The 1,153,433-nt window shown below is 39.1% G+C and overlaps 7 protein-coding genes, 4 long non-coding RNA genes, 1 other non-coding gene and 4 pseudogenes across 82 annotated transcripts; 9 read left to right on the forward strand and 7 right to left on the reverse strand.

Annotated features, from left to right (window-relative positions):
• Positions 1-18,430: 18,430 nt before the first annotated feature.
• On the reverse strand, positions 18,431-22,568 carry LOC103547842 (serine/threonine-protein kinase MARK2-like; annotated as a pseudogene).
• Positions 22,569-40,106: 17,538 nt separating this feature from the next.
• On the reverse strand, positions 40,107-214,495 carry COL21A1 (collagen type XXI alpha 1 chain). Of its 4 annotated transcripts, XM_070584816.1 has the most exons (30): positions 214,081-214,495; positions 158,450-158,575; positions 154,334-154,885; positions 140,375-140,543; positions 140,065-140,281; positions 138,951-139,124; positions 137,621-137,698; positions 135,916-135,924; positions 135,533-135,616; positions 129,102-129,164; positions 115,721-115,774; positions 115,576-115,629; positions 99,884-99,937; positions 99,368-99,423; positions 98,698-98,749; positions 98,521-98,574; positions 80,147-80,200; positions 61,319-61,363; positions 59,256-59,309; positions 57,505-57,558; positions 54,503-54,556; positions 52,822-52,893; positions 51,088-51,123; positions 48,427-48,471; positions 45,440-45,472; positions 44,716-44,862; positions 44,572-44,626; positions 43,860-44,060; positions 42,715-42,792; positions 40,107-41,383 (listed from the first exon to the last, which is right to left on the reverse strand). In XM_070584816.1, exons 2-30 carry the CDS (start codon positions 158,535-158,537, stop codon positions 41,196-41,198), a joined length of 2,874 nt encoding a protein of 957 aa, XP_070440917.1. In that variant the 5' UTR covers positions 158,538-158,575; positions 214,081-214,495; the 3' UTR covers positions 40,107-41,195. The 4 variants fall into 4 exon arrangements, with proteins under 4 accessions (XP_070440917.1, XP_070440916.1, XP_070440914.1 ...); XM_070584815.1 differs by lacking the exons at positions 137,621-137,698; positions 138,951-139,124; positions 140,065-140,281; ... (2 more) ...; positions 158,450-158,575; positions 214,081-214,495 and adding exons at positions 73,276-73,298; positions 73,628-73,673 and having other exon boundaries at positions 135,533-135,924; XM_070584813.1 differs by lacking the exons at positions 135,916-135,924; positions 137,621-137,698; positions 138,951-139,124; ... (3 more) ...; positions 158,450-158,575; positions 214,081-214,495 and adding exons at positions 73,276-73,298; positions 73,628-73,673 and having other exon boundaries at positions 129,110-129,164; positions 135,533-135,861.
• Positions 68,455-68,616, reverse strand: LOC139077551 (U1 spliceosomal RNA). The gene has a single exon (XR_011530174.1). It is a non-coding gene; the product is annotated as a U1 spliceosomal RNA (small nuclear RNA).
• A 185,796-nt stretch (positions 214,496-400,291) lies between the features above and the next one.
• Positions 400,292-840,916, reverse strand: DST (dystonin). 42 transcript variants are annotated; one of them, XR_011530131.1, is made up of 105 exons: positions 840,446-840,626; positions 839,797-839,858; positions 787,144-787,344; positions 743,798-744,005; positions 649,219-649,280; positions 617,502-617,591; positions 616,871-616,969; positions 615,161-615,238; positions 613,382-613,474; positions 590,795-590,961; positions 571,456-571,568; positions 571,254-571,360; positions 568,960-569,079; positions 566,798-566,893; positions 566,579-566,706; positions 563,017-563,110; positions 562,556-562,710; positions 561,057-561,519; positions 560,843-560,971; positions 560,612-560,689; positions 560,361-560,522; positions 560,167-560,271; positions 557,714-557,809; positions 556,996-557,121; positions 556,209-556,361; positions 555,867-556,021; positions 555,533-555,659; positions 554,858-555,041; positions 553,784-553,941; positions 553,096-553,274; positions 552,424-552,562; positions 551,423-551,616; positions 550,112-550,274; positions 549,327-549,410; positions 548,505-548,612; positions 547,892-547,990; positions 538,038-538,166; positions 535,724-535,812; positions 534,628-534,763; positions 527,990-533,521; positions 527,713-527,862; positions 527,349-527,564; positions 527,013-527,162; positions 525,920-526,153; positions 524,629-524,781; positions 522,919-523,152; positions 522,178-522,444; positions 518,444-518,989; positions 517,256-517,432; positions 510,563-510,686; positions 506,871-507,079; positions 505,943-506,260; positions 505,070-505,236; positions 503,315-503,471; positions 502,273-502,399; positions 500,154-500,216; positions 499,332-499,573; positions 498,325-498,454; positions 495,506-495,705; positions 493,569-494,064; positions 490,857-492,328; positions 476,463-476,624; positions 474,801-474,971; positions 472,009-472,175; positions 469,487-469,646; positions 468,939-469,265; positions 468,138-468,222; positions 466,660-466,901; positions 465,522-465,728; positions 455,593-455,712; positions 455,297-455,404; positions 453,382-453,600; positions 449,555-449,758; positions 448,063-448,294; positions 446,957-447,183; positions 445,460-445,582; positions 445,229-445,330; positions 443,041-443,142; positions 440,943-441,116; positions 440,442-440,597; positions 437,379-437,576; positions 436,901-437,029; positions 434,067-434,237; positions 433,063-433,218; positions 432,653-432,859; positions 429,700-429,819; positions 426,801-426,970; positions 425,330-425,489; positions 422,755-422,949; positions 421,863-421,991; positions 418,698-418,841; positions 417,809-417,997; positions 416,246-416,375; positions 414,493-414,656; positions 413,535-413,697; positions 412,089-412,243; positions 411,841-411,915; positions 410,920-410,937; positions 407,946-408,063; positions 406,735-406,806; positions 405,606-405,805; positions 405,087-405,197; positions 403,657-403,739; positions 402,187-402,310; positions 400,292-401,323 (listed from the first exon to the last, which is right to left on the reverse strand). XR_011530131.1 is itself a non-coding variant. In XM_070586309.1 (104 exons), exons 1-104 carry the CDS (start codon positions 840,624-840,626, stop codon positions 401,061-401,063), a joined length of 23,433 nt encoding a protein of 7,810 aa, XP_070442410.1. In that variant the 5' UTR covers positions 840,627-840,841; the 3' UTR covers positions 400,292-401,060. The 42 variants fall into 42 exon arrangements, 39 of the variants coding, with proteins under 39 accessions (XP_070442410.1, XP_070442407.1, XP_070442408.1 ...); XR_011530132.1 differs by lacking the exon at positions 406,735-406,806; XM_070586309.1 differs by lacking the exon at positions 403,657-403,739 and having other exon boundaries at positions 616,934-616,969; positions 839,824-839,858; positions 840,446-840,841.
• On the forward strand, positions 505,138-515,788 carry LOC139077524 (uncharacterized). Its single transcript, XR_011530148.1, has 4 exons — positions 505,138-505,305; positions 515,190-515,223; positions 515,487-515,593; positions 515,731-515,788. It is a non-coding gene; the product is annotated as an uncharacterized lncRNA (long non-coding RNA).
• LOC103547838 (uncharacterized) lies at positions 556,311-588,337 on the forward strand. 2 transcript variants are annotated; one of them, XR_011530146.1, is made up of 3 exons: positions 556,311-556,391; positions 584,604-584,689; positions 587,937-588,337. It is a non-coding gene; the product is annotated as an uncharacterized lncRNA (long non-coding RNA). The 2 variants fall into 2 exon arrangements; XR_544113.2 differs by lacking the exon at positions 556,311-556,391 and adding an exon at positions 582,777-582,826.
• LOC139077523 (uncharacterized) lies at positions 737,104-750,734 on the forward strand. Its single transcript, XR_011530147.1, has 2 exons — positions 737,104-737,307; positions 749,755-750,734. It is a non-coding gene; the product is annotated as an uncharacterized lncRNA (long non-coding RNA).
• On the forward strand, positions 826,347-827,159 carry LOC103549398 (nucleophosmin-like; annotated as a pseudogene).
• On the forward strand, positions 840,409-896,322 carry BEND6 (BEN domain containing 6). 12 transcript variants are annotated; one of them, XR_011530139.1, is made up of 9 exons: positions 841,362-841,499; positions 866,131-866,350; positions 872,014-872,191; positions 872,837-872,990; positions 886,003-886,066; positions 886,661-886,881; positions 888,489-888,681; positions 889,587-889,723; positions 894,806-895,754. XR_011530139.1 is itself a non-coding variant. In XM_008517703.2 (7 exons), exons 2-6 carry the CDS (start codon positions 866,231-866,233, stop codon positions 889,712-889,714), a joined length of 840 nt encoding a protein of 279 aa, XP_008515925.1. In that variant the 5' UTR covers positions 840,409-840,627; positions 866,199-866,230; the 3' UTR covers positions 889,715-889,723; positions 894,806-896,322. The 12 variants fall into 12 exon arrangements, 6 of the variants coding, with proteins under 6 accessions (XP_008515925.1, XP_070442452.1, XP_070442453.1 ...); XR_011530138.1 differs by lacking the exon at positions 872,837-872,990 and having other exon boundaries at positions 841,360-841,499; positions 866,199-866,350; positions 894,806-896,322; XR_011530137.1 differs by lacking the exon at positions 872,837-872,990 and having other exon boundaries at positions 894,806-896,322.
• LOC139077522 (uncharacterized) lies at positions 842,190-908,650 on the reverse strand. 3 transcript variants are annotated; one of them, XR_011530144.1, is made up of 8 exons: positions 908,158-908,650; positions 893,405-893,467; positions 885,905-886,010; positions 875,730-875,802; positions 873,439-873,689; positions 867,629-867,828; positions 847,126-847,201; positions 842,190-842,974 (listed from the first exon to the last, which is right to left on the reverse strand). It is a non-coding gene; the product is annotated as an uncharacterized lncRNA (long non-coding RNA). The 3 variants fall into 3 exon arrangements; XR_011530145.1 differs by lacking the exons at positions 842,190-842,974; positions 847,126-847,201; positions 867,629-867,828 and adding exons at positions 870,279-872,264; positions 880,118-880,170; XR_011530143.1 differs by lacking the exons at positions 842,190-842,974; positions 847,126-847,201; positions 867,629-867,828 and adding an exon at positions 870,287-872,264.
• Positions 866,949-867,421, forward strand: LOC139077407 (large ribosomal subunit protein eL34-like; annotated as a pseudogene).
• On the reverse strand, positions 901,982-903,705 carry LOC103549399 (ras-related GTP-binding protein D pseudogene; annotated as a pseudogene).
• Positions 908,651-908,659: 9 nt separating the features above from the next.
• On the forward strand, positions 908,660-924,461 carry KIAA1586 (KIAA1586 ortholog). 2 transcript variants are annotated; one of them, XM_070586350.1, is made up of 4 exons: positions 908,660-908,940; positions 909,457-909,540; positions 918,624-918,704; positions 919,588-924,461. In XM_070586350.1, exons 1-4 carry the CDS (start codon positions 908,920-908,922, stop codon positions 921,763-921,765), a joined length of 2,364 nt encoding a protein of 787 aa, XP_070442451.1. In that variant the 5' UTR covers positions 908,660-908,919; the 3' UTR covers positions 921,766-924,461. The 2 variants fall into 2 exon arrangements, with proteins under 2 accessions (XP_070442451.1, XP_008515930.1); XM_008517708.2 differs by lacking the exons at positions 908,660-908,940; positions 909,457-909,540 and adding an exon at positions 912,113-912,461.
• Positions 924,462-956,201: 31,740 nt separating this feature from the next.
• Positions 956,202-1,035,720, forward strand: ZNF451 (zinc finger protein 451). Of its 9 annotated transcripts, none has more exons than XR_011530134.1 (17): positions 956,257-956,537; positions 957,054-957,137; positions 963,691-963,771; positions 984,297-984,422; positions 988,111-988,222; positions 992,291-992,441; positions 993,681-993,807; positions 1,000,008-1,000,161; positions 1,000,658-1,000,805; positions 1,003,956-1,005,559; positions 1,007,817-1,007,960; positions 1,009,277-1,009,407; positions 1,010,314-1,010,500; positions 1,017,937-1,018,005; positions 1,023,178-1,023,356; positions 1,023,505-1,023,542; positions 1,033,806-1,035,720. XR_011530134.1 is itself a non-coding variant. In XM_070586344.1 (16 exons), the coding sequence occupies exons 1-15, from the start codon at positions 956,517-956,519 to the stop codon at positions 1,019,945-1,019,947; spliced, it is 3,210 nt and encodes a 1,069-aa protein (XP_070442445.1). In that variant the 5' UTR covers positions 956,257-956,516; the 3' UTR covers positions 1,019,948-1,019,959; positions 1,033,806-1,035,720. The 9 variants fall into 9 exon arrangements, 6 of the variants coding, with proteins under 6 accessions (XP_070442445.1, XP_070442446.1, XP_070442447.1 ...); XR_011530135.1 differs by having other exon boundaries at positions 1,023,178-1,023,284; XM_070586344.1 differs by lacking the exons at positions 1,023,178-1,023,356; positions 1,023,505-1,023,542 and adding an exon at positions 1,019,877-1,019,959.
• A 2,363-nt stretch (positions 1,035,721-1,038,083) lies between these two features.
• On the forward strand, positions 1,038,084-1,050,668 carry BAG2 (BAG cochaperone 2). Its single transcript, XM_070586361.1, has 3 exons — positions 1,038,084-1,038,355; positions 1,046,746-1,046,855; positions 1,049,202-1,050,668. Exons 1-3 carry the CDS (start codon positions 1,038,243-1,038,245, stop codon positions 1,049,612-1,049,614), a joined length of 636 nt encoding a protein of 211 aa, XP_070442462.1. The 5' UTR covers positions 1,038,084-1,038,242; the 3' UTR covers positions 1,049,615-1,050,668.
• Positions 1,050,669-1,054,203: 3,535 nt separating this feature from the next.
• On the reverse strand, positions 1,054,204-1,085,116 carry RAB23 (RAB23, member RAS oncogene family). Of its 4 annotated transcripts, none has more exons than XM_070586359.1 (7): positions 1,084,929-1,085,116; positions 1,078,328-1,078,546; positions 1,076,143-1,076,228; positions 1,063,649-1,063,805; positions 1,061,244-1,061,326; positions 1,060,312-1,060,404; positions 1,054,204-1,057,760 (listed from the first exon to the last, which is right to left on the reverse strand). In XM_070586359.1, the coding sequence occupies exons 2-7, from the start codon at positions 1,078,480-1,078,482 to the stop codon at positions 1,057,621-1,057,623; spliced, it is 714 nt and encodes a 237-aa protein (XP_070442460.1). In that variant the 5' UTR covers positions 1,078,483-1,078,546; positions 1,084,929-1,085,116; the 3' UTR covers positions 1,054,204-1,057,620. The 4 variants fall into 4 exon arrangements, with proteins under 4 accessions (XP_070442460.1, XP_070442459.1, XP_008515932.1 ...); XM_070586358.1 differs by lacking the exon at positions 1,084,929-1,085,116 and adding an exon at positions 1,084,379-1,084,512; XM_008517710.2 differs by lacking the exon at positions 1,084,929-1,085,116 and adding an exon at positions 1,083,506-1,084,023.
• Positions 1,085,117-1,153,433: the final 68,317 nt, after the last annotated feature.

The raw sequence follows: 1,153,433 nt of genomic DNA on the forward strand, positions 1-1,153,433 counted from the left end.
TAGCAATTTCATGTCTTATAATATCTAGAATTAATTAGCTCTGGAACAACCTATTTGTGGGGAAGGAAGAGTTTCAATTCAAAATGAAAACTACAGGCCTCATTTTGTTTTTCTCACTTATCACTACAACATGGTAATTTGTTTGAAGCTATGTAACGTTTGACATTATTGACAGTTATATTTTATTCCTTTGCAAAGCTTTTTTAGGCTTTTAATAATGTTAGAGAATTTTCTAATTGGGAGGGAATTCCAAAACTATCATCTTAAGAATGCAGAAACAAAGGCACAGCCAAATTAATTGTCTTGCTCAAAGCCTTAGAGACATCGCTGGCAAATCTGGGAATAGATCCTAGTTCATCCTTCCTCGTTTTTCTCTTGCTCTATGTCTCATTATAGAGATCTTCCTATTCCAAAACAAATACCAAAAATGTTGCATTCTGCTTCTCGAAACTTATATGTACATAATTTTTATGTTTGAGAGCAACTTTATACATTCAAAATGTCTTGCATATTTTCTACTTTTGTGGTTTTCTAAATACAGATACCATCTAATAATTCCCTTAAATGTATATTTGTTAAAAACTATGAGTAGCCTTTCCTGAAAGAATCCCAGAGTCATAAAATCTTTAGTTTCAACGAAGGAGTTTCCAGTTATTCTTGCTCTTTTTATAGCAAAAGCGCCATAATTTAATATTAGGATGAAACATGAATTTCCAAATACTCATAGCAACAAGAAACAGGCTGGATTTTCAAGCCAACCCATATGGAAATTCTCTTAGATGAGAGTTTTAAGTTAGAATTCTCAGAGATCACTCACACTCAGAAGCCGTTTAATTGTCATCTGAATGTAATTTTTTCTGCAGCTTGACAAACTGCAAATTGCTTGGCTGCAGAATAGATGACTTCAGCTATTTTAATATGAAATCAACATACGTTTAAATCGCTTTCTGGTTTTTGTTGATGAGGCCAGCCAAGCAATGAAAATACCTTCAATATTAAAGAAATAAATGTTTTTGGGTTTCAACTTCCTATTTCATGGGCTAAACTAATTTGCAACTTCAAATATTAGTAGTTTAATAAATCAGTTGAAGGATTTTTAGCAGATGGGACTCACCTCATTTGTTTCCTGTCCCTGAGAGACCACTGTCTCGTGTTCCCTGATGTCCAGGATCTCAAAAACCTATTCCATATATTTTGTCTTTATTTTTCTTGTTGTTGCTTTGGGGGCAGGGTCACTATGGTCCCTATACACCTTCGAGGCTGGAAGCAAAGTGAACTGATTTTAACATGGGAGGATTTGTGAAAAGTTTTTGAAAGAGGGAAAGCTTTGGGTTGAGGTAATCATAGATAAGGACATCCCAAGCATTGTGGGAGAGCATGGAAAATAATGAATGAAAATTTAGCTGATTTACTGTTTAACCCAGGCACAGGAAAATTGATTTAGTCTTCTCTAGAAAAGTTGTGGAAATTGGCCATCTTATTTATCAATCCACATAGGGTACTTTTTGCAGCAGAAACAAAGAAAACTCTCAAAAGTCCACTTATTGCTCCATCCTAGGACCCGGGCTGATAGAATGCCCTCCATCTGGGATAGATCTGGTTTGATGGCAGAAGTAAATCAGAAAGTGCTGAAGTGCAAAGCATTTTATAGCTTCTTCTCAGACATGGCACACAGGATGTTCACTCATATTTTATTGACCAAAACTAGTCAAATGCCTATCCTTGTCTGGACATAGGGCCTCGTAAGGAGGGACCCTGTACATAAGGTTCTTGAATATTTTCAACAATACTAAAATCTACCATACTCAATAAAAATTAAACTAGTTGCTCTTAATTTCTTTTGAACTCTTCTAAAATTTTCCCAGGAAAATACAAATATGTAACAAATATGACTATTTTTCATATAAAGTCTTAGGCCTTGTGAAACCCCCGCAGTCTACCCAAGGACCCGAGGCCATAGATTCTAGGTTAAGAATCTCCGATTATATAGCTTTGGGCCAGGAGAAATCTTAGGTTACTGTAAATTTTATAGAATTGAAAGGTCACATTTTGAGAAAACCAGAATATACTCTAATTCTGTTGACTATAAACTCTAATCTGTTTGTAAACATACCAAAATATTCCATAGAATAAACATAAATGAATGTATTAAACATTTGTAATACATGAGAATTTAAAAGTCATTTAATGTACCATGCGTTTGTACTTCATTTTCAGAAATATTAGTTAAGCCATCTTAACAGAAACGTTCTTTAGACTGAAGCAAGTTTGCTAAACTTCGTTTGAACTTTTAACTCGGTCGTGAGATTGGGCCTGTGAGAATAACAAAACACCTGGTGGTCAAGCGGTGTTACTTCTGTTTCTTTTAAGAAATTCTGCCAGATCTGTCAGACTGTGAGATTTCACATGCTCCATTAAAAGTCAGAGAAGACCATAATAATACTGAAATAAGAAATAAAAGACATATTGTTTCATTTCTGTTTTGAAGAATGGAAAAGAAAATAAATCAAGAACAAGAAATACAAAAAAAGGACAAAGAGTAAATTATTTCTGTGCAGGACATAATTTTATCCATCTTAATTTGTATGTGAAATCTGTATTTTTGTAGTTTACACTGATAATCATTATAAAGTATATGAAAATAGGTGAGAAAATATCTTGGTTTAAGAAAAGAATATTATTTTCTTGTTAGTAATACTTAGATTCAGAAAGTTTGAAAATTATAATTTTGTATTTAAAAGCAATAAATATATACCACGTAATTTTTCTTAGAGTGTTTTTAGAACAAGGCAGGAAGCAAATATGACACAATAAGGTGACTGAACAAACACCGTAATAATCAAGAGGCCCAACATTCAAAATAGAAAATTTCTAGGAGCGTTTATTTACAAAGGAACTATTTTCAAAAGCACAGGCAGAATGGAGGGGAACTCCAGAATACCCCAAGAGGGTCAGCGACAACAGAGCTTTCCCATATGGAAGCTCAAAGGACAAGTGAGAGCAGTTAATGGAACCCAGAATCAGAGAGTCTTGTAGAGAAATCTGTCCGGAGAAAAGAAAGGACCTTTGATGGAAAGACACCATGATCCCAAGATGACCCCCTAGGGAGGGAGGGACCTTGATCTCACTCTCCTGCCTCCCTCTGATCTGCCAGGGCTTCCCATTGGTAAAACCTAGCTTGAAGAAGCCAGAAATCAAGGAAAGCATTTAATGCTGGGAGTGGATCTCAAGGGGCAAATGGGAGGAATCTGGCCCAAATATATAAGTACAGGATTGGATGATTTTGAGAAAATTAAATAATATGATGATATGAGTGGATTATACGCCAGATATCTTTTAATTGCAAATAGCGTTAAATCTTGTTTCATCATTATTTTCCTTTACTCCTCCCGTAGGGGAGAGGGCGGGGTGAAGAGGGGAACAAGTGTCCTCAGAGACTTTTAGTCTCAATGGTCTATAAACTCCTTGCAGCAGGATGCCACATCCTATAAATCTTTCTATCCTAAGCACCTAGCATGTATTTAGCACACAATAAATATTTATTGACTAAATTGAACAAATATGTGAACGAATCATTTAAATGAGAAGGGATTGATGTAAAGAAACCCCAGCGGTATAAATGAAAATCTATATAACACAGACCGTTAATCCTAAATGTAACTCCTCGGGTGGTTTCTCGTAAATCTGTGTGAAACTGAGATGCTTTAATTCTGTAACACTCTGGCCTAGGTTTCAGAATGACTCCTTTAGGGAACGTCATACAATTCTCTACATATCTAAACATACAACAGGCCCTGGGTTTTCAATCTATTTCATGGTAAGACGGTTCTCAAAATATAACATTACTAATTCCTGCAGTTTTCTTTGGGTGTTATATTGTAACATATTAATCCCTAAATGAAAACAGGATGATCTGTTGGAATGAATCGGTACGTACTCAGGCCACCTCAGAGAAATAAATCTCAACACTTTCAGGAAAGCCAAGGGAGCCTTATTCTTTTGGCCTCAAATTGGCTCACCCAGAGAGCCATCATCTTTAAATAGCATGAGTCAAAATCAAAGTCCCTTAGAGACTTAGAACATGTAGTTAAATCCATTTCCAAGTGGGTTTTCACTTGACTGAAAACACCGCTCCCCGTGTAATTCACATACCGAAAGCCTATGTCCTCATTCTAATTATGAAGTCATTTTTCCCTGTCCTTTCCTTTCCTTCTGTCTTTTCTTCTTCTATAGCAGGAGACATCTATAAAACATTCCCAGGTGACATAAACAATTAAATGGGAAAAGAAGAAGGGCCACAAGTCTATCTATAATTTGCCAACTTCTTTATGGACTTTATGATAGAACCTGAGGGGTATTTTTGTTCAAAGTTTGTGCATTCTACCTTGAACACAGGTAGGACAAAAAATGTCACATACATAATAGATGGTGGAGGAAGAAATTGAAGAAAGAAGAGGAGGACAAAGGGAGGGAAGAAGCGAGGGAAGGAGAGATGGAGGGAGGGAAGGGGGAGGGAGAGAGAGAGAAATTTTCTTCTACTTGTCCATTCATAATTCTTGAATCAAATTCTTCACATCAAAGTAACAAAGAAAAAATGGAGAAAATGTGTAAGAGAAACAAGAAGTGTCACCTTAAATCCTCCAGAGCCTTAAACAGATCATGGTCACAGCTTGATGACCTCTACAGGAGAAAGGAAAAGGGGCCTTTATAATACAATAATATCTTATTGACTTGGGTGAACTCTAAGATAAAGACAAAGAGACTTAGGGAAAAGATGTAAAGTCCATATAAAAGAAAGATCATTGGAATCAGAATATGTAGGTTTCAGTTATGGCTATGACTCCAAATATGTCTTCTGACAAACAAAACTAGGATTCTGATCAGTTACGCAATTAATTATCCACAGATGAGCTAAAAATAATTCCTGGAGAGAAGCTTCTCTTGGAACTGAGAGAATTTCTCCTGTGGTTTCTCAGTAAGAAGACATCATGTGATGCAGAAAAAAAACAAAACTAAACAATAAATAAATGAGATTGATATACGTAATCTATAAGGATCCTTCCAACTCCTCCAGAGTGTTCCAAGCACTCTGAGGTCTAGTTGAGTTACTTCTTTAAATTAAAACATTCATCTTCAGAAGGCTGCTTTCAAAAATCAACCAGCATCCAGCTAACAGTCCTATAAAGCAATTCAGTTCAGTTCATTATTAAAGGGTACGTTTGACACCTAGTTTATCTTAGTAGTAACAATATAAAATTATATTGTTCAAAGCTATTCAGTCTGGATGGCTGAAGTTTTAATGGGAAGTTAATGGTATAATTTCTTTAACTCTTTTTTTAAATGTTACACATCTCCTAGGATTTGTCAGATGCTGAGATGGGTAAAGGAGAGTGGAAAAATGGGGGAAGCACAAGATGAGAACGTCAAAGCAGGAAAAGACAGATAACACAGGCCCTGCTGAGCCCTGGTAAGAAACTGTACTTAGTCTCAGAGTAGTATGAAGCAATTAAAAAGTTTTAAGCAGAGGAATATATGGTTTGAACCATTATTTCTATATTGTTTTAAGAGCCTACTGACTCATGTGCTAGCCTACAAGGGCAGGAATCTTGTCTTTTTTTTTTCAAATCCCCAGTCATCCAACATAGTGCCTGATACATGATACTTGCTGAACTAACTAAAATGCCTTTATGGTTGATTAATAGTGCCTAGGGGGCATGTGGTAGGCACCACCCCTCAATGATCCTTGTCTCCTAGTATTCACACCCTTGTGTAAACTTCTCCCTTTAAGTGTAGACAGAACCTGTAACTTGCTTCTAACCAACAAAATATGCCAAATGTGATGGAATATCATTTCCGTGATTAAGTTAGATAACATTATGACTTGCATCTTGCTAGTAGACTCTCTACGTTGCCTTCTTTGCTTGTACACTTTGATGAAGCAAGATGCCATGTTGGAGAGATCCACACGGCAAGTTATAGCCAAGTCAGCAAGGACCTGAAAATTTCAACCCAAGAGCTTCTTAGAAAATGAATCCTGTCAGTTTTTCCAGTTGGAAGTAAATCCTCCTTCAGTCAAGCCTTCGGATGAGAGCCCAGCCTTGGCCGACATCTTGACTGCAGCATCATAAGAGACTCTGAAGCAGAGGACTCAGAGAAGCCATGCCCAGACTCTTGACCCACAGAAACTGTACAATAACAAATGTATATTGTTTTAAGCCACTACATTTATAGCAATTTATTACATAGCAAAAGATAAATAGTACTTCTGGGAGAGGAGGCTCAATTCACACTAATTCATTCTGCTTTGAGAATGAATTTTACATATAGGTGTAGGTGTTTGGGCTAAGAGACCAGGCACCCTGGCCCCATTATTAATTAACCCATAGGCAGTTTATTGACATGAACTGGCCACTTAGAATCTGTCTCCCAAGCATTTAACTCTTGGAAAAGAGAGATAATGGGGTACAAGTAATTCACAATGCTAGTGTCACACTAGAAAAAAGGTTGAAGAACTTCTAATGCTGAGAGTACAATTCAATAAACTGTATTTCTGCCAATGGCAATGGCAACGTTGGTAGATTTCAAAGACTCGCCTACAGATTTAGACAAAAATCTAGAACTTAGCTATACAACCTTTTAAATCATAACTCAGGTTATGGTTATAGTCCCATAACCATAGCCCTTCATTTTATATTAAGGGAAAAGTTAAGTTGAATTTGTGGACAGTGATTTTTTTTTTATCAATAATTTCCATTGTGGACAATGAAAGTTGGGGATTAGGATGTACATCCCTAATCACAGGACCATGGTTGAGGAAAGCAAACAGTGATAAGAGTTTAAGCTGGAAGTGGAAGATGAGTGAAATTACCTATAATTTTGAGGGGATAATGTGAAAAATGCAGCAGTGCCTTCTTTTATTCAGGAGATGGAAAATAAGGGCAGGATAAGATGTGATAAAAATCCACTTCTCTATTTGTAAAATAAATAGATTAGACAGGATGTATTCCTGACCTTCCCCGAAGTCATAACTTTTTATGACCCTACAAAGAACTCACTATAAAGAAAAAAAATAAAACTGAAAAAACAGAAGTGAGAAAACTCCCGAAACTATGCTGCTGCCAGTCCACCCTCCTCCAGAAGGGGGCAGCACGAAGGAAGAGGATGGAAGACAACTCAGTAGGTATTTTAATTCTTGGAACCTAGTTATATCGAATATCATAAATAAACCAAGTTAAAGAAAGAGATGCTTGGATTCAAGAATAACTCAGGAGCCTGCCTGGTGGCGTGGTGGTTGAGCTTGTGTGCTCCACTTCCACAGCGTGGAGTTGGCAGGTTCAGATCCTAGGTGTGGACCCACACACTACTCATTAAGCCATGCTGAGGCAGCATCCCACATACAAAATAGAGGATGATTGGCACAGATGTTAGCTCAGCACCAGTCTTCCTCAAGCAAAAAGAGGAAGATTGGCAACAGATGTACAGATATTAGCTCAGGGCCAATCTTCCTCACCAGAAAAAAAAGAATAACTCAAATAAACATTTATAAATCCACTTTTTGGCATAATACAAAGAAAAAAGCTTGAATTACTATTTACTATGATTGATGATTAATCCTGCATCATTCATCAACACAGTGACTAGTATACAAAAATCACCAACAATCTAATGGAGACAAATTAATATCAGTTTCCTTTCTAAAAGAAGCAGTATTCTTGGTTCACAGTTAGGCATAAGATAATACTCAAAACATCAATGCTCTTTCAAGACAGCAGGAGGCAGCAGTCCCTTTGTGTCTAGAGACTGTAATCTGATTAGCATGGCATTCCTTGCTGGGTGGTGAGAGCATGGAAATTTGAATAGCCACTTTCCTTGTTTTAAATGTGCAAGCATTATCACAAGAGATGGAGAAACTGACTTGTAAAGTTGAAATAAGATGCAAGATTGTTTTTCTGTGTGGTCTTTCTTCTTGAAGTCTAATTCAAACTATTTACAAAATCCACCAAAAAAAGCAAAGAACAATGGTGGAACTCTGAATTATTTCAACCCCTTCTTTTTTCACCCCTCAGGCTGTACACAGACATAACCACCCAGACCTAAATTGTGCCCTTATTTGTGGAGAGGATGCCTTACAGCAAGTCTCTTGTGTGGATTTATGGTAAAATTTGGCCCAATATCCTGTCTTAGGCGGGTCCAGTTTTGTTTGTCACATTCTTCTGGCGCAATAGCCATTACCTTAACTGTCATTTGTTAGTGTGTCTGTTAGCATATTCTGAAAAAGAACAAAATTATGCAAAGCTGTTTGAAAATAGGAGATATTAAGAATTTATTCAGTTTGGGGACTTTTTGTTATAGTGTATGGGGTTGTATGTATTTTAATCATCAATATCTATTTTTATGCAAATACATTTTACCTGTAGGTAAAAGTTTTAGGATATCCACTTATTTAAGGGATCTATTGTTAAAATAACTCAAGAAGAGAAAAATAATTCAAGAACAAAATAAGTCAAGGCTAATATAATTCAAGTGTAGAAATTGTGAGGCAGAATTCTGAACTTTATGACAGCCACTTACGAAAAAAATAAAATTTTTATCAATGAAATAATTGTGCTTTGGAAGTGTGAACTGGCTATATGAATACAACGAAAGCAGTTTGCCTTCTATAAAAAGTCCAGAGAGTCTGCACTAAAGGAAAATGTCTAAGTCATTTGTATGACAGGGAAAATTACAGCGCAGTAAATACAAAGATATTAGACTAGAGTTCAAGAGACAAAGAATTAGACTAGGACTGCAAATAGCGTCAACTCAAGTATCAATTCCAAATGACAGGACCTACCTAGAACACTTCGTTGAGAGTGAGCTATGGATACAGCTGGGTTCAGCAGGAAAAATACTAATAGAATTTTGACCTTAGATAGGCGTGAAGAGGAACGTGTCTGGAGGAGGAAGGGAGTGGAGAATGTGGGCATCCTTTCCGAGGCAATGTTGCCCACAGCTTCAGCTCTGTGATTTTCCCCCAAGTCCTCTTTATGCTTCATTATCTGTAAAACAACAGGGCTGGACTATATCATGTCTAAGACTGTTTTCAGTTTTATCATTTTAAATCTGTGCAAATTATGCTCATGAATTTTAGGAATAAACATTTAAGATTATTGATAACATGGAAACATTGTAGATATGTAACTCAACTTGATACTTTCTGTAGAAAAACTGAGTGAAAAGACACAATTCAGGATAACCATTAAATCTGACTCCAAGCCTGTTAGGAGGTGTGCTTACTGGGTCATATCACCAATATGATCCACATAGGATTTACTAAAACAAAGTGTCAAAGTGTTTCGAGAAGAAATCATCATTTATTGTTTTCACACTAATAGTCAGAATAATTCCATAGAGAAGTCACGTGACATTAACAACATAAAATATTGAGCACAGTTTAGAGATCTGCCTGAGTACCTGCTCTCTCAGCTACTTTTTTATACTAATTTTTTTTTTTTGAGGAAGATTAGCCCTGAGCTAACTACTGCCAATCCTCCTCTTTTTGCTGAGGAAGACTGGCCCTGAGCTAACATCTTCCTCTACTTTATACATGGGACGCCTACCACAGCATGGCATGCCAAGAGGTGCCATGTCTGCACCCAGGATCCGAACCAGTGAACCCTGGGCCGCCGAGAAGCGGAATGTCCACACTTAACCGCTGCACCACCAGGCCGGCCCCCTCTCTGAACTATTAAGGTTTACATACTACATGTAACAATTTGGAAGGCACTATTAGCAACAGATGATTTTTAAAGTCTAAATCCATCAATATTTTGTTTATGTCCAACCTTAAAAAGGAGAAAAAAGATTATTAAGATAAGGAAAGTTAGTAAGGTAAGATTAAGATTAGAAAAGCTGCAGTGATTATGGCAAGACATTTTAATATGGAGTGTTTTACATCAAACCTGAATCCTTGGTATCTGTTGATCTGTGCTAACCCAAACCTGAAATCATGACTCCAACTTAAGTCCCAACCTATTGAAACTTTACTAGTCAAACTGGGGTCGGGGGAGGGGCTCTGTTATTTTGATCGCCTTCTTTTTGGTTCTTTATAGCTGAAAAGAGTACAGTATGTGGAAATAACCCCATTTTTCCACCTAAAAACTGTTTTATTCAAAACTGGTTTTAATATTCCAAGAGAAAACCAAAAATGCTGAGAGAGAAAATCTGTGCTGAATTCACAAACTAATTGGTAAAACAGCTGGGATTCAGCTTCAGCAAACCATTGCTTTGATTTGAGCATGGACAGGAATCAGGATTAGTTAGTTGGAGGGAATAATTTAGACACACTGTTGCCAAGGTAACCTCTTCCTAATTTGAGGGAAGATCTTCACAAATTCTAACACAGACAAAGGAACTAATTTTCCCTTTTCTTCATTCTTTGTTATGAGAAGACAAGTGAGAACATGCAATTGAAAGATGAATTTCAAACCAGGCCAAACAGAGCAGAGAAAAACTTGTGCAGCAGACAAATAAGTGTCTGCATAGCGAGCATTGGTAAATAACGGCAAGAGATCCAATGGGGAGAATTATGAAAGCTCTTAATTATTTTCCACTTAAGTCTTGAGTAAGTTATTTCTCACATAAAGTCCTTGAGCTCACTAAGAGCCAGACAAGGCATATTCTCTGGAGTTATTCTGACTCTAAGATGTAGAATTTTACCACTCAAGTGAGATTAAAAGGTAACCAATAATATTTATAGATTTGTGAGCAGGGAAGAAAATTGTATGTGAGTATTTATGTCTTATTAAATCATTCTTTGTACACAGTTTTCATAAAGTCCCTTTGGAAGACTGCTGGTTTTTATCAAAGCCTATTCCTCCTTTCTTTCATAGCAAGAAAGTTGTAGCGGGGCACATTATCTGGCTGGAAAGCCACTTGCCTACCACCCTTAGAGCCTGGTCTGGCCACAGGCATCAGTTCTCTCCACTGCAAAGTGAGCAGAAGTGATGGGAGGCACTTCCTGGTCTCGGGCTTGCTTTAACTCTGGACATTCATGATCTTTTCTCCCCTCCTGTGAGCCGAAACACACACCTGTGACCCAGTTGTACAATGCACATGAGGACAAGGCCCTGAGAGAAGATGGAGTAATGAGGGAGGTAGAGATCGGGGTCCCTGAATGACTGCATGGAGCAGAGGTACCCCAACCACCTGGGTTGTTTCTCTACGCATTCTTATGTGAGAGGGGAATAAATTTTTCTTTAAGCCACAGTATTCAGGAGGCCCATTATTGTAGCAGCTGAAGTGTCACAGTGAAAGATTTTCTGCAGGTATTTTTACACATATTATGCAATATTGTATATATACATAATGCATATCTATAGATATACGTGATAGAACAGTGACTATCATAAATGTATATATATGATAAAACAGTGACTACCCCTGTATCCCTCACTCTTATAATAAATAAAACATTGCCAATATGGTTATGGTTCCTGTGTACTCTTTACCAATCAAAATTCTTCCTTTCCCCAACCTCCCAAGTAACCATCAGGTAATCCTGAATTTGATGTTTCTTATTGCTAGACATGTTTTTAGAGTTTTACTAAATATGTATGTTTCCTTAAACAATGTAAAGCTTTATTTGCATGTTTTGTAATACTATATACATGGCATCTTTATCAGCTGGGAATTTTGGTTGCAGATGCAAAAGAAACTACTTTGGTTAGTTTAAGCAGACAAGGAATGTATTATAGAATATTAAGTGGTGCACAGAATCTCCAGAATTCTCAAAAAGGCAGAGTCTGAAACTATACAGTCCAACCACATCACAAAAGCTTCTTTAATGAAAATATCCATGCTTCTCATCAACAACTGTGATGCTGTGGGATGCAGAGAAAATATTTTTGTGTTTCTGCACCAGTTGGGCTTTCTGAATAAATTTTGCTGAAAACTCGGGATCCTGGAATAAGATGGTGGGAGAATTCCAGAGAGATTACCTAACTCTGAAGGTATGTGTCTACATTTCAGGAGAAAATGAGACCCAGGACCTTGGAGACATCTGCAGGTCATAAAAAGCCAGAGAGATACACAAGGCTTAGGGGGGCCCTGGAGAGATGTATGTCCATTCCAAAAGGTTAGAGTGAGAACCTGGGGTCCTTTCCATCCCATCTCCACAGGGCAAAGGTTTTTCTCCTGCCCTCCAGGAGAGCAAAGCGGAGGCAGCTGTCCTGTGTGGACGGAGAGAATCCATTTTTCTCCGTTCCTCACCAATGGAGCTTCCAGCTACATATGTAGGAGATTTTTCCATCTGGCTTTCATCATATTACCTCAGGGCTAAGAACTCAGGTGAGGCGGAATCAAGCACTTATTAATTATAAGGTAATAAACACGAAATCTGTCTCTGATCCAGAACACTTCCTGTACACATTCAGAATGAAATTAATAAAGATGAATATTAAAATCCCAACAAGTACCTGGGACTGGATGCTAGAAATTCCAACACTACTTCCCCCAAAACACTGTCCACCACCACTGCACTGACCAGATGCCTTGTCAGGTTATTGGGACACAGGCCCTGAGGGAGAGATGTCTGTGGAGGAAGTTGATCAAGAACACTCTCAGGAACAACAGTATTAGAGAGCGAGGAGGTAACATCAGGTAGAGGGAGAGGTTGAACTGTAATAAAATTGTACTAGAGGTCTCAGCCAATCCCTCAGGAGCTCTGGACATTTAACTTGTCCCAAGTTTTGACAAATGGTTCAGACCCCTAGAATTGACCATCATTGCATACAAGCTGTCTAGGGAGAGGGGCCAGACGCAGCTTCCTCCGGCTGCCCTCCAAGGGCAATGCTTAGAGATGGACGCAGCTGAGAGCTATCAGCAGCAAGATCCTGGCAATTTCGAGATGAGTGCTCTAGTCTTAAAGGAGAGCTCAGAGCGCAGCACTATGCCACCTGCCACTGATCACTTCCTCCAAATGTAGCCACCTCACATTGCTCACTTCTGAATCCAAGGCCTACATGGCCTACTGAGAGACACAAATGTGCATTTCCAAAAATTCTTTCATGGAGAATATACAAAGAGATTCACAGCAGTATGTGGCATCTGCCAATAAAACTTATTTACTGTATCAAGTTGCGAAGCTACTGATATCATGAATAACTTACTGGTCTTCAAATGAAGGATTTGAGCAGAGAGAAAAATTACATCAAAATCAATATAATTTTTTACATGAATTAACTTGAAAAATGTAACTGGTTAACTTTACTCTTTCAAGGAGAAAACCAAATGACATAGCTTATTGTCATCTATCTTCTTCCTGGCTTTCACCACGTGCTATGATAAGTACCATTTGCCAGTTTCTTATTTGAGTATGAGGTGTTTATAAGTTTCTATAAATTAAGATTATTTTAAGCTCCATATCAAAGGAGTTGTAGATCCACTTAAAGTATGACTTCTCCTTTCAGAAAAGGAAGGAAGGCTGACAAGGGCGGGAGAAGGGATACCATTAAACTTCACAAGGCTTGTTTCCATTACTGGTTGGCATATCCCCTAATTCTTCACAAATGTCAACGATGACTTGAAAAGGACTTTTTTTGAAATTTGAAAAAGCTGGTATTTCTTTCTAACATCCCTGAGAAACTAGCTCGTGTGGTGGAATGATGGAAACCAGGAGTTCTGGGAGCGCCCACCAGTAGAGTGTGAGCACTAAACATGAACAAGCTGATGGCAGGAAACAAATCCAATGGCAGGGAGCTTTCAGAAGTGTGGAGATCAGGAAAGGCATAGCTAAATCCAAGTGTGTATTCCATTCAGGAGACACAAAGTGCTTTCCTGTCCATGATAGAAGGTGTCCATTATACGCAGCCTGACATCAGCTGGCTGCCAGTCCTCCATGGCACGCAGCTGCATTTTGGCAGGGCAGGGGAGACGTGGGGACAGTGCAGGGGGTTATTCATGGTTGGGTGCTGCGACCATAAATCTAGGCACTTAGCAGTGGCAGTAGCCTGGTCAGCTTTTATGAAGGAACATACGTGTTGAGCTATGAAACATATTAGCAAATATCAATAGTCATTTCAGACTGGTGGTGAAAGCAGACACAGACATGATGTACGGATGTAAAATGAAGTTTACGTATCTAAGGAAGATCTACTTACCTCACTATAGAGAGAAGTCAGTGCACACAGAATATTGCAAATCAGAATGCCACAATCAGAATATTGCAAAAATCAATCACATTATCCTTTAACAGATTTTGTATGAATTTCCATGTGTTCCTAAAAAAGGGAATAATTGCAGGTGAGAAATCTGATTGAAAGTTATGTCAAACTTTCTGGAAGCTCAAGTGCCCTGCTTCTAGCCCAGTGTCATATATTTAAATCTGGAAAAGTTCACCATGCAGGCTAATCCGGATACGTGCCAGGAACTCTACCGTGTGAGCCAAGTAGATGTCATCAATCCAGGTGCTGTACAACATAAAATATGGTAATAGAATAGAGTATAATTCAATTAGAGGGTTCCTTATCAGGGGTTCGTTTATCACCTGGTTTAAGTGCTCTCCTGAAATGAGAGCTAAGAAACTGGAGCAATGGTTATCTCTGGAAGTCATGCTAACAGATCCTATTCCTCTTGACCCTGAAGGCACTGCTGTATCTGGACCAATTATTGAAATAAGGGGGAGGGAGATGTATTTTCCAGATCAAAGTGCCATATCAAGTACCAGAGCCTGTGTTGATTTGCTCTAGGAAAAGGACTACATCTTCCATGGAGTCATCACTTTATTAAGCTTGCATTCATAAACCTCATTCTCCAAGGCCCAAGTACAACAGGTGAGGTAAACAAGCCTGTAATAAGGACAGCTGCACCTGTATCTTTCAAGGTTTTGATAGTGCATCTCATCTCTATGACTTCCCAGGGATATAGCATTTCTTCAGCTTATAATTTGGTAGGCTCTAGACTCTTCTTCCATGCTAGTCTTCATACCATTTTGGAAATTAGCTGAGTATGTCTAATCTAATAATATACTTAGGAAATAGGATGAACAGTGGGAAGGCTGTGTTTTCACATCTAATAGGCCCATTGTGACATGGTCTTGAGCCAAAATTCCGTGTATCACCTGACTTCAACTCCCCTTAAGCTCACCGTGACTGGTGAACCACAAAAATGTTCTGGGTATCAGTATCAGTTTTCTCTTGCTGATGTAACAAATTACTACATATTTAGAGGCTTAAAACAACGCCCATTTATTATCTCAGTTCAGTAAGTTAGAATTCCAACCAGGGGTCTCATCAGGCTAAAATCGAGCTGTTGCTTCCAGGCTCAATCTGGTCGTTGGTAGAATTTAGTTCCACACATTTATTGGACTGAGGTCCCCATTTGCTTGCTGGCTTTCATCCGGGGGTCACTCTCAGCTTCCAGAGGCCACCTGCATTCTCTGGCTCTTGATTCCCTTCATCTTCAAAGCCAGCAATGGTTGATGAACCCACCATGAATCTCTCTGATTTTCCCTTCTGATGCATTTCTCTTCCGTCTTCCTCTTGTGATGGCATTGCAGTGTACTTTCTCAAGGATATCTAATCTTTTTCACGCAAGAAGCTCTGGGTTTGTGAACCAACTATGGGTTGGGAAATTGATAAGATGCAAAGCCTACAGTATGTGACCAAAAAGGAGTTAGACTGTTGGAAAGTGACATAATAGAAACTTGGCTAAAACAAATCTCTAATCCTAAAGAAGTTTCCAAACATCAATTCCCTGCAATAAAGTAATATCTAAAATAATGTTTATAACTTGTAGTAATTTAATTGCACACTTTGTCTTTTTTTTTTTCCTAAGGAAGATTAGCCCTGAGCTAACATCTGCTGCCAATCCTCCTCTTTTTGCTGAGGAACACTGGCCCTGAGCTAACATCCGTGCCCATCTTCCTCCACTTTATATGTGGGATGCCTGCCAGCATGGCTTGCCAAGTGGTGCCATGTCTGCTACCCAGGATCCAAACTGGCGAACCCCAGGCCACCAAAGTGGAACGTTTGCACTTAACCGCTGTACCACAGGGCCAGCCCCTGCACACTTTGTCTTAAATGGGGGTTGTATGGTATCAAATAGAGAATGATAAGACTATATATAAGCTATTTTATATTTTGATGCATATATGTGTGATACTTTATGATGTGTGTGTGTGTGAGAGAGAATATATGAATAGCAAGCTATAGGTATTACAGTGGACAAAGAAAATGTGTTTAGTGTTATATCCAAACTAAATAAAATAATGACCTATATTTAAAATATGCAGATTTATTGTTGTACTTCATGTAAAAATATAGCATGGTTCACATAAAAGAATAATTAGTGGGGCCGGCTCCGTGGCCAAGTGGTTAAGTTCACACGCTCCACTGCGGCGGCCCAGGGTTCGGATCCTGGGCGCGAACATGGCACTGCTGGTCAGGCCACGTTGAGACGGTGTCCCACATCCCACAACTAGAAGGACCTGAAACTGAGATATACAACTGTGTACAGGGGGGTTTGGGGAGATACAGCAGAAAAAAAAAAAAAAAAGATTGGCATCCGTTGTTAGCCCAGGTGCCAATCTTTAAAAAAGAAAAAAAGAATAATTAGTATTATTTGTATATTGATAAACTGAATATTTTAGTAGCTAACTTGATGTTTATTAGATAGAACATAGATTCAGTAGTATATGAACTAAGCTGGAAATGTATTCCTCTGCCTAGCCATGAGTGATCCAGGGCCGGTATGAAGAATCTGCTCCACCAAGTCATCTTGTTGGTCTGCTCTCCCTGGCATATTGCCCTTATCCACATGGTCTAAGAGGACTTGCTACAATGTCCACTTTCCAAGAAGCAGGAGAGAGGAAGGGGACAAGAGAGGACATGTTCTCTCCCTCTGTGAGCACAACCTATAAATAGCCACATCACTGCTGACCACATCGCATGGGGCAGAACTTAGTCACATGACCACATCAAGATGCAAGAATGGCCGTGGAATACAGTCAACAATAAGATAGACTGCATTTATTAAGCACCGACTTAGTTACTGTACTAAGCCCTTGATGTCGAGTTTTTATTTTTATTTAATCTTCACAACTAACATTAGGCCTATATGTATTACAATTGACTTGTCTGAAGTCACAAAGTTGAAAAACTAGGACCAGAACTCAAGTTTCCCAATTCCTAGTTCTTTTCTCTTTTCACTCTATCATGCCTTAGTGATAATATGACGACTTTTGAGCCTAGGGCAGAAGGGGCATAGGCTTGTAATATGATGTAGTCTTAAGTACCAGGAAAGTCAAAATGAAATCATGTCTTTTCCAACAAGTGCTTTAAGCAGAACACCCTTTTCGATGTCTTTAGACTCTTCCATTGAGAAGAATTAAAACGGGAGGTCCCTCGATGGAAGGCCAGCTATAAATGATGCTTAGTCTGAATACTTTTGCAACTAAACTCCACACATGAAAATGAGCATCTTTAAATTTCATGATCAGCTATAGACTTGATGATGCCACTGCAATTGTGCCTTTTCCATCTCTGTCTGGAACTTCCCATCCAGCACAACTCCCTGTAGCACCACAGGTACTTTAGCAAGCTCCCTGCTGAGAACATTTACCCCCAAGATTTCCCTCCTCAGTGCAAAATAAGGTTCCACTTCAGCAGCTCTATTTTGGCTGCTGGTTAGTGAAACATTTAACAACAACAACAAAAAACACCTCATTAGCAAGTATATTGTAATATAGAAAGAACTATGGTACAGAAAGACATGACATTTATGGGAAGCATGGTGTAGTTCAGGAGTTGAAGTGGGACAGAGATGACAGTTTATAAAAATGATAATGGATTTTAAATATCTAAAAGTAAAAAATCAACTTGAGCAACAGCAATTTGCTAACCTTCTATCTTTCATGAGAACAGAAAATTTAGCCAAGTATCAGGGGTCAAGAATTCACCCAGAAAAACTTGGTAGGAGAGAAACAGAAATTCCTGGCTCCGAGTAGGAAAGCTGATGCTAGAAACACATTCAAAAGCAAACCGTCCTGGTAACAGAGCCCTATCATCTTGGATGCCTTCACATATAGAAACGATTCCATATTTCCAAGTGCCTCCATTCTCCACTTTTAAAAAGAGAAGAGAGAAAGGAATGGCAAACTGCTACGCAAGCTGGGACAAATTCTTTTCCCATGAAGGAACTGCTGCCATATGACATCTCTGTGCACTTTGGTGGCCCTTAGTTCTCATGGCAAAAGGGAACACAACTAGAAGCAAAGATAAAATTTCTGCTGCGGCTACTCGTCACTCCATTTCACGGGAGCAATTCCCTCTTTGACAGCACTTCACCCTCAAGTACCAACTATCAAAAGCGGTACATGGGGTTAAAAATTCATCCCGGGACACAAAGGGCTTGATCTGAGCACAAAAGCCTTCTAGAATGGAATGGAAAATGGAACATTTCACGCCTCTGGCCACTCAGAGTTTATTAGCTTCTTGTGTAACAGGCAGAAATAGACTGAAGAGATTTTGTGGACTCTGACACAAGGTCCAACAGTGTTTATAAGAGAGGAAAAAAAAGTGGCTAACTTTGTCATGAGCAGAACATGCTGGAAAACTTTAGATAACAAATGGCTACTTAAAAATCCTTGCGTATTGTGATTTTACATTTTGAATGAAAATAGACGTTCAGAATTCATCTTCAGAGGACAGAAGTGAGCTGCCTCCCATACTTCCGTGCCAAAGTTTCTTCAGTGGAGAGCAGCGATGTGGGCAGATGGCAAAGTGGTAGAAGGTGAGATGCTGTGATATTGTCAAGATATTTCTTACCCCTGTGCCTTCTTTGTTCTGAGGAAACAGGAGACTCTTTTCTCTGGCAATGACTAGATGAATCATTTTGTCACAAAGAACCATCTCCCCTTCTGGGACAAACACAGAAGGAAAGAGGGAGACAACATGGGGAGAGGGTCCCAGGGTAAACACACCTGTTTAGTCTCTGTGACTTCACTGGGTCAGGGCAGAGTAGCCAGTGGGCAGCTAGGGCCAGCCGGCCCCTCCTCTTGTCCCAGAGGTGGCTCCTAGCAGTCTTACGAAGCTTGTTTTTGGTTATTTTGGAGGCAATGCCTTTGAAGGCCATGGTGATGCTGATACTCACTTAAATTGAACTGGGTTGGGAGATCTCCATGGCAGTTTTCACACCTCTATCTTCTACTGCAGGAGGTCCTGTTGGCCCTGCACACTGTGCATGCACAGCTGTGCACACTTCTGGTTCAGCTCACACTGGCAGCTGTCTGCTTCCAGCACCTGGTCCATCTCCCACGTCATTTCGCTGGGTTCTATGAGCTGGTGATCTTCATATTCCATGTCAAGTGTAGTGAGCACAGCCCGCCTCTGGAAATTCTCTTTTTTATCACCATCTTGGCTGCCCCCCATGTGAGGCTGGAGAGTCTCCAATGGGTATTTGCTTTCAGGTTCCTTCTGGCAAACCTGAAACACAGAATCCTGTGTTTAAACTTGAAGCTGAACTTGTTGAAGCTCCCAGTGGCTCTCAGCCAGCCCTGGCTGTTGCCAGAGGGAGAGGCTGGGGTCACACCAGAGGGCAAATTCCACGGTCACGCACCTGTCCCAGCTGCCAAGCACAGACAGAGTTTTCTTGGAAATAGTCATGTGCAAATTGGCTCCATCTGGGCCCCTATCACTGCTGCTTATGTCGTGGGTGGGAGGGGACGCCACATAGGCACTGCAGGGGCTGCGGCACTTCACAGAGGCCTGGCTGGGCTGCACGGGGCTGACTTGGATTCCTGGTGCAGGCGGCTGGGCGTGGGGGACTGTGGGGGAAACAGAAGCTGTGGAAGCCTCAGACCCTGGCACAGCTAGGCTTCCTTTGCTATTCTGGCCAGAGGTCTGGCCAAGGCTGGCCCTCTCCAAAAGCAGAGATTTACTGCTTTGGTATGTGCTGGTGGAAAGCTGCTGTCCCTGGAGGGGACAGAGGTGGTCTTCTACTCCTCCAGGATGGGTAGGGGGCTAGCAGGCACACTGGCTGTGCTCCTGGCCTTCCACCCAGACTCTTCAGACCCCTTATTTTCTAAGTTACTCCTCTGAGTAGTCTCAGAGTAGGAAGCAGAAGTGAGAACGGTAGGCTGGCTGAAACTCTGCTGCATGGGGTTGGCAGAGACATGGTGCTGTACCTCATGGGATGGGAAGGAGTGAGCTTCAGGGTGATGGTCGTCCTCCAGCTTAGATCTCTTACAGCCCAGGAGCAGAGAAGCAGCCATTACCTCTGTATTTCTGGCTCCTCAAGGAGTCCTGCTTATCTTCCTATGTATAACCCATGGAGACCATCAACCCAGTCTGCCAGGGGAGCTTGTAGTCAAGGAGTAGCTCCATGTAAGACTTTACTTCCTCATTTTCACAGTCCGCATTCATCTATGGATCTTTCATGATTTGCTCTGAAGTGCCTCTTTTGCTGGGATTGAGCAAAAGAAATTTCTAGAGCAGGTTTCTGCACTCCATGGATATGCAGAAAGGAATATGGTATTTTCTGTCCAGTACTGGCTCTTGCAGCTTCTTGAAATTCCATCCATCAAAAAGCAGGGATCCTGGCTGGCCCCGTGGCCAAGTGGTTAGGTTCACGTGCTCCGCTGCAGGCGGCCCAGTGTTTCGTTGGTTCGAATCCTGGGCGCGGACATGGCACTGCTCATCAAACCACGCTGAGGCAGCGTCCCACATGCCACAACTAGAAGGACCCACAACGAAGAATATACAACTATGTACCGGGGGCCTTTGGGGAGAAAAAGGAAAAAAATAAAATCTTTAAAAAAAAAAAAAAAAGGCAGGGATCTCCTGACTGGTGGGTATGTGATGACTCCCATGCAACACATATCTACCAGGGGTACATCCTACTTTTGGCCCTGGAAGAGTTCTGGGGAAGCATAAGGAGGACCACCACAGGAGGTGTACAAGACCTTTGGTGTCGCCAAAGGTGAATTTCTTGCTGAAGACAGTCTGCAATCTTGATGGTCATGTCAGCATCCAAGAGCAGGTTTTCTGCCTTTAAGTCTCTATGAACAATAGACTTCTGGTGACAGTACTGCCCAGTAGACACTATCTGGTGGAATGTGGCTCGGGCCTCTTTTTCTTTCCTACACCATGAGCCAGTAGGTGCTCAAACATCTCTCCTCTACCAGCATACTCCAAGACAAAGTGGAATGCTTCCTCAGTCTCTATCACTTCAAATAATTTCACTGTGTCTGGATGATTCAAAGTCTTCACGATTCTTACTTTGCGGGATAGTTTCTGGAGGCTGCGTTCTCTTGAGTTTTGTCTACGATCTTCACCAGTCAGAACGCACAGGGCCAGTTTCGCCTTGGTGAAATTACCCTTGGTGGGGTTACCCTTAGCAGTGTTCTTAAAGAATCCGGTAGCTGCCAATATGGGTCTTTTCTTCAGTAGCCATGGCTGACTGAGAGACACTGCAGGATTTTGGACTTACCGCTGGGCTGGGAGTCCAGGTGTCCCAAGGCCAGCTTAAAATTTGGAAAAGTTCATGAGAAACTTGACCCACATCACCTCAAAAGAAAATCAACTCCAACGCCCACCTGATGAACCACTCTTTATAATGGAATCAAAACACAACATCAGACCAAAACAGAAAACAAACAAAAAACGTACTAGCACACTAAATTTTAAAAATGAGAAAAATAAGAAAAAGAGAGAAAAGGAGAAAAAGAATAAAGTGAGAGAAAAAATTTAAAGAGTGAAGGAAAAAAACAAAAACACAAAAATAATAATAACAAATGAAAAGACAAGAAACCCACAATGCCAAGGAGGAAACCAGTTAACTGTAATCAAAGTCCCTCAGGTCACTGAAAACCAGCTTCCTGAGCCAGAAGGACTACACACCTAACTAAGTACTTAACTAGGGGCTTGGAAGTCCATAACACTGGCATAACAACGAGCAAGCAATGGACCTATCATGGCTGAGGATAACCCACAGTAGTTTGTCACATTTCAGTCCTCGGAATCCTTTACTCTCTTAAAAAAGAATAACACCGAAGAACTTTTTGTTTATGTGGGTTCTAGCCCATGATATTTACTTTATTGGGAATTAAAACCTGTAGGATGCTTTCATGGCATTTTTATTTCTAGTTGGAAAAGCTGCAATAATTGTTGGCTTTTAAACAGCTCATAATGTCTACACTTAAAATATTCAATTCTTTTTTTCTTTAAACTCTGAGTGCTTGGTCTCAAAATGATGCCAACATTTAGCTGGCATCATGAGGCTATACAAAAAGGTTCTGTTGCATAAGACACGATAAGGTACATTATTAATATCCATAAAACTGAGGGCAAGATGGCTTTCATCATGCTTTCATTTCTTATTTACGGTTTTGCTCAGTTGCTTTGGAGTAGATTTCTCCTTTCCAAGAGCCAAAGAACTTCCTATGTACTTAAGTTTCAACATCTTTAAATACAGAGGTTACAGCTGTGGTTTGAGAAAGCAGGTCTTCTACTCTTTCTTTTCTAAATGAATAATCCATCGTGCTCCATGTCCCTTTTATTCAGCATGTGTAGTGCGGTCCGGGTGCTTGACATGACACCAGTACCTCAGGGGCAGGAGCCAAGATGCTCCTACATGATGTTTTAAGCAACCGCTCATTGAAGTATAATCTAGATTCAGAACATGGACAAATGATCAGTGTACAACCTGGAGGCTGTTCGCGTATTGAACTCCCTCTTTAACTAGCACCCAGATCAAGAATCAGAACATAGGAGCTCCCCAACATCCCCCATCCTTCTTTCTGGTCACTTCCTCCCCAAGCATAGCCACTATTCTGTCTTCTAACGGTACAGATTAGTTTTGCTTGATTTTAACTTTACATAAATAGAATCATACAGTACTACGTCCTTTGTGCCTGCTTCCTTTACTCAATATTTTTGTGAGATTTATTGTTTACTTTGTTATTCTAAATGCTATATAGTAGCCCACTGTGTGACTATAATACTATTTGTTTATCCAATTAACTATTACGGGGCATTGGGTAGTTCTCAGGTTTTGGATGTTTACGAATACTGCTGCTCTAAACATTCTTGTTCAGCTCTTTCAGTGAGCACGTAGGTGCTTGTTTGTCGGATATATACCTATAAATGGAATTTCTGGTTTATAAGGCACGCATATTTTAAATTCTAAATATACTGCAGTTTGTACCGGTTTACACACCCAACACCAGTGTATGAGAGTTCTGTTTCCTCTCTAATACCTAGTATTGTCTGCCTTTTAAATTTAACCTTTCTGTGTGTGTGTAATGGTGTAGCATTATGGTTTTAATTGGGTTTTGGAACTCTTCCTACATATCCTATCCATCGCCCCCATTCATTGCTTTTTATTTTTTAAAAAGCTTTGTAGTACAGAAATTTTTAAACACATGCAAAATTAGAAAGAATAATATAATGACACTCCCTCATGTATCTATCAACCAACATCAATAATGATCAAGACTGTTGTAATCCTTTTTATTTTATCCATAAATACTTTAGTCTGCATCTTTAAATAAGCACTTTATTTTTTGAAACACAGACACCATGCCATCATCAAATTTAACAAATAACAGTATCATATAATACCAATCTATATTCAAACTTCCCAGCAGTCTCAAAGATATTTTGTTACCAAACACATAGCAATAGACATTGGATTGGTGGTTACAGGGGGGAAGCGAGGAAGGAGGAGGGAAAAAGGGGTGATTAGGTTCACATGTACGGCGATGGATATTAATTAGTCTTTGGGTGGTGAACGTGACGTAATCTACACCGAATTCGAAATCTATTATGTTGTACACTTGAAAGTTATATAATGTTATAATCCAATGTTACTTCAATAAAAATAAATACATAAATAAATAAATAAATAAAATGAAAAATAAAAAGTAATCTGAACTATCCTAAGTTACAATAAAAGGACATGGTTAAGAAAAATGCACTGTTTTACTGTTGATGTTCAATAGATATTTACTATAAAAAAAGATATTTTGTTACAGTTGATACGTTTGAATAAAGGTCCAAACAAGGTTTGAAAATCTAATCGATTATTACCTTTTATTCTAGCCTTCAAGCTCTATTTACAGTATCTTTTAGTTTTGTTTCAAAAGCCTGAGGAATCATATGCATTTCAGAGGAACTGTGAATACATGTTCTGTAAAAGCAGAAGCCAAAGTAAAATTATTTCCAAATATGATTTTCCTTTAATACCATGATTATTCAGACTATTTATTGGAATGCAGAGCTATAGATGGTGTGCCAAGATTCTCATATCTTGAAAATCTAAGTAAAAAAGTATTTGTAATCCCCAGAGTGGATAGCTTCAAAGTTCACACAAATGTATTATATTGTGAAAAATATGTCAATAAAAAATAATCAAATATACTCTAATCCTCATATTAAGAATATAATAAAGTTCACATTTTGGAAGCAAGAATATTTCAAGAAATCAACTTGCATACCAATCTATTGAAAGAAATGTATTAAATTCTTATTGTTCAAATCTAGTATCTATAACATGTGCTGCAGCTGTTCAGTGGCTATTAAGACTGAAATGTTCCTTATTATCTTAGACTCCAATGTCCATATAGATTTAAGCAGGATTTTTTAAGGGTATTTTGACATGGGCATAGAATGAGGCAGCAGAATAGAGAAGAAAATATATTGCACTGTCAATTAAGAGATAAAAGTTCTGGCATATTCTCTATTTTTAACTAGAAACTTGATATTAGGTAAGTCAACAATTCTTTGCCTCAGCATCTTCTCTAAAATGAGACAAAAATACTTGTCCTATTTAGTTCCTAGGGTTGTAAGCTTTCTTTGTAAAGTGAGACTTCTCTAAAGATACCAAGAACCTTTTTCTGCCAAACCAACCATCTTTTTGACAGGCTGTTGTCAACAAATATAAGTGTTTTATAACTTACTCCTATCCTTTGCAGAAATTATAGACATACACATTTCATTTTGAATTTAAAATAAAGCCACTGTATCCTGAAGCTCATAAGGTCGAGTTTTCAGTACATGATGAATTTGGTGGCTATAAACATTGAGGGAGCCGTGGGCTTCTACAATGGACTAAGGTCATTCTTTCCAGTCACAGTCACATCCAAGTGTATTTCACCACTCCCTCCACACACGGATTGAAATACAATGTTGTGGCGCTTGCAGCAACTTTAGAGACACCCATCGTCCTCATTTCAAAGTTCAGCCAACTCTTGTGCTCTTTACTAGAGTCCACAAATAGGATGGTACTATACTTGACTTTTAAAAGTGCTTCCATATAAATCTTACCCTCTCCCCCTTTCCTTTCACAATCAATTTTCTCTCTCCTCTGTTCTTCTCAAAATAGCTATATGAAAACAAACAGCTGGCTCTTCTACAGGTCTCTTAGAGGTGGTCCTGAAGGACACTGGAAGGGGATGGCTGTATCGGACTGTTCTAGTATCCCTTTACAATTCAACCTTTCTTTGAAATTCCACTTTGATTATGTTGGGGTATTGATTTTTGTAGGTTTATAACCTGCTATGTAATGTGATACTATATTTGCCTTCATTCAGTTAAAAACCATGAGGAGGTGAGTTTTGCTAGAAGTAGGCACAGAGACTCTGAGAATTTAGCCAGGTGGTGATTTGGGGAAGCTGAACCAGAAGATGGGCTGGAATCGAATGCAGACTCAAGGGAAGGAGGGCATGTGAAAATTCAGCTGCCAAGGCTGGCTAATTTGGTGTGAGGCTGTCACCTGCTTATACAACAAATCTAGGGGTCATTTCAGAAGAAACTCTGAGAGCCCTCTTTGTATTGCTCAGAGTCAGCTGGGTCTCTCTGCTGCTTCCTTTTTATTCCTGACAGTTCACTTCACAAACATGAGCATCAAGGAGTCTTACTGGGTTTGGTATCAGATTTCCCATTTTGATACATATAGGGAAAGTTTTCATGATCTTCATAGAATCTCTTGGTTTCTTCTCTCTTTAATTTAGGATTACAACAGCCTTACGCTCCATGTGCTTCTACAGCTCTTATTAATATAATGTTAGTCATTTAAAGAATATTTTTTCCATTGCTTTTCCATTGTTGTTTTGCGATGTCCATCTTTTACTTGAGATCAACTGTGTTTGCTAAATATTCAATAACATTTTCAAACAGTCTGCAAGCTTTCTGCTGGTTGTTGTTTTTTTCCTAATATCCACTTTTTAAACGTCCTAAAATCATATAGTTATAAAATGAATTCATTTGATCTCTTTTTTACTTTAAATAAACTAAAGAATACAATTTTTTCTTTTAAAAAAGGTATCCTCATACAGAATACATACATTCTTTATAAAGTAAACATGATATAGAAACTAGGCTTTTTTTTTTTGCTTAACAAAAGAGAAATACAGATAAGTGTATGTCATAAACCCTAGAGGTGCTATCACAAAAATGAAATACATAAGTATAGCTAGTAACTCAATAATGGAGATAAAATGGAAAACCAAAATATACGAAGTCCAGCAGAGACAAGAATAAAGACAAGAATAATAAACAATAGATGAAACAAACAGAAAACAAATAGAAAGATGGTAGCTATACACCCAGGCAGATTAATAATTACTTTAAATTTAAATAGTCCAAACCAGGTGTAGGTAAACTATGGCCTAGGGGCCAAATCCAGCCTGCCTCCTGTTGTTGTAAATAAAGTTTTATTGGAACACAGCCATCCTCATTTGTTTATGCCTTGTCTATATATGCTTTCACACCACAATGAGAAAGTTGAGTAGATGCAAGGAGAGACTGTACAGCCTCCAAAAATTAAAATATTTACTATTTAGCTGTTTACATAAAAGTTTGCTGACCTCTGCTCTAAACACTCCAATTGAAAACCGAAACTGCCAGACTGGATAAAAAGCAAAACCCAACCAAATACTTCCTACAAGAAATCTTTACATTTTTGATATAAAGATGCAGATAAGATAAAAGTCAAAAGATGAAAAAAGTATTGTCATGCAAATTCTTTTCAAAAGAATGCTGGGGATCTATATTAATGCCAGACAAAGTATATTTCAGAACAAGAACTATTATCACAGATAAAGAGGAGTATTTATAACAAAAAAGGGATCAATTCCTCAAGAAGACATACATTCCTTAATGTATATGCACCATGTAAGAGAGCTACAAAATACATGAAGCAAAAACTGACAGGACTAAAAAGAAAGACAAATCCACAATTATAGTTGAAGATTTCTACATTCCTCTTTCAGCAATTCAGAGAAAAAGTAAGCCAAAAATCAGTAATAACAGAGAAAACTTGAACAATGCTATTAACCATTGTGGCTTAATTTATAGAACACTTCTTATGATGACAGCAGACTATACATTCTTTTCAAGTGCAAATGGTATGTTTCCAGAATAGACCATATGCTGCTCCATAAACTGTCTCATTAAACTTAAAAGAAATGATAGTTATTCTGATGATGAAATTAAATTAGAAATCAATAAAAGAAAGAAATCTGAAAAATATCCAAATATGTGGGAATTAAATAACACAGTTTTAAATAACCTATCTATGAAAAAAGGAATCACAAGAGGAATCAGAAAATATTTTGAACTTAATGAAAATGAAAAACAGCATATCAAAATTTTAGGAGGCAGCTAAAGCAATGCTAGAGGGAAACTGATAGCTTTAAATGCTTATTAGAAAATAAGAAAGGTCTGAAGTCAAACAGTGTATACCTTAAAAAGCTAGAAAACAAAGAGTAAATTGAATCCAAAGCAAGTCATAGAAGGGAACCATAAAGAGCAGAAATTAATGAAATAGAAAATGGGGAAAAAGTACAGAAAATTTATGTAACTTACATCTGGTTCTTTGAAACTGTAACAAATTTACAGAAAGGCTACTTGAGCTAATAATAACAAGTACATTTAGAATAAAAGGTCAGTATATAAAATATATATAAAGTATATATATAAAAAATCAAGAGTGTTTCTATAAACTATAGTGGCAAGGAACAAATGGAAACAGAAGTTTTAAAACAATACATTTACAATAGCATCCAAAAACATGAATTACTGAGAGATAAATTTTTGCTAAATAATGTGTATAAGACCTGTACAATGAAAGGCACAAAATGCTTTAGGGAGAAAAAATAGAGAGATAAATAAATGGAGAAATATACCATGCTCAGGGATGAGAAGACTAAACATTTTTTAAATGTCAATTTTCCCCACAGTAGCCAGTAGGGTCATTGCAATCCTAATCAAAATCCCAGCAGGTTTTTTTCATAGAAATTGACAAGTTGTTTCTAAAATTTTATGAAAATGCAAAGGACTTAAAATAGCCAAAACAGCTTAGGAAAAGAAAAATAAAGTTGGAAGACCCACACTACCTGACTTCAGGTCTCGCTCTGAAGTTAGTAATCATGGTAGTGTGGTATTGGCCTAAGGATAAACATAACAGTGGAACAGAAACATACCCTACATTTATAGTCAATTGATTTTTTCTTTTTTTGGGGGGGAAAATTGGCCCTGAGCTAACATCTGTGCCAGTCTTCCTCTATTTTATGTAGGACGCCACCACAGCATGGCTTGTGGCATGGTGCTAGGTCTGCGCCTGGGATCCAAACCCACAAAGCCCAGGCCACCAAAGCAAGCATGTGAACTTAACCACTATGCCACCAGGCTGGCCTCTTCATTTACAGTCAGCTGATTTTTCACAAAAGTGATTAAATGGGGAAATGACAGTCTTTTCAACAGTGCTTTATAGCCCCTTTGGGGAAAAACGTATCTTACACCTCACCTAATACTTTATATAAAACTTAAAGTGGATCTTGGATCTGCTGGAACATAAAAGCTAAAAATATAAAACTTCTAGACCCATGTTGTCCAATGTAGTAGCCACTAGACACAGGTGGCTAAACAAACTTAAATAAATTCAAATTAAATTAAAAAATTAGTTCTTTAGCTGCAGTAGATACATTTCAAATGTGCGGTAGCCACGTGTGGCTAGTAGCTACAGTGCAGAGAGAGAAGCTTCCCAACATTGCAGAAATTTCTATTGGACAGTGCTATTCTAGAAGAAAACAAGGGAAAAAATTGTTATGGTCTCAGGATAGGCAATGATTTCTTAGATAGAACACAAAAAGTACAAAGTATAACAAAGAAATAAAATTGTACTTCCTAAAAATTTGAAACTTCTACTCTTCGAAGAACAATATTTAGAAAAGAAAAATGCAAGCCACAAACTGGAAGTAAATATTTACAATATATATCAAAGGACTTGTATCCAGAAAATATAGTTGCTTACAAAGTTAAGAATGCAGTAACAATACAATCCAGTAACTCTACTAATACCCAAGAGAAATGGAAAGATATCTCCATACAGAGTTATAAATGAGTGTCCATAGAGGTGTTATTTAGAATAGTCCCACTCTGGAAATAACCCAACTTTCCATAAACAGATGAATGAATAATCAAATTGAGATACAGTCATACAAAGGAATACTATTCAGCAATAAAAAACGAACAAACTATTGAGAGACACAACATCATGGATGAATCTCAAAAACATTATTCTGAATGAAAGAAGCCAGAAACAAAAGATTATGTAATGTAGGATTCCATTTATATGGAACTCTAGCAAAGAAAATTCTAATCTATAGTACAGAAATCAGATCAGGCGTTGTCTGGAGCTGGAGGAAGGATAAATTATCTGAGTGAAGAAAGGCACAAGAAAACTTTTTGAAGGTGACGGAAATGTTCTATATCTTAATTGTGGTAGTGGTGGTGTCTGCTTCATGGGCACATGCATCTGTCAAAACCCATCAAAATATACATTTAAAAATGGACGCATTTTATTGTATGTAAATTATGCCTCAACAAAGTTGAGATTTTTTAAAGTTAGCCAATTATATCTATTAAATATATACGGTAAAGAAAATCGAGTTTCAGTTTATATTTTGGGTTTTATGTAGGCATAAAAGAAGGAAATGAGAAAAAAGAGAAAGGCAGGAGATAGAAAAAATTAGAATTCAAACCAATTTCAGGCTATTTCAAAATCGTGAAGTGAGGAAGGGGAAATAGTTCTTTGATTCATTTGGACTTATTTATTTTGATTTAAAGTATCTTTTGTGTAATTAGAAGTAAAAAACCATTGCAATTATTTTTGCCCTCAGAATATTTTCCCCTGAGTAACATTATGTACAAATTTCATTTCACAGGCATTTAGACAGATTTTCGTGTAAATACATATTTGGGAAAGAATGTTTCCTTGCCAATTTCCAATGCACAAATTAGATAATACTAGGCATAAAAAGTTATGAGGTCGAATACTTTTCTTTGATTCCTATGCCAAAAGACCAGAATCTCTCATGTTCAACAAGCTCTTCTAATTTCATCCACGCTTGGTCTTGCGGAATACAAAATTTGGTACCAGAAAACCAACTTATTCCACTGCCAATTAGATAATGTGGCCACGTCCTTAGAAAGCACCAATATTAAATTAGTGGAACATCAGAAAAAAAGAAACTGAATTATGATTTTCCTTAGCTACATATGCATTTTTTTCCTATTACCCATTCTCCCACTTTCCCCCTAAACTGACTAATTTTCTATGTAGTGTTTAATGTTTTCAAGGCATTAAATGAGCTTGAACGCTTAAAATTCTTCAAAGCCTTATTTTCCTAATTACTAGAAAACAATACAGGACTTGGGGATGTTAGCAAAAACATCACAGTGCTTTTTGTTTTTCAGATTTTTAAAAGGAAAAAATATGCTTGAGTACATCGTTTGTTATATAGATACAGGTTTCGTTCAAATAATAGAAATCAGTTTTGCCAGAATCACAGAAAAAAAGTCAATACTTTCACTTATCTCCAAAGAGTTATCTAATGAATGAATTTAGTGAGTGAACAGATGAAACAGGAGTAATAGTTTACGAAGTGTACCCCAAAAAGTACCAAAAATTCACCATTAGTTGCAATTCTCAGCAACAATGAGGCTTGATTCCACACAATCTTAGTCAAGTCAAATGGATTTTATTCACATAGCACCTATTTCAGGGAGCAGAGGAACTATGCAACGCACTAATTGCAACCACGGAAGCCACAATCTAGACTACAGGCAGTCTGTTTAGTTCGTGTAAAGAGAGAGCAGTGCCCTAGCTGATCTGGGTAGCTGTGGTGCTACGAATGGTGATGACAGCATTAAAAGTAGTAAGGACGAAAATACTGAATTCTACTTTACACCTCCGCAGTTAAGTGATGGTAGAATATTTCAACGAAGAACCTTCGTTCATTCTGTTACATGGAATATTAGAGAAACAGTTAGAATCAAAGTTTGAGATGAGGTCTGGTAATCGTCTGTATGAGTCAAACTTGTCCCAATGCTTTAGCAATTAGCCACAAATGACAAGATGGTGGCTAGCCTGACATCTCCAGCCCCACTGGTAATCGTAACAGCTCACCTCGAATGGGTGCCTACTGTGTGTCAGGCACTTGTTCTGTATTTTAAAATTATCACATTTAAAAACAATCCTCCTAGACATTATTGCTACTCTCTTTTCAGAGATGAGAATATTGGTGTTTTCACAACTAAGTTCAAGCCCACAAAGCTAGGAAATGGTGGCAGTTCTGTCTAAAACCTGCCATTAAAACACTTCTTTGTTCCCTGTGGTGTTCTTCTCATCACTGGGGGAAGTTTAATAGAAGAAGCCAATGATCAGAAAGTTGTAATGATGATAGCTAATAGTTATTGAGTACATACTGTGTTCCAGGTACTCTACTAGAATTTTATTCAACTCACCAACATCCTAGGCTTACAGGCACTACCATAACTCCCCCACTCTTATATGATATTTATACTAACAAATAGCGTTCAAAGAATTTCAAATCAAGCCTTGGCAAGAGCTGTACTTGAAAACATTTTCAAACACTGCATGCAGCTTGCCCTTAACAAGTTCACAGATTCATGAGGGAGAGTGACAAAGAACAACTGAAAAACAGAGTTAAAAATTAAAATGCCACCATGGGGAATGCTTAGGTTGTTAATGGAACGCTTGAGAGAGGTCTCAACATTGACCTGAGATAGTGTCTCTGCACAAAACCTGCAAATGACATTCCAAAGGACAGAAAAAATGCAGTGTGATGTCTTCCAAATGAACTAGATAAATTGTAGGCAGTGAAAACTTCTGCCAGATGAGCACATCGGCAGAATGATTAGATGGGCTCCAATCACCGACTAGACATTGTATTACAACATGGACTATAAAGAAAGCACATTTTAGTTATATTAAGACTGAAAATAAGAACTTTGGGGCCTGGCAGATCTGGGTTTGAATCTCGGATTCATCACTGTCTAGTCATACGAAGTACAGTGTTTTCATGTACAAAATGAAAATAATATTACCGACTCCTAAGGGAGCTGTGAATACTAAAGGAGGCACATTTTTGAAGTCACTGACTCAATTGCAGCTGCTATTGTTAATGGCTCGATTCTGGCTTCCTACTGTGACTGTCCTCTTTGACAGAACTCAAGAACTCAACAGGTCCCTGTTTCTTCTCCTTTTGGCTGCTAGGACTTTAAAACCAGCCGGGGGCCACTAACATTGCATGGGGACAGACAACAGCATTCATCTTCTACTCCTCCAAGTTAACGGTGGCACTGATCATTTCTCAGGTGAGCTAATGCCTCTAAAATGTTTACTAGTTTGCCTTAAAATGAACAGTGGAATCATGGTTGATGTGGCATAGAACGATCAGACTCAATTGTCTTTTTTTCCCCATTTTTCCTATATGGATGCCACTTATTCCTACGAAGGCTTAAAAAAATTTCACCACTTCCCATTTCTTGACATGCACGAAGGAGCCTTTGTCAGTTAAATGAAAGCCAGAATAACTGCTGATGCTTCAATTTAGAGAAGCTGAAAAGGAAAAGTAAGTTTTCTCAAGTGGAGTTAAATATATTATTATCAAAGGGATCCCTGGGCAGATAGATTAGAAATAAAGAATCTTAGATGTTTCTGATATTTTTAAGAAAATAATTCAGAAAGTGTCTGATTGATTCTTAACATTCTTTCCTTTTATCCACAACAAACACCATCTTTAACCACAGACTTTGTTTCTCTTCTACATTACTCAAGTGCATAAACAAAATGCTAATTAGCATTAACATTTTGCATCTAAAAATGGTAAGTTAACTCACAAGATCTGTAACGGAAGCAGTCCTCCAACATTATACTCTGCTCCTTACCCTTCTCTAGTCCCCCCATTTTTTTTTTTTAAGATTGGCACCTGAGCTAACAACTGTTGCCAATCTTCCTTTTTATTTTTCCTGCTTTTTCTCCTCCAATCCCTCCAGTACACAGTTGTATATTTTAGTTGTGGGTCCTTCTAGTTGTGGCATGTGGGACGTTGCTTCAACGTGGCCTGACAAGCGATGCCATGTCCATGCCCAGGATCTGAACCAGCAAAACCCTGAGCCACCGGAGTGGAGCCCAGGAACTTAGTCACTCAGCCACAACCCATTATTCTCCTGAACCGATAACTATAGAAGCAAAACATGAGAATACTAACTATTTTTCAGTCCTTTCACTTATATGGGCATAAGGAGGGCCATCATTTGAATACACGCGAGTCCACTGCTATGAATAAAACCTATTCTCCAGGGCCTTGCCATCCCAGCCCGTCACTCCCACTCTGTTCTCACTCGTTCCTTTCTGAATACCATTTGAAGTGTATTTCCTGACTACAGCGCAGCCTCACCCAAGTCACCTTTGAGGATGTGCTCTTTCTACTGAGTCCCGAGCGAGCTTCCCCCTTTGCCTTTTGCCCTCAGCTACGAAAGGACCAAACAATCCTTTTCTTTCCAAAGTGCCGAGCAATCCTCAAGGCTCAATTGTCTAGTGAATTCTGTCCAGTACAGAAATTCAATAAAAATTGAGAAGAGGAAATACGTTCCTAACAGTACTTCTGAAATTACATCTAATACTCCTGATTTTCTTAATTTCTATCACTTCCTCACTTGTCATTTAGACCGAGTTATTAAACACAGTTCTTAATCTCTGGATCTGGAAATATACGTCTTATTGTACATTGCCAGAGAAAGAAGTTTCCACTATGAGCCTTGCAGGGTAACCACCACTAAATTAATTAAATAAGGAGGCCCCTTAAAGCCTGAAGTGGCTTTAAGGCCTTGGTAGTTAGATAAGCAAACCAAAACCTACGCCTGTAACGTCTCAAGGTTAAGAAATCAAAACCCAAGGACAACCAATCACAAACAGCCAACTAAACCTGCCCAGTAAGGCAATTGCTTAAGCTGTAGCCAATCGAATACTTTCCTGGCTGTGCTTCCACCTCTTCTCTATAAAAGTCTCTCCCGCTCCGGTCCCAGGAGCGCTCCTAAACGCTCCTGGCTTGGCGCCTGCAGGATTAGAAGCTATTTCTTGCTCAAGTAAACTCTTAAAATTTTTTTACTATGCCTCAGTTTACCTTTTAACACCACAAATGAATGACATGAGTTAAGACACTGTTGCCCAAGCTCCTCCTTTTTAATAATTTTTAAGGAAAGTTCAAAACTTAATTTTAAGGATTTCTGTTATCACAAAATCCATCATAAGGAGAAATAGGGGAAATCAGTTAAATGGGGAATAAAAGATTTCTAACAATCGACTTAGTTTTTAGTTCTCACAGGAGAGGACAATGTGATGGAACGTGGCCTGGTCTCTGGAGACAGAAGGATTTATGTTTGAACCCTTGCTGTTTCCCTAATTCCTAGGTAACCCTGAAAAATCCGCACCTGAGTTTCTTTAAAGATTTTATTTTTTCCTTTTTCTCTCCAAAGCCCCCCCCCACCCCCACCCCCACCCCAGGTACGTAGTTGTATATTCTTCCTTGTGGGTCCTTCTAGTTGTGGCATGTGGGACGCTGCCTCAGCATGGTTTGATGAGCAGTGCCATGTCCGCACCCAGGCTTCGACCTGAGAAACACTGGGCCGCCTCCAGCAGAGCGCGGGAACTTAACCACTCGGCCACGGGGCCAGCCCCAGCACCTGAGTCTCTTTAATATGTAAAATGCGTAAAAGTGACATACCCCATACAGTTAATTCCAAGATGAATAAAGCTATTATTAAAGTTTACAGAATCAAGTTTGTTGCTGGAAAATCCCTAGGAGAAGTCACAGATGGAAAAAACACAGTTTCAAATTATTTCCCTCTAAATCCATCCCACATGCACAAATCCTCGCTTGCTGTTTATTCTCCAACCCCCTTAATCGCGCCACTTCAGTCTAAGGCAAGGGAAATCACATCTAAATTGGATTCTGCATCCCTCCAGGCACTCATCCACAATTGCCGGGATTTGGCTCTCAAGACTTTTATTTACCATTTCTGGTTTAAGGGCTTTTTCCTCTGGAAGATGTTCTTCCTAGAATTTAGGCGGACTGCAAATGATCTGGGGAGACCAGAGTGTATCCTTCGATCTATTCAGCTGATTTGATTTATAGAGCATTTCCAAATAAGACGACACCCATTTCATAGACTTTTAACTCCTCATCAAACATAGCCTGCTTTACCTTAGGGTCCACGTCATAAAATTAACACTTACCCATCACGTTCTTACACCTGAGCAGGTGACAAATGCCACTGCATTTATACCATCAGATGTTCCTAAAGGATCACAGCACAAATAAAATAATATTCTTTTGAATCCTTAGTCATGGGGAAATTAATAAACAGAAAACTCATTAAATTTAAGCTCCGAGGCTAAAACCGGAAGCTCTCACCCACTACATTGACGGCGGAGCGCAATGGAAGAAGAAAGACTTCCTCTTCTTGACGGGCAAGAAGCTCAGCCAATGAAAAGCCACCACACGTAGCCGTCTCAATTCCTCCGACGTACTCGTGTACAATAGCCCTGCCACCTTCTTTTGCCCCTCTACAAAATAGTTTCTCCTCCCTGGCTGCTGAGGGTCTTGTACGTGGCTCCCCGTGGTTGTAGAACTGAAGTTGCAATTCTTTGCTGATGCTAAATAAGCCTATGTTTGCTAGAGAAATAGCTACATGTCCATTGAAAGTCAACAGGCATCAGAGAGAAAGAAAAACAGATACATGTCACAGTTATCAGTAAAAGCTGATGTGAATAAGACGAGAGTGAAGACTTATGGTCACTATCAGAGCTAGCGTCAGGAAACAGGCCGGCATGCTTTGCCCCAGCCGAAACCTGAAATAAATACCTTTCCATTCACATTCCAGGCCAGGTTCTCACGCTGACCCTGCCGACATTTTCAAGAGCGGCCCCTGGAAGACGCAGCCCTGAGCCCTGCGAACAAGCTCATGTTGTGGGCAACAATCAAGTGGAGGCTTAAAAAGTTTGGTTCGTACCTTATCTCACACATTACCAGTAAGCCCTCACCTCTCTAGAGCCCCTGAGGATGCTGGGGGTACGTTCTGGAAGCTATCCATGATTTTAGTAGAATAAATTGCTGGTCTTTTATTTTCCTATCCCTTCTGCCTCTATTTTATCCTCTTTTAGCTTCACTTTCATCTTCAGCGCCACTGTAATGACACTTCTTAGCTTCTCCACTTCCAGTCTTGCCTGGTTTCCTCCATGCTCACTGTAGCCAAAGTGATTTATTTGCAGTGCAAATCTCTTCATGCTATTTCCACCTTAAAATCCTGTAGGGTTCTTGTATACTTCCTCCTTCCGTCTTCCTCCCTCTTCTCACTCCAAATCTCTCTCCCTTATCTTTATCCACCCTCTATCACCATCTTTCTAAAACCTAAAAATATAGAATGACTTTCACTTCCACTGAGCTGTGTTCTCTGGCTCACGGCCTTTGTACAGCTGTTTCCTCTGCCTGAAGGCAAGCCAGGTACACCAGAACCCCTGATAGAGCGGAGTATTTTTGAAGCTCCCTCGGTGATTCTAATGTTCAGCCAGGGTTGAAAAACACGGGAACTTAAACCCTTTGGTTTAAAGATGAGAAAAATTCAGAGAAATTATCAGATTCATCCAAGGTCACGTGTCACATGACTCTCTTTACCTTTTTTGTTGTGAAAATATTTATTTCAAAATTGCTTCAAAATTTCATTTCGAATTTCACTCTGTAGGAGCCGTAGACACTTTTCAAATGTGATTTTTTTAACATTATTTTGCAATGGCAACTGCACTGGGCACGTGATGGAAAAGCACTGTGTTTCTCAGTTCTCCATTCTCCAGAATGATACTCCAGTCAGCTGTTTCAAGTTGTCGTTTTCACCTAAGATGTCAATATAAGGCTTTTGAAATCTATTTATTCAAAACTCCTCTGTGAAACCTACTTTGGAGAAGGCAGAACCCAGAAATAACTTAGTGAGCAGGAAGAGTAATGTTCCTTATTTCAAATGTTCTATTTGGGGCAAAATTAAATTTTTCTATGTACATTTTAAGATAAAGTTTTGTTAAAACATTCCAGACAAACCTTTGCAGCTCAATTTATCCAACGTATGGTTTTATTTCTGGTCTTTTCCCTTAAAAGTACAGACACACTCAGTCTGAGTTCCCCACTGTGCTCCCAGCGTGCCCCACAGCTCAGTGCTTTAGCCAGGTAATCTCTTGTGTTGACGTTTTACACGATCTACTGTCCCATTATAGGACGTGTGGTGTGACTGTTCGCTGGCCTCTCTAGATAATGCTAAGGACAGCTTTCTGCCTCCCTCAGGCACAACACAGCTAAATACCAACGGGCCAGATCTGTAACTGAGGAGGACCAGGAGGAGCTTCGAACCTCTCCTTAGACAATAAAGTTATTAATCTGAAGAACTAATCAAAGCTCCTAGCCAGAGCGCTTCAATTAAACAAAGTGAACCATAGAATGGTAAAGCAGATAGGCAAGACATCAAAATAGAAACACCCTCATTAACTGTGGTTTAGGTGTTCAACTTATGAAAACTATATATAATTTTTTCTTCTTCTTTGGAATAGTTAAGTTTTATGGATATAAGTCTAACTTACAAAACTGAGAAAATATTCAGGCTAAGTACATATAGTGATAGTTTATATGATTAATGTAATGAGAAAAAAGGTTATCAAAGCTTGTGTGTGTGTGTGTGTGTGTGTGTGTGTGTGTATGTATTTTGCTGCCCCCTACTGGGGATCAAAGCATGATTTGCAGCTCCATCCCAAGTGAAAACTTCTTCATGATGGAAATTAAATAATTATCTGGTAAAGTTCTAAGAACCAGGGATAAAATATAATTAATAAAATACAGTTAGTAAAATTCAGATAAAATACCCCAAGACTATAAATCCCAAGGATTCGTTAGGTTTTTTCCCTTAAATTGTTCCTACTTTACGTTTTAGATGTAAGATGATCAAAATTTAAGATGATCAGAATGATTGAAATATAGCAAAGATAGCCTTTACTGAGAATTATTTTTTTCCTTAAGACTGAGAGTTTCATTCTGAATGGCAATGAATCAGATTAAGTTTATCAGTATTAGTTATACAGATATATAATGTTTTAAATAAGTTTTTTAAATGTTTCACCTCAAAATTTGTTAATCCCATATTTTCTGTGTGACTCTGGTATATTCCACTGACTAATTTTTTTGTTTCATCTCATTTAATCCTCATAACACTATTAGGTAAATACTATTAATATTCCCCATTTAAAGTATGAAGAAATGTAGGCACAAAGAGGTCAATGAATTTTCTGAAGACTCACAGCTAGAAAAGGAAAGTGGGGATCTGAAGCCAGGCAATCTCACTGCAGAGGCTGTACTCTCGTGACTCCACCAAAGGCCTTGCATGTCACGTGGTGCTAATACGTCACTATGGGGCAAAATGTGCTTGCAGGACAAAATCACTCACCTGTTCATTCTTAAAAATCAGTGTATTATGGGTTAGTCTCAAATTTGTCCAAAGTAAAAATATATGAGGACGTAACACGTACCATGATAAATTACAGAAATGTTTCATCTTGAGATGTCAATTTTAAAAGCAGTGATACTGAAAATAAATATGGTTTATATTCCACAGGTTTGTTGTTCTCAGAATTTTCCATGCTTTTTCTCATCTCCCAGGCTTTGCTCGTTTTCATTATCTTGACATGACTTGGTTATGCTAATGCTTCATAGCCTCTTAAATCTCGGTTGATGATCTTTACTTTAGGGAACCACACGCTCATCTGTTCTGTCAGCTTGACGTGCTATAACAAAATATCCTAGACTGGGTGGCCCAAAGAACAGAAATTTATCGTCTCGCAGTTCTGGAGGCTGAAGTCCACCAGGGTGAGCTCTCTTCCTGGCTTGCAGACAGTTCCCTTATCACTGTGTGCTCACAGGGAGAGGGAGAGAGAGATTGTCCTCTTCTTATAAGGCCACCAATCCCATCAGGTTAGGACCCCACCCTTATGACCTCATTTAACCTTAATTACCTCCTAAAAGCCCTGTCTCCAAATATGGGCAAATGGGGTTAGAGCTTCAACACATGAACTTGGGAGGGATACAATTCAGTCCACAGCATCATTCTATACATTTCTATAGCACTTTCTCCTTTCTTAAAATGGAAGTAACAGAACGACCTGTTTACTTACCTGTGCCTCAATAAACACGAGTTCCCTCAGGCCACACTCTGTAACTATGTTGTCACTGTATCCCTGGCAAAGTACCTGATGCTTAATGGCTATGTGGTCAGTGCTGATTGAATGAATGAAGAAATGATGCCACCTACCTTATTCTGCTCCTTTACCAGCTCTGAATAGCAAATGCCATAATTAGCAGGGGCAGTATTCTCAGGCCTAAGCAGATACCTGGGGCTTTGCTAAAGATAGAACATCAAACTAGGCCTTCTGCTAATTCAGCCACGAAATGTCATGGACTTCAGTCTCCTCCAAGGTCCTCATCAAAGTGGTAGAATGGCATGTCAATAAAGCTAAACACTGATTAACAGCCATCCCTGGGCCCGGAACCAGGTGCCACACCTGTTTAGGTGAGTAGCACACCAACTGAATTTCTCAATTCTTAGTTCAGATGAACCAGGTATTTAAGAATAGGGTAATTCAATAAATTATATCCATTGAATAAATGAGCCCCTGATATGGATAATATATGCAACAATCTCTTAAAATTAGTATAAAAAAAGACACTGCAATCAGACCTGTACAAAACTTTATTGTACTTGGAATAACAAGCATTTAACAAAATTGAGAGCATGATAAAGATGAAATATCTCAAATTATGTTCCTTACAAAAGCATTAAGTACAGTACCAAGAAACTGTTCATAATATTTTAAAGTCTGCTAAAAATGTCAAGACATGTTAGGATCTGTGGAGTTACCTTTCCTTTCAACTAGAGCATTTATTCCCATTAGCTTTGCTACAATGAAAGTTAATTTATATGAACATATACATATAATAAATGAAACGGAAAGTGAAGGCATGCAACAAACATTCCAATTACTAAGCAAGTATGAAGAATAAAGTCTTTTTAGTACTTCTGAACTTGCATTTCCTTTGAACATATTGCCCAGGTGCACTGAAACTTTTTTCTAAAATGTTTTCAATGTTACATAATTTTGACCATTCCCAGTGTAATCAATACTCTTTCTTAGCATCATTATTAATCAAATTTGAGAATTTGCAAATGTAATAAGAAACCCATTAATCTCATTCAGAGGTGATGTTCAGAACATTGAACAACCAGCAGCCCATTGCCCCTATCCAAAAAGCACAGATACTGCAGTAAATGACTGATATGGCAAACAGTCTGCCCCAGCTGAATACCAGCCCTGATCTTATTTTCAATGACCAGATCCATGTTTTGGGTAATGTAGAAGCATGAGCTATGAGCTATGAAACACGAAATTCACACAGACATGAAATTGAACTCAAATACTCTTCTGCATGGAGGCTGAATGTGAAATATTTCACAGTGACTGAAATTGACTGGCTAACAGGCAATGGTGGTTTTTTTATGTTCAACTTTGATTAAAACAAATGGATTTACAAGAACCCTTGAGATTTAGTTAATGCTACTAATCTACAGGCTCTGAATTACTGAGGAGCCTTTAAAATCAGTACATGTGACCTTTTATATATTTTTCCTTAAGGAAAAAATAAGAATAAAAACACCGAGGTACTTTAGTTTCTTTTCAAGGGATTACTGTTATCATCTTCCTGAGATGCAAAAGACCACAAAAGAAAAGCACCATGCCTAGGTTGCTGAATGAGGCATCAGACGCTAATAGTTTGGTCCTTTTCTAAATGGATCTCTTCCGACAATTACACTAAAACATAGCGATGGATCACAGATGCCAGGGGGGCCTGGTTGCCCTTGGATTCCAGGTTTTCCATGATCTCCATCTTTGCCTGGGAAACCCGGGTCTCCTGGAGGACCTTCTTTGCTTATTCCAGGGGGGCCCTCTGGACCTAAGATGGGACATTAACAAGATATGAACAGAGGAGTTTGGTTTTTGAAGGTGATATAGTTGATTCTGTAAGAAATTTAAACTGAAAAAATAAAACTCTTGAAAATTTTACATGTCTGTACTAATATGAAAAGAGGAGGTAGTCTCTTGATTATTCTATATACCTTCCATTTTGAAAAGAACTAGCCAAAAGTAATCAGTAATTTTTGAAAAATTAGGCTAAGCTTATATTAATACAGCAACCACGCTGCTCATTAAGACATAGAGCTAACATTCTAATATTTCAATTTGTGGGTTGTCCAAACATTTCTTCCTTTCAGCATATCTATTGTCAATATTATTATAAATTAGCAGGTGATACATCAGTAAGCTAAAACTCTAATGAAGTCACTTTTGTGCCATGTTTGTAGTAAAAATGACTATATCCATTATACATATTTTATAGTATCCACGTCTAAATACATTGTCCTTACCATAGTACAATAGTGACCAATACACAAAGGTCTTATAGCACTACTTTGTGAACCAGAGCCCAATTAGTTCAATTAGCATGCTCAAAGAAAGGAGAGTTAACTGAGGATATTGGCCTTTTAAAGTTGATGACTCAAAGTCAAAATACCAAATCCTCAGGTTTGAGATGGAGGAGAGGGGCTTGGGGCACTTCCTACTATTAATACTTCCCCTTACTACTACTAATAAACATTTATCTAGTACTCAACTAGAACCATAGGCGTAGGTGTTGTTCTAAGTGTTTTACGTAAACAGCGTGAAATCACTTGATCCACCCAAAAGCCTCATGAGGTGATAGCATCTAAAACAATCATAATAGGACACATTTATTGAAAACGTAACTATGATTGTCATGCACTGTTCTGAAAGCACTACATGTATTAACTTATGTAATCTTCCAAAAATGTCACGATGCAGATAACATCTCATTGCCATTTGATAAATGAGGAAACTGAGGCATGGCAAAGTTAAATAACACAGCAGGCAGAAGCTGACTTAAGAGGACAATGCAGATTATTCTGCTTCCCTGAGAAGCAGAAATAATGATATCCGCTAGATAAGCAGGGGTGACCAACACCACTCAAGAACTATTCTAAGGGGTGGTATTCTAAGAAGTCTAAATGGTAAGCAAGAGAGAATCCCGAATGACTCATAAATATAATATAGCCCAAAAATTCTAGTAGTTAGAGCTCAATGTGTCAAATGTGAATCACTCAAAAGAAGCAGCAAATGTCTTGGTTTCAAATTTTTTGACATAGATTTATGCCGATTTTCTTAAAGCAAAATGTGCAACATCACTTCTGAGCATAGACCAGTTCTTACCTGGGGGACCAGGAGGACCTTGTTCTCCAGGGTACCCAAACCCTTGGCTCCCCTTTGCCCCATTTCTTCCTGGTAGGCCTGCAGAGTGTCAAAGATGGGAGTAAGCTTACTTTTTCCACAAAATCACTTCCTCCTAGACTGTTTCTTTCAAAGATGCTAATACACGTATTGGAAGAAAAATACATTTTTTGACACCTATTTATTATTACTGACAGGAAACAGAATTTTTGAAGCAAAAATATCTAAAATTATAAGTGGTGTAGAAAGATTTAATGGGGATTAAATATTTTAAAAAGGAAAACTGTTTGGAATTATTAGCCCTTTCTGTTAATCACATTTTTTCTTTTATTACTTGATGAAACATTTACATTCTTCATATAATATTAAATAAAAAGAGAAGAATTATCAACCAACATTTCACATAAACCTTCAAAGGCAAAGAGAAGTAAGTTGTGGGCTATGAAGAAGTTCAGCTTCAAAACATAATTTTTCCTATAATATATAAAAAAAAATTTCAATAAGCTAGCAGAAGTTACCAAAGTCAAAATAAAGGAACTGGTGTGTGTAATTTTCTATTTAAAGACCTTATTAGATTCAAGCAAGATTTCTAAATGCATTATTGACATTTTCTAATTTGTAACTTTACACGCTTCATAACTTTGACCTTTCTCTATTTCAGAATATTGTTTCAAGAAAACAGAATAATTGTGCGGCCAGCCGAGTGGTGCAGTGGTTAAGTTCACACGCTCTGCTTCAGCAGCCCTGGGGCTCACTGGTTCGGATCCCAGGTGTAGACGTATGTACCGCTTATTAAGCTGTGCTGAGGCAGGCATCCCACATATAAAATAGAGGAAGATGGGCACAGATGTTAGTTCAGGGTCAATCTTCCTCAGCGAAAAAAAAGAGAGAGAGAGAAGGATTGGCAGTGAATGTTAGCTCAGAGCTAATCTTCCTAAAAAAAAAAAAAGAAAATAGAATAATTGCTGTTTAATTCAATTGAAAAATTATTTAAGGACTTGAGGATACAAAAATTTTTTGTCATTATGAAAACAAAGATGAACTTTTGCTTATTAAGTCAGTTTAGGGTGCAAATACAAAAAATACCCTTTTTGTTGTTCCTTTGCTTATGCACACAAACTAAGTACCTTTTAATCCTCTAGCACCTGGGCTTCCAGGAGCACCCACTAATCCAGGAACACCATCTCTTCCTGGCAAACCGGGAAATCCTCGGGGACCTTCTGGGCCTATGGGACCAGGTGGCCCAGGAATGCCGGGGGAGCCATGCTGGGACTGGCAATGATCACAGTTTTGAATTCTTCCACTCTGAAGTAAGACTGGTAGCTGGGCTTAAAAACAAAGAAACCCCACCCTTATGTTTAAATGGCGAATGGGTATTAATAATATCTTTAATATATTTTTTAAATACATATGCATATCTCTTGGCCAATAATTTCACTTCTAGGAATTTAACTATGGAAATATTCATTGCTCTGTGCAATAATTTTATGGCAGTAATTGCTTAAAATAGGGGGGAAAAAGTGGAAGTGCTCCCCAAAAAGAAACTGGTAAATTATAGACATCCATATTTATGGATGAAATTATCAGAATTATGTCAGAAATGAAAATTTAATTAATGGTGAAATAATGATAAAGTGCTTTATTAAAAAGATTAGGAAAGGGCATGTATAATATTTCATTTTTTAAAAAATTACTCATCTAGAACAAAAAGACAGGAGTTTACAAATGTCCTTTATTTTCTTCTATCTTAACTTACATCTTTTGTAATTTCTACCAAGAATTTGTATTACTTTTGTAATTTGAAAAAATTTAGTAAAATCTCTGTGTTTTGAGACTTACCTCTTAATACATCAGTGCAAACTTGTCGAATAAACTGTTCTGAAAATTCTCTCCCCTGCATCAAATTATTAGGGGTTATAACATGTACATTTGAAGAAAAAAGCAAAGAAAATCTGAAAACTATGAAAGAAGCAGAATACGTACAGGCTTCCCATCCAATCCTGGAGGGCCCTGAGGACCCGTTTCCCCAGGTTGCCCCTGGGGACCCGCAGGCCCCATCAGGCCATCCAGCCCAGATTCTCCTTTTGGTCCAATAGCACCTCTGACACCAGGTTCTCCCTTGTCACCTCTCTAAAACCAAAAGAAATCTTCAGAAGTTCTATTTAAATATTCCAGAAGGTATAATTGCACCATGAAAGTCCTTTAGGATATACATATGAATACACATAAGTTATATAGGAAATAGCTGGGAAATACTGTTGTTGATCGGGGGGAAACTTCTTATCATATTAAACTGTCATTTATCCATTGATCCACCCATCCATTCAACCCTACAAATATTCCCTATCGAGTATATTGTGTAGGCAATATGTACTGTGCGAGAGATGCAACAATGAACATGACAGTACTGTTCTCAAGGAGTCTAAATTCTAGAGACAGACAAATAGTGAAACACAGTATTCTTCACTGAAAGATATGCGGAGAAAACAGCTCCTCATCTAGAAGAAAAACCAATAATATTGGCAAATTCATAACATTTTGTACCTAATTCCATGAATATACATATTCTGCAAAGCATTATTTAGGAATTAGTGAGGAACATGAAAGACATTTTCTGTTTGCTATGTCAGTAGCTAGATTTGTACAGTATTGAAAATTCAAGCAGTAAGGGCTAAATAGAGGGAGCATAATTCATGCAGAAACATACCTCTCCTTTTGCACCATGATGCCCTGGAATTCCCTTTGAAAATTAATAGGAAAAAAACTATAATAAATGTGCAGGCTGTAGGACTAGTAAATGTGGCATGCACCTTTTACCACATTTAGGAAGCAAGACTATTTCAAGAAAACAACTTGCATACCAATCTGTTGAATTTTCAGTTTGGAAAATATTGATAGAGTAGTGACAGAATTACACATATAAGAGAATTTTTTTGCCTTTTTAAATGAGACTAATGACTAGACAATATGCTTACTGGTAATATAAAAATGTTAATTTACGTAACTGTTTCATTCTTAGATATCAATATTTTCATATGCTGCAGGTCAAATATGTAGGTTAGAATGGGATTCTATCTGAATTCTGTTTAAATTCTCTTCTGAAGTTAACATATATTAGTATTTTAATGAAAATCCTCAAATCAGGTAAGATAAGGTATATTTATTATTTTATTCTGTGATTAAGATGAGTATTCTATTTTCCCAAGTTTATCATCTTAAAATTAAATTTTGAGTACTATTGATAAAAAATGAGTTAACGCAAAGATACCATTAAAAGTGATTGATAGGAAAGAAAAATCTATTTGTCCTATGCCTACACCACTTGCTACTGGTAATTCAGAGATTAGAGAAGCAGTGTGATGTACAATGTAGTATTTCTTCCCAGTGATACAAACACTGGGGAACCCATACATGAAGGTCACTCATCATTAAAATCACGGGATATATCTGGATGGCACTATTAAATATTTCCCACTCATCTCCTTCACATATTCATTCCAATGACATACGTTAGAGATGATAACTTTCAGGAAAGGCATTAAAATTTTCCATTTTTGAAATTCATTCTACACTTAGGCTCTAAAATCAATTCAGGAAAAAGGGTATAAGTCTCACATATACAGGCAGGATTTCATTAATCAACTTTAAAATTAAAAATTGGTGTTCTGCAATCCAATATGAAATTTAGTGTATAACATTCCACACAATGAAGTTTGAGTATTTATTGTGATTTATATCCAGGTTCCTTAAACAAAGATATCCAAATTACACAAAAAGGAAGCAAAGTTAGGTAAAATCAGTGTAAGGCACAGAGAAAGGTAGACTCTCAAATTAAAATGCGAGCAGAAAAATGCTAATTAGTTTTCATATAAAAATCTATTAGTGAGTAAAACGCTCTCTGTAAGCCCATTCTTTAAACATCAAGGTTTCTGAAGAAATGCAGGAATGTTTCCTACCAGACCTAATCCTACAACTGGAGCCAGTGAAAGACGAGAGATAAAATACTAAGTTCTCAGGACTAGAACTGAATTAGAGCTGAAACTGGAAACAGCTGTCATCTGAGAATCCACTAAGATCATTTCGTGAGAGAAACATTCACTTGGACTCCACTCACAATACTCAGCCAAAAAGCTAGACGTGCAGCTCTTGGTAGGATGACAGGTAACCAAGACTTTGTTTACTGAAAGAGCTTGAGATGACTATTCAGCTGCCCAAGAGCAACAGCTGTTCTGGCCCCTCGGTTCTCAATACACGCTCAGTCCCTGGGGTAGGGTGGGGGTGAGGGATGCAGCTTCCGACAAATCTAGAGCAGAAGCTTTCCAGGGAACCCAGGGGAGCAGACTCAGTATTTCCCTTGAAAAGTGAGAATAAAAACAAGGGAATCTTAGAAAGAGTGTCAGCAGCAAGCCAGTGAGCTAGCTAAGTTGTGAGCTCAAATTCCAAAGGAATGTCCTTCTTTTCAGAGAGTTGGGAGTTAACAATTTTTGGTGAAAGGCCTGGTTTGTGCAGGTTAATGGATGAAGAGGTGAAGGCCCTCCTATGAGCACAGCCGTTTATAGATATTATGAGATTAACTTCGGGAAACTGCGGGGGTTGGTCTGTGTTGCCAGGGAGGGGCACAGGGACAGAGTTGGTTGTGTCACGAGTGGATTTGAGTCAAGTGGAGGAACACTAAAATTAAAAAAGACATTTTGATTGAGCATAACAGTACACAAACTCAGTCCACTTCTCCTCAATTACTCCTGCTCTCATTATTAGCTTCTAAATTCTCAACTTCTTACTACGTAGCACTCACCTTCCATCCTACTGACAATCTTGGTCTTTCAAACACTCTCCCCATGGTCTCTCAGATTCCTCCAAGTGAGGGACACACAGACCCCTGTCCTTGGAGACGTCACTACACAGTTTTATCCCATCTTCAGAATCGGTGTAATTACTAATCTTTCCTCTGCCCACACTCGAAAGACATGCGCCCCATGGGAGGACTCATATGTACAGTTTGCCCTTTCGGTGCGGACCAAGTTGGAACTGAGCTTGACTATAGGCAGGGCAGCAGCAAACATGCTGTATGCATACTAATGACTATGCGTTCTCTAGTCCAATTTGGCTCTGACTGAACTCACGTGCCACGTGGCAATCCCACCGAAACCCTACTTCACGAGGAAAGTCTGATCATGGAAGAAGCAAAACTATCTTATTATGTATCTGTTCCATAACACGGTCCCTCCAGATATCATTTTAATAAGTCTCTGGCACAATAACTTATATCTCTGAACAAACTAGAGGAAAACAGTGCATTCCTCCACTACATAGGGCCTCATCTGCTCACATTTCAAGAAGACAATCCAGACTAAACAAGAGGTATAAAGATGCTGCATCGTATGGCTGCCTTTGGCAAACAACTGCTCCAAGAGATGAGTGGAATTTTCCACCTTCAGTCATTTACTTGGCAAGAAAAAAGCATTGAAAAGCAAGTTTCATGGCCACCAATAGTATTAGTATGGGAAAACGATAATATAAAACATTTAAAGCAAACCATTATCACTACCTCCACCTAGCACTTTCATCCTTGTAGACTTAGCATGCACATTACATCTAGCCTTTTCCCCACCCATTTTTATTTGCAAGTAACCCTCTCTCAGCATTGTCCAGCTATGTGATTCATTATTTCATTTTCTATCAAGAAAAATATACCTGTTGCCCTGGAATGCCTTGTCTTCCATTTTCTCCTTTTTGACCCTTTAAAATTTAATAAACGTTATTGATTAGTTTGTATACATAATATGCAATCACATATGCAAAACAATGTATTGTCCTGTAGTCTAAAATAAATGTCACAAAACCAGTGATGCAAATATATAAAATGATGTAAGAGATGAAAAGTTAGTCTCTCAGAGAAAAAAAGTGAGAGGAAAGTTAAGCTAATTTTATAGTTAAAATGGATAAAGAAAGAAACTACTGACTTTGGGGGACTATGTAAATAATTTTAGGACTACTGAATCCACATTAAGAGCATAAAAATAATTGAAATATCCGACGGCTGTAGACATTTTATTAATTTCAATAACATAATTTTGTTCGGTGTTGACTATACACGTGTGTACAAGAAGAACTATTTAAAGGAATTTTTAAAAAAAATATACTATGAAAAACATTTTGAATGGAGATCTTTAAATCAGGACAAATAAGGAGAGAAAAATTAATAACGATATAAATAATATTTGTCCACTCAATAAATATTTTTGGGATTTTTTTGGTTTCTGTTTGTTTTTTTTTTTTTTTTTGAGGAAGACTGGCCCTGAGCTAACATCCATGCGCATCTTCCTCTAATATTTTTGGATATCCTCCATATATAAGACATTGTGCTAGACCCTGATGCACTACTTTATCCCTATCTCCAACAAGATAACTAGCAATTTCTAGAAAAACATACACCTAGATAATATAATTAATTAAAGATACAGTGACTAAAATTTCAAATCACTGTTGCACTTATTTACATAAGTGAATTCCCAATATTTATTGAGAGGCCCCTATTTGCTGGCACTCAGGGACTGAAACAAAGACATCGTTGTTGCCTTATAGTTGCTTACCACATGGTGGGAAAGACGAGCAACTAAAACAAGAATGATGAAAATACTGCCTGATAAGTATACAATGTATAATTAAAGGTCTGGGCTGGATACTACTGGAACACAGGCAGGGGCCTCTGACAGAGAAGGTAGGGAAAATGACTCAACCTTCAGTGCAGCCTTCAGGGATGAGTAAGAGGTAGCCAACTGGAGAAAAGATAGGAGGATGTACCAGAAAGAGCAGACAGCAGACAAAGGCAAGGAATTCCTTTTGGCTAAAGCAGTGGAGCAGGAGTGGATAAGAGTGAGCAGAGTGGCAAAGATAAGACTAAGGAAGATTCAGTCAAATCAGGAGGCACTTTATGGGACGGACGTTATCTTGAAATGTGTGGGGCACCATTGAAGGATTCAGTGCGAAGCTTCGCTACCGCATGCCAGTAAAAGTGTAGAAGGAAGGGAGTAGATTGGACTCAAGGAGATCAGTTAGGACATGGCAGTAATCTGGGACCCATGACAAGAAACTGTGAGAACAGTGGGGACAGAGAGAAGAGGCTAAGTTCAAAAACCATTTAGATGTGATATTGGATGTGAAGAGGGAGGAAGAGATTGAGTTTTAGGACAGCTTCCAAGATTTTTTCTTTTGGGTGATTGTGCGGTGGTGCCAATTACCATGAAAAAGAACATGGTCTATGAGGAAAGAAGACAAGTTCTGTTTTGGGCATGTTGAGGTGCACATGAGACATCCAAATGCAATACCAAGAAGGAAGTTGGAATATGTAGGTCTAGCAATCACAGACCTTACTTAAAATTTACTTCACTCTTAATTTCAAAATTAACTTCAAGGAGTCATAGTAATACTTCAACATCTTCCGTAAAAAACTGTATGAAAATCTGTTGACACTGTAACCTGAGCAGATTTTGACTCTATTGTTACTTCAATTTGAAATTTCCTTTCATGCCTCCAGAAATTCTAGATCTTTCAAAATTCTATCTGTGAAAATTTTCAAAGTATTTTCTACATGGCAAAACTCAGCCACTATAACTGAGCTTTGTAATCTTAAAAACATTGTTAAAGTGCTGTCTGGACACTAGATTTGTAATTTATGGTTGGAAAAGGCTTATATTTCTAAAACTTAAAAGACTGAAAGACCAACAGATATCATTTATTCCAGATAAGTATTTCATTGATTCAGTTAGTGGCAACCTATTCAGAGTCTGTGTTCAGCAAATGAAAAAACCCATTCAACAGCTACTTAGATTGAGGTGGGACTGTCCTTGTCTCCCCTAGTCGTAGCATAGTTCCTCTCTTTGCCTTTGTTGCTAAGACTCCCAAAACCAAATGTCCTTCTAAATCGCCATAGATTTCCTGAGCCTGATAATTTTCTGATATAATTCTCCTTCTATTTACTAGTTTGAATATGTTTTCTATTTGGTGATAAGTTTTCTTATCAAATTTATTTGTGCCATCAGTCCTTTCAAGTCATTTTTGGAAACATATACACTGTAAATATATAAATAAATAGATATTAGAAGTATGCAATGAAATCTCTATCTTTATTTTGTTGAATCACTTGATTCCTAAGTTTTCTACAACAGTGAAGTAGGGAAGAATCTTAAAGTTAGATTTGATGTGGTCTGAGAAGTTTAGTAGCAGGAAGAGAAAGCTGTGATTCAACAATTAGATATTGATGGTGAAACAGAATGGAGCTGGAAAAGCAATATAAGAAAAAGAACAAAGCCCAGATTTTATTGCCAAGCAAAAAAGGAAAAGCCAGGAACATACCTGAATGCCTTTTTCACCTTGATTTCCTTTGTCCCCCTGCAAAAAGGCAGTTTAATCTAGTATCATAATCTAGTATATTCTGCATTCTTTCAAATAAACATTTTTTTCCTTCCAGAAAAATACATGGTCTCATGCAAATTCCACAACTGCCTTATCTACAGAAGTTGACTCCAACAAAATATTTGGGAAGAGAATAAAACCACATATGTCAAAATGATGTTCTAAATGAACACTTTCTTGTGCTCTTACATTTGAAAGAAAACTTACTAATTCCTATATTACCCGGAAGAAGAAAACTTTTCTATATCAATCACAGTCTGAGGTTTAACAAACAAACTAGAGAGGACTTATTTTGACAAATGTTGTTTTATGAAATCAAACTGTAAATCTTCCATTAAGCTAATAGTAGCTACAAATTTATAGGAAATAGTGAAGTAAAACATAATGTTGAGATGATATTTTAGAAAACATTTGCTTCAAAAATGAACTCTTGAGAGAAAATTCCTATTGGATAATAATGTTTCCTAAAATTTCTCAGCTAGAAGAGACATTTGAGACCAACTAGTTCAATGTCCTCGCCCTTGTTCTTATAGATCAGGGTAGGTAAGCACTTGCCCACAGCTGAACTTGGACATTTGTTTCCAAACTTCTTGTCTACCTCACCACACTATCTGAACAGAGAGAGTACTCTGTTTACAGCAAACAAAATACAGATTTTCTTTTAAACGCCAAGTTTCTGAACAAGGAAATTCTCTAAACCCAAATGTATATTCACAGTTAAGATTTACTTAACTTTCATATGGGTCTAACATCTAATTGCTGCTCTGAGGGTCATCCTTGTGTCAGCAAGTGCTGCCCCCTACTCTTCAGAACAGAAAGGTCAAGGGTCATACTGGGTATGATAATTGGGGGGCCAAGTAGATAATACGTGAGGGATATAAACATGAAATGGTAGAGAACCTGAAACAGCAAGAGAATGATGATGGAGATATAAGTTTGTATCCTTTGCAGAATAAAAGCCAGTGTATTTACTTTTAACCTGAAATGTATATATTTGCAGTGGCATGGACTTCTTTGACAAATGGACAGTCAATTGTTGCTTAAAACCTACAAACAAATAATAACATTTAGACAAATAAAGCTCAGGGTTCCTTTACTTGATGAGAGAGAGAAATAGAGAGAGAGAGAATCCAGTGTTGCTGTCTTATCTTGCCAAAACTTTTTATATGAGTATATGTGATTTGAAATTTAAACTCCTTAAATTAGTTTTAAATGAACTTCTATGTAATATAATTGTTTCATAGATAGGAACTTCATGGTCAAACATTCTGGTTGTCATTTTTATCCTTTCAGACTTTTGCCCCAGTTTTGATAAAAGTGATATTCACATTTGGGTAAGAGTGCCTGACGTTGAATATTTTTCCTAAAAAATTCTTGACTTACCTGGATTGACTGCAAAACAATCTGAATTTACAGGATATTACTTAATAGTACATTTTTACTCTATGATCTGCATGCCTCATCAAAGGTCCCCCTCTAGAAGACAATACTCATGCAGGGACATGAAAGACGCCACAGCTATTAGCATGGGGTTGAACACATTATACATGCACCAAACATAGGTCAGATTATCACTAAAAGTATAAGCCGTCCTACTATGCTACTTTCACAAAAGGAAAACTTACATGATAGTATCTGATGAAAAGTGAATTCCATCTCCTAAACAACGCATACCTTTTTTCCTTGAATTCCAGGTAAACCCAGGTATCCTGGTTCTCCTGGGGGCCCCACTGCTCCTTGGTCTCCCTAAGTAACAGAAATTACATAAAGATTGCAGACCTACTGTTTCTGTCCCTACATACATCTCAAATTTAAAACTGATGGTTAAAAATTTGTTGACAAGTAGAGTTATTACTACAGAAATAGTAAAGAATGAAGAGTTTACTGGAGTCCCAATAAAACTTCTTATATTTTTTCCTATCTTTGCCGGTTAAGAAATTCTGATAGCATATTTTAAAATTTTATAAATATTTGGCATTTTTACTATATTTTATAACTTAAACAATAAAGTAAATAATAAAGCAGTACGAATAGTAAACAGAGGTGTCTTTTTTAAGTTACTAACACTTTTCCTCCTTGAAACTGCTTCTTCTCATGGTGCTATTTTAAAAAGCTTATTTTATTTTTACAAAACTGGTAAGTAAATGGAAGTAGTAAAAATTATTGAAAATATCATTACCCACTATTTTATTTTGTTATATATTTTGGTTAACCTCTCACAAACACACATACACAACTTAGTTACTAAAATGTGCTATGTATGCATAATTTTATGTCTGTTTTTTTTCTGCTTTATCTCCCCAAATCCCCCTGTACATAGTTGTATATCTTAGTTGTGGGTCCTATATGTCTTTTACTTAAAAAAATATTGTGAAGTTCTTTATACGCCATTAAATGTTTTTAAAACATTTTTAATTACAGAATAATATCCAACTGTATTGATTTACTCTATTTTATTTAATAAAGTTCCTATTGTTAAACATTAGTGTTCACAATTTTTATTCTTATAAACAACATTGGGATGAACATCCTTTTAGTTAAATTGTACTCATATTTATATTTTTCTTTGTACATATGGAATATTATTTTTCTTAGAAGTAAATTCTTGGGCTGTTTTAAGTACAAGAAATATTTCATGAGTTATCTCAACTCAATTTTTCTACTCTCCATCATCTCATAAAAATTTTTTCCTACTTCCAAAAGTCTTAAATAAGAAAGTTCTCTGACAGCGCATAGTAAAGCTGTATTAACAATATTTAGGTTAAAACTGTCAGAGATGGGACATAATGCTGAACATGCTTCTTCCCGTTTTGTTTGATGTCTTACTGTTAGTCTGAAACTCGGTCACATTAACTAAAGACTACTCTCCTTTGCGGAAACTAACTTCTGTTCTCGTTGCTCACTTGTCTAACTCTTGAGCTGTTGAATATTACTCTAGATTTCTGAAGGGTGGAAGAAAATTGAAAATCTCCTTGAAATAAACATCTACCATTGGGTTTGGAGGAAGCTGGTGAAGGCAGCTGTGAGTCCACACGCTGGAAATAAAGTCACAGCATCATCCCCTGTGGGGCCACACGCTGGACCGGAGTACGTTCATATTACACACAACTTGTACACTTCCAGGAAAATCAAGCCAAAGTATTGTTCACGCTTTTATTACCCAAACTGTGATAAAGTATCCAAAAAACATAGAAATTGGCCCACTTTGGCCATCTCCTGTCATGTACCTTAATTTTGTGATATTCGTAATCTCCAATTTCATGTATCTTTTCTTAAAGGGTACAAAATGTTAATCTCAAATATGAGAACTTATAATTCTTTGAAAATACTTCCAAGTGCATCAAATGATAGTTACCTTGAGCCCAGAAGCCCCGGGAATCCCCTGAGGTCCAGGTTCTCCTTTACTGCCCTGTCAAGGCATCAAATCATTTGAATTTTTTTTTTAATGTAGTCACAATACATCTGCTATAGACACTTAGGGGAATATATTTAAAATTTTCACCTTTCCAACTGTTTGAAACATAGACTCGGTACATTAAGCCTACTCATTTAGAAAAACTCTTTCAAGCAAGGATGTGAGTCTGTGTATTTATAAAGGTTTCTAAAAGCACATTTTAAAGTTGGCAGCTCCAAGTAAGGGAAGAGATTCAAGTCTTTAGGGACCAGCGCTAATTAGCTAGGTCTCCATACTGTACAGGCCAGAGCCACATATGTTAACAGCATCCTCTGGGTTGAGAATCTTCACTTTGCCCTGTTCCCCTGTATCAATATGACTGACTTTCAGCGTGCAACTGAAAGAAAGAAAATTAGCTTCAAATGTCCAGCGAAGAGGTATGAATCAGAACACATTTGGTTAACGCTTTTTTTTCAGGATTCCAGCACAGTTCTTTCTAACAGATAGAAACTGGGAGAGGAAGATTGAGCTGACAGAGCCAAGAATGTAAGATAGGAAAAGAGGAGTGGATGTACAAAGAAAGAACACGCCTGCTGGCTAACAAGGAGAGATCATCAAAGGTAGTTCTGGTTTTCAAATATTCTTTGATACCCGAAGACACAACCCAGTCAATATCTGTCAACAGCCCTAATTAAACAGGTCAGTGTGAACACCTAGAAGGGGAGGCAATGATCACCCAGAGCCAAGTTGGGTTCACAAACAAGTAAAGGGAACCAATGTCATTTTCAGCTGTGGAAAGTTTTCTAGGCTGTTCTTGCTGAGAAACAATTGCACCTAACATTTGGATTTCATTAAAGTATTTAGCACATAACAGCATTGTTGAACCATAGAACAATGGTTCCTTAACATTTCTGATTTTACAAGTGATGAAGCTGAAACTCACAGAAGTGAGGAGACTTGTCAGAAGTTAAATGACTTGATTATTTTAACATATTCTAATATCACTTAGATAATATTCTCATAAACTAGAATGTAGTATGGTCAAATAGACTTATAATAATTCAACAGCTATTTTAAAAAGAGGTATTATAATCTGAATTAGAAGTTTTCTAAAGATCTACCACAGAGTTTCAGCCTCATCCCTGTCCTACCTAATACGGCTTTTTGTCCCACCCTAGAGATTCCACCAATGGTATTGAAGGCACTGTCCTCAAACATATAGTTGACAAAACTAGCAGAGATAAGCTAATATAGAAGTCAGTAAACTCTGGCTTATGGGTTAAATTCAGTCCAATGAATATTTTTGTAAACAAAGTTTTTACCCGACCACAGACAAATCCCACACAGTTTATGTTTGTCCCTGGCTGCTTTTTCATTACAATAGCAGAGTTGAGTAGTTGCAATCGAGACTATATAGCCCTCAGAGACTAAAATATCTGCTATTTGGCCCATTGAAGAAAAAGCTTCCAACACTTGAACTAATATACTGCATGAAAAGAAGTTGAAATATTTCATTGAAAAGATTACATTAATAGGTATAATTTTAACATCTTGAATCTATTTTTAACAAAATAATTACACAAGTACAAGATGAAGGGAGCCAAACTTTACAGTAATTCATGTAACAATAAACAAACTGTGATGCTGGAAACAGCCACTTGCCTCCCCAGCAAAATCAGCAGAATCTACTCAAGTGGTGCCTGCCACAAATAAATTGTTCTAAAATCTTTTATGGAAAATCCAGCAGATTTAATTGACCTCCAGCTCAGTGTGAGCCAACAATGTGCAGTGGCTAATTAAAAAAAGCTGATGAAATCTTAGGCTGCATTCTTAAGAATTTGAGCATCTAGAACAACATGGGAGAGTCCATTGTACCCCAGTTATTTAAGGAATAAACGACTACTCTATATCTTCTTACAAAGTGACCTTGAGAAATCATAGTGATTCTCCAATTGGCAAGCCCAGTCACTGAAGGGTTTTATACCAACTCTGTGCATACTTACTACTGCTAGGACACGTAATGCTCCTACACAGGGTGATGGTACACAAGGGTCCACCACTGGTGAAAGGGTAGCTACTTTTCCCTAACCACTGGGCTCCCAAGACATTTTATGCTATCTTTTTCTCTGAGTACTTTAGAAGTTAAAAGTAGAATAGATTAGGTCTTCTACTCATCTACTCATTTTGTATGCCAGGGCAATGGCTAGTTGCAGATTGAATGCTTCTAAAACAGCAATTCCATCATTTCCTTTTGGAAGGTTGTCATAGAATCTACTCATTAAATAATTGAGAATAGTTTCCTGAGTCTAGCCGGAATATACTTGACTTGATCCTCTAATAAACCAAGAAAAAAAAATAATTCTCTTAGCACAGGATTCTATACACTTAGAAAGTGCTCAACCCATGGTATTCAAAGAGTTTCAGTTCTACCTTGAGAATAACCCAACCTGACATCCTAAATATATTTGTCATGCTTGCCTGATTTATTTTTTAACCTGAAAGTAAAGATGTAAAGATAATAGGCTGCCTTATCCACAGTCCTGAGGGAGGAAATGCCTAATAAAACTCACTACAATGCATTTTACAGATAAAAATTCCGAAAACATTCTGCTAAATAAAAATACCAAGAAGAGGACTTGGAAGTTGGTAAAAGTTATCCTCAATCGTAATTACAATGCTCTAGATTGGTGGGTTTGGCATCGGGCTCCATAGAACTCTATGTATTTCTCAGTGGCCCCAAGATGCCCATAAGGGAAGAGGGGGCCAAGCAGTGAGGGATTCTGGACTTTTTCCTGCTTAAACCAGACCTGCTCTATACTAGCCTGTTTGCGATGCTTAGTTTTTCCCTAAGATTTCATTCTTACAAGTGACTGTTGACAGAATTAAAACTACGTTCAAATAAAATCAGAATAGTTAAAACTTTGGCACAAAGTTCTCAACCTTCTTAATTTCATTTTGCTTACCTTAGATCCTGGTGTTCCAGGCTGACCCGGTGAGCCAATACTTCCCATCAAACCCTACATTTTTCAGTGGGAATTTCAAGAGTCATTTAGAGAAGAATACTAAAAATATTAAATCCACTTCCAAGTTACACATTCTCATACTAACCAATCCACTAAAATACACTGCAATACCTGGGAAATTTCCCTGCACACATCCAAATAAAGGATAATAAAGAATCAAACTTGCAAGATAGCACAAAGGCCAACAAAGCCCTTGGAACCTGCTTTTTCGAATAACCTACAAATGGCAAAAAATTACTCAAGAGCTAGTAAAAAAAACATAAACAAAAGTTTATTTTTTCTACACTCTCACTTTCTTCCTTTGGTCATGATAGCTAAGAATTAGGTTTCTTCATAGATGTTACCGTGGTAAACATTATTTACAATTTCTATTTTTTTGAACAATATCTTGAAGGAGTTACAATCTTATAAATTCTCTGAACATAATAATCTCCCTTCAAGTTACAAAATTCCCATATTTTTAACTAACCATATGATTCAAAATAAGACAACGATAACTACTCCAGCAATGAGGACTTGATTTAATTTAGATTCTACTTTAAATACCATTATGTATATTTAAAATACTTGCTTTCTCTTAACCAGGGCAAAGGAAATGTGATGAGCAAAAAAATATTCAATTAATATCATCAGAAAACATAATCCCACTATGGTGATATTTAAAATACCATGTTATGACTACTATGCTTTGCTGTCAATTTAAGATGTTATTACAACTATAAAATGTAAAATATACTAGTTCAGAGCATAGTGTATAAAATATTAGAAATGGTAAATATAGGTATTCTTAAATTTCAATGAAGTTCTAGTCAATACTCTCATTTTCTTCATTTTCAACTTAGATACTGGTTATTAACCAAATTTATTATTTCAATGAACAAATAATTTGCTGGTGATCATGGAAGCAGAGGAAGACCATTCCATTTTAAAGGGAAGAATCTTCTTTTAAACCTCCCTAAAAGGTGAATTCATATTTCATGAACAATATTTTTCTTATTTACCATGACATGCAAAAATTCACCAAATCTTTCACCAAGCCCTGAGTAAAATACGTTTTCACTTACATAATTAAATGAAAAGTCATAAACTGTCAAACATAAAAGTGATGTTTTACTTAAAGAAAAAGGTATTACAGGCAATTTGATTTATAGATTAAAATCAACATCACTTCTTTAATAAACTTAGAAATTTTTTATGGGATCTTGTGCGCACACAGGGTAGGATTTTCAAAATTTCTAATATCAAACTCATATGTCCCTTCTACTCACAAAACTTGCAAAACCGTTTGTTCACTAATTTAGGATTCCTATACTAGTTCTTCTGAATGCATTCTCCCTCATTAGTGTAAGAAATTTGTAATTTTAAAAAAAAACAAATGAACATTCATTGAGTTTTAGAATTTTTATGGTGCTTAGTATTTTTTAACGAATAGCTAGAATGTTTGTTTTCTAGTTTATCTACAATAAGAGTTCTTGATCTTTATTTAGCTGGCAAACTTTTTGAGAATATGAAGAAATCTTGACTCCTCTAGAAAAATGGAGATAAGCATTTTTTCTCATGCAAATGGATGGAATTTGTAGACCCCAAAAATCTCATGGCTGGATCCCCACAGTTTTGTGATCTCCAGAATAAGAACTCTTGGTCATAGTCAGAATGTTTCAAACACCCCGATAGTAATGACATTAACATACAGGTATCCCCGGAGCTCCTTTTTTTCCCACTGGTCCTGGAGGCCCAATTTCTCCCTAAAAATCAAATACAGACCAAATTTAAAATAATAAGTTATCAACTCATTTCAAGGAATTTCCTACCAAAGCATTATGGAAGAAAAAGTCAACACCAATCAGCCCAATCGGTCTACCTTCCATCCCTCTGCTGTAAGACAGGAGCAACAAGGTAGAAAACTCAGGAAGCTAACCCCTTAAACACCTGGGCCTCGGGTCTTTGGAATTACTCATGTCCTAATGAAAATCAGGAGTGACACTTGCCATTCTTTCAATGGAAGACCTAGGAGTTCACACAGAGTTGGTAAGTTGAGACCACAGGGAAAATAAATCAAGGGAAAATTTTCTTATTTATCATAGAATTTAAGAGTTATGATAGTAAAGATAACATAATAAAGAAAAATTAGGGTGCAGAATAAGAGCATTTAGACTTCAGCTTCTAGGACTGTGGCTGACTAGGTGCTCCAAGGGATTCTCTGAAGTCAGAACCAAAAAACCTGGAAATAAAATCCTTTGCAAGAGACTGCTGGTCTTATAGGAAGTAGGAGAAATTTTCAAAGATCCCTCATTTTAATAAAATATATTCTGGGTTGGGGCTATAATTATGAGGATTTTGAACTGTGCAGAAACCTTGCCAGAGGTAGAGATGCAGGAGCCAAGAGGGCTGGAGGTATCTCAGGATCAGCTCTTGGAAACTGAATGTTGGGCCAGCCATGGGAAGAAGGCAGGAATCTTCAATACCTACCATGACCTAGGACTTTCAGAGGCGCCTGAAATGGTACCCATGGCTATCAGCAGGAGGCACCTTTCCATGCCCCAGTTAGGCTGACAGCACTCCCACCAATTGAGATGAAGCAATGAGTTCCCAATCAACAAGAAAGATGAGGCAGCAAGTCACAAGACTGAGAATCAACAGGAATATCAACAAACTGCAGATAATGGAATTGTCGGAAACAGAATCTAAACTATATATGAAATCGCTACAAATTAAAGATGGAATCACGAAAGACTATTAGGTCTGGAAACAGAAGAGACTATCAAGAATAAAAATATGTTATTAAAAATTAGAACTTCTAGAAATGAAAAATATGATTGTTTAATTTTTTTAAAAATCAACTGATGGTTTAAACAGCAGATTAGACAGAGTAAAGGAAAAGTAAGTACACTGGAAAATATATCCAAAAAATTTAACCAGATGTAAGACAGAATTAAGGACATGAAAATAAGAAGCTATTTAGAGATACAGAGGACAAAATTAGGATTAAAGTAAATCTAACTATAATTCCAGAAAGAGTGTACGGAGAAAATGGAATAGAGGTAATATGGCGATAATGGCTGATGTCTTGCAGAATTAATGGAAATAATTCTACAGAGCCAAGAAGCAAAATGAATTCCTACCAGGAAGAACAAAGAGAAATCCATATCTAAATACATCACAGTGAGTTTTAAGAGCAAATAAATTATCTCAAAAGAATCCAAAAGGGAGGGACAGATCACTTACAAAAGGAGGATGAATAGAATAAGAGCGGAATTTTCATGGTTAGCAGTGGGAGCGAGGAGACAATGGAAGAAAATCCTCAACATGTTAAGAGAAAATAATCATCAACCTTGAGTTGTATAGCCTATGAAGATCTCTCTCAAAAGCGAGAGTAAAATAAAGACATTTATAATTAAACAAAAACTGAAAGTTTGTTACCAAGAAATCTGCACTAAAGGAACTTCTGAAGATATAGTTCAGGAAGCAATAAAATTATCCCAAAAGGATGGACTAAGAGCACAAGATAGAAAAGAAAGCAAGTAAAATGGAAAGGTACAAGTAAATCCAAATTAATATTATCTGTATGAAACAGTAACAAAAACTAACTCATAAGCTCAAAATAATAACTTCTGAAATCATATTATATTTGAACAATTCACTGTTGCCATGAATGCGGTAGAAATGTATTCTACGTGAAGACAATGTATTGACTACCTTCCCCTTTTAATAAGCAGCTCCAAGCCCAAATCTTTCCATTTTTGTTTATACTCACCTTTTGTCCCATCAATCCTTGGTTTCCAGGAAATCCTGGAATTCCCTAAAAAGACATAAAATAGATTTTTAATTTAAGAAGTTTTAGAATGTATCGTTAAAGAAGAATCGATCATAACTGGCTTTTTCACTTGTAAATAATGTATAATTTCAAACTTATATCATCCATATTATAGTATGACACTGCTACTTATAATAATATAATTTTGGAAAAGAGAAAATTTATGAGATTCAATATTATATAAACATCTGATATTTAAAGTTTTAAATAAAGCCTTTCAAAAAGAGAAGCTATGAAGATATTAACCTTGGTTCTTCTTTTAGAGCATTATAAGTCATAAAACAAGAGATATTTTGTTTGAACACATTCCTATATTACTTGTAATGAATAACGCAAAAAAAAAAAAGCTGTCAAATGATAGGAGTCCAGATTCAGTACAATAGTTCCAAAGTTGCTCATAGTCTCACAACCTTTATTAAAAACTGATAAAAGTAAATAATTTCCTCCAAACTGAGCCTTGAAACTCCCAAGTTTAGACATCTAACTACTTGTGTAAAAGATGGCAATCTTTCTCCTAACGATTCCCTTGCTGATAAAATCATGAAGAGTATGCAGACCACTGTTTGTGGACAAAGAAATACAGAGAATTCTTTCACATGGCTCAACCCAAATGGACAAGTTCTCTAGCAAGATTCAGAGGAAATTAATGTTAATTCTACACATTTGAGAATAATGTTTGCACACTTACTGATGGAAAAGCAGTTCTGTCAGCCATTCAATGTACTTACCAAAATGAACATTTACTACCCAAAACAAAAAGTAATGGTACTAATCAATTTTTATTTCTTATTCATTTTTCTGAGCTCTTTTCTTGACGACACCTCAGTTGAAACAATTAACATTACATATGTGTACATAAATATATACATACACACACATATACACACATATATATACATATATGTATATTGACTCTGGCAGAAAAGGGAGTTTGAAAGACGAGGAAATTGGGTCTCATCAGTATTTCTCTCAGAGCTCTCTGCATCGCCAGGGCTTTCTAAGAATAGCTGTACTGATAATTCAGGGCGGGTGGTACTGCCACACATAGCTGCCACTATGGATAAGATCAAGTATCTTCTATTCCAGGGAGAGTCTGCTTTTATTTTGACTTTCACATCTTGAGTTTATTAATAAAACTCTGATAAATGTGTTAGCCCTAATTATAGTGCAAGATACAAGTACATAGTTCCAGTTTTAAAATCCAAAATCCAAACTTGAATCATAAATTGGAACTCAATTTGATTCTGTTCAGCTCAGGTCAGTTTGTCATGGTGCTCCGCCCTTTGCAGAGAACAAAAGTTGTATGTGAGCAATGACGATCAACAAGGATCAGGGTCTAGTTGAAAATACAAGCCTTTATAAACATACTAACTAGAGAATAATATAAAACAATATAAATTTTTAAAGTAGTATTATAAAACATGAGCACAGGAGACTCTATAAACACTCTAAAACACAAAGCAAAAGTAAAATAACTGAGTTATGAGCATAAAGAAAATAGAGTGATACAAATTGTATTCTTCTAAGGCAGAAAATACATATTCTCCATGCCATCAATTAAGATCAATAGCGTTCAAAATAACGGCCTCCATGTCAATAGACCATGATTTGGTATGAAACCACTCATAACCTCCTCCCATTCTCACACACACACAAACTCACTATAAGTTTAGATTAAGTTCTAAATTTAAATAAAATCTGTCTGCAAAATCTCATCAGGTGCAGGGCGTTCTATGCTGACGCTGGTGCAGCTGTGTCAGTGCAGTGTCCCTCGGCCCCAAGAATCCCTAAGGGGTTATGCAATTGCCAGAGATACTGTCAGACTCGAGAAGCTGAATTTCTTGTTGCAGAGTCCTTTCTTGCTTAGAGTTTCATCACTATTCAAGTCCCTATGCCCTTACACAATCTGTGATGCTGGGAGGAATTGGCTGCAGATATCCTGACTCTACCCTGTTTCTGAGGACAATCCCAGTGTCAGTAGCACTAGGTCCTGACTCGGGGAAAGCAGAGTTCTGCCCAGGCATTCCTGAGTAGCACCCTGGCCTCCACCTCCCAGGGGTCCATCAGAGTCCCCACAGTTCACAACCTGGATCTGATTTGCCACCGTTTTATCTGAGTAACTGTAATATTGAGCTTGGTCTATATTAAGACATAGTCACAAATCTTACATTTTTTTCAACCTATCAGATATTGAGAGAATTCTGGGGGGATTCCAGGTTAGAGGGAAAAAGTTTCCTTTTCCTATTGTCTGTCCTCTTAAGTTACTAAAAACTAAAATACATTTCATAGATACGAAAAGTCATAATATCTTCTATGTCCAATTATACCAAGAATTATTAAATACTTACTTTATAACTATCAAGCAAAAAAATATAAAACTATATAATATTTAAAAACAAAACGTAAAACTTATTTATAAAAGCAATTCTTGGCAAAACTGATATAACACCATGAGCACCCATGGAATAAAAGACTGGTAAGAGAGAGTTTAACCAGAAGAACTGAAATCACTCAGAGCTATAATAGTTAATAAAATTCTCCTAAATAATATTTTCCCGGGCTCCCAATATGGTTATTGAAATTGACTGAACTTTACCAATTTTACATTAGCAGAAATAGTATTCAAAACCATTTGAAAGTTACCAGTTTGTTGATCCAAAAGTATTTAGTAACAATTACTTCATAAGCAGTATTTTTCCAAGCGAACTATTTTATACTTCACTTTCAGCCTGTGGTTTGGGTTCAGGCAACTATGAAAATGTATAAGTAAAGACAGAAACAAGTATTTTATTTGGTAAGAGTAAATGGACATCTCCACTTCTGCAATTTCAGTTCGGGTTTGAGGAAGAGCAGAAAGTCAATTGGAAAATCCTGCATAATGTTGTGGTGAAAGAATGTTGACATAAAAAATGTTCTAGAAGCTTCTCTGTAACCATTAAACCATTGCTGTGTAACAAAAAAGTCGTTCAGAATAGAAATACATAATTGAAAATAAAGGGTTTGGTCCCTATTTCCTAGAGACCACTTTATAATGAAGGAAATGTGTCCATGATTCATTACTTAGAAAACACAAAATATCATGTTACACTTTCCCACATGCAATGAACGCACATACCTTACCCCTGAAATTAGGGCATCTTGGATCAAATCTGCTTTTGAGTAATGCAATATTTTCAATGTACTAAAAATAGATCTAATTCATTAACGGTATTTTTAAGTCAAAGTTTTCAAGCTTTCTACATAGTGGTAGAGATACTTAATATCATACAGTTATCAAAACATTAGAAGCACATTGTTTTCTTCTATTGTGTCAAGAAGTGATTTTTTCATTCCTAAAGATTCAATGAAGGAAAAGCATGTATGTTGAAAGTATCGTTCTTATTAGCTACAAAGATTACAGTAATTATTAATAAAGAGCCTAGCAGAAGTAGAGTGACAGAGTTCAAAGTTTAGATGCTGGAGTCAGCCAGCCCATTACCTAGGGGCTAATCGACTCCAGGCCAGTTATTTAAACTGTGGAATATCAGCATCCAAATCTCATGCACGGGAAAATAATAGAACCTACCTCAGTGAGTTGGTACCTTGTATCAATCAACTCTCACAGGTGCTTACCTCAGTGCTGGTGCTATAATGAACAAATTTTCACGACTGTCTTTTCACAGCTTTTCCCTGATCTTTGAAAGTTGTGAAATAGATGAAGCCAATTCTCTCCCGTGTCTCAAAATTTGGCTTCTTTCTCTGTTTTGAGGATGTCTTTTTTTTTTTTGGTCGTTCCACCTTGCCTTTCTCTACGCATTTCCAGTTTCCACTATATCCAAGATGACGCTGACACTCTAAGGCTTCCCACTAGGGGGCGCCAACAAGTCGGCATTGCCCCTCCGTCCTTGACCTTTTTGTGTTGGCTGATTTTGATATAGAAAAATACTACAGTGACCTCTCCTTTTTCAACATTTTAAATAAATTTCATCACTACGTTTTTATAAAAATATGACCGAAAGCTCCAAATACATTTAAAGTTGAACCCCACGATGTTTTTCAATCCTTTTTAAATTCCACCCTGATGGACAGATCGTTATGAAAGATGTACAAAAGATTAGTCTGTGGTAAGATAACTCTGAAGAAAAGTCACTCACAATCATAGCTGCCAGACCTCCAAAAAACCAATATACAAGTACTTGCAATAAACCCCTAATAAGGAAATTACGTTTTACTACTCCTTTTAAGACTTTAATACAGTTTTACTACCCCCTTTAATCTTTAAGGGGAAAAAAACACGTAATCTAAGGAACATTGGATGAATTTTTCTCCCTAGCCTACAGACCAGGACCCACATGGGGCTGGACCCAAATTACCCAGAGATAAATCATTTCAATAGAAAATGCTTTGGTAAGTATTTTTGGGCTACTCATGTTTATATACAACAGAAAATGTCACCAGTTTGACATAATAAGCTACAAGAAGAGACCAGGGCTATCACAGGAGAAAACTATCTGGGAGCCCTTTGCAAAATTGCTTCATGTTACTGGCATTTCTTTTCCACACCTAAAGGCATTTTACATTTTTTTAAAGCCAAGAAGATATTCTAAACACTTCTACTGTTGTAAAAGTGTCATTTTCAGGACAAGAGAAAAAAGGCAAATGTTGAGCAAATTAAAAAAGATACCTGTAAACCCAAAGAGGAAGAGGAGGACAGGACTGAGAGAGACTGGGGTACGGTCTCTGCCCCACCACATCACGGGAAAGTCATGTCATCGCCCTGAATCCAAACATCCAGAAAAATAACCTGCCCCTTTATATCAGCAAGTAAAATGAGGTCATGCATGTGCAATACATTAATGAGTTTAAAGGAACATATACATACAGACATATGTAAAACTGAAACCATTCCATTTGAAAGAAAGTTCCAAAATAATACCAGAGTTGTTCTAAAATGAGCTCTAATCCTCTGAAAACCTAAAAAGTGCAGACCATACTTTTTGGGTACATGGAATGTCACTGTCCAGCTCAAAACAAATTGTGGTGAATTTCTCATTAAGGAGAAAACTGAAAGTGGACTTTTCAAAGACCCTTCTGAGTTGCTGAGTAGAAGTTACCCATCATTTTCCAGAAAAATCTGAAAATTGCATTAGTTTTTTTAAAAATTTCATATACGATAGAAGTCACCAAAGGAAAATATTTTAAAACACCAAATCAAAGGTGAAGCTAGTTTGATGAAGAAAACAAATGAATGTATTTTTAATCTTAGCTAATTTATATGGTAAAAAGTAAATAACCAAATATTTGAAAATTATATCAAATCTGTTATCTTCTACGTCTTCTTTATTTATAACCTCGTATTTCTAAAATATTATGTATATACATCTAAGTCACTGTACTATTTATGGTGTAACTCAGCTCATTGTGAATTTTGTTATGTTTATATAATGTATAGACTCATTTTTCTTCTTAAAGAGTAAGATGATAGATTAATAAGCATTCACTAAAGGAAAAGATACAAAGGAAATTACATTAGTTTCCTATTGACCCATGACAAATTACCATGCACATAGAGGCTTAAAATAACTCAAATTTGGGGGCTGGCCCCGTGGCCGAGTGATTAAGTTTGCGCTCTCCGCTGCAGGCGGCCCAGTGTTTCATTGGTTCGAATCCTGGGCGCGGACATGGCACTGCTCATCAAACCACGCTGAGGCAGCATCCCACATGCCACAACTAGAAGGATCCACAACGAAGAATATACAACTATGTACCAGAGGGGCTTTGGGGTGAAAAAGGAAAAAATAAAATCTTTAATAAAAAATAAAAAATAAAAAAAAAAATAACTCAAATTTATTATCCTATAGTTCTGTAGGTCAGAAGTCCAGCATGGGTCTCAGTGGGCTTAATTCAAGGAATTGGCAAGCGACAATCCTTTCTGGAGTCTCTAGAGAAGAATCCATTTCCTGCTTATTCAGGTTACTGGAAAAATTGAATTCTTTGCAGTTCCAGGACCAAAGTCTCTGTTTTCTTGCTGCTGTAAGCTGAGGGCCATTCCCAGCTTCTAGGGGCCACTACATTCCTTGGCCCATGGCTCCCTTCCTCCATCTTCAACATGAGCAAAGGCCGGTCAAGTCCTTCTTGAGTCAAATCTTTTTGACCCACTCTTCATCCATCTTCTTCTGCTCTTAATTACTTGTGATTCATTTGGGTCACCCAGATAACCCAGGATAACATTCCCGTCTCAAAGTCATCAACCTTAATCACATCTGCAAAGTCTCTTTACCGTGGAAAGGAACATAGTCACAGGTTCTGGACATTGGATGTAGATCTCTTTTGGGGAGAGGAGAGAAGTCATTATTTTTCCTACCACAGAAATGTTATCTCATATCCAAGGACCAGATAGTTTCTATGTTATTTAAACTTCTCCAGGGCATTAAAAAAGATGGAGATCATCGAAATTCGAATTATGAGGCCATCGTGATCCTAACAATAAAACTAGTCAAGAATAATATCTAAAAGAAGAAATCTACAAGCTCATCTAATTGGTTTATACAAATGCAAATGGCTTTACTATAATGATTAGTAAACCAAAAATAGCAGTGCATTAGAACAAAAGTAGAGCATGGTTAAACAGCACTGGTTTCAGGATGCAATGAACACCCAACATCGAGAAATATATCCTTATGTTATGTTCATGTAAGTTACTATATTAATCGTTTAGAGGAGGAACAACAGAAAATCATCTCAAAAGATATTAACAATGCATTCTGTAAAATTTATCATGCATTATTTATTAAAACCTCTTACTAATCTAGGAGAAGAACTCTGTAAACCTAAATCTGAATCCATCGGAAACCAATTTTAAACATCATACTTGGTGAAACACTAGACATTTCTGCTGAAAATCAGGAATAAAGCATGGGCTATTATTTTTGAAGTAGTAATTTCCACCTACAGGAAAACATCCTTCCCCAAAAATATTGCACAAGTATGTAGGAATACGTGTAACGTCAATAGGAGAGGTTAGATAAAATACATTCATGGTATAAATAAGATGAAATGAGATAGATTTTATATATATATATATTTTTTTTTTGCTAGTGGAGAGTGTGAATGCAGTCCCCCAGTACCACAAATTATGCAGTCAAGTTTCCCACGTTTGGGAAAATTGCAGGAGTTAGCACATCCAGAGGGCAACGGATACGCCTTCCTCTGGGAAAAGCCCCTCCGTGATCATGGTATCTCCCCTGCCAGTTTAGTATGCATATTCTCTCTTACAACCAGATACAGTAAAACATCCATAAGATTGTGAAGTTAAATAAAGTTTCAATGGACATGATTTTTATCTTTAAAATGTGTATGTATTTTGTTTATGTATTTGTAAATGCAAAGAAAAAGCTTGGAAAGAATTTCATTGAGTGAATAACAGTTATTATCTCAGGGGATGGGATTTGGGTAAATGAAGGCAAATTTCCAAAATTCCAATACAACGTCTATATTTTTTGCCTATTGAAAGAAGTTAAATAAAAATGTATAATAAATAATGTAAATAATGAATAAAAATAGTAGGTATAAATAAATAATAAAGTAGAATTAAAAAGTGCAACAAATAAATGAAAATTTAGCCCTTGAACTTTTTATATTCTAAACTTTTTATATTCTAAAAAATTCTCATAAAAAAAAAGATTTTTTTTCCTCAACTCTAAGGAACTATCGTTAAACATTGGTTTTTCAAAATAAAAAGATAAAGATATTAATGATCCTGGCTACCATTTGGTTGGGGGAAAAAAACCCTGAAACAGCAAGAAAGAGTACACAGCCAACTCATAGATCAATGCTGGAAGGATCTTAGGGTGACCTGCTGCTGTGCCCGCAGAGTGGCACATATGCTTGGTTTTCCTGCCTTGGTTGGTTATTCTCACAGATAATTTTCCACACGTTGCTAAGGATACACTGTTAGACAAAGGCATCAATATTTCTTAGGAAGGACAACAGTGTGTTTAAGAAGCAATTTCTGGGGCTGGCCCCGTGGCCGAGTGGTTAAGTTCGCGCGCTCCGCTGCAGGCGGCCCAGTGTTTCCTTAGTTCGAATCCTGGGCGCGGACATGGCACTGCTCATCAGACCACGCTGAGGCAGCGTCCCACATGCCACAACTAGAAGAACCCACAACGAAGAATACACAACTATGTACCGGGGGGCTTTGGGGAGAAAAAGGAAAAAATAAAATCTTTAAAAAAAATAAAAAAAAAAGAAGCAATTTCTTTGATAAAAGAGCTAGAAATTTGGCATTTGACAAGATTGGCCTTACCAGGGAGCATTTCTCCATTTTCCCACAGTAATAGACGTTAACTTTTCTAAAATAAAAATGGTAATGCATCAGATCTAAAGATTGTTTTATTTTTAAATACTATATACATCTTTAAAGTAAATTTCTAAGAAATTTAATAACCTTAAAATTTCATGTAAAACTTAAGAAATACTAAAACAAACTTAAATGACTGAGTTTCTGTCTTCTTGAGGATTTGTCTATCTTCATATAAATAAGTTTAGTTTTGTTCAATTGCATACAGACACATCTTTGTTTCACAAGATAGATTTGTTTCTCAGCTTTTGTCAAAAATTAATAAAGAATTTTAAATACACTAAGAGAACTGAATCCATTTGGAAATATAATTTCATATTTTCATTCATGGAAACATTAAAGGTTATTTATCCAGAGGAAGATATTAAAGCACATATGGCCTAAAAGATAATAAGATGTTATAATTCTCTCTTCCTTTACCAATGTCACTAAGATTAATTGTTCTCGAGTAGGGAACTTCTGTCTTTCTATTACTTTTATACTTTTGATCAACTTGTCTCGTAGCCTCTATATCACTAGTTATCAAACTTTGCATCAGACTCACATGGAGCAGCCATCAAAAATACAGTTTCCCGGGCTTCAGTCTCTGATTGTGATTCCTTAGGACTGGGAAAGGCCCGGGAAACCGAATTTTAACAGGCATCTCTGCTGATTGATTGAGGTACTTTGTGGATCACAGCTGGAGAAACAGTGCTCTATATGAAAAAAAAAGAAAACTATCTTAAAAATTATCTGTATTCTGGGTGTTAAGGTAGGGAGAGTCATCAGGAACTTTCTAATTTGATTTATTATTATCTACCAATTACATTTTCATATAATCCATTTTATGCCTCTCTGCTTAAAAACCACTATATAGAGATTATTTTCCCACCAATCTTTAACCCTTGATCAAAATTCTTAATACTCTGCCTTTTTTGATTAACCTCACTTGTCGTTAATGAATTTTAAAAGTCTTAACCCACCACAAGATTTTCATATACACCTTTGTAGAGTATGTTTCTTGAGTGAATTTCCTATTTTCCCAACTGGAAGATAAATGTTCCATCTAAAACCACATGGTACAATGTTTGCCCAGCAAACATCAGCATCTCACTTTGCATCTCAATCAGACTCTGTAGCAATTCTAAAACTCTCCAATGGAGGGTTTTCATTTTGTGTAATTAGGCGTTCCATTTTTTAAATATTGTTCAGAAGGTTTGCATATTTCACCTAAATCCATCAACTAAGTGACTTCTTTTTTTATGTAGACAGCAGAAAGGAAGAAAATTCTATCACAAAAAAGAGATTATTCATAGTTTTTAGAATAAATCAACATAAGACTCTTTTTGCTCTGATTTAATCTCACTATTAGTTTATTAAATTATTCTTTATATTTCATTCATTTGGAAGAAAGAGATTTTCATTGAAAAATCCTAGTCCCTATGTTTTAATACAATTATTAAATGAAATTTGTATTCTAATATCCTGTGTTGGTTACTTCCACAGGATTAAATTCATTGTGAACCATTCCAGTAGCCATGATTTCTGTAATGTATTCATAAATAGTAGTCTACTCATGATTAATCTAATCTTTTGTTAAAACATACCTTGTTTTTTTTCCTACAACTCCCAAAGTGTCTCTATGCCAAAAGCATTTCAAAGCCACAATCTTTTAAAGAAATAAAATTAAAACAGAGCACAAGCAGCTAACTATGACTTCCCTAGGCATATCTATTTCAAACAATGGAACACTTCAGTATTTAAGATCACAAAAATCACTTTTATAAACCATTTAAGTACATAGACTATTGGCAATTATCAGGTGCTTACCTGATTATCAAAAATAAAAAAGTATATTGATATAAACAAATATTTTCAAGTGCTCTTTCTCAGAATTTCCCCACTTGTGCTTTTTTTTTTTTCTGTGAGGAAGAAAAGCCCTGAACTAACATCTGTTTCCAGTGTTCCTCTTTTTGCTTGAGGAAAATTGTCACTGAGCTAACATCTGTGCCAACCGTCCTCTATTTTACACGGGATGCCACCACAGCGTGGCCTGACGAGTGGTACTAGGTCTGCAGCCAGGATCCAAACCTGTAAACCTTGGGCCACCAGAGTGGAACACTTGAACTTAACCACTATACCACCAGGCCGGCCCTTTCCCCATCTGGGTTTTAAGATCCCTTAAACACACCCAGAACATAAATGATTTTCTGGCGTTAATTCTCAGAGGTATCAAACATTTGCCTAGTGTTCAATGTGGTGACCATACTTGAAAGCAATTCCAAAATATTTCTTAAAACATAAAAAACAAGAAAGAGATGTTTAGAATGAAATGATCTAGTTACCAAAGTGTGCACTCCAGATCACATTAAAAAAAAAGTCATTGTTTCCATGCTCATTGAAAGTAGAATGAATGTAAAACTTGCTCATTTCATCTGCTAAAATGGCAGTATATATGGATCACGAACTCTGTATTAAAGGAAATATGTCTTGTCTGGAACAACACTTTTGTTAATTCTGTATTATTCAAGCTTTGAAACTGAAGGATATATTTGGACTAATTCAAGAATCTCATTTGAGTACCTCTTAGATTGCAAAGGTTTTTAAGGAAAAGTATGCAAAACCACCCCTGACCCCCAATTACTAAAGAATACAATTTTAAAGTTGAAGTCTCAAAAGCCTTGAAATCTAGACTCAATGTCTTGTATAGATGGTGACGTCAGTTTCCTCTCACCCATTCTCTTCAAAACAGAGAAGGATGCAGTCAATCCCCATACCAGTGAGAATACTGACCCGTCAAAGTAACTATGAGATTCTACTTACTCAGAGGACTTGTTGCCCATTCTGAGAATTAATCATGCATCATTTCATACATTCAATTGCATTTATTCCTCTTGTCATTTTAGGGCTCAACAAAGCCTCTTTCAAATTATAAAGATATGAATAAAGAAGAAGAAAATTCAAATAAATATATGCTAATGCTTATCAATCTTACAATGACCGTATTTTAAAAGATTTCTTCAAAACAACAACAATGACAACAATCATCAGTACAGAGAGCTACTAAATTTAAGATCCACAATGTTGCTTTATAAAGTTATTTGATGGTGGTCTGGTTTTACTACGCCAATGAAATCACTGATAATAGGAAAGAATCAAACAGATCCATGATTAAACCAGGTGGGACTTTATTAATTACCTTGTACAGATTATGGGCCAACATTTGCTTTGTAAGGTTAAAAAATATATATAATACTTTTACAGTCATTACAATGCCAAATGCTATATTTTGGGAAACCAAAAAGTTGTAGATATTGCTTACAATCTGAATCCTTCCTATATATAAATCTGACATTTACATTATTTAGAGAAAACCTACTTCAAAATGCATTCTACGAGTTATTCTCAATCAGGTTTTAAACATAACCTTGGAACTAGCAGAAGATTATTACAATAATAAATAAAGCTGAATTTTCAAAATTTTCTAAATTGTGCAACACGGGTGGCCTTCATGCTAAAAGTGCCGTGCGAAATTCTTAACAGCAGATATCAGGTTAAGGTTGTATCACTCAACACATACCAAGGATGTGCCACTCCCGGTACCTGAAAGAGTGTGGAAAAAAGTGTTACACATCTGTATAGAAGACTTTACAAAGCTTCCCACACAATTGCTAATCAAAGAAGAACAATGGAACTTGTGGGGATTTTTCCCCTTACCTTTCTTCTCAGTCTAAATAAAAAACACAGTCAAGTGGGCAAACAAGACGCCTCCACATTACTGGTATAATAAAGTGGATTATTCCACACAGGAAACCACCTGAGCAGTACATTAACTTTCCCCAAGAATTTTATGCCTGTCTTTGGCCTCTGTGCATAAAAATTACATGTCAAATAATCACACCACAGAAAAGGTGATTAAACAAAAGACCTACTTGTCTCTTGAGTAAATGATGACTTGGGCCGGCTCAGTGGTGAACACTACACCATCAAGACAAGCATAACATGTGGTTTAGCAAGAATTCGAAAGGCATGAGGAAAGGAAATAACAAAAGCCTCTATGAGCCAATGTCCTCAGACAAGTACAGTGATCCCCATGTCTTCATTCCTGGAAAAATGATACTGCAAAAGCTTCAAGAGAAAAAGACTTAAGACATCTTTAACTATGAAATAGGTGCTCACCTCTGTGGATCCAGAAAATGTGGCATCCTTTATCTCATCCTCATGGAGCTCCAGGGATCTCGGCTCAAAGAGTGGAACCCAGTCCTGCCTACAAATCTTCACCATGAGCCCTAGGCTCCCTGTGTGCAATGGGGCTGGCTGGTGCGCAGAGAACCAGCAAGCGAATGGCTCAAACTGCCTGGGGAAAATGTTACACTAAATCCAAGATGGCATCCGGGTTGAGCACAAGAACAGCTATGACAAAGAAGCAGGGGACACAAAGACAGTGCAGGTGATTTGGTCAGCAAGATTGGCCAAAGCAAAGTAGCTGGTCAACATGATAATTTGGTCTAAAAGCTGATTTGGTCGAACATGAATGTGTCCAGTCATCATTTTTCAACTACCAGTAAATTTGGTGAGCTGCTGCCCTGCTACTGCTCTGTCCCCCTACACCCCCACCCACCTAACTACCCAAGATAAAATCAGAGGGATTTTGTGAGAAGTTAGGAAAATACATTTCCAACAATTGAGGATTCCTTGAAGCAATCTGTTCTTCATTCCTTGGCACAAAAATGAAAATTCAGTCTGACAAGATTAACATCTTTTAAAAAGAAAGAAACACTGCCAAACACTCAGAAGCCAGGCTTAATTTTGCTATAGCGTATTACAAAAACATGCTCACAGGAGAAAATAAAATACAGACAAGCAAAAATAGAACACAACAGACATCAAAAACCAACCTGGGGGAAAAAATAAGCAAAGTAACCAAAACATGATTAAACCACAGGTTTACCACGAAGATCCTTTCTTATGCATATATATTCATATGGTATTATATTTTAAAACTATAGTTTATATACATAATACATTAACTATTAGACATTTATGTTGTCCCAACTTGGCAATATGATGAATAGTACGGAGAAGACACATGGGCTAAAAGTTACTAGAAAAAAGCAAAAATATAGAAAAATGAGAAGTGGACAAAGCACTTAAAAACACGTGAGAGTTTAACAAAATTGATGAATCAGAAAATACTATTGACTGAAAAGCCTTGCTTTTAACCAAATTGTCATTTAAACCTGTCTATTTGCTTAAGTCCAGATGTGCTACCAAGAGTTTGATATGTGTCAGTATGTACTCACATGACTTTTTACATAGGTTCATTGTGTAAATGATTGTTAAGGAGTACGCTAGATGAAAAGCCCACGCTGTACTAGTTTCCTATGGCTGCTGTAAAAAAATTACTACAAATGTGGCAGCTTAAAGCAGCAGCAGTTTATTCTCGACAGTTTTGGAGGCCAGAAGTCTGAAGTTATGGTTTTGACAGGGCTGCACTCCCCACTAGAGGCTCTAGGGTAGAATCTATTCCTTGCCTCTTCCAACTTCTGGTAGCTGCCAGCATTCCTTGACTAGTGGCTGCATCACTCATCTTTTCACTCACCATGTTCTCATGGCCTCCTCTGAGAAATTCAGTTCTGCTCTTAAGGGCTTTCAGCTGATTGGATCAGCTTCCCTTCAGATAATCCAGGATAATTTCCCCAAGGTCCTTAATTTAATCACATCTGCAGAGACCCTTTGTTCAAATAAGATAGCGTCTATAGGTTTGGGGTATTAGGATCTGATATCTTGGGGGGAGGTATTTTTCAACCTACTACACCCAGTAGTCACAGAAATTCTTCTAAAATTTCCTTTCCACTATCTCTTATTGGAACTGTATTAGTCTCCCTTTTTACGTGTCTATTCTAATTCCAAAGCACAAGCTTCCTATTTAAAAGCCTTTGCTATTACCTAGATACGTCCCATCTTAAAATATCTTAGGCTCACCTCCCCCAGCTGATATTGATTCTTCTTGATCTATTTCTTGTTTATTGCTTGGTCTTCCTGTACCTCCATCCACGCAGTGAGACTTTGAGAGTCATCCTTTTTCATCTTGCCCACATCCAGTTGATCCTTGAGCTCTGCTGGTACCCCTTTAGTTCATTTCAAATCAGTCCCACTCTGCCCCTCCCAACTCTGAATGTTCTTGCCTTAGTGGGAACTGGAGGGGACAGAGTTCAGCTTGCCTTCTGCCGGCTCTGTCCTCCACCTCGGCTCACCTTTTATCCATTCTCTATTCTGCTATCAGAGTGACCTTTCTAAAAGTTTCTAAATCTGATCAACTCACTTCCCTACTTAAAACTTCTGAAGGGCTCCCATTATTCTCATATTCAAGTCCAAATAGCACAGACACATGGGGTCTTTCTGGATTTGGCCTCTATTTACTCCACAACCACATCTCATATTTCTATCCCATCCCCTCCATGTATCCTACGCAGCCTGAACTAAAGTCAGCTTTTCTCAAAGTATCATGATTTCTTTTACTTCTAAGTTTTGGAATATGCTGCAGGTTCCTGCCTTGCCAGGCCAAACAACTAGGCAACTCCTATTTATCTACCAGAATTTAGCCAAGAGAGCACCTTGTTTGAGAATGTATCCCTATACACTTTAAATAGGTAAATTGTGTAGAATGTGAATTATATCTCAATAATGCAATTATTTAAAAAAAAGAAGAATGCATCCCTTTCAATGATGTCCCCAAACTCATTTCGCATTATACACATCTGCTACAACTTTGCAAGCCCCTTCCCACGCCTACCTCCGTAACATTTATACTGTGTTGTCATCTATTGGCTCATCTGACTCCTTGAGGGCAGGACCATGACAAATTAATCTTCACATTCAAATCAAACAGTCAATGCTTGTTGAATGAATGATTAAAAATTATAATCCTTAAACACAATGACGTATGGTTGAAACCAATTATAATAAACCCAGAAAGTGTTAGAACTGAGTTTACAGTCACCTGAATTGAAGTTAACTTGGTACAATTTGCCAATTTGAAAGTAAATTACCCTTAAGGCTGGATTACTCTTAGAATTCACCAACACTAACCTTTAAATTTGAAAGTATCAGCCTATAAATGTAATTGTTACTTTAAAGCAGTATAATCATTTCCCAATGAAATACAGCCTTTGTTCTCCATTTGAATGCCAGGAGTTAGTGCTCATATTTATCAATTTACTTACACGGATGAGTCATCATCCAGCTGCTATAAGCTGTGTTTAATTAGCTTTAAAGCATTTTTTCTAAGAGCTTCTGTCCTTCCAACTTAAGCTCCATTAATTTTCCTGGCTGCCACATTATAGAACAAATAAAGTGAACATGTCCTTTTTAGTGGGGCCAAATCATGCATTATAAATACTTAAAACCAGCATCCACATGCAATGGAAAAGTCTTCATTTCTTTGTGTCACCAAATATATAAACTTTCATCTTTTTTTCCTGTTTTCAAAGCTTTTCCACAAATGGTAAAGATCAGTCTTCACAGGATGATATTTATAACAACCAAGTTTTCACTAATTTTCAAAATAACAATCGTTTGTAACAACGTATGTTCTTAATTGGAAGAGAATACAGACAAGAATTATACCTAGATAACAGGGGCAAATCTTAGATGCTTAATCTATTCACTGCTTTCCTAACACAGTAGGTCTCCTGGCATAGGAAACCTGGCTTCCCCTCCACCGTTTAGCAGGAAAGAGAGAAGAGTGAGAAAGAAGGGCCAAGCAATGCTTTCTTGCCTTCCTTGATCTGGTTCTATAAGGTGGGTGTGGGGGGTGCTGAAGTGTCTCAGTAACGCCCAGTTTCCTATCTGGTTGGTTTAGGAGGAGAGATTACATCTAAATAACCTCCACTATCCCATGGTCATTATTCCCTGCCTCAGCACCTTGCTTGTCTTTTTCTAGAACTTGGTAATTTTTTTTTTTTCTTTATCCTTTTACTGTCTATCTCCCCAACAAGGCTGTAAACCTCCATGGGGTGTAAACCTCCATGGGACCTCCCTGTGTTTCCCTCCTCACTAAACCCCATGCCTTACATATTCTAGGAATGCAGTGAATGTTGGGAATAAGGGAAAAAAGAAAGAAAAGGTTGAACTCTGAAGGGCCATGCTGCCTGGAATAGCAATTTACACTAGTGCAGAAGCTCTAGACAGGGGTAAGTCTTCAAAAAGTAGGAGGGGGCAGGGCAGGGCAGGTGCAAACTCAAATCAGTGTCAGCTTCCAGCTGGCAGTAAGGAACGGGCAGCCTTGGGAGAGAACACAGCCTCTCAAGTGTTCCTCATTCCCTACTTCGTCTTTTCTCTCTTTGGTTTTATTAACAGGATCACAATAGTATTATTTTCAAAGTAAACATATGTTGCTCACATTGCCTTATGGTTTGCATAGACCTGCTGGTCAGTGTGCCCTTTATAACATTGTTTCTATGGAAAAATGAGTCACAAATTCCAATAATTGACTTACAAACATTTAGAACACAATCAACTCAAATTAAAACCTGGCTCTCATGTCCATTGTCTCATTTCCCTCCTCCTTTTTGTCCTTCTCTCCTCTTTTCCCTTTCAGCTCTCTCTCCCACCTCTCTGTCTTCCCCTGCCCAAACTCTGTCCCCGTTTGCATGCACATGCACGAGGACACACACACACTTGACATTCTTTCTGAAACAAGAACAAATAAACACGCCTAGTCTCATAACCAGTTACTAAGTCCTATAATTTTTCTTTAATAATAAAAATTATAGGTCACATATATTCAGCTCACACTATCCCTAATGAATTATCTTCATTCCAATTAACATCCTGGTTGAGGCCTTATTCAGCCATGCCTGGCCTGTCAAAATAGCCAGCTAATTAGTGTGCTGAATCCGGTCTCTTCTCCTTTCCATCCATTCTGCATATACCAGTAGCTTGTAATTGCCTCTAAAGCACTTCTTTTCATCATGTTGCTTTTTTCTTACAAAACTTCAACGGCAAGTAAATAAAGTTTACTTCCCAAATTCATGGTCAAGGATCTCCATATTATGATCCTAAGCACCTTTCCCACTTTACTTCCTACCATCCAACAAGGACCCGTCACTGCAGCCTCAGGACCTCATTGACATCATTTCATTATTTCTTGGGCATGCCCATGATCATCACACCTGTGTGTCCTCACTGGCATTAGTTCTCTCTCTCATCTTCCTTTCATTCCCAGTCATCCTTTCATGACCAAATCTAGCCCCAAACCCGTGGGAAAAATTTCTCAATCACCTCATGATACAAGATTCCTTTCCTTTACTTCTTTAGCACTGAGTATAACCCCACGCATTTGTGCAATGTTTTCACAAATTTTTCCAAGTTTCCTATGTAAGCCTCGCAACAACCCTATGAAGTAGGCATCATAAGTAAGTACACTTAACGTTTTCAGAGACGTGAATTATCTAAGCTGGCACAGCTGGAAAGTGGCAAAGACTATCTTCAAACCCTGGCATTCTGACTCCAGGTTAAATCCATATGTGGCATTTACTATAAAATGTCTCAGGTTGGTAATTATTTGCATCATTTTTTGCTGCTTTTCAAACTAGACTATAAGCTCCTTGAAGCAGTAGTTAAGCAGAGAATTTTCCCCAGTGCATCATAATATACAAGACGAGAATTTAATGACTATTTGACTTAGCGATTCTAAAAATAGTTGAACCCCTCCATCCCATTTGAGAAGCCTCATTGAGTCCTCTCTCCTTCTTATGCCCAATATTTCGATTCTGAACACTTTGCGATAAACTGCAATATTTCATGGCTATGATTTAATTCTTGATTTCATTCCCTCCCAAAAAAACCTGCAAACTCACTGAACATAGGTACCTCTGATGAATAAAATGAGATCTGCTGGTATTTAAATGTTGGCCAATGTTGGCCATGAGTTGTAGGAATAAAAGGTGGGGGAAACTGTATTTCTAAAGCTCCCCTGAAATTGAGTCATCCGGCACATTTAGCAAGTCATCTTGCTAAAAACACATATATCCAGGATTCAGACTGAGTACTTTCGCAATCATATATTTCTTTACTCTAATTTTTATTGAACACATGATCCTAGAAAGCATACTACCAAACAATGAACAAGTGACAAGGTGACATTGACTAAAGGCTCAGCAACAGACCATGTCATTTGTGTTAACCACTTGTTTGTGTGGGCATGAGTGCTTGTGATTGCAATTCATACCACGCATAAATTTCCTGCTAGCAAAATTCTTCTTGGTTTTCAAAAGAAGATTAAATATTTTAATATTTTACGGCACTCTACAAAGAGCTTCAACAACTTCCAGATCTGGAAGGCACTGAACAAGAACAGGGCATCTAGGAGGAGAATTTAAACAGTCAAAGGATTTCTTGATGGAAAAGAACTTCATCCTTTAGAATCAAGTGGAGAAGGTACTCACAGGCTCTCCCCGTGATCCATCCTGCCCTGGTGCCCCGGGAGGTCCTGCTTCTCCCTTTTAATGATAAAAAAGAAAGAGAAGTCCATTTTCAGGTATGCTTACTAAAATAATAGTATATAACATTCCATATTAAAGCTCATTAGACACAAACAGAAAAATAAAAATTACTTCTAGGTTATTGATATTAACTTTTCCTGACATCAAATAACTTATTCTGAAATTCATAAAGCGGCTATATAAACATCAAATCTATACACGACAGCAGATAATTGAGTTAAGTTATAAAATAACTGGTACTGTATACTCACTCTTATGAGAATAGAACATCATTCTTATCTTCAAAGTAAATGTGACCAAGGTTTATATCAATTCTTTTCACATTTATTTTTACTTTAAAATTGATCATCTTATTGGACCTAATTTGACCTTGCCTCCCAAGAGTTGCATTTTAGAACCAAAATAAAGCCTTCATTAAGAATGGAGATATTTATAGATTATTACTTGAAATTACTTGGCCCTTTAGTATCTAACCTATTTAAGATAAACATCTCTAATGTATATCTTTAGGTAGCTGTCAAAATTATAATAGTTTTCAATCACATATTTTTAAATTACTTTGCTCAAATTTAAGCATCTTATTTTATATTCACCTTTTAGCATCCTAAAAGTTTTTCCCAAGTGAATCAATTACTAGTGTATACAAAAGTGTCTGACACTACACTTACTAACAAATATTAGCAGAATTAATCCTAAAATGTATAATATCCTCAGATCAATACAGCTATTAAATTGTACAGACAAAAATAAAGGGTAGTGGGGGAGAGCCTCTTGAAATACACACACACACCCTCAAGCAAAGTTCTTTGCAAAAAATTACGCCACACTTGTTGCATACCAGAGAAAACACTTCTTCCTACGTGAGAGCAAGAGAGAAAGTAAAACAAAAGTATTTCTCTTGTAAATACCTCAAATATCTGAGTTGAAATAGGTTTAAGGGGAAGGAGTCTCAGAATATATGCACTGAAGCATATGCCAACACAGTTTTCCATAGACTCATACTCTAATGATTTTCCCAAAACTGTAGAAAATGAACCACAGAGGGAAAAACCAATAAAACTTGGCAAACATAGTCAATACTTAGAAAAAAATTCAACCATATCACATTATATAAACATTGATTCTCCTCCTTTTATGAATTCTTGCATTTCATTAGCACAGTGAAATACCAACTAAAGCCAAATATTTCATCTGTTCCAATTTTATTTACAAACACCAGATGACAGTTGAGGATAGAACGAGCAAGGAATAATGTTTTCCTGTAAATTAACCAAACTGGGGCTAGGGGAGGTCCTGCTGACCCCATGGTTTTACAGAAAAGCTTATGAAAATATCAAAGAGGAACAAAGATGTATGTTAGATTCCCAAAAGCTACAGTTTAAAAAGTCTGACCAATTAGAGGAAAGGGATATGTCAGGTCCTAATACAACAGGGAAATAGTGCAATAACTATACCTGAATTCAACACTCACATCACTAGTCAGGAGTCTTTGAGGCAGTGGTTCTCAAGTGTGGCCCCCACACCAGCCAGATCAGCTTCACTTGGGAACTTCTTCCAAATGGAAAATGTCAGGCCCTGCTGCATACCTACTGAATCAGAATCTCTGGATGGTGGAGCCCAGCAATATGCTTACCAGGTCTCAAGGTAATTTTGATAATGTGAGAACCATGGCACAGCTGTAAGTCATTAGGGTACTCCCTCCTCACTCCAGGTAGTGTCATATGTGACTCGTTAAGCAAATCTGTAATTCATATCTTCTGTATATAAAGTAAAGTGGGGAGGGCAGTGGGCAAATACATAGTAGAAACAATTAATTTGGGATTACATGACTCCTTAAGTTGGTAAAAAAAAAAAAACTCTCTTTTTACTTCTCTGACCGTTGACTCAATCTTATTATTTTTATTCTAATTAGCAGGGTTTTTTAAAAAAAATGATTGAACCATCAGCAAGGTTTATCAATAATGAAGTCCCACAATTATGTGAAGATTTAGTTTATTCTTATTTTTCCTACTTTTGGTTAGGACAGATAGTCAGAATGATACAGAATTACATGAACAAAATATCACCGATTCTTTGTAATCCACAGCAGTGATTACAGTACCTGAATGAGAATCATCTGGAGGGTTTATTACACTGCAGATTGTGGACCCCACCCCAGAGTTTCTGATTCAATAGATCTGAGGTTGATCCCAAGAATTTGCATTTCTAACAAGTTCCCAGGAGGTGCAGATAGTGCTGGTCTTGGGACCACACTTTGAGAACCACTGCTCTAGCCCAGATCTCACACCCTTTTGGCTCTTACCCATCCCCCTCTGCGTGAACTACAATGGCATTGGACAGCTTTACTCTGGCACTGAGTTTCATGATGGCCAGGTTGTTCCGCAGGTTTCTTGTTTATGTAGGAGTTGTTCTCCTGACTTGTACATTCTTTAAAGACAGGAAACATATCTTACATGAGTTTTTTTTTTTTTTTCTCATCACATAGAGTACTTAAAATAGTGAACATAAGGTAAGACTACCTGTAAGACAATATGATGCCCTCTTTACAACCTTTGGAGCATATCAAGGAAGGAGGAATGGACTATTTCTTCTTAAATTCTGGGTTTTGAGAGGGTAAAAAATGGGAAAAACATTTGCGGATAGGCATGCCTTTGGAATACTATGTAGGTTAGTTATCACAAGATGATGGCAAGTAATCTTTACCTAAGAATGTTCTCTTTGTTCTTTTAATAATGATTCATTGGAAGATGAAAAGATGATTTCTGATTGGTCATTTTCCATAAAATAACCAAATGCAATACACAACTAGCCTATGAAATTCGGTACTGTGACCAGAACTCAACCCGATCACTTGATTGCTCATGACCTGGAGAACCCTTTTGTTTGGCTGGTGGAAAAGGCATATGGTATGCCCCTACCTCTAATTTATCATTTTGCTATTCTATTAACTTCCTTCTTGGTATAAAATAATTGAGAAAATGTCACACTAAACATTATCCCTCAATCTAATTTCTACAGCTAATGTCAAAGATGATTTATTCTACAACAAGCCAGTTATTTTAAAAAAAGGGAATTTAACCAAAAACAGACATATGAAACTTGCACTGCATGTGTATTTCCTTTCATGCTGTGGTCTTTGGGACTTACCCACAGAAAATAAAAAGATGGAGAGTAATTTAGTTTGTGGCCGTAGCAACCCTCAAAATCAGGTAGAAGGTGTGTGACCATTAAAATATAATTTAATCTTGAGGGAAGATCCTTATTTTGTTATTAAACATTTTCTTTTGAGTTTGATCATACTGCACGGTTTATTCTGTGTATATAAACAAATGTCCAGCATGCCAAGGATATACTGAAGACGTAAGGCTGGGGAAGCTTCTCCCAGCTGGACAGACAGACAAACAAGAAGTTGGGAAAGCATTATGCCAAGAGGGAATCACACAAACTGGGCCTGGAATTCCAGCTCTGCCATGTAACGGCACTTTCAGGTAAACTCTTTAATCTCTTTAAATCTGACCTTCAAGTCTAAATGACATTAATACTTCCAACTTCAAAGATTTTTTTTTTAGGAAAATAAAACAAGAGCCTTAGTGAAAGTGCCTCTCACAGCTTTAGGTGAAGGAAAGATCCATAAAAGTTAGCTACCCCACTGCCACCAAAAAAGTTGGGATTTGAACAATCCCTTACTCTTATGATTTGTTTTAGGCTGCATTCTTTTCAAATAATATGTTATTTTTATATTTGTACTGCTATGATTTGACATCATAATTTAGGCAAAATGAATATTTTAAAAGATAAGGTCACTCTTTATTTTAATCTAGTTAAAATATCATAAAAACAGAGTCAATAGTTTCATCATCACTTTCTACATTTGGGAAGATTATTTGGGTATAACGTGATTTTTCAACAATTTGGTGAAAGAAATTTTCGTTGGTTATTAAGTTATGGCTATGTGGTCTTGGACAAATGACAATCTCTCATTCTTTAGTTTCCTCATTTGTAAAAGGATAAATTTGTTTTTACTTGTAACTCATGATTTATAAGATTAATGTGAGAATGCACATGAAGTGCTGAGAAAGGAGCCAAGCACGTAGTAAGTATCCGATAAATTACGTCTTCTGCTATAATCTCTCCTCTCCCGTGTTCACTTCTTTTTATATCCAGTTGAAACACCAGGTTTCAGTATTTCAGCTGCTCTCTAACTAAAATTCTCACCCCTTTACCTCTCTGTTCATCCACTCACCTGCTCATGCAAAACCCAATACTGAATAAATCAAACTGAACGCTTCCTCAGACCCATGCTTGGGCTTCTAAGTAGGGCTGGCCCTGTGGTCTAGTGCTTAAGTTCAGTGCACTCCACTTCAGCAGCCCAGGTTCAGTTCCTGGGTGTGGACCTACACCACTCGCTGGGGGCTATGCTGTGGCAGCAATCCACATACAAAATAGAGGAAGATTGGCACCAATGTTAGCTCAGAGTGAATCTTCCTCAAGTAAAAAGAGGAAGATTGGCAACAGATGTTAGCTCAAGGCCAATCTTCCTCACACACACACACAAAATAGTACCAGTCACACAGATTGTAACTTCCAGCTTCAAACAGACTTCAACAAGGCTTCTATATTTCCTTGATCTCCTCTCTGTCACATTTTCCACACAGCTATATAAAAAGTTCTATATATTTTCCACACAGCTATATAAAAAAACTGCCATTTTTCCTCCCTTTATCAACAGATGACAATTCTCACTTCCTTATAGAAAACAGAAGTCAAATGTCCTGCCACCAAACCAACATATTTACCTGCATTTGCATCTACCCATTCCTAGTTTGTTTGTTTTCACCCTGAAACAGGAGTCCCTCATAAAACCTAAGAGAATCCCTTCCAACTTTGTTCAGTCTCTCCTGCCTTCCCCTCTACAAATAAGATGGAGCTCCTTATCTGGATCTAACTACTTGCCTGACATCTACTCTTGGATGCACCACAGGAATCTTTCTTTTCTTTCTTTTTTTTGGTGAGGAAGATTTGCCCAGAGCTAACATCCATTGCCAATCTTCCCTTTTTTTGCTTGAGGAAGATTAGCCCTGAGCTAACATCTGTGCCAATCTTCCTGTATTTTGTATGTGGGATGCCTGCACAGTGTGGCTGACGAATGGAGCAGGTCCACGTCTGGGATCCAAACCCACGAACCTGGGCTGCCAAAGCAGAGCACGCAGAACTTTAACCACTTGGCCACAGGGCTGGCCCCAGGAATATTAAGTGAACACTTTATACTTCTCACTTCTCCACCTCCCCAACAGAAGACAGACTAAACCCTTCCCAATAAATCATTCCATTAATTAAAGAAACATCTAACTTCACTATACATACAAAAGGAGACATTCTAGAACTAACAAGCATAATGAGCCACTCACACTCTTACAACTCTGCCTATTATTGTAGACCTAAATATATCTAAGGCCTTTCAAACTTAAAAAGAATTGGCAGACAATATCCAAACAAAACTACTAAGAGAAAAAACAGAAAATGAGAATCAAAACATTTCAGTAACTTTCCCTCACACAACAATAAACATGAAGCAGAAGAAAATTGCAACAAAATGCTGTAACCCGGATCAACACTATAAAAGTATTTTCAGATGTAAAAAAGGAAGATATGAAATAAGAACTAATTCAGGAAAAAATTAAAAAGACAAAATCATCTCAGATATTATGATTAAATTACTAGAAACCGAGGGAGAATAGATTTAACTTAAAATTTTAAAAGGCATTGAGGAGAAAACTAAACATAACCAACAAAAATGAAATTTTAGAAAAGGATCAAAAAGTGATAGAGGTAAAAGACAGTCAAAGAGGTCGTAACATATCTATAATTGGGGTCCTTAGATATAAGCCAAAACAATAAAACAGAACTTCTATTTAAAACTATAATCCAAGGGAATAGTCCAAAATTAAAAGAAGACCTGGATCTACATATTGAAAGGCTTTGGGGGTAACTGGGATTCTTAATTCTGAGACATGTTATGCCATTAGACTTTAAACATTAATGTTTTTTTAACCCTCTCAACTTCCATACAAAAAGACAAAGCCACTTATGAAGGAAAGACATTTAGGTTGGCATCAGCAACATACATGACAGCAGTGGGGCAACGTTTCAAAGAAATTCAAAGAAAAACCGAAAAGCGGTAAGACAGGGTTTATAGTAACAGTGACAAGACAATGACAGCAAAACTGTCATTCAAGTAAGAAGAATACGAAAAAAATTTTAAAATACAAGAATTCTGAGAATACTGTATTCACAAGCCCTTCCTAAGGAATATATTAGAGGAGAAGCTTCATCGAACCCAGAGGGTGACTATGGAATGTTGATAAAGGGACTGGCGACAAACACTGGATATATTTAATTGCAGATTTAAAGTACAGGTGGAGAAAGAGTGGGAAGCAAAAGTTTATAAATATTACATGATCTGATATAGTAGAAGTAATATGATTAGACAAGATAAGAAGAAAAGGAGAAAGGAAAGGGGAAAAGAAAATAAACTCATTAATTGCCACATAGATGATAGGGTATCATTTAAAGTTAATGAAACAAAGAATAGATGCCTAAGTAAGGCAAAGGGGCACTAAAGGAGTTCTGAAATGTGTTTTCATACACTGCTAAAGGTATTAGTATAAAAACCATTGTAGTTAACACTGCTGCATGGTATACTCGAAAGTTAAGTGCGGAGATCCTAAGAGTTCTCATCACAAGGAAAAAATTTTTTCTCTTTTTTTTGGTCTCTGTATAAGACAATGGATGTTAACCAAACTTATTGTGGTAATCATTTCACAACATACGTAAGTCAAATCATTATGCTGTACACCTTAAACTTATATGGTGCTACATAACAATTATCTCAGTAAAACTGGAAGAAAACAAAACTCCTTGAAAAAAATATATAAATCTTCCTAAATCCCGAAGTAAATGAAAGCAAAAAAGAAAAAAACAACAGACCACATCGAGAAAGAACCCTGGTAAATATAGTATAATGCACCTAGTAAGTATAAGAAAATTACAATATAAGCATTATGACAGAGGTAAGACAAAACCTATCAGTGAATGAATAAAAATAAACTTAATCTCTTTAAAAAGCAAAAAACTAACTCCATGCTTGATATAAGAGAAACAATTAGAACAAAGTGTTCAAAAAGCTAAAGCTAAACAACAGAAGGATGGGCAAAGGTATAGCAAGCAAATCAAAGTAATCAGAGAGAAATAATGTAATCCTGATGTAAGAGAGGTAGAATTCAAGCTAAAAACTATTAAAGGAGACATAAAATGATATTTATAATGGTAAAGCCACAATTCAAAATGAAGATTAACAGTTGTGAATATCTACGAACAAATAACATAAAAAACACCTTCATGAAACAGAAGGTGGAAGCAGAAGTAGATGAACATGCACCATGAGGACACCAACACATCACTCTCTGTCCACAAGAAGTCAAACAAACCAAAAATTAAGTATATAGAAGATCTAAACAAGAGATTCCATAATGTAGATCTTATGAATGTATATTGTTTCACATTCTCAAAATAGAGATTTACCTTCTCATATGTGCAGGGAACATTCCTGAAAGTTGAACATATAATAAATCAAAGAAAAAATGCAATAAATCCCATAAGGAAGAAATTATACAAATAACAGTCATAAAACCAGAAATTGACAACAGAATCTAAATAAAAGGCCTTTCAACCTAAAACAATTTCTTAAACTTTTAAACAACTCTTAGGAAAAAGAGAAATAAAACCAAAATTGCAGAATTTCTAAAAAATAATATTAATGGAAACATTGCACATTAAAATCAAGGAGATATAATTGAAACACTAATCAGAAAAATATAATTTAAATACTAAGAGAAAAAAGTAGTAAAAGATTGAAAACAAACTAATTCAATTCTAAATTGTAAAAGCTAGAAAAAATTTAGGAGAAAAGAAAGGAAGAAGCAAGTAATATAGATAAAAGTAAACAACAAAACAAACAGAAAGATCAATGAAGTTAATTAAATTACAATCTTGGATCTTTGAATAAAAACCAACATATTAGAGAAACCAAAATCTCATATAATCAAACAAAAAACAGTAGAAAGAGCATAAATACTCAAAGTAATGACAAAGAACGAATAATCATTGAAACAGAGAAAATTAAGATTTAAAAAGAGAAACCTTTTTAAAAATCATGAAAGAAATTTGCACAATTCTATACAGGTCACTTGAAAAATCTAGATAGAATGGCTGATTTCCTAAGAGAATAAATTTTACCCTTATTGACTCTATGAGAGACAGGATGCTTAAGCTAGCCAGTTTTCATGTAAGAAGTAAGAGAAAGTTATGAAGGAACTGCTCAACAAAAAAATCACCAGGCCCACATAAGAAAGGAGGAGATGAGGAAAAACGCTGTGGTACTTGATCTCAATTGAAAACAGCAATAATAAATCATTATTACAAAATACACAACATCAGGAATGAAAGATAGAACATCACAAATCCTACATTAAAAAGACAATAATAACACAGTGTTATAAACAAAATATACCAACAAACTTGAAAATTAAGTAAAATGAACAAACTCCTTGAAAGGCACAAATTACCAATACTCAGGAAGGAAGAGAAACTAAATAGCCCAGTATTTAGTAAAGGAATTTAATCAGTAATTAAAATCCTCCTCACACCTACAAAGCCCATGTCCAGATGGCTTCACTGGTAAATTCTACCAAATAAGTAAGAAACAACATCAATTCTACACAAACTCTTTGAGAAAATAGAAGCTAGTATTACCTTGATACCAAAGCCATGCAAAAATATCACAAGAAAAGAAAACTGATGATCAATATCCTTCATGAACATAAACATGAAAGTCCTTAGTAAAACATTTCCAAATTGAAACCAGCAATATATAAAAAGAATGATATAAGATGACCAATTGGGGTTTATCCCAATAATGCAAGATTAGTGTAACATACAAAAATCAATTAATGTTATACATCATATCAAAGAAATAAGAGGGGAAAGCAATATAATCAACTCAATAAATACAGAAAGAGTTTTTGACAAAATTTGACACCTAATCTTAACTAAAAAGAGGAAAAACTCTCAAAAGAGTAGGAATAAAAAGTAATTTCTTCAACCTGATGAAAGGTTTATATGCAAAACCAACAACCAACACTTAATGGGTGAGAGTGAAGGCTCTCTACCTAAGGTCAGAAACAAGGCAAGAATGTACACAGTCTTGCTTTGGAGGGCCTGGCCAGTGCAATAAAACTAATAAAATAAATAAAAGTCATATACATTAGTACAGAAGAAGAAAATCATCTTTGTTGGCAGACAATAATGTCATCTACACAGAAAAACCTAAGGAATTTACAAAGAAAGTTGCAGGAACCAATAATTGAATTTAGCAACACTGCAGGATGTAGGATCAATATACTAATTGTATTTTAATATGCTAGCAACAACAAAAGAAAATTTTTGTTTAAATCTATTCTCAATAGTATTAAAAAAGTAAAATACTTGGGTATGAATTTAACAAAAGACATATGAGATCTATACACTGAAAACTACAAAACATTGCTGAGATAAATTACAGAAAGCCTACATAAGTGAAACGATATACCATGTTCATGGATTGGAAGACTCAATATTGTTACAACCATAACTCTCCCCAAATAAATGTAAAGGTAAGTATATACTCTCTCCTTTAAGAGTTGGAGCTTAATCTCACCCCCAACCCCCATCTTGAGTAGGGGTTGGACTTGGTGACTCACTTCCAAAAAGAATGTGAAGAAAGCAGTAACTTCACAGTGGAGAAACCAGACAAAATATGACCATAACCAAGTGACCAAGGTTAATATAACCAATGAGGAGCCATGTGGATATGATGAGAAGGGCACTTCAACTCTGGGTATCCTCCCCCCATGCAAAAAAACACAATTCCACCATGAGGAGGATATCAGACAAACTGAAATAGAGCGTAATTCTACAGAATACCTAATCAATGCTCTTCAAAACTGCCAAAATCATGGAAAACAAGACAAGACATAAATTACCACAGATTAGAGGAGACTAAGGAGACATGATCCTGGATTGGTCATGGAACAGAAAAACGACATTAGTGGAAAAACTAATGAAACCCAAATAAAGTATGCAGTTCAGTTTATAGCAACGTGCCAATACTGATGTCTTAGTTTTGACAAATATACCATAGTAATATAAGATAGTACCATCAGGAGAAACTGGGTAAAGCACACAAGGGAACTTCCTGTACTATATCTCCAACTTTTCTGTAAACCTAAAATTACTCCAAACTAAAAAGTTTATTTAATAAACCTCAGAAGGCACTCTGTAAAAATTTTCAAACTGATACTAAAGCTTATATAGAACTAGATTATCCATTACAATTAAAAAAAGAAAAACAAATCTAGATACTTACACTACCAGATTTCCAGACTTATTTTAAAGCTATGATAATCAGGACAGTGTATTGTTGATGAAAAGATAGCAGTATAGATTAGTGAAACAGGATCGAGGGTCCAAAAATAGTTTCACAAATACATTGACCCATTGATATTTGGCAAAAATGTTCATGTAATTCAATAGGAAATGATAGTTTTGTCAATAAATGGCACTGGAATAATGGGGTCTCCAAATAGAAAAAACAATAAGCATGGGGCTGGCCTTCTGGTATAGTGGGTAAGTTTTCGAGCTCTGCTTCAGCAGCCCTGGGTTTGTGGGTTTGGATCCCAGGAACAGACCTACACACCGCTCATCAAGCCATGCTGTTGAAGTGTCCTGCATACAAAGTAGAGGAGGATTGGCACAGATGTTAGCTCAGCGACAATCTTCCTCAAGCAGAAAGAGGAAGATTGGCAAGAGGTGTTAGCTCAGGGCCAATCTTCCTCACACACACACATACAAAAAGAACCTTGACTTTTACCTCACACCATATATAGAAATTAAAATCATCAAAATGGATCATAGACCTAAATCTGTAAGCTAATAAAATTTTAAAGAGTATAATGATCTAAATAGTGTTTAGAAAAATTAAATTATTTTTCTTTTAGAAGAAAAAATAGGAGAAAATCTTATAACCTTAAGTTATGTAGAGATTCTTAAATAGGACACAAAAACCATGAACCGTAAAAAAATTTAAGGAATTGGACTTTATCCAGATTAAAAACCTTTTCCCATCAAAAGACACCATTAAGAAAATGAAAAGGCAATGCAATGAAAGAAAATACTTGCAAATGCATATCTGATAAAGGACTTACATCCAGAATATATAAAGAACCCTTACAACTCCTTAACAAGAAGACAAACAATGCAATTTTTTTAAATGGTCAAATGTTTTGAATAGACACTTCACAAAAGAATACAGACAACCAAGAAGGCCATCAAAAGATCTCAACATTGTCACCAGAGGATGCAAAACTAAAATCACAATGAGATAACCATTACACACCAAATAAAATAGCTAAAATATAAAAAATGCGATAATATTAAGTGTTGACAGGATGTGTAAAACTGGAATTCTCATGAATTACTGATGGAAATAGGGAAGAATGAGACCACTTTGGAAAATAGTTTGGCAGTTTTTTAAGAAGTTAAATATACACTCCCCATACAACGCAGCAATTCTACTAGGTATCAACCCAAGAGAAATGAAAATATCTCCAACTCAGATGGATATGAGAATATTCATATCAACATTATTCATAAATTCCAAATATAGGAAACAATTCAAATTTTCATCAGCTGAGGAATGAAAAAACCAACTCTCATATATCCATATGACTGAATACTGTATGACTATATTTAATTGAAATTGTAAGAGGGGTAAAACTATAATGACAGAAAGTAGAGTCCCTACAATTGCATGAGACAATTCCTTTGAATGAATGAATCTCGATCTCTCTCTCTCTATATATATATAATATGTATACACACAAAATATGTAAATATTTATATATTTGATATATATGACATATAAATATATTTGACATATATATTATATATAAATACACAAACACACACACAGATCCACACATCCTATTGGTTTTATTTCTCTGGAGAATGCTAACACACAATTAAATGTAATGCACCAATCTTGATAGTATCCAGGTATTTAGGACAATAGCCATTTAGGACATTTTTTGGACAACTGAAAATATTTAAATATGGGCTCATATTAGGAAACATTATTGTATTGATATTAAATCTCTTGGGTGTCATAATGGAATTTAATGAATTCTTAGGAGATACAGGCTTAAGTGTTGAGGAGAGAAATTTACTTACCTATGATTTGACAAAATTATAAAACTAAATATTCATATATTTATGTAATTCAATTTTCTGTAGGCTTTAAAATTTTTTAAACAAACAGCTGGATAGGAAGAAGAAAACAGGTTTTTAAAAGGTCAGGAAAAAATTAGGTATGATTCATTATTCAAAGATTTCAAAAAGGAAATATAAACTGTGGAATATTCAGACAAAAGAATATTATTCAATACTAGAAAGAAATGAGCTTTCAAGCCATGAAAAGACTCGGAGGAATTGTAAACGCATATTACTAAGTGAAAGAAGTCAATGAAAAGGCTACATACTGTATGATTCCAACTATATGACATTCTGGAAAAGTAAATACTGTGGAGATAGTAAAAAGATCAGGGGTTTCCAGAGGTTAGCTGGAAAGAGGGTCAAATGGGCAGAGCACAGAGGATTTTCAGGGCAGTGAAACTATTCTGTATGATACTATAATGGTGTATACATGTCATTATATATTTGTCCAAAACCATAGAATATACAATACCAAGAGTGAAGCCTAATGTAAACGATAGACTCTGGGTGAAAAGGATGTGTCAATGCTGGTTCATCAATTGTGACAACTGTACCACTCTGGTGTGGGAAGTTGATTGTGAGGGAAGCTGTATTGGTGGTGGGGGCAGGGGATATATGAAAACACTCTGTACTTTTACTCAGTTTTGCTGTGAATCTAAAACTGCTCTAAAAAATAAAATCTACTTTTTTTTAAAAAATTAAATAGGCTTTTTCAAAAATTGCAAATGATTCCAGTAAAAAATTACAAATAAACAAGAAAGAATAAACCTAATTATTTTTAGACGATCCACACCAGTTAGAAAATGGGAGACAAAACCAAGGTTAAATATGAAGGATGGCACGCATCCATCAAGAAAGCAAATATGAAGGTGAAATGACCTTAAAATATTAAACATAATTATATGCTCCAGCAATTCCACTACTAGGAACACACTCAAGAAATAAAAACTCATATGTCCATGCAAAAACTTGTACACAAATATTCATAACAGCACTATGCATAACAGCCAAAAAACAAAAGGAACCCAAACGTCCATCAACAGATGAACGAATAAATAAAATGTGACATTTTCATACAATAGAATATTATCAGCTATAAAAAGGAATAAAGCACTGATACAGGCCAAAATGTAGATGAACCTCAAAAATGCTGTGGTAAGTGAAAGAGGTTAACCATGAAAGACCACATACTTTATAAGTCTTTTTATATCAAGTGTCCAGAATGTGCAAATCCAGAGACAAAAAGATTAGAAGTTGGGTTGGGCCGGAAATTGAGGGCTGGCAGCTGGGAGGAAATAGAGTGACTGCTAATGGGTACAGGGTTTCTTTCTGAGGTAATGAAAATGTTCTAAAATTAGACTATAGTGATGGTTGAATAACTCTGCCGATATATTAGAAACCATTAATTGTACACATTAAAGGGTTAAATTGTGTGATATGTGACATCAATAAAGCTGTTAAAAAGGAGTGAACTCAGGTTTATACTTGTGGTACATGCATGCGAATGTGCTACCCAGATTAATAACAAAAAGTGCAAGGAACTAAAAAAAGAACAAACTAAGCCCAAAGTTAGCAGAAGGAAGGAAATAATTAAGATTAGAGCAAAAATAAATGAAGAATAGAAAAAATAGATGAAGCAAGAGTTGGTTCTTTGAAAAGATAAAAAAAATAATGGACATATCCTGAGCTAGGCTAACTAAGAAAAAAAGAGAGAAGACAATACCAGAAACAAAAGAGGAGACGTTACAATTGATACCACAGAAGCAAAAAAAAGAAAAAGATCATAAGGGACTGTTATGAATAATAGCATGCCAACAAATTGGACAAACTAGAAGAAATGGATAAATTCCTAGAAACATAAAACCTACCCAAACTGAATTAAGAAGAAATTGAAAGCCTGAACAGATCAACAACAAATAAGGAGATTGAAACAGTAGTGAAAAACCTCCCAATAAAGAAAGTCCCAGGATCAGATGATTTCATAGGTAAATTCTACCAAACATTTAAAGAATGACCAGCCCTTCTTAAAAACCTTCCAAAAAGCAGAAGAAAAGAGAACACTTCCAAATGCATTTTATGAGGCCAGCATCAGCCCAATATTAAAGCCAGACAAAACCTCAAGAAAAGAAAGTTACAGGCCGATATCCTTGTTGAACATACTTGTAAAAATCCTCAACAAATACTAGCAAGCTGAATTTAACAGCACATTAAAAGGATCATATACCACGATCAAGTGGGATTTATTCATAGGATGAAAGATGGTTCACTATATGCAAACCAATGTGATACCACATTAACAAAATAAAGATAAAAATCACACGATCATCTCAATAGATGCAGAAAAAGCACTTCACAAACTTCAATGCCATTTCACGATTAAAATCCTCAATAAATTAGATATAGAAGGAACTTACTTCAACACAATAAATACCACATTTATGTGAAAAGCCCACAGTTAACATCATGCTGAAAGATGAAAAACTAAAAGCTTTTCCTCTAAGATGAGGAACAAGACAAGGATGCCCACTTTCACCACTCCTATTCAACATAGTACTGGAAGTACCAGACAGAGCAGTTAATCAAGAAACAGAAATAAAAGACATCCAAATTGGAAAGGAAGAAGCAAAACCGTCTCTGTTTATAGATGACATGTTCTTATATATAGGAAACCCTAAAGACTCCACCAAAAATCTGTTAAAACTAATAAACGAATTCAGTAAAGTTGCCAGATACAAAATCAACATCAACATACAAAAATCAGTTGTATTTTTATCTACTAACAACAAACTATCCAAAAAAGAAATTAAGAAAAATATCCTATTAAAAATAGGATCAAAAATAATAAAATACTTAGGAATAAACTAAACCAAGGAAATAAAAACTACAAAACACTGATGAAAGAAATTTAAAAAGATACAAATAAATGGAAAGATATCTCTAGTTCGTGTATTGGAACACTTTATATTGTTAAAACTTCCATGCCACCCAAAATAATCTACAGATTCAATGCAATCCCTATGGAAATCTCAACAGCATTTTTTTACATAAAAAGAAAAAACAATCCTAAAATTCATACGTTAATCTATGAACCAAAGCACAGGCAACAAAAGCAAAAGTAGAAAAGTAGGACTACATCAAATTAAAAAGCTTCTGCACAACAAAGGAAACCATCAACAAAATGAAAAGGCAACCTATAGAATGGGAGAAAATATTTGCAAGTCATATATCTGATAAAAGGTTAAAATCCAAAATATATATGGAACTCATACAACTCAATAGCAAAAGAACCAAACAACCCAATTTAAAAAATGGGCATTTCTCCAAGAAGACATACAAATGACCAACAAGTATATAGAAAAGGTGCTCAACATCACTGACCGTCAGGGAAATGCAAGTCAAAACCGCAACAAGGTATCACTTCACACCAATTAGGCTCTATCATCAAAAAAAAAAAAAAAAAAAAGACAATAAGTATTGGTGAGGATGTGCAGAAACTGGAACACTTGTGCACTGTTAGTAGGAATGTAAATTGGCCCAGCCACAATGGAAAACAGTATGGAGATTCCTCAAGAAATTAAAAATAGAACTATTATATGATCCAGCAATCCCATTTCTGGGTATTGGAAATCAGGATCTCGAAGAGATATCTGCACTCTCATGTTCATTTCAGTGTTATTCACAATAGCCAAGATATGAAAGCAACTTAGATGCCCATCGAGGGATGAATAAATAAATAAGTGAGAGATATAGATATACACACATACAGTAATATTATTCAGCCTCAAAAAAGAAGGAAATCTTACTATTTGCAATAAAATGGATGAACGTGCTAAGAGAAATTAGCTGGACACAGAATGACAAATATTATATCATCCTACTTATACGAGGAATCTAAAATAGTCAAACTCATAGAAGCAGAGAGCAGATTGGTGGTTGTCAGGGACTAGGAGGAGGGGGAAACGGAAGTATTGGTCAAAGGGTACAAAGTTTCAATTATGCAAAATGAGTAAGTCCTAGAGATCTGCTGTCAGCATGATACCACAGTTAACAATACTGTATCGTAAACTCTAAAATTTGCTAAGGGGGTAGATCTAATGTCAAGTGTTCCTAATACAAAAATAATAATAAATAAAGGGGGAAAGAGAAAACTTTTGGAGATGACGGATATGTTTATCGCATTGGTTGTGGTGATGGTTTCACGGGTACGGTCATGTATCACTTAAAGATGGGGATACATTCTGAGAAAGGCATCATAGGAGATTTTGCCTTTGTGCAAACATCATAGAGTGTACTTATACAAACCTAGATGGGATAGCCTACTACACACCTATGCTGTATGGTACTGATCTTATGGGACCACCACCATAAACGCAGTCCGTCACTGACTGAAATGTCTTTATGCAGCACATGACTGTATATACTTATCTACATACTCACCAAGTTGTATACAACTTTTTGTATGTCAGTCATATCTCAATAAAGCGTTTTTTTTAAAAAAGCTCAAAAGGGATCTTAAAGCTATGTTCAAATAAAAAAATGGGCAAAGAAACATTCCTTATTGAACACTTTTTCTCTGCCAAGTACTGTGCCAGGTGTTTCATCTGACTCGGTCCCTACCATACCTTTCTAAGTAGGTAACACTTACTCCACTTTTGCAATGAAGAAACTGAAGGTCAAAGAATTTGCCAAAGGACATACAGTGAGTTAGAAAAAGTCACTGAGGGGTGGAAATCCAACTCGGCTCTTTTCTCTAAACTCTACTACCTGAAAAAGTATAATCTCACGTCTTGTGGCACATGGGCTTATGATAACAGAAGACAAAGAAAAATTAAATCAGATGAATGCCTAACTTTCAGGTAAGGTGAAGAATCTATGTTCTCTAATCTATAGAGAGACTAGATTATAAACTCCATAAGAGTAGGAGTTGTGATGGTTTTGTTCTCTTCTGTATGTCTAACCCCTAATAGATATCAATAAATGTCTGACTAATTAACAAACAAGTGGGAAATAAAATACGAAGACAATGAAATATAATTAACAACATATAACTGAGTTCTTGAAAATGGGCCCCAATATTTTACATTCAGGAAGCACACTCTATAATGTTTAAGGAATCACGGATATTTGAAGGACTTTCATAACACTTAAGGAAATAAATGGACAATTTTTCCAAAGGAAGAGAAAACAACTACAGACCAAGACAACCTGGACTGGATTTCTGAGCAAGTTTGGCCAGCAAAGTGCTGACCATTAGGAAACATGATGCCATCTCTAAATCCAGTGCTTCATCAAGTGGCCCTGTTGGCTGGTGGATTACACAGATCCTCTCCTTAGGTACCCAAAAGAACTTATAGGTGGAAAATGATGTGGGCTGGATACACTAACTTGATACAGATACATGCGTGATGTCCTTTTATTTAGCAAGCCACATCATAAAAAGCCCGCTTCTATTTGATAATTGACCAAAGGAAGTTTCTTTACGTAAGAATATACCAGTGCTAACCCCCCATCGTAAGGGCATGTACTTTTGAAGTTTTCAGGGGTGGCAAATGATTGGCACTTTGCAGTTCCTCTTGCTCTCTCTCATACCACACAACGGATAAAGAAGTTGTCAGGCTTAAGGGCACAGTTCTCTCCCACCAAAAACCTTGATTCCTTGGGACACATAGCTAAGTACCTCCACCCTTAACCCACCAAACAAACGCATCTGAATGGCTTATCAAAGAAGCTCAGCCTTCTAATACCCTGGGATTTTATTTCTAACACATAAGAATTCACAATACATACAAAGGAAATTTGGTATCATTTTTAAAGCACACTAAAACAACTCTTAGCTCACTAATTTTAGGCCACTGTCACAATATCTAAAGTCTAATAGTGGTACATTTTTCTAACATTCACTCACAAGTTACAGAAATCTTTTTTGGTTTTTGGGTGTTTTTTGTAAATACCTTGTAACCAGGACTACCCATTAATCCATCCTTTCCATGTCTTCCTGGCTCTCCCTGAAAAATAAATACATGTATTTTAATAGATTTTTTGCACTAATTTTTCTTTTTACAGGAAGATAGCATAAGATAATTTTTATTTAAAGTAAAATACTCAAGAACTTTTTCTGTCAAACTCACAGCACGTCCAGGAAGGCCAGGAAAACCAGCAATGCCCTTTTCGCCTTTGGCACCCTGTATTAAAAACAAACACTTAAAAAATAATCCTTATAATAATGTTTTAACATTCCAACTCAAACTTAAATAGGAAAGTAAGTTAACCTTATCATGTAGTGACAGAATTCACGGAACTACAGCTGGTATTGGCTCTGCAACTTATGGCAAAGCATTATTTTACCAGGCCAGTGGACACAATATAAGACATTGAAAATACTGATGCATGCAGAATTATTAGAAGCATCAAAACACAGACATCACATCTTGGCAAAATTAAAAAGCAACGAGTATTTTAAATATACAAAGAATATAATCTTCCTTCAAGGTGAAGAAATAGGAAGCCCCATGACATCAATTCTCAATGGACACGCTGTTAAGTAGCTACTACTCCCAACGAATCTCTCTGTAAATATTTTAAAAGTTCAGAATGATCGATAATACAACGTATTCCTATAGAATACCATGTATAACAGTCACCAGTTATTTTCCCATTTTTTCATTGTTCTGAATAGATCAACTGAGAAACATGAACAAAGTTAATTGCTATAATGGTGGACTGGGACTGAAATTCAAGTTTTCTATTTTCATTACACTGAAAGTTCAAAATGGATACTCTGTTTTGTGATCCATACTTCCCTTTTTGCCATAAAATCCAGGTGATCCTTTTTCTCCCTTGGGGCCCATTTCACCCTAAAAGACAAAGTATAAATATTGAATTTTAGAGAAATATGGATATTTTTCTTATCAAGAAAAACAACACCAATTATGACCAATGGAGTTTAATATGCCAACGTCTAAATAAAATAAAGTTTGTTTACAGAAGTCCTGTATCCCAGGCTTTACAAAGAAAAACAAGGAAAACAAGGACAGTTAGTACTATAACAGGGCCTATAGCATAGGACTTATAGTTAAGAGAATTTCTATATAGTAAAACTTACTCATCAATTTTTCAATACTATAAGATTTATGACTGACAATTTTAAAGGAAGTTTGTAAAAGCCTTATGTAAACTATGATATTAATCTTAACCCAATCATTTACTTCAATTTTTATATGAGCATTTATTTATAGTGCATTTGTAACATAAAGTACTTTCAATTTGAAATAAAATATGGCATTGCTGAATTTAAAGAGATCAGATTTCTTCAACCTTTGATCCTGGCATTCCATCAAGCCCAGGAAAACCAGGAAGTCCACGGTCACCCTGAAAATAAAACCAAAATTAATTAAAGAAAACACATTTCAGCCTAAAAACTACCATCATATATTCTTCAGCCTCGCTCTTGTCAAAACCCATGGAAATTAATCTGCAAATAGTTCAATGTATATCTACATTAAAACCTTACCCCTGTGAAAGATTAATCCTCATTGACCAGGGTTTCATTGATGATCAAAGAAGGAAAGTATCTGGGGCCTCAGGGGGTCTCATCAGCAATCCTGACCCCAACCTTAGAGAGCAGCACCAATTCTGAAAATACTTAGGCTCTTACAGTGGCAAGACGTAGGCGTTAATAGAAATGACTTGGTGCCACCACTGTCTGGAGAGAGCCATCCTCTGAGGTCCCATCCAGCTCAGTAAGATTAGACCCTGAACTAAAAGTCTCAAAACACTCTAGGACTCCATGGGAATGTTCTTTCAATTGCTAATCTTAAGAATTGTTTATAGTTAGGTATCTATTCAGATGTGCCCATAAAGATGAAAGGCCTTAAGTTACCTCCAAAAGAGGAGAGAAGAAGAAGAATCGCAACAGCTTGATATTTAGTGCACACGGTTTTAGTACTTAGCTCTGTGGGAAATGTTGGGTGCTGTTTTCTTAGTCTCAAAATCTTAATTGTGAAGACACAGTTAAGAGAGGACCAATGGCCGGCACGGCAAGAGTTGGGTCAATTCACTTTGATTTAGGCAAATTGAAACACTACCTACAAATGATTCATTATACTCTTAGCCTGTCTGGTAGGGAGAAAAGAGATATGACCAGTTATCTATTATTGCTGCAATTCTTAAAAATCTTAATTTTTGTAAAGATTATTTATTCACATCTTAAAGAGAGACATAGATTCATGGCATAGAACCCTCCAAAGGCAACTTTTCTTATTCTAAGCTTCCATATCTCTATGAGTTCCAATCGCCAAACCACAGGGTTATATTACTACCACATTTTCAGTTTCCAGCATTACCTTCTGACTTCCCACTAGGAAAGAGGACTAACCTCTCACAGAACCCAACGCCCTCTCCCCGTCTCCACTTCTAAGAAGTACAAATCTCCTTAACCTTCTGTTACAGCTTTGATTAAATCTGTAGTCAGTATTTATAATATTAAGATTCACAGCTAAGCCACAAATATGCTGATTGCTTGCCTTTTCCTGCCCAAGTGTTTGTTTTCCCTTGAGTTAAAAATTGCTTGTTTGGTTTTTTGGGGGGAGGGGGTAGACGGTGTTTGCTTAGCTTCCTATAACTTATTGCAATATTGAGATCCAAATTACCTCCAATTGTAAAAATCACCTCTAAATATGCTCAAATACATTGAAAATTTCATATTCCTTAATGTCTCTTTTCTAGAACTTTCTCATTTGTTTCAGTAAAGATTTGTTGCTCTTTATATCTGCATTTATTCCCTTATTTAGGGGAGCACATCATCCAACAGCTTCCTGAGAAAGAATTCATGGGAGACAACTTTCTGCTACCTTAAATTTATGAAAATGTCACTAGTCTATTCACTTATGTAATTGATAGTTTGCATGGGTAATTGACAATTTGCTAACAGAAGTACAGTTGAGAATTTTTTTCCTTCAGACTTTTGTAGGCTCTGCTCCATTCCCTTCTTGATTTCAGTGTCACTAGTGAGATGCTAGAAGCTTTTCTGATCCTGATCATTTGTATGTGCCATATTTGTTTGGCTGGGGGTGATGGTTGTGGTGGTCATAGTGGTCTTCCTCTCAAAAAGCTGATAGGATATTCCTTTTGTTTACAGTGTCTTAAAATTTTACAATGTTAAGCATTAGTGGAGTCTATAATCAACCATTATGCTAGCTACTATGGAGGAGTCTTCATCTATAGGGACCTCAAGTCTGCACATGTGACTCAGACCACACACCCAAGCTCCATCCACACTTCACATAAACAGCCTACCCTCAGCCTCCCCTAAGCTAGGGGCAGACACACAACTGTGTCAGAAAGCCCTCAGGAGGACAGAGACAGGAAAGAGGCCTGCAGGTGCTGGGAGCGGGATTAGGGTGGTTTGTGCAGAGATTGCCAGGACTCGGGATCTGAAAAGGGAGTCGTGGGCTACAGGTGTGTCTCTAGGTTGGCCCTGAAGACCTGTCACTCCACACTGAGGAGCAAAGCTAAAGCAGGGTCTGTCAGGGCTTCTGCCTCTCTGAGGGCATTAATTACAGAGTTTCTCAAGGCCTCCTCTCCATGTCTTATATCAGTTTCGTCTAAGATTTTTTGTTGATCTTCAACTTTCGTAAGATATTTGGTGGTTCCTGATTGTCAGCTCCTATGGGAGCTGATGATAAGCTCTCAGTGGGTACTGCTCATTGACTGAGCTTCACTATAATATAGTCTGGTTGGGTCATTTCACTGGATAGCTCCGGATGTTACTGGATTCCCCATCGAAAGATCTTCTAGGCCTGTAGCAGACAGGACTGGCTGAAAGCATTCTGGAGGTCAAGCAGGGGAAGAAGACTAGGTCTCCTCAAGGGTAAATGTTCTCTAAATCCCGTTGTTTTAGTACAAATCCACCTTTTCTTCCCAGTCTAGAGACCTTCAGTTTTATCTTCTCCAGATAATAAACTTTTATGTTTCTGCCAGAGTGGAAGAAGGGTTATATAGATTTGGCTATAGAGAGTTGAGGAAAGAATAGCAGGATCTCATTGTTCTTTATTCAACCATGCTTCCATCTTTGCTGTAATTTCAATTCACCTCCATTTTCAGCAATACTTGATATTACCATTTCCTGAGATTTTGGAGTGTCTGTGTGCATATATGTGTGCATGTATGTGTACATGTGAGTGTGTATATCAAGGGTAGTCTCTTATATAAATCATATCCCTTCTCACATTAATATTCAGCGTCCTTGGGTCTTTCCAGCTTCTAAAAATGCAGAGCTGTTCTCTTCTCTTCTATTCTCTGTGTCATGTTAGGTTTTATTATTATAATTGTTATTATTCCCTTGACTGTTGCTTTAATGGGGAGTTTAATAGAGAGAGGAAGTTAATATGAGTGTTCAAACCTTCATCTTCATCAGGTGACTTACTGCCAACAATAACATCCAGGGCATCTTGTCCACTAGCAAGGTGGGTTCACAGGAGACAGAAGGACAGAGACAAGAGAAGGAAGACAGAAATCGAGAAAGTCCACACATGGTGTGTAATCTCCAATTGTCCCCGTGATACTTTCCAGTGGGAGGCTTTCAACCTCCCAGAAAGGGTTACTGTGACCTCTTGAGAGGAAGCCCAAGATTCACGACCTGCTCTGTGTTATGTCGAACCAAATTCATTCCTGATTCACTCTGGTTGATTGCAGGAAAATCTGCAAATCCACTTATCTTACTAGACTAGGAAACTATTGGCCTTCTGAGTTCAAAAAAAAACAATTTTTAATTTTAACAATGATCTATTCCATAGACAGAAATACTCCTTGATAGCCATTATGAGATGAATTTTCACAGAGAGTAAACTAAGGCCAAAAGTCTAGGAATTCCCTGATATTCTCCCATAAAAACTGATGGCAAATAAGAAACTAAAATACATCATATTTTAGACCTATCTGTATTATGTTTTTGTCCTTTCATTGATCTGTAAGTAGATCTGGTATAAAAGGTATGCTAGACTGACAGTTCTACCCCCAAATCTATCTACCCTTTACCACCACAGACAAGACTTTTATCTGGGCAGATAGCTGCCCAACTACAGACTATGTTTCCCAGTCTCTTTTGCAGTCAGCTGTAGCCATGTAACTAAGTTTCTGCTAGCAGAGCGTGTGCAGGACTGTGGTGTGCCACTTCCACATCGTTGATTAAAGGGTACGTTATTGCTCTGACTTCTCTTTCCTCCTTCCCATCAGATTGGAATGCAGATAAGATAGTGACTAGGGACGTAGCCTTGACCATGTAGAAGAGAACAACACTCTAAGGGAGACTAGAATAACAAGAGGGAAAATCTTGAGTTCCTGAATGAGTTTGCAGAAACCTTTACATGAGGAAAATAAGTTTTTTTCTCATTTGTGCCAGTGCATTTGGGGGTCAATTTGTTTCCACTCTAAACAGGAATAGTATTTTTATAGCTTACAGTGAATGTCCTTCTCAAGAATAAAATCTTCCCCTTGACTACCTTAATTTTCCACTAAAGATTGAGAGAGAGAAGACCCACTAAAAGCTCACATATTCTAGAGTTGATTATCCCCCAAACTCAACAGTTTAGCCAAACAGAGGATAAAAGGAAAAAAAATAAGATTTAGGGGGACACCAAGAGACACAAAAAGAAAACTAGATGATTTTCTTTCCCCTGCTGTGTAGACTCTAATATAAGAACCAAAACTACCTTTTGAATACACTTTTTCCCTTTTGCTTGGGGCAGGAGAGAGTGGTAACAGTTCCCAGAGAGAGAAAAGAGATTAAAGTGAAGAGAAGAATCTGAGCTAACTCTTTAGAAGACTGAACTGAGACAACCAGTAGAAGGCCAGGCTGGGCCAAGATACACTCTTGTTAAGATGGAATTTACTCAGCAATGACCACTTGACAAAACTACAGAAGAAGGGAACAAATCAGGAGTCCCTATTAAGGCAGAGCAAAGTCCTAGGTAAGACTTCCATTCTCTGGCTACAGTTACAGAAAACACAATCTTTGAACTTTAATTTACCAGAGATGACAAACAAATCCCAGATGAAGTGCGGAGAAGACCAGGAACATTCACCCACGTTGGGACAAAAAAAAATATGTATAAAATCTGGACAAAGCTACTGTCAAGCACATAAGCAAGATTTTTAAGTAAAATAAAAAGGCATGGCATCCATGGTAACCTACAGCACTTAAGGGGAGGGGGGAGCAGAGAAACTTGGTGAGCAAAATGGTTGGGAAATACTGAGACAAAATCTACAAAACACAGATCACAAGAAAGTGTGACCCAAACCTATTATACTCTGCCAAGTTATGTCCAAGCTTTCAAAGTAATGCCTAGCAAAGAAGTGGAAAGTAAAGCCAAAGTCTATCCACAAAGGGCATGTAATATGAAAGACAAATAAATGCTCTTGTGTTAGCCACTGAGCTGTTAGGTTATCTGTTACTGTACTACAGCTTAGCCTAAGTTAACTAACGTAAAAATTGGTATCATAGAAAGAGGAGGCTGCCAAAACAACAATATTAAAAAATATACATGGCATTCGCTTTGAGGTTGGGTAGTGAGCAGTGGAAAACAACTATTAGAGGTCGGAAAAATGGTGATTCATATAGTGCAGTGGTGAATATTTGATAAAAACTTTGCTTGCAGTAACTTGCAAGGGTAAATAGTGCATTGAATGATCTTATAGTGAGAGGTAAAGAACTGAGAAAACAGAATGTTGGTATCACGCATTAATTGGTATTGGCTATATTTGACAAGGTACTATAAAAGAGGTGAGTTCAGAAAAGAATTGGCCAGTTTGCAAGTAGTAATTAAAAGGAGTAGACAAAGTCCAAAAATACTAGAATTGGGAAATACAGCTTTTTTCTCATCTCTAACAGGTAAATAATGAAACTGGAGAAAGCCTTTAAAAGAAGTTCAATTAAAACTCAGCCTCTGGGAAAGATCAGATCAAGGGTGTGGCCATAAACGTCATTTGTAAGTCCTCTGACTCAATTAAGGTGGATCCAATAAATCCTTCTAAGCTGGACATAATGGCTCAAGAAAAAGAAACAGAGTATAGTGGATGTCTGATAGATTCAAATCACAGATTATTGATTATCAATAATTAATTAATGTAGAGAAGGCCATAACTAAAACAGGATTGTGGATGCTGCTATTCGCTGGAATCAAAAGTCAAGACATAAAATTACAAATATATATTTGCTGTTGAGAAAGTCATACTACCAAAAAAGCCACAAACCTGCACAAAAAGAGACTGTGGCTGTTTGAAACTTAAAAAGAGAGCAAAGTTGCCCAGTATCACTGCTTTTTTTTTAATGTTTAAAACCTAGCCAGTTTTGACTAGCCCATGAATTTAGACAAAATATAGAAATAAGAGAGGTAAAAACTAGAAAGAAGAATACAAACTATTTGTACTTATGATTGTACATCTAATATGTCAATATACCTAGTACCCTAAAATAATTAGTAAGAGAAATCAGTTAATTGCTGTTTTAAAAAATTAATATACAAAAATAGCTTTTCATATGTAAACAATAACCAATATAAAATGTATTCAAGAAAAATTTCCATTTATAATAGGAATAAAAAAGGTAAAAGTGCCTAGATTTAAACTTAGGTAATATTGAGGATCAATGTAAAAAAAACCTTTATTATTCCATTGAGTTTGAAGACTGCAATAAAATTAAAAGATAAGTCATAATCTTGAATAGGAAAACTCAGGATTGAAATTATGTCAATGATTCTAAAATTAATCCATAAATTCAAAGGAATCCTAATTAAAATATGAATAGGAACTTCTAAAAAATTGAAGAAAAGATACTGAGCTTTATCTGGAAAAATAAGCACGCAAGAATAGCCAGGAAAATTTGGATTATAAAGAATAACGGAGAAGGAGTGGCTCGGCCAACATGAAATCATATTATGAAGTGACAACAATTAAAACAATTTGGCAGTGGAAAGGATGTGGACAGATAAATGGAACAAAACGGAAAGCCAAAAACACCAGCCCCAAATGAAAATGGAAATTTAGCAATGATGGTGATTTTTCAATTAAATGGAGAAAAAAGTGAAATTCCATATTGCAAGTTCAAATAGCAACTGGCTGTCCATTTAGGAAAAGAGAGGGAAAAATATGAATGCTCCTCTAACTTTACTCCAAATATCAAAATTTTAAAGATTAAAATATAAAATAATGAAATTCTAAAAGTAAAATCATGAGTAATTATATTCAAAATGTTAGAATGTGGAAACTCTCTATACAGACACAAACATAGGAGAAAAATCCATATATATATAAAAATTAAAATTTCTGTATAGCTAAAATTTCAAAAACCAAGTCAAACACATAACATAAGCCAGAAAAAATATTTTGACATAATTTATGAAATGCATATAAAAATCAATTTTTTAAAGGATGAACGGCCCAGCAGGAAAAAAAACAGAATATATATAACAGCAAATTACAAAGAAAATCCAAAATCCGATGTGTCCAAAAATCACATGACAAGGTATTTGACCTTACTCACTAATAAAGAAATGTAAATCAAACCAATACCATTTTTAAGTTTACTGGTGAAAATTAGAAACTTTAGTGAAACTCAGTGCTGATAGGAGTGTGAGGAAAGATATTTTCACACACTTGTTGGGGGAGTACAAACTTTCTGGAAGGTAAATAGGCAATTTGTATCAAAGTTTAATTATGAATTTAACCCTTCAATCCTATAATCAATTCTAATTCTGGGAAATGTTCCTATGGACATCTCAGAAAAATTCACTGAGAAATATATACTGAGAAGACGTTCATTAGAGTCTTGTTGGTAACACACACACACAAAAAGGATAATAAAGAACCATGGCATTCCTAAGTTGGAGATGTCTTAAATTAGATAAAAACAGCACCTATATGGTGTGTAGCTTGATGAACTCTCTGTTTACAGTTTTTTTCATGAAGACTTTTTGAATTTTCAACTTTCCTTTAAACTTCTAAAGAATTTTATTCAACTCTCTACTTTGGTACTTATCAATGACTATCTTGAAATACAGTTACTCTGTCTGTGTTACGTGCTTTATTAGATCCCAACCTCTTTGAGAAAATAATCCATTCTTGATTCATTCCCATTTTTCTTAGTAGATATGACCACTATCTTAGTAGATATGACCACTATTTACCACTATTTATCCAGATTCTCTCTACTTCCAAGCATATAGGGGAACACACTTTCCTGACTCTTGAATTTGATGTGTTTACAAAATTTGCTCTGGCTAATTAAAGATTAATGGAAGTGGTTTAATGGAAGCCACTGTTTGATTCTCCATGCACCTGCTACCATAATTAGTTATAATCTAGATGCTGAAACTTCCGTTAGTCCGAGTCTCCATGCAAGGACAATGGGGGACCCCTCTCTGCTGCTAATAAATGTGTAGTTTGATGAGCAATAAACCTTTTTTGTTTTAAGCCACAGGCATTTGGGATTGGTTTGCTACTGCAGTATAACCCACTTTATCCTAGCTGATGCCTTGCTCGTGTTAGTGATAATTTGCTGAATATACAAAATATTTTTATTTTCTAAAATATGATAAACACTCTTGACTCCTCCAAGAAAACTCAAATAAAAATGCTACTTTGAGGAGTCACACTCTTGGTTCCATCCAAGCTTACAAGAGATTAGAATCAAAGAGAATCTAAGATTTACAGTAAAATGGTTCCATTTTCCACAGGGTGCCTCCAAAATTTTCACAACTGATGATTATGCCTTTGATGAGCCTGTCCATCTCATAAATAAAAACACTATGGAGTCATAGTCTCCAAAGTCAGGTCAAGATTATTTATTTGAGTAGTAAGAGAATATGAAAACTAGTATTTTTAAAATCTTATCCTTTTAAAAGTTCTCGGTGTGTGGATGCGTTTTAAGTGCACATAATGCTTTGTTCAGTAGCATAGGCATATAATTCACACATATATATGTGACTGCATGCCCCAAAGTCTTTTACTGCAAAGACTTAGCAATTTAAAAGTTTGATGATCTATGATCTAGAGTGAACTACCCCTCTTCCCTTGAGAGAGATGTAGACCCTGGATCCTCTCGCACGGCAGAACTGGCACAACATACAGTCGTTCATGCAGCTCCCGCCTCCGCCAGTCCACTTGGTTACCAACAGAATCAGGGACGCTTCTCGCAGTGCAGGCAACAGAGCGGAAAAGGAGCAAACCACCCTGTGAAAAACTATTCTGGCCAAAGCAGAAACTACAGTGAAGAGAAAGCCAGACTGAGATCAAGACGTTTTACTTCAAGCCCCTGACCCTTAAGTAACTTGAGACAAATGATTTAAGTTCTTCATTTCTCGGTTTTCCAAACTTACTCCACTAACCTCATAAAACTTTTTGTGAGAATTGTATGTGAGAAGGATTGCACAGGGATAACCCTGATGCAAAATATGTCTAAAAACAAAACAGAAAAACGCACACACAACAGTAAAAGCCTTCAAGCACCAAGCACATCAAAAGCCTTAAACATCTTAGTTGTTCCTTCTTCTCTCAGAAAACCAGTGCTAAGGTGTACTCAGGCTCAAACAGTAATGACTTATGGGGAGCTGTTCAAATCTACTAACATGTCTACTCCTCTAACACAATGATGGGCATTTCTCCTGGCTTTGGGGACCACCACTGCACTCCTCAGACCTAGGAAAAAGGTAGGTTCCTGAGCTCCTACTACGGGGTCACTGGCTCAATGACTTCTCAATGACTGTAGAACAGAGTGCACCCAAAGTGAAGATGAGACATAGAGTTTAGAACCAAGAAAATATGAAGCCTTCTGTAAAAATCCAATAAAAGTTGCAAGTTTCCCACTGATGCCAGTGGAGAAAAAGAAAATGGGACAGAAAGAAACATAGCAGCCAATAAATGAGGCGGGACATGGAAATAATGGTTCTTCATAATAAACTGAGATGCTGAATCCAGCCCAGAGTGTTAAAAGAGAAGAGGTTGAAAGAGCAGGAAACAATCAAGACTTTGCAAAAGTATCCAGAGAAGCAGTGAAAACATGAGCACACACAGGTCAGCACCACACGTAAAGGAGGGATACTCAACAAAGCCTGACCCCGGAGAACAGCTAGGGAGGGCGCAGCTAGCGCTGCTCGGGAAGAAAAGCCTCTGAGGAAAGGAAAGGAAAGAAAGAAGACGTGGTAGCAATCCTTCCATAAAATGCTGAATCCTTGGTTGTAACAACATTTCCACGGTTTCTCCAGATTCAGATGAAGCAAACTATTTTATTAGAAAACAAAGTGTGTACATACATGTTGGTAAAAAAAAAAAAAAGACGACAGGACCAAAATTGAGTCGCTTAAAGAGACAAAGGGGAAGGTAGGCCCCACGGCAGCAATCCAAGACCTTAATACCTAACCGAATTACAACTTCAACCTTCCCCAGGAATGTGACCTTTAACCAGCCAACTTGGAATTTCCTGGGCAGCACCAGGAGGCAATCCACTGATAGACCCCTTCTGTTCCACTGATGAGGAAGATCTGGCCTAGAACAATGCATTCTTTGATAAGAATTTCCTTTTTTCCACACCATCTCTGCAGCTCGATGGAGCTCCTTTCTACTCACTAGATGGTATGCTGCCTGATTCATGAATCATTTAATAAAGGCAATTATATCTTTAAAATTTACTTGGCTGAATTTTTGTTATTTAACAGTGTGTACTTATTTATTAATGCATTTATATGTATTTAATAATACTTTATTATTTATTAATTGTAGCATTATAAATATATTAATCATTGCTATACTTACCATCAATATGTATGTTTATTATTTAATACATCTATTTATATTTATATGTTTATATTTAATAATATCACAATAATAGACTCTTAAGGAAGGAGAGGATGGGCACAGGACTGAACTCTGGAACACTCCTAAATTTAGAGAATAGACAGAGGAGGAGGAGATGATAACTAAACTGTGAAAAGGTAACCAGTTAAGACAAGAGAAAATCTAGGACTATGTGGTATCCTAGAAGCCAAGAGAAGACACTGTCCCAAGAAGAGAATAGCCAGTTGTGTGAAATGCTGCCAAGACACACAGCAAGATACGCAGAGACAATTGAAAAACACTGACTACTGGATTTCAAAGATGGTAGGCATTGGTGATCTGCATATGCAGCAGAAGGTTGGGATGCACATCCTACTGAAGTGGCTTAAAGAGACAAAGGGAAGTGAAAAGATGCAGAGAGAGTAAAGGCAGATTTATCCTGTGATGGAAACAGAGAAATGGAGTGGCCGCTAAAGGAGGCTATAAGGTGGGGGGAGGGGGTTTCGTTTGGTTGGCTTCCGATGAGTCATCCTGTAGGCTACAGGGAAAATTGAACTAGAAAAGAAAACACTAACGATACAGAAGAGAAGAGCTAATTAATGACACAAATTAATGGAGAGGGATGGGATCCAGAGCACAAGAGGAGGGTTGAGCATTATATATGGACAGTCCATCCATATTAACAGGGGAGAGGGCAGAATATAGGTACATACAGGTTAGAGGGTAGATGTAGTGTGAAGACGTTTAGGGAATCATGTCTGATTACTTCAGATGGGCGACTTCAACATTTAGAGAAATGATAAAGGATAAAGCTAACATATTTCCAAAACTTCCGTCCTAAGTAATCAGCAGAATGGTAGCCCAATAAGCAAGTCATCACCACCATTATCATCACTAATTTACAGTGCTCAGTTTTGGCCAAGCATATGCCCGGCCTCGTTTAATCTTCACAAAAAGGCTATGAAGTAATACTCTAGTCCTTCTTTCCAGATTCTGAAAAGCAGGTATAAAGAGATTAGGAGGCATGCCCGACGAGTTAAGCAGTCTGAATTCAGAGCCCAGCCTGTCACCTTCAAGGGCTTTAAGGCTCCGTCACGCCCCCGACACACACACACACACACACACACACACACACACCAGCGTTTGGGTCGTGGTGCAGTCAGAAAGCCACCTGGGTGATTACTCTCCCTTTTTGAGAAAGCAGAAAAAAGTGGCAACTTTGCTAAGCCAGTTCTAACTATTTCTCCTTCCCATGTCACTATTGGCTTTGCTTTAATTTTTTAAACTTTTTTTTCACTTCAGGAACACTGCAAGAAGTAAAACCACTAACACACTACATTTTAACACATTATTCTGAAACAACCCTTTTAGCTTACTCCTTTGTTACTGTTCTCTCAACATACATACAGTCATGCGCCATTTAACAACATTTTGGTCAAGGACGGACCGCACATAAAATGGTGGTCCTGTAAGATTAGAACCATATAGCCTAGATGTGTAGTAGGCTATACTATCTCGGAGTATGTAAGTACACTCAATGATGTTCACGCAACAAGGACAATGCCTGATGACGCATTTCTCAGAATGTATCCCCATCAATAAGTGATGCATGACTGTATTGGAGTTTCTTGACTATGACTGATATTATAATAGAAATCACTGTAACATTACTTCATCTTTTGACTTTGGAAGCCCAGATAAGAAAGTAAGGGACTTATTTAAGTAGGGAAGTCTCACTTATCACGTGATACTCTGGATGAATGCTGAGGACAATGGGAAAGTGAGGTCTTAAAGGAACCATTTAAATGTTAAATGCTCTAACAAATCAATTAAACAAAATGTATAATTTGTTCCATAATGATATCTTAGATATAATAAACATATTTCTTAAACCCAGAAAAACCAAGTGATGAGTTTGTACAAATTCTGGATAGGTTAAAAAAATAAATTGTTGATACTTCCTGTGTCTCCAGAATTGAATTTGCCATAAAAAAGCTTCACACACCATTCATAAACTAATAAACACATATCAGTTAACCAACACAGCCTCATATAAGTTTAACAAAATATATTTCTCCAAACAATTTAAATATATTAGCTTTCCTTAAGGTTAAGGAAGTGTTTTAAGGTACTTAGAGAATTCCTCAAATTCCAAAGAGTAGCTTTAAAGCATGCTATAAAATGAGTTATCAATTGAAGACCATTTGGTGGATGTGTTCCTTTTGATTTTGTAAATTCAGAGCAAAAACCTGCAAAATCTATACACATTTGATTGTCTGATGTGTAAAGAAAAATGTTAAAGTCAGCGAGAAAGTGTATCTAATTTTAATTATCTTAAGTGGAAACTCCTATTCTGGGAGTTTTTGGAGGAAATCCACAAAATGGAAATTATACATGGAAAATATCCTAATGGAGGCTGGTATTATATGGAACAATCTCTAAAAGGCCACTGTGATGCCTGGAAAAAACACCCTGCACCGCCACATGTCAAGGCCATCTCAGGAGTATATTTTTTTAACATTCGCATTTCTGAAAATCAAGGAACCACATTGTAGAGGAAGAACCAAGGAAAAGCCTTTAACTAACTTACTAAATTATTTTAACTCTAGATAAAGAACTCACTGAAATCACAGAGAATGTGAGGCGGGAACATAGATGGCAGCACATGGTGATTTTAGGCCCACCATGACTTACGCCCAAACAAGGAATTTCAGAAAACAACCAATTCTGAATAAAATCATTACTGGACTAAAAAATAGAGACCTTTGCATAAACATACATTTTATTTATCTTATCTTATTCAATAGAATGTATGGTCTTGTAAAATTCACAAGCATCTATTTCAAAGACAGCACAATGACCCAAAGCAATAGAGAAGTTAGTTTAAGGTGTGACTAATGAATTACTGTTATCCCTTTATTTTTAAGTAGGCACGTTGGGGCTCAGAGCAGCCCACCACCTCAAGATATGCCACAGTGGCATACTGATTATTTTGAGTTAAATTTACTTGAGAAAACAGCCAGTGCTAAAAGAGTACTCTGACCCTCCACTGTCAGTCCCCCGGAAAGAGGGAAATAAACCTTCCGTGTGAAAGATACTTTCCCTTCAGGAGCGGGAACAGAGATATCCTGCTCACCAGAGACAGGGAATTCAGGGCAGAGAAGGGTGTGTAAACAAGCTCTGCTTAGATTCTTCGATAATTAAGAACCCAAAGCCTAAGTTTCTTTGTCTTGTTGTCCTCACAAATTTACTGTTTTTTTGTCCAAAAAGTATAAAATCTGCTTGCTTTGGTCATTTCTTCAGGTCCCATTTCTATGAGATCTCCATGTGTATGAATTAAATCTGGTTTTTTCCCTCCTGCGAATCTGTCTTAAGTCAATTTAATTATTAGACCAGCCAAAAGAACCTCGAGTTCTTCTTCTCCTGGCCCAACAGGCACATCTATTCCCAAGGAAATTTACTCCAAGTTTTTAAAAAGAATAACAAGTCTCCTTTTCATATTTGGTCTCTAAAACCCAAGTAAAGGGAAAAATAAATAAATTTATTCATTCATCCGTATTCATAGATACATTCATCTGTACATGCATACTTTTATACCTCCCCCCCCCACCCCAAAATCAGGCTATTTGTAAGAATGTTAAAGAAACAGCAATGATCCTGTAAACTAGAGTGTAAGTGAGGTTCCTGGCACAGGGTCTCCTTAGAACAGACATCCTTAGCTTCCCAGCGGAATCTCTCATTCACCTGGAGGAGGTCAGGCTGTCTCTCATGACATCCCCAGAGCAAGAAAATATATGACATCTCCCATTCCTGTGGGCCTGGTCTGCTCCCTGTCATTTTTTAAGATTCCTCCATCATTTGAAACAGGCAGAGATTGCTTAGTGGCGAAAAAGATTCATGGAGGCCTAGGACCACTCGGTAGACAAAAGGATTTTATACTACTTCTTCAGGAATTATCTCGCCTACTGCTGCTACTGTATCTCCTTTAACTCTCCCCATGCGATAAAGCTGCCCTCACCTATTCTATCTTCTCTGTTTCTTTTCCAGTCACCGACCCTCCTGTTTGCCCTGGTGACCACTCTAATCCATATCTTGCCCATGACGAATGCCAGCCCACCCTATGCTACATCCTAACTGCAACCACGCTACTTGATGAACAAAACATAATAACAAAACAACCACCATTTATTTAAGAAAAACCATGGACCAGGAACCATAGTAAGTATCCTTCATACATCATCTCATTTAATCCTCACAGTAAACCTATAAAGAAACCCCCATTGTGTCGAGGAAGAAAATAAGGTTCAGAGACATTAAGTAACTTGTCCAAGATCAAATCGCTTGAAAGCAATATAAGCAATTATAAAAACATAAAAGGGATATTTTCTGGATCAGTGTTTCTCAGATGTAAATGCTGTGCACATTATTTTTAAAAGATAATCATTTTGCAAAGATTGTAGTTAGAAAATTAGCAGTGGTTTTTATCAGAAGAAAATAGCAAAAAGGCTTCAAAGAACTTATAAATAAAATTGTGCTTTAGAATTAAGCTAACAAATCAACACAGGGATATAAGCAAATACAAATGGGCATCTTGGACGTGGACTGCTATCAGGGCCAGTAGGCCTTGATTGGATGCACAGGGAGGCATTAAGATATTGAACACATTTAAAGAATACATACTTCAGTAGGAAGCTTGCCAAATCTCAGAGTCGTAAAAAAGGAGAGTCAGCAATACAAGTGTTGTCTCTACCTAATGAAGCCCTTAGGGAGAAGTCCAGTAATGCTAAGCCAATAGGCCACCTGCCAGATAGGTATCTATTATGAAGACAGACACGTGGGTATTGGGCTATTTGTGGCTAACATGGGAACACATTCCATTCACGTAATTCTCTCCACTCTAACAAGGTAGCTCCCTACAGAGTTTAACCACAGAGAGAGAACATGGCATCAGGGCAACGCCGACATCTGTTCCATCTGCAGTGGTCATCTGATGACCACTTTCACCTAGTGATAAAAGCCTTCTGTGAGCTTTACTAGCCAATGGCAACCGACAAGTTTCTGAGCCAGCACATCTTGGAATTCACCAAGGCAAACACTATTGAATGGGAGTCATGGTAGAAAACATTGTTTGTCTTCTCTGAGTGACTAAAACGACTGGACACATTTTTATTTTGTGTATTTACCTTTTCACCATCTCTCCCTGGTTCTCCTTTGTAACCTTCTGGTCCTCGTGCTCCCTAAATTAACCACAAAATAAAATTCTGTTAATTATGTTTTTTGGTTGACTAGAAAAGGTATTTCTAAAATGTGTATAAATGGATCACATACTTGTATTCCTGGGGATCCTGGAACACCTGGTGATCCTGCAATTCCCTGATATCCCTAAAGAAAAGTAAACAAGAAATAATTACTATTTCATCATATTCACAAAGAACAGCCCTCCATTTCAGGATTTACTCCTGTCTCAAGTTTCTTATACCTAAAACTTTACTTAGTGGCTGTTTAAGAAACCAAAATAGCTAAGTGTCAAATGCTTAATACAGAAGTCACATCCATCAGTCTTTAGGAAATCCGTAAAAAATGTACAGGAAAAAGATCTTAAATATCTCTAGATTAATAAAAATACCCAGAAATGCTTCCATTAAAAGGAAGTCTTTGGAATGGAAACACAGAGCCAATGTTCACAGCTCCTAAAGAAATGTCCTGCACGTTAGAAACATATTCAACATATTTGAGAGAAAAACACTGGGACTGGAGATTAAACATATGTAATACATTTTTTAAACTACCTGATTAATGGCCATCTGAGTTAATCCCTGGAATAAACTAAACCTTTATGGATGTTATTCTTCAGAGTAAGTATATAACAGCCTTCGGATTGCTCATTTTAGAAAGCTGCTGATGTTAACCCCAAGAATGTGGCTGTGACATGGCCCCCTGACCTCCCAAGGCCCAGCTGTCTGTTGAGCAGGAGGTCACTTCCATCTCCACTGCTTCTTACATAAACCTTCAGAAACTGGACCCTTGGGGATATAGCACAACTTTTTCAGACAGAGGGAAACTATTCATTCTTCACTCAGCATATGGCAACTAAACTCCAAAACAAACTTGCAGGCCCTGAGCATTTATCTAGGTACCCCAGGGTCAGAGTCAGGTTGACTTGGACCACTTGGTACCTGCAAATACATTTACCTCTCTCATTCAGATTCCATCTTTCTCTTGCTCTCTATTCAGATTCCATCTTTCTCGGATCTTACTGTTTGAGGAAAGCTTTCTGTTGTCAACAGTATTAACACAGATCTCATTAATGTTTCCGATTAAATCTTCATTCTAAAATCCAAAAGCTTCATTTCCATGTGGCTACTCATGGATGTCTGCACTGGTCTTTGTTTTCACCCACTCACTTGTCGGTACATTTTTAGCTGTTATTTTAGAGATATCATAATCCCTTACTTTTCCACACACTTTTTCAATTATTCCTTTTACTATTCTGATTAGCTCTAATAGTGACCATGACGACAATAACAATGGTTGTCTCAGAAAGATCAGTTTTAGATTATTATTTGTCTTCTTTTATATGCACTTGCATTTCTTATTTCATAAAATGCTCTGTTACCTTCAGAATGATGACTATATTGTTTCTGTCACCAACCATCATCCTCGCCTTCGTATCCACCCCATCCAGTTCTTCACAGAGTGTACTACTGTGCTTTCTCCAGGATTTCTTACACTCAAATTTTTCTCTTAAGTCCCTTTGCCCAATCCTTAAACAGTTTACTTCACCAGTGAATGGGTCTCATAACCAGCCTTTTCATATTCCATACAAAACAAGCTGCAATCTTCAAACCCACCATGTGTTCTCTGGGCTAGCACTGTCTCTGTGTCACTGGATCGTGTGCCCCTTGAGATGAGGGACTATGTCTAATTCATTTCCGTATCTCCAGCATTGAACAGAGCATTTGGCACGTTTTCTGTTATTCAAAATTGGAAGAATTTACCTTCAAATCATCCACACTGCACACAAGTGTGAAAAATCTCTTTCCTTGAGGAACCGTGTTACGTTATGCTGCTTCCAGTAGCAAATTGAAACTTTCAGTAAGACCATGCAGTTCATGTTCTTAAGATCACTCAGAAGAAAGAAGAAAGTCAATCTACACAGGGTTCGCTCGGCCTTATATCTCTACCACTCTAGTTACTACTGAATCTCCTTCCCTCGACCACTTTGGAATCAGAGAGGCCTAAAGTTGCATTTCAACTCTGTCACTGCTAGCACACGCCTAAACAGAGCTGGATTACTGATAAATGCCACCATCTGGGATGTCCTTCAGATCCTTCAAAACCCCATATGCACTATCTGGATAGTCTGACATGATTTATAACAGGCTGTTGTAATTAGGAGAAATAATAATAGCAACGATTTATATAGCACTTTTCATGTTCCAGATTAAGTATTTCACATGCATTAATTCACTTAATCCTCACAACCACCAATTAATGTTGGTTCTACATTATTCCCATTTTCATATGAGGAAACCGAGGCACAGAAGATTAAGAAACTTGCCCAAAAGGTTAAGTAACCTTGCTAGTAAGTTGACAGAGCCAGTGGAAACACCCTCTATCAGAAAATGCTTTCTGGCAGATTAGATCTTATGATTCCAGAATGATTAATCTGACTCAAAGAAGTCCATTTTGCCAACTACTTTTAAACTGTTTAGAATTCTGAGTGCCCAGAGGAAAGGAATGTTCATAAAATTCCTCAAAAGAAAGTTACCATGGAGATTGGCTATTTATCAAAATGGTCGACCACTGGCAAAGTTCACATTTAATGAATTACTTTTATCCCATTTTTTCAAAAGTTAAGCCAAATGTCCTATCTGCTTTATTACTTTTTTCAGAAAGTTAACCTTCTGTAGAAAATCAAAAGCTGCTGGGCTGTCTCTCCTCTTCGAAGAAGTAAGTTAATGTGATGCGTTTGTTAGAAGGGACATATCGCCTTTTAATGGATTAAAGCAATGTGGAGATGCCCCAGACTGTGTTCCCAGCTCACCTCTGACTCATAATGTGACCTCAGGCAGAGTCATCAAATCCCCAAATCCTGGGAGGCAACACAGTGAAGTGGAAAGACAATGAATTTTAAAATTGGAAAAGACCTTGGGCCAAATTGTTGCTCCTCCCTTTACTTTCTATGAGACTCTGGCGAAGTCCTTTTGCCTAGCTGAGTCTCCATTTCCCACCATAATCTTGAGTAATAATACCCACTTCACTTCTGAAAAGAAACAAATGGAGTCACCAGTGAAAATGTCTGGCAGATGTTAGGAACTCAGTAGATAAGAGTTTCTTTCTTTTCTTCAGACTCAATGGCACTGTACAAAACTATGAGAACACTTCTGCAGAGTGTTATTCTGTAGCCTAAACTGCCACCCTTACTGCATAAGGAAAGGCAAGTCCAGTCATTATCATTATGACTTAACCCTTTTTCAGCATTCATACAGATCTAATGCTGACCATGTGAACACGGCCTCAGTGTACTCTATAATAGCCCTGTTTGTTTTGTCTTTGGAAGAACAGTAATACAGGAACAACAAATGCTTCCACAATCGGAGAACCAGGTTATTGGCCTTGTTTTTAACTGACAGTGAGATGCATTCTTGAAAACTTAGTTCTATAAAGTAATTCAAAGATTATTTTAGACACTAGAGGAAGCATGATTAGCAAGAAAATAAAGAAAAACCAAAACCACAACCAGGCTGGGGGATCCCAGGGCAAGTCACCAGAAGAAACTGGATGAAATTCAGAAAAATTAATTCTGGATGAAAAATCAGGAAAATAAAGGTTAACAGGAGGAACATTACAGTGCAGAACAATTTCCAAAAGGAGCAAAAAATAAAACATTGGTTGACTCATAGCAGGGTACACCAAAACAAGGAAAATGCCCTGAAACAGGAGAAATGATAAACTTTTCAGATCACTTACTGAGTTTTTATTTTTCTGAATACACAAGCCTCTATTTTCTTGTAGAACTGTAACTTTCACATAATCTTTGATGAATACTGTTCATTAATTTTGCCATTTTGCAATTTATTAGCAGGTCCAAATATCCGCCCTGCCCCCATCTGCAAGATTTCTGACAGTATTTGAGTCTTTTCCATGTTCACAGAAAGTCTCTTTGTAAGTGAGTCATTTTTTAGGAAAAACATATTCTCACTGCCAAATTGTAGGGTTGAAGAATACAGAATCAATTTAATTTTCTTCCATGATTCATAGCTACAATGCTCCAGGAAAGATGTATACCATTGAAATGGAAATTAAGGCAATAAAATCATCGAATGTGCAAGGGTCACAATCTCTTCTGAGCCCAACTCTAATCAGATCATAAAACGTTCTGCCAATCTAAATATATAGATTTTTTTTAAGTAGTGAGGAGAAGAGAGTATTGGTTTCCTTCAAATAGTCTAAACTTAAAAATGAGAATAAAATCCAGAGAAATCACTTTGGATGTCACTCTTCTTTTTAACATGTAAGAATGTGATTTAAAGGTTATTCAGTTACAAAATTTTCTTCAAAATTTTCCAAAATTCCAACAGATACTCTTAGGTACACAGCCAGGGTAACCAAGTAACCAAAAGCAAGTGTACATATACTTTTAATATCCACTGTGGATTCTTCTAGTCGTCAGCAGATTTTATAGCTCTATACGGTTAAATTCCAAGAACATTCATAAATCTGTCTTTCTATGTATAACTAATATAGAAACTAGTTTGTTTGCCACCTAACCCAACTATTAGTCAAGCAGTTTATACGCTTTAACTGATTGCTCAAATTACTTGATTAATAGATCACATTAATATATATAAAATTACACCTGAGCTAAGTTCTAAGAAAGAACCATGGTGCCATGGGAGGTAAACAGTAGGCAGGCAGGGAAGCTTTCTGAAGAGACAAGCTCAAAGGAGCACTAAAGGAAGCACAGTGCATCAGAGGACGCCCTTCAATGTGCCACGCAGCACAATAGGATGAGCCACACCTACGGAGATGAAAAAAGAGAGAGAGCATGGGGAAGCAAGCAGCGAAACAAGACAGGAACGGTAGACTGGAGGTTGCGTGCACACCTCGAGGGTCTCAGGAAGGACTGTGATCTCTACCCAAGCCACTAACCCAGGGAATCACATAATCAGGCTTGAGCTTTGAAATGCTCACTTGCTACACTGTGGAGCACAGATCAGAGGGGGCAAGGAAAAGCATGAAGACTAAGCGAGAGGTCCCTGCAAAGGGAGAGAATGGTAGGTGGGACCTGATTCCATCCAAGGTGCATTTAGTCCAACCTGATGATGAGTTACAGTAGGTGAAGAATTTGGAGTTGTGGACTAACGCCCAGATTTCTGGCTTGTGCAGCATGATGGCTGATGACATTACTGACCAAGAGAGGGACTGGAGGAAATATAGTTCAATTGATTGCAAAATATGAAGTAGCACAAATATTTTAAAAATATCTTTATGTAGTAGGATAAACAATTTGTATTTGACAATGAGAAGCTGTATGTTTCTGTGGGGGAAAAAACCCACAGAATTTCCAATTCAAATTAAAGCAAGCTACATTTACCATAAATGAAATTTAATCTGAATCGAATCTTCCTTCCTTTAAGAAAAGGCAGACGAGTGATACATACAGAGCAACATCATCGCTTTCCTATAATAATTTGCCTTGACCTAAGCACATAAAAGGAAAACACTGCCTACCTTCGACAAACGATCTCTGCTGACATAGCTCAGTTCTTAGATTCATAGAAGTTAATTAAACTTAGGCAAATTGCCTCATTCCCTGAGTAAGGTTACACTAAGCTTATTTCAAAAGAAGCATGCACAGTTTTTTAAGGTAACTCATATCATTTCTAATAATTCTTACTTCCCAAACTAAATCTCTAGTAATTATGCTTTATATTCAAAGGGAGGTGACCAATAGCTAACCTCACTCCCTCTCTTACTGTCCTGCTGTATTTTTTCCATAGTGCTTATCACAATCTGATATTATTTATTTTCTTATTAATATTGTGGATTTATTATCTCTCTCTCTCCAGTGGAAGGTCAACTTCAAAATAGCAGGAGCTTTTGTCTATTTTGATCATTGTTGTAGTTCCTTAGCCTGGAAGAGTGCCAGGAACACAGTAAACACACAACAAATACCGAGTAAATGAGCAGATGAATGAAAGGAATAAATAAGCAAACAAGTATATAAACGTTTATTGAGTCCAACCAGTGGCTACTACTGAGGGCTCTAAAAATAATAGTAGAGACAGCCTGCATTCATACAGATTACAATCAAAAGAAGAGATAATATAAGTATGAATTTATCTTTGAAATCACAAATGCTAGATATGTAACCAAACAATTCCTTGAGGAATTTAACTAAATATGCAAATAACTTAGTGCATAGATAATGTCTGTATACTCATTATCATTATTGTATATACTATCTATAATATACAAAACATAAAATCTATTTTATATATTATAAATATATAAACACACGAGAGACACATGAGATAAAGATGGAAAGATCCATATATGAGATTTACATAAGGGGAGTGTTGGAGAAAAATGAATTAGCTAGTCAATTAGGCTTTGTCTAGGAAAGCTTTACAGAAGAGCTAAGTTTAACACTTTGTTATAGTAAACAAAATAAACTGCCCAAGTGTAGGATAATTCATTGGAGGCAAATGGTCCATATTTTAGTGTATCAGTGAGACTCTCATGAGGGAATGAGGGGGTGGGTGTGGGGGTGTGGGGGTGTGTGGGTGTGTGTGTCTGTGGTTTATGGCAGTGAGAAACAGTGAAACAATAAACCTTTTTGCTAAGGAACCCAAACTGAGGTGAAGTGAGAATTTAGGTAGAAACTGTTCTCTCTAGAAGGATGTTCATACGCTTCATAGTTAAGCCACTTCTTGTAATTCTCTTTTCCAAGCTAAATAATAGCCATTCCTTTGGCTCTTACCCTAATGTATCCCATTTTCCAGATCTTTAACCTTCATGGCACTCAGCCCCAAATTCCCCACAGCTCTTAAACTGTTGAGTCCACAATTGGCACCATATGCAGTTAAGAGTCTGAACAGAGGGAAGCATAAAAACCTTGTCTCCTGGGTCCTATTGTTCTATTACTAATTATTCACTCCCTGTCAAGCTTACTCTACAACCCCAAGTGCTAGTTTTTCTTCCCTATCCTCCTGTTCTCTACGATCAGTCTAGAGTACTTTAAAACAGCATCTCTTGTGTGAGTTATACCTGAAGTTCAGTAAACCCTCCCACAGGCTGTCTTCTGAGTTCTTACTCTCTCCCAGTTACTCTCTTCTGAATAAATCTCAGATCCCACATATCCCTAAAGTGTAGTATGCTAAACTAAATTCAACGCTTCAAAAGCAGGACTGTCATCTTTCGTAAAATAGACACTATATATTTACTAACAATGCCAAAAATTGCATCAGCCTTAGGCAGCCTCATTACATATGTTGATCCATTTTTCACCAAGGTTTAATTTAAATAACATCTCCCAGACAAGTAAAAGCCATATATTTATTCCGGATGAATTTCACTATGTTAGAATAGCCATTCTCTAAGCTCACCAAGTCTTTTTGGATCTTTGTGTCACCCCAAATGCCAACATAAATTCCAAAAATGAAATCAAGAATTACAAATTCTTAAAAATCATAATAAAGTAAATGAATATTTAGTGGAGTAATGCTCAAAAAAGAACACTGGAAAAAATGACAAGAGACAATATGTAATTGTGAGAAAATTTTACACTTCTAAAAATTAAAAACCAAACTATAAGCCAAATAAATAGAAGAAACAATTACAACATATATATCAAAGGATTAATTCCCTTAATGCATAAGAAGCTCTTATTAATGGACATGCAAAATATCATCACCCCTATAGAAAATGGGTAAAGAATAAGACAGAACACTTCACAAGAAGGGGCGCATCCTGAACATCAGACTTCTATATTCAGCTGTCCACTTAAAATTTCTACTTGAACATCTAATAGAAGAATTTAATCTATCCAAAACCAAAGTTCTGCTTTCTCTTGCCCAGTTTCCTCTATCCCATCCTTCCACATCTCACTGGAGTCCCCCTCGACTTCTGTAGCTCAAACTCGCATTTGATCCACCAGCAAATCCTGTCAGCTCTGACTTCAAAATATCCCCAGAATGGAAGTAGTCCTCTTCACCTCACCACCACCACCCCGAGGCTAGCCTCCATCGTCTTGCTTCTGGATTGTTCCAAGAGCCTCTTGACTGATCTCCCTGTTTTTGTCCGCATGACCCTAAAATCTATTTCCAACTCAGAAGTCAGAGTAATTTCTTTGAAAAATAAGTTATATCCCATCAACCTTTTACTCAAGACCCTCCAGCAGCTCCTGAGTTCACTCCAACTCAAAACCAAAGTCATCACAGTAACCCAAGGAACTCTGTTCCATCTTCCCTCCTTTCTCCTTCTTCCCTACACAACTTTGTCTCCTAATAATCTATCTCCAGCGGGCCCTTTATTTGTGGTTTGATAAAGTCATTTAACTTTGAAATTCCCCATCTGTGCTGACTACCACTTCTGTAAGGTGTAACCTTCCATAGAAAGCTGGCCCCTTTCTGGAACCTCCAGACCACTCAGGGGCACACTGAGCAGGGCAGGGACAAAGCGGGGCACGATATCACTCAGTATGACGCATTGACGGATCCACTCTTTTGTCTATTGGTAGCAGTGCACTGTTAGTTTTCCTGATTCACTTCCTAAGGCCAAATAATATGGAAAATCATCTCCAGAATTCTACAGCTTAGTTTAGCTTGCCTTTCTCTCTTAGCAAATATGATGGCCTCCATGGAATCTTAGAAAATCAGCATTGGAGAGAATCTGGGCCTCATGTGGCACCATGTTCTCATTTTCTAGATGAAGAAACTGAAGCCCATGAAAGCAAAGCAACTTTTAAAAGCAAAGCAGAAAGCAAACGGCCCCAGATCTCCCCAACACCCAGCTAGGGCTTTGGTTTCAGTAAAGTACTTTACTTCATGAAGAGTAATTATAATGACAGAAGACAGAAACAAGCACTGTAAAAGTATAAACTTCCACAACATCATAAAATAATCCTTTTATATGTTTCCACATATGGCTCTCTTTAAAAAAAATCAAATGTCATATCAGTATAATACCCTTAATAGTTGTACTACTCTGAATTACCTGGCAGGATATATAAATATTTCCCCTGATCCTCTTTTTATATTGAAAAAATAGTAAAATAATTATATGCTCAGACACTACTGACAGAAGTTAGTTAACTGATAGAGAAATGAGAAAGGAGAGGAAGGATTTGAAAATAGCTCTTGAATTTTGGTTGAAGGCATTTTCCTTATGAAAATTAGTATTTCTCCAGAGTGAAATAATTTCCTATTTAAAGTTTCAGTTGACTTGGCCTGATTATAATGTGAAAGAGATTCAAATTGCTTATTGAGAGGGACTGCACGGAACCAAATCCAAACAAAGCAGAATTCCCTTCAAATTGTTCCATCCAAGTTTCCTTGGTCCAGATGGCTTCGATCGCCAGCCAGAGGCTCCACCCACACCTTCCCCTGTGCGCTGGCCCTGGACATACACTAATGACCCTCAGCTGTTCTGGCTCCCGGGCTCAGTTTCTCTTCCTGCCTGGCCACCCAACCTCAAGTCTCCTGCAGAGAGAAAGAAACAGGGGGAAAGGGGAATATTTAAGAAAAAAGTCATACCTTTGGGTAAATAGGATCAGGCTGGTATATCAGCTTCCTATTGCTGCTATAACAAATTACCCCAAAGAAAGTGGCTTAAAACAACACAAACTTATAGTTCTGGAGGTGAGAGGTCCAAAATGAGTCTTAGGGAGCTAAACTCATGGTGTCATTGGGGCTGCATTCTTTCTAGAAGCTCTAGGGGAGAATTTGTTCCTTCCCTTTTCCAGCTTCTGGAGGCTGCCTACATTCTTTGCCTCAAGGCTCTCCCACTCTCATCTCTGCTTCCATCACTGCATCTCCTTCTCTGACTCTGACACTCCTGCCTCCCCCGATTATAGTGACCCTTGTGATTACATTGGGCTACTCAGGTAAATCAGGATAATTTCTGCATCTCAAGATCCTTAATTTAATCATAGGTGCAAAGTTCCTTTTGCCATGAAAGATAACATATTCACAGCTCTTGGAGATTAGGACGCAGACATTATTCTGTCTGCCACAGTTGATTTGTTCTTTCTCTAACATCAGGAAACATTTAATATCATCTAACATCTAATGTCACCTACTACATAGTTGTATCTATATCAACACAAAAAATCACATACACATACAGAAAAACACGTATATACATGCACCACATGAAATGAGACAATAAGTCTATTATAGCTTAAATAAGAGTCAGAGCAATATCCATGATTATCATATCAGGCTGATTATAACTAATTTCCAGTACTTTGTTCATGGCAAGATATTAACAAAGAAAAATAAAAGCAAACCAGAGCTGACAGCCCGTGCTGCTCAGCACTCGCCTCCAGACACTGCCCAGGACTTTTCGCCAGGGAAAAAACAAAAGCCTGGATCTCTCAGCTGTGCTGTCAGGGGAGCTCTGCGTCACCATGAGGTGCTGCCAGATGACACTTCAGCATGTGAAGTGTGTCTGCTGTGGAGTTGGGGCAGCACTGCAGTCGCCAGTAACAGAAAGTGTAGGTCCCACAGAAGGGGTCTCCAAGCAGAGGAGGCTGACACGTATGAAACTCATCCCACCCAGTGATTCGGCACAACTCACACAGGACCTCGGGGGGCAGAACTTTCAGTGCGATTAAGGAGTTGCAGTGAAGGAATGCAACAAAGTCACAGGACATTTTAAGTTAAACTGAGAAAGGGATGGGTTATAAGAGAAACTAAAAGGCAAATGTTGGCATGGAATGGGAGTGAAGGATAAAGCAAAAGGGGAGATGTTAGGTTTGGAATCTGTTCATTTCATTCAATTCAGATAGACGCAGTGTGGTGATAAACTTCTCATCTTATTTCCAGCAAATACACCAACTAGCTATTTCTGTACTGATGGGCTTGGCCCTTGATGCCATACTGAAGCTTTAATTGCCCATACTCTTATCCAGGCCAAACTCTCTTCTTGCAACTAGAACCAATGTCCCCCCACCTACCTAAGGATTTTCTTCTTGCCAATGTCCGCTATCCCCAAATCATCAGTTTTTCACCTTGCACCTCATTTTCATCATTACATAAACTTGCTGTAACATCTCCCATCTTTAAAAAAAAATTCTCCTTTTATCCTACATCCTCCTACACAACTGCGTCATTTCTCTGCTCCCCATTATGTCCTTCAGAAGCATCATCTATGTTCACTATCACCATTTTATCTCCCACTTTTCCTTGAATCCATTTCAATTCAGCTTTTGTAGCCACCCTTCCTGAAACCCCGTTTATCAAGGTCCTCAATGACCTCTATATAGCAAATCCAATGGTCTAGGCATAGACCTCATTTTTCTCGACCTCTTAGCAACAATGACAACTGATCACTCCCTTCTTGAAACGCTTTCTTCACTTGGCTTCTGGGATGCCACTCTCCTGGTCTTCCTCCTACTGCACTAATCATTCTTTCCCAGTTTCCTTGGCTGGATCCTCCTCCTCTTTTCCGTCTGCAAGACAGACCTAGTCTCATCCACTGCCCCATTCTCTTCTCCAGTTATCTGTACTTACTGCCTAAGCAATCTCATCCACTCTGTTGGCTTTAGATACATCTACATGCTAAAGAGTCCCAACTGTGTATTTTCTTTCTCAAACATATCCCTGAACTCAAGATTCCTATCTCTAGTATCCTGGGAGACACCTTCAGCATGTCCAATAATGCATTCTCGATTTCCCCCACAAAGTACACAACTCTCCCAGTGTTGCCCAGCTCTATAAAGACATCACAATTCACCTGGTGGCTCAAGCTAATATCCTCTGAGTCTTCCTAGACACTTTCTTTCATGCCTCATATTTAATTTCACAGCAATTCTGGACAGCTTTACATTAAAAAATAATCCAGAATCTGACCACTTCTCTTCCCTTCCACTACATCGCCCTAGTCCAAACCACTCTTATTTCTCACTTCAAATCTTGAAGTAACCTCCAAAATGGTCTCCTGCTTCCATCCTTGCCCCATGTAATCTACTCTCCACATAAGACCCACCTTCATCTTTCTAAATAGTAAACCAGATCAAGTCACTTCCTTTCTCAAAATCCTCAAATCAATTGCCATCCCACAGAATGAATCCTGGCAGATCAGTTGAGCAGCATTGCCCCAGTTGCCCAGCAGCTCCTCAGCTCTCTGCAGCTCCATTTGGCCACCATTTTTTGACTTATTCAGACTCCCTTCTTTGACAATCTCTCTAGAGAGGTTCACCTGTAGAGTGAACCCCTTTCCCACACAACATCGGTATAAAGGGCCCCAGCACATTACTGCTTCTTCAAAAGTTGGCTGCGTTTCTTTAAGTTTACCAGTAAACCTCTCTCAGTGACTTTCCAAGCTCCTCTTTTATCCTGATGGTTGGGGTATTAATGGCTTGACGTTAGGTCTGTGGTTCATTCATTCCTTGAATATTATTGACTCACAATGCAAACCTTCCCATCCAACATGGCAAAAGTTAATGTCTCACGATAAAGAAAGTCTCCTAGGAGATACTTTTTTTGGTGACAATCATTTAACGTTCAAAACTAATTCCTAATGTTTATTTACTGTTATAAACATGCTGACAGGTGACTTACCTGCAAATATTTGCCTAAAATGCTTTAAAGTGGATTTGATTTATGTCCTTAAAGTTCTCTTGAACCTTAGAGGATATTATTTTTTTAGTCAGATTATAAGTATACCCAAGTACACACATTCTCAGAAAAATAATATCACCTTTAAAAAGATTTTTAACATGAAAACTTCCATAGATATGAAAAGATTTCTTTTCTGAACCTAGCTATTCATTGATACTAAGAACTCATTGGACAATTTTTCAAATGTAGCAAAGACGTATGTAACTTTGAAGTAAGATACCTAAAAAGTTACTAGAACGCTGATTCTATTGACCAAGTCAGACTTAACGTTCCCTTCAGCTTGACTAAAATTTAGACAGGCTTCTTCCTAACTCTAGATCCCTAACCTCCCTTCTCTTGGAGAATTTACGCCAGAAAATTTGTAATTGTAAACTCTCTCTCTGCCCCTTTGAGTCATAAATATTTTTAAAATCTTCCTGCTAGTTTTCCAACTAGCAGGGAATGTCTTTTTCAAGGACTTGGGAGCCATCATTTTGAAATGAAATCATCACGGAAGATAAAGACTCAGATCTCCCAGTCTCTGGGAGGGTAGGACCCTAACTTTGAGGGGGGGCCAACTAGTAAACACAGATGGCCTAATGACAGAGGAAAACGGCTGCCAAACTCAGGAATAACTCAATTTGCTCCATCTCATTGATCAACCTCCCCACTAAAGCCCTCCAGTACTTTCCCACTAGCTCACCCCAGTGCTCAAGAGCCCTCCCTCCCTTTATTTCAGCTGAGTGGAGCTCAGTGTCTCTCCCCTGTTACAATAGTCTTGAACAAAGTCTTCCTTGACTGTTTAAATTTACCCAGTGCAATTTTAACTTTGACCCTAGAATCCCAGTACTGGAGATGACTAAGCTTTCAGTACTCACAGGCTTACCATCTTGACCAGGCTGTCCACGGTAGCCAGGGTTCCCAGGCTGTCCAGGATCACCCTAAAGAGGAAAAAAACTTCTCAGTGCAAAACAACAAACCACACTGGCAGCTTTTTTTATATTTAAAAAAATAACAGAAATCCCAAAATAGAGTTAGAAAAATGATGCCATACTTTAAATGCCCATCTTAACAACTTAGGCTTTTTATTATATAAAACTTTCAATGATTTATTTCTGTGAGCACACGAGGTACAACAAGTGAAATACTTTTCACTGATATAAAATGTCCATATTTACGGCAGGACTCAATTTTAGAATTCTGAACAAAATGTTGTGTCATAGCAAATATGGTTTCAGTGTTAGCAATATTTCACTCATAAGTCTACAGACTTAATTCTGTTACACTACAGATATCAATGACCTATGAAATAATAATTCAATTCATAATTACTTATTTAAAAACACAGTCCACAGGCCATGTAATCTTACCCGTGGGACTCAGGTGGAAAGCTGCACAAACTTTCAATCCAGTCAATGTGTCTCTTTGCCTGTATTTATAATCTCATTTTAACATAATGTTAAAATCCTAAAATTTGAATATTTTCATGAGAGCAAAGCCCAAGCCAAATAACTCTGCCCGACCCTCATAGACCTTGAGTACATGCAATACACAAGAAATGAGGAAATGACCTTTGTCCTCACAAACCAGAGATCTTCAAAGAACATTATTCCATACAACATGACAACGAGCCCAGGCACAGTATATGGAACTCTAGTTTGTTGCCCAATGGCCAGCACTGACTATTCAGATGGTTGCCAACCATGAAAAAAGCAATGTTTTTGTGAAGCGAGGGTGCTTTGTAATTTAATTCTAAGAAATATTTCAAAAATAATATTGTATTCATCTATTATTGAGTCCATAAGGTCCACATGGGGCATCTTGCAGAAAAACGTGAATTCTCATCCATCAGTATCAGTAACTCCTGCATAGAAGCAACTGATTTCAATAATTCTTCATTATTTTGTCAAGAAATCATTCACACAGGATCCAGTGATTCTATGTTAACTAAACACCATTGCTAAGGGTACTTTCATAGAGCCAAATTTGCTGGTCTGAAATACCACTGCAGGCTCCTGGCTAGGGAGATTGTTCCAGAAACATACCAGGAAAAATGGAAAGAACTATGCGAACTCTATAAAGAAGCCAATGAAGAAGGGATGGGCTTTTCACTTAGGAGCCACCCAAGAGGCTTAGCATGAGGAAAAGCTGAGAAGAGGGGGAAATGTCATTTTTAAAAGAGATGAAGAATAGCTGTAAATCCAGGGAGGAAAGCAATGCTGGAACGTGTAACGTCTTGCTGAAGAGATACAATTTGTAATTCTAATCCAAGGATTTCCAGTGTTTGCTGGGCGTTAGGGAATAACATTCCGGTTCTATAGGGTGTTGGAATTTTTCTCTTCTTATTTTGACAGGCTCTGCATGAATCTCTAGCTACCCTGAAATCTTTCTTTATCCATGTTCAAATTGGACTCATGGCCTTTCAATGAATTCTATCTTTCTTTTTTTCTCCTGGGAAGAACTTTTTCTTACTTTTCCATTTAAGAGTCAATAGGACAAAAAGTTCTATCACTGTAACTTCCTCATTACTCCACTTTCTCCTGAGGCCTTTTTCTATCGAAATGCTATAGCAGCTCCTATGTCACTGATCACTTATTCATAACTAGAGTTTTCTCAAAGCTTTCCCTTGATTAGTCCTCATTTACCATTGGGATCGAGACTCCTTGAAAGCATGGTTTATATTTCCTACTTTTTTTTTTTTTTTTTTTTGACAATGCTGGGTATCAAGTAGAGATTCAATAACGATTTGCTGATTGATTTATTTCAAATCAAAGCAAATCTCCTCTTTATGACCTCTTTACTTGCAGAATATTATTTATCAGCAAAATCTAGGACATCAAAAGGATCTGAGAGTGTTTAACCTCTACTATGATGAAACTGAAATAAAGCTTTGGCATAAGGAAAAACAGGATTTGTGTTTTTATGTTGCACAAAAGTACAAAACATACTTAACAACAACATTTTAAATGAATCAAAACTAAGTTTCCAAGGGAAAAAAAAAAAATCACGCACAAGATAAATCCAATGTGACTTCATAAGGACCATCACACCTCTCAACAGCCCCAAGAGGGAAAATAATGTCTTTTGCAGGTTCTATTATTGCTGGTAGATTTGACTGGCTATTTTGACTACTGCCCTACTGATTTATTTGCAAAACCTCAGGTAGGTTTGGTGTCGTTTCCATAAAATTGGAAGAAGAAAGTAAAACCCCAATTCAGTTTGGAGAGAAGGCCAATTAAAATAAAAATTCAACTTTATTACTGTAATAAAAGGTGACATCCAACCTTTATTGTTTATTATATGCTGAGCACTGCTCTAAGATACTTACACATATTAAATCACTTAATCTTCACAACAATCCAATGAAGCAAGTGATTTCATTATTCCCATTTTACATATGAGAAAGCTGAGGCCCAGGAAGATTAAGTAACTCGCCTAAGGTCACAAAGTGGTAGTGGAGATGGCACTCGAATTCAGCCAATTCAGCCCCAGAGTCTGCACTCCTGAACACTACTCTTCTCACCCACATTAAAATGCGCATGCTGATCAGAACCAGACCTGGGAATTGCTAGCAAATTTAACATGGAAAACAATTTCCAAATATATTAAATTAAACATATGGCTTATTATTGTACAACTGTGATTAAATTCCCAATCCACTTTCTTCTAATTTAGTTAAAAACATTTGTACATTTTGAATGTTAAAAAAATACGTGTTTAGCTGAAAAGCAATATTTACTTATGTTGAACTGAATTTGTGCCACAGGATTTTTAAGTTGTTGACAGGAGTGGAAATGCCATGGACTAAGCAAAAACATCTCTGACTATGGCCTCTCGAGAAGTGTAAACATGAATCATTAAAGTAAGAAACAGTTATGCTTGCAAAAGTAGGCTAATATTTTAAGCTGCTCGTCTAAAACAAATGTCTTCAGAACACCTTGCCTAGGCCCAAACCCGGTGTTGTCAAGGCCTCTTCTCAAAATCCTTGTGCCTTCATGCAACCCTCCAACCTCCACAGGAGTATCCGACCTAAGACCTACTCCATTCTCCAAAACCAACCTCTTCCCTCCCCAAAACTCAAACACCCCCTCTCTTAGGCTAGAAGGAATCCACTTAGTCTGGGAAAATTAACGTAAAAATGTGAACACCCAGTGCCCCCCGAAATTTTCCAAAGGCTTCTGTATTTGAGACAGAGGATGCTTTAATAGTCCAGATGAACTTCTAACTGGTAGAATTATTAGAACGAAGCAAAGAGAATCAACAGGAACATAGCTGTAGAGAGAGTGGTACTTCAAAGCAAAGAATTATTTAGAAATTGTTCCATTCTAAAAAAGAACAAAAAATGCTTTCTTTTCATTTCTGAATCTAACATCTGAATTCACTTCTAGAGCTAACATTTAAGTTTAGATCAAATGTGAGGAGTTTGTACCCAAAGATGTTCCTATGGCTACTGAAGTCGGGGGAGAAGCTGCTGTTTGCATGTATAAGTCTTTTGAAAAGGAGTTGTTTGTAAATTGGGGGTTGCCTGGATCTTTCATCTAGAATGAAGGTATTCCACACAGGGTAATTGGGAGGAGGGGTGAATGTTATTTTTTCAATGATTTCATAATTCATTAAATTAAAAACTATTACTATTAAGCACTATGCTAGACACTGGAGGTCCAAAGGAGAATTTAGTTTGTATTAACCTTCATTGTGAAGTGCTTGCACACAAAAATTATTGCAATAGTTTCATGAATTTAATTCCTGCCTATTTTTGGCATCAGGGATGCAAAATGAACAAACTATTCTTCAAGGGGCTCACAGCCCAGCGACAGATACATTTTTCCATGCATACTGAAGACTTATAATGCCAGAACAAGTCTAAGTGTGGGATACTGCAGTTATTTTGATCTGGTTTTGCAATGGGGTTGTCATATTTTTCAGAAATTTAGAGAACTTTGAACATAAGACTTTATCTTAGAATAAGCGCTGACCCACCTATCCACACAAGAATTTCTCCTCTGTTTCAGTCTCATGACTCAACACTCAGCTCCCAGAACTCTATTTCTGGCTAAAAGAAAGACTAGATCTGTCCTTCACAGGTAACTCTGTTTGATGAACATCTGCAAAAACTTTCCAGAGAGCATCTAACAAAAATGGCCGGCCAGTCTCAGTTGGATCTACAGTAAAGTTCCCTTGTCTGTTTTAGTTCAGGTTCTGTTGAACTAATTGAAATTCTATCAATTTTCCAAGCCAGAAATTCTCTAAAGGAAGCACAACTCGGAGTGTTGCTAGGGATTCTGTTTTTCACATATAGGTCCCTGATGTGGGTAAGGAACCACCTCCAGGGGAAAGAGTCCTAAAAGGATGGAAGAGTGTGTGTGTGTTCCTGTCCTCCTGCCAGATTTTCTGAAGAAAATGGAAAGCAGATCAAGAAGTCATGCCAACTTGAAGATTGGTGGAAAACTACAATTTCACTTAAAGTAGTAGGTGGCAATGGGGCTAGATTATGGCTAAGAAAAGGCAATAAAAATGAGGAACACATGAAACTTGGAAATATTGGAAATCAGAGGCTTTACCATATAAGACAAAGGGCATGCTAAAAATGTGCTGTGGAAACATAAAAATAAAAATTGGTGTCACTACAAGATGCCTAATGGACCACTAATGAAGAACCAGAAAATATGAGAGGCATCTGGCACCTCCCCAAAAGTGGAGAGCCCTTTAAAGACCCTGGCAGTGGCCTGAATCTCACTTGAGGGCCGGGGAAGCGCTGTGGGCTTCAAGAGGTCAGACATCACGGGATTCTGATTTCCACACCATATCTCTTGCAGATCAAATCATTTTTATGTGTAAGGTTCCAAGTTGAATAAACTATATAAATATATTTTAAAAAGCAGCTTTCTGGTAGATCATACCAAGTTGTCTTACAAGTCATATTCTCCTAGGGAGCATCTTTTGGTATTTCTCCTTTCTGTTGAGGCATCCTAAATAACACGCAGTTACTTTAACTAAAGAACACTTGGCTCAACTTTCCTAAATGTAATCCAAAAATAGTTTACAGTATTAAATCAATTATAATGTGCTGAAGTCAGATTCCAAGCCAAATAGACTTGCTTTGAATGAAACATTGAATGTATACTTTAATGCCTTAAATTCCATTTCTTTCTTGATCTGAAAGCTTAAAGTACATCATAAACTATCACATTAAAATGGACAGGAGAGACCTGCACAAAAGATCTGAAGAATTAAATTATCTTAGATCAGCAGTCCAAAAGCTAAAATTTTCGGTCATGGTGATTGGAATACTAAGAAACTTCCATGTAAATGAACATTATGATTCATATTTAACAAAAACTATTATGGTCACCTCAAGTAAACGATGATCAGTACACAAAAGATCCTTTTTGGCTAGGGAGTCATCCTTGCTTTCAGTTAGTCATTATTTTTACTTAGGTGGATATTTAAAAATAATATTAAATGAACAAATTAAATGAACAAGACTTATATATAGTGGACAAGCCACTTAACTTTTCAGTATCTTAGCCTGTGTTTAAGTGATGTCACAATAAGAATCATCTTACTTAAAAAGTTATTCATATTTAACAGCATAGGAACATATGCAGAATATTCTGTTATGTAAAAAGTAATGGGTAATAAAATAGTATACACATCATGGCTCCAATCATATAAAAATATGTACACAAATAAATATGTAAATGTTTATACACACACACAAATAGTATATATACACATATACACACAAATAAATATATGCAACTGGAATATATATATATATGAATATGATTAAAAGAATATACTCCCAAAAAGTAATTATTACATGATTAAGTGAAATAAATAAATATATATGCCTCTATTTTTAGACTTAGACATCAAATACAACATTAAAATCAATTTTAAATTTTTTATTTCGTTTTGCTACCTGAAAATTGTTTTGCCAAATTTATAACATTTAGACATTCAAGAATTTAGAATATATTGTAACAAATGCCCTTTCTTCATTTTTTACCAGGTTGCATGGAGGTATCACTCTTGGGATCTAGTAGCCGTGTTTGGGGAAAAAACAAAACAAGCAAACAAACTAACAATGCTCCTTCTCTTGACTACAGACTGGGGTGTCGGCTTCAGTTTCAGAGGCAGTTGCAGATTAGAATACATTTTTTAAAAAATCACTGAAACTCAGGTTTTAAGCTGTTCTAAGGCTTTAGGTGGAAATTTCACAACAGGGTCAACGATGATTAGGAATTTTGTGCATTTGCTAGGCTCTTGTTTGTGCGTTTTAACAAAAATAGCATGTCCTACTCACTTTGGGACCTTGAAGTCCTGGTTTTCCTGGAGGACACATACAGGGAGCTGGAGTGGAACCCACGTCACTGGGTCCATTGAGGCACTGCAGAGACAGAAACGGAAATCAACAACAAACACGGAAAGACGCATGGACATGGATATATACATACATACGTGTCTGCATGTGTGAAATGGTAAAGACATCTTACATTTACTTTCCAGTTTAATTTAGCTTAATCCATTAAGGAATTTTGAATCACAAAAAGCTATGAATACTAAATAAACTTCAACTATATAAAAATGGGTTCTGTTTGCCTAATATACTCACAGTTGATGCAAGGAGGCTGAACAGTCTTACAATGCAAATATTACCTTAAGGAGAATAATAGTATCCAGGCCTACCTCACCATTCTGAAAGAAAACAACAACAAGTGTGTTTCAAAACATGTTGTTAGTTAAATTTCTAAATTATCTTCCTAATTTACAGATATTTCTTTGTCCACGTTAGAGATACATGAAGTACCAAAACCAGCAAAAGCTATAACATTTGCTTGTAACTATCTAAAAACTCACTTATTGATCCATGTTATTACTACATTTATAGGAGAACAAAGGAAGGAAATGAATAATGATGAAGAGTAGAAAGAGAAAATTAAAATGCCAAAGCTGCTTGACATAATTGCCACGCAGGAACAAAAGGGCCTCAAGTGGGATTTACATGCTCTCTTGAATTTGCTGGAAATTAGGAACCAGAGAAAAAAGTCAAGACGCGTCTAAGCAAGTCATACACTGCATGCATTAAATTTTATGCACTTGACTTTAGGAGAGCTTCTCACTAAACAATCTATTTCTCACTAAATAGCACAATTTTAAATAGGTTAGTAATCTTCCCAAACAATAACAAATTAGACCAGAAAATGAGAAGTGGGAATGGAGATACGAAAGGCAAACAAGCCACATGCAGTCGCAGCTGAGAGTGAGGAAGAAGGCACAAAAACACAAAAAAGTGGATGTGAGGATTCAAAATAAACCAAGTAATGCTGTGCTTTTATGATACGGGTAGGTAATGGTAAAGGGCATAACATCGATGCAGAGATAGCAATACAGTACGTACAATGCACTCTCAAAATGCAATAACTTATTCATACTTTTAGGAGAGATTTATATTGCAAGTTATAAGTATTTAAAAGAAAAATTATAGCGTTTAAGCAATTACCTATCTAGAAAACCCAGAATGAATCATTTCTAAAAGTTTCCATCTTTGATTTTATTTTAGATCTTTTAAATGTGCTGTCCTATGTCAAGTTTTCAGAACATGTAGATTCACCAGTTATTCAGCTTGATGGAAAAAAAGGAGATGATGACAGCATGACCACACAAACTGAAAGAACCATGTAGGGCTTAATATCACTGGGAATCGACATTGCCAAAGAACTTCACAACATTCTACCTTACTCGCATTAGCAACTATATGCCATTGTTTGCCCAGGGGAAAAGGAATTGATTTTATACCCACACATGTACATAATCATACTCTATAACATTTTAGCTTGTAATCTTTTTACTCTTAACACATTCATGAAAATAGCTAAATAAATAGAAATGATGCTTCTATACTTGAAACATAAGAAAATCTTACTTAGGTAACAACAACAACAAACTATATGCTCATTATAGTTTAAGAAAACGTGCTGGTGAACAGAAAAACGACTTATTTCCTACTTTTCAGAATGGTTCTGTGTGCGGTATCCGGTCCACACATTTAATTAGGTATACAATTGCATTTTACACACTGGATATTCAGAGAAAGAATCACACATTTTTCTAGAGCGGGTTCAGTCCTGCTTGAGTATGGAACAATCATAATCGGAGATGATGTGGAAAAAGGCATTTCCTGTGGTCTTTCATTCACACTTGCAGAGTAACACGTTATCATTTTATTTCACTATGAGCATCATTTTAGTCAATGTAACTTTATTTCCATTGACAATTGAAAAAACAAATTAACTTTCTATATAAAATTAAAGCTTACATATTATCTGCTTTTTATTTATTGTTTGGAAAGTACTGAAGCGACACTTGGGAAGAAATAATGCATCCTACTCACAAATCCAGGAATCTCACATGCTGTCTCTCGGTTGTTCTGTTCTGGGTCACAGTAGATTCGCAACTTTTGGACGTCAAACTAGGGACGTAAACCAAATGGAGTTAAAGTTGAGGCACAGGCTAACCGTTCTATTAGAGCGATTCAGATACGCAGACACAGTCACTATAGTTAGCAACTGTGTAAGGTTTAGATCACAGTATTTAGCTAACACAATAAAAATGCAAACTGAGTGCCCAACATACAGTATAAGGATGCGATGCAGCATAACTCCTCGGGAAAACTTCTCTAGCACCAAAAACAAATCTCGGATTTCCTTCAGGGACCCAGTGGAGTTTTTTAGTAACCCTCTATTAAGAACCAGCCTAAAGAGCATTCTCTAGGTCACAAAAGCTTTCCCAGGCTTTCTGTGTTTATCCTAAATCTCTACAACATTCCTGATTGCATTGGGTGAGCTCAAGATGCCATTTTTAGTCTCAGAGATTGAGTTCCTGGCATGGAGCGTTGGGCGCTGAGAAGGGCCTGCATGTGTTACCATTTAAATATTTACTACAATTTGATATGTAACATTAATATATAGAGACCATGTGTGTAATCACACATCTGAATGTGACAGTCTCCTCTTAATAGAAAGAGTGGGAAAGACATACCTTTCAAATAAAGGATTGTAAAAAAAAAAAAAAAAAAAGGCAATCTTTTACATATACACTTCTCAACCCACACACAGATACCAAAAAGTTTAAGAGATATCAAAAAGTTAGTTTTGTGCATGAAGAATTCAGACATGTATTAATCTAATTTTATCCTCACAGCTGCAAAGAAATTTCATAACCCCCACTTATAGTTCTAATCATATTCCCTTTCCAAATTCATTATTTAATCTATGCTTCTCTTGAGAAATATGAAATTAATGTTTCATATGAATGCAGAAATTGACCCTGAACCCAGGGGAACATTTTTCTAAGTATTCTTTTTTGTTTTTTTTTTTAAGATTGGCACCTGAGCTAACAACTGTTGCCAATCTTCTTTTTTCTTTTTTTTTTCCTTTCTGCTTTTTCTCCCTAAATCCTCCCAGTACCTAGTTGTATATTTTAGTTGTGGGTCCTTCTAGTTGTGACACCTAAGTATTCTTATAAAATAGATTGTCTAATTTTGCGTTTTTATACAAACACACTATCACACAATTTCACTAATGAACTGATCACATTTTGACTGCATATCTGAAAGGAATTCACAAGTAAGTGAAATACTGTTAAATGTGGTAAGCATTGCCACAAAGGCCAGCAAAGCCTGCATTTTATACAACACAAAAAGCAAATCATTATTTACCCACCTGAACAGTTTCTTCTTTCCCAGAGTATTTTCCAATTTGGGTTTGCCCACTGATAAAGATCCCTAAAACTGGATGTAAGGGCTTGTTTTCAATTTGTAGATCATCGATATACAGAGTTACATCCTGTTCTGTTACTAAGAGACGAATTTGATGCCAGCCTTCATCAAATAATGTCTACAGGAAAAAAGTATAGAAGACGCATAAATAAAATTCCTACCAATTTTATTTTCTTTGTTCCCATTCCCTCGCTGCCAACCATAAATCCACACCACACAGATTAGTTCTATTATATACTAATTCATATTCACCTGTCAATTCTTATAGAACCTACCATATTGCCTTTAGTGAAAATGGCAGACAACAAATTTTTTTCAAATTTCATCTGCTTACCAAGTGAAGAAATTGTGTAAATGCATAATTTCACATACAATCTTATACACTTCCTAAATTATATAGTATACTGTTAGACTATCACAATTACAATAATGATCAAAACTTAATTGCTCTTATCATTGTATCTATATCCCGAACACATGACTTGGAAAGTACACATTTATTTTTAGTTTATGATTTTACTAAATATATATTCCTTTGTGGGGAATAAAATGTCTTCCTAATTAGTGTGAATTTTGCATCCTTTATCTGCCTATATTTAATGTTCTAACAATTATGTCTTTATTTCGATATCTTTTAGGACATGGCAGTGTAAAACAACCAACATGGACTCTGAAATTGACCAGACATAAATTCAATTTCTGATGTCACCATTCACTAGCTGTGTTACTTTGAGGGGAAACAGTATCCTTGAACCTTGGTTTCTTTGTCTGCAAAATGGGAGCAATGGGGCTTTTTCCTTGGGTGGCTATTATAATTAAATGTACCTGGCACCTAGTAGCAGACACTCAAAACAATGTTAGTTCCCCTCACCTGTTAATCCTATATGAATTAAGAAACAATTTTCCTTCCGTTGTTGCTTTTACTCAGTAAAGCAACATTAAAATATGAAGTCAGTATCTTTTCTCTCACGTTAAAATCATGGCTCTCTTTTCCCAACACATACAAATCTGATGGTGATTCCCCCATGAATACCATAGTCATATCCAGGAATCTTTACCTTAACTCGAGGGTCAGCAAAAGTGACCACTTGTGAGCCATTAATTATGCTGGTCGTCGTAAATAATAATGTTTTATCCACACCATTTAAGGTAACTGCAATTTGTGGCCTTCCATCGATGGTCAAAATTCTCCATAAGTCCCACATTTTCTTCACCTTAAATCTCTGAGTGGAGACAAATACGTACGATGGAGGAAGACCTTCTGGGAAAACATTGCTAGAAAAAGAAGAACATGTGTAAGCTTAAGTTATTCTCAACAAGTCTACAGTCATATCCAAAAAAACAAGTTGTATAACACATAACATTTACCTTGTGAATTCTGATAAATCAACTTTGGATGTTACTTCATATCCTTTTATCTTTGTTGGTGAAAGCTGGATTCTTTTCTTAACCTTTTTCTTTACATCCAAGCCTAAAAGAATATCAAACCCTTTCTCATCGCGAGCTGCCACTGGAATTCGTGTTGGACAGACAGATTCTACAAATCAAAAGCAAAGGCAGTAAAAGTCGATTAATCATGGATTACTCCCACAAGAAAAGAAAATCACGGGAGAAATATTAGGCAACATAAGAATAATAAAATCTATATATGCACATAAATGTATTTAAACGTATTTTCTGACAAAACATGTGGGAGTGTTTTTGCCACTTGAGAGTGAAGTCTCAATTGTCTTTTTTACCCCCAAAAGGGGATAAAAGTAAAATAGAAACGTAAGAGGAACATTTGTTAATAGATTGTTTTAAGGGCAACATTATGCTGAAGTTTATAATTCACTGTTTTGAATAGGAGGGAACCAGTACCTGGGGGATAGGAAAGCACTGGAACAGGATTCATGACTCTCATCCAGGATTTTCTATGAATTAGTCATGTGACCTTGGATAACTCTCTGAAATTTGTTGGATCTAGAGAAGAACTCTAAGATTCCTTTCTTGCATTCCTTGCATTTTAGGGATAAAAATTAAGTGTCATTTCTTATATTCTTTCCAGTTCTAGCAGTTTATAATTCTACAGCTCAAACAGCATGGGGTTCTAGTACTCTGGAAACAACTGAACTGTGAGTCTTTTCTGTTCATGGAAGTCCTTCAAATTGGCTATTATCTATGAGGATTTATACTATATATTATATTTATCATATTTACAAATAAGTAAAGACCATGTCCTTAAGAAGAATCATTAAAGTTAGCATTATCAGTCACCTACATAAATTATAAAAGTATGATATGCTTTTCACTTCACTGCTCTGGGAAACTAGTGTCTCAAATTATGTGGAAATATTTATATGGTTGAAATTTATTAAGCTGTTATGCTGTAGAAATGTTGCAATAGTTTCAGATTCTTCCAAGGCCTTCATATAATATACACATCGTGCATGATTGCTTATATTTTACAAGACAGCTAACAGAAAAAAACAAGAACAAACTCCACTAAACACACTTTAAGATAATCACTTTCTTTCATAACATTAAGGGGAAAGAATCATATTTGTAATACAAGAAAAAGTAATGAGATGGATTTTATTAGTCCAAAATGAACAGTCATGACTCGTACCATAGAATATTGCAAATATAAAAGAAAGGTTTGATATAAATAAAATTAGAAGGCACCTTGCCAACTTATGACCAGCTATTTTCATCAAACTCTGTAATCTGAAACTTATTTTTCTCAGTCAGCGGTAAGGAGTGAAAGGCGGCGGAGAGAGAGATCAGAAGAGTTGGTCTAGCTGAAGTCTCTCCTCATGAAAACATGAGGAGCAGGAATAAGTGTTCCCAGTAATGCTGTCTTAAACAATTTAAATCATAAATCAACAAATAAAATTAAATCTTTCTTGTCTTATGATGCAAATTTCTCTTTTTTTTTTGGCAGGGGGTGGGGTCTACAGCAATCTATGAAGCCTCAGTTCAAATGCCTTTGATTTAAAACTGCAAAAGAGAGAAGTTCAGCTGAAAAGAAAACGTGTTCAACATTACATCATAAGGGTAATTATTGCTGCTTTGAATTGCTGCTTTGATTTGCTTTACAAAAGAAAAGTCACAAGATGTCAAAGATCTCAGACTTAAGACAAGAACCTTAGGTTTAGACCTAAGCCTCTCAACCTTTCCTGAACCTCTGGATTCTCATCTGTGAAGTGAAAATAACGACCTCCTTCACAGTGTTCGTCTGAAGATCAGATATGATATATGGGAAGTGCTTTGTAACTCCAAAATGGTGGGCAAGGACAGAGGGTAAAGCAGGTATTGTGTTCATCCTTTTTCTATTAAAACATCCTTCCTGCTGTATTCTAATCCCCCAAATTTTATAGGAAACATGGTGGCACAGTTTGTGAAATCAGCAATGTCAATTAATGGTCACAACATAGCCATATTTTCATTACTCTCTAGCACATCTCATTAGAAAAAATATATTTAAATAATTATGTGTATATATATATATATATATTTTTTTTTTCCCCCCCTGAGGAAGATTTTCCCTCAGTTAACATCTGTTGCCTATCTTCCTCTATTTTGTATGTGACCCACAGTATGGCCGCTGGCAGACGAGTGGTATAGGTCTGCGCCCGGGAACCCAACCCAGGCCACAGAAGAGGAGCACACCAAAGTTAACCTCTAAGCCACCGGGATGGCCCCATAATTATATTTTCTTGAAGGAATAATTTTTGTTCCCAATTTTCTTACCTACATGGAGAACAATAATATATCCTTACACGTGGGAACTAAAAAGAAAAATGTAGTGAAACTGCTGAAATACAGTTTATATGTTTGCATATACCTAGCTGGAAGAAACAGATAAAAGAAAGTTTCTTTATATAAAATGCTACTTTGATGATCAACAAACAATTTTTGCACAAACTTCAGGGAAAACAAAGGTAAATAGTTAACTTCCCCATTGTGTAGAAAAAAGAAATATATATATATAAGTATACAACCACATCCAGAGAGGGGGAATGGAAACTGGAAACAAAAACTGGAACTTGGAAGTTATCATTTTAAGTACCAGGAAAATCCCAGGCTAAGAGAGACTCAGTTGGGAGCTTGCTATAACACCTCCAACAGGTAAGTAGAACAATCTAGATAAACCAAGTTCGCATAAGGGAGTGCGTTCAGGAGCAAGGGCAAAACACAGAAGACCTAAGTTCACACACGGTTTCCTACACAGACTACAGTTATAACTTCATTTTACTCCAAAATGTTCAGAGAGCATTGGGAACAAGAATGTTTTCTAGGATGAATACAGATTATTCCATTTATTTTGAGCACTGGTGTCCGGTAATATTTGTTTTCCTGTTAAATTTCAGGGCTTAGTAATAGAAGTAATTCAGTCTTATCAAAATAATAAAAAAATGTGTTTTATTTAACATCCCACCATGGATGGGGACACAAAAACTGTATATATCTTGAGTCTGGCCATGGCAATGAAATATGTCCAGCTACACCTTTCTAGTTATAAGTTAATATCACAGAGGCACTGATGAACACACTATTCCAGAACATATCTAGCCTAGTTTCCAAGTGCCTACTCAGTCCAATTCCACATTGCCAGGTAGTTTGTGTGTCAATCCTCTCCAGAAGTCGCATATTTTATTGAGACCTGAGGAAGTCTATCAAGGAAGTTGCAGTCAGAAACTAAAAGTAATTTCACTAATCCAGACCTGATTGTCCAACAAAACAGAGTGGTCCATGATGCCTCTGGTAGAGCTCAGATCTGTGCAAGTCAACTTCTTCATGCTCTCCTGGATTGAACTTAGCTTTAATGTAAGGCAAACAGGAGTATATGTGTCATTGATACACACTTCCAATGGTGTTCAGTGGCATTTAATACATTTGTCTTCCTGAACATCCCTTCTATCATCGTGAACTTTAATATCGTGCACAAGTTCAACAAAAAGGAGGCACAGTCACCATCATTTCAGTTTAGTACCAAGATTGTGATGACTGAGACTCCATCACATCATATTGGAAATACAATAAAATAACAATAGGGAAACCAAAACAAATTATCCAAGTAGAAATCCTCTTGCCAAAGATTAGGTAAATAACAAGGAAAACAGCACCAACTTCATACAATTTCTTTTCTCATTACAGATTGAATGATCTCATTCTCCTTTACCAGCAAGTAATCCCATTGTCTTGAAACCTTGGTTGATTTAGAGTTAGCAGTCCTCTATCTGAGGAAGGTGTCTGCCAGATGCACGCTGACAGAAAACGGGCATATTAAGCATAGATTTTCGTAACATTCCATTCGGTGATAAGTCAATGGGAAAATAGACTCTAACTAGCCCTTAGCACAACTTGTGTACAAACCAGAAAAGTCAAAATCTTTTGCACCAGTAAGAGCCTCACTTATCATAGATATATTACTTTTTGACAATAAGAAAAAAATATAAGAAATGGAAATCCATTTGGCTTAGAAAATAGTTACATAATTTTAAAGGCTTAAAAATTATAAAAATAACATCTGGTTTTGCCATTTTTCATTTTAAAAGCATTGATTATGTGGTGAAATTGTTTTTGTTATTCTTTCCCGAGTTTGAGTACTATAGATGGAGGAAAGGTAATGTGTTTTGCCTTTCCACATATCCAGACAATAGTACGTGTCCAATTCCTTTACCTCATTCTTTACTGCTTTTTTTTTTTTTCATTTTTAATTTGAATAGGAAGAACTTTGGTCAGAGATTACAGTCATGTATCATTTCACATACAAACTCTATTTTTTTTTAACCAGACATCCAGGCATCTTAATGTGTCCCTTCGCCTCTCTAGCACACTGATATTAACACTCACAAAAAACAGTTTATGTCATCAAGGTGGGAGTCAGTCCCTTAGCCCAAAGTCACACTTTAAGGAACTGATGTTGAAAAGTCAGGAATCAAACCCAAATCTGGTCCTGACTCCAGAAACTGGGCTGGGCCATCATATAATCATATGGCATCAGGTTTATAGAAAAAACCATGAGCAGATAGTGCTTTACTTTAACAGATATTGTGCTTACTGAATTTTTTAAAACTTTTTTATCAAGAGACAACCTACATTCAGTAAAAATGCTCTCATCTTAAGCACACAGCTCAATTGGCACATACGTATACACTCATTTAACTAGCACCCAGATAAGACAAGGAACATGTCCAACACCTTAGAAAGCTATTTATGTTCTTTCACAGACAATAACCACCACCACAGAGGCCACCACTGTTATGGTTTCTATCACCATTGATTAATTTAGTTTTGTCTGTTCTTGAACTTAATATAAATGAACCATACAGTATCACTCTTTTATTTGACTTCTCTTGCTCAACACAATGTCTGTGGAATTATCCATGCTGTTGCACATAACAGTGACTTGTTCTTTTTGTTGCTGTGTAGTATTCCATTGCATGAATTATACTACGATGAATTTATCTGTTTTCCTGTGGGCAATCATTTGAGTTGTTTCCAATTTGAGCTATTTTTAATAAAGCTGCTATGAACATCCTGGAATATGTATTTTCTTGAAGATATAAACTTATTTCTCATAGTCCATTATCTAGGAGTAGAACTGCTTTTTCTAGGGTAGCTGTGTGCTTTGTCCTAGTAGATACCGCCAAAAACTTTTCCAAAGTGGTTGTACCAATTTTCACTCCTACTATCATGCCCCTCGCCACTTTAAAAGGATGGAGGTCTTATGAGAATAAAATATATAGTTAGATGATAGACATTATACATAATATTTCAGAGAGAGAGAAAGGAGGGGAGAATGGGCTATTCATACAAGTTTTAAACATTCCTAAAGAAAATTATTCTGAATGTTTTCTTGTTTATTCCTTTCCTAGAAACAATTAATTTAAACAGCTGCATCTAGATCCAATCATAAACACTGATGGCAAGGTCTATACTCTGTAATTCGTATATTTTCTGAATCGTGCCATAGTCATTCTACTCTTTCTAGTGAATACCTAAGCACAGCTTTTCACATAAAATATAAACATATCATGGTTCTTTATTTGAAACACAGCTCTAGACTCTCTAATTAAATGAATGGAAAATTCATCTTTTTTGATATACCACAAAACCCTGACAATGTAAGTTGCCTTCAATTCAGATTAGATTCAAATTCTTTTAATCTGAAAATAGAATACAGAGCAATTCCCCTGAATATCTGATGAAGTTTTATGAAATATCAGACCAATCCTATCCCATCTGCCAAACTTCACCCCACTTCCCACCTCTCATCTCCCCCCGCCCCAACACAGTGGTTGGGAATTCATGCACATGTATAACAAGAGCAGAGAGGCAGAATGGAACAGAATCAGTTTAGTGTGAGAGCAGAGAAATTAATCACAGATATGTTATTAAACCATGGAAGCTAAAATATTCACCACCTCTAAAAACATCTTGGTTGACCTGGCCATGGCTCCTGATATGTGTACCCTTAACCTTTGTGACTTCTACTGAAATGCAAACTGAACTGAGTAGGGTAGGGTAATATACCAGGCCATTATTACAAAGCATTATAAGGCTTGAAATAGGTAATCATATTATATAGCAATCTCTAAGCAAAGAGTAGTAGAAAGCATGAGTAATTTTTAATGGGAGGAAAAGAAATTCAGGAGAAGTTCTGAACATCATTCCAAGTTAAAGTGCAGCATGGTGGAAAGAACTGTAAGGACAAAAGCTCCAAAGATTTTTTGGATGAAAGATGCCAAAGTTCCACTCAGGCAAGCAGTCTTTCTCTCCCCCTCTCTCAAAGAAGATAAGGCTAAGTTTGCTCAGCTAATTGCCTTCTGTTCTCTGGCTTTTAGCCCCTTTTGAGCAAGTCAATACCAGATACTCTTTTAAGAAATAGATAAATTTCCTGCTTCATCCAAAAGTCAAGATGGTGGAACACGGAACAGTAAGAAGAAACAGGCAGTTTTCTAGACCCTGTTCTTTAATTACCCACATGTGCAAAGGCAAGTTCAACACACCCAACTTAAAATATGAGTCCTGAAATTCAGTAATTCAATTCAGGCTCTTGGAAGCCCTTAAAGACACCTAAGGAAGGTATATTCCAGGGCACAAGGGGAAATTACTTTCTTTCTCCCTCCTAATTCTATGGCACCAAGCCCATGCCTGGTTGACTCAAAAAAGGAACAGAAGAGTGACGTAAGCAAGATGGTGGAAGATGAAGTCCCAGCCCACACCACTGAAACACTGATTTAACAATAGTATATAGAGCAAAATACCTTTATGAGAATTCCAAATTCCAATTAGGAATTTGAGGTACCCCAGGTGAGCACAAAGCCAAGAACAGCCTCATTGAAACAGATAATAACAGTAACTTTACTTTATACACATCAGTGCCTCCCCCAAGCCTGAATAAATAAGTTCTAGTAGAGAATGCCCTAGCTTGTGATGTTTTCTCACAAAGAAAAGAGTTGAATGTACAACCAATGCTCCAGCTTTCCAGAAGGCTGCCCAAGAGACTGGTTTCTCTCTCACCTCATTTGGAGCACTGAAGGAACTTGAATCATTTGGATGCCTGGAGGCTGCTAAGAACAAAGAAGAATGGAGAGTAGCTTGTGGTAGCTGGTATGGCTCAGCATGATCAGGAGAACACATGCAATTTGAGGCTTCTCCCTCAGGAGGAAGAGAAAAGAGTAGAACATGTATCCAGAATTCCAGCTTTCCAAGGGCTGCCTGATGGAATGATATTGGTTTTGCCTGACTAAGGATGCTGACAGGGAATCAGAATACCTTGGATGCCTGGGGGCCACTGAGAACATGGGAGCATAGACAAACTTTGGCTACAGAACTAGAGAATTTGAAGTGCTTCAGACAGACACCAAAGGGAGGGAGAGATTATGAGCTCCTGAAAAAGAAACCAGCAAGGCTCTCTAATTAAGAAATTGCCCACATAGGCCCAGGGAAATAACACCCCTCCCCCCCAAAAAAAAGGTCTCAGAGGCCCCCAGAATCTCAAGCCAGACTGATTGGTGAGGGACTTCCCCTGTACAAAACCAGTTGGTAAAGACTAGAGAGATGACTTTTTCTAAATATGTCGATCCCAAAACAAAGCTATGAGATACACAAAGAAACAGGGAAACATGGCGCAATTAAATGAACAACATTACCCTCTAGGTACTCACCCTACAGAAAGAGAGATACATTATCTTACAGAACTCAAAATAACCATCATAAAGATGTTGTACAAGCTCAAGAAAATGATGCATGAACAAAACGAGAATATTAACAAGAAGAAAGAAAATATAAAGAAGAACAAAACAGAAATTTTGAAGCTGAAGAACTACTGAAAAATTGACTGGAGGGTTTCAAAATCAGACTTGATCAAGTAAAAGAAAGAATCAGCAAACTTGAAGATAGGTCATTTGAAATTATCCAGGCAGAAAAACAAAAATTTAAAAGAATGAGAAACATTGAAGGAAGCCTAAATGACTTATGAGACAACATCAAGTAGATCAATATACACATTATGGGAGTTACCGAAGAACACAAAAAGAGACAGAGTTTATTTAAAGAAATAATAGCCAAAAGCTTCTCAAATCTAGGAAAGGAAATGGACATCCAGATTCAAGAACTCAAAGAAATCCACATCAAGATACATTATATTCGAATTGTCAAAAACCAAAGATGAAGAGAGAATTCTGAAAGCAGCAAGAGAAAAGCAACTCATTATGCACAAGGGTATCCCAAAAGACTATCAGCAGATTTCTCAGCAGAAACTTTACAGGCCACAGGGAATGGAATGATATATTCCAAGTACTGGGGAAAAAACTTTGCCAACCAAAAATACTATATCTGGCAAAAATGTCCTTGAAAAATGAAGGAGAAATAAACACTTTCGCAGATTAAAAAAAGCTGATGGAGTTCATTACCCCCAAACTTGCCTTACAAGAAATACTAAGGAAGTCCTTCAAGTTGAAATGAAAGGACATTAAACAGCAACACAAAAGCATTGGAAAGTATAAAACTTCTGGGAAGAGTAAATACATAGACAAATTCAGAAAAGTGTAATACTGTAACAGCGGTGTGTAAATCACTTTTAATTCTGATATAGAAGTTAAAAGGCAAAAGTATAAACAATAACTATAACTGTAAAAATCTTGACAGATACACAATATAAGATGATGTAATTTGTGACATAATAACAAAGTATAAGGGGGGCAGGGAGAAGCAAAAATGTAGAGTTTTTGTATGTGATTGAAGTTAAGTTATCAGCTCAAAATAAATTGTTATAACTAGATGATGTTTTATGCAACCATCATGGGAACCACAAAGAAAATACCTATAGAAGAGACACAAAAGAAAATGAGAAAGGAATCAAAGCATATCAGTAAAAATCAGTGAAACACAAAAGAAGACAGCAAGGGAGAAAAGAGGGACAAAAAAAGCTATAAGACAAACAGAATATAATTAACAAAATGGCAATATTAAATCCTTCCCTATCAGTAATTACTTCAGATGTAAATGGATTAAACTCCCAATGAAAATACACAGAGTGGCTAAATGAATAAGAAACAAGATGCAACTATATATTATCTACAAGAGATGTACTTTAGAATTAAGGACACACACAGGCTAAAAGTAAGGGATAGAAAAAGATACTCCACACAAATGGTAACCAAAAGAGAGCAAAGGTGGAAATACCTGTATCAGACAAAATAGACTTTAAGTAAAAAACTGCCAAAAGAAAGAAAGGACATTATATAATAACAGAAGAGTCAATTCACCAGCAAGACATAATAATTACAAATATATATGCACCCAACATCATAGCACTCGAAATATGAAGCAAACATTGACAGAGTTGAAGGAAGAAATAGATAGCAAACAATAATAGTAAAGGACTTTAATACTCCACTTTCAATAATGGATAGAACATCCAGAGAGAAGATCAAAAAGGAAACAGAGGACTTGAGCAACACTATAGATCAAATGGATCTAACAGACATATACAGAATATTTCACCACACAGCAGCAGAATACACATTCTTCTTAATCACAAACAAAACATTCTCCAGTAGAGAGCACATGTTAGGTCAAAAGACAAGTCTTATCAAATTTAAGAAGACTGAAATCATACCAACTATATTTTCCAACCACAATGGAATGAAAATAGAAATTAATGGCAGGAGGAAAACTGGAAAATTCACAAATATGTTAAAATTAAATAACATGCTCTTGAACAACCATTGAGCCAAAGAAGAAATCAAAAGGGAGATTAGAAAATATCTTGAGACCAACAAAAACTAAAACAGAATATATCAAACTTATGGGATATAGCAAAAGCAGTACTAAGAAGACAATTTATAACAATAAAAATCTACGTTAAAAAAGAATAAAGATCTCAAATAAACAACCTAACTTTACATGTCAAGGAACCAGAAAAAGAAAAACAAACTAAGGCCAAAATTTGCAAAAGGAAGGAAATAATTAAAATTAAAGCACAAATAAGTGAAATACATAATAGTACAACACTCAACAAAATTGAGTTGGTTTTTAGAAAATATCAATAAAACTAACAAACTTTTAACTAGATTAACCAAGAAAAAGAGAGAGAAGATTCAAATAAATAAAATTAGAAATAAAAACAAAGACATTACAACAGATACCACAGAAGAACAAAGGATCATAAGAGACTGCAACAACTATACGCCAATGAATTTGATAACCTAGAAGAAATCCTAGAATATACAACCTACCAAGACAGAATCATGAAGAAATAGAAAATCTGAACAGACCTATAACTAGTAAGGATACTGAATTAGTAATCAAAAACCTCCTGACAAGGAAAAGCCCAAGACCAGATGTCTTCACTGGTGAATTCTACCAAACATTTAAATAAGAGTTAATACCAGTCCTTCTCAAACGCTTTCAGAAAGCTGAAGAGGAGGGAATACTTCCAAACTCTTTTTATGAGGTAAGCATTGTCCTGATACCAAAGCCAGAAAAAGACACTACAGGCCAATATTCCTAATGAACATACATGCAAAAATCCTCCACAAAATACCACCAAATTAAACTCAACAGCATATCAAAAGGATTAAAAAGGATCATACCCCATGACCAAGTGGGATTTATCCTTGTGATGAAAAGATGGTTCAACCTATAAAATCAATCAATGTGATACACCACATTAACAGAATGAAGGGTACAAGTCACATGATTGTCTCAACTGATGCAGAGAAAGCACTCGACAAAATTTAACAGTCTTTCATGATAAAACACTCAAAAAAACTAAGTACAGAAGAAATTTACCTCAACATAATAAAGAGTATATATGATAAGCCCATAGCTAGCATCATACTCAACAGTGAAAAACTGAAAGATCTTCCTCTAAGATCAGGAACAAGATAAAGATGCTCACCCTCACCACTTCTATTCAACATACTGGAAGTACTAGCCAGAGATTCAAAAATAAGAAAATACTAAGGAATAAACTTAACCAAGGAGGTGAAAAGACTTGAATGTTTAAAACTACAAAACACTGCTGAAAGAAATAAAAGAAATCACAAACAAACAAAGAGCTCATGTTCATGCTTTGGTAAACTTAATGTTGTAAAAACGTCCATATCACCCAAAGTGATCCACAGATTCAACGCAGTCTCTATCAAAATCCTAATGGCCAGTCACAGAAGACAAATACACGATTCTACCTTTGTGAAGCATCGAAGATAGTCAAACTCACAGAAACAGAAAGTAGAATGGTGTTTGCCAGGGTTGGGGGCAGGGGGAAATGGGGAGTTCCTGTTCAATGGGCATATAAGTTTCAGTCATGCAACATGAAAAAGTTCTAGATATCTACAGTGCAACATTATACTTGTTGTTAACAGTACTGTACTGTACACTTAAAATGTCTTGAGAGTAGATCGCATATTACGTGTTTTTGCCACAAAAAAGAATAGAATAAAATTTTTAAAACTTTAGACTCTCAGATAAAGAACGAAATCATTGCCCATCACAAAATGGCAGTCCTGAAATGAGGAATGTATTGCAGAATATACCTCCAGGAAAATGGTAGGTCTGTGAAGATGAAATAATTCGTGTGGGAACAAAGAGGTACTAATATTTTGTTCATTGTGGATGAAGCACAGCAGAGTATAAAAAAATGAACGTAGTAAGAAAGGGTAATCCTGCTAAGCACATCAAAGTAGAAGTTAACTATTAGTAAAAAAAGAAAAAAGAAAAAAAAGAAAGACTGTCAAATAATTCAAATACAAATTACATGTCTTGAGGCTGCTGCAATATAGCAATGCATTAATTTAGTGCCTTAGTCATAATCTAATACAGTACAGAAAGTCAAGTGCAAAAAGCCCATGTATTCCATAAACAATTTCAAAAATGACATTTTAAAAGATGGCTATTGTACAGCATATATGTGAACTAAATAGTTATACAGACATTACTTATTCTTTGAGTGTGGATGAAGAAATATTTGGCAAGATTTCAAATTTGAATGTTTTTTCTTTACAGATTGTACATTTTAGCTGAAAGAATTTTTCACCCCTTTAAACACAGCTCCTCTTTCATATGTAATTTGAATTTTTTCAATAGAGAGGATGCATTCACCAAAATACACATCTACAGGAAAAGTTTCTGAAGCAGATATTTAACAAATGTATTCAATCAAATTTCTATTTTAGGATAAAAATGAATGGTAAGTGAAGTTTCACCATGAAAAGTGTATTTTAATAACAAAATATACCGAGCTTTAAAACCAAAGAATTCCAACTAGTCAGACAACTATTAAAAACCTAAGTCCCTGTTTAAGACGACAAAAGTCAACACAGCCTTCTGTTAGACACTCAAAAAACAATACTGTGATGACCGTCTGTACTTATTATTGCACCTTTTCAAAAATTTAATTAAAGAAAATGCTTAATTTTCTACGCTTTCTTAAATCATCTTAAAAAAAGTTTAAACTCTTTTTCTCTACCATGTCCCCCAAATATGAAGAAAATAGAGGAATAAATTTGTTTTCTAAGCCACAATCATTTAGAAATTTTTATATCAAATGTGAACCAACCTATTTTTGGAGTTTTTGTAAGTAAACTAGATAAGAGCCTTTCAATTTTACATGAATCTTTTTAAGGTATATGGAAATATTAAATGCCTATGGTCTTAAAAATAAAATATATGGGGGCCGGCCCAGTGGTGTAGTGGTTAAGTTCATGCGTTCAGCCTGGGGTTCACAGGTTGGGATCCTGGGCACGGACCGACACACCCTCATCAAGCCATGCTGTGGGCGGCAGCATCCCACATACAAAATAGAGGAAGACTGGCACAGATGTTAGATCAGCAACAATCTTCCTCAAGCAAAAAGAAGAGGATTGGCAATAGATGTTAGCTTAGGGCCATTCTTCCTCACCAAAAAAAAAAAAAAAAAGATATGAAAAAATTATTCTTCCCCCAAAATAATCTGAATAGAAGCATACCTATATCCTAACAGGATTAATTTTTACCAAAAATCAGAAGTTTCCAATGCCATGGAGTTATCATAAACATGAACTTAGATTTTATAGAATGACATAAACATAATTAAGGGTTGGTAAGTACTATATTTTCAAATGTTCTCTCCCGGCTAGTGGGACTTAAAGTCTCTCTCAAGTGCAGTTGCTGACATTTTTCCAGGGCTTTAAAAATGTTAGTAATTTGACCTTTGTTTTCTGAAAAAATAATGAGAGATTCCCATTTAGAATTACGTACAAGAATAGTCACTGTTATTTATATTAGAAAAACTTAAAATGAACTAAATGTATAAAAATAGGGACATTATTAAATTATCTTAGGAGATTGTCTGCTATCATGCTAATAGAGTATGAAAATTATACATATAATAGAATAATAATATGAAAATAGAGTAGGAAATTATATATACAATATTATCTTTATTTAGGCACATGAATAAACTCTCAAACATACAGAAATAAAAAAAGAGACTGGAATGAAAAAAAATGGAAAAACTCGTTAACAGGAGTGGTATGGTTTACATATATTTTTATTCTTTATGTGACTATATTTTCTCTACCATCTCCACTATAGATACGTTGTAATTGAAAGGAAAAAACAACAAATATAATAAAATATTATAGTTTCCAATTGTAGATTTTATAAGAAAGTAATTATTTCTACAAACAAAATTTATCCAGAAAAAAATCTAACAAAAATTTGTGCTCATCTGAATTCAAACATAATAATTTGACATTAAATATAACTGTCCACAGCAGTGTAAATGCACAGGTTATACCAAAATGTAAGAAAGTGCAATTATGAATTGTTTCCAAATTATTGACTTACCTTCACAAAGTTTCTGCTTCATCACCTCCCTTATTTTGGATATTGCGATATAGTCTTCCACATAAAACACGTAAGTAGATGAAGGCTTGTTGGCAATAGCTCTGAGTTCTGCCTCTTCTGTTTCTGAACCAACTCCAATAGCAAATAATATTATTTTACTTTCTCTTGCTGCTTCTGCTGCATCCTTGACTTCATCTTGGGATTTACCATCCGTAAGTACTACCGCTATCTTAGTCAGAAATCTTGAGGACTTGGCAAAAAGGTAATCAAGTGCAAACTGGATGGCCTTTCCAGTCCTTGTGTTTCCTCCTAAGTAGTGTATGGATTCCATCGCTGCCATCAGATTCTCTCCCGAATCATGGCTTCCGAGGGGAATCTCCAGGACGGGGTAGTCACTATACTGGACCACTCCAACCTGAATAAACTTCGGTCCTATGTCAAAGTTTCTTGTGATGTTGACAAGCCACTTCTTCACTATTTCAAAGTTTTCTGGGCCAACACTGTAAGAGCCATCTAAGATGAAAACTAAATCTGTCGGAGCAGTACGACAACCTAAGTGAAAAGAAAGCCATCAGAGCACGTTTGTTGTGTCAAAAGCAAAAACTGGAAGGTGCTAAACGCATCATTTTTCATTGAGCAGATGGAGGGAATCCTTTCACAATGTGTATGTATATCAAATCACCACAATGTTCACTTAAACATCTTATAATTTTTATGTCAATTATACCTCGACAGAGCTGAAACTAAAAAAAAGAAAGAAAAATAGTAACCAGTACATAGGAGCTTTGTGATTAAATAAGATATACTGCCTAGCTCGTGAAAATTCTTTATAAATGACGACTATTACTTTTGTTGATTTCCTTGAATTCTCTTGTCTTAAGGATTAATGACTCAGCTTTAAAGGTAGGGAATTTAAAAAATGCATGCTGTATATGAATATGATATCTAGATATCTCTCTGTAGGGGCAGGTATTACCATAAAGCAACATTTGATTCTAATTCCCCCCTGAATAAATGAAAACACAAAAAAATAATAATAAATGCATGATTTTCAGGTATATACTAACATTATCAAGTCATCAATGAAATACATTTAGCTTAATACTAACCTGAAATATTTACAAAAATATAAATAAATCAATGAATAGGAAGAAAGAAATTCAAAACAAACTTTCTGCCAACTCCAGGACTCAACTAGCCAATAAAGATCCATATTCTTTGATATAGTTGATAAAAGTTAATACAAACCAAGATTACCAAAGCAGTCACTCTTGCACTATGCGCAAGACAAGTTTTTAAATGTCTGAGCTCTCATCTTCGGCCAATAATGTGCTCAGTGAACCTATGCTCAAGGGTATAAAGCTATTTCTTTCTCCGTACAGATGAAGATTCTTGTTTCAAGAAACCAGGAAACTTGTGCGATCAGCACATCGTAGAGTTCTATTGGAAAAAGACTATCTTTGGTACGAGTTATATCTGGACAAATTCTAAACACTTGTGGAAAGAAAGAAAAATCTTCAGGGGGTGATGGATATATGAGGTGATGGATAAAAATTAGACTCGGTAGTGAGCACAATGCAGTATATACAGAAACTGATAAATAATAATGTACACCTGTAATTTCACAATGTTATAAACCATTATGACCTCAATAAAAAAAATACAAATTAAAAAATACTTCTGTAGTCAAAAAAAATCTTCTTAACTCTTCCACCCTATTTCATTCTTTCAGTATATGGAATCCCTACTCTGTGCCTGATATCATGCTAAGTACTGGCTTCAAAGATACATAAGATATCTCAAAATGCTCACAGTCTAGTAAAACAGACAACTGTCTGGTTAGGGAAAGTACAAAGTATTATGAGAACATTTAGGAGGGGATAGCAACCTCACTGTGGAAAGGCAGAGGTTTTGTGGGAAAGCTGATGGGCAATCTGAGATGTGAAAGGAGAGCTCTAGCCAGGTAAAGAGGAGGACATTCTCATCAGAGGGGACAGCAAGTGCAAAGGTCCAGAGATGAGAGACACACAGCCTAAAACACACACTGGTTTATTTGGGTAATTCCAATAGTTTGAAATAGCCAACAGAGTGCACTGAAAGGAACAGCTGTATTTGCCTTCTCCTTCTCTAACTTCTCCACTCAGAGTAGCAAAAATACTACTGTTTATGATCCATATGATAAGGATCACATGTCCCCAGAGATGATGCATTGGAAGAAGGCAAGATGAATCAAGGTAATATGATAGCAAATTTTAAGACTTGTGTTTTTGCTCATTTTAATGGTCTCCCTTAAGTTGTGATCAGATGTCCAGTTTAAAGTTATAACAAGGAGGATTTATTTTCTGTATATGTTAAAAATAAGGTAGCATAATTGCAAAGGATAGTACTGGAATAGAAATTGTTTAGTGGCAATTAGTATTTTTGCATCTCCTTAGGAGTCAATCAATAAATCAATCTCTCTTCCTCTTCCTCACTCCCTCCTTTCCTCTCCATTCTTTTCCTCATCTTTGTCTACTTTCATATCTGGGATGATGACAAGGCTTACACGAAGACGTCTCAGTTTTATCATTATCTCAACTCACCCATCACAATAACCAGTAAAAATAAACAACATTATCAGGAACATGTATAACAGTCAATACGTTACCAAAAAAAATCTCCAAAAACATGCATTTGTCTCAAAAATGTAACTGTGATTATGATGCTATTCCTAAGGTGCTATAAGGCAGGTGGTGGTGAAGTGCAGAAGGGCATGAGGGACACTATTCCAACAACCTCGGCCATGGTGAGCTCGGCCAGATTTCAGGGCAGGGACAGCGGAAAGGGAATTCTGCCAGAGGCAAATTTTCTAACCCATGGGAACGCAGTTCTTCTGTTATTTTTGGAAGGTGGACTGGGATTACGGGTTATGCCTTTATGGGGTTTTTGTGGGAGAGACAAAAGGACAGGGAAGTTGTGTTTGCAACACTCCTCAATGTTGCTATTCCTAAATACTATGAGACTTACTATTGTCTAGACCCGCTAGTGTTTGTTTGCCGCTCGATTCACTGGTTATAAACTCTTACAAGGTTATTCTTGGCCCTTCCTACCCCTTTCCAGAGCCACAGAGCATATATTTCATAACTCAAGGTTAGACAAGAACATGGGTACAAAAGCAACTATTGCCATTTATAAACCCCACACCAAATACCATTCCAAGAGACCTCCTCCTTAGAGAGATGAGTCACCAGTGTCATAGAAAAGGAATGAACTGAAGGAAGATCAAAAGCATAGTTCAAATACTAGTTACAGCTCTAACCAGCTGTATGACACTAGGTTAGCCCCTTAAATTTTGTGAATCTTTTTTCGCCACTCAAAAAACAGAGAAAAGAGTATTTACCTTGTAAATTATTTGGGTGGATTAAACTATAAAAGGGTTATGCAAACATTAAATATTATGGTTTTAATAAATTTTAAGCCAAGTTGAGTCAAGTTGTCAAACCATCAGATTTAACTGTTATAGAAGCCTTAATTAATTTATAGTAGGGTGTTTAGTTAATGAGTTTTAAAATATGACTATAAGCAAACTTTTTTAAAAAGTATGATATCTGTAAATGATGGCCTGTTAGAACTACAGTTAATATCACCCCCTTCTCTACTGCAAGCTTTTATACAGGCAATCAGAATAATAGTTAAATTTACTGAGATGTCCCTGTGCTAGGCCATGTACATGCATTATCTCATTTACATGAATTGTCTCATTATCTCTATGAGATAACATCATAGGATGGTCCCGATAACCATCCTATATCCTGATAACTATCCTATGAGGTAGATACTTTCTTTATCTCCATATCATGAGGCTCATGAATGGCTGCACATGAACTTAATACCAGACTGTTTATTCCAAAGACTGATTAATAGAATAAACAATTACCAGAGAGTTTTCTCAAAATTACCTCTGATGGAAGCTTTTCCTCTCCGTTAATGTGTAACATAGCAATTCATTTATTTTAGGGAATTACAGCATCAAAGAAAATCAAATAAGATTCTTAAAACCACTGCTTGAGCTTCCCTAATTTGATTTCCACAATCAACTTGTTGATAACAAAAAGGGGCAATGCTGATAGTTCTTACTTGATCTTACTTCCCCATCTTCAGCTAATACAGAATTCTGAAGAAGCAGGACCAAAACTATCCAAAGAAATGTAATATGGTGAGCCATGTTTCTGTTTTCAATCTACTATTTTGGTCTTAGGATTCCTAAAAAGAAAAAAGAAAAAAAGGAAAGTTAAATATATTAGAAAAATAAAGACAAATAGCCAGCCATTATAAGTTTAAATTTTCAAATTGTAATACCCAGTTGGAGTATACTTAATTTTTACTATCCTTAGAATTCACTTATGTGTCTAAAACAGCCACATTTTAAATATATTAACACAAGAGGACAATGAGTAGGAGCTGATAAAGACCATGATAAGTCTTTTAATTCATAATTATCTTGGAAAAGTATGAAATTTTCTAAAACTTCGGGCTTTGCCCAAAATAATTACTAGAATTCTTCCTTTTAGCATATCTTGTAGAGCCTTGTCAGATTATTTTCATTTTCTCAATGGTTGTCAACATTCTCCTTTTAAATAATGATTTGTATTTAAGAAACACTCAGAGGGTCTCTAGTAAAAATATTTATATGATAAAACTTAATGATAGGATTTAATTTTTTTAATGGGGTATAATTATAAACATTAAGATCTATTTTATTTGATTCATAACCACTCAGTTATATGACTTTAATGTCTTCTAATTTAGTCCAAGGACTTCACTGCTGGTTAGAATATGGAAAGTTACAAGCAACTATCACTCTCAACAATAAGAACATGACAGATAAACTATAAAACTTTAGTCTTTTTAAATCCAGCAGAAAAGAAAGGATTTAAAGGAAAAATGAAATAAATTCCAAGAGTTATTAATCCTTTATAAGATAGAAGAGATTCAGGGCTGCTTTCATCTCTAGCAGAGTAGGAATTTGCCACAACATGGAAGAAATCAGTTGAGGCTGGTGTGACAGATTTAGAATCCTGACGGGCCCCAGCTACAGAGCGAGTATGCCCCGACCCATGCACTTAACTGAGTGTATGGAGTAGATAAATAATACAGAGAAAGTTGAGAGCAGTATAGATATAGAACAGCCTAGAGAGATTTCCCCCCACCCAAGCCATTCAGGTACCCAGGAAATTCCTCAAATACAAAGCATTGGCTTGCTGAAGGCTCAGGGAGAAGAAACAGAATGGAGGGAAGTCGCTCCAAGGCACTCCAGTCCCTCACTACAGTGAAGAGAGATATCTCAAAAAGCAAAAAGCCAAAAGAAGGACAAGAGGGAAAAATAGACCTCAGAAATACAAAAAGCTGAAAACCATACTGACAAGCTACAAGAAATCTCCCAAAGTTCTCCCAAGATATGAGAAGTAAGAAAATGTAATTTCTGATCAGGAGAAAAACACTCAGTATAAGCAAAATCCAGAGATGATCTAAATATCAGAAATATCAAACAGAGTTTGTAAAATGGCCCTGAGAAATATGATAAAGGATCTAATGAATAAGATGGACAACAATGTGCAAAAGCATGGGAAATTCCAGAAGAGAGATGGAAACTAAAAAAGATACAAACTGAAACACTTGAATGAAAATATATCAAAAAAGAATTTATGCAATGGGATTACTTGCATCCATCAGAGGAAAACATCAGTAAACTTGAAGATAAGTCAATAGAAATTATCCAAAATGAAATCCAAAGAGGGGTGAGGGAGAATGATAAAAGGAAGAGAGCATCTGAAATCTATGAGACAATATCAAGTGAGATTGATTTTACACACAAATAATTTATTCTTCAAATGGAAAGGAGAAAGTGAATGAAGAAATATTTGAAAATACAATGGCCAAGAATTTTCCAAATTGACAAAAGCTACCAAAATCAGATCAAAGAAGTTCCATATGCCCTAAGCAAGATACAAAGTCAGTCACACCTTGGTACATCATACTCCATCAGTTGAAAATCAAAATAAAAGAGAAAATTCTTAAAACTAGCCAGAGAAAAGAGACATAATAAGAATCTTAGATGAAAATTTCATAGTAATAAAATGGGCAATGGATCAAAAAGATATAAAAATCCTCAATGTGTAGACACCTAATAAAGCTTCAGAATACAGGGACAATAAAGGGGAAAAAAACTAAAAAGAGAAATAGATAAATTCAAATCACAATGTGAGATTTTAACATCCAGTTTTCAGTAATTATTTAATTAGAAAATAAACTAGTAATGATACAGAAGTTTTGAAAAACATTATCAACCAACTTCACATAGTTGACATTTATAGAACACTCTGCCTAACAACAGCATAATATACATTCTTTCGTTCTGCATATGAAAGAGTAACCAAAATAGACCATATGGTGGAGAAAAAACAAGCCTCAAATTCCAAAGAAATGAAATTACACAGATTATCTTCTTTGACCTAAATGGTATTAAATGTGAAAAAAAATCCCATAATAGTTGGAAATTAAGCAACCTACTTCTAAACAATACAGGAGTTAAAAAGAAAGAAATCCAAGGGGAACTTTAAAAATATTTCACACTGATCAATAATTTTTTTAAAAAAATCAAAGTTTTTTTTTTAAAGATTTGTTTTCCTTTTTCTCCTCAAAGCCCCCCAGTACATAGTTATATATTCTTCACTGTGGGTCCTTCTAGTTGTGGCATGTGGGACGCTGCCTCAGTGTGGTTTGATGAGCAGAGCCATGTCCGCGCCCAGGATTCGAACCAAGGAAACACTGGGCCACCTGCAGTGGAGCGTGAGAACTTAACCACTCGGCCACGGGGCCAGCCCCTAAAAAGTCAAAATTTTATGATGCAGCTAAAGCACTGCTTAGAGAGAAAGTTTAGCTTCAAAAGCATGTATTAGAGAAAAAGAAAAAATCAATATCTAAGCTTTGACCTAAGAAGCTAGAGAAAGTACAACAAATTAAACCCAAAAAAGTAAAAGAAAGAAAGTAATAATCAGTGAAATAGAAACTTGAAAAACAATTAAAAGAATGAGTTAATTCTTAGAACAAATGAATATAAATCCTAGCAAGAATAATCAGTAAGACAGAAAACATAAATTTCCTCTGTCAATATTGAAGTAGGGGATGCCACTGCAGATCCTACTGACATCAAAAGGTGAAATGGACAAAGTCCTAGGATAAACTGCTTTTTGAAACTGGTCTAAATTGAAATTACCTATTAAAGATATTGAATTTTTAACCAAAAGTTTTCCCAAAAAGAAAAGTCTAGATACAGATAGTTTCACCAGTAATTTCTACCAAACATTTAAGGAAAAAAATAATACTAATCAAACTCTTTCATGAAATGAAATTAAGCGAAAATAGAGGAGGAATGAACTCTCCCCAACTTTTGGTATGAGGTCAACACAATCCTAATAGAAAACTAGACAAAGATACTACAAGATAAGAACACTATAGTTCATAACCCTTCATGAACAAGAATGTAAAAATCCATAATGAAATATTTCCAAGTCAAATCCAGCAGTATATAAAAAAGGTCATGATCAAGTGACATTTATCCCAGAGTTGCAAGATTGGTTTAACATTCAAAACTCAACTGTTATAATTTACTATACTAAGAAACATCACACGAACATCTCAATTTACGTAGCTAAGGCATTTAACAAAATTAAACACCCATTCATGATAAAAACTCTCAGTGAACTAAGAATAGAAGGGAACCTGATGAACGTCATCTACGAAAAATCTACGGCTACCATCATATTGAATGGTGAAAGACTGAATGCTTTCTCCCCAAAATCACTAAGAAGTTAAGGATATACTGTCACATCACTTCTGTTAAAAAATGTACAGGGAGTCCTAGCTAGCACTATATTCAAAATGAAAAATAAAAGACACAAAGGCCATAAAGAAAGAAATAAAACTGTGCTCATTTACAGACAACATGATTATCTATGTAAAAAAATTTTTTTGAAATCTACCAAAATACCAGCAGAACCAGCAAGTGAATTTAGCAAGGTCATAAGACACAAGGTTAATAGTTATTTTTTAAAGTGCATCTATATACTAGCAACAAAATTGGGGGGAAATTGTAATATTATATTCAATAATATCAAAAACATCATAAACCTAGAAATAAAGCTAATGAAAAATGTCAAATACCTCTAGACTAAAACGTAAAATACATTGTTGAGAGAAATTAAAGAAAGCAAATAAAAAGAGAGATCTATATTCATGGATTGAAAGACTCAGTATCAGTTATATATCCATCCTCCTCAAATTGACCTATAGCTTCAACACAATCCCAGCCAAACCAGTTTTTAAAGAAACTGACAAACTTATTCTAAAATTTATATAAAATGCAAATGATTTTGAATTAGAACAATCTTAAAGGAAGAACACTCTTGAATAACGAACAATCTTCATTAAGAATAACTAATTTGAAGAATCTACACTATCTGATTTTGACTTACTAAAAAGCTACAATAATCAAGAAAATATGTTATTGGTGTAGGGATAAATGTATACAATGGAACACAATAGAGTTCAAAAATAGATCCACACTTACATGGTCAACTGATTTTCGATTAAAATGTGAAGGTAATTGAATAGGAAAGTCTTTTCAATAAGTAGTGCTGAATCAACTGGATAAACAGAATAAAATGAACCTTGACCCCATGTCATTCAATATACAAAAATTAGATGAAGCATAGATCTAAATGTTAAAGCTAAAACTATAAGGCTTCTAGAAAAAGACATAGGAGAGTATATTCTCGACCTAGAGATAAGGCAAATTTTTGTAGGATACAAAAACCACTAGCAATTTTAAAAATGGATACTTTAGGGTCGGGCCCAGTGACGCAGTGGTTGAGTTCATGGGCTCTTCTTCACGGCCTGGGGCATGTGGGTTTGGATACCAGGTGTGCACCCATGTACCACTCATCAAGCCATGCTGTGGCAGCGTCCCACATACAAAATAGAGGAAAACTGGCACAGATGCTAGCTCAGGGACAATCTTCCTCAAGCAAAAAGAGGAGGATTGGCAACAGATGTTAGCTCAGGGACAATGTTTCTCAAGCAAAAAGAGGAAGATTGGCAACAGATGTTAGCTCAGGGACAATCTTCCTCACAAAAAAACAAAAGGATACAAGGATACGTTAGACTTCACCAAAATTAAACATTCTCTTCCTCAAAAGACACATTAAGAATGCAAGCCAATATTCAGAATAAAATACTTATGAAAAATGACTCATATCCAGAACCTACATAATTTTTAAAAACTCTTACAAATCATAGCAAAAAGGAAAACAATCCAAGTCCTGAACAGACACATTACATAAGATACAGAAATGGCCAATAAGCATATTACATGGTACTCATCATTAGTCATTAGAGAAATGTATATTTGAACAAGATATCATTCATACCCTCTAAAATGGCTGAAATTAAAAGAATGACAATACCAAATATTTATAAGGCCACGTGGAAAAACTGGAACATATACATTGCTGCTGAGAATGAAAAATGATATAGCCACTTTAGAGAACTGTTAGGTTCAGTTCTTAAAAGATAAACTATGACCAGCAATTCTTCAGCTAGGTATGTTAACCCAGAGAAGTGAAAATGTGAGCCCACAAAAAGACTCGCACGATATTTATAGTAGTTTTATTCATAATAATCCCAAACTAAAAATAATTCAAACACTATTGACAGGAGAATGGATAAACAAGTTGCGTGGTATATTCACATAATGGAATCATGCATAGCAACAAAAAATAATGAACTACTGCTACACCCAACAACATGAATAAATTTTAAGTACGTTCTACTTAACGAAAGAAGCCAAACACAAAAGAATACACAAAGTATGATTCCCGTTACACGAAGTCCCAAAACACAAAAGTAATCTCTGGTGTTAGAAGTCAGGAAACATTTGCCTTTGATGGGAGGAGCCAACTGGAAAGGGGCGCAAACAATCTTGCTGATGATAAAAATATCCTACATTTGCAGTGATGATATTCAGGCATAAAAATTTGTCTAAGGCTGTTAAAAGGAAGGCTTAACAACTGCATGATTTGTTGTATACAAATTATACCTTAATGAAAAACAAAATCATTCCGACATCATCACTGCCATTTTTCAACTTAGGCTGGCCCCTCTGGACAAAGAGCTTGAAGGTCAGAAAAGTTAGCGAGAAGCGTTCCTGGTGAGTCATCACCAGGATGTGCTGTTTATGGCAACAATGTGTACTAATGAATGTTCACTAACTTCCTTCCCAAAAACCTCAAAATTAAATTCTTCTGCTCCTCTGCCAAAAACTCCTCATTATTTCCATGTAGTACCTAATTTCTTCAGAATTCTTGGGCTAAAGTTAGCAGTCTAATTTCATTATATCCTTGATTGACAACCATTAAAGTAGACAATATGAAACAAGCATTAAATACATGCTACTGCCATGTTATTTTGAAACATAATTGAAACGTGGAAACATAAGTGGTATGCTTATAAATATGTTTTACAGCTATTTCATTGTACATATGCGTATAGACAATGCATATAAACTGAGGCATATCAAGATTTAGCATTTGCTTCCATCACCTGGGGAACTTGTTAAACATATGGATGCCCTGGCCCTACCTAATAGCTTTAGATTGTAGGGCAAGAGACCAAACATTTAAAAAAACAATTCCCATATGCTAATGTACACCAAAGTCCTAGAAATTCTGGTATAAGCAATGAAAAATGATAAGAAAAAAAAATACTCCTATGGGTCCTATTCACCAAAGCAGTGAAGTAAGTTAGCAACCCCAAATAGAAAAATATAACTCAGAGAATCTCTACAAGCAAAAATGTCTAAAAGTTTGCTACTCAAAGAGTAGCAACAGATGTTTAGTATCTTCGTTTCTCAAATGTTAACATGTATACAAATCACTTAGAGCTCTTGGTAAGATGCAGATTCTTTTTTTCCCTTTATTGAAGCTTTTTTTAATACATAGGTAACATTGGTTTATAACATTATATAAATTTCAGGTGTATGTCATTATGTTTTGGTTTCTGTATAGACTACGTCATGTTCACCACTCAAAGACTAATCACCATTCATCACTGTGCACGTGTCCTATTACCCCTTTCGCCCTCCTGCCTTCCCCCTTCCCCTGTGGCAACCACCAATCTAATCTCTATCAATATGTTTTTTCATTGTTGTATTTATCCACTTGTGAGTGACATCATTTAGTATTTGGCTTTCTCTGTCTGACTTATTTCGCATAGCATAATACCCTCAAGGTCCCTCTGTGTTGTCACAAATGGCAAGATTTCACCATTTTTATGGCTAAGCAGTATTCCACTGTGTATATATACCACATCTTTTTTATCCATGCATCCACTGATGGGCACTTAGGTTGTTTGCAAGTCTTGGCTATTGTGAAAATGCTGCAGTGAACATAGAGGTACAAATATCTTTTTGATATTTGTTTTTGTGTTCTTTGGATAAATACCCAGGAGTGGAACAGCTGGATCATATGGTAGATCTATTCTTAATTTTTTGAGGAATCTCCATACTGTTTTCCATAGTGTCTGCACCACTTTACATTCCCATTAGAAGTGTGTGAGGTTCCCTTTTCTCCATATCCTCTCCAACACTTCTTATTTCTTGTCTTTTTAATAATAGCCATTCTTACAGGCAGGAGGTAGCATCTCACTGTAGTTTTCATTTGCATTTCCCTAATAATTAGTGATGTTGAACATCTTTTCATGTGTCTTTTGGCCATCTGCATATCTTCTTTGGAAAAATATCTGTTCAGATCCTTTGCCCATTTTTTAATTAGGTTTGTTTTTTTTGTTGTCGAGTTATATGAGCTCTTTATATATTTTGGATATTAACTCCTTATCAGATATATGATTTGCAAATATCTTTTCCCACTTGTCGTCTCTTCATTTTTTTGATGCTTTCCTTTGCTGTGCAGCTGTAGTCTGCTATAGACTACTTGATGTAGTCCCATTTGTTTATTTTTTCTTTTGTTTCCCTTGCATGGTGAGACATGATATTCACAAAGATGCTGCTAAGACCGATGAAGAGTGTACTGCCTATGTTTTCTCTTAGAAGTTTTATGGTTTCCAATGTTACATTCAAGTCTTTCATTCATTTTTAATTAATTTTTGTGAATGGTGGAAGATAATGGTCTACTTTCATTCTTTTGCATGTGACTGTCCAGTTTTCCCAACACCATTTATTGAAGATACTTTTCTTTCTCCATTGTATGTTCTTGGCTCCTTTGTCAAAAATTAGCTGCCCATAGATGTGTTAGTTTATTTCTGGGCTCTCAATTCTGTTCCATTGATCTCTGTATCTGCTTTTATGCCAGTACTATGCTGTTTTGATTACTATAGCGTTATAGTATATTTTGAAATCAGGAAGTGTGGTACCTCCAGCTTTGTTCTTTTTTCTCAGGATCTCTCTGGCTATTCAGGATCTTTTACTGTTCCATATAAATTTTAGGAGTCTTTGCTCTATTTCTGTGAAGGGTGTCATTGGGACCTTGATAAGGATTGCATTGAATTTGTAGACTGCTTTAACTATGTTAATTCTCCCAATCTAAGAGCACAGAATATCTTTCCATTTATTTGTCTCTTCCTCAATTTCTTTCAACAATGTTTTATAGTTTTAAGCATGCAGGTCTTTCACCTTTTTGGTTAAACTTATTCCTATGTATTTTATTCTGTTTGTTGCAATTGTAAATGAGATTGCATTCTTAATTGTATTCTCTTTCTGCTATTTTGTTGTTAGTGTATAGAAATGCAACCGATTTTTGTATGTTGATGTTGTACCTAGCAACTTTACTGTATTTGTTTATTATTTCTAATATTTTTGACAGATTCTTTAGGATTTTTCTATATATAAAATCATGCCATCTGCAAATAGAGACAGTTTTACTTCTTCCTTTCCAGTCTGGATCCCTCTTATTTCTTTCCCTTGCCTGATTGCTCTAGCTAGGACTTCTAATACTATGTTTAAAAAGAGCGGCAAAAGTGGGCATAGTGGCCTTGTTCTTGTTCTTAGAGGGATGGCTTTCAGTTTTTCACCATTGAGTACGATGTTAGCTGAGGGTTTGTCACATATGGTCTTTAAAATGCAGATTTTGATTCAGTAGGTTTGGTTTATGGTCTAAGAGTCCTCATTTCTAACAAGCTCCCAGGTAATGCTGATGCAGCATAAAATCCATAGTTGTCTGCCTCAGTGCTAGTAAATGGGCCTCTAAGGAATACAGGAATATATGCCACTTTCAACATAGACAATTCTGTTTTGGAAAAGTTAACCTTTTAATGCTATATACATAGTTCTTAATGGATAATGGGAAAAGAGGAAATTACTTTTGACAGAATGTAGGAACATAGGAATTTAAACTGAGCTCACCTGTTAATGTGGAATATACACTAGGCTACATATACACCAGGCAATCCAGGTTATAGATTTAACACTACCACTAACTATAATTTATCTTTCTTACAGTGTTGTAATGTTCAAAGAAAAAAAGGTAAAACTGGTGATCTGTAATTTTCCTTTCAACTACAAAAATAATGACCCATATTCTCTGACCTCACAGGATTATTATGATAATGAAAATTTATAGTTTACAATGCTTGAGACACACTATTTCATTCAATCTTAAGAAGCCTGGAGGAAAATAAGGCTTACTTAGGTAATATGGCTTGCCTATCACATGCACTGTAATAAACAGACCCAAAACTTATCTTCAGGTTCTCTCACTCCAGAACTCTGTCCACTTTATTCATTCAACAACAAATATTTATCAAATGCCTATTATGTGACAGATAATCTTTTAGGTGCTGGGAATTCAGAAGTGACCAAAATTAGATAAGGAATCTGCTGTCACTTGGTTTATGTTCCAGGGACTAAATAAATAAATGAGTGAGATAATTTCATAGTGGCAAGTGCTATAAAGAAATGCAAACAGTCATGTATAACTCGGGACCAGGAGGAGAGGAAGGGCTCCTTCAGATTTGGAGGCCAGAGAAGGCCTCTGAAAAGGTGCCCTTGAAGCTGACACTTGAGTAACGTGAAGAGCCATCCTTGCCCGGAACTGAGGACAAACTTTCCCTTCTGCAGATGGAGAGAGCTGGGTGGGTTCTAGGAACAGAGGGAAGGTCAGCGAAGCATGAGTGTGGGAACAGGAGGAGGATGGAAGGCGCTAAAGCGAAGTAGCAAAGACCCCATGTAGTGTGTTAAACTGAGAGCAGTTCTCCCCAAACCGCAAAGTGAATCCAATGGAGGATTTTAACCAGGGGTGCATGACAATCAGGTTTGCACACTAAGATCATCCCACTGTCAAAATCAAAGAGCTCTGTAGAATTTAACAATCATTGATTCTCAGAGAAAGCAGGAGAGAGATCAATTGATTGATTATTATTCTCTTTTATTTTTCGTGTCTTCCATTTCCTTATGTGTTGTATCATATTCCACTGTCATTGTCACTTATATTTTATTAAAACCAACATAAATACTTGAGAATAATTTCTAAGAACAGTGGATACAAATGAAAGCAAATTCCTTGTCTCCTTGCAATTAACATGTCTTTCACTGGGTCCACAGTTAAGGCATGGAAATCAGCGTGCAGAGCCACCAGGAATGTAATAAAAGCTTTCAAGACGAGGGACTGTCAGGAAAAATGCCGTCTCAAAATGTGGTTGCTACGCTTAGTTGTAAAACCTTCAAATAAAATTAAAGACTAAAAGTAGTCCCCTCTTGAGACACTAACACGCATACTTATTTATAGGCTCTGTCTTTGAACTAAATTGTAAAACAGGAAAAGGTGGAGAGACTGAATTCTGGTCCCCGTGTTTTCATGCACACACACATACATCTATTGTGTTCTATATTTCTGACATTAAGGTAGTAGAAGGAAGCATCAATTGGGACAGATAGAATTTAGAAGAGCAATATGCTGGCAAACCAGTAAAAGAATTAAGAATTAATTCATGTAAATGTGGGTGTATGCAGAGTTTGGTTTGTTTGAGTTACCGTGAAGACAACAGAACTCTAGTTATAACTTCTGGAATTTCATACGCCAAATCACGCCCCCAAGATATGCAATTAATCAATGCCACCTTGATTGTGTATAACAACTTGTGGTTAACTAAATAATTGACATTTGTTATCCTATTTCTCTAAACAACAATCTAGTATGGTAGGCAGACAGGTAATTATAAATCACCATTTTATAGATAGCTAATGGATTCAAAGAAGCCATTATTTTACACATTGCAGAGCTTGCTTTCACACTGCAGAGTGGGTGACTGCTTTCTTGGTTCGTTTGTAGAGTACATTCCGCCGCACCCATTAAAGCCGGGCAAGACAAAGTGAACTGCAGTAACTCGGCGGTTTGTAGTTTGGTGGAGAGGTTTAAAATCCCATCCAGCCACAGCAGCTCCTAAGTATTCAAGCAATAAAAGAATATCCATGTCTGTGTAACCAATCGAAGTAAGACTGTTAAAGAAAGCCAAGGAGCATGGAGTACACTGTATTTTATTTGCCTGTGCCAGCAAATCCACTGAAATCAGGCTATGCAATTCTGTTGGTAATTTTAAGCTGTGCTTATAAATGTAGCCCTTTTTTTTCACTCCTAAATTCCTCTTACACAACACATATTTGCCTAATTTTTATTTTTCTCTTAAATCAGCTTTAATTTTGACGATAAAGTATAAAAAAACTCAAGACATAAATTCCCAAAGGGAAAGCTGACATCTAACAGGTCAAAATTCTCCAGCTACCTAATCTTCCAATTCATCCACAATGCACCAAAAAAGATGCTGGCTAACAAGTCATGAGGTGTGAGTTCTAGACCTAGATGTGCCTTGTTTGCCTACTTAGAAAATAAAATGTAAGCAAATGAAAAGTTAAATAGCAATACAGGAGAATAAATACAAAATAAATGGCACAGACAAAAGAGGAGCTAGGGTGAAAGGAAATGGGTGGAAATGAGCAATTCACGTTGATATGAACAAAACTATCAATAAGCAACTCTAGTACCCCAATTGTGGTTTCTAAATACCATTTCTCATTAAAGGGAACCAGGGCTTTTTGGGGAAAATAGCAGATTCCAGATCTGGGTACACGAGATAGAGGAATCTTGTCATTCTGAAAACAAGGAAAGTCTCAAAATCTACTGGGATTAGATCAAAATCACCTGAGAGCTAAGTTGAGGGACTCCTATTGGCTAAAGATGAAACCATAAGGTCATTAAAAATGATAATAACAACGGATTGAAATTAACAATTTATTAAACCTATGAGTTCATAATGATAAATATCAACAACACCATGGGTCACCTTTGAAGGTTGTCAGGATACAAATTAAGATGTCAGGGTACATCCATGTAGAAAAAGTAGGATAAATGCTTGATTCTCTTTCTTTGTTTGTACTTTTTCTACATGGATGATATTGCAGAGTAATAAAACAGTTAATGAGGCAACAATTAATAAATGCCAGAAGAATAATAGAATTAGAAAATCATATTTTGCAATCTCTAATGAAATACATCTAGGCAAAGATCTAGGCAAGTGCTGCTAATATTATTAGGTAAAAGGTTAGAGAGGAAATTAGGACAGATGCATTAGGCTTGACTACACCTGAACCCACTCATCTACCTTAGCATCATTAAAGTAGAATAAGTCATATGTTCCTCCTGACATGACATAATAGGATGAGCACATTTCCATCTGTGAATTATTTTTGGCCAATAAAAAGTAAAATCAGAATCTACTCAAGTCTTTTTATCTACCCAATTATAAGACATTTGGGAATGTGTTAAATGACACCAAGAGGATGAAATCAGTGAAATCTAAAAAGTGAAAAATTATACAATTAATAAATAAATGGCATGAAAACAAAAGTAAGGGGACTTAAGAGACACATCAATTAAACGCAGTTGTGGACTTCGTTGGGATCCTGATTCAAACAACAAACTGTACACAGATATTTTTGAGACAATCAGAGAAAACTGAACATGGACTAGATATTAGATGATATTCACCATTTAAAAAAATTCACTGGGTGTGATAGTAGCATAGTGGTTGTGTTTGCTTTAGCTTCTTAAATGTTCAAAGAAAAAAAGATAAAACTAATAAAAGTACAAGCCACACAGAGGGAGAAAATATTTGTAACACATATAATCAACAAAGAATTTGTATCCAGAACACAAATTTTCTATTCTAAATTTTTTCTAAGATGAATAGTAAACCCAGTTTGGTTTGTCTGTCTTTTTCTTACTTTAAACCTTTTTAAGGACCAGGGTGGACTAAAAAATATGTCACAAACAAAATTCCTAGGTGTCGCTAATAGCAGCAGTATACCAACAGAGCATGCATGATAGTAATGTAAACACTCATCTGGTTTGCAGCTTTTCTATTCTAGACTAATCAACCAAATGGAGGGGGATGGAGCTTAAATGTATGCATGGTATACATAATTAATGCAATTAGCCCCCTTTTTAAACAAATGCCATTTCACTGGGTCATTCCTTAAAAATTCAAACTACTTATTTTTCTTCATTAAGTTGCCCCCCTTCGCATTAAGTTGCCCTTTCAAATGAAACTAATTTAAAGCTGCCTAATAGATAAAATACCTCAATCTGTACCACTTTTATCAAAACTCATTGAATGTTTATGCCTATATCAGCAATTCTAAGCATGATGCTATATGTGTAGTGATTTTTCTGATTTTTCTAACCAAGTTCAATGAGTTTCAAAGATTGTGAAATTGTTGAGCAGGCACTGGAGAAAAAGATGGCACCAGTTCAAATTTCCTGGAGAGTTTAAGACACTTCGTCTAACCTGAATAATTTACTCCTAAATAATTCTTAATTCTAAGAGGGCAAATAAAAGTAATGCTAAGCATTTCATTAATATTTCCTATATTCAAATTGTAGCTATGAGACGCTAAAGGGTTTCCTGGAAAAGTTTTATGGTACCTTTGGGCCTCATATAATTGATACATACTTTGTACTTAGGTTCATTTTTAAAGGTTTGAATCATTATTTTCCTATTTTGAATTATCATGGCTCTATGATCACAGTTGAGAGATAACCTGATATGTTATTTAATGTCAGTTTTTAGGAAAGAGTCCCTTCTAAAATGATAATATTCCCACAGTGAATATGACCCACTTAATAAGTGATTTTCTAGCACAGTTTTGCTACAAATACAATAACTGTTCCTCCTGTAAGGCATTCTAAGTTTATAAGAGAAATTCTAGATTTGCTAGACTAATGATACACTGATAAAGACTTTAAGTAGAATAATGATTATGATTATCTTTCTGAACTTGTAACTTTTCCCTTTCAAGGAAAACAAATAATCATGGAAAATAAAAATGCATGGCACTTACATGGAATTCAAGAGAAGATCTACGGAAAAACTAAAATTTCGAGTCATTGACAAAGAAACAAAATATCTCCAAGGAAAAGGCAAAAAAAAATAGGCAAAGGACAGATACAAAGCATCATTATCACCTAACTTAACAAGGTACTTAAAGTTCTCCGTGATCTCTGAGAGCGCTTCGTACAAGGATGTGAATGCGTAGTTTCCACAGTAACGTATCTCTATAATAGCTTAATGAAGCACGAGAAAACAAAGGATACATGTGCAAAAATTATTGGAATTATTTTTATTCATTAATTGTGCGTACTTATCTTCTACAAATCAATGAGCAAGAGCATTATGTGGCTTAAAAAATATTAGACCAGGTGTTGGAAGACTATATCTGGCCTGATTCTGCTACGGATGAATGTAAGCAAGAGAGAAAGAAAAAAATCAGCTGGGACTGCTCTCTGGGACTTGTTTTTCTTTTCTATAAAAAGAGAAGTGTCGACCAGTCTGACATTCTGTGAATTTATGATAATCGCAAAATCAATTTACATGTATTCTTTTTTGGTTTTTTTAAACAGAAGTATAATTATGCCATTGTGCAGCATGCTTTTTTAAAAAGCAAATCATAGACATTTAAGAAACAAGTCTAAGAGCCAAGGTATTTTATTCCAGTGGATAAAATACAAATATGTAGCATTGATCAGAAATACTGTATAGAGTTCATCACACAGTAAATTGTGCTTTCGATGACATCACCCATGATTCCTCTCATCCACATAAACTTTCCTTGTCTGAACTCCTCACAACCAATAACTTCTACTACTCCGCTAATTGTTTTCTGTATAGAACTGTCTCTCCAACTAGCTAAGTGTATTGTCAACGCAGGACTGGTATTCAAACCTTGGTCTACCAATCACTAGCCTGGGCAAGTTCTCACATCTGGCTTAGCCACAATTTCTTCATCTGAAAAATTAGCATAATACCACAGCCCTTGTGGGACTGTTGTAAAGATGATAAAGATGTTGTAAAGATGATAGTAAAGCTCTTGCTTATGAGAGGTAAATAGTTAGCAGAAAGCACTTACATTTCATTCCTTACCCTCCCTAGATCCCTAATCACAAACAGGAAAGGATCTTACATACGTCTTTGGCATTCCACAGAGCCCTTAATGATGCCAAGCCCCCAGAAGACATTGAAATATTTGTTGCATTATTGACTTAAAAGCATTTATTGATAAACAACTTGTGTCAGGCTTTGGGTAGGCATGGGGAGAAAATTAAAATGAAGAAGAATGTCACAGCTCTTTCACTGAAGATTTCTAAATCAGCTAGACACCACATAATAAGGATATTCGAAGTATGAAGTAATTTTAACATAACTTGGAATAACTGTGACTGGAGGTCGACCAAAGTATTTAAAAATACAAAAAGAAAATAACAAAAATGCATAGTAGTACCTAAATAGGAAAGATTTTAGGCTATGGCCATTGTTTCTCTCCCTAAATGAAAATGTCCCTTGGAATTAAACCCTAATGGGCAAAATGTGAATATTTGTCTAATTGAAAACCTGTTTTCTTTTTCTTGGAGCAGGAATCACAGGAAAAACATAGCAGAGATTCAAGTTCCATGATAAAGGAGAAAAAACAAAATGGGTTTTCATAGATGGAATGAAATCATGTTTCCATGGGAACCCTGAACTTGTTTGTTGCAGCCCAACTTAAGTTGGCAATTTTGGCTAACTTCAACTATAAAAATAAATTTGGCATCTTAGAAAATTTACCCATCTTATCATGAATGTAATTTTCAAATGATAGCTTAATACATGAAAAGCATCTCACTGGATTAAAGACATATTTTTAAATTTCTTTAATCATTACCAACTTCACCTGGCAAAGATATCATTTAAACTGGAAACATACCCGATGAACTCAGCTTCGCCAGCATAAACAGAATCTAGAATATGGTTGTCCTCTTATTTTAATGTTGGAACAAGAACAGGGACAAGGACTTCCTCTATTTCAGACTAGCAGAGTCTGTGGGTTTAATAGCTTTTACTGAATCATGATAACCAAAATAGACTCAACATCTTATCCCAAATAAGCAAGGCTACATTTTTTTATTTAGATTTTCTTTCTCCAAATTCGAGATCCATTTGATCACTGGCATATGGTTGTTAGACCACAAGGCAGATGCCAAAATGTTTATGTTTTATAGTAATAATTTTAAAAATATTTCTGTCCTATGTTTTACATTTATTAAAGGTTTTTCCCTTATTTAAGGACCTCATTATTATACAGGGATTGGGTCCACACTTTGAATTTGCTTCATGTGTGTTCCTTTTTGCATGACCTCGTGCTTTTAGGTACAATAAATAAATAAATAAATAAATAAATAAATAAGAAGAGCCAAAGACCAGGCAAATATATACCTGAACAATCAATTTTGAATAAATCCATCCAGTCATACAACCTTGACCAGCTCTTCACCACATCCAGTAACTATCTCACAATCACATTTAACTAAAGTTTAGCCTCCTATGTGTTATCTATATGACAATTCCAAAACTGGGAAACTTACAATTAATTCTTAAAGGATCATTTTTCCTTTGACTCTTTTACTTGCATGTTTCTTTCTCTCCTTTTCTTTAGCGCCAAGCTTCATGAAAGAGAGGTCTTCATTTGTCTTCCTCCACTTCCTCAACTCCTGCTGAAGCTCCATTCCACTGCAATCCAATGTCTGACTCTAGCACTCTACTTAAACCGTGCCTGTTAAGGGTACCAGTGATTCCTAATTGTCAAATTAAGTCAAATCTTTCTGCTCATCTTTCTTAACCTTCCTGCATTTGGCTCCTATAGGTGGCCTTTTTTATCAAAACTTCCTCCTTAATGCCTCCTTGACACCACTCTCCCTGAGAGTGACTTATTTTCAGAGTTCTCTAAGAGTCCCTCCTACTGTCCTTTATGTGTTTAGGTTCCTGGGGCTTAGTCAAGAGCCTCAACTTTTCTTATTCTCCAAACTCTTACTGGGAAACATCATCCTTCCCTATGGCATTAAGTATCACTTTGACACAACGGAATCACAAATTTTTATCTCCAGAACATACTTAACTCATTCACTCAAGTCCATTTTTCAATAATTATACCCAAAAGTCTGGTAACATCAACTTTTTTTTTTTTTTTTAAAGATTTTATTTTTTCCTTTTTCTCCCCAAAGCCCCCCAGTACATAGTTGTATATTTCTCGTTGTGGGTTCTTCTAGTTGTGGTATGTGGGACGCTGCCTCAGCGTGGTCGGATGAGCAGTGCCATGTCCGCGCCCAGGATTCGAACCAACGAAACACTGGGACGCCTGCAGCGGAGCGCGCAAACTTAACCACTCGGCCACGGGGCCAGCCCCTGGTAACATCAACTTTTAAACAGCCAACATACATCTCAGTTTCAACAAATCTTGAAGTGAGCTCAAAATCTACTCTTAAAAAATTGCTATTCTTTCTATTTCCTACTCAAGTAATGACTCTACCATTTACCCAGCTATCCTAAATCAGAACCATGAGCGTCTTCCACAAGCTATTTTCTTTCCATCCTCTTTCAAAACTAATGATAAAATCCTCGAGATTCTACCTATTTGCCCTACATCCAGTGCCACTATCATAGGCTGGGGCTTTATCATCTCATACCAACCCATACTGCTGAAATAGATGCAGAAGAAGCATTTGATAATTTCAACCTTCATTCATTACTTGCAAATATGCCACAACAATTCATTATTCCAAAATAAATGACTTTTTTTAATATGATAGAACCAAAAATCTTTAGCAAACATAATAACTTATGGTAAAATGTTAGAAGAATTCTCTTTGAATAAAGCCAGAAATAATTCAAGGATGCCTGCATCAGCACTGCTGCTTAGCACTGTAACAGACACTCGGAGAAAATACAAGAAAAATAAGGTGTGAGATTGAGAAAGGAATAAAATTATCAATATCATTAGAGAAAATTATCTAAATAAAAAATCCACATAAAAAATAATTTAAAATAATAACAGATTTCAGCAAAACTAAGCTTTTAAGTATCAAATACCATTCGCTGATTCTAGCAGTAAGAAATTCAAAAATGTATCTTTAAAGATATTCACAACGACATGTGTAGGGTGCATAAAACAAAATTATAATCGAAGGACAAAAACTTCTAAATATATAGAAAAAGAAATCCATTCATATGGCAAGACAATATCATAAAGATGATAGATTTTTCTCAAATTAACCTAAATATTCAATGCGATTCCCATCAAAACCCAGATGTTTTGAGTTTAAGTGTGGGTGTGGAACTTGATAAGCTGATCAAACATTTCAAATGGAAGAAAAATGGGCCCAAATTAGCCAAGACAATTTTAAGGAAGAAAAATAAGAAGGAATAGGTTTATACTACCAGATATCAAATTTTATTTTAAAAAGTATAGTAATTATAAAGATTCAATATTGACAAATGTTTAGACTACAACAGGGGGTCTGAATAAAGATCCTAGAAGTAAACTCACCTATATAAGGGAACTGGTTATAAGAGAAGTAGCATTATAAATGAGTTGGAAGAGATGGACTATTGAATAAATGTGCTGTGATAATTGGTAGTCATATGGGGCAGGGGAAATATAGATAAAATTGTGCCCCTAATCACACAATATACTCAAGCCAAGTACAGATGGATTAAAGACCTAAACGCATAAAGCAAAACTTTAAAACTCTTAGAAGAATGTATAGGATGTCTTTTACTGAAGAAGGAAGAAATTTATATGTTCCTAACAAAAGACATCATAAAGTTAGAAGAAAAACCTAACCTGGAATAAAATATTTGCCATGTACATTTCTAACCAAAGATTGGTGTTGTAGCTATATAAAGAAAGCCTACACTCAATAAGAAAAATATAAATAATCCAATAAGACATTAGGTAAAGATTATGAACAAGAAACTCAAATAAGAGGAATCCTAGATGTCCAATATGAAAATAAGAGTAATCTTGACAACAGGAAAATACAAACTAAAGCAAAATACTATTCACATCCACAAAAAATATGTTAACAACAAAAGCTAAAGAGGATGTAGGAAAATTCATGCTCCTAAAGAGATAATACACTGGTACACTCAATTGAAGAGCAATTTACAATGCATAGTAAAGTTGAAAAAAGCATATCCTACAAGATTATGATTCTATTTCAAGGAGTACACTCTGAAAAATATACCTATATACACAGGGAGACATCAAGGAGACATCTATATCACTGTAGCATATGTGTAAATGGGAAAAAAAAAATGGAAACAGCCTAATTGTCAATCAGTAAGAAAGTGAATTAAACCCTAGCTATTTCAAGACAGTAAAAATGGGTAGAACATAGAGCTACATGTACCAATATAATGTTAAGTGAAAATAGTAAGTTCCAGGAAGAAATAAACAGTATGATGCTATCATATAAATTTTAAAATTTACAAAGTAATAATTTATGTTGTTTGGGAGCACATACATATATAGTAAAAGTACAAACGTATCCATTGGAATAACATACAGCAAGCTTCAGACAGTGATGATTTCTGGGTTTGAAGAGATGAAGAAAGGCATGGGGCTAGTTCTTTAGCTATTTATCTGCAACTTCACTACTTTAAAAAAGACAGACCTATCTAAAGTAAATAAATATAAGTGACAGGTTCATTGGTGTTTCATATTATTTTTCTATGTGTTTAAAATATTCCCTAATTAAAGTTTTTTAAATTAAATCTTTTAATGTCTTCCTATTGCTTCCGAGACACAGCTCTAGTTCCTTCTCAAACAAGCCTTTTCATGATGTGGCCCCACCTACCATTCAAGAATCACCAGTGTCCACTCTTGCTAAACATCACAATCCTTGTGGTACCTTCCATGTGATCTTTCCCACTGTCTGAGAGAATTAGGATTCTGCGTCACACTGAAACTTCAGAGGACGTCTGATATAAGAATCATTTGTATACATGTGCATATTCCTCCAACAAAATGTGAGTTTCTTGAGGACAGGGATATTATCTGAGTTTTCTCTCCCTCCCAGTGGGTTTCATAGTGCTTTCATATATTAGAAATTTTATAAATGGGGGATTAATGGATATATATACAGACAGCCATTGCTGAATGTCAGCCTCGTTTCCCACCAGTGTTTGGTTCTTGGAGAGATATTCTTTGCCCGTAAAGTCTTGGGCATAAACCACAATTGTCCAACTCTGGGGTACTCAGAGTTTGGGTGGCCTCTCTCTCTCCTCCTACAGGCTTACTATCCCAGATTTCTAGTTTTCAAAGACTGGAGCTACCACTTATACTATACCTGTACTCTCCTTGGGCCTCCCGTTCCTGACTCATACCCTCTATCTGCAGAAGTGTCCATCATCCCACCTGGCAGTGCAATTACCTATAGATCAAGTTGGAAACAGTTTTGGATATTTGCGCAAATCTAGGCATTTCTGTATTTTCCTGCACATACTGCTAGAAACCTAGTTGAAAGAGTATAGGCTTTCAGTTAAAATAGATTTAAATTCTTATCTAACATTTACTGTGTGATGTAAACAAGTTTCTTCATCTCTCTGACTCTTACTTTCCTTCTCTCTAAAATCAGGAAGAAATCTACCCTATCTACCTTGAAGAGTTGTTGTGAATGCTAAACAAAATGGCATAAAAGCACCTTGGAAAGTCTCACCCATTGTAAGAACTCTATTTTTCCTTTCCTTCTCCTTAAATTATTTAACACCAGGATTTGCAAAAACATGAGTGGAAAAACAAATGATTCCTATAGTTGAAAAGAATCCCCCTTTCCTGAATACTGACAGTGCATTGCCTGCAAATTTTAAGCAGGCACCTATCATTTTCTTGCAAGGTAATACACATTCGTGTGTATGTATGTATCTCCCAGTTGCCCGACTAGCTGTGAGTTCCTAGAGGGCAGGGTTTAAAACAACTAATTACCTACGCCACGCTATGCTTTACGTGTTACAGGCAATCAGTTAGATATTTTGATGGCTCACCTACCACTGGTAAGATATTTGGTTTTATTTTTTCTACAGTGGTGAGAGATTTTTGCTAATCTATGTGCACTTTCTGAGATGACTTCTCTTGGGGTCATATATCAGTGGAATGATTGGCTAGATAATGTGTACAGAAAGCGGTTGTGGAATGCTATATAGTCAAGGCAAATGGGACCTATTCCCACACTAGTGGCCATGTTCCAACCAACCGACCCAGCCAGCCCAGATACCATCCAACCCCACAGAGAAGACCAATATTATTATTCTTGGAGAAGAGTTTAGTTGTAGAAAATTCATATTTTAGCTTTGAAACTGAGAAACAAGTAAAGACAAAAGGTGATACAACAAAATATAAAAAACAGCAAAAAGATATCCATCCCCTGCTCACACACAAAATTTCCTTTTTGGCCAAGGATGTCTTTAAAGCCCGAACTATACTGGGATGACTCAGAGAGGTGCTGAGAATCTCACTCTCTCTCATTCTACTCCATTCTCCAAATAATTCCCATTGGAATCATCAACAGAGCCTCTTGATTATGGTCAACCTCACACAGATGTGAGGCTCAATAGTTGTACACAGCCAATGCTAGGTCAGCATTATGCACTGCCTCTGACTAAGGGAAGATTCCAGTTCAATTCCGTCTCTAGTGACCTGTACAGTCTTGGAGCTATATTTTCTTAACACGTGTCTTATTACCCAGGCCAAAACTTCTTAACACATGAGGGCTAAGCTGGATTTTTCCACACCTGTTTGAATTTTTAAACAAATGATGAAAAAATTTATGCGATCCTTTGCCTCAACATCTTTCATATTTTTAAAACAACAAGATAATTATAGTCACTTCTCTCTGAAAATTAAGTATGTGAGAAAATTAATTCGTATATTTAGAAGGTGAGTCCTAATTACATATTCCAAAGCAATTTACAACTATTTCCTGTATTAAGCAAACATATCATATTCAGTGGTACTCATATGTTTCAAATGTGTAAGTTCTTATAAAAATGTGACCAGCCCATATTTTTAAGAGACTTTTTAAGGTGTTGAGTTTGAGTGCTAATTATAAAATATATAAGTTTCAAAGTAAGAAGAGATAATATTGGAGAGTAATGCTCTCAAATATGATGAAAGTATGATATTGGATTTTTTTTAATTAAGATTTCTATGAATGGACACTATATGAGTTTCACTGAATGGTGTCCTTTGTCTGGACAACTGGACAGGTGAATGAAGAGGACTCCGTTTGGTGGGGTCCCACTGCTGGGTCATCTGAAGCCAAACTACCAATTAAGTCAAGGCTTTATCTCACCAGGTTAGAACAGAAATCCAGCGCAACTGTGGGCTCCACAGCAGCAACAACCAAGAATTGACCTTTCTCAGAGACTCAGAAGAGTATGCATTTAATACATTTAATGAAGAAGAAACTCCCTATGAAGAGAAAAATAAAGGGAATGGCCTTTAATAAAAAATGAAGCAAATGACTGAAAGGTACCAGAAAGTCCTTCCAAAATAATTTCATTATTTAACAGATAAGAAGCTGGAGCTCAATCGGGTTAAATATTCTAACCAATATTAAATGTGGCAACAGAGCCAACATCAGAACCTAGGTCCACTGGTTCCCAAAACAGTGTTCTCTCTCATCTACCATACTGCCTCCCTTAATGGGGAAAAGGATTAATGTTATTGCTCTAGAAGCAACCTGTAGGAGCCAGTCCATGGTTTAAACATGAAGAAGGCTTCTATTCTCATGCAGTATCCCAGGAACCTCAAGACAACTCCATCAACTCCTCAACGCAGAGCAGAACCAGCCCACTCCAGTCCTGGCTCTACAAAGCTTCAGATACGTGATCCTCTTGGTCACCAGGCCCCTCTGACAGCTGGAGGCCACATATGTATACAGAGATAGAAGGCCAATTCTATTCCATCTCACTGTCATGAAGATTAAATGTGACAATTGTGGGGACCTGGAATTGGCCACCCCAAGATATGTCTCTTTGGCATCAGGATTATTTGAGGCTGATTGCTTTTGATAAACTGGGACAGGGAAGGAGGCTCTGAGGAATGGAACTTGCCCTTTGTTAGGACACATTTACATTTGTAAGGTAAATCTCTATCTGTAAAAGGTGCCTCCCTCTCTGTACCAGGAACAAGAAAGGCGATGACCTTCTCTCTAGAAACTCTTAATCAATACCAAAGGCAAGGACTTAAAATCTGCATTTTATTGTGCTAGTCTGGTAACCTCCTGTAACTGACTTCCGGCCCCCTCCCAATGTTGGCATTTCTAAAGGATTAAGCATCTTTCCTTAGGCTAGGAACTGATTGCTGCTGCACTCACCTGTGACCACCCAGCTCCAGACATTCACTAGCCTCCTGCTACACCCTCTGAGACAGCAGACCACTACCTGCTGTGTCCATCAAGCACTGTGCCGACAGGGCAATCTTGTGACTATTGTGGGAGGGACATTTCAATCACATGTGAAACACCCTGTTTGGGGGTATATAACCACTATGTGCACCCCACTTCTTGGGTGCCGTTTCTTCCTTCGGGAAGAAAGACCCCAGGTCATGGTTCCTCATAAAGCTTTGTTTAATTTTCTCTTGCTATTCTGTCTCATGTGAATTTAATTCGTTCTCCGGCCAGACGAACCCACATTTGGGGAGAGGAAATGTCCTCCTCCCCTACACAATGAAAGCTCAAGAGATTCACATATTGTGACATGCTATAGAAAGTACTAAAAATTCTGTGTCCCAAGTGAGAAGATACCCATTCCTTGATTTATACTATAAAACTATCTGAATACAATTTGGTACCTTTTTCTTTAAAGAGGAATGAATTAAAAATATTTATGGAACACTAGCTTGGTGCAAAATATTAGGAAGTACCCAAACTTGTGTGAGGTACCTTGCTCTCAAAGTAGAGAGACAACATGCTCAATGAATATTCTTATACTCCTGACTGTTCTCCAAAATTATTTTCAGCCTTAAAAGTAGTTCACTTTGTAAAAAAGAAACTATAAGAAAAACTTCAGAATAATTTCATGAAAGTCGTGAATCATATCACTATTTCGTTCTGAGTACATTTCCCAACATTTCTTAAAATCAAAAAAACTTTTTCTCACCTACATAATAAAATCAGCACACGGATCGTCATTGCTCTATATCTACAAAGCAACAGCTCCCTCTTAGATGGAAAAAAAAATGCATCCTCTATTCATTTCAGTCACAGAGAAAGCAGCCAGTATATTGTACTCTGCAGTTCCTATCACACGAGCACCATTTTAAAATAATTTCTCTTTTCCTTGTGTGAAATAAGAGTTGTTACATAACTTCTTGAAATGCCTTTTAATTCTTGGAGTATTGTGTCTCCTCTCTTCACATTGAACATATTATAAAATATTGAACCCACCTGTTTGGGGTTTTTGAACTGGTATTTACTCTTTCATATTTGTTTTTAAATCTTGGAATTGAATTATTTTCAGAAGTAAAACTAAAAGGATTTTCCTTCTTGTGCTGTCTTTGTCCCAGACATAATTTTAGTATTTCTCTTTGTCCATATAAAGTGGAAAGAAAAAAAATTAAATTGGTTTAAGTGCATATTTAAGTACTCCAAGTGACTGACTAAATCAGTGATTAGGTTAGTGCCACTGATACTTGCTCTTGGAGAAGAGTTATTCTAGGAGTTGTCCCCATTATGATTTTGCATTGAAAAGCCTACCGACATGAGCGGAGTATTGCAAAGATAAAGTGGTAAAAGCTGTTACAAATTAAAATTACTTAAATCTGATTTGGTTTACAAAAAATTAGCAAAAACTGCAATAAAACATCTATTGTCTTAACGAAGCATATCTACCCTTTGTGATATCATCAGGATAATTTCCATTACACAGTTAAGATAGCATTTTGTCAAGCAGCTGACTTTTGTTGCAATGAAAATTTTGCTGATCTAGCCATCGAATGACACTTTATTCACGTTTTGGAGCAAATATTTGCCTGATTATTGAATACCTGATATTTATTGAATGCCTGATAAGCACTAAAGTATTATGAAGATGCAGTAATCACATTTTAATCAAAGCACTTGACTGCGTGGAAGAAATTTATTATAAATATATCCAGTTTGTCCAATAAAACTAAGGTCTTTTAGGGAAGGGGCTAAAGACGTATTTTACATTTTTTTTATTTTTAATAATAACTATTTCTACATAAAACACAGTAGGAGCTCAATTAATATTGCTTTTATTGTTAATATATTTGTTCATTCATTCAACAAACATTTATTGCCTGTCTGCCAAATGATATAACACATGTACAGCACATTTCATGGCAGCTGGCAGATAGTGAATGCTCAATAAATGTCATGTTAGATGGAGAGATAAATAGCTAGCCAGCCATGGCTTGTATTAGGCAACAGGCGCATAATGGATGTACAAAGAATTTTGATGCTACAGAAACACAGAAAATAGCCTGAGGGAATCCAAGCAAATAACTAACCCTGGTTAGTAGGGGAAACTAAGGAGACATGGATGCAAAAGAGTTAGAGTCAATGTCTTCATATCAAAATATAAAGCAAGTTAAATATTACTGAATGATATCAGTGCTATCTACACTTACTTGATGTCAACTTACTCAAAAGTTCTTAGTTACTAAACACTCAAGGAAAAGTATCAATCATCTTATGTTTTATTTAGGAATGGTTATATATAACTAAGAAAGATGGAACCCATTTAAACAATTATTGTAGACTTGGAAGGAACTCAAGAGGTTGTCCACACTCTGCTTGAACTTATCCAAGAACAGGAAACTTGCTCCCTCCTAAACAAACTATCAATCTTTAGACAGTTCTAATTGCTACAAGGTTCTTCCTGCTGGTACCCTGAATAATAGCTAACTTTTATTGGGATCCTATAGGAACCAGGCAATGGATTAAGCAATTACGTACTTGATTTTATTTAATCCTACAAGCCCTTGAAGTAGCAACTATACCATTAGTTCTATTCTACAATAGCACAGTGAGGCTCATAAAGATTTAAAGGAAGCTGGTCATACACAAAGCACAGCCAGAAGTTTTAGCAAAGTCCCTCTGAGGCCATATGACCTCTGCTTACTACGAAACAATCCCATGCTGGTCTTAAGGCAAAAATCTGCCCCTTGTTAATTGATATTCTGTGGTTCTTCTTTATGTATTAAATGTACTATTGTGTATTTAGTCCAGGGTTTCTTAACTATTGACATTTGAGACCAAACAAGTCTTTATCATGGGGTCTGTGCTGTGCATTTTAGGATCTTTGTGGCATTGCTGGCCTCTACACACTAGATGCCAGCAGTACCTCCCTCCAGTTGTGCCAACAAAAATGTTCCCAGACATGGCAGGGGACAAAATCAACCCCACTGAAAATCACCAATTTAGTCAGTAGAGGCTTGCCATGAGGATTGGCAATTAGAAGACTTGAATGAATGAAATAGTCTTTGAACTTTGTCAGTCTTACATTTCACACTAGGGATCATCTACCACCTATGTTCATAGTCCTTTGCCCAAAGACTAAGGCAATAAAGTAACAAGTATCAGTTTACTTAAAATATTTCAAAGCCTTGAATTTATTGATTAGTCTTTCTGTTTCAGACTTGACATAAGCTCTACTCTTTTACTATCAGTGTTTCTGAGGTTTTGCTTCTATTTCAGAATCAAATGTTCTTGAAATAGTAGATCAGATATTTCCAAAAAAGAAATAATTTTAAGCAAATAAAAAAAACCTACCACATACAATTTCATGGCTTGTATTCGCTTTCTATTCTTCGGCCATGAACCACAGAGTCCTTTTAAAATTGAAAGCATTTTCCCTCTATTTTCTTCTGGTTTCACAGACAACTAATTGTACAACATTATAAGAATGTGACCTATGAGGATTTTTATTATACTTCACTCACTCACACGATAATGGCGGTTACATTTTTCATGTTTCTCAATCCACACATCTTCAGAGCTCTAAGATCTCATGCCTGTAATTGTTATATTTTCTGAGTCTTTATTACACTTAAAGAATATAATACAAAAAAGGGACTGCTTCTCTAGGGAATACAGTTGAAGGCATGTAATCCATCGCTATGAGGAAACACAGATTTCCCATTAGAAGACAAATGATTTAAATCAGTTGAGTGGGACAGTACTAAAAGAAAATTCATCTGGTTACATTTAAGGCTCAGAAAAAAATCATGTACAAAAAGATTCTGTGGCTTCCAACCTAGAGGATTTTCATGTGATTGTCAATCGGATATATTCTCATTCAATTTAAGCTTATATTCTTCAAAAAAAGGGACTCCCAGGGAGGTGCTGGGAGAATTTCAAAATGGATCACACAGATAGAACTCCTGGATTCCACAAAAAAAAAAAGCCTACTTGACAACTTTGGCAATGGTAGGTGAGTGGACCAATTCTACCTTGTTGACTTTTTCCATCCTTTACATTTTTGCTCTCATACTAAGGAGATCTCACATGAATGGTTCATATATTTATGTTTTATTAAATGTCAAGAAGGTACATATTGAGAGAAGAGATATCCTCGCTCTCTTCAGAATAAAAAACTTCTGCATTGTCTCACTAAGCTATGACTGGGCCAGTCACTTTTGTGATAAACAGTAGTCCTGCCAAAGTTACTTTCCATGGTAATCAGTCCATGTATTAGTTGTGTTCACTGGAAGAAAGGCTGATAGTGACTGACAGTATTATCAGGACAAAGGAGGACAGTAACTTTTCTCTCCTATGTTCTTTGCTTCTTTAATTATTGTCTTGATTTTATCTTTCCCCTTCCACTGAAGAGTAAGAATGTCCTCCATGAAGGCAATATGGAGGAAAAGGCCTGTACTTTCTCATTTCATATTTTCATTCATGCTTTATTTGGATGCCATAAGCATTATTCTTCATTCTATAACATGCCTCGAAGACACACCGATTTGTTTCTCTAAATAACTAAATCACTACATTTTTAAAATAAAAAATATATGAAATTCTTTTAAGAATTTAGGTACTAGGTTTATGTCATTTTCTATATATGTTGGCAAACAAAGTGCATTCAAACTTTCTAGAGCGCACCAGTAAATGGTTTCTGATGACGTGTAGTTATTACATTGGTTTTTCATAAGTGAAGGAATAATTCCAATTTCAAAAACTATATAAAACTTTTAATCAGTGTAAAACTATATTTGCCTGATGCATTCATGGTAAACCACCTTTAAATCAAAGATGCTCAGGAATGTGATATCATTAGCTATTGCCAGAGTAACAAAATACACCATGGTTCATCTTGACAATCAACAAAAACACTTACACCTGATAAGAACTAAATTAATTGATATGCAATATATATTAAAAATTTTGCATTTTAATTGATTTTTCAACTGCAACGTGTTGGAAGACAATTCTGCATGGTGTCTCTGTGCCTCTTGAATCAACTTTTGTTCTGGACTATTTTCCAGGATGCTGGGAGATATCCCAAACAGCCTCAGGAGACAGATATTGTCTCCCTCCTGGAATGAAGGCAGATTTATTTCCTGACTAGTATAATAAAGATGATTTCTTCCTCCATTGCAAATGTTGGACAAGTTTGCTAACATCTTGTTTATAAAAGGGATTTCTTAAGCCCAGAGTTCCTCAGCTGTGACATAAACCACCTGCATGCAGTATCCACCTGGGTCCCTTTGCATCACCTTCATAGGACTTGGGGGACAAGAGAAACCAAGGCAAATATGAAGCTCATGATGTCTGGTGTGTTGTAATACAGTTTTTTGTCTCTGACCCGAGAGTCTCCTGTCTGCCAGCCTAACACTGTAGCAGACTAATTTGTTAGCTTGCAAGTAGGGTAAAATCTCAGACCCTTCATAGTTCTTGACATAAACATACTAGATGCACAATAATTGCAGTAGATGTTAAATAAAGAGGCCAAGTCACTATGAATAACTGAACTCCATTATCTATTATGTAGATTTACAATTTTCTTTAGCAAAACTATATATTACAGTCCCTACTTTGTGTTAGACACAATTAAAACAAAAAATACTGATTATTTCAGTCTTTTCCATTCTGATATCTACATACCTTATTTCAATAAGTGACCACTACTTAGCAAATCTCAATCCCTTTAGAACATGGTAGACATAAACAAAAAGTCATATTTAATACCAAAAAAAAGGATTTCATTTCTAAGAATCAGCAGATTTGAATCAAAACATAAAAACAGTGAGACTATGGGCTGTTGTTTTCCTGACATGTTCTATTTTACCAAGTCTCTTCTGGAAAAAACACGTCAATATAAGCCATTTGATGAAAATAATGACATTTTAGGTTTCATTTAGACGATCATCCTGAAATATTATAGTTGGACGGTATCCCATTCTATGTAACCCCATTATTTAAATGTATTTAACAAAAAGCACTACTCTAACTATCACAACTAGTGAATCCAATCACACCAACCACATTTCCTAACTCTCTCAAAACTGGTGATGATGGAGAACAGCAAGGCTATTGAGTAAGATACCAAATGCAGTGTAAACTACAACATAAAACAAATACCTAAGCCAATAAACAGGAAAGAGAGACAAAATCCTGACCCTCCAGGAAAAAAAAAAAACATCAGAAAGAGATTCCCCTTTTCTCAAAATTCTAAAAATGATCACTCTAACCACTAAATTAGTTTAAATACCACTGACTCCTTCAAAGCCACAATTTAAATTTTCCCCCCACAAAACCCTTAAAATATTCCATTTTCCTTTAACACTATGCAAGTTACAATAAAGCTTCTATGAAAGCAAACAACTTCCTCTGTACTAAATGGTCATTTCTTTAAATCATTATGAGACCCTGAGTTACCAAGAAACTAACCACTAGAGCAACTGAACGTTGATTCAGAACACCTGCTGCTGAGTGAGGCAATGACTCAAAATTTCTGAAACACATCACAGAGCTTCACTTTTAGTGGTTGCTACTGGTTCATCAGTAGGAAACTTGAAAGTTTTAAGTAGCTAAGTTCTCTGCTCAAGTACAGAGGGAATCTACAGTAATTGGTGGAATGATGGCAATTGAAAGCTACTCTGACAGCAGAGATCTGGCATTTGGCTGCCTAAAGGTTGCCACTTGGGTAAATTTTCAGCTTGTTCCCGGAAGGAAGTGTTATTCCAAAGGAAGTTCCAAAGGAAGTGCTGTTTTCAGGTACTCAATTAAAAAATACTCTACGTCACCAAAGAATCTGGTGAGGACTTCGGCACAAAAAGATCATTTGAAAGAAGAGGACTTCCAATGGCACGGATCTGTCACTAATAGGAACTGCAGGCAAAATCTTGAAAATCTTAAATATATTCATGGCCTTTAATTTTTAAATATATTAATCATTTAACAGAGCATCTTCTCTTTTTTAAGGTGTATATATTTATGGAAGTTATAATCATTATTATGCCTGCTGTTTTGTGATCTCCTTTTTTGACCTTATTTCAAATGCTCTTCCCAAGAATCAACAGAGTACAATCATTAAACAGAATTGTTTATAGAGCAAAAGTACTAAACAGAGTTGTTTAAAGAATCCATATGTCTTGAGTTTTACTTTTCAAACCCAACATCAGAAATGTTACCAATGGTTAATTCACTCACTGAATAGAATAATACTGAAAATATCCCCAGTCAGGAAGCTTTTACAGTCAAGTCTATACCAAGATAAACCACTTTAATTTCCTCACTTGGACTGCTGGGCATGTACTATTACCTCTTTCTAGAAACTAGAGAAAGGTAACTTTTTTACCAAATGTCCTTTGTCACAATTTATGTAGATCAATCTACTAAATGAATCCACTTTTCAAGAGATAAGTATTTGTCCCTCTCTTTCATAATCCTGGAAGGACAAGGTAACTACCATGAAATGTTTTAAGTGCTTTTGGAATTCAAACAATAGAAAATAAACCAGTTTCTCAATTATGTTAATATTATCTGGCTTTTCAGGACAGAGTTCACCGTGGATGTTGAGAATATAAACGACACACCACAATGTCAGACTTCTAGTCTAACTAGCAGACTTGCTAACTACCAGGTTGCTTTGAGTCACATTGTGCTCAGAAAACCCCATTTTCCTAACTTAATTTAACTTGCGTTGTTTTTGTGATGGCGTTCTTTGGTCTGCATTGCTTTTATGGGACAAGGTACTGATTGGTATCTTCAGTATTGCAGTTTATATGAAAATCAGATGTTCTTCACTTTCATGAAGAACAGAAAAAGGTGACAAAACTAAAGTAGGCAGGATTTAAGTTAGTATGAAAACAAGACTTTTGATAAGACTATCAGACATGAAAATGGGTCACTGAGAAAAATTTGGAAACTCTTTCTGCGGAGATTTTCTTTTTAAGTAGACAAGCTTCTCATCCTTGTGGGATGGCTTCTCTAGGGTGAGCCCACAAATAGTTGAATGGACTTTAAATTGCCCAAGTGCTTTTCCAAGCCTATAACAGTGACTTGGAGGGTCTTCAAAGGAATTAAGAGAGCAACTTTCTCAATAACTAAAAGCAGAACACAGTTCCAGATCACCCAAACTCTGCAGCGCTGGTTTTGTGACCTTGACTCAGAGTCACTGGGATGTACCAGGAAACCACAATTCCTGGCGGATGCACGTTTTATGTACAAACGTTTACCAGATGTGAAGTTCATATGATCTATGCTGCAATAGAAACAAAAATGAATTTGCTGTGTAATCTGACATGCCAGTTCATTCTGTGAGCTAGCAAGTAATAGGCCTGGTCTCATGTTTAGGCAGAGCCTATGGGGTGTGAATTTGCAGCAGAGAAAACTTCTTAAGCCTTACTCCTACCCCAAATTAAAGCCAATCCCATATGTTTGTCGAGCCTGAAATTCCACCAAGAAAGAGTTATTTCTGTAGATTAAGAATTCTATTCCTGTTAAAATGGAAATTCCTTTGGGAGACATAAACTGTTATCAGCTATTTATATTTCAGTGTAAATGATTTTAAATCCTGTTTGACAGCTGGTCTTGAGACGAATACATGAAGCTCGGTTGTTTGGATTGTAAAAGAGAGGGAAAAGTCTTTAAGAGACAAAAGTTAATAAATGAATAACTACTTTACCACTATTATTTGTCTACTCATTCAACAATATTCAACACCCAGCATTTTTCAAGCAAAGTGCTAAGCATTGGGCATACAGACATGAAAAAGCATCGTTAATGGCCTCAAGAAATGTGGTTTGGTGGAAAGATGTCAAATATGCAGTTACCATAGAAAAGCACAGGTGTTCATGGAGGTGTGTGCAGATGCAAAGAGCCCAGAGAAATGAATACCTAAATCTGCCTGACAGAGAGGAGATGGGAACGTTTTCCAAGAGGAGGTGGACTCTGACCTGTGACTTGAAGAATTTGTAGGTGACCTTAGAATAGGAAGATAGTACCTGATTTTGCCTGGAAACATTAAGAGTAAGACATGCTCAGTGAAACAGCATTTCTGAAGTAAAGAGTTCTGGAGTGAAGTACCTGAGGAGGTTGGGGAGGGGATCAGTGTCTTCGTCAGCTCATGCTGCCATAACAAAATACCATAGACTGGGTGGCTTAAACAAAAGACATTTGTTTTCTCACAGTTCTGGAGGCTAGCAGCCCTTGATCAGGGTGCCAGCATGGCCGGTTTCTGGTGAGACCTCTCTACAGGCAGGCCGCCATCTTGCTGGCTGTGTCCTCATTAGGCCTCTTCTTTTTGTGTGTGTGCGTATGGCAGAGAGCTCTCTGGTATCTCTTCTTATAAGAACACTAATCCTATTGTATCAGAGACCCGTCCTTAAGACTTCGTTTAACCTTAATTATCTGCTTAGGGCTTAACACATGAATTTGGGGGAGACACAATTCAGTCCATGTCAGGCAGTGAGGGAAATGAAGGACGATGATGTCCAGGAGGTACTCAGGAAAAATCATGGAGGGCCTTTTAAATCAAGTGAAGAGGAATGGACTTCATCTTTAAAGCTCATTCTAGGATTCCACACAGGCATTTTAAGCAGGGAGTGACATATTCTGATTCACATTTTAGAAAGCTCACTATGGCAGCAAAAGAGAGAATGATGCACAGGAAAACAGAAAGACCACTGAGAGACAGTAGGGACCTGATGTAGAACAGAGGGAGTGGGAATAAAGCTACTCAGGAGTTAAAACAGACCAAGTTTGACTGATTGTGTCAGTGTGGAGGGGAGAAATGAGAATGACCCCAGCCTCTGGCTTAGGCATCTATTAGACAGCAATGTTCTTTCCTGAGAGAGAACTCAGAAGGAAAACCAAATTTGTTTGCTGGGGATGGAGGAGAGGAAATAAAAAGCTTTTTCATTTTAGGAAATTAAGTATAAGCTTCGTATGAGGTATGTACATATGGCATTGTTTACTTGGCAGCTGAGTACATGGACCTACTATATGCTAAGAATCAGGTAATGGGGCAACACACAACGGATGCTAAGCAGAGTGAGTGGATGTGGATTCTACTCTGGCTTACCATTTGCTTTAGAGCGCCAAGGGTTGAGATTTTAGTCCATTAAAACTCTTTGTACTGAACACAACTTAAATGTCTAACAGTACAAGAATAACTAATAAATGCTGGCTCATCTACAGGATGGAGCACTACAGAGGCATGAAATTCATGTGTTCCAAGAATATTTAATGACATAAAAAAAACAGTAAGAGAAAAAGCACAACACAAAACTAGGCAGTAAGCTCATTGTATAAAAATATATGTCTTTCATATGTCAAAAATTGTTACGTCTAGAGAGTATTACAAAAATGTGATTGTTTTCATCGTTTTCCCAACTTTTCTATAAAGAGCACATATTGTTTTAAACTCAGAAATAATAAACTTTTCTTTAAACTTGTATATGTTTGTTTTCAGGCAAAGTTAATATTTCAAAAGGAGGCTCTCTCCCACCCTGTCAGAACACATAATTGAATTATCCTCCACCAATCAGGAGAAGTTAGGATATGCTAAGTAGCAAATATATCAAAAAGTTCTAGCGCCTTATAACGACAAAGGTTTATTTTTCACTCATACTAACTGTCCACTATGGGCTGGCTAGGTGCTCTGCTCCACATTCCTCATTTTTGGACCCATTCTGAGGAGCATGGCCACTTGCCATGGCACAGGTAAAGAGCTCTGGAAGGTCTCAAACTAGCAATTAAATGCTCCAGTCCAGAAACATATGTCAATTTCCACATACAGTCAGAACTAACACAGGACCAGGAAATGTAAACCTACTGTGTTCCTGGAATGTATTTGGCAAACAGATCACATATAACTACAAGTTCCTCACCACTCCCCCCAAAAAAATTACGGAGGGATTTTTATGGCAGTGTTGTTCAAACCGTAATCCATGACCCATAAGTAGATTGTGAAGTCAATTTAGTGGGTCATAATCAGTGTTTTTTAACAGAATGGAAGGGGAAATGTCAGAACACAATGCACATAGAAAAGGTAGTTACCATGAAAGAATATTTAATATACATCTATCAAGTAAATACTCATGTGTCACAATGTAAAATATCTTCCTGTGGGTCCTGTAAAGAAATTTTGAAAGCCATTGTTCTATGGGAGCCCCAATGAAGCCACATATACAGAAACATAACAATTTCCATACTGGGGTCTTCTAATTCAATGTCCTATGACTACCATGAAAGATTGGGGGAAACTTGGCCTTCCTCTGTGGCATCAATCTCAAAGAACTGAGTCCAATTTTTACTTTCTTTGCTATAATTGCTCTCTCAATAATAATTCAATTAAGAAATATCATGAAGTGATTTATGTTTTCAGCACCTTCCAAGTATTAAGAGTTCCATTATTTTTTATTTCTCCTAAAATAAAAATTCAAGCTTCAAAAGATTTTCCTTAATTCTACAGAGCCTCATTTTATCGGTGTGTTAGGAACATATGCAATTCTTACATTAATTTAAATGACATCCCTGACCAACATAAATGGTAACAAAGTTTTATTCTTTGTAGTGCTATTAACTTATAAAACATTATCATGGATGATTTCTATCAGGCTCACTTATGCTTGATGTTTAAGAGAAGAATTCACACTTCAGAACTGCAAAATACCTACTGTATCTAACTCCTTGTCACAGACTTAATAGTCCCAATTTTCAATATTCTGCTTTTTATCTTCAACTGAGAAAATACAAATTTAAAATATGCACATTCCATATGTTAGCTTATGGGAAAAGTGCAATATTTATCAATTACGTTTCAAGCTTCTCATTTCCAAAATGAATTGATCTTAACTCTTACTTTCTATCATCCACATGAAATGTTTCTAAGTGCTTACTTAAATGCAAGAGTTTTAACCAAAACTCTTTTTAACCAAAACAACCGGAGTTTTTTCAATGTTTTCTACCCTCCTCCCAAATACACTGCCGTGCTTTTTCCTATCTACCCTTTATAGCACTGCGCATTCAAAAGCCAGCCTTTGTTTCTAGAGGGAAAAGTCTTGATAAGCAGCCAAGAATAACAAAATGCCTCCTGTGGTCCAATCTTCTTTTACTTCCCAGATGGCTCCACTGCCATGTACTAGGTATGCCACAGAGATTTCCATAGGAAAAAGGGTCAATGCGAACTAATACAATCTACCCTCCTGACATTCAAGAGAACCAAATAAAACATGACTGACTGTGTTTAAAAGAATGGAAAATGAAAAGACCATCCTCAAAAATAAACTAGTGTGCAATTTCTTACTACACAAAAGGAAGCTCTGGTATGGAAAAATGATGAACATCCTGCATTTGTTAATAAGGAAGCATTCTATTCAGTTCAGCAACAGAAACTTGCTGAAAAGTGATGAGTCACAATATTCGGCTCCTTCCTGTCCTTGTTCAGCGACGTGTGGGGAAAAGAGGATTGTACTGGCAGCTGGACCATCTCTGTCCCAGACCCAGCAAGGCCACTAAGATACTGCAGGAATCTGGGCAAGAAAACAAGCCTGGCTGGACTTCAGTATTTCCTCTACAAAACCAGCGGGTGAGGAGATGAGTGAGTTGGGGCATCTCTTCCATTTCAAATTGGCTGCAGTTTTATTCTCTTAAATAATTTACCGAAAAGTATTTATTCCATTAAATATAGGTTACTAATTTCCTTCTTAAAACAAACCCAAAAAATGGTCATTCCTTTCCATTATTCCAAACTGGACCTACTAGATCTCACATCTTATAAATTGTCTATAAATTAACATTTCATAATCAAAATTATCATACCTATAACATTTCTCCTACATTCAAAGAGCTCCAAAGACATGCACAGTATCATTCTGATCATTCTCTTTTGATGATAGTTATTTTTTTAATTTCTGAGCCATCAGACAAAAAATAACCCCTTGAAAATGTTCCTCATTTTTAACAAATGACAAGCATTGAACAAATCTAAGTGAATGCCTAGAGTATGGTTTTGAATCCTAAAACGTAAGCTTTTAAAACTATATTACATTGTTCTCCCCAACAGATACAAAAAATGTTAGCAAATAAATACCACAGTCAAATTTTGATTATCTGCCATGTGGGATGGTGAGAGAACCAGCACAGATAAGCGGTGCAGAGTCGGGGAGGAAACGTACAATTGGGCATTGGAATGTGTTTTATTCTTATAGTTGAATAAAACTATGCCTGGCATTCTGGAAATTGACAATACTGTACTTCAAGTTGAGTAAATAATGAAACTTCCCTAGGAAAAATCAACCCAAGAGAACGAGAAAATATTCTAGTTTGTAAATATTTTGGTTCACACCTTGGCAAATGAGAACATTGTGCAATGTTTAAAAAGATATTTTTAAATCCCTGCTATGTGAGACTAGAATGATAAAGATGCCAAATTATAAGAAGCGACATTGTCATTAAATATTTATAAAAATTCTTGCAGAAAGGAGCCCTAAAAGGCGTCACAATACCACAACTCAAGGTAGTATTATTATTATCAAATTTGCCATCTATAACACAAGAAATTCATGAGGTGGGAAACTCTCATGCCTCATTGTTCACTCCAAAGTTAGTTGGTTACATTCTCTCACACAGACTTTCAAATTCAATGATCTAAAGCAGAAACAGCTGCACTGGACTTTGTTCATGCTGGAAAACTGACATTTCTTTAGCAAGTGCCAAGTGCAGTCTCAGAATTATAGTATGTCAGACTAAATCCAAAAGGAGATGCTCTTATTTTCCTACATCATCCAAATGCTGTTCAGAATAAATTGCAAACAAGATCCCCAAAGCCATATTACCCCACAGCCCAAAGGAGCAACTGCGGCTGTCCGCGTATCACTTGGTCCAAAATGTTCACTTCATAGCGGCAGTGAGAAAGCAGGCACCAAAATGACCTTTGTTCCTTTCTACAATTACAGGTGATTTAGAATATTGTCAGATTAACACTGAACATGATCCCTTCATAGCTCCATGGCTTATATTCCTGGGAAGGTCAGAGGAACAATATTACTTAGAGCTGGAAGAGAAAGGATTCTCAGAGCAGGAGAAAATGTCCCCTGACAGAGGTACATGCTTCTCAAACTGAGAAGGAAGTGGCTTGGTTTGCACAAATGAGGAAGAACAGTGTCTTCTTGGACATTGCGCAACTCTTTTCCATTTGTATCCATGGGAAACCATGAGTCTGGGCTCTTCAAGTGGATGGACAGAGCCGATCTCAGGCAGGTTCCCCACCAGTAAAACCCAAGAGGAAAAGGAGGTAGCCATGTCCAGAAGACATAACACTAATACATTTTCCCAACTCCACAAACATTACCAGCACGCCATGGTAATAGGAAAAGAACCCCTATAGAAGTAAGGATGAAATTGCAAACACAAAGAGGTGAACAAATATTCCATAAAAACCAGGACCATGGGGCAAGACCACAAACTCAGCAAACATGGTGACTAACACCCATAGAAACTGAGTTAATAACAGTAAAAAGACTACTAGCTTAACTGTAATTAATATATTTAGAGATATATGTGAGAACATTTGAATATGGATATTCATATATTCAGAGATATATGTGAGAATAGCTGAAGAGGGAAATAGCTTGATGGAAGACCAAGTTGAAGAATTCTACCAGATTACAGTGCAGAAGGATGCAGATTTTACAAAATATTAAAAAAATTTTCAGAAGGGAAAAAATACAAAGAGACATGTGAAGAAACAATAGAAGGTAAAAGAAAAGCTCTCAGAGCTAAATAAAGATTTGAATCTTCAGATTGAAAGGGTCTCACAAGTACCAAATTGCTTGAATGGGGGAAAAAGACCTCTTATAGACATATTTTGGTGAAAAATCATAATTCAGAGAATAAAGCAAAAAATTCTAAGAGTTTCCGGGGTGGGGAGGAGTGGAGATAGGGAGGATATCTAAAAACAAATAAAATTCAGATTGTCTAGAGGCTTTTTAACACAAAACTGAAGCTAAAAGACAATGGATCCAAATCTTCAAAGTTCTGCAGGAAAATAATTTGGACCTAACCAAAGAAATCTTTATCTCTGAACATTTCAAACGTTTGAACATGAAAGAACTCAAAGTTTACTATCTATTCACTCTCTCCAGAAAAATTACTAGAAGATAAAACTAAGGTCTTAACTAGTTTGGGGATAGAAATTTTTTTTTTAATCAACAAAATTTGCCACCCTCCCATAACCACTCCTTCAAAATAAATTTCAGTCTAAAATTGTTTCTGAAAAACATTAATAACATTCTAGAAATAAAACATAGGCTCTCAATTGGGATTGAGGGATGTGGAATGGGGGATAGAGGGCAGTGAAGATGATACAAATCACGTAAACAGGACAAATAAATTATCTTGTGGGGGAGGGATAGATAGCAACTAGCTATTACTAGGAAAATATGTTTTAATTGATATATAGAAATGTAATAATAACCTATTACATAAATAGGAATATAACTTCCAGAGATAACTGGTAGGGAAGAAAATGAAGCAGACAATTCCAAACAGAGGGAAAAACTAACAGTAGCAATTTTAATAAAGAAGAAGAGGGGCCAGTCCCGTAGCCTAGCGGTTAAGTTTGGCATGCTCTGCTCCAGGGGCCCAGGTTCACAGATTTGGATCGAGAGTGTGGCCTTACACCACTTGTCAGCCATGCTGTGGTGGCAACCCACACATAAAGTGGAGGAAAATTGGCACAGATGTCAGCTCAGGGCAAATCTTCCTCAGCAAAAAAAAAGATAAGAAAGTACAATAAAAATAGAGAACAAAGAAAAATGCAAAATGTCTAAACACATTAGCAATCATAGTAAAGTTTAATGGATTAAATTTGTCTATTTAGAATTCAGAAACATTTCAGATTGTGGGGATTTTTTAAGTCCATCTCTGTTCTGCTTACAAGAAATCCACCTAAAGCTCAGTGACAGCAAATGTTGAAAACACAGTGGCAGAAATATCATTTACTAGGCAAATACTAATAAAATAAAATAGCTACACCATGTAGAACAGAATTCATGGCAAAAAGTATTAAACAGGACCAAGAAAGGAATATTTCATGTTTATAAAAGATCAATTTCCTAAGAAATAAGTTATGAAAGTATATCCATTTTCCTTTTAACATTTTGACATGAACATTTTCTGTATATAAATTTGTTTACTTTCTTTATCCTCCACCTATTATATCTAAAGACACATTTATTGTTAAACATCATTGTTAACACTGTTGCATAATCAACGCAAAATATCAACCCTCTCTCTGGTATTGCACATTTAGGATAGCTTCAACATCTTACTTCTACAAACAGTATGATAATAAACACCTCCAGAGATATTCTCCCTAAAAAAAGAAAGAAGAGGGAGGCAGTGAAATTGATAACCCAACTGACAGATTCACTGACCAACTGAACCTCAGACCCTTGGGCCATAAGATGGGAAGAGAAATTGATGCTGATAACAGGGGAACTGACTGATCTTGTCCTGCTCAACACAGACACTTTCGAAGAGCTTAGAGGCTCAACATGCACAACCAGTTAACACCTGCTTATGCTAGACACGTGCTCTTCCCTATTCAACGCATCATCTCTGTTAAGTTGAAAACTTGAATAACACATTACAAGTCTTTGTCTTTCCTCTCAGCGTTTCTTTTAATAAGAACACCAACTTTCTAAAATAAACACAAGGCACATGTTAGGGAGAAAAACACTCTAGCTCAGGTATAAAGGGAATTAAGTAAGGTACAATGATAGGCTGGAGCCATTTGTAAGGACTTATTTGAAATTCACAATAGTCCACAGAAAACTTTCCACAGCAGCTCCAATGAATCTTTATACTTAGCCCCCTTTTTCCTTATGTTCAAAATCCCTTCTCCTTCACAGATTCAGAGATGGCCAGGATTGAATATTTTTAAAGTTAGAGGGGCACAAATTTTTGTGCTTTTTCTTAGAGGATCTTCCACAAATTAATCAGCACTCTGAATAATTGAGCTGCAATGGTTTTTCAAGCAAGGTACAGTACTTAAGGGGGAATTGTGCATTCACACTGACATATTATTTTCTTTAAATGAAGGAATATTCTCTAACAATGAAACTGTAATGATAACTAGAAAGGCAGGAAGGTTAAGTTTTGTCTGCTTAAATCTGCCCCTTTTAGATTTTTCCCTTTTGTTCTCCACTGACCATACTTCCCAAACAATTATTATACACCTCTTACAGCTTCAAAAGCCCATAAAATTCAATAAAATTGTACTTACATCTCCATCACCAATGGAAATACTCACCTGAATACTAATGACCTCTTTATTTCCCAAGAGAATAGCTTCCCTCACCCACACTCCCATACTCCTCTCATCTCCCTCTGCTTCAGATCATACACTCCATGAGAATCATTCTTTTTTGAGACACTCTCCTTTTACAGTCCACTTGGCAGTTTTTCTTCGTTCTCTCTTGAAAACTATCCCTTCTCTTAATTGGCCTTCTTTTTGGACTTTTTCTTTTTGGCCTGCTATTGACCACTGCCCCTCACCCAGAAAAGACAACATCCTCATTGCTTCAGTGACTGCTTCTGTGGAAAGACTCCAGTTCCCATGTGTTGAAATATCTTTTTTCCTAACTCTCCACACACTAAATCCTCCATTTCCATCGGGCATGTCATATCAAGCCCTTTAAATAAGTCATCCCTATTCCCAGATCTAAGCCTCTTTTCATGACATATCTTAATTTGTGAAATATAAACCAGTACTCAGGGTCTGGTTAACAAAGATCAGAAACCTACAGAAATTTGGTGTGAAGTTATCTGTACGCGAAAGAAAGGCGGCAAAGGAGAAAAGAAATAGTTCTAAAGATCAAGAGCATATATTCCTCTGGTAAACCCAAGGGCAGAGGGGTAAAAACAGTTGTGAACCCGGCGCACAGTCAGCCGGCACAAAGCAGCATTGTTGTGCTGACGGTGTGCCCACTCTGGCTGCTCGATGCTCTGGCCTTTTGTTAAATATTCTAAACCTCACTCCTGTGTGTGAGCACTTACAGAACTTACAAAAGGAATGATCGCTGAACACTATACAATGCTTGTTAAGTGGCAAGAATAAATCACATCAAATTCACCTGTACTTCTTTGAAGGCGTATGAGGACAGGCTGCCATCAGGAGAACTCTGTACTCATGGTATTTCACAAATGAAAACAGACCAATATAATCTGGATATAAAACTAATTAAATGACTCCCCAGTGAAGAACAGCACCTGAGGCCAACCTGGCAGAAGGCTTCTAGTGATGTTTTAGAATTCCACCATTTGCCCCATCCAGTTAACTGGTTATTCATAATTTGAGTGAGGAAAACGAAGACCTGCAAATCAAACTTCTAGACAAAGCAAAGGCTAAGAAAGATTTCTGGCTGTTTGAATGAAAGACTTTGGATTTCAAAAGATCTCACCTGGATAATTAACGGGCCAACAGCAACAAGACAAAATTCAAAAGAAACACATGAAAATCCTGCAATCCAAAATCTGGATTGTAGAATGTTCAATAGGAATCAGCTGGTTTAACAGCAGGAGGTCTGAGTAGACAAAAATGTCTTAGCTAATGGTAAACTACAGTCATTGGTATGAACGGGCTGCCAACAATTAGTTTGCTCTTGAACTACAGCAAGAAAAGAACAGGCTACACCCCTTCTAGTAAGCAATTAATGGTTGGAGAGAATGAAAACTGCATGTGTCCAGGGAAGGCTGACCAGACTGGAGATGTAACTCCAAACTACTGTAAAAAAAAGAGGCAGTTTTAGATTATGATGTTCCACTGATCTTTAAATCCTGGCAAAACTGCCATGTGGAAAAGAAATTTACCTTGTCCCTGTCACTCCCAGAGTACAGAATTAGGACCAATGCCTGGAAACTCCAGGCAGGAAGTTTTCAGTTTAACTTAAGGAAAAAGTTTTTAATAAATGGGGATGTCACTAGAACTGAAATTTCCCATCATTGGAGGTATCTGGCATCTGGCAGTGTGCTCATCAGGTATGCTATAGGGAGAGGTTAAGGCATCAGGTATCATTGGTGTAAACAACATTTGCAATGTAAACAACAATTACCAGGAAGATAATTTCCAACCCTATGATTCATGTTGACTAGAGTATGTGTCTAAACTGAACCATTTGTCCAGACTGAACCAAGCTTCAAGAAGTGGGTTCAAGCCCCACCTCCTCTATGAAGCAAATCATGACAAAAACAGACCATATCTTCCACCGCGCCTACCTCCAGTATTAGACCATTTGGAGCTCAATTACAGAGTCTTATTTTGCTTCCTAAAAACTATGTATGAAATAGTCCATCTCTCAACTGTATCATAAGCAACCTGGGGTCATGGCCAAGCTCAGTCTACCAGATACCCTGGTAGCCACTGAAATCAAACCTGCTGACTCATTGCTTCTCTTGTTTTTTTTCATATAGCACGTATTCAATGTTTTTGCTATTACCAACATCTCCTTGATGTGAAACTGAAGACATACACAGTAATGGCTTCCTTGAGAGTTCCTGTGTCCTCCTCTCCCCTTGATATGTCAAAATTCCTATATTTTTCCATTTAAAACTTCCTGGCTCCCTCATGAGAATAATGGTCATAGAAATAGAAACACATTCTTGCAGCTTTTGTAGATAATAAAATATGTCTTCTTTCTTTCCCCTTTTACCTTAGAACGTGTCAATAGATGGCTCTGAGAAAGCAGAAATTCCAGGAGAAGATTTTTTTTTTTTATTAATGTTATGATAGATTACAAACTTGTGAGATTTCAGTTGTACATTTTTGTTAGTCATGTTGTGGGTACACCACTTCCCCCTTTGTGCCCTCCCCCCACCCCCCCTTTTCCCTGGTAACCACCGATCTGATCACCTTATCAATATACTAACTTCCACCTATGAGTGGAGTCATATAGAGTTCGTCTTTCTCTGACTGGCTTATTTCGATTAACATAATACCCTCGAGGTCCATCCACGTTGTTGTGAATGGGCCAATTTTGTCTTTTTTTATGGCTGAGTAGTATTCCATTGTGTATATATACCACATCTTCTTTATCCAATCATCAGTTTCTGGGCATGTAGGCTGGTTCCACGTCTTGGCTATTGTAAATAATGCTGCAATGAACATAGGGGTGCAACGGACTCTTGAGATTTCTGATATCAGGTTCTTAGGATAGATACCCAGCAATGGGATGGCTGGGTCATAGGGTATTTCTATTTTTAACTTTTTGAGAAATCTCCATACTGTTTTCCATAGTGGCTGTACCAGTTTGCATTCCCACCAACAGTGTATGAGGGTTCCTTTTTCTCCGCAACCTCTCCAACATTTGTCGCTCTTGGTTTTGGATGTTTTTGCCAATCTAACGGGTGTGAGGTGATATCTTAGTGTAGTTTTGATTTGCATTTCCCTGATGATTAGCGATGATGAACATCTTTTCATGTGTCTATTGGCCATATTCATATCTTCTTTTGAGAAATGTCTGTTCGTGTCCTCTGCCCATTTTTTGATCGGGTTGTTTGTTTTTTTGTTGTTAAGCAGTGTGAGTTCTTTGTATATTATGGAGATTAACCCTTTGTCGGATAAGTGGCTTGTAAATATTTTTTCCCAATTAGTGAGCTGTTTTTTTGTTTCAATCCTGTTTTCCCTTGCCTTGAAGAAGCTCTTTAGTCTGATGAAGTCCCATTTGTTTATTCTTTCTATTGTTTCCCTCAACTGAGGAGTTATAGTGTCCGAAAAGATTCTTTTGAAACTGATGTCAAAGAGTGTACTGCCTATATTCTCTTCCAAAAGACTTATTGTCTCAGGCCTAATCTTTAGGTCTTTGATCCATTTTGAGTTTATTTTGGTGTGTGGTGAAAAAGAATGGTCAATTTTCAATCCTTTGCATGTGGCTGTCCAGTTTTCCCAGCACCATTTGTTGAAGAGACTTTCTTTTCTCCATTGTAGGCCCTCTGCTCCTTTGTCAAAGATTAGCTGTCCATAGATGTGTGGTTTTATCTCTGGGCTTTCAATTCTGTTCCATTGATCTGTGGACCTGTTTTTGTACCAGTACCATGCTGTTTTGATCACTGTAGCTTTGTAGTATGTTTTGAAATCGGGGATTGTGATTCTGCCGGCTTTGTTTTTCTTGCTCAGGATTGCTTTAGCAATTCGCGGTCTTTTGTTGCCCCATATGAATTTTAGGATTCTTTGTTCAATTTCTGTGAAGAATGTTCTTGGGATTCTGATTGGGATAGCATTGAATCTGTAGATTGCTTTAGGTAGTATGGACATTTTAACTATGTTTATTCTTCCAATCCATGTGCATGGAATGTCTTTCCATCTCTTTATGTCGTCGTCAATTTCTTTCAAGAAAGTCTTGTAGTTTTCATTGTATAGATCCTTCACTTCCTTGGTTAAGTTTATCCCAAGGTATTTTATTCTTTTCGTTGCGATTGTGAATGGGATTGAGTTCTTGAGTTCTTTTTCTGTTAGTTCATTGTTAGTGTATAGAAATGCTACTGATTTATGCACGTTAATTTTATACCCTGCTACTTTGCTGTAGTTGTTTATTATTTCTAATAGTTTTTCTATGGATTCTTTGGGGTTTTCTATATATAAGATCATGTCGTCTGCAAACAGCGAGAGTTTTACTTCTTCGTTACCTATTTGGATTCCTTTTATTTCTTTTTCCTGCCGAATTGCTCTGGCCAGCACCTCCAGTACTATGTTGAATAAGAGTGGTGAAAGTGGGCACCCTTGTCTTGTTCCTGTCCTCAGAGGGATGGCTTTCAGTTTTTGTCCATTGAGTATGATGTTGGCTGTGGGTCTGTCATATATGGCCTTTATTATGTTGAGGTACTTTCCTTCTATACCCATTTTATTGAGGGTTTTTATCATAAATGGGTGTTGGATCTTGTCGAATGCTTTCTCTGCATCTATTGAGATGATCATGTGGTTTTTGTTTTTCATTTTGTTGATGTAGTGTATCACGTTGATTGACTTGTGGATGTTGAACCATCCCTGTGTCCCTGGTATAAATCCCACTTGATCATGGTGTATAATCTTTTTGATGTATTGCTGTATTTGGTTTGCCAGAATTTTGTTGAGGATTTTTGCATCTATGTTCATCAGTGATATCGGCCTGTAGTTCTCCTTCTTTGTGTTGTCCTTGTCAGGTTTGGGGATCAGAGTGATGTTGGCTTCATAGAATGTGTTAGGGAGTACTCCATCTTTCTCAATTTTCTGGAACAGTTTGAGGAGAATAGGTATTAAGTCTTCTTTGAATGTTTGGTAGAATTCTCCAGAGAAGCCGTCTGGTCCTGGATTCTTATTTTTGGGGAGGTTTTTGATTACCGTTTCTATTTCCTTACTTGTGATTGGCCTATTCAGATTCTCCATTTCTTCCTGATTCAGTTTGGGGAGATTGTAGGAGTCTAGGAATTTGTCCATTTCTTCCAGGTGGTTCAATTTGTTGGCATATAGTTTTTCATAGTATTCTCTTATGATCTCTTGTATTTCATTGGTATCTGTTGTGATTAGGAGAAGAAAGATTTTGAAGGAAAAAAAGTCAAAATTTGAAATTCTCTCGAGTCTCGAGTAGCAGACAGTAGCAAAGTCTTGCCCTCCAGAGAAGCAGGGCCGCATCTCCTCTCCATCACAGCTTGGAAAGATTGTAGCTGTGTCCGCATAAGCGGATTCCTTGAGGACACTGTCTTCCGTAAGATAGACTGGCCTTGCCTACGGATTGGCAGTACTAAAACAATCAAAGAAAGGAGAAGGAACAATTTTCTTCTGCAGCTAATTTTATGATCAATACTCACCTCTGGGGATAAACTGGAAGAGGGGATAAAGTAGAGAGCATGCACATATTCACTTTTAAATTTAAGTCATTAGCATTCAAATCCTGTTTGAAAATGTGAAATGATAGTTACTTCTCTAGTCTTACTTAGGCTGCTTTAGGTCCAAATCTCAAAAACGTGGCAGCTTACTAGAAGTGAGATTTGGAATTCAACTTGGCAGTCGTATCGGAGATGATGTAGAAACAATTAAAATGCACAAACTCACTGCATTACTCAAGCTTAGCATTCAATAATGTAATAGGTCTGGCCAAAAAGTATCCAATGTGAAATTACACTATCCAACTAAAAATTAAAAATATTTAGAGGCACAGTTAAGGAAACACAGAGGCACAAATAGCTCTAACTATCCTATATCAGTAACTGGCCAGACATTCATTTAATTAACTAATTTAGAATGAATCAGAGATCAAAAATATTCACACTTTTTTCTAGGATTCTGACATATGCAGTTTAAAAATAATTGATTCTGATTTTCCCAGTGCCTCCAAAACTCCCTTCTGTCAAGCCTCAGTCAATTCAATTCACTACATCATGGTTTTTTGTTTAGTTTAGTTTTTGACTTAATAGACTACATGTTTCAACTAAATACTTTGTAGAAACTTACTGATGTATGTTATATATGCAGAATTCATTAGTTTTGAGAGAATAGAGATCCAACCACCGACTGTAATAATAAACCTTTAGACTAGTCAGTGCAGGGGCAATTAACACATGAACACAACCACAACAATCTCTCCAAAGCACTCCGCTGAGAGCAGCAATGAAACACAACTAGGAGTTTTGTGGTATGACAACTAACTCTGACATCCAGAGCATCCATGGGGAAATTTGCTAAGAGGTTATATGTCCTTGAGGACAGGAATCATGTCTTATTTATTGCTGTATCCCTAGGATTTAGTTAGATCTATAGAAAGTGTTGAAAAAATATTTGCTGAATGGATAAATTAATATCCTATAGAGATACACCAAAGTACAGGCTCCAGCAGCACAAAGACACCTGGCTGAGGAGGGAAATGGGTCCTGAAACCCAGGCTGCATGTGCCCAGAGAAAAGGCTATCTTCTAATTTTCATGAAGCCATGATATGGGTTATCTATGGCCCTAACCAAAGACATCTCTACAATTGCTAAATCCAGGAGCTCGTGACACACCACCTACAGCTGCAAGCAAGACCTGAGGACACCCTCAATCCCATTCAACCACCACAGTGACCTTCTGGGACTGTGCCATGTGGCAAAGGATGACAGCCTTGTGGACTCCAGCATCAACACTTATAGTCACAAGGAATTGCTCTCGAAAGCCTGTTATTGCCGCTAGCGCATTGCTACATCCATTAACACCCCTCCCCTGGAGCCACGCTTTCCTCTCCTCCCGCACACTGTGGATAATGGTGAAAATCTAGATTTGCTTCTTCTCCATGACCTAGCTTGGACAGAAGATATTCTCATCTAAAGAAGTAACACACTTTCAAATAGATAGACATCCAAATCACAAGTGAAGAAAAGCTTAGAAGTAGGGAGAATACTATACTTAAGTAATAACTAATTTGAGCTCATTTGAGTACTTTTTTATCAGCCAAGCATTATGCTAAAGTGTTTATTTGCACTATTCCATTTAACCTTCCTGACCACACTATTAAGGAGATCCCATGATCCTCACTTGACAGATGGGCAAATTAAGCTTTAAAAGGTTAAATACCATGTACAAGGTCACACAGATGCTACGTTCAGGCCATGACACACAACACCCATGATCTTAGCTATTATCTTATTATCAATGTATTATTATCAATGTATTAGAGTACACAATATTCTTTTGGCATTCACAAGGAGTAATAAACTGATTCTGCTTTTAAAAAAGTTCTCGTGGCATTTTAGCTAGATTTTATTCTCTGTAATTAATGTGTCTGGTATTTAAAAGTACATCTGGCACAATATGTACTTTATGAATTACAGGAACATAAATTAATCACACTACAACATCATTATCTCTTATTTGTATGGAAATTCCAAATACGCTTTCAAATGTTTCCAATTACAAAGTACGTAGTTATGCATCCATTTTTGCATTATAAAAGTAATCCATATGTATTAAAAAAAACAGAGAAAACAAAGAAAAGCAGGAAAGAAAATATGTATCATCCTACCACCCAAACACAACTGTTAATACTTTGGGAAACATGCAATTTAAAGCTCAAAAATATTATCTGATTACTCATATAAACATAATTTCCCTCTCAAGACTCATAATTCAGAATCAGAAAAAAAATTTTCAAGTGTTGAAAAGATTGATGAACATTTTTTATATAATTCCTACATAGAGGCCAAACAAAAATTTGTTTAGGCATCCTGAAAAGGAATTTAAAATTTTGTTGAAATAAAAAGATCTGTTATTTCATTGTTCCTCATTTGCAGTAACATTTATCTTCAATGAATATTCAAGAAGCATGTTAATAGGAATTTTAGGAATGAATTCTACATTTCTCAGTAGACAAATTTCTTAAAGGATGCTACTCGACATTGACTTAAACTCTATATACAAATGCTCTAAGCTGCAATTCTTTACAAGTTCCATCATGGCCTCAAACGGTGATTTTAACCAAGGAAGATAAAATATACAAACAGCAAAATGAAAGAAGACTTTACAATCACACCTGACTAGCTCTCTCTTACTGCAGACTTTGATAAGCTACTAACTTTTCAGTAAGTTGCTGGCCACCTAGAGTGAGAAACCAGGTTTCCCAATTATTAGTCCAGAGCCTTCTTGGAAATAATGAGAGTGTCTATTTATATAGTACTTGATATATCAATATTATTGTTATTACTATTATTCAAATAGTAGTATGGAAATGACACATATCTTAGATGGTAGGTACCTACTTGCTCACACTACACCCTCACATGCTTGCCACCACTAAATATAGAGGAGTTTGAATTGGGTTCCATGTGCTTCCACTTCTCATCAAGAGCTCTGATCCCATCTTCTCTTTTCATCCCTGCTCCCTCCTCATTCCACAGGGACCCAAGTAGGAACTCTGCTAAACCATTCCAGTTAAGACAGTTACCTTGTCATCCCTGCTCCCCACGGTTTCTATTTCACTCTCTCTCATTTCAAACCCTAGTCCAGAGGTGCCAGCTAACAAGCAATTTGAACAGGGAAAGAAGAGTAATGAACTGTGAAATGAGGAAAAGGCAGACTGCCGAAGGGAAGTGGTGAGACTCTACAGGGAGCTGCCTGGCTTCTCCAGAGCCTGGGTGTTCATCTTCTCCACAGGGCCTCTCTCTGGGTCAACCTCTCCACCTCTTGAGATGACAGAACTTCAAATCATATTCAACTCTTTCTAAAGATTGATACATGGCATTATGCCAAGTGAGAATCAAAAATGGTTTGAGAAGCAACTGACACATCACGCGATGTTTGTTGATTTTTCTAAATTTAAATCAGAACTATTTTTGCCTTATACACTTTTTCACTTAAAGATATTTACAAAATGTTATTTTTAGATAATAAATTGAAGGGAGTTTTCCATTTAGAAAATTAAAACTGCCAATTGGCTATTAATAGACTTACTAAACTGAACTTAGCAACCTCTCTGAATCCCCCTAGGATGGCCGGGCACTTGTAGGCACTTCATCGCTATCTGAAGAATGGCTGAATACTTACAAAGAAAGTTCCTTCCTGCCTTATCGTTAATATTCTAATTCTGGGCACTAGTGGAAAACACGTGCCTAGACACTCCCCATGAGATGGAATCAAACTCTCTCTTCCTAATAAAGTAGTAAAATATGTATACACAAGGTTTAGGCTTTTTAAAAATATATATTTCAATAAGTTGTTTCAATCATTGACTCATCTATGAATTTGAAAGCTACCATAAAAATATAATAGACATGTTCTAAATGTTTGCTTTTATTTACCCATTACATAATAAAAAATTAAAAGACTAAATTTCCAAAGAATATTTTTAGAAGAACAAACTTTCTATAAAGCTCAAACTTCACTAGAACTTCTTTTTACTTTGAACTTAAAAACAAAATTTTCTTGGTCCTTACTCTTTTCTTCTTGACACCAATAACTGTAAAAACAAACAGTTAGCAGGTAACACAACACTGCAATCATGTCTAAATTGACCTAGATCAAAACAGGACAAGTCAAAACAAAAATTAAACACTGAATCAAACACACCAGCAACTGGCAGGGTTCCCAGAAGGTCACCAAACTTGTACTGGAGAAAACTGTCAATGTTTCCTGAAATTTTCAAAGCTACCTCTGAGTTTTTCACTAGTAAAAACCACAATGCCAAAGAAACAACAAAGAGAAAAAACTAAACTGAATCCTTAGAAATGAGAAAACTAGTGGAAAAAATTACCTTTCACAATTGATAGCTATAGATTTATTTTCTTGGCATCGTGGACACATTGTTTTCAATGGTTTTTCATTAAGGAAATCTTTGGAATAAATAACCCTGCCATCAAACTCAGTCAAATGGGACAGGCAGATCTACAATACTCCAACAGCACTCTGTCTTGGATTATGTGCCTCTGTCACATCATCTGACTTTTCAGAAGGCAAATAGTTAAACAAAAAATGTACTGACTAGAACATAGGAAATCTGAGTTGTTAACTGGTACCACCACTCACTATTCACCAGCCCTTAGCCAAGAACGATGTCTCCAAGTCTTCCTCATTTATATCAAATTCTAATATCCCTTATGGTTCTAAAAATTCTATGAGTACCTGGGAATCCCATGTCTATGGTTAATGTGTAATGTTACAGAGTCCCTCTTTATAAAGGACATGATTACTCTTTCTCACAATGAATTAACCAAACTGCTTAATTTTTTCATCAGCCTGAGCATCAACATTAACTGTTCTCAGGTGATCCCGATGCGCAGTCAAGTTTGGGAGCCAGGGGGTTAGACCAGGGACTCTCAAAGTGGGGTCTCTTGCCAACATCACAGCTGGGAACTGTGAGATGTTATTCAAAATGCTGAATTATTTTCTGAAAAACTTGAACTGCTTCACTTATTCTGAAACAAATTCTCCCACCAGTTAAAACAGAAAAACCATCAAATGAACAAAAGCTAAATTACTACTTCTTCTTTTAGGATCCAATTTGCAGAGGTGAAAACAGAAAAGAGAGCTTCAGTTTAAAGCATTCATTAATGGCCATGGTAAAAAAAATTGCTATGAAGCATTTACTATGAGCCAAACAGCAAACTTCACATTTGTTAACTCATTTACTCCTCACACTGGCTGAGGCAGGTATCACTACCCCAGTTTTACTAACGAGACAGAAGCAAACAAAGGTCATGTAAGTTGTCCAAGTTCAAACAACTAGTAGCTGACAGAGTCCGGATTCAAGGCTCGGCAGTCTGGCTGAAGACTGTGTGTCCTTAACAGGAGATGGAGAAAGGTGAGAAACAGCCTCCCAGGCTAAATTTCTTTGAGGGAGACTGGCCCACCTGCCAGATATAAACATTTCAACTTTGTGCCTCACGAGAATGATAATGAACCAAGCTGAAGAATTACTATTGCATGCTGAGAAATATAACCCAAAGATAATAAATGCAAATAAAAACATGTATCCATTTCCTGTAGTGTGTTTTACTCAAGACTTTCAAGATTGGCCTTAATTTTAAAACCATCCACTTTGGAACAAATAGGACCCTGAAAATGAACCTAAATGAATGCCAGGTAACTCTCATCAAAACCTTCCTAAATGAAGACAGGTTATGTAAACAAGTGCAATTAAGCAAGCTTCTTTACAATTATCTGTGCTCCAGGCCTATGCCTGTAAGTGGAGAATCAGAAAATCACTGTGGGGCATTGCAGTATTGCTCATTTCTAATTGGCCGCTCACTGCAAGCAGTGTTGCTACATCTGGTCACTGTGAATTGCAACATCGCAGACTCTCTTAGCTCTTCAGTTAAATTATCCAGAACACATAATTTGATTACTGGAGTTAGAATTGGTTTCCGCATGCCTTCATTTTTTCCCATCAAGAGATGTGCCTCTGATTATTCCTTTTCAACCCCTCAGCTACTCAGCATTTCATACATAGAGAGCCAAATAGAAAACTCTACTTACGTTAAATTATAATTACATTTAATTTAATAACATTAAATTCTAATCATTTTCAATTTAATAACATTAAATTGCAATTTCAAAAGTATCCCAATGAAGACCTGATTTCCTGAAAGGAGGAGGTTCTAAAATGCTTATATGCTGGAACGTGCACTATGTTTAGTTTTCTAGAAATCAAATAAGATCGCTAATAGGCAGGGTGTAACCTCTTGCATTTAAAGATGTAAGACAAGTCATAAAAAGGCACTCTAAGCTGGAAATCTAGTGTTCAGTTTATCATTGATTAAAGGAGAATCAAGACGAATTTTAAAGTACAGAATCACTTGGCATCCTTTTTGGAATTAATACCATAAACATTTTTTCCCTAGAACTATCTGGTCCTAAGAGAATCATCCAAGATCACTTCCAATCAAATAATGTAAAAGGAATTGCTTTTTCTGTATGTGGTTTAAAGCATTTTGAAATTATTGCAGTGAAGGAGGAAAAGGATTCTTAAATTACCCCAACTGCCCTTTTTGCCAGTTTAGGCCTGTCCTTGCTCTGTGTCCTCATTTTGCTTTCTTTTATATTGTCTTGAACAAACATTGATATAACTGGATACAGTTTCTTTTATTCTCTCTCTCAAGAACCTAAGAAACACCAGATAGTACTTCTCAACTGGTTCTCTTGGAGATCACAGTATGCCACTTCTAAACATTCTCTTACCATTTGAATTTTCGTTTGAAAGGAATGATATTCTAGAAAGCCAGATTTTAAGACTATTTAAATGTGAAAGTTAATAGACTATAAGCGCCACCAGATGGTGAAACCTTCACCATAGTGAGTAATAAAGACTAGGCTGTTGATTTGAAGCTAATCTAAAAAAAAAATTCTAGAAAGTTCCTTATAAAATATGCAATAAAATTATGAAGATAATTTGAGGATGTCTGTATGTTCACATTCTGGTAAAAAGCAAAAACTGTAAATTCTAAGGGTGAGGTTGGCATGTAAATACAAAATTTGACCATGTTATCAAACATATTTTTCATTTCAAGCTGTTTGGGGGTTTTTTGTTTTGTTTTTAGTCTGTGTGTGGGGTGTATATATGAGCTAACAAATATTTATTTACTATGCTGGACACTTTAGAAGCATTATTTCATTTAACTCTGACAACAATATAAGAATTACGAAGTACGCATTGTATTACGACAGCCCCCATTTTACAGATGAAGAAAGTGAGGCTCGGAGAAATTATGCAACCATCCAAGAGCACCGAGAAGCAGAAGAGCAGGTCTTCAACCTGAGGCTTGAGCCTCAGACCAAAGCTCTATTCCTAACCATTACCTACATTTCCCCCAGTTCTCCAAACACAAGCTTAGCCCCTGTCCCTTAACAAGTCCATATACCTCAGTCCCAAATTGGCACAGAAAATAGCCACTTGGAAAATAACCATTTTCTGTACAGAAAGTCTTGGTACAGTTAGCACTGTGTCCACCACAGCACACATGTGCTGGGACTGGAGTCATGCCTATTCTAGATTTTTATCCAAAGTCAGATTTTCTAATCCATTTAAGCCCATTTGCAAAGTCATTCTTTTCTGTACTAATGACTTAGAAACAGCTGGAATTTTTTTAGCCAAAGTTTTGAAATCTCAGATCTCTATTAAAAGAGAAAAAGGAACCACTTCAGGTCATCCAGAGAACTGCAATACTGAATTCCTTTCCATTCTGGAGAATTGGCACGAATCCCTTAAACCTCCAATTGTTTAAAAAAAAAAAAAAGCCTGCACACGAGTCCTGTAACGTGCACTGCTGACACGGATGATCTGGGATCATCTCACTCAGGCCAAAGATTCATGTTATTACAGCTAGAAGACGCTTATATATATTTCTTCTTTGGCTTCATTTCAACTCTAAAAAAAAAAAAAGAAAGAAAATTCCTACTCTCTCCTAAAGCAAGTATGCAAATTCTACCATGTAAAAATTGCTCAAGGTGATGGCTAAGTCTCTATCCTTTATAGGATCCTCCAAAGTCTACAATATATACTTTGTTTTAATATGGGTAAACCTCTATTGATGAATACCTAAGATTTTCGGAAAAGTGGGAGGGGAACTTGCAGATGTCTGCCCTTACCTCGCTGAGGTCCACCCCACAAGTTCCCTAAAGTGAGCAAGCACTAGCATCGCCTGGAGAGCTCATTAAAACACACATGGCTGGGCCCTAACCCCGAGTTTCAGCCCAGGCCCTAGAGTTTGCATTACTAAAAGTTCCCAGGTGACGCTGATGCTGCTGGCCAGAGACCACACATTGAGAAACACCGCTCTAACTCGCTGGTTCCCCAACTTCTCCACAGGGGAATCTCCTGAGAACAGTTTTTTTTTTTTTCTTAGATGTGGATGCCCAAAGTCCCCCTCCTAGAGATTCTGATTTAATTGGCCTGGGGTGCCGCTCAAGCACCGAATATTTGCAAAGCTCCCCGAGGGAGCTATCGTGCAGCAACCTGAAAGAATCTCTGATCCAGTCCACACGGCCCACCGCCCCGTGCGCTCCCGGGCGCGCCACGTGTGGACGCCGCAGCCTCTTCCAAGAAGTCAGAGGCAAGGGAGGATGAGCTTACAGGAGTAAATCATCGCACATTATTCATTCTCAGAGATGACACACTGAGCAGAAATCAGCCCCCAGCGAACCTCCCAAGATGCATTCACACCCAGTGACTTTGCAAGACAAATCCTGACATCCCAGCCTCCAGCCTGGGCGCGGAGTTCACCTCACGGCTCACCGAGCGCGTCCGCGCGAGGAGAAAACTGCACCCTCGGGACACCCAAACTGCCAAATTGCAGTCCCTGGAGGGCCAGCCCTGCAGCCCCTATTTGTCCTTCTGGCAGGGAGAGGGGAAAAGGCGGTGTCACCTTACCTGGCACGGCGTCCAGAGTCGGGCTTGCTGTCGCAGCCAGCTGTGTGTTCCTCCAGGGGGCCGGCGGCGTCCCGAGCAGTGTCCAGCCCCAACCTGGCCGGAGTCGGGGCTGCAGCGAAGCCCGTCTCCCTGCAGCGGCCGGGCAGAGCGGCGGCTCCGAGCCTCGCTCCCAGCCCCCTGGAGGCGGAGCCCGCAGATAAGGTTCGCGCTCCCCACCCGCCCCCTTTCCGGGGCGAAGGCCAGAGGGTGGGTTTTGGATCTGGATCTTGAAGCGCGAACTGTTAGTGGAACCCTAGTAGAAACACGCTCATTTCAAATCCGGCAAGGACCAGGACATGCACGCCCGGGAGAGGCGAAATGAGGGGCTCCCTGGACGCAGGAAAGATAGAGGCAAGCCCCAAGGGAGGACAGCACTGGGGAGCCTTGCCCCACAGATCAAAGGAGGCCTTCCTCCCTCCCAGGGGCGCCAGGTCAGTCCCCCTGGTCTGCCCAACCCCTGGCTGATGCACCTGCCTTTGACAAGGTCATAGCTGCTGCAAAAGCTGAGGGGAGTTCACTCGCCAGAAATCAGGTAGGCAGTTACCTTTGAGGATTTAGGAGTTGTAGGGAAGTCCTGGAATAAGGTGACTGCCTGAGGACAATAAAGGGATGCTCTGTGCTGTGCCTCTTTTAGTCCATTACTCACAGAACAGCCAGAAAGTTCTATACCATTCACGTGCTTAGAACCCCGATGTGCTGTGGCACCCCTGCTGACTCTCACCTGTCACTCTTCCACTTCCCCCAAGATGGCCAGCCTGCCCTTCCTTACACACACCAGTGTGTTCTCCTCTCACTTGCTCTTTCTTCTGCCTCCAAAGCCCAGTCCCAGACTTTATCATGGTTGCCTGCTTCTCTTCATTCAGGTCTCAAACATCACTTCAGAGAGTCCTGCCTGCACACCCCACCCGAATGGAGCCCCCACAACCATTCCCATGCCCTGAGCCGGCTTTATTTTCAACAGATCACTTACCACTATTTGAAATTGTATTATTTGTTTGTTGTTCTTTTGTTTTGCATCCCTCTCAAGGTAAGCTCTATGAAGACAGAAAATTGGTCCATTTCCAGCTTTATCCTCTGCATCTGGAACACTACCTGGAACATCGACAGTGCTCAGCAACTATCCACTGCGTGAATGTGAGAAGTAACTTCTCCCCAGGGGAGAAGCTTCACAAAGAAATGCCTTCTTCAATAACTAAATCCTATTGAATTCAGGTCGGATACAAACCTCTTGGGATAATCATCATTTCTCAAATTTCTTCATTCATTCATTCATTCATTCATGTGTTCATGTTATAGTCCATTGTTATGCAAATATGTTTCTTCATGGGTCATACCAATGAAAATATAATAATAATTTCCAATATCAAGATATGGATAGCAATTTCCTAAGAATACTCTTATTAACGAAGACAATACATTCCAACCTCTCAGCAAATGACCTTTTCTCCTACTTTGCAGAGGAAATTGAAGCCTGGAAAATTCAAATCTATACCCAACTATTTCTGCTTTGTATCTGTTAGAATAGAAAAGGGGTCCCCCAACTTTTGCTCTGTGTCCCACCTCTTTCTGTCTCCTTAGGAGCCACTCCTATTGATGGTTCCATCTCCTCTTGTGTCTTTAACCTCTTCCTCTTAAATAGCTTATTGGGCTTACTCCAGGCTCTGCTATCCCAACTCGTTACATACTGGGGTTTGTACTCCTTCCTGAAAGTGCTCCAGCCAAGTTGCTAACAATCTCCTATATTCAATGGAGTAGGGGTACTTTATCAGCTTCTGATTCAGGATGCTAGTGATGGGGCCCAGGGATCTATAGTCTGCAGAAGCGCCCCCCTAGGTTCTTAATCTGGGATCCAGTTTGGCCCTCAGGGAGTCTGTTAATCTCTAGAATTTCCATCAGTATTCTGTGTACACACATATATTGATTTTTCCGGGGATGGCTTTTTGGATTCTTATAGATTATCAAATCATGGCCCTCTGAGCCCTCTTTCACTCACAAAAAGGTTAAGAGCCCTTCATCTACTCCTGTGTCTACAGCTCCAACCAGGTCTCTTTCTCCCATTTTCAGCCACTATCCCAACTATCCACAGGACATCTTCACTTGTGTGAATGACAGGCACTTCAAATGAAATATGACCAAGCCTGAGTTTATTATTTTTCTGTCCCCCTCCACAAAAGCCTGCTCCTCCTCTCTGCATCCTCTATCTTTCCCAAAGTCACCGCGGTTGATCCAAATGCTCAAGAAGGGACTTTGCCACAGTCTTCACTGTAAAGTAAATCTGACCCTCTCCTGATTAAAACACCAACATGATTTTCCATTGCTCCTAAAACAAGCTCTGAACTCTTCAGCGTGTCCCCAATTCTACCTGGCTTACCGCTCCACCCTCAGGACTTCAAACTCCCTCCCCACCTCCTCAGGCCTTGACCCTCTAACATTAGCCATACTGGGCCCTCCATGCCCAGACTTCCAACCTACAGAAACTGTGATACAATTAATTTGTGTTGTTTTAAGCTGATAAATTTGTGGTAATTTGTTACACAGTAGAAAACTAGCACCGTGACCATAAGCCCAGCTAGTCTAGCAAGGTGTAAATTTCCTGAGCTGTTCATTTTAATAAATGCAATATCTTTTCAATGTGTAATTAATATTATTTACTTATATCCATCAATAAATATTTTGTTAATTATTTAATTATAAATTAATTGATCATTTAATAAATTTAATATTCATCATAAATATTTATTTAAGTAAGACTTGCATGTAAGCATTTAAATTTAAAAATTGGTAGAAAAAATATGCTTGCTAATTAAAATTTCCCAATTTTTGTTTTAGAACATTCTTGTACCCATAACTACGTTAATGCCTCTTCCTCAACGACAGAGATCTAAGTCATAGACCTCAAAACTAAAACAGAAGAGACCAAAAGAACCCTTTATAGTCCTCCATAGTCCTCCTTGTCTATCTCAGCACCATCCAAACCCACGCTATCTAAGCAGAAGCAGCTGTGTTGCAAAAAGATGGGCTGTAATTAATATCTTGCTCCCTTAGAAATGCCTTCTGCCCTGACTTTTCATGGCTCACTTCTTCTGCTCAAGGTAATAATTCTTCCTCTTCTCCAGCAGAATAAGCCTATATTATTGCTATATTATTTCCAAGCCCAGGCCCTGCCTAAAATCCCTCTAAAATCATGCACCATTCACAAAGGCAAGAACTTCTCAAATGCTCTTTCTAGCATTGCAGGCAGGATCATCCCAAGCAAATTTTATTGTTCTCATCCTTTCTTCTGGTAATACTATGTAAAGGAAATGCAACTAAAATTTAAATCAAGGACATGTGTAAAGGAAGTGAGAAGTTACCTGGAAAGAGAAAGGACGAATTACCTGATGGTCTTGGAGCTGAAGACCACGGAAACCAACTCTGGATGTGCTCAGCAGCAAAAGGAAGTATTGGAATGATAGTGGCCACAGGACTGATAGGAAGGCTTGAGAGCCCAGCTTGGGCAAAGACAGGCTGGGCAGGCCCAGAGTCTGTGCAGCGGGCACTGCTTGACAGTCTGGTAAAGGCACCACAGCTTGAAAGAAAGGACTGCATGTTTTTCCCGCCCTTGCAACACTCTGCCCAAGACCCAAAGTCCAGAGAGAGAGTCAGCTTAGCCTGGCTTGGGTTACATACCCCCACTCCCTTAGCTAGGGGAGGCAGGTCTGACAGTCCCAAACCTGATGGCTGGGAAATGTCTGATCATAGGATACCAGGTGACAATCAGGAACTGGGTATTATCTGATCAATCTGACCATAAAGTCAGCCCTGTCCAGTAGCACAAATACCTTCACAAGTAGCCTTCAAATACAGAAATGTCTGATCATAGGATACCAGGTGACAATCAGGAACTGGGTATTATCTGATCAATCTGACCATAAAGTCAGCCCTGTCCAGTAGCACAAATACCTTCACAAGTAGCCTTCAAATACAGAGTAGACTTGAGTAGTTCCCCAAGTCATGAGGAAGAGGGAAATGCAGGGTGCTGACTGGAGAGGCTTGGGTCCCATGCTCTCTCCTTGGAGCCGGGTGTGGAGCCCCACCCAGAGCCCACAGACTGGGAAAGGGAGATGGCAGTTCTTCTAATAGAATCAAGGCTCTGTTAATGAAAATAAAAGGAAACAGACCTGAGAGATGGGGATATCAAAAAGCAACAAATGTTCACCAGTTTGCACCTTTTGCTGTCCAGCTTCCAAATACAATCTTTTCCCAAGTGAAAACAGCCCAAAACCTCATCAGATTACTACATTAAGCCCCAAATCCAAGATGGATTTGGACTGGGACCAAGCATTTTTTTGGACAGGTTTCAATGCTCCAGCAACCCATGGCTAAATGGTCAAACTAACCAGTATCAACACTGGGGAGAGAAAAAGTAACTCCAGTAAAGACCACCAACTTGGAAAAGGGGAGAAAAAATACACATCACCCCACCACCATTGTCCATAATACGTCCTGCTAAAAATAGCCAAGACCAGTTCCCAGAAGAGAAGTGTGTGTTCTGATCTGCCCCCCAGGAGTATCTCCTTTGACCATTGATCATAGGACATTTTTGCCAAGGTTGAGGTTGATCTGAAAATATAACTTCCTTTAAACTCTAGGAGGCTTCTTGTAAATTCCAGAGGCTAGAAACTAAAGACTTGTGTCTTGTCTAGTCACAGTCCCTGAATACAGACATCTACTTGAGGATTCTGGTTTCCTGGAGGCAGTTTCAGTGTTCTGCCCATTGTCCTAGCCTCTGCCCAGAGCAATTATAAACAGGGATATGGGTTAGAGAGTCTCAACCATCTGACCTTTGACGCCAAACCCCATCGTTGCAGGGAATGTCATTATCCCCTTTGACAATCAGACGCTGAGTAACAAGAGCTGCATGCAAGGGTACTGGGGAGTTGGCTTCTCCCAGAACACGATCTTATTTCCTCTGTGGTTCCCACTTCCCTGCTTTTGATCACACTAACCTTATCACTAAGCAGAGAACTTGCCTTCTCGCAACCATCCAGGGCTCCAGATTACGAGGCTTTAAGCCATCTCATTTTGCAGGCTACAATCAGTGTCTCCAAAAAGGCCATGTCTTTTGTTTTCTGTTTACTTTCCCTGTTTTCAAAACGAGCTTCAGCTTAAGTATATCAATTTCTTACACGGTCTTGCTAAAGACTGCAAGATGTAGCCCAAAAAACGTCAATACCTTTATGTTTTCCTTCTGTGTCTCTGAAAGACTCAAAAAGTCTGAGTCCCAAGTTCCTACAGGCTATGGCTTAACAAGCTTTTCCCTTATTGCATAACAATGATGGCCAACTTCCCAGCCCTGGACAGAGCTTCTTTTCTGCCCTCACTCCTCCCTCACCTAGATAAGTTTGCATGTTAAGCTCTGTGACTTGTAGTACCATACTTCTGACCCTGATTTCTGTATCAATTAGCGCTCCTTGGTTGAAGCAAAGAAACTGTTTCTAATTTACACAAAAAATTAATCCTTTGGAACAATATGAGTAGCTCACAGAAGAAATGGAAAACTAAGTTTAGGAAAAGAGGAACCAGATAAAGCTGCAGAGGGAGCAGGAACTACTTAGCATTCTTAAAAGAATATCACTAGTGGTAGAAAAGAGCTACATTTTTTCCCATTCATATATTAATCTACTCAATGTATAAGGACAGTGGGTTTCATTGGCCTAGCTTAAGTCACCTACTAACCCCTTAGATTATAAGAGAACAAGGCATCCAATTGTGCTGGCCTGCTAAAACTGCCCACAGTGGGGGAAGAAGAAATCCCCAAAGGAAGTCAGGATACTGGTACCATAAAAAGGAGGAATGAATGCTGGGGGCGCAAAACAAAACAGAACAGCCACTACAGAGACAGGAAAGCTATGCCATTTCCTTAGGGCTTCTTTAGAATGAACTGTAGAAGCCACCTCCTTCTCCTTCCAACACCTACATCCTTGGATCGTACACATACCTCCAGTTTGACGAATAAATCCCAAAGGCCTAATATACAATAATTGTATTCCATCTAAGAAGACATGGCGTATAATAGCCCTACCCTGGAAATAATTAGGGAGTATCTCAGATGCTCACTGCTAAACTATAGACCTTGGGCCATTGTTTCCAGAAAGATCACAGCCCAGAGGCCCGTGATTTTACAGGAGTGACTTGAGTGGTCCTTAGTTTTGGCTCCCATGAGAACATCGTTAGACCACTTAACCTGCGGAGGGCATCATCCACATGGACTGGTTTAGGGATGGTCATATGACCCGAACTGAGCTAGCAAGAGGTCTCTCTAGGTCTTTGGAAGTGAGAGACAGAGGGGTTTTGATGGCTTTTGTTTTATTCTTAGATTTTGAACTCTAAGGATTAGGTAAGCCTAGATCTTCCCAGGAGAGACCCTGACCGAGAATAAAGCCAACACAGAGAAAAGCAAAACTACAGAAAGAAAGAGAACCAGCTACTGACATCATTTCAGTGTTTACATCCAGCCATTACTGAAACTAGACCCACAACTGGATTTTTCCCTTATGTGAGCCAATAAATCCCTTTTTTGTTTAAGCAAATTCCAATTGGGTTTCTGTTATTCTCAACAAGAAGAGCCCTAAATTGAACACCCAAAAGCAATTCTGAAGCTAAAAGACCCTTAAGAAAAGAAAATGTCAATATAAAATCCTTTAGTGTCTTAAATCCTTCTTGAATTTATGGCTTTAAATGATAAATACCAATGCTTAATATCATAGTTCGGTATCAATAATGAACATTTTTGTAAGTCCCCTGAAAAGTCCAAAAGCCCAAGATAACTTGACTCATATTCTAATTTGGTTGGACGATGTGCAGGTCTTATTTCTGAGGGAATGTTCTTAGGTCCAAATGTGAGACCCCAAATTGGCAAGTAAAGATGAAAAATATTACAAATTTACACAAAAGTGCAGTCAGAGAGATTTTGGAGATAATTCTTCCATTTCATAGCTTTTCTCTTTTTCAGTTTCAGGATCCCAAGTTCTTCTGGCCAAGAGAACGCTGAATACATTCAGGTTCCCCAGAGTTTGGGCGACGTTTCTTATATTTTTATCTTAGGGCTGAAAGGCAAATTCAACTTTCCTCATATGTAAACCATAGCATAAAAATGAGAATACCCAATTCTAACCAGCTGTAGCAATGATTTCTTAGTAGGGTTCTTCCTACAGATACTCTTCAAAAGATGCTTCATTATGGTTAGCCCAGCAAAGAGGGAAGACAAGAGGTGACTGGCCTCTGCGTTGAAGTCATTTATATACAGGCATCTTCAAAAGTAGACGGAAAATATATTCGTTGTTGGTTAATTCATTTATGATTGAAATATTATATCTAAAATGAAAGCACATATTCAGTACTAGTTTTCCTTTGAGTTAGAGTTAAAAATTGGAAATAGAGTTCTATCAACAAAGATTCCACAAGTCCCTGAATTCTTTGTAGAAATGGTTAGTAACAGGCTGGGATAAATTAACAAGAGTCCAATTTTCATTAACTTTGAAGTAATAAAAATAATTGTTTCAAGTTCCATTGTGTGTGTTTGTGTGTATGTGTGTGAAAATGGGAAATATTTGAAGATATTGAAGTTATTTAATATATTTTCCTAAAAAACTATACCAATCCCAGTTCTTTGAACTTTTCTTAAAAGTTATATCTTGAGCCAGCCCTGACGACCTAATGGTTAAAAGTTCGGCACACTCCACTTCAGCAGCCCAGGTACGGTTCCCTGGCACAGAACCACACCACTTGTCTGTCAGTAGCCGTGCTGTGGCAGCAGCTCACATGGAAGAACTAGAGGGACTTACAACTAGAATACATAACTATTTACTGGGGCTTTGGCGAAGGACAAAAAAAGAGAGAGAGGAAGACTGGCAACAGACGTTAGCTCAGGGTGAATCTTTCCCAGCAAAAAAACAAAAAAGAGTCATCTTTATTCCTCCAACCTTTTTATTAGCACCCCTCAGATTTCTTCAAGTACTTCATAGTTCCCTGAATAATAATAATTCTCACAGGAAATTATCAGTGATGACCACTTGGATAAGACATTCCAGACTATACTGCTTACTTTAAAAAAGAAAACCAATTCTATACTCTTTAGCTTCACGAGTCACGTTAACAATCCCTAGATTTTTTTCTGTCATAATAAGTCATTTATTATCCAACTTGCATTTTTTTCCCAAGTAAATCACTCAGCACTCATTTCCCTTAAACTTTAATTCTGTTTAATTCCATTTTCTTTTTTAGTATTAGCTGACAGGCAAAGGTCACTTTGACCAGATTTAAGAGATATTTCATCATATGTCCTATGAAAAATTAGGATGGTGGGTGAAACGATGTCTATGATCACTTTCGTGTGCTTGAACCTCTGTGAGGGCAGTCAAGTCATAGTTACAATCATACATTATAACCTCCATTTTTTTTTCTTACTTCCCATATTCTGTAAATCATAGCTAATGAAATAAACTGTCTTCTAGAGTCATAACTTTCAATTCTGAGTATAAAATCTTTCTTTCCTAACCTTCTAGATTTATCATTGTTCTTAAAAAGGAGAGTGTGTGTGCACTAAGTGTTTACGTGGATTTTGCCCCAGTCTGACTGCATAGAACTTTGTGAAGCTAATCTTTTCTTAACGAGATATACAAGCCTTTTTTATCAGGTGCTATTTCTAGAACTTGTCATCATAAATGAGGCCATCTGCCTGCATGACGTCCTGTTGTAAGGAATAGGGAGAGAACTCCCTTCTGCTCTGCCAAGGTTTTCCCGGGCTTAAAGCATACTTGGGAAGCTTCACGGAGCAGCAAAGGGTGCGGGTGAATGCACGCCAGCCTTTCAAAGATGCCAAGTTATTCAAACGGAGCAGTCCCTTCGCCGTGGCAGAGTCATCTCCCAGAATCTGTGCACAGTAGAGATGTGGCTTCCGCCTTCAGCCCTTCCGAGAGCTCATTTGATAAAGCCTTTGAGCCTGAATTTGAGAAAGCTGCAATGTACCCGATGAAAACAAGGTTTAATAAGGGTCCAGCCCCACCGCTCACCACAGCTGGTCTCCGAGAGGAGTGGACTGCATGGCATGATCTCCACAGGCTTCTTCCAAACCTGAACTGTGACAATTCCGGGAGGTCTGCTTGGCTCAGCTGAAAGAAAGACCCTCACCCCAGGTTCTCGTCTAGTGACCGCTGAAATCTATGGACGAGGATACTTCTAGAGTCTCCCTATGAATTTTTCTGATTGTTTTTTCCTCAGGAAAAGTTAAGGGGCTCTGGAGTGAGCGGGTTCTATGAGGTCTCATAACAGGATGCAATTAAGAGGAAAAGCTACAAGATTCAGGGCTGTAGTGAAAGGAGAGAGAAAAACTATAAAGCATGTGAAAATTTCTCCCCAAGGAAGTCCTCATTACTAGCAAGACGGGACTTGATTAACAGTCTGTTTTATTATTAAATTTAAAGTAGTTTAAGGCAGGATGGTCTGGAGATTATATTACCAAAAGGAAAATCTTTGTAGCTCTCATACGCTTCTTGTGGAAGTATAACTTAGTTGGCGCTTTCTGGAAATAACTCTGGCATTATGCATCAGGAGCCTCAAAATATTCATATCCTTTGACACAGTAATTCTGTTTTTTGGAAAATACTCAAGTAGAATATCAGAAAAGTAGGCAAAGATTTATGTGCAAAGATATCAATTTAAACATTATTTATAATAGGCAAAAGAATTTTTTTAAAAGCCCCCAAATTGTGGATTGGTTAAATCTGAGGTCAGCAAACATTTTCTGTAAAGGCCCGAATAGTACTATATTTTAGACTTTACAGAAGACGCCATGTCTGTCACAACTACTACTCAGCCATCGTGGTATGAAAGCAGCACAGACAATAGTAAATAAGTGGGTGTGGCTGGGTTCCAGCAAACCTGTATTAGTGGACACTGAAATTTGAATTCATATAATTTTCAAGCATCGTGAGATATTATTCTTTTGATTCTTTTCAACAATTTAAATATGTAAAAACCATTCTTGGCTCATGGGTTTTACAAAAACAGGTGGCAGGCCAGATCGGCCAACCCCTGGATTAAATTATAGTATCATTAAAATTTTATGCTCATTATTTGATGTCACTCAAAATTACACAAGTTGAGAGGGAGCAGAAGAGGGAGAAGAAAGGAAGGGAGGGGAGAGAAGACTGGAAGATAATGTGCCAGAAGATTTATAGTAGTTATTTCTAGATTGAGAGACTATGGGTGATATTGTTTCTCTTATTCTTTATTTTGCATATTTTTGGAGTTTTCTACAATAAGTATATGTTAGTTTATGATGAAAATGATATTTTAAGGAGCACTCTTTTAGCTAGAAAGATTCATTTCTTTCTTACTATTTACACAATACTCAGAAACTTTGGACTTTCTGAATTTCTTGACAAAGTTCACCTGATTTTTAGCAATAACTTTGAAACAACACCATTTTTTTTAGACAGAAGCGAACAATTCATTTATTTTCGGGGGCATATGGTTTTTAAAATTAAATACTTAGATCATAGCCCCAAAGTTAGAGTCTGTCGCCCTGGCTTTTTCAGTTCCCTCCCAGCCATGTGCACCCTTCAGCCTCTCCCCAGCTGCTTAGTGAGTGCACGCTGCCCTGGCTCCACTACACTGGCATTACAACACCTCCAGTTCCTTCACCTTACTTGCATCCAGCCCAATGTCTCCAATGCACCCCTCTAACCTCAGAGGCTGGCCATTCAAAGCCCACATACTCGCTCCCCATTCCCTCTGCTCTAGCTTACCTGTTACTGGCTCGCAGTCAGTTAAAAAGCAACCTCTTGCTTGCTGTGTCAGCGCTATGGTGTGTATACCAGATAATGACTCTCTCTGTAGGACCTCCAGAAACATCTTTATATTTATTTTAAAAGGAGGATTGGAATCCTAATATCTTAAGTCAATTGAATCATTAGCTGACAGGCAAATTTCAGGCATCCAACCCAGCATTTCCCAAGCATATTTCACCAGCACTTGTCCTAGGAGATATTGCAAGGGAAAAAAAAAACAGGATCTGTGTTCAGATCATTGTGAGATGCTGCATACAATGTTCCATTTTTTAGACTCACAATTCATATTAGCATGTTTGCGTTATAGGCTTTACAAAGTCCGAAAGTAAAGATATCCATTTAAATCTGTTCAATTTATTGCATCTCAAGCTTATTCACAGCCTCCCTCTGCACCCCCCACACCCTGCTGCCCTTTGTTTTTATAGGAACACATAAATATCCAAAACATCCAGCAGAAGCAACGTTCCCAAGGAACACTCTTGGGGATACCCTGACTTGGCCAATAGAAGAGCTGACTTGGAGAGGGGCCGCGGGGGTGAGAGTGGAAGAACACACTCTAGCATCCTTCAACCGTTCTGCATTGGACTGTGATGGTCTCAGACTCTGAAGCAGACCCCTCTGCGCCTGGGGTCCCCTATATTCTCCCCGCTGCTTCAGCACTGCCGCCATTTGCATTTCTGCTTAGACTCCTGAGTGCCTTCCACTCCCTCCTTCTTCTCCGCTTGCTGCTTTTCCATCAATCTCTCTGACTCCACGCCACAAACACTATCACTCTAGTACATTCCCTTCATTGCTGAGTGCGCTCACTCACCAATTGTGTATTTAAATTCGAATTAAAAGCACCATAGCTTCCCTTGGCTGTGGCCAAAGATTAGCATATGTTTTCAGTATTTGTGAGACACACACAGCTGACATTTTTAGAAAATTACATTCCATCTGCAAAAACATATGTATCCAACCATGGTTAGATTAGATGTTCCCATATTTATTTTTCTCAGAATTGAGCACATTCAATACACAGTTTTCTCTGAATGCATCTCATTGTTTCTCTTTTGGCAGTATCTTTCAAACATCCAACCAGTGGGGACAGTTCTGCCTTCACTTGCAATTCAATTAATAGCTTCTTAGAAAAACACGTACTTTTCCCAAAAGCAGATTTCTATAGCCAACCTGCAAAGGACGTAGAATAGAATATTGCCTGCTTAGGATAGCTTTCACAAAACCCCAGTTATTTCAGATGGCAATTATGTGCCTCTTATAACAAGAGTTTAAAGAAACACATGGTCAATTCAGCGTTTCTTGGTTTCAAGACAACATGATATCCTGGATTTTTTCTGGGCATTTTATCCTCTTTATCAAGGACATACTTTCTCACGTTAACATCTGGATTGTAACCAAGAGTGTAGGCGTGACCCACTATCAGCCCATCACACACACACAGCATGTTTCAAATGCAACAACAGTAATAAAGATAGAGAGTTGAAACCAAATGATGTCTGGTTCAACAGGAGATTATTATTCAGAAATTTAGGCCTAAGCTAAATTATTTTTTATCCTTCCTCAAGAAATGACTAAACCTGATAGAGTGGTTCTTTTGTAACCACGCACTTAACTCACAAGAAAGCCTTAGGTGGAAATAATTCAACAAAGGTGGTGAGGTACTGTTATATATACAGACAACATGGAACTTCCAGTGAGAATTTTTACAAAATGGAAGTGAAAGACAATTTCTTTCTCAAAGAAGAAACTTTTTGGAGTAGAATTTTGCTTTAAATAATAAAAGCAAGTTTTCAATGTCTGAGTTCCTCTTGCTTCTGGTTTGCTTGAAATCTCCTTGCCTTCACTTTTTGTAGAAAATAAGGAGTTCACTATAATTCCCTACAAATCCAAAGATCTTTCAGTAGTCATCACAGCTGCAACTCTCAGACCTCATCTCCCACCAGTCTTCCTCCCACTCCCTCTGCTTCTGTCATAATGTCACTCATGTGCACAAAGCTGAGAGTGAATGCCCCTTCAGTCTGCACCCTAGGCACCTCTCTCGCCTCACCCTAGGCACGGCCTTGATCCAGAAGCAAACATTGTAATCAGGAAGATGAGCCATTTTATTAGTAAGGCTAAGCTAGGTTTTGCCACAATAGCAAACCAATCCTCAAATTCTAGTAAGCTTAAATCAACAAAGGATTACTTCTTTCTCTCACTACTGGTAGGTCAGTGGGAGCCTCTGCTCCACCTGGTCACTCAGGGAATTGGGTGACAGCAGCTGTACCATGTTGTATCCCATCCAGCTGCAATATGTGGTCTCTGATGACTGTAGCAGAGAAAGAATATAGAACTCACCCTGCCTTGGCCCGGAAGTGACACATCACTTCCTTCACATTTTATTATCCAGGACTTCAAGAAGACTGGAAAATACAGGAAAGAAGGTGGAATATTTGATAAACTTTACTGTCTCTGCTAAACGTCCATATATACAAGTAACTACAACTGAATACAACAGATATGAATTTTCATTATTAACACATCCAATTCCTCAAACTGAGGCTCTTTCTCATCCCCAGGCTGTCAAACATAATCCTCGTTCTGCCTGTCTATTCACAGATGCACCCTGCCCCCGAATCCCACACTTGGCTACTCAACCTTCAGGTCTTGGCTTAGATACCATTTCTTCTGAGAATCCTTAAATAACCCTCCTTTCCTCAATCTAGACCCTCTTCTGTGCTCTTATTTACTCTTCCTACAATAATAATAGCTAATATCTATTATCTACTCTATGTCAGGTACTATTATGAGCACTTTCCATTTAATCCTCACAATCAGCCAAGAAAGTGTAGTCTTAGTCCAAGCTCCCTAGAAAGCAGAGCCTAAGCCAAAAGCATATATAGTAGCCCTGTATTAGGTGGGCGGTCCCGGGGAAGCAGAGGCTGAGAAGAGGGAAATGGGCTGAGGAAGCAGGGGAACATAGAGAAGGGATGGGGATACAGAACTGGCCGCAGCTTTGTGACAAGCTAGTGCTCACAGGAAATCAAGAGATACTCAGAGAGGCAGAAAAGTACTACTGCGTCTCTGAAAAGTCCATCCCATCTCCAATTAAACCAGCAGCAGCCACTCTGCGGGCCCTGGGTCTGTAGTACTGGCCGCAGCCTGGCTCCACGCCCAAGAGAGGAAGGCAAGTGGTTACAAGAACTGCTCCGGCTAGAAAGCATGGTGAGGACATAGATCTGGGGTGGTGCACAACCTGAAACCAAAAACATCTAGTTTTGGTGGGTGTGCTTTATTTCTCATCTTCATGTGAATAAACAAATGCACAAAAATATAAAAATCTGGACAAGAGTATAAAGCTAGAAAGTAACATAACCAGGATACAAACCCAGGAAAACTGGCACCAAAACATGTGGTCTCAACCAATATACTGACACAAGAATGCAAACTCCAGAAAAGCAAGAACTGCTTTATCCCCAGCACCTATCACAAATAGAGTCTGACACACAGTAGACACTCAATAAATATTTATTGTATGAGTGAATAAGTGGTATTTCAAGAAAGGCTAAAGAAATCAATAGGAAAGAGAGATTACATTTTATTGGGGTGCTGTAGAATGAGTTCCATGGCAAAAGTGACATCTGAGCTAGATGTCCCAAAGATTTAGAGAAAAGTCTGACCCGTGGCACAAAGGCCATATTTGTAGACTTCAGTCTCACTGAAGTAGAGGATTGAAATAGGGGAGCAGAGGGAAAAAAGGCTTTAAAAGTACATTGGTATCAAATCGTGAAAGCTTTGCCATCTTCAAGGTCAAGATGCTTAAGTCAGAAAGAAACTAAGAACTATGTGAATTCCAAAACTGCAGTCCCACTTACAGCAATGCCCACAGCCAGGGAAGCCAAGAGTATGCCCCAGAATATCTCCAAATCATGGTTCACTTAAGCCATGTTTTATTCTGTACTCCAGGAACCCACCATTGTTCATTCTGTGCTAGGGGAAAATTCCGTTTTGTTGTTACCCAAGTCTCCATGACTTAAGATGAAGCTGTGTTCTTGTTTCCTGACAAGAGAAATGGAAAACAGCTGCTTAACCTTCTCTTTACAGTAAGCTTCATACAATTCAGGCAGTTATTTAAACATTTTCCTGATATTCGATCATTAACCCAGCACACAGCATAAGAGATACTACAGGAAATCTTAGAAGAAAGAACAAATGAAAACATTGGCTTTAGAAAGAGAATCACACACATATACACACACAAAGATTTTTAAAAATTTATAAAGACTGAAATTATATTCCTTTATAGGACAACTCTTCAGTTTATAATGTTTTCCTTGTGACACATAAAGCATTGTCTTTATGAGAGCTGAAGTCTCCCTGGAAGTGATTATAACACACATGGGAAGCAAATTGCCAAAATAAGTTTTTAGTTAGCAACAGGAAGAGTTCAAATAAATCCACAAGAGTTTCATAATGCTTCCATTCGCATTTGCATTTCCATTTGGTTAATGTCCTCATGCCTCAGTAGGAGCAACATAAATGGAATAACCACAAGTCACTTCTGCCACTTACTCCTTAGTCCGCCACTTCTGATTTCAGCACCTCGTCCACCTTGAAAACCATCTCCTGGTTTTCCTTCTGTCTCTACCACTGCTGCTTCTCAGTCTCCTTGGAATGCTTATTCCTATCCACCCAACCATTAAATGTCAGAATTCCTCAAAGATCAATTCTAGACACTCCCTTCTTTCCATCCTATATTGTCTTCCTGGAAGATTTTATTCACCTGACAAATTTATATCTGCTTCAAGACCTAGCCTCTGGAGTACACGTGACTGACTGCCAATGTGACATTTCATTTGAATGCCCACACAGCACTTAGAACTCAACATATCAAAAACAGAATTTGTGATACATGAACCCCCAACCCGATCCTACTCTGATGTTCTCCTTCTCTCTCGTCTCTTTCTCCTTTACTCCCTATACCTAATTTAATACCATAATAATCTAATCACTGAGCCCTATAAATATTACCTCCTAAATATTTCTCTTGTATCCACTTCTATCCTTCACCACCCGAGATGACCTAGTACAAGCAGGATGTTGAGTGGGACTTTCTTGTTGCCCAGGAGTCATCAGTAGTTCTTGATGAAGCCTTTTCCCTTGTCTACTCACAGGGAAGGGAAAGATCTCCTCACAATTCAGTGAGGGAGAGATTATAAAAGAATCACTCAGCGATATGAGGTGCTTACACAAAGGGGAGACTGGCATTTCATTCCACAGTGGATCTCTGCTTACAGAGATGTCTTATAGATTTGCCCACTGTGCTTATTTGAGCAAGAGGAAAAGACAGTTGGAGTGAGATAGAAGGGCTAAGACAGGCTGGCAATGAAATTGTCTACAAGCTGCTTGGAAAAATCAAGAATGCGTGAGTTTGCCATTTGTCAGGTGGATGTCCCACAACTCTGGATGGGGGCCCCAGGCACAAGAGGTTCTGGAATGGACTGCCCAGGACAGATGCCAACCGGGGATTGGGAAGAGGTAATGGAGTGCATACAAGTTCTTCATGAGGGACCAGAATTTGGATGAGTTTTTTGCACATGAGTCACCAGAGATTAGTCAGTGTTAGTCCAAAAGAAAAGGAGGAACCAGCAGCTCAAGGACTGCAACAGCGCCAACTAATGAAGAGACACTGTCCCTTTCCCTTCCTTCTTCCTTCTTCCCTACCCACCTAAAACCAGGACAGACCATGAGACTCCCCACCCCACTGCAAGGTGACTCTAAAGTCTAGTTCAAAAACATTTGTTAGATAAACAAATGCTGGAGGTATCACGATTCCAAATCCTTTTAATTAATGAAGACTCTCTATCCCATGGTTCCCACATGTAACAGATCCCACCATCTTCATTCAGTGGGCAGTAGGCCTGCTTCCACCTGTATCATTTAATTAAGTCTCTATGTGCTTCTGCCGGGTACACAGGGTTGTTTTTTATTTTTTCACCCTACTTGCTGATGACAACATTTTAGAACACAATTTCCTCCTAGATATTTGAAACAATTACATAAAGTGATTGATGCTACTTGGAGTCTTCGTGTGCAAAGCTTTTGAAGTAGGAAAGTTAAATTCCATCTATCAGTGAGAAGAAAAGTTAAACAAATACACACTATTAAAATTTCATTTAAGACTGAATTTAATAAGAAAGGCTTTTGAACCCTTCTTTAGCTGTCACTGAAGCCTTCCTCCCAGGGCTTTTAAGGAGGGAGTTTACTCTGGGGAACCAACAGCCTTTACAGGCCTGTGATTTAACACAACATGCCAACACAATTATGATTTATAGCTTCATTAATGCTGATGACAAAAGACGTAGTGAATTAGCCAATGTTATCTTAGGTCATGGTAATTCTTCCCACCAAAAATCAAAGTGAGTGTAAAATTCCAAACTCTGTAGAGGCATCAGCTTCATAAGTGTCTAAAACATGTAATATAAAATTAGAAAATGTAAACTTTTGAGAAAGTACTGGACCTTCTAGACCAGGAGTCGGTAAGTTGCAGCCCACAGACCAAATCTGGGCTGCTGCTTGTGTTTGTAAATAAAGTTTTATTGGACACAGCCCCCATGATTTGTTTACATATTGCCCTCAGCTGCTTTCACACTAAAACAGCGCAGTTGAGTAGTTGTGACAGAAACTGTATGGCCTGCAGAGCCTAAAATACAGCATTTTTCAGAAAATGCTAACTCCTTCTGTAGCTGCAATGCATTACGTCTAGTTATGCTAGAGGGCTGCTCTCCTTTGAAAGAAAAGTACCTGGGTACCTGAACATTTCCTGGTAGGGTTCATTTAGACAGATGATAGATAGGTAGAAGGACAGATAGATGATAGATAGATAGACAGATGTATAGAGAATTTTCTACCCTCATGTAACATTTTCATTCATAGTATCCAAAGGAAATGAAAAGAGGACATTGGAAGTGCTTTACTTATTTTAAGAATTATTTTTAGTCTTTAAAGAATGTATTTGGCGAAAATTATCTACCTCAAACTACATTCAAGGAAAGGAAATAATTCCATTCTTTTCCTTTGTGCAGTTAACTATTAATAGCCCATATTGACTCAGTCACATCGTTTATATATTTTCCACAGCATACAGCTCAGGCCTGAGTGTAGACAGTTACTTTAAAAATCCAGTTAACTCAAGCTTGACTTTGGTCTAAGGAACAGATTATAAGCATCCTCTTCCAAATAGGGGTCCAGATTATTAACCTTGACTCTCAGTATGGCACACCTTCACAAACACTGTTTCATCCTTCACATTATCTAAAATACAAGGAAGTTGTGAAAGCTCTACGTTGACACTCGATATTATAGTAATCGTAATAATAACAGCCAACACTCATTGAGAGCCAATAATCTGCGAGTGTAGCAGAGACTGACTAGCTCTTCATCAAACCTGCTTCCTCCTCTTCCCAGGGACACAGCCTGCATTCTGACTAATGGACTGTTCCTGGTCAATAAAAACCTCCTGTGCCTGATCCCCTGTGCTCTTTCCCTTTTCACCGATTTGATGCAGATGAGTCCAGCAACCTGGGAAACCACTGTTACAGAGAGCCCCAAGATGGAAGAAACCTGGGTCCCCGATCACAGTTTAAAGGAGAGCCCCCATCAGTCAAGATTCCCTGTTTTGGACTTTATGTGAGCGAGAAATTAACTTCTATAATACTTGACCTGTGACACATTTGGAGACACGTTTGTTACCGCAGCTAGCATAACTCTAACGGGTACTGTCATTTAACCAAAAAGCATTCTTCTTATTATTATTATGTATGTGTAATGTCTACCATATGCACTAGTCATCTGTATGAAGCTCAGCACAGCAATTTATAAAAATATGCCAATTCATGTAGATATTTTACAAATGTGCAGCAGATTCTTAAAATGTCCTGAAACTCCTTGAGGTTAGAAACCCACATACTATTTGTTATCACCTTTTGGGTAAGTCATTTCACATATTAAATATCCCTGTTAAAACCAGAGGATCCTGAATAAGTTACCGATAAGCATGTAAACTATAGCATGCCAATAATAGTTCATGAATTCAGATGGAACGTGAAGACAGTTAACAAAGCACAGACTTACAGTCACGCGTTGCTTAACGACAGGGACATGTTCTGAGAAATGTGTCCTTAGGTGATTTTGTCATTGGGCAAACATCATAGAGTGTGCTTATGCAAACCTAGAATGTATAGCTTCCTACACACCTAGGCTACATGGTACTAATCTTACGGGACCACCATCGTATATGCGGTCTATCGTTGACCAAAATGTCGTTATGTAGCACATGACTATATATTTAGAGTGCTGACAAGGGAATGCTATTTGCGCTAATTTTACAAAGGCAACAGAGATCTTGCTTTAATTATTATTTGTTAATGCCCATAAGTTTTTATATAATTCTGTTCAAAATTAAAGACTTCTGGAGCATCTTTTATTTGTTGGAGCATGAAATAATAGTATTGTTCAAAGTAGTAAATTATGTCTTTCAAATCTGGAGTTTATTTCAAAATGATTTTGGATATTTTGTGCCACTTAGAATGCAATTCTCTTTTGTATATTTTCTATTTGGCAAACACAGAATTAAACAAGCAGTGGAAACTTTCATCTTCCCTTTCCCATAAGAATTCCTATCACCACTATCCTCTCCCTTGAGGATTAGGTCCTCCTTATTCTGTTTATGTGAATAGGCTAAAATAAATGGTGGGATGTTTGAAAAACCCTGAAATATCTGCCTGGGGGTTACACTTAATGATCTCAAAAAGAATTCCAGCTGACACATCTCTGTGTAGAAACCCAAAGGGAGCAAGAGGTTTGACAGTAGGGGGTTGGAAAGGGAGAAGAAAAGAAGATCGTTCATTCGTATAAGAACATTATTCTCTGTCCCCTCATTCTCTCATTATGCGTTGCTTATTGAGGGGTCTGTAAACACAGCGCCTCCCCTCCCCATTCCCCGAATCCAGCCACACTCCTGATAACAGCCTGAGGCTTCTCTCTCCCATTCCTTCTCCCGCTTCCTCCAGACACTCACAGCAGAAAACATACACATTTGCATGTGCATACAGCATTGTACATTTTACTAAGCCCATTCACATCTGTTCTCACTGATCTCTGGGACAGCCCTGTGGCTGAACAGGAGCATGGTCACCATCCAAATGAGGAAACTGAGGCTCGGGAAGGGCAGCGACTTCCCACATCACACCAATGCCTGGCGAATGACCAAACCTGCACGAGGACCTCCACAGACCTCCCTAAACATTGAAATACTTCCATCTCCCTGGACACCTTCTCTCTTGAAATAGTAATCAGACACTCTAATTTCCTAGTCCTTCGATAAATTATGCTCTTGCATGAGAACGAAGTCACTTGGCCCTCAGCTGGGAAGGAGTGGCGGAGGAATGAGGCTGAAGTGGATTCGGTGACTTGTTTGTAGCAGCGTTGGCTGCTGGCATCTTTGCCTGGGCCCCCTGCAGTTCCTGGAATCCTGATAGCAGTTGCAGAGGCCTGGAGTGTCTTTCTCTTGGCAATGAAGCAGCGGCCACTCCTTTCTGATGCAGTCCTCATGAGAATCATTCGGTTCCTGTTGCCAGATTTGATAAAGCCAGGGTTGTGCAGGAAAAATACTGGAAATACTTAAGAGGTGACTCACAAACCTCAGGTGCAAAATAAAAGCTGTGTTCGTTTAATTCCTTAAAAAATCAAAGGAGGTTCTTCTCTGAGTCCTATTTTATGCTGGTTAACAATATTGTCTGGGAGCAGGTGAACCAGCGAGAGATATTAGAACACTGAGGTGCCTTCTCTTCCTCTGTCTACCAGGGTCAGAAAGCTTTCTATCTGGGCTCTATGAGTCAGATGAGAATTCTCCCTGGGTCTCCTTCAGTAATCTAAATTAATGTTTAATAGTCAGGAAACTAAGCCTGATAAATCACTCAACCCCTCAGAGATTTGTTGAAACACACTTTCCCCTCCGCCCCTTCTCTCCCCTCCCTTCCCCTTCTCTCTCTTTCTCTTTCTGTCATACATGAACACACACACACACACACACACACACACAACGCAGGCAGCATACAAATGGTTACCGCCTTCCACTACATACATTACCTTCCAACTAATCTGTTTTATTTAGCTACCATCCATGACTTAGTTGTATGTCTTGTATTTACTTAATTACTTTTTCTTTGATTCAGTGAATATTTATTGTGTCCAGTACCTGCCAAGCACGTGGCTAGGTCACCTAATCTCAATTACACATGCCTTTCCTGTGGGGCTCACTTACCAACCATCTTACTAATATTATGCATTCCACAGGTATGGACTAAGCCAAACCATCGAGGGATAAGTTTGAGTAGGTGGTGCAGGACCAGGCAATTACTGCTCTATTCTACTTCCTTTCAAGTTTCTCAATTCATCTCCAAATTCCTGATATTATTGTGGATTCTTTTGCACAACTGAATGCAGCTCAACGTAACTGCCACTCACGGAGCCTCCAGTCTTGCCACGAACTGAACTGACCACTGGAGATGAACAGTGAATGAGACAATCCCTGCCCTTGAACTGCTCAGCAGTCTGGGTGGTGTCGATACCACGCTGTGAGAAGGTCTATCAGAGAAGCCCAGTCAAAGGCTCCAGCGTATAAGGAAGGAGGATGGAAACACTTGTGGCTTGAACACTGTGACTAGCCAGGAACCTAACACACATGACCTTGCATTTTATCCCCTCCTATAGGTGAGGAAACTGAGGCTCAAGGGGTAAAATACCTTACCCGAGTCTGTCTGCCTATAAGGCAAAGTTCTTTCCACCACACCATACTTTCTCTCCTACCGTCCTCATAGCTCAACATCCCTGCCCTCTGTATTCCCTGGAGCTCACATATCCCGCGTGTTCCCAGCTGGGAAGACTTCAGACTCAGGGCCACAGCCTGGCATGTTGGGTCTGACAGAAAGAAAGAAAATGGGAGCTTATCTATGTTTTCAAAGATAGCTCCCTTTTCATGGATAATGACAATATCAAATAATAGTTACAAATTTACAGTCTACAAAGTCATTTCACATTTAATGTACACATGATGAAAACTAAAGGATGGTACGAAGAAAGATTTTGGGATTTTTGTAAATAGTTAACGTGGTGATGAGTAAAAGCAAAGAAGAAACTTAATCCCCAACCACCACCAATGTTGTCATCATCAACCCAAACAAGCACTCGTTTTGTGAGATCTGGATGTCAAGAATACTTTCAGAATTTTACAAAAACAAAATTTCCAGTTCTGCTGACGTTCTTCCTCCTCATGGACCCAGTGAGTGTCTTAACATTGTTGCATTCATTTACCCATCTCCTTCTTTATCCCAGCTAACTGCGTGCTGCTGATCTGGAGTGGCACCTCCAAGGCCTGTGAGTTGAGTGGTTGCCTCCAGATCTCAGGTTGAAAAATTAAGAAATGAGAGATCCGTATTAATAAGGAAGTGCTCTATCCTTGTATTGAGCACAGACTACGTGGGAGGCTGAGCACAGATACGAATCAGATGTTACCTAGACTTGAGAGATAAAACCTACAGTTAAATAACTATAATACACCAAGAAAAGGTTAAGTGTCAGTAGGAAGACGTGGTAAAAAATAATCTGGGAATTTGAAAAGGAGAAATATTGAATTCTAGAAACTCTTAGAAAATCTTCTTCAACATACTGAATAGCTTTGCTATTGTTTTGCGAGATGACGTGTCAAGAGTGGGTTTTTAGGATTGCTATTCTCTAAGTGGTAAGTTTCCATTCTAAATATTTTTGGAGGAATACTAAAAGCCCTTGTGTCTTCGAATTACAGTTCCAGCCCTGTCAAATAAGCAACTGTTGACTGAGATCATGCACAAAAAGTCTGTGTTCCCACATTAGAGAAGCACCTCAAAAAGCCTTAGTATTGGTTACCATCAAAATTGTATTACAATTGTAGGTGTCAATGAGGATTTTGTTGGAATCTTGAAGGGAAGAAGAAAAAAATTGGAAAATTTTAAGCTGGAAAGGGTAAACAAGATATTAGTTCCAGTTTTAGGATGGTGGGGAATTTCATTTTACAGTAAGATTTTATCTTTTCTTACAGGCATGGTTTCCCATAATGAGAAAAAAAATAATCTTAGATCAAATATTCCCAGAAAAAAAGGAAATTACAAACAAAGGTACAAAGCCTAGAGCCATATTTCTATTGTTCTATTATTATAAAATACGTGTAGTCAGAGAGAAGAGCCCTGGACACCAGATACATGATATAGATGGTTCAAAGTCTGTCCAGCCCAAGCTTATGATGTTCCAGAAAGCTCCTCTGTGGTCAGACCGTACACAGAACATTGCACAGCACGAAGACTTCTTCCAGATCCACTGCTTGTGTGTTGGATTAAATAAACCAGATCCAGACACTTGTTAGCCTCACACCGTTTTCAATATAGAAAGACTCCCAAGAAATGTACAGGTTGATTTTAATTATCTGGCAGAGAAGGATATTATCTGGGCACAAGTTACCTGGGTGATAGATTATGTTCCTCCAACAGAAATGATCTATTCCCTACTAATTTAGTAAGGAAGCTTCCTTGCCATCCAAACCATGTAGCAAACCTATTGCAGGGCCACTGAGTTAATGAACTGTAGTTCTTAAAAATTATGTGTTAATAATCCCCTTCATTACTATAAAATTTTAAAAAATAACATGCTATATCCACTTACCAGGCCACACAATAGCCTATTCACGTTCCCTTTGTCAACATAGATGTACTTTGGATTAACCCTTCCCATTTAAAACATTTTTTTCATGTAGATCAGACAAAACTTCTATTACAATTATGAAACATTATAGAGATAATTACAATACATACTAACACTCTGTAAATATGCTCAAAATTTTTGAAAAGTAATTCATCAATCTGTATAAAAGATCTTCAAAGATAAACACACTTTAAACCAGTATTGCCCCTTCTGGGTATCTATTCTACGGGAATCAGAACTTGCATAAACATTTATGTGCAAGTTTCTCAGTGTAACATTATTTACCAAAGTGAAAAAAACAAAGTCTGATAAAGGAGCATAGTCAAAAATATTATGAATCTATTTATTGGAATATAGTCATTGAAATGGTTTTTTTTAAAACAAATATTTAATCAGGTGGAGGAATTCTCATAATCCAAGGTTAAGAGAAAAAAACTAGAGAAGGAGAATAAAAATTTGTTGGGAAGCCATCTCTTAACTTTACAAATAAGTGTAGGCATACTTGAAATAGACCAAAATGCTAACACTGCAAGAGAGCTATCTTATAAATAATTCTTAATTTCTTCAACTTTCTTATATTTTGTAAGGATTTACAATGAATGTGTACTATTTTTTTGTGTAAAGGACCACAAATAAGGAAATGATGCCTCTCTAAGAGACAAATAAAAACCATACACAAATGTGAGTAGTCAACTGTAGGAGGAACCAATGTTTTAAATAAATCTTGCGGAAGAACATGCCATAACTCAAAAATTCCAATGAAACAGATCCAGTCTGAGGAAGGCAGGGCAGGGACACACACACACACACACACACACACACACCCACACATGGGCGCACACACACACACATCCCTCCTCGAGAGAGAGAGATCAAACAGGAAACAGAACAAGAGCAAGCTTGCCAATTATTTTGATCTTCTCAATCAACAAATACTAAAACTGCAACTACTAAGATGTGGATGTCTGAAGTTTTTTAGTTGATCTTAAAAAGTGACCTTTACACTTGAAAGCATAATCTGGAAAACTCAGTGTTATCTTGCAATCCTCTTTTTTCCTCATCTCCCTCAGCCAATTGGTTAGCAAGACCATGTGAGTCTATCCCAGAAGTGTTTATTAAATGTGGCTTTTTGTCTCCATCCCCAGGCCCAATGACATCGCCCGGACTAGGGCAATAGCCTCCAGGCAATGGTGTCTTTCCCTCCCCAACCATGAGCCCCATCCATTCCAGAATTATCATTCCAAAGTACAAATCTTATTATGTCCCTTCCTTATAATTCTTCCTTAGATCTGAAATGGCTACAAAATAAAATCCATCTCATTACTATGGCAACCCAGGCCTTTCCAGGAACAGAACACCACCAACCTGTCCATCTCCTGTCCAGAAGTGTCATCTTCTGGCTAAGGTCAGTTCACTCTACACTTTGCATACTCCACATCACTTATCCTTCTCCAAATACGCCTAGCTTTTCCAAGCTCCTGGGTCCGTGGACATGGTTTTTCTTCCTCCCTTTTTCCTTTGTCTTCAAACCAACTAAGGCAGACTCAGTTAGGGTGGCATCTGGTCATTAGTATTTTTTTAAGTTCCCAGGTGATTCCAATGTGCAGCCAAATATTGAGAACTGCTTGTGTACTCTCTATTCATCCCTATTTTTGTGTCTGTCTCCCTAGCGCCTCTCCTCACCCTCCCCCACAAACTGAATCAATCAATGGCAGGGACTGCTCCACTCATTCATTCAGTCCTTCATCCAATGGATATTTTTTATGTGCCAGGCATGATTCATCTTTCTATCTTACCTCCTTATTCTCCTCCTTCCTGCCCACCCAGCACCTAGCATATAGCCTGGCACAGAATAAGAACTCAATAAAAATATTCCTCCTTTACTGAAATCACTGCTAGGGTTTTCCAGCTTTTAATCACAATCTTAAATAGCTTATTCTTAAAGAGCATCTGTTAGCAAAAGTGGCAGGCTCTTCCTTTTAACATTATACTATCTTTATGTATTTTAGATCTGGAAAGGATCTTAAAATCCAAGTTTCTTTAGCATAAAACACTGAGGCTAGAGTTTGTTCTGAAGAGTCTACCTCATCCAACAGAAGGAGTTCATAGTTTTAAAATCTTTGGTTTCCAAATGCTTTTATTGTTGGTAAACATAAGTATAACAATTCCTCCATAGAAAAATATATATATTTTAAAAGGAGAATGGAGTCTTCTTGTTTCTTTTTGGCTAGAACATGAAGGAAGTATATGCGAAAAAAAGTGACATCTGTTAAATTAGCGTAGTCTTCTCGTGTGCTCGTGTGATGCAATATTTAAGTGAAAATGTTCTCAGCCACTACCCCCCTGAGGCTCCCTGTTCTCTATGGAGCAAATCCAAGTGCTCTCCCCCGCTTACCCTCCTCCAGGGCTCTGCCACCCTTCCCCACCCTGCCTCCTCAGCCCACTTCTCACTGCCCTGAAGGCAGACTCGGCAATAAATTTGCTAATCTCCTAAATGCTGTTGGCTTACTTTTTCCTTCCTGCCTACACATTATTCCCTTTTGGCTTTCCCATGAAAAGGGAATAGTAATGATGATTTTTTTTTTTTTTGACTCTCCCTAAGGCTTTTATTCTGGCAGTTAATTAAATGTGGATTTCACTAGCTCAATCTGTTACAGGAAACAGAAAAGTCAAAAAGAGCAAGAGACTTAAAGTCTCCCTTGATACATCTTCATTAAATGACCAATCAGAAATCATCCTAGTGTTAGCCTACTAACTGGATTGTGTATGATTTTACGCAAAGTATAAACAGGGCATGTTCAATACAAGTTAGAGAAGAAGACATTCACAAAAGATGAATAAAGAAGAGGTCAGTTTGATTCAAAGCTGCATGCACTTGAGCACTCTGCTACCGCTGATGTTCAGTTACACATACACATGCACACACACTAGCACACACACACATGTGCACACATTAACACATGCACACATACATACACATGCCCTCATACACATGGAGGCACACATACACTACTTGCACATACCTTGTATACACACTCACACACACATACTTGCAAAAGCACACATGCACACATTCATACACACACACATATACATACTCACACGCACCTGCACATGCTCGTGTACATGTACAGTCATGCACCACATAATGACGTTCTGGTCAATGACAGACTGCTTATACAACCGAGCTCCCATAAGATATGCACCATAGAGCCTAGGTATGTAGTAGGTTAAACTATTTAGGTTTGTGTAGGTAAACTCTATGTTGTTCACACGATGACAAAATTGCCTGGCTATGCATTTCTCAGAAGGTATCCCCATCATTAAGCAACGCATGACTGTATGTGCACATACAGATATGCACACATATACACACTCACATCTTACCTCCCAAACAAGATCCTAAGTCCATGAGGCTGGTACCACATCAACTACTTGTATATTCCCATAGCACCTGGCACTGGGCTAAGCCCATATTCAGTACTCAAGAAACACAAGTTAACTTAAAATGTTGACACAGTTTTTGGCATTGCTAAATTTACTAGCCGTTTGACCTTATTTAAATAACTTAATGTCTTGTTTTTTCCAACCTGAAACTGAATAATAACACTTACTTACCTGATAGAGTTACAGGGATGCTCAAAGCTGAGGATCCTTGAGCACACGCACCTTGTAAAGGCATATGCAAGGATGAGAAGGGCTCATAAGTGCACACCATTCTCTATAGAGTAAGACTTGAGATGAAAAGAATGTTCACAGACAGAGATGGAATGATCTCAGGAGCAGAATGTTGGGATTGTCTTTTCGGAAAAGAGTAGCCTTATTTTGTTTTCGTCTTGCTTTTATTTTGTTTAAAATTAATGGTGATTAGACTTTAGTGTTCCATGTTATGGTATCATACTAACTGGTCTTAGGGAGAGAATAAATAGAAAGTGGCAGGACTGCTGCTGACATGCAGGCTTGTGAATGGATTTCCACATTAGTAGAAACCAAAAACAATCCTTAGATTGAGGCTCAAGGACATGGGAGACATGAAGTTGAACCTGATCTGTAAGCACTTCAAAGCTACTTGGTATATTTGAAGCAAAATATTTTATCATGAGTCTGCATTTTTCAAACTATTTTTACATTGTGGCCCTGTGGTGGGAGGAATAATGGCCCCCCAAAAATTCCTGCATCCTTATATTCAGAATCTTGCTGCTAAATGTCGAAGAGAAAATAGGTTCTAATCAGCTGCCTTGAGACAGGAAGACTATCATGGATTATCTGTGGGCCCAATATAATCACAGGGTCTTTAACAGCAGAAGAGGGAAGCAGAAGTCAGAGTGACGTGCTGTGAGAAGGACTTGACCCACCATTGCTGCTCTGAAGATGGAAGAAGGGGCCACGAGCCAAAGGAAGTGGGCAGCCTCCTGAAGCCAGAAAAGGCAAGGATATGGATTCTTCTTTAGACTCTCTAGAAGGAATGCAGCCAGTAGACACCTTGATTTTAGCCCAGTGAGATCCATGCTGGAATTCTAACCTACAGAACTAAAAAGTAATACACTAGTGTTGTTTCAAGCCAGGAAAGTTTTGGCAATGTGTTCCAACAGCAATAGGAAACTAAAATAGGTCCCATATACAAACATATTTATGAAGCAAAAGCTACATGAAATAATCCTTACTGCATGGAATGCCCTCTGATGTTCTGTGGTTTTGTGTGTGTGTGTGTGTGTGTAAGATTAGCCCTGAGCTAACATCCACCACCAATCCTCCTCTTTCTTGCTGAGGAAGACTGGCCCTGAGCAAACATCTGTGCCCATCTTCCTCTGCTTTATATGTGGGATACCTACCACAGCATGGCTTAACAAGTGGTGTGTAGGTCCACACCTGGAATCCGAACCTGCAAACCCAGGGTTGCCAAAGCGCACCATGCAAGTTTAACCACTGCACCACCAGGCCGGCCCCCAACTCCTGGCTGATGTTTTTTATTCTATTCCAGTTTATTTCACAAAAAAAAAAAAAAAAGGAACTACTGGCCATTTGACTGCATGCTTCACTAAGGGGTTTCACAGCCCTTCTGGTTGGAAAACACTGCCATGGGGGGTAGGTAAGGATTGCTCTGGTAGACTTTAAATAGCAGTAAAGGAGAATTAGTTATGATTTTAGTGCAATTGCCAAATGGTTGCTGCAACTGTGCTCAAGAGATGGATGAATTTTAAAGTGACTTAGTGTTTGCTGCCTTTGAAGACACACTGCCTGTTTGCATACCACACTCACTTGCCAAGGGCCAGCAGGACACAAGAGCCAGTGAAACAGCCAAGAGAACAGCTGAGGAAGCAGATGCTCCCCAGAGTCGCTCAGTCTCTGTTTTTGAGTTCAGTGGAATGTGCAAGCCAAGAGCTGACTAAGCCTGGGGAAAAGCTCTGAGAACTGGTTAGTTCCTTCATGATCAGCCACCACCCACAGCTCCCAAACCCTGCGGACATACAGAACAGAACCCTGTGCTAATAATGCTGAGGTAATGACAGCACAGCCTGAAAGAGCACCATCAGCTCATCAGCAATCACTTTACAGCACTGACACTTACATCACAGTGCCTGCGTCATTGCAAATTACACAAAATCATTGTTGGGATGAAAATCCTTAGTGTTCTTAATGGAATAGATCTAGAGATATCACATTCCTAAGTGACACAAACTCTGACTCTTATAAGCTATGTAAAATTGGCACATTGTTTATACTCTCTGAGTCTTGGTCCCACTAACTTTATAATGAAATGAATAGGTTTTCCCTCAAAGGATTAAAAATGATATATGTAGGGGCTGGACCCATGTTATAGTGGTTGAGTTCAGCACACTCTGCTTCTGTGGCCCAGGTTCATGGGTTTGGATCCCAGGTGTAGACCTTTGCCACTCATTAGCCATGCTGTGGCAGTGACCCACATACAAAATAGAGAAAGATTGGCACAGATGTTAGCTCAGGGTGAATCTTCCTCAGCAACAACAACAACAACAAACGATAAATGTAAAATGTCTAATGAAGTGCCTGGCACATAGTACAGGCCCAGCCAATGGAAATTATTATTCATTAGTGTGTACTCACCCATTCGTACTGAAGTTAACCAATCCCTCATTCTTGAGGACGTGCATTGAGTACCATGCTAGCAGCTAAGAGGAAGCTCAGAGAAACATAGCAGCTTTCTCTCCAATTTTGGACTGTCATTCTTGATAGTGACACCAAAGTTCCTGCCAACAATATGTAATGAGACAAAGCCCATGACATCTGTAGGGTTCTCAGAGAATTCTAGTGAGCCTTGCACTGTAATTAACTTCCAGGACCTAAAATAAGTGACAAAGAAAGAAAGCATGCATCTTTACCCAACAAGCACATTATGGGACTATCTTCTCCCTCCTAAGGTTGTCTGATAATACCTGGCTTTCAAATATTTTTGTAGCTTCCAGCATCTAGAAAAGCCATAGTAGATGCTCAATAAATATATCTGAATGAATAAATGAATAAGCAAACAGATAGAGATGAACTGGGTTGACCTTACCACATCTTCAAAATGAGGGTTTATGACCCTTGGAACTATTGAAGTCTTGGGTGAAATAATCCTTTGTTGTAGGGGAGCTGTTTGCACATTATAGGATGCTTAGCAGCAACCCTGGTCTCTCCCCACTAGATGCCAGTAGCAGCCCCCCGATTATGAGAATCAAAATTGTCTCCAGACATTGCCGAATGTTCCCCAAGGAGAGGGGTGGAATTGCCCCCTTGTTAAGAACCACTGCTCTAGAACAGAGGTCCTCAACTCTGACTGCATAATAGAGTCACTTAAGAAGACTTTTTAAAACCCAATGCTTAGGCCACATCTCACACCAACAAAATCAGACTCGCTTTGGGTGGCATCTAGCTATCAGTATTTCCCTAAAGCTCCCAAGTGGTTTGAATGTGCAGCTGAATGTTGAGAATCACTTCTCTAGCTGGTTGCTACTAAAAGTATGGTCCATGGACCAGCAGCTGGGCATCTCCTTGAAGCTTGTCACAAATGCAGAGTCTCAGGCCCACCCCACACCTACTGCATCGGTCAGAGTCCAGGCAGCAGACAGAAACCACACCAATTATTTGAACAGTGAGAATTTCGTATAAAGAATTGTTAACTAGGTATAACGTTATTAACTAAGGTGATCGACAGAGTAAAAATAAAACATACATTCGGGAGATAGCAGCTGCAGAGAGGAGCTACCACTTGCGGAGTTAGGGGAATAAAGGAAAGGGGTTGGAATCCCAGACAGGGAAGTGGCTTCGCCAGAACTGGGGTCTCTGAAGGGCACCGTGAAGATCATCCTGAGTGTCAGAAAAACTGCAAACTGGCAGTTGCTGCAACAGGAAGGAACTGCCGCACCTGGACTGAAGAAACATTGCGGCATGACGGCCACTGGGGCAGAAGCAGTGGGGTCCCTTATCTCTCCTCCAGCTTTGCCCTCTCCCTCTAGCGCCCCCTATTGGAAAAGCCTAGCATCGAACAGGCCGGCTAAGCGCAAATATGGTCTGCAGGGTCCAGCCCCAGCCAGGCAAAGCCGAGCTTGGAAGGGTTTGGAGTTGAGAGACAATAGCTTAATAACGGGCACATCTACTGATTCAGAATCTGCATTTCTGCAAGATCCCCAGGGGATTCCCACGCACATTATTGTGTGAGAAGTCCTGCTTTGGGGCTGCCACTTCTTTCATCGACCCTGACTTCTAAACAAGTTACCTCAAGTTACTAAGTAGCCTGGCAGCAATCCCTGCTTTAAAATCATCACAGTTCGCTCCCTAATGCCAAGGATACAAACCACTACTTTACTGTGGCTTATCGTCTTACATGGAAAGAGTATTTTCAATGAGAGAAAGAAAAGAATTCAGTCTGTGTTCTCTTAAAAGCTAAATATTTCCTTCTCTGTTTCCCCCCTTTTATTTCAAGATATTATAAATGAAAGCAAATTGTCGTCCTTTTTTCTTAGACCTTCCTTAAATGGCTGAGTAATTCAAAAGCTTCAATTGTGCATTTAATATCAACCAACAGAGATGCTTCAAGGAGACTCTGGGTCCTTGAACTCACCAGAGGACTAGTAAGTCCGAGAATTCAGTATTCCGTCCCCCCACCCCCCAACCCCGGGCGCCTCGGTTTCTCTCGGAGAAAGCCCTGTTAGCAGAGACTGGCGTCTCACTCCCCCAGGCATCTGGCAAACGTGCCTTGTTTGCCACGAGGGACACCAGCTGGGAGAGCACGGCGGCTCGGTGCCCGCACACGGACACAGCTGAGGAAAAGAACTGGTCAGCAAATGTCCCCTCGGAGCCTCAGCCTATTCTCAATAGCATGACCTTGGCACAGCCAGCACGTTCCCAGGGCAGGTGGCGGCTATTTGTGAACGTTCCTGGTACGCTTCTGCCACCCAGTGGATGTCCCTAACTCTTAAGCTTAGACTTGAACTGTAAAGTCTAGATTTTGAATGTCTTCAAAGCTTAAGTATAATTGTTACTGAAAACTGCCAATCCCTTTAATAAACGTATTAAAAATTCATTTAAATTGAATATATTCACACATGGGTTAGTGTAAACCATATGCGCATACATATTCAATTTTATATGAATGGAAGTTTATGATATGTTTTATAACGAGAATATAATTCATATGAAAGTGTAAATGAAAACGAAATGATCTTTTTTCAAACCTGGGGAGATTCTTCACAGTTTAAAGATACACTTAGAGGATCACACTTCCATACCTGTGTACATGTTCAATTTTTAGTTCCAAAAATATTATAAGTCCTCTTTCAACTTATACATGAAGCAAAAAAATTAACATAAGAAGTGTCAATGATTTTGATTCAAAGCTTTGCATTTGCGTTACAAAATTGCCACACCAATTTGGTTTTATAAGATTCTTTTGCTTGTGTATAGGGTGATTTTCCTCATAAGTTTTATCAGTCATGGACTCTGAGATTTTCGAGTTCTTTAAAATTATCCATGACATATGACATTTAGGGATTCTTTTATTTGAGTGTGGATGAGTAAGCCGAGGGGTAAATACGCTGATAAAAATATATGACATTCTTCAGAAGACTGAAAAAGCGTAACTCACAATAATCATGTATTTACTATGTAAAAACTCGAAGACCATGTGTCCTATATTAAAAGGAAAAAAAATCTCAATGTTAAACATCTTATAAATTTATTATTAATTTTTGATAATTGTTGAAATAAAACATGAGATTATAGATAAAAACTCTTCTGAAACTCTCATTCCCTTAGGCAGATCTGACTTAATTGCTAACAAACATATTATAGAAATCCTGCTCTTGATTTAAAAAGAAAAATTCTCAGAGAAATCTAAGAATCACTAAGAAAAACTTGAAAGAAAAGACACGTGAAAGCTGGTTACTTAGATTTTTAAATTTCATTAAAATAAATGAAAAGTTACGTGACAATTTCCAAACAGTTGGCTAATTACACAAAGTGCGATCAGGCATGAGAAACTTTTCTGAAATGGGGAAAGGTTTCTATTGTGTTAAGTTTCAACTGAACTTGAACTATAACAGCTGAGATGCACTGGCTTGCCCCTTTTGGAATTTATCCTGGTTCATTACAAAGTGCATATGGTGAAAACTGCATGTGGTGAGTCAAACTCAATTAAAATAAAACCAGAAAATCGACTTGCAATGGCAATTTAGTTGAACCAGAACCAGACCCAAATTGTTTTGTCATTCTACAAATCTTAATCATTCCAAACTCCTATCTTCACTCTACAAACTAAATAAGGACATCATTACAACTACATTTTGATGTTGAATCATACAAGAAGGCAAGATTAAGTAGCAATCTCTGCTACCTTTGAGAGTTTATTGCAGTGGGCGGGCTTAACTTTTTTGCTCTTCCAGTCAAAATTAAAAATCAATCAATTCCACAGAGCACAAACCTCTACAGGATCAAGAAACAAGGCATTTCAGATGGATAGTTTGCAAATATTTTCTCCCAGTCCATAGGTTGCCTTTTCAGGTTATTTGTTTTTTTGCTGTGGAGTTGTAGGAGTTCCTTATATATTTTGGATGCTAAACGGGGAGTTGTTCAATGTGTATAAAGTTTCAGTTACACTAGATGAGTAAGTTCTAGAGACCTGCTCTACCACATAGTGCCTGTAATAGTTAACAACACAGTGTTGTGCACTTCACAATATCTTAAGAGGGTAGATCTCATGTTAAGTGTTCTGGCCACCAAAAACAAAAGGAAACTCTGGGAGGTGTTGGGTATGTCTATTACTTTGACTGTGGTGATGCAATCATAGTGTTTGCATATGTCCAAACTCATCAGATTGTACACATTAAATATATGCAATTCTCTGTATATCAATTACACCTCAATAAATTGCTTCTAAAAAAAGAAACAATACATAATATTCAGAAATTATGTAATGCATCTTCAAATGGAAAGTAATTTCACATTCTTGCTTTTTAGGTTTACAGTTTTAGGTTTTAAGTTTACAGAAAATTAAGCAGAAAGGACAGAGTTTCATCTACCCCTCTTCCCCTCCACACACACACACACAATTTCCTCTATTATTAACATCTTGCATTAGTGTGCTATATTTGTTACATCTCACGCACGGTTGATGTGTTATTAGTAACTGGAGTCCATAGTTAACAATAAGGTTCAGTCTTCGTGTTGTACATTCTATGAATTTTGACAAATGTACAATGAATGACATGTATCCAACAGTGCAGTATCATACAGATGAGTTTCACTGCCCTAAAAATCCTCTATATTCTGCCTATTCATCCCTCTCTCCCCTTGAACTCCTAGAAATTACTGATCCTTTTACGGTCTCCGTGGTTTTTCCTTTTCCAGCATGTCATGTAGTGGGAATCACGTGGTACGTTGCCTTTTCAGATTGGCCTCCTCGACTTAGCAATAAGCATTTTAAGGGCCCTCTTTGTCCTTTCGTGGCTTGATAGCTCATTCCTTTTTATCTCCGAGTAATATTCTATTGTCGGGATGTACCACAGTTTATCCATTCACCTACTGAAGGACACCTTAGTTGCTTCCAATTATGAATAAAGCTGCTATAAATATCCATATGCAGGTTTTTGTGTGGACATGAATTTTAATCTCTTTTGAGTAAATACCAGGAAACATGATTGCTGGATCGTATGCTAACAGTGTGTTTAATTTTGGGAGAAACTGCCGAACTGACTTTCAAAGTTGCTGTACCATTTTATACTCCTGCCACCAATGAATTTGAGTTCCTGTTGCTCCACATCTTCACCAACATTTGGTGCTGTCAGTGTTTTGCATTTTGGCCATTCTGATAGGAGTATAGTGGTATCTCATTGCTTTAATTTACATTTCCCTAAATGACAAATGATATTAAGCATTTCCTCGTTTGTCTGTCTTCTTTGGTGAGGTGTCTGTTCATGTCTTTCACTCACTTTTTAATTGGATTGTTTTCTTATTGTTGAGTTTTAAGAGTTCTTTGTATATTTTGGACACCAGCCCCCTATCAGGTATGTGTTTTGCAAAATTTTCTCCCGGTCGGTGGCTTGTCTTTTCATTCTTAAAACTGTCTTTTGCAGAGGAGAAATTTTTAATTTTAATCAAGTCCGAATTTCTCAGTTTTTCCTTTCATGGATCACGCCTTTGTATATTAACTAAAAAGTCATTGCCAAAGCCGTGGTTGCCCAGATTTTCTCCTGTTATCTTCCGGGAGTTTTATAGTTTTGCATTTTACTTTTAGGTCTGCGATCCATTTTGACTTAATTTTTGTGAAAGTCTGTGTCTAGAATCTTTTGGGGGTTTTTTTGGATGTGGAAGTCCAGTTATTCCAGCACCATTTGTTGAAAAGACTATTTTTTTCTCAAATTGTCTTTGCTCTTTTGTCAAAAGTCAGTTGACTATATTTGTGTGGGTCAGTTTATGAGCTCCTGATTCTGTTCCATTTACTATTTGTCTATTTTTTAACCAATACCCCACTGTCTTGATTACTCTAGCATTATAGTAAGTCTTGAAGTCTGATTATGTCAGAACTCCAATTTTGTTTTTCTCCTTCAATATTTTATTGGCTATTTCAGGCCTTTGGGCTTTTCATATAGTTTAGGCTCAGTTGGTCAATGTCTTTAAAATAACTTGCTGGGATTTTTGTTGGGATTGTGTTGAATCTATGGATCAACTTGGGAAGAACAGACTTCTTCACAATATTGAGTCTTCCTATCCACGTTCATGGAATATCTGTCCATTTATTCAAATCTTCTTTGGTTTCATTTATCACAGTTTTGTTGTTTTTCTCATACAGATCTTGGACATATTTTGTTAGATTTATACCTATTTTTCTTTTCTTTTCTTTTGTTTTTTAGTACTAATATAAATGGTATTGTGTTTTCGATTTCAAATTCCAATTGTTCATGCTGGCATATAGGAAATTACATAATATACAAAATTACCTTTTGTATATTAACCTTATATGCTGCAAACTTGCTACAATTTCTTATGAGTTCCAGGAAATTTTTTGTTGATTCTTTGGGATTTTCTACATTGACAATCATATCAACTTTGAACAAAAACAGTTTTTTTCTTCTTTTCTAATTGGTATACCTTTTATCTCTTTTTCCTGTCTTGTTGGATTAGCTAGGACTTACAGTATGATGCTGAATACGAGTAATGAGAGAGATATCCTTGCCTGTTCCTGATCTTAGTGGCAAAGCATCTAGTTTCCCACCACTAAGTATGATGTTAGCTATAGGTTTTTCACAGATGTTCTTTATCAGGTTGAAGAAGTTTCCTTCTATTCCTAATTTGCTGAGATCTTGACTTATTTTAATATTAATATTAGTATGTTTCAGTATTAAATAAAATCTGTCTTGAAATATGGTGGGTAATATATGATCTTTTCTTGTCCAACCTAAAACTTTTAAAGCAACAGTATATCCAACATACCTCATATTTTTAAACGAAGACAAGAAATGCTTAATCCAAATAACTTCCAATGGGTGTGGTTAAGTAGCAATGGCATTTTCCAGTCTTCTGTGAAAACTATATTTAAGCAAAATAACTCTCTAATCCTCCAGTTCAAAATCACTTCTTTAAACTATTGTGTATACTAATGATTTTAAATTTTTGTCCATGGCACTTAGCCATGTCTCCCATTACCTCCAATTACCATAATGATATTTTAAAACTATCATTATGTTCCCTCCAATTTTCTCTTGATACACACATAGGTGCCATGTGTAATAAACATCCAGAGGAAATTTTGTAGTTTGTTTCATTGCCTCCGGATTGTTGACAGATACACCGTGTATTATGCCAAACTTCTCCTTGAGACAATATTTAGACCATGTCTGCATTATGGTAAACCAACATTTGGGAGAGAATACTGCAACACATGGATGACCATATTGGAAAACTTCATGCAAAATTTCCGTAATACTAACCACCAAGAAGAGTTTCTCTGGAACAGGAAACTACTTTTACATTTTGTCCTCAGAAAAGTATTCATAAGTGTCCATAGAATGCTTGAGAAATGCTTTACCTCAGGCACTAAATATGTGAAACAGATTACAGGAATGAAAATATTGCACATTTCATCAAAGTGAGCATGGATTTCCAAAATGATTTACTATCCTTAGTCTCTTGGTCATTGATGTGTCTAGAAACCCGAGGAGGCCTCAACCTTGGCTATTGCCATCCATGAGACATCTGAGGCCCCTTCGACTGTGACTATGTACTCACTTGAATTCTCAGTCAGCAGAATTCTCGCTATAGCTTCATAATATAACCTGCTGCCATATTAAATTGCTAATCTTCCATAAAGGTACAATATGGACCCCAGATATTTTCTAATTTTTAAAGAGGCAGGGCATTAAGAACGGGCCAAAATGACAACATATTTTGATAGAAAAATTACTGAGTGCAGGTCAAGTTACAATGAACTTGAATGATGCAGAACGAATAAAACTTTGGACAAGTGAAAACTAGTTTCTTTTGTTCTCTGCCCCTCAAAGTCATCTCAGTAAATTCCCCCAAAACCTGTATATCTCAGAATTCCTTTATACTTACTTGTTTTGTTTATTCTCTTCAGCTTAAATCAAGTGAAACTTCTGATTACTTTTCACTGACCTTAAAATTTGATCAGTAGCCATCTGGCCTTACAATGGTGGGCAGGTCCCTGTACGTGGGCCAACATATATATTTTTACTTTGCTTAATGTTCTGTCATATTGTGAAATAATTCCAAGCTACGAAAAGAGTAGTCAAGAATAGTTAAGATATTTACTATGATCTTTCATTGATTGGAATTTCCTTTATTTGACTTCATGGACAACTGATTATTATAACTCTCACCAAAGAATAACTTTGTTTTTCGTTTATGGAAATCTGAAAATTAAAGTCCTTAAAAAGCAAGCATGATTTATAAAGATAGTCAGATGACATATTGGAAAGTAGAAACAAGTTATATACATTGAATTTATGGTTCTCAAAGGTCACAACACTGTAGACTGATGGTATCTAACTGTCATTATCATGACTCAGAATTTGTCCTTTGAACAGCTGAACATTATGTTACAGGTAGGGTTTAAAAGTTAGAGCCTTCTACTGTTTCAGCCTGTGGTTAGGCCTCAGTTCTGCGCTGTTTATTCTTCAGGGGTGCACACACATCCAGACCTGCAGAAGGGGCATCTGGAAGTTAGCAGAACCCTAGGAAGGAGTGTGAAGATCTAGCTTTCACACCAGGAGTTGTGATAGTATAAGAAAATTTTTCAGTTTTCCTGAGGTTCAGTTTCTATTTTGAAAGCAATATGGATGCTAAAAGGAAAAGCACCTTGCACATGGTTGTCGCCAATCAGATAAACAGATTGGAAGGAGCCAAGTCTAATGGGGAGGAAGGTTGTAGCCATAGTCCATGAAAGAGACGATGGTGATGGAACTAAGGTAAGTCAAGAGATTTGGAGAGCGGTCAACTGATTGGAGATATATTTATATGGTAGAATCAACAGAATTTGACTTTGACGGAATGGGGTGAGGTAGGGAGGGCCAAGTAGGGTTCCCAGCTTTCTGTCTTGGCCAGTTGCAAACTTGGAATTTCTTTCTCTAAGACAATGAGCGTAGGACATGGAGGAGATTTGAAGTGGGATGATGGAGGGGTTGGGGGGTGGGAGCAGTTGAGTTTGTTGTGCCTGTAGAAAACCTACATGTGCAACCGAAAGATGGACATATGGTCTGAGGATGGAGGAGAAATGATCTGAAAATAGTTATGGGGAGTGAGAGGGACACCAGCCCTCCCTGATCCCTGAGTCTAGGGGTTTGGGGTTGGGCAGTATATTCAACGTAGAACCAAGTTTTAATTAAGGCAAGCAGATGCAGGAGGTCTTCAGAGAAAAAGCTGAGGGTGCGGGGAGATTGCTGTTATTAGAAGTCTTTTGCTCAGCATAACTATAAACATACATCATCTTCACTCATATTAACAACAGAGACCAGAAGTAGATTCCTAACGCTCTCTTCTTTCTTCTATTTATATTCGATCTCTTGCAAATATTTGGGATAGTTTTAGTACATTACTTTACACAAAAACATAGTATTCAATTTTTAAAAATGCAAACCAAGACCTCTTCTTATAAATCCATCATGTTAGAACTTGAAGGGACCTTAAAAGTCACATAACTCCTTGAAACAGCTTCTATTCAAAGTCATATTATTAAAGTACAGATTTCTATACTATCATGGTTAACAGAATCAAATAATTTTCTTCATTTGTCACTTGAGGTAAAAACCCCATCTTTTGTAATATCTGGGAGGGGAGCACCAACCTGGAAGGCAAGAAAGCTGATTTCCTGTCTTTGAATTGGCGCTTTTTAACTGTGTGACCTTTAGCAATTCATTTAATCCAGAGACCTCGGGGCCGAAACATGGAGCTGAATTAGATCATTTCATATATTCTATTCAGCCAAAAATCTTTACGAGTCTATGAAGGGAACGGTTACATAGAATCTTTCTGCTTTGGAAGCATCATTCAAGAATTTCAGCATGATGAATTTTACGACGCTAGGTTTGGATTTGAAAAATTAGCAATTGATTTTACTTGTTTCTCTAAATATTTAATTTGTATCCTTATGAATAAAGTCCTGTGACTCAGGCTCATTGAGTGGATAAATTAGCCTTGGCTCTTGGTAGTAAAAGACAGGCAGACAGACAGAAAGAAATAGCAGTAAGCCAGAGGCAATGGTAAACAATCTATGATCTTAAAATAATGAAATCATCATCCCCCTCCAGCCCAGCCAACTCTGATAACGTTCACTTTTGTTGATATAATTGATATATTGAGGAAGGTCCTTGACAAGCACTGTGATTGATAATGAAAAGATGGTGTCTTAGTGCCCAAAACAAGCATTTTATATTTTCATATTTTATGAAACCGTGTCTTATATGGCTTCATTTTTTCTGACCACACTTTTGTCTTCAGCAATATCTTATTTCTCAGTTCTAGTTTGGGCTTCACCTAATTATTCTTATGAGAAATTTTTCCTGAGAATGTCCCCTAATCCTGGAAGTTCTTTATGCTCCTTCTCAAACTGGATTATATTTGTCTTACCTTAACGTTATTTAATATGGTCCTAAAATAAAAGGGAGTGGAGCTTGGGTTTTTATTCATATTTCCCCTGTGGTTGAGTTCTCCTTTTTCTCCCTAAATAAAAATGCAAATATTGTTTTAACTCCACTTGCAATCTCATATATTTCCACTTTGTAAGCTACTTTCTAAAACATGAATTGAAGTCATAGGAAAATTAAACAAGGTTGGCCAGCTTAGCATTTCTATATTTAGTTGTTATGTTTTGTCCTTCAGGACAAAAGTTCCACATAAGGTAAAGAAAAAACAGTAAATGCCAGAAAAACTGGAGCAGCCAAAACGTGCAGGAAACCAACATGAATATGAGGAAATCCATTAGCAAATCTGCCCAAATGTGTTTATAAGTGATTAAATTTATAGATAAAATGATACGATTCTGGGATTTGCTTGGAAATAATCAGGATTGGTGTGGAGGTGGGGAGAGGGCTGGGGCGTGGAGTATAGACTTAAATAACACAGGCCATGGGGGGTGGTAGTTGTTTAAGCTGGATGATGGGTGCATGCGGGTTGTTGAATGATGCTTTCTACTTTGTATATGTTTAAATTTTGTAGAATAAGATGTCATTAAATGCTTAATCTATAAATAATTAAAGTGGACATTTTCTATCCTGGAATGTCCTTTAAAAAAAACTAGAGTAAATTTTTCACTCATTAAATATAAATGCTTAATAAAGGAATCATATAGATTTTCATACACTAACTTCCTTCATCAAACAATGTATTAATCTTAGAATGTTCTGGTGATGTTGTGGAATGCATTCGTGAGACGTCATTAATTGTCATTCCCCCCCTTTTTTGTTCTTAACTTAATTCCTAGAGAATTGTGCAAACAGACTTTGGCTTTCATTGCTTGCATTAGCCCAGGACACCTATTTAGCCAAAATCAACAGACCAGGGTACAATTATTCAGTCTATGTTTGATTGGTGATTGATAAATACTGCTCCAAAATCTGTTCTACGGTTCGATTGATTGATCGATTGATGAATATTTCAATCCCTGAAGATGCTCAAAATTAATTTGCTGCATCAGGACCCACCTTGATGCTTCATTTACTCAGTTAGCATCTATCAAATACCCTCTCTTCTTTTATTTGCTTTAATCAACTCATCCCAACAAATACATTTTGAGCATCTAGGGTGTGAAAACCACAGCTTTAACTTAGGGATTAAAATCATTAAGACTCACTTGCTGCTCTCAAGGAAGTGGATAGAAAAGCACGTGGGAAGCCATAAGACAAGGCAAAACAGTGGGCTGGGCTGCATAACGGCTCCCCAATGATGCCCATGTACTAATCCCAGAACCTGTGAATATGTTATCTTACAGCAAAAGGCACTTTGAAGATGTAATTGAATTAAGGATTTTGAGATGAGGGAGTCTCTGATTATCCAGGTGGGCGCAATGTAATCAAAAGGGGCATTATAAGTGAAAGGGGGAGGCAGGAATGTCACAGCCACAGAGATTTGAAGATGCTCTGCAGGAGGAAAGGGCCACTAGCCAAAGATCACAGGTAACCCCTAGAAGATGGAAAAAAAACAAGAAAACAGACTCACTCCTGGAGCCTCCAGAAAGAACATAGCCCTGCCAACACCTGATTTTAGCTGCATAAGACCTAGTTTGGACTTCGGACCTCCAGGAACTCCAGACCTCCAGAATTTAAGATGATAAATGTGTGTTCTTTTAAGCCGCTAAGTTTGTGATGATTTGTTACAGCAGCAAGAGGAAACAGAGGGATAGGAACAAGATTACTTCTGACCGGAGACATCAGAAACCATTTTCAGGAGAAGACTAAATGGAAATATGCCAGAGGTCACCACGGCTGCATGCTTCGGCTCTGTATTGTCTAGGATGATAGCCACTAACCACATGTGGCTATTCAAATTTAAACTTTAACACAAAAAAATTTAAAATTCAGTTTCTCGGTTGCACTAGCTACATGTTCAAGTGCTCAACAGACATGCGTGTCTCCTGGGTACTCCATTGGACGGGGTAGACACAGAACATTTCCATCGCTGCAGAAAATTCTTTGGGGCAGCCTGGCTTTAGATCCTGAAGAGGGGCCCTAATTTCTGTTATTCCCTGGGATGTGATACACTTTTGATTTACCATCTTGGCCAGGATGGAGGGCAGAGAGACAGGGCAGATGCAGACGTTTCCATCTGACCTTCAGTTGCTTGTTGATCATGCTCAGCCTTTTATTTTCAATCCTGACTGCACATTAAAATGCACTGGGGAGTTTTTAAAAATACTAATGCCCAAGTCCCCATCCAAATCAACTGAGTTAGAGTCTCTAGGAGAAGAGTTTAAGTATCAGTATTTTTAATGCTCCCCAGATGACACTAATATTCCATGCAAGACTTGGAACCACTGTCTTAACGGCATACCAATCCTGACAAGGAGGGAGGCCCCAGAATAGAAATAAATTCAACACTGCTGAAACTGTGCCCCATTATTATTTAATAGAATTATTACTGACCAATAATTAAATTTAAATGTATGTATTCTGGTATTGGAAAGGTTTTTTTTTATTCTTATAAAAGTCACTTGGAGGCCATTTACAAATACATAATTGCTGCCAGAATAACTTGTCTGACTAGTTAAGTAAGTCTTATGGCAAAGCCAGACCATGCGATGCCAAGGATGACATCCCAAACAAATGAAGAAATAGAAATTCATTAACATATTTATGTATTTAATATTTATAATACTGTTATAGAATATTTAAAATATACATTATATAAACATATATTTATATTAGTATATACAGTAATGTATTTTTTTCCTTTCATCTGAAATCTACTTGACTGGCCCATGAGCACACTTTAGGAGTAGACATTTAAAACGTGGATTTTAATCACTGGCACAGATGTGGCAAATTAACAGATACTTGACTCCCAAAAGCCAGGAACAATAAACAGCTATCAGCTGTAAAAAGACATGACACAGATTTTACAATGAAACACCAAGGTATTTTAAAAGCACCATCTCCATAAGGAGAAAACTTCTAAAACTCCTACTGCTAACCCATCAGACACTAGTTCTACAGGATACAATGACTCTTTTCCTGGCCAAGAGGAATGCACAAAGATCGTGAGTAAAAATAATAAACCAGAGAATACAATTCTTGGATTAGTGAGTAGAAACTAGTTCCAGGATATGAGTTGTTACACGAGAACATTTGTTTGAAAACATGTGTTCCCAATATCACAATGGGAGCGGTCCAGATCAGAGCCCCCTGGAAAGGAGTCACTGGGGCCCCTGCAGTGCCACCCTAGTTATTTCAAATGCCTTTGCTAGTTCCTTATCAGATAAGCAATGAAAAGGAGAAAGAACACTAAGAAGAATGCCACTGGAACCCTCTATAATGGGGGATAAAGAAAAATTACAATCCATATTTTCATGAGAGTGTTGGCCTTGGCAAAGTAACTTTACTTCAGATGGATCTGCAGTATATCTCTAGATGTTTACAATGGTTTTACTCTATTTCTGAAGACAGCAGTTACTCAGCATGGTTATAGCTATAAAAATATATACATTATACATATGTACATACATATCATATATAGATGTGTATACATTAATGTAATTAATTATGTACTATAATTTATAATTATAATTTCTATTATATAGTGGCCCACAGAGCTTGAAATGGATGGATGTAAAGAAACTTGCCCTTAAAATTTTTCTGTTTAACAAACGCTTATTAAGACCCATTAAGCATTGGGCCAAGCCTCAACCACACTCCCTTTGAGGAACAAATTAGGAAGACAGACACATAACTACAAAGTACTAGATCCAATGGCAGAGGAATATTCAGGATGCTATGTTAGCACAAAGAAAGGGCACCCAACCTAATGTGATGTCAGGAAGGCTTCTTGGAGAGGATGACACCTCAATTATGTCTTAAAAAAATGAGTCATTAAAGGCATTATTCTTGCTGAAAAGGGATGAGGGTTGAGGGTTTGGAAGAGTCATGAGTTAGGCACAGAGGAAAGAGCGTAATGAACTGACAACAGAAATGTGTGAACAGGGGACTATAAAAAATTAGCAAACCTGGAATCGGACCTATGCTGTAAAGGCCAGTGGAGATGAGGCTGGAAAGAAAGGCAGTGACTAGGCTATGAGGACCGTATGCATCTTGTTTTAAAGGCTGAACTTGCTCCTTTGCAACTGGTCATTTTTGCATTAGATTATTCAATCTAGCTGTAATATGAAAGATATAAGTGGATCAATAACGGAAGCAGAGAGATGAATTGGAATGTTAATGCAAGCAATAAAGGGATTGTGAACTAGGGTAAAGGCAGCAGAAAAGAAGAGAAGGGATGGAGTCTGTGATAGTTTCAGTGATAAAATAGACAGGATTTGATGATTTATGGATAAGAGAGAAGGAGTAGAAGAAAGAATTGAGACAGACTCCCAGCTTTCCTGCTTGGGTGGCAAGGAAGATGTTGGTATTTCTGGGTTATGGAATGATAAGTTTGAGTAAGAATATGCAATCAGTGAAAACTTCTAATTTCAGCTGTATAATTTGCTTTGAAGTATCTGTCAGAAATTCAGATTAAAATATCCAGCAGATACTTGGATACATGGATCTGAAGCCCAGGGGAGACGGCAGAACAGAAAAGAAAGAGAGAGAAAGCTGCTTGGAAGGTCTAAGAATAGGGGTGGTAGTCAAAAACAAAATGATACACAGGACATGAGATTGCAAAAGAAAAAGCATTGAGTGAGAACAATAGACAGACACCATTTGGGGCACATCAATGCCGCTAAAGTGCATGCGGAGGAAAGAGTGACCTTGAGGGGACAAGGTAGGAAGAGTTAGATAGGCAGAAAGACAGCCAATACACTTTGGTATCACAGAAACCAAGGAAAGAGAGCTTTACAAGGAGGGGGTGGTCCACAGTGGCAAAAGCATCAGAGAAGTCAATGTGGGTGAAATCTACAGCCCCATCCTAGGAAGACTGGCCACCCAGCACATCTTTAATTGTTGTGACTACTAAACCACGCTTGGTAAATCTCAATTGCTTTCTCAGGATCATTCGAGGCGGGACAGGGGAGGAGGGTGCAGGTTGGAGGCAGCTGGTAAGGAATCAACAGGTCAAAAGCAGAGTGAGGTGGAATGACCTCGAGTTTCAGAATCACACAAACCTTGGTTTGATTCATCGTCCCACCACTTACAAAGATAATAAGTTACTCTCTGAGCATTAGTTTCCAAAATTTGCTAAATTAAAATGAAATAATGATGGCAAGTGTTTGGCACAGTGACTAGCATAAAGTAGGTGCCTATCTGGTGAGGGGCCAGGTACACAATACCTGGTAAGGGGGGCCTTGGAGAATCTACTTCTATGATCCCTCTCTCTGCTTCCAGATTGTGATCGAAACAACTCAAAATGAAAGCAACCACTTATCTGGAGATTCCAGGAGGGGAGCTCAATTCCTCATAGACCCTGCTCAGAGCAATTCTCCCTTATTTCTGAGAGTGACCCAGAAAGGATACAGACGGAGCAGTCAGAGAAGAGAACCACTACATAGCCTGATTGCGTCAGCTTGGGACGCCATAACAACATATCATAGACTGGGTGGCTGAAACAACAGAAATTTATTTTCCCGCTGTTCTGGGGGCAGGAGGTCTGAGACCAGGGTGCCAGCAAGGTTGGGTTCTGATGAGAGCTCTCTTCCAGGATTGCAGATGGCGCTTCTCGCTGTGTCCCCACATAGCACAGAGATAGAGATCTCTCTTCCTCTTCTTCCAAGGCCACAGAGCTGTCAGATCAAGGTCCCATCCCTATGCCTTCACTTAGCCTTAATTACCTCCTTGTAGGCCCTATCCCAAATACAGTCACATTGGAGGTTAAGGATTCAACACATGAATTTGGGGAGACAAAATTTAGTCTGTAGCATAGCCATTTGGATTCCTGATAGAAAGGGAATAGATGTCCCAGCCAAACACCCTCAAAACCTATTCTTTGAGTAAGAAAGAAAAACCTGAGGTCAGAAACGTCGAGATGCATTCCTGCAGACACTCTCCCACTTGCATCTGCCCTATTCAGCCTATTTTCTCCTCTGTCCTGCTTTGCCCAGAGATAATGCTCTGGAATCAATGAAAAAAACATGATGTTTTTAAATTGTGTTACTTTCCTTAAAGAGAGAGAGCATTTATCCCCCCTTTCTTCAAACAATTGATGGATAAATTTTCCTTTTTAAGATATCATACCTCTCTTCTTGATAACAGCCTGGACCTCGGGCCCTCTCCCCACTGAGTAGCATAATTGTAACATGTGAGAAAGAAAAATTCCCTGCCTAGGAGTCAGGAAGCTTGGATGCTGTGCTCAGTTTCACTGTAAATTATCTGCAGCGCTTGGCCAAAATATTTCAATCTTGGAACTTGTTTTCTCAACTCTAAAATGACTGGGTTGGATTCAATGGTCTTAAATTTTGCTCCATCCCTAACGTTATATAATTCTAATAACATCAAAGAGCTTGTAAGTTTCAAAACGCTCAGCTTCCATAGTCTCCATAGATGCATCTCAGGATCCTCTACTGGAGTCTGACGGGCCTACTTTGGGATTTTCCCATGGTAAGAAATAGATAAATATTGTGATATTAAGGCTTTTAGTGCATTCTTTAAATGGAACAGAAAAGAAAATTTTCCCTTATAACTTTGCATGAGTGCGGAAGGCTGCTTTCCACACTGCCATACAGTAATGTAAACCCAAGAGGAAACCACTAGAGGGCAGCACAGGAACATAGCTGCTTTGGTACTGTGCTTTGGGATTTCCTCCCGGAGCGGATCACCTGTAGACACGATGTAATCGCCGGAATATCTGAGCGCTAGCTGTATTATGTGATGTCACTGCAAACAGACTATATAACAACAACAACAAAATCAATGCAACTTGGAATTATTTAACGCTAGCATGATAAATGTCGCAGACGTTTTGACTGCCTATAAACCAGGCAAAAGCATAAATGTAAACTCAACTGACTTTTTTCTTTTCACCCAGATGTCTGATTATACAATACAGGACAGTTTCAGCTTATCTTTTTAAGGGATATTGCTTCAAGAAGGGGCCCTGACCTATTCTTTGAGCAGGGCGCCTGTGTCCTCCACCTGCGACGGCCCTTCCCCTCTCCTCAGCTCTACCCTTCTGCCCCTTGATTGGATCCCAAGAGGGCGGATACCCCATAGACTGACCAACCAGCTATGAGGTAGCTTGATTTAAAAAGCTCTACGCAAACGTGGCCAAGGATGACTGGGTGCACCAATGAGATTCTCTCATTCTGAAATTTAAATTTAGAACGATGGAGAGAATCAGTTCGTTAATTGCAGGAATATATATAAGACGAAAATTAAAAGCAATGATCTCTGATTCCTTCTCCTGAGGGGCACTTAGAAAGGCATGTCTTTAGATCTGGCTTTGAATCTTGAATCTTTCCCATTTCCAAACTACAATTCCTGTTCTCTAGAGGCTGTTACTAGCTTCCTTTGAGATTTCTCTCTCCCTGGCTCTCTACCTTCCTCCCTTCTGCCCTTGCTCCCTTCTCTTCCCTTCTCTCTCTCCCCTTTCTTCCCCTACTCTATGATCTTGCACATGGATCTTTTCAATTACATGAGTTAGACTAATTGAGTCCTTTTTCCTTCCCCTTGAAAAAGTAGCTTAAAAGCATACCCGTGGTAATTGTTAGATCACAGCAAAACCATTTTCTTTTTGCACGTGGTACTTAATGTGTTACTCTGTTGCAATTGCACGAGTATATCCTTGAACTGCAATGGAATCAAACTATAAGTTTATTACATGCTTGCTAAGAAAAACTGCAGTTAAAAATACACATTTTCGAGCAGATTATTCTTGTTTGTTTAAAAAAAGAATTATAGTTTTATAAAAGTACTCTGAGAGATTTGCCATTAAAAATTCTAAGCAGCAGACTGGGTTATAGGGCACCCAAATTTCAAGCCCAGTCTACTCAGTGAGGCACATTACTTTTCCAGAAGTGTCATTTAGGACATGAAGACTGCAGCCCCCAGAAGTCTCTCACTTTCATGCTAGTCCACACTCAACCTCCAGCAATTCTTCAAAATTATCATTGAGTGTTCCTATGAGTTTAAGGCTCCAGGAGCTTCTGTTCCAGATGAGCAGATCCCAGCTGTCACTGTCTGAATTCACCTGTCTGATTTCATTCACCTGTGAATGCCTGACTTCTCCTCATCCTGATATCAGGATGGCGTTTGCTCCACAACCTGAGTTCTCTGATGGGTCAAGAAAAGTAAGGATGGGAGTGATGACTTCCAAGCTCTTTACACGTGAGAACTAAAGCTGGAAATTCAAAAATGATTTATTGAGGCTTACTATGTGCCTGGCACCATGAAAAATGTTTGATAAGCTTCCACATCTTTAATTCTCCCAGTAACACTCTGGTTGTCTCCTGCAACCCCCTGGACCACCACAATGCCTCCTTGTGGTCAGCAACAGACTCCAAGTGATTCCTCTTCATTGTGTGAAGATTTTAGTTCTTTATATAACAGTTACTCCTGTCATAAATTTTAGAAATGTCAAAATCCATGCATACAACTCTTCGAATATTCCAGACTCTTAATTCCTTGGCCTCCCTCTCTCCTCAGTTGACCCTTCCTTCGCCCTATGTCAGTCCCCTACTCCCATGGTCATATCAATGGCATATTTGCCATTACAGATATGAGTCTCTCCATAATTTCAACGTCAAACACTGCCTTTTCTGACCACCACCTCTTCTCTCTCCACTCTTATCCTCTTATCATTCCCTCTAGTTCTTCTGCCCCCTAAATACTTCCATGACAACAGATGTACAATCCATTAATTCTGCTTTTCACCATCTCTCGCCGCCTTCATGATCCACCTTCCTCCATATCGGTGGTCCGTCATTATAATTGTGCTCTTGCACACACCCTCAAATCTCTTGCCTTCTTCATTATACTCTTAGTACGACTCCCACTCAGGTTAAATCCAACTCTGCCTAATCCTAACCCTGTACCTGTGAAGCTAAACATAACTAATGAAAAATACTCAGCCATGCTGACTGGTCTTAGGTTAAATGTGTCAGCTAACCCTGAGTGCTTCCTGGAAATCCAACCACAATTCCTAGTACCTTCTCTCTCCCATTCCCCTAAACTCTTCCTCATAACTGTTGTCTTCTCGGACATTCAACGCCTTCACCCCTCTCCTTCCTCTCACTTGATGACCACACTGTCTATTTCTATTTCAGGGAAAAAAAGAAACTATCAGGAGGAAACTTCCATGTTCTCTCACAACCACCTCGACCCATTTACCCTGCGTCTGTGCCCATGTTCTCTGCTTTCATTCCTGTTACAATCAATCTCATGTCTAACTAAGGACAATCTTCCTATACGTGCAATGATCCTTTCTCTCTTACCTTCTCATGGAAAAATAGATTATTTTTCCTTCTTTTATGGATTATTCCCATCAACATACAAACTTGCTGTAAATTCTCCCATCTTAAAAAATGTATACATTTAATATTGACCCTACTAGCTACTGTTCTACTTTTTGGGGTCTAATTTCTTGAAACTCTCTGTATCTGTTATTTGAAATTCCCCATTCCAACCCCCTAACCACCCCCAACCCTTACCTATTAAACCCACTTCATTGAGGGTTTTGCCTCATCATTAAAGCTGCTCTTGTCATGGTCACCACCAACCTCAGTGTTGTTTAATCAAATAGACAATTCTCGGTCATCACCTCCCTTGGCTATTCAGCAGCACTTCACATGGTTGATCCCACCCTCCCTCTCAAAACTCTTTCTTTACTTGATTTCTGGGACACCACTCTCCACTGTTTTAGTGGCTCTTCTCTTCTCTCCACTGTCAAGGAATAACTCAGAGACATTTAGATAGTTATTTGGCACTCTATTTAGTCCTTTTTCATGCAGAAGTTTTCACGCATTTCTGGTAGGCCGAGTCAAGAGATGGGAGAGAAGGTTGGAAAAAAACGCAGGCAGTCTGGAACAGTGGATCTTTCTAAAGAGTTTTGGGTAAACTGATTAGTTGTCAATAGCAAGAGATCGTCCTGGGCATTATGTCCTTGAAGAAGCTGACGAAGAGCCATTTTCAGTTGTTTGTGGATTCTCCATGAAACCTTGGGAGTCGAGCCATGGAGCATACCTGACAGGCTGTCTCAGATACTATCTGTCAGGATCCTTGGCAACCCCACCTTAATTAGACCAGGTCTGCACTGTTTCCCTCATTTGAATGTGTCCCTATCCCTAAGCTTTGGAGCATCTCAGGGATCAATCACTAGACTTCTTTTCTTTTCATCTAGTTACTAGTGGTTTCCTCTGGCCTCACAGCTTTAAATACCATCTAGATATTTACAACCCCAAGTTCCTGTGTCTAAACGCCCACTTCCACCTCCACTTGGATACTTAATAAGCCTGTGAAAGTAACACATACCCAAATCTGATATTTTACCTTCCTTCTAAAATTGTGGCTCCTGTAGACTTCCACGTTGCAAAAACTGCTAACTCCATCCTTCCAAGTGACCAGTCCAAAACCCTAGAATCATCCTTGATTCTTTTCTTCCCTTCGTATTCCATATCTATTTCTTTTCTTTTTAAAGATTGGGACCTGAGCTAACATCTGTTGGCAATTTCTTTTTCTTCTCCCCAAATCCCCCCAGTACATAGTTGTATGTTCTAGCTGTAGGTCCTTCCAGTTCTGCTATGTGGGACGCCACCTCAGCATGGCTTGATGAGCGGGGCTAGGTCTGCATGCAGGATCCGAACCAGCAAAACCCTGGGCCAGCAAAGCAGGAGTCATGAACTTACCCACTCGGCCACAGGGCGACCCCTCCATATCTATTTCTTCAGCAAATCCTGTTCACTTTACCTTCAAAATACATCTAAAATTTAATCACTTCTCTTCATCTTGTTCCAAACAGCATCAACTCTCTCCTAGATTAGTGCAGTAGCCTCCTAAGTGATGTCCCTGCTTCTTCTCTTGTAACTTCTCCACCAGGGTATTTTCAACCGATGATTGCATTTTAAAATAAGACCATGGCACTTCTTAGCTCAAAGCCCTCCAGTGACTTCCTATCTCATCCAGAGAAAATATCAAAGTTCCTATAACAACCGCCAAGGTCCAACCTAATTTGCGCACGTGAGCGCGCACGCACACACACACACACACACACACACTGAAATATACACCACTCTCTAACGTTATCTTCTACTTCTCTTCTCCTCACTCCCACCCCTCCAGACTCACGACCTCCTTGCTATTTCTACAACTCATCTATCAGGACCTGTCTCAGGGTTTCACATTTTCTGTTTCCTTTGCCTGGAAGTCTCTTTTCTTTAATATCCATGTGGCGTATACCCTTCTTTCAGACTGCTGTTCACTTGTCACCTTATCGGAAAAGCCTAAAAAACTTTTCTAAAATAGAAACACACTCTGCCCCAACACTCCACCCAGAGCTCTCTTTCCCTTTTCCCTGCTTTGTTTTATATTTTTCCAGAGCATTGAAATCTTTAACTGATTAACACTCCTGAATTTTTTTAAATTATCAGTATACACCCAGTAAAACGTAAATGCCTTAAGAGCAGGGACTTTTGTCTGCTTTACTTACTGCTTTATTCCAAGTGCCTAGAACAGTGCCTAGACATGGGGAGTATTCAGTATATATTAGTTGAAAGAAGAATAAATTTTACAGATGGAGAAAGCAAATTTTACAGAGAGCACATTAAATGGCTCATGCACCAGTAGTACAGAACTGATAGAAATGGCAAAACTTCTAATTAAACACAGATCTTTATCACAACGCAGCTGGGAATCAACTCTCCATGGTCTCTCATGTTTCTGCCATCTTATAAGCAGCAACAGTGACTGCCCTTTGTCCCAGACTTTATTTTCAAGGGTATTTGTATACTGATTGATCCTAGAAATTAGAGATGGTCTCGCCCTCCATAACAAAGAGCAGGCATGCTTGCTGCCCATTATAAAAAATTTGGATTCCCTAAGTTCAGGTTTTCTCTCCTATAATGAAACCTCCCATATGTGTAGGCACCAATCTTGACCCAACACACTGCCCCCATGGAACTTCAGGCAAGGGGCATCAACACGAACATGCTATTTGCTGTGCCATGAGTAATAAAGTCCTTTGTCTCTGACCCAGAAGTTTGTGTCTTCTGCCATCATCAAATCTGAGGCAAGCTAACTTGTGAGCTTACAAGTAGGTAAGATCTGAAACCCTGCATAGTTTTTGACAGACACTATACTACTGTTCCCAAGTGCACCAAGTGAATCCTAGAAGTTTCTACCCCTGATGCTTAGAAACACTAAATTTACCAAAGACACTCCATTTATTTATCCGTTAGTTGATTCTCTGTATAACTTATGTAGTTGCCTATAGAAAAAAAGTTTGATTTTTGCCTAGGTTTATATTTAGTCCAAGGTGCCAGGTGAATCCTAAGCAATGTGTTGAGGCACAGATGAGTGTCATTTCTGCTTGACTGGCCAAAGCAACACACGGGCTGCTCACTGGACGGCAGCAAGACGGACAAGTGGGCACTGATTTAGTGCTTGTGCCTATGGGAGCTGCACACCTCTTGTCCTCACTCTGCTCCATTCCAGGTGGCTTCTCTCATCTACTCTCCTAGCCTGTGCACTCTTTTATCTGGTCTAGGGAAGGAAAAGCTTGCTTTGCCTCAGAATCCCTCCACTATGTTGTGCTGAGAACTGAAGAAGTTGCTACATTTGTTTTCTGCTGTGCACTTTCCTCAAAGCCATGGGACTAAACACTGAATGAACTCTTTGGGTTAAAAGAAAATCCTCAGAGATTAAATGATCATGAATTTAGGGTTTTCTCCTTTAACCCAGTCAGTGTCCAGTCCTAGAATGGAGCAGAGTCAGGAAAACACATTGCTTAGTATCCCCTGAAGAGGGCAGTCTCTTCATTCACTGGCCCTGAGCATGAGGTGGAAGAGGGTCCTAGGCCCCGGGACAGGAAGATGGCAGTACAGGAGAGAGCCACCTCCACACCTGATCAAGGGAACACAAGGCAGAACCAGATGTCCCACTACATCTGGACAGTCACGGAACTGCACCCCACCTACTTCTATCTCTTTAATGTAATAATTTAGACACTCTATATGACTGTATAATTCTTCCAACAGATGCTTGATTAACATTAGTAGTGATAACCGATTAAGAATTTTCACACAAAGCAAGAGCAATCTGGGGAAACACATGGTTCTATTTTACTATATTTGATGAGATACGTTGCCTTTCATTATCAAAGTTCTTCACACACTTTAATTAAGTGAATATACGCAAAATGAAAAGATAATTAAATTTTGAAGCTCTTTTGATCTTTCTGAAAGTAATCAACGGCAGTATGAATAATTGAATTCTTCAGTTAGCTTACATTTATTATACTAAAAATATAATTTATAATTTACATATATTAATTCGAACAACCAGGGAACTTATAAAAATGTACAGTTAAAAGCAACAGGATGGGGGGCTAGCCCCGTGGCCGAGTGGTTAAGTTCACGCGCTCTGCTTCGGTGGCCCAGGGTTCGGATCCTGGGCGGGGACATGGCACTGCTCGTTAGGCCATGTTGAGGCGGCATCTCACATGCCACTACTAGAAGGACCCACAACTAAAATATACAACTATGTGCTGGGGGGGGGGGGGGTTGTGGAGAAAAAAAAAAAAAACAGGAAAAAAAATGATTGGCAACAGTTGTTAGCTCAGGTGCTAATCTTTAAAAGAAAAAAAAGGAAAAAGAAAAGCAACAGGATACTCACAATTCCGCATTTGAGAAAGTAGCTGCAGCGTGGGCTCTAGCACACACATTGTATCTCCCTGACGTACAACTACCTTCCTAACTTCATTATGCTCTCAAATCTTGCCAGAGGAAAGATTCTAAAAACTAACCTAATTGTGATTTAGTGATATTGCATCTCAATAATGCAATATAGCATCACAAATCAAAATGACAGCCCTGTTTTTCTCTCTGCTTGGCAATCTTACATGGTTGAAACAGTTCTTAGAATTCTTCAAAACATCCATTGCCAGCAAAATAATTATTTTGATTAAGTTAGAGAAGGAATTCTGAAAAGCCCTTAATAAAATAACTATTAATTTAATTCATCTGTTCAGCTAAAAACACATATTCATTTCCCTGTTGACTTGGTTGGGAATGATGGTATGCCACGCAGGAATGAGTTAGTTTTAAGTGAGACTAGACACGCACACCTAAATCCATCCCCAAAAGTTCCTTCCACTGGGCACCTGGACTCGGCGAGAGGGAAACCTTAACAGCCAAGGGGAGATCCTTATATTCCAACGATGTATTTAGGAAATGGTTTGTGAAGCACCATGCATCTTCAGAATGATTTCTTTTCCTTTTTATATAAACCAGTATGACCAAGTTAACATTCTAACTTGCAGTAGATGATATAAAACTTTATCGCTTTGATTTAACCCTTTTTTGTGCAACTCTCCTAATATTACGTATTGTCCTCAAACGCTCTAAAACTTTATAAATATTTTTAAAAATCCAACAACTTGGTTTTAGATGAGCTCTAGATTTCAGAAATTTTGGCTTACATGCAAGCAGAAATGAACAATTATTATCTCATTTCATTACATAAAAGTAAATAGGGGCTGGCCTGGTGACGTAGTAGTTAAGTTCATGCACTCCGCTTCGGCAGCCCTGGGTTTGTGGGCTCAGATCCTAGGCACGGACCTACGCACCACTCATCAAGTCATGCTGTGGCAGCATCCCACATATAAAATAGAGGAAGATTGGCACAGATGTTAGCTCAGGGCCACTCTTCCTCAAGAAAAAGAGGAAGGTTGGCAATGGATGTTAGCTCATGGCCAATCTTCCTCACCAGAAAAAAAAGTAAATAAAAATGTAAGCCTGGTGCCACATGGTCTATAGTGAATTTCAACAATAGAACAAAACAGTGCAGCCTAAGGAATGGAAGAGACTAAGGTAACGAATTCAGAAACAAGGAAATGGGCATTTTTCCAGAAGCCTACACATGGCAAAGGGGAAGATGAAGCAGAATAAAAAGCATCAGGTAACAGGTCATCAGCTAGAAACCCCCAGGTAGAGGGCTCCAAGGCAGGACAGGGGTGGTCTGAAGTCAATGAGGCACTTAGGAAACTTCAGAGAATGGTACCCACCTTGGAACAGTGGTTGAAAATGTGAACTCAACAAATCAAACCCTGGCTCCACCAGTTAGTAACTAGATACCCTTGGGCAAGTTACTGTCCTAAGAGCTTCAATTCCTTCAAAATTTACATGGAGATGCTCATATACTTATCTCCTAGGACTGTTGTGAGGAATAGTGAGAAAATCTCCATAAAATGCGTGTAAGCACAAGGCCTGGCTGTGAAACCCTCTCAAACTTGGACTAAGAGTTCCCGCAGCTCCTGCAGCTGCAAAGAGCCACGTAGGGAAGAGGTAAACCGGTAATCAGGAACCAGCTTGCTGTCTTGCAGACGATAAGTAAGACAGGGTACAAAGTTGCTATATTATAGAATGTAAGACAGAGGACAAACTCATGAGCGTGGGGTCAGCCTGCCCATTGCGCAGTTGGGAGTTGGGTCATTTGCTACCTGCATTAAAAAAATGCACATTTTTCCATTTTACTACAAGGCATGAGACAGCAAAAGTGACTTGAAAACTCAACCCAATGGTTGTTGACAATATAGAAATTTGTCCAACCCACTTTCTGGTTATATTCACATCATTATTCCAGTAACTCATTTTCCATGACTCATGATGACATAGTTTTTAGAAAATGACTGAAGAATTAGTGTGAGTCAACTTTTCTAACAGTCCTAACTTCATAAAATGTCCTTGAATCCTGCTTTGACTAAACGAAGCAGGCTTATTGCTTTCCAAATGTCACGACTCCTTCCTCCATGAAAGGCCTGAACACTTTCTCATTAGATTCTTCATTCTCTGCAAACTCCCCAGCATGAGTCATGAGGTTTAATAACTTCTCATCTAGAGAGACAATTACAGCTTTCTCAATACAGGTTAAGCTCAGCTTGGTATCCAGCTTTGCAAAATGCTCTTTATCTCCTACATGTGAAAGCTCCCCTTTCCTCTCTCATTCCCCAACTTGCAAAATCAAATATGGAAAATAATTCATTGAATAGCTGCAGACACTTGGCATTCTGATGAAAAATGTAGTTCATGTTTTGCCTTTAGGAACAAAACTTTTAAATGTTTGTATTTTAAAGGACTCATGATTTACTCCCCAAAATTCTTGAATTCTTTCTCAGATCTTTAATTACATGAGTCAAAATAAATTGATAGTTACATAAACCAAGTATACAAATTTGTTTTCACAGTAACAGCTGCAAATGATTTTAAGATCAACTATTTTTAAAATGAGTTCGTTTCAATTAAAAACTCATAAATGTCTTTTAAATATATCCCAATTCAATTGTTTTTGGGATTTTTTTTGGTGAGGAAGATTGGCCCTGAGTTAACGTCTGTTGCCAATCCTCCTCTTTTTGCTTGAGGAAGATTGTCACTGAGCTAATATCTGTGCCAATCTTCCTCTATTTTGTTTTTGTATGTGAGATGCCACCACAGCATTGCTTGATGAGCAGTGTGTAGGTCTGCACCCAGGATCTGAACCCATGAACCCCGGGGCCACTGAAGCAGAGCACGCAAACCTAACCACTACGTCTCTAGGATGGCCCCCCAAAATTCAAATTTGATATGACGATATGCATACTGAACTCTAGGCATGACACAGAACAGCTTTTCTACTACCAAAGCCGGTGTATAATTGTCTCTACATTTGCCATTAGTTTTAAGACATATTCCCCATCACAAGAGTGGTATAGCATAAGACAGCACTTCATCTATATTCAACAACTGAAAACAATTCATCAACTATTTGATGATTATAGACCTGTCTTTTGCCCTGGATATAAATCAAGTAGAGATTCTGTTTGTCATGTTTTCCACAAAATCCCCAAAGCCCAGGGAATACTATTGAACAAATGACAAGTTGTGTTAAGCGTCAATATGAGTCACAGAAAGACCAAACTTCTTTCAAGTTGATGAAAGCTATATGTTTGCAAATACGTCAAAGGCACAAACACTTCAGATCCTAACAGAATATCTTGCAGAACTGATGACAACTATAAGAAGCTTTGCTCAAAGAATATTTTCAAATTCATGAGAGAAAGGAGTTACTTTGTCAATATTGATCTCTACTATTACAGTATGTTTTCCCACCTACTGTTTTCAAGTATATAGCTGAAAAGCATACTATCAAATGGTAAATAGAGAGAAAAATGCTAACCAGCCAACGTTGCTAATTGAGCTCACTGCCTATGTCTGTGAGGGTACAGCTGCTTCACCGTGATCACTTGGCCAGCTGGATCCAAATCCTCCAGCAGTAGCAAGACTCCTGCTTCGTGAAGACAATTCCAAAATGGAAAGGCTATATGGTTCAGAGTCTAGGTTTTGGGCTAGAGCAAAGCTGGGTTCAAATCCCAGCTTGGCCACCTACCATCTGTGTGACCCAGAGCGAACATGTAACCTCTCTAATCTCAGCTTTCTCATCTCTAAAACGAGAAAGGAATATCTGTTTACAAATAGCTTATAACAGCCTGAGTCATGTAGTCCAGGCTAAAAATGATAACTATTCTCACTACCATTATTATATGACTTGTGTCTGCTGCTATGTCAAGTTTAAGGCTTTCTTTAAGGACTACCTTATTAAATATTCTGTGTGTGCATGTAATCACACAGACACACACACTCGCTCTCACGCACACACACCTGACGATTACGAGCTCCCTCCTCCCCAGTTCCCTGGTTTTGAGAGCTCTACCCCGATGCAAGGCTCTGGGGGAAAGAGAGAGGGATGGAGGAAGTCAGGGGTGGAGGAAGTCAGGAAATGCAGTTCGCATTAGTAACCAGCCAAAAGCCAAATCTGTGTAACCACATTGGACCATTTCCTATCTTGATTTTTATATCACTGCCTGAATAATATAGGGAAGCTGAATTTTTGTTCTCTCTTTACAACAGTTTAGTTCAGAGGAGAGAGGAAATGAAAAGGGTTGTTTGTCAGGAAGTAAGTTCTCTGCGTTCAGCTGAGAACATGCACCCAACAACAACTGTTTACGTAGCAATATGCCTATCTAGTTCCTCAAACTTAAGTCACAGGATTAGGTCACGCTGCCACAAACTCAGAACGCACAAGTCTCAGAGGAGCCTGGGATGGTCTCCTTCTGTCTTATCATAGGTATGGCATGTAGTCCCAGATTTCTGAGCTCAGTTTACTAAAAGTTTCACATTTCAGCCCTCGGATAGTCTAGACCACTGTACTTTCAGGGTGGAAAAGATACGGCATAACACGTAGAGAACGTAGTCTTAACCACAAACTTAATTTTCTGCTGGGCTAGACAGAATCTTTTAAGAGTCTTGCTAATGAAACTTCTCCATTGATCATTCAACAATCAAACACCACACAGCAAAATAATTTCACAAAATTAAAAATTGCTATCTGCCTTTTTAAAAGTTTTCTATTCAATATAACCTTTTATTATATCTTAAAATCACTGGAAGTCTAAGAGATTGTTTGGTTTGCTATATTGTGAAAAGCAAGTCAATTCTCTTTGAATATATGCACGTATTGATCTCAAAATGTACCCATTTGTGCTTAAGAAAATATAATTCATTGGTTTAAATTTAAATATTAAAATTTAAAAGTTTTAGAAATAATTTGGAATTATTTTGGATTATTCCAAGTAAATTTGGAAGTTATTAAGCTGGATTTTTAGTAGAAACCAAATTAACTACTGCGTCAGGGGAAAAAGTGGAAACAAAACTATTCACAAATGGACACAGATAAAATACAGTGATAACATCTCCTAAACACTTTTTAAAAAGCATCTGTTAGTAGTAAATATATTCTTTATCTAATTATGTAACTCATCAAGAAAAATAATATTCAGATAGCAATTACTCCTTCATCTTTAGAATACAAGCTCTTAGCTGGGATGGATGATACCAGAGGACCACTAATGTAGTGGAATATTCAGAAGAAAGTTCAAAAAATCATTTAGTTATGGTTGAATTTAGCTGCAAATTGAGTAAAACTCTTTTCTCCTATATTGGAATGATTCACTTAGGATACACTGCTGGTGTTGAATTTCTAGCTCAAAGGATTTTAATACATGCCACCAAATTGCCCTCCAAGAGGGCTGCTTGTTTGCCCTGCCATTAGCAGAGCGGGATAGGAGGTGTCCATCCCTCTATCACCATTTTCAACACGGGGTTATATCAATTTTTTAAAGTCCGTGTTAATCTACTTGGTAGAGAATGACATCTCCCTGCTTAGTTTTAATTTGCATTTATGTGATTATGATTAGTGAAATTTTCTCAGTGTCTTAACCATTTGTATTTCTCCTTTTACAAATTGCCTATTCATGTCCTTTGCTCATTAATTAATTGGTATGTTCTGAGTTATCTAATTACTTTGTAAAAACTCTTTATACTTTAAAAATTTTAAGGACATATGTCTGGATATATTGGCCAATATTTTGCCAAATTGTCATTTGCGCTTTCATTTTCTTTATATCGTTCTTCCTTTAATAGGTTTTAAATTATCATGTAGTTAAATCTTTCAGCCTTTTCTTTCCTTTATGGTACATTATTGCACTTATGCTTAAGAAGATCTCCCCACTCTGAAATCGGAAATTGCCATACTTTCCCCAAATTATTTTATGGTTTCATTTTTTTAATTTTTTGAAATAGTTTTATTGAGGTGCAACTGACATACAGTAAACTGCACATGTTTAAAGTGTGCAATTCGATAAATTTTGACAAAATGTATACACCTGTGTCACCATCACCACATCAAGATAAGGAATCCATCTACCACCCCCAAAAGTTTCCTGTGTCCTTTTCATCCTTCATTTCCAATTCTCTTTGTCCTCTCCCCCGCCCCATTCCAGGCATCCACTGATCTGCTTTCCCTCACCAGATTATTTTGTACTTTCTAATAATATAAATGAACTCATACAATATGTCCTCTTTTCTTATCTGGCTTCTTTCATTCAGCATAAATATTTTGAGATTCATCCACATTGTAGTTTATATCAATGGTTCATTCATTGCTAATTGTTCATTGAGCCACATTCTGTTATACAAATATACCACAAGGCATCTATCCACTCACTTGCTGATGGATATTTGGGTTGTTCTAGTTTGGAAATATTACCAATAAAGCTGTACCATTCTTTGTATGGACATATGCTTTCTTCTCTCTTGGGTGAATACCTAGAAATGGAATGGCTGGATCCTGTGTATTTAATTTCTTAAGAAACTGTCAATCTGTTTTCCAAAGTGTTGGTACCATTGCATTTTCCCAGCAGCAGCATATGAGAGTTCCAGTTTCTCCATATCTTTGCCGTCACTTGGTATTGTCAGTCTGTAAGTAAGCCATTGTAATAGGTGTGTGGTAGAATCTCACTGTGGTTTTAATTTGCATTTCCCTAATGGCTAATGACGAGCATCTCTTCTTGTGTATATCTTCTTTGGTGCAGTATTTGTTCAAAGTTTTTGCTTATTTTTTAAGGTGTTGTTTTGAGAGTGCTTTATATATTCTGGTTACACGTCTTTTATCACATAGATATGTACGCTTTGCAGGCATTATACAACAGTGTGTGGCTTGTCTTTTCATTCTCTTAGGTCTTTTGAAGAGGTAAAAGTTTTTAGTTTTGATGAAGTCCATTTGTTAATTTGTCCTTTTATGAATTACGCTTTTCATGTCACATCTAAAAATCCTTGCCTACCGTCACAAGGCCTTTCCTATTTTCCTTCTAGAAGCTTCATAGTTTTAAGTTGCAATTTTTTAATTTATATCCCATTTTGGGTTTTTCTTTTTTTGTATATAGTGAAAAGAGTGGATGGAAGTTTAATGGCTTTGTTTTTGTTTTTTATGCATGGATATCCAATTGTTCCAGCACTATTTGTTGAAAAGAATATTATTTCTCCGCTGAATTCTCTTTGAAACTTTGTAAAAACTCCATTGTTCCTATATGTGTAAGTCTACTTCTGAGCTTTTTTTCCGTCATTGATCTATTTGTCAATCTTGACACAAAGCCCATTGTGTTGACTTTGCTCTTTTCTAAAATTGTTTGGATATTCTAGGTTCTTTGCATTCCTATATGAATTTTAGAATCATTTCGTCCATTTCTAAAAAATTCTGCTGGGATTTTGATAGGAATCATGGTGAATCTATAACACAAATAATGTATAATTTGGGAAGAATTGTCATCTTAATGATACTGAGTCTTCTAACCCATGAACATGATATATCTTTCCATTTATTTTAGTCTTTAATTTCTCTCATCAGTGTTTTGTAGTTTTCAGTAGACAGGACTTTCACATCTTTTGTCAAATTTATTCCTAAGTCATACTTTGATGCTATTTTAAATTGTACTGTTTACTGTTTATTCAAATTCAATTTCTGCTTTTTCTTTGCTACTATATAAAAATATAATTGATTTTTATATGTCTACCTTGTATCCTACAATCTTACTGAACTCACTTATTAGTTCTAGCACCTTTTTTGTATAGCCCATTGGACTTCCTACATAGACAATCATGTTGTCTGCAAATAATGATAGTTTTACTACTTCGTTCCAATATAGATGCCTTTTATTTCTTTTCCTTGCATTGTTGCACTAGATAGAACAGTACAATTTTAAATAAGATAGTGAAAGTGAACATCCTTGGCTTATTGCTGATGTCAGGGGTAAACCATCCAATCTTTCTTTAGTAGTAAGTTAATTGTATTTTCATAGATGTACTTTATCAGATTTAGAGAATTCCATTCTATTCCTATTTTTTGAGAATTTTTATCACGAATAGATATTGGATTTTGTCAACTGCATCTTTTGAGATATCATATGGCTTTTCTTTTTTAGTTTGTTAATTTGGTGAATTACGCTGATCAGTTTTCTAACGTTAAACTACTTAGTCATAATGTGTTATCCTTTTTATAAATTATTGCATTTAATTTGATAAAATCTTGTATAGAATATTTACGTCTATGTCTATGAAGGATATTAGTTTGTAGTTTTCTTTTCTTGTTTTGGTTTTGGTATCAGGGTAATTCTGGATGAATCGAGATGTATTAACTCTTCTGTTTTCTTGAAAAGATTGCATAAAATTAGTATTATTTCTTCCTTAAAAGTTTGCTAGAACTCATTGGTGAAACTATATGGACCTGGAGTTTTTAATGTAAGTAGTTTTTTTACTATAAGTTCAATGCTTTAGTAGATAGAAGGCTATTTGGGGTATCTATTTCTTAAGTGACCTTTAGTAGTTTGTTTCAGAGAGTCTGTCCATTTCATCCAAATTGTCGAATTTATTGGCATAAAGTTGGTCACAATATCCCTTTAAATCCCTTTAATATCTGTAGTCTGTAGTATCTAAAGTGATGTCACATCTCTTATTCTTGACACTGGTCATTTGTGTCTCCTTTTTTTTTCTGATCAGTCTGGCTAAAGCTTTATCAATTTTATTGAACTTCTCAAAGAATCAGCTTTGATTTTCATTCATTTTCTTTATTGTTTTACTATTTTCTATTTCATTGATTTCTGCTCTGATATTTATTATTTCCTTTTTTCTACTTAATTTGGGTTTAATTTGCTCATCTTTCTTAGTTTCTTATGGGGGAAGCTGAGGTCATAGATTTGAGACATTCCTTCTTTTCTAGTATATGCATTTAGTGCTATAAATTTCACCACTAAGTGCTGCTTTGGCAGCATCTCATAAATTTTGATACTCTATGTTTTTATTTTCCTTTAGTTCAAAATACTATATAATCCCCCTTTTTGTTTTTTCTTTGACCCATGAATTATTTAGAAGTGTGCTATTTCATTTCTAAAATCTAGAGGTTTTGAGAGACATTGTGTTATTGATTTATAATTTAATTTCATTGTGGCTAGATAAAATACTTTCTATGACTTGAATCCTTTTAAATTTACTGAAACTTCTTTTGCGGCCCAGAATACAGTCTATCTTGGCAAACATATCCTCAACTACCCCAGGCCTTTCCTTCTTCTGTCCTCATCTAGGTAAAAAAGTTGAACTTTCTCCTGTCCAATAATAATCTCTCCACTCATTTTTTAAATTCCAACTCTTCTCACCTCTCAGGAATCTTCCTCTATCGATCATGTGTTTTGTCTCCTGGATCTTCAACCTCTTCCCCAATTCCGGATTCCATGTGGTAAGTGTAAGGTGATGAAGAGACACTCTGTGTGTGGAAGTGCGGGACAGATGGGATGTAAAAACGGAGATTTGAAATGAACACTTGAAAGACTTCATTTAAAATCATGCAAATGGAAAAGGAGTTTAGTTAATGTAACATGGAACTAAGAACTTCGAGCAGATCCTAGTGGGTACCCACTGTTAGGGAATAGGGCATAAAGACAGAGGAAAAAGTAAAAGAAGTAAAAAACAACCAGTTAAGTGCAACATCGTGAAATCCAATGGTAGAGAGAGTTTCAAGAAGGATGGTTAGTCCACAGTGCCAAACGCTATAGAGATTTAAAAGGATGGAAGTAAAGACAAGACTGGAAAAAAGAAACTATTTGGGTCTATGGGTCCTGAGAACACTTAAATGTAGAATCCAGTTTTAAATTCCTCAGGGTCATGATTCCCTTCAGTTAGTTAGCCTTTCATAAATGTTTTTAAGAGTGCCAGGGAATCATCAATATATTTTGAGAGCCCAGTGTCAGTAAAGAGTCATCAGATCTCAAAGGGCTACAGAAAGAGGGAGTAGATAGAAAGTCACTTATTCAGATAGGCCTTTCTCTGACAGCCCAACGTCGGATCCTCTCTGTTGTTTGCAGAGTTTATCACAACTTCTAATTATATACATACTTGTCCCTTTGCTCTTCTAGAACACTGGTCTCAAAGTTCACCTCCCAGACCAGCAGCATCAGCATCACCTGTGAACTTAGGTCTCGGACTGCCTCAACCCAGACCTGCTGAGTCAGAAACTCATTAGTGTGATAATGGTACTACCCACCTGTGACATTGTGATTTATAATAAGAAATATATGTCCGGTCTTCATCCCAGTTTCTGGCCCAAACCTCCTAAAACCCTTAGAATTTCCTAAGTGATGAGAGCAATAATGGTGTCTCTTGTTGTGTTAACGAGATGACTTTCGTAAAGCATCTAAGGAGAGGGGCTGGTGGCCAAGGAGAACCCACCATGTGATTAGAGGGTTGGAACTTTCAGTCCCACCCCCTGACGTCTGGGGGGAAAGGAGAGCCTGAAGGTTGAATCAATTGCCATTGGGTAATGATTTAATCAATCATGCCTATGTAATGAAGTCTCCGTAAAAACCCAAAAGAATGGAGTTCAGAGTTGGTGAAAACACAGAGATTTGGGGAGAGAGGTACTTGGAGAGAGCATGGCAGCTCCACACCTTTTCCCCATGCCTTGCCCTGTGCATCTCTTCCATCTGGCTACTCCTGAGTTATATCCTTTTATTGTAAACCAGGAATCTAGGAAGTAAGATGTTTTTCTGAGGGGCAGGACCCATGGCCTAGTGGTTAAGTTCTATGTGCACTGTTTCGGCAGCCCAGTTCAGTTCCTGGGGGCAAACCTAGACCACTGATCGGCACAATTCTGTGGCAGCAACTCACATACAAAATAGAGGAAGATCGGCAGAGATGTTAGCTCAGACAAATCTTCCTCAGCAAAAAAAAAAAAGTTTCTCTGAGTTCTGTGTGCTACTCTAGCAAATTAATCAAACCTAAGGAGGGGTTGTGGGAACCTCTGATTTATAGCCAGTAGGTCAGAAGGAACAGGAAAGAACTTGGACTTGCAACTGGTGTCTGAAGTCCAAGGGGGGTGGGGTGGTCATAAGAACCTCCAACCTGTAGCCAGTGGATCAGACGCACAGGTAACAACTTGCAACTTGGGCTTGCAACTGGCATCTGAAATGGGTGGGAGAGGCAGTCTTGTAGGACTGGACCCTTAACCTGTGGGATATGATGCTATCTCTGGGTAGATAGTGTCAGAATTGAGTTATATTGTAGGACACCCAACTGGCATCCTCAGAATTGCTTGTTGATATGGGGAAACCTACTCCTCTATCCATATTGGAAATGAGTGATTGGACCACTTATCGCCTTACAGCATTGCTATGGGAGATAAGTGAAATGACCTATGTAAAATACTTCTGTTCATATTAACCTGGCACACATGGAAAACACAATATTTTGAATTGGAATTGGAATTATTACTTCTAGACCCTGGTGTGGTGACTTGAAGGAGCTGTACAGAGCAAGACAATCATAAGTTAAACACAAATTAAAATAAAGTTGGGTTCTTGCCCATGAAAGAATAGCTACATGGCCAACAAGAAGCTTGTTGAGTGGCATGAACTTATAGTGTAGTAAATTATAGAATCTGTTCCTTGGTTTTGGTTGGCTCAGTCTTGATTTGCCAGTGTGCCAAGAGTGGGTCATTTCCTTGTTCAGAGTAACACTAACTCAGCTCACAAGAAACTGATACAATAGAGCCAATTTGCGAGGTGAAATAACATTTATAAGTGCCACATGGGTCAAGTCACTAGTCAGTGCCATCAGAACTTCCTCTCCCTGTAGACTGTCTCTGCACTGGGAGAGACTGGTTATAAAACTGGACACTAGCCAGACGACACACAAAAACTGAACTTTTACCCACAACCTGCAACAATCTGCCCAGGAAACCAATCCCCTTATCTACAATAAACAGCCCAGGAAGCCAGCCTGCTATAAAAAGACTTGCAAGAAGGCGATCACTATCTCTAGTGACAATCCAGGAAGCTGAACAATAGCTTCTATAACAATCAGCCCCGAAAGGCCAGGATGTGATTAACAACAGACAGCTTCCAGTTTAGGACCAACCAGAGAAAGCCAAAGACGCACCAAATATGCACCAATCACGTAGGATGCTCTGCCTCTAAATTAGCCTGCCTACAGTTTCCCGTGCCAACAGCCTCCCGTCAGGGCACACCTGAAGCCTTTCTTTTCTTCCACCATAAAGCTTTCCCACTCCTCTGCCTGCCTTGGAGTCTCTGCCAAGTGATGGTGGCTGACTCCCGTGCCATAGCAAAGTCAGAATAAATAGGCTTTTCTTATCTGGTTAGTCTTGGTTTATTTCCACAGCTGTATGGGTACCAGCCAGGCTGAACTGCCCACAGGGAGGCCTGCCACAGATACCTGGTTTAGTTTGTTCCATGGTAATTGCTCAGCAAAGCTGAAAAACACCTCCATTTTGTGTTGATTTTATTATTTTGAGCCTTAGAGTTCGGGGAATGCCTTGGTACTGACTCATTTCATTATCATCTATTTGACGATGAGGAGGAGGAAGACAACAGGGATAAGAGCTAACATTTACTGAGCAGTTGCAGTGTGGCACATCCTCTGATAACCACTGTCGGTACGTAGTTAACTCACTGATACCCCTAGACTTCTCAAAGTGCACCAGCCTCCCCTGAGGACTTGTTAGAAACACACGCTCTGTCCCCTCCCCCACCGCCTGATTGCCCCTCCAGGCGATTCCGCTGCAGCTAAAGTTTAAGAACCACTGGAATACCCCATGCATTCATTTTAATTCTTATCATTTTAAGATAAGAACTTTGAGACACTGGGCAGCTATATGAAAAGTTTTCAGTTTTCTTTATCTAATTAGTCTATGTAAACACTATTCACTTTCTGAGATTTTAAGTAATTAAAATAGCAGAACAATAAACGAAAAGAAAATATTCTGATATTAAAGATTTTTCCCCCAGAGCCCTGAAAAAGGGCCAGCCTTACGGATTGTGTAAACTTCCAAGATTAACTATTTTCCCAGTAAGCATTTTTTCCTCAAGGCTATGTAACAGTGAATTACTGGAAAACACAAATTGAAATCAGTCTTAACCAAATGAGGTCACTTATGTGAAAATACTTTTTAAGGAGTCACGCAAATTCAAGTTACTGCCATTATTGTCCAGTAGAACCAATAAAAGAATCTGTAAAGTGATCTCCTTGGGATGTCTCCCTGCTCTGTGATTTGAGCTGTGTCTACTCAATGCCAAAATTTTGGTCAACGCAGCCGGAGAAAGAAATCTGTCAAACCAGTTATTTGGTACTGTCTAGTCCAAAACAATGGGTGGATCATTTTTCATCCAGTTATTTTGGCCAAACCAATACGGCCTCAGCTGCTTTGTTTTGACCAAGTAAATACTTTCTACGCCTTTTTCCACATTTTCCCTCCTCTGCCACCCTTAATTATTTCATGGAACTGTTCTTCACTCAGATCTTAACTTACTTTTCTGAGAGATATTTATTTCTTTTTCTCTGGCAAACACGCTCTACAAACCACTCTTCCTGGATGCTTTCCTTGATCCACCAATATAAGAACCCTGAGTGGACACAACAATGTCGGACATCCCCAGTTTAAAAAATTTCCTGGGCAATGAACCTCTTTGTTATTTCGAATGTGTTTCTCAAGGGCTCTACTACATAATAATAAAAATAATAATAGCAATAACATCTGCTACCATTTGTGGAAGGCCTGAGATGTGCCAAGTTGTTCCAGCCCTCATTTCTGCCCTGCAAGGCTGGAGGATAGAAGGACATAGTCCTCTGAAAATCAATGATTTCTTCCAGGAGTCTTGCCTATAAACAGCCCCTAGGCTTATGTGAAAGTGTTACAGCACACTAAGAATTATGGATATCACAATGCTTTACCTTTATGATTTTTAATTCTTCTCAACCACCTATCAGGATGCTGGTTCGGGCCTCAGCTCAGGAGTCACACAGCCCACGTGCTGCCATGGAATCTTCACCTCTCTGGGTGATTCAGTTAATATCTATGAAATGAAGACAGTGTCTATCTCCCAGAGTTGTAGTGAGGATAAAATGGGTCAATGCCCGTGTAAACAGCTTATTGATGAGTCTAAACTCAATAGGATACAAACATGAAAGTGGTTTTCTTTTTCTCCAGGACCTGCTTTCATAGTGAGCTACATTAAACTAGCCTTTAACTTCATTTTGGAGATATCCCATTGATTTGGGATCATTTGCAGGTATTAAAATTATAAAGTCCCATCCAGTGCAGAACAATTTAAAATTACAGACACATTCACTCCAATGCTCATTTCTTCCCCTGAGTGTCATTAACAGTCACTGGCTTTTAAAATGGTCATTTTCTGTCCCCTGTTCCAAATAGCATGAGACTGAGTTCCACCGTGCATATCTAACGCTAAGCAAAGTCCACTGTGGTTTGGAAGTTCTGCATACACATTCTGATCTGTAGTTCTTGCTTTTGCAAATAAAAACTGAAGGAAAGGAGTAACTTGGTTTCTGCTGTACTTTGGGGAAGGAGAGGATAAGTCAGGAGCAGGTAAACTTCAGGAAAAACAAAAGTTTGGTTCCAGACGTGTGAATACGTGGTTTGTAGGAGAAAAGCTGCTGTAAACATCCTGGATCGCTATCGCTGCAGAACCGAGGTCCATCTAGACCACCTAGCCTTTGTTAAATTACCTCTACTCACCTTGAACGCCCACATCATCTCTTGGTGCACGAACCCCATTGACCTGAGGATGAGACTCAGTCATCGAACTGCTGTTAACTGCTCCAAGGAGGTGAGCAAAGGAATCCTGAGGAAGAGGGCAGCTGACTTGCACACTGACCACCTGGATGTTACATTGACAAGACAAAATCAACGCATGCACCTTGCTTTCAACTTTATAAAACATTTTCATGTATATTAGAATTTTACCACCGGGCATGTATATCATTTTTGCTTCCATTTTACTGATAGGAAAACGCTCCAATGTCTTTTCCCAAAGTGACCTGGCTAGTAAATACCAGAGCTGGAAAACAGAAATTTTAAACTAGCCTTGTTGTCTCCTAATAATGGTTTTCAAAGGAAATGGAGCCAAAGAAACTTTGTAAAGCTCAAGTCACTCTGCAAGTTAATGAGATTAGTGGAACCACGATCTGAATCTCCTTTCTTCCCTGTGCATACTTTTGCCAATACATGACAATGAAAGGTCTGTGCCAAGGGGGTTTTCTGTTGTCATTTCTCAGCACTTGTGGGGTAGGAATCCTGCAGAACATGACGGACTAGAACTTTCCTGGGACCTAGTCAGTTCCTCGGGAAGAAAGAGATTCTCCTGACATTCAGTACTGTGGGACCCACCGCTGACAACACACGGTTGATCAATTCAAATGAAATTTTAAGGTGAAAATTGCTAAAGGCGGGACTCCCTTGCCTATATATGGACAGAGAGGGAGGCTTTCCTTTCAAACTCATCACCATCAGGGCCATCTAGAGAGACAAGGAGGCCTTTTAACAAGCAGCTAAATGTCTGTGTCTCGTCTTTGAAAAGGCACAATTCTGTGAGTTATATTTTGCTTTCTGCCTTAAGGAGCAGCTGTTCACCAGCCCAAGTGAAGACTTGCCTCTCTAGGCCCATTGCCTGAGAAGTTATCCCCCTGCCTTCCCAGTCTGTCATTACAATAATCTCCAGAACCACCAATAATAATTAATGCCAAGCTTTAACAAATTGCATTTTTCTTGCCTAAGGAAACAAAATTGTCAACTTCCATCACAAGCTAAATGCTGAAACTTAACTCTATTTTTGAGCACGTGTTGTTCTTTCTCGTTGGGGAAGCGTTGTTGATCTGCTTTCACCAGTAGTTCTTTACACTCTTGCTGGCGTTGACACAAGTAATCCATAACCAATCTATAAAACAAAATTGAAGAGAGTTTATTAGGAGCCAAGCCGAGGACCATATGGTCCAGGAGAGTCCTTTCACAAAGGAATGGAGCGGGGTGTCCAAAGAAGTGGGGTGTACAGAGTGGTTATAGAGCATCAAAGAGCATGCGTCACAGACGATAGAAATGTCCCTATTACAACAGTCACAAGATTGCTTTGCTGGCACAGCAATTTAGTGAACACAGCAGGTCGGTGGTCACAAGGTGAGTGATCACAAGGTGAGCACAGAAGGTCAGAAATTAATCCTTAGTTTAGGGAGAGATGCTTATCCTTAAAGAAATTCCCATGTTGGGGAAGTTACATCCTTATCTTTAAGGGCATTGTTCTTGTCTTTGGGACGTAGTAAATACTTAAAGCAGATATACAATGCATGCTCAACAGGCCATGTCAGGCCCTTTTGCAAAAACAAGGTCAGGCCAAATTAGTTTTAACCCAAGTGGCTTCCTCATATACTCCAATATATCCTATTCCTTGTCATTTATTTATCACTGGGATGGAGGTAGGGGTTACTTTGCTGGCCTCAGATGCCCCCCTCTGCTTAGAAGCAAAGTCACCTTCACAATAAACTGATGGTCAACCAATGGGAAGTTGAGAGAGTGGTGGGTAATCAGATTTGACTGTTGATTTCAGCCAGTTTTCATGGCGAAAAGCAACTCCAAATTCAGAGTTCAAATTTGCCTTCAAAGTTTTCCTACATTCTATTTGTGTGACTAAAGTTACTCAATAAAATACATTACTAAATATCCTAGAGATAAACAGAAAAATTATTTTTCCTATAGTCATTGACATGGGGCAACCAAATTCATTGTCTTTCTTGTGTATTTCAGCAAGGACATTTTCCCATGATGTGCCTGCCTTCATACAAAAGCAATAATTTCTTAAACTTACAATTATAATCAAAATACCAAAAAGCTCTATTTCCAGAATTAATGTTTCCAATAGAATTACAATTCCCCTATTTTCTTTCAGTCCAATGCTATAAAAATAAGAAAAAGAAGAGAGATGTTTCACACGAGATGTTTTCATTTTATAAAATGTCATAAAAACTTCCATAAAACTAAATTCTTCAGATATTTAAATTAAAAAATTTAAGAACCACTCATCTAACTACAAAACAACCTTTTCTGAACATTAATGATTAACAATATATTATCATATGTATATTTACATAACAGATTGTTTCCTATAGTTCGTTTATAATAAATTGTCCTGAAGATCAATTATTAAGCAGCTTTCAAACTCATTTATTCATTTATACCACAAATATTTTCTGAGCATCAATCTTATGCCAGGCACTGTTCTGACTCTGGGGCTACAGCTGTGAACAAGTAGAAAAAATCCTCCCTCAGGAAGCTTAATCCATAGGAGGGTATTTTCCAATGTTGCCCTTTCTTTTTTCACTTCTAGTCCCCTTAGTCCAATCCAAAAGGCTCTCCAAAGCTGGCCTTTCAAGGTCCTTTAGTGGGCTGCTTTGTTAAACAACTCAAGAGGGCATACGTACTCAGATGCCAACAAAACCTCCACAATTGTCCTTCACAATAGTCCTGCGAGTGGAGTCAAAGGTAGTACATTCCCCCATCCTGCTGGAAGCACATGGAATGGGTTCTGCCTAATCCCTAGTGCCAGAATATGATGCCCACCTCCAAAATGGCTCCAAGGATCCTCACTTCATGGTACTCATGCCCTCGTGCTATCTGCTTTCACATTGATTCAAGGCGGGTTTGTTTGACCAATAGAATATGGCAGGAGTGACGTTGTGGGACTTCCAAGGCTCTGTCATAAAAGCATTGCAGCTTCTGCCTGGTTTCTTGAATTACTCACTCTGGAAAGTAATCGCCATGCTATGAGGACACTCAAGCAGTCCTGTGGAGAGACCCACGTGGAGAGAACTGAGATCGCTCCAGACAGCCAGGACTAACTCGACAGCCTTGAACACCTTGAAAGTGGAAGCTCCAGGCCCTGTCAAGCTTTCAGGAGACCACAGGCCCCTCTGACCCTTAAGTGCATTTCATGAGGGACCCCCCAGGCAGAAACACACAGCCAAGCTGCTCCCAAATTCTTGATTCTCATTGTCTGTGAGAGATAATAAATGATTTATTGTTGTGTTAAGCCACTGAGTTTGGGGGAGATCTTTACGCAGCAGGAAATAACTACCACATAGGGTTAGTATCAGCCAAAATCTTGTCAGTCCCCAGACACTACTACCTTCCGCCATAAAGCATCTGTTGGAATATCCTCTTCCGAGCCTGAAGAAATGCTCTCTGGTGGTTAATAAGCAGCTGATATGAAAACTGATAGAGATCACTGTGTAAAACATTGAAAATATGTTAATGGTGTTTATTCTCTCTGCTAAAACATTTGTATTTTTAAAGCATCCTTCAAGTTACTAAACATTAGGTATTTACCTATATAAATCACTGGGCTGGACCCTCTGCGGGGTGCCCAGGTGAACAGAAAAAGAACTCTTTCTTTTAACACCTTATAAAGTAAAAGGGAGAAAAAGGCAAAATACGATTTCAGGCAGATAGTGTTTGAATTGGGAGTAGAATTTTGTTGTTAGTGCCCATCGAGTTGATTCTGACTCAAAGCAACCCCATACACAGCAGAGCAGAGCCCTGCCCAGTCTTTTGGAGCCATCTTCTGTCATCCTCTCACCTTCAGACAATGCACCACTGCCATTCACAAAGTTTTCATGACCAATTTTTTCAGAAGTCGGTAGCCAGGTCCTTCTTCCTAGTCTGTCTTAGTCTGGAAGCTTTGCTGAAACCTGTCCACCATGGGTGACCCTGCTGATATTTGGAATCCCAGTGGCACAACTCTAAGCATCACAGTAATGCACAGCCACTACAGTAAGACAACTGACGGATGAATAGTATGGTTCCTTGACGAGGGAAATGAACCCCAGCCATGGCAGTGGAGACGCGGAATTTAACCACTAGACCACCAGGGCTGGCCTGGGAGTAGAAAGAGGAAGAGAATTCCAGAAGAACACAACTGTGTGAACTAAAGTCCATGGCTGATGGTGATATTTGGGTAGGTGGCCTTTTGCAATCCTATACCAACGAGAATAGTAATTACTCACTTGTTGAGAGACTACTGCACACCAAGCACCTGTATAAGATCTGATTCAATCTTCACAGCACAATCTGTAAAAAGCTGTTATCTCCTTTTCCTCCTCACAGATAAAGAAACAAGGTGCTGTAAGGTCAAGTGGCTTTCCGATATCTCTCAGATGGGAAATGGTGAAGTCGGGTGCTGAACTCACGTCTTTTTGATGTGGAAACCAATGCTTTTCCCACTCCATGGCGATAAAAAGGAGCGGCTTTCCCAAGGACTCAGAACATACACATGCATGATCCCTGCGTCTTCCAAGACCACTTATGTCACCAATCTTCCCTCCAAAAAAAACAATGCCGTTAGGATGTGTTGACAGCTTAGTTTTGATTTTAAAGGAGCCGGCATGTCTTTAGACAAATCAATTCCAGGAGGAGAGTTTTGGAAAAATGCTGTGGTAACATAATGGGATCTAAAAATTTCCACGGGAGAGAAAGAAGTTGTCAAAGGAGGCCCAGGGGCTTTTTGGTGAAAACACATTTCCCTCATTGCTCATATCTAACCCTTCTGTCTTCTGTCTCTGCTATTACAGGGACCTGGCTGAGTCAGCCTCTGGCGAATCTAAGTGGCAGATTTATTTTTATCTGGCACCATCCACTTTTCAACACTTGGCTTTATATTCTAACAGTTTAACCCAAGTCTTTGAGTGAAAAATGAGTAAGATTGTTTTCTTCGTTTACCCCCTACTTCTTTTAGTACTTTTTTAATTATAACTTATATGCAATAAAATATGCAGCTAAGTGGACAACTCAATGACATTTTACATGTGTATACATCTACATGTCCCCCAGCCAGATCAACATGTGGAACACACCCATCGCGGCAGAAAGTTTCCTCATGCCTACCAGTCATTAATACACCCGCATCCCAGTGATTGCCGCTGTTCTGACGTCTGTCACCATCAAGTGTTTGGCCTGTTCCTCAAATTCATATTAATGGACCCCTACAGCACCTATTCTTTTGGGTCTGGCTTCTCTTGTTCATTGTTTTTGCATTTCATTTATGTCGTTGTGTGTATCAGCAGTTTCTCTTTATCACTGAGTGCTATGCCATTGTATTAAAAGCTAATCTATATGAAATAATACTGAGAAATTTAGACCAACTTGGTCAATATCTGAGTTCATCCTTTATATTATTGTCATCTCAAAAATTTATGTATCACACCCCAGACATATAAGAAACATAACTTTCTTTATTATCTATAACTGTTCTCATCTTTCCATCCTCTTCCTACTTTTGCTGGTAGCAGAAGAAAAACATAGATGTGACAATTAAAAATAATTCAGTATCTTCTGGCTTAAAACAGTATTTATGAGTCTAAATGGATTTGAAGAGAATATTAATTCAACTCAAAGTTCCAACTCCCAGTGAGGGCTGTTTCTTCTTCTCAGAGTCAGGGCTGGATAGAGGGGAAGGTATTCCTACCCTCAGGGGAGCAGGAGGTGGGGTTTCAGACAAAAACCACCCTCCAGGTTTTTGCTAGTCTGTTACCCACTGAGGGAGTCTGTGATGAGAGACCCTCCTGGTCTCTTGTGTATCATGATGCTGCTCGCCATCACACTCAGTGGTCCCTGCCAGAGCCTCTTGCTAGAGGTTCCTGCACTCAGCAGTCTCCCCATCTCAACCTCAGGCCTATCCAGTCAACCTATTCTGTCGCTGCTTCAGCATCCCCTTTGGGTATCAGGAACTGTCAGCCATCTTGGCTGCACCAAACTGAGGGGAGATGCGTTCCGTGGGGCTTCCTTCTGGCCCACTCACTTCATCACATTCCTAAAATATCACTTAGCAACCTCACACTCAGCACCGTGTTGAATACAATGCTTCCCTACATGGCTTGGGATTCTCCTGTGAAACATCTGAGAAGCTCTGACTAAGTCCCACACTAGCCATCCCCCAAACTTTCTGGGTGTTCCTACCGTCCCTTGCCCACCCCTATGCCAGTGTTCAGCCCTCAGGAGGGAGTCACGTCATTCCTGTCTGATCTCTTCACCCTGCTCTCTTACTTCTCCCCTTCCTGTGCAACGGGGTCTTGCCATAAGTCATATCATCCAGCCTTGAAATACTACAGTTTACAGAAGTGTTCTCAGTTTGACTGCACATCAGAATCACCTAGAAAACTTTTTTTTATAACAGCAGCACCTGAACTCCATCTTAGACCAAATAATTGAATCTGAGTCTCTAGAAACGGGACCTGGGCATTGGTGTTTTTTAAGGCTCCCCAAGTGATTCTGCTCCGCAACCATGGTCAGAACCCACTAGGGACAATAAAACTCTTTGATTCAGGTCAGCCAGTCTTAACTCTTGACGAGTAAAGAGAAACTTTTGGGGTTTAGAAAATCTCTTTCTGATGATAAGACATTGTTTTGCTAAAGACCCAAGACTGTCAGCTGAGAACCAAAACCAAAAAATGGCTTCTCTGCTCCAGACTAAGAATTTCTATAATTTTCCTAAAATAACGAAATCCATTCATTCCATGTGTGGGGACCTGACAGGTGTTATAGGTTAAGGGAATTTTTAAAAACACATGAGTTTAGTATTTTCAAAATATCCTCCACATATTCCACATTCATTTTATTCATTCACTCACTCGCTATGGCCCACATCATTCCATAAAGGAGTGGTCAGGACCAGCACTACTTAGAGGAGGAACGAACGGTCACTTGCATGCTATGACTGGAATGACACGAGAAGGTCCTCTTCACTGATCCATTTATTGAATAAATATTTACTGACTGCTTACTTGGGGTCCCGGCTTTGGCGCATAGAAAAGGCAGAGTGGAAAAATCTGCTCTCTTCCCTTAACAAGCTTAGAGTCCAGAGGGGAAGGCAACAATATTGAACTAGGGACCTAAGGACACATAACTGGCTGGGTGAGTAGAGGAAGGGTTCTCAGTGAGAGTCCTGAGATATGGGGACCAGCTGGGGCTCACCCCACATTACCTCTCCCTTCCATTTCACTTCCCCAAAACCTGTACTCCTGTCCAAGGGAACACTTTCCACATGACTACTGTGTGGGAGCCCTTGCCTCAGTCACTGAAATGTCTCCAGCCAAAGTAAGATTTCTGGTAGAATAAGGATAAGGAGGCAGAGACCATTTTGTAGCAGGAAAGCCAAGCTGGGTGGAATTCCAGGGCAGTAAGAGAGGCCAGTGAGAAAGGCCAACTCACCAGGAGACCAGAAAGAGTTGACCACTGAAGATGGCCGAGAATCACAGTCAGAAAGATGATAAATGTGGTCTCCCTTACAATTCAGGGCCAGCCTCCCTCTGGACACTTTGGGATTAGATTTCAGAGAAATTTCCCTCCCTTGGGAAGACGGGGTAGTCTTTTACATCCTATAATTTCTTCTGTGGATTTTTTTTGTTTGAAGCAGAATTTACCATAAGAATTCTCACATCATATATCTATGAACTTCAGAAAGGCAAAAGGGACCAGTGTTTTCACTGAATTTTCAAAAGATGGAGCAAGATAAGGGCTAAAACGTCAATATGAGGGGCTGGTCCAGTGGCATAGTGGCAAAGCTCTCCGCTTTGGCTGCCCAGGATTTGTGGGTTCAGATACTGGCATGGAACTACACATCACTCATCAAGCCATGCTGTGGCAGTGTCCCACATACAAAATGGAGGAAGATTGGCACAGATTTTTAGCTCAGCAACAATCTTCCTCAAGCAAAAAGAGGAAGATTGGCAACAGACGTTAGCTCAGGCCCAATGTGAAAGTTTAGAGGGGTAAGTCAGAAGACAAAGCTGTGACACACGTCTAAGAGAGGAAGAAGAAATAGACTTTCCCTTTACAGTGTTCTTGCAGGGGAAAAATGTCCCAAAAGCAGAGAAAAGAGCAAAGAAGAGAAATTAAAAAGACTTTCTTTCTAGTCCTGGGCTAGGGCCCTAGAAAAACGAGCCTTGACAATCATCCACTACACTGCTAATTGTCAGTTTAGTGAGACGGGTGCTTTTTTGTTGAGCACCTTAATACTAAGCACTTCAGAGAAAGTAAAATAAATTGAGGTAAGAAACATAATTCTAGCTCCTTTAATTTAGTGCTTTTTGAAGACAGAGCTTAGTCATCCATGAAGACCCCTTCCCCCCACCAAAGAAGTTCACCACGTAGACCGAGGAGATGAGTCACCATAAATCAAAATAATGTTTAGAAAACAAACTCAGTGCACAGCCACAATTCCCTCAAGTTGCATTCCTGCCAGCAAGTGGGTGTTGACCAAAGAAATTAGAGATGCTAAGGTCTATCACCAAGGTAGCAATAGATATCCCCTCATGATTAAATTTTTTAAAATCCTCCATCAGAAATGAAATAACTTAACATTTCAGGACACTGATTTTTAACTTTTGCTCTTAGAAATGTTGGAAGGGGGAGCATAGAGAGAATTCAGAGAAGATGTAAAATTAATGTGCCTGTCTTTTGCATTAACTAGTCAGAGTTATTTGCTGTTTCTTCTTTTACATTATTGCTTGTACTTCTATTTAGTTTGTATTTCATTTGGTTTTGTCATTTTCATCAAGAAGCATTTTGTTGTTAAAAGATAACAAACAACCCAGAAATCCACTCAAGTTGGCACTAAAAGGAGTTTTTATCATAAGGAATCAGAGCATCTTCTGGAATCAAAGGGCAGAAGTATAGCTGGCCCTGTGGGGACCTGGGACACCACTGGGAACCAAGCAGGATCCTCTCTCCATCTCTCTCGGAGGTTGGCATGGACTCTGCTCAGACTCTCTCTACATCCTCTTCTGCCTTTCTTCCTGCAGTGTAGATCAACCCATTTTCCTTACTAATTAGCCACCTGGCCCCAAAGTTCTGCTCAAAATGGCAGTTTCCCACGGGAGTCCACATCAGCATGTAACCCTAGCCGATTCAGAACTTGGTCCCAATTCAAAATTATCAACAGAAGAAATCTAATTGGCCAGTTAGGATCAAGTATGCACTTCTGGTCCCTTCCAAACTGGGGGACAGGAAATGGCGTGCGGAGGGTCACATGGCCTGCCCCCAACTTATCAGGGATAAGACTGCCTGAGATGAAAGCAGGGGCAGGTGGAAAGGGCAATGTGAAGGAGAGGCAAGGATGACAGAGGAAGGATTGGCAGCCTCTTGGAGCACTTGTATTATACTGTAGCCCCCCCTTTTCAGTGGGGGACACCTTCCAAGGCCCCAGGTGATGCCTGAAATTGTGGATAGTACAGAACACTGTACCTACTATGTTTTTTCCTATACATACATTCCTACGATAAAGTTTAATTTATAATTAGGCACAGTAGGAGATTAACAACATAACCAATAATTATAATATACTGTAGTAATTATATTAATATACTGCATTATAATAATATACTGTATATAATTATATACTTTTTGATAATTATAATAATATACTGTATTATAATAATATACTGTATATATAATTATAATAATACACTGTACAATTATAATAATATACTGTAATAAAAGTTATGTGAATGTGGTCTCTCTATCTCTCTCTAAAAATCTTGCATTATACTCACCTTTCTTCTTCCTGTGATGATGTGAGATGATACAATGCCTACGTGATGAGATGAAGAGAGGTGAATGACGTGGGCGTTGTGACTTGGCGTGAGGCTACTATTGACCCTCTGATGATACATCAGAAGGAGGAGCACCTTCTCTCCTACTGCGGTTGACCGCAGGTAACTGAAACCTTGGAAACTGAAACCGCAGATAAAGGGGCCTCCTGTAATCAGGGCTTAACTGTTTTGACCTCCAGGAGAATGTTAGCTGGCTGGGAGAGGAGAGGTGAACAACGCCCATAGATTTTTAAGTAAATACTTCTTTTTATTCCTCAAAGGCTGTTATCTGTTGCCTCTCACAAAATAGGCATTAAGAAATGTGCACTGAACGAACAAACAAAAGGCAAGCTAGAATACATCTCAGGGAAATATTACCCAACCAGAACATTGCTGATTTTTGGGGTTGGTTTGGTTTTGTGGACCTGTGTCAAAGGCCTTTAAGTTCTAACAGCTCTCCTCCCAATGACTTAATTTGTAACCTAGAAGCAGAAAATATAAATATTGCTGGGCACGTACCAGAATTATATTCCAAGACTCTCAACTAGTTGGTCTACTTTCTACAAGTTAGGAACCTGGGGCTTTGGACCAGAGAGGGACAGTGCAAAGCCAGGTTAGGGCGCTTGCTGAATCCTCACCCACAAGGATGCACCCTGGCCTCCAGCTCAGCCCATTCCTGCAGCAACCCAGCCACCAGAGGTACTGGATTCTGTCTTTGACAATAGAAACACTTGACTAAGGTAATATTAGCTCATTATAAATTTTAAAACTTTGGAAATAAAATTTTCTATAGTCAAACTTTAAATGGTTATGGTGCTGAAGTCTGACCTGGAACATTTAACAAATGTTTATTGAATTCCCACTCTGCGCCCAGCCCTGTGCCCTGTGTAAAAGACCAAGCCGTGACAGCAAGACAGGAAGCTTAAAACCAGCAGAGACCACAGACTCTACACAAACGATTGGCTGCCCAATTTGATGTCAAAAGCCTACACTCTACATGACTTTGGGAGCTCCACTAAATTCCCTTTGGGTTCTTTATTGTATTCCCTGAAGGCCACTGCAAAAGAAAATGATATGCTTGACTATTTCTATAGTACAGTGACTGATGCTAAGAGAGATACAGGAAAAGGGGTCCTTATTGTGAAAAGACAATGGGGGGAATTCACATTAATTTTTCCCTTCTCTTGTCTCTTGCAGCCTCTCCCCAGGGCGGTCCCAGTCACTTGTAACTGTGCAACCCACAGGAGGATAAAACTCTGAAAACCAGGAGATGGGGGTCTGGGAGCCGGAAAGCACTGCTGAGATCTGACGAAGGGATTCCTAATTCTGTATATGAAGTGACACAAGTCCCAGGCTCGTTCTCAAGCTGCACGCGCATTTAATACACCCAAAGAAGCAGAGCAAAAGCCTTGAGAACTAAACTACAACATAGACCATCACCCAGTCCTGGACTAACTCTGGGTGGCCAGGGCAGACCTCAGAGCTCGGCAAAGCTGTTGAAGCTTCACTGACAGTGGAACCACCACCGAAAGAAGCTGCGACAGAATTTTCAGTCTGACCCTCACCAGGCTGATTGCCTGCTAAAACAAAATAAAACAAATGAACAAAATCAACATTCTCCAGATGATTTTAGCAGGATGCAGAGTCTGGCAACATAATGTTCAAAATGTCAGGGCTGGGACTGGGGGAAGGAAATGAGATAGTCACTTCAGGTACAAAATTCAAACAAGAGGGGGAGCCAAAAGCTCAGTAATCAAGATAAATGCTATTTTAATGCAATCGTAAAAAGTCAAAACTGAGGACGGCTGGTGGCATGGTGGTCAAGTTGGCGTATGTTCTGCTTCAGTGGCTGGGGATCTGTAGGACTAGATCTGGACACAGATCTACACACAGCTCATCAAGCCATGCTGTGGCAGCATCCCACATACAAAATAGAGGACAGTTGGCACAAATGTTAGCTCAGTGACAATCTTCCTCAAGCAAAAGGAGGAAGATTGGCAACAGATGTTAGCTCAGGGCCAATCTTCCTCACCAAAAAATAAAACAAAGTCAAAATTGATGCCAAAAAATTCCACGATGAACAAAATAGCAAAATTTTAAATAAAGTCAGATCAGTATTAGTGATTTTTCCTTTTGCATCAAGCTCTAATACGGCTCAGAACAGCACAGTCACTGATACTGCAAGCAGAACGTAGGGAGCCCCAGGGTGTAATCCACTCATTCAGCCTCCCAAGGCCCCAAGCAGGGTAGAGAGGAATGGAAAGTAAATCCAGAGAAGCAAACAGAAGATTGCCAGGACACCTTAGAAAGACTCAAGACTTGCAGGCACCAACTCATCACAAAGGCAGACAGGGGTACATCTGAAAACGGGGATGTGTTTACATGGAGCAGTTAGACTCCCTGGCTCCACCCAGCAGGAGACCAGAGCTCCCAGGGAATTTGCATTAAGAGAATGGGGCTGAGGAAAAACAAATGCAGTCAAAGAAGAGAGGATTAAATGAAAATCTGTATCTTAAACCATGGGACCCTCCAACAAGCAAACTACAGTCTCTTTTCTTTCTGCATCCTGGTCTAAGAATGCCAGCAGACAGGCATGTCCAACCCTGACCTACCTCACATCCTCACCGGTAGACTGGAGAACCCCTCTTAGGAAGAACCCAAGAGTCCTAAGGAAAAGACCTGCAGATATTAACCGTGGTGGCTTTAAAACACATCTACAAATTATTTGACATGCAGCCCATCAAGACGTGAAGTCTCAGTCCCCTCCTTTGAATACAGACTGGCCTTAGTGGCTCACTCCTGGTAGTAGTGACGCTATAGTGATGCTGTACATGTATACAGTGATGCTGTAGAAGTGACGCTGAATGATTTCCGAGGCCAGGTCAGAAGAGGCCATGTCTACAGCTTCTGTCTCGCTCGCTCTGTCTTGAGACACACGCCTTTGGAACTCTGAACTGCCATGTAAAAAGTCCAACTACTGTGCCGCTGCCACGCTGGAGAGACCACACAGAGATAGAGAGATGCAAGTTCCAGCCTCCAGCTGTTTGAGTCTTCCTAACCCAGAGCCAGACATCTGAATGCAGAAGCTTCCAGATTACCCAGCCCCAGACACTGACAGTAACAGCATGAGACCATGTGAGAGACCCTGACACCTGTTTGAATCCATCCAATGCCCAGAATCATGAGAGAAAATAATAATAAATGAGTATTGCTGTTTTACGCCACTAAGTTTGGAGTGGTTTGTTATGAAGCAATTAGGTAATGAGATCCCTGCCAAATAAAAATGTGACTTTTCACACAGTTATCCAACAGTTGCTTCCAAATTGCTGATTAGTCCTTACATTTACATACAAGAAACCAGAGTCACAAATCATCTAAGGAAAGCCTACAAAATAGAAGGCAAAAACCAAAACAATCAGAAAAAAAAGAACCTTGAGCAAACAGAGACAACGCAGGGAACAGAAGAGAACTTCAACATAAAGCTGAGAAAAACTACCAAAAAATAGAACAAAAAAACTAAAACATGAGAAACACAAGAAAAAAGAATGAAAAAGGTAGAGAATCAATCCAAGAGGTCCAACCTCTGATGTTAGAAAATCAATAAATTATCACTTCACACAAGAACATGGATGAATTTCACAAACAAAATGTTGAGTAGAAGAAACCAGACATAAAAGAGAACTTACTGTATGATTTCATTTATGCAAAGTCAAAAGCAGGTGAAATGAGTATATGGGGCTAGAAGCCAGGTGGTGGTTCTTTGAAAGGGTGATGCCCAGGAAGGGTCAGGGCCTGCTGGTAATTTTCTGCTTCCTGAAATGGGCACTAGGCACACAGGTGTGTTCACCTCTTGACAATCAGAGCTATGCATTCATGAACTGTGCATTTTTCTGTATATATGTTACACATCAATAAAAAGCACATTTAAAAAATTGAGAGAAAATCAATCCATGCATTTATATTACAAGGTAATTTTAATGATAACAGTGTCTATTTTAAAAAGGAAATCAGATAGCTGTCCACGTTTTTTTTCAAAAAAGACTCAAGAGCTAACTGAAATAGATTCCCACTGGTCACAGATGGGGCAACTTAACTTGAGCATGAAGGATAATAATAATAAATACAATGGAACAAAACATATCCAACATGTTTAAATTCGTGACAATAACAAGCACTCCTCATTGATCACCAGTGGACAATGATGGGAAACGAATTCATTATTTTAAATGAAGGGAAAGAATCAGGCCTTCATTGTGCCATTCCTGTATAAATTAAACCTCAGAGAGACTTCAGAGCTGATGAAGAAATTTCTCTTTATAGATCTCTATAAAGATTAAGAAGGAATGGTAGAATCAAAATGTCATCACTTTGCAATCCCTAATACATTAACGGAACAAGGGTTACTAAAATCATGAGTAGAGACAGGTAGTCATTACGGCCTCATGAGGCAAGCACTCAGCACGACCTACGTAATGGTCCTGCCGGGGGCACTGAACCTGAATCTGATCAAACCTCTAAATATAACATGTCCAGAAACATGGTGGACAGAGAAGCTCATCAACACCACAGGGAGGCAATCAGCAAAATCCAGACTGTGGGAAACTCTACAGAACAAAAAACCAGTTTTTCAGTGAAAAAAGCTGCAAAGGAAAAAGAAGAGACAGAGAGGTGAAAGGGGAGCCTCCAGATCAAAGGAGACTTAAGAGACATATCAACCTATTGTAGTATATGGATCTTCTCTGAATCCTGACTCCAAAAACAATTGTAAAATTAGACAGATAGATGACAGATAGAGATAGATGAATGAATGAATGAAAGAATGAGGAAATCAGGGGTATGGAAACCATGTCTGGCTATTTAACATTATTAATTATTGCTCATTTTTTAGGTATGATAACGGCATTGTGTTTTTTTTAAGAGTCCTTATCGTTCAGAGATAACACACAAAGTTCAGATAAAATTTGCTTTGGGATGCTTGTAAAGATGGGTGAAGAGGACAGCAATATGAATGATGCCATATAAACCAGGAGTTGATGGTGGTTGAGCTGGTGATGGGTCCAAAGGGATTATTACACTACTCCCCCTATTATTGTTTGTAATTTTCTATCATGATATAAAGACCTTTTCTCATCTCGTGTACTGTAGTTATGAAGGAAAAAACAAATGATTAAGCTCCTAAACCTACAAGCCCTCACCTGAGGCTTTGGCATCAAATTTGAGCTCCCAAAAGTAGACAAGTAGAGATGTCGAAGCTACGGGAGAGAAAGGATGCAGAGGGCTCTGCATAGTGATCCATCTCGTCTCCCTCCTGTTCTGGCCTATTATTAGCACCAGGTATCATGAGCTCAAAAAATTACATCAAACCCAAAGTAAAACGGAAATTAATTGCATAAGACTAAGCATTACTAACTAAAGTGTTTACCATTTTATTATTATTTATGCTTAGTAAGTGGTCTTTATTTTTTATTTTAATAAGTAATAGCCTCAGAGTTAAGTTTTTTCTCCAAAGTCACATGGGTAATAAGCAGTAAAGAGATGCAGTGGACTATGGTAGCTGTATTTTTGTCTCTCTATCATGCTTTCTCATCTCCCTGCTTCTAGTTCCTTCAAGAAACTCCTCCTGGACTCCACGTGGCTACTGGTGGGCTGTCATTCACACACTAAGTTTATATCACCAGAGTGGTCATGAGATGTAGACGTACCAGTCAGAAGTTCCTATGGTCCTAACCACAGCAATTGATTAACGTTGGGCCCAAGACCCAAGATAAGTCAATTTGAGTCTTCTCAGATACTGACATATGAGACGGTTGTCTTTCTCATGGCTAGAATGGGAAGGTGTGAGGCTGGGGCTTCCTGTGGTCATCTGTCCCAATATATGGAGAGAGTCTGCAAAGAGAATTAGGCCACACAAAGACAGATGGTAGATTGTTTGAGATCGTGAATCTACCCATGCCTGCAGCTTGATCTACCCCTAGACTGCAGAGTTACATGAGCCAAAATTTCTGTTATAGTTAAGCTAATTGGAGTAGAGTTTTAGCCATTTTTGGCCAAAGAGCCCCAACTAATAAAAGCCTCAAACACAGGCTTCCCAAGCAACTGTGCCACCTCTTCCCAGAAATTTCATTTCCCATTAAAAGCAGAGGTCCCTGGAAGTTATTCTGAGTAGTGTGGCACATCTTACCTTCCTCTGGGCTTTTCCGTATTCAGCCGCTGAGCAGATCAGCACTGAGTGTCTACATGGTCCAGGGCAGTGGACACCTGTGCTTTGTCTGCCCACACTCCTTGCTTTCTAGGAACTGCTCCTGCTCTTAGCTTTAGCCACCGTGGACTAGTTCAAGGTAGACAACTGACCCAAGGGAGCCAGTGAGGGAAAGCTACGCTTTCCTGAGAATTTTTGAACTAGAGTGCCAAAAAGATGGGCTATTCCTCTTCAGGGGAGGTGGCCATGAGACTGAAAACTCAGGAACTGTCCATGGGCATGTGTCACCATGCAGAGGACTAAAGTTCACCTAGAGAGAAAAGCAGGGACAGGAGACCGAGAGAGAACCTTGCCAGCTTTTGCTGGTTCCTGTTGTTCCTGAACTCCAGCTATATCCCTGACCTTGCTACAGCTGGATTTTTCACCATTTCCTGGGATCCTTTATTTTGCCTAAGCTCAGTCTAATTGGATTACTGTCATTTATTTGTAATCAATTTAATGGCCCCTGGCACGATGCCAGTTTCTAAGGACAGAACGTGACCAAAACACAGTCCCTGTCCTCAGGGGGCTTCATGTATAATGTGAAGACAGGGAAGAAAATGGAGCTGATTTCAGAACAGAGTGTAAGCTCTGGGAAGGTAGCCAGCACAGGGCACTATGCAGCCCATGGAAGAAGCACCCAGAAAGGCTTTTGAGAAGAGATGCTATTTGTGCTATTAGGGGCTAGACCAGGGAATGTCAGCCTCAGCCCTATAGACATTTAGAGCCCGATGGTTCTTTGTTGTGGGGGGGCTTTCCTGCGACTTGTAGGATATTTAGAAGCATCCCTGGCCTCTACCCACCACCACCACCAGTCATGCAAACCAAAAATGTCCACAAACACTACCAGATGTCCCCTAGGGGGCGAAAGATATCACTTCTACCCAATGTCTTCAGAATAACGATAGAAGTGTGTGCTGCATAAAATTTGGTCAGCACAAAATAATGATGGCCTTATGGAATAACAGTGTGATTTCTTCGTAAAAGGTGTCCTTTGTGGCCAGATGTTGGCAGCTTGCAAGCAGCTTCATTTCCTCAGCAGTGCCTTGGAGCACATCTTGGGTAATTGGTTGACACATTCTTGTTTCAACAGGATGAATCCCTTAGCCACCAAGTCCTGCTGTGAATCACTTTCTTCTCAAGAGACTTCTGTGTCTGCTGAAGATGATTCAAATTCGTCCGTGGAGGAGCTTGTTGCCCATTTTATAAAAATAACATTAGTCTTCACGATTCTGAAGAAAACATGCCAGCCTCAATGATTTTGGTTTGGGATATGCTGCAAAAATATTATGGAATGCCTCTTTGTTTTTCAGAAATCACAGCCAAAGGCCACTTATATTTTATCAGAGCTTTCGCAAATTCTGCAGTAGCCTGTGAAATTTTTTCCGGGTCCTCTGAACACGACATATATAATAAGTTTGCTTCTTTGCAAATAGGGTACCTGATGCCAGGTAATATGACCTGCTACAACAAGTTTTCATTCCTTCTGGTTCCTTATGAAAGGACTTCCTCAAGGCAGCCACCCCTCTCATAAAGTCTATTTCCTGCATTCTCGAATCTCCTTTCAGTGCTATAGTTTCACTGAATGATCTGTCAATCAGAGAAAACAAGACCTACGCCATAGGGTTATAATGCAGGTTGAATTAAAGGACAGTACACGATACTGCACTGATTTGAAAAAGCATCGTCCCCACATCGGGCATCTCCGGAATGGGAGCGTATCTTCCAACCTATAGCATCTTAAGTCACCACCTGCGAAGGAGCAGGTACAATCTAGCTGTCATGGCGCACACTTGTTAACCCTGGTGGCATGACTGACGACTCCTCCACTTCCAGTTGACAGACCATTTCAGAACCAGTTGAGGAAGGAGTACGGGTCCCGGATGTCTGAAAACCTTCTGCCAATGCCTCAAGAAAGCACCGCACGGAACCTTGCAGAATAGGCGTCAGCAGTGTGGAAGGAGATCCCAGAGGTCCTGAGGGAGCCTCTTCTAAGAGATGCTGCATCCTCTACACTCTCAAAGGTACAGGAGACAATATGGGGTAAACAAACGAGAACCTCAACAACTCACTCAAAATGTGAATCAATAAAGATAGATTCTGAATGCAAATAAAGTAAGACTTTTAGAATTCCTTAACCAATTGAATTTGCTTCTATTTTCCTTCTTATATATGCATAAGAGTGCTATATGATGAAAAAGACCAACATTTAGCTAAAGCCTAAAACAGCTCTTTCAATATTAATATAATACAAAGTCTATGTGATCATAAAGCACTTAGTAGTACTTTAATTGGACATATTCTTTCTTCCCTAGTGATACATATAATGATGGTGTGCCTCACGTTTGTTTTAGATTTGAGGAAATACAATACAGAGAAGGCCAAGTTCAGTGGCTCACACCTCGTCCATTCTCAACAGACTGTAGAAGTTGTTGTTGTTGTTGTTAGAATTTTATAGTTGTCAAATCTGGTTGAATCAAGAGGCAACATTTGAGGATAATCTGACAATTCACGATGTAAAAAAATCCCCCAAATCAGGGGTGAGACATAAGATGCTATTTTATAACTTAAACATCAATGTCTTCTCTAAGCTATCGATTTCATTCAAGAATTTGAATCTGCAAATAATGACTGCAAAGTGTAATTTGAATCTTATCCTCCCTTATCTTCTTTCCCTGGATATCTTGTCTCTGTGGTAGAGAGCCCAGCAGCATGGGGAGCAGGCAGAGGAAGAGAACCGGAAATCAAAACAGCTGTAACCCACAGGCTCACACCCCCATAACTCAATCCTCTATGTCATTAAGCTTCTAGCACCTTCGATAAAATGTCATTGGGACTTAAAGGAATTTAGAAGAAAGGAATAGCATCTGAATATGAATTCCACCCAACATGATCCCAAGTCAGGGAAGAGAGTCAAAGAATATAAATTCACAAGAAAAGAAAAGATCTAAAATCTCCAAATATTCTGGGGGAAAAAGTCATAGTCATGAATAACAGTTTAAATTGCACAAAAATGCCTGTTGTGGCCAAATGGATCCACAGAAGTATAGGAATGTGTGTGGAATCTTTGTTTTATACAAAATGCAAAATATCAAAAGATTTTCGTTTAACAGATGTCTACCTAAAGCAAAGCACACTTTACGTTCTTTTGATATTAGGTTTTTTGCCTATAATATACTGAATGATTTTTCTTAAAACTTTCATAGAATTTAATAAGAATTATAATTATTAAATCAGTTCCAAAATATAACTTTTTGTCAAAAGTTATCAGACAATAATGATATATTGTGCATCAAAGTCACTCTGCAGAAGAATTTCCTGATGGAAATTCAGAAAATGGATATTTTCTGAAAACTCGTTCAAATACATGAATGTACAAACAAACGTCCAATAACGTTAATGAGGACGCTTCAAATTACACCGCTGCGGTGTTATAGTTCCCTGCGCTCTGGACCGGTGACAGGACCCCACGGGCTCCCTTTCCTCGCCTATGAAGCTCGTGGATGAGAGCAGTTAGATCGCCGAGGCCCTTTGAAAATGAGCCGCTAAACCACGTCTGCGTTGTTGAGATGATCAACCGCCAGAGGACAGCAAAGCACCTCAGAATATCTTTTCTTCAGCTTTTCGTTCACCACGTCGTGGAATTAGGGTGTGTTTGGTTTGCTTTTTTTCCCCCCCGGTTTAGGTTTTGTAAGTCTTTTATTATATTAACTAATGAAGTTACATTTTTAAACCATGAAAAGATGAGGTATTAGGACTGTCATTGATTTTTCTAAAAGAGCTGTCTGAACACACCCCCCCCAATTTCTCTTTATGAGTAATGTTCCCATTTTGCTAAGAGGGCTTAGGATTGACATAATAATGTAGGATGGAAGATAAAGACTTCCAGTCTTAACCAAGTAGTCTATTAAATTAAACCGGGTGATTTTGGCAGAAGGATCCTTTGCAAGATTGATGTTCCATTATGTGAGTCTGAAAAGCAAGACAAAGGGGAATTGCCGGCACCTCTGAAGCCCCATCCGTATCCTACATCAAAGGAAATGAAACATATTCCTTAATCTAATTTGAGATCCTTTTTAGGTATAAAGTCGTTGCAAACGGAGGAACAATAAACTGGAGAGAGATGATGTGCTCAGTGCGCTAGTGAATAATAATTTTATTTACACTACAAACATCACATAAATAAAAGAATGTTTATTGATTATCCCAAAAAGAATGACAGACCCTGGTATTGTAGCACTGATTCTTTTTCATAGGATTTTAAACCATTCTCCTGGAATTGGAAGTCCTTATAGTTACAATGGCAGTGAGAGAGCAGACGGCAGAGACTAACAAAAGCGACAAGGAGGGGAGAGAGGGTGTGCGTTACGTGCACAAAAAGGAAATAAACCCGGCTGCATTGTGCCACGGCATCTGTTTCAGCTTCACACTGGGGTGGTGACATGGACCACTTTGAAGGTTACAATAGTGGAATTTAAAATTGCAACGTTAGAGAGAACAGATGCTGTAGACTTAGGGATGTGCATGAGATTATTGCAACCTGATGAAAGACGTGAAAAGGCCCTTTTATTAAATACAAAAAAAAAAAAAAAATCCCTGCCACAATAAGTATCGTGAACCTGAGAACTAACAGAGGTGATGTGGCAGCAAGAGTTCACAGAAATAGAAACAAAAATGGCAGGAGATGGGCCAATGCAACAGCGACAGGTCGACATAGCTTGGCAAAAAGTTGGCAGCATGGATTTAAAAGGCATTTGAAGGTTTAAAATAAAATGATGTAAGTTGAAGAGAGCGAACACCCATCGTACCTTCTCAGGGTACCAATCCTCAGAAATAAAGGAAAATACATTGGGATAACAAAAACGTATTTCTCTCAGCCTCAGGTAGATAGAATGGGAAATTATTAGCAGCAACCTCTACCTTTTTGTTTTCTTATTTGTTTAATTTTTGGATCTAAGAATATTGAATTTCAACATTAACCAGATAAAGGACACAAGACAGGAAGTCAGAGCCCAGTAGTTTTTAGAATTTGCCTTTTAAGTGATGGGGACGGGTAGTTTAGCTTTGCTGACTCTCAGTTTCCTACAGTGTGAAATAGGAGGGTTAGACTAGAGGACTTCCTTCAGAAGCAGAGGCAGAGGATGCTCGTCTGCTGAGCTCCTTCCAGTTCATGCTCCATCTCATATGTGAATAACCGGGGCATTCATTACTCGTGGTTTTGTTTGCAGGGTATACAATTATTTGCTTACCTTTATTTTTAATATGAAAAACATTATTTGAAAACAAGTCGAGGGTTGGAAATAAGCTACATGCTCAATGATAGGACATTATTTTTCATGATTAGGATGCATTCAACGGACTAGCAGGTATTCTTATGAAGCGATGTAGAAGATTATCCCATGGTTTGAGGAAAATGCTTGTGCTAGTTTGCTACGGGGAGAAAAAGAAGCTACAAAAACAGAATGATCACACTGTTGTTCTAAAAAATAATGACACCTAAGTGTTAACAAGGTTCATCTCTGGTTGGTAGGATTATTTTAAAATAAGAAGGAAAGATTAGAGCACAAAAATTAAAATGTTAACAGCAGCTATTTCTGCTTTGTGGGGTTATAGGTGATTTTGATGTCTTTTTTGTATGTGGGTGTGCTTTTCTACAACATAAACAACACAAAGACAACCAATATCTTTTTGAAGACTCCAAAACTCTCATTTCTACTGAAGCCCATGCAAGGATACAGAGCTCAGAGTGCCGTGGGTCATCCACAAGGACATTGACCATTGTTTTCAAGTAGACATAATGTTTTCCTTTGGCTCATTGGCCAATTGACCTCCCATCAAGAACAACCACCTTCCTGGTCACCAGGAGGATATGAATCAGGCCTCCAGGTTAACGGAACACAATGAGCGCTTGACCCTGGAAACCCTCGCCTGACCCGTCCACCACCTCACACGTCACACAGAAGCCTCCTCAGATTTCACCACGTGACAAACACTGACAAGTGGCAAATTCAGCCAAACTAGAAAGATGCTCACAGTTGAGCAAGTGAAAAAAGAAACATGTATATAAAACATGATCATTTTTTTATTTTAAAAATTTATAACAACAGTAATAACATTGAAAGGAAATTGAGTAATATGTTAATCATGGTTATCTCTATGTGGTGGGACTATGGGTGCCTTTAATTTTCTTACTTTTGCTTATCTCTATTTTCTAAATTTTCTAAAATAAGCAGTATTATTTTGTGATTTTAAATAAAATGAGTAAGTTATTTGTCAATTTAATCAAGCCAATAATTTGGGATTCCATATTTATAAATAGACCAGTATAGATAAGAGATCTCTAAAGGATTGAATGGTTTAAAATATTGGCATTTTTACTAAATGTAATCAAGTCAATTTTGCTTAATCTATTCAAAGTAGCCGTGGCCCTGTGTTTAATGACAGCCAGATTTGGCTTTAATCCTGCTGGCATCCCATCTGGGACCTTTCCTTGAAGAAAATGCTCCTCCTCCCATTCACCCATCACCAGGACACTTTTCTCCATTTTCCATTTGGGGTCCAGCCCCTCTCATTCCTGCTGACTTTTATACATGATGGTCACGGATGGCATGGATCGACTCTCCCCACTCCCAATCCCCAAGCCCCAGCTTTCTAGCCCTTCCGTGAGGGACCACAGCAGCCTCCCCTTGTTGCTGTGCAAGTCCCTAGGTGTCTTCATGTTTAAACAAAGACCCCAGATGAGAGCCTTTTGGGAAGCTTTACGATTCTTCCACTTGGCAGAACAGCCTTGAATCTCACCATGCCCTATATTGCCCCTTGAGTCCCTAGGGCTTCTTACAGATATGTCTCTCTCCTAACTCCTTTGAAACTTCTTTGCCCTGAGTCTCTATCAAGGCAGGCATGACTGAAGGCCAAAGGAAACTAGCAATGGCTCAGTAACTTCTTTGGGGCATTCTTTCATGAAATATGAATGGCTGACCCGTATTATGTGCAGCCGTGAACGGAGAAACAAATTGTCACCCCTAAACTAATAAATGAACATATGCTTTGGGAGACCAAAGACTCACTCCCTTGTCCATCTGGGGACCAGGATTAGGCCTCTTTTTCCTAAGTGTCCAAGACAGCAGAAGCATGAGGTCATGTAGACATAATGGGTATCATGTATATAGAGCTTTCTTATCACAAAGTGCTCATGCTCATCATCCATTTTAATGCTCATAGCTGTGGGAGGTGGGCGTTTATACCTTCATTTTACTGGCATGGAAACTGAGGCTTACAGAGGTTAAGGCACTCAGCAGAGGTCTCACCACCAGTAAATGTTCGAGGGAGACTTGAATACAGTTCTTTTGACTTAATAGTGGATGGTCTCTGTTGTGCCATTGTTCATCGTGGGAGCTGTTTTGAGGTTGATCACCTGTGGCATTACCAGTTGGTTGTGTGTTTCAGGAGATTTACCTCAGATAGAGACAAGTGAAATTCTTAGAAAGAGCCAACCTGGGTCCGAGAGATAGATATCAGATAATATTTCTCAATTTGTACTCATTTTGGGTGGGGCAGTCTTTCATTGGATGGTCTGTCCCACGTGTCTCAGGGTGTTTACCATCCCTGATCCCCTCCTACTAAAATCTAATTGGGACAATCCAAAATGCCCCCACACATTTCCAAACCCCTCTGGGGGAACTGTGTGAACCACTGCAGGAATCTGAGAACCGCTGATTTAGAAGCAATGCCTATATTGCTAATAGGTGACGACTCAGAGCAAGAATTAGATCAATAGGAAGATAATTACTGCACAGTGCAGATAATTTGAACTGGACCGACCTGGACTAACTCAGAGTTTGTACGGAACATCAGATTTGATGGTTGATGTGATCAAGAAGCATTCAATAGGTTGGCTGCCAGGATAAATGCATTACGAGTATAATGAGTGTTGTATGATTTCATTAGAATGGAAAAAACAAATATCTACATCTCTGACGGAGTATGTGTCTCTCTCAGTTGTTCCTTGAGTTGGCAATGATGACCTCTTTAATGTCCCAGACCCTCATTAGTGTTAAATTCTTTCTAATTGGCAAAGGGAGCCATCGAGACGGTACTAATGGATCCTGGCAGAAGTAGCAGTGTCAGGTGCTGTAAATGAGAAAATCTAGGCAGCGACCTTTCAGAAAAGAGGCAGGCGAGAATTAGAAGCCTCAGTGATTCCTCTACCTCCATGGAAACAAGTAGTTTCTTTCACCAGCACACAATGCTTGTTCATAGATACCATCTTCAAGGGCCATTTTCTCCAGGGTGTTGTTAACAGACGAATGAGCTTTCCTGTTTGACTAGGAGAAGAGGTTTTGTGCTAGACTCTTTGGGGAGACCCCTCCCATAAATCCAACTTATCTCCATCCATAGCAAACCATCTGACTCACACAGGCAGCTGGTGAAAAGGCCTTTGTACTACGCGGCCATTCCTATCACAAGCCTTGCCTGGTTCTCAGACAGATGAAGTTGGTGCCTTTCATTTCTCTTGGATGGCTTTAGGGCTACAGTTTGCTTTTCCCTGAGTAAAGATTACACAGCAAGAGCAGCTCTGATCTTATTCTAACCGATTTGCTAGATGTTATCTCTCCTTTAAAGACCCCAGAAACAAAAGATTCAGAAATTCGAGCAGTCTGCTCTCTCATGCAGGGGGTTCAATCATTTAGCATAGCTATTATTGGGCACCTTTTCAGACTCAGACAAGAGGGACTACACAAGTTTCAAGAAAGTATTTTGATTCCATTTTTGTTTCTGAGTCACTGGTGAACTGAATACATTAAAAGCCCAGTGGGATTGTGTAAATCTTTTCCTCAAGAGGAGATGCTGGGCGCTCATGTTATCGCTCCAGAATCTTGCTTCCTATGTAATGATTCCAGAAAGCACGTTTTTTGAGGTTCTTAAAATAGATTCAGGTACCTGCTTTAATCTCAAGAATCCTAAACAGTCAGGAGTCAAATTTATTAGGAAAAACCAATTACAGCTCCCTACAAACTTCTCTCTCCCCAACCTTCTCAAATCTCTAACAATTTTAAATAGCTGTCTATGTTTGACCAAAGTGACTCATCAGTAATAAATCATCTCATCTTCCATATTGTTCAATGTTCCCCATATACAAACCTGCATGATAGACTCCATCCTGAGTTGAGAGCTAGGATTTTTTTTTCTCTCCTAATGGATGGATAAGGAAGATCATGAGAGCTGTGAATCCCTCAACTGTCTCTTGATCCTAAGGCCAGCACTAAGTTTCATGCTCGAAAGAATAGTTTAATATAAATAATTTCCGGTATAAAACTACTCTTACCATTTACCCTCTTGGTTCTTGAATCCTTTTTTTCTCCTGTTTTAATGGTTTTGTAATTTTATTGCTTGAGATGTTTTCATGTAAGCTGCCTCCCCTCTGCTTTGGCTACACATAGGACATAAATGTGATGTTTAGGATTTTCTAAGATATTCCTAAACTCAAATTTATTCCCGATAGTCTAGTATGCTAAAGCCAAGAGAGCACCCAAGGTTATAAGACCATGAGTTCCGATGTGGCTATAAAATGCTCTCACAGTCCTCATCTGTCAAATCCTCACAGATAGGGAGGGTGGCGAGCTGGTTTGCCGCTGAGCAGTTTCACTGAGCTGATGGGTTTGACTCTGAAGCTTTATATCACCTGCAACAGTCATGTCTCTCCAAGTCTGTTTTCATTTCCCCACAGCCCCTCTCTTAGAGTAGAAAGACACCTCAGTTTATGGGAGGATTTTAAGGTCCCAGGAAGAATTCCAACCCCTCCAAAAAGAAAAAAAGAGGAAAAGAAGAAAACTTTTCTAACTGGCTTTTGTTGAAAACTTAAAATGTCACAACGAGGAATGTATCCTTTGACTTGGAGATTTGTGTCACTTGAAAACTCAAGGGAAGGAATAAGGCAAATGTGTCTCTAACTTTGTAACATTTACCCTTGTGTGTTATTGCGTTTATTGGATTCCTTTTCTGAGATCACATTTGGGTAGAAGGAAAGGGATGAAAAACGATGCGGATATGAAAGCTGCAATGGGAGGAAACACGGAAGTGCAAAAAGGACTAAGAGATGAGACAGTCTGGCTCAGCAGAGAAAACCTTAATTATGGCACAGCCTTGCCAAGGCTGAGCATCTGCAGGGCTCACATCCACCCAGGACACCTCTCCCTGCAAATCAGTGAGACCACTGGACCTGTATGGGGGCAGGCTTTCAGCTTTGACGGCCAACTCTTACAACAGGAAAATCTGACGAGTGTCTGGTTGAGATCATGTCAATTCTCAGAAGCCGAGCATCAGGAGTGAGAACGGGGTGCTCCAATTTGAAAAGAAATATGTTTTTTTAAAATGCAGCAACATCCAAATGTATAACCAACCAGTGCCAAAAAAGCAGCTAACCAGGAGGAGGATGTCACGTAAAGTCATATTTCTCTCCCCTCTTGCAAGCAATATATCTTGTGCAGCTCTGCCCCTCTGTCAGGTTGCAAACAAAGGGAGAATTCACTCCTGAGGCCATGTGGCAGGAGCAATTAGGTTGATGGGATTTGGTTTGAACTCTAGGCCAACACTTCTCCAAAGGACAAATGCAGGTTTCTTCCAGATGAGAGTTTCCACAGGACCACGAGTGGAAAATTGTTTCATCGCAAGAAAAAGAGCCCAGTGATTTCAGCAACTGATGAAGCAATAGCTTGTAAGAGGTTTCATTCCCACTGGGCCAATTTGTGTTTGGAGGGAGAACTGGTCAACCGTGGAAGATTAATGGCACTTCTAAGGTTTTGGGTTGTTCTCTGTGTTATTAAAAATACGGCTGTATACACTCTACCTTAATTTGATTAACAAAAATATAATCTCCTCAAAGTTACACCTAGTTTAGAAGTGTAAAAGTTCAAGAATATGTACGGTCTGCGTGATCTTACAAATAAATGCAAATTTTAATAGCACATCAGAAACATGTAAAATTAGTAGCTTTCTACTGTTACTTAAAATCAATATTAAAATATTGGGAAATATCTAAAATATTTATGGATTTTAGAACTGATCAAACATGGCTTTATGCATTGATGACTCTGCATGAATGATGTATGAGACGTCATTCTCTAATGCAAGTTGTTCATTCCACAGCCTCTTCCCTCCTTCTTGCTGGTAGAATCCCAATTTCACTTGCTTGTTCATTGCTTTGCCATGTGACTTAGAGTGTAAACGCTGATTAGTCTAAACCCACAGTGGTCATTGTACTTCCCTTGCCAGTGATTAGTTTAGAAGTGGGCATGTGGTCCAGATCTTGCCAATGAGATGTGAGGAGAAATCTGGGGACTTGGATAAAAAATTTCCTGCCTCTCAAAAAACAGAAATAAAAGAGAACAGTCACATTTTTCTGCAGGATAATTTTGTCTCGGAAAATGATACTTTGAGACAATAAGAAGAGATGACCACAATGCCCTGAGAATGCCAGAGCAGAGAGAAAGAATCTAGATAATCAAGCCAATGAAGTAGCCTGCTCTGGAGCATCTCCTTCTGGACTTCTTGTTATAAGAGATAATAAATATCTTCATTGTTGAAGCTTATTCATCTAGAATTTTCTACTACTTGGAAGTGAAACAATTCTTAAAGGTACATCATAATTACCCATAAGCATTTGAGTACAATTGCTTCAGTTAAAAAATTATGGAATGCATAACTAGAAGGACCCACAACTAAAAATACACAACTATGTACTGGGGGGCTTTGGGAGAAAAAGGAAAAATAAAAATCTTTAAAAAGAAAATATTATGCAATGAAATCACACATTTTGAATTTGTACTAATCTCAACATTCTAACAGGGAATTGCTTAACAATCTCTCCTTTGACTCAACAAAGTGGAGGTGGGGATGGTATTTGAAGAGGATTTGCATTTTTGCATTTTATAAATGATTCTAAAAAGTAAGATAAATAAATTATTCTAGAAGAACTCTACCCCTTTTCAATTATTCCCTCATTTGTTGATCTATAATTTATAATTCATGGACTAGACAAAAATAAAATTTTAAATCTCTTCATCTATAGACTTTAAAGGTATGTTTGTTAGGGATGTGAATTAATCAAGAAGAGATAAAATGGTGTTTTTTCATGGCAATTTTAGATGGATGAGGAAATACGCAACTTGACTCACTGCAGTGGAAAAAAACTAAATGCTAAATAGTTTGATTTTTCTGTAGCAGAAAGGAAATCTAGGTTAAGAGTGCAGAAGTGGACACACAGGGCAGTGGCCACTTTGTTACTTGATTAAAATTCCAGTTGGTCATACTTGGAACCAGGTCCTCACTCCACACTCTCTTCTTTTCACTCCCATTACAATTCTTCTACACTTCCCTTTGTTTCAGATCAGCTGTCAGGGAAAGTTTGTTTATATATCTTGGGAGTGAAGCTTCAAGGTCACTTCCTACCATTAATTACCTGTCAGCTAGTGTCACTTGGGGCATTTCCTGTCCCTATTCTCAATAGTGCTGATGAAGAGAAAATCTCAGTGGTCTCTAATTTTTAATCCTCCCCAGCAGTCTTCAAATATGTGCCAGTATACCACTCATTTCACTTACCCAGGACTATTTTGGTAGAAAAATGTCAACATAGTTTCTCTAGAATAAATCTAATGCATTCCTTGCTGAGACCCTTTCTGTAGACAGGGCAGCACAGTATTTTCCTACATCTTTGGAAGCAAACCAGGTTGAGTACAGATTGCTTAGAAGCGATGCAAATAAGCACTGGGTATGAATCCAAAATAGCTACTCCTAGCTGAATATCAAGAAACAATTGCTTCAGTCATCTTTATTAACTAAAGCTAATAGACTCTTTGATTCAGTTGAAAACACTCAATTAAGTAAAAAGAAAATTATTTTAGTTATTGATTGCTTCGTAAAGAAGGAATAATCAGTTACCAGAAAGAGAGTTCTCATGTTTGGATTGGATGCGCAAGATCATAAGGTGAAAGCTTATTGAAATTTTCCAGTAAACACAAATTGTAGAGAGCTTAAAATATCTGATCTTGTTTGACATATTTGATGAAAAGAAAAATCTTTTAAAACTTCTGATTTGACACTATTCAGATATTAGACGTAATTCTTCTCTACTCTGGGAGTGCTCAGAATATCTCAATAGTGCATGAGTGGCCTGTAGAATAGGAAAGTATCAGCTATTGAGTTTTATTTTCATCCAAAGCTGATTTTTTTTTTAAAACCAAAATTAAGCTCCCCAGCCGCTCCCCCCTACACCCCCAGACTACCTGTTTTAAGACTCTGGTAAGAAACCCTACAAAGTATCAGGGAAGAATATAAAGACTATTTAAATAAATGAAGAGAAACATTATGTTAGTAAAGGAGAAAATTTTCCAAAGGAAGTTTAACAAAATGATTCTAAAATTTATCACCGAAAAAAACTAAACTGGCATAAATAGCCAAGCAGATTCTGAAACAATAGTGAAAAAGAGGGAAGACATATTCTCAGACGTGAAGGCGTGTTATGAAGTTACGACAGTTGCATCACTGCGGTGATGCTATGAGAATAGACGCAAATCAATTTAAAACATAAGAGAACGCTCAACAAATGCAAGGACAATCAAAAACCAGCCTGGACATCACACAGAAGAAGAAATTCCAGATGTAAGAGGGAGTTAAATGTAAAATTATGCCCATGAAAGAAGTGGAAAAAAACACGGGTAAAAAGTCCATGATCTTGAGGATCAGAGGCTAGTCTGGGCATAAAAGTAGAAGAAAACATAAAAAAAATTTGATGTATGTGACTGCATAAGAATGTAAATCTTACTATCTCACCAAAAAAATCCTCAACAAAATAAGAAGGCAAACAACTGTGCAATAGATGTTATTTTATATATATATGTGTGTGTGTGTGTGTGTGTGTGTGTGTGTGTGAGAGAGAGAGAGAAACACCTTTCCAGCCAATTGGGATGAATTCAATGCTCCCTTCCCCCAAGAGAAATATAGGCAAAGGACTGGAATAGGTATTCACCAATGAAGAACTACATAGACGGCCATAAATATATATAAAAAAACTGCTCAACCTCAATGATGCTCAAATGAACCCAAATTAAAACCACCACAACATACATTTACACAAAACCTTCTAATGTTCACAGTGACTGCAAAGCTGTTAAATGTAATCATATCTGGTCACTAAAACTCTTTTCCTTGGAATTAATCACAAGGGAAATGCTCATGATATATTTTAAGTGAAAAAGTATATTACAAAACAGTTTAGTTGAATGTTTGTAATTATTCAAAAATAAATGCTATGTGTAAACATATGCATAGAAAAAGACTCGAAGGCTCAAGGAGTTATCTCCAGGTGGTGGGATCCCAGGCTATTTGAAATTTCTTTTTATGCTTTTCTGTGTTTGTCTTTTACTGTATTAATCAAAAAACAGAAACGATAAACGCCCTCGTGGAGTCTGATTTCAGACTCTCTCGTGCCTGCGTTGACTCTCCCAGCAGCGGCCACTCGTGGATCCTTCTGCTCCTGGGCTGCCTGATTCAGACCCAGATCTGAAAAAAACCCATCTCTGTTCCCAGCCTTCTTCACAGGGTTCAACTCCCCTGGCTTTATGTCCATCCCTGAGCACAGACAGTGAGAACTAATCAGAGCCTTTCTGTAAAATGTGAGATTTGTCAAATATATGGAAACCAAGCAGTAAAATTTGACACGCCAGCTAAATATAGGTGGTGCTAACATCCAGTTTAAAATACCTTCGGTCCTTCGGAGGAGGGCACGGTGCATGATTAACACAGAGCTTCACCCGATGGCTGATGTTATTCCTGCATTTTTCAAATGTTTTTGCTTGGACCTTTTCAAAATAAACCATAGAATTGGGCTTCATGTGCTTATATGGCAAGGTTGCTCCCTGGGATACCGTCACAAGGCTGAAGCATAAAATCGAGCTCAGAGTCCTTGCCAAAACATGAATCAGTTCCAGCCCAATATTCTGAACTCTGTTCTTTTTTTCCATTCTCTAATATTTCTTCACATCACAGCCCAAACAATCGCTCGTAATTAGACTGAGTGAAGGAGCAGGCCCTGGCAGGAAATGGGTTTGGCAAGGCTCCCGAAGTTCTTCATTGTCTTCCACACAGAACAATTACATCAGTTCCTTCCATTTCCAGAGAAAGAATGGATTTTGCAGAGCAGCAGATGAAAATAAGAGGAAGGAGGCAGCTTATTTACATATTCCTAATCAAGTTAATATATAATTTTTTATGGGAAAAGGAAATGCCTTAAAGAATTGAACGGTTGTCTTAAAAGCCGGCTTTCACTTCCTCCAGGAGCCACACCACATGCTGACTGCAACCTCTGCTCCCCAGTTACTCACGTCTGCTGAAAACCTCCAGGTTCAAAGGGAAAGCCAGCCAACAAGTGTGATATATTCCAGAGTCTGGAAGCTTCAAGAGAAGTTAAATGCCATCCATGTTTGAAAAGTTAAAAATGTATCATCCCTCCGTTCTTCAGCACCTGCTATTTACTCAGGAGATTCACAGCAAACCCTAAGGCAGAGAGAGGATTTAGAGTCTAAATGTGTACACTGAGATGGGGTAAGATAAGGGATGTCCTAAGAGTTGTTGGCTTCAGCTCAGCTGAACGACAGAGCATCAGAGTCAACTTGCTGCATCCTAGTGACGAATGCCTTATCAGCTTACGGGTATGCCAGGGGTCAGGTGCCCTCCCACCTCAGTGTCTACCAGGTGAAGAGAGGTCAACTTCAATGTAGATTTACCCCATCCACCTGATCGTGCTTTCCTTTTTTGCCCATTTACCTGCTCTTGGCAGCCTGGAATTTATCACAGTTGCCTAGGAAAGGAGACTTTGGGTCGAGGGGCCAGTTCTCGAAAATCCAAGACGTGTCAGAGACATGCAGGATCTGAGGTCCAACCTCCCAATGAGACTAGATGAGAGAATCATGCTTTCCAAAGGAGTGTCTCAGACATTCAGGAGGAAAGAGGACCTTTTGGGATGCCAAGAAGATATGGGGTGAGTCTCCTTGTGACCAGGGCGAGCCCATGAAACATGGAGGCCAGAGAGTGACAGGGGAGAAGAGGACAAGTGTTCTGCCCTGAGGACTGAGGGGACAGATCCAAGGTATTCATTCCTCCAGAGGATAAATCCTCCACCAGAAAACTAATTCCTTGGGCTCCCAGATATGCCAGTTTCTGGAGGGAAAGGATTCAATGCCTGATCCCATGCTTACAAGCAGATTCCTGTACAAATCCACACATTTCAGAGACAAAGTGGGCCTCTTGACCTTGCAAGTGGACACAGAGCCAGCTCTTCAACTGAGAGCACTATTCATTAAAATACAGGGACAGGAGCAAAATTAGAGAGAAGCTGCGGAATCTTATCTGAAGGAGCATACACATCGGATAAGGCAGAGGCTGGCCCACCTGTGAGGCTGGCTGACAGGTGTGGGTTCTTTCCCTGCTCACCCAGCTTTGTCCACGGGCCAACAAGTCAAGAGTATTCAGAAAGTAGTGGCAGAGGAAACTCGGTAAAAATGCCCCAATAAAGAAGCAAGAATATGATTTCAACACTAATAATGAAAGCAGCACCATATAAGGCAAGAGTCTCTTGTTTACAAGTGACAGATGCTCAACTCAAAAGGGAGTCTGTAACGTAAGCCAAAAGGGGAATTTATCAGCTTACATAAATAGGCCAGGGTTTAAAACAAAGCTCAGGCACATCTAGATTCAGAGGCTTCACTAATATCATCTGGGTTTTGTCTGTCTTTCCATTTCTTGGTTTTGGTTTTTTTTCCTTCTCTATCTTGGCTTAATTCTGCAGACCGGTTCTCCCATGACTAGGGAAGGTGGCAGTTATAAAGGTATTGGTCATTCTTTTGTTCTGTAGCATCTGGAACTCCTCTCTCTCTTTAGGCAATTTCCCAGTTCGTAAGTCTTGGTGGGGCATGTGCCCTCCCATTGCAGAAGCTGAAAATGTCGGATGCTTGATTTCCCAAACTTCTTTGCAGCTGGGGCTCAGCATGTAACCTGGGCGACAACAACCAAACACGGCCATCCTAAATTTGGAACAAGATGCAGATAAAGCAAAGAAAGAGAAAAGAAACAAAAGCAGAAACTTTGAGGCCTTCTCCCTGACAAGGTCACATTCCTGGGGTGACAGCGGCAATGGCAGCACTGTGTGCGATCCAGGGTCCTCGCTCACAGTGTCAGCTCTGTAGGCTGGAGGGCTTAGTGCTCAGCCATCATGGCAATGGTGTCCTTGTGGCACCTGTCGCAGGACATAATTTGCAGCCATATTCTGGTTGTTGAAGATACTAGCTGGTTGTCTGGCCACCCCAGGGGTTCCTTCTGTACCCAGCAACGTTTTCATAAATTTCTTGTCCGCTTAAGTCATCAGAGTGGGTTTCTATTGCTTGTAAATAAGAACCTGACTGCAAACAGCTGCCCCAGCGTCACATCGTACCAGCTTAATCACCCCAGATGAAGAGGAGTGTCTCTCTTCTAAGTGTGTATATCAATCCAGGCAAGGATTCTTTTTTTTTTTTTTTTAATTAATGTTATGATAGATTACAACCTTATGAGATTTCAGTTGTACATTTTTGTTAGTCATGTTGTGGATACACCACTTCCCCCTTTGTGCCCTCCCCCCACCCCCCCTTTTCCCTGGTAACCACCGATCAGATCTCCTTGTCAATATACTAACTTCCACCTATGAGTGGAGTCATATAGAGTTCGTCTTTCTCTGAGTGGCTTATTTCTCTTAACATAATACCCTCGAGGTCCATCCACGTTGCTGTGAATGGGCCAATTTTGTCTTTTTTTATGGCTGAGTAGTATTCCATTGTGTATATATACCATATCTTCTTTATCCAATCATCAGTTTCTGGGCATGTAGGTTGGTTCCACGTCTTGGCTATTGTAAATAATGCTGCGATGAACATAGGGGTGCAAGGGACTCTTGGGATTTCTGATTTCAGGGTCTTAGGATAGATACCCAGTAATGGGATGGCTGGGTCATAGGGTATTTCTATTTTTAACTTTTTGAGAAATCTCCATACTGTTTTCCATAGTGGCTGTACCAGTTTGCATTCCCACCAACAGTGAATGAGGGTTCCTTTTTCTCCACAACCTCTCCAACATTTGTCGCTCTTGGTTTTGGATGTTTTTGCCAATCTAACGGGTGTAAGGTGATATCTTAGTGTAGTTTTGATTTGGATTTCCCTGATGATTAGCGATGATGAACATCTTTTCATGTGTCTATTGGCCATATTCATATCTTCTTTTGAGAAATGTCTGTTCATGTCCTCTGCCCATTTTTTGATCGGGTTGTTTGTTTTTCTGTTGTTAAGCCGTGTGAGTCCTTTGTATATTATGGAGATTAACCCTTTGTCGGATAAGTGGCTTGTAAATATTTTTTCCCAATTAGTGAGCTGTTTTTTTGTTTCAATCCTGTTTTCCCTTGCCTTAAAGAAGCTCTTTAGTCTGATGAAGTCCCATTTGTTTATTCTTTCTATTGTTTCCCTCAACTGAGGAGTTATAGTGTCCGAAAAGATTCTTTTGAAACTGATATCAAAGAGTGTACTGCCTATATTCTCTTCCAGAAGACTTATTGTTTCAGGCCTAATCTTTAGGTCTTTGATCCATTTTGAGTTTATTTTGGTGTGTGGTGAAAAAGAATGGTCGATTTTCAATCTTTTGCATGTGGCTGTCCAGTTTTCCCAGCACCATTTGTTGAAGAGACTTTCTTTTCTCCATTGTAGGCCCTCTGCTCCTTAGTTGAAGATTAGCTGTCCATAGATGTGTGGTTTTATCTCTGGGCTTTCAATTCTGTTCCATTGATCTGTGGACCTGTTTTTGTACCAGTACCATGCTGTTTTGATCACTGTAGCTTTGTAGTATGTTTTGAAATCGGGGATTGTAATTCCGCTGGCTTTGTTTTTCTCAGGCAAGGATTCTTATTGATCTTTGGGGGTCACATGCCTACCCTTACCCCAATCATGTTGCTAGAAGAATGAGACTTTATTATTGACCTAACCTGTGTGAAACGTCCATTTCTATGGCCAAGGACAGTGGAACTCATGAAAGACAAACTCACAAGGACCTTATGGAATGGAGGCAGTGACATTTCCCAAAGGAAATAGCTGTCCACTATAAACACTTTCCTTTTATACAGAACTTTCCCTAACTATTCACCAGTCTTTTAAAACTCACAAATACCACACTACAAAGAATTGAAGGAACAAGTTGTGTTTACTAGTTTCCTCAGAAGAACAAAATAGGATATTTTAAAGTGAAGAAACCAAGAAATATGGTAAGCAGAAGGGATCTTGTGTGTGGAATTTCTCAAAATAAGGTATTTTATGGTTTCTTGTCTCCAAACCTTGGAAATTTTGTAGAAAAGATTTTCAGTAACATCTAAACATTATTAGGAAATCACAGTTTCTAAACAAAATCCCCACCCCACTCTCTTCTAATTACTACCCGTTTATGGTCATCTAGCACGTAGTGAGATTTTTCAGAGTCTTATGGGAAAATGATGCCCCTAGTGAAAGTTCACCAGGAAACTAGTCTTTGCGGAGGGAAGTGGACAGCTTCAACCATCACATAGTGTCACTGCATCCCAGGGAGCAGGAACCCCACCACATGCCCAGGAGAGTCTTACACGATGCCAAAACTCTTGGGAAGCACGGGCTCAGCTGGAGGCAGAAAGCCAGTTTAGAAGAAAAGTGGGAGAAAGCCAGAGCCAAGGGGAACAGGATAGAAAGAATGCTAAAGAATGAGAAATGGAGCATGTACGAATTGCACCAAGGTTAGCAAAACCTTAATATAAACAGTAACAGCTGTATGCTGAGTCCCTGCAGAAGGAGTCTGTGCTGGATATTTTCCATTTGGCTCCCCAGATTGTTCTCCATGCTTCTCCACTTTGCTCACTGACCTGGAAGGCTGTGCTACCTGACTGCATCAATGGGCTCTCTGTCTGCATGCCTCCAGTTGGCTTCAGCCAGTGGGAGGCCCCGGTGGAAGACAGAAGAGTAGGAGGAAAATGAAGTCTGAGACTTTACTTCTCTGCTTCTCTCCTCAGAGATCATGGCTCCCATCGGGGGGTCTTTTCTCCACCGCCCCTCTCTCCAGGTCCTGTTCACTGCCGTTGTCCCTTTCAGGACCAGGTAGAAGGCACTCTCTACTGTTCTAGCCCCAGCGCACTGCTCCATCCCTTGCTGGTTTCCCTAATCCATGCCCACGCTTTGTAAATAGTCCCTTTACACAGCGGTTTTTACACCTCTTAGTCACGTCTTTTGAACGTGCTATCAGTTTCCTGCTGGGCCCACGACTGAAGCAAAATCAAAACATTCTTTGAAAGACTTAATCGTTGACCACTTGTGGCTTGGGGTGGGTAGGTAGGGGGAGCAAATGGATACATTCAAAAGCAGGAAGAGAGCGAGCAGAATGGGAATGAGGCTAGTAGAGGTGTGGCATTCAGTTCAGACCTGTTCCTACATTTCATCCGAGGGGAGGTGTGACATTCGTGTGTGTGTGTGGGGATGGAGGTGGAAGTTCAGGAATTATTCACACTAGGTAGTTAATAAAAACTAGGAAAGTAGACGAGCTTGTTCAGGAAACAACAACAGAGTGAGAGGATATGATTGTCACTTTAAAAAAACTCTCAAAAGTCTCCAAGAGCTTAAATTTCTAATGAGTAACATAGAAAACCCTACACTTCACCTCTCAACTTTTATAACTGAAATCCCTGTAAATGTTATGCACTGTGTCTGTGAACTGAGGAAGTGCTTTGTCAGAGGACTTCTGGTCTACTTATATGTAAGCAGGCATTTCTACAGAAATAGTCATCACTGCCGCCATCAGAAGGACAGAATGGCTCAGGGCTAAAGGGACCTCTGGAGGAAAAGATGGCACATTCGTAATTAGAAGCACTTTCCTTTGGGAAAGAAATCATTAAGAACTCAAATTTTTAAAAAATCTCAAGTAATGCCACTTAAATATACACGTCCTTTATATATTTTTAATCATATTTTCATATTCTTGTAATATACAGGGAAACTACCCGTCCAAGTAGTATAACAAATAACAAAAGATGAATGAAATTTAGGTTTAAGGACACAAAACAATTGGCAGCTGGCACTAAGAACAAGATTTGGTGAGAAAACATCAAAACAGGGTTTAGGGGCTGGCGAGGTGGCATAGCGGTTAAGTTCACGGGCTCCGCTTCAGGCACCTGGGGTTTGCTGGTTTGGATCCTGGGCACAGATTTATGCACCACTTGTGAAGCCATGCTGTGGCAGGGGTCCCACATATAAAATGGAGGAAGATGGGCACAGATGTTAGCTCAGGGCCAATCTTCCTCAGGAAAAAAAAAAAAAGAGGATTGGCAGCAGATGTTAGCTCAGGGCTAATCTTCCGCAAAAACAAAAAGACAGGGTTTAGAAAAAGTAAATGTCCATCAAAAGATGAATGGATAAACAAAATGTGGTATATCCATACAACGAAGTAGTTCTCTGCAATAAAGAGAAACCAGCTAGTGATATACTCAAAAACACAAAGGAGTCCATAGTGTATGATTCCATTTAAACAAAATTCTAGAAATTGCAAACTCATCTACAGTTTCAAAATGCAGATTTCGTTGGTTGCTGGAGTCAGGGATCAGACGGAGGGATAGACAGAAATGGAAACTTCATATGTCGGAATTATTTTGCACCTGGATTGTAGTAGTGGATTCATGAGTGCATACATTTGTCAAAATTCTTTGAATTGCACACTTTAAGAAGATACTACTTATAGCACAAAACTTATACCTCAACAAAGATGATTTTAAAAGGAAAAAAAACAGGGTGAGAATTGCTGTGGACAGTGGATGTATTCCCCAGAACACAAGCGTTTAATGGCTAAAAGGAAGAATGGCCACCGACAAGGAGCAGTCAAGAAGTGGGAATACAAGCAGTAGAGTGATGTCCCTCAAGGAGCGGGAGTAGGGGTTTTAAGAAGAACTGGCTGGTTAATTCTAAGAAGAGATCTCTTCAGATAATGATTAAACTTATCCACAGGCTGTAACATTGCAGGAGAAATTTATAAGCTTTGGCAGAGTAGTCTCCAAGTGTGGGACTGTGGACTCCAGCGGCCAGGGAATCCCACAGTGAAGAGGAAAGGAAGAAGGTAGAGACAGGATGAAGACTTGTGTTCAGGCATCTGAGATGAGAAAAGAAGATAGAGTAAGATATGGCAGTTACCAGAGGCAGGAAGGGATAAGGGGAGAGAATTATTTTTCAAGGACAGAAATGTGAGACTCTTTATGTGCAGAAGGGAGTAAATCAGCAGAGAGGGAGAATTTCAACCTGTAAGAGGCCAAGGAGAGGCGGGCTCCAGAAAGTTGGGCTTGAATGGAAAGAACCTCATCCCTCATGTATAATGGGGGAGAGTAAGGATGAGTGGATGTGCAGACGAATCTTTTAGAGAAGGAGAATAAGTTGAGACACTTTATACCTCGTGGCCTCAATGTTCTCAATAATTTAAGAGGCATAGAAATGTGATGTGAGGCGTTGAAATAGGATAAGGGTCTCAGGAGATTTTGAATAGTTACAGAGCAAAAAAGGAAGGGTATCTGGAAATCCTCGGAGGCTGGTCTAAAAGGGGGATGCTACATGACCTAGATTTTTTTATAATTAAAGACCCAGGGGGAGGAGAGCGTGGCGTCCAGTAGCAGGAAGAAAGAGTTAACTATGGATAAGGAATAGATGAACAGAGATAATACACAGAGAAGTAGGCAAAGAAAAGATAATGCCTCCTCATCAGTCTCCTTCCTTCTCTCCATGCTACTCTCCTGCCCAGAAATGTATATTCATAAAAGTTAAAAGTGTCAGTGTAGAGGAGGATGGGATAGGGAAAAGACTACTCCAGTACCTCAAGTACCCAGGACTATACTATGGTACTCAAGTACTATTGTACACGACCTTGACTAAAATAAAATACACTGAAAGTTAGAAGAATGCTAGACTTTGTATGTCATTGAGACTGTAAACACACACACACACACACATATGCACACAGAGTGGTAACACACTGCATACTGTTTAATTCAAAATATCTCAGTGAGCTTTCTTATTCTTTTATACAGCTGAATAATATTTCATACTCTTGATGTATCATTATTCCTTCAACCAGAGAGTTATTGATGAACAGAGATTGTTATCAAGACTTTCACCTTTATAAACAATGCTGCAGTGAATAACGTTGTATAAATATCATTTTGCATGGATACAAATACATCTCCAGAATGAATTCCTGGAAATGGAATGCTAGGTGAAAGGGCATGCGATTTAGTGTTTAATATCGTATCATTTTACACTCCCACAGGTAAAATATGAATGTCTATTTCCTCGTAACCTCTCCAACACGATATTTTAACAAAATTTTCTGTCTTCGCTAATCTGATTAAAACGGCATGTCAGTGTAATTTTAATTTGCATTTCTCTTAATATGAGGGAGATTGAGCATCTTTTCACGTATTTAGGAGTAATTTGTGTTTTCTCTTCTGAGATCTGTCTATTCATTGCCTTTGCTCATTTTTCTACTGGGTAGTTGATCTTTTTCTTATTGATTTTTATACTCTTTAAATATACAATATATCCTCATTGTTCACGAATTCCGTACTTGTGAATTCACCCATTTGCTAAAATTTATTTGTAATCCCCACACCAATCCTCGCAGTGCTTTCATGATCGTTCACAGATAATGCACAGAGAGGCGAAAAATGTGAGCCACCAACGTGCTCGTTCCCAGCAGAGGTCAAACAAGGCCACGCTCTGCCTCCTTGTGTCAGCTCCCAAGCTGTAAACAAGTGTCCTTTTCATGGTCTACTTAGTGCCACATTTTTCACATTTCTGTGCTCTTTTATTGGTGATTTGGCTATAAAATGGTCCCCCAAGCGTAGTGTTGCAGTGCTGTCTAGTGTTCCTAAGAGAACACGTGTGTTTGGAAAGCTTTGTTGAGGCATGAGTTATAAAGCTGTTGCCTGTGAGCGTATTAAGCAAGGTGTCTTCAGACAGAAACACACACGAAGTGAGGTTAGGTACCGATCGCTTGACAAAAATGTTGCTCACAGGAAACTGCCCCTGTATTTCCCCCAGAAGTGATGGTTCGGTATTTGCTGGTTCAGTGTTCTCAGTGACTCTACAGACCGTAACTACCAGAAATAGTGACAACCATTCAGGGAATTAGCTCTTTACAATGTAAGTTTCAATAATTGTATCCAGCTTGTCATTGGTCTTTTCATTTCACTTTTTTTTTTTTTTTTTTTTTTTTTGCTATTGTGATTTAGTTAGAAAGGGGAAAAATGAATGAGTGGCATAAATACCTGAATCCAGGTATTACCTGCCATCTGGTCTGTGAACCTTTGCCTAAGCAGAGACAAGCTATCTCTCCATCCACTCAAATAAAAGCCACCCGGCAAGGAGGAAAAGAGAGATTATATGACTGTCACTTCAAAGGGGAGCGACTAGACTCCCAGGGGTACTATTTCACTTTATCCTTGAAGTGTTAATTTGGGGATGGCATGAGCCCACGGCCTTGGTTACATGCATGAAATGTATGAAAACTTCCACTTCTTGTTCTACAAAATTTGCAGTAGAAAAATTGTTATATTTTTGGTGTCACCTCAACCTTCATCCAATGTAAGCTACAGAAGTTGCTTTGGGCAATGATAATTAAACTTCCTCTTTAATCAATTTTGACTGGGATTATCCCTCAAAGGAATGAAGAACAACTTTCTAAAGAAGTGAGGAGTATTGTGTCAATTATCAGCTAAGAGAGTCCACAAGTTGTATTTTAATGAAGCTGAAAGTGACAAACTGACTCTAAATTGGAAGTCACACTTCTAGCACCTAAGCTTGTCAAATCTCAGGTGATGGCTGATTTTCAGACTCTGATAGCAACACCCTTACAATGGCGCCAGGCAAAAGCTTCCTCTTGCCCACCGTCTTCTTTGCCAGTAATTTGACTTCAGCAACAGATATGAATCTGTGACCTACATGCAAATTTTCCTGATGACATGGATATGGAACTGTAAAAAGCAGACTAACGAAAGCATCTGGTTTGCCAAGCAGTCAAGTTCACCACCACTAGGACAGTAAGCAGGCCACACCTGTCTGAGCTGGGAAATTCATTATGTACGATCTGCACCATTGAATTTTCAGTACGTTGGTGATTAATCCCATATTTGTAAATTTTAGTGCTCTGGAACTGCGTTTGGAATGCTCACGGCCTCCCTTCTAATTCACCATTGGTTATTCCAAAACACTTGTCTTTCAGATGAAACAAAAGCACTGTAGTGTCTCCAAATTCCCATAACTCGACAGAAAAAATCAAGAGGATTTGTTGTTGCTGTTCTTAAAGAAGACAGCCTTATAAAGAAGGAAGTATTGCTGGAGTGAAGTCAGGAAATAGCTTCTCTGCCCCTCCTCCTTCTCTCTCTGCCTGCAATAGGCTGAACTATAGCCCCTCCCTCAAAATTCATATACTGAAGCCCTAACCCCAAAGGTGACAGTATTTGGAGATGAGGCTTCTAGGAGGTAATTAAGGCTAAATGAGGTCATAAGGGTGGGGTCCTAATCCAATAGGACTGGAGGCCTTATAAGAAAAGGAAGAGCTCACTCATCTCACTCTCTAGCTCTCTCTCCACGCACACGTACCGAGAAAAGGCCACGTGCCACTCATCAAGATGGCAGGTATCTGCAAGTCAGGAGGAGAGCTCTCACCAGAACCGGACCACGCTGGCACGCTGATCTGGGACTTCCAGACTCCAGAACTGTGAGAACATAAATGTCTGTTGTTTAAGCGCCCGAGTCTGTGGTATTTTGTTACAGCAGCTCAAACTGACTAAAACACTGCCTCTCTTTGACTCAAGGGGCCTGGCGCTTCTATGTTAGTTCTGAGCAGCCTGTGTGCAGCCGCACATTTCCCCACACTGTCCCCCAGTCCTGCCTCCATAGTGCCCACAGCCCTAATCTTTCCAGCAACTTCCTCCTCCTCCCAATTTGTCAAAATCTCTCCCTTCTGACTATTGTTCCCTTGGAGCCCTCTTCTCTTAGGCGACTGGATAAGCTGATAAACTTCTCCACGCTACGCCGTCAATGTCTGATAATAGTTTGATGTCACGTTCTTTTCTTCCTTTTCTCCTAACCAGGTTTCTACAGGCAGAAAAGATCTCCTGAAACCTGTCCAGGTTCCTCCCACAGACTGTGATAAGGGCAGAACAAGCCTGACAGCCCTGAGCTTATTCTGGGGCTGGGCAGAGGCAGGGGGCCAAAGAAGCTCCATCCAGAGAGTTAACATCAGACAAACCACCTCCTTCATAATCTTGTCCCATGCTCTTGGACAACAGCCAAAATCTTTGGCGTCCTTTTTAACAGTCCTTCCAGAATAAACTGTTGCCTCCTTCAGTGACTTTATGACAATAATAATTTTTAAAAAGCTAAAATGTGATAATTTCAGACACTGAAGCAGGCTGCCAGAAGAGAGATCAGAGCGTGAGAGGATCTTTTAGCCGACCTCCCTGTAGCTTGATGCTTCTATTCCAATTATCCATATTTAAGTCCACGTTTAGCCCACAAATTCAAAAATGCAAGAAATACTCATTTTAAAATGTTTTTCCCTAGATTAAGCTAAATCCAACTCGCAGCCCCTTTCCTGCTAATTTGTGGCGCATCCACCCCTCCAGAGCCACTTCTCAGCATGCAGTCACAGCAGAATCCAGAAGGCTAGGGAGTACACGGTAATTGGAGGAAAGACCCTTAAAGGTCAGTTTCTCCCAGGTGCCCCTGATGTTTCATTGACGAGCCCACAGAACTTCCTTGAACAAGCATCTCTTTGTTTCTGCAGCACGGGTGGGGTACAGCACCTAAGGCACAACTACCACTTGCACCCCACTTCTCTTCTTTGACCTTTTAATTGGATTGAAGGAAAAGAATCTCTTCTCTGATTGTCCTTAAAAGAGCTTTGCATGAACTTGTCAAAGCTGAGGCTTTGGAAAAACCAAAGCCAGGAAGAGAAATATCTTGCTGACAACTTCTGCTTCTGGTCCCATAACAAAAAGCTCTTCTAAGCCAAAAGAACATCAAAGGGCTTGGTTACACTTGTGGAGCTGGGAAAGGAAAAATAGAGAGAGAAAAAGTGATATTTTCCCAAAGTATCCTGGTCTACAAGTGACAGGTCCTGAATAGAAATATCTGATAGAATTACACGCAAGTTCTCCTTGCTGAATATTATTAGGCAGGTCGTAACAGCGCCAGCCTGGGAAGAAGACTCGCTCTCAGCTGTGTTAATAATTCCCTATAATCTACTTCACCTCTCTGGTCTAAGTTTTGTCCATTTATTCATTCAACAAACTTTTATAAGCACTATTCCCTGCAGGAATTTGGGGAAAATGTGGTATAGGTCTTGGGCTTAATGACATGCCTTAACCTCAAGTTGCACATAACAAGCACATAAGCCAAAGTATTCAACTGCAAGCAATTGATTATCTTACATTTCTGTAGGTCAGAAGTCTGACACAGGTCTCACTGGGCTAAAATCTATGTGTGGGCAGGGCTGAGTTCCTTTCTGGAAGTTCTAGAGAATCCTTTCCCTTCCTTTTCCAGCTTCTAGAAGCTGGTCACATTCTTTAGCTCATGACCCCTTTCCTGCCTCTTCAAAGCTCGCAAAGGCTAGTTGAGTCCTTCTCACCTTGTATCACTCTGATCTCCTTTTCTGCCTCCCTCACCCACTTATTTTTTACTTTTTTTATTGAGGTGAAATTCACATGACATAAAATTAATCACTTTAAAGTGTATAATTCAGTAGCATTTAGCACATTCACAATGTTGTACCACAATCATCTGTATCAAATTCCAAAACATTTTATTTATTTATTTATTTATTTATTAAGGAAGATTAGTCCTGCGCTAACTACTGCCAATCCTCTTCCTTTTGCTGAGGAAGACTGGCCCTGAGCTAACATCCATGCCCACCTTCCTGCGCTTTATATGTGGGATGCCTACCACAGCATGGCTTGACAAGTAGTGCCATGTCCGCACCTGGGATCTGAACTGGTGAACCCCGGGCCACTGAAGCGGAACGTGCAAACTTAACCACTGCACCACGGGGCCAGAGCCCCAAACATTTTAATCACCTCAAAAGAAAACTTTGTACCCACTAAGCAGTCGCTTCCCTCCACTCCAGCTCCTGGCAACCACTAATCTGCTTTCTGTCACTATAGATTTTCCTATCCTGGATATTTTATATAATGGAATTTATATTTATATTGTGAAAAATTAGTAAAAGAAACCTTAACTAAATTGGAGTGGGGAAAGCCTATAGGAGGAGCTCTCGCATCCTATCACACGTCATCAATTACACGAAACAGGAGGAGTCTGATGCTTGCATCTTCAACAGGAAATAAAACTACTTTGCTACTGAAGGACGGTTTCTCTCTCCCCCGCCCCGGGCAACAGCCCAGCCAACGAGAAACACCACAGCTCAGCCAATGAGAAGCCATTGCCACTCTGGGCTGTTACTTCCCCCAGTGGACTTTCATTTAGAATAGCCCTCTCCCTACTCCCCCTTTTTCTCTATAAAAGCAGCTCCCCTCCTTTGTTTTCTGGGTTTACCTATGGTTTTCCACAGCATGCATACCCTGAACTGCAATTCTTTTGGCTATTCCTGAATAAACTCGTTTTGAGGATAAAATAGGCAAATTTGTTTTTTAAGTTGACAGAATCATACAATATGTGACTTTTGTGTTTGGCTTCTTTCACTTGGCATAATGTTTGGGGGGGTCATCCATGTTGTAGCATCTTTCAGTACTTCATTCCTCTTTATGGCTGAATAATATTCCATCATATGAACATGCCACATTTTGTCTATCCATTCATCCTTTGATAAACGTCTGGGTTGTTTCCACTTTTAGCTAATGTGAACAGTGCTGCTGTGAACATTTGAGTACAAGTGTTTGTTTGCACGCTTGTTTTCTGTTCTTCTGAGTGTATGCTTAGGAGCAGAATTGCTAGCTCATATGGAAGCTCTCTGTTTAACTTTTTAAGAAACGATGAGTCTGTTTTCCTCAGCAGCTTCACCCCTTTACATTCCCACCAGCAATGTAGGAAGGTTCTAATTTCTCCACATCCCTGTCAACACTTGTTATTTTCTGTTTTCGTTGGTTTGTGTGTATTATAGCTAGCCTAGTGGGTATGAGGTAGTATCTTATTGTGGTTTTGATTTGCATCTCTCTAATGACTAACGATGCTCAGTATCTTTTCAAGATTTACTTTTTAAATAAAGTAAAATTGTCAGAATTTGGGGACCAGATGAATGTGGGAGTTGGAGGAACGGGGAGAGGTCAAAGCACCCCTGCTATCCTCCTCCATAAAGTGAAAGCGTTGGGCCATATGACGCAGAGTGCTTTCTGGAGCTAATGTTATTTCTCAGAATGACCTTACCTTGCAAATATCAAAGGGGTTTATGAGGTGAAATTTGCTTGCTCCTTAAAACTGATGTTGTAAATATACATTGACTGCTGCCAGGAATAAGCCCTTCTCATTGCAGGGACAGTCGAGACAGGAGGCAATTTGAACGGAAACAATTTAATTATTTAAAAATTAATTGTTAATTAATTTAAACCCATGTGGCCTCCAAATATCAGTCATTGTGTTTTACATAACATTCCGCAAGTCAAGTGTCAGGGATTTGTCACCCCGGTTAAGCCTGTGGCTCTACAAAGCGGGAACATGGATTCTATCAGGAATTATTTTTTAAAGTCTCTACAAGGAAAATAAGCCAATGCTCCAATTCCCAAATAAAGGTATAAAAGTTTCATTTAAAAACAGTGTAACTCCCTGATAAGAAGGGCCAACATTATATTAGGATTAACAGATTTTATAATGTGCAATTCCATTGGTTTGGGTTCTCGTTTTCTCCATTCTCATAGAAAAATGCCAAAGTTGGCACCCTTCAAATCCTGCCTTAGACCTGGCTTGATTAGAGAAAAAGCAGTTTCAGTAAGAATACTTCTTCAAAGCCAGAAATGAATCAACAGAAAATTTTTCATTATACAATTCCTGTCTTAAAAATTTGGGAATGAATCTGATTCACAAAATAAATTTAAGTGCTATAATCTCAACAAGCAAGACCTGCAGCTACTTTTAAAAAGTAAAAGTAATAATTTTACCACGTGTTAATACTAAATAAATACGTTTGATAGTAGTATGGCGGACACATGAGATTATGCCCTAAAACCCACCCAATCACTATAAAACTGTCTTTTTTGAAAGATTGATGAATCTTTTGGTTTTATTGTCACCAGGTCATTAAGATAGCAAAAGAATTGAAAGATTTTGCCCTTCAGCAGTTATATTAAAACATCTTTCATTTTCTCAAGTGCTTTTCTCCCCTTCATTCACAATTGTTCATCATTTCTTTTTCTTAGCTTAGTTGTCTTCGAGGCACGCGTTCCATTCAACCATTAAATTGAATTACCATCCTACAAAGCAATTTCTATTCTCTCAATCTTATTCCTAATAACATATAAGATGCACATTTTTCTATGACAACCTGATCAAGAAATCATTTCCCCTGAGGGTTTATACCAAGGGCGTAATAAAAGTTAAAAGTTAAACTGCGATGTTTGTGAGGAAAGGAATTAGGGGGAATGTCTTCTCCCCCAATCTCATCCTCCCCAGCTCATATGCCTGCAACTTTTTTACCCTAATGGGCCCTGCTCATATTGAGGCCTGCCGCAGTTCCCGAACCAATCCTATGAGGGTAAGCAAGCACCGCAACTTCTGACCCTCCCTATCTCCCCAGCCCCCAATTCCTCTTTGCAGGATACCAGGGAACTGTAAAATGTCCCTCTTTGTCTCTAGCATCATTTTTGTCTTAAAGTCTATTTTGTCTCATCTTAGTATAAATATTCCAGCTCTCTTATGGTTGCTGCTCTTTGCATGGAATATCTTTTTCCTTCTGTGGTATAATAAAAAATAAATATTTGGTCTTTGTCCCTGGTCCCTGACAGAGATCTCCTAAAACCCTTGGAATTTACTGTCTTCTGTGTGTTAATGAGATGATTCAGATGGAAGGGTGGGGCTAAATATCTTTAGGATAGGGGCTGGTTGCCAGAAAAACAACCATATGATTAGGCAGTTGGAACTCTTCTTCCTAACCCCCAACCTCCAGCGAAGGGAGGTGAGCTGGACATTGAGTTCAACCACCAATGGCCAATGATCTAATCAGTCATACCCACACAATGAAATCTCCATAAAAATCCCTAAATGATGGGCTTTGGAGAGCTTCTGAGTTGTTGAATACATCCACATGCCAGGAGGGTGGCGCACCCTTGACTCCACAGGGACAAAAGGTCCTGTGCTTGGGACCCTTCCAGACCCTACTCTATGTACCTCCTCATCTGGCAGTTTATTCGTATCTTTTATAATAAACTGTAATAATATGTAGAGCACTTTCTTGAGTTCTGTGAATTGTTCTCGCAAGTTATTGGGTAGCGGGGTGGTCATTGGAACCCCAAAATTTGTTGTCAGCTGGGCAGAAGTGTGGGTTATCTGAGAATTCCACTTGCAGCTGGTGTTTGACTTGGGGGCAGTCTTGTGGGACTACGCCCTTTAATTTGTGGGATCTGATGCTAACTCCAGGTAGACTGCCTCAGAATAGGATTGAATTGTTGCACATCCAGTTGGTGTGAAAGCATTGGAGAACTGGTGTGGAAAAACAATACGTATTTCCAGTAAAAAGATGCACACCATCCTTTAATTTCAACTTAGTTGTATCTTTGAATCTAACTCATGACTCTTGTAGACAGCAGATGGTTAATCTTGTTTTTTATCAGTCTGACAATCACTACCTTTTGATTGGATTATTTTATTCCCTCAAATTCAATATTATTACTGATACAGTTGGATTTGCATCTCTTTTGCCTTTTAGTTTCTGTATGTCTCATATCATTTTTGTCTCTCTATTTTTCCTTTACTGTGTTCTTTTTGTATGAAGTGGACAGATTCTTGCATATGATTTTAATTCCTTTAATAATTTTTTAGATTTTTTGAGTTATTTTATTAGTGTTTGCTGTAGGGTTAATAATATCTTAATTTATTAGAATCTACTTCAGATTTATACCAACTTAATTCTTACAAGATATAGATCTTTGCTCCAATATAGCTCCATTCTCACTCCCTAGTTTTTGTATTAGTATTGTCAGATATATTAAAGTTATTTACCTTACAAACTCAAGAATAGAGTGCTATAGTTATTATTTTATATAATGTCTAAGAAATAAAAGGAAAAAAGTATTCATAGAGTTTTTAAAAATTATTTTATCGAGGTCATATTGATTTATAACATTGTGTAATTTCAGGTGTACATAATTTTTTATCAGTTTGTGTATAGATTGCATCATGCTCACCACCAATAGCCTAGTTTTTATCTATCACCATACATGTGTGCCCCTTTACCCCTTTCACCCACCCCCAACCCCTTCCCCTCTGACAACCACTAATCTGTTCTTTTTATCCACATGTTTGTTTATCTTCCACATACAAGTGAAATCATACGGTGTTTGTCTTTCTCTGTCTGGTTTATTTCGCTTAACATAATATCCTCAAGGTCCATCCATGTTGTTGCAAATGGCAAGATTTTTCCTTTTTATGGCTAAGTAGTATTCCATTGTGTGTATCCATACCACGTCTTCTTTATTCATTTATCGGTTGATGGGCACTTGAGTTGCTTCCATGTCTTGGCTACTGTGAATAACGCTGCAATGAACATAAGAATGCATAAGACTCTTTGTATTGTTGATTTCATGTATGAATGAATACCCAGTATTCATTTATACCTATGTGTGATAAATACCCAGTAGTGGAATAGGTGGGTCGTATGGTATTTCTATTTTTAATTTTTTGAGAAATCTCCATACTGTTTTCCATAGTGGCTGCACCAGTTTGCATTCCCACCAGCAATGTATGAGGGTTCCCTTCTCTCCACATCCTCCCTAACACTTGTTGTTTCCTGTCTTGTTATTTATAGCCATTCTGACGTGAGTGAGGTAATATCACATTGTAGTTTTGATTTGTACTTCCCTAAAAATTAGTGATGTTGAGCATCTTTTCATATGCCTGTTGGCCATCTGTATATCTTCTTTGGAAAAATGTTTGTTCATACCTCCGCCCATTTTTCTTTCTTTCTTTTTTTCTTTTTTTTTTTTTTGAGGAAGATTAGCCCTGAGCTAACACCTGCTGCCAATCTTCCTCTTTTTGCTGAGGAAGACCGACCCTGAGCTAACATCTGCGCCCATCTTCTTCTACTTTCTATGTGGGACGCCTACCACAGCATGGCTTGCCAGGTGGTGCCATGTCTGCACCCGAGATTCAAACCAGCGAACCCCGGGCCACCAAAGCGGAATGCGCGAACTTAACTGCCACGCCACTGGGCCAGTCCCTCCTCTGCCCAATTTTTCATTGGGTTGTTTGTCTTTTTGTTGTTGAGTTGTATGAGTTCTTTATATATTTTGGATATTAACTCCTTGTCAGATATATGATTTGCCAATATTTTCTGCCAGTTGGTGGGTTGTCTTTTCATTTTGTTCATGCTGTCCTTTGCCTTGCAGAAACTCTTTAGTCTGATGTAGTCCCGTTTGCTAATTTTTTTCTTTTGTTTCCCATGCCTGAGTAGACATGGTATTTGAAAAGATGCTCCCAAGACTGATGTCAAAGAGTGTACTGCATATATTTTTTTCTGGGAGTTTTATGATTTCAGATCTTCCATTCGAGTCTTTAATCCATTTTGAGTTAATTTTTGTGTATGGTGTAAGATAATGGTCTACTTTCATTCTTTTGCATGTGACTGTCCTCTCTTCCCAGTACCATTTCTTGAAGAGACTTTCCTTTCTCCATTGTATGTTCTTGTCAGCTTTGTCAAAGGTTAGCTGTCCATAGATGTGAGGTTTTATTTCTAGGCATTTCAATTCTGTTCCATTGGTCTGTGTGTCTGTTTTAGAGCCTGTACCATGCTGTTTTGATTACCATAGCTTTGTAGCATATTTTGAAGTCAGGGATTGTGACTTTTGTTGTTCCATATAAATTTTAAGATTCTTTGTTCTATTTCTGTGAATAATTTCATTGGGATTCTGACTGAGATTGCATTGAATCTGTAGATTTCTTTAGATAATATGGACATTTTAACTATGTTTATTCTTCTAATCCATGAGCATGGAATATCTTTCCATGTCTATATATCTTCGATTTCTTTCAATAATGTCTTATAGTTTTCAGTGTATAGGTCTTTTACCTCCCTGGTTAAGTTTATTCCTAGATATTTTATTCTTTTTTGTTGCCATTGTAAATGAGATTTTATTCTTGACTTCTCTTTCTGCTAGTTTATTATTTTTTTTTTAAAGATTGGCACCTGCACTAACATCTGCTGCCATTTTTTTTTTCTCCTTCTTCTTCTTCTCCCCAAAGGCCCCCTCCCCCATATATAGTTGCATATTCTAGTTGTAAGTGCCTCTGGTTGGGCTATGTGGGACCCCGGCTCAACATGACCTGATGAGTAGTGCTATGTCCACACCGAGGGCTGCGGAAGCAGAGTGCGTGAAAGTAACCACTCGGCCATGGGGCTGGCCCCTGCTAGTTTATTATTAATGTATAGAAATGCAACTGATTTTTGTAAGTTGATTTTGTACCCTGAAACTTTGCTGTAGTTGTTGATTATTTCTAATAGTTTTATGGTGGATTCTTTAGGGTTTTCTATATATAGAATGATATCATCTGCAAACAGTGCGTTTTACTTCTTCCTTTCCAATGTGGATACCTTTTATTTCTTTTTCTTGCCTAATTGCTCCAGCCAAAACCTCCAGTACTATGATGAGTAGGAGTGGCAAGAGTGAGCACCCTTGTCTTATTCCTGTTTTCAGAGGGATGGCTTTCAGTTTTTCACCATTAAGTATGATGTTGGCTGTGGGTTTGTCATACATGGCCTTTATTATGTTGAGGTACTTTCCCTCTATACCCATTTTACTGAGAGGTTTTTTTTTTTTTAATCATAAATGGATGTTGGATCCTGTCAAATGCTTTCTCTGCATCTATTGAAATGATCATGTGATTTTTACTCCTCATTTTGATAATGTGGTGTATCACATTGATTTGCAGGTGTTGAGCCATTCCTGCATCTCTAGTATAAATCCCAATTGATCATAGCATATGATCCTTTTAATGTATTGCTGTATTTGGTTTGCCAATATTTTGTTGAAGATTTTTGCATCTATGTTCATCAGCCATATTGGCCAGTAATTTTCCTTCTTTGTGTTGTCCTTGTCTGGTTTTGGCATCAGGGTGATGTTGGCCTCATAAATGAGTTAGGAAGTTTTCTATCTTCTTCAGTTTTTTGGAATAGTTTGAGAAGGATAGGTATTAAATCTTCTTTGAATGTTTGGTAGAATTCTCCTGAGAAGCCATCTGGTCCTGGACTTTTGTCTTTTGGGAAGTTTTTGATTACTGTTTCAATCTCTTTACTTGTTATTGGTCTATTCAGATTCTCGTTTTCTTCTTGATTCAGTTTGGGGAGGTTGTATGAGTCTAAGAATTTATCTACTTCTAGGTTATCCAATTTGTTGGCATATAGTTTTTCACAGTATTCTCTTATAATGCTTTGTATTTCTGTGGTATCCATTGTAATTTCTCCTTTTTCATTTTTAGTTTTATTTGTTTGAGACCTCTCTTTTTTTTCCTTCTGCTCTGAAGTGTTACTGTAGTTCTTCATGGTGTTTGATGAATTGATCCTTTGCCGGCCGTTTGTAGCATTATCAGGCTGCAGATCCCCCCTGCCACTGCTGGGGGGTGGGCAGGAGCTGAGTGTTCTGACCCTGCCCTGCTGGAAGTTGTGCTGGTAGGGCTGCACTGTGTTTTCGCTGCCACTTGGCAGGTCATGCACACATGCACAAGCAGGGCCTCTGTGCTCTGCCAGCGAGTTGCTCTCAAGCGGGTGGGACTGCAGCACTCAGCAGAGGACCAGCTGAGCTGCTGCACTAGAAAAGAGAGGTGGGGCTCTTTCTTTCCAGCATGGCTGGCTTTGCACTGTGGGCAGTTTGGCTGAGCTGCTGCACTTGGTGGGGAGCACTCCCATAGGCAAGGCTGCCACAGCATGGTGACCACTCCCACAGGCCAGGCTACCACTCCAAAAGCCTTCTGGAGCAGGCTGGGCTGCCCCCGCCTCCTACTGCAGTCCTGCCAGCCACTCTGTGAGGACCCATGACCTGGATTGCCGCTGCTTGGGAGAGAGAGGGGTCCTCTCACCTAGTTCCACTGCTTCTCGGGGATCCAGTCCACCCACTTTCAGATTTATGGCTGTGTGGATCTCTCAGGCCTCCTGTTGGCTGTGTAGGGAATTCTCTGTTGGTCAATGAATGTCCTTTTAGTTGGAACTTAGAGGAGAGAGACAAGGGGAATAACTTAATCCACCATGATGCTGATGTCACTCCATAGAGTTTTTTATATTAACCATCTTATTTACCAGTTTCACTTCTCTTCACTTCTTCCTGTGGGTTTGAGTTACCATCTGATCTCAATCCCTTACTCCAACATAGTTTCATTCCCTCTCCCCTTTTTGTGATGTAATTGTCAAATACATTACACCTCTATATGTTGGAAGTCCAACAATAAAATTTCATAGACAATGTTCTACGCAATTTTTAAATCAGTTAAGAGAAGAAATATGTAATTATACTTTTCTCTTTAGTTACATACGTAATTACCTTTACTGGCGCATCTTGTTTTTTGCGTAAATTCAAATTACTCTCTGGTTCAGCATCAAGAACTTCTTTTTGTATTTCTTGTAAGCCAAGTCTGCTGGCATAAATTATCTCAGCTTTTGGTTATCTAGAGATTCTTTATTTTCCCTTCATTTTTGAAAGATAGCTTTCTTGCACATAGGATTCTTGGTTGACAGAGTTTTTCTTTCAGTACATTGAACATGTTCTCCCACTTTCTTCTGGACTCTACTGTTTCTGACAAAAAGTCCGCTGTTAACCTTATCTGGGATTCACTTGTACATTTAGGGCCACTGTTTCTCTAGCTGCTTTCAAGATTTTCTCTTCTTCGTTGACTATGATGTGTCTGAGTGTGGATATCTTTGTGCTTAACCTTCTTGGAGTTCACTGAGCTTTTTGAAGAGTAGGTTAATTTTTTTATCACGTTTGGGAGATTTTCAACCATTATTTCTTTGAATTTTTTTTTTTTTTTTTTTTTTTTTTTTTTTTGCCTCTTCTCTCTCTTCTCCTTCTGGTACTCCCATTACACATATTTTGGTGCAATTAATGATGTCCCATGTTTCCCTGAGACTCTGTTGATTTTTTCACCATATTTTTCTGTTTTTTAGATTGTATAATCTCTATTGATCTAGCTTCAAGTCTGCTGATTTTTTTCTCCTACCAGCAAAAATATGCTGTTGAATCCCTCTAGTAGATTCCTATAAGAATGGTTCTTGGCATGACTTCCTGCTAATTAATTTTCCTAAACCCAGCAATTCAATTCTGCCTTCCAAAAGTGACCCAAGCCTGACTCCCATTACTCCCTCCTGAGAGGTTTCAGGACCTTGTTTCTACCAACTTTGATGAACGTTTGGTCAGCATCTTTGGATTCAGGCTACCACCATCTACTGTCTGTAAAGCAAATGCCATCATTTCTGTTTTAAACAAATGAGAAAATTTAAACCCATTATTGAGGAGTAATTTGTCCAGGAAATGAAAGGCTAGAACCAAGGCCTTCAGAATTTTAATGAAACTGGTAATTGAATGTGTATAAGAATCACCTAGGGATTTACCAAAAATTCAGATTCATGGCTCCACCCATTCTGATTCAAAACAATTGAGGAAAAACCCAGGAATGTGAATTTGTATGATCACTCCAGATGATTCTCGTGTAGGGAATCTGAGAGCAGTAATAAAATAGGCAACTAGTTACAGGTTCAAAAGCACTTGGGAGAGAACAGCCTAGCCAGGCAAATTCAAATATGGAAAATAAAAAGAGGAGAAAACATCCTCATTTTCTAATAGAGAGACTGTTACTAGACTGGAGTCAAGAGCAAGGACTCCAAGCTGGGACTTCGTGACCAGATAGTTCTTACCCTTAATAAGAACTAAGTAAGAACACTATCCTGAATGTGACTAACTTTCCCAACTCCAAATAATTTTAAATAAAATTCTGACCTTTAGAACATTTTAAGCCTTGAGCAGACACAGGAGTTTCAAGGCAATATCTTTATGTCACATCTGGAATTGGACAATTTCCCTAATTATTATTTAAAATTTTAAACCCTACCTTATTCTAATAAGGCTTAGATCATTTCTTGAATTTATTTTGGCACAAAATTTCATCAAATGTCTATTATAGCAGGCTCTTTTATATAAATGAATAGAACAAGGCCCTGGCCGCGATGACTCAGCAGACAGAAAGACGAGCACATTGATTCAAACACGGTTTGTGGAATCAGGCAGCCCTGGGTCTGCTTCCCAGCTCCTTTCCCTATTAAGGTGAAACCCTGCACTGGTTATTTGACCTCTTGAATCCTCAGGTTCTTTGTACAACAGAGAAAACAACGTCATCTACTTCACTGGGCTTTGTAGGAGGTAAATAGTATCATTCTCGGGATATTAAAGACATGACTATCCTTCAAACCTGTAGTGAACATGAGACCAAGAGTTATCAGCTCATTAATCAGTAAACCAACAAGATGACAAAGCTGGTTCACAGGAGATGGGAAAGACTGGCACACAGAATAAATGAAAGAAAATTCTGGAACAAGATTGCTAAATTATTTATAAAACTGGTTGCTATCTTATAGGCTAATAAAACTTAAGATTTGAGGTTATCTTTTCTATAGAAATTATTTGCATCTCTACCATGCAAAAATTACTTGAAGTGTATCAATCTGCTACAAGTTGGCATCTAATTCTATCTGGGTCTGAATCAACAGTAAATAGAAAGTCAAACGAAGATGCATCCTAGAGAACGAGATAATCCTTGGGTGGTCCTATTAGACAATGCTCCAGCGTGAAAAGACATGCTGTCATCATTTTGCCTTATTTCCAAGTTTTGGATAATTTTCCTTAATACTCACAGAGTGATTAGCACAGAGCCTGCCACATAATAAGTGCTGAAAATATGATAGCATATTTATTACTTGTATCATTTATAATCTTAGCTCTGCTGAATACTAGGTGGGTGATCTGAGGCAGGCTTCTCTCTTTCCTTTAGTTTTCTCATCTGTAAAATAGAGATAATGGTGTTTTCTACCTCACAGGACTGTCAAGAGGATTAAGTAAGGATTTAATATGTATAAAGCACTTAGTGTCTGGCACATAGCAACCACTAAATAAGTGACCATGAATGTTGTTATTCCCCAGGGCATTTGATGTCACACTACAGCCAACATTTTCACAATATAAGGAAAAGAAAGGGGGGTAAAACACTGCTGTGATGTTGAAAGTTTGGGCACAGCTGGTCAGAAGACGCCCAAAGACATTTTGCAGCTTGAACTTAGACTAAAGAACAAGCTATTTATAGCTGGGCTGGGAAACCAGCTCACCCTCGCCTCAAACGTTATTAAAATGGACACAGTCCAGAGTTCTGAAAGCAAAGATAAATTTTATAACCTTGTTTGTCTACTTTTTTGCTGTCATCTTGACACAGTAATAATATGCAACACCCTTTCACAGTTACTACAAGAACTGCTTGATGTTTCTAGACCAAATCTAGGCCTATTGTGTCCATGACATCTTTCCCCGGGGATGAAAATGTTAATTAGTTTTTGCTAAGAGCAGCTTCCCCTGCATGTTTGCCTTATTTGATGTGGAAACAGAAAGTAAATGTCATCACCAACCAAACACTCTACGCAATCACAGCCCAAATAGCCAAGAAGCTACAGCTATTTTCATATTTTCCGCTCTATGCCAGGAGCATCTGAGATGCATGTAGAGAAGACTAATTATTATCTTCCCAGCAATCTTCTTCCGGCATTGGTACATTGGGGAATGAACTTTAGACCAATGATCAGATTATGCTGGCATAAACAAGCCATCCTCTGAGCCTTATGAACTTCTCATTTCCATGAGTCTCTGTGTGAAGGATAAAGACCATGATTATAAATACCCATAACACAGAGACAGGCCAGCTATTTTTTCAGAACACTAATATTGATGAAAACAAGTTTGATGGCAGTTCTGGTAGATGCAAATTACTGGGCAGCCACCTGGAGTAGTGTCTCTCTCCTCCCAGGTCGTGTTTCCTAAGTTGAGGATGCAGCATCCCTGAAACCAGAGAGTTTAGCACACTGTGATTGTCACAGAAGATGTGCATTTTAACAAGTGTATTTCAAGAATGAGATGGGCTGTAATGTGTCACCCTGTAAGCTGGTGATTAGTGTTCAAAGGTTATCACAGCCTTTTCAGAAGTGATTCATCCTTCTCTATTTATTTATTCAGTCATTCATTTATTGATTTACTCTCTAATTATGGAAGTCATGAATATATTACCAGTTTCAGATAATCTGTATATCATAGAAAAGGACAAAGGAATAGCCAAAAACTGCGTATAATTACACCACCCAAATGTAATCTTATCAACATGTTCTTGTTTTGTGTACTTCTAAGTGTCTTTTCATGAGAGAGAGACAGGGAGAGAGTCACACCTTTGTACATTTGTAATCTGCTGAGCAGGTAAGGGTTTGTTCCAGTTACCTAAGTCTGCATAACAAACCACCTCCAAACTTGGTGGATTTAAAAACAGCAACATTTCTTTTGCTCACACATCTGCATCTTGGGCAGGGCTTAATGGGGACAGCTGGTCTCTGCTCCACTCAGCGTCAGCCGTGGGGCAGCTCAAAGGCTGGGGCTGGCATTATCTGAAGGGTCCCTCGCTTGCATGCCTAGGCCAGAAGACTGAAACAACTGGGGCTGGACAACTGGATGGCCTCGGGCATCTCTTGTTTTCCATGTGCTCTGTCCTCGTGGTGTCTCCAGCATGGTAGCTTCAGGTGAGCTGGACTTATGTGTCAACTTAGAGTTCCCAAGGCTTGTGTACTGCTGGTGGAAGGCAGGGTAGAGGGACTGTACTATCTTTTATGACTTAGCCTTGGAGGTACAGTGTCACTTCCACCACATTCTATTCCTTAGAAACTAGTCACTAGTGCCAGCCCATATTCATGGGCGGGGTAGACTAGAATCCACCTTCTTGGGTTGGGGTGGGGCAAAGAGTTTCTGAAAACGTTTTGAAACCACCAGAGAACTTAGCAACTAAATGAATAGTTGAATAAATAAATAAGGAAGGATGAATCACTTCTGAGAAAGGTTGTGAAAATCTTTTACCACTAATCACCTGTTTCCACTGTGTCACATTATAGCCTATCTCATTCTTGAAATATACCTATTAAAGAAAATGCATACCTTTATGGCAGTAAACATTTGCCAGCTGAATGAATTTAGCAAGTCATGAGTATTTTCCCATATGAATAAATATTTTTACAGCATATATTTTAATTGTTGCATTGTGGATATACCATAATTTATTTAATCAATTTCTGGTTAGTTAATATTAGATCCATATTTAGACTATTTATTTGTTGTATTGATAACTCTGGGATTAATACCCCAGAAGTCTCTATTTTCCTTCAATAAATTCATGGACTAGAATTTCTGGGTAAAAAGGATATATATTTTTAAGGTTTTTAGGAGCTACTAAAAAAATGCCCTAGTTTTTTTAAATAAACTTTATTTTTTAGAGGAGTTTTAGGTTCACAGCAAAATTGAGCAGAAAGTACAGAGATTTCCCATATACCTCCTATCCCCAAACATGCATAGCCTCCCCCATTATCAACATCCCCCACAAGAGTGATAGATTTGTTACAATTGTTGAACCTGCACTGATAAATCATTATCACCCAGAGTCTGTAGTTTACGTTAGGGTTCACTCTTGGTGTTGTACCTTCTATGGGTTTGGACAAATGTATAATGACTTGCATGCATCATTGTGGTATCGTACAGAATAGTTTCACTGCCCTGAAAATCCTCTGTGCTCCATCTATTCTCTCTTCTTTTTCTAGTTTCCTAAGATGGAAACTTAAATGACATTTTAAATCTTTCTTCTTTTCTAATATATGCCTTCCATGCTATCAATTTGCCTCTAAGCACTTTTGCTGCATCCCAGAGATTTTAAGTTGTATTTTCATTTTGATTTGGTTCAAAATATATTTTAATTTCTCTTGAGATTTTTTTCTTTGACTCGTGTTATTTAGAAGTACATCTTTTAAGTATATGTTTTAATCTCCATGTGCTTTAGGATTTTTCAATTATCTTTCTGTTGTTGATTTCTAGTTTAATTCCACTGTGGTCTGAAAGCAGACACTGTATGATTTCTATTTTTCTAAATTTGTTAAGGTGTATTTCATGGCCCAGAGTGTGGTCTGTCCTGGTGACTGTTCCATGTGAACTCAAGAAGAAGGTGTATTCTGCTGTTGTTGAATGAAGTAGTCTATAGCTGTCCATTATATCCAGTTGATTGATAGTTTTGTTGAGCTCAACTATGTCCTTACTGATTTTCTGCCTGCTAGATCTGTCCACGTCTGATAGGGGGTGTTGAAGTCTCCAATTGTAATAGTAGACCCATCTATTTCTCTCTGCAGTTCTATCCATTTTTGCCTCATATAGTTTGACATACTATTGTTTAGAGCATACATGTTAAGGACTGTTATTTTTTCTTGGAGAATTGACCCCTTTATCATTATGTAATGCCCCTCTATCCCTGATACCTTTCCTTGGTCTAAAGTCAGCTCTGTCTGAGATTTCGTTTGATTAGTGTTAGCATGTATTTCTCCACACTTTTACTTTTAATCTACAGGTGTCTATATTTAAAGTAGGTTTCCTGTAGACAGCATATAGTTGGGTCATGTTTTTGATCCACTCTGGCAATCTTTTTCTTTTAATTGGTGCATTTAGACCATTGACATTCAAAGTAATTATTGATATAGCTGGATTAATATTTACCACATTTGTTACTGTTTTCTATTTGTGGCCCTTGTTCTTTGTTCCTATTTTTGTCTTCCACTCTTTTACTGCCTTTTGTGGCTTTAACTGAGAATTTTATATGATTCCATTTTCTCTCCTTCCTTAGCATATCAGTTATACTTCATTTTTACTTTTTTTAGTGGCTGTCCAAGAGTTTGCAATACATTTACAACTAATCCAATTTCACTTTCAAATAACACTATGCCACTTCATGGGTGGTGCAAGTATCTTATAACAACAAATTAGTCCTAATTCCTCTTTTCCATCTTTGTAACATTTCTATCATTCCTTTCATTTATATGTAAGTATATGGTATAATATATATATATATATATATATACACACACACACACACACATACACATAATTGAATACATTGTTGCTATTATTTTTATTTTGAACAATCTATTATATGTTGGATTATTTAAAAATAAGAAAAATAAGTTTTTAGTTCACTTTCATTTACTCCTTCATTGGTACTCTTCCTTACTTTATGTAAATCTGAGTTTATGACCTATATCACTTTCCTTCTCACTAAAGAACGTTTAAAATTTCTTGGAAGGAAGTATACTGGCAACAAATTCCCTCAAGTTTTGTTTGTCTTTATTTCTTTCACTTTTGAAGGATAATTTCACAGGGTACAGAATTCTAGGTTGGCGCATTTTTTTCTCTCAACACTTTAAATGCTTCGCTCTTCTTGCTTTCATGGTTTCTGAGAAGTCAGATGTAATTCTTGTCTTTGTTTCTCTATAGGTAAAATCTTTTCTTCTGGCTTCTTTCAGGAGTCTTTCTTTACCTTTGGTTTTTTGTAGTTTTAAAATGATATGCCCAGTTGTAGTTTTTTGGGTATTTAAGCTGGTAGGTATTTTCTGAGCTTCCTGGATCTGTGGTTTGGTGTCCAACATTAATTTGGGGATGGGGCTGGCCTGGTGACATAGTGATTAAGTTTGTGTGCTCCACTTTGGCAGCCTGGGGTTTGCTGGTTCGATTCCTGTGTGTGGACCTAGCGCCATTCGTCAGCCATACTGAGGCAGCGTCCCACATAGAAGAACTAGAAGGATATACAACTAGGATATATAGCTATGTATTGGGCTTTGGGCAGAAAAAAAAAGAGGAAGATTGGCAACAGATGTTAGCTCAGGGCCAACATTCCTCACCAAAAAAAAGCATACCTTAAAAAAAATTGGGGGAAATTCTCAGTCATTATTGTTTCAAATATTTCTCCTCTTCTTTTCTCTCTTCTTCTTCTGGTATTTCATATATGTATGTTATACCTTTTGTAGTTGTCCCACATTTCTTGGATATTCTGTTCTGGTTTTTTTTTTCAATCTTTGTTCTCTTTGTGTTTTGGTTCTTCAGCATTATAGTGATATATCCTCGAGTTCAGAGATTCTTTCCTCAGCTGTGTCCAGTCTGATAATAAGCCCATCAAAGACATTCTTCATTTCTGTTACAGCGTTTTTTATCTCTAGTGATTATTTTGATTCTTTCTTAGAATTTCCATCTGTCTGCTTACATTGCCCATCTGTTCTTACATGCTCTCTACTTTATTCATTAGAGCTTTTAGCATATTAATGATAGTTGTTTTAAATTCCTGATGCGATGATTCCAACATCCCTGTCATATCTGAGTCTAGTCCTGAACCTTGTTCAGTCTCTTCAGACTGTGTTTGTTGCCTTATTATTTTGTCTTGATAGCCAAGCATGACATACTGGGTGAAAGGAATTTTCATAAATAGGCCTTTAGTAACGTGGTGGTGAAGTGAAAGGAAGGAGAAGCATTCTGTAGTCCTATAATTAGGTCTCAGTCTTTTGTTTGCCTGGATTATGATTACAAGCTGATATCTAATGCTAAAACTGCAGAAAATGTAAATTAAAAATAACTTAGAAGCACAGAGCCATGTAAAAAGTGATGTTTGTTCTGATATTATTTCATATCAGTCATGCTTCTCAATCTAGCAATATTTAATTCCTTTCTCTATTAACGCCTTTGCTATGGACAATTTTTTTAAATTATGCACAATAATATCTCTTAACCACATTTGAATGATTATATAATTTTATCCTCTGTCTCTCAATCTGCTTCCATTCTTTGGAATCAACTCCTTTCTATTGATCTATTTCTGATTTTGTTTAAAATTATGGCCTATTCTTAATACGCAGTGTAAATGGTTTTTGTTGGAACTGGAAACTGTGCTCCCCAATCCCAGCTTTCCTCTAGCTCTGCTTTCAATTAAAGTTCAATTTCACCCTATTGTTGGCCATATTATGAGATGCATTATATAAAATCTAATTTGCATATACTGAAACATTAGAAGCACACCAGAGGCACTTTTTAGTTATTGAATTCTAAAATTATTCCCTTATCCCACATCTGGTGGAATCATGTAATGTTCACTCTTCCTTATCCTTTGAAATTCCCCTGTGAGCTGTTAGCATTAGATGACATCATCCTCAAAAGCTCTGAAAAGAACTTTATCAAAGATTCCTACCTCTAGCATTATGCTTTCTTGTTTTATTCACATATAAAAAGTCCATATTCACCTAAACACTAAACATTTAGGCTTAGTTATTTCTAAAAGCATAATGGCATTATATTTATACTTAAGAAAATGAGGAGAATCACTGATTTTTTTGGAATTCTCTCTCTCTCTTTCTCTATCACACACACACACACACACACACACACACACACACATACACACAAAGCCTTGCACCTACTCTACTTTGGTTATGACCCCTGTGGTTGCATGCAGCAGAAACCCAACACCAACCAGTTCAAACAAAATATATTGGTTCAAGTAACCAAAAAGTGCAAGGGCAGATTTTCAGGCATTGATGGACCTAGGTTCTCTAGCAACAAGCAACATCATCAGTCCTCAGTCTCAATCTGTTCTCTCTCTCTCTCTCGTTCCCTTAATTCTCACACAGCCATTTGCCTACATGGGACCAGGATGATTAACAGCACCTTTGGCCTTACAGCCTACCAGCAGAGTGACCACAGTGAGAAAAAGCATTTCATCCTGCAGAGTTCCAATGAAATTTCTGGACAGTGCTACTTTGGACAGTTCTGGATCAAATTCTCACCCCTGAACTAACTACTGTGGCCAGAAGGTGACACCAGTTCATTGAACCGGCCAGGTCATGTATTTCTCCCAGATCCAAGCCCATCCAAACACCGGACGAGAGTGAAGGGGGGGTAGTTCCCAATGCAAAAATCAAACTGATTGCCAGAAGATAGTGGCATATAATGAGCAGGTACACAAAATAAACATCTGCTACACTTCCTAGATAGTTTGGAGAAACAAGTATCCCTCTAACCCAGATCTGACTCTCAGCCTTCTTACTCAACTACTTTACTTAAATAAACCAAATGATTCAGTCAGCAACTCAGGTCAGTGAAACACATTTGAAAACTCGCAGTGTGTTGAAATACAGAGACTCTAAAGTTTTTTTTCTTTTCAAACAGTATGTTGTCATCATACACACCAATGCAGTAGCTGCTGTAGTCAAGAAAATGATAACAAGGTCAACACCAGTTAAAGTTAAAGAAACATATTTATCTCATCCATCTTCCAAAGCCCACTAAAATGACGGTAAAAGAAAAGGTTTTTTAAGCATAAACACAATAGCACAAAGAGAATCACAGGAGAGATGACAGCAAAAAGATTTTCGAAGCTGGAAACCAGATGGACTAGACTTCTGAAAGCTGAAAACTGGGCCAGCAGGGGGTGTGGGACCCAGAAGCAAGCCGAATCAAAGCAGAATGGATAAGAAGTGAGGGGCATCACGTGGAGTTCAGGTGGGGCTGAAAGCAGAAGAATCTGATAAAAGTGAGGTGGAGGAGCAGAAAGACATCCAGACCCGCCTCCCGAGCCATAGTAGCTGGAGATTAGCCTTACTGCACCCAGGGAGAAGGCTGGAGGTGCGGTTGCTGGAGAGGCTGGAGGAGGGACACTCTGAATATGAGGACACCAGGCACGGCCGAGTGTAGGGATACAGTTCTGAAAACATGTGGGCCTGAGTCGAGGTCTGTACTGAAAGTTGAGTCCCAAGCCACCTTCCCCCTATGAATTCTAAATTTGACTTTTCTATTGAGATAAAATTGACACATAACAGTATGTAAGTTTAAGATGTGCAATGTGGGGCTATGATACATTTCTGTATAGCAGTGTGATTACCACTGTCAAGTTGGGCCTGGCTTTCCGAGTTATTATGAAGGTACAGTTGTCAAGGAAGAAGGACAGAACCTAGTCTATTAACAATTTGTTTTATTTATGCCGTCAAGTTGATTCTGACTTCTAGCCACCCTGTGTACAGGAGAACAGAACCCTGCCTGGTCCTTTGAGCCATCCTTTCACCTTCTAGCACTGTAGCAGAAAATGTTCCCTTGCTATTCATAGGGTTTCAGGGCTAACTTTTTCAGAGGAGGGCAGCCAGGTGCTTCTTCCTAGTCTGTCTTGGTCTGGAAACTCCACTGAACCTGTCCACCGTGGGTGACCCTGCTGGTATTTGAAATCCCAGTGGCACAGCTTTCAGCATCACAGCAACGCACAGCCAGCATGGTATGATGACTGAGAGGCAATTTGTTAGCTCTATTTAAAATTTTTACATTTATAAACCTGTAGTATGTGGGCCTCCATTTCTACTCTTGCCTCGGGTCTTGCAAATGTGAGTTCAAAATAAACAAACAGGAAAAAGGAAAGTTAAGGAGCACAGACAGTGTAGGGAACAGAAAAACACAAACAACAACAAGCCGCACTACAAATGATGCTCTCATACAGATGGGAGGGATACTGCAGAGAGGTCTAACGGAGCTCGATCTCCTCCCAGTGACCCTGCCTCTCCCAGGCCTAGACAGCACTGTTGGCTTGGGTGGACAGGGCTCCCTCAGAGTTTCTTGTGTTCCTGTAAGAACATCTTCTCGAGAGACTTCACATGCTCCCACCGGCACCACCTTCCATCCCGCCATGGGTGGACTGAAGAAGGGTCCCACAGATCTTGGTGTGCTCATGGCAGAAACTGCCTCCCCCGCTTTCCGCCACCTTAATGCCTGAGCCTGTCGCTCAGTCACTGAGAAGAAGAACAAGACAGGAATCTCAGCCCAATAGCTCTCTATTCCCTTAAATTGGCCCAACCGCACTCTGTTCCCTAGCCCCAAACCTGCACTATGAGCTCCAGAATACAGGATCAGATACAAATACAATCATGGTACAACTCCTACATTCTCAACTTCTTTTCTGAAAATTCCCTTCACTTTTTTTTTTTTAAGGTATGCTTTTTGGTGAGGAAGATTGGCCCTGAGCTAACATCTGTTGCCAATCTTCCTTTTTTTTTTTTTTCACCCCAAGGCCCCAGGTGTATAGTTGTATATCCTAGTTGTATGTCCTTCTAGTTCTTCTATGTGGGGTGCTGCCACAGCATGGCTTGATAAGCACTATGTAGGTCCAAGCCCAGATCCAAACTGGGGAACCCTGGACCGCTGAAGTGGAGTGCTGTGAACTTAACCACTATGCCACTGGGCCAACCCCTCCTTTTACTTTCTGATCCTCAAAAAGACTTGGCTTTTCCTGAAGTTATAGCTTCCCACGTACACTATGCAAGTTGTGGCTGTTTTATCTCCCCATCCCACGTACCTCAGGGCCTGGAGGAAAGGAGGGTTACCCCTTTCTCTTCATCACTGTTTCCATTTCTCTCTGTTCCTCCTCCTAACACCCCTCTGAATTTCCTCTGAAGCTCAAGAGTATGCACACTCTATTATCCACTGTCTTTGTTAGACTTCTCTACATGTCTAGGTCACATCCCCTCGTTCCATGAAGACCTTACCATCTAGCTTGTGGTCACTTTCTCCAACACTGCCCTAGTTATAACACTTGGCAATGTCAATATGTAAATGATCTAGCCAGTACCCTGGCTGCTCAGTTCCTTGAATTTCCCTCCTCCATTGATCCTTTCCTCAGCCTGCCCACCCCCAGAGTCCTTCATCACTCCCTTTGCATATGTGCTCAGCTCTCTCACCTTGCTACACTCTCTTAGCCAAACCCCAGTTCTGCCCACTCCACATATTCACCTCTGCATTTGAACATGGCTGGAAAAAAATCAGAAAAACATGCTGTCTTGCCTTACTTTAAATTTGTGACCGATGAGCCCATGTGGGCCTTTAGTGCTGATCTGCAGCACCAAACACTTCCTTTTCCTTTCTCACTCTTCCTCTCCTAGATGAGTACTTCATGCCCTCTCCTTTCTCCTCCAACCTGCAACGTCTGTATCCCCACCATTACCCTCAGTTGATATCCTTGCTTCTTATTTCCTCAAGTAAATAGACACAGTCAGAAGAGAGCTTCCACATGCTGCTACCACCAACTTTCCTGGTCTACCTGCATCTGTACCCTGGTACTCTCCTTTGACTCTCATTAAAAATGGATGAGTAGGGGTGGCCTGGTGGCATAGTGGTTAAGTTCGTGGGCTCCACTTCAGTGGCCTGGGGTTCACTGGTTCGGATCCTGTGTGCAGACCTACACACAGCTCATCAAGTCATGCTGTGGTAGCGTCCCGCATACAAAATAGAGGAATATTGGCACAGAAGTTAGCTCAGTGACAATCTTCCTCAAGCAAAAAGACAAAGATTGGCAACAGATGTTAGCTCAGGGCCAATCTTTCTCACTAAGAATAAAAAATAGATGAGTGGTCCTAGCTCCACTCCAAGGCCAAGCCCGTCAATGTTTACTGGATTCCACCACCATCGCCACCTACTCAATAACTGATGAGCTGCAATAGCCCTCTCCCTATACTGAATGATCAAGTGTCTCTCTCTAGTGAATGATTCCTGTTAGCACTCCTGTTGAGAAGAAGGAGGAGGAGAAGGAGGGAGACAACATGCTTAAACTCATACCTATCTCTAGCCATCACTGCATCATTCTGCCAGACTTTCAGCAAAACCCACAAAAGAACATCTCTACTAGCTGTATCCAGTTCCTCCCCTTCACTCCCCCTTGAATCCACTGCAATTAGACTTTGGCCCTTATCGCTCCATTAGAATGGATTTTTCTGTTGTCAATGTAATGGTTAACTCTCAGTCTTCATTTTACTCAATCTAGTAGCAGCGTTTGACACAGTTAATCCCTCCCTTTCTCCAGAAACACTCTCTTCTCTTGGTGTCTAGGACAAAACTTTCTCTCAGTTTTCCTCCTACCTTGTCAACCACGTCTCATCGGTCTCCTTTGCGGCTTCCTCTTCATCCTCCCAACCTCTGAATGTTGGAGTATCCCAGGACTCAGTCCTTGGAGCTCTTTTCTTTCCTTCTCTTTAAATGCCATAGGATATTGATTACTCTTTATTGATATCATTAGCCCAGACTCTTCCTTTGAAATCCAGACTCACATATCCAATTGCCTTCTTGATAAGTAAACTTGGATCTCTAATACGTATTTCAAATTTAACATGATTCAAATGGAATTTCTTATTTCCCTCCCAGCCTGGCTCTTCCTATATTGTCTTCATCACAGTAAATGGCAACGATACCCTTCCTGTGTTTGATCCTAAAACCTTGGATTCATTCTTGAACCCTCAATTTGCTCAGCAACTCTTGCCAGCTCTCTTTTTAAAATGTATTCAAAATCTGACCACTTGTCTCATACTCAGGTCCAAGTCACCATTACCTCTCACCTGCACCATTGTAACAGCCTCCCAACTATTCTGTCTACTTCCACAATTGCCCTCCTATTGTCTACATTCCACAGGGCAGCCAGAGTGATATTTTAAAAGCTTAAGTCAGATCGTGCCATCGCTATGCTTAAAACCTAACATGACCTCACACATCTGCTCCCTCTCTGACTTCATCTCTGACCAATCACCCATGGTCACTCTGCTCCAGCCACACTGGTCTCCTTCATTTTCCTTAAACTTCCCAAATCCTTGCCTCAAGGCCTTTGCACTTTCCATTTCCTCTGCCTAAAATGCTCTTCCTCCATATCACATCTGACTCCCTCACTTGCTTCTAGTCTGTTCACAAATACCACCTTATCGTTGAAGCCTTTCCTGACTCCCCCATGTAACACAGTAGTCCCTCTTTCGCTCACTCTCAGCCTTCCTTCACTCTGCTTTGCATTTCTTCATAGACTTGTCACCACCTAACTGACACACTGAATATGTTTTTGATTGTGAGCTCTTTGAGAACTGAAATTTTCTCTCTTTATTCACAGCCATTTCTGCAGTGCCTAGAATAATACCTGGGACATAATGATTTGTTGCTCAATTAATATTTGTTGAATGAATGATTGATTGAAATTAAGTTGAATCCCCAAAACAAGAATAGAAGACTATAAAAGAGAGCATTTAGAAAACCAAGCCAAAATACTCTTAGAAATTAGAATATGACAGCTGGAATCAAACTCTAGGAGACAGGTTGAAAGACAAAGTGGAGAAAATTCTCTCAGAAAATAAAAGGGAAAGCCCAAGAGATGGAAAATAGGAGAGAAAACAAAACAAAATTAAAGGATCAGAATAGAAGGAAAAATACCAAAATACTGGGAATTCAGAAAGTGAGATAAGAGAAGAGAGAGAAAAAATTATCAAAGAGAAAATTCAATAAATTGTCCATAACTGAAAAACATGTGTCTCCAGATTAATGTTTGCACCAAGGGAAGACAAAATTACACAACACTCGTTTAAAGATAGTGGGTTACATCTAACAAAATATATAGACATTTACCATTAGACCAAGCAATCCCTCTCTAGGACTCTATCCAAAAGAGATACTTGCAAATATGCCACATGATGTATGCACAAAGATATTTACTATAGAGTTATTTATAACAATAAAAGACTGAAAACAATCCATATGTCTATCAATAAGAGAATGATTGAATAAGCTGTTATCCAGTTGGAAGTAAAATTTTTGAGCAGTAGAAAAAATGAGACTATGAATGGAAAATTGGATAATAATTAAGGCATTTTTATTTATTTTTTTTATAGAGGTAATAAAGACATCATAAATATGCTAAAAGAAAACTCATCTCTAAGAGATTCATATTGAAGGATTTACGGGTGAAATAATAGATGTCTTGTATTACCTTTAAAATATTTCAGAAAAAAATTTTAAAAAGGGGGTTGGATGAAACAAGGCTGGCAAAATGTTTATAATTGTTTAATCTATACTATTAAACATAATTTTATGTGGGTATTCACTACACTATTGTCTTTACTTTTGCATACATTTGGAGATTACAATAATAAAAAATTTATCCCCAATACAATGAATGTTTTATTACCATTATTAATGTACATTATCCAGAAACTATTATATACTAGAGACAAAATAAAAGTCCTAAAAGCTGAAAGAAAGTGAGAGAGAAAATAGGTCTCATAAAAAGGATCAAGAATTACAACGGCTCTGGGCTCCACAATAGCAAACTTGATCCAAGAAGACAACGAAAAAGCACCTTCAAAATTCTGAAGAAACAACTCATAGAATGGTAGAAAATATCTGAAAATTATATAACTGTTAAAAGACTTGTATCCAAAATATTAAAAAAGTTTCACAATTCAACAATAAAGACAATAACCCATTAAAATATCGGCAAAGAGTTTGAGTAGACATGTCTCCAAAGAAGATATAGAAACTGCCAAAAAGCACATGAAAAGATGTCCAGCATCATTAGTCATTCAGGGATGCAAATCAAAGTAGTTGAGATGCTGCTTCACACCCACTAGGATGGCTATAACAAAAGAGACAGACAACGGCAAGTGTTAGGAAAGCTATGGAGAAATTGGAATCCTCATACATTATTGACAGTTTTGTAAAATGGTTCAGCCCCTTTGGAAAACAGTGTCAGTTTCTCAAACTATTAAACATAGAGTTACCATATGACCCACAATTCTACTCCTAGGTATATACCCAAGAGAATTGAAAATATATATCCACATAAATATATATCATACATATATCTACAATAAAAATATGTAGTAAAATGTTCGTAGCAACATTATTTGTAATAGTCAAAAAGTGGAAACAATCCAAATGTTCGTTAACTGATAAACAAGTAAACAAAATTGTTGTATCCTTACAGTGGAATATTGTTGAGCCTTAAAAAAGGAGTATTGATATTACAACATGAATGAACCTTTAAAATACCATGCTAAGTGAAAGAAGCCAGTCACAAAAAAAGCCCACATTATATGATTCTACTTACATGAAATGTCCAGAATAGACAAATTCATGCAAACGTAAAGATGATTTGTGGTTGCTAGGGGCTAGGGAAATGAGAAATGACTGCTAATGCTTGAAAGCTTTTTTTGAGGATAGTGAAGATATTTAAGAATTAGATAGTGGTAACGACTGCATAACTCTGTGAATATACTAAAAAATACCCAATTGGGTATTTTAAATGAGTGAATTTTAGGTTGTGTGAATTATATCTCAAAAAAAATTTTACTTAAAAAATTTTGAAAAATTTTGAAGGCATGACTATGGATGCTGGGTGGGATCCGTGGCTCAGTCAGTTGGCACCCACTCTTTATCTTGTCTGCTGATTGACCAAATGTCATTAAAGATGTTCAAGCAGGCTGCTTATTTTACTAATCCAGATAAGATTGGCTATTTCAGATTTGCAAATCTTCCCAATCGAGTCTAGTAAAATTGCTTTCTGAGTTCATCCTAATGATTGAAAATCCATGCTCATAGACAGCCTATTCTTCACTGATCCCCAACTCAAAATAATTTTACATAACAGAGAAAAAATTGAAAAAAATGTCCAAATTGAGGTTTTAAGAGTTAAGATTAAAGAGAGAGAGTCTAACTGTGATATACAGCAGCGGTTATACCAAGATACGGTGATGCAATCGACTGCATCACGGAGAACACAATGCGTTACTGCTTTTACTCTATTTCACTTTTTGAACATGAACTTAAATCCTTTGAAACTAAGTTTATGAAAATAATACACATCAAGATGAATTGTTGCACCTGTAATTGCAAAGTTGACCCCACACAGCTCTGATGAAATGACAGCAATTGAAGCAATAGATTCTTGATGAAATTGAAAAACATAACATCAAGGTTTGTCACTGCTTATCAGTTTATCACTTACTTAAAGAAGAAGCAGATGAAAATGAAGAATTTAAAGATCAGACTGGGCCCTCTCAAGTCTAGGATTCCGGTTTTTGCAGTAGGATATATTTATGAATTGAGGTGAATGGCACGGATTAGAGGTCATCTCTCTCCATGGTCTTTGTGGACGTGAAGACTCCAGAACAAAATGATTGTGGCTGAAGACAGCACTCATTACTCACCTGCAGATCTTGAGGGGGTAACCTGGAACTTTCACTATGAAACCTTTCACTCTGAAAAGCTTAAGAGAAACAACAAAAAAGTGAAAAGTAAGGATGTCAGTAAAGACCACATCCTACCGGAAATGCTTGTCATGTGCAAGAAAAGAATGCACATGAGTGACGTGAATGCAGGCATGGATGCAGATGCCAATGCAGGGCAGAGAGGGAGAAGGCAATGTTCATGAGCACCTGTGTGAGAAACCATGCCAGAGCAGGAATCCAGTGGCGTGTTTTTCATAAGATTGTGGGAAGAACGCCCATCCTTTTAACAGTTTCTGTGGAATTTAATTTTGGTTTGATCTTTAGATGTGCTGTAACTTTTTTTAAAGTACTTTAACATTATTTATCATTTTTATGGTCTTTGTTTCTGTTGTGAATTTCTTATTTTCATTTTCCTTCATATTTATCCATGAATGTTGGAACCGGTTTTCAATGACTGCTCAGCAAGTATTATTAACAATGAGTTTCTTTGAGGTCAACAGGCCTAACTAGCTAATCATTGATTAGGACTATTGATTTATATCAAAGAAAAATTTCATTTTTCCCTAAGATGTTTTTGAGTGGTAGGACTTCCACCCACTGACACAGGAAGACTAGCTGATGGGGCCAATGAGGAGTGCATTACTCAGCATGCGGTCCCACTATAAGTCTGTCACTTTCTTGTGGTATACATTTGAGCACAACGCTTAAAACCAGTTTGCTGCTCCCATTCAATATAGATAATTTACCTATACACTTATCTGCTTACCAAACAAAACAGTGGAAAACATTATGAAGTATAGGGTCATACTCAAATAGATTTTTAGAAAAACAATAGAGTCATCTGAGGGGTGATCTTTTAAAGTCCTCTGGCTTCTGATGCCAAATAACTCTAAAAGTGAAAGCAATTGCAGCAAACTCACTATAAACCCTTTTTAGCTGATAGTCTTCTTCTAAGTGTTTATTCCTAGAAAGTTCACATCGGTTCCACTGTGCTACAGAGAAAAATCAAAATAGCTTATAAGATCCAGTTGTTGAATATTAGGTAAGATTCTTTCCTACAAAAGGAGATCTTCAATAAGACTATATTTTTACTAACTAAATTTGAAAATAATGTTCTCTCTTTTTAAAGACAATTTTAAAAGCCCTAATAGACCTGTTCGAAACCATTTTAAACATCAGCCTCAGCAGAAAGACATCAGGTTCATTTGGGGATGGAGTCTGAGATTCCAGACCGGGGATCCTCTTGTGGCTTTGGTCAAATGGAGCCCTAGTACGTACGGGGCCTTCCTGACTTCGTTCTCTTTTTAGATAGTGTTCTGATGGATTGTCATTAGCAATGATAGCTGTATTGCATTTAGATCACCTCATCCATTGCCATTCCCTTCATTTTGAGTAATACAAATTTCTCTACGTGTTGCACAAGAATAAAATGTATTTGAAATCAACGCCAACCAAAGCTGCTGATCAACAGGCGTCAAAGGTCAAAGTTACTCATGTTCACCTATTGTGTGCAAAATGTGGCCTTTATCCTTTTTGCTTTCCAATGTATCTTACTGTAGTACATTAATATGAGAGCTGATATTCAAAATGTTTGGTTTTTTTCAACATTTTTACTGATGCTTTGAAGTTGGTCCCTCAAAAGTCATATAGTGAAGGAATCTAACAGGAGTAAAGACAGCAGAGGACATTGGGTTTTTTGTATTTTCATTTTGATCAGTGGGAAGTATGATATTGGAAAGAAGTTGAATTTAAGCATGAGATGGTGGTTTTGTTTTATATCTGGTCAGACCAAAAAAAATTAGTAAGCTAAAAAAATTAGTTTTGAAGGTATACAACTTCAAAAAATACTCAAGTTTCTCACTAACACTGCCTTTACCATTGAATAACTATGAATGGTCAAATAGGATATGGTTTGTTTTTAAGGAACATTTTTATCATTTACCTTCAGTAATGCTATTAATATGTTACATTTGAGTTATTCACATTCTTACCAAGAAAAAATATTCTATGACTATAGTACCTTACATAGAAGGTCAGTTATTTTAATTATTTTGACAGTTGTTAATTATACAGGAGAAAACTGTTTTAAAACATCTATTTGTAAATTACCACTGTAAACTAAACCCTGTGATGTTTGAGTAAAATTATTACTCGGTGGAAGTTAACATTTAATAATGTTTATGGTAGTGAGGAAATCTACACTTTTTATCTTACTTTTTGTTTTGTTGCCTAGATTTAGAAAAACACTTTTGCTAATGATATTTGTTATAATATTTTACGAAGAGATTACTAGTCTCCACCTATTACAATATATTTTGGAAACACTTGTTTTACATAATAATTTCATATCCACCAAAGCAACTTGTCATCAATAAAACACTATTGTTTAGATATTTTAAAAAATTCTGAGGGAAAATGATTTCCGACTTGGAATTTTATAACAAGCCAAACTATCGATTGTGAGGGTAGGATTAAGATGTTTTTGAGGGGCCGGCCCAGTGGCTCAGTGGTTAAGTGTGCACGTTCTGCTTTGGCAGCCTGGGGTCTGCCAGTTCAGATCCCAGGTGCAGACATGGCATCGCTCATCAAGCCGTGCTGTGGTAGGCGTCCCACATATAAAGTAGTGGAAGATGGGCATGGATGTTAGCTCAGGGCTAGTTTTCCTCAGCAAAATGAAGAGGATTGGCAGATGTTAGCTCAGGGCTGATCTTCCTCAAAAAAAAAAAATCAATTTTTGAACATGCAAATTCTCAAAACACTTATTATCCATGCAACTTTTCTTGAGAAGTTATCAAAGAATATGTTCTAATAAAATGAGAGAGCAAACCAAGATAGAGGAAAGCATAAATTCTTCAAGAAGACTCCAGGAGCTTTTCTTCCAGAAAAGATGAGAGTGACAGATAGCCTGATAGGTAAGGACATTTAAGAGATCTACATCCCTCGAGGAGAGTTTAGTGATAAATTAGAAAAAGACACCAAAAAATTATTTTTCTAGAAAACTAAAAAATGTTATTAGCTCCAAGAGTAACAAAAGTTATATAAAATAAGATATGTAGTCATAGTACATTATGTGACCCAGCTATGAATAAAATTTACATGGGAATAATAATGTAAACAATGAATATTGAACTAAGCAAATTTTTTTTTAAAGATTGGCACCTGTGCTAACAATGTTGCCAATCTTTTTTTTTCTGCTTTTTTTCCCCAAATCTCCCCAGTATATTAGCTGTATATTTTTTATTTTTAGTTGTGAGTCCTTTTAGTTGTGACATGTGGGATGCCGCCTTAACGAGGCCTAATGAGCAGTGCCATGTCCCCGCCCAGGAGCCTAATCGGTGAAACACTGGGCAGCCGAACTGGAGCGCGCAAACTTAACCACTCGGCCACGGTCCGGCCCCCTAAGCGAATATTATTATACAAACATGTTGGAGGAATAGGCAGGGGAAGTTGCGTGAGTGTGTGTATATTTGCACATGTAAACCCCTGCAATATCCTAGGCCTGTTTGGGAGGGAGCTATGAGAACCACATCATCTTCTGCAAATGAGACAACTCCATATGTCTATGGAAAAGAAATAGCTATGAAAGTTTAAGGGGTTGCCTATGTGAAGTAGGAATGGGGTGGAGGAGTGTAGTATTCATATAATAAGTATTGCGGAACATTTTGACTATAAAAATATGCACAACCTTGATTAAAATGTAAAATTTTTTAAAAAGAGAGAAATGTAGGAATAAAATATATGCAGAATTCACTTTATTCTAGCCACTATTCAATATTCAACTCTACACAAGGACAGAGAAACCTTAAAACAGATGCTCAAGATGTCTTGAATATAAGTCTTTAAGAAGTGGTAATTAACTTTTGAGGATGATCAGTGACTCCTTTTAGAATCTGATGCAAATTAAGATCTCTTTACCAAGAAAAATGAACTCAAAATTCCAGAAAGTTCCGCAGACTTCCTGAAGCCCATTCATAGATCCTTTGGACATGCACATATCACAATTTGAGAACGCTTATTTTGGAGAAAATAATAAATATGCAGATACAATGTCAAAGCCTTGAATTGGGCCACATGAAAAGGGTTTTACTTACCTGAGTGGCATTCATAAAATTGGCTGTGATCACGGCAAAGAGCAAGCCATTACATCTTTCCAAACAGGCCTACTGTTCCAAGTAGATCTCAAATAGAGCCAGACTTTGAGCCTCTGAAATTATTTCCTGCTCTTAGTGGTTTTAAGACCATAGGGCAGTGTTTCTCTCACGCATTAAATAGATCTCTTTGTTTCAAGAGTAAAAGAAAGCATCCCTTGGAGATTTGATTGCACAGGATCTCCACACATTTCCTCTCCATTGGCAATGCTTTGTTCAGTTGGAAAGTGTAAGTCCACAGTTTCATCTTCTGGGCCCAATTTGGCCGTAAAAGATTAAAGAAACCAAAAACAGATTCTATTCACATTAAAAATGATGAAGGCCCCATGGAATTTGGTATATGAATGTTTGCACTTAGCATTGAAAGTCTTCAAAACACTACTGAGGCAAACCAGCTTTGGCCAGGAAAGCATATTTTCCAGATTTTGAGTCATTAGCAGGGGTCCATTTTAGGGTTTTTGAGACATATTATAGAAGACATGCACAGGAAAAAAAAAAAAAAAGCTAAATTAAGAAGCATTAGGTAAAATACTAGTCTGGAATGGCTTTGAACCAGTGAGTTTTCACAGTTGTACAATGACTATCTGTTGAGTAAGACTTCACACTGATCTCTCAGTAAGTCACACACGGCCCACTGCCAAATTAGCAGGATGCCAAATAACATTAGTTACAAAATGCAGAAGAAAATTTAAGGCACTCACTCTTTTTTGCATGCTGGCGGGCCTCCCTACCTGAAAGAAAGAAATTAAGTAAGATTTTGCCAGACACTCACACAAAAGAGAAGAAAAAACTTCATTTGTTTTTCAGCCTTTTTAGAACTGGTCAATTGCAAAGCTATCCTCTCCTCCCCAATTATTTTTTTTTTTTTGAAAAATATAAAAAACTACCACAGAAAGTACTAATTTTCCATATATGGGTCTGTCTTCAATTGAATTTCACCAAAGCTCTCTCAGTTTCTTTGCTCTTTCCAAAAAAGGCCTTTGTGACCAGGAATATTTAATGAAATGATTTTCCACTGTCAGTTAAGAGGCTTCCCTTACGTGTTTTCCCATATTAAATAAAAAATCCCAAAGGAATTAAAAAAATAAGAATCAAGAATAAAATCACCAAAAAAAAGCACATATCAACCACAGGCGGTGAGTCATAGGGAGATGACCCAATAAGTCAGCAGTGAAGAGCCTTCTCTAACAGCAATTTGGAAGAAAGGACTTGAAGCAGCCCCATCACCTGTAATCACCATGACCTTCACAATTACAGGTCCCTGCCCAGCACTGCCGTCTCCCCAGCCCACCTCACCGCCCACTTGCCCTTAATCAGAGGCAAACTACAAGTGTATTTGTTATTCTCAGTCATCTTTTAGCTGATCTACCTCACTGCCTAGAACAGGATCATTTGCAAGTGGGTATTCAGCTTTTTAAATAGTGGGAAATGGCAATAGGAAAAACAAATGAAATCTTCCACGAGCTCAGAAGCTCTATTTGCACGATTGTCGTTAGCGCCCTCAACCACCGAAGATTTTCCCCTGCTTGTCTCATTTCCTGGTTTGCTAACTGTGCAATAGATTGGGGCTCTCAAACCTTTTAGAGTTAGAACTCTCTCCTGGATGACATGACTAAGAATACAATTTTACTTCAGCTCTGTAACCCCAATGCTTTAGTGTCTTGCCTAACTCCCTCTTACTTCAAAATATTTAAGACTACTTTGTGCCCTTTGGGCCCATACACACGTCTGGAACAAGTTAAGTACTCAATTTACTTTTCTTGCCTTACAAACGTCTTCCCTGGATTTTCCTCAGAGGACACACATGAAGTTCTTGGTTGTTGACACTAAAGCCTGATTTTATCTGGATAAGCTGCTTCTTCTGAAAGGCTAAGGGCTTCATCAACCTGCTCCAGCAATCCCATCCTCCTTCCTATTGATTAGTGTAGGAGCAGTTCTATGATGCAATTTTGGTCATTCACTCACCAAGAGAGGTCTGCTGGTAGTTACATGGGAAGGACGTGCCCTTAAAAAGACATGCAGAGAAAACCCAAAGACTCGCACTCTCTCTGGGAACATTGTCATGTCTGGAGGTGATACCTGGGGTTCTTGCAGCCTCTCATTACCAGCCCAGAATAAAGTCGACACTCAATGGATAGTAGGGCCAAGGGGGTCACAGAGAAGCAAAGACAGAGCCTAACAAATTGTGCCTGAAACCTGGCCTCCCTCACAACGTCTTGTAATGTGAATTAATGAATCCCCTCATTGTTCAAGCCACTTGGGTCCAGGTTTCTGATCCTTTCATCAGAAACCAGTCAAACACATTCAGAGGGTGAATCCCGAGGACATTCAGCCAGAGGTTCTTCCTCTTTGGCCTCTGCTCTGTTCTTTGCTTGTATTCTCACAATCCCCACCCCAGAGTACAATAAGTAGTTAAATAAACCAAAGGGAAAAACAACCCTGGGCCAGAACACTCATAAAATTTCCCTTAACATCATCTGAAACAGGCCAGATTTCCTGGAAAATCTCAAGATATATCTTTGGGGAAACCTTGGAAACTAAGTTATAATAATTACCGATGACATAGATAGAATAGTATCCCTGCAGAGTGAGCTTCGGGGCAATAACCATTTGATCAATTATTTCCATTCATGTTGAGAATTTAAAGAAAAAAGTGACAACTCTTAAAACAAACAAACACAAAAAGAACTGTCTAGAAGTCATGGAAATAAGGATAAAGTAGGGAGGTATAAGCTGAAAAAGAAAAAAAGCAAATATAACACAAAGATATAGTTCTCCCCAACTAAAGGACCTTGACATAGTTTGCTTAAGAGATTTCACGTCTAAAGGAATCATATTTTAAAATCACCAATGGATAAGGGCAATATACAGCTTTTCCACCAGTTGTGTATCTTCGGCATTGAAATCTGCTATTCATCCTTCTTTAAGTGGCTACTGAACATTGTGGGGGTATCTACAGAGAGCTAGGTCTCCAGCCTCCACTGATAACAAGGTTTTTAACATGAATTAAACATGGACCAGGAGCCCAACAGTCAGAGGTAGTATGGGGCTGTCGTGGGCTTTAGCTAGTTGCTGGGGTAACACTCAACACATCAAGTGAAGAACAGAGGACAGTGATCCAGCTAGCTTCCTGCACTTCTCTGGAACATCTGGGTGAATGTCACTCTGCTTTCTTTCAAACAGACAAAATTGACCCTTCAGATGGAATTGATAGAAAGTGAAAGACTGAGTCTAATGTGGTAAGAAGCTGTTAAAAGATTAGTATTGGCTTTTGGTGGAAAAACAATTGTGCTGAATTACAAACACATCTGCCACACGCTCAGCAAACTATCAGGGAAGCCAGATTTTCCTCACATCTTACTTCTTGGACCCTTTTCAATTTTCAAATAGAATACAGTGCTCTGGTTATTGCTTACATGCATTTTCTTTAAATAAACTAACTCAGAACAAACTTAGAAAGCCCGATATTGTTTCTTATAGAACCTTTTTTTCCAACCACTTACCCAGCAAGAAGCAAAAGTTACCCCCTCTATTTCTGTAGCACTTCGCAGTTTTCAAAAGCCTTTAATAGGCATTCATTTGATAAAGAATATTCATTCATTTGTTTGCATTAATTCATTTGATTTAAAAAACCAGACTTAAGACGCTTCTTACAGCTCTGCTTAGAGCAACTCTACAAAGATAAAAGGGTGTGCGTTCGTGTCTGCTGTTCCATTCATTCATTCATTCAATAAATATTCATTACCTACTATGTGCAAGACACTGTTCTAAACTATGGGAATACAGCAGTGGGAAAAAGAAATGGAAAAAATCCCTGTCCTCATGGCACTTACGTCCTCCCAAACACAATATAACTGTTTTACATATTTCCAGTCAGTTATGGGTCCATCAATGGTAAATAGTGTTTCTGTGCTACATTAAGTATGGAAGAAAGTTTAAATAACTATTTGAAGGAGCAAGACCCAAAAACTAATAAATTAAGATAGGCTGCTGCTTAACAATATGGGGAGAGTTTATTAATTCATGAAGGAAAAAAAATCAGGCTCCAAGTATTTGTCAAGGAAGAGAGTGGATTTTCCACCCAGCGAAGAACAGCGAACATCACAGTACTTCTTATATCCATTTATCACACACAGATTCACCGTGAACAGGCACGTTACATTTTTTTTCACTTGAGTACTTACCTCAACTCTTAGGTCTTAGTAAAATTATCTAAATTTTCCAGATTAAAACACACACACACACGTCTCAGAGAAGTGAAGTAACGAGACTCAAGTTAAGTTTCTTGTGAGGTTTCAGTAAGTTAATAGATAAGACATGCTTAAAACAATGCCTGGCAAAGAATAAGCATTCAATAAATGCTACATGTTACTATTATTTCACCAAATTTAATGATGAGAAAACTGAGGCCCAGCGAGGTAACTTGCACAAGGTGCAAAGCTGGTTGGTGCTCAGCTTCCTCCTCAGAGTGCTGGAAGAGGGACCAGGGCCTGACTGCCCCCCTCTTGGGTTTGTCATGTCCAGTCCATCCTAAAACCATGGAATTAGCCAGCCAGCACTAGAGTGTTGTCCCCCTATCACGTTAGAATACACTTAACTTGGGTGACAAAAATGGAGTAAGATAATCTAGCACCCACTAGTCATAGCCTAGCTACCTGCTACTTTAGAAGTGAGAAAATAGGGTTCTGAAAATATTGGTCATAGGATCATCCCTTTATGGAGGAAGGGACAAGGTGACAGAGACGGCCAGACCTGAGTAAGGTGAAATTCTCCCCCTTACCAGGGCCTGGGAAACACCAAATATAAACAGGCCTGCTTCATAATTTGCCTGGGGTTTTCATTTTTCTTTAACTCACCAGACATATTTCCTGGGTATGAGACAAGGACAAGGAGAAACCTCACACCTACGTAACTCCTGATGGTTCGGTCCCCCTTTGTGCACAGGTACTTGAAACCTATGCATGGATGGGTCTACGGTGATGGGGCACAGTTGAGGCTGAGAGAGAAAGGAAGAGAAATGAGTCCTCTCTTCAGGAGAAAAACCTGTCCTTACCTAGGTCAGTTCAAATTAGTAATCTAAAAAAATTAATTTTCTTTAGCACTCTTCTCACCCCTGATATGCCTCCACACAGCAAAACGTTTGTCAAAGTTGCTCATCTTGTACACGTTCCTTTCTCCCGGGTTCGCTTTAATTACTAAAACATTCCCAGTGTAATAGAGTCGTGGTTCGCATTATTACTTCTTTAGACTGAGCCTGCTAGATGATATTAGGGAGCTTTTAGGGATGCGTTTTAGTCTAAAGGCATCCCTTTCCAAGCTCAGCAATAGGATTTTCATGGGATGCTGCAAGAAAGGAGCATGTCCACATTTGCAAAAGCCCTCTGTGCTACAACCACCCCCTCCAGAAGGCCTGTTAGGAGAACGGTCTACTTCTCCATAGCTGGCTCTGGGGGTTACAGATGGAAATGATGGGAAACTGAGCAGAGTCCAGCTGCCTTCTCGGGGGCTGTCAGAGCCTCTTCACACTGGAGGGGCCGTTAGAGACATTGACTGGCTTCCTAGACTGGTCACTACCGACTGTGGGTCAAAGTTCTATCTTTGTATGTGCTCTGACGGTTGTCCCTTTGTATATTCAGTCTCCCCTCTTCGCACTGGAGGGGCCGTTAGTCATAGCCCTCAGCACACTGAAGGCTCAGGCCCTGTCCTACTTCTGGAGCCTGTCTGCTCTTTGTGATTTCCCCTGAAAGCTGGATGCTAGATAAGCTCTGGCTTTCCTTACAAAACCCAAAGGATCCTGGAAAGCCAAGGATCGTGTGCCAAGCAGCTCTGACCTGCAGTATTCATCAAGGACCTGGTTGCAACTGCAGCTCTTACAGTTTTAGAAAGGAATCTTGTTAACAGGCCAGAAGGAATCATCTGGTATGACATGGGATAGATTTACTGGTTAAAAAGTCTAATGATAGAGGACTACGAAATCTTCTGAGTCTGTTATTTAAAAGCTGCAAACATTTGTAGCATCTTTCAAATGGTACAAGCATATACAAAAGTTTAAGAGCCTCTTTTGCCCTCGGTCTGTAAGTCCACCCATGTCTCCAGGGGAACTTTTGAACTCTTGAAGAGACTGCATCTGGCTAATAATCCTCTGTGGATATGAGGCCACAGAAGCTCTCAAACCTCAAGAACCATTTTCCCCAACAGCCAGGAGTCACGGAATAACAGAGCCGGGCAAGGCAACCTTGGCAAAGACACGCAAGTCATGCTGGGCGTCGAGTTCAAGAGGAGGTCAAGAGTCATGCAGTGCACACCACCCAATTACAGTCTATTTGTGGAAAGCATAATGTGTATTTTCGTTAAGGGATGACCTTATGCGGAGGAGAGTTAAGTTGGCAGTCTGGTGTTTAAAGGATCCGTATCATAAACAAATAAAGTGAGTGGAAAAGGAAAATTTCAGAAACAAATATTTGGCTCCAAGGGGGATGTGCTGAGATGCCAGATGAAAATGAACTATATGCAGCATTTCGTTAGGTCAAAGTGCCCAAGGTGACAGAAAAGTCACACAGCTTTCTTAAATGGACAAGCCCTGGGAACAAGCCCCTGCTCAAGCAATTCATTTACTTTCCAGCCGACCAGAAACTGACCCAGTAAGCCATGAAATTGTGTCTAGAGGCACTGTGGCCAGGCCCAGGAAGGCAATTTATCACTTTCTGGAATAGCTTTTAAAAATTGGAAAGACACTCCAGGAAAACCTAGATGTTTCACTGTGTCACCAGTCTCATTGGACTAAGAAAATAGCACCATTTAATCTTCTATTTACAGAACAAGACTTGAAATGAGGATTATCTTAAAGGATCTCCAAAAATAAGTTGAGACTTTTCCTTGATGAGTTCAGACTATGGGTTGGTGCGGCAAGAGGCTAGCCGGGTAAGGGACCAGAGCATTGTGCCGTGATGTTTCTGTACCCACTAGGGAGGAATTATACCCAGTCATAGAATTATTTCTGCCTCCTGACGGCATCTAATCCACAATAAGGCCCTGCTTCCTTGAACTCTCACCAAAATCACCTCACACAAGCTCGAATCCCGTAATGTCTTTGCTGAAACCCCTTTACTGAGACGCCCCACAATTCTCCATGGAGTAAAACTGCCCCAGCTGGAAGTAAGTGATAAACCTTTGAAACTCTCTTCCACTACAGGTGGGTTCCCAGCTGTCTCCGACCGGAGGGCATTGTGCATGTAATAATAGACCAAAATGCTAGTACCATATTATGGTGTAAACTGAGGCAGGCAGCTCCCTTGCACTGTGTACATGCATATCACCAAAAACCTGGTTAATGTGGGAAATTAAGTCAAATTCCTCTCTTCTCAGATTCACTCCTAAACATTCTTTAAAACAGGATCAAAAATCATCTTCATCAATGCATATTTGTAGCCTCTCTTCCTGTCTCTGCCTCTAAGGAGAATTGTAGGCCACTCTTCCACTCTCCCTGGCCCACATTCCCAACTGGGAAAGGTAGGACCAGCTTGATCAGCTCTGCACCATTGACTGTACAAAATCTGGGGGGTGGGAGAACCAAGAGCAAGAGAAAGACTCATGGAAGGTGAAACCAACCTCCATGATAAAGGGTTGAGCTGGGTAGATAGAGGAAGGAAAAAAGAGAGTCGGCGTCAATTGGGTTTAGAGGGGCCAATTTTGCAGCTGAGTTCGGATCCAGGGAAGAGAAGAACGAAGCAGCTGCAGTAGTAGAGAACTTGGATATGAATAAGACGAGGCAAAAGAAGTTTTCCTTTGCGTTGTGAAAGTACCACACGCCTCTCAACCCTCTCTCTCCTGCTTGCCTTCTTAAAACAAACACCAAAACAATTTGGTCTTTTGGGAGAGATGCTGGGAAAGATTTAAATTTCTTGATGTCATCCCCTTGTTCTAGCATCGCCACCCAGCCCTGTCACTCACAGAGCACTGTAAGGGACCCATGGTAGGTCAGGCGGCATTGTCCGCTCCTGAACACTTCTGCTGCTTCTTCCCTTCCCTTCTTTTCCAATTCGGATACTCTTTTAGAATAATAATAATTAATGCTGCTTATGTACTAAGGCCTTTATATTCATTATTTACACTAATTCTTACAACAATGCTGTAACATAGGCATTATTTTTCCCATTTTAAGTTTAGAAATCTGAGGCTTGGAGAGGCTTTGTCACATGTCTAGGACATAGCTAGTAAGTAAGGAAAGTAGGACCTGAAACCCAGGTCCCCTCAGGTTTCAGACTCGTCGCTGTTGTGTGGTGAAGAATAAACTGGATCTTATGTGGAGCCCTTCAGTTAGGGCCTACCCTGTGTTATCTGACTTATTTCCCACCCCTTCCCGAACACTCCAGCTCAACAGGACCACCAGCATTCCCTTCACATGTCCCCACAACTTTGCTCTGCTCTTGCCTCCTCCTGAAGCCTCCTCTTGATATCAAACCTGAAGTGAGTTCGCTCACCCGTTGCACAGCAAGCCGTTTCTGACACTGGGTGTAGTGGAAGAAAGTAGGAATTTTATTATTGCACTTATTGCACAGTGCTGAGCAAGGAGAGTGGGCAGCTAAGGCTGAAATTCCAAGTACTCCGTGAAAAGCTAAAAGGAAGGGTTTTTTATTGGGGGTTTTAGGTAGGGGAGGGGGAGCATATGGCCTTGCTGGTTGGAGCTTTCCCACCAGCCTGTCTTTGGCCTTGAGAATACTTGCAGAGAGGAGGGAGCCCATGACCTTGCTGGTGAGCAGCTTTCCCACCAGCCTGTATCTCCTTGCAGAGAGGAGATAATGAATCCAGGTGCTTGTCCTTGGCTGTGTCTGTCTCCTGGAGGATAGTGGATTCTGGAGCCAGGAAGCCAGGGAGCAAGCAGGGAATGAGAGTTTTGGTTTGAACCCCATATATGCTGGGTATAATGTAGGTAAATTGATATCAGGGTCAGTATCACTCTCACGTGACACTGCTCTACCCACCCATCCTTGAAGCCTCAACTCAAGTGTCTCTCCTGCCATAAGACCATGTCTGCTTTCTCCATCCTCCACTGGAGGTGATCTTACTTCTCTCTCACATATAGTTTGAACTTCTCTTATAACATGTGTTATATTCTGCCTCAAATTAGAGCGATTCTGACGCACATCTTTTACTTTATCGTCCTTTACCTTCCCAATAAGGCATGATAATAGCAAACACATAGAGCACGTACTAGATGTCTGGGAATAGTCTAAGCGCTTAACATATATGAAGTAACCGAATCCTTATAACAACGTCATAGGGTATGTACTATGGCACAGAGAGGTCAGTGCACTTGCCTGGGGTCACAAAGCCAACAAGTAGCAGTGACAGGGCTTGACCCAGGCAATCCAGCACCCTTGCCCATGCCATGAACCACTGGGAAAGGCTGCCTGTACATGGCAAGATCACAGTGAGTGTTTGCTGAGTCAAAGAATCAATGAGTACACAACTGAATGGATGCAAGGCAGCCAATTCAGGGTAAAAATAACCAAGCCAGTCAAAGTATTTGGTTTATTTGACACCCAGTTGCCTCCAATTCGTAGCATTAGAAAGAATATTTATGTATTCATCGTTCACTTTCTCCACTCATCCAACAAAAATTTTCCACAGACGAGCTGCCAGGCCCGGGACTGGAAGCTACAGGAGTCTGTGCCCTCGGGAGCACACAACATCCAGCGAGAGGAGCTCGCAGGCGTCCACCATTTGCATTGGGGTTGGATGTGTAGAAATGCGATATCGTGGACTTTCTAACTACTTGGCTTTCTTCCTGGTGTGAACCGTGGCCTAAAGCAGTGGTTCAGTCTTGGGTGATTCTCCCCTTGCCATTCAGCTCTGTGTGGAGACATTTTTGGCGCCCCCACTGGGTGTGTGGGCGTTACTGGCATGGGGTGGGTAGAATCCGGGGATGCTCCTAAACATCCTACCATGCACAGGACAGGACAGCCCCCCCCTCAGGACAAAAAGTTCTACTGCCCCAAATATCTGGGGTGGAGACACCCTGTACCAAAAATCGAAGAAGCAACGAGCAGATAAGTCAGTCCTGGAAACCTAATACACAGCAGTACAGTGATTACAGATCACAAAATTGTATTAAAGCATTAAACTTGCTGAGAGGCTAGATCGTCCTTGTGGCCAGCATGAGAAGAAATGATAACTATATGACGTGATAGAGATGGCAGCTAACACTACACGCAAGCATATTGCAGTATAAATGTATCAAGTCAGTACTTTGCACATCTTAAACTTACACAATGTTGTATGTCAAATAAAACTCAATTTTAAAAAATCAAAGATGGACAAAAAGCCTCTCGTTTAGGGGGTACCTCTCAGACTCCTCAGGGAAAAGGCCTGTGTAAGATGGAGAAAAATAAATTAAGCCAGAGCACCGATAAGGAAATAAACAAAGCATACACAGCAAAATAAAATCAAGTCTAAAATACTCCTTGAATCTGTAGTACTGGTAAATCAATCTAATTACGGGGAATTTTGCAAATGCTGTCAGCGGTGCCGGTGTGCTGGAAGGAGGAAGATTCAATTTCCAGCCTCCCCCAGAAATCCTCTTAGGAAAATCTGTTAGGGAACTATCCTTGCGTGCTACAGGACTGAGGTTGTAGAATGAGAAACTGCTTTGTCTAAGACAAAACATGACTGCTCTAAGGTAGACAGGAAGCCTGGCTCAGGAACACTCATCCTATGTTAGAGGTTAAATACGGACCCAGAGACCACCTCCTGCAGACCAGGCCTCCAGCAAGAGGGTGAGAGGTGAGCCCTATCCTGGTTGCACAGGCCCCCCGAGTCTAGGCCGCTCTTGGGCTTTTAAGGAGCTCCAAAGAGGGGTCCTCTCCCCAAAGTACTCCTACCCAATTCTAACAGAGAGGAAGCTCTCACTCTCAAAAGTGGACAAAAGAAAGTAAAAAATATGGAATAGCACCGGAATGCCTGTATTCAAACCCCAGTTCTACTATTTATTAGCCGTGTGATCTTGGATAAATTCCCTAACTGCTCAGTGCCTCAGTTTTGTCATCTGCGAAATGGGAGACGATAACCCAGCTCATTGGGTTCTTGGGGACAATGAAATGAATTAATACAGGTCAAGCACTTAGAATAATGCCTTGCACACAAGAAGTGCTCTATAAAGCTTGGTTATTATTATTAGAGTGTGAGCCCACCGAAGGAAGAGGCTGCATCTCATTTTGATGGATTTTCCTGGGTTTAGCACAGTGCCTGTTTTACTCTCAGAATACGTTACACTGATTAAACCGCCAAACGATTCAGCTTCAGTTTGATGTCAATATTTTATTCAAGAGGCTCGCTCATCAATGTTAATATAATTTTGAGCTTTTGCCAAGTCACTAGGTTATCTGAGAACTTTTTTGGTTAAAATCTTATTTAGGGTTAAATAATTTAGGGTTAAATCTTTGAACGTATTTAGGGTTAGAATCAAGGGGAAGTCTCACCAGAAACTTAGATTTGGTACTTTAAATGCTTTTAAAAAGTGTTTTGGTGAGCATAGAGAAGAGGAACTGACAAGGGTCCAGCTGGGGTTGGGGGGTGCGAGTGGGAGGTGAGAAGAGGAGAACAAATATCAAAATATTTTCTCATTTCCATTGAGATTTCTTTTTGTCATGCATTTGTTAATTTTTACTTGTACTATTTTGTTGAGTCAAGAGCCCTAATCTAAGAGAACAGCACGATGAGCCGTACGTATGCATAAATGCTTACAACCACCACATCATGACCTGGAACAAATATTTCTAAGCACCCCAGAGGGTCCCCCTGCCCCTTCCTGCCCCTTCCTAATCCACAGGCCCCCTAAAGCTAACCACCCTCCAACTTCTCTCACTATCAATCAGTTTAGTGAGTTCTTGAGCTTCATAAAAATAAAGGTATTTTACTGTTTTTTTTTTTTTTTCTGGGAGCTTAATTGTTTTACTTTTCATGCTTCAGTCTAAGATCCATTTCAAATACATTTCTGTGTATGGAGTGAACTACAGGTCAGAGGTATTTTTTTTCCTATCCATGTATCTAATTGCTCCATTACTATTTATTGAAAAGACTGTCATTTCCCCACTGAGTCGCAGAGGTCCACTTGCTGTAAATCGGCTGATCTTCCACATGAAAGTCTGTTTCTGGACTCTGTTCTTTTCCTTCGGTATACTTGATTTTCCTTTGTCAATACCATAGTACTTTCACAGTTTCATAAGTTGTGAGATGCGGTAGCGTACAAGTCGTCCAATTCTGTTCTTCAAATTGTCTTGGGATTCTAGGTTTATTGCATTTCCATATAATCTTAAATTCAACTTGGACATTTCTACCAAAAAAACCCTCCTTCCCTGGGGTTTTGGTTAGCATTGATGAATTTATAGATCGGCTGGGGAGAATTGGCCTAATAACCATATTTAATCTTTAACAGATGAGCATGGTATATCTCCATTGACATATGACTTTCTTGAATTTTTCTCCACAGCGTTTGGTGGTTTTGATGTAGAGATCTTGCACATTTTTCCATTAGGTTTATTCCTAAGTATTTAATTTTTTTGATGCTATTGTAAAAGGTACTTTATTCAAAATTTCATTTTCCAATAGTTTGTTTAGTCTAGTATATTGAAATTAAATCAGATTTTGTCTGTTGACTTTGTATGCAATAAACACACTAAATTTCTTGATTAAATCTAACAATGTGTAGATTCTTTTGAATTTTTTATGTAAACAATCATGCCATGTGTGAACAGTATGAATTTTACTTCTTTGTTTCCTATTTTTGTATCTTTTACTTCCTTTTCTTACTTTATTCCCCCAAATGAAACCTCCAGAACTATGCTGAATGGAAGTAGAAATAAGCATCATCTGTTTCTTGTTCCTAACCTCTAGAGGAAAGCATTCAATATTTCACCATTAAATAAGATATTAGCTATAGAGTTCTTGTAGACGTCTTATAAGTTTCAGATTCTGTCTCAGTCTTGAGGAGAATCTTTATCATAAACAGGTATTCAATTTTATCAAATGATTTTTCTACATTTAAAGATACTCATGCAATTTTTCTCCTTTGAGCTGTTATTGTAGTAGACTACATTGATTCATATTTTTGAATAGAAAAATAGCTTCTCCTAGAATAAACACCATTTGATCATGATGCATTATCATGGGTCCCATTTGCTAATATTCTATTTAGGATTTTTTTCTCTATGTTTCTGAGCTATACTGGCCTATAGTTTTCCTTTCTTTTGCTTCCTTCAGCAGCTTTTGGTCTCATTGTTATGCTATCCTCATAAAGCAAGTTGGGAAGTGTTCCTTATTCCTCTGTTTTCTAAAAGATTATGCTTAATATTTATATTATTTCTTCTTTAAATATTTTGAAGAATTCATCAGCAAAGCCACCTAGACCTGCAGCTTTCTCTGTGGGAATATTTTTAACTACAGATTTGACCACTTTAATATATGTCAGATTATTTAGAGTGGCTATTTCTTGTTGGCAGTTTTGATAAATTTGATAAGTTGATAAATTTCTTTCTTTCTTTGATTCTTCCATTCCTTGATCAATCATTCATTAAGGGTTTATCAAATGTATTAATCTTTTCAGAGAACAGCTTTTAATTTTGTAGCTTTTCTCTGTTTACAAATGCTTTCTATTTTCATGATTCTTCTTTTATCTTTATGATTTTGTTACTTCTACTTCCTTTGGGTTCAATTTGCTAATCTTCATCAAACAGTTTTTAGATGGAAGCTTAGATTGTTAATTTTTGATCTTTCTTCTTTTCTAATATTGTATTTGAAGTTATAAATTTCCCTCAAAGCACTGTTTTAGCTGTATTCAACATGCTTTTGTTGTTGTTGTTGCTATTTTAAATATTGGCACCTAAGCTAACATCTGTTGCCAATCTTTTCTTTTCTTCTCCCCAAAGCCCCCCAGTACATAGTTGTATATGCTAGTTGTGAGTGCCTCTGGTCGTGCTATGTGGGACGCCACCTTAGCATGGCCTGATGAGTGGTGCCATGTCCGTGCCCAGGATCCAAACCGGTGAAACTCTGGGCCACTGAACTGGAGCCTGTAAACTTAATCACTCAGCCATGGGGCTGGCCTCTCAACATGTTTTGATATGTCATATCTTCACTATCATTCACTTCAAAATATTTTCCAATTTTTCTTCTTATGATTTCTTCTTTGACTCACGAGTTAGAAATATGTTGCCTAATTTCCAAACAATTGGAGGTTTTCAAGTTCTCTTTCTGTTTTTGCTTCTAGTTTAATTCCACTCTGGTCAGAGAATATACTATGTATTATTTCAATCCTTCGTAATTGGTTGAAACTCTCTTGTTGTTCCAGAATATGGTCTATTTTGGTGGCTGTCCCACCATATGCATTGAAAAAGATTTTTGGAACACTAAAGTTTTGGAATACTGACTTTTTGTCTTCTTTTATCAGTTACTAAGATTTAAAAATCTATATCTGTGATTGTTGATTTGTATAATTCTTTTATTTTTGTTTTGTATATTTTAGTTATATATTATTAGATACATATACATTTAGAATTATGTTTTTCTGTGGAATTGACCCTTGAATCATTATGAAATGTCCTTCTTTATGTCCCAGAAATATGCCTTTTCTTAAAGTGTACTTTGTCTGATAGCCACGGCCATGCCAGCTTTCTCTTGGTTAATGTTAGCACAGTATATCTTTACCATCATGCTACTTTCAGCCTATCTGTGTCCTTACATTTAATGTGTAAATTACAAACTGGAAATACTTGGGATAATTTTTAAAGTCCAGTCTGGCAATCTTGCTCTCTCAACTGTAGTGTTTAGTCCACCAATGTTTAGTGTAATTATTAACATTTTGGTGTATAAGTCTACTATATCGCTTTTTGTTTCTATTCAACCATCTGTTTTTTTGCTCCTGCTTTCTAAACTTCTGTGTAATTAATCAAGTATTTGTCTGTATTCCATTTTACCTTTTCTGTTAGCTTTCAGTTAAGCATTTTTATATTAGTCTTTTAGTGATTGCTCTAAAGATTACAAAGTGCATCTCATTCTTAAGTACAATCTACCTTAAATTAGTACTTTCACCGCTTAATGAATAATGCAAAACAATTTGACTTCATTTACCTTTCTCCTGCCTTTATGGTATTGTTTTTGAGTAGTTTACTTTCACAAATGTTATAAATCTCATAATACATTACTACTTTTATTGCTTTAAGTTGCAAATATTTTTTTCACATTTACTAGCAGTTACCCTTTCAGGGGATCTTCTTTCCTTCCAGCAGTTCCTTGGGATCATTTTCTTTCACCCTGAAGAACTTCCTTTAGGATTTCTTATATTGAAGCTCTTCGTATTACAACTTTGCTCAACTTTTGTCTGAAAATGTCTTTATTTTGCCCTAATTTTTTTTTTAAAGATTTTATTTTTTTCCTTTTTCTCCCCAAAGCCCCCCAGTACATAGCTGTATATTCTTCATTGTGGGTCCTTCTAGTTGTGGCATGTGGGACGCTGCCTCAACGTGGTTTGATGAGCAGTGCCATGTCCGCGCCTAGGATTCAAACCAACGAAACACTGGGCCACCTGCAGCAGAGCGCGTGAACTTAACCACTCGGCCATGGGGCCAGCCATTTTGCCCTAATTTTTGGAACACTTTTTTTCAGGATACAGAATTCTAGATTGGTAGTGTGTTTTTTTTTTCTTTCAGCACTTTAAAAATATTATTTCAAAGACTTCTGCTTCCATAATTTTTGTTGAAAAGTCAGCTATTTGTTTTAGTGTTGCTCTTTGAAGAAGCTCTAGTATCCTTACTGTCTATATTTTCCATCTCCCTCCATCACATAATATAAGCTTCTTGATTGCAGGGACCATGTGTGACTTATTCATTCCCAGCATCTAGAATTGTGCCTGGCACCTCTATATTCAATGCATAATTTTTGAAAGAATTTATAAATGAATGAATGAATTGTATATCATGAGTATGGTGCAATGCCTAACACAAAGTAGCTGCCTAGCAAAGAATGAATGAATAAAGTCATTGTCCCTTGACAAGATCCATACTCTTATTTCTCTTTTCACAATACCATTCAAACTGTTGCACAGACCTCTAGCTTAAATTAAATGTCACCACTCCATAGACATTTTCTTAACCATGTTAGTAGTTTTGATAAACTCTATTTGTATATTATATATCCAGATAATAACATCTGAAAATAAGACATTTGTAGAGGTAAGATTCTTTTGAGGTTATTTATTTTACTAAAGATAAGCCAAGCTAAAATGCGTTTTTTTGGAATTAGCTTTCAGATAAACTACTTCATAATGTAATTTCCAAATAATGGAGATTTATTAGACACAGAGTTAAAAGAGGTTACAGATGATTTTAAGCAAATAAAGATGGTGCTCGTTCTCAGAAATCATCAGCCTTAACAACCAGCAAAGCCAGACCTACAGATGGATGAAATTTATTCTCCTTGCCAAAGCAAAGGAAAACCCTGCTTCTGAAAACAAATTGGTCTTGCAGTTTACTCTCAGCTACTTTTTGCAGACAAGCACATTTAGTCTTCTTGTCTGTTACAAATGGTGCAAAATCAACATAAATTTCACCTAAGTGATGACTTAATCACTTCTAGATTTCCTCTCTATGGCTTTACAACACAGGAGGCAGCCTTTGAAGTTCAAACACTCATCCAACCTCTAGTTCTTTAATGGAAGGATAAAACAGACAAATTGTGCATTAGTCAGAGAGAAGAACTATTGCTGTTCCATATCCAGCAGAGGGCGTAGAAAAGGGTGGGGAAATGGAAAAGCAGACCATTTATCTCTGAATCAACTATGCGATCTTTGGATAATGGACACTCAGGAACTTCTCCAATAAGAGGAAGGCTATCATTGTATTTTGAAACATGCATCTAGAGCCACGCTTTCTTAAAATAGGCAATAGCACTGGATACATTGTTTATTTGTTCATTTAACAAATATTTGTGGTACACCTATTATGTGCTTAGGTGCTTGGGATAGAGAGATGAATAAGATAGTCAGAATCATGATGGGGAAGTAGCTTGCATTCAGTGAGACAGCGTGAGAAGAAGAGTGACCGAGCCAGGAGAGTGTGAAAGTGCTTTAATCAGGAAAGGGAAGGATGCAATGCTGGTAAGAGTGGGATGCACAGGAGTTGACTGGATGATGGTGGGGCAGAGACGGTGGGGAGGAGATGGAGAAGGTGGGGTGGAGAGGAGGCACTCAGGAGCATTAATAATGAGGCAAGTGATTTTCCAGGTACTGGGAACATGGAGATATCAGAACTTTTTGACTGTGAACACATTCCCCAGTGAATGGATGCCATGTGAGGCAGACAAGCACCTATAAAGAGAACTGCTTTAGCAAAGGCTTTCAGGGAATTCCCATAGAGATGCTGCTAGTGAGAATTTTTTCTTATAGTACCTATTAGTATGATAATAGCTGCAACTACTTGCTGCGTGCTTGCTTGGTATCAGGCATTGCCCTGAGGGCTGTGGAGGCTGCCTCACCTCCTCTTCTACTAAGCTAATGGTGTGGACACTTTTTATCCACATTATAGATATTGCCACAAAGACTTGGAAAGGATGTTTTGCTTAAGTTCACAGAATAACAAATTGCAGAGCCACGATATTAACCTGGGTCTGCTGGATGGCAGAACTGTTATGGTTGGTAGAGGTCAGAATATGTGACTGAATATCTAGAATTATTTAACTAGTATTTATTAAGTACCCACCATGGGCCAGAAACTGCACTAATGCTATAGAACGAAGGGGCCCTACACACTTCTGGCCCAATCCTCTCATTTTAGGTGTGAGAAAACTGAGGTTCACAGAAGTTGAGGGACTTTATAATAAAGTGCCATCTTATCTTTGTCAATTATGAATGGGAGACAAAAGCTAAAAAAGAACAAAAGAAGGGATAGATCTACATATTTTTATTTTAAAACATTTAGGTAGTGACATCACCAAGATGGTGAAGTTGGAGACCCCAATCTCTGGACCCAAACAAAGAGCAACAATCAGACACCTATCCATGAACAAAAATATCTCTGAGAGAGCCCAGGAGTCCGCATAAGAAGATTCCACCTCTGTGTGCCTGCCCATGAGGAGATCCTGCAGCCGCAGGAGTGCATGCAGACAGTCAAGGCCCCTGAGGCTGCTCCTGGGCCTAAGTTCAGCCTTGTCTCCTATCACTGGCCTGTACAGATGGGCTTGCTTGCAACTAGCACCATCAGCTGTGCACCTGTACTCTGCTGGCCCAACTCTAACCACCAGGCTCCACTGCAATGTGTGCACCAGCGCCAAGACTCTGCAGACACAGGGCCCCCTGCCCTGCAGCTTTCAGTGTGCCCAAATCAGAATCAAAAAGGAAGAAGTAAAATTTTCTCTGTTTGCTGATAACATGATCTTGTGTATAGAAAATCCTAACGATTCCACCCAAAAAAAGCCTGTTAGAACTAACAAACATATTCAGTAAAGTTTCAGGATATAAAATCAATGTACAAAAGTCAGTTGCATTTCTATACACTGACAATGAACTTTCTGAAAAAGAAATAAAGAAAACTAGCCCATTTACAACAGCACCAAAAACAATAAACTATTTCGGAATAAATTTAACCAAGGAACTATAAGAGAAAAACTATAAGACACTGTTGAAAGAAATTGAAAAAGACACAAATAAGTGGAAAGATATCCCTCATTTGTGGATCAGAAGAACTAATATCATTAAAATGTCCACACTACCAAAAGCAAACTACAGATTCAGTGCAATCCCTATCAAAATTCCAATGACAGTTTTCACAAAAATAGAAAAAATAATCCTAAAATTCACATGAAACTACAAAAGACCCAAATAGCCAAAGAAATCTTGAGAAAGAAGGACAAAACCAGAGGCACCACACTTTGTGATTTCAAACTATGCTACAAAGCTGTAATAATCAAAACAGCATAAAAACAAACAATAGGGCAACAGAAGAGAATTGAGAGCCCAAAAATAAACCCTTGCATATACGGTCAATTAATACTTGACAAGGGTGCCAAGAATATACAATGGAGAAAAGCTAGTCTCTTCAATAGATGGTGCTAGGGAAACTAGATACTCACATTCAAAAGAGTGAAATTGGACCCCATCTTACACCACTCACAAAAATTAAATGTAAAACCTTAAACTGTAAAATGTCTAGAAGAAAACATAGGAAAATAGCTGCTTGACATTGGTCTTGAAGATGATTATTTTGATATGACACCAAAAGCACAAGTAACAAAATAAAAAAAATCAAGTGGGATTACATAAAACTAAAAATCTTCTGCACAGCAAAAGAAATAATCACCAACAGAAAAAGGCAATCTATAGAATAGGCAAAAATATTTATCAATCATACATTTAATAAGGGTTTAGTGTCTAAAATATATAAGGAACTTAAACAAATCAATAGCAAGAAAACAAAAGAATTAAAAAATGGGCAGAGAACTAGAGTAGACATTTCTCCAAAGAACACATCCAAATGGCCAACAGGTACATGAAAACATGCTCAACTTCACTAATCATCATGGAAATGCAAATCAAAACACAATGAGATATCACCTCACACCTGTTAGATTGGCTACTATCAAAAAGACAAGAGATAACAAATGCTGATGAGGGTGTGGAGAAAAGGGAACCCTGGTGGTTTGCTGGTAGGAATGTAAATTGGTTCAGCCGCTATGGAAAACAGTATGGAGGTCCCTCAAAAAATTATTAAAAATAGAACTAAAATATGATACAGCAATTCCACTTCTAGGTATATATCCAAAGGAGATGAAATCACTATATTGAAAAGAAACCTGCACTCTCATGTTTATTGCAGCATTATTCACATTACCCAAGACGTGGAAATAACCGAAGTCTCTATCAATAGATGAATAAATAAGATGTGATATATATGTACATGTGTGTGTGTGTGTATATATATATATATATATATGCATGTATATATATACACAATTGCATATTATTCAGCCATGAGAAAGAAGGAAATCCTGCCATTTGTGATAACATGGATGAATCTTGAGGGCATAATGCTAAGTGAAATAAGTCAGCCAGAGGAAGACAAATACGGTATGATCTCAATTATATGGGGAATCTGAAAACACTGAACTCATACAGGGAGTAGAATGGTGGTTGGCAGGGGTCAAAAGGTTGGGGAAATTTAGAGATGTTGGTCAAAGGGTATAAACTTTCAGTCATAAAATAAACCAGTTCTAGGGATTTAAGGTACAGCATGGTCACTACAGTTGACAATATTGTGTACTTGAAAGTTGCTATGATGGTAGAGCTTCAGTGTTCTCGCCATAACATTAACAAAATGGTAATTATGTCAGGCAATGGATGTGTTAACTAACCTTATTATGGGAATCATTTCACAATACAGACATAGATCAAATCATCACATTGTACGCTTTAAACTTACACAACTTTATATGTCAGTGAATAAGTTCTGGGGATCTAACATACAGCTTGGTGATTATAGTTAACAATACTGTATTGCATGTGAAAAGTTGCTCCGATAGCAAATCTTAAATGTTCTCACCGCAATGGTGATTATGTGAGGAGATAGAAGTGTGAACTAACCCTACAGTGGTAATCATTTTGCAATATATGTGTCAAATTAACACACTGTACACCTTAAACTTACACAATGTTTTGTGTCAACTATATCTCAATAAAGTTGAAAAAAAATTTAAAGATCAGACCTGTAAACATTCCTTCAAAGTTACTCCTCTTCTGTTCTGTTAGTCACTTAGAATGAATATGAATTAAAGGAAAATTTGAATCAAAAAAGAGTTAAGTGGCATTAACTTTCTCCCCCGAAATAATGCTTTCAGGGTGAAGTGTGTGGCTTACATGCCTTTTTGTCTTTGCATTTTCACAATATGCTGTTAAGTACATTTCCCGGAATTATCCTTCAAAGTGTTTATAATGACTTTTCATAGAGTGCTGGGAGACTGCAAATGAAAGAAGTAGGACCTCCCCAACAAAGGAGATATGGCTTTTAACTGCAGTCAGGAAAACTTTAAACATTCCCCACTTTGGCCCACCAAAAACTTGGAATTCGCCATTACCATGGCATCACATGAGATGCATTCACTGAATTAACATCTGGGTATGGTTATCAGTTGATTTTCATCTGGAATATTCATTTTTAAAGTTTGGCCCATGCTTCCCATCTATTTGTCAGAGGGTATACAAGATTCCAAATACTTTAAGTAACCTGTGGACGGAGTCAACCTGGCTCAATTCTTGGAAAGCACGAAGAACAGAAAAGCTTCTCTGAGCTAAGTCACATCAGAATAATTTGGACAAATTGCAGTAGGAAGGGAGATCAGGTTGATGGGAATTACTTAGCAAGGGTGTTCTTTATATAAACCACAAAGGTAAACTTTAATCCAGTTCCAGGAATTCTCATAGATTTTCACGTAATGTAGTCTGACTAACAAGCCAGGATTGTGTGAGGGCTGTCGACGTGATGATTCTTGTCTTTGTTCAGTAAGAAATCAATGCTCATGAGAATGAGCAGCCATTCACAAAATATTTTCCACAGAAAGTTGATAGGAAGTTAATGTGGAAAAAATAACGCTAACAAAAGTTCTTGTAGGCAAATAGATTTGGCAAGTGCAAAAAACTTTGGGTTTAATCTAAGGTAAATGAGTTTTTCTACTGCCAGTATTTTAGAGTGTCCAATGCTCCATTGTGTCTCTGCCTCTCCAAACTTATCTGAAGACAGCCTTTTTGAAGGTGGTCGAGTATCTCCCCTTCATCTTCTCCTTGCTCTGTGTCCTCATGTTTTAAGCCCAGTCACTAACTACTCTCACGTTCAGCTTTCTCATTTTCAAAATAAAACAACACTTCATATCATGGGGTTAATACAAGGATTAAGTAAAAGTTTATACACATGTATAATTGCCTTATAAATAATTAAGTATTATACAAATGGATGTGTGTTTAGGCATAAGCATAGCTCTGGTGGTAAAGATTAATATACACGTCTCTTCACCCTTTTTGCTCTATTTAGACATGTCTATAGCCCTTCGCAGCTTCAAAGCGTGAAAATTGTCTTTCTTGAGCAAGCTCACCTCTAATTACACTACTTTGACCCCTGTTTCTTACAAGTCTATCCACAGCCCCATTATTTCATCTCTCCCTCCCGATGATAATACATACACATACACCACATTTTCCAAAATGTGAATTTTTGGGGAAACACGGGATTAAACAATGTTCAACAGATGTGACATGTTTCATTTCAGCAGGATGTTTCAGAGCTTTAGTTATGCATAGCATTATGAACCTCCAAGAGGAAACTATAACTTGCAGGATACTTTCCAAATTTATTTTATGATGGAACTCCTCTTTTCCTGGAGTATCGATGGGTCCCAATGGTCTGCAGAACACATGTTTGGAAATGCTACTGTATAGCCTTGGCGGAAACAAAATGGCTTCACTGCTAAAGACAAAGAGCATCTCAGGGACTGTATCCCCAGTAATCTCACGTTGTCCTTTGATATTGATCTGTAGTTGAAGTATGACACTTAAACCTAGGTATGAAATTATGGGAGCTGTTTCTATTGCACCCAGTTTAATTACGTTATCATAAAAACATTTGACGATGTCACAGGTAACAACTTCATAGACAGCAAAATCTTGAATAACCAAAATTTCCGAGGTATGAAGTACCTGAATATACTTAGTTCCTGGTAAATTCAAGTTAATTCAGGCCAAAAATATTTATAAAATCTATAGGTATACTGTTTAGGCTTTGTCAATTCAATAAATACACCTAATTGCGAGCATACTTTATGATTTGAGTTCTTTATGTGTGCAGGATGTTCATTGTATTCGGTGATAATTATACCATCCTACAGAAATAGAGGGTTCTGGGGGTTTGATGTGAATCTTTCCTGATCCTCAGCATATCCCAGAAGCACTTTTTTTTAATCAACAAAAGCTTGTTTTCTGGACATTCGTTTTACATCTCAGGGTTTCAGTCACGCCAATAATTATCTTAACATCCATATCATCTTATTAATGAACCTGCAGCATCGAGAGTCTTTGGATAGGGCAACTCCCATGACCCCCCTCCTCTCCTACTCCACCCCAAAACCCCAGCCACAAATGATTGGACCAGGCTAGATAGCTGACTCAAGCTTGGCCAATTAGATTCCTTTTCATCAGAATTTGGAAATGGAAACTCAAAGTTAGAGTCAGTTGGACAATGGTGAGTGCCTGCACTTAAAGGTAATATTTACCTGAGGCCAAGGAAGGCCAAAGTTGTACAAGCCAATGAGAGCAATGACTCAACTATTAGGACACAGATTCATAATAAATACTTAATAAAGATACTTAATAAAGAAAAAGTAAAATGGCTTAAACAAGATAAGAGAACTTGTTTTTCTCTCCCACATAACAGCCTGAACAAAAATAGTCTAGACTCATGGCTGGGGACCCAGGCTCCTTTGATCTGTGCCCAATACATCCTGAGAGTTGCATGGTCCACAATAGCTTACTCCCATAACGATTTTTGAGACATGAGGATGGAAAAAGGAGAATGCCCTTTTCTATAACCACAAAGTTGCATACAATGCATCCACATCAAACCAGAACTTGGTCATATGGCCACATCCAGCTGCAACAGAGCCCAGAAAATATAATCTTAGCTGGGATCCCCTGTGTCCAGCTAAATGCTAGGGTTCTGTTGTTAAAAGAAAAATGAGAGAATGAATATTGGAGAACAACTGTGAGTAAGCTGAGAAAGGAGGTGCTCAAAGAAAATCAGTAGAAAGAAATCAACACACAGCAAGAAGCAGAAATGACACACAGACAGAGACAGAGACGGAATTAGAGACCCAGGGAGTGGTTGTCTGTGACTTCCCAGTTCCTGGACACCCATCTGTCCTTACTGCAATAGAAACTGGGTTCTGTGAAATTCTTCTGCAGCCTTTCAACAAGCCCCATTGTCTCTGGAGCTAGATTGGTCAGTTTATGTTTCTTGCAACTGAACTAACGCAGATAACACGTATTGCATTTACTGAGCCCTCGTGATGTGCCAAGCATTGTGCCAAGGTCTTTATATAGATTGTCTCATTTTAAACCTCATAGAAATCCTATCAAGTAATTACTGTTCTTTCTCAATTTTTACACCTGAAGAAAATGAGACTTGGGAAGGTCTCACAGATAGCAGGTATCAGAGCATAACTTGAACTTGAATCCTATAGCCTTGCTCCACATTGGTGTTCTTCCTCACCACCAAAGACAGGCATGAGCATGTGGGTCTACAGCAGGAGGAGGCCAGGGCAAGGCTGGGGACCTGGCCTGTGCTGACTCATTAAAATGAGGCAGGTACTGAGGAGCTACACACAGCTACGTGACCTGGGAAGAAACTCAGCTGAAGGGAGAAACTCAGTGTTTGGGGCACACAGGTAAGCAGTTGAGTATGTCTAACTTCAATTGGTAGGGGTGTCCATTAGGCATAGTGGTGATAGATTCAGGAGTAGGCAGGAAGGCTGGCTCATGGACAGCAGTGAATATGCTTATCAATAGGATTCCTAGACACTGATGAGATTAGAGCACAGAGAACGGCTGTTATGGATACATGTTTGTGTCCTCCCAAAGTTCATATGTTGAAACCCTAATCCCCAACGTGATGGTAGTAGGAGATGGGACCTTTGGAAAGTAATTAGCTCATAAGAGTGGAGCCCTTATGATGGGATTAATGTCCTTACAAGAAAGACACAAGAGAGCTTGCTTCTCTGCTCTCCACTAGGTGAGGATACAAGAGAAGACAACCATCTATAGACCAGGAAGTGGGCCCTCACCAAGAACTTAATCTGCTGGCACCTTGATCTTGGACTTCCCAGCATTCTGAACTATGAGAAATAAGTGTCTGCTGTTTAGGCCACCCAGTCTATGGTAATTTGTTATAGCAGCCTAAGCAGACTAGGACAAGGGCCTCACAAAGACATGGCAGAGACTAGACGATCCTTTATTCCTTCCAGGGAAGGTAGTTGAAGGGCTCCAGTTAGCAAGTTAATTGCATCTTGATTAATTGCCGTTTTTTGCTGAACCATGCTGACCTCTGACTCTCGGGAGAGGTCTGGCCTGATGACTCGTTGCTTAGTGTCTTCTCTACCATGACGTCTTCTGTCCTTGTAGGGCCCAAACAGGATGAACCAGTGCTGCTGTTAGGACTTGAAGCAAAGACAACTTCCACAAAGCAGCTCATGTAACTGCAGAGGAGAAGTCATTAGAGAAAAAGTCTTCCCCGTGGCTCTTACCAGTAAGCAGATCAACACACACCCTAATTAATATCAAGGAAAAATGTGTAATGTGTTTACCTCTTCATAGTAGAATAATAGAATGACTTTCAACAACGTCTTGAGTTTAAGGAAGGAGAGTTCCACCAGTCACAGACTCTAGAAATGGTTTACCTGAGAGCGATCACAAGAATTGACCTATGAGCAAAAGATTCTGAAGTTTCCAAAGAGAGATAAATCAACTTAGTTTCAAAGCATTCAATTACCAATCTTCCTCCCGGTTTTCCTGCTGAACTCAGAAGTTTCTTGCCTTTCCTGCTGCATATGTGTCTTTAACATAGCAGATGCCAGCTGGATAGACTTAGAAACGGGCAACTTTTGGTAAAATTCTAGAAATCAGTCTCCAGAGATTTTCCAACAAGCCTTGAACCTCATATTTGCCAGTGTGTATTCCTGCCTGTAGGCGGGGTTCAGGGTGGGGTAGAGAAGATGTTTTCTTCTACTTCATTCCTGACAGGCTAGACAGATGTGAAAGATAAAAAGAGGAATACTCCTTGTACAGCTGGAATTAGGAAAGGGGACTTATGATTAGATCATAGAGGAAGGCTGGGATGCCAAAGATAATTAACAGAGGATGAAACCTTGGGGAGATGACTACCGTAACTTCCAGAGAGAGCCCGATCTGGGATCCTATTGAGAGACAGAGTTAATAAGATTTATTAATAATATTCATTAATAAGATTAATTAATTATGTGTAAAATTTAGGTCAGTAGTTCTCTGCACATTAGAACCCTGACTGCATATTAGAATCTCAATGCCCAGGCTGCAATTGGACCAATTAAGTAGAAGGCTCTAGGGGTGGAACCCAGACATCAGTCATTTTAAAATCTCCCCAGCTTATTCCAATGTGCAGCCAAAATTGAGAACCACTGATTTAGGCAGATTTGAGAAAGAAAGACTGGGAAGTTCAGCACCTGTTATTTCACGCATTATTAGGTGAGTTGCAGAGCGCAAGAGTTGGGGAGGGTAGAAGTATGGATCATCTCAAGGGAACATGCCCAGGTACAGGTGAGACCTGGCAGACAGGAAGCAGTAGGATAAGAAGAGATGTAGGCCTGAGGAGCGGAAATCTCTTCAGTTCACAGGGTTTGTTTAGACAATGGAAGTTTTCAGCAGACCCAGAATTTATTGACTTTACCTCTCCCTCACTATGGTGCCTGCATAATGCAGAATCTGGAAGAGTATGTCAGAACATAAGGAGTTAAAGTAATGAAGACACAGTGATTCAGCTAGTAAAGAAGGGCAAGAACCAACCTTAGAAACAGATGAAGATTTTAAACATACAGCTGAAAGAAGTAGGCAAATTAAACACTATAGGATATCCCACTACTACAGAGAAAGATGTGGCCCAAAGAAGGGAGCCCAGATATTTCCGTTGCCACTGAAGTTGGTAAGTTATTCAAGGCCTGGAATAGTCAAAAGCTAAGACAAAATGGCCAATAAGCACATAAAAAGATGCTCAAGGTCACTAATCATTAGGGAAATGCACCACAATGAAATATCGCCTCTCACCCATTGGGAAGCCTACTATCAAAAACAAAAAATAGCAAGTATTGGCAAGGATGTGGAGAAATTGTAACCCTTGTCCACTGTAGGCAGGAATGTAAAAGGTGTAGCCTCTATGGAAAAACGTATGAAGGTTCAAAAAATTAAAACTGGAACTACTATATGATCCAGCAATTCCACTTCTGGGCATATACTGAAAAAAATCAAAAGCAGGGTCTGGAGAGAGATTTGTACATCCATGTTCAGAGCAACATTATTCACGACAGCCAAAAGGTGGAAGCAACTCAAACGTCCATTGGTGGATGAATGGGTAAACAAAATGTGGTATATACATACAATAGAATATTATACAGCCACAAAAAGAAGGAAATTCTGACACAAGCTACAACATGGATGAGCCTTGAGAACATTACGGCAAATGAAACAAGCTAGTCACAGAAAGACAAATATTGTATGATTCCACTTAAATGAGGTACCTAGAGTAGTCAGACTCATAGAAACAGAAAGTAGAATGGAGGTTTCCAGGGATTGAGGGACAAGAAATGGGAAGTTGTTGCTTAAGGTGCACACAATTTCAGATTTGCAAGATGAAAAGAGTTCTGGAGATTGATTGCCCGACAACATGAATATACTTAAAACTGCTGAACTATAAACTTGAAAATGGTTAAGATGGTAAATTTTATGTTATACGTATTTTGCCACAATTAAAAATAAAACATATAGGAGCTGGCCTGGCAGCGTAGTGGTTAAGTTCACGTGCTCTGCTTCAGTGGCCTGGGTTCACAGGTTTGCATCCCGGGCACAGACCTATACCACTCATCAAACCATGCTGTGGCCACATCCCACACACAAAAGATAGAGGAAGATGGGCATGGATGTTAGCACAGGGACGACGTGCCTCAAGGAAAAAGAGGAAGATTGGCAACAGGTGTTAGCTCAGGACCAATCTTCCTCGCCAATAAATAAATAAATAGGTAAATAAATGAAAAATATATGTAACCAGATACTTATAGGTGAAAAAAGCCAGGTGTAGTACAGTTTATATTATATGCAAATATTTTTGGCTAAGAAAATGGAATAAAAGTTTGCGTAATCTCTTTTACATCTTGCTATGTGTGTATATATATTTATGTGTTTATATATAATTATATGTATATACACATACAGATACACACATTCATATCAAGAACTGTTGGAAGAATAAATAGGAAATTAATAAAATGGATGGAGTGAGACTGAGACTTGTGTGTACACTTTTTTTATAGTTTTGACTTTTGAATCATGTAAATGTATTGCCTATTAAAAATAAACTTAAAATGTCGAAAAAAAGCTGAAGGGGCGCTGGCCCAGTGGCACAGCGGTTAGGTTCCTGCACTCTGCTTTGGCAGCGCAGGGTTCACTGGCCCAGATCCCAGGCATGGATCTGCCTACTGCTTGTTAAGCATGCTGTGGCACACATCCCACATATAAAGTAGAGGGGGATGGCCACAGACGTTAGCTCAGGGCCAATCTTCCTCAGCAAAAAGAGGAGGATTGGTGGCAGATGTTAGCTCAGGCCTAATTTTCCTCAAAAAAAAAAAAAGCTGAGGGCAGAGAAGAGGCAGTGGAGCAAGGGTTGATCCTCCCTGCGCCTCTTAGGGCCCTGGATTTAATGAACACATCATCAACAGTGGCTTCATTCCAAGTGTCTTCAGTGCCCATTTATCTTCGGCCGAGACAAACGTGAGATGAATGGAAAATGCTCCTCTGAGACCGGGTGCAAAGGCTTAAGAATTCCAGAGCAGGAGACAGGGGAGTGCCGCCCTGCACGGGACAATATGAGGCTCAGCATCTTGCTGAGGTTGGAGGAATACAAAGGATTGGGGGACTGAAAATGTACTTAGGGAACTGCAAGTTACGTATGAAGGGCACCATGGTGCCAGGAGAGAGTGGAGGCCACGTCACCCTGGAGGAGCAGGAAACGTAGGGCTCGAAGAGGAAAGAGCAAAAAGAACCTTTCAATATCGGGCGAGATTCAAAGAGGAAGAATCCTGGAGTGTCTCAAATGTCACCCTTGGCAAGAGGAGTTAGTGTACATGGGGGTCCTCTCTCCCACATGGAAATGCAGTGTCCCCACCTAACGTCTTGATGGACTGGCTCTCTCTATGGAGATTCAGTTTACAAACTGTACACTCACTGTAGACTCCAGCTCAAGCACCCTGGCAATCTTGAAAGCAAGGAGATGTTCTCTCTCCTCTGTGTTTCCTTCTCCTCTTCCCCTAAGCAAGGTTAATTCAACCCTTGGATCTTTGGCCGGCAAAGCAAGGTGTGTCTAGTGAGGTGAATATTATTTTTCCTGGAAATTGTTGTAGGGTAGCACACATTCTTGTTGGATAATTTCCAGCACTAGTTTTGCTAAATCAAAGGGTACATGCACTTAAAGCTCTGAAAGATATCGCCAAATTGTCTCCTAAAGAGGCCACTTCAATTTTCACTCTTGGCAACAAGGCGTTATGAGGGCCTGCTCCATCACCTTCTCGCCAACACTGTGCACAATCCGACTTTTCTATATTTCCCAAACGACTATGAGAGAACGTTATCTCCTAACTCTTAAATTTAAGTAGAGCTAGCCATTTATACTCTTCTAATGTGAATTGTATTTTCACGTCCATTAAGAAAATTTTATCCTTTGTTATAATATTTCTCCCAGTTTGTCTTTTGACTTTGTGGTAGTTTTTGATGGCCAGGCATTTATTCATTTTTCCATCATGGTTCCTGTATTTTGTGTCTTGCTTAGAAAAGTTTTCCACACTCTAAAATTTTATTTTTAAAAATTCTCTCTTGTACTGTCAGACTTCTTCAGTTTCGGTCTGATAGGGAACATTAACAGAATCTTATTTTGAGGAAAGGCAGGTTTCCACCAGTTAAAATAATGAAAACATTTCATAAAACTGGATGTTTTTCTCATATATTGGTTTCCCAAAGACATCATGGCCCTGGTTTCTGCCTTCTAGGGGTATTTTCAAGTATTTCTCATAGTTATAACCTAAAAATGTATCTGTAGAAAAAAAAGCATATGCACCACTGATTTTTCATGCCTTGGGCAGCCTACATTCTGGGCTGGCACCCAGACAGAGATTGTTTTTGCACTCTTAACAACAGTCTCCAGTAAACAGATCACACTGCGGGGGAACCAAATTTGAAAGGGGCCTCAGTTAAACTTTCATTATTTGTCAATTACCAGCGTGAAACTACTTAAAGATTTCATGTGACAGGTTGTTAATACCATGAGCTACAAGATATCCATTAAGGAAGAATTCTTCTGAAAGGTTTTATTCATAAATACTAAGAAATGTTTCCAAAGCAATGGTTTCATCAACTTCACAATAGGGCCAACTTTTAACTTATCTTCTTATGTGATTTAGAGGGTCTGCCAGAAGTTATTTATCCTACTCCCCACTCTCTTGGAAACAAAATGGAAAATATATTGGACATGCTGCATCTTGGTGGTGAAAATTCCAGAACCCCTGATAGGAACACAGTCCCTCTGTATAGTTGTGTTTCCAAGGATCTCCACCATGAAAACAGTTCAAGAAATATTAATAGGGGTAAAATTTTATTCCCCTTTGCACTCTCCACTGTCCCATGTACCTACCAGGGGTTAGAAAGCAATGAGATGATCCCTCCACAGGAACGAGAAAGAAAATGGAAAGACCATAAAAAGTCACTGTTCCTCAAAGCCATGAACTGTAGAGTCATTTGGTTCTTCTCCAAAACCTTGCCCAGCTCTGGACTCAAAGGAAACACTCGTGAAGATGATGAGATCGAGACCCTACTCTCCATATCACTTCGCTCTACTTCTGACTCTCAGATCCTCAACACCACATCTCTACGTGATCCTCGGTATTTTTACTCTCCAGCATCTGGAAACACAATCTAGCCAGATTTAGCAAATAAGAATACAGGATGCTCAGTCAAATTTGAATTTCAAATAAACAAGGAATAATATTTAATAGAAGACTGTCCTATGAAAGATACTAAAAAAAATTTCATCGTTATCTGAAATTCAAACTTAGCTGATGTCCTGTATTTTATCCAGCAACTCTACTGCCAAGGCAGCCACCTTAGGACATCTGTCAGGAATAAGAAGTTCTTTCTCATGACGAAATAAAAATCCATCTTCTACCCATTAGTGGTCCCTCAGATATTTAAAGAAAGCTATAGAAGCATTAAAGTCGGACAGATTTGGGTTTAGTTCTGTCACTTTGTGACCTTGGGCAGTTTATTCAACCTCTCTGTTTTCTCATCTCTAAAATGAGATATCATTACCTGCCTTACAGGGAAATCATTATTATTATAGTTCCTATAGGCCCCAAAGAATGTCACTCAGCCTAGTTAAAGTGGTAGTTGTAATCAGACACAATTCTGAATAATGTTAATGGAAATCTAGAAAAGACTGTTTTCACAAGGGTCAAGTACTAAGATCACTGCTTGCCCTTTCATGGGCCATGGGGAGGAATATCAGAGAAATGGTTAGAGGATGTTTATCTGCTGATTTCTCTACATATATCCTGTATCCAGTTATCATGGAGTCGGGATCCCAAGTCTATTGTCTCAAAAGTACAAAGAGCGCTCCTGTAATATTCAGAGGATTTGATAGTTATTTCTTGACAACAGTAACTATAATCTTGAGATTATGTTTGTTCACTGTAAAGAATAAAGGTTAGTTGCTGGAAAATAATTTCTGTTAGTTCACTTACAAGTTTAAGCGAATTTTTTCATCGAAGTTGTGATAAGTAACCTGTTAACTGATTTCAGTGATCTGCCATAATTAAAGTAAGCGGGATACAAACTGTGCAGATTCTCTCGCAAAATATATTTGTGTGGAATAAATAACTTGCAGGCATTTGTCTTAACACATAACATAAGATCTCATTCTTCCACATTATGATGTTCATTTCCAATATGGTTCTGAGCTGCTTCCTGGTCCCTCACCTGTGGAAGCCAGCCAGTTGCCCACATCTTATAATGAAGCATCACAGTGGAGGAGAATTTTCTCCTCCTCCCTTGTGCTGGGCACTATATTTCTACTAATGCAGCTCAAGATCATTTGACACATCACCCATGGACTTCCATTGAGCTATCAGCTACAACTACATTTTTTTCTAATATACGCTATGGATAAATTTCTGACATCTTGCATTTGGTTTCCTCATTCCCAAATTTATAAAACTTGTTCAATGTTAGCTTTTATTTGTAGGTTGCCAATTTAACATGTCCATATTGTCTTTGTACTCTTCTAGATCATCATCTACCATCTATTTGTTTTTAAAATACTTCTTGGTTTAGAAACTCAAGCATTGAGACAGGATGACTGAGGAATCTTAGGCTTAAAAACTAAGAGACCCCCATCTGTGCAGTGTTATATCAGAGTGAGGGGGTTTTCTTACCACTAATGTCTTGGTGACCATCATTCAGGTCAATTAACAGCCAACATGGATGACCAGATGGGTGACCACTCTCATGCATCACCCTCACAGGAGGCCATGAAGGGAAGGTAACTGACAAAGATGGTAGCAGGTCTATGCAGTATTCTGAGCTAAGCAGAAAAATAGATAAGCTTTATTTAGCATTTTCAAACATGTGTTCTAGAATGCATACTAGAATCAGGTGATCATTCTTCCCTAATATTTTTCCACAAACCTGTTGGTAGGTGCATATCACATAATGTTGTAGTTATGCCATTTATAGTCATATATCTAGGCTTGGAACAGCTTTCTCTCTGTCAGTGGGGAAGAAAAAGGCACTTCACTCCAAAGGCCATCTTTGATCTAAAGAGACCTAAGAACCACATGTCAAAGAGATAAGAGGCAACCATGGGCCAAGATTCTTGGCACAGAAGATGGACTCCTCCACCAGCTGGAGTCATAATTCAGCCTAATCCTAAGCAGTGTTTACATATTATCCTCTAAAGCCAAAGATTTCCCCACAAAGCTGAGCACAAATCAATGGTTCATTTTGAATATACATCACAGTGTCAAAGACCCACATTGCTTGTTGCTTCCCAACTGGCATTTTAAATCCTTCTGCCTTTCTCTTCCTAATCTTTCCCCACATTTAGCTCTCAGATAAGTAATGTTTCTACAAACTAGGAGAATTCTGTTTTTTAAAATATGTACTTTATTTCACCTTTTTTGTGGGTGGGAGAAGCAGGATGGAGAAGAATGTATTTTTAGGTTTTTTAAGTTGCTAAAGCACTCAATCTAGTAAAAAATAAAACAAGAAATGAATCAGTAAAATGTGGGCCAGGACACAAAAAAATAAATCTAAAATATAACTGCTCACACAAGTAGTATGGTACAGTAGAAAGACCATGGGCTTTTATTTCAGGCAGAACTGGGCAAGTAAACATGGATTCCTCTATCTGTTAACTGGGTGACCTTGGGCATGTAATTCTCAGAGACTCCATTTCATCAAATTCCTTTCCAGCAATTTGGGATAACGGCTATCTCAAAGAGCTGGATGAGAATTAAGAAAACATGGTTCCTGGCAGGCAGAGACCTGTGAGAGTCCCGATTCCTTTCATCTTTTCACTATCTGTCTACAGTGTGTGTGTGTGGTGGCGGGGGAGGGGGTGGGGGGTAAGGGGGTGGGGAAAGTCAAACTCTCCAAGATGGCTCCAGTATTCTTTTGACTTTTCTCTAGAAGTAACAAAAACTGGAAAACAGCTCTGTCCCCTGAAAGCTGATGTATGTATATGATATGAAAAGTGCTATCTCAACTGTTTATGGATTAACAGTGATTCATAGGCAAGCTGGCTCGTGGCTGCTGCAAAAAAGCTGAAAGTAGTGTTGAGTAGTTTTGCTTCACTATACGTAAAATTTCTTGGATAAAAACTTTATTTCCAAGTCCACAAAACAGTGCCTGCTCATGAGGTGTTCTGTACACTTCAGTTTTCTAGAGAACACGATGAAGCAGCTCCTCTGAATATGAAAATGGTCTCACTGGCACAAACCAAGTATCAACCCACCCTGGGACGCACACACAAGGAGGGAGGGCCATAGGAACACGTTTCATCTGTTGCCAAACTTATTTCCCCCACTTCACAAAAGGCTATGAGTCTTTTAAATGCATGTGCTGCAAATGTGAGATTCCTTGGCAGAAAATTTGAATGAGAAATTAACCCTGATCAGCTAGTTAATTCCTGGGAACTTCTAGGCCAGCACAAGAGCATTTAGGTGCCAATGACAACAAACACATATCCCAGCCATGAGAATCAGGTGTTACCCAGTGGAAGAATCTAGTACCACCATATAACAGCAACCTAGGGTCTCCAAGGTTGTAAAAGGAAGGAAGTTAAGAGAAGAAGAACGAAGCAAGGCAATATTTAACCAAGATGGGTTGAGGTGGGTTCTAGTGAGTTCCTAACCTAGAGTCTTCACCCTATCAATCCTCTTGCTGTGTTTGAAGAATGTTTGTTCATTGACTTCCCGGTGCCTCTCTATCATCCCTATTTGGGAGTCATTGATGCCCATTTGGACACTAACCTGTTTTGTTTATTACTTTGAATGTCAGACAACACTCCTGTGGCTTGGGATAGATAATCTTTGCTTGGATGTTGGTGTTGCTCATTTCCAGATATTATAAGTAACTTTTTAGTAAAGTGAAGTTTTGAAGAAACATTCCTTTTCCAAACTAGATTATAAACTAGTAATTCAATTTTCATGTGTCGTGCTTTTCATGTGTGGTGAAAAGGACTTGAGTTTTTTAGAGATTTTTAAACCAGTCTTTTCATCACATAAAAAAGTGAAGGGATGGAATACAGCTTTTCTGATTTAGTATTGCGGTAGGCAGCTTTCAGTGATGACCCTCAATGATCCTTGCCTTTTGGTAGTTACGCCCTCGTGTAACCCCCTGCCTTTGAGTGTAGCCTGAACCTAGCCATTCACTTCTAATAGAATATGGCAAAGTGATAGGACGTCATTTCCGTGCTTAGGTTATGAAGACTGTGGTTTCATCCTGTTGGACTCTACTGTCTTATTGATTTGCACACTTTGATAAAGCAAGCTGCCATGTTAAAGGGGCCCACACGGCAAGGAGCAGAGGCTGGCCTCCAGCTAACAGCCAGCATGGAACTGAGGCCCTTTGGTCAACAGTCCATGAAGAATGAAATCCTGACAACCAACCAACCAATGAGTGAACTTGAAAGTGGGTCCTGCTCCCAATGAATGGTGATCCAAATGTCTGTGGCCCCAGTTGGTACTTGACTATAGCCTCATAAGAGACCCTGAGGTAGAGGACTCAGTTAAGGCTTGTCTGGATTCCCACTCACAGAAACTGTGAGATAAGTTGTTTGAAATCACCAAGATTTGGGGCAATTATTGTTTAGCAAGGGAAAACAATACATGTATCGTCCTATTTCCAGTTTTAAAGACTAAAATAACTACGGATAAATAACTTATAGGATCTTTGGCCTTTTTTAGTTTAAATATGTAATCGAGGATACCTAAATAAAAGTACCACATGACAAAAAATTTAAAAAATAAAAATCACCTGCAAAATTTATCGGTGATTTATTCTGAGTAGCAGAGTGAAGAGTGATTTTATTTTCTTCTTTGCACTTTCATGTATTTATTAAATTTTCTACAATTAACAAGTGTAGTTTTATAATCAGAAATTGATAATAAAATATATTACTGAATGTATAAAATACCCCACTCCCAAAATGCAGTCAATATAAATCAACAGAATGTTCTAAATAAAAGTTCTTCACTGAATTAACTACCTTTCAAACGTGGTTTGACAAAAGCAAATGATTCTGACACTGATCCATTAAACTGATATTTAAAAGATATATTTTCAGGGGCCAGCCTGGTGGCGCAGCAGTTAAGTGTGCACGTTCGCTTCTCGGCAGCTGGGGGTTTGCCCACTCTGATCGCAGGTGTGGACTTGGCACCGCTTGGCACACCATGCTGTGGTAGGTGTCCCACGCATAAAGTAGAGGAAGATGGTCATGGATTTTAGCTCAGGGCCAGTCTTCCTCAGCAAAAAGAGGAGGATTGGCCGTAGTTAACTCAGGGCTAATCTTCCTCAAAAAAAAAAAAAAGATATATTTTCAGTGCAAGAGTAAGAATGAGCAAAAGAACACATGCATGAAAGTGCTCAGATAGTTTGAAATATATTTGAGTGATAGAATCAGGATAAATCCCTAGGACCACTTTGTAAAGTCCTGTAGTGAAATTGACCAAAAATGGAGCAGGAAAATCTCAGTGTACATCATTCCTTATGTATCTCTATTACATCTTTTTCTGGTTAAGTCACATTATATATGTCTTCAAATGTGACAAAATTTTGAAAAACAGTTGATTTGAAAATAACGCACCATGACATAGTCAATGAAGAGGTCCAACATTTATCCTCATAAACCGCCCATGAACTTAATCAAAAGGCAGAATGTTCAAAAGCCTAATTCAAGTAGGTCATTTAGGATGCCTACGTGGCAGCAGCGGGAGGCGGGACTCTTGGGTAGCTAAATGATGAAGCAGCTTTACAGAGGAACTCATTAGGCATCTTGTAAGGGTTGAAGGAAGAAAGGGTGTTAAATATTAGCTGCCTCAAATCAGACCACCTTACTCAGCAAACCAATTTTAAAAGGTCGCTACTTTTTTGGAACCAGATAATTTGATGAGACATGAAATAAGGGAAAATTAGTCTAGTTATGAAACATAAGGCATTTCCAAGACTCCAAAGGAGAGTCTAAAACTATCTTCAGATGAAGTTTTCTGCTCTGGAATTTCCAGATGTGGTACGGCTTCCGACAGAGGCCATGAGCATGTCTTCTTCACAAAGTTACCATCTTTAAAACAGAACGCGTAGGCCCTGGGATGAGGGTGATATGGAGTGGAACGATTATTGGTCTCAGCCTGAAAAGATCCAGTCAGTCATTTTCTAGCTGAATGAGCCTGGACAAATTACAACCTCTTTAGCTTCATTTAAATTATTCATAAAATTCAAATAATACTTATCTACTATTCCAGTGACTGGTGAATTAGAAAAATTCAGCCTCCTGTACAGGGCAAAACTCAATTCTTCCCTACTCTGTGTTTCTTCCCTGTGAGTCTCCTTTACTACTCACACAAAACACTTCACTTCTGGTCACCAAATGTGTGGAGGGTTTTCCCCACACCAAGCTATTCTACGGCACTAGCTAGATGTCCCATGATTTAACTCAATTCTGACACTATCCTCTTGAGATAGCATCAGACTCCACAGGTTAAGGGCTCAGTCACATAAGACTGCCCCCGCACCCTCTCCCCCCCCCCCACACACACACTTCAGATGCCAGTCACAAGCCTAGGTTATCACCTGTGCTTCTGACCAACCAGCTATAGATCGGAGGTTCCGACGACACCTCTCCACCCTTTGGGTTCAGTTAATTTGCTACAGCAGCTCACAGAACTCAGGGAAACATATTTACTAGTTTATTAAAGAATATGATAAAGGATATGAACGGCCAGATGAAGAGATACACAGGGCGAGGTCTGGGAGGGTCCCAAGTGCAGGAGCTTCTGTCCCTGTGGAGTTGGAGTGTGTCACCCGCCTGGTGGATGTGTTCTCCAACCTGGAAGCTCCCCAAACCCTGTATATTGGGATTTTATGGAGCCTTCCTCATGTAGGCGTGATCAATTAACCCCATTTCCTGCTCTTCTCCCCTCACTGGAGGAGGGGTGGTGGAGCTGAGCATTCCAAGCTTCTAATTATAGCTTGGTCTTTCTGGTGACCAGCCCCCATCCTAGAGCCACGCAGGAGCTCACCCAGAGTTGCCTCAGTAGAAAAGAAGATGCTCCTAGTGCTCTTATTGCTTAGGAATTTACAAGGGTAAATTCCTTGTAAATTTACAGAGCAGAGATCAACATATATATTTTCTATTATCTCACGACTGGTTGGGAACTTCACATAAGACATATATTTTAGTTAAGAGCTTTATAAACCAAAATTGACACACAAATATAAGACTTAAAAAAATCAATATGGGCACAATCAAATAACTAAAGAAACAAGTTTTCCCAGGAGAAGCAACTCAAAATTAATCCATCAGATACGGCATTGTAAAGTATGGTTAACATCTGAAGACACTGCTTCAAACCGATTCTATTCCCCTGAATTCACTGGTCAATTCTCAAGCAGGTATACTGTGACTAAACTGTTGATGAGAACAAATGTCCACTGACTGGTCATTTTTGAAATAAACTTTTCCTAGATAATTAAAAATACACATACATTTTTCTACCTGGTTGGTCCTCCTGTCAGAAAAGTAGTCTTTATAGTAATCCAGTTTTAACTCATGCCTGCAGCCAGATCAAAGTATATATCAACATGCTATACTCCTTAAGTCCGAGAATCCTGCCTTCTTGGAAAGCCAGAGCCACACATATACACACACTCCTCAGCCTACTTGGGGCTTTGAAGCACAACCGATCCTAGCTGAAAGGCAGGGTCTGCCACCCTCTCTTTCACTCTAGGTGGTGACTATTATTGCCTTCTCCATGCAGATTCTGCTATAAGCACAATAAAAATCAATGAAGACTTGGAACTTGAAGCTGAGACTAGTTTTTAATGAAACCCTGAGGCATAAGACAATGCCCTAAATATGTCACTCTTGATCATACATCTGCTTCTGCGTGCTCATCCATACTGCTCTAGCCTTCTACCATCCTGATCTGAAACTCCAACCCACAGTGCGCCTTCTTCCCGAACCCTTTCCTCCTGGCACCCTAAAACCTGACTCTGAGGTAAAAACCCATCCTACGCCCTCTGCTTCCTTCACTTGCTCCAATCCCTTGCTCTCCCTGTTGAGCCTGACTGGAAAAACCCCTGCTCTAGATCAATTAACTTTCTGTCTCCTCTGTTCCTACACCAGGCTGCACGCTGTAGACCAGGGTAACTATAAAGCCAAGGTCTCAGCTATTTCACACCTTCTCTGCTCAAGTCATATATCTTAACCTACAACCTTTTCTGCAACTCCAGGCAGGATGCCCTATCTTCTAATTTGCTGAGAGAAGCCAGTCAGTGTAGGGTGACTCCCTCAACTTCTCTTGTCTCATCTTAATCACACTTTGTTCCAGTCCTTCATATCAAAAGACATGTCCCTCCCTGTGAGGCCATTTCCTCCAACTGGTTGTCTGGAGAAGACACTGGAAGTGAAGAGATAAATAGGTGGTCACTGTAGTAGCACAAGTGAGCGGCAACAAGGGCCAGAACTAAATTCAAATTTTCAGAGACGAGCTAACCAAGGCTACAACCACGCGTAACCACTAGCACAGGTGTGCATGTCCTTGCATAACCTGGGGCAGGGGCGAAAGGAAGAAACTTGATGGTGTACTTTCATCCTGTGGAAAGAAAGATGGTTGAGAAGAGGTAGAAGAAAAGAGTATAGAACAGTGATCTCTAAAATAGGATGTATGCAAGGTGACCTCATAGGATATGGGAAGAACATAAAATATCTATTTATATTTACATTTCATCTAAAAGCAGCAGGAGGAAATCAACCTTCATGAACATTTACCACTGACGACACCATGCCTGCCCTCTAACGACGCCACAGCATCCTCTCGTGGTCTTGGATGTGACTGAGGACAGAGGGGGCTCTCCACAGCTCCCACACTCCATTTGCTTTCAGCATGTGCAGTAGACGATCGTTTCTCTATGTCAAGCTGGGCAAATTTACAGATTTTATCTCTTTTCAACAAAATAACCTTTACAAAATGTGTCTGAAGGATCCCTACAGGGAAACCACAGATTTAAGACACTTAAAATGCAAGAAACCAACAAATAGCAGGGATGACACTTCCAGAACAAGTCCCTTCATCAGCCAAATCATGAGTTGAATCAAGGAGGATCTCATCAGATTTGACAAGAACGTGGCCAAAAAATATGTCAAGACTATTTGAAATATGCACGTACACCTATATCAATGTTGTTAAAGCTAAATCTCACTGAGCCTTCAGAAATTAGCTAATGATAAAATACATGCAAATGACATCTTAGAAGAAATTAATATACATACGCTTGGCTGTTTGCTCAAAAAACTTTTATTGATGGAAATATGCCATCAAAGAAGTCTGGAGACCACTGCACAGAAGTTAGATTCTAAGGCTGTGGGAACTCGATTTCCTAGTCTTTGCCCTGGAGCAAAAGTAGTTATAATTTAAGATTAGTTACATTCTAAAAGAATGTTTTGTTTTTATTTGAGGATAACTCTGGACAATTTCTTAATCTTTATTTTACTCTTATCTTCTACACAGTCTTTAAATTTCCAATCATGGAGTACAACAAAAGTGTGGGTAAATTAAGATGAAATTCTTTTGAACAAATTTTGCTTTTCATATATTCTTAATTTAGCATATTGGAAGCAGAAGCAAGGAAGAAAAGCTTGTTTTTGTTGTCCTCCATCCTAAACAGATATTCAACATTTCCACAGACACGGGAATTACATAAAATCAGCCCAAGCTGAACAATTCGGTAGGTTAAGTCAGATATTTAAATAGTCCTATGAACTACTTCTTGCACAAACAACTCACCCATGACTGTTCACTTCCAAGTAGATTTTGGCAACCATCAAGTCAATCTCTAACATGCCTCAAGGTAACTCAGTTACAGAAATACTGAAAAGACAAAGTTAGTGTCCTTGCCTTCTTTGTGGGACCCCAAAGGTAAGTTCACAGCCAGGTGGCAGTGTCATCAGACACATTTAGCTTGGGCACTTGCAAATGTACTGTTGGGTGGCTTATCAGCTCACCCATTTGACAATAATGCACATGGGTTTCAAAGCACCTTGTCAAAAAGAGCAAATAACTGCACCTCATTACAATTTCCGACGCGGCAAATATTTAAAGCAAGTTTTAAAATGATCAAAAAAAAGGAAACAGGATCCTTTTCCAGCCTCTCCTCCTTTTCATTTCTACAGGTCAATCCCTGATGGTCAGCAAGGAACTTCCCAAATGCTTCCACACATATTTGTCATAAAAGGAAGCAGATCTTAGATTCGGCCGGCCCATCTACTTCCGCCACAAGTTACGAAGGCAAAACGCTAAGGACAAATAATCACAAGCAGCCAATGAGGCTTTAAGCCGTAGCCAATCAATACTTCCCTGGCTTTGCGTCCGCCTCTTCTCTATAAGTCTCTCCGAAGCTCACATCTATGGAGCGCTCCTAACCACTTCCAGTTTGGCGCTGCCCAATTCAAATTGACTTTTGCTCAAATAAACCCTTAAAATGTTTAATATGCCTCAGTTTATCTTTTAACAGAACCAATGTTTACATTAAGATTTTCAGCGCTGAGATTCATTCCAACGTCCTGTTTTTTAAAGAAAAAGAAGGAAAGAAAGAAGAAAAAAGAGAAAAAGAAAAGGAAAAAAGAAGGAATGTGTGTAGGGGGAGAGGTGTGTCTGTTGTATTCCCTGAAACGTACAGGAGGACTCCTTAGAAGTCAGTGAGGCTCTAGGATCAGTTCAAGAGGAAACAAACATCAGGCATCAAAGTTTGGAAAGCTCTCCATGAGGGCAATTGCTGATAACTCAGAGCAGTTCCTTAAGAATTCCCAGAGATATTTTAAACCGTTTATCTTTCTCCAAAAGCTTATTTTACTACTAAAAAAAAAGCAAAATCCTGAGCTCTTTAACACAAGTGGCAATCAAATAGGCTGACATAAAATCATTCCCATAAATTTGTCTTTGAAGTGGAAATGTGATCATATGCAAAGAACCAAAGGAGTAACCACCATTTCAGCTGCTTCTCAGATGCTATCTTCATTAATCACATGCAAGAGTTAGAACCTGTGATCTCTCTGAGCTTAGAATCTCCCTTTTGGGCGAGAGCTCCCACCTGAGACGCATGCTGTGAAAAAGAAGGAATTTCTATTGCTTAAAAGTAGCATCGAATTTCTGTCAGTGGAAACTGCAGGCTCTTCCGTGTTGGCCTCCAGGAAAAAGGTCAAGCATGGAAATCACCATACTATCCCCTGGAACCCAGACCCTAGCACTGCCGTTTGCTGAAATAAATTTACAGTGTTTTGGGAAAGTCATGACCCGTCAGGCCCAAAGTAGCGATCTGCCATCCTTCCAGTTATATTTTGATGCCATTTTTATATCTGGGAAAATTCTACCATTTGATTTTTAAAGGTACACAGGCCAGAAGAATATCACTCTATTACCTTAATAAAATCAGTCACCCTGTCACACATCCCTGGTTTCAGTTCATGTCTTTTAGTGACTTGTTTATTTACTGTTTCCCCTTGAATATAAGAGGGCAGGGACTTTGTAGCCTCAGGATCACTGACAGTGGCTGGCTCACGGCTGGTACTTATTAAAGATATGTGTGGAATGAGTGGTGAATGTTATTTTTAGTATACGTTTACTGTATATTATATTCCTGTGTTTGATGTCCCACGAACTTAGCCTGTCACACTATTAGTAAAAATAGATCATACACATAAACTTTATTTAAAACAAATAAGCAACAGAAAAGGTTCACTTTAAATAATCAGGGATTCCACATGTTCAAGTGAATATGTTTTATTAAATGCATACTAATATCTTTCTATAGTATGTGAGTATACATAATAAATTAAAATGTATATATTTATTAAATATAGATATAATACCAGAACATGATTATTTCAGATGAGAAATCAAAATAAACCCATTTTTAAGTATCTTTTGGTCACTCCAAATTGATATTGCTCATAAAAAAATACACTGATTTTTCCCTGGGGGAAAAAAATTAATTCCATAGCAATGTAGTTAAGGGACATATTTTATTTCGTAGCTTTCTGCAAGCAAAATTGCTTTGATACAAAATGAGTTCAATGATACAGGTGCTACAGTCCACTCAAGCAAAAGAAAACCTCACATTTATATTGATGCACTTTATAATTATATTCTTAAGTATAATAGGTCTAATATCCAGGACACCTCTGGCCTCACGGGAAGAAATGGCACAGAAATGCTGCATGGTTCTTGAATATCAGAGCACTGGCGAGTGCTTAAAGGAACTTCTGGTGATTTCTGTCAGAGACTGCTTAAAGAACTGTGTGTGGATGTGTTTGTCTTTCTGCCCTCTGTCTTTTAGTTTACACTGAAATCATCCTGAAACAGATCCCTCGTGTGTGTCTTTCGGCTTTTCAGAGTTTCCACAAAAGCAAGGGAATGTCATGAGGTATCCTTAACGTTAGTTCTCCATGTAGTGCTGTGGCTGTCAGAGAGGATGTGGACTTACCTGTAGGTACAGTAACTGATTTTAGTGTGTGCTCCGCACGTTACAGTGCAGAAATGTTAGTGCATGTTAAACTCCTTCTTCCCCCTCACATATGATGTGACATTAACCCCAGAATATCTGACCAAAAATTATACAGAGAAAATAAAAAGACAAATACACAAATAAGGCCATCTGCAGGATTTTAAACTCACCTCTGCAATATTTCACAATAATTTCTACATTATATTTTACATCTTTCAAACTTAAATAATATAATGCTCAAGGAAGGGCCTTGGTGGAACCAATTGCACTATCTCTTTGAGGACTTGTCCAATTTTCTGGCAGGTGATTTCCTCTGGGGTGTGGGGATTTTGGAAGGCTTGGCTGTGGATGGCCGAGAACCTGCTCGGGGTGTAGGCCTGTGTGTTTGGGGGACAGTCTCCACGTCTGAGCACACGGACTGGATTTCTGAAATGTCAAAGTCTGATGCATCGCTGCCTCGGCGGCTGCTGGCTCTGCTGCCAGCTTTGCTCCCAGCTCGGCTTCCTGGTCGGCTAGGAGTCCTCTTGGGATCTGAGGAGAGAGGGCAGAGATGGGTCACTCTTATTACTGGGTCCATTTGCAACAGATTCTTGAAACGTAATGCCACCTCTAATCTCAATGATTCTTCTTGACACCTAGTAAGCACTCAGAAAACACTAGTGGATTCATGGCCTTCCTCCATTCCACAAGGGAATGGAGCCTCACTCTAAGTAGATATACTATACAAAAAGCTAGCTTTACAAACAAAAGATAGGTTTGGGCTCACCCCACTTAAAACAGGATTCCACTTACTACAAACAAACATAAGGAACATATCTATAATTTAAGATTATGCTTTCCAAGGGTTAGCATGTGCACCCAGGGATGTGTGCAGGGCAAACATGGAGCCAACTCTTATGTGTAAGTTTTACCCAAGGATAAGTAATTCAAAGCACATAGGAATTTAAAAGATAAGACTTGAAACTTTCAAGAAGCTTCATGCTTGCCAAGCCCAGAAGCCCATGTGTTAGGTTCACCATTCAGTGAAAAAATACAGGAAGTACTGGCATAAGGCCCCATTGGGCTGGGTTTTTCCAACCAATAAAGTAGAGCCCAGTGCAATTTCTAAGCAGGCGGAAGAGCCAGGCCCTTCCAGCTGGGAGGGGTGGGATCCTGTCGTAGTTTTGTTTCTGTTCTACAGTCCTCCTCTCATCTGTCTTTGGTACTTTCCAAAAGGGATTTTCTAGTGACTCATTTATTCCCTACCTTTGCTGGAGGACTTGGAGGTACATATGACTTGAAAAGAATACAGCATCGTGAATTCGTAATTTCTTTCCCAATTTAGGAAGAAAAGGGACTTTAATCTTCAGATCATACTGCAAGAGCCATTAGAGAGAGAACTGCACCGCACTCACCAGCAAACTGTGTTCGGACTCTGGCTGCCGCCGTTGTTATCAGGCCGCTGTCATCCCCAGAGTGGAAGCCTTTCCCTGATAAATATCCTGGAAGTCGAAGCTTGCTTCCTTGTATTGGTGTCCCCTGTATTTAATCAGTGAAAGGACAGTCAAGATGTAGCTCCTGTTCCACAACATTCCACCCCCACCACTTTACAGAGGGGCGGAAACCCTCCGCTAGACCCCCTTCAGGGGGCGGAGAAAGTTTCCAATGGAAGGAGGCACAGCGAGCTCACTCGCTTTTCTCCACTAATTTCTTATTGTCTCCCTGAATTCAGAGAGAACCTGCTAAAGAAAATGAATTCACGTTGAAGGGAAAACACAAAAATGGAGATCTCCCAAAAGATGGCAAGGAAAAAAAGACAAATTAAACTGTGAGTACATTAGTATCTTTCAGATTGTCAGTGAATATTACAGAGGTAGGAGAGTATCGCCAAAAAAGATGGCGGTGGCATGGTACAGAGAGAAGACGGGGCCCTGAAAAATCGTGCTTGTATATTCTGCTGCCTCCCATGCTTCTAGGGAACTAGGCAGAAATAAACAAACAGAAATAGAACAATAAGTAAATAAGTAATGCCTAGACGCCATCATTTAAACAAACTTCACTGCAAAAAAAAAAAAAAAAAAGTGACATTTATAACCCGTATAATGTCACTTCATTTCCTAGCTCTGTCACCTTTTATAGGCCTTACATACAAGACACTTAAGCATCGTCAGGAGATAATTCTTCTCAAATTCTTATGAGTTCATAGAGAATGTCTAAAGCAATCACAACTACGAAATTTTATTATAAGTCTAAAATCATTGCATTTTTCCAGATCACTACAACATTTAAAAAATTCTCCCAAAGTTAAGAAAATAATCTCCTGAGAAGTATAAGAGATGTCATATTTCTCAAAGAACTCATAGTCAGGGAGCTGTTTGGAGGAAATGAATCTGTAGAAAGTATGTGTGTAGTTTCTTAAAAATTATTTTTTCATTTATTGGTTTTAAGTGTTTAACCTAGCATCTGTAAGACCTTGAGATACATAAGAGTTACAGTTTATTAATATTAATATAATATTCATAACTTGTTTACATATGTAGTCTACACATCTATTTAAGGATAGAATTTATGTATGATTTGTATGCATATAATACTTAAGTTTTCAAAGTACCTTCACATATATAACTACAATTAATCCTCACACTCACCTAATCCCAACTTTTTCACAAATGTGAAAAATGAGGGCCCAGGGAAGAGATTTGCCCAAGATCTGACAACTTTGATCTACTTAAATTTCTAACTAAGAATCTCAACAATCCATGAGAAAGTGAGGGCCTACAAATTACAAAATATATCACTCAAAGGTGACAGAACTCATCACCGTGAAAGACATGATCACTCTCAGAAAGCCTTGATTGTTTTGATTTTATTGTCACAAACCCTACCTAAGACTTTAAAGATCCTTCCACAGAAGTATACTGTTTGTTGTTGTATGTTGTTTGTTGGCTGGCTTTTGTCTGATGAGGTTCTTTGAAATGAAACATAGTTTTGTATTAGTCAAAATAACACACTTAGACTTTAATTTTGGGGAGTCTCTACTTTTAAAAAATTTGAACTGACAGAGCAGCATAGCCCTAAATATTGAAAACAGACATGTTGCTTGAGCTTAAACTGTTCTCAGTTTTTGCTACAATAGAGCCACCACAAGTGACAGATATCTCGAGAGGTCGCATGTAATACTAACGTCTCCCATCTGAGGGAAGGGGTGGAAATGAGGAAGAGCTGAAGAATGGGCTGTTTCTGCCCCACTTCTGCCACTGTTAGGAATGGTGTTTCCATCTGAGTCATGAGGGTAGCGAAATCTTCTCTCCCTACCTCTTATTATTGGTGTGACGATTAGATGATACATAAGAAAGTGTTTTGAAAAGGACTTTTTAAAGGCACTAAATCACTTTTATACGAGGGTCCTGGCCTTTAACATGAAATACTGCCTTCATTTCAATAAAAGTTGTTTGGGGATTTCCCCCCAACAATTATTGTGATTCTAATCAAATACGTGATTATTTGCTGCTGCTGTTTGTCATTTTTACAGAGAAGTTTCTTTAAAAATATACGGTTGGCTTTCAATTGAATGTAAATGATCCAATATATGACTATCATCTAAATATCTTATCTCCATATATCATGCCATATTAAAAAGATAGAGCATGCTGGAGTAATAATATCATTAAAGTCTAATAAAGATACATACCTTTTGAAAATGATAGACAACTTTTTGCATACCAACCCCCTGCAGTGATAACTCAAAGCCTTATACGTCTCACCTACCCAGCGTTCTTGGGAAGAAATAAAAGTAACTGACATTCAGAAGGACCTTGCCCATAATGAACACTCAATGAACATTCTTTTAATTTAATGGATTCTCTTGCAAATGATCCCGCTTCTCACCTAAAGGGGGTTTGTTGCATTTCTTGCCCAGATTATGTCTGGAAGCAAAAGCATACCATCACCTTTAAAAGAAACTTTACTTAGGTCTAGTGTAATCTCCGCCCTGTATTTCACTCTCCCAAGAGAGAAAAGTAAAATTATGTATGAGTAAGTAAACAAAAACACAACGCAGACACAGAGCCTGCAGGTGTGACTATGCTAACCTGATACCAACCCAATGGAGAAGCTATCAACTGTCTTTTCTGTTAACCCCTTACTCTCACATCCTCCTGGAAATGCTGGGTTGACTGATAGTTATTTCATAGAAGTCCATAGAAAGATGCAGGATTATCAAAAGTACATATATGAAGGGAGAGGTGAAGCAATGTTAGTGGGTGATGTTTCAGTGAAAAAGACTGTTAGCCTGGGAGCCGGGGCCTTACAATACCTCTGCAGACGGCACGGACAAGTCTGAGCACTCTGCTGGCTTACAAGGAGTTGACATTTTGCTGTTTGTCAACCATGGTTTACCATAATTGCGTGTTAAAGGATGGAGAATCTGTATGGAACAATGGCAAATCAAACGTAAAGGATAGCAGATAAAAAAACAAAGCCACAGAAAGAGATATTCATAGCAAGGAATCACATTTCACAGTAAGAATGATAATAATTAAAAATAAGTGGGAAGATTTGATGGCAAACCATACACACCAAAAAAATGAAAGAAGCTTTAGGAAAAAAAATCAGTCTGATAGGGAACCAAAGGCCCTAAATAGACAGTCTCTATACTGGCCACAAGGCAAAAGCATATTTTTTTTTAAAAGACAGTCCTTCATTCGCCATATTGTCAGAAGGGACAGAAACGGAGAAAGCTGGTCCTACAAACTCTAGGGTCCTAAACCATTCCAAAGCATGCTCAGGCCACTGACTGCACACAGGAGGAAAACGTCTCATGCCCAAGGCCTACCTTGGGTGTGCTGGTGGCAGGGACCTGTGGGGACGCTGCCTGGGCAGCCTGACTGGACACAGAAGTTGATCGGTTGGGCGAAGCTCCTCGCGATGAAGGCCGCGATCTTCGGCCCCGGGGTCGGAAAGCAGCCATGCCCTGACTGGCACCATCCGCTAAGATGAACTTCTCCCGAAGTTCCATGTTCGTCCTTCCTTTAGCTGGAGCATTGAACACACAACAGTGGACACAAACAAAAGGGGGAAAAGAGGAAAAAAAGTGCTCAATCCTTGACGGGGAGAAGCACCACCTGGCAGCACAGATCACGTTGAGGATTTCAAGAACATCTTTTTGCCATGCCAACTCCAACTCAGCATAACAAAAAGTTAAATGCATTCCTTTGCAATGCATTCCTTTTGGATACAGGTAAGTTTGGGAAAGAAAAAAAAAAGTGTGTTTATTCTAACACTAGACACCAGCAAGAATAATCACTATTAAACAAAGAGTCAGCATGAAAATGGAAAGCTCATGCTAAAATATTGTTAATCCACCAGCTACTGATGCCCACATGGTTTCAACACCCTTTCCCCACACGGAGAAGACAAGCCAGGAAGGCAGGGACTGTGTCTTTTGCATGTACTATGGAGGTAAGGAGAATGCCAGTATTTTAACATCGGGATTAATTAAACAATAGAATTACACAGAATGAGAGATGGCTTGTTAATCAAGACGACAACACATAAACTTCCAGGTTTTTCACTTCAATGAGGCAGCTAGTATTTTTACTTTATGCCTTGAAAAACTCTGTTTTACCAACATGCAATAACGAACACCAGACCCAAGGACACATGAGGTAATCAGTGATGCGACACTCATACGAACACATATGCACGAGGAGGACACGCCCCCAGAGCCAGATGAGCAACGTGTTAGCATGTGTCTGATCACTTCTAGAACCCTACGTTTGCCACACACTGGGGTGTGTTGAATTTTCACAATTTAAATTTGGAAGCACCAGCTCAGTTGGATATGAGTTAAGCCATACGCAATGGAGGAAGCGTGTTATTTGAAAATAAATGATGAAAGCAAGAATGTAAAAGTAGGAAAGAGAAAATGTAAGGGAGGAGAGGCAAAGAGAGGGGTTGCCAACCTATAGGAGGCTGAGTAGTAGTAATTGAAGAGTTTGATTCCGAACGTAACATTTTACTCCCATGATGATGAACTAGAAAAAATGACACAGGATACCAATCACATTAAAGAATACTGTTAGCAGGAGAAGAAACAAAGTACAGTAGTTGAATACGCAAAGGGCGCTCAGATTGGGCCTTCAGCACACATTTCAGAAGAAAAGTTGCATGAGGAAAAGCAGCACTCAAGGGTTTGACTCAATAAAAACGTGTATTTAGAAGACTTTGTGACAGTCGTGCTAACTTTTCTAAGCAGCCCAACAGAACACCACATGTCCTAATTTCTTTATTTCATAAATGGAGCTACCTCCCCTGAGGCTGCATTATTTTTGAAATAAATATTAAATCAAAAAGGGCGCTCTTGTTATTTTACTCCTTTTGAGGGGGTATCTCTGACTTGCAGAGAGCAGAGCTACTGTGTGTGGCTGTCTAACACCCCATGGTGGCCGCAGCAGAGGCCTGCTGATTGCACAGGAGCTCACTCTGACGGACCTGGGTACTCAGATGCCAGCACTGAAACAAAGGCGCCCCATGGGAGGAACTTTGGCCTCCCACTTGGTGGCCTAGTGGTGCCAGCACAAACATTTGTTGTTGTCCGTTGGTTTAAAAGGATTAAAATGAGCTCACAGGTTAGAGAAAGGCAAAAAAATTTTACTGTTTTTTTCAAAGAAAAATAGCCGTACTCAGTAAATGGGACCTACCTAGAAATTGCAATTGAATGACCATTTGTAAGTTAAATCAACTGAGAATTCAAATACTGACTATAGCTTCCTAAGTGACTATAGCAGACCAAGCACTCTTAGGCTGGTAGATATGGGGAGAGCGCTCTCCTCTAGCTCTGCTATTTAATGAGAGATGAAATCCTTTCCTTGATTGGTATAACTACTCATTTTGAAAATTGCAGATGGGAGCATCTCATTGAGAAAATCTGTTGTAGTATTTCCTGCCTACCAGTCTCTATTTATCCAAGAGAAGTAAAAAAACAATGAGAAGAACATGGTTTACATGATGGCCACAAGTTCTTTGAGAACTTCAGGCTGACGGACCAACGTGAAACATTCACTTTTGTATTAAATGACCAAAATTATACCCAGTATGATTTTGATGCTGGAAAATAATACAAAAATTGATCCACTCTCAGGGTGTCATTATCCTGACATCGGCATCTCCTTACCCCTGCAGGGATCATTTTTCACTAAGAACTCATCAAGTGCCATCCATCCGCCTCCGACACGGACCATCACGGTACTTCGCAGGATTCGAACAAGTCGCAGTTGCTGAGAGTCTCCAAACTGTGAAGATGAAGAAAGAAGAGCCTCTAGTTGTCAGAAGGGAGAGCAGAGGGATGCTGCGGTAAAGGATGACGTGCAACCCGCAGCAGCGGAAGCAACCAACTTTAACCTCTTGCTTAGTTCACAGCCATTAGTAAAATCTCAGAAAAAGGGGTTTGTAATGATCTGCGTTAGACAGCTGCATGCTCATTTAGCCCAAAGGAAATAGTTTGAAAAAAGACAACGAAGGTTATCACGCATAATAATGAAGCTCTCTCCTAAAAATGATTTTTCTTTCTTCTGACAGAAACAACATTAGTAAGGCAGTAATTGAAAAATGTTTCTAGAAACTAAACACAGCCATGAAAAGAAGCCCTGGCCCACTTGTCCAGGGTTTACACAAAATAAGATGATCCTAAAGAAAATGTAATTAACTCTGATTTTTCTTCATTAAAACTTCCTTTTATACTAAAACTGTTTTCCGCTGAAATCTGTGGGAGAAATCTTCAGAAACTCATTTTTTCTCTAAGAACAGTTTTGGCTTAGGGAGATGAAGTAGTAAGTGAACTTGACCAATAAAAATTTCACAGTGAAATAAATTTCTGTGTCACTAATAATCTGGTAAACCAATTCGTTAAGGGCTGGATTAAGGTGCCATTTTGGATTGCTGTAATAGCAGATAGAACAGGCACTGCCAGATTGTTACGGATACAGCTTTCTCTTAAAGCTGTCTGAAGCATACTCGCTGACGTTCAGAAGCAATTGCCTTTTTCTTGCCCTTTCAATGGATCTCCAATCATCTGGATATGTTCTAAATTCTGCAAGTCCTGGATAAATGTCTAGATTACAGATAGTTTCTGAACATAAAGTTTATTTGTTTTGAAAGCCCATGAGAAATGATTTTATGCTTTTAAATCATTTCTAATAGGCTCACGTCCAATTTATAAAAACCACGAGGCTGAATTTCGTGGTTGCCAACCCAGCAGATACCACAGCAAGATGAACAGTCAATTAAACACCAACAGCATCTTTTTAAGGCAGGTAAGACACAATTGTGACTTTGATTATTTGTCTGGGTTCATGACGGATAAACAGAAAACTGAGTAGAAACAATGTGCTACTTTTCATAGGTTTTAACACTGAGTTTTGGGGAGAGAACCCTAAAACAAAGCCAACCATTCAAGACCCTGAAACTCAGAAGGACCTATAAAGCATGTAAAATGCACCAGCAGGAACTCATGCGTTTTACATCAAACCTTTTTATATTGCTATTTCCAAGTCCATTTTTAAGCCTTGAGATTTAAACTTTCCTATAATTGAACCTGTTCCTAAAATGTAAATTAAAATTTAAAAATCAAAATATGTATTTATTTTGTTAGAAAAAAATTGGTGCTGCTAATAAGCAAAGGGAAAGGAGGGGATTTAAAGAAAATTACCCTTAAGGAACCAGATAATTAGAAAAAACACTTTTAGTCCAAGAATATGTTCAAAACAAAAGTTTAAAGACAAAACTAAAGTATACTATAGAGATGATATTTCAATTCTAACAAATAGGAATGATTTTAAATTTTATTTTGCTACAACTAGGATATACAACTATGTGCTGGGGCTTTGGAGAGGGTGAAAAAAATGAAGAGGAAGAGTGGCAGCAGACGTTAGCTCAGGGCCAATCTTCCTCACCAAAAAAGCATTAAAAAAATTATTTTGAGAAGACATTCTCTAGACAACTAACACTGTCTTCAGAATTGCCTAATTTTCCCAAGAGCTAAACTAAGAGACAAGAAAAACAGACTAATGTTGTTCTTTGTGCTTTCAGTGAATAAAACCTTTTGAGGTGAGTACTTCATCCCTTCTACAAATAAAAGATGCTATCCCAATTGATGACTCAGAAAATAACAAGAATGGAAAAGTAACTTTTTATGTATTATAACTAATGGAAGTAACTGAAAATTTCTATTCAAAAAAATTATGTGCTTGAAATAAATGGGGATAATAGGTAATTTGAAACTTAAGATGTAACATGGCTTAAAAACTCAGTGGAAGAGGTCAACATCTAATATGATATGGTCAGGTTCTATAAATAGCACAGTTCTTTCCAAAAGCATACAGTAAAAAACTTTTCTCCTTGTTTAAATCAAAACACAATTTTTCTTGTCTTTAGTTCTAGAATTCTGATCGTGAGGCAGTGCCACTGGACAGTTTACGTGGCCTTTTAAACGTGAGGTCAAAATGGCATGAAGTGTGACTTTAAGATGTCACGTAAATTAAAAGAGAGAAATTTCCACAAAAGGAATGACATCATTTAAAACCTCCAGAGTTAAAACTTCCACCCAGAGGATGCAAAGCCCTAAATCAAGGACTTAGGACAAATGGACAACAGCGGCTTTGGAAAGAACACGTTACTTGTGGCTGAGTGCCACGGGCACCTCTCACTGCTCTGTCTTCCCATGTCATCACTTGATGCTGGTCCTTCTCTAGCTGCCATATACCACACACCCTCACAGGTTATTAGCAATGAGACTAGATAGAGATGTGTAGGGAATCAGATTTGTGTTCCAATGTGCACTTGCATAAAACATATGCAAACAGTAACATTAAAAATGGGATCTGAAAATGGCATTTGTCATACTGTAACCAGCCAAGCTACAGTTCATTATCTGGTTTGCTTAAAGGTAATCTCCTCATTTGAGACACAAGGCAAAAAGGAATCCTGGATGAAGGACCCTTATAGCGTTTACAGAAACACCACGCCAACCAACAATGTAGTAGCTAGGGAGACAGCACGGGAAAGATTGGCCATGGCAAGCTTTAATGATTATGAATTAAAGTTAAAAAAAAATCATTGGGAACTTGAGAATACATTCCACTGGTTTATACCTGATTTCCCAGGAAGAACTGATGAAAAAAAATGAAAAATGGAAGAAAGACACAATTAGTTCAACAAGAAACTCTATGGCTCTAGAACACACACACAGACTCTCACACTCTGGGCTTCTGGATATAGTATCTAGTTTAGAGATGTGCAAGTACCCACCTGTCCCAAATTCAAACCAAATATCAGAAAATTTTCTATACAAATTTTTTTTGAAAATCTTTGGGTTTCAAATTTAGTTAAAAATTTGAATAGGCGCATGAATATTTTTCAATGTAGAAATGCAAAAAAAAAAAAAAAGAAGAATGTTCCATTTGTAAGCAACATATTGTATTAGGGAGACTCAGCACATTTCCTATCTAGCTACTACATACAAGAGATGCTCCAAAAAAGAGAAAAACGATAGAGAAAGAGTGACAAAGTTACACTGGTCTTCAACTAATTGTTTCAAAGAAGGTGAACCAAGTTACTAAAATTTTGAATAAAAGGAAAAATTACTGGACAAATAGAAAACACTGCCTCTTTTTCATATTTACAAAAATTAGTCAACATTTTTAACTTCATAGTTCTGGCTTGGAATAGATCTGCTATTGGAAATGTCAAAACTTAACTCTAGCCATAATAAAATATACTAGGAAGTAATACGAATCAACCTAAATATATAAGATGCATTTTCCTGTGAATGTTTTTCTCCTTAAAAGTAATATACATGTTGTGTATGTCAAAGATATGTCCTCATATACAAAATGCAGGCTATTTTTATATAAATTAAAATGACAAGTTGGAATTTCACATACCATTAAATTTTCATATGCGGTAAAACTAAATAATTAGCACTCCTGGAAAACAATGCAGATCAAATTGCATACAAATTTCCATTGTTATCCTTTAAAATTTGGAAATATAAAGTTGTTCTGAAAACTTACCCTGTATTTGTTATCTCCAATCTGTTCAACTTGAAATCGTTTTGCACATTTACACTTAGCTACCTGCCTTGTCACCTGCCAAAAACAATGATGAAATAGCCACTTTAATGTTACTATCACACAGTGGAATCCTTAAAACCTTGACACAACTACTAAATACGAAAAGAAAAAAACGACTGCGTGAATTGTGCATGCTCTCGGGCAGCACACACTATTACGGCTGTAGGCGCCGGAAAGATGATGAGTACCTCATCTTCGATTTTGTCGGCGTCAGTGACCGGTTTATACGCATCTTTATTTGGGTGAAGTGCTGCTACAAATTCATAGTAGTCAATATAGCCATCGCCGTCTCTGTCAAAGATGTCTGCAACTGCGCTCATCTCCAGGCGACTGGTCGGGAACTCTGAAGTTTTCCAAACAATAATTGACAAATTTGTAACGTATTGAAAGCGTTCACTGTAATGATCTGATGCACTGTGAAAGGACTCCTCTCATCCAGCTAACTAACATCTATCAACTGACACATTTATCCTTTGCTTCCCCCTTTTTTTGTGAGAACATTTCACTTCTCCTCTCTCAGCAAATTTCAATTACACACCCAGTGTCATCAACTGTAGTCACCCTGTTTTACACAAGATCCTCAGGCCTTCTTCATCTTATAGCTCCACGTTGGTACCCTGTGACCAGCCTCTCCTTATTTCCCCCATCCCAGCCCCTGGCAACCAATTTTCTACTCTCTGTTTCTGTGAGTTTGACTTTGTATTTAGATTCCACATAGAAGTGATAAGATACTCTCAGTATAAGCCATATTACATTCCCTATGAAAGTGTCTAAGACCTGCTACTTACAATAAAATACTACAAAAAGGTTTAAGTCTCTTAAAAAAAAAAAGTAAGTAGTCTAACCTCTTAATTCTGCCTCAAGACATTCTCAAGTGTACATTTTAATTAATGTGGCTGGTTAAATTATTAGGGTCATCAAATATATTAAAATTCTTTAAAAAATTGATTTACATCATAACAAATGAAACTGCTATATCTGTGACTTAACTTTCATTACTACTAGGGTGAATCTTTTGAAATTGCTGTTTTTCTAGGTTGAAAAATTGTTTAATATTGGCAAATTTCATACGGTTCAATTACTACTTAACTTAAGGAATAGATTAATTTTATATATATGAATTCATATATATTCATATACAAAATTTACTTTACAAATGACTTCCAGTAACATCTGCCAGAGAAATCATATCCACATGACTGAACCATCAAACAAGAAGGTGACACATAAGAATTTTCACGGCGTTCTAATTTCCTACTAATGACAACCTTAGATCAGAATGTGAATTAGAATCAAAAAGAAAGAGACTGACTCACATTTACTGACTTCCTATTGTATGCCGGGCAACACCAACAATCTAAGAATCAAATATTATTAACTTTATCATTCTAGTGAAGACACGGATTCATGGAGTGAGGGAATATATCTGTGGTCACACAATTAATTAGTAATTGTGCCTGACTCCAAAGCAAAAAATTCTACCAGGGACACTTTTTTTTTTGAGTGGTGACTTCACAGCCAAGTTTAAGGGCAATGATTTATTGGTAAGACAAGTTTACTGGCCCCACAATTTAAACTGTGCTTATTTTTTTTTTTTAATTACATCAATTACAATCACCTCTCTTGAGACTTACTTGAGGAAAGAATTCCATCGATAAATTCTTGTCGGGTTATCTTCCCATCCTGATCTTTATCAATTCTCCTGAAGAAGTCCATCACTCGTGATTTCTTGTGATTCATCCATCGCATGTATTTTTTGCGCCAGATATCGAAATCAAAGTTAGCAAATTCCCTCAGCTGAAAAGGGCAAAGAGTATCTTGGTTGAGTTAATGCTGTGCTCGAACTGTATCTTGTACTATGTGAATCACGTTATTTTTAATGATCCTCTAGATAATACACATATCTTCCCCGCTTCAAAGAAAAGTATGATCCTGCAAAGGAGACTCAGAAACATTTTGCTGTAAAGTTTATTTCACTACTGTCACCGGTTTTTCTTTACAAATAGAGGAAACAAATAAAACTCCTCAAAAAGTCAAACTTAAAATCTGGGATAATGCCAAAATCATACAGGTGGTCTGCCCCCAAGTAACACCACTAGTAAGTTCTCTCCCCCTGGGCAGAGGCCCAGCTCCACAGCACTCACCCTTGCTCTCTCTGCTATTTGCCACTTTAACTCTCCTAGACATCTAAAATTCTCCCAATTTCAGAAACTGAAACTCTAAATCTGAGATCAGAGAACATACATAATTAAAATATCTGAATTATAAATGGTTATATTTGCCAGGTCATACCACCAAGGAAACATATGTCCAGCCAGATCTTTTCTTAAGGAGTCAGCTTCTGATTATATTAAATCACATTAGTTTTTTACTTTATTGATTTCTTAAATCCAAGTCCCATATATCAGGTTTTCTTTTTTCCCACAAAAATGTACATACTTTTGGTATTAATTTTAGAAATGATATATACACTCAAGTAGCATGAGTTTGCTTATCTATTATCAGCAAAGTTGAAAAATCAACATTTTGGCAATGTGTTATGGTAAATGAGGGTGAATGGCCATATCGTGTGGAATATGAGAGTTTTCTGACCTCCTCTAGTCTGTCCAAGGCGTCATTAAGCTTCCTCCTTCTTTCCAATGCGAGGAGCCAGACTTGCTGCCATTTGCTCACCAATAAGTTGACCCTGGGATTCTTGGTTTCGATTTGTGTCTGTGATCCAGAGGGATATAAGCTTGATGCTGGGAAGCGTTTTCCTGTCAAAACACAACTTTAGTTAGGATGGCAGTTTGCAGGGTTCTGAAATATGTTAAGGGTTGGCCTTTCTTGTTCCTGGCTAAGGCTGAATCAATTTAATTACTGGGTATTACAAACAGAAATATCCTTTTTAGATGACGCATAAGGCCAAGGTCCAAATCTGTTTTAATTATTAAGGATCACATACTCTTCATATAAATTAGAGAAATATATCTAGACAGGGGCATTTAAATACTGGAAAGCTCTCTCAATAAATTTATGCTTACAATATTTTCCAGCTTAAAATCCGTGCCATTTCAGTGACAATGAAGTACCTTGTGATCCTCTTCTTTGTTAAGGTATGATAAAAGAAATCTCTCAGGGCAGTGAGAGTATCTGAGAATCAGTCACAGAAAACCCAGCTGCCCTTCTTAGAGGATAAGGCTAAAGGAGGGCAGGTGAGGGCAGGATACAGGGCATTCAGGAGAGTCAGAGCAAGATACTTTACAAATTCCAACCAAACATGGAAGTGTGCAGCTTTCACCCAAGTCCATTTTCCACTGAGCTTGTGTTTCCTGTGCATAGTCTTATACCCCAACTTACCACCTTATTAAAGTTCTCTCCCTCTTTCTGGCTATTTTTCACAAGTTTTTATAACTTCACAGAACAATTATCTCAATGCATTTTCCTCATCTAACTAAATGGTTTAATGTGATCTAGAAAAATTATTGGCTTAAAGTTATATAGGAAGTTAGTGTCCAAGCTGGGATGTGCCCACAATTCCTAACTCCCATAGGGCTATATAAAAATATCAGTGGCTAATATTTATTGAGCCTTTGACTATATGCCAGGAAGTATGCTAAGCACTTCATACACATTAGCTCATTTAATCCTCCCCACAGTCCAATGAAGTTATAATTACCCCCTTTTACGGATGAGGAAATTGGGGCTCAGAGAGAGTTTAAGTAACTTGCCCAAGATTATGTTTCCCGGTTGGTAAGATAGCCAAGGAATCTGTCTCCGGATTTCTTAACTACTTTGTTACCTTGCTTCCTTGTGCAATATAGTAACTACAATAGATCTGGAACCATTTTTTTTTATGAAGGCACCATTCAGAAATACACAAAATGTATGATATAAATTGTGCTTCTTTTAAATCTTCTCCATGCTAGCTATTATTGTTTTTAATAACATTCAGTTGGGTCAAGGTCACCTGAGAAGTAAGTAAATAGAGCCTGAAGTCATATGAACATGGGCAGAATTTATCAGATTGCTGGTCACTAATGGACAGTTAGGTCATGAACTTTATCCAGGTCATCACCATTTCTGTTATATTTCACTTTAAGGTTATTTATATAATAGAAGCAAAATGAGACAATTCAAAGGGGGGGGGGTGATGATTTCTGCTCCTGTTGCTAATTTTTCCAATTGCTTATTTTTCAATAAGTTGCTCCAAAACTTGAGCCTGTGTATTCTTTCAAGAAAACCTTTTATGATAAAGAGCTCATGTTGAATCACCAATTGCTCCAAAATTTCAAACAATAACTCAAAAAAAAACGAACTTCCTTGCTTAACCATCTCCATTTTAAAGAAATTGGCTACTGCTTACTTCCTGCTCGTCCCTTATCCAAGACTGGAATGTGGGACTGTAAGGAGGAAGGGTCGGCTGCTCTCCTTTTATAGGTCTTGGTAACTTTGTCCACATCAGGTTGTTTTCTGGTCATTTCCTCCATGAAGGTCTGAAATGAAAGAAATGATGTCAATTAAATACAAGTATACCAGAGAAAACCATCTTTAGAAATGAACTAAAAACAAGATAAAAGGACTATGCTATTATTTCTGAAAGAAAAAAATAAACTATCATGTTTTATGTTTGGGGGGGGAAATCTAAAACGTTATAGCTGCTAAGTAATTACAGCTTTATGAAAGCAAAGTGTTTTAGTTTGAATACCAGACATGGGAGCAGCTATGTGAATAATATAACCTGTCTGTGCACCAACCAGGATCAAGCTTTCAAGTGCTTCCTGAAGAATCTTAAAGTGAGCATTTGTGTGCAAAGCAATTAGTTAACTGGAGTGGTTCCTAGGACTTTTCTGTGGCACATTTCACTGACATATTTGAAATATTTAAGATGACTTTGACATACAGTGACATAAAGCATCCATGCTAAATGTGGATATATTTTCAATATTCCTGTCAATAAATATACTCTGCCAAAGAGGGTAAAAGCTATTCAGGTTAAAGTTTATATTCCTATCTTTAAGTTTATATGAATAACTTTCCACGTCTTATCTCATCTCTTTAGGCTTATCATTATTGTTTACTAGGTATCCCAAATCTGGAATATGTGGCAAAGGCAGAGACGGTGGTGAAAAATGATGGAGAAAGGAGGAGGAGGCAGACAAGAGGGAAAAGTGAAGGAACACATTTTTGGACTATTTGTCACGTTGGAGGACTCTGATCACAGAGAACATGGCCTGAGACACTTCAGGGCCATCACAGACATCGATATCTCATACTTTTATTAAAATATAACAGCAATGTTAACTGCTTAACCAACTGAGCTGATGCAATGTCCCTGTGTAAATGTATATCAAACAAACTGACAAGCACACACACAAATCAGACTCAGTGCGACTGATGCCCGTCACTTCAGAGTTTACAACAGGGAGAATATAAAGGAGAAGTAATTTTTTTTGAGCAAGACGACGTGTTCCCTTGTAGATATGATGTATTTGAAATACTGACAGTCATCTTGGGCGACGGTTAGCAGCAGAGAGTAAAACGTGCAAACATGGAGCCATACAAGGGAGGGTGAGATCACCGAGAAAGGGCGGAACGGAAGGAGTGGAGAGCTGAGGATAAGACGGAGGGAGAGCTGACATTTAGAAAGCAAGAGGTGGGGCAGGAGCCAATCTGAGCCAGCACCACATGTGTATAACTTCGCAGAGGCCAAAAAGGCAAGAGTTTTGGGAAGGTCACAGAGGGAGAGGGGAGACGATGAGAATTAAGTGACTGTGAAGAGAGAAGTTTCAGGGCAGGGGTAGAATTAGAAACCCAGCTGGAAGGCGTTGAGGAGTGCACGTGAGGACGTGAGAGGAACAAGCACAAAGCAATCTTTTGAGAAGTACGGCACAAAAATATTGAGGGGTTCGGATGATCCTTATTTTACCTGGTGTTCCGCAATGAGGGCTTTCACCTCTTCAATCTCCTGGGGGATGACTTCTTTATCCTTCTCACTGAGCGTGGTTTCAGCCCACTGCAACCAAGCCAGCAAAGCTTCCAGCAATTCCTGTTTCGCAATGAGCCCAGCCAGAGCACTCGCTAGTCTCTGCTGATGTTGCTTCGCCCAGGCCAGCACCTGTGGGAGAAACAGAAATTTCACTGAATTTCTTCCATCTTAGTGAATAATTTAACTGATGTAAAATACAGAAAAGTTAAATGCAAATTAGGATCATCCTGGGCTAGACCCATAACACTTCTGGTCTCTCTAGATCCCGGCAGTGGTACTAAGACCCAGCTTGTATACAGGAGCCCCCTAGGGTGTTTGCCGCCTTCAGAAGTTGAGGACATCAATCACGCAGGCTTTCTTTTGCTTTCTAAGTTAAGTTCAAATATGCATTTTCTGAAAGATCAAGTATGCTTAATCCATGCAGCATGGAGTAGAAATAAAAACAGCTAAGATCTTACAGACAGAATTAACTCACTTCGTGCATGCAATTCATTCCACAAGCATATACCACTCTGAAATACCATTTAACTGCCGGATTAGTCAACAGATACAATGTGGAAGTGGGACAAAAAGTTATACAGTGAACCAAACATTTGCCTTTTCACGTTTCAGGGACATAGCTGCAACATGCCCTTAATGTTTTAAAGAAAAGTGGATTGCAGAGACAGGTAATACACACAGGAAGGGTATTTGAAGGGACGCTTCTCTCTGCAGAGGCCACATGTTTGCATGGCCGTAAGTGCATCTTAAGTGCTGACATTTCTACACCCACCCGGCCCCTGACTCTCAAAGCCACTACTGCTCTGAAGATCATCTGAGAGACACTGACCTCCTCAAACCTGGCCCGGATGATTGTGATCCAGTGCTTAATGGTGGTGATGGAGTCAGGGTGGCAGATGGCCAAAACGGCATCTCCCATGCTGGTGGCTTTATTGAGTGCAGCTCGTTTTTCTTCCAGTTTCTTCATGAATTCCTACAGCAGAAAGAGACTTCAATTAGCTGTTGGCACTGGCTGAAAACAAAACTCCCTGACGTTCATCTGACTGTCAGCATTAAACAAATAAACAAGAACCTCTGATGGTTTATTCACAGCTGGAAATAATCCACTAATTGGGGAACTAAGAGGGGAGAAGGAACAAAAATAGAAAACAAAGTACTTTCTAACATGTATCTCAAAATACAAGTATAGGATAATCTCTCGTGCTTTACAAAATATGTTCTGCAAAACACACATTCCCCTAAATTTGGATATATTATAACTATAATGGAGAATAGGATTGGGAGAGACAGTAATACCAGAGATAGAAATAATATTGATTGCAAAACAAAACTGTTCTAACAATTAAGACAAGGAGGTTAGTACTTAAAATAGCATTATCTGTGCCAAGAATGATAGGAATATATACTAAAAAGGTGCCAAGGAAGACAGAAGGCTGGGGAAGGAGCTGTAAATATTTGGGGGTGTGGGATATAGAGCCCAAAGGTCCAGGCAGGAAGGAGTTAGGGGGAGGTTGGAGGTAGTGGGCCAACAGTGGGCCAGCCTGTGTGAGAATGGTCCCTTTCAAAAGCCAACAAGAGCCATTCTCTGCCCTGGCAGGATAAGTAAGTCTCTATAGGCTTCAAGTCAACCTTTTACATGACAAATGTTTCACATACATAACTGTACTGTACTTTCTACCATCACGTGGTTAAAAAATGAGGATGTTTGCCCTACCAAAGGTGACACGCTTCCAAAATCTCACACTGAATGTCAAGCATCCACTGACACCCCAATCTATCTGGACCCCCATGCTAAGAGGGATTTCTTAATCATACTGACCCGGGGTGCCAGAGGCTGCAGACATAGCTGACGTGTGTACTTCTCATGCCATGAGACCAGAGCAACCATTGGAAAACAAGGTGTGTCCCGTAATGTCCAGTGACCTTTTGTTTTTAACCTCGGTGAAGCAGCTCTGTTATACACCCCCTACTCTGGCATTTTGCTATGTTTAAATAATTTGTCTACATACATATCTACTAGACGTTAAGGTCCACAAGACCAAAAGACCATGTCTTACTCAATTTTGTGTCTTTGTGATTGAATAAACGCTTTTTAACCTTTTATTTGCACATTTTTACTGTTGTGGAGTCAAGCTTCAATTAACAATACACTCTGCTAACATGATCTACTTTTTAAATATCATGACCTACCCTTAAAAATGTTAATTTCCTCCATTAAAGACACCCTTAAATGAAAGGAAAAAAACTTTGCTAGGAAGAGAAAACCAGAGGTAAGAACAGCCGTGCCTTCCGGAGGACAGGCGGCCTGATCACATACTTCTAATGCCTCCTACCCCTGGATGAGCCAGGTCCTGCCCAGAAGGTTGTGGCCTGACTGTCGCTGCCTTCTCTGCTCCTCCAGTCTTGTCGCAGTGCCACTGTGGTGGTTTGTGCACACGTGGGAAAGTTTGCCATCTTTAGAAATTGGATTATACAGAGAAGTCTCTAGTCTAGGCGCTAAGATATTAAATTAAATATTCTGTTTTTCTTCCATTGGTGAATGTGTGAAGGGAAGCAAAAGAAATTAGAATGAATAATGTTACTGAAAAATATTATTACTAAGAATTCCTTTACAAAATTACACATAGTTTTATGCTATTTAAAAATATTTAATGATGATTTGTTATACAAACTACTACCTCTACTTGGATACCTGCTTCCTGATGTTTCTGGGGGTTTCCTGGTCCTGCTGTGAGGGCGGTGATACCACCAGTGGCCTTTTGTCTATAGAATATTAGATATGACCCTGGGCTTCACAGGGTTACTCTGTGACACAAACCTAAATAAGTTAGTGGAACTCAATGCTGGCTGATGGTCAGCCTACAGTAACATAATATAAACTAGATTTTCAAAATATTGAACCGAATCAAAAATTTACAATAAGTGATGTGATTTTCCTACTCTCACATTCTAGCTTCAACTTTAAACGGTCTAATGGAGCATTTCATTCCTGCAGATAATGTTACACTTGCTTCACTTTTATTAATGGCAAGGCACTATTTCACTGCTACAGGTTAGGCAACCCATCATTGAGAGAACATAGTAATTAAAATAAGAAGTCTCCAGAGATGATGTAATCCAAGCTACACTGGAATTAACGATGTATTTCCAACTTGACCTTGAAAGACGAGGTTACTCAGTGGTGTTAAACAGATCTGCTAAAGTTAATAGTAAATCCTGACATCAACACTACACTGAGTCTTAGCGCTGCACATGCCTGACTTTTAGGGTCAAAGGATAAAAAGACATCTGTTACAAGCTATCTGGACCACTTTCTTAAAGGATTTTCTCAGTTCTATGCATTGCCACAGGAAAAACCTTGACCTGAAAACTCAATGGCTAGAATTTTACTTGGCTAATTATTCAATAGTGTCTACTTTTTAAATTCATTTTTTAACTTATAATTTATACAATTGGTTACTTCTCAAAAGAATTTAAGGTGGCTCTTGATTAAAAACAGAATTAGCAGAGGCTTAAAAATAAAATTTGAAGACCAGTTATTAAATTCCTTGCTTGTCTTGGTTACAAAGGTCAAAATTATTAATCTATAATTCTAATGTAAAATTTTATAAATGCCAAACTGCTCGTTAAAGAAGCTTCACCTTTGAAATGCACATAAAAGTGCAAACTTGACCAATTTTGGTCAGAAGCAAAATACCCCATAGAAAAGTCAATGTGCTCCCGAGAGATAGGAAACAGAGGGACTAATTTTAGACTAACCACCTTCTTTATAAAGAAAACATAAAAACATAGCTCCACATACTTGTGTGTAGGTGCGTGGGAACACACGCAGGTAAGCAAGGAGGATACAGGCAAACTCTCACATGTACCAGATCTTTAATTACTTCTCAGGAAGGAAAAATATTCATGTAGTTGATGTCTGCAATCATAAGACTATTTTCTCCACTTTGTTTGCTTTTCTCACTTAGTTTTACTTAACATTTATATAACTCACTTTATGCTGCTCAATGAGAGTCCGAAGAGCATCCTCATCATCTGGGAGAACGCCATGGAAACGAAGGGTTTGCTCCGCCTCCGCCAGCCACTCCAAGAGGGCATGTACCACTGAGTGAAATTCCTCTGCCTAAGAGTTCACACACACACCCCAAACAAGATCCCAAATACGCTTGTTAGTATAGCAGATTCTTCCTCTTAACGAAAAGTCTTAAATTTAATTATATGCATTATTCTCATTAAAAAGATAAAGATATATGGTGCTGCGTTGTACAAATGTAAGAAAACATCTAATATATGAAAAAGGCCCATATGAGGAATCATTGACCATTTAACAATCTGATTTTAGATAAATGGCAGCCCATTATACATTCAAGCTGAAAAAGTACTCAAGCAGCATTTTTATGTGATGAGTAGGAAAAAAAATCTCCCTCTGTGAGTAATTTAAATTCTTGGGGGAGGGACGTGGGTGGGAGAACCAAGGCAATGATGTTATAAAAATTTCCTTCTCTGGGGCCGGCCCGGTGGCCCAGTGGTTAAGTTCGTGCACTCCGCTTCGGCAGCCCAAGGTTTCAGTGGTTTGGATCCTGGGCACGGACCTACATACCGCTTTTCAAGCCACGCTTTGGAGGGGTCTCACATAGAAGAACTAGAAGGATCTACAACTGGGATATACAACTATGTACTTGGGGGCTTTGGGGAGAAGAAAAAAAAAGGAAGATTGGCAACAGACGTTAGCTCAGGTGCCAATCCTTAATAAAAAAAAAAAATTTCCTTCTCCATCACCATCTTGGTTAAGAAACAAGGAGCTCCACAGTTCTGCGCGAGAGCACTGTTGTCAAGGCTTCGGCACTTTTCTCACTGCACCCAGCTATAATTTACATGACTCTTACCTGACGCAGGGCGGCTTCTAATCGTGTTTGCTTTGATACAGAAAGTGCGCACACGGTCTCCCAGCGAGTGCTTAACTCCTGCATCTGGACCTTGACCCAGGAGGAGTCGTCGCGGCTGCCCTCTATGAGCTCTCGGGCCGAGCGCTTCAGAGCCTGCACACTGCTGGTCCTCTTCCCCAACTCCTTTTGGAAGGCCTAAGAAGACCACATTTTTATAAAAATTAATTTTTAATTACAAACCAAAACAGTAAAACATACTGTTTGAAATACCCATGTGTACCTAACACCATGTGCAGACCCGTAAGACCTACAGTGGAATGCCTCCTATTGTTCACAGAATCTTCAGAAGCTAAAGCATGACACACTGCCCCTCCCAGAGCCCTGTAACAACAAACACAGTCTTGTATGAAAGTGTTCAATCTGGTAACTTTCTCCTGTGCAAACAACCTTATTTTTTAAATGACACGTTGGATTTAAATAACGGTAGCCACCTTTCTTTATTTCAATTCTACAAAAACATGCAACAAAGTCCTTTTTTTCCTATGATCCTTTAGTACGGTGTCCCAGTTCCTCTCAAATCATTAGTGTGAGTGCCAAGTGCATTATTCTTAATTAGTAAACATATCTAACTACATGACTAACAAATAACTAAGCCATCCCAGGGTACTTCGTGGGGGTCTTAGAGATAATGGCAGGGAATGCCAGAGGGAGTTGGCAGGGAGTCTTTTTTTCTATAACTTTCTTTCATCTTTCACAGCATCCTGAGTACTAACCCATAATGTCAAGTTTTATCTGTCACCTTGGAGGAAAAGTTCTTTCCTTTCCCTCCTGCCTAATTTTGATGAACTTTCATATGCCAGGAGTTAAACTGGCTTCTTTTGGACAGAGACTTAATCCAAGAAATGAGCCCAGGGTACCTCATTTCTGATCCAAGAGTCTGTATATGCAGCAAGATCTTTCAAATAACCACAATCTTACGTACAGAATAAAATTAACTTATTTTTCTAAAAAATCACCACAAATGAATATTACCAAGCACATTCTACAATTTGGGCTATACCCATGAGTTTCTATTCTGATAATCAGATCATTTGTAAAAGTGAGCACATCAAAAACAGGCAAACAGAGTGTGATGAATCCTTTGCTGATTTTACTCTAATAGAGATAAATGAGATGTGCCTGCAGACGGACAGATGCACACACTTATGTACACACAGACACACAAACACATGCACAGAAGGTACAGTGTCTAAATATTCTATTTGTGAAAGGACTAGTCCAATAGGTCTGAGTGGACTTTCCATTGTACTCTGTATACTTAAACTTCTTGAGCCTTCCAATTGTATTACTAATGCTATATGATTAATTCATTCGTGATGACCTTTAATATATAAAAAACCTGGCAAGTACCTAGGGGAGTAAATATTTAGACAGTGAGCTTACAAAAATGGCATTTATGTAAAAAGTAACATTACGCTATTCATTACTCATTGAATGAATGCCAGGGCACGGAGAAGTTTGTGTTAATCATGTACAAAATATTTGTTTCAATACAGGCACAGGAACATAATTTGTAAAATTTTAAAATTTTTGTAGGCCTGATCAATGTTCTTCATTTAGTCTTTTATTTTCTGTTAATATTCAAATGAACAAACTCTCTTCCATGGACCTAATAAGATAACAGAACCAGAAAAGAAGAAATAAATATGCAAAAGGACCAACTATTTAAAAAACGATAGGTAAGATCAAAATAGTATAATCAGGAAAGTATAAAGACAGCATTTTAAAATGAAATAAATTCTCTGAACTGAAAATTTATAGGAGGAAACACAACATAAATTCAAGTACAGTGCTGTAAGATATCTGTATATAAAGTTAACTCTCATACAACCATTCTACATCAGTACTGTGCCTCACGTTGTTTTCAAGGTTCTGTAAGTTGTAATACAGCATCTGATCATAGTTTAGGACCTTACACTCAGTATCAGCCAGACATCTTGAATATTACCTTTGATCTGCACAACAGTTTAACATAGATTGCAAGGAAACCAACTTTCTTGCAGTCATACTCAAATCTCTCTCAGTGTATGCTGTTGTCTCACAGACTGCTATAGTTCAAGAGGCAAGGTTAAAACAGTTTTTAGAGAAAGAAAGTAGCTGTTCAGGAACCCCACAGATCACGTCACAAATCTACACAGTTATGCACGGACCTAGGTTCAGGTCCCTGAACAAATGATTTTAAATTATACTACATAACTATTTAAATGAATAACAAAAGATACTAAGACATTCTTGAAACATGTTTTAAAGCACCAGAGAATGAAATCACTTCCCAGGTACTAAAGGTTTTAGATCTGGAAATTTAAAAACAAAAGTATTGCTACTAAAGTAATTTTCCTGCCTCGCTTTGCAAGTTGGCTTCCTCGTTCTGCTCAAATGTGCACGTGTTTCAATATTGAAGAATGTTATGTAGTATGACACACAATCCCTAGATTTTAAAAGGTAAAGTAAGTGGTTATAGACCCCCTCGATAGTCAGAATAATCAACAAGAGAAAATGTCCCAGATAACAATACCTTGTGATTATCGATCAGATTCATCACTAAATCAATGTCTCCATGGACAGGCTGGTCTTCTGCCAGCTGGGGTTCAACTCTATACAGCCAATCAATGAGGGCCTGCAGGGCATCTGTGAATTGTCCAGAAAATAACAGGGCTTCCTCCAGTTTGTTTTGTCTGGGGAGAAAAGGTGGAAAAATCAATCTGAGCAACCAAAAAGCCACCTTAAATGCAAACATCTAAAATTCACTCATGAAGGCTGAGCAGCACTCAAGACGAAAAACAGTATACTGGTATTCCTTGCTGTTTCTTTGCTTTCCTTAAAAAATAACAAAACTTTTCTCAGATTTTCTCTCTTATTCCTTAAAAGGCATTGGTTCCAGGAAAATTCCCTCATCATCACCTCTGGAAATCACTGACCCTTTGGTTTCTTCATAAAAATATGCCTTTTTAATTAAAAAGAATTTTTTTAAATTTATGTTTTGAATTATCATACAGTAAACTTGACTGTTTGGGGTATACGGTTCAATGAGTTTTAATACATGTATAGATGCAAGTACCCACCATCATCACCAAGGTGCAGACTGTGGCATCATCCCAAAGATCTCCCTCACGCCATCTCTTTACAGTCACAGCCTGTGCCCATCTCTAACACCTGGCATTCACAGATCTGTTTGCCATCCCTGACTTTTGGTCTTTTCCGGAATTTCATATGCATGAAATCTTATCTGACATTATAAAAAGCACATAGCCTTTTGAGACTGGAGAAGATTTTTAAGATTTTAATATAAACTAATACTAAAAAAACCTTACTGTGAAGTTCCCCAGAATGGAATATAGTAGTCTATTTAATCTTGATACTGACAAAAGTAGTAGGATAAAGATAAATGGAAAATTTGAAAACATTTCCAAGATATCTGAACTCTTCTACTACTACCGTACTTTCTTAAATACTTAAAAATTTTGCAGTAAGTTTTGGACCTTTCTGGTTGAAGTGTAACGAGGAAGAGGGGGATTGGAAAGGGGTGGATGGAAGGTGTTAGGGCACGCCAGGTCAGATCAGTAGGACCTTGCCTACCACATGAAGAGCCTGTATTTTAGTTCCCACCCAACAGTGAGCCCCTAAAGGGTATGACACAGGGGAATGACAGGATCCCAGTTACATTTTAAAAAGACCGCCCTCGTAGTTCAGTGGACCCTGGATCATGGAGACAACAGGACAACTGGGAGACCAGTCAGAAGGCAGCTGCCTGTGGTCAGCTGTGAGACGACAGAGGCTTGAGATCACTTCTGAGCAGTTAAAAGCAAATAATAACGAACAGCAAAGCCTTCTCAGTCAAGTAGCATGTAAGTGGGGTACTAAGGACCAGCAGAAGTTCCCCAGGCAAAGGTGGTGTTTAAGGCTCCTAAAATGTCCCTGCAAAGCACCCCTACAGTCTATAGAAAGAGGTCCACAAAGTAACCAAACTGCCTTAGAGACCATTTTACCTTTCCACTGATTTTCCACAGATGGTGTCCCATTTGTCTCTGAGTTCACTCAGCATGTCATCCAATTTCAGGTTGTCGTCAGCTAGGGAGGTTTTCTCCTTCAGAGAACGTCCAGTTCTGTTGGTGGTGTCGTAGACAGAATGCTTGGCTCCCAGGGATTTCTGAAACTCCTATGTGTTTAACAAAAAATAATGTGCATTTCTACTTGGGACCAATACACAAATAGGTAAGAGGCATTAAAAGGGGCAACCCTAATAAACGGAGTGTAAACGCGGGAAGACACCAGCACATCACCAAGTCTGAGAGCGCAGTGCTGCACTGACGCAGGAACGCACCCGGGGAGAAGAGAATCTTTCCATTTTCAACGTGAAGGATTTATTTTTCTCAGAAGCCAGGGGGGTCTCTCGGGTACCTACTGTCATCAAGAAAGTAATTTCAAAGCAATCTTTGTAGCTTTGAAACATTTCGAATCTTCTGTAGCTATAAACCACAAACAGAATACTGGTTACGATAAAATGGAATTGCTAATAAATTACTGAAAAACCCAAGGGTTTGGAGAGGAAAATGTAGGTAACAGTCTATGAGTAACTATGGGTCCAGTATGGTCACAGAATGACTCAATCATGTATAAATTTACTAGTTTTTTTTTTTTTTTGGTCAAACATTTATTGTCACACATTTTGGACATTCACAGTAACGTTGCATATAACTTTATCTGAGCCAGGATGAGGGACAAATAAGAAACCCCTCTCCAGATTCCTGTTTGGACCCACTGCTCATTCTATTAACACTACTTGGGAAGCCCGCACCCTCCCCCCTCGCCTCTCTAATGCCCTACCAAAGTCCCAAAGGATCTACAGATTACTTTCCCAGTACCAAATAGCTCTATTGCTAATGTGACATCCATACTTTGCTGCTTCTTACACTGTTAATCTTCATGTTTGTGTATATACTCATGTATGTGTGGGAGGGGTGAATTAAAGTCCTTCTACACAACTCAATTATAAGCTCTTCTAGAGCAGAAATATTGTGTTTGTAGGCCTCTCATTATCCTCTTATATTTTCTGTGTGTTTATCACTATGTAATAGAAAGAATGAGACAACTGCTATCGAATATATAATCTCCAGGATGAGAAGAAAGAAAAGTCATCTTAATGGGTACTTACAAGCTCATAAAATATTACGGAAAGACTAATACAGTGATTCTCAATCCTGCTAGCACGTTAGAATCACTCCACATAGTAAAATGCTATGCAAATATATAAATTTCCAAAATAACCTCAGTCACAATTACCTAATAAGTTTTCATTACCTTTAGAAGCTAGACACTGTAAATATCTTAATATGACCAAGATATTTATTTTGTCTTGTAATAAGAGGCAACTAACTCTGGAAAATTTTTAGCAATAAACACCGTTAAAATATCATGCTATTTCTGCAGTTTGTTTTCTGTAATTATTATTTTTTCATGTTATTCTAAACAGAATGTTAGCTTTAGAATCATGGTATTGACAGATTTCCTGACACAGCAGATACATAATAAATGTTATAGCTGAATACAGGATAGATGAAAACTTTTTAAAGACAAAAAGTACCCAAATGATGACTAGAAAAAGACTTCTTTTAAAATTCACTTAATGAACCTTGTCTCTTTATCTCAGAGAAATGCGACTTTGGCAATAGGCAACACTAGGAAAAATAGAGAATCTAACAGGGTTCTTTGCATATTCTTATTTCTAGGCTTTTCTAACTTAAATATGCAATATATTTTCCTAAGACCACACGACGGAACATCTCTGTTCAAGTTCAAATGAGGCGTTCTATTTTGAGAAGGAGGCTCTCATTTTTCCATCAGAGGGGAAGGAAGGAAGGAAGTGGCTGCTCTCTGTCACTGTGCTGCCAATATTGGATGTGGCAGCTCACGGGCAGAGGGAGCCAGCAGAACAAGCCATTCATAAGCCCTCAATCTAGCCATGGAACAGGTGCTCAAGATGTTTCCTTCCATAATCCTAGGATCGTGACCCCCTGAGGTTAGTCAGAACCACTGATGGAAGCAACAAACCTATATGAAGACGATGGCTAGACTTTTCTGATGATGATAAACCTTCTGTCCCCCCAAATATTTTGAGCCTTTTAAAAATTATCATGTTTCAATCAATGATTTATACGTAGATGCCTAAAGTTGTAAAAGTGTTTGCAGGAACCACTCCCTTCTCCCTGCATGCTCACCCTGAGGGCTGACGATCACTTTACAAACAGAATGATACAAAGACCCAAATTCCCAGGAGTTGAGGAGGATGGGGAGAATGCTCTGCGACTGTCATGTAGTTGGAATACAAATGGAATATAAAATACAATGTTTCTACATCTTCTAGAATACACAGGAGCCACTGACTATGTGTCTTTGAGGGTAAGGATGGAATTTCCTATACCCACACATACATGATAAAATACCAAGTTAGATAGGGGCAACCGATTTTCCTCACTGAACGGTTTAAAAGAATCAACATGGCAAAACCTGTTACTTTTTACTATAGAATTATCTTCTATATGACATTTGATTTATGAAAGAAATTATAAGACAAGACAGTTGTGAAATATTGAAATGCCAATGTTCAAACCCCTACAAATCCTTTCTATGTTTTAGATTGGAAACGACTTCCAGCTTTAACGTTGTATGTTTTCTTTTAACAATTAACCCTGGAATCATGATGGAATGGTCACTGGAGAGGAAAGACATCACTGCCACTTGACTAACGTGAAGGGCAATTGGTTTTAAATTTAATGTTGGTCCAGCCTTTTTTCTCTAGGGATGAATAAATACACAATCAAGTAAGAATTGAAAAGTGATCCTGAGATATGCAATGACGCAATGGGCTTTTCTTAATTGTAGACCCACCTTATGCTGCGCAAGTTGTGTTTTTATTTTGTCTGGATCATTGGCGATTTCCAGTTCAGAATCCAAAGACTTTTCTGACTCTTCTAGCCACTCCATAAGTTTACTCCAAGCTTCATGGAACTGTAAAAGAAATTGACATCTTCGTTTGTATCTGAAACATCTGAAAATTTTCTGGTATACTCACTATATTTGAAGTTGAGTATATTTTTTAAATAAAATTGATATTAATGGAAATGTTGAAAATTATTAATTCAAAATTTCCCCTGAAAAAGAATAAAGTAACAGTTTCCTCAGCAGATTAGAAAACGCCTTGTCAACGCTTGGCTTTTGTGGTTGTGCCCCATGGTCACTTTGCTATAACTCATTCAAACGCATACACTTCAACAGGAATAGATATGAGCCTAGAAACTGTGAGCACCAGGGAGAGCTTCCCTCCTTTCCTTTTGCTTAATAATTAACATAAATTCTCAGAATTTTATTTGTCCACTGCTATCTCTTGACAGATGTGAGTTTAATTCTAAGGTGTTTTATTTCTATGTTAAGAAAAAGGAATAAAAAGGGAGAGAAGGAAGGATGAAGTCTGTAAATTGGTTTAAAAAAGTAACAAGAACAAAAAGAGGTCATTACAGTCCTATTTAATACAAATATAATTTAATATCTATTGCTGCTATCGGAATCCTCAAAATAACACCTGCGCCTCACTTGTTGGTTTTATATGTAAGAGCACCCAGTACTTGAATTCTAACAAAACATAATTCTCTTTGGCATCTAAGACCTTGAAACATTCTGGTGCTACGTAGATTTGAGATCAGCCACAGTCTCTTTTCTGTTTATCATGGAGAACTAGTGGGTACTATTTTTGGATACCAAATGGTGAACTTGGTTATAAATTATTTCTTATAATAAACTTAAGTGAATGGATACATAGCAAAAACTTAAGTAATCAAAATGAAACCCCATGGCCAACTGGTTAAGTTGGCGCACTTTGCTTTGGCAGCCCAGGGTTCACCAGTTTGGATCCTGGGTGTGGACCTACACACCACTCATCCAGCCATGCTGTGGTGGTATCCTACGTAGAAGAACTAGAAGGACTTACAACTAGGATATCCAACTAAACACTGAGGCTTTGGCGAGGAAAAAAAAGAGGAAGATTGGCAACATGTTTGCTCACGGCCAATCTTCCTCACCGAAAAGGGGGAAAAAAAAATCTGTTTTATATCAAAGCACATTAATAATGAAATAAGAAGATATTTAACAATAAGCACAATAAGAGCATGGAATCACAAAGCTGCAAGGGCCCACTAGAGATCATCTCATCACAAATCTGCTCACCCTACACATCTCCCCTACAAAGTTAATCAATTTAAACATACAAACATGGAGCCCAGAACAGGTACATAAACTGCCAAAGTCAGAGAACTATGATAAACATCTGAGCCAAAAGCCAAGATATTAGAATAATAAAAAATAATTTAAAGAAACAGCTAGTCGCAGTGCTAGATGGTCTTACTACAAATAACATAGGCTAACAACAGTTGGATGGTAAGTCTAAGACATAAATGCACAGGTTCTAAGGCTGGCCCTGCTTTCAAAACTATTTTTAAGCCATACAAATAGAAGAAAGGCTATAGCTTTGCACTGAAAACAGTAGAAAATCCTTATAAAGTTAATTAAACAAACTGAGAAATAAAATTGATTAAATGGAGAAAGGAGGAATGGGGGGGGCAACTGGCTACTGGGATCCAAGACACATCTATAAATTACACGTTCGTAACTCAAACACGCCTGTACTACAGATGACACTGCCACATATGTGGACAGACAAGCGTCAGCTCAGCATGAAGACTGTCTTAAAAAACATTAGAGACTGTGTCTATTCTAGAGACTCACTTACTACATTGAAAATATCATACCTCCCACTCAGAAAGGGATTTACCGTATGCAATCCCAGAATAATGCAGATTTGCCATTTCTAAAGCCTTTAAAAAACTTATTCTGACAGCTTTAAACACTGACACATGAAAAGATGTCCCATGACATCTTTTGCATCACCTAACTGAGCCTAGCTCACCAAAACAATGGAGTCCAACATCAAAGACAGAAAAACACAACTGAATGGGGCAAAAAAAGTGATTACAAAATTCAGCCTTAATGTTACATTAAGTTTCTAGTGAAAATTAAAAACATATGCCAAGCAAGGTAGGTGCATCTCTGTCTTCCCTGGAGTACAGAGACATAATTTTACCTTTTCCCTGTGTTTAGTCTAGAATGGAATATTGATAGCAAAGGAAGGGAGGAAGGAAGTTTCTGTGAGACTCGTGAGATCCTCTAGATTTAACAAAAAAAGCAGCCCCAGAAGATTTAAAGAATTAATTTAAAACTGGAATGGAGCTGTGTCAAACTATTGGAGGAGACGTGAAGGCTTGCCAACAAGTTGTACAGACTCAGAGAGGTGAGAGGTACCAACCAACTCAGACACTGAATGCGCCCTTTCAGAGACCTGTCTAGAGGGCTGCCTGGCTCTCGGCTCCAACAGTTTATGAAGACGGTTTGCCTTAGGAACCAAACAAAAGGTAGCAATATATAAAGTATGAGGTCTCACTCTGAGCACGAGAGCGGAGGTTGACAGGCCAAAGAAAAAACAAACAAACCCAGTAGCAAAAATTTTGAGCCTCTTTTCGGGTTTTAATGATAACAGTCCGTCTATGAAATCAAGCTATAATCAGCCTTTTCAAAATGAGTCCCCAGGGCCTGAAGTTGCTGCCAGGTCAAAAAGTGATGTCACCATTCAAACTCAGGCCACGGCCCTTTTAGGAAACAAACATCTTGGCTTCATGCCATGATTGTTACACCTAGTATAGTCTGCAATGAAAGTACCTTAATAACATAACATACAGTTCAACAGCTAGAACCCATTTCTTGCCCCATTCAGAGAATTTTTACGAAGGTTTACCTGCTTGGCCCGCTTTCTCGCCTCATCCAAAGATCTTCCTCGTTCTACAAGCCGTTGAACCACTTTTTCCCACCGACTCTGTACACTGATCAGCAGATTCTTAATTAGGACAACATCCTGTTTCTGACTAAAATATTTCAGGTGGGTTCCAGTTTTGTCCAGTTCTATTATCTGGTCACGGTGAGAATTTACTTCATTGGCAAAGACCTTCCCCCACAAAAAAAAGGGTATAATTAGAAACAATTGAAAAATGGATGTATCTTAAAAATGCTTCTGGGGTCATAAGCTGAAACTGTTCCAAAGGACAGAAAAAAGTTTGCAAACTACCAAATTCATGCTTTTGACATTAAAATAGTCTGTTTCTAAAAAGATCTGAAACAAGAATGCTATCCATCTGAGTTACAACATACCTTGTGTTCATCGATTTGAAACAAGACTGTGTCTAAGATAAGACTTGGCCGAGAAGCAACATTTAGGGTCTGTTCAGCCTGGGTCAGCCAGTTGATGAAGTCTTGGAGAGAATTGTGGAACTCCATTGCCAAGTTGAGGGCCTCTTCCAGTTTAGTCTGCGAAGACAGATTATTTAGTATTTGATAATATTTAAAGGTTTTTTTGTTCCCAGTTTAACCACTCTCTGGCAGATTTCCCTCCCATCCACACTTTATTTATGCATAATCTATATTACCTAAACAGTTTATGAATGTAATGGGCCTTTGCTAAAATACTAGCAAACCAGACCGCTTTACATATAGTGAGAAGCATTTCATTGCAGCCAAAAAAGTTTTAAGATACACTAAAATTGTGGTTTGGGGGCAATTAATCACAGAATACAATTACTAAGCAAAATCTATAAAAAGAAAACTTGACATTCATACGATTAATTTTGGGGTCAAAATACTATGAAATATATATTACACTCCGTCAGTGAGAACACACAATCTAGCATTCCTAGCTTATGACTTTCCTTTAGCATGAAACAATAATATTTTTAATCCCTTCTCATGGACTTTTGTTACATAAGTGCTTATTATATATACAATCATTTCACGCCCTTGGTCTCCCCCTCTCTCCCTCCCCACTACATACAGCCCTTTGCTGAACAAGGACGTGATCAGAATAGAATTATTTAACAATCCAGAATTTGAGTGGTTCACAAATTTAAAAGTACACCTAGTAACACTTAATCTATGATATATCTTTATCTGCATTTGAATAAATTCCTTTAACTCTGTTCTCTTGTATTAAGACAGAATCCTGATTTCAACTGACCTCAGGAATCCTCCAAATGTATGCAAAGAAAACTTAAACATGGATTATTAAATGTTCCACTGATAATTGTACTCAGAGATAAGGAAAAACCTATGAAATAAAACAACTGAAACCTTCATTCTATTAAATTAATTAAGGCACATACTTTCCTTTCGTTGAGTTTGGTTTCCACCGATTCCCATTTTTCTTTCAAGTTATTTATGTCTTGGTCGATATTTGTCTCTGCAGATTTGGGGCATCTTGCAAGCATCTGCTGGCCTTTCTGCATCAGACTCTTATATGTTTCTTCTTTAACATCAAAGGCAGCACAGATTTCCTAAATTGAGATATCCCCCCAGAGTTACATAATTTTTAAGAGAATAAAATCTAAGAGTTCTTTTTCCAGGTCATCAATATCAAGTCCCTTACCATATATTGATGATCTAATAACCCTGATACATTCAAACTTTTCACTGTATTGAAATGACACCTAAACCTATGGCCATACCCTGTCTACTGAGAAATCCCAGAAATGTTGCTATAATACCAATCCATCTGGCATGCTCAGGTTTGTGAAACAATATTTTAAATGTTATCAAGGAAAGTTTCACTATACATAACCCATCAGCTTAACCTTGGGCAAGTAATTTAACCTCCCTGAATCTTAACCTCCTCCTCTGTAAAATGGGTTCTCTAAGTCTCTCCTCAAACTATGATACAATGACTGTAGTATTTTTTTGGTGTTATTCTGTGCTCAGAAGATGTACGAAGAGCCAGCACAGTAAGCTATTTCAGTTGATTATTCAGACTTTGGAATCACAAAAGCCAAACCTGTGGGGCCGCAAATATTATTCTCCTTTATAAAGCTCTCAACAGGAATGCAGTGTGCATCTTCTACAGAGAATGCAAAAACAGATTGCTTACCCAAATTCAGAATTTAAGATCAACGAAACAGTTCCAATCATGCAAAAGATTAAGACCAGCTCTATGCCTTTGATTCAGCTATAATGTGGGTCAAGTCATCGCTCCCACTGAAAAATTAGATATTCTACGTCTCACATTTTCAACTTTATAATTTTTAAAATTGAGATATAATTCATAAAATTCACCACATTAAAGTGTACAATTCAGCGTTTTTTAGTATATTCACAAGGATGTGCACTGCTACTAATTTCAGAAAATTTCATCACCTTAAAACTTTGTAATTTCTTAAGCCTTAAAAAAAAAAACCTTTCTAAATATACTTACAATACCTATTAAAAGCTTTTAACCCCAAAGCAAAACCTTAGGAAACTGCAATAGCCTATGTTTTCCAGTTTCCTTCATTTCTAACACACCAAATCAAAAGAATGTTACTAAAGCAATATTACAAATATCAATAACTCTAGAATTCCTTAAATCATGGAATTTCTATAATCTGGTAAATTATATCAGGTTATATAGGAGACATTTTAAACATCCCACCTAAACCAAATAAGCTGATAACATAGCATTTTTCTAAAATTAAAATATTCTAAAGATAAGCTCTTTGCTCTCCAACTTTTTACTTATATTCTTCTAAACTAATATTTTAAAAATATTTGTTATTAGAGAATAACCCCAAGAATGTATGTTCAATAATTCATTAAACTTATACTTAATGGACACTGTAATAGCTATGCAGGTACTTCTAGGAAAGTAATGAAGTATCTGGAAGTCAGTCAGGTTTTATGGAAAAGGAAGACAAACACTCTCAAGTTATTATTTAATTACTTTTTCAGTGAAACAAATGGCTCTCTTGTGGCACAAAAAAAACACAACAGTAACAACAACAACAACAAAACCACACGCAAAATAATTTTTTTAAATGATGAATACATTAAAGGTGTCTAGAAAACTCTATACAGCATTAGCAGGATTTATTTTGACTGCTCATGGCAATTGTGAAATGAAGGAGATGTTACCTCTGCTGTACTCCGTCACAACACCTAAAAGATAGCTGCTTCCTCTCCAAACTACCAGATTCAAAATTATTTCCAGAAACGTGCAGTTTTAATACGATCTTAAACAACAATAGACATCTACTCAAGAGTACAGAACTTAATATACAATGAACCATTTATTTTCCCAAATCCCTACATACCTCTACTTTTATTTCCTAAGATACTAATTATCAGCATTTAAATATCAAAAAAAAAAATTTCTGATGCAAACTCACAAGCGTAAATACTAGAGGAATACTTTGCAAAATCTGAAACAGGCTGTTTTCTCTTAGAACTTTTAGGGCTGAATTACAATGGGAAATGAAGAGGAAAGGTCAACAAATCAAAGGTAGCCTACGTTTAATTTGTCAGTCCATATTTCTAGGAAAGAAAGCCAAAGTCTCCAGTTTCATGATTTCCTCCTCCTGAGCCTTAAGAGTTGACAGGGCAACAGGACCTGGGCGGGAACGGCCCGCAGGCACACTGCTCCAGTCTGGACAATTCACAAAAGCCTCCCCCTGTCTCTATCTGCTGGAGGGGTGAGGCTGAAGATTCAGCCCCATCACCATGAAGACAAATGAACAAGTAACTTTGTTTTAACAGAATAAAAACATATTTTCCAGCGTTCCGTGAAACTAAGTGGGAATATCATGCTGACAGCAATAATTTTTAAGTCAATTCTGATTGCTTCAGGGGTTTTTCTTTTCACTCAACGCACAACAGTTTATAATGTTACAGAACGTAACATTACTATCCATACCGGTTTATCATTTTATGGGGAAAGGTTTGCTTCTAAAAAATGTCTGGACATCTAAAATCTCTTTTCACATACTGCCATACTAACCTTTGAAATAAAGAATAGGTTCCGACTTGGAAGATTTAATCAATAAATGGTGTTTCTAGCGTGTACACCTAGAGATTTCTGCTGTAAACTGTATATCCTTTAAACCTCCTCCCACGATTAATTTATTACCCGGGCCCAGACCAAATGGTCAGTTTCTTAATCTGAGGCTAGAGCTGTCAGAAATAATATACTTACCATGTGGGCATTAAGCTGCTCCCTAGCTGTTTCTGGTAAACCTCCCAGAGGTTTGGATGCTAACAGATGACGCTCGGTGTCAGTCAGCCACTGCTGCAAATCCTCAATTTCTCCATGGAACCCTTTGGCCTGGAGCGATAGAGAGGGTTTAAGTTTGGCCCACAGACACTGTCACTTAAAAGCAGAAGATGAAGTTTATACAACCCCAGCCTGCTAAGCCTCTCTGCGGTCTTAAGAACGGCCAGGTGCCCCGCGATTTCCCTTGTCTTTCTTCATCAGGAGAGCACTAGTAGATAAGACTATTACACTAAGACCTAGAGAGCTGCGTTCTCATCAGCTCTGCTCTTTATCCCACTTGTTTTTATTCCTCTCCTTGAGGTCTAAGAATTAAACAGGGGTCTGTAAACCAATGAGAGAATCCCATGCTATCTTGGTCTTGAAGGCTATAGAAAGTTTCAGAATTTATTCTCTTATTCACCTGGCGCAAGGCACCATCCAGCTGCTGCTTCCTTTGTTCTGTTTTTTCCAAAACGTTTTGCCAGCGTTGATTTAAAGCCTCTAGCTTGTTGTGAAGGTTGCTTGCTTCTTCTCCTGCACTTGATTCAATTAGATCATTTCCTGCTTTATTAACGGCTTCCACTGTGGACTGATGGGCTAATACATCATTTTGGAGCACCTGAAAATATTAAGATAACACTGTTTCCTTGTTTGTAACATGTTAACATCTCTTTTAACACAATTGTTTGATTTCCTGGTTCTGAAACATTCAGAAACAAAAACATCATATACGTAGAATTTTAATACTAATGAAGTTTTAAAATGATGGTCCTCTTTTCCCTTAACTTGGCAGCTTGCCTAGACACACCTTCAGTCTACCAACACCTCCTGAAATGATTATGTGAGAACACTGCTGGTTCTTCTCATTAGACTAGCTTTGCAATTGATGATATTAAGTGTCCAGAGATTATAACCAAATGGCTCTAAAAGTATTCATTTGATTCAAGCTTATTTTAATTGAACTTAATTTTCATGTCAAGTAAATTTAAAAGATATTTATTTCTACATATTCATTTTCAAACACAAAATTATTCTATTTCTAAGCTGTACAGTGCCATGCTTTACAATTAGCACTCGAAAAGGGAAAAAATTTTCATAGAATACCCTTTTATCTTCTCCTGTTGGAAGGGTGTTAGAATTAACTGCTGAGTTGACAGGACTCTCAGGAGGCCCTAACATCAAAGGGAAAGAGATTTCACTATCTATCAGGGATCCTCAAGTCCAGCATTCAAAGTTTAACTGTTCTTTTACTAGAAAATACACATATGAAACACTTACTATGGATCCCAGTAAATAATGCCTTCCTCTGCTGTTACACAGTGGAAATGTGAGAACAGATGAATAACACTTACAAGCACTAACACGGGGCAAGAGTGGTACGTGCAGAAAGCAACCACAAGGCTAAAAAAATCAATTTCTCATACTGAAAAGAATTACACTTTAAGAACAAATAAAGTTTAGTAATAGTTTCCATTCAAGAAGACTGTGGTTCTGTTTTTAGAAACCAGAAGAAACCTTCCTCTAATGTTAGTGAGAGTCCATGATAATCCTGCTCTACACTCACTGAGTCGGGGTTGGCAACAGGAAAGAAGAGGAACATCAGCTCTCATCCTGTGTAAAACATCCCACATCTGGAGGGAAATCCAGACCAGGGGGCGGTCTTCAGTGAAGTGCACTAACCATCTGCCATCCCCATTTCTCTGAGCGTATTCACTCACTTTCTGAGGCATCTGGTGAGGGAGTGTTTCTCAAAGGCTATAAAGTCAACTGAGTAAGGAATGATCTTTATGAAAAGCACGTACTTTGATATGTCAACAGTGGGAATCACTTTCAAAAGGTAAGAGTTAAATATTCTTTTGGTCAAAATATAAAAGTTAATCCTATAGAGTTCATTCTTCTAAATGGTCTGAGTCCCACTGTAGAAGCCACAGCCTAGGAGCCAGAGAAGAAGGGAGGGGAGGGATGGAAAAATTCCCACCCTTCCTCCAGCCATTGTGCTGGCAAATCGAAGTCCTTTAACTTTTGACCTTTGAGAAATGGAAGGAGAAAAGGACTCATTTCTAACTGCTCAAACATAAAAAAACAGAAATAAAAGGTCCCCAACTCATCCCTCACCAAAATAACTGGTTCAGGTGCCTCGTTTTCCCACTCTTATGCATTCTACAAAGTTTCTGTCTCTGATGTCTGTGACTTTCAGGACAATTGCTAAGTTTATGAAAATATAAATGCTATAAACTCACACTCTGAGAATAAACATATTTTACTTCTATGCAGAGTCAGTCTGACTAGTCATTATTGCTCTTAGCAAAGGTATAATATAGATTAGATAATGAAAAATATTAATGATGCAAAATAAGTCCTAACTGCTTAATCAGATAGGGTTGGGTGATGACTATAAATACACACAAAATGAGGTAAAAGAGGAAGAAAAATTTAAATTAGGGAAAACTACTGTGGGGAAAAGTATGAAAGAAGGAGACCAAACGAAGACTAGTCAAAAACTTTATCATGATCTTCAAGTGCTAAAAATCTACCTTTTATTTTAAAATGCTAATAAATATGTAAAATAATCAAAGTTTTTCTATTTGATAATCAAAGAAAACTTATTTAAGGTTGGATTTAGAACCTAACCTTAAATAAGATACCACTACTACTGTGAATGTTAAAGTTCTATGAAAGACTGTTGAATGTCAGGATAAACTCTACTCAGCATAACCTTTGATTCTTTAAGCCTTGTGACTTAAGATATAGGGAATTTTCTATTAGGAATTATCAACAAACTGTCACAGAGATGACAACAGTATAAAATTGTTTTGCATATACCTCAAGATAAAAATTTTCAATTTATAAGCTTTAAATGAAGTGCAGGACATATAAAGACTCCTTTAAATACAATAAATACTTTTAAAAACTAATTCAGAAAGAAAAGGACTAAGACATGAAAAGCCAGAGAAAAGTAAGAGAGAGAGAGAGACAGCAGGACAAACCACAACATAATGAGAGGTACAGACAGACAGACAGACAGACATATGTTAGACATGCCAAACAAGCAGCAAGTGACACACGGAGATAACGGTGACCAGAGGAAAAACACACACACACCTGCCGTGGAAAAACATTTCGAATCTATGGCTTATTAGACTATCCCCAACAACTTTTAAAACTCTACTACATTAACCCAATGACAGGTACAATCAGAGGTGGAAACCTGTCATGTTGGCCACGCAGCCCTAATTAAAATTTAGCCAGGAATTTCCCATCCTTGCTCTTTTTGAGAGCGCCTGCCTTAAACGAGACAACTATTTTGATTACGATCTTATAAGAAGTGTGTTTTAAATAGTTTAAACCTTAGTTAACAACATTAAACATGAACTTGTGTTAAAATTGTAAATTTGAAAAACGCATAAAGAAACATACCAGAAGAAATTTGATGACACTAGAAATGAACAGAGAAGAAACATAACAGGCAATAACAGCTACGTACATGATGCTTGGCAAGTTCGATTTCAATGACCTTAGGGTCCCCTCCAACAGGTTTCTGCTCACTTAGCAAGCCCTCGGTGTGTGTCAGCCACGTCAACAGCTCATCCAGAGCATGTTGGAACTGGCCCAGTGCTAAGAGAGCACCCTCCAGTTTATGCTACAGAAAGAGCAGAGAGGAAGAAAATCCATTTATGTATTCAATATTATGAACGACAAACATTTATAAAACAAGGGCCAAAAATCAACGGTTTCACACTGCCTAAGTCTACAGCATAACCAATGAAACCCAACCATCACATTCTTCTGCAATTTAGGTTTGAAACTCTTTGTGGTTAAAAAATAGCATGTGAGAAACAAGACGAGTTCTAAAGAAATAAGAAAATTTACGGGCTTCAAAAGTTTACGTACATAATCTCCTAATTTCACTTTTTTAAATAATTCTTTTACATTAACATATGAAATTGAAATTTCATAGTTTCTTAACAAAAATCTTGGCATTTACCTGTCTATTGATAATTCTCTCATCCAGACTATCCCATATCAATTTCAGTTCCATTAATGGGTCTTGAACGGTGTGTTTGTCGCTTTCTTCCGTGACTTTCTTCAGCAAAAGCTCTGCTTGATGGTTCAGTCTTTCCATTTCTATCTGTTGTTGATAGGCCTCTGTCTTAAATTGCTATTTTTTAAAAAAAAGAAATATACAAGGCAAATTTGTTTATAAATCAGTAACTTTAAACAAAAAAATTCTTTAGGTTAGACCTTTATTCTAATTCACACTTCTTATTTGGGTCGTGGGGAAGAGGAGCAAAAATCCAACACCGGGTTTACCAATGAAAGAATTATAGATAAAAAAGATAAGGAAAATCTTTTCTCTTTAGTCAATGTTTTCTGAAAGATGTTTCTATTTATAATTTTGATATTTCACTTTTGGTCTCTACAATAAAAAATTAACAAATTTCAAGAGTGAACTTATTCCAGTGTCTAATTATATATATTCAATAAATGAGTTTTGAAATTACAGGAAAGAAGAAAATAAAATATATATTGACACAGATGAAACCCAGAAAAAATATCACTAAAAAACTCAATATTTCTTTCTCAAAAACATACACAAATCTTGCATCTACTGAACACTTCATGTTTTCGTAGCTGTGCAGTGTTCATTAATATTTAGTTATTCCTACGCCTCACCCACTGCTGACTCAGAATAACATTATTCTCTCTCCCGGTGCTTACTGAAATATATTTAATAATCTTGGCTTTGCCAAACCACAAAGGTTAGTGGATGATTGCTTGTAGTAGGAAACTGTCCTTTCATAAAATATTTATTTTAATCTGTAATAGCAAATAATTAAACAGTAAATAAATAATGGCTTAGCAGTCCCCTAGTTTTTTCCAAACATATTAAAACAATAATTAAAAAATAGCTAAGGTACAGTGAACACTTGCTATGTTCAAATTACTCTCAATAAACTTAAAGAAAATAATTTTATCCTCAATGTAAGCTAAGGACACAGAAGTGATTTCTCGAGGTCATTTGGCTATAAGTCGGTGAACTGCGGCGTAACCTCAGACAAGCTGTTTCAGAGATGGTATTCCTGACCAGCCTGCCGTAGGAAAACCACAGAGACAGATGCAAATATACAAAACAAATTCTCCTCCACAGCGGTGATTGCACATAAAGTATATCATGTGTTTACTACATGATCAGATAAAGTAAAAAAAAAAAAAAATCATAATCTAACGATGGTAACAGCAAAATTCTCAAAAAGAAACAATTTTTTAAAGTGAAATATTATCCATCATACTTAGAGATGAAAATGCTATAATTTTAAAGCCAGGTAATAATTTTATACAAAAATCTGGTAGAGTTTATTGAAAATGGTGTGATGTCTCTGTGGATGGAGACAAAATTAGGAAGGAAACAGCTGATCCCACTTTGATAAATGATCGTCAGCACAGAGGAATGCTTTAAAGAGGAAACAGTCCAGCCATTTTCACAGCTGGAAATCTAGAACCATCAAAGAAAAGATTACAGAGGAAAGCGGATGGGAAACAACAAACATTTACAAAACAAACATTTTGGGAAACACCATTATACCACAGATGCTTCTTTAGCCTGCTACACTAAATGAATTATCTGAACACAATGAAGAAAATAAAAACTTTGCTGTATGTGTATTAATGACAATACTACACTAGTGAATAATAAAGTTATAAGAATCCTTACAGTATGATCTACACACACCTCACACCTCATCCTGCCCCACGAGGATATCTGAAAGGCTATAAATCAAATCTTAGGAGTGGCTGTCTCTCGGTATATAACACTTTCACCCTTTTGCTTACTTGTCTTTTCTGATTTTTCTATAATGAATGGGTATTGATTTAATAAGAAAACTACAAGTATTTTATATACTTTAAAGTGCATTTACATACTGCTTATTACATGTAGGTACTATATTAAACCAGCTTCATAATCAAAATGTAATAGTTCGATTATAATTATGTAAAATAAATAAATTTGTGTAAAGAATCCCATGAATCAAGAACTTAGAAGAGCAAAGGTCTCTGAGAAATTAGCCAGCCTCTACCCATACCTTGAGCTCTTCAATCTGCTGCTTGACAGTTTCAAGATCCGTTCCGATTGGAGACATCGAAGCTAATTTACCACCGGCAATATCTACCCAGTCGAATATTGCCTGAAAAACACGTCAGTCCATGTGTTATTATAGGGTACATTTGAAATTGCCACAACATCTCAAGCGTTACAGAAAAATACAATCACAAATCTATAAAGATATTACGTAATGAGCCTATTCTACAAATAATTAAGGTGGTTCACCTCAATAAGTAAAAGCAGTAATATACTGAAACAGTTATCCCAAATATGAAATGGATGGAACCTCCAATTCTGCGTCCAAGTTTGCAAAGGAAATTCTATCTTGAATAGAATCTTAGAATATTAAAAACTTTTTAAAAAGCCCATCTGAAAAAAAGTTTTATAAATTCAATCATATGAAATAAAATTCTGCACGCTCTCTTATGTCCCTCCTAAAAGGCAGACTGTGTAAATATAATGAAAGAAAAATATTTGAACCCATCTGCTTATTCAAATAATGAATAAGTTTATTGTTTGACACTTGAGTAAAAGAATCTGGCTCAACTAAACACTTACGTATTAATTAGATTAGCATTAAAATCCTACACATATGAGGATTAATATTAAGACTACTATTCTGAATTGCAATATAGCCTTCAAAAATCTCCCTTTTTTCCTGTTGTTTTTAGGAACAACATTCTAAAAAGGTTCAACTCATATTTTTTTCAGGCACTAAATACATAAAATTATTTTGCACTCTAATGAAGTTGCCAGACCATACAGTAGGGGGAAAAAACCTTGGAAAATACCTGGTATTTTAGTTAGATGAATAAACTCTAAGAACTTTAAGCAGCAACCTGGGAAATAAACTTGACTTGACTTTACAATCAAACCTTACCACCTCTGGAGCTTTCAACATCTAGCCACATCTATTCAATAAATCAAGTTGACCCTCATTTCCAAAGGTGATGCTACCAACCTAGCAGTGGTAATGAGACCGTATAAGTCATGATGTCTAGCCTGTGACCTCCTACAGTTAATGGCTCCTGAGGTCCAATGGCTGCAGGTGGTGGCAGGGCCATCTCCAGCCATGGAAGAGGGCAACACTCAATGACCTACCAAAGGTATATGGGGAAAATATGACTTGGCTTCACATACTGAGGGCTGGAGCCTAATTAAATATTGGCCATTGATACCTAACCAATAAATTACCACTTTGGTTAAAAGAAAAAAAAGGAGAAGGGTGAAGGGGGAAACTTATAATAAGGTGTTATTTGTAGTGAATTTTTTCATATATTTCCAAAGTTCAAAACACTTTTCAGCTGGCATAATGCCTGGCTTGTGATATTTATTTTTACAAATATAGAAATGGAGTGGCATAATAAAAAGGAAAAGATGTTCTCATCTGAGCTTTAAAAATAATATTCACTTGGTGTTATGGAAATACTTAGAAAGGCTTTTTCCATATGGCAGGAGGGCTGAAAGATTAAACTCCTGCCAGCCTGTTAGGAAATGGAAGAAAGCTAAGGAAGGTAGAGAGAGAAATATCCCCGAGTTGGCCTCAACTGACAAGAAAATTTTTAATATTTAAAAAAAAGAAACTTACAAAATGGTTAATGAACTGAATGAGAACCCTTAGGGATGTGAAAAACAACTGTTAAAAGGAATTATATATATGGAAACGAAGAAAACACTTTTTACACAACAGATTATGACCTAATAAAACAGAAATCTATTTTAGTTCATGGGGAATACTGGCTTCGAATCAAATTTCTTTACTTCTGACTTTACTTAAACTCGGTGATATTTTTAGATAATGTTTACTCCTTTCATCTTATTCCACTCAACTTGAGAACAGAACTCAGATTCAGTTCCATTTCACTGTCTGGTGCTGAGCCATTTATGAAAAATACTATGTGGGAACATTTATTTTCACTTAAAAAATTAAAAATATTTCTTTTCAGAGTAAATTTCACTGAATATGCATATAAAAATGTATTTCTACATGTGTATAAATCTATACATATCTCATGTGTCAGATATATCTTCTAAAAGGCAAAACGTGAACTGAAGTAGGCGAGGCAATTGCATACACACTTGCAGCCCTGGGGTGACGTCAATGGGTAACCTTGTGGACATCAATTAGCATGACTCTTCCTGCCAGCAGACACGCTTTAATCCCTCACCTGCAGTCCATCTTGGTACTGAACGGCGGCCTGCATGGCCTCCTCGAGTCTGTCCACCCGGTCTTTCCAAGCTTTATTTAGAGAATCCCATGCTGAATTTAACTGTAATATAAATATTAGAACTCCTTTAGTGTCATATGTTTTCAACTACTTCTATCAAATATGCTTTAGTTAACAGAATGCTTTAAAAAAAAGACCTTCTGATAAGAGCAGAAAACACGCTAGTTGTACCTCATCTATACTCTTCTTGACAATCGGCTTATCAGGTTCCCCACACGCGGCGATGAGTTCAGAACCTAGGTTAATAACCATATCCAGCTCTTCCTGTAATCCATCTATTTCTTCCCGTATGGCCTAGAACAAGAAATGGCAACTTCAGAGTTTGAAGCAAAACCACACGGAAACTAAGAAGATATACAGACATTAATGGTAGTTAATCCCAGGAGGTGGAATCATGATCAATTTTTATTTTCTTCTTTCTTTTTTCTAAGTTTCTGCAACAAATTTTTTTCAACAAGAGAACACAAGAAATATTTTCAAGAAAAAACTAACAAATGTAAAATTCTTATTATGAAGACAATATTTAAGAAATAACTATGCAACAAATAGAACAAGTTTTTTTTAAAAAAAATATCAACAATACTGAAAAGCACAGACAGACATTTTGTTTTTCAAACAAACTAGTCTGGTGATGCACATTGAAAATAGACATAAGTAAAAGATGAGCTCAAAGACTTCACACAAATTAATGTATTTCTTTAGTAGATTTAGGATAAACTAGCTCTGGATTTACATTTTTACCCTAGGACATGTAAACTACCAAAAAACTATGACAGAAATGCAGTATTCCACCTTTGCTTTCATCTTCTTGGTTACATATATTTATTCATTCAAGCAGCATTTATGAAGCCTGAACCAAGCCCTAAACTGGGCATTGGGGATATAAAGAAAAGCAGACACGACTATTCTGCTCAAGGGCTCCGAGTCCATGAGAAAGACAGAGGTGTGATCAATGATAAGTCATACTGTGCGTAGAGTCCTTGGCATGAGGAAAGTATTATAAGAACAGGGACAGACTCTGCTAAGAATACAAGAAAAGATTTTACATGGAGGGTAACAATCCAGCTGAATCTTGAAGTTTGAGTGGGACTTGTCAAAAGAGTGGCAGGAAGGACACCCTACGGTGAGGGAATAAAATGTGCAAAGGTACAGATGCTAGAGACTGGAGCACAGCAGTTTTGGGGAAAGCCACTTTGCAGTTACCAGCAGAGAAGGAGCTTGGTAAAGGAGCGGTGGGAACAAATGGCTGGAAACACAGACGTGGGCAAACCTGAACCCTGTTCTAGGGAGTGTGGACTTTTTGCAGTCAGCAGTGAGTGCCTCTGGGGGTTTAAGCAGCAACGCAACGGGAGCAGATCTAGAGAGAGGACCGGCAGCATGAGTTACAGGCCTGGTAAGGAAAGAGACTATGGAGTAAGCATCTCACTTTGGATTACTTTAGAAACCGGAAAAAAAAAAAAAAAAAGATGATGAGGCCCTGAAATAAGGCAAAAGCAGTGGGGATGGAGACAATCTTTTAAAATACACGCTCTCTGAGTGCAATTGGTGGCTGTACTTTCAGAACCAAATATAAATTTTAGTAGAGTGATTCTGAATATTTACCAAAGGGACACAGTTTTCATTATACTACAACATATTTTTTAACTTTCAATGAGATGTTCTGCTTACCTCTGCTGCTTCTTGCTGTTGTTTTACTACTGAGGGATCAATTCCAGGATCCTCCAGATCCCGGATGAAATCCTGAGTGTCTTTAGTGGTAACCACCAAGGACATGTGATCACACCAGAACTTTTCTGCTAATTCCATTACGTCCAGCAGTTTCGCTTCCCTTTCTTCCACCAGCGTGTGTATGTTCTCCCAAATGAAAACCATTTGGTCAAGTTTATCCTGAACAGCTATGGAGCAAAACAATATTGAAAAGGCAGTACATTAGCCCCATTTAAGCAATAAAGCAAAATGTTTGAGTTCACATAGAAACAGTGATTCAATTTTCAAAGTATCCAAAACTCGACCAAATTTTGGTTGACCCCAGTCCAGCGGGTATCACTGGGCTCAATGACCCACTCCAGACAAATGCAAGATCCGAGGGTGTCCTGCTCCTCCTGAACCAAGGCTCTTCTTGACAAAAGTGGATGCTCAAAGGTAACTCAGCTCAGAGTAGACCTAAGTTCACCAAGTTTCAAGTTCACCAAGGCTGGCCTTAATTCCAAAGAAAGTGAAATAACCACCTAAGTATACTCTCTATCCTTTCCAAATCAAGAATAGACATCTGTTCTGCCCCAGGAATATAACAATGTATGGTATGTCTTTTGGGCTTGCTTCTTATCATGAATTTCCACTAACCTATGCTCATGCTCTTCCTTTTGACCCCTAGCTCATATCTGTAAGATGGCTGGCTGTGGTCATGGTTGCCATTTCTGTGGCTATGGGACAGAGCACCCATTATGTAAGGCAGTGTAGCCAGTAATGAGGAAAAAAACACTCCAGTTTAGTTTTATTAGTATTATGTTTTAACCAACTGGTTTAAAAGGCCCAGAGAACACGTGGTTTTCATACAATGGCAAACAGTATTTAACTGACTGATTTCACAAACACAGGAAGACATTAACAAGGGATTTACGTACACAGCCCTTCAACTCCAAACACGTCATATCTGTAAGATCTTTTCTAAAATTTGGCATATTGATATGCAAATAGACTGTCAGTAAACATCCTAACATCTAGAATTGTTTTAAAATTCAAGATCAATTGTTTCCTTATCCTGAAATTATTACCTTTGGCAGATATGTCTTTATCAGTGCCCCCAGATCGAGCGATCATTTCCTCTCCCCTCTGTTTAAGTGTTTCATACAATGGTTGTAGTTTCTCCATGTCTACTGACACGTTCTTGTTTTCACTGATCTGCTCCTTAATCTTTTCCACCTCAGCAGAGATGGAAGGCGGCTGCCTCAAACGCTCCACAATGCGCTCCAGGCTCTCAAGGATCTGGTCTATCTTGTCATGGAACTAGTAATAAAACAAAGGGATCATTTATGAGGAAAAGATCTGTGATACCCAATGTGAAACTTAAATGAAAAAACATCTATTTACTATCGTAATCAAGAACTAAATCTTAGCCCTTTTGTTAACATATCCACCCAAAGAGTTATATACAGGTGGTGTTTGAAGACATTCCTAAAATCGTGACTTATACGCACCTCAGTGCATCAGACTACTTATGTAGACTACATTGTTTTTTGCAAATAATTGAGTGGATTCATTAAGAAATGGTATATGCTAATACATAATTGGACCACATGAGAGCAGCGTCATACCTACGGTTTCATTTCATTATAATTCAAATTAATTTTAAAAATTAAGTTCAATATAATCTGGGTGTTTATCAAAACTGATTGTTTCATTCACTTTTACTGCTTATTTTGGCATCCTAAAAAAGTTATATTATTAAATGTGAAATTCATGAGCAGTTTTGATTAGATTAAAGGGATTTCTTAAGTTACAAGTTTCCTGAACTGAACAATGTTAAAAAATCAAAACTAAAACCTTCCTGATGTTGGAACTGAAGTTTGTATTTAATTCACGGTCAAACACATAATCTGATTCATGAAATAATTTTAAACTTTTTTGCAAAAATACTATAGACAATGAAGCAAAGTTATAAAGACTTGATCATTTGTAGATTCTACACTGTCTTCAACATTAAAGGAATCATCACTCAGGATTACAGAAAACGAACCACTCCAATGATGGTGTATCTAACGACAAAAGCCAAACCTTGAAAACGGAAAATCTGTAGGAAATTTCAAATTCAACTTCTTGAAAAAAGATATTTCAAAAAGGAAAAAAAAACCCTTTCCAACTTTATATTATTTCCTTCTTATTCAGTCTATCATTCACAGTCTTTCTTCTTATTGTCTTCTTGGGAGTGTTTTATTAATAACGATAATAACACTTTCTTTTATCTCTCCCAATGGCAAATACTGCATTCTACTCTGGATGGATACTTATTTAAATATTTGGACAATGACAACAAGCATATGTTTCTTGAGTCACTGAAAATTATTTTTTATTTTATCTACAAGCGGGCAGAGAAATATAAGGACTGGACGCAAGCAAATATCAGCTCTGAAAGACAAAGGCATCAATACTCAGAGTTAATATAGTGAAATAATTTTAGCTGAAATTTAATCAGGAGGTCCAAGAAAATGTCTTTCCATGCTCTGCTGTTCAGGAGAACCCAATCACATTTTTGATGTAAACAATTACCTGAGTAGATTGAGAAATGGCTTCATCCAGTGCCACTGCTCGCTTTTTGACATCTTCTTTGATTTGACTGTAAAGGGTGTCAGCTGCCACATACTTCTCTTGGATAGAAAAACCTTCCCCTGGGCTCAGTTCCAGTAACTGAGGCCCAGTTTTGTTCATCTTATCTATATGAGGCTTGTGTTCGGCGATCAACTCTCGCAGTTGCTATAACAAACCAAACAGCTTCTCAGGATCTCAGGGTCACACCTCCGCATTACAGCTGTCTACACCCCAAAGCATCCAGCTGGCAAGAAACTCCAAACAAACGCCCTCCCCATCACCAGGCATTTAACACACAATGGCTCATACAATTCTTTGCCAGGAAGAGATGCCCCTGACATAAAGATTAAACAACAGTCTGGTCATGTCAAAGTTCCTTTAAGGGTACACACAAAAATGCTGATTGAGTGAAATACTGAATCCCAGTTCATTATGCATTTCATACCAAGAGCAGTACAACCTGACAAGAGTATTAGCCAAGGGTCATGATACAAATAAGGATTCTGAACTCACTATGTCCCCAACCTACAGAGACCAAGCCATAACTCTTGGTGTCTCTTTCTACACACTCATGATAGATACAAAAATTATTTAACAGGAAAGAAGGAAGGAAAAGGAAGGAAGGTACGAAGGAAAAGAAAGGCAGCTCAGTGGAAGGTAGACACAATGCTGAGAGAAAAAAAACATACATAAAGCTAAGTAAGGGGGATGTAATTCCACAAGACATTGTAATTATATGTAAACCAATATAAAATGTGCGCATATATACTAAATTATATATATGATGTATGAATCTATTATACATACATATATATGATATGTTTGATATATACATATGAATGAATCTATTTGTATTTATTTGAAAATGTTAAAGGCTGCAAGGGTAATCAATCTACCAAACGTACAGCTATATACTGAGCATTATATGTAGGTATATTTAAGGAAAAATATGTGACATACAAATATTTTGCATAATATACTCTAATCAAGAGATACAGGGATATTTACACTAATGAATGAGTGTGGAATCCAAGTGGAGCTCCATTCCTGCTGGGGAGACAAACATAGCTGGGATATCTACACTCCATGAAACCCAGGACCTCCACTGAGAGTTTTTCATGGGCCGAATACAAAACCACTCCCGGGGGCAGAGCTGTCTTTGCCTGCAGGATTCTCGGAGGCCAGTCGCCATGCAGCATTGAGGGGTCTTCCATTTGTACCACGTTATTCATTAGGGTTCCCATCAGCAGCTCTTTGTCCTCACCAGAAGGTATACCTCCCTAACTGTTTGCTATCCAGCCGCTAATAGAAGCTTCTCTGAGAGAAATGGTATTCAGGAAAGACAATCTAGAGAAAAGCTACCAATCTTTTCCTGCAAATATTTTAACTTCTTTCATTGATCAAGAAGAATCACCAAGAAGGCCGCATACCTGGATTTTTACTCAAAGTGCCCACTAAAATCCGTCTACAAATTATTTTGAAAATTGTTGAAGAAACCGGCTCATTACATCACCACCAACCCCCAACGTAACATATTATTTTTGAAATGTTTCTGAAGGTGGTCGCAAAACTCTTTTGGAAAAGAGCTAAACAAACACAAATTCAACTTTAAAAAAAAGGAGGAGGGTCCAGTCTAACATGCTGCACACAAAAGCGTGGGAAGGGCATTCTGTAATCTAGCTCCTGGGTGGTCCAGGTTGAGATTTTCTTATTTTTGTTTCATATTATTAGATCGAATCTTCATGCTGCTTTACAGAATGGAGATGGGGATGGTAGCATCAGCTAATATATAATCTCATGGAAAAGGAACATGTTGTACACGTTCTGGTGTCAATAATCTATAAGGCATGTTTGCAAGACAAGCTCACACTTAGTTATCAAGATACTCCCACATAAAATGAGAGATCTCTGCTGAGATTTCTTGAGTTGCCCGGAGTCAGAGTAGATTTCATCTGTGCAGCAGCACTAGGAGGCACCTTTCCTAGGGAAGTGTGGAGATAAACCTTTTCGCACCATTCCAGGACAGATAAGAGAACACCTACTAGACGCCTACTTAGGTGTGTGTACACAGGGAGAAAGGACCCCATAGGAGATGTCTTCTGCCTCAGATGTAACAAAATCATTCTTGGCAACATATCATTGTGAGCCCAGTTATCCCGGAGATAGTTCATGTGACTTCAACATGGCTCTTGGAGCCATTTTTCATTCCTGGCTAGAATGAACTAGATGTTCCCAAAAATAGCTGAAGAGGACGTTGTAAAGCTGCAGAAGAAATGCCATTCTAGAAGGCTGTAAATATTCTGAACAATTTAGTATGAACAATTTGAAGACTTGGCTATAATGTTTTTGTAGTTCCCTTTATATATAAAATCATAAATTTCGTTAGCTGAAAGATTATGCAAAAAAAGGAAAATAAACTTTATTTTTATCATCCATCTAAAATTATTATTGATTAATTATACTAATTAAATAATATATTCCATTATTTATTAAAATAAAATTAATTTTTAAATTTTCAGTTCAATAATGTTCATTTCTATACTATTTGATGTTATGCCAGAAACATAGCTACTCAGTTCTCACTTCAGAGTAGAAAAAAGTCCATGAAACATTTTATATTAAAAATCATTCAGTGGTAGGCATGAGGACTTCTGCAACAAATAAACATTTAAATTCAATTCTACCTAGTTTTTAAGTCTTTCTCCTGCCAAATGATTTAGAAAAAGGTCCATAAAATTTCCATTTTGCATTAAATAAAGTGTTCTCCAGAACTCGTTTCTAAATAAATACTTCAGTTAGAGATATTCTTCAATGCCAATATATTAAAAAGTAGACAAACAAGATTAATAAGTATGTCACATACTTCAAACAATGATGCAATTTACCCTGAGTTAAACTTTAGACACACACACACACACTGACTAGTCTCACAGTACATCTTGTACAGATCGGGGAGAATAATTATGCTCACAAGTCCAGAAATAGCAAGAACTCCCGATTTTTTCTGACAGTCTTGAACCCTCTCTCACTCAAATCTTTGCAAAATTTTAAGCTAGGTTAACATTTAAGTGACTGCTGAAGTAACGGCTTCATAATGCCATTTTATATATGTTTAAAACATGATATATTTGTAGATGTACAAGACTCTCTAGCTTACTCATATACGCTCACAGGAGCAGAGAACTTCAAAGGAGTTCCACGTACATAAGAAGAAAAAAAAAATGGGAACAATTTGTCTTTATAATTCAGCATTTTTCCTTTTCATAGACTTAGCTTTCACGACATTGTTATTTTGGCGCATTTGTTATGTTGTACATTTTCCCCAAGCTCAATGGCTTTGTGTGTACAATGTTGCTTTCATGTATTTCTACTCTTTGCTTACATTGTAGATGGCTCTAACTACTACACATAAAGTATTAAACAGTCAACATGTGTAAATTGAAAGCAATTCAACATACATAAATGGAAAGTACTTCAAAAGCGTATATCTCTAACATTTTAAAATGAGAGTTTTGTTTTGGTACCCAGACAGTTCAGATTGCACACTATTCTATGGAAGCCTTTGTGTAATTAATGACATACACAACTTGGTCAATATGCAGCAGTCTTCTCACTGTAACCCCTGGTCACAGTTAAGCACTGTGAAATAAACAAACTGTACAGACCAGAACACAATATTACCAAAATGTCCTACTGATGTAAGGTGTCTAACTGCATTAAAAAACACCATAAAAGTCATGATTCTCTTTTAACAGGAAATACAACATTCTCTTTGACACTGAGCTTACCCGATGTTCTTCTTGCTGTTGTCTTAGAGTCTCATATTCCAGGGCTGGGGCAGGAAGCTGAGAGATGATTCTCTGTGTTTCTGTCAGCCATGGCCAAAGCTCTTCATATGTTTCCCAGAACTGGCTGACCAGGGACTGTGCCCGCTCTAGCTGGAGATACCTCTCTGAGTTTACCTGGCAGATGGTGTCATAGTTCTTCAATACCTTGTCCAGTTTTTTCTAGAAATTAATATGAGGAAATGTGTTTAACTGGTCAGGTAGGCCAAATAGCACAAGTACTCCAGAATGTTTTGTCCAGCACTACATATCTGGCACAGACACTCAACAAACGTATGTTAAATGAATAAATCAAGAAAAGCTGTTTAGATCTTAACTGTTTATATGTATTAAAAAGCTCATTTTAGATTAAAGAAAAAGCCTCCATGTTTATCCATGTTGTTGCGTATGGCAGGATTTCCTTCCTTTTAAAGGCTGAATAAGATTCTACTGTATGCTAATGTTAAGTGTTCTTATCACAATAAAAAAATTGATATAATTGTAAAAAATAGTAAAAATGTGGAAACGTCTTAAAAGTACAACAACTGGAGATCAGGCCAACAAAATATGATATATTCATACAACAGAATTCTATGCTGTCATCAAAAATCATGGAATTTAATGACATAAGAACATCTCCAAAAAAAATATTAGGTGACAAACACCAAAATATAAATAAATAAGCAAGGCCTCAAGTTTTTATGAGAAAGACACTGAGCTCTCCAAAAATAATAAGCAAAATTCTCCAGCCATTCTTATAACGTCTTCTAGGTTAGAAAACAAGTCTCACGTAAGTCTAGAAACATGTACAATGCTTTCTCAAAAAAATAAGAGACTACATTTTGATAATAAAATTGTAAGAGGAAGTGCAAGTCAATAAAATTAATTATATATATATTAGAATCAAAGTAGAATATTATGCTGTCACTGATTTTATGGGGTGGTCATAGTGATCTAGATTATGCTATAAATTAACATCACAAACTAACAGCAGAAGATAAAGCACAATAGTAATCTAAGAAACTACAGAATGACACACAGTATTTCATGATGATCTGTATTTTTCATGTCAGAATCTTTGCAAAAATAATAAACAAAAGATTAAATTACAAACAAGTAAATTGCCATTGTAGAGCATAAACAATAGAGAAAGTATCAAGATATAGTGTACACTCAATTACTTTGTCTATGGTATACCTTAAAAGCAGTATATACTCTTTAAAATGGGATCTTAGGCAGACACATTCATATAATTTTTTTTGCCATGGGGATGTTTTCCTACCAGAAGCATTAATATATATTAATTTCTTTAGGCTGCTCAGACGTCTGAATATGAATTGAACTAAACATTTTTACTGTGGCTGGTTTTCTAACAATTTAAAGGATCATTAAAACTACATAAACTGGAGGCTTCCTTAATGACTCAGCTCATTTTTTTGCTATACAGCTTACTTCATACAGAATAGATTTCAGTATTAGTGAGAACCACATATTTTGGTCTTTGTTTCAGTTCAAGAGGCCCAAATGTTCCTGAAGCATATAAACAACGGTTGACATACATAATAACAATTTATACTGAAAATAACGGCACTAATGCAGCTAACATTAATTGAATGCTTAATATGTGCCAGTTAGTCAAGGACTCAAACCTTAATAGCTTTTCTGTCTACTAGGAAAGATTGTCCCCAGGGCGATTCCCTTAAGGAATTTTTTTTTCACTGTTATTCTGTAAGCTTGAAAAATGCCTTATTTAAGACAAATGGTTTAGCTGTTTAAATGGCAGCTGTGGATAAAGGAAAAGTGCTTTCCTAGGACTGAAAGCTCAACACATGGCATTTATTTAAGGGTCTCACTACCAGTCACACAGACAAGATGATACCTTCATTGATTGCTTTTCCTCTTCACTGCATGTGGTCATGATTTTATGTCCAGATTTAACAAGTTCATCAATAATATCTTTGTGTCTCAAAATCTCCATGGTGAACGTCTGTGATTTACCAAAATAAAGATTAAAAAAGGAGAGAGTGTGTGACTAAAAGGAAAACAATTAGGCAAAGTAGCTAAAAATACCAAGTTACACGAGAGGGGTCTTGCAAAGTACATCATGCGAGCACATTTCCAGACTTGGAGCACACAGCAAATCATTTAGATGCAACTGGAAATGTACTTCTTCACCTTTTGAACCTGCAGCTGAGCAGAGGTCTGGTCTTGCTCAAGCCTGATGTCACCCAGAGACATCAATTTCTTTTCTGTTTCAGTAATCCAGGATAACTCAGCATCAGCCGCTTGGTCAAACTAAACAAAAGATAAATAATTAGGTCAGCAAGTTCCTGTAACTGGTGCCAGAAAAACACCTATCTAGGTTTCTTTTAAATATCCTTATTACACAAGTGGAAAATCTGAGCTTATCTCTTCATAGCATCCTGAAATCATTCATGATAATGACTAAAGTTATAAAAAAAGGAGAACTTCCCACAGAGTAATTAAACACAAGCTGTTAAAACATGTTAAATCCATAAGACAGCATTAATGATTTGAAGACAGCTAACACTGTTGCCTTCTTTTTGGTAGTTCTAAGAATTTTCTCCTTAGGAGTACTATCCAAATTGAACAGCTATAAACCCAGTAGCTGGATACCATCTTTCAATCATTTCCTCCATCTGTTTAACTCTTATGATATGCAAGTAGCATTCTGATATCAAAGCACACAATTCCTAGGAAAAAGAATGAAATATTCCATTTATTTTACTATGTGTTTATAAGTGTATGTATAAAATATGTCTCCACGTATGCAGAGAATACCCCAAATGACTCACATATAATTTTTTACATCTCATTCTATAATAGCAGACAACAATTTCAAGAGCATTCATAAATATGTTGAGATTTTATTTTCTTGACCATAAGAGTAATTCATGGTAGAAATTCATAAAGTGCAGAAAAATATACAGAAGAAAATTAAAACCTGGAGTTAATACTATTGGTATTTTAGTGAATTTTCTTCCAGAAGCTGAGAAAGATTTATAAAGGTCTGGGATAATACTGTATAAACATTTTCATATCCTGCTTTTTCATTTATTATGAATGTTTACCATGTCATATTCTTTTAAATGTGCTTTTTAAATAACATCACTGTATTCTAGCATACCTGGATATTTTCATCTAGGCTCTCTGCATTTTTTGCTATTATATGAACAATCCTGTAATGAATATTCTTGTGTATAAATCTGTTGGCATCTCTAATTAGTTCCTTAGGGTAGAGTCCTAGAAGTTGACTACCAAGTGAAAGAGCAGGCACATGTTCAATATTTCGCATCACATAAACCCGAATGCCTTCCAGAGCCAAGCAGTTATCATAAATGAGTAAAGCTGGCAAGTGACACCACGAGCACCAATGATAAATGGTAACTAACAATGACCTCAGTTGGAAGATTTAATGGGGAATGGACATTGTGAGTATTCAAGTCTTGTACTGCCAAAACTTCTAAGTTTTCAAGAGAATCTAGAAATCTAGATGGAGGTAGGGGAATAACTGGGTGAGGGGAGAGAAGGATGGAGATAAGAAACTAGATTGGAAAATAATTTATGCATTCCTGCAACACTACGCAGACTCATGGGAAGACAGAATAATGTACTTTTCTCTGTTCCTTGTAAGTACACCTAAAAACCCTGGGCATTGTATATAAAACACACATAAGAAGACTGGAAAGGAGAGAGGAGGGAACTGCTGTGGGCCCTGGGACCCAAGGACGACACAGTGCTGAGTTCCCTGGGTTTTCGTCTTGTCTCACATAACCTTAACTGGATACTGGAGAACTAGTTACCCAGAAACACCGACAGGCACAAAGCCCCAAGAAAAGCCAGTTCTCTACCAAAGGACCAGGAAAAGGGCAGCTTGGCAAGATGGAAAACTTTTAGACAATAACAGCTCTACTCTAACTAAACACCACAGAAAAAAGCTGTGGTCCCACCCATGCCAAGAAAGGCCAAATGGGGAGCCTAGATTTCCACCCTCATGAGACTATAAAAGGCGCCAACACCCTCCTAGGGTGACATCAGAGAGGTCAAGCAGGGAGCGAGAACTTTCACTCCCACTGGCCAACACTAAAGTCCCTGCTCACAGTGTCAGTGGAGACCATGTGGAGAGGCCACCCTTCCTCCTCTCCTGAGGGGTGGTGTCAGAGAAGGCCTAGAGGAGAGTCAGGATATTCACCACCGCTCAGTGGGAATGTGGCCACCTTCACTGTGGTGCCAGTAAAGACCACCTGGAGATCTGGAACTTCCACTCCCATCCAGCAGAAATGAGGACCACTCCCCTTAGGCGTCATGAGAGGTTGAATGGGGAACCAAGACCTTTACTTCCACCTCGTAGCACCCCCGCTTCTTCTGCCAGAGTGTTGGCAGAGAAATCCAGTTAAAACGGAAAGTTTAAGACCCAAGACCCAGAACATAACACCCAGAACCAAGAAGATCTCAAACTAAACTAAAGATAATCAACAGACGTCAATACCTAAATAACAGAGATGTTAGAATTATCTGACAAAGATTTTAAATCAGCCGTGATAAAAAGGCTTCAAGGAGCAATTTCAAACACAGTTGAAACAAATGAAAAATTAGGTGCCCTCAGCAACAAATCAGAAAGTCTCAGCAAAGAAACAGAAGATATAAAGAAGAACCAAATGGAAACTTTAGAACTTAAAACTATAATAACAAATAAAAAGTTCAGTGGGTGAGAGATCAATGAAATGGACAGAGGAAAGAATCAGTGAAGTAGAAGACAGAACAACACAAATTGCCCAATATAAATAACAGAAAATAGACTGAAAAAAAATATCAAAGAGCCTCAGGGGCCTGTGGAACTATAATAAAAGATCTAATATTCACGTGAGTGGAGTCCCAGAAGTGGAAGAGAAAGAGGTTGTGGCTGAAAAGTACTCAATCACTCTTGAAATGGGAACCAGAAAATTACAGAAATGGAGACCAGATTTGTGGTTGCCAGAAGATAAGGAGAGAATAGAGGTGGGAGGGAATAGACATGGCTATCAAAGGGCAACAGGAGGGATCCTGGTGGTGATGGAAATGTTCTGTATCTGGATTGCATCAATGTCAGCATCCTGCTTGTCATACTGTACTATGGTCATGCGCCACATAACGATGCTTTGGTCAACAAGGAACTGCATATACAACGGTGATCCTATAAGATTAGTACCATATAGCCTAGGAGTGTAGTAGGCTATACCATCCAGGTTTGTGTAAGTGCACTCTATGATGTTTGCACAGCGACAAAATCACCTAAGGACGCATTTCTCAGAATGTGTCCCCATCGTTAAGCAATGCATGACTGTATCATTTTACAAGATGTTACCACTGGGGAATCTGGGTAAAGGATACAGTGGGATCTCTATTATTTCTTCCGATTACACGTGAATCTACAATTGTCTTAAACCAAGTTAATTAAACAACTCTGTGTGGGTAACCACTCATCTGTAAGTTCCTGTTTGTATTCTCTCTTTTAGATTTATACGCCAGCTGTCCTTCACATAGGATGTACTAATTATATTCCCACAAGCAGAGTTTTGCTGTACCCTAGTCACCATGGTATATAATTTATTTTTTAATAACATTTGTCAAACTTATTGGTAGACTTTCCTTAATTATAAGGAAATAACCTGCCAGCAGTAATCTGGCACAAACATTAACAGCACTGATTAAGAGTATTGTTACGGTCTCAATCTCACGAATAAAAAATAATAAATTATAGAAGTGAAAAATACCTATTATTAAATTATCATGAAAAATAATCATCAAAAATATCATGAACCCACTTGCTTTTACTTTTACCAAATGATGAATGAATAAACAAATATTGAAACCATTTGCAGGTCAATTTCTTTTAGTCAAGAGGTTAGACAGAAAAAAGAAATTAGATAATCATCTAAATAATGGGCCCAAATCAGAAATAAATAGGGATTAAAATAATAATCTTACCTTTATCTTTAAAAAATCAATTGCATAAGGATATCAAAGGGAAGATATGGCTTAAGAGACCTTGGCCTAACAATCTCTGGAAGGGCCACCTGAACAAAAGCTGAATATACACCAACATCACCAAAAAACAATGGGAAGTCAGGCTGCTTTAAGACGACCAGGCAGTCACAGAATCATACGTGCTGACTAGAATACATTCGTCACCCTGGGCTCTCCTTCGACTGTCACACATTTAAGAGGATCAGTGACATGCTAAAGCTGTTCCAGATAGAAATTCAGAGCTTCAGCCGTCAGAGTTGGTGAGCTCCCTTACAAGGGCAGTACTTCTAAAAGGACTGTGTGCACATCCAGCAGAACGACTTATTTTTCCTATATTTCCCATAACATTATTTTTTAGTGAAGGCACACTTTTCAGAAACCTTATCAAAGAGGGTCATGGTTTGCACATAGTAGTGTTAATAAATGTTTTATTCACCTATTCACTACTTTTTCTGCTATTTGGGACAAATCAGAACAATATGTACTACAGAGGGAATCCTGGTAAACCATGTGAAAAATTCTATCTTGATCTGGTTCAATAATTTTTGAGTCACTTAGTTTCAAATGGAACTACTCATTTGCAATTATTGATCAACATGAAAAAGAAAAAAACATTTCATCCACTAATTCAGCAGCTTCAGATGTGGAAAAAGAAACCTTCATGAAAAGCAAGTGGAAAAGTCTTCTATGCATGGATATTAGCTTTCAAGCTGTATATATACAACGAACCTTTATTACATGATTCCTATGATTCACTTAAAGAGTACAAAACAGAAAAACAGTCCAGCCCTTTCTACCTGAGTGTAAATGCTGCAAGATATTGGAATAAAATTTAATAGCGACGACTTTTTTCTTCTATTGCTCCTTGAAAAAATAAAGTGACGCACCATCCCTCTTGTTTGTGTTCAGGCTATTTTTAGTATTTATATGACCGGCCTAATAAAGAAAGCCAGTCTGTTAGTGTTAATACCAGTTTAATACTACGCCTCTCTCTCTCTCTAAAAAAAAAAGTACCCAATGAAAAACAGCATGATGATACCATCTAAGTTGCCAAAATGGAAAGCTGAAACTCAAACATTGTTTCTTTAACCAAGGCAAATATTTGCTCTGCTAAAAGAAAACAAGACTTCAAGCAGAAACTTCCCTTCTGTCCTTTAAGAAATTTTTTTATTAAATTAGCAAATATTTATTGTTCACCAACAAACGGAATAGTCACAGGGTCTACAGTAAGCAATTTACAGCAAAGCAAGGCATTTTACTTAGGTCTGTAACTCTTTCAAATGACTATTTAACATGTGTATCTCTAATGGGCCATAACAACCACATTTCACACATGAGTAAGGTGGAGAGTAAATTTACTAGACCAAATTTTAATAAATTTGCTTACTACTCATACAAGTAGGAAAAACTGACTGCAGATAAATTGTAGATAATCTTAGCATCCAAAACTGCATTCTGGGAAATATCTTAATAGGTATCATCAGTGGGGTCTAACCATCAACCTGAGCTACCATAACTCCTATCATAGTTGACCTAGCATTTCAGAAATTTCCTACAAGTTAGTAAAAGATATTTTAATTGGCTAGCTCTAAATATTCCTGAAAAACACTCTCTAAAACAATAACAGCTAGCATTCTATTGAACACACTGCTCTAAGTGCTTAACGTGCGATATCCCTTTTCATCTTGACAACTGTATAATGTGGGTTTTACCATTAGCTCCATTTACAGCTGAGAAAAGTGAGGCAGAGAGAAGTTAACTGATTTACCAGCGATTACTCAGCTAGTAAATGTTGGATCTGAGATTCGAACCAAGGTGGTCCGAGCCCTAGTTGCCAAGTTGTGTCACTTGTGTTTGTACATAGTTCGGGCTTCATGAGCTCAAAATATTCACATGATTTCACCAAAAATGGCTCGAATACCACAACAGTCAGTAAGTGGTCGGTTTTAACTTACTACTTAAACACTTCTCCGATCTCTGACAAATTGCTTTTGTACTTATCTAGAAAGTTTCTCTTGAGTGGAAAGGTTGAAGAAAGACAGAGTGATAAGAACCTTAATCTCAAGGACATCCTTCTACTCCCTTCCCCTGGCGGGATCTTATCACTTTCTTTTGATTAGCATTTCCTTCCATTTTGCTTCTAGTCATGGTATTTTCCCACCCCCAACACCTGGAGGGTCTGCACAAATCGCACTTCCCTGGGGGAGGTTTCCTTCTAGTTCGTTCAAAGAAACAAACAGGTGTTATTTTTCTCCAAAGCAGATTCCCAATGACCCAATGAGCTGTTTATATTAAATGCACCCAAATCACCAACCCCTGTGCCTTCTCACTGGGGTTATTACGGCCGGCTAAAATAACCCAAGCCACCAGAACTGCCAAGAGTGCCTGCGATTCCCAGACCCAGTGAGGCACACGCGTTCTAGCAACTTCTGACAACTACATTTATAAGAGGCCAAGGACAGTGAACTTCTCTCAGGTTTAAACAATTACAGCGGTCTGAGTTCAGGCTACAAGTCTGTACATCTTTCAAGCAAAAGTGCCTCTCCCCGTTTCCACAATGCCCTTTTGGATCCAATTGCAATTAGAGAAAAAAAGCAACAAAGATCTGTTACTTTGTGTAGGGGTTTAACATGCGAAACTATGTACAGTTTCTAACTCAGATAATGGCATGTATTGTGGGAAGGAGGCAGCTGTTTTGTTTTTTAATAAAACTCGTCACCACTATTTACACTAAGCTGCCTTGCTTCCACTCAGATTTTTCCTAAAAGTAATGAATGGGCCCAATTCTTTCAAAAAAGAATATCCTCTTCAAATGTGTAAAATCAGATTTAGGGGCTTTTGACTGGCAGCACTGAGTGCACGTAGGCCTCACTCATTTGCTCATCATTGAGGCTATTCAATTATTTTCCAAATAATAAACATCAGCCAAATTTACAGAGGGCCCTCGGCTCTACAATTTCAAATTTCAATGGCACATCTTTTCAAAACTGTTATTGTGATATAGGATTAACAGGAAAAATCTAACCATGTTAAATCAGGACTGTTTTAAAAACAAATTTATACAGGGCGGTTACAAAGTACATGCTAATTAGAACATATCTGTATACTCCCTTCCCTTCTCTCTTCAAGCTTTTATTTTTTTTCCATATTTTCCTGGACACCCTTCATGTCGACGTTTGGAAGCCAGCACTCTGTGATAGTGGCCTGACTGTCCACAAAGTCCCATGCATTTGTGAATTCCAAAAACCAGGTGACAACATTATAAAGGAGGTAGATTTGCATATAAACAACCTTAATGCTGGGCAAAAGACGAAACATCTTAAGAGAAATTTGTTTGGAAAACTGAACATTCAGTTATTTAAAATCTAGTTTAATTTAGCCAGGTTATTCAGGGACAAACCATTAAATCTACAAGTTTAAAAATTACCAAGTCATGTTCAAGGCACACAGCCTCACCCCCTCACTTGAAGGTATGGGTATGTTGGGGGTAGGGATCTGGGAAGAAGCAGCTGTCAATAAAACAAATTGTTGTGACTGAAGGTATGTCTAAAACGATGGACTGTGACCAGATCATGTCTAAGTCTCAGATGGAGAAAAGACACAGAGTGGTAGATGATTTGTTTTTACAACATAAAACAGTATAAAATATGTGGCTAACATCTAGGTCCAAAGAATTTTTTTTTTTTGCATCATTCTTTTTATATTTCACGGATGTGTTATTATTGGGTGAACAGAAAATGAGTATTTTAGTATCAAACTATACTCTGGCCCTGATTCCAAACACCTCCTAGTGGGCAAAGTTATAAAATAATATCAATGATATATAAGTATTAGCACTTCATAAACTTAGAAATTATGAGTTTAGAAACTATTGTTTTGAGTGCAAAACTAAATCTCTGTCAAATCAGAGAGACAGGCACAATTTGTTCTTCAACTTGCCTAGAGTGTTATTTCATGACCCTTTCAGTGTTGCGTTCTCGTGTCTCATAGTCCTTATAGTTGGAAATCCTCGCATTACATCTATTTTACTGCAGTAATGGCACCTTCCTTCAAATTATTGAAAGAGGTTAGAAAAAAAATAAATCACCTCTTAGTAGTTTTCCTCTCTACATAATGTATGAGGAGGCACGGCCATGAGACAGAATGGGATTGGATTAAATTCTGGTTGCAACTCCACCATGTCCTAGCTGGGGGACCACAGGCAAGTCACCTCACCACACACCGCACATGTTCCTCCCAGCTCTAAATTGTGTGTCTGTTTAGCCTTCCTGGAGCTATTTCTTTTCTTTTTGATGGCTTAAGTACATTTTATTGGTTTTCTTTATTACTAGAAGTATTTCATCAGACAGACTTGCAGGCATTTCAAAGGAATGCAGATATAAATACAGAATAAATCCACATGAACAAGCAGAAGATATTAACGGCACTAATATCAGCTGTATGACCTCCTGGTAGTAAGATACTTTTACTACATGCATTTTCTCTCTCTCTCTCACTCTCAAAAGGAAGGCTGGAAGGATACAGACCACGTTGTTTACTCATTCTTTCTTCCAAGAGTTTTTCTATCTTCTTTCAGAAAATCTTGAAATTTTCTATAAGGAATGATTGTCTCAGGAAAAAAACCCCCACAATAATTGTTATTTTCCTAAAGGAGATATGTTTTGGGTTCTAGAAGATATATACTGATCTGGTTACTTTTTTCTTTTTTTAACTTTGGAAAACATCTGCAAAACCTTCAGTAGAACTGGGCTACAGTAAATGATCTTGGCACAGGTCAGAGTTTACTAAAGAATGCAAGCTAACCTGTCACCCTGACCTTATTACTGTCCTACTCCATTGAACTAACCAACCAGAGTCAACTTCTCAAGAAAAATCTTACTCCCAAGAGTACAGAATATTTGTCTTGCTATTTAGAGAAGTCTTCAGTGCCAGTTCTGAAATGCTGAAATAAACCTTGGAGAAAAAAATTCAGTATTTTCATATAGTTGAACAAACTTCACCCCCAAAAAAGTACTTATTTTCCTATAATAATGAGGCATACAAATTCCTCCAAACTTTGCTATCAGAGTCATGTAAACACATTCCTCGGGCATGAATGCCCTCCCTTGCAAAAGTTTCTTAGGCAGGCTTTTTGCTATCATTGTGTTTCATCGGCTTTTGTGATTCTGAAGGACAACCCTGAAACGAGGAGTGGAGCGTTATGCTTAGAACCGTATAAATTACACTTTTACGGCAACCTTAGAAAATTAATTTTGGATGCTCCCACACCATCTGCTTGCTTTGTGTTTCTAGCTTTTGGCGTATGTTAGTAAAAGCTTAGTCACCTACCTCCCCAACCTCTGTTCTATAGTACACTGCAATTCCACACTAACCCTGCCACTGAAAGTTTGCTGTGTCTGATGACTTAATACAGAGATTTCAATAAAAGTTAATCAGAATGTGTATCATAAACTTCTATTTCCAGGACCCCACTCGTTGCCCACAGTTTTCTGGGGGAGCTGTGGCCAAGGGCTCAGTGCCCATAAAACTCTCTGGAACCATAAACTCTGCATGAGTCGCAGACAGGTCAGAAACTATCATTTTTTTCCCCTTCAGTCATCTTCAGAAGAAACTCTACACGACCAACAGGACTGTTTCCTTTCTATAAAGAACACAGCCTCTCTTTGCCATAGCTATGTGTCAATGAACAGTCGATACTGACTTACATGATCACTCAAAATATTTACTCGCGTACAGATTAGACTTAGCTAAGGCACAAAATTCACATCAGACGTATGCACAGTTGCAGACAAAAAGCATTTTGTTAGGAAAGCAGGGCTGGTCTTGCCAGTGGCTGACTTGCTGAGGGAAGTCTGGGAAGCCAGGAGGCAGATGGCTGCTAACAATGTCCAGATTAGCCTTGCCCTGGCTCTCAGATGTCGAAGTAACGCAGTCAAATTCTTTCCAAATCCCCTCTTTCATTTTTGAAGCATAACAAATGAATGGAAACACTATTAACAGAAAGCTTTGTTCAGGTAAAGGCTCTGGGAATAACTGGAGAAAATTTATTGCCCGGAAAACAGACCACTTGCCCCTACCTGCTGTGACCGCAGAAGGGCGGCGTCGATCTCCTCCACCTTCTGGGTGATGGTGTCATTTACTAATCGGTAGCGGTCATTGTCCTCAGCCACCATTTTTTCAAGTCCTTCCCTGGCCCTCCATGGTACCAGCTCCAGTAAGGCGCCGCTCACTTCATTAAGGGAGTCCAATACGGCTTTTCTGTTCTTAGCTTCCTTTTTCAGTTCCTGAAAACAGAATTAAGAAAACATACAAATCTGTGGGTAATGCTTAAGAGTTTGAACAGGCTTTTCCTCTAACTGTCCTTGGGGCCAAAGTCCTTCGCAGGCCAATAAGGCGACGCATTGGCCCCCTTAGTTTCAGTTAAGTTCTATAAACCTTTGTTATGGAAAGCCATTTTGTAAAAAGGAAAGTGTTTCCTGAGAAGTTCCAAAGAACAATTCATTTGGACAGGCGGCAAGACGTTATCTTTGAAATTTAACATAAATGTTTAAAATTTGGGAAATGAAATCAAGCAAGTTAACATGCATTATTCTTCGCTTTCTGGTAACCTCTAAGTAATGGGGTACCAGAAAAGTGAAATAAAGAGGCAAGTCCAAGCCAGAATGAAGTGACCCTCAAAACGAGGACATACTGGCTTTAAGCCATCCTGGCTGCTGGACCATCACAGGCTGCTCTCACGGACTCCCCTTCACCCACATGTGATCACACTTCAGGGATGATGAAAACACAGGCCGGTATCTCTGAAGAGAAGAAGGATTAGCAGGGTGGAATACCACTTTTGCAACATAATTACAAAAGCCACCTCACGTTATGCATCTATCTTACAAAAATATTGTTATTTTAATGAATTACGTGTATCGCTGAAACAATGGCTATTTCCCCTTTTTTTCCTGTTTTCATCATTCTCCCTCTTGTGTAATAAACCATACTCTCAACCATAAGACTCTGGATACAAATTATAATACACTGTTTTCATCTCTGGGCTCCTGAAAGTTTAAACAGTTGATCTGCTGCCAATTTCTGTTGGGTCCCCGCCCACCAAGGCGTCCTTCAGCACATTCGCAAGGATATGAGATAATCATCATCTCATTCCTCTGTGAGTGAGGCTCCCTAAAAGATCACAAGTCGATCCAAAATGTAGAAATCAGAGCATACCTTCTGCCTCACTTGCGCTTCGCTTGCTGCTTCTCCCTTCAGGACCTGAGTTTCGTAGGAAAGCAATTCCACCTCCACTCTGTCCAGCCAGGCGCAGAGCTCCTCGTGCGTGGAGTGCAGGCGCCGTGCAAGCTGCAGGGCCTGGTCCAGGGTCTTGGCTACATCCGTGCTCAATTTAGTAATGTCTTTGTACCTTGCTTTAATGGCTTCCAATTTATCTTGAATTATTAAAACTTCATCACCTAAAATGTCAAAGGCATGTTACACCTCATGAAAGGAAAGAAAAGCCTGGGGGAGGGTTTCTTCAGATATTAATGGGCACTGATGGGATTTGTTGGGGTCGGGGGTGGGGGAGGGAAGGAAACATTTTTCTAAAGATGATCTGAGCCAAGAGAAGCCCTTGGCTAGGTTTTAATCTTTCCCAGGATTTCTGGCAAATCTAAACAGCTCTGAAAATGCAAAGACAAAGACTGGAAAGAGTTCCAGTGCCTTCAGTTATGTGGAAAGCATCCCCTTGACATCTACCTGTAGGGTGCTTTCAGTTTCCAAGCATTGGGTTAAAAACTGCTGGGGTCAGATACTGACTTCATGGCCTGCCACCCTGCACAGGACACAGCCTCTCTGTGCACCTGGTTCCTCATCATCACACCGGGATAAGAACAGAACCTACCTCATAAGGCTGTGATAAAAACTCAATGAATTTATATTCGCAAAGTGTTTAGAACAGTGCCTGGCATATGTGTGTGTGGGTATGTGTGTGTGTGTGCGCGCGTGTGTGTGCTACATGTATGTGTACACTAAAAATAACAAACTCATCTGCACTATTCCAGTAGATCCTCTCTTGCCTGTATCTTATTTGCAGACACCCAGAGAAACTGAGTCCTGGGTTCAGGAACCTCCCAGTTCAAGGTTCTAGATACTACACTGAATTCCTCTAACTCATAATTAATGGTACTTTCCCCCACCACAAACATACCCTGAACTGGATATGGGTACAATGAAACTTTCCCATGGCCAAAGGAATTACTAAAATAAGTTAGTTTGTATCTGTTTTCTTAGTGATTTCAAACACGGAGAAATGAAGCCTGGGTATGGGCACAATGTGTCACTGAATGCAATCTATCTTAAAGTTAAAAAAATTTGTCTACAACCCATGTGCTCATCTAGAACAACTGCCTTCCACAAGTGGAAAACTAATGTAACTCCGCCGTGGGCTTCTCTGTCTGTCTCCTGCGCCACAGTGCTGTGTGTTATGAGTAATACACACAACTTCCATTAAGAACTCAAGTGAGATCATGAGAAAAAAGTGAGATCATGTTCCCAAACCCCCTTGATGGGTATTTAAAGCATTCTCCAGAATGAAGTCTTGGAGTGGCCCCAAAATTATTAAGTGTTTTGGTTTTCCCCCATCCCTAAAATATTTTGAAAGCAATGCAAACTGCTGACTGCAGGACGATTTGATGTGGAAGGTGCCTCACCTGTTGTCTGTTTAAGGAGTTCTAAACCATTCAGCAATGCCTGATCAACATTTTCTTTTCTGAGGAGGATGTCCTCTTGCAGAATCTAAAACACAGGTACCATTTTTATGTGGGGGAGGAAAAAATTTAAATAAGGATTAGCATTAGTTAATCTTAGAGAATTTTAATTGGGTTTCATAGAGATATAGCTGAGTAAACATCTCACATTTTCAAATACTCATTATTGTTCCCATGTTTACCCCTGCTTTCGCCATCGTGGCCCATGTCCCATGGTCATCCACCAAAATTCACAGCACACTCCCTTTCAGAAAATGGGCTATATAGGGATACTGGAGGAGTGGTTAATTAGGGGTCCTTGTCTACAGTAATAAAATAACAAAATGAAAAGTGAAAAATGCAGCTATTGAATAAATTAAAACTCTTTTTTAAAGTGACTTCATTAGGGGCTGGTCCTATGGCCTAGTGGTTAAGTTCAGCATACTCTGTTTCAGCAGCCCAGGTTCTACTCCCAGGCATGGACCTACAACACTTGTCAGTGGCCACGCTATGGTGCCAAACCACATAGAAAATAGAGGAAGGTTGGCACAGATGTTAGGTCAGGGCGAATCTTCCTCAGCAAAAAAAAAGAAAAGGAAAAAGAAGTGACTTCATTAAAAGTAACCAGTATACACAGGTCAAGTCTTTTTTGAGTCTAGCAATTCACCCAAATCAAAACAAACATAAAATAATAGAGAAATAAGGAAGACTGAGAAAATAATGACAACTGAAATGAAAAAAGTAAAATAAAATAAATCAAAATACCCGAAGTTCAGCCTGCTGCTTCCACAGCCCCTCAGGGCTGCAATCCTGGACTGAGAGCTTGCTCAGCTTGTCGTGCACTTCATTCAGCCAATTCATCAGCTCAACTTCATCTTCCCCAAAAATCTTAGCATTACATAAGGCCTGCTGGAGGAGCTCAGACCTGCTGTGACTTTTCTCTTGCATCTCAATGTACCACACTTGAGAGAAGTCTAATTTATTCTGTACCATATCTTTATCCTCCCTGGAGCTCAAAACCTTTAAGGACTGGCCAATGCTAACAGCCTGGTGTAAATGTTTATTGTGATTGATGATGTCATCTTCTAAGGCCTAAATAAAGTTAAAAAAAAAAAAAAGAGAAACAAAAGGAATGGACAAATGAAAATGAAAACATAAATAGAAAACATAAATAGAATGAAAGGATGACATTTGAAATGGGTTTAGTCTGCAATTACGCATAACACAACAATAGCACATAACTCAAATTTATGTCATAAAACCACAAAATAAATGGAAAACTGAATCTTACTAGTGTGTGATTGGTATCTTACTTTGTGCTGTGCAATTTGCTCCTCAAGTTTAGACGCTTGGGTTCCTATGGGCTCACAATTCGCCAGCCTCTTTTCTATGGTTGTCAGCCACTCATTCAGTGGTTCTAAGGTTTCATGAAATTGCTGTGCCACCACTGAGATACCTTCCAACTGACGATTCCTATAAATGTGCCAAGATAAAGGTCATTTAGGGATGAACAATGTGTGAAATATTCAGCAGCAATCTTCACTCATGCTCCTGCATTCTACTCTAAACATTTCTGTAGAAAACATCTAAGATTAAAACTAAAATCTCTAACATTTATAGGACATGTTAAAATAGCTCTTCTATTAAATAAAATGAAAGATGAACAACAGACCAACCTCAAGTGCCTGAATCTCATGAAAGTCTTAAGTAACTTGGTTATAATACTTATGATAATAACAGTTATAATAATAACAATAATAGGTAATATTTATCGAATACATATTCTGTGTTGGGCCCTAAGTGCTTTACATATTAATTAACTTTTATCAGAGAACCAGTTACTGAGATTGCTTTTAATCCAAAGGTCAAAATTGGGGGGCCAGCCCAGTGGCGTAGTGGTTAAGTTTACGCACTCTGCTTCAGCGGCCCCAGAGTTTACAGGTTTGGATCCCAGGCGCAGACCTACACACCGCTCATCAAGCCATGCTGGGGCAGTGTCCCACATACAAAATGGAGGAAGACTGGCTCGGATGTTAGCTCAGGGCCAATCTTCCTCACTAAAAAAACAAGGTCAAAATTGGATTCAAATTTTGAAGAACATCCACAGCTTTCCCCACAGTAGAATTAATGGCAATTGCTACTTCAAAAAGAACAGTGTCAGGTATTACATCCCCAAAGCAACAGCTGATATTCTGTGGATTAAAATATCACGAACAGAGAAGAAATATTCTGTGGACTTCTCTCTGCAATATAGTTTGAAATGCTTTTAGAAAACACATTGTGTCCTCAGTTGAAGAGGTACCAGGTAAGTTAAAATCTCCCTCCACTGTCCTTAGTTTTATCTAGGGAAAGTGATTGTACTGGTCTGTATACAAACTATCTGATTCAGTATCAAAGCCTGTAAATCATTTCTGCTGGACCAAGAGTTGCTGTTGTCTTGTGATTGTGTTTAATTCTTAGGGAATTACATGATTTGAGAAATAAGCTTTCCACAGGACAAAAGCAATTACGGAAAATTAGCACATGCTACTGAAATAATTTCTGTATCATATCACAAACTATATATCATATACTTTTTAACACTTTCAGTTGAAATACATTTGATCCTAAAAAAAATGAATTACATTACTACATTATTTTTAACTTCCGGATTTTCATTATCTGTGACTCTTTTCTAAATTCAAATATCAGTCACCCAGAAGCAGTGTAAATAATGACTTTGTGACTGGGTTTAATTTACTATGATTTAAAATGTGAGTGAATTTATTTATCTCTGTGAGAATCATAATAGGACCAATATCCTTCCATGTAATACCATTTTGAGGAAGGTTTAGGAAAAGAAGGCCAGTTATGTGGTAAAGCAGAGATCTAGACACTCATTCATTTATTTTTAAAAAAGTACTTAGTATCTCCCATGGCAGCCAGGGCACAATTTCCTGGGGCATTACACAGATGGCTAATCTATTGACACATATTAAAGGACAACATGAAACTTTTAGCTCCTTAGAAGCATCTTATTCTATGGTCCTAGAACTATACTTAATTCCATTCAATAACTCAGGATTAGATGAATCCTTCTTTTCACCATTCTAGTTACAAAGAAGGTAGGAATTTATGGAAAATACTCATTCTATTCAGTGGTTCATCTGTTTTCAACCCAACCAGTCTGTGTGTCTACACTTCAATGTAACTACTACTCAACATCCATCAATGTGATGCCAATGCAGGCAATGAAGAAACGTAATACAGAAATGTTGAGTGCAAAAACCCAGTGTAGCCATGCTCCAGGCTTCCTGGCTTTCATAAGCCTTACAGTATCCTTCCGCCTGCCTCGTTTCCTAGCTAACTCCTACTCCTCCTTTAAAACATAACTTAGCTGTCACTTCCCTGCCCCTAGACTAGGTTCTTCCTACTATATGCTCCCACAGCATCCTGTATGTTTGCTTTGAAACATCAAATGCGTACTACTTTCCAGCGGCTATAAAACCCTGCTAGATTGTATGCTCTCTGAGGGCAGAGATGATCCGTCCAGCTCACCCCTGTAAGCCAAGGCCTCGCTCTGTCTGATGCATGGTAGGCAGGCAATAACTACGTAGCAGATGAAGGAATGAACTACCCCCAAGGGAAATGCTTTCCTTAAAACAAAGAGTTGGGACGTATGTGGTGACTACAGACATTACAGTTAGAAGATGAGGAGAGATGCCCACAGTCCTTGCTGCCTGTGTTCACATACACAACAAACAGAAGAAAATAACATGGAAAGTGTTACCAAAATACAAAATGTCAGCATTAAAGCCACTGCTACTCTTTCAAAAGCTGAAAGTATTTGCGTTACCTTGTTTCGGCTTTATTAAGCAAGGCCTCCCATCTGCTATCCAAGAGACTCAGTTGTTTCAAAATCTTTACTTTATCTGCAGGTTCTGCTGTGGCAGCAATTTTTTCTCCTTCTCGTTTGATCACCTCCACAGTAGATCTGCGGTCATCCAACAACCTTTGGAGAAGCTGGAGACAAAATGTCAAATTAAAAAACAACAACAACAAAGGAATAATTGTATCAGCATAAAGGAAAACATGTTCTAAGTACTTTAGATAACGAGACAAAATATATTTTTTGTATGGATTCACACACAAAAGGATGAAGTAAGATTTTAAAAAGAACCCATTTTGTTTAATGATTCATTACTCTTGAGTCAGACATTGTGGTAGTGGCTTTTCATAGTAGGTAAAACTCATACTGGTAAGGCCACTAAACCATTCATTATTAATTCTTTAATATAAAATAAGGGGGTAGAAGGTGCTGCTGAGCATAACTCCACTGACCGAAAGTGCAAAATCCCCCTTATTGTACCGAAATGGGAATGCCCTAACCATTCACAATTATCTGTCCTGTTGAGACAGAAAAGATTATTATAAATCGTTACTGTTTTAAAAATCTTTTCCCATGTTAAACAATCCATTATAGACACAGAAATTGAGACTCAAAGCTAGTGAGGCTAAAACTAGAGGCTCTTGGCTCCTTTTACTAGGTGAGACTAGCTCCTAAAATCCTTCCTGAGGACGAAAACTAAAAACGAACCTTTAAATATCATTTCCAAAAGGAACAGAGGGTGGAAGATGTCAGAAATCTTCAAAGTTGGCCAAATAAGACTAATATTTCAGAATTTAGCAGCAGAAAAATAATTCAATTTAATTCTAAGGAAATATTGCAAGCAGCCTGGAATGGGATGTTTGACACAGGTAGCCAGAACTCAGGATACCTTGCTCTAATCTAATCAGAACAAGCATTTCACAAGCAAGCGCTAATATGCACTGGCACTGCTTTGACAGCAATGAGGAGGGCACAAGCAGACAGAACACTGAAACTTCATTGCTTCCTTAATCTGATCCTGACTGACAGTTAAGGATTAAAGATATGAACAGCTACCCTGAAGTAAGGAACAAGTTAGAAGCGTACTCTTTCACTTCATTTTGAGATCAAGACCACCAAAGCAGGAGGTAAGAAGAACATGTTTAAAAAGAAGGGGAAGAAACACAAATTCTCTTGACATAGGTTAGAGTCATTACAAAAATCAAAGCACAACAGGTGGTCTAGGTAGCAAAGAGAACAATTAAGTGTATTATTTTTGATAAACTTTAACAGCAAAGCTTCTAGCAATTAAGAAAGCAAAATCAACAAATAGGTTTTACTGGCTAAGCATAGTTCATTAACTCTGGGAGAAAAACAAAGGTTTAAATTAAATTGTGAATGGTAGCAAGCTACATTACTATATGTAATACACTATGTGTTTATCATATATATTATTTTATTACATTATGTATTATATATTTTATATATAATTCAAAAATAACACAAATGCAATATCTCCTGTTACACTTCTTTAATTCTTACCTTTAAATTGATTTTTCTTTTTTTTTGGTAAGGAAGATTGGCCTTGAGCTAATATCTGTTGCCAATCTTCCTCTTTTTGCTTGAGGAAGATTGTCCCTGAGCTAACACCTGTGCCAAACTTCCTCTATTTTGTATGTGGGATGCCACCACAGCATGGCTTGATGCAGGGTGCATAAATCCGCACTCTGGATCTCAACATGCAAACGCCAGGCCGCCAAAGTGGAGCATGTGAACTTAACCACTATGCCACTGGGCCAGCCTCTAAATCTATTTCTAATAGGTTAATTTCCTAATATCCTAAAGTCTTCAAAGAATTTTTAGAGAGAGAGTACTGAATGTTAAAGTTAAATTAAGCCTCTTAATCCATTCCTTTCTTTTTAAAGTTCCACACTGGAGAAACCTTACCAACGTCCTGTGTGCTAGGCCCTTTCTATATGTCATTTCAAGCCATGGCTGAAAAATTAGTACTGAAAACATCACTAAATGCTTCTAACTGACCACCACCATCAGGACACAAAAATGGTAAGGGTGGTCCCAAACAGCTATCGTCCTTCCAACGAGCATGTCTTTCCTACCTGGTCCTCTATTAGTAGTGTCAAAAGACAGAGTAGCATGCTCCTTGGCATCTATGAACCAAATATTTGCCTCTTTAGTATAGGCTGAACCATAAGAAAGCACCTGTATTTAATCTATTAAAAAGGCAACTTCATATGGCTCAACCTAATATATAAGAGAACAATGAAATTTCTGTCCAAAGTCACCTTTTCAGTGACCGAGGCCTTCCCTGACTAATCTATTTAAAATTGCACACAAACACCCCTATCCATTCTAGTATTTTCTGTTCGCATCCTTGCTCTTTCATTTCCTGATTCTTATCTCCCATCCTTGCTTTATTTATCACTTGCTAACATCATAATTTACTTACTCGGTTTATTGTCTCTCTCTCCGTTCCTCCATTCCCACTAAACCTTAAACTCAATGAGGAATTTTGATCTTTCTTATTCAGTGATGTGTCTCTAGCACCTGGAACAGTGCCTGATCCATGGGAGATGTTCAATAAAAATTTGTCGAATGACTAAAAACTAAAGTGTAGATCATCGATAACCAGTTAACTGGTTTATAAAATATAATAACTTATATTAATAGGATATAAATAAAGAGAGTCACAAGGTAGGTAAGTTTTACTCTCATGACTAAGATTTAACATGAAACACAATTCAAAAGCAGCACTAACTTACCTTTTGCTCTTGTATCTGGGCCTTCACCACTTTGAACTCGGCCGACGGGGGCTTCTGATTGGCCACAAGCTCCTCGGTGTCCGCCATCCAGCTGAGCAGGGACTCCAGGGCGTCCTGGAACCTCCCACAGTGTAGCAGCGCCTCCTGCAACTGGGCCGCCCTCTGAGCCACCTGCAAAGGTCCAGTTGTTCCAATTTTATTCACTTGTTTCATAAAAAAATGAAATTTGCCCGCCAGCCACTCCTTTTCATGCTCAGATTTTCTTTTCTTTTTCACTTAAAGTTTACCCAAAGCACTGATAGTGGGCAGGATAGGGGTGAAAAAGAGACAAACTTCAGCAAGTAGGCCAAGAAGACAAGGTTGCCATCCTGAACAGTCAATGTAAAAGGTGAAATGTTTGAGGTTTTAAAAATATTCAAAACATAAATGATTCAAATATTTTAAGGTTACTACAACAATGCTTTGGTTATTTTTATCATTATCCCTGGGATTCATTTTTTATTTCCTATTGATTAATATCAGGGATAATAATTTTTTTAAAAAGACTACAATTTAAAAAAAAAACTAACATAGCAGGGAGAATCAGAATTACATTTTGCTAGGGAAAATAACTATAAAGCATCCCATGAAATTCTGTGAGCTCCAAGCTCTAGAGCCCTTTTCTGACAGAGCAGGGTCTTTGTCTTCTAGTAAATGGGGTCTCAGTCCTGCACAGTGATATTCTGTTCCCCTCCTCACACATCTTTTCCTTTTGGACTGAAGAAGTAGTAGGCGTGATATTTTAAGCACTGTGGATAATACTTACACCTGACACTGCATTCCATTTGTGTCTGAAGAGCACTACAATATGCATCAGACTTTAAACAATGATAAATGTAGTCCTGAGACCTGGCAACGCCTAAGATTTCAATGCAGAGAAGAGGACAAGAACAATAACTGCCACCTCCAGACAAGCACGGCCGTCCAATACCAGTGTTCTGATCATCTATGCCATGCAAAGCACTGCTGCTGTGTGTCAGCGGTATCTCTTCAGAGAGCAGAGCACCGTTTTCCAGTGTTTTCCCTCAAGGACATGGAGAAAAAGGTGGGATCTACATCTTACAGGTGAAATAGCATTTGGAGTTGATGGTCTATCGTGACGTTGGCAAACCCTTTGTCCAGGGCTGACAGACATAGTTGCTTTCGCTTACGTGGTGTGAGCTATTATCCAGTGCAAAATTAGTTGCTGACACTTGAAAATTAGAAAGCTTCACATAAAAAGTCAGATTTGCAGGTTCTTTTGAAAGTAAGTAGACTATCCGGCAACAGTGACCCTAGACCCCTCCGTGGCAATGACCTGCTGTAGCTAAGGATCTACGGAACCTTTAGAGGCATGTGTGCTCTCTCAACCTAGGCCACGGATCGTGGGCCACCTGCACTACTGTGTCTCCATCAAAGTCGAGAAAACGAGAGGGAGAGGCCCTGTTTCACCAGCTCACTTCTTTCACTTAAGCGCCCTACCGAGCTCCTGTGGGCACCTGCGTTGGGCCATCCAGTTTATAGCAATATCAAAAAGTAGATACATTTAGGGGAGTTTGGCTACTGTAAATATGATTAGTGGTCACAACGAATGCTAGCAAATAATAATTGACAAAAATGAAAATGAAGGGATGAGAAAATGACCTTCTTGTTGAGAGTCTTCCACCGGGCATTGACATCATCCAGGTCGTGCTCCAAACGCTGGGTGCTAGTGTTTTTAGAAGCACTCTGAATAAGGCCTTGACCTAACCAGTTCACGTCTTGCTGCTTAATCTGCAAGGGTTCGATCTCTTCTTTTTGGAATACCTGCATTGGAAGAGCACTAATTATATGAATTATATTATCTAACAACCACAAAATACAAACATGTTCAATGATCGGTTATCCATTATAAGACGTAAAGATAAATTTTGCTGCCTATTCATAGGTCATAGCTACCTTGTAAGTAATAAGAAGGCAGTAAACTAAATATAAATCCATAGTATTTATAAAAACCACTCAGGAATATTAAAGAATGATATCCTAAGTACATTTACTCAGATTAACTGTGAAACCAAGAAAAGAATATATGTGTCCTCTCTATTGCTTCATTATCACAGCACTAGAAATTCCCTACAATTCCAATTTAACTCCAGCAAAAAATGTATGGTATGGAAAATGCCAAGGAATAAAATGATAAGATGGGCCCAAGATGAGTCTTACTGGCCAAGGATCCTTATAAGGTCTTCTAAGGATGGCTGCTGTTGGTTGGTAACTGAAGTCTGAGACTCAAGTTGGAAATGGGAATCACTGGCAAGAAGATGAGGTGAGCCAAGAGGCCAATTTATGACTGGCCAGAGGAGCCAAAATACAAGGAGAGGAAAAGGGAAAAGATATAGACAGGTGCTGCAATAGTATGGATCCATACACATCTAGCCCCTTCAATGCCAATCAAGATGCCAACAGGCTTGCAGGACCATGGACCTGATCCTACACATCGCCAGCACAACAACTATGGTTACTCGTGGTCCCTGCAGTGCCAGTGGTTTCCCAGAACTCTCCCCGACTCTCCATCCCATCCAGCCTATGGTCCCCTAGTTGCCTGTGACTGGCAAAAAATCTAACGCGTGAGACAAAAATGCAAGTTCTACAAAAGCAGAAATTTCTATTTTCCTTATGGTAGTTCTATGTCCTGGACCTACCACAGTACCCAGTATGTAATATGTACCCAGAAATTATTTGCCAAATGAAGATCAGTATAGAAAAATTATATTTATATCTTGAGGTGGATGACATCAACCCCTCAACAGATAATACTGGGCATAGATATATCAACCCTCTCATACACAACACAAATATTTTTCATATAGGGCTTGAAGGATGCCACAAAGAAAATAAATTAACTAAGGAAGGAAAGTTTCAGCTGGATATTAAGATAAGACAAGGTTGGGGTTCAGAGCCATTATAATCTAGGACACTATATATCAACAGTCCAAGTGAATGGGCAGTTAACAGATATGAATATGAAAACATCATAAAGGCAAATGTCCAAATAGCACTTGAGAAAAAATGACAGGCACAATATGGAAAATAATTTGGAAAGATGCAGAGGCTGCAAGAGACAAACTCTCCAGACTCTGGCCCAAGGCCTACCACACAGAATACTCCTGTGTTATTGTATAAATGAGCAAATTAAAGAACAGGAAAGAAATAAATGATCACTTTCTGTACACGTCCCCACCTAGCAAAAAGCCCAAGTTTCTTCTTTAGAAAATTCATATAGATAATTTCCACATGGCTAATTATCCCTATAAAACAATATTAAATATAAAAAAATTACACATGACCAAAGAGATTATAATTCGCCCAATCATTGAGAAAAAAATAAGGTTTTATAATTTTTTTAAAAAGGTATTAATTTACCTAATAAGTCAACAGAAAGTTGCAGCAAGGTGGTGAAAACAAAATTGGGTTCTATGATTCTACTTCTTTTCTACACCACTCTCTCGGTTACTACTTCTAGGAACTAACAGTGGTGGACACGTTTTACTACTTACAAAAAAAGGAACAGGTAGGAAAACTGCCTCATTCTTAATTCCAGGAACTTACCTGGTACATAAGGATTCAGGGAAAGTTTTATTTATCCCTCAGCTATCTTTCAAAACAAAAAACCTAATAAAATGTTCCAAGTAAATTGCCTTAACCTCTGATCTTGGTTTTAAAGAAATTAATTTTAGGATTTCCTATCAAAGTAGGTTCAGGTGAGTCGTGGTAATTTTCTAAAGTGTTCCAAAAGATAGGTTAAAAGGTTAAAAAAGATAACTACTAAAGACTCTATATATTCCTAAGAGTTTAATTACTTTCCACAAATCTTTTACATAAAAACGTACCTTGCTAAGCTTTTAAACTTGCCTGTCATTTAATGTATGCTCGAGGAAAGGTACGGCTGACCAGAGCAATTATTTCATAGACTGAGAAAAGGAACTTTTCTGATACTGTCCAAATTCTTTATCTCTCAGTGGTAACAGAATACCTATGATGAGAGACTCTCCCCCTAATCCACCCGTAAGCACACAAACACAAACAGAAGCTTAAAATAAAATGAAATTACCACTGGGACAAAGTTTACCAGAAGAGTTTGGTAAAAGGACCAAAATAGCTGAACTTCAATCTGAGTGGGAAGAAAAAAATTACAGGCTTGACAAACAACCTCTACTTATGACAAGGCTGCAGGCTTTACTTTCTGACCTCATTCACCACTCTCAACAAGTTAGGAGCTATAAGGACTGCAAAATACAGCACGATCGCTTCTCTGCTCCCACGTGCAGAGCTCCTGAGAGAACATTTTCCACACATTTAAAAAGCCCTTCATTTGAGTAGCGCCCTTCTCGGGCCACAACAATATAATACTGTGTTTGTCCCTTCATGACTAAGCCTGTTCAAGCTTAATAAATCCAATATAACTGCCCTTAAATGGCAGTGTCTTAAACCACAAGTTGTGCAAAAGCCTAATGTGAACATCAATTCAAAGTGGGGGCATTCTAAACGAAGGAGAGCAGCCACCAGCTGCACCATCCATGGCAGGACTCTAGGCAGCTGGGAGTAATCATTCTTCTCAAAAACAGCCCCTAATTAATTTGTTATAAGGATCAACTTATCAATATCTGGCACTTTGTAGGGTACTAGTCAAACCCCCAAAATAACAGACTGGATTTGATCATAATGAGAAACACTAGTGACCACTTTAAACCAGAACCACAAACTTTTTGGCACTGCAGAGTTTCTCATTTCCATTAATTACCTGAACTGAGTGAAAGCCATTGCAGACTGTGTCCAATATTCCTGCCTGGGCCCTTGTTTTTCTGGGAGCTGCTTGCTTTCTTACTGGTATGAATTTTGGGGAGCACTTCTTATGGATCACCTCCGTCTCCTGGGCAGAGAGGGGAGCCTCCACTTCCTCCTTAGATGCTACGTTGGATTCTTCCAAACCATATTGTGTCAACAGTGCCACATTTTCTACTAAGCTTGTGCTACCACGATCGACATCATTTCCCCCCAGATCTGTGTGAGAGAGATCTAATTCCTCAGAAGAATCTTCGACAAGTTCCCTGCTTTGTGCTGTGATCTGGGGCTCTCCTGGTCCACATGTTTTCCCTTCCTCTGCAGGGTTAGAGAAGTCTTCTCCATCTCTTGTCACAATTAATAGGTCACGCTTAACAGCTCTCTCTTTCAAATCATCCTGCGGGCAGCAATTTTCACCAGGGATTTCCCTTTGACCGTCTACGCACCTTCCTTCCTCCAGTGGAGAAACATCATGTAAAGTCATTTTGAAGTTTTCATCAGGGTGGGCATGTCTACACGAAAGCAATGGAATTTTCTGTTCGCTAATGGAATTAACAGAAAAAAATGGTCCATATTGCTCTGCTGTAGGAATATCTTCAGTAGAAGACAAACTGCGAATTCGTGACTGGTCTCCAGTTAGAATGCCCTGCTTTTCTTCCCTCTCTGCTAGAGGGCTGCACAACCCAGAGTCATCCTCCTCTGACGTGAGAGAATTAGTGCCCCACCTGCACTTGCTGGCCTTGGTAACCGCATCTGACATATCAGTAGGTTCCGCAAAAGAGCTTTCACTTTTGTTTGCATAATCCATAAAATTGGCTGGGACAAACATTCGCCATGACCGTCTATGCTCTTTCTTTTCCGCATGAGATTTGGCTTTGGGTAGTCCTGTGGTTCGAATGATATCACTATTTAGTTTGAGGGCATCAAAGATCATCTTTTCATCTAGTTTGTTAGCTTCACGACCTCTCAGCTCAAATGCACTGGAAGAAGCAGGGGCACCGTTGGAGCATAAAGAACTAACATCCAGTGTTCTGTGACTGTAGGGTAATGTCCGATCTGTGAAATGCCTGGAAGACAGGCTGCCTTTGGAACCGGAGTCTATCTGCTCGTTCAGTCTGACAGTGTCATAGATGGACCGCTGTGGGACGTAACAGTCTTCGATATTTAGGTCCTCCTCCTCTTCACCCTTCCCTACACAGGGTGGATTCTGACGTAAACAGTCTGGTCTGCTGAGTGGCTTCCCCATTTTGTAGCTAGTTAAAACAAATATTGCAGCTCTTGACACAGAAAATAAGAAATAAGCATCTTTCGAAAAAGTATACTTCTGAACAGAACTACGAAGTGTCTTCAGCGTAAAGACAACATACTCAAACACTCTACGTCCTAATATATGAGGTGTTGAAGGTCATCGTCAGTGCATCAGTCTAAATGCAACTACCCTTTCACCTGGGTGTTTTTAGAACGATTCTAAAAAATAAAGTGCATCAAGAACAGAGAACAGAAATCTCCTTCCCTCGCTCCCCCAGCCCCCAAAGTTCCCTTTCGCACACTCCAAAACACAGAAAAAACAAACACACACTTAACAGTGGCTCAAACACTCACAACCTTCCATTGTCAGTCCTTTTCCCTTTTTAGTTTAATTTTGCATCTGAGATTTCCAGATTAAAATTTCCAAATGAGCAAGCATTTTAACAGGCTGAATGCTAATTTCGGCAGAGTTCTGGTTAACTGTAATCCACTTAAAGATGGCTTGCAAAAACTCCATCTCCTTTATAAATAAACCATGCTTTAGAAACTTAAAAGACAAACACAGGGACCATGTATTGTTCAGATCAAGGCACAGAATAAATCTTCAGAGAAAAATAAGTTAAGTCGAACCTGTAAGAAAGTCAAAATTTTCTTGTACTTTTTTGGGGAGTAGCTATAAATAATCTTGATTCAAAAGGCAGTTTTTCTTCCCTTATTAAGCGTCCTCGAGGCTATACAGAACTACCCAATGGAAAAAAATTAGACTTTTGGACAGCCAGGCCAGTACAATCCAGCAACCGTTTAAAGTAAACAGTTAGAAAGCATGATGGACTATAAACTCTCCTTTAAAAAAAAAATTCATTTCCAAACAGTCTTATCTGATCCTCCTTAAGAAGGCTTATTCCACCTGAGGCAAGTGCAGCAAAGAAGAGCTCCGGTTTCCTCTAAGGCACAGGCAGCGTAATTCACATTCAGCTGAAAACCGAGACTCTAGCCTTTGAAACTGACCAACCGTGGCCGCAGCTTAGCTTTCATTTTAGCAGCTGGAGAGAGGCAGAGGTGGCGGTGGAGGCAGAACAGGAACTCCGGCAGGGACCTCCTGCGCGGTCCCCAGCTCCTCAGGGCGGCGCGGTCCCCCGCAGGCATCCTCCCCAGCCAGGGTGCTCCCAGCAACGCCCTCTCGCTTTCGGGAACCGCAGCTCGGTCCCTTCGCCCCGGGCGCTCCGGCCCGCACAGCTCTATCACTTCGCGGCTACGCCCTCCCGTGACTTAACTTCGCAGTCATCTTTTCTTTGACTCCTTGCTCTTCTCAGAGCCGGCAAGCTGTTTCAGGGGGAGGTACCTAGAGGCCGAGACGCTGCACTACAACAGCTTGGTGGTGACATCAGCGCAAATCGACCCAGTCCTGGAACTGGAGAGAGGGCAGCTCGGGTTCAGAGATCACCGAGGGCCCACCACCTGGTTCAAAATGGGAAGGGAGCCAAGGGCTTGCAGAAGCCGAAACCTGACACCAGGAGCTCCCCGAAGAAATCATTTTGCGAGCATCCGGTGACCGCGCTCATTTGAATATTAAACGAGGGAAAAAAGAGCTACCCAGGTCCCTGTCCTTTGGTTGAAACCACACTCTCATACACTGCAGCTGCTGACTCTGTTTAAGCAGAATCTGCGACGCAAAGTGCAGACGGATCACTTTAAAGGAGGGAAAGTGTTGTGTCCTTCCTTTTTAAAGCCCAAGTTCAAGTCTATCTGTTCTCCAGAGGAAATTATTCCTGTGGGAAGGGAGCCCTGAGCACCGCTGACATGAATACTATCAGTCACTAATAACCACACGGTCCTCTTCAGGTTAATGCAAGGCCCAGGCAAAGATCAAGGGCAGTAAGTGACTCTGGTATTTAATAAACAAAATCACATCCTCAGATTTTTTATCTATTGTACAAACACCCTAAAAATACTGCTTGAAAATAAATTCAGCAAGCCAAACCTCAGCTTTTGTAGGGAAAATTAATAGTTTTATTTAAATTAAATAAAATCTATCCATTCTTTATTTTATGAAAAGAGCAACATTGCCAGAGGAGCAGACAGAGTTACAAATGAAGGCAGTCTTTCTTCAGCCTCTCAAAACAATAATCCTTTGAACGTAAATAAAACTGCGCTGACCCCAAGTGAAAAAGACACTTCTAGTAAAAACAATCTTATACTTTGATAATTTTACAGAAAAGATGTGGGAGGGAACTTTTATACCTTTAATGAGAAAACATTCCAAAATTATTTGTATAAACCTCAGAATTGAATCTTTAAAAAATCTACCCATAACCAGAACTCTATAGGTTAACACACCCATTCAACGATCGTTAGCTGCAACTCAGTATCAATGCCCATTTTTCATAGTCAAGAAGTGAAATATTTCAACCAGCAGCTGATCCTGTGGTGTTCAAGTACACAGGCTGTCCTGAGGTGCTGATAATAAGAGAAAGAAACACATGCACACAGTTGCCATGTGTGAGCAGCGGGTTGGGCACTAGGCCGGGAATTAGCAGAGACTAAGGGTTTCACTCTCCACTGCCGCTATCTTGATTTGTAAACCTAGAAAGCTTCTTATTCATGGCAGTATTCATAATAAAGTTTCCATGAAAGGTGGATGGAGTACCTTTCTCTAAACAGTCTGAGATCCTCACAGAACTTTTCATAGGAGAGAATGGCCCTAATTCAGTCCACCTCAGACTCCGACTTGAATCATTATTAGCACATTATTCTTCTAGCCTTATGTAAAGCTAAGAAGAGCAACGTGTAACCTCACACTTGAGGTAGATAGTGCATTTTTAAAACCATAAAGCTAATTCATTCATAAGTTCACCCATTCATCAAATAGGGCTCCCTATCTGTCAAACACCATGGCCAGCACCAGCAGAACGCTGGTACACAGAGATGCTGTGCGACTGCCCTTACACACCTTACACTACAGTGGAGAAGGTGGAGGAGAAAATGGGCTGGATGGAGTCTGCAAGTGGGGAGTGCTCTGGGAAAATGTCCTCTAGTTGGTTATGTCTGAGTGTATGCCATTTATTTAATAACTGAATTCCTATTTCATGAAACCGATTTCAACTAATTCTACAGATGATGATCCTAATACATTCTGATTCAAGCTAAAATCTGTACCATTACTATTGGGATTTCTGACAATAACTTATGTATCTTTGTTGTCTGAAGTCATATTGCAAAGATGTATCTGGATAACATAAAAGAATGTGTATTTAGAGCAGAACTGGACTGGTTTATCTTTTCCTCCCAAATTTGGTTTGCACAGCTACTTTAAATGTTATAGTCTCTAATGTTAATAAAAACAAGATATATTAAACTGTGTCAAATATTACCGGTGATACCTAGATCTCACATTTTCATAAGAGAGAAATCCATAATGAATAAAATGAGCAAAGTTTTTCTGAAAAACGGTCAACACTATTTTTTCATACATACGGAAATCAGTGTTAAATGTTCTCAAAACCTAACGTGACCTCCCTTACACAGCCAACTAGATGTGGCCTAGCAAAAGTATCTTCGTAAGGCAGATGATTTTGGAAAAGTGCACAAATGTTAACCGAATTATAAACAAAACAGTACCACTTTCTCATTTTATACTTCTGAAGTTAAATCTTTAAAAAGGGAAGTTCCTGAACTATCTTACCCCTAAGTGCAAGAACCGACTTCATAGAAAAGTTAAAGGCTAATTTTATCAACTGAAAGAGCTGAAAGATTGGAGATACTGAGAATTCAATGTGCAATAAGTGGGAAAACGTCTGTGTGAATAAATGAGACATTATCCATGAAAACTGACAAAAGCATCCTCCTTGCCCAAAAGCTCCTGAAATCTGGATTAGAAACCAAACCAGAGATGTGCGCTTTTCTGCTCTAAGTACAAAAACAGGCCTTAGGAGCAACGATTTCTATTATTCTTTCTAAAACAAATAGGCCATTAGCTAATGAAAACTGAAAGCATCCTATGTTTTTAGTTTTCAAACTAATAAACTTCTTCCCATAAATTTCTAAAGGGTTTTCGAGGATATTCATCAGATGAATATGCAAAGATGTTTCTCTCAGTGGAAAACAGTTTATAAGTAAAAGAAAGTAGGCTATTCAGACCCCACCACAAAAGCAAACAAATTCAAAAATACTTCTTAGATTCACTCTTTGATCTTGATGGGAAATACCTTTAATAAGCACTTGCTATTCTTCCTCTAAGTTACTACAATACTAAGACTATATTTTGCCCCCACGTTCGATATGGTGTTCAGGTGACAGTGGATAAAAAATATCCTCCGTAACAGAAAATGACTCTATATGTAAACATCATGAATTATATGCATATGTTCAAATTCTTAAAAGTTCAGATTTTTTTAAAAAGCCTTCCAACAAGCAAAACCAATGTACATGTTAATAGCTCCATTCAATTTCCATCAGAGAAACAAAATCCAGAAACCAAACAAAACCTGAAAATACCCCTCATATTAAAACACTGACAAAAGAAATAAAGTAATCTTCAAAATTAAGACAATTAAAGATATGTGAGGAACAGGATATGTAAGCATACACATTTTCTTGGGGTATCCTGGGTCTTGAAGAGCTCCAAAAGTTTTTTCACTTAATTTGCAATCACAGTGCCTACCTAGCGGTGACTATTATTTAATGAATGATTAGAGACGTAGATAAATCTTTAAAAACTATTTACCAGTCCAACTTTCTTATCAGAAAACCAATGTATAATTTCCTAACAACAAAGCAAATTCTTCTCTCGGTCTGTCTCTCTCACACACAGACACATACACACCCCGAAGCAACTTTCCACATTAGTTAAATAAATTATGTAGGTCTCCTTTTATTCAAGGGAGGCCTATGATAATGACAGTACATGCTACATTTTGGTGTTTTGGGGATCACTTTAAAATGGTAATGCAAGATTATCCTGTTCACAAAAAAACATTTAAAAACGATCCCCTGGTATAAAGTCTCTGGGTGGAACTGCCCTCAGAACCTTACTTTCATTCCTCAATCTTATCTGCAGCAACAGAAGTTTCAAGAGGCCTTGCAACATAGAGTCACAGCATTAGCTGGCGGCAAAAGCGGAAAGAGAACTCGCAGTGCCAACCTCCCTTCTGTCAGCCCTTTCAGAGCAGCATACGTTGTGTGATGTAGGACAGAGGGCACCCACCTGTCACGCCCCGTCTGCGCGGTGACAAGAGGAGGCACTACCAACACGACAGGGCAGATCAGCTCCAACTCTTTATCCTCTGGTCCTTGCCTCGGTGGCGCTTCTCTCTTGCCCAGCGTATGTGATATTCTTTCTTTCTAAAACCCTAAACACCACTGTGATGTAGCTGACGAAATACTGTGACCTTCCTTTAAAGCCCATGCATCAAGTTACAGTGTCTATAGTGAAAATATTTTCACCTTTAAAAATACCAGAGGAAGGTATCATGCAGCCTCCTTGCTAACACAGTCTCATTAACAAAAACCCAGTCAAGTAAGAATTTTTCCCTAACAAAAAGCCCTTTGGCAAAAGCTTTATTTAATTTCCCCCATTCTCAACAAAAATGGAGAGCAATTCCTCATCGACGTCTACATATCAATACAGGTACACTTAAAAACCACTACTAAAGCATTCTTAGGACAGTTTAATTTTATCTCTAAAAATATGGTGACATCACAGAAGTTGTTTTAGGATCACTTAAAAAATACCTTAATAAGGTATTTGGAGTGATTTATTTCGGCAATACTGTTTGCAAATAGCACTCAAAGTGCCTGGCTTCTCTAGCGTCCTGCCACCTGGCACTGCAGTTGGCCTGATATTCAAACGATGATGGTGCCTCGTTAAACAACGCCTTCCAATGGACCAGAGAAAGTGTATCACCGTCTAATTAGGCGCGTGCTCCAGTCTCTGCCTCTGCTTCTGACTGGGCCTAAAAATTCTCTGTTCTGTGTAATGCTATTTCCATTTTGAAAATACAAAGGCATCTTCGGTTCAGAGAGACTTGCACTAGTGATGTGTTCATTTGTGGGGACAAACTGAAGAACAATTGGGGCAGTGCCAAAGTGGCCAGAAATAAACAATGAGCAGGTTCGGAGGTAAGACCTTTGACCATGGCCTAGATAGAGGTGGGGAGCAGTATATATTTAGCTAGGACGTGACTGTATATGTTCATTACAACATCAAGTTTCTTTGATCTTCACTGAAATTAGATCAATTCAATATGGTGATAATGATTACTTCATGATGATCAGAAGACCTGACTGTTGATGACATCATAGGAATTGCCGGGACATGTTCCTTGTATATAGTTCGTTACATATGTCTTTGATAAATAAAAATGTGGAAACACTAAGATTACTTAATCATGTAGTTTAGATTTGAAGATAAGCTGGAGCTAGGAATCTTCGACAGAAGGTAGCAATAGGGGGAACATCAAAGGGGCTTTTCTCCTTTCTGCCTAGGAATCTGTGACAGTGTGCATAGAATTTAATGCAGTAACGGTGAAATATAGGTAGAAAAAATGGTGCTTTGAATTATCAGCGGTAATAGAAAACACCTCACTCGGCAGACACTTTAGTCCAATGACTAGTATTTAGAAGTAGGAAAACGTATGGTAGACAGAACTTACATGAGCAAAATAGTTTAAAAACTTTAAGCTAACACAAAAGGTAATACCAGTCTATTCTCAAAAATTTGAAACAGCTTTCACTGACGGTGAATTAGGACATTTGCCTCAGAATAGCATTTGTTTTTAATCATTCTGTTTGGGTTGGTATCTTAAACATCAATTAATTCTGTTCTTTCAAGTATATTAACTGCTATTTCTTAGGTTAAGTTTTAGGGGAAAAAATGGAAGCTGAGAAATCTGTTTACCTAGTTTAAAAAATCCATTACACTCCCAGCAGATAGAAGGCACCCCCTACCGAGTTACCAGGTAATAGCTATTAAGTTTCCTTACTACTCTGAAGGCAGTTTCTCTTATATTATGCAAAATTGTTATAAAATTTCATCTGGACATTAGACTAAATTTACCAGATAGCGCAATGTCAAATTGGATGATATTTCAAAGTCTATAATGAAAATAGACCCAGTACTTCAGGGCTTTTCTGTTTCATTTTTAGAAATTACAATAACTAGGAGTTTGCTATTTTTAGCAAACTATTAGTTTTTCACTCAACACAAATTCCACTTAAAAAATTTTTTAAATCTTCCTAAATATTATGTTAAAATTAATTTCAACAAAAGCCTAATACCCAACAAAAACTAAATTAAGATCTGAATTGTAAACAAATTAATTTACCATTTTAATCAAGAAAGCAATAGTCACTAAGGCAATGAAATGTTTGGTTCCATCTCAGTAGTAGTAGAAGTGGTAATCACCATTGTCACCATCATCACCAGCACCATCATCATCACAGCAGCCACATATCAGTTTCTAAGATAATTTCACACACATTTATCTCATGTTTCTCATAGCAGCCAGTTTCTTAGAACACTGTATTCCTGGTGTTTGGATTAAAATGAACAACGGCTGGTTACCCAGGCCACGCAAATTAGGCTACAGCAAAGATGATTTGAAAATTTCCCAGAGGAAATATCAGAGGTGCAAAATGATGACTAAAGTTGACACAAAACATTGCATTATTTCCACGGAAACATCCAGGCTCCGATGCTTACTATCTGTGTGACCTCGGGCAGGTCACTTAACCTCCCTGGGTCTCAGCTTCCTTATAATAAGATGGCGATAATAATAACATCCACCTCTCACGACTGTTATCACGATGAAAGACAGAGTTCAGGCGAGTGCTTGACACACAGTAAGCCCACAACAGAAGTTAACTGTTGTAACACAAATAAATAGAATTAGCGATTGTGTAGGCTACCATCTTTATTTATCGTAACAATGTTCTCATTCTTTTTTACCTGTGGCACTGGAATATATCAAATGCAGAGGATTTGTCCACTTCGAAACTTTTATTTTAGTCACTGGGTCCCAAGACATTGAAGGTATGTCACGATATTCTTTATTACTGAATTTCACTAAAATCAATCAACTCTCTCCAAAGTAATCAGAAAATGGACAAACACAGTATACGAAGTGGTTTAACTTAGAAAAAAGGATCACTTTATTTTTATTCACAATCAAATAAAACAATCTCTGTAACCATTAATGGTAATGATGCATATTTAGTGCTTTCCAGTTTGCAAAACACTTTCATTGCAATGGTGACAGAGCTCCTCCTATCTCTTGCTTTCTCTTGGTTTTAAAAGAATTCTCCACAAGGAGAGCCACAGTTTTCACCGTAGTCCTGCCTGGGAAGCAGGGGGGAGAGGCATCAGCAAGCAGTAGCACCGAGGTTATTACTCTCACCCATTTGCTTACAAGCAGTTGAGGCAGCGAAGAGAAATGAAGGCTTACTCTTTTTTTTCTACACACATTCACAGAAATCCTGGAGAAACGGTAACGTTTCACAAAGGCATGGAACATGCTTAAATTTCATTAGTAAAAAGACTGCTTGATGATTGTCATTGAAGCTTTCAAGTTTTGTCACGGTTCTACAGAAAATTCCAGAGTTTTCTGTCTGAGTTTCTGTCTCAAGCTCTCCCGGACTCTTTGAAGCAGCAATTGCCACAGAACTTTGTTTTTCTAAAGAGAATTCTCACATGTGAAATGTCTATTTTGCAAACCAGAAATATGAAAGTTTGACACAGTAACGAAGGAAGTCAAGTCAACAATAAAGTAGTTTCCTTCACCTCCAAGAAGCAAGAGTTAAATACAGAATCAGAGTTTTAAGCCCTGAAGGAACTGGGCTTCAAAGGTGCTTTATAAACAGCAACTAATCATAGCAGTAAGAAGAAGAAGAAGAAAAAGAAGTTATTTTGAAGATATCTTTCAAAATTCAGTCACCTAAATAATGTTATTAAGGATGAGCAAATATCCTTTGTCAAACATAACAGCACAGAATTTGGAACTACACTTTATTTATATTTATTTCTCATAAGACACAATTTGTAGTTTTGCCAATGATGTTATCCTTTATGTGCTAATGGTGCGATGTAGCATCACACTAGTCTTCACAGGACAGTAAAACACCCTCATGAATAGAACAGGACCCGTGGCAACACCAAAGGTTCCCATCAGTCCTATGCAGCACATGTTTGATATTTAGGACCCTCTCTGTGCAGGGGTGAACCTATCTTTGTCCCGTGTCGAGATGCGACTTCTGCTCTCACTATCCTAAGAGTCCGACACTAATGACACTGAACCGGGCCCACCACCTTGACCTAACGTTCCATTCACAAAGCATCACTGAGTGCTATCAAGTGGCAGACACTTCTCCGTCCTGAGGCGCTTACAGCCCAATCAAAAATGATTTACTTCGAATCCTCTGGGGCATACGCCCAAGATGTTTGTTTTATAAAACCAGAATTACAACATGGAATTCCAATCTGCCTTTAAAAATATGAACTTCTGGAAGAAAAAAGTTTACAAAAGAAATTAAATTAAGAAGGATAAGAAGACCGTAAGAGGGAAAGAGCAGGAAATGACTATAATTCACCATTAAAGAAAATGCTGGGAGACGAACATGAAGAGAACAAGCTTTTTATGTTATGGGCTGGCCCCGCGGCAGAGTTCAAAACATGGGTCTGGTCGCTGCAGATGTCAGTTGTGAGGAACATCAGAAACAGATTCCATGTCAGTTTCAGGCTTGCCTGGAACTTTTCAAGCACTGTTTTGACTTCTCAATATCATCTCAGGCCTTATCCCCAGTTAGCTTGGAACTGCCCCACATGCCTGGATATGACCCCCCTAAATGCTCATTCAAGCTCAAACACTGTGAGACAATCATATTAGAAGGTTCTACAAAACAGGCAATCTCCTTCTACACTCATTAGTAATTTCTTTTAATAATAAAAGTGCTTAGTAAAAATGAAGCATTGCCTACCTTGAACACATCAAGCTGTTGGTTAATCGTCTCAGTTTCCATACCAACAGGGCCTTGAGACTCTTCATGCTCTTCAGCCTTCTGAAGCAGGGTAGAAAATGCCTTCAATTTGCTGTAGAATTCTTCAAGACGCTCAAGTGCCCCTTCAACCTGCTCTTCTCTGGCTCGTGCTCGGTCAAGTAATTTGTTGCATTGTTTGCTTAAAGCCTCCAAGTCCCTTTTGATTCCAACAAGATCAGGAGAAGTTTCTTCCGTGGCCAGCATCATCTTGCAGGTTTTATTGGCATTGTCGTTGCTTGCGATGAGGGCTTCCAGTTTCTTCAGAAAGGCTTTAATAGCCTCCTTTTGCTTTTGCAATGTTTCTACATCTCTCCCCACAGGGGCCATGCTATCCAGTTCATCATCGAATTCGGCAAACTGAGAAAACATTTCTCGGATGGTGTTCTGGAAATGCCCAATGCCCTGAAGCTTGGTTTCTAAGAAGGAACACTTTTCATCAACCTGCTCACTTAGTGCACTGTGCTCTTGAGCTAAGGTTTCCGCCTGTAATAAAACGTCAGAGGTTCCCTTTGAGTCTGAGGCTTCCACCACAAGGTCCTGTGCAAGTCCTTTGGCCAAATCGACCTGAGGCTTCAAGGTCTGAAGTGACTTCTGCTGAGTCTGCAACATGGTCAGGTGTTTGTTACTGTAAGCCTGGGGGCCTAGGGAATCGTGGACATCCAGCTGTTCCTTTGCACACTGAAGCTGCCTTTTAGCTTCTTTGGACACTTCTTGAAATTCTTTAAACTTCTGGGCCATGTTCTCCAGGGAGAATTTCTTACTGTGAAGTTGCTCAGTGACCATGTCTACCTTCTGGATCAGTGATTTGTTCTCATCTGTAACAACCTCTTTATCTATCTCACAGACACTGAGCAAGCTGTTGGCTGCGTTGTTTAGCAATTCTACCATCCCAAAGTGTTGGTCCATTTCCTTCTGCAGAGACTTCAACTTGGCAATGGAATTCTCTGTTTCAGCAGGATCCAAGCAGAACCTTATGTCCTCCAGGTCATCTTGACATTTGTCTATCCATGGCCGGAGAGTCTCTACATGTTCTTTATACTTTAGGGCTTTTTCCAATGAATCTTTTATCTTGTCTTCTCTTTCTCTCACTTGCTTATTAAATCCATCCCAGTTGGTTTTAATTGTATTGAGTTGTAGCTGTAAGGCTGCCTTCTCAGAGCCTTGTGTTTTTAATAACAGATTTTCACCTTCTGCAATGGTTTTTTCATAAATACTAGACTGAGCGGTCAAAGTTTTACTAAAGTCTTTCTGATCTTTAAGTAATGACTCCAAGACATCGAGTCTGGCTGATATTGGGTGAGACTTGTTTTGCTCTTCTCTCTTTGTATCCAGCCAAGCCTGAAAATCTTGAGACATTTTCTGAAACTGATGAGAGCTGGCACATGCTGACTGAAGGTGCTGGACATGATTCTCTAAAAATGAAATCACAGATGTGTTTATATTACATCAAAATGTTGATTTAATCTAGGAAAAGCCAAGACAAAAACCACCAAATAAATGTGCAGAACTGTCTAAAAGCAAGGGCTGTTAACACTGACTATAAGAACTACAAGTGAGCTTAAGTTAGTGACAAAAGGGGAAAAAGGAGCAAGAGGTAGGCACTACAGCAAGAAAAGAGACAAGGCTAGATACCAGAGTCATCTCCATTCTGGGATGGGTAAGTGACAGCTGTTCAAAGTTCTGAGTTACGCTGATAAATAATCCATCTCTTATCAAACATGACTCTCCCACTTCTACGATTTTTACATATCATGGAGGCAGTATAATGTAGCACATGGGGATGGCACAGGTTTGATTCCCGGCTCAACCTCTCAAGAGCTGGAGACCCTGGGCAACAATTAAACTGCTAAGCCTCACTTCTCCAAATGTAAACTGGCAACATTAATAGAAGCTGTGTGGCAGTGAAATGATAGTACGTGTAAAGTTCTTAGATTAATGCCTGTCACATAAAAGTGTTCATAACAATAATCTTGATCTAATAGCTAATATTTATCATCAATATCATGTCAAAATAAAGGAGTAAGTCTGAAATGGTTGCTATGATCCATAAACAAATCCACTCAATTAAAAAACAGAAACTGAGTATCGACTAGGTGCACACAGCTTGGCAGGCCCTTCCGAAGTCCACTAACTCACTGCTGGTGCCTCTGACCAATACTGGCACATCTGTCACCAAATTATGGCCACAGCAGGTGAGAGAGGAAAGTACCAGACGCTTCTCTTTCACACATTGCTCTAGAAAAACTTTCTGTGACAGAATCAGACAAAGTAACTGCAGATGAGAAAATGATGCAAATCCTTTTTAATAACTGTATTCATCTGTTTCTCGGGGGCAATAAGACTTTCACACAGCAAAAACGTTGACATCTTTTAAAAACCAATTTGGAATACCTGAAATTTTAATGGGCCTTCATTGAGTGGCTTTTGCCCACAGACCGTCTCTCTACCATCTGTGCAGCATGACCCTGAGAGTGCATGCGCACATGAACACAGAACGGCTCTCTGCGTTCGTGTGAGGGCCTCCTCTTCATCTCTGCTCTCAACAGGGGCAGATTCTCTCTGGGGTCCTGGATTCCTGGCAACAGCTCGGAAATAGACAATACAGGCTCTCTATTTTCAGGAAATACACATATTGAAAGAAGAGAGACACACCTGCTTTTTGTTCAATATCCTTCGACAATTTTAAGATGGCTTCTAGCTGCCTACTAAGTTCTGCTTTCAAGTACTCTTCTTTCACCAGGGCTGACAACTCCTCACAGAGCGCCTGGGCCTCTTTGATCTGCTGCTTCTCCTGCTCTATTTCCTGCTTCATTTTCTGGGCTGTTTCCAACTGCTGGTTCATGGCATCGGGGTGTGAGCTCCCGGCCATGCTGCTGCTGAGCCTGCTGTCCAGGTCACCCAGTTTACTGGAGAGGATCCTCAGCAGGCTTTGATACTGCGTGCTTTTAACAATGGCTTGGTCAATCCAGTCACATCTGTCCCTCAACTGTCCTGTGAGGCTGTCCCATTTTTGGGTCACAGCCGCCAGCTGCTCTTTCACAATCCCGTGGAAGGAAGGGTGCTCCCCAGGCCTGGCCAGAATGCCCTGGCCAGCTGCTGTCAGCTGCTCGTACTGAGGTTTCCGAGTATCAAATTCTTGCAGCAGAATCTAAGGTGAAGAGGGAATGAGGGTAAACAAATACGCAGATTATTGGATAATCAATTACAGAACACACCGCTTTAAGTCTCTAAACAGACAGAAATGGCACTTATTTATCTGGTTTCTATTTTCGTTACTGCTTTCCTAGTTTTTATTTCCAGGGCAGTGCAATTAGCTTAAACTAAGCCAAAGAGCAGCGGTGCTTCACAGAGATAACGTTTTGTCTAAAATGACATCCCCCAAAGGGGAAAAAGAAGAGAAGAATTATTTTTGGTAGTCTGGCCAACATGAGTAACAATTCACATATAAATTTTCACATACAGAGGAAAACACTGCTATTGGACAAGTTCACATCATAGTAACACCACATTTGTTTTTTCCCACCTGTGTTTTTCTCTGTGTAGGATTTTTAAAATACTCTATAGCATTTTACACCAAAGGAAATGCACAGTGATAACAGTATTAGAATACATTAACTCAAAGTACATTGATTTACAAAGGTTCTTTTTTTTTTAGCATAAGATTTATTGATGTTTAGAGTCTTTATTATAAAGATTTTAGCCCGTATATCATGTTGCTCAGAATGTGCAGGCTCGACACTGGCTCTCATTATAAAGTGAATGATCCAAAAATGTCCTTTTTTCAGTCCAATATTTTATCTATCTCTGGGAGACTACCAAGACTAGGGACAATTATTTCTCCCCAAATGTTTATTTATAGCTTTCGTGTTCATTCCCTTCAGATGAAGAACATACATGGACCAAGACACATGACTGTAAACCACCAAGACTGAGTGTATTTTCGGAGCACAGGCTCAACCTCACTGCTCTCATATCACCACTCAGACATAAAGAAATCTGACTGAAATCACCAGGGAGCTTCCGCGATTACATCTGACTTAAACTGGATGGATTTCGTTTCCCCTTGTGGATTTATCCACTTATAATTAGACTAGTCTAACTAACCCACGGGGTTTCAAGGTTCCCTCTGTGATTCCCTTATTCTTTCTTCTCTTCTTATTCTGTCTCTTTCCCCTCAGGGCTGTATTGCATGAGTTTTAAAAGTTTCATTATCTACTACCACAATCAAAATAAATAAAACCTCAAAAGAATAATTTCTAAACAAAAAAAGCATATACTAGCTTCTCATAAAAATGTTATTATTTATACAATCACATTAATACTTCAAAGAAGGCCCCTTTTAGAAGAGTCCGCACAAACCACAATAGGACTGAAACGATCAGGGCACTTGACCCACTCAGCAGGCTCAGGAGACAACTCTGGGATGCCCATAGATTGACTTCTCTGGGGTTTCCCGCTAACCTCAGGACGGTATCTTACAGGGACTGGAAACATTAGAAACACACTCCAAGGCAGTTAAAGCCCATACCGTCCAATGCTCATCTATTTCTAATGAAAACCTTTGTCTTGTTAAGTCAAGTTGTACTCACCTGCACCTGCTGCTTTTGTGTGTTGAGCATATTTGGGTCAATCGACAAGGGCCCAAGAACGCTGACCATCAGTTCTTTCTCCACAAGCCACTGTTTTAACTGAGCCTCTACAGTCTGGAACCGGGTTAGGTTATTGGAGGATTCTTCCAGTTTCTGCTGTCTATCAACTGTCAACTGATTGAGTTCTCCCCACTTAGAATCTAAAAGAAAAAGACAAAGGATGAAAGTGGTGTTTGATTTTTATGCATTTAATATGACTATATCGACGAAGACTACAGGATATGACTCAAAATGATAATATAATATTATGGCTATCATTCCATCCTTATAACTCTGCTTACATAATTTAACTCTAATCTAAGAGAGTTAATTGCATTTAATGATACAGATTTTATGGTCCTGATGGTTGTGTGTCAAGTGAAGTATACGAAAAATAGATTTGAATCTGATTTTAGAAGATAACATAGAATATGGAATATTCTTTAAAGCAGACAGGATCCTGAGATCCCTCATTCCTCCTAGAAGTCCTATGGAGTCTGTTTATTCAACAACACCTGACCTATTAGAACAGTAAACATTAATCCTTTTCTTTACCACCAAATCTTCAATGATCAGTTCTCGGCAAATGACTCCCAGATTTGTATCTCTATGCCCCATCACTCTCTTCTATTCAAACCGCACATTAGCAACCAGCTCCTTGAAGTTACACTAGGAAGTCTCGCCAACCCTTTAAACCCAACATTAAAAAATAAAATTCACTATATTCCTATCAAAACTGGGGCATTTTTCTGACTTTTAGATTTTGTTCAAAAGTTATTGTTTCTCTCATGTCACTGAGATGTAATAATTCAGAATGTTCTTCCATGACTCTCCTACCACCTTGATCATAAAACCTTAAACCCATCCTTTACATTCCCGATGCCCTAACTCCATTTTGGTCCTCATCATGGTTTGCCTGGACCAGTGGTTCTCAGACTTCAGCGGCATTAGAATCACCTGGAGGGACTGTTCGTTAACACAGGTTGCTGGGCCCCACTCCCGGAGTTTTTGATTCAGTAGGTCTGAAGTGGGGCCTGAAATTTTGCATTTCTAACAAGTTCCCAGCTGCTGCTGCTGCTGCTCCCGGGAGCACCCTTTTGAGAACCACAGACCTAGACTACCAATCTTCTGGCTGTCTTCCCTGCTGCTAGTGTTTCTCAGCTGCAATCCATTTGATTCTAAAATAATTTCCAAAAAAACCCACTTTTAAATAGGTCACTTCCCTGCTCAAATTCTTCAATAACTAACCGCTCACCACCTAGATGGTAAAATCAGGAGAGCTCGGCTTAACGTTGAGGGCCTCCCATCAACTGGCACCAGAGGGTTTGCACCCCGAGATGAACCCTCTGAGCTAGCCCTGATGAACCTCCAAACAGGCTTTTGCTCATATGGGCCCCGTACCTGACATGCTCACTCCTACCTTTCCTTTACAACTCCACTGGATCGCACCCTCTGCCAGGATCCCCTTCCTGCTCTCCTGCCCTCAGGATGGCATGCTCCCTGAAGCCAAGCTCTGCTGACCAGAACTTGAGCACATCGGTCACTCCAACATTCACTGATGGGCGTGACTGGCTGGTCTGACAGATTTCTCACCTAGGACAATACACTAAGGGCTGACTTCAACAGAACCCAATTCCTGAAACCTCAGCGAATGACAATCTATATGGCATGTTCTAGTCAAACACAATCTGATGACAAAATAATGCAATTAAAGCAATAAATTGGGAGGGAGAAACATCAAAATTTTATCAGGAAGCTTTTTTCAAATACACATTCCTCATTCCTACCCCTGTTCTAAAATGTCTTGATAATATTCCCCCAAGTAATTCTGATATCTCAGGTGAGAGCCACTGAATTAGGGACAAATTAATTATAATGCAATGGGAGTCTCTATAATTGGATTAAATATACCTTTGAACGGTAAGGTCCCTTAGGATCACCTTTTTCAAACTAAAATACACTCAGAGATGTCTAAATTTATCACAGCATGTCCGACTCTAAAGGAAGAACAATACTTAGCTAAATATAATGGAAAAATTGAAAGTAAAGTAGCTCTTATTATAATCATACTAAACACACAGCACGTACTACGTGCCAGGTCCTGTTCATCTGAGCTGTACACACACAGTGGCTCATTGAGTTCTCCAAACAATACCATGACGTAGGGAAAATTATTATCATTGTCTCAGGCTCATTTTCCATATCATTATAATAATAGGGCTTTTGAAGAAAATTCTGTACCTATGAGGAACACCGTATATAGGGACAGGATCAGGATGTGGGATAACTCTGGATAAAAACCCAAAAGACCAGACTTCTGTGGGGAGCTGCTTTTTAACACTGGCCACGGGAAGAGAAGACAAGCATAAAGCAGGGGGCTGGAGGAGCCCCAGAAGAAACTCCGTAAGGGAGAAGGGAGCCTACCTTTTCCAGACAAATAAATGAAAAGGAAACTTTAAAATATAATAAAGCATAAAAAAAATCAGAAGCACCAAAAAGCCAGTAAAAAATAAAAAGAATGAAAACCACGTTACTCAATGCACAGCATTTTATTAACTAGTATCTATCTTCTTCATAAAAATAAATTTAGTTACTGTGTTTAGCAAGAAAAATACAAGATATGCCAAGTCTCAGCACTACACGCAAAAATAGATCCGAAACACTAAAGGAAATCCAGAAATAAGTGAGGCTGCTGGATAAATATTTTCAGACAAAGATTACGATTTTAAAAAATGGCTGCACTTCTGTTCAGGGACTCTGGGGTAAGAAATAGCACATACCTATTTCTGTCAGCATCCGTTTCCATTTGGGGGCCTCTGGAGCGTCTGGGTTCTCCTCCAACAGCTCTGTCAGTTTGTCTTTCAACTCCTGCACCTTGTTTGCATTTTGCTTCAGTTCTGCCTCAAATGACTAACAAGGAAAAAAAAAATAACTACATTAAAGTATGCCAACATCAAAAGACAAAAACACATTTATGACAGAGCATTTTTTTCTCTAGCAGGACCAAAACAGGAAAAGATCCACTGTTAAATGCTAAGTGGGTGAGGAACCTGGATTCAGCAGTTAATTATTCTCCTTGCCTCTTCTTAACTAGTCTTCAACTATCTGATAAAAGAGTCCCCCAGAGGAATGCTATAGCTACAGAGATAAGGACTCTCAGCCCCACTACTGCCTAGGAAGAATTTCATATTATTCTCAAACAAATCCCTTTGGAAAAAAGAAAGAGGACATCGGTAAGATTATAATTAATAAGAAAATCAGTCTTGACGAAGGTTGCCAGATTTCAGAATGTACTAGTCAATAAGCACTTTTCCGGACATTATAGAGTTCAAATATAGGTTAGTAATTTGTAGACATTTTTGCCATCATTGTCATAATGTAAAACCATTTTCCCAACCTTGACAGTTGCAGACAGAAATACCATCTATTAAAGAAAGAGAGGGCATGAGCTACCCTATTTTATACTGGACAGAACAGATCCCTAATACACTTAGCCTTAAATAAATCTTTTCCAATAGTTGACTGGTTAAAATCCCAGACTTAAACTGATTTAAAGGTGGCAAAGTTGCTTACGCCCAATAGTTCACTCATCTTTATGCCCGTGTGCAAAACCAGGTGACTCTTAGCATCATTCTCTACAGAAAGGCACATTAAACCAAACTGGCAAATTATTTGCTGACGGTTATAGAGCTGGAAATCAGAACAGGCGTTCTGACCACCAGGGCTCAGCTCCGAATGCTCATCTGTTCTCTTCCATGTCTTCAGTAAATGGACCCACACAAGATACCTTATTCTGCTCAACTTGGGTCTTCACAGCTTCAGCATCTGTCGGGGTGGGTGCCTGATGCCACGTGGTTGCCGTTTTGTTCATCTTCTGTAACCACTGCATCATCGCACTGGATTCTTCCTGAGCCTTCTGCAATTTCGTGAGTTTAGTATTCAGTTCAGCTATTTTGTCCTTAAGCAAGAGGCCCAGATCCTCATAGCCATGGTTTATGTCAGTCATCTCCTTTTTAATGGATGTTAATCCTAAGAGTAAGAAAAAAAGATTATACTGACACATTTTCAGGGTGTTTGGGGTACAGCTCTAGAAATAAGATTTTGCTTTATGTGATATCCCCATATTTTGTCAGTATTAAGGCTACTAGAATAAAGTCATAGAGTTTTTAGAACTAAAAGGTTAGATCCTCTTATAATGTTAAAATGACAAATCATTTAGGAACATTGCATAATACAAGTGAAACGAAATAGATAAATGGAATAAAAAAACAAAATCATGAAATGTTACTTATTAATTCCTCAGGCATCAAACTCAAAAAAATAGCTCAAATGTTATCCCTAGTGACAAAATATCTCAAATTAACCAAAAAAAAGGAAACGTAATCAAATGTCAAAATGAACTACTGGATTCCACTAATTTCAGATGAACAAAATTACATGAAATGTTATATATTTATGGAGAATGTGACTATTAAATTAAACAATACCATTTTAATTCAAACTTGAAATTTCAATATAGCTGTTTACCTCTAAAAAGATATTTCTCTCAAAAAATAAGTAAATAAATAGCCAAATGACTAATCAATAAGCACTGAAAGTTACTATTCACCTTTATTTGCCAAAATTTCCTGGGTATCTGCGGCTGTTCCTTCACCATTTAATATTACTCCACCTGCAAAAATGTAAATGCTGAAGTAACCATAGATTTCCACAGTATTTCTACACATTATAGGTGATGGCATTAAGTTAAGCCCCATAAATAGTAATCATGTAAACATGGTACTGCTATTTAAAAATGTAAAATAGTGATTCAAATTCAAAACCAAAAGAAGGTCCAAAATTTAAAGACCGAGCTGTATCCTCTCCTCTATATAAAATTTACTCTTTAAGTAGTAAAACAAGCTCGTTAAACACAGAGTTTCAGAAAACTTATATATATCACTTATTAAATATGGATTTATAAAACGGTTTTGTGATAAAGTTGCTTTACTGCTAAGTTATGTTAGTGATAAAGTCTGTGTAGCTCAGAAGGGGCTCAACACCTAAGTGTGACCCACAAAAAAATGTCTGCCCTACTTAAGGAACTGCAAACTCGTGCGATTACACAGCGTTATCATGGGTTTAATGGAGGCAGAATGACACAAGAAGACAAGACAGAAAAGTTGAAAGTGAAAAAAAAAACCACCTTTCACTAAACTCACGTGAGGTCAACACAGACAGAGGAGAACCCGGCGGACAGACGGGCCTGGCTCTGGCGCATGAGTCACTGAATTGAAATCCCGGCCCACTACTTACCAGCTGTGAGATTGGACAAACTAATGGTCATCCCACCAAACTAATGAAGATAATAACACCTCTCTTGCAAGACCACTGTGGGAATTAAAGACAGTTAACCCACTGCCTCGCAAATAGGAACCACTCTGTGAGCAGTAACAACCATTTCTCTTTAATTACATAAACATCCAGCACGGGGACCTTCTTCATAACCAGAATATTTAAAAAAATTAATTGGAGTTTGTCATGCTAGTATGCATTGGCTCCCTATCCAAAACACAAAGACATTTCCCCAAATCAACCAAATAAGTCTAACCAAAGAAAACAATTAAATATCTGGTTCTTAATTGAAGTTTTGTCTCTTTAGAAAAAACACACACAATGGCATTCCAGATGGAAGTAGAAATATCCTGAAGATGCTCAAGATTAATTCATACCATGCTTGACAGTTAGAAAAACTAGAAAAACAAAAACAGCTCACTTATTGCAAATGTAAAGTGGACACAAAGAACTAAAATAAAATGCAATAGAATTCTTCAAAAAAAAAAATAATCTGACATTTCAGGGAATCTGATTAGGAGAGAAAAAGAGAGATCATCACACCGTCTACAATATGAGTATTTCCTGAAATGGGATTAATGGAGCGGAATGAATGGCTGGTTGAGAGAGGCCCAGCTGGGACATCGGTCTCACAATGGGGACAGCTGGGGGCTGGGCAGAACACATGAACCACAGAGGACACTCAGAAACTCTCCGAATGAAGATCTGAGACCTCCTTCTGTCTATTCTTGGATTTTTTTTTTAAAAAAACTGATATTGACAACAATATAAATGTTTTGAACTTAAAACTATATCCACAACTTAATTTTGGAATCATTATTTATACACGACTCTCCCGTCTGTTGAGAAGAGTGGCTCAACCATGATTACGATTGTGATTTAGATAGGCTGGCTAACATACTATATAATTGTTTTCTTTGGGAACAGTGTAAGGAATTAAGCAGACAGGACTAAAACAAGAGACCTCCACCTTACAGAAAAGAACCTGTTTCCTTCCCTCACTTCTTCAGGAGACTAGACTCACGTCCTTATCAAATATTTCAAATGGAATTTCAACATCTCCATTAATTAAAGAAAAAACCAAACACACTGGAATATGATCATTCCCCTTCCCCCATATTATGCTCCTTATTCTGACATATTAGTTTGCCTACATTTTAATTGTAGTCTTTAATAAAATGAAGCATAAGAGGGATTTGAAATTTGACTAAGACAGATACTTTTCCACGGCAGCTTTTAGTGTGTTTACAGACGCCATCTTTCTTGTCACTTTCCCTTTATATTTCTGATGCTATTTTATGCATTAATTTAGAAAATAACACACACAAATAAACTTTAACATGGGTGGACCCAATTCTTACGGTTTTTGCTATGAATGTAAATAATGCACCTACCTGATTTAACTGCTGCTATGGCCTTTGCAGGGGTAGTCACAGCACTTATCAGGTTACACAGTGAGATCCCACTGTTGTTTACTTTCTGAATCTCTTGTGTTTTTAAACTCCACTTTTCTTGCAATTTCTTGAGATATAAAAATACATTATTTTTCAGTCTTCCCAATATTTTCAAAGTTACACATTATAGTACAATTTCTTAAACACATCTTAAAACAATGATGATTGTGGCTCCTGATTTGTGGGCGAGTGGATGGAGGAAAAAGGCATCATCCATATTTGTTCCAACAGCCCTGATGACTGTTAACACTCTTGGCAGTGAGAAGGGGGGTCCAGTCCATCCTCCATTCTGCTCTTAGCTACAGTGGAAGTCAGGCAGTCCTGGCTGCCTTGGGTTCCAAAGTAACTGTCAACTGAAAGTGTGGAAAACTGTGCTACGTAACAGCCAAGTTACAAGAAGAAATGTAGTAGAAACAATAAAAAAGTAAGTGGGAATTCAGAATTCCATATAATAGTGACTTTTAATCATCAAAATTACAATGAATTTTTAAAAACACACACTGCCACAAATTTGGAGTGGAAGAATTGCCATAACTGGTCACAGGTTTTACGACTTGAGCCAGGTGACTTGTCCACCATTTGTACTAGAAATTCAGGTAAGTTTTATCTTCAAATACGGGTTCTAGTTATACATCCAAGCTAAAGTCAAATGCTGAGTTCAACAGAAGGATCTTTTTACTTAAAATTATGAGAAATTGTATAAAAAATAACCGAAACTAAGTAGAGATTTGGTGGGGAAGGAAACTTGAGTACGAGGTCAGTAACTCACTAATACATCCCTTTAAAAAAAAGCAAATTAACTGAAAGTTTGTGTCTTTCCTCAAAAGGATCTGTTAACCCCATGTCATGATTTCCAAATATCACAAAAATATACCGTACATACATGAGGATCTAACTTATGTGATATTAGATAAGAGCAAATCACTATTAGTCTTCTAACCTCCATGCAAATGACAAATTAGGATTAGACACAATGTTTCACCTTAGTTTCTTCCAAAGATTTTCCTAAATCCTCTGCACCAAAAGAAGGCTGCACGATGGGAACTCTTTCCGTTGTTTCTTGTATCCATGACTTCAAGGATTTAACAAGGACTTGGAAAGCATCCATCTGTTCTTGACAAGAAGATACAGCTTCTTTCCTAGATAACAAAAATCACTGAAGAATTTAAGCCACAGAAAAAAGATGCTCCAAAGGACTAATTACTAATAAATAATTATCCCCATATCAGGCTTAATATTAAGGAAAAATCTTCCCCATGCACACACTAGCACCTTGCTACAGAAGGAAAGGCTTCACAGGTGGTAAGTGAAATCAACTAAATAACTATTTGTCTATTCCTCAGAGGCAAGGTCCACAGATAAAGACAGGAGCAGCAAAAAAATCTGTAACCCATATGTAATAGCACTCTATAAGGCTACATAAACTCTGAGGCTATATAAACAGTTTTAACATTATTTAGATTCAGTGAGCTTTGATCTGTCCACTTTATATGGTGCTTAATGCCAGCAGGCACAGCACCAGAAGAGAAACATTTACAAATCACTGACACGGGGAAAACACGACGCCACCTAGTGGTTTCTGCACTTTACTACAGTCACTTTAGCGGATGGATAAACTGGGTGCTTTTGAAAGTACAGATTTAAGTCATCAAAAACAAGGTGAGACCTAGTGACTGCAGAGTTCTAAGGGACACCTTTCCCACAGATACTCAGGAAGCTCCAAGGTGAAGGACACGGATCCTTCTGTACGCTCAGCAGGTGGAGGGAGGGCACATGCCCCGCAGAGGAACAGCCGTGAGACAGTTACATTTGGGACGTGGATGACATGTGCACACGTGCAAGTGTGTGGAATACTGGCACGTAAGAGTCCACTGCAGCTGGACTAACTACTGAGGACAACGTGCTTGTAAAATTGGACCCATTCGAAAGAAGAAACAACCCAGTGTTTACCTAGGAAAATCAAGAACGTCGCTTCTGCGCAATGTGAATTAAATATTACATGACAAGATAGAAAATAGAGCTCTGTTAGTACAGACAGCACTCAAAAGTTTTAGGTGGAGAATTGTGAAGAAATAAAGAATAGCTTAAAGAGAACTATTTTCTATCTTTCTGGGGTCTTCTGTATAAACTTTAGCAAAACCAGATATATATTCTAAACTAACATGAGATCAGAAATGTGAAAGTTCAGTCACAAGGCTTATCTCTGTACAGCTTTTAGCTCAACTTAGGTCCATTCTCTTCTTTGTTATCTTGTTTGTTCATGGAGTCATGTCTTATCTACAACTCTTTAAAAAGTGAAATATTTTACAAAAAAAGGTCATCCAGAACCACGTTGAAATTGCACAAGGCTTCTGAATTGAACCCAGAAAGCAATAAACCACAAGCTATCTTTCAAGGGCATTTCTGCCTTTGCAAATAAAAATGCGGTATTTGCCAAAGGCATCAGAGACTAGAGTGAGTTCAGATGATTTTCAGTAATACACCACCACCACTTTTCTTACATAGTGCTTTCTACTTATATGTAAGCAGTACTGAATTTCCCTCCTAAATATTTTAACAAAAATATACTTAATGTTAATAGCGAAAAAACTTATCAATATAAAGTCACTTATAAAGCAGCCCTATGCTTATTCTCAAGTTTTCAAAACTATTTTAGGTGTCTATATAAGTAAATAAAAATAATTCATTCTAATCAGTATCAAGTAGAATAAAATCCAATTTCTTAAGTGGTGCTTACTTTTCTTTGATGGTATCCTCCATTTCCTTGAATTTCTTTGACAAATTATTTGTTTTTTCAAAAACCAGAGCCTTATCACCTGGCAAGCCATGGCTGGATACCTCCGTCAAGAGACTCTGCAAAACTTCGAGATCTTTCTTATGTTCTAAGAATTCAGAAGTTGATTCCTACAAAGCATTTAGATATTTAATCAACACAAGATGTTAGTTGATCTTCAAATGGCATTCCATCAAGAGGTATGTATGGGGCCAGAATGGCTCTATTCAGAATTTCACAGAAGAATGATCCTGCCTACGGTCAGTACTCTACATAGAAACAAACATGCCGGCTGGCAGATTGAAAGAGAATACAGTAAACTTTAATTTAAAAACATACTTTTGGGGCCAGTCCCGTGGCCTAGTGGTTAAGTTTGGCACACTCCACTTCCACAGCCCAGGTTTGACTCCTAGAGCGGACCTACACCACTTGTCCACGGCCATGCTGTGGCGGTGACCCACATACAAAATAGAGGAAGACTGGCACAGATGTTAGCTCGGCCAACCTTCCTCAGCAAAAAAACTTTAAAAAAATAAATAAAAATGCACTCTTTGCATTCTGTCTCTTTGTGGGTTCTGGCACGTAAGATACTTAAATCATCTATGATATGTGGAAAGTGTACACATGAGAAATGGTGTTCATCTCTAATCAATGAGCAAAGGGTTCAAGGAGAAGATGAGATTTGAGATTTTTAAAGGAGAAAAGCACAGATCTTTACTAATCCATCAGCAATTAAAATGATGATGGCTAATTACAGTTCTGCTAATAAATGTATGAGCTTGTCTTAACTGTTAACATACTTCTTGATCAGCCTCATGAATATTACAGAAGACGTACCTGCATATACTGAGACAACTCAGTAACATCTTTTCCAGGCACATCTGCCTCAGTAAGAGCCTGAGTTTTTGTTTCTAAAAATGTGTGGAGCTTTTCTGAGAGGTTCTCAAAGAGCTCTACTTTGGTTTTTAGCTCCTCCATTTTGGCAAGTTTTTCTTTGTGTTTATGACTTGCTTCTGAAAACCGAGCAGACAAGTCCTTCATCTTGGCTTGTAGTGAGGACGCGGTCGATGGGTCTGTCGTTTCCATAAATTTCTTCACTTTTTCATTCATGGCATTTACACTGCTCTGACGACCTGCAATATCCTGTTCTAGCATCTGAAACGAACCAAATATCACATACGTTTTACAGTGATGTTTCTAAAAATTACTATTCATAACAACATCAGCTTGAACAACCTGTGATTAAGGAAGGTTAACAGTTGGGACTGACTGACAAGTTTGATCCATCCCTTGAGGAGTTCCACCCCAGATCTCTTCAGGGGAGAGTGGAGAACAGCTGGCAAGTTGCCTGAGCGAGGCAGGAGGCGGCGGCTACTCAGCAACCCCTGGGAGCTGCTGGAGCCCAGGGATTATCCATGGTCCTAATTTTTAAAAGGCTAGACGACAACAAGACTGATCTGATTAACCTCCTGTGCAGCCGGCTGAAGCAACAATAAACAAGACAGAACTCCACGCATGTGGAAGCCCTCTGTAAGGACTAATATTCATGGAAAAGTATACAAAGCTTTTTCCGTACTCCTTCACAGAAAAATCATTTTACACATTTGCCTCCATGCAAGCACAGCTTTCCACAGTGATTTTCAGGAAATATCTCTTTTTCTATATCCTTAAATTTATCTTAAATCTTGCCATCCTTGGAGCTTATTAAACAGTTGGGGATTTTTTTTTTTCATTTAAACATGTTTTGTTTTTAAATGTCACTTACAATGTTTTTACTGATGATATCCTGAAGAGCAGCAGAGTTTAAGGGCACTTGGCCTTGTTCTTTCAGAGAACTTTCCACACTTCCCATCCAGTCCAGCATTTCATCCAGGCCATCCTGCACACTCAGGGAGCGGGTCAGGGTTATCTGGAGCTTTTCATTCCGTTCATTCACAGACTTGGACAGATCATCATATCTGCCAACAATGTCATCTAGTCCAAAGAGATCAGGAAGTGTTAACCACAAAGTTCTCTTTGCCCTACTCTTTTTCAAAAACACACTAAGGTGAATCACGAAAATTTTGTGCCAAAACTGAAAAAAGAAAAGTTTAAATGACCAATTCATAATGCATAATCAGAGCACTGGTAAAATCTTAAAAAAGAAAAGATCGCACTGGAAAATGAAAAAACGAAAATTTTAAAATAAATAGTTAATATTATATATATCATCTGCATTTGAAAAGAGATTTTTGGATGCATAAACATTTGAATTGTCCCAGAGAAATGAAAGTGGTCCAAACAGTTAATCTTTGCAATAAATACTGGTTCCCAATCTGACACTACAAATGAGCCACACTTGATAACCATATGGAAAAAAGAAAAAGATGACAATCATACACAGCTATTCTCAAAGAACAAGACACAGTTATAAAGATTTATCAAGAATTAACCTTTACACATAAAAATTATCTCTCTCACATACACACACACATATTAAATTTTTCTCATCCTTCACACCCTAAGCAAAGTACTCAAATGCACAGGAATTGGCAGATGCAAATGTATTGAGAAAATAGACACCAACGAAAATTCACTTAAAATAAAGAAGGTTGAGACAACGCTTCTAAAATTTACATAAATTGAATTTATTTGAAATGTTTAATAGCAAAGGGAAAAATAAACAAGGTTAACAGGTTGATCTATCTCAGATGAGATTAGCTTTACTTTCAATTCTAAAGACTTAAGAAGCTAAAAGAAAAAAAAAAAAAACCTTTCTGGCCTAGTTTCCATTCGGATATAAAGCTCTATATTTTAACATCCTACATTTTATACTGCAGACTGATACTGGTTCAACACAAAGTTGACATAAGGGAAGCCATATTGCATAAAAGAAACCATATTGTAACTTTGAATGACCTCTGACAAACTAGCCCAGCTGGATATGCACCCTCCAGGAGATCTACCTGCTCTGTAGATTTTATGACCCCTGCTTGTATATGTACCTCCCATCTGTGATAAAACGATGACTTTGCTCTTTTGAGTGCCTAAGGAATGTGCTGACCCCCAGACAGAGTCTATCTGGTGTGGCAGCTTCCAGCCTGTAACTCCAGAGGGTCAACATTCCTAACCCCTTCCCCTAACCCACTGGCCTATACAACTGCTTCAAGATTCTGAGACTCCCTTAAGGTGGTTCCTTAGGATGCTACTCCACCATCTTCCAGTTTACTAGCTCAATGCCCTTTCTCTGTCACCATCTTGCCTCTTGACGAATGGCTTTTGTGTCACAGCCGGCAGACCATGCCCTTTGCATGGTAACAAGACCAATGAGAAGTTCAAAGAACAATTGTTTTTAATGTATTCATCTCTCTCTCTCTGGAAAACAACCTGTTTTTAATCATCAATTTATCACTTATTGTCCAATAACTTGAAAAGCATTTAATTCTTTCTGAACGCTTTAGTGTGATACATTGCAGAATGCTTCAGTAGAAGAAAACTTTGACCTGAAACATCTCTCTAGAAATGCAATATCTTATATGCTTGTGTTTGGCCCATGGAACATAAACCATATAAACAAACAGTATTTCTCTTTGACTGTTCTAATATTATATCATGAGAAAACAGTTTGACAAATTTTCACTGAATAGAGGGGTTAAGTTTAGACGATGTAAAGAGACAATGGTGCTCCTGTCGCTGAAACACGGTGAAGCCCCTGAGAACGCTGATGGGAGAGGGGAGAGCATTTAATATGTGCCCATGCACCAAGATGCTGTCAGCAGAGGAAACAAGCAGCAGGGTCAAATACGAGCCAGAGTATGAAAGTCACAAGAGCAGAGACTCTGAATCGCAGTTCGTGATTGGCAGGTGAGCTGCATCTCAAACGGGCGACTCTGTGCATCCACAAGGTAACATCAGCTCTCTGTTCAGCCGTGGCAAGTGACTTCCCATGCAAAGTCAGCCATTTTAATAAACTTAACGCATTTTGAGTGTTTCTGTTTATTTTTGCACTACTTAGTGAGAAAATATTGTCACTGAAGTGTTTCTTGATTTTAGTAACTAAAAATCATTTTAGAAAAAGATACAAAACAAAATTTATTATAAGAATGTTATTTAAGTTGTTGGTTTCCTTAGAAGTCAGATCTTGGAGAAACTCCTTTAAATCTTAAATATGTTTTCACATATTCTTAGAAAATTGTGGCAGAGAGAGGTTCTAAAGTCTTAAAATAATGTAGCATATGGATTTTAAACAAATAAAAGTAAAACTATGTACAATTAACAATGGGAAAAATATCAAAATGCCTCTCCAAATAACAGAAATACAGATAGTCTTTCTTTCTCCTCCAAATCCATATACCAAGTTCTCACGGCAGTGGTTGCCGATGTGGGATGTCAAGACGGGGCAGTGGGCACAGGAACAAAACGTCAGAACTTCCAGTCATATTTTTATCCAACACTTTAAAATTTTATATTTTGTGTGTTTTATAATTACAATACTCATAATATGATAAGACAGAAATATGTGTACATAATTTATAAATATACATGCATCTTTGAGGGCACATGTTAAAAATCACTTCAGGGGGTGCATGACCAAAGAAAGTTTCAATGTCTGTAAGAATGAAAAAAAATTTTCCCAACCACAGAGTGGTTTCAGAAGAGTCAAGTTTCATCTTCCTCTTCATCTAAAATTTCTACTCAGATGTAAATCCATGCTCTCTTTGGGGTGACGCATATGTCTAATCATCTGCTGTGTTAAGTTTTTTATTTCACACACACAAATACATAATCTCCTCAAACCACACATGAAATATTATGAAAAGTGGCAAAGTCAAAACAAAAAATGCAATAAGACAGTCAATAACATTTATTAATAATTCACAGGGCATGTAGTATAAACTAAATCCTGTGAGTAAATACAAAGAGCAGTAAGAATAGCTCTTCTCTCAAGAAACGCACCACGCCCACGTGAGGGGCGCACAGGCGCCATTATGCCTGGATCTAGCATCGCTGAAGAACTGGAGTAACTGGAACGCTGTGAGACCAAAGAATTCTAGAAAATGGAGAAGTGGGGACACCGTTTTAAAGCACTTCTCTTAGCCTCTTAAACCCACACTCCTGCTTTTGATAAACTCAGAGAGTCCGTTTTGGCCACAGGTTGAGAGTCTAGCTGTGCCCAATCCCATCAACCAAGAGAATCTTAAGTTCTACTTTCTGTGCTGAATATTACATGAAGAATTTTTGTTACATTTTCAAAATATAAAATTTAAATTTAAATTTAAATAGACTCTTTCCAAACTACATAGCCCCCACTCCCGAGATTCTAATACACCTGGCCAAGAAGGCACACCTTCTTCCGGGTTGAGAAGCACCATTTCACAATGAAGACAGAAGTCATACCATATATGCCAGAGAAGGCTTTCTCCCTATCCATCCGAACGCCTTCATTTAGAATGTACCTGTGAGACAGGCAACACTTACCCAGTGTTTTCTGGATATCATTCTTGGCTGGAAGCAAAGATCCCCTGGCATCCAGAAGCACTTCAGCCGTTTTCTTCAGTTTCTCTACAGCGACCTGCTGACTTGATATCTGTCCTTGCAGAGCCTGGAGGATGAAATCCTTCGATTATACTCAATAGGACTAAAGAACAGGTTTCCAGTACGAATAAAATGATACACAATAAGATAAAGTTAAATTGGACAGAGTAAACTTTTTGTCATTATACACTTACTCTAGACTTCTCAGAATAAGGCCACTTACAGGAACATCAGCAAAAGCATCAGCCAGTCGGGATAATACAAATTCACTCTTGAAATAAACGCTTGAGCGTATGTTCATGATAACTGGCCTGATTCCTGGCCCTACAATCCTCTACCCTTAGCATAATTCCCTTTCTAGGCCTTGCACGATACCACCACTACCACCAGAAAACAGAGAGAACAAGCAAACAACAAAAAACCTTCGGAACCATTTCTGACTCCAGGTCAGGAGATAATTAAGGATCCTGACTCAATACTGAGTCTTATCTATTTCTCTTAATTCAAAAAATGTTACTTAATGTCTAACAAATTCAAAAACCTTGCTACGTTGTGTGAAAATACAAAAATCACACATATGCGAAGCTTACCCACAGGGACCCCATAGTCTATGGCAGGAAGCGGTTAACACCAAAGGCGAGCAAGAGAAAGTGCTGCCGGGAGTTGAGAGGAGGGATAAGAGGAGGAAAATGAGGGCCACCTCCATGGGGTGGGATTGAGTTGGGCCCTGAAGAGAAGACAGTGTGGATTTGGCACACAGAAGTGGAGAGAGAGAACATTTCTCTGTAGAACAAACAGAAAGAACAAGATGAGGATAGAAGCATGAGAAGAGGAGGCGAGGGTCTCATTCAGTTTGAGAACGTGTAAGGGTGAGTAAACGGAATAGGACTGGAAAGGCCTCCAAGGCCAGGCTAAAGAGTTTATCTTTTGTCCTTTAGCAACGGGGAATTGTTCAAGGCTTTTGAGTAAGGGACTGACATGCTCAGAGCTATCTTATGAGAAGGCTTAATCTGTAGCACCGTGTGGGAGCAATTAAATGGGGAAGAAAGGAAGCAGATACGCCAGTTCAGGGGCAACATCAGCAGTCAGAAAGTAGAGAGGGCCCCTCTGGGCTGGGAAAGTAGAATTGGTAAAGGAGTTGGGAAGAAGCCACAGGACTTCATCACAGGTTATCTAAAGCTGTGCTGTCCAATATGCTAGCCACCAACTACTAGGGGCTTTTTAAATTTAAATTAATTGAAATCAAATAAAATTAAAAATTCAATTCCTCAGTTGTACTAGCTCCATTTCAAGCGCTAAGTAGCCAGATGTGACTAGCGGTCACCATGTTGGACAGAGCAGATGATAGAACATTTTCACCATCACGGAATGTTCTACTGGACACCACTGCTTGAGAGGGCAGGAACTAATGAAAGAGGAGCTAAGAGAAGTGCCCAAACTTTTTGAGCCCAGGTAATTAACAGAAATCGTATGCAAAAGTGGGAGCAAGTTTAGGAGCAAAGGAGAGTCTGGGAATTCATGACTTCAATGTGCTTTTAGGACACTCACAGAGAAAGAAAGAGCAAAGCTGGAAACAGAGGAGACTGAACACAGCCTGGAACTAGACACAAAGCTGTGGAAGTCAAGAAGCAAGATAAGGCTGCCAGAGGAGAAAGCACAGAAATACCCAAGAAGGAGGCCATACAGAATCACGGCGAGCACTTAGACGTAAATGAGGCAGAGAAGAAAACAAACTCTATCAGGGATGGAAATGGCCTAGAATAATTCTGCCCCCAAAGTTTACAGGAAAAGAGAAAGTGGAAAGGCTAACAGAGTCATCTGCTTCAGAAAAGATAACGCAACCTTGAATTTGCTGAATAGAGGCCCCAGCACTTCTCTGAGTAGGCAGATGCAGTTCAACAAGAAGAAAGGAGGTACAGCAGGAACCGTGGACAGGTCTTCCAGAAGTTCAGCCCTGCATTCCTAACACCTCTGACACGTCTCTGTCCAAGTAGGCCGACTGGCCACATGGCCCTATGCTTGGCTTTCTTTCCACTTGACGTATGCGAGCTCCTCTTCTAGTCTAGCATTTGGGTTTCAAATGCAAATTCCCATACGCCCAACTGTAGATGAACTCAACCCTGGCCGTGGGCCCAGGTTTCCAAATACTTCTTGAATGTTTCCATCTGTGTGTAAACAGTCACTCCAAATTCAAAAACCTACACTTGTACTTCCTCCTGGGGTTGCATCTTACTACCAAAGCAGTAAACCTGAGGCTCCTCTGAAACCTTCTCTCAACCCTCCTTTCCACCTTCAAGTCAACCAGCAACCTGACTAGTTTAGTTTTTTAAATAGGACCTCTGCTTGGTGGCTCTGGATGACTGCAGGATAATCTCTCGTTCACCTGAAAAAAGCATCCTAACTGTGTTCTCTGCCTCCAGTCTCTTATCTGATATAGGCCCCTGTTTTATGTAAAATACATATCTGACTATATCACTCCCCTCTTCAAAATCTTGCAGTAGCTTCCCATTGCCTTCATAATAAAGGTGAAGATTTGAGCACGCTATAAAAGGTCCAATGAAATCTACTCCTTAATTCTATCTTCAATCTCATCTTTCTCCACCACCTCTTCTAGAAATGTCGAAAAACATTTCTTAGCTATCTGCTCATGCTGGACCCAATGTCTTAACATCTCTATATACCAACCTTCTCATGTAACCTACCCCCATCATCCTGAGCCTAGCTCTTATTTACCCCTTAATATTTAGCCGGGAAGCCTTCCTAACTTTCTTCTCACCCCCAGTTCAAAGTCCCCAGGCGCTCCCACAAGCACTCTGCAAATATTACCAGATTTATTTGCCTCTTCTATCAAACTGTAACCTCCTTGAAAACTAGGATTTCATCCTACCAGGCTTTCTGGTATCACTGCCTAGCACAGTACTTGGCATATAGGAAGCCCATAAAAAGTCTCTGGAATAAATGAGCAAATGAAAGAGTAAATAAGTGAAGATATCAGGTGTAAGATCTAAAAAGTATGTCTTCTATTTAAGCCTTCATTTCAAACTAAAATAAATGCCTAAAGCCAATGGCAAAAATTTCCACAACTAATATTTTCATATCCAAGAAATTGTGATGACATCCAGGCAGTGTGCATATGTCAAAAAGCCCCCAAACTATGGTCAACATGGGATCTGTGATCTGAATACCAGATCCTACAGTTGTTCCAAGATGCCAAAGAATCTGCATCAGAGGGGATCTGTTTGGGAACCTCTCCCAGAGGCTTAGTTACAGAAACTATAAGAAATTCCTCAAGACAGACACTTTACTTAGAACCAGACTGAAATCTAAGCACAGGGACAGCTTACTCACATCTCATGGTTACTTAGGAGATGAAATAAGGTTGGGGTACTCCAAAAAAATATTTTTTTAGAATGGGGGTTCCCCAAGGGCAGAGGCAGTGTTTTAACATCTTTGCATCTTCACAAAACCTAACAATGGGCCAAACCATAAATGTCTACCGAATGAATAAATATATGTAAAAGTTATCATGGTTCTACAAAAGCATCCAGTACCAAAGATGGCCCTACCTACCACCTTAAAACCTAGAAATGGGTTATAAAAGAAGTATCTCTTCTTCACATCTTCTCTTGGAAACATCCAATGCCTTTTCTTTCCATAATTATGTTCAGGAGAGTCAGCGGTTTTAATTCCTAACACATATCAGATTAATTTAGCCACAGTAGTGGTATCTAGCACTACTTTGGAACAAAACTGTAAATTATTCAAATGGGTACCATATATTGTTTTTAATGGGTTTCAATGAAATCAAAACATGAAAGAAGCATTTGTGACAAGGAATACTGCAAGATGATGACCTTGGTCTCCTTGCCTGGACCAAGAAAGGGTGAAGTTTACAAAGCTGTGGGCCCTTGACTTGCTCATAAAAGTTTCCTAACTTAACAGCCACTACCCCAGAGATCAGTGCAAGCCTGCAAGGTGGACACTGTCGGTCAGTGTGAGCCAGCCCCATGCCTAGTCCCAAACTCAAGCCTAGAGAGTGGTCCCAGAATCCTGTCTTTCTGTGCCTCATATGGGGCTAAAATCTTGTTTTGTCTACTGATTTCCCTGGAATCAGATCTTGAAGAGTTTCATTATAGCTCAGTGGCAGCAGACTGCTGACAACATAGCTAACAGCTCTTCGAATAATAAACATGCTGCTGGACAGAAATATTTCAAATGCAACAACTGAGTGCCCCCAAATGACATTTACTATACAGGAGAATACAAGTAGAAGTTAATATTGTAAATGTAGAAAAGACTGGGTTTTTTTGTGTGGTAGTCTTCTGTGTTTATATTATTGTTAAAAGGAAAATAATTGTAAAATTTTAATAAAAATGAAGGAAATGGAGACTACCTAATCCTCGTAAAAATTTACCCTCACTACATGCTGAGATCATGTGCAAGGAAATATGCACCTATGCCAGAACAACTTTAATTGCACGTTTAACTTTTTAAATTATGCTGTGGCTTAATCAGAATTCATTCTCCTTTGAGACTTTGCTCTCTTTTTACGTTTCTTTGGCTGCCTTAGGACCAGAGGAATCTTCTCCTGCTGCACACACCAAGTAAGTATTCCTCTGTTTTATAATTAACCCACGTGTCTGTTTAACTAAAAAACCACAGCATTCTTTAGGGGTTTTGTCTTCGGCTCCAGTTAGATGAAAATTACTTTCATATAGGATATAATCAGTTTCCTAATACAGATCTAACTTAAAATGTGCTATTTCTATTTTATACACTTTCCTATATTAAAAATACCTAACTTCCTAGTTAAATGTAATACAGGCATACCTCGTTTTACTGCACTTCCCTTTACTGTGCGTTGCAGATATTACATTTTTTACAAGACCCTCCACCAACAAAAAAATTACAACTTGCTGAAAGTTCAGATGATGGTTGGCATTTTTTTAGCAGTAAAGCATTTTTTTCATTAAGGTACGTATGTTGTTTTTTAGACATAATGCTATTGCATACTTAATAGACTACAGTATAGTGTAAACATAACTTCTATATGAACTGGGAAACAAAAAATGTGTGTGACTCGCTTTATTGCGATGTTTGCTTTATTGCAGTGGTCTGGAACCAAACATGATGTATGCCTGTATAAGTAATCTTGATCATCATTTTAAGGTATTGGCATTTCCTACCAAAATAATGGCCTTTATGTCACAGCATTCCCTCTGCCCCCACCACGTAGACTGTCCTTGGACAAGTAATCAAGTGGGAAGTGAAAACTTAAGTCAGATGTGTTCTTGTGCTTGTGGAAAAGAGAGAGAAACAAAACAAAGAAACAAAAAACCCGGAACTGAAAATGCACATCCAAAGGAGGGAGGAAACCCCTAGGAGGCTGTATCAATGTGGGGATGCTGACCTGGCCCAGGACACCTGCCTGATGCCTAATGCAGGGATGGGTAAACTGTCCAGCCCCAGAAAGAAGCAGTGCCCAACCACTGCTTCACCTCCCCACGCGTCTCCTCCCTCCTTCATCTGACACTTTCATCCCTTGCTTCCATCCCCCTTCTCTCTGCCTGGGTCTTAACCTGCCACATTTCACCCCACGGTATGATTTAGCTCTCTTCTAGCCAGAAGTCTCGAGTCTCAGGCAATACCTCATGTTAAGCTCACTCAGTAGGGTTTTCCTTGTTAACAACACAGCACTGATTTTTGACTGTAACTAACAGATGCAAATGAATTCTGAAGGGCCGTTGTTTAACTGACAATGCAGTGTTTACTGTCTAGCTCTGGCAGCAACAAGCTACTGCTGCCCACATGCCAAAAGGAATCACAGAATAGATTTATGAAATGAAACTTTCAAACTCAAAATTATTGGTCATGTGGAATTAAGAATAAAATATTTCAAAAATTATCTTCCCTTACTTTAGGATTTTAAAATACACTTAAATGTAAGAAATAGACTAGAGATCCTCTCTGCCACTGTGGGTATGGCTTGAGACCTGCACAATTAGGTAATTCCCACATTAAGCCTGCATTTTTATAAGAGCAGGTAGACGTCTTGAGAACCGTGCTGGGTAATAATTGAAGATTGTATCTCCAAGAATCATGGGGCTACTCGAGAGGAACACCAATCCTGGTCCTCGGTGCTGAATGTGGCAGTGAGATCCCTTCCTCCCTTCCTCCTGTCCATTCTTGAACAAGTATTTACTGAGTACCTACTAGGAGCCAGGTGCTGGGGATACAACAATGACAAAAACAGACAAAAACATCTGCCCTCACAGAGCTTAATTCTAACTGAAGAGAAAGACAATGAACAAAATAAATAAGTATGAAGATAAACAAGTGGTCCAGACAATACTGGTTCTTGTTTGGGAGGAAGGAGCAGGGGGATGCAGGGAACAGCCAGGACAGCAATGTCAAGGCAGTGAAACAACCGTGGACAAAGCCATCTCATTAGAAAGAGAAACGGACTGTGGAGAACTGGTCATAACGCCCTCTGGAGGGACAGTGTTTGTGTCCCATCCTTTGTCCCCTTCCCCAGGTGAAACTACCCCAGAAATGTGGGAAAGAGGAAGGGTTTCAGTAGGACTACTGACGGCCTGGATGGATGTCTCTCTTTTCTCTCTTTTTTGTTTTTTTTACCTTGGTCTCTTCCAACTGCCTTTGCAGATTTTTAGGGTCCACAGCAATGGGTTCAGATAAGTGTTTGCTCGCTGTGACCTCAAAGGCCTGGAGCCCAGAAAGAAGTCCACATGAAGTCTCTTCGTAGTGTTGATATTTATCCACCAGATCTTTAAGATTATTCCCAAGGACGTTGCACTAAAAAAAAAATCAAAAGAGAGAAAGGGTGGGAGATTGAATCCACGATTTTTATGTGTGTTAAATAACCTTAGCACCTATCAGTTATATCACTTGGAAAACATCAGACTTCAACCAAAGTTTGTTAAAACTGTAGGGAAAGATTTTCTCCTTTCTATGAAGAAGCATCCTCTAACAGGTCAAAAAGCCACCATAAAAATGAGGAGACAGTCCTAGATTTATACCAATTCAAAAACCTATTTGCCAGGGCTAAGTCTTAACCCAGAATGAAGAATTCAGGTTTCAATCATCAGAGGAGGCTGATCTGCCAGGGCCCCCTCCCACTGAGTTTAACACACCACGTGCAGAGATGTGTATTTGATGGAAAGGTTTTAATAAATCACTTCTATATGCTGCACGAGATTGATTAACACAAGCAAGACAAATAATCTAGGTCAGAACGAGGCCAAGCCCAAGAGCCAGTGACGCTCTTCAAATCAGGTGTGCAACTTGGTCAGCTGTATGGTAAACAGAAGTGTTTTCCTAAATTTGTTTCTTTTTCTGGACAGAACTCTTTTACTTGTCCACAAGAATAACAGAAGCTGAAACCGTGTGTTAACCACTGAATGTTAAAATAATACACTGATCAAATAAACCTGTAAAACAAACACTTGCATATTTGTAAAGGAAACTTTCTGAGATGAAACTTCAGTTCTCAAGCCAGAGAGGCTGCAAATGAGCGGGCACCGAATTGCTTAGAGCCAAAACAAACGCCACCTGGTGGTCCAACTGGGTATGAGCGTTAGGGCTCTCCAACTAAATAAATAACTTGGGGCTTCTAATCTTTCAACACATTTTTCAGAAGTTAAGCAGATGAAGTTAAGATGGAGGGAAGTAGGATGAAATTACCTTATTTTCCCTGATTCTGTTTTTAGATTTCTTGCTTCTAATTCCAAAACAAAAGTTAAGAGGACAGAGTGAAAACTATCATCACAGATTCATCTTGCCCTTAAAAATGAAAAATAGAATTACCTTGGTGTAGAGAGCCCTGAAGCGGTCAGCGGCATGATCCAATTTGCTCTGCACTTCTCTGTGGGTGGCAGAAGTGTCGAGAGCATCCTGGCCAGCCTTGCCCCCATCTCTCCTGCTGCAAGATTTGGCTGCTTCCAGCACTCTGTTTCCAGAAATGGTGATGTACCTCAAGTCACCTTTGTGTGAAATAACGTCTTCTGAGAAACTCTTCTGCCTCTTCAACTTGGTCATTAAACCACTGAAGTCATCTGCGCCCGCCTCCAGGTTTTCGAGTTCTTGCTCCGACTGCTGCAGCCAGTGTTCAAACTCGCTGTAATCCGCATCGAACTTCTCTAATTCCTCCTGCAGCGAATGCGTTAACTTCATTTTCTTCTCCGATGCGGCCAGGGCGGTTTCATAATGCGCCTTCAGTTCCTTCATGTTCTTTTGGAGTTTCTCCTTTTCTTCAGGAGCGAGATAGTGGCCCTGCTTCTCCAGCAAGGCTTGTGCAGACTGAGTGGCCAGGAGGACGGCTTGGTGCTGAGAGACGATCTTCTCATGCTGGGCCTATGTGAAAAGAAATGGACCGTATGTTACAGCAGAGACGGGATTACCCTGAGGCTGTAGGAGCTCTTGTTGCCTCAGGACTGACAGAACTAAATGGTCCACAGGCCAACAACCTGTTTCTCATGAACCTTTTCAAGGTACACTGTATTCCCCCCTCTTTTTTTTTTGCTGAGGAAGATTGGCCCTGAGCTCACATCCCTTGCCAATCTTCCTCTTTGTTTGCTTAGCAAGACTGGCCCTGAGATAACATCTGTTGCCAGTCTTCTATTTTGTATGTGAGCTGCTGTCACAGCGTGGCCACTGATAGACAAGTGGGGTAGGTCCATGCCTGGGAACCGAACCCAGGCCACCAAAGCAGAGCACATGAAACAAACACTAGACCACCAGGGTTGGCCCACAGTATTTCCCTTTTATTGGTGAATTTCAGAATCTCAGAAGCTGCATTTTGAGGACTCTATCTAATTTTAAAGGAGATTTCCAATCTCCTCTAGAAAGTACTTTGGTAATCACACAGGCAAAGGACTGTTTTGAGAAGTTTGGAAAAAAGGTAATGAATTTCTCTTCCAATTTTAAAACCAGCAGCTACCATCTGATCTCATCTTACTCACAGCTTCCTCATAGCCACCCTAAAGGGACGGCTAATGTCTTTAACTAATTAGCGATCAAATAAGCACAATATTCTTGATTAGGAAGTGACGCTGCAAAGATATTTAATAGGAAAAAAAGAATTTGTAATTGTAAAGCTATAAAAACACTGTGACAATAATTAAGCAAGAATAACATACATTCAGAGAAGCCCAAGGGAAGTCAGAGGAACACACGTAACAAAGGAGGATGTTGGAGCAGCTCAGCTTCACGGGGGCCTCAGTTTCCAGCACGTGGAAAATGGAGACCTGGTCGCCTCCCGCTCCACCCAGGACCCGACTGGCCTCCCTGACTCCAGCTCCACCCGCCTTGTCAGGCACTCCAGGACCTTCTGCTCCAGTTACTCTCTTGTCTGGTAACAGCTCTTCCCTCAGATGTGTCTGGCAGCCCCCCAGGCCCTCTAAGTCTGCACAAAGCTCACCTTCACAATGTGGCCTACTCTGCAGATCCATTCCACGCTGAAAGGTGGCCCCCACTCCACACTCCCCACCCGAACCCAACTCTACCTAATTCTCTCAGCAAAAAGTTCCACCTTCTCACATCGCATAGAACTGAGTTATTTATCGCCTGTCCTATCTTCCTCACCCCCCAGTACACGAGCACCAGGACAGGGAAATTATTTTGTGCACTGGGGAATCCCAAGTACCTAGGACAGTGCTGGCCACAGGGGCTGCAAGACTCTAAGTACAGGCTGCGAAGAGGAAAGGTCTGCGAAGCAGTACTGCATGGCGACTATTCACTCCTAAGTCTGAGCCCAGTGAGTCAGCTGAGGACGGACTCACCAGTATTTGTATCCTCACTGTCTAGAACAAAGCCTGCCACATCGTGGGCACATGGCAAATATCTGTGTCCAGATAACCTTTCTCCCACAGACCATATCTTTGGTATTTGAATTATATTCCTGTGTTACCCTCCAGCAGGTCTTCGGCACACAGGAGGTCGCATAGACACATATCATATCTCACGAATTATCTGAGTAAGCCCCTTTCCTTTTACAGATAGGGCAGCTCAGGCTGCAGGAGGAGAAGGGCTGTCCCAGGACATGTGGCACAAACAGAAAGAGCTAGAAACAGAACCCTGATCATCTCCTGATCCTTTGGGCCACCTCTCCGCTCCAGCAGGAGATGAGGAATTTCTAAAGCACATTCAGATTCCCACATTCTTAGAAGTGAAGAGACCAGCAGGCAACTGTCACTCTGTGGCTAAGAACAAGGGCTTTCCTGGGAGGCACCGTGACGTCTGAGTCCACCGGCTGGTACTTTTCACTACTTCGGTCAAGTTACTAACCTTTCCTGACTTCTTGGTAACTGACTCATAAGACTCCTTTAGGAATTTCTTAGACTCTTCAATTTAAGGACAAGCACAATAAGGATCTGTCATAGCCCCTTGAAATTGCGATATAAGGAACACTTCCCCTCTTGTCCTGGTTTGATTTGTATTTCCTGTCACGTAAGAACCTCACAGAGAGCACTCCACTCCAAAGACAAAGACTCAGAGGAAAGCAAATTGAACTGCAGAAGTTCCTAATTCCAGCCATCTGACCACCAAACACCAAACACTGAAACAAAATAATCGATTACGTGATACTTTAAAAACGTTTTTCAAAACTGCCTTTGCTCCTATGGTAGCATCAACGTTAGCTTAATTTCCATCAGGCAGTGGATTGCTTTAGAAGGGCTTTCATTCCTCTTCTCAACAATGGCCTTGACTGTAGAGTTGAGCTGCAGCTCAGAAAGAACTTAAGTGAGCTCAGGATTGCATAGCAAGCTGGTCTACGGACATGGATTAGAGCTCAGCAGAGCGACCGAGCTCGTGGCCCAGTTTCAAATCCACACTCCATCCAGGACTCAGAGGTGGAGCCTGGGGAGAGTCACTTCACTCCTGTACATTACGCTTCCCCATGGGTAAAATGAGAGTAATAACCTCATGGTAGTTGGGAGGACTAAGTGAGTTAAGACGGGAAGTACCTAAAAGAGTGCCTGGCCGGCTATAATTGCTCCATAAATATTAGTTATCATTATTTCTATTGATCCCTTATAACTCTGCTTCACTCATAAGAATGCCACATCTAATGATTTATTTCTCTCTTTTTTTTTAATCTCTTTTTTTTTTTCTCCTGGGAAAGATTCGCCCTGAGCTAACATCTGTTGCCAATCTTCCTCTCCATCCCACCAAAGCCCCAGTACATAGCTGTATGTTCTAGTTGTAGGTGATTCCAGTTCTTCTGTGAGTCACCTGCATAGCATGGCTACTGACAGATGAGTGGTGTGGTTCCGCACCCAGAACCGAACCCAGGCCGCCATAACGGAGCACACGGAACTTAAACCACTAGAGCATCAGCGCTGGCCCTATTTCTCATTGTTTCTGACTTGCTTAGAATTCTCACAATAACTTACATCTGACATAAGGATGAACCTAGAAAAAAGGGCTTTACTCTCAATGGCCATTAAGGTTTGAAAAGAAAACTCACGTGCTAAGTCGTTCCTATCTTTACCCACCGAAAAATACAATTTAAGAATATCATTATGTTTAAAAGAACAGACCTTAACTTTCTGGTATTGCTGGTTCAGATTCTCCTCAGTGGTTCCAACTTGACCATCAACTTCAGTTTCCAACAGGTTACCATTAACTTCATCCTCTTCTCCAATCGCCAACTTGCCATCACCTTCTTGAAAATGACTCCCGTTCTGTTCAATTACCTGTTTCTCTTTTATCCCTGCCCTTTCGGAGTCTTTGTCAACATTTGACAACCAGTCCAAAAGGTTTTCTATTTTGGTTTTGCTCTCTTCCAGCTGCTTCACAGCTGCAACCTGGGCAGAGAAGGTTCACAATGGGTATTCCGAATATGGGCTGAGGCATTAGTAATTTAAGACATTGAAAAAGTAAATATTCAGATCACTTAAAATGAGAGTGGGGAGACTGAAAACTGACACAGGCTGAAAACGGAACACAGTGAAATTAAACCTTAGAGAAACAGGCAGTTACATCGAAGTTTCCACTGTTCTTAAAAGTACATTCCAAAATTTTAACTATAATTGATGAGTCCTCACACATTTCACAAATACAAAGTCTCCCAATCCCACTTAAATTGTTTTTTAAGTTAAGCAAAGCTAACTCTTCTAACTTTCTGTAGTATCTGGTCGATTACATACCTGAAAACCCAGAATTCTGCCCCTGGTGCTAATCATTGGTTACCACCACCCAATATCACTTAATAAATCAAGAAGCTGTTATACTAATCATTTCCAACAAAGCAACAGTGCACCACATATGTGAATAAGGACCTTTTCTGTTTCTTCCTTGATTGCTGTCTTCACAACTTTATCCAGCTCCTTTTTCGACTGTTCCGCCTTTAAATTAAGCTGCTCACACTTTATCTTGGCTTCATTAAGTTTCTGTTCAATCAAAGCCTTATCTTCTAGTGACAGCTTTTCACCATTCTCTTTTAGGAAGTTCTCTGTGTTTTTCACTATTTCCGCCAACGCCTGTGCACTTCCTTGCATATCTTTCTGTAATTCCTTATAACACAAAAGAAAAAAATATCTTATGAAATTACTACCTACTTAATAATTGCAGAATTGTAAATCTTAAGGAGGGAGGGAGCAGAGAAGGAGAAGCCAGCATGGATAGGTTGACAAGGCATATTCAGTATGTTAATTTGAGTTGGTTTATTTAAATCACAATATTTAATATAATTTGAAATCTCAAACAACATTAAAGAAAAATGAGATTTTTATGTTTAACAAAGGGATGTGGTTTGTAAACCACTGAAAACAATGAAGTATTCAGTCTATAATCTGTACAAATTTACACACATCAGATCTTTTTATGTTATGTGGGTGAATTTATAAAGCTTTTAAACACATGGTAATATTATTTATTCTGTTTCTAAACAATTAGCTCTCTAAATTATGTGCGAAGTTGTTCCTAAAATAATTTCTATGCTAAGATAACAATGTCTTCTCAACACCAGAGCTCTGTAATGTGTACTGTTTGCTTCCTTGCCCTGCCTGCCAGGAAGCTCGAGACTAAGAACTCTCTTCAGCAGGTATATAGCTTTCCTCTGTCTCTATTTCTTTTTATAATTTCTCTTCCTTCTTTACTTTGCATTTTCATTCTCTATTTTCTATGCATATTGTATTACTATGCATTCTATTACATTCTATGAATATTCTATTATATGCATTCTGTATACTATTCTATGCATTCTCTATTACTATGCATATTCATTCTCTAAACAAACTGTATCATGTTTGAGCTTACATACAATGTTTCCATACTTTTCTTTTAATCCTCTTGAAATTTTTCAGATAAGTATTTGAACCCAAAGAGATACTACTTATTGAGCTACTGTTACATGGCATGAACTGTGCCAGTCAACACACAATATTTACTTAACTCTTACACTAACACAGCAAGGTGAGTATGACCAATGAAGAAACTGAGGCTCAAAAAGATTAAATTACAAGGATAATAATGTGTACAGTCTGGATCTGGACAAAGAGCTATCTAGTTACAATGAGAATGTTCTTTCTTCTGACACCAAAATAAAGATATCTTTATCTGTCAGTACTGTTTGTTCCTTCAATGTAAAGGGACAAACTGTAGAGAAAGATGAAAGGCACAAGATGTTAAGAAAGAGAAAGAACCCAAAATGATGCCTATTTCACCCAACTTGCAAGTGCATGGGGTGGCCTTAAACAGATCCGAGTTTTAACTCATCACACACAATATTTCCATTACCAAATCTCCTTTATATCTCCCCCACTCAATATCTCACCAAAAACCAGTCAAGAAAATTACTTGGCTTGCTTGAAGTTGGAAATGTAACTCTTAGTATAAAGTTTACAGCTCAGGCCTGGGGCATCTAGCAATGCCTTGCCTCAGAAAGCTAAAATGATGGCTGTTTTTCAAAAATCCTGACTGCTTCCACCAAATAACAGGATTCACACTTAACGTCAACATAGACCTGCTGATACAAAACCAAATTCTACCTCTTGCTTGGACTGGTACTTCTGTAACTCAGCTGTGCCGTCTCCGATCACGAAGGCTTCCTGGTGACCGATGAGGCGGTTTTCAGTCTGCGTGAGGAGATCACATATCCCCTGGAGCTTCTCTTTGTACTCCTGCTGACGCTCTGCCACAATCTAAAGCGGAGCAAAACCAGAGCATTTTACACGGGTGGTCATAAACTCGCTATTGCGAGAGCTCCTTATTACATTTTGCAAACATTTTGCAAGTTTCCCCTCAACAAGCTTTTTCCTATGTATGCTGTAAACACGATAGCAGTGGGGTACAAACTCAGCAAGGTGACAGAGAAAGTAAGAGCATGTCCCATACACAAGGAAACAGATCATGGGGGGGTGAAACTGCCCAAGAGAATACTGGCCATGCACATGTGTAAGAGATGGAACTTCTGATCGACAGGAAGAAGCATTCCATTTTCTTAAGCTCTTGAAACCTGCGACACACACAGTTAATTCTGTAAAAGGATATCAAAACAGAAGTTAGTCGTGATTTGTCTGTTAACATATTTGAGATGTGTATACAGGTTATCATGCTAGAGACAATGCCTGAGTGGTTCAAGAAATAATAAAAGGAACATTGCATGCGATATTTTTACTTAATCACTATGTCTAATTCCATTCCCAACTCTTGGTTCATTATTGCTAATTACTTACATCTTTCATTTTCCTATTTTATATATACTAGATTTTCATCTTATGGGCCTAGATCACATTTATAAGGAGCCTAACACATCCTGTCAAGGTACTGAGTGTTTTATATTCATTCTTCTATCAAGGCTCAGAATACTACCAGTTGAGCACTGTGACTATTTCCAATTTTCCAGTGAGAAAACTCTGCTTAAGTGACTTGCCATAGGTCACACAATGAGTGAGTGGGGCAGCCTGGCTCGAGCACCTGTGCTCTGAACTGCTGTGCCACACTGCCCCGTAGACGAAAAAGATACCCTAAACTTTCTCTATGCACATGTTCATCAATTTATCCACTGAAATTTATGAGCACATCCGTATTTCCTACTCTGAGAAAAAAAGTCAAGACTCTTATCTGAAAACAGTAGTTTAAGGGAGTCATGAAAATCTAAATAAACTAATGATAGCATTATTATGGGAAAAAGTATTGTTATATATTGTCGGATCTCTACATTGTATCTTATTATGCCAAACCTTTCCTATTGTGCCATAATCCCTGGGTATCTACATTACAAGTTCCACACTGAAGGACTAAAGCCAAAGAATTCCAACTCCACAAAGAAAAGCAAACCTTCTGGTCATCAAGATCCTGTTCTAGCTGTAACTGAGTCTCTAAACGTTCCACCTGGGCGGTTACTGATTCCTGCACATCCAGAAAGCACTTCTGAGTTGTATTTAAGAGTCTCAGCAGTTGTTTGCTTTGGTTAGGAGACAGATCTTGTGCATATTCAGAGATGAAGAATTGCACATCAAAGGCTGTCGTCTCCAGTTGCATTTTGGTGTGTCCAAGGTCTTTTAACACATTCTGTGAACAAAGTAGTACAAGTTACCAACAGGGAGTTAAGCCATGATACAAAGTTTACCTTAACAATAATATTTATTTTTAAAATATGCTTCTTATATCAGGGACTCAAGGTTTCATTGACATTTTTTCATTATTCATTTCATCAAAAATCTATTCATCACCTAGTAATAGATGGTAATGATGAAATTATTTATTACTATGGTAATTAATATTATATAAAAAGATAACCCCTCTAAGAATATTTTAACCTTGCCACATCATACTTAAAATGTAACTGCAACAAAAGGTGAAGACTCAACTTATATACATTTAGCACACTGAAGGGAAACATTAAAATAAGGCTTGCTAATATTTACAGTATCCATGTAATCATGGTAGCACATAAATGAGACCATGGGAAATCGGAAACATAAATGGGCCAGAATTTCAGTTTCCTGACTCCCAAGCCAAGAGCTCAACCATCATTCATGAGGCATGCTGTTCAAATTAAGAACTTGGGGGGAAAAAAGGCATGACAAAAATGACTAATACATACATAAACACTACTTATATTTGATGTATTAATACGACTAAGTTATACTATCATGGATCTGACTAATACATAAATAAACACACAAAGACAAATCTCAACATGTCAGTGGTAGTAAGAGTTTGATAAGGTAATTGGGACAGCACCAAAATGACATTTATAACGTTGTGATTATTTTACGGTTGTATCAACTATGAACAAACATGTCACAGAGATAAGAAAGGAAAGAATCCCTTACAGCTTTAGCAAAGTCATATTGGTTCCAAACATTTGTTATATTAAATACATAGGTTTTTAAATGTACTTGGTCTTACTTATTTTGATACTTGCCTTGAGAAGCTCCAAACTTTCCTTTATATGCTCAGTATCTTGAACATTCACAATCTCAATATCCTTCACAGATTTGCTCTTCTCTGATATCCAGTGTGAGAATGACTCAAGTTTATGCAGAAACTCCTCATGGGAAACTTCTAGTTTAGACTAGAAAACAAAATTGTGTGTTCATTTCTGTCTGTCTCCAAATTTCAAATTCCTACAAATAACGACTCTGTGTTAACGGCTTATTAGCCTGCAAATAAAATATTTCATCTTATGACTAAATTTTCAAATAATCAAATTTTCTTCGAAACTCAAATTTGACTCAGCGTGAAACATTCTGACGCCTACCATTTCACAGTCAATTGCGAGCATGATGTGCTTCATTCTCTCTGAAGACGCGTCGCTGAGGGAGGAAAAGGCAGCCTGCAAACTTTGGTGGCTCATGCTCAGTTCTTCAAGGTGTCCTCTGGGGAAGTCATTGGGAAGAGACTTTAAAAATTCTTCTGCCAACTTCATGTCTTTTCTTAAAATAACAGCAATTGGAGCCAATCCCAATTCAAATGTCTACAAAAATATATATATATTCCAGATGTACTTAGTGAGAAACACCAATATAACTCATATTACAAACATAACAGTAAAGCGCTCTGCGTATTTTTCCAAGTTAACATCAGCTTACTTCTATCCATAATAGGCAGCAGACAATTCTTACCTCTAACTGTTTAAGTTGGTTCTTCAAAGCTTCTAGATTGTTATCCAGAGAGTCCTGGTTGTCTAAGGGCGGCTTCATATCTTGAAGCAAAGCCAAATACTGGTGCATTTTTGACGTGTGCTGTAAACACTGCTGTAACTCGTTGGAAAACTAAACAGAAATTTGGACATTTTAATTCAATATCCTATATGTATGTTTTTAAAGCAAAAAAACGTATGGGATTATTCCCAAATGTTTCATGCAGCTACTTTCATAGAAAATGTCTAAGTCAACTTACTTGTTCCATTGAGCTATCTCCGGAAGTCATTTCTTTTGACCCTGAAATACATTCCAAATGGCTTGGGAAATCATTGCACAGCTCCTCCAGCTTCTCACCTCTTGGCAATGCCGATGCACACACAGTAGACTTTTCTAGTCCAATTTCTTTTATATTTTGTAAATTAAGGGAGCAGTAGTTTCCTTCTTTGCTTTTAAGATCATCAAGAGCGTGTGGCTGTTCACCCACCATCTCAGTAGTAGATGATTTTTGATTCAAGTCTCCAATCTGTTTCACTTTCTCGGAATATCCATCAGCAAGCAGCTTGTAGAAAATATTTTCAAGTGGCAGTGGAATTACTTGAGATATAATACCTCTTTTTTCTAGATCACACTCTATCGGAGTTAACTCTTTCATCAATTCAAATACTCCCGTAATTTTTTGGCTATACTGATTTTGCTTAAGTATATTGAGGAGAAGCTCGGACTTAAGATTTGCAATACAGAATGGATCATCTCCACTCTCTGCTTTTAGTTCTGGTGAGTTATTCATGGGGGAAACTCCAGAATAGTCACTGATTTTAGAGTCACTGGGCACAACAGATGCTTCATTTACCAACTGTGATGTTGTAAGCCTTTTAATTAAGTTTTGAATTAAGATTTTAGTGTCTGCACAGGCTGACGGTTCTCCAACCTCCTGAGGATTTCTTTGGCCTTCTTTCAATCTACTTTTTAAGATAGCCTTTACATCCCCAACAGCTAAGTGAGGTAAGTCAGAAATCTGAGCCTCCTCTTCTTGGAATCCTGGAGACAAGCCGCCTTCTTTTTGTGGCCGTTGCTCAATTATTTCTTTCTTATGGTTAGTTTCTAAGAATGGGTAGTCAGTGCTGAAAGTATCACTGGAGTTATCATTTCTTATTCCATTTGTACAGAGTTCTGACTGCACAAAATCAGTATTTTTCCCCAGGCCTTCTACATTTCTAAAAGGTATGACTGAGAGTGTGCTTTCATTTCTTTCTGGTGTGAACTGAGGAATTTCTGTTCCTCCTTCTGAGATACTTTCTTCATGACCAAGATCATTACATTGGCCCATCTCATTTAGAGGTGAGACTTCCTGGGTAAGAGCTGCCTTCTCTTCTGCATTATTAACTCGTAACTGCAAGTGTTCTTTCATGGGAGGGGAAGCTATTAGAGGACAGCTTGGAATATCTTCATTTGATTTCACTATATCTTTTGCTTTTATATTTTTAGCACAATGTTTCAAATAAGTAAACAGATCAAGCTCTTTCTCAGGTGCATCGGTGACTGAATCTTTCCCAACACTTCTATTCTCTTCAGACAATATAATGTCTGAAGCAGTGTCATCACTGATCACTTTGGAAACCGATGAGTCAAATATTTCTTCAAGATTCTCAAATGGAACAGGACTTTTACTAACCATCATTCGTCCTTTCTTTGGTTCATCTTGAAAAGTTACAGTTGCTTTTTCAAGGCTTCCTTTCTGACTATGTTCTTCACCGTTTGTGGTTTGTGGAAATGGAAAGTGATTATTAATTGAATCAAGACTGTCCTCTATCCCTGTACTAGGTAAAAGCTGGAGATATTTACTATCTTTTCCTAGGCCTTCCATAAGCACTTCTCCTTCACCTGGGCACATTTTTTGATTTAATGTTTCATCTTCTATTGGTATATCATTTTTGTCATCTCTCTTTTTAATTAGACCTCTTCCATTAGTTTGATGATCTTTGTGAGTTACAGAGGCTACGGATGACAAATGGCTTTCCTCAGCAGGTTTTCCTATTAAACCAGGCCCAGAACAAATGATTTTATCAAAACATGAGTCGACTTGACGTGTCACGTTCTCAAAATATTGATCTCCACCTTTCACAGAGTCAACAGATTCTGGCCCTCGAATCAACTTAACCTTTGTGTTCATTAGATCATTATCTAATTCAGAAGTTGAACTGATATTAATATTATGTAAAATACCTACATGGCCAAAGGTGTTTTCTGATTCAGTGTCTTTAATGACAGGCAGCAATACATCCTTAAGGGCCATCTCGTGATGCAAGAGGTTTTCTTTGCTTTTTCCAACAACCTCAGTTGTATATTCTGGAAGGTTGCTACTTTCAGTAACTAAGCTACTTTTACTACTTGATTGTAGCTGCAAAACATTTACACTTTGATGTTTTTCTAAAGAATTATCAGTGTGCTTTTCACCCAGGAGAATCATTTCATTAATATTTTGATTTTCATGACTGTTTTCCTTTTCATTTATGGTGGTAGCACACAACTGGATATCCATATCTTCAGCCTCATCTTGGCACATGGGCTTTTCATTCTCATCTCCTGCTCCTCCTCCTTCATCATCACCATCATCATCATCATCATCATCACCATCATCATCATCACCATCATCATCATCCTGCTCATTACTGTCACATACAGAATCCCCATAACTTTCTTCTTCATTTTGTGTAGAATCTAAATGGTCAGTATCTGATTTAAATTCGTGTCCAGTTACATACTCTTCTTTTCTCCCCCTCCAACAGCCAGTATCATCAAATTTTAACGAAGCACTGAAGCTCTCTTTTCTTCCAATTTCACAATCAGTCAGTGAGGCAGACTCCTCACCTTTAGGGTTATTTGAGTTTTCCCTTTCTGATGCAGTTTCCAGCAACTGTCCACTGACCTTGTATGAGTCAACTGAATTTAAATGTATGCTTTTACCAGAACCCAATTCAGCTTTCTCGCTATCTACATGAAAATCCTGAAGAGACTGAGCTTTTGCCCTCACACTTAGGCTATCAACTAGTTCCCCCTGGGTCACCACAGAACTTTCATTCTCTTTTGAAACATCATAGAAAACATCACCAAGAGGAGCAGCCCCATCATTTTCCTCTCGTAGTGTGTCATAGTCCTCAGGTTGCAGACAATCACAATCATCACCTTCAAGAAGCAGAGAATCATGGTCATCATCTTCAAAAAGGGGAGTATCATAAAAATCATCATTGCTATCACTGTCTGTTTCTGTGTCACTCTGCTGATCATCCAGTGGTGACGTTTCATAGTCTCCAGCACTGACAGTTTCTTCAAGCAATGGTGCATCACAAAGAGGAGATGCGTTGGCATTATCAGCATCACCCCTTAGAGTCGCAGCATAGGAGTATTCTCCCACTGTGGACTCATTTTGCTTGTCTTCAGGATTCTGCTGGGAAGCAGCATGCATTCTTTCATCTTCACCATAAGTATCTGAAATATATTTATCACTGTGATATTGGACTGGAGGATCACTATAACCAATATTTAAAGATTTTTGTTGAGAGTGTTCTCCCTGTAAACTGACGTTAATAGCTGCAATTCCCAGAAACTGGTCTTGAAATTTTCCTCCCATTCTTTGACCCAATAACATGGTTTGGTCATTGAACGGCAATGGAGAGGTTTCACATTCATTTCCATCACTCTCTGTGCTATGTACATCACTAAAACTTCCCTGGTGGTTCCTCAATTTATCATGACTTAACAAGGCACTTAGCCTGGGGGAATAGTCAAAGAGAGTTGAATCCTTGTTTATATTATCTTCATTCTCTGTTTCATTCAAACCACAGATTCTACTAGTTTTTGATTTAGCAATAGGATTTGTTATCAAATCACTTGCAAAGTCTTGAACGTTTTTAGAATGACTGCATTCATCTGTATGGTCTTTTGTTTTAACTTGACTTTGATTTTCACAGTTTCTAAGTATGTTTTTGGATTCTTGTCTAGGCATGCTAACTTCTGCAAGTCCAGGCTGTGTTAAATACGATACAGAACTGGGAACATGCACACTGGATGAATTCTTAACTTCATGATCAGTTGCTGTTATATTTGCCAGGTTTTCAGACTGATAAAATTGACTACTGAAAACATTATTTTCCATTTCATTAAATTCTTCATTGATGGCATGCTCTCTATTTTCAAGGATTTCTTTATGTTTAGGTTCTCTGCTATGACATTTATCAAAACTACCTGGTGAAGCTATACTTTCATAGTTTTCTTTACTTGGAACATTATTCAGAAATATACCAGGGAGTCTTAACACATCAAGACATTCTTCTACGGGGGTGTGCTCATCCAATTCTGCACTGCAGCCTTCAAGTAGCATACCAACAGCTTCATTCAAGTCTCCATCGTACAGCAAAAGCCTTTGCCCTGTGTTTGCATCCATATAGCTATTTATCATCAAATAAGACAGGAATAATTTTTTAGTCTGCTCTGAGCTCTGAGTTGCCACCGGCTCTTCTCCATCAAAAACATCCTCTTCTTGCCTGTAATCACTGACTGTAGATGGTTGGAACTTACAAAAAGAGAGCCATCGTCTAGCATTTTTACAAGCTTCGACATCTCCCAAATCTGGCATTTTATCAGGCAGTATTATACTTTTTAAAATCGATGCTGTGTTATTATCTATAATTCCTCGCTGCTTAGCAACATCCAAACCAATGACTTGAGACGTTTCTGGGATATAAAGAGCAGCTATTTTCTGCCTACCATTCAGGATTTTGTATGCCAATTCATTTGAGATCAGCTCTTGCTGCAGGGAAGAAGACGTGGGAAATATTTCACCAGAGTGAGGCCAAATGAGTCCAACATAGCCTCGCTGAGCCTCTAGTACCAAAAGAGCGCTGCTGGAAGTGATTAAGTCACACTGGACCGCTTCGTCTACAGTTAAACGTCTGGCAGGGTTTGAGTGGATGATTCCACCTGTTTGAACCTGGTAGGTGAGAATACTGCTGGCAGTGTCTCTGTCAATCATCCCTTCTGCCATAGCTTCCTCAATAGTCATTCTCTGACCAGAGTTGCAATTGATCAGACCTCCAGAAAGAAGCTGTGCGCCCAATAACCTAAACATGGTTTCCCGGTCTATGAGACCTTCATGAGCTGCCCGTAAAATGCTGATGTTTCTTCCACATTTTAATGTTATTCTGCCTCCTCCTTGCGGTCTCACAGGTAGAAGCCGCAACCCAGTGTTTTCCTGTAAAATACTTCTTTGTATAATATCCATTAAAGACACCCTCTCAGAGGTGCAGGGGTCAATAAGATCTTTGCACATATTTTGCCTTTCCAGGACTTTAGAAAATAACGTGGAGGAAAGCAAGTTCTGTTGGAAAGCCTTTTGTAGGGTCAACTGTTCTCCAGTGCCTGGAATAACCAGACAGCCTGTGGAAAGCAGTATCTCGAGAACTCTGACGGCCATGGATTCTGATATCACGCCTTGAGCCAGAGCATCTAGCACTGGAATTGTGGTAGATGACACAGCAGAAATAATCTCCTTTGCTTGATTTAGTTCTTCAAGTTGGCACAGAACTTGTTCGTCAATAAGGCCATGACTTTCAGCATCTCTGAGGTCAAAGCATTTTCGTAATTCTGGTGCAATTAGACCTGAAATCATTAGCTGTGTCTCGAGCAACCTGATTCCTGTGTCATAGTCAATGAGGCCTCCTAAAACTGCCTGAAAGACTGAAAGGACTTCTCCAGTTGTCTGATCAATGGTGCCTGCAATCACCTTATCCAGCTGAAAGGAAAACAGAACATTCTCAGGTCAGTCCGTGAAACAAGGGTAGGCAGAGTTTCAGGAAACTCAGTTTGCTTTTTTTAAAAATAAATAATACACTTCGACAAAAAAATCCTCTACTTACCAAGGCGCAGCAAGGCTGTGAATGTTAGGCAGCTCAAATGCACAAGTGATCTATGTCAGTGATCTATTCAACAGCACAGGATGTGATAAAAGCTTTGAAAACAACATGCATCTGTGAATTGAAAACTTAATACCGTGTACATTAACAAGGTTAGTTGAGGACACCACAGAGCAAATGATGATAGTGAGAAAACAGAACACATACCTAGAAGGCAAATCATGCTTTTGCAATTGGGTGAGATTAGTCTACTGACATGAAAGAGAGTATCAAACCCCATGCTATTGATGTTTACAGCATACAGACTCCTTCACAGACAGTCGAAAACTAACAAACCAGAAAAACTGCTACATACCCCCAAAATGTGACAAATTGTGTAGAACGGTATTCCAGGGAGTAAGGGAGATGAATATAAAGATAATTTTTTGAATAGTGAATATTGTGTTGAATATTGGATATTTTGAATAGGTATTGTCAAGTTTTGAAAGTTTAAGGACAGGCCAAATGTTAAGTGATTTCTGTTATATTTTCAGAAGATACTAGGGCATCCTCACTATAAGATATGGCCTAGTATTACTCAAACAAATCTCATGAATATCTCTGAAAATCAAACAAACCCTTTAACACTCCAGGACCACCCTGAGAGACGACTCGCAGGCTATTTTCTAACATCATAGCTCTATAGTAAAATACCTAATAAAGCAGCAAAAGAATGGCTTCTAAAGAGAAGAGTTAGAAAAATGAATGATTCTTTTCTTTTACCATGCAAGGCAGAGATTAAGATGTCACAGAAACTGATGACAGCAAGTGTAAGATTGCTCTTAATAAACAACACTGAAATCTCCAAATCTGTAAGTAAACTCCATCCACGTTTTTTCTATGTACACAATTCAAGGTCATAATTATCACTGACATATACATCTACAATCATGCAATAAAACTAAGAATCTTGAAACCACTTCATGTTTGAAATAAAGAGTATTACCTTCTCCTCCACATTTACATCTCCTAAAGTCTGGGATTCTTGTAGCTGTTTCAGATATTCACTAGAGAATAAATTATAACTTTCTTGAAGAGTTTTCACTTGTTTTTCCAATTCATTTCTTTCTTCATCTGTCATTCTAAAATAACCACAAAGAATGAGAGGAGGAATGAAAGACTTCAAGTGATAAGGATGACACAGTAGGCTCATTGATTTTCTAAAGTAGAATACTTTTCTAAATAAGCACACGATCATAAAATGTAACCTCATATACAGATTGCTCAGGTCTTAGAATGGCTGTATATGAAGATTAAGGATGGCCCTAAAACATCTAAGAACCCTTCTCTCGCCTGGAAAAAGGATTGAAGGGTGTAAACTAATATATCAGCACCCTTCTAGCACATACCAATTTCTAAAATAACAATTGCTGTTATCCGTCAGAGGGAAAGATCTCATTGTCAGTCCCAACATGGAAAAAGGACAGTAAGGTGTCATTACTCAAGACGAAACTTGCTTAAGCTGAAGGATGAACGAAGAAATTTACAAGGAAATTAACCTGATCTAAAGTACAATACAAAATCACTTTGGAATAATCCTAGAGAGTACAGCCAAAAAGGGTTTAAGAAAAGGGTAGATTCCTTTACCGCCTGCATTAGCTGAAATATATGAAGTGCCTTGTTGCAAAAACTAGGACAAAAATATGAGAAATCAGGTTGCCACAGGTCTCAGCAAATAAAATGAAGAACATATTCACACACATTTTCCAAAGGTAAGTCTCAGAGAGCACTACTTAGAATGGAGACTTGGCTTGGAGTTTCCACAACTCACTAGCTATTGATCCTTAACCTCTCTGAGTCTGTTTCCTCATCAGTAATATATGGAGATAAAAAGTACATTTCAGGCTTTTGGTAAAGACTAAAAGTGACTAAAAGTGACAATTAATTAAGCTGCTAAATTTATAATGTTATATTACTAGGTAAATTTGTGGTTGAGTTCCATTTTCAAAATCTCAATTAAAATTTATCATCTTCCACCTTGCTGAACATTTTTAAGACTACTTCCCTACTTTGAATAAGAGAGCTAACAAAACCCAACATACTTGTCTCCATGTTTAGCCAAAAATAGCTGCATAGTTTGAAGGGCTTCAGATAATTGTTCCTTCTTGGTTGATATTTCTTCACTGGAAATCTGCACGGTAAAGAAAATACATTCAAATTCTCCCCTCATAAAGACTAGACAATAGTAATCTTTAAAAGACTAAGTTTTCATCAACACCCAAATGATGGGTCTATTTTCTGGGTGACCCATGTCAATAATCTATCACTTATTATCAGTGTGTAGGCCTGGATAAAAAGAGTACTTTATCTGAATGCATGATTAAGGAAAGTCCCTCTCTCTATCCATACTGCCACCATTTTCATTAGGAAATAATAATACAGCATTACATGGTTCCTGCATTTGTCCCAGCCCAACCGTGAATAAAGGTTGCCTTAACATCTCAGGTTGCCAGAGGTTCAGCACTGGCCCAATGTCATCCTTGTACATCACAGTACTCTGAAAGATATGTGAATGTGGAACACAGCTCGAAAGAGTACCTTCCTTCCCCCAACTTCCTGGATACAATGCTCCTCTTGAAAAAATTGTGGCTGAAAGTATTAAACTACAGGTCTGCAGATCAAGATTAAGTAATTTCTATTACTGACTTTCACTTGCATAAGTCACCTGTGATGGTCAGAGGACTAAAACTGATCTGTTTGAGGAAAAGCAAGAGGTTGTAACACTTACCCCTAATACCTCAGTATGTTATTTCTGAATACCTAGTATCAGAAATGGATTGCCATTCTTTGAAATGAGCAGACGCGAGAGGAACTGATGAGCCAATGAAGATAGATTTCCCCCACTGTATTCTACTTAGCGTCAATGTAAAGTCTATTTTATTAGTTATAGGTAATCATGAGGCCACATTGATTTTTTGAAAGACACATTTATTCCTCACATCAATTACTTTAAATTTCCTTTAACAGAGAGACCATCAAGTGTTACGAGAGATCCATAATGTATGCCATGACCTGCATTAAAAAGCAGCTGTCCACTTTTATGTCTACTCGGCCTAAAACTGATCCAGTGAAATTCTGGAGAATTTACAACCACAGAATGAGAAAATACCAAGGGTTTATAATCCACGTTTCCCAAAAGACATTTGTTATCCTCAGGTTTATGTCCCTATATTAGTTCTTTTCGTATTTGACGGGGGGCGGGAGGGAGAAGGTATTTTAAACTAAATATTTGCATAAAATTACTTTGAAGGTTTTGGGTTTAAAACACCAAATGTAATTGCTTTCCAACTTATTTCTACCACACTATACGAAATATTGTACACAAGACTATGAGTTAATATGGCTTTATTTCAAGTGAATAATAATTGAAGTATATATTTGGCTCCATAAACTTCCCTAGGGGGGAATCCCAGATAAGATACTCTGCCCCCTATCGCAGGCAAAATTAGACAAGACACTGAAGTTTTCCACTGAAACAGTCAACGTCTATTTCAACTAATGGCAAGTGAGCACCTGCACAGAACTAAAAAGGGAAGCTAATGATAACCCCTAAAACGTCAGGCAGGGCTCCATAGGAGGGCAGTGTAAGAAACGTATTGAGAAAAATGCTCCTTAACTTAGTGGAAATCTATTTTTAAAAATACAGCAGCAATTCCATTGCTATCACCAGCAGCAGCAATACTGGAATTTACACCTTAACTACGAACGCTCCAAGAGCTTCAAGTGGGACCGTCCAACAGACACCACGGAGCACTAACATCCCACGAGCTGCAGCTATCCAACTAATGCCAAGTAGACAGGGTACAGAAGACAGCCCAGAGAACTAAAGAATCTAGAATTTCCAGTGATTGACTGGAGAACACTTTTTAAGAAATAGAAAAGATCCAGAAAAGCACAACTAAGTTTAATCCTCAAAAATGTTCATATCCCAGTTTGTGTTTTTGTTGTTTTTGAAACTTTTCGTTTGTGCCTGTAAGAATGAGACTGCCTATCTTTATGATATGGAGTGTACGGATTTACTCGGGGCACAAAATAGGATGACTCTCCTCTTCAGGAATTCTCATCCTAATAGTCAAGAAGCAGATCTAACTATTAGGAAAAGCAGCACAGCATATTCGTTTACTAAGAGTAAGACTACTATTCATATGGTTCAGGCTCTGGAATCAGAGACACATTCTTCTGCCACATACAGGGATTTCTTGTGCAAGTTACTTAACCTCTCTAATCCTCATTATAACTGTCTATAAAAGTGGGAAAAATTAAGGTAAAGAATTAAAGTTGCTTCTGGGTGGACTGTACCGACTCAGCAAATTCTACCCACTATTCTGATGATTAAATCAGGACCTCGATGAATACCTTGTGCTTAGAGAAGGTAGACTTTCCAGCCTTCTCTCCATCTCTCAGTGTCTTGCTGATATTTGATACCCATTTCTGCAATTCTTTGGCTTTTTCAACATGCTCTTTCTTTTCTTCTTCCAGTGACTTCTGACAGGTGTGAGTGGTAGAAAAAAGATATATTCCAGTAAATAACTGTTAAACTGACCTCTCCACAGAAAACAAGAATGTAGAAATATTTTTTCATCACACACAGGTTACTGAGATATTTTATTCATTCACTTAACCATGTTTACCATGTCGCATAGCAGATGTACTTCCAAAATGTTTACAGCAGCAAAGGAAGCTGTGACAAGCATTCTTTAATGATCAGTGTGACCTCCCAGCTGGTCTATCAATACGACAAATTAAACTCAACTTTATTCATGAAGCACTAGGACATCTTCGAATTGCTGCCTTTGCATTAGCAATACAATCACAATTGTCTTGACAGAAAAGTATCAGACAATGGAAAGCTGAAAGAATCGAGAATGTCTACACACGTGTGAAAATACATAGAATGAAGAAAAATCTTTCCCCCTCCTCCACCCACCCATTTGTGACACTACTTTTAACTACAGAGTCATAACTAAGACTGTGGTAAACACTTAACATGTAAAGAAAGTTAGCACATACAGAAAAACTAAAAACTTTTTCACTTTTCAAGGTGATCTAAAACACTACAGCCTCATGCACGTGGGAAGAATTTACATCTCTATCTTTGATTCCATGGTGCTTTCTGAAGCTCTTTCAGTGAGTGCAATGGGTCATTTAATACATGGGGACCCTAACATCAGGCTGGATCTATTGAGCGATGGAGAGTTCTGAAGAGAGGATGCTGCAAACTTGCTGGAGTTCATCAGGCTTATCCCATATTCAAGGTAAAATACTTTCATTTTAGTGTGGGCAGGATTCAAAAAAAGAACCTCAAAGTTAAATGGAGCCATTATTAAGAGAAGTAAATTTTTAGTTATTTTCAATTTAAAAATTATTCTCTCTTCTGAGCAGTCAGCTATTTCCACCCCTCAGGAAATAAGTAGTGCTTTGAGTATGTGACACCACTACTAGAGTGTATATTTAACTGTCACCATCACGCTCTGGACAGATCGCATGAATTAGCATCACCGCCACACAGATTTAAACACGTTCTACTATGAAGAATAGTAGAGGCTAGAAATTCCTGTCATCAAGGGCTCAGATACTTCCAAGAGTTTAAGTCCGGTGTGGAAATCAAAATCCGCTTTTTCTAAGGCTTCTTTATATGTCAACTTTCTTTTTGTTTGGGGACACATTATATTTCTGACATACGACTTTTGATCTTTGAGTTTGGTAGCGATGAAGACATCTATAATACCTACTTGGAGAGCCTCTTCTATCGACAGCCGGGACTGAACCTGTGGCTCGATCAGGCCCCCTGTCAAGTACTGAAACTCCAAACATCGGACTCCCATTTCCTTACTGATGATATTTGCATTCACAGCTTCCACCACTGACATCATTTTGTTAGTGATGGGGTGGCCAATCCCTGCAATTACTAATTCACACTGTCGCAGCTGCTGGGCAAATCCCTCATCAACCAGGCCTCTATGCAAAGCTTCGGCCACCCGGTACTTTTTCCCCATAAGAGGATCTATTATCCCCCCTGTACTGACTTGGGCTTCAAGGCATCTGAGGGCAGTAATCCGATCGACCAGATTTCTACGGGAGGCCTTGAGGACAGAGATCCGTTCCCCACTAGCTGTCAGCCAATACCCTGCAATAGGACTATGCAAATCCTTCTTGGGAACTAACCGGCTCAGCAAAGAATCGGCGAGCTCTGTAAGAGTGATGAGGCCTTCCTGATACTTTTTGACCAAGGCTCTGTCAATTGCTCCCTGCTCTATAGCCTCATTAATATTGAACTGTAATCCTGTTTTAGTGTCAGTCAGCATATGAGAAGGATGCCCATAGGATTCAAAAAATGTGGCTTCCTTCCACTGATATTGCTGCCCTGAAAGCTCAAGGTACGTACTCTTTTCGATTAGGTTTCTCTGGAAAGCTTCATATGCAGTCAGTTCTGCTCCCGTCTTAACGTCTACAACAGAAATCCTATGAGTTTTTGCTACATTGAGATTGGAAATGTTCCTCTCTCCAAATGGAAACAGAAAGCACTGGCCATCTACATCAAATACACACATTCGCAATAATTCTGAGTAATACAGAGCTTGCTTGTTATTGGGATTAGGAAATACTCTTGTGTTGCTAGATGGCTCATGTAAAAATTGGAGGATGGCATTATTTAACAACCCTTGCTGCAGAGCAATTTCTGGAGGAACGCGAATGCCTCTGACAGGGTCAATGACACCCCCACTGGCAATCTGGGCCTCCAAGATGTGTTTACCTTTTTGTCTGTCAAGCATTCTATTTTCCATAGCTTGAAACACTGACAATGTCTTACAAGAATATGAATATCCCAGGGCTGCCTTCTCTGCCTCAAGGAGCCTAATTTTGAATTCGGGGTCAACAACTCCTTTAAGGACTGCATCTTCAACAGAATAGGTATGACCTGAAATGGGGTCAATTATAAAACCCGTTGCAGCCTGAGCTTCTAAAAATGCTAAAGCTATCATTTTGTCTATTATAATTTTCTTGGCTGCTGAAGCAAACGAAATCTTTTCTTTTGTGGATTCTAGGTAAAGCCCTGCAATTGAGGTGGGTTTCGTCAAAAACTTGCCAAGAGTTGTCTGAACTTCTTCAACAGTCTTAACACCAAGTCGCAGCTGCTCAATTGTTTTCATGTCCAGAAGCTTAGCTTCAACCAACTGCCTGGCAGTCACAGTTTGCCGGAGCCCTTGGAATTTAAATTCGTCATCCCTAACTAAACATGCATGATCGCCATCAAAGTTCTGCAAGGTTTCTGGTTCTAAGCCTTTCTTAAGAAAATCTTTCTTGAGTCCACCTGACGCTCTGCACCCTTCAAGCATCCATTCTTCAGCACTGGGAACTTGGTTCTTTTCTTGTTTTAATGTCGTGACTTCTGTATGCATATCATACTGCTTGTTCTTAGCTATCTGTAACAGGAATTTATAAGATGTTACAAGTCATCTAAAGAACAATATGTCACTTTACCCATTCTTAATCCAAATATAATTCCTAGAATAACAAAGATAAGATAAGTAAAGAGAAGAAAAATTTCAAACCAAAGAAGGTTCAGGAACAAGTAATATTATTCTGAGAGTCTAAAGTTTACTTCAGATGACAATTAAGGTATTAAAATGGTACGTTTAAAGAAGACTGAGATGAAATTTGTCCACAGAACACGTTAGAAATTAAAGTTAACTGCTTGCTTTTTGCAGCTTTTTTTATGATCACATTTTTCAGAATATAATCTCATGCATATAACAGTATAACCATTACATCTGTGTGTTTAATCTCAAACATTTAAAATTTAAAAATGATAATTTGTAGTAAGGATTCAAGTAAATCACTAGAATATTATAGCATTATTTACTGTCAGGACTAAGAGCCAATTACATTCAAAATTGTTAAAAAATTTAGCCTAGTGGAGAAAAGAAACAAGAGAGGAAGCTTCACATTAGGTGATAGGTTCTCAGAATCCAGATATACCTCTAAGGGTGCCAAAAGCTTCACCAGGTCCATTTCACACGTGTCATCTTGATACCTAAGAGGTGGTCTGGCATTGTGCAAAGCTTGATCTCTTATCTTCTCTATTTCTGATAGTCTTGTAATAGGGTTTGTCTCATCAAAAGTTATCTGTAATTCAGTGCTTGTTTGAGAAAAATACTCTGAGTAACACTGCTGGCTTTGCTCTTTCTCCAGGGGAGCCCCTGAGGGCCAGAACTGGACTTCCTTTGGTTTGTGTTCAACAACTCGATGTTGCCATTTTTCTTCCGACTGCTGTGGCTCTTGAGTCCATCTTGGTAGAGAAGACCTGGCCGCAGGGTGAAGCTGTCCTGTGTTCCTAGGTGAGAGGTCTCCAGAGTGTTGACGCTCCTTCGCTGTCATCTCAAAATCTGCTTTGAAGGTACAGTCTTTGGCTGGATTCTTTTTCTGGATTTCACACTGGAGCAAAACTAACTGATGCTCATGTTCCTTTATCTGTTGATCCATTTTTTGCTTCAGATTTTCGACTTCACGTTTCTGGGCCACCAGCTCATCTTCAAGTTTCCGACATTTTTGATAATGATTTGCTTCCACGTCCTGCCCAGCTTGCATCTTCTCACGATATTGCTGAAGCTGTCTTTCAAGTTCTCTAATATTTGTTTCACAGAGCTTCGCGTTCTCTTGAGCTCTGCAGTTTTCTCGCTGAAGAGACACGAAGTCAAGTTTGATGCCTGAAATGTCATTTTCAGTGATAACTTTGGAGTCCATCAATTTTTCCATCTTTTTCCGAAACTCCTCTGCCGAACGTTTGAATTTATCAGATTCTTCCTGAAACAGGACCATCTTTCTGTGGGTCACCTTCTCCTCTATGGTCTTTAAGTGCAGTTCGTCTTGTACCTTTTTCAACCTGTTATTTAACTCCTGCACCTGAGCTTGTTGTAGCTGGACCTTCTGCTCCCCCAGCCGCTTTTCCTCTTTAGAAGCATTCAGCTCAGCATTCAGATTTCTAACCTCCTTCTCAGTATTCTGGATGATAATGTTCTGCTGGTCACACTTTTGCTTAAATTCACTGACTAAATTTTGACTTTTGGCCAGGTCTTCTTCCAGGCACTTAATTTTCCTATGGAAATCCTGCTCTGTTTTTGTCTGTTTGTGCAAGTGTTCATTTGTGTTGCGTAGCTGATCTTTAAAACCATCTGCCTGAATTTTCAGAGCCTCGCATCTTTGCTGGATAGCTTGTTTCTCTAAAACCACATTGGCCGATTCCGCCTGAATCCTCTGCATCATTAATTTGGTTTCATTATTCTGCCGGGTGAGCTCATCCACCTTTTCTTTTAGCATTTCTGCACACTCATTGCTCTTCTCCAATTCTTCTTTAAGCTTTTGGATTTTATCATTATTTTCTTTCTCAGCTTTAATATTTTGAAGCAACTGCGCATGGCTTTTCTCAAATTGTTCTTTGAGATGATCTGATTTTCTCTGGCAGGATCGTATCCTCTCTTTGGAGAATTCCTTCTCACCCTGGAAAGAATTAACTTGCGAATTTAAATGCTGGATATTCTTCTCAGTGATCGCTTGGGTCCTAGTGATCCTGTCTACTTCTCTTTGCAGTTTCCCTTTCTCCTGCTGAAGTGACTCTAATTCTAACTCATAATCGTGCTTTATTTTCTTCAGGTCATTAGCTTCCTGCATGACTTCTTCAGCTTTGTCTGTGGTTTGGTCCAACTGCCTCCCCAGTTCCCGGAGCTGCTGAGAATACCCTTCCTCTACCTGATCCTTCCTTTCCAGCTCTAACTTGAGGCTCTTGAGTGTGTTATTTGTTTCATCCAGCTTTTCTTTCAGCAAACGAGCCTTTTCCTCAGATGAAGTTTTTTCCAGCTGAAGGGCATTCAGTTCATACTTCAGCTCTCGCATGTCTTTTTCGGCCTTTCTGTTGGCGAGTGTCAGCTCGTCGACCTGCTGTCTGAGTTCCTCTGCTCTCTGTCGCTCATGCTCTCTCTGAAGACCTGCCACGCCTCCGCCTGGCGCAGCCTGGGTGGTCGCACTGGTTGGCAATGCACTTTCTCTACATGAATACGGAATTTCACTTATTTTTCTTCTTGCTTCCAATTCAATTTTCTGCTTTTCTTTCAACTGTTTCTCTGCCATCTGTTTTTGGAATGTTAGGTCTTTTTCCATCTGCTTCACCAGCTTCAAGAGTTCTTCCTCATTGTCTCTCTTTCGTCTTAATTCTTCCATTAACTTATTTTTTTGTTGCTCCAAGTCACTGAGACTGGAATCTTTTCTTTTAAGATGATCTTCCAGGGTTCTTCTTGTAAAGGTGTTCTCCTCCAACTGGCTCCGGAAATTCAGGAGGTTTTCTTCCACGGCCGCCCTCCTGGCCTCGGCCTCGGCCGTGAGCTGCCTCACCCGCTCCAGCTCGCGCTCGGCAGCTTCCTTCTCCCGCCCGATGGTCTCCAGCTCCCTGCGGTACTGCTTGGCTTCACTCTCAGCCCTGATCTTCTGCAGAGCAATGTCTTCGACGTTTCTCTGCTGCTTTCTCAATTCATTTTCGGCGGCCTCCTTCACCTTTGGAAGTTCTTCCTCAACTCGGGACTTCTGTTTCTTTAGTTCAGCTACCATTTTCTCCAGTTCACTGATCTTCCCTGTCAGTTTGCTATTCTCAACCATGGTGGCCTTCTGACGCTGAAGCAGATCGGAATACGCCCCATGTTCAGAGGTCTCCTTACACCTTTTAATCTGCGAGAGACGTTTAAAAGTGTCAAACCTGTTCTAGTCAAACTTATGTTTAAAAATCCGAAGCAAAGCTCAGAAAAGTACTTACAGAAACAAGTGAAACCAAATGCAGAACAAGCACCATCACCATTACCACCACTTTCTTCAGAGAGGAAGCTCAGAAAGTCAGCAAGGGAGAAGACAAAAACCCTTCATGTCACATCTTCTAAATCAAAGAATCGTTTTTTGTCCCTCAGGAATAATTTTGTTTTATAAGTAAGCTAGCTCAAGATTTTATAGCAAGAAGGGACCTTACAAAACATAGTATGACTCCCACCTTTAGGGATGAGGAAAGTGAGCTACAGGGAGGTTAAATAATTGTGAAAACTCACACAGCCCCTCCTGCTCTCGCACACACCTCAGCCCTACGAGCTAAGAAGAACGTATAGGAACTGAATGCCATTAAGGAAACTAGTTTTCAATATCCAGCCCAATGGAAATTAAAAATGGAGTTTACATCCCCGTTGTATGATTAAAGAAACAAAATACAGAGCTTTGGAACAGGGAGCCAAATCAGGACATAATACTTAAGATGAAAGAGGAAAATTATACAAAAATTTGTAATTTCTAAAGTCGAATTCCTAGCTTATTTGTATTTGCCATATTATGACAATTATAATAATCAGAATTGCTAATACAAAGGCAGCTTTAGTCCCTGGTGGCTTTAGAAAAGATGTGCTTCGTATACTCACAGATGCTGTTGTCGTTAATGACATGCCTCATATGAATCCACCTTGACAAGTACCTTTACATATTCCATAAATATAAAGATATTTGTTAAATATAAATGCTTTTGAAAATATGCTTAGGGATTCAGCTCCAATGTATAGAATAAAATATAAGAAAATTTTTTCACTTTACTGACAACAGAATCAATCTCAGCTGGGAGGAGTTCATTTTGCATTGCCTACAGAACTACACCATCAGGCTAGTTTGTAATTACAATTTAATTTCTCTTTAGTAATACCGTAAGGTTGTTAGCTTCATATCATCAACTCAAAATCATTATGATTAGAAATTATTTAAACAGAAATAGAGAAATTATTTAATGTAGCAGATGTTTTTTTCCCTGAGAAGCTTTGGTAAATTTCAAGAATTGAATTTATTTTCTAGATCATACATCTTATTTTGCTTTCTCTGATTTCTTGATCCTCAATAATTTGGATGAGAATTTCAGTTGTTTCCTTTGCTGATTTAAATATGATTTTTAATAAGAATTCATATAAAAAGAAATCTCATCACAGGCTGCAATACTTAGTACTCTACTTATTTTCTTATCAGGGTCAACTCTTAGTGACACTGAAGCATTTTATCTGCTTAAACCATGAAGTTTTCAATGTATTTTGAGTAGATGATTTCTGAAAGGTGTTTCTCAATTCTTTATCAAACCTCCTTTAAAACTCAGCTGTTGCTGAGAAATTGTGCCCTTTTTTTCCTTGGTCATGTTTTGAGATTTAAAAAAATGAAAATTCTCAGAAAAAAATGTTTGTTGTTGAACCCTTACTGTCTTAATTAGAGTCACTTAAGTGATTGTTAATAATCTTAGGTTGTCTACATAATTCTGAACTTTTTAGCAAATACTAAAAAAATTACTACAAATAATTTAGTCCTGTTGCTGATTTATTTCTTGTAGACCTCAAACTTATTCACGTAAAAATAACTTCCTCAAGTTTTCTTTAAACGTTCTCCAAGAAGACATGCTGTCCTTTAGTCTCAGCAATTAATATTTAATATATTTTGCTGTCAACATAGACTAGAAAAGCTCTTTATCCAATATCCAAAACAGATACTCTATTAGCATTTCTCTAATTAATCATCTTCTGAAATTAACTTGCATCTCTCTTTGATTCTATGCTTATTAAGGAAAATTATGCTCTCTGACCAGGATTTCTCATGTGGGCCTTCACAGATTCAGTTTCAGAAACACTACTCTTTGGAGATTGAAACCTGAGCTATGTATCTTTCATAAGACATTCCATTAATGTGATCCTTAAGTGGTAAATTTTTAATCAGGAGCTTTTTTTAAATCTATTTTAAATTATAGTCTTTGCATGGTCTTCCATCAACAATATTGTTTTGACTTTCAATTCAATACAAATCTTTTATATTTCAAAGGATGACAAGCATAATTTGTGTATATTTCAGGCTTTTTGAAATATCTTTTGGTTCCATCAGCTTCTAGTATTCTACCTCATCAGATAAATTAAGCAAAGTGGCTCATACATCTGCCATCAGATATACACTAGAAAAAAGGAAAAAGACATTTCATTTTACACTTTACTGCTTAAATATACAATTTAAAAGATCTACATACCATTTAAAATGGAATCCTAAAACTAACTAATCCCAAAACTAAAAATGTAAAAAAAATCATGGAGGTTCTTTCATAGATGAGAGGTAAATGCCAATACTCTGGATAGTCAAAATATTCTGGTTCTCCTTTGTAAGCACAAAAGAAGCTAACTATAAAGACTTGCATTAGTTATGTTAGTGATTTAGTTGCTGAAAACTGTTAACTCTGAACAGACTAAAATAGTTTATGAAAGCAGTCACACTTTTAGAAGCTAAGAAAAGAACATCTAGTAGACATTTACTACTGTTTTGGTTCTCTCGGTATATGAATGGAATTACACTAAGTATAATCATCTTCAGAATTTCAACAATAGTCTAATTTAAAACAGCTAATGCCCCACCATCTACTTACAGGAGCATTCGGTTTACTATTTTTGTCTGTTCCGAGGTTAGGAATAGAAAGCATATGAAGATAATAGAACAGAGCATAATACCTTCAAAACTAGATACAACAGCCTTTTATGAAAATACATTTTCATAAATAACTCCTTACTCTTTGTTTCTATTTTTTAAATGCAGACTCAAAGCCACTGAAGTCCTTCAAATTAAAATGGTAACTAAACAGTCATCGTACACCATTATCTTTTTGGCAAAAACATAAACGAAAACAAAAACACTCCCACAATTCTTAAAGAGTACTATCTTTTTGTACAAACACCTGCTACTTTTAAATTAATGGCTTATATGTTTTAAATCCTTGAAGACGTAAATTAATTTAAAATGCATAAAGCAAGTTTGTTTATGTGGTATTTCTGTAGACATCATAACAGTAGAAACTATACTTCAAAGACGTCTACATCTCAAATGTGAGAAAACTGAACGCAATTCTGCCAAACAGCCAACATTTCATAATTTCAATAGAACCATTTAAGGCATTAACCCTATTATATTAGAGTCCTCAAGTGAAAATAAAAAATGTTTGCTATTTGAGAGAATCCTAAAAACAAACTAAAAAATCCTAGGCCTCTACTCTTTTTCATTATAATTTTATAATTAAATAATTACTAATATATCAGCTATCAAACATGTAAACCTATCATGAAACTTTTTTTCCCCAAACCATATTGTAGTTCCTTTTTAGTCAGCTCCTCACGGCTGATGGTTACCTCCTCCTCTTCCAGTCTCTTCAGTGAGTCACCAGCAAATTTAATATACTGTGTCATGAGGGTGACCAAGGCAGTATACCGGGTCCTTAGGTCCATGAACTGCAAGACAGGAAAAAAATAACACAGACATCACCTCCAGTTACCCGAAATGAATTCAATGAACGTTGAGTAATAAGTAAAACATTAACTAGGCTTTGCAACAGTGAAGTACGCAACACTCCAATAATGGTAACTGTGTAGGAATGAGCTTACTATTGTTGGGCAAACCATCCTAAAGAACAATTCTCTTCTAAATTTAACCATGAAGCACATTTATTATTCTATGCAATTAGTAATCAACCTTCAATCAAGATTTTTCAAAGGGTTTTTCAAACCCTTAATAAAATGTATTTTTATAGGTAGAGAGTTTCTATTTGGGACGATTAAAAGTTCTGGAAATGGTTAGTGGTATATATTATGAATGTACTGAATACCACTGAATTATACACTTACAAACGGGTAAAATGGTAAACTTTCTATTATGTATATTTACCATAATACAAATATACAAATATGAAATTTTTTAAGTATTATTTCTCTCTGTTATACCCCTCCTCCCCCACATTTTTATTACCTCTTGAATGATGAGATCCGCTGAGCTCTGCATTCTGCGGCGTTTCACGGGCGACTTTTGTTGTGAATCCACCATGGCCCGATAGGTCATCGTCTGTAATTCGTAGTCCTGTACGAAGGAATCAACAAGACTAAACTAACCAAAGCAAAGCACTAACCCTTCATTCCACAGTGATTTCACGCACAAAAACAGAACCTAGTTTCACTGAACAACTTCAAAGAAAGAAAATATTGCAAAACTACATTTTTAGAAATCTAACCAATCTTGAGCTGTTTCCAAGGTGGTATTAAAAGTCAGAAAGCTTTAGGGTCATCAGGAAAGTTCCTAAGTCTCTTCAGAAGCTCATGGAAACATTCAGTGATAATAGGCTAGTTATATTCAGTGTCCCTTTCCTCTAGCTAGGCCATGGAACTGCCGATCTGGATGGCTAAAGCTGAGGCATTATCAATGACTTCAAAACACATGAGGACTGTCCCCTAAGTTAGAAGTTCCTTCATGGAATATTCTAGCAATCTTAGAGAGATGAGAGAGAGCATGTGAAGTGGTAAGAAACAAATTTCAGAGCTATGTATTTATTCTGGTGTGTGGGGGTGTGTGTGCACACACTGCACACATGTGAGACATAGAAAGAGAGAGAATGAATGAACCAGGGGCTGTCATGTGACTCACATTGCACAAAGAATTACTTGATAAGTGTCAGAAAGTTTCAAATGAAGATTCTCCGTTTTCACTTTTTAACACAGAGTGAAATGACCTGCAAAGGCTTTAAAACTACATTGTACAATTACATACTTTCGTCCCCAAGTAACTGAATCTTCTTACCTTCACTGTAGTTGAGTACTGTTCTGCATATTTTTGACACTCATCCATTTTGCTCTGTTTCATTTCTATTTCAGACACCAGCATCTATAAACACACACAGTTTAGAAGAAAAAGGACAAGGAAGTCTGTGCTATTCAACTACTCAAGATGCTCAGGAACTAAGAAATAGCCACGTTCTTTAATAGTATAGCTCCTTAGCCCTTTGCACTTAATATGCAATTTGCCTTAACGGGTAAATTACAAATTTTCAGATTAAGCCACATAAGTGACCCACCCCTCATGGGGCTTCCAAAGCAGAAATCACGAAACTCCATAGGAATTATCCAAAAGTAGACTTGAAGCCCTTGACCCCCGTCTATTCCTGATCAAAACAGAGCTAGAAATTACTGGCCCCTCAAGACGGAACAAAAATTTCAAAGCATTCAACTCTCTGTCAAATGTGGCTGTTTCATTTTCTACCACTAATCATTTTTACTTATTTAGGATCCCACAAAACTATTGTGGCCAACAAAGTACCAAAGAGAGTTCCATACCTATGATTAAATGATCATTAGAAGTTTGAAAACTGTCCCAACATGCTACTCTCTTATTCCTTATGCTTTCAATAATGACTTCCAAGAAATCAAAGTAACTGATGTATGTAGGTTTGGGTGTGGGATTAAAATATTTATGATTTACTCCCCTCCTTCCTCCCAACTGATTTTTCTTTTCACAAGAGAAACAAAGATAAAGCTCATGACTGACCAAATGCAAGGAATTTAGTACAAGGAATCGTTTTTACATACCTTCTGTTGATTCAACTGTGTGGCTAGGGTTTTACTATTTTCAGGCTGACTTTCCTGAATCTTTTTCTGAGTAGTTTCAACTTGCTGGATCCAATCATCTAGAGGGTGATAGGCATCTCTGTAGTATTTCAGTGATTTGCCAATGCCTTCCAAGTCCCGTAACCTAAGAGAATAACAAGAGAATAGTCACAGTTTCCAACAGTATCCATTAGGAGGGTGGAAAGTAGAGAAGAAGTGAAAGACAAATAACGGCACTACAATGCACTAAGCACAACGACAGCGGTATGTGGAAAGAATTCAAGGCTACAGCACCCCGAGGCTTGTAAGTGCACCCCATACTGGCTTAGGTTGAATATAAGTATTTTGCTCCTGAAGTTGTGCAACTTGCTAGTACTGATTATTCTGGGGACAAACCCAAGAGACTAAAGCTAAAAAGGAGGAAAATTGGAAACTTAACCATAATTATTATCAATTATCATGTCTTGAATACCCAAAGCTTGCATCAAATGGCAGTTTATTTCTGAAACAATGACATGGTAGTGCAATGAATGGTTCAATAGGGACTCAGGGTCTGTGATTAAATACTTCAGTTTCTATGATTTTAAAACCAATGCATTAAACCCATATATCACATATTTTACAGAGATTAGATATTATATATTTGAACATAATTTTACTTATCAAGAATGGCACTATATCACAAAAGCATTTTATTTGCATTAAAAGAAACATGAAAACGAATGAAAAAGCACATTATTCCATTTCTTTTAAGATGAGCTGTAAAACCATCAATTTCCTTTCACTTGTTAATTTCAGCCACTGGACAAGTGGACAAATGATTTCAACTTTCTAGTATCTTCAATTAAAATGAATGTCAAGTCATTTCAATTTCTTTATACGTCCTAGGTCTAGTACAGAGTGCTACATACAGCCCTATCAAATACATGATCCATGCTCTTACTAAGTCTTGGTTATTTGCAAATTCTAAGTTGGCAACAATTACAGAACCCTATTCCTTCAAAAAAGGCAAGGAGATTAACTATACACATGCCAGAGTACGTCAATAGTTTTAATAACAGAGCTGAAAAATATTTATTTTGAAGTTAAATATCTTGCTAAAAGACATAGAAGGACATACATAAGAAGGACATACAATTAGGTAGAGCTCTTACAATTAACACAATTTACTATCTATGAGTTAACTATGTGAAATTAACTATATATGGAAGTTAAAAAAAAAAAAAGAGCCTAATAAGTTTAGATTTTACCTAGAATACAAGGATAGACGTTAAATCAAAAAAGGATACCAACCTGTTGTCAATCTGAACATGAACATTTTGCCACCTTTCAACTAATTGATCTGCTTTTTCTTTGTGCCAGTCGAAATCAAGGTCCCGTTCTTTATACGTCTTAAACATTTCATCACTGATGGCTTTAGCTTTCTGCAACTCATCCTCTAATGCATGGAATACCTCTCTCTTTTCATCTACTTCAGATCTCCATTGCTAAAATATATTAATTGGTGAAAATTATAAAAATGTGTCAACGACTCTCTGGGTAAACACATTATTTACCTAACTTTATAATTTATTTAAAAATGACTGATATAAAATCAAATAAAGGACAAAATAGCTTTCATATACAAAAATAATATATTAGGTTGAACCTTACGAAATTGCCAATATTTCACTGTATTTTGATTTTTAAAAAACTGACAATTTTGTAAAGTTCAGCCTAATGTAATTTGCATATCAGTAAAATAAAATATATTTCACAAGCAAGTTTGCTACCTCCATAAGTAAGTCTTTTTCACTGTTGATTTTTTAAATACCTACTATGCTCTCATTGTTTAAAAATGCATACATGCACTAAAAATCACTGAGATAATTTTTCACAATTGTTTTGAAATAGCATTATAAATAGAAGAGAGACAGACGAAGACAACTACTAGTCTTTTTCTTTTCTTAAATTAACTCCTCTACTTTCTTCCTTGATTTCTTAAAATAACTGCCTCTTTCAGCAAGAGAATCTACTGCAAATAATTTAATTTTTAGCTTCAACTCCCCTTGCTGACAACATGGAACGACTATCAAAAGCTACTGTCAGAAAGATTCAAACTTCAAGTGAGCAGAACTCTCCTCCAACTAAAAATGACTGAACAGACTTATTTACAGTAATAAGAGATAAGAAATGGAATGAATATAAATGTATTCAAATTAAGACATTTAATGCTTGATGTTTGAAGATCTAAGAACTAAAGATATCCTTTCAGAGGAGGCTCTTGAAAAACAGCCAAAAAGTGAGACCCATACCTTTAAAGTACTTATTAGATTCTTGATATTATTCTTGTCAGCTATGACTGTTTCTTCTTCACAGAGTTTTGTTTCATAGAGTTTTACAAGGGCTTCTGCAGCTTGAGTGTTTTTCAACACCAAATTAACAGTTTTTAGCCTAAAAAAGAGAATTAAACAATAGCCTCCTATTGGTAGATGTTTATTTTCCAATATGCAGTCCTGAAGCACCATTACAACACATGATATGGCATGTCCTTTGTCTTGGAACACTGACACATTTACCACAAGCTTAACCTTCAGCTGACTCTCTTCTTACTAGACAGCATGTGCTCCAACCCACGCCCTGAGCCACAAGCGGTATTTAGCAAGAGATTCCAACATAAGATGGTCTTCTTTAAAACCTGGTTGAGAGCAAGCTTGAGAGGAAAATCCTCTAGGCTACAACAGCTGACTACCAAACTCACAGGCAAAATGGGGGAAGATCATACATTACACCCTAATTTCTGAAGCACGTTCCCTTTCAACAAAAAGAGGCAACATAAATCCATAGAAATGTTTAAGATATTTGTTAATAAGATGAAAAAGTGAATATTTATATTCATAAAAATGAATATTTTTAGATGAACAGCATATATATATAAATATGACAGTTGTATGAAGCCAGTTTATATTAAGACAGTGGTTACATACTTATCCATGTAAGTGGAAGACATAGAATGGACTTGGTTCATGTTCTGAATGACCACGCTGAGCTCAGATCGTAAGGTAGGAACTGAAGGAGAGGCTGCTGCTTGACTGAAAAATTCTTCGCATTTATTTGTGATTGTTCCCAAATCATCTTTAAGTCGCTCCAGCTCTTTCTTCAGTTTCTGTAAAATAGAGAATAAACCTAAGTATCACGCTATCCCTCCAGACAGGGCATCTTTCTTAAAAGAGTTTAAAACACACATTTCACATTATGATTACTGACTTAAAAATCTATGTATTCTTTACTTTTTCTTTATCCAGGAAACTGAGCCATAGCATTCAAGTTTTATAATCACTAATTCCCTTACTGCCCATCCCCTCAGGCCCAAACATCTAACTTAGTGCTTCTCAACACTAATATCAACAAACATATAAAGATTTTCACTTTGAGAAGCCCTTACAGCCTCGGTCATAACAGGTAAGAGGGTACACATTCCTGTGGTTACCTGAGTCAGAGGTAGACCTGAATTATAGAACCCTAATTTACAATGGGCAATAAATTCACAATCAGATCTCACAAAGTGGCCGCTGGGCAAAGCTGGGCAGGTAAGAAGTCACAGGAGTTGAGAGCAGAGGTCTTGAAGATAGTAATTTACCTTAATTTTTGTCCCAACACATTTCTAAATCTCACCTCCTGCTCTGTGATTCTGAACACACTTTCGTGCAAATCGTCTCTTTCCAGGGGAGTGCGGATCTGCCCAGTCAGTCGATCTTCACAGCTCTCTAACCGAAGCCGAATGTTTCGAACTTCAGAGATGTAGAGATTATACACTGACTCCTCTCGCTCCTCTGTGAAAGGAAATATAGTGTTTAGAAAATACTCTGTTTTCTATCTTTTGGAGGATCTTGTTCATGTTTTCATGTGGCAGTTTTACTACTACTGGGACATAGCTAGTCAAACTCATGTTACGAATTCCCACCACAATCCCACCCTAAGGATAGAAATCTTCAAAGAGTGGATATTACAATTTATAAAGAGTTAATAAAAGTTCCCCAATGCCATCGGAAGCATCGAATTCTGATTTATGATGTCTAAGGAAAGTAACACACTGCATTATGTTCACAAAAATGTGAATTATATTAGTTGCAGATTAATATTAAAAACTAAATTAAAATCCTTAAAAACGAAAGGTAGGTAAAGAAATGTGTTAATGTTTAACAGTTTTTAAAAATAGAATACTTTTCAGAAATAAAAAGCTTTCGTTTCTAAGTAATATCAAAAGAGTTCAGAATAAAATTAACATTTAACCAAAATTAACTAGACAAAATCTTATCCTTATGGGAAATCTCTGTACCTTCCTCTCAATTTTGCTGTGAATCTAAAACTGCTCCGGAAAAAAGTCTTTAAAAAAAAATTCCAAATTTGGTACATGGGAAAATAATTGAATCTTTTCAGAAACTAAAAGATCACCATTCTGAACATTACATTACAAATAGCAAAAATGTTGAAAAGTAGATGCACTGAGAATTCATTCTTTGTCATGCTATTTGTTGGTATCTTTTTTATTAATTCATCATTTAGAAACAAAAGAATGCCTCCTTGCACCTCCTACTTCCAACATGCTTTTTAACGTTCCAGCAATCGTGTCTACCGAACACAGGCTGAGTGACAGAACACACCTAAGACTGAGACTCCCACTGAGAACACAAAATTCCAGGACTAAACATCTAGGGGGAAAAGAAGACAACGATTCGCATGCTTTACCTCTTTCTGCAGATTTAAGAAGTTCTTGATAATACTGCTTACATACATTAACTTCCTTTTCCAGCTGTGTTATATCTGAGCCTGAAAATATTTGTGATTCCTGGCTATCTTCCAGAAAATCTTCAAAACGAGATTGTAGATTACTCAGAACTTGCTGATGTTCACCAGGCAACATTGTCTTTATCTAAAGAAGACCAACGATCCATGTAATTAAGTGATTATAGTACTAAGAGCTAAATTTAAATGGGACAGATCTCGAGTTAGATCTCATGGTTCATGCCAGTTCATATTAGAGTCATAAATAGAGGAACCACTTGAAATTAATTTTCTTCTTCATTGACAATTTCAGGTTTTAAAAGACAAGGGAAAACAAGAACATAAAATTCAAGAAAGGAAATCAAACTATATCCATCTCTCTAAGTCCAAACACTATGTCCTGTCTCCCTATCAAAAAGTAATGAGCACTGAATGAAATACGTGATTTCTAGATTTCCACAATTCTTAGACAGTGCCTTGTATACAACAGGCATATAACAAATATTCCTTGACTGAATTAATATGAGCATGGATCTGCTGGGCTCCATCCTATTTTAAAGCAAATATAAACTCTACCCCTCATGACGAGGTGCCTCACAGTTTTAGACAGACGAGGCTGATGTGTGGATTTATACTTACTGAAGCCACATTGCTAGCTCGAATTCTATCAATTTCATTGATGAGATAATGCCAGGATACTACACTCTTCATGTTTATGTGAGACTCATGCCAAAGAGTCAGGACACTCTGATACTGTTGCTCAATTCTGAAATATATGAAAGAAAACTCAGATTAAGCCTTTGCACTCCCTCTGAAAACATGCTACAGTTTTTCTTTCTGTTTGTGAACTATCCCATGTTTATTAGTTCTAGATCCTTCTGATTCTGTGGGCCTTGACAAAGAATTGATTGTTTCCTTAACCTTCAGAGAGCCTCCCAAACCAGCTCTATGTATTTAGCTAATGCACACAAACCTGTTTGCAAAGTCGACAGCTTCTTTGTTTGGTGGAGGAACTGTGAAGCACACAGATGGGACCATCGCCTCGTTCCCAGTAGGGCTGATGACCTTCCATTTAGCACGATGAGAGTTGTTGGCCAAAACACATTCATCATCTTTGTAAATGGTTATCTGGTTTTAAATCAAGAACAGAAAAACCAAATGAGGTCGCTATTGACTAATCTTTTTCCATATCCAATCTTGGGAATTTTTGGTTTTTTTGAGGTAGGAAATTTTACCACTAGTAAGCAATGTAACCTCATTTTTAAAATACATGAACAATGGCACAAACTGGTCTATTTCTGGGGGTTACAAGTACCTCAATTTGTCTGTAGTCACAGATAGCTTTGATCGGAATAGAAGTTTTGAGTGGACAGTCAGAATTCCTTGGCTTCAGCTGAATTATTGTTTTTGCTCTCCCCATCAGGCTTGCTACTGTGCTTTTATACTGCAGAAGTTCTTCTTTCTCTTCCTAAGCAACAAACAAGATGGATTTTAAAAGGTAAAAGACTTGTACTCTCTGTTCTTTTAGGGCTTTACACACACGAAACTTCATTAGAAAGATCTTCCCTGACCCTGTGGTCTAACCTGTCAACACCTCCCCACGCCCTCTGGCATCTCTCTTCCCTTGTTTGTTTGGTTGTTCTTTCCTCCTTGGTATTCAGCACTATCGAACGTGCTACATATATTTCACTATTTATCACGTCTATTGTCTACTCCCCCACAGTGTGTAAGCACCAGGAGGGTGGGGATTCTTGTCTGTTCTGTCCACTGTTCTATCTCCAGCACCTAAAACAGCACCTGAGACACAGAACGTGCTTAACACATATCTTTGAAATGAACGACTAAACATACCACACACACACACATACACAGAACACTGTCGAAGCATGTTAAAATATCAAGGCAGTCACATAAAAAACGCTTTTCTCATATCTGAGACCAAAAAATACTACAACCGAATGTTTAAATGCTTGACAGAGTGAGGTGGAAATATCAAGAGTACCAACAAAAGATACAGTTCTGCACATATAACAATATAGTAAAACACTAATCTGATCCCTATCACACATTCCGATGGAATGCACAGGTTTTCGTATGCGTACCATCGATTCCTGCACAAGGTCTTCCAGCTTGTGAATGCTGCTGGATCTATCACAGCTGTACTTCCGCTGAATGGCATCTTTCAGATTCCTTAAGTAATCAGTAGCTTCTTTGGCATCATTGAAAAACTATGGAAAGATGAAAACCGGCAGTTAAAATATATGAAGTGCCCTGTAAAGCACAGGCTTGGCAAGCGGTGTGTACCTCTCATAAGTGAGAACAGAAGAAAATCACAAGACAACTTAAGAGCCACATCCCTCCTGTAACCAAACAACTATTGAACTTGGACGACTGTGAATGGATGCTCAGCGTCCAGTGCTCACGTCTGTGTCGTGTTTGGCCCTGTGTTATTTTGATTGAAGGTCTATTTTACTGTAGGGTCCAAACAATTTTTAAGTAGGCGTAAAATTCCAAGAATATTTTAAAACTTCTGAAGAATAAAGAGCTCTCTGTAATGAAATATTTCTTTAATAAGAGACACATTTATAAAACAAAGATTTTCTGACACTTTAAGAGGTTTGTAAAGGATCTCCTCCTTAAAAGAATGCTTCAATCTATCCCATAGGACATATAGCCCAGATAGCCTACAAAGAAAACGTTTCAGTTTGTTTCACCTGCACAATACATACATGTATCTTAACAATAAATATGAAGGTGTTTTCTGTAAAGTCAGTCACAACCACAATACCATCTCCTGGCATCGTGATTCCATTCACATACCTCGAAATAGGCGGTATTCTCCTTGATGTGCTGCTCCACACACTGGCAGAGCTGTAAGACCCAGCTCCACTGCGTCTGCATGGCCGCTCGGTAGGCCTTAAAGGTAAAACACAGCCACCGTGACTGGCTGGAGAGTAACCGTGTGCATACACAACAATGCTTTAAAAGATGAAAGACTCTACTATCTAAACAGACGATGAGATTGTTTTCACAGAATAAGACTGGAGAAGCAGGGTAGCGAAATGTCCCTCCAATCTAAGAGTTCCAACTTGCACAGAGCCAGTCCTAAAAGTTCAACTACAAATTTATAAACCAGTCCGGTCAATTTCCTTGAAATTTTAAACTTCTTGAAATTTCTTCTTAAAATACAAGGAAAAAGCTAATGCTGGCTATTTTTACACGAAAAAAATATTTAAATTTGAAATGGATGCAAGCCATCCTTGCTACTTAGAAAACCAACCCCTTATTCCTTTCCCACTGCCCCTTACACCAACTTTGTGGAATCCTCAGACACGCCCACCTGCATGACGCTTTCCATTCATTTTTCTTTTCTCTGAATTTTCCTATTACTGGGTCATAAAATACACCATCTGACACAAAAATAGATGGTTCTGTCGTTTTCTCTTTGTTTTTTGCTTCTAAAACTAGGCCAGAAGCTCTAGAGAAGGAGGTTTATGTGTTTGTTTTGTCCAGGGAAAGGTTTGGGGAGGGTGGAGAAGAGAGTGTGCAACCCCATATCAGGGTAATTCTGGAATTATTATAATACTAGGAATTTTTATTAAAAATATTTGTTTATTTGAATCTTTATTTTAAACAAAGTGTATTTTCATGAGGGCAAAAATATTATAGAAAGGACATCTACTTCATTAGGGAAACAAAAAACACTCTTTTATGTTTAAGATGCAATTCACTGACTTCCAGAAGAGGGAGCCCTGGATGCTTCAATGACTATCTTAAGTCAGCCTGTCACTCTTCCTCCTTTTGGAAAAGCTCATTCCTGCTGAGCTACGTTCTGGCAGCCTTTCTGAATGGAACGTACAACGCTGCACTGGAAATTGGGCAACATATCATGCTCATATTACCTGCTCCCTCAAATTAAGCTACTTTGAGAAAACTGGTCATGAAAGACACATCATTGTGCATTGTTAGATTATTAGTTTCTTTCTTCATTTAATATATGAAATAGTATTGATGATTAACTAAACGTTACCCATGTACCCACAAGACATTGGACAGGCCAATGGAATCATCAAGATGACTAAGGCTTAATTTATCCCTCAAGAAACTTTTAATTAGATTAATATTTCTACACAAAAGTAGTCAAAGTCACATTCACATTATCCAGTCCCATCAAAATTCGTAACCAACAGTCATATTTCCTAACAGTTTTCATCTGCACCATAAGGGAATACTCTACTTTTAGTTATCATCATAAAAAAGCACATCCAGACCTATCATTATTCTAATTTCCTTCCCCAGAGCTGCCACTACTCTCCTGTCTTTAACATTCCTATGTGGCATTTCATGTGGATACAAAACCATATTTTTATATGAAAGAAGGCCAAATATAACATTTCCAAAACTTCCTGAGGCGTAGAATTTTACTGATCTTTCTTGTCATGACGATTTCAGTGAACAAAGACTAAGAGACACCCCTCCTCAACTGTGTTGTTTGAAGCACGTCACATTTTAAGCACAGCTTCATCTTTTATCTCTGGCAATAGACCAAATTTGCTCGTGTTTGAGCTTCTCACTCACTTACATAACCCCCTTTCACAAGTAGAAAGTCACTAACTCTAACTAGTATATATTAGGCCTGAAAATTTAACACACCACCGCCACCACACAGGCAACCTGATAAATCCCACGTCAGTTCTCCATTTCTGGACTTGAAATGTATGTGCTATACCATGAGGCCTTGCTAGGATGTTGTTCCAATCCACCTCACAAAGCCACATCATGAACGAAATCAGTAAATAGCAATAACAAATACTTCTTGAGAACATACCATGTACCACGAACTGCACTAAGCAGTAAGAGCACATTGTTCTCGTTCTCACTACAACTCTATGGGTCACAAGCAATTTCCCCCATTTTAGGTAGGTGAATGAGGCTTAGCAAGGTTACATTGCTGGTGCAAGTCACAGAGTCACAAAGAAATAAAACATCAGAGCTTGTAAAGTCAAGGGCCTTCCTATTTACTGTAATACATCTCTTCACCCACAGGGCCTGACAAAGGTCCCTTTATTCTAAGTGATGGGCGGGTGACACACTTAGAAAGAGCAAGAGAACTGAAAGCAAGAATCAGTGATTTCTCAGAAACATTATTTTTGAGACAAGCTGTAATAAGAGTTTGATAATTTGTCTTTTTCAATTTATCAGGAATAAAAGAATCTGAAGAGTAATAATCAAGCGTCAATATTCAGCCATGACTGTTACACTTTCTGATTTACCTCAATAGTTAGTCGGGCTGGGTGATTCTCCAGAAGCAGCTGCTCTGCTATCTCCTGAACTGATTTAATATTTTCTTCTTTTTGATCAAGTTCTCTCATTAATTCCTAATTTAACAAAGAATTAAGAAGCGAGTTAGAAAAAGATCCAAACTTAAAAGACAACTTTGGCACTCAATGACAAAGGCTGTCCTTACCGCGTGGTAATCTTTTTTCCGAGCTATGTTGGTATTTCTTTCACTCCAGTCATAAGCAACTTCCTCCTCTTCTTTTTCATTCAACCAAATAAGTTCACTAGTTGCACGAGTTACAAAATTATGGAGTGTGTCAAGGTGCCGCTCCTGATTCCTGGATGTATTCTTCATGAGGAAAATCATTATAAGAATCATGTCTTTGCCAAATAGAGATAAGGGAAACAGAAAGTTTAAAAAAAAAACAAAAAGCTTACCAAGAGTTTTGCATACTGACTCTCCAATCTGTGCAACTTTTCTGCATAAGTTAGTTTAAGAGGTGCCGTCATTTGGATCTATAAGATGGGATAAAAAGACATCAGGGTTAGGAATCTTAAGGAATCCTGACTCATATTCAATGTATCTACTATTTTGTTACGAAGTCTTTATATGAAGAAAAAACAACAGTAAGCTAAAATAAAATATATTCAGATTTTAAATTCACATACCTCACTGATTTTAGCTTCTTTAAGGCTAGATTCAAATTCTTCAATAGCTCGGTGAACATTCTTATGGTTTTCTAAATGGCTTTCAACACTTGGCAAATCTGATCCCCATTCGGTGCGGTCCAGCTGCACCTTTAAACAGAAAGACACTAGGTTTAAAAAAGAAACTGACAGCAATAAAGGCTGAAACTTTCAGGTAAAGCAAACATTTTTTTACCTGCATCTCATCAACCCAGTTCAAAAGATCCTGAACAAATTTCATGTTGACTTCCTCTTCTGTTAAATTCTGATCCAGCAAAGAAGACTTTAGAAGGGGCTTTCGGATCTGCATCAACTTCAGAGTTTGCAAAGAATTTGTCTCTACTCCTGAACTGAAATTTGGAACTAATCCTGATGGGAAACCAGGCGTGTAAGCCGGCGTGACGGAGGGAGTCAGGCGGGAAGTCAGACCTGATGACAGGCCCGATGTCACACTAGAAGGGGTTAGGGAAGGCGTTAAACTCTGGGTCAGTCCTGAGCTCAGATTGGGGTTTAAAGTCTGTGCAAATCCTGAGTTTAAACTTTGAGTAATTCCTGATATCATGAGCTTCGTCTGCTCTGTCGTCAACAGGCGTCCTTTGCTGTACACTGAGGAACATTCATTCCTTAAGGCCATAATTTCATCACGTAGCTTTGCAACCCTGAAAGGGATAAACCAAAATATAAAAGGCATTTTTCACAAAGAGTGACCCCTAATGTAAACTATGGACTTTTTAGTTAATACTAATGTATCGATATTGGCTTATCAAATGTAACAAATTTATCACACTAATGCAAGATGTTAATAATGGAGGACGGGGGTGTAAGGGGCCATATGGGAACTCTGTACTTTCCACTTAATTTTTCTGTAAACTTGCTCAAAAACATAATGTCCATCAAAAAAAGTCACATATTGATGAAATTTTGCATCACAATTATTTTTACTGAATGTTATGCTATAAGCACTTTCCATATTGCCACACAGTCTTCATAACTATCATTTACAATGAACATAATTACTACACTACATTGTGATCATTTTCCTATTATTTGACAGGCAGGGTATTTCAAATTTTTGTTACTATAAAATATTTCTGATATGAACAAAAGCATTTTTTCTATATTTATTTGTATATTTTCTATATTTAGAATTACTATAGATTCCTGAAAGTGGAGTTATTGGGTCAAAGCATCTTTTGTAATTTTTGTTTCATATATGTATCACATATATATTTATATATTTACATATATATTATATATAGTATAAAACCTGAAGCCCTCCCCCCAACCCACTTCTCAGAGATACAGATTTTTATATAAATGTAGTTTTTCCAACATTTTGTTATGAACACTTTCATGACGAGATAAACAGAAAACTGAAAAGTTGAGTTAAAAAAGACACTTTTCTAATATTTTTCCTTTTTCAAATGTCAAACATGAATATTTTAACTCTAAGTATATTAGTTGCTAGAGTATTAAATGTTATATGTATCACAAAATATTTTTTTCTATTACTTGTCTTTGAAGAACAAATACCTATTTACACCAAAATATACCAGAATTAATGTGACACACATTTTCAACTGAAAAGAGAATAAGAAATATATTTCATAAAACTGTCACTCTCTACATTCCTATCGTGAGTGCCCATGAAACAGTTACACGAAAAGACAGGGGCTGGATAAGCAGCACTCTTACCTCTGGACCAACTGATCTGCCTGGTAGTATTTTCCATCAATAAGAATCTGTACGTCAATTACATGCTGGCGCAAAAGGTTCTCACATTCAAGTATATACCCGGCAATTTCTGCTTCATTCTGAAACTGCACCCCTGATTCTAATCTTTTAGAATCCTGTATTTTAAAAGAATCAACATTAATTCTGTGAAACAAGTTTCAAATCTAGCCTCAAACATGAAACTCGAAACAGTGGAACAGGGTCTACTTGGGTTTTCTCTGTTTTCCCTTTTGGTTTAAAAATAGGTTTTCCCTTGCTCACCACCCCTCAAGAGAGCAAAGAGTGATGATAATCTTCAACAAACTTTAAGTTTTGGTAGACAACACTACCGAGAATCGACCAAAAGTTATGCAAAACTTTTAGTACATGCAAACGCTCAGACCCATCTGCGACAACCTCAATGGCTCCTGAAAGGAACTTACAGCCTGGAGAGCATTTCGGGCAAGCATCAGTTTGTCTTCACAGACGACACTGTCCCTCTGAACTCGATTGGCAATCTGCTGCAACATTTCCAACCTAAAAGAAGGGACATAATGAAATAAAGTCTCTCCCTTTGAAGTCACAGAGTTCCCCAGCCCTGAAAACTGCTGCCCACCCAAAGTAAAACACGAGCCCACACCAACAGTTCAATACCTGTGTCCATCAAAGGATTCATTGCCGAAGCTGATGCAGGAGTTGATCAGGGTCGGACCACAATTAACCGAGAGAAAATTTTCATTGGCATCAAGACTGGTTCGGGTGCTCAGAGTGTTACTGAACACGGAATCGCTGCTGTGGTAACTGTAACTACTACTGTGCATGTTTACTCCCGAAATGATGTTCTTTCTTTGACCGTTAAAAGTAGACTGAAACTCAGAAGGGCTGCAAAAGGTTCTACTTCTACCGCTGAAAAGTGGCAGCTGAATGTTACAGCTGTAATGGCTCCTTAAATACGCTCCGACATGCATATTCAACACATGACAAATAATATGCTGATAACTATGCAGAAGAATCTCGCCTAAAGCCACGCGTTTGCTAGCTGAGGTTTGCCTTTTGCAGCTCGTATTAAAACCCTGCAAGTACGGACAGGGCAGGCTGATCGGGGCGTCACTGAAGAATAACTGCCAAATATTTTCACCAAGCGTCATCCAATTGCAACCATCTAAAAAACAACTCAGATGCCTCACCAAAGCCCAGGTACGATTAGTAAAAGTTACTCTGGCAATACCAATCATCAGCTAAAAGAACACAAATATTCAATCATAGCCTGATTTTTGTCAACGTCCCGGTCTGTACTGAAAACACAAGGTTTAAAAGCTGGCGCTTAGAAGCTCCTATAAGCAACTAAGTTCAATGAGAAACAAAGGACATTTCCATTTTAACCGCCATGTCGTTTGTTTATAAGGTTAAATTATTTGGAAAATCATCCATTTACCATTCTTGGTATGATGTGCTCTCAGGAATGTTACTTCTAATCTTATTACAGTTACTTTATATTTTTAAAAGCCAAAGAGCTAAGCAGAATATCGATGCAAAGCTTGCAGATGTAATTCGTCTGTGCTTGTTTTTCCTTCTATAGGTTACTATCTGGCATAAGAACATTGGCTCTTTCTCACTTGTCTTTTGGACACTCCCATGCCACATAGCTATTATTTACAATTAACAGTTAATGCCAAAAAATTTGTTGTGTCAAGAAAAATGAAGGCATTTACCCAACCAAGCTCCTAAATATTTTCCTGCTCCAACACTACCAAGCCAAACTGTCGCTTCTCCATCCAAAGGTAGATATTTTTCTTTTTGGAAGACAAGAAAGGGGAAATTTGCGAGTGCCATGTCAAATATAGTCAGTAAACGGAAAAACTCAAATCAGTAATAGCAGCACCTAACATTTGTTAAGCAATTATTATGTGTCAGGAAATTAATCATTTTACGTACATGACCTCATCTCTGAGTGAGAAGCACCAAATGTGGTACATACTATCACATCCCATTTACAAACGAGGAAAGCAAGGCTTAGGGAGGTTAATGAAGTTGTCTAAGATTACATGGCACGCAGGTTGAGCTAATAATCTAATCCAGGACTGACTGGCTCCTGGACCTTGAACTCTGACTCTGACCTACTGCCTTTTTATTAACACAGATGAAACGCCAGCTACTCTTCTTTTTCTTTTTTAATTTTTTACTATTAAAGATTGGCACCTGAGCTATCATCTCGTGGCAATCTTTTGTTTTTCCTCTTCTCCCCAAAGCACCTCCAGTACATAGTTGTATAGTCTAATTCTAGGTCCTTCTGGTTCTGCTACGTGGGACGCCACTTCAGCATGGCTTGATGAGCGGTGCTAGATCTATACCCAGGATCCGAACCGGTGAAACCCTGGGCCTCTAGAGTGGAGCATGTGAACTTAATCATTCGGCCATGGGGCCAGCCCCCTCAGCTACTTGTCTGATGACTAAAAATCCACTCTGTAGCCTTTCTCTGGCATGCTTTTCTGTTACTTCAGATGACTAGCTTAGTATCTCATTTTAATCATCTAGAATTACCTCCTCCATAGAAATCCATCTCGGGTATTTCAAGCTTGTTTGGGATCTAGATCCAGTTATGCAGATATAATATGATGCTTTAACAAGACTGCAATCAGTAATTTAATAAAGGACTGACAAGTTAGACTTGCTCTCATATCTTCAACACATTATTTCACATTCCAACCATGTTGCAGTCACGTGTGGGGCACTAGCACATGAGTACACTGAGCATCTCCATGTGTGCACACCTGGCGCTGTGTCAAGCACCGGCAACACAAGGGAGAGCAAAGACAAGAGTTTGTCTCCATATTCTTGGAACTCGTAACCATAGAACAGGCAGTCCCTAGTCAAACGATGGCAGAAATAAATATAAAATTACAACTGAGATAAGTGTTATGAAGGAACAATGCATGTAAATACAAGAGTTATAAGCAAGACATCTGAACTAGCCTGAGAGATCATGGAAAGTTTCTTGAGGAAGTAACACTGGAGCTGAGATCTGAGAATGATTAGGAGTAAAGAGAGACAAGGAGGGTGAAATAAACCTCCCTGCCAAAGGAACAGATGGTGCAAAGATCCTGTGTATGGAGGAGGGCGGGACCTTGGCACACGAGAACTCCTGAGAGATAGCCAGTGTGGCTACAATACAGACAGCAGGGAGGGTGTGGTGTGAGAAGGCCTGAGAAGCGCCTGACCACACAGGCCTTACACTGAAGGCCCAGCCCCTCTGGAGCTCACAGCTAATGAGGAACAGAGACCACAATTCCCATGAACCACGAGTCAGGCTGGGAGGTAAGGATTATGTGGAGACGAATCCACTCAACAAACGTCTCCTGAGGACTAAGCAGTACTTTCCCAGGCAACTGGGTGTAGTGGGAGGGCCAGAATGATAAGGAGTCAGTGATGACTTCATGGAATAAACGCATTTGTAGAAGTGGAGTAGAAAGGGAACTTGATCTGACATTTACTGAGTGTTTTCTAGATGCCATCTCGCTGCCCTTTAAATGGAGGCTGACTGGGTTGGTTCCCATTGCCACACGGAAAGCAGGCCATAGCCAAAAATGTAACAAGAAACAAAATAAGTTAACTATTGAACTATGTAGGAGCTTTTGGATCCAGGCCCTGGTGTCTTAAAAGCCAGTTTAGGAAATTCTCACGTAATTTTGATCGACTTTAAACCTGTAACCACCTTCTCAGATGAGACTTCACATGCCAACCCAGCCTATCAGGTCCTGTTAAACCTCACTTCACTAATTTACTCCTCAAACTTCTTGGGAGAGTTTCCAGATAAGAAAATGGAGGATCAGAAAGACTAAGTGACTTACCCAAGATCAGAGAGCCCAGGAAATGGAAAAAGCAAATGTTGGTGTCTTGTCTGCCTGGCTCCAAAGCTCAAGTTCTTCCCATGAGCACACAGAGCCCCTCCCGCCTGCTCCCCCTCCCCGACCTCGATACCCCTGGCAGAAACCGTCTCTGGCCCACCTTTCTACTTCTGGACGAAGTGCCTTCTCCCTCTCGAGCATGGCAATAATGAGCTTCCCCCACTCTTTTTCTATGTCATTTGGATGATAACCTTGAAGGAGTTTGATGCGTCCAAATTCTATCCAAATCTTGAGAAAACAAAAAAATTTAATATGAAGCAAAGATGTAAAAAAATAAATAAATATTATGCCTGACAAGACAAAGGTAATTTCTGCTTACCTCTAACAATTTATATAGGCGTTTAATTTTTGATTTTTCTGTCTCCTTTGGTGGAATTTCTGTTTCTTTAAACTGTAAATACTGATTATAAAGTGCCTAGAATGAAATGGAAAATAAATGAAGGGCCAAACTTCACAGACTGTGTTCATCATCACACAACGTTACCACTTCAAATGCTATTTACTGTGTCGCATGCATTCAGTGGAATTTCTTTATAAAACTGACACTCAGGGACAGTACCGCTTCCCAGCTAGCTGGTGACCGGGTTATATATGATCTGTTCAGGGTGTAAGTATTGATGGGAGCCATGATTCAGTAAGTGCCACACAGGGATCTGGATAATCATAAACCATGGCAAGTCTTTACTACAGTTCCACTAAAAATCTCTCATCATGCAAACAAGAAAACGCATCCTTTAAAAGAGGCACTTTTCCAAATGGTGCACTTTAGCTTTAAGTTTTGGGAAAAATAATCTGATATAATTCCCATAGAGGAAAAAAAAAAACCTGTTCTCTTCTACATCATGGATCTATCCTTGAAAACAGAATTCTTATCAGATAGATAGGGCTAAAATTTGATTTCAATGCCCCATAGGCCAAGTTAAACAGATTAATAAACAAAGATAGATACTCTTGCTTGCTGCTGTTATTATAGAAGTTTCCACCATAAAATTAAATTATCTAGTTTGCAGATATAAATTTGAGAATCTCTTAAATATAATTTGTTATATTTACTCAAAAGGAGATTCATAAAAATTATATAGCTGAAACATCTCCACATCTAGTAAGTGTTTACTAATTATTTCATCTCAATTCATGCTGTTTTTTAAAAAGTCCCATAAATCTCCAGGCAGACACATTTCTGAAGTCTTGCTGGCTAATGAAATTACTGACATTTCCCCATGATATACTCCCTTTCCCATATTAGGTCCTGTCCTAGGCACCGGCAAGTAATCTGTGCAGTCACTCAAACTTCTTCTAAAACTTCAATAATGTACATAAATCAGAAGCCAATACAAATTTACCCAATTGTCCGAACAATAGGAATCCATTTGCAAATAAGTTGAAATCTGAAAATTGTTTTGAACTCAAAATGCAATTGTTTCAAGACATCCATCAGTAAAATAAGCACAGAAATGCATTATGTGCTAAACACAGTTCATGCTAGATGTGGTGACAGAAAGGAAAACCTCTCTTGCCCTGGAAAGGTTTACATCCACATATGGAGACATCACACAAACGACTTTAAGAGCACTTAAAAAGCATCATAACAACACATGCCAAGCAACTTCATGCCAGGGACAAACTCCCCATGGCAATGTGAATATGAGCTGTTCCACAGACGTTCTGTGCAGACGCATAAACACAATGAATAGCTTCAACAGGGCCCACCCTGGGTTATTATAGTCTTTGTGATCCCAGTTTGATCATGAAAATAAAGCCTACAATTCAAAGAATTAGACTATGTTGTTAATATTCACATTATCAATTTCTTGAAATAAAGCAGACTACTTTGCTATTACACATCCAGATATACAAAATGAGACAACTTTTCTTCAATAAGTTCCTATAGCTATAATGTCTTTTATATTTCTATAATGTTTTGCCTCAAAGAGGTGGACCTGTTTTTAGGTAGTAGCTACTGTTTTACTAAATCATGAATTCATTTATACTGGAAGTCAAGTATGTATTTTTGAATTCATGGTGAAATATGGTATGTACCCGTTACTATACAAAAGAAGCCTCTGAAGTAGCTTTTAACAGAATGTGACCACAGGCAAATACCCAACCACTGTCACACTTGTGCAAGCTTCCCAGAGCCCCTCCTGCCACAGCCATCTCTGGGGCTCAAAGGGTTTCCCAGGCACCGAAAGCAATTTAGCAACGTCAGTTCCAGAATCTCTCTCAATTTATACCTTAAAACTCGCAACAATTCAAAGCTACAGGACTATAAATGTCTTTAAGATGCTGTTGCTATTATGTTTTCATTATTAATGTTTACCTCAATTTTCTCCATGTAACAGGAGATGAGTGAATTAAAAAATTGCCTATTTATTAGTCGCTTGCCAAGGGCAATTTTTCCTGAACTTCTAAAGTTATTATACATTAATTAAAAGTTTACTAATCAGTTCAATCCTACTTAGCTTCTGCAGTGACACAGACCTTTAGTTCTACAGGATTATTCGGAAATGTTCTCTCTGACATTGTGGTCACATGGTGTCTGATCCACTGGATGAGGTAGTTCACCATATTCTGGTATTCAATCCATTTGACTTCAACATCCTGGAAGAATAAAATGACAGAAAAGGTCCATGTCTGCAGATAACAACATTCGTATCTGACATCACTTAGTCAGAGGTCATTTTGTGAATTTACATGTCTTTAATGATGGAGAGCACGAGCTAAATGTTTTCCTACTTTCCACCCAGTCCCAACCCTTCCCACATAAACAGCTTTAAAAACATGCTATCAACATTTGACCACTAAGACCAGCCTAACGAGAGCCAATTCTGATCCAGAGACAGTGGCTGCTGGAGCAGTGTGTTCAGAAGCCTTCTGTGGCTGCACCAAACGCAGCAGGAAAAAACAATGTGATCTGTTTGGGGTGTTTTCCAGGCACTTAAGAAGGGGGAGTAATAAACTTGCCATTAGCCAGGTTAGTTGCCATCTCTGCCAACCTTTTTAGATCTATGTCCACTGAATACCTGAAACCTGAAGAGCTCTACAATATGTAGAGACTAGACAGGAATGAAAACTACAGGAAACGTACACAATGGGATTATTCAAGCACTCATTAAGCAAACTTTTCAAAAATGGGGCAAACTAGAAACTACAAGAACTGCTATGTTCAATTAACTATTTGACGAGTGCTTATTATATTGAAGGCACTGTGCTAAGTGTTGTATAACTTAAAATACTTTAAGACATGATACCTTTTATCAAAGAGCTACTGTCTAGATGGGGAGGCAAGAGAGTCATAATATAAACAGTTAAGCAAAATGAAAACCAGTATTTAATTCAGTGTTGAAATAACTGAAATAGGGAGCATGCGCTAAGGGTTGAGATACGGATCAGGTAAGCATAACTTGGCCTCAAAACAGTCAGTAAAGGCTTCTTAGGAGAAGCAGTCTCTGTGCAGTGTCTAATGACCAGTAGATAATCACTAATGGAGGAGTGAGGGGGAATGGACTCTGAAACGGAAATGCCCTGGCTCCCAGCAGTTTGTGCTGGGACATTGTAGCTAAAAATATAGGTGAGCAGAACTAATATTATGCAGAATTTTGAACGTCAGGTTATCAGATTAGATTTAACCTTGCAAACTATATGTTGTCACTGAAAGTCTTGAAGCTAAAGACATCAGGTTTTAGGAAGATTAATTTGATGACAGTGTGCAGAGCTGATGGGAAGAGAAAAATAATGGAGATAGAAAACCCTAAGAAAGCCATGATCCTAGTTCTTGTGCGAAGAGTAAGAGTCAGAGTTAGGGTGGAGGAAGCAAGAAGATAAAGTAAGCATGGCCAGAAGAAATGTGCTGCAGCAACGCTCACCACTGAAGCATGGCAGACACAAGAGGAGAGAGGAGCACGGGGGCTGGTTCCTCAGGGATCAAAGAGGATAAACTTCCAAGAGAAAGAACAAGAGGAAGGAAATGGAAATAAGTCTAGAACCAACGGCACACAGAGGTGAAGCAAGAGACCAGAAAAGCCAGCTCCCCAGGATGAGCTCCTAAATCTTCGAGTAAAACAGAAAAAAACGTATGTGCAAGGAGGAGAGGCGAAGCCAACAGTGAGGCGGATCAGCTCCAAATGCACCACACGTGCAGGGCTCCTGTTCTCTTCCAGAAACGCACAAGAACTTGTTAGCATGCCCACTACAACATGCACAACTGAACTGATTACACAAACCTCTGGGAAACAGCAGGCTAACAAAAGCCCCAAGTGGTGTGTCAGAGACCTCGCTCTGCTTACGAACCAGCTCTGCTAATCTCGCAAAATCAAACAGCCTTCCTCAGGGGATCGCTTTTAAATCAGAAAAACAATACCTAGCCAACTTATCTCATGGGATTATACGAGTTAATAAACCTGAAAGTGATTTCCACAGTGAGATATCCTATACATATAGGAGGATATCAAATAGAGCAGTTGTACAACAGCAGTGAGTTAAAAATGAAAATCTCCAAAATTCAGTGGTTTACAGATTTTACTTATAAAATGATACGTAACTCTGAACAGCCTACTTTATGAACAACACAAAACAAAATTTTTTTTAAGTTATACTTTAATTTTAATGGTGGTATGGTGCCATGAAAATGCATATAGTCTTGGTTTACCAAATAGCACATTAACTCAAATTCTTTAAAAAATACTCGATATTTAAATACTGTAAAAATTTCTATCAAAGAACTCAGCCAACAGGTCATTACCCATCAGCAGCTGTGTGGAAAAATCAGTACTCACGTTGGCACTGATGCCTTCGCCACCTTCCGGGACTTTGGGAAATGCATCATAGAGAGATGACACATACGTTATTACTGATTTTTCATCAGGTGAGGAGACATCGACATCTAAAAGCAGCAGCATAAGTTATTTCAAAATGTTGAGAGATTACCTCCGATCAGACACTCATGCCAGTCTACATCTAGTCAAGACAACAACTCACCTTCAGGATCCAGAAGTCTTATAACACCGATTTTTTCGGCTACATAAAAAGCGTGCTCTAAATTTGCAAGGTTGCTTTGAACAGCAACAGTATTCATGTCGATCAGGTCCGGCCTGGGAAAAAATTTACGCTGTTAGTTTTCTCACATGTCAATTCACATCATATTTACATAACAATTTCTGCAAATATTAATACTAAGCCTGTGTTGAAATATAGATTTTCATCGAAGATTTTAATATTGCTTACTCCTCTCAGAAACTTTTGTGTGTCAAAACCAAGTACAGCAAGAAAACATAAAAATTTGAATATATATAACTTTCAACAAAGTCTACAAATTCCTCATAATCAGAATATATATAAATATCCGTCCCATTCAACCTCGTCAAGCTCCACTACTCCAACAGCATCCTTCCAATCCAACTAGCAGCCTCTCAATGTTTCTCCCCAAACACAAAAAGCTTACGCTTAGTCCAATGCCACGCTTACGGCATCCTCCACCCAGGATGCACCTTCCTGTCACTATTGTCTTCTCACTACTCATCCTCGAGAGCAGAGATCAAGCCCCGACTCCTCTGTGGAGCCCTCACTAATCTTTCCAGCTTTCATTTTTCTCTCTCTGTTTCCTGAACTCCTTATACTCCTGGGCCTGTGCCAATCAATTTGGCATTTAGAATAATCCTACTTCCTTGCCCTATTAATTCACTGTTTAATATGCATGCACATCTCATCTCTCCCAACGGGTCAACTCCAAGACAGCAAGAACCATGTATTAACAAATTTTCATATTTTACCCTTCTGCTGAGATAGAGTGGCATGTACTTAGTAGATATTCCATAACTATCTACAGATAAGTTGGTAAGTCGGTTGGTTAGTTAGTAATTGGGATCATAAATGAATAACTAAAATAAGCATTAGTTTATATCTTCAGAAGCATGCATGTAAACACACACACACTCTCTAGACCAGACTTCACCTCTTTCTAATTAGTAAGATTGACATGATACTCTAAACCTCAGGGATACTTGACGCTAGCTCTATCTACATAAGACAAGAAAAGACTCTCAAATACTCCTTATATAGAATGTGGCAAATTGGTAGTTGGAATCTTAACTCAAGGCCAGAAGCCTGTCAGGAAACTTATATCTCAAAAACAAAGCAATAAAACAATGCAGAAGCAAATGTGAAACAGTAAAGCCTTCAAAAAGAGTGGCACCCACCCTCAAAATCACTAAGAACCTGTTTATCAACTTCTAAGGAGAGGCTCTCTACAACCTCCACAGGCATTCTGGTTTGCCCAAAATAATCACTTGGGGATCAGTAGAAAGAGTGAAAGGCTCAGAAGTAAGTGCAGGAGGAATGAAATGCAAATTACTTTGAGTACCATTTGGAAGGCTGTTTACATGAGTGACTCTTTCAAAATACATCATTTAGGAAGGTAAACAGCAATTGGTACTCTTATTTTTATCTGATGAGAAAGCAGACTTGCAAAGAAATCAACTGATAGTTTTATAGCACTTTGAAGTGTCCATAACCTTGAAACGCAGCTACGATTATCTACCAACGTTTCCCAGGAAATCCTTTACTGTTTTTCACATGCCACCAACATGATCACTGAAAAGCGATCCTTCTTTTATCATAGGAACAATAAACCCACTGACAACATACCTCTAAAAATAACATTTTTCATTCACATTTTGGAGAATCTGCCAACTTCAAGATTACTAAACAGGTGTGTATAACCGTCTAGACAAAAACAAATATCTACAGTTCAAAAAATAGTTTTTGTTTCGATGAAGTCCACACATTTTGAAGAAACAAAAACCAGGCTTTCTGAGTTTGCCAAATCTCCCAACAAGAAAGGGCATGTTGTTAGCGAACCCTGCCATTAGCAAAGAAAGTAAACATGAGTAATTCAGAGAGAATGAATAAAGTCATTGAAGAATCAAGTTTTTGACTAAGAGAATAAAATACAGAACTTCCTTCAGAATGACATAGTCCTTTCAGCACAAAAGCAGCTGCATAATACACTGAGGTTGGATAACTCACCACTTTTATCACGAATTTAACACTTTAATGGAACAAAAACTGCAATGGTTTTCCTCCATTAAAAGACTGCAGTAGACAAAGAGAATTCATTAAGCAAAAAGTGAAAAAGAAAAAAAAATTTTAAACCACTACAAAAAAGGAACAGCCTGCAAGTGTTCTGAATTCCCTCCCTCTTCTAGCTCATCTCCTCATCCTGTGGTCACTTTCAGTCTTTCATTCTCCTCAAAGAGGCACACGCTGTCTACCCTCCTGCTGTCCTCCTAGTCTCATGGGATAATATAACCTTTAAAAACTTCAGCTATTTTCCACATACAGAAGATTTTCATTTTCATTCCAAATGTCTCATTTCACTGTAACATCTCTTTTTTGTGGAACATTAACAGGAAATTTCATTCCCATCTTAGGTTTGCCTAACCAAAGTCTCTACTATACTGTAAGCGCGGAGAGGCGGCAACCACATTCCTGTACCATAGTTGAGATAGTTGAGCACTAACTACTCTAATTTTCCTAGGTTCTGGAAACCCTTAAAAATCATATAATCCTATACCACCTAAAATAGTACATAGTAGTCTTTTTATGGAAAAGAGGCCATTCTGTTACTTGTGTTATTATTCTATTATAATGCAATCTTTTCTGAATGACTTAGTCATCATGAATAGTAATTTTTAAAATACATATTTATATCCCACTTTTTTCCATAAATGATTAAAAACAGCTTATGAAGAAATAACAACACAAGGAGATAACATAAATTTTAAATTGGAAGTATGAAATCAAGATAAGACCAAAAGATGAAATTGAAAGTGAGGCCAAAAAGCGTAAACCACTTACACCACTTATATGCATGCTCAGTGCCCTCAATTTGTCCCAAAACTGTAGGACAAAAAGGTATCAAACAAAATGGCTATTGCCATAAGACAAAATAATTTTGGATAAAAGTAATATTTATCTTTCATATGACACTCATCTTAAAAGAGCATTCTCCCTAGACAAAATAGACATATATCCACCTGTATATAGATATATATGTATATATGAATGGGCATTTATGCATACATAGGTATGTATGTGGATATATACATGTATACATAATATAAATATACCAATGCCGCCCACACCAATGGATAGCCAAACTAGTGGAACATTAAAATTGCACGAGAGATTTTTTTCAGTACAAACACCCCAAAGTAACTTTCCAGTCCTCCAACATTTTATTAATATATAGGCTCACAAGAGAATTAGATAGGATTTTGAGAGAAAATCTGACATATACAGTGTTATAAAGGGCTGAAGATTAGCACAAGAGACTACCTAAGGCTTCCACGTTATATCTCGCCACACACCAACAAGCTCAACTAGAAGGAACACAAGACAAAGTCAAAATACGTGGACAGAAAGTACTTAACAATGGCCGTTGGGACATACTAGAGGAGCACTGTGAAATTAGCTAAGAGAAGAGTACGCTGTGCAGACACAAGAATGCTAGATCCTGAACCAAATATGTGACAATAGCTGAAAGGACAGATATAAGAAATACCAATAGTCAGAGCCCAAATCAGGAATTTTTTTTCAAAGTCTGAAAACACTGATTTAAATTCATAGAGTTTGCTCAATTATACTGGTTCTCAATTGCCACTTAGTAATTATTTATTGAGTGGATACAGACATAAGTTTTGGCTACTGGGGATCTGAACCCTTATCATGACTATATTTGAGAAATTTCCCTTTTATGAGTCATGATGGCAGGAGAGGAGCAGAGTTCACTTCTCAATACAAAACATTATCACATGGGGTTTTCCTTGCCTCTTTCCTTTGCTCAAGAAATGTCCACAGCATCCCTCACCCCCACATTTGACATGACCTGGTTAACTCAAATTCTTCCTAGAAGACTTGGTTCCACCATCATCTCCTCCAGGAAATGCTTTTCTCTGGTCCCAAATGCTCTCTCTACCTTTATTTCTGTATTCACCGCAATTTGATATAACTATGCATTTATCCGTCTCTCACATTAGACCGTGGGCCCCCTGAGGGCAGAGCCTGTGTTTTATCCACGTTTATTTATATCTTCAATATCTAGTATAATGCCCAGGACATGAAGGTTTGAGGAATGAATGAATAACAAAGGAATGAATCAGCTTTGGGGATTGGAAGGTATCATTGATTCATTACTTCTGGAGACATTTTCCATCCTACGTTTGTTCCTTTTCTTTTTTTATCACTAATTTCTACAGACAAAGCCACCATCTCTGGCTTCCAATCAGGATTTCAAATCCTGGTCAAAATCCACATGGAACAGCATACAATGTCATAGCTCCTCCATAATCTAAACAAATGTGGATCTTTTTGAGGTTTCCTAAAGGCTTTTCTCTGCTGAAAACAATCTGGAAAATAGGTATGGGGTGAAAACAAGTAAGGGATACATTATAAAGTTTCAAAAAACATAAATTACTGCTTCTAGGTTCTGAATCTTCCCTTCTTATGCTCTCATGTGCCCTCAACGTTTAGTAAAGTTGCCAGTTGGCATGCCTTATAAAATAATCATCATAACAAAACAACAGGCATTAACATGTATTGATACGTACTAAGCGGCAGGCAACACACTGAGGGCTGTAAAGGTATTATCTCCCTGAATCCTCTCAACGACCCTAAGCAGCAGGTTGTGTTATCACCCTGAATTTAAAGCTGAAAAAACCGAAGCTTAAGGAAGTTTCATAACTTGAACAAGAGCCCAATCTGACAAGAGGCAGTCAGGATTTGAACCCAGGTCGCTCCCGATCCAAAGCCTGAGCAGTCTGTTACACTATGCTGCCATTACAACCCGAGAACTGACCAAATAGTAACATCTCATAAGAAGCTGAAAAACCAAAATAAAGAAAATACAGAAGAATTCATGCTTCTACTACTGAGGAAAATGATGATGATGACGGTAATACCCATAAAGAAACACAAGAAAGTGTGGGCAGGAGTGCATGTGTGTACTGGCATACTCAGAAAAATAAATTATAAGAAATAAGATGCAGTTTCAGGTTGTTACCAAAACAGTACTCCTCACTATTTATTATACCATTGTTTCCCACCCCGGGAGTGGTTTTAGTGCCCTGATCCAGACTGACCAGAATATAGACAAAGGCCTGGTCATCTGCATTTTAACAAGGGTCCCTCCGCCCAGGAATTCTGATCAGGCATGTTTGGGAACTAAACCATCTTAGAATTCCTCTTGTCTCTAATAAATCTTTCATTTTCTTTCAAAATTACCAACATTTTGTATTGACAAGAAAATCCAAAGTACTAGCAGATAATTATGTACAAGACAACGCAAAGCACATACAAACACAAGCATGCCCACTGCCTGACACCTTCAGGAGGAGACGGTGAAGCTTTCCACTCTTTTCAAGTATTGATTTTTATTGTTTAAATCTAGAGGAAAAGAACACGTTTAGGATTGGGGATGGGAGGGCGGGTGGACATTACATGTTGGCTGAACTCGGGAATACCGTGTAAAATGATGAAGTCTGGAAAAGACAGCATTTGGTAACAGATTTTTTTTTTTTTTTTTTTTTTTTTTTTGGTGAGGAAGATGGTCCCTGAGCTAACATCTGTGCCTTTCTTCCTCTACTTTGTATCTGGGACACCACCACAGCATGGTTTGATGAGCAGTGCATAAGTCCGCACATGGAATCCAAGTTCACAAACCTGGGCCACCTAAGTGGAGCACATGAACTTAACCACTAGGCAACCAGGCCAGCCCCAGATATTTTTCTTTAATCAAAATCAAAAACCCCTTGGGACCAAACATAGATGCAAAAATTCTCAACAAAATTTTGGCAACCAGAATTCAGCAATTCATCAAAAGGATCATACATCATGATCAAGTGGGATTCATACCAGGGACACAGGGATGGTTGAACATCCACAAATCAATCAATGTGATACACCACATCAACAAACTGAGGAATAAAAACCACATGATCATCTCAATAGATGCAGAGAAAGCATTTGACAAGATCCAACAGCTATTTATGATAAAAACTCTGAACAAAATGGGGATAGAAGGGAACTACCTCAACATAATAAAGGCCATATATGACAAACCCACAGCCAACATCATTCTCAATGGGCAAAAACTCAGCGCCATCCCCCTGAGAACAGAAATGAGACAAGGATGCCCTCTATCACCACTCTTATTTAACATAGTTCTGGAGGTCCTGGCCAGAGCAATCAGGCAAGAAAAAGGAATAAAAGGAATCCAAATGGGGAAGAATAAGTGAAACTCTCGCTGTTTGCAGACGATATGATCTTATATTATAGAAAACCCCAAAGAATCCATTGGAAAATTTTTAGAAGTAATCAACAACTACAGCAAAGTTGCAGGGTATAAAATCGACTTACATAAAATCAGTAGCATTTCTATACTCTAATAATGAACCAACAGAAAAGAACTCAAGAACACAGTACCTTTCACAATAGCAACAAAAAGAATAAAATACCTCGGGGTGAATTTAACTAAGGAAGTGAAAGACCTATACAATGAAAATTACAAGGCTTTTCTGAAAGAAATGGATGACGACATAAAAGAGATGGAAAGACACTCCACGCATATGGATTGGAAGGATAAACATAGTTAAAATGTCCATTCTACCTAAAGCAATCTACAGATTCAACACCAACCCAATCAGAATCCCAATGACATTCTTTACAGAAATAGAACAAAGAATCCTAAAATTCATACGGGGCAACAAAAGACCCTGAATTGCTAAAGCAATCCTGAGAAAAAAGAACACAGCTGGAGGCATCACAATCCCTGACTTCAAAACATACTACAAAGCTACAGTAATCAAAAGAGCATGGTACTGGTCCAAAAACAGGTGCACAGATCAATGGAACAGAATTGAAAGCCCAGAAAGAAAACCACACATCTATGGACAGCTAATCTTCGACAAAGGAGCTGAGGGCATACAATGGAGAAAAGAAAGTCTTTTCAACAAATGGTGCTGGGAAAACTGGAAAGCCACATGTAAAAGAATGAAAATTGACCATTCTTTTTCACCATTCACCAAAATAAACTCAAAATGGATCAAAGACCTAAAGCTAAGACCTGAAATCATAAGGCTTCTAGAAGAAAATGTAGGCAGTACACTCTTTGACATCAGTATTAAAAGGATCTTTCCAGACACCATGTCTTCTCAGACAAGGGAAACAATAGACAGAATAAACAAATGGGACTTCATCTTCAAGGCAAGGGAAAACAGGATTGAAACAAAAACACAATCCACTAACTGGGAAAAAATATTTGCAAGTAATACATCCGACAAAGGCTTAATATCCATAATATATAAAGAACTCACACAACTCAACAACAAAAAATTAAACAACCCGATCAAAAAATGGGCAGGAGATATGAACAGACATTTCTCCAAAGAAGATATACTGATGGCCAATAGGCACATGAAAAGATGTTCATCATCACCGATCATCAGGGAAATGCAAATCAAAACTACACTAAGATATCACCTTACACCCATTAGAATGATAAAAATAACTAAAACAAATAGTAACAAATGTTGGAGAGGTTGTGGAGAAAAAGGAACCCTCATACACTGCTGGTGGGAATCCAAACTGGTGCAGCCACTATGGAAAACAGTACAGAGATGCCTCAAAAAATTAAAAATAGAAATACCATATGATACAGCTATTCCACTACTGGGTATCTATCCAGAGAGCTTGAAGTCAGCAATTCCAAGAGTCCCATGCACCCCAATGTTCATTGCAGCATTATTTACAATAGCCAAGACATGGAAGCAACCTAAGTGCCCATCAACAGACGAATGGATAAAGAAGATGTGATATATATATACAATGGAATACTACTCAGCCATAAAAAAAGAACAAAATTGTCCCATTTGCAACAACATGGATGGACCTTGAAGGAATTACGTTAAGTGAAATAAGCCAGATAGAATAGGACAATCTCTGTATGACTCCACTCATATGAGGAATTTAAACCTGTGGACAAAGAGAAGAGATTAGTGGCTACCAGGGGAAAGGGGGGGGTGGGGGGTGGGCACAAAGGGTGAAGGGTTGCACCTACAACACAACTGACAGACAATAATATAAACTGAAATTTCACAAGATTGTAACCTATCATTAACTCAATAAAAAATTTAAAAAAAGAAAAAAAAAAACACTTGGGACCAGCCCAGTCAGGTAGCGGTTAGGTTCGAGTGCTCCACTCTGGAATCCTGGGATTCACTTCCCCGGAGCAGAGCTATACAGTGCTCATCAAGCTGTGCTGTGGCAGCATCCCACATACAAAATAGAGGAAGATTGCCATGGATGTTAGCTCAGGGACAATATTCCTCAAGCAAAAAGAAGAAGACTGGCAACAGATGTTAGCTCAGGGCCAATCTTCCTCACCAAAAAAGAAAAAAAAAACCTTAAAGTTTGTGATTTGAGATATCTAATCATCTGAAAGGACATTGAGCAACTTTTCTCAGATTAAAAAAATGTAGAAAGGTGGTCACCAGGGGCTGGGGGAGGGGGGAATGGGGAGTTATTGTTTAATGGGGACACAAATTTCAGTTTTCCAAGATGAAAAGAGTTTTTGAGATGCATGGTGGTGATGGTTGCAAACAAGGTGAATGTATTTAACATCAGTGACACTCTAAAATGGTTAAGATGATGAATTTTATGTTATGTATATTTTACCACAGTTTTTAAAACTTAATTTTTTTTGTTTTTAAGATTGGCACCTGGGCTAACAACTGTTGCCAATCTTTTTTTTTTTTTCTGCTTTATCTCCCCAACCCTCCCTGTACACAGTTGTATATCTTAGTAGCAGGTACTTCTAGTTGTGGGATGTGGGATGCCACCTCAACGTGGCCTGACCAGCGGTGCCATGTCCACGCCCAGGATCCGAACCCTGGGCCGCTGCAGCAGAGCACGCAAACTTAACCACTCAGCCATGGGGCCGGCCCCAAAACTTAAAAATTTTTAAAAGACAATTTTTACATACTTGAGAGAAAAGGCTATAATGAGATGGGAAAAAGTAATGGGGCCATGATTCAGGTGTCCTATGATTTACTCCTAACTTGCTCTCCGTTTGATTTCAAACACACATCCAGAAACCTGTATCTCAGTTCCCTTCTACAAAAAATGCAAATCAGGAATTACAGAAAAATCAGGAATTTCAAGAATCATCTAGAATTCCATTTATCCCTAAGAAGCATCCAGAAATCCTTGTGGAGATGGAGGAAGGGTATTTTGGGGTGTCACTGGCATAAGGTTTAAAGAACCCAGCTGATGTGCCCCAAGTCTCAAGAGAAGATTCGTGTGAAAGCACTTGTGAATCTGAGTACAAAGAGCAATGTACACAGGCTATTAAATCCACTGGCACATAAGCAATGTAATAAAATGTAATCAGAGAAGGCATAACTTGGTATGCTAATTATAAATAACTCTTCCAAGCCAACAAACCAGCAAGTTCATTTGTTCACTCAATATTTAAAAAGCATCTACCATGTGCCGGGCAGTGAGGCACTAAGAACACAGGCACTGTGTCTATGGAGCTCATAGCTCCAAAGGGAGCTCGAGAGTAAACCGGAGACAAGCTGGCTGCAGAGGAAAGCCAGGGAGAGGGGAAAAGCACACACATGCTCTGTGCTTGCAAGGAGCTCAAGGACAAGGAGACCAGCGCATGGGCGAGGAGCCAGCAGCAAGGGGAACATGCTGAGAGAGGAGGCCGGATGGACTGCAGGGGCCAAGATGATGCAGAATCTTACGAACTTCTTAAAGGATTTTGAACATTTTTCTAAGAACGAAGGAAAACCTTTAAAATGCATTAAGGAGGATTATAAGAGATTAAGTGATCAGATCTGAAGTCACATGGAGAAGAAATTTAAAGTGGTGAAAGTGCTCCCACAGAATCCAGGTAGGAGACTAGGGTGACTTGCAAAAGAATGCAGCAGCAGTGGGGAGAAGTGGGCAGGCCAGGAGATACTGAGAAGGTCAAATCCCCCCCACAGAACTCAGTTTTATAACACTGGCTATCGTCATGAGGGGTGTAGGCATGGGTGAGGGTTAACAGAGAGAGAAAGGAGAACGTCGAACAGGCAACCTCGAAAAATTGCACATTTACTGGCCTTGTGAAAGAGGCTGAGTCTGAAAAGGGAACTAGGCAGGAGCAGCCCAAGAAATGGGAAAAACCAGGGACGTGCAGTGCCACAAAGCTAAAGAAAAAAAGTATTTCAAGAAGAAAACAATGGTCAATGGGGCCAAATACTGAGAAGTAGGAAAGATAGGGCCCAAAAAAGGTCCACGGGATTCAGCCACACAGAAGGCACTCACGACCCTAGAAAAGCGCTGTGGTGGCTGTGGGGCAGAAGCCAGACCAGAGTGGGGATTGGTGGAGAGAGGAGTCCTCTGTTAAACAGAAGCAAAGACTGCAAGGACGGATGCAAATGAAGGTAGGTTTGTATCCTTGACAGCAAAAGCAAAGACTTTCCACTTGCTGGCTTCAATTTTCTCTGACAGCAGGAATTGAGATCATCAGTTAATGGTGAGGGAAGAAGAGGACAGGTGGGGGGAGGCGGGGAGGAGTGAATTAACAGATGGAAAAAGACTGCTGCTGGTCAGAACCCTTTGAGGCCGGTAATCATGAAGTTATAGTGAAACCAATCTACCCTGCAGTTAGGACTTTCGCTGGTGCGCTTGACGGCTTGGGTACGTGCACAGACAAAGCAGATAGCTGGGCTCATGCAGGGTCAGGTTTTGCTGGAAAATTAGTATATACTCAGCAGCATGCAAGGAACTGGAAAGGATTCTGTGGGAGTAAAAAAAAAAAACAAACAAAAAAACCCACTCCATCTACCTGGAGATGAGTCTTAGAACCACCTCTGTACTCCAGAACACAGCTCACCAACTCACACACAGATGCATGAAGCCACATACACATGTCACTTACATCTGCTCTTCACTAGATCGCACAGCAAGAATATGCGCTAAATAGCCCTCACTTCTACGATGCCAGAGCAGTTACCATAACAAATTCCTGAAGATGAGTGTTCGGATTAAATCATGTTCAGGCTTAGCGTATTCCGACTGTTCTGATTGGTGCAAAAAGCATCTCACCTGAGCCCCCTCCCCTGGGGGGAGGTACAGGGAATGTGTAACAGGGTCGTCCCCTCTCCCCCAGCAAATAAACACGAACATGCAAGAGACCCACCCACAGTTGCGTAATAGGGTGTAGACAGTCTTTCTGCTCATATTTGGGCATATACTGTTGAAAGAAACAAAGCCAAGAACTCCAAGATGGCCACAAGCTAAGAAGGTAATTTTCCCTTTTCTCAAAACTAGATACCTGAGTTGAATTCAAATATTCTTCCTATTTCTTTCCACAAAGTGACTCTCTACTAATGACAAGGCAGAAAGCAAAGAACGAGAAGCGCTATAATTTACGGCAAGCTCTCTTAGCACTTCAAGACTGGAATCCAACAGCCTCAGAAATTAAAAGATACTTAGTGAATTACGACTCTCCCTTCACAAAGAACAATCAACCCCATAACCACCTCACAGATTTCAATCAATACAGGCAACAGTATTGATTTTGATAAAGAAGTAACTCCTTCAGTACCTCTATGTTAGTGAACTTATGAGAGTAAATTGTAAGTAAACCTGAGTGACTAGGGGATAAATACCACCCTCCCCTCAAAAATCAGGGAATGAAGCAATTTAGTTTTTACTCTGGTAGAAAATAAAATATTAAACTACGTTGTACCACTGAAAAACCTAAGAATATGAATCTATAAACGAGTCAAAATAAAAGAAGTGTTGTAACAAAATAGATGGACTAGCACAGAAAAATAGATGGAGTGAAGATGTGCTGGCCGTTCCCGCAATATAAGAGAAATCTTCATGTAAGAGAAAGGGAGGAGATGCTGAAGGAGGATGCAGGTTCCAAAATAAGGGGAGGCTTTAATCGAAGCCCATCTTCGCTCAGGCTTTCTAGTCACATGTGCTGATTAGGGGATGGGGAGCAGCAAATGAGGAGCCGAGGAGACTGACATTTCCTACATACTTCCTAAATCTCCAGCATTGTGATAGGCACTCTCTCAATGTGATCTCAAGACAGCCCCCACTACGGTATTCTAACTTCTTAGATGATCACATCACTCTGAATTGTGCCAACTTATTTGGTCATTTTTTTCCCCTAAACTCTAACACACACATGTTTAGACTAACAGCTTGGACACCAAACAGAGGGAAACACAGGCCTGCAATTTCAGCTCTGGCACACACTTTAAAAGCCAAAGAAAAACAAGTTTATGAATAAAGGGGTAAATTAGAAAAAGAAGAAGAGAAAAAACTGAATGGGGTTTAGGGCTACTAGAATGCAATTAACAAAGGAAGGAAGTGTTTCTTTCTCAAAGGCATCCTGGAGGGGAAACAGTACAGAGGGGGTATGTATCAATGCAACCCTCTTGGCAGACAATTTAGATACATGTCTTAAAATTTTAAATGCATTACTCTTTCACCTAGAAATTCTACTTCTAGGAACTTATCTTACAGTCATAGTCACATATCTGCACAAAGACACATACAAAGTCCAATACATTTTTTTTAAAAGCAACAAACATAATGTCCATCATTAAGATGCTATTAAATAAATTATGTTACATCTATACAGTAGAATACTATGCAGTATTTAAGAGAATAAGGTAAACCTATTTGAGCTGATATGGAAAGACGTCCAAAATAAATTAAGGAGAAAAAGAAAAAAATGTGAAATAACATATATATACTATTCTCTCATTTGTGTTGTAGAAAAAAATTATATACATGTTCAAGATTAGGTGCTTATGTACATTATATCTCAATAAAGCTGAACCTTCCCCCTAAAAAGAAAAATAGGTGTTTGCATACTCATAGAAAACTTCTAGAAGAATATGAAAGAAACTTAACAGTGGTTGTCTCGGGGAAAGGGACTAGGAATCTGGGGAAAGAAATTACATTTCAGTACAGACTCTCTCATTCTATTTGAATGTTTCATTATGTTAACGTATTGCATTTCCGGTTACTTGCTTTTTTTTTTTTTTCTTCAATCACAGATACAAGAAAAAGTAGGACTGTGCTAAGGAGCACCTCCTGCAGAGAGTGCTACTGAATTTACCAGCTTTCGTGAGGGGACCGACAGGTGAGCCTTCTTCCTATCGTGGCTGTGTCACTTTGTCAGTTTTCTGACTCAAAAACGGAAGTAGGAGAATTGGGGCAATGCCTTACTTCATGTCTGTGAGGATCTATTTCATACGATAATGGAAGGCTTGGAACGTATTAGAGAATTTCTGTAAAGTAATCTGAGGAAGAGAGCCAGGAACACAGAAAGAAGGTAACAGAAGCAGATGCTTCCTCTGAGTCTTTACACGCCAAACCATATCCCTAAAACTGCACGTAAAAATACACAGATACACTAAAAACGGTCACGGGATGTGGACACTCATACACCTCGCCTGGACGCAGACGCATTACAGGCAGTGCATGCGAGCTCTCCACGGATTTAAAAACACGAGAATGGTTACAAGTTACCCATTTAGGCCCTCAAGAGTTCAACTGTTTTGAGTTTGCTGGGTAAGGTAAATAAGCAATCTGTTTTTGCCACACAAACTGAAATACTCAACAACTTTCCAAAAGATGAATAACCTTCAGGGCTCTGTGTCTGTGCCCAGCCCGTGGCCACACAAAGCAGGCCCACACCTGGGTGTGTGCACACACACGTACACACACCCATAGCTCTGGGTTCTGCAGCCTGAGGGCACTCCAGCTTCTGAGGGAAAACAATCATCTAGTCAGCGGAATCCAACTTCCTATGGGAACATTTCAAACCCTAAAGGGCCTCCTCCCTGCATTAAACCAGTTCAATCCGGTTGAGCTTGTAAGGTGTGACGGAATCCAAGCACGTGGCTGAATCACGGGCCTCCAGGTCATACTATTAAACACCATGACTCTGACCACAGCCTGGCAGTCTGACCTTCCCAATCGCAGCATCGTTACACACTTAATATAATGAAAGTGGTGGCCCCATTAAATTCTAATTCAAAATGCAAACAATGAAAAAAATAACTGCCACCCAACCACACACTCAGACAAGTGAAACATTCCTGGCTGCCTAACTAGAAAATATTTAAAAGCATGCTCCTGAATACAACCTACTTCAAACATGTTGCATCTTACTTGGGTAATATATTTTTAAAATGCTGATAAAAAGAACGCCAGGGGCCTTAAAAGGAGATTGAAATGAATGAAGGGGATAAATTAAAAATAAGAATAGGACAAGCAGAAACTAGTAGGCAGAAACAATCTTTCTTCAAAACACACCCCCCCAACCGCAGCATTTCAGTCTTGCCATTCTGAGTATCTTCCCATGTGGCCATCCTAGGTTGGCCCGGCCCTGCTGCACACTTTGTGCAAGAACACCCGCCTTGTTCTTTCTGGCTGTGGGCGCACATTCATGTCCACGCCTGCTCAGGCAGATGTGTTTTCACGCTGAGCGATGCTGTGCCTACTGTTTTGGAACTTGGCTTTCATCAATGTTCTAGGGCAGATATCGACTTGGAGAGACTGATAAAGTCAGACAAGGCAGGGCTTTATTTCTCTCAGAAAGAAAAAAGTCAGTCTTACTGTGATGCCTGAGCATACTCTTAAAAAAGCACACAGAACTCTCAGTTGCACCCTCTGCTTGTTAGAGCCGCCTCTGAAGAACGTGTACCACGGACAGTAACGTTACTCCTCCGTGTCTGTCTTAACTCTTGGCGACTTATTCATCCACTAGTGTTTAGGGGACACTCCTAGAGTCCCTTGGCTACTGGTGCTCAGTTCATTCTACTTCATCCTCTCTCGCTATCAAGCTGCTTACTCATCAGATGCTTTTGTGACAACCTTTTGATCTAAGTCCATCAAATCCAGTCTTTCTTGTTATTCTTTTGAATGAAAATTCAGGTTAGGGGCAAGAGTGAGGCTTATTTACCTAAGATCTCTCACCAGTTGTGGTTTTCAGTAAAAAGATTCTAATATGCTTTAAAGACAAGTTCAACTATACAAAACCAAACAAGCAGAAACTAGTACAGATATATGGTATTTTTACTATTTGAACCCTTTCCACTGTAAACTGAACATAACAAATAGATGTTCCTAGAAGGAATTAGGAACAGAATTTCCTAAGATGGAATTAATAGAAAAACATGATGGATTTATCAGTGATCTATTTAAATAGAACCTAGAGAACCATCTCTTATAATCACTTGCACTAAATCATACTTATTTATGATTCTTATTACCCACACATAACCCAGGCTCTTCATCCTTTTTAGGATAATACGCTATACTAAGACTATAGAACAGTTCATTGTTTATTTTGCTCTTACTCATGCTAAGCATCTTAACGTTCTCTTACCATCTATAATCCTTACGAATTGTTGCTGATGCTGTTTTTATAGATGGCTAATTCTAAGTTAAGCAATTAGTGTTGTCTCATTAATTTCTTACAAGAGACAAAGATCTTAGTTGGCGGTTATATATGTTACTACTATTCATTTAGACATTTCTTAAATTCATCAGGAATTTTCACATATCTTTGATGAATATCATTAGTTTTCAAGGGTGGACTATCACAACTGTTCTGGTCAGTAGTTCCATTTCTTGAGATCTAGTTTGCTTACAGGAAATGAAATAAATAGTTACACAGAAGTACATGGGAATCCAGGGCAATCACCTCCAGTATTTAAAACATATGTGCTGTTGAGCATGTTATCTTTTGACCTCAGTTCCTTTGATAATTTAATAACTTAATAAAAACGGAAATAGTGCCATCTGTTTCACAGGATTGTGATAATTTTAAAAGCTACCATATACGAAAAACAGCTGGGACAGAAACTGATACATGGTTAACATTCTGCGTTTATTTCTTGGGGACCTACTATGTGACAGTCGCTTTCTTTTTACCTTCATAGATCATTTTTTACGCATCTGACATCTATAAATTAGTCTTATTATATAAATTCCTCTTCATTTTCATTTCATATAGTTCTTTCAAGAAACATAAATATTACAAAATTAAGTTTTCTATGGAACATTTTAGGATAACTGAATAGTTAATAAAGAATCGCTCACTGGGATTAACAAATATTGTCTCCACTTTCAAAAGTCATATTCTATGAGAGAACACTAATAAAAATATACTAGACAATCCAAATTAATGTACTTGATTAATAACTTTTGGTAATATTTACATTAATACAAAATCTGAAGGAGGCTATAACTCTGTTCCCATTTCAGATCAATATTTCTAAGTCTTTAGAAGATATCTCCACAAAAATCTTATTAAATTACCTATTACAAGTAATTGCTGGTTTACTTTAAATAACAAATATTATCTATTTTCCTTCTAGTCTCCAGAGACGTCTTTCATCTTCTACCCAGGGCATGCAAGCTCGCTGCAGGAGCGACACCACACCCCTCCTTCCATCCTGCCACAATCATGAGGTTCTTTCTTGCCAAGCCCTCACTCCCTCCTAAGATCCTCCTCAACAAAGCATTCCATATGGTTAGACTTGGTATCTGAGTTGCAACCAAACCCATCTGCCACCTCAGATAATTCTCATTACAGAAGTCAAATAGAATTCACATAAATAACAAAACTTTTAATCTAAAAAAATACCAAAAACGCCCAATTAAGCAGATATGTTTCCACAGCAAATTCAAACACATCGCAAAATTTATGGGAATAATTATCAAGTATAAACAACTGTTAAATAAGCACTACCTATTAAATGTGATTATTACCATCCAATATCCAAAAATCTGCTTATAGTGATTTTTCAATTGCTTATAACTTTGTCTCTTTTGTCTTTAAAGTAAATCAAGGCATTCAACGGCATAAACCATGTGTAGTTCAACTCCATCTATTTAATTCTTTTTTTTTTTTTTTTTGGAGGAAGATTAGCCCTGAGCTAACTGCTGCCAATCCTCCTCTTTTCACTGAGGAAGAATGGCCCTAAGCTAACATCCATGCCCATCTTCCTCTACTTTATATGTGGGACGCCTACCACAGCATGGCTTGCCAAGCGGTGCCATGTCCGCACCCGGGATCCGAACCCACGGAAGTGGAACGTGCGCACTTAACTGCTGCACCACCGGGCCAGCCCTCAACTGTGTTTTAAGTAAAAAGAAAGGCCTGAGGACTTTAACTTAAAATACAATTCTAACGATGAAAGCTTTCTTCTAGTGAAAGAAACCACCATGATATTTTACGAGGCACAGGATAACGTAAAACCTCAGCAATGAAGAAATCTTGTCAGCATTTAAACCAGATATTCCGTATTTTTACCATGAATTCTAACAAAGGAAAACAAAGCCAACTAGGAAATTGAAGTTCACAGTTAAAGCTAAACACTTTTCTTAAAACGATCACTCTGCCAAAATGAAATCCAAAACAACTAACATTCACAAGATTCAAATTCTCTCCCAAAACAATGTAAGCTCTGTAACATTAAAATTCCCTTGGAAATTTTAGGATCTTTGACATACACAGTGACATTTAAGTCCTTAGGAGAAAAACGCACAGCATGTATATACCCATTTGTACTTATAATCTTTCATAAGTATTGAAGAGACAAAGCCTGGAGACCATTGTTTTTAAAAGTCAATTATTTTAGAAGAATAACTGGCTTCTAAATATTTTGCTTCTACCTAAAACACTTCAAAGAAGAGCACAGAGCACACCCACAAAGATGCATCCTGACATAAATCCTTTAGGTATAAGAATCCAAATGTTTTTCTTCAAAGGCCCAGAAGATCTTATCAGCCCAGGTATAGAATGTGTCCAACTCCACGGCCTTCTGACGGCCTCGTGTTTTAGGTCACATGGGAAGTGCAGTGTGATCATCGCCATGTCTGTAACCACTAAGCCCTCTTGGCACCGTGTTACTCAAGATGTGGTGCTTCACTCCGGACAAGCGTTGGCAAGCTGATCCTAGTTTTGCTTTTTAATTCAGCAACTTACATCTACCTCTATTGAAATGGTGTCCCATAAAGGAAGAGCACTATTATAGTGTTTAAAGAGGGCTCTTGGGTGTGGATACATGAGAGATTCATTACAGTTTTGGAGACGCTGAAATTTCCAAAATAAAAACGGGAGGAAGAAGAGGAGAGAAAGAAAGGGAAACGAGGGGAGGAGAATGGGATTTCAAGTCAAACAGAGCAGGGTGACTTGCTAGCAGTGTGACCTTGGTCAACCTCAGTTCTCTATCTGTAAGAGTGGGAGATTAACAGTGTCTGCTTTATGGGACTACTGGGAGATTTGAATGAGCTAACACGGAGAGCAGTTAGAATGCCTCACATGTTGAAAGTTAACAAAATATTAACTATCACATATAATTATTATTTTTATTGTAATCAAACAAGTTTGTTAGTTTAATGAGTTTATAGCTCAAGCTTAGTCTATTTAGGAATAGATTCAGTTCTTCAACAACATGATGTAATCTTTGAAAACCAAGAAAAATAACAGATCAAGGAATACATCGTTTCCAATAAATATTTTCCAGGAATTTAGCTTCTTATAAGGCAGTAAGAGTATGGACTCAAGAGCCAGTGTCTGGGTCTGAATCCAAGTCTGCCACTTGCTGGTTGTGTGATTTTAAGCAAGCGCGTCTTCTGTGTCTCAGTTTCTGTCTGTTAACTGTGGATGACAACATCCCCTTAAAGATGTTGTGAGGAATAAATGAATTAACATATGTAAACTGCTTAGGACCGTGCCTGGCACTTAGTGAGTGCAATGTAAGAGTTAACGTGGATTTAGTTGTCAATAATTCTCACTGTGAAACCATTTACCACCATGAAAGTAGCTGTTGTTAAACCCAACAACCCTAGTCCAGACTAACCAGACTAGGAAATTATGATTGGAGACTTGTGAGCTCCAACTCTGAACTAAACCCTCACCTTACTACTCATCAGATCTCCATCTACACCATCTTGGTCATCTACTGTGGATTTCATACATCAGTGCCCAAGTCACCGGCAAAACCCAGACATCCTATAGCTATGAGTGTCTGCGCATGTGCACTAAAGCTTAGAGAGACCATCTTCCAGTGACGAGAATGGGATGTTTTTATTTTCACTTGCCTGTATTGTCTAATTTTCTGCCATACACATGTATTGCTTCCATAATAAGAAAAGGTTATTTTAAGATTTGGAAGTGAAAGAAACACATCTCATATTTGTCTAAAGAAAAAACTCACAAATTCCATACCTGTATTTGTGAATGATGGCATTAAATAGTTTTCCATCTCTCCAGCAGGTAGTGAAATTTTCACACCGTATTCCAGCATAACCCTCTGTTGCCTGCTGTGTCCACAGCAGCAACCTCTCTTTTGCAGACATGTCCTCTGACTCTCCAGTAACATGGATATCTGATATCTAAACATAACAGAAAATGTGAAACCATTAGGAAGGAAGATAGCTCAGATTATGAACCTACTATGTGCCAAGCACCTTATAAGTGCTACTTTACTTAATCTTCATAACTCTCACTTGTAAGCCAGGTATATTTTCCCCATTTCACATAAGGGAAAACTAAGTTTCAAAAAGGCTAACAGATTGAAAAAGTTGAATTTAACCCAAGCATCTAATTTTTTTATTATACCAAAACACGGCAGCATCAAAAATTCTACATCCCTCTTTAGTAATCAGATTTGTTAAAAACAACTTAAGCATATGTTTTTCCAAGTTCAAATGGATCACAGTAAAACCTACAAATTAATCTACATTGCCACCTGCAGAGCAGAATTTGATCCAACAGGTATTCTGTGGAAGGAACAAAGCAGGAAAATAGGACCCTCTCCAATTAACTACAGTCCATAACAATTTGGCCTAACGTCTCTCGCATCTTCTCATCAGTCTTTGCTCAGCTTGCTCAACATGAAACCTTTATTAACTGATTTTTCTTCCTATACTTTATTTTCATTAATTTTTCTAAAAGTCTCTTCCATTAAATATTAATAAAACAGATACCCGTTCACATGATTTACATTTTCTTAAGAACCTCTTTGATAAGAGTCCTACTTAACCTGCTGATAATGACATTAAGGCACAAAGTGACTTTACCAGGGGTCACACAGTAATTCCAAAGCTGGAATTAACACAAACAACTGTTCCCTCAATCAGTGAAGGACACAAAGCCAAGGGATCAGGAAGACAGGCGGCAAGCCAGGATCAGGAGGGGCAAGTCAGAGGCTGGAAGCGAGACACAGGGAGGTACCAGTCACTTTGTAACAGGAAAAAAAATCACTGAAGTCATAAGACTGGCTTCTAGTCCTGGCCACCAGTCCCAGAGCTTTGGAGAGTTCAATTCATGTCTGTGAGTCAACTTCCTTCTCTACAAAATGAGGAGGGAGGAGGCAGAAGCAGACAAGGTTTAAGGCTCATTTCAATCTAAAGTCTCACTATGATACTGTACCGATGACACAGATGTCAGAGGTCAAAACGGGGAGACTCAAGCAACTGAAAGCAGAGAATAACAGGGCCCAGAATAAATAAGACTTTTACACGTGGCAATGCCAGGCTCACACAGGAAGCCCTTCATTCCTCCCAGCTGCCCAAGACCTAGAGGCAGGGCCAACCCGGGGCAGGAAAGCTGCAGCAGTTAAAGCCCACAGCAGGCCTGGCCGCCCTACCAGCACCACGTGGAGATGACGGCCACACACACCCTTTCTCTAATAGTCAGCAGAGGCAGCTGTGCCCTGGGGAGTCCCCCTCAGCCACAGTCCAAGACACTCTCCTTGACAAAGGCCGGGATTTGGAAGTGGAGCAAAGTGTCTCAATTTAACCATCTTTCCCAGGAATTTGTGCTAATCTCCACTGCATGGAAAAGAACTGTTTATGAACATGTTACAGTGCATAGATCGGAGGGATTTCTTTCTTCTTTTTTTAATGTTGACAAAAAGAGCTGAAAAATCACCAACATTTTTCCACCCAACTTCCAAATGATATTTCTGGTCTAAAATTATGCCAGAGAGCCTACCTGACAAATCCTGTGAGTTTATATCCCATCTCTACCACTTACATGCTCAAATTACTTAACTGCTTTAAGACCATGCCCTTCCTTGTAAAATGATGATGATAATTATTACACTGTGTGGTAAGAATTCAACGACATGAGCACAGTGGAATGCCTGCCACATAGTAAGTGCCAGCTCAGCATGTCAGTTATTTTATTGTTGTGGCTACTATTATTCTTCTTGACAAAGGGAGAGGCAAAAACTTGGCTCCTGGGGCCGGCCTTGTGGCTGAGTAGTTAAGTTCGCGCGTTCTGCTTCTGCGGCCCAGGGTTTTGCCAGTTCGAATTCTGGGCACGGACATGGCACTGCTCGTCAAGCCATGCTGAGGCGGCATCCCACATGCCACAACTAGAAGGACCCACAACTAAAAACAAAAAAAATACACAACTATGTACTGGGGGTCTTTGGGAGAAAAAGGAAAAATAAAATCTTAAGGAAAAAAAAAACAACTTGGCTTCATTATTCTCCCAATTCTCTTCCAGTAAAGAGGAGTAAAAGATAAAGTTTTAAAATTTGCTGCCTTAAACTAATCTAAATCCATGAAAACAAGCATTCAGAGAAACTAACCTAGGAAACTGTAAATGGAAAAGTTGGACCTCCAGGTAAAATTTCATAAGATGTTCCTCTTATCCTTTGTTTTTGGGAATTCTTATAACATAGGAGGTATAAGGGTGGTATTTATAGCTATATAAAGAAAAAGAAGATTAGCTGGGGAGAAGGGGTACTATTTCTGCTGGGTCAAGAACATTCCACGCCAGGCCAGTCACAAAAATAATTACCTATTAACAAGGTAAGTCAGTAAATTTCAACTACAAGGTCCCAGATTGTTATTAATTAATAGGTTTGAGTGCTACACAGCATTTTACCTGAGGAAGGGTATTAAAGGAAGAGGAGTTCAAAGGTCTGAAAAAGGTCTAAATATCACCCAAGAGAAAACAGTATATTCTTATTAAGTAAGTTTCCAATACACGAATTTCAGATTACTACACACACACACACACACACACACTCTCTCACACTCACCATTTCAGGCTGTTACACATGCATACGCTATTTCAAAAGCCACAATTTAAAAATACACATTCAAATATGTTATGAACCAAACTTTAACTCATCAAAGACTACTAACAGATTACTCATTTTCAGCTTCTCCTGCTATTTCCAATTAACTGAATATTATCCCCACATGGAAATTTAAGATATTTTTCAAAATATACTGTTTACCATTTGCCCCTATCAGAGTATACCATTTTTCATGATACTCTGCAACCAAAAGTAAACAAAATAATAAATTAAATATTAAAAATCGTACGTCTAGGGGCTGGCCCCATGGCTGAGTGGTTAAGTTCGCGCGCTCTGCTGCAGGCAGCCCAGTGTTTCGTTGGTTCGAATCCTGGGCGCGGACATGGCACTGCTCATCAGACCACGCTGAGGCAGCGTCCCACATGCCACAACTAGAAGGACCCACAACGAAGAATATACAACTATGTACTGGGGGGCTTTGGGGAGAAAAAGGAAAAAATAAAATCTTAAAAAAAAAAAAAATCGTACGTCTACACTTATCATTCTTAGCCCCTGATTTGAAACCCTTGCATTCAGCCAAAGAGCCTGAATCCTCCATCGACGACAAGTTAATGACGGTTCCACACTCAGGTTGGATTCTAGGAAATGACCATGCCTCCTCCCTTGAAATTCTGGAAGCAATACCGTAACGATCAGAAAGGGTTTCAATTCATAAGATTCCAATCCCAACCCCAACAGTAATGGGATTATGGCACAGAGCTATTCACATGAGCTCTCAATTCCATTTTCCTCATTTTTAAAACTTAAATGACGACATCATAATTTCTACTTCCTCAAGTGGTTCTAAAGATTAGATGAAATAATCCACATCAAGCGCTTAGCAGAGTGCCTGTCACAAAGAAAACTCTAGAAATGTTGGCATCTCCCACCACAATTTCATTACCAGTATTTGCTGCTTAAAGCTTCTCACCAACAAGCTGTCAGCTAGCATTAAAAACAAACAAAACACTTTATACCAGAGTTCCTTTGGGAAACTCGAAGCCCTCATGCCTCACATCCAGGTCATTGTTGGCCACCACTCAAATTCAAGTTCTTCCTGTCCCTGAGCCTCTGGTGCTCATATTTCATCTCTGCTTCATCTCTCCTGACCCAGCTTGCCGCCATTCCCAAACTTCCCAGAAATATCTATTCCATGGTAAACAAATCTCTTACATCTTCAACACCTTACATGCTTCTACCTTTTACTGAAGCCCAGGTCTCCACCACTGCATTCAGTCCCAGATACCATTAGGCCCACAGGCAAGGCAAATTAACACCTACAATAATGCAAACCCAGTGGTTTTCCAACTATTACCCGTGGACTCAAAGACCTCATATTTGACACTGTAGGCTAATCATCTTCCTCTCCTCAAAAATGACCCCTAACCCCCATAGGTTTGGCACCTGGCTGAATATGTGCCTGTCTCCATCTAGCACCCCATCCTCTCAGTCCTTTGTCTTCTCTGATCTTGTCCTCTTGAACTGGAACTATCCCACCTCAGATATTTAACTTCTGACAGCAATTTCCTATTCTTCCAGCACTTTCATTCCCTAATTCAAGCTAAACACATTTCCACCTTCATCAATATCTCACATTCCTTGACTTGCCCAACTTTAACACAGTCTGTGAGCCCTCTACGATCTCTGCCTCCTTCTTTACGTGGTCATCATCTACCACTTCAACCGATATCCTCAACCTCCTCACACCTTTCTCTTTACCCCGCAACCATCCAGCCAAATCTTAATCCTGATCAAGTCAGCTGGATGTCTTCTCTGCTCTTGCCCTAAGCTATAAAGCTCTAATAGAGAAAACCATACCACCATGTGCACTGCTGCCACAAATTCCAGGTCTGCAATCCCAGCTAGGCACTCCAAGAAACCTGGCACTACTTCTTGTCCTAATTGGTCAGTTTTTCCATCCCTTACAATGGTACCTCTTCAGTCCTTCACTATTTGCCTAAATCTTCCTACCCCACCACCTCTTTTTTTACGTTTAGCAATCACTTTTCATCTCCTTTGTTACATGGAAAATAGTGCCATGAGTAAGAACTCTCTCACTTCCCTGCCCTGTTCCCCACAAACTTTACTTTCACATGACCCGCTTTCCTCCTGTGCTCTGAATCCTTCCACCTCCTGCCTCCTGGGAGGCCCATTCGATCAATTATCCCCTCTCATCTGGGTCTTTGCTCTCAGTATTTTACATGCCCAAGACTCTTCCATCCTAAAATAAATAAGCATAAATAACCTGCATAAACTCAATTTCCTCTTATCACTGCCTCTCTCCTCAGTAAAGTAACTGGAAAAAAGCATTTTATAATTTTTCATTTTTATTATCTTTACTCACAACCTGTGGTGATGTGGCTGCCAGCCAAATCACTCCGCTAAAACTAAGCAGAGGTGACCAGACAAGAAAGTGAGGGAGTTCTTGCTCATGACTATTTTCTCAGGAAAGAAGGAAATGAGACTGTTTGCAAAACTCAACAGAGGAAGAGGTGGGCACAGGAGGAGAGCAGGTCACGTGGAAACTGAAGACTTGAAAGAATTATGAAGGGTCACCTAGCACCTCCTCTCTCATAGTCTCACTTACTCAACAGGCACTCATAAATGTCTGCTGTACCATTACTATCATCCTCATGGTGCTTACAGTCTGAGGATAGAAAAACAACACCAAGAAGAGCTCACGGGTTGTTTTCCAACCCCTCCATTTTCTAATCCTGAGCTCTCTGAGGCATCTGTCCCTGGCACTCTTTCCTCCCTGGCTTCCTTGAGGTCGCTCCTTCCTGATTTTCCTCCTGCCTCTCTGGCCAGTCCTCCGCAGTCTCCGTTAGCGGCTCCTCTGCTACCCATCCTTTAAGCATATTCCCCAGGGCTCGGTCCTCAGTCCTCCCCTCTTCTCACTCTCCCTGGATACACTCATCTACTACAATGGCTTCAACTATCCCCTCCACACTGATGACTCCCAAATCTCTATATCCTACCCCAACCTCAGCCCTGAACTCAAGATGTGTAAATTCCGACTCCTAGGGAACACCCCTGTTGAAAGAGCAAAACTAATCACTTAGTGAGCACTTAGATAAGCCTGACATTATGCCTAAGCACTTCACAAATATTATCTCTAATAATCCTCACAACATACAATCTAATTTTATAAATGATAAAGAAGCACATGATAAAGAAGGTTATATGACTTGCTCAAGTTCATGCAACTACTCACAGGTAAAAGTAATATTTGAACTTGAATCTGTCCAGCTCCGAAGCTGCTACTCTAAACCACTATATCTCACAACCTACTCAAACTCACTGCATCAAAAACTGCATTTCTCTTTGTCCATCCTGCTCTTCCTTCTGTATTCCTAGCTCAGAGAGCAGCCCCATCATTCACCCACTTGCCCCCAAATCAAAAACTCTGAAGTCCTTCTTGATGCTTTTTCTCCGTCTGCACCTACATTCAATTCGTCACACAGTCCTACGCAGCCTCACGCCTCCTCCATCCACTTTAACACCCACCCCAAAAAACTCCTCATGCTCCAGCCACGCTGAACTACATCTAGTTCCCTCACATTTCCACAGGATACTATGCATTTATAGGTGCCCTCACCAGCCTCCGCCCCATGCTACCCCTTCACCCATCCTTCTCCTTGAGGAAGCTCCAGTTGATGCCACCTCCAGGGTGTGTGAGGTGTCCCATCATCCTCTGTGCTTCCACAATATCCATACATGCTGCTATGGTAGCAATATATGTTGTGCATCACTATTATCTGTTGATATAACTTCTCTCCCTCTAACACATGAGCAAACATATTCAGAAGAACAAGTTTTATTCATCTTAGTGTTACAGTACCTAACTCAGCCAGTGCTTGGCACAGAACAGACACCCAATGAACATATGACTTTCTGCTTGAGTTAGGCACCTTTGGAATCTGCATTAATTCACTCAAGCAACCCCAATATCATTGCTCACTTCTGCTTCATCATATACTTCAAGGTCCCACACGGGAAGGAGAGGCTTTATTACCTATGGTGGATGTGCAGCCCCCAACCAACAAAACTGATCTACCCACAAAAAAGTCACTCAGCTAAGTAGGTTTTTGTCCTCTTATTATTTACACAATAGAAATGACACATGCCAACGTTTTTCAAAATATTTATTTTGGCAATGTGTAAAAACAACCAAAATCTAGCATTTGTCCTCTGTCCTCTAAGTTCAAAGAGAACATCATGGGAGGAGGTGAACACACGAATTACAAAGTCTTTATGTCACAAGTTCAAGTGAACTCCAATGTCAATCTCAATAGTATCTTTTAAGACACAATTATGATAGGTCTGAATAAGCTTCCACCTTCTTCTAGAACTGAGTCTCATTGTTGGAAATCTGAGGTTTGTATAAACTGTGGTGTCTTGGTCTGCATCTCAGGAGCTTTCTATTTTACTTATAATCAAAATAACTCTTTTGGCTTATTTTAACTTTTCAACTAACTAAGCAACTTCACTGATCTTTTTTCTGGCTTATCTGCTTTAGATGTGAAATATTAGTAAATAGCTTATGACAGATTCTGTTTAAATTTACTTTTATTATTTTCAGATAGAATTAACTCAACTCTCACATGAAAATAGTACTGAATTGGTTAAAAAAAATTAACAGAAAACCACTCAATATTCATGTACTTTTTGCTATATGAATATACACTGAATAGGCCAAATCTTTATTTCACTTGAATTACAGGGGAAATGTTATTTCCTTCCTATAGAGTAAAACACAGAATGTGGTGGTCCCACTACATGGCTGGAGCAAGAATGGGTAACTTGCCTTTTACCACCACTCTGCTTATGTGTAGTCCTCTTCCCAGACTGTCAGAGCCTAAATTAGAAAGAAGAATCTGCAAGATTTTTATGTCAAGTGCAAATATTTTCCAGGGCCCTCACAAAAGCTGGTTTACAGAGAACGGTTCTAGGCTATAAAAATACTCAACATAAGGAATTCTCAAAAACTGCCTGGTCATGTTAGAACGGGAGTTCTCCAAATGCCGAGTCTAAAAATATTGTTCCTACTAGTAATAAAACAAAGGCTCAGAAAATCTAACCATTTAGACAGGAGGTCCTCAAACCCATTTGAATTGGAAATTTGGCTGGTGGCTACATATTTAACAAAATTATTTCGAGCCCTCTAGGCAAAAAAAAGAATCCAGTTACCTAATATATAAATTTATTTTCATAGTTCAGGATTCTGGGTCTTGAGAATAAAGAAGTTACCACTCCTATGTTTTATGCTTTCATGCCATATAAGCAAGATCAAAAACAAAAAATCCTGAAAACTAACCTCAGCCTTAAAAAAAAAAATCACCACCAACAACAAAAACCCTCATACTCTTTCCTATATTCACCTCTCTTTTTCCCACATTACCTCTACTCTTACACACAACACTGATACTTGACTACATATTGTCCCTTCTCCCTCTTGGCAGAGCTGAAACAACTTCCAATGATTGAAACCCTAACAATTGGAGCTAACAGAAGAAGGTGCAGGGGGTGGTGGGAGAGGTTCTGGGGGATAAAGGATTGTGGATAGGGAGAATTTAAAGGCAAGAAATAAAGGCTGACCCCAATTCACAGAGGCATTCTCAAACACTTCTACCTGTGGCATAACCAGACATAGGCCTGCTCAGTTCAGGCCTGACAAAGCACCTCACAGAACACAGTCAGGCAACGTGAACCACGGTCTTAACAAAGAGCTAAAGGACATGCTAAAACCCTGCGAACAAGCAGACTGTTTTGCTTCTGCAATCTAGGAGCCAAAGAAACCAGTGCTAGAACTCTCAAAACATAAAAGGATGAGGTACTGCAACTCTCCGAAACTTCCTCACGTGTGCCAACTCATCCTGCCAGCCACGCACTCATCTGCTAGGGAAGATATATGCACCCAATAGCATGGATATATTAGCTGTCCCAAGATTGCTTTGAAGGGAGAAGAGGGTCTTATATCCCCATTTTCTCTCTTTTCTTACTACCAATTATTGAGCTGAGGTAATTATTATCTTTAGCCTGCACTGTTACCTCTGGTCTTCAATGTCAACACCAACGACATCTTTTAAGACACAGTCATGATCGAACTAGAATAGTATTGGGCTCAAGAGAGCTTCCACCTTCTTCTGGAACTAAGCCTCAGTGTCTGGATTAGTAACTGACTACTAACTAGTCTCAGTGCACCAAGTCTTGCCCACTCTCACTTCCCAGTCTAGCTTGCTCTTGACTCTGCAGCCACAGTAATCCAGTTCAGTATTCAGTGATCTCTCGAGACTCAAGCCATCCTCTTTCTAGTCTATGATCAAACCATATGAACCACATGCTCCCTCTCTCCTAGGATCCTCTGTTCAAGCCACTTCTCCCCTTGGAACATTCTCCCATACTCTGCCCAACATGGCACATATTAAGTGGTGAATAACTATCTGCTGAAGAAGAGGAGGGAAGGGAGACAGGGAGGGAGGGTGGGAGGAAGACAAGGATGAAGGATGAGAAATACATTTCATGTTTTCATTTGGTATAAATGAGTTTAACCTGTCACGTCAACCTTGTCATTTTAGAAAAGTAAATGGTTTCCAACCAACCTCACTTCCCAATAATAACAGAACACCTGGACCACCGCACAAAAGTGCCCAGCAGCGAGCACAAGCCCAGAGACTACTCAGAGAACCCAACGTCAAGGAGTGAACCTAAGCTTCATCTGAATCATTTTTCTAAAACAATTTCATAAACTTGACACAGTATATAGCCTCGAAATGTCTTTTCAACGAAAGAAAACAAGCCAACATATCTCATCTCACAGCGCACTCTGATTTAATTCACAGCTTACTGCTAAATGACTCACTTACTGCTAAAGGAATTGCAACAGACTCACTGTGTTGGTCAGCTGAGGCTGTAAATGTGAAAGTCCCCTGAGCAAAGTCAATGCCACGAGACAACTGGGCAACAGGAACACCCTATTTTTACAGATGCTGTCATGGTTCTGGCATGCACTGACTACACAAGAACAGCCAACTGCCAAAGTTGAGTCAGATACTCCCTAAAATATTATTCACGTTAAAAAAAAAAAAAAAATGTACAGGGCTGGCCCTGTGGCCTAGTGGTTAAGTTCAGCACCCTCCGGTTTGGCAGCTTGGGTTTGGTTCCCAAGCACAGACCTACACTGCTCATCAGCAGCCATGCCATGGTGGTGACCCACCTGCAAAATAGAGGAAGACTGGCATGGATGTAAGCTCAGGGTGAATCTTCCTCAGCGAAAAAAAAAAAAGTACATATTTCATTATCCTATACAAAATTTTTAAATAATTATAATTTTTTTAAAGATAAAAAATGTTATCAAATTTATTATTCAAATAATTTATGTGTAACACTGGAAAAGGCAATGTCTCTAAAGTTAAGAGAACAAAGATATTTAACTTAGAGAAGGCTATAAACAATAGTGAAGGATAAGGAATTGGGGAACTCAAATTGAAAGGACACACAGCCATCTGGCAGAGTCCCTCATCTCACTGCTGAACAAGATGAGACTAAAGGAGGTGAAGTGACTTGTCCAGGGTCTCAAGACACGCTAGTAGAAGGCCTAGCATGGGTAGGGCTGGGGTATGGACCTGGGTCTCCTAAACTCCAGTTCAGAATCTGCAAGATGAAGAGTGAAATTTCTCCTTCACATTTAGAAAAGAACTCTCTCCTTACAACTCAGACTAACCTTCCCTTTGTGTCAGTGGCCAGAGTGGTGCCTCCTTCCAGTGCAACCACTGCTGGGAAAATGGCTGCACAAACGCAGGTCATGAAAGGGCATCCCCTAGATTTGCCTCAACCCCCAAAGTCAAGACCCTTTTCACCAGAACTTCCCAGCCTCTCTATTGGCAAAGCAGCTGATACACAGAACGCTGCACATTTTCAGAGGCAGACACATCCCTGGATCTTTCACATGAACCGAACGTCAGGGTTCACAGAAATTTCCTTGTAGGCACACAACCTTAACTGACAGCCGCCCCGCCCCCACCCCACCCGACAAGAGCAGATCTGCCTCTGGCATTACGTTCTCCTCCTCTCTCCTACCAGAGCTACTATCAATAATGCCTTTGAAATGTGTCTGTCCTCAGGTGTAAATAACCAAGGTTAGCTTCCAGAATTGGTTCCTCCCAGGAGTTATTTCTGTTTCGACAGTTTGACAAAATTTTAAGCTAATTATGGAATTAGAGGAATCCACTCAGCACACTGTCTGATACGTAATAGGTAGACCTGGATTAAATTTAAGTCTTCTGACTCAAGATGTCATAGGTTCTCTTTCTCACCAAATCTATAATAGTGACTCCCTACAATGTTCCTGAAAGAGCTGTATCTATCGATGAGCCATCTCACTTCACAGAAGCAAAAACTGACTTCAGGGACACACAGTGGATATAGAAATGAAGGCTAGTCAAACGTTCTTCCCTGCAGAACACAATTTGCCTACTGGTTCAGCGGATTAGACACAAGAGTGTTATCAAAGGAAATCCAATCCCTTCATATATTTTTGCTAACATGAAAAACAGAGTTCATACTCTATTTGAGAGAGTTCAGGTATTAATAAGAATGAAAGAAGCAGTTTGGAAAAGGCAGATGTCAAGATTCTTCTACCTCATGAGTCTCTTAACATAATTATTTCAAAGGTAAAAGTTTACCATTGGGAGGAAGACTGGCGCAGAGCTGTGGAGGGTGGTGACCTGTGTTTGATTCCTGACCCCACCACTGCCTGGCCCTGCATCTTCTCTGGGCCTCAGTTTCCTCTCATGTAAAGTATCTCCTCAGAGAGTTGCTGAGAGACTAGGACGTCATGCACCCAGGGTTCAGAATAGTGAGCCGAGGGTACTGTGCACCAGGGTGAGTTTTATTGCTAAACTCCTTTATTCACACTACTTGACACTGTAGTCAGGCAAAGGCAAACTCCATAGTGAATTTGTCAACACCGGCAAATATTTCCAAGCCAAGACGTTCACTTCCAAAGACAATCTCTTCAAAGACGTTTCAACTATTTTGGCAGAAACAAATGTAATCAACACATTTTTAATGCCTGATTCCAAGTTTCAAAAATGTGTGAAAACGCTCCCCAAAATATTTTTAACTGCAAAGATGGCACAAATATTTTGAAAATCCTATCTAGTTAAAAATTGTCTCCCTACAAGGAAGAGTTAACTAGAGGATAAAAGCAGCAAGTTGATAAAGTTCAAGTACTAATGCTCTAAATTGAAAGCTTCCTTTAGCAAACGCTCATTTATTCCCTACTCAAATATGAGGGAAAACTAACAGAGATATAACTGTTTGTCTTGTACAGCAGGGGACTTTAAAATTTTGCTTCTCCTTCATTTAACTGAAAAGGCAGAGGTATCATAATGCTGGTAGAGACTCAAATTCTATGCAACTATTTTATAACTAAATTTTCACAAACTAGTTATGAAATCCAAATGACTGTAAATGGTAAAAAAAAAATCAACGAAAGCATTTTCATTAAAAATGATGAAATGGTTCAGAAAGAAACGAATTACCAAATGACCTCTGTTTTCAAGATCTATAGCAAAAAGCTACCACATGAAAGGAGAAACATTTAGATTTTATCCTAGTCTTTGAATTCTAAGTAAGATTCTAGAGCCTAACATTCACAAAAGGCTTGAGTAAAGAAATAAATATTATACTTCAGTGAGCTTAAAATACTAACGTACAGTCATGTGTTGCTTAATGATGGGTATATGTTCTGAGGAGGCGTGGTTAGGCAATTTTGTGGTTGTGCGTACATCAGAGAGTGCACTTACACAAACCTAGACGGTATAGACTACTACACACCTAGGCTCTCTGGTACTGATCTTATGGGACCACCATTATATATGCGGTCTGTCCTTGACTGAAAGTTGTTACGCAGTGCAGGACTGTATTCTAAGATTTTGAGATGGTTCTCATTTTTTTTTAAGTTTTTCTAATATAAAAGTCAATTAATAAACACATTCAACTCTTCATTATTCAGACACTGATGAAATAATTTATACAATATCCACACTCCTTCTCATCCTTCTCTTCTTGGCTTGTTTCCTTTTGGCCACTGTACTATTCACTGACAATTTACCAAAAGATGAAAAGAAACATAAAATAGTCCACTTTTCATGAGTTAACATAGCTACACAGGATGGTGGGAAGTTAAGATTATTCATGATCATCATTCCAGAAGCCTAACTTTCAGGTGACTAGGTTTACAGCCACGGTCCCTGCCATTTGTTCTGAACAAACAATGGGATATAATGCATGCAGAAAAGGGTCATATTTTATTTCTCTCAGAGTGTCTAATTTTGGTTCAATATATAACAAGTACATAACAAATGTTTGGTAGAGAAACAAAAGAAGGGAGGGATGGAAGAAGGGATGAGAATACTAAACAAACAAAAAGGTAGGCAGCTACACACATGGATTCACAGAAACTTAAAACTGAAAGAGATATATATGGAAAAGGTGGGTAACCTGTATCAGTTAAGAGTTCAGCTTGGTAGACCATTTTGGGTGAAATCCAAGCTCTTCCACTTACTAACTGAGTGACTTGAGCATGTTATTTAACTTTCCTGAGGCTCAGTTTCCTCCTCTGTAAATGGATTCATAACAGAATCCTTTCACAGGCTTGCTCTGAAGATTAAATAACACAATGGTGGAGTGTCTGGCTATAGTAGGATTCGACAAATAGCATTATTATTAACAGAAGCATCAGGATCTATTTCAATATGCTCCTTGTCTTGAAAATGAAACTGAGATCTATTGAAACGAAGAAGGCTGTCCGAGTCACACAGCTCTCTGGTGGCAAAGCTTGACTAGAACTCAGACCTCCTGCCTTCCAGGCCCATAATCCACACTGCTTACCAGAAAACCCACATTGAGAAGAGAACAAGATGGCAAATGCTAAGCTAGAGTGACGCTCATTCTCAAAATTATAGTGTGTCTTTAAGGAACACGTTAGAGCGTGCGTAAAACATACAAAACAGTCTCTCAAGTCCCACCAGAAAATATTCTGGTCAAGTTAAATCTGGAGTAAGGCATTTTCAACAAGCATTCCAGATGATTCTACTGCAGGGACCCTGGGGTCACACTTTGAAAAGCACCGCTGTAGAATAAGAAAAGAAATAAGCTGCCTATCCATAGTCTTGACCATTAGAATCACCTGCGGAGCCCCACCTTCATCTCTGACATTAGGATCACTGGGCTGACATCCAGACAGCTGTGGTTTTTAAAAGCTCCTCAGGAGACACCTACACATGTGGTCAGTTAGAGAACCAACAGCCTACAAACCGAGAAAACAACGGTCTTTGCTGAGATCAGTATAACAAGACTGGGAAGAGGCGCAATTTGTGAAACTAAAGTAGTAAGAATGCTTTCTGGGAAAAGTTTAAGAGCAAAGGGAGGAGACCTTGTCACAAGGTCAGGGAGCACGTGAGTCTTAGACAAATAAGGGATCCCTGAAGAAGGTGCAGACAATGAGCTCATTACTCCCTGTCCCCAAACATGGTCCTGCCTTTGCCACCTCTGTTTATAACACTCATCCTTCATAGACGAACACCAACTCCTATAAATGCAACCCCTGCTCTGAGCTCACAGCTGTCTCCTTCAGAATATGAAAATTAACCAAAGTGGGATGCCGTGCCACGGTTTAACCCAGCTACTGCCGTTTACTGTGTTGCCTTCAGGACATTATTTAATCTCTCTGAGTTTCCAATTCCTCATTCTATAAAAGAGGAACTGTCTACTTTGCCTATTTCATACAGTTGGTAGGATACTCAAAAGATACTGTCTGAAATCATTCTTCCAATTCCAAAGCAATATACAGATCTAAGATACTCCTTTTTTTTTATTTACATCTCCTTATCCTAGTCAAGATGTAACATGCTTATGAGATTTGTATTCAGTAGGCACTCAAGCAGGGGCTGGCTGAGCCACCTCCACAGCACCTCTAAGCCTGGGTGGCCACTGTAGGTCAGCACATGATTGCAAGGCTTTAAAGAGGAGGTAGGCTGGTCACCTACACTAAGAATGACAAATTTCAAAGGACCAGGCAAGGTCAAGTCAGAGGCTTAAACTAAGCTGAAGGTTAAGATAAGTTCAAAGAATTGCACACTATTCTAGTGGGAGGTTGACTCAAAAGTCATGGAGCCCAACCGTGCACACAACTGACAGAGTCAGAATGGATCAAATAGGGAAGATATGAGAAAGATCTTGAAGGAACAAATAAAAGGCATCCTGGCTAACAGGCCATTTCGGGGATGTAACATGGACTAATGAAGGGGCTTAGAGTTCTCATTTGCATCTAATTTTCCAATGAAAAATGTAAAATCCAATGCAAGATAAAGAGTTCTGTGCAAAATTCTAACTGAAGATAATTAAGCAAACAGAGTCAACTATCTCCAAGACAACAGGAAGAATGTCCTTGGAGGGGTAGCTAGGCTGTTGGTTCTGACTCTTTTCATGCCACTGAATAAAGTCTTTATTTGGACCACATGCAAGTGAGACGGCCAACTCTTCAGAGAAGTAATGACTACCCTATTCAGTATTTACCTAGAAGATCTGAGGCTTTGTTAAGTACCTCCTTATCACAATTGTTTACCAAATCTGATGGGGAGGTCGATGACTTATTGTCACATACACTTTCCACTCAAGTTTCAAAAATCATTAGATACACAAAGCGGAAAGAAGGATAAAATCCTTAGCATGAGGACAATGCAAGGGAAAAAAAGGCCTATGTAGCACTTAGGAAACCGACTTTAAGAATTTCCACTAAAGGAAAAATGAAGGGCTTACTGGAAGCCAAATTATGCAAAAAACAGTTGGAAAACATATGTGAGGAAAGTTGTGGTTACACTCAGCACGCAGCGGCCAAGTAGTTTCTCTCTGCACTGACTTTTACGCCAGCCGTACGTGCTTCATGACAGAGACCGGACGCTTCCTTTTTAAAATGTAACCACTGTAAAATGTAAATAGAACGGATGACATAATACCAGCAAGGTGTGGCAGTGAATATATACAGGAACACCTTCAGGGAACTCAGCAGCTAAGGCCAATGAGGATCGTGCACACTAACCCTAATAAAACCTCATTCTGCAACTGTGCAAATGATCTCTGCCCAATGATACAATGACCCTGCCAAAACTGTGTAACACACATGTACTATTTATGTCCAGATTTTTTTGTTAAAAGACAAAGTCAGGAATAGCTTAAAGAAAAAGCCATCAACTCCCAACTAGCAACATGGAAAGTTTGTATGGATAATGCACTTCTCAAGCAAGTAAAAAAATATTCATTGACCTTTTAAAGACAAGTAAACCCTCAGAGAAGTAACTTGTCTAAAGGTAAATATCAGTGTTAGGAATAAAGATCTCAACTTTCCAGCAGTCTGTGTCGTATTCAAATTCTTATGACGTGCTGCCCAAATCATTTCTGATTTTAGACTGGGGCAAGGGAAGAACTCACATAACAAAGAGTCAGAATAGATGCGGGCAATTTCATCTATGCCATCCACCCGCAACACAAACACACAAACACACACACACACACACACACACACACACAGAATTGAAAGCAATTATGTCAGTGTGCTTGTTCATGAAAACTGATAGAGAAATGGAATTTGGCTTTTTAAACATGTAGATCAGCAAGTCAGGACTGCCTGATAATTGCATGCTGTGGTCCCTACATTTGTCATGAAGCTATTGTCCTGTCGTTACTATTTTCTGATTTAACTGTTACCGACAGTGCAGCTAAGTTTCCAAAAATTATTCCATAGGAAAAGTCAAGACATTTGAACTAGAGAAATTCAAAAGATGTGCATTGTCTTAAAGCAACGCTTTTCTGAGTCTTGCAACACTAACAAAGATGTACAGGGTTTTAAAATCAAAGTGTGATTAAAGAATGTGGATATCACAAAAAATAAAGTCGTAAAAATCAAACCTAAGGCTATGAATAAAATGCACCAAGAACTCTACAGCTTTCACATAAACAAAGATGAAATAACCTTTAACAGGTTAAATTACAGACTCTCAGTCAGAGGTGAGCAGCTGGAGTTCTTATTTACACCTTAAACTCAGTCTCCACGTTTCACTTACCTCGTTTCCATCCGTGTCCTTGGAAGTCGAGGACACATTAGTACAGAGAGAGTGACATCTCTTTTTTTCAAAGTGAAAATGGTGTATTGCACAAGGGTGGAATCTCTCAGCATTTTGCTTTTCTTGAACACTGCTGTAACTCGTTGATGGGTCTTCCGAAAACCCACTTTTTCCAAGTGATCTCTCGGCCCCATAGTGAATGGAACTCAAGCTGGCTGCCTTTCGTAAAGAAAAAGCATCCGATTTTCTTTGGAATGTTATTTCTCTTGTGTTGACATCATCTAAATGTTTCCTCTTTGCACAATATGGAGTGCTGTCTTTTTCTGAAATCCTTGCATCCAGTGCACTAACTTTTACTTCTGTTTCACTGTCAGGAGCAGGAGAAACGTTCACATGGGGAGATGAACCACCCGCAGCACTCGGCAGAAGTTTCTGTTTAACATCGTCAACTCCCACTTCTGTCTTCTCTTGCTGACTACCACCTTCCAGGGTGAGGTTTGGGGTAACAGATTCCTCTCGTGCCAGGCCCTTGGATAAAAGAGCTGGCTGTCCTTTGGAGAGCCGAGTGCTGCGCTTCTTGCCTTCATTTTCACTGTTTGGCTCTGCTGAGTCCGTGTCATCTACAATTTTCTTGATCGGTTTTCTTCTGAAATATTTTCTTCCGGGAGAATATTTTTCAGGGCTGAAAGGAGTTTTCGCAGGGTCTAAATACTGTTCTTCCTTCTCAGCTCGTACACATCCACAGATATTCCCCATTTGATTTGCAGGAAATCACAGTTCCACAGACTCACTCATTTCAAAATCCAGGGCTTACTTAGATCTCCATTAAGTCCGAAAATTCCACTCTGACCTCTAATTCCTCAGACTTTGTGACCGTCCACTTCAGCCTGAGGCCATGTTGCTTATGAGAAAGGCACACGCAAGAAATGCCATGGCACCTTGCCCAGCTGGGTCCCTGTGTCTCATTAGACACCGTGGCTTATTTCTGGCCACCAATCCTCTTAGACAAACAGTACTGCTCACTGTCAAATTATCACACTGATGAGCTTTCAAGGCCAACCCTGAGCTTTACTGTACTGGAAGATTCTGCCCCTCGCTTTAACTTTCAGTTTTCTGAAATGCAGTTACACTAGGCAAAGTTTGCATTAACCTTTGAAACTACTGGTGGCTCAACAAATCTGAGAGCAAACAGAAAGCAAATACCAGCCAGGAGACGTTTGGCAAAGTGCCTTTCAAACCCGGGGTCAAAGTGCTTTCAAATTTAGTTTCGGAGAGTCCCTACCATATAATTTTTTTTCTTAAACACCAACTAATTCTGGTACTTGAAAAAAAAAAAAGGCTCAAAAATCTCTGTAAATTATATTAAGACTCTCACTCAGAAGAGCAGCCATAAAAAATAACAGGATGATTCAATAGCTGAAGGAGAGAAAAGAAATACTAACCACTTAAAATGCTGCATTAAAATTGCTTCTAACGTCAGTCTTGTAAAATAGTTTGTAATACTTTTCATATGACATTAATTTCCAAGCCATTTCCATTACCTGATCATTAGGATTTTCATATAAGCAAATGGATAAGTTTTATGATTTAAGCATGGGACGTTTAGCCAAAAGAAATACCTGGGCATTGTTACACATGAACGAAGGCAGTTAAACTTCACACGTAACTTTTATACTTGTACCCTAGTTAAATATTACGCAGTTTTACTAGGGCCTTGCTGTAAAAATAATAAATCAGTATGGAACGTGACTATCAAAGGTGTGCATATTGCCAGCACAGAGTCACAGATGGGAAAAAGGAAATTAGTATGGTACGACTGGACTTACACGTAAGCAGAAATCATTTGACTAATTTAAAAAAAAATTGATAATTGCCTTCCTCTGAGTAGTCTTTAGATTGATCAAAAGATGGAACTCATTATATTTTTCTAAACAAGAATTTCAATCAAACTCAAGTTTGCAACACTGCTATTTGTCAATAATAGGCCTGCATGGTGAGGTTTTCCTTAATCATTTAAAGGGAAAGTAAACAATTTCCAGTGGCAAAAGCTGAATATCCTGAAAGACAAGCTGGCAAAAATAAAGCCTCGGGTTTGTTTGATTGTTTGTTTTTAATATGATTTTCAACGTCTTCAATGGAAATGGCACATGACGCAAGAGAATTTAAGAATATAATGGCTGGTATTTGTATGGACATGATAGAGGCGCAACCAGCAATTTGCCCTCTCTACCCGCCCTTCCTTCCAGCCCTGCCAAACTGAGCAACTGTCCATTTTCAGGCCGCTGCACACCACTCCCTCTCCCAGAAACGGCCCTTGAGTCTCCGCTGGGTAGCAGGCATTCATCTTGCACAGCCTGTCTCTAGCATCAGTGAAAATTTCCCTCAACCTCTAACACTTTCTTGATCCTCCCACAACACTCCCTCCTCTGCATCCCTATTTTTATTTATATTGCCCTGATTCATCACCCTGGATTACAGTCAGTTTCATGAACATTCTCCCAATAGAACAATATGCTTCATTATCTTAGTATCTCTGGATCTAGCATATGGTGACCAATCACACGGGGTGGATTACTGTGTTCATAATGCTCACCTTCAGACAGCCTGACTGGAAAAGACTTTCAATTTGTGATGCTCATAAGAAATATGTCAAAAATAAATATTTTATTTATTATTGGTCTTCTGAAATTACTTCCTTTATTTATGTAAAGTATAGAGGGGAAAAAAAAGCCCAGTCACTTTGAATGAGAATGATTATCACTGCTATAAATAGCCTTATATCTTGGCACAACCAGTAAAATGATTCTAAATCCTAGTGCTAAGAAAAGTTATTTCATTTAAAGAACAAAGAACATTTCAGTTTCCCAAAACACTGATGTGTTCCATATAAAATAGATCTTGGTCTGAATTTTTAAATGTTGGTGATAATTTAACAGTCACAATGTCTGGTAATTCAGGTCCTAAAATATACTGGATTCCATAATACATGCCACAGGATCATATTGGAAGAAAAACTTCTTTTGGTACTTCTGTGGCTGGTCCTCTTCTCTCCTCCGATGACCCCTGAACTCCAAAGGGCTTTCTTAATATATAATGAACTTTTACTTTAAGTTCCTCAAACCTAGGGTCTCAATATACTGTTTCTAATATCCAACCATTCACTCACATTTCAGTCTGTTATTTTCTGATTTCTGCTCCTAGTATTTTGGGAGTGTTTTCTCCAAGGTCTCCAATGTCTCCTTCTAGACCAAACTATTACCCCGTACTCAGTCTGAATTTTCTCAAGCTCTCCAGGGCCATTTCACAGGGTTCACCAATCCTTTCTACTTAAATTCTCTTCCGTTGGCTTCAACAATAGTACGTTTTCTTGTTGCTTCGTCCATCTCTCCAAATGTTCCTTTTCTGTTTCTCCAAATGGATCTTCTTCTTCCTGCACCCTAATCACGGGCCTTCCCCAAATTTCTGTCCTTGGCTCTCGGCTCTTCTCCACCTGTGCTCTTCTCATGAATTCTCTGAAGATCTCTTCTCTCCAATAGATTCAATGACCACTTGTATACTGATAACTCTCAAGTTCATTATCTGTACCTCTGACTTCTCAGCTCTGCTCACATACCTCCAACTGCTCAGCAGACAGATGCACAGGCCATCCTATATGCCATCAAACCCACCCAGAAGGTCTTTAGTTTTCCCCTTACCATCAGCCTCATTCCTCTTGGTAGTCTACTGGTTTTTTATCTTCCCTCTCCTTCATTGTCTATGCTCTGTTGCCAAGTCCCTTCCTTTCTTCCTTCACAATGTCCCCTCTTGAATTCAATTTTTCATTCCTATCTAAGTCCTGGCCTTTATCACTCCACTCTGAGATCACCACCTCAGTTTCTTTGCTTATCTCCCTGACTATGGACTCTGCTCTCTTTTTTTTTTTTTACATAGAATTGAGAGATTCCATTCCCTAAAACATTATTTTCCAAGCTCAGAGTGGTTAAGTGATCTACCCAATGCCATCACAGCCATAAATAAAAGAACCAACAATGAAACTCAGCCCTGCCTCCCTTCAAAGCCTGGGTGCCTTCCCCAGCCCCACCACGATTCTCACTCTGACATTCAAATGCCGACACAGCCTGTGTGCTCACCAGCTCTGTCAGCAGTGATGTGGTTGGCTCCCTGCTCCAACAGACCTCTAACCTTCCCACATGGGGTTTTTGCACTTTCCACCCTACTAAAAGTTCTGGGACCTGGTCCACTTGGGACTAATTAAAGGACCCTGAGAAAGCTGCTGAGGAACTCCACATGAAATCTGCTTTTTGGCCAGTTCTACGTAATCTTTACCCAATTCTGGTAACAAGGTCTGGCTCTGTGCCCAAATTCCTACCTCGGTTACTGCTCAGTCCCCCAGGGCCCCTAAGGATGGAGTCCTCTCGTAATGGGAACCCTCAGACCTTCAGGGTCCTGCCACCAGTTCTTGTTACTGACTGCCAACAGTAACAGCCCAGCTGAGGGGACATTCATCTATATTAGCTGCCCTGTGGTCTGGCTGGTTGACACATGGTTACCTGGGCCTCCTCTGATTTCTTACTGCTTCAACTTTGCTCAACTCCCTCTCCAGGTCCCGGAAACTACCTAGACTTCAATTCCTCCAGCTCTCCACACCTATCAGATTTATCCTGTTCCCAAATGAGCCACACACACATTATTTTCCACCATTCCCCTGCAAACCCTATATCCAAGGCAAATTTTAAAAAAATAAGAAATAAGTCTTACTCCTCTCAAGATTCGGTTCAAAACCCCAGCTCCCTTCTGAAGCTGGCAAGCTCTCTCTTCCTCCTTCAAGGTCCAACTGCATAGCAGTTGATCAGTAAGATGTGCTGTGTGCCTACCATGGGTCAGGCTCTGGGTTGCACACAGAACACTGTGTGAGCAGGCATGTGGCTAATAAACTAAAGCAAGCGCCAAAGTTAGGACTCACCTTAAATCAAATGAAGATGCTTTTTTTCAAAATGTATCATTTTACAAAAAATAAAAATCAAAATCAGCCCTAAATTGGCACAGATTTATTAGCTAATTCATGGTTAATACATTTGCATTTACTCTCCTCAAATTTAGTTTGAAAAAGCAGAGCTCTACAAAAAACATGGACACTTCTAATTCAGATCTCTTTATGATAACCATACTGCCATCTAGTGTCTACCAATAGGAGAAAATAGTCTGCATCGTTGACAAACTATAATACCAAGAAAAATCATTCTAAATAAGGATTGAGTCACAAAATTTTCATGTGTCTAAGTCAGGTAATATTGTCCAATAAACAAAAAAAAATGTGTCTACATTGAATAAAAAGAAATCTTTGTCTTCTGAAATTACAAGCATTGCCCTAAAACCATTTAAGCTTATGGACACCAGGATACGGGGGGCCAGGTTCACATGCAGCATGTTACTTGAAAGGAACGATCCAAATACAATGTTTAAGAAAAGAAGCCTTAAATTTGTTTTCTTTCATAAGACATGAATGCACTTGATTCACCCTCCATATGAACCACTTGAAAACCAGCAACAAGAGGCTAAAAAGAAGCGACAATTAAGAAAAATTGGGCTTACCTGAAAGTGCAAAATTATTGTCCATATTAATCCCAAAGTCAATTTGGGATTTCCATCTGTTATGTCATCATTTCTAATATTCACTAATTTCACCTGTGTTATATGAGAAGAAGAGAGAAAAAAACAAACTGTTTTTCAAACCTGCACGAGTTATCATTACCTACATAAAAGCAATTCTAAATTACACAAAGAAAAATATGAGTGATTTAAAAAACCAGTAATCCTCAAAATACTGTCTTATCCCATCTGCACTTATTTTAGAATGCAAATTACAGAGTAATCACAGAGGAAATATTCTGGTTTTGTCTTCTAGAGCAAGTATTAAAAGTACTCACTTGTCAACACAAAAATACAACTCAAACTGAGAAGTCCTAAATATTTGAGATTTTAAAATTTAAAATAATTCTGTCTTTTGAAAATAAGCTTTATTTTACTCTTACCATTAAGTAAGAAACTGTTCTGAATCATAAAATAGTGTTAACATCTTTCTCATACTTCTATCACAAAGGGTAACAAAAAAAACAACCCAGCCTTATTTTTCTATTTGTCCACCATAAATTGTTACTAAGATAAGTAAATATATAAGTCACTGGACATTTAAAAGGCTGCTCAAATATAAAATATATATATAAATACTCAGACTTAAAGCTTACCAACTGTCAAATTACACATTTTCAGGTAAATGATATGGTAATAATATCTAACATTTACTTCCTGAACAAAAGAATTAAATATCAAAAATTAAATACAATGATATCTAACATTTTGCTTCCTGGACAAAACACTGCCAAAAACACTTCAGACAATGAAACATAATTAACCATTAATCCTTCCGGAAACTTTCTCTAGAATCAGGAATAGTAAGACAAACACAAATAACATTTAAAATACTTAAGTACTCAGTGTTTATTAGAATTTAATAAATAAAAGTATTTTAATGTTCCTAATAAACTAAATAAATGAATAATAAAAGACAGTACTTCCCTCTCCCCCTTTCCCTTTCTTTTTTCCTACTCCATTAACAAGGAAAACTGTTGCCACTTTCTGATTTCTCATTGTTTTCAGATACTTTCAATTCTCCTGAATTTCCTTCTCTCCTTTTTTCTACTGATAGAAAACTTACCAATACTTTGGCTTATGCCACAGTAACATACAATGCCACCAAATCAAAATCATATCCAACATGGTGTTCATTCTTTTCCACGATTTATTCTAAAACCTCAAGCTACCTGGGGACTGTTGTCAGAAATAATTGTTTTATTTTTAACCCCTTATAAATTATCCAATACTATCTACTTATAAAAAATAAAATATTGCCTCATCACTACTAAGTATTAAAAAAGCTTACACTAAGTTTTTAAAAAGTATTATATAAACCATTTTTTATAAAAATAAAGTAATTTTATATACTAACTATAAAAAATAAAAGTATTGCCTCACCCCTACTAAAAACTGTTCATGAGCATCCTTAACATTCTGTTGTTACTAAAATGTCATTAACTTCTTAAGCAAAACCATTCCAATTCTAACAGAAGGAAAATCAGTACTAGCTCTTATTCAGATGGAAATGTAGCCACTTGTCATTCCTCTGAGCTTACTTAACTTCCTTTTCTTTAGAACAAATGTTTAAAAACATTTTTAAATACTTGTCTCACAAAAGCAGATGTATAATGATTATAATTTATAGTCAAATTTAACCTTTTCATTCCCTGACATGTTGCTATGTAGATTCACTCAATCACATATGTTTATGATTATGGTCTATGTAAGGCATCATACCTGGCGTCTTTTCAAATAGTCAAGTGCAATTTGTACATTCTGTAGTCTGTGGAAACGCATCCGACCTTTCTCTCGGGGCTAAGAACAGAAAAATGCAAGGTATAAAAAACACTATAGTTTTTGATACCACTGACCATGCTAAATATACTTATGCTAAATATACTATAAAAAGCTACTTTATGCTCTCTTAATATGTCAAAACAGTATTTACTGTTCGGGTAAACCCATTACATCTTTTAAAGATATTTTAAATTATTTTTTTATTATCTGGGATTGAATTTAAACTACTAGAGATTTTTCCAAATATGTTTTATTTAAATACATACTTTATTCCAAATGTTTTATTTAAACAAAAGGAAAAGAGAAAACACCAAAGAACATATAGACTTTTTTATATTCCCTGTACTACAATTCTTACCTACGGTTCTTTAGCTATGGATGTCCAAAAAGAACTAAATACCTTTCCCCATTTCCACCTTCTTAATAAACTCTAACGATTATCAAGAGGGTTTTTATAGTTATCTATGTATTGGCATGTTAATGAAAATGACGTAAAGTAGCATGCAGTTAGTATAAAAATCACCAAGAAGGAGAAAGACAGTGGAGTTTTTTAGCCACGACAGAGGAAGAGAGAAAAGCAATTAAAGCCATATAAGATATTTCCTCTTTATTTTATTTTAGCTTTTTCATCAGTTGGACTCTGTAATAGTTTTACACTACTTGGGGATGGACATGATTATTTACTGTCTCAGGAAAACTGACAAACCATAATTCTTCTCCCTTGATGCCGTTTCTCTTAAGAAACGTTATAAGTCAGCAGACGGAAAACATAAGAAACAGAGCTGAGAAAATGCTTAACAAAAATACAAAGAATGGAGATGAAATTTACCACATCAAACCTTCCAAAGGGAAAAAAAGAAAAAAGAAAACTGACAGCTTAGCTTCTCATATATACATAGGTTGCTGAAGCCAAAGGCACCATAATAAACCAGACAGCAGACCACAGAATGGAAAATTAGGGAGAAATGATGTTGATCAATTCACCCACTGGATCCAAAAAAGCACAATTTCCAATGAAATTGGGGGGGCACTTTGGATGTGGATGACAGAAGACGCACATGTGTCTTGTGAAGGTGGGCTGACGTCAACTAAGTCACAGGATGAAACAGCTCTATGCGTTCTATCAGGACTCTAGATTTGAAAACCTTCCCCTCTTCTAAATAAAATGAGACATGGAAGATAGGTAAAGAATGTCCATCATATACCTTATTGCCAACAGGTATGATTTAAAGCATAAGCTTAATTATTAAATTTCCAGAGATTCTTTCAAATAAAGCAATAAAGAGTTGCCATGTTTGAAATTTAAATTCCAGAATTGAGTAAATTTGCATAAAAATTAGCAGGTTAGTTATCAAGATTTCTGTATTTACATAAAATGTATTTAAAATTCTTTAGCTAAAATACCATCATATAATTTAAGCGCCTATGTTCAGTTACCATGCAGGGCACAGTAATGTATAAATAAATTTAAAGAGAAAATATTTCCTTTGTCTAATATTTTGGTACACACACATCCACCTCACTATGGGTTTTGGTCCTTTCTATAGTTTCCTAAAAAGGAGCCCGAACCCGTGGGTTACTTCCCTATCCCGTTAGCGCTCACCACACTGTAACAGCTAGGTTAGTCGAGTTATGGGGGCCGACACCTACCCCCTTATCCTCATCCTCCACATCCTCATGCTGTTCATATTCGCATGCTTCTGTTGCACTCACCAATCGTAAGGTCTTCAAAAAATCTCGCTCCCTTGGCTAATGAATACAACAGACAGAAGATAGGACAGCAAAGACACAAGACAGACCAGAAATGAAAAGAAGAGCATGAACAGAACAGAATGAAGGAGAACAAGTAACCGAGAAGGGGAAGTAATGTCCACAAAAAAAGAAATGACACCTGTGGAATGGGTTAGACCAGTTTTCAGAAAGCAATGTTTATTTCCTTGCTATTTGTGAGTCTTTTAATATGTGGTTATATTATGCATCCAACTCCTGCTAAGCAAAAAAAACCCAAAGGTAAAAAAAAAAGGGGAGAACAAAAATAGTATTTTAATTACAGAATTGATTATACAAGCAAAGTAATCAAAGCGATTCAATCTCCCAAATTCACATCATTTGAAGTTTGAAAATGATTAGGAATCCAACCTGAATTCACTTTTTCAGGCAGAATTCACAGCTCAAAAGATGACTGTTGCAAAAATCTGAATAGTCTGTACTGAAAACATACTGGTCATATGCAGAGAGGATTGTGTGTTCTTCAAAGCAAATTAAGAAATTTAAAACTTACCAAGGTGTCTCCTGAAAGAACCTCTAAAAGAGAGATCAGATTGTGTCCATCCCTCAAGTCTTCGTAGAGGTCGTTCACGTGTTTTCGAACCTACACAGAGAAAAGCAGTTTTAAAACTTTTGGTCCTGGAACCCAGGATCATCCTTAAAACTCACACGAGAGGGGCCAAGTGGAAAACATTCCTCCTACGGTGTTCATTCATGAAGCAATTTTTAAATTTTGATTCTCTCATCACTTAGAAACTAAGTTTAGGGGCTGGCCCCATGGCTGAGTGGTTAAGTCTGTGTGCTCCGCTTCGGTGGTCCAGGGTTTCACCAGTTCGGATCCCGGGCACGAACCTAGCACCACTCATCAGGCCATGCTGAGGTGGTGTCCCATATTAGCAGAGCCAGAAGGACCTACAACTAGAATACACAACTATATACTGGGGGACTTTGGGAGAAGAAGAAAAATAAAAAGAAAAGAAGATTGACAACAGATGTTAGCTCAGGTGCCAATCTTTAAAAAAAAAACAAAAACTAAACTTACATTTAAAAATTTTAAAAAGTAAATTTCAAATTAATAATTCATAAAAACAAATAGAATTATTACATATTTAATATGCTAGAATAAATATAAGCCTAGACAAAGACACGGGATTACAATTTTTTAAATATAGGCAATGGCAATGACCTTATTCATGATTCCTGACACAGCAACCAGAGCCAGCTTAGCAAGAGGGGCGAGATTTTAGCCCCAGTGTGTCTTTCACCCTTGGTGACACAAGATCCAGGATGCCAGAGATACACACTCCACACTTTTAAGACCCATAGATGTAAGCTAGGTGAAGGGTACATGAGACTCTGTGTACAATTTTTGAAACTTCCTGTAAGTTCATAGTTATTTCAAAATAAAAAGGTTTTTAAAATTCACATATGTCAGGTTAGATGGCCTCTGCACAACGTAAGTCTTGTTGTGGTGGAGGGTTTTCACGACCACATGAATACTGGCACAGCGTTAACACCCAACCTGTAACAGCTTCTTCCTCCATTCCACAGGCCTCATTTAAGCTTGTGATTTCAGAGCTCAAACCACAAAGATCTCCCAAAAGCTCTGTTCAGCCCGCTAAGTGGGGATGTCTCCTGCACATCCTTGGCCTCCTGTGAGGTTCGCCCCATACAGACATATGCTGACGCAGGCTGGGAAGATGGCTGCTCCACAGAGGGTTAGCACATTTCCATTTTCTCATCTTTTGGTGATTCTGGGCGGCGTTACTTTGCGCTGCTCTCATCAAAGGAGCCAAAGCAGCGGTCCAGAAAGAGGCAGAGACCAGAGGCCCAGCTACAGCACACGCAGGCCATCAGCCCTACATGCCTGTCAGTCTGGGGAGTAAACTCTGAAGGTTTTGTACATATGAGTCAATCTTCTTTGCAAAATGTCACGTGAATATACAGCACAAAATAAGAAAAAGACCTAAAGTAGGATCACAACTATCTGACTACATAACAAGCAAGAAAAGGCCTAATGTAAACTGGAAGCAAACCTTTGATAGTTGTCTTTCAGTCTAAAAAAGTAGTTTAAATGCCATCAAACTTTATAATCTCAGTTGACTGATATTTTGCAGTATCTTTTATTAGTGTCAAAATATTTTTCATTAATGAAGAGGAAAATTTGCTTAAGAGTTTTAGACAAATTCACTGGCTCCTATACCCAGTATTCTGGGACTTTTTGCCTAAATCACAGAACCTTTTAATATTAAATTACCCATCTATGCGTCATCAACTTCAAATAATATGAGTATTAAACTTAGGCTCATATAGCTCTAAGTAACTGCTAATGTCAATAGTACATACAAAATGACCAATAAAACTGAAAGCGAGTCAAAAATTACTTTAAGCAAGTGTCCCCACCCTCACAAACTGACATCCTATTTTGACTTCCTAATTCCCAGGGAATATCAGTTAAATCTTTAGTGACACAAGATGATTGCACAACAGTAAAAGAAAGCTTAAAAAATACTTTATTTCCCCCCCAAAAAAAGCATATCATAACACATTTCGGCAATCCTTATTTAGAAAGTATGTAAATATCCAAATAAGTTACAAAAGGATTATCCCCTCCACTATAACGTTTACCTTGAGATACCATTAAATGACAATCCCCTCAAGTACTCGACAATATTTCAGAGAGGAATCAATTTTCAAGGATCTTTTCAGGAACACATCTACTACTATCATATGTATGCAGATAAGTAACTTAGTGAAATTGAGCACTAATACTTAATTTTGTACTCACATATGAGAGTCCTGTAAGAATTCACTTAGTCCCATTCCAAGCTATGAGTTTAATTTATAAGGCTAAGGCCTTGCTTAAAAATAGACAGACGAGCTCAGCTTGTGAATTCTGTGCACATCAATGCATCTAAATCCAGGTACTTCTCTAAGCATCTCCAGCATAACCAGAAAGCTGCCTAATGCTCAAAGAGCCTGAACAGGGACATAAGTGATCACATTGATGTAAACAATAGTATGTAGTTCCTGGTCCTCAGCCAGCTGCTTAATCTCTCAAAATAAATGACTTTATTGTGCAGCTCTGACATCCTCAGCACACAGCAGGGGCAGTGGAAGACAAGCACACGATCAGGGTGGGACCTCCCATTTCAGTAACTAACACACAGCGCTGAGAATTCCATGCTCTCTGGTCTGCTACACCCACCCTCGCCCTGCCAGAGTCACACTTCACTCCATACCCACTTCCTACGTCACTATCACTCCAGGACGGTTAAAGATGGGGTGTGATTCTGAACACTTATTTCATAGGAAGGCAATTTCACAACGTGCTCTGCCAGACTGAACTAAAGCTTCTGCATCAGGGCAGCTTTCTAAAACCGGGTGTCACTTTTCACCATCATATTTATGCAACAATAAAGAAAAATTAAATTAGGCATGTTTAGAGAAGGAGAATAATAACATCATGCCATGCAAAACCACGTTAAGAAAAGAGAAAACATGTTATGAGGGAAGAAGAATTAGGAGACCTGCGTTTAGTCTTGCTTCTGCCACGGCGCTCATAAACTGCACCAGCTCAAATCTCTAGGCCTCAACTTTCTCATCTGCAAAATAAACCTTTGAAAACAGACGGCCTCTAGTTCAAACTAGAGAATAAAAATTCCATGATCCGAAAATAAAATTATCATCATGTTTTAAAATCAATGTGTCAACCTAAAAGACTATATGTAAAATGGAAAGCTACTCTGAAGACTTGGGGCTCAATTTCTTAAAATTTTTAGAAGAAAATACAGAAATAGACTAATTTAACTTCTGTAATGCTTGAAAAAATCCTGAGGCAATGGTTATCATGTACTCCTGCCCCTTTTTCCTGTCTCAGGTGATTACTCTGTGGGTCTACAGAAATCCTGTAGATGAAAAATGCTACATAAATATAACATTATTATCATCCTTACTATTCTGTGTAAAACAAATGTCACCATTATTAACAATAATAAACAAAAATACATAAACGATGAGTTATCACTAGGTACCTGAACCAGTGCTAAGTGATTTATAAATACTGGCTCATTTTCCTCACCACAAAAGAATGGGATAAAAGAGAGTGTCAATTACAAATCAAAAATCAACAATCAACATTATGGGGAAGGAGTGGTAGTGGATAAACCAGGTGGAAATACCTGGCATTCTAGAAAAATATCTGATCAAGTGATCAATTTAGGGGAAAGAGAGGAAGGAATTAAATAGTTCAGCTGACACAGAAAAGCTTTATATTTTGCCCTCAGTCTGAGTCCTTCACAGATGACGACACTAACTGCCAACAGTCGGAACCTTCCAGTTTCAAGTTTTAATGAAACATTCTTTCTTCTCATTTTGGATGTTTTCTCCCTGTGGGACAAAACGCTGTCAGAATACATAGTGCCAGAGGAATTGACGAGCAAAATGAAAGCACTCTGAGATACTCTGGGACTAAATTATGTAACTTGAATTACATAATAAGGACAAAGCATCATTTTCTGCATTTCATACAATTCTCCCAGAATTTTGCAGGGCTTTTTAAAATGTGTTGACGACACTGCACCTGTGGTTCACCCCAGAGGGCACTAATCTTTTGCTTAAGAAGAGTAGCCTAAGGAAGGAAAACAAAACGGCAAAAAAGGGGTATTCCAAACAAGGCACTGGTGATGATGACATAGACAATATTTCAAGTTTACTTGTGAGAGAGCATAGAGTAGACTATGCCAGTCTGTATGATCTAAATGGCTTAACGGATCAAAAATATTACTCTAAAAATTTCATTTTGTTAACTTATAATTGCTCGGTTTTACGTGGGCTAAATCAAACCCACCCTTGAAGGTAAGATCTTCATATCACTTATTTAACATTCAACACTACCTTTTTCAAAAGTCAGACTTTGTATTGGTTGATGTTAATCTAGACAAATTCCACAAAAATTTTACTTCCTATATTTAAACTTATTGCTACCACGTAGCTACAACTCGACTCAGGTCACTAAATATTTATTAAGCACCCATTATATACCAGGGTATCATTGAACTTCTAAGGGTACAAAGATGAATAATAAGAGAGTTCCAGCTCTTGAAGCCTGTAGTCTGAGATGACAGAAACTTCGAGAGGAGCTTTAACCAAGTCTGGAATCTAAGAAGTCCTCCCAGCAAAGAAGATGGGAATGTTCCAAAGGCAGGGAGGGACAAGAACAAAGGAAAAAGGCAAGGATGCAGCTGTATGGTGAGTTTCATGGAAGAAAGCAGTCCGTGAACTCAGGGAAATGGGAAGCGGAAAGTGAGGGAGGACAGGTGGCCGGGAGACATGGTGGCTTCACGTGCCACTTTAAGAAGTTTAGACATTTCCTCAGCAAAGAGAACAAGTGCAGGCTTTTAAGCAGAATGAGGACACAGTGTCTCTGATCAACATAAAAGCCTCCTCCCCATTATTTGAGCGAACCCAAACGACAGATAAAGCCGCCAAGGTCCAATCTGTACAGAATAACGGAGGAAAGGTCCCTCAGGAAGAGGCTGACAAAGGACCTTCAATCAGCGAACCCTGGGTGAAATGCTCACATCCCAGCACAGCAGCAAGGAGCAAAATGTCAGCCACAGGAAGGAGTCACAGTCCTCTCTTAAAGAAGTCCTACATCTAAAGGATACAGTGTTCTGGAAAACAACCGGCTATCTTTAGAAAGGGACATAAATAATAAAAGAAGTCTCGTTTCAAATGAGATCATCTCACTGTCTTGTACAGGTGTACCTCGTTTTATTGCACTTTGCTTTATTGCGCTTTGCAGATAATTGCATTTTTACAAATTGAAGGTTTGTGGCAACGCTGCGTTGAGCAAGTCTATCAGCACCATTTTTCCGACAGCGTTTGCTCACTTTGCATCTCTGTCACATGTTGGTAATTCAGGCAATATTTCAAATTTTTTCAGTACAGTTGCGTGTCACTTAACAATGGGGGTACGTTCTGAGAAATGTGTCATTAGGCAATTTCGTCGTTGCGTGAACATCACTGAGTGCCCATACACAAACCTAGACGGTATAGCCTACTACACACCTATGCTGTATGGTACTGATCTTATGGGACCACCATCACATATGCAGTCTGTCGTTGACCGAAACATAGTTATGTGGTACATAACTGTACTATTATATTTGTTACAGCGATCTCTGATCAGTGATCTTTGATGTTACCATTGTAATTGTTTTTGGGCGCCACAAACCGCACCCATATTAGACGGTGAACTTAATCCATAAATATTGTCTGTGTTCTGACTGCCCTACCCAGTGGCAGTTCCCCCATCTCTCTCCCTCTCCTTAGACCTCCCTATCCCCTGAGACAACAACAGTGAAACTTGGCCAGTTAATAACCCTACAATGGCTTCTAAATGTTCAAAAGACAGGAAGAGTCACACATCTCTCACTTTAAATCAAAAGCTAGAAATGATTATGGCATGTCAAAAGCCCCAATAGGCTGAAAGCAAGACCTCTTGCGCCAAACAGTTAGCCAAGTTGTAAATGCAAAGGAAAAGTTCTTGAAGGAAATTAAAAGTGTTATCACAGTGAACACACAAATGACAAGAAAGCAAAACAGCCTTATTGCTGATATGCAGAAAGTTTTAGTGGTCTGGACAGAAGATCAAACCAGCCACAACATTCCCTTGAGCCAAAGCCTAATCCAGAGCAAGGCGCTAACTCTCTTCAATTCTGTGAAAGCTGAGAGAGGGGAGGAAGCTGCAGAAGACAAGTTTAAGCCAGCAGAGGTCGGTTCATGAGGTTTAAGGAGAAAAGCCGTCTCCATAACAGAAAACGGCAAAGTGATGCAGCAAGCACTGATGTAGAAGCTGCAGCAAGTTCTCCAGAAGATCTAGCTGAGATCATTACTGAAGGTGGCTACACTGAACAAGAGATTTTCAATGCAGACAAAACAGCCATATATCAGGGGGCTGGCCCCGTGGCCGAGTGGTTAAGTTTGCGCGCTCCGCTGCAGGCGGCCCAGTGTTTCGTTGGTTCAAATCCTGGGCGCGGACATGGCACTGCTCATCAGACCATGCTGAGGCAGCGTCCCACATGCCACAACTAGAAGAACCCACAACGAAGAATACACAACTATGTACTGGGGGGCTTTGGGGAGAAAAAGGAAAAAAATGAAATCTTTAAAAAAAAAAAAAAAACAGCCATATATCGGAATAAGATGCTGTCTAGGACTTTCATAGCTGGAGAGGAGAAGTCAAAATCTGGCTTCAAAGCTTCAAAGGACAGTCTGACTCTCCTGTTGGGGGTTAATGCAGCAGGTGAGTTTAAGTTGAAGCGAGTGCTCATTTACCATTCCGAAAATCCTAGGGCCCTTAAGAATTATGCTAAATCTACTCCACCTGTGCTCTGTAAATACAACAAAGCCTGGATGACAGCACATCTGTTTACAACATTGTTTACTGAATATTGTAAGCCCACTCTTGAGACCTACTGCTCAGAAAAAAAGATCCCTTTCAAAATATTACTGCTCGTTGACAAGGCACCTGGTCACCCAAGAGCTCTGATGGAGATGTACGCCAAGATTAATTTTGTTTTCATGCATCCTAATACAACATCCATTCTGCAGCCTGTGGATCAAGGAGTAATTTCAACTTTTGAGTTCTATTATTCAATAAATACATTTCATAAGGCTATAGCTGCCATAGATAGGGATTCCTCTGACAGATCTGGGTAAAATAAATTGAAAACCTTCTGGAAAGGATTCACCATTCTAGATGCCATAAGAACATGGGAAGAGGTCAAAATATCAACATTAGCAAGAGTTTGGAAGAATATGATTCCAGCCTTCATGGATGACGTGGAAGGGTTCTAGACTTCAGTGGAGGAAATCACTGCACATGTGATAGAAATGGCAAGAAAACTAAAATTAGAAGTAGAGCCTGCAGGGGGCCAGGCCAGTGGCATAATGGTTAAGTTTGCACACTCTTCTTAGGCAGCCCAGGGTTCGTGAGTTTGGATCCTAGGTGCAGACCTACGTATTGTTTATCAAGACATGCTGTGGCAGGCATCCCACATATAAAGTAGAGGAAGATGGACATGGATGTTAGCTCAGGGCCAATCTTCATCAGCAAAAAGAGGAGGATTGGCGGCAGATGTCAGCTCAGGGCTAATCTTCCTCAAAAAAAAAGAGAAGTGGAGCCTGAAGATGTGACTGAATTGCTGCAATCTCATGGTAAAACTTGAATGCATGAGGAGTTGCTTCTTAGGGATGAGCACAGAAAGTGGTTTCTTGAGATGGAATCTACTCCTGGTGAAGATGCTCTGAAGACTGTGAAAATGACATAAAACTATTTAGAATATTACATAAACTTAGTGGAAAAAGCAGTAGCCTGAGGACTGACTCTAATTTTGAAAGTTCTACTGTAGGTAAAATGCTGTCAAACACCATCACATGCTACAGAGAAATCATCTGTGAAAGGAAGAGTCAACTGATACAAGAAACTTCATTTTTGTCCTATTTTTAAAAATTGCCCCAGCCACCCTAGCCCATCAGCAGCCACCACCCTGATGAGTCAGCAGCCATCCACACTGAGGCAAGACCCTCCACCTGCAAACAGGTTATGGCTCGCTGAAGGCTCAGATGATGGTTAGCATTTTTTAGCAATAAAGTATTTTTGAATTAAGGTATGCACATTGGTTTTTTTAGATATAATGCTATTGCACACTTTAATAGACTACAGATAGTATAAACATAACTTTTACATGCAGTGGGAAACCCAAGACTTGTGTAATTCGCTTTATTGCAGTGGTCTGGAACCAAACCTACAATAAACCTACAGTTGCCTGTACTAACTAGGTGAAGAGAAGGGAGATCGCTTCAGGGAAAACTATGAATTAAAATGTTCTTCAATGCAATTATTTTTTACTTCAAACAAATATACTCACGCAAAATAAGCTACCACATTCTCCTGGGAGAGCACCTGAGAAGCCCTACTTCAAAAAATAAATAAAAATGATCTATTTCAATATATTACCATATCAATTATTGATAAGTAAATTGATGCTTTTAAAATACACACAAATGCTTAAAAACAATGTGTTCTCTTAGGTACTTACCTTATCTGAACAGTTTTGTTTATTACAAATTTATTTCAGTACTATTTCTTCAAGAGTTGTGCAAGAATAAAACTACAGCTCAGATTCTCCCAAAGTGACCATGAATTCTAAGTTGGTGCAGGTAAGTATAATAGGGAAATAGCTTTATCTGATGTAATAAAAAGGAGGTCATGCTTTTTTTAGGCAATATGTTAGGTAAGCAATAGAGCCATACATAATTCATCTCCCTTACTGTTTTTTTAAACTATAAAATAAACATATTTGTCATACATCTTAAGATACTGATGAATAAAATAATGCAGACTTTTAAACAAATCACTGTTGGTCCTAGGCAGTACAAATAATCTGCCTGCTCCACATTGGACCCGATTAGCTCTTTGACAAAAAAGACTTCTCTTCTAAGCTTTCAGGTTGACAACCTACAATCAATTAAAATAACAAGCAAAAACAAAAAGTCTTCTCTAGTCTTTCAGTACAAGATAGACCTATAGGTAGTCAAATAAAATAAAAGCATTTATATTACTGATCCAATCTTTAAGATTTGGGGGCATTTTAGTCATAGTTTCAACCTAGGTATTTTTTTATGTTCTCTTCTGGAAGTTTCATCATTCTTGTAGGAACATTTTAAAAGGCTATTTCAATTTTTTAAATTTTTGAAGCATGTAGCTCTTTTCTGTAGCAATTTATTTTGGATTTGGGTTTGGTTCTCTCTCCCTCTAGTGTGTCCCTTTTGTCAAAGAAGACAGACAAAAATCGATTTTTCCGTGGCTTTTCCCCTCAGCCTGCTGATCTTTATTGCTCGCAGAGCTGTACAGGTCTTGGGGCTGAGCAGTTAAAAATAATGTAACTGAAAGAGAAAAATAAATTCACAAACCAATTACTCTGGCATGCTAATCTTTTCATGTCTGCCCACTGTTTTGGGGAGTTAATTTTTATTAAAGATGTGGTCTAGACAACCTCCATACTACAATCAAACAAAGCAGCATTCGTCTATAAAGACATCCGCACTATCCATTCCACGGGGTCTTTACAAAAGGGAGTGAGGTATTTTAGGTGAGACGGAGGGATGCTTCTGTCCAGTATTCAGTCACTGAGGGCAAAACCCAGTGATGTTTGGCAGAAGGATATGGGACTCGCCTTTTAAAAGTTTTTCAAATATCCTGCTAGCTCATTACTTAGATAAATCTTTCAACCATTTACCACTTCAAAAGATCATGCTAAGTGCCATCTAACAAGAGCCGTTTTCAGTAACAGCATAAGGAAAAGAGAAGGAACCAATCACTAGCATCTTTATGCTCACCTCTTTCTCACTATGCTTACCTTCTCCCAGTTTGGGCAACAAAGAGAAAGAGCTGGGAAAAGTGGGTGTTATGATCACTTAGCACTTCTAAATTTTGATACAAACATATATACGTGACCATAGCAATTTAACAACAAGACAAATAATGACAACTGAGAATACTATTATATTAGCTAAGTACTACACGAGTTCATTTGTGCCAGGTCCTAAAAAACATAACTAGACATAAGCCTGTTTAACACAGGTCGGCTACACCTACAGCACCGAAGTCCTGTCCTTTACCACCAACACTGTAAACAGATTCCACTGCATTTTCAAATTCTAGCTTTTACTGAAAAAGTTTTGAAACAGAATTATGCATATTTTCAGTAAAAATCATGTAAAATTATTTTAAATATTTTTAAATTAGCTTTGTTTAAATCACAGCATAACAAAAATTTATGACTAGTTCAAAAAATGTGTTTTTCCTCACCAAATCCCCACTAACGACTGTCTGGTAAGGTCATACCAACTTCCTAAGTCAGGTTCGGATTAACTATTAGAAATTGGAGATGCATTCAGTTCCTATAGGAAAATAAACATAGCTCCTGGGATAGGGCAGCTTATCAGTCATCTGCCCCTTAATGCCAAGTCACCTGATCAGACTGATTTTCTTTTTCCTTTTTTTCTTTTTTCTTGAGGAAGATTAGCCCTGAGCTAACATCTACCGCCAATCCTCCTCTTTTTGCTGAGGAAGACTGGTCCTGAGCTAACATCCATGTCCATCTTGCTCTACTTTATATGTGGGATGCCTATCACAGCATGGCTTGACAAGTGGTGCCACATCTGCACCCAGGATCCGAACCAGTAAACCCCAGGCCACCAAAGCAGAACGTGCACACTTAACCACTGCGCCACCAGGCCAGCCCCTGATTTTCTTCCTAACACCTATCTATTATCGATTAAGATAAGTTATTAAGATAAGTTACTAAGAAAACTTAATCACTTGGCAAGAAGACGGAATAATTTTTTTTGGAGGAGGGTGGTGGAAGGGCATGGTAGGATTCCAGAAAAACTTTTAACCTTGAGAAGGCAGCGGGAGGACCCTCAGCAGCTGGTGAGTGGGGAGAGAACGGTCCAGAAAAGAGATAGGAAAGAGACAAATAAAAATTTCAGCTTCCTACTTGGCAGATCTGATTCAAGTGCTGGTGTTGGCAACTGCTTACTGAATACTTCTGAGCTGAATTACCCCCTTCGGGGCTTTTGTGGAATGCGCTATAGGGTGTCAATGCGTGACCTGTTATACAATGATTCAACAATGAAGCGGACACTTGCCCCAAATAAGAAGTGTCCTCCCTCCTTTTGGCACCATTTAAAATGCCTTTAACAACACAGCTGTTTACAGAAAAAAAAAAATAGCTACAATCTCAGTGCACACAAAATCAAAGCAGCAGCCAAGGCCTCAAACAGTAACTCCATCTACTTCATGGATGATGTCTGGCATGGCTCTGCCAGTCCTCAACCCAACGGTAAGCCACTAGCTGGACCGGTTATGATATGAGTCAGGCTCCAGGCCGGGGAGGAAGAGAGGCCCTCAGAGAGAGGAGTGAGTACTAGACAAGTAATAACATCACCCAGGGATAAGAGGGGGGATAAGGCTCCAGAGGAGGCGGAGCTGGCAAGTGCGGATATCTTCGGGTCACTCCACTGTGGGCACTTCCTGGTGTCCCTTTCAGAGCATTATTGGCCAGGGCAAGAAACTACCAAGGGCAGGGATGACACAGCCGTTGCTGCATCTCTTTTTAACTCTCAAGGACTGGGAAATCTACGGGTCTCTCAGTACATATTTTATAGCTTTAAGACCTTTATAATATTCTTGATACTCTCTGATACTTTATATGCAAACTAATTCATCACTCTTCTTTAAACATAAGCCCATTTCCTCAGTTCCTTACAAATAAACAACGGAGAACAACTGGTTGCATCCTCTTCCTTAAATCTTTCCCATAACCCAGGATTATGATCAAGACAACTGTCACTGGGAGATGATGAGATTCCACTGCCTCTGCTAGAATCCATGCTCACGCTTAACATCTCTTCTCTGTTAAATAAAAAGTGACCTTAAATCCAGATGAACATCCAAGGCCCCAGTACCATGATTTATATTTTCCAAAATAAAACCACTGTAATACATATCTGGGACACTGATATGTTTGGATAGAATTATAAACGCAGGTTTATTCCATTCATTATTTAATGAAAAAAAATTTGACAGATGTTATATATGCTGTTGTTAAAATTAATCTCTGCAACAGAATTATACCTTCTGTAGGAGGATTGAAACTTTCAAAGATGCTATCAATTTCCTCAAAGTGATTAGTCCCTAAATGACGTTACAATTTTGCCAAATTCCCAGATTCCAACCTACTCAACAGAGATCTGCGGACCACAAATGCTCAACAGCTAGTCCTCCCAGTTGTACACGATCAAAGTCACAGAGCAGATGCCGCATTTAGGTCTCAGACGAAAGCCTAAAACTTGAGTGGAAGTTATTTCTCTCCAGCCCCTGTTCTGAGCACCCTCTCTTTTAAATCAGCCTTTCACCAAGAGCAGGCTTGAGCCAGGTACCACCTAGCGAATCAGAGGCCGAATTTCTGGAGGTGAGCCACAGGACACAGCTGTGGGTACACTCCCCGAAACACGCACCTCAGCACCCTAACAGGCGAGTTTCACTTTCAATCCCAAACGCTAAGAGAATGTGAAAGAATGTTAGCTGAACAGCTGAGGTCACATTCCCAAACCACTGCTGTCATATTCTCTGCTTGTACTCATTCTAATCCTTTTACCTGAAACGCTGTTCTGTTCCGACTCTTCCTCTGGCTACTGAAATCTTACTTTTCCTTTAAGGTCAGAAATGTCAGTCAGGCTGTGGCTTCCCCTCTTCTGCGTTCCCATATTCCTCGGTTTATATGAGGACGTCAATCATCATTTTCCTTATAGAATAGTTTTCTGTCCATGATATACATAAACAAAGCCCCTTAAAAGGACAGGGCCCTGTCTTAGGTCCTCATTGTAAATGCCTCGTCCTTTGCACAGTACCTTTCAGACAGTACATACTCAAATGTCCAATAAATAAAAGATTAGTCATCTGCACTTTGCCTGTGACCTTAGCCATGCCCTCAGCTGTGAGCCCTTGAGTGCCTGTCCAGTTACAAGGAGAAAAAGATTCATGAACTCCATCAAGCTACTTCCTAGCAAGGGATTTGTCTTTGCCCCCAGGGCCCATCATGGCATCCATGAGACTTGATACCTGGCATCATGTCCTATCACACAGTGAGAACTAAATATATGCTGCTGAATGAATGACTGACACACAGAGGTGACACATCCATTGCTGCATGCCAAACCTGCCAAAGCATTTCCCCTTCCCCAGCTAAATTAGTTTCACAAATGACTGACAGGAAGGTGTTCAGAAAAATCAAATTTCAAGACTTAACAATGAATCTTAAAATATTTTTAATAAAAACAGACATATGGATCAATGAAACAATATAAAGTCTAAAATTAAACCCACACATTTATGGACAACTGGTTTTTGACAAAAGAACAAAGGTAATTTGGTGGAGAGGGGATAGTCTCTTCAATAAATGGTGCTGGGAAACTGAATATCCACATGCAAAGGGGACTCTCATTTGAACCTTTTCCTCAAAATGGATCAAAGATCTAAATGTAAGAGCTGAAATTTTACAGATGTTAGATGAAAATATAGGAGTAAATCTTTGTGACCTCGGATTAGGCAAAGATTTCTTATACATGACACCAAAAGCATAAGTGATAATAGAAAACCCAATAATAAGAGGGCATATAACCCAATTTAAAAATAGGCAAAGATCTGAATAGACATTTCACCAAAGAAGATATACATATGGCCAATAAGTGCATGAAAAAGGGCTCAACGTCATTAGTCATTAGAGAACTACAAAGCAAAATCACGAGATAGCATTTCATTCCCACTAGGATAGCTAAAATCAAAAAGACAGACAATAACAAGTATTAGCAAGGATTTAAAGAAAGGGAAACTCTCACACGCTGCTCGTTGAATTATAAAATGGTGCGACCACTTTGGAAAACAGATTGGCAGTCTCTTAAAATGTCAAACTAGACTGACTGCATAACCCAGCAATTCCACTCCCAGATAAATATGCAAGTGAAATTAAAACATTTGTCCCTAGAAAGACTTGTATGTTTATGTTTATAGCAGCATTGCTCATAATTGCAAAAAAAGTGGAAACAACCCAAAAATCAAGTAAGTGTGAGGTTGTCTAAACAAAATGTTATATAGCCATAGAACGGAATACTACTTGACAATAAAAAAGGAGTGAAGATACCTGCCACACATGGAGAAACCTTGAAAACATAATGCTAAGTGGAAGAAGCCAGACACAAAAGAACACATATTATCTCAACCTACTTATGTGAAATATCCAGAAAAGCAAAGCTATTGAGATAGAACGTCTATCAGTGGTTGCCTAGCGCTGGGGGGAGACGGGGGAACAGGGCAAACGGGCAGGAGGTTTCTTTTTGGGGCAATAGGAATATTCTAAAATTAGACTGTGCTAATAGCTGCAGAGTTCTGTAAATTTAATGAAAATTGTTCAATTATACAATTAAAGCAAGTGAAATTTACACTGTGCAAATCACATCTCAATAAAGCTGTTCTTAAACACATTTTAATCACACTCTTTGAGATAGCGAGCGGCAGCAATGTTTGCACACGGTAATGTCACAGTTGAACAAGAATTAATAACAGTGCCCAGAATATAGACAGGATGTTAGACTGTTTCATATGGGCCAGCACATACAACTGAAATACAGTTTAAAAGATGTGTGATTTGCATTTATTAAAAAATAGTTCCAAAGATAATTAATATTTAATTTAAAAAAAGGTCTGATCATAATACTAATAAAGCTAGAAAAGCTGACAATGCCAACCACTATAAAACCTTTAATCTAGATCAAAAAGGAGGTGTATATATATTAAGTAAGAGAAAAGCAAATAGAATAGACATAGTTAAAGAGTTACCAGACGACCTGGTTGGGAAACAGGCCCAACGTGAGCGATAGAGGAAACATTTCCTCTGCTTTACGTCAGCATCATGTACTTACTGAACACTTATTTGAAGTGCATTTGCAACGGGTCTATCTTTCACCACTATATCTTGACTCAACGAGGATTATGACAGAAATAAAATTTGCCTATGTAGTAAAGCAATATACTGAGCTGGCCTTTTCAAATACCATTTTGTGACATAAATCAAAGAGGGAAGCTCATTCAGCAAATAGCTATGATACAAAAGCGTATTCATAGAACCACAGCTGGCCTTACAAATAGGAAAGGAAAATCTTCATAAATAGATTCGGGGGGACACAAAAGGCCACCCCTCACCACTGAGTAAATATACACAAAACTTTACCCTAAATTTATTCAAAACCTTCCCCTGAGACACAGCCGGCAAATTTTTTCTGTAAACAGCCAGACAGTAAATATCTTCGGCTTTAAGGGTCACATGGCATGACAACACTTATGTGAATGGGCACAGCTGGGTTCAGCACAATTTTACTTATGGACACTGAATTCTGAATTTCATATAATTTTCATGTGTCTCCAAATATTATTGTTCTTCTGTTTTCAATTCTTTAAAAATGTAAAAACAATTCTTAGCTCACGGACTGTACCAAAAAACAGACTGTGGCCGGATTTGACCCTCAGGCCATAAATATTTATAAGACCCCCTCCAAGAGTCCTTGGTTGAAACACAAATACCCTTAGGAGTAGCAGCACGTTAGCCATTATCACTCCTTTACTCCTAGAAAGATGAAATATCCAATTGTCTTCCTTTGCTATAGCAAGTGAAGAGTGGAAAATAGTAAATTTTTACAAAATAACAGTATCTTGTTCTTTTCTGATAATAAAAGTAATACATGTTCTTTGCAAAAAACTGGAAAATGGTTAAGATGAAAATAGTTATTCTGCAACACAGAAAAAAAACACTGTAAAGGTAAGTAAATAGGTAAACAGCTCAACCTGCACAAAGGTAGGGACGTGAAAGAGAATATAAACGGAGCTGAGCCCACTGTGTGGACGGCTTCGCCCACGCTCTTGCTGTACAGCTCCGAATGCCTGCTAGACTTCCTCTAACTCCAGCTGCCTCCAACTCAACGGTCTTAAAATTTTCAAATGCAAAAAATGACAGAGAACATGCTAGAAAAAGAAAGGTATGATATAAAAATTCTATCACATGAAAATGAAATACAGGAAATGGAAGTATGTGATTGATAAGAAATTTTTTTTAAAAAGGTACAAAATCGTTTCTTCAGATATTTAAGAGCTGCCATATATGTTTTATACCCTTCTGGGGGGGCTGGCCCAAGATAAGCAGGTGGGAGTTACAGTAAGCAAATTCCAGACAGTGAAAGAAACAGCTCAGTTACAATTCAAGTAGACTGAAAGCGTAAGCTGTCCATAAATTAGAAAAATCAATGACCCATAAGAAAGGCTGTGAGAACACATTCCTGCAATGACACCAAATGGACTAGATCCCGTCCAAATCTGTAATTCAAATTAACACAAAATTAATTATATTTGCTTAAAAGCGGCCGCTCTAAAACTCTCCTGCAGAATTTCCCAAAGGGACATTAATAGATATTCTTTGGTAAAAGGAATCCATGACCAAGTGAATTTGTGAAACACTGGATTCAACAGGGTTCTTCCGCACAGTTCTCAGTCTGTAATATGCTAATGCGTACCGTAAATCTCTTCCACCCGACAATGCTGCCGGCCAAACTCTTTTGGCAATGCAAACCATTTTTTTTTCCAGGGCAACTCACAACACTGGTGTTTCTGGGAAACTCATCTGAAAAATGCTGTTCCTCTGAAAAAAACTGTGTTTCTGTTTGATCTTGTCAACTATGGAAAATTAGTTTTAAAATTCAGCAAGAAAGCGCTAATCAGAAATTAAATTTACAAGACAAAACTTTGGAAATTTAACAACCCAGAAGAAACATTAAAATTGCTCTATTATATACAAATACTCAGTAAAATCAAAGTATCTACAAATATGGTTTCTCAAGGTTTTTAAGTTTATGGAAAATAAAAGATGTTTAAAACATTTGGCAACAATAACAAATTGTGAGATAAAAGAAGGATAATATTAGGGCCCGGCCCAGTGGCATAGGGTTAAGTTTGTGTACTCTGCTTCAGCGGCCCAGGGAGTGCAGGTTCAGATCCTGGGTGCGGACCTACACACAGCTTGTCAAGGCATGCTGCAGCAGCATCCTACATACAAAAATTAGAGGAAGATGGGCACAGATGTTAGCTCAGGAACAATTTTCCTCAAGCAAAAAGAGGAAGATTGGCAACAGATGTTAGCTCGGGGCCAATCTTCCTCACCAAAAAAAAGAAAAAAAAAAACCCAAGAAGGAAGGATAACATTAAAATTCATTAACTCAGACAACAGACTTATAGGAAACATGTCTACTTTTAGAACTTGTCAGGGAACTTATGTTATATCTTTCCTAAAACTTAAGAAACAAGATTTTTACACTATTCTTCAAGAATTCTGCAAGCTGTCCTGTTTTTTTGGAGATTTTAAAGTATCAGGGTTTTTCATTTATTTAAAAAATACTGTTCTTATAGAAAACATAAGTGCCAGTTGTCTCCTCAGGCAGAAGGCTGAAATGCTATGTTGTGTTTGTGGCTCTACTGGGCTGTGGCTCTGTGAATTACTTTACCTAGGCTAAAATCAACCAGTGATGGGATGGCTCACAAACAACCCAGCTAGCTGCCGAACACTCAGAGCATCTCACCTCAAACTGTCAGACCCATGGGAGGGGAAAAAAGGTGTTAGTTCGAGCCTTGGCGAGACCACGAAAAACACGTTCCTTTGTTTAGAGTTCACCATTTAACTGGCATCCATTACTGTAATATTATTATAAAGCCACTAAAGCTGCACATTATGGGCAGCCTCTTCTTTTCAATATATAGGCAATATTATGAGTCAAACCCATACAAATGCAAACATCAAGACCACAACTGCCACTGGTATGGAAGGCAGGAGGAAAAACCTGAAGCTTGCTAATGATCTTACGGATCTATAGATATAAAGGGGACACTCTTCTCTCTGTTTTACAGATGAGAAAACAAAGGCTTAGAAAGGTTCAAGGTCACATGTCTAGTAAATAGTCAAGGGGAGATGTGAGTCCAGACAGCTTGGTCCAGAGCCTGTGTTCTCAACCACCACACTCCACCACCTTCCTTGAGTTCCAAAGTCAGTGGGGGAAGACGCTGCAACAAGGAGGAACAGCTTAGAAAAAGCTCCCACGGGCAGACTCGAGGCCTGACTAGCTTACTTCCACACTGGCCTTCCTACTCATGATTGACTTCTCTTTCTTCAACCTGTCTGAAATTCCACCAGAGATTTATTTCCCTGCAGGATGGCTAGAGTGCTCCATGAGGTATGGACACTGGGAAACTAGGTGCCCATCAGTCTGGCCCATCAGGCTTTCCTCCTGACCTTAGCTTGAGACCAGCGGTCCTGAGAGTCCAGGATGGAACATGAACACTCTGGAAAAGAGAGCATCTTAGGAGGATACATACAAGCACTGGGAACTGGGGAAAAAAGAGGGTGATTTAAGGAATGGACAGAGAAATAGAATAAGGTTTGAAATTTAAATCTATTTGGGAATGGGGAGAGGGGAGCACTCTTTCTCCTCTGGTATATTATGGCTCCTTGATCTCAGGACTCAAGGTGTTAACATCTGTACAATAAGATACGCATTAGCTAAGATCTAGTTGGCTGGCCTGAGAGCAAGACCAGCATTACCACATATTTCAGTCATACAGGGAAACGCAGGCCTCTAAAACTGACTTATACAAGTCCCCATTCATACGTTAAGGACTCTGTACATATGAAGTATCAAAAACTGATCTTATAATGAATGCCATGGTCTCAAATTTTATTTGAAAACTATTAACATATTTCCTTGAGAGTCTTTTTTTAATCACAAACAAGAGTATTTGAACAATTTTTATAAGAAATCTTGACGCAAACGGCAGTGTCAGAATACGTTAGCACACTGTAAATCCACAGTTCAGTGCCATTAGGCATTCATTTCAGCATTTTTAGAAACATGCAATCGTCTTCCCAGCTTCAACAGCTTCCCTTTGAAGTCATCCCACTTTCCATTTTTCACAACACAGAAATTTCTTCTCTGTTATAGTACGATCAAAGAACTCTATTATATGAACAAAATTTCCAAACTCCTAGGCAAGTCCACTTTGAGCAACTGCTGACACCTTGACCACATTCATTATCAAATTCTCTCCCTGCAGAGCGCCCTCTCATCCTGCTCTGATCACTGCCTTCCCCCTCCTTTGCTACTTGTCTTCCTCTGTCAGCCCCTTTAAAACTACTTCCTGAATTCTCCCTCAGATTTGCAGCACAGCAAACCCTGACTAGGGCCTGGAGAAAGAGTTTTCCACTTGATTCTCTGGAAAGGAATATCTTAGACCTTCAAAGAAACCCAACTACATCCACATGACGGGGTTCAGGACAAGTAACCCCGAAATACGGCACCTTGGCATGTGGACTATTTTCAGCTGAAGGAATTTGGGAAAGAGCAGGTGCTGGAAGGACTCTCTGACTCCCTCCCCATCTCCTTCTCCCCTGAAGCAGGTCATAAGGCCTTCATGTGAGAGGTGCCCTCCCTGCTCCCTGCACCCAGAGGAAAGGAGCATCCTTATCCCCAAAGACAGAGGGACACGGAGAAGAATCTGAACACAGCCCTTGCTAAGTTCCCCCAGGTTATTACCCTTGCTCTACTCTTTTATCCTATCACTTTTTTCCATGACTTTCCACTCTTCATCAAATCTAGTATAAAAACACTCAGGTTCAACCATTTATCCCAGTCTTCATTTCCTTATGAAGGCTCCCATATCACATAAAACTTTCTTTTTTTTTTTTCGTGAGGAAGATTGGCCCTGAGCTAACTTCTTTTACCAATCTTCTTTTTTTTTCTCTCCTCAAAGCCCCAGTACCTAGTTGTATATCCTAGTTGTACATCCTTTTAGTTCATCTATATGGGACCCACCTCAGCATGGCTTCACAAGTAGTGCTAGGTCCATGCCCAGGATCTGACCCCACGAACCCAGGGCCACTGAAGTAGAGCATGCAAACCCAACCACTACACCATCAGGCCAGCCTCCAATATGTAAAACTTTTATTAAATACATTGTATGTTTTTTATTTCATTAATCTGTTTTTTGTTAGAGAGCCCAGTTAAGAACACAGAAGGGTAGGAGGAAAAAAAACCTTTTACTACATACAATAAGACTGCAGAGAATATACTAATTTTATCAATATATTACTAGAGAATTTCCAAGGAATCTAGCTCTAGCCAATATTCTTCTGAATTCTGAACTGATGAAAATAACAGTGGATAAGTACAGCAAAGCTAATTAGTAAACTTAGACAAATGAATTAATCTCATCTACGAAGATGAGTAGATTTCCTACTACCTAGCCACCAATGGAACAACTGAATTACACAGTGGAAAGAACATGGAAAGGGGTCAGAAGAATGATTCCTAAGTCTGCCCTGCTGAGCACGACCTGTTTCAGGCATCAGTTTCTATAACTATAATGAAATGTCTTTTCAGCTTTAAAAGAAGGAATTCATCATAAATTTATTTTTCCTCCAGACTAACTTTTGTCTCATTCCCAAAGCAACCCTTTCACTTCCCCACCATAGTAGTTATAGTTCTATATTATGAACAAGCGGGGAAAAGCTTCATATGGTTTTACATTCATTCATTAAGCAACAAATTCCTCAGTATGGTCTGAGGAAAACAGGAGTGTGTCAGACACCATGCTAGGTTCTGGGATACACTGCTCAATACGACAGAACAGCCCTGTCCTCATGCAGCCTAGAGTCTAGGATTAAATAACAAACCGTGCTCTGCCTTAATCTGCCTTGTACAGAATGTCCACACTTCCTCTGACACACAGGCCTCTACGACACGATTTAGAATGTCAGCACCACTGATCCAAGTGTACTTTCTTCTTCAAAAACGCCTTAGTCAGTACCCTTCTCTGGCTAAAATAAAATTCCTTCAGGAATGCTGTTCAGCTCCGTGTATACTTTTATCTATATCTCTAAATTCTTGTAAAGCATATTGATTAGAGAAGAATGCAAATAAAAATTTATGACCATATAAAGAGGCCAAGCCATAACAGCAAAGACTTCAAGTATGCAGGGAAATGTTGAGAGAAATTACGGCTGAGAGAAGCGGCCATGCATCCAGGCACACAGCCTTTATTCCCCCCTCCTTCTCCATCTTCCTTTCTTCTGGATCCTTCCTTAACTCTGTGTCTTTCTACTGTGGCATGATGCAGTGGTACGACGTAGTATTGCCTATCGAGTTAGAAGGACCAAGGACTAAATCTCAGCTCCGACACATTCTAGCTACTTCATGCTGGGCAGATGACTTATCCTCCCGGACCGATAAAACAATGATTAAATCAGACCACATGTTACGTAGCTAATCCAGGACCTGGCCCATAGTAAACATTCAATAAATGGTAGTGATGGTGGTAGAAGTAATAATGAATACGAAAATCAAGAAGAAGAAAAATTATAATTGAGTACTAGATGGAACTAACGTTATTTGATGAAATTAGTAAAATTTTGGTGTTCTTAGTTTGAAAAGGTAGTTCACTATTTCATCAACAAACAGTAAAATCAATTGTAATTGTTTAAATGATTCTCATAGGGAAAAAGGAAAAGTCTGTCTTCTGGTCACAAAATAACTAAGCTCAAAATCTATTTTGCTCTGAATTCATCTTTCATTCTATATGAACAAACTTCTGTTCTGGACTCTTCAGAAACGTGAATGCCACAAAAGTCTGTAAACAGGCTGGAAAACTGTTCCCAGTTAAAGCAAACAGGAGACATGAAACTAAACGCAATACTTCACCAGGAACTGGATCCTGCCCCGAGGGAAAAAATAAAACATCAACCAACAAAACTGGAATATAGACCAGAGATTAAAGTGTTAGAGCAATGTAAATGTATGAAGTTGATAACCGTGTGCTCATGAAAGAGAATATCCCCATTCTTGGGAAACACATACTGAAGTACTTAGGAGTAAGGGCCATGGTGCATATAACTCACCCTCGAATGGTCCAGATTAAAAAAGTATAGATACGCGCGCACACACACACACGTGTGGGGGGAATGACAGAGCAAACAGGCTAAATGTTTACAAGAGGCCAATCTGGGTAAAGCGTATTCGAGTGTTCCTTGAACTATTTTTATTTTTCCAACTTTTTAAAGTTTAAAATTATTTCCAAACAAATAATTTATAAATATAAAAACAAATCTCTGGTTTATCCCTATTAATAAGTATTCCACACAATTTGTCATCTAAAAGAGTCACCTGATTATATAATCTTGGTCATGGAAAGTGTCTTAGATATCGCCTAGTTCAACCTCCTACCAGAACACCAGTCATTTCTATCCCATCTCTGATAGACTAGCTAAATCTCCACAAGATTTTGGTGGAAATTTGGTAATGCCTGGGGAGTGCCTGGCCCGTGAAGCACGGGTGACTTCATCTCAGGCCGTCTTGATTGTTCACACATGTAGTAGGCTAAATGGTGGCCCCACAGAGAATAATCCTACTCCCTGGAAACTGTGAATGTTGTTTTACTTGGAAAAGAGTCTTTGCAGATGTGTTAACAACTTTGCGACAGGGAGATTATCCTGGATTATCCCAGTAGGCCCTAAATTCAGCACGAGTGTCCTTATAAAAGAGAGGAAGAGGGAAACGACACACAGAACAGAAAGAGACAACGTGACCACAGAGGCAGACTAGAATGGTGTGGCCACACGTCAGGGAATGCCGGCAGCCGCTGGAAGCTGAAGAAAGTAAGGAACGGAATCACCTTTAGGGCCCCTGGAGGGAGCATGGCTTTGCTAACACCTTGATTTCAGCCCCGAAAAACTGATTTCAGTCTTCTAACCTCCAGAACTGTGAGAGAATAGATTTCATTGCAATAAGACATAAGTCTGTACAATTTATTACAACAGCCAGAGAAAACTAATAACATACCCTTAGATCAAAAAACACTCATGTGGCCCAACCAGTGCTTTGCAGGCTCAGCTCTGTGAAGACCGCCTGAGACGGCAGCCAGGGGCACCAGCTGTAAAGATCAACAAATCCCCAGGTCTTACCACACAAATTACAGCTAAACCAGACCTTCCATAGCCCACAGGTGGATAGTTCACTCTTTGAGCAGAACTTTATATTTTTCACTGTTAAATTTTGTCTTTTTGATGAGACTAGAGGTCCAGCTTTCTTGATCTATTACACTGAGTATTCTTCCCCTCTATAGATCTGATCAGCAGACTTCTCTGACTTCATCCAAGTACCCAATAGAAAGAAAAGGGGAAAATCAAGAGAGTCCCTTAGGGTAAGCCAGTAGTCACCTCTCTGGAGGTTCTCTCATTCAGCAGACAGGAAGCCATTATGGGAAGACAAAGTCAACCATGTCATGGAATTCACAACATAGCTACATTTAGTTCCTTAATGCCTGTGTATAAAATGAAAGGTTCTTCCTAAAATGCCAGTTATATCATGTTGCTCTTGTCCTCAAAAACTTCCAACAACATCCTTGGCTAACCAATCACATCTGCTTCTTACCTGGCTTCACCATTTTCTGTCCAACCTGATCTCCTTCCAGCAAACCCTTGCCGTCCAGCACGTAAGGCTGACTGTGTTCCCCTCGGCCCCATCTCTCCTCTGCACCCAGCTTAAGTCAATTCCCTGCCCTGGCACAGGCCCTGACCACTGAGAGCCACCCAAAGCCTCCTGGATCTGATCTCTTAAAACCCTCATTGTTTGCCACTCCTTCTGACACTTTATTCTCTGCTGCTCTGCATAACTGTTTAATAGTTTTAGACACATGTATTTAATATCTCCAACAAAACAGCAAGCTGCATGAAAACAGAGGACTTCCTAAACTATTATTTCAAATACAGCCCTGATTATACTGAAGTTCAAAACAGTGCATTGAAAGTAAACAGTGCAATTCTGGACTTTTTCTATTGATGAGGAATTTACCACCAAGAAATCATTATTCTTCATGCTGAGAAGACATTCAGAATTTCTCAATCCCAAACTACCATTCATTTACATGGGACCATTTCATACTCTTCCATGTACTTCTTACTATCTTGAAATTGTCAAGATTACCAAATCAACTATTTTATTTTTTAAAGATTGGCACTTGAGCTAACAAGTATTGCCAACTTTTTTTTCTGCTTTTTCTCCCCAAACCCCCCCCCCCAATACATAGTTGTATATTTTAGTTGTGGGACCTTCTAGTTGTGGCATGTGGGACGCCGCCTCAACATGGCCTGATGAGCGGTGCCATGTCCACACCCAGGATCCGAACCAGCGAAACCCTGGGCTGCTGAAGCAGAGCACGTGAACTTAACCACTCGGCCACGGGGCCAGACCCCCAAATCAACTATTTTTTTCATGCTTATAAAAGCCTAATTTGCTTCCAAATTCTACACTTCGGGCCTTTAACCAGACATTTCCTCAAAAAGTTTTCAATCCCTTCTCTACTATATACACTGTTTTCTCTTATAATACAACAGAAATAACTTAAATGTCAAGTCGTATTTGTAAAGAAATCAGACCAATGCCCAAATGTCCAAGCTCAGCTTCCCCCCCTACTCTAATCACTCAACTCTAGATTCACCCTTGAGAATTCAGTGTAGTAGAGAGCACAAAGGATCTGGAGTCAGGCAGACTGGGGTGTAATTTTCACTTCCTCCTTAGATTGTTCTCCAACCAATGGAAGATTACATAATCTCTCAGCCTTATTTTCCACACAAGTCCTGAGAATGACTAGCTGTATGACCTTGGGAAATTATGAAACTTCTCTGTGCATCAGTTTCATCATCTGGAACAGGGATAATAATAGTCAGGACCTGTCCATAGGGACTGTTATGAGAATTAAATACATTAAGACGTGAAAGTGACAGAACTTGGCACGTGGCTACCTTTCAAATAATATTAGAAGCTATTATTATTAATACTGGTATTAATATTGTAAAGTAGGGGTTCAATAAAAGATAGCTACTATTATGTTTTAAACCATATTAGAATATCGTAGGTTATATAAAACGGAACTGATGGTTAATTATAATATTTATTCATTTATCTATGACATGGTTTCTCAAAGAGTAGCCCCAGTTCCACAGCATCAGCACTTTGTTAGAAACACAAATTCCTGGAATTTCTTAGACATGGAAATTTTCAGGCCCCACCCCAGATCTAGTGAATCAGAAGCTCTTGGGCTGGGGCCCAGCAATCTATTTTGACAAGCCCTCCAAGTGAGTCTGATGCAGCTAACGTTTAAGAACCACTCATATAAGCCTAAAGTCTTGGGGAAAAAATCTTATTTGCAGATTTTGAGAACCAAAATACTTCATTATACTTTCAGAAGAGATATTTTTCATTAGCCCTTTATAAAGTCAATGCTTCAAAACTTCCATTTCATCTGTGCCTGTAGATGTAAAATTACTCAATAAGTATGAAACGGTCAAGAACACAGAGCAAATAGAGCTTTTTTTCCTATTCCCTTTAAGTTATCACTGTGTTCTCAACTTGGGGATTTACATTTCCTTCCAGCCACCAAATCAGAAAATAAAGAATAGTGGGACCGATTCAATGAAGCCATGAAGCTGCGGACTTTACAATGTGGGCAAAGGATATGTATGCCCTGAGTAAATTAAGCTTTCCAAAGACATGATGGAGCAGAGATAAAAATCTGATAGTCAATTGGGTGTCTCCCACGTGCTAACTAAGTAGGTGACTAACAGACAGGGTGTGGCTCAACATTGGCATCCAGGGCCTCTTTGCCTTCAAATGCATTTATGTAACAATAAATTAAAATTTAGACCAAACATCTTATTACACAAAGTTAAGGAATAAGTTGATCGTATAGCTAACCAGTGCTGAAGAACACATCTCCACTACAAATTGCCAGTAGATGGATGCAAGGTTATATGGACTTCTTCAGGCTTCAATTATCTCCTAAAAATCATTCATCCCCTTAAATTATTCCTCTTGAATACAGCCTCTCAATCATGGCTCAAGTTCTAATTCTTGGTCCAAGTAAACAATTAAAAAGGAATTTTCTAATCTTTGATAGCTGTTAAAGTGCTTCTGAAAATAAGGGGCTTCCTTTTTTATTCCCCTGAAAAGCAAGGCAAAAGCTAAATCATACGCATTTAAATCTTAGGTGCCATTTCTTATACTACTGTCATAAATTTCTAGGCAGCAAGACAGAACTGCATGTGACCAGTAACAACACAGACTAATATGAGACCCTCTAGTAAAGTGCCATATGGACATAAGTAAACACTGTAAATAATAAAAGAATGTCACCAATTTTATATTTTAGAACTGCTCTCTAGGTAAAATTTAGCTAACAAGTCACAGGTACTTTCAATAACAACCAACTCATATTTTAGTACTATAATTAAAAGGATGCTAAAGAATAATGCACAAATGTTACTGACACCAATCGTTTACCTACAAACGATAATTTGCAAGGTCGGCAATCCAGTCGGCTCAGTGTGCAAAGAGACTTGTAGAGGCAGCAGGTTGAAGATGTTAACTGGACTTTATTCTTAAAAGTACTCTGAAGAATGATGAATCAAAAGGAAAATACTCTTGCCAGAACAATCAGTTTAAGGACAGGCCTAGTCCACAAGTGAAATATCAGAATTCTAAAATTTAAATACATTTGGAAAAAAGCCAGAGACGCCTGTGCACCAACAAATATAAGTTTTAATTAAGCAATCTGTTTACTTTAAACAAATATAATTTTGACTCGGAGGAATATAAAATAAGGCTATATTAATTTTTTCTGGAGAAAAACCAAATATTTTAAGGAAAAAACGTTTATACATATGGATGTAATAGTAACTTAAGCAATCATTTAAAAGTTCCACAATGTTTACTTTCCTCAATCACATACACTTTTAAAAATCGACTATGCCAGAGCCATCCCCTAGGCACTGGTATATTCTATTTTACAGCTGCATACATCATAACTTCCTAAATCACGGGGAATAATTAGTGAATAATTGGAATTATAAGGTAGAGGAAAGTAAACACAACCTCATAGCCAAGGGGACCTGCTGGCAGACCTGCAACATATCACAGTGCAGAAAGAAATCAACCCTGGGACACAGCCTCTCCTTCTAATTCACACTCTCGTTTCATGACTTCCAGTGCAGCTCCACCAGTAAGCAGCTGTGGTAAGCTTCCTCTTCTGTTGAGTGAGGGAAGCGAACCAGAGGATTTGGAAGACGCCCTTCAAGTGTGAACCTAAGTGAAATTATGGCTGAGGACCAAAAATTGCCAACCTTTCAGAAGTATGATGAGTCTTCATTGACTCCCTTTCTGTGAAGAGTGTGTGCAAAAAGAGGAAAAGAGGAGTAGAAAAGGCCTTTGGGCCCCAAAGTCAACCCATAAACAAGTGAGGAATGGTGTGTAGGGAGGAGGGTACAGCTAACAGGATTACCTGTTAACTACCTCAAGTTAGAAGTTAGTAATTCTTCAGTGTGCCAGCAGGATGCTAAGGAAAGGAGGCAACTGGCCAATCTATCTCCTCAATATACCCTGAATCTGAAACCCCAGCCTTCTCTAAAATGAATAACTAAAAGGAAAGTACTTGAGGTTAAAAAAATGGATTTGAATAAGGGATATAGAAGGGCTCCAGAGGCAATTTACACAACATGCCAAGTATCAAGCTTTATGCTTAGATGGACTATCTCATTTAGGTCTTCACACGAATTGATCATTGCCACCATTTTATAGATGAGGGCCTGAGAAGGTTACGGTCAAACAAGTAATAAATTGCAAAGCCCGGACACAACCCTGTGTGCCTGACCTCTTACCACCTCCCATCTTTGACTTACATGTCCCAGACTGACAACCTTGAGGAGACATTCTTCTTTCAAAGACAATTTTTTTCCAAGTTAGCAGAATATACTATTTATAAAATGAAAAATCCAGTGAGGAAACAGTTAGTCCCTGTTCTGGGACTAACCTCTCAATCACCTCACGGCCCCAAGGAGCAGAACTACCAAGAATGGTTCTCCTTGGAGCCACAACTGAGGGGAAGAGAACAAGATAACATAATTACATAATATTAAACTAAAATAAACAAATAAAACAATAATTTAGAAAGGGCAAAATTTTAAAGAATTATTTCAAAAGATGGGGAACACATCCCTCGCCTTAGTCAACACTGCTCAGAAGTCAGGCTGAGGGCAAGGGCAGTCTTCAGAGCCTGGGCCCCTTAGGGCCATCCCAGTGCACACCCCTGGGGCTGTGACGGGCACCCTTAGTGCACAGGCAGCATTCCTCCCCTCTTCTCCCCGCTTTAACCTCCTGCCTCGCACCTTCTCTCTTTTCTCCATTGACCCTCCTTCCCCCCACCCATGGCTTAAGAGCTATTTATGACTACAGTTAAAACTGATAATACAGAGAATACACATAGAATTATTCAAATTTTATCTAAATGATTTCATTGTCACTGTTTTCTCTCCTCCCCCATCAATTATGCTTCCTTTTTTTTTTTTTTTTTTTTGGTGAGGAAGATTGGCCCTGAGCTAACATCTGTTGCCAATCTTCCTCTTTTTCTGCTTGAGGAAGATTCTCTTTGAGCTAACATCTGTGCCAATCTTCCTCTATTTCGCATGTGGGACACCGCATGGCTGATGAGTGGTGTAGGTCCATGCCTGGAAACTGAACCCTGGCCACTGAAGCAGAGCATGCTGAACTTAACCACTAGACTGCAGGGCTGGCCCCACTCTTTCATTTCATTGATTCATTTCTCACAGTCATCCTTTCCCTTAACATTTATATAACATGATCCCATTTTATTAAAAACTCTTCATATAATATACTTTTCATTAATTGAAGAGGAATATGGTAAGGCAAGAAAGATATGGACCTGCTTCTCTCCTTTCCCTGTTTCTCCCTGAATATAGTATTTCAGCTGAAGAATATAAGAAAATCAATATAGAAAAAATATTTCTTTCTAATATTACGATTTTTTATCCAAAATTCATGTACTTATATTTCCCACTAATTGGATTATGACCAAATGACCACCTACAATAACAGTGTCCAACATTCCTTTTAGAGACAAAATGAAGTTGACTACACATGCAACACTCCTTTTATCATCACTTGGATCAAATATGGAAAACACTACATGAGGGCTGAATTTTCTCTAGTTAACTAGTAACAACAGAAACCTTAACAGTCTGGTGCCCCAAAATGTTTTAAGATATTTAATTATGTTTCTCCACATGAAGTTAATGCTATAACTTCTACACATAAAGGAATGAAAGATTAAAAAAAACTATGTTTTTGCATATTTGAGTTTTGTGCCAGAAATTTCAGGGCACAATTGTTAGGATTATAAGGAAAGGCTACTTTGAACTGACACTAGAACAAAACAGAAGAAGAATGCAAGCAGCTGACAGCAGGAGGTGGCCAAGACTCTACTGCCTAGCTTCCCCTCTCTAACGTGGCTCCTCATTTAGGAAGAGCTAATTTTAAACTCTGACCTGCAACAGATTTCGAGGGGGAAAAAAGCTAATTTGATTATAACCCTAATCAGTTGGACTGCCACCTATCTATAAAATGCTTATTTTCCCAATTCTTACTGTGGTACAGCAGAATTAAGCCTTAAATCTTTGACATTTGCCATTTTACCAAAAAAGAGGTCTCCTATCCCAGGAAAATCAGAATCTGAACCCTTGCTGTCGGGCTAGGAGGCTATGTGTGTGTAACCATTAAATTAAACCACCCTGGAGGACTGTTGGAAGGATTAAACGATTTATTGTATGCTATGCATACTACATACAATGAGAATACTTTTGCCAGTCACTATGATGGGTCTTAGGAGTAAACAATACAGCCTTTGTCCTCAAACAGCTCAACTAGTGTTCTGACATCTTTAGCAAAGGCAACCTCCTTATACTCAATCATCCAATTTATGAACCACTCATAAGATGAATGGCCCAGTCCAACATGCCTGGCACATAGTAGGCCCCCTAAAAGTATCTGTCTAATGCCAGTGCTACAGTGCCCATGGGGTCCATCCTCATTTATGCTTCTACTTGTCTCCGGTGGCCCCCGCCAGCAGCTGTGACTTGATTACCAACCTAGAACCAGAGCAGCTGCAGTCCAGAAGACAGGAGGCAACCCTTTGTGCCCCGCCCCACACCCACCCCCTGACAGTGACAGCTACAAAGACTGCTAGGCCAGCAGCCACCAAAGGGGCACTTCTTCATCAGAACTCTTGTTTCCCTTGGATTCAACTCAGAAATGGGAAAATCTTGCCAGAGTCTTCAGCTCCAAAGTTCCACTCCCCCCGCCTCATCCCAGCCCATCTCTGCCTCCGTCTGTGGAAAGAGCCCTGCTCACATTATGCACACGGTATGGGCAGGATAAGACAACAGCATGGAAGAAGGTAGGTGAATGGTTGGCATCCTTCATTAGAATTCATAATACATTTCCTCACAGGAGCATCACAAAGCAGAAGGTCTCAATCTTTTATCTCTTGCCAACACATCAGAGGGTTCAGCTCCCCACAGTAACAGACACTCCCTACAGAAGTGATTTTTAATTGGGAACCGGGTGACATGCCCCTGAAAGACATATCAGAATATGGTAATAGGATTTTGTCAATGGGCGGTGAGAGGGAGGGCACTGAAACACCTCTCGGGAAATTCTGATATGCTCCCTGAAATAAGAATCCCTTTTATAGAGGGTTATTAAGGCTATCACATTATTGGTACCACTGCAATGCAACGTGATGTTGTTTAAAAAGGCTTTGTAGGATAGCTTAAGAATATGACCACATTTAAAATAATGTTTCTATATGAGAAAACTTTTTCCAAGTCTCAAACAACAGACTTAAAATATCACCTATTTCCAATTATAGGGCTGTCCATAAAAGGAGGAAAAAAGTGAGTGACAGCTCACTGTGAAATTCTAAGGGTTCTTTAACTGAGATTTATGGAAGGGCTTCAGTGGGGTCCAATAACTCCATGAAATTGTTTGCAAACTTTGTATACGTGTGTACTTTTCTGGAGAACTTAGGTCAGATTCTCAAAGTGACCCATGGCACACAAATAAATATTAATTTAAGAACCACCACTATTAATTAACTGCATCATAGACAGAGAAACGGAGACATAAGCACCAATCCCTGGGTCATGCTGTCTAGAAGAAGTAAAACGAGTCTAGACTTCTGTCTCTACAATCCATCTCTCATTCTCATCCATTCTCATCCTCTGCCATCCACGTAAATCTGATGCCAGAACTTGGTTTGAAATCTTGAGAGAAAAAAAATCTCACTGAGAAGTGAAGCTTTTCCATGCCCTAACATATAAATATTTACATATTTCTTAAACTGCCAAGATTTTTTAGGATCCAATAATAATAGGTTTTACTAATGTCACAGAATTCACTATAATCACTGGGTACTTATCTTCCCACTCCCATCATTACCCACAGGCCACACACCAAACAATTACAGATGCTTAAAACGCATGTGAAATGCCCTAGAATTTAAACTTGTAAGTTGATACTGAAAAGCTGTGCTTCAGGGCTATATAATCAATTACTGCACAATAAATTAAACAAAACAATTCGAAGATATGAAAGAAATATACACTGACCTTCATGAGATGCTGATTTATCCATTTTGTAAACGTTTTCTTTTGAACTTTGTCCCGTTCATCTGGAAAGGGAAAAAAAGATATAAAATAAGGTTGGTAAAATCTATGAATAAGAGACTTCAATTGTGATTATACATATAAACAAAAATAAGGTATTCAAAAGATACTGTTTTGTGCATTTGAATTTTCTTATTAAATTTTGGCAACTTTAGGCTATCTGTAAGAAAGCGTTAAAAAGCTCTCCGTCAGACTGGTCTCTTCCCAGTGTTGTATCTGCCAACATTACTCCATTACACAGATGCCCTCTGCGCATTCTGTCGTACCACCTCCCCTATCACCACTACTACCACCAGCAAGTTGTCTAAACTAAACTTTACTAGCTTTGGGTGAGCCCTTGCACTGAACTTTACCACATGTGGCATCTCATTTGGTCTTCACAATTATATGAGAGAGGGCAGCTGGTTTCATCCCATTTTACAGAAGAGGAAATCAAGACTTAGAGAGGTTAAAAGACTTGCCCACGATTATTCAGCAAATAGTTTAAAGTTGTGATAAAACGCAGGACTTACATTCAAGCCCTTTGGCTTGAAGTGGACTCTGATTTAATTACTAACCACGCTGCCTCTCCCCTGGATTCCCCATTTGGAATCGTCTGGTAAAAAAGAAACACCCCAACCAGATCCTTGCTGCGGAGAGCGATCCTGCCCTGGTTACTACAAACACGGTGCAGAGAAGGGTGAGGGACGGGTCCTTATGATCTAAGGAGAAGGAGTATTGGAATGTTCTGGTTCATCAAGCCATCATTTCAAAAGATAATCTTCCAACGTCTAGAGCTAATATTCAAAGCCACACCACCCTCTTCCTCCAGGCTTCTGGGCGGCAACTCCCTGCGTTAGAGCTTGCTGCCGCCCTCCTCACTGCATCTGGGAAGAGCTCTTTCTTTTTCATTTGCAGTTTTCTTTCTTCTCCCGTCACGGTTCAGATGTTCTCCATCCCCCCCGGGGGTAAGACATGTCTCAGTCTCTTCATCTCTTTTCTTCCTCATTCTTTATCCCTGAACCCTCTTAAACTATTTTAATGGAACTAAAGTTTCTTTGAAAATGCTTGCCCTATTTATTAAAAGTACTTATGCCCTTTAGAATAATTTAAATATAAAAATAAGTCAACCGGGAAAAATATCTATGAGACAAAGGTTACTAATATTAACGCAAAAAAACAGAAGTAAGAAAGAAAAAGATGAGCTGCTTAATATGTAACTGTGCAAAAGCAGAGAGGTAATCCGTTGAAAAAAAATGAATGCTAATGGCTAACATATTGAACAGTAGAGATATGGAACATTCTCATCATCACAGAAATTTCTACTGGCAGCACTGCTCTAGAACAATTTGCCAATAAATATCAAGCACCTTAAAAATATACTACACTCTTTCAGAGCAAGTCTACTTCTAAAATTTATTCTAAAGCTACAACCATGGTTGTGCACAAAATGTTCCTATGAGAATATAAATCAGAGTGTTTCCAACAGCAAAACAAAAGTTTTGAAAAAAACATAAATGTTCAGTGATAAGGAAATGGTTAAATAAATTTTAGTAAAGCAATCCAATGGGTTTGTTCTGTTTCGATTCTTTGCCAAGCTACTCAACGATGGCATACTACTTGGAGCTCTCATATACTTTAATGCCAACAGGAAAGGACGGGGCAGGGACCATGTAACTAGTTTGTATTTCATAAGCATTTCTTCTTCAAAATACCTCCTTGAAACCTTTGCCATTTGCTATCCTTGTCTGGGAGAAACAAAAAGGTCTCCCTTTTTACATAAACATGTAAACATAGCCGTCCATTTGGTCTGCCCATAACAAATTCCTTTCAGTGCCCCAAAGTTCTAGTCTACTTCTTGACTTAACACTGGTATTAAAAAATTGGAGAAGAGGTTGCAGAGAGCATATCCAGAAGACAGAGCTTGCTAAATCTGAATATAAATGCTCAGAATTTATGCTAAAATTGTTAAATTTGCCTGACTCCCAATATAAATCCCCAGGCACTTTGCTCACAACTACTTTGCCAAGAAAAATGATATAAACAATTGTTAACCAACATTATTATCCACCAAATAATTATTAAGTCCTCTGTCGGCCCTTTTGGGGCATCATCTACACCTCACCTCATCTTCTGCCCCATAGAAGATGCCATAATGCCTATATGTATTCAACAAATAAATGTCATGATGTGAATTAATTAAGTTTCAAAGAGGACAATTCAACTCAGAATAACAATGTCTGATTACTTATATACTTAAATACAGTGGTATATATACCACTATATCTCTTAAAGCAATATACGGTGTCTTAAATGTCTTTCAGCCTTGCTATTCCTAAAGAGTTCAGAATGAACCTAAATTACTGATTAGTACCTAAGGCAAGAGCAAAGAAAGAGAAGCAGTCTACTAGTCCTCCTTACTGATAAAATGCAAATTCTATACTTCCTTCATACTCAGTCATTCGCTCCAGCATCTATCAGGGGCTTTGATGAGCCCAGTGCCATGGTGGTACTGGGACCACCAGGCTGGACAGAAAGAGTGCTGGCCTTGCTCTCTAAAGCTCATCAGCTAGAGAGGGCACCTGACATGAAGGCACTGTGATAAGTGTGCCAACTGAACAAAGGATGTGGCACCCAGCATGTAAGCAAGCACAAACGAGAGCAAGACCAACCCTGACCAGGGCAATCAGGTGGGGCTTGAAGGACAGGCAGTAGAGTAGCAAGAGAGGTCAGCCATGTGCAGCCCTCTCCACGGAAAAGAACCCCTGATGTAATCACCTGAGATTGAAAGAGCATAGTCAGACCCCATGCATTGTGATTCCCGCCAGAGGTGCTTCCACTACCCCAAGACACTGTCACCTTTCAAATGGAAGTGCTGGACACTCAACCAGGACAGGGTGTGGGGGAGCCTGGCCCTGCTGAGCGATGTGAACTTTGGACCAGTGAATGCAAACAACAGAACCTCTGCGCCAAAGTCTAGTCCTCATGTCACATTTTCAGCAGGGCTTCCCTAAGCCTCCAGCAAATAGAAAACAGAGTGGGAAAGAAAAAGAAATACTTCCTGTGTAATACCCAGATTATTCCGTCCAATTAATAACCTAGGACCCCAATGTTAAACCACCAAGAAAAAACATTACAATGTATTACTAATTGAAAATCCTTATAAGTCTAAAATAGATAATTTCATTTTTATGTAACTTGATATAGAAGCTAAGTCATTCCTGTAACTATCCCCCAAAATTTTATTAATTTATTGAATCATCACATAGCAATATGAACTGTAACAAATTTACTCTGTCCCATTAAATTTAATGTATTATGTGTACTATATAAACTCCTCTCTTCTTGGTACATGATGGCTAATAAAACCTATTTATTATTTTCTAAATTAATAACAATTAGTCCCCTAGTTGAAGGAACAGAAAGAAGTAGAACACATGTTCTAAAGACCAATCACTTACTGGTTAATTTCTTACCCATGTGATATATCAAGAAAGCTGATGTAAGCAAATAATTGACCTCCAAGTACAGATGATAGATTCACTTAAATAATTCAACTATAAAAGGTTACTTTGATCACTGAGGTTTTGTTGTGGCAGTTGTTGCTAGATGCCCAAAAACAGGGCTGAAAATGTAAGGTGGGTGGTAAATATCTGGCAGGCAATACTGAGATAATATATGGAGATTATGATCTACAACTAAAGTACATGAGTAATGTATAAAAAATAAAGCTAACTAAATAAGATACATAATTCATAAATTCTGATACTGTTTTCTAACAGTAACAACCTGAATCTTTACTTTTAGAGCATCATGAAGCTAGATGAGACCCATCAGGTGTACCAGGGAAGTTCTTTAACACTCGAAGGCTCCCGCAAGGCTATGATAATGAGAAAACAGTTACTGTGGCCTTTAAGGGTCTCCACTTTCTTCAGGAAAGCAACTCACAATCAGGGAATAATTTCAGTCTGGGGAGACCGTGATTTACCACTTTCCATACACATTATTTCAGAAGGCAGTTATTTCAAAAGGGAGTATTCCAGATTACACCATGTAATTTTCCAATTACAAGTCTCATAATGGTTCTTTATTTCATTTCAGTGAGGGATGTCTAACACTTAGATTTATATTTAGGGCAATGTTGCTATGACAACAAAAAAGGAAAATCATGTCTGAGACTTTAACCGATTCTATTGGTTTTACAGACTACTCAGTTATTTTTCTGAATGAAGTTTTATAACATTCCTCTGTTGGAAAATTATTTCATTTATAGAGTAAGTTTTAAATGGAAATAGACATTTTTGATCCCCTTATAAAGTATAATATGGCTGAAAACACATGATGACACAGAATGCAAAGAATAACAGAATTTGGAAAAACAATTAAGTGTGAAAAAAGAGCACTGACTATTAAAACCTTCAATGACTAGTTTTCAATAAAATCCAGTCAAAGCTAAACCCATTTAGTATCACACGCATAACAAATATTGAGATCATTTCAACAGGTATCCTGTGCACAACACCACGGGGGAAGGCTCCCTCCAGGGAGCCTCAGACGTTGCCATGCAAACCTATGCAGGTTTCAGAAAGGAGCCCCACAGTCTGCTCTACTCCCGCCCTGCAAACCAGCACAGGTAGTCGCCTTTCCTTTCTCGGGTCTGAAAACATCGAAGTGACGTTATGGGTAATCCTACTAACCCATACAGCACATCAGCCCCACCAGCTTTGCGTTCCAGTCTTGATCATTTTTCTTGAGCTGCCCCATCATTCTGCAGGAAAGCCGTCCGATAGTTCCCTAAAGTCTTTCCGTACAAACTCTGATGTGACAGAGTCCTGTTCACTTTCCATGTAGAAAGGAAAACACTGACTAGACACTCCCACTTCCAATCTGAAAACTAGTCAACTCCCCCTTTTAAACAAACATTAGCAAAGCCAGTCTCCTCTACTAGGTTGTAGGAGACAATACAACTATTATTAAAACGAAACTAAATCATTTATGTGTCCTTTTAATCTTAAAGCTGTTCATACGAAGCCCCTTAAAAAGAGAGTTTTGGTTCTCTTTTTTGCAATGAGGCAAGCCAATAGGATGTGAGATTTCACTGCTGAACCAGCTCATCACATTCTCTCCTCTAACAGCCCAGGCAGGATTCCCTTGGAATGAAAAACAACACCCAGCCTAACTTGTTTAACTCACCCCTGATATGCGTGCTACGAAGGTGATGTGGAAAGCTCAACTTTACAGGCTGGACACATATCCTTCAGGGGCAATACCACCATCAAGTATTTCTTGATAAACACTTCACATACATTTTCACTTGAATCTCATAACTATTCTTTGAGTTGGATGGTACATCATCATCTTTTAAAGATGAAAAAAACCAAGGTTTCAAGAGATTAAGAAACTAGCCTAAGATTCCACAGCCTAAATGGGATCTTAAATTTGATTCCAAACCCACTTCTTTTATATGTTATCAAACAATAGGATCCCTCATCTAACAATGCAGGAAAAACAAGGAGTCTCCAATATGAGAACTTCCCTTCTGAGCAGGAAGAAATGAAAAAAGTCAAGAAATGAGAACCCTTGTTCTAAAGAAGCCACGGAGCAGGCATCTTCAACACTCCCATGTTTGTCTGAAACCTCAGACTCATAGAGCTGCCTGAAGAGAAACTGTACAAACAGAAACTCCAAAACAACACATAAAAAAAGATCACTACTTATTTTCAGCAAGAGGGAACCAGCAAATTCGATCATGCCAAGGGAAAAGACACTGCTGGATTAATAACTGCCAGTATGGTTTCAACCATCCATATATGATTTCTAACTCTATTCTAAATATACCATAAAAGAAAAAAAATAGTATCAACTTCTGCAGAGATGTTTAAAGTATCTGCTTAGTATCCTTTGCTTCCTTTCCCTCCCTTTCCAGTTGTCTCTGTTTTAGAGTTCCTGCCTCCTCTACGGAAGGGCCGGAGCCTACCTATTTCACTGAAAGAAGATTATAATGACGACGGCAAACACTTTGGGAGCACATAGTAATATGTGCCAGGTATATTCTCAGCCACATACATAGAACACACATATACTGGGTGTTATCCTCTCAACAACCCTGTGAGATTATGCCCATTTACAGAAAAAGAAACTGAGGCCCTCGAGGTTAAACAACTTGCCCGAGATCACACAGCTACTAAGGGCAGGGGGAGGGGGCGGATGTAGTTTGCAAAAGCCTATTCAATATTATAACTTCATACTTGGAAAACAAAATGCTAACTTTTACAAAATAAGTCAAACAGCAAAAAGTAAAAAGTGAGGGTTGGCCGAATCTTTAGTGCTGGGGATACACAAAAGATGGAGTTCACCTTCTGCAGATCAGTAAAGAGCAGAGGAGAGGTAATCACAGGGCTTTGCTACAAGGCCACGTCAGGATTTAGGGCAAGGATGAGATGTCCGTGTTTATTAATAAGGATCAGGTGTGAATTTTAAAAGACGATTGGGAAACACTTTGCAAAAGGCTCTATCAAGAAAAGAAAGAAAGAAAGAAAATATAAAGTGTTGGAGCTGTGTGGAAAAAAGATGGGGGGAAGGGAAGATGAGGATCTGGTCAGTTTCCCCACCACAGCCCAGAAATGGCTCTGGAGTACAGTACAGTAAAAATAGCAAGGGAAAAGCTATGAAATTTCTGTCATTATAGAAGCAGCAATACTGGGGTGGAAGAAATATTGGGATTCGTGAAAAGACCAGCTCCTGAAACTGATGGACAAGGTATAGTTGGTGACCAGGGAGCTGGGAGAGAGTGGAGACATCACCCCTCTCTCTGCCAAGTCCCACCTCAGGCCACCTGTGAGCTAGCAGCCCTCACTCAGTCATCACCCAGCGGCTCTGCCCCTCATCCAACTGCCTTGCCCTCATCCATAGTGGCCTCAGCCACCATCACTTGTGACTAGAGGCTGTAGGTGAAATGAGTAGGAGGAAGGGAGTCCCTGCTCCTATTTTAGTTGAAAAATCATACCAAATATTCCCATAGAAACATCATTATGGTTTATTTCTATGAGTATAGAGCCACAACTCATGTTCATTTTCCAGTTAATCCAACTTTCCCCCCCGATCTCTGTGACACGCCTCTGTGGGGATACAGACTTAGAGGAAGAGACACCTCTGAGCCTTAGCCACACCCCCCCCACCGCCCCCATTTTGTTAAAAGCAAGATTCTTATTAGAAAAATTCCTCCAAAGTCACGTCATTAAATTATTCATCATTAAAAAAAGTTTGCAAAACATTAGGACTCCATGGGTGAAAGCATACCAATTTCCCAGTAATTTCTTAACTTAGTCACTACTACAAAGTCCCATATACTTCGGGCCGCTAGCTGATCTCCGTGAGTATTGTTCTGCCCCTGCTGTAATTACTGTTGGCAACAGTAGTTTCTCACGCTGTTGCATGATAGAAATATCTGAAGACTTGGGTTAAGATTTACACCCTTCTTTCACTTTCAAGGTTCAATTTCTTCATGAGTTAAACAGAATTTTTCCTCTTCTACCAGAATTGACAGATGAAAAGGTTTCAGGGTTGTCCCTTTCTTATTACTGTCTTTATCAATTTAAATTCCCAATGCTGATGACTTTCTTAGCTTTTGTTTTTTCATAACTATTATTTGTTAGGATTTGCATTTAAATAAAGTTGACATCAATTTCTGTAGCAGTCCTTTCTTGAAGAGAGCATAATCAATCCACAGCTGCTGTTTATGTATTCCAAATATGGCTAAAAACCACATTAAAAAAGGAGTTATTAGCATATCTAAATTATAATCTTCATAAAGAAGCTCTTCACATTTTCAAAAACCCTTAATCCTTCTGCCAAGGAAAGGAAGATAGCTTAAAAAGGAGATATCTCAAGATAAGCATCGAACTGACATACATTTCAAACATAAAGCTATTATAACAAATTCTTCAAATTTATACTACCTGGCCATACATCAATAAATTATACAATATCAGAACTGAGAAAGAAAAAATTTCAAAAACAAAACCATTAGAAGAAAACATAGGAGCCGGCCCGGTGGCACAGCAGTTAAGTTTGCACATTCCACTTCGGTGGCCCAGGGTTTGCTGGTTCAGATCCCGAGTGCAGACCTAAGCACCACTTGTCAAGCCATGCTGTGGTAGGCATCCCACATATAAAGTAGAGGAAGATGGGAACGGATATTAGCTCAGGGCCAGTCTTCCTCAGCAAAAAGAGGAGGATTGGTGGCAGATGTTAGCTCAGGGCTAATCTTCCTTAGCAAAAAGAGGAGGCTTGGTGGTGGATGTTGGCTCAGGGCTGGTCTTCAAAATAAAACACCAAAAAAACAAAAAACATTAAAAAAAAAAGTAGAAAACTGTTTTAAAAATAGTTGGGTAGGAAGAGTGTTTCAAAACAAGTTACAAAACCCAAAAGAAACTGAACATACAAAGGCTGACAAATTTCACAGACCACTGATGTAAGAGCAGACACTATAAATGAAGTTAAAATTAAAAAATGACTGAAAGAAAATATCTGCTACATACATAAGACACACCAAGAATAGCCAAAATAGATGAATAACTCTTATTAATCAGAAGCTTCCCAATTACAAATGCTGTGAGCATACAATTCACAGAAGAAGGAACGCAAATGGCCAATAAAGGTACGGAGAAATTTTCAACCGCCCTTCTAATTAGGAAATGCAAATGACTTCATATTGGAATACATTTATAAAAATGACAATAACTAATACAGAGAAACAGATAATCCCAAACATTGGTGGACATGTACAACAGCAGAAACTTTTTTGAGGGCAATTTGGCAGTACCCGCTATAAATTAAAATGCATATAATGTTCTAAACCAACAATTCCACTTGTAGAGAATACTGAGGAAATACTTGCATGTATATGAGTAGCTTATAAGGATGTTTACTGTAGCAAAATATTTGAAACCATTTAAATGCCAGTCAGTAGGAGACGAGATGAATGAATTATATTTCACCCATCCTATAGAATATTAATAAGAGAAAACCTGCTCAGAGTACGAAGGAAAAGATCCCAAGATAGATATTTAGGTGAAAAACTGCAAAATAATAAATACACATAAAGGATGCACATCAAATTGAGAAAGAGCAATTCAACAGAAGAGAGTGAAAGCTGGAAGGAAAGGGGATTGTGTGATATATTTCATTTTTCATCCTGCATATTTCTAGATTGAGTGCCTGAATCTTTGACAAGGAAGATGTATGTGTAGGACTATTAATAATAACTGTGAGAAAAAAGTTTCAAATTCTTTTATTCATTTATGTATTCAATACTTTGGTAGCCTCTACAGAAGACATAGAAATAAGACTAAGATACAGGCCAGAGTACCCCCCGCCCCTCAGATCTGAAGAGAGAGCTAAACCCTTCGGGGGGGTCAGGTTTGCTCTTGGGCTGCTGGCTGCAGAAGGGAAGGGAGGAGTGACAGGTCAGGAGAAGAGGCCGAGAAGCCACTGGTGACACCTTTTCAAGGATGGTTTCCCGGGCTGGGAAACAAAACGATGAGGGTGTGGACAGTCTCTGAAAGGAAATCAGAACTGAGAATATATGCAGAAATTACCCTGTTTGGAGGGTATCCGTGTTCGAACTTTAACTGCCACAGAACAAACTCAGTATGATTTTTGCCCTCATTTGTCAAAATCCAGAAACAGGACAAGGGTAGGATGTGCTGAGTAAGCTGAGGCATAAATGGTGTACAACAATAGACGCCATAAATCTCTCCCCACAAATGCTTTTCTGTGTCCTCCTCCCCTGCTGCCACCCCCACCCCCCACGCCCAACTATCACATCCCGAGCTTTCCCATCCGTGCAGAGGCTGCGCATCACAGTATCCTATCGGTGGCTGGGAACAAAGAGGGCCTGGGTTCTGCTCTGAAGAGGAATTTACTGGTTTCTGTTCTCACGACTGGCCCAGAATTGGAAAATAAAATGCCGAGAATCTGCTTTTAATCTACCCTCTCCTACCTGAGCATCCTAAAAACATATGAACGTGAGGAACCTTCCAATTGCAGTTACACTGCTAGAACATTTAAGTATTACATATGCTCTAACCGAGGCCATCCTGAGTCACCGTTAAGGACAGAAAGTTTCTGCAATTCTTTATCTGCGTCACACTAACTTAAAGAAATTAGAGTTCTTTTAGGGTTTCCTATCTTAGCCTTTCTTTCCAGCTTTGGAGATCTGGTTAAGAATATATCCCAAAGTGCACAGACATTACATAAATTGAAAACAAATTAAGAAAATATCGTTTCCTTGTTATTTAAATATAAGATGAATCCACTGTGTTTACGAAAACCTTAGGTCATTTGAGGTTTTCAAGTCTTTAGTTTTGAAAATTTTTACAGTTATAACTACTACATGTAAGGAAAACAGAACCGTTCACTTTAAAATTTAAATTAATCCAAGATATCCTCAAAAGTTATCAAAGTAGGACCTCCAGTAGCTCAGATAAAAATATAAACAACAAAGGCCGGCCCGGTGGTGCAGTGGTTAAGTGTGCATGTTCCGCTTCAGCAGCCCAGGGTTCGCCAGTTTGGATCCCAGGTGCAGACATGGTGCGGCTTGGCAAGCCAAGCTGTGGTAGGCATCCCACATATAAAGTGGAGGAAGATGGGCACGGATGTTAGCTCAGGGCCAGTCTTCCTCAGCAAAAAGAGGAGGATTGGCAGTAGATGTTAGCTCAGGGCTAATCTTCCTTAAGGAACAAATTATAGCAAACACATACAGTTTCTCAGACTTATTTGAAATGTTATGACTTGCTGGTTTCTGAAAGAATCAGATCTCCTCTTCCCTTTCTGCTGTTTCCTGTCCCAACCAATACCCCACCTAGATGATCTACGCCTCACAAGTTCAGTGGGTAAGTAGGTGCCGTTTGACCTTAAAACACAGAAGGAATTCCCCTCTGCGTTGTTCACTCTCTATGAGCTCCACTCAGTAGCCTATGGGAGGGAGCTGTGTTAGGGATGGAGAACAGACTTAGGGGTCGGTACCAGGGTAAAGGACCTACACAACCTGAGTCCAAATCCTGGTATCAACACTGCTGGCAATTTCAGCTTGGGAAAATGACAACTTCTGTGAAACCCAAGTTCCCTCATCTGTGAAAGAGGGTCACCATCTTCAGATACTTTCCTAGATACCTACCGTACAGTCTTATTCTAAGAAGTAAATAAGATGATAGAGTACAAATATGATACAGTTGGCCCTCTACTGGCTTCCTATTCACTTCTTCAATTAGCAAATATGTATCAAGCACCCACAACAAACATCATAGCTACCATGCTACGCACTACAGAATTTCACATCATCTCACGGCAATCCTACCAGGCCTCTATTTATGTATCACAGTCCTCATTTTACTGACTAAAAATCAATAAATAAATTTCAAAGAATGTAATCTAGCCCAAGGTTCCTCTAAGCAAGGAAGCAGCAGAGGTGAGATGTGACCCAGATTTTCCTCCTGTTACACAGGAACCAGACACAGGGTGAACCAAACCCACATACTCTCCAAAATCAAGGAACCTAGCAAGGGACAGAAGATAAATAGTGCTTTCATGTCTTACCAGAAAAAAGAAAAACCAAGATAAAATGTCTTTGGCTACTGAGGAAACGATCACTTCACGAAAGAAACTGCATAAAATTCCTCTATATTGTAAATTAGAAAAAGGTATTGAGAAATTCTTCATTCTGCTCAAGGTGATAGAATAAGTCAATACCAGGACAAAAATATGATCTCGGGAGTTCTTGTCTCTTTCTGATACCAGACTCTGTAGGTCACCGCACAATGGAACATTCTTGTTCTGTTTACCTTGAATATAATCAGAGTCTCTCTGGATAAGCATTGACTGGTACCAGGAATTTGTCACAGTGGCGCAAGGAACAAAATCAAACACGCCTTAATACATGGTCTAATAGTCATCTAAGAAATTTCATTCTTCAGGAAAGACCTAGAATTCTCTTTTTTTTTTTTCAACTGAGGTACAATCGACATCTAGAACTCTCAGTAACTCCTTTCATACAGCCATGGTCTCTTATTCTGATCAACGATTTAAAGAGTTTTTTCAGATTGTGAGGCCACACTTCTCAAGTCCATGGAAATTACACGGTGAGTCATACACATAACACTTCTCACTCCTGTAAGACAAGGAGGCCAGTCACGGGGTGAGTCAGCAGCAGGGAGAGAGGGGTGGGGAACACCAGAGACAACGACCCTGAATCACCGGGAAAAATTTCAGCCCAGGCTTCTTTCATAAGGAGATTATCTCCCACCCAAAATTTTTTATTTAAATGTAGTTTACAGCTTGAGGGGCAACTGCTTCAGTTACAGGATCATCATGCGTGCCCCACTGGGCTTCAGAAGCCACACAGCAGGTGACCCAACTCATCCCATAAGGGCTCTGCCACCCCCACCGCACCCCCTCCCCCACCGCACCCATGAGCCCCGATGAGCCAGGGGAAAGGCACACAGACCAGTAAGTGTCTGGGGTGCCAGGAGACCTCTCCCTGAGGGTTATTTCCTCTCTGGGGCAAAGATCTTCAAACTTATTTTATCCAGGGATGCATTCTCCCAACCACGGCTTACCCAGAACCTAACAGGTAAAACAGATGGAGATCAAAGAGCTTGGAGTGCAGTCAGAGGAGAAAGGAGCTTCTCCCCAAGTTACCCACTGGAGAAGATCATCTTGGGCTGGTCATTTCCACGCCTCAACTTTCTAGAGAACTCTTGCTTTGCCCGCTTGCTTTTTTTCTAGAAAACCAATGGCAAATTTTCAAGAAGTGGATACTCTTCTCAGATATCGTCTTGGTATTTTTAAAATAGTCCATGCACGTTTATTGTCTGCTCTTAGAACAGTGGTCTTAAACTTTCAAGTTTCACAGTCCCTTCTACCTATCTCCTTGAGAAAGTAATGTCATATTCTAGTCTAGTCCCTAAAAAAAAAAAAAGGAGAAAATATATATATAAGAATAGTCAATGCATTTTTGTTGTTGTTTCCACACTTTGATTAAGGAGTAGATAAATTATATAACGAAAATCAGGGCTAGCAGCATAAAGAGGAGAAATTGAAAGACGATGTGCCAACAACAGGCACATACAAGGAAATTTTGCTAATAGCTTATTCTATGTGGTAGAAATAGGCACCCTGAGAAAGTGCTGATGGAAGACGCCACTGGAATAACCTTTTGGGAATCTGGTAATACTGATAAAGAAGCTTTTAAAATGTTCATAATATTGATGTGTTCTGACATAGCAAGTACAACGTTTGACATCTATATGGCACTTACTGTGCACCAGGTCATGATAAGCATTTTATGTCGTCACAGTGGAGGTCTGTTATTATTCTTAACTTACAGATGAGGAAACCAAGGCACTGAGAAGTGACGTAATTCATGCAAGGTCAGAAAATTGGTAAGTGGAGATTCAAACCAAGGCAGTCAGCCCCACAATCCATATCATAACTCTGATGCTACACTGCCTCTGGAATAGAGTCTATAGAAAATCCAATGCCAGACTATGATTTATGTAAGAAAATAGTCATCTCAACATTAAACACAATTCTTCTCTGATAATAAGTACTGAATATTTATAAAAGTATTATTAATGATTACCAATTAATAGAAAAATGTTAAATAATCTAAACACCCAAAGATAGAAAAATGATCAAGTGAGTTATGATACAGCCACAAAAATGATTCATTAAATACTGAAGAGTTTCAGTGACATGAAAAATGCCTATTATAACATCAACGTTTTCTTTCAATTTTTCCTCAGGGAGTATGTATATCATTTTTTACAGGAAGGGAGGGTTACACAGCAGGCATTCTTGTGAGATTTTTGTTTTGAGAACCTCTCAACATGTAGAATACTTTTTTAAATGTCGTATACCTTCCCTCCTGGCTGCTATGTGTCATCTTGAACGTGTGGGGCTGACAGTGCAATATCAGACTCAGGCGGCCATTTAAAATGCTCAGAATTTTTCGCAAGAGACAAGCCACTCAGAGGACAGGGCACCACCATGTGGCCCATTAGCTATAAACCAACCAAGCATACGGCAACCTCCCCTTGGCTACTGAAAGGAAATCTGCAAACTAAAATTTCTTTCAATAATAAAGTACTTTCAGGGCCCCAAAGGCCAGAGGTGTGACTCAGGGAGGAGTCCAAACCTATCCCAAAAGGAAAAGGGAGGGGATGCGTAGAGCAATGAGGCCAGTTCAAACTTCAGACATCACCTGACATCCAGTACTAAAAAACTCAAAGAAAGTCACTAAAAATACACAAACTGTCTCCATTTTTTGTATACAAATCTCATAACTAACTAAATTAAGAATGGCTTCAATAGCATCTCCTATGAAGCTTACATTTACATGTTCCTAAAGATTGTATCAGACATTTTACTGGAGCCGCCACTATTTCCAAACCCATTCTTTTTTTTCACCCCCTAGGAGGTAGCATTCCATTCATTCAACAAGGATCTCTTGAGAACCCACTAGGTGCCCAGCGAGAGCTCAGCACAGCAATATAAAATAGAATGAGTCACATAGCTGCCTCAGTCCAGCGGGAACGAGACTTGCAAGCCAGAATGTGCAAAACTCTGTGATAAGTACTTTGACAAAACTGTGCAAAAGGAGCTTAGCCCAATTGAATTTTTTTATTTTTTAAATCAAGGTTTAACTAAAATAACACAAGTAAATCCTAAGTGTTCAGTTCACAGAGTTTTGACAATTGTTTGCATCCCGTACCCATCACCCAAACCAAGATACAAAACAGTTCCATGCCCCTTGTGCCTTTGTGCAGTCCATCCCGCATCCCTGCCATAGGCAATCTGATTTCTATCCCTATAGATTAGCTATGCTTGCTGTAAAATTTCACATAAATAGAATCTGAGTCTAGCTTTTTCCACCCAGCATAATATTTTTTAGAGTCATCCACGCTGTTGCATGCATCAGTGATTTGTTCCCTGCAGTTACTGAGAGGTTCTTCACTGTATGGATGTCCCAATCTGATTATTACTCACCTACCAATGGATGCTGGGCACTGTCCAATATAACAGCAAACTGGCCAATGAATAAGGCGAGTTTAACCCCTTTTGTTTCATCTCTGATTTGTATTTGTGTGTGTTTTTAGTGTAGCGGGCAGGGAAGGTAGAGAGTACCAGGTAGGAACAAATAGTGTGTGCAAAGAAAATAGATAAGGGAGAAGGCAGACATGGGAGAATTAAAGGCGATGCCGTGTGGATGAAGTATGTGATGCATCCAGAAGAATCATGGGTGGTCAGGCCAGAATAAAAGGCCTGTAAAGACCTGCCACGCTATGGAGCTGGGCCTCCATCAGGGAGGCAACAGAGAACAGTGAACAGAACTTTCAAGCAGCTGCACAGAAGCATTTTCCTTACACCCTCAGTGAGGCAGTTTAGAGCCAGCAACTCTGAAGGCACAAAGACCGGGCCTCAAATCCCTGCTCTGAGACTAACGCTTGGGCTGGAGCAAGTTAGTAAAACTGCCTAAGATTTATTTTTTTCATGTGTAAAGTGGAGAAAAGGGCAGCCACCTCAAAGACTTGTAGAGAGGCGGAAAAGAAATAACGAATGTTACGCAGCTAAAAGAAGGCTTAGCACAAAATGGTAGCTGTTCTTAATGCTGCTGATGGATTTAAACACACTCATCTCAAACCTTTCCCGGAATCTAAGTAACGGCAACTTCAGAAGCATCCTTGACAGCTTCTGCTCATCTCTCTCAACTTCAGTAACTGCAGACTTATCAACGGGACCTCGAGTCACCTATTTGTGAATTAAGTTAGCCCATTTTCTCTGGAGAAGATTTTTAGGAAGATAGGAAAGGAGTGAGCACAAGCTACCAAAATGAGGTTTGGAGGAGGAACAGGATACGTCTCGGCTACACACTCAACTAGAGACTTGCTCACAGGTTACTGATACCCCAGAAGTCCGTCTGATGACCCAGTTACAGGAAGGATGCAGCCGAGGGCAAAGAACACAGCACCACTTCTTCCAAGAGAACTTTTTGTTTACGTGAAGCATTTCAGAAACCCACTTAATGCTATTGATGATGATATTTTCAATTACAAAAGAAGACTTTCTGCGCCTTTTAGCAACAGGAATGAGAAAGAAACTAAAGCATTATACACTGAAATAGGCCACTCCAAGTGACCTCTCGTGGAAGCACAAGAACTTTGATGAAGTACAACTTCTTAAAGGAAATTAACTAGTACCACAGAAGAAATATACAGTTTATTTGCAGAAGCTGTCTTTTAAAAAGTGTAAGCAAAATACAGATAGGGAGTGCATGACTGGTTCTTTTTAGATTCTGTGCTCCTGACCGAAAGATTCAGACTTACTTTAGACTTAATTCACACTTAACGTCATCTACCACAGGGCCTTAAGAGTACATGTGCTCAATGACTCTGAATATAGACCATCTCCTTTATCACTAGTTTCGCTCTCCTGGCAGCTTCTAGAATATTTATTAACCAAGTATACACAAAATCTGAGATGGTTTAATTACAGCAACTGAAATAATAGCCCTTGAGAAGATCCAAGAGTTATCTATGTAAACATGGCTGCCAAAATAAAAATGTCACGGGTATTCGATGTGGATTCAAACAAACTGTAAAAAAATCTTTGAGCCATATTTGAGTGTGACAAAAGAAATGACTTCATAGTTCCAATACAAATTTCTAAAACTTAAAAATATTCTCTAACAGTCAAAAAACTACATTTGGGGGCTGGCCTGATGGTGTAGCAGTTAAGTTTGTGTGCTCCATCTCAGTGGCCTGGGGCTCGCTGGTTCGGATCCCAGGCGTGGACCCATGCACCACTTATCCAGCCATGCTGTGGCAGTTGTCCCACATACAAAATAAAGGAAGACAGGCACAGATGTTAGCTCCGGGCCAATCTTCCTCAGTAAAAAAGAGGAGGATTGGCAGCAGATGTTAGGTCAGGGCTAATCTTCCTCAAAAACAAAAGAAAAAGAAAAACTACATATGGATAAAGTATTTAAATTAAAACATATCTTCTCTATTTCATAAGTTCTGAATAATTTCAGCTACTTACAAGTTATTCAGAGGTTAGGTACTTTTCAGAATCAGAAAAGGATCACATAGGAAGTAGGATTATAAAATAAATACAATAGATTATCCCTTCTACTTCACTGGCTTATAGTAATACCAAACAATGCCTACTTTTTTCAACTCCAAAGTCCCCAGGACTATAGAAATATCCAAAAAAGCATGGCATATATAAGAAGTGGAGAGGACCAGCTAAAAGGAGCATGTGATACAGGGATACTGTGGGATACGATAGAGGTATATAAAATACAGCTTCTGCCATCTAAGCATTTCACATCTAACAGAGAAAATAAAGCAAAAAATAAGATTTTTGACATAAAATGGGAAACCCACTGACCACACATAGAATGGGAACTGAGAGAAGCAAGACCAGTGTCATCTGGAGTACTCACAACAGATCGTGGGCCTGGAGGAGGAGCCGTGCGCTCCAGGTAGACAGAACAATAGCACTGGCCACAAATGGGGATGAACATGAGATGAGGACACCAGTATTAACAGAATCCCACTGCACTCCAGAGTTTGCAGAGTGCTTCACAAAACCATCCTACAAGTCATACTCACAGATATTCTGTGAGGCAGATACTTACTCACATTTAAAGAAGAGAAAGCTGAGGCACTAACAGATGAGAGCAATTTATCCAACATCACCTCGCTGGTAAGCAGGACCTGAACACAGTGGTTTGGATCACAAAATCCCATTTTCTTGCTAAACGCTACCAGCAAAGAGACTGACTTAGATGATGGAAAGCTTCAAGAAGACTGAAATTTTTGCACACCTTAAAAGCAACTGTAATAACATAACATTTTGAAAATTATTCATATGTTCTCTTTTGCCTGTTGGCATAAATGTTCATTGACCAAAAAAAAAAAAGATTATAGAAATGCCACAAAAACATGGATAATCACTTCTGACTTGCAAAACAGGATTATTCAGCAACATTATATAACTTTGCTAGCTATGCTGGGACCTAGAGAGAATTTTACAAACTGCTTTATTCCTTTCCCCGCCTCTGCCTCCTTTTAATCAGGGACCTCATGAAACTCACAGAATTTTCCTCCAGCATTTAAAAGACGCCCCTTCCAGCTATAAGAGCAGAGCCAAAGGACTAGTCAAAAGGAACACACAATATAGGGGTCTGTGGGATTTGAAACAGGTATATTGTAGAGAAAAGAGGGAGTCAAGAAACCAGACCAATTTCCCCTCCAGGCCTTGGCCCTGAAAGAAGGAGGTACATTCAGTGAGCGAGGGGTGATGTGGAAGGCAGAGGGGGCTCTTGGCCTACTCCATATTTAGGACTCTGGGAAGGAGGCCATCCTTGGTTCTACTTGGTAGAGACTAGACAGAAGTATCTATGAGTCTGGCTGGGTCACTGGCCAGGGAAGTCACCTGGCAAGGAGAAGGGGCTCTGAAGCAAGGGCTGCAGAGCAGATCACCTAGGTCAGGAACAAGTGAGCATCCCAGCCAGACCACAGACAGGTTTGTAGCATCAGCCAGAACCAAGATGAGGTCAAATCAGTGATGGACGTGGCCTGAGCCACAAGGATGGGCCTCAGGTTCACCAGTTGCTGACTTGGGCTCAGTGACCAACAGGGTGCCAGGCATCACGCAGAGAAGGGGCATCACCCAGAGGCAGAGGTACTAAAACAGGGGAGAAAGACACTGGAAGGTGCAAGCACCTTGCTTCCCCAGAAAGACAAGGTCGCAGAAAACACATCTCTCCTCCAAGATGCCCAGAGAAAAAGAGGGAGGGACGGCTACATACTGGACCCAAGCAATTTTATCCAGGCGACTGAGAGCACTAAAAGACTGTTCAAACCACAGCAGACTAAGCTTCAATGCAGATTCAACGTTAGCACCTTTTCTCTACTAATCAGAAGGGGGAACTCATGAAGACAACCAGAGCAGCTAGGAAATGAAAAGCATTTTCTTTGTACTTCCAAGTTTAATCGTGAATTAAATCTTTCAGCCACACTACACAGGGCAGTAAAGCTGCTTTATATGTAGCACAACAAAGAGTCACAGTATTTCCCTAAGAGAGGCATTAACGAGACAAACGCTCTATAGCAACTGTCTGTGGTACGGGAGGAGTCAGCCTCACCACTGGTTCAGTCTTGCACCAGAAATGGCTAAAATATTCATTCAGACTATTTCAATTCTAAAACCAAGGGGGGAAAAAAACCCTTCCAGGCAGCCAAAAAAGAGTACACTTTTAGAAAAGCAGAACCTCAAACAATGCAACTTTGGGCTACTGAGAAACGGTGACAGACGGCCCTATTATGTTTATACTAGAGACGGGATTGTTCTTTTTCAGGAAAGGCTTTGAGGCTTGAGGCTAAAACAGTGACAGTCTGTACACGGCCGTGCGGCGTCTGCCAGTAAAAACATCAGATGTCCCTACAAACCCACGTGCTTATAAAAACGGGGAAGGAACGGCTGAGTCTTATGTGGACACAAATGTAAATCAAAACATTCCTAAACCTCCTGTGCATTTTCTAACCTTTCTCTATGTTGCAATATATCAGGGGGCCCAAGTTCTGCGAAGCAAATAGCTCTTTTCCGATGGACAGTGTGTAGCAGACAGAGCCTGCTGCTGGCCCTCGCCATATTCCTCAGTAATAACATCCCTGAGTTTGATGGGGTCACGTGGTAGCCCAGAATAAAAACTACACTTCCCCAGCCTTACTCTCAGCAGGCGCGGTCAATGAAACCAAAGCAGAAGTGTTGTGTGGCAACTTCTAGGAATTTTCTGTGAAAGACACCACGGTGCTAACCTTAACTCTGCTTCCCTCTTTCTTCCTTTCCCCTGCCTTGGAGGCTAACCTGATGGATGACATTCAGGCAGCCAGGTTGGACCACAAGGCAGCCCCTCAAGGCTGTTCCAGAACAAGGTGAAAGGAGCCCAGGTGGCTGATGACGGTGGTTTTAACCAGTATTTGTATGGCCAGTGCTTAGCCAGCCCTGAGAAACGGTGACAGATGGCCCTATTATGCTTAGCCCTGGACTGACTCCGGCTGCACTTCTGTTATGAGACAGAGACGTAAATTTCATTCTCTTTAAGTAGTTTTGTTTTAATTTGCAAAATAGGATTAATATTAAACTGATCCTAATCCTAACCAGCAAAGCTGCTACTGAGAGCTCTTTGGAATGGAAAATTTCCCAGGAGAAAAATCAATACCATTTACAAATACTAAGTAAAGAATTTAGTCTACTCAAGCCAACACAACCATATCAGAAATTACAACTTTTTCCCACATCCATGTATCCTTCTCTCTCAAAGAAAGAGATGCCCCTAATTTTCCGCTAGGTGCACGGTCAGCAGGAATAAACACACATTTCTCAGTCTTCCTTGAGCTAGATGTGGCCATGTTCTGGCTGAGTTCTAGCGAATGAGATGGCAGCAGAAGCGAGTGTGCTGCTTCAGGGGAGTGCCCTGAAAGAGCAAGGCAGTGTCTACGGCTGTACTTCCACAGTCAGATGGCCGGAATGCAGATGTGGCGGCCAAAGATCTAAGAACCATGTGAGGGTAACCCTGCTCCTGTCACTACTGCTGTGTAACAAACCACTCCAAACGCAGCTGGGTGAACAATCATTTTATTACGTTTATGAATTCCAGAGGTCAGAAATTCAAACCAGGCACAAGGGGACATCTTGTCTCTGCTCCACAATGTCTGGGCCTCAGCTGCTACAACTCAACAGGTGGAATGGCTTTGCAGCCGGAGGCTGGAATCATTTGGAGGCATCTTCATTCATATGCCTAGCTGTAGATGCTAGCTATTTGCTGGGACCTCATTTGGGGCAGTCGGCCAGATCACTAACAGGTGGCCTCTACATGTGGCCTGGCAGAATGGTGACCTTAGGTTAGTCAAACTTTCTTGTGGTAATTCAGGGTTGCAAAAGCAAGTGTCCCAGAGAACAAGGCAGAAGCTGCATCACCTTTCCTGACCTACTTCTGAAGGTATGTAGCATCACTAACCCCAAATTCTACTGGTTACAAGTGAGCCAGGGGTCCAACCAGATTCAAGCGGAGGAGACAAAGATTTTGACCTTCCAATTGGAAAAGCAGCAAAGAAACAGCATACATGTTTTAAAACACCACAGTCTGTGACTCTGAGCATCATACTAGCCCCGGCCCAACTCATGAAGCGAGCCGCTACCATCCTGGACACCCCACCTCTGGCCTGCTACCTAAGCGGAAATAAAAGTAATCATTTTTAAGCAACTCTTGCGTGTGGGTCTCTGTAGCAAATTTTTGAAAAATACTTATACACCCCAGTATTTAAAAAGAAATCATCAAACACAAGTAGCAACAATGTCTATCATAAGAAACTAATTTTATAATGACTAGAATGACCCCGTATTTATAATTTATTTTATGTTATCAGCTGTTGGCATATTTTCTCCATTCAATTCCTAATTCATTCCTAATACAGTAGAATCCTACTGTCACTCACACGCTGCCCATTTCCCTTCCTGGTTTGTTGCACTAAGGGGTGTCTGAGCCCAGACAATAGAGATGCTGACATAGCCAAGAAATTACAGCCCAAAAAACAAAGAGTTCCAGATGCCTGTGCAAATGTGCCCAAACGGCCCCAAAGCCTCTCGTGTCACAGCCTCTCCCCAGAGACCCCACGCAAGGCCAGGAAAGCACTCATTCCACCGGCCCCTCCCGTCATCATTTCATGACTAAGCAAAGCGAATCCTTAAAGAGACTAACAGCTTCACAGAATAACTCCATACATCATTTAGTACACACTGGATGCATCACTACCCTTTTAGTTTTTTAATTAATGACCAATAGGATTTCTACCTCCTCAAAGCAAGATACATAAAAGGATGATTGGCTCCTTCCTGTCCCCACAAAACAAAAAAGAAAACAAATTCTGAGAGCATAGTAATTTAACAGAAAACCGTGAAAGTCTGATCACTTCAAAATACATTCAAAACCACATCTTACCTTGAAATACGTACCTAGAGGAGAATACTTCAATATCAAAATCTATGAATGTAGAATTCAGAAAAATAAAGGTTTTCGAAACAGATTAAAATCAAGTTCCACAATTTACCAGCTGTGTGACCAGAGGGAAGTTACTTACCCTCCCTGAGCCTTAGTTCATAAGGTCTATAAAATGGAACCAACTGCTGAGAAACGCCACGAGGATTAAACACAGTAGCTGGCACAGAGCAGACACTCAGTGTACGTCAGATCCTCTTCGATTCAAGGACAACTCACTCCCTAAATGACCGTGCATACCACCTAAACTCTCCACAGTTTTCTCTCCAGGTCCCAAAATATTCTCCTTCCCTTCCAAAAGGTTGTATAAAACTGTGCTGGGGTTTTAACAAACAGAGAATACAAGCAAGATTTACTTAAACAGAAGAACCACAGATTCTCTTTGATAGAATGGCAGTATAATTAGACCATCTCATGAGTTGCTGCCGCTGGATGACACGGACTGTGTCCCCAGGAGAAGGCTAACAGTGGTATTCTCTGTCCTGTCTTTGTCAGCCACAGCCAGGACCAACAGGATGCTGCTCCACCTGCTCACTGGCATGGTCCTTGAAGGGTCATGCCAGCGCTTTCTACCGAGCAGACTAGTGATGGGGCGGTGGTCAGGTGATGCTAACAGTGCTTTTCCTCCCCAGGCTTTGGGGTTCATCTTTCTCAAAGGATTCCACCGGTATTTATTCAGCAACTGAGATTAAGAGTTGTGTTTGGGGGGTTGTGAAACATAAGTCCATTCCCTAATTTAAAGAAGATCTCACCTGCAAGATGGATCTCTGTACATTTAGCCACCTGGGAAAGGTCTGAACGTGACCTTTTCTTTTGTGTTTTTTTTTTGAGGAAGATAAGCCCTGAGCTAACATCTGCTGCCAATCCTCCACTTTTTGCTGAGCAAGACTGGCCTGAGCTAACATCCGTGCCCATCTTCCTCTACTTTTTTATATGTGGGACGTCTACCACAGCATGGCTTGCCAAGCGGTGCCATGTCCGCACCCAGGATCCGAACCGGCAAACCCCAGGCTGCCAAAGCAGAACGTGCGCACTTAACCGCTGCGTCACCGAGCCGGCCCCTCAACGTGACGTTTTTAAAGAACTTTTTATTACAGAAAAATTTCAACAAAAATATTGAGAAGAATATAATGACCTGCCATATATCCATCACATAGCTTCGACAATTATCACCTCACAGATGGCTTTGTTCCGTCTATATCCCCACCCACTCTTTCTCACCATGAATTATCCTGAAGTAAATCTCAGACAGTATATCATCTCACCCATGAGTAGAGTTAAACACATTGTAGCTGACTGATACGTCTCCTTAGTCTCTTTCAAGCTATAGGTTACCCCTCTTTCTCTCTCTCTCTCTCTATTTCTTTGCAATTTACTTGTTGAAGTAACTGGATCATTTGTCCTACGGTTTCCCAGTTTGAATTTTGGTGATTGCATCCCCATGGTGCCAATTTGCATGTTTGTAATATTTCCTGTAAATCAGAAGTTATATCTAGATGATTAATAAAGTTCAAGCTCATAAAATCTGGTTGTCTCCGTTTTTAAGTTACCAGTCATTAATGACCACTGCCTACACTGCACTGGGTGCTGTAAAACAGTAACATTCTAACTCCATCATTCATTCTTCATTTAAAAGCGAAACTATTTCTATAAAGAGAATCTTCTTTTCATTAAATATTTGCCTACCCTAAGGGATAGGCACAGTTCATAGAAGTAAATGCTTGATTCTTCCCCTTCATTTCAAGTTTTCAAAGTAACGAGTTGGTTCCCTAGACTCTTCCAGGACCTGGTGGCTGACAGACAAACAGGGGAGGGAAGCAGGGGGAAAGTTTCATACTCCCAAATTTCGAGATTTTGATGAGCCATGTTTTGAGTTAGGGAAAACACAAGAGAAAAGTTTAAAAGGGAAGAAGATGCTCCATTTTGAACAGGCAAGTTAAGCAGTTGGATATACTAATCTAAATTTCTATTTTAGCTTTTTGGTTCTGGTATAAATTCTTTGGTTTATACTTAGCAAATCTTTCTGGTAAACCAGATGCTAACTGCTAAAGGAAAATTTAACAAACTTGAGAAAAAAAATCTAAAAGATTTTTTGCCTTTTAGGAAATAATGTGCTGGCTTTTCCCTACAAGTGGTAAGTTAAAACAAATACTCTGCAGAAAGAATATGATCTTATTTCTCAAAAAAGAAAAATATATATATATGGAAAACATAAAAGTGTAAATACACATTTCATATATTTTATGAGAAAAGATAGGAAGAACATACAATAAACTGTTAATCTGGTTACCATGGGAAAGGCAAAATGGGCAGAGAGGGGAAACGACTTTGTATTGGTCTGCTTGTTGCAACAAATCTGTGCTGCTTTCATAATTTGAAAGCTGACGATTGACAGCTACAATAGATAAGTTAAACAACTTTCAGAGTCCAAGAATGATGGGAGATTCCTTTCCTCCGGGATGCTGGAAGACCACCGATGGCGTGATAAGCCATCAATGAAGAGACAAAGGAGGAACAGAGTGCCCTGTGGGCACTGCTGACGGACTGATTGCTGAGAAGTAAGGAAAGACCACAAGACCCCTTCATAAGCCAGGACGAGGACAGGGGAGGATAACTGATAAACTAATACCTGTTATTTTGCACTCAAGGAGTCCCTCAAAGGAAGAACTGACTCTTCTTAGGAAGACAACAGGCCCAAAATACCAAAAAGGTATGTGCCATCACTTCGAAATTCTTCTGTTTTCTTTCTTAAATAGTATTACAATGACTTAAATTAACAAATTGTTTGGTTTTTAACCAAGGATTTTTTTTTTAATTTTTAAGAAATAATGCAATTTATGGCTATTTATCTAAAGGACTTAGCCAGAAAGCTACTATCACTGGCTTTGAATCACTGAAGGATTTAGGGAAAGTTAAGGAAAAGATGGCAATAACCAAGCCGGAAGCCATGCTGCAACAGGGGTCCAGCAAGCCCCAGCCACCCTCCAGGCTCAGGACCCAGGATAAGGCAGGAAGTGACTGAGGACCACAGCCTTGAGACACTCCTTTCAGTTATGACAGAATAGATTCAAAAAGAACCTTACTCAGAAAAAATCAAGTGAATATTAATTCTGAACCTTCAAAGGTGAAAACTTCAAATGAAAATGCACCACACAAACATGTCAAATGCAAACACAGCCTGTGGAAATAGAATTAGGATAGAGATTAATCTGACATCTATCTACCAGGTAAATAAACGCCAGTATAATACAAACTGTAACTACCTTTCTAAGAAAAAAAGATTCATATAATTGTAATTATTCTAAGACGACCTAGTGAAATCAAAAGATGGTTCTCCTACACACAGGGAGCATCCTCTCCCATGTTATCTATAAATCACCTTGCTGGATTCCCAGTCTTTCCATTATAGCAACAGTCTTTCATTGAAGGACCAACCTTTCTAGAAGCCACAGTGTCAACAGTTGTGTCTTGATGACCAACCAGCCCTGTTCCATAAAAAATAAAGACAGAAGCCCACTATACAATACCACATATGGTGGGATTCCATTTTATATGAAATGTCTAGAAGAGGCAAATCTATAGATACAGCAAGTAGATTAGTGGTTGTCAGGGGCCAAAGCAGATGGAGAGAATAAGGAGACTGCTAAAGGGTGCAGGGTTTCTTTTGGGGGTGATAAAATGTCCTAAATTTGATTATAGTGATGGTTGCACAATTATATGAATATTCTAAAAGCCACTGAAGTGTGTGCTTTAAATGGGTGAGTAATATGCTATGTGAATCTCAATAAAATTATCATCAAAAAAAAAAGAAGGGGCCAGCCACGTGGCCAAGTGGTTAAGTTCGCACGCTCCGCTGCAGGCGACCCAGTGTTTCGTCGGTTCAAATCCTGGGGGCAGACATGGCACTGCTCATCAAACCACGCTGAGGCGGCGTACCACGTGCCACAACTAGAAGGACCCACAATGAAGAATATACAACTATGTACCAGGGGGCTTTGGGGAGAAAAAGGAAAAAAAATTTAAAAATCTTTAAAAAAAAAAAAAGAACTGCAGATAGTTCTTTCTCTATAAACATGCATTCCTTACAAAATTAAAATGTAGAACAATTTATGCTTAAAATGAGATTTTTGACTACAGAAAGATGAAATTTCCAAACAAGACCACAGAAAAAGGACTTAATTGATGAGTTCAGTACACATAGAAAAGCCAATTGTCTTAGTTTCTTATATAGAAAAAGTGACAGACTCTCATTTTTAAAACACAAGAAACAGTAACATTCCCTAAATTCAAGAAAAATCCATCCTAACCCATGAAGATTTGCAATCATTGTATATTACAAATCTACCTATAGACACTATATTTGCAATTTTGATTTTTTTAACTTTTTATTTTGAAATAATTTTAGACTTACAAAAAAGTCACAAAAATAGTACAAAGAATCTCCATACACCCTTTCATCCACATTCTCCACATGGTAAGATCTTGCTCCATTATAATATTAGCAACTCACTCTTCCTGCCTAAAAGGACATAACAGAAGAAGCAAAAAAAATTAAAGAAGAAAGAAATATTCCATTTACATAAATTGCAACCTTTCTTTGGGGTGGGGAGAAATTAAGAAGTTGACATGGTCCTTAATGGCAATAGACTCTTTTAATGGTTTCTCCTGGCTAAGTACTAAATGGGAAGTCCAGCTGCACATGGAGGTCAATGTAGCTGTCAGATATTGATCAGAAGATGTCTTGGAAGTAAGTATGGCAGTCTGGGGAATTATATCTCACTTCTGCCTTATAGGCAAGAGCTGGGGGCAACATGATACTTGCTCTTACTCATAATCATCCTGGTACCAAATGCCTTTAACCATGGCCTGATCAGCTTGCTTTTTAACTTAAGCAAATTCTGGCCAAAAGATCTGAATTGAAGGCTCAGAACTGTCTGAGAGCTGACACACATTAGAGCTAAAAAGGAAGAAGATTAAGTACAATTACAGAAGTGGTCATATTTGGGATTTACTGGGAAATGGAGATGGAGGTACATACAAAGAATAAAGCAGGATTGAGAGAAGCTAAAGCTAATTTTAAATAAAATATACTGCATTTCTGATATATTAAATGGTGTGTTTTAATCATTCATTGTCAAAGGTGCATAGTACCCTTACCCACATTATGCTAAAAACACATCCTTCAACTTCCCTTATTCTCCAATATAGGAATGACTAGCACGAATACTATTAAATATATATTAAAAGTAATAAAAGCTAGCATTTACCGAAAACTTACTATATGTCAGAAACCGTAATGAGCACTTTCCATGTATGAAGTCACTAAATCCTTCAATAACAACATGCAGTTGTTGGCAGTGGTATTATAATTAAATCTCCCTTTTAAGTGTAAAGGGACTGAGATTAAAAAGGGTTTAATAAGCTGTACAGACAACTTGTATGGTGGTTTTAAAACATGTCCACGAATGGACACTTCTCTCTTCGAAAAGTAGAGTCGATTCCAATCCCCATGAGTGTGGGGACTCTGAAGAACGGAACAGAACTGAAATAGCAGTGTTAGACTTCTGAGACTAGTTCATAAAAAGCAACGTGGCTTCCTTCTTGCTCTCGCTAGGATCACTCACTCCGGGGAAGCCTTGTCTTGAAGACACTTAAACAGTGCTACAGAGAGCGCACATGGCGAGGACCTGGGGCCTCCTGCCAATGGCCAGTGAGTAAGCCATCTTGGAAACATCCTGCAGCCCCAGTCAAGTCTTCAGATGACTTTGGCCTTGGGTGATATATTAATTTCAATTTACTCACTTAATCCATTCCCGAATTCCTGGCCCACAGAAAGCATTAATAAAAGTTTATTGTTGGGGCTGGCCCCGTGGCCGAGTGGTTAAGTTCGCGCGCTCCGCTGCAGGCGGCCCAGTGTTTCGTTGGTTTGAGTCCTGGGCGCGGACATGGCACTGCTCATCAAGCCACGCTGGGGCAGCGTCCCACATGCCACAACTGGAAGGACCCACAACAAAGAATATACAACTATGTACCGGGGGGCTTTGGGGAGAAAAAGGAAAAAAATAAAATCTTTAAAAAAAAAAAAAAGTTTATTGTTTTAGGCTGCTAAGTTTGGAGGCAACTTGTTATGCAGCTATAGATAACTAACACAGCTAAGTGGCAGCTGAGCCATGATCAAACTAGGCAGTCTAGTACCTAAGGCTGCTACTAGTTCAGGTAAATGCATATCATATAGTTAGGAATTTAACCAAACTACAATTTTCCAAACACCACAAATGCTTCCAAATCCAATTACACGAATAGTACAAGCATGGCAGAGCAGTTCTCAGCCCTGCTGAACATTAAAATCATCTGTGCTTGCAAATCAAAACCACAATGAGATATCACCTCACACCCGTTGGAATGACTACTATCAAAAAGACAAGAGATAACAAGTGTTGGTGAGGATGTGGAGAAAAGGGAACCCTCATGCACTACTGGTGGGAATGTAAATTGGTGCAGCTACCATACAAAACAGTTTGGAGGTTCCTCAAAAAATTAAAAATAGAACTGTCATATGATCCAGCACTCCCACTTCTGGGTATATATCCAAAAGAAATGAAAACAGGATCTCAAAGAGGTATCTGCACTCCCACGTTCTCTGCAGTATTATTCACAACAGCCAAGATCTGGAAACAAGTGTCTGCCAATGGGGGATAATGTGACAGACACACATATATATGGTACACATACACATATGATGGAATATTACTCAGCCACGAGAAAGAAGGAAATTTTGCCATTTGCAACAACATGGATGAACCTTGAGGGAATTATGCTAAGTGAAATAAGTTGGACAAAGAAAGACAAACACTGTGTAATCTCACTTATATGTGGAATCTAAAAAGCCAAATTCATAGAAAACAAAGACTAGAGAGGTGGTTACCAGGGACTAGAAGTGGGGGAAACAGGAAAACACTGGTCAAAGGGTACAAACTTCCAGTTACGACATGAGTAGGTTCTGGGGATCTAAGGTACAGCATGCTGATTACAGTTGATAATTCTGTATTGTACATGTACGTGAAAGTCACTAAGAGAGTTGATCTTAAACCTTCTCACCACAAAAAAAGAAACGGTACTTATGTGACCCGACGCTATGGTAGCAATCATTTTGCAATATATAAATGTATCAAATCAACACATTATAGACCTTAAACTTACACAAAATTTTATGTCAATTATATCTCAATAAAGCTCGAAAAACATCATTTGCGCAACTTCTAAAAAACACAGATGCCTGCCTAGGCTTCACCCTCAAAGATTCATATAGCCCTGGGGTTGGGTCCTGGGATCTGAAGCCCAGGTTAAAAATCTGTGAAAAAAAATAAGCTTGAGGCCAGCCCAGTGGTGGAGTAGTTAAGTTTGCGCACTCTGCTTCAGTGGCCCAGGATTCACGGGTTCAGATCCCAGTAGCAGACCTACACACTGCTCATCAAGCTATGCTGTGGCAGCATCCCACATACAAAATAGAGGAAGATTGGCAGAGATGTTAGCTCAAGGCCAATCTTCCTCAAGCAAAAAGAAGATTGGTAACAGATATTAATTCAGGGCCAATCTTCCTCACCAAAAAGAAAAAAAATAACACTGAACTCTCAAAACTGCTTAAATTTCCTTCTGACAACTCAGATTTCACTCACTGACACTTCAAATCAAGAAATAAGATCTTACATCCACAATCACCTTTTACCAAATAATCATATACAGAAACTTGACTTATGAACCTGAATGCAGCTTTTGCTTTCAGCACTCATTAGCTCTTCTTTAATGCACCTTACACCCCAAAGCATCTAACACCCCAAAGAAATTTCTATTAGTTCACCAGTCTTCTGCCTAGTCATGGCACAGGTGTGCACCTTACGCAACAGCGTGGAGATTCTAAAACAGACTCACACAACTTGAAAGTGAGAAGGGGCTTCCGAGATCCTCCTACATGAGTTGCTTGCCCTGCCTGAGCCCCAGTGAAGACATACACAGCAGCAATGCGCTTTCCAGGCAGCTCCTCCGGACGCCAGCACGAGAGTGGCGATCTGCAAACCCTGAGCATGGTCCCCTCCACTCACAGTTCGCACTGCAACCTTCAGGACCATTTGTGCACTTCGGTCTCCCTCCCTTGATTATAAACCTCTTCAAAGACAGGAATCCTGCCCTAACTCCTTGCATTCCCCGTCTCTCAGCATCTATCACAGTTTCATATACGAGTCACCCAATAAATGCCTACTGAACAAAACACTGCTAAATACTCGCACAACTACTTCTCTCCACCTCTTTTTTTACCTCTACACATATTTTCAGGTAACAACAAAAGAAAGTGATCTTTTTCTCGATTCGTTTATTGTATTCATTCAACAAGCACTTATTTTAACACCCAACGTATTGGATGTGAGTAAACAAATTTATGAGAACAACTGCTTTAAAGCAGTCCGTCCCCGTTTCTTGGGGATGTGGCCTCTGCGGCCACGTGTTCTACTTCCTCCTTCCACGTTCCAGGCATGTCACTGGAGCACAAAGACAAGCCTCACCTTCCTCAACTCTTACCTAATAGTCCAAGTGCCTCTTCTCCCGGCCTGGATCACGTCAACACGTCCTAGCTTTTCTCTATAACCAATTAACTGGGGGGAAGGTGGGGGGTAAAGGATTCGCCTAGTAAACTACTGTTTATCTCAAGAAATACGGGCCCCACCTCACAAGGAACTCCAGGGCTACACCACCTACCTTTGTTACTGTTCAAGAATGTACTTAGATTAAGTACACAGCTACCTAAGGTTTGGAAACATTTTTGTTATCTAACAGGGAAGTTTCCCTCTGATGTAAGTGAACACTAGAAATATAGATTAATAATAATCCAGCCTCACAGTAGTGACAGTTTAATAACAGTAAGTCTCCAGCCAAAATCTAACTCCCTGTGCCTGAGTACCCTTTCTCAGAGCCGAAACCTTCTCCTAGCAAACACACACACACACAGCCCCAGACAGCTTGAGAAGAGCTCCCAGCCCTGGTCTGACCACTTTACCTGGACAGGAGCCTCTCCAGACGGCCCTGTTCAGTTTTCCTGCGCCCCCCAGTGGCTAAGATGAAAAGTGCAAGTCACCATCAAACAGCCAGCTGTGAAGGGTGAACTTGTTTCCCAAAGACTTGTTAAGTGAAGTACGGTGGCACACTTTGTGAAAACTCACTTTAAGTCAAAGACAACTTAATACAATTTCTATGATAAAGTAAGAAAATCATTTTCCTATAAAATGAAAGTACATGGATATAATCGCCCCCATGTTTCATGACATTTCCAGATCATGAATGTCACTGTGATTAACTGACAATGCATTGTCTCTTATAATATTCATTCTTTCAACACACACTTATTGAGAATCTATTACATACCAGGTACCAACCAGGCCAAGTACTGAGATACAAAGGTGGTAAAACAGATCTGGCTTTGAAATCCTGGCTGTCATGTTGTTTAGGAAGACAGCATTGCTGGTTTTCTACACCTGCAGTCTCTCATCTCAGACACAAAACGCCTTTCTCTGCAATTGTTGCAGCATCATTAATAGTCCTGATTATACAGGGAAATCCTGATTCTCTTAACTGAGAAACACAAGCTGACAACTTGTATTTTAAAAACTCTAATGAGTCAGTGGTTTTTCTTCTATTTTGACTTGGCTGATGCCCTTAAGCTACCCATAAATAACACAGTAAGGAAATCCTATTACTATCACCACAAGCAGCTGCACCTTGTCAGAAATCAAAAAATTTTCTCAAATGTTATCTTGGTTTGGTTATAATTTTGACTTCATCTTAGAAGGTCCTGAGTTTAAGGATCAGGTAAGGTCAAATGAATTGGCACCCAGCATCCTTTCACATATCTAATGCCCTAGCAGTCATTTTTGAAAATTAATATTTATTGAAAACCTACTATGTTTTATAAGTTGAAGACACATTACTCAACAAAACAAAGAGCCCGACCATTCAAAATTAAATTCTAGCAGAAAGAGAGAGATGATAAGCAATAACAATAAACATAACAAATAAGTATATAGGATGTTAAAAGTGATGATAGCTATGAAAAAGCATAGAGCAGGACAAGAGAGATGGAGAGCGTCAAGATTGAAGGAGATGGGAGGGAAGCTGGGATTTCAGATAAAATGATCAGAGTCCTCAGTGGGAAGGTGGCACTTGAGTAAGACTTGAAAGAGACGAAGGAGTCAGCCATGCAGATATCTTGGAGAAAGACATTCAAGGCAGAGGCGACAGCCATTGCTAAGGCCCTTTGATGGAGCGTTCCTGGTGTGTCCAAGCAAGATCAAGGAGGCCATTGCATCTAAAAGGAAGAGGCAGGGAGAGTGTTAAGAGATGAGGTTTGAGAGGCAGCAGAAGAGTCAGGTGCTGGAGGACCATGCGAGTCATTTCAAGGATCTTCGATCAGACTCACTGAAATGGGAAGCCATTGGAGATTTGGGGCAGAAGAATAAAGGATCTGATGTGTTTTAAAGATCACTATCGCTGCAATGTTGAAAAGAGATTCTCAACATAGAATATTTACCAAGTGCTTATTCTTGAGATATAAAAAATTATCCCAACCCAGAACAACCCACACAATGCTGAAGAATAACAAAGTCAAAGGACCAATACTACCCAACTTCAGGTCTTACTATAAAGCTTCAATAATCAAGACAGCATGGTATTGGCAAAAGAAGAGACAAATAGATCAATGGCACAGAATAGAGAGCCCAGAAATAGACCAACACAAATTTAGTCAACTGATCTTTGACAGAGAAGCAAAGGCAATTCAACAGAGAAAGGATAATCTTTTCAACAAATGGTGCTGGAACAACTGGACATTCACATGCAAAAAAATGAATCTAGGCACAGACCTTTCACAAAAATTAACTCAAAATAAATCACAGACCTACATGTACAATGTTAAAACTGTAAAATTTCTAGAAGATAATACAGGAGAAAATCTAGGTAACCTTGGATTTGATGATGACTTTTTAAATACAACACCACAAACACAAACCACAAAAGAGAAAAGTGGTAAGTTGGACTTCATTAAAATTAAAAACTTCTGCTCTGCAAAACACTGTTAAGAGAACGAAAAGAGAAGCCAGAGACTGAGAGAAGATCTTTGCAAAACACATATCTGAAAAGAGACTATTATCCAAAATATACAAAGAACTCTTAAAACAACTCTTGAAAAGTGGGCAAAAGATCTGTACAGACACCTCACCCAAGGAGATATACAAATGGCAAACAAGCATACGAAAAGATGCTCCACATCATATGTCCCTAGGGTATTGCAAATTGCAATTTGCAAAATTGCAAAACAACAATAAAATACCACCAAACACCTATTAGAATGGCTAAAATCTAAAACATCTGACAACACCAAATGCTGGCAAGGATGTGGAGAAATGGAAATTCTCATAGATTGTTGACAGAAATGCAAAATGGTACAGCCACTCTGGGAGACAACCTAGCAGTTTCTTACAAAGCTAAAGAGAGTCTCACCACACAATCCATTAATCACACTCCTAAGTATTTATTCAAAACAACTGAAAACTTAGGTCCACACAACAAGCTGCACATGAATGTTTATAGCAGCTTTACTCACAATTGACAAAAATTGCAAGCGATCAAGATGTCCTTCAAAAGGTGAGTGGAGAAACAAACTGTGGTACATCCAGACAATGGAGTATTACTCAGCAATAAGAAAATATGAGCTATCAAGCCATGAGAAGATATGGAGAAATCTTAGTAGCATATTGCTAAGTAAAAGAAGCCAGTCTGAAAAGATTGCATATTGTATGATTCCAACTATGGGACATTCTGGAAAAGGCAAAACCATAGAGACAGCAAAAAGATTGGTGGTTTCCAGGGGTTTTGGGGAGGGAGGAAAAGAAGGATAAAGAGATGGAGCACAGAGGATTTTTAGGGCAGTGAAATTCATCTGTGTGATACTGTAACGGCAGATATAAGACACTACACATTTGTCAAAACCCATAGAAGTGTACAAACCCCTAATGTAAACCGTGGATTCTAGTTAATAATACTCTATCAATATTGGTTCATCAATTATAACCAGCGTACCACACTCATGCAGAATGTTCATTTAATAATAAGGAAAACCGTGAAGGAGAAGGAGTATACATGAACTCTGTATTTTATGAACGATTTTTCTGCAAACCCAAAACTGTTCTGAAAGTCTCATAACAAAAAAATATATTCCCGTCCTCAAAATGCTCATTCTGTCTTTACTTTATTATCCATAACCTGCCCACTTCCAAAACTGAGTTAAGATGACACATACAAAAAGGATACTAAAAGTAGAATAAAATATCAAAAACCATGTGTAAGGAAAGCAATATAACTATACCAAAAATTTAACCTAAAGAGTTCCTTCTCAGTATTCCTTCACTGACCTCCTTCCATCAAACCCCATGACATCCTCTCAGTGCTCCATGAACCCGCCCTTCATCGCATCTACTCCAATGACAATTTTACAGGCCTGTGTGTGATGATTTCATCAGTCTGCCGCCACATTATGCTACTTAAAAGCAGATAAAGGAGTTTAATGATACAATAGTAACCAGGAAACCACAAATTCAGTAAAGAAACTGAGGCACAGAGAAGTTAAATAACAAAAGGCTCCAGCTTAAAAACAGCATAGCCAGGACTTCAACACCTGGACGGTTTGCCTCCAAGGCCTCATGGTCATGGTGTTACACCATCAAGTATGACATAATGTTTGTACTATAGGTTGCATCCAAGCTGTCAAAGGCAGTGACTCAATAAACATAACTTAGTGGTTAAGCTGGAAATCAGCCTAATTTAAGAAAAGATCCTAACTGCTCCTAATTTCAAACCCCACTGGTAAATTAAAACCCAGAGCGTGTGACGCCGTATTGTATTCCACAGATCTGCCTTGAGCTGGGGGCTCAGGTCCCCTATTGATAGGACATAATTCTGCCATGCTCCATTTATTTGAGTCCCGCAAAATCCTAAGGGTTTGAAAAGATGAACTAGAATTTTCCCCAGACTAGTTTCTGCTACACCCTTAAAATGTGACTCTCAGGAAGGGTACTGCTTTAAAATGTGACTCAGAGTGAAACCCGCTGCCTTTAAAAGTGCAAACAAAGAAAGAACCAGCCAGAAGTCTAAATTACCAAGGGATAAGGCAGGACTTGGAAAAAGGGAAAGCTCTATTTTTAAAAGTCTCTCTTCTGGACAATAGATGCACAGTCTTAGAGCTACCACATCCCAGAATAACTTATCTTTTAAAATAACTCTGACCATACAGTTATCAGGAGATATCTTTACATTCCTGTCGGATAAGAGACTCGCTTCAGAAGGGAAGAGAATCACAAACATTACCTAAGAAACTGGGTCTTACTTTGGAAGTTCATAAATTCTTTTACACAGGGCCCCCCAATTTAGGTGAATGCTAATCCTCACACTGGTATGTGACTAAAATCGTCTGCAAAGAGCAGTTGTCCAACTGACATTCTGGCTCTGGCTGTAATGTAATAGTTAAAGAATGCGGTGTCACTTAAGGAGACACTATAATTTCCTGTATTGAATGCAGAGAATTAAAATGTTTGTAAAACATTAAACCACAAAAATTACTATTTCTAACGATTCTAAATGTATAAAAATCATCAACTAAGTAAAAAAGCCCTGGGTCAAAATATTCAGGTATATGTTTTGGTTTTGAGTATTTATGGACAAAATGCTGAGACTCCATTTTCCTATGCAAAAAATTAGAAATATCTGTACACTACTTGCCATGAACACAAACATACATTAGAGCAAAATTAATCACAACTACAGGATAAAACTGTATCAAACACTAGGAGTCATGCGCAGTTTTGGATCACAGGTTCCTACAAGAATCTGGTAAAACCTGTGGGCTTTCTCCTGAATGCACACGGTACATGCACGTGAATGCAAAATTTTACCTACCAATTTAGGGAGCGCCTGACCTTTAATCTCTGCTTAAAAACTGGAGAAAAAGCTCATAGCAAGACAGCATCTAAGAGTCACCAGACTTGGCTCTGGCTTGTAAGACACTGGAACAGTGACTTATCATAGTGCGAATACTCCACTGAGAAAATAAAATATACCAGCATTATTAACAAAACGCAGTCTGAAAGGGAAAGGGCAATGGCAGTAGTGAAGAGCGACACCCTACCATGTGGGGTCCAGGCTATTTTAAACATTAAGATTGAGCAATGTGAAGAACGCTGACCTATCAAAATCTCAACTTTTAAAGCAGGTATAATTTTAGACTATTTTTTAAGCCATAAAAATGTTACATAAGCACTTTATCATTCAGTGAAATTAAATGTCTAATTTATACATTGAAAAATACAGAGCAAATTTTCAATGTAACATCTGAATTATTTCACATGATGGAAAATAATAAAAGTACATGTTATTTATTAGCTGAATCATGTGAATAAGTTCCTTAAAGTGACATTTTTACTGTAAGGATACTCTATGCTAGAAAAGCACGGGTAAGACGCTGCCTTGCAAATACAAGCCCTCTGGAAGTCAGGCACCTTCAGTCTATTCCCTGACCTGAAACTGACTAGTGACGGGACTCTAATCAAGTCGTCACCTTTTAGTAGCCTCATTCTAAAAAACTACAAAATTAAGGGAACCAACAATATGATCTTTAAAACTCCTAATTATTTGTATTCTAAATTTATGAGCAAATCAAAAGTAAGCAGTCAGAGTCAGGGTCATTTAGCAGAACAGAACAATTAGAATGACAAGTAATTTTATTGCTGGGTGCTGGAAAGTCACATTTCACGCAGGAGCTGGATCCCTCAGAAAGGCTGCTGCCACAAATACTTTGGTCCCTCAGAGTCATTGTGGTAATCAGCCTTCAGGATGACCCCCAATAATCGCCACCTTCCGTTATTCACACCCATAGATAGTCTCGTCTCACACTGTACTAGGGTTGTTTGCGTGACCCATCACATATGGCAGAAATACGTCACTTCTAAGATTAGGTTGTGAACGACAATCCTCCTCTTGGGGGCCCACTCTCTCCCTTGCTCTTGGATCGCTGGCTCTGGGGAGAGCAAGCTGCTATGATGTAAGCATGTTCTGGCTTCCAGCCAATGCAAGCTAGGAAGTGAGGCCTGCCAAGGAGCAGGTGAGAGGGCCTGGAAGCAGCTTCTCCTTCCCCAGTTGAGTCTTGAGATGTCCGCAACAGCTTGTCTGCCACCTACTGGGGGACCCTGAGCCAGAAGCACCCAGCTAGGCTATTCCTAGCTTCTCGACCCTCAGAAACTGTATGGGATAGTAAATAGTTGATGTTTTAAGCTACTATGCTTTTGGGTAATCTGTTATACAGCAACACATCACTGATACAGTTATCTTTGTATTCTTTTATTTTTTGAGACCCTTGTATAAATGACTGGGTCACTAGATTTATTTAATTCTTCTTTCTCCCTTTCTCTTGTATAACTATCCCCTATACATGTACTTTTTTCATTTTCTCTACAAACACCCAGATTTGGGTCCCTTTTTCCTACTTTTACAAATACCACAAAAGCCTACAGTCTACCTACCTCCCAATCAAGGATCCTAAATTCAAACATACACAGGAGATAGTCAGACAATGTCAATGACTCAGGTCAAGTGTAGTAAGCACAACGTAACAGGCAACGTGGGGAACAACGGTGAATATCAGGATGCGTGAGCCTTCTTAAGGGGGCCGTCTTCCGCTCAGCTCCAGCCACTTGCTGCTATTTGAAGATGTGCGCCCAGTCTTACCAGACTGCCAGCTTTTTCAAGAGGAGCCCGAACTCTGAATTTTTAAATGGAATTTCCCAACTTTAAAATACTGGTTTAAAAATTTTACTACAGTACATGAGACAAAACATACCAACTGTCTAGATTTACCCTGTGAGCTCCAATTTCCAACCTCTATTCTAGATTAATCTTTCTAGAATTTCTCTCTGATCTTGATTCCCCTGCTCAAAACTTTCAATGGTTACCCATAACCTACTGAATTGAGACCAAACTACTTAACCCAACATTCACATACCTCTTCAATACAACCCAATTTACCTTTCCAGCCTTCTAGGCTCTACTGGAATGTTCTGTCACAGCAGACTGGTTTATCCAACATCCTGTGAAAAAGCCTTATATTTCCCACTCACAATGTTCCAGCCAGCCGGCCCCATCCCACCCCATAAATATATCTTTATTTGGAATAATTTTAGATAGATAGAAAAGTTACTAAGATAATACACAGAGTTCCCACATATAATTAACTCAGTTTCCCCTAACACTAACATCTTACATTAGCATGGGTACCTTTGTCCAAACTAAGCAACCAACACTAGTACAATATTATTAACTAAACTTTAGACTTTATTTGGATTTCACCAGTTTTTCTACTAATGTCCTTCTTCTCTTCCAGGATCCAATCCAGGGGCCATATTGTATTCGGTCATTATGTCTCCTTGTCTCCTCTGGTCTGTGATAATTTCTCAGTGTTTTCTTGTTTTTCATTACCCTGACTGTTTTGAGGAGTAGTGGTCAGATATTCTGTAGGCTATCCCTCAATCTAGGTTTGTCTGATGTTTTTTCCATGATTAGATTGGGGTTGTAGGTTTGGGGAAAGAATATCACAGAGGCAAAGAGTCCTCATCACATCGTATCATAATACATGATACCAACATAATTTGTTGCTTGGATTATCCATATCTTAAAACCAAACCAAGTTCACTCTCTGGGGCAAAGCTTCCCTGATTGCCTCAGCCATCCTCTGAAGTCCCGCAACAAAGAACTGTGAAGACATTCATTTAATCATTAGCCATGGATCAGTTTGGTGACCCTTCTACTACCATCTTGAACTTTTATTTGAATCTGGTATATTCATTTAGCTTTTCAACACTTACACTGTTCATTAACTATTCTGTAATACTGTATCAATGATAGCTGAATTCAGTTCGCTCACAAACTGTAACACCCAGAAACCATCATTTACTTTCCTCTGAGCTAAAAATTATACAAAGATGAGATACAATCCCTGACCTCAAGGAGCATACAGATTCTTGGGAAAGCAAGATACAAACAGCTACAATAGTACAGTGTGATGAGTACTGAGGAAAAAAGATGTAACACAATTTCCTCTTGAAGGAAAGAGAGAAAGAACTAGAGGTAAGAGGCTACAGCTGAGCTGTGCTAGGAAGAATAAACAGTTCACCAAAATAAAGACGCATCCCACCCTCTTCGGCAAAGAGAGATCCTCGAAACGATTCTGGAGGCACTGTTAACTCTGTGCAACTGCATCCCTGCCAGCATCACTCATACTCACGTATTTTGAAGCTGCTTCGCTGACTTAGCCTCCCCGTCACAGGCAGTGTGGTACTCTCGGGGTGGGAGAGCCTGTTCCTGTAAAACTTACCTCATGGTGGAAGGAGCTAAGCTATATGGGCAGCTTGTTCATAAGAGACAGGGGAAAAAGTGCTGGGCCACATATGCCCGCCTTCTCATTTCAAACACCCATCACACCAAGTCACCTCTACTCCCCTGAGAGGGTCTGGGAGGCCTAGGTGCTACGCTAATGGAACCTCCACCACATGAGCAAAATGGTGGGAATGGGGAAGAGGCATTTCCCCCACAAGCGAACAGTGAAACCATCAACATTTATTCCGTTCATCATGTTAGGTATTACAAGGAATGTTAAAAAATGCAAAAGAAAGTCTAACAAAATTTAAATACGCATATTCCTTGGCTCCATTATTTCACTGCTGCAAATTTATTCTGTGGATATAAAAGCACAGACTGAATAAATCTAGTAGTACTTGGATTCCAAGGAATCGGGAGCCTTTCATTTATCTCTGTCTCCCCTAAGCAATACCATAAATCAGGATAAAGATAAAACAAAATTGTCCAGGGTATCATTGTGCAGAACTGAGGTAGGAATATAATAAAGGATTACAGATCTGGGGGCCTACTGTCCAGTAGCTCCTTATTTTTTATTTTGTTCTTAACCCCGTTTCCTTACACGTGAAGGAAGCTGAGCAGCTGTAGGCCCCTTCATCTATCTATATTCACACATCACATTATCTTCCTATAACGCTATCATTGTATTACAGTTAACTCTGAGGAATCATCTAGTACATCCTTAGCACTTACCTCAGTGCTGTCAGACAGGAGTTAAAATAAGAGTATGTGGGTCTTCAATTTCGTAAAAATGAAACAAAACAAGAGCTGCTTCCAGGACAGAACCGTTCCCCTGCCTCCAAGACTGGGATTATGACAAGATGTAGTCCTTAGAACTTTCAGGCTCATCCCATTTCTTAGTGATCCCTCGCATTTGACAAATGTGTGTTTGCTCTACGAGCAGGTAGTAAGACCCAACTCTTCAGAATTTAACACTAATCTTTCCTGACCTTGTTCCAATTTTGAGTTCTTGATCAGTCAGGAACAAGAGCCAGAGACCTGCTCACTCCTTCCCCCGATATCATGCTCCTGGCAACCCACTGATGGTACATTTTTAACCCAAGCTATACCTAAGAATAACCAAGCATCCTATGCACCAATACCAAGGGTCCATCAGTGATGGGACAGAAAATCACTCATCGCCTGAATATGGGCCATGTGCTTCCTTTTTTAAATCCATGCACTAGCAGATCAGACAGCACTTTCCATGCCCACAAAAGGCTGAGAAAATGGATCCAGGAAGACTTTATGGATATCAGAATATTCAAGAGAAAACAGCATAAATTCTCAACTCCAAGGTAAGAGAGAATCCTGATTATTAGGAATATTCTGCTTCTTCTGATCTTAGCCTACTACTAATCGGATGTTAGTTCCCTGGAAAAACAGAATCTAGGCTGATCACTAAGCAAAATGCAATTTCCTTGAAATCATGATTTATAGTATAGTAAAAAATATCTGCCAATTTGTAAGTTCTTATTTATTGAAACATTAAAAGTTTTAAGTTATAAACCGCTATCACAGACTCTAAACTAATAACAGTAACATTCTTTGCATTATTGAGTTACTATGTGCCATGCACTGTTCCAAGAAATTTACATGCAATAACTCATTTCATCTCACAATAATCCTATGAAGTAGATACACTTACTGTTCCCATTTTACAAATGAGGACCTGAGGCACAAGAATGTTCAAATTATCAGAGCATGAGATGGGAGAAGGGACTCTGCATCTGGGCATGTATGGTAAAACTCGCCTAAGGTAAATGAGCCTGGAATGAATAATATTCTGTTTATGAAAATTAAACATGTGTCTATTATCATCCCTGCCTTTATTTCAGAAGAGTAAATGGATGCCCGGAGAGATAAAGTAATTTAATCAAGGCCATTTAAACCGAGACTTGACTGAGAAGTTCAGGATCTCTAAAACAAACTAGACTAAATGTTTTGCATTCCTAGACACTGTACAAATGATACAAAATAGCTTGAGGTATTTTACGGGCTAAAGCACTTCATTATCTAAGACAGGCTGCAATTCTCGCCAGGGTTAGCACTGAAAAATATGAAACACTGTAACACACACCACAAAAGATAACATCAGACTTCCATCACTTCAGAATTAAAATCAAAGCTTACAGAGAAGCATCCCGATTACCCACAATATTTCTTCATCATCATATTTGGGAATTATTAATGACGAAACAAACGCCAGACTTTTAAAAAAAGGAAGAAGAAGGAGAAGCATGGTTATTAAGAGATCCTAACTTGGAATCGTTCAATAACTTAAAACTTGATAAAATGAATATTAGGAAAGAACAAAGACACAACTTTCATGAAACACACAATCTCTTAAAAATCAGACACTGAACTTTTAAATTTAATTACGACAGTTATAAGAAAAATGCTCTATTAAGTTCTTCTCATGAAATATTTTGAGGAATAAAAGCTTATGAAATACTTAATTGTGTAAGACACACTTCTATTAGTTGGTACCCAGTTTTTGAAAAAACGGCTAGGATAACTTGCAGAATCAAGAGAAACCCTCTGTTATAGTGACCACGGTTAATACACAGAGTCAAGAAAACTGAGTTCTGTCATTTATACTTGGAACCTGCATTTTTTCAAGCATTAACAGTCAAGATACTTTTCAATGCCGAGATATATTCCTGCAATCTCCATTCCAGTGAAATGATGGATGCACCATAACCTGCTGAACCACTTCCCCAGTACTGAGCGACAATAATTGCTTCCAACTTTTCATTATTATTATAAACAGTGCTGTAACCAGTACCCTTGTTAAACCTTTGCGCATACTTATCTTTCCCTTATAATAAATTCTTGAAAGTGAAATTTCAGAGTCGATATGAATGTGTGTTTTGTCCTGCACAAAGACTGTATCATTTTTAGTCTTAGCAGAAATACTGTTTAAATAGCACAATGTGAAATACATCCAAGTCTACACTAATTTTTAAATATTTATCCATACACACACACACACACACACACACACACACACACACCCCTCTATTATACAAAGTGTATCTTTTAAAATACTGTGCTTATTTAATATTTTTTAATGTGGTGAAAAATGTATAACATAAAATTTAGCATCTTAACCATTTTTAAGTGTACGCTTCATTGGTACTAAGTATCTATTAAACAAGTCCTCCTCCCTTGCTGCCTTCTACACGCCGTCCCTGGTAACCATCACTCTACTTTCTGCTTTTATGAACTTGACTACTCTAGATTCCACATATTATAAATGGGATCATACAGAATTTGTCTTTTTGTGACTGGCTTATGTCACTTAGCATAAGGTCCCCAGGGTCCATCCATGTTGTGGCATGTGTCACTCTGGAACACAGTAACATAGTGCTCCCATGTGGAATACTGCACTTATTTACAAATATTCATAAACACAGTAAAATCTTCTGTGAGGACTGCTGGGCACAACAAACTCCAATTACTTCATTAAGGAGAAGGATAATCCCACTTTACATGGGTTACCACTTCACCCTACTATCTAGATCAGAACTTGCCACTTATGAGCACATTCAACACATTTTAGAAGGAAATTACAGACTAGACAAGAAAACTTTATAAATGTTATCTCCACGGGGGAACCAGGGGAGTTGCCCCTTCCACCTCTGAGCCCCTCGAGTTCCTATATGGAGCATGGAATCACTTAGTGTCACTAGTGGGAGCAGGAATTCTTCCTAGCCTGACCTCACGAGGTATGAGGCTCCAGCCTCTACCACACAGAGTCCCAGCGGTCCACCTCCAGCTAGAGATGCCCTCATCTCTCTTCATGCATAGCTGTTCCCATCACACTTCTTGGAGACTGTCTTTCTGTTACTCTCCCTAGCCAGATTTTCACTTGCTAACACTGGGGACTTTTTCATTATTTCTCCAGAGCTAGGATTTCTGACTTGCCAGAAAGTAAAGTTAAAAATATTTTTTTTGGGGGGCTGGCCCCGAGGCCCAGTGGTTAAGTTCGCGCGCTCCGCTGCAAGCGGCCCAGTGTTTCATTGGTTCGAATCCTGGGCGCGGACATGGCACTGCTCATCAAACCACGCTAAGGCAGCGTCCCACATGCCACAACTAGAAGGACCCACAACGAAGAATATACAACTATGTACTGGGGGGCTTTGGGGAGAAAAAGGAAAAAATAAAATCTTTAAAAAAATATATATATATATATTTTTTGTCCAATCCTCTCTCATTTCTCACTTATCGTTACTATCACGGGACACAGTAGGTGTTATGATGCCCATTTTACAAAAGAGAAAACTGAGGCTCAGACTGCATGAGCCAAGCAAAATTTGGAATTTAAGTCTGTAAAATTTAAAGCTTATATTCTTATTAGCACTTTATGCTATGTTCTACAAATTCTCTGGTTAATTCTCAGTCACTAACACCCACAGCAGATGAAAACCACTATTCTCAAAACATCAAGTTTACACACTGTGGGCACTTACTTTCTCTTCCCATTCAGAAATCGAGAGAGAAGACACGCCTCTTCCTCCTCTGGGGCCCCCTCTAAGACTACGTCATCATTAACCACATATGTCTGCCCTGTGTACTGACTTTCATTTGTTCAAAAACAGACTATAGTTTGCTGGCTGGCAAGCTGGAAACTAAACACGTTTTCCTACCTTATTCTCTAAATTATTCATGGGCTTAACACACACCATTCACCACAGTTTGGGGTGAAAGAATCCACAACCATATTAAGAAAAAGGAAAACCAGTTTGTACTCATCCATGAAACCTCAAACAAGGAAAGCAGCCAGATGCTTTCAACAAAAGAAATCCCACTGCCCTGCCCTTGGCCAACAGTACCAAAGGTACTCTGATCAGGAGCTGCCCAACGGGAATGCTACTAGAGGGTGAATAATAACCTAATAAATTCCTCCAAACTTGAGAAGGCTGAAAGCGAGATGAGAAGCAGAGGCACCCGAAATGAAAAAGCAATGCCAATCAAGGCCAAGAGGGCAGGTGGACAGAAACAGCCAATGCCAAAAGCTGCCTTAGATTCAGGCCGCTGCATATCCTGACACTAAATCCTTTCTCCTTCGCTCCTTTTCCAGCGAATCTCTGTATCTTGAAACAAAACAAGACTGGTAAGGATACAGGGGTAGTAACAGAGAAACTATTTTGTATATACTGTAGGAGAGAGAAATTAGGAAAATACATTGTTGTTGGGAACCAGGGAGACAGAAAGGGAGAAGGTAAAGAAGAACCCTGTGATATAATATTTGAATAGGGAATATCAGTAATAAACCTATGATTTTAAAAATAGCTATCTATTTCCCAGCTATTTTCATTAAAAGGGCCTAGAAGCAGCCCTTTTAACGGAATAAGGGCAATAAGCACATCTAGGCCCAGATCCTGATTTCTGGATATGAACCCCCACTGAAATAAACTAGGACTCCTTAGAGAAATAACTGATTCCAGATCCGGGGCAGGGAAAGTACCAGGTGAGCCTGAAACATCTTGTTGTGCCAGAAAGAAAAGAAATGCTTAAAGATTAATAAGAACATGGTGAAAACATGGAAGTCAGCTTCAAGGGGCTCCCACTAGCCAAACTTGGGACAATTTAAGCATCAAAAAGAACAGCAACACTTGGGGCCGGCCCTGTTGCCGAGTGGTTACATTCATGCACTCTGCTTTGGCAGCCAGGGTTTCACCGGTTCGGATCCTGGGCTCGGACATGGCACCACTCATCAGGCCATGCTGAGGTGGCGTCCCACAAAGCACAACCAGAAGGACCTACAACTAGAATATACAACTATGCACTGGGGGACTCTGGGGAGAAGAAGAAAAAAAGAAGAAGACTGGCAACAGACGTTAGCTCAGGTGCCAATCTTAAAAAAAAGTTCCTTCTTTAAAAAAAAAGAATAGCAATACTAATGGATTCTAACACATTAAATAAAAAAAGAATCCATGAGTCAACAGTGATATTTAAAAAAAGAAAAGGGAGGACGAAGGAAGGTTCTTCCTTAGAGAAAAATGAGAGCTAATAAATGAGAACGAATCAATCACCACTTTCACAATTAACTAACTGAATCAAGCAAGGATCAAGGGATACTAATCACTGGGTAGACGGCTATTTGGGACAGGATATGCATGAATTAGTAACAGATAACACACTAATTACAAGAGAAAGACAACCAAAAAGGGAACTTTTACAACTTTTACCATGGAGAGATCTAGCAGATACCACCTTGATTAAGGAATCAGATTTAATATCACCATTAACAGGAGACACTGACATGTGCCTCCTGACACGATGCAATCAGAAACATGCACCATCACTTCAGTAACATTTTTGCCAAAAATGTTTAACCTGAATCCAATCATGAGGAAATATGAAGAAAAGTCCAGGTTGTGGGACGTTCTATAAGGCAACTGGTGAGGAGTGGGCTTTTCTAGAATAAATGAGACTGAAGATAAATACCAGCCAAATACAACATATGACCCTTACTTGGATCTTTGGGTACTGGAGAGTGGAGGAGAGCCGAGCGCTAAAGTTTGGGGAAAATCAGGGAAGAATACCTATTATATATCAGATGGTTTCATAGAATGTTTCTTAGGGATGAAAATGGTATCGTGAATATGTAAGAGAATGTCCTCATTCTGAAGACAGGCATACTTAATTATCTGGGGAAATATCACGCTGTGTAAACAATTTTTAACGGTTCAGTAAAAATTTAAAATACTGAGACTGAGCACAAAAGCACCACAATGTTAACAATCAGTGAATCTAGGTGAAGGGCATACACCATGTTCATTTAACTATCCTTTCCACCTTTCTGTGGAGTTTGTTTTTCAAAATAAAACAATGGAGGGAAAGCAAATTACCTACAGAATTCTAACAACAAAAGAGGTTCCGAGATAAGCAAGAACACTCTGCTTTTGAAGAGGAGAAAAATATTTACCAAAAAAAAGTTTCGTTAAAAGTCGCTTAAGATGCTATGTTATCAATTCCCTGATGAAGAAAAAGGTCTTAGAATGAAAGATGACATCATAGAGTTTGCATTTTAAAAGTACAATAGAATAGAAACGAGTTGTAATTCCTAAATTTGCTTTGTGACATTTGGTTGAGGTATACACGGTATTGAGAAAACAGAATGTTTAAAATGCTAATATAGTCAGTGACAGATTTAAGGAGAAAATTCAAGCTCTTTGGGTTGAAACCAACAGTGTTTTTAGGGTTTCTAAACTAACCATTTTATTTTAATTCAGGCTGTCAACCTGCATTGCAGCAGAAGAGTTTAAATAACTTTTCCAAATTTAACTTTCAGTCCAACTAATTGCAGCACGGTCCACCACCACAGAACACCAACCGGCAGCTACGGCCAGGGCCCGCGGACACGACACACACCGCCCAATCCGACTGAAGGTCAGAGCTGACACACAACGTGGAATCATGATGACCACCTGAGGCCTTTTTCTATCTCTTTACATTTCACTTATCGTAATCACATTATTCCGTCCTGATTAAACAGACAGGCTAAACTCACAGCTCACCTCTACTCTCACCTGAAAACACATTACATTGACAGTGATGGGCTTTTTCTTTTAGTACACACCCCTAGAAACAAGGAGAAGGAAAAGGAGTTAAGAAGATTTGGGAGCTAGAATCAAAAGAACCAGTGGTACCTAACCTAACAGAGAGTTGAATCCTAAGCAAGTCATGAGGAAAGCTGAGAAGCAAGCTGATTCACACCTAAAAACCCCCCAAAATCTCCACCAAAAATTGATGGTACCAGTAGCTCTGGGAGTTGGGGTGGGGTGGGCCTTGAAACAGAAGGGTGAAGCCTCAGAAGCAGATTTCCCTCCCTCAGATGATTGCTCAATCCCCCAAAGGCTGGGGGTTTACACTCTGGAGAGAGTAAAACAGAGACAGGGTCTCTAATCTGCATGACGAGAGACACACAGGAGAACGGCCCTTCAGTGTGAGTTCATACACTAAAACTGAACACCCTCCAACCATCCTCCATCCACTCAGCTCCCTCAGCTGGAGCTGAAAACAGTGTCCTCTGAGGAATCTGACCAGCCCAAGAGAAAAAACCTCAAGACACTGAGAGCAAGGGTTCCCCCAAGGCAGCGGCCCAGGCAGAGGATCCTAAGGCAAAGGCAAAAGAGGACATGTCCGCCACACAGACAGAGCTTCCACAATCAGCTTTAAACATGAGTACACAGGCAGCCAAGAAGACTTTGGAGGAAAGCCTCTACTATGAAAGGAAGGGACTAAAACGAATGGTAGATTTTTAAAAACTAATTTAGAGGAAACAGAGTGGGGAAGGGAGATAAAAACTTATTAATATCCTTAGAGAGGAGAGAAGATATTGCATTCATAAAATAAGACACTATGCCAATAGGTACATGAAAAGGTGCTCAACATCATTACCAGGGAAATGCAAATCAAAACCACAATGAGATATCACCTCACACCTGTGAGAATGGCTATTATGAAAAAGATGAGAGATAAGTGTTGGTAAGGGTGTGGAGAAAAGAAAACCCTTGTGCACTACTGGTGGGAATGTAAATTGGTACAGTCATTATGGAAAAAAGTATGCAGAGTCCTCCAAAAATTAATAATAGAACTACCACACGATCCAGCAATCCCCCTTCTGGGAATATATCTGTAGGAAATGAATCACTATCTCGAAAAGGCATCTGCACCCCATGTTCATGGCAGAATTATTCACAACAGCCAGGACATGGGAACAACCTAAGTGTCCATCAACAGATGAATGGATAAAGAAAACGTGTATATTTATACAATGAAATATTATTCAGCCATGAGAAAGAAGGAAATCCTGCCATTTGTAACAACATGGATGGACCTTGAGTGCATTACGCTAAGTGAAACAAGCCAGGCAAAGAAACACAAATACTATACAATCTCACTTATGTAAAATCTAAAAAAAGCTGAACTCACAGAAACAGATAGTAGAGTGGTGGTCACCAAGGAATAGGGGTTGGGGAAACAGGGAGATGTTGGTCAAAGGGTACAAACCTCCAGTTATAAGATGAATAAATTCTGAAGACCTAATGTATAACATGGTAACTATAGTTAACACATAATTCTATATTATATACTTGAAAGTTGCTGAGAGAGTAGATCTTAAATGTTCTCACCACAAAAAAAGAAATGGTGGGGCTAGCCCTGTGGCCGAGTGGTTAAGTTCGTGCACTCTGGATCGGCAGCCCAGAGTTTCACCAGTTCGAATCCTGGGCATGGACCTAGCACCACTCATCAAGCCATGCTGAGATGGCACCTACGTGCCACAACCAAAACGACCCACAACTAAAATATACAACTATGTACTGAGGGGCTTTGGGGAGAAGAAGGAAAAATAAAATCTTTAAAAAAAAAAAAAGAAATAGTAATTATGTGACATTATAGAGTCATTAGCTAATGCTATGGCAGTAATCATTTCACAATACATACATGTATCAAATCAACGTGTTGTACACCATAAACTTAAACAATGGTATATGTCAACTATATTTCAGTAAAGCTGGGGTTAAAAAAGAATAGGAGTCCATAAAAATAGAATAATTAGAGCAAAAAAGTGAATTCTTGGGAAATAAAAATATGATAATAGAAAAGGAAAAGTCAATGGAATGGTTGGAAGATCAAACTGAAGAAATCACATAGAAACCAAACAAAAGGAAAAAATTACAGGAAATAAAAGAGACAAGTGGAAAACCTACAAACAACAGGAGAACTTGAGGGAAGGAAATCAAAAATTTCTAGATTAATGGGACAATCAAGTGCCTACTGTGATGAATGAAAAGACACCCACATCACAGCATATCACCATGAAGTTTCAGCATCCTGGAGACAAGGGAAAGATCCTAAAATAGCGGTTCTCCCCTGGCTGCATATTTGATCTACCTGGGGAGCTTTTCAGAAATATCTATGTTTGAGCTCTACCCAAGACCAATTTTTTCAAAATCTCTCATACAAGGATTTGGTCAAAGTTTCCAGACATTTTGAAAGTAGAGCCAGGGTTGAGAATCATTGTCCTAAAGCTGCCCGGAAAAGAAGAAAACAAGAGAGAGTGCAAGGGGGAGAATAATTTTGAGATTTCTTAACAGCAATAGTGAAAGCCCAAAAAACAACAGATCAGCACTTTCAAAATTCTAAAGGAAAACTTAATTTCAATCTAGGTATCATCAATGAAGTGTAAACACATAATAAAAACTTTTCCAGAACACTGAGTTCTCACAAAATTCATCTTCCCTGCAGCCTTCCTCAAGGTACACCTGGAGAGGGTATTTCACCAAAACAAGGTTGTAAACCAAGAAAGGGGAGGGCGTGGGATCCAGCACACAGGATCTCCACTGGGAACACTGATGGTTAAGTGCCCCAGGGAGAGAGGACAAGGGATCCAGAATGGAACAAGCTCCAAAGATTCTGTGAGAATAGCGTCCAAAAAGACAAAATACCTGATGTACGTGAATGTATTGAGAGAAAATTTTAACAACTGGAGGACAATCTGGGGATGGATTTCTGATAAACACATAGAAAACTAAGCAAAGACGCAAGACAATGATTAACTCCAGAGGACACAAAAAGTTGTACGAGAAAGGAAAAATCATCACATTTTATTCCAAGCCTCAGCTGTCAATAGCGTTTACTAAATCACAATAATGTGAACACAGAACACTGATCGAGACAAATGAATGTCGTAATTACCCTGGGAGGAGAGTGTGTGTGGAAAGTGTGACACGTGTGATGGAAGACGGGGGAGAGTCAACTAAAGGCTCACCTTCCAGACAAGGAATCCAATAGATAATGCATGAAACAGAAAATCAAGAAGTTGATCTAAAAATATGTTATGCGGTGATACAATTTAAATACCAAAAGAAACAGCCAAAAGTCTGAAGAACTTGTCTGTGTGTTCAGACACTGGCTGGGGATGGCGGGGGGAGTGGCTCTGGAAGGGACTGATGATTTTTGTAATAAGCTTTGTGGAACTATTTCACTTTTAAATTATGTGCATGAACAATTTTGATAAAAATTAAAACTAAATTAGAAAAAGTATTCTATAAGCAGAGCAAATGTTCATCTATCATAACAGGAATTAATAGAAAATGTCTGCAGTTCTTTTATTTTTAAAAATAGCAATATAAACATTTTATTTAGAGACATGGAAGTAACCACCAGAAATACCACAACCTGATTCAGGGACAGAGAAGGAAACGGGAAGAAGTGCAGCTGAAACTACTTATTTTCATCATAAATTCTCCTCTTCTGTGCACATGGTATAACGTTTAAATAAAAGAAGTGTTTAAAAATTTTTTCAAAGAAGGTTTTTTAAATTTGAGAATCTGCTTTATTTACTGACATTAACTTCAGACTTAACTCTGCTGATACGATCCTAGTTCATTTTTCTAACTGATATGTAGTACTCACTGCTTAATTATATAATAATTTATTTATCCATTAAAATACCGACAGGCAAAGGCTCTCTATTAACAGCAATAGTATGATTTAAAAAAAAATAACTCTACTATCTACTTGCACATATGCAAGATTTTCATCTGCTCAGATGTCTTCAAACTTTTAGTATTGTGTTCTCCAAACAATTTTTAACTCCTTACACATTTTTTAAAAACTAAACTCCAGACTTTATTTGGATTTCACTAGTTTTTCCATCGACATCCTCTTCTTGTTCCAGGATCCCATCCAGAGCACAACAACGCATTTATTTAGCTGTCCCATCTCCCCAGTCTCCAGAGCTTTTGTCACTTATATTCAGGAGAAACTTGTTTAAGCAATGTCAATTGCTAAACTTAAGCAAGTCATTTTAACTTCTCTGAGCATCAGGTCCCTTTGCCGTAAAATGAGAAATTACAATTATTTGAGAATATCCAATAAGATGATGAAATGAAATGGCCCTACAAACTTTGTTTTCCATACTGGGAGTGTGTATTTGCTTAATATGTATTATTCACAAGCTAGACAAAGACGAAAAACATATTCTCTTATAAAATGTCCTGAAAAGAATGAAAACCTTCCTTTTCCCCCAGAACATACAACTTCATCTTTATAATTACATGGAGAAACCAAAGACATGCTCATACAGACTCGTATATAATAAAAACTTTAAGAAAGTCCAGGGGAAAACAATCATAATGGTAAGTCTAAACAAACAATAATGCAAAACTTACCAAATGTTCTAATCTAACTGCTACATGTCACACAATAATTCTTAAGGGAGAAATGAAAGCTGATTTCTAATTTCTTAAGGTCTACTCCCATTTCTACCTCTTATTTTTTTCATTAATCTATCTTTTATATTTAAGGAATAATCAGAAAATGGGCTTGAAAACTGAGCATTACAAGTAAAATGACTTATGACATAATGAGAAATATATTTAAATTGTAGAATTCTATAAATAATTAGAATTACATTTTCTGATCTCTACGGACAAGGAGCAAAAATTTTCGTAACTTTATGGAGTCAAGTACCACTTATCTTAAAACTCTTGGGAAAAAGATTTAAATCAATCTTCTAAATATGGTAACAAGAATAAACTCGTTAGCAAGTATCACTTTAATGAGGTGTAGCATGTAAGATTTTAATAAATGTTTTTGTTTGGGCTTTTATACCACTAGTTTTTGACAAACTGAGAACACATCCCAGTAACACTCAACCACTGAGAATTATACCAAATATTGACTCTTTACCTCTAGCTAGACTCTAAGGACCTCAAGACAAAGACATCTTTTAGGACAGCCATGAGCTCATGGGAACACTAACTTATCTCATACACCACATTGCCCCACGTTTTAGTGGCAAGACCTTTCCCTTGCTCCACACACATAACACCCATTGATTTCCCCGGGAGCCTGATGCAGGCAAGGAGCACCATGTGGCCTCTTGTGAAGGGAAAAATTTATGTCTGCTTTTGAATGTTTGCCACCTGGCTCCCAGCCAATCCAATATAAACATCACCATTCATGAAATGTTGGATAATTCCTTGTCTTCAGTGAATTCCAGACTTTTGAAAAGGTCAAAATTCAATTTGAAGAGAGGAAAATCACTATACTGAGGAAGGCCCAAAACATGGAAAGAATATCATACAGTATAGTACAATACTGACAAATGATCCAGAAAACTCTACTGTAGCTGACATGAAAATCTATGCAATGATAGCTGCCATTTTGGAGCATTTATTCTGTGCTAAGCATGAAGCTAAATGCTTGACATATATCATCTCATTTCATTCTCACGAAAATCCTGTAAGTGGATATTATCCATATCTTGCAGGTGAGGAAAGTGAAACTTACAGAGGTAAACTGGCAAAGCCAAGATTATAAAACTCTTGCCCCCTTAAAATACTCTGGCATTAACTCTACCGTTAACTCTAGAACACGAGCAACACGAAGCATTTGGAAATAGCCTATTCCTTTGGAAATCACTTTTAAAATTCATGCTACGATCTTATTTGACACTCTGTTTTCCAAGGGAGGTTTTTTTCTCCTTCCTCAATCTCTATAATAGTGACACTACTGCTTAAATACACCTTCAGTCTCTCAAGTGTTCAGAAGACTGCAAAATAGATAAAGGACAACGTATAGGACAGTCTTGGACTCAGCACTCTGAGTGCATCTTCTACTTAAAGTCACCACTACCACTGTCTTTTGACATGGTTATCAAATGTCCACCAGCCATTTTCCTGACTGCCAGAGGAACAACTCTCTTTCACTGAGAAAGCTATGAGAAAACACTGTTCCACGTCCCATAGCCCCTAATATGAATCTTACAAGCAGAACAAGCTGGCCAGCAAGTCAACACCCATCCTAACAGAACAAGAGCTCAAACACTGTTTCAGAGTGTGGTGACCCAGACCTTTAGACTATTCCAAGATGTCATCCTCCTCTTGTTAAAGTTCTAAGACAACTCCCTAGGACGCAGGGCCACAGGAACTTCTGTGGGTCAAGCGGAATCTGGACAGCACAGATACAAATTCTTTGTAACCCACTCCCTAAAGTGGGAATCACAATGCTGAAAACAAAGGCAGTTTTCCCATCACGCAAACGCAAAGGACAAAGGTCAAGGGTCATGATCCCATGTCACTGAATCCCCTAGAGTCTTAAATACCAAACACACGACCAAATTCAGTCTTCCAAACTATGACAATGTAGCTGTTTTCTTTACTGCATGAATCTGAATCTATTTAAATTACAGATTTCATTCATGAAATCAAGCTATCAAGATATAGGCTACACTGATGTGTACATGCTGAATAAGTAACAAAACATGCCAAGGGCTCCAAGCACAACTAGTTTTTACCTTAAAACTTGGGTGGTAATCAGACAGATCATCCATGACTCTGCAATCTGAAGGATTTAGACAATTTCCAAATTCTGAACACCAGGTTACTGAAGTTACTTTAAAATCTAGTTCTGGGAAAAGGTGCCATTAAATAAGATGAAAAAATAATGTTAAAAAAAAATAAACTTCAAGGTAGCTTAAAGGTAGTCATGACTCCAATTACATAGAGATAAATGTTTCGGCACCACTGAAATTTCTGACTGATATGCCCATTTAAAAGAGAAGGAAGAAATATGAAACATTACATTGCTTACTCCAAAAAAATTCTCAATATCCTGGGCTTTTTTTTTTTTGGAGGAAGATTGGCCCTGATCTAACATCTGTTGTCAATCTTCCTCTTTTTTGGTTTTTTTCCCTCCCCAGAGTCCCAGCATATAGTTGTATACCCTAGTTGTAAGTCCTTCTAGTTCTTCTATGTGGGACAAAGCCACAGCATGGCTTGTTGAGTGGTGTGTAGGTCTGTGCCCAGGATCTGAACGGGCAAACCCCGGGCTGCGGAAGGGGAGTGTGCGAACTTAACCACTCGGCCACAGGCCAGCCCCTATCCTGGGGCTTTTAAATAATGTCAATCTCTTGTGACAATTAAAATTTGAAATGATAAGCATTTTCCTGAAATTCCATGATAACAGTACCTTTCTCGAGGACATGAATGACCACACTGAAGGAGCTCCATTCAATACATTTTCAGAGACGAGCATGACTGTATTAAACCGAACTGGGACCCGCCACAGATCTTGTCAGAGAAAGCCTTTTAATCTATCAAGTGATTGGGGCCGGCCCGGTGGCGCAGCGGTTAAGTTCGCACGTTCCGCTTCTCGGCGGCCTGGGGTTCACTGGTTCGGATCCCGGGTGCGGACATGGCACATGGCACTGCTTGGCAGCCATGCTGTGGTAGGCGTCCCACGTATAAACTAGAGGAAGATGGGCACGGATGTTAGCTCAGAGCCAGGCTTCCTCAGCAAAAAGAGGAGGACTGGCAGTAGTTAGCTGAGGGCTAATCTTCCTCCAAAAAAAAAAAAAAAAAAAAAAATCTATCAGGTGATCAAAATTATCAGTAATGCTTTACAAACAGGAATACTTTTCCCCTGTGACTGACTCATAAAAAGTAGAATCAGCAACTTTTGCTACTATATTTTTGCACATGAAAACTGAATTTTAGTTTCTACCTTAATGTGCTCTATATTCCCTTTTTACTTTTTCTTTGTGGAATATTTTCTCCCAGGAGTATTTTATGTTGTTAATTTTTTTTCAAGTGCCAAGGTCCTGAGTGAACGTCTCTTGTGTCATGGTGTCTAACCGACATTGTTGGGGTAGCTGTAAGACTTTAAGCCAGACTATTATTTCAAGCTGAAACTGCTTACCTAATTTTGAATGCACTGTACAAAAATGTAGAAAGGATACTGATCCCTTTGAAGGCTGAATTCTTTTTCATCAAATTGCCTTTGGGGTACAAAATTTGGAAGGTTTTGATTATAGAGAGATCATTTCCATACTTTTAATTTTATATTTTAAATCTTTAAATATACACATTCATAAGTGAGCATTTATTCATTAAAATTACTCAGATTATTTGTTAAATATTTAAAACAAGTTCCAAACAATTGAGAGAGTCCTTAAGCTAACTTGATAGCTAACTCATAAATCATATGGACCACGCAGTTTCTAAGGAAACTGAATCATCTGGGACTGGGGCAACAAACCGGGAGCCAAGCGTTTTGATTTCCTATGTGGCTGTTGGCAAACCAAATACCTTCCTTGTGACTCAGTTAGTTTATGCAGAAACAAGGTAAAACACGGGATCTTTGGAAAATCAGACTCAATATTTGAAGATAAAATTTCCATGTTACTTTAAAAAATAAAACTGGACTTGATGTTACCTATTGTTTGACAATAATATCACCATGGAGTCAAAAGACCGTCTCTGGGCTACGACAGTAGTAAGACCAGTTCCTAAGTAAAAACAAGTACATTCACATTAAAAAAAAGAAAACCCCTCAGTATTTTCTATTTCAGCAGGATGATTAAAGCATGAACAACTGGTTAAGCCATCAATTTGGCTAAATGACTTTTACTGGACAAAATTCACAGAACGAGAATAAAATAGGCTGCTAACTTTTATTGAGTACCTACTGAGTTCCAGCACTGTTCTGACAGTTTAACTTTATAGTTTAATCCTCAAAATAGATAGGTACTAATTCCTACTTTATTCCTATTTTAGAGATGAGGAAACTGACGCACAGATAAGACACATGTCTTGCCCAGAATTACATACTTAAGGAAGTGGCATATTTTGTTCTCAAAACAACACCAAATAAAACGTAGCAATATTTCATGATTCAGAAAAGAGCAGAATATTTAGTTCCAAATACAGAATACTCTTTCTGAAGCCAAATCACGACTGTACAGTAATGTAGACATAGGATAGACATCCCAAATCTTCCCATGAGAAAGAGGGAGAGAACCACCCAGTAGACTTTGTGGGGACAGGGTTTGAAAGAGTAAAGGTTCTGATTTACTCCAAACAAAGGACTTTCTAAATTCGTAAGACTGCAAGTAACATTACACCTACAAGTGATTTAGCCAACATCAAATTATTTTCTAGTACAACACTCATGTCTTTAAAATATTTTTTAAAAAAATTAAGAAAAATCTCAACCTGCTTTTTCCCCACTTTTCCATAAATGAGGCAAAATTTACAAATACATATCCTAGGTCAACATTTAAAATACGCCATCCTAACAAACTTTTTTTGCACAATCTACAAAATACTCAAATAAAAACTGGGGTGACTGTGATTGAGGCAGCCCCAAAACGCTAAAAGTTAAACTCATTAAACAATCAGATTAACAGGAGAGTTCGGCAGCACACTTAGGACAAAATTTTCCAAGCAAAAGCAGAAAGCAAGGATGGAAAATCAGAAAAAAACTGGAGTGAAGGCAAAGGAAAGCTGTGGTCCTAATCAATGGTATTAACATAATCCAAAGAAAGAATATGAAACAGCTACAGCTGAAAATGTCAGCGTGGCACAGGGAAAGCAAAGCTCAAAGAGCAAGACTTTGGCAGCGTTCATTAGCCATGTTGATGAGAAAGGCAGCCCTGAGCAGCTGCCGCGAACCGTCTGGTCCCTGGGCAAGAATAACTATTGGCAGAGCTGGCTGTACCAGGCTATCATGACTTGATGAGAAAGGCAACAACGCTGATAATGATGACAACAACTAACTTTTATTGTGCACTTAACTTTCTGCCAGGTGCAATGTCAGGCACTTTACATACATTATTGTATTTAACCCTACACAAAACCAATGAGCTATTATTATCCCTGTTTTATGGATGAGAAAACTGAGGCTCACAGAAGCTTAGTAATGGGCCCAAGGTCACTTAAAAGTGGCATGGCCATATCTGAACCCAGATCTGAGACCACAGTCTATGCTCTACGAATCATTAAAATAATAAACCTAATAAAGACTGCTGAGAGAAATTAAAGGAGATCTAAGTAAATATTGTGTTCATGGATTGGAAGACAATACTGTTAACATTCAGTTTTCCCCAACTGATCTATAGATTCAATAAAATCACAATCAAAATCACAGCAAACTTTCTTATAGAAATCAATAAGCTGATGTAAAAAATTATATGGAGGGGGCCAGCCCCATGGCCGAGTGGTTAAGTTCATGTGCTCCGCTTCGGTAGCCCAGAGTTTTGCCAGTTCGGATCCTGGTCGCGGACATGGCATGGCTCATCAGGCCATGCTGAGGTGGCGTCCCACATGCCACAACTAGAAGGACCCACAACTGAAATATACAACTATGTACTGGGGAGATTTAGGGAGAAAAAGCAGAAGAAGAAAAAAAAAGACTGGCAATAGTTGCTAGCTCAGGTGCCAATCTTAAAAAAAAAAAAAAAATTATATGGAAATAGAAAGGAACAGAAAAGCCAAAACAATCTTGTAAAAGAACAAAACTGCAGGACTCACACTACCAAATTTCAACACTTAAACCTATAATCATCAGCATGGTGTGGTAATGGCATAAAATCAGACACATGGTCAGTGGAACAGAATAGCGTCCAGACAGACCCAAATCACATATGACCAATACAATCTTAACAAAGGTGCCAAGGTAATTCAAAGGGGAAAGAAGAGTCTTTTCAACAAATGGTGCCGGAACAACGAGATATTCGTATGCAATCGGCATATGTACCCAGCACCATATACAAAAACTAATTCAAAATGGACCATAGTCCTAAATGTAAGAGACAAAATTATAAAACTTCTCAAAGAAAATCTAGGTGAAAATCTTTGTGATCTTGGGTTAGGCAAAGACTTCCTAGATATGACATCAAAACCATGAACCACAAAAGAAAAAACTGATAAACTGGACTTCATTGGAATAAAATTTCTCCTCTTCAAAAGGATTTACGTAATGCCCACTTCCACGCACACCATGGCTTCTCCTACAGCTTTCCTGATGGGGAGACTGCACGAGTCTTCCATCCAGCACGAATGTCCAATCTACTTGTCAGTCATGTTGTTTTCACCGTATGTTAATAAAATCAGTCTCCTGAGAGTTTGTTTACCTACAATGGGCAAGTCTCGCTGAGACTCAGTTTCTATACCTACAAAACTAAAAATCAGGCCCCGGGCTATGATGATTTCATCCAAGCAATACCCCAATGGCGCCTAGACCACCCACCCAAACCCTAGCAAAGTCTGTATCCCTATTTTTTAACTATAACAAACAGTACTTTTGAAAACCACTACTCTGTTTAAGAAATAAATTGAGATTTCCCACACTGATTTTTTCCCCCAAGATACAAAAGTTTGCTTCCGTCTATTGGAATAGTTAACGTTTGCTTCTAAATGTTCCAGCAAAGGACAAAGAGATGTGAACGGTTTGAAATAAAACAAAGAAAACCACGGTCCTGAATTAATGAAATCTGATACAGTGGTGGAAAAATGACTTAAAATTCATGTTTTCCATTATTGTAAAGAAAAAAATCATGGACAAGAACAAATGGAAAAATGGTGTACCATTTACTTATTATCTTGTGATCAGTTCCTAACTTAAAATAACGAAATTATACACAACTGAGTCTAACTAATAGTTTTTGATAAAGAAAACCATGGACGTGGCTACTGAGAATCAGTATGAAATATCATTCTATTTACTAACTGCTATTCAAATTAAACTGATTTCCCATCACCAGTAAGAAATAGTCTACAGTATGTTTTCCTTTAGTAAGCTTCAATTGAAAGGCTAAAAAAAATGAACCACTGATATTTTTATAATTAGCAGATGGAGCACAATCTAATAATAGAAACCGGACAACATTTTCTACCACCTGCTGGTAGTCTGTGTTTATTAGTCAGTGATGAGGATTTCAATAATTTCTGAATAATGGTTAGCTGGCAGATTTGTTGCATGAGGCCTTACATGATGGCAGATGCCGCACTGTGTGATGTGGAGCCCGTGGTGCTGAACGGCCTTCCGATCACCCACCGCCCTCGCAGCTGCTTGCAACCTCAAATCTCTGAGCATCTGATAGCAACGGCAACAGCTGGGAGGCAGGATTGCGTGAGGACGACCTACACCATTGGCTCACTCCTCCCCAATCTCCCCACCCTCTCTTGAAAGGCACTAAGCCCTCTTTTGCCCCCATGATTTGCTGCTTTGCACTCTCCCTTAAGTCTCCATGACACCACCCCACTCCAAACTCCTTCCATCTCTCCCACTCCAAGTCAGTCTCATCAGTCACAAGTATTCAAGGAATGGGGCTGGTCTCGGGAACAAACCTCAACTGCCCCTCCCTGAGGGAAGCCTAACTTCTGGGTGGCTCCTAGCATCTTTTTCCATAGGGGTGTCAGGTTGCTGTCCAGAGTCCGAAAAGGGGTATACAAACCTTTCAATGCTATACCAAACAAGCTTGTTTCATAACCTAGCCATTTGATGGGAGCATAAATTAAATTTTAAAAGACTGCCACCTTCGAAATAATTTATTATGTAGTAAAACATTAGAAGTCCAACAAATTAGAGCCTCTAATGTAATCCCTCTCATAGCTCTACTTGAAAGAAAAAAATGCAAATAATTAAAATATAAATTGATTGTTGTTTGGTGTCTGCACGCATTTAGCTTAACTGCCCACCTTCCACATGGACAGCTGGTAAAATCACAGTAAATGTCCCCACTGATGACTCACTCTGTGGCAACACACTTAAAGCTTCAGTTATGTCTACCACCTTGAACTAAGACCAGAAAAGAGACTGATATATTTTAGACAGATTTTCAATCACTAGAGTGCCACTCTTTTTTTCTATTTAAAGATTGGCACCTGAGCTAACATCTGTTGCCAATCTTCTCTCTTCTTTCTTTTTCTTCTTCTTCTTCTCCTTGAAGCGCCCCCAGTACACAGTTGTATATTCCACTTGTAGGTCCTTCTGTTTGTGCTATATAGGATGCCACCTCAGCATGGCTTGATGAGAGGTGCCATGTCCATGCCCAGGATCTGAACTGGAGAAACCGTGGGCCGCTGAAGCAGAGTACGCAAACTTAACCTCTCGGCCACGGGGCTGGCCCCAGAGTGTAAATTTTAACCATCTTTTTTCTGCTTCTCTTTCACGTGAGAAATTCCATGAACCATTTAAATTTCTCAAATTTTTAAGAATTTTAAATATGGCATTTTTATTTATGAATATTGCTTCACTTTCTTATGTGTTTCTCTCCCAGCAGCACTTAATGTGGTAGGCTATAGTAAGTGAAAAAATGAAAACCTGCACTTTCACTAAACAGCTAAAGAACACATTTTAGGTATGAGTTGACACAGTTCTGTGGACCATGACACCACCCCAACCAGACATCACAGCATTTCATCAGGAACGTGCTGAGATTATAACGTCAGTTATTCGTAATATACTCAACTGTCAACAACCTAATTCTAAGGAGTTTCTTGTTCAACCACGGGTAAAGGTTTGTGTTCTATGTAGAAAATGCCATCTTCCTATCTTTTAAGAACCTCATCATTTGTAAACCATTTCTGAAATATGTGATCACTGCATATAATGTTAAAGCTGGAAGGGACATTAGAGGGAACCTATGCAACCTACTCACCAGATACACTAAATTCGCATGACCAAAACTAAAAAGGGGACGTGATTTGCCCAAGGCCTCACAGGAAGGAAACAGCGGCATCACGCTAACCTGACTGCACACGGTCTACCCGTCCTGCTACATCATGCTGTCTTCATTAAATAGGACAACAGGCAGCCCCTCTAAGGCTGGAAAGCCTCAGGTGTAGAGGGAGCCTGCCCCCAGGAAGCCCTGCCTCCCGGGCAGCTGCTGAGGTGACCAGGCAGAGCTGCCCCCACTGCCGGGGGAGGAAGAAGCAGGACAGGGAGCGTGTTCCCAGCCCCAACCTGAGGCCCGAAGCAGGAAGCACGGGGCCCGGCGGGGTGGAAAAGGGGAAGCCAAGCATCTCCGTCAACACAGGAAGGGATCCAGAGAGAACCAGCTCATCTCCCCAAGCTACCCGAAGGAAACGGGTCGGCTGGGCTGAGGTGAAGGAGGGGTCAGACGTCCAGGTGTCTGCCTTTCTGAATGGAACGGACAGACAGACTTTTCCCACAGAAATCATGGGGGTTGTAGCACCATCCATACGATGCCTTGGCTTCCTAACAGCCGGTTAAGGCAATCTGCCGTGATGTCCAGAAAGGCCTGTTTAAAAAGAAACTTTGACGCAAATCCTTTGTAATTAGATACTAACTGTTCTTCTTTTAAAATGGAGAAGAAGAAAAAATGTGAACTACCAGGCGATAATGAATCTGTGTCCACTTCATTTTCCCATTTGCCTGAACACAGAGACAAGTCAAAGATCTCCCCCATTTTCAGCAAGCCAGAATCTGACAGACGAGTGTCAAGGCCGCATGGAAAACAAGAGACTGCACTCTCTACCAGGAGATAACGTGATAAGGAATACGAACTCTGGCAAGAAAGCAACAAACATCCCGCACTTCTGACTGATTATGGTAATTAACATGTCTAACAAAAAATCTCAGCAGATATATAATGTGGGTGGCGTGTCATTTAAAATCTAATTTTAAATTAGGCTTTTTTCATTGCTTGTTTGAAATTAAAATTACTCTTAAAAATAAACTCAAATTTTTTTACCTGCTTAAAAAGACAAAAGTAGATTATAACTAATCCTAATTGAGAATCTACTAAATCTAAAATAAAATTTTTGCAGAAAAAAATATCTGAAAATAGAAGAAAATGTAAAGCTGAAACACAAACCAGATTGCACACAAAAAGAAACTATCCAGAGGTTAAGTCCTATAAGGGGCAACATTTTTCAAAGAGCAGATCTAAACTAACATCTATTTGCCAAAAAAAACCTTTCAATATTCTAAAACATCTATGCTAAAGAAAATGGATGTTTTAAATGTAGGACATTATCAACAACCTCACATTCCACCATAAAACACCAGATTGAAACAGTCACAACACATTTATCTTCAAACCTCAGAATAATATATGTTTAAACAATTATTGATGAAACTATTCTCATTTTATTTGAGATGTTCACTTAGGAAGCAAATATTTTTAAAATTCTAATATATTTAATTCTTACGTTACTGAATACATATTTGCCTAAAGAAATTACATATAAATACTAAAAATATTCCAGCTCTTTTATGTCCCAACAGCCAATCTTTTACATTACAAATGAAATCAGTATCTTTCACTACTGATGTTTAAAAATTACTGAGCTTTAACATGCTTGTTATATCACTAACTCAAAATAAGTTGATTCCCAAAGAGAAAATACGTAAGAACATGAATAAAATAATTGTGATGCAAAAACATACAGCCTAAATTACTCATTACTTACATTTATTATACAAACAAATATAGGTTTATAAAGGAAAGGTGTACTTCTATATATGACTTCATTTTTAAAATACAAAATTATATATATATGTGGAAAATGAGCAAAGAAAATGAGCTATTTCACTTTGTTATATTTTATTTTTTACCATTGCACAAGGTATTTTTATGTGAAATATGATGCTGTGTCTCACTAAATAAATAAGAAGCAAAAAACACTCTTTGATCAAAATCCTTCTACGAACGGAAGGATTGAGAGAATGACAGAAGCCTTCTATTTGGGGATGTCACCGCATTAAAAATTAGCAGGAACCATCCTGGAGACAGAAATAGCACCTGCTACGAACAGTCCGTCAGAGCAGGATCTGAGCTCCTGTTAAGTCTATGACAGACCAAGCCAAACACTGAACTGAAGCATCTCTCTTGAAGCCTGCTCACAGGGCCGCAGTTCCCTCCAACAGCATTTGTCACAGCTGTGCTTCCACAGAAAGAAACCCTAAGTGCACCACACAGCAGGGCGATCAAAAGCAAACCCTGAAAAATGAAAAACAAACTCTCTACTCTCAAGACATTTGCCAGACGACAAGAGGACTCCCAAGCTGATTCTAGAGGTGTATTTTGGTCACGGTATCTCATGATACCTTAGAAGTTTAATTGCTCAATCAAAATGTTATTGAACAAAAAGAGTCAGAGGCAAAATATATGCTGAAGGGTTTTATTTAGTTGTTTACTGGAACTCTCACCATCTTCCAAAAATGATTGGAAGTTACTTACAAAACTACAGCAAGGTATGACAGATGAGAAGTGGGACTATGGCCAAGACAGCCCAGTGTGCATGGAGACAAGGGAGCACAGGCTGCACAGCCCAAGAGCCTGGGTTGGAACCACAGCTTGGATCTTCACTATAACCCCCGTGTAACCTTGGTGACCTTGGGCAAGTCACCTAACCGTTCAGAGCACCCATTCCACATCTGTAAGACGGGGATGATGACACTTACCTCAGGGGGCTGTTATGTGGATTAACTTAACATAGGTAAAGCGTTTACAACAGTACGAGACAAGTAATGAGGTCTACAGAAATGTTGGCCTGAAAGAGAAAGGTGGGGAGGGGAATGAGACAAGAATAGAAAATGCATCCATAAATAGGGTCAATGCACACAGGCCCCTATAAGATGCTACATATATAAGACTTGTTTTTATTTTATCCGTGTCGTGGGTAACATCACATCACACCAAAGGATAAAAATTCATATTTTAAATTTTGGGAATTTACACCCATTCTATTTTTACAGAACAAGACAGCTTTAGTATATCGTGTCTACATAATCAATTAAGCTCTGTATTTATCTGGCATGAGTTTACCACATCTTTCCAAAAAGGAGTATGCCCAATTCAAGCAATTTTTACAGCACAGAAGGGCTCCACTTTTAGAACTGGGTGAAAGGTCTGTGCACATGCCCTTTAAAGATGACCCCACAAAGGGGAACAGAAGACGCCTCTGAAGCCCAAATCCCATCACCTCTGCCTCTCCTAAGTTTAGGGCTTGAGGCCATTTCAGAGGATAACAGGAGTGCAAATGAGGCTAAACTGGAACAGCTGACCTGAAAGGAAATTAGAAAATATGGCACACATCTGATGTCCTACTCTTTCCAACATATTTTAGCCAATGATGACTCAAACAATATTATCAATTATATGTAAATAAAAAGCACTGCAACTTCATTCTATAAAATGTACTCTAATCTGCTATTAACAAATATTTGCTAACATCTAAATAGATACAAACATTTAGGACACAACGATTATTCCATATAATTTAGGTATTTGATAATAAAATGATGGAACTTTATGGACACAGGCCCCAGCTCTGAACAATTAAGACTGAGGAATTTATTTCACTTTTCTTTCTTCCTCTCCTTTCCATGATAAGTTACAGTTCTGATAATAAAATGTCTGTGCAAGGCATCCCTGAGTTTTGATCAAAGGGGCAATTCTTTAGGGTAGAAAAACACCCCAAAAGGAGCACTCTCCCCATCTCATTAATGTCATGGTCCCCTTCCTTTCCCCCTAAAACTGCCTGCTGCCTTAGCTCCAGTTTTACACCCCCATTTCATGAATTCAGTTCCAAACATGAGGTGAACCCAACGTCCCAGGGAGTGAGGTGTCAATGAACTGATGAAAATTTACAAACCTTGGGAAACTGCTTACCCAATATTTTTTAGCTTCCTGTAAAGCCAAACTAATGCAACAAGTCATTCGATACTCCTTCAGGAGAAGACGGAGGCCTATGCTTCCACAGCCTCCTTGATATATCCCTGTGCAAGGAGAGGAGGCTGCATCCACTTCACAGACTCAGGCAAGCAGAGAGAGTTCACAGAGCACCCAAGAGCTCTGGCAGGTGTAAGGGCACTTATCTTGGTCCCTGAAGTATCATTATAGGCCTCCGGTTCAAGTGCATAGCAATAGCGCTGTATTGTAACTGCTCCGGTTGCTCATTATAAGCACCCTGGCAATTTATTAATAGGCCTTATCTATGCAACAAACAGCAAAGGAATCCCCTATCCTCGTGTAGGGCTGAGATGCTGAGAGCAGCAGAACACTCAAGGAGCCTCAAAGTTCCCAGTCTGATTAGTCTATGCCTCCCTTAATTTCTAATTTCATAGATCCAGAAATATATTCTAGGTAGGGGAAACTATTTTAAATAGGCAATTCTCTCCTCTAAAGATCTTTGTAGTCTCTGTTCAATTCTAATTTCACACTGTCCTAAAAACCAAATACAAATGCAGCCTTGTGAGAACCTGGCCAGAGAACTCACCTACCCAGGACGCCGAGGCTCCTGACCATGGAAACTGTGAAATAAGAAATGGGTGCTGTTTTAAGCCACTTAAAAAAAAAAAAAAAGTACAAGGAATTAAATAGATATTGAAAAAAAATGAGAAAAAAAGAGAGGCCTCAAAAATACTTATAAAAAAAACTTCAGTGACGACTATCACTTTTCACTTTGGCATCTCCCTTTCTAAAGATAGCTTCTCTTCAGGTAACCTTACTGATGTAATCACTTCCTTGGATAAATAAGAATTTAAATAGTTCTAAAGGCAACTTCACAACTTCAACCAACCAAGAAAATAACATAGCCTTTCCAGGAGAATCTAAGGGCCATTTGATTTTATTTTCCTTTTCAGATGAAGACAAAAGGTGTTCTTTATGTATGCAAGTTGGATATTTGAAAAGCAAGTTGTGAAAATAAAACTTTTGATGGGGTACTGTGGGATAAATGTTTTATTTATTTTTCAAAAGCCTTAGTATTTTATTACTAAACTCTATGGCAAAGTATCAAGTCATACTTTCTTAGAATATTTTCCCCCATTTTTACTCCAAAGAGCATAATGCAAGTAAGCCAAACTTGTCATATTTTATTTTTCACTAAATCATATTTTTAAGTGTTAAAGGAAATGATGATGGTTTTTCCAAAGGTTAGTGGACACCATCTCTGGTCTCTATTATGATCAACTAATACAGGAAAAGTTGTGCTATCTGGTATTTTACCAGAAAGTTCTAAAATTTCGGCGGCAGGCAGAATCAAAGTCCCCCAAAGATGTCTACCTTCTAATCTGCAGAACCTGTAAATACACTACTTACATGGCAAAGTGACCTTGCAAATGCGATTAAGTTAAGGATCTTGAGATGGGGAGACTAGCCTGGATCATCCAGGTGGGCCCAATGTAATCACAAGGTCGTCAGAGATACGGAAGCAGGACTGTCAGATGAAAGACGTGACAAAGAAGCAGAGGTAAAAGTGATGTGGCCATGAACCAAGGAATGAGGGCAGTTTCTAGAAGCCAGAAAAGGCAAAGAAATGAATTCTCCCCTGCAACATCCAGAAAGAATAGTGTTGCTGACACTTCGGTTTGAGCCCATAAGACCCACTTTGGACTTGTGAGCTCCAGAACTGCAAGATCATAAACTTGTGTTATTCAAACCACTAAGACTGTGGTAATTTGTAACAGCAGCAGTAGGAAACCAATACAATTTCCTTCTGGAGCAAATCTGTCCGTTTTTGTTTTAATACAAACCACTGGCATTATGAAAGGAAGGACGGGAGGGAGGGAAAGTCAGGGCAGGAAGGAAGGGTTTCTGCCCCCTGGAGGCTCAGCAAAGGAAACAGACATCGAGTACACCGCAGTTTTTATCTTTTAGTGGATCCATGTGTGGCACCATGAAGACTCCTCAGACCAAAGGGAGAAACCGTCCCTAACCTGTTCAATATGAAACACCGCTTTACTCCATCTAGTGCCCGTGCTTTATGAGGCCCATGATGTCTGTGTTGTGTAATCTCCCAAATGAACCACATTTAATACATAATAATTAATTTTCCTTTCTAACTAGACATACTGCATTATCAATCAGATATTGCCAATCAACATAAAATTCAGAATAAATTAATATAACTTGAGCCAAAAACAAAAGAACTTGATGATCTGGCTAACCTTATTTGGGATGTTTCTGGAATACAGAGAAGGGTCCCGATGCAAGAGTTTCAAGAGCTCTGATATCTAACCATGGACACATAGCAATATGATTATCTTTAAGTGATCTGCATGTTTTCCAAGGGACGCAGGTCCCTACCACCTCCCCCAAGCTCATTTTCCCAAATGCTGAATAAGAAAGCTTTTACTTTGATGATAATGCATGGACACACAGCACTGGATCTGACCCTGGATCATCATTCAACCAACAGTTGTCCCTTTTTCCCTTCTGCTTCCCCCTTACTGCCTGTTACATCTTCAGAAGGAAATACCACAGCAAGTCCTCGAATCCCCACACCAAGAAGACAAGTCTATTAACATAACTATAACACTTCTTTCAAACCAATTCAGAAATCTCAAATTCCTAACTCCACAATTCAGCCCTCCGCTCCAGAAACATTATTCTCACATGTTCCATCTTTTCCCAAGGTAATTCACAGCATTCATCTGAAGGATATGTGACCTGTGAGATGGCCAAAACATCTACCAGAGAGAAAGAAGGGATGGGAAGCTGGGAAAAGCCATGAAGTGAATCAGTCTCTAAATGGTCCGGGGTATATTGTACACTCCTCAAAAAGGTGTGTGGATAAACAGCTCAACACACTGAAATATCACTGCCTGCAATTTAAAGGTTCTAGAAATTACAGAGCAATTTCTCATAACTCCCTTTGGTCTCTTAAATTTAGGAATATCAATTTTACTTACTGAATTTATATGACAGTACATATCGATTCTTAACTATAATTAAGAAAAAAATAATTTATTAGGCCTCTTTACCCTTGTTTGAACTTAGGGTTTTTTAATAATAAAATGTCTCTAACAATACAATCAGAAACACTTTTTTTTATTTCAATTCTTTAATTAAGGCAACATTAGAAAATAGCTTTATATAAGCAAAAAGTCAAGAAATCTTTATATATGCTTCATTAAGACATGTAAAAAATTAACAGGTATTAAAATAATATTAGAGGAGCCCAGTTACATGTCAGGCACTCTGCAAGGGTTGGGTTAACACTGCAACGAACAAAATGGACACTGTCCTTGCCGTCAATGTTTACAGGCCATTGTTAGTTTTATGAACCGCCTATTGAAGTCTCTGATCTGTTTTTCTACGGAGAAGAGTATCACTTTTCTTGCCAATTTATATAAATATTTCACATATTAAGGATAATAACACTTGATCATAAACAAAAATTCAAATACATTAAAATCTAAACAATTAATTGTTAAATAAGTCATAAAAATAATTCTGAAGCATGAGTTATTTACTTAAAACTTATAGCTACGAATGCCTCATTCAAGAGTATTTTTAACCTCAAGAGACAGTAATACAAGGCGGTGAAGAGCACCAGGTTTAGAGACAGGTGGCCTGGTTTGGAACCCTGCTGCGCCACTTCCAAACTGTGACCTTGGGCAAGTCATACGACCTCTATAGGCCTCAACTTTATTAACTGCAAAACAGAGATAATTTAAGCACCTATTTCACAGGGTAACTTTGAGGATGACAATTCATGCCAAACACTTAGACTATACCTGGCATATAGTGCGCACTCAGTAAGCTTTATCTGTTTTCAGTGGTATGTAGCACCAGCTCATGACAGCTTGAGTGAGCTGATTGTTGAATTTTCAGAATTTTGTTAGCCAGTTGTTAAACACAGCCATCATTAAAAATTAAATGACATACAGCTACAATTAAATAAATTATATTAAAAACAAAGACAATATTTAAAACTCATCACTTACTAATTGTTACTGCATTTTTTATCTATGCTCTTGAGTGTATTGACATCTATTACATCTGCATGGTGGAAGTACCATCTGATGGTGTGATCCCATGCATCTCTCTCCAACTTTGCACTCAGTGATGTCAAGTCGGCAGCTTGAAATTGACCACGGTGAAAATATTTACACCACGGAGAAGAGCAAATTCTACAAAATCAAGGCTTTTTTGCCAGAAGAACTAGTTGCCAAATATTTACCAGCACACCACTGTTATTATAGTGTTATTATAGTGATTATTATAATAAATCACCTTTAATTTCTTTCTTTTTTGTAGGAAAAAAAGGCCAGCAAATCAAAATGTTAGTTATCTCTAGTCTACTTCTTGTCTCTATGTGGGACTGTGTATACAAACTTGACTGCCAAGCTCAGGTTCCTTTTCAAAACTAAAGGACCACATACCTTTGTCTATAAGTGCACCAGACAGGGGCCTTGCCTTTTCTATACCACCAAAGCCAGACAGACCCAGTATTCTTTAAAAGCAACAAGGCTCATCTGCCACGGTTCAATATGGAGGCCACCTTAAGGAGATAAAAGCTAAGTGCCAAACTGTCATCAGATATAGTCCACACATCTCTTAAAATTGTTTTGACCTTCTGACATTACTTAGCAACTCAAGTAAATATCAAACCCAGGCCCACACTCTAGTTGAAACACAAATATTAACTTTTAAAATAACGGTCAAGGTCTCGACGGGCCTCCAATTGCTCACTGCATGTCCTGTGTTAGGACCTAATGCAATATGTACATAAGTAATGTCTTTAAAGAGACCAATTAAATGTTTAGATTCATGTCAAAAGTGTGGCACTGTTTACACAGCACAGAATGAAGCCTGCAAGGCAACAGGCTGGCTGGGCACTCAAGACTTACCCTACTTGGTCAGCACCAGGAGGAAGAGGAAAGACAGCACATGCATTTGGGTGCTTAAGTAGCACAAAGACTTTCTTAGGCGAGCATGATTAAGTGGAAAAAGCATTAAACTAGAAATTAAAATACTGGGCTCTAGTTCCAACTCTGGTGCTGACTCATTCTATGAGCTTAATCTCTGAGCCTAATTCTTCTCAGACATGAAATGCAGGAGCTCCATTATACAATCACAGCTCTGTAACTCTGCTCTATTATTCAGAACAAAAATGTTGTCACTCTACAGAATCTTTCCTCCCCGCCTGCTCTACTATGATAACATAGTTATATTAAACTGACTCAAATTTAAATATCATATAAATAAATAGAAACATTTACATTAACGTGAAAATATAGAAATCTTAGGTATCATGCCTTAATTCTCCAGCTACACAATATTTACATTTTTACGGTTATACTAACACAAAGGCAAATGCATGAACTAGGACCATACTTTTTTCCTTTCCATACTTTCACCAAACTGAGTCCAAGGCTCCCAACAAAAAGAAAGAATTTAATGCACACTCTGCTTTGCTGGCCCAGCATCACAGGTTTGGATCCCGGGCACAGACCTAGCACCGCTCGTGAAGCCATGCTGTGGCAGCAGCCCACATACAAAACAGAGGAAGACTGGCAGACAGGTGAGCTCAGCGACAATCTTCCTCGAGCAAAAAGAGGAAGATTGGCAACAGATGTTAGCTCAAGGCCAGTCTTCCTCACCAAAAAAAAAAAAAGAAAGAAAGAATTTAATAAACATGCGGATAAACTGTATATTAAGGACTTTGAGGATTTTAAGACTACAACATTTCTATAGTCTATCTAATTATAATAAAAGAAAATTAATGCAAAATTTATATGTGCATAAGCCTCATTTAGAAAGAAAAGGAGGACCTTCCACCACTGGGCATGACAGAGTAACAAGACTGGGTTTCCTCTTCCACTTTGCACAACCATTTTTTTCTCTAAAAAGAAAGACAAAATTCATGAAACCACAGTTTTTGGACACTAGACAATGGAGAGAATACATGATAATGATCTCTGAGAAAAGAGAAACAAACAAGGTGAGCCCTACTATCACCCCAGCTTACCGCGTGGAGCATTTACAGGCTACGGTGGGGCTGGGGAGGAGGAGATGTGGATAGGGAGGGGGCGAGGGAAGGGCTGGCAGGCTCCCTCAGTTGAGGAGACAGAGTTAATCTGAGGAGGCCAAGACACTGGAATTTCCAGGGCACAGAACCAGAAAGAATGGCACAAGAGCAAACTTGAGCAAGCTGCAAGAGGTTGTATCTTTATCTGAGCACAGCGGACATCATGTGTAAGGAAACCACCAGAAGCCAGGTAAAGAACCACCAGAAAGGAGGGGGCAGAACACAAAAGGGTATTGCTTCAGCAGTAGGGAAAATTTAGCCTCACACTAAAGCCTGCCTAACAAAGCTTAAAAAGCAAAGCTTCAAGGAACCAAGCTATTCTAAGTACTTAACTGCATTACAAAAGGAAACTCAAAAACACTTAAAGGAACACATTAAAAAAAATTCAGCACCCAACTAAATAAAATTAACAATATCCAGCATCTACATAAAAAATTACCAAGCATGTAATGAAGCTGGAAGATACAACCCATAATGAGGAGAAAAAGTAATCAAGGAACAGAGCCAAAAATGACACAGATAATAGAAGTAGTAGACAAAGATATTAAAAGAGCTATTATTAATATACTCCATATATTCACAAGATAGAGGAAGGCATGAGCATCTTAAGAAGAGACACAGGAGATACAGAAGAAATTTTTTAAAAGACCCAAACTGAACTTCTAGAGATGAAAAATACACTGGATGGAATTAACACCAGATTAGACACTGCAAAAGAAAACATTAGTGAACCTGAAGACAGTGATACTCTGGTTAGCACAGTTAAGGAACTGAATTCAGAAAATCTTAAAGTCCAAAACCCTCAGTAGAAATTCATTCCTTCAACTATTTAAAAACAAAGTAATTATTGAACACCTACAATATGCCAAGTACCATAATAAGCACTGGAAAAATTAAAAAGACTTAAATAAAAAAATTTTTCTATAGTTTCCCAACTTAGTTTTGCAAACTTCAAAAGTAATCAATATTCTCTTATCTGATGATCCTATAAACAAATGTGCAATTTGTTTTCCTTAATCTCCCTACTGTATTTCCATATCATTACTAAGTTATTAGGTACTTCCTTATAATCCTGGGATCACTTCATATTCCAATCCACAGAAAAAGAAGTTGTACTATAATAGGGCTGTACTATAAGTTCTTCATTCCTACTTGTCCAGGATATAAAACAAGGCAAGGGACACAGGACACACTGGCCTCACCATCTGAAAGCTGTATGCAAGTTACTCATAGGATATTTTATTCATACTGAATGTACAGCACCTTACTTGTCCCATAATTCACATTGCTGGTTTTCCCCAACAGACTGAGACCTCCTGAAGGAAAGTAATAACATCTTTTTCATCTGTATGTACGTCATGGGCACCCAATTAGTTTTTATGTAATCTTTTAAATAAATATATGAAAAACTTAAGTCAGATAAGAAATAAAATTCACTGGAACTCAGGCCGGGGTGGCACTCCTTTGAAACCATTATCACATTCATCCGACCTATTCAAGCCAGTGCCTTTTCGCCCCACTGGACTGTGCCTAAAAAGACAGCCTGTGTGTGGATGATCAAATCAGATGCTGAAAACGATAGCTGAGGTCACAATGAACCACCTCAGCCACAAACCATAAGGCTGTCAATTGTTTATGAAAGTGCCAGACGGTTTATGAGGTCAATGTCACTTAATACACACAAACTTGCTTATAAATTACACCCATCAGAATCACATGAAAGCAGTACTTCTCAAAAACCAGCACTGTTTCATCATACACATGCAAATATTTAACAATTTTCTTCTTTTAAACTTCCTACTTTATTTGTGGTGGCATTTATCTTTATTACAGAAGGAAAAGACACTTTTTTAAAATGTCAAATACAGAGATTGGGGAAAAAAAATCTCACCCCCCGGAGTTAACCACTATTAACAGTCTGGTTCTATCTTTCATACCTCTCCCTATATTTCAACACAGAACTTTTTCTTTTTTCATAAAAATGCCATACACATTAGTCCTCTGCCCTTTAATTTTCTTTAACAATATATTGGGGAAATGTTATAGGTCAATACTTAGAGATCTAACTTATATTTTTTATTAGTTGCTTAACATTCCAAGGTATGGAAATATCAAAATGTATTAACTATCCCCATCTGACAGTCATTCAGGTTACTTCCAGAATTTTGCTATTATAAACAATGACAATAAATATCATAATTCTACCTGTAGAAAAGATTCTGAAATTTTGTGTCAAAGAGTATATGTGCCTTTAGCAGCAGCCTCCTTTCCCTAAAGATGGTAACAAACCATATGTCACAAGCAACGCATGAGAGTACTGTTTCCCCACATTCTTGCCAGTCCTGGATGTTATACTAAACACTTTTGGAAGATGATAAGAATAAAAGTGGTTACTAACTTAAAAAAATATTATTTCTATTTTCCAAAATCATTTAAATTTCTCTGCAGACTTGCCCACTGTCAAAAATCTGCCAGCTATCTTCAATTAACCAGTGGGCTATGCCACAGAAATCTACTTGTGAGTTCCAGACGACCAACTTATAACACATTTTCTCTTAAAAATCAAGTTTAAATGAAGGTTAGATAATCCAGGCTAATGCAAAGCTATATTTTTAATTTACAAAAATGGAAAAACAACATCATCATTGGTATACAATATACATTGACATTTTGTTGTCAAGCTAGAATAATAATAAAAATACGTAACTTTGGAGCTATAAGAAAAGTTTAATAAATACATACAGCAAGCATGTCCTTCTTGGAAACACTTTCCAAATCGCATCCTTCCCAACAACAGACTTGCCTGCTGCTATCACAGGGGAACTGAGGAGGCTGGACAGCCAGAAGAAACACAGCTGAGTTGGGGGTTGGGGGGCTAGTTAAAATGTATGTATGGAGACCCAAAAGGTGAAGAGTGGAGTCAGGCCACCGTTCACCTAAAAACCTCTATGTCTCCACTTCCTAGAAATACCAAGAGATAAGCTCCCTCCCCTCTTTTCTGTGCCCTTTCCTTCTCTGCAGCCCCCGCCCCGACCCTGCACACATACCATATGCCTGACTGAGGTGTGAGCCGATCCAGACTTCCCATCCCTTCCACCGCCCTTCTGCTCTCCTAGGGTGTTAGAATTGAGGTCATACAGCATCATGTCCTCCTCTGCTCAGTCCCGGTCCACAGCAGAAAGGAAGGCTCCAGATTCCAGCAGACCCTCAGAACGCAGGCCGAGGGAAGGGGTGAACTGTGGAGGTGGTCAGCGGCCCGGATCTGCCTGCCTGGAGCCCGCATCTTGTACTTAACTAGGAAACAGCCGGATATCCACACACTGATGCAAAGCTGCCACTAAACCATCACTGAAGCTTCCGAGGTGGAAGAGTATTTTCACTGCATGTTCTAATTCCAACTGATATCAAGCCTAATCTATCTCTTAAGGCCCCAGAACACTGATGAGCCTGGGGCACGCAATTTATCATCACTGACATAATGCTGGTCCCTAAAATACATAAAGATCAAACAAAACACTGAAAACTCAGCATTCGTCTCATTGCATGTCTAGATCATGCTGCCATCGCTACTGCTGCCTCTGCCATCGCTTCACTTTTTCCACTCATTTCTTCTCTATTGTTTTTCTTACTAATTCTCTAGTAAGCCGTGCTTTTTCATTAAGTGTCTTAGATACAGCCAATTAAAGCACCCTTTCTATCTACCAGCAAGTAAGAAAGGAGACTAAGCAATGTGGAGAACCATAAATCAAGAGACCTCAGCTTAGATCTCGCTTTTTCCCTCTGCTGCCCCACTTCTCTGGACTTCAGTTTTCTCAAGTATAAAATCAAAGGACTGGCAATCAGCACACTCAATGTTTCTGTCTTTTCCCTGCATCAACCATAGCGATGGTAATTCTCCAAGATGGGCAGGAGGAGAGCAGAACCAGGGTCAGACGCAGAACTATCCCAGAGCGGCACAAAGGGAAAAACAAATGGGAACAGCTTAAGCAATCCCCCAGAACGAAACCCCTTCGAAACCAAAGACCACACTCCCTAGTCCTGAAGCTACTGCTCCACCTCAGACCCAAAGAACGGCCACTCAGGAATGTCTGTTCACATTCATTGATACAGTGAAGCATTCAAAGTACCACCAAAGAAATCTTCCATTAACCGGAGACGCAAGAAGGAGGCTCAGAGGGACCAACATGTGGCCCTTCTCTCGAGTTGTATACGGTCACCATTGAACCAAAGGCAAAGGAAACACACACCTAGACAGGCAAGAAAAACACACAGTGATAAGACAGGTGACACTTCAAAAACTTCCAAAAAGAGGTCATTTGCACACACTCAAAGGTACCAAGTTTCCATATCCTTAATGCTGTGATGAGAGTGGAAAACTTTTAAAACTACGAATTTCTTCCAAAGTTCTTCTTCAGTCAGTGTTCCAGATAAATCTAACTCTCCAAAGTACAGCTGAATTCAGTGCCATTAATAAATAATACAGTCTCGAAGACTAGCCCAAGTAAGGAAATACAAAAGGAATCAATGATTTCAACCCATATCAAAAGCCCCGAAGGCATTTTTAAAAGCTTTTCAAAAGGAATCAATAATAGTTTTGGAAAAAAATTAAAACCACAAATATAGTGATCATTTCCAAAATTAAAAATGAGGTGGATGCCATAAATAGTATGTCAGAAAGTGATGTCAAGGATAACTGGACAGATCATATTGGTATAAAGTGATAAGTTCACAACTCAACAGAAAACCTAAAAGATCACTAACTTTCTTATGTCTACCACCCTAAGGATCTAACATACTTGCTGACACACAAGAAACACTCAATAAATGTGTTCTAGTGGAATAAATGATGAATTAAGGCAAGCATTATAGGATGATTAAGAACTTTGGCAATCATTCATTTCAATTTCTAAGCCCATCCAAGACTAGCTAGTCAGCATAAGAGCCAGGAACGGAAACCAGATTTCCTGATTATTAGTCATTGCTTCCTTTATTGCTAAATTTCAAGAATTCAGAGTGATCAGAACTTTTTAATTGGACATATAACTCAAGAATCTACTCAATCATGAATCAGGCAGTATCTTATAAACAGTTCATTATTAACTGGCTTATATGATCCATATGATTTCTTTCTTATCTTGAAAACTTATATTTCTGAAGTTTGTAATTAAATAGAGAGATACCAATGTAATAATACTAGCCAAAACCCATCAAGATACAAAATTGCTTAAATGGTTTCATGACATTAATTATCACCACTTCCTAACAGAATACATGCATTAGTCATTAAAAATGTTCTGAAATAATAGTTAATAGCATTTGAAAATGCTGTGATATATTAAGTGAATAAGCAGGATACAAAACTTTATCAACAGTGGTCTGAGTTTTTAAATGTTACATATTAAGGAAAAATGAGAAAGAGAAAACAAAGAGAAAATACGTTGGAACATTAATTAGTATATTTGGATAACAAAACTACAGATTATTTTTTATTTATATTTTGTACATTTCTTTATTTTCCAAAATGCTAGCGAGTTTGTGTCATAGATTCTTCTTCTCGCATGCCCCCAAGTACTTACACAGTTCCTCCCTTTCCACTGAGTAATACCAAAATTACATCTTCAGTCAATGGGATAGTTTTCCTGTCTAAATATAAAACCCTATAATTTTAAGAGCTGCTTTAGTTAACAATGGAAATAAAAGATAATGGGGTTTTTCCCTCAAGTAACTAAATCCTCAACAGCCAGCAAGAGAATTTTTCACTGAAGTTTATGGATTATGAATAGCCCAAACCACATTAAACAAAAAGTAAACCATACTTCTCTCCTAAATATGGACCTCTACCAATAAATCCAGAACCATATTCGTTGACTATTTACTTAAACTGAAACTATTCACCTCTTATCACATATATTACTTGTAATCTGTACTTAATAATATATTAGTGTATATTTGAATGCACATAAAGATGGGCCACAATTATCTATAGTAGAGTTCTCTCTAGACTGGCTGTCAGAACACCAGGATTCTAGTCTCCAGTCAGCTGCCAAGTCAATGCAATCATGGGAACCTGGTTTTCTTGGCTATGAAACAAGGGCACTGGCTCTCATGTTACTTGTCTCAGAGAGTCGTTACAAGAATCCCATTGTATTATATATGTAAAATATGATACATACATATGGTGCTATAATTATGATGATCATCAAATTTAATTCAGAGTGCCCTACACCATGTCAAGAGTGTCTCATTCAATCTTTACGTTGCCAAATCACACCCAAAAGTTATTTCTCACTACTAAATCCACAGATTTGATCATCGATTTATGGCATTAGCTGAGTTCTTAAAAATGGAAGATAAAATTTTCAACCCAACATTGATTACCTATAAAAAAATCTGTCCGGTTTACATTAAAGTGTTGATTAAATCATTATCAGAACACTTTTCCTACAATGCAACGAAATGCAAGGTCAGACTGTCCAGATGAAACGGTAAGAACGAGAAAACCCACTGCCCACACCATGCACGCCACAACACCAGCAGAAAGCCTTCTCCCCCACTGAGAGGCCTTCCCTCAAATGCCAACCCTGCTTGTGAAACTCTCAGATGCCCAGATCACTCCTCTCTTGTAGCACTCACTCACAACGGGTGGGGCTGGTCCCCCTCGCTCACAAGTTTTCTCTTCGGGAGCACACAGCCCTGCAGCCCTGTGTTCCTCTTCCTTCCTCAGGTCTGGCTCCTTTGCACATTTTTTAAGCATAGCATCAATAAATATTTCGAAGTAAATCACATCTTCCTATTTGGTGAAGGTCACTTTCTCCTGGCCTCAAGTGCTTCATCTCTTCCTGGTTTTTCTAAGGAAATTCTGAATACAAAATGTGATGGAGGCTGGGAGAGAGTCTACATTACATGGTAGTTTGTTCACCTGAAGCATGTAATCAATTAATTTCTGACTAGAAATATGAGAAATACGAGGTTGGGAACAATGCCGCTTAAATGTTTTCAAAGAAATTCTAATTATAAAAGTATTTCCTCCTGTTTATCACTTTTGTTCTACTGAAGCACATATTAAAATTTCTATAGTTTTCTAAATGGAAAAGCATAGATATTAAGTATATCTGTTTTACCTACAAGAAATACTAAAGTATTCTTGCACTTTGCTTTCTGTAACTTAGAATGCTTCAATCTTTCTTTGAACCCTAGAAAATTTTTCAAAGAAAAAGTATAAAGACTACAAATTATCTATAGTAGCTATGTTGTTATGGCTTCTGGAAGTACTTGAAGGACACGTTCAAATAACACTACAAAGACCTTCATAACCATAAGCCCTCACTTAAAGAGATTATAAAATTCATACTATCTATGCAAAATCAAACTCTGATTTTCAATCACTCAGCTTTTTATCTACCAAGTATTTTCAGCATTCTCCAGTTTCTATTATGTAAAGTTATCACAAAGATCACAAAATGAACAACAAATCCTCCTTTAATCATTCAGTCTTACTCCTAGCAAAGGTAGTCACGGTGCTCCAGCGTTCCTAAGTATTCGCAGGTGGTGGCTCTTCTAAAATATACAAAAATCAAGGAATTTTGCTCAACTTCTTAACTCACATGGTTTTAAAGTTCAAACGTGATCATTTACATAAAGCACTGTCTTCACTCCAAGGGGCAAGAGTAAAACTCTGGGTTCTTAGACGTGATAACGCATACAGTATTATACCCGGGTTGCAATCAGATCACCAGAACAAAAACTCCCTAAAAAATTAAAACAAACTACCTTCTACCTAACCCTACTTCTGACTCATTTTAAAAGAAGTAATTCAATATCCTAAGAGTTGAACTTTCACATGTTTTGCAGGACAGGGACTACTAATTTCAGTCTCTCCTTAAAATAGAACAGTTCAACTAATTTTAGACTCAAGTGCTATAAAGCCTCAGAGCTGCCAACTCACTGGAGACCTGATTCGCAGCAGCAGCAGCATATGGAGATGTACTAAACAAACTGTCAGATTGCTGACCTCCAAGCCACCCGTGCGATTCCATGGAGTATGTGCAACAGACGATGCATGTACCCAAAGTAAAACAGTACCTAACAACAACATGACCATATGAAAGGGAATAATCAGGGCCTGATTGATCTAAATAATAACTATAATATGCAATGGTTCAAAAGTGTCAAAAGGAGCTAACGGTATAAAAAGGCTACTAACCATTTGCAAAACATGTACGTGATAAAGGACTGTTATCTAACATACACAAAGAACTCTTAAAACTCAACAGTAAGAAAACAATCCAATTAAAAAATGGAAAGATCTGAACAGACACCTCACCAAAGGAGATATAAAGATGGCAAATAAGCATATGAAAGGATGTTTCACATCATATGTCATCAGGGAATTCCAAATTAAAACAATTCAATACCACTACACACCTATCAGAATGGCTAAAATCCAAAACACTGACAACACCAAATGCTGGTGAGGATGTGGAGCAACAGGAACTCTCATTCATTGCTGTTGGAAATGAAAAATGGGACAGCCACTTGGAAGATAGTTTAGCAGTTTATCACAAGATAAACGCACCCTTACCATATGACCCAGGAGTCACACTCCTAGGTGTTTACCCAAATAAGTCGGAAAGTTATGTCCACACAAAAACCTGCACCCAAGTGTTTATAGCGGCTTTATTCATAATTGACAAAAGTTGAAAGCAACCAAGATGTCCTTCAATAGGTGACCGGATAAACTGATACATCCAGACAATGGAATATTACTCAGCAATAAAGAGAAATGAGCCATAAAGCCATGAAGACACACGGAGGAAACTTAAACGCACATAACTAAGTGAAAGCGAGTCTGAGAAGGCTACATACTGTATGATTTCAACTATGTCACATTCTGGAAAAGGCAAAACTATGGAGACAATAAAAAGATCAGTGGTTGCCAGAGGTTTAGGGGTGCGAGAGGATGGACAGGTAGAACACAGAGGATTTTCTGGGCAGTGTAACTATTCTGTATGATACTCTAATGGGAGACATACGATAAACATCTGTCAGGTCCCACAGAACTGCACAACACGGTGAACCCGAATATCAACTATGGATCTTAGTTAATAATAATGTACCAGTATTGGTTCATCAATTATAACAAACATACCACACCAACGCAAGACACCAAAAGGGGAAACGGGGCGCGGAGGGAGTCTATGAGAACTCTCTGTACATTGTGCCCAATTTTTTCCATAAACCTAAAATTGCTCTAAAAAGTATTCTATTATTTAAAAAACAAAAACAAAAAAAACGCTTCTGGCCTAGGAGGAGCCAGACACTTAAGTCCTTAGGTCCATCTCATTCACCGACTGTCTATGTAACCTCTACGGCCCCAAATACTTCACATGCCTTATTTTATCCCACCTCTGTGAACCTCGTGAGGTACACCTGCCACATCGACTTCACTGGGTTAACAAAGGTAGGATAAAATAAGCCACCAAGTACTATTGCGTCACACCAAAAATCAAGAATACACATTGTCACAGTGGCATGGCCAGCATGGAGGACTGTAACAGTGAATATAGGGGCATTTTTTAATTCACTGGGACAATAGTATCTTTGTATAATGTCTTTAATACCAGGATTCACTGGGAAATATTTTCACCCACTAGAGAAAAATCAGGACTTTGTCCGCTCCCTTTGACGATTCTTTCCAGGAAACATTTCAGGCAGCTATCAAAGCAGCCACATTCACTGGTGACATTTACAGAACTTAATTCTTTTCAAAATCTCCTCAACCTCAATACACACTGGAAATGCTCATATATTTTATTTTCCTTTCATGGATATCTAATCATTAGAATTTATAATCCAGTGAAGATACAACAGTTCAAGCTCCAACATCTACTTAATATTTCAATTGAAACAAAGCACTGTGAATTTTTAAACTATTAATTTTGATTTCATGCACCCATTTAACACATTTCAGAATGTTCTAGTATTAATCAAAATCATAATCCTAATAAAAAAATTCTCATAAAAACTATTTCTGCAACATTTCCCAGTCAATGTTATGAAACTCAAAAGTTTGTCAAATAGACACTGCTGTTCAAATGTCACTGCTACCACTTATAGCTCTATGATTTCAGGAAAATTAACTTCTCTCTGCCTGAACTTCCATGTTGGTAAAATGGCAGGAGTTTAGCCAAGATAAAGAGTTATGAGAATTAAAAATGACATATATGTAATTCATTTGCAATACCCAGCACTGTGCCTGGCACATAAGTAGACAGACATATAAATGGTAGCTATTACTTTTTACTATTTTAAGCTAAAAATTAAAGGCTTAACACACTAATTCAAGGATGGTGCAGAACTTACATTAAATGATCCTATAAACCATTGCCTCTTATATACCAAACAAAACTGACTCTACAAATCTCCTGAAGTGTAGGTAGGAAAAAAAAACAATAATTAAGAGGCTTTTTGAAATAAAACCAAATAAATAAATTGCTAAAATATATCACAAGATTTGTTTTTTAATCATTTATAGCTACTTCTAAAAAGGATCTGAAACCAATAATTTTATTTGCTTACAGAAGACAGATGCAACGCTGTAAGATACTACAAATCATGCTCAGAGGATTCCCAACAAGAAGACTGATGAGGCATTACTTAAAGGGCCCTACATTAAACACAACATTCCAGTTTTCTAGGTCAAACTGGTTGCTGTATTTCCAAGGTCAAGCAAGACAGCATTCACACCATTTCACTACCAAGGAAGGTCTAATAATGATTAATACTAAAAATTTGTTTCAAAAACATATTTCTAATGAGCACATAGTACACATTTTTTTCACAAATTAAAAAGAACACACTCCAGGCTTCTTCAAATATAACTCCAACAATGGAAGTTGTTACACCTCTTCTTGTCCCCACATACAGAACCAACCAGTCAGCCATCCTGTCAGTCGATGACGTTTCTCTTGAATCGGCCTTCCATTCCAACCATCATAATTTTGCAGGGGACTCTAACCTGCCTTCCTGCTTCCTCGGTCCTCCTTTCTGCTCAATCCTCCACACTGGTACCAGAGTTCTCTCTCTAAACCATATCTCATTGGTAACATCTTGCTGAAGACCATCAGGGTTCCCCTGCCTGCCTACAGAATAAAGCCCAGACTTGGCCCTGTGTGTAGCATTCAAGGTTCTTTTTCAATCTGGTCCAACGTAACTCTCCATATTCACCCATTTCCATCTTCTATAGCCTCTACCCAATCCCATCCCTAAAACCTACCGTGCAGTTTAGCCCAACATTCAAAAGGGATTCTGTGGTTTTATTAGTGAAACGGAATAGTCGTGCCAGCCTCTCCTCTTCGAGTTTTCCTCCCTGGTACCTTCACCTTCTCACAGGTTAAATCCCATTTGATCCTAAGTAGGAAGGTTTCCCCGACACCCAACCCAAGCAGAATTATTTGCTTCCTCTTCTGAGAGAGATGAAAGTAGGGTGGAAAACAACAGCAAATACAATTGCATTAAAGGGATAGACCAAAAAATAAATAAACAAAAGCTTATGTGATCACTTACAGAAACTATGATATACTTCAAGTCAGCCACCCGAAATCCCTCTTTGCAAGTAGTAGGTCAAATGTGATCCCTAAATTACTAAGAGCTGAAAAACAGACATGGAAGTCGTTCTTCAAAACCCGTTACAGACGGAAGAGTCCCATATAACAGAAGCATCTGAGTTTCTTTTTAATTAATATGAAACACTAAACATTATCAACTACAAATCTTCTCACTCCATTCATCACACTTACAGAGCCAGATAATCTCAGTGAATTTTATAAATTTTTATACTCAGTCATGGAACTAAAACGGAAAAGAACACATGACAGCCTAGATTCTCCATCTTTTTGTCATCTCCGTAGCTTCAGATGTTTTTACAATCTCCAATTCCATGAAGACGCTTTGGTCAAACACTCCAGCTCCCCACGGAGCCAGGCTCCTGGGTACACACGACCCAAAGGCAGAAACACAGATGCTTCTTTGCCTGGCTACAGAATAACAGTAAGACGAGAAATTGTTCTCACCACCTCTCCTTACATGTCAACTATTATCTAAAATCATCACTGAGTCAGAAAATAAGCACCTCCAAATTGCTCAAATAATGTTTTTAAAAGCTTTTTTAAAAGTCCTTGACTAAATAAATATTGCCATAAACGTATCAAGTGAAGTCAGAACAAAAGAAACTAAAGGAGCATCGGTGTGATACTTGGGGTTCAAAGTCCAATTCACTAACAAAATCCAACAACTGCTTCATTCCTGAACTGATGCGTGTCCTTATGGTGTCAGGCAATGAACAAGTTCTCCGGCCAATTTAAATCCTAATTATCTGGTAGAAATTACTTTCCACATCCATGTTGTAACATTATAAAACATTCAATTGTGCCATTTTGAAAATCCTCTGGGACTTCAATGGAGCGCTCAGATCTTCTCTCGAACTGTAGCGCAGTCAAATATCTTATGTTATGGTTGTTAACGTGTGTCCAAACTTTAAGTTTCCAATTTCAGGACAGACACTTCACCCTCCACGTGCCAGACGCTGCTGGCTGCAAACCCAATATCTATTCTTTCCTTATTCTTTACCAACAGAACTTCAATTTTGTTTGGGGCACTAAACAGGGCCAGTTTAAAAATCTGTATTTTACTGGTCTGCCTTGCAGACAGCAATGGCCCCTGTAACAGTTCTGGCCAATGAGAGACAAGTTAAAGTTGCTAAGTGGGCTTCTAAAAAAGTTCTTTAAAAGGAGGCTGAATCAACCAGTTTGCGTCTTTTGTCCTCTGTCCTTACACTTCCCCTTATTCCCATCTGGAACTGAGACACAGGGCTTGAAGAGGAGCGGCCATCTTGTGACAACAGAACCACTACATGATACACTGCAAGTGGCTAAGGAGAAATATAGGAGTCTGGGTCCTACTGGCAAATAGAGGTGCCCTACAGTCCTAGCCTGCCTAACTTGGGCCTCTCAGTACCTAAGAAAAGGGAAAGATTTTTTTGGTTAAGCACTATCCTCTGTTTTCTGTTACAAACAGCCAAACACAATCTTAACTGACATCCATTACCAGATTAAGCCTATTTCATTCTTTAAAAGAAAAGAAAAAGTGCAGACTAATACTGTTATCACCAGCTACAAGATAACATTATCATGATGCAGCACAAAGTTCACTTATTACACAACTGACCACTAAGCCATGAGCAGATGAAATCTGAAATCAAATTTTTGCAGAATCCTGGAAGTCAACTGAAAACCACTGAGCAAGGTCATCAAAGGCTATGCTACATGAAGGGGAGAAATTCCCGGAAATGTCTATACTCCAATTTTCAACTCAACAGGCACCAGAGTTGGTTTATACGGTTAAAAGGCAGGACTTTTACCAATCACATAGCTATGTAGACTGTAAAACTGAAATGAAAATGAAAACTACAGCTGGAGGAACTCTCAGTTCCTTCTGTCACCAAGCACAGAGGCAGAATCATACAGCCCTAATGAGAGAAGGGACTCAAGCAATTGCTCAAAGTTTTCATGAAAAACAGAAAATGATGGAAGAGGCGTTTTTAGCGATCTTTTTTACAGTTGTCTGGGGATAACATTAATTTCCAGGTCAATGGAAAAATATCCATTTTGTTGGACCAAAATAATTTACCTTTTTAATTGTCTAAAATGTACAGAATAAAATTTGTTGGGTTCACATTAATGATCTCATTTTCACACTCATCATATTTTAAAAAGTAACAATGTGTTAAGAAAACAAAATCTGCCAAAGAAAGACTCAAACAGCAGAATTTCATAAAGTGACAGCTAATTAATATTAATAACATCATAATATATAGTAATTAATTATAATAAGAGTATATAGGTTAGTTTCCCTATACTGATGAGAAAGACAAGAGGAACCATTTGTATCTTTTATGCTAAGCTGCTAAAAATGTTTTGTACTACAGGGTAAATACACTGGATAATTTACTATAGACACAAAAGGAAAGCCACTGACCTGAGCAATTTCTAGCCTAAAGAATAATAGACAAATACGTTTTATTCGTAAATAAATGCCTTTATTCACCCTGAGCTGAAGTAATGTGTATTTTTTTAATAAGATGTCCTGAATATTCTGGCCATGGATATATTTTGTAAGTAAAAGAACTAGAAAATGAATCGGAACACGGTACACGTCTCTGTAGCAAACAGCTCTTTCTGTGTTATTCCAATTCCGCAAACAGTTGCCTATTTCCACTCAGGAGTAAAGGACCAAGGCAAAACACAAAAATAGACCACGCCATAAATAATTAGGCCTCCTTCACTTGCCACTCTTCTTGTTTTTCTGCAGAGCTGGGTCTGAAGTCCTTCCAAGGCTGCCTGAGGACTAAGCCTAACAAAACTCCCAACCTCTACGTCAAATACTCATGATTCCTAACGTTATAGATTATTATAATTCTATGTTTCTGACAACAGACAGATTTTGAATTTTTTCCAGCTGACTCCAACACTTACACTATTCAACAGCTGGGGCATATGATAACTTGGCAACCTGAGAATACTCTAGCTGAGTGCAAACTCATTCTGTAACCAAGGAACCTTGTCAGAAATCACAATCAAAATAACCTCTCTTCAGTTCAAATGGGAATGTAAAATGTTTTGAACATTGCCTCGTTTCAGAAAATGAGCAACCGTACTTTGAGAGTTTAGTGAACTGACACTCCCTATTCAAAGCCCACAATTCTTTTCTGATTAGATCAGCCCCCATAACAAGTCATCAGGATAATAAGCACTGTAGTGAAGTCATCGTATTGGATACTGATGGGAAATCAGAACTGGCTTCAAAACACATTGGGAAACAACGAGTTTTCCAGGTCTCCAGCTTTTCATGGAATATACTGCCCAATACTCTTACTTTCCTTCCCCAAACTAAATGAAACATAGAACATCTATAAAGCCAAGTACAAATTGATGACCTAAGCATTTTAAAACCACAAAGAAAATAAAGGAAACAAGTCTCATTTTTTCAGTGAAATTTTGGACTATATGTTTGAAAAATTGTGCGTTTAAGCGCAATATTCATCATTAGATTATAATTAAAATGAAGGGTAGTGAGAACTGCCATAGCTTGCAGATCTTTAACGTCCTTTTATTTCCATAGGCAAATAGAGACAAGCTTTTAAATAATGTCTGCTTCTTCAAGACAAGTCAATTCAGCACATTAGGTATCTCTGTTTTCAAAGACACCTGAATCAACCACATGTCACTGAGGTAAAATGTGATGGGACAAAAATTCATACAGCTATAATTTTTTTCAAAAGCATAAAATATATATACTTTAGAACTTTCAGACTTTTTCTTTCTGACTTTAAAGAGCACAGACGTTTGTCTTCAATAAGGTTTACTAATCTATATTGCAATATTTCTCATTTTTAAATTTCTGGAGAGAATTGATTAGGAACCTTATTTCAAAATGGCAAGATGGATGTAAACATGAATACATTGCACGCACACACACACAAATACTATAAATGCTCTTTAGCCTAAAATATCACACTGCACTTGCTCAGTGGCAGTATTATACACAATAGAGTCTTGGCACAAAGGAATTCTGATTGTGCTGTTTACAAGTTTCTACATGGATTAAAAGAATGTCAGCAATAAAATAGGTCCTAGAAAGACATAAAACATAATTGTGGGTGGATTTTGAGCTTTCAGGAGATTTGAAATGTAATTATTCAGTTCAGGATTTTATATTTCTACTTGCTACTAGGAAACTATTAATATATGCATTTTTAACCATATAATCCCCATTCAATTTACAGAAACTGAGTTTCTTAAACCCAAAGCAAATATCCAAAAAATGCAAAACCATTTGACTCCAACCTAAGGAACAGGCCACTATACTCACTATTACTATATTCAGGCTCTGAGAGCTACCCTGGGGTGTGGAGTGTTTTAGGAGCCACAGTAAGAAGACCATCTATACTCACCGAAGAATAATTTCCAGAGACAAAAAGATCCTTTAAGATGAGCAGGTGTACTTTCTTACATTATATTTGACTATCAAGTCAAAGTAAACATAATACTAGAATATAAATATTTATCAGGTTGTCATAGAATTTCCCTAGCATAAAGGATAGGCAGAAAAATATCTCAAAATATACTCCTTTAAATTTACAACAGACCAAGTCTTTCACCTATCACACTATCAAATGATTTTTGGGATATATAAAAATGGGTGTATAGTCACAAACCATAAACTTTTTTCAAATAAGATCGTTTTAAGAAAAATGGCTTGGTGATGCTCTCAGTGGTCAGTCCATTTATTTAAGAACCCAAGAACCTTTTTTATAGGGTTAACCAATACCCCAGGCCAAGCAAGAGCAGCAGTGCCTTAGCAACCCCTCGGAGAATTCACCGGTACCCAGCCTCCCAGGAAGAATTATGATTATGCGTAGTGCTTATGAGCTTTTACAGGGGAGAGAAAACACGATGTGCTTCTTGGAAACCAAACCACTTCCCCCCACTCTACCGCCCGTCCAAGGGCGTCTCCAGATCGTCGCCCACCCCACCACCCTCCCTGCGTTGCGGGTACTGAATGCCATCCACAAAGACCTGGTCCATTCCCAAGATTGGTCCAGACACCTGTTTACTTGAGCCCTAGCAGCGGCGGCTCTGGCTAAGCAAAGGTAACGGTCACCCCGCTGGTGCGTGCCAAGCCCCGCAGCCTGAGCGCAGGGGACCACATACCTTTGTACCTCTCCAGGACATCCTCGTAGGCCTGGAGGTACTCCTGCTCCTCCACGTACAGGTAAGCGGCTGGGGAGAGGTACCCCGCCATGCCCAAGTTGATCTAAGCGATGACAGGCCAATTCCCCTCTCCCCTTCGGAACCCGGGGGCAGGATGGTAGTCAGCAAGACGCAGCCTTGGGAACTGGAGAAGCGGAAGGAGCAGCAGGCTGGGGAGAGCGTGGCGCCGGGGCGAGCGTGGCGCCGGGGCGTAGAGCCGGCGGAGGGGGCGGCGGGCGCCGGAGCCGGCAGAGGAAACGCCCAAGCCCCCTGGCGGAGCGCGGGGGCCGGCCGCCCGGCTCCTGGGCAGCCAGAGACCCGCTCGGGTTTCAGCAGCGGCAAATCTCGGCGGGCCCGGGGGCGGCGACCAGCAGCGCCACGCCACGCGGAGGAGCCGGGAGCTGGGCGGGGACGGGCAGGGGGTGGCCGGCGCACGGACCCTCTGCGGCCCACGCGGCCGCCCCCCAGGCCCTGCGCGGGGCGCCTGCTCCGGGCCGGACCCCGGCGGCGGCGGCGGTACGGGAGGACGGGCGCGCTGCCTCCGCCCGGGATGCTGCGCGGCGCATCTGCGGCATTTCCTGGCCGCCGCGCCGCAGACACTCGCCCGCGCCCCCGGAGAGAGGGAGGGAGGAGGGAGCAGGGCGGAAGGGAGGGGGCGAGCGCGGCGGTCAGCGCCCCCGCTGGCGCGGCTCCGACCCCGGCGCCTCTCGGCCCCGCCCTTCCAGGCAAAGCCAAGGTGCCCCGGACCCCCTCCCCCGGCCGGCCCACCACGGTTGATCCCGCGGCCAAGCACGCCCACCCCCCGGACGCTGGCCGGCGGGCCCCGGATCCCCGAGAGCAAGGTTGCTATTTGGGACCCACAACAGGTGCCTGGGAAACAAAGCCGCGGACCTTGGCCACCGGCGTGCGCAGCCCCTTGCTGAGGGGCCTGCGGCTCTCCCCGGGGAAAGTGTGGCGGGGAGGAGAGGGGGAAATACTTTTTTCCACCCGGCTTATGGCACAGAATGATTCAGGTCACTCTGTGACCGCGCAGGGCGGGAAGGGCACGGGGGTCCATGCCCAGGGCAGGTCGCGGGGGCGGGGCGGGGCGGCCTCTGCAGGTGGCCCCGCGCATCAGGGCCTGACAGCCGAGACGCGCCTGCGCGTGCGCGCCCGGCGCCCCGCAGCGGCCAGAGGACCAGCCGGCGGTCCCTCCCTTCCGCCCCCCAGAGCCAGCCTGTGCATCTGCTGCTGCGCTCCGCGCCCTCAGCCCCTGTCCCTTCATAACACCCCCAGCTTTGTCACCTCCCTCCTTCTCGCTACCCACTGTTCACTCCACACAGTGAACTTGAGTAAAATGGATACAATTCCCTTAATTTTGACATACCATATACTGCTAAAGTGGGTGAGTTTCGGGGTCCACTGGAGGAACCAGTTGGAACCCACGCAAGTAAATGGATGTGTTTAAGAGTACTGACTGAAGTCTTGGATGGAATCCTGGCTCCCTACTAACTGTGACACTGCCAAGTTACTTATCCTCTCTGAGCCTCTCTCCATCAGTAAATAGGGACGATGATAGTGCCCACCTGATAAAGTTGTGACGTTAAATCGCTCTGTAAGTGTTGGCTATTATCATTATTAGATAAACCAGTTCATTGTTGGCCGTCTGACTTATGACAACTTCCCCTCCTGCCCACGTCTTCCCTCCCTATTTCCTTCTTTCACAGTACTGCCCTTTTGTCCTTGACGTTTTCTCTTTCTTTTTCGGTGTTGTGAATCTGGACCATTTTCCCTGAACTCTTAGATGGGGATGAGTACTCTTGGAAAAAACCTTACTTGAGTTTGAATTGGAGAGCTTTACTTTTCCTCAGCAACTGGCCCACTTTTGTTAATCCAAACAAAGCAAGACCACGTCTCCTTTTCCATCCTGACCACTGGCTTATAATCTGAGTTTGATCCTATGTCCCACTAAGCCTTTAGGATCGCTAGGGTTTTCTTGCAACTTGGCATGCCTTTATGTACACGTTAGTTCATGAAGTAACAAACACGTATCCTATGGAACACCCTGAAATGAAAGGGTTAGCAATTAGATCTCTTGAGAGTCCTTCCATTTACAGACCTCACATGTGCAGACATAGATCTCTCAAAACTGTCTTGTCTTCCTCACAATGAGTAAGGTCATTAAGAGCATAGTCTGAGTCTTCATCAGAGACTGACACCCAAGAGCACCCAGCTTTAAGAATATAAGCAAGGCACACTTAAGTGATTTTAACTGTCCATTTAAGAAGCCAGTCAAAATGAACAGAAGCAGCATTTGGGATTGTCTGTAAAAGCAAACTTTGCCCCGGGGCCGGACCTGTGGCCAAGTGGTTAAGTTTGCGCACTCCACTGCAGAGGCCCAGGGTTTCGCCGGTTCAGATCCTGGGTGCAGATATGGCACCGCTCATCAGGCCACATTCAGGCGGCATCCCACATGCTACAACTAGAAGGACCCACAACTAATATATACAACTATGTACCAGGGGGCTGTGAGGAGAAAAAGGAAAAATAAAATCTTTTAAAAAAGAAACAAAAACAAAAAAACAGACTTTGCCCCATGCATTCTTGAAATGGTAATATCGGGTCAGTCTGTTAATCATAATAGTGTATTCCATAGGGAAGCAGCAAAAGGACAGCAGTTAAGAGCTTGGCCTCCAGAGTCGAGACTGCCTGAATTCAGGCCCCAGCTCCACCACTTCCTAGCTGTCTGACCTCGGCAAGAGTCACCCTCTGAAAAATGGAGAAAATAATAGTACCTACTTCATAGGATTGTTGGGAGGCCTAACGGAGATGACACACTGAGTGCTCACAGGAGCATCTGGCCATCAGTACACTATTATTTATAGAGCATTTTCCATGTGCCACGGAATCTGCAAAATGTTTTGCATTCACTACTTTATTGAATCACCACAACCATGAGCGTTTGATAGAGAAAATGAAGCTGAGGGAAGTTCAGTCAATTGTCTGAGAAAACACAACTGCTGAGTGATAGAGGGGGAATTAAAATCCACGTTTGCCTGAGTCCAGAGTCTGACTCTGCTTAGATCCTTCAATTCCAGCTTCAAAGAATTCAGATGAGACAAAAATTCCTATTTTAAAATAGCACTGTCACTGACCAACCACGTACCTTTACAGGCACTTCAAGACTGAAGGACCCAGCTTACAACATTCTGTAGCTAAGAACGACAGATCTGTATTGTTCTTAGGTAGAGGGCATTTATACAATGGGTATTCCAAAGCCCCTTTCCTTACATTTTCTCATTTTCCTCTCACACGGACCCCGAGAGACAGGAAGGTATATTTTATAGTCTCAGATTTTCAAATAAAGAAACTACTATAAATGCAAAAGCACTTTTAAAAATATAACGTGTCAGACATGTGACACCATCCCACTAAGACTTTCTGAAATGTAAATCTAATGATGTCATTGCACTGCTTAAAAACCTTCCAGTGATTCCTCCACTTACAGCATAAAGAGTCGGGTCTCCTTAGAATTTCACGCAAGCACCTTGACAGTTTCTCTCTTCCCCACCAAATCCCATGCTTAGGTACCCACGTTACTTGCAGTTCCAATTTAAACACACTCCCTACCTTTGTTCTCGTAGTTCCATCCCTCTGAAGTGGCCTTCCCTTTCACCCTAATTCCATCAAGCTCTTTAAATCTCACCTCAAGTGGTGCTCCCCCTCAGAAACCTTTCGGGAACCTCCCACGCCTCCCCTCTCCATCCAAGTTAATTAGCCTCTCCTCTGGGTTTTTCATATTAGGTCCTTACAGCCATTACGACGAATCTCTCACACCGTGTTGCAACTGTCCAACAACACATCCATATTTCTCATAGTAGACTATGGCTTCTTCAGAGGCAGAACTGTGTGCTTTTCTTCATTTTATTCCAGGGGCTCAGTAAATATTTATTAAATATGAATGAATTAAGGTATCCCACAGACCATAGGGTCTTTTTTGACTCTTGATATTTTCATATTCAATTCTATCTTTATGACTTTTAAAACGAATAAAAATATTAAACTTTCAACTCTTCTATTACTAAGTAATGAACACTATGGACATCCTCACACTATTTCTAACCTCACCCAATCTCTTAATAAATTCAGAGAAGGGGTAAATTTCAGGCAGAGTGTGAAAATGTGTAACAAAATAAGAAGTCAAAATTTTAATGGTCTGTTTTCAAACTAGCCACAGCACAGAATTCCCTCAGATATCGTTCCCTTATCCTTACACTGGGTGATCAGTAGCCAATTTAATATATAATATATCTGAATCTCAAATTTAGCCACATTATGATTAAGCAGATATTTGATATTTGTGGACCAGCCCCTGAATCTATGCTCCATGTATGATTATGTATTATGATTTGTGTAGCTAACAGCCAATTTACCAACATTTATTTAAAACACAGTGGTACACTTCCATACTGGGGCTGCTTATACTGTTTATTGTTTTGTTCTGTTTTTGAAGAATTAGTGGAATCCTAAGAGTATGTGACTTTGAGCTCTCCAGTGCATCAACTGCCAGCAACTTCACAGCTATCCCCACAGATCACTCAGCAAACGTTTTACAATGAATAAGACATGGCCCCTGCCCTCACACAGTGCCAGTCCACTAATACAAGCATCTGCTGGCCCAGAGCACCCCACTAGAACCCCTAGTTCTTCCGTTTCTTTGCCACCTACAGTGTACACTGACGATGACTACTACGAACGTCTCATGACTTCCCGCCTAATAGAGTCTTTCCCAATTTCTAGAATTTCATCCCCTCTGACAAATATCTGCCCTGTCCTTCTCTCATAACCCCTTCCTTCATGACCAAAAGCAAAATATCCATCTCGGCCACCACCATCAAAATTCTCAGGCCAGATGCATCTTCCACCTTCCATAAAAATGCACAGAATACAGGCATCTTGTCTTAGGCCCCAGGCTCTCCACGAAGCCCCAACAACTTCTCACACACCCTCCTTTCCCCTGTCTTCCCTTTCTGCTGAGCCAAATGTCTGATATGGCGCTGTCTCCTCCTCTCCCTGTGCCTCAGACCTGCTTGGGAGTGGGGGGAGCTGGTTCTCAACAGGGCCAGGAGTCAGGCCTCAGTGACTAAACACTTTTTGGTACTTGAGCAGAGGAGGGTGGTGAGAGGCAGGGCTGCCCTGGTTGCACTTGGCTCCCAAACAGCCTGCCTTCTCCACCCTCTGTTTCTGGCTGAAATCATCCTCATCTATCCTCCTCCTCCTCACTGCTCCACCCCTCCTCTTCAAAGGCCTGGGTGAGACCAGCCAGCATCGCACAACAGAAGCCAGAGGAAGCTCAAGGCTGTTGCCCCAGAAACCCAGACTACAGAATGGCTGGCTAGGCGCTGTTTGTTTTTCCCGTAATCAGAAAATCCCATAGGGGGGACTCTAGGGGGACTCTCAGCTGCCATAGTGGCTGGGATCTGGGCTAGTCCCCTCCAGCCCCCTAGAGGGAGAATAAGTGCCAACTTTGCATTATAGTGGGAGGCAGAAGAAACTGAGGGGGAGGGGACCCCAGAGTTGAGAGTTGGGAGGAGAGGGGAGGAAAGGAGGCCTGATCAGCTGGCTGCAACCCAGAAACCAACTCGGGAAAGCACCTGGCCTTTGGCCTTTGCAAGAGAACCCCAAGGCCTTACACCATTCTACCCCATTACCATTTCAGAGAAATGAAAAAATTATTGAGGGAGTGGAGAGACAACCACCCCAGGAAGCACCTCTCCTGCACAGAACACATACACACAAACCACACGGGCACCGCAAGGCAGGAGGATTGATTTCCACTGTGTTCTCAGCTTTCAGCCAGGTAAAACAAGCCATCACTTCTGGTTTGACTTTTAGGGCCAATGGAAGAGAACACCAGTAACACAGAACAGAAACATTGGCACCTCCCATATATTAATTAGTCAGGAATGCATAATGGCTAAACCTGAAAAGCACTAGGGACAGAAAGCTGCTATGGACACATGATGCTGGCAGAGATGCTACATTAAATAAAAGGAATGGCATCCAAGATGCTGGAATAGCCTTGCAATCCTGGGTACCAAAACCCAGGAATCTACCCCAGTTCAATCTGCACAGCTCAGTGCCCCTGGGAAAAAATGAAAATGAAGGCTGCTCTCTCGCAGCTTCCGGCAAATACAGTAGGAATCACTGGAGTTAATACTTTCAGATTGTTACAGTGGCTGCTGCACGTATATAGGAAAGTTTAATGCAGATGTCTGTAAATATCTCCTTGCATTTCAAAGATATCGATTCATCCAACCAGAAGAGAGGGCCAAACAGCTTAGTCACCAGCAGGCTGGGCAAATCGCTCTCTCGAAAAATCAGGGCATAAAGTAAACATGGTCATCCTCCTCCCCCACCTAGAGCACAAATCTTGTCCGGTGCATCAGCGCCCAGATATGGCCCCCGGGGAGCAGACGGGTGAATTTCCGCAACTCTCCACCCAGCTCCATCCCCTTGCCGGATGCTCTTACCTGCTATTCTAAGCACTGCCCTCTCCGCGGGGTCCAGCACCGAGCCCCCGTGAATCTTTCTTTTTGATCTCTCATGTTTAGGCAAATTCCAGGGTAAGGTGTCTCCCGGAGCTGGAGATGCCGAGCCAGATTTCTGGCTGAAGTCATCCTCATCGGAAAAATCCGCAGAGGAAGACATGGAGCAGCGATAGGACGCGTTCCCGGAACTCTACAGAGGATGACACAGAAAAAAGCATTAACAGCCAAACACTCACAGAGGCTCATCGATTTCAACAGCCCCCTCCCCTGCCCCCAAACTGAGTCAGGCATCCTGCACCATCCTCTACGCCGAGCAGATACACAAACAAGAAATGAAACACGGAGCTCACCATCTTTTCTTGGCCGCGTCTCCGACAGGAGAAACAATACTCAGGCAGTCCCAATACATGAACGATTTGCACAGAAGTGTGTGGCCTGCGGTCCGGCCACCAGCTCACAAATGACTGACCCAACAATGAAGCCAGAATCAACAGTCTTCCTGTTACAAATCTATAGTATTTGGCTCCCCCATCAGGACAGGAGAGACATTTTCCATTGCTGGACTGCTGGTTAATTCATTAATGCAACTCACTCAAAGTTTCAAAAACAAAGCACAAACGCAGGATGTTGAGTCCCCGGTCCTTTCCGTTTCAAGTCGCCTCACCACTGGAGTCTCCTTTCTGACCAGTTTTGAGCCCTTATCCTCTTTATTTAATTTTCTTCATGAGACTAAAGCAGGTTCCCAGAAAACAGCTAGGAGGGAGGAAGGGCCGATTCTGAGAAGAGCCTTTTCTTAAGACTGGGAGAACACAAAAGACTGTTTTCAAAAGCCTCAGGCAGCTCCAATAAACAAACATCTGAACTCAGCGTAGAGTTCTTGAGATAATTTAAACTTCGAGCAAAGTAACAGCTGCCAATAATGGAAATGAGAATGATGCAGCGCAGTGACAGGAAACAGCCCTTCTCGGCTCCTGGTCATTACTCAGGGAAATGAGAAACCTGATGCTTTCACCAGAGCACTCTGCCTGAAGGTTAGTCCTCCCCTCGTGCACCAGGAGCAGATCTGCAGGGTCATATCCTGCATAAAAGGGTTGTATCTTCCATACAGGGAAAAGGCACAAGATGTTAATTCCTTCCTTCCTTTATTGGGCTACGTTTGTGATTATTTAAAGAGCCACCAGCTCAGGATCGAAACAAGGATGCTGACTCTGTGCTATGAACAGGGTTGTAAAGAAAATAAAGTATCAAAGGGAAATTTTCACTTTCCCCTTTAGAATTCCACTTTGCTGAGGCTCCAGGTGAAGGTGCAAAACTGGTGTAACTCGAATTCTCTAATTGTAACTTGCAGCAACAGATTCCTAAGACAAGTAGCAGGCGGGACTCAGTGAGGCATGCTCCAATTTGAGCAAAAACACTGGAGTGCTCACAAAAGCAGTGGCAACTGCAGCAAAAACAGGTTGTGTGAGCAACATCCCCAAGCAATCGCCCAGGGCATGTGAAATAAACTACAAGGGAATCAGGACGAGGACCTCGCCTCGGTCTTTCCAGGCACGTAGCTCACATGGTCAACACCATCATTTTAAGAGTATACATAATATTCCCCACAAAGTAAAGCATGTACGATTTATCTGTAGCTCTATTCTTTCCCCCAAAAAAAGCAGTCTTTCATTTTCTTTTACATGAAATTTCATCACCTTGGCTAATTTCATTTACTTATTTAGATTTCATATGTTTTCCTAGTGGCAATAATGCAGTAGGCAAACTTGAGGCAAATAAATAAATAAAATTGATTTTCTGTGTCGTAGCTAGAGTCCATGGAGAGTTGTGAGTGGCATTAAGTCAGTCACAGAATGCTATTATCAACCTAATTTATTTTCCACGCTTTTCTGAAAATTCAGCTTGAGCTCTCAGAGGTTGTGGTGTTGGCTGGATCCGTCAAAAAGGGTGACATTCGTAAAGACTTTCAAAAGGATATTGGGTTTCTTTGGTTGCCTGCTGTCTTCCTTAAAACAGCTTCCTACCTGTCCTTACTTAAGGTCATCCTTTATCCGTGAGATTCTATTTCTTGTCGTTGCCTGCACTGTTTCAGTGAGTACAGTAATTTGATTGTTTATCTTTACAGACAGACTTGGGGAATAACTGTTAAAGAACTGCTCCTTTCCAAAAACCACTGGTTATTGATTTCTGTAGAGTAAATTTTTTTAATGGCCAGAGTCTCAGCTGATTGAACAGCAAAATGTGATTTATGCCATGACATAAACACCATTAATCACATGCAACCAGATGGGAACAGTTACTACCCCCGGACCCAAGGGTGCTGACGGGTGCAGCCTCTGATCTGATGGTGTCATGGGTAAACAGACAAGAAAGAAAAGGAAGAAAAGACAATCAGCAACCCCTCTTTCAGCAATACATCATAGGGAAATATAGACACACACGCAGACCCAAGGAAACCCTACCTATTTCCATATGGTAAAGTCTCTCCCAGGCTACATGAGTCAAGGATTTTAACAATTAAAGTATTAGATTTTTTTAACACAATAATTTTCAGAAACACTTTTAAAATATATAAGGAAAACTATATAAAATTAGGGCCCATTTGAACCTTGAAAATTGAGAATGGATTTAAGCGAAGCTGCGTCAGAGCTGATCGATCCTCTAAAACCATTATATTCTTTATTGATCTGAAATGACTTGCCGATTCATGTCCCTGTCTTACGGGTTGGGGGAAGGGTGTAAGAGCACAGTTCTCTTTTCTGTGGGAAGAAGCAAACATTCTCTGACCAGAAGTCCAGGGCCTAACCTTTGATGTGGGGCTTGGACGGTCAGACAGAGGAAGAGGGCTCGTGTGACCAAGGTCCTAACTCTTGCTCTACTCTTGTGGCCTAAGCTTTGATTCCTGTTAAAATACAAGTATCTGTGACATCAATTAGGGACTGGTTAAATAAATTACAGTATATTCATCCAATGGCCTACTCTGTGGCAATTAAACAAAAATGTTCTTGATCTACATTTAGCAAAGTGGAAAGAATTCATATAGAATGAGTCCTTAAGAAAATGTGTGCATTTATGTGTGTGTGTGAAGATGGACAAACAGAGAGATGATGGATAAATAAGTAGACAGTTAATAGGTAGATAAGTAACTATTTATCAAAATGTAAACAGTGGTTATCTCTGAGTGATGACTAATATGATGAACAGATTTGATTTTATTCCTTATGTTTTAACCTAAAACAAATACACAAAAATATTACTAAAGAAAAAAGATACTATGTGAAGGGTCAGAGAAAATCTCAAAGGCCCTAGAAGGAAACAACTATTTAAGCCAGTGCTTTTAACAGTTCAGGGCTCACAGACACCCTTGAAAAGTCAATGAAGTCTACGGAAACCTCTCTCCAGAACAAAGCACCATAAGCTGACAGACGCAAACTTTGCATATGATTTTATGGGATTCCCTGACCCACTGACCTCAGGTTAAGAACCCAATTTACACCATCATCTGTCATCACCATGTGGCATGCGTGTTGAGAACAAGAGAAACAAGAAAGAGCTGTGGAGTACGTGGAAAGAGCAGAGAGAGCAATCAGGGCGGTAAAGACAAGGTTGGCCTAGGGTCAGAATATTTTTAACATTTGGCCTTTTTTTTTAAAATAAAGGACCATAAGCCACCTCTGGACTGACGTTGGATCTCTACAACCAAAAGCACACTAGGTTGCAAGAAACCAAAAAACCCTGTACTGTGTCTTATTACAACCTAGTTATTATGGCAGTTTTAACAAGTGAATTAATCACCAAAAGCCTTAAAATGACTTTCCTAATAGGCAGTTCATTCACATTGTATAAACAACCCAAATCTCCTCAAGCCAGGATAATTACATCATGCCACATTTTTAGAAGGGGAACTAAACAATAACTTCTCTAATTGAAACCCCGGTGGGGGATCTGAGATAAGTACAAGGGAACTGCCTACGTTGGAAGCTGCCCAGCTGTAGCACCCTGATCTGCAGGAAAGTGCCAGGATATTGTCCCTGCACAAGGCATTCTCTCAATGCAAGGGAGAAACAAGGGCAGAGATAAGGGTTTGCAAAATAGCTAGACTTTTAGGATCCCAGAGACTGGGGAGGTAACTTTCACAAACTTCTACACTTACGATTTAGGCACATTTCTATAAGTATATTTCCAAAAGTTTGAAAAACAATTTTTTTACAAAGCACATGAGGAAACAATTAGACAAATCCCGATTGTGGGGAATTCTACAAGATAATTATTACACTCTTCAAAAAAGGTCAATGTCATGAAACACACAAAAAAGCAGGGACTCTTCTATATTTAAAAAGACAAAAGAAGCGTAACAACAAAGTCATGAACCTTGGTTGGATTCGCGTTTGTTGTGTTTTGGGGGGTGTTTTTAAGCTAAAAAGACATCTTAGGGACAATTGGGAAAATGTGAACATGGGTCATGGACTGTTTATTAGATGATACAGTCAGCCCTCCATATCTGCAGTTCTGCATCGACGGATTCAACCAACCACTGATAGAAAGGCCTACGATGGTTGTGTCTGTACTGAACATGTACAGGCTTTTTTCTTGTCCATATTCCCGAAACAATACAGTATAACAACAATTTATATAGCATTGACATTGTGTTACATTTACATTGTATTAGGTACTATAAGTAACTTAGATTTTGGTTCTGGAACCAATCCCCCACAGATACCGAGGGACGACTATGTTAGGAAATTATTGTTAATTTTCTAAAGTGTGATAATGGTACTGTGTTTATGTAGGAAAGTGTCCTTAATCTAAGAGACGCAGGCTGATGAAAGTCATGATATGTGCATTTATTTTCAACTGTTTCAACAAAAACAGAGAGCATTAGTAAATGTGGCAATAGGTTAACAATAAGTATTCACTGTACTACTCTTTCAACTTTTCTGTAAATTTGAATATTTTCAAAAGGAAGTGTTGGGGGGAAACACACAGCAAGGCCTTTTTCAGTTTTTTTAAGTGTTGCTTAGTCTATTCTCACGAGATCAAGATCCCTGGGCTGCAACTACACAGTGATAGCATCCGTCTAAGTCGTTTCTGGTAGCATGTTTTCATATCCACTTAGAGATGCACTGACACAGTGGCCTCTGTCAACAACACGCCAGAGAGAGGCGATCTGCTTGCCCCAGTCCTAAGCATGGTTTTAGACGGAAGGGTATAAAAAATACCCTGTAATTCATTTAATACACAGTCTGTTGAACACGAAGTTGGTTCACTATCATATAATTTCTTATATTTTATATAAATAAAAAAAGACATCAAAATTTAGAAAAAGTAAACATGCAGTTTTGTTTAAAATCCCCTTCATTAGATAAGTACAAACACTGACTTCTTACATATTGTACAAAAATACACGGTATGGCCCAAGACTCTCCTTATATACTAGTTCTTTATTTGGAAATAAGTTAAAAAGCCAGGGGATATTATCTGATTTTAGAGATCCCACGGAAAATGATCTCTACCACAAATAAATAGAGAAGAAAACAGTTAATGAAAATGTAAGAAAGAGTTGTTTAATTCTTTAAAGACAAAATGAGTTAGGGTAAACTTTGGGGACCATGCGCTTGTTTTACTTTAAAAGTTTTTTAAAACTAGTTGAACAATTCAATACTGTCTCATTAAATAAATAGCTCTTAATTAGCCTCTCAACTGGAAACCACCTTAAAACAGTAAAAGTAGGGGGGCTTCTGAGTTGGTGAGACCTCAACTGGCTCTCCCTCTCCTTTTAAGGGAGATTTGTGGGAGCCCTTAGCTCAGAGAGGAGGAAGAGCCTGGGTGGAACTAGAGAGGAAAAGGAGCTCAGCGGGAGGGGAAGCTGGAAGGTTCTTGGATCTGAATCAAGGGAGGAGGCTTTGGGCAAAGAGTTAAGCAAGTCAAACGTTTCTTTCTAGGTATAGAAGCCAGTTCATCAGCCCGTGAAAGAAGACCACTGACATTCAGGACGCAAACTCTTCCTAGGGCATAAAGATTGTGCTTGGTTCGTGTTCTGTGGTATTACATTTCTGGGGAAACTGAGCTTGCTGAGGGCACACAGGAAGGAGGAAAGTGCCGACATCATTCTCCTCTATCTGTGTCAGAAGGTCTACAAGGTAAGTATCAAAGATTCACTTCCAGGAGGAGCACGGCTTCAGATTCTATGCAGTCTTCAGATTCTATGAGTCTTGGCTCAACACTAAGACATTCTGCGAGACTTCCTTCCTTTCAGTTTAACCAGCATGTTCTAACTATACGCATCATTTCTTGAGGGACTGTAGTCAGAGCCTGGACTAAGCATTTTCACTCACTGTCTTATTTAATACTCACTGTAACCCAATAAGGAAACGATGCTTAGGGAGGTTAAGCAATCTTTCCACAGTCATTCTGTGAGTACAAGGTGGAGCCAGGATTTCCATCCTTTTGACTCCAAAGCCTGTGCGCTCAAACATGTGTTAAGTGCTCTAAGATGTGGTCTCAGGCCCTCGGAGGAACATGTAACTTGCTCATAGCCCTCAAAGATCTTACCACGAACATACTAGAGAGCCCAAAAGGATTAAACTTGTTCTATGTTCGGTACTGGGCCCAAAGTGTGGAAATGACAGGAGACGAATGTCAGTTCACAACAAAGAAAAACCAGCCAAAAATATACAGCTACTCAAAAGTGGAAAGGACTGCTTTGTGTGGTAGTGAACACCTCCCTACACCAAGGGAGCAAGGCTTCGCTGAGTGGAATGCTGAATTTACTCTCTGGTCTCTTCCAACTGTAGGACTCTTTGGTCCCATGTGCTCTGGCACCTCCATAAATCCTCTCCTCAAATAGATTACAAATAAAAGAAAATCTATGTTAGGTATCAAAATACCAAATTTTTCCAAAACAATAAAAATCTTTCAAAAATAGCACAGACATCTTTTTTTTCTGCAAGTCCAGTTTAATTCAATCATATTAAAATCATAGAGATATCAAAACTAGTTTGCATTTGAGCATCTGCAAACAGTCTTTCCAAACTGAGGAAGGACATTTTAAATAATTTGCCTAAAAGAAAAGCAAACACAACTCTGAAAATAGCCCCCTAAACCAGAAACCCATTAGGAAGACAAGCTCAAACACTGCAAACATTTCTTTAATTAGAGAATCTTAATCTTATAATTTAAATGGAATGTTTATTTATATCAACCAATTAAAAATATGTCTTAAGCACCCATAGGCTTCTGCCTTGGAGGAGTTTAACATCTAACTGGGAGAGTGGAGATGATAAAATAGCCAACTTATAATTAAATATTATCATCTTATCATTATGTATTAAGCTGAAAATATTTCTTCCAGTGGAATAATATTAGTATATACATAAAATATGGTTTAGAGTATAAAGCCAATTAGGAGTGAGAGGCTGACTCAGAAAATAGCCTGGAACATCTACATTCCCTTTAGAAGCCAGGATGGAGATAGAGGTGTTCCCCATCACCTTTACTCTTCCAAGAGTGTCCTACCTAAGTTATAAACTGCTGATAGAGCCATCCTGTAGGTGCACTGTGGTTGGCCAACCCATTTTTAAAAACTAATTAATGGCAAACATTATATCTGGGAAATTTTGCATGAAAATTCAGATGTGGAACATTGGGTCTAGTCGTAGTTTCCCCTTTGTAGAAAGGACCTGTGTTTTCCAGTCTGACACAGCCCTTACCTGGCCTGGTTTATTCCTTTATGATGCCTGGCCCCTGGAGGTAAATGAGTTTGGGGCCCCTGGCATAAATTAAGAGATGCGTGACATTGTTGCCTTCAGAGAGTAAAGCAATGACACAGCGGAAAAAGTAGGGATAATGATAATCAATAAAAAGGGGATGACAGTTTAAAAAATAAGGAGAAGAAAACTGAAGAGGGGGAGATAAAACAAAACAAAGAGGACTACCAAAATATCTCATTTAAATTAGCGTCAAACAGAAAACAGGTGACGCCAGGTTCCTACTGATGTCCAAGTGCTAATGTCATTCTGCTCCATCTCCAAGAACCCTGGTTAACATTTCAAATGACCAAGAAATGGAACCAAACTGAATGACTCAGCAAATCCTGGCTCATGATCCCCAGGAATCTGGCTAGGATCACCTTCCCACCTCCACTGCTGTAACTCCTGCTGTCGTTTGCTCCTGCCCCTACCTATGGTCAACCCTGCTCCCCACATTTCTCCTACCCTTGTCTAGGTCATGGAAGAAGCTTCGATGCCAAGTATTTCAGAGAGCCAGGATATGGCTCTGACTTCACCCATGTGGGGACCAAAGGTATAAACACAGGATATTTGCAGAGACCAAACTCCAACTACCATCTATGCTGCTGTCTAGTCATAAAATTAAAGATATGTGCACGTCATGCCAAAGATTGAATGTTAGGTAAAAGCTACATGACCTTGGGAAAACTTGGCCTCTCTGGACTTTGGTTTTCTCCTCTGAGAAATGGGAAACATAACGGCACATAAGACATAGGGTTGTTGTAGCGGAGTAAATCATAATTGAAAAGTGTTAAGGGCAATGCCCTACATGTAGAAAGAGTTAAGCAAATTTTAGCACTAACTGATGCTACCTACTCACACTTGTGTGACACAGGGGTAGATGACTAACTCCAGTTGAGCCCATATGATTGTCATTCCAGGAAATTTGAAACAACAAACAGAGACACAGAGACTGGAAGTTATTGGAATTAGGTCCATTCATAGCAGCTCTCAGGGGACAAGGTCAGGTAGCTCCCATCTCTCTCCTTCCCAAGCTTGGATATCGAACCTTCAATTCTTTGGGATACCCTTGTATCTTTCAAATACACTCCTCTTTCTTTTTTTCTTTTAAATTCAGTTGTTTTTTTTTCTTTTAAATTCATTGCCTCCATTGTTGGAGATAAGAACAAAAACTTAGACAAACATGTTATATGAAAAAAGCAATTATATTCAATTCTTCCCTATTGAAACATAAGCAGGGTTACATCTTTATACCTTCATTTTCATTACCTGTCTTCATTAATGAGACTTCAGAAAATTGCTTTTGATAATAGCTTTTACATAGTTATTCTCTCACTTCAGTTACTACTTCAATTAAGTGGAAGAATTACTTTTTCGTTAAATAAAAGCTTTTATTACTGCACTGAAGCCCAGTCCATGAAGCTTTAAGTGCCTGGCACTTCCCTTTCCCCCTTCTGAGGAAAACAGGGCTTGTTCCACACGCGTTAAGTGAAAATAACCCTGCTACCATAAGACGTACCTGAATGGGACCAGGGGCCAGTGCCGGCACACAAGGAGGTCCACTGCCTCTGAGCTTGTTTGGCAGAAAACTCTGCCCAACTGGGATGCTGCATACCAGATGGTGGCCTCCCCTCTGGGAATAAATGCTAAGTGCATTCCAAATGCCTTTCACTAATATTTGTGTTTTCCCTAAGATGTTCTGTACATTCCAGTCTTAGAACACTTGAGATCCATCCATAACAACTATGTGGCCCAAAGCCCCTGCGTCTACACCAAGGGCTACCTTGGGTTTCACTTTGTCTTTGTAATAACATCTCTCTTTCAGAAGAGGCCCGTCCCTTCCCTGCCATATCCCCAGGGGAAACTCGGTGCCAGGGCAGGAAGCAGAAACAGCCAGCAAGCATACTTGGCTTTTATTTTCCACAAACCTAAATCTGTTGAGGCTAAGGTTATAGAAAAGGGAGAGGGCTCTGAGAAAAAGACTTTCCCCAGCCCAAAAAGAGGCCCCCTTGGGTTAGAGGGAGCCTCTGTGGATGCTACAGCCGGAGACCCCTTGAATCCCAGAAGAAAACTCAGAGAGAGATGGCTGCCAGGTGTGTCTAGGGGGATAGACCACATGGTTAGCCTTCCCAAAAATCTCTGTGTCCTGGGAAGGACCCAGAAGCAGCGTGAAGGGCCCTATGGGGGCAGTCACAGGGGTGTGCCAGCATAACCTGGAGGCACAAATGTTCCCTCCTATTCTCTGACACTTTAGTGTCTTATAAGATCCTAGCACCTTAATACAACTCCGAGATAGAGGAAGTGGGGAGCACCGGGCCCAGCAAAATCAGAACTGGGAGTCAGACCTAAGCTGAGATGAAAAATAAATAAGTAAAGTGAGATATCTTACACCAGAGATTACAGACCAAGATTCCCACTCGCGTGTGGGCAGGGACTGTTTGTTTACTTCAGAATCCCTGTTCTCAGGAGCCGACCCCTGATGACTGTGGAATGAATCCACTGGCTTGGCCGCTTGGCTTCAGCAGCTGGGGCCCGTCTAAGTAGAGATTCAGAGAGGAAGCCCTGCCAACTAGAGCTAGAAACGGCCTGAGTACTGCCCATCTGTCTGTCTCTCACACATACAGCCCACCAACAAGAGCACCACGGTAGCTACGTCCTCCTACGTCTCCTTCCTCCTCCAGCACCGTTTTTCATTTTAAGGCTACTTTGAATCACTCTAGAACCAGAGAAGAAGGGAATGTATTTGCTTGCTGGCTTATTGCCACCTTATTCCAAAATGGGTATTAAGGTAACTAATAAGAAGACAGTAGGGAGAGGGGAGAAGGATGTTGAGACCTATGACTATCTAACCAGTACCCCAGAATGAGACATGGGAAAAGCATAAGGTGCTGTGACAGCAGAGGTGGAAGTGGCAGCGGATGTGGCCGAGAAGCAGATGGCAGGTGGAGAGCATGGAGAGCTTTGCATGCAATGCAAGAGCTTGGACTTCATCTTGTAGGAGCCGGATTGTTGCTGAAGGGTTATAAGTAGTTTGCCCTGATAGACAAGTGACTCTGACAGCCACGGAGAGAACGGACTGGAGAGAGGTCAACCTCAGACAAGACTGGTTGGCAGTTATTGTAATAGTCCAGCAAATGACTACAGCCTGAACTAAATCACAGATATTAGGGATGGAAGGGAGAGAATGAATGTGAGAAATATCTAGAGACTAGAAAGAGAGAAGGCAAGAGGAAGGCTGGGCTGTGGCTAATAAAGAAGGTAAGAGAGTTTATCTAGAAGGAGTGAGAAGAAGGCTGGAAGTCAGACATCAGTGTTAAGAGTGGGGAACCTGAGAAGGGCCGTAGAAAAATGGGTGGGTTCCAGACAAGTCATACAAGAAGGCCTAAGATGTCCAGTCTCTCTGATAAGCCTCCGAGTATGTGGTGCCTCAGGCTGTTTAAGGTAAAACACTGGCTAGTCACCAACCTCTAAGAGACCTGCATTTCCCTCCAACTTCCACCCCAGCCTCCTGGAGCTGCAGTAAGTGACCTCGAAACCAGCCTCAAGAGAAGCTGCAGCCGGTCAGCGTCATGTGAGGGTGCGCTGAGATGGTAGCACCCCGGACCAAAGCACTACTGAGCCTCTCCGTCCTTCATTCGTCCATTTTCTCATACACAGAGAGAATAAGTGTGGATAAGCCATCTTGTTCATTGTCCCCTTTCACATAGGAGTTGTTCTGAAGAACATAACAGACAGGCCATTAGCACGTGTTTCTTGTAACATTTTATGAGTCATGATATTATGCTCCTTAAAAACACAAAAATAGCAATGCTCATATTTTTATACTTCTAATTGTCTATAACAGGCAAATAGGTAAACTCTTTCCACTGCACTCGTAAAACAAATTCACTCATTCCTTCCCAGTGCCCACAGCGGGCTCTCGTATCAGTCATGACCCTGTGCCGTGGCTCTGCAGACCCACCCTCTCCTCCTTAGTCACACTGCACACTTAGGATTTGTGGGAATTCCAATCCCCTGACCTTCCCCCGCCTCCCAGCTGCACACTTGACCCTGAAATATTGCTTGAGGATTTTTTTCTCCTCCCTTTCTCAACTGGTACTTTCCCAACCAGCCTGATAGCTTCCTCCAACAGTAACATAAAACCTTGAAGAATTTTTTGAAACGTATATCCATGTCCAGAAAACAATATGATGAATTCTATCCAACACACACACACACACACACACACACACACACATCATGGAATAAACGAATAGCTGTTTCCTTGTGCCCCGCTGCATTTCCTCCTGAACTGGTCCTGTGTCTGTCCCCACCGCACAGGAACCAGCTGCAAAGTCAGCAGGTAAAGAATCCAGGCACTTTCAAAATTCTTTTCAATGAAAACCATTATTTATTGGTGTGATGGCTAATTTTATGTGTCAACTTGGCTAGGCCATGGCACCTAGGTTTTGGCAAAACATCAGTCTACATGTTGCTGTGAAGGTGTTTTTTTAGACGTGATTTCGAATAAAACAGATTACCCTTCATAGTGTGGGTGGGCCTCGTCCAAGCAGTTGAAGGCCTTTAGAGCAAAGACTAAGGTTTCCTGAAGAAGGAGGAATTTCCCTCATGACCGTAACACAGCAAACCTACCTGAGTTTTCAGACTGATGTCCTGTGGAATTCAGACTCAAGACTGCAACATCAACTCTTACCTGAATTTCTAGCCTGCTGCCCTGCCCTACAGATTTGGATTTGCCAGCCCCACAATTGCATGAGCCAATTCCTTAAAATAAGTTTGTGTGTGTGTGTGTATGTAGTACTGGTTCTGTTTCTCTGGAGAACCCTGCCATAACCAGCTCCAACAATACTTTTATAAGCTTTATGACTCATCTTTATGCATCGGGGAAGTAGCAACACCTGCTATCATTCACATTTTACCGTTTTAACTATTAAAACTATTTTAAGTATTTAGACTATGCTGGACTTTTCTGGGCTGAGTTAGGAGGCCACAGTGTTTCTGCCAGCTCCATTCTTCACCACCCATCCTACCATCAGGAAGTCATTTGACTTGTCCATATTCAAGACGTGGATAATCAACATACGTGGCTGGGCGTTAGACAGCACTGAAATGAGATAATGTGTGTAAACAGCCAATGTGATGCCCGCCCAGCACATAATACTCAATACGTTTCTATAGCATTTCTTTCTAAGACAAAGAAGATAAAATGGAAATCAGGTAAAAAAGTACTTATATTTTAGTTACATTACCAAAAAGTATATCATTTAGAGGGCTTGAAAGCATTTTTTCACCTCCTTTCACATCACCCACATGCTGATGCCTAAAATTCCAGTAATAAAGATTCATTTTTTTCTGTTTAAAGCTTTTTATTTCTAATCAAGCTTCTCACAGATAGAAAACATTACATGAGCTCAGTCATTTAAACTTTAGTGTGAATAAAGGCATCATACTACATCCTGACAAAATGTTCTGATGAAAGGAGGAGGGAGCACTGAGGATCCTAGAAGCAGAGCAAGAGAAACCTTGCCTCTCTCTCAGTTTTTCCTGGAGCCAGTTCCGACCATCACAGAGACGAGATGCAAGGAGCCAAGCGAATCTCCATACTACAAGAAACACGGCCTGGCCCTGAATCAGCATACTAATCAAGAGAAACACTGCCTGGCATGCATGTCGTAATTGAAACGTGACAACCCACTCCTCTTCCCCTAGTTCAGAGCACAGGCTCATCAGGACCGCTCCGGGCGAGTCATCCAGACAGACAGCCTTATCTTCTCACCTGCCTTCCTGATTCTCCTGGGAGAACATAATCTTTCAGGTGATCTGATGGAGTCAGAAGATCTGCTCTGAAAACTGGTGCCACACCGTCTGAAATCCTCCCATTAGAGATTCACTCGTCAGTGATCCTCTCCCTGTGACAGGCTTGTAAATGCACATACTCGCAGGAGGGATAATAAAACATGTAAAGGCATCCTAAGCTATCAGTAACTTATCAGGCAGTTTCCTCCAAAAAGGGATGGGGTGGATCACCTGAAAGCAATCAAACCAAGCAGGGGAAAAAGGCAGAGAGGTGAAGAAGAGTGAGATTGTCCAGCACTTTATAAATTCTTTGCCTCACCAGAATTAAGCAGGAGGCCCACACATCACGGCTTCCATTCGCAGTTCTGCCACTTGAGCTACGTTGCCTTGTTGCAAGTCATAAGTCATAACTTCCGTGACCCTGGGATTCCTCGTCTACAAATGGGTGTGATACCTACCTCTCAAAGTTGTTCTATAAGGGTCACATTTTCAAGGCACTTGGAACCAAATCTAGCACCCAGGATGACACCCTCAACGGCAGCTGTCATTTTTAAAAAGCTGGGCCAAAAATGTCAATTTTGAGTATTCATAGCTGTGTAGCCTTAGGGAAATTTCTAAGCCACTGGGAGCTTTTTGGTGCCATCGTCTGCTGCACAGAGAGAACTTAATTCAATTGGATTGCTGAAACCATTAGACGTGATAACATAAAGCGCACAGTAGACACTGAATAAATGAGAGCTCTGCTGCTCTTACGCCCAATCACATTCTCTCCCTGTCCCTCCACAGTCTGTGCCCCACACAGACGGTAGAGAGAGTCTAAAAGCACAAAAAAGAGTACGCCGTGCCGGTGCTCAGAACCTTCCAGCCCTCAGGCTAAAACCCAAAGCCCGCACTATGGCCGGCAAGGCCTTATGATCTGTCTTCAGATTTCTGCTCAGATGTCACCTTTAAAGAAAGTTCCTCCCGAACAACCTTATATAACATTACCCTCACTCCCCACCATGATTCCATACCCCTTAACCCGCTTCAGTTTTCCCCAAGGCCCTCATTGCCACTGACATGTTATATATTCACTTGTTACTCTGTGCGTTGTCTGTCTCCTCCACTGGAAATTAAGCTCCAGGAGTACAGGGATGTTGTCTTGTTCGTGATTGTCTCCCCGGTTCCAACCACAGCGACAAACCCACAGTCAGGCACTCAGTAAATATTTGTGGAACGGAAAAATGAACAGTGAATGAATTCTGCCAAAGCATCTGTACTGCCTACCACACAGTAAGTACTCAGTAAATACCGATTTCCTTCAGCAAATATCAGTTCCTTCTGAATTCTCCTCCTTCCCCCACCATCCCTGCCTGTTATACTGGCCCCGAAGCTGGTCTTGGAAAAAGAGATTTAAAGCATAACATCCCATGACCCACAGAAAAACTTTCCTAACCAGACACCAGAAATGAAACTGTTCTCAGCCAGCTAAGTGGGGCAAGAACAGAGAACTGAGGTTAGACGGGGCCCTGGAGTCTGGCAGGGCAAGGTGCCTCCTGGCCTGGCTTCACCATCTACTAGCTGTGCAACTGTGCACAAGCTTTGGTTCTCTAACCCACAAAGAAAACCTACCTCCTAGGGTTGCTCTTAGGGTTAAGTGAGCTAATGCCTGCTGCCCAGCACAGTGCCTGGCTCAGAAGGCCTTAAGAAATGCCAGCTACCATTACTATCATTAGTCAGCAACAATAAAATTGCCATTGACGTGAAACATCTGTGTGTCTCTATAACTTCTCTTCTTGCACAGTTTCACTTGTTTATGGTGATCTCGAGAGCTACAGCGAGCCCATGACATTCCAAAACAGTTCTTAATGGGATTAAAAAACAGGAAATAATGACAATTATTTGTTTATAAAAAGCAGCGCTCTCATTTCAGAAGCAGCTATGTTTCACTTCCCTAGTATCCTGAAACGTCTACATCTCAGACTTCCTGATTCTTTCACTCTAATAAACAGACGAGGTTGCCTGGAGTCATGGTGATTACACGTATTCTGGAAACAAACTTAAGAAATCTGTGTTGCCTGCATAATACTCCCATTAACTCCAATGATTATTATATAGTTTTATTAAAAATGTAAGCTGTCTGAGTTTTCTAAATTAATTTTAAACATGGGAGGTCAGTTCATTTTATAAAACATAAATATATACTTTTTAAATTTATAAATATAAAAAATTTGAAATGCTTGGTTAAACGTGGCATATAAGCAGGGCAACAATATAGCACAGAAGAGTATATTCAACTAGGTGGCCCTGTTTCCAGTTGTGACTCTGAAAGTCACAGGATATATGGTGTTTGGCATCTCACGGCACTTTTCTGGGCCTCGTTTCCTCAGTGATAACCCAGGCTGGATGATTTTTTTTTCTTAAGATTTTTTTAATTTATTTTTTTTCTTTTTTTGCCCCAAAGCCCCCCAGTACATAGTTGTATATTTTAGTTGTGGGTCCTTCCAGTTATGGCATGTGGGACACCACCTCAGCATGGCCTGATGAGTGGTGCCATGTATGCGCCAGGATTCGAACTGGCGAAACCCTGGGCCACAGAAGCGGAAAGCGCGAACTTAACCACTCAGCCACGGGGCCGGCCCCTGGATGATTTTTGAGGTTCCTAAATTGTTGACGAGTCTATCACCTCTAAAGTTCTTTTGGTGCCCAAATTCCAATATCTTTAATGTTTTGTCTTCATACTTGTTCAGTGCCTATTTATGTAACAGATTTATCCTGAACTCAGTTTAACAGCTAATGAACTAGAGATCTCATGGACTGAGTATCCCATGTACGAAAGCAAACAAAAAATATCCTCTCCTCATGCCACAACTCATCCTCCCCTCTAAAAAAAAAGTGCACTTTGAACTGCAACATTTTTTAGAAAGTTGTTAATTACCAAAAACAATAAAGAAAAATTAATAAATAAAATAACTTGACAAGCACAATTGCTATTTCGTAATTTATCTGGATTTTTTGTCATAAAAATATTACATCAATATTTTCTCTATTTGAGGGTTTATGTTCAACTCCAGATTATAACAAAACATTGTTCAAGTAGGAAGTTGAACTGGCTTAATTGAAATGACAAATATGTACTGGAATTTGAGACCTGCAAGTGAGTGAGACACCAGAATGCTTCTCAGTACCCTGGGTGAGCATCTGCGGGAAAAGAAGCTGCTGTGTCATCTGCTTTAAGACCAAGAGATGAGAAGCAACTGGCTCAATGTACTGCAGAGCCCTAAGGAGAAATAAAATTATACCAGAAATGAGAATTAAAAGTCATGTCTTGGCCCCCTGGCTAGGGGGGTGGGAGTGTACTCGGACGATGATGTCCAGATTTTGTAATTTTTGATGGCTCTAGGGATGAAAGCTAGAACTTTGGGGTACACATAGCTCTGATCTGAGAAGACCCATTTTGGGGAACCTCTTTAGTTATAAAAAAAAACAAGACGAGGGTGTCTCATATGTATTGCAGACTTGACATCCTAACAAGCCTTCCTACCACACAATACCTAAAAATGCTGGATAAAATCACAGTGAGATATTTTTTTGCATCAGTGAGGCAGCAGAAAAGTAAAGGAAATTCTCAGAAGCCAGAGACACAGAGAAGCAGAAGAACAAATACGGAGATGATACTCTGATCTCTGTGACCTAAAGCGTCACTTGGATGGCCAAGCACCTGGGCAGGGACCGAGGACAAAGACACGGAAGTCTGATTGGAACATTCCCCAAAAAAGCAGGGAAAGTTGGATTAGGAAAACACAACAAAATACCCTGGGGTAGCAAGTACACTCGCCTGTCTCAAGCCAGAGGCTGGACGGAGGAGGAAAAACATTTGCATAACCACAAGCTGGTTCTCATGTGTGTTTTGTGGCCAATGACCCCACCAATGCAGTATGAAAAGCTCTGACGCTGAGAATTTATTTTTAGATTTCCCATGGTTAATAAAGCCTGGCAGAAACAAAGAAGAACCTCTCTGGAGAAATGTACCTTTTCAACCCAAGCCTGAGAAATTGCCACAAAGTTCCAGCAACAAAAAGGTCATGATAAAAAGTTGCAGAACAGGGGTCGGGGGTGGACAAATGGGTAAGGGTGTCACAAGGTACAAACTTGCAGTCATAAAATAAATAAGCCCCTGGGATGTGATGCACAGCATGGCGACTATGGTTAATAACACTGTATTGCTTATCTGAAAGTGGCTAAGAATAAATCTTAACAGTTCTTACCACAAGAAAAAAAAATCTGTAACTCTGTATGTGGATGGATATTAACTACATTTGTTGTGGTGATCATTTCACAAAATATACAAATATCGAATCCTTATGTTATATGCCTGAAACTAATGTAATGTTGTATTGCAATTATACCTCAATAAAAAATAAGTTGCAAAACACATAATAAAACAAAGCCCCAGAAACAAGAGACACACAAATCCAAACACAAAAACTTCAGGCATATTAATTATCAGATATTAAATATAAAATAAGTGTGTTTTATATGCCTAAAGAAAGGAGAAAAGGCATCAAAAGTAGGAATTAGGAACAAGAAATTATCAAAAATAACCAAGCAATGAAAAATATAATAATTTAAATTAAAACCCAGTGAACAGAAATATATAAAGAACTCCTACAAATCAATAGGAGAAACCAAACGAGGAAAAGGACAAATAAAAGAGACAGACATTTTGGAGGGGAAGAAACACATATGAAACATAAGAAAAGACGTTTGGCATCATTAGAGATCAGAGTAAAGCAAATCAAACCCACAGTGAGATAACATATTACATGTATTCAATTGGAAAGAATTTTTAGTCTAATATGACTACATGCTGAAAAGAACATGGCTCCTCATGCTAGCTTACCCTTGGCTGATGGAAGGGTTAGTGGTACAAGTACCTTGAAAAACAGTGTGACATTATTTCCTAAGGTTTAACTTTCATTTATGCCCTAAGATGTAGCAATTCCACTAAACATAGACCCAAGAAAAACTCTGGCACATGAGAGTAAGAGGAATATACAAGACAACTTGGAGTAGCACTCAAATGAGTAAAGCCCTGGAAAAAAACGCCCATTTACAAGAGAGTGAGTGGACAAACTGTGGTACACTCACACAAAAGTCAAAATGAATACACAGCAGTGACACGCAACAATATGTATAGTTGAATACTAGCAATGCAATATTAACTGAAAAAAGTGAGTTCCAAACAATTACAGAAAGTATGACAGTCTTTTTTATTAAGTTAAAAACAACTAAAATTTTAAATTATAAACTTTTTAGGAGCACACAGAGATGCGATAAACTCTGGGAAAAGGGAAACAAGAGAATGATCAAGGCATTTCAGAATGATGGTTACCTTGAGTAGGGAGAGTCAGATGGCTGGAAGGGAGAGACCATATGGTTGATGGAGGTTACTGCCAAGATCCTAGCTTTTGTTTCGAATGGTGCATTGTGGGTGCTTGACTGATAGACAGATAGACCAACCAACCAGGTCGTGCATGAGTCAATGATGAGACTGTGTCATGCATCAGCCATCTTACTTTCTTTTCATGCCTCTTTGTCACTATCATGCCACCAAAAACCCCTGTCAATCACAACTATACTTGTGGGGCATTTTATAGCTCATGAAACCTTGTCAAAATATTGTCTCATTTAACCTTGCAACAATCCTATGAGGCATATATTGCTATTATTCTCATTCTACATCAAAGAAAACTATGGCTCAAAGAGATGAAGTGATTGTTCTAGTTTAAATCTAGGTCTTAAAACTCCAAATTCTGTATTCTTTCCCACATGAGTCTGAAGAATACCTGTCCTTTCTAATCCCTCAAACCCGCCACTGCAAACCATGTGACATTTAAGAGATCTCGAAGAAGTGATAAAATTAGGCCTCCCAATCACCAAAGGCAGATGCCAAAGCTAACACCCTTGGGAGAGAAGATTCCTCAACATAGTGGATTCCCTTCCCAACCACCGGAAGAGGGTCACGCTGGAGGCCTGGCTATCTTTACCAACGCCGTTTTCAATTGCACGCTCACACCTGCCGAACAACTCCTCACTCAGGTTCTGTGTAGAAACCAAGCCAGAGACGTTTGACAAAGCTCACAGGGTCCTAGGAGTCTTTCATAGGTTCTATGCATATCACATCAGACACGATCACAGTGAATACATTTTTCCATTAAATGTTTCAAAGAGCTTTATTATTTAAATAAATTTTGTTAAAATAACTTTTTTGTCATTTTTTTTAAAGACTGGCACCTGAGCTAGCAACTCTTGCCAATCTTCTTTTTTTATTTTATTTTTTTCTGCTTTTTCTCCCCATATCCCCCAGTACATAGTTGTATATTTTAGTTGTGGGTCCTCCTAGTTGTGACCATGTGGGACGCTGCCTCAGCGTGGCCTGACCAGTGATGCTATGTCTGCACCCAGGATCGAACAAGCGAAACCCTGGGCCGCCGAAGCAGAGCACATGAACTTAACCACTCGGCCACAGGGCCGGCACCTTTTTCGTCATTTTAAACTTCATTTATATACAATTATATAAAAGTTGAATTGCAACAGCCCGCTTGAAATAACAATACATTTTGCAGTTATTTTATTAAAGATTATTTTTTAGAGTTCAAGTTCCAAACTTGATTTCGGAATCAATAATACATTTAGGTCTCAGTCATTCTAAACGGTCTTCAAGGAGCTCACACTCAAAGAACAGACTATAGTGTCTAATGGACGCACCAACTGGCCAGACGCAAAGGCCGCAGACTGTGGAGTGGATGGCAGAGGGCTGCCTCTGGCTCCCCTGAGGACCATCTCTAGAGCCGCTGGACCTCAGAACAGGTGAACTCACCTACTGCGCTGCTCATCCCTGCCATCCCTGGCCACTGCCTCAAACTCAAGCCCCCTGGGCAACTCTCCTCTCAAAGACTATCATCCTCCTGCCATCTATACCTCTTCCATCACCGCCCTCCCTGCCAATGTTTTCTAGGTGCCCTTTGGAACCTTCATTTCACTGTCAACAAGCCCTACCTCCTCACAAAAAGCACCATCTCCACTGCTTGTCTTACCTTAATCATTAAGTGCCTGCTCTCTGCACCCCTGCATTCCTCCACCAGGGGCTGCTCCTTCTCTCATGCGTCCCATCAAAAGCTTGCCCCTCTCTGAAGGCCAAGCCATCATCCAATGCCACTCCCTTCTCCTTTCTGAACTGTCTCACCTCTGGCCACACCCCCTCATTCACTGAGGACTTCAGCATCTGACTCACTGCTTCTTCTCCACATGGAGAGTCGTCACCATCCAGGAAGATTTCCACATCATTTGAATGAGCCATCCAACACCTCAGCCACACAAGTTCCTAACCTCCTGAACTCAAATAATCTTCGCCCTCTCTGCTCTTCTGCCCCGTGGCCCCATTCCGGATGACGACATTACCTGGAACTGAACCAACTCTGAAACTTCTCGTTCTAATCCAACAACATGACCTTACATGTCTGGCTCTCCACTTCTCTCACTCCTTTTCAAGCAAATCAGACCTACCTCCAAGCCTCTTTGTTTCTGGTTGGATCCAATACTTCCCTGTGATTTCCTGTTCTTTGATATCCAGTCTCATAATGCATCATTTCAAGCATTGTCTTGACATCAGTATCCCAGCCACCTTCTCTAGAGCTATCAATTCCAGCCTCCACCTTGGATCAGCCGAAACATTCACCTTAACTCCTAAATTGCTGACACCTGCTTTGAAAACATGGCGCAACCAGTCAGTTTGCCCCCTCAACAAATGTGAAAGTACCTGACATCAACGGGCCCTCGGCACTGTGCTGATTTAACAATCTCCATCAAACCCCAAATGCATCTGTTTCTGCTCTTACCCCCACCTTCACTCTCTCCAGGCCCAGAGAAGGCCCCCTTTCTTCTCACCAAAACATCTCAAATGTCTCCCATCTTAAGAAAGACCTTTCTGAATCCTACCTCCTCCCTAGTTTACAGCCTAAATTCCTCATTTCCTTGTTAGGCAAACTCCTTCCAAGAGTAATCTGTCAATGCTCTCTCCATATCCTCATCTCCCGTTCATTTTTTTTTAATTCCAATAAATTCTGTTTATTTTAATGTAAATATGTGATACACTCATTAAAGTTTCTGCCTTTGAGTCAATAATCCCATCTGTAGTTGCACCTTATAATATGAAAATTTGAAAGCTTAATATCAAATATTTGGAGAGTAAATTATGACATATCAGTATGATGGGATATAAGCCGTTAAAAGTCATGACTCTGGAAATACGAAAATATTTATAACATTGTGGGTTTGTTGTTTGTTTTTTGGTTTTTTTTTACTGAGTTAATGATAGGTTACAATCTTGTGAAATTTCAATTGTACATTAATGTTTGTCAGTCATGTTGTACGTGCACCACTTCACCCTTTGTGCCCACCCCCCACCCCACCTTTCCCCTGGTATCCACTAAACTGTTCTTAGTCCACAGTTTTAAATTCCTCATATGAGTGGAGTCATACACAGATTATCCTTCTCTCGCTGGCTTATTTCACTTAACATAATTCCCTCAAGGTCCATCCATGTTATTGCAAATAGAATGATTTTGTTCTGTTTTACAGCTGAGTTGTATTCCATTGTATATATGTACCACATCTTCTTTAGCCATTCGTCTGTTGCTGGGCACTTAGGTCGCTTCCATGTCTTGGTTATTGTAAATAATGCTGCAATAAACATTGGGGGGCACAGGACTTTTGGGATTGCTGACTTCAAGCTCTTTGGATAAATACCCAGTAGTGGGATGGCTGGATCATATGGTAGTTCTATTTTTAATTTTTTGAGGAATCTCCATACTGTTTTCCATAGTGGTTGCACCAGTTTGCATTCCCACCAGCAGTGTATGAGGGTTCCTTTTTTCTCTGCAACCTCTCCAACATTTGTTGCTATTAGTTTTAGATATTTTTGTCATTCTAACGGGTGTAAGGTGATATCTTAGTGTAGTTTTGATTTGCACTTCCCTGATGATCAGCGATGATGAGCATCTTTTCATGTGCCTATTGGCCATCAGTATATCTTCTTTGGAGAAATGTCTGTTCATGTCTCCAGCCCATTTTTTCATTGGGTTGTTTGATGTTTTGTTGTTGAGTTGCGAGAGTTCTTTATATATTATGGATATTAAGCCTTTGTCAGATATATGACTTGCAAATATTTTTTCCCAGTTAGTGGGTTGTTTTTTTGTTTCAATCCTGTTTTCATTTGCCTTGAAGAAGCTCTTTAGTCTGATGAAGTCCCATTTGTTTATTCTTTCTATTGCTTCCCTTCTCTGAGAAGGCATGGTGTCCGAAAAGATCCTTTTAATACTGATGTCAAAGAGTGTACTGCCTACGTTTTCTTCCAGAAGCCTTATGGTTTCAGGTCTCACCTTTAGGTCATTGATCCATTTTGAGTTTATTTTGGTGAATGGTGAAAAAGAATGGTCAATTTTCATTCTTTTACATGTGGCTTTCCAGTTTTCCCAGCACCATTTGTTGAAAAGACTTTCTTTTCTCCATTGTATGCCCTCAGCTCCTCTGTCAAAGATAAGCTGTCCATAGATGTGTGGTTTTCTTTCTGGGCTTTCAATTCTGTTCCATTGATCTGTGCACCTGTTTTCGTACCAGTACCATGCTGTTTTGATTACTGTAGCTTTGTAGTATGTTTTGAAGTCAGGGATTGTGATGCCTCCCGTTTTGTTCTTTTTTCTCAGGATTGCTTTAGAAATTCGGGGTCTTTTGTTGCCCCATATGAATTTTAGGATTCTTTGTTCTAATTCTGTAAAGAATGTCATTGGGATTCTGATTGGGATGGCGCTGAATCTGTAGATTGCTTTAGGTAGAATGGACATTTTAACTATGTTTATTCTTCCAATCCACGTACATGGAATGTCTTTCCATCTCCTTATGTCATCATCCAATTCTCTCCGAAAGGCCTTGTAATTTTCATTATATAGGTCCTTCACTTCCTTAGTTAAATTTACCCCAAGGTATTTTATTCTTTTTGTTGTGATTGTGAATGGTATTGTGTTCTTGAGTTCTTTTTCTGTTGGTTCATTACTGGAGTACAGAAATGCTACTGATTTATGCAAATTGATTTTATACCCTGCAACTTTGCTGTAGTTGTTGATTACTTCTAACAGTTTTCCAATGGATTCTTTGGGGTTTCCTATATATAAGATCATGTAGTCTGCAAACAGCGAGAGTTTCACTTCTTCCCTCCCTATTTCGAGTCCTTTTATTCCTTTTTCTTGCCTGATTGCTCTGGCCAGGACCTCCAGTACTATGTTAAATAAGAGTGGTGATAGAGGGCATCCTTGTCTCGTTCCTGTTTTCAGGGGGATGGCATTCAGTTTTTGCCCATTGAGTATGATGTTGGCTATGGGTTTGTCATATATGGCCTTTATTATGTTGAGGTAGTTTCCTTCTATGCCCATTTTGTTGAGAGTTTTTATCATAAATGGCTGTTGGATCTTGTCAAATGCCTTCTCTGCATCTATTGAGATGATCATGTGGTTTTTATTCCTCAGTTTGTTGATGTGGTGTATCACGTTGATTGATTTGCGGATGTTGAACCATCCCTGTGTCCCTGGTATGAATCCCACCTGATCATGATGTATGATTCTTTTGATCAATTGCTGAATTCTGGTTGCCAAAATTTGGTTTAGAATTTTTGCATCTATGTTCATCAGTGATACTGGCCTGTAGTTCTCTTTTTTCGTGGTGTCCTTGTCAGGTTTTGGTATCAGCGTGATGTTGGCCTCATAGAATGTGTTATGAAGTGTTCCATCTTCCCTAAGTTTTTGGAATAGCTTGAAAAGGATAGGTATTAAATCCTCTCTGAAAGTTTGGTAGAATTCCCCAGGAAAGCCATCTGGTCCTGGGGTTTTATTCTTTGGGATGTTTTTGATTGCTGTTTCAATCTCTTTCCTTGTGATTGGTCTGTTCAAATTGTCTGCCTCTTCTTGAGTGAGCTTTGGGAGATTGTAGGAGTCCAAGAATTTATCCATTTCCTCTAGGTTATCCATTGTGTTGGCATATAGTTTTTTGTAGTATTCTCTTATAATCTGTTGTATTTCTGCAGAGTCTGTTGTTATTTCTCCTCTTTCATTTCTGATTTTGTTTATTTGAGCTCTCTCCCTTTTTTTCTTTGTAAGTCTGGCTAGTGGTTTGTCAATTTTATTTATCTTCTCAAAAAACCAGCTCTTTGTCTCATTGATCCTTTCTACTGCCTTTTTCGTTTCAATAGTATTTATTTCTGCTCTGATTTTTATTATTTCTCTCCTTCTGCTGACTTTGGGCTTCATTTGTTCTTTTTTCTCTAGTTCAGTTAGGTGTGCTTTAAGGTTGCTTATTTGGGATTTTTCTTGTTTGTTCAGATGTGCCTGTATTGCGATGAATTTTCCTCTTAATACAGCTTTTGCTGTATCCCATATGAGTTGGTATGGCATGCTATTATTTTCATTTGTTTCCAGGTATTTTTTTATTTCTTCTTTAATTTCTTCAATGATCCATTGCTTGTTCAGTAGTGTGTTGTTTAGTCTCCACATCTTTGTGCCTTTCTCAGCTTTTTTCTTGTAATTAATTTCTAGCCTTATAGCACTATGATCGGAGAAGATGCTTGTTATTATTTCAATTTTTTTAAATTTTTAGAGGCTTGCCTTGTTTCCCAACATATGGTCTATCCTTGAGAATGTTCCATGTGCACTTGAGAAGAATGTGTATTCAGCTCTCTCAGGGTGGAGTGATCTATATATGTCTATTAAGTCCAATTGTTTTAGTTTTTCATTTAGCTCCACTATTTCCTTGTTGATTTTCTGTCTGGATGATCTGTCCATTGATGTGAGTGGGGTGTTGAGGTCCCCTACTAATATTGTGTTGTTTTTAACATCTTCCTTTAGGTCTGTTAATAGTTGCTTTATGAATCTTGGTGCTCGTGTGTTGGGTGCATAGATATTTATAAGCGTTATTTCTTCTTGATGAAGTGTCCCTTTGATCATTATATATTGTCCCTCTGTGTCTCTCTTTACCTGTCTTATTTTGAAATCCACTTGGTCTGATATGAGAATTGCAACACCTGCCTTTTTTTCCTTGCTATTTGCTTGAAGTATTGTCCTCCACCCCTTCACCCTGAGTCTGTGTTTGTCCTTGGGGCTGAGGTGTGTTTTCTGGAGGCAACAAATTGTTGGATCGTGTTCTTTAATCCATTTTGCCACTCTGTGTCTTTTTATTGGAGAGTTCAATCCGTTCACATTGAGAGTGATTATTGATGCATGTGGACTTAATGCTGTTAATCTGTCGCTCATTATCTTGTTTTCCTGTGTTTCTTTTCCTGTTTGCTTTAAACTACCCATTTAATACTGCAATTTCTTATGCTGGGTTTCTTAGATTTTTCCTTATTTATGATTTGTGACTCTGTTCTGTACTTTATTTTAGTGTCTACCTTGAAGTTTGTATTTAGAATCTTGTGTATAATATAGTCTATTCTCTGGTGGTCTCTTACTTACTCGACCAATACTGATTTAGACCCTTTGCTCTTCCCCTCCTAAATAATTATTTTCATTTTTTATTCCAACTCGTCTTATTCATTTGTAGTTAGAGTGCTAAGATCGTCCTTGTTTTGGTAGTTTCCTTACTTTTACCCTAATGCTATAATTGAATATTTGCTATCCTGTTCTGGTTCTATCCATCGGTCTCCCTAGTCTGTGGATTGTGTCCCCTTTCTCCCTTTTTTCTTTTTTCAGGTATGAGAGCCTTCTTGAGGATTTCTTGTAATGGGCTTTTGGTTACAAATTCCCTTAACTTTTGTTTGTCTGGAAAAGATTTAATTTCTCCCTCATATCTGAAGGAAATTCTTGCTGGATAGAGTATTCTTGGCTGAAGATTTTTATCCTTTAAAGCTTTGAATATGTCACTCCATTCTCTCCTAGCTTGTAGGGTTTCTGTAGAGAAATCCGCTGACAGTCTGATAGGGGCTCCTTTATAGGTTATTCTCTTTTTTTCTTACTTCCCTGAGTATTTTTTCCTTATCTTTCTTTTTTGCCAATTTTACTACTATGTGCCTTGGGGTAGCTCTTTTTACATTGACAAATCTAGGAGATCTAAAACCCTCCTCTACACACATATCTCCGTAGATCCCTAGATTTGGGAAGTTCTCTTCAATAATTTCGTTAAGCACACTTTCTGCTCCATTTTCCTTTTCCATATTCTGGGGAATTTCTATGATCCTTATGTTCTTACTCCTCATTGAATCCATTATCTCTCGGAGATTTTCCTCATTTTTTTAATTCTTAGTTCTCTTTCTTCCTCTGTCTGGAGCCATTCAGCCTGTCTATCTTCAATTATGTTACTTTGCTCTTCTATGGTGTCTACACGGGCATTCAGGGGATCCGTATTCTGCTTTATCTGGTCCACTGTGTTTTTCATCTCAAGTAATTCTGTTTGATTCTTCTTTATGATTTCAAACTCTTTTGTGAAGTAACTCCAGAACTCGGCTTGTTTCTCTATCTTTCTCTCTACCTCATTGAGTTTTTTGATTATAGCTGCTCTGAATTCATTATCACTTAGTTTACCTAATTCCAAGTCCTCAGGACTTAATTCTGTGTTTTTATTGTTTTCCTTCTGGTCTGGGGCTTTTATAAATTGCTGGATGGTAGAGGAGCGATTTTTTCTCATGGTGGTAGAATTCAGTTGCAGTTACAGCCTGTCGCCACTAGATGGGGGTCGAGAGCGGCGTGTTAGCTCTCCACCCTGGAGCAAGATGGCTGCGCCCACTGGCTTTGCTGGGGGGGAGGGGCGGTTACTCACGCTCCAGTCTGGGTTCAGATCAGTTCTGTTCTCTGGTATCCCAAGGCCCTTGATTTATGGGGTCCCTGTGAACGGAAGCTTTCACCCTGTCAGCGGGTCTCCACTGAATCAGCGGCAGGAGTCCTGGATGATCCCCCGGTCGTGCGGCCCCTCCCCCGCTCCTTCCCGACCCACGCCGCAATGATGGCAGACTCTGGGGGAGGGAGCGATGTTCTCTCCTACCGTTCCGGCGCCTCCGAAGGTGTAAGCAAGGTTATGATCTCCGCCTTCTTGGTATTGTAGGTCTCTAACGAGCTGGCATTATGTTTATTCTCTGAAATTCAGTTCTTCCAATCTTTTGTTGTATTTTGGAGGGGAGAGAATCCCGGGTCAGCTCACCCTGCCATTTTGCTCTGCCCCTTCTCCCAGTTTGTTCCCATTCATTTTTAAACTGACTTTTATTTTTATCCAAGTAAGGTATGTCCATAAGTTAAGAAGCAAATAATGCTAAAAGGCAGTTTGGCCTAAAAGGCTCTTACCCACATACATGGTTCTGTCACTGACACAGATATCTGATCAAATGTCACCTTATCAAAGAATGGTCCCTGACCGTGTAATATAAAACCACAGCCCACCATTCTGTCCCAGCTTTCTCGTCCCCCTTACCTCAAGCACTTTTCTTCATATCACTTATCATCTCTTAACGTAATATATATTTATTCATATATTATCTCTCCATTTTCTAGAATAGAAGCTCTATTTTTATAGGATCCGTGTCACAGAGTAGACGTGTAATAATATAAGTGGAATTAATGAAGATACATTACAAATATAATAAGATATTAAACTAGAACTTCTTTGGTCTGTGTTAGCTGATGCCTTCAAGGCCAGGAATGATACAATAAGTGCCACTATCTCTCAATCCTAAAGGGATCCTAAAGCAAAATGCTACAACAGCACAACTCAAAATATGTTCCTGGACTGGGGCCAGTCTGAGAACTGTTTTTACTAGTTTGCTACAGGGTAAATACAGAAATCAATGGTACTGATAAAGTTTTATAATAATTTGACATTGCCCTGGAAATGTAAATAGTCAGCAGACTCGCCTTGTTGAACAGATCCACTTCTTGTGCTGCTGAACTCACAAGGGGAGTCACCTGTGATGTGAGCTGAAGACGTGATGCATTAAAGGATCGTGTGTAGATCCTCAGTGGATTGGAAATTTTAAAAAAACCTGCCCCACAAATGTGTGAAAAGTGCTGTGCTAGACCATCTCTGAAGGCCAAGTTAAGTCACTGTAACCCCAAGCAGAGCAAAGAGCCCATCACCCACTCCCAGAGAGCTGGAGGAAGCCAGAGACCAAGAGAAAGACTGCTTTGGAGAAAATTATGGATGCCTCGAGCATTTCCTCCTGGAAGAGAGGTTAGCATGCTTACCCTGTACCTAAAGCCAAGGAAGAGAGCTTTGAGGAGACCTCTGGAAGGGCAAAACACGTCTCCCCTGAGGTTAGCGAATGTAGGCTAGAAAATGATTCACAGTGAAGCTAAAGAACCCAGTGCCCAAAGGCCCTGAGCGAGGAAGTGCTGAAGCCAGAACTTAGACTCACACAGACTGAGTGGCTCCAGAACGCACTCTCTTAGACACACCATTATATGGTTTCTATTTGCTAAAAAGTTTAAGCTTTGCTCAAGCAAAATTAAACTGGGCCCAGCCCATTAATACACCAGGTGCTAGCATATGATATAAAATGTGATAGCATATGAGATACAAATTTTTAAATTTCTGTTCCTATGATGAATAGAAAACTTTCAAAAGAGTATCAAGAAAGGTACTTTAGAGTATATAAAATACAATCTAACTTGGCAATTGGCCACAATAACTGAGCCTATGATTTTCCTTTTCTCCATTGCTCCTCACTCTGGTTTCTCACCTTACGACTTCCTCTTATTCCATGATGACTAAGCAGTAACTATTCAGAGGAAAAAAAGTAGACTTGAGATTCACTATTAAGAATTTATTGAAATCCCACAATTCTCTCAGGCTAACGTTTAGAACACAAAGCACAGTCTCTTTCTTCTAAAGTGACATAATTCTTCTCATTATTAAAGTCAGAACAAGAGACAGAACTACAATGAAGAAATGGCTTTGGAAAAACAATTTTAGTATGTTTCTAAGAGAGCAGTGCTGTTCTGTTTTTCAACTTACCTGGCTTCACAATTAATGCAAGAGATATTTGAAAATATCAACTAATGAAATACTTCTACAGTGCCTAGTAATATAAAATACTCGCTTACTCAAAGTTATATACACCTAGGGAAATAAAAAGAACCTGTGAAAATAGCTAAGACTATAAAGCAAACATTAAGTAATTGCCAAAACCAATCAGTGCCTGACATCCACCTGGCTCATCTTCCCACTCCACCTCCCACCTTCAGACACAACACATTTCTTTTATATTAAAAAAGGAAACATCCAGGTTTGCAGGAGCAGGCCATGGGCCACAGAATTCTAAAACTCTCCAACTATACCCAATCTTTTACTCCTGAGAATAAATAATAACGCAACTCAAAAGCATATAAACAATCAGAAATTTAATCCAAGTGGTTTTTCTTTATTGGTGAAAATCACAAATTTCTGTAAATTGTCGTCAGTGGAAGAAATCAAGTCTAGTTCACACTTTATTAAGTGGGAAGCTAATCTTCTGTTTCAGAGACCGAAAAAAGCATCTAACAAAAAGATGGAAAAAGATGCCAAGAATCTTGGCTAATGACTTTTCTGACATCTCTTCCTTAAAACTCCAAAAGCTCAATGAGCACATAGAACTCCACTTTAAAGTCTGTGTTGAGGTTGAATGTATAATGTTTGCCCTTCTGAACTCTTGGGACAAAGATTTATGCTCAATAATGTTTAACCTTCTTGGAATGCAGAAGGAGGCAGAAAGGCGGAAAGTGATATGTCACAAGTGATTATAATCACAGTTCAAGGGAAATGGTTACTCTGACAGCTGAGAAAAAGGAGCTCATTTTCAACACTTATGCCAGCTATTTAAAAATAATTATTTTTCTACAGCTGCAAGTCATAAAAATGAATAGCACAAAAGCACATGTCCAGTAAGGATCTCATTGCTTCTTAAAGATCCACACCTAGCTATCCAGTTTTAGCAAAGGTAGACAGTTTTTTTTTTTTTTTTTTGCATTTGGCAAAGCAGCTAAAAATTGTAATCCATTTTCAATTATCCATGCCCATTTCTAATAGGGCTAATATACAAAAAAAATTCACAGGTAATTCTAGAGCACCCTAACTAATGACAGTTTCAAGCTTTCTTAAGGAAGCTTTAAACAGAGCTAGAAATGTGTAAATAATCAGCTTGCCTCCTTATCTAGCAACAGAAAAGTAGAAGAATGAGTAGCAAAACGAAAGCAAATAATCCACCTCTGGAAAGCCACCTCCTGAATAGAGAGTCACATAATGGAATGTGATGTCGATATTAAAGATTAACTCAAATCGATTAGGCAACTCAATAGCATGCATTTCAGCCATCATCAAAATTTCATGAGCTCTATGAGACGATACAAGTGTAATTTGCTGGAATAAAGTAATAATGGAATGGAAGAATTCTACTTACTATGGAAAAAATTGTAAGACTAGGTATCATTTGAGTTTCAGCAAAACTCAAGCAATGTGACGGCATGTGGCCTTGTGGGTCAGTTTTGTTTCAATAATGATTCTATTTTCATATCAATGAAGCAACCTCAGGGAAAAATCAGCTTTTAGATATTCAAATGGAAGAATATGCCTATATAATTCCTTGTCGGTTTTACATTATTTGCTTAAATTTTAAATAATAAGCACATATTTACATCATTCACCACCATGGTATTATAAAATGTTGCTAAGTAAAAAGCTGGCAAATAAGCAAACAGTCCTTTGTTAAAAGAAAAAAAGAAACAGAAAGCATCAAATGCCATGGGACTCTTGCCCCTCCCCCCATCTCTCTAAAAACCTTCTAATAGTAAATATCTGAAATCTGGAAATGTTATTAACAAAAATTTAGGCTCACTCTATGGAAAACAAAAGCCAGAAGAGAGACTTGGCCAAGGAAAGTGTTGATGACGTAAATTTCAAATAAAGATGTGTTTCCTTTTTTTTTTTAATGTCTTAAACCTTTCATTACGGAAAATTTCAAGCTTATACAACAATAGAAAAGTATAAAGAACTACCGTTTGCACGTCACTCAGCTTCAAGAATTACCAACTCCTGGTCAGTCCTGGTTGTTTGGACCAATTCTCCACCCACATTTCCTCCTCCACCCCACTGGATTATTTTGAAGCAAATCCCAGCGATCTTATTACTTCGTTACTAAATATTTTAGTACACATCTCTAAAAAATAAGGACTATTTTTAACAAAATCACAATACCATTATCACTCTAAAAGATTAAATTGAAATTTCTTAGTATCTTCAAGTATCCAGTCAGTCCTCCATTTCCTCAAGAATTCTTTTTTTACATTTGATTTGTTCATCCAAACAAGGCCTACATGTTACATTTGGTTGGTAGGGCTCTTAACTCTTTTTTAATCTATAGATTACCCTTCCTGCTTTTTTTTTCTTTAAATTTATTTGTTGAAGAAATTGGAGTGTTTGTCCTAAAGTTTCCCACAATCTGGATTTTGCTAACTGTATCTTCAGCATATCCCTTAACCTATTCCTCTGTCCTCTGTATGTTGTGTAAATTTGTAATTAGAACTAGCAGTTTGATGTGAGGTAGGTTCAATGTTTTTGGCAAGAATACTTCATAAGTCTTGTTATATCCTTTCATCAGGAGGCACACCACGCGTAGCTGGCTGTCTTGTGGGTGTTATGAGTCACTGATGATCACTGTCCAGGTTCATTATTTCATTGGGGTTTGCAAAATGGTGACATTCTAATTTCATCATTCCTTCTTCCCTGAACAGCTACTTGATTACTGTATAGAATAATTCTTACACAAAGACACGATAATGCTTGCTTCTTTCCCTTTACCACGTTTCAGAAAAGTGAGTTGATTCATTCAGCATTCTCCAAAGGTCACCAATGAGGTGTTTATAAAAAATACCATTAAATCATGGATTTTAAATACACTGATGTGTTTCAACTCACTGCTATCATTATTCTTATTGATCGGACAGCAGGAGCCTCTCCAAGCATTCTCCAGGTCCTTCTGACAAGACCACAGTAATCTTTGAGGCTTCCTTACTGTCTGCTTTGACAAGATGCTCCAGGCTCATGCTATATTTCTTGTTCTAGATCTGAAATCAGCCATTTCTCCAAAGAGTCTGTGATGGCTGCTGTGGTTGCCCTGACCAGATCCCAAGTGTTGACCGCTAATGGCTCATAGCTGCCCCTTCTTCAAAGAACTCCCCTGGGCTAAACCGAGCTTCCTCACACCCCCATCTCAGTAGCCCATGGCCAGTGACTAACTGAGGTGGAGGACAAAAGGCCGGCTCAAGTTGAAACTAATTCAGTAGTGCAATTCATGCCCCAGAGCCCAATGTAGGACCAGGCTGAAGCTAGTCTCCAGCCAAGCCCATGTCCTTGCTTTTTAGCTTTTGCCCCCTACCCTACCTACCCTGCTTCCCTTATTCTCTCCTGACAGCTCTCCCTCAATAAATCACTCTCACAAGAATGCCCCCTCTCAGGCTTTGCTTAAGGAATCCGACCAAAGATACAGCCTTAGTTTGTTTCAGTAAGAAACAATATTAGGATGCGATAATACGGGCATTACTAGTGAGCTAGTCATTGCTTCTGGATCTGTCCAGGAGAAAGAGCTAGGAAATAATTTTTTTAATGAAAAAATTCATTATGAGTTCAAATTGATATTGCCAATTCAATTTTAGGATTATAGAGATTTACTTCACTTCTCTGATTTTATACCTGCGTCTCTTCTCTCTCCCATTGAAAATCTTGGCTTCCTACATCAACCTATCTACTTGCTAAATAAAGTGTCTGAAGTTTTTTGATGCAAGAACACAAATTGATCATGAAATAATAAAATCTTTTGAATTACTATGCAAGTTTACGTTGTTTTAGATCAATATTGTTTATTCCAGAGTATAATGTTTTAACTCATATGCAAAAGTATTATACTATAGCCCTTAAAACCTCAACTAAGAGTTTACATTCTAAATAGTTTCTCTTTCTTAAGAATAATGATACCAACTGTCACTTCGTTCAGATGAAACAACATGTCTTGTCCTCTGATAGTTAATCCACAGTCATGCCCATGCTGGGTGTACAAGGACATGTCCTCCAATTAGTAATTCAATCCTTTTCTTAGCATTTGCTACGTGTAATTACCTCTTGTTTACCTCGTCTCTCTTATTTTATGAGAATTTTATTTAAAATAAGCTAAATATATATCATCTCTGATATTCTTATCATTTGGGCCCTTATTCTATGAACCTTTATTGTTATTCTTCTGCATCCTTGCAGCTGCTGTTTAAATTCTATTTCTTTTTAATTGTGGTAAAATATACAAAACATAAAATTTACCATCTTAACCATTTTTAAGTCCACAGCTCAGTAGTATTAAGTACATTCACAATGGTGTGCAATCAATCAACTCTTTTTATCTTGCAAAACTAAAATTCTATACTCGTTAAATTCCCCACTCCCTCCTCCCATCACTCCCTGGAGCCACCGTTCTACCTCCTGTCTCTGTGATTTTGCTACTCTAGGTACCTCACAGAAGTAAAGTCATGCAATATTTGTCTTTTTGTGACTGGCTTATTTCACTTAGTATAATTTCCTTAAAGTTCACCCGTGTTGTAGCAGGTATCATAATTTCCTTCCATTTTAAAGCTGAATAATATCCTGCTGTATGTATAGACTACATTTTGTTTATTCATTCATCTGCCAATGGACACAGGTTGCTCCTACCTTTTGGCTATTGTGAATAATGCTGCTATAAACAAATGTGTACAAATAGCTCTTCAAGACCTTGCTTTCAATTCTTTTGGGTCTATAGCCAAAAGTGGGATTGCTGGATATGACGGTAAAGCTATTTTTAATATTTTGAGGAACTGCCACACCACCTTCCATAGTGGCTGCACCATTTTACATTCCCAGTAACAGTGCACAGAAGTATTTAAGCCTAATTTAAAATTTAAACCTAATTTTAACTTAGGTGTCTGATGTCCATCCATCTTAGTGATGCTGAGCTGCAGAGTGGGGGTGAAGGCTAGTAAGTCAGTGACATTCCCCAGCATGAGATGTGATTACCTGCTTTACCATTTGACAATTGAGCAGGATTTGTGGAAGATGCATAGAGTTGGTAGTATGAGATCTAAGCAGGCTTGCCAATACATTGGTACTCTATGGTGGCCAGTACAGATGATGCAGGCTATGAGCAGGTGCTCAAAGATATACAGCTACCCCCTGGGAATGATTCAAGTTGAGAAAAAGAGTAATTCCTCCAGTCTACCGTAATCTATTTTCTTGTCCCTGGAATTTAAAATCCAAGTCCCCAAGTATTATCTGAGTTAGAGCCCCTGCCCCCAAAGAGACAGCAAGGATGAGGGATGTCTGCTTCTATCTAGATTTGTGACCTTGGGTCAGTCCTTTACTCTCTGAGGCTCAGTTTTGTCGAATTGGGTTGATAACATATGCCGTGCCCAATGCACGAGTTGGTTGTGCAGATTAAGTGAGATAATGAATATGCACACACTGTTAAAAATATGAAGTTCCGCTGAACTAGAAAGAGCTACTGCAAAGCAGTAATTTTCCCGAAACATCACTGTCATTTCCAGAACACACCTCTTTTCTCCCAAGGCACAAACTAAATCTGTCTGGATATGTTCAATTTCTATAGTTTGATTTCCTTGAACCACATTCATGACCTTAGAACTGAAGAAAAAAATGGCACTATGGAGAGAAATCAGACAGATCCTTGTCACTCTCCAGGAGGTAGTTCAGAGGGAAGGCAACAAAGGTGATACTGGAAAGACTGAGAACTATCTAGGGGAAAAGGTCAAGAGAGATGGAAGCATGAGGCTAGAAAAGAAATAGCTTTTTGATTCTCAAGTACAATTTACTTGCTACTAATTAGCACTATCTACATGGGAGATCCCACCACTAAAGTAAGGGAGAACCTAGCATCAGGAGAAGCATCGAATCAGATAAGCTCGAAGATCCCCTCAGACTTTAACATTTGATTTCGCAAGGGCTGACAGTAACACAGCAGCACGTGGCTATGCTCCACCCTCTTCAGAGATGACACAACAGGAAATGGCCGTAAAGAGTAACTCATAGGACTGAAGGCAAAGACCAGTCATCTCAGGCAAAGACGGCTGTTAAAGGTCAAACAGAATTCCAAGGGAAGCTATGAGCGCATCCTTTAAAACCAAGGAATTTATACCCACCTTTCCGGAACAACTGAAAGATTGCTCTGGTTAGAGGTAAAGAAATAAACTAGACCGTCTCTGAAGGGGCTTTCTCTTCAGTCCTTTGATCCACAGTTGTCCAGGGAAACTCTCAAAGTATAACTCTGGCTATCTAAAAGTTTTCTTTAGGTTTCCTTTGCTTGGCGCTTAAAGAACTTTAAGTTTTTCAGACAACGGGTGACCCGTTTTCTGTTGTTTTTTTTTAAAGATTTTATTTTTTTCCTTTTTCTCCCCAAAGCCCCCCGGTACATAGTTGTGTATTCTTCGTTGTGGGTCCTTCTAGTTGTGGCGTGTGGGACACTGCCTCAGCGTGGTTTGATGAGCAGTGCCATGTCCACGCCCAGGATTCGAACCAACGAAACACTGGGCCGCATGCAGCAGAGCGCGTGACCTTAACCACTTGGCCACGGGGAGTACAAGAAAGACAAACAGAATAGCAACAGGCCTTGCTGCAGTCAAAATGCTGACCTTGAAGAGAATCGTAAGTTAGAAAGATGTACTTATTTTTGTCCAAGCAGAGCACATGAATCCCTTCACCAAGTTAACCCTGGTTTCATGCACTGTTTGAGAAACTAAACTCTATCTTTATTAGCATTCTTCATTTAATATGGGCCACCTACGTTGCATGCTCCTGTGCACCAATTATTCTTGTAACTATTGGTAGCAAATTTATAATAAATGAAATCTTTTGTAAGATTCCATGAGGGAGGCACAGCAGAGTGTATACACAGCGTAGCAGAGATTCAGTAAGTTGAATGGACATAATTGAGTAAAATCCTTTTGAGGCCATTATCAAAAGAAATCTTACTTTATTAATTCAATACATTCTCTAGAATTCTAAAGAGGAAAAGGAAACAAACATTTCCTTTAGAAGCTTTGTGTTTGCTCATTAATTAAGTCGAAGTAAGGGATGAGCTGTATAGCCAAGCCTTCCACAGAAAGGGAAGTGTCCTGAGGTTATGCAAATAAAGCTGCCTGGTCCTACACATTTGAAAAGGAAAGGGAAAGGGAAGACCATTTCATAACCTACGCAGGAAAGGAACAGAGAAACATCCCACTATATTTTCAACAAGATCAAGGATGTGTGGTTAGTCTTCTCTATCTTGTAGCAAGCTCCCAACTGCAAAGATGACCTAAAATCCTGTTGGAATTAATTTTAAAAATTACGAACTATTCAATGTTCCTTGCAGCCTGACAATGACCTAAGCTGCAATCAGAGAAGCAGAAAATTTCCCCAAGGACCAAAAACAGAAACCAACCACAGAAGGAAAAGAAGGGTGTGGTCAAGGAAGCGCTTTAGTAGGGCAGGGAAGGGAGGGAATAATCAGTATGTTTGGGAAATCCTTCTCTGCTGCTTTCTCTAGTGTCTACCCGAGTTGCTGTTTCTTGGCCTAAGTTGAATATCCTTAAACAAAAGTCAAGAGTCCTGGACCCATCTCTACTCAAGACATCTGTATTTCTGAGGGAAGAGTTGGAAGTTATAAGGGAATCTCTGTCCTCTTCCCAACGTCTCAACTCTGGAGAACCCCAAGGCTCAGCGCTGAACTCTCTTTCAGTATTCACTTCCTCGCTCATCCCATCCAGCTTCATGGATATAATAACATCTATGTACTAATGACTCTGAAATCCAGACTCATGTCTTCCATGAAATCCAGACACTAAGATATCTGATAGATATTTCAAATGTAACATATCCAAAGTGGAAATCTGATTTCCACCCCTCAACCCAAACCTGCTTCTTCCTCAGCGTTCACCATTTCAGAAAGCAGGACCACCAATCATCTGCGCTGGCCTATCTGTCCTCCAGCTCCTGAGTCTAAACTAAGAGGCTCAATGACCCAGTTTCTCATGGCGGAGGCCCCAAAGGACAGAGGCTGGGGGGCCCAGGTTTTGGCAGCAAGGGGAGCAAGCTACAGCTTGGGCAATGACTTGACAGCACTAGTAATTTTTAATCAGATACTCCTTCAGCTCTATGAGTAAGTCTCAGAGTCTAAGTCATGAGGAAACATAGGCAATGCTGCTGTAGTGTGCAAAAAAGTGCAATCAGGGAAATATGACAGGAATAGAGTCACGGTGCCTGATTACTTTCAAGTAGTCTAAAATTTTTATTTCCCCATACCCCATCCCCAACACCAAACACATAAATACTTCTTGGGTGTGAGAGTTGTTACACATTAAGAGGTTCACGTGAGCGGGCAATAGGGTAGAAAGACTCTTGCTACTTCCTAGGTGATCTTTCACGGAAAGAGAGGATCAATAAAATGCATGGCAAAAATGAGGTTTGGGGTTTATCTGGGGTTTTCAACACCATTTAAAAATAGGTTTTGATTTATGTAATAGTTAAAAAACCCAAAGATCTCATTTATATCTACCATCTATGCAGGTAGGAACACTGAGACTCAAAGTAATTAAATTACAATGGGAAGGCTGATTAGGATAAACACCCACATGAGAAATGTGGTCCTTTGAATTTCTCCGTTCTCAAACTGCTCACGCCAGAGGGCTTGAGTTTAAATCTGAGTTCCATCATCTACCCGTTGTGTGACAGTGACGTGTTTCCTCCTCTGGAAAGGGGACACCTACCCCAGAGAACTGCTGGGAAGATTAAGCGAGAAAAAGTCGAGAAGCACGCAGAGAACAATGTCCATGTGTTGCCAATGCAGTAAGCACGCAGTAAATGGGAGAGCTCTTGTGATGATGACGATGATGTTTAAAAAGACCAAAAAATGCTTCGCAATGTCAAAATACTAAAGAACAAATGGAGGTCTAGGTGTAATTATCTTTTCTGTGCCAAGGTGGGAGAAAATTCCTAAGTGTTGCAGTGACATGTCTTAATATATAATGTAAGTGCCAAGACATATTCACTAAGAGAAAATCAGGATAAATTTTTAGCTAACTCATCCTTAGAAACATTCCAAAGGAGGGAAATAAAAAACACATACATTATTAAGTTTCTAGGAGTGATCTCCATTATAAATTCTTATAGGCACATTTGAGTATAAGTTATGAATTCAGAATAAGTCAATGGGTTAGAGCAGCCAAGGATGCCAAAGTAGAGTGCATTCCAGGTGGCATGTGGCCCACTCCATCAAGAGGATGGTCCTACTTGGCTGAAGTTGGCTGAAACGGCACTGTCACATTTCCTGACTCATCTCCTTCACAGCTACATCCTGTTTCAGTCTGTCTCACTCCGGGGCCTGTTCCTTACTCAGAAGCCACTAGAAATGCCTGCAGTTCTCCACACCAAGTCATTCAAATAATCCTGAGTCACCACAGCTGATTTATTTTTATTGCATCCCCAAACCACAATCAGAGCTGCCTTCATGGCAACACGTGGTAACACTGGTTTTCTCCAAATGTGAAAGTTAGAAAAGGAAAAGGCCTCGGGGCCATGTTGAACACGGTGGCCCTAGCAGGCACTACTGACTATGCCTAACCAAATCCAGAAGAGGACACAAGGCCTCGGCCCGATTCCCCATAAAAACAGGGAAAGGTCAGCAGAAGCCATAAGGTCCCAGAAGGCTGAGCAGGAATCACGTGAGACAGGGAGCCAACAGCCTCCTCACCACCAACTCTGGCAATTCCCAGTCTCCGAGACAACCCCTAGGAGATGCAGACAGATGGAGGAGGTGAGCTTTACCTGCCCCAAGAACACTGCCCAGACTGTTTATATTGCCCCAAACCAGAGCAGCCTCCACTGCTATTTCCTGCCCTCTAATCTCTCCCTCTTGCAACTGCTCCTTCTGAGGAGAGAGGGCAAAGGCCATCCTGAGATTCCGCCACAGCATGATCACGAGACGCAGGCAGGGCGTGTCCCGGGGTAAGCCGAGTTCAGGTTCTATTCACGGCAACCTAGACTCCGCAGTGGCTACTCACCTGGCCCCCATCCTGCTCCCCTCTGACTCCCCCTGCACATGTTTAATCTTCCCAAAATCCTGCTTTAATCACACTACTCACCTCTGCCAGGGTCTCCAGGAAGCACAGAAAATGAAGTTTAAACAGAGTGGTTGTCTGGAATGTCTCCTGGCCCCACCCTCTTTTTCCAGCTCTACCTTGTACTTCTCTCACATGAATCCCCACACCCAGCCAAATGCTTCTCACACTTCTGCTGCCTCCACTTCCCAGACCCATACCTGCTGCCTGGGCAATTCCTGTCCATATGTGAAAGCCCAACTCAGTCCCCTCTCTTCTGGACCACTCTACTGGGGGGTAAAAAAAACAAACCCTCTTCATTCTCTGAATTCCTATAGTGCACAAGCAATACTCATGTATAAATATCATTCATTCACTTATTTAATAAAATGCATTCAGATGCCATATGCCAGGAGATATTCTGGACCAGACGATACGGCCCCCAAAGAAGTCAAGGTGTACGAGAGGAAAGGAAAGGAAGGAATTAGCGTTTATTGTTTAGTCTAAGCAAGTCATTATGCCATCTATTCCATATGTCAGCTCAGTTCATCCTCACGACTCAGCAAGGTAGCTATTGTTATTATCACTTTATAGAAGAAAGCTGAGTGTCAAGGAGTTGAACAACTTGCCAAAGATTACCACATATTTTTTATTCTCACTGTCCCTGTCCCCTCTCAGACTCCCTGCCCGTCTCTGCCCTGCTCTGTTCTTGGGATGCTGATCTCTGCAATCCGCATCACCTTCTGGCTTCCACTTAGGTTGGGTCAATGGAAAGCACCAGAAGGAGCAAAGAGGGTGGCGCATTACTCCCCGCTCCCTTCCTGGCTCGCTGGGTCCTGGCATGGCTGCGCTCCTCAGCCGCAGCTCCTGTGGAGGTTCTGTGGCTCCAGCATCTCTTACCAGGATCCGGTGAGACCACTGCCTTCTGCGGCCCCTTCAGGCGAGGAGTGGTAGGTAGGTGGGCTCCCCTTGAAGGCTGGTGAAGCGCCCTAGCTCTGCCCACACCTCTGTCAATAGTCCTTTCATTTCACTCTCTTCAGTTAAACTCTCTTGGTGTGTCAATTGTTTGCTGCCAGATACACAGAGCACGATTTGAACCATGTCTTTCTTAGTACGGAGCCTGCCTTTTTCACTTGGATAATGGCTATGTTGGAGATCTGTATAAGGGCTCAAAGAGCACAACAAAAGGCACTCACTAGGCAGGAAGGACCAGAAAAGACGTTTCTGAACAAGAACTTGATCATGGGTCAGTCTTAAGAGGTGAACTGGAATTCACCAGACCAACAAAGAATGAGGAAAGGAATTCAAGGACAAAGCAAGTTCAAGGTCACGGAGCCATGAGGAACATGTCTTATTACGCAAGGCAGTGATGTACAGTGTTCATGAGAGAACAGCGGTGGAGGGTTTCTAAACTTTGATGATAATCACTTCCTCCATCCTGATCCACAGCGGGAGATGAGAAGAAGCAAAGAATTCTCTAGATTCTGGGCAAGAGAACCAAGGTGCCTAATCCCTACCTTCCATAGATCCCCATCACAGAGATAAAACCAACTATTCAGCATAACAGACAATCTCTTCATGATCTGGCCCTGCCTGACCCATCCAGTCTCATCTACCGGCAGCACCTCGAGCTGTCCCCAGTGTGCCATATCCTTCAGTGCCTCGGTGCTTTTGTACGTGTTCTTCTCATCAGAGATATCGGCCTCCACTTCCCAGCTGATAAACTCCTTGTCCTTCAGGACTCATCTCAGGTGTCTGCTTCTCTGTAAATATCGCTGGACCTCCAAGACGCTTCTGTAGTGCCACGTGCACAACTCTACAACAGCATCTGCGTAACACAGACATGCTTTACGTTTACTTGTTTGCATGTCTGTCCATTGACTCAACTGGGAGTTCCTGGAGACCAGGTAATACAGGAGGGTGGCAGATGGTAGAGGGACGTGCTTGGGCTCTGGAGGTGGGCTGCCTAGATGCAAATCATGGACTCTGCCCCAAACAACTGGGTAAACTTAGGCAAGTTCTTTACTCTCTCTGGGCCTCAATGTCAGCACCCATAAAATGGGAACAACAACCACCTCTACCTCAGAGGGTTATTAAGTGAGTCATGTAGAATAATTCCTCTTATACAGTAAGCCCTCAATAACTGACAGTTATTAATATATATCTGTGAGTCCCTTATTTCCTGTAAAAAGCTCACGTTTGTTGAATGAATAAATTTTCCTACTATTTAATATTGCTCCACGTAGACACCAATTCTCCTTAGCCTTTGTTTTATTAAATCATGAAAAGAATATTCTCGTCTCTAAATATGTGCTTATTTTACAACTGGTTAAAGATAAATGAGACGTTTTCTGTAAAGGAATTTAGCTTCTTGCCATTGTCACCAGCCTGGTCACTGTCAGACATTCTCCTGGCTTTCTAACAATTTCCACATGTGCCTGCCACATGGTCACCCCCACAGGATGGCAGTTCTGTTTTAATAATTTACGAAGACTTATTATCAAGTCAAATATTGATGGCTCCCCTAGGTTGGCATGAACCAGAGGGAAATTTGCTTTAATGCTAAACCAACGGAAAATTAAAGTCACGAAATAGTTTTGTAAAAGTTTGTCATGTTCTAAGCCCCAAATCCTTAACTGTCACAGCCTTGGTAAAAAGTCCATGCGTGAGAACCCCAACCAAGAAAAAAATCCGGGCACACAGAAAAATGTGCTTCAGAGGCGAGCAGGAAGTAGATGGAGACCAGCCCCAGGTGAGCCGCGAATTTCCCCGGTCAGGCAGCACTGGGCCGACAGAGACACAGGGCACTTGGTTAGAAAAGGACAAGGCAGGGCCACCGGGGCGCAGCGGTTAAGGGCACATGTCCCTCTTCGTCGGCCTGGGGTTCGCCGGTTCGGATCCCGGGTGTGGACATGGCACTGCTTGTCAAGCCATGCTGTGGTAGGAGTCCCACATAGAAAGCAGAGGAAGATGGGCATGGATGTTAGCTCAGGGCCTGTCTTCCTCAGCAAAAAGAGGAGGATTGGCGGCAGATGTTAGCTCAGGGCTAATCTTCCTCAACAAAAAGAAAAAAAAGAAAAGCAAAGGACAAGGCTGCTGCCTGGGAACAACAGAAACGCCACACCTGAGAAGGCCGGCACCCTCACAGAGTCACCCTGGCTGGCTGCAGCGGGCAGCGCAGGCCTGACTGGCCAAGAGCCCCCTGCAGGGGTTCAGCTCCCACCCAGACTCCAACCTCCCCTTTCCTTTCCGTCCACGCTCCTCCCACCCTGCTGCTGGCTTTGGGGTCGGCCCTCTTCCCCAGCTCTGATCTGGTCAGCACCGCACCTCAGCTTGTTGACTCTATGGCCCCCATCCTCATCCTAGACCCCGGCTCCAACGGGGCTCAGAATTCCCCAGTTTTTACATCCATCTGTCTGGCAGCGACTAACTGGATTCTTCAGCAACTCCCTGCCCCAGGGCTTCCTGTGAAACCACATTCCTTGCTGGAACTCACGTGAGTACACACGGCCGCATGCTGGGGATACCAAGAGCGTAAATATTTCAAGTTCACCTGATAATTTTTTAAAACTAAAAGAATGACCACACCCTTTGACACCGTATTTAACATTGTTATAAAAGACACTTCTCTACTTACAGGTCTTCTGGTTGAAGCACCTTGAACGGAGTGATAAAATTCTGGCTGGACTCGGCTATTTTTCTTGATTCTTCGTTTCCTCACTGAAATTTCCTGCTCGCTCTGATGGTGAACTTCCACCACAGGCTTGGCTTCTTCCAGACGGGCAGCCGCAGCCGCTGCAGCTCGTCTCCTAAGATGCCGAGGGCTTGCCCTGAATCCCTGTAGCACAGAACACAACCAAACAAATCCAGAGTTGTATTGAGTTAGTTTGGAAATTTTCTGGGGCTAGTTATACAAAGAGTTCCAAAAAACACCCAGCTCACTGAGATCATTTACATTTCCAAAGTGAGCATGGAGAAACAGGCTTGGCATGCAAGCAAAGGTGGTGTGTTCTGTAAAGCACCTAAGTGTTTCAGGGCCCAGAGTTATTCAACACTAAGAGTTTTTTGTTTTTGTTTTTGTTTTTTGCTGAGGAAGACTGGCCCTGAGCTAACATCTGTTGCCAATCTTTCTCTTTTTTTTGCTGAGGAAGATTAGCCATGAGCTTACATCTGTGCCAGTCTTCCTCTACTTTATATGTGGGTTGCCACCACAGCACAGCTGACGAGTAGTGTAGGTCCACACCACCAAAGCAGAGTGTGCTGAAGCTGAACAACTACGCAACAGGGCTGGCCCCAAGAAGTGTTTTTAATCCAGTAAAGCCAGTCCAAAAAAAGAAGGCAGGTGGGCACATTGCTTTACTTGTGTGTATACAAATCAGACCACGGGTGAAGAAGGGTATTCCCACATAGGCATGAAGCAGGGTATAGAGAGCAGGACTGAGCACTATTCCAAGTGTGGTGCCACTTGACCCTCCTGAGAGCAGACTCCTGGAAGGAAGGAAATCAGGAATGCAAAGCACCCTTACAAAATACCATAAAATGAAGACCTGCAACGAAATGGAGGCAACACGATGGAGGGAGGACTGTGGGTTTTGGGGACAGATGGGCCTGGGTCCAAATGCTGACCTGGTAATTGTAGCTACACAATGATTAAATATTTGTGAGTCTAACTGTTCTAATCTAAGAAATAGATAACATCCTATTCACAGAGTTTTTAGGTTTTAAGTAAGGTAACATAGATAAAAATTCTAAGCACAGGATCTGGGAAACAGCAGGTGCTCAACAAGATGTTACTTTTCCTTCTCTTTTAGAGCAAGGTGTGAATAAGGACAACTCGCTAGACAACAGGAACAAGTTCATTTAAGCCATATCATGCATTTGGGAATGTGCATATTTTGGGAAATCTGAAAGAATTACATAAAATAATCTCTGTCCTCATGTAGCTCACGATTTCCTGGAGAGCAGAAGTCTAACAGAGCTCATGAACACACTGGAATGTGTAATTAAGGGGCAAAGTGGGCAGCTGAGGACTGTCAGTGCCCACAGATCTCGGAGAAGGAATCAGTGAATGAAGGTGAGAATAGTCTATATTTGGCTTAGTTGAGTGGGTAGCATTTGAAGGATGAATATTCCAGGCAAGGGAAACAACATAAAGAATGGATGGATAAGTACAACAACAGACAGATGGATGGAATATCTGTGTAGCAAGAAGAACCACTATTTGATGGTGTGCCGGGATAAGAGTAAAGATACGCGTGAGGATGGGGGACGTGAGGGGGCAAAGGGGACCAATGCTCCAAGGAGGGCTTCTCTGAAGTGGTAGGGCTTCTGAAGTTTAAAAGATGTATGAAAATTTAAAGATAGCAAAGGCATAAAGAATAGAAGAGGGAATTTTAGAAGGAGAAGCAGGACGAGAAGAGGCTGAGCATGATCCTGCGGGACTCTGAAAGATGGATGTGCACAGCGGCCTTCTCACTGAGGGACACGGACAAGGTCTGGCGTCTGCTGATGGAGACCCTGAATTCCAGGCTGAAGGATACAGAGAGGGGAAAAAAGACAAATGTCGGGGCTGAGGAAATGCAAATACATTTGGCAAAGCTGAGGTCACAGTTCAAGCACTTTCTTCTCACCCCCAACATGTTAGCCTGTTCCCATTCCTCCTCTATGTGCAAGCTGAGCTGCATCCTCTTCAACTCAAAATAGTCGTGGCAGATCCCCACAGCTCCCATATAATCCAGGAGCGGCGAGAGCAGCTGCTGGTGAAGAGGATTAGGGAAAAGAAGGAGCTGAGCCAATTCCTAAGCCGCGTTCTGCGAGCAGAGTTAGGACCAAACGGGTCAGAACCGACAACCATGCGGGCTGCTTTTTAAATATGCAGGTTCCTGGACACCCTCCCCCTCCCCCCCCCCCACAACACACACACACACACACACCCCTCTTTATCTCTCTCCTTTCTGAAGCAGACTCACTAGGGGTGAGGCCAAGAATGTGATTTTTTTTCTTTTTTTGCTGAGGAAGATTCATCCTAAACTAATATCTGTTGCTAGTCTTCCTCTATTTTGTACGTGTGTCACTGCCACAACATGGCTGCCAAGATGGCCACTGAGGAGTGGTATGGGTGCGTGCCCAGGAACCAAACTCTGGCTGCTGAAGCAGAGCACACTGAACTCAACCACTAGGCCACAGGACTGGCTCCAAGAATCTGATTTTTAACCAGCTCCTCTGGTACTTTTCAGCACTTTGAGGACCGAGAACCTCTAGGAGCAGAGTTTAGTCTAACCACTAGGTGGCATTAGTTTCCACAGCCCCCGCCTTCTTTCTAGTTCAGAAATAAGAGCAGTGGTAGAATTATAAAGTACTTGATAATACACTAGCTTTTGTCACAGTGGGAGAGTTGAGTCTATTTCTTTGGTAAGAATGCAGATTCTCCTTCTCTTATGCTCTTACGAGTAATAAGCAACTGGATTTTGCTTAACTTGTATTGTTACCAATAGTCCTCGGTGACCTACAAATTTTAGAAACACTTAGGAAAAAAAACTACATAAAACTCCCTTAAAGTGACCCAGAAAACTTAAAACATGTTGGTACAGTCATTCTGCAGAGCAATAACGCAGTAAATCCACATGCCTCTATCTACCCTAGAGAAATTCTACCAAGTATGTCCGGGAGGATATTCGAGCATTACTTGTAATAAAAGTTGGAAGCAGTTTAAAACAGTCCTTCCTAAACGTCAGTCATTTTCATCCCACCTTCACATTCTTTTCAAGATCTGAGCACCATCACGTAGGCCTCTCTGATTTCTCTTACATTTAAACAAGTTTTATCCGCGCTGTGGTACAGTACACACACCACAGGCAGACGATCAGGGCTCACGCACTGCCTCTGTCACGTCCTGGTTGTGTGATCTCGGATAGTTACTTAACCATTCCCTCACCTGTAAAATGGAGACTGAAAATCGCAGTCCCCACATAGGGATGTTGAGAAGAATAAACGAATTAATGTGAGTAAAGTTCTTACAAGAGTGTCTGGCACGTAGGGATATCGAAGTGTTGGCCAGGATTACTATGCACACTAATTGTGTGAGTGATAGACATTCTTAAAGACAAAAGTGTTCTTCATCAGATGTAAAGAGGAAAACGAATCACCCTGCAGGTGTGCTTGCTGGCAGACACATGGGGGGTCCTGCCGGGAGGCTGACCACCCCGGGCATCAGGAGAGAGCTCTTCACTCTAGAGTCCCAGGCGCTCAGTCTCCAGGGAGGCAGACTCTCTGGGCTCGCACACCAGCTCGCTCACTTACTAGGTGTGCCATCTTGGCCAAGTGACTTCTCTGTGCCTCAGTTCCTTCATCTATCAAATGCACACAGTACTGCCTCTCTCACAGCGTTATGGTGTGGTTTAAACAAGATAATCCATAGTAGTACTTAGAACAGTACATGGATTACAATAAGTAGTCAATAAATTATCACCATCACTACTACTATTTTTCTGAGTTCTGGGAGGTTGCAGCAGCATTTTACACCCCAGCATTCAGAGCTGTGATCACAAACACCATGAGCAACCCGGGCAGCCACCTTTTTTTATTTCCCTCAACCACTGCACAGAATTATAGGTTTATGGTTTATTACACTTGCTTGTCCCAAATACTCTAAAAAATAAGCCACAACTTTTAACAGAGGAAATTTTATTTTAAAACGGTAGGTGGTGCTATAAGCTCTCAGAGATGCTCCCAGGATTTGACGGTGTCAAATCAAGTCCATTTCTCTCTCTATTCATTCGCTCTTGCCCGGATCCCCTTTAACCAGCAGGTGATAGACACGTGGAGGTCTCTCGGTAGTGGACATCTGCATCTTTAGGCCTCCCCATTTTCTCAGCACCTTTTGGGTAATGACTCCTCGAGATGTGCGGTCTCGATACAGAGCTGAGGCAGGGGCTCCACAGCTCACTCTAGATCCTGCCCCTTAAGAACCTGGTGCAGTTCACGGGGAGGCTCAGGGCCAAGGCTCAAACAATCCAAGTCTCTCTGCTTGGACGCTGGATATTAAATGGAGGGAGGTGAAGACTGAAAAACTCACTAGGGATTCATTAGTCTAGCGGCTGCACCCAACCCCTTCGGAAGCTGCCTACTTCTGTCCTTTCTAACCAGATCTTCAGTCTTGATTGCGAGTTCCACCATATATTTGTAATAAATTCTCTTTTGGCTTAAGTCACACAGAGTCAGATTCTGTTGCTTACAAACAAAAAAGCCCACTGCCTACTCTTGCTGTCATGCTTTCACACAGTTAACTATTCTCCTCGCAGATTGAATACACAGACTTGACCGGCTGTTGGGCTGTGCAGACCAGCATGAAAAGGTAGAAGAAATCAAAACAAAAATTTATTAAGCACCATTTAGGTGCTAAGCCTATTGTATCCACTTCAACCAAACTGAGGCTTTTGAGGGTTAAGTAACCTCCCTAAGGCAAAAGCTCACCCTTAGAAAAACCCAGATTAGAAGCCAGGTCTCTAACTCCAGACTAGCGCTCTCGCCACTCCGTTTGTAGGCAGGGAGATTAGAAGGCTGCAATGCATTCAGGGCTAATCGTCTACATACAGTCATACGCCTGGGCACCACGGAAGTGCTCAGGAATATATGCTAACTGATTAAAACAAGAAAAGGTCTATAAACAATTTAGATAAGTGAGGAGAAATTGAAAAAGTTAACATTTTCAGGTAACAATTATTGTTATATAAGATCAAACTAACATCCAGTTTACTGATGAAGCATCTGAATAAATGGAAACTAATTCATTGAGTCATTGAGTATGTACACAGAATTGCTTTTGTGTATTGCTATACCTGAAAAACCAAAGTTTATAGGTATATCAGATACAAATTTACCATACTCAAATATTATGAAGCTCGATCAACTGACATTTATACAGCATGTAATACCCCTACAAATTCTGATTCTCCTCATCCAAGGCTAGAAATGAAGTGAATAGCAGAAGTTCTTGGATCCATGGATAAAATTCAAGAGAGATGGGGGGGGGGCAGTCAATGATCTTGGATGGGGAAAATTTATATCTCTATTTTTACTAACCTCTCATTGAAATTTAGCATATTGCTCAATTATGAATGTAGGCCATACACCTGGTATTATTAGCAGTACCTGTGACTTTTGCCACCAAAAGAAATCGCAGATATTTAAATCTTAAATTACAGTGGCTGCAGATATCTCAAAATACCATTTATACTCATTGTTACTTCAAAATCACAGTAGTTAGTAAATCTATCATTAGATCTTGTTATTTAATGCATTAATAAAGAAGTACATATATTGCTCTATCAAAAATGTCTTTAGCAGGCCAGCCCAGTGGCATAATGGTTAAGTTCACGCAATCTGCTTTAGGAGTCTCAGGTATGGACCTACACACTGCTCATCAAGCCACACTGTGGCAGCATCCCACATATAAAATAGAGGAAGACTGGTAAATAGATGTTAGCTCGGGGCCAATCTTCCTCACCAAAAAAAAAAAATACATATATATATTTTTTAATAATTTGTAATTGTATTTCAATATAATTGGCTAACGTCGTAATCCTATGTATATTCTTTTATGCATTTAAAAACATTGGGAATGAGTCCATGGGCTTCACCAGACTGTCAAAGGGGTTTATGCAATAAACTAGGTCCAGAATACAGAAAATCTCAGAAATTTCCATAAACAGTTTATGACAGACACTGCTAGCTGCTCACCAAAATCCATGTTTGCCTCTTTTTCTTGGGCACAAGCTAGAACACATTTCCTGGCTTCCCTTGCAATTAGGTAGGGCCACGTGACTAAGTCCTAGCCAATGGAATGTGGACATAATGTATGCCATTTGTGGACCTAACCCATAAACACCTCCCACAGCCACTTCTCCACGCTCTTCTCTTTTAGCTGAGATGACCTTCAGAGTAATCTTGAAAGTCACATATTAAAGGTGGCAGTGGCTTCATCAGCCTGAGTCCCTGAATAACATCATGCAGGAGGCCACTCTGCCAACCTGCTCACCCATCTATACCCTTAAGTGAGCAACAAATATATTTCTATTTTGTTTGAGAGTTTGAACCATTATACACTGAAGTATATACTTGCCATGAAAGTCTGCATTACTCTAATCAGTGGTTCTCAAACTTTATCAAGCCTCAGAGCCACCAGGAAGACTGATTAAAATACAGATTGCTGGGCAGCACCCTTGAGGCTTCCGATGGAGGAAATCTGGGATGGGGGCTGAGAATTTGCCTTTCTAACGAGTCCTCAGGCGATGGTGATGCTGCCATTCCATGACTACAGTCTGAGAATGTCTGCTCTCACTAATACCAGCTCCTACCTCCTACTGTGTGGTTAGTGAGTAGTTTTGGTCATAAATTCACTGTTCCCCATTGTGCTGTGTGCAGCGGGACCCTCAAGATTAGAGCAACTTTGCCCTTTCTGGTCTTAACAATCCTACATTAAAAGAATGACCATGGAAGCCACTCTGTCAGCTGGATAAGAAAATAATGTATCTAGAGCTACCTGTTTTCAGAGAGAATGTATTCTCTGACAAATAAGGGACAGTGGGGCAAAATATTACCTTTTTAGAGTCTTATTTTCTAATGATTAATCATCCTTTGGTATAGATCACTGGTTCCTGGAGGTATGATGACAGCAAAAAGTTTATTTTTAATCTCTACAAAGTCTAAGGAATTGTAGGCTTACTTTAGGTAAGGTTTCACGGGTTAGTAATATAGTGTTTCTTTTATATTGACAAATATTCTATCAACTGGTTATGAGTTCCTGCTGCTCACAAGCTCTGACTGGTGGAGAGACCTGACGTTTTTTCAAATTGCAAACGTATTACAACTGAAATGCAGTTTTGTAAATGGAAATCTTTCGAAATCTTACTGAAGTCAATCGTTCCCTTCTTGGACATATGCCCCACCCACAGTCCCTTCTGCCTGGGGGAGGGTGTTGGTACCACGGCACTCCACCCCTCAGGTCACGGTTCCTGAGTCTTGACACTTGGGTGGAGTCCCTCCCTTGACAGTTCGATAGAGAAATACCAAGAGCCTGGGCCACTCAGCACAGAAGTTGAAACTGAAAGAAAAATCATTCTGTAGACCAGGCTTCTCAAACTTTACTAGGTATATGCATAGCCTAGGATGCTTCTTATAATGCAGATTGTGGGGCCTGAGATTCTGAAATTCTAACAAGCTCCCAGAGGATCCCAATGGTGTTGGTCTGCAGACCAAACTTTGGGTAACAGGGACGTAGAAGGCCTGATGGAAGCTGTGTGGCCCTTGTGTAGGCTGAGGGTAACAGAGAACAGAAACAACAGTGAGGAGAGAAAAGCAGCTGACAGCACAAGGAAAAGCCGCAGCTAGTGGAGTAACTCTGAGTCATACCTCTGGCATTTCACTGCAGTGAGAAGGGCTGAAAGCCACAACCGACTCTCAACTCTCATTGCTGTGAAGCCAGACCCTTTTGCTGGCTTTTTCTTAAATTCCATTGAGTTACACATATATCCTTACAACATGGCCTAAAACGTAGTAGGTCTGATTCTGCACCGATCTGCGCCTAAGACACAAAACATGGCCTCCACGGAGGGGGTGGGGAAAAGAATAAAAGACTTAGAGGTTGAAGCCATTTGAGATATAGCATCTTCTCCTTTAAGGAGCTTAAAGTGCTTTTTAATTATAACTGTTAGATTAACCAAAGCAAGCATCATAGGGTACACTCAGAAAACTAACTATACTCTCTCTCCCGGCCATCCTTCAAACCCACAGTAAGGGGTTAGTTTTCTCCCAACCCTACAGAAAATTTTGGGTAGATCCTATAATTTTTCTAGTCATTCTCAGATAATTAAAAAGTTCTCTAGCCACTTCCAGTCACAAAAACAGTGCCATTCCACTGAGGTCATCTCACTCCTCCTGGCTTCCTCCTGGACAGGGCTTAAAGTGACTCAGGGCTCTTTCTCCCAAGAGATCCATAAGAAATGCTCATGTGTCCTTGCCCTAACACATTCTGGGAGAACAAGCTGTTTCCAGTGCACCCACCTCTGCTCGCTCCACCAACAGAGCAGCCAGCCAGGTGTGGTCTCTGGTTCTTTGGAACTATCCCACGTGGTCTGGCAGCAGCCCTGGGACACAGACTCTGAGGACACAAGTCAAGCTTTCCCAGCGGTCTACTTAAAGTTGCTCTCATTAGGAAAATCTCTCATGGGGTGAGACTTGTGGTCTTACTTGGGGTGAAACTCAGTGCACTGCTAACAAATTTTCCAGTCTCTAACTCTGAGCTATCCAATAGGGTAGCCACTAGTCACATGTGACCATTTGCATTTAAATTGTGTGTGTGCGTTGTGTGTGTGTGTGCGTGTAAGATTGGCCCTAAGCTAACATCTATTGCCAGTCTTCCTCTTTTTGCTTGAGGAAGATTGTCCCTGAGCTAACATCTGTGCCAGTCTTCCTCTATTTCATGTGGGATGCCGTCACAGAATGACTTGATGGGCAGTGCTAGGCCTGCACTCAGGATCCAAACCTGCAAACCACAGGTCGCCAAAACAGAGTGTGCGAATTCAACCACTATGCAACCAGGCCGGCCCCACGTTTAAATTTTAATTAATTAAAATTAAACCAAAAATTCAGTTCCTCAGGCAGACTAGCCACCTTCCAAGTACCCAATACCGCAGGGAGCTAGTGGTTACTGAATTAGATGATACAGATAAAACATTTCTATTATCACAGAAAGTTCTATGGAACAAGCACTGCTCTAAGCTCTCATAACTGGATCCTCAGCCTTTATCCATATAGCCTAAACTTGGTGAGGGGTGACTATAAATGTCAGTGTAGGCTAACTGCTGTAGCAAGCAACACCGAAATCTCAGCATCTCAACACAATAAAAGTTTACGTGTCACTCACGGCACGCTCACACGTGGACCAGCACGTGGGATGAGTGCTCTGCTCCATACAGTCATTTAGGGCCTCAGCACCTCCCATCTTGTGGCCCTCTAGGTCTTCAATGCCCTCCCCACTCTGCTAGTTTACGGAAAAAGAGCCAGGATTGCGTGTGGATGGCTCCAACGGGCCAGGCCTTCAAACAGCACACATCACTTCTCCTTACATTTCGCAAACTAGAACTCAGTGACGTGCCATCACCTAAGTGCAAGGGAAGCCAAAACGTGTAGTGAGGCCACGTGCCCAGAAGAAAAGAACATAGATATTGGTGAGCAACAGCAGACCCCGCCGATTTTACAGCCCCCTCCTTCGCAAGTCCTGCATGGTGGTCTAGCTCATCTCTCTGGCAATGCGATCCTTGCCAACTACAACTCTTGGGTCCTCAGACAAAACTAAGACAAAAAGAGTTCCATTTACACATCTTATTACACAGCCAAACATAATTTGAGCCCATTTATCTAACAGTTTTCCAACACTGTTCAGCTGGTTAACTATATACAAATCTCTCTAACTCTTCACAGTTGCAGAAGTCATAACAATTTCTAGTTATCAAGCACTTCCTATGTGCCAAACACTGCAGACGCATGATCCCATTATTTCTCGTAGTATTCCTAAGAGGTACATGCTATTTTAATGCCCGCTCACAGGTAAGAAAATGAACACTTAGAAGTTTGCCTAAGACTTAGTAAGTATCTGCTCTAGAATTGAAATTCAGGCAACCTGACCTGTGCTCACCATCATGGGTCAGCAAACTATGGCCCTAAGGCCAAATCTGACCCACTATCTATTTTGGCAACGTTTTATTGGAATACAGCCATGTCCATATCATCTATGGTGACTTCTCTGCTACAAAAGCAGAGTTGAGTAGTCGCAACTGGGTTCACACAGCCTGGAAAGTCCAAAATCTTGACTAGGTGGCCCTCTACGGAAAATCTTTGCCAACCCCCGCTCTACAGTGTCCTGTAGGGCTGTGAGCACTCTGCTTCTATCATAGATTGAAAAGTAATTTTGACTCAGTGTTTTGGTCTGTTAATCTGTGCTCTCCATCAACAACCTGGTCCGTGAAATATCAGGTCAGTCTAATTCCCCTCTGGCAGCCACGTCTACTCCATCTGTTTGTAGTTTCATGGGCAGATTAAACAATATCTGTTGTGTTGTTTTGTCAAACACATAAATGATACTACCAAAGGATGCACTTGCGTTATTTTTCTAATAATAATTATGCCTATTCCTTGATGATTCTTTACGTTTGGACTATACCTACCAAAAAAAGGTTTGCAGAAATTTATCAACCCTACTGCTTTTGGTACAACAGGTGTCAATCCTTCACCCTGCCCATCTCTTGCTTTGGCTTTTAGAAATAAAGCCATCAGCACAGAATGACAGTGAATTTTATGGGCAGTCACTGTCCAATAAGGGAGGATTCATTCCATTGAAACTGCCTCTACTCCACTTTTTCTTAGACAAAATTCATCAACATCATGTTTTTTACCAAAATAAACCATAAAAAAATATGCTTAGCTTTTTTTTTAATTTTTAAAAGATTTTATTTTTCCTTTTGCTCCCCAAAGCCCCCAGGTACATAGTTGTGTATTTCTTGTTGTGGGTCCTTCTAGTTGTGGCATGTGGGATGCCACCTCAGCATGGCCTGACAAGCGGCACCACATCCACAACCAGGATTCGAACCGGTGCAACCCTGGGCAGCCGAAGCAGAGCACATGAACTCAACCGCTCGGCCATGGGGCCGGCCCCTATGCTTAGCCCTCAAGAGACTCTCAGAGTATGCAACCTACATTGCATTCGTATTAAAATCAAGTTAAAAGTAGGGTAGAAATTGTATCCAGGATATGCAAAACTATACCAAGAACATTTTAGCGGATGCTGTGGGGCACCACCCAAATTCCGCCTTCATGAGTCAGGCACTCATCTCCCCAGCTGCTAGGAGAGGTGGCAGCTCCTGGGTTTTAGCTGAATCCCTCTGCAGGAACTGCCCTCAGCCTGAGAGCTAGCTGTCTAGCCCAGGGTCACACTCCCTCCCCAGGGCCAATGCTGGTAAGTGGAAAGGGGGTATGCTTGCCTCAATTAGGGACAACTCTGAAGGGCCTCTCAGCTCCAGAACTTCCAGAATCAGCTGAGGCCCCGGTTGCATATGTATCGCAATTCAGCTTCTCTCTCTGCCCAATCCTGTTCCCTCACTCCCTTTAAGTGATGTTCCTGAGGGCACTCTGCTGTCCATCTCCCGCACACAATCTCTATCTCAAAGCCTATTCCCCGGGAGGCTGACCTGCAACAAACACGAAGTCTGATTTCCTAACCGTGCCATTAATAACTTATGAGCCATATTTAACATTCAATGACAGGGAAGGATCAGCAATAAAGAGCTTCTGGAAGACAGCAAGTCCATCAGCACAAAAAATGAGAGTAACAGCAAAACAGTGGGCAGTACAGACATCAAAAACAGGCCGCATCAGGACACAGAAGCAGCAGCCGTCTGGGAGGCAGACCAAGTTGCAGAGAGAAGCTGAAGCTCCACTCAAAACTCGGGGGGGCCAGCGAGGGAGGCCACCCGAGAAACAGGAGCAGCAGTGGTACAATCTGCTCTCCCGCAGCCAGGGTCCGCGCCTCCTCTCGGCAACGAGGCTCCCAGCCCCGGGGCACAGCCAGCCATGTGCCACGACAGGCTCTATAAATAGCAGAGCAACCAGCAAATCATAACGCAGCCTCATAATTACAGACCGAGGGGGCTTACAGAGGATGCTGCGAGTGTGAGCACCATCTGGCTGCATGCAGCTCTTTGCTGAGATACTCACTCACAGACGATATCTCTAGCGACCATGTTTACAAAGCAAAAAGAGTCACAGTCTAAAATAGGAATATGTCAGAGACAATGTCCTTTTCGAGATAAGAAACTAGGAAATATAAAATAAGGAAGCACGTTTTATGGGGTGTTTACAACTTCTCAATCGCAAATGCTGAGAAGCCAAATAGCAGACAAACAGCAAGACTGCTGCCGTGGTGAAGTCCCACTAAGCAAACGCCACCAAGACCAGTCACGAGAGCGAAGGCAGCAGAGAGGGGCGTGACAGACTGAGCGCAGGAGGAAAGGCAAGGGGCACAGGTGAGGCTGCGTAGCCCCCTGAGTGCCGGCAAAAATGTGAGTGTGGGAGGGGTGCAGGTTGGGAAAGAGAGAAAATAGAGGGAAAAAACAACTTGGGCTAATTCGCAGCAAGTAACTGCAAGGTCTTAACAAGTGGTCAGTCGGTATTCTTCAAGGACACGCTTAAGTGCCTTTCAATACCCATTACAAAGCAGTCTTTCAGACTAGAGTCAATTTATCAGACAGCGCATCAGAAACAACTCAATACACAGGAGAGAATGGTGGGCTAAGACCAAGAACCCAAAATAAAGACCTAAATGCATAAGCAAATTGAACAGCTAACACTCTACACAAAGGAACAATGGGCGGTTAAACTAACCTTACAACTGCAGCTGAATCAAAAGCATCCCTAACAAGCTATTCTCAAGTAACAGCTTAGTCTTAAAGTCTAACTTAATCCCGATAAGGTATTGTTTCTATAAGGAATTCCTAAATTGAGGCCGACTCTATCAGGACCCAGGCCAACTCAGCCACAAGATGTACAGGGCCTCATTAGTTGGGGCGGCAGACAGGTGATGGGGGCAAGTAGCAAGCCAGGTCTGCTAAGGGGCCTGGGTAAGTCCAGGCAAGAGCGAGTGGGTCGGCACAGCCGTGAGAGAATTCAGGCATCAAATACTCAAAGCTGGGTGTGCAGGAGCGTTAGAGCGTCTGGCAATTAGTTCAGGCAGAACAGGACCTGGGCAGCCCCAAGGGGTAGAGGCCCCAAGAGCCCTGAGTGTCCTCCCTGTTGCCCACCTGCCACCCACTCTGAACTCCTGAAGCTCCCCAGGATCCAACAACTAAAAGGCACCAGCCCATCAGTTGGCATCTGTTCTGACTGGTCAGCGCCTACGTTCTACTGGTTGTTAAATATCGAACATCACCCAGCCACCATGTAAAGTTAATAAAAGCTCTTCAGACTTTCGGGCTGGAGTTCAGGACAGGATTTCCAGTGCCAAAGGTGAGCTGCAGCACTGAAACTGGAAAGAGGGGTAGTCATTTACAGATCCCCCAGGCCAGGAGTCCAGGATGGATGCTTGCCAAGCCCACGATCAAGCCTCAGGCCCAAAGCCTGTAAAGCAAGACTAAAAACACAATGGGCAGAAGCTTCCAGCACACACTGCTCTGATGAGAAACGTCTCGGAAACATCGACAGCCCCCACTGAGGATGCACGGAGCAGGAAGGACTGACCATTCCTGCCCACAGTCTGAAGGCTGAACCTTCGCCCCCGGAAGAAACTAACTGAATGTGTATTTGGTCTGTGTTCAAGTAGCAAATGATTTTCTGGCAGCACGTTCCCTTTCAAAATTTGCTTTCTCTGAAGACATACTTATCAGCGAGAGGGGGAAAAAAAACGTTTTCATGACCTAAAATCTTCTGATAATTTATACTAAGTAAAGAGAGAAAGAAAAAGAGGCAGGGAGAGCTTGCAGGACCAAGACTCAAACAAAGACAGTTCAGCAGAGGTTTGTGAGAAATATTTGTGGCTCGTCCATTGTGAAGGTACTAGCTATGGCATCTTTCACTGTTCGTTTCTGCTATTTGACATACATCACTTGGACATCAGCAAAATCTCTGCATTAGAAGTCACCTCGTACTGACTCCTTCTCCTAAGATGACATTACTGAATAGTAGCTTAAAGCTTGAGATCTTGTTACCCTCTCTTGCAGTATTCGGGCAAGAGCTATGAACTAGATCATACGATCCTGTGGACATTTCCCAGCGGATTGCTTTAAGTGGCATATATTTCAATGTGGTTTTTTTTATAGCATTTATCACAGTTTGACTTATCTACAGTGTATTCGTGGCTATGAGAGCAGAGACACGCTTCCTTTTTTTTGGTATCCTTCATTGTTCCTAGTTATATATGGCACGAAGTCGAGTCTCAATACGTTTTGCTTTTGATTTTCTTTCTTAAAGATCTATTTGTCTAAAAACTTCAGGAAAAAAAAATTAGAAACTTAACCCACCAAAAAGAGTACACCACACTCTTTTTGAACTATATAAATAAATGAATGTCCTGTCCCTCCACACACAACCCTCCAGAGTAATAACTGCATAGTTAGTAAATAGCATCCTGATTTTTTTCTGCGCTTATACAGATATTTACAGATATATAAATAAGCCATCTTGCTGTACATAGTTTTGCACTTTGCTCTTTTTATTTAACAATAATCTAAATAGCATTTCAAATGTACATTCTTTTTAACAACTGAATAATTTTCTAGTATATAGGTGTGCCACACTTTAGTTACTTATTCTCCTACTGATTAAAATTTAGGATATTTCCATTTTTTTTCTACTATAAACAGTGCAATAAAAAGTACATATGTATCTTTAACTAAATCTTTATTTAGAAGTAGAATTGCCAGGCCATAGAAAAATCACATTGCAAAGATACTACCAAATTTGTCTCAAAAAACGTTGAACCAAATTACATTTCTCTTCTTGATGAGGAAGATTTGTCCTGAGCTAACATCCTCTGCCAATCTTCCTCTTTTTTTGTATGTGAGCCACCACCACGGCAGGGCCACTGATAGACGAGTGGTGTAGGTCTGCACCCAGGAACCAAACCCAGGCTGCCAAAGCGGAGCACACCAAACTTAACCACTAGGCCACCAGGGATGGCCCCCAAATTACATTTCTAGCAAGACTATGAAAATGCCTGTTGGATCCTATCTCCATCAAGACTGGATAGTATCAATCTTTTCATTTGTTGCCAGTCTGATGGGCAAAAAAGTAGTCTTAATTTGTGCTTTTTATTAGTAAGGTTGGAAATCTTTTCTTTCTTTCTTTCTTCCTTTCTTTCTTTCTTTTTTTTTTTTTTGTGAGGAAGATTGGCCCTGAGCTACCATCTGTGCCAATCTTCCTGTATTTTGTATGTGGGATGCTGCCACAGTATGGCTTGGTGAGCAGTGTGTAGGTCCACACCTGGGATCTGAACTCATGGTGGAGTGCACGAACTCAACCACTATACCACCAGGCCGGCCCCTCTTTTCATACTTTGATAAGCCTTTTATTGTTTTGTTTTCTTCTTTGAATTGTCTGATCATATCCTTTGCTCATTTTCCTACAAGTTATGTGTATTTGTCATATTGATTTTGTGGAAGCTTTTTATATATTATGAACATAACTATTTGCTATATACACAGCAAACATGTTTGCCTAGGCTGCAACCTGTATTTTAAGTTTATTGTACATAAGTTTACAATTCTTTTATTCAAAACTGCCAATCTTTTCCTTTATGACTTCTAAATTTTGTTTTTTCCTAAAAAGTTTCTCCCAATTGCAAGATTATAAAGTGTTCCCCTGTATCTTCTTCTATTCCTTAAGTCCTTTAAATGTACATTTATAATCCATCTGGAATTAATTACATGCATACTTTCAATCTATCTGAAACTAATTTTTGACTATACTGGGAGATACAGACCAATTTTATTTCCTCTCAAGCAGGTAACATCCTCCACTGAACTATCTATTCTTTCTCCAAAAATTTTATTTTATTCACTTTTTATTTTTTAATATGTGTTGATTTTTTTACTACAGAAAATTTCAATGTATGAAAAAAGCAAAAGAATATAAGGAACTCTAAGTACCCATCACCCATCTTCAACAACCATCAATCCATCTCTATTGATTTAAAATGCCATTTTTATCATTTAATAAACCTCTACATATACTTGGATACATATCTGAACACTCTGCTCCATTCTACTTTAATCAATGTGGTCATAAACACATGAAAACTTTTATAAAAACAATTGAAATATACTCTTTATACTACATTATAATGAGATGAAAAGTATACTAATATACAGGCCAACAATTCTAACAAATAGATCCAAAAGTATGGTGATTCAAAGAAGATAGAAATTCATTTTCCTTGTGGCTAGTTCACAGTTCATAGGTGGCTCTGATCCATCAGGTCATCCAAGAACCCAGGATCCTACTTTATCACTGCTCTGCTCTGCCTTCGCCTCAGTATTCCTTGTCCACATGGTTGAAACTGGCTCGCCACCACCACAATTCCTTTCCAGACATGTGAAGAAAGAAAAGGACTATGGGAGAAAAGCAGCAGCCTTCTAAGGACTTGACCTTGAACATGCATACATCACTTCCACTTACATCCAACTGGCCAGAAAGTAACACAACTGCAGGGTGGGCTGAGACATGGAGGCTCTAGCTGGTTCACCATATGCCCAGTTATAACTAGAGTATTTATATTACAAAAATAAGGGAACAATAAATTTTGAGGGAAAATTCATAGTCTTTACTATAAAAGTGAGTGCAAAAAGTCTTTGTACCAAAGAGTTTTATTGATTATCTTTCAGGCACTTAAAAGAGTTGTCAAATTTAAAATTAAATTATGCTGTTTTATATTATACCCAGACCAGAATTCCAAAATTGCTTTCAGAGATAACAAGAGGCCATCAGTAGCATATATTTTCAAACAAAGGTGATGTCTGAACAATGGATGACAAAGTAACTGCTCTTTTAAATTTGTGCAATAGAAAGAGCATTTTAAAAATGGGTCTTTGACTCACACAACTAAAGAAACAAACAAAAAAACAATGTAATCAAAAAATGGGCAGAGGATAGGAACAGACATTTTTCCAAAGAAGATATACAGATGATCAACAGGCACATGAAAAGATGTTCAACATCACTAATCATTAGGGAAATGCAAATCAAAACTACACTAAGATATCACCTTATACCAGTTAGAATGGATATAATCACCAAAACAAAAAATGACAAATGTTGGAGAGGATGTGGAAAAATGGGAACAGTCATACACTGCTGGTGTGAATGCAAACTGGTGTAGCCACTATGGAAAACAGTATGGAGATTTCTTAAAAAATTAAAAATAGAAATACCATAAGACCCACCTATCCTACTACTGGGTATTTATCCAAAGAACTTGAAATCAACAGTTCAGATAGACTTATGTCCCCCTGTGTTCACTGCAGCATTATTCACAATAGCCAAGAAGTGGAAGCAACCCGAGTGCCCATCGACTGATGAATGAATAAAGATGATGTGCTATATATAAACAATGGAATACTACTCAGCCATGAAAAAAAGGACAAAATCCTCCCATTTGCAACAACATGGACAAATCTTGAGGGTATTATGTTAAATTAAATAAACCAGACAAAGACAAACACCATATGCTTTCACTCAAATGTGGAAGATAAACTAACACACGGAGCAGAGAACAGTTTAGTGGTTACCAGAGGGGAAGGGGGTTAGCGGGACATTTATATTGTGACTGACAAATAATAATGTACAACTGAAATTTCACAGTGTTACAAACTATTATGACCTCAATTTAAAAAAAAAAAAAAACTGTCCTACATATCAAGGGGCTCTCTGACAGAGTTCTTTGGTTTTCAACTTGATAAATCATTTACAGGCAGGAGCAAAGGCCCTACATAGAAATGCTCATGAGTGGAATCAAGAAAGTCTAAAGCATGCCTCCTCACTCTTCAAAGAATGTCAAGATTCTAACGGGCTTCAGGAACAAATTTTCATTTGTAGATTGCCAGCAAGGGCAAGAAAAGTAACTGGAGATTATAAAATCTTTACAATGCACAATTTGGGGGAACAAAAAGCTACTGACCCTTGAGCCTGAAAAATTGGGAACAGCTACTTTAAGTCCGTAGGATAGACTTGATAAAGAAAATGAAAGCTTCTGGAAAAAAAAGAAAAAAGGGTCTTTGAATATATTTTTACTAATACATGATTTTCTTCCCCTAAAAACAATGTAAATTCATTATCAATAAAAGCTCTAATTTTACAGATTTTAAAATTTGAAAATCGAGCTCTTTAATCTGTTTAAAAACCACCCAAATGAAGATTATCAGTGAGTTTTGGAATCATTTCTTAAAAATATAAAAATCAATTACTTCAGATTAATTTATAAGAAAACCAGTTGACAGCAAGAATGAAAATTTCCTAGTAAATTTTATTTTAAAATAATTTTGCATAATAATGGATAAAATTGAAAAATGAATGTCATGATTAGTAAGAGCAGTTATCAATGCACTTTTTCCATTTGAATCTATTTTTTTAGTTATCATTTTCAACTATAACAATGGCTAAACCAAATACCAAAATAAACTGAACTTAAAATAGTTGACATTTGAATTACTAAATCAAAAAGCATTAAGCAAAGACTTTTTTTTTTTAATTAAGCATGTTTAATAGTGGGGGCATCTTCACAAAGCCAAGCAGACAGCTAGTGTAGAGCAGGAGTGCCCAGGATTGCACGCCCAAAAGAAAGTACCTCTCCCCTTCTGCTGCCTGGTGCACAAGCTCAGCTGATCAGCCAGAGCAGAGGACCCCTGCCAGGGCACCTGTGTGTGTAAAGCAGTGACAGTCAGAGGGCAAATGCAGATGGGCCCTGTTGGCACAGCTTACAATGGAGAAGCACAGCTGCCAGGGATCAGGGCAGGCTCAGAATACACATGTCCTGCCACCCCAGTGGCAGCAGGTGGAATCTGTAACATACTACAACTATGTGACAGCACGAGTCCACCCTATCAAATAGCATGAAGAGGTATATTAACACTCTAGATCAGAAGGAAATGATAAGTACCCAGAAATCAATCCTGAACGATCAGAAATTTACAATCTAAATGACAGAGAATTCAAAATAGTCATGATAAGGAAACTCAACGAGTTACAAGAAAACTCAGACAATTAAATGAAATAGGAATAAAATTAATGAGCAGAGGGAATTCTTCACAAAAGAGATTGAAACTGTAAAAAAAACAATCAGAACTGTTGGAGATGATGAACACAATGGCTGAGATGAAGAAAAATCTGAGTGCTTAAAAAGCAGAGCTGATATTATGGAGAACAGAATAAGTAATTTGGAGGACAGGAATATAGAAATGCTTCACATGGAGAAGGAGAGAGAACTAAGACTAGAAGAAATGAAAAAATTCTCCAAGAAATATTGGACTCAATTAGGAAATGTAACGTAAGGATTATAGGTATTCCAGAGGAATAAGAGAGGGAGAAAGGAGCAGAGAGCTTGTTCAAAGAAATAATAGCTGAGGACTTCCCAAACCTGGGTGAGGAGCTGGAATTACATGTAAATGAAGCCAAGAGAACTCCTAACTACATCGATGTAAAAAGACCTTCTCCAAGGCATGTATTAGTAAAACTGGCAAGAGTCAATGACAAAGAAAAGCTATTAAGGGCAGCAAGGCAGAAGAAAATAACCTATAAAGGAACCCTTATCAGGCTTTCAGTGAATTTCTCAGTAAAAACCTTACAGGCTAGGAGAGAATGGAATGATATATTTAAAATTCTGAAAGACAAAAACTTTGAGCCAAGAATAATCTATTCAGCTAAACTATCTTTCAGATATGATGGAGAAATAAAAACTTTCCCAGAAGAACAAAAGTTGAGGGACGTCATTGCCACAAGACCCTCGCTACAAGAAATGATCAAGAAGGCCCACATACCTGAAAAAAAAAAGAAAGAGTTTACAAAGCCTTGAGCAAAGAGATAAATAGACAGACAAAATCAGAAAAGTGCTGCCTATCAGAACAGGTTAGCAAACACTTAATTATAACATTAAAGATAAAAGGAAGGAAAACATCAAAAATAACTATAATCACTTCATTTTAACCACAAACTCACAACACAAAAGTGGATTAAGCAGAGGACATGAACAGACATTTCTCAAAAGAAGATATAAATATGGCCAATAGACACATGAAAAGATGTTCATCATCGCTAATCATCAGGGAAATGCAAATCAAAACTACACTAAGATATCACCTTACACCCGTTAGATTGGCAAAAACATCCAAAACCAAGAGTGACAAATGTTGGAGAGGATGTGGAGAAAAAGGAACCCTCATACACTGTTGGTGGGAATACAAACTGGTACAGCCACTATGGAAAACAGTATGGAGATTTCTCAAAAAGTCAAAAATAGAAATACCCTATGACCCAGCCATCCCATTACTGGGTATCTATCCTAAGAACCTGATATCAGAAATCTCAAGAGTCCGTTGCACCCCTATGATCATTGCAGCATTATTTACAATAGCCAAGACGTGGAACCAGCCTACATGCCCAGAAACTGATGATTGGATAAAGAAGATGTGGTATATATACACAATGGAATACTACTCAGCCATAAAAAAAGACAAAATTGGCCCATTCACAACAACGTGGATGGACCTCGAGGGTATTATGTTAAGCGAAATAAGCCAGTCAGAGAAAGACGAACTCTATATGACTCCACTCATAGGTGGAAGTTAGTATATTGATAAGGAGATCTGATCGGTGGTTACCAGGGAAAAGGGGGGGTGGGGGGAGGGCACAGAGGGGGAAGTGGTGTACCCACAACATGACTAACAAAAATGTACAACTGAAATCTCACAAGGTTGTAATCTATCATAACATTAATAAAAAAAAAAGTGGATTAAGTTGTGACAACAATAATTTAGATAGGGAAGGAGGAAGGGATGGAACCTGCTTAGACGAAGGAAACAAGAGGCTATCAGAACATGGACTATCTGATCTACGAGACCTTTTATACAAACCTCACAATAACCACTAAACAAAAATCAGGACAGAGACGCAAATGATAAATAAAGAGAAAACTAAGAAAACCATCCTAGAGAACCACCAAATTGGATTGGCAGTCAGAAGTACATAGGACAAGAAATAAGGGAAACATAGAACAATTGGAAAAAAAAGTGATAAAATGGCATCATTAAGCCCTCATATATCAATAATCACTCTAAATGTAAATGGATTGAATTCTCCAATCAAAAGACACAGAGTGGCAGGATGGATTAAAAAAACAAGACCCAACAATGTGCTGCCTCCAGGAAACACATCACAGCTCTAAGGACAAACACAGGTTCAGAGTGAAGGGATGGAATATGATACTCTAAGTTAATGGCAAACCAAAAGAAGCAGGCGTTGCCATACTTATATCAGACAAAGCAGACTTCAAGATAAAAAAGCCAATGAGAGACAAAGAGGGGCATTATATAATGATAAAAGGGACCTTCCACCAAGAAGACATAACACTAATAAATATTTACGCAGATAACATAGCAGCACCAAAGTACATACAGCAACTATCACTTGACCTAAAAGGAGACATTAACAGGAACACAGTAATAGTAGGAGACCTCAAAACCCCACTTACATCAATGGCTACATCATCCAGACAGAAAGTCAACAAGGAAATAGAGGAGTTAAACAAAAAACTAGACCACATGGACTTAACAGATATATATAGAACACTCCATCCCACAACAGCAGAATATACATTCTTCTCAAGTGCAGATGGAACATTCTCAAAGATAGACCATATACGGGGAAATAAGGCAAGCCTCAATAAATTCAAGAAGATTGAAATCATATCTAGCATCTTTTCCGACCATAATGCCATGAAACTAGAAATCAACTACAAGAAAAAAGTTAGAAAATGGACAAAGATGTGTAAACTAAACAACATGCTACTGAACAACCAATCAATCAATGAAGAAATTAAAAGAGAAATCAAACAATATCTGGAGACAAAAAAATGAAGATACACCATACCAACTCATATGGGATGCAGCAAAAGTGGTCCAAAGAGGGAAATTCATAGCAATACAGACCTCCCCCGCCCCAACAAACAAGAAAAATCGCAAATAAGCAATCTTAAACTACACCTAACAGAACTAGAAAAAGAAGAATAAATAAAGACCAAAGTCAGCAGAGGGAGGGAAACAATAAAAATTAGAGCAGAAATAAATGAACTTGAAACCAACAACAACAACAAAAAAACAGTAGAAAGGATCAATGAAACTAAGAGCTAGTTCTTCGAGAAGATAAACAAAATTGACAAACCCTCAGCCATACTCACTATGGAAAAAGAGAGAAGGTTCAAATAAATAAGATTAAAAATGCAAGAGGAGAAATTACAACAGATACCACAGAAATACAAAGGATTATAAGAGAATACTATGAAAAACTATTTGCCTACAAATTGGACAATCTAAGAAATGGATAAATTCTTAGACTCATACAAACTCCAAAAACTGAATCAAGAGGAAATAGAGAATCTGAATAAACCAATCACAAGTAAAGAGATCAAAGCAGTAATCAAAAACCTCCCAAAAAATAAAAGTCCAGGACCGGATGGCTCCTCTGGAGAATTCTACCAAGCACTCAAAGAAGATTTAATACCTATCCTTCTAAAACTATTCAAAAAAATTGAAGAAGACAGAATACTTCCTAACACATTCTATGAGGCCAACATCACTCTGATCCCAAAGCCAGACAAGGACAACACAAAGAAGGAAAACTACAGGCCAATATCACTGATGAACATAGATGCAAAAATCCTCAACAAAATATTGGCAAATTGAATACAGCAATACATTAAAAGGATCATACATCATGATCAAGTGGGATTTATACCAGGGACACAGGGAAGATTCAACAATCACAAATCAACGTGATACACCACATTAACAAATGAGGAATAAAAACCACATGATCATCTCAATAGATGCAGAGAAAGCATTTGACAAGATCCAACATCCATTTACAACAAAAACTCTCAACAAAATGAGTATAGAAGGAAAGTACCTCAACATAATAAAAGCCATATATGACAAACCCACACCAACATCATATTCAATGGGGAAAAACTGAAAGCCATTCCTCTGAGAACAGGAACAAGACAAGGATGCCCACGCTCACTTCTCTTATTCAACATAGTACTGGAGGTTTTGGACAAAGAAATTAGGCAAGAAAAAGAAAGAAAAGGTATCCAGATTGGAAGGGAAGAAGTGAAACTCTTGCTGTTTGCAGACAACATGATTCTACATATAGAAAACCCTAAAGAATCTATGGAAAAACTACTAGGAATAATCGACAACTAAAGCAAAGTTGCAGGGTACAAACTCAACTTGCAAAAATCAGTTGCATTTCTATACTCTAATAACGAACTAACAAAGAGAACTCAAGAATACAATCCCATTTACAATTGCAACAAAAAGAATAAAATATCTAGGAAGAAATTTAACCAAGGAGGTGAAAGACCTATACAATGAAAACTATAAGACATTATTGAAAGAAATCAGTAATGACATAAAGAAATGGAATGATATTCCATGCACATGGATTGGAAGAATAAACATAGTTAAAATGCCCATACTACATAAAGTGATCTATAGATTCAGTGCAATCCCAATCAGAATGCCAATGACATTCTTCACAGAAAAAGAACACAGAATCATAAAATTCATATGGAGCAACAAAAGACCCCAAATAGCTAAAGCAATCCTGAGAAAAAAGGACAAAGCTGGAGGCATCACAATCCCTGACTTCAAAATATACTACAAAGCTATAGTAATCAAAACAGCATGGTATTGGCACAAAAACAGACACACAGATCAATGAAACAGAATTGAAAGCCCAGAAATAAAACCATACATCTACAGACAGCTAATCTTCAACAAAGGAGCCAAGAACATTCAATGGAGAAAAGAAAGTCTCCTCAATAAATGGTGTTGGGAAAACTGGACAGCCACGTGCAAAAGAACGAAAGTAGACCATTATCTTTTGCCATACACCAAAATAAACCCAAAATGGATTAAAGACTTAAAGGTAAGATTGAAACCATAAAACTCCTAGAGAAAAATATAGGCAGTACACTCTTTGACATCGGTCCTAGAAGGATCTTTTTGAATACCATGTCTACTTGGGCAAGGGAAACAAAAGGAAAAATTTAAAAATGGGACTATATCAGAGTAAAGAGCCTCTGCAAGGCAAAGGAAACCAAGAACAAAACAAAAAGACAACCCACCAACTGGGAGAAAATATTTGTACGTCACATATTCGACAAGGGGTCAATTTCCAAAATATATAAACAATTCAGACGACACAACAACAAAAAAAACAAACAACTCCATCAAAAAATGGGCAGAGGGGGCCGGCCCAGTGGCGCAGTGGTTAAGTTCGCACATTCTGCTTCAGCGGCCCGGGGTTCACCAGTTCGGATCCAGGGTGAGGACATGGCACCGTTTGGCAAGCCATGCTGTGGCAGGCGTCCCACATACAAGGTAGAGGAAGATGGGCATGGATATTAGCTCAGGGCCAGTCTTCCTCAGCAAAAACAGGAGGATTGGCAGCAGATGTTAGCTCAGGGCTAATCTTCCTCAAGCAATCAATTAAAAAACTGTCAGAAATAATTGAGTTGGGTAAGGTAAAGGGATACAAATAAACATACAAAATTCAATAACCATGTGACTGAAATATTAACAGGCTTATTGTTATAGTCCTGTTTTCCAATAAACAGTCTTGTAAATAGAAAGTGCTTACTTAGGATTGATTTTTTCCCTAGATTAGATGGAACAGCGGGGCGCTGATAACCAGGCTCTCTCTCTGATGGGGGCTGATGGTGGGAAGCTGTGACATAGTGTTTGCCAATTTCCATAGTGTAAATATTCCCATCATGGCCATGATGTCACTGAATGAAGAACTGGAAAGAGACGCATACAACTGGCTCTCCCCAGCCAGTAGGATCCAGACCACTACTGAACGGAGATTGATTTTATATATTTTCAATATTTATATTTATATGTTTACACATATGTGTGTGTACATATACACACACAATTCCAGTTTTTCTGTGTTCAAGGATAGCCTGATGACATTCTTAATATGCTTAAACAAGAAAATCTGAGAGGATGATGTCTTGCTGACACAATTTATATTGTTTCTATTTGCGTTTCTATTTGCTCTGGTCATCTTAGGTTTCCACTAATATTCTTCATGGTGGAGGAAACTTGACAAAGGCAATAAATTAAACATACCAAGAGAATCAGATTTCTTTAGCACTAAAAATATACACAGTCATCCTTTCTAGTTTTCAAACATATGTGTCGCTTATTTTAATTTAACCATCAGAAGTATGGGCTACCTCCACAGTGCAAGAAAGGTCTCTCATTTCACTGCATCTTATGTACCCTAGCATGTTCCTAAATAACTTCTCATTCATAGTGAAAAATGAAAAAATCAAGGTAGGCTAAAAGGAAAGGCAATGTTCTTGCACGGTGGAAATGGACTTGATCCTGCTTTACCCCTTTTGTAGTTAGAACACCTGCAACGCAGGAGTGAAAACTACGTTTCCATGAGCACTCTGGGAAACACGTCAAGGTGGCTACCAAGTTCTGTATGTGGCCATGTGAGTTTAAAGGAAAATCCAAAGTACAAATGCTTGCTTTAAATAAAAGAAAATCATTTTTTTAGTTTTATGAGGTAGGAGAAGGGGACCAGGACATTCAATTCATGCCAAACTCTGACTGAATTGGCTAACATTACATTTGCGTCTGCTTTTTTTTATAGGCATTTAGGATAATTGACTTGGGCACCTTCACAGTCAACTAATTTAAAAAGCCTTCTTAGCCTAGTAATGCTGGGCCAACAGGTCACAAAAAATATATAGTCCAAATGGCATTCCATAGGAAGAGCGTTACTTCCTCATCTAGACTGTGCAGATTGGCAAAGCCAGCAGTCGAGAGTTAGATTCACTCTATCCCTCTCAGAGATGGCAGAAGAGGAAAAAGGCGATGACCTTCACTGGATGCCTGATGCTGCGGGGTGGGGAGCGGGGTGCAAAGTCTGGGATGGAGAAACAAGAAAAGAAAACTCTTCTGCTTAAGATGTAGTGAGACCCAGAGAAAACAGAAGAGTTGAAGAATCAAAGAGATCTAGAAGCCACGGCCATGAGGCCTGGCCTGGCCCTTGACAGAGCCTTGGCCCTCCCCCCTCACCAGCCCGACAGTTTTGGAGCATTAGCTAAACACTATACTGCTAGAACTTCACTGGGATCCAGTGTGCACTTATTTCAAGGAAAGGAGGCAGCAGTGGTCCCCAACTGTGTACCCTCTGGAGAAGAGGAGCATGTCCCTGGGAGGGACACTCCAGCTGGAGAACAGAAGATCTATGCCCTCAGCTTCTATCCTGGACCCACACTCCCCACTCCCCAAGGGAAGACAGAAACAAGTTCTGAGGGACAGAAACGAAGGCACTCACATTGATTGACAGGTGAGAATTCGCCTTCCTATATCACAGCTGATAAAACCAAATTGTCTTACCAAAAGGAACAAGACTTCTGCAGTAAGGTTATAAAATCAGCAAATTTATACTATCACTGTCAAACAATTTCCCCTCACTTTGGGGTAATGCTAAACTCTTTAAAAAGATTAATTTTAACGACTATTGCAATTCAATGATAAGCATAGATATGTATGTAAATCTTCTCCAAAACAGTCCCTACACAATTCGACATGACTGAACATAATGTAATCCATCAATAAGAGAAAACTACAACATAAAACATCTACTTGAGATTACAGAATAAAGAACAGATAAATATATTAAGACGTAATTTGGGCAGATAACAGAGTGGAGCAGTAAGATAAGGATAACAATGCTTTTATGTTCCTGAATCATTTCGGTGGCTAACGTGAGTCCAAAGAATTCTAAATCATCCCTTTGTCATCCACGCACAGATTGCCAATTAAAATTTTTCCAGCAGCTCAAGATGGGAAAACATTCAGGCTAAACATAATCCCATGCTCTATTTATGTTTATGCTTTCCAGGTGGAGGCATCATGGGAAGAGCTTTTATTTCCCTCAAAACCCTCAATTTAATCCTCTGCTTTCAGGTCATCTCATCTCCCAACAGATCTATTTTTAGCATCCCTTATTACAGCCTTTGATTCCCTTATCTCTATCATCATTTCCTGAAGCAGGACAAAATCTCCTGATGTAGGAAAGATAAACACAAATTTCCTGATACAAAAGTTGAATTGTTGCAAAGCTACCAGAGGATTTTAGACTTTCATAGCCTTGAAAACTGTCTTTCTGACTTATTCTAATACACATCTTCTCAGTGAGCAGATTTAGAAAGTGTGTTGCCAGAAAAGCATCTGCAATACAAACATGAATCAAATATAAATTACATTCGCTCTAAATGAAAACACTACGTTTACTTTCATACAGTGCAAGCGGATTATTGAAAACCCCCCTTTTAGCGTTTAGCACATGGTACTGAAGTGCCTTCAGAGTCCATTTATCCATCTTTCATTCATCTTTCTTTTCCTCGGGTTTCATTTACTCAATAATTCAACCAATATTTCTGGAGGCCTACTATGTGTGCAGCACCGTAGTAAGCACTGGAAACAAAAACGAACACACACAGAACGCACCCTCAGAGGCGTCCAGTGGGGGATGCAGACTTCAAAGCAAGTAATGCAACGGAGGCAGAATGAAGAGGCATGTCCAGGAGACATTACAGGGCAACTGAGGAGGTGGTCAGTTCATGCAGGTGGGGGACGAACCACGGTGTGAGAGAAGCCAGGGTCACAGCTTCAAAAACCAGTGAGGACTTCACAGGATCAAGGGCAAGGAAAGGCCTGCTGGTCTGAGAGAGGAGAATGCGTAAAGGCCTTGAAAATAAATGGTGAGCTAGGAGGCTGGAGACGAGACCAGAAACCTGAACGGTGTTATTCCGTCTTTTCCTTTACTCTTTCCAAGGTGGTCAGGTGGTGACCCAGATTTTTTTTTTTTTTTCCAAAGAAGGGCTGGAGACCCTCTAAGGCTCCTGAGTGGCAAGTTTATTAAACCTGTTTAACTGAGTCAATGGGAGGGTATACTCTCCTCAACCTAGTACACTCACGCCTCACCTCGGAAATAAGTATGCTTGCAGAACTTTAAAGAGAAGATAGACGGGACACAACATAAAGGACCAGGACCCAAGATTCTGTCATGACCATATGCATGATTCTGCTACTAAAATGCAAACAGTTCTGTGCAGGGTCATATCTCACAAACTGTATCCGTCAGCAGTAGGTGACCTCAGCAGGGACTAGCATCAGAATAGCATGGAAAAAAGAGCAGGTGAGAGGGAGAATTACTTAGAAACACAAGTACAATAATTATGAGGTTAAAAGGGCACCAGACACACACTGCTACTTCACAGTTTGGTTTGGACCAGCCCCTACCCACAAAAGCTTTTCTGGACTAGCCCAGCTAATGTAGCATCCAACATCACTTTTTCTGGTAGTCATTCTAGATTCATTTAATGAAATAGATCTCCCATTATATGACACGAAACTAGCACCAGTCCCAGAGAATCTCATAAAGGAATGCCATCAAACCTTAGGAAACAAAAACTACATAAAACAACAACAGGAATCTGAAAAAGTTAATGTTAAATGCTATTTGAACTGTTCCAGGGCATAAAAAAAAGGGAAACTCAAAATTCTTATAAAGTAAATACAGCATTAAAATAAAACCCTGACATAGATTACTCAAAAAGAGAAAACTTCAGACCAAACCCATGTATAAATATTAATGCAAAAATCCTAATGAAAATATCAGCAAGGAGAATCTGCAGCCCATTGAAAGAATACAACATGATGAAGGGGGATTTACTGCAGAAATTCAGGAAGAGTCCAATGTGAGAAAATCCATTATTATATTTCATAGGTCTAAAGAGAGAAACCACACAGTCATCCCCACTGGCACAGAAAAAGCATGGGGGGAAAAATTCAGAAAACAATCTTGATAAAAACATTCAATAATGCTTCAGGAAGGCAAAAAGCTCATCAGGTATTTCAACAAAGGGGATTTAATAAAAAAAAAATTGGTGAAACAGGTGTTGGAGGACTGGAACAGCCAAAAGAGGACACTGAAGTAACCTAGAGATAATACCTGCAGGAAGGAGGTACCACCTATGGAGTTGGGGGTCGGGGGTGGGGAAGGGATTAGGGTACAAGAATATGGGAGCTCAAAGGAAAGGCCCCACAAAGCTGAGCTCAGACCTCTGAGACGGGCTCACTCTTCAGGTGCTGTTAGCGCCTCAGGAGCTCAGAGAAGGGAAGTGCCTTTCAGTTGGGCTCATACCTCTGAGGAGGGGGCACTACCTGGCAGCTGCTGGTACCTCTGAGGGGGAGTGATGAGGCTGGTTCTGGGAGTCCAGAGAAAGAGCTGGAGACTGAGGTGAGATACCTCTACTGGGGCGCCTCTGACAGGACCAGCAAGAGACAGGAAGTGCTTCTCCCTCCTCTCATCTTCTAGACTTCTTCTAGTGCCCCCTATTGACAGATCCCAACAGGAAGCTGTTGAAGGCATCTGGGAAATGTAGTCTGCAGAGTGCCAGCCCCAAGACCAGAGAGTACAGTACATAAGGGCGAGGTAAAGCTGAGAGACCAAGGGTAAATGATCAGCACAAATGGATACTTCTGAATCATAGTAAAATGTATTTATCTCAACCCAAAAGCCAGCTTATGCTTAACAGGGAAACACCAGAGGCATTCCCAGTAAAGTCAGGAACAGGAAAAGGGTACCTACTCTTATTGCTATTATTCACCATTTTGATGGATGTCCTGGCCAATACAAACATAAATAAGTGAAATAAATAAGAAATATAAAAGTTTGAAAGGAGGATGTACAATAATCTCTACTTCCAGATGATGTGTTTCTATACCTGGAAAACCTAAGAGATTTTGCTGAAAAATACTACAAACAGCAAAATAATTAAGTAAACTAGCAGATTACAAGATTAAGATGATAAAACCAACAGTTTTCATGAAACTACAAATAGAAGATATAAAGGGGAACAAAAGATCCTCTTTTAATTGCAACCAAAAAGATAAAATACTAGAAAGAATCTTAACAAGAAAAGAGGAAGAACTACGTGAAAAAGACTCTCGCACAAAAGAAGAGTTGAACTGACAGAAAAGCGCACTGATTTTAGATAGGAAAACTCAAAATCATAAAGATTCAATTCTCCTTTAACAAAATTTACATTTAACATGGTCTCCACAAAAATACTAATTTTTTTTCTTAGAATTAGATAATCTGCTTCAAAAATTCATATGAAAGAAAAAAAAGAGTAGCCAAGCAAAAGAGTATCTCAGTAAGAGGAGACTACAACATATTAAGAAGACTCAATAATTAAAATAGACAATTATGGAGGGCCAAATGCTAATATTTATCAAAATTGAAACATAAACTTTTGACCCCATAATTTTCCATCTGGGAGTTCATCCTACAGATAACATTTGCAAAAATCAGTTTATAATAAAAGGTTAGAAAATTCCTAAATTTCATTAAAAGGGGGATGGTTAAATTATATTCATGTATCCCATGGAATACTATGCAGCTAAGAAAAAGTAGAGTGCTCTCTATGGAAAGTTCTCCAAGATGCATTAAGTGACTAAGAGAAGATGCAAAACAGTGTACACAGTATGTTACTATCCATATAAAAAGGGAGACAAAGTATACTTTTATTTCCTTTTATATAGAAAAATCATGAAAGGACTCTCAAGAAACTAAGAATAGTGATTATCTGGGAGACAGCCTTAAAAATGAAGAACAAGAATGGGATAAAGAATGCTCACTGATATATTTTTAGATGTTTTAATTTTTGAATCATGTGAAGGTTTTGCCTATGCAAAAATTAAACTAAAATTTAGATAAACAAGCAATAACAGCAAATGCTGCCAAGCTAAATCTTTAATCCTTACAGGGAACAGATCCCAGCACAAAAAAGTTTTTCCTGTTACCTTGCTCCACTCCCCCAGGCCCAGTACTAAAATCTTATGCGTAGAGCCAGAAAAAAAAATAATAATAACACACCTAACGTGCCCTTTGATTCCAACACACATGAAATAGAAACTCTCAGGAAAACGCAGATATAGCCACAGAAGAGAAGAAAGGAAGCGTGGACACACACTTCAATGAATCACAAATTCTTATCTGATCATACAGCATGTAAAATTAAGGAAAGAAAAACAGAGTTCCTCAAAAGTAGGGGCAGGTCGTATTCAGCTTGATTTTATTCCATTTAAGCTTCTGACCAAAGGGCCTCTCATATCAGTTGGGTTCACTCTTCTGGTAAGGTGAGCCTTTCAGAACTAACGCCCAAAGTAAGCTGCCCTCCAGGCTTTGGCGGTTCCTGAAGGGGTAAGGAAAGTGGTGATGGTGTGCAGAGCCTCTGGCCTCACCTTGCAGGTCTCAGTATGCAGCCCAGGGACCTATGCCATATCCTGGTTTTGCAGGGCCCCTGACCTTGGGGACTACTAAGGTAGTTATAGCACAGGTATTAGCTAGATTCCAGCTGCTAGAAGGATTTAAAGCAAAAGTTAATAACACAGAAGAGGGGCCAGCTTGAATGAAACCCAAGCAAATCGCCCCTACCTTTTACAGGTGGCCCCTCACCTGTACGAAATGTTTTCATGAAAGCACGAAATAAATGCAATGTGCAGAAGTCGCATAAGTGACTTCAGTTTTAGGCCCAGAAACTAAAATATAAGCTAAAAAATCCTTAATTATAGCTCCCCTTTTGTATACAATCTTTAAGGATAGAGTTCCAGAATTCCATGCATGCTCCCTGCTTTTGCTTTTTTTCCTTATGTGATAAAAGACTAGAGATGAGCTCAAATTCAGCGAGCATCCATTTGAGGCTAAGAATTGACTCTTTGGCCTTACCTGATGATTTTTTGAATCTTTGTCTGAAGTGCATTAGCTGTATGAGATCCAATTTCCTCATCACCACATTAGCAGTCATTTTTCTAACGTTCATTTATATAAAAAAAGATACAAAAAAGCAATAAAATATTCAAATAATTGCACAAATGCTGCTGAACAAAGGAATGTTGCTGAAATTGGTAACAGGCAAGCAGATCTCAAAATATTCCTTTGTCATGATTGAAGGACATAATCCAAAATCCTGGCATGAAAACCTGTTTAGAGACGACATTAATATGCTCTATGAAAGGGAAGGTTATATACAGTCAGAAATCTGAAGAGGCAAGCAACCCCTTATATTGTGGAATTCAAATGTCAGACACTCTGCTGCCTCCCTGTCAGTCTTTTATAACCTGGAATGAATTAGGTTGAAGTGATTACCCTCTAATTATATCCACCTGCATTCTTCACGATGCAAATGGCATTCTGATCGGAATTGAGGGTAGAAGTTTGGGGACGAGAGGCAAAGGGGATTGTAGGAGTTCAGGGGCATGTAGGGGCAGGGCAAGCCTAGGTAAACCCTGGGGAAGGGGCTGTGGAAGCCAGAAACCAGGCTTGACAGCTGTAGGCACGTAAAGAAGCAAGAGGAGAATGAGAAAGAGGGAGGAGGGAAAACCACAGAACCAAATTTCGGCTACTCTGTATTTTCTCAGATATGCCCTAGTGACTCCAATTATTTCACCCACTTAATCCCATTCATCCATTCATCAAATATTTACCAAACATGAAATATTCAACAAATTCTGAGTAATTATGCATTCCATGCCAGAAGCCAAACAAGGCTATGGAGACAAGATAAAAACTACATAGTACCTGCCTTGAGAAGACAGACGTATAAATCCCTACATCTGGAGCACTGTGAGATAAAGAGAGGAAAGAAGTGATGTTTAATCCTCGTTTTGAAGTATGAATAGGAGTTTGCCACACACACACACACAAAAGAGTAGAGGAATTCTAGCACTGGCAATAGCAGGAAAACATAGAAGAGGCAGACCTTGAGCAGCTGGGCCTTCTTTGAGTTTAGGGTATATATGCTTTAGAGGTAAGCTAGGGTTGAGACTGAGAAAGGGTATACTACCTGGAAGCAACGGGAAGCCATTAAGCAAAATGAGTGGAAGATCAGCTCTGAGTATAGACAGCTAAGTCTGCCAAGAGTGTAATAAAAGGTGACCTGGAAGCCAGAGCCAAGGAGATTGAATAAAAGACTACTGTAAGAGCCAGTTCCCACACTGTCTCTGGCTTGTGAGCTTTACGTTTGTCACTATTACATTATATTTCATTAGATGCTACTCATCTTTCCGGCTACACCCCTTACCAGGTGACTACAATTTATCCTCCAAACAGGTGCATTTTTAAGAGTGAATGGGGACACTCATCAGAGGAGATGCTAAAACAACAGGCTTAAACTCCGATTCTCTCTGGAAAGGGGGTGATGAAATCTCCTCATCACTGCGTGTTGTCAACATAACACATGTTCTGATCTGAGAAAAATGGCAACTCTTGCTTTTCCATTTAGTTTTTTGTTTTTTAAATTACTTTTTGGTATGCTCTGAGTTGATAAATTTTAGCTTGTTGGCTGTGAATGGTTCAGCTCAAGAGGTGAATAGTTACTAATTTGTTGATGGTCAGTGCACCAGTCAGTGCATTTTACTGGGGCATACACATAGTCTCCATTATCTCACGGAAAGATCATCCATTTGGTGACTGTCCCAGGGCGGCTGCCCTCTGCAATTGAGGATGCTTCCAGGCTGGCCCTTCCAATTGTCAGTTAATGTAGACTCAGGAAACAAATCAATTTGAATATTAATCTTAAAAAAAAAAACATAATCAGAAAACTATATTTTCTTCAAAAAATATTATAACATATTCCAAAGCCAAAGACTGATATCCACTAAAAGAGTTTCCTACTGTTTCTTTGAACAATATAGATAACAAAGAGTTACCAAAGATGTCTAAAAAAGAAATATTTTTTTTTAGTTTTCTGGATTACTCCCATACACGCTCCCTATCAGTTGGCAGCATCTCTCTGTTTTTCTAAGCTACACACACTACTTCAGCTTTAATTAAAGGCCCGTTGCCATAGTTTCTCAGAGAACAGCTCAAGGCATGCTTGAGTCCATTATTTTCTTGAGGTTTTTAGAGAAATTGTAATATAGCAGTAGCCAGCCAAAATTTCCCAATTTTACCTCCCACACAGTACAGCATATGATTCAGACGTATACCTAGGTATTCTAAATATTTTAAGAGACTCTAAACAACCAAGAATGTTATTTAAAAATCAGACTTTGGTTTCTTCTCTTCTGCCACATCGGTAACATAGCCAGCAGACTGCAGCTCAGTCAAAGACAGCAGACCGAGGGGGAACTCAGCCTAACAAATACCCTGAATGCATCTGTGGAAAACACCGGTACATTGTTCTTTCTAATAATAATGGAGAAATGCACTTGTTATTTACATGTTATATTTACATGTTATAATAATCACATTGCTTCATATTTTCTAATAACTCAGAAATGTAAATTCCACTATGCTTGAAACAGGAACTCTCAGAAAATAGATTAAATAATGGAAATTCATTTCTTGAAGGATTTCAAAAATTAAAAAGTAGAGCTCAAAGAATCTTATTTCTTAAAGCTGAAACTTGATTCCATCTGAGTCCCTACTCTGCTTTCAGATGGCAATTACCATTATCTCTAAGTCCTGAAGAGCAAGCTCAAAGGTTATTCTGAGCTTTCAAGGTTAAAGAATGTGAATTAACGCTCATCCCTATGAACCTCACAAAGGCAAGCGCCAGTTCAGCTCGCAATTCAGTCCCACTTTTCTGCTTCTAGGTAACCATGAGCAGGGACGGTGCAGGCAAAAGGACCAGGGTTGGAATTTCAGCTCTGGGAATCATGCGGCCATGGGTAAGTGATGATTAAATGAGATAGGACATATGTAAAGGTAGGAAAGCTCTCAGAAAATGGCAGCTATTATCATTTCCCTATAACTAGGTCATCTCCTGGACAGGATATGGGGCAGGATGAAGTCTCACTATTTTCGGAAGAGCCTAAAATCATCTCCTCCCTTTGACTATCATTCTAAGAGCTAATATAAACTACTCAATTACTGATTTTTCCAACTTAAATATTACACAAATCATTTGACTTCCTCATTCTGTATCACTAAACTTTCTCTTATTCTCTTTTCTGTGCAAGATGAAGAGATTCTAAAAAATATCTGAGAGACAGAAGGACCATATTTCTAACCAGAAGCATAGGGAAATTAAAGACGCCCTATGCATGTGAGAGTGTAGGGCTTTACTAAAGAATACACGCACAGGGAAGGAATGAAAGTTCCATTCTGTCAGAGCTCTCAGGCTCTGTGTGCTTCATCTTTCAATTCGATAGGCTTACACACACACAAAAAAAATCACATGCATTATTTTCCCTGATTCTCACAATGTCCTGTAAAAACACAGAACAGGTATTGCTCTTTCTGGCTTACAAAAGAAGCAAGTGAACCTTGGCAATGTTAAGTGGTTCACCCATGGTAAGCTAAGGAACAGGGCTTGACCTCAGGCGTTTAACACCTAAGTCAGGATCCTCTCCACCACACCTCTCCACTTGGTCAGCATCCTCTCCACCACACTTCTCCACTGGGTCAGGATCCTCTCCAACATACCTCTCCACTGGGTCAGCATCCTCTCCACTGGGTCAGCATCCGCTCCACCACACCTCTCCACTGGGTCAGCATCCTCTCCACCACACCTCTCCACTGGGTCAGCATCCGCTCCACCACACCTCTCCACTGGGTCAGCATCCTCTCCACCACACCTCTCCACTGGGTCAGCATCCTCTCCACCACACCTCCCCACTGGGTCAGCATCCTCTCCACCACCCCTCTCCAGTGGGTCAGCATCCTCTCCACCACACCTCTCCACTGGGTCAGCATCCGCTCCACCACACCTCTCCACTGGGTCAGCATCCGCTCCACCACACCTCTCCACTGGGTCAGCATCCTCTCCACCACACCTCCCCACTGGGTCAGCATCCTCTCCACCACACCTCCCCACTGGGTCAGCATCCTCTCCACCACCCCTCTCCACTGGGTCAGCATCCTCTCCACCACACCTCTCCACTGGGTCAGCATCCGCTCCACCACACCTCTCCACTGGGTCAGCATCCTCTCCACCACACCTCTCCACTGCGTCAGCATCCTCTCCACCACACCTCTCCACTGGGTCAGCATCCTCTCCACCACACCTCTCCACTGGGTCAGCATCCTCTCCACCACACCTCTCCACTGGGTCAGCATCCTCTCCACCACACTTCTCCACTGCGTCAGCATCCTCTCCACCACACCTCTCCACTGGGTCAGCATCCTCTCCACCACACCTCTCCACTGGGTCAGCATCCTCTCCACCACACCTCTCCACTGGGTCAGCATCCTCTCCACCACACCTCTCCACTAGTCTCCTCTCCAGCACACCATTCAGCTTCTCACACTGCCCTATCACTGAAGGATGGTGAAGGGAAGCCGAGAAACATCTCCCCAAGGAGTTTCTGTAGCCGCCCCATATATTCCTGACTATGCACTTCTTTGCTATTAAAACAAACAAACAAACTTGGAGTACATCACCCTGAAGGGTACTCCTACCTCTATGCTGCAGGAAAAAGATCTGAGCTGGAATTTCAAGTTGTAAACTGTGGATTGGGGATGACTTTGTGAATGACTATTTCTCCAAGTATCACAGGTAATTTACAGAAAGTCACCTACAATATCTCACACCCGAACCACGGTGGGAGCTAAAGCTCGACCTGCCCTGCCAAAGGCACTACCCAGGACAAATTTTCACCTGGCAGAGATTTTCAAAAATAATCCCAATCCTAACTAGACAAGGATATCTGGTCACTTCCTGCAGGAGTTCTTCCCTGGGGTTTATCTCTGCCCTAGGAAGCCACAGATGAGCGTCAAGAGGAATCCTGCAGACACTGGAAAGGATATGCAAAAGTGTAAGTCTTATGTATCTTAAATTTTTCCAGAGATGTAGACCATAGCTTTCTTCAGATTCTCAGAACGCACCCCCAAAGGTTAAGATCCTGCAAGAGGACTTCAGAACAGCAGAAATTAGACTTCATTATTATTTAATTTTTAAAGTTTTAAGTTTCTAGCATGGGTACTGCAAATTTCTATTATACTGCATCACCTTTAAAAAGCTAGATGATTTCACCAAATCTTCCCAAATATATTTGGGATTCCTTTCGGATGCCCTACAGTAGCTTTCAAAAGAGACGGTTACACCCTAGATAGATAGTCTGAAATGCTGGCCCATGCCTCTGTCTCCTCCCTGCAGAGCGGGCAGCGGCAGGAATTTACTTACTTAATGTTTGTCAATGAGCCTCCAGAGTTGGTCAGTTAGTTATTTAAAACTTGTTAAAGGTCTACTGCTTAATTATTTCTTAACATGAAAGTTTTACTCTCTTTGTAAATAACATCAGTAAACATGATGAAATGTATATTGTTTTCTCTAAAATCTGCAGGTAATTCTCTAATCTCAATCTATTTGGTTTTAAGAATTTGGAGGGAAATCCAGAAAACCTGGAGAATGATGAGATTGGACAAAAAGAAAAAATAATTTTTGTTAAACGAAAATGTATTGAGGTTAGATTCCTAACAATTCTGTATAATGATGAAATAAACGGAATCTTCAGGATTGCATGAGTTGTGTGTAGCAATACACAGTGTACCAGCATCATCTTGCTAGATGGCAAAATGCTACAAGATTTTCCAAATAGTTAATAAGTAAAAAGAGAAAAGTACTGAGCTTAAGGTGGAGGGGGAACAGACTAATTAAAAACAGATCGTGGTTCTGGTTACAATCAAGTAGAACAAGCATATGTCTCCCAATGAACACAACTATACAACTGAACGCACTGAGCAGCTATTTGAGGATTTCATAACGTAAATACTAGCAAAGGGTTTGAAGTAAAAAGTCAGAATTTGAAGTACCACCAAACCAGTGGTGAGTTTGCGGTCTGACCTCCAGGACCCTCCAGCCTGAATGCAACATAGCAGCACAGAGCCTGAAACCCGGAGCTGGGTACTGAGGCTCAGACAGACACCCCCAGGAAAAGCCCCCTTATTCCTGCTTGAGGAGTGAGAACAGGCATTCTTAAGACTCAGACAGAATCTCAGAAATCCCCCATTTTTTTCTTTGAGTTCTCTTCAGCCCAACCGCTCAAGCAATCCCACAGAAATCCCAAAGGGACAGGAACCAACACTCTTAGGAAGGAAACCTTCCTCTCTGATCCCAAGAGAGTGGGGCAAACTCTCATCACTTTATATTCTCTCTCTTCCAGATGCCTGGCCCTGGTCACAAGGGCCACAGAAGTGTGCAACAGAACAGGATAACGAGAGCCCCGACTTTCTGGCTAGACAAACAAAAAAGGAATCTGAAAGTATTACCAACTTTATCAAAATTAAAAGGAGTAAAAGGGAACACTATCAGGCCAACAGATTAGACACTTTAGATAAAATGAACAAATTATCAAACTGACTCAAGAAGAAATAGAAAATCTGAAGGGGCATACAAAAAGTGAAACAATTGAATACTTAAATTTTAAATTGATAACTTAAAATATTCCCACAAAGAAAACACCAGCTTCAAATAGCCTCACTGATGAACTCTATCAAATATTTAATAGAATTAATACCAATAATTCACAAGCTCAGAAAAGAGACAAAAACTCAAAATGGATCACAGACAAAATTTAAGAACCAGAACTGTAAAATTTCTAGAAAAAACATAGCAGAAAATTTTCATGACCTGGGGTGAGGCAATGAGGTCTTAGATATGACACCAAAAGCATGATCCATAAAGGAAAATAATTGATAAGTCGGACTTCATAAAAATTTTAAACTTTTGCACTTAAAAGATACCATTAAGTAAATGAAAAGACAAACCACAGAAAGTAAGAAAAGCCCTTGCAAATCATATGTCTGTTAACAGACTTGTATCCAGAATATATAAAGAACTTACAGCTCAATCAGGAGCCACAGTACCCAATTTAAAAATGGACAAAGTTTAGCTGTGGTGTGACTCTGTCCTCAGCAGCTGTTCTCTGGAACAGCAATCATTCATCTCTGTCTGCCTTCTCTCTCACCTAAGTGTTGGCCACCACAAACATGAGCCCACTGAGGCCCCAGAACTATCTTTTCGGTTGGGAACTAAAGGCCAACAAAGATTATTATGTCAGGTGGAAAATGATGAAAATAAGCACCAGTTATCTTTCAGAACTGTCAGTTATGGGCCGGCGCACAGGAAGAACTGGATATTGTTGAAGCAGGGGCAAAGAATTACGAGGGCAGCCCAATTAAAGCAACACTGGCAATTTGGAAAATGTCTGTACAGCCAATGGTTTCCCTTGGGGGCTTTGAAATAACACCATCTATGGTCTTACAGCTGAAGTGTGGTTCAGGGCCTGTGCATATTAGTGCACAGCACTTAGTAGCTGTGGAGGAAGATGCAGAGTCAGGAGATGAAGAGGAGGAGGATGGGAAACTCTTAAGCATATCTGGAAGGTGATCTGCTCCTGGAAGTGGTAGCGAGGTTCCAGAGAAGAAAGCTAAACTTGCTGCTAATGAAGATAATGATGATGAAAAAGACGAAGATAATGACGAAGAAGATGATGATCATCATCATGATGAAGATGATGAGGAAGATGATGAGGAAGCTAAAGAAAAAGCTCCAGTAAAGAAATCTGTATGAGATACTCTAGCCGAAGATGCACAAAAACCAAACCAGAACGGAAAAGACTCCAAACCATCAATACCAAGATAAGTTCAAAAATCCTTCAAAAGAAACAGGAAAAACTCCTAAAACACAGACAGGACCTAGTTCTGTAGAAAGCATTAAAGCAAAAATGCAAGTAAGTAAAGAAAAGAGTGGTTATCTTCCCAAAGTGGAAGCCAAGATCATCAACTAGGCGAAGAATTGCTCCAGATGACTGACGAGGAGACTATTCAACATCTCTGGCAGTGGAGAAAGTCTCCTTAAGAAAACAATTTAAACAGTTTGTTATAATCTTCCATCTTATTTCATTTCTGTAACAGTTGATATCCGGCTGCCCTTTTTATAATGCAGTACGGGAACTTGCCCTACTGTGTCTGATAAGTGTTGTCCAGGTTCCATCGCCAAGAATGTGTTGTCCACAATGCCTGTTTAGTTTTTAACAGTGGAACTCCACCCTTTGCTTGGTTTTAAGTATGTATGGAATGTTATGATAGAACGTGGTAGTAGTGGTGGTCAGACAAATGGAAACGGTAGAGAGATAAAAATATACACTGAAATAAACTAAATATTTTAACAAAGTAAAAAACTAAAATGAAAATGGGCAAAGCTTTGAACATTTTACCAAAGAAGATCTATAAGCTACTAATAAGCACATGGAAAAATGCTCAAAATCATTAATCATTAGGGAAATGCAAATTAAAACTACAGAGATACCATTTCAGACCCACTAGAATAATCAAAAAGACAGATAATAACAAGTATTATGAAAGATGTGGAGAAACTGGAACCCTCATTCATTGCTGGTGAAAATATTAAATTGGACAGCTACTCTGGAAAACAGTTTGACAATTTCTTAAAAAAATTAAATATAAACTTACCATACAAGCTAGCAATTCTACTCCTAGGTATCTGCCCAAGATAAATGAAGAGATATGTCCACACAGGGATTTTAAGCAATTAAAATTTGCATTATTTATAAGAGCTAACAATTAGGAGAAAAATCCAGTGTCTATCAAATGGTGAATGGATAAACAAAGTATGGTATACTCAGAGAATGGAATATTACTCAGCAATGAAAATGAACAAACTGCTGATTCATGTTACAATGTGATACATGTTACAACACGAATGAACCTCAAAACCATTAACCTATATAAAAGAAGCCAGATGCAAAAGACTACATATTATATGATTCCACTTATATGCAATGTCCGGAAAAGGCAAATCTATAGACACCAAAAGCAGATTAGCGGTTTTGTGGGGCCAGAGGGAGGAAAAGGGATTGACTGCCAACAGGCATGAGAAATCTTTCTGGGGTGATAGAAAGTATTCTAACACTACAAATGATACCTCAAAAAATTGTTGAAAATTTGAGTCAGGCCTTGAAATTTCAGGTGGAAGTAATCTCCATATATATGAAAGCCAAAATACCGGAAAAGACTGTCTAGTGATAACAACAGAAAAAGCTTAAAATGAGTGATTTGGGGAGAGTAGACAGCAGCAAACTAGAGATAAATCAAAAGATTATGGTGGATTGCAAAAGCATTCTCAAGACTACGCAGCTCCTCCCACCAGGATTATATTTCCCCCACTCTCTGTGACTTGCTTTGGCCAAAACAATGTGTGAGCAGAGGCACCAGACAAATTCAGAGCCTAGACCTCAAGAGGCCTCACGCAGTTCCACCTTTGCTGCTTTTGAAGCCTGAATCTAACCACATGTGAACCAACCTGGGTTGGCTCCCTGGAAGAGGAGAGTCCCGTAGAGGAAAACTGTGAGTCGGCCAGAAGCCGACCAAGACACACGAGTTTGTTCCACCTGTGATGAGCAAAGCCTGATTTAGATCAGAACAACTGCCCAGCTGAGCAAAGCTCAAAGTGCCAATCCCCAGAATTGTAAGCTAAATAGTTAATGTTTTAAGTGATTTGTTACAAAGCAGAAGCTAACTGATACACTAAAAGGAGCACACATGACTACTGGATAACACAACGAACCAAATGACTGAGTTCTGTGAAGAAGCCAATAAGGATAGGCCTCCTAGGCACAAGAATAGACAAGCAGTCAATGAAATTGACTCAGGTCTGGGAACTGTCAAAGTCACTGAGGCAGAGGAACTAACTGTACCAGCAAAGTGAGAATTACTTGATTAAGGGTCTACACCAAGCAGACAGGCAAGTGAAGTTAAGGCAGAAAGTGTTGACAGGCTGAAACCTAGGGAAGATTTAGGACTAGAGGTCCTGATGAAGGTAAGAAGGAAACTCATGAGGGGAACGTGATGAGGTGCAGAGACAGGTGGGTGTGTGGTCAAAGAGAGCTATTTCAGAATTCAATCTGGAAATTAGAGCAGCTCTAAGACAGGATGAAATATGCACAGGTTGGATGGACAGAAGTATGGATAACTAGAGGGCTATAGATATTTGTCTATTTCAACTAAGTTGTCAAAATTTTTGGCATAGAGTTGTACACAGTATTCTCTTATTCTTTTAATATCTGTGGGTTCTGTAGTTTAAAACTCTCACATATCATACCAGTGATTTTTGTTTTTCTCTTGACCAGTCTAGCTAAATGTTTACAAACTTCGCTGATCTTTTCAAAGAACTAATTTCAGCTTTGTTAATTTTCTCTATTATATGTTTCTTCTCTATTTCATCAATGTCTGCTCTTATCTTTATTATTTCCTTCCTTCTATTTACTTTGTGTTTACTTTGCCTTTTTTATCCTCTAGCTTCTTAAAGTTGAAAATTTATTAGATTTTAGACCTTTCTTCTTTTCTAATACAAGAAGTTAAAGCTATATGTTTTCCGCTCAGAACTGCTTTGGCTGCATCCCACAATTTTGAGATACTGTGTTTTCGCTATCTTTCAGTTCAAAATATTTTCTAGTTTCCCTTATGGTTTATTTTTTAATGCATGGATTATTGAGAAGCCTGCTGTTTACTTTCCAGATATTTGAGGGGCTTTTTATTATCATTATTGTTGCTATTATTGTTGTTGATTCCTAATTTGATTGTGTTATGATCAGAGAACATATTCCATATGATTTCAATCCTTTTAAATTTAAATTTAAATTTACTGTGACTTGTTTTACGGCCCAGAATACAGTTTTTCTTTGTGAATGAGTCATGTATGGTATTCTATAAATACCAATTAGGTCAAGATAGCTGATGGGCTTATTAAGATCATCTATATCTCTACTGATTTTACGTATGGATGTTCTATCAATTGCTGAGAGAATGATGTTAAAATAATCAACTATGATTACAAAATTATCTATTTCTCCCTTTAATTTTGACAATGTTTACTCATGCACTTTGAGGCTCTGTTATTAGGTATATACATATTTATGATTATGTCTTCCTGAACAATTAGCCCTTTTATCATTATGTAACACCCTCTTTATCTCCGTTACTACTATTTGCCTTGATATCTATTTCATCTGAAATTAACACAGCCATCTAATCTTCTTAAGCTTATGGTTTGCATCATTTATGTTTTCCCATCCATTCACTTTCACTCTGAGTCTTTCAGTGCATCTCTTATAAATAGCATCTAGTCAGGTCTTATAATTCATCCATTCTGATAACCTCTGTCTCTTAATTGGAGTGTTTAGTCCATTAATATTTAATGTAATTATTGATATGGTTGGATTTGGGTCTACCATCTTATTAATTTTCAGTCTGTCCCACTTTTTGTTCCTTTGTTCCTTCATCCTTTCCTTCTTTGGATCATTTGGATATTTTTTAGAATTCAATTTTGGTTTATCTATCAGCTTTGCATTATTTTTTATTGGTTGCTGTAGGGATTAAAATACGCATCCTTAACTTTTCATTCTCCTTAGAGTTAATACACCATTTGATAAAATGTGGAAATCTTGAAGTCGCATAGGGAGTCCATTTACTCTCCTGCACTTCTCCACACTATAGTTGTCAAGGCTCTATATACATCATAAACCGCAAAAATGTTATAATTTGTGATTTAAACAATTATATATATTTAAAAGAAATTAAGTTGGTCTGGCCCCATGAGTGAGTCGTTAAGTTCACACACTCTGCTTCAGCAGCCCAGGGTTTTACCAGTTCAGATCCTGGGGGTGGACATGGCACCGTTCATTAGGCCACACTGAGGTGGCGCCCCACATGCCACAACTAGAAGGACCTACAACTGAAAAAATATACAACTACGTACTGGGGGGATTTGGGGAGAAAAAGCAGAAAAAAAAAGATTGGCAACAGTTGTTAGCTCAAGTGCCCATCTTTAAGAGAAAAAAAAAGCTTTTAAAAAAAGAGAAATTAAGAGGAATAAAACAGTATTTTATATTTATCTTGATATTTGGTATTTCTTTTTCTCTTTATTCAAATTTACCACCACACTGCTCAAAACTAGTTGAACAAAGGTTACCAAAGCATACCATTTCGCCCTCACCTGGCACGAACACACAAATTACACATTAAAATCGCCCCTGATCTCTTCTCTTAAGATCATGACAGTTAAAACAATACCACTTGGCACCAATGTGATTGTAAACAAAACATAAATTCAGGCACTGGAATTGGGTGACGATACCAGTGATAAGGTAAACTGGTTACAAGATGATTCAAAATCTACTTATGCATATTGATTTTTCAGATTATAAATTGAAATGAAAACTTTGAATATTAAAACTTCTGTTCAAAATTCTCACATCAAAGTATGAAAATTTCTTCAATAATGAATAAAAATATCAGGGAATATTTTCAACTCATTTTTAAAAGTGTCTGAATCTGTGTATTTTCAAAGTAAACAAAGGATGTTAACTAAGGCATAACTGTGAGTGTGTCTGAAATAAAAAATGAAAAGCATCTGTCTCTTTCCCCTTAAGTAAAAGAGTGATACAAGAACATTTGCAAAGTTACAGAATTCATGAGAATAGAGAATTAAACTGACTTGTAGAAAATGTCAAATATTCACTCATTCAACAAACATTTACTGAGCTTTACTCTGTGTCAGACCCTGAGTTAAGAACTAGGGATTGAGACTACCTTCAGATACAATCTTATAGGAGAGACAAACAGAAACCTCAATTATGATGATGAAGAGGGAGCCGAGAATGTTTTCTGAAGGAGATGCCCTACGAACTGGATTTTGAAGAAGAGCTGGAGTCAGCTTGCTGTGCCTGAGTATTTTTGTTCTTACTGGGGGAGCGGGGGGCAATGAGAGGAAAGGAGAAAAAGAGAGACTTTCTCGGTTGAAAATAACGTGGATAAAAACAATAATCTTCAGATCATGGTCCGTTTGAAAAATTATTAAGAAGTGTCGGCAAACGGTTAGACTAGAACTGCCACAACAACAGAAGTATCGGGATTCCTCTGATGTTACATTAAAAAAGTTGCACTCTGTCACCTTGAAGGAAGCGGGAAGCCACTGAAGGATTTTCAGCAGGTGGGGGAATGCGCCTTACCCAACCTATTCTCCCTTGTCTGCCTCTACTATGGAAGCCGGGAAAAATAAAAGTTGACGTCCCAACTCTCCTTGCTGTGAGAGATGGCCTTGCAGCACAGTTCTGACCAGCGAAGTGTAAGACGGAATCTAACTGGAAAGGCTTCTGGCAAAGATTTTGATTTCCTGATGAACATCCTTCCTTGGCTGATTCGGCCGCTTCCCGTCCTTCCTTCTTTGAATTTGGGCATGATGTCTGGAGCTGTGCCAGCCACCCTGCAACCATGAGGGAAAGGCCAGGATTATCCCAAATATACCAGCAATGACACAGCAGAGCTGCTTAAGCAAAGCCTGCAGCATCTCTAGACTCCTTGCTACGAGAGAGTAGAAGCTAGTGCCACTCTCCAAAACAGGGGCAGATCCGGAGAGAGACTGATGAGTTCAGTGTTCGGTCTGAGATGCCTATGGTACCTCCGTGTGAAGATGAGGAAAAGACAGTTGACTCTCTGTATCTAGATGTCAAGACTGACATCTGAATTTGAGATACCGATTTCAGAGTACACATTATATGGAGGTAGACTAAAAAGTAAGCATGGTGAGATCCTACAAGTAAAGCTTGAACAGGATGAGTAAAAACGAGGCCCAGCAAATCTATAAGGACAAAAAGGAGATTAGCGCTTGCCTAGGTAGGGTTAGGGGGTGGAGGTGGGAGGGGAGTGAGGAGTGACTGCTAATGGGTATGGAGTTTTTGGGGGGGATAATGGAAATGTTCTAAAATTAAACTGTGTGATGGCCACAGGCCCCTGTGAACACACGAAATTGTACCACTGAATTGTACATTTGAAATGGGTGGACTGGAACATCAACATACAAGCAAAAAGGGGATCCAGCGCAGGAACAGAGGGAGCCACTCCCAGAAAAGGGGGGGGGGATGAAGAGAGTATTGTCCAAAAAGCTGGAAGACAGAGTTTCAAGAAGGGATCACTGGCCAACAGTGTCAAATACAATAGAGGTCAATTAAGCTAAAGATGGAAACATTTGACTTAATTTGGAAATCACCGGTGAGCTAAGCATGAGTGCTTTTAAGTAGGCACAGCAGAAGCCAGACTATACTAGGTTGAGAAATAAATGAGAGGTGAGGAACAGGAGGTGACAAATACAGAACCTTTTCCAGGAAACTTTTCTTGCCAAGAGAAGAGCTGGTGGTATAGGGAGGTTTGTATTGTATTGAAAAGGAAGTACGTTTGATGTTCACGTGTGAGGGAAAGGAGCCAGCAGAGAGGAAGCAATAGAAGACAAAAGAGGGGGTGACTAATGGAGCACCCTCAAGAATGGGAAGAAAGGAATTCACGACATAAGCATAAAATCTTAGTATGGGGGACTGACGCATTTTCATCGGACTGGGAGGGCGTTTAAGACGCCATTTAGTTTGTAAGGGCAGGACGTTTAAGGTGCTATTTCTTGATGGTATTGATGTTCTCTGTGGGTTAGGAGACGAAAGTCACTGGCTGAGGGCGAAGGAGCAGGCTCAAGGGTCTAGGGAGGACATACACGTTTAGAAGAATAATTATGGGAGAGGGATGTTCAAGGAAGAAGCTGAAAAGCAGAGACACACATTTCAAAACCTTTCAAAAACTACATTTCCTAGTTGACAAAACTGGCCTTGGACGTAATGAATCGCCTGCATTTATTATACTTTGTTTTAGCATTTGTAATGACCACACTGAACACGTGAGCAGGCTGTCACAAATCCCCAAACATATGGGGTCTGCAGTCAAAATATAACCCAATGATGCTTGAGCATGGACCTGAAAAACATGGTACCCTGCAAACGCAGCTTCAGGGTGACTGGAAAGGCCCACAGCCGGTCATCCTCCCAGGCCCTCTGCAGCAGAGGCCACGACTCTTCATTCTCCAGGAGAGTGAAAAAGAGTGATCGGACTGTCGTGCTATAGTCGCCAGAAAAGAAACCAAAAGGCGATTTTTCACCTCTCTTGAGAGGGCTCATAGCAGGTGCCCTCCTGAGGTGTTCAAATAAAATAATGTTATATCAAAGCCCTTTGTTAACCGTCAAGTAGTATACAAAAATTACTGCTATTGTAGCTCGCACTGACTTACATTTTCCAGCTCCATTTCCTTTATGCAAACTCAAGAATCCTTTGTTCTAATTCTATCGGCATATTATGAGCTCTGAAAACAGCCATGTGCCTTCCTAAATTCTGCGGCTGGCCTGGGGGTTTGCTCTCTTTCCCTCTCTGCCTAGCCAGGGACAACCCCATCTGCATGCTTCAGCATAAATATCACCTCCTCCTAGAAGCCTTCTCTGATCACCCCAGCTAGAAGCAATCATTTCATCAGAACTCTTCCAACCATTCCTTTTCTACACATAATTTGTTGCTTGATATTAATGCTAATTATATCTTTATCTTTACCTGCCTTAAGCTCCCAGAAGGCAGGAATCATGTTTCACACAATGCCTTTTTAGCATGATGCTTTGCACATAGCAGAAACCTGGCCTGTTACTTCTGGAAGAGGCTTCAGAGATCATCCTCATGCTCCCAGTGAGAACACCAAGTCTAAGTCTCAGAGACACTAAGAGACTCAACCAAGATCACACAGTTAGTGGCAGAGCTGGAACCCCAAATCAGGACTTTGAACTCTTAGTCCTGCTTTCCTTTCATTAAACCAATACTTGCTGTTATTAGCCTGGCTCTATTTTGTAAATCAAATCTCAAAAAGAGTCATTCTGGAGGCTTAAGGTTAGACAAAGATTCACACTTCTCCGGAAAAGCTCTTGTTTCAATTCCACCTAGATTGCATTTAATTGGCTTGAAGGAATGAAAAAAAAAGCGCGATTTGTCCTCTTTTCTTTTTTTTGCTTTCAGCATTCTGTTTTGTCGCCATGCAGCTAAAGTAAGGGTAAATTATATGGTAGTGGCGACTGGCGTAATAAAGCTCTGTGAATAGGGTGAATTTGTCTTCTTTACAAACGTATTGGCTGTACTCGTACATCTCGGCCTCTGATGCTCTCATCACATTTGTGATTCATAGTGGGAAACAGCACAGCAGTTCAGTTACTGTAACAGAAGAAGCCAGCAACTATAAAATTTCAGCACTGTATTGGGAGTGACCTAGAAGTAATCGTCAAGGACAGGGGCTATTCCTCAGATCTTTTGTTAGCCCCACTATCCAACATCCTACCTCACCCACAATGAAAACATAAATGTGCTTATTTTGCAAAGAATTGGGTGAAGCTAAATGAACACTACGTCATGCGTAGAGTTCAACTGAAGACTGATTTAATTAGTATAAATTAATTTTGACCTAGAATTTAACTCTAAGTAGAAAAATGTATTTGTAAAGGTAATGTAATTGTAAAAGATAGCTAAATAATAAACTATCATTTTCTCTAATCCACTAAATTGAGTAATTCTTAATGAAAGACGACAAATTAATGAGAAGCTGTGAAATATGGTTATTCTGCTGACCATTCTTCCACTGTTTGGCACAGGGACACTCAAGGAACATAATGAGGCCAAGAGGCTTGTGTGGACCAGCCTTTCATCTAGGATAATTTGGATAATCACTGGAAAAACCTAAAGGATTTGCCCATTCAGCTTTGAAAGAAATGTCTGCTAAAAATTCCCTCGACTTAGCTTCTCTCTTTCATTGAGAATTTAGGGTATATTATTCTCTGAGCTGTGAGCGACACAGTTCACCACCACAAGGCAGACAATTGTAGCCAGGGACTTCTTGTCTTACTCAGTCCTCATCTGGCTACGTGACTCTTCGGGAACTGCTTGAGTTAACTCTTTTGATGCCTTGACCTGAAAGGGGAAGGGAAGACATTTACTCAAATCCTGACACACATAAAACACCCTCTTCCCCCTCCTGACACCACACAAGGCTTCCCTTATTCCACGGAGCTGATGAATGGGGATCATTTACGGCTGTTCACTCTGGGTATTCTCAAAGGGCATTATAATTGTCTTCATTCTCCTGAAGTACTCCCAGGACTCTTTCTCATAATCTAATGGTACCTCAATTACCCATATCACTTTCCAAAATTTCCCTAAAATCAGGATTGTCACTACCTGATCTTCACCACAGGAGTCTAGGGTAACAGCTAACCATTGTGTAAAGTCACAGCAGAAAACATTATAAATCCTCAGGAAAAGCACACTTCTTAGATACCCAGAACACTGGGTTTCTAGTCTGTGTCCTACATCAACGTGAAATCGCTTCCCTTCATTAGCTGTTAATGACCAAAAAAAAAAAAAATACTGCATAAGTTCTTTAGATTCATACATAAAACACATATTTCTAACCACCTAATTGGGCCTTTTTATCTGTCCGTGAATTGGGGTTATACGGTTCAGCCCTTGCTGGATGGATTAATAATTTCACATTCTCATATGCTATTATTAAAATTTAGAGGACTATGAAGCCAGTAAAGATGAGTTTGCAAGTATGTGAAAATAAAAAGGGCCGTTGGTGGTTATGGTTCCAAAACATCTTATAAACATCTATATTATTTAATTCTAGCTTCATGAGGAAGAAACTGAGTTGAAGAATTCCTCAGACGAGAGCTGTGGCTTTCTTCCTCGCTGCAGAACTTCCCCAAAGCAACGGGGTGCTGATGCCATGGTTTTCCTCCTGGGAGAAGTACTCTCTGACTACCTGGGAAGGAACATCCCGAAATTCCCATCCAATTGGCCTCCTTCCTGGGTGTGTGGGTGGCAGAAGCAATATCCTCTGCCAAGTAAAGCAGCAAAGTGCGAGCTGAACTTCTTCATGTGTTCGAGAGCTTTCCCAAAGCTTTCCCATTTCAAAATGAGTCAGCAGATCCTACACTCATTTTCCTCATTTGACCACTACAGAAATGCTGGAAGTGAATTATCCACTTACGGAGACTGGAATGAGGAACAGAAGACACTGCCTTCTTAGTTCAATATGATTATGACTTGTCAGAAAATCAAAACATTTTCTTTGATAATTATTTTGTAGCAGCTACTGCTAAAAAGCAACAACACGACTATCCATTATGCTACTCAAATTCTAATTTTTTAATATGCTATCATCCAAAAAATTCAGAGATATTTCTCAAGGAGAAAATCCTGCAGGAAATGGCACTTTGATAGAAAGGGAGAAGAAAAAATAATTCCCTACATTTTCCTTAAGGGAGAATGTTTTATTTGCGGTAAACATAAAACCATGATGAAATATGACATTCTCACGCAACACAGTCTCAGGATTTTTACTTATAAAATAACATTTTTTGAGTAGTTTATCCAAGGAACTTGGTACGAAAAGGAACAGAGGTAGCCCATCCACAAACTAAGCTAATACTACATTTAATTTTCTAGGGGAAAAAATATTCTAAGCAAATCCATTTTGTTATAATTAGTGACTTACATTTTTAATACAAACTCCAGGGCAATTTTTAAAAGCCTAGAAATATAAAATGAGTTAAGACTCTGCAAATGTTGAATTTTGAGCAATGTCCTGACGATGTGCTTTTTTTTCCTGCCCAACTCAATTCTATTTGCCCAGTTACGAGAATCAGCACCCACTGAGGGATTTTTCATTCATGCAATAAATATTTACTAAGAACCCTCTATGTACCAGGCAGTGGCGATACAGCCCTAAACACGAGAGACACAGTCCATGCCTCAAGGAGCTCACAGGCAGCAGAGGAGGCAAATATGAAACACAGACAGGATGCCAAACTGTACCAGGAATTTTGGGAACTGAGTTCAGGCACTAGACAAGTGCTTGCAGCTTTCCTAACCAAATGCAAGCTCAGGACAAATGCTTAACTGAGAGAGAGCTAAACAAGACATAGCCCCATCTCATTCTTTCCGTTTGTGCTTTAGCTAAAATGCCTGATGGTTAATACAATAAGCCATAACAGGGTTATTATTCTGGTTACATCCAGTTACATGTATGGAACTGGTAATTTCCTTTTTTTTAAAATCAAAATCCTGAGTTGTGATGTTTGTACCCCGACCATTATTTTTTGTTCACATTTAAATGAGTTATTCTACTAATTAATGAGATATTCAAAAAGTGCTGCTTCATAATAGACATGGTTTATGTTGTTTCCCATAAACTTGCATTAATTAATTTAAAAGATTTTAAGTTTGGCAAACATCTTTTATTTTTACACATTTTAAAATTGATCCTTACAAAATGTAACGACAGTGACCTAGTACTGAATGCCTCCTGTGAACTAAGTGGGCTTTTTTACATAACTACTTGTAAACCCGCCCTCCCGCTACAACCCTGCAAAGTACTGCTGGTCCTGTCTTACAGACGGGGATCTGAGGGGCTGAGAAGTTAGGAGAGTTTTCCAGCACCACGCAGTTAGTGTAAAGCTAGGAATGGAACCTCTGATTACCTGACTGGTTAATTTATTCTCTTAAGTATCCAAAACTGAGCAGAGAGTTCTCACCCTCCAGGCCACATGCAGAAGAATTACTCATTGTGCAACATTCTAATAATGTTACAATACTGCAGCCAAAGCTTTCAAGCAACCAGAGCCCAACAAAACATCTAGGGTGCAATAAAACATCTGATTAACCAATGAAACGAAACGTGAGATAAGCTCTCAGGTAAACAGCAAGTAAATGGAGGGTGTCTAACTATAAAGTCTTTGCTGAGATAAGGAACCCACATCAAGCACTGGTACAGTAGCCTCCAAGCCCAGCTGTGTGAAACTCTCCCAAAAGAGGGAAAATCATCTCACACGAAGTCGGAGATGGCCTGAAACTCATAAAGGAATGCTGGATCAGGGAGATCTTGTGTTGGTCATTTTTCTCTCTTCAGAGGAGCTGGACCTACAGCAGTCCCACCTACTCACTGCACCCAGGTCACCTGCTCACGGAGGGATGGTCCACATTCTGAGAGGACAGACTAGCACACATGATCAGATAAAGCCGGATCACCACCACCATCACCTGGCAAAAATCATCAGAGGGCCCCAATAAAACACGGAGAGCTCTGTGCGTGAATAGGAAGGTAACCTTGAAAGTCTAAAATGAAATGCAGAAGGATCAAACTGCTCTGCGCTAACTTCCTGAAAGCTCTCCTCTGTCGCTGGTTATCCGAGTGAACAACCACAGCCAGCTGACAGCACCCAGACAGCTTCACCGGAAATTACAGATTGTAAACGAAGCTGAGATCCACCCGGTGACTAAGGTCCTAAGGTCAGTAGTGCTGTTAGAGGCTGCCATTCCCTCTCTTGCACAGCGGCTCCACTACACAAGGAACATGCTAAAACCGTTCGCTGGGCGTTAATGTTGGGGACTCGCTTAAAAAGAAACGTCACTTTCGGCTTGGGGGCAGCATGCTCGCCATTCAACGCCCTACTGGCTCCTTAAACACGCCTATGACTAATATTGGTACTCAGGAAAGAGAACTTCTTCTGACCTTGAGCGTGCGCGCTAAATAAATTACCTCAGAACGAAAGTGGTGAGATCTCATAACAGCATCTGGGGAGAAAAGAGAAAAACGAGACTTCATTTAACTCCTTGTTCTTCACCTGCCCAGTTACTAGTGACTTACCTGGGGGACAAGGGTCGGGAAGGCACGTTCCAGACGCCCTGAATTCAGTGGGGACATCCTGTAGGGCAGGGAGGTTACTAGGCCATCGGTCTCTAGGTGATTTCTCCGCGAGAAGTTTCAGGGAAAGTTCTGGGGTAGTTGGGGAGCCCCGAACTCTCCATGCCTTACTTTCCTACCCCTAAGCTCCAGCGACGGATGGGTGAAGGGAGGCTGCCGCAGCCCGGGACCCGGCTCCAATTACCCTTCGGGCTTCAGCAAACATACTAAGAATCCTCATCCGTTCCTCCCCTCCCTGCTCCCGGAATCGCCGTGGTTATCCCGACCCGGCAGATTGGAGGAAGACAGTGAGGGCAAGAGGGGCAAGGGACGTTAGACAGCAAACATACTGAACTTGGGGAGTGGGCAACGACGGGGCAAGGGGCGGCAGCGCAGACGGGAGCGAGCCGGGCTTCTCTCTCCAAATCCGCTTAACCGTTCATCCGAGCCCGGAGAAGCCCTTGGTGGCGTGTCTTACCTCGGCTCCTTGAACGACCCGAAAAGACCGATTTGATCGGATGCCTCCCTTTCTGGAGATTGCGGTGCCAGCAGCAGAAGAAGACGATGGTGGCGATGGTGCCCAGCAGAAGCAACAAGAGGAAGAGGGCACATTGGATGCTGTAGGGTCGCAGCAAGACGAGGAAAGCCGCGGCGATCATGGTGCGGGCGAGGCGGGGGCGGCTCGCGGCGGGGCTGGAGGGCGGCGGCACAGGCACCCGCGCGGGGCGCACGCCGGGGCGGCGGGCACGGGCGAGCGCGGCTCAGCGCGTCATGCCCGGCGCTCGCGGCCCGCGCCCAGCCCAATGGCTGAGCACCCCGCGCCTGCCGCCCTAAGAGAGTGAGCCCGGGCTGCGGGGAGCGCTGGCCATGACTCAGCAGACGGCGACGAGGCAGGGACTTGGCGGCGGGGAGCCTCCCCCCTCCCTCCCCGGGGCCCCCGCCCCCGTCTGTGCGCAGCCCCTGGGCGCAGCCCCGCCGGGGACGCGGCGGGCGGGGAGGAGCAGCGCTGCTGCCGCCGCGGCCACCCGGGCCCTGCGCATCGCCCTGCGGCCGCCGCCGGCCTCGGCATCCCGGAGTCGGGCGCACGTGGGGCGGGGCGGGGCCGCGGCGCCCGGGCTGCAGCCGCGGCGGCCCGCGGGGGGCGGGAATGGGGCGCCGCGGCGGGGGCTCGGCGGATGACATCACGGCCGGGCTGCGGCAGCGCGGGCGCGCGGACATGGCTGCGGCGGCTTCGGCGGCGGCCGCGGGCTGCGCTCGGGCCTGAGCGCCCAGCGCCCTCCCGCGGGGCCGCCCGCCCGCCCGGCCGCGCCGTCCGCGGTTGCACGGCCGGGCGCCTCTCCACTCCCCGACACCTGGGGCTTCCGCCTCTCCAGTCTCCCTCGGCCGAATTGCCGGGGAGCCCGGCGTCAGGGGGCGCCGAGGAGCCGGGGGGAAACTGTAAGGCGCTGGCGGGAGCCTCCAGGCGGTGCTACCCCAACCTCCCACCTCCCCGCGCCCCGCCCCGAGGCTGGGGCTTTGGAGGATGCAGCCGGGTGAGCTATTGCTTGCGGGGGTCCCTCGCACGCTGAAGCGTGAACGCCGGGAAGGGCCTTCCCTGGGAATTGGGGTCCTCCAGGCTGGGAGGCCCACCCGTGTCCCAGCCCCTGTAACTGGGAGCGCTCCCCACTAGGACGCTCCGCTCTGCAGACGTGAACTGGTCCATCCCCAAACTTGGCGCTGTTTGGCAGCCGAGAGATGGGCACTTTCCATCCTCCTGTATCCATGCGTTCACCGTGCAACCTTGCCGTGTTTAGTGCGTTTGAAGGGAGAGGCAATTTCCGTTTTAGGGAACTGGCAGATGAGGGAAGTTGGGGATTGGCTTGTAAATATTTTGAGGAGAAATCTTTTAGGGAGTGTGAGGAAGGAATGCTCTGTCACACTTCAAATGCACACACTCCCTCTTGTCTCCCTCCTGCCCCCTCCCATTTCTTCATCACCAGCAAAAAGTACAGTAGAGTTGGTGGCCGGGAAATTTGACAGTGGTCGCTGGTGCGATGCCAAGGCAGAAGGTATGGCGGGAGCGCTGCAGTGCGCCTTTCTGCGGCCGCCCGGGCCACCTGGCCAGGAAGCCGCTGCGGCGCCTGCAGGCTGCGGCATCTTGCGGCCTTGGCCGGCTGGCCCGGGGCCCCCGCCGCGTTAAGCTGCTCCCGAGGCAAGGCTGGCTTTCCCTGCGTGGGGCTGTGTTTCGTTTGTTTGCTTTTATTAACTCACATAAGGAAACTGCAGTTATGATGACAGAGTAACACATTATAACACATTACTGCATTTTTGGAGTTTCTGATTACTGAGGTGGACTCAACTGTGGAATATTTAGGAAACTGAAGAACTTGCGTCATAAAGAAGTAATTTGTAAAATTGAAAAGCAGAGAATCGATGACAATACTCGAGTTTTGTTATTTGCTTGTAGGATCTCAAGGTCAGTGTTGCTTTCTAACTGTACAAAATCAGCTGTACAGCTCTGCAGAAAAGCTTAACCATTGATGTTCTTCAGGCCTTTAACATGAGTGTGTGTCAGTATTAAAGGAAACTCAACAAGGCATTACCTAATGCGTCCTTAAATGCCAGATTCATAAACCTGGGAGACAACGGATGAAGTTTTCTTCTGTAAAACTTGTTTCCTGAAACAAAATGAACATTCAAGTTGTTGACGTGTTGCATCTTAGTTGATTGTTTGGGGTTGAAGATGGAAGGACCTTGCTTGCTGGACGCCCCCTTATAAGGGAATGTTGAATGTCAGAATGTAGGCTGCTACAGGTCAGGATAGGCTTCCTCATTCCCTGCCACTCAGGGCTGACAGGCAGCCCTGCATCGTGTGCACATTGCTGGAAGGTTTCCTGATACAGCAGCCCGCTGCGGCGAGAGACAGCATTCCTATGCTGTGCAGGTGTTATGGAAGAGAATCCTGAGAGCCTGCACTGTGTGGCACATCAGGAAAGAAGACTTCTTTACCGCATCCACTCACAGTGGCCTGGTGGAATAATTTAAAACAGCAACCAAACTGAATTAGCCTTCTGCAAACATTGGGAGAAATAACTAGTTGAATTTAGAAGATCATCTTTACTTTCTACTTCTCATTGACTAAAATTTGTGAGTGAGCCAAAAATGGCCTAAATATCCTTGAAACGTGTCTTAAGACCACAAACACAGCATAGTAACCAGTTTGCCCCACACTGCATTTTTAACAACAAAAAGCAACTAAATAGCAATTATGGTTTTCTGAGCTATTACTTTAGCACAGTTGTTATCTTCCTGCGTCTTGCTGCAGCCATTTATAAGTTTCAAGTGCACCCAAGAACATCATTTATCTCTCTTGGCAGGCAAGTAGGATTATAGATATTTCTTTTTAGTTGCATTCATTTCTGTTCTTTGCATGAGTTATCTCAAGGATACTAATAATAAGCAAACCAAGTCATTGAAAGAATTTCATATTTAGATTCCCTTGTTATTTTCTGATTTGTTTGTTGCTAATTTATCATTTCCTTCTCCAAATAATGGCATGTTATTAATTGCTTCTTTCTGTGTGTTTCTGTGATGCCTAATGCACTGCGGAATTCAATAAATATTAAATCAGCCAATCAATTCTTTATGGAAGTTAATTTAGTATAATTCATACCTTTTCATTCTGCTAGGTTTTCATTAAAAAAGAATAATTGACATTGTATTAAAGTCACAAAAAAATTTAATGTCTGGGGTTAGGAATGGAGGAGGAAAGGCCATGGCCAAATCTTTCATGCAAAGAAATGAAAAATCAAAATGGAACAGTTTATGTAACCTTTTGACTTTTTATGATGGTGAGTTAGCACTATCACCCAAGAGAAGATAAGTGAGTTGGGAAGAATAGTTGAGAGAGTTTTGCATCAGGCGTGTAGAAGATCCTTTGTATAGCCCTGCTTCCCCTTGGATTCTCAACCAAACTGAGAACACACATGAGGAGCCAAAGGAAATTAAAATATTAACTTTATTCAGAGCAAAGTCAGATTGAAGGACATGGCTTAGACCCAAGGCCAAAATGGGGCATGTTATTCCTTCTTCTCTGACTCAGCGTGCCCACCCAGCCACAGGTAAAGAACCATAGGCCTTCCCAGCACAAAGTCAGGAAGGAGCCATACTTGTACTACTTCTTACCCGCAGACCAGAGGATAAAAAGAGCCTGACACTCTCCAACTCACAAGGCATGCAGCATGAGTGAGCAAGAGGCAGGACCATGTGTAGGAAGGGACATTTTATACATCAGCTCTGCCCATTGGAAGCTGGCAGGCCCTCCCCCATTTCCCTCATCACGAAGTCACTCCACCTCCCAAAGACAAGAGTGAGTAAGGGGCTCTAATGAAATGGCAGAAACGTCTTCTGCAGTTCTCCACTAGAGGTAGGAAGTTGTGGCGCCAGTTCCTAATTTATGGATCAGGAGGAAACGTCAGGAAGAAGAGAAGGCTCTACTCTAAGCTGTGTATCGACCAATTGAGGGAAAGGGAGGAACTGAAGATGACTCAAGTTTTGAGCTAGGGTAGAGGAACAGTTTTGAAGGAGAAGATGACAAACTGAGTGTCATACACATTGAGGTGGAGGTGTCGGAAAGACATCCATGTGAAATTATCCAGCAAGCTCGTGGAAGCATGGGTGGAGAGGTCAGAACCAGAGATAGACTGGGAGTCATCAACATAAATTATAGCTGAAGTCAAGGACATGGATAACATGTCTAAGGAAGAGAGACCATAGAAAGAAGCGGAATCAGAACTTTGGAGATGGCTTCCCTTTGTGGCTTGGAGAAGGAGAGCAGAAGGCAAGACTGTGGAAGCCAAGTGGGAGGTGTTCCAATTGAGTGCTTACTAGAACAGATGCACAAATGGGAGGTTAAGAAGGACAAGGACTGAGAACTGGTGACTTGGAGACCTCTGAAAACCTTCCAGAGAACTGATTCATTGTAGTGGGAGAGGCTGCAACCAGATGTTAATGGGTTGAAGAGGGAGTGGGAGGTAAAAATAGAGGAGATAGCCATTGTCTACAATCTTTGGAGAAATTGAACTCTAAAAGGGATGAGTAGAAATACAATTAAAGCCTGAATAAAGGCCGTTAAAGGTCCTTTAGTCAGGATAGGGGTACTTGAACAAGTTTCTAGGGAACTTGGGAGATGAAGCCATCGCTGGGAGAGAAAGTAAGAGACGAAGAGGGGAGAAGACGGCATTCTTCCGGCATTTGTGGTTTGGCCATTCGTTTGAACGTACCTTGAGTCCCTGAGACTGGTTCTTTCTGCTGTCAGCCTGCTTTTGACTCTGCAGAGTTAAAGTTGACCCTGACTAGTGCTGATGGCTCCCTGCCCATGGTCTCCTCCCCACCAACCTTGGCTACTCCGGCTCAGACTCCAAAAATGACTTTTGGGGAAAGATAAGAGTGCCTTGGAAATTAGCCCAGGTTGTCTGTAAGTTTTTATTACAACCCCATATGAAAGTGAGTAAATTACCCAACTGGTAATCACACAAGGACATTGAAATATTACACTGAAATATTTTACCTAAACTTTTTGTTTAGCTAAAAATAGCTCTAGCAATAAATGATGAGAAATAAATCATACTGACTTAGGGCCTGGTACTTGTTCCTAGGTGAAGTTTTTTACTCTCAAAATTAAGTGGCGTGAGAGAAATTGGGAGGAACTGAGGAAATGTGTTGTGTGGCCCATTTATTCCCAAATGGTTTTTCATGGCAATCTGAGACCAGGCCCTGTGTCAACAATATGCATGTTCTTGTATTGGAAGGTGTAGAAGCTACATCATCTGGAAGGACTTCCATCACCTATGGAGTCTGGGAGGCCATTTCCAGCCACCACAATCAGGGGAACCATCATGTGGATGGATCACTATTGTCTTTTCAAATTTATAATTTTTGGAGGAAAAACAATGTTATTTGCGGTAATATCAAATATTTTCAGCAAATCTTCCCTGGGAAAGACTTTATATTCACTTTACCAGAACAAAAACTTTAAAAATAACTTTAAAGTCATCCTTGTAAGGGATAATGTTTCACATGGAATCATTCCAAATTGTTCTTTTAACATTTTAGAAATTTTAGAGCCTACTTAGGATTTGTTGTCCTATGGGTTGTGGAATCCATGGTAAGGTTGTGGGGGACAAATGTTCTTTTTTGTGAACATACATATTTCTCAAAAAAGTCTGCTGAGTTTGGGAGTTTAAAAATGTCAATATAATTGAATTCATTTACTCTATAGTGCTTTGCAGACAGTTTTTGGAAAGTAATCATTTATTATCGGCAAGCAAATAGAATTCATTTGTATAGTTTCCACACTGAGTGTGGGCTTAGTCATGCAGCAAAATACTGAGTCATTTGGCCAGAAAATTTACTCATAGTTGTATGAACTGCCAATGGAAAATTTGAGAGCTGCTCATAAATCAAATTATAGAGCTCTTAGAGTTATAAATCACTGAGCAGCATTGTTCATTATTATTCAGATAGTGTAAAATAGTTCCACCATTTCTAAGAATGGGCAATTTACAAAGCAAGTTTGAAAGCTGAAGTTATTGCTTCTAGATCCAAGATAAGAGTTGCTATATAAGTTACAAGCATTTCCACATTCTTATGTGAAAAAAGAAAAGGAAAGGAAAGTAGGAGATTTATAGTTACATAGCAAATATGAGATGAATAAAATCTTAATTAACTAATGTTTATGAATTAAATTCCAGATTGTCTTAAGAAAATGCTAGGAACATTTAATAGCTAAATTTTCTCCATTTCTTACAATAATGCTTTTGGAACTTTTGCATTAAATATTTCGTGCTAATAATCTGTATGCTGATGCATCAGCGTGCTGAGAGCCTGAAAGAATAATGTCACTAAGAGAACAGAGGTAGCAAGTGTACCAAGGAGGACAGAGAATTGCGATGAGTAACTGATGATTAGTAAAAGATGTTTCAATAGCACACAGTTCCAGAGATTATTGACATTATCCCAGTGTAATGACATGACATGGATCTGGGAACAGAAAGAAAAGTACATCTTCAAATGTTTTTGTAGCCCCAAGTACTTTATGGAGTCAAACAGAGGAACAACAACAAACACGCTAAATTAGAATACAGTAGAGTTTACATTTCAAAGAAGAAAACTAAAAACCTGAAGCCTGTTCTTGCTGGTCCCATCTCTGCTGGAGGAGTTCTTAACCCTGAATTCATGGACAGGTTCCAGAGATCTGAAATGAGAAGTAAACATGTGGGTCTCTTTTGGGGGACATGATGCATAGTTTTCATCAGATTTTTAAGGAGTTATTACCAAAAAAATAAAATCATCAGAACTGTACAAATCCACACAGAACTGTACAAACCCAAAGTTTCTGAATGCAGTATCAAAGCATTCTCTCAGCCCGTCAACATCAGCATCACCTAGGCATCTTCCCTGGGACTGGAAGAAGTGTCTTGAGCACTGTCAGTCTAGGACGAGCAGAGGAAATCTCTCAACTCTAACCTGTAAATGTTCAGAAAAGTCTCCCAAATGCAGGTGACTGCTGCCCACTCTGAGACTAGGTGGAGATGGTGGGCTGTGAATCTCGTTGTCCTCTTGCAACTTTAAACAGATTGGGGGAGAGAGAAGTGAATGCCCTAAGGTAACAGTCACTGAGATGTCCATCCTAATAACCCTGGGAGGGAAAGACTGTGTTAACGGTCTAGGACCACTTCCACAGACTTCTGTCTCAGGAAGAAGGGTTGACTTGATTCCCAAGCTGCCTTCAGGCCAGTTAAGTGTCCCAATTTATATCTAGATGTTTGAATGGATGAGCCCATTCTGTGCCAGAAACACTGGCCCTAAAATCTAGTCTTGAGCTCAGAGTCTGCAAGGAGCTCCGCTGTCTTAAAATTTAAAAGAGGCAGAAAGACTTAGTATCGGCTCCCAGAAACGACTCCTAGACATCCTGGTGAATTTAGCAGCCACTCTTCTTAAATCCTGCCCCAAGCCACAGTTTATGAGGCTCTTCATCATTGAACAGCCTGCTACAGAGACCTGGTAACTGGGCCCTCAATCCCACCAGGGTAATCCCACATCTGGGGTGGAAGGCCGCCCACCCATCCATACCAAGTGCTCAGTTCCACGTACCATTATCTCTAGCTTCCCGTGCTGGCCATCCCTGTGAGCCCCAACTCCCCCACCACCGTATTCTCAGGACACTAGGTCCCAAGATCCCATCACTGTGATCACATTCGGTCACAGCATGAGGCTGGTTCTTTCATCATGTGACTTTCTCACTCCAGTGAACAGGTCCAGTTTGCAGAAGTGTCCTGATCTCTCCGACTGCCGGATTCTGTTTCCTCCCAGTTCTGTCCTCTAGGCTGTGAGGTGTCTGGTGGCACAACATTCATGCGTTCCACGTGGAGACAGACTGAACCATTCCCTAAATGTCTCAGACCCCTCTGGGACCACTGTGCACCATTCTAGGCACAGTTTCCTCTTGTGGCCGTTTGTAATGAAGCAGGAATCTATGTTGAAAAGACGCTGCAGGACTGCAATCGTGTACCAGATCGCACGGTGGTCTACCATCTGGTGGGCTGTTGAAGTCTGGGTCTCAGTGGTTGTATTAAGGGCACCCGCAGCACCCTGGGCGATGGTTGGTACAATCATTATTCACCTCTCCTCCTCACCCAAAGGGCATAGGACAAGTCCTGGGCTTCCTCATTACCTTGGTGTGGACAATCACTCTTTTTAGTGGTAGCTAACACTAATTGGGTATGTACTCTCTGCTAAACTTCTGCTAAATGCTTTATATCCATTTACTCATTTGATCCTCACAGCAACGTTGGGTAGGTACTACTCTTATCCCTGCTTTATAGATGAGGACCCTGGGCCTAGAGATGTAAGGAATTCCCCCAGTGTCACAGCAAGCAAGTGATGTAAAGATTCTCCAACACTCCAAAAACCAACGTGGTTTCTGTTGCCTGCTTTTCATTTGCACTGCCTCCCCGCCTCCGATGCACCTCCCCCCCGCAAAGGGATTCCTCTCCGTTGGGGTTTGCTGGGCAGCTGCCCTTCCTCCCTTATGAGTGTCCCGTAGGCCATCCCTGCCAAGGTGAAGGAAGGCCAGCCCAACACCCCAGCAGCATATCAGCTGTTTCCTGGTACACGAGAGATCTGGGCCTCTCCCTTAGATCACCTCCTCTAATCCTTCAGCCAACAAGACTCCTGTTATTAAAAAAATTATACATCCACTCTTACCATTTCATTGCCATGTCCCCATCATTATCCCTTGGGTAAATTCAACCCAGCACCTCAGAAAGCTAAACAAGCTTCCGAGGCCAGGCAGATGCCTGCTTTGGAAAAAGGCTTCTATTAGAGACCACCTAGCTGTCCTTTATAAAAGGGATAGCTCTAATAACTTTTTTCTTTATATTTTTAATTAAGATAGAGGTTTGTCTAATATAGCATCATAGGCATCCAGGTTAGTTAACTGTGCTTCTTGACACCCCCACTCCCACGTTTGATCTAAGCTTGTATGAGGGGGATCTGGATCTGTTTTCTTCAGTTAATAATAATAAACTGATAGGATATTGTAGACCTAACATATCAACTCATAATTGGGTACTATAATTGTCACCATTTCACAGATGGGGAAACAGAGGCACAGAAATGTCACAGGAGTGGTAAGTATAGGATCTAGGGTTATGGATCCAGACAGTTGGTTTTACTGCCTGTGTTTGTAACCACGTATGTGACCCTAATGTATCTAATATATTAGGAAGAGATTCCAACTGGAAGACTATCTCGAACTAACTACATAGCAAGACTTCACCTCCACAAAAAAAAAAAAAAAAAAAAATATATATATATATATATATATATATATATATATATATATGTTGTCTATCCTTTGGTAGAAGGAGAAATTTTCCTTTCCCCTCTTTCTATGAACAGGATGTACACTGGCCTGAGGTTCTGTCTCCACCTGGCTGTTTGAGCAACTTCTCTATATAGAATCACGGGCTCACAACATTGTCCCAAAATGCCGTCACTGCTGAGTCCCCTGTTCGTCTGTCTCTGACACTCCTGAACCTTGAGGTGGGCTTGCATACTTTGAACTCACTACATCCATCTGTCCTTCCTTGCTGTTATTTAACTTCCTGGGCCTCAGCCAGGTTACTTAGATCCATTCCATCTTCTTGGGCTTTTTCTTTGATCAGTATGTGCATTCTCCACCCTTGACTAGCTTCCTAGTTCTGACTTGCCCTACAGCTGCCAAGCTTGGTAACACAGGTAACAGAGAGAAGATGGCCTCTTACATTCCCTTCCATTTCATTATCCTATGAATTTATTGATAGAAAAGTACTGTCACTCATAAATATATCTAAATGTATTTTTCTAACGACCTATACATAGGAGGTAGAGAAATAACTTGATAAAAATGTGAAATGTAGCTGATCATTGGGTTTTTAAAAAAATTAATGTTGCTTCAACATAGTATGAAAGAATACAAGAGCAAGAAGAGAAAATTATTGGTAGTAGATGAGGAGACAACCCACTGAAGATGCTGACTTATTCAGTAAATACGTGACTCGGCACATTAATTATGTTTAGACCTAAATTTCTGAGAGTATAAAAGTTCAAAATTAATAGAGACCTTGGTAAATGGCAACCAGTTATTTCATTAATATATAATATTAATATAGGGTATAATGGGGTAAATATTTCAAAGAGAAATTAACTTGTCCTTTCATGTTATAATGGTAAGGTAAATTAATATTTGAAAGTTGAATCACTCTTGATTTTTATGCATAGGTATTGATTCTTGCATCAGAATTATTATATTTTATCAATTAAAATTGGTCTAAAACATGATTACTTAAAGCAAAAAGCATAATGACGTCATCTTGCTCTAAACTATCAAGATGAATAGAATGTTCTACATCAATCCAAAAAATGTGAAGTGGAAGATAATTTACATGACTTATAGTTATCCTAAAATAGAACTTTTAATTGATTTTTACTCTTCTTTAGGCTTAACCCTGCATCCGTGTTTCTGATAAATGGGGAAAAGGCACATAAATATCAAGGAATGGGGGGACGGGACAGGTAGTGACAGAAGAATAGCCGAGGAGACAACACTCACAAAAACTGGAATTTCTTGGAAAAGATTTTGGAGGCCCTAGAACCACAGGAAAACTCGTGCAGAGATTCGCTGAGCTTTGCATATGCTTTCTTGTGCAAACTTTCAGCTGGTTCCACTCATGGCTGCAGGCTTTTCGTAGACAATTGATGAGGATAGGTGACACTGTGGAGCAAATGAAGATTGTCTTCCCCTGTTCCCAGCCTGATTTCTGTGATATTACCTCTCTGCCTTAGAAGTCTTCTTCCTGAACACATCAAGATGAAAGTAAGCCAGTCACACGGTCTAATTACAGATAAGACAGAGGCTGGGTCATTTACCACCTGGCTCTCTTGCCAGGTCAGTAGCAACAGAGAGATTCTGGTACAGATGATGAAGCTAACGTGTATGGCTGGGGTTTTAGTCCATTCCGGCTACTGTAACAAAATACCAGAGACTGAGTAGCTTATGAACAGCAGAAATTTATTTCTCACAGTGTGGAGGCTGGAAGTCCAAGATCAGGGTGCCAGCAAGGTCAGGTTCTGGCGAAAGCCCTCTTTGGGGCTTCAGACTGCTGACTTCTCGCCGTGTCCTCACATGGTAGAAGGAGCTAAAGATCTCCCTGGAGCCTCTTTTATGAGAGTACTGGTTCCATTCATGAGGGCTTCCCCATCATGACCTAATCACGTCCCCAAGTTCCCACCACCTGATACAATCACCTTTGAGGGATAGGATTTCAACATATGTATTTAAGGGGAGACACATTCAGACCATAGCAGCTGGGTATAGGTAAACTGTGAGGAACAGAGCTATACCTCAGGGCTACTCATAGGGGAGATGCTACCAGACCTAGACCCAAACGGAGAGGGAAAAAGGAGCCAGAGGATAATTCTCATAACTCACTGTCTCCCTCCCTCTGATCTCCTGCCTCCATACCCCATTGGCTGAACCCAGCTGGAGAAAGGGAAAGGGAGCCGAATCAGGTCAACCTCCAGGCAGAGGGAGCAGAATAGAGGTGACTGGAGAGGGGATCCGGAGGGGCAAAGAGAGGGTCTCCCGCACTCGTATCTCAGCAGGACTATAGTCCTAAGAAGAATTTGGTGAGCAAAGTCAAGACTTCAGTCTCTGGAGGAGGGGACTACAAGATGGAAACTTAGGCAAGGCGAGCCCTATAGGGAACTTAGTCAAGCAAAGAGAAAGCGAAAACCTAGTTACTGGAATTGATAGAATCTATTGCAAAGCTGACGATGATTAGTTTCTAAGTTCTGGCTCTAGAGTCCTTCTTTAGCCTGCGAACGGGTTAGCAACTTGGCGTGGTTGCCAGGGTCCACTAAGAACCCCAGTTCCCTCATCTGTAAAGTATGAATAGTTGTATCTATCCCAGAGAGCAACTGTGAGAATCAAACAAGTTAGTACAGGTTAAATACTTAGAACAGTACCTTATATATACTAAGCACTCAATAAAGGTTAGCTATATTTTTATTCCTATTAAGTGAAGGACACAGGCTTGGGAAGGTCTGAGGAGGTCACATAGGGTGTGATAGGGAGCTAAATGAATTCCTTTCCTAGATAATGGTTACATACTTGACGATGCATGATATCACTGCTTATTAGTTAAATTGGCTCCAGCAAAATTACATCCACAAACTCCGGCCAGATAAGAATGTTTTTCTTTCCTTTCCCATCATGGAAAGTTGAAAATGAGTCAAGTCTTTAGTCCCTCAGACATTCTTAACATTTCTTAGGCTCATGCATAGTCTCCAGTCCAGTCTAAGAACAGTTATGTGTCATTTAACAACAGGAATATGTTATGAGAACTGTGTCGTTAGGGGACATCGTCATTGTGCAAACATAATAGACTACTGAGGGGCACAAAATTTACCACTCCAAAATGTGTCTTTTTAAAATGAGGATTATTTTAGGCTGATTATTTCTAAAAAACAAAAGAGTCAAAGTTTTTCTTGTTACTTCCCCCTTAACTGCCAAAAAGAATTCAGATTTAAAAAACCCGTCTCGGGAAGCGAGCTCTCGCCTTAGCGTAGCATGAACTAGGTGGTAGACGGGGAGGAACCTGCAAAAGTCTGTTTGCTGGGCTCCCTTCTGTGTTCTTCTGTTTTTGTGTGGCCAAACACTTGTTTTCCACATGTTTATTCCTTTTCACCTACCTGTGAATTGCCTTCCTTCCCTTTGAAATATCTGACTCTCCCCACACCCAGCATCTTCTTTTGTTTTTAGCTGAGGGTGGCATTTAAGGTGAGGGCTTCAGCCGTTTTGTCAAGTTACTTGGTTTTCCTGCATTGCTCCCATGTATACATGTTATTAAACCTTTTTCTCTTGTTAATCTGTCTCCTGTCAACTTAATTCTTAGACTATCTAGAAGTACCTAGAAGGGTAGAAGAAAATTTCTTCCTCCCCTACTGGAGTTACACAAATCTAGATGGTATAGCCTACTACACACCTAGGCTATATAGTGCTAATCTTAGGGGACCACCATCATATGCATGGTCCATGGTTGACTGCATGTGACTATAAGGCAATCAGAGTTTGGCAGCATTGTTGAACCATCCTAGAGTATATTGGTCATCTTTTTAATTGGGATATTGCTGAAACAACTTCAAAATTGAAAATGTGTCTGATGTCATTTGGAAATGGAGGGAGTAAAAGGAGTAAGTTGAAATGCTTCCTAATGGACATTAGTAAAACCTAGTAATTTCTATCCAGGAGTCAGGAACACTTCGATGAGAAAGCCATCTAAGCTCTTGCTTTGCTCAATAGAGTGCTGTGGGTACTGCAGGAGAAGCACCCAATCATTCAGAACCATTCCGATCTTGATTTCTCTTCCTCTTGCATATATAACTTTTTTTTAATAATATGGACATCTTCCTCCCCCATGTCCCACCTTGCTAGAACTAGACTGAAACTAGTAATCCATCTCCCCGGGAACATTAAAACTGCCACTGAATATTTAGAATTGCATTGGCACTTTGGAACTCACTTAGAGGGAAGTCTTCAGTTCATATTCTGACCCGAGTGCTGCAAGGAACCTTTTATGTCTGTACATTCTGAAACTGATATGTAGAGAAAGCAATACCAAACTTTTGAAAATTGTGAAAAGGTACTTAGGTTTTATTGTAGTGCTGTACTTGCCTCTCACAATTTTTATTTAATTCATAATAGAGAAGTTACACTTAAATCCAAAGGAAGATAAGACACCTGAATTACATTTTGACATTCGTTTGGTTTCCATAAGTTTGGTGGCTTTGTTTCTGAGACTTTCATAGGTGATTTTTGCATTTTTGAATTCTTGAATTAATTGTATCAATATTAAAAGTAAACCTAGATGCATTAAGAATTTACATTTTTTATTAACATCATGTGCTTTCATTAGTTACAAAATTCTCCTTTATGTCTTATTTGTTAGATATTATGTGTTTATAATTTGAATGTTGCTTAGAATGTTGTTTTTCAAACTACAAAGTATAACCACTTAGTGAATTATGAAATCAATTTAATGTGCTATAACCAGCACTTTTTTTAATTTAATTTTTATTGAGTTAATGATAGGTTACAATCTTGTGAAATTTCAGTTGTACATTATTACCTGTCAGTCGTGTGGTAGGTGCACCCCTTCACCTTTTGTGCCCACCCCCACCCCACCTTTTCCTTGGTAGCCACTAATCTGTTCTCTTTGTCTGCATTTTTAAATTCCTCATATAAGTGGAGTCATACAGAGATTGTCCTTCTCTGCCTGGCTTATTTCACTTAACATAATTCCTTCACGGTCCATCCATGTTGCTGCAAATGGCAAGATTTTGTTCTTTTTTATGGCTGAGTAGTATTCCATTGTATATATATACCACATCTTCTTTATCCAATCATCTGTTGATGGGCACTGAGGTTGCTTCCATGTCCTGGCTATTGTAAATAATGCTGCAATGAACATTGGGATGCATGGGACCTTGGGAATTGCTGACTTCAAGCTCTTTGGATAGATACCCAGTAGTGGGATAGCTGGATCATATGGTAGGTCTGTTTTTAATTTTTTGAGGAATCTCCATACTGTTTTCCATAGTGGCTGCACCAGTTTGCATTCCCACCAGCAGTGTATGAGGATTCCTTTTTCTCCACAACCTCCCCAACATTTGTTACTATTTGTTTTAGTTATTTTTGTCATTCTAATGGGTGTAAGGTGATATCTTAGTGTAGTTTTGATTTGCACTTCCCTGATGATCAGTGATGATGGACATCTTTTCATATGCCTATTGGCCATCCATATATCTTCTTTGTAGAAATGTCTGTTCATGTCTCCTGCCCATTTTTTCATCAGGTTGTTTGATTTTTTGTTGTTGAGTTGTGTGAGTTCTTTACATATTATGGATATTAAGCCTTTGTCGGATGTATGACTTGCAAATATTTCTTCCCAGTTAGTGGGTTGTTTTTTTGTTTCAATCCTGTTTTCCTTTGCCTTGAAGAAGCTCTTTAGTCTGATGAAGTCCCATTTGTTTATTCTTTCTATTGTTTCCCTTGTCTGAGAAGACATGGTGTCTGAAAAGATCCTTTTAATACTGATGTCAAAGAGTGTACTGCCTACGTTTTGTTCTAGAAGCCTTATGGTATAACCAGCACTTTTAAAAATGAAATAAAATACAGCAGATAGAACAGAAACTGAGCGACCTCATCAGATATAGTAAAAGTGAGCATGTTTCATGAAATTTTGTTTTAGTTTTGTGTGTATGCCTATCTGTGTGTTTCCTAGATCAAAATATAAGCATATATTTAATTGTGAGCTACAGTCAAAAAAAAGATTAAAAGCCATTGGCTTATATTATTCATCCAACCATGTGTCTTGGGGGTTCCCGTGTGTCTCAGGGGTTCTCATGGCTGTGGTTATGTTCAATCTTGCCCCCTATGACTATCTGGGGGATTAATGAAATGCTTTCTGTTGGAAAAAAAAATAAAGAGGGAAGATAACTACATGGTGAATTTTTTACTATCAGGAACTAGTAGTGTTTAATATATAGCCATTTTCATAATATCCCTTCTGAATTTGCTAATAGGCAGGTAATAATGTATACATTGAATCATCAGTTTGTGAATATTAGTAGTGGCCTGAGATCTACTGAAAAGTAGTCATTCTAAAAGGGGTCTGATATGTCCATTCTGGTTGATCTTGAATGAGTTGTGTGTTTGAGGATTTTCTCTTTAACCAAATCATATCAGCAGGAGAAAATTCTAGTACAGTTAGGGATATTACCAAAACTATGTTTTTATAAACTGATTCTTTTCCAATTTTTTAAATTATGGTAAAAACACATAAGATTTACCATCTTAACCATTTTTTTATTGAGTTCATAATAATTTACAACATTGTGAAATTTCAGTTGTATATTATTACTTGTCCGTCACCTTATGAGTGCTCCCCTTCACCCCCTGTGCCCTCCCCCTGCCCCTTTCCCCCAGTAACCACTGAATTGTCCTCTTTGTCCAGGTGTTTATCTTCCACATATGGGTGAAATCATGCGGTGTTTGTCTTGCTCTGTCTGGCTTATTCCGCTTAACCTAATACCCTCAAGATCCATCCACAGTGTTGCAAATTGGATGATTTTGTCTTTTTTATGGCTGAGTAGTATTCCATTGTGTATATATACCACATCTTCTTTATCCAATCATCAGTCGATAGGCACTTGGGCTGCTTCCATGTCTTGACTATTGTGAATAACTTTGCAATAAACATATGGGTACATAAGTCACTTTGAATTGTTTATTTCAAGTTCTTTGGTTAGATACCCAGTAGTGGGATAGCTGGCTCTTAGGGTATTTCTATTTTTGCTTTCTGAGGAATCTCCATACTGTTTGCCATAGTAGCTGCAGCAGTTTGCATTCCTACCAGCAGTGTATGAGGGTTCCCTACTCTCCACATCCTCTCCACCATTTGTTGCTTTTTGTCTTAGTGATTATAGCCATTCTAACAAATGTAAGGTGATATCTTAGTGTTGTTTTGACTTTCTCTGATAATTAGTGATGTTGAACATCTTTTCATGTGCCTATTGGCCATCTGTATATCTTCTTTGCAGAAATGTCTGTTCTATCCTCTGCCCATTTTTTGATCAGGTTGTTTGTTTTTGTTACTGTTGAGCTGTGTAAGTTCTTTACATATTATTGAGATTAACCCCTTGTCAGATATATTATTTGCAAATGTCTTCTCCCAACTGGTGGGTTGTCTTTTTGTTTCGATCCTGGTTTCCTTTGCCTTGCAGAAGCTCTTTAGTCTGATGAAGTCCCACTTGCCATCTTAACCATTTTTTAAGTGTACAGTTCAGGGGCATAAAGTACATTCACATTGTTGTGCAATCGTCACCACCATCCTTCTCCAGAACTCTTTTCCTCTTGCAAAACTGAAACTCTATGCCCATTAAACAATAGCTCCTCATTCCCCCTCCCCCACCCTGGGGTTATCAGCAACCCCAGTGAACCAGGACTCTGGCATCCGTCACCATCACTAGATAGTATTTAACAAGTCCTTATCTGTTAAATCTGGCAAAATTCAGTTTTTTCAAATAATAACAATTTGCTGTAGGATTTTATAGGCTATGTACTGTGTTTCTCAAGTACTATTCTTAGCTTATTAGTAATAATGTGCAGTGAAGTAAGGCACTGGGGAGAAAGAAGTTAAAGCAGCTGGTCTGCTGTCTAGGAAAAGAAAGGAAGATGAAAGAAAAGAGAACAGATGATACAGTTTCAACTCCTTTTAAATATGATAACTGAGCCCATAGGTCAGGGTTCAGCAAATTACTGCTCATCTGCCTGCCACCTATTTTTGTACAGCCTGTAAGCTAAGAATGTTTTTTACAGTTTTAAACAGTTGAAAAAAATAATATAAGGGTGACATATCATGATATGTGAAAATTATATAAGATTCCAGTTTCAGCGTCCATAAATAAAGTTTTATTAGGACACCTCCACGCTTCTGTGTTTCCATATTTCCTGTGGCTGCTTTCATGTTTCGAGGGCAGAGCAGAGCAGTTGTGTCAGAGACCATCTGGGGCAGTCTCATCACTTTGGCTGCTGCTCAGTGCCCCACACATCACAGTGATGCAGTTACAAAATGCTGACAGTGTTGTGATGTCATGCCTATTGTCCTACCACGGCACGGTATTCTGTTTTTTTATTGCCAATGCTTGCCAATCATGTCAAAACAAAAGAAAAAGAGGAAAATGGCCTTAGTGCTTTTAAATCAGAGTGGAATGTGGATTCTTTTGTTATCAAATGAGGTGGCAAAGTTTCTTATAAAGGTGTTTATTATACAGTGACACTCTAGCTGTGCTCAAAGAACATGATATAGGTCAACATCACCAAACTAAGCACTCATCACAAGATTTCCAACTCACAGGACAGCAACAGTCAGAAAAATTAGAAAATTTAAAATGAAATATCACAGCAGACTTTCTTCACAAAAAAGAAAAAGTTAAAATGAGTCTGCAACCAAAATAAGTTTCTGAGTGGTTCATTTGTTAGCCAAGCAAGGAAAGCCATTTACCGATAGTGAGTTAATGAAATCATGCTTGGTTGCAGGAGCTGAAGAGAGGTGCCCAGAAAAAGATTACCTTATGTAAGGGTATTACCATTCAGAAAAACAGTTGCTCAAAGAACTGAGGACATCGGGAGCAACATAATGATCAATTAAAAAACCAGGCAAATGACTGAGGTTTTTCTTGGCTCTTGAGAGTCAACAGGTGTTACTGATATTGCTTAGCTCTTGTTTATTTGGGGAGTAATTGCTGAGTTTAGAGTGACTGACAAATTAGCTTCCGTGAATAGTCTTTGTGAAACAACTATAGGAGAGAATATATTCAAAGAAGTTGAGAAAACACTAATTCAGTACAACCTGAGGTGGAATCTACTAAGATGCGTTACAACTGATGGTGGTAAAATGTGTGTAGAGCAGAAAAAGGCTTATTGAACAAATTGACAAAACTTGTGAAAATATAGGGTGTTTAAAGCCTAGTTATTTTATTTATTCATTGGCAGATACTTTGCAGAAAATATTTGAACCTCCTCTATGTTTTTAAATAGCTTTATTGAAATATTATTCATATACCATGCAATTCACCCATTTGAAGTATGCAATTCAATGTTTTTTTATATATTCACAGTTGTGCAACCATCACCACAATTTTTTGAAAACATCTGTGTCCCCGCTGAAAGAAACACTATACCCATAAGCAGTCGTTCCTCCCTCCACTGCCACCAATCTCTCACCCCTAAGAAACCACTAATCTATTTTCTGTCTCTATATATTTGACTATTCTTGACATTTTATATAAATGGAATCACATGATGTGTGGTCTTTTGTGACTCATGTCTTCCACTTAGCGTTAACATTTCCAAGGCTCACTCATGTTGTACCATGTATCCGAACTTCATTTCTTCTTATTGCTGAATAGTGTTTCACTATAGGGATATACTACATTTTATTTATCTATCCATAAATTGATAGACATTTGGGTTTTTACACTTTTTAGCTATTATGAATGATACTGCTATGAAAATTTGTGTACAAGTTTTTGTGTGGATGTATGTTTTCATTTCTCTTGGGTATATACTTAAGAGTGGAATTGATGTGTCATGTGGTGACTCAATGTTTAACTTTTTTAGGAAACTGACAGACTGTTTTCCAAAACGGCTGCACTGTTTTACAATCCCACCAGCAATGGATGAGGGTTCCAATTTCCCTACATCTTTACCAACACTTGTTATTTTCTGTCTTTTTTTTATTATAAACATCTTAGTGGATATGAAGTGGCATCTCATCATAGTTTTTATGTATACCTCTGTGATGATTAATGATATTGAGCATCTTTTCACGTGCTTATTGGCTATTTGTCTATCTTCTTTGTTTAAATCCTTTGCCCATTTAACAAATTGGGTTATCTTTTTATTATTGTGTTGTAAGTGTTCTTTAGATATCCTGTAGACAATGAGATCTGTCTTCTTCCATTGTATGGGTTGTCTTTTTACGTTCTTGATGGTATCATTTGTGAAAACAATATTTTTGTTGACATATCTATGAGATCATTGCCTAACCCAAGGTCACAAAATTTACTCCTGTGTTTTCTTCTAATAGTTTATAGTTTTAGTTCTTAGAACTCATTTAATTCTATGTTCTAAACGTAAATTTTTAGTTAATTTGTGTGAATAGTGTGAGGTAAGATTCATTCTTTTGCATATGGCTATTCCGTTGTTCCAGCACATTTGTTGCAATGACTTTTCTTTCCTCATTTAATTGTCTTGGAATTCTTGTCAAAAATCAATTGACCATAGATATAAAGGTTTATTTCTGGACTCTCAATTCTATTCCAATGATTTATATGTCTATCCTTATGCCAGTACCACACTGTCCTGATTACTGTAGTCTTGCAATAAGGTTTGAAATTTGGAAGGGTGAGTTTTCCAAATTTTTCAAGATTGTTTTGGCCATTCTGAATCTCTTGCATTTCCATATAAATTTTAAGATCACCATGGCAATTTCTGAAAATCTCATTTATTATTGAACCAGTAGTGTGAATGATGAACTTCATTCTTGTGGACTTGACTATCATCAGTTCCATGCAGATTTTCAGAAATAGAAGTTGAATATTCTAACTTGCCCTGCTTTTTGATAGCTTAGCAGTGGTGAAGTTCCACTGAAAATGTTTGAACTCAGGGCCAAGACAGTAATTTTTGTAAGTGAGAAGTGCCCTCAACCACTCATATGGAACACTGAATGGAAATTAGCTGTTGCTGCATGCTTGATAATGTTTCTTAATGAAGTCATTAACAAATTATGAGACAAAATTAGAAGACAAAACAAGGAATACATGCAAAACTTTCACTGAGGTAAAGTATTTCAATAATAACTAGTGTGTGGCTCATAATTAATGTCAACCTGCTTTATACACTTCCCTTGCTGTCAAAAGTTAAAACAAGAAATGAGATGTTCATCCCCACTCAGATTTATATTGGATATATTTTTCAAGTTCAAATTACAGTTACAGCACAGTCTTTCAGATTTCAATGCAAATGCAAAAGAAATTTCCATATTTCGAAATACACTTAACTGTGCAATTGAAGAGCTTCCACCTAACTTTAATTGGAAGTAATTAATCTGCAATATAATGACTCACTAAAAGACAATATCAAAAGAATTTAACAGAATTCTATAAAACTCTACTAAGAGATGAATATGTCAATTAAAATTATAAGCTCATATTGGGAGGTATGGACTTTCTTAGTAATGGTTGTATGATATTGTGAATATACTAAAAAGCCACTGAACGTACACTTGGTTAAAATGGTGATTTTTATGTTATGTGAATTTTTCTCAATTAAGAAAATTATAAGCTCGTGGATTAATATCAGTATATGAAACTACCTCTCAGATGAAAGACATTTTCAGAGATGAAATATGTAAAATCTTATTGCAGGTTACCATTAACAATGAGCATTTGCAATTGATTTTGATGGTAGGGAATACTTTGAACCCCAAGTAAACAAGATGTTATTTTGTTTTTAATTCCATTCTCAATCATAGATCTGTCTTACAAAAAACTGTACTCAATTATTCTTAGTATATTTTCGATTTTATGAATAAAAATTTGGGGAAAGATGCAGGGATGGTTCAACATCCACAAATCTATCAACGTGATATACCACATTAACGAAATGAAGAATAAATCACATGATCATCTCAATAGATGCAGAAAAAACATTTGACAAGATACAGCATCCATTTATAATAAAAACTCTGAATATAATGGGTATAGAGGGAAAATACCTCAACATAATAAAGGCCATATAGGACAAACCCACAGCAAATATCATTCTCAACAGACAAAAACTGAAAGCTATCCCCCTAAGAACAGGAACCAGACAAGGATGCCCACTGTCACCGCTCTTATTTAACATAGTATTGGAAGTCCTAGCCAGAGCAATCAGGCAAGAAAAAGAAATAAAACGGATCCATACTGGAAAAGAAGAAGTGAAACTGTCACTCTTTGCAGATGACATGACTTTATATATAGAAAACCCTAAAGAATCCACTAAAAAACTTCTAGAAACAATAAATGAATACAGTCAAGTTGCAGGATACAGAATCAACATACAAAAATCGGTTGCGTTTCTATACACTAACAATGAAGTAGAAGAACAAGAAATTAAGAATACAATCCCATTTACAATTGCAACAAAAAGAATAAAATACCTAGGAATAAACTTAACCAAAGAGGTGAAAGATCTGTACACTGAAACCATAAAACATTGTTGAAAGAAATCGAAGAAGATGCAAAGAAATGGAAAGATATTCCATGCTCTTGGATTGGAAGAATCAACATCAATAAAATGTCCATACTTCCTAAAGCAATCTATAGATTCAACGCAATCCCTATCAAAGTTCCAGCAACATTTTTCACAGAAATAGAACAAAGAATCCTAAAATGTATATGGAAAAACAAAAGACCCCAAATAGCCAAAGGATTCCTAAGAAAAAAGAACAAAGCTGAGGTATCACACTCCCTGATTTCAAAATATACTACAAAGCCATAGTAACCAAAACAGCAGGTACTGGCATAAAAACAGACACACAGATCAATGGAACAGAATCGAGAGCCCAGAAATAAACCCACACATTTATAGACAGCTAATATTTGACAAGGGAGCCAAGAGCACACAGTGGAGAAAGGAGAGTCTCTTCAATAAATGGTGTTGGGAAAACTGGACAGCCACATGCAAAAGAATGAAAGTAGACCATTCCCTTACACCATGCACAAAAATCAACTCAAAATGGATTAAAGACTTGAATGTGAGACCTAAAACCATGAAACTTCTAGAAGAAAACATAGGCAGTGTGCTCTTTGACATGGGTCTTAGCAGCATATTTTCAAGTCCCATGTCTGACCAGGCAAGGGAAACAAACGAGAAAATGAACAAATGGGACTACATCAAACTAAAAAGCTTCTGCACAGCAAAGGAAACCATCAACAAAACAAAAAGACAACCTAACAATTGGGAGAAGATATTTGCAAACCACATATCAGATAAGGGATTAATATCCAAAATATACAAAGAACTCATACATCCCAACAACAAAAAAACCAACATCCAATTAAAAAATGGGCAAAAGATCTGAACAGAGATTTCTCCAGAGAAGATATACGGATGGCCAACAGGCATATGAAAAGATGCTCAACATCATTAGCCATCAGGAAAATGCAAATCAAAACTACAATGAGGTATCACCTCACTCCGGTCACAATGGCTATAATTAACGAGACAGGAAACAACAAGTGTTGGAGAGGATGTGGAGAGAAGGGAACCCTCATACACTGCTGGTGGGAGTGCAAACTGGTGTACCACTATGGAAAGAAGTATGGAGTATCCTCAGAAAATTAAGAATAGATCTACCATATGATCCAGCTATCCCACCGCTTGGTATTTATCCAAAGAACTTGAAAACACAAAGGCATAAAGATACTTGCAGCCCTATGTTCATTGCAGCGTTATACACAATAGCCAAGACTTGGAAGCAAACTAGGTGCCCATCAAGGGACAAATGGATAAAGAAGATGTGGTATATACACACAATGGAATACTACTCAGCCATAAGAAATGATGAAATCCGACCATTTGTGACAACATGAATGGTCCTTGAGGGTATCATGCTGAGTGAAATAAGTCAGAGGGAGAAAGGCAAATACTGTATGATCTCACTCATAAGTAGAAGATAAAAACAACGACAAACACATAGCAATGGAGATTGGATTGGTGGTTACCATAGGGGAAGGGCGGGGGAGGGCAAAAGGGGTGATTAGGCTCACATGTGAGGGGATGGACTATAATTAGTTTTTGGGTGGTGAACATGATGTAATCTACACAGAATTTGAAATATATTAGGATGTACATCTGAAAGCTATATAATGTTATAATCCAATGTTACTGCAATTAAAAAAATAATGCAAAATTTAAAAAAGAAACCAGTAAAATTTTTTTAAAAATTGGGAAAATTTATTTTCCCTCTAGCTGTATAAGTACCTACATAATATCCTCAATTTTGCTTCTTGGCTTACAAAGCCTAAAATATTTACTATCTGACTCTTTACAGAAAATGTTTGTCGACCTTGCTCTGAGTAAGTAGACTAATTATATTTGCTAGGAGTGGAGTTTTTAATCTGTGGAGTGCTCTTAATTGTATATCCCTGATTTAGGGTTGCTTTTGACAAACATACCTAGAATCTACGGATTTATAACTCCTTGGAGAAGGTTATGCAACCTATACAACTCTGAGGTATAAAATGGAGATGTGTCACAACTTAAACACGCCTCACTGTGTGAAGTGACCCTCAAACTTCATTTAGAGGCCTCAGCTATTATTCTAGACCATGGAGTACCTATACGATGTGAGAAGTGCCAACTTAAAAAATAAATTCGCTTGGTATGTTATCCTCAAAACAAGTTTATTCGGGAATTGCCAAAAGAATTGCAATTTGGGATGTGCATGCTACCGCAAACCATAGGAAAATCCAGAAAACAAAGGAGGAGAGCTGCTTATATAGAGAAAACCGGGGAATAGGGAGGGGATGTTCTAAACCAAAGTGCATTGAGGGAGAATAACAGTTCAGGGTGGCAATGGCTTCTCATTGGCTGAGCTGTGGCATTTCTCATTGGCTGGGTGGGGAGGGAAATCTTCCTTTAGTAGTAAAGTAATTTTACTTCCTGTGGAAGATGCAAGCACCTGGTCTCTTCCTGTTTGGTGTCATTGACATCCTATGATAGGGCATGAGAGCTCCTCCTACAGGCCTTCCCCACTCCTCTTTAGTTAAGGTTTCTTTTACTAATTTCCACAGAAGGAAGGACCCCCAAAGCAAGCAGGATGTCCTAGACCTCTCCCTACTCTGCCTGTGCCTCTTGATTGCTCGTATCTTTGAAATTATTAATAAAGCTTGGTTCTAGGTAAGATCTCTGACACTTATGGGTCAGATAGGCAGTCCAGTCCCAGATGTTAGCTCAAGTACTATTCATGTATTTGAAAACCTAAAGTAAATTTTCAAAGAGTTGATTAAGCAATTTTGGCAAAACCATCCCAAATATCATGTTATGCTTGGAGTAGAGAATATGAGTTTTTCTTAAAACAAGTAAAAGAACCATATTTTCTAAAGCAATTTAGAAAGCAACTTAGTGTAATTTGCTAAGAAACATATGTTACCTTCTGCTCAACAGTCCATATATTTGTTGAAGTCCCTTTAAGCTCATTCCCTTCTGTAGTTAAAGTTTTACTATTTATAATTAAATATCTTTTTATGAAAACAAACCAATATATGCAAGTAATAAGGATGCTAAGACCAAATGCGCTGTGTCATCTGTACCTAGCAAAAGTTAGATTTGATCATTTCAACACTATTCTACCCAAGAACTATCATCTGCTTTATCAGGTTTTGAAAAATGATTGTCCCTTAAAATTTTTACGAAATGTTACTGCCTTTCAATTTTTTTTTTCCATTCTTTATGGTACAATTCTTAAGTTTACACCAAGGAAAATCTTCCATCCCAAAACTTTAGAGTTTTTAGAAAAAAAGAAACTTTTAAGCAGTTCTTATTGATCTCCCTTGGAATATTTTGTTCCTGATGAGATCTACTATTATTAGTGTCTTTTTCCTAAAGATATATAACTTCAGTCCTCTGAAATACTGTTTGCATAAATTTATAATGTTTCTACTTTGTTTTTTAGACTTCTCATAACTGACAAGAAAAAAATTATGAAGACGGAAACATTTTACAATATTTGATTTTATAAGTGACAACTCACTGTATATCACATGCTAGAAACATGACACGCTTGTGATGATGATGAAATTGAAAGACTTTTTGAATCAAGTGAAAATGTGTACTAAGTTGGTCAGTGGGAGAAAGAATGATACGAAGGTTTAGTAAAAGTGATTTACTTGAGTGGTTAGTGCCATTATGTAACCTACAGTTGGAACTACACTGTATATCCCATTTTTTGTTTGTTTTTGTTTTATAAGGAAAAACATTAACTTTTAGGCTACGTCCAGAATAGCATCATCTACATGGGCATTCCCTCCTCCTACAGTTTCAGAAAACCTTTGGTGACTAACTGAGAAAATGCAGAAGATCTTGCAGACAGATGAAATTACTGATACCCAAGCTCTTAGAAAAGGGAAGAGGAAAAGGACGGAGACAATGGACTCAGAGAACGCAAATTGTGACATGGATAAAGGACAGGTGGGTGTTCTGTTACCTTGATATAATTTTATGATCTAGGTCCTCCATAATTCCATAATTCCTTTCATAATTTATTAGTACTTTCCCCTCTTCTATTAATTTATTCTTCCCTTTAATTATTTATTCAACTGAGGGAATAAAATTCCATAGTCTTTTTTTAATGTTGAACAAGTTGAGTTAGAAACATACTCAAAAGACATTTTACCTGCTTCTATTTAAGTATGGCCTATTATGCCATTGTTCAAACTTTCCTTGATATTCTGGGAAATAAAAGGTGAGAAAACTGTCAGAAAATATTTTTTCCTCTCAAAAAATACCGGAGACATTGGAATACCTCTTTAAGATTTTCTGTTTGCTTTTCTTTTTACTCCAGTTGATGGCCCATCCTCATCACTGGTTTGGTCAATGGCCTCTTTCCTATTTTTATTTATTCATTCATTCCTTTTTGATCTGAATTCCCCTCTCCCATTCTCCTCCTACACTTTGGACAACCTATCAATGTGTTTATTCTGTATCTTTTTATTTGTGTGTCTTTGTAACAGATGTAGTATTTTATGGGCATGCATTCCTATTTAATTTTTGAAATAATATGTACATTCTCACGGTTTAAAATACTTTTTAGTCTCCTGGGGACGGTGCCTAGAGGCATTCAGAATGGTCCAGCATTTGGCAGTCTGTTGCAGGCTAGCCAACAATATGGCCTCTAACAAAACTAGGCTATTTTGGACCCCCAGTAGTAGAATTATTTTATACCTTTATACCAAGAAAGCTGGGGAAGCACCAAAATCTGCGTGTGGAGTGTGCTCAGGCCAACTTTATGGAGTTCATCCCTGAGACCTAAAATTCTTATGAGGTTATCTAAAACAAAAAACATGTCAGCAGTGCCCACATTCCATGTGTGCTAAACGTGTCCATGACAGGACCAAGCATGCTCCTTATTGAGGAGCAGATATCATTGTGACAGTGTTGAAGGCACAAGCACAGAATCAGAAAGCTAAATGTAAAAATGAAGCTTTTTTGCATAATAAAAAAGTCAAAGGCTGCTATATAGATATATACATAGATATATAGATAGATAGATATATTTTTTAAGGCAAACAGTGAAAAGTCCCACTCTCATCCCTGTCTCACATCCACCCTGTTCCCACCTCCCACCCTCCTACTACAGGGAACCATACTTATTGCTTTCTTATTTATCCTTCCATTGTTTCTTTGTTCAAATAAAGCAAATGCAAATATAGATATTCTTATCCCCTTTTTGTATGAAAAGTCACTTACCAGATATGTTCCTTTGTACTTTGCTTTTTTCTTAACATATTTTGACGATCTTTCCACTAGTATGCAAGAACTTTCTCTTTTTTACAGCTGCATATTATTCCACTGTGTGCAAGTACCATTCTTTATTTAACTAGTCCCCTGTGATGGATGTGGCTTGTTTCCAATCTTTTTCTTTTCACAGATCACACTGCACTGTAAAACTTTATGGAGACATCAGTTAGTAGTATGTTGGTATCATAATATACACCTCAATCTGTTTCTGATTTTTCAGTCAGCATCTATCTATATTGCTATTATACATCTGATCCATTGTGTCTAACTCCCACATAGCACCATATTTTACTTATCCTCTCCTCCAGTGATGAACACCAGCATCTTGCTACTACAAATAATGACAAAATAAATATCCTCATGCATGTCCTTTTAAGAAACAGTGTGAGAATTTCCCTGGAATAAACACATAGGAGGGTGATTTATGGCTTATAAGTTATATGTTTCTTGCTAGTTCTTTTGCCTAAATACTATAAGATTGCTTTCCAGAATGTCCACATTGGTCTAAATGCCCAGGAGCACTGCAGGAGGGGTTCCGGGGTTCCTATATTTGTGCTTCCCTAGCAATACTTAGCATTTTTATCCATAGCTCATATTTTTGGCAATTGATGGGAGAAAATATCTTCTTTCAATTTGCTGGTGCAGGTTTGGGGGGCCCAGTGGTTCTTAAAGGAGTAAAATAGTCATGTGCTCTTGCAGGCCACTATTGATTTCTTTAGCAATTTGTTTTCCTCAAAAACATAATAGCTTTCCAAATTATTTATTCCTATTTGGTTCCATTGCAAGTCACTACAGCCAGCAATCTTATTTGGTCGCAAAGAAGCCTGAAAGCTCTCCTCTTTTTAATGTGGCATCTGTGCTCAGCCTCTTTTCTCCCCAGCTTACCTAATGGCCATATGAAACAAAAGGCTTGAGGGTAACACACTCAGTCTGATGCTTACCACTGGGCTAGATCTCAGCGTCTGGCAGAGAACACTTAAAGAGAAGCTCTTGAGAAAGCTTGAGGTCAGTCTTACCTCCTGCTATTTAGATGGCATAATTGGCTTTTTGGAACCTTGAAGATTTAACGTTACTGCACGCTCAGTCAACTTAGATTGCAGGCTGCATTCTAAATGCAGACGGAAAGAGAAAACCTTCCATCTCTGCAATCTGGCTAGCCCCGAGAAGAAGTCACTGATACACACCAACATTCTTTCTTTTTCCAGGCTCAGTAAGCACATGGTCTGCCTTCCATGTGACAGTTTTAACAAATGTGTCACCAAGGTCTAACAGGAGTCAGTGGCTTTCCAGCATGTTGTCCTTGTGCTCTTCTGCCCACAGCCTGTCCTCTAAGTAACCCAAACAAATGTCAGGTGTGGGGGATCCTGCTCCTAGTGACAAAATCTGCATTAGTTATCATGAATGTTGCAAAAGCTGTAAAAAAGACCTAAATAGAACAGTGGCTTAGATAAGATGGAAGTTTATTTCCCTTTCACATAACTGCAAGAGCAACCCAGGGTTGCTATGGCAGCTCCTCAGTGTGGAGGATCCCTCTTTTTTTTCCTTATCTTATTCTTCTCCCCAAAGCCCCCAATACATAGTTGTATATTCTAGGCGTAGGTCCTTCTGGTTGTGCTATGTGGGACGCCACCTCAGTATGGCCTGATGCGTGGTGCTATGTCTGCGCCCAGGATCTGAACCAGCAGAACCCTGGGCCGCCGCAGTGGAGCACGTGAGCCTAACTGCTTGACCATGGGGCTGCTCCCAGGATTGCTCTTATCTTGTTGATCTACCTTCCTCAACACACAGCCTCTATCTCTGGGTCTAAGATGACCACTCCTGCTCCCACCATTGTGCCTTCTTCTCTGCCAACAGAAAAAAGGAGAATATATGCAGGAGAAGGCACGCCCATTCCTTTTAAGGTCATGATCCAGTAGTGGTACATATCACTTCTACTCATAGTCTATTGGCAGACACTTAGTCACATAGCCACACTGAGCTGCAAGGGAATCTGGGAATTGTAATCTTTAGCTGACAGCTGCCTGCCCAGCTAAAACGTATTACTGCAGAAGAATGGGAGAGCAAACACCTGGAGATAGCTAGCAGTCTCTGCACTGTCCATTTTTCTTTTGGGTTCTTATCTTTTCTGTTGGGTTTCTTAGTCTATTCTGGTGGGTTTCCTGTTCTATTTTTATTGATTTGCACAAATACCTTATCTATTTTAGAAATTAGTCTTGTGGTTTTAGATTTTGCAAATATCTTCGCCCAAGCTGATGTTTGTCTATTAACTCTGTCTTCCATTGAGGCTTACAAATGGATTAGCTTTTGCTTAATTTCATTTATGTCTTGTAGAACTTGTTAAAAGTGGCAAGAACTAGACTATACACTCTATTTTTTTCCGATTACTCTCCATAGAACTATGGTCTCAATAGGCATCCTTCCGTTTTTTTTAAATCCTTCATTTCTATTTAATCAAACCTATCATTTTTTTCTTTAGGGATTATATATCTAATATGAATACTTTAGCTACTTGCCCCCATATGATAATAGTAATTTTCATGACCATTATGTATATTTGTCACATACACACATAGATATAATAATGAAATGTACACACAGATACATCTATTTGTATATTTATAAAGAGTCAGGTTGAATATATACATTACAAATCGTATAAAAATGTAATTGTATTTTCTATAACTGATCTCATCTGACTTTCAATTCTCCATCCCTTCTTGATAAGACAGGGGAAAAAAAAGGCATAACCTTGTCCATTCACAGTGAATTACAGTTAGAGTGTCCTAGTTCTTAAAAGTCCCTTCGAGCTATTAGTATAATTTCAGTCACTTCAGGATTTAAGCCTCAGTGGATCCTAGATTCTTACCCTCCCCAACTTTCTATTTTTTTCTGGGAAGTGACCCAGGTTTCAGGAGTCTTCCATAGCCTCCCAGCATCTGGGGAGGGGCAGCCGGTCCTTTGTGAGGTTCTAACTTTCCTGCCTGGTTCCTAGGTGTCCAGTAGTGTTACTGTTGACATACTGCCCATCCTTCCAGATCCCTTGGGGGTTCTATTGGCACCGGCTGCTAAAGTTTGCAACCCTGCACCCACTGCCACCTTCTGTATGGTTCTGACACCCTGTGGCCTCTGTCTACGTACTAAACTATTTGTTTCCTCAGTCCCCTCAGCACTGACCTATCTTCTGACCAGGACACAGGGACTGTTTGGATTCTCTAGCTGCTTTGCATGAGCTTGGAGGGGTCTGGATGCTGTTTCTGGTCCATTTGTCTAGACTGCAATTTTGGCCATTTCTGAGTTATGGCCCAGAGAGGTACCATGTTGCCCTGACGTTATGCTGGACATGGGGCCTGTTTAGGGAGTTAATAATGCACTGAGAAGCAAGGAGAGAGCTTTGCTGCTCTGGGATCGCCCCCCATTTATCTGGGTGTTTCTCTCATAGACCCCCCACCCTGTGGTCCATCTCCCTTACTCCAAAACATGGGGGCAGGAAGAGCAAAGACACTTGAACCTGACTTCCTCATTCCTCAGGCTCCTCCTCCTGGAACCAGAACGTCTTTTCCCTCTTGTATAGTAGAATCTTTCTTTATGTCATGACTTTATCTCTTCTACTCTAAGGTTTATTTTCAAAAACTTTATATTCCAGGTTTCTAGGTTTAGATCTTTATAAATTCTATTCTATGCTCCAATTTCCCAGATTTGGATTTATATACACATACAAAGGCCAGCTTGTTAATTTGAGAAAATTCTTTTCTGTCTCAACACAGCCTGGATTTTACATCTCAAATGCATATGTTTTCAGACTATTGTCTTGCTATTGGCCTTAAAAATGATTTTTAAAATTAAAAGGTAATCATGAATGCTTTGTTCTAGGTGAATCTTCTCTCTGCTTTCTCTCCCACAATAAACCCCAAAATTGGCCTCATGGCATAGTCTCAATAGAGAGGCTGTGAATGAGGATTTAGGGGAGAAATGGAGGGTGAGAATGACTTACAAAGATTTGAATGGGGGTCTGGTTGATTCTACTCTGTTATACTATTTTTCTACTTTATCTTTTTCACTGAAGTTGGGCAGAAAGTCAGAATCCTGATTTCCACTTCACAAGAGACGTGAGCATGAAACTTTGATGTCTTCCCTTATTCCGAGCTCCCCTGGGTAGCGGAAGACAAAGCTGAGGCTAGATCACTAGTTAGGACCCAGCTCCTCTCCTGGAGCAGGAAGTGCCTGGGAGAGCAAGAATTTGTAGGTCTGATTAAGTCCCTTCAACATACAGAACATGGGGTAAACCATTAAAGTCGCTTTGAAGCTTCTTTTATTGTGCCTTTCTTGTATTTTAGAGAGACCCGTATTCTGGAAATGCCTTTCTGCCAGGTGAGAGCTCCAGTGACGATGAAGAGCCTTTAGCAGAATTGTCGAAGGAGGAATTGTGCACGAAAATAAAAAGCCTGAAACAAAAGCTAACTAACACCCGGAAAGAAAACAGTCGACTTCGACAGTCTTTGGTCATGCTTCAAGGTAAACTTGGAGAAAATTGACATTTTTAGATGAAAGAGACAATGCATGATGAGTGAAAAGTATTTCAAATCAGCTGTCAAGAATGAAAAAGAAAATCAGCAACTTAGAGAAAAAGTCAAAAATCACATTTTAAGAAAATCTATGATTACATAATTTAATACGAAAACACTCTATTGAAGCCTCTAGTTTATCACTTAGAGAATTTTAGATTATTCCTACTCAATACCAGTGTTGTATTCACTTACTCATGTTCAGTGGATATTTATTGAGCATTTAATATAGGTCACTCACTGTGCTAGGCTCTAAAGAGAAAAGATTAGTAATAACAAATATGTTAAGGTGTTCATGATGTGCTTATCTCATCCTCCTCTGCCAGGGAAAGCACTAGAAAATGGGGCCTGTTGTGATCCATTAAAGAACCACAGGAATTAAAGATTCCATATATTAAATTTTAGTTTTGGCGTTGAGGGTAGTTGTTTGGGAAAATAATCACATTCCATGGAAGACTTATAAAGGAGAAAGATCAGCCTAAGCAAATTAAAAGCCACTCGGCATAAAGCCTTTTTGTAGGATCCTATATTATGTTTATTTTTCAAAAATTATGTTTCCCATTTATAGTTAAGCACCATGCATTACTTTGTACAGCTGAATATTGGCAATTATTTCCTATGCTGGGCAGCATTCTGTTGTAAAGCAGTAAATACGCAGAACACTTTGACGATAAATCCCTCTGGCTGCTGTGTACAGCGTGAATACAAGTGGCACGAGAAAGAAAGCGGAGACGAACCACTCTTGAAAGGTATTGCAGTCACCCACACTAACGTGATGGCAGCCTAGCCTAGGGCGAGGGCTATGGAAAGAAAGAGGACATTTCCACGATATTTTTGGAAGCAGAAATGATAGGAGACGTATAGAACATGGGGAGAGACAGGTTGACAGAGAAATGGCTGACATGCTTTCTTAAGCGTATTTATTAAATTGAAGGCTTCATGGTTTTAAGTAGAAACAGCCACATGTGAGTGGAAGTGAGTCCACTTATCAAGAAGCCATTTTCTCTTTATTTTTTCCACTTTAAATATTGCATTTTTATAACTGATGGTTTTCCTGGTGAGTTTTTTGCGACTTTCAAAGAACAGATAATCCTTATTTTTATATGATATGTTCCAGAACTTAGAGCAAGACGACAAGCTAGTTTATAAAGTTAGCATAAATTGCTGGTTAAAAGTATTGATTCTGAAGTTACAGACCTTGGTTTGAATCCCAACTCTGCTTACTAGCTGTACACCTTTGGCCATGTCACTTTACTGTGCCCTCAGCCCCAGCTTCAATTTCCTCATCTGCTAAATGGGGGCAATCCATTACGTCCTTGGTGCTACGAGGATTAAATGCGCTAATTGGAAGAAATGCTTTAGCCAGGGCCTGGTACATGACAGGTGCTCAGTAATGGTAGTTGTTATTGTCTCTGTTTTTATCAACACCAGATCTTGACACAAAAACCCTGAAAAATAAAATTATTAGGCCAATTTTTGTTATAAATTAGATGAGTAAATTCTAAATGAAAGAGTAGCAAATCAGGTTCAATAGTATATGAAAAGAATCACCTACTATGACCAGTTTCTTTTCTCTCCCACACTCCTGGATTGCCATTTCATTTTCTCCTGTCTCTGCCAACTTCCCACACCTCCTCCCATATCCTCATCTCAGTTGACGACTTTGCTTCCTACTTCATTGAGGAATTGGAGGATAAGAAGAGACTGTCATCTCCCTGCACTTGTGCTTGTGTGCCCCACTCCTGTTACTCATTCTCTCCTGTGTCTCATGAAGGACCTATCCTCTTGTCCAACCAAAGGCAATAAATATCTCCATCTCTGCATCAGATCCCACTCTCTTTCGCCTAATCAAGGACATAGCTCCAGAGATTGTCCCCCCCTCTCTCCTGCAAGATCAAGTTTTCCTCTTCTAATGAATCATTCCCATGAGCATTAGACATACTATTATTTCTCCCATTTAAAAAAAAAACCTTCTTTCAGGCCATTTGCTTTTCCGCCCTCCACCCTATTTCTCTCCTTCCCTTTATAGGAAAACTCCTTAAATGACTTGACTCTACCCACTGTGTTCAATTTTCCCCCTTTTATTCTCTCTGGATCCCACTTCAATTAGGGCCTTATTATTCCATTGTAACTTCTCTTCTCATGATCACCAATAACCTCCGTATATTAGTTTGCTGGGGCTGCAGTGACGAAGTAGCACAGATTGAGTGGTTTAAACAACAGAAATGTATTGTCTCCCAGTTCTGGAGCCTAGAATTCCAAAGTCAAGGTGTCAGCAGGGCCCTGCTCCCTCTGAAGGCACTAGAGGAGGCCTCTCTCTTAGCTTCTGGTTGTTCCTTGACTTGAGGCAGCTAAACGCCAATCTTCATATGGGGTTCTCCCTGTATACTTGTCTCTCTATATCCAAATTTCCTCTTTTTATAAGGACACCAGTCATATTGGATTGGAATTTACTCTAATGATCTCATTTTAACTTGATTATATCTGTAAAGACTCTGTTTCCAAAAAAGGAAATTCTGAGGTATGGGGAGTTAGGAGTCCAACATATCTTTTTGGGGGGGCACAGTTCAACTCATAGAATCCCATATTGCTAACCCGAAAGGTCATTTCTCAATGGTTATCTTAAAGGCCTTGTTACCAGCATTTGATACATTTGGTTATCTCTCTTTCCTCAGAAAAAGTTTCTCTATTTGGCTTCTAGGACACCACATTCACTAGTTTTCCTCCTACACTGCTGATCTTTCCATCTCGGTCTATTTGGAAGATTCATTTCATCATCTTAGCCTCTAAATATTTGATGATGCCCCAGGCTCAGTCCTTGGACTTCTTTCCTGTCTATCTGCATTCACTCCATAGGTGATCACACCTAATTATATGGTGTTAAAGTCCATCAGTAAGCTATGACTCTCAGATTTATATCTTCAGACTGCCCTTCTCCCTTTACCTCCAGGCTCAATGTCCAACTCTGTACTTGACATGACTGATAGGCATCTCAGACTAACATGTCTTAAACCACATTCCTGACCTTCTCACTCAATCTTTTTCTCTCTTTCTTCCTCATCTTGGTTAATGCTAACTTCATTGTTCCAGTTTCTCAAACCAAAACCCATAATGCTATCTTATATTTCTGTATTTCTTTTACACCTTCACTCTGTCCTTTGGCAAATCCTACTGGCTTTACCTTCAGAGTATTTCTGGAATACAATCTTTCTGACCACCCCCACTGTTGCCACTCTGGTCCAAGTCACCATTCTCTCTCACCCAGATTATTATGGCGGCTCACTAACTGGTGTCACTACTTCTGCTGTTGCTCCTCTGCAGTCTATTCTCAACACAGCAACAAGAATGAGACTGTTAAACAAAGTCAGTTCATGTCCCTCCTCTCTTCAGAACCTTTCAGTGCATTTCCATTTCACTCAGGGTAAAACCGAAGTCAGCTTTATGATCATTGAGTCCATACGTGATTTGGCCACCTCCCCTCCACTCACCTCTCTGGCTGTATTTCCTACTGCTCTCCCCCACGTTCTCTGTGATCCAGCCACACTCGACCACTTGCTTTCCCTTTGAAGACATCAGACATGATCTTACTTCAGTGTCTTTGTACTGGCCATTCCCTCAGCCTGGAATGTTCTTCCCCCAGATAACCACTTGGTTTGCACCCTCACTTACTTCAAGTCCTCACTGTAAATTCATCTTTTCCCTGACCTCCCCCCTCCCATCTAAAATTTCAACCTTTCTCCCCCCAATATTTTTTGTCCTCCTCCCCTGCTTTGTTTCTTCTTTGACACTTACAACTCTAGATAATCTATCATGTATTTAATATACATAATATTGTGTACATCTGTCCCCCTCCATACACACACACTACAGTGTACCCCTAGAAACCAAGTAGTAAAGTTGGCTATTGACTGGACTTCAAGCAACAGGAAAAGTCAGGAACTGCCAACTGCAGCTGCAGTATTCATGCATGCATTATTCACTCAGTAAATATTTATAAAGTCCTACTATATGTCAGGCACTGTTCTAAGTACCTAGGAAAATCCAGTGAACAAAGCAGACAAAGATCCTTGCTCTCATGGAATATCCATTCTAGTGGGACTATACAGTGAAAAATCATGAAAAATAATAAGCAAATTATCTAATATGGTAGCTGATGATAAGTGCTAGGGAAAAAACAGGGGAGGATTGGGATGTGAGGGAGAGGGGGTGTTTTACAATTTTAAATAGCATGGCCATGGTAAGTCTCCTTGTGAAGCTACAGTTAGCAACTAGGAAGATACCAGAGAGGTGAAGTTTCACATATAATCCAAATAAGAAAGAAGTCCGAGAGAAGAGTGCTCAGTAATGTTCCTGTAACTCTTTGAACTAAAAATCAGGGCTGTTTCTCTGTTTACAAAGCCTACTAGCTAAGAAAAATGGCAGAATATTTATGCCATTCTAGACATTCAGAATGGCAAAGGTGTGTGTGCTATTTGTGTATGTGTTAAGCATTTGAAACATATCTTGTGGGCCACAACTGAACAGCACAATAAGATGTAAAAGGAAAAAGGTGATCTATCTATTGTATAGAAGGGTATTAAATTGTAATTATTTATAGAGAACAAATGTGTACCTAAGAAAAACAAAGCATCAATTGAAAACTCTTGACTAATGAGATTTTAGTAAAGAATCAAAAATCAATTAAATTTTGCCCAGGTTCACTTAAATATGGCAGAAAGCTTAAGTTAAATATGTGTGAATCTCCCTCCTTTCTTGAAACCCCACAAAAAATAAGCTTAAAATGCCTAAAAGCACAAGAGAAGACCACAGGAGATGAAGAGGTCAATAAAATTTTAGAAGCTGAAAGGCAGATTGATGAGTGGTGACTGATTAAATATGGAGAAATCCGAAAGCTCAGTGTCTATGATGGGGGTGGGGAGCAGATAGAGGCAAAGAAATTAAAAAGACCTAAGCCAAATCACACCAGAGAACTACAAAAGGTTTAGGAACTGTACCCGTGAAAGGGAGAAAACTGGAGGAGTCATTGAAAAACCTACATACAGACCCTTTTGGGCCACAACGCCACACATTCTTCCCATGTAGCCTTCAACTCCCACTCTTCACCACAGCAGAAGGTGGAGGTTTTCTCTCAGGAGAGCTATGAACTCAGGGATGCTGGGCACAGCTGAGGGAAGGGGTGATCATTTGAGGGAATCCTTTAACATGGAACACAGAGATCAAGACAAACAAAGAGAAAAATAAGGTCAAAGGAAACAGAGACAATGCAGGGAGGAGAAGAAAGCTCCACAAAACAAGGACAGGGTAGTTTAAGAAAGGAATAGTCAAAGAATGAGGTGGGGGGCAAACCTAGAAATTCAATAAAATGTCTGGAAGTTAAAGTTAAGAAAATCTTGTACATACTGGAACAACAAGACAAAGAAAAGTAAAATAGAAAAGATTAGGAAAAAGAGAGAATTAGTCTAGGAGGTTGAACAGCCAAAGACAAGAGGTCCTAAAAGTGAGAAGAGACAAGAGGGAGAAGTTACAATAATAACAAAAAAATACAATAAATTTCTAGAACACAAATTTCTAGATTATAGGATACCAGCAAAGGCAAAAAGACTTGTCCAAGGCATAACACTGAAATTTCAGAACACCAGAAGTAAAGGGAAGATCCACATGCTTTCAGAGAGAACAAGCATGTCACATGCTAAGGACTGGGAATCAGAATGGCACTGGGCTTTTCACCAGGAACACTGAAAGCTCCAAGATAATTAAGCAATGCCTTCAAAATTCTGAAGGGAAATAATTTAAACCTCAACTTCTATACCCAGTGAAATTATCAACCAAGTGTGAGGGTAGAATAATATTTTCACACTTACAAATTCTCAGTAATCTACTTTTCATGCTTTCTTTTTCAAAAGCTAATGGAGGATGAGCTCCTCCAAAATGAGAGAGTAAATCTGGAAAGAGAAAGACAGGTATCCAGGAAACAGTTAGTCCAATTCAGGAGAGAGACAAGGAGGAGCCACAGAATGATAGTGAAGGGAAGCTCCAGAATGACAAGTATACAATGGCCTAGAAGCAGCTAGTCCAGATTGTGGAGGTGTACAGAAGGTTCCAGAAGAGATATCTCCAAGAAAAATATGAAATTGATAGATGATATTGATGTATCCAAACATACTGAAAGGAGATTTTACACCTCTGGTAGGAAGTTTAGAGATGTGTGAGAGAAACAGTAAAATAATAATAATAATAAGCAAACTAAAAAAATGAAATCATTATTAAATCTAGGGGGAAAAAATCATGTTTTAAAGGAAAGGAATTGTCATCACTGTAATAATGTAAGTACGATATTTATTGAACTAACAATTGTGCTACCACTATACTAAAATGATGGAAAAGGAGAACAGCACATGTAATGTATGCATATGTTTGCATGTGGCTACTACGTGTGTGTGTTTCTTTGTGGCTTGGGAAGAAGTTGAAAGAGAGCTACATTGTCATATTACAGAGTTGGAAGTCAATAAATAACTATATGAATGTGGAAAAAAATCAAGAAATAGCTATATATGCATATTATTAAGACTATGAAGAAACAGGTAAATGGACTGGAATTGATGGCCTGGGTGGTGAGTGATAGAGCAGAGGACTACTGTTTTTCATTATAAGCCTTACTTTATTTAAAAAATAATAAATGCAGGGGCCGGCCCCAAGGCTGAGTGGTTAAGTTCGTGCCCTCCACTTTGGCGGCCCGGGGTTTTGCCAGTTCAGATCCTGGGTGTAGACCTGGCACCGCTCATCAAGCCATACTGAGGCAGCATCCCACATCGCAGAACTAGAGGGATCTGCAACCAGAATATACAACCATGTACTGGGGGGCTTTGGGAGAGGAAGGGAAAAAAAAGAAGATTGGCAACAGATGTTAGCTCAGGTGCCGATCTTTAAATTTAAAAAAAATTTAAAAAATAAATACCTGGTACATAAAAGGTGTCCAAAATCTAGTAGCTACCTTTTTTTTTTTTTTTAAAGATTGTCACCTGGGCTAACAACTGTTGCCAATCTTTTTTTTTTTTTATGCTTTATTTCCCCAACCCCCCCGGTACATAGCTGTATATCTTAGTTGCAGGTCCTTCTAGTTGTGGGATGTGGGCCGCCGCCTCAACATGGCCTGACAAGCAGTGCCATGTCCGCGCCCAGGATCCGAACCCTGGGCCGCCGCAGCAGAGCACAAACTTAACCACTCGGCCACAGAGCCAGCCCCGCTACCATTTTTTAAAAATCAATTTCCTTATAGATCAGAAATTGCTGGTTATATTCCTAAAAGAAGGAAAAAAGAATATACTCACATTAATTACAAACAACTATAAAATATCTACTAGTTACCCTAACAAGAAATGTGTGGGATCTATGAAGAAAAATTTAAAAAGTCAATGGAGAAATTTCTCAATGGAGAAATACATAAACCTAAATAAATGGAGAGACATGTCACATACATAGATGAGAAGAGAAGATGCCAATTTATCCCAAAACAATGAATTGTTTGAATAGAATCGCAATCAAATACCAATGATTGTTTTGTTTTGGTTTGTTTTGGTAATTTGACAATAACTGTTCTAAAATTAACCTGAAAGAATAAATAGGTAAAATCAATTAAAACATTCTGGGAAAAAAATATGCAGTCATAACGTGTCAACACTAAATCACATAAATTTCCATTAAAGGCAACTTGCTAGTGCATGAATCAGCAGATCAGTGGAACAAAATGCATATCCCCAAAACGGAATCTCACGTACGATCAGGAAACCACCCTAGAGGGACTAGGGTGGAGAGGTAAGGAGAATGGATTGAGAGAGGCCGAACCACGGTTCAAACCCCAGCTCTGCCACCTACTCACTGTGTAACCTTGTGCACGTTGTTTAACCAATCTGTGCCTCAATTTCCTCATCTCTAAAAGGAAATAATAAAAGTACTTAGCTGGGTGACATGTAAAGCATTCAGAACAGCCTGGCAATAGCAAGTGCAATATAAGTAGTTGCTATTATGGTGTCACTGTCACAAGTCACCAGGGCCAACTTCACGGGTGTGTGACCTGCACAGTCACACAGGGCCCTGCTCCTAGAAAAGGCCCCACATACTGGTTAAAGGCTCTGCTGTCATCATATTAAAATTCTTAAGAAGTTTTGAACAAGAGTCCTGCATTTTCACTTTGCAATGGACCTGGCAATTTGGGTAGCAAGTCCTGCAAGTCAATCAGGAAAAACATGAATTATTCAACAAATGGCAGTGAGAAAACTGATATTCCAGGGGAGGAATGTTCATGTGAGGTTCTCATTTCACCCCATGTGGCACACTACAAACATAATGATACAGTTTAAATAAAAACTCCATGTTCTGAATTTGAATGGGAAGTACTGGCTTAAATGTATGATGAATTTTATCTTTAAAAATTTATAATATATATTTTCTAATACTGTTCACTGAATAGGCCTAGAAACAAGAACCCAATAGCAAAGAGCACTCCTAGCTCCTGGATATGGTCTTGTAAGACTATTTCCCACTGAAAGGAGCTAGGGTTCCTTGCAGAAATGGCTGATTCCAGAATTTGCATAGAAAATGTGCAAGGTGAGCCTTCTCAGGAGGCTTGAACAGGAAATATAGATGAAAATCTTGTCTTACCAGAAAGCAAGGAAGTTATCAAAGACTATATGGACATGTCAACTAGAAGAGGTTCCCACTGGGCAAAGATGGGCCAATTTGAGCATCAATAAGAATGATAACTGCAATAGATTATCATACTTTTTTTTTTTTTTAAAGATTAGCACCTGGGCTAACAACTTGTTGCCAATCTTCCTTTTTTTTTTTAAAGATTGGCACCTGGGCTAACAACTGCCACCAATCTTTTTTTTTTTTCTCCTGCTTTATTTCCCCAAACCCCCCCTGTACACAGTTGTATATGTTAGTTGCAGGTCCTTCTAGTTGTGGGATGTGGGACACCACCTCAATGTGGCCTGAGGAGCGGTGCCATGTCTTCGTCCAGGATCCGAACCCCGGGCCGCCGCAGCGGAGCGTGCGAACTTAACCACTCAGCCACGGAGCCAGCCCCTATCATACATATTTAAACGCATGAGTTCATAATGGTATTCAAAAAAGAAAAAACTTAATGGCCATCTGAAAGAACCAACTCATTATTTTGAAAACTGGCAAATACAAACCAAAAAATCATGTGTTTATCCTGCCATTCTTAGATGAAATGAAACTCATAGTAACCCTATAGTTAACGAGAGGAAGTTTTCCTTTGTAGAAGAATTCTACCTAATAAATGAAGAAGAAAATAATTAAAATATCACCATTTGCAATCCATTATGATATGTTGAATCTAAGCATGATCATCAGTGACCACTAATATCACAGAAAAAGCTAACTATGCATTAAATGCCACCTGATGGATGTTAAAACATGACCTAAATCTGATCAAGCCTTTAGCTCTAACTGCCAATTTACAGCAAATACAGGGAACAGAAGAATCTGTTAAGCATCACTTTAGGGATGCAGTCAGCAAAATCCAGGCTATGGAAGATCCTGCAGGGCAAACGACTCAGTTTCTTCAACTAGCACATTGCAAGGAAAAAACGAGGAGAGGGAGAGGAAGCCTAGAGCTTGTGTGAAAGAGACAGCAACCAATTCTAATGTATGGACCGCATTTGGATCCTGATTCAAACAAACAAAAATAACAGCAATGAGACAATCAGAAATTTGAACATTTACTAGGTTTTATTTTTAACGACATTAAAGAACTATTGTTAGGTATTTCTGGCTATGACAATGGTGTTATGGTTATATTTTTTAAATGTCTTACTTTTAGAGACACATAAGAAATATTTACAGACTAAATGAGATGATTCCTGTGATTTGCTTGAAGTAGTCTTGGGGGTAGGAAGAAAGTGGGTGGGGATATTGGTGGAACAAGATTTGCCATGAGATGGGGCCAGCCTCGTGGCCTAGAAGTTAAGTTTGGCCTGCTCTGCTTTGGCCACCCAGGGTTCGGTTCCTGGGCACAACCTCTACCACTTGTCAGTGGCCATGCTGTGGTGGTGACTACATACAAAACAGAGGAGGACTGGCACAGATGTTAGCTCAGGGCGAATTGTCTTCAAGCAAAAGAAAGAGGAAGATTGGCAACAGATGTTAGCTCAGGGCAAATCTTCCTCAGCCAAAAAAAAAAAAAAAGATTGATCGTGAGTTGAAACTGGGGGATAGGGTATATGGAAGTTTACTATTTTTGTTTGTGTTTAAGATTTTCCATTAAAAGTTAGAAAACATATATCCAGGCAGGAAAAAAGCTTACTCATAAAAAGATGTTTAAACCATACAAAATATATGAGTGAATATTTAGCTGATCTGAATGGTTAATGACATTCTAAACATAGAAAAAATGAGTAATATACTAAAGAAAAGACTGCCACTTTAAAATAAAAACTAAAAATGTGTGTATGCTTTAAAAGTATCATAAAATTAAAAGATACTCTAAGAAAAATACAACTTACGACAAATACAAGATTAAAATGCTTAGTATATAATGGAGTTAATAATAATAGGTAACACATTGTGCATATAATGCACTAGGCACTCTAATAAGCACTTTACAAAAACCATTTATTATAAAACAGAAAAAGTACTAATATTCCATGTTCTAATGGATAATTCATGAAAGAAGTTCAAATAGTCAATAGATATATATTTAACTTGACAATAATCAAATAATTGCAATTTAAATTGCACTAAGATTTTAACCTATCAAAGTAGTGAAGATCTGTGTTAATGATTAACACCTATTGTTGACGGTGCAGTGAAATGACTGACTTCTTACATTGCCAGTGGGCATGTTAAGTTGGAAGAATCTTTCTAGAGAAGAATTCTCAGCAATATTAATTGAGTCTTGAAAACATTTATACCTTTGAACCTATTATTATGCTTTCAGGAATTTACAGCATTGACATGATCAGAGATGCATATGAACAGATATGTCCTAGGCAGTTCATAAGAGTTTTGTTTGTAATAAAAACTGGAAGCAACCTAAATTCCAAAAGGGAAAAAAGGAACATTCAAATAAATTATAGAACATCAATACCTTGGACTATTAGGGAACCATTAAAGTCATGCTTTCAGGTGGAAGATACCCCATCAACAGGTAAATGGATACTGTAATTGTGGAGTATCCATATAATGAAATATTATTCATCAACAAAAAGGAATGGGTAACTGATACACACATCAACATAAATGAATCTCAAAACATTATGCAGAGCAAAAAAAAAAAATCAGACCAAAAAAAGGAGAATATACTGTTTGAGTCCATTTAAATGGAATTCTAGAACAGGTCAAACATCTCTGGCTAAAGAAGTCAGATTAGTGGTTGCCTCTGAGATAAATCCAGGGATTGATTTAGTAGGAACATGAGGCAACTTTCTGGGAGGATGGAAAAGTTCTATATCTTCTTCTTTTTTTTTTTTTTTGAGGAAGATTAACCCTGACCCAACGTCTGCCACCAATCCTTCTCTTTTTGCTGAGGAAGACTGGCCCTGAGCTAACATCTGTGCCCATCTTCCTCTGTTTTATATGTGGGACACCTGCCACAGAATGGCTTGACAAGCAGTGTGTAAGTCCGCACCCGGGATCCAAACCAGCAATCCCTGGGCCACCTAACTGGAACGTGCGAACTTAACTACTGTGCCACCAGGCCGGCCCTGGAAATGTTCTATATCTTGATGGGTGTGTGTTAAGTGGGGATTCCTTTTGTCAAACTCATGTCCCTTACCTACTTAATTTCTGCTCAGACTTCATATAAGATCTAGCCTTTGACTATGTAAATCAGACCTCAAAAGATCACATTTTCCAAGAAGATTTAATAAAATAGACAAAATACTCAGTTTACAGTCTTAACTGGAAAAAAAGAACCATGATACAATGCTATGTATATAGTATGGTCCTAAAAATGTAAAAGAAAATACACAAATATAGATAAGATACACAGATAGAAATAACAAGAAGGATATATTCCAGTGAACATGTATAACTTTCAGTATTAGAAAAAACAGTAAATATTCTTGATACCTCACTTTATACAAACTCTCTTTTTCTCTTTACATCCTAGCTTTGGCCTTCTTGCAATTCCTCAAATACAGAACTTGTGTTTCCTATGCCTGTGATGACCTCCTCATTCCCTCCAGCTGTTTAGTTCCTGCTCAGCCTTCAGCTCTCAGATCAATCTTGACCTCCCCAGAGAAGCCCTCTGTGCCCCCTTCCCCTCCAGCCTCTCCTTTGTGGCACTTAACAATCGTAATTTTTCATTTCTTCGCATGTCCCTTGAGGTAGCCCCACTGCAAGGTTTAGGGCACTGTCCTCTAGACTGCGGAGTCTCCCCAAGACTTCTGGCTCCAACTGCCAGTTCAGGGGTTTTCCAAAACCACCCTAAGCCTCAATACTGCTAGAGAAACTCACAAGTCTTTGAAACCTCTTATACTCATGGTTACATTTATTACAAGGAAAGAATACAAATTAGAACCAGCCAAAGTTGGAGAGATACATAGGGCAGAGTCTGGGCAGTTCCCAAATATGAAGCTTCTGTTGTCCTCCGGATGCCTTACCCCCCTAGCATTTATGTGTTACAGTATGCACCGAGTATTGTCCATCCAGGAAGCTCACCTGAGCACCAGTGTCCAAAGTTTTTATTGAGGGTTCATTACATAGGCATGATTGATTTGTTGATTGTCTGTGTGGTTGAAGTCAATTTCCAAATCTTTCTGGCTTTCTGGCTGTGGCCAGCTTCTATCTTAAGACTGCTGGGTATGATTGTTCCTACTCTGAGAAACTCCTTAGCATAAACTATCAGGAGTGGTCTGAGGGGCTCACCATGAATAACAAAGACACTCCTCCTTTCACTTGGGAAATTCCAAGGGTTTAGAGGTTACTTTCCAGGAACTGGAGGGGTCAGGGATAGGGGTGGGAGGCAACCCCTCTTTGAGCAGATCAAATTCTTGCTACATGACATGGTTATGTAAATAATGCCCCCCACCCCTCCCAGTTCCAAAGGGCTTGGATCACATCTCGTTTTGCTCCCCATCTCATTCCTAGCACCTAACATGGTGGGTGGCAAATGCTGAGAGTCTGTATAACATAGTAGTTTATAGCAGAGAATTGGCAGAGTCTGAATTTGAATCTGAACTCTTCTTTTCACTGACTAGGTTGACCCTGAACAGGTTATTTAACCTCTCACTGCCTAACCATCCTCATCTGTAAATTGGGGACGATGATCAAACCTATCTCAGCGAGTGCAGGGAGGATTAAATGAATGGTCATCAGTAAAGTGCTCAGAATAGTGCCTGACACAGAGTAAAAGGTAGATAAATGTTTACTATTATTAAATGCTCAATAAATAATTGCTGATTGAATGAGTGTCTGGCAACGAGAGGTGCTTAGTAAATATTAATTGAAAGAATATAAAATAAGATTTTCTTCTTTAGTAGATTTTCCTATTTTTCTATTAATATAGTACCAGATGTATTGATTTAGACGTGTCATCAATATTCCTGATTTTCAGCTCTCAAATGAAATATTATTCTAAAGATAATAGCTTAATAATATGCCTAAGAAAAGTACAAAAAAAGTTTCAGAGTCTTTTTACCTCTCCAGCAAAGAGTCCCTTCAACTGTAGAGTGAGGAGTTGAATTAGACAGGGTCCAAGGTGTCTTCCAACTCCAACAAAATGTTATTTGTCCTCAGGAAACAAACTAGATATAACAACAGAGAAGACCATTTTACATGGAGGCATGAAACCTTTGACTGTGTAAGTTTCCATTAAGAAAAAGGAACCAAGAGAACATTTGGCTGATTACCAAAATTCATCTTTAATATGTGAGAACATAGGTTTGAATTGTGGCAATGAATTTTTATTAATTCAATGGAATTTGACTCCCTGGCAAACCACACACAAAGGTCATAGAAAATTTATGTTAACCTGTGAGAAATGGTTTATTTTATCTTGTCGCTTAAACTGGCCTAATGTGAGTGTCTGGAAGGTGATTGATCCTGGAATCAGTAATGTCTCCAAACAAGAGATTAAACGCTTTCAAATAATACTATTAGCAATTAGAAAAAAGAAGCAACTTTTTAAAACATTCATTTTAGTTACAAAGTAATGCATACCCATTTAAATACAATAACCAAATGTTTTTAAATTGTTTTATTATTAAGCGATTATTTAATAATAAAAAGTAAATATGTTCCAACCGCTCTTCTTACCATGTTTATTTTCCAAAGGTAGCAAATGTTAGCAATTTGTTCCACATATTTCCATGCGTATACACACAATTAAAAAGACGTATGTATGCGCTTGTTATCAAAAGTATTTGTAAAGTGTTACTTTTTCTTGCCATTTTAGTGTTACCCCAGGCAGTCACCCAGTTTGAGGAATTGGTTGGCATGGCGGAGGCCCTGCTTAAAGGTGGAGGAACCATGTCAACGTCTGCGTCCACCCTCTGGAGAGCCACAAACAACTCCTCACCAGATTCCTTTGCCTCAACGTGCAGTAATTCTAATTCTAACTCCAGTTCGCCAATTTCCTTGAAAGCTGAGGAAGAGCATCACATCGATGAGAAACAGGTCAGTTGAAATACTTGCCCTATCTTTCTCTCAGATAGAGTTAAATACAAAAATTAAAATAAGAGTACAAGATGATCATTGTTTTATCAGATAACTTTAGGAAACTTTAGGTCACAACCATAACATTCCAATTGCCTAAAACAATATTTTTTTTCACAATAAACCTAATATTTGTAAAACAAATATCCAGTTTAGAAAACTAAAGTCAAATTGTGGACAATGATGAAGTTATTAAGCTAGAAAATTCTTCAACCAGTGACAGAAAGATAACTATGCATTAAAGGTTATAAAATTATATCACTGAGAGAAAGTAAATTTCAGCCCCTGTGTGCTGGCTGAACACGATTCTTTTTCTACTTTCCCAATTTCTCTTAATCAGGAAACAGAAGCTAAAAAGACAAGAGTTTTGTTAGAATCAGGTATCAGCCTCGGAAAATATGCCTTCAAGAGCAATAATTAAATACTAACAATCTAACATTCAGAATATTTGAATCTCAGTGTATCTGTTCCCTTTTGCTGTGTAACAGATTAGCACAAACTTAGTGACTTAACATAATACAGGTTTACTATCTCAGAGTTCTGTGGGTCAGAACTGTGGTGAAACAAACGTGTCGGCAGGTGCCCTCCTTCCTGGAGGCTTTCTGGAAGAAACAGTTTCCTCCTCATTTGGGTTGTTGTGGAATTCAATTTCTTGTGGTCGTAGAACTGAATTCCCTGTTTTCTTTTTTCTTTTTTTTTTAAAGATTTTATTTTTCCTTTTTCTCCCCAAAGCCCCCCAGTACATAGTTGTATATTCTTCGTTGTGGGTCCTTCTAGTTGTGGCATGTGGGACGCTGCCTCAGCGTGGTTTGATGAGCAGTGTCATGTCCGCGCCCAGGATTCGAACCAACGAAACACTGGGCCGCCTGCAGCGGAGCGCGCGAACCCAACCACTCGGCCACGGGGCCAGCCCCTGAATTCCCTGTTTTCTTGCTGATTGTAAACTGAAGGCCATTCCTGCTTCTCAAGGCAACTGCATTCCTTGGTTTGTGGCCCACTTCTGCCATCTTCAAAGCCAGCTGTGTCAGGCAAAGTGCCGCTCCCTCTTGGAATCTGTCCTCCTCCTTGTGTCCTTTCTCTGACGCACTCCTCTGCCTGCCTCTTCTACATGTAAGGGCTTCTGTGATTAGATGGGGCCCACCTGGATAATCCAAGACACTCACCCCATCTCAGTTACTTAACTCTTAACCACACCTACATGGTTGTTTTTGCCATAGAAGGTAACATATTCACACGTTCCAGGCATGAGGATGTGGAATTTTCAGAGAGCCATGATTCTACCTCCACACTGAGCAGGAAGCATTGAGGATGGGACTAATCCTTAAAGCACCAAATCCAGACTTCATGACAAGAATTTGTATATACTCTGGAATACCTCACAAATATTAGGAATTATCTCAAAGATAATAGTTGACTCTAACCTCTGATATGTAAAATATATATCAAAAGTATAATACATCCCCTTAAAAAATTTTGGTTTTGTTTTCTGATATGTCTTCACTCAATTAGTAATATATTTCTCCAGATAGTACTTTTCTTTTTCTAATTTCAATTTTTTTTTTTTTTAGTTCAAGATTGAAAAATGGCAGATAGCCCGTTGTAACAAGAGCAAGCCTCAGAAGTTTATCAATGATTTAATGCAAGTGCTTTACACAAATGAATACATGGCCACCCACAGCCTGACGGGGGCAAAATCCTCTACTTCAAGGGACAAAGCCGTCAAACCAGCTATGAATCAGAATGAAGTTCAAGAAATCATAGGTGCGAACATGATTGCGTTATATCGTCACATGAATTTGAAATTATTTTACCCTTCAAGGTTAAGTTATCCTTTCACCATCTTTATTTTTTTCAAGATTACTTTCCAGTGAAAGAGAAATCTCTTATTAAATATGAGGTACAAACCTCTTATTAAATATGGAAAATTTTGTAGAAAAACTCTACATTAAAAGTGGTTGTTAAAATAAAACCAAATTTTACATCACTGAAAAGTTTGAATTCATAGCTGTAGAAAAGTAAATTTTGAAAATCCTTTGAAACAAAATTTCAGAAAGAGTTTATATCTTATTTTCTCTTTCTTATCTTGCTTATATCCCTTATCTTTTATTCTAGAAAAAGAGAGGTTAATTTGAGCATCCTATTTATGGTTTTTAAGTTAATGAATCTCCTTAAATATAATAATCTAGATAATAAAATAATTTTTATTTTTTGCAAATATCCAGCAAATTTAGAGAGTCCCTGAATCTCAGCTCTCTCTATGTCAGTAGTATGTCATTTCCTTAGTTGGAAAAGGGTCAATCCAAATCTAGATTTTTTGACTGATGTTGAGAATGGATAAAAATAAATTCCTAACATTTTGGAGCAAGGGGACTTGCTCCAAAGAGCAAGAAGAGTTCAGAGCAAGTAGCAAGGTTCAAGCTGAGTGGTACCACAGAAAGACAAATATGTACGCTCTCGGCTTATAATATAGATCTTCATTATCTCTAGCTTTGCTTTGAAAAATCTACCTATATATTCATCAATGTAAATATATCATGGGTGTTTGGGCTGCTCTTGCAAAATGGAGACAAAATTATAATGTAGATTGTTTGACGCTTTATCTCAGTTCATACCTTCAGATGCAGAGGCCTCATAAAATGTTTCATGTGTTATTGTTGTTTTTACAGGAGTCACAAAGCAATTATTTCCCAACACAGATGATGTTTCAATTAGAAGAATGATAGGGCAAAAGCTGAACAACTGTACCAAGAAGCCAAATTTAAGCAAAAATCTGAACTCTCAGGATATTAAGTAGATCCTTTTGGTAAGTCCTTTAAATCTTCACAATCCTTTCAAGGTGGCAAGGAGATGTAATACTTCTATCCTTGGAATAGCATTTTCTGAACACTCTGCGAGAGACTACTAATGTCCTATGAAATGCTAATAGGTGTTCCTGAGGGTGACAGTGGGACCGGAAGGGGATGTAAATTTGGGAAATACTGAGTTCATTTGCACAGATTTTCCTTTCCCAGAACCTCTCAGATATTTTGATAACCAAGCACAAAAGAAGTCTCTCGGGAGGGGTTACAGGATGTAGTGTTTTCCAGAGGAACTTTTTTTCTTTATAGAACATTAGTTAACTTGTGGGTGGAGGTAGAAAGGAGCCAAAGGAGGGACACAGGACAATTTACAAGTGTTTCTCTAGAACAAGGGAGATGCAGACCCTTGGGAAATCTCTGAGGTGCGTCAATGGGACTGAACTTACAACTCTAAACGGCTTTGACCTGTATGCTAAGTGCTGGCTGGAGGTATTGAGGGTCTCCTCCACCATCCTCCATTCTGCTTCTCACTGTCTTTAAGTCTTTAAATCAGCTGTTATAGTTTGCTTTGTTTGATAAGGATTTTTACCAAGATGTTTCCATTGTACTAAGAAGGGGAATTCTTTGTTTTTAGTGAGTTCTGAAGGAAATCACTGGACAGTCAGGGCCTCCCTGGGCAGAATTGTGCAGTGGAATTTTGTGCGTGCTTTAGCAACCCAATGTTCTGGCCATTTCACCTGTGCCCACCCTTCTTCTCCATTATTTTGATGCAAAATATGTGAAAAATATGCATTATTGGTGTTATTAATATTTTAAATTGATAAGAGGTATATGGTAAACACATAAGGGCAGGTTTCTCCCCCACTTTCTTTACTTTTATCTTTGACTTCCACTTTGCCTGCTCTGTGCCTAACTCTAGCCACCTCTGAGACCACTTTACTTCTCTCTTTCTTCTGACCGTGTTTTAAATGGATGTGGAACTGCGTGAATGCAGTGATTGCCCCACCCATTGCTGACTATGACCCCATCCTCCTTGAGGGTTCCTTACTATGTTGCTGTACAACTAAGGCTAGGTCAGTGAGAGGCAACAATAGTCTCTCTTCCCTAAAAAAACCCAACAACTTATAACAACTGCAAGGGGATTATTTGCCTTAGCTCATACATGCTGGTAGACTGACTCGAAGATTTTTATAAAAGATAAGGATTTTTGTGATTAAAGTGATTAAAAATTTCAGTAGGTTGTGAATCTCACATCTTCCCACTTGGGAGAAAATTTTGCTTAAATGAGCCCTTAGAACTTGTCATTTTGACATGAGGTTACCCAGTTATCCTGGTGTAGGATGGCCAAGGTCCCTTCCTAAATGCCAGGAATCCAGCCCTCCAAGTCATAGGGCTGTCTTTGGGAGCACATTATTGTATGTCAGAGCTCTGAAAATCATTTTAATACCCTAACTCCTGCCTTTTTAATATCTCATACTGCCAGGGGTAGGCACAAAACTCATCTTTGGCCATATCAGTCAGCAGAGTGTTGAAGATATTAAAGTAAGAGGTTTTTATATCAGTTTTGCATGTACTTGCCAGTAGTAGTGTTATTAAATCACCTGGCTATGGCATTAATTAAAATTGAAAAAAGGAACAAATCTTTTGCTATGAATCCAATCTGTTCTGCTGCCTTCTGGGCCTGAGCTTTGCTTTGTTGCCAAGTTGCACTGAATAGAAATATATTTTGAATCAGAAGTAGAGATTAACACTAGAATGGAAAAAAAATTTAATTGGCAGGTATTTTTCATTTGAAGTATGGCTAAATGCAGATTATTTCAAAAGGACTGAGAAAATATGCTGGGAAAGACAGGGTCACATAAAACCGGATTTAGCCATGCTTGATGAATTAGTCAGATACAGCGCCACCTAGTGGAATGCTGCTCCACTTTTCTCTTCTTGGTCGTTTAACAGGAGCCTAAGATGACTACACTTACTCAGGCAAACCATACCCCTTCCTCACTCCGCCCGCGAGAGTATTCTTTGGAAAAATAACTTTCCTCGCATTACTATTAGCAAGGCAATATGTACTGCAAAATCATGGAGACGCCTACGAATTCCTATACATCCGGGAAGCCTAGCCACCCCCACCCAAGGGCCCTGTGGCTGACTGTGCCTTCCACCCAGTACTAAACTCAAGGTTGCCCCTAGTGGGTTGGATTTGACAGGACAATCATTTCCCAGCCAAGACTCATTTCTGTAAGGATAAGCGCTCAATTCCATCCTTCCCCCTTTCTCACCTATCGTCTCTCACTGCTGTGACTGCCCTCAGGTTGCCTGCAGCTTGCACTTTGCCAGGAGTGCCATGTTGCCAATCTTTCTGACCTTTCTCCATATTTTGCTTTTTTCTTATACTAGCCAAAGAAAGTTTTATTTATAAGAATTACAGAATCCTAGAACATCACCTCCATGACACCCTGCTACGTGGTCAAACAGGCTTCTCCTGAAATTTCCAAAGCTGCCTCAGTATATAATCTCTGCTATAGCATTACATATGCATATATTACATTAAAGATGATCTAATTCAGAGCGCTCAAACAGGGTGGGAGGGACTTTGTCCCCTGCCCCTCAAGTGGGGAACATTTGAAAGTGTCTGGAGATATTGTTGGTTGTCACAACTGTGTGATACTCCTGGTATCTAGTGGACAGAAGCCAGGGACGCTGCAAGACACCCTACAATGCATAGGACAGCCCCCCACAACAAAGAATTACCCAACCCAAAATGGCACTTGTGCCAAGGTTGAGAAATCTTGGTCTAAAATGATTTCTTTACTTTGGAGATAATGAAACTAAAGCCTAAAGAAGTGAAGTGAATTGCCAAGGTCATATGACTACTAACTAGCAGACAGCCAGTACTAGCATATAGTTCTCTGTATTTCTTATTGCATTAGTCATTGGTTCTCCAGAGAAACAGAACAAATAGGATGTACAGAGAGAGATTTATTTTAAGGAATTGGCACACACAACTGTGGGGACTGAGAAGTCTGAAATCTGCAGGGCAGGCCAGCAGGCTGAAGACCCACGGAAGAGGTGGTGTTGCAGTCTTGAGTACAAAGACTGGAGGCAGAATTCCTCCTTCCTCAGAAGACTTCAGTCTTTTCTCTTAAGGCCTTCAACTGATTGGGTGAGACTCACCCACATTATGGAGAGTAATCTGCTTTACTGTAAATCTGCTGATTTAAATGTTAATCTCGTCTAAAAAATACCTTCACAGCAACATCTACACTGGTGTTTGCCAAACAACTGAGTACCATAGCCTAGCCAAGTTGACACATAAAATTAAATGTTTTAGGGTCAGAAAGTCTGTTTTTGAAGCCTGTTTCACCTCTTAATAAATGTGTCCCCTTTGGAAAGTCACTTGACCTCTCTGACTTTAATCTAAACAGGGATAATAGTACAATCTACCTCAGGAACGGATCCAGGATGTATGGAACCTGGAGCTTAATGGAATTTGGGAAACTCTCTTTAGGAAAAGAAACACAAAATTATGAATACGCAATCAGTTACAACTCTGTATATTAATTTATAACAAATAAATTATGAAAACTGTGTAGTGTTTAAAAGTTAACAAATTTCTCAAATATCACATAATGTAGGGAAAATTACAAAACATTTTTATCAACAGCTCTATAATACTTTTATCCTACCTTTTTTGGTTGCATACATGTTGATTGCCTCTTCATTTGACAATGATTTTGTAACAGCCTTTTCTATAGAAAGAATGGGAAAGTAATTTAGACTATCTTCTAGCATAGTTGATGAAAATTTGCTTTTTTTTTTTAACTCACTGTACCAATGACAATGCGTATCTTCTTTTTTTTTTTTTTTTAAAGATTGGCACCTGAGCTAACAACTTGCCAATCTCTTTTTCTTTTGCTTTTTCTCCCCAAATCCCTGCCCCCAGTAGAAAGTGGTATACTTTTAGTTCTAGGTCCTTCTAGTTGTGGCATGTGGGATGCTGCCTCAGCATGGCCTGATGAGTGGTGCCATGTCCACGCCCAGGATCCCAACCGGCAAAACCCTGGGCCGCCAAAACGGAGCGCACGAACTTAACCACTTGGCCACGGGGCTGGCCCCAGCTTTTTTTTTTTTTTTTTTCTTGACAGTTTATAGAGGTTTCTTTCAAATTCTCAAATCTTTATTAGCAATGTAATTTTTAGGGCCGTTGTGAATTTGGGTAAACCTGTATTGAGTTTCTTTGTTATCTGAGCTATAAGATTTCAGGGAATTTCAAGTTTTCTGTGGAGTGAGTGCTCTTAACTATTCTTTGCATTGACTATATTCATAGTACTCCTGGAAGACACTGTAAACTGGAATGGCCAGCAACAATGTAACTATACATGGAAGGGATTGCAAAGCACAAAATATATGCCAGTCAATCCTTAACAAAATCTCAGAAATTCCACTGCCACTCCAAGGTTACAATCAGAGGATAAAATATGACTGAGGAGCAGTTGAAATGGAGACAGTAGTCTTAACCAATTATGGTTGAAATAGCTAATTTTGGCAAATTTAACAAAAAAATGTAACCATGTGAAGATATTGCTAGGGCCCCTTTTTTTGGCAGGTACCCACGCAACTAAGCTTCATTAGCTTCCCAGTAATTCTACCTCTCACCTAGTTCATTTCATTTTTTTCTTTTGAAAGAGGTAAAGCAGATTTGAGAAACTTTCTATTTAAACAATCAACAAATGTTACTGAAGAATGACAAACAGAATTGTTGATAATTTTTTAAGACAGTTGACTGGTATGTGGGGATGGTTCATTTTACTTTGTGTGTTTGAAATTTTATCTCATTAAGAAGTTTTCTAAAGTCATTTGAGGTAAAAATATATGTTAAATATTTTAACTATCTATGCTGGAATTCCTCTGAATAGATAATAAAATATTTCCTAAGTCATCTCAATAGTAATAGTTCTTATCAGCAATTTGTATTTTCAAGCCAAAATTTGTTGTCAACACAAAATAACTAACTTGGACAACTGTTAAAAATGCTCTAAGAACTCTAATGTAAATTTGCTCTGTTTTTTGAAATTTGCTTTTTATAGGTGTTATAGGTGCCTGAAACAAAGCATCTGCAGTTCTAAAGCTAACATTGGATTTTGCTGGAGAATCTGCAAGCGTGCTGGCAGTGAGCACAACGGGACATAGCGGCAGGCTGAGAGAGATCGGTAACATCCACGGGCTCCTCTGATGGAGCAACCAGCTTGCTGAAGAAGCTGCATGTAGATTCCACCCTAAATACCAGTGAAGCATCAAACCAGAGAATTTCTAGCAGCCAAATAAGCATGCAATATAGTTTCTTGGAAATATGCATTTTCCATCCTTCTCTGTACACCTAACTTAACAGAATAGTCAGAGCCCTTATCATAGCAACAGAAACTTCAACCCCTACGATTCATCATTGTCCAACTCAGTCACTGTATGTTTGTTATTACCATGCCTCCTCATGTTAGTTTTTGGATCTTTAGCATAAGCACATGTTTGGAAAAGTAAACAGTGAAATAATCCATGTTCAGAAACATGGGAGCAGCAAAGTCAGCCTCAAATCAGATAATCATATCGAACCAAGTAATCGTGTTTTAGCAATAAAATTACAGGATTATTCTGTTACCTAAAAATGTATAAAATGGGAATCTGAAGAAAATGAGAGCAGCAAGACCTTTTTGTTTTAATATGAAACTATTCCATTGTACTTGAAAAAGAAATAAACCCGGGGCTGGCCCCGTGGCCGAGTGGTTAAGTTTGCGCGCTCCGCTGCAGGCGGCCCAGTGTTTCGTCGGTTCGAATCCTGGGCGCGGACATGGCACTGCTCGTCAGACCACGCTGAGGCAGCGTCCCACATGCCACAACTAGAGGAACCCACAACGAAGAATACACAACTATGTACCGGGGGGCTTTGGGGAGAAAAAGGAAAAAAAAAAAATAAAAAAATCTTTAAAAAAAAAAAAAAAAAGAAAAAGAAATAAACCCAAGTTTTTGTGACTGTTAAAATAATGCATCAACTTTCAGAAAAATCTTTTTTATGTTTGTTTACATGCTTCTTTTTATTGCCCAAAGTATATTAAATACAGATGTGTAACATAAAACATCAATATCATCTAAAACATCCTGTATAAAATATACCATCCTATGTATCTGGTTGGTTAGATTGCTACACTGTTTAGTTTAGTTTTGACTGATTTGTTTTCACAGTATCAGAAGAAAGGAGACTTGAAAACAAAATCATATGGGTTTGATAATCACACAAAAAGATAAATACTTTCTAAATGAATGAAAGATAAGAAATTCTTCATCAAGAGGCTTCTCCTCTGATGTCAGGTTGTCACACGTGACAACTCTGTAATGCCAAGACATGCTTCTTCAGTGCACAAGTCACGTTTAAACTTGGAAAAGAAGATGCGTATCATAGTGAGAAAGTTCAGTACTGTGGACCCAGGGAACATTCCATAACTGTTGCTTGATAACAATGTGGTTGTATAAAATAAATATTCCTAAGGAAATAACATGTTAACATTTGCTACTTTTACTTAAATATAAATAAATCCCATTGAAAACATAAAAAGTATTTGATTATTTCTTATTAGTGTATAAAATCCAGGGGAGGGGCCGGCCCTGTGGCCAAGTGGTTAAGTTCGCGCGCTCCACTTCGGCATCCCAGGGTTTTGCCAGTTCAAATCCTGGGCGCGGACATGGCACCACTCATCAAGCCATGCTGAGGCGGCATCCCACATGCCACAACTAGAGGGATCCACAACTAAAACTACACAACTATGTACCAGGGGGCTCTGGGAGAAAAGGGAAAAATAAAATCGTAAAATAAAAAAAAAGAAAATCCAGGGGAAATATCCTTTTCTAGGCTGATGGCTTCTTTACCTATATATTGAGCCATTACCATTATAATTGGACTGTGTGGCTCTGCCTTGTTTGTCTTCTAAAGAGCTATGCTATGTAGGGTATATAGACAGTACCCACGCTAAGCATCCACGCTATAGAGGATACATACACAACTTCCAGGGAGGTTAATATTTTCATTGAAAAAGGATAATCTTACTAAGATATATGTTATTTCCTAACAAAAACTACTTGGTAATATAAATTTTGTCTACTAAATATAATTTTTTTTGCCTTTGCAAAACATAACTGTATTATTCAATTGGAACTCCTATGGTCCTTCCTTAAAGTATTTTGAGATGTGTTGATATTTTTACAGATAATAGAAGACACATTTTCTTTTCAATTCAGCTTCATATATTGGTTCTAAATGAGTTATAAATTAAGAAAACTAACGAAACTGAATAGAGTGCCCAGAAAGCAATTAATATACATGTATGTGTATATGTATGCATATATTATGTATTCACATACATAAGAATTTAGAATATGATTAAAGTAGAACCTTTAATAAGCAGGGAAAGGGAGCTTTCCAAAAAATGATACTGAGAAAATTGGTGAATGAAAAGTAATTAAGTTATATTCCTACTTCAAACCATATTCCATAAAGAATTCCAGATTAATAAAAAGTAAAAATTGAGGTCAGATGAAAAAAAAAATACATAAATATTTTTATGTTCTCTGATGGGGAAGGACTTTCTAAGTCTACAATTAATGCAGCAAAAGTGTCAAAGAAAAATTTACTAATGTACGAGTTCCTGCATGCATGTTCTGTGGTCTTCCTACATGGATACGGTAGTTTCATTAAGATTGATGGAATGTGTGGTCAGCATCTTCATCTGTTCCATGACAACATTTTTCTGTGAATGTCTTTGATGCATTCATCAAGTTTGCAGCTCTTTTCACATTTTTTTCTTGTAAAATCTTTGTACTCATGGTGTGCCATAGTCTTTCTTGAATACTTATTTTTGTTTTTTGGGGTTTTTTTTTTAGGAAGATTACCCTGAGCTAACATCTGCTGCCCATCCTCCTCTTTTTGCTGAGGAAGACTGGCCCTGAGCTAACATCCATGCCCATCTTCCTCTACTTTATATGTGGGACGCCTACCACAGCATGGCATGACAAGCGGTGCCATGTCCGCACCCAGGGTCCGAACCAGCGAACGCCAGCCACCAAAGTGGAACGTGCGCACTTAACCGCTGGGCCACTGGCCGGCCCCGTGAACACTTATTTTTGAATGACATGGTTTTTCCCCGTCCAGCTATTTGCAGGTGGGGTCATGGAGGGTGGGAGGCTTCCCACCTCTCACAGGCCCTCTCTCTGCTGTCCCAGAGACCACCGCTTCTGGCCAGTACGGCTCCTCTGAGATGTTTTTTGTGTAGCCCTGCTCCCGCTGGTTCTATGCCCCAAGATGAGTCTGGCAGGACGTCTGTCAGCAGCCCTGCCTCCCCAGGCCCTTCAGCAGCAAACAGGGGACAGAGCCCTGCCCTCCCAGATGGGCCTTCACCTGCAGGGAGTGTTTTTGGATGTAGCAACATCCACTAATAGTATCCCTTGCAATATTTGGGATATACTTACCCTAAGTAACTACTCATTCATCTTCAACTCAAATGTAACTGAATGTCCTATATTTTTATTTGCTGAACCTGGCCACCCTATGTTATCAAGAGCCTAATGCTATTCTAATTCTCATACTTTTTTTCAGAATATGTTTCCCCCATTCCTCCCTGAGGCTCTTTTGATCGTTTCTTTCCCTTATATACTAGAATCTGATGAAAATATGCCTTGTTGTGTATCCTTTTTCATTCATTCACTGTGCTGGGTACATGATGGATCCTTTCAATCTGGATACTGGTAGCCTTTAATTCTGGAAAATACATATGGGATGTATTATACATAAATTTATATTATATACTATATATATAAAGTATATATAATAAGCATACATAATACTTATTTTATAAGTAATATTTCATATTACTTTAATTCTGGGAAATATATATGGGATGTATTAAATATACAGCATATATTTATATATAATACATAAAGAATATATAATAAGTATAATAAAGTATATACAATAAGTAGACTATGCATTATACAATGTATAATGCTATTATATAATATCTATATTATTTGTACTGTACTAAATAGTGTTACATAAGCTCTCAGTGTCCCTGATGGTCCTGGTTAAAATAATTCCGCTGATGATGCTGGAGATACTACATGCCTTGTGCTCCCTCCACCCAAACTCTTCCTTGCACTGCTGGTCCTTTGGGATTTATTCATTTCTTTTCTTTTTTTGAGGAAGGTCGTCCCTGAGCTAACATCGCCACCACTCCTCCTCTTTTTGCTGAGGCAGATTGGCCCTGAGCTAACATCTGTGCCCATATTCCTCCATTTTATATGTGGAACGCCTGCCACAACATGGCTTGATGACTGGTGTGTAAGTCTGTGCCAGGGATCGGAACCAGCAGACCCCGGGCCACAGAAGCAGAGAGCGCCAACTTAAGCACTACGCCACCGGGCTGGCCCCTATTCATTTCTTTATATTCCTTTTAGCAAGGAATCAGAAGAAAAGCGAAGTATCACTCAGTATTTTTTCTTTTTCACAAACTTCCTGACTATTTTCATAATAGTCACAAATTTATTCCTACAGGTGAACTTCTAAATCCTTTTGTCAACTTGCCACTGTCAAAAAAATCTTGCTGAAGTTTTTGTTGGAATTATACTTCAGTCATTTTCTAATCAGGGGAGAAGTTATCTTTACAAAACTGATTCTTCCTATCTGAGAACAAGTTGGCATTAAATTATAGTTTTTCTATTCCTTAGTAGACATTTAAATTTTTCCACAAAGACCCTACACATTTCTTGTTATTTTAGTGCCTAGGTATTTTATTTTTTATTGTTACGATATAATTGATCACTGCTATATAGAAAAATTCATGTTTGTGTATCTTTCTTTCTCTTTTTTTTTGAGGAAGATTAGCCCTGAGCTAACTGCTGCCAATCCTCCTCTTTTTGCTGAGGAAGACTGGCCCTGAGCTAACATCCATACCCATCTTCCTCTACTTTATATGTGGGACGCCTACCACAGCATGACTTGCCAAGAGGTGCCATGTCTGCACCCAGGATCCAAACTGGTGAACCCTGGGCCGCCGAAGCAGAAGGTGCGCACTTAACCACTGTGCCACCGGGCCGGCCCCTGTGTATCTTTCTTTTTAAAGCATCAATTTAACTATACTTTTAAGCATCTACCTTACTCTATTTTTTCTTTTCTTTTGCTTTTCCTGGCCAAAAAATGTTCTTCAAATAATGACAGTTTTGCCTCCTCTTTTTAATACCTTTTTGCTATTTTCTGTTCCTTATTTCATTGCATTGCTTATAATTCCCAAAACAATGTTAAATAATAGTAGTGGTAGGAGGCATTTTCATTTTATCCTTCTCTTAGTCTCTGTCAATATGATAGGGGATGAATGCTATCTCATTATAGTTTAATTTGTATTTCTCTATTTACAGATGTGTAAGGGGGAAATCCTTTGGCCTCTGATATTACTTTGGCTGGGTGGCAGTTACAGAAAATCCGCCAGAGACCCTGAAACTTAGTGACATTCTTATGTCTCTCAAGTGATAGGCATCACTTTGGAAGCCTGGTCCCAAAGGTTCTAATGAACAGTAATGCAGCAAAAAGAAATAACCTCTCTTTATAGGGGCCAGCCCTGTGGCCGAGTGGTTAAACTTCTGCATGCTCTGCTTCAGCAGCTGGGGTTTGTGGGTTCAGATCCTGGGTGCGGACCTACTCCACTCATCAGCCATGCTGTGGAGGCGTCCTACCTACAAAGTAGGGGAAGACCAGCACAGATATTAGCTTAGGGAGAATCTTCCTCACAAAAAAAGAGGAGAAAAGAAAGAAGAAAGAAAGAACGAACCTATTGAACGAACAAACGAACTTATTGAACTTACCTCTTATTGAACGAACCTCTTCATATAAAATGAATATAGAGATGTATGTTGAGGTAAAAAGCTTCATAAAATCTGTGTAGTGTGGAAGCACTGCCACGGCTATAGAAACTTTCAGATAAGTTTGGTGCTAATATTACTCTACAAAACCTCTGTTTACACCACTTACACACAGGGGCCAGACCTTACAGCTCCTGGAGCTTGCCACCCTAATCTCTTCCAGCTCCACTGAAAAATGATTCTTCCCAACAGTTTGTAGCAAAGATTCCCAACGATTTATAAAAAGTTATTGCCTGCAAATCAAAACTACACTAAGATATCACCTTACACCCGTTAGAATGGCTACAATCACCAAGACAAAAAATAACAAATGTTGGAGAGGATGTGGAGAAAAGGGAATCCTCATACACTGCTGGTGGGAATGCAAACTGGTGCAGCCACTATGGAAAACAGCATGGAGATTCCTCAAAAAGCTAAAAATAGAAATACCGTATGATCCAGCTATCCCACTACTGGGTATCTACCCAAACAACTTGAAATCAACAATCCACAGTGCCATATGCACCCCTATGTCCATTGCAGCACTATTCACAATAGCCAAGAAGTGAAAGCAACCCAAGCGCCCATCGACTGATGAATGGATAAAGAAGATGTGGCATATATATACAATAGAATACTATTCAGCCATAAAAAAGACAAAATTGTCCCATTTGCAACAACATGGATGGACCTTGAGGGTATTATGTTAAGTGAAATAAGTCAGACAGAGAAAGACAAACACCATATGATTTCACTCATATGTGGAAGATAAACAAACACATGGATAAAGAGAACAGCTTAGTGATTACCAGAGGGGAAGGGGGTTGGGGAGTGGGCACAAAGAGTGAAGGGGCACATACATACTAATACTGAAAAAGACTAATGTACAACTGAAATTTCACAATGTTACAAACTATTATGACCTCAATAAAAAACAAACAAACAAAAAGTCATTGCCAGTGAATTGCTTTTTGCTTAATTTCTGATTGCCATACAAATATGGACTACAGTATGCATGTCCTTGACACCAATACGGAAAAAAGCCTAGAAAAAGTTTTTTTATTAAAGTTTAGTTCAGTGAGAAAAAAACATGAAAAAGTGCAAAATATATACAGTTCCTGGCAGTTGTCACATGAGATTTTTCTGACTACAGACCATAAAAGTTTACACTTGTGTAATGAAATTACAGTGAATTTCATTTCATTGTTAATATACAAGTTTCTGCTGCAAAGTGCTTACTCTATCTAAAAAGAAGAAAGCAAGAGGGTTGCAGGATTTTTTTTCCCCCCAACAAATCTGTGTCATGGGTCCTAATTTCTTTATTCCTCTTCCTTTAGCGCAACACAGGGCAGCAGCCTCATCAAAAATGTCTGATCTCAAAGGATGTTCCTGAAACCTCACCTACAGCTCTACTCTGGGGGCCCATTAGGGGTGGCTCCTTTTTCTTCAAGATTTCACCATTTTCATTCTTACCTCAAAAACATCATGGATGGCCTTCCAGAAGCAATGAAAATTATAATCAATAAGACCTTTTCTTTCAAAGCTTTCATCTCCAACAAAGCAACAAGAGCCAGAAATATTGTCACTTCTTTTAAATAAAGAACCGTTGTAATATTCAGCTTTATAATGGCTGTTGATTTGTTGTCATTAGAAGTTCCTGCTCCATCTTCTTTGAGACCATAAATTCAAGAGATGTCGATAACACATCTATCATATCACAGCAGAGCTCATAGGTTTGCTGGGTACTATCGGTTGCATTATAAATTTTCCTGACCACATGAAACAGAAATGCCTTATCAACTCCAGAATTTGACATAAAGATGTTCAGCAAATTCTCCAGGGTTGAGAGATATGGAATCAATTCTGAATCACTTTGCTAAAAACTTAAAATATTGAATAATCATACATGGTTGTCAGATAAAAGCTGAGGTGAGCTTTTTTCTAATTCAGCATCTGCAACGTCATTATTTGCTCTCTGGTGAGTATCTCTATGGATTTCAATTTTGTGGTCATCTGACAGACCATCTACTTTGTGAATAACACCTCAAATTTGATGCTGGTGTTTACTTTGTAGGCCCTGGTGACTACGAGGTGGAGCCTGGCCAGGGCTTCCATGTTATCCTCCCGAGAGTCAATAACAAATATCAGTGCTCATGTTCCCCTGAAGATCATGTCAGAGTACCATCAAAAGAGTCAATGCTTCCTGGGAAGTCCCAAATCTGAAAATTAACAAAGGCGCAGTTGGAAACATCTTCCCAGCATACCTTGTTAGTGTTCTCCAAACAGTGTTTCATTGGGAGACACTTTGTGAAAGATAACTTTCTGAATAGACCACTTGCTGCTTCTATTTGGGCCCAAGAGCAGGTTTCTGGGCTTCACCTCAGTACTAAAGGGTGGAGGCCAAGCTTTCTCATCCACTGTTCACAACCTATTTCTGAATTGAGTTTCTGCCTGGAGCTTTCTGTGAGCCATGGAGGCAGGGGGTGGGTGTCCCCGGAAAAATCTCTCAGAAAATTAGGAATCAAAGGAAATTACCTCAAGCCAATAAAGGCATCCATGAAAAACCTACAGCTAGCATCATACTTATTGATGAAAGACTGAATGCTCTCCCTCCAAAATCAGAAACAAGTCAAGAATATTCACTCTCACCGTATATTGAATATGTTTTGGAGCTCCTAACTAGTACAATAAGCCAAGAAAAGAAATAAGAGGCATCCAGACTGGAAGGGAAGAAGAAAAACTGACTTTACTTACAGATGACAAGTTATCTATGTAGACGATCTAGTGGAATTTCCAAAAATGTATTAGAACTAATAAATGAGTTCAGTAAAGTTGCAAGATACAAGTCAATATACAAAAATCAATTGTATTTCAGCTGTTGGGTTGGTAAGACTGCAGAACAGGAGTTTTCTACCATCATCTCCACCCATGGATGAGAGTATGTTTGTGGAAGTCCCAGAGTCCAGCAAAGAAGTTCCAGTATACCACTGAAGCAAAAAAAAACTGAGAACAGATGGATTGAAGAGGGTAAGAAGAACAGTTTCACTTTACCCATGTCACTACTTCCCCAAGGTGGCACAGCTCAGTGCCAAAAGAAACCCCCTTGGCCCAAAATTTCTCCCATGGGGGTAAGTGAGAGGTAGTGAATGAGCACCTGCCTTCCCCAGTCATGCTGAACGCTGCCTAAGAGGCCCATTTCTTTGTCACCCACCCAGAATACTGAGGTAAGTGGCATGGCTGAGTGCTTGGGAAAGGCTGGGAGCAGGGAAGAGAGACGAGGACTCATAGCAACCAGGGCTTGGAACTCAACAAAGGTGCAAGGATCCTACTAATTGATTGGCAGAGTCCATCACGAGATCTACCCACCAGCTGCTTGGGACACCTCACATGTGGATTCCCCCAAATAGCCCATGGACACCCCTAAAGGTCTGTTCATGGGTTGGAAGAGTAATATTGGTAAAATGTCCACACTACCCCAAATGATCTAGATTCTATCGCAATCTTTATCAAAATTTCAGTGGTATTTTTCACAGAAATAGAACAAACAATCCTAAAATTCTTATGGAACCACAAAAGACCCCAAATAGCCAAAGAATCTTGAGAAAGAAGAAGAAAGCTAGAGGCATCACAATTCCTGATTTCCAATTGTATTACAAAGCTATAATAATCAAAACAGCATGGTACTGGCATGAAGACAGACACATAGACCAATAGAACAGAAGAGAAAGGCCCCAAATAAAACCACCCATAAATGGTCAACTAATCTTTGACACAAATACCAAGAACACACAATAGGGAAAGGAAAGTCTCGTCAATAAATGGTGCTGGGAAAACTGGACACTCATGTAAAAAAGATAAATTTGCTGGGCTGGCCCCGTGGCCGAGCGGTTAAGTTCGCGCGCTCCGCTGCAGGCGGCCCAGTGTTTCGTTGGTTCGAATCCTGGGCGCGGACATGGCACTGCTCACCAAACCACGCTGAGGCAGCGTCCCACATGCCACAACTAGAAGGACCCACAACGAAGAATATACAACTATGTACTGGGGGGCTTTGGGGAGAAAAAGGAAAAAATAAAAATCTTTAAAAAAGATAAATTTGGACCATTATCTTACGCTATACACAAAATTTAATTCAAACTAGAGTAAAGACTTAAATGTAAGTTCTGAAACTGTAAAACAAATAGAAGAAAACATAGGGGAAAAGGTTATTGACATTGGTCTTGGCAATGATTTTTTGGATATGACACCAAAAGCATAGACAACAAAAGCAAAAATAAATAGGTGGTCTACATCAAATTAGAAAGCTAGGCATAGCAAAGGAAACCAACAACAAAATGAAAAGGCAACCTACAGAATGGTAGAAAATATTTGCAAACCACACATCCAATAAGAGGCTAATATCCAAATATATAAGGAACTCATAGAACTCAACAGCAAAAAAACAAATAACTCAATCAAAAAATGAGCAAAGGATCTGAATAGACATTTTTCCAAAGAAGACATACAAATGGCCAACAGTGGTATGAAAAGGTGCTCAACAACATTAATCATCAGGGATAGATATGCAAATCAAAACCACAATGAGATATCACCTCACACCAGTTAAGATGCTTATTATCAAACATTCAAAAGGTAACAAGTCTTGGCCAGGATGTGGAGAAAATAAAACCGTTGTACACTGTTGGTAGGAATATAAATTGATACAGTCACTCTGGAAAACAGTATGGAAGTTCCTCAAAAAATTAAAAATAGAACTACCATATGATCCAGCAATCCCAATTCTGGGTATATATGTGAAGGAAATGAAACAGTATCAGGAAGAGATGTCTGCACTCCCATGTTCACTGCACCATTATTCACAATAACCAAGACCTGGAAACAATCTAAGCATGTGTCACGAATGAAGGGAAAAAGACAATGTGGTGTATATACACACGGAAATAGTACTCAGCCTTAAAAAAGAAAGAAATCCTGCCATTTATAGCAACACAGATGACACTGGAGGACATTGTGCTAAGCGAAATAGGCTAGATACAGAAAAACAAATACTGCATAATCTCATACATGGAATCTAAAAAAGTTGAACTCATGGAAACAGGGAGTAGAATGGTGGTTACCAGGGGCTGTGGAGGTGGGGGAAATGTGGTGATGTGGTCCAAGGGTACAAACTTTAAAATATAAGATGAATAACTTCTGTACAGCATGGTGACTATAGTTAATAAAAATGTATTATATGCTTTAAATTTGCTGAGAGAGTCGATCTTAAGGGTTCTCACCACTCACACACAAAATGGTAATTATGTGAGGTGATGGATATGTTAATTAGCATGATTGTGGTAATCATTTCACAACATATAATAATATCAAAATATCAGGAGCCGGCTGAGTGGTTAAGATCACGTGCTCCATTTCAGCAGCCTGGGGTTCACTGGTTCAGATCCTGGGCAGGGACCTATGCAGCGCTCATCAAGCCATGCTGTGGAGACATCCCACATGGAAGAACCAGAATGACCTACAACTAAGATATACAACTAGGTAGTGGGGCTTTGGGGAGAAAAAAAAAAAAAAACAGATGTTCACTCAGGGCCAATCTTCCTCACCAAAAATAATAAGAATAATATCAAAACATCATGTGTACACCTAAATATACACAATTTTAACTTGTCAATTATACCTCAATAAAACTAAGGGAAAAAATCAGTTTTATTTCCGTTATAGCAATAACAATCAGAAATTGAAATTTGAAAAATGACACTGATTACAATAGCATCAGAAAATATGAAATAGTTAACAACTAATCTGACAAGATATGTGAAACATCTGTACACGGAAAACTATGAAACGTTGCTGAGAGAAATTAAAGAAGCCCTAGAACAATTTGAAAAAAAGATAAAGCTGGAAGACTAACACTACTTGATTTTAAGACTTATTGCAAAGCTACAGTAATCAAGACAGTATGGTACTGGTGTCAAGATAAATACATTCATCAATAGAACATAATAGAAAGTTCAGAAATAGGCCCACACATCTATGGACAATTGGTATTTGACAAAGGTGCAAAGGCAATTCAGAGGAAAAAGCACAGTCTTTTCAACAATTAGTGCAGGAAGAATTGTATATCCTTATGCAAAAGCATAAACTTCAATCCATACCTTACACCATACACAAAAATGAACTCTAAATGAATCACAGACCTAAAATTAACACTTAATTCTAAAATTTCTAGGAGAATATATTTGTAACCTTGCTTAAGCAAAGATTTCGTAGATGTACTACCAAAAGCATGATCCAGAAAATAAAAAAATTGACAAACTGGACTTCACCAAATCTAAGAAATTCACTTCGAAAGAATATTAAGAAAACGAAAACACCAGTCACAGACTGGGAGAAAATACTTGCAAATCTACATATCTGTTAAGGACTTGTATCCAGAAATAAATAAACAACCCTCAAAATTCAATTAAAAAAAATAACCTATTTAAATAACGCACAGAAGATCTTAACAGACACTACCAATGAATACATATGGATGCCAAATGAACACATAAAAAGATGCTCAATATTATTAGTCATTAGGTTAATGCAAATTAAAATCACAGTGCAATATCACTACACATCTATTAGAATATCTAAAATGAAAAATACTACCCCCGCAGCAATTACTGAATTAAAGGATAGGAGCACATTTGGGCTCTTGCCACGTAGTTACTGTTTGTTTTCCAAGAGCTTAACTGAGCGACTCCCACTTGCAACCTATCAAAGCACATCTTCCACCGAACTCTCACCATCACATTAGGACAATCTTTTAAATGCAAATCTCTCCTAGACATTTAAGGGATTTAGAAACAGTTAATTTACACACAGCTTTTGGGGTGATCATTGTGGCAGGTCCCTCTTGTTCTCACCTTTCCTCTACAAGTACCAAATTTAGTACTGCACCTGTAGTTTTAGTGCACTTTGTGGAAATGCAAAAATAGATTCAAGTCTAGCTACGAACATAAGTAACTACATGCCATGTTCTCATTTAGATCGGCAAAAACAGGCCTTCTAATGAGGAAACAAGTATCTGCAGGGCTCAAATAACTTATGTAAAGTCAGCTGAAAATTTAACAAGAGACAATATTTCTCCTAAAGAAATACCGCACTCGTAGAATCAAGGTGACTTCGGTGACTACTTCTTTCTTAAGTATTTAATGAGAAGCTTTGTTCTCTAAAATCTTAAGAGTATCAGACATTTTGCTGTTTGAAAATGTATCCTAAGAATGAAATACCCTTCTCTTGGCTGGTCACTTTGACATAGAGAACGAGCCTCATATTCCAGACCTTGCGCAGGGCCACAGATAAGGGCGTCTAGGGCGCAATATTTAGTATCTATGTTAATTTTGTAGTTTCCAGGTTAACAGGACCCGTGGGTCCACTTTGCAGTCCAGACGTGACGTTAAACTCTTTACACACAGCCCTAATTGGCTCTGAACCTAACAAAACACTGTTTCACTTAACTTTCACCTACCTCAACCCTTCCTTGAAATCTTACAGCTCTACGTTTTCCTTTGGCTGGTGAGATGCCTCATGGTGCCTCTGTCGCAGGGTCTCGCTCATCCTGGGCCAGGGTCAGTCAGAAAGGTGATTTTGTGAGACTACAGATTTTTCAGACTACACGTGACCTTAGGCTGATGGAGCTAGGAGAAAAAGCTTTAAAAGAACGTTCTCACTTAAGCTTTATTTTCATAAATTTTGTCTGTTCACCAGCGTTTGTGTGTAAATACATACTGAAAAGAAAAAGGTCCGCCACTATGTTAGTAAGGCATATCTCAGCAAATCACAAAGAACTACTTCAGCACTATTGACCTATTATCTAGACCAGCATTTGGTTGTTTAAAAAAAAAGAGATATTGAGAGAGAAAGGGCACCTATTGTTCTACTTTCGGAGAGCAACCGCCTAAACGGAAAGGCGCCTAAGCTCAGAGTCCTTTTGCACTCTTAACACGCGCGGGGAGGACTCCGGGGCCACCAGAACTACAATTCCCAGCATCCTGCGCGCGAGGAAGGAAAGCCGGGAGCGAGCGGAGGCGGCTCCGGGGTAGCTGGCCCGGGCGGGCCGCTCCTCCCTTTGAAGCGGTTTTGCGCCTGTTTCCGCCCGCGGCGTCGGCGCTCACGCAGGGGCGGGTGACGGCGGCGCGGAGCGGGGCCGGGCGGGAAGGGACGTCGTGGCGGCGGCGGCGGCGGCAGGTTGAGCAGCAGCGGCGGTGCTGTCAGTCGGGCCGTCGGAGAAATGGGAGAGCCGGGGGCGGAGGTGAGCAGTCGGGCGGCGCCGCGGGTCCTCGCCGCCCGCGAGGCGCTGGCGTTCGGCCGGGGCTCCCGGAGCTCGGCGGCGGCGGCGACCCGGCCCCTCGGCGTCCCAGGGCGGGCCTGGTGCGGGGCTGCGCGGGGACCGGCGGCAACAATGGCCGCCCCCGGCCCTGCCCCTCGCCGGGCCCTCGTCGCCGCAGGCCTGCCCGGGGAGCGGCCCTTGGAGCCGGCTTGCTGTTGGGTGGTGGGCTCGCGGCCCTCCGGCCTGGGAGGGGGAGTCGGGCTGGGGGCTCGTTCTGGCGGGCGGGCCCATCCCGCGCCCGCGCCCGCGCCCGCGCCCGCGGCGGCAGGACCCGACCCCGAGCTCTGTCCTCGGCCGGGGTCGCGGGGCCTTGCGCTCGTTCGGCTTCCTCCAGAGCTTTTTGTTGAAGAAGCTCTTCCTTCTTTGTTCCTTTTGGAGAAATCTGTTGCCCCAAGCATGTGGCGGTACAGCTGAGCGTGTTCTGGCTTATTTTTATAGATAATAGAATCTGTCCCTCCAGCTGGGCCGGAGGCATCCGAGTCGACAACGGATGAAAACGAAGATGACATTCAGTTTGTTAGCGTAAGTAGCAGCGACCTTCGCGTTTCCCGAGTCCAAGACTGTGTGGTTGGTAATGAGATTGCACCTCACCTGCTCATCCATCATTCAGCAAATGTGTGTGTGTCTGACGGGTACCAGGCACTGTGAGCGTGGCCTAGCGCTATATTTCCCAGAAGGGGTCTCTGAGCCACCGCGGGAGCCATCACAAAGACGGTGGCCTAAGGTACACGTTGTGCACTCCATCACGCTTCTCCTGCCTGCATTTAGGGCCATTTTATACTCAATGTACCCAAGGTTTTGTCTCTAGACTGTGTTTTGAAATGGGGCAAGAGTAACTTTTAAAAGACGACACCCAGGTTAGGGAGAAGGGAGGGCTACTGATGAGGACAGAAGTAGAAAAGAAGAAGAAGGGTGCAGGAACTGGAAATCTGAGCGTTATGTAGCTTCATAGCGTGAAGGCAAATAGCTGCAAGACTCCTCTAACCTCTGAGATCAGGTCACACTAGTGCAGCAATTGATTGTCATAACAGAGATCCTGCATCACCAGGAACATACGATATCTGTCTGGGTTTATTCCCCTGGAGGCAGTAGTTTTCAAGTGTAATGGGCAGATTCCTGGACCCCACTCCAGACCTGTTGAATCAGAATTTCATGGTGCAGCCCAGGACTCTTCATTTTAGCACAAATTCAGGGGTATGTAGCTTTCTGAACACACTTTATAAAGTGTTGGTTTTGAAAACCAAATGGGGTGTCATTATACATTTTGGGATTATTTACCCCTCAAACTCTTATTAAAGTTTTTACAAAGCTGCTGTTTAAAGTGGTGTCTTAGCTAGCTAAAAACACTTCTTCCCTAAAACACTCTTCCTCTGATTTCTGTGATTAGCTGAGTTTGCTATTAATGCTGTATAATTTTTCTTTAAATGTGTGCTGTGTAATGTTTTTTAATTGCAATAGTAGGTTTAGGGTAACCAAGTAAATCACTTATTTTTAAAATCAGCATTTTTTGCCTAAAAATTGTAGTGTTAACATTGTTGTTGTAGTAGGGTTGTATAGTAATTCTTTACAAGATCCTTTCCTTGACATGCTTCCCCATTAATAATGCATATGATACTCTTTTCTTGACACTTGAAGTTTTATAAATTTAGGGATATCAAGAGGGGTTGTATGCTGACTCTGCCTCCCCTATGGTGAAAAGTAAGTGATATATGGAAATTGAAGACCACAGTGTCTGGTTTTTGTCCTGAAAAACATTTGGAAAGAGGATTCCATTGATCTAGGAGAAATAATTTTGGTTCCTTCTGACAGTGGGATGAAGACAGATGAATGGGACTATGATCTTGATGGTGTTTTGTGCAACTATAGGTAGCAGTGACGTGTATTTATGATCTATGTGCCTTACTTTGAGAAACATAGAAGGAATCTACAAAATTAAGGTTGTAAAAGTCAATAGCTGTAAGTTTGTGTAATACTCTGAGGAATAAATAATTATATTGTAAATTCTTTTTTCTTTTTTTTAAAGATTGGCACCTGAGCTAACATCTGTTGCCAATCTTTTTTTTCTTCCTTCTTCTTCTCCCCAAAGGCCCCCGTACATAGTTGTATAGTTGTAGGTCCTTCTGGTTGTGATGATATGGGGGATGTCGCCTCAGCATGGCTTGACGAGCAGTGCCATGTCTGTGCTCAGGATCCGAACCGGTGAAACCCCGGGCTGCCGAAGTGGAGCATGTGAACTTACCATTCAGCCATGGGGCTGACTCCTATACTGTAAATTCTAACTGAATTAATATATTAGCTTGTGTTCAGCTGAGGTTTAAAGCTCTAAATTTGAGTTTTCTTTTAAATATAGAGAATATTTTGTATCTTTGCATCCAGAGTTTTGTACATCCAGCTTGGTATAATCTCTTCTCTTTAGACTTGTTTCCAAATAGAGGATGAAAGATTTGACAGCTCCATAAGAAGTGAATTGTATGCTCTAAGTGGAATTGCAGTACCAGAAAGAACCTAGTAAAAATATTCCGTTTGCCTTTAAATGGTCCCACATAAAAAGCAATGATAATATAATTCTACTTTCAAACACATTCAGAGACAGAATTTACTTATGTAACTTCATCCTATGCTGGGTTCCACTAGGATATGCTTATTTCTCTGTGTTTTTTGTAGTACTGTCCAGGAAAGATGAAATGCTGCTGGGTTCAGTTTTCTGCTTGAGAGTTGTTCAGATACAAAAAGAACACTTTTTGTGTTGTTTTTATATTTTTTATCAAGAAGTGTATTACTACTTGATGTATTCTGATTTGGATTCCTTGGTCTTTTTGTATATATCTCATTTTCCAGCCTTCAGTCTACATTGTGGCACAGCATCCTCTTTGTGTTCTGCCATATACATAGCCCCAAACTAAACACAATATGCTGAAAGAAAGGAATGATAACAATTTGGGAGTACAAAAAGAGCCCTTGTCTTTGGTAGAAATTTTAGTGAAATATAGATACAGAAGAGTGTACTTCCTCATTGTTCTCTTGTCCTCACTCTGTTTTTGTACTGCATTACCATTTGTCTGGATTGATTATCTTGTTACTGGTCTTCCCACAGTTCATACTCTCCTGATCTTCTAGCAACACAGCTCTAATTTTGTTCCCATCTCAACGCTATATTGATTCCTTTGCCTGTAGAAAAAAATCCAGGTTTTTGACTGGGGAATTTAAGGCCTGGTTTATGTTGAAGGTAGTATGTGTGTTAAGAAAGGATAGAGAAGGTGACATCAGCATCATGGCGGAGTGAGCTTGCCCGGGACTCTGTCCACTCCAACATAACAAGAAAAAGGAGCAATCATATTCCAACAGAAAATACGCTAAAAGCACAGGAATCCTCGGAAGGTCATGGCAGCCACACGACAGTGTGTAGAGAGGCTGGATCCCCCCCTCAGAGGAGCTGGAACAGGGTAAGAAAGAACTTCGCTCCCTCCCCTAAAGACTGGGATCACTGCCGTGGGAGGCTCTGTGAGGGAGGGAGCAGTGGCGGGGTCGCACTTCCGCGAGATCACCCAGGACACCCTAGGGCCCTTGCAGCTTAGAAGGAAGCCCTCTAACCGGGCGAAAGCTTTTGCAAGGGGGACCTCATCAAGCCAAGGCCCCAGAAGAACAGATAGCAAGAGCTGATCGGTAAACTGGGGACTGCACACAGGAGAAGGCGCCCCTCTTCTGACCTGTAGTGTGCCATCTCGGCTGAAGGGGGAGGGCTCAGAATACACAGCTCTTGACCCCCATCCAGTGGCGATAGGCTGTAAATGCAACCAAATAATACCGCAGTGGGAAAACCCCATTCTTCCAACATCAGGCAGTTCATCAAATCTCCAGAACAGACAGAAAACAATAAATATCCAGAATTCATACCTGAGGACTCAGAAATAAGTAAAGTAAACTAAACGACAATGGAGTCAAAATAGCTATCGTCAGAAAACTCATTGAGGTAAAAGAGAATATAGAAAAACAATTCAGCGAGTTCAGGAGCTACTTCACAAAAGAGATTGAAACTAGAAAGAAGAATCAGTCAAAAATTCTAGAGATGAAAGACACAATGGAAGAGATAAAACAAAATACGGATTCCCTGAATGCTCGTGTGGACACCATAGAGGAGCAAATCAGCATAATTGAAGATAGACATTTTGAATTGCTCCAGACAGAGGAGGAGACAGAACTGAGACTAAAAAGAAATGAAGAAAGTCTCTGAGAAATGTCCAACTCAATGAGGAAATGCAACATAAGAATTACAGGTATCCCAGAAGGTGAAGAGAAGGAGAATGGAGGAGAAAGCATGCTCAAAGGTAATAGCAGAGAACTTCCCAAATCTAGGGAATGAGAGGGAAATGTGTGTGGAGGAAGCTTTCAGATCTCCTAGGTTTGTCAGTGTAAAAAGACCTACTGCAAGGCATATAGTAGTAAAACTGGCAAAAATGAATGACAGAAAGAATACTCAGGGCAGCAAGGCAGAAGAAAATAACCTACAAAGGAACCCCTATCAGACTTTCAGCAGATTTCTCTGCAGAAACTTTACAAAGTAGGAGAAAATGGAATGACATATTCAAAACTTTAAAAGATAAAAATTTTCATCCAAGAATACTCTATCCAGCAAAAATATCCTTCAGATATGAGGGAGAAATTAAATCTTTCCCAGACAGACAAAAGCTAAAGGACTTCCTAACCATGAGACTCCTACCCCCACAAGAAATCCTTAGGAAGGCTCTCATACCTGAAAAAAGAAAGAAAGGAGTCACAAAACACAGAGTAAGGAGACAGATAGACAGAATCAGAATAGGATAGCAAATATTCAACTATAGCATTAGGCTAAAGTGAAGGAAAACACCAAAAACAAAGACAATCTTGTCACTTGTGACAAACTCACAACACAAGTTGGAATCAGATATGAGAATAACGACTTAGGAGGGGAGGAGGGAAGGGACTGAATCAGTTTAGACTAAGGAAATAACAGGTGATCAGAAAACGGACTATGTTATCCACAAGATTCTGAATACAAAGTTCAGGGTACTAAACTACTACTAAACTAAAAAGCAGAACAGAGACACAAAAAATAAATAAGGAAAAAACAAACACAGCATAAAAAACTGCAGAATTCAATGGGTAGAACAAAACACACATGACAAGAAACAAAGGAAATGCAGGAAAACCGGAAAACGAGTGATATAATGACAGCATTAAGCCCTCATACATCAATAATCACCCTCAATGAAAATGGATTGAACTTTCCAATAAAAAGACACAGAGTGGCAAGATGGATTGGAGAACAAGATCTAACAATTAGTTGCCTCCAGGAACAACATCTCAGCTCCGACGACAGATACAGGCTCAGAGTGAAGGGGTGGAAGATGATACTCCAAGCTAATGGCAAACAAAAGAAAGCAGGTGTCACAATACTTATATCAGACAAAGTAGGCAAAGATAAGGCAGGTAAAGAGGGGCAATATATAATGATCAAAGGGACACTCCATCAAGATGAAATAACTCTTATAAATATTTGTGCACCCAACACGGGAGCACCAAAGTTCATAAAGCAACTATTAACAAACCTAAAAGAAGATATTAAAAATAACAGAATACTGGTAGGGGACCTCAATACCCCATGCACGTCAATGGATAGATCATCCAGACAGAAAATCAACAAGGAAACTGGAATTAAATGAAAAGCTAAAACAGTTGGACTTAATAGACATATATAGAACACTCCATCCAAAAACAGCAGAATACACATTCTTCTCAAGTGTGCAGGGAACATTCTGAAGGATAGACCAGACCATATGTTAGGAAACAAGACTGCCCTCTGTACATTTAAAGAAATTGAAATAATAACAAGCATCCTCTCTGATCATAATGCTTTAAAGCTAGAAATTAATTACAAGAAAAAGGCTGAGAAAGGGACAAAGATGTGGAGACTAAACAATATGCTATTGAACAAGCAAAGGATCATTGAAGAAATTAAGAAATAAACATCTGGAGACAAATGAAAATGATAACATGCCATACCAACTCATATGGGATGCAGCAAAAGCTATGTTAAGAGGGAAATTCATCGCAACACAGGCTCACCTTAACAAACAAGAATAATCCCAAATAAGTAATCTCAAATTACACCTAACTGAATTAGAAAAAGAACAAAGCCCAAAGTCAACAGAAGAGGAGAAATAATAAAAATGAGAGCAGAAATAAATGCTATTGAAACAAAAAAGGCAGTAGAAAGGATCAATGAAACAAAGAGCTGGTTCTTTGAGAAGATAAATAAAATTGACAAACCCCTAGCCAGACTTACAAAGAAAAAAAGAGAGAAAGTTCAAATAAACAAAATCAGAAATGAAAGAGAAGAAATAACAGACTCCACAGAAATTCAATGGATTATAAGAGAATACTACTGAAAACTATATGCCAACAAAATGGATAACCTAGAGGAAATGGATAAATTCTTAGACTCTTACAACCTCCCAAAGCTGAGTCAAGCAGAAACAGACAATCTGAATGGACCAATCACAAGGAAAGAAATTGAAACAGCAATCCAAAGCATCCCAAAGAATAAAACCCCAGGACCAGATGGCTTTCCTAGGGAATTCTACCAAACTTTCAGAGAGGATTTAATACGTAGCCTTTTCAAGCTATTCCAACAAATTAGGGAGGATGGAACATTTCCTAACACATTTTACGAGGCCAATGTCACTCTGATAGCAAAGCCTGACAAGGACAGCACAAAAAAGGAAAACTACAGACCAATATCGCTGATGAACGTAGATGCAAAAATTCTCAACAAAATTTTGGCAACCCAAATTCAGCAATTCATTAAAAGGATCTTACATTACGATCAAGTGGGATGCATACGAGGGATGCAGGGATGGTTCAATATCCACAAATCAATCAATGTGATACGCCACATCAACAAATTGAGGACTAAAAACCACATGATCATCTCAATAGATGCAGAGAAAGCATTTGACAAGATCCAACAGCCATTTATGATAAAAACTCTGAACAAAATGGGCATAGAAGGAAATCACCGCAACATAATAAAGGCCATATATGACAAACCCACAGCCAACATCATACTCAATGGGCAAAAACTGAGCACCATCTCCCTGAGAACAGAAACAAGACAAGGATGCCCACTATCACCACTCTTATTCAACATAGTACAGGAGGTTTTGGCCAGAGCAATTAGGCAAGAGAAAGGAATAAAAGGAATCCAAATAGGGAGGGAAGAAGTGAACCTCTTGCTGTTTGCAGACAACCTGATCTTATATATAGAAAACCCAAAAAAATCCATTGGAAAACTAATAGAAATAATTAACAACTACAGGAAAGTTGCAGAGTACAGAGTCAACCTACAAAAATCTGTTGTTTTTCTATACTCCAATAACGAACTTACACAAAGAGAACTCAAAAATATAATTCCACTTACAATCGCAACTAAAAAAATTAAGCACCTAGAAATAAATTTAACCAACATCACTAATCATCAAGGAAATGCAAATCAAAACTTATACAACGAAAACTATAAGACATTACTGAGAGACATTGATAATGACTTAAAGAGATTCCTTGCTGATGGATTGGAAGAATAAACATAGGTAAAATGTCCATACTACCCAAAGCAATCTACAGATTCAGTGCAATCCCTATCAGAATCCCAATGACATTCTTCAAGGAAATAGAGCAAAGAACCCTAAAATTCATATGGGGCAATCAAAGACCCCGAATTGCTAAGGCAATCCTGAGAAAAAAGAACTAAGCTGGAGGTATCACAATCCCTGACTTCAAAATGTACTACAAAGCCATAGTGACCAAAATGGCAGGGTACTTTTACAAAAAGAGACACACAGATCAATGGAAGAGAACTGAGCACTCAGAAATAAAACCAACATCTATGGTCAGCTAATCTTCGACAAAGGTGCCAAGAACATACAATGGAGAAAAGACAGTCTCTTCAATAAATGGTGTTGGGAAAACTGGACAGCCACATGCAAAAGAATGAAGGTAGACCACTGTCTCACACCATACACAAAAATAAACTCAAAATAGATCAAAGACTTGAAGATATAACCTGAAACTATAAAACTCCTGGAAGATAAGATTGGCAGTGTGCTCTTTGACATCTAACAAAAAACGATCTTTTCAAATACCATGTCCTCTCAGACAAGAGAAACGAAAAAAATAAAAAGTGGGAATTCATCAGACTAAAGAGCTTCTGCAACGCAAAAGAAACTAGGATCAAAACAAAGAGCCACCTACCAATTGGGAGAAAATGTTTACAAGTCATATATCTGACAAGGGGTTAATCTCCATAATATATAAGGAACTCACAGAAATGAGCAATAAAAATGCAAACAACCTGATCAAAAAGTGGGCAGAGGAGATGAACATTTTTCTAAAGAAGATATACAGATGTCCAATAAACACATGAAAAGATGTTCAACATCACTAATCATCAAGGAAATGCAAATCAAAACTATACTAAGATACCACCTTATGGCCTGTTAAAATGGCTATAATCACTAAGACTAAAAATAACATGTTGGAGAGGGTGTGGAGAGAAGGGAACCCTCACACACTGCTGGTGGGAATGCAAACTGGTGTAACCACTATGGAAAACAGTATGGAGATTCCTCAAAAAACTAAAAATAGACCTACCATATGACCCAGCTATCCCACTACTGGGTGTCTACCCAAACAGTTTGAAATCAACAATCCAAAGTAACATATGCACTTTTCATTGCAGCACTTTTCACAATAGTCAAGACATGGAAATAACCCAAGTGCCCATCGACCAATGATTGGATAAAGAAGATGTGGTGTATATATATACATATATACAATGGGATACTACTTAGCCAGAAAAAAAAAAAATTCATCCCATTTGCAGTAACATGGAAGGACCTAGAGGGAATTATGCTAAGCAAAATAAGCCAGACTGGGAAAGACAAACACTATGATTTCACTCATACTTGGAATATAATCAAGTACTGGGACAAAGAAAACAGTTCAGTGGTTACCAGGGGAAGGGGCGTGGCAGGGCTCTGGGGGTGATGGGGAGCACTTCTGTGGTGACAGTCAAGAAACAATGTACAACTGAAATCTCACATTGATGTAAACTGTTATTAACTCAATAATAAAAAAAAAAGGATAGAGAAGATTCAGGGTTTGATTGTTTAAGGATGTGGAGGATGAAGTGGAGCTATCAAAGAATTCCATGATTTTGAGTTTAGATATCAAAGATTATTGATAACCACCCCAGTTTAAAAATATTGTACCCTGATATCTGTGTCTTTTTAACACTGTCCCTGTACTATTTCCCATTTCCAAAGGAATCTACATGGCTTTATTCTTCTACATGGATTTAGGCCCTTTGTGGGTTTTGTCATCGTTACATATGCATCTATTCTGAATCTTCCTGTGCTGCTTTTGTTTCTGATTATTCTGTGCCACCTGCTAGGCTTCACCTCACAAGAATTCTTGCTAATTCCAACAAAAACAACCCTGCTGATTGTAAATGCAAGTTTGGTTTGAGTGATTGTTCATGAGTTGTATATTTGCTCACTTCATTTTTTTAGGAAGGACCATCAAGACCTATTCTTGAATACATTGACTTGGTCTGTGGTGATGATGAAGAGCCTAGCACTTACTATAGTGACGTACGTATATTATATTTGTTTTTTCAATTCTATCATTAAATGCAATAGTGTGCGTGCTCGTAAGAACCAATTGTTAAATTTTCAAGCACTTTGTGAGCTGATTGCTAAACATAGCCATTATTAAAAATTAACGTATATAAACTTACAAGTAAATAAATTATTGTTACCTTTAAGGTAATACTCAGAACTCACTATATCCTAATATCTATGCACTTGAAGTTATTTACATCTATTATATCTGTATGCTAGGAATACTATCTAACAATGTGCTCCTGCAGCATGATGGAAGTACTTACACCAAGGTAATCGGCAAACAACAAATCGCCTTGATTTACTGTTTGTTGATTGTCTAAACTAAAGAAAATGATAGATAAAATGTTATTACAGATTAGGTCTAAAAATGTGATACGTCGATATGTCTCTTAACTGTTAGACTGTCTGCTGTATGAAAAACTGAGGAAATCTTGCAATATTTGAAAACTCTTCATTGCTTCAACAAAAAGGTTGATGTTGTCATTGATGAATGAGTGGAGTTCTGATATACATCTTCATTTTTTCACTTTCATCTTATTAATGTAAATGAAAATATCAGCCACTCTTCACATTATAAATCATATGAGCAACTGCTTTGTTGAATTGGGTGATAACCAAACATTCAGTCAGATTTTGTGACATTATTGGCTATAGAGTTTTAAAAAGTGATAGTGGCTTTTTGAAGAAATAGCAAGTCATATTGAAATTATATGTATAAACAAAATCAAGGCAGGTATTTTAGTTTAAAATTTATTTCTAAAAGTGTATAAGGATCATTAATATAACTTTTTATGTTAATCCTTAAAGTGTTGTTAGGAATTTTACTTACATATGTAAAATTATTTTTCAGATTCTCTTCCCTAAAATGCCAAAACGACAGGGTGATTTTTTGCATTTTATAAATGTGAAGAAGGTGAAAACAGACACAGAAAGTAATAATAGGAACAAAAATCACCGTGGATTGTCTAAGTCAAAGGAATCAAATTTCAAATATGTTGAACAACCAGTCATTGAAGAAAAACCATCATGTTCATCAAAGGAAGAAATAGATAATCTTGTGCTTCCAGATTGTTGGAATGAAAAACAAGCACTTATGTTTACAGAGCAGTACAAATGGCTTGAAATAAAAGAAGGTAAATTAGGATGTAAGGATTGCTCAACAGTTCGGCATTTGGGATCAAAAGCAGAAAAGCATGTCCATGTGTCCAAGGAATGGATTGCATATTTAGTAACTCCTAACGGCAGTAATAAAACTACTAGACAAGCTTCTCTGCGGAAAAAAATCAGGGAACATGATGTTTCTAAAGCCCATGGTAAAATTCAGGAATTGTTAAAGGAATCAGTTAATGGCTCGATTTCTAATTTAGTGCATAAACAAAATAATAAAAATATTGATGCTACTGTGAAAGTTTTCAATACTGTTTACAGTTTAGTAAAACATAATAGACCTTTATCTGATATTGAGGGGGCAGTAGAATTACAAGAGGAAAATGGAGAGGTCAATTGTTTAAATACACGATATAGTGCAACAAGAATAGCAGAACATATTGCAAAAGAAATGAAGATGAAGATATTTAAAAATATTATAGAAGAGAATGCCAAAATCTGTATTATAATTGATGAGGCATCTACAGTTTCAAAGAAAAGCACGCTAGTAATTTATATCCAGTGCACAGTTCAGTCAGCTCCTGCACCAGTCATGTTATTTGTTGCTTTAAAAGAGTTGGTGTCAACCACAGCAGAGTGTATTTTCAATACATTATTGAGTACTTTAAATGATTGTGGCTTTACTAATGAATATTTAAAAGCAAATTTAATCGCATTTTGTTCTGATGGTGCTAATATAATGCTGGGAAGAAAATCTGGAGTAGCTACAAAGTTGTTAGAAAATTTTCCTGAAATCATTATTTGGAACTGTTTAAACCATCGATTGCAATTGTCGCTTGATGATTCAATATCTGAAATAAAACAAGTTAATCACTTTAAAATATTTCTTGATAAAATTTATTCCATTTATCATCAGTCTAATAAAAGTCAAAACAAGCTTTTAGAAACTGTACCTAAAGACCTTGAAATTGAAATTGTTAAAATTGGCCGGGTAATGGGACCAAGATGGGCAGCGTGTAGTTTACAAGCTGCTACTGCTGTATGGCGTGCATATCCTGTATTATATATGCATTTTTCTCATTCTTATTCTGGTTTAGCAAAGAGATTAGCTAACATTAATTTCTTGCAAGACCTTGCTTTAATGATTGACATTCTTGAAGAATTTTCATTACTTTCAACTGCATTGCAGTCAAGATCAACTAACATTCAGAAAGCACAAAAATTGATCAAACGTACCATAAGAGCTTTGGAAAATTTAAAAATTGGTACTGGAAAGCATGAATCTCAAATTGAAGGTTTGATTAAGTCAGATAAGTTTAAAGATATTCCATTTAACAAAAGTAATGAATTTAATGCCCTTCCTAGGAATATGTTATTAGAAAATATAATTCAACACATGAACTTACGTCTCTTATGTGACAGAAACCATGATGAAAGTATTTTTAATTATTTTGATGTGCTAGAACCTTCTACATGGCCCTATGAAGAAATAACTTCACCATGGATAGCTGGTGAAAAAAAATTATTTCATCTCTGTGAAATTTTGAAATATGAGATTGATTTGAATGATTTTCGGGAATTTGTAAGTAATAATATAAAATCAAACAATGTTTCAATTCCTACAAGTATACAGAAAGCTAAAAAGATAGTTAGCACTATTGCAGTCAATAGTGCTGAAGCTGAAAGAGGTTTCAATTTAATGAACATAATTTGTACAAGGGTGAGAAATAGTCTAACAATAGATCACATATCAGATTTGATGACAATAAATTTGTTGGGGAAAGAGTTAGCAGATTGGGATGCAACTCCATTTGTAAAATCCTGGTCAAATTGCAACCATAGGTTGGCTACAGATACAAGAGTTCGGCAAAAATCAAAAGCCTTCTGTGAGAATCGCTTGGCTATATGGAACTTAGAATAGAGTATTGTGTGCGCTTTTATCACTTGTAAATTGTATGCTACACATCTTTTAGATACATACATATATTTTTTTTTGAAAGCCAGTTGTTAAAACTCTTTTCAGCACATTGCTGTTTAAAAGGCATTCTCCAAAGACAAAAAGTTGATGATTGCTTTTAGGAGCTATAGTTTTTTAGAGATTGGTCCACGTCTGCTAGAGTGGGCCATAAAATATATTCCAAGGAGTGCTGTACAGAACATAGAACAATTTCCACTTTTCTTTGTTTTACTTTGAGTAAAGATGCAAGAGAATAGCAGAACCCAGATAAGTTCTAAGCTGGAAGTTACATCAAATAAAAGAAATGGAGTTAAAACTGCAAGCCTTTTGGCTGTGCTCTTTCTCATTTCCATATCTGCACTAATACAGTAGCCACTAGCAACATGTGACTACTAAGCACTTGAAGTGAGTGCAGTAGGAATAAGAAAGTAAATTTTTTATTTAATTTTAATTAAATATATAAACTAACAGAGTAAAATATTTTTAACTCAACTCTTCTTTTAGAAATACATTTGTTACCTTGCTTAAGATGTGATTGTTGTAGTGTGTCTGTCAGATTCATGCATCATGTCTGGTATCACATAAACACATCACTGATTGAGTTGGTGTCAACAGATGGATTCAATGCAAATTATTTTTTCTATGAATCGACGTAACTTTATAGCATGTTTATCTGAATATTTTATACAGACAACAGGAATAACTGAAACTTATGTAAACCATAAGGTAACTAAATTGAAATACTTAAATTATAATTTTTCTAGTTTAGACATGAATATGAACAAATTTTAAAATTCAAAATGAAGGCATACTGGAAAAGAAGTAGAGATGCAGAAGCTAGGACTACAACTGGAACAGTAAACAGACTGGAAGAAGATTCATTGCAGATTTTATGATGAATGACAACTGCAGTTTACTGTGGCAGAGAAACACAAGCTGTTACTTAAGACAGTAAAAGGGGATAATATTGAGACAGTTTTAGCAAGTGCATAATCATTGAATGAATTTTCAAAGGTCAAAAGTTAGTTGCCTGAAATCAGAATTAAATGTCCAACAAAAATTTTTTTTAACAATTTTTAAAAGGATTGAGCTTGTAAGTTTGGCCAGATATAAAATACTTGGATTCTTCCATGAAAAAAACTAGTTTTAGATGGGTAGATACTAAAATTATTTCAGTTACAGAAATTCTTAGAAAATTATGAGTTAAACCCTCCAAATGTTTTGTTAAAAAAGTGCCAAGTCTTGGGGCTGGCCCCGTGGTCGAGTGGTTAAGTTCATGCGCTCCGCTGCAGTCGGCCCAGTGTTTCGTCAGTTCGAATCCTGGGTGCGGACATGGCACTGCTCATCAAACCACGCTGAGGCAGCGTCCCACATACCACAACTAGAAGGACCCACAAGGAAGAATATACAACTATGTACTGAGGGGCTTATGGGGAGAAAAGGGAAAAAATAAAATCTTTAAAAAAAGAAAAAAGTGCCAAGTCTTTAGTTAAGTCACCAAACATTGCTTGTAGAATACAGGACAATTGTAGCCACATCAAAGATTGATTCAAAATCTGAAAAATGACAAGTGCTTTTCTTCAGCTTTAAATGAGCTGTGTAATATGAAATGGTGCCCAAGTAATACTAGGAGTACATTTTATCTCATAGTACTTAAACATTTAAGAAGAAACCGTTTCAATTCATGGCCTAAAAAATCAAACTTCTGTAGTTATTTTTTAATCTTTTATATTTGTCAGAAGACTTTCAGCTAGATGAGAAAAAAATTTGTCACAATAATAGCATTCCAGCTAGGTTAGGTCAAAAGTTAGATTTCATTGGAATTTTTGAATGATCCTAATGTTTCCCTTATTTCTTCATTCTACTCTATGACACAGTTTGAAAATATTTGTGCTCAGTTTTCCAAAATAGTCTCTACGACAGGCACCATGGGTACATTTGTTAAGTGATCATTATATGAGTGAAAATGCTATGAATCAACATCAGCTGATAGGATTGCTGAAAGAATTAAAAGACTGAATTTAATGATTTTGTGTGCTCTGCCAGTTGGTTGAATTGTGAAAGAGTTCTACAAAACTTACTGTACTGTTAACAGCAGCTCCAGGTTTTCTTGCAACAAAGAAATGCTAGCCAAATATTTTAATAATCAAGGAAAAGATGGCAGTTTGCTCCCCAATATCACATGACAGATGAATGATCTAAATTTGAAGCTCCAAAGAAAGGAAAAAGCCTACTTGTGCACTATCTAGACAAGTACTAGAATTTGTTTTGAAATTGAAACTTGTAAAAGTCAACAGTTTTACACATTTTTCTAATATGAATCAGTATGCACAAGATTTTAACTGTATTTGACAGTTATGTAAATTTACTACAAAAATTAAAAGAAAATTTTGAAAAATGTTTCTTGATAAATTTAGAGTTGCTTTGGGGCTGGCCCCGTGGCCGAGTGGTTAAGTTCGCGCGCTCCGCTGCAGGCGGCCCAGTGTTTCGTTGGTTCGAATCCTGGGCGCGGACATGGCACTGCTCATCAAACCACGCTGAGGCGGCGTCCCACATGCCACAACTAGAAGGACCCACAACGAAGAATACACAACTATGTACCGGGGGGGCTTTGGGGAGAAAAAGGAAAAAATTAAAAAATCTAAAAAAAAAAAAAAAAATGCCAAGCTTTAAAAAAAAAAAAAATTTAGAGTTGCTTTTTGACTTACTTAACTCTGAATTCAGTGTTAACAATACTGAGCTACACAAGATTTACTGAATTTACTTAAATTGGACAAATGTAGTTTTCAAACTGATCAGCTTTGGCTCTGAAGGCAAGTCAATTATTTTTAAAAAGATGAACGGGATCTTTTTCAGTGTGAATGAAAATAACAAAGGAAAATGATTTTCTTTCAGCTACTGGAAGACTTAACTGTGTTTAGAACAATTTGGGTTTATGAACCTACTTTTTCAACTTTAAATTTTATGAAATTTGTATACAAGTCAAGTATTTGTGATAAAGGCGTTCAGAGAAGTTGAGATGTGCTTTAAGTGTAAAATACACATCAGATTTTAAAGACATCATGTAAATTATCACATTAATAACTTGATAATATGTTTAATATTTTGGATATATTGAGTTAAATAAAAATATTAAAATTGATTATATCTGTTTTTTTCTTTAGGATACAAATGTGACTTAGAGCTCTATTGGACAGTACTACCCTATATAAATGGTTACTCTCAAATCTGGTTTCCTTCAATCCAGACCTCACTCTTGATTTAAAGATCCATAGTCAACTGCCTTCTCATCATTTTCACATTGTTCCATAGGTATCTCAAACTGAATATGTCCACAGCTGAATTTATCAATCCCTTACTATATCTGTTTTAGAGAATGGCACTACCACCCACCTTGTTGCTCAAACTAGAAACTTAGATGTTCAAACCTGTCTTCATCTCCTTGCCCTGTCTCTTCCACCTTTTAATTTTTCTCACTATCCTCACTGCAGTTGTCTTGGTTCAGGCCATTAGTTTTTTTGCTCAGAGTCCTATAACAACTTCCTAACAAGTCTCCCTGCCTTCATTCTTGCCCCTTCTTAATTCATCCTCCACACTAACTCAGAAATGGCCATTCTAAAACACAAATTTATAATCTTGAATACCAAGAAATCTGGAGATGGCTGTAGACTTTTTCTTGAGTAGCTCAGTGGTCACTGCTGTGTTATCTGGGATACTTTTGGTCTTTCCCTTAGGATTACAGGATGGCTGGCATGGTTTTAGACATGCTGGATTTGAGGCAAGAAGGCAAGGGGTAGAGCGAGCCCTGTATACTCATCAGCAAATCAAAAGCTGTGGCAGAAGCGTTTTCAAGTAGATTTACATTTCACTGGCCAGAATTGTGTCAACATGGTCATCTCTCACTGCAAGGGAGGCTTGGAATGTGAGCTTTTCCTCTCCTAGCTTCTATGGTAAAGGTAGGCAAAGAAGAAAAGGGAATGGTAGGTTAGCCAGTCTATGAGGTTTGCTATATTTCCCCTCTACTGAAAAATTTCTTCAAGATAGTAAAATTCAACCTTTCTGGTTCCCTTATAATAAGAGTTCAACTTTTTGCCTTTCTCCCCCTAGTAGCCAGTGAGTTTCTTGAAAGGAGTCTGTAACTTTATTAACAGTGTCTAGCACATAGTAGAAGTTCATTAAATGTTTGCTTAGTATTTGAAGTTATCTACATGTCAATTCATTTTTGTGAATTGTTTACATCTTCAAATATTCCTATTTCCCAGTGGACTTCTAAGGGAAATAAAATTCTCTTCAGGTTTTAATTTCAGACATACAGTTATGCCTTAATTAACATTTTATGTTTACTTTGAAGTCAAATAGAGGTATTCTTAAAAATTAATTGAAAATATCTCATTTTATATAATATTGTAGAGATGTTCATGGTTTTCACGGAGAATTTTCAACAAGAGTTTTAATGTTTAACTTTTTTAAAAAATTGCAATTGATAATGTTAAAAACAAACACAAACATCATTATAACCAATTTACCTTATAATCAATCTGTCACCCAGTTTCATTGCTTAAGTTTGTGTTGCAGTTTACCAAAACATTGGTGCTAAATGATATTTCTTTACTTGTCATGAGTTAATGAGAAAGGTCAGAAAAAGTCATAACATGTAATTTGAGTGTTCATCCACATAAAGGGAAAATGGTACACTTTGGTATCTTCAAGTTGAAGTAGTTTTGAGAAGTAGTGCCAATTTGACCAAAAAGCATGAGAAATGGTAAAAAAGAAAATATAAAGGTCGCTTTTTCCTTGTTAATTTCTGCAAAGCAAAAGTTATAACACTGTTTTGTCATATGTGCTGAACACTTGACAAATAGAGCATAAAAGAGTGGGGGTAGTGGTATAGAGAAATATATTGCAAGGTTTCTACATATTACATAAAGTGGTACGATATTAACTAAGTAGAAAGTTAAGAATCTATGTTTTAATTCTTAGAACAACAATTTAAAGAAGAATGCAAACAGGTATAACTAAAAACAAGATAAATAAAATGGAATTTTTAAAAATGCTCACATACCCCCCCACACCAAAAAAGAGGCAGGAAAAGGTACAGAAGAACAAAAAACAAGAGAGGACAAACAAAACTAATATGATTGTGGATTTAAATATAGCCAAAGAAATAATTACATTAAATACTAATGGTCTAAACACACCAGTTAATAAAGCAGAGATTACTAAAATTAATAAATAGTAAGACTCAACTATGTCTGTCTACAAGAAATAGATTTTAGACATAAAACCAAAAGTTGAAAGTAAATCAATGGAGAAATGTGCTTCCCCCATTCCTCCTGTTATATACAACTAAAAACCCTAAATATGTATAAACAAACATAAGACTGAAAGATAGAGAGAAGGCAGACCAGCTAAGGACTTTAGAACTCACAGAATGACACAGCGGTGAATTTCCTGAGTTTTCTGTTTGCCTCATATTTCTCAGGCCTGGAGCTGAAGAAGCAAGCAACATGGAAATGACAATGGATGCACGCAGGAAGAAAAGCCTGCCCTCTCTAGTCAAAGGATGAGGAAAGAGTAGTCTAGCAGGATAGAAAACACAGTATTTTACACAATAAACTCTTTACTTCAGCCAAATACCACAGGAGAAACTGCGGCACCACCTCTACCCAAGCCAGGAAAGGCCAAGTCGGGAGTCTGGACTTCCATCCTTGCCAGCTTATAATGAAGTAACCCTGACTCTGGATCCCACCCCACTGGGGTGGTATCAGAGGAGCCCTAATAGAGTCATGACTTTTACCTCTGCCCAGCAGTAGGGAGCCCCTCACCCCCTCAGCTGTTATCAGAAGCTAACTAAGGAGGCTGGATTTCTTCACTACATGGGAGTAAAAAGGCAGCAACGTCCGCCTTTCTGCTGCTAAAATGGTGTCTGAGGAAACCAACTAAAGCAGAAAGTTTAATATCTAGAGTCTCATAACACAATAAATAATACGTCTAGGTTGCAATAAAAAAATCATATGTCATTCTGAGAACCAGGAATACTTGAATAAAAAAAGACAATCAATAAATGCCAACACTCAGTTGACAGAGATATTAGAATTATCTGACAAGGGGCCAGCCCAGTGGCACAGCGGTTAAGTTTGCACATTCCACTTCAGCAGCCTGGGATTTGCCAGTTCAGATCCTGGGTGCAGACATGGCACCGCTTGGCAAAGCCATGCTGTGGCAGGCATCCCACATATAAACCAGAGGAGATGTTAGCTCAGGGCCAGTCTTCCTCAGCAAAAAGAGGAGGATTGGCAGCAGATGTTAGCTCAGGGCTAATCTTCCTCAAAAAAAAAAAGAGAATTATCTGACAAAGATTTTAAAGCAGCCATCATTAAATGCTTCAACAAGCAACTAAGAATGAAAACACAGAATGTCTCAGCACAGAGACAGTAAATCTTAGTAAGCAGAAGATATAACAATCAAATGGATATTTTAGAACTAAAAAACACAATAACCTAAATAAAAAACTCAATGGATTGGCTGAACAGAAGAATGAATGGGACAGAGGAAATAATCAGCCAATTTGAAAACAGAACAATACAAATTGCCCAATCTGAACAACAGAGAGAAAACAGACTGGAAAAAACAAAAGAACCCAGCCAGAGGGACCTGTGGGACAATAACAAAGAATCTAATATTCATGTATCAGAGAGTCAGAAGGAGACGATAAATGGCAGGACTGAAAAACTATTCAAAAAAATATTGGCTGAAAACTTCCTGCACTGAGCAAAGGCAGAAACCTCAATTCAAGAAGCTGAGTCACCTTTAAACAAGATAAATCCAGAAAAATCCACACCCACACATATCAGAGTCAAACTTTGAAAACTAAAGACAAAGAAAAATCTTGAAAGCATTGAGGGAGAAAGACACCTTATATATAGGGAAAAATAATTTGATTGACAGAAGAGGCCAGAAGAAAGTGGCAGAACATTTTTCAAGTACAGAAATAAATGTCAACACAATACTATATACAGTGAAAATATCCTTCAGGAATGGAGGAGAATTCAAAATATCCTCAGATGAAGGAAAACTAAGAAAATTTGTCATCAACAGGTCTATGCTAAATGAATGGCTAAAGGAAATTCCATAAACAAATGAAACCATTAAAGGAGGAATCTTGGAATGTCAGGAAGGGAGAAAATACAGTGAGTAAATATAAGGGTAAACATGAAGCAGTATAGTGTTATTTGAAAGTGGACTTATGTATGTTGCAAATGCTAGAGTAACCAGTAAAATATTTTTTAAAAGAAGTATAATTGATATGCGAAGAGAGGAAATAAAATATAACCATATAAAATGCTCAATTAAAACCAGAGAAGGCAGGAAAAGAGTTGAAGACAAAAAAAAAAAATAAGGAAAGAAAGAGCAAGATAACATATAGAGAAGCTACAATGTAGTATATATTAATCCATCTATGCTAATAATAACTTTAAATGTGAATGGTCTAAATATATTGATTAAAAGAGATTGTTGAATAGATTAAAAAAACAAGATCTGACTATATATTGTCTACAAGGAATAGTTATAAATCTAACACTCTATGTAAGATTTATTTAGGAAACCTATAAAACTCCGAATGTAGGAGTGATGTCAGCATCATGGCCGAGTGAGTTGTTCACTCACTATCTCTCCTTTAAGTTACAACTAAATGGACATTCATTAACCAGCAGAGGACTCCCTGCACAGCACAACAGGACTTCTGAGAGATTCATGCAGCCATACATCTGAAGCTGGGTAGAATGGATCCCTGGGAGGCAGTGGAACTAAGTAAGCTCACCTCTCCCTCTCTCCAGTGGCAGCAACCAGTTTGCAGATCCTCACACAGCAACCCCGCATGATTGAAAGAGGAGGCAGGGACAGTCCAGCCTGTGCAAACACTTTTGGAGTTGCAGCCTGGCAAAAGGGAGTGCCCAATGTGACATAGTGGCCCCACTTGTTGGAACGCTCTACACCAAGGGCCACCCCTGCCCCTAGCACAACACAGGCAAGAAGGCACCCCACCCACCCAGAAGTCACCCCTGCCCATGGAGCACAGCAGTCTACGGATCCACTGAATGTGGGTCAGCCCCTGCATGGGTGCCCCCAACCCTTGGCACAGCAGAGGCAAAAAGATGCCCCACCTGCTCAGAAGGTGCCCCACCTGTGGATCACAGCAGCCCACAGGACCCACCAAGTGGTGGTTCAGGCCCCATGTAGGCACCACTCCCACCCAGCGTGCAGTAGCTCAGCTGGTCCCTTGCTGAGCAGAGAGGCCCCACCTATGGTGCCCAACCTGCATGCCCAGTGCAGAGCCCCTGCCAACATGAGCACAACCAGCAGAGGGGCTGCAGCTAGCCCAGGTGAATGCAGAGTAGCCCTACACACACAACTTCTAGCAGACAGGGTGGAATCAGAAAACACAGCTCCTGACCACCCCCCAGTGGTGGCAGGTGGAATCTGTGACCTGATACTACCACTATGTGCTGGCAAAGGATCACTTCATCAAACACTACGAAAAACTACATTAATACTTCAGAGCAGAAGGAAAATGACATCTCCAAAACCCAATCCTGAACTGACAGAAATTTACAATCTAAATGATAGAGAATTCAAAATAGTTATCATAAAGAAACTCAAGGAGTTACAGGAAAACTCAGACAGTTCAATGAGCTCAAGAATAAAATTAAAGAGCAGAAGGAATACTCCACCAAAGAGATTGATACTAAACAAACAAATTTTGGATATCAAGAATACAATTAATGTCATGAAAAATAATCTAGAATCCATGAAAAATAGAGCTAACATTATGGGGGACAGAATTAGTGATTTAGTGGATAGAAATATAGAAATGCTTCAGGAGGTAGAGGAGAGAGAACTAAGATTTTTAAAACATCAAGTTCTTCAAGAAATATCTGACTTAATTAGTTATTGCAACATAAGGATTATAGGTATTCAAGAGGGAGAAGAGTGGGAGAGAGGAACAGAGAGCTTGTTCAAAGAAATAATAGCTGAGGACTTCCCAAAGCTGGTGAAGAAACTAGACTTATAAGTACATTAAGCCAATAGAACTCCTAATTACGTCAATTCAAAAAGACCTTCTCCAAGGCATATACTATTAAAATTCAAAAGCCTATGACAAAGAAAACATACTAAGGGCAGCAAGGCAGAAGAAAACAACCCACAAAGGAACCCCTATTAGACTTTCAGTGGATTTCTCAGCAGAAACTTTACAGGCTGGGAAAGAATGGAATGATATATTCAAAATACCAAAAGACAGAAACTTTCAGCCAAGAATAATCTATTCAGTGAAACTATCCTTCAGATATGATGGAGAAATAAAAGATTTCCCAGATAAAGAAAGGCATAGGGAGTTCATCACCACCAGACTTCCCTTACCAGAAATGATGAAAGAAGCCCTCCTACCTGTAACAAAAAGGTAAAGGTTTACAAAACCTTGAGCAAGGAGATTAATAGACAAAATCAGAAAATTGCAGCTCTATATCAGAATAGGTCAGTAAAACACTTAATAACATTAAAGACAAAGGGAAGGAAAGCATCAAAAATAACTATAGAAACTATAATTTAGTCAAAAAGTCACAACACAGAAAAGAACAATTTGTGACAAGAATAACTCATAAGGGGAAGTGGAAAGGGATGGAACCTGCTTAGGCTAATGGAGATAAGAGGCTATCAGATAATGGACTATCTCATCCATAAGATCTTTTATACAAACCTCATGGCAACCACTAAACAAAAAATCAGAGCAGAGCCACAAATCATAAATAAAGAGAAAACTGTCACATAAAACCACCAAACTGAAATGGCAGTAAGAAATACAAGGGAAGAGAAACAATGGAAACATAGAAAAACTGGAAAACAAGGGATAAAATGGCAGTACTAAGCCCTCATATATTAATAATCACTCTAAATGTAAATGCATTGAATTCTACAATCAAAAGACATAGAGTGGCTGGATGGATTAAAAAACAAGACCCAATAATATACTGCCTCCAGGAAACACATCTCAGCTCTAAAGACAAATAGGCTCAGACTGAAGGGATGGAAGATGATACTCCAAGAAATGGCAAGCAAAAGAAAGCAGGTGTTGCCTTACTTATACCAGACAACACAGACTTCGAGATAAAAAAGACAATGAGAGAAAGAGGGGCAGTATATAATGATAAAAGGGATATTCCACCGCGAGAACATAACACTTATGAATATATATGCACCTAACACAGGAGCACCAAAGTATATAAGGCAACTATTAACAGACATAAAGGGAGAAATTGGCAGCAATGCAATAATAGTAGGGGACCTAAATACCCCGCTTATGTCAATGGATGGATCATCCAGACAGAAAGTCAAGGAAACACTGGCCTTAAAGGAAATACTAGATCATATGGACTTAATAGATATATAGAGAACATTCTATCCAAAAATAGCAGAATACACATTCTTCACCAGTGCACATAGAAGATTCTCAAAGCAAGACTATATGTTGGGAAAGAAGGCAAGGCTCAATAAATTTAAGAAGGTTGAAATCATATCAAGAATCTTTTCCGACCACAATGCTATGAAACTAGAAATCAACTACAAGCAAAAGCCTAGGAAAGTCACAAATATGTGGAGACTAAACAACATGCTACTGAACAAGAATCAGATCAATGAAGAAATCAAAAATACCTGGAGAATAATGAAAATGAAAACACAACCTACCAACATTGTGGGATGCATCTAAAGCAGTCCTAAGAAGAAAATTTATAGCAATACAGGCCTACCTCAACAAAGAAGACAAACCTCAAATAAGTAATCTTAAACTACACTTAACAGAACTAGAAAAAGAAGAACAAACAAAACCCAAAGTCAGTAGAAGGAGGGAAATAATAAAAATTAGAGCAGAAATAAGTGAAATAGAGACTAAAAAACAACAGAAAGGATCAATGAAACTAAGAGCTGGTTCTTCAAGAAGATAAACAAAATTGACAAACCTTTAGCCAGACTCACTAAGGAAAAAAGAGAGACATCTCAAATAAATAAAATTAAAAATGAAAGAGGAGAAATTACAATGGATACCACAGAAATACAAAGCATTAGAAGAGAACCCTATGAAAAACTGTATGCCAACAAATTGGAGAACCTAGAAGAAATGGATAAATGCTTAGACTCATACAACCTCCCAAAACTAAATCAAGAAGACAGAGAGAATCTGAATAGACCAATCACAAGTAAAGAGATTGAAACAGTAGTCAAAAACCTTTCCCCAAATAAAAGCCCAGGACCAGATGGCTTCTCTAGAGAATTCTACCAAATGTTCAAAGAAGAGTTAATACCTGTCCTTCTCAAACTATTCCAAAAAATTGAAGAAGATGAAACACTTCCTAACTCATTTATGAGGCCAATATCACCCTGATACCAAAACCAGAGAAGGACAACACAAAAAAGGGAAATTACAAGTCAATATCACTGATGAACACAGATGCAAAAATCCTCAACAAAATATTGGCAAATCATATACAGCAATACATTAAAAGATCATACACCATGATCAAGTGGGACTTATACCAGGGACACAGAGATAGTTCAACATCCACAAATCAATCAATATGATATACTATATTAACAAAATGAGGAATAAAAATCACATGATAATCTCAATAGATGCACAGAAAGCATTTGACAAGATCCAACATCCATTTATGATAAAAACTCTCAATAAAATGGGTATAAAAGGAAAGTACCTCAACATAATGCAGGCCATGTATGACAAACCCACAGCCAACATCATACTTAATGGTGAAAAACTGAAAGCCATCCCTCTGAGAACAGGAACAAGGCAAGTGGTGCCCACTCTCAACACTCCTATTCAACATAGTACTGGAGGTTTTGGCCAGAGCAATTAGGCAAGAAAAAGAAATAAAAGGTATCCAAAATGGAAAGGAAGAAATGAAACTCTCACTGTTTGTGGATGATGTGATTCTATGTATAGAAAACCTAAAGAATCCACCAGAAAACTATTAGAAATAATCAACAACTACAGCAAAGTGTCAGGGTAAAAAATTAACTCACAAAAATCAGTTGCATTTCTACACTCTAATAATAAACTAACAGAAAGAGAATTCAAGAATACAATCCCATTTAAAATCACCAAAAAAACCCCGACTAAAATGTCTAGGAATAAATTTACCCAAGGAAGTGACAGACCTATCCAATGAAAACTATAAGACATTATTGAAAGAAATTGAAGAAGACATAAAGAAATGGAAAGATATTCTGTGCTCATGGATTGGAAGAATAAACATAGTTAAAATGTCCATATTACCTAAAGCAATGTACAGATTCAATGCAATCCAAATCAGAATCCCAGTGACATTCTTCACAGAAACAGAACAAAGAATCCTAAAATTTATGTGGAACAATAAAAGACCCTGAATAGCCAAAGCAATCCTGAGAAAAAAGAACAAAGTTGGAGGCATCACAATTCCTGACTTGAAAATACACTACAAAACTATAATAATCAAAACCACATGGCACTAGCACAAAAACAAACACACAGATCAATGGAACAGAAATGAAAGCCCAGAGATAAAACCACACATCTGTGGACAGCTAATCTTCAACAAAGGAGCCAAGAACATACAATGGAGAAAGGAAAGTCTCTTCAATAAATGATGTTGGGAAAACTGGACAGCCACATGCAAAAGAATGAAAGGAGACCATTATCTTACACCATACACAAAAATTAACTCAAAATGGATTAAAGACATGAATGTAAGAACTGAAACCATAAAACTCCTAGAGGAAAATATAGGCAGTGCACTCCATGACATCAGTCTTAGCAGGAACTTTTCGAATACCATGTCTACTCAGGCAAGGGAAACAAAAGAAAAAAATAAACAAATGGGACTACATCAGACTAAAAAAGTTCCGTAAGGCAAAGGAAATCATGAACAAAATGAAAAGACAACCCACCAACTGAGAGAAAATATTTATAAATCATATATCTGACAAGGGGTTAATTTCCAAAATATTTTCAATTCTAATTTCCAAAAGAACCCATACAACTCAACAACAAAAAGACAAACAACTCAATCAAAAATTGGGCAGAGGATATAAACAGACATTTTTCCAAAGAAGATATACAGATGGCCAATAGGCATATGAAAAGATGCTCAACATCACTAATTATTAGGGAAATGCAAATCAAAACTGCAATGAGATATCACCTCACATGGGTCAGAATGGCTATAACTAACAAGATGAGAAATAATAAGAGTTGGAGAGGATGTAGAGTAAAGGGAACCCCATATACTGCTAGTGGGAATGAAACTGGTGAAGCCACTATAGAAACCAGTATGGAGATTTCTCAAAAAATTAAAAATAGAAATACCATATGATCCAGCTATCCCACTACTGGGTGTTTATCCAAAGAACTTGAAATCAACAATACAAAGAGATCTATGCCCTCCTATATTCACTGCAGTGTTATTCACAATAGCCAAGACATAGAAGTAACCCAAGTGCCTATTAACTGATGAATGGATAAAGAAGATGTGGTGTATATATATATACAATGGAATAGTACTCAACCATAAAAAAGACAAAATTGCCCCATTTGGAACAACATGGATGGACCTTGAGGGTATTATTTTAAGCAAAATAAACCAGACAGAGAAAGACAGACACCATATGATTTCACTCATATGTGGAGGATAAACAAACATGTGGTCAGAGAACAGATTAGTGGTTACCAGAGGGGAAGGGAGTTGAGGGGTGGTCAAAAGGGGTAAAGGGGCACATATGTATGGTGACAGATAAAAACTAGACTATTGGTGGTGAGCACGATGCAATCTATACAGAAACTGATACATAATAATGTACACCTGAAATTACACAATGTTATAAACCAATATGACCTCAATAAAAAATTTTTTAAAAAATTAATGTAACAGTTAAAAAAACCATAAAACTCTGAGAAAAGAAATCAAAGAAGATCTAAATAAATAGAGAGATATTCCAGGTTCATGGATAGCAAGACTCAATATTGTTAAGATGTCAGTTCTTCCAACCTGCTTTTTAGATTCAAAGCAATCCCAATCAAAAGTCCAGCAAGTTACTTTGTGGATATCAACAGACCAATTCTAACATTTATATGGAGACAAAGACCCAGAATAGCCAACACAGTATTAAACAAAAAGAACAAAGTCAGAAGATTGACTGCCCAACTTCAAGACTTACCATAAAGTGACAATAATCAAGACAGTTTGGCATTGGCAAAAGAATAGATAGAGAAATAGAACAGAACAAAGACCAGAAATAGACCCACAAACATACAATCAACTGATCTTTGACACAGGAGCAAAAGCAATTCACTGGAGAAAGGATAGTCTTTTCAACAAATGGTGCTTGAAAAACTGAACATCCACATGCATGAAAATGCTGTGGTACATCTATAGTATGGAATACTACTCAGCGATAAAAAGGAACAAACTACTGTTATTTGAAACAACTTAGATGAATCTCTAGAAAATTATCCTGAGTGAAAAGAGTCAATCTCAAATGACTACATATTGTATGATTCCATTTGTATAACATTCTTGAAATGACAAAATTTTAAAAATGGAGAACAGATTCCCGGTAGTCAGGGGTTAAGGAGTTGAGGATGGGAGGGAGGGGAGTGTGACTACAAAAGGGCAATGCTAGCGATATTGTGGTGATGCAAATGTTCTGCAGCTTGACTGCATCACTGTCGATACCCTGGTTGTGATATTGTATTATAGTTTTGCAAGATTCACCAAGAGGAAACTGAGTAAAAGATATATGGTATCTTGTATTGTTTCTCCCAACTGCACGTAAATCTACAATTATCTCAAAAGAAAATTTTAATTAAAAATTACCCCTAATCTAGACATGCTTAATGAGTTAGGTAAAGCACTGCCCAGTAGTATCCTGCTATATATTTTTCTTTTCTTCTAGGTTGGTTAACTGAAGAGAAATCTCAGTGTAATTATGTTTATTCACCCCTATCTAGTCTTTTGGGACAAGGGGGAATTTTCCTAGAGTCAGTATTAGCAAAGCAATATATACTACAAATCATCAAATTTCTACAAATTTTAATGTGTCCAAGAAGCCCAGCAACCCTCGTCCCATGCCCTGTGATAGACTGTGCCCTCTGCCCGGTACTAAGTTTAAGGTAGCTGCCATCGGCCTGGTTTTTGAGGGGCAATTTAAAGATGATCTAGTAGGACCTCTTTTTGTACACAGTGAAAGTGAAGTTTCAAGAGGTTAAGTGAATCGGCATGGTCACATAGTGCGTCACGAATAGATAAGTAACACTATCATATGGTTCTTTGTATTTACTATCCAATATTTTAGGGACTGAAAGTGTGATTTTAAATCATGTTCCACCTTTTAATACCTATACAACCTTGGAGAATTGATTGGTCTCTCTGAGCTTCAATTTACTCATCTTTCCACAAGGATAATATAATAACCTCATAAATGGTTCCAGGTTTTGTGGGGCCTATTGCTTATCGAACTTGGCAAGTTCTATTTAAGAAAAAACCCCACAAGATTATGAATGTACTGTTAGATACTATTTGAAATATTTATTTAGACCAAGAAAAGCATACATGTTGATTGTCTCTTCATTTGACGACTTTCTAATATCTTTTTGTATAGGAGGAACAGGAAGCTAATTTAGAGTATCTGCTAACATAGTTGATGGAAATTTGCTTTTCATTTTTGACAGTTTACAGAGATTTCTTTCAAATTTTCAATTCTTTATTAGTAATGCAATATAATTTTTACGATTGTTGTCAAATCTGAGGAAACCTGTATTGAGTTTCTCTGATATCTGAGCTATAAGATTTCAGGGCATTTCAAATGTCCTATGGAGTGAGTGCTCTTAAGTATTCTTTGAACTGATCACCATTCAGAGTAGTTCTAGATGACATCCCAAACTGACATGGCCAGCAATAATGTAATTATACACGGAAGGATTGCAAAGCACAAAAATATTTCCCAGTCAGTCCTTAACAAAATCCCAGAAATGTTCACTGCCACTCCATGGTCACAAGAGAAGGGGAAAGTACGAACAAAGGCAGCTGAAGTGGAAAGAGATGGTGGTCTTAACTTACTATGGTTGAAATGTCTAATTTTTGCAAATTTTACAAAAACATAAATATGTGAAGATATTTCTTACAGCCCCTTTATTGGAATGTATCCATGCAAGGAAACTTTATTAGTTTCACGCTAATTCTGCCACTGACCTAGTTTATTGGGGATTTTTTTGAGTTTTGAATGAGGGTAAGGCAGGCTTGGGAAGTTTCCATACACTTCACAACCAATCAATAAATGTTACCTGAAGAATGACAGGTTGATAATATTTTAAAGATGGCTGTTAAGTATGTGTGAAGGGAGGAGTTCATTTGACACTGTGTTTTAAAATTTCCCTAACAAATTTTTTTAAAGTCACTTGAGATCAAAATAAATGTATAATACTTTGTTTTCTAGCTGAAATTCTTCTGAATAAATTATACAATTCTTAACTCCACTCATGAATAATGGTTATTAACAATTTATACTTTTAAACAACAAAAAAAGTAGTAAATACAAAAATAACATACAACTATTAAAAGTACTATAAAACAGGGGCTGGCCTGGTGGAGCAGTGCTTAAGTTTGCACCCTCCACTTTGGTAGCCCAGCATTCGCCGATTCAGATCCTGGGTGGACCTACCCACTGCTTATCAAGCCATGCTGTGGCAGGTGTCCCACATATAAGGTAGAGGAAGATGGGCACAGATGTGAGCTCAGGGCCAGTCTTCCTCAGCAAAAAGAGGATTGGCGGCGGATGTTAGCTCAGGGCTAATCTTCCTCAAAAAAAAAAGTATTATAAAACAATGCTACAAATTTATATATTTTAAAATTTGCTTTATTTTATTTTTTTTCCTGCATGCATGTTCTGTGGTCTTCCTACAAGGAGATGATGGTTTCATTGAGATTTTCACCCTGTGGTGGAATGTGTGGTCAGCATCTTCATCTGTTCCCTGACATTTTTCTGTGAATGTCTTTCATGCATTTATCAAGTTTGCAGCTCTTTTCACATGTTTTCTTCTAAAATCTTTGTACTGATGGTGTGCCATAGTGTTTCTTGAAAATTTATTTTTGAATGACATGGTTTTTCCCGGTCCAGCTATTTGCAGGTGGGGTCAAATAGAGATGTGGGAAGCCACTCACAGGCCCTCTCTCTGCTGTCCCAGAGACCACTGCTTCTGGCCGGTACGGCTCCTCTGAGACGTTTTTTGTGCAGCCCTGCTCCCTCTGGTTCTCTGCCCCAAGCTGAGTCTGGCAGGACGTCTGTCAGCAGCCCTGCCTCCCCAGGCCCTTCAGCAGCAAACAGGGGACAGAGCCCTGGCCTGCCAGACGGCCCTTCACCTGCAGGGAGTGTTTTGGGGGGATCTTTCTGAGATCTGCTGCTAGGAGCCCTCTAGCTGCTCTCTCTGCCTTTTCTCTCTGCATCCCCAGCTCATGACTTCTGCTGAAGCTTGGCTTACTTCACCCCTCCGTTGTTAGATTTGTAGGTCATAGATTTTGCGTTTCTGCATGAGTTTCTCCTTTTTGGGAAGTCTACTTTTGCTGGTACTTTCTGAGATCTCCCACTCATAAGATGCCTTGATGTTCTTTGCATTTTTTGTTTAATTTTAATTGCTTTTCTTTGGGGTTCTGCAGATTTTGTCTGTCACCTATTTGCTGACAAAGTGGGGCAATACATTTTTAATCTTTGTTTTGTTGTTTCTAATTTTTCCTTGTTCCTTTGTTTGCTTTCTCAGAGGAGTGAGAGAAAGATGGTGAGGTTATCTCTGTGTTCATTCCAGAGAGTTACATCCAGTGTTGCTATTCAGAAGCCTAAGGCAACCCTGATTCTCATTCTTTTATTCAGAACCTGCCTCCTCCTACTCCTTGAGGCTCTTTTAATCTTCTTTTTCTCTGATATACTAGAATTGGATGAAAAGGTGCCTGTTGTGTATCTTTTTTTGTTCATTGTGCTGGGTACATGATGAACCCTTTCAATCTGGATACTTGCATCCTTCAATTCTGAGAAAATTTATTTTATTACTTTGAATATAATTTCTAAATAATGTCCTCCTCCCCACTCTTTGTTTTCTCTCTTTCTGGAATTCCAGTTACCCTGGGAATCCAATTATCATGGACTTGATCTCTATGTCTCCTATCTTTTCTCTACAATGTTATTTTGTTTTTTTTAAGTCTCTGGGCTTCTTTCTTTTTCTGTTTCTAGGAGACTTCCTTGACCATATAACATCTAGCCACCTATTCAATTTTTAATTTCAGCTGTCAAAATTCTAATTTCCAAGACTTGTTTCTTGTTCTCTGATTGTTTCTTTTTCATTAAAATACTATGCTTATTTCTGGATGCCCTTTATTTATCCCTCTGGACACACATTTTTTAAAAATATTATTTTTCTGGGCATTATTTGTTTCACCCAAGATCCCTTAATCTTGTTAGCTTAAATTTAATTTTCCTCCTCAGGGCCTTTCTATTTGATCCTGGGATGCTCTTTCATAATTAATATGTTACCTGGGGAGCTTCACTTAGGAGTCACTGGGTAGAAAGCCATCTGTTTGGGGGGTATCCTCCATATCAGTCTGAGGCTGAGGCTTTTGGTCAGTGCTGAATTGCTCTCCAGAAGATCCCTTGGTTCTTCTGGCTGATAATGTTTTGCATCCAGGACAAAGAAAAGGGATTGGAAGTGACAATGTTCCCAAAACAGACTTGCAATGAATTCTCTTTTCAGCTCTCAGTCATGCCCACAACTATAGCAGGCATCCTGGACATCTTTTTAACTTAGCGCAGAGAATGTCTCATGAGTAGATATGTGGAAAGGTGTAGAAGGAGGGGTGCACAGCTCCTGTAAGCAGTCTTCAACCGCTCTTTGTTACGTGGAACTTTATTTCACATCATCCCTTACAGCTGATATCAATTCTGAGCCTCTCCTGGGTTTTTCTGGGGCAAACTAGTTTGCTTCCTGTGTCCTGTGAAATCAGTTACTACTCAATTTTCTGTTTCCTAAAGTTTTCTCAACTGTCTAAAGGAGATAATACTAGATAATAACTCATAAGGTTATTTTATGCATAACGCACCCCCGGCATGTAATCACTCTATAAAAGGTAGTTATTAGTGTTTTATAACCTCTCAAAATCTCTGTTGCTGTCTTTGTGGACTTTTTAATTTCTTTATATTCATTTTAGGAAAAAAAATTGGGAGAGAAATGAAATAAATTCATGCTTTAATTCTGCCATTTCAATGTCTTAATTATTAGAAATTTGTAACTTATAACATCTAATAGTTAATTATAACTCAATATTCTGTCTTTTTAAAGACTATTTTCATAAATCTAATAATCCAGATGAGTTTTACAATCATCTTGATTGATCTTCCTCAACTCTCTTTTCCCCAAAAAACTTTTGAAAGTTTGATTCCAATGACACAAGTTATTTTTGAATCTGGGAAGAAGTTATATCTTGACAAAACTGATTCTTCCAATTCAGGAACAAGGTCAGCTTAAATTATGGTTTTTCTTTTCCTCAGTAAATATTTGCATTTTTTTCCTATAGGTCCTACAGAGGAATTTATGAATCTAATTACGAATTTAATTCCTATGTATTTTATATTTTTACATTTTATATGTTGCTATTTCCAGTGAAATATTTTTATTTTTATAATTGGTCATTGCTGTATAAAAAAATAGTGATATTTATATTTCCTTTTAAGTCTCCACATTACTCTTTTGTTTCAAATGGGTCTTTTGGCCAGGGGCAAAAAGGTTCTTCTTCAAATAACGGTCACTTTCTTTTCCTTATTTTATAGCATTGCTTATGACTTCCGGAAATAAGAGTAGTGGTAACAGATATGTTTGTTTTATCCCTCACTTGAATAGGAATGTCTTTAGTGTTGTTATGTCTGATTATTTGTTTCTGGTTGGAGGTAAGACCTTCTTTAGCAAGTGTCCCACTGCTTTATATTTTGATTTTGCTGCTTTAAGCAACAGCATACCAGAAAGTACACACACACACACACACCTCACACATAGACTCATTAAAGGAAAACAATTATCTGGGATCTTTGTAGTAGATAATCAAGCTCTATCTTCAGAAAAAAATGGACCATTTTGTATCTGAGAGTGGCAGGATTCGGAGACAAAAAAGAGGAAAGGAAACGACAGGCTCTATCTAGCTCCTTGGAGCTATCTGCCACACAGTGCTGGTACCACTTCCAGGGTCGTGTGCTTCCCACATAATTCCATTTTATGATCACACTAGCAGTGGGTAAAGACTATACCTCTTGATTTCTAAAGTAATCTATTTGGCATTATTCTATCGTTATGCATTAAGCTGAACATGTGAACAGCAATTGCTATATCCTAAGTTCAAAAGTAATGAACAGGTAGGGCTGTTTGCTCCTAAACCAAATAATCCTGATTGTATGACTTGTTTGGGTTATTTCATCTACGTTTTGTAATTCTTATCTACCCCTCCCTTCCAGCTGTTATCGTCTCCTGCACCTTTCAGCAGGCTAACCTCTAGTAAGCCTCCCCTGTCTCTGGTGATCTGCTGCTTCCGATCATCTTGGACTCAAGAATGCAAAAAACCTGCTTAATGTGATGAAGGCTAAACAGCACAGAGGCTATGATGCAGGGTCTGCGGATAACACCCAGCATTAATGTAGAATCATTTTTATGTTTACATTTATTTTAGGCCCTAGGGAGCTAATAAAAATGAACTATTTAAATTAATAAATTCCAGTAATTTTGAATGAGTAATACATGCACATGGTAAAATATTTTAAAGGTTACTTATTAAAAAATATCTGGTACCACACACACTGCCAGGGGCAACCACTCCTACCACTTTCTTATCTAGATTTCCAAATTGTCTATGCATATACAACCATGTACATATATTTTTCACAAATGGTATGATTTTATATACACTATTGTGAACTTTGATTTTTTTTTAGTTAACAATATATCTTAAAGATCATTGCACATAAGTCTACATAAAGATGCTTGATTCATTTAAATTTTTTTCTTGAAGTATAACATATATACAAAACAATGCCTGAATTATTAGTGTACAGTGTGATGATTTTCCACAAAATGAACATACCTGTGTAACCAGATCAAAGAAGTTAACATTACCAGCACCCCAGAAAATTCCCTGGTGCTCCTTCCAAGCACTGTTCAGTCACTATTTCCCAAACATAACCACTATCCTAATTTCTAATGGCCACTTTTGTATGGGTGCAAATGTTTCCACTGTATGGATGTATCCTCTTGTATTTGTAAGTCCCTTAATGGTGGACATTCAGGTTGTTTCCAATTTTTTATTGTTACAAACAATGCTGCTAGGAATCTCTCTGTACATGTGCCACTTCAAACATTTGTGAGTACACCTGAAAAGAGTGTTACATTATAAATTTTTATATTACCAAATTGCTCTTCATTAATGTGTAAATTTAGAATTCTACTAGCCATCGTTAAATAGCAAATTCTAAATAACAAAATTTAAAATGTCACTTGCCCCACATCTTTGCTTATATACCATATTATAAAATTTTTTATCTTTATAATATGTATAGGTGAAAAAGAGTACCTCTGTAGTTTTAGTTTGCATTTCTCTTTGTATGGTTAAGTCTAAGCATTTTTAAAATATAAGAAGCGTTTGTATTAGTTTTCTTGTGAACAGTCTGTTCATATCCTTTACTTTTTAACTTACTTAAAAAGTCATAGGATTTTAAGAGTAGAAAGGAATCTATGTCTTTATTTTACAAATTAATCCAGGCAAAGCTATGTGTCAAGATGTTATTGTGTTTCAGATATTAATGACTACCAGAATCATTATCTCTAGATAAATGAGGTGTGCCTATACATGAAAACTCAAAATGAGGCAAAAGGTAAATTAGGGGATTGAGAAATAAGCCCATGTCCCCTTGAAGATCTTAACTCATAAACTAGAATAACAGACCCAAGGCCCAAGTACCCACTCAAGGATCTTAACTCGAGCCACAGTAATAGACCCAAGGTCCAATTAAAGCCACAGAAGCATTGCCCTCCAGTTAAAAAAATCTTGCTTTGAGCTTGAACCAATCAGTAAATGGCCTCACTTCTCCAGCCTACCTATTCCAATCAGTTACCCACATTACAGGACCTGCATTAAAACCACTCAACACAAGTACTAACACCGGCAAAAGCCCTTCCTAACTTCCTTAGATTAAGGTTCTCCTAAACTTTGCCCATGGTTGTGGGGGGGGGGGGGGGAGGGGGTGGTCCCTTGATGTAGCAAGCTAACTATACTTGGCTTATTATGACTTAGGCATGTCAATGTTGGTCTGCCATTGGTGGGCTTTGACAATTTAGAGGTCCCGCAGAGACTCTGTTGAGATCCCTCTTAGAATGGACCAGGATCCTCAGCATGGTAATTGTGTGCACATCTGAGACTGCTTAAGTCCACCTTGCCCGTAATGATGAGGTACTTTCACACCAATCTCAGCCCTAACCTTTCATGGTGCCCCTCAACACAAGTTTATTTTTTTACTCTTAGGTTTAAGAATAAAATGTTGGATTCTGATAAGGTTGTATCATTTTGTCTTTTTGTTAAATTTGGTTTGTATCAATGTCTCCCGTTCCTTTTTACCTTTCATTTTGATGTCTTCTGTATTCTTTTTCTGTAAAGGAAAGCCTTGGAGGAAAAGGCAGGCATAGGTCTGATTAGACTATTCTTTGAGTTGGCCCTGAAAACTAATGAACAGAAAGTCTTGTTAGAATGTCATCCTTTCAACAAACTTTGCTTTGGGTCATCTCTCAAAATATTATAAAAACTCTCCTCAGTATTGGTTTTATGTCCCTTAGAACTGACTTGATTATTTTCACCTGTTTGAACTGAGACTACAGATTTTCAGGCCTATGTTAATGACAGCTAGCCATTAGTTAGGATGTGGAGACAAAAGATGCAAAAACAACACTTTATCTGTTTCAGTTTTCATGGGTTACTGGAATGGGCACTTACTTCTTATATGTTTTGTCATTACTGTCCTAACTAATGCTCCTAGCTTTCCAAATGGCACAATTTCACCAAGAGTAATTGAGAACTAGTGGTCATTTTGAGGAACCTTTAATTACAACTAAAATTGTACATTTCAAAGGAATATCAGAGATACATTTGATAATAAATTTTGAATCAATCTAGGGACTTAAAATCTTGGCTTCCCTAAATTATACCAATTAGCATATTTATTAGTATGCCCCTGAGGAATTAAGGCTTTGTTAGAAAATATGGACACAAGAAAGCCAAAAACATGACCTGAATATCTCTGAGGTCCAAAGAACTCCAGCCAAACATCAACCATACCAGCAAAGGCTGGGTAGGGAGCCTAGACTTCCACCTTCATCAGCCCATAAGGAGGTATCTTCATCCCCAGCCCTCCCCAACACGGCTAAAGAAGAAAAATCACTTTATACTTTTGATTGACACAGAAAAAGCATTTGGCAAAATTCAACACTGCTTTGTGATAGAAACTTTCAAAAACTACAAAGAACCTATAGGTAACATTATACTTTATGGTATAAGATCAGGAACAAGGCGAGACGATCATTCTCACCACTCTTATGCAACATAGTGCTGGACATTCTAGCCAGTACATGAAGGCAAGAAAAGGAAATAAAAGGCATACAGACTGGAAAGGAAGAAATAAAGACTGTCCCTATTTGAAGATAATTGACTAAGTAGATAATCCCACGGAATCTACAAAAAAAAAAAAAACTCTGCTAAAGCTAATAAATGAGTTCAGCAAGGTCACAAGATACAAGATCAATACACAAAACTCAACTGTATTTGTATATATAGCAGTGATCATATAGACACCAAAGTTAAAAATACAATACCATTTACCATCACTTAAAAAAATTTTAAGTATAAATCTAACAAAACATGTACAGGATTATATGCTGAAAACTACACAATGCTGATGAAAGAAATCACAGAAGGTCTAAATAAATGGAGAAATGTGCTGTTTTCATGAATTTGAATACTCCACATAGTAAAAATGTCAACTCTCACCAAATTGATATACAGTTTTAATGCAATTCCAATCAAAATCCTGCAAGATTTTTGTAGATTTAGACAAGATTATTCTAAAACTTATATGAAAAGGCAAAGGAACTAGAATAGCTATAACAATTTTGAAAAAGAAAAGTGGGAGTAATCAGTCTATTCAACTTCAAGACTTATTATGTAGCTACAATAATCAAGACTGTCTGGTATTGGTGGAGGGATAGACGTAGATCAAAGGAACAGAAGAGAGAGCCCAGAAGTAGACCCACACAAATATCTCCAGCTTATTTTTGAAAAAGGCACAAAAACAATAGAGGAAAAATAGCTTTTTCAACAAATATGTCTGAGCAAATAGGCATCCGTAGTCCCCCCAAAAATGCCTTTCAACCTAAACCTCACATCTTATAGAAAATTTTCTCAAAATGAATCATGAACTAAAATGTAAAATATTTTAGAAAAAACATAGGATAAAATCTTTGGAATCTAAGACCAGACAAAGAGTTCTTAGAGTTAACAGCAAAAGTATGATCCATAAAAGGAAAAAGTGATAAAATGGGCTTCATCAAAATTAAAAGTTGTGCTCTGTGAAATACATTATTGAGAGGATGAAAGACAAGCTACAGGCTGTGAGAAAATATTTGCAGACCACATACGCGATGAGCGACCAGCATCTAGGATATATAAAGAGCTCTCAAACTCAATATTAAAAAAAAAAAAAGACAATTAGAAAACAGGCAAGAGACATGAAGAGACATTTTAACACACAATATACAGACGGTAAGCACATGAAAAGATGGTCAATATCATTTACCATTAGGAAAATTACTGTTTACTATTTTTTCCAAATGGTAAATTAGGAAAACCTACATTATGAAACCTACTATGTAGCATCACTACATACTTATCAGAATGGCTAAAAAAAAAAAAAATAATGACAACACCAAATACTGGTAAGAATGTGGCTCACTCATTGATCAACTTGATCACTCATATATTGCTGGTGGGAATGTAAAGTGGTACAGCAACAGTCTGGAAAACAGTTTGGCAGTTTCTTTAAAAAAGTAAACATACTAAACCATGTGACCAAGGAATTGCACTGTCGGGCATTTATCCCAGAGAAATAAAGACTTATATTCACATAAAAACCTGTACAGAAATATTCATAGCAGCCGTATTTGTGACAGCCAAAAGATGGAAACAACCCAGATGTCCTTTGACATGTGAATGGCCAAACTGAGGTACATCCAGACCATGGAATATTATTCAGCAATTAAAAGGAAAAAAGTACTGATACACAGAACAACTTGGAAGAATCTCCAGAAAATTATTCTGAGTGTAAAAAGCCAATCCCAAAGGTTATACTGTGTGGTTCCATTTATATAACATTCCTGAAATGACAAAATTATAGAAATGGGGAACAGATTAGTAGTTGCCGGGGGGTTAAGGAGGAAGTGGGGCCAGCAAGGAAGAGGGTACGTCTATAAAAGGACAACAGGAGGAATCTTTGTGGTAATAGAAATATTCTGCATCTTGACTCTGTCATTGTCAATATCCTAGTTGAGATACCATACTATAGCTTTGCAAGATGTTGCCGTTGGGGGAAACTATATATATATATAAACTATATATATATATATATATATATATATATATATATAAAAGTCTCTTATCACATAAATGATTTGCAAATATTTTCTCCCATTCTTTGGGTTCTTTTCGCTTTCTTGATGGTGACCTTTGAAGCACAGAAGTTTTTAAATTTTGATGAAGTCCAATTTATCTAGTGAGTGTTTTAAAATTTCAGTTACTGCACTTTCCAACTCCAGAATTTCCATTTGGTTTTTTTTCCTATAATTTCTCTTTATTATTGATACTCTCTATTTGATGTGACATTGTCATCATACCTTCTTTTACTTCTTAATCATGTTTTCCTGTAGTTGTGAACATGTGTATAATGGCTAATTTGAAGTCTTTTTCTGACACATCTGTTCTCACAGTCAGTTTCTGTTGCCTGCTTTTGTCTTGGTTATACTTTCCTGTTTCTCTGCTTGCCTTTTAAGTTTTTGTTGGAAACCAGACATCTTAAACAATACATTGTAGCAGCTCTGTGTACTGGTGTCCTCTTGCCTCCAGGACTTGTTATTCTCATTTGCTAGTTTAGTGATTGGCTGGATAATTTCAGTGAAGTCCACTCCCCACCCCTCCAGCAGTGTACAGCCTCTATGTTCTTCTCAGGGAGATGCAGCATCCCACAGTCATCCATGGGGTGACAGTGGTTTGGGGAGGGTTCTCCTCCTCTTTCTCTGAGCATACCCAACAGTTAAAATGCACCAACTGTGGCTGGTTGCATTATTGTTTTCTACAATGCCCTAGGGGATGAATTGTTCTACAAAGTAATCCAATCAAATTCTGTCTCCTTTGAAAGAATAGTTGCTGACATCAATGTCTGATATTTATTTTGTCCCTTAGCTATCTTATTCCATGGTTTTCATGAAAACTAGGCAGCCTACAGTTTGTCCTGTATCGAGTGTCCTCCCAATTGCCTTTCACCACAATTTCCACTGTTCTTGAGAGCATCTATGGGGAACTTCTCCATCATGTCACAAAGAACTCAGCTCCTTTGTGAAGAGATTAGGAGCCATCTGTTTTAGAGCCTGTTCTCCTCCCAGGGAAAATCTCTAAATCAGGACACAGGAACTAGGGGTGGGGACAATGACAAGCTTCTCTTTTAGTGACATCTCATTCTAGGAGCTCAACAGTTGGTGGAGGAGTGGAGGCATCAGCCTGAGGTTCTCTGGTCTTGCCTCTTCTGGCATAGAACCATTGCCCTAGCTGGTGGGGCAAGGGTAATAAAGGCCCCAGTATTCTCAATGTGCTGTGTTCAAGGTAGAACTTCTGTTCCACGAGTGTCAGCTGCACAGAAAAGTAGAACCCCTATCTCATTGCACTCACAGGAGACTTAGCCTCAGCAACAGGTAGCTGGGGCCAAGATGAGAAATGCTGATGTCCTGCCCATTCCAGGAAAAGAGTGCTCTGACTGGAAGCTGGAGGTGAGGGAGTGCAGAGACAGCCCTTTGTTCTTGGCTGCAGCAGTGTGGAAGGGAGTCTCTGTCACACTGATCTGGGAGGGGAGTGGGCAGGAGTGGTCTTGGTTCAAATACCACAGACTCTTGCCTTTGTGACAGAATTTTTATAGGTTTCCCTCAATAGATGTTTCTTCATCTGCTCTTTGTCCTTAACATTGAACCTCTTAATCTCAAATCTGTGTGCCTGATGTGCAGTAAGTCAATCATTGAGACAATGGTGCTTGGAGATGGAGAAAGGTTTATTTGAATTGGCCAAATCAAGAAAGTGGGAGGATAGGCTCTCTCAAATCGGCCTTCATAAAAGAAGAAAGCAAGGGGTTTTATAGAGCTAAGGGACTTGGGAGGAGGAGTTTCAGAGAAACAAAGGGGAAACTGGTGTTTCTTTCACCCCAGATAAGCCCTTGGACAACCAGACTTCTGGGAGTCAATGGAAGCTAGGGGCTGGTTATCTGGTGATCGTAACTTCCTTGAAGGCATTCTTTTTCTTCTGCAAAACCAGCTCATAAATCCTTGTGACCCTTGAGTCACCCCTTAGGTTAAACAATAAAATAGCAAATTAACAAGATTAACTTCTTTTCACCTATGTCTGTATTGGGAACAAGGTCAAAGGGTAATCATGTTCTTACTAAATATTTACAGTAACCCTTAGGTACCCAGCTTCATCCTTGGGTCTACTTCCAAAGGCTTTAAACACTTTTTTAATATAGTTTTCAGCAGTTTCACTTGGGAGCAGGTCAGCACAACTTCTCACACTGTCATGCCAGAAGTACTCTACTATTTTCACAACTGCATGGAACGTAAAATTATCTCAAAAGAAAATTAACTAATCAGAACATAAATATATAGCATGGCTGAACTACATCTAAGACAAGTGTTATAGGTCTCATGGCAGAAAAAGTAGACCCACAAGAAAAGTTGTTAATTTTCTCTGATATTCTGAACCTCTAATATCTACTAAGTGATTACTGGGTAACATGCAATGAAGGCTCTCTTTTTTAAATTTTATTTTTTTATTTTTTTAAAGCTGAGGAAGACTAACCCTGAGCTAACATCTGTTGCCAATCTCCCTCTTTTTGTATGTAAGCCATCACCCCAGAATGGCCACTGACAGATGAGTGGTATAGGTCTGTGTCCAGGAACTGAACCCTGGCCGCCAAAGCACAGCACACCAAGATTAACCACTGGGCCACCATGGCTGGCACACAATGAAGGCTCTTGACATGATTCTAAGTATCTGCATTCTATGTACAAACATCAAAAAATCATGTAATGAATCAAAACTACAATGAGACATCACCTTACACTTGTCAGAAGGGCTATAATTACCAAGACAAAAAATAACAAATGTTGGAGAAGATGTGGAGAAAAGGAAATTCTCACACATTGCTGGTCAGAATGCAAACTGGTACAGTCACTATAGAAAACAGTATGGAAATTTCTCAAAAAATTAAAAATAGAGGGGCTGGCCCGGTTGCAGCAGTTAAGTTCATGCACTCTGCTTTGGTGGCCCAGGGTTCACTGGTTTGGATCCCAGGCACAGACCTACGCACCGCATATCAAGCCATGCCGTGGTAGGCATCCCACATATAAAGTAGAGGAAGATGGGCATGGATGTTAGCTCAGGGCCAGTCTTCCTCAGCAAAAAGAGGAGGATTGGCAATAGTTAGCTCAGGGCTAATCTTCCTCGCAAAAAAAAAAAAAAAAAAAGTAGAAACACCATACAACACAGCTATCCCACTACTGGGTATTTATCCAAAGAACCTGAAGTCAACAATTCAAAGAGACTTATGCACCCCTATGTTCATTGCAGCACTATTCACAATAGCCAAGATGTGAAGCAACCCAAGTGCCCATCAATGGATGAATGGATAAAGAAGATGTGATATATAGATATACACACACACATGATGGACTACTACTCAGCCATAAAAAAAGACAAAATCATTCCATTTGCAACAACATAGATGGCCCTTGAGGGTATTATGTTAAGTGAAATAAGCCAGACAGAGACACTCATGTGTGGAAGATAAACACATGGAGAAAGAGAACGGATTAGTGGTTATCAGAGAGGAAGGGGACTGGGGGGAGGGCATAAGGGGTAAAGGGGCACATATATATAGTGAGTGACAAATAATAATGTACAACTGAAATTTCAAAATGTTATAAACTATTATGAGCTCAATAAAATGAGGAAAAATAATCATGTAATGAGAGGTTAAGAAAAAAAAGGAAATCAAGGAGTTCATACTTACCATAAAATTTTTAAAAAGAGAGAAGTCAAGACTCTTTCTTACAGAAAAATGCCAATTGAAGAAAGTTGAGAAGAACAGTGGAGTTGGAATATTGCCATTTTGTAACCATCGTAGTAAAGGCTGGTACAGGCAAAAATCATCAGAATATGCTATACATAAGGGAATAAGTTTCATGAGGAGCGTGATGTTTGTATGGTCTGAGAGTATATTCCCTACAGATTGCTAATCAGTTGTCAGAGGAAAAACTACACAGTGGTGATGCTGGATGATGCCTTGACCAGATGATTAAAATTAATATCCTCAGTGAGGGGCAGATAGCCATCACGAGCCTCTAGATGTGATAATCTAAAGCACTTCAACAGCACTTACAGTGTTTTTTCTCCTAATGCATAACCTAATCACGAGGAAATATCTGAAAAAACAAAATTGAGGAACATTGTACAAAATAACTGGCCTTGGTACTTCAAAAATATCAATACCATGAAAGACAAAGGCTGAAAAACTGCTCCAAATTAAAGAATAATAAAGAGACATAACTCAATGCATTATGGACTGGACAACTGGTAAAATGCGCTAAGGACTGTAGATTAGAAAAATGTATCATATCAATGTTAAATTTCCATATGTTGGTAATAGTGCTGTTACAGACTGCATGTTTGTGTCCCCCCCCCCAACAAAATTTGTACATTGAAACCCTAATCCCCAATGAGATGGTATTTGGAGATGAGGCCTTTGGGGGGTAATTAGGTCATGAGGGCGGAGCCCTCATGATGGGATTAGTATCCTTATAAGAAAGACACAAAAGAGCTTGCTTCTCCTGCTCTCCACTGTGAAGATACAAGAAGACTGCAAACCAGGAAGATTGCCCTCACCAAGAACCAGTTCTGCCGGCACTTTGATGTTGGACTTCCCAGCCTCCAGACTGTGAGAAATAAATTGTTGTTTAAACCACCCAATCTATAGTAAATTGTTATAGCAGCCCAAGCTGATTAAAATAAGTACTATGGTTATGTCAAACAAAATTCTGGTTCTTAGGAAATATACACTGAGATATTAAGGGATAAGGAGGCCTGATACAACCTACTCTCCAGTGACTCAGAAAAATATATATGTATATGTATGTTTCTGTGTATAGCTAGAGAGAGAGGATATGATAAAACAAATGTTATTCTTGCAATTCTTCTGTAAGTGTGAAATTATACAGAGACGTCTTACCTCTGCTTAGGATTTTTCATCCTTCTTCAGCTTGTGGGAAGAAACAAATATTAGTTATACCTACCTTAGATTCCTTCACAGTTGCTCTTCAGAAAATAGATTCCGACAACTATTCTAACATGTAGATTATCATAAAAGAGGATAGATCTTAATACTTATGATCTGCCAGCAAGACTTAAAATTATACCTACACAAACTGTGCAACAGGCCAATTCCTTTAATGAATACAAACCAGTTCTAATACTTTTGATTGTCCATAGTGTTTTCAAAACCCTTGTGACCCACTACAAGCTGAACCATCAGAAGTTTTGTTCAGTGGCCTTACATGGTGGAAGAGTATTACTATAATGAAAATATAGTTAACAATGATCCTCGAAATATTTCTAGAAAGGGTAGTTTTGCAAATTGCAATGTGTAATAATACCACTAAAAACTACTGCCATCAGTTTACTCATAGGGCAAATACATTATTGCTTGGAGGGGAGAATATCCATATTAAGCTGTTAATTAAGTAATTAACAGCTTGCTCTAATGAGAAAAGTGACTTGTACTTATAAACCAGCCATAGAAATGAACCACTCTCTTTCTGTCCTCGGCTCCAACAGGCTTCTTTTCCTTATGTGTACCACTTGTACAAAATTCCAAACCTGAGAGGAACAAAGAAATTGCACCATAGACCAACGGGCTAGTCTTTTATACTCTTTCAGAACCAAATGCTCTTTGTTCTGTTTCCATTACTCCCAGGAAATGACTAAGACAACTGGTTCCATAGAGGTACCTTCTTCCCTGTAGAATATTCTGTTTTGGCACAAATACCTATAAATCTATTTCTTACTTTATCAGAAATTGTTAAAGAGACCATTCCAGCTGCAAGGTCTTAAAATCAGCACCTTTAATCCAAACCAAATATGATTCTTAATAATAGAATTGCATCAGAAGTATTTGTGCTTTTACTAAAGCATAGTAAGATTTGGTGCTGTGTATACATGAACTCTTTTGCCCAAGGTGAATGCTCCTTAAATAAATTACAGGCTAATGCTAGCCATACTTTCCCTTCTTTGAGATTTATGAATATTGGATAATGATTCTTAACAAGAGTTTGAGCCTTACTGATGCATTTAATTTGCCTCTTGGTAGCATTCCCTTAGCCAGGAACCAGGTTTCCAGAATCTTAAATGCTGCTGTGCAGCCAATGTTTAGACAGATGGTTCTATAAATAATCATTCAACAAAAAGCAAGAAAGTCAATAAAAAACTGATGAAAACAAAACTAAAGTTGAAGTCTGTACTTCTTTGTTATATAATGAGTAGAAGGAAGAATATCAACATAATGTCACTGATGCAGATCTGGAAATCCATTATGATGTTGCTTAGGACAAAGTCTAAGAAAACTAAGAGGATAGTTATTAAACCCAATGACAGGTTCCCTTTAAGATCTTAACTCATAAAACAAAATAATGGATCCACGGCCCTAGTAAACCATAAAAAACATTTCCCCATGGTTAAAAGTCTCCATTTGGAACTCTGAACCAATCAGCAAACAACCCTGCTTCTTCCAGCTCTAACCAGTTCCCTACTTCACAGCCAACTGATCTCTTAACACCACCCAACCCAATCTCTTATGAATTTCCCAAGGTCGAGAGACTCCCAAAAGTTGCCTAAGGTTTGTTCACCTTTGCTACACCAAGCTAAACAAACCTGGCTTGTGGGAACTACAGGCATATCCCTAATAATCTTCTGCTAGTGAGTTTCAAATGATTTTCCTATAAACATACACTCCAGCTACCCAGAGAAAATTACTTTTAATATTTAAGTAGGTTTCCCATTTCTGGCAATGTTTGCCTGATGGTTTGACATGGTTCTGATCATATAGTACATACCTTGCAATTTTTTTAAAATATGCTTTTAGAAATTTTAGCTCAACACTTTTAAGGGAGGTAAAAACACTCTATGTACAGAGTTATGTTGGTAGAGTACATACCAAAGTTTAACTATTCCATTCCCCAATCATTAGACATTTAGACATTTTCCAATTTTTGCTGTTACAAACAAATCTGTGATAAATAATATTTTGCATAAAGCTTTTCCTATGGCTTAAATTATGTCCTCAGGATAAATGCTTGCAATGATAACTGAACTGAAGGGTATGAGCATTTTGGGGCTCTAGCCACACAATGCTTCTTTTCCAAGAGTTTTACCCATTAGCTCCTACTTGCAACTGTAACCAAACTCAGTGGGTCCGACTCTTGGTGAGTGCAGAGTGGAAAAGCACAACCAAGGCGGAGGCAGGTGAAAGAAAAAGGTTCATTGTTGCACAAGCAATGGAGAACACTGGGGCTAGCTCCCAAAGCAGTGCCACCCCACCCCCCACCTCCCCACCCCTCCCAGCTTAGTGCAGGTGGAGGTTGTCTACACCAGAGTGCAGAGGCTATGTTACAACTGTGTAACAACTGGGCCTGATCAGGGCACATGGGCAGGCCATTACTTACAAGTTCAAGGCCATTACATAACAGATTCAATGCAACATGCCATTTAGAGCTGGAGCAATTTGCAGGGATCCTGGGGCAACCGTGTAAGTTTCACTGTAGGATGGCAACATCTGCAAAAAAACGAGGACCTCATCTTCTGAAAAACAGCACATTTGTTTCCTCCTTGTCTGGAAAACATTTGACAGATTATATTTAGTTACGGATCAGATTTTCAGCAGTAACTCTTTCCTTGCCTGATTTCCGGTCATATAACCAGTTAAAGTCAATGTTCTACTGAACTCTCACCAGCACATTAGGGGAATCTTAAATACAAGCCTTGCCCAGACATTTAAAAGTTTTAGAAATAATTACACTACATAGAGCTTTTCAGGAACACAACAGGCAGCTCTCTCATTCTCAATTTGCCTCTACAATTCTCAAACTTACTAGGTAGAAAAGCAACTGAAGTCATAAAGCACTTGGTGGAAACACAGGAAATATCAACTATTAAGGAGTAATTATTACAAGCATAGGTAATCAGATGGTAGTTTTGCATACAGACAGGCAAAAACAGGCATCTAAGATTTAAAATAATTTTCCGACTTAAATTCTTTATGAAAACTTAATGACTATTGTGGGTGTGTTAAAAAAACGCTGAGGTTTTTTGGGTAAGGCATTAAGAGAGAAAAAATTAAAAAGCATAGTTGAACACGAGTGAATTGCAGACTGCTTTTTGAGTGTGAACACCGAAAAAAGGTCAACTATTTTATTTTAGTAAGGTAATATCTGAGAACATCTTTAAAAAGTGCATTTTAAGACCACTGGTCTAGGGCTTAGAGATAGCCAGCTAGGCCTCGGCTCCCTGTCCTATTGGCTGCTGACTCTAGCTTCGCCAGTTTTCTTCAGGTCAGCGTGGGGAGCGCTGGTCCTCAATTTTCTTCCTCGGATGTATTAATACATGCTGAGGCTGGGAGATGGAAGCTGGGGAACAAGTGAGTCACGAAAGGACACCTCAGATTTCTTTCCTGATCCTAGAATTTAGCTAAACCTCCACATCCCCGGCCCTACACAAAAAAAGAAAAGAAAAAAAGGGAAAACTGAGAAATTAGCTCCTATCACTCACGTTGACGGCTACAACTGGAAGTGGTGAGCTTTACTCACAACCACACGCCTGAACCCCGCCCCCAACAGCTCCACGGAGGGGCGGCCGACTTCAGCCTGGCGTGGCGCATGCGCTGTACGTTGAGGTTCTTTTCCACCACAGCGCGGCGGTCTCGACCAGAACTACAATTCCCAGGATCCTGCGCGCGAGGAAGGAAAGCCGGGAGCGAGCGGAGGCGGCTCCGGGGTAGCGGGCCCGGGCGGGCCGCTCCTCCCTTTGAAGCGGTTTTGCGCCTGTTTCCGCCCGCGGCGTCGGCGCTCACGCAGGGGCGGGTGACGGCGGCGCGGAGCGGGGCCGGGCGGGAAGGGACGTCGTGGCGGCGGCGGCGGCGGCAGGTTGAGCAGCAGCGGCGGTGCTGTCAGTCGGGCCGTCGGAGAAATGGGAGAGCCGGGGGCGGAGGTGAGCAGTCGGGCGGCGCCGCGGGTCCTCGCCGCCCGCGAGGCGCTGGCGTTCGGCCGGGGCTCCCGGAGCTCGGCGGCGGCGGCGACCCGGCCCCTCGGCGTCCCAGGGCGGGCCTAGTGCGGGGCTGCGCGGGGACCGGCGGCAACAATGGCCGCCCCCGGCCCTGCCCCTCGCCGGGCCCTCGTCGCCGCAGGCCTGCCCGGGGAGCGGCCCTTGGAGCCGGCTTGCTGTTGGGTGGTGGGCTCGCGGCCCTCCGGCCTGGGAGGGGGAGTCGGGCTGGGGGCTCGTTCTGGCGGGCGGGCCCATCCCGCGCCCGCGCCCGCGCCCGCGCCCGCGGCGGCAGGACCCGACCCCGAGCTCTGTCCTCGGCCGGGGTCGCGGGGCCTTGCGCTCGTTCGGCTTCCTCCAGAGCTTTTTGTTGAAGAAGCTCTTCCTTTTTTGTTCCTTTTGGAGAAATCTGTTGCCCCAAGCATGTGGCGGTACAGCTGAGCGTGTTCTGGCTTATTTTTATAGATAATAGAATCTGTCCCTCCAGCTGGGCCGGAGGCATCCGAGTCGACAACGGATGAAAACGAAGATGACATTCAGTTTGTTAGCGTAAGTAGCAGCGACCTTCGCGTTTCCCGAGTCCAAGACTGTGTGGTTGGTAATGAGATTGCACCTCACCTGCTCATCCATCATTCAGCAAATGTGTGTGTGTCTGACGGGTACCAGGCACTGTGAGCGTGGCCTAGCGCTATATTTCCCAGAAGGGGTCTCTGAGCCACCGCGGGAGCCATCACAAAGACGGTGGCCTAAGGTACACGTTGTGCACTCCATCACGCTTCTCCTGCCTGCATTTAGGGCCATTTTATACTCAATGTACCCAAGGTTTTGTCTCTAGACTGTGTTTTGAAATGGGGCAAGAGTAACTTTTAAAAGACGACACCCAGGTTAGGGAGAAGGGAGGGCTACTGATGAGGACAGAAGTAGAAAAGAAGAAGAAGGGTGCAGGAACTGGAAATCTGAGCGTTATGTAGCTTCATAGCGTGAAGGCAAATAGCTGCAAGACTCCTCTAACCTCTGAGATCAGGTCACACTAGTGCAGCAATTGATTGTCATAACAGAGATCCTGCATCACCAGGAACATACGATATCTGTCTGGGTTTCTCCTGCTCAGGGCAGTAGTTTTCCAGGATTAGTAAGTGTAATGTGCAGATTCTTGGACCCCGCTCCAGACCTGTTGAATCAGAATTTCATGGTGCCGCCCAGGAATCTTCGTTTTGGCACAAATGCAGGAGTATATGAATCTCTGAACCACACTTTGTAAAGCATTGGTTTTGGAAAAAAAGGGGTGTGATGTGTTTTGAGATAATTTTCACCCTTTAAAACTGTTAAAAGTTTTACAAAGGCTCTGCTGAAAGTATCTTAGCTGGAAAATACTCCTGCTCTACTTGAATATTGTAGTTGGTTTTGATTTGGTATTAAGGCTGTGTAATTTTTCTTTAATAGTGTGTGTATTTGTTGAAGTTGGGCAACTTTTGTAAGACTAGTTATTAAACACTGTCTTTTATTTACCCCAACTTTAGGGCCATTGTGGTAATCTGCTGTGTATTGTATGTAAATGGATTTGTTGAGGAGTCTTCACAAGATCATTTTCCTGACTCCCTTTGCCATTGCTAGTGCTATGGTACTTTGTCCTTTTCGTTTTAAACTCTTAAAGATTTGGGGTGTCCGGAGGTTGATGAGTTGTGTCTTGCCCCTTTCTTCACTGTGGCCTGAAGGATGTTTGAGAACAGTCTTCCAAGCTCTTTAGGATAAATATTTCTGGTTCTTCCTGAATATTGGTACATTTGTGAACGGAGAATATTTATCTTGATATTTTTTGCAAATAAAAGTAAGAATGATACTCTTCCTTATGAACTGTGGGCCTTACTTTGACGATCACAGATGGAATCTACACAGATAAGATTTGAAAAATATTTTTTTGGTAGTCTGTGTAGTGAAGAATTGTAATGTGGTTTGTGACTAATTGATATAAGCTTGTATTAAGCTGAAGTTTAAAAATACTCTTAATTTCAGTTTTATTTTAAATATAGAAAATCTGTCTCTGTGCATCAGGAATAAAACACGTACAATCAGTGTAACTAACATGATTCAACATCTTATATTTATCCCTGTTTCCAAATACAAGTTCAAGTATTTGATAGCTCCAAGTGGAGAAGTGAATGATATACATTAAGTGCAATTATAATACTAGAAGAAACCTATTAAAAACATTCCCTTTGCATTTTTAGTGATAATACTTAAATGACGATTCATGATACCTTAATTCTATTTAAAATATATTTGGAGACAGAATCTTCTACTTCTCTCTGTAGCCAGTCTTATACTTGACTCCTCCAGGTAATGCTGATCCAATAAAGATAATAAGTAGTTCTCTGCTTAAAATTTCTTAAGATACAAAAAGAGCATTATGATGTCACTTCTTGATATTCTCTGGTTTGGGTTTCTTAGTTTGTGCTTGTCTAATTTTCCCATCTTCTCCACGTGGCAGCACAGCGGTCTTTCTGTGCTTTATATATTGCAAAATATAGAGCCCCAAACTAAACATAGCACGCTGAAGGAAAGCGATCATAGAGATGTGGAGGTGCAAAAATGAACTTTTTCATTTAAATTTTATTGAAATAATAACATGCATACAGAAAAGTACACAATTCATAAGTGTACTATTTGATTTTTACAGAGCCACTACTCCTGTGTAAACAGTGCTCAAATTAAGAAACAGAATGTTACCTAACAAAAATTTTTTACTTAGTTCTTTTGCTCTCATTTTCTGTTTAGTTTGGTGATACGATCCCTTATTCAGCCACTGTCTTTATGTCTTTCTTTGAATCTGCAGATATTTTAATTAATTTACTCCTAGAAAAATATTTTAACTAAGAGCTGCTGACATGATTTTCCATAGTGCTAGTCTGGATAAAAAGGTATAAAAACTGCTGAGGCAACCTATATAATCTTGATAAGGGCTCATGAGAGTTAGGGTCCAGCCAAGGTTACTGGTATAATGTGGAATCATTGAGCATACAGAAATAATGAAGGAAATGAAGGTATAATTTCGGGAGCACATAGGTCAATGTTAATAGTTTAGCTACAGTAGAAGGGTCATGGGCAAAAATGAGAGGATCTTTTTGCTGGGTGTCTTGTGGCTGTAATTAGCTCAATAAATAAAGCTAATTTGGGAGCTCATAATATGCAAAGTCATGAATTAAGTACCTTAAAGTTCAAAGATTCATCGGACATGCATTCTTCCCGTAAGTGTCAGTGTTTCAGTGTGGGAGATGAGATAGGAGATGAGAACTGTGTAAATAGTTCCAGTGGAAAGTTCTCTTATAAGAAGTCCATGGTGCTATCAAAAAAGATATAAGACTTTCAGTTGACTGCTTTGGCATAGGTAGTATTTAGTATTTGTATGTGTTTAAAAGCGCATTTTGAGAAAAAATAAGGAAAGCCGTCAAAGTGGGAAAGCAAAGAAGATAACGTGTAGATCTGGAGGACAAGTTATTTTTAAAATGAGAGAGGGAAGGATGAGCCAGGTAGTGTAGATCTTGAATTGTGAACTACCTTTGAACCTAAGGTAGGCAGTTGAGAACCATTTGAAATTTTTGAACTGGGCAGGACTGCAGAAGTAAACTATGTTTCTAACTTCTCTATATGGAAAAAAACCACATGAGTTATTTAGGTTTTTAGATTAGATTTTTGCACCTATGCTCAAATCCATATTCTTTGTTTTAGTAGGGTAAACTACTTTTTTTGTAGACCATACCTTAGTGTATTAACATCACTTGCCACTTAGTAGGTAATTGATGTTTTGATTTTGTATGAGAATCAGTTTTCTAATAACCAAGATGAAAGCTTTTTATTTCATTAAAATATATATATTTTTTATCTTAGAATATTAATTCAGCTGTGTTCCTAAACTATTTTGCTTATGCCCGTGCTCCTGTCCCTAAGTTCTGTGGCCTTGGGAGAATGGGATGAGAATGATGGTTTACTAGTTAATGGATGGTTCAGATTCAAATAAAATACTTTGTAATTGGAGGACCACATGCATTTATGCTTGTTAGGGATGAAAACAGTCATAAACATTATAAAAATTACTTTTTCTTGACATTTGTATTATAAACATTACTTCTTTTGGGGAATTAATAACTTAGTTTTTGGTCTGCGTTATCAGTTATTCAGAGTTGGGGACAATAGCAGGTAGTCCTTTTGCTTTTATTGAAGGGAAGAGAAAGTATCTTGTCTCAGAAACTTAGGTAATAAGATTGATTTAAAAATAGTATGTATGTTTTGAACTACCTCAGAATTATGGTGACCCCACAGCCAATTATGTGTTTAGACAATCGGGTGTACTTCACTTAGTTTTCTTGTTTGTTAAGTGGGATAATAGTAATAATTCACTTTCTCACCTTGTGAAGTAATTGTGGGGATTAAATGAAATAGTGTCCATGAGAAGTTTAGGCCTGTACAGGGCTCAATGACAAATGTTATTGATTAGTAGTAAAATAAATGGAGTGCTAAAATGTTTTGATTCCTTAAGTTCATTATGGTGAAAGTTTTTCCATAGCCGCTGTGAAAAATTAGCTAAAGTATTAGAATTTGTTTACAAGTAATCTTTTCCTTTGGGTCCTTCTCTTTCCTTATGTTTCCACTCAGCCTTTTTGGCAGTCTCAAACAGGTTCTGTCTTCTCCTTCTACCACTCTATCACTTACAAGTCCATAGTTGTTTGTTGAGTGAATGAATAAATACTCTAAATGACTCCTGCTTTTTCTCATTTTTGGATTTCCTATCCTGATTCTTTGTATTCTTCTCTCTTAATTAATGTGAATCATATGAAGTTGTCCTTGTTTGGTAGTTTAAAAATGGTTGCATATCAGTCTAATGGTTCACCCCGATCCTGCATTTCTGGTAGTTTCCTCTCATCTGTCCTTACTCTTGCCCTTTCTTCTCTATCTGCGGCTACATTTTAATCCTATTTGTGACTGTTTTCCTTATTCTGTTTTTTTCTTCCCATTCTACTTTTTGTTCTGTGCCCTGTTACCTTTTTTATCTCCTTTTTTTCTTTACCTGTTCATGGAAGCTCTACCCCTACCTCTGTGCATTTCTGGTAACCTGGGGACTTTCTTGGTGTACTATTTTCTGTGGGTATGTGGTGAGAGTTCCTAATGCACATTTCTTGAAGAGAGTAAACTAAGATGATTATATGAACAGGAGAAGCTATTTTATTTTTATTTCCTCTCTCTACTTCCTTTTCGGATTGAACGTATGATTTTGACAATCTTAATACCAGTGGTAGGTTTTAGTCATCTCTGTTGACCATGCATTAGAGAAGATCTGTCCCTCTTTTCCTCTTTTTTAAACCACCATTTTCCTAGTTCAGGCAAAAATCCTAATTACTTTATTACGTAATCCCTGCCCAGAAGTGTTGCTCTTTGGTTCTGTCTTGGTGGCTGGATCACTACCTGCAAGGAGAGTAGTTTCCTGCTTGGGGCAAAGTTGTACCTAGGGGAGAAACAGACTCTCTTTGAGACTGGACGCCTCTTCTCAGGAACAGGGCCTATAACTAGATCTTAGCTTCTGTCTCCTGACTCTAGGGTTTTTTTCTGTTAATTTTTCCAATGAATGTATCACTTTTGACTTCCCAACAGTCAACTTTCCCCATCCTAAGAACTCTTTCCCTCAGGCATATTCTCCTCTTGTATTCTTTTTTCTTGTTCTCAACGTACTAGATTTTTTTAAAAGAATAATCTTTACTCGTGGCCTCTTATTTTTTAGAGCCTGGCTTCTGTGCTCACCACCTTCTTGAGAGTTGCTCTCGAGATCAACGGCATTTTTAAATCTCCTTGCTGTCAAATTCACTGGCATTGTTTTGGTGCTTAATGTGTTTGGTCACATGTAGCATTGACAACTTTTTGTTGAGATTTTCTCTATCTTTAGTTTGTTTGGATTTATGCATTCCTGATTCTTCTCTGATGTCTGATTACCTACTTAGCTCTTTTTCCTAAATCCTAAAATTCCAGCATTTCCTCAAGAACCTCCTTGAATCTCTTCTTTCTCAGAACTCTTTGATTTCTTCCTTCCCAATATCCTAGTTTCAGTTTAATTCTAGAGTCTTTTGGGGAGCAACTCCCAAATTTCTATTTCCAGGTATGTTCATATATCCAGATTACAGGCCTGCATTTCCAGCTGTCTGCCAGATACCTCTGTACCACTGGTACATCAACCCATTATGTCCAAAAGAATGTCAGCTTTCTGTTTCTGTATTCTAAATTTATACTAATGGCATTAGTATCCTTCTAGTCATCCATGCTTGAAATCTTAGGGACCACTTTAACTCCTTGTTATTGTTGGGATTTTGTTTTTATAGCCAGTCATTTTCTTTTTTCCATTATACCTGTGTATTCTCTTGTATATGCACCACAACACTGTTCTTCTTGCCATTGCTGTTGTTTTATTTCTGCATTATTATGTGCCTGGACTGATTAATTATCCTGCTTTCCCCACTCTCTGTACTTTTCTATTGATTAATCTTCTTAAAGCATAGGTCTTATAATATTATTCCCATCTTAGTGTTTATTGATTCCCTTTTGCCTATGGTATAAAATCTAGGCTTCCAATCCTAACATTCAAGGCCTCTTCTATGATGGAGTCAGAATGGATGGAAAGAAAGGATGGAGAAGAATCAGATCTGATGTTTGACTCTAAAGGAGTGGGAGATAAAGCAAGCTGTTAGTCAAAGAACTTCATGTTTTTGAGCTTGGATATGTAACGGACTGTTGATACCCATCCCATTTGAAAAGCACTGGATCATAATATATGTATCCTTGTAGCACTATTCCTGTGTTAATAAGCCTTCCCCAAGAAGTTGACACAGTCCTAATACTCTATCCAGGTTTAGGTTCTTCCTTTTAGGTTTGTCATCATTTCTTATTCATGTACTTGGAATATTTTCCTCTGCAGTTGAAGTGATTATTTTCTGCCACCCCTAAGGCTTCCTCTTCAGAGGAATTCTTGCCAATCCCAGCCAAAACAAAAAAGATTATTTGAAATGCTATTTTAGTGTGAATAACTGTTCATGGCTTATTAATTTGCTCAATTCTTTTATAGGAAGGACCATTGAGACCTGTTCTTGAATATATTGATCTGGTCAGCAGTGATGATGAAGAGCCCAGCACCTCTCATAGTGATGTAAGTACATTATATTTGATTTTCATTTCTTTCCTTGTGTCATTTCAGAGGCATTCTCCAAAGAGAGTTATCCAATCAATGAAGGCTGTGTTTAGGAGCTCTAGTGCTTTAGAGGATAGTCCATTTCTGTTAGAAGGAGCCATAAAAGGTAGTCCAAGGAGTCCTTTGCCTAGAACATCTCCTGCTTCCAGTTTTGGTCCTTTACTTTAAGTGAGGATGTGAAGGGATAAAATGACACAGGAAAGTTCTAAGCCTTGGAGGTGATACCTGATAAAAGGGAAATGGAATAAAAATTGCAAAGCTTTTTGGCTCCTTGTGCGCTTCTCCTTTCCTCTCTCTCCTTAGGTGCCCTGTAGAACTGGATCTTTTTCTTCCAGAACCATGGGGCCACAGAAAATTTCTTTTGTCTTGGAGGAAAGGATATGTGAAGACCCTTTAGGAAATGGAATGTGAGGAAGGGTTATAGTTGATCTATTACTTGAGTCGTCACTCCTTTTAACCTCCTCTGGCCCCCATATATTTGGACTTTTTTCTTTTACCTGTGATTTACTGGTTGTGGGTTTGACCCTTAAACTAATACTTCCCTTGCTCTGAGAACCAAACTAGGTAAGCTTTTTGTAGTAATCTTCTTTCATTTGTGTTATCCCAAATTTCTAGTAATGGGCTATTTTCTTGATGGATTAGAGAACTCCTGGCTCTTGTTCAAGGTGGCCAGAAAACTTTTTGCTCTATGATACAAATTGAGACTTGGACTTGGGATCAGAATACCTAGGTTTTAGTCTCAGCTTTACTCCTTATTACTTCTCTGACTTTGGATAAGTTAAGTAGCCTTTTAACCTTAGTTTTCATTATCAAATAGGAATAATACCTACCTCACAGGGTTGTTGTGGGGATGAAATGAGGTAACACATATATGTAAGCTCCTTGAAATCAAACTACAAATCATAAAGTAGGACTATGCAACTGGAAAGTTTTGTTACTCGGCGAGTGAACGAGAGAAAATTTTTAAGGAGGCTTAGAAGTGATTCTGCAATTGGGGACTTTCAGAAATTATTTTTCTTCTCATTAGAACTTTCCCTAAGTTCTCTCTGCCATTGTTAGCTTCTACTTGTTGACTTACGTACGTTGAATGAGATTTTTCTTTAATTGTTATCACCAGTATTCTCACCACTTCTTTTTATCCTAGCATGGGACCAAGCAGCAGGCTAGGGTGGTACCATTTGAACTAGGCTTGTTTTTACTCTCTCTTTTTTCATAGACAGAGTGCCAGATTAATGCCAGTAGTTGATATTGGGCCTTTGGGGTTGTGAAGCTTGTGGATTTGACTTCTGTGATCCCCATGCTGACCTATAGTGGATTGCATCTTTCATTGTTAATTATTATAATTTTAAAAATTGAGTTCTACTTACTGGACATGCATCTCTGCACTTGAAAGTTAACATATTAAAAGCGTATTTTTTTTCTTCCTTGGTTTTCTTGTTCATGTGGATAACCCAGAGAATGCCTGAGTCTAAGGTGCCATCCTCTGAGAATCATCGCCCAGAAATGTGCTCTAGCTGCAATGTTCCTCTTCCCATTGGAGACAGCAGCTCCTTCTCTGGGAGTTGCACCAGCAGTCCACAAAGGATAGTTTCTCAGTCTTCTCCTGTTGAGAACCCATTGGAGAACGAGAAAAATGATCAAAATAATTCATATATTAAGATCTCTGAGACAGAGACACTTAAACCATCACAAAATTATCAGACTCTGTCTTCATCTCCACTTCTGGTCCCCCAAGAATCTCTTGCCTCTTCAGAGGTCAAGGGGGATTTACCTATAGAGTTGTCTTCAGCTTCACAGCATGGACAGGATGCCATCCTTTATCTCCAGACACAAGTGGCTGAGATGTCCCGAGTAATACGTGATCTGCAGTCCAGAAGCTGTTTTAGATTTCATCATTCTAGGTCAAGTGAGAACTCCTCAGTTCCTTGGGACATCTCCACCTCAAGAGAAGAAAATTTATCCACAGTTGAAGAAGAAGCTGACTGCAAATCCCCCTCAACTGATGACAAGGGGCAGCCAGCTGACCCCAGTCAGTCTAGTTTTACAGGTCTTTTGAAGAGAATGGAGCAAAGAGGTGTTATAAAGAGAGTAACGTTACAATCTGAAGCAGAATCGTGTGAAGGGAAAGCTGATTATGTGACCTCTAAGAAACGTTTGGTTCCTCCATTGCATCCTCTTCTGAGAATTGCCACCACTGAGGTTTTTAAAGACCCTGCTGATTGCCATCCTTCTTCCTTCATGGGACACAGGGTATATCCTGTGGCCAGGGATACCTCTCCTTTCCAACCAAATCCGCCAGCTGAGGGCCCCATTGTAGAAGCATTAGAGCACAGCAAAAGAGGAAGTACAACATCTCCTCTAGATTCTACCTCAAAAGAAATGGAGGTCATGGGTTGTAGATTCTACCACGCTGCTTCCATTGCAGCCCGAGCTGCTAGCTACATGGCCTATATGACTCAATATCAGCGTAAACTCTGGGAAGACATGGAGGATCTGGTCCATGACCCAGAGTTTGATCGTGGAAAAGCAAGATGTATAATATCTGATGGTATGGATGCGGGCCTTTGGCAGCTTTGCACTACTAGGGACATCATGGACTCTGTAGTCAGAGTTATGGCCATGGCAATAGACTACAGAAGGCAAGCCTGGCTCCGACTTACATCTCTCACTAAAAAAACCCAGGAGAAGATCTCACACCTGCCCTTTGATGGTACTTCTCTCTTTGGACAAGATGTGAATGCTATTGTTGCAGAAGAAAACAGTGTAAAAGAAAATGACTATAAAGACCACAACAAATACTATAACCAACATCGATACTTTTATACTCATGATCAGAAAGCACATTATCACAATAGAGGATACTCCAAAGGGGATTGGTACAAACCCCGAAACCACCCCTATAGATATAGAAAAAAGGGAGAATCTCCAGAACGCCATGGGTACAAGAATTAATAACCTGTCCATGTTCAGCAGTATAGCCATCTAAGATACTATTTTACTTGCTCCTCCCCACTCAAACAGGATCTACAGGTAGGAGGTCACCTCAAAAACTGAATGCAAGTCTGGAATTATCACAGCTGACATTTGAATTCTGGACTTTTGGAATGAAGTATATAATAAAGAGACTCATGCGTTATTGGGCAAATGAACAGTAGAGACTGTAATCTAAGTAGGGTTGGACAAAGATTCACCCATTATTTCTGGTCCAAAATACGTCCAGAGGAAGGTACTCAGGAATCTGAATCCTCTTGTGAGTAAAGAAAAATATAAAGATTTTTTTCCTCAGGAAAATATTACTTGTAAACTGAGGACCAGGAGATTTTGGATCTGGAAATAACCTGCTACTAAATCTCTGTTTACTAATGCCAGAGGCAAATCCTTCGTTATTAGGTCATCAGTGCTTCCTTGTTCAGGCTTCAGCTTGTCAGATCTTCACAAAATGATAAATCTGTTATCTCCTTGTGTCAGGATAATCAACTCACCAAGAGTACATACCACTTTCAAGCTCTGTGAGACTTCAAAATCAACCATGAAGCTGTGTGTCAAGAACTGGAATTCAAATTAAATTTTGCCAAATCCAGTTTGCCTCCAGTGGGATGTCTAGATGTCACAGGTCTACTGTGGACGCCAGCTGGAAAAAGACTTTCCTACCTGTAATATCACTGTAGAAGTTTTCACAGTGACTATCTTCATCCAGACTGATGGCTCCATACCATCACCACTTAAAGCTACATTTGAGAGAATTCTTTGTTGTCATGACTCCCTAGTCTTTGACCTATCAAGCTCTCATGTATCAAGAAGCTGTGAGACCCACTCATGGTGTTCTCTCAGGATAATCTGGGCCTTTCACCAAGATGATGATCTTAAACAAACCTACCTTCTAAACAGTTAGCTTTTTTGAGCTTGATAATTCATCACACTCTAAATACAAAAAAGATATGCACATTAGTGCCCTGGAAATAAAGGATGTTATTCACACTATCCAGGCATGCAAATCTGAACTCTTAAAAGAGCAAGAATTCCAAACATGCCTGACAATCTGGTCCTCTTATTGTAATAAAGAGGGTTGCCGTCAATCTAGATGTTATTGAGTAATCCTGAAGATTTAGAGTATAATTGTGGATATAGTAAAGAGAACATCTCACACAGTTCTGTTTCTAGATATCTGTTTAAATGATGATATCCGTTAATGATTTCTTGAATGTCTGAAATCAAGACTTCAGTGACATGTTCTTGGTTTATTGCTCTCTTAATCCAGTCAGACTCTTAGCAAGAGAGAACTACTTATCTTTTTGCTCCCAATTGGTTCCATTAATAGTTCTCTACCATTCTAGAACTGACAGCAGATACCTCAATAACAATGCCCCACAGTATCTTTTTAATCTCAAGGCAGTGGCTGTATGGTATACCAGGCCTTAGATACTTGCCTTTGCAGCATGGCTTCAGAAATGGAGAAAATGTCAAGTTTGAGGGGTCTGAATATGTCACCTAGTATTATTTGCTTGGCAGCCAAAAAAAATTTTTTTTATCTACAGACTTATAATTTTGTAACTTCTTGGTTTGTCAGACATCTGCATTTTTCTAATCTGCTTGATCAAAGTATTTTGGGTCTACTGTTAGTGGAATATAACACTTTTAGGGTTCATGTGGTTTCTAGTTCTTGCCATAGTTCTTACACAGTGGTAATTGACATTTTCTCTGGAGCTCCACTTTTTAATAGTTTATTGGAACCTCATTCCCCCTCTGCATCATAACCGTATTCAGCACCCTTTTTATCTACTTTTCTTCCTCTCCCTGTTTGTGCTATAGAGGTTGAAGATGCAAATATCCCTACTTAGAAGTTACTTTATTTTGTCAGGTAATTTCAGGGTACTGTGTTGGTCCTGTTTGTAGATTGAGCCTAAACTACAGTCTTGATAGAGGACATTATCTTTCAAATTTGGCCAAGTCATATCTAGAGTTAACGTTTACCTTTATTTTTCTGTATTTTCCATAAAGTTTTATTTCTGCTTTTTTAGGTCCATCGCAGTGCTCTAGAAACTGTCTTTTCAAATTGAACTCTAAAAGAACATTGATTATCTGAAAGGAAACAAGGGCCTAAGAAATCATACAAAGATTTTTATAGTTCATGATGTGTATGACACCAGTCAAGCAGTCTCGTGTCCTTGACATGGCACTGTGTTTCTTCTGTGAGAGGACTGGCCACTGGGGAACTCAGTGGAGAGACCATCTTGGAACCGTTCTGTAAGGTTCTGCACAAGGTGTTCCCAAATAGCTAAGGCTACTTCAGACTGCTCCCACTTTTCCGTTTCTCCCCTTTCCTTCCCTGAATTAGATACTGGGTCACAACCTGATAGTTTTTGAGGTACTCTTATTTTCCAAAAACCAAACCAAAATAAATGTTGCGTGAAGATATGATGCTCTGAAATTGCTTTGGCACTTCCACTTAACGTGCTCCTTTTTAGTTTTTTAATTTTTGAGTTGTTAAAAAAAGATGTAACATAAATTTACCATCTTAACACTTTTTAAGGGTACGGTTCAGTAGAGTTAACTGTATTTATATTGTTTTGTAGCTCCTCCCTTAAGTATTTGTAAAACAGCATTACTGTTCTCTTCCTCTTGTGTTATTCCTGTTGCTCAGTAATAAAGACAGTAACATTGCTTTACCACTCTCTAATTGATATGCCCAGGCATCTCTAGAGAATTTTCCTTTAAGTAAAAAGGTATTAAATCATTGAATTGGTGATCAAGTAGGTAAATTCTGAAGGGATTTGGCAGTTGAGTAGGGATAGGGGCAGAATGCCATAGAGTGGGAACAGTTTTTAGCTGTAGATTAGTCTCTTGACTGCAGAAGAAACAGTATCCTTAACCTGTTTGTTTATTCTTATTTTGAAGTCTTTCTCTGGCATACTTGAATGATGATGGTGTTATAAAACTGAAAATGGGGACTTGGTCTAGGGAGACAACCTCTACCATATGGATAGCATGTGGGACTCATAATTAGTCAAATAATAAGTTTTTATATTGTGCCTGTCATGTGCAGAGCCTGTGACAGAATTCTCCATTAGGCCAACCTCTAATGTTTAAATACCTATAGGTTTTCTTGAAGGCCTTGGAATAATCGCAAGTTTAGGTATTCTCAAAAGGGACGCGTCTAGTGATCCTTTTTCTTCACAGTGTTATTTCTTGACTAGACAAAATGTATGTGGAGACAACATGATTTCTTGTAGTTACTGTGTACAGAGAAATACTGTTTTCATTGTTAAATGAAGTGCCTTTTAAAATTTCATATAATTGTTTAAAACTTAACATTTTGATGTCTTGATGTGTTGCTGGTGATATTTATGTGAATTCTGTACAGTGATTTTTAATCTTGTAGTTTATTCATCTGTACAATTGCACTATCTAAATGTACTCTCCTTCTGAATGTTCATTTGTTTTCTTTATAGCACTGTTGATCCATTTCAGAAGGTTGTAGAGTATGCCCCTCCCCTTTTATTTAAATAACTTCACAGTACTTTTTACCTGTTAGTGATTGGCTCAGTTTTTTGGGCATTAAGGCAGCTTTGTTTTCTATCTCTAGGTTCTGGGTTTTCTGATTGAGTCATTTGTCTCATAATCTAACCTTGTTCTTGACTATGGTAACACAGCTTAAATTTGATAGGTGGATATGTTTACTTGGTAAGAAGAAACAAGGATATTAGGAAAAAGCAGTAAATTTGCTGACACTTTATCTTTTTTTTATTTTTTTGGACTGTGTGACAGCTTAACAGTGTAATTGCATTTAAATTTTTTTTCTTAATTTTTTTACTGTGTGGCAGCTTCTTTATCATTTATTTCCATTTATTTACTTAGTCCTCGAAATGATATTTTGAGGGGAGCATAAACTCTTTCAGGCTACTTGGATACAATTTAGTATGTTCCATTAGTACTATACTAATAATTTACTGAATGATACCTAAGTGACCTGGTTGATAATGTCCTTAAGGGCCCAATACATCCAGGATAACCTCTCAGGTACTGTAAACAAGGAGGTTGGAATAGACACAGTCCAGAATCCCTTCTAGTGTAAAATTGGATACAGAGCTAAATGACATGGATGAGCAAAGTTAAATGCCACATTCAGTATTCTTGAGGATATAATTAATTGGGATTCTGGTGAAGGTCAGAAATTACGGATTAGATCTTTGTAGACATAGTTTAAAGACTGCAATAACTGGAAAACTTTTTTTTTTAATGTGAGGCATAGTTTTTTGCCCCATACTTGCACTGTTCAGGTTCCCTTTTGAAATTTTACTGTTCTTTACTTAATAATTTTCATATCTGTGTGCATCTTATGCATGTCATTCAGTTAGCCAGATCCGTTCTATGTAGTGTTTCATTAGTGGGTACACAAACTTATCAGTGAACTGATGATGATCACTATATTGAATGCAAATCTTTTAGTTGTTTTTCTAGATAAATGAATTTTGTAAGCCATTGAAATATTTTATGGAATTCCCCTTCCTGGATGAATGATGAGAATATTGTTTTATTAAATCTTTTTTCTCTTATTAATTAGTGGGATGATATTTTTGTACTACTTTGTCTTTTCATTTGCTTGATTTTACAGTAATCAAACCTTTTTTATAGTAGTGTTTGGTACCATTGAGATATCTTATTACTGGAAATTATGTTTGCTTCCAGTGGGATGTATCTGGAAGTGGTCACAGTCCCACCGTGTCCTTTTGATGTTAGCATATAAGTTATTTCATTCTTTGTATTGATCTTTTCTTCCCCTTTATGTAACGCCTCTTTCTAGAAGGATGTTTGATCTTCCCTTAATCTCTTTGATGTAGATTATATTTTTTATTCTACCAGTATATACTAGCCAGGATTTTGATATGGCTTTGTATTTGTATATTTAAATACAAGGCCTTCAGCGTTATTGTAAGAGATTTTCCAGTTTTCTCTTATAATGTTTTCTTTTTAAAAAAAGTAGCCAGTCCAGTCTCTGAAACTATTCCCTGGCTATTGAACTTTCATCAATTTTTAATGTGTTCCTGTTAAATGATAGTAGTATTTTGTCATTTCTGCATATTCTTCACACGTGTGTTATTACGTATAGTTTATGGTCAGTTGCATCTTTTCTCTCACAAAATTTTAACCCCATCACCATGCATTTATAGTACAGCTCTGACATATACTGTATCTTAAAAGTTAACCAGTTTTCTCTTGTCTTAAGAGCTTTACTGGGTTTGTTCAGGTAACTATATTTCAAACGGTCTTTGGGATTTTCTGATGCCTTGTCAAGAATTCAACAAGAGTTCTCAGGTTGTCTGTACTTTCTTTTAGGATTTTGGAGATCTCTCAAGTTGCATTGAGTTTTCTAATATTCCTGAATTATATTCCTTGGTAGGAGTAACAGTCAATGCTTTATATCTGGCAATATTTTAAAAAAATTCTCCTTTGATGCTTCAAGTGTTGTTACGAGTTCCATTGGTAGTCCCTTTATAAGGCTAATGGTCATATGCTATTTTTTTCCCATGAGCTATCATATGCTGTCTCTTTCTTTATCCGTAAGAGTGGTTCTATCACAGCATTTAATTTTAAAGGCTACAGTTAGACCTCTTGCTAACTCCTACTTTTGTCTGTGATGGCTATGTTTCACACTACCTTGAGTATAATGTAGTGATGTGCTAAAATAACTATCATTTTGGTGGTCCTTTCATACCACTTTTGTTTAGTGAGGCAACAATGATGTGGATGATGGAAAAAAACATTTTCCAACTCACTAAACACAGTTTCAAACTGTCAGTTCCATTTTTTACAACATTTAATTACATTAAGCTTCCTTTTGTTAGGTGTGTCACCTATTCCCTTCTACCTGGGGTGGAATATAGTTCATTTGTAATTAGTCTCAGATTTTTAGCACAGAGTTGCATGTGTGTTGGTCTTTATTTAATGGCTTATAGCAGTTCCTATTTTCTTTGAGTTTTGGCAAAAACATATTTTGACAGGTCTTGGAAGCGCCTTGATAGCCTTGAGCCTAATTGTCATTTTCCTGCCTGGGAAAGAAGTAGAAGAGAGAACTTTTTATGGAGCTTGTGTTTTCTAGGCCCTGTGCTAGTTGCAGGATGCTATTGAAGCAGAAATTCACCCTTATTTTGCAGATAAGGAAATGAAAGTTATCATTAAACACCTTGCTCAAGTGGTGGAACTGAGCTTTGAATATAGACTCTATTCTTATTTTGCAGATGAAGAAATGAAACTTATCGTTAAGCAACTTGCTCAAGTGGTGGAACTGAGCTTTGAATATAGACTATTGTTCCATAATTTCAATTCAGCATTGTACTAGGCTGTCTCCATGTGTTTTTCAAGGCCCTGCTCAAGTGTTACCTCTCTGGTAACCTAATTTGATATATACTAATCTTTTTCTTTCCTGAACTTTGTGTTTATGGCTGTAGTCTCATCCCTTAATACTTGATGTCTTATTCTAATTCATGGTTATTTCACTTGTCAGATCAGAAACCATAACCTCTTGTTCTCCCATTGAGGTATTACTGTACTAAACTAGGATTATTCTTGATGCATAGTCATTGGCTTCTATTTCATATATTGCTTATTTGTATTCCATTCATTTTGAGCACTGATCATTTTAGTCATGGTTCTTATTGCTTGTTTCTTCTTTGTTCTACCTTTTTTGTTTGTTATATCCATTTTGTTTCAGATATACACTTACATTTCTTCTTGCTGGCATCTTGAGGATATTGGCTTGATGAAAGGAGGGTGGGATGATGCAAAGCACATGGTATTTGAATTCCAAAGACCTTGATCTGAGTATTAGCAAGTCACTTATTCTCTGAGCCTCAGTTTTCCTACTTTGAAATGAGGTAATGCCCAGAAGTACTTTGAAAACTTGAAAGCCCAGTATAGACTTCCTTTCTTTTGTAGTTGTGCTGTTTCTGTCCATATTCGTAGATTTCTTAAAACTGGGGGATGGTATTGGATGTAAATACAGATACACTTTAAGATGTATTTAAAAGCATGTGATAGTTCATTTCATGTCATCAGATGATCTTCCCCTTTTTTTTTTTTTTTAAGGCTGAGCCATTTAGCTATACTGTAAGCCCAATAATGGACTAAGTAATTGAAAGACATATTTAAAAATAGTCTGTTTTCTCAAGTACAAGCTAAGAAATGCTCATAATAAACAGTAAAAAAAAGGGAATGTAGAATGAAGAGCTAGGATGTGTAGGTATGTGTATACAATTTTTAATGGATGGTAGTTTGTCATTTTGTGTCTGTGTTGGAAAGGATAATCTTTTCATTTGTCACACATCTTTTTCAATACCTGCTATGTGCAGGCAGGCACTGAGCAAGGTCTGGGGATACTGGGAGTTAATATGAGTTAGTATATTCTCTTATGAAGAGAGAGAAATACCAATACGACGTAATTGTCTTGTTTAGAGAAATGGCTGTGATTAGATTGGGACAAAAGAGAAGGCCATCTAGAGGGGTCAAGGAAGCTTTTCTTCCTTACCAGATACTTGAGCTGAGATTTGGAGCATGATTAGAGAAGAGTTCGTTGGACTAGTGGAGAAAGAGGAGCCAGGCATTCAGGTGAAGGAATCAGTGTGTGTAAAGGTGAGGGGAACGTTGTGTTTCTGATTTCAGAATTGTGAGGAACAGCCTTTATGGGAACTGAATTGGAGGAGATTGAGCTGAGGACAAAGGATAAATTACCCATGAAAAGGTATTGGTTCTTACCTATTCAAAGCGTACTAAGTTTGTATAAGGTTGTAGAGGTAGTCTGTCTAGGGATTGGTTTGTACCATAGTCCACTAATGGTACCATAGTCCACTAATGGTACCATAGTCCACTGTTGGACATCTGGAGCAATTCTTTCTCTTCCCTGAACTGAGCCAAAGGAGGGCTGTCAGTTGGTTCACCTCTAGCCCCAGGAACAGCTCAGGCAATGAAAAAGAACTGAGGCACTGGTAAAGAACAACTTTGAAGATGAACAGGATGATGTCACTGAAGTGGAATGTGACATCCCATTGTGGATATATAGTTCCATACTTTGAGACCAGCACTGGCAGTGTCCTCAGTATAGCTAAGTATCTAGATGTGCCTGATTTCCCTGTGTATTGGCTTAAAGATAATTTGAGGGTGCACATGGGAGAAATGAAGTTATTTCTAAAAATGTTGCTTCGTTGGAGTTTGGAGTTGTATTGAAGAAGGACCTGTGAACCTTGTGCCAGTGATAGCTCCAGCAGTACCCAAAACACTTCTCAACTTTCTGTTTGTTTTTTCTCTGGTTTGAGTTTCTTCCCTTGCTGTTGCCTCTTTTGCCTTTTCTCTCTCCATAATTCATCCTTTTTCTTTCTGTGCCACAGGTAGAGCACTGGCACTCAGGGTTAAAAAGTTGTAACTCCCCTTTGCTTTGTCGTAACTTCAAATTCAGAGATACTTAAAAATTCTCTTAGGTTGCATAATAATCATTATTATTTTTGGTCCTGTACTGAAGCAGAATCAAAGTTGTTCTTAGGAGGGGATTTTTATAAATATGGATATTGTCAATTTTCCCGAGGACAATACAGGAAGACTCTTATTTAATAGGTTTGGTGGTACTAGCCTTCTTAACTGAGTAAAGTACTTTACAGAATGGCGTATATCTGTATGTATGTTTTTAAGTTTGTTCAGATAAAGCAGATGTTTTGTGTACTTTGTATTTGTAAACAATAACTAGTTGGGGGTGGGAAGGAGATTGCTTTGTACAAAAGGGTTGTTTCCTGGTTCCAAAGCTTTGCTGCTGGAGATGGTAAATAAATATTGTACTGCTTTGCTGTGTTTATCTTTTCTGCTCCATCTGTATTTGAATATAAAATTCTTGAGAAAAATTGTTCCTTTTCAAAATGTTATTTGGGGTGTGATTTGAGTTATAAGCTGGGCAGAGGGACATCTGGCAAACAGAGCTCCTGGGAGTGCAAACTTCAGACCAAACTGTGGACCAAAGCTTTCGGAAAGGCAGTAATAAGCAGGCTTTGAAATTTGAGTTTGTGAAGTAGTGCAATTGTTTCAGAATTTTTTTTTTTAAGATTTTTTATTTTTTCCTTTTCCTCCCCAAAGCGCCCCCCGTACATAGTTGTATATTCTTCGTTGTGGGTTCTTCTAGTTGTGGTATGTGGGACACTGCCTCAGCGTGGTTTGATGAGCAGTGCCATGTCCGCACCCACGATTCGAACCAACAAAACGCTGGGCCGCCTGCAGCGGAGTGCTCAAACTTAACCACTCGGCCACGGGGCCAGCCCCTGTTTCAGGATTTTTAAGTGCACTGGTCAGATGGATAATATGATGATTCGCAAAAGTAATTCATTCCACTCTTGCAATTTGTTGCTCCTTTGAGCTTTCTTTGGACTTGGGATCACTTTTGTTTTTAGTGCTGTTGAGTTGATTCTGACTCCCAGTACAGCAGAGTGGAACCCTGCCTGGTCTTTTTGCACCATCCTCCACCTTCCAGTGCTGTATCCGACAATGCTCCCCTGCTGTTCATAGGGTTTTCATGACCAGATTTTTCAGAAGTCGGTCAAGTCTGTCAGCTCTGCTGAAACCTGTCCACCATGGGGGACCCTGCTGGTATTTGAAATACCTGTGGCAGAGCTTTTCAGCATCACAGCAACACGCAGATGCCACAGTATGACAACTGACAGGTGGTGTGGTTCACTGACTGGGAAACGAGCCTGGGCTATGGTGGTGAGAGTGCTGGATCTTAACCACCAGGTGTGGTGATGCCTTACCTAGGGGATGAAGATGATGGAGGGAAAAGTCATCCTCCAATTGGTGCCCCTCTGCCTAATCAGTGCCAACTGACATTCAGGAAGATAGAACAACAATAAAGAAACCTCTGCCTTGACTTGTTCTATCTGTATCCCCTCTCCCTATTCTTCACCCTCCCACCTCCTACAAATTTTCTTTCCTTACTACTGGCTTTTTTAGTAGTCAAAACTGCATTTGTTGAGTGAGATAGATTAAGTTCACATACTCTGCTTCTGCAGCCGGGTTTGTTGGTTTGGATCTGGGCACAAACCTATACACTGCCCCTCAAGCCATGCTGAGGTGGTGTTGCACATACAAAATAGAGGAAGACTGGCACGGATTTTAGCTCAGGGCCAATCTTCCTTACGAAAATAAAAGTTAAATACAATTTACTTGTAGATTATGTTCCCTCTAGATACAAAATTTCCATCTATGTGAAGGATAGATGTTAAACTTTTATTTTTATAAGGCATAAATTAGTGATTTAAACCAAATTCATTACATTCCCAAAAGATTGAGCTTGTCAATACTTTTTGTTTTTATACAGTCTTGTTCATTAATAGTTGAAATTTCATTAACAATTTAATTGCATATACTGATTGTAAAAATATTAGGAAATAGAGATAAGGAAAAACTCCAGACAGAACTATTGTTAACATTTTAATTTATAGCCTTCTAGGTTTTACTCATTAAAAAGCAGGATCATTTTCACTTAAAAACAAATATAAGTGATAGGGAAAAAAGACATTGAAATATATACAGATTACAGCTTCATTGATTACTGGGATTTTATGCCATGTTGTCATTAGTTTGCCTATTTAATGATTTTGTGTGCTTTATTTTACAGTTCACATCAGCAGTATTAGAAATTTTAATAGTTTCCAGGAAAGCTTTGTTAGCTCATTAAACTTGATTAGTAAATGAAAGTATTAATTTGGTGAAAGTTTTGTCTAAACAGTGGAATTCTCATTGGATGTGACTTCTCATCACAATTGTGAGTTCATTATAAGCACTGATTTCAAGTTCAGCTGAACTTATTTCAAGTTTGAAGTGGGTATTGGTCTGTAGCAAAAAGAGAAAAGTCAAGACGGTGCAGCTAGTTTTTTGAACAAGGCTAAATTTGTTCAATATGAGCCTGCTAAGGGAAACTTAAAAGTGTTAACTTGAGATTGGGTCTTACTCTTCCTTTTTTTTTTTTCCCCTTGTTTTTAAAGATTGGCACCTGCGCTAACATCTATTGCCAATCTTGGGGGGTTTGTTTGTTTTTTGAGGAAGATTAGCCCTGAGCTAACATCTGCCACCAATCCTCCTCTTTTTGCTGAGGAAGCCTGGCCCTGAGCTAATATCCCTGCCCATCTTCCTCTACTTTATATGTGGGACGCCTACCACAGCATGGCGTGCCAAGCAGTGCCATGTCCCACCCAAGATCCGAACCGGTGAACCCTGGGCCGCCAAAGCAGAACGTGCGAACTTCACCGCTGTGCCAGCGGGTTGGCCCATATTGCCAATTTTGTTTTTGTTTTTATTTATTTTTTTGTTCTTCTCCTGAAAGCCCCCTGGTACATAGTTGTATATTCTAGTTGTGAGTGCCTCTGGTTGTGCTATATGGGATGCCACCTCAACATGACCTGATTGAGCCGTGCCACGTCCGCATCCAGGATCCAAACCTGGGAAACCTTGGGCCACTGAAGCAGAGCGCAAGAACTCAACCGCTCGGCCATGGGGCTAGCCCCAAGATTGTGTCTTACTCTTAAGAAATGATAGTGACTGTTGATATTAGTTCCTTTTTTAAAATGCCCTTACTTGATAAAATAAGAGAATCCTATGTCAGATTTTCCTTTTATTTTTTCTTTTTCAGTTACATTCACCCACTGAATCTCACTATTCCAGATTAGATGTAAGAAATCCGCCTTCGTTTCCTGTCCAAGTTGTACCTTATTTCTAGACTTGAAATTTTTGCTGTAATTCTACCACACTTCATAAAAGATAAACATTGTCTTCTAGAAAAAAGAATTCTTTTTGCTTCCTTTCACCTGTACATGCTTAACTTTCATGGCTGTGTGCATTCAGATTTAACCAGTATGCTTAATCTAACTGCCATTTCTAGGACACAACCCAAATTTGCTTTGTATATGTTTTATGTCATTTTAAATAAAAATGTAAAGACTGTAGTTGAGAATATAAGAATTTCTTAGTGTTTAGGGGTGAGAACAGACAGGATTGCAGAGAGAGGCTTTGTTAGCCTGGCTCCTGAGATTTTGGAACAGCTTTTCTTCCTCTACCCAGTGTGACCCTCATTTTGTAACCGTCCAACTCCTGATCACCCATGGGTTTTTTGTGTGGGACTATGTCATTGTAACTATACGCCTGGTTCCCATTAAAAAAACCCCATCATTTTAGTTAAAAAAAAAATTCATAGTGACTGAACCAGAACCTGCCTTTGAACCTTTTCTGGCATTACAACCTTCTCCTTAATTCTGTTAAGACCCCACACAACTTCCCCAATGGGAGGGGAGTGGATATAGAAGTAAAATTGATGGAGAGAGTGATCTGAAATATAGGCAAATAGAGACCCTCTCTTTCGCAGTATATTTCTTAAAGAGTTTCTTATGCTTCTCCCAAAAAGTGAGTGGATAGTGTTTTCTTGCTGATCATTTGCTATCATTGTGGACTCTAATATTACTCTTTAATAGTATCTAATGTAGAAGTTAGTCCAGGGTGACCACAGCAAGTGCTTCAAGAAGGATGACTCTGAAGATCCTATAGCTGCTAACATTCTAAATGAGACTTAAAGCCCATTCTTCTTCTTTTTTTTTTTTTTGGAGGAAGATTAGCCCTGAGCTAACATCTGCTGCCAATCCTCCTCGTTTTGCTGGGGAAGACTGGCCCTGAACTAACATCTGTGCCCACCTTCCTCCACTTTCTATGTGGGACGCCTACTACAGCATGGCGTGCCAAGTGGCGCCATGTCCATACCCGGGATCCGAACAGGCAAACCCCAGGCCGCCGAGAAGTGGAACGTGCAAACTTAATCGCTGCGCCACCGGGCCGGCCCCAGGCCCTTTTAAGGCGAACAGAATGCTCTGGAAGATTTCAAAATGCTTGCTTTTCCTCTGCCACTGCTGGAAGCATGAGGGGATTTTTGTCCAGTCTTCACTGTGAGAAACTGGTAGAAGTCCTGGAGGTAAACTCACAGAAGTGTGAGGACCCCATGACTGGGTCCCCTGGAGTTCTTAATTCTGACTTGTCCGCACTGAGCTTCCAGCTGTTCGTCATTTAGAGTTCAGATTTTCCTACCCAGTGCTGACTCCTGTTGAGGTTTCTACTCATGGGTTTCTGCTCCACTAAGTTGTAATTCTCTCTATCTGCCCCTGTGTCTCTCTCATTTTGGGGGCAGTGATGTGCACTATGACCTCACTTCTCTGGTGAATCTAAGAAGAGTTGTTGACTTCAGTTTGTTCAGCTTTCTTTTTTTCTTTTTTACAGCTCCATGAATTTTTTTTATTGAGTTCATAATACTTTACATCATTGGGATGTTTCACTCGTACATTATTTGTTGTCTGTCACCACATAAGTGCTCCCCTTCACCCCCTGTGCCCAGCCCCCACCCCCCTTCCCCTGGTAACCACTGAACAACAGTGTTCTTAGTCCATGTGTTTATTCATATTCCACATGAGTGAAATCATATGGTGTTTGTCTTTCTCTGTCTGGCTTATTTTGCTAAGCATAATACCCTCTAGGTCCATCCACATTGTTACAAATGGGATGATTTTGTCTCTTTTTCTGGCTGAGTAGTATTCCACTGTATATGTATGCCACATCTTCTTTATCCAATCATCGGTCAATGGGCACTTGGAATGTTTCCATGTCTTGGCTATTGTGAATAGTGCTGCAACGAACATAGGGGTACATATGTTACTTTGGATTGTTGATTTCAAGTTGTTTGGGTAGATACCCAGTAGTGGGATACCTGGGTCATACAGTATTTCCATTTTTACTTTTTTGAGGAGTCTCCATGGTGTTTTCTAAAGTGGCTGCATCAGTTTGCATACCCACCAGCAGTGTGTGAGGGTTCCCTTCTCTCCACACCCTCTCCAACATTTATTTTTAGTCTTAGTGATTATAGCCATCTTAACAGGCGTAAGGTAGTATCTTAGTGTAGTTTTGATATGCATTTCTCTGATGATTAGTGATGTTGAACATCTTTTCATGTGTTTATTGGCCATCTGTATATCTTCTTTAGAAAAATGTCTGTTCATATCCTCTGCCCATTTTTTGATCAGGCTGTTTCTTTCTTGTTCAGTTGTGTGAGTTCCTTATATGTTATGGAGATTAACCCCTTATGGGATATATGATTTGCAAATATTTTCTCCCAATTGGTAGGTTGTCTTTTTGTTTTGATCCTAGTTTCTTTTGCCTTGCGGAAGCTCTTCAGTGTGATGAAGTCCCACTTGTTTATGTTTTCTTTTGTTTCCCATGTCTGAGAAGACATGGTATTCAAAAAGACCCTTTTAAGTTTGATGTCAAAGAATGTACTACCTATATTATCTTCCAGGAGTTTTATGGTTTCAGGACTTCTCTTCAAGTCTTTGGTCCATTTTGAGTTTGTTTTTGTGTATGGCCTGAGATGATGGTCTACCTTCATTCTTTTGCATGTGGCTGTCCAGTTTTCCCAGCACCATTTATTGAAGAGACTGTCTTTTCTCCATTCTATGTTCTTGGCACCTTTGTCAAAGATTAGCTATCTGTAGATGTGTGGTTTTATTTCTGGGCTTTCAGTTCTGTTCCATTGATCTGTTTGCCTGTTTTTGGACCAGTACCATGCTGTTTTGATTACTGTGGCTTTGTAGTACACTTTGAAATCAGGGATTGTGATGCTTCCAGGTTTGTTCTTTTTTCTCAGGATTGCTTCAGCAATCGGGGTCTTTGCTTTCCCCGTATGAATTTTAGGATTCTTTGTTCTATTTCCATGAAGAATGTCATTGGCATTCTGATAGGGATTGCATTGAATCTATAGATTGCTTTGGGTAATATGGACATTTTAACTATGTTTATTTGTCCAATCCATGTGCATGGAATCTCTTTCCATCTCTTCATGTCATCATCTATTTCTTTTGATAATGTCTTACAATTTTCATTGTATAAGTCCTTCACCTCCTTGGTTAAAATTATTCCTAGATATTTTGTTATTTTTGTTGTGATTGTAAATAGAGCTGTATTCTTGAGTTCTCTTTCTGTAAGTTCGTTATTAGAGTACAGAAATGCAGTTGATTTTTGCAAGTTGATTTTGTACCCTGCAACTGTACTGTACTTGTTAATTATTTCTAATAGGTTTCCCAAGGATTCTTTAGGGTTTTCTGTGTATAAGATCATGTCGTTTGCCAACAGCAGGAGTTTTACTTCTTCCCTCCCTATTTGGATTCCTTTTATTCCTTTCTCTTGCCTAATTGCTCTGCCCAAAACCTCCAGCACTATGTTGAATAAGAGTGGTGATAATGGGCATCCTTGTCTTCTTCCTCTTCTCAGAGGGATGGCATTCAGTTTTTCCCCAATCCTCTCTGAAAGTTTGGTAGAATTCTCCAGGGAAGCTCTCTGGTCCTGGGTTTTTGTTTTGGGGATGCTTTTGATTACTGTTTCGATCTCTTTGCTTGTGATTAGTCAGGTTATCTATTTCCTCTTGATTCAGCTTTGGGAGATTGTAATTGTCTAAGAATTTATTCATTTCCTCTAGATTGTCCGTTTTGGTGGCATATAGCTTTTCGTAGTATTTGCTTATAATCCTTTGTATTTCTGTGATATCCATTGTTATTTCTCATCTTTCCTTTATAATTTTATTTATCTGAGCTTTCTCTCTTCTTTAAGTCTGGCTAGGAGTTTGTCAGTTTTGTTTATCTTCTCAAAGAGCCAGCTCTTTGTTTCATTGATCCTTTCTACTGCCGTTTTTTGTTTCAGTAACATTTATTTCTGCTCTTTTATTATTTCACTCCTTCTGCTAACTTTGGGCTTTGTTTGTTCTTCTTCTTCTAATTCAGTTAGGTGTAGTTTGAGGTTGCTTATTGGGGGTTTTTCTTGTTTGTTAAGGTGAGCCTGTGTTGCGATGAATTTCTCTCTTAATGTGGCTTTTGCTATATTCCATATGAGTTGGTATGGTATGTTTTCATTTTCTTTTGTCTCCAGATATTTTTTGATTTCTCCTTTAATTTTTCTTTTTTTTGAGGAAGATTAGCCCTGAGCTAACTGCTGCCAATCCTCCTCTTTTTGCTGAGGAAGCCTGGCCCTGAGTTAACATCCTCCTCTACTTCATATGTAGGATGCCTACCACAGCATGGCTTGCAGAGCGGTGCCATGTCCACACTTGGGATCTGAACTGGTGAAACCCGGGCCGCCGAAGTGGAATGTGCACACTTGACCACTGTGCCACCGGGCTGGTCCTCGTTGAGTTTTTTGATGATAACTATTTTGAATTCTTTGTCATTTAGATTACGTATTTCTGTGTCCTGAGGACTGGTTTCTGGGTACTTGTCATTTTCTCTCTTGGCTGGAGATTTAATATGATTTTTGATACTGCTAGAGGGCGTAGCTCTGTTTTTGCACATCATGGTATTATTTGGTTGCAGTTACTGCCTGTTGCCACTGTGTGCAGGTCAACAGCCGCATATTCTGTGCCCTCTGCATTCCACTGAGATCCCAAGTGCTGGAGCTGGCACTGGACAGGTGGAGGGGTGGGGCACTTTCTCCTGCATGCTCTCGGGGTTTTTTCACTCTGCTCTCACTTTCTACTCTCCTGGGGTTTTGGCTTGTTGAGGTCAGCCCCTGCGATAGCTTTCACCCTGCTGGAGGGCTTCCCTGTTGGCTGTGAGGGCCCTCAGGGATCTTCGATGTTCCCGCGAGTAAATGTCCTCTCCCCACTTCCTTCCCTCTCGGAGGCTGTGCAGTCCCAGATCGCAGTCTTTTGGAGAGGGAGTGAGCGAAGTTTTCTCTTACCCCGTTTCACCTCCTCCGAGGGGGGCTCCAGCCCCTCCACCCTCCATTGTATGGCTGTGTGGGTCTCTCCGACATCTTTTGTGTTGTGTTTGGATGTCCTCTGTTGAAGTATGTATGTCTTTTTCGTTGTATGGTGGAGGGGAGAGGTTACCGTGATGCTGACATTACCCCTGTCTTTAGCTTTTTATTTGTTGTTAGAACGGAGTGTCAGCTTCTTAGCTTCTTACATGTTGGATTGGAAACTGGAAGTTAGATCTATTCTTTTTAATCAGTAATTTCTCTTAAGTAAATAGTCTTAGCATTGTTAAAAAATCAGAGCCAAGAATGTTTGTACTGTTAGACCTTTTGGAGGGTGGACTAATGGCCTGATGGCATTACCTTTAGACTCAGAGCAAAGCAATGCCAAACTTTTCAATATCCAGATGATTATAAAGTAAATAAAGATAATAAATATCCTAGCAGCTAGTTTATCTAACTTTTTGAAAACCAAAGATCCTGCGGGATGATTGGCTGATCTATGAAATACCACATAAAATATAAAATACACAAGACAGGTTCTTAGAAACTTGGTAATAAAAGTAAATGGTTCTTTACTTTTGTAAAAATTAAATGGTACAATAACTCTTTGATAAATGGATATATGTTATCCCAAAGCTAATTTTGTTAATTAAAAGGAATGAAAATTGTTTTTTCCGTTATAGGATAATGTTAAGCATAAAGACTATATTGACCATCAGAAGGATAAAGTTGCTTTAACTCTGGCTCGTCTAGCCCGCCATGTTGAAGTGGAGAAACAGCAGAAAGAAGAGAAGAATAGAGCATTCAGGGTATGTGGCTATTTTAATTGGTATTTTACCAGATTATAGAATTGTTTGTAATAAAGTTGTAAAGAGAAACTTGTAATCCGAAAATGTATAATTGAATCCAGTTTCAGCATGGACTCTAGATAGCTTATCAATTAGTAGAAATTCATGATGGCTTTTTCCATGTCTGTTTTTAGTTTGTAAGATACCCATCATATATGTATATAGAACAAAAAAAAATAGATCTTATTGAGTGGACTTTATTCTTGAGCATTAAAAACCATGGGATTTGTCGGGGCTGGTCCTGTGGCCGAGTGGTTAAGTTCGCGCGCTCTGCTGCAGGCGGCCCAGTGTTTCATCAGTTCGAATCCTGGGCGGGGACATGGCACTGCTCATCAAACCACGCTGAGGCAGCGTCCCACATGCCACAACTAGAAGGACCCACAACCAGGAATATACAACTATGTATGGGGGCCTTTGGGGAGAAAACGGAAAAAAAATAAAATCTTTAAAAGAAAAAAAACACGATGGGATTTGTCAAAGCAGATGAACAATTAAGGGTTTCTGGTTACTGTATCGCAATAGTGAAAAGATTTTATCAGGGCCTTTGTGGATTAAGGTGTCGAAATGTTTTTCTACTGAATAGAGCGAGACCACTTTCTCAAACTTCAGCCTGTTCCTTCAGATTAAATCCATTACCAAGAGGAAGAAATCTGAATCAGGGTTGTAGAAGAGCTGTTATGTGGAAAATGAAGCCTAATTTAGAATCTCACATGATAGAAATCTTTTCCTTAACTTGTTTTAGAAGGTCTCAAATGAAATTATGTAAAGAACTTCCTCAATACTGACAAACGTCTATTAGTAGAAAGTTGATGAGTTGAGTTAAAAAAAAAAGCATCATGCTAGGAGTTTAAAAAAGGAAATCTGAAATCAGTAGGTCACTTTATAGACTTTGGACTTCAATCTGTAACAGGACAGAATTGGAGATGTTCTCCCAGGTTGGGATAAGCACTATGATTTTATAATTTTAACATCCTTGTTTTTGATTCCTTGGTTGTTTATTCATTGGTTATTATAAAGGAACTTATATATTTCTGTAGCCTCCATTTTAGTATCTCCTAACCTGGTGTAGATAAATTAATCTTTAAGTTTAGAAGTAGATTTGTTTGGAGATTTTAACTTTACAAGGTAATATCAATTAAACTAGAGTATAGTATTCTAATTGTATGTTAAAATGCTTAATTCCTAGAGATATTTAAAAAAATAGGATTATTTCTTTCCTGGCAGAAACACTATTCAATTTTAAGGAAAGTTCTTTCCCAAGGCTGTTAAGTGTATTGTTTATGGGTCATGGGGCAAATCTCTTTGAGAGAGGAGTGGTTTGCAAGCTGTCCACCTTTTCTGCAGATTTCCTGACTGATACTAGCTTCTTTTCCCAGACAGTGTTAATGGCCACATAGATAATAAAGCTTTTGTAATGACTTCAGAATCTTAGAGTCACTATGACAACTAGGGTTTTTCTCAAGGGTAGTTTCAATTTCCATCCATGTAAGTGTTCATTCTTTGTATGTATTAAAGACTTGACTTTAGTGTTGAAGAAAGTTTTTTGAAATTCTCATTTAACCAATTATAAAGAATAAATTTATCTAGATTTCATTCTTTTCTAAGGAAAAAACTGACTTACACAGATGCTTTAGCTTATTGCTTGCAATCCATTCATGATTTTTTTTTATTTGATTCTCTTTATAGATAACTTGTTTTGTAAAACTAGATACAGAAAACAATAAGAAACAAAACAAACAATGCAGAAAGGAAGATAATGAAACTGAAATAAAAATAATTCTTGAACTTTTAAAAAATCTATTATTAGCAGTTGTTTAACATAAGTAGCCTATTAGCTTGCATGTAGTAATATTTGATCTCACTTATATTAATTTGAGTCTTTATTGTGATATGCCTTTGTAAGGAACTTTGATAAATGATTTAATTTTGTACATAAGAAAATGTCTTTATAGTCTCCCAGAGGCTTGCCGTCTTGCCCTTTTTGGATAAACTAACTTTGTTTCCCATAGCGTGTTATTCAGAACACTGAGCTTCTAGGATACAGTTTGGGAAAAAAAAAGGATTTAGTGATTTATTAAGTTGGGATACTGCATACTCTCTGGAAAATCACATGCACATTAGCACTTTAAGGATTTGGAAGTTCTGCACCAAAGGAACCTTTTAAACTTTGCATTAAAACTGGTGTTTCTGTACTTACTTACTTTGATTACAGAGAATTTTTAAAAATGTATATAATGGATATTAATGTCTTTGAGAATTAGTATTCTATAGCCATACTTTGAACAAAGTTTTGTAGAAGATTTTTTTCAGAATAAAATCTAGAATCTCTCTGTCCTCCTATTTACTCTCCCTGATAGAGGATCCTGTTATATTGCTAACTAGGCCATTCATTATTCTGACCTGTATCTTGCAAATCCAGCGTTTGTGACTTTGCGATTTCTCTTTAAGAATCTACAACCTTTTTGAGACTCAGTATATGGTGTACTGGTAAGTGCATGGATTCTAGAATCAAATTGTGAGAGTTAAAATCCTGGCATTGTTATTTATCCTTGGGCAATTTATTTGACCTTTCTGTACCTGTTTTCCCATCATAAGATGGGAACAATAATAGTACCTATCTCATAGAGTTATTGTGAGAATTAAATCTAAAATGCTTTTAGAACAGCGCCTGACACATGGTAAGTGGTTAATAAGTATTAATTGTTAGATACAGCATGATTAGAGAGTATGCAAATAGATTTATAGATAATATAACTAGAAAGAATTAGAGACTTTAACAGTCTAGAGTATCTAGCTTAGTGGTTGGCACTGGGCTACTGCCTCTTTGTAAATAAATTTTTATTGGAACATAGCCACACCCATTAGCTTACATATCATCGATGACTACTTTCATGCTACGGTGGCATAGAGTTGAGTAGTTGGAAGAGAGACTATATGGGCTGCAAAGCCTAAAATATTTACTGTCTGGCCCTTTGTGGAAAAAGTTTACCAACCCTTGATCTAGATGGCAATGAATGCTTTATACTGGCACATAGTAAGTACTAATGAATGTTTGCTCTTATTAATACTATTCACTGAACAAATATTTAAGCCTTCTGTACACTTCAGACTGTGTATGGGAAATTTGAGAAGAGGTATAAAAGTTGAAAAATGAAAGTAATCATTTATATTTCCATTCTCAGAGATAGCCGTTGATATTTAATACATTTATTTTCAGCCTTTTTTCCTCCTCTGCAGATATAGTTACATATAGCTTGAAATTAATCTTTGCTTATATTTGGCCTCATTTGTTTAATACTGTTTGGTGACCTACTTGATATCAAAAGTATATTCCTATTTCATTGAAAAAGTTTGGTTAGTGTTTTTAATGACTTTAATGAAATATACATACCATAATTTACTTAAACAGTAACCTATTATTGGAGATGTAGGTTGTGGCAAACTTTGCAAATAGAGATACATTGGGATGAACATCTTAGAGCATGAACCTTTGTTTTGACTTATCTCTTTGGGGTAGATTTCTAGATGTGGAGTTACAGGAATAAAGGATAATCAGTATTTTCTGATCACTGATGTGTCAGAATCTTTTTCTCAAGGAAACCCGATCAGTAATCATAGGTTAATTGATTTTTTTTCTTAATATCTTTAGGAAAAAGTTGATTTTCAGCATGCTCATGGGTTACAAGAATTGGAATTTATTCGAGGACATTCTGATACAGAAGCAGCAAGACTGTGTGTGGACCAGTGGCTAAAAATGCCAGGTATTCTTTAGTGATCAGCGTAGAACGCTAAGGTTGAGGAGCTTCCCTAAATCCTTAACGCTTTGTGTCTGTTTCATACAGTTGCTAATAAGTATATAAAGTATTGAAATTTAGTTTCAGTCATAAACTTCTTAATGGCTTATTAAGGATTATTAATGGATACTTAATAATGGCTTATTTTGCTAATTGTCTTCCTGCTTCGGCAAAGTATATTTTATAGGTCATCCTTGAGCTTATTAGATATTACTCATTTATTCATTCATATGTTTCATAGTTATTACATGAAAATAGTACATGTGTCTGTGGGAGGGTGTGTAACATGTTATTTGAAGTTAGAAAAGGCTTCTCTAAGGAAATGGAATTTAAGCTGAGATCTAAAGGATTAGTGTTTACTTATTTGGCAGTGCAGCCTCTGTAGAGATTCTTGTAAGGAAGGGTCCACATGGGAGGCTCGTCTAGGGCCGGGTAGCTTCTACATTACTCTTTGCAGGCCTGAGATTCCTGGAATGATCACCGTGAAACATTTTCCCCCACCACATAATTTGGTGGAGTTTATAGGAGCCAGTAGGATAATCCGTCTCATCATGGCAACTTTTCTAGCCTGTTGTCTAAAAGACCCACTGAGCCTTAAAGGCTTGAGATAGCCTCAGAAACCTTAGCTGTGGATTTAAGCCAGCAGTTTTAATTGCCGAAAGTCATTAGAAATATCTATGCATGCAATGCTCAACTTTGAACCTACTTATCTTGTTCTAAAGTCAGTTTTCAGAAAGGTTTTCTTTGAGTAGAACCAAATTACCACTTACAAAATAATTCCAATAATTTGTAGATATTTTGACACTTGGCGACTCCCTGAAACTGTGTTTCCTTCCTGTCACCTAGTTTGGGCCTGGCAAACTCCCAACCCCCCCATCCTCCCTTTTAATACTTTTTCCTCTTTTTTCTTCTTACATGTCTGTGGGATTAGCCCCACAGATAATACTCAACGCTAGAGTTTGCTGGGTTTTTTTACTCTGCCTAAATTTTGTTGCTCATTCTTCTTTGATCTAGTGCTTTATTTCTTTAATATAGTTTTTACCCTGTTATGTGGGATTGATATGCTTACATGTCTGTCTCTTCTACCAGACTGAATGCTCTGTGGGGACGTACACCAGGCTTATTAATCCTTTTTAGTGTCAGTGCTTAAAAAAAAGATCTCAGGGGCTGGCCCCATAGCCGAGTGGTTAAGTTCGCACGCTCCGCTGCAGGTGGCCCAGTGTTTCGTTGGTTTGTATCCTGCGTGTGGACATGGCACTGCTCATCAAACCATGCTGAGGCAGCATCCCACGTGCCACAACTAGAAGGACCCACAACGAAGAATATACAACTATGTACCGGGGGGCTTTGGGGAGGAAAAAGGAAAAAAATAAAATCTTAAAAAAAAAAAATGTCAGCATAGAGGTGCTCAATAAATGTTGGTTGAATATTATACAGAAATGGGCTATAAACGTTTGTGTACAAACACAGAAAAGAAGCCTAGAACTTGGGTTCCAAATGTGACTCTCATTCAGCTAAACAAAAGAATTGTTTGGCATTCCAGACCTACTTTAGCAAAAGATACTTATAAATTATAGTGAATGGTTTTGCCTCTTAGGATGTTCTTTTAAGGCTTATGAAAAATCTCTCTTGATATACATTTAGTTCTCAGTAGAAGTTTATGACTAGCTCTGTGGTTTTACCTTAGTAGCATCGGAATCACCTGGGGGCTTTTAAATGCCTGCCTGGACCTCACCTCCAGAGGTAACGCTAGGGCATCTGTAGTTCGGGGAAGATTCCTGGGTGATTTTGATAGGAAAATGGGCCAGAACTATAAAGCTTTCTCATCTCTAAGATCTCTTCTGAAACTCGTTTATCTCGTACGTATCTAACACTTTCAAGTCCTGTCTAGAATGGTTGTTGGGCCAATAAAATGCCCCTTTAGGCCTAATCCCTGGCCTCCAGATTGTCGGAATATGTTAACTCATTGTAAATTGAATTCATGAGCATCTGTTTGTGTATTTCTCTGAGCAGGCCAAGTAGGAACAAATGAGTCATTTAGCTGTGTCTTTATAATTCTAGGCAAAACTTGGTATTTTCTGTATCTTCACGTCCCACCTGGTTCATTGGTGGCTGATAAGCTTGAGCCTGGAGTTAAGGTCTTTAATTAAGGTCTTTGTATGTGATTCTTTCATCTTTTTGCTTGGTTTGTGCAACACTGTAAAACTGAAGTTTAGGATCTATTGCTTTAGCATTGGGCTGTATTTGGTACCGTGCTATTTCATAAATGGGCATTAGAGAGTGCTGAGATCTTTGAAGAGGGTGTGGCTGGAGAAAACAGAGATGACTCATTGTTCTCTTTAACTGTAAAAAGTGAGATTCTGCTTCTCAGTAGCATTAAGGGACTCATTCCCTCTATTCCAAAGTATCCAGCTATTGTAATTCAGTTCTCTGATTAGAAGTAGTTTAAGTACTTTATTTATAATTACTCTAACTTTAAAAATCCATGTTTTATAGACTTTTACAGTTAGGCCAGTTTGCATACATTTGAATACTTAGTAACTTAAAAACTGCATTCTGTGTACTATTTAAGGAAAAGAGCTGTTTAAATCTGTCTGCATTTTGCAGTTCTGTGGTAAAACTTATTTTCTTTCAATTGTTTGTTTTTTCCAATTTTATTTATATCCAGAGCCTCTATTTGGCTAAATAAAGGTCTTAATGGGTGACATCTGGAATGTGAATGGACAATAAATAAAAATTGTCATAATTCTGACTGCATTAAAAAAATTGAAGATAAAAACGTGTAGTCAGTTAATCCCTCTTTAAGATTAAAATATGATTAATGCTATGCTGGTCATTGTTTGTTGGCAGAATACATTTATAAGCATTTTGGAAGCTTTCAATAGAGGCATTGCCTCCAGAAAGACTGAAACAGCATAAAAGCAGTTGAAACCTTAAGCATATATAACGATTTGGGGATCTTAAAACTGGATGATGTTGGAGGAATAATATTCTATTCTAGTTAAATGCTTAGGAACTTTGTACAAACTGCCACAAAGATAAATACCCAGTTTTCTGCTGTATGAAACATTCAAGGCATTTTTTGGGACAGTCCACAAGAATAAAAGAGAGACAGCAATCAAACTATCCGTATATCAGAATCCTCCTGGCAGTTTCACAGTTCTTTGTTTCTACAACGTAACTCTAAATTTTCCATCATATATCATGTATTGGGAACTTCCTTGGGAACAAAATTAGGCCAGGGATGTTAATCTGCAAGAGTTATATCACCGTAAGACAAAAATTAGGCCAGGGATGTTAATCTACAAGAGTTGTATCACCGTAAGACCAAGATTATAAAGAAGGAAAAGGGAGGAAGAGTAGACCAGGATAAAAGGGGATTAGTTAAGAGAAAGTAATGATCGGCGAACTATTTTCTAATTGGCTTTGAAAGGAGAAAAAGAGAAGGAACAAAATAGAATAAATAGAAAGGAGAGAGAGAACAACAGTAAGTGAATCTCTGCTTTGTGTTCTGTAAAGTAAGTAGAAAGTATCAGAAGGTATGCTCTTTTTCTCCTTGCCTTCCTGCCCTCCTAGTTACATTGTTCAACACAGTTTTCATAGAGCCCAGATCTTCTATAGTATAGCTAAACCTTATAAGGTGTTTAATATAGATGAAAGAGAAAATAAGAATTAGAAGAAAAGATCTTTGCCAACTTATATAAGTGAAAAGAAGGGAGGTGGGGGTTCTTTAGAGCAACGGATTTTCTAATGTATTTGATCTTTGGCATTTTTTGTCTGTTGAACTTAAGGACATTTTTTTTTTCTCAAGAGAATGTTTCTTGGAGATGTTAACAGCTTTACTTGTCCCAAATAACTATTTGCTTTTAGGTTATTATGTGTTTTATAAGAAAGCTTGTAAACGCTTAATTACGATTAGGATCACCCAGGTGATCCTATATCATAATTTTCGTTGTTTTGTCATAATTTTGATTACCTGTCTAAAGGACAAGTATCTGAAATAGGATCTTAAGAATTTATATTCCAATGATGCAGGACTCAAAACTGGCACAATTAATTCTGGAACAAAAAGTTCATTCCGAAGAGGAGGCCAAATGCGGGTATCTGGGAAACCAATTTCATGTCCCATAATGCACTGTAACAAGGAATTTGATAATGGGCACCTTCTCTTAGGACATTTGAAAAGGTAAGCATGATGTTCAGAATAGTGGGTGCTAAAGATCAAATGAGTTACAAAGTGATTTCTTAAAATGAAACCATGACACACGTCTGCCATTGTGATTACAGCTTTATAGTCCAAACTCAGAATTGTTTTGTGCTATTATGATATAATTATTTCTAATTTACATTTCCTAGGTTTCCTAGAAAGCTCAAAGTCAGAGTTTTCTAGTGATACTCTATCTTTAAAGGCATGTAGCCTTTAAGTATGTATTTATTTATACTCTGTCTCATAAAATTCTGAACAGACTTCTGCGTTGATATACAGTTGAATCAGTTTTAGAGAAATCCAGCCCATAAATGCAAATTTCAAGAGAAACAAAGCACTTACAGATATTTGGTCTAGCCTAAAGAAAGCTAATATGGCATTACAAAATAAATGCTAAAGGCAAACCAAATGTAGCAAAATTAACAATAAATATTCTATTTATGAAACCCATCCTATTCATTTCCTGAATTTTTGAATAGTAGAGCTTGAGAAAGTAAATATCAAGGGAAGACAATATTAAAGGCATTAAACATTCTTACCGTCACAGTTTCCCCTACTAATGGTTTAAAGATAGGACTTGAGAGTTTGGAGCTCTAAGCCACATCTTTTTCAGGTGTCTCACTGTACTTATGCCTTACTCTACTGATAGAGGCTTCTAGACGGAGCTTCAGCCTTCTACCAATAACTGGGTACCATACTGTGTCTTAAGTATTTTAAAAAGTCTTCAAGGCAGTTTAAAATGACATGTTTGTTAAATAGTGAGAATGAGCATTAAAAGGATTAAAAACCATTTTTAGGAGACGAAACAGGGGTGTGCCAGAAATCTTGGTATGAGATTGTTATTCTGATGGTTCATTTAAAATTATTTATGAGCTTTATGATAAATAAGGCAAGAAGGAAAAGATGATGGATCTGTAATTTTTAAACTGGAAGTTTTTCAGTTTGACAAGACATGCTTAACTCCATTTTATTGAATCTTGAGTACTGTTATGAAATCTTGAGCTAGCTGTTATTGATCACTGTTTGAAGGGATTGCGTGGTATATGGGAGCCACTTGATATTTCTTGAATATGAAGAACATTACTCAATATTTCACTGGAAAAGTATAAGGTTCTGAATATATGTGGTTGTATGTTTGTTTAGCTTAACAAATGAAACAAGGTAGTTCTGCCCCTAGGACGTCGGCTTTTCTAATGTTACCTCTCTTTTGCCAAGTAGGTTTGATCACTCTCCATGTGATCCAACAATTACACTACATGGACCTTTCTTCAGTTCCTTTGCTTGTGTAGTGTGTTATAAAACTTTTGTTACTCAACAGCAATATAGAGATCACCTTTTTGCTAAGGTAAGAGCATGTCCTAACTTAAGAGTGGGTGTTTTTTTCTAGAGACCGTGGAGTTGGATATAGGTGTTTTCTTGCTGCTCTTAAGCTTGCAATCACCAGTGATGCACATAGGGATCAAAATTGAGATTATTGGGGCAGCCTGGTGGTGTAGTGCTTAAGTTCGGCATGCTCTGCTTTGGTGGCATCGGTTTGTGGGTTTGGATCCCAAGCGTGGACATAAACCCCTTGTCAAGCCATGCTGTAGAGGCATCCCATGTACAAAATGGAGGAGGATGGGCACAGACGTTAGCTCAGGGCCACTCATCCTCAAATAACAAGAGGACACTTGGCAATAGGTATTAGCTTAGAGCCAATCTTCCTTACCGAAAAAAAAGAAAGAAAGAAAGAAAGAAAATTGTGATTGTCTATGGAGAATAAAATGACTTGGAACACTAAATTATTGTGGGCAGGTAAACTTGATAGCTGAAAGCCAGCAGTTCTAAAGATTATTATAGAAGCCTTTCCTTCTATGGAGTTGCTCTGTGAAATTACCTTACCTTGTTCAAGATGCTCTGTGAGTTAGTCACATGATGAGAACTAGAACCTTATTCATAAGTCCGCTACCTTTCACTGCCTGTTGAAATGTTAGAGCCAATAGTAAATAACAATTGCTTCATTAGTGCTAATATTAAGAAATAGATCTAGTATTTAAAAGGCTGTGTTATCTAACTCTCATTTAGTGTTAAATTTCTAGGGATATGAATTGATGCATGGTATGTGCAAATCCATGTGATACAGAACTCTATACCATATTTGATATCAGATATCTTTAATGACTTACTAACATTACAAAATGTTAATTATGCAATATGTTCACTGTGGAAAATTTTAAAAATATTAACAAAAAGAAAATAAGAAATCATTCTTAATCTCACAGAGATAACCTCACTGTTAACATTTTTATATATATATTTCTACTATATAAATATTTTTACATGGGATATGGTATCTAAATTGTTTTGTAGTTAAGAAAGGCAGTGTGTTGTAAACATAAATGCTGAAATATTTGTTGAATCATTGCATACAATTAAAATTAGTGAATAGTGTTCTGCTGTATGAATGTATTATAGTTCATGTAATTTCCTATTAGATGTATTAATTGTTTAAATTTTTCTGTTATTAAAACAGTACTGGGGCCAGCCCCATGGCTGAGTGGTTAAGTTCACGCCCTCCATGCCGGCAGCCCTGTCTTCGCTGGTTTGGATCCTGGTTGTGGACCTATACACCACTCATCAAGCCGTGCTGTGGTGACACCCCACACAGAAAAACTAGAATGACCTATAAGGATATAAAACTAAATGCTGGGGCTTTGGGGAGGGGAAAAAAAAGGGAGAAAATTTTTTAAAAGTAAAAATAAAAACAATATCACGTTAAATATCCTTGGCACTAAAAACTTATGAGAAGATCCATATTTTGGTGTATTTGCTTAGTGAATATTAGGTTTTGAAATAGTAAAATGCTAATGTCCTGAGAACCATAGAGTTTTTCTTTAAATCATGTTTTCAGAATTTGCTCATATCTACACTTGTACTTGAAAAGTAATGTCCATAGTATCTTGGATTCTGTATAGTCTCATGGCAGAGAATTAAAGCTTGCACTGTCAAGTATGTCTGATTGAGTTCTTCAGTCTTCTTACACCCTGCTCTGGCACTGGAGAACATTCCCAGAATAGATATGTATCTTGAAGCAGATTTTGTTATACGCTAAGTCATTAGTTTAGGGGAGCCTATATCTTTTTTTTCTTAATTTTTATTCAGTTAATTAAAAAGAACATAACAGAGGCTGGCCCGGTGGCGCAGCATGTTCTGCTTTGGCGGCCCAGTATTCCCTGGTTCAGATCCTGGGTGCCAACCTATGCACTGCTTGTCAAGCCATGCCATTTCAGGCATCCCACATGTAAAGTAGAGGAAGATGGGCATGGATGTTAGCTCAGGGCCAGTCTTCCTCAGCAAAAAAGAGGAGGATTGGCGGCAGATGTTAGCTAAGGGCTAATCTTCCTCAAAAATAAGAAAAAAATAAATAAAAAAAATAGGTCACTCATTTCTCTCACCCCCCTGAACCCCTGTCTCTTGCAACCACCAGTCTGTTCTCTCTATGAGCTTGATTTTCTTTGATTTTACATAAAAGAGTGATCATACGGTGTTTGTCTTTCTGTGTCTCACTTATTTCACTTAGCATAATGCCCTCAAGGTCCATCCATATTGTTGCAAATGGCAAGATTTCATTTTTTTAAATGACTAAATGATATTCAATTGTATATATATGTATGCCACAATTTCTTTATTCATTCGTCCATCGATGGACACTTACATCATTTCCCTATCTTGGCTATTGTAAATAATGCTGCAGTGAACTTGGAGGTGCGTATATCTTTTGGAATTAGTGTTTTCGTTTTCTTTGGATAAATATTCAGAAGTGGAATTGCTAGATCATATGGTAGTTCTATTTTTAATTTCTTGAGGAACCTTTATACCGTTTTCATAGTGGCTGCGCCAGTATACATTCCCACCAACAGTGCACAGGCGTTCCCTTTTCTCCACATCCTCACCAACACTTGTTATTTGTTGTCTTGTTGATAATAGCTATTCTAACAGGTGTGAATACCTCTTTGTGGTTTTGATTTGCATTTCCCTGAAGATTAATGATGTTAAGCACCTGTTCCTGTACCTGTTGGCCATCTGTAGGTCTTCTTTGGAAAAATGTTTATTCAGATATTCTGCTCAGTTTTTAATTGGATTGTTTTGGTTTTTTTGCTATTGAGTTGTATGAGTTGGTTGTATATTTTGAATATTAGCCCCTTATCAGATACACAATTTGCAATTATTTTCCGGGAGCCTGTATCTTGTTCAACACTGATTAGTCACTGTAATCTAAGAGAAATCAACTATGGTTCTTACACGCAGGAGCTTGTGCTCTAGAATGAACGTCCCTTAATGGCACATCATAAAGTGAAATAGGAGTTCAGAGAAAGGGGAGAGATATGTTGGGAGAAACTGACAAAAACATTATGGAAGAGAAGAGGTCCTCAAGGATTCAATTTGGAAGGATGAAAAGTAAAAATGATAGAATTCTGGGAAACTTTGAAGAGCCTAAACAGATTAGTGAATTTGGGAGTAGGTAGTATGCAGAAAGTAGTTAGCAGACCTGAGACTGCTGTCCTTACACAGGCTTGCTTGTAAGGCTGGCCCTTGGCTGGTGTCTGGGAATTTGGATTTTGGAGGATTCCTGCCATTCTCTGTTATCAGTGGCTCACTGTACCTGAACTGTTGATGCAAACGATGTGGTTGATGCTGAACACCTGCTTTCCTTCTGGGAGTCTGGAATTCTGGTATGTAATAGGCAGATGTGACCAGCTGCGAATAAAAACCCTAGGTACTGAGTCTCTAATAAACTTCCCTAGTAGGCAAGAGCTCACATGTGTTGTCACGATTCATTGCTGGAGGAATAAGTGTGTCCTGTGTGAGCGGACCCTTGGAATCTTACACCTGGTTTCCTCTGGACTTCACCCAGTATGCCTTTTCCTCCTGTTAATTTTGCTTTGATCCTTTCACTGTAATAAATCTTAGTCATGAGTACCACTATATGCTGAGTCCTGTGAGTCCTAGCAAATCATTGAATCTGGGGACTGCTGATTGTAAAGGCATAAGATTTTAAACTTGATGTTGGCAAGAGGTTACTATTATAGGATAGTGACATGATGAAAATAATGCTTTATACCTTTAGAGCTAGAAGGACTTTTTATTCTAGAACCTAATTCCTTCCCCCTTTTTTAGGGGTCCCTAGAGATTTGAGAGTATTAGAATGGCAGCAGTGTTCAGGTGGATTCAAGGATGTGAACAAGGAGATCAGTTTTGGTGATTTTTGCAGTAATTTAGCTTTGAGATGAGGAAAGGATTTACTTAGGTAATGGTATTTAGAATATTGACCTTAAAGTGAAGCCAAAAGACACTGAAGAAGAAATGATAGGGCTGTCTACTGCTGTGACAAAGGTTTGGTGAGAGAAGGGGAAAAGGGTGCAAGATGACTGCATTCCATAAATTTTTTAGTGTTTGCAGTAGATCACTAATATTCCACCTTTTTCAGAACTAGAGTTCTTTCAGGGCATGTTTCCCTATTCGTGCTGGAAGTGTTTTGTCTATTATAATGAGCATGTTTATCTTTTTTTTTTTATTTTAGTAAATCTGAATAGGTATTTTAACCTTAAAATTTATTAATACTCTCACTTGTGTTTTCCCAAATTTCATTAATTTGTTCCTTTTGTTTGCGGGAATCACTCATTTTGTGTTGATTCACACTCCCTTTGCCTTCTCTCCAGGAAGTAAATTTATGATATTCAGCCTTCTGGGAAGCAGTGTGGTGAAACAGAGCAAAGTCTTTGGTGTCAGACAGACCTGGATTCTACTGTCACTTTTATTAGCTGTATGTTCTCAGCAAGTTACTGAACATCTGTGAGCTTAGTTCTTCATCTCTAAAATGGAAGTGTTGTACTTCCATACAAAATTGTTGAGAAAAGATATAATACTGTATAAAGCACGTAGGGCCTGACACATAGCTCTCCGTAAATACTCCTTATTCTTTGGAGTATCTGTCATGAGGACTCTAAAGGAAACTAGTATGCATTAAGTTGTCATTGCCTATCTTAAATCAGCCAGGAGAGGTCGCTAGAAGATTGTATACCTGTGAATTCTTTTTTGTGAAGATGACATTTCTTCAATGAAAGAGAGTGACATTGTCCACAATTTGCATTGTTTGCCTTGCTTCCCTCCTCTTTTCCTTTCATCTCCAATTTCTTCTGTCTAGATTAGTGCTTCTCAAACTTTAATGTGCACATGCGCATGAATCACTTGGGAATCTTGTTAAAATGCAGGTTCTGACTCAGTAGATCTGAGGTGGGGCCTTAGATTCAGTATTGCCAGTAGGCTTCTAGGTCATGCCGGTGCCACTGGTCCTTGGGTCCCTCTTTGAATAGCAGGTGTCTAGTGTTTTTTGACATTAAAGCCATCCACTGGGTATGTCACCAGGTAACTTCCTGCTTGTTTCCCTTTTTGATGGTGGTGGAGGAGGAGGAGGAGGTCATGCTAAAAGCTCTAGTGTGCCTCAGTGTCACTTGTCAGTCAATAGGTGTTGCCACTCTTTCTCATTCTGTTCCTAGGGCCGTTCTGTCATTAAGGGTGATTTTTGCCCCTTGCTAGCCCGTCCTCTCCAGCCCTAGGCAACCAGTTAAATTACTTTCTATGAATAAATGTTCAAACTCACTAGTAGACAAGAAGCGTGAATTAAATGAACAGTATCACAACATCTGTCAGGCTGGAAAAATGAAAAAAAGATCTATAATAGCTATTGCGCCAGGCTCACTCAGTGCTAGGGGACACACAAATTAGTAGAGCCTTTTTGAAAAGCAATAATAGACATTTTAACCCACTAGGACTACTCCTGATAATGAGAGAAAAGCACCTATAAATAAGGATATATATTCAAGGATGTTTACGACGTCATTGTTTATAGTGGCAAAAAAAAAGGCACCTGGAAATGAATAGTTGACTAAATCTTACTAAATCCACACCATGGAGTAGTTTGCAGTCATTCAGAAAAATGAATTAGAGCTATACCAGTTGATTTTTAGGGATTTCCATTAGATATTGTAGAATAAGAAAACTAAGGGGCAGAAGAATCTGAAAGGATGACTATATTTGATAAAACAATGGTAATCCCCTTTGTATGTTTATTTGCATATATTTTTGTAGATGATTAAGCATGGAGAAATTTACAGAATACAACATAGGTTATATTGCAGGGTAGAGTGAATAAAGCAAAACGTAAGAAAAAGTAATGGGATCTGAAAACATTTATGCATTTATATACTATCTACGGATGTATATTAAAAAGGGAAAATTATATAGAAAGCAAATGTATATGTGTATTTATTGTCACAGAAAGATGGTCATCATTTGTTTCTAAGGAAAAGAACTAAAAATTTTACATATTTGACCTCATTTATGATAAAAATTCCACACTTCACACTTAGGGAAGAAAAGTTCTCATGTTAAAAACCAGTACAGAATATTCCAAATAAATATTAAATAGGAAATTTTGAAAGTTTATTTTAAGAAATTGAATATTGATTTTAGTTGTCTATAATACAGCTTTGCCTTATATTTTAGGAAGCTGCAGATGATGGACATAAAAACAACCTTCTTCCTCAGATTATTCAGTGTTTTGCCTGTCCAAATTGCTTCCTTCTTTTTCGCAGCAAGGATGAGTGTTTGAAGCATATGTCTGGAAAGAATCATTTCCATCAGAGGTTTAAAATGGGTGGTATGTTAATACTCTCTTCTGCTGAAAATTACTTAGCTACTTTAATCTTTGCTGATTTACCATACTTCTCAGATAATTCTTGAGGTAATATCCTCACATTTGTTTGAGAACTATGAAAGTGAAAGGTTTTTATCTTAATTTTTATTTTTCAAATAAGATTCTCATTTTTTTGTCTGTACCTAAGGGTAAGATTTCCTTACTTTGAGGAATGAAGGGAAACTTGGGAAGAAAACATGTATTCAGCATAATGTTTGTGTATAGCCATGATATCTGGGAAGTTAGTTGGGTGTTTCTCTGCATTCAAGACTCAAATTTTAATTTGAGTTTGAGTTCAGCATGTTTTACACTTAAGGCTAGAAAATGACTTCCCTTTGATTTTTGTTGCAAAATGACTATTTTCTTTTACTTGTACCAATGTTGAGAAAGGCAAAGGGGAGGAAGGTTGGGTCACTCTATATTCAAATCTTTGCAGGTTATAGTTTCTTTTGTCTTTCAGATGACAAGGGAATAGCACATCCAATATCATTTCCATCTTTTGCAAAGAAACTTTTGATCTCTCTGTGCAAAGATGTTGCATTTCAAGTTAAGTGTGTGGCCTGCCATCAGACACTGCGTTCCCACATGGAGCTCACTGCCCATTTCAGGTTTGTACAGGTCTAGTTCTGGGCTATAAGGGAATCCTGCCCAATAAGCTCTTCACCAGCGGGAGGATTCAACGAGTACTTTCTATTCCATGTTTCTCCTTTTAAAAAGAGAGTGTGCATTTGCCTGGAGATCAAATTTAGCATAATGAGAGAAGTCAGAGGTGTGGAAAAAGTGGATATATTGATATTGCTGTGAGTGTAGAACAAGCTAACAGTTCTGAGTTCTGTGTGTGTTCTATGAGTGTGTATCTAGTGGAGGGGAGGGTTAAAATAGAACCTTGCTTTCCAGTCAACCAGAATGGAAAGTATCTCATAAATGTGAAAGATAAATTTCAGTGAAAGGCCACATTTATCAAATAATCAAGGATTTTTTTTTGTCTTTACAATGGAAATTATCAAGCAATATACAAAAGTAGGACAATAGTGTACGGAACCCCATGTACCTTTCACCCAGCTTCACTAGCTATCAACACATGACAGTCGTGTTTCATTTATACTCTCGCTCCCTGCAAGTTACTATTTTGAAGCCAATCATGTCATTTTATCTGTAAATACTTGAGTATGTATCTATAAATGATAAAGACTCTTCTCTCTTTTAAAAAAATAACTGCAATACCATTCTCACACCTTAGAAAACTAGTAGCTTTTAAATATCAAATACCTAGGCAGTCATCTAATTTCCCTGAGTATCTCATGAAGTTTTTTTTGGGTTTTTTGGTGAGGAAGATTCTCCCTGAGGTAACGTCTGTTGCCAGTCCTCCTCTTTTTGTTTGCTTGAGGAAAATTAGGCCTGAGCTCACATCTGTGCCAGTCTTTGTCTACTTTATATGTGGGCCACCTGCACAGCATGGCTGGTGAACAGAGCAGGTCCACACCCGGGATCTGAACCTGTGAACCTGGGCCTCCAAAGCGGAGTGTGTGGAACTGTAACCACTTGGCCACGGGGCCAGCCCTTCTCATAAAGCTTTTTTACATTTGGTTTGTTAGAATTATGATTCAAAGTCTGTAGTTTACATTTAGATGCTTTTTTCCTGTTAATTCTTTAAAATGCATTAAAAGTTTGTATCTACTAAGTGATACAATTGCGTTTGTTTAAATAGAACAGTTGTTTTTACACCTTCAAGTAAAATATGTTCTTAATAAAACTGAGGTAGCAGAATATAATTATGCTGTATATACTCAGAATAATTACTGAGGTTCATCGTCCTGGTTCTGACTTGTTAAAGTTCTTTGTTTTTTGAGATACAATTTAAATTCATTGAAGTGCATAGATCTTAAGTTTTATGATTTTGACAAATGGATACATCTGTTAATCCACACTTATAATATATCACCTCTCCATAGAAAGTTCCATTGTGCTCCTTCCCAGTCATTTCCCATCCTCTCACCCCCAGGCAATCTCTATTCTGATATTGTTTCTACCTTATGTTGGCTTTGTCTCCTCTAGAACTTCATGTAGATGGAATCATATAGTATGCTCTCTTTTGTGTTTGTCATAGTAGCTGTGCAATTCATCTGTGTTGTTTAGTATGTTGTTTCTTTGTATTGGTGAGTAGTATTCTATTGTATGAATATAGCACAATATATTCATTCTCATGTTGATGGACATTGGGATTATTTGCAGTTTTTAGCTATTGTGAGTAAACCCGCTATATCCATCTTGTACAAGTCTTCTTATGGGCGTACATTTTCATTCTCTTAGATGAGTGTCTAGGAGTGGAATTGCTGGGTCAAAGAGTAGGTGTATGTTTAATTTTATAAGAAACTGCTAAACACTTTCCAAAGTGTTCGTACCAGTAGACAAGGTTTGAGAATTCCAGTTACTTTCCATCCTGCCAAGGTTTGGTGCTGCCAGTCTTTTCATTTTAGCTGTTTGTTTGAGTGTCTGATTGTGGTTTTAATCTGCATTTCCCTGATGAACAATGGTGTTGGGTACTTTTTCATGTGTTTATAGGCCATTCATTTATCTTTGTTTGTTAAATGTTCAAGTCTTTTGCCTATTCTAAAAATTAGATTGTTTAACCTTTTTAATAGTGAGTGTGGTAGTCTTACCATATTATTGGTACAAATCTTTTGTCACATATATGTACTGTGAATGTATTCTCTCCTAGTCTATACTTCGCATATTCATATTGTCTTTTGATGGACAGAAGCTTTTAATCTCAATAAGCATAATTTATTGATTTTTTTTTTCTTTTACGGTCCTGCTTTTTCTGTCTTGTTTGAGAAACCTTTGCTTATTCTTGCTTCAGGAATATATTTTGTTTACTTCACTTTTTAAAAAATTCAACTTTCTTTTAGATTTTAAGTTTTTTTCTATAATCTATCTCAAAAAAATTTTTGTTGATCTTTAAAACAATGAGCATCTAATTTCACTGATGCTTCTCTGTTTGCCCATTTTTTTTAGTTTGTTGATTTCTTTCTCAACTTTGGGTTTAATTTGCTTATCTTCTTCTAGCTTCTTAACATAGAAGCTTAGATTGACTTTGGGCCTTCTTTTTCTATATAAACATTTAAAGTTATAAATTTCCCTCTAATCATTGCTTTACCTGCATCCCTCAGATTTTGGTAAGTTGTCTTCATTTTCATTCAGTTAAAAATATTTTATGTTTTCCCTTTTGATTTCTTCTTTGACCTATAGATTTGTTAGAAATCTGTTATTTAACTTCTAAAGATTTAGAGATTTAACTTCCAAATATTTAGGGGCTTTTATTATTATTTCTTGTTTCCAACTTAATTCAACTATAATTAAAGACCACATTTTGTATAATTTCCCACTCTTAAAATATGTTAAATACATAGATAGATAGATACATACATACATAGATAGAATGGTTCATAATTTGCTTGTGTGATAAGATCCTCTATCAGTGCATTTGATACTCCTTTTAGTTTTCTAAAGTGTCTCTGAATTTTTTTTTAATCTTTTGATCACAGTTTTACTCTTGTGTATGGATTAAAAACAGACAAAACGTAGGTAGTACTCAGGTATTTGGGGATGATAGAATAATAATATATCATCTGCATCTCTATTGAACAATATGTTTTAGTGCTTATGTTTATATTGTTCTATAATTCGTACAATAAAAAAGCAGAGATACTATATTTAGAAAATACTTATGAGTTTAATTTTTTTTTAATCCAATTTAGAGTTCGTTGTCGAAATGCTGGTCCTGTAGCTGTAGCTGAGAAAAGCATTGCCCAGATTGCAGAGAAGTTCATATTGAGAGGTTATTGTCCAAATTGCAACCAAGGCTTTGTGGATGAAAGCAGTACCCGAAATCACAAGAAGAATTCAGGACACAAAGTCCGAGCCATTAACTCAATGGAAGAATCAGTCTTACTTTATTGCCACAGCAATGAAGGGAACAAACCTCCTTCTGACTTGCATCTATTGCTAGATCAATCAAAATTTTCATCTCTTAAAAGAACTATGTCTGTTCAAGAATCTTGCTCACAAGATCACAGCACCATTCCAGAAAAGAAGATGAATTTAGGAGATAAAAGTTGTGAAGATAGATTCTGTGTCCAGAAAGAAAAGTCAGTTGTTAAAACCTGGTTTTGTGAATGTCGTCAACAATTCCCAAGTGAAGATGCAGTAGAAAAGCACGTTTTTTCGGCAAACACAATGTGTTATAAGTGTGTGGTCTGTGGAAAGGTGTGTGAAGATTCAGGGGTCATCCGTTTACATATGAGCCGCATTCACGGAGGGGCACATTTAAATAACTTTCTTTTCTGGTGTCGGACATGCAAAAAGGAGTTAACAAGGAAAGAGACTATCATGGCACATGTGACCGAATTTCATAATGGACACAGATATTTTTATGAGACGGATGAGGTAGAAGGTGAAACTTTAGCATCATCCTCTGCAATGCTGGTGAGTAATTTGACTGCTAAGAATCCTTCTTCAACTATTACTATTACCGATCATTCCCCAGCGAACCGTCCTCCAAGGGGTAAATGGCAATGCCGAATTTGTGAAGATATGTTTGATTCCCAAGAATGTGTAAAGCAGCACTGCATGTCTTTAGCAAGTCACCAATTCCATAGATACAGTTGTGCCCATTGCAAAAAGACTTTTCACAAAGTAGAAACACTGTACCGACATTGCCAGGATGAACATGACAATGAGATAAAGATAAAGTACTTCTGTGGGCTTTGTGATCTTATCTTTAATGTGGAAGAAGCGTTTTTGAGTCATTATAAGGAGCACCACAGTATAGATTATGTGTTTGTGTCAGAAAAAACTGAAACTTCGATTAAAACTGAGACTGATTTTCCAGTAGTAGAGATCAGCAACCTGTTAACCTGTGGTTGCCGTGAGAGTTACATCTGTAAAGTCAACAGAAAGGAAGATTATAGTCGATGTCTCCAAATCATGCTGGATAAAGGTACACTGTGGTTTCGCTGCAGTTTATGTTCCGCAACAGCACAGAACGTAGCCGACATGAACACTCATATCCATCAAGTGCACAGAGAAGAAAAGAGTGAGGAGGAGCAGCAGTATGTGATCAAGTGTGGCACCTGCACCAAAACATTTCATGATCCTGAGAGTGCTCAGCAGCACTTCCATAGAAAGCACTGCTTCTCACAGAAACCTAGTGTGGCTCATTTTGGATCTGAAAAAACAAGCCTCTACAAGTTTGCTGCCAGTACCTCACGCACAGAGAGAAAACCGAAACAGGCAGTAAGCTGTCCAAAAAGTTCAGACGTGGAGAAAGGAGCCGAGAATGACCTAAGCTCTCAGAATATAGGTATGGCTTTACAAGTCTAATGCAAATTCCACATATGGATATAGAAACATACATGTATTGTGGCCATCATTTTTGTGAAAGCTAATAATGATTCAATTTTGAAGTAAGAAACAGGATGATACATTAGTCATTTAATTTTAGTAATTTGTATATGTTATCTTTAAATAATAATGTATTTTATTTTATTTATTTTATTTTTTTTGAGGAAGATTACCCCTGAGCTAACATCTGCTGCCAATCTTCTTCTTTTTGCTGAGAAAGACTGGCCCTGAGCAAACATCCGTGCCCATCTTCCTCTACTTTATATGTGGAACGCCTACCACAGCATGGCTTGCAAAGCAGTGCCATGTCTGCACTCGGGATCCGAACTGGTGAACCCCGGGCTGCCAAAGCGGAGTGTGCACACTTAACCAATGTGCCATTGGGCCGGCCCCAATAATAATGTATTTTAGATAACTTTTTCTTTTCTTTTACAAAAGACATGAGAATTTTGAGAGGAGGAAGAAAATTGATAGTCTTTCTGAAAGTTAGATTCGAAAGCCGTCCTGGAGATTACTATCATTTAGATTTTTCTTATCATTTAGATTTACGTTTATTAAAAAGATAAATCAAGTCAGTGCTTTTTGTTTCTATTTTGGCCTTATTCTGTAAGTGTGAGAAATCTTAAAGGTCACTTCAGAATTTGTATTTTTTTGTTATGTTTTTCTTAGAAGCAAAGCTTTTTCTTACAGTTAAAATAGCAATTAGATGTAGAGTTACAAGTGGTAGCAATAAACGAAGGAGGAGATTGAGCTGTGAATCCTCTTGTTTGTACTTAGTCTAGACTTCCCTTTTTCCATATAATGAGCTTAAGTCAGTCTCAAAGAGTACAGTGTTTTTCTTTTGTTTAGAAGTATAATTTGTTTTGTTTAGAGTATAATTTTAAGTATATTTTTTAAATAAATATTAACTCAGTAAGTTATAGAAGTAGAGTGGAGACAATGAAGATATGTGAAATGTTCAGCTAATAAAATATTTTTATGAACCGCTGACTTTACAGGCTTGCTCTGTAGCCTATGTAGATCCCAGCATCACCTTAATCACAGCATGTTTGAGAAATTGTTAAATGGCATACTACAGACCCGTTTAACTGCTTCCAACAGTGAAACAGTGGTCACACTGCTTTATGTTCCCTTGTGCTTTTCTTTTCTCTTCTGATCGCTTTTTGGGAGTTAGTGTTTGTTGGTCTGTGATTTTTTTTTTTTTTTGAGGAAGATTAGCCCTGAGCTAACTGCTGCCAATCCTCCTCTTTTTTTCTAAGGAAGACTGGCCCTGAGCTAACATCCATGCCCATCTTCCTCTACTTTATATGTGGGACGCCTGCCACAGCATGGCTTGCCAGTTGGTCTGTGTTTGAGAGAAGATAATTGTAGTAGCTAAATCTACAATTACTGAGAATTTTTAAAAAAGTTATAATAAGATGGGTGGCTTGGAAATGGGAGGGGATGGCAGTAGTATACTTGAGGGTGTCTCTTTTAGGTGGAGTAGAAGCTATTTATTTTAAAAATAATTAAAAATTTTAAGATTTGCATTGCTACCGCTAGAAGCTTTAAGGCCTTGTCAAGGTAGAAAAGTAAGAAAGAAGGTAAAGGGAGGGAGAACAAGAGTTGGAGAATGGTGAACGGTGAAAGAAGCTGAGAGAGCCAGGAAAGATGTGCTTATGGTGGGAGGTGCTGGTGTGCCACTGGTACCCACTGTGCCCCACATTATGGCAGCAGGACTGTAAGTTACCTCATTTCTGCTCTGGAGGATATCTAATCACAGAGCCAGAGGGCTAATAATAGTTCAGTCTAGATTAGGAAAAGAATGAAATTCTGGCAGGGAGAAAGTTCTTAGCAGGTAACCTTGAAATTTTATTTTGATGGATGGTGCAAGTCTTTGGTTATTTAGCTTTAAAACTTGGTCTTCTAGTTCTTCCAGTATATTAATTATTTTAAAAATTCCTTTTATAAATGACTTTTAAAGAAAGTTTAGGAACAATGGTGTATATTTATAGAAAGGATAATCAAATTTCTGAAATACTCAGGAAAATTTTAATCTGATATGTGTACTGTGTCATGTACAGGTTTGGATTGCACGAAAAGGTTCAGATAGAAATGAATAACGTGCAAGACTAATATTTTTGCATATTGGTTCTCTAATATGTTTTAAACTTTAGAAATTAAAATATTTTTAGCTAATTCTCACCAAACTTGTGTTACTGTTTTTCTCTTCTCAGATGAAGAAGATGTTGAGCTTCCAGATTTGGATTACCTGCGAACCATGACTCATATAGTCTTTGTAGATTTTGATAACTGGTCAAACTTTTTTGGTCATCTACCAGGGCATCTTAACCAAGGAACGTTTATTTGGGGCTTTCAAGGTATGGTTAGTAAGGGAAACATTTGAGACAACCTCCCCCTTTTTTTTTCTCTTCGAATATGCTTCACTTTAAAAGGACCCCTCTTGAGCTTTGCTTAATACAACATAGGAACATAATTGGAATATTGTCATTTTGCATTATAGTTATTCTGCTAGAATGTTTTTCTCTTTACGTTTCTCTATGCTAAATATTAGCTCTGTTTGGTTACCGAAAGTTTGTGGATCTTTAGGTACAGATTCAAAAAACCTTTATTCTGTTTATTAAAAAAAGCAGACTAAATAAACACCTTCCGTGTGCCAGGTACTGTACTTGGTACTAACACAGGCTTGTTGATTATTATGGTTACCTCCCTTTTAAAATATAAGGAGGCCCCGTGGCTGAGCGGTTAAGTTCACGCGCTCTGCTTTGGCGGCCCAGGGTTTTGCCACTTCGAATCCTGGGCGCAGACGTGGCACTGCTCATCAGGCCATGCTGAGGCAGCGTCCCACATGCCACAACTAGAAGGACCCACAACTAAAAATACACAACTATGTAGTGAGGAGCTTTGGGAGGAAAAGGAAAAATAAAACCTTTAAAAATAAAAAAATAAAATATAAGGAAATAGGCTGAGAAGTTAACTTTTTCCAAAGTATAAAACTAATAAATAGTAGAGTTAGCTTTTGAACTTGGGCTTTATGGCTGCAGGACTAGTGTTATTTTCAACATGCCATAACTGCCTCTTCAGCTCAACCTTACTCTTCATCAATATGTGTACCTTCATCTAAATCGCTTTACAAACCATTGACCGAACCTGGGAGAGAGACTTCTTTGATTTACAAAAGTTTAGTGAGCGTCTGATATACTTCGTGTTTGATGGGAAACAGCATAGACAGAGGAGGATTGGGATTTAGGATAGAAACGTACTGGCCTGGATAAAGTAGCCAGCACAACCTTTCAGTAAGTCTGGCTTTGCTGGTTGTCCGTCATTTCTATCCGCCGTACAGCCTCGACCTGGATGTAAAAAACTGCTAATGCTTCTATTCACATAGAATGGTACCCTTCAAAGCATTTTCACACCCGTTAGTTTTGATTCTCTGTAACATCACTGGGAATTTTCAGATGAATAGGCAGATTCAGGGAAGTTGGTCTACTTTCCCAAGGTTGTAAAACAACAAGGTGGTGATATCTGCACTAGAACTGCATTGTTCCTCCTTCTCATCTAGTATTTTCCCCCTAGAAAAGTTTTTTTTCTAGAATTTTTTTTCCTTGATAGACTTTTCAGTTATTTCTTTTCCCTATTGTTTGACTATCACTTATGCCTTTTCTAAAAACAATAGGAGGAAACACCAATTGGAAGCCTCCACTCAACTGTAAGATCTATAATTACCTGAATAGAATTGGGTGCTTCTTCCTTCATCCTCGCTGTAGTAAAAGAAAAGACGCTGCTGATTTTGCCATATGTATGCATGTGAGTCATTGTTTTATTCAAAATCTAATGCAAATCTAGGACCCGTCTGGATTTTTTCCCCCACTTGAATCATAATGACTGTAGCTCATTCTTCACTGCTGTATTTCTGTATAAAATCTTCTGCATCAGGTTCCACTTATGGCTGATGAGGACGGGAGTCCGTAGATACTTATGTACGGCTCTATCCCCAAGTTCTAGCAGACTCTCGGCTACGCATAGTCGACCTTCAACTATTTGTGGAATAAATGAGCAAGATATGGCACTACTTGATCTGTGCTCCGACACTCCCACATTTTAACATCTCTCAAATTGGGAGTCACTCTCATAATCACTGTTGGTCTAGATGAGATTTGCATTTGCTTTTGTCTCTGCCAGTCACCTAGAGAAACTACCAAACTGAGACCCAGTTTAAATTAAATTCTCTGCTTAAGTGTTTATGTATCACACTGATAACACGAATTTTGCAAATGGCAATTCTGCAAACCTGTTGACTGCTGCTTGTTTTGAACTACAAGGCATTTCTTTTTCTGTCTTTCCAGTGCTAGATTGCGTTATGCAAATATCCTTGCTGACCTTTTCTCTATGACAGATCGATTTCTGACTTACCCTGAGATTGAGTGTGTAGCCCTTTCAGCGTTCCAGCTTTGTGTGGGGGCCTCCTGTTTGACTCCTTTTGGCTTTCTTTCTTAGTGGTACATGAAATAGCTATCTTATACTTGTTGGCATTTTATATTTGGTTAAATGTGGTATATTTCATTTATGAAGATCTTTATATTATACTTTAGTGGGAGCTAGGGAATAAGCTAAATATACCTTTCTATGATGTGTTCATTCTGAAATAGATGTAACCTGATTTGAAACTCAAATGCTAATTTTTGTCAACACATGCCATTTGTTCCAACTTAGGCTGGCCGTCTAGATGAACAACTACCCAAGCAAATTCCTTTCACCATCCTCTCAGGAGATCAAGGATTTCTGGAGCTAGAGAATCAATTTAAGAAGACTCAGAGGCCAGCACATATACTAAACCCTCACCACTTAGAGGGAGATATGATGTGTGCCTTGTTAAATAGCATATCTGATACGACCAAAGGTACGCAGCTGCAGCCACAGTGCAAACCGCCCAAGAGGAGGAGACGTCACTGCTGAGAGAAACCAATAAACTGCTGTCCACTAGTGAACTGCTGCCTGCTCACTAAACCGTCATGCTCTCATACTTCTCTCGCCTTTATTTTTCCCTCATCTCACTCTCATTCTTTAGTGCTCTAGGAGGATGAATTCATAATTTTCTGGAGCCTTTTTTGATCTAATAGATAAAATCTATATTCATGTGTATAAAATATATCTTCATGCTTTGAAATATTTTAGTACAGTTTTGCAAAGCTCAGAATCCAGATCTTCACTTTGTTGCTGAAATTCCGAATTTATTTTCAGCTTTTCAGAAAGCAGAGTACTTATAGGTGAAACCAGAAAGCAGTAAGCAATAATATGGCTTACTTAAAAAAGACCATTTAAGAGGTTGACAGTGAGAAAATGAAGCCCTGAGAGATCCTGACTTCCTTGGAAAGGATAGGTACCTCCTGTCCCATTCCTGCGGCTTACACTCTCTTCTCTACCGCTGTGAGATGGTTCATTGAGAGGGTGTGCTGATATCCAGTTTCACTAACCAGTATTTAAGAAAGGATGTAATTTTAGGGATTCAGATAGGTGTTTTTTTCATAATTTCTGAAATAAATGTGGGTAAAAGAAGAGAATAAAAGAATAGTTTTTAAATATCTTGATAATTGGCAGCCATGAATAAGATTTGAAGCTATTGATGAATGACCTCAATGAAGAACTGTCTGCTTTTGGGCATTTTTATTGTATACCTTTAAATTTTCCAACTCTGCTCTCCTTCTAGCTAATTTTTTTCTTTGAACATATTTAGAGCCACACTTTGATGGAAAACCCATTCTGAAGAACTTGGCTCTAATCACACATTACAGTGGATCAGTTCACTTCTGCGAAGTTAGGAATCATTGATGTGCTGGCCCAACTGTGCTCTTTAAGGGAGACTCAACTCTGTTTTTCTTATTTATGTCATGGCTTAGTACTGAATTTTGTCTTCCTATAAATGTTGTAATTTTTGTTTTCGTCTACTTTTTCTATCTTTGACTCCTTTTTTTTTTCTTTTGATCTTTTTTTCTGTGCTTTTACTGTCCCTTCCCCAATCTTTAACAGTATCTACTTAATACTTAAGTTTTCACCTTTGCCACCCTAGGCCAACCCCCTTTTCCTCCTGTGCTGCTGCTTTGGGGAGCATTTCTGTTGTAACGTAGAATGTGAAACCTGGTAGGCATTTGCCTTTCTTTCAACTTCATTTGGAATGAGAGCAGCATATTAGTAGATCTGCATGAGTATATTAGGATTGGAGGTAAGCTATATGTAGGTTATTGTTGTGTACTGATTGTTCCCTTCTGAAGGTCTCTTATGCTCTAGGCATTTTTTATCATTCATTCATAATCAGTACTCTTTTGAACTTACTGCTCTTAGAGGGCACATGTGTACTTTATTCTGAATTTTTGTGACATGCAGAGAGAGTGCAGTGCATAGAGAATGACGTGAGCTTTGGTTCGAATGCTAACTTTGCTGCTTTGTGTGACTTCAGGCAAGTTACTCAACTTTTTCTGAGCCTCATTTTTTTATATCTATGAGGTTGTAAGTATTAATGTTATGTGTAAAGTGTCTAGCACAGTATGCTAAGCACTTTAGGTGCTCAATAAATAGCATCTATTTTTATTATTACTACTATAAAAATAAAATATGATTCCTACCCACTAGATTTTTTTTTAGTTTTTCTGTCCAATTTTTTTTTTTTTTTTTTGAGGAAGATGAGCTCTGAGCTAACATCTGCTGCCAACCCTCCTCTTTTTTGCTGAGGAAGACTGGCCCTGAGCTAATATCCATGCCCATCTTCCTCTACTTTATATGTGGGATGCCTGCTGCAGCATGGCTTGACAAGCAGTGCATAGGTTCACACCCAGCATTCAAGCCGGTGAACCCCAGGCCACCAAAGTGGAACGTGTGAACTTAAGCACTGTGCCACTGGGCTGGCCCCTCCAATTTTTTTTATTGTGGTAAAATATACATAAGATTTACCATCTTAACCATTCTAAAGTGTACGTTTCAGTGGTATTAACTACATCTATGTTGTTGTGCAGCCCTCACCACCATCCATCCCCAGAGCTCTTTTTATCTTGCAAAACTGAAACTCTGTACCCATTAAGCACTAACTCCTCATTCCCCTTCCCACAGTCCCAGGCAACTGCCATTTTACTTTCTGTCTCTGATTTTGACCAAGTATTTCATATAAGTGAAATCATACAGCATTTGTCTTTTTGTGACTGGCTTATTTCAGTTAGCTTAATGTCCTCACGTTTCTTCCATGTTATAGCATATTTCAGAATTTCCTTTCTTTTTAAGGGTGAATTAATATTCCATTGTATGTATAAACCCTATTTTGCTTATCCATTGATGGACATTTGGATTGCATCCATGTTTTAGCTATTGTGAATAATGATGCTATGAGCACGGGTGTACAAATATCTCTTTGAGACGCTGCTTTGAGTTCTTTTGAGTATATACCCAGAGTGGAATTGCTGGATCATACGATAATTTTATTTTTAATTTTTTGAGAACCCTCCATACTGTTTTCAGCAGAGTCTAATGTTCCCACCAGCATTACACAAGGGTTCCAATTTCTATGCATCCTTGTCAACACCTGTTATTTCCTGGGGTTGGTTGGCTTGTTTGTTTTGGTGAGGAAGATTGGCCGTGAGCTAAGATCCATTGCCAATCTTCCTTTTTTTGCTTGAGGAAGATTATCCCTGAGCTAATATCTGTGGCAGTCTTCCTCTATTTTGTTTGTGGGACACTGCTACGACATGGCTTCATGAGCAGTGTGTAGGTCCATGCCTGGGATCCGAGCCTGTGAACCCTGAGTCGCCAAAGTGGAGTGAGCGAACTTAACAGCTGTGCCACCGGGCCAGCCCCCTGTTTGTTTGTTTTTGATGGTAACCATCCTAATGGATATGAAGTGGTATCTCATTGTGGTTTTGATATCTATTTCCCTAATGATTAGTGGTGTTGAACACTTTTTCGTGTGCTGTAACCACTACATTTGACAAGTAATGAAAATTACTAAAATTAAGTGGCCAAAGAAGTGTAAAGTCCTTAAATCAAGATATTGCCTTTAGATCTAGATTTAAAGATGCTCTTGTAACTCAAAAATTAAACAGAAGTTGCACTGAATCACAGTGTGTTCAGATTCAGTTTGGTTTAAGACAAAAGTGTTTTTCTTCCTGGAGGACTTACAGGCATCAAGTTGTCCAGTAGTGAATTGTGTAAAGAGGAAATCAAAGAACAGTTCCTTTCCTGGATAACTTTATTCCATCACCTTTCCTAACGAATGGCTTTGTGAATAGTAGATAGTTTTTGTTAAGAAATGATATTTAATATGTATTTCTCTCAGTGTCAACAAATACTCTAATTCCTATTGAGCCTTTAGGGTAATTTTGGTAACTACAAGAATGCAGGATAACTCCTTTCATCTACTTAGCACAGTGTTCCTATCTTCAGAGGTGACAACCAGATAGCTTTGAAGGCAATCTGGTTTTGGGCTGGGAGTCAGTGGATCTTTCTGAGACTCTGTCAAAAGATTTCTATACCTCTTTCCCCAAAAATGAACATGTGTATATAGTGTCACATACAATTTCAGGAGATTTGTGGTCCCAAGGGTCCTAGTTACCAACCAACCCACCCACAACACTCTCATTTTTAGGATGTGACAAAAGTTCATACTGTAAGTCATATACGGTGAAACATTCTCTCGTATTTATCATTATTTTACAAGTAGTCTGGTGATTTTTCAAGTTTTTAATATCTCCACTATAGCATAGACAAATGATATCAGTTTGAATCTCTTGTTTCTTTCTAACTTTTCAGAAATTTTCTATTATTAGGACCAGAAAGTGATTTTATTAGACTGGAACTTCCTGTATAAACAGGAAGAATCTGTTAATAGTGTCATGAGAATCAGTGAACATATAGTATCTTAAATATTTAGTCTTTGCCAATTTTTTAGTTAATTGAAAGTTTTCTCAGGAGGTACTTATCTCGGTAAAAATAGAGATGTTCAGAGTTGCCAGTTCCCTCCATGAATGTTCAGTCATTTGGTCATAAGGTATTACTTTTTTGCTTGGTAGGGAGGGGACAGGTGATACTTTTTGCTACTGACGCTTTTTTAGATCTCTGACTTGGTTAGTTAGGGTAAATCAGTTACTCTTTGTAGCAAGGTGAGCCTTTAGACTAAGTCTGATATTTGAATGTGTCATAGTTTTTGTCCTATAAGATCTCTCCTAAGCATCAGGGTTCCAGCACCAACATTTTGATTACAGCTATGGTGTATCTATAAATCTTTGTAGAGATTTAAAGTTAGCTATTAATCTGTCCTTAATTGATACCTTGGTCCCCTTATCCTTCATCAGTTCTATTTTATATTGTACCCGTCTTCGCTTTTTAAAAACTTTCTAAGATACATAGATCTTTTCTAGTAATCCTAATCAGAGGAGCCAGGTAGACTTTCTCTTCCTTTGGACCTTGTAACATTTTATTCAGAAATAGATATTCATTCTAACTCAAGCCTCATGTTTTAAAGATGCAGATATAACTTGTCACTTAAATGTTGTTTTAAAGAAGAAAAAGGAAAGTAACTTTATTGGGAGTCTACTGTGTGCCAGCCACCATGCTGGCTGCTTTTTATATTGGTGGTGTTTGAAGATGTTTAAACATGTTGGAAGAACTTCTTCCACATGTTGTTTAATCCTCTTTGCAACACTGTGAGGTAGGATATGTTAAGTTACCCCATTTTATCAATGGGGAGCAAAGGTCCAGAAAGGTTAAAATAAGCTACTTGTGGCCATAAGCAAATGCTTTTCTCTTTCTCGGTGTCACCTGCTAAGGCTGAGGCTTTCACTGATGCAAATACCTGCTTTTGTGATGTAGAGAATACAGTGTGAATTACTGGCTCTAACCATATCCTTGAAGAACGAAGATAGAGATGTTCTGCTGCATTCTAAGGACGTTGCGGAGTGTGTGTTAAGATACCAAATATGCAAGGTTTTTATGAAATAACATTTAGGAAGATGCATTTTTATTTTTTTTGGCAGAAGATAAAAAGATTTGATCGTGGGTTTTGATACTTAAAAAAATAAGCTGATTATGTGTCAAACATAGCCAGGGAAAGTGATTAGTGTGTAAGTTCCCTAGGATGTTTTGTCTCATCATTAAATAAAGAAGCCCTGTTTTCTTTCCTGAGACTGTAAAGATGTAATGCCAATGTGATGAGCACATGCTGAGTCAAGGGACCACGCCAGCACCACTTTTCATTCACCCCTGCTTGTAGAACACCCTCCTTCGGATAAAATAGCTACACTACTTGTTTTTACTACATTGACCATACATTTTGAGGGTTTTTTTTTGTTTATTCTTACTTCCCAAATTATTAGATTATTGCGCCTACCCCAGCCATACTTCTTGATGACTGAATTTCTGAGTTACCATTTTCCACTGTTGCATTGGTGATGACCATTGCTTATATAAAAAGTTTTATGGGCTCTTAGAGATGTTTATATAAGAGACCTTGCCCATGTCATGTAGCTTAGTTGAAGAACATTGACTTGATTTGTGTAAGTTTTTCTTTTTAAAAACAGTTTTGTATATTCATTTGTTTATAGTTCTTAAGTAGGTAAACATCTTCCTTGCAGTTTTACGTGAAGTATTAACTTACCTAGAATATTTTCCTTAGGTAATGCAAGGATGAGCTTGAGCATAGGCTGTTATGAATTAGTGAATTCAAATTGAAGACAGATTTTGCTGTGCTTCAAGATAGTTTTTGTTGACTCTCAAACACTCCCTTGGACTGTCTTGTATCTGTTTGGTTTGTATCTTCTGTCCAGACTGAATGGGATGGAGGCATTAAGTGTGGTTGGTATCTATAGAGTCATACCAATCACATGGACTTTTAAAGCTGTCTTAAAAATTGAACGTAAAAGTTCACCCATGCTGAGAAAGTATAGATGATTGAAGCAGCATCGTGCTCTATCAAGTAGGTGTTGTATAAAATAATTGTTCAACTTAATTCTAAAAGTCTATCTACCTCTTGTTTCCTCAGCCTGTTAATGAGACTGTAGTTGGTTACTTTGGGCACTATCCTAAAAATCTATCTGATGCAATTAATTCTGTGCAAGGTAATAAAAACAGGAAAGAATACTCATGATTTTCTGTGTTCTACAGGTGGGGCTGAATGAGGCAAAGGAAACTTTTTAATTTTTGCAACCTAGTGTCAAGCTGATCCTTGTGATCAAAGCTACAGTTTGCTTTAAGCCTTGTGTGCAGTGCTAAATCGTTGAGGCCAGTTAAGACTTGCTTTTGACTAGCCTTGACTTTGAATTGTAGTAACAGAAACCTTGGGTATTTTCTCTTTGTTCCTAATGTTCTAAGTCTTAATTTATTGTTCTTCAAATTGTAAATGTAATGTTTTATTTCCCTGAGATGCTGCTTGAAATATTTGAAGCAGTAGACATATATACAGATTGTAGAAAGAGCAATAGTATATTTGCTGGAATGGTAAAAGATGACTTGTAATAACAAATTTTTGCAGCAAAGAAATATAAAGGAAATATAGTGATTTTTATTTATAAACAATTATAAATCTTGAATTTTTAAATATATTTCAAGTTTTTACATATTTTCACAAAAGCAGATAATCCGTGTGACTTATATTCAGTTATTTAAACCGTGATTCAATCACTATGAGATATATCTATATATATTTAAATATGTTTAAAGTGATAAGCCAAATATTAGGTCACTGATAGTACCATCGTTCAAATTTAAAGTGAATTTTACAGTACCTACTAAGTTATGCCATTTTTATAAAGCCATAGGTCTCATTACAAAAGCATGTGAGATGTCAGGTAAGTGAGTTTATGCCATTCCAGAGGCAACGTTAATTTAAACCTATGGTCTCTGTAGAGGTGAATGCATATAAGTTTCAAAATACAGGAGAATTTTATCTGTCACCAGTGTTAAAAATTTTAAGATGATTTCATGCAAATGAAACTTGGGAGTTTATTTGCTAGGTCCAAATAAACACACTAGCATTTTTTAATTTCTAGTTTTTTTAAATACTAGAATTTTATATTTCCCCAACAGTTATGTTAAAAGAACTTTTTCAGATAATTTTTTTGAATAGAAAACTAAAATTGAATTGCCTATTTCATTAATGTTTTTTTTTTTTGATTTAACTAATATCATTTGGTAAGCATTTGAAAAAAAGCTGTAGGAAAAGTGTTGTAATACTAATTAATTGTAATTAGTAAGCTTGGATATGGGAGAAGTCATTGAAAATAATATTGTTTGCAAATACATAAATTATGGCACAGTAACTTTTTTAGAAATACATTTGCATTTATTGATTCTGCCTTACAGAATGTGACAGTGATGATAACCTGGGTAATAAAAGTACTTCAGTAGGAGAAGAATTCAGATCCACAGAAGGTAACCTAATGGAGTTAATCCTTTCCCTTACTTGACTGTATCTGTATGTTTTTTAAATTTCTCCCTCTCTCACCCCTTCATCCCCCCTGCTCCCACCTATCCCTGAGTTTAAAAAAAGTTATCTCCCTGTTTAAAGGATAATGTGCATTTTGTCTTGTAAGATGATTTAGGGGCAATACTAGTTTAGGATGCTAGAACAGGAATCAGCCAATTATAGCCTTTGGACCAAATCCAGACCACCACTTGGTTTTGTAAATAAAGTTTTATTGAAACAGCCACATTTTTTATTTAAGAATTGTCTTTGCTGCTGCTTTCACACTACAAAAGCAAGGTTGAGTATTTGTGACATAAATCGTATAGACCCCCTTCCCCCCAAAAGGCTAAAATAATTATTTTCTGACCCTTTTCAGGAAAAGTTTGCTAACCCCTGGGCTTGGGGAAGATTTTGGTTCCCTAATTTTTATTTCTTTTAAGTAGTATTAAATTAAGAATATTAGAAGTTATACAGTGGAACCATGAAAACAAGCACTTATATCTAAATATTAATGGACTGTTTCTATAAATTAAAATTTTTTTCCCCTCTTCTTGAAGGAAAAGTTATTTCCTTCCGTAGGGTGAAGAGGACTTTTTATTTATTTCACATCGGATCATTTGATGGCTATATACTACTATTTGGTTGTGCTGTATGCTCATTTTTTACTTTGGTTTTTCCATAACAGAATGCTTTTTATTAACCATGGGAAAAAATGAAACAACAGATTTTAGAAAATACTTTAAGCTTCACTGAAGTTGAAACTATTTTATTGGCATCTTTGACAGTAAAGGACAACAGTAGGCATCTTAATATGCATTCCAATTAGTATTTGTTGCTGAAGATTTGAGAGTGAGAATGTGGTGACTAGAAAGTAGGGAAATGTGACTAAAGAAGCACAAACAGTGGCCAAGCTGATTTGTTTTCTGTGTTTTTGCTTGACTTCTCATATAATGCAATTAGCTTGACTGAGAGCATACTAGAGCTTTGTGCTATTAGGAGTTTGGGAATTTGAGTCTAGCAGTGGAATTGATTTATCCACTCAATGAAGTAGAAAACTATAATCTTTCTCTCTTATAGCCAAAATTCACTGGTTAAACAAAGTTGGCAGTAAATCTACAGCCTAATTGGAAGTCAGCTTTTTGACCAACTTGTTTTTCCAACATGATCTTGCAAGGTCTAGCTCAGTACTTAGCAGCCACATAATGATGAGTTAAACAAATGAAAGAACATTTGTAAGTTTTAAACAAAACTGCCAGCTAGGTTGTTTATCAAGCCATTAAAAGATAAACACCATTGAGTGTCTAAGTAGTCCAGACTTTTGCAGCCTTTATTTGCCACCCATGACTAATCCCGTGGAAAATGCCAGACAAAATTAGAACTTTTAAATAACCACACTTGGGAAGCCTTCACAGTTTTGTGGGCTCCTAGCTAACCCAGGAAATCTGAGATGTGTATAAATGAATATGTACCAGAAATTCTATCATTTTATTATCTATGTAATACATTTTATGGTTTGGAGATTTAGAGAGTTGTTATATTTTTGTGACTCTTTAGTTTGGAAAAAAAGGATTAATGTTAAAGAATTCAAGAAAAGATACTTTAAAACTTGTAACTAGTTGTCATATAAGGTAGGGACATAATGCTCCAATTCTAAGAAAAATCAGAGAGGTGTTGTGTGTGCAGTTTTTTTTTTTTATTTCCTGATGATTTATATATAATAAATGTGAGAAGCACACAGGGTTCCATGTGAGTTAAGAAATATGGTCTCTTCTGCACTTTCTTCTAATACTCTTCCTTTCCCCCCCTCCTTTTTTCCCCTAACTACTGCCTCCTCTAGATCCTCTCTGTACCATACCAAGTGGATTTAAAAAGTTTCTGTCGGCATCTCTCATCCCCACTAGACTGTGAGCTCCTTGAGGGGTAGGGTCATGTTTTATTTGTCTTTATTTCAACAGCATAGTGTTTGGCCGTAATGATTGTTTGTTGAATTAATAAACTTATAACAAACTTAAAACATGTTAGAGCTGCTAGGACCCACTCCCTATAACTAGAAAAAGGAAATTAAGACAGAGGCCATTTGGCTGGGAGAATGTTCGATGATTTTCTTGACTCTGCACCATGGAAGCCAAGTGATTGTCTAGTCCAGACCTGATGGCAAAACTCAAAAAAGTTTAACTTCTGAACTCTCTTCTCATTCCTTCCCTTCCCAACACAACACTGTGAATGCCTGACAAACGGTAGTAAAAGGCGGGATAAATTTGCTTGTGGCCTTTTGCCTTGGGGAGGCAATTTCCCTGATTGTCCCCCTTCCCTCCACTGTCATTTGTCTCATTCTTTGTTCTCTATAGACCAGTATCAGTCTCTGATTATCCAGGCCAGTTATAAAGATCCTATGCACATTATTTTGTGTACTAGACAGGGGAAATAGAGCCCACATAGCTTGGTGGTAAAGAGTGCTGACTTTGGATTTGGACTGCCTGGGTTAAAACTCAGCTCTGCTGCTTATAGGTTACGTAATGTTGGGCACGTCACTTCACTGTATGTCAGTTTTCTCATTTTAAAAATGGGGAAAACAACCATAAAGGGGAATACTAGTGTACCTGTCTTGCTAGAATAACCTGGCACATCAGAGGCGGTACATGTGTTGGTTGCTGCTGCTGTTATTGTGATTTTCATCATCATCATCCTCATTATTCACTGTTACCCACATCTGAGATCTGCTCTGGAGGTATGCCTTCTTAAGAGAGGTATTCTGACTCAAATCACTGGAAGAGAAAAGAGGACAGCATTATGTGGATGGTTACCCTTGCAAAACCATCTTTCCATAAATGTCAAGAGTGTGCCTTAGAGTTCCTTCAATTAATAGCAGTCATCAATATAATTATTAATATTAAAATGTAATATTATATTACATATAATTGTATTAAAATGTAATTAATATTAAAATGTAATAATGTAAACAGTAAAACTCCATATCATGTCCAGTTTAAAAAAAAAGGATAACAGAGCCTAGTATATTTGTTTTTTAATTTAGTTAATGTTTATGAAAAATCTAATACTTTAAAAACTACTCAATCATAACAACTTGTGAGAGTCAGAATATTCTCTCATTTTACATAAAAACTTAGTTTTCTAAACGTTAAGTTATGTGCCTTCAGATTCACAGCCTCAAAATGATTGGGGCATGATTTGTATGTAGGTCTTCTAACTCCTAGTACTGGGTTCTTTCTTATTCTGTCATAATTACCTCTCCTCCAAGAGAATGAAATTAAGGCAGAGAGAAGGGAGAGTAACAGAGACATAGACTTAGCCATATAAAAGGAAAACAGAGACATAACTTCCCATAAATGTTCTTTATTTCTTCATAGAGCTTCAAGTTACTGTCTAATGTCCTTTCATTTCAAGCTGAAGGATTTCCCTTGAGCATTTCTTGTAGGTCAGGTTACTAGTAACAGTCTCCCTTAGCTTTTGTTTATCTGAGTATATCTTAATTTCTCCTCCATTTTTGAAGAATAGAATTCTTGGTTAACAGTATTTTTTTTCTTTCAGCACTTTTAATGTGTCATCCTACTGCCTTCTGATATCCGTGGTTTTTGATGAGAAATAAGCTATTAATCTTATTGAGAATCCCTTAGATGTGATGAGTTGCTTCTCTCTTGCTGCTTTTGTTGTTTTGGCTTTTGACAGTTTGACTATGATGTGTCTCAGTGTAGATCTCTTTGAGGTTCTCTTGCTTGGCATTTGTTGAGCTTCTTGGATGTATAGATTCATGTCTTTCATCAAACTTGGGACATTTTTTGGCTGTTATTTCTTCAAATATTTTTTCTGCCCCTTCTCCTTCTGAGACTCCTGTAATATGTATCTTAGTCCATTGGATGGTACCCCACAGGTCCCTTAGGCTCTGCTTGCTTTTCTTCATTTTTTGTTCTTCAAACTGGATAAATTGTGCTGTCTTTGTTTGTTGATTCTTCTGTCTGGTTAAATTTGTTAAACTCCTGTAATGAATTTTTCATTTTAGTTGCACTTTTCATCTCTGGAATTTCTATTCGGTGGCCTTTCATAATTTCTCTCTCTTTATTGATATTTCTTATTTTGTTCATATATTGTTTTCCTGGTTTCCTTTAGTTAGTTATTCATGGTTTACTTTTGCTCTTAGAACATATTTAAGACAGTTTAAAGCCTTTGTCTAGTAAGTCCAACAACATCTAGGCTTCCTCAAGGACTATTTAACTTAATTTTTCTCCCTTTCAATGGGCTATACTTTCATGTTTTTGTGTATTCTTTGTGTTTTTGTTGAAAACTAGATATGCAAATATTTTAATGTAGCACCTCTGGAAATCCGATTCTCTCTCTTCCCCAGAGTTTGCTGTTCTTGATTGTTGAAGGTTTCAGTTGTCCATTTGTTTAGTTACTTTTCCAGACTATTTTTGCATCCTTGTCATGTATAGTCATTGAGATCTCTTCCTTTAGCTTGTGTTCAGCTAGTGTTTTGACAGAGATTTCCTTAAATACCATGAGCTAAAAAAAGCAACCTTTCCCAGTCTTTGCAGATTGGCTGCATGCTGGGACCCTCAACATTTAGCTAGGCTAGCAGTGAGCCTACAGATCAGCCAGTAGCAAAAGCTTAGAGACTTCTCATGTAGTTTCTGAGCATGCCTCCTGTCCTGGACATGTGCCTGGCTTTCTAAATTCTCTAGTACATATAGATGCCTTTTTTTCCTTTGTGCTGAGGAAGATTCACCCTGAGCTAACATCTGATGCCAATCATCCTTCTTTTTTTTTTTTGTATGTGAACTGCTCCCACAGCATAGCCACTGACAGATGAGTGGTGTGGTTCCACACCCCCGAACTGAACCCAGGCCCCTGAAGTGGAGACAGATTAGAACAGACAAACACAAGTTTGTAGGTTCTGCTCTGCTCCATCTGGACCAAGGTCCCACACTAGGAATATGGGCTGCTGCCTTCAAGACTGCTGCTGAATCAGGGAGTGATGGGGAAAGGGCAAGTAAAAATAGCACAAGGCTTTCCTACTGTTTTTGTGTTTTCTTGATTCAGTGTTTGCTTGGTTGCTGTGAACCTGTGACTGTTTTCCAGACTTTTGATAAAATTGTTTCTTCTGGTTTCTGCTTGTGTTTCAGTGTTTCTATGGAAGGACAGGTGTTTAGAGCTGCCTACTCCTCCATTTTGTTGAATTCACTCCAAGACTGATTTTATTTCTTCTTTAAATGTTTCGGAGAATTCACTGGTAAAACTCTCTGGGCCCTGAGTTTTTTTTCTGGGAAGTCTTTTGATAATAAATTCATTTTCTTTAATATATGTAAGTATTTGGGTTTTGTTTCTTTTTGTGTCAGTTTTGGAGAATTGTGCTTTTAAAGACATTTGCTCATTTTACCTAGATTATCATGTACCAGTGTAAAGTTGTTCATAATAATATTCTGTTTTTATATATTTTTATATTTCTGTAGGATCTGTGGTGATATCTCCTCATTTGTTCCTGATATTGGTAATTTTTATTTTCCTCTCTTCTTTTTTTTAAATTTCTTTGCTGAGGATTATTAGCCCTGAGCTAACGTCTGTGCCAGTCTTCCTCTACTTTAGATGTAGGTTGCCACCACAGTGTGGTTGACGAGTGGTGTGGGTCCATAGGTCCATGCCTGGGATTCGCACCTGCAAACCTGGGCTGCCAAAGCGGAATGTGCTGCACTTAATCACTACACCCTGGGGCCAGCCCCTGTTTTTCTCTCGTCTTGATCAGTCTAATTACAAGTTTATCAATTTATTTGATCTTTTCAAAGGTGAACTTTTTTTAGTTGATAATTTCTCTCTTTTTAGTCTGCTTTCAATTTTATTGATTTGTGCTCTTTATTATTTCCTTCCTTCTACTTTGGGTTTAATTTGCTCATGTTTTATAGCTTCTTAATGTGACACTTAGATTGTTAACTTAAAACTTTCCTTGTTTTTTAATATAAACATGTAAAAGTATATATTTTCCTCTAAGCCCAGGTCAGCAAGCTTTTTCTGTAAAACACCAGGTAGTAAATATTTTAGGCTTTGTGTGTCCTATGGTTTCTGTTACAATTACTCAACTCTGTTATTATAGTGTGAAAGCAGCCATACAGAATACATAAACAAATGAGTGTGAATGTGCCCAATAAAACTTTATTTTTGAAAATTGCCAATGGACTGGATTTGGCTCACACCCTGTAGTCTGTCAATCCTCTACTTTTGCTGTGTTCCACAGATTTTCATATCTTGTATTTTTGCTACCAATCAGTTTGAAATATTTTCTAATCTCACTTGTATTTTCCTCTTTGACGTATTGGCTCTTTAGAAGTATATTGTTTAATTTCCAAATATTTGAATGTCTTATCAATTTTTAAGTTAACTTTGTTGTGGTAAGAGAATATATTCTGTAAAATTTAAATCTTTGGAAATTTATTGAGATCTTTGTAGCCCAACATGTGGTTTATCTTGGTGAACATTCCATATGGACCTGAAACGACTATGTTTTCTGTGTTTATTGGGTAAAATACTTTATAAATGTCAGTTAGGTCAAGGTGGTTGATAATATCAGCTCTTTATCCTTTCTGATTTTTTATCTCATTGACCTATTGATTACTGCAGTAGGGACCATGAACTCTTCATCAATGATTGTGGATTTATTTTTTTCTCTTTAGATCTGTTAGTTTCTACTTTTGTATTTCGAAGTTCTGTTTTTAGTTGCATATATCTGTCTGATGTGTCTTCTTAATGAACTGACCTGTTTATCATTATGAAATGTTCTTTATTCCTGGTAGTACCTTTTATCATGAAATTTTTTTATATGATATTAATATAGCCACTCAAGGATTTTTTTAAAAATTGTTTTAGTGGGGTCATACTGGTTTATAACATAGTGTAATTTCAGGTGTACATTATTATATATCAGTGTCTGTATAGACTGCATCGTGCTCACCACCAGTAGTCTAGTTTTTATCTCTCACCATACATATGTCCCCATTTATCCCTTTCACCCATTCCCTACTCTCTTCCCCTCTAGTAAGCACTAATCTCTTCTCTTTACCCATGTGTTTGTTTATCTTCCACGTATGAGTGAAATCATACACTGTTCATCTTTGGCTTATTTTGTTTAACATAATATCCTCAGTGTCCATCTATCTTGCTACAAACGGGACAATTTTGTCTCGTTTTTATGGCTGAGTAGTTATTCCATTGCATATATATACACCACATCTTCTTTATCCATTCATCAGTTGATGGGCACTTAGGTTGCTTCCACATCTTGGCTATTATGAATGATGCTGCAGTGAACACAGGGGTGCATAAATCTCTTTGTATTGTTGATTTCATGTGCTTTGGATAAATACCCCATAGTGGGATAGCCGGATCATATGGTTTTTCTATTTTTAATTTTTTGAAAAATCGCCATACTGTTTTCCATAGTGGCTTCACCAGTTTGCATTTCATCCAGCAGTGTATGAGGGTTCCCTCTTCTCCACATCCTCTCCAACATTTGTTCTTTTTTGTCTTGTTAATTATAGCCGTTCTGACAGGTGTAAGGTGATACCTCATTGTAGTTTTGATTTGCATTTCCTTAATAATTAGTGACATTGAACATCTTTTCATGTGCCTGTTGGCCATCTGTATATCTTCTTTGGAAAAAATATCTGTTCATATCCTCTACCAGTTTTTGATCGGGTTGTTTGGTTTTTTGTTCTTGAGCTGTTTGAGTTCTTTACATATTTTGGAAATTAACTCCTTGTCAGATATATGATTTGCAAATATTTTCTCCCAGTTGGCAGGTTGTTTTTTTCCTTTTGTTCATGGTTTCCTTTGCCTTGCAGAAGCTTTTTAGTCTGATGTAGTCCCATTTGTTTATTTTTTCTTTTCTTTCCCTTGGCTGAGTAGACATGGTGTTCGAAAAGATGCTGCTAAGACCAATGTCAAGGAATGTACTGCCTATATTTTCTTCCAGAAGTTCTGTGATTTCAGATCTTATATTAAAGTCTTTAATCCATTTTGAGTTGATTTTTATGTATGGTGTAAGATAATGATCTACTTTCATTATTTCACACGTGGCTGTCCAGTGTTCCCAAGACCATTTATTGAAGAGAGTTTCCTTTCTCCATTGTATGTTCTTGGCTCCGTTGTCAAAGATTAGCTGTCCGTAGATGTGTAGTTTTATTTCTGGGCTTTCAGTTCTGTTCCATTGATCTGTATGTCTGTTTTTGTGCCAGTACCATGCTGTTTTGGTTACTGTAGCCTTGTAGTATATTTTGAAGTCAGGGATTGTGATACTTCCAGCTTTGTTCTTTTTTCTCAAGATTGCTTTGACTATTTGGGGTCTTTCATTGTTCCACATAAATTTTAGATTCTTTGTTCTGTTTCCGTGAAGAATGTCATTGGGATTCTGATTGGGATTGCCTTGAATCTGTACATTGCTTTAGGTAACATGGACATTTTAACTTTGTTTATTCTTCCAATCCACGAGAATGGAATATCTTTCCATTTCTTTATGTCTTCAGTGTCTTCAGTGATGTGTTATAGTTTTCAGTGTATAGGTTTTTCACCTCTTTGGTTAAATTTATTCGTAGATACTTTATTCTTTTTGTTGCAGTCATGAATGGGGTTGTATTCTTGACTTCTCTTTCTGCTTGTTTGTTATTAGAGTATAGAAATGCAACTGATTTTTTTAAGTTGATTTTGTACCTTGCAACTTTGCTGTAGTTGTTGGTTATTTCTCATAGTTTTCTTGTAGATTCTTTAGGGTTTTCTATATATAGAATCATGTTGTTTGCAAACAGCGAGAGTTTTACTTGTTCCTTTCCAATTTGGATTCCTTTCATGTCTTTTTCTTGCGTGATTGCTCTGACCAAAACCTGCAGTACTATGTTGAATAGAGTGGGCACCCTTGTCTTGTTCCTATTCTCAGACAGATGGCTTTCAATTTTCCACCATTATGATGTTGGCTGTGGGTTTGTCATATATGGCCTTTATTATGTTGAGATACTTTCCTTCTATACCCATTTTATTGAGAGTTTTTATCATAAATAGATGTTGGATCTTGTCAGATGGTTTCTCTCCATCCGTTGAGATGATCTTGTGATTTTTATTCCTCATTTTGTTAATGTGGTGTATCACATTGATTGGTGTGCAGATATTGAACCATTCCTGCGTCTCTTGTATAAATCCGGCTTGATCATGGTGTATGATCCTTTTAATGTATTGCTGTATTTGGGTTGCCAATATTATGTTGGGCATTTTTGCATCACTGTTCATCAGTGATATTGGCCTGTAATTTTCCTTCCTTGTGTTGTCCTTGTCTGGTTTTGGTATCAGGGTGATGTTGGCCTCGTAGACTGAGTTAGGAAGTATTCCATCTTCTTTAATTTTTTGGACTAGTTTGAGAAGGATAAGTACTAACTCTTCTTTCAACATTGGGTAGAGTTCTCTAGAGAAGCTGTCTTGTCCTGGAGTTTTGATTTTTGGGAGCTTTTTGATTACTATTTCGGTCTCTTTACTTGTGATTGGTCTATTCAGATTCTCTATTTCTTGTCTCAGTTTTCAGAGGTTTTATGAGTAAGAATTTATCCATTTCTTCTAAGTCCAATTTGTTGGCATATACACTCATACTTTCTTATGCTTAATTTTTACGTGGCATATATTTTTCTATCCTTTTACTTTCAATCTGTGTGTGTCTTTATCTTAAAAGTACATCTCTCATAGACACCATAAAGTTCAATCTTACTTTTTGATTTACTCTAACAGTCTCTACTTTTTAATGATGGATTGTTAGTCCATTAGCATTTAATGTACTTTCTTACATGGTTGGGTTCTTGTCTGCCATTTTGTTTTCTCTTTGTCCATTGTTTTGCCTCTTAGTTCCTCCTTTCTTACCTTCTTTTGGATTATTGTCATATTTACATTATACTCTGTTATATTTATTTAACGTTTACTAGCCCTTTGCACTAAGTTTTATGGTTACTCTAAAGATTACAACATATATGTTTTTTCTTTTTACATGATACTGAGTGCTACCATACTCCACTTTATCTAAAATGTAGAAACTTTCCAATACTATAGGGCAGTTTACCTCCTGCCCCCAATTCCCTATGCTATAGTTGTCATGTGTATTACATCTACATGTGTTATAAACTCTACAGAAAGATGTTATTTTTTGCTTTAAACAGTGCCATGAATTTTAAAGAGAAGAAATATATGGTCTTTTATATTTACCTACATAATTACCATTTACAGTGACCGTCATTCTTTCCAGTAGATAAGAGTTTCCATATGGTGTTATTTTTCTTCAGCCTAAAGAACTTCTTTTCTTCCATTAAAAAATATAATGCATTTTTGTTAGTGATGAATATTCTGGCTTTTTTTAAATATGAAAATATCTTGTTTTTCCTTTAATTTTGAAGGATATTTTCTCTGGCTTTTGAATTCTAGTTGACTAATATTTTTTCCCTTCAGCACTTTAAAGATGTCATTCCATTGTCTTCTGGCCTCCATTGTTTGTTATAAGTTACCATAATTTATATTATTCTTCCTCTTTATGTAAAGTGTCATTTTTTCCTCTTAGTGCTTTCAATATTTCCTCTTTGTCCTTGGATTTTAGCAGTCTTCTATAATGTCCCTAGATGTGATTGTCTTTGTATTTATCCTGTTTCTAGTTTTCTTAGCTCCTTTTATCTGTAAGTTTATAGGCTTCTCCCAATTTTAGAAATTTTCAGCTATTATTTCTTCACAATTTTTTTGCCCTACTTACTGTTTCTTCTTTTTTCAATCTTCCAAGTTTATTGATGCTGTTTTCTGCTACCTCCAATGTTAAGCTCACCCAGTGAATTTTCCGTTTCAAATATTGCATTTCGGGGCCAGCCCTGTGGCCAATTGGTTAAGTTCGCATGCTCTACTTCAGCCACCCGGGGTTTCGCCAATTCAGATTCTGGGTGTGGACCTAGCACTGCTCATCAAGCTATGCTGAGGCGGCGTCCCACACAGCAGAGGCAGAAGGACCTACAACTGGAATATACAAGTATGTGCTAGGGGGCTTTGGGGAGAAGAAGGAAAAAAAAAAGATTGGCAACAGATGTTAGCTCAGGTGCCAAACTTTAAGAAAAAAAACAATAAATATTGTATTTCTGAGTTCTACAGTTTCCATTCCATTGTTTTTTTTATAGTTTTCCTTTCTCTGTTGACATTTCCTGTAAATTCATCCTTAAGTCTTTGAAAATATAACTTTTCTAAAACCCTTTTCTGCTAATTCTAACAGCTTGATTATCTTGGGGGTTAGTTTCTATTGACTACTCTTCCTCTTGACTGTGGGTCACATTTCTTGTTTCTTTGCGAGTCAACTGATTTTTGATGCATACTGGATGTTGTGAGTGTGCATTTACAGATTTTCTGGATTCTCTTATCTTCATCTGAGGAACGTTGGTGGTTTTTTTCCCTTGCAGGCAGTTAACTGACTAGACTCACCCTCCACACTCTGCCTCTTCCACAGCAGGCAGCAGCTAAAATTCCTTGTAGCTTTCCAGCTGTTGCTTTTCGCTGAGAATCTTGGATCCTCTCCTGTGTGTGCACAGTTCAGAAGTCAACCGAGGATTTGTGGATCTGGAGGGTACCTTGTCCATTGCTTTCCTGTTTCTGCTCGGGTCTTCTTCTTTCCCTTGGACTGCCCCCTACCCGACCCCAGCTCCACTTTCCAGCTTCTCAGACCTAAACTCTGTCTTTGACTCTTCAAGCCACAAAGAGTTTGGCTTTCTGGGTGAAGTTCTGCCATCTTGTTCCATGTGGGTTGAGGGATGCTTACGGCAAGAAATCCGTAAAGCTGCAAATTTAATCCTGTGCAGTTTGCTGCTTTCAGTGATCAACTTCTGTGCTGTTTCTACCTGATTTTTGTTGCTCTCCAGTGCTTTGAAATAGTTATAATTGTTATCTGTGGGAAAGTTAATCCATGGTAAGCTACTCCACTGTCATTGAAAGTGGAACCATTTAGCTGATTTTCGTTTTTATGCAGACTTTTAAGTGGCAAGTTTAATTCATGGAAGCTCACTGTAGATATTAATAATTTTATATTTATTTCTGCTATTTGATTTTTAGCTTCCTCTTTTTATTTTTTTAATTTTTGGTAAGTTATATTCTTTGTTTCTACTCTTTTATAATTACCTTGGCATTTTACCACATTTTTTATGTATAACTTAAATACTAAATTATAACCACATATTGTCTGCCTCTATGCAATAATAAAAGGTGTCTAGAACACTTCAGCTCTGATCGTCTTCCCCCAACTTACAAGCTGGTATTCTCCAATATTTTGGTTCTGTGTGTATAGTATAATGCACACAAAAATGTTACAAAACATCACAAAGCAGATACCATCCTCAGGGTAAAAAGATAGCACATCACCAATGTACTAATTTCCTAGGGCTTCTGGTACTAAGTACTACCAACTAGGTGGCTCAAAATAACAGAAATTTATTGCCTCATCCTTCTAGTGGTTAGACATCCAGATTCAAGCTGTCGGTAGGGCCGTGCTCCCTCCTGGCTTCTGGATCTTCCCGGCAGTCATAGGCGTTCATTGGCTTGTGGATGTATCACTCCAGTCTCTGCCTCCATCGTCACGTGGCCATCTGCTGCCTGTGTGTCTGCTTCACGTGCTGTTTTCTTCCTAGAAGGACGCCGGTCATACTGGATTAGGGCTCACCCTGGTGATCTCTTAACTTGATTACACCTGTAAAGACCCTATTTCCAAATTAGCTCACATTCGCAGGTACATATCTTTCTGGGGGACACAATTCAACCCATAACAACCAGTACCTTAAAAGTGTCCTCGTCGTTTCTCCTTGCAGTTACTTCCCTGCACTCCTTCCCAAGGTCAGTGCCCACCATCCATCTTACAACACTAGTTCGCTAGTGCTTGACTTTCAGCTCTTTCTAAATGGGATCGTCTAGACCATCACTCTCTGCTAGAATGTTCAGTGATGATGAAAATGTTCTGTATCTGCACCACTGTGGTTGCTAGTGGTCACGTGTCTATTAAGCACTTGAAATGCGGCTTAACTGAGGAACTGAATCTTAAATTTTGTTTAGTTTTAATTAATTTAAATATAAATAGCCACATATAGTCAGTGTCCATCATATCGGACAGCACAGGCATGGTCTATATTCTTTTGTGTCTGGATGCCTTCATTCAACATTGTTTTACAGATTTATCCAGGTGTTAACATGTAGCTTTGGTTTGTTCATTTCTAATACCTGTATAATATTCTATTTTATGTATATACCATAATTCATCTATTTTTTGTAGACGTTTGATTTGTACTTTTTGGCTATTACAAGTAATGCTACTGTGAACACTCTCATCATGTCTCTTAGTGCACATATGCCCATATTTCTGAAAATGTATACTTAGGAGTGGAATTGCTTATGATCAACTTTAGTAGGTAATGCCAAATTGTTTTCCCACAGTGGTTGTGCCAATTTCTTTTGTTCCAAGAGTGTTTATGAGCTCCCATTGATCTACATCTTCACTAATCATCAAAATTACTTAGTCTTTTAAATTTTAGCTACTGATGGGTACATACTGGTATTTCTTTGTGGTTTTAATTTACATTTTTCTGATGAGTAATGTTTATTGACCATTTTGACATTATGTTTTGTCAGTGCCTTTTCAAATTTCTTGACAGTTTTTTTTAAATCTTTTTATTGATTTTTCTGGGTTGGAAATCTTTCAGTTGTTTCTGGGTACAAGTTCCATGTATTCCAGGTATTTTCTCCCACTCTATGTTTGCCTTTTTACTCATTTAACGGTATCTTTTGATGCATAACAGTAATTTTAATAAAGTCTAAATTAGCGTTCTTTCATGTAATGTTTTTTGAATCCTGTTTAATAAATCTTTCCCTACACTAAGGTCATGAAGGTATTTCCTTGTATTTTCTAGACGCTTTGTTATTTTGCCTTTCTGAAATTTATTTTTATGTATTCCATAAGGAATATATAAATTGTATTTTTTTTTTCCACATGGCCTATCAATTGACCCACCACCATTTATTTAAAAGACCATCTTTGGGGGCCAGCCCGGTGGCGCAGCAGTTAAGTTAGCACATTCTGCTTCGGTGGCTCAGGGTTCACTGGTTTGGATCCCAGGTTGTGGACCTATGCACTACTTGTCAAGCCATGCTGTGGCAGGCGTCCAACATATAAAGTAGAGGAAGATGGGCGTGGATGTTAGCTCAGGGCCAGTCTTCCTCAGTAAAAAAAGAGGATTGGTGACAGATGTTAGCTCAGGGCTAATCTTGCTCAAAAAATAAATAAATAAAATAGAAAAATAAAAAGACCATATCTTTTCCCACCATTCTGCCGTGCCACCTTTGTCATAAATCAAGTTTCCATATATGCATGGGTCTGTCTCTGAGCTATCTATGCCCTTCCTTTGGTCTATTCATCTATTCTTGCTCTGGTACCACACTCTTAATTACTGTAACTTTTTAATAAATTTTCACATCTCTTACAAGTCTTGTCATATTGTTCTTCTTTGCTAAGAGCATCTTGGCTTTTCTTTGCATTTCCTCATCCCTTTAAATGCATCTTAGGGCACCTCACTGACCTTGAATCTAGCTTTAACGTAACACACGGTGTATATATTAACTTGTAATATTTTAAATTACAGACAACATAATACCAATGCCCCAGCTCAGAGGAAGGTACAGGTGCATCTTAGAGGGATCACTGGTGCCTGTGAACCAAGTAGGCTCTGAGAGACTGGACTGGATGGGATGAGATAAATCTGGTGTGACAAGCTAGTGAAGGCCAAGAAATGGACACCTAATTCCACCCTCTTGGGTTTTAGTGTCATTCTCAGGGAGAAAATGGAGAAAGACCTGTGAACCCGAGAATGTCTGTCTTGTTCACTATTTATTGTATTCCTGTGGCTGGTTGTACAGTCGGCATTGAATAAGTATTTGTTAAATGAGTGCATATGTGTATATAAAATATGCTTCTCAGAAGACGTTGTATAGCCATGAGTTTCACTCTTTGCCTTAGATGCTAGAAAGCTTAAAACCAAACTTTTAATAGCCTGTGAGATTTTGCTGTTTTGTGGTTTTACCTATTTCTTTCTTCTTTTTCTTTACCGAGGTAACGTTGGTTTATAACATTATATAAATTTCAGGTGTACATCAGTGTATTTCAGTTTCTGTGTAGATTGTATCACGTTCACCACCCAAGGACTAATTACCGTCTGTCACTGTCCACGTGTCCCTTTACCCCTTTCGCCCTCGTCCTATCCTCCCTTCCCCTCTGCTAACCACCAGTCTCATCTCTGTATCTGTGTGTTTGTTGTTGTTTTTATCTTCCACTTATGAGTGAATACCTGTTTCTGTTTTAAGTGTTATACGCATTACCTCAAGTGTTTTTGGAAATAACTGCATAGATTTTTCTTTTTAGTGTTGACTCTAGTGATTACCTGTCAGTGATTCTAGAAGTTTGTTGACTTTCTACATCCCTAAATGGAAACAAACTTGCCAGTTCCTTAGCACATTAAGCTCCTTTCTATTATAATTCAGTTTCAGATTATATCCAATTTCTCATATTTTAAAATACTCAAATTTTATGATGGAGAAACTGCCAAGTTATCCTGTTTCTCCAATTTGTATTTCCTTTCCTTCTTGAAAAGATGGGTGTAGTTGATGAGACTTACATAAAGCACATGTTAATTAGTTTTCTGCTCTAAATATTAAAATTCTCTGTTTTTTAATACAGATGTGGAATTAGAAGAAGCTATTAGAAGAAGTCTTGAGGAAATGTAATTAAAGATATTACCGCACAACATCAAGTGACCTTGAAGAGACTCAAAATAATGAATTCTTGAGTTTGTTTTCTAAAGGATGCCAGAAATCTACTAGTACAAATGTATTTGAAAACATGCTTTTTTTCTTTTACATGTTCAAAATATGATATTTGCTTTGTATTTTTGTGCTATTTTGCAAAAATGTACAGAGGAATAGAATACATGTTAATGCAAATATAAATCATGTATTCTAATATAAGTATCACAGTTTCCCAGTTAACATAGAATTCATATATTTAGGTTAAAAGAATTTAAAAAAAATAGAAAAGCTCTTGACTATTGTTTATATGTTTCCCAAATAGCATTAGTTCTTTATCTGTACTGTACAGATGATTCTGGGTTTTTTTCAGGAGTGAAAATGAATATAAATAAAGCTGTCATAGCTCAGTTTCTCTGTAAATTCCACTTATCGTGGCACTAATATATAATACCTTTGAGATCTTTGCTTATGATTATTAGAAGAGAGTAATGGAAACTGATCATGGAAACAGATTAAAAATTTTACCAGCATGTTCTTTGTGGATTTCACTCAGATGTGTATTCCTGCTTTAATTAGATGAGCACATTGCGGGAATAAAAAAAGACCCCTAATTTCTTTGAAATTATTAAAAAGAAACCTTTTCCATTCCTTTTACCTGCTTAGACTTTTATGTGACTTGTATTATCTACTGTGTAAAGGGAATGATGTCAAAATATTTGCATAGAGTTAAACTTATTTTTAATAATATTAGTCTTTTTTTATATATATTTGTGTAAACATATTCTTCAAAAAATAATGTTGACAGTCTACTCAGGATTAATCTTCCTTAACCCTTTAAAATTTTTGTTTCATATGGAAAGAACTATCTTCACTTTATTCATTAAATTGTCAGTTTTCCTACTTTGAGTATTACATATTTAATTTTTAAATGTCGAGGCCCTCATTTTGAATAATAAAAAATATTACATAATTAGAAGACTAAGAAGGGCTTGTCAAACTATTTGTGTGTATATGCTTCATGTTATTTGACCAGAAATGTCATCCCTAAAATTCTGAATGGTAATTACTTACCAAACTTAAAATTTTCTATAAATATAAATTTTTTTCTTTGACAAAAAAAATCATGGCTAGAAATTCTTTCTCTGCAACTAGATATTTTAGTGTGAAATAGCATTACTTTTTAAAAAAAATTACCGTAGTCTTTTCAATTCACATTGGAAACCATTTTGTGTTTTTATTTCTTAAGATGTCTGTTCTATACTACCTGCTTGCATTTTTTTTAAGTAGAACTCACGGCTTGAGAATTTACCAGTCATTTTTCCAAAATGACCACACTGTACTTTTAATTTATATGTTAAAGTGGCCAAGCAAGGCTTTAGGAGGCAGTCACTGAGCCAGACCTCAAAGACATCTATCTGCGGGAGCTTGCTCAGCAGTGAGGGCCACAAAGGACGTTCCAGAAAGAAAAGGGCTTAAGCAGATGTAGGGAAGAGGAAGAAACAGCACCTCTTTGCCAGAGGGGCCACACGTGGGTGTGATGTACACTGACGTTCTAGTTAGAAGCTTTTGTAGTGTGTATGGTAGAGAGGAAGTGAAGCTTGGCATTTGATAGGAAAGGAATATTTCACTGTGACCTTTAAGAAAAGGTAATTGGGTTGTTTAATGGTGTACTTAATCATTGTCACTGATTGTATTTCTACTTGTTAAGCAATTAAAAATCATTTTTAAATTACTTCATAATTTGAACTTGATTTAGACACAAGAGGGAGATGTACTCTGTGGATGATATTACAGAAAGTTATATGGATTATTAAATTATAAAAGTAAATGTTTCTAACATTGATAAAGATGCTTATCTTTTTGTTACATCATTCATTCATTCACTCACAAAGTATTTATTGAGTATTTGCCACGTGCCAGTGACTATTGTAAGCACTTGAGATGTGCCAGTGAGCAAAACATATCCCACACTCCTCTATGGAGCACACATTGGGGAATGAGGCGGGCTGGGATAGAGTGATGGAAGATAAGCAAGTATATCTGGTGGTGATAAGTGTAATAAAGAAAAACAGGGAAGGGAAAGATAATAAATAGTGTAGGCATGGGGGGCTTACTATTTTTAATATGGTGGCCAGAAAGGATCGTGCCCAGGTGAACTTGAGCAAAGACCTGAAGAAGGTGAGGGAGTGAGCCATGCAAGTATGTATGGGGAAGAGAATTCCAGGCAGAGGGTGAAAAGGTCTAGAAGGGAGCTTGATCTATCCATGGGAAAACAAGGAGGCTAGTACGGCGGAGCAGGATGAGCTAGGGCAGTAACAGGAGATGAAGACCTTGAGGCCTTTCTGAGGACCTTGGCTTTCACTCTGCAATGAGGAGCCCTTGAAGGTTTCAGAGGATAAGTGCTGTGATCTGCCTTATTTAGAAGGATTACTGTAGTTAGAGAACACGCCTGAGCGGCAGGAGCAGAAGCATTAAGACCAGATAGGAGGGTACTGCAATAATCCAGACGAGAACTTTTGGAGGCTGGGACTGGAGTGGCAGCCCCAGAATTGGAGAGAAGAATCTGGATATATTCTGAAGGTAGAGCTGACAGGATTTACTTACGGATTGGATCTAGGATATGAGAGACAAAGAATCCAGGATGATTCCAGAATTACTTAGTAGACTTTCAAACCATTCACAGAATGTCTTTGGATTCCGAGTTGGTTTCATGCTATGACAAAATATATTTGATGGCATCAAGTAATCCTCTACATTAATAGTTTATTAATATTTAGATTGAGTTCAGAGTTGTTGACAGGAAAAATTCACTAGAATTCAAACACACAAGATACTTATTTGGGCAATTAGAATTGCAATTCAGGGAGCAGAGATCCAGGTAGAAACGCAAATAATGTCCCGATTACAGGAGAGGGACTCGGGTTTACGGGGAAGAGGGAGGAAGATGAGCTGTGCTGTGTGAGGGAACAGTTTATTAGAGCTAGATGTGGTAAGGCTAGGTTCTTCAGAGACTGATGACTCGGTCATCGGCAATGTGCAGTTCCATCAGTCCCTACAGATGGGGTATTCTTGTGCTTTCACTGACTCCCTGGAGTGTCGGCAGTTTGGTGCAGTTTGGCAGATAAAACAAGACTGCAAGGCACTTCCTCTGAATGGCTGCTCTGGCTCTGTTTTAATATGGCTTCTCTCTTGTCTTTCACAGAGGGGCCTGGTATCCAGGCTTAAGGGCCTCATCTCTGTTCAAGCATATGAAGAACTTTGATCTCAGATTAAAGGTGGTAATTCACCTTAAACTGTTATTATGTATCATTTTATGTGCCTTGCACGTTCTCATCCTTGCACTATGGGGCATGTAGCTATAATGAGATGGCAGCAAAGCACAAATTTTTAAGTAGATAAATTTTTGTACTCCCAGGCCTTTTCCACTTCCACTGACATTTATGGTGTCTGACCTAGTGGCCTACTGCATGTTTTCATTCTTAATAGATTTAAATAAACTGAGTGTAAAATGGCCTTAATTAATACCAATTATTTCACTCGAATTCCAACAGGAGTAATTTTTTAATAGAATAAAAAGTCAAAAATCCCTTCAGTAGAACAGGTGGAAATAAGGGAAATTCACTTTGCTTCCTACTACATCCAGCTAGACAGAAAAGTGGGGTAGCTTCCCCCCCCCCCCCCCATAAGCTTCAGTGGAGGTGTCCAGGCTTGCTTTATTCTCCTCTCAGGAGGGACGACCAGGACCGGTCAGGCAGGTTTAGGAGCGGTACTCGAAGGCCATCAGTTCCACAAAGGGACCTCTTGCATCAAAGGCCTTGACCGTTTCTGGTTTTGCTGTGAATTACTGGTGCCGGGAGAAAGCAGGCGAGGGTACCCTCACCCCCGTGGCGGGGATTTTGTGCTATTTTGCCAAAACGCAAAATAGCGGGGGCGACCTGGCGACTTTGGGCGGCCCGGAGGGCCGGGGCCGCACGGGGCAGAGGTCGGGGTGTCCTGCGGGGCTCCTCGGCGGTCTCGGTTGTGCCAGGGCCTGAGAGAAGGATCCGGCGACACGTTAGGGTCCCCCGTTTCTGCGCCCGTCCCGCCAGGTGCCTGGGGGCCGCCGGCTTCGCTCCGCAGGCCCGGCCCTGGCGGCGCCTCCCGACCCCGGCCCGCGGCGGCGCGCCTGCCCTTGTTTGGCCACGCGGCGGCGGCGGGGAAGGCGGCGGCGGGGAAGGCGGCGGAGCGGCGCGTCCTCCGGGCCGCCCCCCGCGGGCGTCAGAGGGGCGGGCGCCCCGCGCGGTGACGGCGACGCCCGCGGCCGCCGCGCTCCCCACTCGCCGCCGCGGAGAGCGCGGTGACCGCCCGCCGCCCCGCCTCGGAGGCCCCGATGGCTCAGGCGAGGATCAACGCGAAAGCCAACGAGGGGCGCTTCTGCCGCTCCTCCTCCATGGCCGACCGCTCCAGCCGCCTGCTCGAGAGCCTGGACCAGCTGGAGCTCAGGTGCGCGGCGGGCGCGCGGGGCCGGGGCCGGGGCTGGAGGTCGGGGGCGGCGCGGCGTCTGCGCCGGGGGCGGGGGGTCCCGTCCGCGCCGGGTTGGCGCGGGGGGGCGCCTGCCGCGGCGGCCACACCTGCGAGCGCGCTCCTGCGGCCGCGCGCCCGGGGGACTCGGGGAAGAGAGAAGTTCGGGAGCCGGTGTTTGAGGTTAGGGGCTGTGACCTCGCGGGTCTCCAGAACTTCGAGAACCTTCGGTGTGCCGGCGTGTGGTCTTCCCAGATGTCTTTAGTTTATTCTTTCCCACTTAGGCATTTTTAAGAGAGGCAGCAGCTTAGTGGCCCATAATGGGAATGATCGGTTTCTTTGCTCGAGAACACTTCCGAGCAAAAAAAGACAAATTAAAACTCCAGGCATCCATCTGATAGCCAGGAGTAGAGAGAAGGAGGGCAAGCGAGGGCTGCGTGCTTCGCGGCCTGCAGACCCCCGGCCCCTCTCCCCGCTGCTGCGCTCGGCCGCGGGTCTCCGTGTTGGCCCTGCGCCCCCTTCCCCGGGGCTGCGCCGACCCCTTCCTGAGAGCGCTAGTCACCGGCCTCAAGGCTGAAGATGGTCCCCGGTTTTCCCTCCTAGCTGATTAAGACTTTATTAATTAATATAGCGGGAGGCTTGTGTAGGATTTGTAAATATGTATCATAAATTTTGGAAAGACTTTTTTCCTTTAACATTGTATGGAAACTTTTATGTCTTTCCTATAAACAATTGTGTCGCTCAGGTTCCTGGGTAAATTGTGTGCAGGTGGAGTTAAATGGAAATCTCATTGAGGCACCGCTGAAACTGCACAGAATTGTTTCCCATAGTTTTCGCCGGGTTCTGAGTGAGCAACGGAGTGTGTAAGCCGAAAGTTGTAAGAAGCGACGCCTGTATGTCTTTGTCTCCATTAATGTAACAAAACAAGAAGAGGTGGCTGTTTGACCAGAAAGAGCATTAATAACCACAGTATATCTTAGCAAGTGAGGCATTTATGATTATTGTTACCCCGAGAGGAGAGTCAAAAAATGAGAAATTCTCCACCCACAATGGTTTCATGGATGGCAATGGATAGAGAAACCTGAGCCAAAAACCCCGTTCTGGGGTTCTGCGCACAGCGAGGGAAACCGACCGGAGAGGAGAAGTGCTGCCCCCGGCTTGAGCCTCCTGCGGAGCAGAGCTAGAGACCCGGGCCTTGAGACGTCCCTCCCAGTGCTATCTTTCCTTTCATGTAGCAGCGCAACAAGGGACTCCCGGTCTCCCCCAGGTCTGCAGAACTTTGAGGGCGTGTTCTCAGCCGTCGGGAGTCTCTCTTCCCTCCGCAGAATAAAGGGATTCTTTTCTTAAAGAAATGAAGAGGATATTGTCCCTCCTTTCTTCACGCTGAGTCATTGTCCCCAAACGTGTAGTAACGCCTCATGTGTGGTAGGTACAGAGCAGTCAACTGCTCATCTTTAAAAGAAAGCCTCTGGTTTTGAGTAGTAGTATAGCCTAACGTTTGATTAGTGTAAAATGAGTCCTGATTACTGTATCAAGTGATTAAAATATAACTTGCTGAATTAACCCTTGAGCTGAGGAGTGTCAACCTACAGAAACAGAAACCAGTTTAAGAGGCAAAGCGTTTGTTTACTTGGGATCAAAGGATCGCAGTTGGGGGAGCACAGATCCTGGGGAAAGGGAGGAAGGTGAGGTGAGTTGTATTAAGAGTTCACTGGTGCCGCAGGACGTCGGGCTGGGTTCGTACTTCATCGATGGGCGTGGGGCTCGATCATCAGGCAGAAGGCCAGCCTTGTGCTTCCCAGAGTGGTTGGCAGTTCGGTCAGCAGTGAAGTCCCGTTGCATCAGTCCCTACAAACGGGGTATTCTTGTTCTCACTGACTCCTCGGAATGTTGGCGGTTTGGTCCAGTTTGGAAGATCAAGAAAACAAGACTGCAGGGCAATTCCTCCACAACGGCCGCTCGGGCTCTGTTTTAATGTGGCTCCAGTCAAGTCCTCTTTCACGTTGGAAGGACCGATTAACATGTGTCTCATTGTTCCTTTTAAGGACTTGCATAGTAATTTTAGACTTTTGTGAGCTTTGTCTCTTCCTTTTAAAAAAAGTAATACTGGCTGAAAACTAAGGAGGTGTTTCAGCAGGTAAATAAAAATAGAGAAAAATGCTAGTGCTGATCCGTTAAAGACTGTTCGAAGGCACACGGGCAATGTCCCAGAGCGCTGCCCTGTTAAGGACTAGCGTCAGGCCCAGGAGAGCAGTATTTACAGAAAAACGTGATATTCATATGTAATTTTGCTCTAATACTTTAATTTCATGTTAAGGACGACTAATAACGCTGTGTGTGAGGTCGAGTCAAACAGTACGGTTGGTACCTACCTAGAAGCTGGCGTTCACTGTTCCCCAGCCACACTAGTTTTGTCAACTGTGGTAAAAACTTCCGTATGAAACTGAAAACAGACTTGTGCTAAATGCTTTATACCTGGAGAGTATGTGATGTTTAAAATGCTTTAAAATGTTTGGCAGCGTTCCATTTGTTTCTAAACTTTACCACACTAGTCTTTCCTTTTTGACTCCATCTCATCTCCGTTTTTGCTTCCTCCTAAAACTGTGATTGCTTTCTCTCCTGATTTTCGTGACCAGTTCTAAATGGTGTCTGATTTTTACATTATCAGTGGTTCAAGACACTCTGCTTATTATTGTTACTTTTGTTTGACAGCACAATTTATAAATAATACACGCTAACGTTTATTCACTTAATGGCTACTGACTATATGCCCGGCCCCAGGCCTTTGTGGAAGTTACTATTACCTCCATTCTCCAGATGGAAAATTCAGGCTTAGGAAGTGAAAAGACTTGTCCGCAGTCACACAGCTAGAACCCAGGAGGTTTGGCTGTGGAGCCTAAAACTTTATGCCTGAATTTTCTTTTAAAGTTAAATATGTCATATTTCAAAATGTAGGACTAGTATATGGATGGATATGTGATTCTAATGAAAGAGGTGAAAATTCCATTTAAATTGGTGTTTAATTCAGTAAATATTGAACACCCATTCTGTGCCAGGTATTGAGTGACTCCTAGAAGGTTCTGGATAGCAATGAAGATGTTTGGGACATGGGGTTGTGGAGAGTGGCAGAGGGGAGAACGACAGGACTGGGAAATTGGCTGTTCCCAGATTTCCCCAATGATCATATTGTGGCTCTCCACTCCTCTTATCAGCCCTTTGCAGCGGCTTACATGACAGCCGGGGAGCGAAGGGTTGGGGCGGGGCTGCTACGCATCATTTGGCTGAAAGTTTCCTGTTGCTTACAGTTTCTTGGGTGTGCCGATGTCACAGAAGTCACAAAACAAGATGGCATCCTAATTAATACTGTCTCACAGTCTCTAATGTGAAAGAGCGCTTTTCATATGCATAGTCATCTGAACCTTTACGGTAGGAGGAGGGCACATATTCTCTCTCCTAGAGATGAAGGAGCTGAGGCCCAGGGGCTTGAGTGGCTTGCCTGAGGCCGTACGACTGATGAGTAGCTCCCAACATTTAAACACCAGTCCCGTTTTTACAGCCAAGTGTCTCAGTAGTGAGTGTAACTGAATATTTTGGTGCTGATTAGGGAAACCTTTCCAAATCTACGCTGCCAAAGATACAAGTGGTCGCTGTGGTCTTCTCTTGATACAAGAGTATTGAATAAGAGATGGGACTGTGATTTTAAGAACCTGTTTTAGAAATTATTTCTTTCAAATAAATCTATGATAGCATTTGCCATTTTCGCTCCTTTTTATGAAAGCACAAATTCTTGTTATTTTTATAAGCCTGAGTTCACAGTGGTAACTACATAATAAACACCACGAAGCTGAAATGTGCCAACACCACTTCTAGGCACATTACACATATGAGCTCGTAATTTTCTTAGTTGATGCTGTCAGTCCCTGTGTTAAAGCCTTTACTGCTTTTCTTCATTCAGTCACAACCACCGTCTCATTATCCCTCTTTCATAAATGAGGACATTGAGGCAAAGAGAACTTAAGTAACTGCTCAAGGTCACACAGCTAGTAAGTGGCAGCCGGGGTTTGAACAGGTGGACGGAACAGTCACTGCATTTCCTCTGCCAGCCGTGTTAGCTCTGGTCCCCGTGGCCACAGGCTGGGGAGATGGCTGTCGGGCCTCTCCTAAGTCTCTCAACAGTTGTCCTTTTGCTATGAGGCTGCCGAGATTTGTGAGGTGCGAGACCTAACGACTGGCTGAGGATGTGTGCACTGGAGCTTGGTCCTCATCGGAGGATTCTGACCAGAATTTCCTTGTGTTCAAGCCTGCTTGGTTGTGATTTCATGCAGAGAGTTTTCCAGGAGCACAGCCCGGGCCAGCCTTGACGTGAGGATAAGTTCTTTCCCAATTTGGACATGTAGCTCTTCCAGGATCTGTTAGTAAAAACAGAACTGCCCCTCTCCGCCAAGAGAAGTGTTGTCAAATGCCGTGTTAAGAAACGTGAAGGATAAAGTGAGATGGTCCAAGGCTTGTCTCACCAGAGTTCCAGAAGAAAATAGTAGAATGGAGGACAGAGACTATTTGAAGATATAATGGCTAACAGTTTTCTAGAACTAATGGAAAGGTTGTAGACAAAAAGATTTACATATGAGTTGAATTTAAGGATACCAGTAGCTGATAAACAGTATAAATATTACTTAAATTAAGTAGAGATCTACATTCAGCTTTTTAAAAGAAAAATTAAAATTTGGTGTAGTCCATACACTGGACAGGTGTGCAGTGCTGAAGGAGGCATTGATTGCCTCCAGGGAGAGGAAGGGGAAGTTGCTAAGGAAAGAGTTCCTGCCAAAAGGTTTGGGTTGTGAAAAAGGATCACGCTGCAGACAAGGGTCAGGGATAAAGAATCCTTGTTCAGGAAGAGGGAAGCGCAAAGGAAAGGTCCGTGATGCCAAAAAAGCCCTTGGAATCTTTACATTTGAACAATGCATTCTCCCTTTGCTGTGAAATGAAACAGGGGTACATGAAAACATATGTAAGAAGTCCTGTAAAAGATAAACTCTGTTTGCACAGGGAAAATGCCCCAGTGGTCTCTGGCCTCAGTGGGAAAAAACCCAAAACTGAAAAGTTCCATCTGGGGGCTGGCCCAGTGGCACAGCAGTTAAGTGCACATGTTCTGCTTCGGCGGCCTGGCATTCACCGCTTCAGATCCTGGGTGTGGACATGGCACCGCTTGTCATGCCATGCTGTGGTAGGCATCCCACATATAAAGTAGAGGAAGATGAGCACGGATGTGAGCTCAGGGCCAGTCTTCCTCAGCAGAAAAGAGGAGGATTGGCAGCAGATGTTAGCTCAGGGCTAATCTTCCTCAAAAAAAAAGTTCCATCTAATTTTTTCTATATTTGGTCTCATTTGATGACAAAATATCTTCTTCATAGGACTGATTTATTATATTTTTTTCTAGAGTGTCTCCTTTTAAACCGTTTTCCAGTTAACAACTCCATGAACTTCTGTTGTAACCTATTGTCATAGATGAAGCCTTCCTTTTTATCATAACATTCAGTTCTCTCTTTATCCTCTTACATTTGAATACAAACTCGAGTGTTGAAAAATTAATCTCTTCTTTCAGCATCTTCTCATTTACCAATCGCATGATTCATCTGTGTCATTGTTTGTGTTTATAGCGTAAATATTACATGTTAGTGTCCACTCAGTCTCTCTCACGGGTGCTGGGCCCTAGTTTGTCTGAGAGTTTGCTGCTGTAAAATGTGTAAGAATGTAATGAATGGCATTGGGGGAGGACCTGATATTGTATTCCTACTATTTTATAGAAGATTGTTTTTAGTTGTGTTTTCCAGCCAAATTTGTCACATAAGCTTCTTACCTGCTCTTTGCTTTTGCTGGCTCCTATAAACACAAAGTCCGGCATGCGTTTAGTGTCTTGATGTGTAAAGAGACCCTGTGACTCTGCAGTGTATCAGTGCTATTTTGGGGATAACAGGTGGGTGACTGTTGGGGAGAAGGCGTGTGTGTGGCTAGGGTGAGGAGGGGGTCCTTATATGGGCAGGACATGTGCTAAACCCTTGGTGAAGTTGTTCCTTCCCTGCTCACGTAAGGCAGCAATCACGGTGACATCTTCTGTGATCTTGTGTTTCTAAGACCTTCTGAGTACTGGGGATAGGTGTGTCACTATTTATCTTGCAAGAGTTGGCAACTTATTTAGTTTCAGTATAATATATAACAAGAAAGTGCCGTGGAAACAGAGCACTTTAAATATACTGGGTTTTTTCCCTCTTGCTCTCCTGAGCCCACAGCCCAGTAACGTGACTGGGCGTGTTCGTGTGTGTGTGTAGTGAGTGCATGTGTGTGTGTAGCTGGAGAAAGGAGTGCTTCCATAGTTGGATCAGGGCTTTATACCAAAAGCCTACAGAGGCATTCTCTTTAAATTCAGGAAAACACAAAGACACCCTTTCTCACCGCCACAGCTTAATACAGTACCGAGGACTTTAGTCAGTACTGCAAAGAAAGAAAATAGGAGCTCATAGGATTGAAAGGGAAGAGAGAAAACTATCATTTTTTGCAGATGATATGATCATCAATGGAGAAGAACCAAGAGAATCAAAAGACAAACCATTAAAATTAATGTGTGAATCACAGTTGCCAGTTACAAGATGAATCTGCAAAAACAGCATTTCTCCAACCAGCAAAAAGCAACTAGATAATGCAATTAAAAATATATTAGCCACAATAGCAGCAATATCCATAAAGGATCAAAACACTCAAAAGAGTCCACAAGACTACCATTAAGAATACTTCAGGGGCTGGCCCCGTGGCCGAGTGGTTAAGTTCACGCGCTCTGCTTCAGGTGGCGCAGTGTTTCGTTGGTTCGGATCCTGGGTGCAGACATGGCACTACTCATCAGACCACTCTGAGGCAGCGTCCCACATGCCGCAACTTGAAGGACCCACAACAAAGAATATACAACTATGTACCGGGGGGCTTTGGAGAGAAAAAAAAAAAAAGAATACTTCAGGGGCTGGCCCAGTGGCACAGCGGTTAAGTTCGCACGTTCAGCTTCGGCAGCCTGGGGTTCACCGGTTGGGATCCCGGGTGCAGACATGGCACCCCTTGGCAAGCCATGCTGTGGCAGGCGTCCCACATATAAAGTAGAGGAAGATGGGCACGGATGTTAGCTCAGGACCAGTCTTTTTCAGCAAAAAAGAGGAGGATTGGCAACAGATGATAGCTCAGGGCTAATCTTCCTTAAAAAAATAAAATAAATAAAATAAAAAAGATATAAATATGAGAAAGGTAAAATGATAACATTAACAGAAGGAAATGTAGTAAAATATCTTAGGACCCAAGGGATGGGGAAGAACCTGAAACAAAACTTCAAAAGCATAAAACATAAGGCAGAACAAAACCAAGAAAAGAGGAATTTGTTCTCTTCAAAACAAGGATCTCTGTTCATGAAGGACATCCCGGAGTACGTTCCTGTGTGACAGGATGGGAGAAGATGGCTGCAGTGTCTGGAACCAACAAGGGATTAATACCTTGAATACACACACAGATCAAGAAGAAGACAGTAACCCCTGGTTAAGAACGAAAAAACCAAACAGGCGAAGGCTGTGAACAGGCTAACAAAGATGAAGGAGTCGGCTAAAATTATTAGTAATGAAAGCGGTGCAAATTAAGTCCTGCGTACCACTGTACGCTTAGTAGACTGGCAACGGATAGAGGGAAGGTGCCGAGTACTGGCAGGGCTGTGGGGACTCTTCTGCTTTGCTGCTGGGAGCAGGGCCTGGTTCAGCCATTCTGGAGAACAATCCTAGTCTCGAGTCAAGTTAAGGGTCCACATGCCCTGTGTCTCTGCATTTCTGCCCTGGGGTGTGTCCTAAGGAGACTCTTTCAGGTCCGTAGGGGACATGTATTCATTGAAGTGTTATGTGTGGTGAGGAAAAGCTGGGGACAAGGTGAGTGTCTCCACGGGGGAGCACAGGGAAGATCGGCGGGTCCCCACGTGGAGTGTTTATCCTTCAGCAATTAGAAGCTGCTGATTAGAGGTACACATAGGAGTGGACGGTTCTCGATAAAATAATGCTGAAGGAAAAAAGAAACAGTGAGATATAAGTGAGTTGAAAATAGACAGATTTTGTAAGAACAAATACAAATAGATAAACGCTACATAAAATGATTGCCCTGTGAGTGGGAGGAAAATGGGAGCTGGGTAAGTGAATTAAAAAGAATAGAAAAATTAAAGAATAAAAAATAAAAAGGAATAAAGAGTTTTTGAAAAATGTTGCTAATGATCTTTAAAACTTGAGTTGGATTGAAGGATAGCGAGATGAGGAAGACAGACCTTCCACGGCGTAACCGTTTTGTTTTCCCGATCTGTGTAGGGTAGAGGCTTTGAGAGAAGCAGCAACTGCTGTGGAGCAAGAGAAGGAAGTCCTCCTGGAAATGATCCACAGTATCCAGAACAGCCAGGACATGAGGCAGATCAGCGACGGTGAGGCCCGTTCCACAGGAGGGCTCGACTTTTACTCACTCCCTTAAGGGACTGGGACAGCGTGGGGCAGTTTTTGCTTCACTAGGCTTCCACGTTTAGTACGAGCAGCAGACAGCAGCTGCAGCTGTCCGTTATTGCAGGAGCCACTTACCCAGAGATCATTGTTGCAGCTGGAAGTGACAGAAAAAGGCCTGCAGGCTCCAGAAGAGCCAGCCCCAGGCAGTGAGGCCCTGCCCTCGACCTCAGGTTCACACTCCTAACTTCAGTTCTTTAGGCGTTACTGGACTGTAGAAGATGTAAAAGCAGAGGGAAAGGTGAGAGATAAAGGAGAGAAGACAAAAGGAGATGAATTGAGGTGTAACTTAAGGACGGAGGGAGGAAAATGCAGAGAAAATAAATTACAATCCAATAAAACCCCATTAATGTAAAATTATGTGATCAATTTCATATAAAAAGCATGACTGACTGCCCGTGGAGGAACAGGTCACTTGTGATTTTCTTTCATTGGCAATAGTCTTCCTGATTTGGCTCCTTTGGTGCCCGCTAGGTCAAGGTAGTGGGCCAGGTAGCTGGTGGGGAACGTGTGCACTCTCACCCCCAACCAGAACTGTTCCACATCCACAGTGGGGTCAGGTCTAGCCTGTCTTTTCACCATCCTGACCAAAGATGAATGAATTTGGGAGGAAGTTACAGGGCAGTTCAAATAGGAGATTGCTGACTTCTTCATGTAAATAATGAAATGTTGGTACAGCGTCCTGTGGGGGAGGAAGACAGTTTCCCTGCCCTCTAGGTCCTTCTGGCAGGTCTAAGAATTAAATTGACATGAGACAGGACAACGGGAGAAAATCAAACAAAGTTTATAACATGTATACGTGGGAGAAACCCAGGAAAACGGAGTAACTCACCAAATAGCTGAAGCCACCACCTTAAATACCATCTTCAGATAAAGGTAAAGGAAGCTGTTGGGGTAGTGATTTGGGACTTCTGAGGGGAGGAAGGTAATTCACATGGAGATGGAGGAGCAAATGTTTGGTGAGCAGATGTTTGCCGTGCCTTGCAGAGACAATGGGACGTGAGACAACTTTGATCAAATGGGCCTTGCCAGGTGCCTTCCTGTCTACACGCCTGGAGTTACCTATGGTGTTACCACCTTCCGGGGACAGGCCTTCTATCTGCAATTTTTTAAGCAGTTACATGGGAAGGTCAGAGTTTCTTTCTGAGTCTTTTGTTCTTAAAAATAAGCCAAAGAGACACATTTTGGGGTGGCACATTCTGATCCCCCGCAGCCCTTTTCCCACTGTTGCCTCTTAGTGCTGGCCAAGACAGACTGTGGCCTCTTTAAATTCATCTGGAAGGGATGAAGTCAGTGTGTAATTTTGAGGCCAGCTTTTGCTCCACTATTGTGGCTATGTTTTCTCAGCCAAAATTGAGGCATCGGATTCTGATATACATGCAGAATATGCCACCCCAAAACATGCCTCTTTGGCTTGAGGGTTATTTTGAGCTGATTATTTTTGAGAAACTGCAGACACAACAGAATCTCTGAAAACCGAGTAGAAATTACCCTTTTGTAAGAGACATTTACGTTTATAAAGGAAACCTCCATTTGTAAAGGTATCTCCCTCTCTGTACCAGGAAGAGAAGGATACCTCTAAATCACAGAAACTTATTGGGGGGGAGAAGCCACCTACTACTAAATCTGCATCACCATGTGACCCTTGAGAATCGGGCTTCCATGTCACCTCCCATAACTGGCCTCCCTCCCTCCCCAGCATCTTTGTCTTTAGCTGAAGATGGTATTTAAGGTGGTGGCTTGGGCCATCTGGGAGAGTTACTCAGTTTCCCTGGGAATCTGCCATGTATGTATGAGGTATACATGTTAATAAACTTCTGGGTTTTTTTTTGTTAATCTGTCTTTTATTACAGGGGGTCTCAGCTAAGAACTAGGAAAGGTAGACAGAAAATTATTTTTCCTCCCTACGTGCACATCCTTATGGAGAGACCCAGGACATCTCACCTCACAAAACCTAGTTATGCTCGCTGTTCACTCTGTTCTGGCTTGATCTCCGTCCAGTTGCAAGTGCCTACCTGCCCAGACTTTTGCAAACGTGACAGCTGGAGGAGTCATCTGGTCTCCCATGCATAAAGACTTCAGCTCACTCTCTGTAATCTGATACACTTTAGCAGTTAATCCTACATACTGTAGTTTTAACCTTTACCTTTAAAAAATTTATAGCAAAAGTGCTTACAGAAAATAGACTTAGTCACAAACGAATGCCTTCGCGTTCTTGACATGGGTAACTTTATGTCTCATACTGATTGATATTTCAAACTTTTTATGTTTAGGAGAAAGAGAAGAATTAAATCTGACTGCAAACCGTTTGATGGGACGAACCCTCACCGTTGAAGTATCAGTAGAAACCATTAGAAACCCCCAGCAGCAGGAGTCCCTAAAGCATGCCACCAGGATTATTGATGAGGTGGTCACGAAGTTTCTGGATGATCTGGGAAATGCCAAGAGTCACTTAATGTCGCTGTACAGCGCGTGTTCATCTGAGGTGCCGCCCGGGCCAGTTGATCAGAAGTTTCAATCCATCGTAATTGGCTGTGCTCTTGAGGATCAGAAGAAAATTAAGAGAAGATTAGAGACTCTGCTTAGAAATATTGAAAACTCTGACAAGGCCATCAAGCTGTTAGAGCATTCTAAAGGAGCTAGTTCCAAAACCCTGCAACCAAGTGCTGAAAACAGATTTAATTAGTTCTCAAACCTAAGAGCACTTACAAATATGGAGGTAAAAATGATAAAATACTATTTGAAGTGGTAACTAGTTCTTTGTTAGGCAGAACAACTCATTAGATACTGATAGTTGTTTTAGATAAGGAAAATATGCCAGTGTCGCCAGTTTTGTGAATAACAGGTAAAACCAGAAATGTTTTAATTATCTTTCTAGAACTTTTTAGATTGAAGTCTTGTCCTGTACTAGGATCTAGCACCTAATACATATATTTTTTTACTTTCCTGTGGCTGAATCCTTAGATGTGGGGAGAAGTAAGTGCTCAGCTGGGGCACCACTGTCACTCTTCCTTTCTGGGCCCGTCTGGCTCGGAGACACACGGGCGCATGGGCGTCTGGTGGACTAGCCATTCTTTACCTTAAGCAGCACACACTTGTACACATCTCCTGTTGACCAGGCAGCAGGCTCGAGGGATACAAGCAATCACAAAATGAGAACCTTGCCCTACATCTTGTTTCACTCCGTAGTTTTTTTAGACATCTGTATCAAATTACTTTCAACTTAAAGATTTATGCCTCTCATAATGTGCATGTATTTCTTGATATACGTGAAAACATGGCATAAAATGTGGGAGAATTCACCTCTAATTTTACCACTGTGAACAACTATGTAGCTACTTCATCTTTTTCCAAATGCATAATTTCTCTACATTTTTAATCATTACGGAAATACAGTGTTGTACCTTGCCTTTAAAAAAAGAGTTAAGTGCAGCTATAAAGTCTGCTTAATTGTCAACTTTTCAGCCTCCGTTCTGTGTAGTTGTAAAATTCACTTTCCCCTTCCCCTTACTGGACGTATAGGTTATTTCACTTTCTTGCTTATTCCTGCAACACATTATGTACATAGAGTATTTCCCTTCTTTTGTTTTTGATTTTCCTTGTGTAAATTCCCAGCAGTGGGATTTACTGGGTCAAAGGGATACATTTTCATGACTTGACATATTACCAAATTTTTTTGTATAAGAGTTATATCAATTTATACTGTCTTCAATAATTAAAATGTAGCTATTACCCCGAAAGCTTTCCAGCATTGAGCATTGTTTTTTTCTAACATTAGACGTGAAACACCTTAATTTACTTTGCATTTTGTTTACTAACAAGGTTGACCAATGTATTGATTATTCCTTCATGTGTGACAACTGAGGCGACTATCGAACACTTTTATTTATTCAAAGTGACGAGGGCCATCGATACATAAAAACCTCAGCTTCCCCCAAGACCACTTCAGAACGAGTGCATCAGACTGCATTTTCATTAGAACAGTAACACTTTCACACTGGGAAGAGAGTCCAGATGCAGATTGATTTTATATTTATCTCTCTCAATGCAAACAACATTGAGATTCATTTTCTGGACAAAAATGCCAAATTAGTCCCTCTTCATAAAAAGCAATTACAATCTAAGCCATTCATGGTTTTGGTTGCCAGCCAAAGACTGCCTCATTTAAATCTTTCCATTTCTCGGGAAACCTTAATTCTCACTGGTAACTGGGGCAACGCTGTTTGATTTCAAGTCAGTGGACTCTGAGTTGCTACCCTCAGGTTCACTGTCAGATAAAGATTTTGTGTGTGCGCCATCTTTTTCTTGATCAGTTTTTTGAAAATTAAGAAGCAGTCCAGTTTGGCTCAAGTTCTCGAGGTCCGTCAGCATCCGTAAATCCCTTCCGCTGGGGGAAATACTCCCCTCCCCCTCGCTCCCTGTCAGCCGGGACTACTTCTACTACACAATTCTCCGGCTCTGCCTCCTCTACCCTTGTATTCTCCGCCGTTGTTTCTTTCCCATTTTCTGTGATGGAGTTTTATTGGAGGCCATCGTGATCACGGACCTGAAGAGCTGGCATCTGCCGTCTCCAAGCGGCTTCCATCCTGGTCTGCAGCATCTCCCCCATCTACCAGCAGCTCGAGCCACATTCCACGGGTGGGGACCTCAGTGTTGATTCTTAACATTTATTTTTGTTTATAAGAATGGAAGTGTAATTTATTTTGACGTGGTGAAACTCCTGAGAGTCATGTTTTTACCTTCATTTAAACTGGTGTTTTTTTTTTTTTTGTGAGTAAGTTTGGCCCTGAGCTAATGTCTATTGCCAATCTCCCTCTTTTTGCTTGAGGAAGATTGTCGCTGAACTAATATCTGTGCCAGTCTTCCTCTATTTTGTACGTCAGTCACCACCACAGCGTGGCTTGATGAGCAGTGTGTAGGTCCACATCTGGGATCTGAACCGGTGACCCAGGGCCACTGAAGCGGAATGCGTGAACTTCACCACCACACCATCAGCCCAGCCCCTAAACTGTCATCTTTTATCTAGATAAAGATTTGGACTATAAGGGAATTGGAGTATGTTTTGCGGTATGTTGACACGTTCCCTGACAGCCCCCTCCAATTCCATACCATTCCTAGCGTGTAACATACAGTCTTAGGCTGGCCCTTCTGCCTCCTTCATGAGCACTGCTTCCCAGCAGAGTGTTCCCATCCCCGCCCTGGCTCCTCCTCGCCCGGTGTGTGGCCAGCAGGACCCCCCGCGGAGTTGATAGAAGAGCACTCAGTGTTCATCCACCGAGGACAGAGTGACCGTGCTGCCTGCTTAATGATCTGCCACATGCAGAACTGACCCTCCTGGTACTGTCATGTGGGAACCCCTGACATTGAAAAAAAAACCCTGGGGCCGGCTTGGTGGCTCAGCGGTTAAGTTCGCACGTTCTGCTTCTTGGCGGCCCGGGGTTCGTCAGTTCTGATCCCGGGTGCGGACATGGCACCGCTTGGCAAAAGCCGTGCTGTGGTAGGCATCCCGCATATAAAAAGTAGAAGATGGGCACGGATGTCAGCTCAGGGCCAGTCTTCCTCAGCAGAAAGAGAAGGATTGGCAGTAGTTAGCTCAGGGCTGATCTTCCTCAAAAGAAAGAAAGAAACCCCTAAAGCTTTCAGAGGGATGGGAAGGGGAGAGCTGACAGTAGCCAATGTGAACTGGTGGCTTCCAGCCCGGCTTCCCGGCCAGAGCATCACTACGTCCTCCAGGGGGCACCATTCACACTGTTGTACACGAACCGCGCCCTCCCTGTAATACAACATAGTCGGCCAAGTGAGGTGTTGTGCATAGGGGCACGAGCGCAGGCGTGGTCCCTGGTACTCATGCAGCTCAGTCCAGCGCTCTGCTCAGAATGCTTAGAATCCACCCAAAGAGGTGATCAGTTAGTAGAACTCTGCTTCAACATTTTAAAATTGGAAAGCATGAGTTTACTAACCGCTCAAAGTAGCAGAGTAAGGATCTGGCAAGCTAAGTGACATGCACTGATTTTTAACTAGGAAACGTCCATGCATTTGTCCCTTTCAAATGACTTGTAATAAATGCTGATATATTTGGAGTACATGTATGTGATAATGCTATTTTTGAAGGCTGGATTTCTGTGTGTGTCCACTCGTACACCAAGCAAGCAAAATGACTTGAACCTTCTGCCTAGGGATGCGACCACATTCCTACATTTTCGATCACGAACTTGAGTAAACAACTCGGACTGGCTCACACAAATCTTAATTATCCAGTCACACTGCTCCACGCGGTAGCAGGCGCGCTCCCCTGGCGTTCGGCGGGCGCTGTGGCCCCGGTGGCGGCACTCACCGATTTCAGTATCTAGTCCAGCTTTTATCTGTAATATTCCAGCGTAATCAGAACAGGTTAAGGCGGGCACCAGTTTGTGTAGGAATTTGACAAATGGGTCAGAAGACTGAAAAACCTGGCATTGGAAAACTGGATCCAGGGAGGATTAAAAATACATCTTCCCAAATGCAATTGGCCGACCTCGGGTCCGAAGATGACACAACCCTGGGACAACACAGAACACCCAGAGGGGAAGCTTTGCTGCAGGAAGACCTGGCGAGGGCGCCCCACCCCACCTCTTCCCAGCAGAGGGCCGGGCCCTGCCCTGTCCTCCCCGCTGTGATGATGCCCCTGAGTTAGGAACTTTAAAGGAGATACAGCATGCAAGGGGCTCCGCATGGTGGCTAACACAGAAAGCGCTTGTTAAATAAATTTGAACTATACAGTTATTTTGTAAACACAGGACTATGTAAATGTATTGTGGGGGCAGGGCAAGAGCCTCAAAACAAGACAAAACAAGTTTTCTTTAACACAGATGGATACTGATAGAAAAGAAACTCAGTTTCCAAGGCAAAATTATTTAAGCCACAGTGCTACTAAATTGCATTAAATATCCACTGTCAATAAAAAGAGTATGCTAAATGTTGGCAGAGTATCTGAAACTGAAAGATTTTTAGGTTGTTTTGTTTTGTTTTCTTTGGTGAGGAAGATTGTTGCTAACACGTTGCCAATCTTCTGCTATTTTGTATGTGGGATGCCACCACAGCATGGCTTGATGATTGGCATGTAGGTCCACACCCGGGATCCAAACTTGAGAACCCCAGGCCACCGGAGTGGAGTGCATGAACTCAATCCCTACACCACTGGGCCAGCCCCTGGTTATTTTGATTTTTAAAGAAGTCACATTAAACCTTTTACTATTTGGTTCCACACTGGTGAGACATCACACATATCACACAAAATTCTAGCTTTGAAACGCATTTTTTTTTTTTTATTATTGGAATTCATCTTTCGTGAAACTGTTATTAAGCAGTATATTTTAAATTAAGCTCGAGGGTATAACTGCAACCCAATAGCAATACATACAAGTGGTTTTCCATTCAAATTTACAAAAGCATTATTTAGTAGTAACAAAAATATAGACGGGGTTCAGTTTTCCTTTTAATCCAAAGTTTTTATTTTTAAAAGACCATTTACCAGCGTCCACTGTAGCTATCTCCAGAGAAGAAAAGGAGCCTTGCCTAACACCAGTGACAACGGCCAAATCACCCAGCGACCTGGGAGGAGGCGACTGGGGATGCCCGAGTCCCCTGTGGTTTTGCATATTTTCCGTTAGCAAATAAATTCACCTGTGTGATGGGCTGACATGTCTGAGGGTGAAACCTAAAGAGCGACACTAGCACACATACTTTAACAGTTTAAACGGAACACAGCCACTGTTCATTAGGAGACTGTGCCACGTGGGACAAATCTTCACCCGGTCAGTTCATTCTGTTTTCAGACAGACGGACACCTGAATGAGACAGTCATGGGAGCACGGCAGCAAGTAACCAGTAACTACCTGAAAGGTTTCAAAAAGGACGTGAACCATCAGCAATATCTTAAAGTAGTTCACTTCCAGTTGGGACGTTAGGTCCTGAGGCCAGTTCCCCATTCTGTGATCTTCAGAGCAGGTCCCAGGCCCTGAGTCCCAGGCACAAGGGAGCACTCTAGCGAGAGCTCTTTCCAGGCCAGTGTCTGGAACCACCATCCCACTGCGGTCCACGAGGCAGGGGCTCAGCCTCTTTTTGTCGTGTTAGTTCTACTTTATTTTGATCAAGTACATACGTGCTGTCAACTTTGGGCAGATAACAAGGAAACCATTTAGCCCGGCTTTATTTAACTATGCTGCCTTATACAGGCTATTCTGCATGCTGTTTAATTCCACAGACGGACTGAAAGAGGGAGAGGGACCCTGAGGAACCCTGACACACGGCGGTTACCCCACAGCTACGTCTGTGCTGCGATTAGCCGTCACGTGAGATGGTGCATCGGAGCCCAAGGGCACAACCTGGAGTCTCAGACAAGTTTCTCTTTTGCATCTACAGTCCATTAAAAATTAGCAGTGAAGTTATTTAAAAGATTTAAGGGCGGGGGGGGGGGGCGGGGGGAGTAGAATTAATGCCAATTTTGAAAGTTTTAGAATTAAATTGAGAAAGTAACCTGCGACTTGTGGCTGATTTTCAGGTCTACCTAATTATTTAAAATGACTAATTATGGTTAGGTTTAAAATACAGAACTGCAAATTAACAATTCAAATGTGACAAAGATCTCTCTTCGGTTCTTGTAAAAAAGAAAAAAGGACAAAACTAAGTATGTAAAACTATAATACAAATATCACGAGAACTGCAACCATCATCAGAGATTACATTTTTTATATAGAATAACAACAAACTTTTACCCACACACATTTAATATGAAATAGCACACCATATTACATAACGTATTTTCCTGTCCTAAAAACCCTAAGACTACTTGCTGCAAAATATATTTTGTGCAAAAATTAGAGACCGTATTTCCAGGGAGTAGAAGAGGGAAGAGGAATGACTGGCAGGTGTCGACTGTTAGGAACTGAGTTCTTCCCCCAACACCTATCCCGCTGCCAGCAATGGGAGTGGTGACAACTGGGGACATAAAAATCAACATTTTATATTACTTTGAAACAGATAATACCAGATTATTCCAATATTATGAAGAGCAAACATTCACTCTTGACCACTTAATGAAGACACGCTCCAGAAAATTCCATGATGTTCTCAACATTATTCCAGATAGCTGATGGGGGTGGTATAGATGGAAGACTTTAAAAAAAGGGATAGAGGAACATGTAAAGAAATATAGAAAACATTATGCATTTAGTACAAATCATGAAAAAGGACTTTATGACACATTTTCCAAGAAATGTTATTTTTACATATTTTGAAAGCCTGTAAAAACCAAGTATATTGCAAGGGGTTAAAAACAAAGTCACTGATGAATGATAATCAGTTTTGACGGAGTTCATGCGATTATCTTAGTTGGAAAGCTACTGTCCCAAGTCACAAATTTATGCTCTGCCGCATGATTACATATTAAAACCATTTCTCAAAAGAAATTATTTTGCATTTGGTGCTGACACAGCTCTTGAGAAAGTGTTATACAAACCGAAGGTTATAGAAATTTTTAAGTGATAGTCTTAAAATACCATACAAAAATGTGTAAACAAAAAGATGCTTTAGAGTTGCAGGCATTATGAAATCCATAATGTGGACTAAGACAAAAGATCATCTCTTGTGCATTTTTAAAGATTGTTAGCATAATCCTAAAAGTTCAGAATTACATTTTCAGTCAGCAGCAGAAGGTGCCAGAGGCACCAGCGACTTCCCAGGACCCAGGGACTGACCGCAGGCGGGCTGTTGATCTCCTCAGGGACGCGGCCAGCACAAGCTCGCCACGCTTAGGGATGGACGGACGAAAAAGATTTTGCAGCAAGTCTCACCTGGGAGATGCTCTAGCATTAAAACATTTATAATCCTCTTTTATCTACCCTGTCAGAGAGGAAAACTGCTTTTAAAAGATATTATAAACAATATAAATTCTGATAGTAAAGCACTGTAAAAATTAGGTATGATATTTTTGGCACAAAGCACTTTTTAAATCTGAGCTCATTTTGCAAAATATATGTCTGGAATTTCTTATTTGAAAATAAAACTTTTTAACATACACACAATGTGTAAATGGTCTTACAAATGAATTAATTAGATTCTATGTTTCCTTAAATACTGCACATACGTTCAGTTTATTTCGGCACCAGATACCTGCATGCATACCTCCACACTCCACGTTAGACGGATATTGCACAGTAACATTGCCAACATACACACTAATGCAGTCTGGCAAGATTTAGGGTTCACCTGTCAATATTATTTTTTTGTAAGTGTTAGGATTTGATACTATTTTCCAGAAAAGCTAGATGACCAATTTCAGAAAAAGAATGCTTGCTATCTTTCCTTAACCCATAATATTAAAATCTGTACCAATATATTTAGGCATTTCATTTATGTTTTCCAGCATTTAAAATTCAGCAAAACCTGTTTTTGACATTTCTTATGGCATTCCTTCAAAAACAGGAGAAGCTTCGTCTAATGTAAAAAAATTAAAATGAGTCCACAGGGCAGTGCTTCTTCCAGCAAAGACCAGTCTGTTCTGACAAGCCCTGCAGCACCACGCTTCAGTCCGTCAGCTCCCAGAGGCCCGTAGGTGCAAAGTCTGTGAAAACACTTGTAACACAGCATGAGAGCTGCGTGGATTGCCTCCTGAGTTGCACGATACGATGCAATCTTCTTCCTCCCAAAAAAGTTTTAGGGTATGCTACAGCTGCTAAAAGGATTTCTGCTTTTCTTGGTCCTCTGTTTGTTGGGTCTAAGATTGATGACATCTCCACCATTCAGGGTACTGGAATTCGGACCCGAGTGACCTCCACCAGCTGTATTAAAGACACCTGCATAAATTGAGGGAAAACAGAGATTGACACCGATGCGCCTCAGGGTTACCTACTGCAGACTGTACACCCAGCTTCTTAGGAAATCAGCAATGTGTGCCAAGTATTTACAATTTTAAGCTTTTGTTTTCATTTCATTTACTTTTACAGGTTTTATTTTTTATTTTTCCTTCTTCTACCCAAAGCCCACCAGTACACAGTTGTGTATTTAGTTGTGAGTCCTTCTAGTTGTGGCATGTGGGACACCGCCTCAGCGTGGCTTGACGAGTGGCGCCAGGTCCGCGCCCAAGCTCTGAACTGGTGAAACCCTGGGCTGCCCAAGCGGAGCGCACAAACTTAACCACTCAGCCACGGGGCTAGGCCCTCATTTATTTTTAATAGCCAATCTACATGGTTCAAAGTTCCAAGGGTACAAAAGGGGCCACAGTGAAGTCTCTCTTCCACCTTAATGCCCCCGTCGCCAGTTTCCCTCCCCTAAGGCATGCACGTTCTAATAGTTTTCCTCTGGATCCTTCCAGAGATATTTTATGCATATGTCAGCAAAAAATATATATTCTTTTTTCCCCGCTTGCTACCCAAATGGTAACATACTCCACACAGTGTTCTGCATCTTTTCACTAACAATCTATTTTTAAAATCTGCAGGGCAAGCCCCGTGGCCAAGTGGTTGAGTTCTCGCGCTCTGCTTCCCCAGCCCGGGGTTTCGCCAGTTCGGATCCTGGGCGCTGACATGGCACTGCCCATTAGCCCAAGCTGGGGCAGCACCCCACAGGGCACAACTGGAAGGACCCACAACTAAAAAATATACAACTATGTACCAGGGGGCTTTGGGGAGAAAAAGAAAAAAAAAAAATCTTTAAAAAAAACTGAAAAAAAAATCTGCAATCGGTAAATTTGATAATTTTAATAACTTCATTTATTAACTTTACATCATATATGTTCCTCAAGAATCCCTGATTTGTAGTTAACAACAGTATTTGTGAGATTTTATGTTAATAAAAACACTGCATATGTGAAAGCTGGTAGTAGTGTACGATTTTCCTATCGAGGCCAAAACAACAAAATGGGCCACAGATCATTAGTGATGGGCAGATAAAGGGACAAACTAAATGAAAACTTTTAACTATTATAGTTTCCACTTTGAACTGTGCTGGTCTTAAAATGCAATCTCCAATTTATGAACTATTTATCATCCATGATACACAAACCTCTGGGCCAGAGACTCTACCGCACTAGAAAGATGACAGACTGATTCCTGCTCACAAGAAGTTTACAGTCTAACAAGCGAGGTGCGGTAGTGTACAAGTAACACTGCAAGACATTACACGTCAAGTGTCACAAGAGACACATGAGCCCATAGATTGTTAAAGGCCCAATCACATCCAATTCATAACAAAGGACAAACTGCCTGAAGAAGGCTGGACTGGACAGCTGGCAAGGTGCTGGACTTAGATCCTGTTCGTTTAGAAGAAACGCTTGGAGGCTGTGGCTTCAGCCACATACACAGCTATGAGAGCTTTCTAGAGAGGCCTTGAAGAATGAATAGTGCTTTGACAGAAGATGGGAAAAGGAAGTCATTCTTGGTGGCAGAACCAAATGAGCAAAAGAGAAGCAGAAAGACAGCACTGGGCATGCTTAAGAAAGAGCGAGACCTCTGGTGGAACTGGTACTCGGGGTACGTGTGTAAACGTGGGGCATGAGGCCACACAGGAAGGATGGACGAAACTCTTTAAAGGCTGGAGAGAGACGAGCCTGCATTAATGTGTTCCATAGTGAGACTCTATCAAAGGGCTGTAATCAGTGGATTAGAAGATAAGAGTGGGGCCCAGGAGACCAGACCAGATAGAAGCTTATTATCACGGTCCTCTCTTGTTTCACAAAGCACTTGAGGTGTCTGATGGTAGGAACATATGCAATAAAAATGGCAAAACAATAAAAAAGAAGTCAGAACCAAGGAAAAATGTAAGTTAAAACAGGTCAAGAAAATGATGTGTGTATTCATGTGTATGTAGTGAGGGGGATGGAATACAGATATGAAGTCCTTAAGAGATCACACGGAAGCTTGAGAAGCAGAAAATTTGGTTCTCATATTCCTGGAAGTCAAAGCGAAAAGCGAGAGGAGACAACTCACTTCCTCTTCAGGGAATGCTACACTTTGCTGGCCCTTAGCATTAAAAAAAATGTCAGTAACAGGTAATCCACAAGGTAGTTGGAGTAAAAAGGTATGGAGGCGATAGAAGTATGGAGTCAGAAGAACAAGTGTGAAAGGTCCTTTATATAAAAGTCAGACCTTTATATAAAGCTTTTATCTCTGCTGTCTTAATAGACTAAATGGATTTAGAAAATTCAATAGCTAAAAAATCTTTTAACTCAAAACACCTTTTAATAAGAGGCCTGATACTCCTAAGTTTAATAATCACTGATACAACACTTTCTAATCACATTTCTTAAAGAAATGAGCATACTGTATTTTTAAAAAGTAAATATGATAATAATGAATAGAGAATAAATGTACCAGGTAAACATGGGGCCGAAACTTCCTGGGAACTTACCAATTTTGTTACTACTTGAATGCATTAATTCTGGGTCCTCAGCTATTTGTTGTTTGAGTTTTTGAAGATATTTTTCAGCCAAATATTTAAAAACTAGAATAAAAACAAAAACGAAAACCTTACCAGGTCAGTATAACTTATGCATGTAAAATCTGTAATTTCACATCACTTACTAGAATATTTATACTCACTAAGTAAATTTAAAATTAAATTAGAAGTATACAGTGTAATTGAAAAAATTCAACTTTTAAAAATGATTTGAGCAATCGCTAAGTACACTGGTAACACTGATAAGCACACAGAGGCATTTTATTAGTAACGGAATGAAAGAACACTTGTGGTCGGTCACCGGCTCTTCAGCTGTAAGCACCTGAACAGTGACCGATATCCAGCAACACTAGACTGACTCGGTCTCTAAAAGATGTCTCCATTCTTCAGGTGGAAGAAACTATCCAGAAGACACCCAAGCAACAACTGAGTTGCAATTTAATGAAGTAAGTAGCAATTCTGGAATGAGGAAAATTAACAATCATCTTTCTCTAATCTCACTTTCTTTAACTAGGAAATATTGATAAACAAATTAAGGTCACTGTGACTACCTACCCGAACATCCACTCCTGTGGAGTTCTAAAGGGGTGTGCATGGGAAACACGTACGTGCATGCAACTCACACGTACACAGTTATAGTTTTAAAAAACAAAACAACCCCCCCCCCCACCCTTTTGCAGAGTAACCAGTATTCAAAGACATCAGTAAGTAGTTAAGGACTCTAACTCTAAGGAGCATCATGCCTTTAAATTTTACTTACTGATAGGTGACACCAAGAAATTCTATTCTCATTACAAATACGATTTCTATACAACACAACAGAAAGAGCATGAGAAGACTAACGCAAGGTTCCGTCGTGAGCTGTTCAGAGAAAGGCAGTTTACCTTCGCTCACATTGAGGTCCTCCTTCACGGACGTCCTGTAGAATCTCAGCTTTAACTTTTTTGCTAGAGCCTCAGCTTCCTCACTAGATATCAATTAAAAAAATGCTGATGAAGGGTCTTTCTGAGAGCTTGTTTGAAAAAAACCACTTTTGTATTCTATTTCCTGCATACAGACCTTCCAGACCAGCTGAAAGCTAGGTTCTCAGTGCTCGAACAGGATTTTTAGTTTTCACTACTCTCGGGATAAACACCAACCATCACCACCATAACTGTGAACATACACTTTTCTATGAAGTCACTAAACTCCAGCCTTAAAATGACTAAATATCTCTTTTTTTTTATATAACACTTTAATTTTCTCTCTTCTGTTTTTAAAAACATTTGAATTTAATTACACCCTGAAAATCTTATACTGCATTAGTCACCCCTTGGTATCCTTGGGGGATTGGTTCCAGGACCCCTGGTGATACCAAAATCCAGGGATGCTCAAGTTCCTCATAGAAAATGGTGTAGTATTTGCATATAACCTGTACACATCCTCCCACATACTTTAAATCATCTCTAGATTACTTATAATACCTAATACAATGTACATGCTATGTAAATAGTTGTTACACTGCATTGTTTAGGGAATAATGACAAGAAACAAAAGTTTGTACACGTTCAGTACAGATGCAACCATCATAGCCATCACAGGCCTTTTTGTTTTTTTATTCTTCTCCCCAAAGCCCCCCAGTATATAGTTGTAGATTCTAGTTTTGAGTGCCGCTGGTACTGCTATGTGGGACGCAGCCTCATAGCGGCCTGATGAGCAGTGCCATGTCTGCGCTCAGGATCCAAACTGGTGAATCCTGGGCCACCAAAGCAGAGTGCGCAAACTTAACCACTTGGCCACGGGGCTGCCTCAGGCCCTTTTTTTTTGGTGAGGAAGATTTGCCCTGAGCTAACATCCATTGCCAATCTTCCTCTTTTTTTGCTTGAGGCAGATGAGCCCTGAACTAACATCTGTGCCAACCTTCCTCTATTTTCTCTGTGGGATGCCTCCACGGCATGGCTGATGAGTAGAGTAGGTCCATGCCTGGGATCCAAAACCGCAAACTCAGGCCACTGAAGTGGAGTGCACAGAACTTTAACCACTAGACCACAGGGCCAGCTTCCCACCATAGGCCTTCTGATCTGAGGTAGACTGAATCTGAGGATGTAGAGCCTATAGATGGGGAGGGCTGACTGTATTTATTTTACTCTTACTGGCTATGGAATGACTTTGGTGCCAAAGCCACAATCAGTATATTATGATTGTGTCTACAAAAGTGGACTCCTAATTTCAGTTTTATTGAGACTGTAGCAGCTATGCTCCAAAATGGCTCCCAGTGATTCTACACTCCCACCCCTCCTCCTGGTCTTGTGTAGTCTCTTCCCACACTGTAATCAAGGTGGGTCTGTGTGATCAATAGTATACAGCCGAAGTGACAGTAGGTGACTTCTGAGACTAGGTCATAAGGGACATTGTGGCTTCGGCCTTGCTCTCTCTGGGATCAATGGCTTAGGGGAAGCCAGGTGCCATGTTGTGGAAACACTCAAGCCCCACTAGGGAGATGTCTACGTGGCAAGGAACTAAGGCCTCCTGCCAACAACCGAGTGAGTGAACCTCCTGGAAGCAAATCCTCCAGCCCCAGTCAAGCCTTTCTGTGACTCCAGGCCTAGGCGACATCTTGACTGCAACCTCATGACAAGCTCTGAACCAGAACCACCCAGCTAAGCCATTACCAAATTCCTGACCACAGAAACTGTGAAATAATGAATGTTTGCTGCTTTAAGCCACTAAGTTTTAGGCTAATTTATTATATAGCAACATAACTAATAGTAAGAACATATTAAAAAATAAGGTAAAAACTAAGCAAAGATTTTCAAAGCTAGCAAAATGTTAATAATGCAATGAGCAAATCCTGAAAGACAGAAATTGTCTGGATGCTAAACTCTGTTCAGAAATTTGAGCATAACAGTTCTGAATATACAAAACAGTATGAATCTGAACTATTTATTCAGTTAAACTCATCAACATAGGATAGCTACTTACGCTAGATATTAAAACATTTAGGTATGTTTTCTTAACATTCTTGGTATATCTAGATTTGACTTAACATGAAGAATTGGATCTGTGGTGCAAGGACCTAAGACTGGAATTCTAAAAGGGCCTTCAAAATTTCTTCCTTTAATTTTCTCTACTTATGATTCAGTGTGAACTTTTTTTAACCCAAACCAATCACACAGAATAGCTCACAGAAATTTTAAGTATAAAGCAGTGTTTATAAAAACTTTCCTAAATTTTGTAAGTTTATGCAAAAATTAAAATAGGTTTTCACTTCATAGAATTACCACCACCCCTTCAAAAGAAGCCATCTTACTTCTTTATACAAGAATCGTCCAAGAGATCAATCTTGTTTTGCACAAGCACAGTTGGTATATCTCCAACTTCAGCCACTACTTTCTCTCTCCAACTGGAAATCGCTTCAAAAGATTCCCTGTCTGTGGTGGAAAATACAAGCACACAAGCCTGGGCTCCTGTAAGGTCACAAAACGAGAACATTATTTACAGTAATGAAATAATCCTATGCAGGGCAAGGGCAATTTTTGCCTATTCAAAACAATTTTTATGTAAACAATGCTAATGTCATCTTTGTAACACTCTGCTTATTTTTTAACATATAAATTCTATTTCCTAATCCAAAGAACCAATTTTTACTAAGAGTAGTGGTTCTCAAGCCACTACTTGTCCTTTGTACCACTGTCAAATTACCCTCAAAGCGACACACATTCTTTTCGCAACACCACCAAACACTGATATACCTACTGCATTACATTATAAGAGCTAGAGAACGGTGAACTGAGCATGAATGATAGGCTGCTGCTAAGTTCTTCCTCTTAATATTTGTCATTTGTTTCTTATTTTCTTTTAGCACAGATTTAAGAAAACTCTATGAGAAAAAAATCATTAATTTTCTCATGTTTTTAAAAAAAGTATACTATTTTATTTTAGTAGAATACCGTAATGATAGGGAACATAATTTAAGAACCAGTGCCAAGAATAAAAAACGCATATATAATAGAGGGGAAAAGTTTAAGTTAGCTTCTTACCCTGTTTAACTGCTAATTCCCATACTACACACTCACTGACAATATTTTAACTATCAACGATCACATTAGGTGGATAATACCTAAGATTCACAGTAAGCAGCCACCTTCTGGAAGAAGCCCCTTTATGAACGATTAGCTGTTCAATCAGGCAGCCTGGTGACAAAGGCAGGCGTGTAGGCGCCCAGGGAAACCATGGCAGGGTCAAGAGGACTTCCTGGAATCAACGCATCATTTCTCCCCGTACTGCTTCCTTCCAGATCCCTCAGGTGTAAGAGTTTCCTACTAAGGCTCAAGACACACACATCTGGGCCACCTAAGACTCTGAGGCCAAAAAAAGGTTTGTGTCTCCCCAGAGGAAATCCTGTGGAAAGCCAAAGAGCATGTAAGGAAAGCAAAAACCAGCAGCTTACTGTCACCGTAAAAGCAGGAGCTTCATGGGGAAAAGCTTCCCTACTCCAGAACAGGTTTCAAACGAAAGAATAAATTAAATTAATTATGCAAAATTCAGGGCGTGGAGGAGGGAGGGGAGGGAGAAATACACTATTGTATTGGTAAATAAATTTTTATTTACTTGAACTCTAATATTACTTAAACTACAAATAAAACTAATCATACTTTAAGAGACTGTTCTTTGTTATAAAACTGTATTTGTTAGCTTTAAACCCAGAATTTTATACCCAGTCAATTGCCATTTATATTTGAGGGCCCGAAAGGGTATTTTCAAGTACACAAGGTCTCAGACACTTCAAAAAAACCCAAAAGACAGAAAACATCTTAGAGGAAGTATAAAATAAAATAAACCTAAGCAGATAATGCCAGAGATACAGACAGCAAGAATGCTTAACTAAGAAAAGCATAGCATTGTTTAAACAATCAAAGATCAAAGGATAAAAGAAAAATATGTCATAATGTTACCAAAACAAAAGTGGGTTTGCCTCCTCCCGGTGAATTACAATCAGACTGTTGACTGGAAGTAGCTGTCACACAAAGCAGAACTCACTTGCAGCAAAGAGGAGGCCAAGTGGAATCATTTCCAAAGCCATGGCATCCCATGCAAGGGACAGCAGGAGCCTTTTATTTCAAATGGGGTACGAATATTCAAAAGAGAGGGTGGGCATTCGCTCGTAGGCTCAGCTGGAACACCTGCTTCCATAGACACTGCAGGTTGTGGTAAGATAGGTTATGGTAGTAAGGCCTAAGCTCCTCCTGGGGCGAAAATCTTAGCATTAAAAACGAGGCAAAGGGCATAGGCAGCTCCTGTGGTGGGGCCTAATCTGGTTCAGGGCGGTTGGTGATTGCATCTCTTAAACAGTTAAATGTTTCCAAACCCACCACTGAGTTCTCGGGGCAATTAGTCCGGGACAAGAACAACCCTAAAATTACTTAAGGGGTCTGAATGGGGAGAGATGGAAGGAATGTGGGAATTTGCTAAAGGGCCTGAGAGGAGAAAGATGGAATATACACACACACACACACACACACACACGACCCTGCGCTCAGCCCTCAGCAACCCGCCCCCCCCCCCCCCCGCCCCCAACGAACCTACGCTCAGCCCTCAGCCCCTGGTTTCACCGCAGCTGGGGGACAGTTCCTGCTTGGTGCCAAGATTAGACCTCAAGCCTCCACTGCAGGGTGCTCGGCTTTTCTGCCTCAGGGCTTTTTCTGATGCTTTGAAGTACCCTGGGTTAGCACATGCCCCAGGAGGAACTGATGCCTCTGGAGGGGAAGCTTCAGTTCCTGGACCATGGGACCAACACCTCAGTCCCACTTTGGTGGGGCCATCCTGAGGTGAGCCTACCTGGTTCCTCGGAGGGACTGGTCCCCAGCTGCCTAGAGTAATAATGAGCTCATTAATGCACCCTCTCCGGGCTTTTCTCCCTTCTTCCCCTCTCTCACTTCTGCTTCCTGGCATCACCTCCCAAATAAACCACTCCCACCCAGGGGTGCCAAGAACTGCTCTGAGTGTGTGCTGGGGGAGAGGCTCAAAGTGAGACAGTAAAAGGCAAAGGCAACCCCGTAAGATACAGAGAGAGGGGTGAGCACTAAACCACAGGAGAAAAGTCGATTTACCCAATGTCAAGGAGGAAAGAAAATTCTAAAAAACAGCGAAAGAACTACAGAAAATAGAAAACCTGAACTAAGACGGCAGAAATAAGTCATTAGAGTCATTACACTCTCCTGAAAGAATGGTACACGGATCTCTGAAGCAGGACGGGTCACCCGAGACAAGGCCTTCATGGGATGCTGCAACCTGCTCACCGTGCTCAACCTAAGTATCTCACCAAAATGAAAAACACAGACAACCCGGATTACTTTTACGGTTATAACAATTCTGACAAATGCTGCAAACTACCTGTTGTAATTTCCCCTAACTATTATCATCTATCCATACAGATAAAATATTCTGTCAAATTGTGATACATTATGGTCCTTTTATGTTTAGGAAAACCAAAAAAGGCTTAAAAAAATAAAGTCCTTTCTAATATATCCTAAAAAAAGTTAAAAGAGGACTCTTTAAGAAAATTTTGGCTGAGGTACCAATAGAACAGATGACAAAGAACAGATGACAAACACCAGATTCCAAAAGGTGTGCGAGCTCAATCGCTAGCTGCAGAATCACAAAGGAAATGGCTATCGATCCGTCATACAACTCTGGAACTCCCTCAGGCATTTCCAGATTTTTCTTCTTTTTAAGAATTGAGAAGAAGGGTAAAAGAGGAGGATTTGTAAAGAATTTCTTTAGAGGAAGTACTGTCTACCCCAACCCTTCTCTCTCTTTCAAGAAGGTGAGGGGGTACGGGGGAGAGGGCTGTAATTACCTCCATATCTCAACCTAGAAGGAATGATTTCAGCAAGACCACTTATGGAGCATGACATGTGCTCCTAGCAACTGGGGGACACTCTGGACGGCTGGTGCCTTGATTCAAGCCTGAGAAAGATGCAGTGGCTGGGAGAGAGGGAAAGGCAAGACCAACAGACAAAAACGCACGAGTTGCATTCGGGCAGTAACTGTACTCCCACCGACGGCAAGACAAAGAATGCCCACGAATTTCATATGCGTAGACGTGACCCACGTCTAAGGACAGCCAGCATGCATGGGGGCATTTTAACTCATGTCCAGTAGGACCACTTGGCGGGTGATGGGAGCTTAGCGTAAAGGAAGATGGAGGTGGAATGCTTGACTCCCACAAAGACGCAAAGCAACTGCCAGAACCAAGCATACCTTTGCCCAGAAGAAACATTCCCAAGACTGAGAACCCTGGAAGAATCCTGGACGAAAACTGGAGAAAGCAGCATCTGTGAGCATCTGCTATCCACAGGGCCCCAAAATCAGACAACAGCCCCTGCCACCGGATCCCCTCTCCTAGGCCTGACCCCGGAGGAGGAAGACACGTCTCTCTAGCAAGCCAGGGAAGAAAGTGGGAGATGGAGGGACGCAACCAAAATTCCCTTCCCAGACGACAGGGACTGCCTGCTGAAGTCCCAGAGAAGACTGGAGATTTAATGCTAACTTATGTTTGGAGTTTTGATTAAAACACAGGACTGACCAAGTTGAGATTATGTTTATGACTAGAAATAACTATGAGGCAATTGAGAAAAACTCCTTGACAGTGACTAGAAAAGACACGAGCTGCAGGAGCGTTTGTTCAGAGGGCGACCAGAAGGACTTCTCCTCCCACTGCCTAAGCAACTGTGAAGGGACGGTCAGAAACCGAAACCAAAGGTGCATTTCGGTAACCTCATGAGCTGTGCCTGTTCAACAGACCAACTACTCCAAATATTCTTAATTCAAAAATGACGCTACACTGTTTTCCTTTCTTTTTCTCCCTTTGACTTCAAATTGTTGGTATGTCATCTTTAGGAAAGTTAATCTTTTTATTTTCTCTGTTGGAGTCACTTGGACATACTCAATCTTTTAATACTTAAAGGCAGTTAGTGTTTCCTGTCCACATAGTTTACAAAGACCTTTATTTTCCTCCTATTCAATCTTCCTTCGACACTACCTACCGGATGGATCACCCTGTGGGGAAAGTTACTTCATCATCACAGAGAACAGTAAACTACCCACAAATGCATCCTTTCTAACAGTTAACACACTACTCCACTTATCCACACATCATGAATACAGAGCCTGAAGTTTTTGGTGTCAATTATAAGATCACCAATAGCAAATATTTACTCCTAATTAATAAGATCATTCAAAAAAAGGTTACTATTTCTGAATACTATTCAGAAAATACTCCCCAAGACAAACAGAGAGTAATTCTGTCCTCAAATCACTGAAAGACCCTACAAGACGGTTTCTAGACTTGTTCCACATGTGACTGAGGACCAGCAGCATCAGTGTCACGTGGGAGCCTATGGATATGCAGACTCACAGAGCCACCCCCAGGTCTACTGAATGAGAGTCTGCATTTTTAACAAGCTCCCCAGGGGTTCACGTGCACAGTAAAGTTTAGGAAACACTACTCTAGAGTACACAGCATAGAATGTGACAAGGGCAAGGCCGGTGAGAATCACGCGGCTTTATACACTATTACAGAAATTCCTCTGGACTTACAGTGCTTGTCCTTATTCCTTTTGACACTATATAATCTGAAGCACAGATTATTATGCAACGAACAACCTATCACAGATTCCATACTCATACAATTTCAAAACAAATGAATCTGAGACTCTGGAAGTCTAGTTCTGTTGCCCCTAATTCTTGCATTTATAATGGGGTACTTTCTTCTTGTCCAGAGCTATTTCATTTCCAACAATTTACATTCATGTATGTTTGTAAAACAAAGTACTTTTTAAAGAAACAAGGTAAGGGTTTCCCTCTATTTAGGTGCATTATCTCAGAAAACAGGTCTCAAGTCTGTAGCCTCATCTCTACATATTGCTAGTGAGAAGCGTTTTTGTCTTAGAACCAAATCACAATAAAAAATTTGGGATCCCAAAAAGCTTCCTACCATGATCTGTGCTCCGTTCTAATCTTTTTATGATGAGGTCACGTTTCAGCATGTCTCCCTGTACAATTAAGCTGGTATTCCAGGAACAGAATAATGCCTTTGAGCAATGGTTTTTTATATAATTGGTCTTTGAAATGAATTATAATAAAATTTTTCTTTTGAAAATTTAAATTTTTAAGCATCTTGAATAATACGTTTCTACATTTCTAAGTCATAATTTTATACAGCACAGTGTTTCTAGCACTAAATCTATGTCTTACTTAAGTCTTCTTCCAGCCCTTACCTTCTCTTCCTGGTCTTTATTTCTATTTAACTACATCACCATCTGGATCTATACTATAGCAGATATTACCTGGTTGCCTAGCTGGCACCCAGTTCCCCTCCTTTCCTGAGAACACCTCTCCTCCGCTGTAGAGTAGCCATGTGGTTAAGGCAGGCCAAACCCACCCTCTCCTCTGGAGGCAGCCCCAAGCCAATTAGGATAATCATATTCCTCCACTACTTACTGCAATCTGGTCAAGAGTAGTCTAATCCGATAAAAGCTCAGGACTTTTTTCTTTTTGAGGAAGATTGGCCCTGAGCTAACATCTGTTGCCAATCTTCCACTGTTTTGCATGTGTGTCGCTGCCACAGCATGGCTTGATGAGCGGTGAACGTCTGTGCCCAGGATCCGAAACCGTGAACTCCCGAAGCAGAACATGGAAACTTAACCACTAGGCCACCAGGCTGGCCCCAAAAGCTCAGGACTTTTGAGGCATTCTTGTGGGAAGTGACCCTCTCTCCTCAAATTGTGGACAAATCATGTGGCTCCCATTGCTGATGGTAGCAATCTTGCCACCAAGAGGAAAATCAGCATGAGGGGGAACCCCACATAGGGAGGGAGGCAGGCCAGAAGAATCAATGAGGTCACAGTTGGAACAAACCACAAATGAAAGCTGTACTACTTCCACACTTTTCTATCAAACAAGTCAATAAACCTTTGTAGTTTAAGCCAGTTTGAAATGGCTTTTCTGTTGTCAGCAACCAAAAGCATTCTGATGGGACCCCAAAGGAAAGCCTAAAAGAATGTCTAATATGCCATTTCTCAAATTTATGCGTAACTGTCACCTTTTGTTCCTTAATTCACACTGTGTTGTGATACATGTTTATTCTTACAACTTAGAGAAACAAGAAGCTGAAACTGAAGGTCTGTCTCAGCCTCCCACCCTCTCTGCCATCTTAATACAGTTGGCTAAAAAAAGTTACATTTTAAGATAAGCTTTCAACAGACATCTATGTGCTTAAAATCACTTTAAGTTAAAAATGTTAAATATAAGGAAACCAAAGCTATTTAAAGCCTAGTCCAAACGAAACACAGTGGAAAGTAATTTAAACATCACCCATAGTACATTAAAATGTAAATACTAATAATTATGGGCTCTCTTTTCAGCTTCTGACAAAGAATGGTTTTTGTAGACATATTAATGAGAAACAGTATGATTTGTGGACACCTGAAAAGTACTAAACTATAATAAGAAGTACACAACAAACTAGATGAGACAAAAAAATTACAATGTAATAATGTTGGACATAGTCTTATGGCAAAAACTTGAGAAAGCAGTAATACCTCAACTATAGTGGAAAATTAAAATATTCTTAGCTACCTGGTCTTTGTTTTTAAATCAAGGACACAAATGATCTACTTAACTATACAGTTCCAACATCATCTCCTTTTTATTTATATATAAAACAAATCATTCTTCCCATTTGACCAGTTCTGCCTTTTTTCAAATTAAACTTTATTTTGAGATCATTCTAGAGTCAGACAATTTTGCCTTTTTAAATTATAGATACACAATGGTAAATACATTCTCCAAAAATAACCATACTGGTTAAAAAGTAATACGGTCATATCAAATTGTCAAAAGCTTAAAATGAAATAACATAACCACTTTTTTTCCTCACAAAAAGAACACAGATTTCAGGCATAGAATTTAGAGAACAAAAAAGCTAGGAAGGTAACAAGAAAATAATAAAAATCCCATGTAATCCTACTACTTTTTGGTGTTCCCACGAAAGTTTTTTGTTTGCTTTATTTCTTCCTGTGTGTGAGGGGGTTGTGGTGGTAACAACCCCACTAAAAAAATACAAATAACCTTTCCTCAAAAACAAAATGTACATTTAGCACCTGTTAACCAACAGCGTCAATGCTGAGGAAATTCTGCTTTTTTTTTTTTAAAGATTTTATTTTTCCTTTTTCTCCAAAGCCCCCCCGGTACATAGCTGTGTCTTTTTAGCTGTGGGTCCTTCTAGCTGTGGCATGGCCTGATAAGGGGTGCCATGTCCGCGCCCAGGATCCGAACCAGTGAAACCCTGGGCCACCGAAGCAGAGCGCGAGAACTTAAACACCCGGCACGGGGCCGGCCCCAGGAAATGCTTAATCTGATAAAAATACCATCTATTCTATGAAGAGCTTTGTGTAGTTAGAACATAAACCCCGCCTCACACCATGACTCGGGTGCTCAGGATCCAAACTCATCCACAGGAAAGTGACAATCAAAGCTGCTGTAGACACCAAGCCTCTAAGGACACAGTAAATGGAGTGAGCAGCAAGTGGTGGTGGCATCAGGGTGACACCTGAGGGGTGTAGCTCTCTCAGTTTCTTAAGGAACCGCAACGTTTTCTTAGAGCAGGCAGTGGAAGTCAAATTTCCCTGGTGCCAATTTAGAAAGGTAACTTCTTTGGTTGCTTATATGTTAGTGTAATTATGTTCTCATTAGATCTCAGGTGCCATTATTATACTGAATCCCACAATTTCAAAAGTGGAAAAAACAAGATGTGTGAATTCATCCTGTTTCTCAAGTATATATATTTTATATAACACAGGTAGAAATTTGGAAATACACTGGGTAGCAATCTACTTAAAATCAGTGGTCAATCCTGTCTAAAGGTAGAAAAGATTATGTGTTTATATGAAACTGTAACAAAAATTCATTAGCATTGTCAAGAAAAACTTTTATATATAGATTTATATATATACAGATTTCTTCAAGAGAAGTATCCTGGTACACTGATATTTCAACACATCTATTCTATGTCCAAATACTGCTTCTCAGATGATCCAGGACATACATATATTCCCTCTCAAGTTGTGTAAAGTGACACATCAAAGAAGTTAAGACTTCCAGAAAGAAGTCAGAAGAATTCCCATTACATATGACTACTGTTTCAGTTTCATTAAAGCAGCGTCTTCCCAGGGAGGAGGTGTAATGAGACTGAACAAACCATTCATTACTGCCCCCATCTCTGGTCTTCAGCACTGTTTAGTATTGAACTCTATCAATCTACTTACTAAGATAGAAGATGTTTTAAGCTCTACAGTACCAATGAGTGGATTAAAAAAGAGAGAAAGAAAAAGAGACTCAAAACGTGAAAAAAGCATTACCTCGAAGGACACTTCTCAGATATATTTCCAAAAAACATTAATATATGAATATAAGCACAAGCCAAGATAAAGAAACCAGAGCAAGATTCACGATGCCTGTTATGTGCCTAGAACATAAGAGCCATTCAATAGTCAATACGCATCTGGGGCAGAAACCTTCAAGTCTTGAGAAGCAGGCATGGGGCATCCACAAACAAGACAGATATAATCCTGCTCTCTTGAGGCTTTCAGTCTAGAGAACAAATGCCTTTAAATGAAATAATATTTATAAATGTATGTTAACATTTTCATCTGTAACTTAGGGTCAGAGTATAAAGCTGCAAAATCTGATAAGTAAAACAGGGCTGTGGAATGTACTCAGAATTTCTTTTTTTTTCTTTTTTTTGGTGAGGAAGATTGTCCCTGAGCTAACATCTGTGCCAATCTTCCTCTACTTTGTATGTGGGTTGCCACCACAGCATGGCTTGACGAGCAGTTTGTAGGTCCATGCCTGGGATCCAAACCTGCAAACCCTGGGCCACTGAAGTGGAGCGAGTGAACTTAACCACTGTGCCACCAGGCCAGCCACTCAGAATTTCATTTTTTAAAAAAAATTAACCAAAATGCTACTGTCTCAGAGCCAGTCCGGTGGCACAGTGGTTAAGTTTGCACACGTTCTGCTTCGGTGGCCCAGGATTTGCTGGTTCATATCCTGGGCGCAGACCTACGCATTGCTTGTCAAGCCATGCTGTGGCATGTGTCCCACATATAAAGTAGAGGAAGATGGGCACAGATGTTAGTTTAGGGCTAGTCTTTCTCAGCAAAAAAGAGGAGGATAGCAGAAGATATTAGCTCAAGGCTAATCCTCCTCAAGAAAAAAAAAAAGATACTGCCTCCTAAGGGCAACTGAATTCACTTTAGCCAACAGGTACTGTGTGAATGGCTGGGGAGACAAAGACCAAAAAACTCACAACTTTTCATAAGCTAGTATCTCAAGGAGCTCACGATCTGTTAGGGAAGATAAATATGCAAACATTACATACCCTGTGATAAATGCATAAATGTACAGAAGTAGCTCAAAAGAAAGTGATTAACTTTTTTAGAGGTAGGAGTCAGAGACTTATGAACTAAGTTAGACTTTAAGGTCAAAGATTAGTAGAAAGACCACAGGGGACAAAAAAGCATTCTAGGCACCATGTATAATGTAAAGAAATAATGTGGGGGTTTCTGAAGAGTCAGGTGCAAGTGAGGAATCAGCAGGAGACAGGCTAGACAAGGACGCCAGGCTAAAATGCCTGGACTTCTTGCTCCAGCAAGAGAAAGTGACTTCAGAGTCTTAACCAAGGAAGTGATTTGGTAAAGAGAAGGAATCATTTTCATTTGATTGCGTCTGTTTTCTGAAAGAAGAATGAAGCAAGGAAATCAGCTGAGAGCAGTGACAAGGAAAGGGTCCCGAAGGTCAAGGCAAGAGGAGAAGACAAAATAGCTCCTTTGGAAAACGGCAAAGAGACTTCAGGAAGGAACTGGCAGCACTCATACTCACTAAAGTCACGTGATCTTCATGTCAAAGCTTAGCCTGAATGGTTCTGTCTGATACTCTCTAATAAGGTTCAGGTGCTTGGACGCAGATGCAGAATAGGTGGACTCTAGGGTTTAACTGGGTTGGGTGTTTTGCTGAGCAAGTATTATGTGGAGAGCAAAGGGCAAGGAGTTAAAGGTGTTTACAAGGAAATGTTTACAGAACTGGAGAAACCTACTTGAGGAAGGAAAGAAAGCCATGTGGAAGGTTGTAGTAAAAATGGGGTAGGTCAGTGAACAGAAGACTTGGATGGGTTCAAGGATAGAGCGTGGGTATTAATGTGAGCAAGCTGGAATCATAGGAAGCGATGGCCAGAGAGCAGGAGACTACAGAGGTTGAGATTTTAGAGGTAGCGAAAAAATTGCTGGCCCTCAGAAGGACAAGGAAATGAACAACAGGCTCAATTTCCCAAAAGTAATCCTAACAACTGTGGAGAAGCAAACGAGCTGGATGCCAGCGTTGTCGAGGAAGGAGGTGTGAAGGAAACTGATGGACCTTGGCGACCAGGAGGGGGGCTAGTGGGATGTAAAAGACTCATGACATGGGCTTTCAAGGTGCTGAGGTTGGTTGGTTTGGTTTTTTTAGGAAGATTAGCCCTGAGTTAATATCTACTGTCAATCCTCCTCTTTTTGCTGAGGAAGCTTGGCCCTGAGCTAACATCCGTGCCCATCTTCCTCTATTTTATATGTGGGATGCCTGCCACAGCATGGCCTCATAAGCAATGCACAGGTCTATGCTCGAGATCCAAACCGGCAAACCCTGGGCCCCTGAGGCTGAGCACGTGAACTTAACCGTTACACCACCAGGCCAGCCTCAAGGTGCTGAGGTTTTTGAAGAGGAACGGTTTGGAAGCAGCAGTGAGAAACACAGGTTTCTGCCTGCCCAACATCCTTCAGGTCTTAAAGAACGGGAGGACACGGGGATGTGGGTAAGAAGATCACCCCACTTGAGAGAGCTGCAGGGGAAGCAGTGTCTTGAGGAAACAATACGTTTTAGTTTCAGCAAGAAAGTGAAAAGTTCAGAGAAGGGGAGATGTCACAGAGGGACTGACTTGTATGTCAAACGTGCCTTTCTGTCTCCCATGGTATCTGGGAAATGTGGAGGACTAGACACTCGTTGACATGAATTGTCAGTTAATATTTACGTGGCGTCAACAGGCTATAACGCTACATGGTACTAGATCAAACTTCCAGTTATCTGCTCTCTTGTTATAATCACCACTGGCAGCGGGGTGGAGAAACACTGAAAATGCTGTTCTAAATTACAAAGAAAAGAACAAAATTTTATAGGAACCTTTACCAGAAATGTTACGTTGCATCTGGAAATCGAAGCTTTTCTTGGGGAATTCAATCCCATGTGTTAGAGCACTGAGTCCCGTGGTTGTGGTTCCTCCTTCCACACGTGTCTCATGCTACTCTGAACTACGACAGTGTTGGAAAGGCTTCACCACGCGATCCCAGGTGTCCTAACAAAACGTCACCTTATTGCAGGGGCTTTCTATTTTCAGGTTAGTTCTATTCTCTGACTATACAGTCATTTCCTTGGAGTCAAAAGTAGGCATTTAACAGTTTCTGACTGATTTAGTCTGGGAATGTCTACAGGAGTCACGTAATTCTAAGGCAGAGACAAACTGTCTACAGTACGAAGTATTATTTATCACTCAACAAGATCTTCAGAAGAATAATGACCTAAGGCTTAAAAAATACTCTGAAATTATTTTAACTATTCTTAAAGAGAAACCCTTATATGGGAAACAAAAAAAGCAAAGTTCTTTGTGTAGCTGAAAGAATATGCCCAAACAAAAAAGTAAACCCTACAATTTACCTCGATAGTAGGCCTTTGTTATTGCATCAAATTCCTCTTGACCTGCAGTATCCCATAACATCAGTCTGACATCTTCATCATTGACTCTGAAACAAGAGATGAATTTATTTCAAATGCAAAGGAAATGTCTTTAGTAATATAACTTTGTGTATATTTTTACTTTTCAAATCTGCAGGTATTACAACTACATTGTTAGCTTCACTCTGAAAAAGTCTGAGTACTTTTAAATGTTGATAAGGAAAGGGGGAATGTGTAACTTGACGCATGGTTTGGATTCACCCATCACGTTTTTCCTTTGACAACAGTCACAGACAGTGATGGCTCCAGGCCTGACAGGATAGGGAAGGGGGACGCCCTCAGGTCAGCGCTGCTCCTCCCATGGTGCCATTCAAAGGGGAGCTGCTACACTGGTGCACGGGTGCCAGAGTAAGAACAAAAAGGAAGGCAGCTCACCTGCGGGGTTGCCCTTTAACTCAAAAATTGACTCTACTTTGTCATGCAGTCCACCGTCTCATTCACAGTAGTCATGTTCTATAAAGGCCCTGCCGACACCGGAACCCGCGAATACTGAACCACTGCTCCCAGGGAAATACAGAGCTAGGTTCCTGCAAGTCCCTGGTTACATTCTTGTCCACCCATCAATATCTGACCTCGTTTTAGGTGTGCTTCTCTCTTTTTTTTTTGAGGAAGATTAGCCCTGGGCTAACATCTGATGCCAACCCTCCTCTGTTTGCTGAGGAAGACTGGCCCTGAGCTAACATCTGTGCCCATCTTCCTCTACTTTATATGTGGGATGCCTACCACAGCATGGCTTGCCAAGTGGTGCCATGTCCGCACCCGGGATCTGAACCGGCGAACCCAGGCCACCCAGAAGCAGAACATGTGCACTTAACCGCTGCACCACCGGGCCGGCCCCTAGGTGTACTTCTCTTTAAAGACACCATGTTTAATACACATTGTTAGTTCATTAACATTGAACTGCCTGAATGAAGCTTATCTAACACACAAATTTTCTCATAAGGCACATCCCAGCCTTCTTGCACTTGGGAACACTAGACAGCACTGTGCTTGGGGGCCATTTTAAACATCAAAATCACCAACAAAAAGCACAAAAACAGAACACCAAAAGGACACTTGTTTACGGTAAGAGAGATGAAACAAAAAGGAAGAGGCTTGCCTTGTTCAACCTAAGCTGGGAACGTGCGTGCAGGGCGACTCCAAATTTTTACTGCTCTGTGCATGTCCACAAATCACAATCAAAGCACAAATAAATTTTAGCAAATAGGTGAATTTGCAATACAGAATCTATGAATAATAAGCATCAACTCCATACTTAAAATATTAATTTGGTTCAGATAACAAATACAAAAAATAAACATCATCAAAACTTAAAATGAATCCTTTAAAAATATCTAAGAAAGGAAACAAATACAGAAGAATTTTTTTATAAAGAGGGTAATAGAATACAGATTAGAAATTCAACAATCTTTAAAACGATGAACACAATTATCCTTCATGCCGTCTGGCCTAGTTAAGACAGATTTGTTTAATGTTACTTATTTCTGTAATATATTTTAATTTGTCTCCTATCCTTAAAAGTTCTCAGGACTAACGGCAAAAAGTGTTACTTTGATGTGTTTCAGAACCCAACTGGATTTCCTGAAGTAAGATTTCCTTTTCACGGGAGTATTTAATCCTCCCAAATCTGCTCTCTCTTATTTCCTTAAAGTAAAAACAAATTATTAATTCTCTAACTTCTACACATCTTGCCCAGTTTTAAAAGGAGAAGAGACATTCTAAACAAAAGCATCCCATAATATGAGAGATGAAAACTATTCTGAGAGACAGGTAACTTTCCTTCCAAATAAAAGAGTGGATGGAAATCCCATGAGAGTCAAGCATATGTTTGGTTTAAGAAGTGCCCAAGATGTCACCAATAAACATAAAACAGACATAACATAGAAAAAGAGGGAGGTGGGTGCGAGTAGGAAAAAAGGAAAAACCATCAGAGAGTAAGGGGGAAAAAGACAGCAGAAGGATAACACGGGAATGATTGAGTGACGACCACTGTCTCTAAGCCACTGCCTGCCCGGGTGGAACTGTCATTAGTTACCACTATTCTGATGAAATTCTAGGATACAGTTCACCAATCAAAACTGAGCGGATAAAACGGCCAGGTACATACTGGATTTGTCGCTCCAAAAAATCAACTCCAATGGTTTTCTTGTAGTCTTTTGTGAAAATGCCTTTGCAGTATCGCTGAATCATACTTGATTTTCCGACTGCTCCATTCCCCACAACCACCATCTTGATGGCCACTTCCATATCTTCCTCCAACATTTTTGGAGTTGAAAAGGTTTCTGTACCAACTTTAATTCCAGTGATCAAAACGTCTCTCTCAAATCTGTGGTTTAAAACAAAATCATTTTTTCAAGACATAAAATTGTACAAAATAAGCTATAATTGTCTTATCAAGAAATACTTACACTGCATTGCAATAATTTGTTTCCATGATGGAGACCCCTCCCCACCCTGTGTAGATAATGCAAATTCTTTGAAAGGAGGGAAAATAACACATTCATTTTTGAATCCTTATCAATAGCACAATCTATGACATCCTGGTATCAATAATGCCTAGATTACCTCGTTCTACCTTTCACAGAAACTAAGACTGTGGGTGTTAGCTGAGGCCTGATTTAAAGTTGCCATTTCCTAGTTCTGTGCTGTTAGTGAAGTTATTGCTTAACCTCTTTAAGCTTCAGTTTCCTGAGGACATTTCCCTCACAGGACTGTTGATCAATGATACACATAAAGCACCCGAGTAGAGTCAAAGTTAAGCATTCAAAATTGGTAGGTTCATGCAACATAATAAATGCTCCATAATTACCACCAAACGGGCAAGAAATACAAAATTCAAGGAAACTGCTTTTCAACCTCACAGGGTATACCTAATGGCCCTAGAAAAGCACTCCAAAGAAAGGTTTTGTGTGGTAACGTGCAACCGTGTGGCAGCACTGGGTTCTTAGTTACGGGCTTCAGTGCTCAGGTTACAGCGAGTCCACTACAAATAAGCTTATACCACGTCCTTTCTCTAGTCTCAGGCTAGTTACAGCTATCATACAAGGAAAGTAAGAGAATGTGTACTGCTGGCATTTCAGGCTGAAAGAACAGAAAGTCAATTTCTTCTTAAAATTATTAGTTAAGTTCCAGCCTACTTAACGGTTATATTCCAGCTACCTTAACTGAAAATGCATCTATATGACCACCAGACAAAACACGTCTGAAATGTGAAGAGCGCTCCTTTCTTTGTCCCTAATGGAGTCTCAGTGATTGTCTCTAGGGCTTCACAAACTTGCATGATCATAAGAATCATCTAGGAGCACTTGTTAAGTATGGGTTCCAGGTCTCCACCTCAGATATAATTACATAATTTTTAAAAACTTAGAATATCAGAAGGAAAGAAAGAACATGGTAGGAGCAAAAACATAAGTAAACACAACAGACTTCTCCTGAGTGTTCTAAATTAGGTTTGGCAGTTGAAACAAAAATTAGAACACTGCCCAATGTGGTTTTCAATATAGAGAGAGACAATATTTAAGATGATTAATTATAAATGGGAGAGAGAAAAGGATGAAAGGGAGGTAAGGTTTCTATACTTCATGTGAACTGGTGAAATGTTGACAGGGATAGACTGTGATAAATTACTTACAATGTAATACCCAGAGCAACCACTAAAGAAGTTACACAAAGAGATCTACTCAAAAACACTACAGATAAAACAAAATGAAATTCTGAGAACACAAAGTATCAGAATCTAATTGACATTTATAGAACTGTCCACACAACAACAGCAGAACATACTTTTTTTCAAGCACCCACTGAACATATACCAAGATAGAACGTATTCTAGGCCATAAAACTAACCTCAACAAACTCAAAATAATGGAACCACAATGGAATCAAACTGGAAATCAGTAGCAGAAAAATAACAGGAAAATCTACAAACATTTGGAAACTAAAAACACAGACTTCTAAACAATCCGTGGGCCAAACAAGAAGCTCAAGAGAAATTTTAAAAAATAACTGAATGAAAATGAAAATACAACATGTCAAAATTTGTGAGACACATCTAATGAACTGTGGAGAGGGAAAATTTAGAGCAGTAAATGCTTAACTTAGAAAAGAAGAAAAGTCTCAAATCAGTAATCTAAGCTCCCACCTCAAGAAACTAGAAAAAGAAGAGCAAAATAAACCCAAAGCAAGCAAAAGGACGGAAATAATAAAGAGCAGAAATCAATGAAACGGAAAACAGAAAAATAGAGAAAATTATGAAACAAAAAGCTGGTGTTTTGAAAAGAACAAAAATATTGACAGACAGAAGAACAAGAGAACATAAATTACCAATTTCAGGACTGAAATAGGATCTATCACTACCGGCTGTGCAGACTCAAATGGACAACACAACAAACAACTCTACCCACACAAATCTGACAAATTAGATGACGGGGATCAATTCCTTGAAAAGCATTAACTGCAACAATTCACCCAATGTGAAATAGATAATTTAAATAGCCCTAATTATTAAGGAAATTGAATTTGTAACTTAAAAACTCAAAAAGAAATCTCCAGGCTCAGGTAATTTCCCTGGAAAATTCTACCAGACTTTTCAAGAATTAAAACCAATGATACACAATCTCTTCCAGAATATAGAACAGGAGGAAACGCTCTCCAACTTTCCTTTGTAAAGTCAGCATTATCTTCATACCAACACCACACAAAGACAATACAAAAAAGAAAACTAGACAAACATGTGCTCATGAACCCAAATGCAAAAATCCTCAACAAAATATTAGTAAACCGAATCCAGCAATATATATAAAGAATAACCAGGACTGAGTGGGCTTTATTCTGAGAATGCAAGGCTGGTTCAACACCCAAAAATCAATCAATGTAATCCACCACATTAACAGAGTAAAGAGGAAAAACCACATCACGTATCAACTGATGCAGAGGAAATATTCGACAAAATTCAACGTCCATTTGTGAGAAAAACTCTCAGCAAACTAGAAACTGAAGACAACTTCTTCAACCTGATAAAGGGCATGTATTTAAAAACCCTACAACTCACATCATATTTAACCCTGAAAGGCTGACAGCTTTCCCCCTTAGATTGAGTCCACTCTCACTACTCCCATTCACCACACACAAAGCTCTAGCCAGGGCAATAGACAACAAAAATAAAAATGCTTACAGATTAGGGAAAAAAGAAATAAAACCAGCTCTACTGACAGATGACATGATTGTGTAGAAAACGCCAAGGAATCAAAAAAAAAAAAATCCTGGAACTAATAAGTGAGTTTAGTAAGGACACAGGATACAAGAGCAACACACAATATGCTAAACTGTATTTCTATATCCTAACAATGTACAATTTGAAACCAAAAACTTTAAAATGACATTTACAACAGTTCCACAAAAATTAAATAATTTGGTATAAGTCTAACAAAATATGTACAGGATCTGTATGCTGAAAACTACCAAACGCTAATGAAACAAAGACCTAGATAAATGGAAACATATCATGTTCATAGACTGGAAGACTCAACCAAGTAAAAATAGCAATTCTCCCCAAATTGATCTATAGTTTAATGCAATCCCAAACCACTAGCAGGATTTTCTGAGTTAGAGATAGGCTGATTCTAAACTTTATACGGAAAGGCAAAGAAACCAGAGTAGCTAAAACAATTTTGAAAAAGAACTGAAGGAAATCATGCCACCGGACTTTAAGACAGTATAAAGCTATGTTAACCAATAAAGTATGATACTGGCAAAGAGAAAAATACATAATCAATGGAACAGACGAGAGGGTCCAAAAACAGACCCACACAAATACAGCCAATTAGTTTCTGATAAAGGTGCAAAAACAACTCAATGGAGAAAAGACAGTCTTTTCAACAAATGGAACAACTGGACATTCAGAGGCAAAAAAGTAACCCTTCACCTGAAACTCACACCTTCTACAAATAATTCAAAGCGGATCACAGATCTAAAGGTAAAACTACAGTATTTAGAAGAAAATTATTAGAAGGTGAAAATCTTCTTAACCTGGGGTTAGGCAGAGTTTAGACATGATAACAAAAGATCCACAAAAGGAAAAATGGATAAATTAGACTTCATCAAAATTAAAAACATTTGCTCTAGGAAAGACACCAGTAAAAGAATGAAAAGACAAGCTACAGACTGCAAGAAAATATATGCAAAATACATGTCTAACAAATAATTTGTATCCAGGACAAAGAACCCTCAAAACTCAACAAACGGTGGCAAACAACCCAATTAAAAAATGGGCAAAACTCTTGGCCAGACACTCACCAAAGATTAAATATGCCACATAAGCACACAAAAAGATATTCAACGTCTTCAGCCATTAGGTAAAAACACAACAGTGCATGCCTATTATAATGGCTAAACACAGAAATACTGACAATACCAAGTGCTAGGGAGGATGTGGAGCATCTCGGCTCTCACACCTTGCCGATGAGAATGTGAAATGACACAGCCACTGTGGAAATCAGTGCGACAGCTTCTTATAAAGTTAAACTTACTTTATGCAACACTGCAACCCCACCCATCGTAAGATCCTAGAGAAAGGAAAACTTATGTTCCCACAAAAACCTGCACATGAATGTTTATAGCAGCTCTACTCATAATCACCAAAACCCGGAAACAATCCAAGGGTCCTTCAGTGGGTGGATGCATAAACAAACTGCGGCACATCGCTCTAACGGAATACTGCTGAGCAATAAAAAAAGAAGAAACTGTTGATAGGAGCAACAACTTGGAGGAATCCCAGAGGCATTATGCTGAGTGAAAGAAGTCAGCACCAAAAGGTTACATATTGTCTGATTCCATTTACATGACATTCTGGAAAAGATCCGTAATTGCCAGGCGTCAGGGGTAAGAGAAAGGATGTAAAAGGATAGCATGAGTCTTTTGGAGGTGACAGAACTGTTCTATATCCTGACTGTCCTGCTGGTTGCACAAATCTAAAATTCACAGAACTGCGCACCCCCTAAAACTCAATTTTACCATATAATTAAAAAAGTAATAACATTTAAAGAAAAGAGTAGAATCAGATTTTAACACGGGCAGTCTGACTCTTGCGATTATCAGGCACTTCTCTACAGATCTAAAGAACGATATGAAAACAATCAAGTTCTCAGAAAATAAGCGTAATTTTGAGTACGATTATTAAAAAACTTGACAGTAATACTTTACATAAACGCTCTTTTCCCCAAATTTAAAGATTCTGCCAACTAGTGCAGTCTGATAAGTTAGAAAAGGAAAGGATGGGTTAACTCACTGATGAAAAGGGTGGTTTTTCTCCTAACAGCCTGTACTTTAGGACAGGTAGGATTACATTTATCAAAATTCTGAAAAACTTCTTGGGTTCAATGAAGTTATGTAGAAGCTGTTAGGAGTTACAGAAAACCTGGAGAAGTAAAGATCCCTTTTTCAGACTCCACTGTCGCCTCCCCAGATCCTGCTGGTACGAAACTTATCACCGTCTCGCACACCCTCAGGTTCTTCTGCCTGGGAGCTGCCGATGGCTCCTGGGATCTCCGAGTCAAGCAATTCTTGCCGCAGCTGAATTGGTCAATGGCACAGTGCCGTGAGGCTCATTCATATTCTAGCCGTCTCTGAGCAAAAAACCTGAGAAGGGTGGGGCGGCGGGGAAGGAGGGGCCCACCGCAGGGAGGAATGCCCGGGGTCTGAAAGCCAGGGTAGAGCCTGGGGCCCCCTCGGCGCCAAACCGAACCCGGCCCTGAGCGCCCGCGTCGGCCTCCCGCCGGCCTGGGCGGCCCCTTCCCAGCGGCGGGTGCGGGGAGGGCGAGAAGCCGGGGCTCGGCCGGGCTGCGGGCGCAGCGCCTCGCCGCGCTCCACCTCGCTCCTCCCGCCCGGGGGGCAAGCCAGGGACCCCCCACCCCGGCGACCGGCCTGCGGGGAGCTGCGAGGGGCGCTGCCGGCCCCTCCTCTCCTGGGAGCTGGGCTAGGCGGCCGGGCCGGGCATGGGAGCCCGGGCCTGGAGGCCCCCGCCCCGACGCCCCTGCCCAGTCCCCAGAGGACTGCACCTCCCGGGACCCCGGGCCGAGCGGGTCCTGCCCCAGCGGAGCCACCAGCCCCGGCAGAGGCGGTGAGCGCACCCCGCCGCCCCGCAGCGGGAGCCGCTACTCACCGTCCCCGCCCGCCGCGGACCCGCCGCCCGGAGACCGGCTCCTCCCGGTCGCGGCGCAACCACCGCCGCCGCCGCCTCCCGGCGCGCCAGCTGCCCCGGGGGACCGCCCGGCTGGCTCGCGCGCTCTCTCGCTCTCCTCAGAATGACTCCGATTTTTTAATGAACTTTATTGGCAGCCCGGGCTCGGAACAAGCGGCTCAGCGGCGGCTCCGCCGGGGGCGGCGGGGCGCGGGAGACTCGACGCCCCTCATCTGCGGAGCCGCCGCGCTGCGGAGCATGCGCCGGGCTCGGTCTGCGCCTGCGCCGCGCCGGCCCGCCCGCGCCAGCCCTGGTCTGGCTGGTCCGGGAGGGCGACTGCTCTGCGTTCCCCGCGCCTCCTGGGGGACCCCGGGGTGCAGTGGGGACGCCGGAGGCGGCAGGAGCTCCTGCATCGTGGACTCGAGCAAAGAGGAATTGACCAAAGAAGATCCGTGTAAGTTTCGCCTACACGGTGAACACGGTGCTCAGACTCGAGAGCGCTCAAAGGACTTGCCCCGCCTTGCACACGCACCTTATTTTCTTGCCTGGAGGACATCCAAGCGGCGGAGTGAGCAAAAATGTCGAGCAAAGTCGCAAACGCACTGTGTCCGCACGTTGTGGTGGACAGTGAGAAGCCCGAGATGGTTAATAATTCAGAGAACTAACCCCAAAACTAAAAGTTCCCCCAAAAGCAGTCCAAACTTTGTTTCAGTTGTTTTTATGTTTCAAAATAGACTAGAATAGGGCGGGAAATGGGAAATACCAAGTATTGGCGGGGATGTGGACTAACTGAATTCTTCTACCCTGCTGCTGGAATGTAAACTGGAACACCCCTTTAAGAAACAGTTTGGCACCATCTGCGGAAGGAGCACACCCTGTGACTCGACGGTTCCACGTCTACGGATCCAGCCCACAGAAAGGCGTCCTTACAGGTATCAGAATGCCCCCAGCTGCAGCTCTTGTAATAGCCCCCAAGTGGAAATAACCCCAAAGGCCATCAACAGTAGACTAAATTAACAAATTCCCACAGTGTTTGTATAACGGAATACTACACAGCAATGAGAACAATCTGCAACTACAGGCAACACCGTAGGTGAACTGTAGAAACGTAGAGTTGTGCATAAGAAAGACACAGAAGTACATGCTAAGTCCGATTTTATAAAGCACAAAAACAGGAAAAGTTATCCTAACAGCTAAAAGTTAGGATAATGGTTACCTTGGCGCAGAGGGGACAGTGACTGGGACAGCGGCTTCTAGGGTGCTAGTTCTTTATTGATCTTGGCGCTAGTTACACGTGTGTGTGCATTTGTGAATATTTACCAAACTGTATTATGTACATTTTTCTGTGTGTGAATTATACTTCACATGCAGTAATTTTTTAAGTTTAAAAATTTAGAAATTATTTCACCTGTAATAGCGGTACAGTTTTATAAATGTAAACTTTAATGATTATTCACAAATTTAATGTCAAGTAGCAAACCGATTTTACCTCTAGGATTTGGTTGGTAGTGCCCCTTAAACGTGAGTAATGTACTGACCCCCTTTAACAGAAAAGAAAAAGAACCGATTAAGAAATGGGCAAATCACTTAAATAGTCATTTCTCCAAAGAAGTTATGAGTGGCTACACGTATGTAGGTGGAAAGCAGTATCACTAGTCCTTAGGGAAACGCAAGTCAAAACCACAATGAGACACCACGTCACACCCAATTGGATGGCTGTTATAAAACAAAGAAACAACAGAAAATAAAGTTTGGTGAGGATGTCGAGAAATTGTGACCCTGGGGGCTGCAGTTGCTTCTTCTGAAGGACTGGCCACTGGGGGGAACTCAGTGGAGAGACCACCTTGGAACCGTTCTGTAAGGTTCTGCACAAGGTGTTCCCAAATAGCTAAGGCTACTTCAGACTGCTCCCACTTTTCCATTTCTCCCCTTTCCTTCCCTGAATTAGATACTGGGTCACAACCTGATGGTTTTTGAGGTACTCTTATTTTCCAAAAACCAAACCAAAATAAATGATGCCTGAAGATGTGATTCTCTGAAAACTGCTTTGGCACATGCCCCTCCTTGTTAGTTTTTTAATTTTTAATTGTGGTTAAAAAAATACAAATTTTCCCATCTTAACCATTTTTAAGTGTACAGTTCAGCAGCGTTAACTATATTTACACTGTTGTGTGTCTCCTCTTTTCTTAAATATTTATAAAGTAGCATTGCTGTTCTCTTCCTCTTGTGTTATTTGTGTTGCTCAGTAATAAAGATGAATAGCATTGCTTTACCACTGTCTGATTCAAATTTGAGAAAAAACTTCTTAAAGGGGACCCCCCAACGTCATTCCTTCTTTCCCCTCCTTCCTTTCCGTGTCTGTGGAATTCTTGGACATTCTCAGTGCAGTCCAGTCCACCTTTTATTTGACTCAAGGACACGGCAGAGATTCTGATGCTCCTTCTGAGAGAGAATGACAGCCTACGTGGAGACCTGGCCTTTTAAATCCTGCAGTTATGCTGTAGCAAAAAAGGCGATAGAATTAGCCCGAAGGGCTTTAGAGGAGATTTGATTCGCTGTAACTAGAAATGAGTTGCACAAATTATTTTAGGGAAAACATTCTGAAAGTTATATTTTTAACTCATTTAATGATTGTTTGAGTCTAGTACCTTTGCTGACCCAGCAGAAAATGTCCATGTCCTTTGCTAGCTGTTTGACTCTGTCTGACTCCAATGAGCTGAATACTTTTCCAGGATCATGAATTGTGGCTGAGTGGAAAGGAAAACATTAAAGGAAAATTAGAACACATTCTTAAGGAAGAAATCCTTGAACATTTTACTACTTAGACTACAAGTCTGCAAACACATGGGAATGCATTTGTGGGTATCAGGAAAAGCCTTGAAGAAACCACAGTATTGGTCTAGACAGTAATAATCTAATAGTCTACAGGATCAACAGACCATGCTGGAAAACGAATTTAATACTTTCTAGTCAGACCTCAGAATACTGTTCCAGGTCTTAAAAGTTGTTTCATCCTGAATCTATATAATGTGGAGTCATCCACCTTGCAGAGTCATTCATTCAAAAAAATATTTATTGTGCCAAGTACTGTGCTGGGCACTGGGTATTCAGTGATGGACAAAAGAGCCATGATTTATGCCTTTTTGGAGCGTATAGTCTGGTAAAGGAGACAAAAAAAGCATGTATGTGTCTGTTACCGGAAGGATAAATGAGTTAGATAGGTAAAGACTAGGCAGAAAAAGATTTTAAGTAGAGGGAGCAACAAGTACAGTGGCCTGAGGCAGGAAATAATTCAGTGGGTTTCAAGAATTGAAAGGGAGCTAGTGTGCAGAAATGAGGTGGAAAGTGGTGTTAAGATGAAGTAGTGAGGGAGGCAGGGGCAAGATCACAAAAACCTTGTGGATGACGTTACGCAATTTGGATTATATCTCAAGCATGCTGGGAAGCCTTTGAAGGATTTTTAGTGCAAGCATAAGGAGGTCCAGTTGAAAGACCCTTCTGGCTGCTGTGTAGTGGAAGCATGGAGTAGAGGAAAATGGGAATCAGTGGAAATGCTGGTCCACGTGAGACATGATGGTCCCTTAGACTGAGGTGGTAACAGAGGTGATTCAAAAAAGTCGATGAATTTGTTTTTAACTTTGGAGGCAGAATCTGTAGGACTTGGCTGTGGAGTAGGAATGAGAGGGAATGTCAAGGAGGACTCAGGTTTCTTGAATGATCACTTGAGATTCTGGCACCCAATTCCAACTTGTGGTTTTCTTTCCCCACACCACCAAGCAATTCTCCAACACCACTTAGTGTCCTATAATTCAACTCACAGGTTAAGGGCTCCGTCCTACAAGACTGCCCCCCACCCCACTTTGGATTCAAATCCCAAGTCCAGGTTGCCACCTGTGCTTCTGACCAGTTGGCTATAGATGGGAGGTTCCAATGACCTCTTCCTTGGGTTTGAATAATTTGCTAGAGTGGCTCACAGAACTTAGAGAAAGGTTTTACTTACTGGATCACTGGTTTATTATAAAAGTTATATATAAAAAAGTTTATATATGTTTATTATATATAAAAAAGTTAGATATAAAAAAGTTTATTATAAAAGTTATATATATAAAAATTTATATGTAACTCAGGAACAGCCAGATGGAAGAGATGCATAGGGCAAAGTATGGGGAAAGGACTCCAAACTTCCATGCCCTCTGAGCAGGCCACTCTCCCAGTGCTGTTCACCTATCCGCAAGCTCTCCAGGGTTTTATGGAGGCTTCATTACATAGGCATGATTGATTAAATCATTGGCCATTGGTGACTGAATTTGATCCCCAACCCACCCTCCCCTCCCAGGTTGGGGGTTAGACAAAAATTTCCGACCCTCTAATCACATGGTTGGTTCCCCTGGTCACTGGCCCCCATCCTTAGGTGATCTAGGGGCTTTCCAAAACACACTCTCATCACTTAGGAAATTTCAAGGTTTTTAGGAGCTCTGCTTTAGGAATGAACGGGGGCAAAGACTAAATATATATCCCTTATTATAAATCACAATATCACACCAGCTTGCTGATAGTGATTAAATGGAACTAGTTATAGCTTCTAGCCAGTGTGAGTCAGGGAATAGGCAGTTCATTCTAGATTCTTTTTCTGTTCATCACAGATTGTTCTTATCTCATGTGGGCTACTCTGTACCATCATATACATGTTACCAAACCAGGTTCGTTTTTGCCTGTCACCCGGAAAGCCAAACACGGAGACGACGAGATTGTGCGTAGAGAGGGTTTAATCACAAGGCAGCCAAGCGAGGGAGTGAGAGAACGAGTTTCAAATCTGCCTCCTCGGAAAATGCGGACTCAGGGATATTTATGGGGTAGGGGGCAAGGTGGTCTGAAGTGTGGAGATAGATCATTGTAGGTGAGATAGTTGATGATCTGTGCAGGCGTAGTCAGACTTTATGCCTCTTCATAAGACACATGTTCACAAAATGGTGCCTTAGCGTGATCTGAGGGTGGAGTTTTTAGCCTCTTGATGTCAAAAGGTTGCTTATCAGGCCTAGTTGATGGGTTGGTGGTCTCAACCAGCTGAACTGGACAAGAAGGTCCTAATTCCTGAAAAACAGCTCACACGCCCATTACCATGGTGACCCAGGCTCCAGGGAGATGTTATCTATAGGAACCCAGTGGGAGTCAGCCAGCATATTGCCTAAACAGCGCGGTTGACAATGGGCAAGTGAAAAACTAAAAGCTAAAGAAAAAAAACTTTAGTTGCTAGCTACCAAATCATCAATGGGTAACTGTTTACTGGTTTCATACACTTTTGAATTTAGGATGGTTATCCATGAAGGAATTATTAGAACATAAACATCTTTCTTTTTTTTCTTCACTGCCCAAGTCTTTCTCATATATACGTTTGCTTTTGTTGAAATAGTTTGCTGAGAGATCTCCTCTCTGAAAGTGCTGGGCTATTGGGCAACTCTCTGATTTTTGAGGACTTCACTGATGGTACCTAAGAGTGCACCTGTGTGACTTCTTCCTTGTACATCTATTGGAACATTTGTTTAAGACATCACTTGAGTGATCTGGCAGCTAATGCATTTTCAAGAGCTTATTCACAATCAGCATTTTGTCATCCATTCCTTAATTTAAATTCTTAGAGCTCTCATAAAAATAAGTAGGGGAATATATGATTAACCCTACTTTTAGATGCAAATGAAGTAGACAAAGGTCACATGCCCCACAGGTAGATTCGGCTGCAAGAATGCAGTTCTCTTGATGGCCAATTATGAATTCAAACTCATCCACTTGTCCATTTCCTGGATTTGCAATTATTAAGTCACTTAACATGGTGGGAAAATGTTCTCCTTATGCTAACAAACAATCAATACTTGATGCCCACAACAGAATTTTTTTTCCTCTCAAGTATAGTCCTTTCTACATTAATCAGTGATTGGGGTTTCATGCCTGAAGCTATTTTAAAAATTGAATTGCTGTCAACCTGAGAGACAAAAAGAAATGGATTGGGGGTGGGTTGGGTTATAGAAATGAAGAGAGAATTGATTCAAAGATGAGATACACATGACAATATTATACTGGTACTCGGTGTGGTACACGAGGGTCCCAGATAGGGGTAGTTTTATTATTCGAAAGCCGGTATCGCAATGGAATGCACAGAAATATCTCCAAATGGACACATCTCCAGAAATGCCAATGGCATTGCCAATGATATATCTTTTTTTCTCTAGTTGCTTTTAAGAATTTTTCGTCATCCATACTGTTCTGTAGTGTTTGAGTGTGAATTACTTTTATTTTACATACAGTATTTGGTGTGCTACTTCAATCATGTCTTCCTTCAATTCTGGAAAATTCTCAGCCATTACCTCTTCAAATATTGCCTCCAACCTGTTCTTTCTATTTTCTTCTTCTAGAACGCCTATTAGCAGAAGTTGACCCGTAACTTCTTTTATATTTTTCATATCTTCATCTTATGGCTTCATTATGTGTGATGACAAGTTTACTAATTTCCTCTCCAGGTGTTTCTATCCTGCAGTTTAAATTTGTTCATTGAGCTTTTAATTACAGTAACTATCTTTTTTAAATCTCCAGATGTTCACTGTTCTGTTAAACAAAAACACTGTTTTGTTTTTGTGATCTCTATTCTTTTTTCCTAGAGTCAAATTGTTGTATTCATTATGCTTTTTAATCTGTCTTGCATTGCTGTAATTATTTGGAACATTATTATTTCAGTCCCTTTCAGATTGTTCAGTTATTTTGAATTCTCTTTCTTTGTTGCATTTGATGACTTTCCCTCATCAGGCCCCCTTTTGTCATTTGTAATTCAGGAATGTGAACTCATCTTCACTGTTTTCCGTGGGACTTCCATGAGCTCAGCCCTGTACAGTGGTTTGATATCTGCTTTTGATGTTGGCTTTTTCCAAAACCAGGGCTTCAGAATATTCATGGATCTGGGACCAGCATTCACGTTAAATTCTCAGCTTGTAATTCCCACGTCTCATAGAGAGTATGAATTCAGAAACCGTCCCCACCTATGACGTAGGTTTGGGGCTTGATTCTTCCCAGAAACTTTTGCCCCATTCAGAACCCTAGAGGATGGCAAGCTTCCTTGCTGCTTCTCTGTTCTACTGGACAGAATTTTTCCAGCTCCCTTTTCACAGCTTTGGTGGTTCTTCTTGATGTCAGTGTCTCACTTCCAGCTCCGTCTTTCCTCTAGACCAGGGCACGTCTTCAGTCCCTTGGGGAGATTAAAGCCTCTGTTTTGAGCCTCAGGTGTGGCACTTTCCCAGACTGCTAAGGCTTTCTTTCTCTTGGTTTAGGCTCTGTATTCTTTCTTTGTTGTTACAGTTTATCCAGCTGTATGTATTTATCTAAGCTTGTCAAGTCTATGTATATATAGTGAGAGGGTTGATATCAGCTCAGTTACAGGAACAGGAAGTCTTGCTTTATTTTCTGTACCAAGTTAATTCTGGTCTGAGCCCTCTGTTGCTAGGGTTGTAAGATACCCAGTATCGGTTTTTAAATTAGGAGTTCCCTTCCCTTCTCAGTTGCACAAGAGTTGTGAGAGGCTTGCACAGTTTGGAAGACAGAGGTCTTTCCTCTGGCATTCAGTCAATTGTAATCATCACTGAGATGTGCATTGCCTAAATTCATTGAGTCTATTTGAATAAATCCACATCCTTAATGCCAGATTTGGTCATAAGTATCTTCCATCAATCTCTAGGAAGCTAATTCAATCTTTTCAATTCTAAGGACCCACCTCTTGGTGAGAATGCTAGGGACATTTGAAAATGTGTAGGTGCATTTTTGGGGGGTTACCTTAATGTCTAGGGTATGCTATTGTTCTTTAGTGCCTAGAAACCAGGGATACCCAAGGAAGCCTGTGCAAAAAGGCTGTAAGACTTCTTTCTGAGAAGGATTATCTATTCCATCCATCTCTGGGATGGTCCACCTTATCCTCTTTGAAGGACTGTACTCAAAATTTTTTTACTTCTTTTCTAGGTGTCTTACTGCTGGCTGCCATAACAAAATACTGTAGACTGGGTGGCTTCAGCAACAGGAATTCATTTCTCACAGTTCTGGAGACTGGGAGGTCTAAGACGTTTTGAATTGATATCTCTGGAGAACTTTCAGATATATTCTGGTCTTATTGCAATTTTGTCTCAGGGAAATTTTCTAGGACGGCTTTATATAGATGGGCTATGCATTTTATGTTTCCTTTTTTCCTCATTTCTGAGAGTAAGAATGACATGTTTATTTCTTTATCCAACATTACGAGTGCCATAATGTGTAAAGCATTATGAAGGCTACAAAGAGACATGAAATATTGTTCCTGAATATATTTAATCTCTGGGTTTCACATAGACTATATGCTATATTAAAAATTAAACTAGTTTTTATAATTGTAAAAGTACAAGATGCACCTGGTAAAGATACCAACTCTACACAAAATGGGATAAAACAAGCAGCGAGTGTCTATCCTCTCCAAACACCTTTGCCTGATTGTTGTCCCACTTCCAGCGTAACATCTAACAATGTCTTATGTATTCTCCCAGAATTTTTTAATGTAGAAATAAACGTTTATACGTGATTCTCTACCAAATGCTGTCCACTTCTGAATAATGGAAAGGCATTCTCTTCGATTTGAAGGATAGCCTAAACTTCATTCAAACGCAGATGAATGGTTCACTAAGCCAGGGTGGGGAGAACGGCTGGTCTAGGGTCTCTGTAATGTATCTGGACTCACAGAATTTCATTGATGATAAGAGTTAAAAATTTGCAAAGAGGTAAAAACTGCAAAAAATCAGGATGTAAAGTTATGTTTTCCTTCTCGTGTAGACCTCCAGAAAGAACCGGCCCTGCTGCAAGCTTGATTTGGGCCCAGTGAGGTTGATTCTGAACTTCTGACCTCTAGAACGATAAGGTAATAAATTTGCGTTGTTTTAAAACACTAGGCTTGTAGTAATTATTACAGCAACAATAGAAAACTAATAGCTTCCTATGATAATGACTATTCCTATTATTATTATTGCTATAAGAATAAAATTAGTTCCCATTAATTTAATGTTTACTCTATGGTAGTAACTATTTCAAGTAGGTAGCAAACAATATTTTAATCTTTACAACAACTCTATGAAGGTGAGTATTAGTATTCCCTCCTTTTTTTTTAATGGGGGAAGAAAATGAAGATTTGAGAGATAAAGTACATTTGTCAAAGTCACCTGCTATTTAGTGGCAAAGCCATTTTCTGCCACATTTTAAAACTAATGTGTTCATGTAGCCTAGACATCAGAAAATCTGCTGTCTTTCGTTACACTTTACAATCTAATATATATAGTGGTTTTGATACTGTTTTATAGATGCAATTAGATTTTATGAAGGAGTGCTGTAAACATTTTCAGCATATAAATGTTCTAATATAATGTTATTATTGATTTCCTACTGATTTGATGCCTTTGTTTTAAAAAGAAAATTAAAATAACAGAGACTAATTATTTATTGTTTTCAGTCAAAAGTCCAATTTCTCGGGGCCAGCCTGGTGGTGCAGTGGTTAAGTGTGCACATTCTGCTTCGGTGGCCTGGGGTTCACTGATTCAGATCCCGGATGCAGACATGGCACCGCTTGGCAAGCCATGCTGTGGCAGGCATCCCACATATAAAGTAGAAGAAGATGGGCATGGATGTTAGCTCAGGGCCAGTCTTCCTCAGCAAGAAGAGCAGAATTGGCAGCAGCAGTTAGCTCAAGGCTTATCTTCCTCAAAAAAAAAAAAGTCCAATTTCTCGCCTAAATTATTGGGAGAGAAGTATCCTAATAGACTAGTTCAATGATGTTTTCAATGTATTCTTGTTTTATGGTTTCATCCCCCAAAATTAAGGAATTAAAAAATATGAAGAAAAGCTTTTAAATTGGGATTATATACTTAGTAAGAAAAAAGAAATAAATTAACCACTTCCAAGTACATTATAAAAGGCTGATATAAAGGGAATTCTGACCAGCCATTTTTAATTAAAGTAGATGATCAAAGTTGAAGGCCTTAGCTTGGTTATGTTGATTATTAAATGCTGAAATCACCTAATGAAGATAGTGAGCAATCTCCATAAATGAAAATAGTAAATAAAAACATAGATTGTTATCCATGCTGAATGCCAACTTGGATGTGGAAGTTGTCATAAAAAGCTTTTTATTTTCCCAATTTCTTACATCTCTTAGGATTTGATTTTTCATATATTTAAGTGACAGATTCACTTAAATTTTTTTTTATTTTTAACTGGTTAAGAGAAATCAAAGGCTGAATCTGCTTTCTCCTTGCTTTTTGTATTGTCCTATGTGTAACTCCTGTATAAGTCTTATCAGAGTCCATCTTTGTGCTATTATTAAATGTGTACATATTTCATCTCTTATAATTAAAAAATGTTCTTCAAAGTTTTCTACTTCTAAAACAGTAATGAGGCTATTTTGCTCTTCTGTTAGATTCTGTGAGGAAAAAAATGTCATACCGTCTTGAAATTTCCTATCATGACTTTTACAAGGATTATAAATTACACTAATTAGAGTAGATTATAAACAAAATTTTTAAATTAAAATATGTAATACTTATTGCTGAGAGAAATTAAAGAAGCCTTAAATGGAGAGAGAGATTATGTTCATGATTGGAACACTCAGTATTGTCTCGTTGTCACTTCTCTCCAAATTGATCTATAGATTCAATACTTCCAATCAAAATCTCAGCAGGCTGTTTTGTTGAAAATTTCAAGCTGATCTAAAATTTATGCAAAGAACCTAAGAGAACCAAAACAATTTTTTCAAACAAAGTTGAAGAACCAAGACTCTCTGATTTTAAGACTTTCAATAAAGCTACAGTAAAGGAGACATATAGATCATTGAAACAGAGTAGAATCCAGAAATAGACCAGCACAAATATGGTCAACTGATTTTCAACAAAGACTCCAAAACGATCCAGTGGAGAAAGGGAAAATAGTGCTGGAATAACTGGATATCTATATGGAAAAAAAAAAATTTCAGGCCTTATCTCACACTGTACTCAAAAAGTAATCTGTGATGGACTATAAACCTAAATGTAAAAGCTAAAACTCTGAGGCTTCTAGAAGAAAACAGAAGAGACTATCTTCATGACGTTAGGGCAAGCAAATATGTCTTAGCAGCCAGAAAGCACTGACTGTAAAAGAAAATACTACTCAACTGGGCATAATAAAAATTTAAAACTTCTACTCATCAAAAGACGTGGTTAAGGAAATGAATAGACAAGTCACAGACTGGGAGAAAATATTTGTAATAATCACATCTGATGAAGAACTTAGACCTGATGAGGCACTTGTATAAAAAACACCTAGAACTCGTTTATAAAAAGACAAATCACCAAAGTAAAAATGGGCAAAATACTTTGACAAACACTTCAAAATGAAAGGTATATGAATGGGCAATAAGTACATGGAAAAGTGCTCAGCATCATTAGCCATCAGGGAAATGCAAATTAATACAACAATAAGATACCATCACACAGCTCTAGGATGGTTAAAATTAACGACTGACAACACCAAATATAGAGGCAGAGCAAATGGAACTCTGGTTCAACATTTTGGAAAACTCTTTGGCAATTTCTTGTAAAACTAAAGAGATACCATCTCTATGACCTAACAATTTACTTCTAGGTATTTGCTCCAGAGAAATAAAATCTTATATGTATAAAAAGAGTTGTACAAGAATGTCCATAGCAGCTTTATTTGTATTAACCTCAAACTGAAAATAATGCAAATATCCACCAACAGATGAATAGTTAGACAAATTGTAACGTATAACTATAGTTCATAAAATGAACTACCATTCATCATTAAAAGGAAGAAATTATTAATGTACAAAACAACATCAATGAATCTCAAAAGCTTTATGCTGAATGAAATAAGTCTGGCACAAAAGAGTGGGTACTGTATAATTTCGTTGATATGAAGTTCCAGAATAGGCAAATCTAGTCTAAGAGAAAAAAGTCAGAACAATGGTTGCCTCTGGGAGCATGCATTGACACGGAAAAGGCACGAGAGAATGTTCTTGGGTGAGGGACATATTCTATATGTTTGTATGCGTACGCGTTACACAGCTATACGCATTTGTCAAAACTCGTTGAATTATACACTTAATATCTGTATATTTCACTGTGTGTAGATTATACTTTAATAAAAAATTAGAAAAATAATGTTGTGCTTCTTTTCTGGGACACCACGTTGGTAATAGGAATTATACCTTAATTAATAATCCTTTGGGACTACTTCTAATAAGGATGATGGCTTACGCACTGACATTTGGATATCCTTTATGGAAACTGACCAAAATAGCCAATGGAATATAAAATTGAGGAACAACTGGAGAAGTAAATAGTCTCCAAAGGTGGCCCCCAAATAATTCTGCCCCTCCCTGTACATGCATGCAGCTCCTTCTGTTAGAAAGGAGATGTTATGTCTCCTTCTCTTGAATCTGATCTGGGGCTGTAACTGCTTTGTCCAGTTGAATGCAGAGAAGTAATGATCCAGGACCTCTTAGCCCAGGCATTAATAAGCCTTCTGCTTCCTCCCTCTGAAACCCGGGAGCCACACCATGAGGAAACTTAAGCAGTCAAGTGGAAAGGCCCATGTAGTAAAGAATAAAGGCTTCCAACAAACAGGTCCCACTGAGCTCCCATGTGACAGCACCAACCTGGAGCCACCTTGGAAATGGATCCCCAAGCCTCAGTCAAACCAAACTCACTAGTGCCCCATGGAACAGAGGGGAGCTGCCCCATTGAGCTCTGCCCAAATTGCAAAATCACAAGCAAGTAAATGATTATTGTTTGAAGTTGCTAAATTTGGGGGTTGTGTTTTACATAGCAATTGATAAAACAACGTGCGTTAGTACTGGGATATGAAGAAAAATTCCATCCGCATGCCACAAATTTCAAGGAATCTCTCTCAGTTAGCATATATGGAACCACATCAAAGGAAAACATGTAGGGCTTGCTCATAATTCCGTTCCGGAGGAAGGAGTCCTGGGCTTTGAGATAAGTAGAGGAAATTCTGGTGAAATGCTTCATACAATCCCTTTAGGACTTCGTTTGGGATTGCATAAACATTAGAGATTTATTTGGGGGAAAATGTCATCTTTGTCATATTGAATCTTCCTATTAAGGAACATCATAGTATCGCTTTATTTACTCAAGTCTGTGTGTATGTGTGTGTGTGTGTTTGTCAGTAAACTTTTTGAAATTTGTTAACTTTTCTGTTGTTCATCCTAACAGAGTATCTATATTGATCCAGTATTGGGATTTGAAATGAGCTGTGTTGGAGATTATCTGGGTCCTTGGGCAAATCTTTTGGTCCCTTGGAAGAAAGGGTAAATGCCCTTATTTTCTGTGGTGATTTTGTAGGATTTAGCGTATAAATAGCCTATCTGAGGTGGGGAGGAAGCATCTCAGAGAATTCCACTCATGTGCCAGTTGGTTGCTTCTCAAGTTCTGCTCCTTGGCGCTGTCCCTGCCGTACCTTCCCACACTCACCCTGCGACAGGCATCAGTGCTCTCTTTAGAGGTCCACAGCATCCATCCTCTTCCTGCTCCGCTTCACAAGGGTGGGCTTGATGAGCGCTGTGCTGGTGGGGCCTCCTGCTGACAGCCCCGCAGCTCTGCCACTTCCACCCACAGCGTGGGGATCTGGGTTCTGTGATGGACAGCGTTTACTTATTTCCCAAGCATATTTTTCCTCTTTCATTTATTGAATTGCAGGCTGCTCAGTTTTTCCCCAGTCTAGTCCTGTTTGCACTTTGTCTTGTAGAAATTTCTCTGGTCTATACCTTCTCTTTTTCCATCCCCGAAACAAAATTGTTCCTATTTTTATATTACACTGGTTATTTCAATGGCTTTTGAAAGGATGAAAATCATCCTGAAATGCAAAGTTTCGGAATTATGTTTCTTAAGCAGATATCTGATTTTAAACAGATCTTAATGGCGCTCCGTAAAAATCCAAATATCTCAGCTTAGCATTCAGAGCTCCCCAAAGTTTCACTCCAGCTCACCTCTTCACTCTGTGCTTTCATTTGTCTGATATTTTGACCATTACATTTTTAGAACATACCGACAGTTTGCCATCGTGGGCCTTTTAAATTGATTTCCTGACCTGAAAAGTCCATTCATTTATCGTATAGTTATTGAGTGCCTTCCATATACCACACGTTGTAAATAGTAGAATTTTTTTTAAACCAATCATGATTAAAACCTTGGAGGAAAACATTTTCTTTGATCAAAATTATATTTTATTTGTCTAGATGTTTAAAAATATCAAATTTTGAACAGTGACAAAGTAACAGGCAAAGCCTGTCTATTGACACACGAGCTGAGTTAGTGCCGCTGGTTCATATGTAAGGAAGTGAGCTAGACCGTTATCCTGAACCAGATCGTAACGCACTGGGAGGTGGAGGCATACCAGTGTCAGCTAACAGGAGTTAAGAGTCAGGGCAATAACACTGAAAGAGTCTGTAGGTTTGGAATGAAGAATAAGTCCATAAATACTAACTGGAAACAGACAGAATATCAAGAGATATGGTGGATTCTGTCTTTGATCAATTATAGGTGCTATGTGCTATAGACTGAATGTTTGTGTCCCCGCCTAAATTCATATATTACAATCCTCACCTCCAATGTGATGGTATTAGGAAGTGGGGCCTTTGGGAGGTGATTTGGTCATGAGAACAGTCTCCTCATACATGAGATTAGTGGCCTTCTAAAAGAGACCCCAGAGAGCTCACTTGCTCTTTCTGCCATGTGAGGACACTGCAAGAGGATGACTGCCTGTGAACCAGGAAGAAGGCTCTCGCCAGACACCAGATCTGCCGGTGTCATGATCTTGGACTTTCCAGGCTCCAGAACTGTGAGAAATAATTTTTGTTGTTTAAACCATTCTATAGTGTTTTGTTATGGCAGCTGGAACGGACTATGATAGAAAATTGGTACCGAGAAGTGGGGTGCTGCTGTAACAAATACCTAAGAATGTGGAAGTACCTTTGGAACTGGGTGATGGGTAGAGGCTGGAAGAATTGTGAAGTGCACGTTACAAAAGTCTATATTGCCGTGAGTAGACTGTTTAGGGTGATTCTGGTGGGAGCTCAGAGAGAAAAGAGGAGAGCTGTAGAGAAAGCCTCCATTTTCTTGGAGAATATCTAAGCTGTCACGAACAGAATGTTGGTAGAATTATGGACAGTAAAGGCCATTCTGGTGTGGTCTCAGACAGACATGAGGAATATGGTTTTGGAAACTGGAGGAAAGGCAATATTTGTTATGAAGCGGCAAGAATTTGGCTGAATTGTGTTCGTGTTCTACTGTTTTGTTCTAACTTCCACATTCCCAACTTGTCCCCTTGCCTCTAGCTTCCACCTTTCATCCATCCTACACATTGCTGCCAGAATGATCTCCCTAAATAAAATTGGAAGACCTTCTGCTTAACAGCCTTGAATAACTCTTCATTGCCCTGTTGTTGTCAACTCTTTAGAATGACATTGCCCTTGTCTTGCTCTGTAGTGTTCTCTCTCTCCATGTCCCTCAATGTGTTCCCTGTTATCCTGTTTACTGAATAAGTTGTAGTTCCCAGAATGTATCATGTGATTTAATGTCTCCGTGACTTTGATCATGCTGTTTCCTCTCCTAAAATTCTCTTCCTCTCCTTTCTTGCCTTACTAACTCTTTTACGTTCTTTAAGAATTCATTGAAATGCCACCAACCTCAGGAAGTCCTCCCTTATCTTGTCAGGCTAAATTAAATGTTTTCATTTCATTCTATTTCTTCGAGAATTCTCTTCTAGTGCCATGGTTACATTTATATCATATTACTTCTTAATCAGCTATGTAAATTTTGGTTTGCTTCAGAGCACCTGCAGTGTAGCAGGCACCATGCTAAATCTAAGTGGCAAATGGTGATCAATAAAGACACAGTTCTTGCCTTTATGGAACTCAGAGACTAAAGAGAAGACAGGCTTTAAGAAAGTAATTGTACGTGCTCCAAAAGAGAAGTATAAACTCTCTGGTAAGTATAACAGGAAGACTCCGCTGATCAGGGATGTTTAGGTTGAGACATTTGTGTCCACTCCATTAGACCCTGAGCAGCTTGGGATCAGGGAGGAAACTATGTTGGTCCTCGTGGGCACTTGATAGGGGTTTGTGAATGCATACATGTGTTTCATGATGGAAAGCTCTTTATTTCATGAGACGGCAGCAATTTTTAGACTGTCGCAATATTTTTTCTTTTAGTAAGCTAAAAAATCTCTCTCTAAAATTCCTACTCATTGTTCCTAGATATGGTTGCTGGAGGAGCTCAGGATAAGTTTACTCTTGCTTCCATATAGTAGCTCTTCAAATATTTTAAGATAGGCCATTTGGCCCTTCGTGTATCCTGTTTGGGGCAGGAGTGGGGTGGGGTGGTTAAATATTCCCATTCCTTTAAAGTAAGAAAAAAATATTTGTACTTACTTTGTGACAACCTGTTAAAGACAGTGGATTAAACACAAGCATTCACTTTTGCTACCTTTCCAAATTCCACTAAAATGACTTTAAAGGATTTTTAAAAGGCATAAATAAATGTCTCATATCCAAAGAGAAAGAGGAAGCTGGAAGATTTTGGAAGCTGGAGAGTAGAAGGATGAGTGATGAGTCCTCACTTGTCATAATCATATTATATCCAAGAAAGCAGGACCGTAAACAGGCAGGGGAGGAATACCAGAAGAGAGCTACCTTGCATCACAGACCTCCCTCACAGAGGCTCAGAAATTGGCAGTACCAAGTCTATTAAGCATACCTTTTTATTCTGATGTTTTGACATCTGGGGCCTTAACGATGGTGGGGAGACTGCATTTCCCAGAGCTAGCCAATTCCTAGAGATAATAAAGACCCTCCTTCAGTGTGCCTTTCACAATGTACAAAACAACCACTTGAACCCACACCACCCCCACCTCTTCTATGAGGCTCTTACATTCTGGTCCCAAATTCCACTGCCCTAATCATCCCAGGGTCAGGTACCAGGCACCTGGGGACAGCCCCTATGCCGCACAGCCTGCTGAAATTATTCAAACTAGCCAACCCTGAGCCTGCTCACCCTGCCTCCCGTTCCTCCCATGAATACCACAATAAAGGCTGTCGCCCTCATGTACCCCTCACTCTCTCTGCCTTCTGACCAACCTAGTGCTGCCCCATGGCTCTGTGTGGTGTGGCATGCCTCCTCCTCTTGGGAACTGCGAACAACAAACTATCTTTTCAACGGCAGTCATCTCCTGATCTGTTGGCTTCACGGTACAGGAATAATAATAAAATCTAAATTTGAAAACACCAGGAACCTCTGAAAAAGAAGAGTAAAAGCGGAAGTAAAAGAGGAAGGTTGGAAGTTTGTCTAAGAAGCAGGTAGAGACTCCAAATGCCCATTGCTATCTCCCCTACCTTCCCCCAGCCCCCTGGCACCTACCACCGTGCATAGCTGCTCATCTGCCCTTGTCCCACTACAGCAGAAACTTTCTTTACTGTCTGAATAAAAGTGAACCAGGGGGAGTACCAGGCCCAGCTGAGAGCGAGAAGCTCACCTTGAAAACAAGAGCAGCAAGTGCAAGTCTGCATATTGAAGGGAGATCCTCAAGCTCCAAGGTCAGGAGCAAGCAGGCTTAGAGCCTCCAGGTAGAATACTGGACACATCTTCTCTGGAAATCTAAGAAGCCCAAAAGAAAAGGCCTTAGAGATACTGATAATTGGACCCTCTCCTAAAACCCCCTCAGCCGGATTACTCCATAGTGAAGCTCATCGGTTGACAAGTCCTGCCCATGCACGCAGAGCCTGAAGTCAGGTTTGAAGCCTCACTGTTAAATATGAGTGCATAGTCAAGGATTCCCATACATTTGAGCAAAGCTTCCAACCTCAAAGACAGAGACGAAATCCAGGTGTCAGCTAGAGTTTGGAGAAAATAGAAACTAAGAGGGAGAAGAAAAAGTTAAAGAAAAACAAACCCAAACTCATTAAAATCTACGGAGAGATAAGAAAAAAAACCACATCCATAAAACAAGAATAGATGAGTGAAAAAAGGAATATTATGAGAACAAAAAAGAAATCTTGGAAACTTGAAATATGATAGTAGAAAATAAAAATCTCAATAGAAGGATTGAAAGATAAAGTTAAGGAAATCTTCCAGAAAGTAGAATAAAGTGGAAAGACATGTAAAATGGGAGAGAACAGATAAGAAAATCAGGATCAATCCAGGTTCAATCCAACATCCATAAAAGAAGAGTTCCAGAAAGACTAGAGAAAGAGATGAGAGGTGAAGAAATCACCAAAGAAATAGCTCAAGAAAAATTTCCAGAATGGAAGGACCTGACATTACCGATTGAAAGGGCCCACCGTGTTCCCAGCAGGATTGATGAGAAAAAGACCTGAATCAAAGTCCATCATCGTGAAATTTCAGAGCACTTGGGACAATGAGGTCTTAAAGGCTTTCAGAAAGACAAATGTCACATACAAAGGATCAGGGATGAGAATGGCCTCAAGCTTCCCCAGCAGTAACACACGAAGCCAGACGACTATGGAGCAGGACCTTCAACCTTCTAGAGGTGAATGATTTCTGACTCAGAATTCTTTACCTAGCCAAAGTATCTAATTACATTAAATAGAATCAAAACATTTTTAGACATGCAAGATCTCAAAAAATTATCTTCTATACACACTTTCTCAGGAAGCTACTGGAAAAGATATTTTATTAAACAAAGAAATAGAAATACACGGGATTCAGGAAGTGGGGGATCCAGCATAGGTGAGCAGTAAAGGAGAATCCGAGGCCAGCAGCTATGTAGATTCAAGAGAGCAGCAAGTCCTGATTGGTAGTAGAGGAAGAGGCTCCAGAATGGCTGTCTCCATGGACATACGACTGATGGAATACATGCCATGTTTGAATAACATGGTTTTGTTTTGTCTTTATGCTTTTTTGGGTGAGGAAGATTGGCTCTGAGCTAACATCTGTTGCCAATCTTCCTTTTTGTTTTTTGTTTTTTTCTCCCCAAAGCTCCACTACATAGTTGTATATCCTAGTTGTAGGTCACTCTGTCTCTTCTATGTGGGATGCCTCCCCAGCACGGCCAGATGAGTGGTGTGTAAGCCTGCGCCCAGGATCCAAACAGGCAAACTCCAGGCTCCCAAAGCAGAGTATGTGAACTTAACCACTCGGTCACTGGGCTGGCCCCTTGAATAACATGTTGAGAGAAGATTTACATTTCCAGAAGAGACTTTAGGGTAAATTAATATGATGCATAAAAAAGCAAACAAATAACAAAATAAATACCGGGGAAACAAAAAGTTGTGCAAGAAAGGAAATACAAGTGTACTATGTTACATGGCTCAGCAAGGAAAAAGATTTCATGGTCATAACAATGTAAATACTGACTATTGATCTAATCAAAAGATGAGACAATAATGTGTTATGAGGAAGGAGGAGATATATGTGTGCATGTGTGTGTGGGCAGTTAGTGTGCGAGAGAACCATAGCCTCACCTTCCATAATAGGAAGTTGATAGATTCGTAAAACTGAAAAATTTTAAAATAGCAGTATTAACAAGCATATAAATATGGCTATAAATACTAAGAAAAACAGGGAAAGGATTGAAAATTTGTCCTTTGGAAACAAGAATCAGCAGGGAAGCACATAAAGCTATTAGATTGCTGTTTTCCATAATAAACTTTGTGGTACTCTTTAGTTTTTTAAACTATGAATATGTAAACACGATAAAGATAAAATTACATTAAAATTCCTTTGTAAACTGTAAAGAGACAGATAAAGACTATCAATATTATTAATAGCATTAACAGTAGACTGTTTCTTCAGTTGGTCTGGTACCATGTTTATGCTAATTAAAGGCGATCGTACACAGTTGTGTTTACAACACTGCTTGGCACTTAGTGATGCTTCATAAATAAGGATTTCTTTATTCTAGGACCTCGAAAAGAAAGTGCCTAAAAACTTCCCGCATGTCAAAATGTATTAAAAACCTCTAATAAAGCATTAAAAATTTTCTGCTAATAAAATATAATACTGTGTTGTGTTAACAAATAGAAACAAGTGAGATGTCTTGATTCTTTTGGTCTACCAACAAATATTTCTTAAGGGAATTTTTATATTATAAATTTGGTTATTTTTAAGAGCAATAATTTAATACTGAAAAAAAATTGTCATTCTGTAGCTACAACATGGAAATCAAATAACTTACAATTGACTCAATTTGTTTCATGTTTTCCAAAACCAAGATGATGGTTACCAAATCAAACGAAAAAACATGCGAGTTAATCATAGCGTAAGCTTTTTTCCTAATATGGTATAAACAATTTTAAAGTTCTTACTGTATGACGTCTTGGGGTGTGTATTTTCTTAACTCTCAGAGGAAGATTAGTAACATATCATGTGCCTTTTTTTTTTTTTTTTTTTACCAAGTTGCGGCCCAGATTTTATTTAGAGCCCCGACAAGCCCAGGCTCCTTACATTATAATTAAGCGATGATGTAATCTGATCTGGATTTGTATCTGAAGTAATCACAGGCGATCTTACAGTGTTGTTTTCCTTGAGTTTTGTGTTTTAGGAATGAATTTTCATTGAAAAGAAGAACTTTCTAGAAATTCTGTTTTACCTGTCTTTTGTGAATTTCATAGATATTCTCAAACAGTATGGTATTATTTGTTCTCAAACCCATGTTCCTCAACTTGCTGCCAACTATCAATACCATCTACCAAGGCAAGCCACCAATAAAACATGAGAGGTTCTGAAAGTTCCTAGTGTTCAGTTGCTCTCATCCTCAATCTTCAACTCAACACTTTACATTTTCACACTTTTGAGTGTCAGTATTACGTACCCTGTTAAAATGCAAATGGCGATGGTCATTTACTACCTGATATTTTCCCTGAAATAAGTGACTGGGGTCAGGAAAAGGAAGCGTTGGTGAGAGATGAGAAGGATGAGGAGTGTGTGTGTGGAAGTGACGGTGGGTGGCTATGGAGAGTCTGAGGACAGAAGGGGATGCTGTGTACACATGGAGAGGGGGCAAGAAGGATGTGGAAAGGAATGGTGCTGGTTCCCTAAGACAAAGATTAAGAGGGTAAGTTAATAGGAAGATTAGCACAGATGAAGAGGTTAAATTCTGTTTTAAAACCGAGGGTGCAGAATGAGGCTGTGACTCAGTGTTCAGGCTTACAATCTATCCTTTTCTCTATCACTTGAATCTAGCTAATATCATGAGGAAACAGATACCACAATTGCCTAAGAAGGCCTTTCCTGACCTACCTGATCCTCCCAATTTTTTTCCCAAGTGTTTATTGAGATGGAATTTTACTCATGTTTGGGTGATTCTTTTATTGTTCTCACCCACGGAACTGAAGTTCCCGAAGGAGAAGCACCTTGTCTGTTTGGGCTTACAGTTCTATCCCAGTGTGGCAGTGTGCCTAGCACACAGTAGATTCCCCATGAATAGTTGTTGAATGAATCCACAAAAAGACATTTTAATTGGAAAAGTCATCTTACCCCAACAGAAGTCACTGTCATTGAAAAATTAAAAAAACAAAAAAGTAGATTCTACCACTAAAAGTCCACCATGATGACTTTGGACTCTTTGCCAAAAAGAATGTTTGCCACAGAGCAGAGTGGGCTCAGCTTGTGGCTGGTGCACTTCTATGAAATAACTGTGTACAGGCTGACGAGTGGGATTCCTTGTTGCTCTAGAAACGGCACTAGGCCCGCTGCCAAAGACAAAGGTGCTAAGTGCCTGGCATCCTGAAGAGAGTCTGCACAACTAGAGTGTGATGTAGGCATCCCCAAGGCATGCTAGGCTTGGGCACAAAGACATCCAAGTCCCCCACTTCCCTCCAGCCCATATGAGCAGGAGGCTGGGGAGGAGGAGGCGGGGCTTGGGTCCGGGTGGCAGCTTGGTGAGAGTGCGGTTCACAGGGAGAGGGCACCCCTTCTACGGTAAGGGAGGTGCTTTTACCCACTCTCCAAACCAGGAGTTGGGAGCACTAACAAAATGATTCAGAAAGATTGACAGCGCCTGCAAGGAGTAGAGGGTATTGCTGATCTGCCTTGTGCCTACTTGAATGAGGAAAGGGAAGTGAAGATGAGTTTGGGAGAGGAGAGAGGGAATGGCAGAGGTGCAGCCTGCACGCCTATCATTTGGTGCTACAAGGATTCGTGGGTTGCAACAGGTGAAGTGGACACGTTAAGATGGCTGAGCTGGAACCACCTTGCTGGTACCCTTCCCCCTGCACCACCCCCACCCCACCACTAGAGGGCAGCTTGTTGGTAAGGGGACTGAGCAGCCAGAGGCTGGAGGGACTGTATAGTTAAAGGCAGGAGATGGGAATGGGGGTGGGGGAATGATAAACTAGAGCGGGACCTCACACCTCACATCTCCTGGGAATCCTGCAGCTGAAGACCCCCTGGAACCCGGCAAAGAACTCACCAGAGTGCCCTGCCGCATGGAGGACATAGACACTGAGTCAGTGTTAGTCTGAGAAACAAGTTATTAAAAATCCAGGCTCTCAATACCATATTCAGTTCAGGTCTCATATATCCTGAGAGGTAAGGTGCAAACACATGTACAATTGTGGAATAAGCTTTTTGCAAATGTGACCTGCCCTAGACCACTCTGACCTACTCCTCAGCATCTTTGCTGTAGAATTTGCTACAAGGCAAACTGAATTCACCACCAGGACCAGCCAAGATTCTGTGCTCACATATTCCACTGTGGCACCTGTACAGGGGTGCCTCGCTCTTGGCCACAGGAGGACTCATGGATAACTGCTTGTAAATGTTATTAAATCATATAATGTCAGTATAACATAGGAGTTTTTTATTTAATAAAAACCTATAATGAATTCATTGTTTAAACTTTATCATAATCAGGCTAATTTATTACCAAGGCTTAGAATTTCCTGTATTTTAGGATTAGTATGATAATCAGCACTAAGAGAGCGCTGCATTACTTTACAGCTAGTCACTCAACTGGTTTCTTGCAACTGTTTTACATTTCTCACCCATATTAGTGGAAAAGAAGTTGTGACTTGGGGATAAATTGCCCCGAGTCCTGTTTCAGATATTTTGCAAGTCAGGGTCCTTAGCTACAAGCAACAGAGACTTCCTCTGACTCATTTAAGAAAAATAATTTATTAAACGAATATTCCGTTGCTCTTAGAACATCTGGGAGGGTGAGGAAGCAAGGTTTGGAGGCTACAAAGGGAGAAACAAACCCTAAACCATGTTAAGAAATTGGTTGAATGAAGATACGACTCCCGGCTCCTGGGCAGACGGTGCAGCTTCCACTGCTGATCTCGTCAGGACCCAGAACTGGATGCTGCTTCTCTCTCCTGACTGACTGTGGCCCCCGCCGCTGCTGTTTTCACTATCAGAGGGCAGGATGCTGCTTTGTGCAACATGTCCCCCTTTATCTTGCAACACAAAGTCAGATGCTATTTGCCCAATGACGCAAAGCATTCAATTAGCAGTGTGCTTTTCTAGCCAGGAGGGTAGAACTGAGGAGTGGTCTTTGCACAGCATGGCAGGAGTCTGAGGAAGAACAACACACTATTTAAGTGTATTTTTTTTCTTTCTTTAACTGGAAAAGGTAATGAAGCTTTTTGTCTTGTTTTATTTTATAGACAACCACCACTGATACATTTGTCAAAGGGGCCACATTTAAAATCATACGAGAATGAGGGAAAAGGGAAAGAATTCATCCAATTAATATTAATAATTAAAAATTAATATGAATAATAAACCATCAAAATCTATTTTTTAGCTTTTCATCACTATGGATGGCCCACCCAGTGAGTAAACATTTAGCTGATAAGGATGGTTTCTTAAAGTTTTGGTGTTGGTTGATGCTTTAAAAATTATATATCTCCTTTCATAAGATATAGGCATTTTCACTGAGGTTATTTGAAATAACAATCACAATTGAAATAACATCCTCCAGAGGCTGGAAGTAGTACAGACATGCTGAGGATCAAAAAAGAGTGGAAAATTAATGTGCGGCACGTAATTCGAAAAGTAAATTTACATAGAGACTCTTTTTAAAGTTTCGTGATTTAAAGAATTTATTCTTTCATTTAGTTAGTCATTTCCTGCCTTGTCTCACAAAGAATTACAGGTAGTTCTGAAATAAATGAAGATTAAAAACAAATAATTTGAAAATCTGGATTAGCTAAAATGTAGATAAAAGGAGTAGGCCAAGACCTAGAAAAAAATGTACAGAATGCAGAAATGAAGGCAAAAAGGCCAAACGGAATTGCGTTAGCTGAGCTTCATCAGCGTTCGGAAGTTGAATTCATGTTGGCGGCTATTCCATTTTCTCTAAGCTGCGGGAGAGCGGCCAGAAAGATTGCAGAGGGCCAGGCGAGCCCTCATCAGACCTCCCTCACTGCTTTGCCCGGTGTAGACATTTAATCAATTCCTGCTGAATTGAGGAAAATTTTCAAGCTTTGTACCTGATGCTTCTTAAAAGTTAGAACACAAGACCTGGCAATTATCAAGTCTTTACTTTATATAATAAACAGATTTTTCGGTTTAAAAATTTTTTTTTCCAATTTTAAATGTAGTATGTGTTCATTATATATAATTATATACTTAGATATTAAAATTTTAAATCTCACATACCATCGGCTCAAAAGGGGAATAACAGTTAAAGTCTATTTTTCGTGGTTAGCTTTCTCTGGTCCACCACCTGCCCTTCTCTGTGAGGGAGGGGGAAGAAGATGGTGATGTCCCATAAAGGGCACTGAAGGAGGGTCAGAAAGCCTGTGTCCAGTCTGGATGCTGCTACCAGCTGGGCTCATCCACCATGTAAATAGGCTTCATCTTTAAGCCGGATCTTTCTGACTGGTGGATGCTGCCTACAGTGCTCTGGTTAGAGGGTCCTGGGGTGACGCCTGCATTCAGCAGGAAAGCATGCCAGGACCCATGGGCAGAATTTGCCAGGAGCCGCCCTGGAGCGTATTATTAAACTTATTGATGGTGTCGTTTACCTCAGTGCATAATGAATGGGTTGCACTAGATTATTTATATAGTGTCTTTCAACTCCAATATTTTATTAGGTAAAGAAAAATCATAGTGGACATTTTCAGGAATGTTTTAAAATACAAGTTTTTTATTATTTAGGCAGAGCAAGGCCGGTAGATCAGGAGATGACTGCCATGGAAAAGAGAGTTTGTTGTACCCACAGATCCCAGGAGGAGAGGGCACGCCCTGCCATGGGGGCCCCACGGGGAAGCATCGGGTGGTCAGGAGGCAGAGGGAGTAGAGGAAAATGTGGGCAAGAGCCTTTACTGTGGTTTCCACAGGAAAGAACAAGCAAGACAGGGTGAACAGGCTTAGAGGTGGCTCATGGAATGCTTTCTGTGGGCTCTGGGAGTCTGGGGCCCAGGGCAGTCTCTAGCTGTCTGGTAGCTGGCCCTGGCCTGATGAGGGCAGGGGAATAGTGGCCTTGAGTGGGGCAGCCATCGAGGAGGTGCTTGGGGCTGTGGGCTCTGGATTGGTTGGTGATTGACAGGCATGCTGGAGGGTAACTGGAGTACAGTCTCTAGGAAGTAGACAGTCCTGGGAGGGGCAGTCCCTCCAGGGTCAGCAAGTCCTCAGATTTCAAAGCGTTAAAATACAGAAAATAAAGACATGGTTAATACAAGAAATTTTTCAGGAAATTAATTCTCTTTCGCGTTTCATTTGGGTAAACGCAGTGTCTCTCACTTCTATGAATCTCCTTTTGATTTAGGGGAGAAAATGTGAGCAACAAGTAGTATGCTTCTCTTCCAAATGGGAGGTGCTCAGGCATCTGAAAGAGATATCCTCCCAAAACTCCCATATTGTTTTGGTTGTAATAACAGCATTTTTGGGCTAGTTGTCTACTGGTAACCACAAGTTATTGATTCTGTCATTGAATATTTTCAGAATATTACAGTTTATTGCTGAGACTGCCTAGTCTAACCAATCGGTTTAAGGCTTCCCCTCTGGTGACTAGACATCACAATGATCTTCCCTAGAGGGAAAGACAGACAACATCAAGGTTATTGTGTCTTACTGCTAGCTCTGTTATGACTCTTTTTAAAAAACAAATTCTTTGCCAAGAAAATCCATCCTTGTTTAACACCGTGTTTCCTTCCTTGTTTTTGTGAACAATTGCATGGAACAATGTTCTGCTCTTAGATTCTTTAACACCTCTCAGGATCATATTCATGGTAGAGAGCATTTGATTGGCTAGTTTGGCTCAGCTTGTCCAGCCCCTGTGATCAGCAGGTGATGAAGAAATTGCTTTCCTGATATATGTCAAAGCTTCATGTCACACATAGATTAATGTTATTAAAACAGAAATATTAAAAGCAGAAAGAGATCAGAAAATGTATCAAGCTAACATGGTTACTGTGATGGAACTAAATTAAGTACTGAGATTTCTAGGATCCAACATAAGTAAGGAAAAAGAACAATTATTTACTCTTTTTTGATGTTATGATAGATAATTAGTGTCAAATTTGTAGTAGCAAGGAAAAAACTGACACTGAATAATTGTCCCCCAGGATGTCCTATTACCTAGTTTATTTACTGGACCTTGAAAGTTAGGAAAGCTTAAGTAGAAGCTGTGTGGTTCCGCATATCCACATCAGCCCATATGACATGCTAAATCCTGACCTGTACACCTGTTTAAGTATTTTTTAGGTTTACCTTATAGTTCACACATCTTTGACATGGTGACACTGACTAAATACTTTGTTGAATTAAATAATTAAATGTGATAATATCTGTGGAAACCAAAGCACAATTGTCTTGATTAATTATACTTCCATATTTGGGATCTTAGTTTGTGTTCTTTTCTAACCACAGATGTGAAGAAGGTCACCAGGAATGGAATTTTGAATAAACAGAGTGGGTGTTTAGTCATTTATGATGTAACTTTAGAGCCTCTGGGAAGGTTTTTCCGTTCCATCCCTTTTCAAAAGAAAAAAAAATACTCCCACAGTTCTGGGATGATGTGAAAACCTAAATTGTGAGAGGTTCAAATCTTTGGTTTAATCCTTCCAGGTTGGCTACATAATTGGCCCCTGCAATTATGTTGGCTCAGTGTGAAATAAAACTGCAGAGCCCCTTGTTTGAAAAGGGGAACTAAAACACAAAGCTTCTTCCTTTAAAAATGCTTTTATTATTTATTAAAGGTAATTGGGATAATAGTCATACCTAAGTAAAGACATAACTTACAAATTGAAAAATAATATTTTTGATGTCATAATTTTATTAATACAATAAATAATATCTTGATTGATCATAACACTTTTTTAGCTCAGATTTCTGTCTGCAAATTAATTTATTAGGTAATCAAAATTTACACTTTTAGCAACTTCATTTTCAATTGACATAATTGAAAGTAAGGTCAGTCACACTTGGCAAATGCAAGATCGCATATGATTTTTTATAATTTAAAATTTTGAGATCTGCCAATACAACTGTTACTGGAACTCTTAAGAGTATTCTATAGGCTGTGACAACATTGGGATAAATTTCTGATCAATTATTTTGAAATATAAATTTTAGTACATCTAGAATAATTCTCATGGAACGATTTTTCTAGAAAGATTTAACTCTTCATACAAATCCATTTAGTATAAGTCTGAGGGTGAATTTAATTTTCAATGAAATTTATACAATGGCGTTTTAATGTTTCTTCTGAAATTTCTATTAACTTGCGGAGCTCGTCAAAGAACCTGCAAATGGCCTCATGATTTGTGTGTACATAAGTCAGTAGGCTCATTTATGCATTGTATGGCTGTATCTTCATTTACAAGGAAAAGCTAATTTTAAAGTTGTCTTCCTCATTTATAATTGGTTCATCCAAAGCTTCGTATGAAAATAGTGTTCTTGGCCATCGAATATAACAATCTTTTCACTTTAATTTCTATGTCTAAGCCTGAGGATATTTGCTCTGCAACATTGCAGCAGTTTTCAAAGACAGCGATTCTAAACTCCTTGAAGAATTCTAATAACTCCCTGAAAATGCTTTATTGCAAAGTCTGTGTATATGCTTTTATTCTGTAGTAATTGTGGACAGGGTTTACTAAATTTACCGCCTGACCACCAGCAGTTCCTGTGCCAACACTCAGGTGGGAGAGTTAGTCTTTGTGCAGATGGCCCAGGAAGCCTCTCCGGGGATGGACGGGTAGCTGTCCTCCCACTGCGGGGCCCAACACTGCCCCCAAATGGAGCCCTCTTCTCCCCTCTGCTGCTTTTGCCACTACTTTGCCATGGCCAATGCCCAATCTCCTTGGGGCCCTGCGGCACCCTGGATTGCCCCGAGCCGTGCAGGTGCAGCCAGGTCACCAGGATGCGAGGACCTGAGCCTGTAGGTGTATGCTGCCACCCAGCATCTCTCTAGTCATCTGCTGCGTGAGTGCTCCATGGTCCCATCATACCTCGTGTACAAAACATGAGTGCAAAGATAAAATTATTAATCAATTCAATACAGTGTAAGTCTTTCTTTGGAAAGCCGGGTCCAGCTCATACACCCATGAAGCCCAGCCTGCCTACCTCCTACGACACTTTATAGACATATTTTATCTGTCCTCTCTGGAGGTGGGCCAGTAGACTCATAGGGGACTTTGCCTTGGGCCTTGGAACCAAAGGACCATTAAGCTCAGGAAACCACAGCAAGGCTCCATTTTTCACGCTTTTAGGCCTTGCTCTCTTCTCACTCCCGTTTCAGTGTTGCAGGCTTTTAGCCTAGATTCTCCCTCTCGAGCTCTGTGAGACTGGCCCATCGAAGTTCCCCGATCAGCACAACTCTTGGGGTCTTAGAGCTCAGAAGCATCCAACCAGAGCTCAGTGAGAACATAATTATCAGGTCCTGCGGATGTCCAGGCGCTGGGTGCCAGAGAGCGGAGGCGGGAGTGAGCGTGCGCCTGGGGTACTTGACTGCAAATGGAGGCACATGAACCTTGCTGTTTTACACGACGCCGTGGAAAGAACGCGGATTTTTAACTCCATGATTATAATTTTCAAATTGTTGAAAAAGGCTAGATGATTATTTAGATTGTGACTTCAGTCACAGAAAACACATGAATCTAGTTCTGCTTTTGTGTCAAAGAATCCCATTATTTCAGTGGTTCCACTTATTGTATCATACCTATTTCTATCTACATATCATATATCTCGACCCTGTAAAAAATTTTAATTTCTTTATAAGTAAATTTTTATTTTCTCATTTTCTCTTATGCTAAGATTTCTTTCAGTAATTTATTTGTTAAATTGTCTTACAGAAATGTGGTATTTGTTCTCCAGGCCATTTATAGGTGAAAGGGATATCCAAGTTTTCCTGGTCTGTGTTTCAAAGGCATCAACTCTTTGTTCCTTGTAGAATTTCTTACACCTTCAAGTGAAAAACAAAAGGAAATCATTTGATTGCCCTTCTCCCAGAGGCCAATAGAAAATGGCTGCAAACTAGAGATAATGCTGCTCTACCTGTGCAAGTTTCTGGGTTCCCTAAGATGTTAATGAGGTGCAGCTGGAGCAATGCTTCCCCTGAGAAGAAAAAGGAATGGGTTCTGTCCTCTTCAGGGCCCCGCTCTTACCGACAACTTCCCCTCTCCAGTCTCTTTTTACCTCTCTAATGCTGAGGGCTGTGCAGGAGTAGAAGGTAGGATAGTGTTGCACCAGCTCAGAAACCGGGAGCACAAAGTTTCCCCTAATGCACTGGCACTACGATGTCCTCGGCCTGTTTTACAAATCCATACCTGTACCCAGGTGGATGGGGAATGGCGAGAGGCAGTCCCTGCCGAAACCATCTGGCTGGAACAGGGAGCCCAGCTCACCTTTGCAAGGAATGCTAGGCAGATGTATACCGGTAACCATTCCTGTTGATTCTCTCACTTGCTAGTTTCTGCATCTGCCCTTATAGTCTCATGTGCTCCCTTCCTGTCCAGTGGACATCGCTGGATGTGATTTATTGACTGCCTAGGCCTAGAGTATCCCTCTTCTCTCCCACTTCGCTGGTAAACTACCTTTAGCCATTTCAGGCCGGCCCTCCTCCATTGCCATCACATCCAGCGGTGACAGTAATTAAGTTGCATAAGGTTATTCATCGCTTCTCTGGCCTGCATAGAGTGTAATGGGTTTTAGGGCTTGTCAAATTTCAAGGTTGTGTTTCATTCCACACATATCGTTGAGAATTTGAAAAGTACTTAATAATTATCCATCAGTGAGTAAGCTTTGAAGGAAGATAAAAAGTATTAAGAAATAAATGATAGAGTTATAATTGAGGCTTATTCAGAGCAAAATTATTTTTGGTAAATTTTGAGTACCAGATAAATGTCAAAGAAACCATGAGAAATAGCAAAAACTGCTGAAATAGCGTAAATTCACGTTTATAGTTGCTGTCGACAAAATGGAAATGTTCTCTACATGGTTGGTCTGTATGAGAAAGTGTTTCACAGGACTATCAAAATTCTATCTTAGGATGTTGTTTTGGATACTAAAAATTTTCAAGGAGTGATTAAAGAATCTCAGGGTTTTCTTTTGCCTTGATCTGGAACCATTTGGCAACTAATTTGTGTATGACTCAAAGGATCCCCTCTAGCAGGGGAAGCCGACTATTTGAGCTTTTAAGAAATAAACTCTGCCACTCTGGATGCATTTTTAGCCCTGGCTAGTGAGTGAACATGAGATTTTTTTCTGAAATCCTTAAAGAATGATGAGATTAAAGAAAAATCAAGACGTTGGATGCAATAACACTAGTTAACATAGCATGTAATTCAATCTATGCTTGGGAATTTTGAATGTAACCAAAAAAGCATTGGATCCATTACAGGTGCCAATGGTCAGAATGAGACCAAGTGGGGAGTTAAGGAATGTACATACAATCTTGGATCATATAAATCATACATGTCATGTGGCATATCCAAATCATGTATCATATATTTCATGTGGCATAACCAAATGTATCCAAGTGTATTTTAGTTGTGGGTCCTTTTAGTTGTGGCATGTGGGACGCCACCTCAGCATGACTTGATGAGCGGTGCCGTGTCCGCGTCCAGGATTCCAACCGGCAAAACCCTGGGCCACCGAAGCAGAGTGCGCAAACTTAACCACTTGGCCACAGGGCTGGCCCCTCAGTGAACATTTTGCAAGGAGTGAAATATTCTGGGAAAATCTAAACTAGCTTTTCTTTCCCTCCTGTGCTTCTGCGAAGAGCGTATTTTCCCTCACATATTTGCTGAGCAATTTTTGTCTATTATGGAAAAAAGGTCAGCTCTGTAGGAAGGAAGTACTTTTCTAGTTGGATAACTTGTTTAAAAGTTAGGCCATCTTAGATGGAGAGTAAGAATAGCACATGTCTGCCCAGTCGGCGTAGGGTCCAGTTTGCCAAGAGGAGATATAGGTTATCTAATGAGAGGTCAGAAATACCCAGGTTAACGTGCTGGCCAAAGACTTGGAGACAAAATGTTGCACAGAGACTGGAGCTGGCACACTGAGTTTGAGAACCTACACCCTGAGGGAAGGCTTTGTGGACTGTTGGTTACTGCTGAGGTGGAATGTTGCTCTGTTATGAGCCTGATGCCCCTGAAGTTATTACATCCTTCCTGGACTGGTTGTTGGCCTTCCTGGTATTAGAAAGACCAGTGTCTAAAAGTCCATCTTTCTTGTTTCAGCACAAGTTCCCCTGGGGCAGATGGTTCATCTAGTTGTTTGGGGCAAGAGTCCTGACTGAGAGATGAAGGCATGGAACTAATGTTTGTTTACTGACGTACTCAGGTGTGCTGGACACTGCACCAGACAGTTGATTTGTTTTTATTCCCTGACTAACTCTTTAATTATTTGATGCTACGGATATTGAGATTTCTTCAATACGTGAATAATGACTCAGAAAATGTGTATCATTTCCCCCGTGTTTCAGATTAGAAATCTGGGAATTCGTTTCTTCAATTGATTTATTCAGCAAATGTTTACTGAGTATTTACTAATGTCAGGTACTGTGCTGGGCATTGGTATAGAAGAGTGAAATCAAAGGGACATGGCCACTATCCTGTGAAACTTACCATCCAGGGGAACAGATTGACCTTAAATAAACACCTACAGATATATGTAACTATAAATAGTAATTTGTAGTAAAGACTGTGAAAGAAGAAAGTCAGGAGCGTATGAAAGACAAAGGCATGCTCACAAGCGTGTTATTACTGTCACTAGGAATTGGTTAGCCCCGGGAGAGGTGGTATCCCTGGGAGCAGTAAGACCCCAGATCTCAAAGCATCAGAAACACAGGATATAAGAAGGCATGATTAATACAATTAGCTACTTTTATTTCTCTCTTGTAATCTTCCTCTCAGCTATATCTCATTTTCTGTTTCTTCCCTATTCCCAAATTCAGGCCCCTATTATGTGGATTCTAGATTTCTGTGTTAGATTTATAAGTGATCTCTCTGCCTCCATTTTCTCTTTCCCTTTAATCCATCTTGCAGGTCCTCTATAGATTAGCTTTTTTAAGAAATCTCACTTTCATTAAGAAATCTAAGAGTTCAAAGGGATATTTAGGGGTGATATAGTCTAACTTACTGCATTAGTTAAGGTAGGTGAACCACTGTTACAAACAATCCCCAAATCTTGGTGGCCTAACACAATATAGTCATGTGCATCATAATGACGTTTCGGTTAACAACAGACCGCATATACGACAGTAGTCCCGTGAGATCAGTACCACATAGTCTAGGTGTGCAGTAGGTGTACAGCATCCAGGTTTTTGTAAGTACATGCTATGATGTTCGCACAAGGATGAAATTGCCTAATGATGCATTTCTCAGACCCTATCCCCATCAATAAGTGACACATGACTGTAAAGTTTTATTCCTTGCTGGGTCACAGTCCAATGCAGTTTGGCAGAGGAGTGAGAGCTCTGCTCTGTGAAGTTATTTAGTGGTTCAGGTCACTTCCATTTAGCAGGTCACTCATCCCCTAGGTTTTTGACTCCTCCGTTGGACCAAGCCCAATTTTCCAGCAGAGAGAATCTGAATGCCTCTCTTGGATTAGATGCTTTCTTTTGTCCAATCAACTGAAGCCATGGAAGGGGGCAGTTAAGTACTTCCAACATGGGTACAGTGCTCATTTTTGTGGATTGGGACCGTTTACACAGAAGGGGAAATGAGCTGAGCTGATACCATCAAACTCTATGTTATGCAGGCAGCCATTTTTACTTTATATGACAGATCTTCATATATTTGAAGAAAATCATCCAGTCCTCTTCTTCTCCACCAGTTTCATTCTTTTCTTATCAGAGTGGACAATTGCCTGCTTTCTAGAGCCTACACAGTTCAGGTTATTTACACTAGTTTATCAACTTCCTTCCTGAAATTTCAATTATGAACTTTCTTCAAACTTTAGGAAGATGGCCTTAATTAACTCCATTCCTTGCTATTATTCCCTAGTTCTCAATTCCCACATGGCTTGATCCACCCAATCAAGCAACCTTTAACCTTGCTTGTACGGTTGTGTAGCATTAATCTTTAGCTTTTAAAATTCCATGTCTTGGCTTACACCCTTCATAAAAAATAACTCAAAATGGATCATGGATCTAAATGTAAAATGCAAAACCATAAAACTCCTAGAAGATAACATAGGAGAAAACCTACATGACCTTTGGTATGATGATGCTTTTTTAGATACAATGACAAAGGCACAACCCATGAAAGAAATAATTGAGAGACTGGACTTCATTAAAATAAAAAATTTCTGCTCTGTGAAAGACAATAACAAGAGAATGAGACAACAAGCCACAGACTGGGAGAAAATATTTGCAAAAGACACATCTGATAAAAGACTGCTATCCAAAATATACAAAGAACTCAAAACTCAACAGTAAGAAAACAAACAACCCAATTAAAAACTGGGCCAAGGACCTTAACAGACACCTCACCAAAGAAGATATACAGATGGCAAATAAGCATTTGAAAAGATGCTCCACATCATATGTCATCAGGAAAATGCAAATTAAAATAACAATGAGATACCACAACACACTTATTAGAATGACCCGAATCAGGAACATTGACAACACCAAATGCTGGTGAGGATGCTGAGCAACAGGAACTCTCATTCATTGCTGGTGGGAATGCAAAATGGTACAGCCATTTTGGAAGGTAGTTTGGCAATATCTTACAAAACTAAACATACCCTTACCATATGACTCAGCAATCACACTCCTTGGTATTTACCCAAAAGAGTTGAAAACTTTTGTCCACATAAAAGCCTGCACATGGATGTTTATAAAAGCTTTATGATAATTGCCAAACTTGAAAACAACCAAGATGTCCTTCAGTAGGTTAATGGGAAATAAACTGTGGTACTTCCAGACAATAGAATATTATTCAGCACTAAAAAGAAATGAGCTATCAAGCCATGAAAAGACATGGAGGAAACTGAAATACATATTACTAAATAAAAGAAGCCAATCTGAAAAGGCTACAGACCGTATGATTCCAAATATGGGGCATTCTGGAAAAGGCAAAGCTATGGAGACAATAAAAAGATCAATGGTTAGGGCTGGCCCCATGGTGTAGTAGTTAAGTTGGGCATGCTTTGCTTCAGCGGCCCAGGTTTGTGGGTTCAGATCCTGAGGTCAGACCTACACCGCTCATTAGCCATGCTGTGGCAGCAACTCACATATAAAGTGGAGGAAGATTGGCACAGATATTAGCTCAGGGCTAATCTTCCTCAGCAAAAAAAAAAATATCAGTGGTTGCTAGGAGTGGGAGTGGGGAGAGATGAATAGGCAGAGCACAGAGAATTTTTGGGACAGAAAATATGATATTATAATGATGGATATATGTCGTTATACTTTTCTCCAAATCCATAGAATGTACAACACCAAGAAAGAACCATAAAGTAAACTATGGGCTTTGGGTGATGATGATGTGTCAGTGTAGGTTCATCCTTGGTAAAAGACATACCATTCTGGTGAGTGATGTTGATAACGGGGGAAGATATGCATGTGTTGGGGCAGGGAGTATATGGGAAATCTCTGTACCTATCTCTCAATTTTGTTATAAACCTAAAACTTCTCTAAAAAAATTCTATGTCTTGCCCCATTGAAGATAAAGGCCATGTCTTCTTCTCTCTTTGGATTTATCACAACATAGTGCTGACTATATTCCTTCCTGAATCCTATTCAGAGACTTAATAATATCTCCCTCCTCAGGAATATTTTTATGTTTATAGAAGGCAATAAATACTCAATTATCATTTGATTCTGTATTGTGCATTGTCTTTTAATTGGTCTAAGGAATGGTGTAGTTTATTCATAAGAAATGCAATTTTCGGGGCCGGCCCCGTGGCCGAGCTGTTAAGTTCACGCGCTCTGCTCCTGCGACTCAGGGTTTTGCCGGTTCGGGTCCTGGGCACAGACATGGCACTGCTTGTCAGGCCACGTTGAGGCAGCGTCCCTCATGCCACAACTAGAAGGATCTGCAACTAAGATATACAACTATATACCAGGGGGATTTGGGGAGATAAAGCAGGAAAAAAAAAAAAAAAGATTGGCAACAGTTGTTGGCTCAGGTGCCAATCTTTAAAAAAAAAGAAAGAAAGAAAGAAATGCAATTTCCAAGCTACCATTTATTCAGGTTCACCATGTGCTGAGAACGCTGCTATGCTCTTCTATACGCGTTATCATTTAATCTTCACAACAAGCCTATGAACCTGCTATTATTATTTCCAAGATTGTACAGCTAATAATAGCTTATCTAATTCTGGAAACCAAGTCTGTGTAAGTTTCCAAGCTCTCGCCTTAACCACAATTCTATCCTGACACTCAGTAAATTGGCTAAGCTGGCATTCCCATTGTAGCTCTGTGCTTTTGCAATCCCCCCACTTCTCCTTGTGGGTGCCTCATCCCACCTTCTTGCCTAGTCCACTGTGGGTTGTATTGATTAGAAAGGAGATCTATTGTATTGAGGGAAAGAAATGTATTTGGTTTAGTAGTTATTAGAAAGGGAATATGTTAGGTCAGTAAATTCGGAGAGACACTGAAAGTAACAGAAAGATAAAGAGGATGATGCTCCCCAGAATTCACATTCCTGTGACTCAAGAGTGCAGAGAGTTAAGAACAATGCTCAAGTTTAGCCAAGAGGAGGAGAGAGGCCAACTGTAACTGAACCATGCAAACGCCGTTCCTAGTTGTCTGGGTTTCAGGATCCCCTCCTCAATTTCCTAAGGAAAACAACGTGCAAATCGAGTAAATAGTAGTTAAGAGTGAAGTAACCTGTGTAATCAGATCTGAAGCAACCTGTGGTATAATTAGCTCCATTTGGAGAAAGATCCTGGTGGTGGTTTGGGAGGGGTTTGTATCACAGCAAAGGAGGAGACCATAAGTGCAAGGCTTGGTGTATAAATCAGAAACTTTACATGAACTCCACGAACTTAAGTGCTTCTTAGCTATTGTGGGTTTGTTAATAGGCTACTGGATTGATTTGGTTAGTTTGAGGATAAACTGAAAAATTGTCAGTCTGTGTGTCCGTGTCTGTTCCATCTGATACTGTGGCTGTGCAAACAGATGCTCCAACCTGTAGCACTGGGAGACCATGGAGCTTGTCCTCCTGCTGGTTTTTATGATCGAAACTGGATTAATAGGTACTAATTATATGGAGTTAGTAGTATTATAATTATGGTTATTATAAAATATTGATGTTATAGCTATTAATCCAGCTGGCTCCCTTATCTACTCCCATCCCTAATTTCTATCAAGGATGGCAGAGGCCACACAAGGGCTTAGGGTAGAAAGAAGAGAGTCAACATTCAGGGCTGCCTCTGGAACCCTTGTTCCATTGTAAATAAACTCTATCCTTCCAGCTTTTCTCCATAATGCTCCCTCCAGTTCTTGGCTTTAATTGAAATCTAAATCTCACAGGTGACCACAGAAATTGTTGTGATGGTAAGTGGCTTAGTGCTGACCTGTGTTTCAGCTTTCTCCATGGCAACTTCTAAACCAGTGGTTGTCAAACTTTAGCAAGTATCAGCATCATTTGGAGGCCTTGTCAAAACACAGATTTCTGAGCCCACTCTCAGTTTCTGCTTCAGTAGATCTGGAGTGGAGCCTGGAATTTGCATTTCTAAGTTCCTGGGTGAAGCTGATACTGCTGGCCTAGGAACCACACTTGGAGAACCACTGTCAGAAATCATTACTCCTTCACTCCTGTGAAAAGGTTCACCTTTCTTTGCTATGCTTGATATTACGTTTATGCCATGCACTCTTCAACTTGTACCTGTTGTCTACTGACATCCCAGTCACCACATACACTCATCTCAGAAGATCTTATGGCACCGTGAGATAATAGAAAATATATGTATTGGTCTCTGCCCCTGGTTCCTGACACAGAGCTCCTAAGACCCTTCTAATTTCCTAAGCGATATGATCACTACGGCATCTCTTGTTCTAATATTTGTCTTTGACCCTGTCCCTAACACGGGGCCCCTAAAACCCTTGTAAATTCCTGAGCAGTAAGAGCACTAGGAACATCTTTTGTTCTATCGAGGAGACTCCAGGTGAGCTCTTGGACGACTCCTGGATGGGGCTGGTCACCAGAAAGACCAAGCCATGATTAGAAGCTTGGAATTTTCCGCCCTACCCCTCATTCTCCAGAGAGGGGAGAAGAGCTAGAAACAGAGTTAATAATTGATCATGCCTATGTGAGCAAGCCTCCATAAAATCTCAATAGTGTGGGATTAGGGAGCTTTTGGGTTGGAGAACACATCCACAACAGGAGGGTGATGTACCCCAACTCCACAGGGACAGAAGCTCCTGCCCTCGGGACCTTCCCAGACCTCACCCTATGTATCTCTCCATCTGGCTGTTCATCTGTATTCTTTATCATATCCTTTAGTAAGCTGGTAAATGCAAGTAAGAATTTTCCTGAGTTCTGTGAGCCACTCTAGCAAGTTAATTGAACTCAGGGAGGGGATCATTGGAACCTCCAATCTTTAGCTGGTTGGTCAGAAGCACAGGTGCTAACCTGGGGTTGTGACTGGCTTCTAAAGTGTGTGTGGGGGGTGGTCATTGCCGTAAGTTGTCATTTCCATTTTTCAGTGTGCTGGTAGAGCTGATAAGATATAAAGGTAAATAACCACAGTAAGCAGTTATGTCTCATAAAAATTATAAGCATAATACAGAAATCCATGGACTTGTAAAGGTGGGAAAGAGTACATCTAGTTACGATGATCAGAAAAGGCTTCAAGTCTATTATGGGAGACACAACTACGAACAAGACACTACTGGACTCTAAAGCTCTTTAAGTATAGGGATGGTGTAATTTATATTCATTTCACCAATAGTACCCAGCACTTTGTAGAAAGAGAATTAACGAATAATGTCCTCTCTAGTGTGATTCTTTATCCATTATGTAGTGCAGCGTGGAATACCCTAAGGGTGCCCAAATAAATACATTTAAAAAAGTGATTTATCACTCTATATGTCTGCGTAGATACTCACACACATATATTTGTTTTGTTAATATGGGAAAATCTGGGGAGGATAAATACTCTTACTTTATCCATCAGCATATTGTCTTCATTTGTGATGAGATGAATGCTCCCTTTTGCAACTTAAACTTTTGCAATAAAATTAAAAATATTATTTGGGTGAACAAGGAAATTAACTTGCTTTTGGTAGGAAGTGGTAGAAATAGTAACACTTCTTACACTTCCTGAAGACCTACCATATGTCAGGCGTACGTTACCTCATTTATCTCTCACCATTACCCTACAAGACTGTATTATGTATTATCTTCGTTTTGCAAATGGGATTCAGAGAAATTATTGTAGTTCATGAATTCTAAGATGAAATTTTTAAAAACATTTTAAATCTTTGAAATTTGAATGAATCATATAATTGATGGTGTCAGATTTGATAAAATAGAAGTTACACTATTATTATTACATATAATGTACCCATTCATGGTTTAATTAACTCTACATCCTGTACTTTTCCCCCATTAAATTGCATTATCTTTTCTAGCAAATGCAGACTTTTTGCTCCTTCTCCAAATTTTCTTTCTCTTTCCCTCTCTCTCTCTCTCTCTCTCTCGCCACACACACACACACACATTTTCTTCCTCTCTCTCTCTTTCTCACATGTCCTTACATCTCAGTCCAAACTAAAAATATCCTGCTTGTAAGAAGCTCTGCCTTATGTCAGAGTTTGTGCTTATTCTGAGTTTAGCCATGGTGAACTTCATCTGTCTAAATGATGTGTTAGCCTCCTTTCTCCCGCTAAACTACTCAGTCAATCTGTTTTGTTCGATTCCATTTTACCCGCAACCCTTTAGAATCAGTTGCCTTGACACTGGGGAAGAAGCTAATCTTCTTTCTTATATATCTGGTTAATTGGACGAATTACTTCTGTCTGATACCATAAAGGCATTTTGATTTTTCTTGGGCATAAGCTTCCCTGGGCCAGTGCTTCTCAAACTGGGCACACCATCTCAAATACTTGGTGTGTCTTCTTGGAGCATCAAGATTTACTTGAAGGGGAAGTAGGACATTGAAAAATGTAGATGAAAATCTTTGAAAGAAATTTTTGTCTTAAAGCAAATGTGAAAGTATTATGGAATGAATGAAAAATCCGTGTGTATTTTTAAGGTAAAACTTTAATGAAATTTTGAGCTGGTGGTAGACTACTCCTGGCAACTTGTGGTTGAAACCATAGGCTTTGGAGCAAGACTTTGAGTCCTAGCTTCACCTTCTTCTAGCTGTGTGTCCTTGGGCAAGTTGCTTAACCTCTTTGTGTCTCAGTTTCCTCATCTATAAAATGGGAATAGTAATATCATCTGCCTCATAGGGTTATCATGAGAATAAATGCTGAGTATATGTTAGAACAGTGGCTGGTACATAGTGAACTCTCACTAATGTTGGCTATTTTTGTTTTTATTTATACTTCCAGGTGTCCCGGGGCAATTCTTTTGTTCTCCTCTTTTGTTAAGATGTCTTGGTGCAAAACTTTGAGAAGACTTTCCCTGGGATTGTCTTCAGTATGCTGCACTTGCTTCTCTTCTGTTGGTCTTTCGTAATGTTTTAGGAATGCACTGTGGTTTTTTTTTCTCTTTTCTTTTTTAGCAGCACCATTAAAACAAAGAGTAGCTGTTTTAGGAATTTGGGAAGTGAAAGGGAATGACTCTCAGCTTCACCTATGTTTAAAATGAAATAACCTTGTAATTGGGAATCACACATCATAGGTAAGATTTCGGAGGTAGAGAGATGAGGAATTTTGGTCTCCACTCCCTTTGGAACCAGGGCTTGGGCCCACTCATCATGAACTATGGAGTATGTAGTTAAAACTTTCTCTTGTAAGATTTGGGATATGTGCAGTCTCATCTGGTTATGGCTCATTTGGGAATGAATTTTCTGACGCAAATGAGGTTTAAAAAAATCATAGTGTCTCTTTATTTGGTTAACATTATTTCTGCACTTTGTTTTTCCTTGTCAGCTTTAAAAGGAAGAGAAAAAAAAGCAAAGCTGCCTGCCAAAACTCAGCAGCAGGATTTCAGTGAGCAAAAATTCTCCGCCTACAGCAACGTTTGAAGTGGCTGCACAGTGAGGGCCCCACAGGCTATTCTTGATGAATCAGGGCAACATGCTATGCCAAGTGAAGAAAGCTCGAGAGCCTGGAAGCTGCAAGAAAAGACCAGTGTAGGACTAGAGGGCACCTGTCCCGTATTTTTTCTTGCCCCTTCCATCTGATATTATCTTTGGCTCAATAGTCCCGGAATCAGAGGGCAGATACTCCAACTTACCACTGACATTGCTGGATACAACTCTGCCATCTCCTCCACTGCCAGAACCTAAACATGTGGAGGGCAGAGGGCAGGATAAGGGCAGCCCAACAGATTGGAGAGCAGTGTAAATGGACCCATCCTTTGCTATCCCCCTGTACCCACTAGTATCTTCTAGACTCATGATTTTTGTACCTAGAAATAGAAACGCATGGATGTCAACTGTAAGTCCTAGTGATTGAGTGCTTCTAAGTTGCCATGTACTGTGCTAAACTTACAACAACATTATAGAGCAGACATTATTATTTCTGTATGAAGGGTGAACGTGAGGCTTCGCAGAAAAGATTGGGTAAGTTGTTCGAGGTCACAAGTAGGTCACTGTATTAGTCAGGGTTTTCCTGAAAAACACAACCAATAGCATATTTACTTATTTATTTATTATGAGGAATTGGCTCACACAATTATGGAGGCTGAGAAGTCCCATGATTTGCTGTCTGCATGCTGGAGACGTAGGAAAGCCAGTGGTGTAATTCAGTCCAAGTCCAAAGGCCAGCAAACCAGAGGAGCCGATGGTATAAAGCCCAGTACAAGATCAGGAGATGAGATGAGATGTCCCAGCTCAAGTGGTGAAGCAGGAAAAAAGGGAACAATTCCTCCTTCCTCTGCCTCTTGTTCTATTCAGGCCCTCGATGGACTGGACGATGCCAACCATGTTGGGGAGGGCAATCTACTTTACTGAGTTTACCAATTCAAATGCTAATCCAGAAGCACCCTCACAGACACACTCGGAAATAATGTTTAATCTGAGCACTCTGTGCCAGTCAAGTTGACACATAAAGTTAACCATTAAAGCCAAAAGTACCAGATATTGGAACAGATGTGACTCTGTTGGGTCAGAGTCTGTTATGTTGACTTGCTATCAATGTATAACAAATCATGTCATACAAAAGCAAGCACTTATTTCTACAGTGTCTGTGGGTCCTCTTGGGGGTTGGCTGATCCAAGCTGGGCTTGACTGGGTGGCTAGCTGGAATGGCTCTGCTCTATGTGCCTCTCATCTTTCTTCTGAGACCAGCAGGTTAGCTTGGACATGTATAGGAAGGAAATTGGAAATATGCAAGGTCTCTTAAAGCCTAGGCTTGGGACTGACACATTTACTTTTGCCTCACTGTGTTGGTCAAGGCAAGTCACAATGTCGAGCCCAATGTCTAGAAGCAAAGAGATATGCTCCACCTCTATGGGATGTAGTGGATGTGGTGTACCTCCTGATCCTTGTTCAGAACCAAGGCACTCATTCCCCCAGCTGCTAGGAATATTGCTTGCCTCGATTCAAAACATTTCTGAAGGGCCATCTCAGCTCCAGAGCTTCACATGGGATTGGCTGAGGCCTTGGTTGCAACTGAGTTAGTCCCATTTTTTCTCTCTGCCCAATCTTGCTTCCCTCACTCTGTTAAAGTGCTATTCCCAAGAGCACTCGTCAGTAACACCACATACAAATCTAACCTTCAACATGGGAGGAATTCCAAAGACAATGCAACAGGCATGGATCGAGTGTAGGAAAGAATCAGGACCAATAATGTGATTTACCTTTGCATTTGCCAACTAGACTAAACTGCATGCCATCTTAGAACAAACGTATGTGTTGGAGAAAACACGGAATCTCTGTCTGAAATGTCCTAATATGTATTTAAGCCATCAATATTGGATCTTGAAATATATTCGAGATGGAACTCAGTTTCCAAAGGCAGGTGGTGCTGAAGATTTGTGGGCAGATGGAAACTTTATGAATTGAATTAAATCCAAGTGTGTGATGGGAGTTTGATATTCTAAAGGGAAAAATGCAGTGAATTGTTTTATGGGTAGTCACTCTAATAACACTAATTTTTCTATGTCAGATTTTATATATCAGCAGTTTACTTCATTTTTATAAACCCATTCTACTTTAAAAAAAATAATTCCATATGTGAAATTATAGCGTGTCATGAATTTATTTTTGGTCTCTCATTCTTAGTGGATTTTCTTTGCATCAATTTTAAACTGATATGAACCTTAATGTATTCAAGGGCCTCTGGGGAAAGACATGGGTACAGGATTGTTGGAGATGGGCACTACGGATATGATGAACAGAGAAGATGAACATCTCAGGAGAAGAAAACTTTGCTACGTAGTGTTTCTCCAGTGAAAAAGCAGGAACAGGGAAAGTAGAGAATTTTTTCTACCCAGGGATGGGTATTGTTAAGATAGTTACAGCAGAAGGACAAGTCAGCATCAAAATCAAAAGTTCTAATAGAATATTGCTTACATGGCTGTTTGTGATCTCCAGGGATGTGAAGGGCGAGCCAGGCCAGAAAGCAGATCAGAACACTGGAGGTCGAGGGACTGGAGGCCTCAGTGAAAGGAAGAAACAGGCTCAAAATAGTGATTCAACAAAAATTCATTCAGTACTTACGATATGCAAATCATGTTTATATTCATTTTCCTCCTACTTTCCCTGGGAAGATTGACGTTCTCTGATGTGAGTTTCTTATATCAGTCAGGGTCCAGGAAATATTCTTGATGTTTTAAACAGAGGGAATTTAGTACAAGGAATTGTACTGTTACACAGGATGGCAGAGCTAAGAAGCCTAAAATGAGACAGTGTGACATCCTTGAGATTATTAAGAGCTGGAAGCTCCTACCACTGCTTAAAGCTTAAGGGACAAAAAGAGCCAGGGTCAGCAAGCAGTTGCTGGAACCACAGCAGGCCTTGCAGCAAGCACTGGGTCTGTAGAAGAGACAGCCACTGCCATGGACAATGCCTGAAGCCAAAAGAGAAGGGGAGAAATACCCTGGCTTCTTCCTGTCCAGGCCTCTACTCTTCCTTTCTAGGCCTTTACTCTTTCTTCAGCGCCTCCTGTTGTCTGAACTGATGTAAAAACCAGAGGGCAAAGGCAGCTGGGAAAAGAAATTCTCTGTGACAGAGAACAGGGCAGAGCAGGGCAGGGGAATGGATCCGAGAACAAAATAGGCCAAGACTAGCACGTGGCCTCAACTTCCCTTCTCTCCAGGAAATGTCTTCCTTCTCTTCCATCTCTACGAGGCTCTGATCCCTGCCATCTGCCTCTTCCAGGCTCCCTTGACAGCTGGTTTCCAGTTTGGCACAGCTGGTAGGTGGCACCGGGAGGAGACTGGGAGGTGAGAGGAAAGGTTGGATTATTCTTTCTCACTCTGTCCCTGCTTTGGAGCCACGCCTCTGGCGGGGGTGGTGTTCCTCCATGATTACAGATCCTGCTGGTGGCCTCTTCTCCCTGGCTTCAGGTCTCACTAGGAGTGTAAAGGCTTCCCTCTATTGCTGGTCTCTGGGTATCTCAATATCCCTTGTCGTTTCTCTTAATGCTGCCCACAGCTGTGTCAGTAGTATCTTTATTAAAGTCTCTTCTTTTGAACAATTTGCGTTGCATTCTGCTTCCTGCCGGAACCCTGGCTGATACCCAGACCTACTGCACTCCTTTTCAAACTCCTTGCCGGTGTCGTGCTTGCCTCTCTGCCTAGATCTACAGTGTGGGATAGCAGAAAGAGCACTGGCCTGATGGTAGACAGACAGGGTTTTATTTCTGATTCAGTCACTTACTAACTGGACTACTGGCTGGGAAAGTTATTTAACTGAGTCTCAGTTTTCTTGCCTGTAGGGTGGGGATAAGTATGGGTTTCACTTGGTTTAAATAGGAAAATCCATGCCTGACCTGTGTGGTCCAGGCCTCATCAACCTATTGTCACAAAACAAGTTCTCACTCTTTTTATATTCTAACTTTTATGGTGAGAATCTCTATCCTACTTGACTGCAGGAAATTAACTCTCTTCAAAATGTTTCCAGTAATTTCTAGAAGTTCCCTTGCTAACTTTTCTTGTGCAGTTGCCATAGGCTTCTGCCCTGTTATTTTTCTTCTGCTCCAGCTCCCACATGTCCAGCATCTGCTTGCAAGGTCGCTTGCTGAGACTTTGCCAAGGCTGGAGTTTTTCCAGGGTCACTGTCCATCATAAGAACACAGCGTGTGCCAAAGTTGTTGACTCTTGATGCTCCCAAAGAGTTTTTAGTCATCGGGAGGCCTCCATGTGGAAAGGAGGGGAGAATGGCTTCCCCTGCCTCTGAGCTAACTCAGCCCCAACTATGCCGAGTCTCTCAGAGTCTCTTTGATCAATTTCTTACTTAGTATCACATGAAAACAAAACAGCTCACAGAGGTTCCGGAACTTGCTTCCACCTTGTCTTCTAGAAGGAGATCATGGCCAGGGCTAGAAGGAGAGCGGATGCTTTGCCATCTGCTCCATCCTTCTCCCCATCCTCTCTACAACTCTTCCCAAACCCCAGACCCTTCTTCCTCTTCTATGTACCAAACTAAAGTTTCTATACATATCAACCATGTGGGATGGAACAGGGAGGCACTATTAGGGAGGTGAGGTCTAGATGCCCTCGACATGAGCCAGCGTTCTCCCCAGTTGTGTGTGAGCGATTCCTAGCACAACACTTGGCACATGGTGGATTCTTGATAAATGGTAGATGCTATTACCATGTAAACAGGAAATCCCATTCCCTACCATTGAGATGCCACAAGTTCTTCAAGGTTCCATTCAGATGTCACTTCTTACAAGAAGCCTGGTTGTAATCTGTTTAGTATGAAGGAATCTCCCCCTCTCTTATTAGTTTTCTAGGGCTGCGGTCACAAAGTACCCGAAAGTGGGTAGTTCAAAGCAACACAAATGTATTCCCTCACAGTTATGAAATCAAGGTGCCAGCAGAGCCATCCTCTCCCTGTGGGCTCTAGGGGAGATGCTTCCTGCCCCTTCCTGGCTTCTAGTGGTTCTCGGCAATCCTCTGCGTTTTTTGTCTTATAGCTGTACCACTCCTCTCTTTGCTTCCATTGTCTCGGGGCTGTCTTCTCCCTATTTGTCTCTGTTTCCACAAGGTGCTCTCTCTTACAAGAACACCAGTCATAGCGGGTTAGGGTCCAGCCTCATGATCTCATTTTAACTTGGTTATATTTGCAAAGATCCTATTTCAGCATATCTTTTTAGGGGACACAAATCAATCCATGAAACTCTCCAATAATCTGAAATCTAATAGCAACAGTCATTTCTCTTTTGATGTCTATCACATTCTAGCTTATTTTGCAGTAATTTATCTTTTATCTCCCCCATACAACAGCAAACACTCCAATGACAGAATCTATTTCTGATTCACTTTTGTGTCCCTGACAATACCTGCCTGGCCATAATAGGTTTGATAGTTAACCAATGGCTAGTCTCCTTTTCTGATTGATGAGCAATCCTTAAGACTAGAGCATGCTGCCACCTGCTTGGTACAGGCATTTCCAAGTTCCTTATGTTTTCAGCCTTTGTTTGATTTCTTTTCTTGAAAGAATATAGATCAGGAGGATGGGTTTGGTTAGCTGAAATAGCCAGTTACAGCCTGCCTCATGGAGTTAAACATTTATGTTTTCTGGGAGTGAACAGTGGACTTCACTCCGGCAGGGAAACAATCTTGTTTTTCCCCAGTTTATGGTTATTTTTTCTTCTTTTGCGTTTTCAGCATCCTGACAATGTCCTTAGTTACGGTTGCTATGGAAGTGTTTTAGTGTTTCCTGCAGTGCTAGGTGGTATGGTGCCTGGAACCCTCCTTAGTGCAGATTTATGATGACGCCCAAACCATGGGTTTCATTTGCTAGTTTTCTGGCCTAGTAACTGGTTGTCATCGGGGAGTGATGTGCATTTATTTTGGTCCCCTGATTTATCACGTTGATATCTTTTTTTCTTTTTCATTGGTTCTGGACTACTCACCCTTTTCTTAAATACTTAACTCATTATTTCACAGAATATAATGGCAGAGCCAGCCCCATCTTCTTGTCATCAAATGAATCAGTAAACAGATGCAGTCCCTCTGATGCTAATGTGGTGAGAGGTGATCCAAGCTTGTTAAAGTGCTCAAATCTTTTAAGGATATAGAGTTTAAGAAATGAGACTGAGTAATGGGTGAAAGAGAGAAAACTGGGCTGTTGGAGACTTGGGCTCTGGTCTCTTCTGTAAAATGGAAGCAGAAATGTTAATGCATGTCCTACCTACTTGACAGGGGTGTTATAAGGGTCACATGATTAATGTATATGAAAGCAAGTTGAAGCTATAAGGTGCTGGAAATGCTCACACGTGTCCTTGTGAATAATAAGCACTACAGTCTTAATAGTCTTGGCTCTGCCTTCGACCTGGGTGACCATGGGAAGCAATGTAATCTGTGGTGAGGACACGAGTTGGCCTCTTTACTAAGCCATCTGGGCAAAGGCTCAGGCCATTTTGCAGCATTTTCAAGGTCATCAGGTTCTGTGTGTTAACCTCTTCTATTCTTCTCTTATTTTTTATCTTGAGGAGGGAAGGGATAATACGACATTAATTATCAGATTGAAAAGGAGGAGAAATTTTGATTTTTTGGATATCTTTTTCAAGTTAGTTCTTTAATATACAGTCTTTCTGATGCATCTATTGCTTGTTTGGCATGTGCATTATAATTTTGTTCCTCCAAAAAGGTTTTGTGGGTTTTTTGGCATGTATTTTGGTTTATGGTAGACAGCCACTTAGTAGAACACATTTAGGCATGTAGGCTGTGACAATTCTACGGGAAAGTTCTGAATGCATTTAGTGATTTGATTTATATATTTTAGTTTTTAAAAGTCTGTGAATTTATTCCAGAGATACTGCAGAAATTGATGTCATTGCAATTAAACAGAATTCTTTATGAAGAATTTCCTGCCTGAAAAATCTAGATATATTTATTATGCAGCCTCTCTTGAAGCATTTTCAATTTGCTCATTTGAAACAAATTTTGTGTGTTGAATGCAGTTGGTTCCTAGACACTGACTCATTTTCCAGATACAACTACACTTTTTTTTTTTCCAATTGACTTTTTCCTGCCAGTATGTTGTCCAACTCTTCTTTAATGTACTGTCAGATTGTGGTCAGCTCATCACTAACAGGAAACGGGCTTCTTGCCCATTCTTACAAAAGTGAATGAAGTCAGATAATTTGATTCTTAAATTATAAGAAAAGGAGAATGGAAAAAAAAAAACAGTCAGAAACCTAGCTAATTTCCAGGCTCAGGACTATTATTATTATTATTATTTTGGGGGGGATGGAGAGGGATGAGGAAGATTGTCCCTGAGCTAACACCTGTTGCCAATCTTCCTCTTTTTGCTTAAGAAATATTGTCCCTGAGCTAACATCTGTGCCAATCTTCCTCTATTTTGTATGTGGGATGCTGCCACAGCATGGCCTGATAAGTGGTGTGTACATCTGTGCCCAGGATCTGAACCCCGGCCGCCAAAGTGAAGCATGTGAACTCAACCCCTATGTCACAGGGCTGGCCCCTCAGGACCATTATTATAAGGAGCTTGAACAAATGAGACACCCAGAAACAAAAGGAAAATCTGCAATTTGCATGGTTTTGAGTATAATGCAGCAAAATTTCCATTTCACTTTAAATATCAAGTAGCTGTAATGTGCGTCAATTTAAATCAACCAAAAAGCCAAGTCTTCATGGCAGACAATAAGAGTTTCATGTGGGCAGACAAGTGTTTAAGCATCTCCACACAAAGACCTGGCCATATGCTCAGGACTATTTTTGGTGCAAATTCCATCTCTGTCTCTAGAAAACAAAGCCAGAAGGCCTACAAAGTCAAGAATGAGGAACTCATTTTACTAAAGCGCCAATAATTTCAGCTCTAAAAATACCAGAATTTCCAGTTCTACCCAATCAAATAATCACCTTGACAATTTTTGCAGTCACAGTTGCTTATGGGACTGACCAAAGTGACCATTTGTTTAAGATGAAGTCCAAAGTTAGTTAAACATGTAATGTATAATGCAGATTTCCTTCAATCGTGTGGATAGTTCACCCCCGAAATGTTCTTCATAAATTGCCAAGGAAAGGGATAATTTGTTGCAGTTGAATTATCTGGTTACCTACCCAGATCTTCTGCTTTACTTTGGATGTATGTATAGACTTTGTTAGAATAACATTTTGTAGAGTAAAAGTAGTTTATTCTGTCACATATTCTCTCCATTTACCAGTTCAAAACTTTCTCTTTAACTTTTTATTGGTACCAATTTGGAACCAATCTCTTTAAGCCTTGATTTCTGCATTTGTGATGTGGGTATAATTAACACCTCTAAAATAGTATAACTTTGTTCAATGATTAGTGGAGTGGTGCAAAGCACTAAACATGGCGTGGCATATAGTAAATGCTCAATAAACCTTGACTGTTTTTTAGTTTTACTCTTAAAGATGTGACCTTGGAAGTCACTAAACCTTTTGTAGCCTAGTTCTTTAGCTATGAAAGACAATATCTTGGTATAAGTCTGAAAATGCTCTTAAAATGAATACAGTGCCTCCACATGCAAGGGAAGTATAAAATTTAAGCAATTACCCTGATTAATTAATCAAGACATTGTTTTATCTTATTGGTTGAAATACGCTTTGGAGCAGATGCACAAGATGCACAAGAGCAGATGCACAAAGGTTCACTTTGCTTGCATATTATTTTTATTACCATTTTAACCATTTTTTGAGTATTCACTATCTACCACAATGTGATAAGAATTTGGGGGCAATAGTTTATTTGGGACCTGATCCAAGCAAGTATGATCAGGGAATGGGAAAGTAAGACTGGAAAGGGAGGAATGTCATTGAAGGGTACCTTGATAAGCAGGTGACTCTAGTGGGCAAGTGGGCTCAGTCCCACTGGGGTCCTCTGAGAGATTTCAAAACTTGTTGGCTTTGAGCAACCTCAACCAGTCAGCCCAGCACTGTACAAATCTTATCACTTTTATGAGTGTTACCACGTGAAAAAGTTTAGGAAGCATTGCTGTAAAGAATGGTTGAGAGAAATGCAGAGCTTTACGCTGGAGAGAGTAATATTTGAGTTAAACAGTGGGGTCAGAGGGTGTGAGGTCAACGGTTGGAGGCTTATGGTCTTTGTATACTTGGAAAACTGAAGAAAGAGGAATTCAGGTAATAACAGTGTCGATTGGTGGCAGACGCAGAGAGGCAAATGAAGGTTTCTGTCAAAGCTGTCTAAACGGAAAATGGACTGCTGGTGAAGGGCAGTGTGTTATCTCACTTAGTTTTTGTAATCATCATGTGGATTAGGATCTTTACTTTTCCCCCCAACCCCTGACTAAACTATTTGACAAATGAGAAAACTGAAGTTTCAGAGGTTTTGTTATTCACCCAGAGTCACAAAGCCAGGAACTGCAAGTTCCAGGATCAGGACTTGAGTCTGTTAGATATTGGAGCCCATTCTCTTTTCTTTGTTTCAGACTAAACTTGCTCTCTCTCCCAGAAAGTGTTCAAGCAGAGACCGGTTGACTACTTGGAAATTGTACGAGGGATTCCTGTACCATGGGGAAGAACTAGATGACCTCCAAGGTTTCTGCCATTAATGATCCCATAATGCCATCATATACCAAGCCCTCAGTACTTCCTTCCTTTAAGAATTATTTCTTAAATTAAGAATTTAAGTTCTTGTTCAATTTAATGGACATTAAATATTTTTGGATTATCTTTGATTTGATGCAAATAAAAACAGTTTAATTGTTTAAACATTTATTATTAGCATCTCTCTTTAATTAAACTAGAATATGCTGTTTGAGCCAATAATAGCTTAGAAACCAGAGGCAATTAAAAATAATCAAGCACAAAAAGGTTATAAATTAAAGGCTAGAAATGGAAACAAAAATGAAGTCCAGATATTGAAAATGCAGAAGGACAAGTGACATTTAACTGTGTTGTAGAAAAGATCTGAGAGACACTCAAAATGAAGTCTGTTGTGAAAGAGAGAGCTGTTGTAAAGAGAGGTTGTGGAGCTGTGGGATCAGAGCATGTGGGAGCAGAAACACAATTGTTTTAGTCTACTCAGCATTGTTTGGGCTTTAAAAGAATAACGGTTCTTGTTTCTAGCTTTGCAGTTTCAGGGAGATTTAGAAGAGCCCTATGAACATTGCTAAGGTGTTGGGGGTAGATGGCAGGTTCTATGGATTATGAACTTGTCACTTCTAGCTCAGTGTAGGGAGGGGAGGCACCTGCTGGCTCATATTCTGCATTATCTTGAGAAACTACTTTATTACAGTTTCCTTCTAATCAGGAATGTAGCCAGAATGCCCGCTAGGTGGTGCTCAAATTACTGTATAGAATTCCATAAGCTCTAGGAGATAAAAGGATATTAAATGTTAGAACCAAAAGGCAGAACATATTCTACCATTTGAGCCTTACAACATGAAGATTTCTTATATTCAGATATCATGGATTTTTTTAATATCATGTGACATCAAAATGTCTATGCACAAAAGGTGATAAAAATGCTACTTCAGAGCCAAGGTTAACATTGGTGGTAGGAAAGTGGATTTCATTCAATATTTTTTCTATTAAACTTTAAGAGGAATTCTAATACACTAGGTTCTGAGTCATTTATGAGGATTTAAATTTATATTATTATATCTTTTGGCTACCAACAGTCTTAAGAAGTTGCTTTTCTACATTTATACATAGTCTTTCAATGTCGTCTCCAAAATAAATAAGATGTGGATCAAAAATTCTGTCAAAAGCAATGATTTGGGGGAAATGTGGGGGGCAAGGCAAGCAGAATGAAATGTCAATTGATGAGGCAAGAAAGCAAGACTAAAGTTAAAAGTAGATGGTGTTACTACTGGTTGGTTTCAGACTACCTAAGGCACAAATCTAAAATAATTTTTACCCCCGTACCCAGTCCTGGATCAACCCAAATATTGCTTTCTTCAGTCCTAGACTTGAATTGTCAGGCTGCTAGAGAAACATCTCATAACAGGTCAGTTTGGTGTCATTACAAAGTCAAGGTTTTGGACAGAAGGCTGGAGGTTCTGGAAAAATGGTAACGTGAATGCATTCTCCCTTGCTTTCACGACCAAGCCAACACAGCTCCCTCTCCTAAGCCAGTGAGTTCATGGGTCTAAGGTGGCTGGAGAGTGCTGGCTCTGCTGGTGTCCTCACGGAGGAGCCAACTAGACCTTCTCCCCGAGGACCAACTTGGTCCTCGTCCCTCACTCCTGCTTAAAAGGTAACAAAAATGTCCATAGCAATAGTGTTCATAATAGCAAAAATTAAAAACCACCCACACATCAATTAGTTGCAAAATGAATTAATCAGATATGGTATAGTCGTACAATGCAATATTATGTTACACAGGAGTGACAAAGAAGGAACGAGAGCTCCATGTTTTCACGTGAAAACAAGTAGCACTAGTATACTAGAATAATATATAATGAAGAAAGAGTTAAAAACTGAAACGACGCTATATCTATATCTATATCTATTTATCTATCTCTCTATATATTTTCACACACATACATGTGTGTAGAAAACCATAAAGGACAGTAGTGACTCTTTGAAAGGGGAAAGCATGGGTGGGGAGACATGCAGGGGCTTCAAGTGTAACTGTAACATCTTAATGTGTGAGCTGAATGGTGGGTGGAGACACGATCATTACAATGTAATTTGCACTTTGAGCGTGTCTCAGATAATTAAAAGAAGAACAGAGGAGAAGAAGGACAAGAGGATGAGGAGGAGGAAGAGGAGGACCAAAGGAGGAAGGACAGGAGAGGAGGAGGAGGAGGAGGAGGAGGAGGAGGCCATTCAGAAGGACCGGCGGTGAGAACTGTCAGTGAGCTCCAGGAGGTATGTGGTTTTAGGCAAGAAGTCATCATCACAGAGACTCGGCACAGAAAGAGGGAACCCTGAGAGGATGAATCTGAGGTCAGAGTGCGTGGCTGCTGGGAAAATCAGACGAAATAGAAAGGTGGGGAAGGCACCCTTTCTCTCATTCATTCAATATATATTTGTTAACTATATTGCAGGACACAGAAGTGGACACAATAGCCAAAAATCCACCCTCATGGAGCCAAGGTGTCTGGCAGGCACATTCCTTCTGCGTCCAACCTGTTTGAGTGTGGACTTCCCAGCTGGGCACCCAGGGAGGAGAGAGATTTATTCATTCTACAAATATGCATTGAGCGTTTCACACATAGGTGGCAAACATTGCTGGATGCTGGGGAGATGGAATGAGTCCTTACCTTCAGGGAGCTCCCAATGCACTGCGAGGAGCCACACATACACTTCGATTCAGGGTGTTGGAGGAACGCACGGGGATCTTGGGAACAGAGAGGAAGCGTAGGGGCAGATGGAGAGTCTGCTTCTGCTTGGAAATAGAGTTGATGCTCTCAGAGGACCGGGATTGGAAATCAGAGTTAGTGTCAGGCACTAGCATGGATTAAGGATTCTGCCTGTGGAGCACAAACTCAGGTTGGCTGTATACCCTAGGGCACTGGGAAGAGGCTGTTGTCCAGACCCATCTCCCCTTCCCCTGGCGCCTGCTCTCCTAGCACCAGTCTGTCCTGTTAGAAGTTCATTCTGTTGCCTCAACACATTTTTATTATTTTGAACAACAAGCCACCCTATTAAAAGGTGTTTCATAAATAGATTCTTTATAATCTAATTCGTAGCTTCAATGTTTTGACACGAGCTATGTCCCCAAATGTTAACAAAAACACCTCAATACCTGTGACATTCTGAGAGACACAATCTAATACAAAACGTGGACGTGCTGTGCCTCTGTTCTTCTTTCTTTTGTTCTTCTTCATGTTTTCCGAGCTTTGAGGAGTACCACAGGGCAAAGAGGAGGTGTGGATGAGGAGAGGCTTCGGCCAGGAAAGGATCCGTGAAGGAGGCGGGAGGAGCATCCAGCAGTCGGGGAGGGAAAAGGGGCCTAGTTAGGAACCAAGACGCAGGCCAGGAGACCTCTTCCGTCAGCACTGCTCTGGAACTCTGTGGAATATTTTTCCTGTGTGATAATTGTATTGATACAATGAAACAAATAAGAAATAAAGGACTGTGTGTATTCTTTCAGTGATTATTTTTTGTGCTGACTACTCGCCAGGTGTGGCCAGGCACTGTGATAGACACCAGGGGCACGGCCTAGAGCATCCGTTAGAGACAGCAGGTTGTGACGCTTACCGTGTTTGTTCCCATACCCAAAGAGGTGAAATTACAGTCTATGAAACCCTAAGCCCAACTCACTGAAGGCAGAGTACTAGAGCTTTGGCTTCCAAAATGGTTTGAAATCCTGTTTCCAAGTCCTGTCTAAGAAGGACTTGAGCTTGTAAAGGTTTTATATGGGGGAAACTGCCCATTAGAGCTGGAAAATCTTACTGCTTACTTTACTGGTCTCTTTCCTTTTTTTTTTTTTTTTTTAACATCTGGAAACTGCATTGCCTAGGTCTGGGAAGAAAAGGAAATCCCTGCTTCACCCCTTTTCAATTCCTAGGTGGGTAGTTTGCTTTTAAGCTGTAGGGAAAGAGCTTAAGGAACTACCGGAGAAGCTTCTCTCTGCATTTTGGATACAGAAGCTTTGTGAGTCAGTATCTGCAGTGCCCTTGGGAGAATTTCCAGGAATTCCTGACTGCTGGGTTGATCTACCCCAGGCAGGATGCCGTCACCCCGTTTTCGGAGAACTCCATGACTGTATTGAGGCAAGTTTCTCTTTGCATATAGAGGTTTTAGGGGAAAGGTGAATATAGTGAATGAAATTAGTGTCATTCAAAAAATATCAGAGGCCCTACTATGTGCTAGGCTCTATGCTAGGCTCCAAAGTGGGAAATAACACAGAGTCCCTGTCCTCAAGGAGCTCGCAGCCAGTGGGTGAGACAAATCAATGTATGGTGAATGCTAAAAGTGGTCCAAGTGTGGCCCTACGGTACTTCCAGTTGATTAGATGTCAGGGAAGGCCTGAGCTGATCTGAGGAAGTAGATTTTAACCAGGTGAAGATGTGAGGGAAGGGGCTTTCCATGTTGAGGGCATATATGTGGTTCAGGATGACTAGAAGGGAAGAGGGCAAGAGATGAGGCTGAAGAGGGAGGCAGAACCCAGATAGTATGAGGCCCCTCGTCCACCATGCCAAGTAATCTGGACAGCCTCCTCAACGCTCCACGCCACAGAGACCCGGAGGGAATCTTGAGGTGGTAAGCATTTAAAAAGGGGTTTTGTTTCTTCAATATTTATTTTTCTTCTCTTATTAAACAAAAATTCTCATTGAAGAAAATCTGGAGGTTATAGAAAGGTGTAAAGAGAAAATATAAAATATAAAATCAACTTTAATTCCACCACACAGAGATAACCACTGCTAATATTTTGGTATATTTGTATATAACTTTTTACATGTTCATGATCATTTTTATATATAAAACTATGTTTTGCCTTTTTTCATTAACATTATTTCCTGGACATTTCCCTAGTTTATGTTCTTTTTTTTTTTAAATAAAGTTTTTACTTGGAAATCATTTTAGATTTATAAAAGAGTTCCAAAGACGGTGCAAGGGTTCCTGTATGCCCTTCATCCAGCTTCCCCCATGTTAACATTTTGCTTTCTAACTCTCTCATCTCTCTGTCGAAAAGTGCTTACCTCTATCACATTTCCATTGAGTTTTCTAGCAGGACTACTAACTAAACTGGAAATCTGACCCATGGTACCCTGAGTCAATGGAGATTCTCAGCCTGAAACACAATTGTACTTGAACAGGGGTCTCCTGGAGTCACAGGGCATTAACCCGGGGGAGTGGGAATGCTGGGCAAAAGCAGGGTCTGGGCAGGGCGGTGCTCCCGGGCAGATGGGACCTCAGGACCCCACAGCTGAGCCTGTCTGGGGGAGCAGCTGCGAGCCCTACTTCCAGATGAATCCTTCCCACTGACCTGTTGATAAGTGATCTGCCGGCGTTCTTCTTTATATTTTAAAAAAGTAATAAAACTGAGTGTCTGCATTGTATCTTGACCAGTTTAAACCCTGAGTCTGGTCCAACATTTACTGGCATTGCTCAAAGCCAATGCTAAATGATTTACGATCAGTTCTAAAGTCCTGAGTCAAGTCACTTGGTCCTCACAGGTCATCCAAAGAAAACATCAAGTACTGGCAAAAGTTACCACTAATGACAGAAACAAATTCCCCAAGCCTCAGTCCTAGACCCACTGCTTGTTCCTTTTCACCATCCGATGTGATTTCTTCCTTTTTAAAACACCCATGACACTTATTTGTTTTCTATTAGGGCCATTTTCATGTTATGCCATTCATGTGATCATGAGCACATGTGTATTTCTTTTTTTATTTGTACATTTCTTGAGAGTGACATTGTATCTTCTTCATGTTTACATATTGTACAGTGCTTCATATAGTACCTTGCTATTACATGCTGAATATATCCTTTTTAATTCAAATTTATTAACTCTCCACTCTCTTTCTCTTGGAAGAATCGTGGAGTCTCAGAGCTTCAAGTAACATCTTTTAGTATGTCAACTCTGTTGGGTCTCTCCAACTGCTTCCTAAGCGGTTCTACTTCAACAAACTAATTTCATTGCAAATTCCAAAAGGCAAATATTGAAATAATCCTTCCTCTCAGTCTCTTCCTGTGATGGGCAGAATTGTATTCCTCCAAAATTCAAATGTGGAAGTCCCCAGTACCTCAGAGTGTAACTATATTTGGAGCTGGGGTCTTTAAAGAGGTGATTAAGGTAAAGTGAAGTCACATGGGTGGGCCCTGATCTGCCGTGACTGGTTGTCCTTCCCTATAAGAAGAGATCAGGACACAGACAGGCACAGAGAAAAGACCATGTGAAGACAGAGAGAAAATGGGCATCTACCAGCCAAGGAGAGAGGCCTCAGAAGAAACCAACTCAGCCGATACTTTGATCTTGGACTTGCAGCCTGCAGAACTGTGAGGAAATAAATTTCTGCTGTTTAAGCCACCCTGTCTATGGTATTTTGTTATGGGAGCCCGAGCAAGCTAATATAGTTCCTTTACCTGAATTATAAACTGGCTTTCCCAATGCACCTCCATGTGTCTGTCACTTGCCAACATTCTCTCAGGCATAAATATTTGGAAGTCTCTTTTCCAACACTCTCAACTCTGTTTATCATCACTAAATATTTGTTCTGTTTTCTTTCTTCCCCTGTGTTGGCACTGCTATTCTAATCCTCCTCAATTGTGATTCTTGTTTAATAGGCCCAGTGCATTTCTATTTATACACAGATCTCTGCATCTGATGTCTGATACGCTCCCGTATGTACTCTGAGTGCAACTCATGCTGAATGATTGACAATTCGACCGTCTTTGCCCATCTTGTTGCCTCTGTTGGGAGTGCCCTTTCTTCTCTTCTCCAAGGCCTAGTAATTTGTGGATCTGGGTGCATAACTACATGTCTTCTTGCTAACGTCTCACCTCACCTATCCTTCTGACTTTGGCATGTATCTTTAACTTCGCTAATCTCAACCTCCTGCTCTGTCTCTCTGCTCTGTTCCTACACTAGCTCTAGTTTAAAATATTATATTAACATTGAGTACCCCCATAGACTATACCACATGTGCAGGTAGCAGGTCCTGAAGATTACGTAGGGTTATGTTAGAGTTTTGGGTTTAGTCTGTCTTTTACCAACTTTGTGACTTTGGGAGTATCCGGTAACTTTTGACCTCAACTCTAAAGTGAAGATGATAATGTTTCATTTCCCTTGAGTATTATGGAGAAAAATAGATTAAACGTGACAGATTTGTAAGGCACTAAGAAAGCAGTATGTGGTGTTATCTGTTGTTGGCCTTCATGCCGTTTCCCATATTGTCTTTTATCGCCACTGTCTTTTATCAAGTACCTGGTAAGCTCCTCGAGGGCCCAGATCATGGGTCATATCTTCTTTCTGATTCCTATGGCATCTCACTGTTGTTTAACAAATACTGAAAAATTTTAAAAAGCTAACCCCTAAATCACAGTACTAGTTGAAAAGCCTTATAAATAGGTTGATTATTCAATTTACTTTGCATGAGATGGTTCTGGTTTACCCTTGTTATCCCAGTATGATTATTATAGGACCCCCTCTCACTCTAAAAGTGTGCTTATCTGGACAATAAATTATGTGGTCCCCACGAGTGACCCTGCTTAAGCAGAACCATGGTGGTTTGTTTCACGAAGATAAAAGGGGCACAGGGCAACTTTCTCTGAAGGAAGGAAAGTCTGAAGATAGAGAGAGTTGAATCCAAAAGTAAAAGTTCTATTTGGGAGGAGAGTTTAGCTAATGGATGTTATAAAGCCTGTGGGTAAATTTCTTTTCCTTAAATGTCTGGATGTCAGGTAAGATAAACCAGCTGTGATTCCCTGCAGTATTTCCAAGTTTAGTCTTTGAGTTTAAGTTTTGGCAGATATCCTTGGATGCCATACAGCTTGAAAAGCTTGTAATCAAACTGTTAAAATGTGTGTTGCTAAAAGTTAAAGGTGTAGTCTGCATTCTGATTTTAAATAGTTTTCGTTTGTTTTTAATTACCCAAGTAATATATGTACAGTTTTGTTGTGTCCAAAACATAGAAAGTAAAAATAAGTCTCTCCTTCTACTGATTCTCATCTACCCGATCTCAGTTTTCCATACGTAAACCAATTTTAACCAAAAGCAACACAAAATAAAGACTGAGTACAAATAAATTATAAAGATTAAAACATTCTGTGAATGTAACAAATTAGATTTGTGTGTGTGTGTGTGAGGAAGATTGGCCCTGAGCTAACACCCATTGCCAATCCTCCTCTTTTTGTTTGAAGGACATTGGCCCTGAGCTAACATCTGTGCCAACCTTCCCCTATTTTGTATGCTGGTTGCTGCCACAGCGTGATTGAACCCCTGAACCCGGGCCGCCAAAGAGCCACTGGGCCGGCCCCCACAGATTAGTAATTTTTAATTAATTAGTCAAAACTTTCAGGAAGATGATTTGGCGAAATCATCAAAATGTCAAATAGGCATATTCTTTGACTCAGCAATTTCAGTTCAAAGAAATAATTAGAAAATCATACAAAGATGTATATACAAGGATATTCATTGCAATGTGGTTTGTAATAGTGAAAATCTGAATGTGATTTAATGTGTCATTAATAGGAAATTGGTTAAATATATTATGCTATAGTCATGCAATAGAGTAATATGGAATCATTAAAGTTGATGGTGTAGTGCTACATTTATTGATAGGGAGAGGGGTCCACAATATGTCACTAAATGAACAAAGGCAGATTCAGAACAGTTTATAGAGTGTGATCAAATTTCTATATATTTTACATATAGGTATATATATAATATATAAACACACATACACATATATAAATAAACTTTAACCATTTATGTATACCCATTAAAAATATATGAAGGGAAATAAAGAAAATATATAGTTATTTTTAAGTGGTAGTGTTAGCATTTTTAAAATTTCTTTGTCATCTTTTTTATAATAAAGATATATTTCTCTTATAATCAAAAAAGAAACTCTTATTTTTTTGTTTTAAAAAAATTGGTAGAAATCCAGTTTTTAAACTTTACCCATAAGTTATTCATTCAAAAGTTGTCTATTTTTTCCCCCAGCTGGTGTGAGGAAAGGCTGCCAACATTTTTTGCTGCCAATAATTACTGTTACACATAAAATACATCTACATTCTGAGGCACGATTATCTTTTATCAACAAGAATTGGATTTTATAAAAATAACAGTTCGGATGGAAATATCTGATCCAGTGCCTAGAGGTTTAACCAGTAGCAAAGCACTATTTTAGTTTAGAGTGAATTAGTCTACTTAACTCTATAGGAAAAGAGTCCTAAATTTCTCTTCAGCCAAAGGAAATATTTGGCATGAGAAAAGGCCAGTTATATACTTGGTTGATAGCATATTGTGGTTTAATGAGTTAGAATTGTAATCTTTAGTTTTGTCCTTAATGAATTGGCTGATTTTAGGGAAATAAAAAAAAAGTGCATGGAGGGGATAGAAGGAAATACAAATTTTCCAGAGACCAATGGAAGGACTGTTTCTCTCCTTGTTGTTGTTTGTTTTTTTGTGTGTGTATGTGAAGAAGACTGGCCCTGAGCTAACATCTGTTGTCAATCTTCCTCTTTTTTGCTTGAGGAGTACTGTCACTGAGATAACATCTGTGCCAGTCTTCCTCTGTTTTTGTATGTGGGATGCTGCCACAGCATGGAGTGCAGAGGTCCGCACCCGGGATCCAATCCTGCGAACACTGGGCTGCTGAAGCGGAGTGAGCGAACTTAACCATTACACCACCGGCTGGCCCCCTCTCCTTGTTTTAAATCTCTTCTGAGTGGCAAATCTTAATTGCCCAAATCCCGATGCTCATCTCCACATAAACAGGTCCACAGGCACCTGAAGTCCTTATTTACAAAACTGAGTGCGTCGCTTTCTTCCCACGGATCCACCGTCTATTCCTTGGTTCTCCAAGACACTTAAGAGGAAGAACACCCTCCCTAGCATCCAGATTAAAATAGCCTCTAAATTTGGATGGAAAGACTGGAGGAATGGGCACAACATCTTTCCCTGGAAGGACATACTCCTGCCAAAATTGCACAACTTGAATTTAATCATGAGGAAACATGGGCAATCTACAGAACAACTGGCAAGCACTCTTCAAAAGTATGAAGGCCATGAAGCATGCAGACAGGCTCAGGATGTGTCCATATGAAGGAGACTAAGGAAGCACGGCAACTAAATGTGGGATCCTGGAGGAGAAAAAAGATGTCAGAGGGGCAACGTCTTTGGGGTCAGCTGATGAAGGTGGATAGGTCATTTTTGTTGCTATTTTATACCTTTTTGTAAGTCTGAGTTATTTCAAAGTGAAAAGTTTAAAAATTTGGACATCAGTTGGAAAAAAAAAGACTATCAATTTGCAGACTAGTACTCTGTGCTGACAGAAGGACGAGACCAAAGAGATGAGGGGTGGGAGTCTACAGCTGGCTTGGGACTGCTGGGCACGTGCAGGGCACCCGGGGACATGACCCTGGAAAGCAGGGCTGGAGTCAGATATGAGAGGGGTTAAACGTCACACTGGAGAGCAAAGCGTTAACAGCTACAAAACTGGGCCTTCGTGCAAAACAGTAGATTTCCCTCCATTCTCTTCTCCCTCCAAATTATGAGAAGCAGTTGTTTCCTTTAAACACTATAAACTGTCATTTTATTGTTATTTTCATTTGTGTAAGATGATTGTCAAACCCAAACTCATAGACTGCTACAGAAGTTAAAAATAATGTACAGGGGGGCTGGCCCTGTGGCCAAGTGGTTAAGTTCTTGTGCTCCACTTTGGTGGCCCGGGGTTCAGCGGTTCAGATCCTGGGCGTGGACCTATGCACTGTTCATTAAGCCATGCTGTGCCAGAGTCCCACATAGAAGGACTAGAATGACTTACAACTATGTACTGGGGCTTTGGGGAGGAAAAAAAAAAGAGGAAGCTTGGCAACAGATGTTAGCTCAGGGCCACTCTTCCTCACCAAAAAAAAAAAAAAAAAAGAGTACAGACTCTGCCTTTTAGAGTAAAGCACAGCAACAGTAAAAAAACAAAAACAGAACAAATCTGAATCATTTCGATTCTGCATTCTCCTCCTGGCGCCCCCTGCCTCCCCTCCCCTGCTCTCCCACATCCCATCTGTCACCAGCCCCCGCCAGTTCTATCTTCACACTATTTCTTGCACTGGAATTGGAATCAGAAGGCCTGGGCTCTCCTCCTCACATGGTACTTACTGGCCCTATGACTGTGGACAATCCTGTCTGTGCCTGAGTTTCTCTGTGTGTGTGTGTGTGTGTATTTAGAAAGGAGGTATTTTAGGAATCTGACGAGATAACGCACACAAAATCCTGTTGTAAACTGTTAGGTACTCCAAAAACGCTAGGTTTTGTTCAGGACTTTAATATGTATTATCTTGGTGAGTAGTTCCCATATTCTATGATTTTATGAAACTAAAATATTTGATTAACTGACATAGAACTTCCCACTTCATAAAATAAAGAAATTTTCCTCACTACATCATTTCATAAAAGGAAGGACATTTTTAACAAAAAAATGCTGGAAGGACATACTCTCAGAATAAAACACAGTCCCTCCCACTCTTGCACTGACTTACATTTCTAAACCACATGGTCCTTATTTTTCTCGTTTTGCTGCAGACTGGCCCCAAACAATCAGTGGTTCTAGGACCAGCATTTGGGAATCATTGTCCTGGACTAAAATGTCCAAAGTGATACCCTTCTGAACTCCTTGAATTCTGTCTTACCTTCTCCTCCAGTCCCCTCCATGCCTGGTGTCCAAAACAGTTTTGTTAAATGAATCAAGGAATGAATGGATAGATAACATGTCTTCTTGAATCAGTGAAGCACTGGACCTAATTCTTTGCAGTTAATTCAAGGGGGGAGACAGGGGAGGCGGAAGACGAGCCAGCATACTCTTATGTTTGGGCATAAAGAAGGGAGCTGTAGAATCTGTTTTGCACCTTTCCTCTCCCATAGTCTCTGATCTACTCTTCAGTTATCTTACCTAAGCTGGAGGTATGTCTTTAAAGTAGCCGAATGTTGCTGGAGAGACGCTCCTCGGGGCTACAGGGGTTTAGTTTCTTCCGTAGGCAGTGAAGCTCGTGATAGAGCATGTGGGTCTCTTTCTTCTGCCGATCAGCACTTGGCAAATCCACAGAAGGGTTGATGTCCTTTCTCCACTAAGACCCAGGAGGGAGTGAGGTGGAGCAGATACCTTAAGACACACACACATACACACACAAACACTTTTTACTGTTCCCCCATCCACCTATATATGAAGTCTCTTACTGAAGGGTGAGTGTAATTTCAAAAGAACCCTGCAGTATAGGAGGGGCAAGTGTTAAAGTTTTAGGCAGCTTGAACCTTCCCTTGCATCAGGAGCCACATCCTGCCGGTGCTTGCTCCCCTTTGGACTTGGCTGTTTGACCCTTCCTTTTGCACCTGCACCCTGTACTCCCTCCATCCTCACAAGCACCTCAGGCTTCATGTGTCTTGGTCCAGTAACTTCAGCTCCTCTGGGGAAAATTCAGCACCTCTGCATAAGAGGAGATCTGGATTAGAATAACACCCTGGGCGTCAGCTCTGGGTGGGCACAGTGGGGAGGTGTGTATGAATATATACTTGTTCTACCTTGCTGTCCTGTTGTGTGTGTGTGTGTGTGTGTGCGTATGTGTTGGGTCTGGGGACTGGGTAGTGGATGGGCTTCAGTCCCTTGAGTGTGGATTAAGGTGTATCTTCTAGTTTGAAGAGTAATGAGGCTGTTGGTTTCTCGATTAGTTGACAATAAATGAGCACACTTCTCAAAGACAGACATTAGTTTTTCTGGATAAATCTTAGTTTAAACTCATATTGCTGTTCTCCCTACTGGCATAGTTCTGGTCCTGCCTTTAGAAACAACAGCCTTCATCACTGCACTGAGATGCAGGGAACCAGCAGCACAGCCAGGACCCTCCACGGCCGCTCTCTGCCTCTCCTTGTGCACGGTACTAATCTTTGTTAATGTATTTTGATTCAAAGGGTTTCCCTCTTATCCAAAGGGGATAGGGAGGGTTGCCAGTTGTCTTTGCCATCCTACTATTAATGTTGGTGTGAGAGGAGCTGATTTTGGAGAAATAGGTAGTTGGTTTCAAACACATGATGTTTCAGGTCTTTTTTGCTTAAAGGTTGTTGTTTCAAGAAACAGAAGTAATGTCTGACCACCCCAGGACAGCCCTTGTTCCTGTACTGTGTGGACAGGACCCCTTTTCTTCTGTGTTGCCCTTCCCGCCTCTGCCTTTAAAGACTGCTGCCAGAGCTGAAACTCACATGGCCCCGAGCCCAAATCATTGTCAGGCATGGTAGTCTTAAGAATGGGAGAAATAGCCCCACAAGCTTTGTACCTGAGGACTTGAAATAATTAGTCTTAAGAATAAAGTAGAGGGGCTGGCCCCGTGGCTGACTGGTTAAGTTCCTGCGCTCCGCTGCGGCGGCCCAGGGTTTCGCTGCTTTGGATCCTGGGCATGGACATGGCACCACTCGTCAGGCCACATTGAGGCGGTGTCCCACATGCCACAACTGGAAGGACCCACAGCTAGAATATACAGCTATGTACTGGGGGGATTTGGGGAGAAAAAGCAGAAAGAAAAAAAAAAAGATTGGAGAAAAAAGAAAAAAGAATAAAGTAGAGAAAGCCTGCCAGTCAGAATCCGATATCCTGCACATGGGCACTACGAAGGAGGAGGTTACGCAGAAACACTGTTGTGGGTGATTGATTCTGTGAGTGCCGAAGCCAAGAAGGAGCAAAGACCGAATCCCGCTGCAATTCTGGTTCTGTTTTCCTCTGCCTTCTCCACTGCACCCACTCAGGACAGATGGTTCAGACGACATTCCCAGTGACTGGTTGCGAGGTCACAACCTAAGACCCAACTTTCAGTCTCCGCCCTTAGGCGTCACAAGGTTCTCCCTTCCAAATTTGAACCAGCAAATATGGAGCATTGCCTCACCTGGGCCTTTCATGATGAGAATGTAAAACTTTCCTAAGAAAAAAACCACTCTAAATAAGAATATCTGACAAATAATTTAGTTACTATTTAGTTTAATTTTTCAAGCAGAGTTACATTTGAATGTAATAAAAGTGGAACGTATGCCATATTCATTCTAGGTTACTTAACTCTTGAATTTTTTTTAAGATTTTATTTTTCCTTTTTCTCCCCAAACCCCTCTGGTACATAGTTGTGTATTTTTAGTTGTGAGTCATTCTAGTTGTGGCATGTGGGATGCTACCTCAGCATGGCTTGATGAGCGGTGCCATGTCCACGCCCAGGATTCCAACCGGGGAAACTCTGGGCCATCAAAGCGGAGCAGCAAACTTAACCACTCTGCCACAGGCCGCCAGATAACTCCTGAATTTTTAAGTGTTCCATTTAAGTCCATACTTGAAACATTAGCAAACATTTTTGGTTTTCAATTTTATCCCAGAGCTTTTCCATTGTATTTCACTGATTTCAAGGTAGCTGTTGAATTTTAAATACTGCATTAAAAATTTTGTGTCTAACAGAGATACGAAAATTGTTGCTTGGTTATCCACATATGGCTAAGAGATAAATATAGAAAATGTCTTAGCAATGAAAGTATTATCTTTATCTCTCAAAGACACAACTAATAAAACACATTTTTCTTCCTTAATATTTTGTCAATCCATTGGGCTTAATGGATGTTCTAAACAACCTTGAGCCATTGGGAAGTGTGCTGTAAATAACAACCCTGTTTATCTCCCACAAAATAAACACTCCAGAGGCAGACTTCTTCTATCCCTAAGCCAATGCATTCTGGAAATAACTCAGTCAGAAAAGTCCATTATCTCTAATTCAAATAAAATAGTTAGTGAAGCAGAAAGTAATAACTGATTTTCAAAATTTCAAAGTTTTAAAATTTAAGTTGATTTTAAATTTCTAAATTTGTCAAAAACCATTTTAATTTACTGACGGTAGCATTTATCCTGAGTAACATTATAAATCAAAAGGTTTACTGTTAATCTATTTTATGATTAGACTAATATTTCTCAAACTTGAGTAAGGGAAAGAAGCCCTTACGAGGAAGAAGATTATCCAGGATGCCCAGAGCTGATGTATATAATCTCGATGTCCTTGTTATTGTTGTGATAGTTTTTATATGTGTGTGGCTAAGATACCCACATAAAACCTAAATACATTCACATGTTAAACACAAACAAAATTGTAAAACCAACATAAGACTAAATAACAATATTAATTTAATTTGCTGGATGACGTTTTGCTGAAATTAAAAAGTATATATTGAGGTTAATAAAAGAAAGTCTTTGTCACTTTTTTACTTGATTTTATTTTGAGCATAGCAGGTCATTATCTTTATCATTGTCATTATTATAGTTGAGTATTTATTTCTTTTCTATATTTATTTATCTATCAATTTATTTATTTTGGCTGAGGAAGCTTTGCCCTGAGCTAACCTCTGTTGACAATTTTCCTCTTTTTTGCTGAGGAAGATTCGCCCTGAGCTAACATCTTTGGCCAGTCTTCCTCTATTTTTTATGTGAGCTGCTACCACATGGCCACTGAGGAGTGGTACAGGTCCAGGCTCGGGAACCGAACCCAGGCTGCTGAAACAGAGCACAGCGAACTTAACCACTAGGCCAGGGGGCTGGCCCTATTTCATTATTTTTAAAATATGAATTTGTTTTTAACCACTACAATTGATTGGGGATACAATCAAGTTAATTATTCACAGCAAAATGCAAATGAGAAAACCTTAAAACCACCACTGACTGAAAATCCCTCGTTGTATATTTACTTTTATATATATTGCTTGTACGCTGTTGCAAGTTGGTACATACAAAGGCAGAATCAGAGCAAAACTTCTACCTGCAGTACCAACTGAGTGCTGGCTGGATGGGATGAGCAGGTTCTTTGGAATCATTAATAGTCTCAAGTGTCCACCACAAATCTCTGTTCCAACTACTGTGAAATCTCGGTTTGTTCAGTGAACTCAGGTGTCATTTATCTTATTTGGCTCCAATGAATCCTTTTCATGTTTAAGTCCACCTCTATTATATTTTCAACAGTACTTTATTTTTTTACACTGATTTGTTTTTACAACATCAAACCAAACCTCAACTTATTAAATATCTGAAGAAGCTAAAGCTTTATTCAAGAGAACGTCTTGCAATTGCAAATTATGACTGCAAGATAGAAGCTAGTTTTGTCTTTATACTTGTTGGAAAACATCCAAGTTAAGAGCAACAGTGATGCAGGGTGATGATTAACATTTTGACTTTAGAACCTGCTAATAATCTAAGAGCAGCTAGACATGCTTACCAATACATACAAGCTTTGGTTTGTCATTTCGGATGATCATACAACACCAATGGGATTGGTGTCACATGCAATGGCTGGCACCGAAGTCATATAGCACTATTTGGAAATAACACAGTCTTCCAGATGACACAGGATTTGCTTTTTAGTAAACAGTTTAAGCTTATCATAAAAATGGAAGTAAAAAGTGGAGAGGAAAAACTGGAAATTATAGTTGAATGAAGGGACCCCAGATTCAACTGGTTTGAGAAATCCTGGATTAGATCATATGAATGATGTTACTTTGAAAACTATAGCATACTTCACAAATGCCAATAGCCTTATTGTTAGGAAACAAATATAATTGGAAAAGTCTGGAGTTAATATAAAAAAGATTGGATTAACTCTACATGGCAGACAGAAAATTCCCACAGTTAAGGTCATTAAATGGAGTTTCCAGGAAAACAGCTGCTCCTATCACTCCACTGGAAAAAGCAGAAATCAACCTAATTCCTTCATAAATGTACTCTGGGGACGACTGCCCGTGGTTCTAAGAGTTGCCTGTGTGGCCTGGTGTGCGTGTGGATTGGGTGAGGAGGAGTTGGTGTTGAGTAGGTCGGGATAGGAGCCTGTCTCTGGGAAAGAGCCTGGAGCATTCTATTTGGGGGCCCATTGTCTCATGGCTCATGGGGCAGAGAGGCCTGGAAAGACAGCAGTAGGTGAGAAGCCCATTTAGGGTGGACCCCCAAGTACATACTACCCTGCTTCTGGGGGACTGACCTTAAAATATTTAACCTCATAGGAAACAATCATGTTCCTTCTAGATGGATGAAGTTTGCAGCACACGGCCCTTGACTGACAGATTATGTTTTGTTGTTCCCAGAGAAGAAAATGCAGGTGAGGTGATTCTACAGGTGTTAGGAAGTCCCTTTCTTCTCTGTACTTGGGACAGACCTGAACTTTGATCCTAAAGTGTTTAGATTAGTCAGAGGAAGGCAGATATATTTTAATTTTTTTATTTCCATTTTCTGAAATGTTAAAATCATTTTCCGTCAGAGAATGATAACATTTGGACATGATTATCAGTCAGTTAGTCAAGTTGGAATTAAGTCTTGGCATAATAACAGGATCATATTTACACCTACTTCAGTTTCCAAAAATCAGCCAACTGAGAGAAAATATTTTGATTAGGAATTTCAGTGGGAAAGCCAAAATCTAGAGTGAAAACACATCTTCTGTGAAAGATTACATCATAACGCGTATGAGAGCCCATCTGGAATTAGGGATAAATACAGAAGAGTTCAATTCAGTTCAGCAGACAGCTATGGCGTATCTATCTTTTCTGTGCCAGGAACTGTGGCAGACACAGGAGCGCAAAAATGAACGAGGTCGTCTGCTTGGTCTCAAGCAGCTCAAGGTCTAATAACCGGTCTCATGTTAAAAACGCGAACAGTCAGAGTAGCTTGAGCCCAAAGAACATGGATGTTGTCGAGATCTAGTTGAATTCATATAAAATAATCAGTACTCTAGAAGTTTCCATTTAGCAGGTTATATGGATAGTATATCGGAAAATGCCATCAGGTACAGAGCAAGATGAAATTGCATTCCAGGGTAGTTCCTTAATGACTTAGATTCTTTTTATCTGCTCCCTTTCTTCAATTAAGTTCCTTTTAACACAGCTAAGGTGACTTTAAGTAGATGGGCCTAGTGCAGTAGATTCCAGTCTGCTTAAATTTAAACAGGAAAAGATGGGGCCGGCCCTGTGGGCAAGTGGTTAAGTTCACGCGTGCTCTGCTGCAGCGGCCCAGGGTTTCACTGGTTAGGATCCTGGACACAGACATGGCACCACTCGTCAGGCCATTTTGAGGCGGCATCCCACATGCCACAACTGGAAGGACCTGCAACTAAGATATACAACTATGTACCAGGGGGGATTTGGGGAGATAAAGCAGAAAAAAAAAAATAGGAAAAGAACAACAAGGGACATTCTGCTAAATGGTTAGGCACCAAATTGGGTTGTGTGCTTACCTAAAATAGGTATTTCTTATAATCCTTGGATGATTTGAGCTGGTATGAATAATTAGTATTGTAATAAAATAAATTCTGCCAAAAATTAATCTGACACAGAGCTATGAAATACCTAAAGTTATGGGGTGCAGGGTAATTATCCATAAATGATAAGGGGTGCTCATAAATACCACATTTAAAATTTTTTCAACACGGCTAAACCAAGGTCAGATTTTTTTCTGTCCTCTTCATTAGTCTCCTGTATATACAAATAGCACTGAGAGTGAACAGTTGACTGCATATTATGTTCATCATGAGATTCATTTCACACGCCCCCACACACACTCACACACAGTCACATACCATACGGAAGCAGAGGTAATGGGTTGATCCTCCTATAGTTCTCATCCCATGTCTCTTCCTTCCACCCCAGGCCCATATTCAGGATTCTCTGCTCAGCTCACACTATGCTGCCCCAGGAGAGAGGGCCAGCATAGT

The sequence above is a fragment of the Equus przewalskii genome, chromosome 19 (assembly GCF_037783145.1).
Source record: "Equus przewalskii isolate Varuska chromosome 19, EquPr2, whole genome shotgun sequence".
NCBI classification, from domain to species: Eukaryota; Metazoa; Chordata; class Mammalia; order Perissodactyla; family Equidae; genus Equus; species Equus przewalskii.

Excerpts from the sequence above, each read along its gene's own strand:
- COL21A1 (XM_070584816.1), bottom strand. The coding sequence starts at position 158,537 with ATGGCTCACCATATTACATTTCTTTGGATAGTTTTGGTCCTGCTTCTT. Across the intron at positions 57,559-59,255 it reads AAGGAGCTCCGGGGATACCT|GGTTTGATGGGAAGTATTGG; the intron begins GTATGTTAATGT and ends TGAAAAATGTAG. Across the intron at positions 54,557-57,504 it reads CTGGAACACCAGGATCTAAG|GGCAGTAAAGGAGAACCTGG; the intron begins GTAAGCAAAATG and ends ATGCCTTGACAG.
- DST (XM_070586304.1), bottom strand. The coding sequence starts at position 840,626 with ATGATCGCCGCGGCTTTCCTCGTCTTGCTGCGACCCTACAGCATCCAA. Across the intron at positions 548,613-549,326 it reads AGTACTCAACTACAGTGAAG|GACTACGAATTACAGACGAT; the intron begins GTAAGAAGATTC and ends TCCTTCGTACAG. Across the intron at positions 453,601-455,296 it reads AGGAAAAGCAATCAATGAAG|AAAAAACTGGACAAGGTATT; the intron begins GTATCATCTTGT and ends ATTAATTTCTAG.
- BEND6 (XM_008517703.2), top strand. The coding sequence starts at position 866,231 with ATGCAGAAGATCTTGCAGACAGATGAAATTACTGATACCCAAGCTCTT. Across the intron at positions 866,351-872,013 it reads GTGACATGGATAAAGGACAG|AGAGACCCGTATTCTGGAAA; the intron begins GTGGGTGTTCTG and ends CTTGTATTTTAG. Across the intron at positions 886,882-888,488 it reads ATCACATCGATGAGAAACAG|TTCAAGATTGAAAAATGGCA; the intron begins GTCAGTTGAAAT and ends TTTTTTTTTTAG.
- KIAA1586 (XM_070586350.1), top strand. The coding sequence starts at position 908,920 with ATGGGAGAGCCGGGGGCGGAG. Across the intron at positions 908,941-909,456 it reads TGGGAGAGCCGGGGGCGGAG|ATAATAGAATCTGTCCCTCC; the intron begins GTGAGCAGTCGG and ends TTATTTTTATAG. Across the intron at positions 909,541-918,623 it reads ATGACATTCAGTTTGTTAGC|GAAGGACCATCAAGACCTAT; the intron begins GTAAGTAGCAGC and ends TCATTTTTTTAG.
- ZNF451 (XM_070586344.1), top strand. The coding sequence starts at position 956,517 with ATGGGAGAGCCGGGGGCGGAG. Across the intron at positions 992,442-993,680 it reads CTCTTAGGACATTTGAAAAG|GTTTGATCACTCTCCATGTG; the intron begins GTAAGCATGATG and ends TTTGCCAAGTAG. Across the intron at positions 1,000,162-1,000,657 it reads TCAGAGGTTTAAAATGGGTG|ATGACAAGGGAATAGCACAT; the intron begins GTATGTTAATAC and ends TTTGTCTTTCAG.
- BAG2 (XM_070586361.1), top strand. The coding sequence starts at position 1,038,243 with ATGGCTCAGGCGAGGATCAACGCGAAAGCCAACGAGGGGCGCTTCTGC. Across the intron at positions 1,038,356-1,046,745 it reads CTGGACCAGCTGGAGCTCAG|GGTAGAGGCTTTGAGAGAAG; the intron begins GTGCGCGGCGGG and ends CGATCTGTGTAG. Across the intron at positions 1,046,856-1,049,201 it reads CATGAGGCAGATCAGCGACG|GAGAAAGAGAAGAATTAAAT; the intron begins GTGAGGCCCGTT and ends TTTTATGTTTAG.
- RAB23 (XM_070586359.1), bottom strand. The coding sequence starts at position 1,078,482 with ATGTTGGAGGAAGATATGGAAGTGGCCATCAAGATGGTGGTTGTGGGG. Across the intron at positions 1,076,229-1,078,327 it reads TTTTTGGAGCGACAAATCCA|AGTCAATGATGAAGATGTCA; the intron begins GTATGTACCTGG and ends CTCTTGTTTCAG. Across the intron at positions 1,063,806-1,076,142 it reads AACAAAGGCCTACTATCGAG|GAGCCCAGGCTTGTGTGCTT; the intron begins GTAAATTGTAGG and ends GTGACCTTACAG.